At 44.9% G+C, this 1153433-nt stretch overlaps 4 protein-coding genes and 2 long non-coding RNA genes across 7 annotated transcripts; 3 read left to right on the forward strand and 3 right to left on the reverse strand.

Moving 5' to 3' along the window:
• Positions 1-43960: 43960 nt before the first annotated feature.
• Positions 43961-73108, reverse strand: SLC15A4 (solute carrier family 15 member 4). 2 transcript variants are annotated; one of them, XM_087423462.1, is made up of 8 exons: positions 72569-73108; positions 66497-66792; positions 62098-62266; positions 61586-61663; positions 60955-61060; positions 51629-51784; positions 50292-50450; positions 43961-45030 (listed from the first exon to the last, which is right to left on the reverse strand). In XM_087423462.1, exons 1-8 carry the CDS (start codon positions 73091-73093, stop codon positions 44882-44884), a joined length of 1638 nt encoding a protein of 545 aa, XP_087279588.1. In that variant the 5' UTR covers positions 73094-73108; the 3' UTR covers positions 43961-44881. The 2 variants fall into 2 exon arrangements, with proteins under 2 accessions (XP_087279588.1, XP_004430209.3); XM_004430152.3 differs by having other exon boundaries at positions 60955-61123.
• On the forward strand, positions 73010-82226 carry LOC147912491 (uncharacterized). The gene is made up of 3 exons (XR_015549831.1): positions 73010-74177; positions 76390-76759; positions 77355-82226. It is a non-coding gene; the product is annotated as an uncharacterized LOC147912491 (long non-coding RNA).
• Positions 82227-85234: 3008 nt separating this feature from the next.
• On the forward strand, positions 85235-181121 carry GLT1D1 (glycosyltransferase 1 domain containing 1). The gene is made up of 12 exons (XM_087423463.1): positions 85235-85337; positions 99660-99808; positions 106987-107092; positions 110864-110915; positions 129783-129819; positions 131475-131531; positions 141441-141536; positions 142157-142206; positions 155415-155458; positions 157135-157255; positions 164141-164239; positions 179147-181121. The coding sequence occupies exons 1-12, from the start codon at positions 85270-85272 to the stop codon at positions 179306-179308; spliced, it is 1041 nt and encodes a 346-aa protein (XP_087279589.1). The 5' UTR covers positions 85235-85269; the 3' UTR covers positions 179309-181121.
• A 52840-nt stretch (positions 181122-233961) lies between these two features.
• TMEM132D (transmembrane protein 132D) lies at positions 233962-842991 on the reverse strand. The gene is made up of 9 exons (XM_087423464.1): positions 842463-842991; positions 682918-683806; positions 568288-568434; positions 436245-436428; positions 333315-333458; positions 246071-246276; positions 243600-243873; positions 240782-240973; positions 233962-237301 (listed from the first exon to the last, which is right to left on the reverse strand). The coding sequence occupies exons 1-9, from the start codon at positions 842539-842541 to the stop codon at positions 236117-236119; spliced, it is 3300 nt and encodes a 1099-aa protein (XP_087279590.1). The 5' UTR covers positions 842542-842991; the 3' UTR covers positions 233962-236116.
• Positions 842992-994969: 151978 nt separating this feature from the next.
• Positions 994970-1001814, reverse strand: LOC147912492 (uncharacterized). Its single transcript, XR_015549870.1, has 3 exons — positions 1001410-1001814; positions 1000955-1001089; positions 994970-998526 (listed from the first exon to the last, which is right to left on the reverse strand). It is a non-coding gene; the product is annotated as an uncharacterized LOC147912492 (long non-coding RNA).
• A 37082-nt stretch (positions 1001815-1038896) lies between these two features.
• FZD10 (frizzled class receptor 10) lies at positions 1038897-1041242 on the forward strand. The gene has a single exon (XM_004430075.3). The coding sequence runs from the start codon at positions 1039309-1039311 to the stop codon at positions 1041052-1041054; it is 1746 nt and encodes a 581-aa protein (XP_004430132.1). The 5' UTR covers positions 1038897-1039308; the 3' UTR covers positions 1041055-1041242.
• The last annotated feature ends 112191 nt before the right edge of the window (positions 1041243-1153433 follow it).

Here is a 1153433-nt window from a genome sequence, read left to right on the forward strand (position 1 = left end):
CCGCTTTGCCGGGAGCTGCACAGGAAAATCAGATGTTTCCTAATGTTTCCATTCTAGCAAATGATCACTCGGCTCTCTCAGAGGAGAAAAATCAACCTCAGTTCAGGGCACCCTGGCCCAAACTGTAAGCTCTGCATCTTTTGATCAATCAAGAAGAGATTTTCCATCAGAAACGATGGTTTTCTGCATCTCCTTTGTGAAAAAAATACACTCTCTTTTGGAAACCGCTGGAAATCTGCTTTTCCCACCAATACCACTGGCCAATTTTTTTTCCTTTCTTTAGTTCTGAAAATGATTATTCTAGCAACAGATGTGATGGTTTTCTATGAGCTGACCATGTTCAGTTGGGCTGATAGCCCATTATACTGGCAAAATGCCATTGTGTTACACCCACTCCCACCTGGGGTCCCTGGGAAGAGAGCTTTGTGGTTTCTGCAAAGCAAAGCTCATCACCGAACCAGTGTGACGGGCAGATATCATCTTGTCCCATGTCAAGAAGGATCTGAGAATACCATAACTGGTCCAGCTGTAAAAAGAGGTCACCAAAAACATGGAGACCGGACCATTAGCTTTAGTGGTGAACAGATAAATAGTCCAGTAGCGCCCTTCCTCCTGGGCAAGGTGGGTCCCTGCCCTGGGCCCCCCACTTCAGAGAGCCTCATCCTGGCTCTCCTCCACCTGCACATTATCAGAGACCTGTGTCCTTCCCTGGGAAGGAGGCTGCCATGGGCTGAGTTGTATCCCCCCGAATTCACATGTTGAAGCCCTGACTCCCAGGCTCACAGGATGTAACTGTATTAAGAGGCAGGGCCTTTAAAGAGATGATTAAGTTAAAATGAGGCTGTAGGGTGGACCATAATCCAATGTGACTGGTACCTGGACCGCAGAATCCCCTACACAATGGCTCCTGTGCAGCAAGGGCCTTTACCTTGAGGCCAGCCTCCTAATGGAGGACCATGAAGCCTGCATGCCCAGCCCTGGCCCAGAGAGGTGCCCAGGGGGCAGCTGTTTGCAGCGGGTCCCAGCAGAGCTTGCTTCTGCAAGACAGGGGTCCACTGTGTGCAGGTGAGGCCTCTCCAGGTGCTGGAGAAAGAGGTGGGGAGGAAGTTGGGGGGTGGACCACAAGCCAGCTGTGGGGAGCTGGCTTTCTCTGTCCTGACATTTTCTGCAGGCACCTCCAGAGTCTAAGGATTTCCAGCTCAAGCCTGGTCATCCGGGTTGTTATGAAGGCCTCGTGTCAAAGCGGGGATGGAACCCATTTCATTTAATAGTTAGCCCGATGACTAACTTTTAAGCATTTGTACATATGTGGGCCTCCACTAATGTTGCTTTTGGGGCACCACAAACGCTGTGGGTGAGGCCGATAGCGTCCAGCCAACATTCGAGTTTGGGACTCCACTGGCCGTGGGCGCCGCGTTCTCATCTTCCTGATTCTGCTGGTGAGCGGGGCGGAGGGATGGTGTGTGGATTCTCTCAAGCCGCCTTTTCCAATCTCTTTAATAGAGAAGGCAGCCCGGCCTCTCCAACTCTGGGGATTACAAACCATATTCGTGGAAGGCATATTTGGAAACGCTACTCAGGGACACCCATTCAGGTGCACAGCACAAAGGCAGGACTTCGGTCCGGGAGGGGGTCTAATCTGAAAGAGCTGGCCGCTAATTTGTGATTGTCGCCACGAGCGGTATTAGCAAAGCGGGGTTACCATGGAAACCCCTTTCAGGCTTTGTGGCCCATACTCAGGTTCGTGTTCACTCGTCATGTCCAAATTTTTATTTTATAAAAATTTTAACGTGTTCTAATTATTCTGGAGCCGTCACCTCCAAAATTGATGTTCACATAAAAGAGCGCAGCGTCCCGTTCACAGTGTAATTGCGCCTTTCTTAGGAACAAGGTCATCGACACGGCCCCAACGAGGAAGGTGAAATCTCTTCTTTTTCCTCTGCTTCTGGGAATAAGAAAAGGGGCTGGTGTTGTCCCGCAGGTGCCTGGGGTGAGGCCGCGGCCTCAGAGGCTTCATCAGGGGTTTCCTTCTGGGAGAGGGAGGAGCGGTTATGAACCGAGCTTCTTCCATTCGACAGACATTTACTGTACAAACGCCAGGAATGATACGGGCATCCATTCCCTGGTAAGTGCAGGCTTCAGGATCGTGTACTTATAACTCATAACTCAGTCTTGTAAGAATCAGAAACTAAGAGTGGGAACTTCCCTTGGAAGCACAAACTTGAGTATAAATATTAAACCTTGGTGAATTGGCAGAAATAAAATTAATTCCCAGATCTCATGGGGTCCTTCAGTCCATAATCCCTGTGTGTGGAAAATCAGCTTTCAAAGCAGATGTTTGACTTAAAAATTGAAGCTTAATTTGGCAGGCTCCGAAGCAACTTTGACCCGGAACGGCTTTGCCCAGGGGCAACCCAGGTACATCCTTATTTTAATGCTGTTGAATGACACCAGTGCCTGATTCTTCCGTTGTAGCCCCTAAAGAATGTTGTGATATCACTAGCAGAGAGCTGGAAAATTGAGTGGAAGGGAAAACAGATAAGAATGACAAAATTTGAGAGACAAAACAAGATAGAAAAGGAGACAATGGTGGGGGGTGGGAGAAAGAAAGGGAAGTATCACATGATTTCTGTAGGAGGCAGAACCCTGGGTTCCAAGCGGTAAGAAATCCAACTCAAAATGGTTTAAGAAAAAAAGAAGTGGGAGGTGGCTAGCTGAAATTAAAAGTCCATGAAGCTTCAGGCATAGTAGGATCCAGGTGCTCCTCCCAGGTCCTCAGGAATTCTCAGTTCTGCTTTCTCTATGTTAACTCCATGCCCAGGCAGGTAGAAAGATGGCCATCAGGAGCACTAGACTTGCTTTGTAATCTCTCAGTACCTCCAATGAAAAGAACTATTCTTTCTGCTAACCCTTCAAACAAAATACTCAAAATTGAGTCTCTTTAGACCATTGCATTACGTATCTATTTATTAAGCCACCACTCTGTCTAAGGGTGTTAGAAGCTCTGATTGCCTGGGTCAGACGCCTACCTCCGGAGCCAAGGAAAACTCGTAGACCGAAAGTCGGCTCATTCCCTGAAAAATTATATGGTTTTGTTACGAGAAGAAGAGAGAATGGATGCAGGACTGGGAAAAGGAGAGAGAAGATGGCATAGCCTCACCAAATAACTCGGCACTCAGAGAATCAGTGCCTTTCAGAGGCCACGACAGTGCTCACCTGCGAACCCAGGACTGTTCATGAGCGACTCGCGCTGTATTTGCTCCCTCTGCCCAACTAGCACCTGCGGGGCAGAAACCATCATCAACGTCTGCATCTCATTCACTCCCGGCGCTGCACAGGCTCAAGAAAATGCTTGCGTATCCAGAGAGAGCGCTCAGAAGTTGCTGAACAGAATGGAACGTGTGTTTTGTCATTTCTTCTTGCCCTAGTTAATATTTTTGTGGTTTTGACATGTTGTCCGTAAGAAATCGGCAAATCTGTCTTTTTATTTCCCTTCTCTTCACCCCCACCCCCGTGCTAGCCAAAGGTGCTTGATAAAGATAACAAGATCTTGGGTATTATATAAATATACGGGGTGTTTTAGGTGGACAGCTCTGGGATGTTGCTGGATGAGTCAGTTGTTGGAAGTTCTGCATGTACTCATTGAGGGAACGCTGAAACAGCTCATAAAGTCGCGTTCAGCCTTCATCGGACCAAATAACAACCTCTCCAGACAGAAAGTAAATCGATAGCAATTGAAGGCTGGGCTTTCCTGGTTCAGAGACAGAAAATGTTAATAACATTCTCCTCTCTGGTTCCCTTCATGTCTCTGCAGACACCGTTGAGAAGAGTTAGCAGAGGAAATGGTGCATTTCGGAGAAGAGTCCACCGCCCCATGGCAACAAGTGTATTTAAGAAGATATTTTCACTTACTGAACCAGCAGCATTATGAGACACATTTTACACTGTGTTTGCAGGAATCAAAATGGTATAAAATCTGGATAACTTCTCAGGATTTTCCTTTGCTAAATTTACACACACAAACACACACACACACACACACACACACACACATCCCAGAGTCCTAGATAGCTCAGCCTCTGCAGTGCCACACGATAACAAGCAAATAAGAGGAAACAGTCTAGCAGCCAAAAGTGATGTTTTAAGAACAACTTTCATTCAGATCAAGTTTCTTAGCCACAATTATCAGAGGTTGACTCTGGCTATTGAGCTCAAAAAAGTCCCTTTCAAGGCCATTGGGGAGCTCACAGAATCCTTGGCAGGACTAGAGAACCAACAGGGAAGCTAAGTTTCCAGAACCTTCTCCAACATCACACAGCAGACCTGCCCAGATGCAGAAACTGACACTGCTATTGCTGACCGGCTGAGCCCCAGAGAGCCCCCAACTCAGGCGCAAACTCCCCTCCCCTCCGCGATTCCACCTCTGCACTGGGAACCTGACCCACATCACTGAGAAAGGACCACTGCGGCTCCCACCCTCAGCTAAGCCTCACTTCAGCCAGCAGGCCAACAAGCTGTCAGCTCCAGGCTGAGCTTTCTCCCCATGGCTCACCTTGGAACTCAAGTTGCATCCAGAGGAATCTCCGCGAATCAGCTCGAGCACATGTCCGCGTTGGGAGAGGCAGTCCACGGCCCTGCAGCATCTCTGCGTGTCCTTGCTGGAGGGTTGTCGTCCCCTGATGCTGAGCAGTCTCAGTAGCTAACCATGTAGGTGCCCAGGGATGCACCACCCGACAACTGCTCACTCCCCATGCGTGCTACCAAAGGCACTGGGTCCTGGGCCCTGGGTTCCCCAGTTGTGGTGTGACGCAGGTGTGTGCAGCCTCCAGCCTCATGGAACCCGGGGCAGGGAAGCCAGCATTCTGATGCAGCTGCTCGCACTGTGTCCTGTGCCGTGGGTGGTAAAAGCCTTGCTCTGATCCATAAGTCTAGTCTGCTTTTGGCACCCAACCTGCTTGCCTGCCTCATCATCCACCCTGGACTCTTGGTTCTCCTCTCTTCTCCATGAGGTTGGGGTTCTTCCCTGATGATCAGCATCCTTGCAACAAGATGGGATATGGAGACTCTGGAGGTTTGGGCTCTGACTCCTACAATGAGAAAATGAGAGACTCATATCGTGAGAATTTCCCTGAGACAGACAAATTAAAGATGTCCACATCCTAAAGCCTGGAACTTGCAAATATAGCACCTTCATGGCAAAGGGATCTCTGCAGATGTGATTAAGTTGAGGACCCTCAGATGAGGAGACTATCCTGGATCCTCCAGGTGGGTCAAGGAATGCCAGCCGCCTCTCGAAGCTGGAAAAGACAAGAAAACGGAACCTACCCGGAGCCTCCGGAAGGAATGCAGCCCTGCTGACACCTTGGTTTTCAGCCCAGTGACACTCCTTTCAGACTTCTGACCTACAGGACTGTGACATAATGAATCTATCTTGTTTTAAGCCACTTACATTTCTGGTCCTTTGTTACAGCAACAATGGGCAACTAATACCTTCCCTAAACACAAAACGAAAAAGATAAGAAGGAAAAACAGTACAGGGAAGAGTAGGCACAGGATGATGCTGCACATCTGATGGGGACAGGACAGGAGAGTGACATTTGGGAGGGTGTCCTTGCCCTGCTCCAGAGGGAAACACAGGGACAACCAGGTCATGAGACTCCCACTCCTCAAGGCTCAGTCCAGGCTCCCTCCTCTTCTCCATCATTGACTCATTTGCTTGGTAAACTCGTCAATGATGTCACCATGATTAGACTTGGATATCTCCACCACAGTCCTCTCCTCTGAGCCCCAGACCGGAAGTCTCCACCTTGCCATGTTTCTCTCCAGCCGTTCTTCTGATGTCTCCTGGGAACTTAGCTGGAAAATACAGGACTCTCCTTAAATGGAAGGTGGTGGATGTGAACAGTAGCAAAAATTCTTTATTTGGAGGTATGGGTGAGAGCAGTTATCTGAAATGTTTGAAATGTATTTTGCCTTTGCTTTGTGAAATTGAGAAAAATGGTAAAAAAATAAAATTATTGTTTTATGGTTACTGTATTAGTCAGGGGTCTCCAGAGAAACAGAACCAATAGGATATAGAGAGAGAAATATGTAAGAGCAGATTTATTACAGGAACTGGCCTACACGGTTATGGAGGCAGAGAAGTCCCACAGTCTGCCATCTGCAAGCTGGAGACCCAGGAGAGCCAGTGGTGTAATTCAGAACAAGTCCAAAGGCCCGAGAATCGAGGGCTGCTGGTGGTGTGAGTCCCGGTCTGAGAAGCTCCAGTGTCCGAGGGCAGGAGAAGACAGATGCCTCAGCTTAAAGAGAGAGATCGAATGCTCTCATCCTCCACCCTTTCGTTCTATCCGGGCCCTCAGTGGACTGGGTGATGCCCACCCACTTTGGTGTGGATGGGTCTTCTTTACTCAGTCCACCAAGTCAAACGCTAATCTCTTCCGGAGACGCCTGCACAGACACACCCAAGCATAACGTGCTCCCAGCTCCCTGGGCTTCCCTTAACCAGATCAAGTTGACACGCAAAATTAATCATCACAGTTATGAGACTCGTACTTTTTAATAAAATTGAGGTGAAGATAGGTGACTATGTTTTCAGATCTGTGTATAATTGCTGAAAATAGATCACAGAGATTGTGTTTAAAAGGGGAGGTGTAATTACAGATTTTATAGTTTTTTTTATGATTTTTTACTGAGAATAGACATTCCCCAGTGCCCAGTCCGCTTACACTAAGTCTGTTTGACACATTGACAGGAATTTTTGACACATTTTCACATTGTTCTACATATTTTTAGGAATTGGGTAGGAAAATAGGGGGCTGCCTGGGATGGAATGATGGAGGGTTCTAGAATCCAGCGGGTCTGTTTCCATCGGGCTCCACAACTCGCTAGTTACATTAAGAGAACCTAGAGTTCGGGTTGCAATTAACATCAATTTGAATTATGTGAATATGAAAAAATAAAAGTGGGACAACTTTAAAATATCAATAAAGTCTCAATTATCAGCAAAATTTAAAATAATGTGAATCCCATAAATCAAAATTGTATCAAGAGTCACATAAATTTAATACTGTCAAAGTCGATTGTGACCTGTGTGCTGTCTACAGACACATTTTGGTACCACTTTTTACAGTTAAGCAGAATTAGCCCCCAACACTTGTCAGGAGTGTCTTGAATTAAATGTTATTGAATTAAATGTTATTGAATTAAAAGTCCACCAGGCCCTCGGAAATGCATGTGTCCCCAAAGAGTAATTTTCCTAAATTCTAATGCTTATAAAGTCTCACAGGAAGAATTACTAGTGGCTATTAAACATTTGAAAAGATTCTCAATTGCACTAAGGATGGGGGGAAAATACAAATTAAAACAAAATATTTTTGACTTCTCAGATTGTGAAAGATTAAAATTTGTGGATATGTGGGGTGTGCTCTCTACGCTGTTTGTGATGGTGTGAAGGGAAATGACCACCCTGGAGGGCAGTTGAGGAACGGCTCCATGGTGAAAAGGGAACCTCTGACCTCAATTCTGCTCTAAAAAGTATTGAAAGGTATTTGAACACATGTAGCCTTTCTCAACCAAGGTTACCCATCTAAATCCCAGAACACAGAAAATAGCGAATAGCTACTTTATCAATCTTCCCAAAGGCGGTACATAACCAGCACCATTTTAGAAGCATGGGAGGAACGTTAATTCATTACGTATAATGGATGCCTTAGGGCAAGAGGATGTAATTCTCCTGGAAACTTTAGTTGAGAAAGCTGTGGCTGTCCGGAAGTGCTGAAAAATTGGAAATGGCCTAAATGTTTAGCCAAAGGGATAATGGTTGAATCAATACATTCATATAATAGAGTAGCATGCAGCTGGTAAATAGAATAATATAGATGAAGCTATACAGACCTAGAAATAGTTCCACGATAAATAGTTAAATTTTAAAGAATGTTGTACCATAATGAGATACCCCTTCACACCCACTAGGATGACGTTATTTAAAAAGACAGATTATAAAAGTGTTGGCAAGGAGGCAGAGAACTTAGAACTCTCATACACTTCTGGTAGGAATGTAAGACTGCACAGCCACTTTGGAAAACAGTCTGGCAGTTCCTCAAAAGGCCAAACACAGAGTTACCATGGGACACAGCAATTCTACTCCTAGGTGTAACCTAACAGAAATGAAGACATAGGCCCACATAAAAATTTTTACACAAATGTCCATAGCAGTATGTTTCACAATAGCCAAAAAGTAGAAACAACCCAAATGTCCATCAACTGATGAATAAACAAAATGTAGTGTAGCCGTATGATGGAATATTATTCAGCCATAAAAAAGAACGAAATATTGATAACACGCTATAACATGGATGAACCTTGAAAACATTATGTTGAGTGAAGGAAGCCAGTCGCAAAAGGCCACATAGTGTAGGACTCCATTCATATGAAATGTCCAGAACAGGCAGATCCATAGAGACAGGAGGCAGGTAAATGTTTGCCAGGGACTGGGGAGGGAGGGGGAAATGGGGAGCGACTGTTAATGGGTACAGGGTTTCTTTTCGGGGTGATGAAAACGTTCATTGATCATGGTGATGGCTGCGCAATTCTGTGCATATCCTAAAAATCATTGGATTGCACGCTTTAAATGGGTGAGTTGTACGTGAATTATATCTCAGTAAAGCCAGGAGGAAAGAGAGCGGCAAGTGAGACAGATGGTGTCTCGGAAGCGGAGCTGAGTGGTCTGGGCTGGGTTGTCTCTGCGTTGAAAACACTCGACGCTGGTGGGGAGCTCAGGAGGCTCACACCCATCTCTCTACCGTTGCATATAAAAATCACTAAAATACAAAGTTTTAAAAAGTGGGGTGTGGTAGATTACACAGGCATGGCCACATTGATAACTGAAACTGACGATGAACATGTGAACATCATTGTATTCTCTCTCCCTCTGTGCAGGTGTAAAAAATTCAGTCAAGGAAAGAATTTTTACAAAGTAAGACCAATAACAATATAAAGATTATATTCTCATTTTAGTTCAAAGAATCACGATAATCCAGGTACAGATAAAGCATGCACTGAGCATTACAGTCAATACCAGGGGTTACCTCTTGGTGGGCTGGCGTGGGGCCTGAAAAGGTACTTTTATGTTCTGCTTTATATATTTTTGAATTGTTTGAATTTTTACAGCAAGCAGATATTGTTTGAGGACCAAAAATAGAAAAAAGGCAATTTTTTTAATTCTACAAATAAAACAGAGCAGCGTCCGGCTCCTGGTCTTCCCGTGCTCAGTGTCCTCAGCTGGACCACACGACTCTGAACCCCCTTGCAGAGCTGTTGTGAGGTTTCAAGGAACTAACACACTGAAGGTTCTTGGCCAAGACGCTGCACACACCGGCTCCTAACTCCCTTCCCTTTCCTCACAGAGGCGACAAAGGCTGAGGATGATTTTGGTTTTGGTGAATTGTCGGCTATTTGCCCCAAATACCGCGCCACCATCTTTCTTCTTGGCGTCGTGTCCTTTCCGTCCTAGCCCCTGAAATGCCTTAATAGTGTGAGTTCCATGCATCTATTACAAATCCATTCGGCAGCACAGGTGACGCGTCAGCACTGGAACACCAAATGGTCCTCCAGGGGTCTGAAAATTATTGCTCTCCCCCTCGTGTCTGCCCTTCAACAACATTCTTAGCAGACAGGCTCCGACCTTCACAAGTTTGCTGAATGCTAAGAAGAGTCCAAAATGTTCCACTGGCTGACACCAAGCCCGGCGCCCTGATGTTGGTTCAGACGTGATAACATCTCGCAACAAGGTCTTATCTGGGTGATTTGTGGCTGGACCTCTTTCTCTTCCCTATCCTGATAAAACGATGCTGGTAAAGACTTTTCCAATCACAGGAAGGAGAATGGATTCAGTGGGCAGAAACAGATCACAGGCTGGACCCACCACTGCCAACAGCGAGTTTCCAAAATGAAAACATTTTTTTTCTTTAGATGAAAGACTTTGTCAGGGTTTACAGTGAAGCAGGTTTGAATAACGTTGTAATTCATTCCCACCCAGGGCCCTGGAATTAAAGTAAATGTGTGGATAGACAGCGAGGCGTGCGGCCTCCATCACTCCTGTTAACACATGCTTAGATGGAAAGTGATCAGTGGGGCAGGGGAGCATTTGCACTCGAGGCAAAACCAGCCCCATTACCAGGTAAGGAAATTTCCCTTGTCGTCCACCATCAATTTTGTCAGTGTTGCCAGAAGCAAAAGAAGAAAATTTGTTACTGTTGTTATTCAACTGTGAAAAGAGCGTTGGCTTGCTCAAGACTGGAACCAAAATGTCTGAGGCTTGAGAAGGAAGCAGCTGACCCCTTGGGTTGGTGGAAGGTGCAGAGGTGGCCTGGTCTGGATCACAGTTCTTACTCTGCCGCCATGTGACAACGGAGTCCTGAGACATGCCCTGGCTCAGGCAAGCTGATAACTCAGTGCCCTTTATGGTTCTTTAAATATTCCAGCAACACTTTTCTAAACTGTCCTATTAATCCATTCATTCACTCAAGAAGTGTTTTATGTGCAAACCTCGGTTCTAGGCAATGAGGATGCTGCAATTAATAAAACAAGCGAACTCCCTGAGGGCAGGTCTCACATTTTACTGGAGAAAGATAGACGATTAATAAGGAAGCAAATTAATAAGTAATATTATTAATAAAAAGTTATGATGCTATGTTACAATGTGGAAGAACTTTGAAAACATTATGCTAAGTGAAAGAAGCCAGTCCCAAAAAGCCATATATTGAATGATTCCTTTTGTATGAAATGTCCACGAGAGGCAAATCCACAGAGACAGAAAGTCAGTTAGTGGTTTCCAGGGGTGGAGAAGGGGAAAATGGTAGTGTGTACTGAGTCTCTCTCTTAGATGATGCAAATGTTCTAAAATTGATTGTGGTGGTGGCTGCACAGCTCTGTGAATATACTAAAAACCATTGAGTTGCATAGTTTAAAAAGGTGAGTTGTAATACATGTGAATTACATCTCAATAAAGCTGTTAAAAGAAAGTTATGATGGTAGCTGTGTGTTATTGCTGAGTAACAAGCTGCCCCAAGACAACGCATCTTAACAACCACTTATTATTTAGCCTGAGTTTATGGGTCAGCTGGGGGATCAGCTGATCTTGGCTGGTTGCTCAGGGTCTGTGGTCAGCTGCAGAGGTGGCTGAAGGCTGGTGACCTAGGACAGCCTCACTCACATGCCTGGTGGTTGGCCTGCTGTCAGCTGGGGCGAGGGAGTTGACTGGACCATGTATCATCTTCCACCAGGCTAGTCTGCACTTGTGCACACGGTGCCCCCAGGATTCTGAGAAATGGCAGCCACGTGTAAAGCTTCTAGAGGCTTGGAACTGACACATGGTCACTTCTGCTACATCCTTTGGACCAAGGCAAGTCACAAAAATAGCCCTGAATCAAGAGCATAGATTCTTTTTTAATAGTCCTATGAAGACTTAACTCCTATACCATCAATTCATTCATTTAAATTGTTCATTTTAGTATAGTCACAGTTCTGCATCCATCACCACAAACACTTTTATATCCGTATTATCCCCAAAAAAACTCTTCACCCCTTAATCTCACCCCATAACCCTCCAAACCCCCACCCCAGCCCTGTGCAATCATGCATCTCTTTTCTGTCTCTATGGATTTTCTTATTCTGGATATATCACACAAATGGAATCATACAGTATGTGGCCCTTTGTATCGGGCTTCTTTCACTCAGCACAATGTTTTCAAGGTTCATCCTTGTTGTAGCAGGTGTCAGTGCTTCATTCCCTTTCATTGCTGCATAATGTTCCATTGTACAAATGTCCCATATTTCAGAGTTATAGACTCCACCTCTTTACGGAGGAGTGGCAAAGTGTCTAGCAAGGAGTGTGGATACAGGATGGGAGAGAATTGAGGCCATTTTTGCCAACAGGCTTCCCAGCAGCATAAATTAGCTCGTATAATTTGGAGAGCGGTTTGGCAGCTTCTGTTGGGGTGTGTGTCCCCTCCGTGGCAGACAATTCGGTTCCCCTCTCAGCAGTTACTCCTGCTTTTTGCTTCCATCGATTCTGTACAAGTGACACGGTGCCCAGGCTCCAGGGATGAATCATGATCAGTCCAAGCCAAGCATGGCAATCCCATTCCTTTTGCCAAAACTGGTCCAGGGTGGACATGTGACACAGTTCTGGCCAAAGACAATTAAGGTGAGTCTGCTGGGGGTCTCAGAGGGAGAGAGTTTCCTCCCTCATGAAGAAAGAGCTGCCTTCGACCTCTTTGCCTATTTCCCAAAGGGTTTTTAAGGGTCATTTTGACCATGCGTGATTTTTGCCTTATCCAAATCCTCGTCATGTGTCCTGGGTTGAATATTGAGCGCCTCCAAATTCACATCCACTTGGAATCTCAGAATGTGACCTTATCTGCAGACCTAATCACATCGAGATGAGGTCATACTAGATTAGGGGGGCACTAACCCAGTGACTGATGCCCTTAGGAGAGGGAAGTTCAGACCCGGGAGAACGCCACGTGCAGATGGAGGCAGCGATTAGAGTGACGTGTCTACAAACCCAGAGACGCCACGGATTGCCAGCACCTGTGGGGAGGGACCCCCCCCCGCTGCCACCTTGACTGTGGACGTTTAGCCTCCAGAACTGAGAGAGAGTAAGTTTCTGTTGTTTTAAGCCACTCGGGTGTGGTGCATTGTTATGGCAGCCCTGGGAAACTAATATACCACGTTATTCCAGGATTTTCACAAATAGTCAAATTCCTTACAACAAGCCACAGGGAGAGGAAATGGGAGCCTGTCCGGGCGCTAGAGGCGGAGGAGACAGGGCTGGGAGGAGGGGAGGTGGGACAGGCGGGAGAGGAGGCCCGCACTGGGGCTCCCAGAACCCACACTCAGGGCCCCGCCCGTCCCCAAAGCCCATCTCTCCCCACCAGGCCTGGCTCACCTTTTAAGGACACTGTTTCTTTGCCAGCAAACAAGTGACCTTCACCGTGATGACTACGGGAAAAGCGGCCAGCACGCTCCACTCCCCTCGCAGAGCCGAGCCTTTTTATCATGGAAGGAAAATATATGATTTCTCATTTTAAAGGATTATGGGCCATTGATGCCCGCTTTCCATATGTTAGGAGCGTATAAAAATTTTTGAGCGATGAAAGTGAATAACTTGAGGTCTGCGTACAATAAAGTAATTTTATTTTTTATTGTAAAGCAGTTTGGTTTGAGGTGACAAAAAGACGTTAATATTTTGGAGGGCTGGGGTTTTTTCCTTTGATCAAGGACAATGAAAGACTTGTTGGATCTCTCGGAGGTCGTTAAATTACCTACAGTCGAGGCTCAGGATTGACTCTTCCAATGAGAACCCACGTGAGTTTAGACAGCCCAGGGAATGATGTCACCCCGAGGTTTTGTCCCCAGGGTTGCACACACATACACACCTCACAGTCATGGCCCCTACACACACATACAGATGCACACACAAAAACACACACATGTAAACACACACACACATAGACACATGGATTCATGTGCACAGACACACGAAGACATATCCATACATATAAACACATGTACACACAAATATGCATTCATACATAGAAACACATGTACACAGAAATTTGCATGCACATGTAGATATGCACACACTTGCATTCATGCACACACACAAACCTCATACTCACAGCCCCTACACACATGCATACATATTCACACACAGGTACATGCACACACGCACACAGACACATATACACACAAAAACTCAGGTGCACACACACATAGATATACACAGACATACGTGCACATGTGCACAGACACATAGATACACACAGACACGCAGGCATGTGTGCACATATGCACATACACACGCACACATAGACCACACACACACACACACACGGCTCCCCCTACCTGACCACCCCAGGTCTCACCCCCAATAGACGTGTTTAGTCTACTGTGATCTGGCTCCACTTGGGGTCTGTTATTGAAGACCACAAGTTGTTTTCCAGTTAAAATCTGGACTTCCTGACACCCACTCCTGTTTCCCTATCGATCCTGTAGACTGTGTAGACATCCTTAAGGAAAGGATCACATGAGATGAAATACCTAGATCCTAACAAATGTTAGGATTTGTAGGGGCTGTGAATTCATTCCCATCTTGCCTTCCTTCCTGGGGCCCTGTCACCCAGGGAATTGTCGCAGGCCAGGGACCTGGCTGTGCGGGCCGTGATCTGCAAAGAACAAAGGCAGGAGGATAGCAGCCACCGCCCCGCAATACTCAGGAGGCCCACAGAGAAGGCACCTGTTCCGCCTGCCAACGCAGAGCCAGTCTGGGAGGTGGACTCGTTCAGCTTCATGGTGTAATTAGTGAGAGCCCGTGACTGTTCCCCCTTATCCATCATTATCTCTTCCTAACATGAGAGGACCCTCAAAGCACTGTCTTTTTTTTTTTAAGGTGAAACTCAGCATAAAATTAATCATTTTAACATGTACAATCCAGTGATATTTAGTACATTCACATTGTTGTGCAACCATCACCTTTATCTAGTTCCAGAACAATTCCATCCCCTAAAAGAGAAACCCTGTGCCCATTAGCAGTTGCTCCCCATGCCCTCTCCTCCCCAGGCTCTGGCAACCACTAATCTGCCTTATGTCTCTACAGATCCCCCTATTCTGGACATTTCGTATCAATGGAATCATACAGCCTGTGGCCTTTTGTGTCTGGCTTTTTCCACTTAGGATGATGTTCATCCAGTATGTATTCATATTTCATTCCTTTTTATGGCTGAATACTATTCCAGTGCATGACAGAGCAGTTTGTTTATCTGTTCATCTATTGATGGACATTTGGGCTATCTTTAACTTTTGACTGTTGAAAATAGAGCTACCATGAATATTTGTGTAAAAGTTTTTGTCTGAACACCTGTTTTCCATTCTTTTAGGTATAAACCTAGGAATAGAATTCTTGGGCCATATGGTAATTGTGTTCGATCTTTTGAGGGACTGCTAACCTGTTCTGGCCTTTTTTTAGTTTAAACTTTTTAATAATTCAATATAACACAAACACAGAAACCTGAAAAAACAATAAATTTTCAATTTGTTATTAAATTATAATGTATATAAATTATTGTATTCATAAATAATTAATAAATTAATATAAAATGAACACCCTGGTAACTACCACCTATGCTATCCAACTCAGAAGCCCTCCATGTGCTCCCCTCAATTATAATTCCATCTGTTCTTCAAGAGTAGCCACTAACCCAACTTTTATGCATCTTTTTTTTTTTCAGTAAATAACACTATCACTTGGTGATCTTTTCACTTTCGAACATAAAATTCGTTCCTTCAGTAGATGCCTAACATTACATTGAATGGCTGAGCTATCATTTATTTAACTAGATCTCTGTTGGTGAAAATCTGGATTGTCGCCACCATTTTGCTATGACCTCCAGAGGACTCTCATCCCTCTGAGATCCTCAGCTCCTCTTCTGTGAAAGGAGAGATGGGGCGGTCGCTCCCAGGTGAAAGGAAGTGAGGGAAAGCACTTGGCCAATTGTAAAGCACTCTGCAGACGTCAGTGCGGGGCTGTGCCAGACCCTACCAGGGCCTGCGGTGTTCAGGGAGCAAACGTGGAGCTGATGCATTCGTCAGGGAGTGCTGTGCTAAGTCTGTGCGGCAAGCTGTATCTTCCTAAATAACCAAACACTCCCCCATCCCGCTGTTCTTCTTACAATGTGGCAGATGCTCCTTCCTCTGAGAGGGGTTCTAAGTTCTCTCTTCTTGAGTCTTGGTGGGGCCCAATGACTACTCCGCCGGTAGCGTATGGCAGAAGTGATGCCACGTGACTGCCAAATTTAGGTCTTAAAAATAATACAGTTCCTGCCAGGCTCTCTCTTTGGGAGGTGCTCACTCTGGAGGAAGATAACTGCTTCACCATGCTGTAAAGACGCCCAAACTGGTACACCTGGATAGACCCACACAGAGAGACCTTTACAGAGAGACCATGCAGAGAGATTCACACGAAGAGACCACACGGAAAGCCCACATGGAGAGACCTATATGGAGAGACCACCTGGAGAGATTCACATGGAGAGACCACACAGAGAGCCCATGTGGAGAGACCTATATGGAGAGACCACACAGAGAAACCACAGGGAGAGACCTATACACAGAGACGATGTGGAGAGATCACACTGAGAGACGGTATGAAGAGACCACATGGATAGACCCACACAGAGAGACACACACAGAGAGACCATGTGGAGATACTTTGTGGAGATACCATACATGAATGAGACTGAAGCTCCCAGCCAACAGCCAGCGTCAACCTTTAGACACATAAGTGAGCAGCCAGTCCTTCAGAGGATTCCAGCCCCTATCTTTGAATCTTCTGGCTGAGCCTCCAGACATCATGGAACAGACAATGTCCCCACTGCACCCTCTCCAAAGTCCTGACCCACAAATCTGTGAGCATAACCAGTGGTTGTTCGATGCCCCTAAGTTTTGCGGTAATAGAAATGCAGCCATAGTAATGGGAATAGTCACATCTTCCTTAAAGTGAAGTACACTCTGCACCTTCTACACCACAGCTTGCTTCTTGGGACTGGGGAAGAGGGGGAAATGGATTCTGAAAGCCTGCTCTCAAGGAGTATTCAGCTGAGCAGAAAAATAAGACAAAAAAGCACCACCTTCCAACTTGTCAAAACTGGGTCACAACATGCTGAGGAAGCCCAGAGAGGAGAGTCATGCCCCGCACAGGGACGTACATTCAGGGTTCCTCCAGGATCACCCAGCTCCAAATGGCCTGAACAATAGAAAAACGTATCTCTGCCTGTGACAGAATTCCCAAGGTTGGGAAGTTTACAGAGTTCTCCACTCAGATGATCAACAGTGCCACCGAGGAACCAGGTTCTGTCCATCTGTCTGCTCCACCGTTAGTAGAGAGTGGACTTTTCCTCAGAAAGCTCAAGATGGCGACCAAGGTTTTGGGCATTCTTGACAGATACAAAACACGTGGAAGGAGACACTGTTCATTCCTGTGCTTCTCTCTTTTAAAAAACAGGAGTATCGGGCCAGCCGGGTGGCATAGTGGTTAAGTTCACGTGCTCCACTTCGGCAGCCCAGGGTTCACAGGTTCAGATCGTGGGCACAGACCTACACACCGTTCATCAAGCCATGCTGTGGCGGCGTCCCACATACAAAATAGAGGAAGATAGGCACAGATGTTAGCTCAGGGCCAATCTTCCTCACCGAAAAAAAGGAGTATCTCCCAGATGCCTCCAAGCCTTACTTGACCTTCCCCGGGCCAGAATGGTTTCCTATTCTCATTCCCAAACCAATGCCTGTTGAGCCAAATGGGATCGTCATGACGGATGTAGGGAAGCTCCGGGATCTGTGGGGGAGACGGACACTCACCCAGTGACACAGGTTCTTTCAGCAGGAGGAGGGCGGGGGAGTGGGTCGAGGAGGCTCCTCCGGCACGTGCTGATGGGACAGGAGGCTGAGTGCAGCGAGGAGCCGAGCTGACGTTTGAAGGACACGACTAATGACGGGGAAAACACCCTGGAAGCACCGTTTAGCGGTGGCTTCTGCTGAGACGTTTTAAAGGTTTTTTTTTGTTTTTTGTTTTTCCCCCAAAGCCCCAGTAGATAGTTGTATGTCATAGCTGCACATCCTTCTAGTTGCTGTATGTGGGACGTGGCCTCAGCATGGCCAGAGAAGCAGTGCGTCGGTGCGCGCCCGGGATCTGAACCCGGGCCGCCAGCAGCGGAGTGCGCGCACCTAACCGCCAAGCCACAGGGCCAGCCCTGCTGAGACATTTTAAGGCAAAAAACTCCTAAACCTTCCTTCCAGACTCGTGAGCTCTGATCCTTTCTCCCGACCAGCATTAAGCTCTTTGTCCGTGTTCAGCATTTTCCCATTTTGATCAGACGTCCGCAAACTTCTCAGCTGTTTAACTTAAGTACCCAAACAGTGACACTTTCTTATCTATTAACGTCCTCGGCGGGGCTGGGGAATGTGCGAGTCAGATTGACTTTTCCATCAGCCTTGAGCTTAACCTTAGCAGCAAGCAGCTCCCAGCAAGAGAAATCGATCGAGAGGTAATTAAGGATCATGTAGTATTGGGAAAATAATTACGGGGGAGGAAGATTCCACACGGCAGTTCTCAGGAGGTGCGCTTGCCCGGTGGTTCATCAGCAGACGGAGACGTGAAGATTCCTTTGTGGGAAGGGAGAAAAGTGTTCTTGATACGGCAATCGAGTCAATTAGATACTGGAATAGAGGTGTCATTGTTATAGGAAAGACATCATCCTTCTCCACTGAAGGTCTGCAGGAAATCTCAGGGGCTTCGCTTGCTGTGCGTATAGCTGAGTGGGGTGGCCTGGAGCGAGAGTAAGGGGTTGAATTCAGAAATATCAAATATTGGTAAGGAAAAATCTGCTATGTGCTAAGTCAATTTTACATGGAACCCAAGAAACAACTGAGTCCCCTTGTCCTTCAGAGGGAAGATTAAATTTGACCCAAATCTTATTTTATAAGCATAAAAATTTATCCATAATTTCAGCAATTTCCTTATCTGTTGGCTCCTAACACCTAGACATGCAGCTTGTCCCTTCACTAGAGAAGGCCACTCGCGGTGAGCATCTTGGAGTTCATCGATGCCATGATAAATTACTGAATATTATGCTATGGTAGTAAACCCCCAAATCTTGGTGGCTTACCGCAGTACAGATTGGCTTCTCACTCACAATCTCGTCCAAGGCAGGACCGGAAGATACTCCACATAGTGGCCGCACCATATGGAGCATGTGACCTCCAAGATCACCACGGCAAAAGACGCGTGTGGCCAGCTGAATAAGGCCCCCGAAGGGTGTCGACATCTGAATCCCTGGAACCCGTGAATGTGTTGCTTTACATGCAAAAGTGACTTTGCAGATGTGACTGAATTAAGCATCAGTGTTGGGGAGATTATCCTGGATTATGGGAGGGTAGATCTAATCACAATGAGAAGGAGGTAGGGGAGATTGATGACACAGAGGGGTGTCAGAAAGAAGAAGGAGATGGACCACAGAAGCAGAGACTGCAATGATGTGGCCAGGAGCCAAGGAATGACAGCCGGAAGCTGGAAGAGGCAAGGGACAGACTCTCCCCTGGAGCCCCGGGAGGAGCCAGCCCTTGCTGACACCTTGATTTTAGCCCATGTATTGGTTTACTGGGGCTGCCTTAACAAGTTACCACACACAAACAGAGGGAAGACCATGTGAAGACAGAGAGAGAAGACGGCCGTCTACAAGCCAAGGAGAGAGGTCTGGAACAGATCCATCCCTCATGACCCTCAGGAGAAATGAACCCTGCTGACACCTTGATTTTGGACTTCTAGCCCCCAGGACTGTGAGACAATAAACTTCTATAGTTTCTGCCACTCAGTTTTTGCCTCTTCTGTATCCTCTTGCCAAGGAGACTTGTTCCAAAATGAATCCCTGCTTACAGCTTTTAGAAATTTAGTCATTTAACCAAAGGTCTGGTAGTTGAAAAATCATTAGAATTGTGAACTCTGAATTTCCAGCTATTTGGAGAGACTTTTCTTGGTGTGGGAATTACCAGGCAATTTTTCAGTCAGGGATGACCCATCCCCCAAGAGGCTCTACCCTACCAGAAAGAATCACTATATGGGCTTTCTTCCCTTTTCCCACTCCAGATAGCTGAGAACTGTCTCTCATTCTCCTAAAAGGGAAAGAAATGCAGAGAGCGCTCCATGCACAGAAATCCCACCAGGAAGAAACTCATCACTCAGCCCCAGGAAGTGGTGAGGGTGGGCTGACACTCCGCCTCCGTTTCTCCATCTGAAGATGTGTCTCATAGAAGGATCTGCCTCTTACGGTTGAGAGGAGGATTCTGTGAGTTAATACATGACAAAGAGTTTAGATTGGTGTCTGGCGCATAGTAGGCATTCAACAAATGAGAGCTGTGATCATCTGCACTTATCCCCGTGTCATTCAAAGCACCTGCTCTGATCTGACACCGGGCTGGGCAGTGGGGTGTAGACATGAGTGTAGCCCAGAGTCTGACTTCAGGTGCTCACCATCCAAGTGGGGAGAGAGCCATCGAAACACCACCCGATACACACTGCACGTGCCTGCTCTGAGTCCAGGCCGGGGCCGGGTGCTTACACATGGAGAGTTCTGTAGAAATGAAAACCCTCATGGGGGGAAGCAAATGGACACGTCCCAGGCGAAGCTGGGGTTCAGTTTAAAGCTTGACTGATGGCTTCAATCATCTATCGCTTTGGCTAAGCTCATTTTGCCGATCCCCAATGTTCAACTGCCCTGAAGAATCTGATTTGAATGGAAACATCTCAATTTCAAGGACGTTCGAGATTCAGTCTCTGAATATGGCTATAACTCTGGAAGAGTCTGGATGCTGCCCCGTGGGCTGATGATACCTGAGTGACAGGGGGAGCTGCAGGGGAGGGAGGGAGAAGGGCTGGATCACAGGTTACGGGTGACTAGTCAACACACCTGAGCTCCAATCCCACCTCTACCCCTCGCTAGCTATGTGCTCATGGGCAAGCTATTTAAACTCCCTGAGACTCAGTTTCCTCTCCTGTAAAATGTGTCAACCAGTGGAACCTAGTCTATGCATCTGTTGTAAGAATTATATAAGATACGGGACACAGAGTCAAACTCAACAGGGTACCTAATGTTGTGTAAAATAACACACAAGGTAATTGTAGTAGCCATTACTGTCAAGGGAGGGGACTTGGCTAAGTGTCCAGAAGCAAACAGTAGCCACGTGTATGTCAGGTGGCAGAGGCTGCCATGGGACGGCCTGGTTTGGTATAAGGTCTAACGTTACGTGCTGCCCCAGCAACCAGGAGAAACTAGGAGGGCCTGAGATGGCGTAATCGAAAGCTCCTTTCCTGGCTCTGCTCCCACAGACAAGGGCCCCTAGCCCCTTGTAGTGGTGCGGCCACTATATGGAGTATCTTCCGGTCCTGCCTTGGATGAGATTGTGAGTGAGAAGCCAATCTGTACTGCGGTAAGCCACCAAGATTTGGGGGTTTACTACCATAGCATCATATTCAGTAATTTGTCATGGCATCGATGAAGGGCCAATCTTCCCCACCACGGGGACCAAGCATAATTCCTGTGTGTCCCTGAGTTCGGGTTTCAGTTCTCTGCCAGCCCATGGAATCATTCAAACAAACCAATCACATCTTCTTTTGGGAATCGGGGGGCACCCCACCCTCTCGTTACCACAAAGCCCGCCTCCCACAGCCCTTGCTGGTTACTCTGTTCCCAGGACACCCCATGTGCCCTTCATGGTGCATGGTGTCCTCCCTCTCCACGCTGAGCGTGCACAGCTCATAACCGCTGTTGATCTCATCTCACCAACGTCCAGAGTCATGTGTTCAGCCCTCCCCGTGACCCTGGGCATGAATCCCTCCTGCCCCGAAGGGGTGAAGAGGAGGTGATTAAAAGACAGGAATGGACTCTAGATCCAGATGAAGTGGGTGTGAACCCTAGCTCTTCTAAGCAGCTGAATGTCCCTGAGTTGTGTCACCTAACTTCTCAGAACCTCAGTTTCCTCATCTTTAAGGTGGAGAAAATAATCCCAACTTTCATGAAATCAGCTGTGGTGGGAACATCTACACCTTGAAATTGGCAAAGACGAGTCAGGCTCACCCCCGCCCCCATGAGAGTTGACTGCTGGGCATCTGTCTGGACCCCACTGCGCTGTTTCTTATCACGGTCATTCTTGCACAAGTGTTCTATCCAAGGGGGAAGAAAAGGGAAATGAGGCAGAGCAGCAATGCTCACTGCTGTCAGCGTTCTCTTTTTCCTTGGTGTCTCAGTCACCCATTGCTGCATAACAAATTATCCCAAATCTCAGTGGCTTCAGGCAACAACGTATTATTATTATATTTCGTGTGTGTGGGGGGGGTCAGTATTTCAAACAAGACACAGTTGAGACAGCTTAGGTAGCTGGGTCTGTGTGGGCATCTCTCTCTCTAAACACTCAGCTTCCTTACAACATGTGACCTCAAAGCAGGTGGACTAATATGGTGGGCGGCTTGGGGTTCTGACAAGACTAAGGCAATAGCTGTCTTGTCCCTGCCTGTACTCCTTTGGTCAAAGCAAACACAGGCCAGCGCGGGTTCAAGGTGAAGGGGAGCAGATCCCACCTCTTGATACGAGTGTCAAAGTATTTGCTACATCTTCAATGTGCTACATGGGTACACAGATAGACTGCACATTCTGGCTCCCTCGCAATGAAGTGTGGCCATGGGACTGAGTTTCATCCCGTAAAAGGTGAGCAGAAGTGATGAGGGCCGTTAAACCTCCATGCAGAATCCTGAGGGCTTGAAAAGACTCTGAGACCTCAGAGGAAGGAGGAACCATGAGATAGAAGGAGGCTGGGTCCCTGAGTAGATGGATGATACAAATACACACACACACCCCCCCCTACACTGGACTGTGACATGGGTACCAAATTTTCATTGTGTATAGGCACTGAGATTTTAGGATTTATCTGTACTTGCTGTCATGGTTTTAATACCTGTCTACAAATTCTTCAGTACTCCTCCCGTCAAAAAGGGGAAACTACCTCCCCCTCCTTTTGAACATGAGTCAGTCTTGATAGCTCGCTTCTAATGAAGAGAACGCAGCAGAAATGACACTGCCTGGTTTCTGAGTGAGGTTAGGAAAGGCACTTCATCTTGCCTTGGCTCTGTCCTAGAACACGTGCCCTTGGAATCCATCCACCATGTTGTGAGGAAGCCCAAGCCACGGAGAGGCAGCAGGTCAAGTCCAGCCATGGCCCCAGCTGAGGTCCCAGTCCTCAGCATCCTCCAGCAGACAGGGAGTGAGTGAGCCTTCCTGCCGCACTGCCCCCAGGCTTCGAGCTGCCTCAGCTGAAGCTGAGTGGAGCAGAGCTGAGCGCTCTCGAGGACCAGACTCAGGAATGAAATAAATGTTGTTTTTTTAATACACCAAGTGTGGGGTCAGTGATAACTCATCAGCACAGCACCAGTACGTTACCTTAATCAATAAACCCCTCGACCTGGCTTTCTGCTTCACCCCTTCACTTAGAAGGATTTTCCAAGTGAATATTTGATAATATGAAGGGCAGTCTGGGGCCATCACAGCCACTCGAGAACTCTACTGGCATTTAGTGGCTTTAGGGCTTCTAGGTAAATATCCTACAACATGTGGGATGGTCCAGCAAGGGAGGTTACCTGCTCAAAATGCTGATCGTCGGCTGGCCCCGTGGCTTAGCAGTTAAATGCGCGCGCTCCACTACTGGCAGCCCGGGTTCGGATCCCGGGCGCGCACCGACGCACCGCTTCTCCGGCCACGCTGAGGCTGCGTCCCACATACAGCAACTAGAAGGATGTGCACCTATGACATACAACTATCTACTGGGGCTTTGGGGAATAAAAAAGGAGGAGGAATGGCAATAGATGTTAGCTCAGAGCCGGTCTTCCTCAGCAAAAAGAGGAGGATTCGCATGGATGTTAGCTCAGGGCCGATCTTCCTCACAAAAAAAAAAAAAATGCTGATCGCTGCCCCATTGAGAAAGACCAAGCCTGCTCCTCTAGGTGGTGGGCTGGAGCCAGAATGGGTGACTAAAGAGAGCGTGTCTTGGACGTGGAAGCCAGACTGAGTGCCCTTGTCTCTCCTTTTCTGGCCACAGGAGACACAGAGCCCTTATCTGCTCTCCTCTCTGTTCTCACCACTTATCCTCTCCCCTTCCTCGCCAGGCCACACGCACTTTCTTTTTATCCTTCAAACAGACCTAACATGAGATCCTTTTCTTCCCTCTGCCTGGTGGACTTTTCCCCAGGAAGGGCAATGGCAGCAGCAAGCTTTCATGGATTCTGTTCCTTATTCAGGCCTCAGCTCACAGGCTCCTCTTCTCTGAAGTCTCCCCCAATCTAAGGGATCCCACCCCACTCACCGTCTCATCATTGTGTTTAATTTCCCATGTGGCACTAATCACTCTGTGACATGAGCTAGTTTGAGCTGTTTACTTGTTTGTTGTCTGTCCAACTCCCCCAGCCCAGCCCGGACTAGACCCTAAGGTCGATGAGAGCAGGCCTTTGGGACGGTCTTCTTTCCTGCATGTTCCTCGGCACCTGGCACAGGATGAGTGCTCGCAAATACTTGTTGAACGCACGAGAGATACGCACATTTCTCTGCACCCAAATTTTTTCTTCCGTTAACTTGGAAGAATAACTCCTACCTCCCTGCATTGTGTAAAAACACTGGGGGTTATAATAACCACATCATAAAGTTGCAGGAATTAAATGCACCGCTGCCTGTAAAAATCTCACACAAATTAGGTGCTCAGGAACCCCTAACGCGCTGGTGTCCCTGCTACCGGCCGGTCCTTTCTCAATGTTGGAATTTTTGTTGTTGTTCTGCAACTTTTCTGAGAGAAACCTTTGTCTACTGCAGCCTTTCCCGCTGATTATTTCATCTTCTTCCCAATTCATTTAAAGCCACCTGAGTGGAAAGTGCTGGCCCTGGTTGTCTACCCTCCCGATCACGCATATTGGTGCAGAATTAGTGCTGCCTCACTCTCCCAGGCTTCAGGATCCACCTAGAGTTGCCAGTCTGACAAAGGAGCCCTTTGGCCCAATTATGTCTCTCTTCTCTCTGCTTTCACTCTCCACGTACTTCAACAAAATATTTACTCTCGCCTTCCAGGAGATTCCTTAGTCTGAAGTGATTGAAAAAAATTCTGAAGTTTGTTCCAATGTCTGCTGCTTCCAGAGAGAGTCAATATTTAGATGACAGAAAAAACAAAAATAACCCAGCAACAATGCATCCACTGCTCTGGGGAGGGGGCGGGGGGCTTCCCTCTGCTGGACTTGAGAACTGCTGGTCCTGGAGAGAGGCAAGCCACTGGCGGGCTTTTGGGGCTCTGAGGCAGCCTAGGCTCTGCTGTCGAGGTCCTCACCCAATGGTCTGTCTTTATAAGCAAGAAAAGGCTGAAGGTAAAGATCTGGTTCCAGGGAAAGATAGTGGAAGGATGCTGAGAATAATGGATATTGGTGTCTTGTTTTCCTGGAATTCTCTCCCCCTTTTCTTCCAGGAGAAGATACTGTTTTTGTCTATGGACCCGCCTCTCTTGACTCTCAGCCACGTGCTTTGCAGGCAACACCTCGACAGGGCACATCGTGCGTCCACTCTTAGCCAGTCAGCACGTGGCATTGCCCTGGCCTCTGGGCTTGGTTCAAGGGTAAGCATGTGGCCCGAATGGATGTCATCCTAGAGAACCTCAGTACTCTAGCAGGAGCACCTGAAAGAAAGACATTCTCCCTTCCTGCTGCACATGGGATTGGAAGGATGTGAGGAGCCAGGCTGCCATCATGCTAAGTCTCGGACAGTGAGAAAGATGCCAACAGAAGGACAAAGCTGAGAGAAACCGGGTCCTGAAAAATGTCATGCAAACCCTGAATTTAGCTAAACTTGAGTGATTCCAGGTCTCGTGGGACCTGCAATAAAAGAGAACTAGAGGAAGGATCTAGAGATTATATGAGGGTTGGGACATCACTCAGCTGCAACACAAACCTTATTTGGATCTTGATTCAAACAAACTGTAAAAATGAATAAGCCCATAAAGCATCTACGAGTCAAGTGAATATTTGAATAGCGACTGGGTCTTTGATGATGTTATGGAGCTACTGTTAATTTTTTCAGGTGTGATAATGGTATTGTGGAGTTATTTATCACTCTTATCTTCTAGAGATACATACAAAATATTTATGGATAACATGACCTAATGTCTGGGATTTGCTACAAAATAATACATGTATGAAGGAAGTAGGTGAGGGTATATGAAACAATATTAACGGTCAAAAGTCATTGTTGAAGCTGAGTTTGGAGTACATGGGGGTTTATTTTAAATATATGTATATGGGAAATTATTATATACTACAGTTTAAACAATTAGTAGTTATTGAAATATTCTCTTCCTGGGGTGAAGCTACAGCAGGTTTGTTTATGTTTCTCTGTGAAGTATGACTTTTCTGTGAGATCATTTTGATTCCTTGCTTTCTTGGGTATGTTATGTTTCTCTGTGAAGTATGACTTTTCTGTGAGATCATTTTGATTCCTTGCTTTCTTGGGTATGTTCAAACAATGACGCAAAATGTGTTGGCTCCGCTAGCAGAAGATGAACTTCTCAAACGGATAAATGGTACTGACTTTATCTTAGATGCTTTGAATAAAAATCAGTTATTACAATAAAGGTTCAATTTTTTCATCCAATTCATGAAATCAAAACAAAGTTTTTGGAAGTTTGTTCAGCTGAAGAGGAAATATCTGATATGATTGTGAATGCTGTTGTAAATTGGGTAAAATTTCTACATTGAAGACAAGATAGTTATTTGTTTTCATATCAATAATATGAATACAAACCTTAGTGTAGTACAAGATCATGATAAAAAAAAATAGTGTACTAAATTAAGAAACCTCATGAAGCAGAACTTACTTGATTTGATTGCAGTGATAAACAATCTTATGGCCAATTGTGGCCGATCAGGTTGCGATAGTCTACCAAGACAAATACGAGCTGTGGCAGGCAGTCTCTTAAGGACCCCACTGATCCCCACCACCAAGAATTCATGCCCTTGCATAATTCTCTCCCCAGGAGTGTGGCTGGATGGAGACACTTGCTTCTAACTAATGGAATGTAGCAAAGTGGAGGGAATTCACCTCTGAGCCCCTTACAAGAACATTCTGCCTTCTGTTTTGCACAATCTGTTCCCGATCTCTTGCTGTGGGAAAAGCAAGCTGCCACGTGGCGAACATCCCGTGGAGAAGCCATGTGGCAAGTGACCGAAAACTTCAGTCAACAGCCGGCGAGCGCCTGAGGCCTGCCGAGAGCTACATGAGGGATCTGAGAAGCGGGTCATCTCAGCCAAACCTTGAGATGATGGCAGTCCTGGTGAACACACTGTTTTCAACCTTACGAGAGGACCCAGCCAAGCTCGGCCTGGATCTTGACTCATGGAAACTGGGATATAATAAACGTGTGTTGTTTTAAACTGCTAAGTTTGGGGGTAATTTATTGCACAGCACTGGAAAACTAATACAAAGTTCTAGTTGTGAAAATTTAGATATTTTTCTATACATTCAGAGTAAGTGGACCTCAAGATGTTTCGATGAAAGTGAACCAAATAAGAAAAATTCACCAAAGCAGCGTGCACTTTCTGTTTGGTGCCACTCTTCACTCAGATTGTAGAATGGAGAACAGCCTTGTAGCGTCAGCAAAGTGTCCTACAGTGGTATTGAACTGTCTTGTGAAACTTGAGATTCAGGCTGCATTGTGTCCAAAATCAGATGGAACTCGGAGTATGCGAACAATGGAACATCACAAACCTTAGCTTTTAAAGCTTTTAGCAAATGGCAATCATTAAAAAAAAAAAAAAAAAAAGCAAGAAGACATTGAAGTTTACCCCGACAGACGCACAGGAGGAAGAGAACAAATCTGTGAGGATACAACACGACAGGCAAGATTTAATTCTGAAATCATACAACTGCCCCTTGAAACATTCCGACCTAGAAGAAACCTCTTGTGATAGAGTTCCTGTATTTAATTAGGTAAATTTCTATTCTGTGTCAGAACGGAGTAAAATTGAGAAAGCCTACAATTTTGCAAGATCTAAATTTGGTAAAATATTAAAAGAAACCTTAAGTAAAGGTCAATTGTTTGATAGGTTTTATGTTGTAAAAATACTTGTCAAAGACAAGTCCTCGGAATGCAGGCAAAAAAAAAGCCACTGCCTGTGAAAATATTTGGACCGAATATTTTATTATTAATTTCAATACTTGAAAGCTTAATAAAAAATCCCCTTTATGTAATAGCATTGGTTTTGAGCTTATATTAGATAGATTGTATTGAAAAAATTTATTCTTCAGAAAAATAACTGTGGCATAGTGTTAGAGATACATATGACTAAGAAACTAATGAAAGGATGTGAATATGTACTGGGATGGTGAATTTTATGTGTCGACTTGACTGGGCTTCCCAGATATCTGGTTAAACACTATTTCTGGGTGTTTCCGGAAGAGATTAACATTTGAATTGGTGAACTGAGTAAAGCAGATGATCTTCCCCAATGCGGGTGGGCAGCATCCGATCCACTGAGGGCCTAAATAGAACAAAATGCAGAGGAAGGGAGGATGCTCTCTCTGTCTCTCTCTCTCTCTGCCTGAGTACTTGAGCTGGAGCATCCGTCTGCTCCTGCCCTCAGACGGGGACTTCTACCAGCAGTACTCCCATTCTCAGGCCTTGTGACTTGGACTAGAACCAACACCATTGGTCCTCCTGGCTCCCAGGCCTTCAATCTTGGCCAGAAACTACATCACCGCCTCTCTGCCTCAGCTTACAGAAGGCAGATCCCGGGACTTCTCAGCCTCCGTGATCGCGTGAGCCAATTCCTCATAATAAATCTTTACATGTATGTGTGTATATATGTATAATATATACTATATATGTTATATATTATATGTATATAATTGGTGTTATGTCTCTGGAGAACCCTAATATGTGCACCAAGAAGAATTAGCCTGCTTATATTATTTTTAAATTAATAGAAAGTATTTATAGAAGATGTAATAATATAAAAAATTAATTAATATCAATTAATTTTAATTATTATAAAGGATTACCTTTCTTCTGTAATGCACACAGACATATGATGCGTATGTTTTAGAAAACATTATATTTTTGAAGAGTTTTTGAATAGAGCTTATAAGTTTGCCAATATATTAAAACCAATTTGTAAGTCCATAAAAATACTTTTTCAAGTATAGAGTGTTCGTTGTTTTTAAAGCTGTCACTCTCAGAGGTGTCTTGATTTGGATGATACATTATCAGCCTCCCTTCTTGGGGCGAGGAATGGGAATTTCCTCTTCAGAAACAGGAGAAATGGGGAGCAGGTGTCGCTCTGGGTGGGAGATCACAGAGTTTGTTTCCTTTACTCCCTCCAACTCTGAGTGTTGCTGGTGGCTCTACCTCCGTCAGCGGAGCGCTGTCTCTCTCTTTTCCCCACAGACATTCACTGACGCTGTCATCGTCAAAGGCCACGATGTGGGCTGTGGACCACTGAGAGGACACAGGACGGTTTAGGGAGGGACAGGGCAGGGCATTGAAGCAATCTCCTCGAATGTTGTGGTAGAAACTTTCCCCTTCAGTTCTCTTCCAGGGCTTTGTGTTTCCCTGCATCCAGGCTTCACCCTTAGAATCTCTTCTCCATCCAGACAGCAGGGTGACTCTTTTCAAACCTTGGTCAGACCGGGTCACTCCCCTGCTCAGAGCCACCTGGTGGTCCCCAGGATCACACAGAGGAACACTCCAGGTCCTGAAGCTCCGTGTGATCCCATTCCTCATCCCTGTCCCCTCTCCCCCACCCCTCTGCTCCAGCCACACCGGCCTGTGTGGGTTCTCTCTGGGTCTTAATAACCGACAGTTCCAGGGGCTGGTTGTGCCACCATTGGGAGCATAAATGACATGGTGGTCAGAAGTTACGTGTTCTCAACTTTTCCTCCCCTCCTTGCCCCGCCATGGCTTCCTGGGAGTGAAATGTATTTTCCCCACCTCAACACTGGGCTCAGCCATCTGACGGCTTTGGCCAACTTGACATGTGCCAGATCCAGGCAGAGCCTTTCCGTGGCTCACGTGGTTTGCCTTGGCCTCTGTGGTCCCACCCAACTCCATGGGAAGAGCACGCCTGGGTAACTGTAGCTCCTTCACTGAGTCCCAGGAGGAGAGACAGGAAGAACCAACTTGAAGCTGATGACAGACTGAGGCAGAGCCACTCAGCCAGCTCACACACCCATAAACATTTCTGTTATAAGCTGATGACATTTCAGGGCTGTTTGTTACAGAGCATCATCACAGCAATAGCTAGCTAATGCAGACAGTGTAGAAGATCTGGACATTCTTTGTTCATTCATTCACTCGACAAATAGGTATTGAGCACGGACTCCATGCCCAGGATGCAGCACAGAACAAAATAAAATCTCTCCTCCTGGAGCTTACCTTCCAACGTGAAGACAGAAAGTGACAGCATCAAGAAGCAAGTGTGTCTCCGGTAATGAGAAATGGTGCAACGAACTAAAGCAGGCTAAAGGGACAGGAGGTGACTGGGTTGTGGACGTAACCAGCGGGAAAGTCCTCTCTGATGAGGACCCCACGTGTGCACCCAGGCAAAGTGTTCCCAGAGGAACAGCAAGTGCAGAGGCTGAGGTGGGAGCAGGCTCAGAGTGATCAAGGAGCATAAAGAGTCCTGCTGTGGCCAGAGCAGGTGAGGGAGGGGGTACAGGTGGACATCGAGGCCAGAGGTAGGTTCCACAGGGCCCTGGCAAGAGGCCACAGTGAGGACAAGGGGTGATGTTGCGAGTGACATGATCTGACTGAGGTTTTAAAAGAGTCACCCTGTTGGCTGCGAGGAGAACGGACCCTGGGGGCCAGGGTGTGACCAGGACTCAGGGCAGGAGCCTGGTGTGCAGGAGGAGGGCTGGACAGGACAGGAAAGGTGGCAGTGGGGATGCTCAGAGGCAGGCACGTCTTGAAGATGATAGGATTTGACGGTGGACGGTGTGGCACTGTGGGAGAAATGGCGGCAAACCCACAGCACTGCCCTGAGCCCGTCCCCAGTCTACGTGCTCAGCCTGTGCTGACCCCTTCAGCCCCCAACAACCCTGGGAGGACGCAGTGTCATTGTCATCTCAGGAGACTCGTTCAAGATGCAACTTAGGCCTCGTGGGACTTGAAGGTAAGTAGGCCGGCTCTGGGGTATTTTTAGCGTTTGTGGTATCGAGCTCCTCAAGAGTAAGTTCAGGAGGTTTGAGTCCTCCTGGAGACGCGACTAATACTCAGGACACACAGAGAGCGATGCCTGGAGCCGTGATAAGTCTCGTTCTTTGAGCCCACGGGCCTTGCCGCTGGCCCGCTGTGGGCGAGGGGCCGGAGGGAGAGACGTAATCTGAACACTTCTCAGAGGAGGCAACTTTGAATGGAGGCTTAGAAGCCAATCAGGTGTTCACCAGGTAGAAAAGGAGGAAGGCCCACCAATGCCACCACCAGAGAGACACCGTGCGGGGGACTTGTCTTGGCCTCTTCATACGCATGACACTGGGACAACCCGAACGCCACCAGCCGGATGCTGGATCAAGAACTTGTGGTGTATTCGTGTACTGGAATACTCAGTAGACATGAAAATGAAGGGACGGCAGCCAGCGCATCGACATGCTGAATCTCATGCGTGAAATGGTGAAGCAAGTTGTCAAATACACACAGTGTGAATCCACTTATGCAAAATTTAAATGTACGCAAAACTAAAAAACAGTGTCTCGGGACACACACGTAGGTAGTAAAACAATGAAGACAAAGAGTCGAGCCTTGGGGGGTGGTTGGGTGTGTGTGTGTGTGTGTGTGTGAATGCACGTGTGTATGCACCAGATGTACATGTGCCTGTGCGTGCACACATGCGTGCATGAGTGTGTGTATGCATCCATGTGTGTCTGTGTGTGAAGAGGCAGTTGCCAAGCTTTGCCACCGGCAGCCCTACTCTCAGTGCAGAATCTGGAGACAAAGGGGGGCCTTATTTTACAGGCCCGGACAGCTGACACTGCAGAAGCCGCCGTGCTGGCCGCCCGCCCCAGGGGAAGCGAGGACCGCCTCTGGCCGCAGCAGCTGACCCATCTCCCGGGAGACGGCTGAGCGGGGCCTGGCATGCGGGCCTGCCTGCCTGGCTTGGCTGGGACGAGGCCGCCCGTCTGCACTGTCACAACCCTGGAATGAAGCCTCGCAGACAGCACCCCACTCTCCCCACTTCCTTGGTCATTGGAAACTGGACACTGAATGAAGCGTGAATCCATTGTTTGGGGACGTGATCTGAGGTTGCACACCGACGGCGAGAAATGACGCTGACCCAGACAATCCAGAGAACCAGAAAGTCGTCCCCTTTGCAGTCCGCCCTGGAACTCAGGAGAGTCTCCCCCAGGTGCTCGGCCTTACCACTGCTCCCACTTTGCCTAATTGCCCTTTTAAGGCCTCGGCCGTTGGCAGGCGATGGTGTGTACTGTTTTCATGGTATGTAATTTGACAATGATCTTTCGTTGTTGGCATGTGATCGTGGTTTCCATTCAAGGCAGCGACACCACTTCCTTTTAAAATAAATCACGGAATGACCACACCACCTGCCTCTCCTGTGTGCCAGGCGCCGGTCTAGCTCCTGCAGCCCTGGCCCTTGCTTTAATTCTCACGACCTCAAGAGGAGATCCGATTATTCCCACTATAGTGAAGGCAGCAGGCAGAGAGAGAAAGCGACGTGCCTCGTCGCCCAGCGAGGAGGTGGAAGACCTGGGATCTGACCCTCGAGAATCTGCTCCAAACTCCGCTCCACCCTGCCCTCTGTGCGGCCTCCCATTCAGGCGGGAAAAAATGAGTTGGTTTAAAGGACATGTTAAATAAACAGTACTTGGTATAATGGGTTGAACTGTGTCCCCCAAAAGATATGTCCACGTCCTCACCCCAGCACCTGTGAATGAGAACTTAATTGGAAATAGGGTCTTTGCAGATGGACTCAAGAAAAGATGAGGTCCTCCTGGAGCAGGGGGGCCCTGGACCCAATGACTGGTGCCTTATAAGAGACAGAAAGGAGAGACACAGAGACGCAGAGGAGAAGACCGCCTGACAACGGGGCGGAGACTGGAGTGATGCGTCTACGCGCCAAGGAGCACCCAGGATTTCAGTAGTCGGCAGACACTGGAGGAGGCAGGAAGGGTCCTCCTCTGGCGCCTTCAGAGGGGGCACAGCTCTGCCCATACCTTGACCTTAGACCTCTGGCCTCCAGAGCAGTGAGAGAACAGATTTCTGTTGTTTGCAGCCCCTCCGTTTGAGGTACTGTGTTAGAGCAGCCCCAGGAACCTCATGCACTTCGACACAGCAGACTCGTGGTGGTGCCTGAACGGGGGTGACGTGGAAGCACCGTGGGCCACGGTTTCCTCTGGTCCCCCTTCTAGGACCACCCCATTGTTTTCAAAGTCTCCGTCCACCTGTCCTCCACTGACCCGGGCACATACCCAGGTCCCAGGGTCCCGGGCTTGGACTCCTCAGGACCCCCTGGCCCCAGCTTGCACTCTTTACCTCTGGCCTTTTTCACCATTTCTGCAGGACCCAGTCCTCAGTTCAGAGGCCACCACCAAGCTGATCCCCTGGCAAAGGAGCGCATCTGAAATTCACAGGGAGCTGAAACAGACAGACGGTATTTTAAGAAAAAGATCTCATTTAGTTCCGACAACAGCTCGTGAGATGCACGAGAGCTTCGGTCGTTGGAGATCTTGCTCAGAAAGTAAGACAGAGCGGTCCAGGCGAGAAGACCCATGAAGTCAGTCGGGAAACTGTTCTGTAGTCTGCAGGGAGACTGACCGCTGAGGGCCTTGAACTTGGACGAAAGTTTGGGATCCTGAAAGACTCTGAACAGGTAAAGTGGGTAAAGAATATGCAACATGCATCTGTTAATTTGCTTAAATGTGTTTCCCCTTCCTGTGGAAAGAGTATCCCAGACTTGGGGAGCCACAGTCCCCCAGTCTTTATCCAGGTGGTTTAGGAGAGCTGATTCTGACCCCCTCTCCAGGGTGGCACATCACCCAGGCCTGGGCAATCAGAGCATTGCACCATCCTAGCCATGACAATGGGCGTGTGTCTGTAATCCTGCCAATTGGAGCCAATGAGATCAACTTTAAGACTTTGGTGGAACTTTTGAGAAAGAGAAACCCTATTTTCACAGGTCTCAAAGCTGGTAGAATAAAAGTATGGGGCTTCTGGGGATCGGGAGCTCATGCGCTCTTGTGGGAAAAGATAGTCTGAGAGTAAAGCCAACACAAACAAAACCGTATCCAAAAGATGAAAACAGTTTGAGTTCTGACAACATAAAGTGAGCTGCTGGATCCAGCCATACCTGAAATCCGTGTCTGGGCTTTTTGCTTATTTAAAACAATTTGTTCTGTCACTCACAACTTTATGACAGCAAGATATTTCTCCAGTTTGGAACCTTTGTAAAATAATAGGCAACATGAGTCAGATTTCTACTTACCAAAGGCAAGAAAGTAAGATCACACAAAGTCAGTCTCCTGGATGAACTTGCCCTCTCTAGGAAGTAAGAGTAATCTGGGCTAATGAGTATGAGAAGCAATGGCTTTACATCATTGGAATGATATAAATTGCTATAATGCAAACTGTCTGCCCAAGACAGAGAAATTCACCCAGGTATTATCTCTAACCTGTGACCCACCCGTGAAGGTTCTGAAGAGAAGGGTGTGAATGGTGTGTTTTCCATACTGATGGACTTTTCAAGATAAGGTGGTTTTGTTACACTTTGAATGACCGTAATGGACCAGCTGCTTCCTCAGCTCTCTCTGCTGACTACCCAACTCTCTCCCATCAGGACCAAGAAGCTTAGACCTCGCCTGGCCCTGGCAGGGGATGTAAATGCATTAACCAACCCTGTGGAAGGCGTACCTGTGCCTTCTCCGAGAGGCGGGAACTGCGACAAATCCAAAGGAGGCAGCTACAGCTTATGCCCCAGGGACAGGAATCTCCACTTGACCCGTTTTCTGATGTCTTCAGAAGTATGGCTTACTTATTTATCTATTTATTTATTTACTTATTTATTTTTTTATTTTTATTTTTTTGTGTGAGGAGAACCAGCCCTGTGCTAACATCTGACAATCCTCCTCTTTTTCTGCTGGTGAAGACTGGCCCTGGGCTAACATCCGCGCCCAGCTTCCTCCACTTTATATGGGACACTGCCACAGCATGGCCTGACAAGCGGTGTGTCGGTGCGTGCCCGGGATCCAAACTGGTGCACCCCGGGCCGCTGCAGCGGAGCGCCCGTACTTAACTGCTTGGGCCACCTGGTCGGGCCCAAAGTATGGGTTTTTTAATGTAAAATCCCCCGATTTTCAATGTCGGATGTAGTGGTTTGAACGATGTTCCCCCAAAATTCACATCTAGAACCTCAGAATGCGACCTTATTTGGAAATAGGGACTTTGCGGATGTAATGAAGGTAAGGATTGAAATGAGATCATCCTGGATTAATATAGGGCCTAAATCTCTAACTCCAATGCGAGTGTCCTTATGGGAGACAGAAAACGCCACACAGGGACACAGGGAAAGCCACGAGAAGACGCCGGCAGCCCAGGAACACAAAGAGCCTCAGGCGCTGGCAGAGGCAGGAGGACGCTCCCCCAGTCTTCGGAGGGAACGGGACCCTGCCGACACCTTGATGCTGGACTCCAGGCCTCCAGAACAGTGAGAGAATTAATTCCATTGGTTTTAAGCCACAGAGTCCGTACTCATTTGTTACAGCAGCCCCCGGAAACTGATCTATTGGGTGAATTTTAAAAACTACTCTTCAAGCTGAGCCTTATGTAAGCCCAGGATCTCGACCCGCTCTGACCCCAGCCCAGCCCTCAGGGATGACCACTTGAGGCCAGCAAATGGATTTGGAAACGCCGGCTTCCGAAACCTGCAGGGGTAAACACTGGTCCCCCAAGAGCCTCTCCCCTTAGGAAGTGTCTTCGCAGCTGAAAGAGGGGAGGATGCTCAGATGCAGTCTCTAGGAGACGCCCCATTCCTCGTGCCCGGACGTTTTCCGTCCTGGGCAAAGTCCCAGTGCAGATAAGGTCTCCGTCTCCTGCAGTGCCTGTGAGTGGGCGGTTCTTTGCTGCTCCACGTGTGGGAGTCCCCATCAGACCTGGGGACGGCTTTCTGGGGACATGCTACTTGGCATCGTCTCACAGTGTACTGGTCAATTCTCCCCATTTCAAAAGCCTCTCGGCCCCACTGGGCGGGCCATGGAGCCCCGGGCTTCCCCCCTAGGGTTTTTCTGACTCCACGAGGTGGGATGAGTGGGGACCCACTCAGCACTCACCCGTGGGGAGTCCAGAAGCAGTCAGGGAGTGAATGCCACACTTGACAATGGGGGACGGGACTGATGGATGGATGGTCCCCCTCCGTTCCCGGGCAGACAGATCTGAGATGCGTTTCAGAAGGCTCCTCTGAAGGCCCCACGGAATCCAGCGCCAGGCGCCTGTAGTGGCAGCAACAACTTGGTAACTGGTCTTTACCTGCTCTCTCTCCCCCATGTCACTCTCCGTGCCCATTCCTGCTCTGAGATCACACGGCAGGCTCTCCTCCAGGGAGACACAGTCCCACAGACGCGGCTGTGCTCTCAAAGCCGGCTGGACTCCTGAGCAAGGACCTGCATCCGTTCCTCCATGTGTCGCAAAAGCAAACCCACAGTTACGTAAATCCCTCTTATGCTGTAACACTATACGCCTGTGCTCAGTCTCCCTGGCCATGGGGAACTGTGCTGGTTCATGTTACTGCAGAGGACCAGGTGTGCAAGAAAGAGCAATAAACCCAAAGACGAATGCAACTTATCACATTAGCACTAATACGTTTTAAGCAGTCCTCAACAATTTTGTTGCAACTAAGAGGTTTAGGAAAAAAGACTGGAGTGATCAGGTTCCATACAAACATTTTAGTGGACTCGAACTGTACTTTTCATCTCTACACAAATTTCTTTTTTTTTTAATTTTTTAAATTGAGACATAATTGACATTTAACATTGTGTAAGTTTGAGGTGTACAATGTGTTGCTTTGATACATTTATATGTTGCAATACGATTGCCTCTGTAGCGAACACCTCTATCACGTTACATAATTATTTCTTTTTTGTGGTGGAAACAGTGAAGATCTAGTCTCTTTCCACCTTTGAAGTTTACAATACAGTGTTGTTGACTATAATCACTATGCTGTGCCTTATCTCTTCAGGACTTATTTATCTACTGGTTCCCAGTTTGTACCCTTAAACAACGTAATTTTTCTAGTAGAGGGATTCAAAAAATCTCCTAGCACTTTGAAAATAGCCTGTAGTTCTACTTCCAGCCACTAGATGGCAGGCGGACAGACATGGTGGACGGCTAACGGGCTTCTTCTTATCAATTGCTTGGCCAGAGGGACGGGGGGCTGCCCTGTGAGGAGGTGTGCCCCAGTCTTGCTCTGTATCTCATCGCCTTTCGTGGGGGCATCATGCCGTCCTATCATCTTACACTGTTTTTGTCACAATCCTTACACTTTCTGAAAGTCACTGCTTGCTTCCATGTTTATCGTGTCTCCCTCATTAAAATGTGAGCTCCAGGAGAGGGAAGACTCTGCTCCCTGCTGCAGCCTCCATGTTTAAAATAGAGCCAGCACACCATGGGTGGTATTTGTTGAGTGAATGAATGATGTGAGTGAACAAATGAATGTGACCTCTGATCCACGCTCATACACAGGCTGAATCTCCCTCTCTGACTTTCCTGGCTGTTTCCAGTGGCATTACGCCTCATCGTGAATGACCATTTGCACTTAACGTGGTGTCCAGGACATTAGAAAACTGCTGAACTCCGTGGTTTGGTTTGTCTTTGAAATACCTAAGCCCTGAAGAGCAGTAAGCAAGAAGTCCTCTGGGTCTAACTAGCTTGGTTTGGGTTTAAAATTTAAAATGGCAAGCATAAATCCACTCAGAGGCTTCTCTGACCATCCCTGACGTGCATCCATCCCCTTTCAGCTCCAGGAACAGCAAATGACTCATTTAGAAGTGAAGCCATAAATTCTGGCCCATTGAGGTTGCTTTACATAAATCACCCATTTGCAATTTGTCGAAGCAGTCACAGATTTCGCTAGGCTTGTGGGGAGCGCCCTGTATGTCACATCCTGGAAATGAACAAGCCCATGGACTGAGAAATCAAGTGGACGAGTACAGGAGAGGGCCAGGATTAGGGTGAGGAGAGTGAGGCTGAGTCTTCCAAGAGCAAGGATCTTGTGGCCCCTTCCTCTATCTTCAAGGCCGGCAATCGCACCTCTCTGCCCTCTGCTGTCACATCTCCTCACTCTGAATCTCCTGCCTCCCTTTCTCACTTGTAAGCACCCTTGTGATTCCAGTTCTCCCCCAGACAATCTAGAACAACCTCCCACCTCAAGATCCTGAACTTAATCACATCTGCAAAGCCCCTTTTGCCATATAAAGTAACATAATCGTAGGTTCCAGAGATCAGGATGAGGACATGTTTGGGGTGAGGCAGTGGGCGTTATTCAGTCTACCACAACGCTGATCTGAAGTTCCCCCCTGCAATTAACAGAGAACAGAGAAAATATTCATCGTCAGGGGCCTGCTCCCAAGAAGGATAATGCACTTGAAGAGGCCACCTTTAGTGAAGAACACTGCACCACCATTTCTAAGGGCAGGACCCCAACCTTGACTGCTCTGCTCCAGCCCTGGCCAGCTGCCTTATGTGCACTGGTTCATTAAGAGGAGGGGCGCCCCGTGGGTGACAAATTCTTCCAGACTGGACACCAGTAGCATCGTCAGGGAATCGGGGGATTGTGGACAAGGAGGGCGATGAGGCGAGCCCACCCGCCCCACGCACGCTGGCCGGGGTTTGAGACCAGAGACGAGAGGAACTCCCATAGGTGGTTGTTTCTCTTTGGTTTCCAGCCACACCAGCCATCAAACCTGCAAAGAGCATGTGGGATCAAAGCTCTAAGGCAGGGGTGCAGCCCCCGCCGACTTCATAATTTAGGGAAGCATGCGTGGGGTCTGAAGGTTTCAACGGCCTGGGCATGGGGGTCCGCCAGGTCCAAGGGGTTCCATCGTTTGTAGTTTTAGGCAGAAGGGGCCTTTTCAACACTCAAGACTCTCACTGACACATGGTAAAATATCTAAAGCATACATCATGATGATTTGTTATCTCAATAAAACCAAGAAAATACATCAACAGCCCCCCCGCCGCCCAAATAAATTAACACTCGAGGTCCACCTATTCATAAGGGAAACCCTGTGCCCTGCACACGCCGTTGTCCCACCTCGTGGGTCTCGGGCCTGCCCCGGCTGTGTGGAGGGCTGCGCCCCGCAAGGGCTCCCTTACCATCAGCACATTTCTGCTTTAAAGACACCCCTTAGTGACAGCCCCAGGCTCCTCTCTTCCATTTCCTGATGGATTTTAAATTGCGGTGTGGACGTGAAAAGCGGCCGTGCAGAGGAGCGTCCTGTCTGGCGGAGACGGGATTCTCGTTAGAACAATGTGGGCCCTAAAGCTCTGTCTAATACGCCTTAATGAGCAGAGCGAATGTTTAACTTTCAATCGATAGAAATGGCCGGCTGCAGTTTTCCTGACTTCAGGAACAGACTAATTTGTGTTCGGTATGCAGAACAACTAAAGTCCTGGACCAAAGATGCAAAGGAAGCAAGAGGACTTGACTTGACCGTGCGTGTTTTCTGACCGACATGCTGTGCTGGGCAGTGTGCGTGACTGGACAGTGAGGGGTTGAGGGGAGAACTCTGCGCTCCTCCTAATTCAGTTTTCTGAAAGAGCCACTACTTTTATTCATGTCCACATCTGTACCCATCAAGTGAATTTATGCAGTACTATAAAGTATAAAAATTCGTGTCTGGATCTGTCAAAAAATTTTAATTTTGTTGGTTATTAGCACTGCCGGACCTAGAGGGAGCGATTTTAGCATTTTTACCGAGTACGTGTGGAAGGTATTTTGATTATTACGAAGCTCTCCTGTGACAACACGCCAGGGCCTCGTGCAAGTGGCTTCAGCCTTCTGGAATGTTGATTGCCGGTCAGCCACCGTGGTGGGCAGAATAACGGCCCCCAAAGATGTCCACACCCAGCTCCCGAGACCTGAGAACAGGGTACCTTCCGTGGCAAAGAGAATGACACTTGCTGTCCGGCTGGCTTGGAGACGGGAGATCATCCTGGGTCATCCGCGTGGGCCCAGTATAATCACAAGAATCTCTGACAGTGGAAGACGGGGGCGGAGGAGGCGGCCAGTCCTTTCGGGAACCTGCGAGTGTGGCCTCAAGGAAACAGGATCTCTACAGATGGAATCAGGGAGAGGACACGATTCCAGAGATGAGATGTGATCAACGCTGCCGCTGGCTTTGGAGGGAGGGGACCCCAGCCAAGGGACGTGGGCAGCCTCCCAAAGCTGGAAAAGGCAAAAAAACAAATTCTCCCCTGGATCCTCCGGAAAGAACGCAGCCTTCCGACACCTCGATTGTAGCCCGGTGGGAGCTGTGGTGGATTTCCAACCTGCAGAACTGCGAGAGAACACATTCCTGTTGTTAAGCCCCCTAGTCGATGGCACCTTGTTAGGGCAGCCCTAGGAATCTGCGGTACTGGTTTTCTAGGGCTGCTGTAATGGTTCCATAAACTGGGTGGTTTAGAACAAGGGAAGTGTATTCTCTCAGTTCTGGGGGCCTGAGGTCTGAAATCAAGGTGTGCGTAGGGCCGTGCTCTCTGAAGGGTCAGGGGAGGATCGTTGCTCGCCTCTCCCAGCTCAGGGGCTGCTGGCAGTCCTGCCGTTCCTTGACTTGCAGACGCATCGCTCCCATCTCTGCTCCGTCGTCACATGGCGCTCTCCCTGCAAGTCTCTGTCAAATTTCCCTCTTCTTGTAGGGACACCAGTCACTGGATTTAGGGCCCACGGGAACCCATATGACCTCTTCTTAACTTGATTCCATATGCAAAGATCCTGTTTCCTAATGAGGTCACACTCGCAGGTTTCGGGTGGACAAGAATTTGGGGGGACACCACTCCACCCAGTACAGCAGTCACCTCTTTCTCCACCAGGACAGACCCCAAGCGGTGGCTGTATTCCAAGGAGGGCCTGTCCCCCACACCTCACGGCTCCTTGTCTGGCCTGCATGGCCGTGTTACAGTGGTGGTGGGCACACAGCTTCCTACATGAGCTCCGTTTTCTTCTTCCCCCCGAGTTAGTGGTCCCCTGCATTTCTGCCTTACGCTTTTGCTAACAGGGGGAGGACATGGAGAATGGGGTCCCCCACATACTGGGGCCCCTTTGGGCAGGGGCGGGCTTCCGTTGTGGGAGGGGCCCTTACTCCTCTCTTCTCACTCATCGGACCCCAGCCCAGCCCACCCAGGCGGCGAGAGGAGACCGCCACCTTGGGAATCAGCACTTTCCCACCACCACAGTCCTCAATTTACACAGATGCTGGAATTTCGTAAAGCATATCTTTTATTTCTCCATTCCTAAAAAAAACAAGAGCATGAAGGCCTCCCTTGCCCTGAATGGCCCCCAGCACCCCCATCCCCTTCTCCAGTTCCCTTTAGGGTAAGGTTAGCGCTGTCTGTACAGACGCCCTGTCCTCCCCTCCCAGCCGGCTGCACTCTCCAGTCGAGCTCACCACCCCTCCCAAGCGGGCCCCACGTCCACTCATCTTGCTCAGCAGGAGCACGCGGCAGACTTGGTCTCTCCCTCCTTCTGGAAAGACACCTCTACCCCTCATCTCCTGGACCCGGGAACGTGGGGCGGCTGGAGTCAGATCCCCACTCTATCAACGCTTGTGCCCTCACAAACTCAGCGTCCAGCATCCCCTATCCGCAGATGACTCCAACCCATCTCTGCAGTCCAGCTACCGTGTCATCGACTAGGCGGAAAGCCTTCGGGGCCTGTCTGGGGCAGGACTCCAGGTTTGGGTTCCCTGGGAGAAATCACTGATTAACGACTGGAAGCCTTCAAAGGAGGACTCAGGTAGTGATCTATTTTTAAAAACAACGAAAGACTGCAGCTCTGACTGAGCATCAGGGAAGTCGGGGACAGATACGGAGAATATGCAAGTGAAGATCGTGATCAGCCCATCCAACTTCACCTCCAGCACCGGAATCCTGCAGGTCAAGGGGCCGACCACACGTTTCTCGAAAAAGCCAGGCAGTCTGTGTCGCCTCCTCTACGCCTTATCCGACCTGTTTTGCGGGTCCCAAACCCACGGGAAAATCAGCATGGCTCAGAGGAGAAAAGAGAATGCGGCTCCCGTCCAGTCTCGCCCACTTCTGAGTCTTCGATGCGGGTTAAGTCATTTACTGTCTGGGTTTGCGCATCCACGTCAGCCGAGGTGCCTCTCTCCTGTGGCTGGTTTGCAGGATTCATACGTAAATACGATGGATGGGTCTATCTGGCTCTGTGCTGGGTTCTCTTCCAAAGAGCATTGCCTTTTAGCCAATTTGGCAATTAGCAAATGCTGATTTTTCACATTGTTATGCAGCCTTGCATCACGTGGCTTCTTTTCTTGGCTTTCTTTGTATTTTGTATTTGTCGTTTAATATGTTCTAGTTCAACAAAGCACGTTTTATGTATTATTTCCTCCGAAAGGCTGTTTCAGAAAGAGCAAGGTGTTACAATGAACATTTAAAAATATCTACTCGAATGACTTCATCCTACTTGAGAATGCCCATAAAATACTTGGCCTGTTTCAGTAAGAGTGAATCACTCAATGGTCCCGAGTAACTTAGGGTTATTACAGTACTTCACTCTTTTCTAATGTGATTTGATTTTCAGAGAATGGAACCGTTTTGCACCAAGTGGAACAATTTGGTAATACTGAAGACCATCCATTTTTTATTCCCTAGAATTCAGAAGTGATCAGTTTTGTATGGCCCAATGTAACTTGGAAAGGACTCGCTGTTTTGAAACTTTGCAACGTTATATCCACAGTGCTGTGCTTTCCCCGTCTACCAGGAAGAGGGCATCTCGACCTCTGGATATTAAGAAGGCGAGGTGCTCCAGCAGGCCCTGGGAAGCGGAACCCCCTGGCAGGTTAAAGCAGGACGTATGGATGGAGTGGCACTTGAATGGAACCAACAGAGGCTGGACAGGTCCCTGTTTGAAACCAGAAGGACCATACACTCCTGTGGAAAAGCTGTCTTATTAAAACCTCCTCTGTAAATCTACCCAGGATACCGTGCAGAAATGCAGAGCTCTGGCCCGTCCTCCGTCAAGGAGGGGAAGCAGCTGTGAGCGTCTCCTCAGAGTGAACTCACGTTTGCTTTATGAGGCCGAGAGAAACAGGTTAAGGACGCAGTCTTGAGGGCAGGCACATACTCTTTATAAACCTCCCAACAGCACACTGGTTTTGTGTACTTATTTATTCAGTTACTCTTCAGTGCCACAGGGTGAACCCCATTACTCACTATCTAGAATCAGCTGCAAGATTAAAAGGTTGTTCCTCTGATCGCTTTGTCAGACTTTCAACTAACCTTCTGGAGAGGTTCCCCTTAATCACACCGAGGGCGTTTCCAGCTCTGTACCTGGATGGATTCCATGGGCGGTCCGCTCCCAGCCCTGCCCTGGGTCTGTGGTGGGCGCCCATGTAAGGCCCAGGAGGCTGGGCGAGGACCTGGCCCTTCACCTCCTGCCTCCATGTGCCCAGGAGTCAACACCACGTGACGGGAAGGCTGAAGCGCTCTCGTGACTCCTCCTTTGTTCCCTTTCATGGCTAACTCCCTACAGTGACAACGTACCTTCTGACAGCATGGGTTAATGGTTTTCAATACGCAGTATACCCTGAAGACATGCATTATACCTCTAGGGGATAATGTATTTCCAAGAGCGGTGCTTTCAACACCTCCCCCTGCCCGTAACCCAAACTCCCACCTCCGGCCCCACAGAGAACCCGTGCTGCCCCAAGTCATCTGTCTTCAGTCTGGCCTAACGGGTCAAAAAGATTTCCTCATATTTTTCTGCAGTTTTTCTACACTTTGTATTACAAAAAAAATAAATAAGGGGGGTTTTTGTGTCTGCTTGTTTTCCCCAAATATAAAACCATATGTTAATACAGAGCAGGCTTAAGACTCACGACACCTTGGAAACCTGACAGCTGTGTCCAGAACAGGTGTCCTTCCCTGATGTTCGTCAATTCCTGACTCAGCAAACCATACACCATCCATGTGACGGTTTATGAATTCTCTTGATATCCTTGTGTAAATGCCAAATAAACAAAGACTGTGGACAAACCACGCAAGGGACCGGTTAACGGGTCTCAAATTTGAGGTGCTTTTTGTAATAAAGTTATACCAAAAATACAGCAACAAATAAAGAATAGTTTATTTAACAAAACTAGAACCCCCACGTACATGTAAAACAATACAAAAGTGAGTGGCTGGCAAACAGTTCAAGTTCACGTTTAACACTTGCAATTATCTTTATTACACTCATTCTGTTGAAAGCTCGTTTTCCTTACACCCCCAATAATCAGTTTTCAGTCTTGGTGGTGCCCAGATACACAAGAACTGACCAGGCAAGGTTCCAAATGCCCTCCAGGCTGTCTGCAGCTTGAGATAGGACACGTGCTCTTAAAGATTTCCTGTTGCGTGTTCTGACTTGAGGAAAAAAAGCAATGTCAATAGTTTAAAAAATAAGTATCGTCTGAAGCAGCAGAAAAAATATATTCACTACCGGCCTGTACCAAAGAAGCTGGCAATGGCAAGATTCGCGGCTTAAGAAAGAAACCATACACTTGACCTCTAGATAACATCTTGACAGCATCTGACCACAATTTCACCTCTTAAAACATCTTCCCTTTCTTCAACATAAGTAGCTGTTTATTAATCAAAAAGAAAAAAAAAGTGAGATCATAAGGTTTGTGGGAAGGAGATGAATACATTTGTTTAAAATACTGAGATGCCAACCAACTGACGTGTCGTCTCCAAGACTCTGTGAGCTCCACTGGTGAGTCTGTTGGAGGAAACCAGCGGCAGGATTAGCAGATCTTCAAGACGCCTGCACTGCTGCTCCCAGAGGGCCCAGTGGGACCGGAGACGAGCCACGTGAAGCGCTTCGTCCATCGGGGCCGAAGGAAAGAAGAAACCAAACCAGCTACCATGCAAGTTTTAAGAAAGTCTGACGTTTACGGTGACCTGAAGTCCTGCCTCTTCTCAGAGCACCGCCAGCCAGTAACTTGCCATCGGTTAAAGTCTGAGACCCGACCGGACCTCAGACGCGTCAGGTCCTTCTGCTGGCGGGCGTTCCATTCGCTCGTGATCGCTGGCGGTCGTATCTCACAGAAACAATAAGGAAAAGCAGGAGGGTGCCTCCTTGAATAGCAGCCAGAAGAAAAAAGTAGTAGTTCAAATAGCAGCCGTTAATGTTACCTAAAGAAACAAGAGAAAAAGAGGCACGTGAGCTGCACTTAGATACTTTACAAGATTTTATCTATTTCATTTGCTTCCTACTAAGGTCAGGATGAATTCTAACTGTGGTCATAAAAAAAAGAACAATCATATCTCTGTAATTCAAAATACACAAGCATTTTATTTCCAAAAACACTGCACAAGCCACTCTCACGCCAGCCACATCTCTAACCCAGGCTCCGGATCGGGGCTCTGACTCGACCCCTCCTGCGCGTCCAACTCCAGCGTCTCTCCCTTGTGAGATAAAAGGACGAGGCTCCCGGAGTGCCTGACAACGAAAGGCAGGGACATACCCTACGTCTAGCACACACCCAGGAACCTGCACGGGGCCAGGGGGACGAGTCTGAGAAGATGGATGAGATGAGGACTAACGGAAAGTGTGAGCCACACGTCCACCTCGGAAGAACCAGCCGCAAGAGAAAAAACGGCAAGTCTTTTCTCTTGTTTGTTATGTTTTTTTTCCCACACACAAAATGTGGGAAAAACTACCTTCCCGTGTTCTTGCCACCAGAAGCAGCATCTGGCAGATGGTGTATTTCCGTTCAGTCTGTTTTCACGCAGCGTTTCCCCCTCGACTGTGGGAGGGAATTTCCTAGGGTCATAGTCACACCGGCACGCAGAACTGACGTTTCCCAGGAGGGGCGCGAAGACAAGCAGGGAGTACCTGACTCGCTCCACACCAGATCCCAAGCGGCTGTCTTCCTAACTCGGGTACAGAATGCGGACACGTGACAGCACAGACAACAGGGGAACACAGCCTGACAGCACGGCCGGCTGAGTCCTGATCCAGCTCGAGGTTCACTGACACACACGACACGCCAAGGGGCCCTTTATGAGCCAGGCAATCGGCTGAACTTACATTCCACATACTACAGGAAGACACAAGTTTGCTTTTTAATTTTTCCTAAAAATCTCCAGGTTTTAGCACCCTCAAGTTGATGCAGGTGTGTACTTTAGCCCTAACAGCTAACACGCTGAATGCTCGACTCTGCCCCAAGCGTCACGTGAGGCAGGGCACACGCGGTGCTCCATCTGGTTCCCATTAATCCCGAGGAGGCTGAAGGGGTTACAGTCGTGGACCGTGGGCTCAACCAACAAGGTTCAAGCGTGAGTGGCTTGGTATCTCTGGGCCCAGCTTCCTCATCTGTGAAAGGGGGAAACACTGTACCTGCTGGAAAGTGTGCTCATACGGGGTAAACGTGTAGGTAACGTATGCGGACAGTAGCTGGGACCCAACGAGGCATCCTCAGGGCCTGCCATCATTACGATCTCCACTCTGCACACAGGCCCAGTGCCGTCAGGTCTGTAAACCGATAGTCTTTCAGTGGAGAACTGACCACGACCACTCAACATGGAGATGCAGGGAGGGTGAGTGTGTAGAAAATGTAGGACAGTTTGTAAGGAAACGTCCAGAGCCACTCACAGCCCGTCACCCTGTGCTCCCTGCAGACTGACCACACCACCAGGCAACCCTGCCTCATCCTCACGGCCCGAGGATGGCGCACCATTTACACCGCTGGTCACCCACTGAGGAGGACCCGACACGTCTCTGACAGGCGAGCAGGGAGCTCTCTGGTCAGCAGTGTCCCTACAGGGGGCCAGCATCTCAGAATGAAAGCTGCTGTGAGTGCCGACGGCCTCAGAGCAGCTCTCAATCTGTTTATTAAAAAAGTGCGACTTCCTTTCCTCCAAAGCTCCCTGTAAAGCTGGGTTATTCTGGAACTTCCTGTTTCTACCTGAACTCACCAATATTAGATGTTTAACAATGCTTTTATCAAATACACGGAATTAACGAACGGCTATAACACACGTTTGTACAATGAGCACTTACACATTTTTAAGAAATCCTCATTCACACAGGCTGTAGACAACGATTTCCTGCGTTTATTGTTTTCAGAAGAGATCTCGTAATACCTTTAATTTCGGTCAGACTGGGCTTTATTGATCCGACAGACACTTATAGTAGTGATGTAGGTCCTCACTACGTGCTGGCTCTGTCCTGGACACAGAGACAGCCCGCTTCAGGGAGCCCTGTGTCTGCTGGCACCACTACCACAGTGTTAGCATTTGATGCCACCACAAAGCTGTTGTCAAAATATCAATGATGTCATTCTACGTGCTGATTTTGACATAGGAATCTCCCCAAATTAAAGAGATGATCATTTAAAACTCCCAAAGCTCAGGGCCGGCCCCGTGGCTTAGTGGTTAAGTGCACGCGCTCCGCTGCTGGGGGCCCGGGTTCGGATCCCAGGCGCGCACCAACGCACCGCTTCTCCAGCCATGCTGAGGCCGCGTCCCACATACAGCAACTAGAAGGATGTGCAGCTATGACCTACAACTATCTGCTGGGGCTTTGGGGAGAAATAAATAAATAAACTTAAAATAAATAAATAAATAAAACTAAAACTTCCAGAGCTCAAAGCTGGCAGGCCAGGTAGACTGTACACCGGGTTTATCCCGCGGGGCAAAGAGAAATGTACACCGTTCCCCCGCAGTCAGTCCGGTTTGGGATGAGGAAGGGTATTCAGAAACGGGGCCACACCTAAGAGGAACCCCCCTGTACCTTCCTGGGCCTCTTCACATACTGCAGGAGAGCCCCATACAAAGGTGGTAAACACGAGTTTTACATTTGATAACATCGACTTTCAGGCCCCAAAGAAACGAGCTCATGGGCCGGCCCCGTGGCTTAATGGTTAAGTGCGCGTGCTCCGCTGCTGGCGGCCCGGGTTCGGATCCTGGGCGCGCACGGACGCACCGCTTCTCCGGCTATGCTGAGGCCGCGTCCCACATACAGCAACTAGAAGGATGTGCAGCTATGACATACAACTATCTACTGGGGCTTTGGGGGAAAAAATAAATAAATAAATAAATAAATAAAAGAAACGAGCTCATATGTCCACCAAACATTCATTAGAGTTCCCAGCAGCTTGATTCAAGGCAGCCCCAAACTGGAAACATCGGGAACACCTCTCAGTAGCAGGAGGGACGAATAAACTGTGACATATTCGTACAGTGGACACCCCTCAGAAACAACAGAGATCTCATTACTGGGGATGCCTCTCCTGGATGTAAGTGCCAAGTGGAGACAGCCACGACGGAGCACCAGTACAGATGAGGCTCAGAGTGCTGACGTGGGACAGTGTGATTTTGGGGGGACGGGGGTTAGCTGAGAAAGGACACAGGAAGCCTTTCGAAATGTTCTGCATTTCAATCTGGAGTAAAAACACGTCAGGCTGTGCACTTAAGACCAGCGCACTGCACAGTACGAATGTTAACCCCAATCTAATAACCATAATCATCAACAAGAACAGCAGCCAGCCCCCCCAGGACAGGCAGAGAAGGAAACCGACAGGAGAATCTGGGGGCTCGTCCTTGACCTCAGCCCCGTGACCCCACGGGAAGCTGTTTCAGGCGTCAATCCTGAGATGCTGAGCCAGCTCCACCTCCAGCCGCTGCACCACTCACCGGGACACGGATGCGGGGGGGGGGGGGGGGGGGCGCAGAGAGAAGCTGAGGGAAGACGTGAAATCTGGGATTACGTGTGCCGCTCCTTCTAGAGAAGAATCTCTCTTTGGGGGGCGGGGGTTCCCTGGTGCCACTTTCTCCCTGCATCAGCCGCCTCTGACAGCATCTGCCCCCGAACGAGAGGGAGCTGACACCCACATCACTGTCCTAACTCCCCACCCAGGACATGGGGCTACGCGCAGGACTGACACAAACTCTCCTTCTTGACGTAAAAACCAGGAGGGACCCCGTGTGCTGCTGGATGCGGTGTGGGGGCTGTCTGAGAAAACACTACACATCATGTCCCTCTCGTGAAAATAACATCAACAAACAGAACCAGGTCTAACCCCTGCACATGTGTGCTGGATGCACGAGTACTGGAGACGAACCTCAGGATGCAAAGTTTAAAAGTAACCTGTCAGAAACAAATGATGAGTGACAGGTAAACTGTGAGATTAAGTTAGCAATGAGGGGATCAAATCGCTGGAAAGCAATGAGAGTGACAAAACCAATCAATCCTTTGTGATACATTTAGAAATAAAACAAAAACTATGAAATAAAATCAACACCTTAAGAACTACAGGGCTTTGGTCTCTGTAACAAGTCTCTCTTTGAAGGAGGTTGTCCCATGTACACAGTAGATTCTGTGAATGCAGGAATCTCAGGAGAATGCTCAGAACCCACTGTGTACCTGGACCTTATGCAGGGCCGTTTATCCTCCAAGGGTTCTGGGAATGAAAGCCACAGCCCCAGACCTGCCTGTTCTCCCAGTGCACCCAGGCCCAAGCCTGCCACGCAGACTCACTCCAACCAAGGAGCACATCCTGACAGCGCCCTGGGGGCGGCGGGGGTGGCATGGGTTTCTGGAAGTTACATCAGGACTCCATAGGCCTAAATGCATCCCTTAGGACAGGAAATTTAATTCAATAATGGAAGGGCTTCTGGAATTCTGCAATTTCTAGAGCAAAGTCTCTAAGCTTTCATCAGACTTTCAAGGGGATTTATAACCTAAAACTGGCTCGGTACCACTGGATCTGAGCAAATGCTACACAGTTATACAAGACAAAGGAATAAGGTTGTTTTCATAAGTAAAACACAAAAGAAAAGAAAGACACCTTCATCTCCTGGGTCCATTTAAAAGCTATCATAAATCTGGAAACGGCAAAACGCTCATCTTTTGTGAGTGAATTTGTTCAATACCCCAAGATGCCACCTACTGGTATTAGCTGTAAAATCCCATTGTGATTGATCATGAGTAATATTTGTTTACTAGAAAAAAAGCCCATTTATTATATGGGTTTTTTTAATAGCAGAAAATTAAAAGGTACTGTCAGGAAAAGAAAAAAAAAAACCCAAGGTAAATGAAGGAAAATTTGTGATACAGATTTTACTTGCCTCATAAAAGTAGTGCTGGACATTAAGGTAGAGAAGCAGTCTATTCATCACAGATATTCCAAGTAAACAGCAATAGTGTAGCAGTCGACTGACCTGGCCACTGGGGGAGAGAGAGGCTTTCCTGTCTCTCAGAAACTGCTAACGACGCGAGTAAACGAAACGATGGGAGTGTGTGATGCAGCTCAGGGCACAGTGCACAGTAGCTCTGGGGACAGCCTAACCGCACTCAGACAACCTCACTCACTCACAAACCTTCCACCACAGCCTGAGACCCGTGGTTTTTGTCACCGGTCATTTTCAAAAAGACGGCCCGCCGCTCTCACCGAAGTCTGTGTGGTTGCTCATCCATCCGATGGCTTTGATGGACACCAGCGCCAACAGTCCTGAGCCCACGAAGGAGCCGACGCCAGAGAAGAAAAAGAACAAGCCCATTATGGCGCTCTGCATGGACTTGGGCGCGGCGGAATATGCGAATTCCAGACCTACAGGAAGGAAAGGAGGCGCTTTTGTGAGACGAGGTCGCATCGACGCTCCCGCCTAAATACGGCAGAAGCAGCAGAGGTCCAATGGGGACTTGGAGCTCTAAGTAGTGCAACTCCCTTCCCTGTTTTGAAGTCAGTACTTACACAAGTTCAAGCAATCACTGGCTAAGAGCTAGCTGCTCACTCTCCTGTTCACTGCGACAATTCCTAAAACATCTCAAGGAGGGTAGAAAGTAAACTCCTTGCTCTCAAACCTGAAGGTAAATTTGATTTGTCAGCTCTTAGAATTTCTTATTCCTTATGGAAAGAAAGAGATTAAAGAAGCAAAACTTTCCTATATTCTCAACTAATGGGAGTTTGAAAACAAAGTACGTACACTAAAATGGGGCATCTACTTAAGAATTCTATCATAAAGCAATATATTTTAAAACGATTTTTTAAAACAGGCACATCCAGAAATTCCGATTTGTGTAATAACTAGACATTGAGATGTGCAGAGTGTTCTAAATGGAGGACTGTTCTGTTTGATGTATGCCCTTCGCAAATTCATTAGCCAATTCTGCCTGAGTTTTGTGAGACGTGAGGAGAGGTGAAAATGATCGTCTCCTAGTGCCCACATGACCCATCGACTCTGGTCATCACTAATTTTCTCCCTCCGTCGCTCCCAGCAGTGGAAACAGGTCTGCACAGAACACACTTGTCCAAAGCACCACAGACTCCCACTAATGGAGAAAGAGAGGCCTGTGGGAACATGTTTTTCAAAATTGGGTTTGCACACTTATACAAATCTGAACAGAAACACTGAGAGCACAGCTGTGATTCACATCCCTTGGACCGGCTGCCACAGCGTAACTGCAGGGTCTGTTAGAAGCGCCAGGCCCAGGGAAAGCCGCCCAATAGGTTTTTCCTTCTTTTCCTCTCTCCTGCGGCCTCTCTATGGCAGGGGATGAATGTCATGGAAATGTTTTGGGAATCTTGTTTTTATACCAAGAAATGAGAACCTCAGACATAGTCGTACTGTTTATTTACAATCCATGTTCTGAACCACAACTGCCTGCCCAAACATACAATAGCACTGTGCTATTTCTGTCTCAATAATTCTAACACGTAAGAAAACAGTATGGCTTTTGTTATCTTACGCCTAGACTAGACCCAGACACCTCTGACATGAACCTTACCTGCTATGCTTGCAAATATCTCACTGACACCAATCAGCACGTACTGTGGGACCTGCCACCATATTGGCAAGTCGGCAGCAAAATAAACGACATTTCCAATGGTCTGATTAATGGTTTTCTCCTTAACAAGGTCCAGCCTCTTGCTTTCCAAAATTCCTAGAATACATAAGTAGGTTAAGAGAGCATTAGTTAACATTTGCAATTAAACTAAAAAACCAGATGTTTGCTACAAGGTGCTTATTGATTATTCTGAAAAATACATGGAAGGATAATGCCCAATGACACAGCTTCTCCCCAAACCACTCGATCTAGGAATCTCCCAGCTTTCAGCTTCCTAAGTAGGTTCCTGAAAAATAGAGGTCATACCACACCTATTTCATTTGGGCGTTTTTACAGTGCTTTATAAAATAGATGCTCAACATGTTTAATTCAATCCTCAAATATCTGGATTGCTCACAACCTATATTCCTTTTGTTTCTTTTAAAAGGAGGAGTGGGGAAAGCTAATAGTCCTGCAATGAAAGATTAATAACGCTATTTTACTTATCAGAAGGTAATAAATTTTGACATATTTTTCCCATCATGGTAATGGATTTAAGCTGACCCACTGATTTACTATCATTACTATTACAACCATGGCTGCTAATAATAATGCTGGTTTCCTTGTACAGGCGGGCTTAACCTTAACAACAAAGTAAACTGAACTTTCCAACTCAACTTCTGCTCTCAGCAGCACCGAGACTGCACCAAATTGTTGGTCACCTGTCAAGTGCAACAGAAAGACATGGGAAGATATGCAAGAGCAGAGACAGTGACTCTTTATAAAACAAAAAAATCAAAATAAAGTTTAAAAATGACAATTTGTAGGACAAGTTCTTAAGTTAAAGATGTCACCAAGTCTTGTTTTTAAAGAATTCTAACTGCAAAGGAAATAATGGACCCTAATATTTAAGGCACATATAAAAATACACGTATTTACAACCATGGGTCTGAGGAGGGACGAGAGTCTGGGTGAGAGGACCAGGATTTGATTGACAGGGTGACGAGAAGAAAAGCTCTGGAATCCATACCCCAAACCACATCTAAAGTGAAGTGCCCAAGCAAAGAGAAAATGTTTCCAAGGACCAAGGTACAGACACTTCCCGGCTCACTCCCCTCAGAAGCCCGTGTCTCCTCCCGGAGGTGAGCTGAGGGGACCTAGCCCTCAGCCCCGTCCTCCGACTGAGAAACGCAGACTCAGACCGAGAAACTCAGACGCAGACCCGGGGGGTGCAGAGCAGGCTATTTAGAGCTCAGGCTGCTCTGAAGAGGGCATTTGAGGTGTGGCAGTGCCCAGTGGTGATCTTAGGACATGGCTGGCGGCGGCAAGGGCCTTGTCCACAAGTGACAGCTCCTCCCTGAGGGGCAGTGGGCAGCACTAACGGGGCAACAGCTTTCGCCTGGCTGGAGTCCTCAAGTGCACAGGATCAAGTGCAACGGGCTTCCCCTCGGTCCCGCCTCCTCCCCCCCAGCTGCCAGGTCACTGCACCGGCCACCAGCCCTCCAGCTGGAAGGGTCCCAGTGCAATTCAAGTGCAGTTAGGCCTACAGGGAAGGGAGCCACTCCACCTGTTCTGGGGGAATAAATACTGACACTGGGTAAGACTTCAGTCCTTCACAGGAAAGGCAAACCTGTGTGTGTGTGTGTGTGTGTGTGTGTGTGTGTGTGTGTGTGTGTGTGTGTGTGTGTGTGTGTGTGTGTGTGTGTGTGTGTGTGGTGGGTACTGGTGGGGACAGTACACAGACTGAGTACATGAAGAGAAGAGATACTGTCGACTTCTGGCAAAGTTCTGGCAGAGAAGGGAAGACAACTGTCAGCCAGGATCTGCTCTGTGCTCCTTATTACTCAAGAAAACACAGAGTCTGTGAAGACTGAGGGTGAAAAGGGACCAGAAACTAAGGGGTGTTGTCTAACGAGTCACATGTAAGGAGTCCAACTTAAGAGAACATGGGAGATAAAAGTTGCTCGTTGGCAGGACTGGAGAAGGATGCAGAGGCGTGACGAATGCTGCAGGACACAGCACAGGCCGGGAGCGCGTCCCGAGAAGCTGACAGAAGCAGCTGCTGGTGGGGGAAGGAGGCCTTCACCAACACCTGAGGCTCCTGAGGAGGCCGGAACAGGCCGAAAGAGGCCGTCGTCATGACCAGTTAATAACAGGGAAGCAACCAGGAAGCATCACTATAAACGAAGATAAAAGAAGATGCTGGAACAACCAACACAGCATCCTTGCCATAAATGGGCCAAAGTCTTCAATTAAGGGCATAAACTCACATGGGGTCCAACAACAAAACAAAACTGAACACTGAGGATGAGATGAAACATTGGAGCTAATGCAAGGCAAAGTTGTGAGTCAAAGAAAGGCTGGCCCCGGGGGCTGGCCCCGTGGCCTAGTGGTTAAGTTCAGCGCGTTCCAGTTCTGGGGCCCGGGTTTGGATCCCGGGTGCAGACCTATACCGCTCATCGGTGGCCATGCTATAGCGGCGACCCCACATACAAAATAGAAGAAGATTGGCACAGATGTTAGCTCAGGGTGAATCTTCTTCACCAAAAAGAAAGAAAAAAAAAGAAAGGACGGCCCAGACACAGGGGTGGATTCATGGAGAAAGAAGGGTGACAACCAGGACGCCAGGGCAGAGAGATTCAGACAAACACTCCAAAGAGAACAAACAGGCGCTGTTCAAGGAGTGCTCTCGGTGTTAACGTGCGTCCTTTGCTCACTGCTTACAGACACTACACCTCATTTATTATCCACAGCAAGCCAGAGAGAGACACCAGCAGGCTCCTAAGAAGACAACGAGGTTGAGTCTTGGAGACTGGACCAGCAGAGTAAGCCTGGGCTTCAAACCCAGCGTGAGGGACGCCACGTGCACGCCTCCCTTCCAAAGGGCACTTTTGCTGTGGACGACACATACCATCCCCAGAGAAAACATGAGCTGTAAACCTTTATAAGTAAAACAGCATCATCTGCTAGAAACACAGTGAGAATCGGACAGAAACACGCCTCTCGGTCCTCGTCAGAACAAGGAGACAAAAATAAGGCTTTGCTTGGCGTGAGGGTCCCAATCCAGAGACACAAAGGGAAACCCAGGCCCTGAACTTCATTGACACAGCGAAGCATTCAGTTTGATTCACTGAAGGAAGCGGACAGACACGAGATCCATGCCTCTCAGGGCTTTGTTCTCACAAGCCACAGTGTTTAGAGAGGGCTTGCACCGGCCCTGCCTCCCATTCACCAGACTGTCGAGGTCCTGGACCGTGCACTCATCCACATGACCCAGGCCCCCAGAGGCATGCGGACACCTGCTACCAAGGATCTAACAGAGCCAACCACACTACAACAGACGAACCATCCCACCCAGCTCCCGACAAACACGTTCAGAAAGTGCTATTAGGCCCAAAGGAACCCGGAACTCCTCAATGCAGGAATTATAAAGCCGCGCTCTCTCCCAACTCCACAACGGGACCAGATATCACCAATAAATGGACAGACACAAACATCAACACTGGGAAAGGAAAATTCTCTGAAATGACTTGTGGATCAAAAAGGAAACAAAAACCACAGTTTCAATATTCTTAGAAACCAACAAAGAAAACACTACAAGAAATCCAAGCACATGAGACTGTGACAGAGCAGCAGGAACAGGCAAACTCATACTGTTACCTGGTTTTCACTGTTAAAGAGGAAAGAACAAAGAAAAGTAAACGAAGAATTTAACTCAACAAACGAGAGAGAAAAAATCACAAAACAAACCCAAGGTAATAGAAAGACATTACTTTCTTCATTCTTCATTTCACTCAGAAAACAGAGATACAGTTAAATTGATAAATTCAAGAGATACTTCTATAGCACAAGCATAAAATGCACAGTTTTGGTGAGTTTAATAAAAAAGAGCACATACATACATGAAACTAGCAATGAGAGAGGAACCACAACAGATTTATTTAAAAGACTATTTTTATCTCCACTCTAATAATTTTTCTAAAACTCAATAAAATGAATCGTTTACTCAGGACATTAAAAAAAAAAAAGAGCTTAAGTGATTCAAGGGAGAAAAAAATCTACACAAAACTGAGGAGAAGTAAAAGGTTACCACATTTCCTCTCAGAGAGGTATGGGCTCACATCATTTTCTAGGCAAAGAGCTGGAGCTTCCTGGGAGTGGATAGGTAATTCTCACCCTGTTAAAATGCTCCCTGCCCACAGAAGTGGGAGTTCACCAACTCTGTTTACAAGGCTGTGTGACCCTGACATCAGGCCACAGACTGACCTCAATTATAGAGAGATGCACAGGTGCTAAATAAAACAGCCACAGATGCCAATCAAACCACCAGTCATCCCATTAATGAACAGGGTTGATTTTAGAAATGCAGGAAGAGTTAAATATCAGAAGTTAATATAAATAAAACACATGGGGGACATGTAATCCTCTTAGAAACGAACATAAGATATTTGAGAAAAATTCAACATTCATTTCTGCCAAACATACTCAGCAAAGGTGAAATAAAGGTGAGATATTTAACATCATCACGAACAGATATCTCAAACTGAGGGTCAATGGTAAACAGCGAACGTCACAGGAACGTCTAGAGATGCCGCTGTTACAGGCAGGGACGGGAGGAGGATATTTATCACCACCGTCATCTACGCCTTAGAGAAAGTCCAGACAACACTGCCCAACGAAAGGAGAAAAGAGGCAGAATTATCAAGAAGGAGGAAAAGGAACTATGTTATCTGAAGATGACGATTTGAAAATGATTCGTTGCAACTCAGAATTTTTAAAAATCCCATATATGAGAAACCAAAAACACATAAAGCAGTTAAGAATAAACCTAACATAAAATGTACATGACCTAAAAGAAAACTCTGCAAGATATCATAAATAAAATTAGGGCCAGCCCCGTGGCTTAGCGGTTAAGTGCGTGTGCTCCGCTACTGGCCGCCCGGGTTCGGATCCCGGGCGCGCACTGACGCACCGCTTCTCTGGCCATGCTGAGGCCGTGTCCCACATACAGCAACTAGAAGGATGTGCAACTATGACATACAACTATCTACTGGGGCTTTGGGGAAAAAAAAGGAGGAGGATTGGCAATAGATGTTAGCTCAGAGCCGGTCTTCCTCAGCAAAAAGAGGAAGATTAGCGTGGATGTTAGCTCAGGGCTGATCTTCCTCAAAAGTAAATAAATAAATAAATAAAATGTCTACTTCATAAATAAAATTAAAAAGAAAATGAAAAAATGGGCAAAAAACATAGCATGCCATAAAATTACGAATAGTAACAATCTATTACTATACCACGAAAAAGAAAAACCCACTAGAAAACTGGGCACAACACATGCACTGTACACAGAATGTAATGACTGATAAATTCGGGGAAAACATCACTAATAATATACATTCAAGCAAAGATATACAATGTTCTAACCCTTCAGATAGGAAAGGAACATATACTGAAGGGTGCTGTAAGATCAGCATTCGTACATGTTGCACTCTGCTCTGCTCTTTTGTATCGAGAAATCTACCCTGAGGAAGCAATGAGACAAGTGCACAGACAGGGACGTGTCAGGGTGTACACAGAGCACTGTCTGCAGTAAGGACAGACCGGAATCAACCGTCATATTTAACAGGAGAGGACTGGCTTTAAAATGATAGTACATTCCAAAATGGAATATTATGTAGTTGTTAAAAACCATAATGTAAATTTTAATTATTGACATGGAAAAATGGTATGTACATGGTATACAAAAATAGTAGGTTATAAATCGTGTGAAGAGCTTGTTTCACTTGTTTAAAAAGAAAGTAATTTAGCTGTAACGGAAAATGTTCTAGGAGGATTTAAACATAGTTGTAGTGGTCACTGTTGGATGGTGGGATTACGGATGAATTTAGGTCTCCCTCCACTTTATCTATATATTTCTCATGACCATGGATGGACCGTGTAATGAAAATCTTTAAAAGCTTGCTGTAGACCAGTGGTACTGAACGCTTTTCTAAGGAAAGCTGTGACCAGAAAGGCACTGAGATGTTTCTGCTCAGCTTCAGGTGCTCTCCAGGCCCCGGAGCCCGTGCGTGGACTCCCGTCTGAAAACCACCGGGGCAACAGCATCCAGGACACCACCAAGTGTGACGAGCAGACCAAAAAGGCCGACGGCGGGTACCATTGTCCCAGGATGATGGGTGGGAGTTACTGCCTTCCTGGAAGACAATTCTGACAATTTATCAAAAGCCTTAAAGGATGCAGTGATTATACTTCCGGGGATTTGAGAAGTAGAGAAATTTCACTGCGGTGATTACTATAACAGTGAAAACTAGAAACCTAAATACTCAACAACAAAAGATTCGGATGAATGTCTGACATGGAAGGATATTCGCGATACATTAGGTTTTTTTTACAAAAGCAGGTGACGAAGTATAAGTAAATATATATGTGTGTTAACATCATGTATCAATTTTTCCCGTGCACTTGCAGAATGGTCATAGTGGATTCCTTGGGTGGTGGAATTATGAGTACTTATATCAGCGTGTGTGTACGCATGTGTGTGTGACGGCTCATCTGTATTTGGGGGATTTTTTTTTACCTCCTTATACTTAACATGCACAGCTTTTATTATACTTTTATGGTTTTCTTACACTTACTTTTTGTTAATCAGGCTCAAATTAGCTTACACAATACAATTTCATTTTTGCAAAAACACAGAAGGTGTATGTGTACAGACACAAAAACAAGACTAGATGGATACACACCATCCTAGGAGTGAGCATCTCTGGGGGAATTACTGTTGATTTTTATTTCCTTCTTTGTTTCTAAGGTTTCCTTTTCTCCAGTGAGCATCTATTATGCTAGTAATTTAACACATGCACAATTTAAGGGAAAAAAGAAATCTGACAAATTAACACACTTCTTTTTTTCTTAAGCTGACTTGAAGAAATCCCTTGCACCTGCTTGATTCTTATCTGAGAAACTTCAAAGAAAGAATTACTACAGCAGGCGTGGTACTAAGGGAAGACACTGATTTATTATGGGTGAATGTAGTAAGTTAAAAGGCAAACATTATTAGTGAATGTAGTAAGTTCAAGGCAAAATCATTTCTTTTCTATTAAAATTTGGTTTGCTATAATAGTCTCAGGTCTCTACTCAAAGCTTATCAATGTTCCAATTAAATAATCAACACTAGAGCTGGAAGTAAAACTATACAAAACCCAGGTCACTGCTTACATTAAATTTAATAAATTGTGCTTAAGTCAAGTTACGAGATATTGAAGCTCTCAGAACCAGTGACAGTTAAGCTCCTTCCCAATACCTGGCCACTTAGCAAAGAAAGCCTTCTTAAGAATACAAGCAGAGTAGGCATTTTCCATTTCTAAGGCATCGATTTAGATGCTGAAAGCTCAGAGCTGTGTGGTCTCACTGTTCCAAGCACCTAGGTCCCCACAGGCGCCAGCATCCACGCAGAAGGCAGCCTCACTGCTCAGCCCTGGGAGGAACTACCATGTATTTTGTTGGCACTTGTAAAAGTTAGAACTGCTACGCCTGACTGGGCACTTGCCACTTGTCTGCCAGTTGTTTCCTGCACAAGCATGTACAGAAACCACCAGAATGCCCTTTGTGGTTCTTAGGGCAGCCCACACGAGCTATTTGGCCATTAATGAAACAGAAAGAGAAAATGAAATTAAAGGAGGCCAAATTCAGGATCTACCAGGAAATGCCTGGGAGCCCAAGGACATGTCCTCTTCCCCAGGGGGAGAACAAGGACTCTCTTCCCTGGCACCCGACCAGTGTGGTCACGGTGCACCGAGAGGGCTGGCTCCCTAGGGCCAAAGCTGAGCCCACGGCAGGTGCTCTGAGGCGGCAAGACAGACAGACACCATCGCCAACGCGGCCAGTGTGCCTCCAGACGGCCCTGTTGCTCACTGACTCTGCCTAATGAAACCTGCAATTAGATGCCGCTCTAATTGAGTTCTTATTCACTCTGCTCACTTCCTCATGTGCCACAGGACTGGAAGAGAAACGGAATTGTAAGGAAAGCACACAGAAAACACTCCAGTCAGACACGACCTCACTTTAAGTATCTATTTGATCAAGAAAAAACATAATAGTCTCCTAAGATGTCCTGGTCTCTGGAATATGGATTTCTTAAGCCTAGGGACTCATTTCTTTAGAACTATTAAGTACTACATCAATATGTTCGCTCTGGCGATAGCAGATGAAGGCTGCTATGAAGCATTGTTGGAGAATATTAAATTCCATCTCAGCAGTGCTTAACATGAAATTCCTCATAACAGGAGATGATACATAGTTGATTCAGGAATAGCAGCTTTTCTTGTTATATAACTAAGCTATTTTACAGTTCAATAATTTTCAAATATTAATGAAGGAAGAACTCCCAAGTAGGTTTAGAGAGTCAGCGATATCTCAGCTTTATCAGAAGATACTTAAACTTATATAAGAATTATGAAAACAGCATGGGGCCCCCAAAAGGACAACTCTCCTCATTGGTGTTGGAATACTCAGACATTAGCTCTTAACCTTTTTTCCCCCTAGGAGATGGGGGCTGGTCATGAACATATATTTGATAAAACCTTTCCCCCCAGGAAAACACAGATGAAATTTTCCATAAACATGCAAAGAGTGGAGGGGCAGACTGAACCCTATTAACCTAAGGGTGAATTCACATCTTTGAGAATTATGTAACACCTTTAACTTAAAAAATTTCATCTATTCAGCATTCAACAGTTGTCTAAAATTTAGATCAATAGGGAGAGAACAAGCCTCCTTTGATTCAATCCAAAAGTCCCTTTCCAGGGCACTTCACTGGTTTTAGTTCGAGCAGAAAAATAATAATCCTTAGGAAAAAACTTAAACTTCATATAACAAAAAACTAGAAAATGAACAACACTCAGGTTTAAAATACTCCACAGACGTTCTCTTTTAAAGTCCAGGCACTTCCATGGGCCGGCCCTGTGGCTTGGTGGTTAAGTGCGCGCGCTGCAATGCTGGCGGCCCGGGTTCGGATCCCGGGTGTGCATCGAGGCACCACTTCTCCGTCCATCCTGGGGCCGAGTCCCACATGCAGCAACTGGAGGGATGTGCAGCTATGACATACAACTATCTACTGGGGCTTTGGGGGGAAAAAATAAAATAAATAAAATCTTTAAAAAAAAAAAAAAATAAAAAAAAATAAAGTCCAGGCACTTCCTGAGTAACAGGGAGCACAATTGGAGGTCGATCCCTATTCTGAATCACCCACAACCGCTGACGTGAGCAGAAATGAGGCAGAAACTGCATCTTACCTGCAGCGAAGGCAGAACACATTACAAAGAACATGCCAACAGCGATCCTTTTTAAGGATGACGGGAGTAAGCCATTTCTTCTCAAAATGGGATCGACCAGTTTATCCTTTAAGGGAATTAACAGGAGGATGAGCACTGCATCGAACATAGTCAGCCAGGCTGCCGGAAACTAGAATTTTAAAATCATAAGACACGTTTATTTTTCTGCAATATGAGTGGTCACTTATTATATAACTAATGTCCAAATGGGAAAAACTTATTTCAAGAACAGTTCATGTCTACAAAGTATAACTGCCTAGGAAAAAAGTCTCAGTTTCAAGAAACTGGAACTGAGAAAAGCTCCAGTTTCATTTCTAAATGGGTCTGCATTTGTTTTTGTGTGCTTTAAGTGGGAAAAAGAAAAGGCAGCAGGTGAAAATATTAACTAATGTTTAACTGATATCAGTCAATCTAGTAAATGATACAACCAATGGAAAAAGTCTCTGAGATAAGTAAAAATCCCACTTCAATAAGAATGCTCGAAGTTCCTGCTAACTGCTAACATTTATAAAGCATCTACTATTGGCAGAAGGAATCCGTCTGTCACATAAACCCCGAGGGACAATATTCAGATCATTTCAGTTGTTCTCACCGTATGAGGAGTGGTTGTAACATTGGAAATTTTCGGAATCTTCAAGTGAAGACTCTGTAAAACATACGTTGTCTGCATCTGGGTGTAAAAAGCAGAGTCATTACACGGGAACAGCTCTGCCTCTCAACCACTCAGCGTGTCGCCCTCCCCCAGCCCACTCCTGACAAGAGACCAGTGGCTCAGGTTGGAAACAGACAAGTCAACTATGTGGTCATCATAAGACGCGTCTGGATATCGACTTTGAAAAAGAACTAACAGTTATCCAAATGAGAAATCAAATTAAAAGATGGGGCCTGGAAAAACAGAAGCATATCCATTCTTAGCTTCTTTTTTGAAAAGGTTTTCAAAACAATTAAATCAGCAAAAATGACTCCTTAACTAAAAACAAGATTCCAAGATCCTAGACTCATGGAAATCATGAGACCCTATGCATTCTAGGGATGGCCAAAACCAGTGCCGGGGTAACATTGCATAGGAGATAAAGGAAATGAAACCTGTTTGTCACCACTCACTTGAAAATATACTGTCCAGTAAGGAATCAAAGCCAAGAAAACAGGGATAATCTTGACAAGAGCCTTCACATCTTCCACTTTATCTTCTGTAAATGGCCCTCCACGAGACATCTTACATGAATCAAACAGACTTTGTTTAGAAGATTGCTGAAAGACTCCAATGCCTTCACTTTGGGAAATAAAATGAAGGAATTAGTTTTCTTCCACCCCCAGAAATCAATTATTTGGTAACATATTAAGTTTGGAGGTAGGAAACCAGCTTGCTGTCTTGAATTTGCTTTAACTTCTTTCTATTACTTACTAATTGCGCACACCAAAGATAGCTACCGAGATTATTCCTACACATTGCAAAATCTATAAAACGCCGAGAGAAGGACTTCCTAGTCAAAGTGCAGGCGGGGCTCCTGTCATTTTAACGAGACTAGCAGGTACGGTATGATCAGTCTACATCGTGGCTGGCCTCACATCCGGCTGAAGCCCCACTGGTCAACATCCCCTTGTGTTGAGGAAAGCCTGCAATCTCATCTGAAGCTGACCTCGACAACATCAGCCACATCACTGCATTAGTATTTGGGAAAAAAAATTGTGCTGCATTGTCTGGATTTTTAATTAGGTAATTTACCAAATGTCAAGGCTTGACAACCAATATGAATGTTGTTCATAAACCATAATGGTTTCTTTAAAATATAGTGACAGGTGTGAGTGTGAGGAAGGGCTCTGTTCTGGCAGGGAAGCTGAGAGGGGAGCAACAATGCTCGTGATGATGATAACAACGAGGTTACCTGTTACCCGGTAACACCGGGTGCTCAGTGTGCACCACGCTCCCGCCTAGGTGCTCCCTCGTCAGCCCTGACCACAACCCTAGGAGGCATCAGGACATTCCTGCTAGCCCCACTGCACAGATGGGGAGACTAGGGCACAGAGAGGGTAGGGAACGTGCCCAAGGAAACAAAGCCAGAGAACTGGGGCCGGGATTTGAACCCCGGCAGTCCTGGCTGCTGAGCCTGCGGCCCCGACCATGGCAGGACACCCCCTGCCCCTCTGCTCCCCGCCCACAGGCACCACCCTCATGCTAGGTCTGCTGGTCGCAGTCAAGGACTCGGCCCTCCAGTCCTGGCTCTGTATCAGCAGCTTTGCTCTCTCGCTTACCCTGGGCCTGTTTCATTATTTATAAAATGAACAGGTCCCAGTGGATAGATCCCAGATCTCTCCTAGCCCAAAGCATTCTAATGGAGAAACGTGATCTAAGGTTCTTAAGGGTAAAAGAGAAAGAAAAAAAATTGCTTTAATTGCACGCTATTCTCTAAAGCCAGAAATATCTGGAGATAATTACCATTAAGGTTGCTTCCAATTCTGGGACTCAGATATAAACGGCAATTGTCTGCTTTCTAGTTTACAAACTTCTATCCCATTTAACTAAGTTGCCACTATTTTAAGTCATTTTTGTCCTATAATGTCGACATTTTTAATCTGAACTTTCAGACTGGGGGAAAAACAAAAAACTGTAATAATATTTTAGCCACATTTTGGACAGGAAAACTATATTCAATTCAGCAAATATTTATTAAGCATTGACTATTTGCCCAGTTCCATTCTAAGTGGGTGCTGGGGACACACGAATACATTTTAAAAGATACATTTCCTGTCCATATGTAGCTTAGTCTACGGGGGAGAAATAATCAGAAAAAATACACTCAAAGTGGAACTCTAAGTTCCAAAAATATTATTCACATGTTCACTTGAAAACATTAATAGCTTCTCCAAATTTTTTTTTTTTTTTGGCTAGAAAGTAAATTTAAAGTCCTTGTATACCTAACACAGATACTATCAGTGATTTAGTACATCATACTACACGTGTTTCTCTTAAAAAATGTAAACGTCAAATAACAAATCTATTTTCACACATAGAATCACTAACACAGGTTACTGGTTATATTACTTTTGCTTTATGTTGTTAAAATATTTTAAAACTGCGAAGTCAATATGCCCCTAAAACCTCACCTAATTCACACATATTGTTAGTGTATTATTTTGCAACATACAAGGGTCCAACATGGAGCCATGGCCACAAATGACAAGGAACACAGACGAGAACCCAGCAAGTCGAAGTGCTCCCGCTTCACGAGGCCTGTGCTCCCTGAGACCGCCTGCAGAGGCTGTGTGGGCAGGTATGTGCATTCTCCCGGGAGGAGGCCCTGCTGGTTCTCAGATTCTCAACACAAAGATGTCTGTATCTCAAGAATGTTCAAAACCATCTCCACTCTGGTCTGACGAAGTGAACAGATATTCATGGATTTCTCATTTAAAATCAACATTATCTTCAAAACAGAGATCAACATAGATGAGAAAGAAACTGGCACTGGCCAGATGAAATCAGTGCCAGAAATAAGGAAACACTGGGTGATGTGCTTCCTTGGGCTTCTGGAGCCGACCTTCTGTGAAAGCATCCTCATCAAGCAGGCACTTATCCTGGGCCAGGCGTCCTGCTAAAAACATCACACATACCAGCTCACTCAGAACCTGCCATGATCCTATAGGGTGAGTTGCTCTCCACCGTCCAAAAGGAAATGCAGGCTTGGCAACGTCACTAACCTGCCCAAGGTCACAGAGTCGGACCTTGTGTATAAGGAGAGCACAGTCTGAGAATTCTCTAGACCATCAACTTTTCCTCAAACTAGTCCTTTTTTCTTAATTGTGCCAAAGATTTCCAAAATCAAACCTAAAGGGAAATCAGATTCCTCAGTAAATATAAGCCCACATCGTCTTCGCCAGGCCATTTGTGCACTAGAACCCCAAGACATCCAGGAAGCAACGGCCCTTCTTGCGGAAATGTCTACCAGGGACCACCCACACAGAACACTGAAACCGGGAAGGGTGCCCCTTCACAAGGGTGTATTTTGCTAATGGGTACTCAAGCTATAGAATAAACCCCTAGCGTGTGAAACCCTGCTTTTGCCTAATTAAAATAAGGCCCAGGGAAGCACTCACACCTGCTACTGAGGCTGTGCTGTTTTAATTCTCAAAAATTCTTTAGTGTGGTCCCACCACTCGTAGTTCTGAATTATGAGTCTGAACGCCACACTGACCCACCAGAATATCCAGGTCAACAGGATGGTCAGGAGATCTGTCGGAACCCCCCACGGGGACAGCTGAAGAAACCAGACGTGCAGCCTGGAGTGAGGGAGCAGGGCCATAAGCACTGTTTTGGTTTAGCCACAAATCCACCACATGGAAGGAACAGTAGACATCTGTTATGGCTCCAAGGACATAAATAAGACACAGACAAGCCACGAGGAGGCCGATGTGGCGGTCGGCTTGCAGAAGAACATTCCAGCAATTAGTGCCACCCAACAATGAGCGTGCTGCGCTGAGAGGCAGGAAGCTGCACATGGCTGAGTGGTCAACCTCTGGCTCAGGGACTAAATGCCCATTGAGAACACCAACCCTGATAAAAGTACTCCCGGAGAGGGTCGACTATAAAGGGTCCAGGGACTTTTCTGGGGTGATGGACATATTCTGTGTCCTGACTGCACGGTGGGTACATGATCGAATAAATAATTCCCAGAAGTGCACAGCTAAAAGACATGCATTTTACTGCATGTAAACTATACTTCAATAAACAACAAAAATTCTCTTCTTGGGCTAAGTTCTGGACTTTTCTTTATTAATCTGCACCTAGGGTGACCAGCTGTTGTCACAGTTTGCCTGGGACTGTGGGACTTCCCCAGGACAAGGGGCTTTCAGCTTTAAAACCCCAGTGCACGGGACTTACACCGTTAACACCAGGGAAGTCTGTGCCAATTTGGATGATGGAGTTACCCTACCTGCATCTCAAAATTCTGCTACTATGTCCTCTGTCAAAGAGCGGCTGAAGTGACCGCTGGATAACGGGGCCCCTGCTGACCACTCGGTTGCTGACCCAGAAGTGAGAGGCAGCAGCTTACCGTTTAAGGAGCACAGAGAGGTGCCCACAAAGTAAGAAACTGCTTGGTTTTCCATTAAAATGCATTTCAGCGCTTTTTAAAATAAAACAAGAAATGTAGAGAATACGTACACTGTCTCCACTGTGCCCTCGTGGATTTCTACCTTTATCGTCTGCATATAACTAAGGAGCTGGGGGCTTCCGTCTAAGCCAGCAGTGTGAGGAAGGTCAGTGCACAGGTTAAAAAAGAAAAGCAGGAGCTGCAGAGTCAGCAGGTGGTCTGTCTTTAAGACGCAGACAAGAATGCTACACCCACCTCCTCGAGGTGATGTAAGAGTGAAGGGGATGAGACATTTAAATCACTCAGCCCGGTGCCCCGCACACAATAAGCCACTCGACAGGCGTAAGCTAGTGTCTCACGTACAGTGATGGGTACGTCCTATCAAATTGAGCCTGGGACGAGAATTCGGTGCTCACCCACTACGGCTGCATTCTCCACCTCGCTTCCGGGGCCGGCAGGAATAGGCCAGTATCTTGAACATATCAGTGAAGGCGCTGCCATCGGGAGGCTTGGTGATGAAGAAGCTCTGGGCACAGAGGAAGACCACAAAAGAGACGCCGATGCAGATGGTCGGGATGAGGTAGCCGGTCACAAAGCCCACGTTCTGCTGGATGTAGGCAATGCCTCCCAGCGAGACAATTGCTCCCAGATTAATGCTCCAATAAAACCAATTAAAAAACCTTCTTGTGGCTTCCGGACCTCGATCTTTAACCTAAAATCAGGAAGGAAAAAGACTTAAAAACATGGGATAACCTGAAAGAATGAAAAACAGAACACAATATATACGTATATATAATGTTTTCACATATACTATGTATTTTTTTTATATATTATAATTGCTGTTATCAGCACAGCCTTTAAGAAATGCAGCACAATCAAAATGGTGTTTACAGATAGATTTAAGGGTTTCCTGACAAAAAAGTATCCTACACTCTTAATTGCTACAGATTCTGGGGATTGTTTCTTTTAATTATGCTTAAATCCAACATATCCTACAGAGTTTCTCAAAGTACCATCTGTGAACCACCTGCTTTGGAAACACCTGGAATGCTCCTTAAAAATACAGATTCACAGGACCCGCATTCCAGACCTACCTACTCATCATCTCCAGGGTTGGGGCCCAGGAATCTGCATTTTAAAAAACTTTCCAAGGGACTTCTGTTCACAGCTAAATAGCTCCACGCCTCGATCTGGAGCAAAGAGGAAATTACAGACTGAAGCTAAAACCACACGCTATTTTTAGATTAGGAAGGCTATCAATGGAATCAGGAGGAATTCTGATAAGGATAGAGGTTCCTGGAAGGCACAAAAATCACTACTTTCCTGAATTTAGACAAACACAAGCACCAGGTAACACAAGCAATTTCTAGGTGTACACTCTCCACAACACCGCTTAAACGAAGCCCATTGTGTTGGTGGCTGAGATGTGGGGGCAGGCACCCCATAACTCCCCTTCCCACCTGGATTTTCACATCGACATGGACACTGAGAACAGGCTCTATACTAGCCAGTCATTTCTAGCCAGTTTCATTTCGTAAAATTTTTAAACAAACTTACTCTAAAGGCTGATGCTCGATCATATACAAAGATTGCCTAATCTTGCTGTCTTAGGAACTTCTGTTGTCTTGTCCATAAGTTACAGATTATGAAAAAGTTGGGTAATTTCTGTTCCAGTAACAGACGTGAATTCTGATCCACAGAGCAATCTCCTCTACTTTGTTCTAAAGAAGAAGGTTTTCAATGGGGGCCAAAACAACCAATTACGATACACAAAAAAAGCACCTGTTGAGCAGTCACGTTACTTGATATGATATTTTATCCTATTTTTTAAGATTAAAGAACAGCCGTAAAATATATAGTCAAAATCCTGTGCTCCTCAAAAAAAATTTTGTTTTAATCCAAAATGATTCAACATGGCTACTGCTTGGGCAAATAATACACTTGAAGTAATTGTATGGTAGCCACCACCTCAAACTAAAAATCTGAGTTTTAAATAAACCACATGTTCTCAGGGGGAGCTTAAACTTTTCTCCTACTCACTGAACAGAGGTCCCAGACCAAATGCTGGCATGACTACTGAATAAATGATTTGTATTGAGAATTCCTGATATTTCAAAGTGAGACAGTTCTTCATGGGGACACAATGCATTTAAATGTTACTAAACTGGACTCAAATATTCATGCTATCCTGGAGACAGACCGGAGGAAAGAAAAACTGTAAGCAGAGGAATGGTTACAGAGAAAATACAACTAAAAACAAGTAACCGGGGGTTGGAGGCAAGCTTAAAAGGGAAGAGGGCCAGTGAGTACAATACCCAAAATTAACGGAGACATAATTTACATATTAACTGAACTATGTGGGGGCGTTCCATTATCAACACACACCGCCCCGTGTAAACTTGGCAGTCAGAGTATTTGAACTCCCAAGAGTAATTCACCAAAATTACTTTAGAAACCTAAGCCTATTACTAAGGCCCTAAATAACCACAGCCCAGTAATTCTGTGTAACAAATGGGAAGCTGGTTCCACCAACTGCAGATCACATGCTCCAGGCCCTGGGCGGCCCCTACGTATCAGACACATTAGATCACCCTCTGCACAGCTGCCCAGTACCCGGCGCAACCAAGGGTAAACAGGCTCTTCAAGTGACTGGTCAAAAGACACTGCAGTCAATCCACAGAGTGCAGCCAAGAAAAGAGGAGAATTGTGTACAGTGAGGCCAACAGTTGGCTGACTTGGAAAAATTCCTTAAAACGCACACGAGTACAAGATTTTTTCCTCTAGAAAAAAAAATGTATCGTTTGCTCCCTTTATCTGTAAAATAAGTTTTGCTTCTTTCAGTTCATTATTTCAAATACTCAATCCATCCATGAAGAATGATTGTGATCTTTGAAAAAGGTTAAGCACAGGGAAAATACAGAGCTGACGTGATTTACATCAAAATAGATCACCTTTGGAATTTTCAGCTACTCATCCTCTTTCAAAAGTCAGCCCGGGCCTCCTCCTGGAAACTGCACAGCCTGACCTCATTCATCTCTCACTCAGAATGTTTCCTGAAGACCCCACGTTGGAGACGGGGATGTGAGGACAGAGAAGCATAAAAAGTACCTTAAAAACACAATTACATTTCCTCAAAATGAGAAGGGCCAGGAGTCGACTAACCAGTCCTGAAGGACAGCCCTGGCAGGTGTCCGGCTCAGAGCCACACCTCCACCAAGCAGCCAGCACCCCTGGGGGACCGCCTGCCTGTGAAATTCCCCTCACAGACCAGCCAGCACCTGACATGCAGCATCTGGCATAAGGGCACTAACATTTTCCTTCTACATGTTTGTTCCCTGAGATATAATTCACATACATACTAAAAAATTCACCCTTTTGAAATGTACAACTCAGTGGTTTTTGGTCTATTCACAGCTATACAACCATCCCCATTGTTCACTTCCACCTTCTCATCACACCCGCAAGAAACCCTGCTGCCTCTGCAGTCATTCCCACTCCCCCTCTCCCGACCCCTGGCAACCACTGATCTAGGCTTCGTGGATATGTCTACTCTGGACATTTCACATAACTGGAATTATACAATACGTGATCTTTCCTGCCTGGCATCCTTCGACTCGGCATGATGCTGTCAAGGTTCATCAATGTTGCAGCACCCATCACACTTCACTGCTTTTCACTGCTGAATGATACCCCACTGTATGGATGGACCACATGTGCTCTATCCATGCATCAGTTGATGGACATCTCCTTAACTTTTTATTTAAAAAATCTTCAACTTACAGAAAAGCTGACCAAACAGTACAACATACACTTCTATACCCTTCACTTAGATCCCCAGTTCTCTTTTTCTATATATATGTATGAAATACTCTTTTAGGCTGAACTATTTAAAAATAAGTGGCAGCATCATGATATTTCACCCCAAAGACTTCATCATGAATCTCCTAATAATAAGGTCAATCTTCTCTTGACCACAAACCATTATCACACGTAGGAAACGTAACATCAATGCAATTTTTTTTTTTTTAAGATTTTATTTATTTATTTTTTCCCCCCAAAGCCCCAGTAGATAGTTGTATGTCATAGCTGCACATCCTTCTAGTTGCTGTATGTGGAACTCGGCCCCAGGATGGACGGAGAAGTGGTGCCTCGGTGCGCGCCCGGGATCCGAACCCGGGCCACCAGCATCGGAGCGCGCGCACTTAACCACCAAGCCACGGGGCCGGCCCACATCAATGCAATTTTATCTTATATGTGGTCTATAATCAAATCATCAATTGTGCCCAAAAATGGCTTAAAAAAAATCTGGGATCCAACCACAAAACACACGTGCCATTTGGTTGCCAAGTCTCTCTAATATCCTCGAATCTAGAGTGGTCCTCTTTTTTCCATCAAAGTGTCGTATTTGAAGAGATCAGGCCAGTTACCTTGTAGAACAGAGCATCCTTTTAACATCCACATTTAGTTACACATCAAGAGTGCATATTCTGCCATGCATTCTAGATAACCTCTACAGGACCATTCATTCTTTTAAGAAATACTAATTACTTGTCTCTCATCTACTGGAGAGCACTAACTCTTAACTTGCACTGCCTGGGTCCAAACCCATCTCCCTCGCTCAATGGCTGTGGCCCTGGCAGGTCAAACCCTCTAAGCCTCTGATTCTTGTAAAACAGGGACAATTACAGCACACAATTGTTGTGAGGCTGGGATAAGACAGTGTAGGAAGAGCACGCAGTACACTCTCGGGCATAACCAACTCATGTGGCCCCTCAGTTGTGCGGCCTGGTCTTTAAAGAGGGAGAACTGTGCTCCCAGTGCCGCGACTTCACTGCTGGCCTGTGAGCCGATGGCACCCTGAGGCCAAAGCCACACACCTGGGCCTTGAGATCCTCTCTACGCCCGACTGTGCTTCTGCTGCACCATCACGCAACGCCCATCTTGGTGCCATGGTTCAAATACAGATGAAGACATCAGACCTGGACTAAAACGCTGGCCTGACCACTCACTACCTACAGGACAACAAAGAAAGAATCTCTTTTTGCACCTCCATGTCCTCATCTGAAAAATGGCTGTAAGATTCACATGAGGAGATTCAAATGAGTTTGAGTACATAAAGCCCATTCTATGGTGCAGAGAAGGGAGAATTCAGGACATCCGGCAACTACTATTTCCAACAACATTATAAGGTATAACGGACAGCCTTACACAGGTATGGTCAAAGCTCAGATTCAAAGGACAGGCTCTTGTATCCTGGCTCTTCATGTACCAGCTCTCTAATGATCCAACCTCTCAAGCCTCAGTTTCCTAATCTGTAAAACGGGCACAATAACAGCAGCGGTGTCCTGTGCACTCACAAAGTACTTAGCACAGGGCCTGGTGCATAGCAAGCCCTCAGTGAATGTTAGCAATCATATGGGTATTTAGCACCTAAACCTAGGAGTTACTGTCCCTAGGGCTCACATATGATCCTCCAGCAATTCCTGCCCACTCTACCTCCATAACTTATCCTAAATCCACCCACTTCACTCCATGTCCTCTGCCTCCATTCTAGTCCAAATCTCCAGCTCTCACCTGGCCAGCGTAACAGACTCCTACCTGGTATGCTTACTGTCATCCCTTCCCATACAACCTAGTCTCGGTCATGACCACTCAATTCTCCTACTGTACTGTGAAAGCGGCTACAGCATAGGCAATATGTAAACAGGAATGCGTAGGACTGTGTTCCAATAAAACTTTATTTATGGAGATTGGAATTTGAGTTTCATATAAGTTGTCACAAAATATTCTTTTCACTTTCATCCTACCGTTTAAAAACCTAAGAACCATTATTATTCTTAGCTTGTGGGTCCTCCAAAAACAGGAAGTAGACCAGATTTGGCTGGCAGGCCACAGCTGCCAGGCCCCTGTGCTGGAAATACACATCAGATCACATTACTTCCTTGCTCAAACCCCATGAAGCCTTCCTACTGTATTCAAAACAGACTTCAAACTCTTTTACAAGTCTTAGAGGACCTGGCCCCTGCCTACCATCCCTCTTCCCACTTCTTTTGTCTTAAAATATACTTGACACATAAGCTTGTGTGAGTTTAAGGTGTACAATACTTGGTGACTTGATACATTTACGCATTGCAACATGATTGCCACTGTAGCTACTACAGCAGCAACGAGGGCGTCCCTGTCTTCCCGGCCCTAGGGCCTTCGCACTTGCTGATCCCCAAGCCCCAAAGCTCCTTTGACACTCTTCAGGTCTCCACTCATATGTCCCCCCAAGAGAAAGGAAGCCCTCGCTATTTGCAGCCACCCTCGTCGTCACTCCCCAATGGCCCCTTAGTGGAAAGCAGCTCATCCCCTCGCCATCACCCCTACGCCCCGCCCCGTGCGGACCCCTCCCCAGCGCCTACGGCAACCTGTCCTGGCGCTCGGCTTCACGCGTCCTCGCCCCACCTGCCGCCCGGCCCCTGCGGCCCCGCCCCGCGCGCGCTCACCTGGTCGGCGCCGAAGGGCGTGATGTTGGCCTTGACGGCGCCCACGCCCAGGCCGACGATCGCGAGCGCGGTCAGCACGGCGGGCGCGCAGTAGCGGGAGGGCTCGTCCGCGCAGGCCGGCGCCGAGCAGTTGCGGACGCGCGTGGGGCGCGGGGCCCCGCAGAGCGCGGCGCGCGTGGTGGGCGCGGCCAGCAGCGGGAAGGCCAGCATGCCGAGCAGGTAGAGCGCCAGGCTGAGCAGGATGGCGCGCGCGCGGCCGAGCCAAGCGTCGGCCAGCCAGCCCCCGAACGGCGACACCAGGTAGGTGAGGCCCATGAAGAGCAGCAGCGCCTGGCTGGCCTGCGCGCCCTCCCAGCCGAAGCGCGGCCCGTTCACGAACAGCACCAGGTTGGCCGTGACGCCGTAGAAGGCGGCGCGCTCCAGCAGCTCCGTCAGCAGCACGGCGCCGCACGCCGCGCGCCGGCCCGCGAACGCCTCCCGCCGCGCGCCCAGCAGCGGCGCCCGCTCGCCGCCCGCGCCCTCCATGCGCCCGCCGCCGCCGCCCGCGCCGCCGCTCTGCCCGCCGCCGCCGCCCTTCTCGCGAGACCGGCCCCGCCGGGGCCGCGGCACGCCCCGCGGGCGTCCCCATTGGCCGGGCTGGCCGCCGCGCAGCCCGACGGGGACTTCCGGCACCACCCCGGAAGTCCCGGTCGGGCTCCCGCTTCCGCCTCACTGGGGCAACATGGCCGCCGTCTTGTCCCCAGAAGTCAGTGACAAGCGAAATCAGAGCCTAGCTCTCCTAGGTTTTCCACCGTCTTCTCGAAAGCCCAGACTTCGTACGGTGGCCTCGGGGCTCCGCCTGCCCTCCAGGCTGACTTCCTCAGGTGGCCCCGCCCCTGCGCCCCAGCCTCCTGCCGCCCCGCCCCAGGACGGGGGTCTCTGCCTCGACACTGTTGATATGGGGGCGGACAGTTCTTTGTCGTGGGGGCTGTCCTGTGCTTCCGAGGACGGTCAGCGGCGTCCCCAGCCTTTGCTCTCCGCTAGATGCCAGTTCCACCCCTGCTCCCCAGTTTTGACGACCAACAGTGTCCCTAGACATTCCCGAGTGTCCCATGGGCAGCAAAGTCGCCCCCACTGAGAACCTCTGACCTAGGACAAGCCAGGCCCAGGCCCTGTGTCGTTGTCACATGGCTGGCTTCCCGTTTTCCTTCGACCCTCAGCTCAAGTGTTGACTCCTTGTAAGCCTTTCTTGACCAGGCCATCTCCAGTGGCTCCCACCCCCATCCCACTGCCCTGTTTTAGTTTCTCCATAGCACCTGCCACGTGTTTCGTTTATTGCTTTGTCTCCCCAGCTTGTATGCGGTCCCCACAAGTATAAGGTCCATGGTGGCAGGTTCTTGGGTGTCCTGTTCCTCACCGTGTCCCTGGCACCTGCCAACTGCCTGGCACCTGGTGGGGTGGAAGAGGGTCCTCCAAAAACAGACCCCAGCATCGCTGCAGAAACTGGGACCACGCTGCAATGATTGAATTAGTGGGAGGCCATTTCCTCTTCCTTTCTCCATCCTTCACTCCAGCTAAGACCAGGATGGAGCCGTCAGCTGGGAAGTGGGCTTGCCTGTGGGTCATCCGGGTAAGTAGTCCTTCCAAAAAGGCTTGAAGTAGCATGTACTATTAACTTTTGCATTTTCCTACGTCTGACCTCTAGACTGATGCCCAGCACTGTGCTGGCACAGGGCAGGCAGTAGGTAAATATTTAATATTTAAGGAGAGAATAGTTCATGCCAGAACAGGACTTTCGCCACCCTGCCTGTTGCTCTTGGTCCTCTTCAGCTGTCAGCTCAGAGGTCACTTTCCTGATCCTCCCAGATTAGATCAGCTCCTCTTTTTATAGGTGATTAGAGCATGCTCTGCTTTTCTCTTCACAGCACCCATTATAATTTATAATTATTTATTTTGTGAAACATCTCTCTCTTCAAAGGCAGGAGGGCAGAGATTTTGCTTGTTTTGTCCCCTGCTATATACCTAGAATGTAGTGCAGTACCTGCCAATGATAAATATTTGTGGAATTAACTGAATGAGTGAATGAATACTTGTTGAATTGTAAATGGTGTCCGAAGAACATGTTATGTTCACCTATTTTTTTTTTTTTTTATATTCCTGTGGTGTTCTGCGGCATATATTTGTATGCTAAGTTCACTAAAAAACTAACCCCCCCCCCCTTGGGCCAGCCCCGTGGCTTAGCGGTTAAGTGCGCACGCTCCGCTACCGGCGTGCTGGGTTCGGATCTGGATCCGGGAGCGCACCGACGCACCGCCTGTCTGGCCATGCTGAGGCCGCGTCCCACATACAGCAACTAGAAGGGTGTGCAACTGTGACATACAACTATCTACTGGGGCTTTGGGGGGAAAAAAGGAGGAGGATTTGCAATAGATGTTAGCTCAGAGCCGGTCTTCCTCAGCAAAAAGAGGAGGATTAGCACGGATGTTAGCTCAGGGCTCATCTTCTTCACACACACACAAAAAACCAACCCCTTAAGATTCCTGCCCAGGATCACACATCGAGTAGGCACTCAGACTTAAATAAAAGACGTATAACTAATTCCTGGTGCAGTGCTTCTTCCACGCTCCAGCTGGCAGATGAGACAGAACCTTCAAGTATTTACTCTAAGACTGACAGAGCTGACACACTCAACCAAAGTGCAGAATACCATTAGCATTGAACACGGAATAAAAGTAAAGTGTTTGACTTGGATCATGCGATGACTTGGCACTGAAGCCCTGCCCAGTACAGGTGTGCCATTTCCCATGGCAGCCAGCTAACTCAGTTGGATTGTCTCCGTTAAGGAGCCTAAAGCTTGGGCCGGCCCTGTGGCTTAGCAGTTAAGTGCGCACGCTCCGCTGCTGGCGGCCTGGGTTCGGATTCCGGGCGCGCACCGACAGACTGCTTCTCCGACCATGCTGAGGCCACGTCCCACATACAGCAACTAGAAGGATGTGCAGCTATGACACAACTATCTACTGGGGCTTTGGGGGAAAAAAAAAAGGAGGAGGATTGGCAATAGATGTTAGCTCAGAGCCGGTCTTCCTCAGCAAAAAGAGGAAGATTAGCATGGATGTTAGCTCAGGGCTGATCTTCCTCACAAAAAAAAAAAATAAATTAAAAAAAAGGAGCCTAAAGCTAAGTGAAAGAAAGGGAGGGGAGGCGGTTTCAGAGATTAGGATGTACCCTGAGGAGTTTTGAGCAGTTGTTCTTGGTCCTGGGGAGGTCTGTTGTGCACTGCAGTCTCTGATACCCTGAGGGTGCAAAACAAAGCCAGCAGGCAGAAATGTTTGGGTTTGGCTGCAGTGTTTAAAAAAAAAAAGAGCCAAGACCACATAATGCAAGATTCCATCTCTTATGAAATGTCCAAAATAGGCAAATCTGTAGAGAAAGAGTGCAGATTGGTGGTGTGGTTGCCAGGTGCTGGGGGGATGGGAAGACGGGGAAGTGACTGCTAAAGGGCATGGGGTTTCTTTTTGTAGTGATGAAAATGTTCTAAAATTGATTGTGGTAGTAGTTGCACAACTCTGTGAACATACTAAAAACCACTGAATCGTACACTTTCAATGGAAGAACTATATGGTATGTGAATTATGTCTCAGTAAGGCTCTTGCCAAAAAAATGAGCTAAGGGTTAAAAATTGGGAGGTTTCACGTATCAATTTGGATGCCCTGTTGCTGTTCAAAGAGTAAACTGGAGCTCTGGCAGCACTGGGACTTGCGGATGCCTGTTACACCAGTGACCACCTCCTACTCTGCTTGAACCACATCTCTGGCACTTGTGCCTTTACGTACTCTTCATAGGTCACCGTCCTGCAGGGCTGGCTCTGTGGCTTGCTTTGGTGAGGAGAATGTGGCAGCAGTGTTCCTGGGCCAGGTCTGGGCCTAAACCGTAAGAAGTTCTGGCAGCTTCTCGTTTTGTGCCTTGGGAGCCCTGAACCACCATGTGAGAAGTCCAGCTGCCTGGCTGGAGAGGTCACACGTGGAGGGAGACTCTGCAGCTGCGTGGAAAGGGGGTCCCATTGCCCCAGCCTCCCAGCCAACCTGCGAGCTGAGTGAAGCCACGCACATAACCGCCAGCAAGACCAACAGAAAAAGTGCCCAGCTGAGCCTCAACCCAGATTGCAGAATCGTGAACAAATAAAACAGTTGATTTTAACCTGCTAACTTCTGGGTAGGTTTGTTGCGCATCATCAGGTAATGAAAGCACACCTGCTTCCCCCATGGCCACTCTCTGATGACACCAGGGAGCAGCTGCTGTCTTTAGGTGGGGCACACAAATCCTCCCCATGCTCTGTTGTCTTATTTTTCTTATAGTAGGGAAAGTGTTCTCTGTATCTGCTCTATCCAGTGCAGTAGCCACTAGCCACGTGTGGCTATTTGAACTTAAATTAGTTCAAATTTAATAAAATGAAAAATTCTGTTCCTCAATCATACCAACTACATTTCAAGTGCTCAATAGCCACATGTGACTAGTGGCTACCATATTGGATGGCACGGTACGTGGCAACTCCACCATTGCAGAAAGTTCTGTTGGACAGCCCTGCTCTATACTAATATGTGATTAGTGCTATTGATTGCTTATCCAATAGCCACACCCTCTTTCTCCTTCCAAACAGACTCCTGATTCTATTCAGGTGTTTGTTTGTCCTCCTCACCCCACTCCTGTCCCCAACCAGCTGCCCCTGTGGCTCAGGAGAAAGGACTTTCATCTTCATTTCTGGATCCGACTAGTCAAACCAATGCTACTCTCTCATGCCTCTTCACAGTGACGAGTTCAGGAGCCTGGACTCTGACCATCAGAACGTGAAATTCCCCTGGGGCCCAGGAGAGAACAAGGGACATAATTGGCACAGTCAGGCTGAAGGAAAGGACTCTGATTTCATGACTGCGAGAGAGAAACACTCTTCCAAACGAATCAGGAAGCCTAGAGCCCTCACTGCTGCTGGCGGCTGTTTCACAACCATGTGATGAAGCAGTTTAGGACGAAGCCAGCTTTGTGGATGGCACGGTAGAGAACCAGGGAGAAGTTAGATAACAAAAGATAATAAGGGAGAAGTTAGATAACAAAAGATAATAAATCTTATATTGTTTAAGCCACTGCGTTGGGCTTTCTGTTACTTGTAGCCAAAAGTCGCCTATTGTGATTCTACCAAAAAGTGGGAAAATAAAAGAACGAACAATAGGGAAACTGGACTTTTTTCTCATGCCTCGCCTAATTTGTCTTAGAGTTTTCTACCTGGCCCCTGTAATCAGTCGGTTTGCAGCCCCTGTACTGAGCCCCAATGATTGTACGGCTAAGGAATTGATGTAAGTCGACTCTCACCACTTGGTTGGGTATACTTGTAATACACCTTTGTTCTTGAAAGTAATTGTATGAGTCTCTGCACCTAAAATAATCAAATAAATAATTACCTGTCTCATACAGCAGGTGTCTAGGGGATGGGTAACATTGTTTTACAAAACACAGTTTTGTGGGTAGCCTCTTCACCTCAAGGGCCTTCTGGGAAAGAGGACCTTACTGCAAGGAGGCTTGCAGTGTGGACCAGAATTGGAAATGCACTGTTTGCTCTGAAATGCAGGGCCCTTCCTTCTCTGGCCCTTGTGCCTTGCTCAGTGAGTGGAGCTCAGAGAAGATGCTATCTGATGGAGTGAATCCAGAAGCCATCAGAGACGGAGGACATTTCAGGGGCCATCTAATTCCTCCAGCGTTTCTCACAACATTTCTGCTTCCTGTTTCACATCTGCCTTGCTCACCCCTTGCTGCCAGACAGTTGCAGCTGCTTATTCCCAATTTCAGCTTCCTCAAAAGGCTGGTTTCCAAGTACCCATCACAGACTTTCTGTGCCATCTGCACGTCACTGTCTCATTCAGTCAACAAATAACTGTTGAGCACCTACTCCATACGTCACGACAGCTCAGTGTCAGCTCTCATGTCCGAGGCCTCTGCTTTTCTGGTTTCCCACTTCCCTGCAGAGGGCCTCTGATAGGCCCAGCTCATCTTTATGCATCAGGCCATGGCCTAAGTCAGTAGCCATTTCAGAGCCACAGGCCCTGTCATCCATCTTTTGACTCTCCTTGGGAACAGAGAGTTGTCATAAATTCTGTTTATCTCAGGGAGGCCCTGTTGCAACAGTTCTATCTGGCTGCAGATAATCTTGGTAGAAGCAGAAAAGATAAGAAATAAAAACACAGTCCACCAGTAGAATGGAATCAGGCTTTATCTTCTTGAGCCCAAAGCAAGGCAACTCTAACCTGCCTTAGTGTGAGTTAACCCGGCTCTCAGAATGACTTGTGCTTTATTTTTATGGAGGATGTGAGAGTGTGTGGCCAGGAGGATGGGTTTTTGTTTGGCTTTTCTCAAGCCCTCGTTTTATTTGACCCTTGTGAGTAGCAGCCTCTACTTCTTGGGTTCTTTTCCTGCTGTGTTTTAGAAACCCACAAGACACCTGCAAAAGCAAGGCATTCACCAGTACAAGGGCAAGCAGAACAGGGAGGGAGAGAGTGAGTAAAAGAAAGTGAACTTCTGCTTCCTCCTATTTGAAGAAGCGCAAGATGGATGTTCACAAATGTGGGACCACACCTACCCTTTCCATTTTAACTAGCACTTTTATACTTTCTTATAAATATCTTTATATTGCAATAATAAAGTAGATAATTGGCAGTTAGAAGTGTATTTGTTTTTTAGATTAGGCCTTACAGGAAAGATCAGTGGAGATGAATACAAAGGATGAGAACTGAAGCATACATGTGAAATAATTCAGCGTTTGATAATAAAGACATTTCCAATCCACGGGGCAAAGAATGCATTATTGAATAAATTCCGTTGGAATAAGCGACTGAACGTGTGGGGAAAATAGGCTGCACATTTCATACCAACATAAATTCCAGATGGATAAAATATTGTCATGGAGAAATCAAAAATACAAAAGCATTAAGAGAAAATATTGGCAAATATAAAATCTTAGGGAGAGGAATGCTTTTCTAAGCCTAACACTAAAGCCATGAAGGAAAACATTAATCGATTTGACTACATAAAGACTTCAAACTTACTTGTATAAAAAAGAATAATTGCAGTGAACAGCAAACTGAAAAAATATTTGCGATACATACGACGAAGTTAATGTCATTATTTTATAAAGAGTTCTTAGGAATCTCATGAATTTATTGGATAAACATCCAATATATAAAACTGACAAAGTGAATGTCCAGGCAATGTAGAGGGTGGCTGTCCTGTGGTCCTCCTCAGCATCTGTCCCTCCTCTGGTGACAGCACCTTGATTATCTTGGTTCATCAGTGCTCCCTGTGGTTGAGGTAGGACTTGGTGGTCCCCTAAACCAGGAGTGGTCATGTGACCTAAGCCTATCCAGTCAGCAGTAGTCCATCTATTGGGCTGCAGTGATTGGCTCAAACATGGACATGTGACCCAAGTTGATCCAGTCACAGCTACTCCTATGACATTCTGGTGACCAGGAAAAAACTGATTCCTCTTGCAGTTGGATTTGTAATTATATACACTTGGAGTTGTTGGGGCCATCTTGTGAAACCCAAGAATTAAGCAACCCAGAAGAAAGTAGAGATGAAGAGAGGAAGGCCTTGTTTCAAAAAGACATTTTCTAGGTCTTGGTTCTGACAATGCCTTAAAGTAGCTTTTTTCCTGGACATTTCAGTTGTGAGCCTATAAATTTTTTTTTGATTAAGAAAATGTGACTTTCTGTCACTTGCAATTGAAAATGTCCCAACTAATACAAGCAATAGATACACATGTATGACACAGAGAAAAGACAAAACACAAATGCCCTTCATGAAAAAAGGTCAAATTACACCAATAATGTTAAAATGCAAAAAGGACAGACATGTTTGTCACTTGAACTGAAAATACCCAGTGTTGGCAAGGTTTTGGGAAATGAGTGCACTCATAAGTAACCAATGGAAAGGTAAATTGGTGCGATTTTGCTGGAGGGCAATTAGTCATTAGTATGAAAATCACATTCGCCTACACTTTGTGCACTTACACTTCTAGGAATTTAAGAATGTGTGCAGAGACTTAGCTATAAAATATTCATTGTAATGTTGCTTAAAGTAGCAAAAAGCTCTGAAACAGCGAAGATGTACAATAAGAAGACATTGATTAAATAAATTATAGTGCACGCATACACTGGAGATACTATGTAGTTAATCAAATGACATTGTAGAAGTAGGATTCAGAGGAGGAAAACTATTTGTGGTGTGTTATTCTATTTTCTATTGTTGTGTAACAAGTTACCACAACTTTAGTGGCTTCAGACAACACGCATATATTAGCTCACAGTCCTGTAGGTCAGAAGTCTGGGTGTGGCTGGCTGGGTTCTCAGCTGGGGGTCTCACAGCTGAAATCAAGCTGTGTGCTGGGCTGAGATCTCATCTGGAGCTCTTTCCAGCTCATGTGGTTGACAGAGCCTAGTTCTTTTTTTTTTTGAAGAAGAAGATTGGCCCTGTGCTAACATCTGTTGCCATTCATCCTCTTTTTCTTTTTTCTCCCCAAAGCCCCAAAGTACATAGTTGTACATCATAGTTGTAGAGTTGAAATGCTTCTGTGTGGGACGCCACCTCAGCCTGGGCTGATGAGTGGTGAGTAGGTCTCCGCCCAGGATCTGAACTGGTGAATTCCGGGCTGCCAAAGTGGAGTGCGCAAACTTACCCACTGCGCCACCAGGCCAGCCCCCCAGAGTCTAGTTCTTTAGGTGGGGGATTGAGGTGCACGTTTCCTTGCTGGCTGTCAGCTGGGGGATGCTCTCAGCTTCTAGAACCTGCCAGCATTTTATGCCACCTTGCCCCCTTCATCCCGAAAGCCAGTAATAGAGAATCTATCTCCCTGATGTCAAATCCCTCTCATGCTTTGAATCTTCGCGACCTCAAGAAACGCTCAGTCCCTTTAAAGGGATAATTATTGGGTGAGACTGGCTGTGCATTGTCTCCCTATCTTAAGGGCAGCTCATTTGGGAATTTAATCACATCTGCAAATTCTCTTTGCAGCCTCACCTAGATGAGTGTTTGATTGAATAACTGGGAGAAGGCGTAAAACAGGAGGCAGGAAATCTTGGGGGCCATGTTAGAATTTTGCTTACCACAATTATTAAGTAAAAATGAGCAAATTACAAAAATATGTACATGTATAGAATGTTCCTGTTTTTTGTAAAAAAATGACAAACACACCAAAACAGAATAAAAGTCAACGACAACAAAAATCCTATGTCCATATAGCAGAGGCAGAGAAACATAGTAAAGGGTCCACACTGCCCGTGTGACTTGGGGAGATGTCATCCTCCTTGTGTCTCTGTTTCTTCACCTGTGATGTGGAGAGAACAGCAGGCCCTACTGTCTAGCATTGAGGGGAAGATTGGTGGAAGAAGACTGTAGTGTGCTCAGAACACTGCCAAGCACACAGTGAGCTCCCAGTAAACGTGACTACTGTGATTATGTTTATTTATAAAGTCTGGAAAACCTTGAAACCAAAGTATTAGTACTGGTTATCTCAGGGTAGTGGGATACTGTGTGATTTTTAAATTCTGTTCTGTTTATCTGTATGTGTTAAATGTACATTGCTTATGTAATAAAAATAAATTAAGAATTTAAAAGAATAAATGTGGGCCTCTGCAGACAACAGGATGTTACTGGAAGCAGTTAAGACCTCTTCCCTTTAGTAAACCTCCAGTGTGCACAGAATTGGGCCTGTGTCTCTTGCATTATTGGAAATGTGCAGCCTTGTAGCTGCACCAAATGCTGTTGGGCTCACCGTCTCACTCGGCAGAGATGAGATTCTCTGGGAAGAGCATCCTTGGCTGCAAAGTTAAAAACCGGGTATGCCCCGCCATTGGAACAGCAGTGGGAATCACAGGCCTGCTTCCTTGCCGGAAGCTCTAAGGGGAATTCACTTAGTGCTGGTTGACTTCCTCATGTTCATTAAGCAACACTAGAAGAAACTGGTTACTTTCAGACCAACAGCTCTTTCTGTATGTGGTCACTTTCAAGCGGTGTTGATGAAAGCCAGGAAAGGAAACACAGCCAGGCACTTGAACCACAGTTCCCTGTGTATCTTCTTTTTTATGAGGATCTCTCCCTCTCTTGTCTCTGTCTCTGTCTCTCTGTGTCTCTCTCTCTGTTTCTCTCACACACACACACACACACACACACACAGAATTCCTAGTTCTCAGTACTGGAAGGAGGAATGATGGTGCAAAGATTGAAAACTCTGATACAAAGAAGGAGAATGCCTCACTTGTTAATGCCATGAGAGCAGAAAAAGAAAAAAGATGTGTTGATTTTTATCACAGAGCCATTTCCAAAGTCAGTATGCCCACAGCGCTCCCCTTGAGACTGCTATCATTTTTATACAGGGTAGATGATAAAGTTTCATTTTCCCTGGTGCTAGGAACTAGAGGTATAGTCTGAGCAAACACTATGATCAAAGAAAGAACCGGTTGTGCTTTATGTATATTTTAAGCCCCTTATGCTAGAAACATCTGGAGAAATCTCATAAGAGATGCCTACAACCTTTCCTGCTCTACTGCCCCCCCAGTAATTATTTCTACATTATCCATAATAACACGTTTGTCTTTGTACTCCCCTCTATTACCTACTTGGGAGAATCATAAAAGACTTCATCAAAATGGACTAATTAACTCTGATAGTGTTTATACTTTCTCTCGTTTTATAAGTGGGTAAGCTGAAGCAATGAATGGATACAGTAACGGGCCCCAAAGGATACATCAGAATCTCTTACCTTATGGAACAGGTGTATTCCAGAAAAATCGAATGAAAGTGAGTTTCAGCCTAGCAAATCCTATGGTAGCACTGACTTCCATTAGAAAGTCAGGAATGCAGTCTCACAGGAATAAATCACAGCACGCAGTGATTTTATTTAATTCAGCAAACATCTGCCAAGTGCCTTCCGTACACACGACACTGTCTCAGGCAAGCAGAGGGTAGAGCCCAGAGTGAGCTCACGACCCCGGGGAGGGCTGACAGCTCCATAATTATAAAGCAAAATGGGACCGTCCAGGTGAGGGGACAAAGAACCATGGGGATGGGGGAGATGGGAAACAGTCCCCGGTGAGGCGATTGGGAGCCTACAGACGTGCAGCTATCTGTGAAATGAGCCTCTGCATGGGTTGAGTGGTGGCCCCCAAAAGGGTATATCCACATCCTAATCCCTGGAACCTGTCATCTCTTAGTAACTACCATTTTACTCAGGGTGGCAATGTGCCCAGCTAACACACTGCATTTCCCGGCTGCTTTGGATGGAAGATGTGGTCATGTGCACAATAAGATAAAGGCATAGGGCTGTGTGAAATTCCAGAAGCCCTTAAAATGAAATGCACCATTTTGGGTGCACAATTTTTGCCCTTCCTTCCTGTTGCCTGGAACGTGAATGTGGTAGGTGAGGCTCCAGCAGCTGTATGGTGCCTTGAGGCCATCTTGAGACAGAGACCAAACGCTAGGCAGCTGGAGCAGAAAGAGAGAAGCCTGGGTCCCTGGTGCCTGTGGAGCCAGGAAATCAACCTCAGTTTCTTCTCAACACAGGAATACCGATGGAGATCACACAGGAATTGAAGGGAGCCTGCAGCCCCTGTGGTGCACTGGAAAGCTCGGTCCCATCTGTTCAATTAGTTAACAAGGAGGCCGTCAGACTGATGTGGCTCTAACCCCGATGGCCTTCGCAAGCAGAGCGAAACCTAAGCCTGAAAATGCCTCAAGGTGACGGAATTGAAACCTGAGCACAGCCACACACACAGCCAACTAGGCTTGAAGCCGTCGCCAAGCAATCATCTTCACCTTTCTCTCTAACAAGCCCATCTGCTGTCGGTGCGGAGCTCCTACTTCCGCTCTGGTGCTGCCCATTGGAATAGGTTTTTGCTCAAATGAACTTAACAATTTTAATACGCCTCAGTTTATCTTTTAACACACCTAAAGGGGGTAGCTGCTGCTTAGCTCCAGGCAGCTGTCGGCAGGATGGCTTAATATTGACAGATCTGTCATTTTTCAAGAGATACCAGAAATCCCCGGTGCTGGTACCCATGGGAGCAGACGCCGGCCGCCCTGGACCCCGTGGGAGTCCACCCACGGCCGCCTCTGTCCCTGCGGGACGGAAGCGGATATCAACCCCGGTGCTGGCCCCTGTGGAAGGGGACCCGAAGGAGCAACCGGCAACCACCGCTGGTCCGTGTGTGTGTGTGTGTGGGGGGGGGGGGACCTGTGGCCAACCGTGGTCCCTGTGGGAGGAGACCTGCGGTTCCCCTGGTCTCCGTGGGATGGGACACGGAATCACCCTTGGTGCTAGTCCCCATGGAAGCAGATCCACTGCCACGCGTGGTCCCCTTAGGAGGGGGCCCGCGGCCACCCCTGGACCCCATGAGAGTCCACATGGTGTCTTGGTTCCCATGGGAGGAGACCCGAGGAACCCCTGGTTCTGGTTCCGTGGGAGCAGTCTCGCGCCCCGGCCTCCTCCACACCCCCTGGCCCCTCGCCCACCCGCGCGCCCCGCACCCCCCCGTCGCCGCAACCGGCGAGCGCGGGCGCGGCCTCGGCAGCTGCGGGCGGGGCTGACCGAGCGCCGCCCGCCGCCCCGGGGCCCGGTCCGCGTCCCGGCCCCCGCCCCCGGGCCTGGTCGGCGGCGGCGGGGCGGTCGATGGCCGGGCGGCGGCATGCGGCTCCTGTTTCTGGCCGTGCTCCGGCCGCACACAGGCAACGCCGTCACGGCCGAGCGCGTCCGGTAGGTGGGTGGGTGCGGACGGCGGCCCAAGCATCCGCGGCGCGGCCGGGGGCGGGAAGGGCGGCGCGGGGGCTCTCGGCCGTGTCTCCGCGCCGCGCCGGGCCTCCGCGAACCGCGCGCCCAAACGGACCGGCCGGCGGGGCGCGGGGCCTGCAGGAGCGCGCGGGGCTGCAGGAGCGCGGAGGGCGCGGGGCTGCACGGGGGCGCAGGGCGCGGGGCTGCAGGGGGGCGCGGGGCCTGCGCGAGTGTGGAGTGGCGAGGGGAGCGCAGGGTCCAGCCCTAGCCCCGGTCCCCGGCCCCGCCCGGGTGCGGCGGGGGCCCCCGAAGGCCGCTCGGGTTGTCTGCGGTGACCCCGCTCACGACCCGGCACGCGGACAGGACAGCCAGGATGGCGCCGCAGAGGCTGCTTGGTGCTCTCCACGCGGACCTTGGCCTGTCTTCAGTGGTGCTTTTTCTGTGAGCGCGCTGGTTTGGGGATACAGCGACGAAAAACAAAGTCGGGTCTTCATGACGCTTCCATTTCAGTGGGGACGGGAGAGGGAAGAGAAAAACACATGGGTATATACGGCGACATGTATATTTACATACACCAGGGCGAGGGGCTGCTTGTGCGGGCGTGCTGTTTTAGGCAGGATGCTCCGGGGAGGCCTCCCTGCTGTCGTGAGAATCCTGAGGGTGGAGCAGGGACCCTTGAAGCTCTCGTGGGGAGAAAGAGGGTCCGGGATTTCCAGACAGAGGGGGCAGCAAAGGCACAAACCCTCCCTGTCCTTTGGGTCTGCCTGTGCTGGAGTTCCCTAATCCTGCGTCTGGAGTAGTGTTCCCTATGCCCATCTTCCATCTTCCTTCTGGTTATCTTCTTTTTTTTTTTTAAGTTTATTTATTTGTTATTGTGGTAACACTGGTTTATAACATTGTGTAAATTTCAGGTGTACATCATTATATTTCGATTTCTGTGTAGACTACATCGTGTTCACCACCCAAAGACTAATTACCATCTGGTACACATGTGCCCTTTTACCCCTTTGCCCTCCCCCCCCCCTTGGTAATCACCAGTCTATTCTCTGTCTGGATGTGTTTGTTGTCGTTTTTATCTTCCACTTGTGAGGGAAGTCGTGTGGTATTTGACTTTCTCCATCTGACTTATTTTACTTAGCGTAATACCCTCAAGGTCCATCCATGTTGTCACAAATGGCAAGATTTCATCTTTTTTTGTGGCTGAGTAGTATTCCATTGTGTCTATATACCACACCTTCTGTACCTGTTCCTCTGTCCACGGGCACTTAGCTTGTTTCCATGTCTTGGCTATTGTGAATAATGCTGCGATGAATATAGGGGTGCGTATATCTTTATGCATTTGTGTTTTCATGTTCTTTGAGATGTCACCTCACACCCATCAGAATGGCTATAATTAACAAGACAGGAAATAATAAGTGTTGGAGAGGATGTAGAGAGAAGAGTACCCTCATACACTGCCGGTGGGAATGCAAACTGGTGCAACCACTATGGAAAGCAGTATGGAAATTTCTCAAAAAATTAAGAATAGAGCTACCATGGGATCCAGCTATCCCACTGCTGGTTATCTTCTGAACACTCATCTTTTTCTGCAGTTATCTGGTTTGATATGTTTGCTGGTTCACGGTTTCTCTTCTCACTGGAATGTAAGCCCTCAGGGCTGAGGGAGCTGATTGGTGCCTGAAGTGTAATAGAAGCTCTTTTTTTTTTTTTTTCTTTTTTAAACAAACTGACTTGCTTCATGAAATTTGTCAATTTACTTCCCCTCTGTGGGTCAGCTTCCTTGTCATTAAAATGAGCAGTTGGCGCTACGCCAACCCTTTACTGTCCCTTTCTGCTCAAAAATGTTAGTTCTCCTCAAGATCGTAACTGAAATGACCACTAGAGCATCATCAGTTTTCTGACGTTTGCAGTGAGGACTTTGCAGTGAGGGTTTTCATTGTGCAGGCTGATCTTACGTCTAATGCAGGGACGCTGCCCTGGCTCCCTGGGCACATGCAGCAAGGAAGCACACAGTGGGCTCTACTCTCGTGAAGCACATCCCGGGGGAGAGACATGGGGAAGAGAGACAGTACAGGAGTAACAGAAATAAAGCGGGTGATTTCGGACAGTGGCTAGTGCTCCGGGTTCAGAGGAGGGCCCTCTGAGAGGTGGCACGCAAGCTGAGACCTCAGTGACGGGAGGAGGCAGCCACTCAGGGATCTGGAAGGACACGTGGTCCCGGGAAGGGGTGAGAGCAAGAACTCAGCTCCTGAGGCCGAAGCAAGCCTGGCTGCTTGAGAGACGGAGAGAAGACCGTGCTCTCTGGACTGGAGTGAGTTTGGGGGCAGGTGCTAGGAAAGGAGGTCCGAGAGAGAGGCCAGGTGCAGCTGAGCCTGTACACCTCGTGGGGAGCAGTTTGTGCGGAGGAAGCCAGAGAAGCCATCCATTATTGAACATCTCACTCCTGACTTGAACTGTACATGTGAGCCCAAATGTTCCAAAGGCCCACACCCACGACCACCCAAAGGGCCACCAGAGGAGCAAGGCGGGCATGTCTTCAGAGACGGCTGACATTCAGCTGGGCTGCAGGGCCATTTGGTTACTTGGTTCTTCGTTTTCCTGGCTGTGCGTGAAGCACGGGAAAGATTGCTTGTTGTGCTCTCATCTCTGTTCCAAGCCACCCTAGGCTCCCCTCCACTCAGGGAGGATTGCTGGGGGAAGAAAAGGAAAAAGCAGAAGTTGCTGGAAGACATCTTCTGTCTTGTGAAAGCCTAGGTCCCTTGAGGGAATGATGCTGGGTGTCCCGGAGGGGAGGGGTTCCTATGGTGACAGAGATTCTCCATGAGCCAATCACCAGTAAGCAATGAGAGCTTTCTCTGCAAAAGACCCCTGTGACCCTCAAGTGACCCTGGGCAGTGGGGCAGGGAGCCCCCCAGATGAATAAGATTGGGGTTCCCATCGGTTTAGCAGAGGACAGGGTGTGAGTTAGATAAGATTGGATTTAAAAAAAGAAGAAATGGGGGCGGCCCCATGGCTTAGCGGTTAAGTGCTCTCGCTCCGCTGCTGGCGGCCCAGGTTCGGATCCTGGGCGCACACCGACGCACCGCTTCTCCGGCCATGCTCAGGCCACGTCCCACATACAGCAACTAGAAGGATGTGCAACTGTGACATACAACTATCTACTGGGGCTTTGGGGAAAAAAAGGAGGAGGATTGGCAATAGATGTTAGCTCAGAGCCGGTCTTCCTCAGCAAAAAGAGGAAGATTAGCATGGATGTTTGCTCAGGGCTGTTCTTCCTCACACAAAAAAAAAAGAAGAAGAAGAAAAAGAAATGAGTCCATTCTTACACATCTGTTTGTGGTTGTAAGTTAATATCTGGTACATAAATAGCGATGAATACAGTGATACGGGAAGTTTCAGGCACTCTGGGAGCATACAGGTGGGCGATCCGTCCCAGGCTAGAGGTGGGGAGAGCCTTTCAGGCATCGTGAACTGATGAAAAGCAAAGCTCCGGGGCAGGGCTTCCTGCCTCCAGGTGACTGCCCGCTGCTTAAAACGCTGGGACCCAGGCCAGGCTACGGAATTGCTTTGCAGCTCCATGTTCTTGTCCGTAAAGTGGGACCTTGTCATCTTGTTATGAGGATCAAATGTCTGTTAATATATTGTCAATGCTGTAAAACAGGGCTTGGCGCTTAGTATGTACTTAATAAATATGAGCTAATCATGACAATATGGACCTTAGTTCACATGGCAGGGAAAGGTCAGCGTCGTGGGTGGGGGGGCTGTCTCAGGCAGAGGGGCCGCAAGTGAGGCGATGAGGAAGAGCGGATCCCTTCCAGAACTGCATTGTGTGACCTTAGCATGTAGAATATTCTAGATCAGTGATTCTCGATGAGAGCAGAAGCCCAGAAGATGTGCAGAGCAGGAAGGAGTGATTTTGCCCTCCAGGAGACATTGGGCAGTGTCTCGGGACATTTTTGGTTGTCACACTGGGGGTGAGAGGCTACTGGCATCTGGTGTGTAGAGGCCAGGGATGCTGCTAAAGACCCTGCAGTGCACAGGACGGCCCAGGACCGATTGATCCAGCTCCGAATGTCAGTAGTGCCGAGGCTGACAAACCCCACTCTAGGTGGAGTCATCAGACGTGTCTGGAAAGGTAGCTGGGACCCCATCACACAGGACCTTCAGTCTTGTGCCAGGAACGGAATTAAACCATGAAACGCTATCCGATTTCTGTGTAATTGAAGATCGTTTTGGCTGCAGCGTGGAGGGTAGATTAGGATGGTGGCAGGGGACATAAGCATTTGGGTTTGACATGTTTAAGAAGCAAAATTGACAGGGTTTGGTGATTGAATGTGGGGAGTGTCAAATGACAAAAATAATACAATTTAGGAGCCGGCCCTGTGGCCTAGTGGTTCAAGTTCCACGAGCTCCGCTTCGGCGGCCTGGGTTTCTGGGTTTGGTTCCCGGGCACTGAGCTACACCACTTGTCAACCACACTGTAGCAGCGTCCCACATACAAAATAGAGGAAGATTGGCACAGATGTTAGCTCAGGGACAATCTTCCTCAGCAAGAAAAAAAAAATAATAATACAATTTAGTAACAAGTTTGATGCCCTTAATTCAAGGGGAGACACTCCATGAATTGGGGAGCACAATGGGGAACACCCTTCCCAAGGGACTTTGGGCGAGAGTTTTATAGATGCTAGAGGCGGCACCTCGGAAACAGCACCATTGGCCAGGAGGTCCAGAGTTTCCTTATAAGGGAGCAGGTCCTATCCTCTAGGGTCAGATGAGCCAGCTGACGCTGAGCTGCAGGACTGGGATGGGTGTCTGTTAGGACTCCTTAGCAGGTGTTCCCGTGAGTGCAGGCAGACTCAGGTGTGGATTTGTGACGTGGGCTGGGCCAGTGGGGGGGAGGGGGCTCCATTTTGTGGGTCCTGATGTATCAGAAGTGAGGGAGAAAAAAAATACACCTTCATTATAGAGGGAAAATATTGAGAGAAAAATGTGGGAATCTTGGGTGTATAGAGCTCTTTGTAGTAAGCTTGGGCCTCTGCTGTCCAGAAGTCCTTCAGAAGGTGTAGGTGTTAGAGTGGAAGGTGCTTTGGGGGAAAATTTGTCTGGGTACCAATAACTAGAGAGTTACTGTTTTATCGTCCATGTGGCACTTTAAGTATCCTTCAGTATGAACTGTGCAATGTGTGTACGTTACCTTTAAGTTCTAACCCAGGGACTGTTAGGTAGCATTTTAAATGCCCTCACTGGGCACCTACTCTCTGGAGTGTCTCCTGAGCACTGGAGATACTAGAATTCTACACCAGAGGAGTTGTTCATTAGCATACAGCATTTCAGAAATAGGTGTTTAGGTCTGCTAGGACGGTTACCTGGGCCCCTGCGTGAACATGAGGTCAGGACCCGCCCCTGCAGAGCAGCCTGTGTGTGGGCAGCTCCATTCGGTCTGTGTCCCCACTGTGTGACCTGGCTCCAACTAGAGGGTGGCTGGTCTGGCTGTCAGGGGATGGTCCAGTGAGGGGACCTGTGGTTCCCCACCCCACTCTAATCCCTGAGGCTATAAACACTTTCCAGAAGAACCCGACAGTCCTCGCTGAACCAGGTAAAGTGTTTTAGGTCAGTTCCTAAGAGTAAAGGTCAAAATTAAAAGCAGCTCTGGTAAGTTACAAAATAGAGCCAGAAACCTAGGGAACAAAGTTCATTCATTTGTGGCGGAGATATAAAGCACACAAGTAATGGATGTCAAAAGCACATTCACAAGGCTACTTCAGTGATGGAGTAATGGGGGGTCCAGAGTTTCAAAGGGTGCCTCTTGTTATGCTAACATAAGAGGCTGGTCCTCAGAAACCTTGAAATCATCTTCTAAATCCAGGCTGACAAAGTCCTGCCCCAGGGTCAAATAGAGCCCCTGCCTGTTTTTGTAAGTAACCTCTAGGTTGATGGTGTTGGAGGCTGCCTCCCATTGCAGTGGCAGAGCCCAGGAGTCACACAGAGACAGTCCATCCACAAACCCAAAGATATTTCCTCTCTGGCCATTTCCGGGAAAGGTTTTCCGTCTCCTGTTCTAAACCCAACTATCAGAGACTCGCTAGATTACCGGGTTCCACCCCTAGAATTTTGTCTGCAGAGTTCCTAAGGGTGCAGGGAAATGCATGAAGAGGGATGGGAAATAAGAAAAGAGTAAAGGATTTAGCTTCTTCAGTCCGGAGTAGGGAGTTCTGAGGGTCAGTTCAATGCACAGGTGAGCCTGTTGGCAGCAGAATTAATGCAGATGTCGCCGTTCGGAGCTGGACTTTGTCTTTCTCTGTCTGGAACACAGTGTATAAAAGTGTTTTTATTTGAATGTGGAACACTGTATTTAGGAGCAAACAAAAGCTTGTTGGAAACCCACTGGACGGCAGGAGAGGAGGAAACGCAAACATGCTCTGCATCTGGTGCCCCACTTACCTTTCCTGCCCAGCTGCCTTCTGCCTCTACGATTCTGAATTCCGCTGTGATTGCCCAGCATTTGGGAAGGAAAAAAGCCTGAGGGAAAGTTTTCAAGTTTTCTAGTGTTTCTTTAGAGGATGCCTAGGAACCTGCAGATGTAATTTTAAGTCAGTGGGAAGAGGCGATTTCATTTTTTCCCCCCTCAAGTAACAGTTATTGCAAGTCAGTTAATGTTTCCATTCAGCCAATATTTATTGAGCATCTCCAATGGGCAGAGCATTTGAAGGTGGTGTGCAGAGAGCCCAGGTAAGACAGGCCAGCCCTCCACCCTCGCCCTCCAGAATCACTGAGCCCTTCAGCCACAAAGAGTTTTCCGCACAGCAGCTCAATGCTGAGCACTGTCATGTAAGAGAGGGTTCTAGCATTCTAGCACAGGAGACAAACATGGACATACAACTGCACAGGTTATTTAATTATGATGTGATCAGTGCTAGGAAGAAGTGCAGGGTGATTGGGTATCTCGAGGGAGCAGACCTAGTTCTAGAGGGTCTGGGAGGTGCCCCTGAGAAATAACTTTTCCTTTGTCATATAATTTTTTATTGAGATATAATTCACATATCATAAAATTCACTCTTCTAAAGTGTACAGTGCCATGATTTTTAGTATATTCATAAAGTCATGCAACCGGCACCTCTATCTCGTTCCAGAACATTTTCATCCTTCTCAAAAGATGCCTGGTCCCCATTAGCAGTGTCAATGCAAAATAACCAATAACCATTCTATAGACAAGAGAAATAAGGTGAGTTTACTTGAGCCAGAGTGAGGATTAGAAGCCAGGAAGGCCTTAGAAAGCGTTCCAGAGAAGCATGGTTTTCAGTACGGTCTTATATCTTTTTAGAACAAAGAACATACATTAAACACACCCAGGATACATTGTTATCAAAATTTCAAAGAGGTATCCAGTTGCAAATTAGCAGGTCAATGTGACTGTGATGTCAGGAGAGGCACTGACCTGGGCGTTACTAATAGGGCGTTGCCAATAGGGGGTAGGAGGGGAAGGGTGCATTCTTATTTTAAGAGAGTGCATTCTTTAATGGTTAAGCAGATGTACAATGTATGTTTGACAGGCCATAAGTCAGGTTTTTTAGTTCAAGCCGAATCAGTTTTGAAGCCGAATAGTTACCCCACATACCTCAATATGTGAGAATGTCTTGTCACACCTCATCTCAAATTGCAGCCCCTCTCCACCTCACACTCTCTCCCTGTCCCCCTCCTGCTGCTGTTTCCTCCAGAGCACTCATCTCCAGCTGACGTAGTGTGGATTGTAGTTAATTATCATGCACATTGACCTTCTCCTTGGGAAGAAAGTCAGCTTCCTGAAGGCAGGGGTTTGGTCCCTAGTGGATCCCCAGCCCTCAGGACAGTGCTGGGCTTGCTGAAGACGCTCAGTAACTGAAGAATGAATGAGAAGTGCCGATGGAGGGGGAGAGAGCAGGCAGTGATGAACACCCCATTGTAGCGCTCCATGCTGCCTTGATGATTTTCTCTCGCATGTGCTCAGCCTGGGTGCAGCCCTGGGGAAAGCTGGTGGTTAGGGTTTTCCTGGGCTGGCGTTCCGCCTGATGCCTACACTGATGCTACAAAAGGCCAAGGGAGAGGAGAGTTCAAGGTATTGACAAGGAAGTAATTGAAATGACAGAACAGGGAATCTGCTGGATTGGGAGATAAGGCAGGAGGGCGGCTGGTTGCGGTGGGTAGAGGTCAGTGGTGCGGAAGGTGAGGTCAGAGGGCTGTAGTGGAAGCGATTGAGCGAGCTGGGGAGAGAGAAGAGGTGTGGTCAAAGACTGTGATGGCCTTACAAAGAGCTTGATGTAATAAGGGGATTTCACACAAACTAACAACAAAAGCTCTAAGCTGCTTGTCTATTGGGATATCTGATTTTCAGCCTCAAGTAATTGAAAACCCAACCCAAATTGGCCTGGACAGTGAAGGGAACTTAGCAGCTTATCCTGTAAAAAGTCTGGAGGTGGGGAAGGCTTCAGGCTTGATTTTGCAGCTAAGATGATATGGATGGGAGTCAGTTTCCCTCTGTTTCTTGGGTCCGCTTCCCATTCTTGCTAGATTTTCCCGGCGAGAACCTCCCAAGTCCACGTGAATCCCCATTCAGGCCCAGCAGAAAGAGCGAGGCTGAGACTCTGAAGGTGCAACCCTGTGCCCCAGAATTGCATCTCTGGGGGTGGGAGTAGGGATAGGTGGGAGGTTCTGATGGGCATAAGCTGGCAGGAACACCCCTGGATCTGGGGGTGGGGCGCATCCCTCTCAGATGAGTGACCTGGACATCCAAGGTTGTGGGAGGGGGGAACATGCTATGGAGGCAACAAGTATCAGTGTGAAAACTTTACTAATTCTCGTAAATAAAGTTAAGGGGAAATCAGACCTCTGTGAACTTTTGAAGATTTAAGGGAATAACAAATGTTGTTGACGTTGAAGTAGCAAGAAATAGCATTGTGGGGATTAAAACTGGGAAGTTTCCCATGGAAATTTGAATACCTGGCTTCTCTTGGTAAATTGGCAGAACCGGCGGCCATGAGATGCTTGTCTGCATGGTACCCACTGTGTAGAGCTGAGGAGCATCTGTCTCGCGCTGTTCAGTACGACATAACGTGAGCCGCATACGTCATTTTAAACTTTCTCATAGTTGCGTTAAACGTAGCAAAAAGATACAGATCAAATTAATTTTAATAATATATTCTCTTGAACTCAATCTACCCAAATATCATTTGGACTCATCATCAATATAAAAATGACTAACGAGGGGCTGACCTGGTGGTACAGTGGTTAGGTTCGCACATTCCGGTTCAGTGGCCCGGGGTTCTCCGGCTCGGATCCCGGGCGTGGACCTACACACCGCTCATCAAGCCACACTGTGGCAGCATCCCACATACAAAATACAGGAAGCTTGGCACAGATGTTAGCTCAAGGACAATCTTCCTCAAGCAAAAAGAGGAAGATTAGCAACAGATTTTAGCTCAGGGACAATCTTCCTCACCAGAAAAAAAAAAAAAAATGACTAAAGAGCTGTATGTATATTTTGCGCTTAGCACATCTCTGTTCAGACCAGCCACATTTCAAGTGCTTATTTGAATTTACCTTATTATCTTATGTTTTAGAATTGACCTTATGAGACAATGCAGGACTCACCCGTGCAGATGGGGCCTCTCTCTTCAGTTTGGTGCAGGCCACATCATGTCTTAGGGACCCCCCCCCCCAAATTCATTGACTTCATTTGTCTGATCTCAGCAGGCATTTGAGTTTGAGATGCTCCCTGATCTGGACACTATGCCTGTCTTGTCATTGTATTTTTGTGTTCTTTTAAAAAGAGTGATATCATAATAGTAATCTCTCGAGTATGAGAATTCCATTAGAAGAGTAGATATACTTTACAGTTTACACAGCACATTCTCAGAGATACTAATCAGGTTAACACCGTGTCCTGCAAATGCCTTATTATTACCTCACTTAATGCACAGAGAGGTAAGTGGAACAGTGTTCTCTCCAGTTTTTCAAGCTTGGGCTCACGAGTTTGTGCCAGCATTCGCACAAGGACCTTCATCCTCGTGAGCTCCATCATCATTTCAAGATCAGCATTATTTCTTTTATGCATCAGGAATTCTTGAAACATTGTCCAGAGGGCAACGTTTTGCTCCAGCATAGCCAACTTTCTCCTCACCAATGAAACACCACATCACTATCCCCTGTCTTCCCCGCCAGGTGAGCTGCCCGTGAAGTCGCAGACCTGCCAGTAGGGGCTGTGTCCCCTGAGAAGACTAGGCCAGCCAGGGTGGAATATTAGATTCCTGGTCCCCATCTCAGGATCGTGCAGAGGCACATGGATATGGAATGGGATTCACTTGGTGTTGCCTTCCCTATTTAAGTTTCTCTTGCTATCTTTTTTTTTTAATCTAGACATCGTAGTTTATGCAAATTCACATAAGTAAGTTAAACACACAGATGATTAAGCTTCTCTGTGCGCTCAGTTAAAGAGGATGGCTTTCAGCCAGGTGCAAGCAGGTCAAGTCCCATTGAATCTTGAGTTGGGCATGTGCACATAGGTTCAGTCTCTTCCTAGAACGGTGGAGTAAATGCTCAAAATCGCTCAATTTGTCAGAGATGCTTTCTTTCTCAAAAAAACCTTCCTTGAGTCAAATAAGCCAGAACTCCTTGGACATCATAGGTGCTCAGGGAGTTTATCAGTTGAATCAAATGATTACTTGCAGAAGGAATAGGGATAGAGCAATTTAAAGGTGCTATAAGTGAACCAGAAACAAGGGTAAACTCTTAGTCTATAGAGAATTGAGATTAAAAATAATTTATTTTGGAATATTTATGAGATCATAAGGTTAGTGTTGAAATGCGATTTAAAAATATGTTTAATAGGTCAAGAACAGCCCATTATCTGTACCTAACCACCTTCATTCCATAGGCCCTACTGTATCAATTCTGCATAAGCCAGAAATCTCCCAGGAATGGATTCTCTAAGTAGAATTTAAACCATTTCTTTCCCATTTATCAACACATTTGTTTTTGGCCTCTCGTTTCTTAGAGATTTAAGAGGATAGAATAACAATTATTCACCTATGCTCGGAAGCACATTGAATTCTTATTTTTTTTTTTTTTTTTTTTTTGTGAGGAGATCAGCCCTGTGCTAACATCCGCCAATCCTCCTCTTTTTTTGCTGAGGAAGACGGCCCTGGGCTAACATCTGTGCCCATCTTCCTCCACTTTATATGGGACGCCGCCGCAGCATGGCTTGCCAAGCAGTGCGTCAGTGCACGCCCGGGATCCGAACCAGCGAACCCCGGGCCGCCGCAGCGGAGCGCGTGCACTTAACCGCTTGCGCCACCAGGCCGGCCCCTGAATTCTTATTTTTGTATGCTATAGTTTTAGGCTGAAGTGAGCTGATGGCTCGACTGCCTACAAGCTTCTTCTTGGCTCTGCTTGTCAGCTGTCATCAGCATTTTGAAGGAGTTGGAGTGGGGGTGGGGGTCTGGGTGTTATTGACTGGCAGTGATTGGATCAACAATGACCATGAAATGATAAGATCAAGATACATGTTATGCTTTGATAGCATAAGCTAATTTAAGTCTCAAGACTTTAGTGTTTCTTTATTTGCGCAGTGAGGGCTGCAACATTGTGCATTTAATTCACAGTAGAAAAAAAAAACACAGAGAGAAAAATGATCATTCACATAGAAGTGTAGGTGGTGATTCTCACCATATTCCCCAGAGGTGAGCTTAAGGTCTGAATCTGATGTTTCTTCAGAGGTCCTTCGTTCCCTTGTGGCTCCTACATTGTAAGCAGCTTGGTCGTTTTATGATCACTTTACCTAAAGATTCTAGTTCCTTTTCCCTCCTCTCTTCCTTCTCCTTTTCATTCTTCTATTCTTACTCTTATTGTTTTGCACAATATTTCCCCTAACTGCAAGCCAGATAATTCATTTGGTGTCCAGCTGAAGAAAACAATTTTCTTGCTGGAGTAAAAAACAATAGCTCTGTTGGATTTGAACTTTGTACTACAGTACCTTCTGGATGATTTAAGAGGTTTTCAAGGGTAATTTTGAGCGTAGGTGATTCTCACATCTGTGCTGATTTTGTAATCGAAGCTCTCAGTGCGATGTGACTCCCTTGTTCACATAACTGCAGTACGGAGGGGTTATGACAGAGAGAGCCTCCGGGCTTGATGGAGGCAGTGAGACAGGAGCTCACTGTCTGGGTGGTAGGACAGGAGCTGTCGGAGTCACTGAGAGGAGCTGGCATTAGGAAGTGTCACGTCACGGTCACGGGGGCTCAGAAGGCGTGCTGTGTTGGGCGTCCTGCAGATGCAGGAGCAGGACCGGGGCTAAGGTGGTGGGAGGGGGGTGCGGCTGGCCACGCAGGGATGCAGGCCGTCAAGAGCGCTGTGTGCTGGCCTGAGGCGTTTGGACTTGATCCCAGAGACACTTTCAACCCTTAGTTTATTCAGTAAGCGAGAGATCCGGGCCCCATTCTCACCAAGTTGACAGTCGAGCTGGCTACTCCGACCCGTCTGAGGGTTTGAGTCAAGGGAGAGACCTGGTTCGATTTGTTGTATATTCACATGCACACATACACATACACTTCAATTATAAAAGATAATATATGCACATAGTAAAAATATCCAACAATACAAAAGGGTGTGTCTCTGGTTCTCCTCTTTAGACAGAATCATTGTTATTTATTTTTTATGTATCCTTCTAAAGATATTTCTGTGCTCGCAGGCTATGTGGACACAAAGTATTCTTCACTTTGCTCTCTTCATTAACAATGTATGTAGGAGTTCATTCTAAATTTCCTCCTACTGATCACTTCATTCGTTTTTTTTGCTAAAGATGATTTGCCCCGAGCTAACATATGTTGCCAATCTTCCTCTTTTTTTTTTCTTGAGGAAGATTGGCCCTGAGCTAATATCTGTGCCCATCTTCCTCTATTTTGTGTGTGGGACACTGCCACAGAATGGCTGATGAGTGGTGTAGGTCCACACCCAGGAACTGTACCCACGAACCCAGGCCGCTAAAACAGAGCATGCTGAACTTAACCACTATGCCACAGGGCTGGCCCCTCTACTGCATTCTTTTAATGGCAGCCGAGCTTGACTGTACGTATGCATCATATGATAGCTAATCCCCAACTGATGCACACTGAGGTCATTTGCAGTCTTTTGCTACTTCAAACACAGCTGCAGTGCCTATTCTTGGGTGTGTGCTTTTGCACACACATCCAAGTATATCTTTGGAATCATTTTCTAGAAGTGGAGTTGTTTGGTCACAGAGTTTGTGCATTTTAAATATGCTAGTTGTTGCTACATTGCCTGCCAAACAGGTTATACCAGCTTGCTCTCTCACAAATAATGTATAGGAGTCTTTATTTCTTGAAGCCTTAGGTAGACTTTTTGATCTTTACAAATACTCTACATAAAAAAGAAGACTGAAGTTGGTCATCATTTCCTGTATTTAAAAGCCCAATTGTATTTCTTTTTCTAGGGACTGCAATTTTATACCCATCCTTATTTTTCTATTGAGTTGTCAGGGTTTTTTTTATTATCATTGATGTATGAGAACTCTTTATATATTAAGCAGATTAGCTTCTTTCCCTTTGTAAGCATTGTAAGTATTTTTTTTTTCAGTTTCTCATATGTCTTATGATTTTGCTCATGCTGTTGTCACCATTCAGAAAGTTTCTTTTTTATCAGATTTGTATTTTAGATTTATCTTATGAGGAACTGAGCCAAGATGAAGAGAAAGAGAAAAGATGTGTTTGTAAGATATTTTGGAGGTAGAATGGAAGGGCCATGCAGCATTTTTTGGGCTATGATAATGGGTGACTTTTGAAGTCTTTCTGAGTAGAAAGAACTGAATAACAGATGCCTAAAAACAAAGTTTGTATATCATCCACATTTAAGGGGCAGAAGTAAAAAGTGGAATCAAGGAAATAAAGAAGGAGCTTTCTGGTACAGCAAATGCTACTGAAAATTGGCAGTGTGTGCTTTGTGTCTCAAGGCTGCCAAGACTTCCTGAATTAGCCCTTCATACCGCTGACCTTGGTCCCAGCCCCAGTCCCACGTATCTGAGATGGGTGGATGAATAGTTATCATCCTTGACCATGAGCCTTGTCCTATATTTTAGGCAGAGTGCCTCTAAAAAACAATTCAGAAAATATGTATTATTAACTTTTTGATTTAAATAATCTTTTGATTTAAATAATCAAATAGTCTTTTAAGATTTAAAATCTTAATCATGGTAGCAAACTGTGGCATATTAATGTTTTTTCTCCCATCTTTTTCTTTCTCTTTTTATATTTTTTGGTAAAGAGACCATCTAGAAGCTGCAGGTCACATATGTATTCTGAAAGATGCCTTTGACTTTGAAAGCCCATCTGAAATCGCAAACCTCATCAAGGCTGAGAGCTTTGAGGCAGCACTGGCTCTTCATCTCTATCGAGGAGGCCGACTTCTGCAAGGTAACCCTCTTTCTCTTCAAAGGTGAAGCGCTAGAAATCATGAAAACCAGAAGCACCTATAATGTCAAATAAAACATGAATGAAACAGTTTATCCTGTTTATCTGGTTGAAAAATGGGAGAAACAGAATCATCTTTTTGGTTTGTTTTTCTTACTGAACAATTTTCTAAAATGATATAACTGTGCCAGTTGAGAATGATTTTTATATTGAAGCTGTTTTTACTGCAGTAAGAGTATTATCCTGAATGTTTTTGATGTATATTGCCTAACTCAAAGTATAATTTTCAGAAGTTAAAAATAGGACTCTTTTACAAAAATAGAGTGGGTACATATGAAAGATTTTATTCAGCTTATTTATTAATGAGGGAACTACTAAGATGCTAAAGCCAGTTTAGGTAACATTTGTGGAACTGGGAGTTACTGAGGTGATTTAATAAGGAATATTAGAATGAGGTTGCCAGGTTAGCTACAGAACTGATTCTTGTCCAATGGGGCAATAAACTGTAAGCTTTGGGGCTGTCTTTTCTACTGGTGTATTGGTCAGAGTCCTCCAGAGAAACAGAACCAAGAGGATGTGTGTAGATATATGTGAGAGGAGATTTGTTATAGGGATTGGCTTATGTGATTATGGAGGCTGAGAAGTCCCATGATCTGCCGTCTGCGAGCTGGAGACCCAGGAGAGCCAGTGGTGTACTTCAGTCTGTCTGAATTCTTGGGAATGCAGGGGGCTGGGGGCTGATTGTGTGAGTCCTGGCTTTTGAGTCTGAAAGCCAGAGAGCCAGGAGTGGAGATGTCCGAGCGCAGGGGAAGATGGGTGTCCCAGCTGAAGCAGAGAGTAATCTCCCTTCCTCTGCCGTCTTGTTCTACTCAGGCCCCAGTGGATGCGTGATGCCCACGTGCGCTGGGGAGGGCAGTCTTTTTCCCTCAGTCTACAGATTCACATGCTAATCTGTTCCAGAAACACCCTCACAGACACACCCAGAAATAATGTTTTACCAGCTCTCTGGGCTCCGCTTAGCCTAGTCAAGTTGATACAAAACATTAACCATCACAACTGCATAGAAATGATTTGCGTTTTTTCCTGATACAAAGCTGCAAAGTATTTAATGCAACTTCACTGAGTATGAGCTCTTAATTAATAGTAAACAGTGAAGTCAAACAATAGTACTTTCTCTTAGAAAATTAACTATCCATGGGGGCACCTTTAGACACTGCTTCCTAGGACCTTGAAAGGATATGCATGCTGTTGTCCTCTTGGCTTTATCGGCAACTTTGGAGTATTTCCTCTTAACAACTCCCAAGGCCATTCTGACTTCACTGAGAGTACAGAGGCCACCAAGTGAGGGCAAGACAGATAGTTTTGTGTAGTTAAGCAATGAGTGGCTTTTGCCAAACACGAATTAAATGACATGGCAGTGGTAACATTTTGGGAGATAGTATGTCATTTGAGGACCAAAATTATCTACAGTAATCATCACACTAGGATGAAACTTTAGTCAGCAAGATATGTCAAACTTCTGAAATTTTCAGAAGTTTCATTGCTAAAGGTGACTTTCTGTGTCTCCGCAATATACATCAACCCTGCTTTACTCGTCCAGCCCTCTCTCCTGCCTCCTGCACCACAGGAACGTGGGCTCTCTCTGGATGCTCTTTTCATGTGCGAGCACATTCTGTTATGTACTCATTTTTATTTCAGGTAGTACGTGCACATGAGAAAAAATTCCCCCCAGCACAGAGTGAAGCGTAACTAAATGATGTAGTACAAAAAGTAAATCTTTCTCCCCTCTCTTATCCCAGCTGTTTAATTTCTCATCCCATGAGGCAATCATAGTTACCATTTTCTTGTATGTTCTCCCAGAAATATATTATGTATACTGTTGTAGTTATCTGTTATTGTGTAACAAATTACCCCCAAAAGTTAGTGGCTTATAGCAGTAAATTTATTACCTGTAGTTTCTGTGGGTCTGGAATTCAGAAGCAGCTCTGCTGGGGAGTTCTGTCTCAGGGTTTCTTGTGAGGTTACTCTCAAGATATTGGCCGGGGCTGCATCATCTGAAGGCTTGACTGGGGCAGGAGGAGCCACTTGCAAGGTGGCTCACTCATGTGACCATTGGCAGGTGACCTTGGTTCCTCATTACTTGGGCTTCTCCAGAATGCTGCTGGAGTGTCCTCATGACAGAGCGGCCGGCTTCTCCCTTGTCTTTTATGACCCAGCCTTGGAAGCCATACAGCGTGAGTTCCACAACATCCTGTTGGTGGCACAGGTCAGCCCTCTTCAGTGTGGGAGGGGACCCCACAGAGCATAACTGCCAAGAGCTGGCCACTTTGGAGGCTGGCTGCCACTTATACCCATGCGCATATTGTATGTGTCTCCTCCCTTAAAACACACGTAAATGGGAGCATACTATATAGATTCAGCATCTTGCTTTTTACCACTTAACAATACATCTGGGAAATTTTTCTGTAGTAGCACGTATATAGATCTACCTCGGTCTGTGCAATAGTTGTCTAGCGTCCATGTGTGGGAGCTCCATCATTTAACCAGTCTTCAATGAATAGACATTTAAGTTGTCTTTAATTTTTTCTACTGCAATAATTGCAATGAATATCTTTGTACAGACATCTTAGCATATGAACTTGGGAGAATATATCTATGCTTCCATGTTTTTGTGACCCTGCCAGAACCATCCAAATGCATTGTTTTCTATAAATGGGGATGATGTTCCTGAAAGTATTACTCCCAGAGAGCTGTTTTCTGCTGGACAAGTATATGGCTTTGAATTCTGTTGTAAGTGTACTGGGACAGAGTCTGAGGTTGATCTCAACATAGGAAAGAAGCATCGAGTTTAACTTTCCTCACAGAGGCCGGGATAAAGCCTGCACCTCTTATAGCTCAGTAGGAGCCTTTAAGAGGTTATCTCTGACTGTTGCGATTCCTTTCTGCCGTGACAAGGCTTCAAGAACTGAGTTTGGTGATTCTTTTGACAATAAGATGTATTGTTGTCTATAAAATTATATCTGTTATTTCTTTTAAAATACACACACATGTGGAGTATATTGTCTTCCCACAAGTGGGATTGCTCTGTATGTTTAAGGACGTATCTTAGCGATCTTTCCAAATCAGCAGAGCTACATCTGCCTTATTCTTTTTCATGGCTGTGTGATATTCCACTGTAAGATTGCACCATATTTATTAAAAATCTCTCTCAGTTTTTGCTATTCCAAGCAATGCTGTAGCATCTTTGATTGTGTCTCTTTACTTCATTGTGTGAGGATATTGGTGGTATAAATTCTTAGGATAAACCTGTGGCCAGAGGACTATGTATTTTTCATTCTGATTGACACTGACAAATTGCCCCCTAAAGGTTATTCCAGTCCATGCTCTGTAACAGATGGCGAGGACCTCTTTCCCCTCACTCTAGTCAAATCACTGTTTTGCTTTTCCCTTCAAACTTTAGTTTTTGTCAACTTTACCAGTCTTGACCTCTTTTTCAAATAAATGGAGGAAAAGTACAAAATCATCCAAAGTTTTGCTTCTCTTACGAGTTCTAGGAAGAAAGAAGCCCTCTCTAAAACAAACCTGTTGCGCAGGGGGAAATGAATTTGTCATTCAATCTAACAAATATTGAGAACTGAAGCAGCACTACCGTAGTAAATTTAGTTTAACTTTTCTTTGTTTATTCCTAACTGTTGTCTTTCTGGAAATTAACGTCATTTATTCCTAAGGATGATCTCTTTGAAAGTCATCCTCTCTCTGAGTAGGATAACACAAAAAGCCTTAGGACTGTTGTCCGTAAGTAGAGAGAGCGCGGTTCTCCTTGTGGTTTCCACTGGACCGCGTATCACGGAGCTTCTTCTGTACCGTTTATGTACATTGAGCTGCCCTGCGCTCGCAACTGGCTGTGTGTTGTTTCATTCTGTGGCGGCACTATAAATTTTTAAGACAGTCCTCCAGTGGTTAAACTATATTTTTAAATATATAAGCATTTATTGATTTTTTTTTTATTACATAAGTAGATGGTTTGGAAACTTAATAAAAATACAAAGAAGAAAATACGGCACCTGAAATTTCAGCACCCAGAGATGACCACTGTTGGTGTGTGCACGTGGTTTTATTTATTTTGTATTTTTATTCAGAATTAGATTTGCCAAAAACATGCACTCTTACAATATAAACTTGCAACTTCTTTTAAAGATATTAATTGACTGTTTACCATGTGCTAACCACTGTGGAAATCACTTTAAATGCAGAGATGCGGCTGTATCTGACTCCTCTCTCTCTTTGTAGTTTGTGTGAGTATTTTTAAAAATTGCCGTCATATTATAGTTTAGTAACCTAGTTTTACCTGCCCTCATGTTAAGAGCATTTCCCTTGTCTCTGACTGGTCTTCTACAGTGTGATTATGAATGGTCACATCTTATTTCCATTTCTTCCCCTCAATTATAAACAATGTTGTGATAAACAGACTTCTGCAGAAACCTTTGGAGCCCATTTCCTTTAGGATTTTCTAAAAGTGGCACTGTAGGATCAAAAGGTACATGCATTTTTAAGGCTTTTGGTACATACTGTCAAATAATAAGTTGCCACATTTATATGGCTGTGCGTATTAAATATATCTAAATAAAACCATAATGACATGGACCAATAGAAGTTTGCTTTTCTTTTTAAAATCAGTATTTACTGAGTTGAATACTGGACCAATTACCTTACGAACTTAGAAATAACACATTGTATTTGTTCCTCTCTCTTGAACATGTCTGTAAGATTTTTCACATGTCCAGCTATCAGTCTTTCAGGTTTATGGGAACAGAGCTTCAGAGCTATCCTTAGCTAAAATGTAGTAGGACCCTGCTCCTATGCCGCATGCTTCCTAGGCTCTCCTTCATACGCCCTAAATGGCATACAGAGAAAACTTGCCAGTTAATCTGACCTTGGCAGAAAACTGGAGGAGAAGTGTTTTGATGAAGCTCTTCCTCTGTTTCTTGTTGAGAATCTGCCTTAGGCTTGACCGTACCAAGGAAGCAGGCAGCGTCAAGCGGCTGATGAAGAAGTGAGGTTCAGGAAACTACAATATTTTTTCTAAGCGGACTACTAGGAGTGACAAATTTTCAGCATAAGCACTGAGTTATGAAATGAAACCAGTTACTTGGGTGGCTCTGAGTAAATGTACTTGGAAAATAGATTGTTCGCTTTTCAGGCTTGTTCATTTCAGCAAATACTGTTTGAAGAGTTAACTTTTAGCTGGTGTCATATTAGGAGCAAGGGGTACAAAACTTAATAAGATAGAGTTCCTATTCTTGAGGATCTCCTGGTCTACAAATATATCCTAATGCCTCCTGGTACATGGCACAGCAGTGAAGGGGGAGGATTTACTTCTGAGGGACTTGGAGGAGGCTTCAGGGAGGAGGGGATGCATGAGTAGGGTTTTGAAGGGTTGATAGGAATCTGCAAACATAGTTTATATACATCATGCCACAGCAGATGGGTTCTAGAAATTTTCATATAATGGGTGCATTGCTATTAAAACTAACATGCTACGTATTGAAAGCTTTGTTTTCTTAACAATAGTATGAACTTTGAAAAAAATGGAAAAGTAAATGAGATATCCCACATTCCATTCTTCTAAGTGCTAATTTAATTCAGCGAGTTTCTGGATTTATATAGTTAAAAACTTCCTCAGTATCACAGTGATGCTGGCTGTCACTTACGGAGTCCACTCTGCGCCAGGCATGTCATATATATCGTGTCATTTCATCTCACCAGTGAGTCAGCTAACTATTATGTCTCCATTTCACGAAGGAGATGGCTGAGCTTCAGAGAAGGGGAGGAACTTGTTCAAAGTCGCACATTGGCAAAGTGGAGGACCAGGATTCTAACCCAGGGCTGTCTGGTGTCACCATCTGTGTTTTTCCCACTAAATTTGATTTGATATATTTGAGTTATTGCTGACTGGCTTAATGAACTAGAAGGCTGTCGTCTTGAGTGTTCTCAGAACTTTGAAGCAGCTTCTTTCATACTCAATGTAAATCTCTCAGGGATCTACTTCTGTCTCTGGCAATTTCACTGAAGAAGACTTTTCCTGCTGTTTTCCTTAGCCTCCTACAGGAGCAGTTTTTATTAGGAGGAACTTTCCTTTGTGGCGTGGGGATGGTGTATGAGTGTCCTCTTGCTGCTGTAACAACTTACCACAAACCTAGTGGCTTAAAACACCCCACATTTATTATCCTGTAATTCTGGAAGTCAGAAAGCTGTCACTGGGCTAAAATCAGAATGTTGGCAGGGCTGTGTCTCTGTTGGGGGTTCTTGGGGTGAACCCGTTTCCTTACATGACAAAAGAGTTGCATGACTAAAAGAATTCTAAGGCCAATAAAAGGAAATATCAGTATCTTTTCCCTTAAATATTGAATCTCAGTGGAGATGGCTTGTTTGAGAAATCCCAGGATGAGCTCAAGTTACATCTGGTCCGTTTGGTGGTTTGCTGGCCATTGTCTCTTTTGAAATTTTTAATTGACCTTGGAAGTCCTTTTGGGGAGTCGCTTTTGATGAGCACATCGTTTCCCTTGATCCGTGCACAGTCGATGCCTCCCACGTCTCTCAGAATTAGTGTGCTCTGTGGCGAATCCTTTCACACTCTGCACACGCAGCATCTTGAATATTTTTGGTTCCACTCTAGTTGCGCCCTCCATGACTTAGCATTCCTGTTATAGTGCATGTTCCTTGAAGATAGAGCCATGGTGTCTGAGTCTCCTGCATCTGCCTCCTAGTTCCTCACTAGCGTGGAGCCTGTTACTATGATCAACAACAGGACCAAATTTGAAGTGCTCTTTTTATGTCATAAACCCCAATAGTTCCAGATTAGCCCATTTCCTAGGAATGATAAGCTTGGCCTTGATAGAGGGTGGCTAACAATATTTTTCATTTGTTAAAATTTAAAACAAATTGATTTAAAATAGTCCTGACAATGGTGGTTGGTGTCTCACCTGATTAACCCCCATGTCATGTTTATAATCATGATACCTATTCTACTCTTCAGGAGAGTTGGATAAAATTAAACTAACAACAAAACACAGTCCCTGTGTTCTGGGAACTTCGGTTTTTAATAACATCGCTTTGGGATGGGTAGGCAAGGGGTGTTTGCAAAGCTAAACTCTGCTTCGTTAACTTTTCTAATTTTGCAGGTCATGGAATTCCTTTTGGAATCATCTTTGGTGGAACTGATTTAAATGAAGATGTCAACCAGGGAGAAAAAAACAAAGTGATGGGAAAAGTCCTTGAAGAAGCCAGGTAATACTTGAGAGGATTTCACAGGAGTTAAACATTTAATTTAACCTTTTTGGGTGGAATTCATTGAAACAAAGTTGTAGGCAAGTTATTGCATTTCAGTAATGCTTCGACTACGGTTAATATTGGATGGACATTCTTAGAATGTTCTGCGTGGCAGAAGAGATAGAATTGTGGCTGTCTAAGAGATAATAATACAGATAAACTCGAGCTTTATTAACACCCAGATTAGGATCGACTTTGCATCAGGTTTGCTCAAGTAGAATGTTTTTGACATGGCTCATATCTATGCAGATTCCCAAGCTATATATAAACCATTGTGAGAAGGGCGACAAACTGGATTTCTCAGTGGGGTCACTATGGGCGTTTGGGGCAGGACAGTTATTCATTGTGGTGGGGGTGCTGTCCTGCACATCCCTGACCCCGGACACTACGTATCAACAGCCCCTGCCAGGTGCTGAAACAATCTAACAAACCTGCACACATTTCTAGCCTCTGGGGTGGGAATGGTTATTGCCCCCAGATGAGAATCAGTTCCAGAGCTGTACTTCCCAAACTTTTTCATGTTAAGTCATACTTAGAAAATGATGATATTTGTACAGCATTCTGGAGTGAACTGGAAGGCTTGATGGGAAAAAGAAAGTCACCCCATTTTCTCTGTATAACAAATACAATGATGATAATTAACATAGTAATGATAAAAGTATACAAATCCTCTATGTTCACATAAAAATTATGAAAAAAAAGAGCTAATGAAATCAAAAGAAAAAATAAATATACATGCATACCCAAAGCTAAGAACTCTTCTGTTGATCAGTACGCAGTGATTGGCAGGCCTTCTGGGTGATTCCACAGAAAGGCTGAGATGGGTGTATGGAGTCTTTCCTTCCAATCGCCCACTGCTGATGATGATGTGGAGAGAGTTTCACCTCCAATAGAATCACCCTGAACTCAGAGTTTACCCAGAGCCCAGCAAGTACTATTGACACATCCTTTCACCTTGTGTAAATCTTTGAATCATTATAAAAAACAAACAAAAATAAGTGGTCAATTTTAAGTGGACACAGTGCTTTATTAATTCTTTAAACAAAAAACAACACTTTATTGAGGTGTGATTGACATACAAAAAGCTGTACATATTTAATGTATACAACTTGATGAGTTTGGAGATAAGTATATGCCCATGAAACCATCACCACCTTCTTTGCCATAAACATACCCATCACCTCCAAAAGTTTCCTCCTACCCTCTTTATTGTTATTATTTAATTTTAATTTTTATGATAAGAACATTTAACATAATATCTAACTTCTTAGCAAATTGTTAAGTTTACATTACAGTATTGTGAACTAAGGCTCTATGCTGCACAGGAGATCTCTAGGACTTACTCGTCCTATATAACTGAAACTTTGTGCCCTTTGACTAATACCTCCCTGTTTCCCCCTCCCCTGAGCCCCTGGTGACCACCATTCTGCTCTCTGCTTCTATGAGCGTGACTGTTTTAGATTCTCATATCAGTGGAATCACATAGTGTTTATCTTTCTATGTTTGGCTTACTTCAGTAAGCATAATGACCCCTTGGTTCATCCATGTTGTCGCAAACGGCAGGATTTCCACCCTTTTTAAGGCTGAATAGTATTCCACTATGTACATACTACATTTTCTTTATCTATTTGTCTGTCCGTGAACATTTAGATTGTTTCCATGTCCCCAATAATTGGCCAACTGTCAATTTTCTGTGGCTCGCCTATAATACTTTCATGGCTGAGAAGCTATGGTCAGGGAATCCAGAAGTCTTCAAGTCTCTGTGACTAGACCATTCCTGGTCCATACCGAGGACAGTACTCCAGGTTCTATTGTGCAGCCTAAGACCCCTTCTCTTCCTTTTTTTTTTTTTTGATAAGGTAGGTGTCAGTCTTGCCCTTAAAACTAGGGTTATAGTGGGATGTCATTGTATTTAAAGACCCTACTTCTTCCTGAGGACTTCCTGGACCTAAATGTGGCAATACAACCTTTTAAAATGAGAGAGTACACTGTTGTGTGTTACAATAAACAGAGGAAGATTGGCAACAGATGTTAGCTCAGGGCCAATCTTCCTCACCAAAAAAAAAAAAAAAGAAAACAATTTGGGCTTACCTTGACAGGTGATCCATCATTATAGGTTTTCTTGAAGTTGTTCTCATATTCCAAAAATTTATCACCTTTAGATTCATGCAGTTTATGCTGCAGTGTCTTACAGAAGGAAAATAAGTTTGCTTGGTAGAAGCAGTATTGAGTGAATTCATCTTATAGTATTATCATTAGCATTCTTCACTACATTGTTATCAAAACATACATTGATTTTTATTTTGGGGGGATATTGATTGAGGTTAGTGGGCAGGAAAGTTGCGTGAATCATAGATTTCTTGTCCAACACAATATGGCACACTTTTCTATAAAAGAAAGTATTGAACTTGTCTAGCTTTATAATGAGTGTTTCAGTTTTAATCAAATATCTTTAAATGGGTATATTTTCCCCATAAGGTATATTTTTGAACTTTTTTAGTATTTAAAACTTTTTTCTTATATGGTATAGTATTTGAACTTATTTTAGCATCATCTTTTTGGCTTATAAGTATTATAAAAAGTATTTGGTAATTATGAATAAGCAAAATTAAATAAGGAATATTTAAAATTTGTGGAAATTATTTTGTGAAGGATTATCCAAGTGCATATTAGAAAAATTTAATATCGGCTAAACAAATGAACAAAAGAGAGTTTGTATGAAATGAATGGCCTCACAAATACTTTCACAATTAGGAAATATATAGCACATAATAGGTTAAACCATGTGAAATTGCTGTTTTGTAGGTCAAAATGATTGAATACAGGTAATTACGTATATTTTTTGAGCTATAGTGTTACTAAAGATTTTTTTTAAATTTTTATTTATTTATTTATTTTTTCCCCCAAAGCCCCAGCAGATAGTTATATGTCATAGTTGCACATCCTTCTAGTTGCTGTATGTGGGACGCGGCCTCAGCATGGCCAGAGAAGCGGTGCGTTGGTGTGCGCCCGGGATCCGAACCCCGGGCCGCTGGCAGCGGAGCACGCGCACTTAACCGCTAAGCCACGGGGCCGGCCCACTAAAGATGTTTTTGGCAAACAGACTCATATGTCAAAGTGAGGTTATTAATTTGGGTGCCCAGATCGTCACAGCTACGGCCATTGGAGATGCTTTGGGTTGACGTGTCCTTTCAACATGGCCTAGCCATTTTTTGAGCGTTCTCTCACTTTCTGGCGCCATAAGATGTTCCTGGTTCATCCCACGCGTCCCTGGCCCTACTTCTGGAAACAGCCGTTTCTAGTAAATGTAGACCTCAGTGTTCATTATCCGCGGACTTTCTGTAAGTCTTGAATACCTTAGCGTAGTCTTCCTTTGGTGAAGCCAGTGGACTGGATTGCCTGCCTTTGGATATTCAGGGTGGATTAACTGAGGTCCCTGCTTCTCTCCTGCATCTGGCTTTCTGCCCTTCTCTCTGCTTCTCCGACCTCGCATGGGAGGAACAGGAAAACAGGAAGTTTGAGCCCCATTTGTTTATTTCTCACATGCACAACTTTGATGTGAGTGGAGATTAAACCTAATGGCCAATGACCACAAGTAATAAAGATTGATGGCACTTTAAATTTAGCTTCTTACCTTGTCTTTCACAATTTGTTCCAAAGAGCTGTTTCATAGTTATGTTAATTGAATTCTGCCCTAATTGTTTTCATTATTTTTGCTCATTTTACTAGATTTGCTGTTGCTTTCACAAAGTCAATGGAGGAAATGGCACAAAGGCAGTGGGTATGTGTTTATTTCGTGTTATTATTTTGGTTGTGCTGGGGAAGTCGCAGAATTGGAGAGCTGAAAGGCCGTTTTATTAGAACTGACAGTGTTCCCATCGACGCTGCCTATTGTAGCCACTGTAGTGTATTATGGTTCCCATGTATTGATGTTTTTTATTTGTACGTATACTCTTAAAACTTCACTGATTTTTTTTTTGATATTGTTATTGAATAGCACAAATAGCCCAATAGCCAAATGTTTTAATGTTTCGTCTGTTTCCTTTTTATGTGCTCAGATTGGGTGATTTACAGGCTGCACTGTAAATGTTGCAGCAACCTCATGTACACTGAGCATAACAATCTCTTAGGTGGCAGGCGTAGTTTCCTAGGTTGGACTATTTATTTGAAGAGCTTTAAAGAGTAGAGGACTTTGTAGCTCTACAGATTAATTCACTTATTGACTTTTTTATTCATTATGACTTAAGGGGCAGGTGAAATGAGCTGGGGGGAGACTGGGTTCTGAGTGGGGGGTTATATGAAGGCATGGTGGAGTTGGTGCCTACAAAACTAAAGAAAAAGCCAACCCCAAGGTCACGTTCCTCTGGTGTACCGTAAGCCCAAGGCTGCTCTCTCTGGTGGTGAGCCTGTCACCAGCATCGCTGGTCTCCATGCTTTGCCGGCTCATCCGCTGTGCACAGCACTTCCGCCCTATCATTTGTAGGCATTATTCCTGTTGGTGATATTTTACAGGCTATGCACGTCCTTTATAGAATTTCAATTTGTAAAATTTAGCATCTGGAAGCTGCTGCATTGGGACACGGGCACAACGCAGCCATCTGTGGGACTGGTGGTCCCTCGCCAAAGCTCAGAATACCACGTGTGTGTGAACATGAAGATTCACTCCTTCTAGAGTGCGCCTTCTTAAAACAGTCATCCAAACCAGTGGTTCTCAAAGTGGGGTCCCTGGAACCCCCAGGGAGGGGCTCCCTGGGGCTCTTTCAGGGCCTCCACAAAGTCCAACCTGTTTTCAGAATAATGCTAAGACGTTTTTTGCCTTTTTCACCATTTGAAAAGCAATGATGAGTGAAACGGCCGACACCTTAATGCTAATGGAGGCAGTGGCACCAATCTGCACTAGTGGTCGCTGGTTATTCACTGCCACCCATTTGTAGTTAAAAAAAATCACTTAAGAATCTTTTTGATGAAGCAATAAAAATTGTTAATTTTATTAAATATTAACCTTAGAATACGTGTGTTTTGAATGTTCTGTGTGACGAAACAGGAAGCATGCATTAGCTCTTCTGCTGCATTCTGAACGAAGTATAATGGTGATTTTCAGAAAAGGCCTTTGTGTGGTTGTTTGAGTTGCAACCTGAACTAGCCACTTTTAACGTGATTTTTATCTGAAAGAATGGCAGACACACTATGGTCATTCAGACTTGGGCATTTCACAGTCATTTTCTTAAAAATGAATGAATCAAACTAGTCACTTCAAGAAAAACAACTGGCAGTATTTATTGCCAATGATAACATTTGAATTGTTGAGCACAAATTAGAATTTTGAAAAGCCACCATGAGGTCGACAGCTTTCCTGTAAATCAGGACCTTCCTGATGAGATCAGTGATCACATTAACAAACTTGATTCTTTTTTTTTGGATGTTGTATAATGAAATGTTTCAACAGTTGGAAGATCTAGATCACTCAGTGAACCAATATTTTTCAAATGACTAATATGTGGCATTAGAGAATCATGCATAGGGAAAAGATCCATTCAACGTGCCACAGAGACCAATGGGCTTTATTGTAACAAAGTGTGGTGCAATATCAGGTTCCATAGTGCAGCTAACCTTTAAGAAATTATCATTTGTTGAGTTTTGGTGTAGTATCCAAGAATAATGCCTATAAAGACCTGAAAAGGTTATTAGAATACTACTCCCCTTTCCAACTCCCTATCAGCAAGAGGCAGGATTTTCTTTATATATCTCCGCCAAAACAGCATATTGAAATGGATTGAATGGAGCAGCAAGTATGAGAGTCCAGCTGTCTTCTGTTCAGACAGACATGAAAGTGAGCTTTCACCTGTTGAAGCCTGTTCTTTCTCGATGAACTTATTGCCCTTTCCCCAACCTTCTCCATCTTAAACGTCACCTTTGTCCGTAAATCCCATGACCCTCCAACATTGATATAGATGTGTTCACTTACTGTATCAGTTATTTGTTGCCACATAATGAATCACACCAAATGTAGTGCCTTAAAACACACGTTTATTATCCTTTGTATTGTCTGGGCATTTCTGGCCTGGTCAGCTCAGCTAGGCTGGGTGGTCCAAGATGGCCTTGCTAGTGCCTGGAGCCTCAGCTGGGATGGCTGGGACAGCTGAGGCCTCTCTCCATGTGATCCGTCCTCCTTTCTGAGGCTCAGTGGCAGGAGAGAGCAGGTGCCAGTGCACCATCACTCCTCAAGCTTCTGCTGTGTGATGTTTGCTAGTGTCCTGTTGGCCAAAGCAAGTCGGGGAGTGGAGATAGAGTCTCTACCTCATTATGGAGGCTCTTTAAGATGGCCTTGCAAGGGCGCGGATGTAGGGAGAGGAGGCATTTATGTCTATTTTAATAACTTGCCACACTTAGTGCTTATCCCTGATGATTATAACACCTCCATCCTTAACTTTTCTCCCCATGTAGTTATGAGCTCCTTGAGAACAGGGACCAGGTGTGGTTCTCTAGTGGATCCCCGGAGGGTAACATACTCCTTTGTGTTCAATAATGCTAGTTGAATTGAATTGGGCGGGAACTTTAGATCCTTCTTTAGAACTTTCTATTACAGAAATTTCCAAGCATCTACACAAGGAGCTAGCATAGTAGTGTGAACCCCTATGTACCCACCACCTGGCTTACACTTCTTCAATTCTTATTTAATCTACTCTCATTCTCCCCCATTCCTATATACACACACATGCTTTTTGTTTTTCTGGAATATTTTAAAAAATCACAACCATCATGCCATTTTACCCGCAAATATAGGCTATTTTACCTGTAAATCCACCTTGATAAAGACTTTTTTTTTTTATATAAGCACCATGTTGTGGATCATTTTTGTGTGGGAAGGCCACAGCATATAAGGAAGAAATAAAGAAGGACTCAAGAATATTAACATGATTTAAAATTTTTTTCAATAAATTTTGGGAGAACTTGAGTAAAGGCATTTGGGTGGGGAAATGGAGAGGACAGAATCTTTGCGTTCCAGACTCAATGACTTAGATGTAAATATTGGACTCAGGGTAGATATTGAGAATGTAGCTCATGAGACAATGTGGGGTTGTCCTCGGAAGAGGGCACAGTTGTAGATATAGATCCGGACATCATTGGCGTCATGGTGATTGTTGAAGCCTGAAAATGATTGTTCTTAGATGAGTTTAACTTTTAGATATAATTGAGAAAACTGTACCAAATGCACAGATGAATTACATTTTGGGCAGGCTTCGCAGCAGTAGTAATAATATCTTAGCAGTGTGCTGAAGGAAGGAGCATCTTACATCTCGGGATTCAGTTGGCCATTTGCCGTCACGCCGGTGCTCAGCCACGCCAGATCTCCTCCCATCCTGGGTTAGCAGTCTTTGTTTTCAGAAAGGCACTCCAAATATAATAACAAGGCATTTGACACAACAACTGAGAAGGCAGCAAAAATTGTTTGGTCTCAGATGATGATGTAAGAGGCACTTTAATAAAAGCTAATAAAAGAAGGGATGAATTTGTTTAGAGACTTTCAAGTGGTGGAGGTTAGTTATTAAATTCCAATGTGAACCTGTTTCTTTTTTTTTTTTAATTTTTATTTATTTATTTATTTTTCCCCCAAAGCACCAGTAGAAAGTTGTATGTCATAGCTGCACATCTTTCTAGTTGCTGTATGTGGGACGCGGCCTCAGCATGGCCGGAGAAGCGGTGCGTCGGTGCGTGCCTGGGATCCGCACCAGGGCCGCCAGCAGCGCAGTGCGCGCACTTAACCGCTAAGCCACGGGGCCGGCCCTGAACCTGTTTCTTAATACTGCTTTTTGTACATTTTTTAGTGGATGATTTTTCAATAAAATTCAGCTCAATACCTTTATTTGATTCGTTTTTACAAATGAAAACGATGTATAAGTAATATAAAGGTTCATTATTCAGCCATATTTATATAATCATTTTGGATGGATTTTTGTGGAGAGATTGTTTATTTATGTATTCGGAACAGTGATACAGTTTTAGAGTAACTAAGTCTTGCTCTTCATTATCGAGTTGCCAGCCTTGGTCTTTATTCTTGTATTCTTTATTTTAGGAGCAGGCTTGGCTCAGGTTGTAGTCTAGTTAATTCTACCTAATTATTATCAAATCAGAATCAAACTTCAGTAATCCCAGATTAGGAAGATTTATGGGGGGCCGGCCCCGTGGCGTAGCAGTTAAGTGCGCGCGCTCCGCTGCTGGCGACCCGGGTTCGGATCCCAGGCGCGCACCGACGCGCCGCTTGTCAGGCCATGCTGTGATGGCGTCCCATACAAAGTGGAGGAAAATAGGCACAGATGTTAGCCCAGAGTCAATCTTCCTCAGCAAGAAGAGGAGGATTGGCATGAATGTTAGCTCAGGGCTGATCTTCCTCACAAAAAAAAAAAAAAGAGAGAGAGAAAAACTTACGGCATTTGCTCCTTATTGCTTTTGTGATTTCAAAAGAGGGGATATTTATTATGTAGAATTTTTATAGGTAAATGTAGTTTTGAGCATAAAATCTGGTCTGAAGCTTGTGTTTTCTCAATCTTCATTTAAATGAGAACACCTGTAAACACAGGCACATTCTCAATACCAGTGCTGTTCATAGAAATTTAATGCAACCTGCAAAGGTGAGCCATATATATAATTTGAAATTTTCTGGTAGCCACATTTTAAACAGTAAGTGGAAACAAGTAAAATTAGTTTTAATAAAATATTTTATTTAACCCACTGCCTGGAGTTAGCAAAAGTGCAAAGTTGGAGGGTACTGTCCCCAAGACTGCCCTCCCTTCTGACACCAACTGCAAGTTCAAGGGTTCCCAAAACTAGCCTCAAGTTTGATGATTTGCTTGAAGGACCCACAGAACTCCCTGAGAGTAATTATACTCATGGTTATGGTTTATTGCTGGGAAAGGATACAGACCAAGATCAGCCCAAGGAAGAGATTTCTAGGGCTGAGCTTCCATTGCCTTCTCCCCCATGGAGCCAAGACGTTTTACACTCTGGTTGTTGATCTGTGACAATATGCATGGAGTGCTGCCAACCAGGGAAGCCCACCTGAGTTTGGTGTCCAAAGTTTTTATTGGGGCTTCTTTATGTGGGCTTGATTGATTGGTTGATTCATTGACCATGAGGTTGAACTCAATCTCCAAGTCAACTGATAGCACTGGACCCAAAGTTTCCACCTTAAATCACCTGGTTGGTCTTTCTGGCATGGCTGGCCCCCACCTAAGACTATTGGTTGTGGCTGGCCCTGCCCTAAACAAATACACACCTCTCAGGTATCACATAGATTATTTCCTAGAAGCCGTAGATAAAGGCCAGACCCCTCCTTGGCCAAGGCCGACTTCTTAACTGCACACCCACTATATTCCCAAAATCTTATTATTTCAACATGTAATCAATATAAAAATTACTAAAATCAGTATTTCACATTTTTTCTACTAAGTCTTCAAAATCCAGTGTACATTTTACACTTAGGGCACGTCTCAGTTCAGACCAGCTCCGTTTCCAGTGCTCAGTAGCCTCCTGTGGCTGGTGGCTGCTGCATTGGACCGCACACACATCCAAGTGGGGAATGAGCTGTTTCAAGACTGCTAAAATGTACTCTCTTACAGTATCTGGCAGTGGGAGACATGTTAACAGAACGAGCCAAGGAGCGTTTATTGTGTACACCATGGGTTAACTGTAGCCTTCTGAGAAAGCTCAGGCGCTCCTTTAGAGACATTATTTTGGAGGCTGCGTTTATGATCGCCCATCTATCTCTGGCTGACTCTACACAAATTAGTTTGATTGGATTTCAACAAAGATGGTTTCATTTTATCTCTTTTAATTTGAAGTGCCCTTGTTTGGGCTCAAGTCGGTATTTTTTTAGTGTTGTTTATATGAGCCTTAATTTGGCATTGTACCCTCTTTGTAAAGTGCACCGTCCCCGTGGGCTCGTCACCAGGTCTGCGTGTTCCATTGTTAATATTTATTGTGCAAGTTCACCATTGGTCGTGTTTTGGGATAACATTACTCTGTTGGTTTGTGATATTATAACCTTGATTTGGCATTTTTAGGAATTTGATTCACTATACATGTCTAACTGTGATATATGCATTGTGGAAATGCGAAAGTCATCTACACAGAATTTTGATTTCTTACTACAGTATGTAATACACATTCAGAATGCAAATCTGGGCACTTCCAGTCCAAGTTTAGAATGCTTTCTCTAAATTCACCAGAAAATATAAATATTTCACCAAAAATGTTAAAAGAAAATTAGGTCTGTATTTTAATTGAAGGCTTTTCTCTCTGCAGAAGCAATGATTATGGTTTAAAATGTCTCCATTGGGTTCAAAACCCCACAGGCCTATGAACAATTTAACTGCACTGTTCACATGCTTTTTCTAACACGTACTCTGAAAAGAGGATTTTATCAAAATTCAAATATTTATTTCTGAGCTATTTTTTAAAAATCTTGAGTTTGAGTCAATATTGCTTGACATGGTTATCAGATTCAAGAAAGCAGGATGGGGGCCGTCCTGGTGGCGCAGCAGTTAAGTTCACATGTTCTGCCCCGGCAGCCCGGGGTTCGCTGGTTCGGATCCTGGGCGCGGACCTACTCACTGCTCATCAAGCCATGCTGAGGTGGCATCCCACGTAGAAGAACTATACGGACCTACAACTAAGTTATACAACTATGTACTGGGGGCTTTGGGGAGAAAAAAAAAAAAGAAAGCAGGATGATAACCCACATGGTGCATCGGTGTCCCCCGCTGAGGTTAGCCTGAGCTGAGCTTCTGGTGGTGTTACTTTTTAGTGATTTTTTAAAATTTGGGAACTTTGAGTCACTGCCTTCTGGGGCCTAATTTATCTATCTTGCCCTGGCACTTGTTAAAAAAAAAATAACTTTCTTGAAGGTGTTGTGTTAGGCAATACGTAAAGTATAATTTTACTTTCGGTGTGTACAGATCCCCATCAAAATTCTGTTGGAAATTACAGTACAGAAAGCAACACAGATTTCGTTGGCTGTCACACGCACAGTTCGTGGCACAGGTGAGCTCCAGAAGCCAGTCTAGGTGTTGGTGCCGGCCTGACCTGATCGAGCTGCCTGTCCACTAATTGCTGACGTAGATAGTAAACGCATGTTGTCTTTTGACCCGCTCGTTCCTTCTCCTTCTTCCCGCATGGCCCATTGCTTTGTTTCTGGTATCTCCGAACATCACGTTGGCAGCAGCAGGAGCGCCACACACCACATCTTTTATTATAGTTGCCACCATAACGGAGACTTAAAAACACTCATCTCGTCGGTTTCGTCTTCACACTCCCTCGTTTGTATGCTGGGCCTCCGGGCAGATGCCCTGAAAGAGAAACTCCGGGCATTGATCGTATCCTAGGAAGCTAATCATTTTTAATAACTTCTATTAAGATTGGCTTTCCTCAGAGATGTCTTGATGGAACTACAAGTGTTCCTTGCATTTTTTCCTCCCCATATGAGATCCCTGGGAATTGAAAAGTTTTAAAGCAACTCAAAAGGATGGAAAACTCATCAATTCCAGAGCACAGATCCTGAGTTTACCTGTTACATGACCTGGGGCTCACACATTTGGAATGATCACAACTGTTGCTTCTAATTCCTTCCTCAAATCGTAAGGTAGAGAATGGCAGGGGAAGCTTTTGAATAAAATCAGCAATAATTCCGAGTTATTTGCTCCATAGATTTTTTCTTTTTTTTTTGTGAGGAAGATCAGCCCTGAGCTAACATCCGTGCTAACCCTCCTCTTCTTGCTGAGGAAGACCGGCTCTGAGCTAACATCTATTGCCAATCCTCCTCCTTTTGTCCCCCCAAAGCCCCAGTAGATAGTTGTATGTCATAGTTGCGCATCCTTCTAGTTGCTGTATGTGGGACGCGGCCTCAGCATGGCCGGAGAAGCGGTGCGTCAGTGCACACCCGGGATCCGAACCCGGGCCGCCAGTAGCGCAGCGCGCGCACTTAACCGCTAAGCCACGGGGCCGGCCCTGCTCCATAGATTTAACTGTTAAAAATCTTCCCGGGAATTTTCCCATTGGCATTCCTATTTCTTGGGTTCTGGGCTAGATTTGACATTACACCCTCATCGCTTGATTTTGCCCAGGATCGTGGATGGTTTCAGTGACATCTTTATGGCCTGTTCCATGTTGGATCCCATAGAACTGGATCCCATTCCAAATTTTCTCCTCATTTCATTCATGGGTATTTTCTTTTTTTGAAAAATCTTGGTCGGTTTACTTGCAGGACTTCAGTGACAAGGCTCTGCCCCCTCCTGCTTTTTTGGAACATTATTTTTTTTCCTTGCTTAAAAATAGATTTTTAAGGGAAAAGAGTAGAGGGAGAAAAGAAGAGACCAGTTTTCCCCTGAAAAACACCCAGCGTCTGTATGTTTTGTGAGGTAGGTATTTTTTGCGAATCTTACACTCATGGGCCATGATTTCTTTTAAGCAATTTGTAACTATTTTAAAAGAACTTTTAACGAAGCCCTCAGAAGCTGTATTGTAATTTCAAAATAAAAATTAATGTTTTTGCCACCTGGAGAGCATGAAATTATGCATATACCTCAAAAATGATATGTATTGGAGTTTCCACTTGCAGAAAGTTTAATTTCAGAGGGGTGGGAGTCAAGATGGCGGCGTAGGCAGACTCCGAACTCACCTCCTCCCGTGGACACAGCCAATTTACAACTACTCGTGGAAAAATTACCCCTGAGACAGAACTGAAAACTGGATAAGAGGAACTCCTGCAACAACGGACAATCCTAACTGAGGTGGAGGAGGCAGGGACTCCCTTCTGGAGAGGAAAAACGCCGCCTGCACAAGCCGCCAGCTTCACGGCCGCCAGGAGCAGCGCACAGGTACCAGCCTCCCTGGAGGCGCGGGCCCCTGAGCCGGTGAGCGCCCCCGCTGTGGGCATTTTGTGGACCCAGCACAATCGAGACCAGCGGCATAATATCTGACCTTGCCTGCTACTAAAGCATTGGGTAGCACCCCCAGAAAACCCGGTTCACAAAGAAACTAAAACTGGCTCTTAAAGGGCCCACGCACAAACTCACCCGTTCCAGAAAGCATCCTAAAATCACCAGAAAGAAAGGTGCACAGTGCTTCGGTGACAAGAGACTCACCTAATAGGCCCTGAGTGCATCTCGGTGAGGGGTGAGACCTCTCCAGGGACTGGGACATTGGCGGCGGCCATTGTTGTGGCCTGGTGTGAGCGTGCTGACACAGACGCCATTGGAGTTCTCCCTGAGGCCTGCTAGCCCAGGGTCTGCTCCACCCGCTAGAGCACTGATTTAATCCAGCTCAGCCAGGGCAGGCAGCCCACCCTAGAGACTGGCCCCACCCAACAACAAGCCCTCAGGCAACGTGTGGGCCTGCATAGATTGGTGACTGGATTCTCTGCAGCCTGGCAACTGAGCTGACTTGAGCGGGGCAGGGTGTGCACAAGGAGCGGGTGGAGAGTGTGGGGTGGTGGCGGAGTGTGTGGGGCTCCCGCCGTGGAGAGACTGGGTCCGCTTGGGGAGGTCGGGGCGCTCACACGGGGCAGGATTGTGTTGACTGTGTGTGTGGACCTGTGGGCAACAGGGCTTGTCAGCTGCAGAAGACTTGTGCTTCTCAAAGACCCACATAGGAGGTTTGCCCCACCTTCCAAAGCCTGAAACAATTGGGTGCTCCTCTGCCTAAGGGCAGCCCCACCCAGCTGCAATCCTCAGAGAGCTGACAAGAGACCTAATAGGCTAGAGGTTTACAGCAATTCTAAGGCCCTGAGCCTAACAACCTGCCACGCTGGGGGGCTACTCACTTAAAAGAAATACTGCAACACAGATGTGGTATTAGAACTTGCAGCCAACTGTGCTGGGGCTCCCCACACCTGATAAAGAGACTGAAGGGCCCACAACAACTACAAGCAGCTGAGCATTACAACAGCTGGCCAGGAGCATAACTCAGCCTCCCTGGGCGCCTATAGGGAGAGCTAACAGGCCACAATAGAAGGACACACGTAGTCCACATAGGGGTCAGCCCTGGAACATTGAGAACTGAGGGAAGCACACTGGAAGCCTCCTAAGCCATCACTTACATAAGGTCACCTATCCAAGAGCAGGAGACGTAGCTGACCTACCTAATACATAGACACAAGCACAGGGAAAGAGGCAAAATGAGGAGGCAAAAGAATACATTCCAAGTAAGGGAACAGGACAAAACCCCAGAAAAGGAACTAAGTGAAACAGAAATGAGCAACCTACCTGACAGAGAGTTCAAACTAAGAGTGTTAAGGATGCTCACTGATCTGGGGAGAAGAATAGATGAACTCAGTGAGAATGTCAACAAAGAAATGGAAGATATGAAAAAGAACCAATCAGAAATGAAGAATACAATACTGGAAATGAAAAATTCATTAGAGGGACTCAAAAGCAGAGTAGAGGATACAGAAGAACGGATCTGTGAGCTGGAAGAAAGACTAGAAGAAATTACCCAAGGTGAACAGGTAAAAGAGAAAAGAATTAAAAAGAGTGAGGACAGTCTAAGGGACCTCTGGGACAACATCAAGCGCACTAACATCCGTGTTATAGGTGTCCCGGAAGGAGAAGAGCGAGACAAGGGGGCAGAGAATCTATTTCAAGAAATAATAGATGAAAACTTCTCTAACCTAAGGAAGGAAACAGACATCCAGGTACAGGAGGCACAGAGAGCCCCAAACAAGATAAACCCAAAGAGGCCCACACCAAGACACATCATAATCAAAATGTCCAGAATTAAAGATAAAGAGAGAATCCTAAAAGCCGCAAGAGAATGTCAAGTTACATACAAAGGAAACCCCATAAGGCTATCAGCTGACTTCTCAGCAGAAACCTTACAGGCTAGAAGAGAATGGCACGATATATTTAAAGTGCTAAAAGGAAAAAACTTACAGCCAAGAATACTCTACCCAGCAAGGTTATCGTTCAAAATGGAAGGAGAGATCAAAATTTTCCCAGATAAGCAAAAATTAAAGGAGTTTGTCACCAAGAAACCAGTGTTACAAGAAATGTTAAAGGGACTGATTTAAGGGGAAAAGAGAAGACCACAAATAGGAAAAATTATCTATTTCCACGATTAGAACGTAATGGATACAAATGCACAAAAAAGAAGTTGGATATGATATCAAAAACATAAAAGGAGGGAGGAGGGTAGTTAAAGAGTACAGCTTTCAGACAGAGGTCAAACTAAAGTGACCATCAATTCTGTATAGAAGAAGTAAGGAACAGAGAAGGACTACTAAAACACTGAGGGAAAAAAAAAAAAAAAGTTAAAAAATGGCAGTAAGTACATACTTATCAATAGCTACTTTAAACGTCAATGGACTAAATGCTCCAATTAAAAGGCATAGGGTGGCTGACTGGATAAAAAAACAAGACCCATATATATGCTGCATACAAGAGACACACTTCAGACCTAAAGACACTCACAAACTGAAAGTGAAGGGATGGAAAAAGATACTCCACTAAATGGCAATGAAAAGAAAGCTGGGGTAGCAGTACTCATATCAGACAAAATAGACTTTAAAACAAAAACTGTAAAAAGAGACAAAGAAGGGCATTACATAATGATCAAGGGAACAATCCAACAAGAGGATATAACACTTGTAAATATCTACGCACCCAATGTAGGTGCACCTAAATATATAAAGCAATTATTAACAGACATCAAAACAGAAATAGACAGTAACACAATAATAGTAGGGGACTTTAACACTCCACTTACACCAACGGATAGATCATCCAAACAGAAGATCAATAAGGAAACATTGGCCTTAAACGACACACTAGAACAGATGGACCTAGTAGATATATACAGAGCATTCCATCCAAAAACCGAAGAATACACGTTCTTTTCAAATGCACATGGAACATTCTCCAGGATTGATCACATATTAGGCCACAAAACAAGTCTCCATAAATTTAAGAAGATTGAAATAATACCAAGCATCTTTTCTGACCACAACGGTATGAAACTAGAAATCAACTATAGGAAGAAAATCAGAAAAGCCACAAATACATGGAGATTAAACAAAATGCTACTGAACAACGATTGGGTTAACGAAGAAATCAAAGAAGAAATCAAAAAATACCTGGAGACAAATGAAAATGAAAATACGACATGCCAGAATTTATGGGATACAGCAAAAGCGGTTCTAAGAGGGAAGTTTATAGCAATACAGGCCTATCTCAACAAACAAGAAAAATCTCAAATAAACAATCTAACAATGCACCTAAAGGAACTGGAAAAAGAAGAACAAACAAAGCCCAAAATCAGTAGAAGAAGGGAAATAATAAAAATCAGAGCAGAAATAAATGAAATAGAGACCAAAAAAACAATAGAAAAAATTAATAAAACCAAGAGCTGGTTCTTTGAAAAGATCAACAAAATAGACAAACCTTTAGCTAGACTCACCAAGAAAAAAGAGAGAAGGCACAAATAAGTAAAATCAGAAATGAAAGAGGAGAGGTTACAACAGACACCTCAGAAATACAAAAGATTATAAGAGAATACTATGAAAAACTATATGCCAACCAATTCGACAATCTGGAAGAAATGGATAAATTCTTAGACTCATACAACCTTCCAAAACTGGATCAAGAAGAAGTAGAGAATTTGAATAGACCAATCACCAGTAAGGAGATCGAAACAGTAATCAAAAACCTCCCCAAAAATAAAAGTCCAGGACCAGACGGCTTCCCTGGTGAATTCTACCAAACATTCAAAGAAGACTTAATACCTATCCTTCTCAAACTCTTCCAAAAATTGAGGAGGGGGAAGCTCCTAACTCATTCTACGAAGCTGACATTACCCTGATACCAAAACCAGACAAGGACAACACAAAAAAGAAAATTACAGGCCAATATCACTGATGAACATCGATGCAAAAATCCTCAACAAAATACTAGCAAATCGCATACAACAATACGTTAAAAGATTATACACCATGATCAAGTGGGATTTATTCCAGGTATGCAGGGATGGTTTAACATTCGCAAATCAATCAACGTAATACACCACATTAATAAAATGAAGAATAAAAATCACATGATCATCTCAATAGATGCAGAGAAAGCATTTGACAAGATCCAGCATCCATTTATGATAAAAACTCTGAATAAAATGGGTATAGAAGGAAAGTACCTCAACATAATAAAGACCATATATGAGAAACCCACAGCTAATATCATCCTCAATGGTGAAAAACTGAAAGCTATCCCTCTAAGAACAGGAACCAGACAAGGATGCCCACTGTCACCACTCCTATTTAACATAGTATTGGAAGTCCTAGCCAGAGCAATCAGGCAAGAGAAAGAAATAAAAGGGATCCAAATTGGAAAGGAAGAAGTGAAACTGTCACTATTTGCAGATGACATGATTTTATATATAGAAAACCCTAAAGAATCCACCAGAAAACTTTTAGAAGTAATAAACGAATATGGTAAAGTTGCAGGATACAAAATCAACATACAAAAATCAGTTGCATTTCTGTACACTAACAACGAAGTAGCAGAAAGAGAAATTAAGAATACCATCCCATTTACAATTGCAACAAAAAGAATAAAATACCTAGGAATAAACTTAACCAAAGAGGTGAAAGATCTGTACACCGAAAACTATAAAACATTTCTGAAAGAAATTGAAGAAGACACAAAGAAATGGAAAGATATTCCGTGCTCTTGGATTGGAAGAATTAACATAGTTAAGATGTCCATACTTCCTAAAGCCATCTATAGATTCAATGCAATCCCTATCAAAGTTCCAACAACATTTTTCACAGAAATAGAACAAAGAATCCTAAACTTTATATGGAACAACAAAAGCTCCTGAATAGCTAAAGGAATGCTGAGAAAAAAGAACAAAGCTGGAGGTATCACACTCCCTGATTTCAAAATATACTACAAAGCTATAGTAACCAAAACAGCATGGTACTGGCACAAAAACAGACCCACAGATCAATGGAATAGAATCGAAAGCCCAGAAATAAACCCACACATCTATGGACAGCTAATCTTTGACAAAGGAGCCAAGAACATACAATGGGGAAAAGAAAGTCTCTTCAACAAATGGTGTTGGGAAAACTGGATAGCCATATGCAAAAAAATGAAAGTAGACCCTTACCTTACACCATACACAAAAATTAACTCCAAATGGATTAAAGACTTGAATGTAAGACCTGAAACTTTGAAACTTCTAGAAGAAAACATAGGCAGTACGCTCTTCCACATCAGTCTTAGCAACATCTTTTCAAACACCACATCTGACCGGGCAAGAGAAACAATAGAAAAAATAAACAAATGGGACTACATCAAACTAAAAAGCTTCTGCACAGCAAAGGAAACCATCAACAAAACGAAAAGACAACCTAAAAATTGGGAGAAGATATTTGCAAACCATACATCTGATAAGGGCTTAATCTCCAAAATATATAAAGAACTCATGCATCTCAACAACAAAAAAACTACCAACCCAATTAAAAAATGGGCAAAAGACCTGAACAGACATTTCTCCAAAGAAGATATACAGATGGCCAACAGACACATGAAAAGATGTTCAAAATCACTAACTATCAGGGAAATGCAAATCAAAACTACAATGAGATATCACCTCACGCCCGTCAGAATGGCTATAATTAACAAGACAGGAAACAACATGTGTTGGAGAGGATGTGGAGAGAAGGGAACTCTCATACACTGCTGGTGGGAGTGCAAACTGGTGCAGCCACTATGGAAAACAGTATGGAGATTCCTCAAAAAATCAACGATAGAACTACCATATGATCCAGCTATTCCACTGTTGGGTATTTATCCAAAGAACTTGAAAACACCAATTTGCAAAGGTACGTGCACCCCTGTGTTCATTGCAGCCTTATTCACGATAGCCAAGACTTGGAAGCAGCCTAAGTGCCCATCAAGGGACGAATGGATAAAGAAGCTGTGGTATATATACACAATGGAATACTACTCAGCCATAAGAAACGACGAAATCCAGCCATTTGTGACAACATGGATGGACATTGAGGGTATAATGCAAAGTGAAATAAGTCAGAGGGAGAAGGTCAAATACCGTATGATTTCCTTCATTAAGTAGTAGATAATAACAACAATAAACAAACACATAGGGACAGAGATTGGATTGGTGGTTACCAGAGGGGAAGGGGGCAGGGAGGAGGGTGAAAGGGATAATTCGGTACATGTGTGTGGTGATGGGTTGTAATTAGTATTTTGGTGGTGAACATGATGTAGTCCATGCAGAAATAGAAGTACAATGATGTACACCTGAAATTTTTACAATGTTATAAACCAATGTTACTGCAATAAACAAAAAATTTAAAAAAAAAAAAAAAAAAAAAAAAGAAAGTTTAATTTCAGAAGGTTATATGACTCAAAGAATGGGAAATCTTTTTGTTGTTGCCGTCTGTTATTCCATTATAAAGAGGCATACATTAGCATTTGGGTCTATTACAAGGTCACATATATGTATAGGTATCTATCCAACAGGACATTGGCTTTTTTACCTAGTAATGGGCCAAATTAAGTAATGGTTTCTCAGAGACATTAGAAGTGGAGACTCTTCCCTCACCACCTTGCCTACACACACACACACACACACACACACACACAAGTCTTCTTTTTCATTTTATGCATAGATGAGGTAATCTTGCAAGGCAAGTGATATACAAGGAACTTGATTCATGTTATTTCAAGGCAAGTGAAACAACAATAAATATTGAGCAAAGAAAGCTAATTTGTATTTAGAACATTTTAATATAGAAAATGTTTTTCAAAATCAATATAAGCCAATTGACTTTTGCCAGATTTCTTTTATTGTAATGATTAAAAATTACCCAGGACCAGATTTCTTTAAAGCTGTAACTCTATTTTCTTGATTTGCTCAGATAAGATCTTAAGGTATCATTTATGACATTTTTTAAAAGTCTATGTAGGAGTTGATACTTAGTTATTTTTTCAAGGTTTCAATAGATTTTGGGGAAATAGTGCTCAGAGATATGTAAAGACCAGCAGATAAATCCAGAAGTTTCCACACTGAGTCAATTCATTCTGTGTATAGAGTTGAGATACTCATTTAATTAATTAGTTTTTGTTTGTATCAAAAGGAATTTTCTTGAAAGGAGCATTTTGGGTTTATGTATTTCCGATTGCAGAGCATATTTCTAATGAAAATAGTGGCAAGACTAAAAAACTCTATTTTGCCTGACCTTCATGAATCAAATTTATGTAGAATTATATTGAATCTGTTATTGTCAAACATTTGTATTAACTTTAAAGTTACAATGCCATGCTGATCTATTTTTGACAGTTCTTTAACATCCTTCTTAAAGACATTTTCCGAGACAATGTTTCAGACTTAGGGCTGGTTAAGGAAGAAGTGCTCTTAGCTTTTGTTGCATTCCAATAAAATAGTCTTAAGCTTTCCAGTGAAATTATCATTAAACAAAAGGAATATTTTAGGGCTCTAAACTTCAATTTCTAATTTCAGGTGGTTGCTATTAGCCATTTTTTCCATTAAATTTAGCATCTTTTTTAGCTAGTAGAGAAGAGATGTTTGAAACTCGTCTTTTTTTTTAAGGGTTACTATTTTAAGGGCATTTTAAAAGGGGCTGCATCCTGCTGTATGTGAATTGGGGAGGATAGTCAAGAGTTTTAAAGTGGTAGGTGCTTCTAATGGTTAAATACAAAGTATAATGCGATGAACAAGCAGAACCAAACCAAGAGTCATGTCTATGTACCAGCTTCCATGCATAGCCGTCCTAAGAGGGCTGGGTGCTGCTCCTCCCAGAACCTTCCATCAGCCAGGCAGAGCGCAGGGCCACCTCCCTCTCCTCCCCGTTGATTGTCTCTCCCTTGGCAGGATTACATCCCCTTTAGTTTGTTTCCCAAAATATAAAACTGACCTGAGGATGAAGGTCAGAGTGGATCAGCAGACCACATACAATACCACGGGCTCCACGCCACTTTAAGGACCACACGGTGCCCTCCACACACCTTCAGGTAGTGAGGACAGAGTTGCAAATTCTATGATCACCATTCATTAGCTAGTTTAGTCATTTTATGCATTGATCTGATATTCAGCCCACATGACAAGTAGCTGTACCTTTTTGGACTTTGTCACCAAAATGACTGTATTTTTGATCACTTATGAGAAACAGCCGCTGGCACCTACTTGAGCCTGCAGCCATTTGAAAGTGGATTTCTCACTCTACTCCTTTTACTTCCACCTTTGGGTCTAAACTTGATTTTAAAAGTATTTTCATGCCACTGTTTCAAAATGAACTTGAGAAATGGATTCTTTTTCTCTCTAGTATTTTTGTGAAGTCCCACCAGAAAGCACCACCAGGAATAGTAAGTTTACATCTTGGTACAAATAGCAGTCATGCAAGTGTCCCTTGTCCCTTGATGTCAAAGAGGCATTTGCGGAGGTCCTTACAGGGTCCTTGAGACCAGTCTACTCCCATGCCTGGAGGAATCTGCCCCCTGGTGCCTGTTTTCTTGTTACTCAACATGCTGGGTACTCTTCTCCACCTTCTTCCCCATCTCCACCTCCCCTTCCTCTTCCCCCTTCTCCACCCCCACCATCTCCTCCATCTCTACCTCCACCTCTGTCTCAATCTTCATCTCCGTCTCCCTCTCCACCACCACCTCTACCTCCATCTCCACCTCCATCCCTCTTCACCTCCACCTCCTCCTCCTCCATCTCCTCCATCCCTCTTCACCTCCACCTCCTCCTCCTCCTCCTCCATCTCCTCCATCCATCTTCACCTCCACCTCCTCCTCCTCCTCCTCCATCTCCTCCATCCATCTTCACCCCCACCTCCTCCTCCTCCTCCATCTCCACCATCCATCTTCACCCCCACCTCCTCCTCCTCCTCCATCCATCTTCACCTCCACCTCCTCCTCCTCCTCCTCCATCCATCTTCACCTCCACCTCCTCCTCCTCCTCCTCCTCCTCCTCCATCTGTCTTCACCTCCACCTCCTCCTCCTCCTCCATCTCCACCATCCATCTTCACCCCCACCTCCTCCTCCTCCTCCTCCTCCATCCATCTTCACCTCCACCTCCTCCTCCATCTCCTCCATCCATCTTCACCTCCACTTCCTCCTCCATCTCCATCTCCTCGTCCTCCCCTTCCTATTCATCCTCCTCCTCCCAGTCCTTTTTTCTTCTCCTGAGCTGGAGTGGGGTGTACTCTTTCCATTCAAGGATGTGCATCCCCAGACCACATTTCCCAAAACTCCACCTTCAGCTTCAGCACACGATATGCACCAGACGGGCTGTCACTGGCATGTTTTGAGCTTCAATAACTTTTCTACTAACGTAGTAACTATAAAATTGTAGTATTGCATTACGCCTAATATAAGGGACTTCTTTCTTTGTGCTTCTTGCCTTATAAACGCTGTATTTTTAATGGGCTAACCCCCATTAAAAGCAGAAGTAACTCTTTGCTCTCATAAAATAACTAGTCTATGAGCGGCTGTGTAGATGACTCTTTGTGATGTTTTCCAAGAGGATTTTTTTATGGCCTTCATTTTATTTCTAAAACGAAATTGTAAGGGACTATCAAATTTACTTTTTTTCTTTCTTCCCTCTTTTCAAAAGCCGCATGCTAAGGGTAAGATCTATGTCCAGAGTCAAGGTAAGAATTTTTAAATATATATATATATTTTAAAATGAGTCCTTATCTTTTAGCGACACGTACAGAAATGTTTATGGATGAAATAATATGATGTCTGAGATTTACTTTAAAACGGTTAGTAGAATGGATACACTTTTATTAATTTTTAATATTAAGATAAGAGATGAATAGGAGAAAATTATAAAAGAATAATTTAAAATGCAGATTACTTAACTTGTCAACCAGGAGCAATACTATGTGCTCTCTCAGTGGTATGATTAAAAAAGGAAAAAGCTGAGCGTCTCCGTTTAAGCTGAGTTGAGTTGGGGGGATCTGGAACCTTCTCCATCCCTGCACCCGTCCCTGCCCTCACCCAGTCCTGCCCAATGGTGGCTTCTGACGTCCTTTCCTGAAACCCTCAGGATCTCCCAAACACAGCATGAAAACCACTGTACCATTGTTTAAACAATAGAAATCAGGGACGGAGTGGTTCCAGGGAAGATCGTCTGATGGATTCCAAGCTTAGGTTAGAACAGATGCTGAGGCCCAGGTCCCGAGTTCAAGCCTCATGAGGAATTTTCAGGGCATTGGACACCAAGGGCACACGGCCCCTCAGGCCCGCCTTAGCTGCACATCGCGTTATCATGGTATAAATGCTCTAGTGGTTTCAGGGATACTTTTAGCAGCAGAATCTCTTATCAAACAAACTCGTTCTTGGAGCCCCCATTTTAAACAGGATGCCCTGCCTGGGTCTGTCTGAAGGGTGTGTGTTGGTGTCAGGGCAGGTGCGGGGTTGGCACCTCCCTTTCCTCTGCTGTGGCCTGGTCTATAGTCAAGGGACACGCTGGTGCGGCAGGCAGAACGCAGGCTTTGAAGCAGCGCGTGGGTTTAAACGCAGCCTCTTCCGCCTACACTGCCTCACTTTGAACACTGGCTAACTGCTGGGAACCTCAGATTCCAGCCGGATAAACCGGAGGAGTCAGCCTGCTCATTAGGGCTTTAAGGATTCCCAGGGTTATGGAGACGGCACCCGCCCAGAGTTGGTCCAGGGCAGGCGTGGAGTGGGCACTCATTAATTAGCTGTTGTTTGTATTGTTCAGTGTGCATGACAGTTTGACAGGTGCATTGGAGAGGTGCTTAGATGACTTAATGGACATTTCATAACATTTCGAATTTTTTCTATCAAGATAATCTGTTAAATGTTGCCGCTGAATTTTCTATATCTTACAATGTTCAAATTTGCAGAGAATTTTAGACTTAAATCTGTCTGAAAAAATGACACAGATAGCAGGCAATCATACATGATTTGGAGACCGTGGAGATTAGGAATTTTAAGTAGACGTAATTTCTCTGAGGGGCCATTGAAGTTTAGCTGGGAATGTTTTAGAAACCTGTTACTCACAGGCATTTTGTAGGAACTGAAGCTTTCTGTGTCCTAGAGGCTGTCTGGCCCCGTCATGATGGTGGGGCTGAAAGTGGTGGGTCTTTTCTCGCTGGGAATCCGGGGGCTCACTTTAAACCTCATGTGCTGGAGGATTAACGGGACTTCAGGGAAGCACTCAGAGATCTGAGTTCTTTTTAATAACCAAATATGACCATTATTTAAACGTCAACACAAAATAACTGGTTACATCTCAGCACTGAGAACTTTCTCTTTTTCTCTTCCTCTGACCCAGGAATTGCAACAGTACCAAATGCCGCCTTTAACTGGGACACCTTTCTTCAGCGATCAGGTGAGAGATGGAATCTGATCGTGAGATTTGACTGAAGGGCATCTTGTTGGCTGGTGTCAGCGACTTGTTAGGTTCATAGCGTTTGGAAGAAGAGGCTGTCAGGTCAAAGAAATGTGCTGTTTTAGGTAGAACCAGGGAAGGGGGAGCACGGGTTGGAGCAAGACAAGGTTTGGAGAACAAACTCGGTTTCTCGGTGTTCTCGGGGACGCATGAGTGGTCTCCTCCTTGTGAGGAATTGCCTACTAGAGAGCAGGAGGAAGGGGAGCCCTGGCCTTCTGATGCGGCTCGTGGGACATCCCTCCCAGATGTTTATCCCCCTCTGTGTGACGTTTTCTCTTCTTGAGGATGCCAATCTCATGGGTTCGTTTTATGTTACTTTATTGGTTAAACACCTGATAAATGACCATTGTAAAAAAAATGAGAAAGTGGAGATCAGATAAAGAAACAAAAATTTAAGTCACTTGAAATCTCAGCACCAAAAAGGAACTGCTGTTAGTGTTTTGATGTGATCTTTCTCAACAATTTTACATATATATGTAATGATTTTTGTATATTTAAATGATATATAAATATACTATATGTTATATCTATATTATATGTAGTATCTATATTATATATAATGTATTTTTATCTTTTAAAATCATATCTAATGTATAGGTATAATAATATAATTATGATATATATTACTATGTAATTGTATGTTTATATTATACATTTTACATTATTATAATCCATATGTAATATTATATATATATAATGATTTTTCAAAGACAAAAATACAGCCAAGCTATACTTTCTGCTCTAACCTGCTTTATTTACTCATTATGTCAAGAACAATATGAGCTAACTTATCCTTTTATAAAAATTTCTAAACTAAAATAAAATGTACATGTAGTGAAACACAGAGACTTCAGATGTAAAACTAGATGAGTTTTGGCAAACATATACACACCGTAATCCAGACAGATCACCTTCCCCCCACTCAAGAGAGTTCCCTAGTGGGTTCTTCCACATTTAATTCCCACCCCCTGTGAGCGACCCCGTCCCCGTTTCTATCATCACCCATGCCGGAAGTCGTATTCCATTGCACGGATATACCACAAATGGTTTATCCATTCTCCTATGGATGGACTTTTGGGTTGTTTCCCAGTGTTAGCTATTATGAATGAAACTGCTCTGAACACTCAGGTGCAAGGGTTCTGGTGGCCTGTGTTTTCATCTCTCTTGTGTAAATGCCTATAAGATGACCAGCTTGATTATAGGGTGGATGTTTCCTGAACTTTGTAAAAAACAGCCAAACAATTTTCCAAAGTGTTGTACCATTTTATTCTACGGAAGTTGATGAGAGTTCCAGTTATTCCACAGCCTTGCCAACAATTGGTACTGACAGCCTTCCCAGTTTTAATTATTTGAGGGGGATAATGAAATGGTCTCTCACTGTGGTTTTGATTTTCATTTCTCCGAGACGAACGGTGTTCAGTATCTTTTCATGTGTATATCGGCCATCCATGTATCTTCCTTGGTGAAGTGTCTAGCCAAGCCTTTTGCCCGATCTTTTAATTGGGTTGTTTGTCCTTTAGTTCTTGGTTTGTAGGAGTTTTTTTTTTTTTTTTTTTTTTTTTTAATATATTCTGGGTAGAAGTCCTTTGTCAGATACAGGTATTGTGAATATTTTTTCCCATTCTCTGGTTTACCTTTTCATTTTCTTAACTGTGTCTTTTGAAGAGCAGAAGTTTTTAATTTTGTTGAAATACAGTTTATCAATTTTTTCTTTAATGGTTAGTACTTTGTGAGTCCTGTCTGAGAAATCTTTGCCTACCCTAAGGTTGCAAAGGTATTTTCCAAAAAATTTTTTTCCTCTAGAAGTTTTAGTGTTTTAGCTTTTTCATTAGGATTAAAATCCATCTGGAATTAATTTTTGTGTGTGGTATGAGGTAGGGATTAAAATTCATTTTTTTCTATAAATTGTTCCAGTATCATTTATTGAAAACATTTTTCTTTCCCTCTTGAATTGCTCCGATGCCTTAGCAGAAAATCAATTTCCAGTATGTGAGTGTTCCATTCATCTGTATGTCTATGCTAATGCCAAGATCATACTGCCTTGTTGTGTAGATTTATAGTAAATCTAGAAATCAGGTAGCATTAGCCAACAACTTTTTGTTGGAATTGTTTTAGCTATTCTAGGTTTTTTACATATCCATAAAAACTTTAGAATCATTTTGTCGATTTGTATAAAATCCTGTTACATTGAATCTATAGGTCAATGTAGGGAGAATTGACTTCTTAACAATAATTTGTATTAAAATCTGTGAACATGTGTATGTGTGCATTTATTTAATTCTTATTTATCTTCATAGTGATTTGTACAGGTCTTTCATGTCTTTTTTTCAAAAAACTGTTCTTAAGGATTTTATTGTTTTTGATGCTATTATAAATGGCATTGAAAAATTTTTCACTCTTGAATTGTTTTTTGCTGGTATATAGAAATACAATTGATTTTTGTATGTTGACATTATATCCTGCAATCTTGTCAATTTATTTATTAGTTCTAATTACATCATGAATTTTAGTTCCTTTATAGTATTATTTTGAATTCTATAGTCGTATTTGACCAATCTCTTTTGTTAGACATTTTGATTTTTTTAGACTTGGATATGCAGGTGATGAAGGACTTCAATCTTCATATGTTGGCCCAATTGTTTTCTTAGCAGCAATTCCTAAAAATAGAATCTCTGGGTTAGATTACGCACTTAAGCAGAGCTTTCATACATCTTAGATAATTGTCCCTGGGAAAGGTAGCATCAATGTGCACGTCCATCAGTGATGCTATGAGGGTGCCATTTTCCCTATAGGTGGTGGAGCTAAGAGAGTCTTGCCATTGTGTTTTCCACGCATGGTATGATCTAAGCCCAGTCATGATATTTAAACAAAATTTTATTGTACAATATCTTTAAGTATAGAAGATTTAGTTTAAGTATAGAAGATTTAGTTATCCACAGATGAAGACCATAGGTGCATGCTGTTTGGGATCATAACTGCTTTATAGGCTGACCAACCCAGTGTTTCTGGTAAAGGTTCTGAAACATCTAAAATTGGCTATCAAATGCAATTTTTTTTTAATTGATGTAAAATTGGTATATAGCATTATATAAGTTTCAGGTGTACAACATTGTAATTCGACATCTGTTTACACTACAGTGTGCTCACAACCAGAAGTCTAGTTTCCATCCATCACCCTACAATGGGTGACCCTCTTCACCCATTTTACCTACCCCTCAATCTCCTTCCCCTCTGGTAACAGTCAGTCTGTTCTCTGTATGTATGTTTGTTTTTGTTTTGTTTGTTCATTTTTTTTTTTTTTTTTTTTTTAGATTCCACATAGGGTGAAATCATATGGTATTTGACTTTCTCTGTCTGACTTATTTCTCCAACACTTGTTTTTTCTTAGCATAATACCTTCCAGGTCCATCCGTGTTGTTGCAAATGGCAAGATTTCATTCTTTTTATGGCTGAATAATATTCCATTGTATATATACACACCACATCTTCTTTATCCATTCATCCTTTGATGGACACTTAGGTTGTTTCCATATCTTGGCTGTTGTAAATAATGCTGCATTGAACATAGGGGTGCATACATCTTTTCAAATTAGTGTTTTTGTATTCTTCAGATAAATACCCAGCAGTGGAATAGCTGGATCATGTGGTAGTTCAATTCTTAATTTTTTGAAGAATCTCCATACTGTTTTCCATAGTGGCTGCACCAATTTACATTCCCACCAGCAGTGTACAGAGTTCCCTTTTCTCTGCATCCTCTCTAGCACTTGTTATTTCTTGTCTTTTTGTTAATTAGCCATTCTGACAGGTGTAAGGTGGTTTGATTTGCATTTCCCTCCCAATGCAATTTATTTTTATTTATTTATTTATTTATTTTATTTTTATTTATTTATTTTTTTCCCCCAAAGCCCCAGTAGATAGTTGTATGTCATAGTTGCACAGCCCTCCAGCCGCCGTATGCGGGACACGGCCTCAGCATGACCAGAGAAGCGGTGCGTCAGTGCGCGCCCGGGACCCGAACCCAGGCCGCCAGCAGCGGAGCGTGCGCACTTAACCGCTAAGCCACAGGGCCGGCCCCCCAATGCAATTTAAAGCCTGAGAATTTATCTGTTTTAGCCTGAAATGTTTCTCCTGAGAGGTGAAAATGCAGGGGTGCTATTGGGGAGGAGTTGAGGTTGCACGTTCCGCTGTAAACTTCAGAGAAGAGGCTGAAACAATGCCCTGCCCTCAGCAAACATGAAGACACCCCAAGCTTGTTTTTACTCCAAAAACTTCAAGCAAAACCTCCACCACATACTGTATGTCAGCACTGGGTTCCCTTGAAAAGAAAAAAAATCTCCAAGCATTTTATTAGAAATAATTTTCAGAGTGTATTCATCAGTCTCAGCGACAACAGCGGAGCTGTTCTCAGCGTTACAGATGGACCCGCACCGTCCAATTGCTTTATCATGTTGGGAAGTGTGTGCTATTATTCAGAACCAGTGGGCCCGTTTTAAATCGCCTGTTGTAAGGTTATTTCATCTTCCATATATCACAAGACATAGTTGCAGTGTAACTAAGATTCATAATTTCCCAAAGGGGAGTGATTCGTCATCCACTTCGAGTCTTACGGTTGGTTCTTTTGCTGGTCTTACTATTGAGTGATTAACGAAACAGCCAAGAGATTTAAAATACTCCTTAGACAGCATTTTCCCTGGAGACCTGCTTGGCTGCAGTTTAATCCTAATGTGTGGAATTAGAAGTTGTGAATGTTTTCACAATATATGGGCAAAGGGAAGCTCGGGCTGTGATGGTGGGAGCTGATGGGGGTGGATAATGCTTTAGGGGTCAGATGTAGAATTAATCCCCGTCTCTGGGTTTTATGATCAGGCGCCTGTTCCCATTTGCGCGGCCGTTCATCTTTGTCGTGTTTCAGACTCTAGAGATGGACCGTCTTCCTCCCCGCTCCTCCATCTCACCCCAGCCCCCGGAGCATTCGAAACCTGTGACTGTTTGTCACTTCCAATTTGAGCTTGAGACAGTGAAAACAGAAGATACAGCGAATTTGATACAGACCGTTAGTGATCAAATACTCACCCTCTGAATTCTTATGAACTATTAACCTTGAAATCAAGGGGAGTGTGTTGGGAACGGCCTCATTTATCCCTCCATATAAATAGGCAGGTACCTGATTAGGCACCAGGGTTTATCGTCTACTTCTTAGATAGCTGATGTCAATTTTATGGTGCATTCTGCTCTACAGTATGTCACAGGTTTCTGAGAATATTCAGTTTTATCTCTAAGCTCTAGCTATCGAATTACTGAGTCTCCTTAGTTTAAAACATTAAACCAATTTTATGCTAATTGGATTCCACGCTGGAACAGATCAGCTAGGAACAAGTAAAGAATGAAGTAGGTTAAATGCACTCAGTGGCCTTGCTGTAATTTTTCGCATGATATTTACAATAGCTGTTATGATCGGAAGACACATGTTTAGACATGGAGTTCGTTACCTGGTCTTTGAGTCTTTCTTTGCATTTCCACATACATCTTAAATGTCGTGATGACCCGGAGATCCATGATTTTGGCTTTTCAATGCCAATGGCCCACTCCTCTGAACTAATGATTCCTAAAAGGCCATCAAACCCCCAAACCAGGAAAGCTTAAATTTGACCTGGCCATTCCCCTATTCCTTCCTGTTTTTTGGTTTTCCATTTTATTTTCTTGTTATTTCTATTGTTTATTTAATTTTCTCTCTTTCTCTCTCTTTTTTTTTCAGCTGTATTTCTCTATTGAGACTCTAATACGCCTAAGTCAGGTGGAATATTTTTCTCCTTCAGGCTTTTCCTAGGAAAACTAGCTGATTTTTCACATGGAAAATTAATGTCACTACATCCCTTTTTGCATTCGTGGCCCCCAAAATCAGATTTTTCAGCTAAAATTCCTGAACTCTAATACACTCAATTGAAGTTCTTGAATTCTTTTCTCCTTATAATAACACGTGACAAAAATAAAGAGAGCTGCTTGAATAGAAAACAGGGGATAGAAGGTGACTCGGATTAGGTTTCTGCTCTGGAGCCCGCTGATGAGTCTCTTAGAGGATCGGGCGGCGTGGTGCGTGGCCTGTTGGGACGATGTGCCACACCATGAGGACGACACGCTTTGTTTTGAAGATAAAAATACCATTCTCCGGGAAATGGTAATGTCGGAAAGACAGGTAAACGCGTGCATTTTAAGGGATGAGTTCAAACCTTGTTAAAGCTAGATATTAGAGGAAAAGCAAAGAGAAGAAAAAATAAGTTTTGTGTTAAAATGAGGAAATGAAATCCACTAAAAAATTAGGGAGATACCTGTCTCCCCTCTAAACCCACAGACTGTTCTAGTTCTTTTTTAAAATCGAAGAATGAACACAATGCGCTGGCCGGGGCCATAGGGAGCCTGAAACATGGTTAATCAGAGCTGGTGCCTCAGTGCGATGGCCTGGAGCACGTGGTTGATCAGGATTTGTCAACTGTTATCTTTATTTTCTTGAAAATGGTGTTTCTATATGTGAGAAGTGCACATAAGCTGCTAGCACCCAAATGCTGTCTCTGTATTTTATTTTTTTTTAATTCTAGAATAAGACAAAGCATCTAGTCCTTTGTTCTATCACTCTCTAATTTGGTTTCCTAAATTCCCATGACATTCACTCTCCAACCCAGGAAGATGATGAGGGGAGAGACAGGGGAATTAGGATTAACTCCATCTCCCTCCAGGTCTGTTAGGTCAGGGGTCTCAAAATCAGTTTAGTGAGTTGGGGACCAGCACTTTTAAACATTGAAATAAACTAGAACAGACAGCATCAGAGGACCTCATATGTAGCAAGGCTAATTTTTTTTGGAAGCTGTATATAAACTCTGTGTGTGTAAACACATATACCATGTATACAGGGTTGTGATATAATATGTATATCTTACTGTAAGCCACAGTCAACAGTTTGAGGATCAGTGTTGTGAATTATGGAGTATTCTCTTCCCAGGGCTGGCTTCACTAGGGATGCAGGGACGGGTTGGTGGAGGGCCACTTCTTCCCAGCTTCACCTGACCGAACAGCCAACAGTCTTCTGAACCTGCTGTTCTGAGCAGCTAATGTGTCAAATCGAAGTAAAGGAACAAAATAGGTTTCTCTCTATACTTGTCACATAGCAGAAATAAAGAATTAAATGGAGGCTTTTTACCGAGACATCATATAGGTTCTTAAAATGGTGCTTTCTTTGATACCATCTCTGGGCACCATCTCTGTGTGTCTGTTTTGTTTTTGTATGGACTTTTTTTCAGTTCAGTAATAAAGATTCTCCACTTCCCCCTTCTTTGGGAGACTTTCATGGTTTTTCTCCTTCCGCCTTCCTTCTTTTCCTCTTCTTATATATTTGAAGAGAGATTTCATGCACATCATGATGATGGGGGAAGTGATGTTTTTTTTTTCTTGTGAGGAGACCAGCCCTGTGCTAACATCTGCCAATCCTCCTCTTTTTGCTGAGGAAGACTGGCTCTGGGCTAACATCCATGCCCATCTTCCTCCACTTATATGGGACGCCACCACAGCATGACTTGCCAAGCAGTGTGTCGGTGCGCGCCCGGGATCCGAACCGGCGAACCCCGGGCCGCCGCAGCGGACCGCGTGCACTTAACCGCTTGCGCCACTGGGCCGGCCCCGGGGGAAGTGATGTTGTACCTTCTGCGTGTGTGACACTGTGTGGAGACACATAACACCAGCTTCTTCCATCACTGGTGGTTTTTCTTTAATATATAAACTGAGTGTGTGTGTGTGTGTGTGTGTGTGTGTGTGTGTAAACACAAAGCTGTATGTTCTGGCTGAGATTTCCTACCTTAGTGAAGTGGGAGTCTCCCTTGGTTTCTCCATGTACAGATGTTTTATTTCCTTTGAAATTAATAAGCAATTTTTGAGAAGGCACTTTTAATTTCTGTTCTCATCAAACTCTTACTCACTGGTTTTAGCATTCAGTGATGTTCTTGCCTAGTAATGTAGGGATTTGACTGTTTCTCCCCCTTGACCTTCTCATCCTTAAAGGTATTCTTCAACTTTTATCATTTGTTAAAGAGAATAGCTTGTCTTCTCAAATTCAAATGCCTGACCTCAAATTCCTCTGATCTCAGATTCAAATTCTGCACATAGCTTCTAGCTTAAACTTTTGATCAAACAAGTACTCACCAAGGTTTGTATTTCTAAGGTTAGTTTTAAGATACTCAGAATATTGGGGAAATATTTTAAAAACTCAACATATCTCAATGAAATTCTCAACAGTTAACGCAGAGACTGTGCTAATTAAGGCTTTTCTCAGAGGGACGTTTCAATCTTAACATTTCAGTAAAGATTTTCTCCAGAACTGGTTATGTATTATTATTATTATTTAGCCTTTGTGGTTGTGTTAAAGTGGTGTCAATGTATCCTATTTCATTCAGAGTAATTATATTCCCGTTCAAAACTTACAAAAGTACAGAGAAAGTGAAGTTGTTTGCATTAAGTAATGGATGAATGAAATGAAATGAATGAATGAAAACCTTCTACTTGCATGATTTTATGTCTAATGATATAAGTTCAGAAATGATGAAGTTTTAGGTGTGTGTTAATTATATTAATAGTTTCTATTGAATCAACTATCTGTTGCTGCTTAACAAACACCTCAATATATAGTGGTTTAAAACAACTCTTGTGTAATTTCTCATGATCTTGTGGGTTGGCGTTTGGACCAGGCTCCACGAGAGGGCTCATCCTTGCTTCCCCCATGTCTGCTGGGCTCACCCATACATTTGCAGTCAGCTGAGACCTCACGGGTCCTGCATGGCCTCCTCCAGCTGGGAAGACTTGGTCTCTGTCCACAAAGTCTCACTCTCTAGGAGGCAAAGCGGGTCTGATTATAAGGCAGCAGTGATCCAGCGGTGGGAGTGCTGTCACGAGGCTTCCCATGGCCAAGACTTGGAAGTCACTCACTGTCTTTCCTCTGCACTCTGTTAATCAGTGCAAGTCACCAGGCAAGTGACACTGAGTCTAGGAGTGGGGGAATCAATTCCACCTCTTGACGGGAGGTACCACAAAGAACATGGCCATGGGGCCCGCCCGGTGGCGCAAGCGGTTAAGTGTGCGCACTCCACTGTGGCGGCCCGGGGTTCACCGGTTCGTATCCTGGGCGTGCACCAATGCACCGCTTGTCGAGCCATGCTGTGGCAGTGTCCCATATAAAGTAGAGGAAGATGGGCATGGATGTTAGCCCAGGGCCAGTCTTCCTCAGCAAAAAAAAAAAAAAAAAAAGGAGGATTGACAGATGTTAGCTCAGGGCCGATCTTACTCACAAAAAAAAAATTAAAAAAAAAAAAAAAAAGAACATGGCCGTCATGTTGAACATAGCTTTGTTCAACATGGTAAACATGTTGGTAAAACTAAACCCTTTCATATATCTATGGGCAGGTAGACAGTAAATGTGTATATCTACGTGTATGGACTCAGAAGTACATTAATGTATAAACCATCTGTCCAGTTTCATCAGGAAAATATTCTTCCTAAGTGGAATTGGATCTACATGTTCCCAGGACCTGTGGCTCGCATGTCAGTGATGACTGAGTCGGTTCTCTCTGCCCCATCCTTCCTCACTGCAGCAGAGGTGCATTTACCTTTCTGAGGCTGAGCTCAGCTCAGGTTTACCCACCGGGAGCAAGAGTTAGTTCACGCACTGAAATGAATCTACAGGTCAGGTGTGGGAACAGCTGGCTGAGAAGTCAGAGCCCTGGGCTCCTGAGCCGTGTCTGTGGGTCATGGTTGCCATGTTCTCTCTCCGAGTCCGCTCCCCTGAAAATATCCTGAACTCTTCTGTTGCAGAGATTAACCAAAGTGCTGACAATTTACACGTGTTTCTCCTGATATGTGGACTTAGACAAGTTAAAGACCCTCTCTATTTGGTGGATGTGTTCTCAGGTACGTTTTCCAAAGTTACCCTTTGCTTATGGATTGGGTACCTGTCTTCGCATTTCTCTCTTTAGGATTTTGAATTTTACCTTCTCATTCTTTGTGCATTAGCAGAACTGTTTCTAGATTGTTACTTTGGCAACAACCAGAAAAATAATAGCGCTGTGTAGTAACTTCAATTGTTTTCTACTTTCCTTGCCCTCAGCTTCTGAGGAAATCATAAAAATAGTGAATAATTGCAAGGCTAAAACAATTTTATCTGAAGATATTTTACGCATGCCGATTGTAGGGTGCGTTTGGAGTTTTGTTGCATTGCTTCAGTCCATCTAGGTGCTCTTCAGCATGTTCTAATGTCCACATTGATTTGTGGAGGCATATTAGTCCTAGTTATCTAATAAATTAGAAAACTGGATAATGTGTAACGTTCTAGAAAAAACTTTTACTTAAAAGCATAAAATGTCAAATATTTACATTTTAAATAAATGTAATTTAATTTGACTAATGTGAATGAAAGCAAAATGATATGAAATAATTTAGATTATGGAGTAATTTATATTAAACTTGTGTTTTCAGCTGTGACTTAAACCATTTTCATTTTTAAGTTTTTTTTTTTCTTTTTTCTCCTCAAGAATGGCATCGGGAGGAGCCCAGCGTTTACATGGTAATTGTAGGTCCCGAAGTAAGTGGACTTGTCGTAAGCGTTTATCTCATCTCTGTTTTCCCCCTTATACTTTTTATGTATTTTCTAAAATTAGTTTACATTGCTGTTCTAACCAAATTATTTTTTCCTTTTTAAGTAAATAAAACCTGTTTGCCTTTTTAAAAATGAAAACTAGACCAAGGTTCAAGATTATGAGGCTTTATAAATCTTTACAATTAATTTATTGCTGCAAAGGATAAGTAATAAATTCTTAGGGGAATACAGAGGAGTCATATAAAGGGAAAGTCATATACAGCAAAAGTTAGTCCAAACTGGGGCATAAGGCAAACATTATATGTGGTCCAAATTGTCTTTGGACCTCTCTTAAACCTCTCGACAACAAACACAGAGCTATTTCTTTAGCTGAGCACAGATTAAGACATTGACTTGCATTTGGGAGCCAAGTGGTATGGAAAGTAAGTGTCTATAAGCATGAGAAGCACAGTCTGCCTGGGGGAATGTTCGTCCCTGACTGTGGCCGTGGTCCAGGAATGGACCCAGATCCCGCCTCTCGTTCCGTGGCACTCCAGGCTGTTGGCCCATCTCCTCAACAGTGCGATTCAAGCACGTGCCTGTTCCACCTTCAAGTCTGTGCACTCAGGGTTCAGAGAAGTGTGGTGACACTGGTCATCTCATCAAGTGAACTTTGACCTTCTCCAAGCAGTTTGGAAAACAAAATGCACTTGGCGTTCCCAGTCAGATGGGATGCAGCACTGCGGGAACGGCTCTCTCCCTTCACGGGGGTCTGCCCCAGGGTCGTACGGAGCAAGCCCCATGGCAACGACCGGCTCACTACCTTTTCCACTTTCTTTTTTTAAAGGAAGATTAGCCCCTGAGCTAACATCTTTTGCCAATCCTCCTCTTTTTTGCTGAGGAAGATCGGCCCTGAGCTAACATCCGTGCCCATCTTCTTTTACTTTATATGGGACACTGCCACAGCATGGCTTGATGAGTGGTGTGTAGGTCTGTGCCCAGGATCCGAACCTGCGAACCCCAGACCACCGAACTTAACCGCTACACCACTAGGCTGGCCCCCCTTTTTCACTTTTGCCGAGCAGAGAGAGTTCAGCGTGTGAGTGTTAGATGCACGTGTGACTTTACGTGTCACTCACTTTTCATAATAGGACCCTGCATGAACACTTGGGTGAGTGGAGTTCCACACACCTGGGGGTCTCATCTGTTGTGTAATTCTTCCTTATGTGGGTTTTCTGGTTCCGTAGGGATCCACAAAGCATGCAATTGGGGTCGGAAGCTTTTCTCAGTCTTCTGAAAGACCTTTGGAAATAGTATGTTGGCCTAGAAAAAGGCCACCTAACCTAATAAAAATATCAAAGGCTAGAATCTGTGTGGCCACATTGGCTGTCACATGGAAAACGAAGCACCCCGTGCCGGTTGTTTAACACACACTCGCACATGCATATACACACACGTATACACATTACACATACAGTGCCAACCTTTTGGTGGTAACAAGATAATTCCCGGTGGTGCAAAAGTTATTATTATTATTTTATTGTTATTTTAATTCTCTTTCCATCCTTCCTTTCCATCTTTTCCATCCTTTGAAGAGCATGAGTGAAAGAAAAAGTTTTACTTTGATGCTAAAATTTTTGTTAACCAAGAGAGAACGCCTCAGGCTTAGAGCTGTGGGCTGGCAACAACTGTTATCTAGAAAGAATTTAGGAATGTGGCTTTCTTTTTCATTGTTTTTATTTTTATGGTTACGTTCTATTTATGGCGCGCGATACCAGCTTTCCAACGATGAAAATTTAAAATTTTTAAAATAAACTGAATTGTCTTCACAAAAAAGTATTAAATAAGCAATAATACAGATGGTGTGCAGATATGACAAATTGTTAGAGTGTACGCAAATAGCCAAACAGTTTTTATAAAGTGTCAGTGTGTGTGGTGGAAGAAATACTAAAAAGAACAATGCCTGGTGGAGAAGAACATTCGCCAACGCTGAACTGAGGATGATCTGATTCCTCCGTTTGAGTTTTCTGCATCATGTTTCCTCGTAAGGAATCCAGAGAGAGGTGCAACCTTGGAAACACACATATAGCACTAAACATGTGCCAGAGACCCCCTTCCAGAGAAATAAAGACCCAGGAAGCATGTGAACTGGGGCAGAGCTCAGAGGAGAAGAGGAGCTGTAGTGTCCTCCTGGATTTATCTAGAATCTTCATCTTGAACTCAGTCGCAGTTACAGGAACGTACACAGGTGCCCTTTGTTTCATAAAGACTTTGTAAGTCACAGTCTTTTGGAAGAGACACTGTTGTTCTTGTTTTGTTTTTTATGTTAAATAATTAGGAATGTTTTCCACTCCCCGAGGAAAGATGTCTTTTCTACCATTTGCCTTTGGAACACGGCACTTTGTCTCCAACGTTTGCTTGCTTACTTTTGAAAGAGCAATGAATGTAAGAGATGTTCCTCTTTTTTCCTAACTTTACTGCAAGGAAACTTGTCCCTCTGGCTCAGGGTAGGAAGACAGTGGGGGAGGGCAGAGGCTGTGGCAAACTGGAATGACAGCAGGGGGAGCGGGATTCAGCTGCAGCAGGTGCATCCAGAGATACAGGCCCCCTGGTTGGCTTTCCAAGAGAAGCCATGAATCCAGGGAGCTTGTGTGTGTGTGTGTGTGTGTGTGTGAGAAACATGTTTATTTTTGAGTGCTGGGAGCTAATTAAACAAACACACCCATGTGTGTACATGTGCACGCACACGCGCACACACCCACATACATCCATATACACCCTGTCGGCGTTGGCCTTGTACGACCCACAAAATGCATCTCTGTATTTCTTTTTTTTAATTTCTGGAAGGAGGTAATACAAAATGGTTTAGAGCAAGGACTGTCATGACTTTGCCCAATGAGGAAGTGACCAGGACTTGACATTCCAGGATTAGGGAGCAGAGGGTGATTTGGAGCTGAGAAAGCAAAGCAGGTGTACAGAGACCACAGAAAGGTGTGTCTGGGGAAGGTTTAGTGCTTTCATAATTTCCAGGGGCCCCTCCTCCCCATTTCCAAGCAGGTCTAATAAACTGGCAGTACACCTGACGACAGGATGCTCACTAGGCAAACACAGGTCCAAGACCAGTCCCCTGGAACCCTCCAACCCACTAGGTCGCCATCCCTGAGACCCCATGGGACCGTTCTGGAGCTCTATCTGCAGGTAACGAGGTCCTTTGCTTGGGGGGAGCAAAGAACACAAAGTCGCCATTGAACATGAATGAGAGAAAAGCGCAGTAGGACAGAGCTCTCAGTGGAGGGCTGTGAAGGGTCATCTGAGAGCCACTAGTCCTCAGTTCAATGCCATGAATTATTAATAATTCTAGAGCACTTCTTCCACGGGGCACTCCACCATCCATAATTAAAACCCCTCTAGGAAATGGGGAAATTCGTTCTTTGGTTGCAAATTTGCCACTTAGCAAAACCAGTCATAAGCACCTGGCACTGCGCCAGGTTCACACATAGCCCGGAGCCCTCCTAGGGTTTGCTTACATCTTTTCCACTGACGGGAGACACCGTGTCTTCCAGATCTAAATCTGCCTGCAGTGGGGCAGCGTCTTCTCAGCCTGCATGGACCTGAGTGCAGAGTGAAGGCTTTGGATCTGACGGGTTTAGATCTGTCTTGGTCCATTCCGGTTGCTGTAACAACATATCACCATTGGGTGGCTTATGAACAACAAAAATCTATTTCTCACAGTCCTGGAGGCTGGAAGTCCAGGTCATGGGGCCAGCATGGTCGGGTTCTTGTGAGGACCTCTTCCCAGTTCGTGGTCGATGCTTTCTCCTTGTGTCCTCACGTGGTGGAAGGACAGGGGAGCTCTGTGGGGTCTCTTTTCTGAGAACGCTAATCTCATTCATGAGGCTCCACCCTCGTGGCCTAAGTGCTCCCCAGAGGCCCCACCTCCTAATTCCGTCACATTGGCTGTTAGGATTTCAGCCTATGTATTTTGGGGGAACACAAACATTCAGCAATAGGCCAGCCTCCCAAAAGGTCTTTATCAAATCTAAGGGGGAAACAAAGCCACCACCACAAAAAGCTTGATGTCACCTCAGCAGACAGAAGAATTTGTTTCTAAATTGCTAAGGCAGCGTTGAATCCAGTTAGTCACAGACTCCTTCAGACAACGTGTTTGCTTCTTGCTTCCCTCTGCCCCACAGAAGACTGAAAACTGATACGTCTAGACACGTCTCAGGTCCTCCAGTAATTCACATAGGCTAGTGCCTTTAAGTTTTATTTGTTTGCTTTTTTAACCACAACTGGTGGAATGCTGGTAAATGTTTAACATCCAGTTCGTGTGGGGGAGGAGGGAGCCCTGGTTTCTGAAGCCCTCTTTGCCTGGTTCCATGGTGTGAAAGCTTCTACCATGGCCGACCTCAAGTCATCAGGGGGGTGTCACCGAACACGGAGGTGAGGAGGGCTGTGGATGTACACGGGCCCTCATTAGTAGGTGGAGCCAATGCCAGCATGTTGACATAGTGACCCACTGCACATACATACACACGTACACACAAGTACACACACCTCACACATACACACGCACATACACCTACACACGTGCACACACACACCCCACACACCCTGGAAACAAACTTTATTAAGCGATACTTTTATTCCATGCAGTTCACGCGCTCTGATATTTTTTAAAAAACTGTTCTGTGCCATGCTTTGCTATGTTATGCTGTTATGGTCTATCTTATACGTCATTAGAAAAATGCTTGTTTTTACCCCAAAATTGATTTCGTGATTCACTTCATAATCTGAAGTGTGCAAAGCACCGACTTGGGCCACGCTGGATTGTGTGTGTGTGTGGTGTGTTTGGGGGTGGGCTGGGGGTGTATGTGGGATATGTGTGGTGTGTGTGTGTGTGTGTGTGTGTGTGACCCCACTAAACATATTCCCTCTTTAAACCAGTGCATTGGCTGTTCCCTCAGTGAAGTTCTCTCCCCAGATCTCGGCCTGGCTCAGAAGTGACCTTGTCAGATTTGCTTCTCCTGACCACTAGATTGAAACCAGCTCCCCCATCATCATTATAAGATTTCCACACGTCCATCAATGTTCAGTCAAGGATTCACTTTAACATCATTCTGAATACAGAACTAGAAGAAGTCTAGTCTAAAATGATTTTACTCTTGAATTTGAACATTGACTACAATGTTATGGGTTAATATGCTGGTAATTTGGAAACAGATTTGAGAAGTGGGTCCGAGGTCAAATCTTGGAACATATTAAAATTCATATTTTAATGAATATCTCATACAACAGGTTGAGCACCCCGAATATTACCATTATTTTTGACATCTGATGTGAATACGCTCTTCGCCCATCCATTTCTTTCTTTGTTCACTGCAAGCTCAATGATGGGGTGTGCTCTAGGTATAAATAATGCACTTCTGGGGTGCTGTAGCTTTTCCAGGTCGTGTGCAGCGCCTCGTAGCACAGCATTGCCTTGACTTGGTTAATATGTCTTGAAAAAGAGCACAGTCCATTATTAGGGGATAATTACAGAGCATTCAGCAGTGATTCCCTCTTGTCATTGCTCTTCATGGAGCCCGGTCGTGTAGGAGACCCCGATGGTGAAACTACACAGCTCAGGCAGTGCCCCTTGGCTGCAAGCATCAGACCAACTTCAGCCAAAGGACACATATTAGAAGACTACAAGAGCTGCTAAGAGAATTGTTGGGGAGACTGAAGACAAGGCTTGGATTTCGGCAAGAACCAAGAAATTCCAGAGGCCAGAAAGTCTTAGCCAGAAACATTTCACTCAAGGCACCATGCCTGGGCGAAATGAACTCCACGCATTTCTTAGTCTCTGGATCGTTTCTCTCAAGGTCCACGGTCCAGCTTGGGATACATCCCATCCTTGTAAGAAGAGGTCCAGGCACCCAATTCCACTTTGACCAGATGGTATCCAGTGGGGAGGCGGTGAGGAAGAGCCCCAAAGGAAGCAGGGCTCTGGCAGAAGAGGTGAAATGAATGCCAAATAGTCAAAGAAGAAATTGATGTTTGTGGCATGCATAGATTACCTGTTTGTTTTTATTAAGAATCAGACAAGAACGGAATACTTTGATAGGTCAACTAATGGGAAGAATATGGCCATTCTATTTGGCCCCTGGCATCTAATCAGTGCTTTTTCTCCAGGGAAATGGAAAGAATGCTCTCTTAGCAATGGAAATTGTGCTCAGCTAGTAAAACTACAGTCAGACTACTCCTTACTGCGTGATCCTTTATGGATATGTTGACACGCGACAGAGATTGTGAGCAAGATTTCAATAGGAGGCTTGGAGATCTTTATTTATTCCTTGTTCATTTACATGAACAATGTGTGTATTGTTATATATACACAGTCACCCGTCCTTAATGATGAGGATACGTTCTGAGAAGTGCATCCTTAGGTGATTTCGTCGTCGTGTGAACATCACAGAGTGTACTGAAGGGGAACAAAATTTGCCACCTCAAAATGTGTCTCTTTAACATGAGGATTATTTTAGGCTGATTATTTTTAAGAAACAAAAGACTACGAAAGTTTTTCTTGTTACCTCTCCCTTAACTGACTAAAAGAATTCAGATGAAAAAACCTGTCTCAGGAAGCGAGTTATCACCTTAGCCTAACAGGAACCCGGTGGCAGACAGGGAGGAACCTAGACAAGCCTGTTTGTTGGGCTCCCCTCTGTGTTCTTCTGTTTCTGTGTGGCCAAAAAAATACTTGTTTTTGAAATGTTTGCTCCTTTTCACCTACCTGTGAATTCCCTTTTTTTCCTGTGAAGTCCCTGACTCTCCCCACCCCCAACGTCTTTTGTCTTTAGCTGAGGACGGTATTTAAGGTGAAGGCTTTGGCCATTTTGGTGAGTCACTCGGTTATCCTGGGTTTCTCCCATGTATACATGTTATTAAACTTTTGTTTTTCTCCTGTTACTCTCTCTCATGTCAATTTAATTCTTAGACCAGCCAGAAGAGCCTAGAAGGGTAGAGGAAAATTTCTTTCTCCCCTGCAGTACTTACACAAACCTAGAAGGTATAGCCTACAACACACCTAGGCTCTATGGGACTAATCTTATGGGTCATATACGCGGTCCGTCATTGACCAAAACGTCATTATACGGTGCATGACTGTATGTACCTGTAAATATATACATATGTATACATGTGTATGTTTACATATGTGTGTGTGTGTGTGTGTGTATATGTGTGTGTCTGTATATATATATAGTTATCTACCACCCTATTCGTTCCTTCAAGAAATGCTTATTGAGGGCTGGCCCCGTGGCTTAGCGGTTAAGTGCACGCGCTCCACTGCTGGCGGCCCAGGGTTCAGATCCTGGGCGCACACCGACGCATGGCTTCTCTGGCCATGCTGAGGCCGTGTCCCACATACAGCAACTAGAAGGATGTGCAGCTATGACATACAACTATCTACTGGGGCTTTGGGGGGAAAAATAAATAAATAAATAAAATCTTTAAAAAAAAATAAAAATGCTTATTGAGCGTCACTATGTTGTAGACACGTGGACAGTGAATAGAACTGACATGGCCCCTGCCCTCGTGGAGCATGTAGTCCAGGTAGGAAGACAGACGCAAACAAATAATTATGGGCCAGGCTTGTGTCTGTCAGCAAAGGGAAGTTCTGGGCGAGGTTGCACATAGCATTCACATTTGCTCCCACCCTTTCCCATCGTGCAGCCCAGAAGGCAGGTACCACACTTTTTTTTCAAATATCATTACTCTGCTTTTTAATTGGCATTTGTGTACTCTACCAAACGTTTATAAAACAGTAGAGTGGATCTTCTTAGAGCGCTTAAAAAACCATTGATGTTGGGTATGTTTTATTTTTTAGATGTCATACATGTTTATTTTTGTGGTAATTCTTAGCAAGAACATCTTAAAAACCTGGGTCTCAGTTCCACACAAAATCAACACAGTCAATCATTGCTGCTAACTGCTGGCGAGTTAGTTAACACCTTTGGACCAGATGGCATCATCCGTGTCATGCAAAGGGTGGTCCTGCACGGCCGCGCAGTCGAGTCATTTCACGCGAAGACTCTGGAGTCAGTGAGCTGGGTGCACTTCGCCTCTATGTGCCTCAGTTTCTCCATCTGCAAAGTGGGCACGACTAAGAAATGCCACCTTCCTCATTGTTTGTTGTGAGGACTCAGCGAGCAAATGCTTGTGCAGTGCCTGGCGCATTGTCAGGTGTTAAATGAAAGATCTTTTCCTGCTGATGTTTCCTTTCTATGTTGACATGCTGGATTCTGTTTCAGCTGCAGGATGGTTTGAGTCTCGCTTTGGTTTTCTATTAAAGCTTCTTTGATCTCTCAGTTCAACCGTTTCAGCAAAGCGTGTGGCTCCTGCTTGCAGGGGGCTCTCAAGTGGGTGCATTTTCTGGAGCTCTCTGATAAGGAGTGTGCAGTGAACATTCGGTCTGAGCATGACAGCTTAATAACTTTCCACAACAACTTCTTCTATCCAAGATTATTTTCCTTAAGCTTGGGAGTTGAAACAATATATTTTGCTTGAAAATAAATAAGCCAAGAAGGAGGAAATGAGAATTTTCTTTGTTGCTTGCAATGCTTTTGCTTTTTAAAATTTCATAACATGCTTTCATCAAGTAAAAATATGTGTTTGTGTTTTTCTTTATCTTGTGTTTTGTTCCACTTGGCTTCACTAAGAGATTTGAAAAGGAACTGATGTGGAAGGTAAATCCAGAGAAGTTTAATGCGGTTTGTACTTTTGACTTGAAAGTTGCTGTTAAGCCTTCAGTTAAATGTTACAGTGTTAGGTATTTCAGCGGTCTTGTAAAATTTGATGTTTTTTTTCCTTGACGAATTATTTTTCTCCAAAATAGTTAATTATGAGAGCAGAGGCATGTTAATAAAATTAAAAACAAGAGGAATTTCTAACTAAAAGTGATCATAAGTCAAATATGAATTTGAAAATTAATATGTAGAGCCAAAAGAAGGCTTTCATTAGACTGTTTACGTTTTCATGATTAGATGTTAGGGTTCTAATATATCTCAGCTGTTTAGGATAATTTGAACAAAAAGAATCAGAAATGGGAAACAGAAGAGTAGGGCCAGTTGGAAATCAGTCATTTAGTAAATATTCTGGAGCACAAAGCTGTGCACAGGGCACTGTCATGGCCTTGGGAGAGACCCGAGACATATCAGGATAAGAAATGGACAGGTATCAAAAAAGGCGGGCCCACGTTTGGTAGGAGGTGGTGGAGTTTGGGGAGGAGATGTTACTTCTGGTTTGGATGATGGGGAGAGTTTCTCAGGGAGTGGCATTTGCCTGTGCCTTGGGGGATGATTGGTTTTAGGGACAGAGAGTGACATTCCTGGTGGAGAGAATGGCATACAATTAGGAGACAGGTGGGAAATAGATACAGACAGGAGATAGTGCATGAGTAAATAGGTGAGCAGGTAGGTATTCCATAATCCACGTTGGCATTTTATGAACTATTTGATAAAACTCTAGAGTAGAAACCAGAGAGACAGGAGAGCGTGGTTTTAAGAATTCAGTCCCCATCAGACTGCCTGGATTCAGATCCTGGCCTAGCACCTTTCTAGCTATGTGATCCTGGCTAAGTTACACCAGCTCTCTGAGCTTCCGTATCCTCTTGCCTTCAGTGGGGATGATGACAACAGGATGGTTGGCATAGTTAGGACTTAGCATAGGTTAGGCTCAGAGTAAGCGGGGAGTGGATATTGGCTATGAACAACAGTAATAAACAATGAATCATGCATAGCTGTGAGTTTTTTCTTTGAAGATCTTTCTAGGAATAGAATTGTGTTTGCAGCCTTCACGTGTCCCTCTCTAACCCCAGCACTGCCTCCAGCTCCCGAGTCCACTGAAGGAGAAGGGAGCTAGGTAAGGAGCTCTCCAACTATGGCTGCTACAGAGCCCACTGCCGGCCCATCAGCCCTCCGTGAAGCATGTGGCTACAGAGCTGCTTGCAAGAGTGCGCCCTCTGCTGGAGGGGTGAAGAACCCTCATGGCTACAGGCCTATACAGGGCATCCGATAAAAAGGGACGTTATCAGAAGTCCACTGAACCTCTGATGCACGGACTTCCCTTCCAGCGCCTGATGTGAGAAATTGCTTGGGCCTTCCAAACAGAGTTGTGCTTCTCCAGTGCAGCCATTGGTGCTGTGCAGGAGGCAAGGGAGGCCCATCTGTCCTTGAAGACATCAGCCTGTGTGCTATCTACGCCAAAGTGTAAAAATTATGCCAGAAGACATCCAGGTAGCCGGCCACAGATGTGGAGAATATGTGTAAGACTCCGCTATGATGGGAGACATTTCAGTCTCAAGAAAAAAAAAAGAAAAAAAAAATCCTCATCTTTTTGTTACTGGTAGTTCTGAACATTAGATTTTTTTTCCCTGTGGGGTCAAAAGGAACCTAAGGATCTGATTGAGAGTGGAAAAATAGAGGGCAGAAATAGAGGGTATTGACAGTGTTGCCATTTTCATTGGTATCTGAATTTTTAATATAAAAATGGGGACATAAAGCATTAATGCAGATCAAAATGTTTCAGCAAACAAGGTTCAGCAGTTAAATTTCATAACAATTATAAATAAACCTGTTAAAATTATCTGCCTAATGTCAGCATTTGGATTTTGTTAAAACAACTAAATTTCTTGTTGACAACAACTAAATGGTGTTTGCCGAATTTTATCATGTGGTGGATTTCGCCCATGAACTATACTCTTCTGAGTTGTCCTACGTGCAAGTACGTGTGTTTAGTGTTGTCTGTCTTCTGTGCTGTTCCTATAAGTTTGCTGGTAAAATACATTAAACTATAAAAAAATGTTTCTAGGAATAATTTCAGTTTTCCTTATGCATCCAAATTTGCTGTGTTAGCCTTCAAAGTGATGTAGTGACCTCAGGGATATAAACGAGGTTCCCATTACCATCCTTTGGATAAATTTCAGTCATACCAGTGGTCTGAAGGGTTTGGGGTTCAACGCCCACACTGGAAGCTTTTCCTTGCCAAAAGAAACTGAAATAAAGTTTCTGGAGAACACAGCATTATTTCGGTTATCCTGATGCACTGTGGGGATATGGTCGTATTCATTGAACTGACCTGGTTTATAATTCCTGATCCTACTGGTGAAGTGTGAATGAGGGCAGAGATGGAATCTGCTTTCTCTTCTATCTCAGGACTGATAACTGGATGAGCCAGCAGACACTGTATTAGTAAAATGTGTTTTCACCTTCATCTGCCTATGTCTGTGAAGAAATGTTTAGAATTCTGTGTTACACTTGCATGAATTTAGGAATGTTTTGTCAGTTATTTTTAAATTGTATTCGTTGTTAAGAACCCCAGTGGAGGGATGGTGCGGGGCAAAACCGCGGTCTGTTGGCTGTTTTGTGGAGAGTTTGCAGTTGGATGAACCAGAAGTGATGAAGATATTCTGCAGCTTCATCCTAAGCAGGCTTGTGGGAGCCCTGTGAGAGGTGGGAAGCTAGCCCTGAGACCCCGGTGGTGCCCCAGTAAGTAAACACAGCTGAGAAGAGGTTGCTGTGCACAGACAGTGTTATGCGGAGCTTTCCGATGATCAGGAGTGAGGTGCGTTCCTCCGTGAACACAGTGATTACTTTCAGGCATTCAGGCTCTGTTCTCTTTACCTCTCGATTCTGGAGTGTTGAGAAGTGTCTTGGTGTCATTGGGAAAGTGTCCATTTGAGATTAAGCTTATAGATGTTTTTGTGTTATTGCAATCTGCAGGTCTCGTTGTTCTTTCTAGAAGGGCTTTGATAGTTAACTGTTTTCTTCTATTACTCATACAGCGGTTACCACGTCTCAGACGCAGTTCTGAGCACTGAATGTATTTAACTCATTTGATCCTCCCAACAATCCCGAGGCGCTGTTATTGTTCTCATTTTACGGATGAGGAAGCCGAGGTCCAGGGCGGTCCACTGATGTACACAGGGTCACGTGGCTAGTGAGGGGCATGGGGCGGGGTTGACCCTGGTGGTCTGTCTCCAGAGCCCACTCAGTCTGTACCGCCCCTTCTTCTGGCCTCTGTACATCTACACATGAGTTTGCTTAAAAACGCGGAGTAAAAAGTATGGGTATAGCAGATCAGCTTGAAAACATTGCTATTAATTTTTGTGTTAGTTCAACAAACATAATCTCCAGGGATGCTGGGAGGACAAAACACAGTCCCTGTCCCAAAGGACATATTCCCTCCAGATGTGAAATAGGAGTAAAATCCAGACTCAAGAATATTAGGTTGTGACTAATTTAAAGAGTTGCATTTGGCTTTTTTTTTTGAGATATAATTCATATGCCATAAAAATCACCATTTTAAAGTGTATAATCCAGAGGTTTTTAGTATATTCACAAAGCTTTGCAACCATCACCCCTATCTAATTCTGGAACATTGTCATCACCCCCAAGAGAAACCCTGTATCCATTAGCAGTCACTCCCTGTTCTCTCCACCCCATAGTCCCTGGCAACCACTAATCTACTTTCTCTACGGATTTGCCTTATTCTGGACATTTCATATAAATGGAGTCACATAAATGTGGTCCTTTGTCTCTGGCTCCTTTCACTCAGCATGATGTGTTCACGGTTCATCCATGTTGCAGCAGGTGTCAGTGCTTCATTCCTTTTTGTGTCTGAATCATATTCCATTGTCTGGATGGACCACATTCTGTTTATCTATGCATCAGCTGATAGACGTGCCCTTGGCTTTAAAACTCTGTTTCTGAGAAGGCTCCCTGTTAACAATAAAATTTTAATTCTGCTGGATCCTTTGTCTTGGGTCTACTAAAGGTTCCAACTCATTCTGCCTCAAAGGTTTGATGACAAAATCCACCCACTGTAATGAATCAAGCAGACCTTTCGCTGAAGTGTCGTGTTGGTGTGAGATTATCCCGTGGCTGTAAATGACTTCTGTTTCAAGACCATGAATTGGGTGGAGGGCTCTGGGGCTTCACCAGGCTCTTAGCTTATAGGCCAAACAGCAAACAGGAGCATATGTATGTTTCTTTGAACTTTCTCAAGTCCTTCTCTTTTCCTTATTATTATTGTGTAGTCGCTGGACTGGTTTCTTATTTCATTTGTTTTTTTCCTTCTGAACTGTTGAGTCTGGCTCTGTTGCCAGGATATGCCATTCTCTTGAGACGTAGGCTCATTTCAGGCTTCTCCTGAAATCTATCTTTGTCTCTTTTCAGGTTGATCCAGTGTTTACAAGGGAAGTAAAAGCCAAAGTCAGAAGGTAAGCATAGCCAGTGAACAGGCGTTGTGCAGGAGAGGGAACCTAGTGGCCGACATGACCCTATGTTTATACAGCACTGCCCATGTCCCAGGCTCTGCCCGAGCAATTCACAACTGTTCCCTCGTTTCGTCTCCCCATGATCCTATGAGATCCTAGGCGCTATCACTTTCCCTGTTTATGGGCAAGGGAGCAGATGTACCGGGAGCATGAGCAATTCCCTAGTGAGTGGCAGAGTGGACACAGTGGTGAAAAGACGTCCAGCTCACTAGTTCAGGGAAACGCCAATGAAAACCACCTCCAGATCATAATTTTCACTGATAACATTGGCAAAAACTGAAAAGACTTAAAAGATCAAGGGTTTGGAAGGATGGAGGGAACCCACACCCCTCTCACATCTGCTGGTGAGGGTGGGAATTGCTGCCACCTTTTGGAGAGCAGTTTGTCAGAGTATTTGTTATGGATTGTATTTGTCTGCCAGTAACAGAGACCCAACAACACTGCCTTAAACACACCGGGGCTTAATTGTTCTCATAAACAAATCTGACATCATTGGTTCAGGACCAGATAAGACTTCAGGGACTTGGGCTCCTGTCTCTCTGTCCTGCCGTCCCTAACCTGTGGCTTCCATCCTTAAGGTGACAAGGTGGCTATAGAGCTCCATCCATCCCATTCTGCATTTTAAGTGGGGAGACAGGAAAGGGCGAGAGTCAGAAGGATCATCTCCCATTTTGGTCAGCCCCCGTTTAGGTGATTTCCTCACGATCCCCAGGATTCCACCCACCGGGAGAGGGGACTGGGGGATACTGAATTTATCCCCTGATATAATCAGGTGTCTCTTTATCGCTCATAGATGCAGAACGCACATATGTAAAAGTATAACCAATTATATGAAAGGATATGTATCAAAATCATGAGAGGGATGGGGAAAGGAAAAGAATATCAGGGGCCGGCCCCGTGGCTTAGTGGTTAAGTGCGCGCACTCCGCTGCTGGCGGCCCGGGTTCGGATCCCAGGTGCGCACCGATGCACTGCTTCTCCGGCCGTGCTGAGGCCGCGTCCCACATACAGCAACTAGAAGGATGTGCAGCTATGACATACAACAATCTACTGGGGCTTTGGGGGGAAAATAAATAAATAAAATCTTAAAAAGAAAAGAAAAGAATATCAGTATTATTGCATAAAAAATAAAACAAGACAAAACATATGTGATAAAATATTGTCAACTCTGGGTGTTGGGAACATGGGTATGGGTGCATTATTCTCTCTATTTTAGTATTTCAATTTCTCTCTGTTTATTATATATCTATTGTCTCTGTTAGTATCTTTAAAAATCATTTGAAAAAAGATTGAATTATTAGAAAAAGGTTGTTTTTTAAATCATGCAGAGAAAATGGCAAAACCTTCTCTCTGATTTCTAATGTTTGAGACACATGTTCTCCTTTGTCACATGTATTCAAAATAAAAGCAGAGGTGTTAACAGGCTTCCTCCCTCCCTTGTCAGGGATGGGGAATAGAATAGATTCTCACCCCAATATGGTAGTCTGTACTGAACCTTTTATCAGTAACGCTACCTATTTGATCTAGGGTATTTCTCCAAAGTTGTCACCTCTCCCTCGCCCAGCCCCCTCCCCGTGTGGTTGCCAGCAGTGGAAACGCTCTCGCTGCTCCGTGTTTCAGGATGGCCGGGGTGCGATTGATCAGGGAAATGCCTCAGGAGGATCTCCACGCGGTGATGAAGAACTGCTTCGCGGTGGTGAACAGCTCCGTCTCGGAAGGCATGTCAGCTGCAATCCTGGAGGTAATTATCTAACGGGAGCCCTGAAAGTGGAGATAGGAAGCTGTCCATCGCTCTTTTTCTTGTTTATGGAGGTGGCATCTTTGTCAGTCAAGTTCTGCACTTCTCGACCCTGAAAGAGCAAAACAGCATTTCCTTGGGAATTCAAAAGTAGTTTTTAAGTTCTGTCTGGGACTTAAAAATATCATTTCATTGTGCATTGCCATTTCTGCTCGCCAGCCACAAAATAAAATAAAACTTCGATAGCGTTGCTTCTTTGACCTGCTAAGTAGCTTCAGTGGGAAGGCAGTTGAGGTTCTGAAAGGTTGGGACGGGATCTGGATGACGGTGTGTTTTGCAAGAAGCCTTTTTCTCGATCTCTTCTCCCTTTTTTCAGTGTGTCTATAATCCCAGAATTTAAGAGAGATGAAAGAGCTGGGCGTCTCCATGTGCAGGAGATGTGGGGGGAATATTACAGATGCAGACAGGGGTGGGGATTTGGGGGTGGGGCTGAGGGTGGATCTGATCTCTTTTTCTAGTGTTCAGCTCCATAAAATCACTTAATCTGCTTTGGCTAAATGTCCAGCACAACCCTGCAGTCCGGTGCCGAGTCATCTGTGTTTTATGGGGAGAGGCTGGAATAAGAAGCCTCTGCTCTTGAAATCGTGGCGGGCTCTGGCTTGACTGTTTCAGGTCTTCTGTAGAAGGATGTATTCCAACCTCGAAGCCCCTTTGCAATCTCTTCTCCTCACTCGAACGTTTCACGGGATGGGTATTTTACCAGAATGTCTTAACTGCCTCGTGGTAGTTACTTGAGGTAGTCACCAACGAGAGTCTAACACAAAAGGATTTGTGCTCATGGCATTCTCGATTCCTTTTGAAGAGTGGTCTTAGCAAAGGGTAGACTTTGTTTGCTCCTGTCATAACCAGCGATGGGTATTGCATTTTCTTCATATTGTTAAATCGCAAGCTGTAGCATGCATGGTATCTCTTATGGTTCTCATACACGTGTCACACGCAATAGACACGAGTAAGTACTGATCGATGAGCACGAGATAAAACCCTCTGTAGAAAAGGAAACGCATGGCCATTGGTTGTCCAGGGCTTTTTTTTTTTTTAATTTTATTTATTTTTTCCCCCAAAGCCCCAGTAGATAGTTGTATGTCATAGCTGCACTTCCTTCTAGTTGCTGTATGTGGGACTCGGCCTCAGCATGGCTGGAGAAGCAGCGTGTCGGTGCACACCCTGGATCCAAACCTGGGTCGCCAGCAGGGGAGCGCGCGCACTTAACCGCTAAGCCACAGGGCCGGCCCTCATCCAGGGCTTTGAATCGGGTTTCACATTCTCTGTCTCTCTACATGGGTTTCTTATTTCACTGTCTATTTAGAGCAATGCTGTTATTTTACCATGAGTATTTTTAATATCCATTTATTCCTTTGGACACTAGTTGAATTTACTGGCAAAAGGTACAATTTGTAAGCCTTAGTGTTTCAGAGAACATGGTAAATAACTAAAGCAGGAAAAAAATAATTCTCCCTCAAAAACATGACTGATGTTGTATGCCTAATATTTTTTGTGTGTGTGTGTTGCCTAATATTTTTTTAAATGTGGCATCCTTTAAAAAAAAACCAAAAAAACAGAAACAATATTGGGGTGGGAATAGAAGCTGTACACCCACGCCTGTGACTTCAAGGTTTGGAAGCTTTCAGAGCACATCTCATGGACTTGTAACATGTTCATCTTCAGCCGGATGTCAACACCTCAGTCTAAGTTTAATGATGAACATTAATCTCCATGGTGGTTTAAAATCCGTTTCCAACTACAATCATTGGAGCAATACATTTTACTCTTCACATTAGCTTAAAAAATATACGTCCTTACAGTAATGATCCTTGAGCTGATGCTGAATGGCTCCTGTATATGTAAATATACATTTTTTCCCCCCAACTTCTTAAGAAAAGGTAAAGTAGAATTCGGGAATGATTTTATAAGTAGCACACACAGCATTTCATTGCCGATGATTGCTGTCAAATCTCATTTACTTCAAAGGAAAGGCAGCTGTTAGCAATCCTGACTGCCTTAAAATGTTGATGTTGTGTTCCTTTTGAAAACTCCAAAATAACCTTTGGGCTGAGGATTTTGAATGAAACTGATTTTAGAGGAGTGGTGAGGGGGCATTTCATTAGAATCAATTCAAATCCCCAGAGTGGTTAATCAGAGAATGAGTGTGTATCACTTTCCAAGGAAGGGAGCTTTCGACCTTTCAGAATTAGCTTTATTTTCTCCTGGAAGCATGTACAAATCCCATTTGCTAAAACACATTTCTTACTGATAAACTCCAAAAGTCAAACTTCAGCTGGATGTGTGGGCAGTAGGGCGAACATTCCTACACCGAATCCATTGTTTCAAGTTTGAGCTTATTATGGAGTTGAATTCTGCATAGAATGAAGTTAAAAGAATACAAGAAAAGTATTTTGTTATCTCCGTCTTTGTAATTAGGCTCTTCTTCCCTCCCCAGAACACACACACACACACACACACACACACACTCTCACTGCACCCTACAAGTCACAATTTTCACTGCCCAGGGGAAAGGAAGGCCATGTTCTAAAGCAAAGAGCAGTAAGAAGATAATTCTTGGGCTCTTAGTCTCCAGGCCCAGGCCTTAGAGATTGAAGATTCGTTTAAGAGCTTTTCAAACACAACTGTGACTATATGACATTTGAACTTGACTGGTTTCAAAGTGTGTTGGGGAGGTGTGCGTGGCAGTACTGGGCTCTTCCCCCTTTGAGAAGAGAAGGGCCTTTTGAGTTGTCACAGTTAGAAGGATGCTACCGGAATTAAGTTTGGGGGCGTGGGGACTGCAGGGAGGTGACGTATATTTCAAGATGCAGAACAGTCTTTTGCATCGAACAGTTGTACCCAGAATGCCATTGGCACTGCCACCGAGAAGCACTCTAACCGCAGTGATGTAAGATCTGGGTGCACTGTGTGGATCTGTCAGTGGAACGCTCAGACCAACCACAGCCCCACTGACAAGCCGTGATCATCGTGCTGGACACATTCCTCGGTCAAGGCCCTTGAAACACAAGCAAACCTCTGTGCAGGCAATCTGGACATGAAGTTTTCAACCTAGAGTGTGCATCAGAATTCCTCTGAAGCTTAAAAACTGTGAATCCAGGTGACGATGCCCACGCTTCAGAGAATCCGCTTTACTTTTTTGGCTCTGAGCGCTGGCAGCTGCGTTTCTCAAGGCTGCTCTGCAGGGTTGAGTGGAGGCAGTGTCCCGGGAAACTTCGTCACCTCTGCTGAAGATGGGGAACCAGCTACAGAGATTTTAAAAGGTCGAATATGAAGTTTCCATCCACCTGATAAAAGGCTGAAGAGCTCGTCGGGGGGAAAGAAATCAAGTGACTGTGAACCCAGCCGGGTGTTGGCCATCTCCTACTCTGGTATTTCACTCCTGGTCCCCAAGTGGAGCCCCCGACACCAGGTCTGAACTGCTCTCTGCTCCAGGTTCCGCACCTCGCTCAGCTTTCGTTTCTCTCTGCTCCCTAGTAGAACTAGTGCAGAGGATTCACACACCATCGCTCAGCACCGTGCAGCACGAGACACTGCCAGGACCCACCTCACACCATCGTCCTGGCCTGGGACTTTGCCTTTCTTAAAGACATTGCTTGTTTTTAAAGAGGTGACTTCAGACTTGAGGAGGTAACTTCACACCTTAAGAAAGTGACTTAAGAATCAACCATCAGATTCCTTAATGCCATGTCTTGGCTGTATGGAAATAGCATTTTGATTTGCTTACTTATTCTTAAGACGGCTCCTTTCTTAAAGACAGTTTGTTTTTAAAGAGGGGACTTCACAATTAGCTTTTTGTGAATATACAGCCATCAGAGTACATTGCCGTATCTTCTCCCTGAAGTCACTTCACAACCTCTCGACCCAGATTCTATTTCATCTTTTCTACTGAACTGCAGTTTTCCTTGAAGGCAAGGAACGTGTCCTCTGCAACCTTCAATCCTCCTCCAAAGTCCAGCTTAGTGCCATCAATAATCAATAACGTTAGTTAGATTGAGCAGAGCTTGACTACTACCCAGTACCACCTCTCTAGCTCCCCTTTAACCACTTGGTCCCATCACCCAAACTCCTGTGTTATGCTGTCTGCAGGTTGATAATGTATATTTGTTGAACGAGTGGACAACTTCCGGACAAGTCTCAGTGGCGCGTGGCCTGACGTGTGTGATGGGTGGTTGGTGAGTGCTGGTTGAGTTGTGCACAAGTGAGTCTGCACAACAGGAGGGATGATAAGGCTTTTTATTCGGAGACAGATAAACTCGTTCTGGGCCAGTTCTGTGATTCTCTGGTCACCAGTTTTTTAGATCCGCATTTGTATCTTTATCTCCATCTCTACATCTATTTCTATAGACATCTCCTCTCAATCTATGTGTCTGCCACAGATACACCGGTGCCTAACCTACATCAGTGGGTAAATGTGCCATTTGAATTTGAAAATGCTGCCGGGCCACCTGGAATAGAGGAGATGCAAACAGGGCTAGCCATGTGCCCTGATGTGTCGACAACCCCTGTCCGAGCGTCTACTCTCAGCTGAGACGGTGGATGAGATGAGATGATCTCAAATGTCTCTTCCCTGTGGAGGATTCTGCAGCCGATGACAAATGCCTGGAAATGAAATCCCGGTGTGTCGTGCTCATTTAACGAGCTGACGACCTGAACTGTGACAAGCAGAGAAAGAAGCTGCCAGATGGCATGAGCATGACTTATAGTATCACTCACCGTAATTATGTTATGACCTTATAACTCACGTAGTCAGTGTCCTCATCAGCTTAAGTCACAAACTACATCAGTGGTGTTTGTGCAAAATGACTTCTGACTTTTCACGTACTCTGGAGGGGAAAGTTTCGTTCCTCATTCCCAAAGGATAAATTGAGGCCCAAGAAGAGGTCCAGTATTGTGTGGCAGTGCACTTGCTGGCCCAGTGGTTATTACTCCTGGCTGTACGCTAGAATCATCTGAGGGACTTTCACAGATGCCTAATCCCCCCGCCCCAGGCCAACTGCCTTGGAGTTGTGGGGTGAGGTGGGGTGGGGGAGTTGGGGCCCAGACATCGAAATCTTACTCCATCCCCCCAAGTGCCTGTGATCACAGTGAGGTTGAGGCCCGCTGTGTTAGCCTAGGGCAACGCCTCCCCAGTGGAAGATCAAGGCCTCTTGACTCCTGGCCCTGTGCTCTTTTCCAAAACACCAGATTGCGCCTGCAGTGGGTCAGACCCAAGTGGACCCACCAATGACTTCAATAAAGCACTTGTGACTCTATGTTGAGATTAGGTCATAGTGGGTTACTTTTTGCCTGTGCTGTTGAGTTACTTGTTCCTGAGTGTAATGACAATTGAAGATCCCAGTCTTCACTCTACAAAATGAAAGTGGAAAATCACAACTTAGAGGCTTTCTATGATCATGAAACACCAACAAGAGAACCTGATAGGGAGACCCATCACTGTTTCGGGAAGGCAGCTGTGCAGCTGGGGATGAGCAGGAAGGCCGGGGGGCTCTGGTCTGGGAGTCAAGCCTGCTCTGCCACTCTCCCAGATGGTGGGAACAGAATAATCTCAGGGGAGCAGAGAGGAGGGTGTTCCCAACTCTGCTTTGTTATCTGGGGCCTGGATCTTAAAGTGAACTGGGAAGATAGAGGTGAGATAGACCCAGAAACCGGGTGAGCTGCTGAGACAGCCGCTAACAAGAAGACGACGCCACTGTGAACAGCCCTGACTTATAATTAATTTATGTACAGACGCTTCCAGGGCATTCGCTCCCCACATATTCATGGAGCACTTACTGTGTGTCACACCTGCTCTGGGCACTTGGGCGTTGGCGGCATGTCACATGAAGTCCTTGGTGTCACAGAACTTCCCTCTGCAGTGTACTGAGCCGCTGGGATTGGGTAACTTCACGTTTCTGAAAAACAAATGTCACCCCTTTGTGACCAAATTTTTCTTCCGTGAATTAGATACCGCAGGCAGAATCATAGTACCTAAGCCATGCTTGTGTATAGTAAAAGCCAGATTATCGGTTCACTGGTAATGGAAGCCAGTCCTGCCTCCCGAAACCAAGTTGTGAAGGGGCATCCCTCTTACCTTCTGGAAAGCACCTGCCACATAAAAGCTGGGTTGGCCCGGGTTGCATAGATTTGATGTAGGAGTCTGACCTAGACCTCGGAAGAGCTGGCCTAATCCTATACCCTTCTAGGTGTGGCTCCCCCAGACTGTAGGAAGAAAGCCAGAAAAATGCTGCCTTATCCAGTTGAAGGGGCCAACGCTGCATGCTGTGCTTTTGGGCATCTTTTCAAGGTCTCGGTGCCGGGCTGTGCCGGGCTGCGGGGTGCCACGTGCTGGCTGACCCCAGACCTCTGGGAATGGAAAGCCAGCTTGGTGAATGATCAGCATGATGAATCACGTTCCTTCTTACTCTCGTCCGCACGCCAAAGAGACGTGTTTGGTCCTGTGGCTTTCATACCACTTGTGCTGGAATAAAATTACTCATTGGGGAAAGTAATGATGGTAATTAAAAATGTATACTCCAAGCTGTCACAGAAGAAGTGTCAAATGAACATTTGGAGAGAGAGGGTTTCTTTGTGACATGGCAGTAATTATGTCAGACAAATTCCTGCAGTATATCGTTTTCCAGGACTTACAAATACAGTCAGTAATTAAAATTCATTATGTAGTTTGAAAACCCGGTGTTTAGACTGGGATATCGTTTTGGCAAGCCGTATTTTTTGAGGTGCCAGAGGTCCAGTTAACATAAGAGCTATTCTCCTGCAAATTGGCTCATGTCACCGGAGAAGCTCTTAAAATGATCGCCCACCTGTCTTTCCTCTTCCCTCCTTCAGGCCATGAATTTGGAGGTGCCCGTGTTGGCTAGGAACGTCCCTGGGAACGCTGCCGTGGTGAAGCATGAAGTCACGGGGTTGCTGTTTTCAGATCCTCAGGTAAGAAGGGTGGGTTCCCCATGTTCAGCTTGTCTGCAGAGTTTCCATCTGCCCTCCAGAGTCTGGTATTGGTGTCTCTTCGTCAGCGCCCAGTCTTCTTCTTATAATTAGTAGAAGCCCAGTGTCTACCGGTATCACGTGGGCAGCCGCCCAGACATGTGACCAGAAGAAGCCTAGGAACTTTCAGGAAACAGAAGACCTGAGTTCTTGTTCTGATTCTGCCGCCGATGAGCATCGGGACCTTGAGCAAGTAACCTTACCCCTTAGGTGCTCAGATTTCTGATTTCTAAAGCAGATCCTCTTCCAATGCAGTCTTATATTTCTAGAACATCTACTGGTGTTCAGAAGACTGCCATATATCTGGTCACTTGTAGTGCCTCAAAACAATGTACAGCATAGGCGTGGCACTTGTGTATATGCGTGTACATACACATGTACGTGAAAGTAAAAGAAAGGAGAGTGCAGCTGATAGTGGGCACAGCTGGTGTGCCCAGGGACATCTGGGGCACACGTGTGTGCCAGGGCCTCCCAGGACCTGTGTGAGGGGGTTTCCTTGTGTGCAAGGTGCCGAGGGTCTGAGGATGCGCCCTTGCATGTCTGCCTGCATTTGAACCCCTGGGGACCGTGTGCAGGGCATGTGGCCTTGGCTGGGGTCTCCAAGCTCTATTTTCTCCTCTGGACAAGTGGGGCAGTTACAGCCATTGCCTCTTAGAGGAGTGACGTGGGCTGAATAAGTTGATATACAGGGCTGAGCGATCAGAGCTCTGGACACTCATTCTCACCAAAAGAAGAGGCGTCAATACTGCCCGTGCCAGGTAGGTAGCAAGTAAAAACCTTAGGCCCGACCTTTGTTGTCTGACTCTTTAGATTTTTTTCCAGTTTTGCTGAGAAATAATTGACATACATCTCTGTAAGTCATACAGCATAATGATTTGATTTACATAGGTTGTGAAATGATTACCACTTTAGGTTTAGCTAACGTCCATCTTTTCATATAGATACAATAAGAAGAAAGGAGAGAAGAAAAGAAAAAAGGAAAAAGAATTTCTGCTTGTGATGTCTAAGCCTTTAGATTTAAAAATTAGGCTCTACTCACTATTGTCTTTATGAAAGCACATGTTATATTCAGAAATATCAGGATTTATACTTAAAAATTATAGTCAACTCAAGTATTTGAACATTCAGTTTTTCAAATTTCCTACAGCAGATATTTAATCCGAGATAGCTGTCCCTTTCCCTTATTACAATGATGGGTCACCTCTCTTCACTCTCTGCTCATCACGGAGTTGCACAAACAAGAAGAAGTCAGCTTCAAGGGGTGGGGACCTTGTAAGGAGTCAGGCACCAGCCAGTACAGCCTGGATGCACTGGCTCGCCTGGAAGCAGACAGAAAGAGCAAAGGTCCAGATCATTGTCTAGCAAAAGGCGTACGTAGCCCTAATGCCTTTCCTTTTGATGGTAACACCTAGAAGCAGAAACAGTATCAGGATATGAAGAGTTTATAGTAATTGCTTGTTGATTCTCTAAACAAAGGCTTATTGCTTTTTGCCACATTCCGGATCTCTCACAATCAACACTAGCCAAGCTTTAGGTCAGAGAATATTGTCTCCACCCTGGCAAAGTGGTTTTATTTTCATCTCACCAAATACAACGCCTATTTATTTTATAGCTCAATTTCAGAGCACTGTAACTTTATCAGCAAATGTCTGAAAAGCAATCACTTATAAACGGGGGTACAAATGAGGTTGAACACTAAAAGGAAGGCAGTTTGGCTCTCCTGATTTCATATAGCTTCTCATAAGACATTCCTTTTAATATTTTCAAATAACTCTAGTATCTCTGATATGTTCGAGTACTTCCGGCTAGTTCCTGTATTCCTGTAAGCTGCCAGACAATCCACAGCGCTCGCAAAGCTAAGTCGAGGACTTATTTTGATTCCAACACTTTGACGTTAGTTTTACAAAGGATGTCAAAAAAAAAAAAAAGAACGCTTTAGGTTTCGTATGGGGGGAGGCTGTGTTTTTTAACACCCTTTGAAAAAGTGCGCTAGACAGGGATGTCGCACATGGCTTTGTTTTGTCTTCTTTACAGTCTCGATCAGACTCGACCTAGCACAGGGTGGGATCTTTTGCTTCAAAAACAAGGATGCATTTAAAATAAATCAGTGACTGTGGTGATGTTCATCTCAACTGAGGCACTCAGGTGAAATTAACTACTGGTTGGTTAACTCAGATGGATTTAACTACTGGCCAGTGTTTGCAAGACTTATTTCAAATATGTATCAAAGATGTTTTAGAAGCAGCATTTCATTTCTAAGAAGAGACTTCTATGCCAGAGTGCCAGCCTTGTGAAGTTAACATATATGTATGTTTGGGTTTTTTTCCACCATAAATGCCGTTTACGTCCTTGCTAAATCTGGAGTTAGTAGTTCTGCTTTAGCTTCTGTTCCCTAGTTGCGATGACAAAGAAACCGAAACAAAGAGGTGAAGTCATCAGTGTGCCGTCAACATGGTAGACCGCACATTTCACACCCACGTATCTGCTCTTCAAAACGGAAAACGAATTTTACAAACATTTTGTCCGAAGGATATGGACGGGTGGTTAAAGGGCATCCCTTATCCTTTTGTTTATTTTGTGAACTTATTTATAGAGCTAAACCAACAACAGGAACAGAAATGTGGCTTTTCCCCTGAAAGCGTAGCCCATTCTCTGTGGTTGTCCCCGTCGGACAGTGTTTTCTGACAACCAGGCCCTTGCTCCCTGTTTCGCCTTGTTTTAGGTAGAGAGCACTGAAAAGATGCTTGGGAAAATGAGAAAACACTCTGAGTTGGGATTTGGGAGTCCTGATTTTGTTTCAGCAGTTTCGCTGTCTAGCTGTGTGACCTCAGACAAGTGGCTTAACCTGTCTGGACCTCTGGTCCTTCATATTTAAAATGAGGATTTGGTTACTAAGTGATAGCCTAGGGAAGGGGCCACCTGGCAAGGAACTGTGGGCACCCTCTGGAGGCTGGTTTATAGTCAGAAAGAGAAATGTGGCCTTGGTCCTGCAACCATGTGAGCTTGAAAGAGGACCCCAGGCTCCAGACAGGAACCCATCTTGTGAGATGCTGGTCTGAGAAACCAGCTCAGCCGGGCCTGGAATTGGGACCTACAGGAAGCCTGAGGTAATAAACGGGTGCAGTTTAGGCTAAGTGTGTGGCAGTTTGTCATGCAGCAATAGGAAACTAGTACCAGGAGGAAGACGAGGCGGGCGTTAAGTGGTGCCAGTGTCGCTGGAGGGGGGAAGACGCAGTTCTGCTGATGCAGATGGGGTCTCTAGGAAGAGAACTGTTTTAGGTAACTGGTGCCTTACACCTGAGATGACAGAAGACCATTCAAAGGGATGTCATAGGGTCTTGTTGGAGAAAACCTTTCTGTGTCTCTTCTCCCTGAAGTCCCTGCTGGAATCTTGCACTGTTCCATGAGCAGCTGTAAGATGAGTCCATGGTGCAAATGAGAAGGGGGAGTCCCAAAGCTGAGAAGGAGTGTGGACCGGGTGGTATCTCTGTCTGCAGTGCTCCGGTGGCGTCCTGCTGCGCTTGAAATCAAGCCCAGACTTTTCATAATGGTCCCCAAGTTGGGCCAACCTCGCCCTGCCTCCCGCCCTCCCCTCCCTGCTTCGCACCACACCCACCATCTCTGCTGCTGCCTCTGGAATGTTTTCCCCATGATCTTCCTCTGGCCGGGCCCTTCTCCTCGTGTGGGTCTTAGGTCGGTGGGTCCCCATGTGGGTCTTAGTCCAGGCTCGTGCCCCTGGTCCCTGTTCGCCACATTTCCCCGTTTTACTCCTTTCATGGCACTCCTCGCTGGGCCACATCGGCGTGCTCAGCTGGTTTTCCCTCCGTGGTTCCCTTTCTTCCTCAGCCCCGCCGCTAGCCCTGAGAGCATTCAGTCCACAAGAGTGATTTCTTCAGCTGTAACATGGAGACAGGAGCCTTGTTTTTTGGATTCCATGGTCCGCCTCCTGCAGTCCTGGCACCTAGGATGGTGCCTGGTATGAAGTATTTGTCGACAGATGGAGGGACCCAGCGTGACAGCTATTTGGGTAAAGATAATGGGGAATCTGGAAGGAGAGAAAGTTCGCTTTGGGGAGCTTATCAGAAAAGCCTACTGAATGGAATGCAAGAAACATATTCTGGAATTTTTTTTTTTCTTTTGGTGAAGAAGACTGGCCCTGAGCTAACATCTATTCCAATCCTCCTCTATTTTGTATGGGGAACGCCGCCACAGCATGGCTTAACGAACGATGTGTAGGTCCATGCCCGGGATCCGAACCCTCGAACCCCAGGGCCCCTGAAGCAGAGCGTGCAAATTTGCCACTATGCCGCCGGGCCAGCCCCATATTTTGGATTTTTAACAAAATGACGATTAAAATATTCAGCTGTGGTGGGAGCAAAGTAACCTCTATTTTATACACCTCACCCCTGGAAAACTTTGTGAAGCTTTCTAGACCTACTAAATATTGATTTTCCATTATCACAGCAATCCCGTTTTTCTTGTTTTTAAGAAGAAAAGAGCTGAGCTATTTGATAGCTTAAAATGAAAATCCATTTGACATTTAATAGAAACTGAATTCATACTCTCTCTCAGGGTCAGACTTTTAAAGTGTAGCCCAGGCTCATTTTGCTGGGAGGTTCTGTTTGTTTTTTAGACAACTACAGTCAAAATAAGTATCAGGATAATGACGATGATGATGATGGTAAGTACCATCGTTTGGCTGCGTGCTGTGTTCCAGCCCCTGTTCTTAGTGTTCTGCATGGATTTACACTTTCATTATAGATGGTTTCTTTTTCTTTAAGTGGTAATGACTTTGATAGTCAATCAACAGTGTAATGTTTGGAAAAAGTGAGGCATGTTGGAGAAATAGCCTCCAAACCTTTGGTCAGGCGGAGCTGTGCTTGGATCTGGAGTGTTCCACTTGAAATCTGAGTGATCCTGGACACGTTCCTTATTCCTGTGCGTGTTCCTTCCTCTGTAAGATGCAGATGATGATGCCCCTCTTTGGGGAACAACTGAGAGGAAGCACGTGTGGTGGCGTCTGGTCCTTCGCCTCAGATGCGAGCTGCATGTACTCGGAGTCAGTCGTATCCGCGGCTCCTCCTGCTGAGCGCTGAGCGCTGGGTGAGGCCTTGGCTGCTCCTCAGGAGCCGTATAGTGTGCAAAGCTCTGGAATCATGCTCAGCACAGCGGGACGTTCTCCTTATGGAATTTGGTGAGGCGGTTGGCCAATGTATGCAAAATATTGTTTCTTATTTCTATTTTATTATTTTTTAAATTTTTAACTTTTTAACCAAACGTATAATTTTTGGATGTTAAATGCACTCATGATGGTAACCACCCAACCGTGCCTCCTAAAGATAAAAGCACAGATGCAGGGCGCTCCCAGTATTGACTGGACTTCGTGTAAGCCCAAAGGAGACCCTGGACAAACTGCGTGTGAACTGAATTGGAAGTCAACCCGACATTTATATGCATGGATTTGTAACTAGGGGGACCGTATTGTTTATTGTGCAAAACCCGGGTACCCTTGAGGGTGAGAGGGGTGTCACTGGTGACTATGCCAGGATAGCAGCCGTAGACCTGCCCCGCGTGACATCGGTAAGGACAGTCCACTGAGGAGTTGTGGGCAGTGTGGCCGGCGTGTTAGGGCACACGGGTGAGTCCAGCCACGGGTGGAGATTACAGCTTTCTAAGAGCCTCATTAAGAAAAAATGAAAAGGAACAGATGACATTCGTATTAATAATATATTTTCTTTAGCTCAGTCTATCCAAACTTGTACCATCTCAACACATAATCAATATACACACTTATTAATGAGATACTTACATTCCTTTTTTTTCATATGAAGCCTCTGAAGTCCCGTGGGTATCTCAGCCCGGAGATTAAATTTGTATCGAAATACCTGATTTGCATGAAATACCTGATTTGCATGTGAGCTCCGTAACATTTACAGCTGAAAAAGCAGATCCACATATTCAGGTTGTTTCAAACAGACTTAAAAGCTTTGCAATGCGTGAACCAAGCACCAGTTTTAAAATTTAAATTTAAATCAATTAAAATTAATAATTGAAAATGCAGTTCCTCAGGCGCACCGGCCATGTTTCCAGAGCTCAGAGTGGCGGATGGTCCGGTCTGGGCACTGTGGATCTACAGCGAGGAGGGGGTGGTGGGGCAGAGCCTCACTGACCACCCCAGGGCAGGGTTCCAGCTATCCCTCCCTGGGCACCAGGCACTGTGGGGGGCCCCTCGCCACTTGCCTTATCTGTTCCCATGAGAACCACGTGTGGGTGTTGCTGTAATGATGCCAGAGAGGCTGAGGCCTTCGCCTTAGGTGACTGGGGGGAGGTGGCAGGGCTGGGACTTGGACCCGGCCGTCTGATTCCAGAGCCCCACCCAGCCAAATCTGAGGACGTTTACAAATGAGTCCTCGTCCCCCGCCCCCCGAGGCTGCCTCTCCCTCTGTCTCTGTTTTCCTTCTGTCTCTCTATCTCTCCCTCTGTTTCTCCTCCTCTCTCTGTCTCTGTCTCTCCTCTGTCTCTCTTTCTCCATCTATCTCTGTATATCTCTGTCTCTCCCTCTGTGTCTCTCTCTGTCTCTCCTTTTCTCTCTGTCTCTGCTCCTTTCTCTGTGTCTGTCTCTCCCTCCATCTCTGTATATCTCTGTCTCTGTCTCTTCCTCTCCCTCTGTCTCTCTGTGTCTGTCTATGTCTCTCCTTTCTCTATCTCTGCCTGTCTCTCCCTCCCTGTCCCCTCTGTCTCTCTCTGGGTCTCTCTGTCTCTCTATCTCTATCTCTGTCTCTCTCCCCCCCTCCCTCCCCTCCTCTCTTGTTTGGGGAGAGGACACTTTTCCATGGGACAGTCCTCTAAAAGGACTGCTCACCACTCTTTAGTCCAAGTTCTTGGGGTGATTGGACCTCTTCCTTAAGCCGGGTCCCGCTTTGCTTTTCCTGCTGTGGCCCCATCGCTGGGGTCAGGATGACCCGGATGGCAGAAAGGGGAACCTTGGTGGGCCACAGCGCCAGTGCTGCACGGAGGTGGGCTGGGCTAGGCCAGGAGGATGAGGATGGAGCCCCCAGGTGGGGCTCACTGCTTAGAAAAGGCGGGAGGTCTGCCTCGCTGAGATGGTCTCCTGACTCAGCTTCTGGGGCCTGCAGGACCACCGCCCTCCCCTCCACTCCTGCCCCCCAAATTCCCCAACACAGGAGCCCCCTCACCTCTGGCCAGTCCCCCCAGAAGCGCCCTCCCTGCCCTTCCTGCTGGCTCCTTGGCAGCCATTTCTTGGCTTCAGTGTCACTTTCTGGGAGAGGATCTGGGGGCTGCCCAATCTGAATGGGGTCCCCACCCCAATATCCTCTGTCACCACGTCCTACCACTCTGCACGATTCACAAATGTGCACTTGCTCTTTGTCAGCTGCCTCCTCCATCAGACTGGAGGGTCCCTGAGGGCGGCGGCCACCTTCTTATTCCCCAGTGGCCCCTCGTGGGGATCCGCACACAGTGGCTGCTCAGTAAGGACTGGGAGAGAGGATTAGACCCGAGCGTTAAAGGGTAACCTTCCTAGGGAGAGCTTTTTGTTTAGTTTGAGACGCTGCACAGCATCCACCCAGGTGTAGGTCAACTGCTGCTTTTCCCATGTTCTTTCCACGGTAGCCGATGACAGTCATTCTGCCCAGGCAGCACACGGCAGGCGTTGTGTCTGTGCCCGAGGGTGCTCCTGGAAGGCTCCGTTCTAAGCACAGCTTCCCCTGCCGGACGCCCCGCAGAGAGCGCGAAGGGGCATCTGCCTCCTTCTTGGGCCCTTAGACTCTGAGCACAAATGCCTTTGGCTCGGAAATTCTCTCTCCTTCTCTCCCTCCCTCCCTTCCTTCTCCCCCTCCCTCCCTTCCTTCTCCTTCCTTCCTTCCTCTTAATTAATGCCCTGCTGTCCTCCGGGAGCTCAGCCCCTCTTTTGAGTTGTGCTGGGAGGAGCCATCATTTTTAACCGTAGACAAGGACACAGTCTGTATAATTTTCCCCAGATCTCAGCAGCACCTGAAGGCTCTTGCTGAGGGCGTTCCTGCTCTGTGCCTAAAGGAGCAAGGCCTCTGTTGGGGTCCGTGGACTGAAGGAGTGGCTTGGCACTCATGGAATAAAATGTTAGGATGACCAGGATGCACAGAGGACATACCCGTTAGTGGTGATGGTTGCTGTAACAGATAAACCCCATGATCTAGGGCTCTGCCTCAGAAGACCTTGCTTCTTGCCCTCCTGGAGGCCAGAACTGCTGCTCCTGGTCTATGAAGCACCTTCCCCGTGGTCACTCAGAGGCCCAGGCTCCTTCCATGGTGTGGCTCCACCTCCACTCAGGCCCCACATCTGGGTGGCAGCTGGGGAAAGAGAAGACGAGGTTGGGGTAGGAGGTGTTGATGGGCCAGAGCGGGAGGGGAGACTTCCTTCTGTCACAGGCCATTGGCTGGAGCTCGTCACATGAGCACCCCCCTGCACCCCGGGGACTGCTGTTCCTTCTTTCTGCCAAAAGGTTTCCGATAACCTGTCCCAGGAAAAGACACGATAAGGAGGATGCTAACATGTACGAAGTGCTTGCTCCACAGACACTGTGTGCTTTACATGGACTGTCTTCTTTAATTTGCACAATGAAGAATGTGCTATAATTAGCCCCACGTATGGATGTGCAAACGGAGGCACAGAACGGCTAACTTCCTCAAGACCTCACAAGGAATAAAAGGTGGGGCTGAGATTCATACTGTTCTTAGCTGTCATCCTCTCTCTAAATCAGGATGAATCGTTTCTCATCTTTTTTCTTAAAAATAATTTTTTATATGACACAAAAATTTTTTGTAGAAAAATCGAAAACAAAAATTAAATTTAAAAATATCCATAATTTACAATTTGGAGACAACCTCATATTTTTCCAGAACTTTCTTTTCAGGACACAGACACACATGACATACCCCTTTTGGAGAAGACCCGTTTGTACGAGAATTCTATAGTCTCTTGGTTCCATAAGGCATGTCATAGCTATTCTGTGTCAGCTGTCACTGCTGTCGGCCAAAACCGCGTGTGGGAAACCCATCCTCGCTCCTGCTCTTACAGACGTGTAGACAGTAAGCTTTTCTCTCCCTGTGCATTTGTGCACCGCGGGGAGAAGGAGTGTCAGAGCCGAGCTGTTGTTCCAGGAGGGACACAGCACTGGGGTCTTGGTGGCTGAGTTGTTTACCGTGTAAGAACTCGTGTTTTATCCTGGATCTTGCTGCTTCAGGGAATGCCTGGCATTGAGTTAATGCAGCCCGAGGACATAGCTGGTGGATAAGACCTGAGGGAGGAAGAGGCCTGTCCCCGCAAACTGGGCGGGCGTGTGGAGATTCGTGTGGACAAGGATGGCGGCCACCAGCCAAGGCGCCGGCTCGTAAAAACACCGGGGGGTGGCGTCTGTGGGTTTGTGGGCTGTGACAGCCACATCGGGCTCAGCAGCAGAGTGCTGATCAGAAGCCTGTGCAAGGGCTGGAAGTGGCCTGCGCCCCGAGCTCTGCCTGGAGCTCCGATGTGCCCCTGTCTAGATTGTTCTTTCCCTGACTCTCCCAAGTCCTCTTTCTTCGGGTGAGTCTGCCAGCTAGCCTCACGTTCCTCTCGTCTCCCCGGAGCGTGAGCAGAGTGACTTCACTGTGACTTCACTTCCTCGTTCTCATGGGCTTTGCTCTTTCTCCTGACTCTCTGCTGGGGTGGGGCCTGTGTCCTGGCCCACCTCTTCTCTCAGAGTTTCTCTCCCTTCCTTCTCTTTTCTCCCAACGCCCTCCCCTGCCCTGCCTCCAAAGCCCGGCCGAGGAGCAGAGCAATTCTCCATGGACTCGCACATTTGAGGTGGCGCTGTGTTAGGAGTCGGAAGCAAGAGAGGGAGAAACAGAAACTATTCACTCTCCTTGTTTTCAGGTTCGCCACTAGTTCCCAGATTTTGTTGCTCCGTGCAGTAGCTCTGTGGGTTTGGCCCCATCCACCCTCAAAGCAGCCGAGCCCAGGCGAGGATATCGGCTCTGGGCTGGACTTAATTCCCGTTTCCGCCACTTGCTGTGTTACCTTGGGCAGCTTCCTGGGCCTCTCTGTGCTCCCATTTCTCTCTCTGTGAAAGGAGTCATCGTAATAGCACATAGGCCCAGTCCCTTTCCTGCAATTCCAAAATCCAAAAAGCACTTGAAAAACAATTTTATTTTTAGTGAGTTTCGTGCCAAAACTCACTTGACAGCCAACTTGTGTCTGAGCTGACGTGAAGTTATTTGTGGCTTGTTTATCCTGCTCTCTGTGACTGTTCATACGTGTTGATCCAGGATTTCTGGTGGGTTGTCTTGGGGCGCTGCTCAGACCCGCTAGAGAGGGTATGTTAGTAGAGGATACACCACGTTATTAACCCCAAAACCTGGGTTCTGAAACCTGGTCTGTTACCTGGTCGTAAGTGCTTAATACATACTGGCTGTTGTTATTCTTGAATTCTGGCCGGATTCTGGCCAGAGACCAGCTGTCTTCCTTAGAGCAGCTTTAAGGAACACGTTTGTACCTCACTCAGGGTTTCTCCCCAACTTGGTCAGGAGCAAGAGAGGATTAAAAGGGGGCTAACTTTCTCACCAAGTGGTTCCTGGTCATTTAGTGCCCCTTCCCCACCGCCTCTCACATGCCACCCGAGAATGGTGCTCTAGACGACCCGCCCAGGACTCCTGTCTTCTGCCCATCACTCCCTGGGATCACTGGGTTCAGGGCCCTGGTCTGTGGGTGATCTGTTAGACACAAGCTCAGGTGTCGTCCCAGGAAGGAGCCTGAGCACAGACCGTCCCTGTGCGGCATGAGTGGACAGGCCTGCACAGGAGTAATCAAGTTGAAGAGAGGTCGTTAGGGTGGGCCCCAATCCAATGTGACGCTGTCCTTATGAGAAGAGGGAATTTGGGCAGACAGACACGCATCGACACAGGGAGGAGACGGCCGTCTACAAGCTGAGGAGAGAGGATGGAACAGATTCTCCCCTCCAGCCATTAGGAGAAACCAACTCTGCCGACACCTTGATCTTGGGCTTCCAGCTTCCAGAGCTGAGAGAAGCAAGTCTGTTGTTTATAAGCCACTCAGTCTATGGATTTTGTTATAGCAGCCTGAACAGACTAAGACAGCATTCCTGGGCCCTACCCCCAACCTACCCAACCAGAGTCTTGGAGACGGGGGTTTAGAAGTATATCTATGTGAGCATATATATATAAATGTATATATATACACACACACACATAGCACACATGCATATACACGTACACGTATATATTTATAAGCTCTGTAAGAGATTCTTACAGCAAAATTTGAGGACCAGAGCCGTAGACTGAGCCTTAATTAACTCCGCGGTTCCAAGCAGAAAAGCCCAAGGAAAGCCAGAGAGCTTAACGACAGTCTTCAGACACCTCCTGTCAGCATCTCCCGTCATAAGGTGCCGTGGCTGAAGCATCTGGAGAAGACGCTTCAGAGTTGTTTCCTTTGCCATACCAAGCCTGAAGCTCCGAGTTGTATATGATTGACTTCAGCTTCTCTTGGAAGAATGAGTCCGTATCGCCCACAGAAGGCTGTCAGAATGTGATGCTCTTTAAAACCACCCCCGTTCCGTCTCCCAGCTCCTGCACGGGTTCTCTCTGATGAGGCGTTTGCTTCTCATTGAGGAGAGTCCTCCTGCCCTGTGGCTTTCAGGTGACATCGTTGTGAGAAGGACCCCAACAGGGGTTCACACATCCATTCTGTAAAGCTGACACTGCCCCCCGGCCCTGGATGTTGGTGGTGCCCCCAGTTGTCAAAGGATTCAGTGAGAAATGTTTTCCCCAGCAGATACAGATGACTCAGAAAGGAAGAAAGCTCTGACAACAGACAACTACTAGTCTAACTGTGAAGGCAAAACCATGCTCTCCTGCATGATTTTCTTTTAAACTTTGGAAATCTACAACCTAAGCCAGGCCTTGCACACCTGTGGCCCTGGGATAGATCTGGTTCCCACATGTGTTTAGTTTGCTGTGTACTTAAAATTGTGAATTACTTGTTGGTATTTAACATGGAGTGCTTTCACATAAATATCCAGAATTTAGACTTCTCTCGAATAACCTAGGAAATGCAGCCGCAGGTGCGGGCCCATGCTCAGGTGGCCTTGGGGTCTGGCATCGCCCGCTTCCCCGCCCGGCCCTGGTGGCACTTGAGTTTCTAATACTGATGTAGGACGGTGTCTGGATCCGTTTTGAACTCTCTTATGGATGGAATTCCTGTACTGGGTTTCTGTTTTCTTTTAATTGTTTTAGTTCATGTACCCATCCATGCCTTATAAGTTATTTTCATAAATAATTTTCAAGAGTAGATCATTACATTGCATAAGGCCCTTGATGAACACACTCCTCCCCCAATAAGTATTTGGCAATCGGCTGATCAGTTTTCTGGCGAGTTCTGCAGCTGACAGTTACATAAAATCTACTGAGCGTTGGTTGGAATGATGGTGCTTTGACATTTGTGCTTGTCTCACAGGAGTCTTGCGGCCACTCTCGCTGCATGGTTCTTTGGTCCAGGTGCTGAGGCGTCCTCACGTATCTGGTTGCTGGTGCGGGGGTTGCTGGGCATCGCTGTCCACGTGGCCTCTCATCCTCCGGGAGGCAGCTCAGGCCTCTCCATGTGGCGAGAGTGGGCACTGTAGGAGGTTTTGAAGCATTGCTTGGAAGTCAAACTGCATCCCTTCTGACGTAACCTGTTGGTCAAGCAAGTTACGGGAGCAGCTCAGATTCGAGAGTTGAGGAAATAGACCCCCGCCTCAGTGGGAGGCGTGGAGGAGTCATACTGCAACGAGACGCGCACACAGGGGTGGAGTGACAGCTGCTGCCATCTCTGCACACAGTCTACACTGGCAGGCAAGCGACAGGTGCTGTGCCAACACGCGTTTCTCGTTGTCCACAGGCGTGTGTTCAGCGTGTTGACTTAGTTGTGATGGAGCAGCAGTTTAGGCCAGAGGAAAATAATCCCGGAGCCTCAAGGAGGGACTCTTACCATTCAAGAATGAGGCCTATGGTTTCCTTTCTTGATGCTTCTTCTTTTCTTTCCCTTCTCTTTCAGCCACTCCTCCAGGGTTTTATTATGCCGACTGCCAAGACGAGCCTTACTCCTCACCCAAATCCCCCCTGCTTTACTTAAATCTGCTTTTGTTCAGTGTTTAATGCAGAGAGAAAAAAGTGAATTTTATCACATCCTATTCCTAGAAACTCTATCATTCAGGATTTTGTTGTAAAATGGTCAGACATTCTGTAGAAATCACAACCGGGTTGTAGGGGGGGAGTTCAGGCAAAGTCTCTACATCAGATAAATCAAAGATATGACCAACATCCTAAATAATCTACCAAAACTAAAGCCTCTCGGATAATTTTAATAAAAATGTTGTTCTACTATGACATGGGAATAAATATGTTATATTTTTATTATAGAAAGAACACCAGTTTCCTATAAAGTGTATACATAATACATAAAAATATAATTCCACTCTATCATAAATATTGCTGTTTATATTGCTAGCTATAAAAGGCATTCAATGTTTAATTAACAATAATTTTGAGAATATGTGGATGTTCCTTTTAAACAGCAAAGCCTTGTATATTAATCTGAGGCATTGTTGCCTTATTGGAATTTACATGGGCTTTGGGGAATCATGATAATGATGGTGAAGTCTGTGCCAGGCTCTGCCCCGATGCTTCGTTGTATTAACTCACTTAACCCTCTCGATGCTCTACCAAGCCAGTGCTGTTATCATCCCACTTTAAAGATGAGGAAACTGAGGCACAGAGAGGTTAAGGAGTGTACCCAATGTCACTCACAAGAAGGGTGGGGTGTGAATTTAAACCCAGGTCTCCTGGCTCCTGAACTCCGCTCTTGACTTCCATGCAAGCATAATGCATAATGAGTGCAACCCTCCTCTCTCTGAATACTCTTTAACGATCGAAATAATTCTGATTCTTTCTAATTATGAAGGGCTTTGACATTAAAAATCGGTCAGCAGGACCACCGTTTCGTTACTGAACTGTGTCTGTGAGCATCAGTAAATCATGAGCAAATGCAGAAATACTGTCTGAGCTAAGCATCAGAAGAAAAGGTGAGAAAGTCGAGGACAATCAAGTTCCCTCTCCCTCCCTTCTCTCGTGGAGTCTGGGGCCAGGCTGGGCTTACCGCTCAAGTGCCCATTGACCCGTAGGGATGATAAGTGTGGGGCTCAGAGAGGTTGAATAGCTCACCCAAAGCCACACAGCTAAGTTGTGTCTTGTAGAAGGATTTGAACCCAGATCTCACTCTGAAGCCTGGTGCTCTCTGTCACGCCAGAGGACGCCCATAATTTGAAGGCACACTCTGTGCTCAGGAAAGATGGTGGAACCAAGACAATGAGAAACAAATGGGGCAGGAGTGGTATTGTATAGTGTATAGGGGCTCAGATTCTGGAGTAAGACTCAAGTTTATATCTCAGCTGATACTCCTAAGTGAGGGAAGAAATTGTGAACCTAAGGGTCACTGTAAGGAAAAGAAATAGCAAGTTTGGGCAATTTAGGGAAGAAAGATGAAGGAAGTGTAATTCGATGACGCCGATATTTTTCCACGGATGTTCATCCTAGCACATGTGTGTGTATGTATGCACATATGTATGTGTAAGTATATAATTTCTTACTCAATCCCAATGTTTGCATTCACTCTCCTCCCCCATGAAGGTCACTTTCTCCAGAGTAAGGCGGGTGAACAGAGGAGAGACCGGGAGCTAATGCAGACACAGGCCTCTGGCTGCCTTTGCAAACCCCCCTCCGCCAATTATTTACGTCTCTTTCTCTTCTGCCTCCTTCCCTGCAGGAATTTGTTCAGCTGGCAAAGAGACTGGTGAGCGATCCTGCGTTGGAGAAGGAAATTGTGGCCAACGGAAGAGAGTACGTGAGGACGTGTCACTCGTGGCAGGCGGAAAGAGACACATATCAACACCTCGTCAGGACCCTCTCGGGAAGCGGCGGGCGCTAAGGGCGCGTGCCGGGTGCCCGTCTTGGGCCCGTCTGTGTCCGCCATCAGATGCATGGCCCTGGGCGAGTACCCAAGACACAGTTCTGGGCCGGCAGGTCTAGTCCACTACAAATCAAGCCAGTTTCCTTGGACTCGTAGATCCGTTAGTTGTAAGGCAGAACCTCATCTAAAACCTCTGTGTGCTTCCAGACAACATCCCTGGTATGTTTGCAGATCAGTCCTGATGGAGACGCAGAAGCTCGTCGGCTCATTGGGGTGGAGGTGGGGTCACTGGTTTTAAGGAGAATTAGGGACAGCATGGGACTCGCTGTTTTAGGACTTTCTGTGGACAATAGGGGCCTATCTGTAAGCCATCATGGCGTGGGCACCTCTCACCTGTCTTCTGAGTGACCTGTAACCCATGATTGTCTGTTCAAAAAGCAAAAACAACAAAACCCGGCAACTAAAAGGAGCCCTGGCAGCATTTAACATGGTGCAGACTCGACAGCAAATCTGAGGCCCTGACAGGTGTGTGTGGGGGCCTGCAGATCTCACAAGTGTGCTGTTCTAAACACTAGACACAGTGCTGTGCATGAGGCCGCATGTGCACAGCTTACTCTTCAGTTAGGTATCTGAAAGGCAGTGGGAGCCCTCTAGGAAAGCAGGAGGGCCCCCTGTAGGCTCCTCCTGGTCAAATTGGAGTTGAAAACCAGATTGGAACAAGGGTCACGTCACCCATAGCCTGGAAAATACTCAGTGACCCCGAGGTGGAGCCTGGATCTTTGGGTTCATTGTAGGTCTTCCTTCCCCTCCCAGTATCAGGGAGCCAGGATGAGTGACCAACGGGTCCCAAGCTTCCAGCCTGTCGCAGGACTGGCACTCTGGGGCCTGGGGTCTGGGGTCTGTGCAACCTTATCTAACACACGGTGAGTCCAGCCAAGTGCAGCCATCTCTGTAAGGATGTCCTGGTCCCCGAGCTTAGTGCTTTTCCTCTGGTGGCTGCACTGGCCTGTGTCGGATCCTGCAATCATTGTGTCCCAGTGGACCTTCCCAGACAATGAATGGGAGTGAGCTGTTCCACGGCATCCTGTGAGGTGGGAAGCAGTGGGCTTGGGGGGCAAGAGAATAGAAAGCCTCAGAGCCCATGGCGGGAAGTGCTTTGTTCGTTCGTTTAGAAGCCGGTGACTCTGGAGGAAGGAGTCAGGAGGAGCCTCAGGTTCCAGGACCCCTTGGGCTCTTTGCTTTCCAACCATCATATTCTTAAAAACGGCCAAACCTACATCCTGTTTTTAAAAGAATGGGCCTCAAATTAAACTTCTTAAACTCTGATGAGTTCGGGATGAGAACAGCATGTTTAGATTCTGTGTCATGTGACCTGACGTGTCCCTCTGCCACCTCGACCTCAGAACAGAGTCCCTTTCCCGAAAGGCAGGTAACTGGGAACAGCAGCCGCTCCTCACTCCCAGGATGCGCAGTTCTGTGAACAGTGCCCCCTCCTGTGTGTGTCTCGGGGGCACCGCCCTCTGGGAGGAGCGAGGAGAGGGAGGGAGAAACAGCCCCCGCCCCCGGAGGACGGCTCCATCAGAATCTGGAATTAGCAATGCCGCCCAGAGGAGAGGTCCAGGATCATCCCAGGTACGTCCAGTGACGCTGCTACTCGTGAAATGCTGGTTGTCTGGAAGCCTGTCTCTGTTCCTTGTCGGATGATGCTATAGATGTTTGCCTCCACCATACCTCAACGTCATTAATTTATGTCTTGATAGAAACACGTACACACACCTAACACACTTGGGGGAACGGCATGTTTTCAAATGAATAAACTGTGTTACCATCAGCTCTGTTGGTTCCTTTCGTGAGCAGTGTTCTGAAAGAAACAGACCCCGCGCCACCCTCTGTCCCTGCACTCTAAAAGGAGACACCGACACGTGAGCATCTGATCAAGAAGGGTTTAAAATGCAATTGCTATTTTGATACCAAAGTAGAGATGTAAAAGAATACTTTTCTGTAAACGTTCTAGACGCTTTCAGCTTCATACTCGGTTAGCTTTATGTTTAAACGTTTTGTGGGTAGTTTTCAATTTGCCGATGTACCACTTTGAATGACTCAGAGTAAGGTTCCAGGTAGAACTAAGACACTGTAACCTTCAAATAGGGAGGAGAGATGCATTTAATGTGGCATAGTGTTATGTAGCGAAGAGGCATTGCTTACACTTGGCTTATAGGCGGTGTGATGGGTTGGCGCTTACAGCTTCTCCCCGAATATCCCTCTTCACCTCCTTCCCACCCTCACGGTAAAGCTAACATGACAGCACCTTTTTGATCTGAAAGGTTCATCACGTATCTTAAGGTTTACAGAAGCAGACCCAGTAGGCTCTCCTTGCAAATGGGAATGCGCGGTCCAGCTGGACGCCTTGTGGCCCCAGTGCTGCTGCCTGGACTCAGTGTGACGGCCGCCCGCCCTCACTGCTCAGCGCAGGGCGGGATTCTGAAAACGTTTGACTCTCAGCAAGTGTTGTGGCTTCAAGTTTTCACTGCATTCCTGTGCTGGCCTTGGTCGGGATGCTTTGCACAGCTGCATAACCTGCTTCCTTGGAGGGTCTTGGTAGTTGAACTTGCCTTGTCCATCATTTCCTGTAGCTCCCTGGGAGACGGGAGAGCTCGCTGTTCTTATGCATTTTTCCAGTGAAGACACAGTTGCCGTCTTCCTCCTCCCCTCCCCCTCTCTCTGCTTCCTTTTTTCCCTTGCGTCTCCCCATGCTCCATCCTCAGTCCCCCTGTCTGATCCTAATATCCTCTTGGAGGGTCTGGGGGCTGATGTGGGAATGATATCTGGGAAGACCTCCCTACCCGAAGCCAACCCTTATTAAGGCAGTGGTTCCCAGCCTTGGCTTTTAATAATCCTGATGCTCAGGATGACTCCAGACCAGTCACATCAGAGTCTTGGTGGGGGGACCCAGACTGAGAGCTTCCCAATGAGCCAATGTGCAGCCAAGATGGACAACTATGAACTTAAATAACCCATGAGAATAGGGACCAGAATTTCACAGGAAACAAAGACCATCTAAGAGAAGGTTGGATGGTGACTTCATGTTGAGAAACGAATCCTAGAATTAAGAAAATAGGTTAAGTTCGTCTTATGTTTAACAAAATTTATTTATGAAGGTAGAATGAAACTCTAAGTGCAGGGCCAAGAACTGTTTCCCACAAACAGACAACAAATGAAGCAGTGCACGGGACTGCATCAACATCCCCGATGTCTCAGTTCTCTTCTGTGCGTCCGTCCCGCCATCGTCCTCAGCGTCTTCCTCCTCACCGCCGCCTGGCGTCGTGAGGCTGGAGCCTCATTTGGCTGCCGTTCAAGTCGTTCTCCCACAGCCTTCTCATCAATTTCAGGAAATCCTGCATCTTTCTTGAGATTTTCAGTTTTACTTTACGGTTGATGGCACTGTGTTGGCTCTTAAACATCTTGACCCTCTAGCAGCAGTGACAGGGACCACCTTACCTGGGTATGGGACGTGGGAGGATATCATTTAGGGTTACATCTGGTTATGACTGAAAATCCAATGTAACAGTGCCTTAAGCTGGAGAGAAATGTATTTTTCTACCAAGTAAAGAGATGAACAGAGCACATGTGGTGTTGCCTGGGTCAGGGACTCAGATCCCTCCGTCCTGTTGTTCCTCCAGCCTCAGTACGTGGCCATCTCTACCTCCTGGTGTAAGGTGTCTGCCCAACTTCCACCTTCGTGGCCGAATTCCAGGCTGCAAGAAGATGGAAGACGGGAACAAAGACATATCTCCTCTTTTTCAGGATAATTCCCACTTCCAGTTACATACCATCCCCAGTTGCAAGGGGAACTTGGGAACGCAGGCTGCTCTCCCAGCGGCCATGTTCCCAGTTAAAAACCAGTATCTATTATCAAGAAACAAGAGGAGAATGCATGTTAGGAGAGAGCTTGCAGTTGCGGGGGCCCCCGAGATAAACTGGTTTTAGATTCTGCATTGGTGACAGGCAACCTAGGTTTTACTAATCACTGAATACCTTTTAATGCCAAGAAAAGTGTTTTCCACAAGGTTTTAATTTAGCTTTAAGGCCATTCCGACACAGCTCACCTTTCTCCCCGGCATCTCATTTGTACACAAGTCCTCAGCTGGTGAGATGCATCGATCAGCACCTCAAACCCCGCGGCTCCTAAGTGAAAACCTCGGAGTGAAGGAGGACAAGGGTTTTCATCTGGACGTCCTCAAATGTTCCTTTGCCTTAGGTGAAACACAGTTCTGAAAAACACAATCCGATTAAACGTACTGACTACATTTCTGTGATTTGGGTCATTCTGATTGTTCTTGTGTTGCCCTGAATGGCAAGCCCGTCATTCTTCATGTCGGGAGGTCTTGGGGAATAGAAATCTTATCTGAAGGATCCGTGAGTCAGAGTTTGACTAAAACAGAGTACAGCTTTGCATTGAAAACAAGATGCTGTGAAGTTCCATCCTGCATAGTGTTTAGGTGCTAAAAATAGTGTTTAACACAAAAGTCTTGCATGATCAAAATTACCCATGAGAACTCCCCACGCATGCGCCATGTTGATTGTGCATTAAGTCACGCGCACGGGCGAGTGTTAGAACCGCTGAGCGAGATTAAAGCAAGTCAGCCTCTGGATGCCTGGTATCCCACGGTTCTGATTGAGATACAGAACTGAATCCCCAGCAGGAAGTGGGGAGAGACTCCCTGTTTCCCAGCAGAAACAGGATATTTCATTCTGTTTCCATGTTTTCTATATAACCATTCATCCCTTCATTCGTTCAGCAAGGATTTCCTGGAGTAGTGGAGCTGGCACTGTTCTGGGGCCAAGGATACAGGAGCCAACAAGACAAAGGTCCCTTGTCCTGGGACCTTCTCTCTGGCAGCGCCACCGTCAGGGCAGCCCGCAGGCCTTCAGTGGGGTCACCCCTGAGAAGGGAGTGGGGGAGGACAGGATCTACAGGGCAGGTAAGCCCCAACAGTTTCTCAGAATGAAAACTACACCCAAGACTCTGCAAATCATTTCTAAGAGAATCTTCATAGACTCGAAAGGAACTTGTGGTAAAAATGAGTACAAAAAAATGCAGGGAGGGATCAGTTAAAAGCAATGACCTCGTCTTTATCTGCAGCCACAATCTATTTTAAAGAGATTATTTTACAATCTGCTTCTTCCTTCAGACTCATAAATAGTCCTTAAAAATCCAGGCTGAGAGAAACGTCCTTCCGAAAAATTACACAATTCTGCTAAATTACAAACGCTTTCTCCTTAGGGGAAGAAAACCGACACAGTCATCCTGTTCTCAGTCGAGGCCCTCGAATTGCTCTGTGTGCTTCAGAAAGCCTCCACTATGAGAAGAGGCTGCTTCATTTAAAGTGAATTTTCTTCTTTCGAATCTAATAGAAAAATATGCTAAGTATCTCCCCAAATCAGAACGGTTAATAACCAGACATTTGCAAGAAGCCGGATAGCGAGGAGCCAACAGTACTAGGAGACTAGCTCTCTGACTTGGTATTTGGTGCAAATTCCTCCATTTTAGAAATACCTGGGAAAACCGCTTACAAGGTCTAAAGATCTGCTAGATTTCCATTTGCTGAGAAGGCTTCCCTCCTGCTGCTTCTCTGTCCTGTCTCTCCCGATGTGAAAATGCATTTAGAGGCCCAGTGGGCACGTAGACAACTGTCATACACAAGGGGATTGAAAAGCAGCTGTGATGATGACATAACATGACGTCATGACTCCCGTTCCATCAGTAACTGCAAACAGTAATTGGGCACCGTCTGTGTGCCACGCACGGTGCTCATGCTGACAACGGTGGACTGTACCCGAGCCCTGTGCTCCGGGAAAACAGCACAGGCTGAGAAATCCCCCCCTTCATGTTCTGGGAAAGGGCCTACTGCAAACGACCTCCCTCCCACAGGACTTAGATGACCTCAGGATGTCCCCATGGGTACCTCTGCCTGGGCCAGTGAGACCCTCCCAATTCCTAGTCTATCTCATCAGTGAGCATCTGAGCTGCTTTCCCCCACTGATCAATCGTAACAAAATGCTTGCTAATCAGTCTTAAGTTCTGCTTCTTCCTCGGGTCCTGGTCCAGCCCAAGCCCAAGCCAGCAGACAGCCCGTCTGTCACAGCACCCTGGGAAGATCCGGCCCCAGGGCAAGGCATCCTCCCACCTCCCATCCCATCACACCCTCCTGCACATCCCACCTCCCCCTAGTGCATTCTAGCCCTGTTTACTCCTCCCTGTAAAGTAAAACCCGCTCTGCCTAAACCCGTGAGATGCTTGCAGATCTTATGGTCAGAGCATCCTCTCCACTGCAAGAATCCTCTCCAATAAAATCCCTCTTCACTAAGGCGGGATTTGTTTCTTATTTGACAGCACCTTGTCTGCAGTATCTCAGTTAATCCTCACCACAGCCCATGATTTTACAGGTGAGAAAACTGAGGCTCGAAACTGGTTCTGAGTCACAGGGCTGGAGAGGGATGGAGCCAGGAGGCAGAGGCAGCTGGGCTGGCCGGAGCCTTCTCTCTGTCTCTCTGTCTCTCTGTCTCTCTCTGTCTCTTTCTCTCTCTCTCTCTCTGTCTCTCTCTGTCTATCTGTCTCTCTCTGTCTCTTTCTCTCTCTCTCTCTGTCTCTCTCTGTCTCTTTCTCTCTCTCTCTCTGTCCTCTCTGTCTCTCCCTCTCCCTGTCTTTCTCTCTCCCTCTGTCTCTGTATCTCCAACACTACAAGTGACCCTCTCCGTGGGCAGCTAGTAGTCAGTTGTACTCTAAGGAATTTATTTGACACGTGAGTTAGATAAGTGTTCCGCCCAAGTCAACGGAAACTGAAAGGGATCAGAATATGCGACCCCAAAATATGTCCCTTTGCCATATGGATTATTTTGAGCTAAAGGCCACTGAGAATCAACAGATGCAGAAAGAAGCCTTCTGGGAGCTTCACTTATCGGACTAAGAGCAGACTCTTCTGAGGAATGAGGACGGCCATAAATCCCCTCTCCTGGGGGAGTTTTATAGCCTTGAAGATGGAAAGTCAGCGCCCAGATGGGCCTGCACAAACGTGGCTGAATAACACTTATCTTCCATTTGTTTCCCTGTATATTTACCTTCCCGCAATTTATTGCCCCTAAAATCTCAAAACCCTTTTCCTTTGTCTTGTCACCTCTCCACAGATGTGTTGTCCTTTGTTAAAATGGTATATAAGTCTCCAGTTCTGGCCACCTTTAGGGTTTTCATTTCTTTTTTGTGAGGCCACCATATGCATATGAAATAAACCTTTTCCTCCATTCCTCTCTCTTTTATCAGTTCCATTTGCAGGGCCCCAGCCACTGAACCAATGGGGTAGAGGAAAAAAGAACCATCGGTTGTAATATCAGCACATTTATTTTGAATGAGTTACATAGTTAGAAGAATTGTTCTTTGTTGATAAGTAGTACAGAGATGGAATTTTGATCAATAAGTCTTAAATACAATAAGACTTTATTGTTTTTAGAATATTTTTTAGTAGTCTGGAAAGAGTTATTCTTTGGATAAACCTCATAAGCTCTGATACTGCGTTTATGCAAATTTATTCTATTTTTTGGTGGCAGAATAATATACCGGTATATTAACTGATAAGCATTTTTTTGCCTGTGCACACACAGATAGGCACACGTGTAATTCTTTATGAACATTAGACCATTCTGAGCTTATTGTGTTTGGGGTGGAGATGAGCACTGCCACAGCCAAATGCAGATAATAAAGAGTCAGATCCTCAGCTCAGAGTTTCCAAGGAGGTTTTTGAATTTTGTGAGAGAGAAAACAACAGTCTTGAAAACCAAAGCATTTGAATTGCAAAGCAGGAGTTTTTGAGAGAGGAAAGTTTTAAGGTTCAAAATGCAAGGTCTAGACATGGATCAGAAGTGAAGTCCTGAGGGACTGGAGGCGTAATGTCTGTGTTTTAATTATCAGATTGAAAAGATAATAGATGAGGTGTCAGGTCACCAGGGCTGGAGTGAAGCCTGGAGCCCGGATGCTGGTGGAGCAGGATGTGTCAACCCTGTCTCCCCTCCTCACCTGCCAGGGGGGAATGGAGTAAATACAGTAACCTGGAAATAGCGGCAAAGCAGCCCCTCTCCTCACAGAGCTTTGGGAGGGGGTGGGCACTGGAGCCACATCCTGGTCCCCAGTGATGTTGGCGCCGGAGAGAAAGAAATGATCTTGTGTGGTGTCTGTTCTAAAATACAGCGTATATTATTGAGCCCTCCTTCTGCTGGATAGCAAAGAAGACTTAATCTGGTCAATGCCGGGTAAACTTGTCACTGGAGGCCAGAAGTCCAAAGTCAAGGTGTCGCAGGACCGCGCTCCCTCTGGAGGATCTAGGAGAGGATTCTTTCCTGTCTTGTCCGGGTTTGGTGGCTCCTGGCTTCCTTGGCGTGTGGCAGCCTCACTCCAGTCTCTGCCTGCGTCTCCCCATGGCACTCTCTGTGTCTCTGTTGTGGACTGAATTGCGCCTCCCCCAAAATTCACATCAAGGCCCTAACATCTGCCATGACTGCATCTGGATGCAGGCCCTTAAGAGGTAATTAAGGTTAAATGAAGCCATAAGGGCGTGGCCCTTCTCCAATAGGACTGGTGTCCTTATAGGAAGAGGAAGCGACACCAGAGAGCTCTCTCTTCCCACTCCTGCACAGAGGAAAGGCCATGTGAAGACACAGCAAGAATGCGGTTGTTTGAATGCCAGGAGAGGAGGTCTCACCAGATACCAACCCTGCTTGCTCCTTCTTCTTGGACTCCTGGCCTCCAAAATGGTGAAAAAATAAATGTCTGTTGTTTAAGCACCCCAGTCTGTGGTTATGGCACATATCCAGTTATGGCAGCCCGAGCAGACTGGGGCCCCGGGTCTTCTCCTGTTCTCTCTCCTAAAAGGACACTCACTGGTGGATCTAGGGCCCATCCTCCTGCAGGATGATCTCATTTCGAGGTCCTTACCTGAATTACATTTGCAAAGATGCTTGTTCCAATAGCATCACAGTCCGAGGTTCCAGATGGATACATCCTTTGGGGGCCCAATTCAACCTCCTACACCAGAACATATAATTCGTAGCCAGATTAAGATGCCAGCCCAGGGCTTGTGTGTCTACAGGCTGAAATGTGCGTGGCGCTCCCTGGAGTTGTGCGGTGCCCAGGGCCTCCTGCATAGACGCAGCCCTCTAGGAGAGTGGGCCACTTAGGAATTACCCACAGCTCCTTTAGAGGGGGCACGTTACAGGGTGGGGAGTAGGGTGTTTTATACCAAATCCTGACCTGGTCAAGCAGAGCAGTTGCTCTCTGCCACGTGGAGTTAGAAGGCTGGTCCTGTGGAAGAAGGGAGGGCGTTAAAGCATCTGCTCGAGATGTGGGCACTTCAGAAGTCGTCAGACTCTCGTGAGCTGTTCCTGGGAGTGGACTCAGTGCAAACTTTACTTAGGACTATTTGGTTATACATATACATATATGTATAGATACATATGTATGTATATTTAAATATTTAGTTACATTCACATAAAGTATGTTTAATAAATTTATAAATTCCAATAAAAATTTATACATTTACACATATTTATAATTTTATAAATACATGTTTATAAATGCATAAGTAAAATAAAAATAAAATTATCTCCAGTTAAAATGAAATTAACTTTATCATTAAAAATTACCTATAATTAAAAATTATATTTATAATTATTTTATATATAACCAAATATATAAACATAAATAATTTATTAATTTTATTAATTAAAATGTATCTATAGTTAAAAAATTTTATCTACAATTAGGTATAAAACCAAATATATAAATATAACCTTTGACCCAGCAATTTCACTTTTAGGAGTTTATCCCAAGGACACCATCAGGGTGATTAAGAAGATTTATGTAGAAGATAAATCCATCACAGAGTTAGTTTAATGGGCAAATATCCAGAAATATCCAATTAGTTAATTAAGTTATTGTATGGTTATAACATGGAATAGTGCACAGCCTTTGGAAAGTATATCATAAATGATATCACTTCACAAGGAAACATAGTTACATAGTATGTGGAGTATGATCTCAGGTTTTTTTTAACTGAGGCATGAATTTGCATAGATCAGAACTCGTCATGGTTCACACACATATATTTGGGTGATGAGGTTACAAGGGATATTTATTTTCCTATGCATTGTTTCTGTGGCTTTCAAGTTTTCCAAAGTGAGCATGTATTATTTTTTGTAGGTTAAAATAATATTTTCATGAAAATGAAGCCGGAGAAATGATCACTGAGCCCTGACATCTCCATCCCTCAGCGACTGTTTCTCGAGTTCCCGTCACATCCAGATACTAATACGAGATGCCAACGTGTTATTTTTGGAACGAACCAGCTGAGGACATGGCCTAAAATGAAGAGCATCTTTCCCCCTTTTTTCTGGGTGTCTCACTGGAGCTATCACTTCCAAAAAAGTCTTGATATCTTCATCAAAACCTAAAACCACGCAAGTCATGGGCTTCTGGCTTAAGGCTGTATTTTGGTCTTCTCAGAAGTAGTTATAAAAAGGTAGCAAACAGGAGTTGGACGTAAAAGTAGAGTGGACATCAAATACAGCACCACAGGACTGGAGGGGAAAATGTTCCTTTCACACCCAGAACAGCACCTGACTTTCATCTGTGAGGGTTTTCAGGGGGTGATTTGCAGTCACTTTCCAGTCAAATATGGCATGGTGTTTAAAGGATCAATACGGCCAATGTACTTCTTAACCCAGCTGAAATTAGCCATTTCGTGACTGTCAGTGTATCAGCCATGTCGAGTCCGTATAAGACCCTACATGTGAAATGCTGGCGTGTGGTGGCAAGTGTGCCGAGTGGGTTAATGGCAGACATTTGGGATGCCTGCTTCAATTCAAAGGTGACCAGAGGGATCTAAAGACTTACTGGCCAGCCCAGGAGCACCAAATTAGTCAAATGTGGATAATTTGTGAGCTCTCAGAGCCCGTCTCCCGTTATCTCATAACCTCAGTTATTAGAATTTAAAAATCTCCGCAGAGGAGGCTTTCTTTTTCCTGGTTAAGGCAGTGGTGGTGAACTACACTGGAAAAAGAAAATAGCCCTCTTTCTATATGAGTGATTTATAACTCGTCAACTCAAAAAGATGTAATTAATACCCCGTTATAATTGGATGTGAATGTATCATCCATCTTTGGATTTTCTGGTCTTTCTGCCTCTAGCTGAATCTTCACCAGTGAGCAATGAAGCTCAACAACATCACTGTGGTTTGGGGAAAATCTTGGTTAATCTTTCTTACCCCTAGCATTTCCGTGAAAAAATAAAGAGAGTTTGTCAAGGGCTTGTCACAGGCCATGGAGGCTTCCATGTGGAAACCAACTATTTAATGCCTCAGTGGGAACTGAGAATTTTTCATTAAGTTGTCCAGTGTGATTTCATCATTCTGGAGAGTATCCTCTTTCTCCTGTTCTTTGGGTGAGACAGAAGCCCGTCGCTAGAAAGTCCACAGCTCTATTGCTGTGACCTACTGCACGGCTGGGGAGGGATTCTTGGAGCAGGCTCTCAAGATCCATTATCTACTACTTTGCTCTTCATTGATTTGTGAGTGTGTCTTTTCATGGTTTGGTCTTTCCCAGTGGACACTGGTGAATATCCCCAGCCTGACTCACATGGGAGTCACTCATTTATCCGTTCTTCTGTTCACTCAACAAATGATTTTTTTTTTAATTTTTTGTTTATTGCAGTAACATTGGTTTATAACATTGTAAAAATTTCAGGTGTACATCATTGTACTTCTATTTCTGCATAGATTACATCATGTTCACCACCCAAATACTAATTACAACCCATCACCACACACATGTACCAAATTATCCCTTTCACCCTCCTCCCTCCCCCCTTCCCCTCTGGTAACCACCAATCCAATCTCTGTCTCTATGTGTTTTCAACAAATAATTTTTGAGCACTTATCGTGGGTCAGACAGTGGTGTAGACATTGAGGAGTATGGCCATGAGCCAAGAGAGGCGAGCTCCCTGCCCTCACGGGGGCTCTGGTCTAGAGAGCAAACTATAAACCAGTCAACGAATCAACTTTTAAAGAGATAATCCCAGGCAGCGGTAAGTGTGGCAAAGAGATGAAATGGCTCCAGAGTGACGGGGGACCTGGATGAGCAGGGTGAGTTGTTGGTATTGGGCGACCAGAGAAGGCATTTCTTTTTTTTTTTTTTTTTTTTTTAAAGATTTTATTTATTTTTATTTTTTCCCCCCAAAGCCCCAGTGGATAGTTGTATGTCGTAGCTGCACATCCTTCTAGTTGCTGTATGCGGGACTCGGCCTCAGGATGAACAGAGAAGTGGTGCCTCGATGCGCACCCGGGATCCGAACCCGGGCCACCAGCATCGCAGCGCGCGCACTTAACCACCAAGACGGGGGACCTGGATGAGCAGGGTGAGTTGTTGGTATTGGGCGACCAGAGAAGGCATTTCTGAGGAAGGGCACCTGCAGTGAGGTGGGAAGGATGAGAAGGATGTAAGGAAAGCAGCTGGAGAGGAAGCTGCCCAGACGGGGGAAGAGTAGACGCCAAAGCCGCGTGTGGAGGGAGCTCGGGCGTCGGGGGACGGGAGGAGAAGGCCACTGGGTGGAGCGCCTGAGTGAAGGGACAGAGGGGAGAGATGAGCTCTGGTCTCGCGGGGTTCAGGTCACAGAGGGCCTTGAGGCCAATGGACTTTCAACTCCACATTAGAGAGTTGTAAGTAGGGGAGTGGCACGGTCGGGATTTGCTGGCCTGGAGAGTGGATGACAGGAGAGCAGAGCAGATGCAGGAGGCAGACGGGCCATCTTGGCGGCGTGAGGAGGGTGGCGGTGGAGGAGACAGAGAGAAAGGGACAGACTGAGGATGCACTGTGGAGGTAGAACTGATGGCGTGTGCTGGTAAAATGGGAGGGTACAGGAAAGTGAGCACTCGGGGAACTTTCTCCGACTTGGGCTTGAGCAGCTGGGTGGACTGTGGCTCCATTTATGACGGGCAAGGCTGGGGAGAAGCGGGTTAGGAGGGTGTGGCTGAGACAGCTGCTGGCCTACCTCTCCCTCCTCAGCCTCGGAACCTGGGTTTATCAGGGGGGCAGTTTACTCAGATGAAAGTCCGCATGTTCTGGCTTCCCTCACAGCTGGGTTTGGCCACATGACAACGTCCTGGCCAAGTGGATAAAAGTGGCAGCATTGGGAGGGCTCCCAGGAAGAGCCCTTAAAGGGAGCAGCCCCCAGAGGGCGCACCTTTTACTTTCCTCACTTTCTCCTTCTTGTTCCTTGGAATGATTATGTGATAGCTGGAGACCTAGAGTTCGTTTTGTGACCGTGAGGTGGAAGACACCTGGGTCTCTGATGACTTTGTGGTGATGCCACGTCAGGCCTGGGCTGCTCCCCTTGTTTTATGTGAGATTAGAGCCTGCTGTGTTTAGGTGGCTGGAAGTTTACTTGTTTTCTATGCAACTGAGTCTGCTCAGGGGAGGGCTGGAGGTAAAGAACAAAGCCCGAGAGTCTGTCTGGTCAGGAGGAGTTAGCCGTGCCTCTGGACACCCATCCAGAGATGTCGCATAGAGATTTACAACACACGAGTGGAGTTTAGGGCTAATTAATTAGTTAATTATTTCTCCTGATACTGCACAACAGGAAACAAGTCTTCTTTTCATGTCTTACAAGAAAATCACTTTCCTCGTCAGCTTTGCAAAATCAAAGAATAAAGGCTGTCCTTCAAGAAATGTTCCAAACCAGCAACAAACAGGTCCTGCTTCTCCTGAGGGTTTAGTTTGTCCTTGAGCCGGTGGGGGAGGGTGGGCGGGGGGGCGCCCTCTGTGGCTTTTCTGGAGCGGAAGTCCAGGCTGTGTGGACGGGTCAGCGGCGGGCTGTCCCGCCAGCACCCCCGGCTGTGGCCCCAGGTTTTACCCGCTGGGGAGATGCTGGGGTAAGGCAGGTGGAGGACGATGTGAGGGTGGGGCAGCCTGGGCGAGCCGAAGAAGAAGCCCAACCCGGGTGGCGAGCTCTGCTGCAAGGTCATCGAGGTCATCGTGACCAGCGAGGACAGGCCCGGGGCGGCCGACCCCAGCAGGTAGGAGCCGCCCGCCGGCCGGCGGTCACCCGCACCGTGGCTCTCGGGGCTGGGCTTCCTTTAGAGAGAGCTCACCAAGGCCGTCACCACTGGGAAAGAGCAGTAATTGCCGACACTCCTGTGCTTCCTCTGCACCAGGCACCGCTCACCTAGCAGCCCGGTGACGCGGGCTGTGGCCACCCGTGTTTCCAGCTGGGCTCCAGGGGCGCATCGGCCCTGACACTGATGATGTCCCGTGTTAGTCGAGTTTCATACCATCCTGAGAACAGCCTCCCCGTGTCCTGCTTAACCGTCACAGGGGTCCCACACGGAGATGCGATGAGTTCCGATTTTGCTGATGAGGACACAGAGAGGGGAGGACTCGGTCACACAGCTGGCTGAGGATGTGGGTATGGAACCAGGGCAGTCTTACTCATGAGCCTGGGCTTTTCCGAGGACCCCTGGGCCTCTCCCGGTCCTGCTGAATCTGAATCTCTGGGTGGAGCCCGGGAAACCATATTTATCTGGTTCTCCCTGGGCTATATGCCCAGGAACGTGAGGAGTGTGGTCTGGTTGAGTCCTCAGGAGAGGACACCGAGGCCCAGAGCAGGCCTGCACCTTGCCCAGGGCCATAAGGTAGACGGGGTGGGGCTAAGACTGGACCCTGGGCCAGGAGGGCTCTCCTCAGCAAGGACAGGCCCCTGTGCCATAGGCTTTGCTGGAACCTTGAAGAAGAAAGATCCCAGCCTCAGAGGGTCCTGGGCCCCTGTGTCCATAGCTCTTCAGGAAAGGGTCTGGCCTCCTGTTCTACGGAGCTTTTCTGGGCTCCTTCAGCAACCTGGGAGGGGGTGGGAGTGGCCACACAGGTAATTACAACAGCCACGCACCTCCACCCACACAGTCCGTGACTCAGCAACTTCAGGCTTCCCTCTCAAGCTCAGTGCAGCCACCCTTCCTGCGCACCTGCTCTGTGCCCACCTGTGCGGCGCCAGAGCCTGGGCAGGTGACTCAGGCACAGCGGCCACCTGGGGGAGCTCTCGGGTCTCCCTGCCCACACACCACAAGTCAGGTTTGGGAGGCGCTGGGGGTGGAGCCCTCCCTGCTGCCAGGCCTTTCTGCTCCCAGGCTTTGTGAGTCTCCCCTGATGGCCAGCACCCCCCCCAAGCTCCTCCATCCGCCCTCCCACCCCTGCTGTGTACAGCATTCCTCCTGTGCGTTTGCCCAGGGGCCCTCAAATGTTCCCCCTTGAAGGCCTGGCTTTGTACACTGCATCACGCGGTCATAAATGCTAAGCGTGAGGGCAGGAATAAATCTTCATTCATTTCAGGCTACACAAACAAACAAAAACTATAAGCACAATAAAATAAATACTACTGAGGAAAAAAAAAGAAATATTCCAAACCAAAGACGTGTATCCTAGTGACCATTACACATCAGCTGATCACTCCTTTTGCATGCTGACAATATCTGGGCAATTTCCATCCCATCCTCCACACAGCGCTATAGACCACACTACAGATGAGGGCTCAGCAGAGGAGAACCAGAGGGAAATAAGAAGGGTCTGCAGTGAGTTCTTTCTACAGTGAAGCAAGGATGCGCAACAGTGAGATGCAGGGGGATTCTTAGGGATGTTTCTATTTCCACGAGGCTTAGGGAGATGGGAACTAATGTGACCTCTATCCCATTTACATGACACATCTGTTACTTGTGTAATCACCTTTCTAGATAAAGGTCATTTGTAGTTCAAGCTTAATTTAATCATCTTTTAGCAAACATCCAATGGGGTCTGAACCATTTTCAGAGATTACTCATACTACAGAAAGGCACAAGTTATTACTGGGACTCGGGGAGAAAACAGGAAGCAATAACTTTAATCTAAAGTAAGTAATGCATCAAAATTTATTCATGCAAACAGGCCCATGCATGCACACACATGCACACTTACTTCTAAGTCTTGCACAGAGTAACACTACCCACAGGCTTATAGAAATTATTGTTTTTTCTCCTATCTTTAGATTTAATTTGAAATGGAAATATATAACTTAACTCTAGCTACTATGTCTTTTAAAAATAGGTTTGAAGGTCCCTAGGATTCAGGTCATATTTTTCATGTATAATAGTTAACCTTTTTTTAGAGCAGATTTTATGATTAATTCACTTAGTTCTTTTACCAACACTATGAAGCATGTGCTATATTCACTATGAAGCATGAGCTATATTATGCCCATTGCGTAGATGAGAAAACTGAGGCACTAGGGGTTGAAGAGCTTGCCTGAGATCTGCGGTTCAGACATGTGCATCTGGTTCTGGTGACCATGGCCTGAGCCACAGTGCTGAGCTCTTTCTTGGTAGGACTGGCAAGGCTGAGTTGAGAACTGATAGGAAGTCTCCTTCCCACCTGTATGGATTCCTATTATTGCTGTAACAAATGACTGCAATTTAGTGGCTTAAAACAATGCACATTTATTATTTGACAGTTCTGGAGATCGGAAGTCCTAAAATAAGGGTGTTTGCAGAACTGCCTTCTTTCTGGAGTCTCTAAAGGAGAATGGTCTCCTTGCTTCTGGGGGCAGCCCATGCTCCTTGGCTCATGGCACCTTCTTCCATCTTCAAAGCCTGCAGTGTAACATCTTCAAATCTCTCTCTCTGCCCTCTGCATCTGTCCTCACATCTCCTCTCACTATGACCCTTCTGTCTCGCCCTTATAAGAATTTGTGGTGACATTGGGCCGCATGGATAATCCAGGACAACCCCCCATCTCAAGTTCCTTAACTGAATCACATCTTTGAAGTCTCTTTTGCCTTGTAAGTAACATATCCAAGGTTCCAGGGATGAGATGTGGACAGCTTTGGTGGGGGTTCGTATTCTATTTACCACACTATCTATATCAAGAGTTGGGGGAGAGAAACATGGAACTAATCTGATTAATCCACATTCCTGGCTTCTGCAAATCTATTTACTCTAGGTCTACACCATGAGTGTGTCATTTTGAGACTCAAGCAACAAATTGAAGTGATCAGCTGCTTTCTGGTCAATGAACGTGTATTAAATCCTACAGTGCACATTTGTGACAACATCTTCACTAAGTAGCTTCTTAGTAAAGTAAATTTATGAATGATAATAGTACTATCTTGCACTTATCTTGCATTTCCTTTGTTCCAGGCACTGTTCCATTGTATTAATTTGAATCTACACATTCTAGGAAGACGGTAGGAAAAGCCCTCTCTGGAGGGGTTTTTGTGTTAACATATTCCTGAACCTCCACTTTAGCTAAGCCTGTTCACTTTTCCCATCACTGTTAAGGTGTGCAATCCATAGAATTAACTCCCAATGCTGTTGGGTTTCTAATTTCAGCTTTGTTAGGTGACTAGTTCCCGGGAATAGGAGCAAAGATTAAAATTGAGCCCAAACAGTGGGAATTTATCGGGCATCAATGAACCATTTCACTTAATAGCTCTTCTGAAAGCCTCATTCTTCTTCTCCATACTTTGGCTTTCATTAAAGCAATCAGCAAAGGTCTAGGAGTGGAGTCCAGACAGAGGAGGCAATAAGGCTGCAAAAGTGGCCCCACTGCCTTGCCAATACACCCCTGGGTGGGAAACACAGTCTGCCCTTTTGACTTGCTTTGGTAAATAGAATGCCACAGAACCAGCGTCTTATGAGTTCTGAGTGTGGACCTCAAGAAGTCTGGCATGCTTATGATCGCTTTCTTGGAAACCTACCAAATTACTGTGGAAACAAACCAAGGATAGCCTGCTGGAGGATGAGAACCTTTGTGGAGCAGAGAGGAGCCAGTCCAGCTGAGGCCACCCTAGGCCATCCAGCCCACAGCTGACCTGGCAGCGGACCACAGATACATGAGGGAGCCCAGCCATCATCAGCAAGCGTGGCTTAGATGAGCGGAACCATAGATTTATTGGTAATAATTATAATAACTAATAAACCATTATAATAAATTATAACTAGTAAACTATATCACGTATTAAAATTAATAAGCTATAATAATAAATGACAATAAAAATAAGCCATTTTCATTTGAAGTCCCTCACATTGGGTGTGGTTTGTTATGCAGTAATAAACAAGCAAACAGGATGAACTTGTGTGCACTCTTCAGGCTGATCTAAAAGCACAGGGATGCTGCCATGTTTGTGTCAGTATTGTCAAGCCCAATACTATCTAGTTCTAGTTGAGAGGGTGGAATATGACCCATACAGCTATTAGAAACAGGCTGAGTCAATATTTTCAAGTTGAGACATTTCATAAAGAAATCCCAATTTTGACCTCTTTCAAGAAAATAAAACGTGTGTCGATGCTGAGTGTGCCTCCCCAAGGGCAGCAACATGCAAATCTGACTCTGGGCGGGCGCTTCCGTGGAACGCACACTTCCATCCTTGCCTCCTCGATTCTGATTCTCAGTAGCCATGTTGAAAATGAAACACGATCGCGTTGGAATGTCAGGATTCTCACCTCTGGCCAACTTCACTCATTTAGGGTTATGAATCTGAAGCCAGACTGCTTTGCCCTGAGACCCGGTTCTGCCATCTGCCGGCTGTAATAACAGGTACACCGCTCAGTCTCTTTATGCCTCTGTTTGCTCCTCTGTAAAATGGGGATATGAAGGAAACCCACTTTGTAGGTTTATTATGAGAATCAAATAGCTCATGATATGGAAAGGGATTTGTCCAGTGCCTGGCACCTCAGAAGCACTATATAAGTGTTTGCAATTATTATTATCATGATTATTATTATTTATATTACTGGCTAGACCCTGTAGGTATGGGAGCTTTCAACTCCTGCTCAAACGCCCTTTTATCGCTCTGTTTCCCTCTCTGCTCCTGTGCTGTGAATCTACACCAGTGAAAGGAAAGGACAGCAGTTGGCAAACAGCTCTGGGACATGGTAGGATTCCTAATGTGTCAATGTTCAATGCCCTGCTGAGCGTGTGCACAGGCTCCGCGGCAAGACGCGCCCCTAAGGCCACGCTGCTTTGAAGGAAAACCCGTGGATGTAGCCATTTTGGAGGGCAGCTTGGCAGAAAACATTAAAATTAAAGATGTGATACCCTGTGACTAAGAAATTCCTCTTCCTAAAGGCCACTGTAGAACATTCTCACACGTGCATGGACCATCAGGATAGCTTTTGTGTAAGAGTGACAACTTTTAAATTAATTTATTTAAAAAAATTATCAAACAGTAAAATTGGCTTTCATTCTGTGTAGAGTTCCCTCAATTTTAACACTTGTATAGGCTCATGGAACTAGAACCACAGTCAGGATACAGAAAATTCCCTCGTGCTGTCCCTTTATAGCCATACCCTCCCTCCTCCATCCTCACCTCTGGCAACCACGATCTTTTCTCCATCAGTATATATATATGTCTATATATATATTTTTTTCTTTTTTTGATGAGGAAGATTGGCCCTGAGCTAACTTCTGCGCCCATCTTCCTCTATTTTGTGTGTGGGACACCGCCATAGCACGGCTTGATGAGCGGTACATAGCTCTGCGCCTGGGATCCAAACCTGCGAACCCTGGGCCACCAAAGCAGAGCACGTGAACTTAACCACTACACCAGTGGGCTAGCCCCCATTCTTTTATTAATTACTAGTGTATTATTACAGATATAATTATTTTTGAGGATATCACAGAAATAGAATCATACAGTCAGTAACCTTTTGAGATTGGCTATCATTCTTTTTAATAATGCAAAATTGAAACTAACCTAAAAGTACACCAATAGGGGAAGATTTAAATAAACAGTGTATAAACATCCCATGAAATAACATGCAGTGGTTAAAAAAAATAAGATAGACCTATATGTGCTAACCTAGACAGACCTCCACGGCATACTGTTGTATAAAAAATTGCCAACAGATGTATTCAGCATATTATCATTTATGCCAATTCCCTTCCCTATATATAGGTTCTATATGAATGCATAGACAAAGGACTGAGAAGAAAGACACCAAATAGATAACAACGGCTTCCGATAAGGCAGAAGTACCCTTTGCCCATTCCCAATCCTCATCCTGTCCCCCTTGCCCACACTGCCCTCACCTCCACCCCAGCCCAGGGGCTGTGTTGGAAACTTCCAGTTCTGTTACAAATGTTGTGATAGAGTCTCCAATATGGTTCCCAGGGATCTCCACATTCTGATGTAGTTCCCTCCCCCTTTGACCAGCCCTGACCTTTGTCACCATCTCAAGGCCCTAGTGGGGGAAGATCTGCTTCTAAGGCCCACCCACCTGGCTGTCAATCAGCCTCTGCGCTTTGCCACATGGGCCTCTCGCCAGCACTGCCTCACGATGTGACCCTGGCCTCCTCCAGAGCCAGCAATCCAAGAACGAGAGAGAATACCAAGGATGGAAGCTGGCCTTTTTATGACCTAATCTTGACGTGACATCCCACCACTTCTGTCCTCTGCTATTGTTAGAACTGAGTTACTAAGCCAGGCTCACGTGTAAGGGGAGGGAACTCCACAAGGCGCGGAGACCAGGAGGCAGGGATCATGGGGTGGGGAGCCTCAGAGACCACCTGCCATTACAGCTGCAGACACCAACACAAATGACACGAAACGTCTTTCTGTAGTCTTTTTGGGAAACATTTCCTTCTCCATTTCCATGTTTGAGAAGCATACAAAAGGTCCTGTGGTTTAGAAAGCAGGATTTGTTTTTCTTTTAAAATTTAACCCCTTGAATAAGCAACACGTTTACATGATACAAAAATAATACCCCTGTTCCCCTTCCTCCCTTCACTCCCACACAGGTCATTCTTTTATGGATTCCTTGTGTACTATTACAGAGTATCTTCATGCAAGAAGAAGCAAAGACAAAGCATATTCTTATTGTCCCCATTTTCTTACACAAAGAGTTGCCTGCTGTCTGTACTGTTTTGTAACTTGCATTTTTTTCACTGAAACGTCATCATTGGTACACAGTTTTCTCTTTCCTTTTTTTCAGATGCACAGCGTTCCATTACATATTCTATTGGATAATAATGTAATTTGTTCAACCCGTCCCTTGTTGATGGACATATGGGTTGTCTCCAATCTTTTGCTATTACAAAAAAATGCTGCAGTGAATACTCTTGTCTACGTGCACTCCCACGGGTGCATGTACGTGGGTGGGAGACATTCACAGAAGTCGAGTAGGTGAGTCAAGGTGATGCACGTTTGTAGTTTCGACGACTATTGCCAAATCCATCCGTCTGGAGCTTGCTCAGCTTGCGTTTTCACCATCTATGTAGGAGACTCTCTGCCTCCCTGCAGCTTCACCAACACAGCATGTCACCATGTTTTGGGATTTGGGCCAGTCTGCTAGGGTAGAGCATGGTATTTCAATCTGCTCCTAATCTATACTTGTGATACTATAGAGTCAAGTTGAACCTTTTTTTCATATGTTTAAGGGGAATTATTTTCCTGTCTGGGAACTGTCTGTTCACATGAAAATGCTGTTTGCCCATACCAGGTTTTTAACTAGAATACCTTTCCCTCACTGCAGTTTGGGGAGTCCTCAAGGCCAGCCTCAAATTCATGATTCATGAGAAGAGCTCCCAGAACTCTGCAAACCTCTTATACTCACGGCTACGGTTCATTGCAATGAAAGGATACAAGATAGCATCAGCAGGTGGGAGATGTGTATAAGGTAGACCCACAGAGTTCCAGCTCATTCTCCCAGCCCAGTCACGTGGACAGCACTTACTCCTCCCAGTCACATTGTGTGAGAACACGCATGGATTATTGCCAACCAGTGAGGCTCACTGAGCTTTGGTGCCCAGAGTTTTTGGTAAGAGTTGGTCTTATAGACGTGGCTGACTACTGGCATGGCCGACTGTAGTCTCCAGCCCCTCCAGAGGTTGAACTGACTCTCTGTGGCCCAGGGCCCCCACAAAACACATTGTTAGCATGGACTATCTGGTGTGGCCCGTGGGTCACAGGTGAACTAGGATCTCTTATCAGGCAGGACATCCCAAAAGCTTAGTGGTCACCTCCCCAGAGTTGGTCAAGGGCCAAATCTTTCTTTGTGCAAGGTTAATCCTTTACTGCACAATCACTCAATAAGATTCTGCTCATGCTTCAAGGTCTGGCAAAAAAAAAAAAATCACCTCTTTCATGAAGCCTTCCTAAATTTCCTCAGTCAGAATTAATAAGAATTAATTTCCCATTTCCTACGCTCCTCATAGCACTTTCATGACCCTTCTACAATAGCTGTTAGTCTTGTGCACTGAGATATTTGAAAGTAGTCTGTTGTCATGATCATCCTCTAGATTTTTTCCCAAGAAAAAAGTACAACCACCATTCTCTCAATTTCAAACATCTCATTCTCTGACTCCCATCTCACATTTCTCCAGCTCATTCTCCCTTTTTTTTAAATAATTTTATTTATTTATTTATTTTCCCCCAAAGCCCCAGTAGATAGTTGTATGTCATAGCTGCACATCCTTCTACTTGCTGTATGTGGGACGTGGTCTCAGCATGGCCAGAGAAGTGGTGCGTCGGTGCGCGCCCGGGATCCGAACCCCGGGCCGCCAGCAACGGAGCGCGAGCACTTAACCGCTAAGCCACGGGGCCGGCCCTCATTCTCCCTTTTTAACTCCAACAGTTTTGACTGCACGTGGGTCTGTAATCCATGTATCTTACCTCCTTCTCATGGGCCCTTATCCTCCTCTTGGGGCCGATGGGTTGACCTTTAATCAGAACCCAACAATTCATCATCACTTCTTGCCTGACCTAGCTTAGATACATGTTCTACAATAATTGTCAAACTCTTGCTTACACTTGCTAACTCTCTGGGCTCTCTTGCCATCTGTTAGATTCACCCGGGAAAACACCAACCCTAGCTCCATCCAGCTCTTCATTTGCTTCCTACCTGCACCAAGCAGATAAATGTGGCTGGGGAAAACACCCCCCAGGCCCCCTGGTATGACTTCAAATTCTTGACCATCACCTTCAATGGATCCTCTGTGAGCCCAGCAATCCCTTTATGGTTCCCTAAGCCATTTGCTTCCTGTTCACTGAGAAAAATGTAAGTAGCAAGAAGAGAATTTCGCAAGCTCTCAGAACCACATCTATCAACCTAGAGAGAGGTTTCACATTGTTACTGTGAATGAATTGTTTGTGTTCTGACTAAGATCAATCCTTCTTCTCCGACACTGGACCCCATCTATCACCTACTGATGGACATTCTCATTCCAGAAGTTGTCCCCTGCCCCCTTGCAATAGTATGTTCCTTTTTTCTACTGGATCAGCCATGCAATATGCTTTAATATTGCTAAATTTTAAGAAAATCTCTATGTCGTCTTCCTTCTTTCCTCTCCTCTTCTTTGCAGCAATATCCCTTAGAAAAGTTGTCCATAGTATTCACTTCTCTCAATTCCTTTGATTGCACATCTTTGCTCCCAGTGCTCAAGCAGAACCACCCTTGTCCAGATCATCAATTGCATTAGCCAGGGTTCTCCAGAGAGACAGAAGCAGTAGAATATATATCCATCTCCCCCAGGCACTTTCCCACCTCAGGTTCTTCACACTTCCGGCCCCTCTTGCCCCACTCCTCCCTGAGATATCCTCGTGGCTTTCTGCATCCCCTCCTTCGGGTCTCTCCGCAAACGTCCCTCTCTGACTACTCCACGTATGACAGTCCCCCTGCTGCCAGGACATTCTGTTCCCCTGTCTTTATTTTTCTTTATAACACTTATCACTCACACTCACACACAGTCACACACACAATCATAACTTGTGTTTGTTGTCTCTCTCTCTCCACTAACATGTAGATCCCATCAGGGAAGAGACTATATTTGCTGTTCATCATTTTCTCACCAGCAATTTGAACGTATCTGGCACATGGCAGTGCTCAAAATACATTTGTTAATAAATAAACCAATGGGCTTTATTTTCCTCCTCTGTGCTCTTCAAATTCTTTTCCCCAAGACAATTAGACTTTTGAAAAAACCTGTCACTGTATAACCAGAAAACAAGGGCAGCAGATAATCGATTATTATGTCCAAAGGCCACTGGTACAAGAAGAAACAGATGCATGTCAGCAGATCAAGCCTTCTCTGCCCTCGATCTATATAAAAGTTACCACTGGTTGGGGAAGGAAATGGGATCAAAAGCATCCTGCACACAGGAGTGAGATGGAGATGATGAGTATCTTCCAGTGACAGAATCTGGAAGCCCCGAGAAAGCTGAGTCAGTGCCCAGCTTTACCTCTCATCCCTGTCCAGTGAGGACGTCTGCCCACAAGATGGCCAGTAAGATGCCTGTTTTTGATTCAGCATGAGCAATGCCCCCAGATGTAAGAGCCTGGGACATTTGGAAGATTTGTGGTATAAAAAGAAAGCTTCCCTCTCTTGGCTAAAGTGGAATTAGAAAAAAACCAGCTGGACTTTCTTCTTTGGACACTAAATAGTTGAACGTATCACTTTCTGGCAGAATGAAATGAGCTGAATGTGGCATAGCTGATCCCTAGCTGGTCCATATGCTCCTGGGGACAGACTGAGCCGATGTGGTTTTTGTACCTACTGTCATGTCATTAGTTCCTGTCACCGTGTCTTGCACCAAGTGGTGCTCAGTAAATGCTTGTTGAGGGCCGGCCCCGTGGCTTAGCGGTTAAGTGCGCATGTTCTGCTACTGATGGCCTGGGTTTGGATCCCGGCGCGCACCAACACACCGCTTCTCCGGCCATGCTGAGGTGGCGTCCCACATACAGCAACTAGCAGGATGTGCAACTACAACATACAACTATCTACTGGGGCTTTGGGGAGAAAGAGGGAAAAAAGGAGGAAGATTGGCAATAGATGTTAGCTCAGGGCTGGTCTTCCTTAGCAAAAAGAGGAGGATTAGCATGGATGTTAGCTCAGGGCTGATCTCCCTCACAAAAAAAAAGAAAAAAAATGCTTGTTGAGCTGTGAGCACCCCTAAGTATTTGCTGAATGAATGAAGAGACACATTGTGTGTAGGCTGGTTCAGGTTAGAGGAGGAGTTTCTCAACTAGGGCACCTCAGGGGATTCCTGGATGACCTGGCTGAAGACACCTAGCCTTTGTGTAGGGGCAGCGCTGGGCCAGGGCTGTTGTATTAGTGAGCCTAGGTCAACTGACGTCAACAGTGGCCAACAGAGTTTGTTTCTAGTTCACATAACAGTTCAGGGCATGTTATGGAGGGCATCCTTCCACATGGTGACTCAGGGAACCAGGTTCTTTCCATCTTGTGGCTCTGCCCTCCTCTAAGGTGTCTTCATTCAGCTGGTGGATGGGGAAAGAGATAGATCATATCTAGAAGGTTTCTATGAGTTGGGCTTTAACTGGCACGTATCACTTCTACCCACATTCCATTGACCGAATCTCAGGCATTTGCTCTATTTAACTGTGAGGGACACTGGGGAGTTCAGTTTAGCTGTGTTCCCAAGAGGAAAAGAAACGGTTTTGGTGAACCCTCTGCAGTGTCTGCCACAGTTGCTGAACTAAACAGGTTTATCTCCTCGCTCTTCCCTCACTGTTGGGTAGGATGGAGTTCACCTAAGCTTGCTAGCATCAGAAGCAGGGCTGTGAGGTCGAGGAGGATGATGATACAGGAGGAATGAAGATGCATCAAAGATGGAGACAGACAGGCAGCCGGGAGGGTTCCCTGGTGAATTAGCAAATGCTGGCTCCGGAGTCTTTATCAGCTCACCCGTAAGTGCTTTGCTTGCTGTGCAAACTGCTGCTAAGTATTTTTAGCAAGGCCAAAAGTTCCCTTAGCACCATAATTATCTCAGTTGGAGATGTCAGGAGGGTTTACAGAGAAAGAAGGAGTTGGCCTGCTGCAGGCGTGATAATAAGGTGCACTCTGTGCTGTTTTTATAGCTTCAGAACAGAACATTCCTGCAGCTGCCTTTACATATGGACTGGAGACTCAATTGTCCCTTGGGGAGTCGTAGAGGCATAATTTCTTCTGATTGAGTAGGGTAAGTTATTCTGACCCACACCACTTACACCTCAGGAGGGACGAAAATCAATCGGCTCTCTATGGAAAAGCTTCCCTCATTAGGCCTGGCTCTGATGAGACCCCATGGGTCTTGCTGGTCTGAAGGCAACACACAGTCTGCTTCTACAGAAATAAAAGAAACCTGAGGTTAGGAAAGAGAGCTGTCTCAGAAACTGGGGACTGTCTGAGGGAAGTGTGGGTCCTCCCAGGAAAGAAATCGCCTGTCAGAATAAATGGGCTCAGAGAGAGGTAGTCCATTGTGATGGTCAAGAGAGTGTTTTTGGGAGCCAGATGCCCCAGATTGGAAGTCAGGCACCACCAATGACCAGCGTTGTGACCCTGGCAAGTTTCTTCATCTCTCTGTGCCTCCGTTACCTCATCTGTAAAGTGGAGATCGTAATACAAGTCCTTCATCAGTCAGCCAAGGCAGACTGTGCTCCAGTGACAAATGGCCCCAAATCTTGAGACTTACGATCATGAGGTTTATCTCCGGCTCACATTGTGTGTCTGTCATGATAGAACAGCTCTTCTCTGCGATGTGGCTGCTCTCACGGCAGAAGGAAAGGAGAAAGGTGGGGACCATTCAGCGGCTCTTAGAACTTCTTCTGGGAAATCACTTCTGCTCACATCCATTGGCTGAAGCAAGTCAATGATTATGTCTGACATAGGGGGCAGCAGGTATGGTGCTCCCGTAGAGGCTGAGCCTCAAGGAAGGAGCAGGTGTGACCATTTTAAGCAACTACACAATCTACCACAGGCCCACATCCTTCATCCCAAACCTTTCGTGCTCAGCTGAGCTTTAAGATTTAGAAATTTTCAAGTTTTACACACACAAACATACACAATCTATCTATCCCTATATATCTCTATTATCTACCTATCTATCTTCTATCTATCTACCTGTCTATCTGTATATATACTACATTCTCTCTCTCTCCCTCTAACGTCTATTGTATATTTATATACAATGTATCATATATATTTATTATTTATATAGTATATAATATATACTATATAAATATATAGTAAGTAAATATATATTAATATTATATTATTACTAAGTAATATATAATATTATATTATATGTATATGAATGATATAAAATTCAACGGGGGAAATGGAAAGGCAATCTAATAAGCACAATAGATTGGGACTGTATTTACAAATCCGCAGCGAGCAACTTAAAAACGTGAGAGCCAGTGCCCCTAAGAGTTACCTGCAAGATACAAATGGCAGATTCATTTTGGTGAAAAGCAAACAGATCTAGAATACTCAGTGAACATGTAGTCCTGCCCTGGGTTAGAATTTAGAAATGACTGTCCCAAAGTGTTCCTTTCGTTGGAGATGTCACCATGACCTGAAGGCTGGTGTAAACTACAGTCACGCGTTGCTTAATGACAGGGACCCATTCTGAGAAATGCGTTGTTAGGCAATTTCATCGTTGTGTGAACAACAGAGTGTGCTGACACAAACCTAGATGGAATGGCCCACCACACACCTAGGCTGTACGGTAGTCATCTGATGGGACCACCGTCGTCTATGTGGTACGTCCTTGACCGCAATAATGTTGTTATGCAGCTCACGACTGTATTCACGACGAGGTTGTACCAGGCCTGCCAGGGATGCTGGGGGTGGGGGCGGGGTGCCAGAAATCTGTGGAGTGTGGCAAAGTTGAGGGGACCAGGGTATACAGGTATAAACTGCAGTGCCTGGTGCCTGGAAGTAGAGTGTGGTGGGTTTGGAGAAACGTTTTTGGCTGCAGGCCCAGCACTGGACCTCATTCTCCCTCCATTCTTGATGCTTCCATCTCCTAAGAACTTGGACTAAAACTTGTGGAGTCAAAACCATTCTTCATTTCCCCTTTGGAACTGGAGGACCCTGTGTGTGTGTGTAATCACGTATGTATGTATGCATGTATATATGTGTATGCATGTGTGCATGTATATGTGAGCACGTGTGTGCATGTATATGTGTGTATTTATGTGTGTATGTATGTGTGTATATATGTGTGTGTGTGTAGGATATGTGTATGTGTCCGTGTGTGTCCAAGGTGGTCTGGGGACACTCAGTGGGAAGACACGAAGTCAGGATGAACCAGAAGGTAAACCAAGATTCCACAAGAAGACCCAGATTCCTTCCTTCAGATCCCATCCAGAATTGGTCTGGACGCACACAAGCAACCCAGTGGCGTTTACAGCCTCACTCAGGGTGACGACTGTCCGTAGAGACCGCGTGGAGGTGAGAATCACAGCTCACACCAGATTCTGTGGCTGTCTCTTTGCCCAGTTTTGACTCCCGTCTAGGTTTGGCGGTTCTGCCCTCTGAACTCCACCATGGGTGCACAGCCATTCTCCTGACTCCCCTGTGCCCAGGACACGGACGGGCGGCCCGGGCTCAGCCAGCACGGACATCCACGTCAGACTGAACCCGGGGCTGTGGCTCCATCAGTCAGGGCAATGGGGATTCCTCTTGGCCGGGTTGTCATTGGAGGGACTCCCCACTTTCTGGAGGCAGTGGAGGCAGTGGGGCATATGCTGGTGTCCAGTGACCCAGTGCTGGGGGTGTTGAGGTATAAACTGTGGTGTCTGGCACCTCAAAATGGGGAGACCAGATGAGATCATTTGGAGAAACGTTTTTGGCTGCTCAGTCTTTGGATCTTATCGTCCCTCCATTATTTAAAAAATCAACCCAAATTAGTTTCTGTTGCTTGCGCTAAAGAACTTTGACTGAAAGAAATGGAGTCAAAACCATTCTCCTTTTAAAAAATTCATTTCACTCCATTAATTTTTTTAAAATAGTGGTAAAATATGCATAACATAATATTTATCATTTAACTATTCATAAGTGCACAATTCAGTGACGTTAAATACACTCACAATGTTGCGTAACCATCACCACTCTCTATACCAAAAACGTTTTTATCATCCCCAACAACAACTCAGTACCCATTAAACAATAACTCCCCATTCCTCCCTCCCTGCAGCCCTGGTAACTTCTGTTATACTTTCTGTCTCTATGAATTTGCCTATTCTAGGCATTTCGTGTGAATGGAATCATATAATATTTGTCCTGGTGTATCTGGTTTATTCTACTAAGCATAATGTTTTTGAGGTCCTTGGATGTTGTAGTGTATAGCAACATTTCATTCACTTTTATGAGTGAATAATACTCCATTATATGTATTCCACAATTTGTTTATCCATTTATCTGTGGTGGACACTTGGGTTGTTTCCACCTTTTGGCTGTTGTGAGTAATGCTACTAGGAACGTGGGTGTATGAATAACTGTTAGAGTCTCTGCTTTCAATTCCTGAAAACCACTCTTGTCAATCCCTTACAAAGACGCCATGCTGGAAACGTTCGTAACTGTCTCTCTGTACGGGAAAACCAGCACACACATCTTTTCTTCTTATTTCTCTCATATTATTTTCTTTTCCTGTGAACAGCTATCAATAAATTGGCTGAATTTAATTGTCTCTACTTTATGTTGAGATTCTTCTAAATCGCTAGTTTTTCAGCAAAGCTCTTTCATCATTTCTGGAAAAGGATACACTTATTTGTACCTGGGGACCTCACCTAAGGCATCCTCCTCCTGCCACCTTTCCCAGTCCCTCGGGGAAACTTACCAGTCCCGTGTGCCATCTCTCCAAGGCTCGCTGAGTAACAGCAGCCCGTCTTATTGAGCCATGTCAAAAATAATCGATTAAAGTCACTCTTCCCTGGGAATACCTCTGCATTCCCCAAGGACCTAAAGCATCTTGACTTAAAGCAATTTCTAATGCAGGGATTTCTGGCATCTAGAGACCTGGATGGAGGGAAGGGTAATTTGAGTTTGAGGACGTTTTTTAGGTCAGGAAGCCACCTCATCAAAGCATTTGACTATCTTTTGGGTCTGTCAGCTTTGCATGAAGAAACATGGGCAGCCGGCCACAAATGCTGCCCCAGCCCCCAGGCCTGGTCAGCTGCTTCCTGCCGCTTTGTCGGGGAACCCCGGGGATCCGAGAGAGAAGCCATCTCTCACAGCCCCTCTCTCACTAACAGCCAGAAAATCCACTCAAAGGTCATTTTTGTTTTCGGAAGATGTGACATGTTTCCAGTCAGTTAATGACAAACTGGGGAATTGAAGTGGCTAGGTCTGCGGGGCTCAGATCAGGGAAAGACATGCGACTCGCATTTGACTTTCGGACTTTGGGAGAATTAGTAGAAATTTGCCCCTGCACATGCTCACGCCCCTTCTGGCCTCCGTGAGTCACAGCTCATAACACTGGGTGCTGGCTGGTCCTTTCCTTAGGTGACTCCCAGATGGACAGGTGGGTGTTCTGCTTTCCTCTAGACGTTTAAGCTATCATTGTACCTTGTATGGATACCAGCACATTCCAGGTGCAATGCGTCTGTTCTTTACCTATAACGCGGGAGATGCCGCTCTCTCCTAGCTGGTCCCTCCTCGCTCACCCCTCCACAGTCCATGCTCCACACGGCACTCAGAGCGATCCTGTACAAGCTGCAAACAAGATTCTGGCTCAACCAAGAGCTTCTCTTTGCACTTAGAGGAAAATCCCAACTCCTGTCGCAGCCACCAAGGCCCCAGCCAGATGGCCCTGCCCACGGCTCCGGTCTTACCTCCCAGCCCCGTCCTCCTGACCTCTGCCCTTTAGCCCCTTTGTCCTTCCTTCTGTCCCTCAAACATGCCACCCTTGGCCCTTGTGGATCTCTCTCCTGTGATAACCAGCCGCCTCTGCTCCTCTGCGGGCTGCTTGAACGTCGCATCCTCTACGCAGACCTTGTTGACCACCTTCTGCGAAGAGCCGTCTGCCCCAGGGCTTCTCCACCATGTCACCCAGGTTTACCACCTTCAGGGCACGTGTCACTATCTGAGATGACCTTGTGCATTTCCTGCTTTCCTTGTTAACTGTTTGCCCCCATCCCGCCACTTATAAGGAGAGCTCTGTAAGAGTGGCCATCCTGGCTGTGCTAGACGCCACACCGAGAACGCTGCCTGGCCCATCGCGGGCGCTCAGGGGAGGTCTGAAGAATGAAAGAATGAATAAGCACCTCCTGGAGCCACTGGAGAATTAAATGAGATAAGCTGTGTAAGCTCTCAGCCGGGGCTGGGCGTACAGTCGGTGCCACATTGACATTATCCACCACTATTATGATTGACAGGTTTCACTGGAAGGTGGAGCCAGCAAACTGCTGGCCTCCAGGTCACATCTGAGCCTCAAGTGGACCTGGTGTGGTTTTCAGAATGTTCTTAAAAATTGAGCCACTATTAAATTCTGGTTTCTAGATTCTTTTCCACCCCCATCACCACCCAAAATCAGAAAATCTGGCAACACTGGAAATGTGAATTTCACACGGCAATACTGGCAGAGCCGGGCACCTGCTCCTATTCGCTGGGTGCTGTGTCAGCTCACCGCGGCCCCCACCACTGTTACTGCTGTTCACCTGGCCCGGGAGCAGCTGGTTTGTAAGACGGATGGGGGCATGGTCACTGTGGGAGCCTTGGGTCCTCAGGGTTTACCTTCCAGAACAAGGGCAGGCTCAAGGCGGGGGAATCGCAGCAAATCTAAGCTCCCTCTCCTTACCCCTCTGCAGCCATAGATATTTTCGAATCCCTCACGGCTCCCTGGTTGGGGCTGCCCAGCTTTGGTGCCTGGGCTTCCCTCTGCCTGAAGCAGGCTCACAGGGTCATGGATCTGGCTAACACGTCTGTGGGTGATGTCGGCCACACGCTTTCCCCTCGAGGGAGCTGACAGCCGCCAGCTCTGTGCACCCATCCTGCCAGGGAGAGCAATTCCACTCTTCCTGTAAATGCTAGTCTCCTTCCAGCTCTCGGACGTCCTGAAGCCTCAGTGCCGGGAACACGGTGAGCGGGAGCACTGCCATCCAGCTCTCCACATTCAGCCAGGAGAAGGGCAGAAACAAATGTGTATCTGACAGCTGGACAGGAGAATTAAGAAGCTCTTGGAGGGGAGCTGTTTCTCACAATCAGCGATGGGCAGGACCCACTGCCCCCTCAGATCATGAATAACAAAGAACCTGCATCCCTAACACTCAGCCCCCAGACCTCCTAACTCCCATCCTGCTCTGCACACAGGGGGCAAAGCAGCCTCCAACAGCCAGATGCTCACTGTGGCCTTTTCCGTGCACATGTGATTTACAGTCCCTGCATAACTCAGCTGCCGGCCCCTTCTGACGCAGGAGTGGTCCGCAGAGCAATTAGAATGAAAAAGCATCTTGGCTGCTGTTGGCTAGGAAGGTTTCGACTCTGTCACATGGAAATCTATGTTGCTGCAGGATGCTGCATTCGAATGGCTGGTGCCAGGGGGCTTGCCCTGCGGCTCTCCGAATGTGGCAGAGCCACATGGACTTCTCCCCGTTCTGTGAACAGGAGACAGGAGGAAGGGCCCCAAACACGCCCATTCCTGAGACGCCTTTTTGATTGTGGACTCATTGTTGTAACTACCTGGCATAACTAGGTGCTAGGTATTTTCTTTCCAGATACAGCCAGGTAGAGTTGGTTGGCCAGGAGTTTTCTCTGGAGCTGCGCACAATCCTGCTGAAAGAGGGAAGGTGTTCCCAGATTTCACCCTAAAATTGAGAGTAAAGGGAAGCACGTTACACGGTCAAAAATTCTAACGTTGTATCAGTTCTTCTGGACAGGCTTTTCTTTGTTTCTGGACAGTCTCCCTTCACGCACAGACATGTACATACACACACACGTGTACACACACACACACATTCTCTCATTACACACACACATCCAGGCACATACACGCCACACATACACACGCATGCCTCTCAGATGGCACTAGGAAAACAAATCGTCAATGAAAAGCCTGTGGCTGTTAGGATTGTCCAGTAGAACCTCTGGCATATTGCTTTTCTTTGAGCTTAAATACCACCCTGACATGATGGGAAAGCTTCCTAGGTTTGTCCCATTCTTTACCCTACAAACAAACTGCTCTCATCTACTCCAAGAGTTGGCCTTGTCTGTAGCGGGGTGAGTAGGTGCCCCCAAAAGTCATGTCTACCCAGAACCTCAGAATGTGCCTTATTTGGAAATATAGATTTTGCAGATGTAATTAGTCAAGGATCTCAAGATGAGACCATCTTGAATTTAAGGTGGGCCCTAACTCCAATGACTAGCGTCCTTATAAGAAGAGGAGAGGACACAGGGAGATACACATGGAGAAGGAGGCCACGTGAAGACGGAGGCTGAGATTGGAGTGATGTGGCCATAAGCCAAGGAATGCCTGGGCCACAAGGACCTGGAAGAGGCAGGAAGGATCCTCCCCTAGAGACTTTGGAGGGAGTATGGCCTGGCCAACAACTGGAGTTCAGACTTTTCACCTTCAGAACGGTGAGATCATAAATTTTTGTTGTTTTAAGCCTACCAGATTGTTATGGCAGCCCTAGGAAGCTAATACACTATTGAGGGATATGAGAAGCCCTGGTGGCAATATGTTTATCATCCCAGATTATAATTATTTGTTTTCTTCATTTGACTGTGTGTCTCTGTACTTGGTTCTGATCATGGTATGTAGTTGGCAAGATTCAGTGTTTGATGAATGAGTGAGCAAGTCAGTGAATGAACGAGAAGATGCCTCTGGGATAAGACCACAGTGCTGTATGAGACATAGTGCTAATTGGCACCACTGAGGCATTGTCTCACCAGAAGCAGTGCCCATCTCTTCGAATTGAGAACAAACAGGGTGAATAAACCTTGCCTTCATACCCCTTGTCACCATTACAGTCCCAAGAACAGAAGTGTCAGATTACTAAGGCTCATTTTGGGGCACTAATGCCCAGAGCAGCCTCTCGAGGGCATACACCCAAAAGAAGTAATGTTGCCTGGGGAAATTATGGAAAGCAACCTAGGAGTAAGTGTATCTCCTATTTATACAATCTGTTCTGCTTTTCAAGGTGTCCTTGTTCAATCATCACCACCACAGAATCTCTATGGGTGTGCAAAAGAGATTCGAGAAGGCAACCTTTCTCTTCCCTTCCCCCTTAATCCAATTCACAGTGACTGAAATGTCCACAGCTGCAATCGCTCCTTTTGGCTATCTGGTATACACCAGAGACAACACATGCAGTTGGGGAGAAGAAAGGGACAAATCTCAGTCTGCAATTGATGCTTTGTAACTATCTACCACTCTTGACCTCTTTGGACCTTTCCAGCTCACAATTACTCAGATGAGAACAAGTTTTGAAAGAGTTGGGTATTTAGGGGTGTGGCCCAAGGGGGCGAAGGAGGCTAACAGGCAGGTGGGAAGGCATGGCCAGTGAAGACTCTCACACCACACATGGAATTCATGCTTGGAGGAAAGCTACTCAGCCAGAGAAACTAAGGAGGAAGACCCCTACAGCTTTGAAGAGTTAAATCAGCTTACCCAGTTTGGAAGTTGTAGGGAAATAGGGACATTTCAGGCCAGGCAAATTAATTTTTGTTTCTCCAACTTACAGGAACTCTTTATAAATCAAAAAAGCCAAATTGCTAATTAGCCATTTCAGTAAATGAACCCTGGAGCTCCCTTTCTACTGTGAAGAGAGGCCAGTGGACATCTGAATTTACCCCTTGTCTTGGTAACAGCATCCTGGTTTTCTTTTCAGAAATCTCCTTTCCTCCACACTTAATCCACCCTCAGAAAGGGTCATGTGACTCCTGCCTGACCAACCAGAAGATTGCATCTTCATGTCTGCCATGATTAGTTCGGGGATGGACTCATGACAGTCCTGAGGCAATGAGACTCAATTCTTGGACATTTAATGGAACTGCCAGGAAGGAGACTTTCTTTAGAGACTGAAGAGGACGTGAACGTGAAACTACTGGGAATCATTGTGTGGAAAGAGCCTACTCGAGAATGACACCATTCCAGAGGTAATTTGACCCAAAAGACAGAGAGTCCAAGTCTTGGGGACATCAGTCTTGTTGGCCAGATACCACTTTCGTTTTCATGTGCTTATGAATTCCCTTTTCTGCTTAAAACACTTTGAGCTGGGATTTCTATCATTTACAACTGAAGAATCCTAGTAGATATATGCATCATGACTATCGTTGTAGTAATTAGAGGGTCATTTTTACCAGGACACAGAATACAGATAGATGGACAGAATGCTTCCAGGTACACTCAGATGAGCCATTGGAAAATAATTTATAAGAAAATAAACCATAGTTTTCCTGCACGGTTCTGGAAAAATATTGATTAAACATTTGCCCAAATCGTATTTAGTCTAAGATCACTCTTCTCTGAGGTTCACAGTTATCAGAGTAAATATTTTATTTCAACAGACTTTTCATAACATCTTAAGAGTTACAGAATTTTCTCCCTGGTTGGTGCTTTCTGATGATATATACTTTAATCTCATCAATGACTTGTCTCCAAGCTGTATTTTCAGGAAGATTTGCTTCAGGAAAGCGTTCCTGCAGACAGCTAATTCCATCTGTGGAGTGTGACATCTTTTTATCATCTCATGGATTGACTTACATCATCTCTAGGAGATTAGGGGACTCCTCTTTTGGGGTTCATCCAACATTCTTTGGTTGCCAGTGACAGAAATTTATTTTGACTAATTAAAGAGGAATGGACTTTATCAGAAGGTTATGGGATATCTTAAAAATAGAAAATTAGGCTGATAAATGAGACTAAAGGTGGACAGGAAAGGATCAATGTAGCAGAATAGGCGTAGGTCTCAGAAATTGAGGGCATCTGTGTGGGCACCCCTTGAGCAGAAGAGATCCGCGCATCTTGATTGACAGCCCCACCAGACAGCATCCAATAGGGAAACGTAGATCCACCAAAGCAAATTTGGGATGCTGTGACCAGAGGAAGGGTGAATGCCAAAACAAAAAACCAACTGGTGACTACCATACTTCTTATAACTGACCCTCTCTGGATGGACACAGTGGCTGTATTCAAAATATTTAATAACTACTATGAACACTGACCAGTCAGAGTGGAGCTGGTCGGGGCACACCAGCTGAGCACCTGCCCCAGCTGCAGGTGGACACAGTTTCACTCTGACTGAACTTTTTCCCTTTCCTTAAAGCAGGAGAAGTAAAAATAAAAACACAGTGGTGTCTTGTTTACATTGTCTTCCTTCTCTGCACATTCAGCTCTGGATAATTTTGGAACCAGTGTGACTAACGGGACGAGTGCTGGGAGAGGAATTCCGACATTCTGTCATTTCAGCTCATCTTCTTAAATTGGGTCCTGTTGTTTCATGCGGTCTCAGTTTTCCCACTGTAAAACTGGGGCAACAGACCTTCACATCCCATTAAGTCCAACAATAGCTTCTTGAGATCCTGTTTGCCTAGCATCTCTCAGCAACGAGTGACAAATTCATTAACTGTAAAAAAGCAATGCTCCCTGAATAAGACAGCCACTTGCCTTCCGGCTGTCTCCTTGGATTGAAAAGCGAGATTGACGAGAACTTGAAGATTTCTGTCTCGCACATTGATAGAAGTTAAAAGTACACACACTTGAGTGGCTTGTTTAGCGTTTCTGCTGTCAGAGCCAGCTTTATATGGAGAAACATGCCCCTTCCAAAAAAACACCACCAAACAGCGTCTCTTTTCATCTTGGAGAACAACAGCTTAGTTGCCTCAGCCATTTAGTAACCAAATGCACCGATATGTTTGCTAATGAAATATTTCATGCTTTTTGCGTCCTTTGAGGGGAGAAAAGAAAAAAGCTCACCCCAATGTATAAATCAAGTTAAATAATTTCTATTCCTTTCTAAGGAAACTTTTTCACCCTCTGTGTGTTATATTATCTGTGTGAAACAGACGCTGGCAGAGGGAAAGATGACAGGTCGCCATGCAAAAGCAATAAAATAGCTTCAAATATTGTATCAGAATAAATAAAGTGAATAATGCTGGAGCGCCTTCCTGGGTCTCTTTTGCAACAATAACCATTGTGTCAGCTGCACACCAGAGGCGATTCAGACGGGTGGCTGAGTTTGAAGTCGTCACCGTAACGTATTACACACCAGGAAACAACAGGCAGCCCCAATTGCACATTTAATTTCAGTAATTCTTCAAGTGCAGGAACTGGGAAGAAATGGGAGGGGTGGGGAGAAGAAGAATTACAACCCTTTCAAGTCCAAGCTTTTGCTTTAGGTTTCATCAGACAGCAGCGGCTGGGTTCTTGGGTTTTGACTCTTCTAGAACTGTTGGCGGACGACCTGTGGGCAATGCTGTTGTCTGAGGGAAGAACATGCTCAGAAGTTAGGGGTTCCCATTGCGGTGGACCTTTGTCACATGTGACTGTCCAGCACCGGCCATCCTCTTACGGAAGCCCTCAATGTGTGTGGCTCTCTACTGTGGAAGCTGAAGGAATGAGATTCTCTCTCTTACAGCTAGGGGTCAGCGTGTGGCCTGATTCTTTCTCCAGGAATTCTGATTCTTTTTTATTTTATTTTATTTTAGGTCACATTGGTTGATAACACTGTGTAAATTTCCGGTGCACATCATTATATTTCAGCTTCTATATAGACTGCATCTTGTTCATCACCAATAGTCTAGTTTTTATCATATACATGCACCCCTTTACCTCTTTTGCCCTCCCCCCAACCCTTCCCCTCTGGTAACCACCAATCTGTTCTCTGTATCTATCTGTCTGTCTTCCGTATATGAGTGAGATCATACGGAATTTGTCTTTGTCTGACTTATTTTGCTTAGCATAATACCCTCAAGGTCAGTCCGAGTTGTCGCAAATGGCATGATGTTGTCATTTTTTATGGCTGAGTAGTATTCTGTTGTATATATATACAGCACGTCTTTTTTTTGTGTGTGTGTGAGGAAGACCAGCTCTGAGCTAACATCTATTGCCAATCCTCCTCCTTTGTTTTTCCCCAAAGCCCCAGTAGATAGTTGTATGTCACAGTTGCACATCCTTCTAGTTGCTGTATGTGGGACATGGCCTCAGCATGGCCGGACAAGCGGTGTGTCGGTGCGCGACCGGGATCTGAACCCAGGCCGCCAGTAGTGGAGCGCGCGCACTTAACCGCTAAGCCACAGGGCTGGCCTCTACCGTGTCTTCTTTGTTCATTCATCTGTTGATGGGCACTTGGGTTGCTTCCAAGTCTTGGCTATTGTGAATAATGCTACAATGAACATATATATCTGTAAAAATAGAATTACCATATGATCCAGCTATTCCACTTCTGGGTATTTATCCAAAGAACATGAAAACACTAATTTGAAAGGATATATGCACCCCCATGTTCATTGTAGGAATTCTGATTCTTGGGCAAGAGGTGCAGGGAGGTGGGGACTGTAGGAGGTCACATCTCTGGCAGGGACATCAGTGGCTTTTGTTACCTTTGCTGTGGTATCCAATATCTAGCTCTCTGTAGTTCCCTTGGTTTCTGTTTATTTCTCATGCGTTTATCCCCAGTCATTTATTCTTTGAGCCTCTGATATCTTTCCAACAATGGGTCAATTTCTGTTGCTTGCAACCAAGAAACCCTACCATCTCCAACAACCTTCATAGAACAAAATGCCATTTATCTTGTCTCAGGGAGAAAGAGGCAAGCTATTTTAAGAACATCCTGGGGCCAAAGATGAGACAGCAAATGTTGAACAAATTCATTAAACTCTTGCTATGTGCCAGGAAGCATTGTAAGTAATTTGTAGCTATTAACTCAACCCTCACAGATCTATTTTGAGGTAGTTGATTATCATTCCCATTGTAGAGATAGAAAACTAAAGCAGAGAGATGATAAACAAATTTCTTCAGTGCATAGAACTAGCAGTGGAAGGGCAGGCATTGCAACCCGGTATCTGGCTCTAGTTCTGCCTCTTAAGTACCACATTCCATTGCCGCTCTCAGACAATAAAACCATCCACGCTCAACATGATGCCAAACAGTCCGTCTGCAGGTAGGGAAAGTCTCTGACTGCACGGCCACAAGAATAGTGGTTTATTTGGTGCGTGCGCTTGATTTTGGTGCTCCTGGAGTTCCCTCCACATGCTCTCCCAACAAGGTACCTGAGAGCAATTCCACTTCCCTGTTGCCAATTGTATTATGCTCCATGTCATCATACTCTTTAGATAGCACAGTAGGCTAGACGTATTATTTATTTGGAAATAATGGAGAAGGTATTTGCTGCTTTTAGCAATAATCTGGTGGCTGTGTTCCCTCTGTAGGTCCTGGCTGACCTTGCTGTGCCTACTCCCCCTCAAACCTTACAGAATGTAGATTCCTTCTGTCCAAGGACACCATTTAAGCATTACAGCATGACTTTGCATGTGTGTTGTTTCGTCATTTTCCTATAATCTGTGGATAACACAGCAAAATGCTATCTCAAAATGGCATGTGAGATTTGGGAGCTGTGTCTTACTCAAAGTAGCTTCCAAAACCAAGAGAGGTGGTTATGGGGAGGTTTCAGAGTAACACAGCTGGGGGTGCAAAAGGCTCGGTAAACTCCACTTGGGGCTTCCTGTGATCCTGACAGGCAGAACACCACACTACTATTTCCTCTGGGGAAGTAGGAGCCTTCATTGAATATCACCCTACCCAGACCCCAGGACTCTAGTAATGAAAATACGTCCTTTGTATTTATTGCAGAATTTGTACCTTGTATAAGTTTTCTGCATCTGAATGCTGTTTTTTCCCCAAGCTTCAGCCTCCGTTCTTCATGAGACTACTTAAGCTTTACCCTGCTACCCATTCTCCAGGTCTAGCTTTTCCAGCTTGGCCAACCTCACCCTAATCTGGCAGATTTGGAAAAACAATCCAATTTCTCTCAAGTGGTCTTGATCCCAAACTCCTCCTCTGCAAAGCAAGGAGAAATAGCGGGCTTGCATCTGATGAGCACATGTACCCTTGTATACGCTCTAGGGAGGTAATAAGCACCGCGGACAGCTCTATTCATCTGCTTCGACCTGATTGCGGTAATGACCGTGTTGACTGAGTTCTGGGCTGAGCCTTGGTATCATAAATGCACGATCACCAGCCCAGCCCACTTGACCGATTGAGAAGCTGCAATTAATATGATAGTTTTTCGCACGGGACATTTAATCTAAGGATATAAATCACAAGGAACATGCATTGTTTTCAGCTAAAGTGAACTCAACTGAATCACTGAGAAGTTACAGCCTCATTTGAGCAGCTGAATGCCTTGAAAACAAAATAAATTAAATTGAGTCTTATCTGAAGGAGACACACACAGATATAAGTTGGGATTGTCACCTTGAGTGTGTGTGTGTGTGAGTTCGTGTGTGTGTGCATGTGTGTGTGCATGTGTATGCATGCACACCACATGTATCTATAGACAGGGGTTAAGAATGCAGGCTCTGGAGGCAGCCTGTCTGATTTCATATCCTGGGTCTGCTACTTAACTAGCTGTATGGTCTTGGGCAAGTACCATAGAACTCAGAATTTGAGCCCAGGCCTTCTGGCTCCAAGTCCATGTCTTAAACCACTACGCTGCACTGCTTCTCCAGCATGAAAATCAGTGATAAGTCAAGACAAAATAAATGTCCTTCCCACCCCACCTTGGGTACTCTGATTCTTTCCAGAGCCAAACATAGTTTCCAGTTTCTTATGTATCATTCCAGTAACATAGATTTTGATTAAGAGGGTATCTGATCTAGTCCTTATGTCTGCACGTGTTTGACTTAACAATAGAACCTAGAGTGTTCTGCATCATGTAAAGATGTCCTTCATTCTTTTTAACACGATTTACACAAACTCCATTGCATAGAGCTATCCCTGGTGTGAGACATGGCTTTGGCACTCCTGCTAGAGTGACATCATGCTGGTGAACAAGGAGTGGTTGGCTCAGCCAACTTCCAGATTGAGTTTTCCAAAGCCAACCACAATGACAGCACTCCCTTTGATGGCTCTGGTGGCACAGTGACCCATGCCATCACCAGAGACCATCACAGTACCAGAGATACTTACTTTCGTGATGATGAAGGGGTTCCTGAGAGACTGTGGTGACTTCATATCTCCAGGGAAGATCCTTATATAACCATGGAGCCTATAGGATCCTATGTGGATACAGGAAGCTACATTGACTCTATGGAGATTAGGAAACCATTATGGCCCTACCAAGATGTATCAGTTAGCTATTGCTGTGTAACATGCAAGCACAAAAATCCAATGGCTTAAGTTAATAAATATCTATTTAGCTCATGAGTGTGTGCATTGGCTGGACATTTCTTCTAGTCTTGACTGGGCTTACTGATGCTTCTATGTGAGTTGGTGAGTCAGCTGTTAGATTGACTGCTGATTTTGGCTGGGCTCTCTGGTGTGCGGGGCTTGACCAGGACAACTGGACCTCCTCTACTGCTCTCCATGACTCGTTCTCCAGCAGGCTAGCCGGGGATTGTTGATACGGAGGCAGAAAGTTCCAAAGAGTGAGCAGAAGCAGGGCTCTTGAGACCTTGGTGTGGCAGTGACACAGTGTCACTCCCACTCTATTTTGTGGACTAAAGCAAGTGACCAGCCTAGCTCAAATTTAAAGGGTGGGAAATACACCCCACATCTTGGTGGGGGGAGCTGCAAAGTCACATTGAAAATGGAGTGCCCACAAGGAGAAGAACGGGGGCCCCTTTTTGCAATCACTCCATCACACCAGTAGAGTATACTGACCCGGGAGCTTGGAGACACTTAGCAGGGTATAAAATGCCCGGGGAGCAGTGCCAGCCCTCAAGGGCCTTGGAAGCCTGTACTGGCTACTTTGGGCCTGAGAAGCTGGTCATAACTCCACAGAGCCAGAAGAGCCCCATGGACTCTTTAGCCAGTTCCCTGTTGACATTTAGGTTGTTTCTAGTGTTTTCTCACTACAAGGAGCTCTGCAAGAAATATCCATATGTCTCCCTCTGCCTCTGTGCAAATGTGCAGGTCCAATTGTAGGATCAATTACCTAGTGTACTTTGAAGAGGGAATCTTTCTCTTTCTGGGGGGATCATTTGGCAAGGTATCTAAGTAATTACATGCAGGCCCCATATAAGAACAGAGCTCCTTAAACCTGTTCCCAGAAGCTCATTCATCATTGGAGGCAGCAGTGTCCGGGGCCAGCGGTGTCTCTGCATCCCACCCATTTGCTCGCCACATCTCTGCAGCATGCAGCCTGGGTCTTCCCAACAGCTTCCATTGAGTCGGCTCCCAGGTCTCCCTCTGCCATGCACACAGGGCACACAGCGAAGAGATGCATTAAATCACATCTCTGCTGAATGGTTCAATGATGCAGAATGTCCCAAATCCAACCCTGCAGGTCAGTGTTATTGTTTAAGAAGAAAATTCCTTGCCCATCTCTGACCTTGGGAACCCACCCAGCACACGCAGGGGAATGCCAAGTGCTAAGAGGCAAGCTCTTGATGAGGACTGGGAGGAGGAAGGACGATAGAGGTCGTAAATGTTTATTAATAGCTGGAGAAGGGTCTGAAGCTGGGATTTCTCGCATGAAGATAAAAGGGCAGAGAGTGCGGTTAAGGAATTGGAATATAAAATCTTAGAGTTGGAAGGCTGGTTCCCAAACCTCACTCTATATCAGAATCAACTGAGGGAAGCTTTTAAAACTACAAACTCCCAGGCCTTGCCCCAGCCCCACCAACTCGGAAATTCCGGGGGGTAGGCCTTTCCATCTGTATTTTGTGAAAGCTCTCCAAGTCAATTTTAGGAACTTCTGACATAGTCCAATGCTGTCATCCACTCCTCCATGGATGAGGAACCTAGTTCCACTCACAACTAGGATGACTCCTGTTCACTCAGGGCTGCCTATAGCCAGGTGATGTGCATCACTCCATCGTTTCTCCCCCAACCCTAGGCTGTGTGTTGAACTATTATTTCCACCCTACATGCAAAACAAATGAGGATTTGAGAGATGAAGTGAGCAAAGGCACACAGCTGGGAGGTGGCTGAGCCCAGATTCAGACAGGAGACGTCTGACCCCGCAGCCTCTGCTCTCTGCCCTTAATCGCTTCTTTTGTAAAACAGGGGAGCAGTCACAGCAGCTCATCCTCAGCCCCATGACCCCAAAGCCCTTGCTCTTAACCCACAGACTTTGCTGCAGCGCTGAAGAGGGTGCTTTTACCCATTAAGGATAATGCCCACTGGATTTTCTTACAACCTGCCCCTGTTCTAGGTCCCCAGCCTCTGGGGAACACAATATAAAGAGAATATACATATATAAATACATATATAAAGTGAATGTACATATATGCACACGTATGTATGTGTTTATATATGTGTGCTTACCTGTATCCGTGTATGTACATACGTGCGTAAATGTTTGTTGTTGTTAGTGCTGTGGAGTGGATTCTGACCTCTAGTGGCCCTGTGGACAGCAGAGAGAACCCTGCCTGGGTGGCCAGGTCCTTCTTCCTAGTCTGTCTAGTCTGGAAGCTCCACTGAAACTTGTCCAGGATGGGGGACCCTACTGGTATTTGAAATCCCGGTGGTGTGGCTTTCAGCATCACAGCAGCAGGCAGTCGCCACAGTATGACAACTGACAGATGGCTGGGGTGGTTCCCTGACGGAGGAAAGAACCTGGGTTTCAGTGGTGTCAGCGCTAGATCTTAACCACTAGAGCACCAGGGCTGGCTGTGCATAAATGTGTATGCGTGTGTACATGTATGTGTATATATGTGTATATGTGTATGTGTGTATATAACACAATCCACACAATCCTCTCCATACATATCCCACCAACGTAACTTGAATCCATGGCCTTCTGTGCACTACTTCCCGGAGATCCTGTGAGATGGGCTTTTAGAGAGGTGCTTTGTCACGACCTGCGTCAGACTGCCCCTTGTCCCCAGAATCCATTCTCCCTGTCTTCCTTTTAGTAAAATGTCCCCCCGAATTTGAGCCTGGCACATGGCTGTCCAGGTGGAGATGTTTCCAGCCTCCCTTGTGGCTCAGGGTAGGCGGGTGACAAGTTCAGTGTGTGAGTGACATGTGAGTGGAAGAGAGGTGTGCGACTAAGGATCACGTCCTCCTGAGAGGAAGTTGCTCGCTCTGTACTGCTTTTCATTTCTCTCTTTTGTCCCCATGGGCTGGAATGAGGATACCGTGGTTGTGTAGAGGAGTAGCTCTCAACCAGAAGCAATTTTGCCCCCATGGGACACTTGGAAACATCTGGAGACATTTTCTGTTGTCACAACGGGCAGGAGGTCACTACTGGCACCTAGTGGGTGGAGGCCAGGGACACTGTAAAACATCCTACAATGCACAGGACAGTCCCCACCTCACCCCAATAAAGAGTTATCCAGCCCCAAAATGTTGGTAGTGCTGAGGTTGAGAAAGGATGTAATAAATGTCTCTATTTTCTTTTTCCTAGAAGCTAGCTTGTACCCTATCTGAGAGGGGACTTTATCAAAATGTAGGGCATCAGAGATCCCCAAACTATTGTGGCCTGGATGCCACACTGGGGGAACAGAAATGCCCTTTGTTATCGGGAAGCATATAACAGAAAGACCAGTTTTATCAGACAGCATGTTTGATTGCAGGCAAGAAACTGACTCTTACTAATACAGTTTCCTGGAGAGCCAGTGGGAGCTCACAGAATCAGTGGGAAGATTGGAAACAGGCAGGAGACCGGGAAGCAGAAACTGCAGGAATGATCTCCAGCAAGAGCAAATTGGTCCAGTAGCTCCCAATGGAATGGACGTTTTTCATCTGCTTCTTCTGTCCTCGGGTCACTTGTTTGAGAATTAGTGGCCTGGAACCACCTACCTGGGTAACCAAGCTTACACTGTGAGCCCACCTGCTGGCTGGGCACCTCGTAGTGATAGGAAGGCTCTGAGTCAAGGAGTCTGCAGGTGACCTTTGACTTCTATGGCAGAAGGTGAGCCATCTGCCTTTACTGTCCTACCAAGAATGGACACAGTGGAGTAAGGTAATCCCCAGGAACTTTGAGGTGTCAATAGGAAATGGGGTTGGATGCTGTTGTAGCCCTAACCAACAGCCACTGGCCTGGGAGTCAGGAGACGAGGTTCAACCTCTGGCTTTGCCATTTACTAGCCTTGTAACTGAGGAAATCCATTTGACTTTTTGGGCCTGAAGATCAAACTAGAATCTCTTATGGACTATAATCTCTAAAGACCCAACACAAAGTTACTCAGATCCACTCAAGCAGGTGTATGATGTGATTAATAGCTGCTGGTAATAGATTATCCTCCTTGCCAAGATCTCTGTATTGACACACGTAGCTCAGGCTACTTGTCTGTCCAATTATACATCAAAAAATGGAACATTTTAATTGCACATATTGATTACGTCTCAGTTATTTGAGGGGCATTGAGATGGACTTGGAATTATTTTCAAAGCCTTCATATACTTTAAAGCATCTCAGCAGTTGGGAAGAAACAGAACAGAGTCTACTGTGCTGTGAGTAAGCCATCTAGCCATAGAGAGGCAGTGATGGAGTCTCACCATCCACTTCATCCCACAATAAGTCTCCCGGATTTGAACCACCGATGCTTGTCTGTCTGGTGAGCGGGGAGCAGGGCCAAGAGTGGCAGGCTGGTTGACTTCAGCTCACCTCTACCAGGGCCCAGCACCTAACTTCAGGACAACCAACTCTTTCTTCTCTGTGGAGAGGCTCCTGGCTGAAGAAGTCACTGGGTATGTGGTTGATACTGGTTGATCTTTCCTGCTTTCTGTCCATTCCCCTTTCTTATGGAAATAAGACAATTCACCCATGTTTTCCATGGGACCATCTGTCCTTCAACATCAGCTATGTGATTTGGAGGGGGATGACTCCACCCCACCGCTGAAGAGGTCGGTATAGGGTCAAAGTCTGGTCAATCAAAGATTCTTATTATCCGTGGATAATGTGGTGATTGGTTCAAGGATGGGCACCTAACTCAAATCAGATCAATGACTCCATTTCTGGATTTTTGTTGGAACCATTGGAAAAAGTATGATCCGTTTCCTTAGTGGTTTTCTGAGCTGTTGGATGTGAGCCTATCAAACTCCTATCAAGGGTGTTTTTGTTGCTACTTGGAGAGATCCTGCCCGAGAAGGCTCCAAGTCTCCAAAATGGCTCCTTAGGCTTCTCATTTCCTAGTAGTCTGGGTCTCACGAGCTTCCTTTCCCTACTGAATGGGACTGATCTGTGTAACTGATAGAATATTGGAAGTGGTGACATGTGACCCCCAGAGTTAGGTCAGACAAGACATCACGGCTTCCTTCTTGCTGTCTCTTGGATCACTGGCTCTGGGTGAAACTGGCTGCCATGTTGTGAGGCCACTTAAGCTGCCCTTAGTGGAGATCAATGTTCAAGGCCTCCTTCTAGCAATAAGCATTAACTTTCCAGACAAGTGAGTGAGCTACCATGGAAGGATATCTTCCAGCCCTCATCAAACTGTCAGATCATGCAGCCCCAGCCAGCATCTGACTGCAGCCTCATGAGGGACCCTAAGCCAGAACCACCCAGTGAAGCCACTCCCGGATTTCTGACCCTCAGAAAGTGTGACAAGTGATACATGTTCATTGTTGTCTCGAGCTGCTAAGTTCCAGGTTCATTTGTTACACAGCAACGAATAACTAACACAAATTATTAGCTTGGGCCATGGCTCATCACACTGGAGGAGCACACAGCCCTGAAGAATGTGGACTTTGTAAAGCATTGCAACACAATCCTCCCAAATTTGATTGTCCTGAAAATGAATCCTGCCCATCAAGTTCTCACTAAAACTCTTTCTGCTGGCGTGGTGTTTTCTGCGGAGGAGAGTCAGTCCTGTACTCATTAAAACATTTGGGGGATTCTCGAGGCTGCAGACTCATTATTTAACCCATGCATGCTCTCTCTCTTTTTTAACCACAGTTATTTTTAAATACCTTAAGGAGAAGACTGAATTTTGCATATTCCTTAAGGCTTTTTAAAACTGGGAGGATTGAGAATTTGTTTATTTATCCATGGAGGAAGATATCACTTGGTGAGTCTTCTCGTTTATAGGTGCCTCAGCTCTGCCCCAGGGACCTCTCCAGGCTCAGCGCCTCTTCTCCCTGCGGTAAATCGAAGGTGACAGTCAAGGCTGGGAAAACACTGCTTGGGAACACAGAGAACCACACCGAGAGAGCAGCAGAAGCCGTGTGCGAGGCAGCCACTGGTGCCGGGGACAGGAAGGGTGAGGAGGATGAGAAAGAACGTGGGGGCCCAGAATCAACATGACTGGTGGACATGGATGGTTCCCTTTGGGGCAATGAAAAGTCTGAAATATCAGTGGGACATTTAGCTTAATCTGGTGACTTGATAGATATTCTTGGGTTTACATTTTCCTAAGTTGGTGGGGAAAAAAAAGAGGCTGAAAGAGAAACAAGGATCTCATCTTTGGGGACCTCTGTCTACCTGCTGGGAAGTGATAGAATCCTCACTTTCCCTGGTGTCCACCCGTCTTCTGGGGCATGGCTCTCCCTCCCTGTTCTAAGGCTGAAAAACTGTGATCTGTTTTGGTAGATGGGCACAAGGTTCAAACAGGTGGCTGGCTGGAGACCATGACCTTAAGTAACTCCAGCTCCCTGTAGACCCACAGCCTGGAGCAGTCCAGGGCTGGAAGAGAGGCAGTGCCAGGCTGGCAGCCAAAGAGGATGCCACCCAGCACAGAGCCCCCAAGGATCCTCCATGCCCAATTCAAGACACCGCCTTCACCGAGGGCCATCGGTATTCTTGTTCTAACAGCTCTTTCTTCACCCACACCAAGAAGAGCTTGCTGCTTGGTGAAGATCCATGGATATCCTTATGAAGTCACTCCAACGATCTTCACGAGGCTGCCTGCCCTTATCACGTGATAACCTCACCCGCTATGGCAACACCCTGCCTTGTGAGCAGAAAGCATACACTCCAACCATGGGGCTTAGCTGGGGTCACTGGGAAGTGGCAGTCAGGGAATGAGCTGTGATGCAGCTGTGGAAAGGATGGTGTCCTCACAGAGTAGCAGTGGCCACCAACCAAACCACGGGCGTTGGGGCCCACGGAGGTCCTCTCAGGCAGGGCCACCATTATGTTGTCAAATATGGTGGTGCAGGCAGAGCGTTACCTCTTGCAAAGGCTTTTCAAGCGGTGCCCAGGCCAAGCAACATTCTCTTCATTGGTGATGAAATTGGGGCTCAGAGTGATGAAGTGACTTATCGGTTCTGGCTGTATTACAGAGTCGGATCTTAGCACCACAAAATGCTTCAGATACCAACAAGGGAGCATAGAGACTTCCAGCAACCTCAGCTTTCCTCCACGCTGAGGTCTGAGCTGGCAGTCTGCCCACGTCTGCCGCTCTCAGAAGGAGTGGGAGTGGGAACAGAGTTCACTCCTGCTGCCTCCTGACCTTAAGCTGCTCGGCGTGTGTAGGAAGCTGGGACAGAAGCAGGGAGGTGCAGCCTCCTCACAACTGCAACACCCGCAGCCCCGCAGCAATACGCATGCTCCAGAGGGCAGACCGGGAGACAAGCCATTCCTGGAGCTGGGAGAACCAGCCAGCACAAAGGTCTTTTGGGGAAAGTCAGGCTCCTGGGTGACACTGTCACAGACAGAGCAGAGCAGAGACAGTCAGTTCTCAGCTGACTAATTAGCTCACACCAGCAATGAGAGATGGGCAGGAAAGTCCCCAGTTGTTTTCCTCAAGTTGGTAATAAGACTCACAATTAGGCCCCAAGAGACTGCTTCTCTCTCAAGATGGTGTGTTTGTGCTGCTCCTCCAGGCCAAGCCTCCGTTGGCACCCAAGTCATACAAATCCTCAAAGGGGAAAAGATCCTAATTTGGCATGCAACCAGTCCCCCTCCTTCCCGGTTCCCACATGAAGGTCTGCTCTCAGAAATCCAGCCGCTCAATAGACCAAGCAGCATCTAATGAACAGCTATGGTATTAATCGGGTTGCAGTAGGTGCTGCTATGGCAATAATAAGCCAAAATAGCAGTAGTGTAGCAGAACAATGGTCTATTTCTTGTCAAGAAGGGTCTGGGAGTACTGGGCACTCTCCAGGGCCACATTCCTTCTGTGGTGACTCAGGGAGCCAGGCTCCCTCCAACTTATGGTGCCACGTGTCAATGTGTGGCTTCCAGGTAACCAAGGCAGGATAAGAGAGAGTATGGAGAACTCACACTTGCTCTTAACTGTCCCCTCTGGGAGTGACACCTGTCATTACCATTCACAGTCATTGGCGGAACTAGTCACATGGCCCCAAATGAACTGCAAGGCAGGCTGGGAAGTGTATTGAGTACGATGGTCTCTGCTACAATTCCCATATGTCAAACATGTCCCTAGTATTTGGAGGCTATAGGGGAAGAAGGGAACCCCTCCTTTTCCCTAGGGATATGAAAAAGCCAGGAAGAAGTCTCTGCCCCAGTAGACTCTGGAGATACTGATTGCATGGAGTATGACCAGCAGAATTCCAACTAAAAGGAAGACCTCCATACAATGAGGTTAATCTGAGAACAAGGGGGATATTTAATTCATGCCATGCTTCACTCACAGAGGGTTGAACCTTGACAGTAAACCAGCAAGGTCTCTATAGAAAGAGATGAAAAGAGGTATTATCTTCTATGTGTCTCTCGAGGGCAGGAATTGCAACTAACTTACTTTTGTCTACCCTGAAGTGACCAAATTTGAAGACTTGTCTATTGGCTCAGGGGAAGATGCTGGTGTCACCTCCATATGCAAAGCAACTAGATTATATAAAAAAATCCTCTGGCAGCAGTTCAGTTTCCTGGTTCCCACTATGTAGCCAACTTAATTTATTAGACCATGCCTTCATCACTCATGCTTTGCAAACCATTCATTACCTGTCTGCCCATCCATCCACCCATCCACCCATCCACCCATCCATCCACCCATCCACCCATCCACCCACCCATCCATCCATTCATCCATCCATCCATCCATCCATCCATCCATCCATCCATCCATCCATCCAAATATGCATCTAATCATCTAACCATCTATCTCTCCATCCACCCAACCATCCGTCATCTGTCCATCCATCTGTCCAGCTGTCTGTCCATCCATCCACCCATCCATCCATCGAAATGCTTATCAATTGCTGACTCTTTCTAGGCATAGCTCTAGTCATGGGGTATATAGCAGAGAACATGTCATACTAGATCCTTACTCTCCTGGAACTTATATTCCACTAGGGAAGACACACAACAGGCAAGGAAACAAATACTTAGAAAGGACAATTCCAGAGTGTTCTCAGAGCTATGAAGATTATAAGATGGGATGATAGGAGGGGGAGGGACAGGAACGGAAGGGGAGGGTGAGGCTGTTCGAAGCGAGTCAGAGAAAGCCTCACTGAAGAAGTGACCTATGAGCTGAGGCCTGAATGGTGAGGACAGCCAAACCTGTGAAAATCTGGGAGAACAGAGTTCCAGAAAGAAGCAGCAACAGGACAAAAGCTTCAAGGTGGGGATGAGGATGTTTTGCTAGAGGAATAGACAGAAGGAAACCAGTGAGGTTGGGACTTAGTGAGGGAGAGGTGAGTGGTGGGAATGAGGAGGGAGATGAGCAGTGCTGCATCACACTGGCCACGGATTTCATTCTAGGATTTATGGGTATCTATCGGAGGGTTTTAAGCCTGGGAGTGAAATGATTTGAATTACGGTTTAAAAAGGTCACCTTGTTAATTTTCATTTAGCAAACATTGGCTGTCTACTTAGTAGATTCATCTAAGAGCCACAAAATGCTCTGGATGCAGGGGAAGGAGAGGAGAGCAAGACGGAAGCTTTTACAGTTATAAAACACACATGGGCCTTAGAGCTTGGAGTCCAATAGCATAACTGGCAGATCGGACTTGATTGAACATCCTTGAAAAACAGCCGTGAGAAATTCAAAGTCTGGAAGTGGCACAGTAGGGTAGCCCCAGGGTACCCTCTCATGGGACCCAGCCAGAGAGTGATGGGTTTCTACAGTGGACCCACCCAGGTGATTTGTAAAGGGGGCTTCCTCTCGCTTCTTCAGCATTGCCCTCAATTTTCTGGAGTCCCATATATATGGTTCCAGAGTCTTCCTGGAAGGCTAGAAAGCAAAGTTCACAAAAATGGAATTTTTTTGTTGGGGGTCGGGGGAAGCCTGGAAAAGGCAAGGAAAGGGAGTAGTGGGATCTATTGCTTTGCAGGACCAGCATCCATTTTTATGGCAAAAGTGTCTTGATTTTCCTTTAGGAATCCGTCTCCTCTCCCATCTGAGTCCCTATGGTTCAAGTGTGGACTCACTCTCCCCCATGTTCCAGGGCTGGAGGGAGACACCTGTGGTCAAGGCCTGGATCATTACCTCCTGCAGGTGACAGATTTGATTCATGCTCAGCTGGTGACTGAAGCTGGCTGAAACGGTCAATTGAGAGACGTTTTCTGAAGGTGTCAGGACAGTGGCTGTCTTTCTCTGAAGTTCTTAGCTGTGAAACTAACGAGGCTGGAGCTTCCAGAAGCCACTGTATGGAAAAGCTTTGCCTGAGCATGAAATAAAACAGGCAAACACACAGCCAAGAGCCGGGGAGGGGATCCAACCATCCTGGGAGTGATACAGTCTGTCCCTATTTTTTTTCCTGAAGCCCAGTTAAATTTTTTTAATCACTTGCAATGAAAAGATTCTCTCTAAAGCAATCATCGAGACAGGACTTCTCTCCCCAGGGGACTGCTTTCTCCCTGGAGTGGGTAGAATTGAGTCCCCCACAAAAAACATGTTGAAGTCTTAACCCTCAGAACCTGTGAATGTGACCTATTTGGAAAGAGGGTCTTTGCAGGTGTAATCAAGTTAAGATGAGGTCAAACTGGATTAAGGTGGGCCCTGATCCAGTGACTGGTGTCCTTATAAGAGGAGAGAAAATTTGGACATACAGACACACAGGGAAAAGGCCATTGTGATGACAGAGGCAGAGATTAGAGGGATGTGTCTACTAGCCAAGGGATGCCAAGTATGGCCGGAAGCCACCAGAAGCTAGAAGAGTCCTGGGACAGATTCTCCTTCACAGCCTCAGGAGGAACCAACTCTGCCAACACCTTGATTTTGGACTTCTGTCCTCCAGAAGAAATGGTGCGAGAATAAATTCCTGTTGTTTTAAGTTACCCAGGTTGTGGTAATCTGTTATGGCAGCCCCAGGAAATGAACACACCTTCCAAAACACATGTAGCCTTTGTACATATCATTCTCCTATCTATAACTTTTTGATACACAGATCAGCATTTTTTCCCATATCCACATCAACTGGGGCCAGCTGCAGGGAAAGTGTATGAGAGAGAACTTGAGAGGAAGGCCTTTTGGGCCAGCAGGGGTTCCACTGATCTGAGTCAAGCTTGCATCTGGACCTCTGGCCACAGCATCCTCTTCCTTCTGCCCACCTCTCCATCGCCCCTCCAGCACCCCCAGTGCTACCCCAGGCCATCATTGCCCGCTGGGCTGGAGGACACTGGCTGCTCCAGGGGAACATCCCTGGTTCACCCCCATTCCTGCTGGAGCCTCTTTGGCTGCTGCTACAGCAAAGGGGAGGGAGTCCCCCAGCGAGGAGCTAATGACTGCACTCTGGGAAGTGACAAAAGGGGTAATTAATTCACAGTTGCGAGCTTTCCCAGAGGGAAAGAGATAAATCGTTCTCTGGCACTCCCACGGTGTCCTAGCACAGCCTCATTTGTAAAGTGGGTGTGAAACTACAAAGCTTTTGATGAGACACATTCCTGGATGCCCCCAGCCCAGTGCCCTCTCGGTCCACGGTCCACGTAGCAGTCGGCCTCCCTCAGTCTCCTCCAAGAACTTCTGACCAGAGGCTAGTGTCATGGGTTTAATTGTGCCCCCCACCAAATTCATATGCTGTCATCCTAACCCCCAGTAGTAGATGTGGTCTTATTTGGAAATAGGGTCTCTGCAGATGTAATTAGTTAAGAAGAGGTCTTACTGGAGTAAGGTGGGCCCTTAATCCATATGCTGGTGTTCATATAAAAAGGGGAAATTTGGACACAGACACACACATACCATGTGGAAAACGCCATGTGAACATGGAGGCAGAGATCGGGGTGAAGCTTCTACCAAACAAGGAACTCCAAGGATGGCCAGCAACACCAGAAGCCAGAGAGAGGTTGGGAACAGATTCTCCCTCACAGCCTCAGAAGGAACCACCCCTGCCAACACTTGACCTCAGACTTCCGGCCTCCAGACTGTGAGACAGTAAATTTCTGTGGTTCAAGCTGCCCACTTTGTGGGGCTTTGTTAAGGCAGCCTAGGAAACTACCAATGCGGCAGGCGAAGGATTGTTGGTGGCTCAAGAGAAGCCGCGAGAAGCCATGGCCTCCACTGGGGGGCGCTGATGATCCTCGTTTCCGTTGGCTTGGGGTCTGGTCCCACTCAACTGGTCCCGGAACTCACTGCCTCTAGGGGCCCCGCAGGTGGTGGAAATGAGAAGGAAGGTCAGGTGTTAGAGGACCAAGCAGCATCACTCACTTTATTCACATACAGAATGACACCCTGTTGAAAAGTCAGTTCGTTAAGACTTTCATATCATTTCTTTCTCGAATTCTGGGCACATGGATCATGATACAGGTTGTGTGATAATGGCATCTTATGTTGTGTTCTTTAGACAAAGACATTCTATACTTTCCAGGAGACACATAGGGATATTCTTTCATAAAGCAGTATCCTTTTCCTAAGTGTCTTGAGAACACACAGCTCCCTCCATCTATGTTTGTTTTCCACATATTTCGGTAGAGACACGCCCAGGCAGAAATATTCCCCTGTTATTAAAAAAGTGGTGAGCTAGACAGCAAATGAAATTTGTACATCCACTCTGTCCAGTTAGGGCCAATTTGGGTGGTAAGCCCCATTCTGCCAGAGCATCTGAATTCTCTTGAGAAGACAGAAATCCACATTTTTTAGGCAAAAGAGTTAAGTGTTTACTCAATCCTTGTCTATTCTGTGCCTGTTTTATTGTCCTTTTTTAGGACGATCTGAAAATTATTTTGTTTGTTGTTGATCCCCCCACGCCCACTAGAGATAAAGTCTTTGAGGGTAGACACGGGTGTGTCATATTTACTGCTCTATCCCCAGTGCTTGCAAGAGTTCCTAGCACACAGTAGGTGCTCAATAAATACCAATGGAATAAGTGAATGATCCATCACTTGATACTGTTTACATGAATACAAGGATTTCATGCAACTTCTTTTTCTGTGGAATCACCTTGAGGCGGCATTTGATTGTTAGAGGAGTCTAAAGATCAACCCTTTTTTAGCCCAGCCCAGAGTCACCGTGGGCAGGTACACGCCTCAGGAAGTTGACATCTGAAGGTACGTGTGAGATGCAAAGAAAGGACAGAGCCATTTCCCTCGCTTCAGCCCAAAGGGAGGCTGGGATACACGCTTGCCTGCCACGGTTCCCACTTACCGCCATCCGTCAGCAGGCTTTTAGCAGAGAACCACACGTGTGATTTATTTGCAGATCTTTCAGGTCCTGAAGGAGAGACACTTAGAACACAACGCACTTTGTCATCACGTGTCAACATCGCCTCAATGCGGAGATCTGCATTACACGATGTAAGAGTGTAATTGGGTTGTGCTGGCATCCTTAAATCTGCATTTTCATTTCCCCAAAGCCACGGTGTTTGGAGAGCCATTTGCAGTTGACGCCAGCCCCTTGGAGGGGGTCGGCGTGTAGAAAGACAACAGACAGCCATAAACTCGCAGAGTGCAAACTTTATATTTACAGTTGGTGAGTTTATAAATATAGATTACCTTCTTACAATCTACAGTACATTCTGCACGCACATGGATTGAGAGTGGGCAGCGCCATGGTTTTAAAGGAATCATCACGGGGGTAAGGATGAAAGAAATAGAAGGCGGCGACTGGAAGCAAAGGATTCTCATCGAAAGAGGTGACAGCTTAATCACCCAACCAGACCAGGTAAGTAAACTTGGGGACAGGAGCAGGGGGCTTATGGCTGCTGGAATCCCAGTCTTAGCACGAACGGATAGCACCTCAGTTGGAGGGAGAGTGCGAAGGTTGAGAGAGTGAGCTGCTGGAATTTACACACAGGGTCTAAGGAGAGTTCAATTATATGCATTTATATATAGAGAGAGAGAGAGCGAGGGAGGAAGGGGGAACACACACACACACACACACACACACACACACAGACACACAGGGAGAAACAGAGAAACAGAGGAAGACCAGAGATAGGTTCAGAGAGACACAGAGACAGAGAGACACACAGAGAAAGAAAGAAATTGGAAAAGAGATCTAAAGAGATCAGAAAATGATGCAAAGGGAAAAAACAGAGAGATAGAGCGAGAGATTGACTCAACAGCATGGGCTCTCCATGGTCCTTCTTCCTCCACTGTAGTTCTCAGGATGGTACCTACTTGGCAAGGATTCCACCACCATCTTCTGCCGTAGACAGAGGGTGAGATGGGATAAGAATCCTCTCGTCTCTCCCTCCACCTCCACGTTTACAGGCTTTGCTCTGAGGGGTTTTAGAGATGCCCAAGGGTCATTCAGATTTCAAGCAACGTGAAAGCTTCCAGGACTGACTTTAGAACCAAATGTTTGCATAACCTCTCTCTCTCTGTCCCACACCATGGCACCCCGGGTCCCTCCATCTCTCCGAGGTAGGGAAGCCTTACATTCTGCCCAAGTGTAAGTGGGGACAGGCTCCCTGCCCGCCCCACCTCTTACACACTCAGAGTCATAACTCTCCACACGCTGCACACTTCACATGACACCCATGTTTGTCTCAATGGCCTTGGACAGGAGACCCCCTGTGACTGTTGACAAACACATCGCAAAACCGCCCTCTCTGCTTTCTAGAAAAGCGAGAGGAACAAGCCTCACTTGGTGTTGAGTTCCTTGTGGTACCACTTACCCTCAAAGATGAGCCTCTTCTAGGAGGGATGGTGTGTGGAGTCCACCCAGGGGGGCCTTCTCTATAGAACGCCCCCTGGTTGTTGACACAAAGCCCATGGGGGAAGAAAGAGACTCAGTGAGTGCTGGAGACTGCCCCCCGCTGCCCACAGGTGACCAACGACTTTTGGAAAGCTGGCAATGCAGTGGAGAAGTACAAATCTGAACATAGAGAACTTGCTAAAAAAAAGAAAAGCCTGGTTCTTTGAACCTGATTGAAATTCTACGTCCCGTGTCCCTAGTTTACAAATAAAGGGATGCTCTGAGTCGCTCAGAGGGTGTGTTTGTTGGTTTGTTCTTGGTGTCTGGTTACAAAGATATTGGTGGCCTGTTTGCCCACTTGTTCTCTCTCAGTCCTTGTCAGCAATGGCCCTGGTCTGTCAACAAGCCAGCCTACTTTCACCCAATCTTTGGGGGATGATGACTCACAGCCATGCTTCCCAGGAGCCGACTGGGCGCTAGACTCTGCCTCTCATCACGCTCACAGCGAGATGCGCTGCTCCAATTCAAATGATACACTTCCTTCCATTGATCCACTTACGGTCAACCTAAGTCAAGCTTTCCTTCTGCCGTCTGCAATATGGAACACGGGATCCATGTGGATCTTACAACATCCAAATTGCTTTGACTAAGGAGATAGAGGGACTATTCTTTCCTGGAACCTCTCAGAAGCTCAGTGATTCAGAACTCATTTTTCTTCCAAGGTTTAAAAATCTTGCCATGCATGATAAACCTCTTAACGTCGACCAAGACATTGTATGCTGGAACATGAGCATCAAATCCTACTCGGAGCCTCCCCAGCTGTGCCAGGGCCGTTTTCTGGGGCTCTGTTGGCAGGGTCACCCTCATCTTGTCCTGTCATTCCTTTTCTGCCCCGGGGGCACCGTTGTCACACATCCTCAAATTAAAGGCTGAAAGGTGAGTGAGTGTCAGCGAGTGTCCGGCTTACACGTTTTCGTGTAACCTTTCCATGTAGGTGTGGAGCTCTGTGCACTCCCCGGGGTCCAGATCCTGGCAGGCCCAGCTCATATTAGCCTCACCGCTCGTCACTATGGGGTTCACGGCGGGGCATCCGTCGTCCGTGGAGATGGTGGTGAAGGTGGTAAATTTCACTCTTTTCCTTTTTGAGGTAGGGGATGATGGGGGCTCACTTTTCTGATCCTTCCCATCATCGACTATGGGTCCTGAAGATTTGAACAGCTGCCCATTGATGCTCTTTTGGGAGCTTGTGCTGAGGAGATACTTACTTTCTTCGAAATCCATACCCCTGTCAATGGCGGTGATCTGCTCATCTTGAGAGGATGCAAAGTTAATGTGATTCTCCAACAGTTCTGTCCGGTGGCTCAACCCCACCCAGTCATGGGAGTGACTCATTCCTTCTTGCTCTTCGAAGGGAAGCTGTTTGTGCCTGTACTTCAATGCAAAGGTCACACAGTTTATTAGGAAGACCAAAATGGCCAGGCAGAAGACACCCAACAGAGCGTACATCCCAATTTCCAGGTCGCTCAGCCCTTTGGATGCCTGCGTGAGGTCATTCTCATCCATTTCCCCATTACTTCTGGGGAGATCCACATGGGCAGGGAAACTGGTGAGGTCAACAGGGATGGTCTGCAAACCACTGTCATCATCTAAAAGGCTTTCCTGGCCATTGCTCTTCTGGAAGGTTGACCTTTCTGTTGTGGAGCCTCTTCCTTCCATGAGGCCCATGGAGGAACTGCTGTAGTACTGACCCTCTTGACTCCTCCACTCTTGCAAGGGTCTTTTGGGTCTTCTGTCATTGACATTATTCTCCAGGTGAACTCCTGCCCCCATGCGTCTGCTGTCACTGGTGTTGGGGCTAGCATCACTTTGGCCAAATTTGACTTTGATGTTGGCTGTTCCCACAGCAAGCACACTCTTCCGCTTGGATTTCTGGCAAGATTCACTAATAACCATCTCGACCTTTACCAGAGCACCGTGTCCTTCGGTTTCCGCAGCGATTACAGGCCACTTGAATTTGGGGTCTTGGTGGATGGAGACCACCTTCTCATCCAGGGATGTGGCCATCAAGGAGAAGTCTTTCCCATCGTAAATATCCAAGGGAGTGACGGAGCCATCACTGAACTGGACCCAGCAACTGATGGCTGCTTCCTGTTGAGTAAAATAAGTCAATCAAAATGGGCCCCTGAGTTCACTGAACACCAAGTCTTAGTCAGACAGATACTCTGTGGCAAAAATATTATGACAAGAACAAAGAAAAATGTTTTTAAGCAGTATGGAAATAAAAACTAAGAGGTACTAAGGGTATGAAAGAAAATTAATTCTTATAAATGTGCAAAACCAAAATAAAACAACAACAACATTAAAATGACAATGAAACAGGACCAGTCATAAACACTCCATAATAACATTTGCTTTTCTTTCCTGAGGTGTTGAAAGAAAGATGGGTTCTTGAGGCAAGATCTACTTCCACGCGATAATAAATTGCATGTCAAAGGATGTTACTGGTTAGTGGGATCATTTACAAGTGTCACACGTTTAAATGAAAAATATTTATTGCATTATTTTTAAGTTGCTTTAATCCTGAGTCTCCATTTATTACTCACAGCACAGATTAAAGACCCTCATCTAGACAAAGACACCCAGAGGGGCTGCCGTTTTTGGCTGTTTTGGTCCTGCTTTCTCTGGGTCTACAGAAATAGGTTTGTACTGGATTTCAGACACAGCTGGTCTGGAGGCGAGGACTTAAACCAGCCAGAGAGACGGAGAGTCTCTCTGTCTATTTGGGAGTCTTTGTCTCCCTCCCACACTCCGCCCCAACCAGCTGGGGGAAACTGGGAGACCAAAGAGTGGCCAGGGCCAGGGTTTGTGTGCATCTCAATCTCTTCCCTTTTTACCTTGTTGTTTTAGAGCAGCTTCCCTTGGGACCAGTTTGACAGGGAGATCAGAGTAGAGGAGATAACCTCCAATTTAACGCAAGCCTTCAATTTCAGTGAAGACGTCATCATGCTGACAGTGAACTGGCAGGCCCATTGCTTCCTCCCTCCTCCCCGCCTTCTGGAGACCCCGCCCCACCCCAAGCCCAGAATGATGAGCAGCCCTAAGAGGCACATGACCCTGCACACCTGGCTACAGCTGAGTGGACCAGGGAGACAGCTGAGGTTGGAGCCACTAATCTCAGCAGCTCTGAGCCAACTGGCATCTCTCTCCCTCTCCTTCTCTCTCTCAAATTTGAAATAAGAAAGACAGACCGAAGCACTTAGTTGTGGGAAGAGGAGTGGGAGCTCGTATAAAATTGAGGAATGAAGCCCCATTTTGGAGCAACCACGATGGATCATGTATAAGTGAAGGTTTAGGCACAGCATTTATCTACGGGAAGAGAAAAATAAATTAGATCATAAGGAAGTCACAGGGGAAGGAGAGAATGGGCATGAGAGAGAGTGTTGATGCTCCAGGTCCTCCAAGTTCTTATGGCTGACATCCATGAGTGTCCCCTGATCCTTGTAATAAATTCTGTACTATTTAAGCTTGCTTGAGTGGATTTCTCTTTCTTGCAACCAAAGAGCCTCTGACCACAACAGAAGTAAATTTACCCTGGTGGTGCTCAGTCTTCAGAAGTGAGAAGAAAGGCTCCTCAAACGTGAGTAGTGGCCTCTGCACCTACTTCACCTCAGCCAGTAAATGCTGCTATTGTTAGACAAGGGCTGGGACCAGCTGCTAAGTGGAAAACACTGTCAAGACACAGTGCAAAACCACTGGATGTGACCCTGATTTACCAGGTTCTTCCAATCTGCCATGAAATCGGAGGAGGAAATTCAAATGCACATTGGATTTCTTGAAACTCAGATGTCAGAGCTAAGTCTCATGCAGGGACTAAGGGCCATCCAAGCCAACAATGGAGCCAACCTCAGGGTAGCATGTTTAGCTCTGCATGTCGGAAATGGCCTTGTTCTGTGTCTTATGCGTCCTTAACTCCTAATTGGTGGTCACCTGGTTTTATCACCCCATGAAGACAGAAAGAAGCCTCGGGTTATTTCTCCTTTTCTATCTGTAACTTGCATCCCGGCTGGCATCCTGCCCTGAGAACAGGGAGGTTTGCCTTTGGTAAGAATGCATATCTGTTAGTGGGATCATCCACTTTTGAGTGTTTTCTAATCCAAACCCCTGTACACAAAGACCACAGTGAAAAGGCGAAGGGATCATCTAACAGCTGCGGGGAGCATTAAGTGATGGGGACGGGCTGGGAAAATGGGATGGCTCTGTGTGTCCTGGGGCAAGGGCAGCTCAGCAGCCTTCCTGCTCAGGACGGTCACAGCCTCGGCAGGTGCAAGAGGGGCCGAGGAGGCGGTTAACTACCTGCTGAGGGCACAGTTGCCAGGAAGGCCTCTTGACCAATAAGAGAGTTTGCCAGGAAAATTCCCTACGTGGGCTGCAGGCCTTTCCGCAGCCCCACAGGAGGACAGTCCCATTTCATGGGGTACAGAGAGAATCAACGGCCAGAGACCACTGTCTTTGGTTGTTGAGCAAGGTTCACCAAAGTCTCTAAGTTCTTTGTAAGAAATAATGCTTACCCACCTCTAATGAGGGAGGAGATCGTGGAACATTTGCAAACGCCCTATTAACAGTGCCCTTTGTTTGGAAACCATTGTGTCAACACACACACATACATACACACATGCACACACATACACACAATGCACACATACACACAACACGGATACGCATAGCACATACACACACACAACACACACTCTATTAGCACACACTGGTTTTAAATAAAGAGAAAGAGGATTGTGATGGACATGCCATGGGCTCTTTATTTCTGCCCCGAACTAAGCAATAAACATGTGGAAGCAATCTCTCTCCTCCTGTCTCCTCCTGACGCCCCAGACCTGTTACCCCATCTTCCTTGCAGGGACCTAGCAGCAGGCTGTGGACCTCGCCTGGAGTCTGCTCCTGCCCTCACCCCCACCCCACGGCCTGGTGAGGGACAGCCGTGTCCAGGGCCAGGGCCGTTGGGGTAGACGAGGAGCGTGAAGCAGCACGGTGCTCCCTGAGCACACTTGCGCTATGCTGAGTGAGGAGTGGAGCCTTTCGTCCAGCCCCTCTGTCTCCTGGTGGCCTACGATCCTGTACTCACTGCAAGTGTTTTTTGGCATCTCTGTTTGGGAGAGCTAGGGAGCAAGAGACAGAGCAGTCACCTGCTCCACAAGCCCCTTCCCAGACTGAGAAACACTCGAGGTGCCATCCCATTCTTTTGTGGGACCCCTGATTTGTGACTCCACCTGATGGGTACCTAATTCAGTGTGGGACCTCACCCCACTAGGAGACCTCACTTGATGTGGGACCCTGCTCAATGCAGGACTCCACCCAATGAATAACCCCACCTGACGTGCGACCTGACCCCACCTGCTATGTGACCTCACCTGATGTGACCTGATGTGTGACCCAACCTGCTGTATGACCTCACCTAATGTGACCTGATGTGTGACCCTCCTGATGTGACCCACCTGCTGTGTGACCCTCCTGATGTGTGACCTCACCTGATGTGACCTGATGTGTGACCCTCCTGATATGTGACCTTCCTGATGTGTGACCCCACCTCTTCTGTCCCAAGCCCTGCCTCCATACCTGTTTGGGCCTTTGCAGAAGTTCCTGAGCCACCGCCGTGGCGAAGATGGCTCTGTTGCTCCCTGGGCTGAGCTGCAAGGAGAGTGACAGCCCTGTCACTAGCTGGACCCCGAGGTCTGTGATTGTTACCTTCTCATCCAGCACGGTGATGGTCTTTTCAGCCAAGATGGCATCCGACAGAGGCGACAGGATCTGAAAGGCAGAGCCAACGTGGCAAGGAAGAGCTCCTTGCGGTCTCAGAGATTCCTCCCATAGCATGAACGATGCTCCATGCACGGGGGGGATAGAGACAGACAAATGAGCCAGAGGGAACAAAAACGGGCCTTCCCACTGATGCCTTCTTCTAAAAGATATATCTTGCTTATGAAAATATATCTTTTATGTAACAGCAAAATGATGTCAAGGAGTGGGTGGGGCAGGACTTGACACCCCACCCCCACCACACAAATATAAACTCTGTTACCCACCATGCACCCCCTCAGTGCTTAAGAGGAGGAATTAACATCTTCATTCGAGTACTACTTTTATGATTCTTGTACGGCATGGATCGTCTCTACTATTATTTAGTGCATATTTTGTTTAAAGTTATTTACATTACTTAATTTGTTAAAAAAAACTTCATAGCATCAAAGAACAGTGGTTTTGATAAGCTAGTTATATATTTACGTATTTCTCTCTTACACACACGATCACCAATGTGTGACTAAAGGAGAGACTGTTGGTCCAGGTACCACCTAAATCATCCTGTGGGTCCCTGGGATTCACATTCCACACTTCGGGAGACACTGAGCAGTGATGCTCAGTTGCATGTTGGAACATCAGCTTGCACCCTCTGATAAACACAGCTGCAAGTCTCCACCCCTGCGCCCAACATCCCAAAGTCCCATTTCTCCTCTGGACACCCAGGATGGCCTGGGAAACAAAGCTTACATTCAATTTAGACCCCGAGGAGGAAATTCTGCTTGTGAGGAGCGTCCGTGGAGTCACTGCCCCGTCTCCTCGCCCCTCACCCACGCTGTGAAGGGCTGATTTAGACGGCTCCTCATGAATCCTCAGCCTTCTGATGAAATGGGCTGCATCCTTCTTTTACCTGCTTTCTTGACATGTTTGTCTTTTCAGGTTGTTGGTGATATTTATGAAGATGTATGTCAAGATAGCGGGTTTCCCAGGACTCCTCAAATTCCTTTATCAAAGTTCATATTTCTATCCAAACACCATCTTCAGTTTCTAAGCCTGGTCATGACAATTTGAATGGCAGTGAGCATGAGATACAAGTCCCCAGAAGAAAATGGATAAGCGAATTCATAACTCAGGTGGAATTTATAACTCAGTGGGAATAAATAAGTGGGAGGAACTGAGGGTCTAGGGAAGAGATGCCCCACCAGGACAATTTCACGTTCAATGCATGGGATGCTGGCCCATTTCTCCTGCCTAATACCTGACTTCCAAACACTATGTCATTTCCTCTTTGCGCTGAAATGATCGTTTAGAGTGAGTAGTTAATACCAAGTTTTCATGTTGGTTCCAGATTTAGGCATCAGCATCGGTTTAGCCTATGGATTGATTGCAGGAATTTAGATCTTTAATTTAGATCTTTCAACTAAGAGTCAACGTGGAGGTTGCATGCTCTTGTTTAGGAGGGAAATATGTTTTGTTCGACATACATAATGATTTAAAATGGAATTAATGGCTATCCTTAAAAAAAAAAAAGAGGATTTCATATAAAAAGATAGATTTCCAGCTTTTCTAGAAAAGTTGAACATCTGGCCCTGCTGAGCTCACATTTTCTCTTGGTCACTTTTGGAGATGAATAGCAGCCTCCTCTTCACCACACTCCTCACCACTCCCTATTGTATTCCTAACACTTAGGGCCCAAAATGGTCGTCATCTTTCAGGTCACGCCAGCCTGCTTTCCACACCGATAGTGGAAAGCTTTTAGAGATCTCAGCTTTTAGAGATCATTTGACCATGTGACTCCTGGGTCACAGTCCAAACCAATTTATATTCCTCCTTGAATAAAATGATTTCTTTTAAATATCAGCCAATTTCCCAGAATGGATATGTTTTAAATCTTCCATAATCCAATATAGTTTCACTTATAAAGCTTTCTTATGCACAATTGATTTAGAAATCTCACTGACTGGCTAATAGTATGATCACATCTCCAATAAATGGGGCAGCTATTGAGGAATATTTGTTCTCACTCAGGAGGTCAATGACTAAACTCAAGTCACCCCCCAGAATGCTGTTTTGTGAAAGTATTTGTTTCAAGATTCTTGTGTTGTACACCCGTCCTCTCCCACCCATTTCCAGCAGCAGGTGCCCACAAAACCAATGGTGTCATAATAACTTTGTTCCTTTCTTCAGCACGTTTCTGAGCTGCTCTAGCTTTCATCGGGCCTGAGGTTGGGACTTGGCAGAGGCAGCAAGACAATATGGCGGGATGGTCAGTGAGGTGGATGGCTAAGCGAGAAACTGCTGGCCACACCCGTGATTCCCATGAAGTCAGCTCACCCGAGCGCTTTTTCCCCAAGATGGTAATGTCTACCACGGCTTAGAGACAAATAATGTCTTGGAGTTTCAAACACGACCCAACCAGAGGAGCGAGTCCAGCGTTTCTCAAATGGAAGTAACTTGTGAGGAATTTCAATATTCTTGTTGCATCATTATACCACCTATCTTATTTCCTTGACAATTTCTTTCAGTCTACTCACTCTAGAAATAGACATCATTCTAAGCAATGACAAACAGCCGAATTCTCGTCTGGCCAGGGGTGAGGCGGGGATACAGAGAGTCCTCGCCTTTGGGGATGTCTCACCTGAATGGTGGTCATCCCCAGCTCCTGGCCGGTCAGGACTTGTCCCCCTTGCAGCTTGGCGATGCGGGGCTCCTCCACCTGCATGAAGTCATTTACCAGCTCCGTGATGTCCACCTGCCAGTCTGAGCCCAGCAGGTGGGCCAGGTGCCCCCCGGGCTCAGCCGCCTCGGCCACAAACTGTGTTAAGACCCGCACCATAGCATGCTGGTACTGGAGCGCGCAGCCTCGGCCCCTCCTCTCGTCTTCGTCCTCTTCCTCGCTGTCCCGAGCTGGCCTGTCAAAGGGTCAGTTCAGTTTAACAGATACTGACTTGCTGAGACAACAGTCAGGGGCTGTGAGTGAAGGCTAGTGGGCCCTGAGCCCTGCCTTCAGGGAGCCCACAGGCTGGTGTGACAGACACGCAGGGGTAATTCTCGGAATATTTGACCCCTGGTATGGCTTGAGGACTGGCTAGTTGGAATGGATTGGTGTGGTGAGCAGAATGCTAATGTGTCGCCAAAGATCCCTACCTCCTGGTACCCATTTTGTGGAATCCCTGCCCTTTGAGTGTGGGCTGGACTAGTAATTTGCTTCCAATGAAAGATTATAGCAAAAGTTACGGGGTGTCACTTCCAAGATGAGGTTTGAAAAGACCTTGACTTCTGTCTTGCTCGGCACTCTTTCCTTTGTTCTCTCTTGCTTGCTCTGATGAAGCAGGCTGCCATGTTGTAAGTGGCCCTTTGGAGATCTCCATATGGCTAGAAACTAGAGAGGCCTCTGGCCAACAGCCAGTGAGGAACTGGGGCCCTCAGTTCAACAGCCTGTGAGGAGCTGAGACCTGCCAACAACCACATGGGCTTTGATGCAGATCCTTCCCCACATGAGCCCTGAGATGAGACCGCAGCCTTGGCTGACAACTGGATTGCAGCCTGTAAGAGACCCAGCGAAGCCATGCCTGGATTCCTGATCCAGAGAAACTGTGAGATAATATATGGTTTTCTTTTAAGCCACTCAGTTTTGAGAAAAGTCATTAAATTTTGTAGCAATAGATAACTAACATAATAGGGCTATGAATGACTGGCAGAGCCCTATAAACCAGTACACAAAGGAGGTGAGTATTCAACTTGAGGGAAGGTGAATGTGTGAAAATGAACGTAGAAAGGGCCAGGATGGTTTGGCCAGGAGACAGATGTTAGCTGCTCCCTCCATGTTTGATGCCTTATGTGCAGTCAGCCCTTTCCAGCGTCACTGCAGTCTCCATCAGAACAACAGCTGCTCACCTCGCAGACTAGGTCTGTTGCCATATCTGAGCTGGGCAGCTGTGACAGCATCTGGATGTGCCACCACCAGGTTCTGCCAGTACTTCAGTGAGTCTTTCCCTACAATTGTCTGCCCTCAGTAGCATCAATTATCACTCCTAACTCCACCCTCCATCTCAACACCAGAAGCCCCAGGAGATAAGAATGAGATCGTTGCTGAAACCATCTTCCAACTGCACATGGGGCCCACAGCCTTCATCCTTGAAGCCATCCCCTCTCCCAGGGGTCACAAGGACTGAGGGCTCACAAGGACTGAAAGGGGTGGACTTCCAAGGGAAGGAATATAAAAGTCATCCCTCAGATAAGTACCAATTCCCTGCCCCCTGCTGAGTACACAGCCTCCAGGAATATCTCTTCTCTAGTTCTGCACAGGCTCACTTCTTACTTTCTACAGGTCGCTTATATATGGATCCTTAAGCGTGGGTTTCTCTGAGATGACAAAGTCTCTGAACCCAGAACCTGAGTTTCTACAACTCTCTTTGTACATGATGCCTGTTGCCTGATGTGGATGGTGGGGACTTATCACTCTATCAAGCACCATCAGAGTGATGTACCAGGCACACAGGTGACCAGCTTCAGACTTCATCTCCCCAAGGCAAAGCCATCTCAGAGCTTCTGGCCTGGGGGCTGGAGAGGCTGCCCAGGTCAGGGAGAATCTGTTCAGATGTCTCTCTAGTGGACATCTGTTGTCTGTGCCTCTCCAGAATCAATTCTCTCCTTCTTCTGGAATTGATGTATTGATTCAGGCAGAGGTGACCTCTTCCTCTGGAACCTTAGGTTCCAGCCGGGGGACTGTGGCTGAAGTCTAGACAGCCAATGAGGGCATGCTATCTCCTTGGCTATAGTGATCAGATTAGGGATGGGCACACAACCCAAGTGAAGATAAGACTTAACTCCAGGACTTTTGCTAGAATTATTGGGAAAGAGAGGATGTACTTTCTGCAGAATTGCAGAGAAGACAGAATGGAAGTCTGGAACCTTGAGAAAAGCCTGATAGAGGATGAAGCCAACACAAAGCAAACCAGAGCTGAGAGGTGGAGAGAGACCCGGTCCTTAGGATTTCATTTGACTCCCTGGATCTAGTCATGCCTGAAATGATCCACCTGGTAACCATCTCAGCCGGAGCACCTTTGACTTGGGTTTCTGTTACGGAGACTGGACTAACTCACCCACCTTTTGCTGGAGACGATGGGCACTCGCCAGCCCTTGATCTGATTGAGCTCGGTGTCAGAGACCTCGATCTGCAGCGGGAGCCGGGGCACCCACACCGTGAGCTCCAGGGGACTGCTCAGGTGCTGGTAGGTGAAGTTCACCACCACGTTCACCTTGCCCTTCATTTCTTTCCCGTTGACAAAGACGTAGTCACATCTGTCAGAAACCTGTGAAGAGGTCAGAGAGGGGTGGGGGACGCATGAGTTTTCTCATATCCCATGGCCAGAGGAAGAGCAGGAGAAAGTGGAAGAGGAAAGGGAAGCGCCATTGCTGTTTTGGGGTCGCCATGCTGAGGAGTAAGTCCTAGTGTGGACCTTGGCTCTTGCTTTCTGATGTGGCAGAAATGGCAGGTGTAATAACACAGGCTGTGGGCGCCTACCAGCTCTCCCGGGATCTCTCACTGGTTGGAACCCTCACCCCTGACAACCTATGCTGCATCTTCTCTAGGAGACCGCCCTTAGGTGGCTGGAGCTGTACCCTCAGAGTGATCTGGGTGCTGTGTCCTACCCACCCCATCCCTTTGCCTGATGACCTCCTGGTTTGCTCAAGGAGGGACAAACTGTGTTGTAGTTCACTCTCCAGAGTTCCTCCTGGGATCAGGCCAAGGCTGGATTTTGTCGGAAACCATCCTTGCTTAGCTTCTCTCCTTTCTGCATCCTGCTTCCTTCACTCCCAAATGGATTTCTCCTGAGAACGTCCTCAAAAAATGAAGTGTACACAAGCTGCCATCTCAGCCGTGGGGGCAGATTCTGAGATATATTCCTCACAGTTCCTTAGAGAGTCTCGACGGCATTTCCCCCACTCGCCCACCAAGGTAGCTAGCTCAATGATTTTCCTCCTATTGGCTTCTCTTCCTTCCATGTGTCCCGTCCTGACCCCCACTCCCTCGCTCTGCTTCCTGGAGTCATTCCTCACATACATCCCCTGCCCTCAACTCCATGTCTCAGGCTCTGCTTTCCGGAGGATCCACACACGTTAATCCAGGCACACGTGAGCTGATGTCATCCTCTGAACAACCACAGGACTGGGCACTCCCATGAGCCCCATATTCCAGATTAGGAACATGAGCACAAAGGAGCTGGACCACGGCCACTCTCCAGGAAGGAGTAGAGACACGACTTGGCCCTGGGAGTCCATGTTCTCCACCGCTGCCCCACACGAACTGGCTCCTCTCTGCCGACATCTGAGAGGAGAAGCAAATTCAATGAGAGGACTTTGTCTCCATGTCTCTGTCTCCCAGCCGTCCCGGGGAGTTCATCTCATCCTAAACGAAAATCGGAATGAGTCTTTGGGGTGGTGCGATAGGCTGAACAATGGCCCCCAAAGACATGAGGTCCTCATCCCTGAAACCCATAAGTGTTACCTTATTTGGCAAAAACGACTATGCAGATGTGATTAAGTTAAGGATCTTGAGATGGACAGATTATCCCAGATTACCCAGGTGGGCCCTAAATATAATCCAAGTGTCCTTATAAGAGGGAGGCGGAGGGAGATTTGATAGCCGCAGCAGAGGAGAGCCATGTGCCACCGAGGCAAGATGCTATGCTGCCGGCTCTGACAATGGAGGAGAGGGCCAAGAAAAGCATCTCTGGACGCTGGAAAAGACAACAAATAGATTCTCTCCTGGAGCCTCCGGAGGGACTGCAGCCCTGTGCACACCTTGATTTCAGGCCAGTGAAGCCGATTTTGGACTTTTGCCCTCCAGAACTGGGAGGACAAATGTGTGTTGTTTGAAGCCACCAGGTATGCGGTGATTCGTTTCAGCAGCCCCAGGGCACGAACACAGTGAGGGAGAGGCGGGTGGAAGCAAAGGCCATGAGAGTGGGGCTGGCTGGTCAAGCCCAGATTGGGTGGGAAAGAGCACTCCCGTTCACTGAGCACCTACTATGCCAGGACCAGGGCTGAGCTCGCCATGGCTGTGGTCTCAGTCAGGACTCTCAGCCCCCAGGGGGCCGGGCTGCTGTCCCCACTGCACGGTGTTCAACCTGGGGCCCGAGACAGGAAGCAACGCTTCCCCGGGGCACACAGCAGGAAAGCGGAAAGACAGAGCCAGCACCTGTTGGCACCCGGCGCCTCCGTCTCCAGCAGGTGCGGCCGTCCTGCCTGACTGCTTCTCGCAGTCTGTTGTTGTAAAGGATGCACTCCTCCATCCAGCACTTGGAGGGGTGTGAGCAAGGAAAAGCAGAAATGACCAGGTTGGTCAAACATCAGAAAACATGTCCAGTGTCGGCCCTTTATCTTCATGGCGAGGCGGCAGGGACGTGATGCGCACCACAGGGCACCGGAAGGTTGGGCGACCGGGGGTGGTTGGTGACTCTGAAGGGAAGCGTGGACCAAGGTCCAGTTATGAGTCGGAGGCGCCATCATCCCAGACCTCTGCCGATAGCAAAGGCGCTGAAATGGGATGGAAAGGCCAAGTGGAGCCAGCTCAGGGAGCTCTACTCTCCTTGTGGCCTGGCCATGGCTCTCCCTGCTTCAGGGCCAGCGAGCCTTTAATCCGAGGCTTTTACTCCTTCAAGTCTTCCAATGCTAAATGGAGCTGAATTGTCACAGATGAGCTGACTTCCAGAGAGAGAATGAAAGAAAGAAAAAAGAGAGAGAGAAGCAGACAGAGACAGACAGAGATAGACACAGAGAAAAAGAAAGAGGGAGAGAGTGAATGAAAGAAAGAAAGAGGGAAAGGAAAGAAGGAAGGAAGGAGGGATGGAAGGAAGGAAGGAAGAAAGGAAGGAAGGAGGAAAGGAAGGAAGGAAGGAGGGAAGGAAGGAAGGAATGAAGGAGGGGAGGAGGGAAGGAGGGAAGGAAGGAAGGAGGGAGGGGGAAGGAGGGAGGGAGGGAAGGAAGGAGGGAGGGAAGGAAGGAGGGAGGGAGGGAAGGAAGGAGGGAGAGGGGGAAGAAAGGAGGGAAGGAGGGAAGGAAGGAAAGAGGGAAGGAGGGAAGGAAGGAAGGAGGGAGGGAAGGAAGGAAGGAGGGAAGGAAGGAAGGAGGGAAGGAAGGAGGGAGGGAGGGAAGGAAGGAGGGAAGGAAGGAAGGAGGGAAGGAGGGAAGGAAGGAAGGAAGGAGGGAAGGAAGGAAGGAAGGAGGGGAGGGAGGGAGGGAAGGAGGGAGCGAAGGAAGGAGGGAGGGAGGGAAGGAGGGAGGGAAGGATTACTGAGACGTTTTCAGGGAAAAGGCTGTCTCACGAGTCCAGCTTCCTGGGCCCTCTTGCTGAACCAGGTGTTCTAAGAAAAGGAGCTTGGGGCCATCTTGGCTCCTTTCTTGGTATCAGGCACGCCCCCAAAGTCCTCCTGTGGATGAGAAGCGCGATGCCGGGGTGTGCCAGGTGTAGTTGTGGACGTAAAACTAAGTGTTTACTCCCCAAGGTAACGAGGAAAAGGGGGAGCTGACGTGGGTGGAAGGACGAGGAGGTTGGTGGAGGGAGAGCAGGCCCTCCCCGGGGAGGTGGGTGGGGGCACCGTATGCCCAGGATGGGAACTGCAGCCCCAGGGTACGGGGGCCGGGCGGGAGGACGGACAAGTGTGCGCGCGCGTGTGTGTGTGTGTGTGTGTGTGTGAAGTGTGTGTGTCCAGCAATAAAAACAACAAATACACTTGGTTGGAGGGCTTGTCAGTCTCAGCCCCTACAACGCTCTGGTTTTCCGTGCGCGGCCACAGTGCGCGCGCTGTATGTGGAGCCCGTCGGTAGGAATGTCTGCCGACAGTCGCTGGCTCTTCTCCAGGAGCGTGGCAGGACTGTCCTTCCAGCTCACTTGTTGCTGGATGTGACCATCTTGACAATGAGTTGTGAGCAGGAGGGACACGTGTCACCTCCTCGAGAGAACACCTAATTCCTGATAAGGGGCCTTCCAGAGCTGCCTGACCCTCTCGCATGGTGCCCGGCAGTGCTGGTGAGGGTGCTGCCCCATCAGCCTGCTCCTGGGTGCCTGTGGCAAGCAGCGCCCCCCACAAAGCTGCAAGGGACAGGTGGCACGGGTGACAAGGAAACCTTTGTTAAGTCACTGATATTTCAGGTTATTTGTTTCTTCACTGTAACCAAGCTTATTCTCACTGCTGCGACGTGCACGGACATGTTCTGATTACTGTACTAATAAAGACAGAATGCACCAAAATAGGGGATTCGGCAGGCTGGGCTGGGGGAATGAGACAGGAAGACACAAAAGATAATGACGAGGGGCTAGGAGGATCCCGATTCTTGCAAACACAAAACGAGCCAAGAATGTAACTGGGGTCCGCTCCGGGGGCAGAGGGCTCTGCATACGCGTCACTCCAGAGTGCCCACATAAGGGGCCCCTCCTAATGCTAACGACATTGTCGTGATTGACGCGGCACACAAACCGAGTAAACGAAAACCAAGGAGGAGGGACACGGAGCCTTGCAGGCTTCACCTGGGAGGAGGGTGTGGGGATGCTGGAGAAGGATTTGAGCAGAACATGAAGACTGAGGTCTCGCGGGGAAGAGGCTCCGGTGGTAAGTAAATAGGGTCTTCCTGAGCCTGCGTCTTGGGAGTTTTGGGGAATGAGGCCTGCCTAGGGTGCCGATGCTCATAAATCACATGGTTTTATGTCTGTGGTACCACTGGGCTCTGCTTGAGGTCATTCTTGCATGGAGGGGACCTGGCAGGGAGGTGGCAGAGATCTTTCTTTTTGGTGGCACTTGGGACTCAGTTCAGAGGCTGCAAAATATGGTTGCTGTGGCGTGGCTAGCTCTGCCTGTCCCTTGTAGCTTCCAAATACATTCAAGCCTATTCAGAGGAAGTGGAAAAGGAGGAGGGAAGGGAGGGAGGGACTGAGGGGGAGAGAAAGAGAGAGAGAGAGAGGGAGAACTTTGGAGGACTCCCTCGGCAGATGGAGCTGCCTCACCTGGAGATGCTGGGAGGTCTTCCCATCCCTGCTCCCCCTGGGGCAACCAGCACCAAATATAGGCACATATGAGGACAACCTCTGTGGCACGTGGCACATTTCAAGCTCCAGAGGCCCCTCGGGGGAGCAGAGACTCCTGAACCCCATCTGTAGTCGGCTGAAAAATGGCTCCAAAAGAAATCAGGTCCTAATCCCCGGAACCTGTAAATGCATCTTCTACGGAGAAAGTCTTTGTAGGTGTAATTAAGGATTTTGAGATGAGATTACCCTGGATTATTGGGGTGGCCCAACCTGCAATCACAGTGTCCTCACAGGAGAGAGGCAGAGGGAGATTTGATGCTGACGAAGAGGAGAAGACCTTTGAAGATGAGGCAGACACTGGAGGGATGTGGCCACAAGTCAACGAGTGCCAGCTGCCACCAGCTCCTGGAAGAAGCAGGGGACAGACTCTCCCCAGAGCCTCCAAAGGGAGCAGGATGTTGACTTCTGGCCTCCAGAATGGAGAGAGAGCATTTCTGTGGTTGTAAGACACCAAGCTTGTTACAGCGACAATGGGAAACCACCACACCGCCACGGCCTGCCTCTTCCCCAGCTCTGTCCTGCTCCCTCGTCCCTCAGTCTCTTTCCCAGGAGTCTTTCCTCACTGAGCCTCGTGCACATGGTGCCCGGCTCAGGCTCGGCTCCAGGGAACCTGACCCAAGACTGTGTTGACCTTCAGCTGGGAAGACACAACCTAGTCCCCCAAGGGTGGACACGTCCCAATGGCATCCTGGGCTGGACAGACAAGCTGAGACGTGTTCCTGCGAGAGCCAGATGGGGCAGAACCTCCCCTTCCAGCCCTCTGACATCCCTTGTTTCCTCAATCCCACTGGCCACTGCATTCAAGTATTAAACATTAGAAACTCCCCCTCCAGGAGACGAACTGGAGAAACCAACGTTCTAGGTGAGCTGACAAGACCTGCTCATTCCTTCTCGTTAAAATGTGATGAACTGTACATGTCGAATAATTTATTAACTCCCACTTTACAATGCCCAGGGTTTGAAGGACCCATCCATTAAAACACCTAAGCCCCTCTCAGAATCCGTTTCCACCCTGCCACGCTGTGCTGTCACGGGGACACAGTTAATATTTCTGACTCCGGTATGCACAACCCGGCACTCATGTGAATTTAATGCCATTTCCTTCTTTTCTGTTTAAATGCTGTATGAATTTAAATCTTATTTAAATATCACCAACATTCATGGTAAAAGTTATGTTCTGATATTTTTCTCTTTCCTTTTTTTTCCAAGAGGCAGAGCAAAGGATATTGCAATTCTGTGTCCTCACCAGTAAATTTGGCAAAAAGAGACAGTCTACAGGAATATTTGTATCCAATGCTCAGGCGACGTATTACCTTTTTGAGATTAGTCTTTATCCCAGAAGAAAATGATACCATTAATAATAGTGATGACAGGGAAAGCGCTAGCTAATATTTACTGAGTGTTTGCAGTACGGCAGGCAGTGTGCCGAGCATCCAATACCTCTTTCCACTTACGAGAAGTGGAGAAGTCTGTGAGGCAGGTTCTGTCTCCCCATTTTCCAGATGATAAGGTGAGGTGCAGTGTCCTCTAGCCTGAGGGACTGTTACGCTGGGCTAATTAATTGGAAGAGAACTTTACTCAGCTCGTTGTGCTGGGCTAATTTATTGGGAGACAACTTTACCTACCTCAGTGGTGTCTGTTAATGTAAAACAGACACTTTTCTGATGAAAGACAAGCAAGTTTTACATGAACACCCTGGAGGAGGAGGAGCCGTGGCAGGGAGCATGGACATGCCACGGCAGCCTGAGGCCAAAGTGCCATGTCAGTGGAGATGCTCAGTGTGCGGAGAGTAGGAGTTGACTTGTGCATCAAACGGCCCTGTTATGGGCTGAACTGTGTGCCCCCAAAATTCATATGCTGAAGCCCTAGGTCTCAGAACCTTGGAATGTGGCTCTATGTGGAGAGAGGTTAAGTTAAAATGAGGCCCTTAGGGGAGGAAGAGATTAGGACCCACAGAGACACCACGGATGTGTGTGTACAGAGGAAAGACCAAGTGACGACACAGCGAGCAAGCAGACAGCCGTCTGCACGCCAAGGAGGGAGGTCTCAGAAGGAACCAACTCTGCCAACGCCTGGATCTCAGACTTCCAGCCTCCAGAACTGTGAGAAATTACATTCCTGTTGTTTAAGTCACCCAGTTTATGGTGTCTTGTTATGGCAGCTGACTAATACAAGCCTTGATCCAATCTCTAGAGATGTTTTCCTATTTCAGGAGGAAATGGCCAGCCTGACTGCAGGGGAGGTAGCAGGGAGCTCAGGGGAGAGGCAGCTCCAAGTGCGGGCTTCACACATCTGTGATGATCAAAGCCAGCATCGAGGACTTGTGTTACCCAGCTCCTTTCCTAGGTCTTACACGCAGGGACTTGTTTCATCCTGACAGTAACCCAGCAAGGAAGGTATTGTTATGATACCCATCGTACAGATGAGAAAACCTAGGCACAACGAGATCAGGTGATGTGTTCAAGTTTGCACAGTTACAAAGTGTTGGATCTGGGCTTTGAATCCAGGCCATTGTGGCTCCAGAGGTGGCCCTCTTATTCCTTCATGACAGGGTGTGAATGTAGAGCTCTCCAGGAAGCAGACACCGAGACAAAAGGTTTATTAGGCAGTAATGTCTGTGAAGGAAAATGGAAGGAACACAGGAGGCGCAAAGGGGAACTCCCAGATCAGACGCAGACCTGAGGGTGCTTCTTCCAGCTCAGCGGAGTGGTCGGGAGCCAAGACGGGGTGCCCGGTAGGGGAGCCCTGCTTTGGGGAAAATGCCCAGACCCTTGTGCCACTGTCTTACCCAGTCGTCAGCTGAGGCTGCCCCAGGAAGAGCGTGACTCAGCTCGAGACTGAGAGACCCCAAGGGGCTAACAGCTGGAGGCTGCCAGCCACCAGCACTCCTTGAGGCAGAGCAGAGTCCTTTCCGGAAGGAGCATCTGAGTGGCACCTTCCGTGTTGCCACAGTGGGCCTCTGGTTTATGACATTGAACAGGAATATTCTGGTATCTTTGGAGTTACCTGTATTAGATAGCCTGTTTTTCCCCCTAAAAAACTAACTTTAAGTTCCCATAAAGCTCTGTTATTTTTAAATCAAAACTGAACATTTGTACACAACCCTCCCTTCCCACTTTCAGCCTTTCCCTGGGCCAGAAGGAATAACGCATTCGGTGAACGTTCTCAAAATTACCCACCATGTGGCCTGGGTCACAAGATCACAGCTCTCTTCTCACAGTCACTGCCAGTGCGCTGGCGGAAAATAATTTTAATAACAACCAGCCCGAGTGGCTCTTGCCCTGAGCCCGGCACCGCTCCATGGTTTCTCAGTCTCAGCACTGCCATATCGACACTTGGGCTGGATATTTCCTTGTTTCGGAGCTGTCCTGGGCAATGTAAGATGTTTAGCAGCACCCCTGGCCTCGACCCGCTAGATGCCACTGGCACCCTCCCCTGCAGCTGTGACAACAGATATGCCCCCAGACATTGTCAATCGTCCCTGGGCTGCCAAGTCACCCTCAGCTGAGAACCACCATTTTATTTACATTTCTAAATGGACTCTTTTGAGCTCCACCACAATCCTAGGCCACAGATTTCAGGACTATTTCCAGTTTACAGATGAGGGAACTCTTAAATTAAGACATTTACATTTTTCCATATTTTGATTTTTAAAACCGTGTAGCAACACATGTCTTTGTACATACTTTCCCATGCACAAATGCGGGTTTCTCTATGGTACGTTCTGAGAAGCAGGTCCTAGAGAATTCCACTCTCCCCATTTGCTCTTTCAGCAGTCCTGTGAGGTTGGTCTTATTATATCTCCTTGTTCATTTCTCTATTTTTTTGAGGAAGATTGGCCCTGAGCTAACATCTGCTGCCAATCCTCCTCCTTTTTTCCCTTTTTCTCCCCAAAGCCCCAGTAAATGGTTGTATGTCATAGTTGTACATCCTTCTAGTTGCTGTATGTGGGACACTGCCTCAGCATGGCTTGATGAGTGGTGCATAGGTCCGTGCCCAGGATCTGAACCGGCGAACCCCAGGCCGCCAAAGCAGAGTGCGTGAACCTAACCACTACGCCACTGGGCCAGCCCCTACATCTCCTTTCTCTAGACACAGAACTTTGAGATTCAGGGAAGTGAAGGAAAGTGGCAGACTGTATTTTCCAAAGTAGCTGCAGCAATCTCTCCTACCTCACGTGCTCTTCTCCAGGGGGTCTTCATCATGCCCCCACTGATGAGGTGGAGTCTAATCCCCTGCCTTGAATCTGGACTGGCCTTAGGGACTCACTGGACCAACAGAAGGTGACACAAGTGGGCACCTGAGACCTCTTATGCCAGTTTGTAAAAAGCCTTCCACCTGTGATTCTTGGAACCCTTTCTCTGCAGATGTCGCCTCTCAGAACCCACGTGCTGTGTCACAGGAAGCCCAGACCAGATGGAAAGGCTGCATGTGGACCCTCGCATTGGGCTCCCAGCTAACTGCCCTGTCAGTTGCCGTCCACATGGGTGCGCCATCTTGGACATCAGCATGGTTCAGCCTTCAGACCACTCCATCCAGGCGCCACCTGATGGTAACCCCACAAGGTCAACAAATGAAAACCACGCTGCTGGGCCCAGTCAACCCCCAGAACTGTGGCTTGTGGTGCAGCAAGGGATAATCAGAACAAGCTTGGGAAATGCAAAGCTGGACTTGAACCAAGACCTGGCTTCCAATTCTTGGCTCTCAGGCCCCAGGACAGCTGTCAGCACAGTGCCAGTTCTGGTTCCAGCTCATGCCCTGTGGAAGGCTCTCTCTTGGCTCGCACAGGTGATGCTCAGAAGCAGAGTCCTTGCTCCAGTGGGACGTTCCCGGTCTATTGAGTGCTTTGCTTCACAAGGTTCCCTTTTGTTTTAGAAATTCTAGGTTTCTCCTTCTATGAACCCTGTCTGGTGACTTGGGTCACCACCAGCTCTGCCCCACCACCCTGCCCCCTCAGAGCCGGGTTCCACAGCCCCCTCAGTTCTTCACCGAGACTTCTGAAGTGACACCAGAGCTAACACTTACACGTGCCAGGCTCTGCATTAATCACTTCACGTGCATTTACTAACTTACACCTCATGACAATCTTACGCGTAAGTGGAGGAACAGATCTTGGGGCCCTCATTAATAAATAGAATGCGGTTAAGAACACAGAATTTCCACAGTGTGTACTGGCTCTTTGAAAGCAGCCTGGGTAAGTAAGGGGCCCTAAAGCTAATGCTGCATTAGCTTCATGGTAGTCTGCCTCTGGGTAAGTATTATGATTATCCACAATTTACAGATGAGGAAACTGAGGCACAGACTGTTCATGTAACTTGAAAATACTATGTCAGCTAGGAAATGACAGGGCCAGAACTCTGTCCCTAGAAAACTAATAACTGCCAATACCGAGTGACATCCCCTCAAGGTCATGTTGTCTGAGAAGTGGCTGCCCCTAAGCGATGGTGTGTTGGTAAATTTTGAACAACCAGCTCTCTAAAATAAAGACAAGCCTTGGTTTAAAATAAAGACAAGCCAAGGAAAGCCTTGGTTTATAGCAGGTGTTGATTTCCTGGTATAAATACTCCTGATTTCACACTACCAACCTAAAGTCACTGAATGCAGAGTCGGGAAGAGATGTGTAATGATGGGTCTTGATGGGTGGTACAAGCCAACTCCTGTGCACCACTGTCCCCAGGGCTCTCCAGGTCACGGGGTCCGCACCATTCCCTATTGTTCAGCTATCAGCACCGGATTTGGGACCTCTGAAAAAGGAGGCATGACAAGAAGGAGAGAACCAGCAACGCAGCCTGGCTCCGAGCTCAGTGTCCCAGGTCAGAGAACTGTCCGCCAGAGGAAACTGGAAGTCCTACCAGCCATGGAGAATCGCATTCGTTTCCAATGTTCCTCAGCCACTAAGCTGCAGATACGGGACTGGAACCCAGGTTTTCCTGGCCCCAGCATCCTTGATCATTTCATCACCTCATGTTGCATTTTTTCTACCTAAGCCTTGGCAGTACAGCGCTCCCATCCACTTATCAAGACAGTGATATTCCAGAGACAACAGCATTTGTATTGATAATGAGAAATTGGAGGAAAAATGCTGGCAGCACCCCAGATCCTTTGACAAGTTTCTGGTTATAAATGAGAGTGAGTTACTACAAACAATACTTAAGAAATACAGAGAAAGGACTGGTCTTCTGGGCGCCACGAACCTCAGGCAGCCTCCTGTGCGGGTGACCAAGTCTCTGTGTCAAGGTTGCTGCTCTCTCCCCCCAGGGACTGGAATGAACGGGGGACAAGCCAGCTCTGGGACGGCGGGGGTGCTCGGGGTGAGACTGAGCCACGGCAGAGGCAACTCCTGCCTGCCCATCTTTCCTGAGCACTTAACTCCTTCCTCATCGCCCAGGAGCACAGGCAATGCAGTCACGGAGGTGTGGCAAGAGTCATGCACATGGGGAGACTCACACATGTCTTTCTGGGGCAGCTGTGGAAACACCCTCACCAGTCTCTCTCGCTCTCTTTCTCTCTCTCTCTCTCACACACACACACACACACACACACGGACAAAAATATAGATAAAGAGGGAAAATTGGAAATCTCAAAAAACAAAACCTTTAAATGGACTGATTTTTCTTCTGCTACCAGCTGCTGAATTTTGTTTCTCCCCTTGCTAAGCCTTTTCTTAAATAACTTTTTTTAATTGAGTAAATTTGACGTGTAATATCGTATAAGTTTTAAGGTGTACAGTATGTTACTTTGATACATTTATATATTGCAGTGGGATTGCTGATGTAGCAATATTTATCACGTTACATCATTATAGTACATATCGTTGTCTATATTCATGCTACTGTGCATTAGATCTCTGTGGCTTATTTACTGCTTGTTACAAGTTTTTACACTTAAACACCATCACTTTTATCCCCCCACTCCCGCATCCACTGGTAACCACCATTTTACTCTTTGTTTTTTACAGGTTTAACTTTTTTAAAAGTTAGAATGGCTCTTATCAGACGAGAGACAACACATGGTGGCGAGGATGTAGAGAAAAGGGAACCCTTGGGCACTGTTGGTGGGAATGTAAATTGGTCCAAACACTATGGAAAACAATATGGAGGTTCCTCAGAAAATTAAAAATAGATCTACCATACAATCCAGAAATTCCACTACTGGGTATATACCCAAAGAAAATGAAAACAGGATTTCAACTAGATATCTGCACTCCCCTGTTTATCAAAGCATTATTTCCAATAGCCAAGCTATGGAAACAACCCAAATGCCCATCAATGGATGAATGGATAAAAAAGATGTGGTACATACACAAAATGGAACATTATCCAGAAATGAGAAAGAAAGATATCCTGCTATTTGCGACAACGTGGATGGACCTTGAAAGCATTATGCTAAGCAGGATGAGTCAGACAAAGAAAGACAAGTACTGTATGATCTCACTTAAATAACTTTAATAGTCCTTGGAAACAAAAGCCACAGCCCACTTCTGGAAACTGCTGAATGTGAGTCTCTTTCTATTCTTCTGGATCACAAAATGTTCTTGACACTGAACGAGCAGCGAAAGGGCAGATGGAGTGGATGCGTGCTTCATATTTGGCCAAAATGTCCATTTTCTACTCATGGTCCTTGGAACTCTGGCAGAACCAAGGACACGGTCTTGGAAAGACACAGCCTGTGTCTCTCACACACCCAGAGCAATCACGAGAAAGAGCACGGCAGCACAGGAGACCAGGAGTCGCTGTGGTATGTGTTGTGGAAATGACATGCAGGAGACGAGTAAATCAGCGCTTTACAAAAATAAATGATGTGGAAGGTTGTTATTGTCTGAGCTCAAACCCACCTGCCCTGTTCTCTTCTGTGACCCTGCAAAGCATACGTCTGATTTGCCAGCTGCGCCCCTTTAGGGTCTGCCAAGAGGGGAACCAGAAGATGTCTTCCAGGCTGGAGGAGGAAGGGCTTTCCTCCCAGGATCCTTGTCTCCTGATGCACCTGTGAGCATCACCCCTCAATGCCTCACCCACAGCAGCAGTTCCCTCCCCAACACTCACAGGACCAGCCTCATGGCGCCTCCTCAGAGACAGGAGCATCAGCCGGCTGGTGCCCCCTCCTCAGAGCTCTGGGGCCCAGGCCCAGGGTCCGCCTCTCATATTCAGAGAGACCAGCGCCAGCTGAACAGCAACCTCTCCTTGGATGGCCCCCAGCCTCACAAGGCATTGTCTCTGTTTTAATAATTCCCATCTCTTCTTTGTTCCCTCAGCTCTTGGGGTTGGTAGCTGCTTTATGCATGCAGCCTCCATGGCACATACAGATCTCCTTTCCCCCTTTCAATGATGCAACTAACAGCTTTATGTCCAGTTAGCAATTCTTTATATTAAATTCTCTCTGTTCAAATGACTGACACAGATTCCATCTCTTGGCTGTCCCCTCACTGACAGGATGGAAAGTGGAGGCGGCCGCCTTTTCCACGTGCAATGTGACCTCCAGGTCCGACCTGAAAGTAGTTGTCTACAGGGTTGGGAGGTGGTGAGCCTCACTGGGTACAGATCTCATTTCTAGTTCTCATGTCTACTCTCATTCCTGACTCTCCACCTCCTCGAATGTAGTATGGCCATGCGACTCGCCTCGGCCAATGAGACAGGAGTGGAAGTGATGTGTGTCACTTACGATCGGAAGCATTTAAAAGCCAGTGTGCATTCTTCTTGTCTTTTTCTCCTGCCTGGAAGCCCCAAGATGCTGGTGCCCCAGGATGGAAGCAGTCTGGGATGCTGAGCCAAAACCCCACGGAGGGTGCCTGCCCTGGAGAGTTACCTGCTGCTGCCATCTTTGTGTGAGTGAGAATAGAGGCTTGTCGTGGAAGGCTCTGAGGTCTAGGGGCTGTTTGTTATCTCAGCATCACCTAACCTACCCTGACTGATTGGTATGGTAGGGAGGACCTTATCTGTCTCATTCAACCACTGTATCCTCAGTGCCCAGAACAGAGCCTGGTACACGATGAAGAGTTGTTGTGTGAATGGACAAAAGTGAGAATTGCTTTGCAAGAAGTCCTACCAGTGACTATGAAACAGCACCGAATTTCCTAAACCTGTGCTTCTCAACCCTACCCGACATGATACTTCATTGTTCAACAAATATTTTATAACTACTTTAAAATCCTGAGATGGGATTCACAGATAATGTAACCTATCTACAAGGTAATTTTATTAAGATTAATATCATGCCCTAACTGATATAAAGTAAAATTAAAATGAATTTATAATAGAATGATGCATATTTCAACACACAGCTTCTCGAGCACGATTCACTGGAAAATGTGAAGGCAGATGCCCCATGTTCCTGGAGCCGCCATAAACGCTGCAGCAATGGGGGCTCAGCTCAGAGGCGGTGCTGTGTCAACTTAGTGGGTGGTTGGTGAGGGGATTTCCCGGGTGGGGGACAACCCTTGGAAAAGTTACAAACAAATAAACACAAAGTATTCCTTCGATGTCCCCTGAGTTTACCTGCCTGAGAAATTCAGTGTCCTGTGTATCAGGCTCCAGTACAGATAATGACAGCTTTTCCCCTAGTTGGGTGGGACATTTACAAGTTGCGCAGGACGTGGGATGGTATTTTGTAGTGGACTGTCCTGGACATTGCAGGACATTTAGCACCTCTGACTTTTGCCCACTAAGTGCCAGTACTTCCTAATCCTCATGAGCAACAACAACGACAAATCAGTCCCACAGATTTGCCGAACATGCCAGGGGCAGGTGTGCCCCTATTGCCATCCATGGCTGCAGACGGAATCTTTTATCCTCAGGCTGCACACAGACACGCCCCTGCAGGGTCTGTGGAGGGCATTCAATGACCACGATGCGTCCACTTCTACTTTCCCAGTCCCAGTGACCAAAGGGAACCTATGAGTGGAGCAGGAGGGTCATCTGCTCGTGGCACGTGGAGGACGAGTCAACGGGAATTTTCATTCACAAAGTCTGGGAGGTGAACACACGGTGCGCTGTATGTTTGGGTGGCAGGGACAGAAAGAAGAAGAAACTTCTGGGAGCTGCAGAGACAGAACGCTTTTCTCTCCCACCTGGACAAGAATGAGTCAAAGCCTTTCTGTTAATGGCTTTCCTCTCTTCATCCTTCTCATCCTGACCTCCTGTCTTTGCGACTATGATCAGCACAAAGCAGCCACAAAGTGGTCCATCTGCATTCAGGAGGTCAGCTCTGTCCTCTTCTGTGCCAGCAGCATCCTAGATCTCAGGGAGTGGCCACACCGGCCCCTGTGCCAGTATGTCCTGTTGGTGGAAGACGCCCACGGCTTGACCCAGGCCACTGCTCCAAGTTTTTCTCCGGAAAGAAGGAGGGGCCATCCTTCCTCCAGACTGGGGCATCTGTGAATGCACCTTTCCACCAGAGTCCTGCAGCGCACGACCTGTTCAACCACACACAGCGATCCTGGAAGACAGCCCTTGACTTTATAACATTAGAAAATAACATTAAGTCATCACATCACTCGCCCTTTTGCCAAATGCATCATGGACCCTTCTTGCTCAGTTTCTTTTCTGGCGTTGAGCCCTCCCATGCTAAATGTGCTGGGGGTCCCCTGCAATCCTTCCGGCAGCTGCGAAGCACAGGGAATTCTGGGATTTCTGTCTGACACCGTTCCTGGTCAGTATTTCCTGGCAAGCAGAATTGCCCACTCTTCTTCTTGAGACCACCTATAGATCCACTCCAGCTTATCTCCTTCTACCGAGGTGCCCTCTGCAAGTCACCCAACAGGAAGGCTTCCTCAGTTTTCCAGATGTCTGTGACATTTTTCAGACTTCTGGGGAAAGAAATCCCAATGACATCCCAAAGAGGGCGGCAGTACAGAGAGGCTCAGAGCAGGAACTCAGACCCCGGCTCCACCGCAAGCAAGTTACCACCTTTCTGTTCATCACCTGTAGAATGGGGATGATCAACTGGTACTCTCCTCACAGAGACGTAGGATTAAATGATACGCACAACGCACACAGAGTGGGCCCCAGCATATAGTAAGGAGAACACATTTAGTTAAAATTATGAAAACGCGTTTGCTAATCACCAACAAAATCTGCGAGCGTCTGGCAGCATTTTTGTGTCTACCCACTGGTGAGGCAGTTACTTTTTAAGTCTAAAGTCTAGCCTAAATCCGTGTTGCTGCAGAATGCACCCATTTCCTTCTGCCTCGTCTCTCCTAGACAAACATCACAAGCCACAAGCTCTCCGAGGTCGCTCCCACTGCCCCGCCCTTGCCTCCACCGTGAGGCACTGAGAAACATTTTGATTTCTCCCCTGATTTGGGCAGGTGGGCCTGAGCCACCTGCTTACTTCACTTCCCCACCTGGTTACCCGGCGGCATCACTGGGTTTGGGAAGACGGCTCAGGTCTCAAAGCCGTGGACAGCCTGTTTCAGTGGCAGCTGTGACGTCCCCAGGAAGAGGGACCACACGGCTCAGATGAACGCCCCTCCGGAGGCTGCAGCCCCGCTCGGGTGCAGGGAAGGTCTGAGCCACTTGGTTCAAGCAAACTCTGTCTCCTCTGCCACGTGGGGAGCCCCCTCTGGCCATCACTGATACTGACTCCCTCAAATGTGGTATTTGTCTAACTTCACTAATCCATGTGCAGAATGACTGCCCTGTCACACGTCACCTGCTGTTTTAATATTTTGATTAAATCATTTGACTTGCTTTTTTCAATATTTTGTGATAAATTTTAAACATGGAGGAAAGTGGAAATTGTATAGTAAACACCCATACCCCGACCACCTAGCTTCCGTAATTAACAGTTTCCGTATTTGCCTTATCCCCCACCCACCCATTTTCAGCCCTCCGTCCATCTTCTTTTATGATTCATTTCACAGGAAGTTGCAAACATCAGTGTCTTTACCCTAAATGCTTCAGCCGCCTGTTAATAACTAGAGTTCAAGAACCAACTCCTTTTTACTTAAAAAAGACTTTGTAGTATTGCCAGGGATGGAAAACTATTATCACCGGGCATAAGTGGAATTAATTGGCCCTAAACGAGGACGATGAAAACACAGTAGTGTTAGGAGAAACCAGTAGAACTTGTTCGGAACTTCTACAGGGTGAGGAGACTTTCCAGGCCTGAATGGGGCTGTTTTTCTTCCGAAAAATCTCAAGGCAGTCTAGTGTCATTAGGCTCTGGATGCGATGTTCTGGCTTCACGTTATGCCAGCTCTTTCACTCACTGGCTGTGTGACCTTGGGTAAGTCACTTAACCTCTCTGTGCCTTGATTTCCTCATCTGTGATGGGGATGATGATAACAGCATCAGCTTCATGAGTTGTTGGGGGAGAAATTGAGTTAATATCTGTGAAGTTCTTAGGCTTCTGCAAGCACAGAGCAAACCCTCAATAAAGCTATCGACCCCTCTCCACCTGAATCTGGTCCAACAAGGGCAGCAGAATAGACGTGCAGCAGCCATGGAGAAGCCCCATTCAGATCTCCCTTAGGGAGGACCTGCCATAAGGGGTGTCGTTCACTGACAGCCTCTGTCTGCAGGGCCCTCAGCACCTGCTGGCCGGGGTCCGAGCACAGTGATGGCCAAGGCGGCTGTTTCAGCCCAGCGTGAGCTCTCCGGCAACCTGCACCAGCGCTTCCTGCTCGGCCGCCTGAGAACTCTGAGCTGCGGCTGTGGCTCCCCCTGCCTGCCCTCCGTCCTTCCCCGCCTCCTTCACAGGGATCAGACTCTCACTGCATTCTGAGGCTCGCCCTGCTAACTCCCGCTCCCCCCTGCTTTGTCCTTCCCAGGTGCCAACTACGATTGATCTCTTGCACGCCTAGCCCTGCCCGCTTGTGAAGATGCACACTGACCCCGAGCGTGGCCCATGAGCTGGGATCTGAGAGCCAGGGCTGAGGGAGAAAACAGCAAATTCTTATACCTCTCCCAGCCTCCCTCCTCCACCAGTTAGAAAATTCACCATCAGTGATTCACTCCTTTGGTGATGAGCCTTTTGGTGCCTTTAACCACAGAGAGAGCCACCCTTAAGTCTTTTTTTTGAATTTTGTGTTCTTTATTTTTTTAGTTGTAAAATATGTATACAAATAAATATTAAACACATATATATGGTCCTATGAATACTTACAAAGCAAACTTACATACTACCAAGTCAAGAGATAACTCAATGCCCCAGAAGCATCCACTTGCCGTAATAACAACACTCTCCCTTTCAGTCTTGTCAGAGGTGCTACATTAGGAGAGAAGAGGGAGAGACGTGACAGGGGAAGGGGAGGGACCACGGATGTGCTCTGCCTGCTCCCTGACTCTGTTGGCACAGACCACCTGGGGGCCACGCTGCGCGAGTGGGCTGGTGACCCTCCGTATGAACCACGTGGGCGCTTACTGGACAAGCACCTTCATGGACTATGGGACACTACACAGCTGTAGAAAAGAATGAGCAGGCCCTCTGCCTGCAGATATGGAGGAGTTGCCTCGATAGATCCCTAAGTGAAAAAAGCCAGGTGCAGGGCAGCCAGGGCTGCTGTTCATCCCGTGCCCACGGCGAAGGCCAGATTAGCCACAGAACATTGAAATTCTTCCTGATTGGTTTCTAGATCGTCACTGCCTCAGTCTCCAAGTGTTCTCCGCTACCTGCAGAGCAAGGAGGGGATTTATGTGGCAGGGAGACCTTGAGGACCCAGCATACAGAAGCCCATAGAACAGGAGAAAGTAGGACTATATATTCATGTCTGAATAGAAAGCTCCGGAAGTAGACATAAGAAAGCAATAAAACCTGTGGGGATCAGGGGAGGAGGAGGCATGGGCCCGGTGGGAGGGAGGCTGGGAGGACACGGAGGAACACTGCCCAGACCCTCCTGGAGGGAGGGCGTGCAGTCAGCGTGGTCTGCCCCAGCTGCAGGGTCACCTTCCTGGGGCAGGCCACGCCCGGCACGTGAATGAGGTGGGGCACCCAGCCCAGCCGCTGGGCGACCTGGGTCGTGTTGACGGGCAGCCTGCTCCAGAAACACTGCAGCTCGACCTCTCCTTCTGCCGGGTCCAGCTTCCCCCTCTCTCTTCATGGGGCTTGATCTCTATCAAACATCTTGGCCCCAAATTCCAGCTCAGCATCTGCTCAGGGGAAATCACATGTCTTGGTGCTCCGGCTGCCATGACAAATCACCGTAGACTGGGCGGCTTATAAACAATAGACATTTATTGCTCACAGTTCTGGAGGCTGGAGGTCCACGGGCATGGCTGCGGCAGATTCAGAGCTTGCTTCCTGCTCATAGACGCCGTCTTCTCGCCGTCTCCTCACGTGGTGGGAGGGCTGAGGGAGCTCTCGGGGTCTCTCTTATAAGGGCACCAAGCCCATCATGAGGGCTCCATCCTCATGACCTAATCACCTCCCAAAGGCCCCACCTCCCACACCATCACGTTGGGCATCAGGTTTCAACATATGAATTTTGAGGGGACACCAACATCCAGTCTATAGCACCACCTGTGGCAGGAGCTTCGTAGTGTGTCCTTTCCTCCAGGCAGCCCTCCATTTGCATGATGTTGCAGAAAATGGTGCCTCTTTGACCAGCAGAGGTCCTCACCTCCATGGTCATGAATCAGGGGCATGTTCTGATGCATGAGTTTCCACTAACAGGGTTCTGTGCAAGATGCGGACTGTCTGCACATCCTTTCTATTTTAAATCATGTGACTATATGACCAAAAAAGAATAAAGGTCTCTAGGATCCTCTGCAGACCTACTATAGTGGGTCAAATAATGTCCCCCCCAAATTCTTGCCTACCTGGCCCTTCAGATTCTGAGCTCATTTGGAAATAGGGTCTTTGCAGATGTAATTCGTTAAGATGACGTCCTACTGGGTCAGGGTGGACTCTGAATCCGATGAGAGTGTCCTCACAAGAGACAGAAGAGGGGAAGACACAGAGACACAGAGGGGAGGAGGCCACGTGGAGACGATGGCAGAGACTGGACTGATGCGGCCACAAGCCAGGGAACCCCTGGGCACCTGAAGCTGGAAGATGCAAGGAAGGATTCTCCTCTAGAGCCTCCAGAGGCAGCACGGCTCTGCTGACCCCTTGGTTTTGGAATTCCAGCCTCCAGACTGTGAGAGAATGAATGTCTGTTGTGGAAAGCAACTCAGTTCGTGGTAATTTGTTTACGGCAGCCCCAGAAAACGAATACACCTACTGGTGAGACTCTTCACTCAGGCCAGTGAATCTGCGTTTTGACAGATGCCCAGCTGCTTCTCATTCACACTGAGGGTTGAGAGCTCCTGATGGGAGGGGGTCCTGACCCCATAGAAAGAGTTCTCTTACCCTCCCTCTCCACGAAGAACGGGCTGACATGAGTAGCGTCTTACAAAGAGGAACTCTGCCCATCAGCTCTCAGACTCTGGTCTCGATTTCATCTTCTAAGGTGGCTGAGAACTGATGAAGAAAAGCTCGCTCCCTCTCAACCCCTCAACAAAAGCCCGGTTTTCCTGCTGCTTTGAGCTGGAGGATTCTCTGCTTAACATCCAGCAATGCGGAGAGTAAGCCTCATTAGGGGGACAGGAAGGCTGCCTACCACACGCATTTCAAACACAGCCTGACGACACGACCGAGCATTGCCTACTCAGTGCGTTCATTCAGCACCTCCAGGGTGATGTGACTGGCGGCGTGGGGTCCCGGGCCAGCAGTGTGGGGTGCCTCTGCAGCACCTTTTGCGTGCTGGTGGTGGTGGGGGGGCAGGTGCCATGACCGGAAATGTCTGTGACATCGCCCGCATCATTCCTTCCTTCCTCCCCTCCTTCATTCTTTCCCTCTTCCTTCCTCCCTTATTATTTTAAAAAATCCTTTTACCACCTTATTTCCTATTTGGCTTTTATATTACATACATATAAGTGTGTATATCAGGAGTGTACAGCTCAATGACATTTCATAAACTCATGTGGCCTGAACCCAGTTCAAGGGCCAGACCACTGTCATCACACCAGAAGCCCCCTCATGCTCCTCCAGTCTCTCCCCAGACACCCCCCCCCGCCCCAGCAAACGAACCTCTTCTCTAATCTTGTAGCTGAGTTGTCCTGTTTTTAGCCTGTGATGTAAATGGAATCGCATCACAGGTACTTGCCTTTCTGGCTTCTTTCACTCTGTGAAACGTCTGTGAGATTGATTAACATGGATGTATTTCACTCCTTGTCATTGTGGTGACGTGTGCCATGGTGTGAACACACCACAACTGATTTATCCATTCTACTGCTTGTGGGCATTGAGTGTTGCCAGTTTGGGGCTACGACAGACAATGCTGCCATGAACCAGCATGCGCTTGTCTTCGGGTGAACATACACAGGCGTTTCTGTCAGGTACATATCGGGTGTGGAATCCACGGGTCTCAGAGTTTGCCTGTGCCCCACTTCGGTTTTTGTTTAATGAATTTCATTTGTACAAAAGTGCACAGAGCATTCTTTTAAAAACACAAACTTTTTACGACCACATTACTCTCGGGACACCATTTTAAAAACTCACCCATGGTTTTCCATGGCTTTAGGATAATACAGTGAATTCTTAACACGACCTGCAAGATCTGACACGGTCTGGCTCCTGCTAGGTTCCTCAGTCTCAGCCAACACAATTCTAGTCTCCTCCTTGACTGTGCAGTTCAGTTCCCTGGAGTTGGAAAGATGGGTGGTCTCCTTATCAAGACTTGGAATATGGTGGAATCCTTGGAATTGTGGTTGGATCTTGGACATCTAGAAGGGTGGTGATGGTGAGGAAGCTGTGATGCTCTGCACTGGGGCATCGTGGGACTCAATGGAATTGGCTAGAAATCGCTTGCCAAAGAGAGATGGGGCCAGAACACATTCCTGTTCCTGTAATAAGTGACATGCAGAGTGTATGAAAGAGAGGGCGTGTATCCTGCCATGGTGGAGATGTATTTCAGGTGGGAAGTGAGAAAGTGAGACAGGATGAGTGATAAGTGCTGGGTGGATCCTGGGAGCCTGCAGGCACACTGGGCAGTAAGGAAGCCTGAGCGATGCCCCCACGCCAGTGGAAGCCAGAGCCCAGGACGGCTGCAGAGCAGAGGCGGCACAGAGGCGTTACCTGGACGAGTCCCTGCCACTTCCTGGCAGGGCTGGCTGCAGACACTGCTGCAGAGAGGCCCTCAGACGGCAGGTGAGGGCAGCCACACCTCCCCTTGGCTAGATACACTCTCTTTGAGGATGTGGAGGAAAGTGTAAGAAAAACCATCTTAGGGTCCAAGGTTCCCCCAGGAAAGGGGACAAAGGAAGCAGGGCCATGACCTTATTCAGAGATCAGAGATGAATTCAGAGATGAAAATGCCTCTCCAGGCTGCCTGCAGAGAAATTCTCCCTCACTGCCTCTCACAGGCACCAAAAGGCACCCCTGCCTCCAGCCAGGGTCTCCCACTGGGAAGACCTGACCCAGCCAGGTCCCAGCTCTGTCTTCACCTAAAGAGCCAAGACGCTTCCTCTGGGGAGTACAAGGCGCATGCCTGGCAGGTGAGTGGAGGAGAGGCTGGGTAAGTTAGGAGATCTGAGGGGTCACAGTAAGCCCTGTGCATTGGCACATAGATGGAGATGACAAATTGTCCCTTCTCGCTTGAAATACTTCTTAGGAAAAGGCAGCACCTTACCAATCCTCATCCTTTATTAGGGCAAAAGGCATAAGAACACTGCAAATCTAAGTCTACATGACTGATGGAGAACGATAGCAACAAAAGCTGAGATTTAGAAATATACTGTGAAGGGAATGAAAAGACAAGCCACAGCCCGGGAAAAACTATTTGGCTGTATCTGATAAGCACTGCCAACCAAAATATACAAAGGATTCTCACAACTCAACAAGAAGAAGAAAATCCAATTTAAAAATGGGCAAAAGATCTGAACAGAGACCTCGCCAAAGAAGGTGTACAGGCAGCAGATAAGCATATGCAAAGATGCTCCATACGTCGTGAGGGAAACGCAAATTAAAACAACAACGAGATACCACACACACCTATTGGAATGGCTAAAATCTGAAACACTGCCAACACCAAATGCTGGCGGCGATGTGGAACAAGGGACACTCTCCTTCACTGATGGTGGGAGTGCCAAATGGTACAGCCACTTTGGAGGACAGTTTGGCGGTTTCTTTCTTACAAAGCTAAACATATCAGCAATTGCGCTTCTTGGTATTTATGCAAAGGATTTGAAAACCCATGTCCACACAAAAACCTGCACATGGATGTTTTCACCAGCTTTATTCATAACTGCTAAACTTCGAAGCAACCAAGCTGTCCTTCAGTAGGTGAATGGATGAATAAACTGTGGTCCATCGAGACAATGGAATATTACTCAGCACTGAAAATAATTGTGCTATCAAGCCATTAAAAGACATGGAGGAACCTTAAATGCACATTGCTAAGTGAAAGAAGCCAGTCTGACTGGGCTACACACTGTATGATTCCAACTCTATGACAATCTGGAAAAGGCAAAACTCTGGAGACAGTACAAAGATCAGGGGTTCGTGGGGGGATGAATAGGTGGAGAACAGGGGATTTTTAGGGCAGCGAAAGTATTCTGTATGATACCGCAATGGTGGATTCATGTCATTATGCATTGGTCAAAATCCATAGAATGCACAATACCAAGAGAGAACCCTAACAGAAACTTGGGCTTTAGTTATTAATGAAGCATCAATATTAGAAAAAAATCCAACCTACCGTTTATACAGTATTTACTATGTTCCAGGCACTGTTCTAAGTGCCTTTCATTTTTTGTTTCATCTTCATAACCACCCAGTGAGGTAAGTGTTATTATCAGGACTAGTTTATGGAGGAGGCCACTGAGGCTGGCAGGGCTTCCGCAAATGGCCTGGGGCCCGGCTGGCAGGAACCGGGCATCCTGGCTGCCAGGCTGCACCTGCAGGCGTTCCGCCATGCTGGCCCTGGGCTCTCACTCAGCAAACACCAGTTGGCTCTGAAATGACAGTCTGATCTCAGACTCTCTTGCAATGAGAAGAATACTTCTACCAATGAGTGCAAGTCTCCTTTTAATGGTTTTTTAAAATTCATAAAGCTTTGTCATATGTTATGAATGTTTCATATTGGCTTTTCAAGTCTGAATACCTCATTGGAGATTTTCTTTTCAATTGTTAATTATTTTTCCGGTATCAAAAAGGGGAAGTTGATACTGGCTCATGGTTTAAAAGTCAAACAGAACAGAAAGAAGCACGTGCGTTGAAACGTGAGCCCCCCTACTCCTACCCCGAGATCCCCTGCCCCCCACCTGGAAGTAACCATGTTACCAGTCTCTTGTGAATCCTTCCAGAAGACTCTCTGCGTAGACAAGCATTTAAGTATATAGTTTCTCGGTTTTTTAAAACATGATGGCCAGCATTCTATGTTCTGTGATTTTTCCTTAAAAATATAATTTGTAGATTTTTCCAAATCCTCAGTAAATTTCAGGTTTCTGATATTCAAAATTCTATGAATCAAAGCCATAATTTGAAGATGATGGTTAAATGGAAAATGGACACCAATTTTCCTCTAAACATAGTGGAGGGAAACAGAAGAGATGGTGTTGTGAATTATTATGAAATGTCTTTTGCAGTGGGAATACGGAGCAGCAGCCAGGCGGCCTCCCCCCCAGCTCTGGAAGGCACGATCTCAGTGGGCACTTAGTGCCCACGATGCCCCCCTCACCAGCTCAGTGCTCCCTTGGGGCCAGGCTGTGCGCCCCCGTCATCGTCTGTCCCTGCCGCAGCACTGGACCCCGGGATGGTGCTCCCACCACCCTGGCGTCTGGTGACGCACAAAGGCAGGAATGCCAAGCTGGCCAGGGGCCCATCGGAACTGCAAGTGTTCTCTGATAACTTCTAAGTCTTCTGATCAACCCAAGGGCCTTTTAGAGGACACAGAATTAAACAACGCTGCTTCCAATTAACATCAAAGCAAAGTGGACTTGGCGTTGCTGTTTTGATATCAAAAAAGACCTTTGGTGAAGACTAGGGAAACTAAAGAAAAAATAAACAAGTGGGACTTTATCAGATTAAAGAGCTTTTATAAGACAAATGAAACCAGAATCAAGATGAACAAACAACCAAGCAGCTGGGAGAGAATATTTGCAAAACATACATCTGACAAGGGGTTGATCTCCATAATATATAAAGAACTCACACAATTGAACAACAAAAAAACAAACAACCCGATCAAAAAATGGGCAGAGGAAATGAACAGACACTTCTCCAAGGAAGATATACAGATGGCCAATAGGCACATGAAAAGATGCTCAACATCACTAATCATCAGGGAAATGCAAATCAAAACAACACTAAGATACCACCTCACGCCTGTTAGAATGGCTATAATCACCAAGACAAAAAACAACAAATGTTGGAGAGGATGTGGAGAAACAGGAACCCTCATACACAGCTGGTGGGAATGCAAATTGGTGCAGCCTCTATGGAAAACGGTATGGAGATTCCTCAAAGAATTAAAAATAGAGATGCCCTATGATCCAGCCATCCCACTACTGGGAATCTATCCAATGCACCTGAAATCAACAATCCAAAGAGGCTTATGCACCCCTATGTTCATTGTAGCATTATTCACCATAGCCAAGAAGTGGAAGCGACCTAAGCGTCCCTCGACTGACGATTGGATTAAGAAAATGTGGTATATATATACAATGGAATACTACTCAGCCATAAAAAAAGACAAAATCGTCCCATTTGCAACAACATGGATGGGCCTGGAGCCCATTAGTCACTTTGTAAGAAAACTTGAAATGCCTTGAAATCTTACAGCTCATAGAAGACACTTGATAGGTTTTGCCCAAATTGGAGAACAATCATAAACACATACATGAGATTAGAAATATTAAATTATAAAGCTGAAAGAAATTTTTCTAAATTATCAATAATAAAAAATAAACTTTGCTCTACTATGCTAAAAGAAGACTGAACTATCTTTCGATCCTCTCGCTAAATAAAGCAGTTATAAAACCATCGTCATGGTTGTTCAAAGCAGATGCAGCCAAAAATGTGTAGGAAAAGACATTATAGAGGTGGGTCAAGCAGTTACTTAATAAAGACACTGTTATTTTTTACATATTTTGTGATGTTTGTAGTATTTTCCTGCATTTCACGATTTCTAATTTATTGTTGATTTCTTTTCTCAGTCTAAATATTCAGTAATTTCGTGTGCATAATTTTGTATTTATTTTCTTAGACACGTGGCCTGAGCCCGACTGTAAAAGCTTCAAGCCCCACAGAATGGGACCTGCCCTGCCCCATCCCAGGATTTCTGGACGCTCTCTTCCCCTTTCTCTGCTCTGTCCGCCTGGGCTCTCTTGGGTCCATCCCAAGCCAACCTGGAAAACGATCCTTCGCTGGTTTCACAAAGGATGCCCTCACAGTAAGTTTTCCATAAACTGTTACATTTGTTGCAGATTCACAGGCGACGGGGAGGGCGCACATTGCCCTCCACACGCCCCCTCGCTTCTGCTGCACCACCCTCTCCTCTCTCTCCTCCCCAGAATAACAAGCACGGAGCTCCCTTTGCCCCGTGAGGACCAGTTCTGCCCACACCCAAGACCTCTGTCTCACCTTGTATGCACGGGTACTTCCATTTCTAAAAAAAGTTGAGTTATAACTTAATCCTTGAATATGCACACATCTTAATTGTACAACTCAGTGGATGTTTACACATGGGTACACCTGTATACCCTCCACAAGGTCAAGATCCAGAACACTCACAGCCCTCCCAAAGTCCCCCTAGTGCCCTCGCTCCATCGTTCCCCCACCTGTTAACCATTATTTTGACTTCTCCCATAGATTAGTTTTGCCTGTTCCAGAACTCCATAGAGAAGAAATCATCCAGCACGCTCCCTCTTATTTCTGGCCTCATCTGCTCACTGTTAGACCCATGAGATGTATCCATGCTCATCGTTCATTGTTGCCAAGTAGTGTTTCATTGCATGGACAATACACCATTGTGTTTATTCTGCTGATGGATGTTTGGGTCACTTCCAGCTCTTGGAAATCATGAATGAAGTTGCTGAGAGCATTCATTCGTGATTGCTGAGAGTTGTGTATGTATGACCCCATACACAACTCTCGATGACGCATGCCCTCAGTTTTCTTGGGGCAGAATTGCTCGGTTTTGGATAGACATATGTTTCATCCTCAGCACTTTTAAGGGCTTTCTCCTTCCCTCTCGGCCAGCACACTCAGCTTCCGCTCTAAGAAGAATTTTAGTGGAAGCTATTAATGTAATTACATGTCCCCATCTTGCTACAATGAAGTCACCGCAGCTGTGACTAATCCTAAGGGGAAGACAAGAAGAAAATGGAGTGTTTACCTTTGGGATGAAGCACATCCTGACAGGCTGAGAGAGAGGGGATGCCAAGCGTTTACTAATGACGCCTCGTGCTTTTCTGTCGGTTGGCACAGAGCAATAACATGAACCGACTCAGAAACAATGTGACGTGTTCCTGGAAATGTGTTCATCTCTAGAGGGATTACGTATGTTGATATTTGAAAAATCTAGACCTGCTATTAGACACACTGGAACACTATCTCCTCATGGAAATTGTGTGTGATCAGAGAAGTTGAGGGGAGACGCATCTGGGAAACACAGTCCTTCTCCTCTTTCAGAATTTAGCGAGAAACTAACTCAGTGGTCTGAGTTATGCCCACATAAGAATACAGTTCTTCTAGCTCAGGGCTTCTTAATCTTCCTGTGATGAAAGACATTTTTTTTCTTTAATTTCCAATCCGGCACAGACTAACATCTTTGTAAAATACAATAAAAATGTGTTTGGAGGATGTGATGATGTTGAGTTGCCATAAACATTTCTAGACACTTACTCTTGACTTCCATGCCCATCTCACTGAGGACTTGTAGTACATAGTGTGTGGACCTTGCCCGTACACAGACCACCCTTTGCAGGGCATTGTGGCACGGTCTGTTCCCTGGCCAGAAAGTCCTTCTCGAGACATTGCCAACCCAGTGTCCTTGCCCCTCCCAGTCTGCCTGCTAATTGACACGGCGTCCAGGGGCAGGTTGTCTCCTGGAGGACGAGCCCGGTGTGCCCCGCCATGGCCAACCCAAGCCTACCTCCCTGTGAGACGATGGGAGCTCGGGGGCTGTGCATCTTGCTGATTCTTTGCCCGTGAATTTTCCCAATAAATTTCCCTTTGTTTTTGCTCAACGTGTCGCAAATAGTTCACGTGCTTTAAAATTAGCAAGACAATGCCGGGTATTTAAATCCACTCCTATTAACGTCTATGAGTCTCTGTCTCCATTTACATCTATATATCCATATTCATATCCATATCTGTGGCATCTATTTTAGTGGCATTCCAGAGCCATTAAAAATCTTTGGGTGGGGACACTGCTTTCTCTCTGTGGCCTCCACTTTCTCCTTTTCCAGCAAGATCCTGTTTGCAGTTTCTGGTCCCCAGACCCCTTCATCAGCAGAGCTCCTGGAGCACTGAATGTCTGTAAAGAAGGGACAGACGTCATAAGGAGCAGCAAGAAAAGCTGAAGTGGGTTTCTTCTACCGTAGCTTAATCGTGTGGATGACATCTCACGTACACTAACCCACTCGAGATGGCGAGCGTCCATCTGTATTTGAGGGATCTGACTAATTGAAGAGCAAATCCTTGCCAGTGCCGTCGGAGGGGTGGGTGAACGGTATGGAAATAATTACATTACAATACGTACGCATTGGCAGGAATGGATATTAGGGATTGAATTAGCATTCCTTGAGTTAACACAAGGTTCTACTTCAATACCTTTTTCAAGAGTCTGATAAAATGAGCTAGAGCAGAGAGATTTTATCTATCTTAGTAGCACTAAAATTTTAAATTAACAAAGAGCTTTTCTCTTCATTATTAGCATCAGGCAATTACAAACGAGGGCCAAGTTCTACATGAAAGGGGATGTCATTAGCGCTAACAGATCTGTCATTGGAACGCCGAGAGGCAGAGTCGATGGTCTGCAATGGGGGACGACATCTGAGAGAAAAGTATGCAGCCCGAACGAACTTGACTGCTTGAGAGAAGTATTTAGAGGAAAACATTTGGTGCCAAGGACTGTCAGACCTGCCCATCAATCGCGGAGGCCGAGAGAGGGACTCATAAAAATGAATGAACACATTTGCTTTGAGGCTGCCCTATCAGACTCTTACTAAATGTACCAAAGCGCACATTTCCTTGATGAAGTTTTTGATATTTCCAATCATTCACATTCAAGAACACTTTTTCTCCTCACCTTCTGATCTTTTAAAGAAAGACGGGCGCACGATGTGGAGCACTGCACAAACAAATGTCTCCTACCTCCGTGTGCCAAATGCAACACTGGCCCCCAGTCCAAACAACTCCCGAGCAGCTGGGGCTAATTTCCTCGCAGTGGCCGAGACTCAACAATAGTCAGATGTGGGCAGACTTGGCAAGAGCCCGTGGCTTCCGGCAGGTCCGGAAAGTTCCCCAAGAGCCAAATTTTGGTGCTTACTCAGATAAAAATGAAGGCAAATAAGCCAAATGCACAAGAAAATCAGCCGCTTAAGGATATGTAAACAACCCACTCTCCAAGCGTTTGCTAAATATTGGGGCTTTTGAAAACACATCTCTATTTTACCCTAGATTTTTGGACAGATTGAAAGCAGAAGGCCACATAAACACTACCTCAAGCCAAGAAAGAAACAACTAATTCAACTGCAGCAAAACAGATTTTTGCCTAATCGGTGCATTTGGGTTTCTCAATTAAGACGCCTGGCTGACCAAGAGGGAGAGCAAGGGTGGCTGACTCTTGTGTCCTGTCCCACAGCCTCTTGTCCACCTTTTAACCACAGCGGTGGCTGCTGGAGGCAGCTGCATGTAGGTGTAGCCTGCTAGCATCTTGCCTCACTCCAGTAACTTGCTCTCTGCCCTGAGGCTTCTCTGTGGCTGCCCATGGGCACCCGGGAACCTGCCCGGAGGGTGACCCACCGTCCCAGGTTGTCCAGGTCTGAAGAGTTCCCTGGGTCATGCGACTTCCAGCACTAACACTGGGGCAGTCCTGGGCGCACCAGGACAGTTGGTCCCCCTCCTGCTCGGCCATGTGGATGCACGTGCTCACCTGGAAGTCTAAGGGAGCTAACCGCCCGGGGCACCCCTTGAGCACTGGGGGACAGGCGCTGGTGGGGAAATACTCCGCTTCTTGGGAGTATTATACACACCTCCTCCAAGGGTCCTGAGCGGGACTGGGCCCCCGGTGCCCCCAGCTTATTGATGAACAGACTCGCATAGCTGCTTCCCTCATTCTCTGCTTCACTCTTCCTAGTCTGTGAAGCCTGCTCCTTGGGAGTGCTTTCCAGAATGATGCACCTGCACGCAAACTCCAGAATCAAAGTGCTGCTTTTATGGGGAAACCAGGAAGACACTTTCTGAAATATTTATTGAGCACTTTGATGTGCTCCCCAGACCCCCCTCTCTAGGAAGGAAGGATGAGTTCCCCATCTGCTGGAAGACAGCCCCAAACTGTCAGCCCTCGGCGATGGCTTCAGCTGAAGACAACTGCCTCACTCAAGATGGGTCTCCTTCCAATGATACCCATGCCCAGTGACTGGTCAGTGTTGGGGCGCAGAGGCCCAGCCTCCTCGCTCCAATTCAGGACAGCTCTGGAGAGCTGCCCCCAACCCAGAACCCTCGCAGGGTCTGCTGAACCCCCCCGGGGGCTGCACTGTACTTAGCTTCTCCCTCTGCCCCATCCTGCTTCTGCCCCCTCCCCTCTCCAGGTGTGGGTCCCTAATGGATATCCTGCATGCTTTAACCTCCAACTCAGGGTCAGCCTCAGGGGACTCAACCTGCCACAAACATTTTCTAGAATGTTCTAGACACTTGGGATGCAACAGTTAGAACAAAAAGTCCTGTCCTCATGGAACTTTATTCTAGGAGGGGATATAGACAATAACCAAAGAAAGAGACTCAGAGCATAACGTCCTGAGTGAGACACACTATGAAGAACAGGAAAGCAGGGTCAGAGCAGAGGGACGGCCGCTGTCCTGGACGGGGTCAGGAAGACGTTCTGGGAAGTGCCCCGCTCTAAAGAATCGGCCCACGTTGGTCCTCAGGAAACTACCGCACACTCTAGCAGTCAGCAAGAACAGCACACCTGCAGGTATCCGGGTGTGTACTTAGATGCCGACTACAACCAAAATTGCTGGCTGAGCCCAAAAATGTGGTTCTCTACCCGTTAGGATCATCCAGGGAGCTTTAAGGACTCCCAGAGGTCCTGATTCAACTGGGCAATGGTGGGGCATGATGCCCGGGCATCAGCATTTTAACAGCTCCCGAGGTGTTGTTATGGGTTAACACCATAACAACACGCTGGTGTTGGGTTAACACCAGTGACCCAAGCACTCATTCAGTTGATCTATGTGCAAGATCATGATACACAGATTAGAGAAAGTACTAATGAAAAACCTAAAAACCATCGAGTCTTTTCTATGCAATTCTATGTGCATACAGCCGTACGCATCACAGGCGTGAATGCGTGTGTGTGTGAACCCACACACAGAGCACATAAGAGCAGTAATCCAGATTCCAATGTATTTTCCTGATTCTGGGGTCTAAAGGTGCCTGCTGTCGGAGAAAGCAACTACCCACATACAAGAAATTCTCCTAAAAAATTGCACATCACTACCAGGTATCAGAATCCAGTATACTCCAAATATGTTTAGTAAAATGCGAAAAAAATCATGAAAAATGAACCACCAATACTTACGACTTTGTACTTAAATACCATCCAGCTCTATTTTTCTGAATTTTAGTGAAGGCTGTTAGACCCTAATAACTCCTTCTAATAATTAAATTCCTACTAAGAGTACACAATCTTTGCTCTTGGAAAATTCCAATGAAATAACCAAAATTAAAAGCAAATATTTTCTTAATATTTCCAAACTTTTGCAGAAGGACAAATATTGAACCTTTAGCTAGGCTTCACCTGATTTCAAACTCAGTCATCCCAAATTGTTGAAATCAAGACCACAAAGATTCATGGGCGCAAAGCAATTATCCTCTGTTTACAAAAGAGTTGAATTCTAAGTTTTGCCCTACATTTCACTGTTGTTTTTATTTGGAATAAGTAATTTAAATAGCATTTTTAAAGGAAAGAAAAGCAGGTGCAATCAATTGTTCTAAAAAGAAAAAAAGAGGGTTTTCCTTTAAATATGTTTGCCAGGAATCTGTTTGTAAAATAGCAGAAAAAAATGTATGTACATATATGTGTGTGTGTATATATATACATGTATGTATATGATATGTATCATATATAGATACATATATACATATATAGATATATGCATATAATTATATACTTTGTATAATTATATATAATATAATTATATAATATTATGCTATAATAATATATCCTATATATAATCTAATATATTATGTCATATATATATGTATCTTAAGTTCCAAAATTTATAGGAAAGATTCTGTCTTGAGGAAATAGGAATGTAGTCCTTACTCCTAGTAGAATTTTTAAATAGTTAAATTATGAGTAATTGTTTCTCTGCTAAATTAAAAGCAACAATTTCTGTTTCCAGAGGCCATTAATAAAGAGACAAAGAGGAGATTTGCCTTGAGCATCCCTGGAGGTTGCAGGGGAAGCAACAGATCCTTGGGAGTTGAAGCGGGATGTAATAGGTTCTAGGTTAGCAGCTGCTGGGTGCAGTGGCAGCTGGGTGCCCGGACCAGCTTGCCCTTCAAGACCCTGCTGCAGGGTGAGTGGTGGGCTGACAGCCTCCAGCGGCTGCAACTTTGGCTCTGACTAGGCGTGTTTGCGCCAAGACCTCTTCCTCCGCCCCCAGCACACAAGTGCTGCCTGTCTGACTCACCCTGATGGCAGCCTTTCCTCTTGGGGGCCCTGTGCGCTTGCCGAGACTCCTTGGGCTGTGCTGAAGTCAGAGGCGCCTCCTCCCCAGTCCTCCTTGCTTCCCACTCTCCTTTCACAGGCGTCAGAGCTGCATTTTATTTATTTTTTAATTGTAGTAAGAACACTCAACATGAGATCTACTCTCTCAGCACAATTTTCAGTGCATAGTATGGTACGGTCAACTACAGGCACTCTGCTGCACAGATCTCTAACGCTGACTCAACTTGCATAACCAGAACTTTACCTCTGTTGAAAAACAACTCCCCATGTCCCCACATATCCACCCGTAGATGAACGGATAAAGAAAATGTGGTCTACACAAACAATGGAGTATTATTCAGCCTTAAAAAAGAAGGAAGTCCTGCGTATGCAATGAGATGGATGGACCTGGAGGGCATATGCAGGCGCACCTTGATCTGAAGACGTCTCTCTTTATCCTGCCCCTGCCCTTATCTCCACAGGTGTTTTGCCCAGTAAATCACTTAAGTGTCCAGATCTGTCTTGGTGTCGGCTCCTTGGAGGACCTGAACAGACACAGAGGCTGGGTTTTGTTATAGTGATGGTGATGGACATCAGGTGCTTTTGTCTCTCCAGATTTATCCCCACTTCTCTTTCCAGACACTCCCCTTTGCCCTACATAGACAATGATGCGGCAGTGAGGTGGACCCTCCGTCTCCACGAAAAGCTCGTTGGATGTGGGAGGAAGTTGTGTGAACACAGACAGGAAAGACCAGCCAGGATGGAGGGACTAGAGACGGAGGATGTTCCTCAGCCTTTTCCATCTCTCACAATCTTAACAGCACTGGGGAGCCCATTCAGTCCCCTGGTGGACTGTCTCTGGATGTGGACACGTCTGGATGTCTCTGGATGTGGTGATGAAGGTGAGGCTATGCATTTTGGGAGGAAAACCACAGAGGTGATGTGCTTCCTCAGCAAGTCCCATCCGGGGGACATTAGCACAACTTAGAAACTCTATCTGAAAAGCCTACAGCTCCCATGTATACGTTCTAAAAGAAAACCAATCCTTGCCATCATCCTCGTCATTGTGATGAACCTTTTATGACAGACAGCCACGTGCCGGGTACTGTGTGAGTTACTTCACAGTCATGCCTCGTTAACTCCCATGGATATCTTCTGTGACAGGTACTATTACTACCCCATTTACCAAATGAGAAACTGAGGGTCAGGGAGACTAAGTCACCTGCCAGTCACACTGGTATTAAGTGGTTAAGTTAGAACTTGAATCCAAGTCTTCATAACTGCATGTCCCATATTATATTCACCCCGCCTTGAATCTGATGTTCACCCCTTTCTGCCCCTGTAGTGTTCAGTGCTGCAACGTGTCTACCTTTCCAAACTCCCTTGAGGGTGGTAGTGGCTATGTGATACCTTTTGCATGAAAGGAAATAAGCTGATGGGTTCTGGGAAAGTTTTGCTCTCCTGAGATAGTCTGTGCCCCTTCCTGCTTCATTCTTTTGCCTGCTTGGAATGTAGACCTGTGGCTGGAGGTGTGGCAGCCATCTTGCAACCATGAGGCAAAAGACATGAGCAAGAAAACCAACTTGCTAAAGATGGTGCTGCCAGAAGAAAGAAAGAGTGTGGTTCCCTGTTCTCATTGCTGAGTAGCTACAGCAGCTCTGGACTCCCACCTCTGGACTCCATGTCACAAGTCACAAATAGGATTTTGTTTTTGTTTTTGTTTATTTTGCTATTGTCAAATATTTGCTATGTTCAGCTATGTGTGATCCTAATTGACCCCCAAACACAAATACAGCTTCCTTCTGTGTAAAGTATGATAGTTTCTAAGTCTTTTCCCTAAAATTTTTAGTTTAATTTGGGGATCACAAACTCAAATGGCTATGGAGGGTGAATAGCATAAATAAATGAGTTGGGCCTGAATTAGAAAGCTCCCTCCCAGGCAGAAGAAGAGCAAGTTAGTCAGATCATCTGACTGTTGGCTTGCAAAAAAAGGGCTCAGTGCTGCCAGATATTCCATTTTCTAAAAGAAGCTATAAATCCTATTTCTAACGGAAATTTTAATGTAACAATTCCAGATTTTTAAATCTTGGCCACTATCCAAAAACTTTAAGGCCAAACACAACGTGTATATTGGCTACATATGACCCGAGGACCTCCAACTGGCAACCCCTGACTTAGAATAAAAAGCTAACATCATGATATTTACTTATTTTAGGGATATGGGAGAAGGAAAACATTGCAAGAAAGCAGGCTGGAACTTTTTTGATCTTTGAACTGGCAATAAAAACAAACAGCAGAAACAAGTCGACAAATAGAGTCTGCTCACATTGCCCTCATTCATCAGCAGAGGCTGGAACCCGTGAAACACGGATGGAAGCCCGATCTTCCAGCCTCTGCCGTGTGTCTAACTGTAGCACCCAGACCAGTGGCTTCACCTTCATTCCGATGACAGATGGCTGTCCCCGACTCAACCTCGGCATGCCGACTCCCAGTGCTGGAAGCAGAAGCCCCGAGAAACTGTTTTAGTAAGAGCACATTAATACCCTCCCCTCGCCCAAACTCTGAAATGTTTTCTTGCAATATTACTTGAACGCTGCAGGCAGCAGGAAAGATGGGTCCCAGTTTACAGTTAGGAAAACAGAGAGGGGGAAAAAATCAATTCTCCAAGGTGTGCAGAGGAAGTGTGATGTTGCCTGGAGCAAATGATGGGCTGCCTGACTCTCAATTCTTTCTCTTTCCAGTAGTGTTTCTGGCTCTAAGAAGGGGTGTGTGTGTGTGCGCGCGTGTGTGTTGGGAAGCATGAATGGTTTTCAGTTGCTGCACACGCAGCGCCATTTTCAGAATATTCAACCACCAACACAGCCTGGTTAGAATGGCCCCCACCCAACCAGACACCAGCATACACCACCAGTTCAGCCAGGCCAGCGCAATCCTGTGAACAACCACCTTGGTCCCAGGGAAGACCCAAAGGAGGAAAAACAGCAGGAGGGAAAGGATTCCCATTTGTCTGACCAATTCCACTCACCCCTGGCAGATAAGAACCAATAAAAACACATCTCACATCTTGTCTCTGCTGCGGAAGCATTGCCTGGTCAAATAAACGACTGATTACTCTGTTGGCTTTCTGCACCTATTCTAGTACATTTTAAAGTCTGTAGAGAAACATGCATTTTCAAACCTGCCATGAGCTTTTCCTTCTTTTTGGTTTATTAGGGTACTATTCACATATGATAAAATTCAACAATATTAAGCATACAGTTTGATGAATTTTGGTAATTGTATACAATCGTGTGACCACCACATCGAGACATGGGATAGCCCCTCACCCTAAAGAGTTTCCTCGTGTAACTTCATGCTTGGTTTCCTTCCCCCACCCCGACCACAGGCAACTACTCATTTGCTTTCTGCTATTATAGTTTTTTTCCTAGAATTTCATACAAATGGAACCTTTTATGTTTACCTCTTTCATGTAGCGTAATGTTTTTGAGTCACCCGTATTGTTGCAAGCATCAATATTCCCTCCTTTTGATTGCTCAAGAGCCATCCCTTGGATGTGAATACTACAATTTGCTTATCCATTCACCATTTATTGGACATTTGGGTTGCTTCCAGGTTCTGGCTTTTATGAATAATATTACGAGCCCTGAATATTGGCTTGATTTTTAACACAACACATCACACGGATGACCTTGTAAATCTTAGTTTGAAATATATAAAGATAGAGAAGTGGGAATAACTTTGCTTAAACAAGTTTGTCGTTGGTATTGCTAAAACTGTAACAGCCACAGGACAGTCGATGCCCTCGGCCTCTATGGTCCTTCTCAGGTTCAGTGGCCAACATGATCAGGTGGGAAATCACTCATTCATCCCACACATGCTTATTGACCACTTGTTCTGTCAAGCCCAGCATTAGAATTTGGGAACACAATTGTGAACGAGGCAGACGAGGTCTTTGGTCTTTTGGAGATTATAATTTAAAAAGGGAAGTGGGGTACCAGGCACAGAAAGTGAGAAAAATAAATGAACAAGATTATTTTTGGTATTATATATGATGGAGAAATTAAAATGGTGTAACATGATGGTGAGCACTTCTTTAGACAGAGTGATCAAAGAAAGTCTCTTGGAGGAGTGTCCACAGGAACAAACGTGGTACCCAGTGAACTCAACTGACAACTGTCTTTAGAGTCAGACATAATCTAGAACAGGGGATTGAAACACAGGCTTATGTTGGGCTGCACTCTAATGACTCTCAAAACAAGTGCTATTTTCCTGGAAAAGACGAGGTTGTTTAAAAGACAGATTAGCCAGAGGCAATGAATTGGATACTTTCTCATAAGTGGACAAAATGTAACTATTAAAAAAAATCCTCTCCAGCTAGTAGTCACGGATTTGTGGACCACATTGGAAGGTGTCCCCAGGTCACCTGCCTCATCCTGAATACGGTGACCATCACCTGCGTGTATGTCTGCAGCCTCAGCAGATGGTGACCCTGATTCTCCATGCTGGCGAATAACATCATATCTCCCCAAAGAAAAGATGATGTGAATTAGAGACAATGAACACATTTACAACCACGGTATTCGCTCTTATTTTTGTGTAGTCTATGGATTGGTTTTATATTCTTTGTGTGTTTTGTTAAGTCTAAAGCATTTATGAAGATCTTATATATTAGACTTGTGATTTTAATTGAATATTTAGGAACTTATAATTGAGTAACATTATAATCAATATTTAAATCTATCTAATTTAACCTAATGTGTTAAATTTGTTAAATTCAAAAGTTTTACACTTCTTTATTGTGGGAGTAGTATATGACTATTTAGAGATTATATAACTATTAATTATTTAAAGACTGATAAATTTGACAGGAGACACAGTGTGGACAGTTGTGATAATTGCTTTCCGATACCAATGATGCCATCAGGAAATCGTCTCTCTCCATGGCTTTCCTTTGCTGCCCTCCTGTCCTAAATGTTCCCAGGCAAGCCTGCCTCTTTTTGGGGTAAGGTGTCTATTGGCAGCTCCAGGCACATTTCCAGTAGCATCACTCATTTCCCCAGGTTGGGTTCTATTGGACCAGCTTGGGTCCCATGCCCATCCCTCAACCAATTGTTGTGATCAAAGGGAGGAATTCTTGACTCTGCCAATCTTGAGCTGCAGAGGGTTAGGGTGGCCCATTCAAACCACAAGAACAAATGGGGCATTTCTCCGAGGAAACTCAAGGAGAATAGCCAAGCAGAACCAATAACCCTATATTTACATAAACTGCAGAAAAAGGGGAAGAAATAGCAATTTTGAGTTCTGAGTTCTTGGCAGCACAGTATACATGAAGATGAAAAGCCTTTTTTTTATTGAATTCCTATGCTTTGACAGTGTTCTCAATTTCCCTCTGCAGGTCAGGACAATTTGAGAACTCCAATCATGTCCTTCAGAATAGAGGTGAGGGGGAGACCTGCTCTAGGGCAGTGATGACCCCCCTACTTCTGCCCTCCCAGAGGGAATTCCCGTTCATGGGACGTTTAATGTGGAGCTGTCTTGTGACAGCTGAAGTTGCCTGATTTATTGTTTAACATTTCTCTTGCTGGACCCTTATCCACTTGAATAGTTCATCATGGCCTGAGGGCTAAGTAGACGTCTTCTTACCTTTCTCGGTGTCCCCCCTATGCCTATTGCAGAGGTTTCCCTGCAGATTCTCAATTAATGGAGAGGAAATGTGGAGAGAAAGGAAAAGAAAGGAGGAAGGCAGGGATGAACCAGGCTGGACGGCAAGCCTCCAAACTCTAGAGCAAACAGAACGTGGAAAATACTGACGAGGAATTACGTGCTTATCACTCTGCTGGAAGCCACACCAATGGCCCCTAATCAATCATGTCTCCTAACTTCCAGACTCTTGTGTGGTCCCTTCCCTCATCAACTCTAGGCTTCGTGTCAAAACGATGATGTTCCAATTGCTTTGGCCAACGTGGCGTCAGCAAGCAGGACACAAGCAGAGGCGTGCCATGTGCTTGCACACTGGAGCTTGTCCTGTAGAAGCCCAGGTGCCACGTGAGGAAGCCCTAGCCAGCCAAGTGGAGAAGGTTCGTGCAGGAAAACTGAGGCCCCTCGCTGACAGCCAGATCTGAGAAGGGGCGCCTGGGACGACCCAGCCTCGTTGGGCTTCCAGCCCACTTGTGTGATGGTAGTTGAGACCAGCCCAAATGGCAGAGTCATACACATATAGAAATGATAGTTGTTTTAAGCCACTGTGGGGTAGTTTTTCATGCAGTAATAGATAACTGATACACATTCCCTTAGCCATCATCTGAGGCAGTAGATATGTGTCTGTGTGTGCATGTTTATATATAAACATATATATGAATTTTTGTATGTTTATTATTTTATATATTTATAGGCTGAAACACAGTATACATATATACAACCAAAAGTTATAAAAAACAAGACTTACTTTTACTACATGTAATACGTGATAATATTTTCTATCCCTTTCCTTTTCATTTCATTCTATTCTTTCTCTCGCTCCCTCTCTTTTTCTTTCTCTGACTAATCCTGGCTAATAACCCTCTAAATTGATTTCACAACTCACTAACGGCTCGTTACTCACAGTTCAAAAATCCCTGATCTGGAGAACAGGATTTAATTTAGGGAGAGGGGCTGCAGAGACGAGCTTCAGGGGGTAGTTCCTTAAATTTACATGAAGACTTTTCCGTGTCAGCAGGCACGTGCATGTTCTGGGAGAGGACCCCAGACTTTTGTCAGATTTCAAGAACCGACCACTGATCCTGAGAGTCATCGTCATCATGATGACGGTGATAACTCTGAATCTCTATCTCCCAGCCAGGATCTCTCACCTGAGCCCTGGACTCACAGCCAACAGCCTACTGGACATTTCCAACTGGATGTCCTAAAGCCACTCCAAACTCATTAGTTTCCAAACTTATTCAATTTTTTACTACCCACACCCTCTGCCAAAACCAGCTCCTCTGCCATTTTCCAAGCTGGAAGCCTGGAAGTCATTCTTGATGCCTTGACATCACCCTACAAATCGGTCACCCACACTGTGTTGCTTCTATCGATCCTACTGTCTGTACTGGACCTCCTTTCTTCCTATCCAGCTTTCCCGGAATTTTCCTCATTCCAGTTCTCAAGAGCTCTTCCCTGGATTGTCACCAGAGCTTCCCTACTGGCTTCCTGGCACGTAATTTCAATTTGTCAGATCCATTTTCCACCACGGCCACCAGAGTGGTCTCTGATGACTACAAATGTTATGACATCACTCACCTGTGTGAACATGCATTAATTACCCAAAGGCTACCCACAGTGTAGAATGACAAATGATAGAACCTCCTTTGCAAAAGGTGCTTCACAACCTGGCTCAGTTCCACTGCCCATCTTCCACCTATGCCACGTCCCACCTCTCCTTGCCCTCCACATGCCACACTCTCAAGTCTTCGCCCACTTTCCCTACAAGGCTCTTACTGTGCTTATCCAGCTGGCAAACTTCTACACATCCCCCAAATCTCAGCCTAAATTTTACCTTTTCTGGGAATAATTACAACAGGTATTGGTGATTAGTGTTTGTGAGAACAGCACACTCTTCCAAGGGCTTCCCATGAGTTAATTCACACAGTCCTGTAAGGGAGGAGCTGTTAGTACCCTTATTTTACAAATGGGGAAACTGAGGCTCAGAGGAAGTGTGAAATAGGCTGAAGGTCACACCGCTAATAAGAGGGCATTGCCAAGACTCAAACCCAGGCAGTCTGGCTTCTGAACTCACAGTTTATTCATTTGAAAATACCTTTTAATTGGAAATAATTTCAAACTTATAGAAAAGTTGCAAGAATAATACAAAAAACACCTTTCTGCTCTTGACTCGGATTCGTCTACTGTTAACATTTTGCTCATCTGCCATGATTTGTTCCACCTATCCACCTCTCTCTATTGACCTATTATCTCGCTCTCTCTCTATATATATATCTATATTTCTATATATCTCTCTATATATTGACCTATTATCTATCTATCTATTTATCTATCTACCTATCTATCTATCATCTATGTTTTCTTTCTGAACAATATGAAAGTAAATTACATACATCATGACTATTTACTCTTAGATATTCAAGCATGTATTTCTCAAGAATAAGGATACTCTCTTACATAACCACAGTACAATGACCAAATTCAGGAAACCTAACATTTTACTTAAATTTATCTAATGTGCCTTATTCCAGTTTCATCAGTTGACCCAAGAACGTGTTCATAGTTTCTTCCCTCCAGTACAAGATCCAGTCTTGGATTGAGTGTTGCATTAGGTACCATGTTTTTCTTTAATTTGGAACATTTCCTTGGCCTTTTGTTCTCTTTCACAACGTTGACATTTTTGAGGAATGCTACCAATTTTTTAATGGGATGTTCTCTATTTGGGGTCAGTCTAATAGTTTCCTCACGGTTCGATTGCTCTATGCAGCCCCAGCTGGGATGTTACAGAGGGGACAATGTATCCTTCCCAGGGAATCCCATCGCAGGCACTAGATGTCCATCTGCCCCTCATCAGTGATCTTAATTCTGATCACCTGCTCAAGGTGTTGTCTAATTTTGCCAATCTGTAGTTACTACTTTTTTTTCTTGCAACTAATAATCTGTCTTTGAGAGACACATAAAACCATGAGAATATACTGCTCCATCAACTATCCCATTCCCCACCCCAGATTTTGCATGAACTGACCATTTGTTTCTGAACCAAATTTAGTGTGACGGTTGCAAAATCATGATTTTTCCATTTCCAGCACTCTCTCCATGTTTGCCAGTCAGCATCTGCACAGATGTCATGATTCCCTTCAGTCCCCCAGACAGATTCAGGCATCTCTCTTCTACGTCCCCACACTGCTATAGGAGTAATGGTTTGTTTACCTACCTTTTTCTCTACTAAATCTATGGCTTGTTGAGGGCAAGCACCCTATCTTTTCCTCTTTGTATCCACGACACCCATGAAGAGCTTGTCCTAAAATAATCACTCAATATTTGTTTTTGACGGAGATAAAGTCTGTAGCCTAGTGTGGTAGACAGAATAATGGGCCCCCGAAGAGGTCCGCATCCTAATCCCTGGAACCCTGGCTACATCGTCTTACACGGTAAAGGGGACTTTGTGGATGTCATTAAGGTAAGGACCTTGAGGTAGGGAGACTATCCTGGGTGGGTCTAAGGTAATCACAAGGGTCCTTATAAGAGGGATGCAGGAGAGTCGAGTCAGAGAGAGATTTGAGGATGCTATACTGCTAATAGAGAAAGCGGCCACAAGCCAAGGAATGTGACGGCCTCTAGAAGCTGGAAAAGATCAGGGGAAGAACTCTCCCCCAGAGCCTCCAGAAGGAACGCAGCCCTCCCAACACCTTGATTTTACCCTCATAGAACCCATTTTTAGGCCTCTGACCTCCAGAACTGTAAGAGAATAAATTCGTGTTTTTTAAACCCATTACGTTTGTGGTGATTTGTTACGGCATCAATAGGAAGTGAATACACCTAGTGGAGTGGGAATGTTCTCCTCACCCCACCCCACCGCAGACGCACCCTAGTGCTGGCAACATGAAAGAAGCCCTCCTCACATGCACAGGGACCCCTCACGCCCCCTCTCCCTCTCCAGGAGGACTGTCCCTGAGGGTCTCCTGCTCTCCAGGTCGTCTTGCAAAACACCGGGTCTCAGCCTGGACAGACACATCTTGGGCTGGCTCCTCTTTTGTCAGAGAGAAGGTATTCTCCACCGTGGGTTTCCCCAGCTTAGTAACAAGGGATTATTCACGGAAATGCTGCCCCAGGAACAGGGGGCTCAAGTCTTTCTGCCCCTGAAACAAAAGCAGGGAGATTCTTACCCCAAATTTCTGTGACTGCTTGGGACTAGAGTTGGAAAAAAAAAAAAATAACAGACAAGCTGGTATTGCTGGAGAAAGGAGAAGGGTTGTTTGTGCTTCTGTCCTTCTAGAGTGTGTATAGGTATCTCTCAGGGCCTTGGAGGTCGGTGTAGATTTGCTGGACTTTGATGAAAAAGCAAACGATAAAAAGAAGGGAAGTGGAGGGGTAATGGCATGGTTTCACTGCTCTCCTCTTTAAACTCTGCCTCACTGACTCCAAGAACAGTGCACACTCCTCCTGCACCGGGTGGCAGGGTGTGGACAACAATGAGCCTGTTTCAGTGTCTGGCTGTGGGAAAGGCAGACAGCACTAGCTAGGAAAAAGATGATGCCAAGCTCATCCATGACCACTGCTCCTACATCTAGCTATTAGTTTCTCCAATTTATGAGGCTTTGAGGCCTTTTTTTTTTTTTTCTCTCTGGGAATAGCCTAATCCTCTTTGTCAAAAACCTAACATATGCCACAGAGCAGAGGGGAACCATTACTGAAGTATTAATGTCATTCTTCCACAGACACAAAACACAGATGGCAGCAGGCAGGGAGTTGTGACCCCGGGGAGGAGTGTCATTCTGTCCGGATGACAACATGAGCCGGGAGCAAGTCCACAGGACATGGACACCTGGGTCTCCCTCCCAGCTGGTCTTGAACATGCTGTGTGATTTACTCGTGACCCAGTTTCCTCCATGAATGAATGGAAATAACACCAACGTGCTTTGCACATTCATATACACAATCTCATCTCGCCCCATCACAATCCTGCGAGGCACGTGGCCTCACCCTTCCTTTAAAGATCAAGATGTTTGGGCTTAAAGACGTTAGCATCATTCCCAGTGTGACATGGTTAGTAGGTGGCAGGGCAGAGGTATTGACTCGGTCCTGGCTCCCTAAGCCAGAAGTGATGGCAGATTCTAGTATGGAAGAAACCAAACACAGAAGAGCTCTCCCTTGGCCCAAATCCACACTGCTGTCTATGGGTGTGCACAGCTCTAGGTGGTGGTCTTATAAAACACGTCTTACAGCTTGCAAAGGAGCCAATTTTGGAGACTGTGCTTAGAGGGAAAACATGTTCTCCAATCCTTATGTTTCCCTAGAGGGGAGGGAAGAATAAGGAAGAACACATCCAGTTTCCCGGGCACCTCTCTCCTCTTCCCCAAGAAAGGAGGGCAGCAACTTACTCAACCACAAGGAGGAGAAGGAACAGGGAGTTCCCCAATGGACTCTGTTTTGGAGAAAAGTGCATTTCCCAGTCTCACCTGTAGTTAGATCAGAGCTGCCTGGCTAGGTCTGGCCACTAGATTGTGAGCCAAGTGACAGGTGTCAAGTCCAGGCTGAGGCACTTATGGGCTGGGGGGCTTTCCTGATCCCTCCTGGGTTGTCTTTTGAAACCACACGCTGACATGGCAGCTTTAAGAGGTGGCTGGAGACTGGATCCTGAGGAACCAATGGAGTAGCAGCCCTGTGCCATTAATCCACATTGAATTTTGCAAAAGCCAGAAGTAGATTTTGTTGTTAAGTCCCTGAGATTTCAGTGTTTACTTATTGCTGAGGCTTAACACAGCCTCTCCTGACCAACACACCCGAAACCCTCTCTCCAATCAGCTGTAAAAATGATACACTGATATTGTTATTTCTGTCTATCTGCTGCCTGGCTCTCATTTTTTAGTTGGTTCCAAATTCACCCTGGAGAGGAAGAGAGAAGAATTATTTCTTGCTTTTGCTTCTCAAATCAATCACACGCCACACCCCCACACCACACACACACACACACACTTGTGACCTCTAATAGGCCATTTCCATTTAGAGCTGTGTGGATTTGGGAAGGCATAAGACAAAAGCGATATTACGAAACAAATCTATTCTAGCGTCTATCTGACGCTGGAGGGCTCAATCCAGGATGCGCTGGGTGAAGAGAGAAGGCATTCCTCCGGCCACCCGGGATTACAGGGCAGGGCACATGGCCCAGCGATGGGCCAATGGGTGCGATGACAATACTGATGGTTAACACTGAGTACTCGAGGACGCCAAGTAGTGTGCACAGTGCTTTATAAATTATTTTGGTTACTTATTTTTAATATTTTCAATAAAATAATTAAATTTATTATTATTATAATTATTTTATAATTTATTATTCATATATTATTTCATTTAATCCTCAGGAAAATCCCAAGAGATAGGTTCTTTTACCAGCCCCATTTTACGGAAGAGGAAACTGAGGCCCAGTGGGGTTAAGCAGACCCACCAAGGTCACCCAGGGGGTCAGCAGGAGGGGCAGGATTCGCAGCCGGGCGGTCTGATGCCAGAGCCTGTGCTATTAGCACTGGGCGACACGTTTTGGGATCCCCAGACACTGAAAACCTGTGGGGCTAAACCACAGAAAGGCTGGCAGCCTGCCCAGCAGGCACTGCAGAGATGCTACGCTTTGGGACGAGTCTTCACGTTTTTAATCCAGTATCCGAGCTCCTTTCCCTGTTTCTCTCCGCTCACTGCCCACACGACAGGAGGGCAGCAGCCTTGGACCACGATGACCCGGGCTCTGGCTTTCCAGGGATCTCCGGGCTCCCCCCCGTGCTCTAGTCTGCCCCATCCCAGGCTGGCCACAGTCTCCTGGCCCCTCACTGGCGGTAGGCAAGGCTGCCCCACTGCCCTGCCCTGACTGGCCGCAGGCTCACTGCTGTCCCTCAGAGGGCACTCACGACCAGAATACCAGGGCTGCCTCCCTGGACGTGGGCACAGCACTGCTGGGGTTTCCAGGGTGTTCGTCTCATTTTAACTCCACAAGGAGCATCAATGGAGGAGCTGTGATTCTCTCCAGGAGGAGGCTCTCAAAGCCTGTATCCCAATTCAGGGAAAAGGCCACTATTTTGACAAATGAGCCAAGTTGAACAGCCCCTGCCACAGCCATCTGGAGGTATTAGTAATGCAGCAACCTGCGTCTTTAAGGAGGTAACTAAGGTGGGGTTTACATTTCAGATCATTTCGTTAATGCCGTGGGAAGGAAGCCAGCCAGCATACTCTCTGATGGTTGGCTTTCCAAAGGGGACATGCCTGACATTTGTTGCGATTGTCCTTATTCTGGGTTAGATCACCAAGGAGCACAATCAACTGAGGAGGGAAACGAGATAAAGACCAAGAGCTATGAGGGGCTGGGCGTCTGCCCTTGGGCATCACCAATAGCCCCATCTTGCTTCCCTGATGGCCGTCATCTGCAAACCTCACCACGACGCTCGCCACATCCAGGATGATAATCAGATGGATTATCCAATAATCCAATATGGTCACAACAGTTGTAATATTCTGGAATATTCCCATACTAATTTGCAAATAGGCACAACTCTCACCCTCCCCAAGGACCCCCACCTCCATGGCCACCCCAGACTCCTTCCTGAGATCCCCCTAGACATGCCCATTATACACAAGCTAAAAGGAAGGGCAGGCTGCCGGGACACTACTCCATGTCTGCTGCCTGCCTCTGCTCAGACTTTTCTGTGCCTCTCGTACCTTCGTTAAATATTTGCGCAGCACCTGTCCAAATCCATGTGCCATTAATATTATTTAGTTAATATATATCTTTATAAATTTCAGCTTTATTGAGGTATAATTAACATGTAAAATTGCAAGATATTTAGAGTGAACATGGTAGTAATTTGATATACGTATACATTGTGAAAAGATTCCTCCCATCCAGTTAATTAACACATCCATCCCCTCGCATATTTATCTGTTTTTTTTTTTTTTTTTTGGTGTGAACACTGAAGTTCTACTCTCAGCACATTTCTGTTACAGGATACAGTGTTACCAACTACAGTCACCAGGTTGTCCATTAGAGCCTCAGATCTTGTTCACCTTATGCACCTATTGAATCAACTTGCTTTTAAATCAATTCACTTTACAACAAACAGCCCCACGCTCTGGGGCTCCATGGGCAGGCTGGGGCTTCTCTGAATCCTTCAGGCGCTCTGAGCCAGCTGACAGGGTGTTGAAATAGAGCGCTTGTCCACATTCCCGCCAACCTGAAAATTCTATCAGCCGAGGTTTTAACGATGCAGAGCCCGAATCCACCTCTCCTTCAGTTGCCTTTTAATCAGAGTTGGGGGCGGGAAAGCAGGGCGATCCAGCTTGTCACCTCACCTCTCCCCATAACCTTCTGCCCGGCCAGGCAGGGGCACAGGACGCCCTCGAAAGCCCCAGGTTTGACCTGAAATGGAGCCCGGCTCCTGTGTGAAGGCATTGCAATAATGAGCAGTCTGCCTGGCTGACAGTGGTTTCCAGAATCCCCAACCTCTCCTGCAAGGGAGTTTTCTCAGCAGGAGGTGAAAGAGGTGCCCCAGGGAGAGGGGATTCTGGAGCCTCCAGGGGAAGCATCAGTGTGCCTGGCAGCAGGCCCGCGACACTCCTCATTACTCAGAAATTATTTCCAGGGTGTCTGACGTTTCCCTCCAAGTCACTCCCCTCCCTTCCTCTGCTCTGTATCACAGGCCTTTGCAAGCCATTCCCAGGCTCCATTGTCAACTGGCTTCAAAGTAGGTTCAGCGAGGTGGGCCTGGGGAGGAGAGGCGATGCGGGGGGATTTCTCCCCCTCTTCTCTGTGCTTTGGACAGTGTCTCTGGTAGGGGCTGGGTCTCTTCCACGGTTCCAGCTCCTGCCAAGTTCCCTGGGCTCTGGCGACACCATCTCCGTTTGTCCTCAGGACCTAGTAGCGGTGGTTGCTGCCTGCCTATTGCTGATCTCTCAGTCATCTCATGATCTCCCCATTGCCCTCTCAGCTCTTTTCGACCAGCTCCACGTACTAAATTCCCTCTAGGCAGCTCCTCGCTGTGGTTTCTGGCGCCCTGGCTGGACTCTGCTCAATGCTCCTACTTTGCATCCAGCCCTGCTCCGGGCACTGGGAGAAAAGAAGCATTCAGACACAATAACATATTCTACGTGCAAACCGGAGAGATATGTGGACGTAATTTCGAGAGCTGGTGCTCACCAACCACAGAATTCAAATGTGGTATTGCCCAAGGCATACAGAGTCTGAACACGGTGGAATCAGAGATTTCTGGCTAAATAAATGGAAATAAACGCTCTGTAGCTCTTGCTGTCTCCCCCAGGAGGCGAGATCTCGGTGCTCGGGTCACAGTGAGATGTCACAGCACCCCGGGCTCTGCTGTGAAAAACGGAAGGAGAGCTGTCCATGCTAATTACTTGTACCATCAGCTTTTCTATTCTCTTAATGATTCTCACTAGCTGATTTCATAAGGCTTTTTCATACTTCTAAGCAAATATAATAAATAGTCCATCTGAAAAATAAATAGGTGCCTTTCAGAATTCCAAAATCAGAAGGAAGGTGGTTTTTCAAAGAACCCCCGGCTCTGCTGGTTTGGGCCACCACCAGCAGTAAGACCAGGCATTCCCGGGGACCCCTCGCTGAAGTGGGGCAATCAATGATGGATGCAGAAGTGTCAGGTGGAGTTCACTGGGATGACTCCAGGCAGGTTGGTGGTTCTGCACCCTTCCTGTGTGCCTGGGACGACACTGGCTCTCATTTCAGCTGGGAGTCATTTCAAAGACTGGAATGTGATGCAGGAAGTACATTGTGCAGGAATGGAGCACTTTAGATGGTGGGAGGTGATACATCATGGTGGAGCCTACAGCCCATCCCAGGCAAGACCATTCAGGACATTTACTAAGTTTCTGGATACTCTTTCGGTGTGAAAACTTTCATTGAAAATAATTAATCTTATAATAACAACAATAAACAAACACATAGAGACAGAGATTGGATTGGTGGTTACCAGAGGGGAAGGGGGGAGGGAGGAGGGCAAAAGGGATAATTCGGCACATGTATGTGGTAATGGGTTGTAATTAGTATTTGGGAGGTGAACGTGATGTAATCTATGCAGAAATAGAAGTATAATGATGTACACCTGAAATTTATACAATGTTATAAACCAATTTACTGCAGTACACAAAAATTAAAAAAAAAAGAAAATAATTAATCTTATATTTACAATTTGCGACATGTAACATTTCATCGCCTCTTTTTCGACAACGGAGAAGAACTTGACAGGTTGCCGGATGCACAGACCACATTGTGAGATGTTCTGGGGATTCAGCGAGGGGAGTGAAAGAGAGGGGGGCATTTGCGGGGTTATAGTTCAGCAGGATAGTAGAGGGACCAGCAGGTGCTGGAAGCCAAAGGGCTGGTGCATCACTCGAAGTTGAGTGCTGCCTTCCTCCATGTTTTTAGCAACTGTGGAAAATATGCTTAAGTTTCCCAAACTTTGCATTTTCTATTTGGGAGCTAGGATGAGATGACATGGATCTATTCATTAATTCAACAAACATTGACTCTTTGGCGCCTGTCGTGATACAAGATTCATGGGGTTGTGTAAAAGATGGCTCCTGCCTTGGGGTTCTGTTTCTTCAACATCTGACATCCTCAGATCATTTAACAGGTGTTTGGGTGCAAATCACACGTTTATAAATAAAACACAATATTTTAAAACTTAATAGTAATGGTACTTATATGACTAAGAAGGATCATATTGTTTGTGCTATTTCCCTGTGGTATCTATATCTGACTCAGTGACAGACGGCTTGTGCCCTAAGCCATTTTTTCTCATCCGCTTGGTTACTTTTCTTATTCTTTCTTCCATTTTTTAAAATTAGGACTTCCTGACTCATCCGAGATGGCAGCTAGTTTGTTGGTTCTGTCTGGCGGTTCTGGATGTTTGAAATGACCACAGACCCGGAGCATCTGGTGTGGCTTTTAATTGCCAACTGCCTCCTGAGAGCTATGTAATTACTGCCCATTTTGCTGCACACTCCGCTGAAAGCATGCATTCCCAGTACGTCTTTGATCATTTTTATACTTTTCTGGCACTACAGAGTCAAGATCAGGAAGCATGCTGTTGACCACAAAATAATGAACAGAATGTTAAGTCCTCTAGCAATTCTCCCTCAAACATGCACAGCATACAGCCCGAGAGCTGTTTTGTATGAAACACACACATCAATGATTCCTTACAATTGTAAAATAAGATATTTGCGAGAATACACAGAAGCAAGTAATTGCTTTTCCACATAGAACGTTGTCTGATAAAGGAAACTACCAATACTGTATTGCACTTTCTCTCCAAGCATATCTGGCGTTCAGTTTGCCCCTGACTCTGCAAGCTTCTTAGAACCAGTGTTATTTGTATTCATTTTATGCTGCGAGGAGTACATACATCTTTGATGGTGATTATGTAGTGTTGTTTTCCTTCCCTTTAACCATAATGCTAGTTTGGTATAGAAAGCCTTATGTTGCTCTTGTTGTAATAGGTTTAGCAGAGTGGTACTTCTTTTGAAATGTTGCCAATATTTCCATGGCTTCATGACAGTCTAATAAAATACCATTTTTGGAGAGTCATTATCATTCTTACTAGTCACCTTTTTCTTTTTCAGATCATCATATTTTCAGATTCACTTGCATCAGTACATTCAGATTTACACTAGAGATTTGTCCACTCTTTATGTTAATGTCATCATCCTGCATATAATACTAATATTTCTATTTTAATCACTGTTTCATACTTAGTTAACCTATGTTGAGCCACTGATCTATTTTTATGAATCCAGAATATAATGCCAACGCAATGGAAACAATACACATTGCCAACTTAACCAATGCAAATGAAACACACAAATTACATAAAAATACATTAGCTGTTATTAATTCTACCCCGATAACAGAATGTTAGCTGAAAATAAAACCCCAGACCATCTGGTCTTTGCAATGCCTACATAATTTTAAAATTGTAATGATTATTAAGAACATAATGTAGTTTCTTTCAAAATCATAATTAATCTTGTATTTAAAATTTATGACATCTATAATCTCATTGCTTCTTCTTCTGCAGCTGCCAAACCACTTGCTAGATTGTTGTATCTACGGTGGTCTCCCCTTATGCGTGGGGAATACGTTCCAAGATTCCCAGTGGATGCCTGAAACCACAGACAGTAATGAACCCTATATATGCTATGTTGTTTCCAATACATACATGCCTATGATAAAGTTTAATTTATAAATTAAGCACATGGGCCGGTCCCGTGGCTTAGCGGTTGGGTGCGCGCGCTCCGCTGCTGGCGGCCCGGGTTCGGATCCCGGGCGCGCACCGACGCGCCGCTTCTCTGGCCATGCTGAGGCTGCGTCCCACATACAGCAACTAGAAGGATGTGCAGCTATGACATACAACTATCTACTGGGGCTTTGGGGGAAAAAATAAATTAAAAAAAATTATAACAAGGATATAAATTAAGCACAGTAAGAGATTAACCACAACTAATAATAAAGTTGGCTTTAGGGGCAGTATTAAGTAAAATAAGGGTCATTTGAACACAAGCCCTGCAATACCCAACAGTCGATCCGATAACTGAGATGGCTACTAAGTGACTCAGGGGCGAGTGGTCTACAGAGTGGATCCGTTGGACAAAGGGATGATTCACGTCCTAGACAGGATGGAGCAAGGAGGCACAAGAGTTCACTACGCTACTCAGAATAGCGCGCAATTTAAAACTTACGAGTTGTTTATTTCTAGAATTTTCCATTTAATATTTTCTAACTGCAGGTAACTAAAACCATGGAAAGCGAAACCTTGGATAAGGGAGTACCACTGTGATCTAATGGAGAGTGGGGGTCCAGTTAGGGGGAATGCAAGTTATAGTGTGACGTGTTTGTGGAAATACAGCTCAGTTAGGATGGAGACAGGTGAGTGGGGACAAGATGAGAGGAAGGCAGTGGCCAGATCACGGAGCACGGTGGGACTGGGGAGTGGTAGGTCAGGTTTATATTTCAGGGACCGATGTGTAGTACCACTTGTTGGTTGGGGACCCAAACGGGGTAGAACTGCCAGCCGAGCTCCCCAGCCAGATGGGACCACTGGCTCAGCTCTGCAGATGGGCAGGACTGGTGGTGGGCTCTCTGCTCAGGCGCGCTGCGAGGAGGAACGTGGTCCACCGAGGTCTCAGCGCTGGTGCTGTAAGCCCTGCCTCCTGCTCTGTCTCTCTCTGGTCCCCAGTGGTCAAGCGCCGCAGATTCCCCCAGTTATCCTAGGGGGTGAGACCCAAGTGGGCCTCCGGGAAGCATCCTGCAGCGCTGGGGGAGCTGGATGCCAACGTTGGGCTCCCCTTTCCCACTGGAGAAACCACAGGCCCAGGGGTCTCGCTGAGTGCTGTGCCTGCCCAGCGCGGGGGTCACACGGTCACAGGGAAACTGCTCCTCTTACCCTTACAATGCTGTCCTTCTCGGACTCTGTGGTCCAGGGTGGGGAGGGGGGCTTCAGTCTCACCGCCGGGCTCTAGGATTTCACAGTGGCATCTTGTCTATGGACAGTTGCTAGTTGGTCTTCTTGGGTGAGGGACTGAAGTTGGAACGATCTATATCACCGTCTTGATGACGTTGACCACAGGGCCTTCTGGATCGTGACTGAGCAAGCCTGGAGCCCGTTCACGGGCCATTTCAGAGTCCACAGCCAGGACCAAGGTGTGTATGTCCACTATCTAAGCCCTGGGTGGGCCAGACGCCTCTGGGTCCCTTGGAGTATGATGGTGGTGACAGAACCAAAGCCAACCCGGGGGCTGTAGCCGCATCCTCGGGGTAGGGTGCTGTTTCCGGTCTATTGTAGGGACTGTGGTGGCAAGGCACCTGCTGGGTGCAGGCTCTTCTCGGTCTGGGACTGCACAGGGCTTTCACAGTCTCCTACCTGGATCCCATGGCTCCCACAAAGGCACGTTTGTCTGGGGGTGGACGCCAAATCATTGTTGTTGGGAGGATACAAGGGAGGGCCGTCTTATTCAGTCGTCTTGCTGATGTCACTCTCTGATAACTTTCTGCTCGGCATAAACTCACTCAGCTGCCATCAGCACCCCATACCTGGCTCCACAGGTGGGTACATGACTCAGGCCTGGACCGTCGGGTGGCCACATCCTCCCACATTACTCATTGTTTTCGTGATGACGGTAATTGAATGGGCTTGGCTGGGACTCTTCAGAGAGACCCTCTCTCTTCTACTTGTCTTGGAGTCATGAGGTTGAAAGCCTGGAGCTGCAGAAGCAGTTTTACTACTAAGAAGGAAAAGCTGGCTCGAGAAAGATGTCAGCGTTGAGGAGAATGAATAGACAGAGACCAGATTCTAATGACCAGCTGTGACTCAAACTGTTACCTCTGGACATTCAGTTACATAAACCAATAATTTCCCCCTCTCCTCCCTTTTTTTGGTAGGGGGATTACATCAACGTGATTAAGTCTCTGTCACTTGCAAGCAAGAATTCTGTCTGATGCATCATCTCAATGGATTTTCCCCAGACCATACTATGTACTCAATAAATGTGTGTTGAGTGACTAAAAGAATAACGACATGGTTAATGCTGATAAAATAATTTTCTTAAGCATCTCTATGTCCTTTCTTGGGCACATGCCTGCTCAATCCCCAAATCCATTTCGAAGCATGTTTCCAGAAACAGAGGAAAGGAAGGAGCTGTTCTGGCCTTTTATGGGAAGTCCAAGAGGGAAGATGCACCTCTTTGACTGAGTCAGTGTTTATTCTGAACACGTTGTAAAAAGCACCTTTATTCCTTATGTGTAAAATAATACTGAAAATGAAAAATCTGAGCAGAAGCAATGAACTGAACCCCTTAGACTTTTAGAATGGGCTTCCAAATATCAAAATCCAGAACTTTCTGGTGAGCTAAGCTTTCTGTGGACATTTAGTATCGTAACGGACTTATCTCAAGGAATTGTTCCAGAGGGCTGGGGGAAATTTATAACAAATTTGTTTTATGCTAACAAAGCAGAGGCAAGTATACACTGTCTCATTTCTAAACCATCCTTTATGTATTTCCAGCAATTTTGGAATCTCTTACATAAGCGTCACTGTGTAAGACATTAGATCATATTCCCATTCTTTTCTTTCAACTTCCAGTAAAGCGTCACTGCCCAGAACTTGCCGGATGTCACATAGAACTGCTACATCCTCCCTCTACTTCCCTTACTCTGCTGGACAATTGTACATTTTTTTTCTGACTTTTTGTTTTTCACAGCCCCAGCGATGTCAAGATTTTTGTTGAGAGGACGCAAAAGCTTTAGCAGATTCTGAGAAGAAACTATTCTTCCCTCACGCGCTCAGATCCACTCCCTTTGTTGCTACGTCCTAAATCCCTGCATCATGAATTTCCCTTTGCTTCTCTCCAAATCTGGGCTGACTCCCCCACAGCGGGCACCATTAACACACACTGGCTGGCCTCCATTCCAGAGAGTTGGTACCTCGGCCATTCTGGGCCGTGACCTATTTGAACCCCAGCTCTCCTCCGTAGGAAGCAGCTAACATGTCCTTGCCCTCTGCACTCCTCTCTCTCCTCAGGCACCGGAACTGAACTTAGACTCTCATCTTGAAAATAGTTGGATTAGACAGGAAACACCTACATGTTCCTCATTGAGGAACTGATTAAATAAATCATGATACGTCCATGCACCGGAATACTACGAAGCCATTAAAAAAGAGAGAGGCAATTCTATGTGTGCTGACCTGGTATGAAAGCCAGGTGCAGGACCCCAGATATAGTGTGTCAGGAGGAGGAGGCGTAGACACACAGATGTCTGGAACATCACTGGGATGCTAATTAGAGTGCTCGTCTCTGGAGGGTGAGCTCGACACCCAGCTTCATTTCACGTAGGCACCTTTTCATCATTCCACTGTTGAGAGGGCAGTAAAGGTAACGTATGGATCCTATTATCAGCTGGAGTTCTAATCCTGGCTTTTCTACTTATTATGCGTCACCACAGCTGAGTTACTTAACCTCACTGTGCCTCACTGTTTCCATCTCTATAGTGGGGAAAACAATAGGACTTATCTTATACGGTTGTTATAAAGATTATACGAATTAATATAAGAACAATACCTGGCTTATGTTACGTTCTATATGAGTGTTAATTATATTATCCTCTGTTGGAATGCTTTACCATGGACATGTAAGGCTTTTAGTAAATTAGGAAAAATGTGTGAAAAATAGATGAAGGTAAAAAGTAAAACATTCCATGCACAGAATCTGACTTGGACCAAGATCTCTTGTTAAACCCAGGAAATGAATGATTTTTTCTCTTCGCTGGCTGTGACCAGCATAACCAAAGATGAAAGGAGAGAGAAGCATGGGCGGCCTCCAGAAAAAAGACAGCAATTTTGAAAAAGATGGAATAATAGTGCCCAGCTGCAGCTCAGTAAATGCCAAAGTAAGTGTAACCGAGATGTCCTCAAGTCGAGGGGCTCCAGGCACCAACTTTGACTTTAAAATTCAAGTGAACTGGCTGGACTCTCCCTCCCAGCCACCAGGTAAGACCTCTCCTGACCCTGAGACGTCTGAAAACATCAAGAGCTTCACACTCTTCTGGCCAGTCTTCCTCTCAGCCCACGTCCTCATCTCCTCTTGGTCACGGCACGACTATTCTCTTGTCACATCCATGTCAGCCTTGCATGCACAACGCCGAATTCCTGTCACCCTCCTCCAGAACACCTCCAAGATATAGCAAATACACCGGACTTTTCCTGATTGTGTGGGAGTAAGAGAGGGGTTTGCTGGGCAGAACAGAAAAGGCAACACTTATACTTGCAGGGTAGACATTGCTGCCAGAAGAACGTTGCCCAGCGTCCCGCCATGGGGGAGCATCCACCGGCCACTGAGCTCCGTCTCGTCTATCGTCTCTTCCTAGACCTTTCTCTTCTCTTCCTTCCAATTGTCAGTCTCCAAACTCCAGATCGTTGCTTCTCTTCTCACGCAGCGCGTTATAGTGTTCCCTTCGTTTTCATCCTCTCCTCCAAACCATGCCTGTTGCTAGAGTTAAAGACGGTGCAGGGCGTAGGGGGGTACTGGCTTACTTCTTGTCCTCAAACAGCTATTAGAGTGGTTTCCTAAGTCTATCAAGAGTGTTTCCTAACCCATCTTCTCTGACATGGCTGTTGCTTCTCTCTGGGACGCTCTGCTGGCAGGGATTAGGTTGCAGAGCCATTGAAACGGTCATCCAAATCAGGCCAGCCACTCCGACCTCTAGGAGTAGCAGCCACAGGCCCCCTTGAGGCTGACCTACTTTGCCGTGTCAGAATCTCATTCTGAAGATGAGGTGTTAGCAAGCATCTACTGTCTTGAGAAAATGGGGTAATAAAGACTTTTGTGGTCTTCTACAGAGGGCTCTCATGACACCCTGTTGTTGCTAGGGAGCAGGTAGATTTTTAAAATCATATCGAATGACTCATACCCGTATTACCCACATTGGGTATTGAATGACCCAAAGAGGGGGATCTGTCAGGAGTACATGGCTAGTCTACACTGCTCATTCACGTTTGGCACAAAGGCTTAATGGTTTTGTTGGAGAGCATATGGTCCCAACTTCTGCAGTGTCATGCTTTGGAGAATAATGAGGGAATGTTATGGACTAAATTGTGTCCCTCCCTCAAATTATATATTGAAGCCCTAACCCCAACGTGACTATACTTGGAGACAGAGCCTTTAAGGAAGTGATTAAGATTAAATGAGGTCATAAGGGTGGAACCATAATCCAATAGGACTGGAGTCCTTATAAGAGGATGAAGAGAAGCCAGAGCTCTCTCTCTCTCCCTGCAGGCACAGAGGAGAGACCATGTGAGGACACAGAGAGAAGGCGGCCATCTGCAATCCAGGAAGAGAGCTCTCACCAGAAACCAACCCTGTCGGCACCTTGGTCTTGGACTTCCAGCCTCCAGAACTGTGAGAAAATAAAGTTCTGTTGTTTAAGCCACCCACTCTGCACTGTTTTGTTACGGCTGCCCTAGTAGGCTAGTACAGTGACCATGTGACAGTGAAGTAAGTGAGTATTAATGTTGGTATCCATGAGGAGCCATCCTGCAGGCCTGTCTTGGACCTGGATTAGCAAGGGCACCACCCCAGCATCAACCACGTGGCTGCTGGGCTGTGCAGACCCAGTCCTCAACAGCTGACACCATGTGGTGTGAGAAGCTATCACACAGTGCCCTCTATGGATGGCGCTAGAAACCTCCCTTGCCTCCCCATCCTCACTTTTTCTGTGCACACCCCTGTAGTTCTTGGACAATGCATTGAGTGGGTGGCCACTGAAAGGAAGATTCTAGATGTCCTGATAATAAGATAGGTGTGTTCTTAAAAAATTAGTTTGCAACAATAAAAGAGGTAATTGTATTTGTGTCTCAAATCGGTGAAGCATTTCATGAGAGAACAATGCTAAAACAGCTGTAGCGGTTATTGTTTTAAATAGCGTTTTAATTTCTTCCCCCCACTCAAGCAACAACGATGATGAATTAAATGAGCTTTGGGATTGTACTGTGTTTTTTTTCTCTTGCTGGCTCTCCAGATACATTCTCTGCCCTTCCCTGACCCTGAAATCCCCAAGAACCCAGGTTCTATTGATTAGATGAAGATCTCCTCTTCCCACTAGATTCTGGGCTGGGTTTGGCCAATGGAAGACATTGACAGGAAATCAGACTAGGAGGAGAGAAAGGCTGGGGCCATTATCCCCTCTACCTCCTCCCTGCTGGGCTGCTGTTTGGCATCAGGTGTCTCCAGTTCCTCTGTCCTTGTGCACAGCTTCTCCTGGGAGGCCTTTCTTGCTGCTATAACTTTATTCAGGCTCTAGCACCAGCTCCCTCTGCCGGCCCCTTCAGGCCTCCTTACTCCTCTTCACCCCAAATTGCAATCTACTCTGCAGAAAAGACAGACATTTAGGTGTACCAGCCAGACAGAAATTGGTTCAAGTGTGTGACTTCTGTGTGACACCAATGGCCTCTTGCGCCTTCCCTGGCTGGGACTGAGGACCCGAATACTGTGACCTTCTCCAGCAACTCAGCAAGTTGCCCAGTGGGCAGCTCGATTTATATGCAAAATTTTCCGGAAAAAACCCACAACACGTGCCTGGGATATGGAAGCTGGTGGGAGACCATGTCAGCTCCTGGCTTCATGCTCACCAGGACTGTGTTCCCTCGTCAACTAGAGGCAAGAAATGAATATGACAGCACTTGCTCTGAATGGAGTCAAGCATCAACGTCCCTGGTGCCCCCAGCTCTACACTGGCCTGGTGGCCTGTTCACCACAATGAGATCCGACTATGCACCCCCTGGAATGGCTACAGTTAAAAGGGCCAAAAGCATCACATGTTGGCAAGAATGTGGAGCATCTGGAACTCTAAGACTTGTGGGTGGGAAGTCGGGCAGTTCCTTATAAAGTGAAGCATAGACCTAGCATATGACCTGGAAATTTCACTCATATGTATTTACCAGAGAGCAGCGAAAATATGTGTTCACATAAAGACTCATGTATAAACGTTCATACCAGTATTCACATGAGCTAAAAAGTGGAAACACCTTAGGTGTCCATCAATAGGAACATACGTAAACAAACAGTGGTGTATTCATACAGTGGAAAACTACTCAGCAATCAGAAAGAAAGAATTATTGATTCACATAATAACATGAATGGGTCTCACAAACCTTACCCTGAATGAAAGAAGCCTTCCATACGTACTGGATGAACCCGTTGATATAAAATTTTAAGATAGGCAAACTAATCTATCAAGAAAATCTCAGCACAGTGGTTGCCTCTGGAGGGTGCTGGGATTGACTGGAAAGGGCGATGAAGAAACCTTCTAGAACAACGGTGATGCTCTATGTCTTGATAGGTGTGTAGGGCACACAAGTGCATGCATTCCTCAAAACTCATCACATGGTACTATTCAGATTTGTGCATTTCACGGCATATAAATCTTACCTAAATAAATAAACTGAAAACAAATACTGAACTCTAGTTAATGACAAACATACAGAAGTGTTCAGAGGTGGCCTGTACTGATGTCTGCACCTAACTTTGAAATAGATAAAGAAATAGACCTGTGGTTTAGGTGCATAGACAGATGTGTGATAAAGTAAGTATAGCAAACTATTAATTAAAAAAATACTAGCCCTGTCCTGACCTGGTACCTCCACTGCTCTTCTCCATGTGCACTCCCCGTCACCCCAAACTGGAAACTGACTGATGTTACAAATAAAGATTTGGCTGTGGGCGGGGTGGTGTCACACCTTTCTTCTTTTATTCCCTGCAGGAGAGATGCTTTGGCACGTTAAAAACAAAGCATTATAGAAAGTTAAATAGCAACACCGAGAGAGCCGTCCCAGGGAGGCTTGAATTATTCCGGCTAGACTTTTCCTAGGTTGTCTCTCTTTGTGCGAGTATAAGAAAAAATTAAATCACAAAACTGATGCCTGCACGACCACGGGCAGAGGAGGCACTGCCCTAGAATGCATAATTTATGATCTGATTCCCTTAGGAGAATCATCCTCGAGAGTCCCGGTAACCTGACACCAGCTAAAACCAATATCTAAAAAGAAATGATGATGCTTATCATTATAGAATGAATGTTTGTGTCCTCCCAAAATTCACATGTTGAATCCCCCACAATGTGATGGTATTTGGAGGTGGGGCCTTTGGGAGGTAATTAGGTTTAGATGAGGTGATGAGGGTGGGGCCCCACGATGGGATTAGTGCCCTTATAAGAAAAGGAAGAGGGGTGGGCCTGGTGGCGCAAGCGGTTAAGTGTGCGTGCTCTGCTGTGGCGGCCCGGGGTTCACTGGTTCGGATCCTGGGCGTACACTGATGCACTGCTTAGCAAGCCATGCTGTGGTGGCGTCCCATATAAAGTGGAGGAAGATGGGCACAGATGTTAGCCCAGGGCCAGTCTTTCTCAGCAAAAAAAAAAAAGGAAAGGAAGAGACCCGAGCTTGCTCTCTCCCTGCCCTGGACAAGGTGGCCATCTACAAGCCAGGAGGAGGGCTCTCACCTGGAACCAAATGTCTTGGTGCTTTGATCTTGGACTTTCAGCCTCCAGAACGGGAGAAATAAATGTCTGATGTTTAAGCCCCGTTTAAGCCCCCCAGTCCATAGTATTTTGTTGTAGCAGCCAGAGCAAAGATACTCATGATATTATTAATCGAGACTATTAGTTTTATGGCTTTCTCTGTGCTGGGCGCTGAGTTATCAGGTTTACATGGATTATCTTATTTCACTTCTCACAGCCAGCATTTGAAATAGCGCCTGTTATTACCATTATTTTACGGGTGATGAAACAAGGTCCAGGGAGGTTGTCTAAGTTGCCAGTTACAGAGGGAATAACTAGGGGATGTGGGACTTGACAACTGGTCTTTGTGATTTTTAAACCAGGCATCGCAGACTCAAATGCCTGCAAGCTTAGGCAGGAACAAAGGAGTGATGTGGGCTTTGTGTAAATGGGAGCGCCTGAAGGGACCTGTGAACTCACACCTGAGTGAGTGTCGGGGCTAAGTGGGGGCTGGCGGGACTGTGGCAAACTGGAGCGCCCCTGCTCCATCTAGAGGGCAGATACACGTCAGCCCTAGCCAGTGGGTAACGTGCATGGACGTGGGTCTGCAGGTTTTCTATCTCAAGTGAAGGCCGAATCTAGATTATGACCTGAAATACCTAAGGACTTAAATGTCGGCAATGAATTCAATATGAAAAGATTGTAGGTTAGCCAATGCTATGTGAATATTAAAATATAGAAACAAACAACAAAAAACCCTAAAATATATTTTTAAGTAGAATATGCAGCCTCTGGTGCTCCATTTTCCATTCAAAGAATACTAATTATTTTACGTGAACATTTTTGTGAAAGTAAAACCTAAAAGTTGGATGTAACCATTACATAAACCGCCAGGCCTTTCCGGGACTATACAAGGGACCCACATTATTTTGGCAGCAGTCAACTGCCAAAGACCCGTTTGTGTGTCAGACAGAGACACAAGTGCTGTTTCCATGGGCTTGCTTGGCATCTTAAAAACCATACCAAGGCCGATATAGGTGGCAAGCAGAATATTCACAAAGTGACCTCAGGAACTCTGTATAATTTTTGGACAGCTGACTTGCTGGGTCCAGCAACTCTTGCCATCATGCAGCAGAAGGGACTACCGTGGAACGCAGCATCTTATGAGATCATTGGCTGGTCCCCCTAGCAGGAGGGCCAGCAAAGTCTCCAGGTAGCAGGCAGTCAGATTCCCCAGACAACTTCTGCCATAACTGGCACCTAAAACCAGCCTGCGGGTGCCCAGGTAGCCGGCTTGTCTACCAACTGACAAGGTTGCTTTCACACCTGCCAAGTAAAAATCAGTAGCAGCCACAGGAGTCATGGCCCCTCTGCAGGAGTCCAGCAGCCCTTGGTCCTAGCACATCTCTCCATGGAACGATGCAAGATCAGGGGACCTCTGCCTCCTCTGGCTGCTTCTTGCTTCATAGTTTTCCCCGTTAAAGCCTACTCCTTAACACATATCTTCTGATATTGTGGAACCTGCCTTAACCCACTTTGCACAATAGTGGATATAACTTAGGTCTACAGGATGTGCATCTCTTTAACCTTAATAATCTAATTTTGAATTCAAATTGCAGTTTGACAAATTGGGAGCCAGCCCAAGCACTGCATTCCGAGTTTCTAAGATATGGGAGCTCATGGAAGTGCAAAGAATCTCCTTTACCCAGAACACCACGGGAGGCTGCAGGGAGCCTGAGGACTAGTCACTGCGGCTGCTCGAGAAATGTCTGTGGATGACTGGTATGAACCTTCCAGAAGCAGAAAGCTGTGGGAAATACATCTTTTTCTTCTGGTTTTTCTCATAGGGGTTTCCAAAATAATCAAGCTTTTCGCAAAGGGTAAAAATGATAGCCACATTCACAGAAAGAAAATGACAAATTCAGAGTTAATAGAAGGAAAAGTGTTGTCAGGATGATTCTTGGAAAAATGTATTCTCTTTTGAAAAAGTTCAGGTATTAGCCATGGAAAAATTGCAGCTTTCTCTAAGAGTTATTACTGTGGTTACTTAACAGAAAGAAACATTCCCACCACAGGTAATGGTTTCGCAAGAGTCTTTCATTCAGGCTTCACGTTTCATCTCCCTCCCCACCTTGCTTTTTCACCCAATAACAGCATTATTGAGATATAATTCACATACCATAAAAATAACCGTTGTAAAGTGTGCAATTAAGTGGTTTTTAGTATATTCACAGAGTTGTGCAACCATTACCACTTCTAATTTTCATCACCCAAAAAAGAAACCCCATACCCATTAGTAGTCACCACCCATTCTCGTCTCCTGCCAGCGCCTGGTAACCGCTAGTCTACTTTCTATCACTATGGATTTGCTGATTCTAGAAACTTCATATACATGTAATCTCACACTATGTGGCTTTTTGTGTCTGGTGTCCTTCAACTTGACATAATGTTTTCAAGGTTCGCCTGTGCCACAACATTCCGAGAGCCATGATGTGCCCTGAAGTTAGTCTAACCCACGGTTCTCGACCTCTGCACTATTGACACTCTGGGGTGGGTAATTCTTTGTTTGGGGGTGCTGTCCTGTGTGTTGTAGGCTGTTTAGCACCATCTCTGTCCTCCGCCTGCTAGTAGCCCCCCCATTTTAATGGCAACCAGAAATGTTCCCAGATATTGCCACATGTCCCTGGTGGGGGGATCGCCCTGGTTGAGAACCACTGATCTAACCAAATTTCCTCTCAAGCCGTCCCCCTACCTCCACCACCATTTAAATAAATAAAATCGGAGGAGGTTAATTTACTTCCTGGAGTCACACAGTTAGCTGGTGGCCAAGAGAGGAGCGGAACCCTAGCTCTTAATATCTATTTATATCTGTTTAGCAATCCACCTTTCAAATTTACCTTTATGGAAATCAGGCCACTTTTTACCCAAATAGGATTTTCTTAAAGCAGTGGTTTTTAATCTTCAACACGTAACCAAGTCATCTGAAGAGCTTGTTAAAAATACAGATTACCGGTCACCACCCCCAGAGTTTCTGATTCAGCGGGTCTGGGTGGGGCCTGGGAATTTGCATTTCTATCGGGTTCCCAAGTGATGCTGATACTGCTACTCTGGAGATTCCACTTTGAGAATCATCTGAGAGTAAGCTCATCCTGCCCTTTCTTAGGGACTAAGACTCCCAAACACAAATATCCGCTGTGGCCATGCAGGAAACATAAGTATGAGACATGGTGGTGTGAGGACGTTGTGGCTGGAGCTGTAGCAGCCACTACATGACAATGAGTATAGAGCCAAGACAGCTGCTGGGAAGTAGCCCAGAGCCCTGACATCTGGAGCTGCTGCCATGGCTACCTCTGCAACTGGCAGCCTCCGAGCTCGTCATGCAGAATTGATTGTAACTCCTATTATTAACCACTTTTAGTCTGTTGTTCTGTTATTTTTGTCTAATAGCATCCTGAAAGATACAGTCCCTGCTTAGAATGCAAATACAATGAGGGAAGTTATTTCATCTATTTTTTGCTTATCTCTGTATTTCCATCATCTAGAAGTAGGTTTGACATAGAAAGGGAATTCAAGATGCACTTATTGAATGAATAAATGAATGAATTTACTGCCACAACCCTTCTCAGGCTTCAGTCATCTATGCGTACCATTTTCATGTTTTTTTTTTTTTTTGCCGCATAACTAAACATCACTTCTACTATTTCTATTACTTTTTTTTATTTTACAAAAATACCCTTAACCTTCTTCTAAGCAAAATATTTGCAATCTCAGTTTTGATGTGTTACTTATATTTTCTAATACATTAAATTAAATATACAAAGATTGTATTTAAAAAGCATCTGTCTCTGTACCCTCTAGAATCCTTATGCTTGGTATGAGTTGTAGTCATGTCCACACTTCAGAATGCCATGCTGGACCACAGCCAGTACTTAATTGGGTCCATAGTGGTCTGACTTTTTCGTGAATAACTGTGAAGTCTCCAACCCCTTTCTCATTTAGAGCTGCTCCTCCCAGGTCAGGGGTGAAGCAATGAGGGGCAACTGTTCCCAGATGCTCTTACCATATGCAAACTGTGAATAAACGAAAGACGATGAGATCGGAGGCTGGTAGAGAAGATCCTCAAAGCAATAAACAACTAATTCACCAACAGATTTGGGGAATGGAGGCCAGTGTACAGTGCAAGCAAATAAGACCAGTAAGTATTTGTTGACATGAAGATTAATAAGCCTTCGCTGCTCCGAAAGACTTCAAAATGGGCTGTGTTTTAAGAAAAACTACTTTTTAAACGAAGGACATGATACTTCGTGCCCCCGGATATTTTTCTTATATTGTACCTAAAAATTGTTAAACAGGCTGCTCCCTGATGATACATTATTTCTCATACAAGCTTAAACAGCCTTTACCTAGGTGGCTCCTTTTTGCCCAAAGCCTGGCTTTTCCTCACAGAAGATTTCCAGCCTCAGGGACTCTTCACCTGATGAGTAGATGATCTTTTTAACACCTGCAGTTTATGAGGGTCATATTGCATTAAACCAATCTTCTTTTGTGATGTATATTTTGCCAGTGTTCAGTTCTATCACCATTTCCTTCCCACACTCTCAATTTCCTCTCAGATTCTTTTTGTCCTGATAACATCATTTTTGTAGCAAAGTCATCTGCTGTCACTTTGCGTTTACGAACCGAGGCATAAATGCACGTGATTACTTTATTTCTATGAATGTCTGTAATGATTAATGCATTGACTGAATCTCTAGGAAGGGGCTCTAACTTCTACTTAATGGATTGTCCCCACCCCACCCCACCAAATGCTCAGCTTTCTAACAATCTGCATGTTCTGAAGAGGTGATGAAAACTTGTAATTCTTCTTCAGGGTTTTCTGATGTTGTGAAGGGAGGCAAGGTTCTCTCCAAATTGCTTGAATTTCGGAGTAATTTTAAGTTGTGATTCAAGAGAAGAGGGAAATGCACATCTACTTTAATAAAAGTTGGACCAGAATGAACTTAGCCTGGCTCTATACCTACTCACCCAAAGTGATAATTAGGCCATCTGAAAAAACGGGAAGGGTGGCTTGCTTTTTCGAGGGAGATGCATAGATGGGGTAAGAGGATCCCAGGATGTGACCCCAGGAGCCAGGTTGTGGTGTGATCGCTAAATTGCCCATCTGATACCGAGAAAGTCCTTTAACATTATGTATTTCAGTTTCCTTATCTGTCTCAGAAGTTTTTTTAAGTGAGAAGAAGATATGAGAAAATTATCCAGAAACATGCAAAGTGCTATACCAATGAAATCACCCTAAGAATGTAACCCCATCTCACTGCTCTTACTTAGCTTCCTCCGTTTATCATGCTTATTACTGTTGCAAATGCAATGTCTGCCTAACTTCTTGGAATTAGTATCCTTAGCATTCAAAATTTGTGTTTGTCACATCCAAGAACCTTCTAGGTTTAGCAGAATTGAGTCTCATATAGGGGTTAGGATGTAAGACAAAATATTTTGCTGAGCCCACTTTACCCTCGCAAGCTCCTTAGGGCTGCATCGTGTTGAATCTGGGGACTGTCTCGGTAATTCTGACAGGTCGTGCCCCCTCCCAGCAACTGAACTGGTTACAGTTTCTTTGGTGGAGCATGGTATCCAGAGAGGGGCTTGTGTCAGGGACCACGCTGTGTGGGACTAGAGATCTGCAAAGGCTAGTGCAGCGAGATGCTCACCTCCTGAGGGGTATCTGCAAAAAAAGTGTCAGGGGAAGAATAGATTCTGGCTTCCTTCTTGCCATGGCCACAGGGAGCTCCTCGGAGCATGGAAAGCAGGTGGACTCTCCCTCATCACTTGATTATGATTTTCCTCTATTTTTCCCCTCCAAGCTCGTGTGAGTCATTAGATTTCCATGAGAAATTCACATACAATGTGGCTCCACCATACCGTTCAGAAGCAGCTGCCACACGCAGTCTTTGGGACTCCTCACTTCAATTCCTGAATCTCAGGAAATCTTCCCACCACTTGGCCAAGGCCCTGGAAGAAGGTGGGCCTCCAGGAGGAGGAGCCAGAATATCGGGAACAAATCTTGCCTTCTCTGCGCTCGAGAGGGGACTCCCGCCCTCTGGGACTTGCAATACCCTTCCACTTTGCTTGCATGACTCTCTCTACGACACTGCAGAGGATGCATTTCTTTTAATTACAGTGAGTTAAAATCCATTTTGAGACTTTACTGTGGCCCCTGAGAGAACGGGAACATCTTACCATCAGTAATTAGCTTTATGGGAGGGCAGCTGATGGCGGCAGGCCTGGTACCTCTTGTCACAGGTGCGAGGACCAAGTTCAGTGATTAGCTTCTAAGAAATAAAACTGTTTCCTCCACGTGGGTCTTGGGCATTGCCCAGTCACAGCTGTTAAGGAGCAAAGTGCCAGGCACGGAGGAGTATTCAGCCTGAGAACAAAAGCTGCCATGTGGGAAATATTCTGTCAAACACGCTGGAAGGGAAAAATGTGAATCCAGCCAAGGACAGCCCTCAGTTGTTCTGCCTGAATGTTTTGGCTGGAACCTTCTCTTTGACGCAGTGCATGGCTTGGCTATTCCTTACCGACAGAGGCATCCAGCGTCTGAAAGGATCATGTTGGCAAAACCACAACTGGTGAGATTAAATTCTCAGGAAATGGGGAATTAATGGGACAAAAGGAAAAACGACATTAAATACTTACAGGTAGAATCACAAGTAAGAGTGACTCTTACTTGTGGATTAGGTTCCAAAGTCAATGAATTCATTTACTCAAATAAATATTTAGTGAGGGCCTATAGAGCTATGTCCCCATATGGTCTCTATCAGCCAAAAAAAACAAACAAATCCCTGTTCTTATGGAGCATATACTCTTCCGAGGGGAGACAGACAATAAGCAACCAACTTAATAAATCAGTAAATTACATAATAAGTTGGAAAGTGATAAATGGTATGGAAAAAACAGATCAGAGTAAGGGGGGTTGAGAGTGTTTGGATGGGGGACCACTCATGACTTTAAATATGATGAGTGGTGTAGGCCTCCTTGAGGTGATATTTGAGCAAAGACTTGAAGAGAGTGAGAAATGAGTGCAATCAAAATGATGGTTGAAAATCCCTTAAATTGCTTTTAGATCACAGCACACACGGTTGACTGCAAAATGGCCACACGATCTTCCCGCGCCCAGGTGCTTGTACCTCTGCGCTGGGCTGTCCAATCCCCACCCCCCCGGGGAGTGAAGTCTGTGTCTCCACCCCTGAACCTAGGTTTCCTCACACGGCTGGTTTAGGCCAAGGGAACGGCAGCAAACATGACACAGGCAGAGGTTTAAAAAGCATGTGTGGAGCGGGGCTTTCTCCCCCGCTCCACCCGGAACCCGGGACCATCATGTAAATGACCAGAGACAGCCCGCTGGATGAGAAAAGACACATCCACAGGTCACACCCACACCTGAGCTGTGTGAGTGTGGACACCACAGACCATCCCACCCCAGACGGCCTCCAGGTGACTGCAGCCCAACAGATGTCAGCTGAGCTGGCTCGGGGGGTGCAGAGTGGAAGAACTGCCCTCTTCCACACGCAGAGCTAGGGATGTGCAAAGCGTGGTCTCCAGAGGAGGATGGAAAAACCATTAGCAGAAGGAGTGGAATGGATGAAGAGCAAGCAAGTGGGGCAACCATCAAATGCACAGTCCCAACAATGAAAACCTTGAGAACAGCTAAGCCTAAGCTATAATTTTCCAGTTGTGGGGAAAGGTGGTCCCTCTGGAGGCAGCTTTTTTGGGAAGATAAAGGAGCTGGCCTCTCCAGGTGCAAAGGGACAGCTGTAAGGAGCTCCAGATTCTCCTGGTTTGGAAGCCAAGCCCAGGGGACCCCTGGTGTTCTTCTCTGTAGGAGACAAGGAAGCTTGACGTGATTGCCCCAGTCGTTTCCATATCCAGAGGGGCAGAGGGACATCGGTGCTGCTTCCTTCATTTCCATCCTACCCAGGCCACTCAGCGAGTCAGGCTTGGAGAAACCACAGCTTCTCTAAGTATGTCTATAAGACAGACAAACCCACGTGGGCTTGTCTACTTTGCAGTGCTCACAGAGGAACTTGCCGAGCTGTTGTTTTATGAAACAGGAACTTGGTCTGATGAAGATGGGGCAGCTCTGATGTTGTCACCAGCTTCAAGGAAGTGACACCAGGGAGGTCAGGGCACTGTCATAAACAGCAGAATCTGGACTGCTGGACAGCTGCCACATGCTGGGGCTTCCACCACCCTCTCTGGACCATTGACCCAGCAGGCACGATTCAGCAGACACCCGATTTATTCTTAAGCCGCACAAACAGGGAGGAGGATGAGGCAGCCTGTACTTGATCTTCGCCTCACTCTATATACTCTCCCTGGCCTCTACCGGGGTCTCTCGCGGGGCTGTAGTCAGCCAGCTGCGTGGCTGGGTGGGGATGGCTGGCAGGCTGAGGCTCTTCTCACTCTCCCCACAGGGCTCAATTAGGCTTCTTTATAGAGCGGCTAGATTCCAAGAACAGGTGCTCCAGGAGCGAGCCCGTATGTGCACCACTCATCAAACCTCTAGTTGCATCACTGTTGTTAAAATCCCATTGGTCAAACCTGCCACATGGCTGAGGCCAGTCTCAGTGGACTACACGAGGACTACACAAGGGTATACATGCCAGGAGGCCTGGTTAATTGGGAACATCCAGAGTAACAGTCTACAGCAGCAGTCACGCTAGACTGGGTGACAGTCTTTGATGCCAAAAGGGCATGTTACAGGTGGAAGCGGGCACCAAAGGATGGTGAAAGGAGAAAGGTGAAAGTTCTCCTGAAAGGAGAACTTCCTCATCTGTCATTGTCTTCTCCCCCAGGAGCAAAGCTCTCTGTGGCCAAAGGCCATTTCCTGTCTTGGTTTTCATCCCTGTCCTACCTGTAAGAGCCTGACTCACCTTTACCTGCATCCCAGGTCCACTTCCATTTCCTCAGCACCTGAGCGCAGAGATCACAGGACTTGTAGAAGAGCCCTTGCTATACTTTAGGCCTGAGGTCTATTGCCTATTGATGATCTTCCAGCCAAATTTGGCTCATGGGACTTGTTTTATTTTTCAAAATGTGTTTGTTGCCATCATTCAAAAAATGAGAGATTATACCTAAACATCTGGGTTTCTAGTTTCTCCTGAAGAGTGCTTAGCTCTGGCAGCACTGGGCCCGTGTCTGGTCACAGGGACGATGTCTTGGAGCTGAGAGGTGGCTGTTTCCTTGGGTGGGGACATTCTCTCCAGTTCAGCAGAGAGCCCCCACTCCCTGAGGTCTCCCAGGAAAGAAAGTGCATGTTGGTGCCACTCATTGTTGGACTGATGTTGTTGTTTTTCTTTTACTGGAGGCAAATTTCTCTGAGACCATGTTTTTATCACAAGTGAGAAAACACAAGCTAGGCAGGGAGGATGGCGTGTTCCTCACGCATGCCCCCATGGATCTCACTTATGGTACCCACTGCTGCCTGCTATCACTGAGGCTGCAGTCCCCCGCAAGATGGAATCTAAACTCTGCCAGGCAATGGGGGTCAGCGCACAACAGTGCAGGAAGGGAGAGGATGGGGGGCTCCAGAGCGAGTGGGGATTCTCCTCCTACCTCATGCCTCTCAGCGTCAGAATTCGTTACCTCTCACAAATTACCAATAGCGAATCCAGAAACTGGTCCCATTTCAGGAGTGTCTGTCTGCCTTTGCATTTCAACAGAGGGCTGAGGTTTTCATAGCTACGCTCATCGACAGGCTGCCTTTCGTACAGGCTGTTTAGAAGCAAATGAGAAGGGTACCTGCTTACAGGATTTTGTGGGGCAGAAATGCTTCCAGGATTTCTGATCTCGAGGCTGTGTCACTGCTGGGTATGTGTCATGGCATATATTCCTATAGGCGATCTGGGCCAGCCCAGGAGGGCTGGAGCTGTGCAAGGAACCTCACTGGGTTCAGTCTCTTTGTGGCTGTCATGACGTGACGCCGAAGTGCACCAGCCGCAGACACAATCCGCTCTAAGAAGATACACTTGTGATCTTGTGCCTGAGGTTGTTTTCTTTTTCAGCGACCTGTTCCCTTTGTCTCCCAGTGTCTGGCGACAGTTAATCTAGCTGCGGCCCTCGACCCACAGTGGGCCCATTTCCCTCTCTTTAGCACACCTCCTCTTTCCCATAAAATCACCCTTGTTTGTTTCATCAGAAACGTGATGAAACAACTAGATCCCAGGGAAAAACAGGATAGGTGTTTGGGCAAAGGTAGGGAGTGGGCGTGCGTGTTTCTGCTTCAGGCGACCTGAGCTGACCCGGGGCTGAGCCCCATGCGAGCAGAGAGGGAACTCATTTGCTAAACAAACCGAAGTGAACCAAGGTGGAAATCATTTCACTGGATCTCAAGTCTAAAAGCAATTAATGTGAGCCGGGTTGAACCTGAGCTGAACCCATTAATTTTCTAAAATTACAGAACAGTCTTGGAATTGAACTTGAAGCTGACCTTAAGGGTTAAAATCCCCAGGTCTGCCTCCAGGGAGAGCGGATGCAGGAACTCATTTCCACCATCCACGGAAGCCCACCAGAGGGTAAACAGGGTGTGGGCACACATGATCACTTACGTTCCAAAAAGCATTTCTCAGCTTTCAAAGAAAAGAAGATTCTGCTATTTGTCAGCACTAAAGACTAAAGGTGTGGCAGTACAGAAAAAAAATCACATTTTCAATTCAAAAGAACTTCTGAAAACAAAACAAAAGGAAAATAAAAACTGATGAAAACAAGTTATCACATGGTAAATTCTTGATGAATTTGTCCACCAAGAAAGTAAATGTTTTTTCCCAGTTGTTTCCAAATATATCAACAATTGGTAATTTTACTATGTTCAACATTCTAAATTTGCTTCTTAAAATTAGTTGATTTAAGATTTCTTGTAGGAATGTTTAAAGTTTATCTATATCTTTGTATCTATCCATCTATCATCTTTCTATATCTATCCATCCATCCATCTATCTTCTTTCTATATCTATCTATCTATCTATCTATCTATCTATCTATCTATCTATCTATCTATCTATCTATCTATCTATCGTCTTTCCCTATCTATCTATCTATCTATCTATCTATCTATCTATCTATCTATCTATCATCTCCATATCACTGAATTTAAGCTCTGAAATACACTGTGTATAGAGGTCCTGAGGCCCTGGAAATGTGTCTTGTTTGAATGAAGTGACCTTACTCTGACAACACCGTGGAAAACCTCTAAACTGAGATGCCATGACAAGAATTCCTCAGACCCTTCGAGGAGTCAGAATATGGCACTGAGCTCCTTGACTCCTGCTGACAGCAGAGCTCAGAGAGGTTTGAAATCTGCTAAACTCCCGACTCTTTCTTTAGGGAGCTGGTCCAAGAGGACCTTGGCCCCCACAGGGGTTTTATTTGCTGATCTGTTGAGAGTGCAGAAGCCTCTGCATATTTAAAATTCAGGTCAGCCAAAGGCTCCCTGGCAGACCTCCAGCTTAACTCCTGCTCCTCTGGTCCCTGTTCAGCTCCCCGAGGCTGGCAGTTCTCTTTACAGCCCCTGCAGGCACACCCTGCCGAGGGCTCAGCTTCGCCTCCTTCTGCACCTCTGCTGGGGCAGGGACTCCGACATCGTTCTTCCTGGGCCACCCTGTTTCCTGCACTGGAAAGGGGTCCAGCCATCCTCCGTGGAGCAAAGGGCCCCGGCTGTGCCTCTCTGCACCTCCCCACCACGTGGCCCTCCACTCCATCCCTCCAGGCAATCCGCATTTTCAGTGGGGCCCACTTCCCAGCTCTCCCTTCTTCTGTCTCTTTTTCCATCAAGAATTGTGCTTATTTGTGATGGGCATCCTGGTGAAGGCTGGAGCCAGACCGCCTGGGTTCAAATTTGGGTACATGCCTCAGGTTCCTCATCAGTAATTTAAGACCTACCTTATGGGGACGTTGTGAAGATGAGATGAGTTAACACACCTAAGTGCTCAGATCATTCCGGGACCAGAACGACCACGAAGAGTTAGTTTACTTACCACAACTTGCTAAACCATAACGGCAATTGCAAATTCATCACAAAAACGACAATTTTGTTTTTTTCAGAATTGATTTTGCATAATATTAATATCTCATAAATGTTCTGAATTCACTAAGTTAAAATTAAATATTTAATACATTTTAGGTACAATAGTTTTATATATTATAAAACTATGAGGTAAATCATACATTTATAATATGATACATGTTGAACAACTTTTGTCAATTTAACATAACGAGCTGCTACAGGCTGTCCTCCTTCCTTGGATTTCAGTCCCCTCCACCCCGAGAGCGCCTCTTCATTCTACTTCTTCTTGGGCGCACAGCCGGCCTCCCTTGCAGGTAAGACCACCTGACTGTGCTCTAGCAGAACAGAGGAGCTTCTGTTTCAGGCCTGGTGTCAAGCAAAGTACGTGATTTTCCATTCTCTCCCCAGTTCCACTAGATGGCGCTAGAGGAGCCTTGGGGATGGAGGAGCCACAAGATGGAAGGAGCATGGGTCCTTGAATCATCTTGTGGAGGGTGACAAGGAAAGTCCACGTTGGACTGTTATCCAGAAGAGAAATAAACTCTGATTGTGTTAGGCCCCTGAAATTTGGAGGTTTATTGTGAGAGCAGCAAGCCTTACTCTAACAAGTATAGCAGGAGAAGGGGAGATGGGAGAATACTAAGGAGCGGCAAGGTCTTGGAGGTAAAATGAGACTGGGGGTTTGGGCAAGGGTGTCAGGGATGCAGTGGTGGTGATGACGGAGTGGGGAGCAGGGAAGAACAAGAGTGAAAGTCTGAAATATTATTACTTAAAAGTTACTTAAAATTAGCACGGGTTATAAACTTTTATCACAATCATTAAACCAGAGCCATTTAATTTTTTTAAATAGTAGTGGACCCAGCTGTGCCGGTGAATGTTTCCTCTTTGTACCATTGCGTACACACAGTTAGAAGTGACGGCTGTCTTTCTATTCTTTCTAAGAGGTGATGAGTCAGCATGTGGCCCTGGAACTTGTTTCTTTTCCTATACAGTCATACTTCCAACTGGTACAAAACAGAGCAATCGCAAGTTTCCACAAAGGGGTTTACCCGCTCTTACTGATGAAGGTAACGATTCCTCCACTTTAATGATGTCATATGTCAAAGTGTCATTTTCTGGTCACTTGTGTACAACCTTCACTATCTGTCACTCCGTCCACAGACCACCTGTGTTATTACTCACCAATATGTTTCTTTATGCCTTTTTGAGACTAGCTACTTTTTAAATTTAGTCTGGTCCTGAGGAAGAATATCCATGAAATCACAGTTGGATGTGTCAGACATATGTTATTCTAATAAACATTAAAATAAATATAAACCTACTAACATAAAAAATGTTCCTCTCACCATCTTGAAAAATGTTGTGTATTGTATCTTTGAAAACACTACGGGAAAGTCTCCAGGATGTGATGTTTCCTTAAAACCATGCAGCTCAGTGTGTGCACCCCAGGGCCCTTCCAGAATCACTACCGTATTCTTTCTAAGTCTTACCTTGGGGGTCACTTTTCCTTTGGAAACTGCATTAAATTGCAGGTTGATATTCAGTGAGATACTGCTTCAGGGTCCCCGACCCACAGAAAACACATCAATGCTCACTGCTCAGTCTTTCTCTGTCTCAGAAATCTCCCCCTCGATATCAGACCCTCCTTGCCCAGTGAAGCAGGCCCTCCTTGGTCCACACTCGGGGTGACCACACATCCTGGTTTGCCCAGGACAGGGCAGCTTTACAACTGTGATCATGAACAGTGTCTCCTTTTATTCTCAAAAGTTGCCCAGTGGGAGAAATGTACTAAATTATATTCGACTCCTAGGCTGTCCTGATCTTTCCAATAGATGGATAGATTATATATATGATAGATATACATATATATGTAATATGTATATTAATATGTAAATATGATATATATATTCCTCCTTTATGGAGGAAACTATATATGTGAAACTATATATATGAAGTTATAGATATAGGATATATATCTCTATATATGAAACTATATATATAGGTTATATAAAATACAACATATATGAAAACATTTCCTATTTTTTTCCTCTATAAAGAAAATGTATATATGAAACTATATTCATGAAAAAATATATATAGGATATAGGAGATATATATCCATATATCTATATACACACACACACACATATATATATATACACATATATATCCTACATCAAACAGGACTTCCTATTTTCCTCCTCGAATCATGAGGGCAGGGACTTAGTTTTGCTCACTGCTGAATTTACAGCCCCCAGAACAGTGCCTTGTATGCATCAGAAACTCAATAAATATTTGTTGAAAGATTTATGTTTATTCTTAAGACTCTTCATTAGACCAGTACAAACATTTTAGTATGGTTTTAACTTTGAATTCTATATGGGAACCTCCATAATTTCTTCTGAACTTTGGGCCTCTAAAGTCTTCATCTGGCTCTGCAAAAGGAAAAGTGTTTGCATGTACAGAGGTGGCTGAAATGCTCATCTCGGGTCCTCCCCAAGACCTGACTATTACCCCAGGCTGGACCCCTGCTGTTGTCTTCTGTCCTGACCTGTGTCTACACCTGCTGGAGAGGCTTGTCTGGATTTGATCTCTGGACCCTCCATCCAGGTGGATTTGTCATGAGAAATGTTGTTCAGGGACTTGAGAGCCCACAGAGGGGTCTGTATAGGGGTCTTCAGACCACACTGATTCTCGTCCTTAACTGTGACCATTGCCCCAAAGTAAGAAATCTGCCCTCCTTAGTGTTACCTGGAAGGACCCTAAGCTTAATTTTCATCTTGGTCACAAACACTCATTATACCTCCTGGCATTTCCTCTCTCTCTCTTCTTGGATCAAAGAACTTTTCCTCAAAGGAAAGATAGCAGAAGCTTCAGTAATTCACCCTAAAATTACAATCTGGATTCTATGTCAAGCTATTATAAGACAGAAACTCTCAGTGCCAGACCCTGAAAGACAAATAATAAAAAATAGCTCCCTTGGATAAGTGTATAATCTCTAATTTGGGGTTCTACATGCACATTTTACCACGCTTTTTTTCCCCTATTAACTTGAACTCTGCAGAAGCAGAAGCTAGGAATACGCCGCTGAGTTGTACTAATTATCTGCTGCTATCTTCATTAATGAGCATTTCTGATGGAAATCAGGGTTTGGTTCACAGCAGGTGTGTTGTACACTCAGATCCATCTTAAATGTGATGTTCGAGCTGGTGGCTGCTAGCCTCATTTTAGCACCAGTGGAGGTTTGACTCCTAAATCATCATGCACAGCACTACTGTTCTAATGTTAGGATTCAAAAGAACAATAGAATGGCTTTGTGCCAATAACATGCATTCTGTACATGAGACACAGTGTTTAATTGCCTGAGTATTTAGTTAGAGGATTTAAAATAACTTATGGCCTATATCTCACACTTTAATGCATCTGTTGTCAATACGTTTTCCCTCTTCATATAACAACATAACAGTAGTCACAGAACTAGAAGTCAAAGAAGTAATTTCCATCACAGAAATGGAGGAGAATTAGCAAGCCTCAGCCTATATGCATTTTAGAATCCTGGAAAGTACTATGCCTGCAATTTGGGCTGCTGCCAGCAGGTGGTGCCTGTGAGGAAACCTATGGCCCATAGAGAGTGTCTGGCTCCAGGTGAATCAGTCCAGCTGATGCCTCTGAGCATTCAGCAAACAACACAGCCAAAACCCAAATTTACTAAAGTGGCCCATTAATCACAAAGTACATGTGTTAACAAAGTCAATTTAACTGGAAATACCATGGAAACGAAACGGAAGATGGAGGCTTTATACCTCACTAGATGCTTCTCAATGCTTAATGCAAATCTAGGTTTCTTTTGCCATTCATTCATTCAACAAATTACTATTTATTAAGTAACTACTGTATGCCAGGTCTTCAGTTAAGTCTGGGGATACAGAAATGAGTCTAGAACGTCTCCAAATCCATCAGTCAAGTCCACATATAAATAACGGAGGATAACCACGTTCTAAGCACAGAATAGTGACATCTCACCCAAGAGTTTAGGTCTAAAGAAAGGAAAAATTCACCTATAGTGAAAATTACTCTTCAAAATCTCTGAAATGGAAGCCCTTTTGACCATGAATGTGTTGTTTGGCTTCTAAAGTCTGACTTGTGTCATTTTGATCTTTAGAGCCTTGGCAGTAACAGTGTGCAATCTTCCTGCTTGCTCTAATTGCTTACCCAGTGTCTGCGAAGGGAACACTCAGCCCATGGCCTCTTGTTCCCATTTAAGCTGCCAAAGAATCCTAATTAGCTGTCACAGCTCTGCCTTCATGCAGCAAACAGACAACATGAGGTAGCCATGGTCTGATCCCTTTCCTCCAACCTCACCCCATCTCTTGCCTTTATGCCCAGGATGTTTTTCTCACCACACTTTATTCTTTGCTGAAATGGACTAACACAGCCATTTTAACACAACTCTGAATACTATCTGTCAACTCAATATCCATCATCGGTCAGAACCCCTGCATCTTTTCCCTTGGGCCTGGAGGGAGTTCCACCCACCATCCTTGGAATGTTCTTTCTTTTTTATATGGATGTTCAGGGAAATTCCACAGTACAGTAAGTACACAGGCATCTCCTCACCCAAATGAGGAGAATGTTGTTCTGAGTGGTTTACTGATTTTTTCCTCTGGATGAGAAGTTTGTCTCTGATATCAGAATCCTCTATGTGAAGACCGAGAGAGATGACACTCTCCACTCCCGCCTACTGTGTGACTTCTTAGATGGGACCCTTCCTTTCCACAGCTGTTGGTAGAGGGCCCGTCAGCTGGCAGGTGTTGTTCCAGGCACCAGGAACTCAGCGCTGACCAAACCAGCAAGTCCTTGCCCTCAGGAAGTGGACGGTGAACAAACAAGGTCATGGTGATAAGTTCCAGCAAGAAAAATAAAGCAGAGAAGAGCGCTGGAGGGTGGTGAAGGTGGGGTGGTGCCATTTAAACGGGAGACCTTTGAGCCAAGACCTGAAGGAAGAGAAGGAGTACACTGTGTGTGCCCCTGGGAGAAGACAAGCAGCAGTGTGAAGGTCCTGAGGAGGGGGCACACCCAGGAGGGTCTGAGACTGTCCAGAAGGAGGTCGGGCCAGAGGGAGAGTGAAGCGGTGAGGCCACGTGGGAAGGGCACAGGAAGCCAGGCGGGGAGACGGGACGGCCTCAGTGGCAATTGAAAAAGAAGTTGGCTTTTACTCTGAGGGAGATGGGGAAGCCCTGGAAGGGTCTTGAGTGGAGAAATGACCTGATGTGACCCCATCTTTGAATCTTCACTTCCACCGCTGGGGTGAGACTGGATTTTGGGGTGGAGGACAAAGCCAAAAGCAGCGACATAGTGACAAGGCTTCTGGAAAGTTCATTTTACCTTCTAACCTTGACCCCACACACCCAGATCTAAATTAAACCTGTAGAATATGTGCAGATGTTCTTGAGGTTAAGAATGTTGCTAGAGGCACCCACACATCTATGCACAGCTAATTTTCAACAAAGGAGCCAAGAACATACAATGGAGAAAGGCAAGTCTCTTCAACAAATGGTGTTGGGAAAACTGGAGAGCCACATGCAAAAAAATGAAAGTAGACCATTATTTTACACCATACACAAAAATTAACTAAAAATGGATCAAAGATTTGAATGTAAGACCTGAAACCATGAAATTTCTAGAAGAAAACATAGGCCATACACTCTTCGACATCAGTCTTAGCAACATATTTTCAAGTACCATGTTTGATCAGGCAAGAGAAACAATAGAAACAGTAAACAAATGGGACAACATAAAACTAAAAAGTTTCTACACAGCAAAGGAAACCACCAACAAAACAAAAACACAACCCAACAATTGGTAGAAGGTATTTGCAAACCATATATCTGATAAGAGGTTAATCTCCAAAATATATAACGTCTCAACAACAAAAAAACTAACAACACAGTTAAAAAATGGGCAAAAGATCTGAACAGACATTTCTCCAAAGAAGGTATACAGATGGCCAACAGGTACATTAAAAGATGTTCAAAATCATTAACTATCACGGAAATGCAAATCAAAACTACAATGAGATATCACCTCACTCCTGTCAGAATGGCTATAATTAATGAGACAGGAAACAACAAGTGTTGGAGAGGATGTGGAGAGAAGGGAACTCTCATACACTGCTGGTGGGGGTGCAAACTGGTGCAGCCACTATGGAAAACAGTATGGAGATTCCTCAAAAAATCAAGGATAGAACTACCATATGATCCAGCCATCCCACTGCTGGGTATTTATCCAAAGAACTTGAAAACACCAATTTGTAAAGGTACATGCACCCCTGTGTTCATTGCAGCATTATTCACAATAGCCAAGACTTGGAAGCAACCTAAGTGCCCATCAAGGGACAAATGGATAAAGAAGATGTGGTATATATACACAATGGAATACTACTCCGCCATAAAAAGGATGAAATCCAGCCATTTGTGACAACATGGATGCACATTGAGGGTATTTTGCTAAGCGAAATAAGTCAGATGGAGAAGGTCAAATACCATAAGATTTCACTCATAAGTAGAAGATAATAACAACAACAAACAATCACATAGAGACAGAGATTGGATTGGTGGTTAGCAGAGGGGAAGGGGGGAGGGAGAAGAGTGAAAGAGATGATTAGGCACATGTGTGTGGTGATGGATTGTAATTAGTCTTTGGGTGGTGAACATGATGTAATCTATGCAGAAATGGAAGTATAACGATGTACACCTGAAATCTATACAATGTTATAAACCAATGTGACCTCAATAAAATTAAAAAAAATAATAAATAAAAAGAAAAGAATGTGGCTAGAGGCATATTCTTACTTGTAAAATGAATATACAAGTGATCAAAGTGACTCAGATTATTTCCCAACACAATGAAGAATCAAATTTGGCATAAGAATGTTACATTCATTTTACAACTGAAGAAACTGAGGAATAGAGGGTTTAAGTATCTAGCTCTGGTTCTCATTTATAAAGATCAGAGCCAGGATTTAAATCCAGGCAATTTGACACAAAAGTCCAAACTCTTAAGCACCTTGTTGTACTGTTTTTGTACAGCCATAGTCAGGTAGATGCATTCATGGCTGCTCCTTTGGGGGGGCATGTGTTCCTCAGTTTGTTGCAGTCCCCACTCCTCCCTATCGTAGTTCCTCATGTAAGTTATCTCCTGGTTCTTGTATTCTTCTGGGTTTGTGATCCTTGGTCTAAATGTTCTCCAAGATCCTTTATGTAAATTCTATATAAGTGGGGGTCATATGAGGGAAGTCATGTGGTTTCTTTCTAGGTCTAAGATGACAAAGCAGTTTCATCTCTTATGCCCATGATTGACAGTGTCAAGAAGGATTGTCAGGCAAATGTCTGAGCTCAGCAGAAAGATGTGCTGTATTCAACTGGCGATGTGTGGCCCGGGTGTGGTGCTGGTGAGGAGTACCTTGTGTGAGGTATACTTGCTGATGCTGTTTGAGACTAACCCAGGACAGAGGGCAAGTCTGGCTTCCATCTCTGGCCCATTTTCCCAGGTTTCCTCATTTCCCCAGGAGGTAGAATCTCTGCTTGTCCTGATTTTGCCTATCAAAGAGGAAAGTGATCTAAGCAGTTCATTCTGACAAAATTTCCAGGAATTGACATATACAGTCTCTCCCAGAAGTATGTTCTGTTTAACAAAGGAGTGTAGCGAGAGGTAACACTTAACCCAATGGCATGACATCTTGTTGCAAGGATTGCAAGCACTCATGCATGAAGGAATTATTTTGGCTGGGTGTGTAGGGTCTCAGTGTGCCATGTAAATAATTGCCCATGGAGGAAAGGCCTCCTTAGAGTCCTTGAGCAGAGACTGGCACACTTTTTCAGTAAAAAAATGGATGGTATGGATTTTTGGCTTTGAGGGTCATACAATCTCTCTCACAGCTACTCATCTCTGCCATGGCAGCACAAAAGCAGCCATGGACGATAACAAATGAATGGGCATTTCCAACTTGTTCCCATGGCAGGCGTAGTTTGCCAACCTCTGTCCAGCAAGATGAGTGACAGAGGCAAAAATGAAAGAGGTCTTGGAAATGGGTACCACGAATGTTGGTTTCTGATGATGTGTCAAAATTCTATGCATTCAGGGCAGCGTTATTCACAACAGCCAAAGGTGGAAGCAAGTCAAGTGTCCGCCAGCAGATGAATAGATAAACAAATAGGGTCTGTACATACAATGGAATATGACTCAGCCTTAAAAAGGAAGGTCATTCTGACACAGGCTACAACCTGGATGGACCTTGAGGACATTATGCTGAGTGAAAATAAGCCAGTTACAAAAAGAAAAATACTACATGATTCCACTCATATGAGCCACTGAGAGTCGTCAAATTCATAGAGACAGAAAATAGAATAGAGACTACCAGGGGCTGGGAGAAAGGGAGAAAGGGGAGTTAGGGTACAGAGTCTCAGTTTTGCAAGGTGAAAAGAATTCTGGAGATTGGTTTCACAACAGTGTGAATATACTAAACACTACCGAACTGTACACTTAGAAACGGTTAAGACGGTAAAGTTTACGTTCTATGTATTTTGCACAATTAAAAAAACTCTCTTAGCACCTCAATTTCCTTATCTGAAAAACATGGATAAAAATAATACCTATTTCATGGGGTCATTGTGAAGATTCACGAAGTAAATCTTCACTCAACCCAGGAATGAGTACCCGATACATATTAAAACATTGCTATTTCTATTATAATTATTGTGTAATACTTCTCTCCACATTTAACCTGCATCGGGGGTCAAGTGACCCACTAACAATTCTGAGATGATGCATCACATGTTAGAAACAGATAGATGCGTAGAGAAGAAGACATGGAATCTAAAAGATGGGTCTATGTATGGGGAAGAGAAATACTGTTTTCTATAAACTAAAACATTTATTCTCCATCAAGCAATAAGAGATTCTGACCCTAGGAATTCAATTCTAGGGAAGGAACACCCCTATTTGGTGTCTAAACAGAATACTATGATAAGAAAAAATAACAACTGGTGTACGCACAAAGTTGACACCATACAGCCTCCAGGCTCTTTTTCTTCCCCCGGTACTTCATTACGCTTTCTCTGGGGTCTCCATTGGATGGCAGGGAGGCAATTATGGCCAGTCCCTGTGTCCAGCACGTGGTGTCACCCCCTCTGTAGCTACAGAGTCCATTCCAATACAGATTTATTTTTAAAATGTGACCACCCTTTGCCTACAAGACGATTGAAGAAGGGCTCTACTGGGAGGTCAGTCCTCTCCAATACCCCCGCTGAACGGGAGAGCCCGAGAGATAACAGCTCACCAAATGACAAGTGCGTCTCCTGAGTCAGAGCATGAGGGCAGCATGCCCGCACGCGGAGGGGAGAGAGCCATGCAGTCAACCTGCTTCCGGAGAGTCCTTCCCTGCAGGTGACACAGGAAAAGTCCTCACAGAGGCAGCATGGGTCAGCGAGGAGGCATAATTCCTGCAACTTCCCGATTCCTTTGCTGGGTATTTAAGAAGCCATTTGGCTAACCGCTTCGGAAAGGGAGCAAAAGCAGATCCACCATTAAGGATCAGCAGACAGAGAATAAAAGAGGGGCTAATTAGGACTCTCCCCCACCCAGGCAGCTCTCTCTGCGGCTGATCCCGTGATTGCAAGTCCAGGGGGCGTCCTGAAACAGACTCGCCAGCCTGCCGGCTCCCACTGCTCCCCTCTCCTCAGGAACAAGGACACCGGGGGACAAGGCGAACCCCCAGACCCACGCCAGAGTCTCCACCGGGGGGGCCGCGCAGAGCTCCAGAAGGGCGTCTCTGCTTTCCACTCTCCTCTTCCTGGTGGTTTGTTCAGCTTGGCAGGTGTCTCATGCGGTCCCTGGTCCCTGAAAAGGCACTCCTTCACCTACCGGCAGCCTGCTCCTCTCGCAGAAACGCTCCTGCCTGGGTCAGCGCGGGAGAACAGGTCAGGCTTTCCTAAGCCCAGGTTCCCACGGGTGTGTGTCTCTGCTGGAACACCCAGGGTGGACCCTGATGGGGGGAAACGCCGCACGACGGGAACGCAGGTCAGAGTCCAGCAGGGACGAGTAGGGGCTGAACTCCCTTCGCTGGCATCAGCGACACGGCTGTGACACTGAGGAGATGCTTGTCTGCTTAGGAGCCGTCAATGAACCCGTGAGCCCAAGAGGGGCAAAGACCAACTCCGGAAATGTTTCAGGAGTGATGCTGGAGCCCAAAGTCGTTGTCTTTCCCATGTGAGGTGCAGTCGGCTTTGTGAGGAAGCAGCTGCCCGCAGGGCTGCTGTGGGGGTTCTTATAGGTCCCAAGCCCCCAAAGCTCACCCAGTCCTCTGTGGCTGGGAACCCACCACGTACTCTGTGGGGAGAGCTTAGGGATCCGCCCTAGGGGCACCCCCCTCCTCCCCTTCTGGTTCATGCGCTTTGGGGCGATTTAGGTTTCGGACATTCAGTGTGTTATGGTGCCTGGGCTTGGCTCAAGGATACGGAGGTGACCTAAACAGATCCTGTCAGAGGACATCCCAGGATTATATGGCACCGGCCTAGAAAACTCACATTATTTTCTGATGGATTTGGGGCCATTCTGAGGCATCTGTCTTGCTCCCACAAGGGCAACCTCTGTAAGAAGGAAACTATACAGAAGAAGGAGTGCCTATAGGTGGGAGGACAGAGGGAGGGAGGGAGAGAGACTGAGAGACAGAGAGAGAAGGAGAGAGACAGAGAGAGAGGGAGAGGGAGAATGTTCTCGTGGTATATTTTGAGGCTCTGAATAAAACCTTCTTAAGCTAGCCTGATTCTTGCCTTCTCAATTGTGTCAGCACACAACTTTTCAAAAAAAATTAAGTTAGTGTGGGTGGGGTATCCTGTTATTTCCAACCCTTAAAAATCAACGGATATTATCGCTAACATCTGAAATGCATCCATTAGGGATCTGTTGCCTCTTCAAAACCCAGCATGCTTGGGAGCCATAAGGTAAGAAACCTTCCCGTAATTTACAATTCAGTGCGAGTGAGTTTTCCGGTGGATTTCCTGAGAGGAGGATTTGATGGCAAGGGAAGAGAAGAGGAGCTTGTTGGGTCTCTGGCTGGGGAGGGAAGAGACAGCAAGTAACAATTAAAGGACCGTGGCTTTGATGGCAGACACGGTGCTGCTGAGAGGCTGTCCAGGAGCCTGCACAGGTGGTTAAGATCCACCTCCAAGGATCCCTTGGCTTTCTTTCTCAAGGGCCTCCAAATGACACCAACACGTTACACGCACCAAGTGACTCTCTCAACATCTGTGATTCACAGAGCAGCACAGCAACAGTGGGTAAGGCCGTGGGCTGTGATTTTTAAGTTGTGCATTAGGCTGTGAAGCCCGTGGATTGATGTGAAACTGACTGCAGTGAGCGTTTCCCTTTTTCCCTCAGTCCTCTGTATTTCTGAGGGTGATTTCCTGAGCCCCAAGATCACCCAAGTCATTCCAGACTCTAGGGCAAAATTGTAAGTGACGACTTCCTTGGTGACTGGTGTTATAAACCTAGCTCAAATTGCCTTGTGCAAAGGAACTCGTTGGCTCATGCTTAGGAAAGGCTCAGGGTGGTCTGCCGGGATTCCAGCTACGAGCAGCATCATAAGAACGTGGTTTTCCTGCATTGTGGTTCTGCTTTCCTCTGCTGTATTTCCTTCCCTGGCATGCTCCTTTCTCAAGATGGTACCTAGAAACTCCAGTATATCCTCCCAAGGATAACAAACAAGAACAAAAGGAAAGAAAATATGTCTTTTGCAAGAGCTCCAGCTGGTCTCCAGATTGCGTCTCCTTGGCTGGAATTGGATACTGTGTCTCTCCCTGAGCCAATGAGAGTGTCCAGAGGGATGCAATGCTTTGATTGGCCACATGGACTCACACGGCCCTGGAAGCTGGGGTGGAGACACCACCATTTACATTGTATGGATTTAGTGCAAAGGCATGGAGGAATTTTCTAGAGAAAACGGGTTATTGTTATCAGAAGAAGGGCAAAGGAAAGCTGGAGAGGCAAAGCATAAATGTCCACTATAGGAATCAGCAGTGCTTAGTATAAGCTGTAAAACCAGGAAGAAACTCAAATGGATGACATAACAAATTCTTAATACATAACCAGCAAAGAGATCTAGAGTATAAAATTACGCGCACAAGGTTGCAAACCTGAAGCTTATAAAAACTTAAGTAACAGACCTCCCTTGGGTGTTTGTGTTTCGGAGATCCTTCTCTTCCGCAGGTTCACCTTCATGGTTCCCTTACCGTTCATCCTGGGGCCTTGATACAGAAGGTACTCAATAAATGATAACCAGATCAGAATTCAGCAATAAGAAACAGCAACGGGAGATGGAATCGTCCCAGACGACTTCAAGGAGGAAGCACATCTTCAAGTGGATCTTAAAAAGTAGGACCAATTTGGAAAGGGCCAGAGCAGGCTCATGGGTCTCTTGGCTGGACTTCCTGACCATGGTTACTCCCTCTGATCCATCTTTCACACTTCTCCGTGGCAAAATGTAGGCACTCGGGGTGAAATAATGAAATAATAATAAAATTAAGCAGTCTAGTCTCCCCACTGCTTAAACTCTTACAATGACTATCCCTCCATTTGCAGGATCAAATTAAACTCCTTAAACTGGTAAACTGGCATTTGTGGCTTTCCAAAATCTGAGTCAGACTTACCTCTCCAACTACATCTCTCTGCATATTAGCATGTGATCTTTCACTAGTAAACTGAGCCTCAGTTTCCTCATTTTTCAAATGAGGATCTTGCCCATCTCAGGAGGTCAAGACTGTCACCTTTACTGGCACACAGTAAATGCTCCATAAAAGGGAGTTATTATTTCTGTATTCATCATGAACAACAATCCTCTTATATTCCAGCCATGCTGAGCTACAGACGTTTTCCAAACATCCCATGACTTCTCACCTCTGTACCACTGTCTTAATTTAGAGTCACGTGAAAGCAGAGCCTGAGACAAGGATTAAGTGCAGGTAGGGAGGTGATTCTTGGCAGCAGGTGTGAGAAAAACAAGAAAGAGAAGAAAAGGAAGGGGGAGAAACACCAATAAAACGTGCGTTATTGATTTGGTTTCCTCTGTGAGCAACTGGGACTCACCCCTTCCAGGTGCCCTTTGAGGAACATGTCGAATGCACAGACATTCAGAAGGATGGAGACTGTGGCTCCCCTACTGGTTGAGGGTTCCCCTGTGGGTGCTAACTCCCCCGGAGGGCTGAGAAAGCTCTCCAAGCTTTGGAAATGTCCCTGAGACAGAGAAGCCGAGAGACTCACTAGAGGTGGGAGGTGGCCAGAGGCATGTCCCGTTATAGCTAAAGTCACAGGTGCACCAAGAGCACATCTCTTCCCACCTTCATTCCTGCTGTTTCCTCTGCCTGCAACGTCCTTTCACATCTTTTTCATCTACCCAGCTGGATGCATATTCATCTTTCAGGTCTTAGTTTAAGTACTTCCCCCAAGAGCCCTTTCATGGTTCAGTTACACGTTCTCTCTTCAGTGTTCCTTGTTCCTGACTACACCAATCACTCATTCATTCAACAAACATTTGTTGAGTACCTACTATCTGCCCAGCATTGTTGTAAGTGATGAGGGTCCAGCAGTGGATGAAGTGAACCCAAATAGCACTGCCCTCATGGAGCCTAGAGCCTGGTGAGACAGTCAGACGATAAATAAAATAAAAATATGTATAACGTATGACAAAATAGAAATATATATTACAAATCTATGACATATTTGAATAAATATTATGGGTAAACAATAAGCAGGGATGGGGAAAGACAGAGCTGTGGGTGTACGTGAAAATTTTACCAATGTCGCTCGGGGAAGGCCTTGGTGAGAAGAGGAAGCAGGCAGCGAGCCATGCAGCCAGCCAGGGTCAGAGAGTTAGACGCAGGGGGAATAGAGGGGGTGCCTGAACTATTAGAGGAAGAGCAAAGGCTCCAGTGTGGCTGGAACAGAGAGAGCAGAGGGAACATGAGAGTGAGGTCAGAGTGAAGGCAGGTTGGCAGACTGGGTTGGACTCTGCGTGTCCTTGTAAACACTCTGACTTTTCCTTCGAGATGGGAAGGAAGCCAGAGGATGGTTGTAGCCGATGAATGACATCATCAGACTTATATTTGGACACCTGGGTTGCTTCACTGAGAACAGACTGTGGGAGAGGAGGCATGTGAGTAAAGGTGGCCACTGGGAAACCAGCGAGGAGGGCACTGCATTGGCCTGGAGAGACGTGGCGGCTTGGGCTCGGGCGGAGGCAGGACACGGTGGGGAAGGGTTGGGTCCTGGTTATGTTTTCAGGGCACTGCCAACGGGGTTTGCTGAAGGATTGTATGTGGGGAGGCAGAAAAAGAGAGAAATCAAGGATGAGCCAAGATATTGGTCTGAGGGACTGGAAACGTGGATCTACCGTGTACTGACGGGAAGGAAATTCTGGAGTCGGTGGGCGGTGGTGTGTCACGTAACCATCATGCTGCTCTGTTTTCTCACATCTCGGCCTTCTCTTCGAGCAACTTGGGCTTGTGCCTCTAACGTGTGGTCCCAGGACCTTGAACTGAGTGGACACTCCATCTGCGTTCATCCACTGCTTTCTAGTGGGTGGAAACGCTCCCTGTGGTTCACGTCAGAGCAGGGAGGTTCAGCAGTTCCTCTGCACAACACGCAGGGAGACTGTGCTCCGACTGTTCCCGGAATCCACCAGGAAAGAAGTCACACTGCACCTGGCAGAGCCCTCTCACTGTCCTGGGCCGTTTGCCGGAAGGCTGGCCCAGAGGAGGTGCCGGGCTGCATCTGCCATCACAGCTGTGACCCCCAAGTGTGCAGTGGCAGCACAACAGACCCATTTCCCCCACTGATGGGAAGGTGCTTCAAGGTGCCTGGCAGAGCAAGCCGGAGATCCCCAGCCCAACGCATCTCCCAGTGTTGGCTTATTTTGAATCAGTTTTGCATTCAATTTAAAAAGAGAAGGAAGAGGCCAGAGAGAAGGCAGGAGTCCACAGAATATCAACGATATTCTGATATTCAGAGCTGTTCACCACATCCTAACTCGGAAAATTTTGTGAGTCGGCCAGGAGAATGGAGAACGATTTCTCCTCTTTCTCCCCAGGCCAGTGGTGTAAATCAAAGCTGGGTGTAATTGTGTACTCGATGCCCCTATTGATCTTACACAAATGCTTTGTTCTAGGAAATCACCCCTGAGCATGGCCGCAGACACGCCAGTCTAGGTTCTGGCACCCTCTCCCTCCCCTTCCCAGCCTGGTGGGGGAGAGTAGCGTCTATTAGGGGGGTGGTCCCTGCATCCCACCACCACGCCCACCAGGGGGCTGGGAAGAGGCCAAAGCATCCGGGAAACACAAAGTCAGGAGCTTCCCAGACCAGCATCACTCATGGGGCAGCTTTCCTCCTGGTCTATTTCTGTGTCTAGAGGATCTCTTGACGGAAGTGGCAGGACAACCAGAATGGGAGGGGGGCTCCCGTGGGACCCAGAGGGCCCGCTGGTCGATGAACACTGATGCTGACATGACAGTGGATTTCTGCCGGGACAGGGAGGTGTCAACTTGCCTTAATTACGTCTTCATCAGACGATCTGCACTCCACGGACTTCAGCAGATCCGTCACAGTGCCATCCTCCTCCACAGAGACCACCTTCACAGGGACGGCCACCGTCTTCCCAGTGAGGATGGCTGTGTTCAGAATTTCTGCCTCCTGGAAGACCAAACACATCTTCTGTCACATCCCTTCCCATCATGCAGATGCCCTTCCCAGCCTCCCTGCAAACAACCCATCCCTTCCTTCAGGCTCAGAGAGCCTGGCGTGCAGCACCAGCCGAAGGGTCATGCTCATCAACCAGGCCTCCGCAGGGAGAATACGATGGGGAGGGTATCAGTTGCGGAGGGGGAAAATTTATTATTAACATTGTGTTTGACAAATCTCACTATGTACCAGGAACTGTTCTAATTGCTTCACAAATATTGATCTGTTAATTCTCACAGCATCCCAACAGGCATTAGTCTTCTCTCTATTTTGTAGATGGTACAGAGAGGTTTCGTAACTTGTCCGAGGTCACGCAGCTAGGAGGTAGTTAAGGTGGGATTTGAACCCAGGAAGTCCATCCTGAGTCCATGTGTTAGCCATTCCAATAGGTCCAAACTCACACAAAATGACTCCAACATAAGCAGTCAACTGTTGGCCAGAGGAGCAAGGTGCCATACAGGAAGCTTGAATTAGTAGTTCCCCCTGTGTAGTATGTGAGGGGGGCATGCAGAGGCTGGGGAAGACCCCCTTACTCCCTGCACTCTGTCACTCTGGCTTCCTTTCACTTCCTGCCAATTTTCCAGGCTTTATCTGGTCCCAGCCTCTGTATATGTCTAGAATGCTATTATGTGTCCAATGACACTCTCGCAGCCCCATCAATGTGACACAAACATGCACAACACACACACATGTGAACACACTCAAGCAAACATGCATTTTGCCTACGAAACACTTCCTTCATTGCTCAGCTCAGACACGTGTCCTCCGGGATGCCCCTGCTTGCCCTCAATATTTGCTTTCTGAGCCGAGAACATCACAACCCTCAGAACCCAGGAAAGAAAGTCACGACATCTCCTTTGTGGCACCAACACGGTTGCTATTTTATTTTTACTTATAGTTATTCAATCCTTTATCCCTCTTCTAGACTGCAAGCTCCATGGGGCTGTGTCTGCCTCCTGCCCACCAGGACCTCGCACGGTGCCGAGCTACAACAGATGGTGAGTGTTTGTGGAATGCGTGCATGAGGACTCAATGGGGAAGGCATTGGAGTCCACATCACAGCCACCTTGCTCACGGGTCTCAGTACTCTATGCACGAACCCCTGCTTCTGGGTACCCAGATGCCTCGGGTTGCTTTCCCCAGAATTGAGCAGTAGTCCTTACTCTGCACTTCTCCCCAGGGCACCATGCCTTCTTCAGTTACTCGTGGAGAATTCTGTGGTTTATGACTGGCAGAGTCTGGGAGATCATATGAGACCATTCTTCAGATGGAGAAAACTGAGCCCCAAGAAGTGGATCTCATTCCCCTTTGCAGGGACTGTCTCCTCTAATCACATGAAGATCCAAGTCCCCATATAACCCACAGTCTCTGCACAACCAGACTTCCAAGCTCTAGCCTACGACTGTGTTCAATTCCCATCTGCCACATGTTGGTCGCATCCCTGAGAGGTGGTGTGTCAGCGTGCACACTGTGAGTCTGAACTTGTCTGCTCTGGCCTCGGTGCAGCAACAGCAGACGTCTGGACGGGTGACGGGAGCTGGGAGGGAGGCTTCCATCTCCCTTCGAGGCTTGCAAAGATTCGTGTTAATTTGCTTTTCATGTGAAGTCACAAACGCTTGTTCAGTGCATGCCAGGATAAGGAGCAGAAGTTTATCATGCTAAAATTACATAACTGTTTTCCTTATGTTAACTTTATACTTTATATTTTATATTTATATTTCTTACATAAGATCTTACTTTTCCTTTATAGGACTAGGATCATCTTATAATTAGCTCATTTGGCTTAGCCCTTGGTTATGAAACTATATATTTTTTTCATTACTTTACTTCTAAAAGACAAGACTCCAGCTTGAAATGTTCCTGAATGTCAAAGACCATGCCTTAGACAGTCTGAATACGCATAGGCCTCTGAATGCCCCATTACCTACGCCTCTGGGTTTTTGTTTCCTCTGTGGCTTCCCAGCCTGATTCAATTTTATTTTGAGCACAAACATAGTAAAAGAAGGAAGGGGCAAAGTCAGAATGTGGTGCTACTTTCTACCGCCTCTGGGGAGGGAGAGGCCATGCATACTTTCCTACCCCAAAGGGTGTCGATCAGAAGGAACTGTCTACACTGCTGGAAGACATGGAAAAACGCTCTTTAACTCTCTGGTCCAAACTGGCTCATCTCAAAGGGAAGAACAGACTAGGGGTGGGGTGGGGAATCAGCATCGTGGCTTTGACGCCAGTTTCAGAGAAAGGGATTTTTCACATCGTGGTATAAAAGTAAAGAGCCTCTCCCCTCCAACAATAAAATGCAAAAGGCCTTTAACACATTTGCACATGTAGGCTAGCGTCACGAGGAATGGCACTGGGAATAACTGATGAGCAGCTGTAAGCCCATATGTCGGGGGTGTTTTCCTATCCTCTGAACAGAATGCGATATTCTGCCGGCAAGATCTCAGTGGGGATGAGTGACCGAGCTCTCAGGCTTGGCATTTCCCTGCCTTCTCTGCCTTTCCAATTCTTTGCCGTCCAAACCTTCTCTCTGGCTAGCTTTGCTTTCTCCAGGAGGTGAATGCTATGTAGATGGCTCACAGAAGTGTCTAGACAAGAGGAGGACGATGGTGGGAGTTGATGCATAGCTTGGGCTTGGGTTGAGGTGTGACCTAAAACTGCTCTGATTATGGGACCTCATAAAGCCCTTGAAAGCTAAGCTGCCTTATTACATGGGTTCACCTTGTCACAGCCCCTCAGAGCCTAGGAGAGAAAGGCAGGAATCTCCTGAGAGAGCTCTGTCTCCGTCCTGACTGGGTCCGCCATGATCCCATTCTCCCACCTGAATGTTCTGTGCAGACCAGTAAGGCCTTCCTGGGAATCTGAAAAACCACAGCAGAACTTCAGGCCTTCCAGAGGCTAGGAGGAGCCAGAACAGCAGAGGAGGAGCTGACCGTGGTATTGAGAAAAGAGACAACCTCGTAAGTGAGGCCACAGATACTTTTCTTGGGATCCAACTCCTCATCTATTGTGAGGAAAGAATAATTGTCCCCATTTTGCTGGAGGAATGGGGAACTTAGTTTGACTCCCACCTAGCAATAGATCCTGGGACAAGGATTCAAGGACAACTTATTTGGGAGGTTCAGGAAACTTCGGGAGGGGAGTGAGGAGGTGATACAGAGAAGAAGAGGCAGCCAGCAGGTGTGGATGTTATGCCAGCTACACAGCAGGAAGCTGGAGCTTAATCATGCAGGGACGAGTCTAGTCTATGAAATACATCACATACTTTATATAGTTCAATATGTTGAAATATGTTACCATACATTTCCCTGCAGGGAAATGATGTAAAATACACACCTAAAATTAATTCCATTGAGGGCCGAGGTAGCTGGGGTATTTATACACCATCTGCTGAGACCTGTCCTGGGCGCTGACCCTTCCCCAGCACATCCAGGCAACTCGGCATTCTACCGTTTCAAGAAAAGCTCCTGACAGACAGTGGCACTTGGAACTGGTCTGGAGCACTCTGCCGCGGTCGGAGAGAAGGGAAACGCACGGGGCATGGACCGTTGGCTGCCACATAGCTGTGAAATAATTTGTCACATGGAAGTCTGACGGATTAGAACCAACATTAGAGTTTTGTTGGTTTTAAATTTCCTCATGCTTCTAGTATCCTGATTTTCTGCTCTGCGTATGAGCATGATTATTTATTCATATTCACCCTTGGAAATTAATTTTAAAGCAGAGGAGAGGAAGATAATGGATACAGGAAAACACTACATTGGGGGACCTTCTAAAACATCAAGAAGTTGATCTGTGTGTCAGAGAGTTTGTTGCTGACCCAAGGTCCGTTCTGCCTTTCTGCCTTCCTGCAAAACACCAATTTTGTTTGAGGCTGTAAGAGGCCCAGCTAAAATTATTGCATTTTTTGGCTGCCCTTAATCTGTGACACAGTTCTGGTCCATGAGATATAAATGGAAGTCACTTGGTGAGGCTTCAAAAAAAGTTTGTTAAAAAAAGCAAATTCTGAAGGTTGTTTTGCGTTTTCCCTCTCCTCCTGCCCACTACGCACAGATGGTGCTGGAGCCTGGGCTGTGTCTTGTAGCCCAGAGGTGAGAGCACGTGGTTAAAAGTCGCGTGTTTTGGTGCAGTATGGTGGTTAAGAGCAGGGAATGTGGCTTCTGGCTTCACATCTCACCTTTGACACGACCCGCTGGGTGATCTCGGGCAATGTACTTAACTCCTGTGCCTAATGTTGCTCAGCTGTAAAATGAGTGTATTGCTAGTGCCCACCTCTTGCGTTCGCCCTAGGTTTAGGTGAGTTAATAACTGTCAAGTGTTTACAACAGTTCTGGTGCCTGGTAAGTTCTCTCCGAGTGTTTGATAAATACACAAACGTGAATGATGACTGTGCTGGAGTGAATGGTGTCTCCCCAAAATTCATGTCCACTCGGAACCTCAGAGTACAACTTTATTTGGAAATAGGGTCGTTGCAGATATAATTAGTTTAATTAAATGAGGTCATACTGCAGTAGGGTGGGCCCTAATCCAATGTCTGCTGTCCTCATAAGAAGAGAAAACACAGAGATGCAGAGAAGACAGCTCTGTGAAGATGGAGGCAGAGACTGGAGTGATGCATCTACAAGCTTAGCAATGCCAAGCATGCCAACCACCACCAGAACCCGGATGAGGTGGGAAGGACTGTGAGAGAATACATTTCTGTTGTTTTAAGCTACCAAGTTTGTGAAGCATTGCTACAGCAGCCTCAGGAAACCAGTACAATGACTGAGCCCCACAGAGCAGGAACCTGGATGCTTGATGCGTCGTAACCCTCACCTGGGACACCTCCCCCAATATGTTTGGAGAGAAGACTAAGATCTTGCTTATTTAAACCCTTTTTTCTTTTGTTCTCTTACTCGCAGATAATCACAGTGCTATCTGATACAACCTGGAAGACGTCCTCGTCATTTTTCATAGGTCTTAGGCTGAAATGAGTAAGTTAATTGCCTGTTGTCCCTAATGAGAAAAAAACACGATTTTTTGCCTTCAGCGTTTGGAGATCATTGGCTGTTTTAATACATGGTTCTGAAATGATCCCATGCACATTAAGATAGATGAACAAGGTAAGAAGAAATAAAAATGAATGCAGCGTTAGCTGCATCAAGTGCTTCTTCTTGAACAAAAGCATCATAGAGGTAAGCTTCGAGCACCCCATTAGAAGGATAAAAAAGGGCAAACATCCTATAAAACAGAATAAAATGGAGCACGAATGGGATTGCCGCTCTTCCCTGCCGCGTGGGAAGATTGGCTGGGGTTGGCATTAGTGAAAGCTGGAGGCTGTTCCGATCCCAGCGGCAGGCAGCCCAGCCCCTTACCTCCAGCAGAGCGTTTCACATAGCTTAGCCCAGTGAGAGAGAAATTCGAGAGATGGGCATTCTGAGGAATGGAAATTAAAGTTAACTGGCACACTAAGCGTGATTTTCCTTAGATCTGTGCACAGGTAACATTTCCTACAGGGGTTGCTAATGAGGACATGAGAAGAGGGTGTCAACTCTCCAACACACGGGATTTGAGTGAAGTACTGAGGCAGATTTCCTTACAGTATTTTTTAAAGGTAAACAATGAGTCCCTAGGATGGGTAGGTTTTGTTTTGCCTGCCCGACTCCTTTTGGATAACAGGACATCAGTTTTCCTTTGGAGATATTCTCCCTTTTCCTTTGGACTGAAAATCACAACAACACTCTCCTCGGCCCAAGAGCAGGCAGCATCTCCAAGGTCACGGCCAATGGGGTCTCTGTCCCTGGGATCTGGGTTTCATTCCGGGGGGTGAGGCAAGAGCAAGAGTGTTTGGAGCCCATTCATCCCATTTGTGACACTTGAGAAGTTGGCGTCGTTGGTCCTGGTTCCCACCTTTTCAGCTAGTTCATCCCTCCTCTGAGAGAGCGCACATTCCTTCAGTAAATTCCCTTGTAGAGGGTAGATCTTGTGTTAAGTGTCCTCATCACACACACAAATAATAATAATAACGATAATAATAATAATAATAATAATACAGGACACTTTGGGAGGTGATGGAGACGTCTATGGCCTTGATGTTGGTGATGGTTTCACGGGTGTGTACGTATCCCCAAACGCATCAAGTTGTATACATTAAATATGGACAGCTTTTCACTTCTCAACCATACCTCAAAAGTGGTAAAAAAAACAAAAACAGAAAAAGTATCCAGAATCAGTTTCTTTTGCTTACAAAGAACCGTCACTCAAGAGGCCGGCCAGGGAGGTGGTTAGGCGCAAGCACGCTGGTTCATAGGGTTTCCCTCTAAGTCTCATGGAGATGCAGACTTCATACTTCTTTAAAATCATCACCCTCAGCCCGCCAATTTGCAAGTTGGATATTGCATTAGTCTGAATTCTCCCCAAAGCAGAGCCTGTGACAAGGATCTGGATGGACTTAATTTATTTGCAGGGGGCGGGGGTGAGGGGGTGAGGAGAGGGAGGCAGTGAAGGAGGAAAAGTCGAGGGTACCGTGTTGTCCAGCTTGCAGCTGTGGACCAGGGAAGGCGTGTTCTGCAGAAGCCTGGCCTCCCGGAATTGTCTGACTGCAGGCTGGAAGCGTGCATGCCCTCAGGGGTGTCACAGCCTCCCAGGACGTCAGAGAGGTTTGCTCCCTGGAGCAAATGTGGATAGTCTTCCAGAATGACTCGAGGCGGGACCAGGTCAGGGAACTGTCCAACACAGAGGAGGGTTGAGAGTATGCGACAGGGAGCGAGAGCTGGCAGGTCCAGGAATGGACTCAGGTGTTATAAAGTTGCTCCCATGGGGAGAGAAATTTCCCATGATAAAGTCTGGGATAAGTATTTTACTTACTTTTTAAAAAAGGAACACACCTGGCATTCGTGTTTGCATGGAAACATGTGGCCAGCATTTACACTAACGTAAACAGCAGGTGTCAGAAGTAATACTTCTTCCCTTGTTGGCTTATAACACACGGAAAGACTAGATGCTCACTTTTTTTTTTTTTTTTGAGGAAGGGTGGCCCCGCGCTAACATCTGTTGCCAATCTTCCTCTTTTTTCTTTTTTCTCCCCAAAGCCCCAGTACATAGTTGTGTATCATAGTTGTAGAGTTGTAGCTCTTCTAGACACCGCCTCAGCATGGCTTGATGAGCGGTGAGTAGGTCCGCACCCAGGATCCAAACCAGCAAACAGGCCGCTGAAGCAGAATGCGCAAACTTAACCGCTACACCACCGGGGCGGCCCCTAGATGCTCACTTAATAAGACCGTATCAAATGATCCACTGACACAAATTGGCAGCATCCCCACAGGTCATCAGGAGATGAAGAATTCACACACCCTGTGTCAAGGGTCCACACTGACAGGACTGACACATTTGGGTGGCCGATATCTCACTCTCTGGGGGCATGCTTTAGATCTACCTACGTCTGCAGCAGTCTTATTCTCTTCCTGCCACTCCTGCAGCTTCCTGTATTGCCAATATACTTGTTTTACAAAATATGTACTTCCTTTCTCACCATATTTACCCACTCTTCAAAATTTCTTGGAAACAATGTTCAGTTTTGAGCAATAAGGATCTTAGTTGCAGACAACAGAATCCATGCTAGCTCATTTCCTTAGAAAGGGACTTGTCAAGGAGTATCGAGACAGCCCTGCATTGTTGACAGGGTTAAAGAAACAGACGCCAGATGACCTCCCAAAATCCATGCCTGGAACCACAGAGAGGGCCCACCAGGGACTTGCTGCTCCTGCCATGATTAGGAAGTTGACAAATCAGGCAGATTGTTCTAGAACCTCATTGCCTCTCCCAAGTCTCAGGCAGCCAAATGGATGCCCACATCCTTCCTCTTCCCCACGTTGGAAATGAAGCATCACACAGATGCGTCCAATTGGCAGAGACTAAATTGCAAGCCTAAACCCTCACAGACACTTTGCTCTCTCTCTCAGGGGAGGCTGAGTAAAGCAGATTTTTGGAATTTACCTAGAGAAGATGAGACTTGCACAGTGGGAAGCTATAAAAATGTAGAGAGGATGCCTTTTGGGCAGCTACAAGTGATAGTTTTCCACTACATATATCAACACTACATGCTCTGGGACTTTCCTGATGTTAAAAGTACAAAAAGGCATGTTCTGCTAAGTCTATTAATTCTGTTAAATTAATATTTTATAATATTGGCATTATTTACCCTCTGCTCTTGACCCCACCTCCAATGACACAAAGAAGTAGTACCTTACGCTTCTTTGTCCATAGAAGACTGAATTCTAGGACATCAAATGTCAACGGGATATAAGAAGTGCGAACTTAGGTTTTATACTAAAATAAATATACTGCTTAAAGACAGATGCCCAGATTGGCTACAAAAATGATTTTTTTCATCCTACCACAGTACATCATATTTAAAGGTGATACTTAAAATATGGGGGTGGGGCCGGCCCTGTGGCTTGGTGGTTAAACGCGCGCCCTCTGCTGCTGGCGGCCCGGGTTTGGATCCCGGGCGCGCACTGATGCACTGCTTGTCCGGCCATGCTGAGGCCGCGTCCCACACACAGCAACTAGAAGGATGTGCAACTGTGACATACAACTGTCTACTGGGGCTTTGGGGAGAAAAAGGGAAAAAAAGGAGGAGGGTTGGCAATAGGTGTTAGCTCAGAGCCGGTCTTCCTCAGCAAAAAGAGGAGGATTAGCATGGATGTTAGCTCAGGGCTGATCTTCCTCCCAAAAAAAAAAAATATATATATATGGGGGAAAACCCCTCCAACACCTCCATGGCATGGGTACTGACCAATCAGAAGAGAAGCCTGGCCAGTCAGGCTGGACACTAGTAGGGAGGCCGTGCAGGCGAATTCGAGCTTATTGCAGAGAAAGGAAGGCTCAGCAAATTTCATTTGCCCCTCCATATTTTCCAGATCCCTTGCAAATAGGTAGAGCCACGTGAATACTTCCAGCCACTAAAATGTGAGAGTCAATGTCGTTTGTTACTTCTGAGTTGAGGCAGAGAAGCTTTCACGCACAGTTACCATTCTTTCTCCTCACCTGCCCTGGAGACGGAAGAGGCTGCGTGTTCCAGAGGGGGCAGCTACAAGATGGCAGAGTCTCTGTTAGCCTGGTTCCCTGAGTCACTGTGTGGAGAAGAACTGCCCGTTGACCCATATAGAACACGTAGCAGGAGTAATAAATATGCTTTCTTTGTCTTAAGGCAAGGAGATTTTGGAGCTACTTGTCACAGCAGTATAACCTAATCCATCCTGACGAATACACAACACTTCTCAGCTTCAGTTTCATAAAAAAATGTTCGTTGAATTCTGGACTATGTCGCAAGCCAAACTAGATCACTCAGGTATGAAAACTCAAAATCTTCTCCACGCGCTGGGTGGCTGACCCTTCATCTCTTGGTTGGCTATTTCTGTTGTAATGAGCTTGCGCAGACCCAGCCCAAGGCAGTGTGGAGACCCAACATCTCTGCAGCCATGCTATTCCTCAACGTGGTTTCCTTCTTTTTCTTTGCTGAGGAAGATTAGCCATGAGCCAACATCTGTGCTAATCTTCCTCTACTGTATACGTGGGATGCTGCCACAGCATGGCTTGATGCGTGTGTAGGTCTGTGCCCGGGATCCGAACCCGTGAACCCAAGCTGCAGAAATGGAGCATGTCCAACTTAGCCCCTATGCCACGGGGCCAGCCTCTCAACGTGATTTCTTAACTGTGGTTAGTTTCTTAAATCTTTTCCATTCATTTCCCAACAAAGACCGATAACCTAATCAATAGAACAATGACTCGTCTTTATTTGCCTTGTCTTACTTGTCTTCTGCTTCTTCGGCCAAGCACTGCTATCCCAGCCCCGCCACCTACACCCCCAGGAAATAACAAACCCTGCCATGATGATGGGCTGTGAGCTTCTCACTCATACCGCATTAAACCGAAGAGCTAATAGACGACCACGGAAATACCACATCTCATTAGCGATAATGCTGCATCACCATAAATAAACTGTGTGCTGCTTTTAACAAGCAGGGAGCATCCATCAATTTGGCACCTGCAGTGCAAACAAATTTATAAACCCCTCTGTTTTTTAAAAGTGCGCCAGCCCCTGGGCTTAATGGCTGTGGCACAGTACGGAGAATTATTGCATTTTAGCAGCCATTCCAGGTGAAATAAAATTACTCTCCCACCCATGGGGAAGCAGCAAAATGTCATATCGCAGAGCCCACACGAGGCTGGCGAGAGCTCACGCCTTCTACCAGCTAGGCTGTCTTCTGGAAGCCATTGAAACACAAGCCAAATGCACGGTGCCTTTTATTTTTTATGTGAATTTAAAAATCTTATCAAGGTTATACAACCTCATTGTTAAAATATTACATTTGTGAAAAGGTGTATCATATAATGCCACAAAAGATCCTCCCACCCCCATTTTTATTTCCCTCAGGCAACCACTTCCAACTCTTCTAACTACGTTATGAAGGTTTCTTTCATATATCTGTATAACAGGCTATATTACACTTTTTTTTTAAGTACTTGAATGACAATTTTTTGAGGAAGATTGGCCCTGAGCTAACATCTGTTGCCAATTTTCCTCTTTTTCTTTTTTTCTCCCAAAGCCCCAGTACATAGTTGTGTTTCATAGTTGTACAGTTGTAGCTCTTCTACGTGGGACACCACCTCAGCATGGCTTGATGAGCGGTGAGTAGGTCCACGCCCGGGATCTGAACTGGTGAACCCCGGGCCACCAAAGCAGAACGCATGAACTTAACCGCTATGCCACTGGGCTCGCCCCATACACTTTCTTGATATAGTAGATTTAGACATTATCTGCTGATTTTCTGGTATGACGGATGAAATCTTCTCTCTCCAGTCTACTGTGTCTCCTTCCTCAGTCAATACAGTTATATTCCTGTTTTTGTTTCTTCTATTGGCTATGTTTATAATTTTAAGCAAACATACCTCTAATCAAGAGATAATGTGCTGATTTCTGAGTGGTTTAAAGAAATGTCTGTAGAATCTTTGTCATTCCTCCCATGCAGAGGCGGAGTCTAGTTACCCTCACCTTCCACCCAGGCTGGCCTCTGTGACTCATGTCTAGAGTCTAGAATGCAGTGGGAGTGACGCTGTGTTGCTTCTGAGGCTCGGTCATCAAAGGTGATACAGCCTCCACCTGGTTCTCTCTGTGGGGACGCTGGCTCTGGGTACTCAGCCGCCATGCTTTGTGGAAGCCCAGGCCACATGGAGAGGCCACGTGGAAGTGGTCCGGTCAACAGCAGCAGCTGAAACCCAGCATCAATGAGCCAGGTATGTCAATGAGGAAGCCTTGGAGAGGACTCTCCTACCTGAGCAGGAGCCGCCCCGCTGACTCCCATCAACTCCCGGAACCACGACAGAAGAAACCATAAGTGACTATTGCTTTACGCTGCAACATAGGTTTTCTTACACACACTTTACGAGAATACTAGCACTGCTTAAACCTGCCTCCAGCTCTTTCTACCACGTTGACCTCCCAACTTTTCTCATTTCCAACTCTTACTTTTATACTCTCAAGGTTGATAACACCTACACTGTGCCCTGAAATATAACGAAGCCTCCCGTGCTTTGTACACAGGTCAAATCTAAAAGTTGAAAGCTGGTAATGGATCTATTATACGCATACAAATATCGTTCGCTGTGGAGCAGAGTTTCTCAGCCTCGACACTATTGATGTTTTGGCCCAGATAATTCTTTGTTATCAGGCTGTTCTGTGCGCTGTGTATATTTAGCAGCATCCCTGGACTCAACGTACTAGATGCTGGTAGCGTCCCCCTGTTGTGACAACCAGAATGGCTCTAGACTTTGCCAAATGTCCCCTGGGGAGGCAAATCACCCTCAGTTGAGAACCACCAAGGGAGGGCTAAGTCATGTACTCGGACTCCATTTCCTCTCACTCCAATATTGATGTATCCTGGGGTTACTCACTCACTGTCTCTTCCTCCGCTTTTCACAATTCACCTTTATCATAACCTTCATTTTTGTCAAGCTCTTCACCAACCTCTCCACTCTCCTGAGGATCTCCCGTCCTTCTGTTCCAACTGATACATTCTCTAGGCGTACCGCAAGGATGTAATTTTGGGACTTTTTTTACTAGATTCAGGGTTTGTTTTAATAAACATACACACCAAAGGATGGGAGAAATTTAGAAACTGCAGAAGCAGGAGGGAAAGTGTTGATTTTCTTCGTGTCAGCAGCAATCACAGACTCTGCTGTGTACAGGGTTGTGTGCAACTAGAACTATGTATGTAGTAGACGCACCCTTGAAAACTGAACATAAATAAATTTTAAAAATAATATTTTTTGTACCAGCAAAGCTTGCTATTAAAAGTGATCCTAAAATAGTAAAGCTCAAGACTCAACTCAAATGCTACAACTTTCCTAATCTCTCCAGGTGGAAATAATCGGCATGTTACTGTTTATTAGAGATAAACTATATTTACATAAAATAAATATGACGGTATTCAAGCACAGAGGGAAAGATACTGGGTCTGGAGCTGAGCAGCCTGGCTTTGAACCCCACTTTCTATACCCACTAGCTCTGTGACTCTAGGCAAACCAGTGACCGCGCTGTGCCTCAGTTTCCTCATCTGTGCAATGGGGATTGCAAAAGTTTCCACGTGGTCGGGTTCATGTGAGGATTGCACGTGTGGAAGGGACTTAGAACCGTGTCTGGCGCATGGTAAGCAAAACTACACGTTAGCATTGTTATCATTGTCCACCCTACCTGACCTCAGGACTTCTTCCAGCCATGCCCACCACCCTGGGAACAGGGGCCGAGAAAGGAGGCCCAGTTTGAAGGACTCGAGCCCTAGCTTTCCAGAGCCAGGCGACCTTGGGCACCTTATGTGAGCTCTCGGGGGCCAAGTTTTCTCATCTTAAAAGAAGATCTAACTGAGATACAGTAGAAGCTTGCTCACGGGTTCCCTGCACAGGCTCTGGACTCAGGCTGCCTGGTTTCAAACCCCAGCTTTGCTCCTTCCTAGTTGTGTGACCTTGCAAGTTACTTAAATTCTCTGCACCTCATTTTTCTCATCTGGAAAACAGGGTTCAGGGTTCTGGTTCCAAATAGTATCTAACTCAGAGAGTTCTCGTGAAGAGCAAACGAGTTGATGCAGGCAAAGTGTCAAAACTGTGCTTGGTATTATTAATTTACAGTGAGGCTGGTTATTATTAGTAATACATGCAATAACTTACACATATGCAATGTGTTCCTGGCAAAAGGATAAAGCAAGAGAGAGGGAGGAGGAGAGAGAGAAGGAAGAAGGGAAGGAGGGAGGCAAGGAGGGTAAGAGGGAGGAAGGGAGGGAAGGAAGGAGAGAGGGAAGGAGGGAAGGAGATAGAGAGGGAGGGAGGGGGACACAACCCGCCATGCCCTATGATGAACTCGTGCTCTGTTCTGCAGTGAGGCTGAGATTGGAGGCAGGAATTTGCTGTTCCCACAATTGTTCTCAGCACCCACAGCCACTCACAATGTGCTCATCTTACTGCACTGAGAGTAACTTTAGTACTAAAGATACGTTTTTCACACACAGGCTTCCTGTGCATAAGCCAACAACTTTATTTGGTGCTCAACCAAGGAACGATGATCTGTTTCCATGCTGGAGGAAACAACTGGAGGTTTTGAGGCTTATAGCCTGTATTTTTTTTTTTTTTTTTAAAGATTTTATTTATTCAGTTTTTTCCCCCCAAAGCCCCAGTAGATAGTTGTATGTCATAGGTTCACATCCTTCTAGTTGCTGTACGTGGGACTCGGCCTCGCATTGCACGGAGAAGTGGTGCCTCGGGGCGCTCCCGGGATCCGAACCCGGGCCGCCAGCATCAGAGCGCGCGCACTTAACCGCTAAGCCACGGAGCCGGCCCTATAGCCTGTATTTTATGAGTGGTTTGAGGAATTTTCAAGGGTGATGTCGATTGTTTGTTATTTTCCCATCACGCGTTCACTTTGGAACCTGAAATCCTATATAAGATGGGGCTCCTCTGTGGTGTGCAGTCAGCTCCAGTTCAGGGCCTGGCGCATGCAGACTTGCAATAAGAAATGTTTGAATGAAATGCAAAGTCATGAGTTCTTGGCCACTTCACTCTTCATGCAAACCCGCATCAGGGTTATTTCCAGAGGAAACATCTGGGAAGGACCAGAGGGCGGGGCAGGCTGGACCTTGGGCATTTCTACTCATTGCCACCTCTCTGCTGGGAGTTTTCAAAGCCTCCAGGTAAGAGCTCATGGGGCATCTCAAGGGACAGAGCAATTCTCACGCAGTGTGCTCTTGTCTACAGTGGCACCGTTTCTTGGCGAAGAAAGATGCTCAGGACATGATATCACAACTCTGGCTTCAACCTGGGGCCTGGCAGGTAACGACGGCAGGTGAGGCAGGGTCTCACACCTGATCAAAATGGATAGTTTTAGCTCCATCTAAGTGTTGCCTGTAGGAATGTAGACCTAGGTTTGCACATTTCCTGATTTTTCAAGAGAAGCTGAGAATCAATATTTTTAGGTGAAATCTCCTGAGTTTTACAATTGGCTCACCTTTTGTGAAAACCACAGTGAAGCCCAAACAAAACACATTTGCAGGTTGTGTTGACCTCCGGGATCAAATTTGTGACTTCCACCCTAGCAGATGACAATTATCCTAACAGTGGGGCCCCCTTTGGATACAAAGCAGGAGATTTTGAGCTCTTGCCTAGTTGTCTGCACTCACCAGCGAGGTGAGTATTTTCCCAGGACCCAGTTCATTTCTCCAGGACACCCCATGACCCTTGCTGTCTGGGAATAAGGCCTCCTTTATTCTGCACCACCTGAAGTAATCTCCTGGTATCACAAAAGCACTGCTTAGTTTTGCATAACTAATTTCAGATCTTATTTAGCATCAAGTTTCAGAATTAAGAAGCTAAATGACAGCTGTTTAATTAACTCCTTAAGCTGATTAGCCAGCATTACTGAAATCCCCTCGAGGAGGAAGTTATAACTGTGGGGAAAACCTGGGCCTTGTTATTGCCACTGTGTTTAAGTTTAGTAAGCCGCTAAACCAATCGACCAAGCGCTCTTGACATCCTCCAGGATGAGGTCAAATATAGATTTTTATTTATTACATTAACTGCTACAGAAGACTCCGAGTGATAACAATAGCACAAACTTCTTTTGATCTGCTAAGCAAACGTCCTGCATTAAAAAAAGAAAAAAAAGAATCCATTGGGAGTTTCTAGAAAAGCACTTCATGATGTGCATAAATCCTGTGTGTTGAGCCGTGTTGTATTAGGAGAGGGGTTCAGATTAACCCTTGGTACCCACATAACGGGCTGCGTATCCTCCTCCTGATTAATAAAACAAAGGCATCTTAACGAGTTTAAAACTTTAAGCCAATTTTATCCTTAAGATTAGTGTTTTTACAGTGGAATTTCCAAGGAAGAGAGGAAATCATAATATTTGCCTGATTTGAAATGGGAGTCTGAGCTGGCTGGACACGCCAGCGTATCCACCAGAGAAAGGATACGAAGTGATGGATTTCTTTTTTCCTTTATAATTGTGGGCTGGGCAACAGCGGGCAGATGACAACAGAACATGAATAGAGAGAATGTCAAAGACCCATGGGCAGAAAGAGAGGCTAAAAGAACACGTAAACTACCATTAGCCTAAACGTTTTAGAAAGAAGACACAAGTTTAACTTTGAGTTGCATTTTTAGGGGGATGTTTCCAGGAGCCTGGGGGAAGGGGTGTGACATCCAGATATGCTGGGCTGGTTCTGTGGCTGAAAATATCACCTCCTCGTTCAAGATATAGAGACGGTCGTCCTATTTTTTTTGACAGCCTTATTGAGATATAATTCACACATCATACAGTTCCCCCATTTGAAGTGTACAATTCATTAGCGTTTAATATATTCACAGATGTGTATCTGTGTATCACAGATCACCACAGTCAATTCTGACACATTTTTATTACCTCAGAAAGAAACTCTGTAGCTATTCTCCCTCCTCCTCCACCCAACACCCTACTCCAGCCCTAAGCAATCACTAATCCACTCTCTGTCTCTGGGACTCCCCCTTTCCAGACATTTCATAGGAAGTGAATCATGCAATATATAGTCTTTTGTGACTGGCTTATTTCATGAAACATAATGTCATCAAGGTCCATCAGTGCTGTGGCATGTGTCAGCACTTCATTCCTTTTATGGCTGAATAATATTCTTCAAGGTGTAGAGTTTTAATGTCTTCCATTTTGCCAAAGTCAATTCTTCAGATGCTGTTCAAATTGGAGTTTATAAACTAGGGCTCTGTGGACTGAATCCAGCCCATGGACATGCTTTGCTTGAACTCTACAGATTTAATCCTTTTCAATTGATCACAACATTTAAAAATTGGGAGATATGCAAAAATCTGGATTTGGTTTGTCTCAAAAAATCAGAAGTTCAGGCAATTCTGGGGCATCCTTCAGTGGGTGTGTAGTGGTGACCTCTCTCCATGTCACCAAAGTCCTCTTCTTTGTACAAAGTGACTGGCCACAGGAGGCTCTGAAACTGGGATCCCCTGTTTAGATGCTTCTAGACTGGCAACACTTGTGTAATTCAGAAGTGCCAGGATACAAACACTGCCCAGTCCCAACAGCTAAAGCTAAAACGTATAAGAAACCTGAAGGATACAAGGGTAAGTACTTGGCTTCATTTATAACATTTTTTTTTAAGCAAGCTACTCTTGGTGTCAGAAATTAGAAATCCAGTGATTCATTGCCCTCCTGATAAGAAAAGTCTGACACTATAGCAAAAATGCTGTTGAGTACACTCAACATATATCAGAGATTGACAACTATGGATGTTGATGATGGTTCTTATAAGACACTTACACAGTTATGCGTTGCTTAATGATGGAGACACATTCTGAGAAATGCGTCGTTAGGCAATTTTGTCATTGTGTGAACAACATAGGGTGCACTTACACACATCTAGATGGTACAGCCTGCTACAGAGCTAGGCTGTATGGCACTAATCTTATGGGAGCACTGCCATATATGCGGTCTGTTGTTGACCGAAATGACGTCACGTGGTGCAGGACTGTACTTCATTTATATCCTCCAAACAGCAATTCCATGACACTTGGCATGAATATTTAATTTATGTCTGTTGATAGAGTCTTCGTGATCACATAAAGTATTTGCTCTTTGAAACTGGGGGAGTTTTGCCTGTAGCCTTAACTAAATGGGCTGTCAGTCCCTTTTCTCTATCACTGCAGAAAAACACATGTCCAATTTTCAAAGGCGACAGAATTTTCCATAGGCTGGGAGAAGCCTGGTGGTTTTATGGTACATGAAACTAAGGAATTAATTCAATTGGTACGGAAAGGACATACAAAATTAAGAGACATCAAAGGGCAGCTCCCAGACCTCATTCCTCTAAATGGGTGCACCTAGAATGAATCTAGTTTAGAATCTCAACCCTCCAGAGGGATTGTAAGTGCTTCTGAGTCCTTTTCTGACCCGCAAGCCACAGGGCTGTCAGCAAGACTTATTGGTGGGGCTTGGAGCCCAGTCTTGGCTCTCTATGCTAATGAAGATTCAGTGGTGTGGCTAGTCCCAAATAGCGTCAAGTCCAGAAGTCACTTGCAATTTGGCCCTGGAGTACATCATGTGCTTTTTCTTTCTTTCACCAGACTACTTCTTAATTATGTTTTTCTTAGGTTAATGTAAAAATGAATTTGCATGTCTTCAGTCCACACTAATTAGGAAGAGGGGGATGCAATGAAGATGATTCTGGGAGGTGGGGGAAAGTCAATCTGGATCTGACGCTGGCCACAGTCACCCGCCTTGGCTTCGCCCCATCATGGACTGGCTGTGGAAATGCTTTTCATTCTCCTTCCCTGTGTTGGTGATGGTGGTGGTAGGGTGCTAGCTTTGAGAGGAAGCAAATCAGTATTCTTTGCTGCTCCCCCAGCCTGAGCCTTTACATCAGTGTCTCTTCTCGGTACGCTGGCCTATGATTCTGTGATTCCTAGGTATGGCTGGCTGGTTAGGCTGTCCTCAGACCACGCTGAGTGAAAGATGAGTGAGGGTCACGGGGCTTGATGAAAACAATTCTAGACTCCCCTTCACAAGGAAGCTCTGTGATCAAGCTCATGGACACTGATCTCACGCTCAGCTGTCTGAAATTACAGAGAAATGGGTGCTACAGCAAAGCAATTGTTTTCAGGGAGTTTGTGGGGCCATGTGACCATGGAAGACCCTTGGAGGTGACATCATCCAGTCCTGGGATATTTATGTTGTGTCCATTTCCAGATTTACGGCTCCAGCTCTGACCTCTTCCCTGAGCTCCAGACTCAGATGGTCTCTCACCTACTTGACCTCTGCACTGGGTGCCTCAAGCTCACGGGGTCCAAGACAGAACTCTTGATGTCCTCCTTCAAACCTGCTCCTCCTTCAGTCTTCCCAACAGTACGTCGTGCCGCTAGCTACCTGGTTGCTCCGGCCAGAACCTCAGGAGTCACCATTAATTTTTTTCTTGAGCTCATCCCCATGTCACATCCATTGGAGCATCCTGTTAGCACTCTCCCAGTGTGTTCTGCAAACCCAGCCACTCCTTCCACCTCCACTGCTGTCACCTCAGATCAAGCCGCCATGATGTGTAGCCACAGTTATGGAAAAGCCTTTGAAACCACCCATCTTGTTTATTTTACTCCCTAGTACCTGTCATTGTTAGAAATCTCTTTTTCCCCTGTGAGTCTGTTGCCTATTTGACCACGTCAGAACATAAGCTCCAGAAGGGCAGAGCTTTCCTGTTGCTCCACACTCAGCCCAGAGCTGACCGCAGGAGCCACCGCGCAAGCTCGGACTTGCATGTCACACTTCAGTACATCACATGCTCAAGGCAGGCTCACCAAGTCCTCCTTGAGTGGGAGGAAGTCCTTTCCATCAATTTCCATTTTCAACAGATAATCTGCATTCTGGCCGTGTTCTCTTTGATATTCTGTTCCACATTGAAAGCTAAATACATCATTGGTGGATCCTTGAAGATACCTCTAGCTCTCCACATCTACTGGTGGGAATTGGGAAATCTTGTCACATTCATAAAGCTTGAAGTGGAAAATGAGTCACATGTTTAAAGCAACCAAATTTCATGGGACTTTGTCTAATTCAGAGCCAGAACATAAGGGAGTGTTGCTTCATTTGCTGGGATCACCACGCTATCAACACCTTGTGTCGCCATCATCATGATTATTTTCATTTAATTAAGCTAGACGTTGGCAGGAGCATTCCCACTGATGTGCAGCCAAGGAAGCATCTGCCGATGATTAGTTCAGCTGGTTGGAGCATGGTGTTAATGAGTCCAGGTCATGGGTCAATCCCCACCTGGCTATAAGTTTGCTCAAAATCAGCAGGCTGAGGTGGTAACCCTACCTCTGGCCAACAGCTTAATACTTACAGCAGAAAGATATGGACTTATCAGAGCCAAACCATCTTGTCTTCCTAATGTTCTGGGGCACCTGAGGTTGGGTCTAGAACAGTGGTTCCCAACCACGGCTACAGAATATAATCATACAGGAAAAGCTGACAAAACATACAATGCTAAGGATCTGCCTCAAACCCATATTAGAATCCCTGGGGAGTGAGAGCCAGACATCAGTAATTTTTTATATCTTCACAGTTGATTCTAACCCAGTGGTTCTCAAACTTAGCTGCACATTAGAATCACCTAGGGAAATTAGACAATGCTGATGCTGGATTCCATACTCTGGGATTCTGATTTACGTGGTATAGGTTGCAACCTGGACCTTGGGAGGTTTGAAATCTTCCCAGGTGATTCTCATGGGCAGCAAAGTTGGAGAACCACTGGGAATTATCTTTGTCACTTTGAAAGTGATGGATGGTCACTTTCCTTAGTGATTCAAAAGGGCCCTCCACTCTGTTGGATGGATAAATCACACACACACACCAACATGGCCCCAAACAAAAGACCAGAGAGAGAGGGCATTGGCAAATCAGCGTGAGGCAAAAGGTTTACTGCTCAGTGTTTAAGGAGTATTAAAAAAGAGTGATGGGGCCATGAAGCAAACACAGAAGCAAGGGAAGGATGCTTGGCACAGAGCCAAATTCAGGAAGCACCATGAGAACTCTGACTTGCATGTCAGACAGAAATCTGGTCCAAAGATTCCCAGCTGCCATCCCAGTGAGGCAGGATGTTAGTGCTAGGCATTACCTCATAGCTCTAGCTCACCACTCAGTCTCAGCTCCAGGATCATCGCCTCCGAGGGTCTTCTCTGACCATGGATCTACAATTGTTGGCCCCAGGCCCCCAGCTCACAGCCCCTTCCCCATCCATTCCCCATTATAATGCATCCTTTTTTCATTTTTGTAGCACTTAACAGTTGGAAATTATCTTATTTTTATGTTTATTTAGTTTTTAGATTTAGTTTATTAAATTAAATGTTATTAAAATGATTAAGAAATAAAAATAATTAAAATTATTAAATAATTAAGTTGAATTCTTTAAACTTTTTAAATTCTCTCCTCCCTACACTATAAGATGTAGGAGCAGAAGAATGCTCCGTGTCTGGTTCACCGCTCAGACCCTGTCACATTATGTCGTGGGGCACAGCATCGGCACTCAACTGTTCTTGAATGAATGGATGGACGAATGTTACCATAGTTTTTAGAAAAAAGGTTCTTTTCTTTCCTTGAGATAGTCCTCTTTTTCATAATCAAACCTCCAAAACAGTAATTTATCTTTTTAAAACAATGTCCAATGATAGTGGCTTTGAAAGCTCTTATATCCTACCTCATTATACGATATATTTTTGGTGAGGGCAGGATTAAGTCTATGAAACTCTGAGCAAACAAGGTGATATATGCCAGTGTAACTCAGGAGAATAGACTGGAATCATTAATTTTTTTAAATTAATTATTATTTTTTTTACATGATCGGGTCTCTATGTTTCCAGTGGTCAATGGATTAAAATAAAAACAGTAAACTATAATTAAAAAAATCACAACCTGGGGGCCGGCCTGGTGGCGTAGTGGTTAAATTTGCACACTCTGGGGTTGCCTGGAGTTCGCAGGTTTGGATCCGGGGTGAGGACCTGTGCACCGCTTGTTGGGCCATGCTGTGGTGGCGTCCCACATACAAAGTAGAGGAAGATGGGCACAGATGTTAGCCCAGGGCTAATCTTCCTCAGCAAAAAAAGAGGAGGATTGACAACAGATGTTAGCTCAGGGATCATCTTCGTTCCCCTCCTCCCCCCCAAAAAATCACAACCTGGCCAATTTTTGGAATGGATGTTCTAAGTAAAACAGGGAGAAAGAAAATTACCTTGAACGTAAATGTATAGCGTGACTTTCAGACCAAATCTTTAACGAGGGCTGTCAAGATTACTCTGTTTTCCTGACCCTTGAGTCGGAGATGTGCATCAACACAGGTTTTGAGGTGTAAATTCTGCCAAACCTGTGGGAAAATATGACTTGAGGAGTTTGGCCATTGAGAAGAATTCATAAAAGTGATTGCAGAAAAAAATAAATAGCTGCATATAGCCTCTTTAATGCAATACAGGAAGGATGCTAAGAAATTAAAGAATGGGAGTTAAAATAAGGGAAAAGCAGGAAGAATATGCTGCTGGCCATTTGCAAATCTAGGGAGATTTGGAAGCCTGGAATCTGAGAAGCTATCATGAATAGACATGATCGGTGTCTTGTAATAATATTCTTAGAAATGACATGCAAGTCAAGGCTTCCAATTCTTTCTCATTGTAGGCTCTGCAGCCACCGTTAAATACGTAATCTTTTCAGACTGCTTCCAAGAGAATTGATGTTAATGCCCACTCTGGGCGCTTGAGAAAATAAATCCAGGCTCGGCTTTGGCTTTCAAAGTGTGTGCCTTGAAAAATCTGCATTTCTCCCAAATCTGATTTATAATGACCTGCAGTGTTGTTCTCACCTGCCCTGAACACAAAATCAGTACTTCTTTTCTGCTTCTTTTTCAAAATGAAGTACATTTCATGGAACTTCCTATTTTATGTAAATCTCTTTAAAATACCATAGGCATACAGATCACAAATCCATAAAGAATGTCAATAGTAATGACATCTTATGTTAATTGGATAGGTTTTTAATAACTGATAGAAATATAAGTACTATTATTGTGGGTGAATATAATGATTTTTATTCACCAAGGCAATCTATGTGGGTGAAATCCATTATCTTAAAAGTATTTTGATAAGGATAAACCTATGCAGAATGGGCTACGCATCTCGCCTGCAATTGTTAAACTCCATTAAACATGCTTCATAATTAGTTGGCCAAAGAATCTCATTAGATGTACATTAAACGTGTATTTAAGGCATATTTGAGACACTCCATTAAGAGTAACACAGTGAGCTTTACTGCATAGCTTTAATAAAAATTCTAGTCAAATTAAAACTTGAATTTATGGTCACTGTTACCCTTTCTTTGAAAAAGGAACATTGCATTGAATTCTTTTTCTTCTTTTTTCCTCCAAAAGAGACCAGTCCCAGCCATGTTATGTGTTTCATAACTGCTTTATTTAGGTATAATTTACATGAAATAAATTCAACCATTTTAAATGTATAATTTTAAGAGTTTCAGTAAATTTATACAATTGTACAGCTATCACCACAGTCCAATTTTAGAACACTGCATCACCCCTACCATCCTGACTCCCAATCCATGACTCCCATTTGTTCACTAGTTCTGCATTTTCTGGAAATTTCATATATGTGTAATCATACAGGATATCGTGTTTTGTGCAGTTTCTTTCACTAAGCATGATGTTTTTGAGACTGAGCTATGTTGTTGTGTGCATCAGTGGTTCATTTTTCAATGCCAAGTAATATTTCCTTGTGTGCATATATCACAATCTGTTTATACATTCACAAGTTGATAGACATTTGGGCTCTCTCCCTTGGGCTATGATGAGTAAAGCTGATTTGACTATTCATATATAAGTCTTTGTGTGGACATATGTTTTCATTTCTTATGGAGGATGGAAATCCTGGGTCCTATGGAAATTTATGGAGCTTCTAACATCTGCCAACTGTTTTCCAACATGGCTGTCCATTTACATCCCCACCAGCAATGTAGGAGGGTTCCTGTTCCTCCACATCCTTCCAACACTTGATATAGTCAACTTTTACATTTTAGCCACTTTAGTGAGTGTGTGTTTGCATCTCTTTGTGATTTTAATATGCATTTGCCTAATAGCTAATGTTGTTGAACACACTTTTATGTGATTATTTGCCATTTGTATATCTACTTTCATAAAGTGTTTATTCAAATGATTTGGCTATTTTTATAGGATTGGTGGTCTTAATATTGAGTTATAAGTGTTTTTTACAGACTGGACACAAGTCCTTTATAAGAGATATGTTTTATCTGAATCTGTGGCTTGCCTTTTACTTTTTTTAAATATATTGTCTTTTGAAGAGAAAAAGCTTTTAACTTTAAGTCCAATTTGTAATTTTTTTTTATGGTTCACGATTTTTGTGCCCTACCAAAGAACTATGTGAGCAGCCCAAGCCACAAAAATTTTCTCATATTCTCTTTAGGAATTTTTATAGTTCAGACTCTTACATTTATATTTATGCTCCATTTTGTTAAGTTTCTGTGCAAGGCTTAAGGTAAGGTTTTGAGTGTCTTGGTGGGAGGGCATAGGAATATCCAGCTGTTTTAGTACCATTTGTTGAAAATACTTTCCCATTAAGTTACCTGGCAATTTTGTTGAAGTCAGTTGACCATACACATGTACATTTGCTTCTGGTCTTTTTATTCTGTTCTATCCACCTGTATGTCTATCCTTATACCAATGTCATATGTTTATCACCAACCTTTCATGGCAGGTCTTGAAACAGGGTGGTGTGAGTCTTCCAACTTTGTTTTTATTTTTAAAACAGGGTGGTGTGAGTCTTCCAACTTTGTTTTTATTTTTAAAAAGTGTTTTGATTATTCTAGGTCTTTTGCATTTCCACATAAACTGTAGAATCAGCTTGTAAATTTCTACAGATTTCCTGATCATATTCCCTCTCAATATCCTAAGAAAATTGGTTTTCTCTTGGCAGGGAAAAGAGAGAAATGGCTGTTAGATCAGCAATCAATGATGTTTGCCTCCCATCTAAATAGACGGACGTCCATTTTCTTGCGTTAGAGATAAAAGCTGAATCAGCTTTATTGTAGAACATTTGGAAAATACACATAAAGAAGAAAATAGAAATAAGCAGTAATCCCACTACCCAGACAGAATCACTGTTAAAATTTTGTTGTATATCCTCCAGGACTTTTCCAATATGCATGTGTATTTCTTTGTTTTATGTATACAATGACTCCCTGGTTTGCTTTTATGTCACCGTGGACGCCTCTCCTTTCCAATTCCATTGCCAATGCAAGCTCGTTTCATCCAAGTCCAGTTTCAGTAAATTGGTTTGAAGTTTCCCCCAGGGTGGCAATCATTACGATGCTGAAGTAGACGTTACATTAAGGGAGGCTGATGAAGCTGGGACATCATAAATTGTCAGAAAATTTTTGTTGAATCAATAAGAACTTTAGAATTGTCCCAAAGGAGAATGTATCAACTTAGACAATCTATCGTTTCCAAAGTATAACGTCATATAGCAGAAAAATGAGAGATGTTATCAGGATCAGCATGCAGGACGATTTTTTGATTTGTAATTAAAAAAAAAAAATAGAAAGCTTTGTGATTTTGAGTGTTGAATTCACCTGTGCCGCCATTATCTCTTCACGGGTATTTTCTCCTCCAGACTGAACTCTTCAAGGTCAAGATACTGGGCCTTTTTATATTTGTGTGAATGCCCAATTTCTAACATACTTCAAATTCAATATATGCACACCCAAGCCGACGATCTTCCCTCACAAATTTGGTCCACTTCAGTTTCCCTGTCTCAGAGAAGGATACCACCCTCTATCCAGGTGTTCAGGCTGCCAGCCTACGGAGCTCCCAGGCTTCTCTTCCCCTCCCTACCCACCTAGCACTGTGTCTTCTCCGTTCTACTTTCTGAATCTCCTTCTAGCCCATTCCCTTCTCTCCATAGCCATCACATCCATCCCAACCCACAAACGCCCTCATCCAAGCTGCCATTTTCTCCTCCTGGGTTATGGCAATAGAAAAAGCTCACCAATTGGCCCATCCACCTCTAAACTCCATTCAATGATCTGTTCGCCATACGCCAACCAGAAAAGTCCTTCCCATTCCCCGATATCCCTTCTCCCCACCCTGCCCACCTCCCAGCCCAAACCCAACTCAATACTTTCCATTGCTCTTGGAGCATCAAAGGCCTTCCTTGACATGGCCCACAGGGCCCTCAGTGATATAGCCATTTGCTACTTCTCCATATACACCTTTATGACACTCTTCCTCCTCTCTGATCTCCGGTCACACAGTCCCGCTTTCTGCATTCTGTATGATGCTCCCTCCTGCCACAGATTCTCCGCATACGCTGTTTCCTCACCTGGAACACCTCCCATCCCTTGTAACCCTCGTTACCTCCCACCCCCAACTTTAGATCTCTGACTAAGCGTCACTTCCCTGGAGAAGATACTTCTCTTAATAAGCCAACCTCTGTACTGTAGCTCTTCTAGCATGTTCTATCTGTCCTGCATAGCACTTCTCAGAAATAAAGTTTTATATTTATTTGTGTAATTATTTGATTAAGATTTATCTTCATCACCAGATTCCTGCTCCCCAGAGGCAGAGACCATTGGTTATCATTGCCTATATATTTGAATTAATTTCTTTTGTGCTTTATATATTTTATATTTTCTGTTTGCTAGGCTTTTAAAGTTTATTTGTTATTTCTTCTCTTCTTGACTTTTTTGGGGTTTTTTTAGCTGTTATTTTTCTTCCTTCTTTCAATTTTTCTTCCTCTTCTATTTTCAGAAGTTTTGCATTCGTTTTTTTCCCTATTTTCAGTAATTATCCCAGAGATTTTTCTTTAATGAAGACCACTGATTGGTCCTTTAATCATTTAATCGTTATTGAGCTGTTACAAAATGCCAGACACTGGGAATATGAAAAAGAATAAAACATCCTTGAGGACACTCTGGTCCAGTGAGAGAGGTGATATTTTTAGACTAGAGTCTCCAAGTTCAGCCTGAGGGCTGCCTTCCCCATATCTTGTCTATGGAAGACAATGTGAATGGATCCCATTTTGGCTGCAAAATCTAGATTTAGCATCATAATTCTGCTCAAAACCAATGGTTGGATCTAGCCCTCCCACACAGCACGGCAAAGCAAAGCAAACACACGCATTCTTGTGGGCACACACACGCACATAATCACACTTTTGCCACCCCAGATCAAAATAGATAAACTATAGTACAAGTCGCTGGGTGCTTTTTCAGATGTGATGTAAGCAAATGGAGCTTTGTATTGGTTGCAGTTAAAAACACTTTTACTTGCTCACAGCTATTCCTTGTAGCAGGTATTTCTGATTCAATTTTACAGATGAGGACGTTTGAGTTTAGTATTCAGGAGAGCTGAATCTAAGATTTATAAACAAGTCCAGTACTTTTTTCTAACACATGCCAACTGCAGGCTAAGTGTAATTTGCATACATTTGCATACACAGCATCTTTAGGTGATATTTGCCTTGCTGTTTGTGTGTTGTAAAAGTCCATATGGGTCAGAAGCTCTGGGGGTGCAAACGCCAGCCTAACTTAGTTCTACTCTTTGCATACACATGCAGCTGCTGAACAAATATATTTTTGCATGCCGGATTAGAACAGCTGGAAAGAGTTTGGCCTTTGGCTTATTTCCTTCCTAACACAGGGCTTCAACTCCAGTTATTTTGTGTCTCTTTATCATCATCTGGCGAAATCTGATTTCAATTCTTGTAAAGGGGAGTTTAATGCAAGGTAAATTAGATTCTTTAATGGGATTTCCTTAGCATGAATGAGAAATATAAAATGTCAATATCAAATAGCAAATTATTCTTGATTAATTTTTTTATAGGTTTAGCTAACAACTGATTGAATACATCTCAGATAATTACTTCTATTACTACCACATCTTGGAATTTTAATTAACTGTTGAAATGTTCTCGTTTTGATTTACTTCGTTTTCATGAGTAAACGAAGCAGGTACCTGGCTTCTGTCTCCATCTGGAATCTTAACACCCCAGTGGGGAGGGCTGGGGGCTCCTATGGTCATCGTCACTTTCCCATGAGGACAGGAACAGCAGTGAGCAGTGGGTGGGGCCAAGTAAAGTGACCACCACTGACCACAAAACAAAGGATAAACATTTCGCATGCCTGCGTCCATTTTGAGTCAGAGGCAGCGAAATTGGAAAGGGGCAAGAAATAAATTGGAAACTAGGAAAAATGAAGAGGGAGGACTTAGGAAGATTGGTTTATTATGCCAGAAAGTTAAAATCTAAGGAGCAACTTAATAACTATCCCTTAAGTGCTGAATAATACTCCTTTGTCTGCATGGACCACAGTTTGTTTGTTTACCTACGGAAGGACATCTTGCTTCCAATTTAGGGGCAATTATGAATAAAACTACTACAAACATTTATGTGCAGCCAATTTAAAAAATTATATTAGACCATTTTTCTGAATAAATAGAGTTCTTGCCTTCAGTAGATTTCTGAAGTCAGCTGATAAATTAACAACTTTCATTCCCCAAATTTTTATGAGGTGTTTGTAAAGGGCAGCGACAGTGGGTGGCAGTGGGGGACACGGCATTGCTGTGGGCTCAAGAGCAAGCAAGGGGTGAGACGTAGAGGGAAAAGAAAACTGACGTGATACAAAACAAAACGTGAGAACTGGCATTCCGGAAGCCAGACCTGGCCCGCAGATGTGTTCTGTTTAGCCTGCCTGGTGTTTAAAAAAAACAGAATTACTTGCCAGCCTTTAAAAATGAGGAAGTTTCACATAAAAATACAGAATTAGGGCTTTTATTGAAAAATTGGAAAATCTGCCACCCCTGAGTGCAATTCTGGCATGATGTCACTTGACTGAGCTGAGAGGCAGCTGCCCCCTTTAGCTAGAATATGCATTTGCTGGTTTGTCATCTTTCCCACCTGGCCCACCTCATAGCATCCACCGGCTTCTGCATGCATCTGAGTTTTTCTTCTCACAAAGCAGGCTACCATATCCATAGAGAAGTCATCTTGATGCAAAGATTGTAAAGCAATTTAAGTTTTTTTAGAGGAATGAGCATGAGAAGAGAAAGGCAGGATGGTTTATCAACAGCAGCAGGAGAAGCATCGTGGCTGCTTTTTCTTTTAGACATTAGAAGCCTAAGCTGATGGAAAAAGAGACTGAAACCAACGGAAGGAGATGGGATAAGAGCTCAACAAGGTCACAGATGAGACTGTACACGATGGGATCACGAGTTTTCACGCCCAAGACATTTTCTGTGGCAACAGGAAAAAGTGACCTGCCAAATACGTTATTATTTTGTGATGGGCCAGTTTTGTTCATTTACTGGAATTGAAGGATATTTTACAGTCCAGAATAAATCATATACTCATCTGACCATATTTTTCTGCTCATGAAGCTGGTATCAGAGGTAAGAAAACTGTACAAGGCCTTCTAAGTAGCTCATTTTATTTTCTCTAAAAATGTACACCAGCAAATTGCTAAAACTAGGAATCTGGAAGTCAATGTACAGATTTTCTTTGGGAAGTGTACAAATTGCTATCAATTTATATTTCACTAACTCTTCAGATTTGGGGTTGGTCACAGAGGTTTTCTCTGCACTTCAGGCCTCAGGGTGGACAGGCAGGCTCATGTTTGCAGCCAGCAGTATCGGGATCGATATTTAAAATGACGACATTTATACGGGACATTTCGACCCAACTGCCAGCTTCTCCCTCTCTGGCTTTTGGAATTCTCAACATACATTACGCTGTCAGCCTCCTAAAATATGACTAAAATAGGTCACACTCTGGATTTGGCAACTAAATGACATTTTCCAGTATTTTGGAGACCAGAAAAACCAAATCCTGAACTGCTTTCTCTCCTGTAATATTGTTCTGTGGCTTCTCATTCTCCTTCACAAAGACACGAAACAAAATTTTAATGTAAATCATCCTGAAAGATTCACAGGGATGTGGAACAAAGGATGGACACAATTCTATCTAGAATAACTAGACAGAATACTGTCTAGAATAACTAAAATAGTCACCAGTTCTCAGGAAAGTTGCCTCATAATGGGCAGGGCATCCCTCCTCACCATCTCAGGTCAAGGTAAGGGGCTGGCTAGTTGGAAACAGAAAATGATTCCACCTGCCAGAAAAAAGAGCACTGAAGTTGGGGGCTGCCAGCCTCCGAGAGCAGTCTTTCATGATAAAACTTGAAAGAATAGGAACCTCAAGTGCCCTGAGGCAATAAAGCTCCAGGCTGGTATTTACATCTTAATAGATAAATAAGGTCACATTGATTGAACATTTACATACTTGGAACACAAAATTTAAGTTAATTCTATAATCATTCTCTATCTTGATAGCATGAAGATGAATGTCTGCACGTCACTTTGCAAAAAAAGGGCAAAGTGTTTTCACATAAGATCGCAATATTTAATAATTCTAAGCAGTTTTGACTTGTGATTTTGAGACTAAGAAAGACTGTGGAGGTGTCTACATTTGCTGAAATATTTGCTGAAGGAAATGGCGTTTGTGCTCTTGACTCTGAAACTGTGTTATCGAGAGTTGATTTCCCCATCAACTTTGTGATAATGAACTCACACGACCCTCTGACCTCACACTAATTAACTCAGCTCTCATGGAAGGATGCTGTAGATACTCCTAATGTAAAACAGCGAAGGCATTCTTCCTTGCAAAATCCATTCTACAAGTAAAATGAAGATTACTCTAATGGATTAAATTTAAAATTGAATTCAGAATCTCATTGTGCCATAGCATAGAAATCATTGAAGGTTCTGGATGAGAACCAAATAAATGACTATTTACTGCCACACAATGGACTTAGAAACGAACGGAAACAGACGTTGATTTTTCATTAAAATGCCTGTTTTAACATTTCTTTTCAGACAAGATCAGTTATATAGAGGCTATCTCATCCTCTAAGATCTCTTGATGCTGTAAGACAGCTCGTTAAGTAGTAATGAAATCACCTTAGGATCTGCCAGTTGCCCGACCACGTACGTGCTTTGTCACGTTTGAGAACATCGAATGGATACCGAATTAAATTAAAACATCGTGTTTGTAATTAGTGCTTCCTGGGGATACCCTACAATGCTTTCCAAATCTTTGACTACCTAATCTAAAGTACCCTGTCTTGTCCAGGCACCTTGCAATTGCTTTAAGAATGTCTTCAGGGCCGGCCCCGTGGCTTAGCGGTTAAGTGCTCGCGCTCCGCTGCTGGCGGCCCGGGTTCGGATCCCGGGCAAGCACCGACGCACCGCTTCTCCGGCCATGCTGAGGCCGCGTCCCATATACAGCAACTAGAATGGATGTGCAACTACGACATACAACTATCTACTGGGGCTTTGGGGGAAAAATAAATAAATAAAATCTTTAAAAAAAAAAAAAAAAAAGAATGTCTTCTTCCGTATCTCGGCCATTGTAAACAATGCTGCAATGAACACAGGGGTGCACATGTCTTTTTGAATTAGTGTTTTTGTTTTCTTTGGCTAAATACCCAAGAGTGGAATTGCTGGATAGTATAGTAGTTCTAGTTTTAATTTTTTGAGGAAACTCCATACTGTTTTCCATAGTGGCTGCACCAATTTACATCCACACCAACATTGCATGAGGGTTCCCTTTTCTCCACATCCTCACCAGCACTTGTTATTTATTGTCTTTTTGCTAATAGCCGCTAAATGTGCATGGATAGATGAATGGACAAAGAAGATGTGGTATATGTATACAATGGACTATTACTCAGACATAAAAAGAATGAAATCTTGCCATTTGAGACAACATGGATGGACCTAGGGGGTATTATGCTAAGTGAGGTAAGTCAGACAGAGAAAGACAAATACTGTATGATTTCACTTGTATGTGGAATTTGAAAAACAAAACAAATAAAACAGAAACAGACTCATAGATACAGAGAACAAACTGGTGGTTGCCAGATGGAGAGGAGGGGGTGTTGCACGAAATAAGTGAAGGAGATTAAGAGGTAGCAACTTCCAGTTATAAAATAAATAAATCACAGGGATGTAATGTACAGCATAGGGAATACAGTCAATGATATTGTAATAACTTTGTATGGTGACAGATGGTGACTAGACTTATCATGGTGATCATTTCATAATGTGTGTAAATGTCGAGTCACTATGTTGTACACCTGAAACTAACATAATATTGTATGTCAACTATAATTCTATAAAAAAAGAACGTCTCCCCGGCACTTGCAACCATCTGCAATTATCATGTTCACTTATTACAATGTTTACTCGTTGTCTCTCTTGCCCCTACAGAAGGCACCAACAGGAAGAGACTGGAGAAGAGAGTGGAGGCAGCCGGCGTGAGGGTGACTGACAGCTCTCGTCCTCATGAGGTCGCGGTGTGACACGGTTGTGGCTGTAACCCTGGCTGCCCAGCCTCCTTCTAAGCTGCCTCCGCTGGCCTTCTCTCATTGACCCCTTCCAGATGGAAGCTCCCTCTTGTCCCCACTGCTGGTTGGTCTGGGTGGTGACCGGTGTGGACTGCAGTAAGGAGTCCCTTTGCCCTACTGGCTTCTGGCTGGGTTAAGCCCATGGGAAGAGCCAGAGAAGGTCTGACGGAGGGAGGAGAGAGCAATGAGGCAGTTAGCACCCGGGCCACTCCTGGCAGGGTTTCCCCTGACGGCTCCATTCCTTTCACTGAGGGTCTCATCAGCTTGTAAGTCAGCCTTCTCCATACAGCCCTGTCTCCCAATCCTGGTAATTACTTTCTCTCCTCTCCCGGTCGGGTCTCAGAGGCCTACCGTCACTGCCCTTATCACACCCTGCTAATATCTTTGCTAAACTCTTTGTTAAACTTGCTTCAAATTATCCTGATCGGAGTGTGCCATCTGTTTTCTGCTGGGACCCTGACTGCTCCACTGTCCATTTTCCAAATGTGGTTCTAGAATTTCCCCCATGATCCTGTGAGCCACTCAGTATCTTTTCAACAAAATTCCTTCTGTCTCTATCAGCAGAGGTAAATATCTGTTATTATAACTGAGAGCCCCGACCGACACAGACATTGGTCACTCCACATGAGCAGGACCCTGGCCTATCTTACCTGCACCTATTATGGGGACTGGCACATAGTAGGAACTCAGTATATGTTTGTTGAATGACTGAATGAGTGTGGCTAAGGAAATAAGACTGATATTTCAACATATGTGTCACAATTATAGGCTGAGACATTCTGAGCCTTTCAAAGTTGTCCCTTTGGAAAGTCTTCTCTTTATTTCATTGCTCAGAATATTCTTGGAAACTCTTCTCTAGGAATTAACTTCAGAGTAAAACAGTTCATTGTGTGAATTGCGTGGAGGCGAGCACTTATTTAACTTTGCTCAATGGCACAAATCCTTCTGAACTCTAATCCTCTGGCACCTCTGATGAGGGTCTGGGGCAGACAGAGCACTTCTGTGCGGGGTGGATAAGAGAGCCACTGGGTCTCTGAGCTTCCCTTCCTCCACTCAAGTGTCTGCTTATGCTTAATGCCCTGAGTGAGTCACTCATTTTCTCTATGGGGTGGTTTAAAATGACTGAAGGACACAACTGCCAACCTTTCCCAAGAGTACCTGGGACCTGCATGGGCTGGGGCCAGTGGCTGACTCTGGGGAGGGTGACCAGTCCCTCCAAAGACAAGAACAGAAGGCCCCCACAGGCGGGCTCTGGTCCTGTGGGGGCAGCTCCTGTGCTCCCAGGCTCATGAGGTGGGAGAACAGAGGAAGATACTAACTCACACTGTTTCACCCGGACTTCCTTGTGGAGAGGAGTTGTATTTCACATAAGAGGCAGTTTATATCAGCAGGTACATCAGGTAAAACCGTGTGTAATCAGAATTAGTTCTGAAAATATGCTTAATTGCCTATAAATTTCAATTTACATGGTTTAGTGTGTGTACTCCTGCACAGCAATTCCCATGCACACTGAAGTTTGAAAGCACAGAGAAAGACTAAAGAAAGGGGTGAAAAGAAAGCTCTTGTGTGGACCCTTGGTAACTGAAAGTCTCCTGCCTTCAAATCAACCATCACATCCCTTGTGTGAATGTGGGATGGATAAATAACTTTAAAGTGTTCCTGCTTGTCTGCAGGAGTTTCTTCATCTTACCTTTTATTAAGCCTCTAAAGTTTACATGTTTGTTATTATTTGAGACCAAATGAGATAGAGGACCTGCAGAGGAGACTATGGTTGTCACCCAGCTCCACTCTCTCCTTCCTCGACACGAGTCTGGACTACATTTCCCAGCATCCCTTGCTGCTGGGTGTGGTCATGTGACTAAGAATTGCCAGTGGAACGTGATGGAATGATGTGTGCTCTTTCTGGACCAGGGTCTTTAGGAGAGCGAGTGTGCCTGCTCCATGTGCTTTATCTACTTGTGCTGGCTGGATCTCTGATGCAATGACTCCTTGGCCATCCAGACAACAATGGGGAACTGGGGGATGGCAGAGCCACAGGGTGGAAGGAACCTGGGCTGTAAATTGCTATGTGGATAGGAGCTCCCTGATAACTGGAACAGTCACCTTGTACTTTTAGGTGAATGAGAAATATTTCTGTCATGTTCGAGCCTCTGCATTGTGGGGCGCTTATTTATTATAGCAGTTCAGTCTACACTAACCAATAAAGTGTATTCAAACCATTCACTTATTCAGTAAATATTGATGTAACTACATCTATATGATGAAGAGTCCAGAGCCTCTCTGGCTCCTGTATGTCAAAGTTATAAAACCTTAGAAAATTAGAGGATTATTTAGAAAAATAAAAGGAAGAGTTAGGACATAGATATAACATCTCAGCCCCACAAAGAAAGAGAAGAATCAGGATACAGACACAATGTTTTGTCCAGAAGCAGAGGACTGGGTGTGGAACTTGCTCCTCCCACCTGAGATAGAGGAAAAATTTCCCTGGGTGTGGGTGGGAATGGAACAGAGAAAGTGACTTCTACCCCCCAGGCTTCGTGGTGACACCACTGGGGAAGCAGTGGGAACCCAGAGAAGTGACTGGTGGGGAAGCCAGGCAGATAAGACCATGCGTTGCCTCTTAGAAAGATTCCAGAATCCTCAGCATTACTGAAAGCTGTCAGAGAGCCCCCAATTCATGCAGCCACGATGACTGAGGCAGCGGTGACCTGACCAGATGGACAATCTGAGGACCTGATGGGCCTCACCATCCAAAGCCGGAGTCCTATGAGCTCGTTCACCACAACCTCAGAACCACACAAAATGAGACTGAGGTTCATCTTCCTGCCAAACCATAAAAAAATGGGGTCTTGGAAAAGTAATTGAGTTGAGTTACAGCAAAACAAAGAAAGAAATATTTCTTGATTGAGCCTGTCCACTGAGATTTATACCCACCAGCATCAGACTTCTGATGTTGAGCAAAACAGATACTTCAGGTCTCCTGGCCAGCAGTGGGTTTTCGCTTCAGTGTCTCAGCTGGACTCACCCTTTGGCACAAGGTAGGTGTTGCAAAGCAAGGAGAAGGCACTCAAAGGAAGGGCAGGTTCGCAGCTCATTTCCGGTGCCGCCTGGGGGCTGTCTTTTTGTTTTCACTTCTCTTTGTGGGAGGGGGTGGGACCTACTTTCCTGCAAACTCAAAGACTCCTAACTGGGCAGATAAGCTTCCAGGTGAGCCTGGATCTGGTTACTCTTCCCTGGCTAATAATTAGGAAGAGAAATAAAGGCACAGTTATGAAAAATTAATTTCCTGCCAAAGCTGTTGGAGTCGAAAAACCTCTTTGAAAGGAACTCAAAGTCAGTGGGCAATGTAAAAGCTCACAACAAAAACCCAAATTTGCAGTCTCTCAGAAGTGATCAGATGCTGACTTTCCGGGCTGAAGCACTGGGGAATGGATACATCAATAAGGCCAACATATAAGTTTATGCTAGGAGATGTGGCCGAAGAGAACTGAGTGAGCAAATCCATCAGCCAGGGCATCGTCACCATGTGGGGATTTGTGGGAAACCCCCAAAATGAGAAAGTTGCAAGATGAAGGTGGAATCAAAATTGAGGGGGGTTTGCAAAATGGTGCCTGTGCTTCGTGGGTCCCTCAGAAGTGCGGAGAAGTTAAGTGGGAGCATAGGTTAGGTGGCCTCGGTTCAGTCCTCAGCTCTGCCACTTACTGGATCTGGGGCTTCGGCAAATTAATCTCTGTAAGCCTCAGATCCCACAGTAATCAACTGGGAATACATCAGAGTATCTAAATTGTAGAGCTGCAGTGAGGATTAAATGAGATCCTGTCTGTAAAGAGCTTACACAGCGCTTGGAGTAAGAACGGACTCAATGAACAGTATGGAGGTTTCCTAAATGGGGCGCGCTTGTCAAGGACAAGACTCTTCTGGCTAGTTCTGGATCGGGCACTGCCCAGGGACACTGCTGGAGTTTCCTTTCTCATTCTCCCCACCACCTGCATCCTCTTCTGATTTACATCTACCTTTATATATGCTAGCCAGGTTGCAACCTGGTCTTCCCAGCCTTGAATTCTCACCTGTCACTCTACGCTGTCCATGTGCACTGGTCAGGACTCTTTCGGTTGAAAGCCACAGGAAACCCAACTCAAGCTTAAACGGAAAAGGGAATTTAGTAACTGATGTGTTCAGGCAAGGCTTGATCCAGTGGCTCAAACTGTGTCTCCCTATAAGGATCTGATTTCTCTCTGTCTCATGGCTCTGCTTTCCATAGTGTCAGCTTTACAGGGTTGTAAGATTTAGCCAAAAACAAAACAAGATGACCAGTTGAATTTTAGGTAAATGAAAATTATTATTTTAGTACAAGCGTGTTGCAAATATTGTACAGGGCACACATATTAAAAAATATTCATTGTTTATCTATATTTTTATCAGGCAATCCTATGGCTTTATACATCCTCAGTCTCCACCTGTCCCTCAGCACTCTTGAGAGTAAAATAGCCACAGTATTTCCAGATTCCACATCTTCAAATAACACACTTAGGGAGGAGAGGAAATAATTTTGAAGGAAAGAAGCCTTCTCTTTGTCAGAAGCACCAGCAAATATCCCCTTATTTCTCATTGACTCCGACTGGGTTTAATGCCCATTTGGGAACCAATGCCCATTTGGAGCAGCTCGAGTGGCTTACATCAGGACCACTCCTGCCATTGGAGGTGGAGCCACACAGCTGATAGGGAAGGTGGCACTATTTGAAGGACTTTTCCAGAAGGAGGGAGGACAGGCCTGGGTGTCAAATGATAAAGCATGTCCGTTGTCCTGAGGAGCTCTTCTCTCATTTGTCACACTTTGTTTTATTGTTTAGTTATCAGCAGGAATCCTAGCTTTGAGGCTCATTGGAATTCCATGTACCATTCACAGGCAATTTCACGAGCAGATTTGCCAAGGACATACGCTGATGTTTTTGTACCCCGTCAGAGATCCACCACGCGGTACTTGGCATCCTAGCTCAGCTGGAGAGGTCACACGTCCACACATGACATGTCAAATGAACTTGGGAAGAATGGTGTTTTCTAGAGAAATCAACGCAAGGTAAACTGAGCTAACCTGTCTGATGAGTCAACTCAGGTTGGCAGTAGGATGCAGTTCTAGTGGCACCCCCTGCTTTTGACAACGATTCACCTTTCTCCTTCTAAGGGCACCCTGATTTACTCCTGAGCAACCACTCCTTCCTCCCTCCTCAGTCGAGCCCAGGTGTGAGCATGTGACTCAGGCCCAGGACAATCAGAGCTTTGCATTCTTCTGGGCATAGCAATGGGTCTAGAGATGGATATGTAACCCATGCAGAGATGACGAAGCACAAGAATTTCACTGGGGTTTCTAAGAGATGCTACTGGATTTGAATCTAGGAGGATATAAATTTCTTTTCTTTTTTCTTTTTTTTTGTGAGGGAGATCAGCCCTGAGCTAACATCTGTGCTAATCCTCCTCTTTTTGCTGAGGAAGACCAGCTCTGAGCTAACATCTATTGCCAAGGAGAATATAAATTTGAACTTGAACTTGAACTACTGCAGGCATTCCAACACCACGTGGCATGAAGCTTTCTGAGAATATAGCCAACTCTGAGAAATGGAGAGAACCCAGACCCTAATGACATTGTTTGAGCTTCTGGATCCAGCTACACCTGAAGTCAGTGCTCACTGGACTGTCCCATTACGTGTTGTTTATATGAGATGTAGAGTCACCATGACCCTTTTTTACAAGCCATTTTGGATTTGGTTATCTCTCTCTTGCAACTAACAGAGTCTTAACTGATGGAACAATTAAGAGAGGATGCACAGCCCTCACACCCTGCTGTTTAAATAGGACACATCTTTTCATAAAACTAGACACGTGTTAACATTACTGATTCTAATCCCTTCTGGCTGGCTGATCCTGGGCAAGTCATTTAAACTCTCTGAGCTTCAGTATCCTCTTTTATAAAGCAGGGCTAGATCCCACTTAATTTACAGGGTTGTTTTAAGGATTAAACGAGATCATTTAATCCTTATGTAATCCTTATGTAAATCAGACAGTACATATATGAACCACAGTCAGAACATCTATCAAAGGTAGCTATCATTGTTATTATTATCATTGTCATTAGTAATTGGAGCATCAAGCATGCACACATTAGGGTGACACTATTCCTGATCTTTTCTGCAAAACTGGAAAAGGCACAGTCCATGCCTAGAAGTTGCTTATCCTTGAATTGAGGAATAAATCATTCCTAATATATATTGGCCATAGATACCCATTGGGAGAAATAACTTTCGAATGGTGAAGTTACATGACTGTCCTAAATTAACTCAAGTTGACATCTGCAAAGGGAAGGACAATGACCCAGGCCATGTGTTCACTTTTTGCCTTCGTGCCAAAAGACAATCATTTGCTAGTCAACCATGTGAGATATGCAGGCTGCTTTGCATGCATTCAATTGTTCATTTTCTCATGGAGTATTTCTGGGCGCCCACTAGGCAGCAAGCACTGTTCGAGGCTTGAACGGCACTGGACATGGATCACCTACTTTCAAAGAACTTATAGTGAGAGAAAAGGACAGAAAATAAACAAATAAATCTACTAGATAAATTCTGATAGCGAGTGCTGCAAAGTAAATAAATAGGATAATGGGATAATGCACGTCTTCAGTCCAGTTTCCTAGAAGCAGAGTCTGAGACAGGGATTTGAGTGTGTGCCACTGACCGAGCGAGCACTCTTCTGGAAATGCCTCTAAGGGAGATGAGCAAGAATGTATCTCAGGTCTAGTCCCTTGGCTGATCCGCAGGGCTCCTGGAGCATAAATCACACAGCACAGTTGTCCACAACTTGGACCATATGTCAGCCAGCCATTGGCTCTGGATCGCCCTCCGGAGGGGCACTGCCTCCCAGGTTAGGTGGCTCCTGAACACCGAGGCTCATTCTCCAGAGCAGGCAGGCAGCTGTGTGCCCTTGGCAGCCAGCATTCACAGCTGGGGCACCTAGTTTTTTTTTGAGGTTTCTTTTAAAATTTACTGGTTTTTTTATTGTGGTAACATTGGTTTATAACATTATATAAATTTCAGGTGTACATCATTATATTTTGATTTCTGTATAGATTACATTATGTTCATCCCCCCAAAGACAATCCATCACCATACACATGTGCCTAATCACCCCTATTACCCTCCTCCCTCCCCCCTTCCCCTTGGGTGACCACCAACCCAATCTCTCTCTCTATGTGATTGTTTGTAGTTGTTTTTATCTTCTACTTATGAATGAGATCATATGGCATTTGACTTTCTCCCTCTGACTCATTTCACTTAGTATAATACCCTCAAGGTCCATCCATGTTGTCACAAATGGCTGGATTTTATCATTTCTTATGGCTGAGTAGTATTTCATTGTGTATATATACCACATCTTTATCCATTCATCCCTTGATGGGCACTTAGGTTGTTTCCAAGTCTTGACTATTGTGAATAATGCTGCAATGAATGCATGTATCTTTACGCATTCGTGTTTTCATGTTCTTTGCGTAAATACCCAGCAGTGGACTAGCTGGATCATATGGTAGTTCTATTCTTAATTTTTTGAGGAATCTCCACACTGTTTTCCATAGTGGCTGCACCAGTTTGCACTCCCACCAGCAGTGTATGAGAGTTCCCTTCTCTCCACATCCTCTCCAACACTTGTTGTTTCCTGTCTTGTTAATTATAGCCATTCTGATGGGGGTGAGGTGATATCTCATTGTAAGTCTTGATTTGCATTTCCCTGATAGCTAATGATGTTGAATATCTTTTCATGTGCCTGTTGGCTATCTGTATATGTTCTTTGGAGAATGTCTGCTCAGGTCTTTTGCCCATTTTTTAATTGGGTTTTTAGTTTTGTTGTTGTTGAGATGTATGAGTTCTTTATATATTTTGGATATTAACCCCTTATCAGACATATGGTTTGCAAATATCTTCTCCCAATTGTTAGGTTGTCTTTTCGTTTTGTTGATGGTTTCCTTTGCCATGCAGAAGCTTTTTAGTTTGATGTAGTCCCATTTGTTTATTCTTTCTATTGTTTCCCTTGCCTGGTCAGACAAGGTACTTGGAAATATGTTGCTAACACCGATGTCGAAGAGCGTATTGCCTAGGTTTTCTTCCAGAAGTTTCATGGCTTCAGGTCTTACATTCAAGTCTTTAATCCATTGAGTTAGTTTTTGTATACACTGTAAGACAATGGTCTACTTTCATTCTTTTGCATGTGGCTGACCAGTTTTCCCAACACAATTTGTTGAAGAGACTTTCCTTACAATGAGTCATTAGGGCCCACTCTTATGAACTCATTTAACTTAGTCACCTCTTTAAAGACTCTATCTCCAAATACATCACATTCTGTGGTGCTGGGGATTAGGACTTCAACATATCAGTTTGAGGAGGACACGATTCAGTCCATAACAAGATACTAGAGCATATTTTTTGGTGATACAAAGGGAGAAACTAGTGATGCAAGAGAGAGGAGGAAATTTCAGGTGGACGTATCCTTGGGCAGGTGGGAGGGGATGGGTCCGGGGGCACCAGTGCGGGGGCTCGGCTTTTCCCAGAACTCCCCGTAGCTGGAGAGTTCGATGCAGAGCCTGTTCTGTGTGCCGCTGCTCACGCACTATTTGTTAAAAGGACGCACCAGTAATGCAGAGGATCAGCTAATTCCTTATGGTAATATCCTTGATCACGGCAAAGACCTTAATTGAACAAGCAATTAGCTTTGAAAATATTAGTGCACACAAAGGCATAACAAATAAATTTTCTAATTATTCTTCCCTGCCAGAAACATCAGCTGTTTTGCTCTTTGACAGTAACATTAGAACCCTTGTAGGTATATCATTAGCTCACTAGGGACCTACTGAGTTTTAGGCATTTAAAAGGTATAAGGCAGATGTCCCAAAGTCAAGTGTCTCCTGGGTTGGGAGGGAAGTGGTGGGTGAGTGAGTACGGAGAGCAAGAGCAGTGAGAAGCTGGAAAGCGTACACCGTAACTGGAGCAGCGGCAGACGTCATGGAAGAACATGGGTTCGGGGTTACTGGATTGGTCTCTCAGGAGATGCCACACATCTAAATTTTTTGTCTGTAATCTAAATTTTGAATATTGATGAGTAATTTGAACTTTTAAAAAAGGCAGTGTGGCCCAAGAAAAACATGACTAATCCTCCTTGGTATGACCCTACAGTCTGCAATTTGCACCCTCTGGCATGGGGCATCACTGCTCCTTCCAGGGGCTCCTCGTCTGTGTGGAGGAGGGTACAGTAGTTAGCAGAGTCCACGAGCGAGGTGTGCAGAACACAACTTGGGATAAGACCAAAGGGTAACAACAACAAATGCTTATGTTCTGCGCATCTTGTCCTCTAGACCATTCCGACCCATCCCCACCCCACGCAGGGACCTGGAGGATGGCCAGCACGGACCATCAATGGCTCCCTTGGCCTCTGGTTTCCAGGTGGTTTTTCCAGTGAGGACCTCCAGCAGCAGCAGGCCAGAGAGAAGGGAGAAAGTAAACCTGAGGACCTATTCCCCACCCCCAAGTACTCATTCTCTGCAGGGTCACTGTGAGCTGGCTGTGTCCTGTCTAAAGGCCATTGCTCCCGCCCAGTGGCCCTCTCCACGCAGCCGTCTCTCTGGGTTAGAGGAGCTGCTCCCTCTCCTGCTTCTTCAGATCTACGGGTAGAAATGGCTTCTTGCGGTTACTGACTCTGACCCACTACACTGCGTTACTGTTTCCCTAAATCTCTTTACTATACTCTTCTCGAATGACCCAATTTGGGCATTCTTTCTTTTTTCTGGTGGGATCCAGACAGCACTGACAGCGTGGTTGACAAAGTTCTAAGTGGTTAACTCACTTGATCAAATCCTACATTGCCCCTATTTTGCTGACAGTAAGACTGAGGGTAGAGAAGTTAAGCGGTTTGCCCAAGGTCACACAAACAGTAAGTGGTGAGGGGATTTGGACCCAGGCAGTCTGGCTCCAGATTCTGTGCTGTCAGCCCGCATACTGAGGGAAGCTGGGTACAGCAAGATATGAGGGGGCCACAGTGATCAGAAGACCCTTAAAGATCAAGATATATTAACCATGTCTTGAAGGATGGACATTTCCAGAGAGGGAGAAAGGAAGAAGGAAGAAAGGGCATATCACGTATCTGGCTGCTGTGAGCAGAGGAGGGAATTTTCTAGATGTGTGGAGGTGCTATGGAGGCAACTGTTCTCACCCAAGAGTGAAATATATGTCCAAGAATGGAGGAAAAGGAAGTAGAAGGTGGTAGAAAGTAGGACACCAGCATGCAGGGTTCTGCAGAATCAAACAGGAGGATCTGAATCTAAGACAGTAAGTGTGAATAGTCAGCACTGTATCAGCCTCAAGTGACAGCAAATCAGTTGAAAGTGGATTAAGCAAAAGAAAAAGGAACTGTGGACTCATGTAACTGAAAGTCCAGGAGTAGGTGTAGCTTTGGGGCTGTTGAAGTCTGCACCCTAAATGAGTCCATCGGTCCTCACTCTCTGTCTCTCGACTCTACTTGCCTCTGTGTGGTGGTCACTTTCACGCAGCCCCCTCACCCTCATGCTGTCCCCTCCCCCCAAATCCCAGGCTGACATCATCCTTAAAGTACAGTCTTGGTGGAAAGAGAATTTTTCTCTCACAACAGTTCCTACGAAATCCAGGAATTCACTCTTGAGCTTCCTGGCTGGGGTCTCATGCTCATCCATGGACCAATCACCATGGCCAAAGGGACAACATGCTCTCATTGGCCAGGCCAGGGTCATGTGACCACCCCTGGAGTTGGAGAGTGGGGGTCAGCCACATCTGAGCCATGTGGACTAAGGGTGGGGCAGGGGTGGTCCAACAAAGAAACCCTAAGTTGAGGGCCGGCCCGCTGGCACGGCAGTTAAGTGCGCGCGCTCTGCTGCGGTGGCCAGGGGTTCGCAGGTTCGGATCTCGGGCGTGCACTGACGTACCGCTTGCTAAGCCATGCTGTGGCGGCGTCCCATATGAAGTAGAGGAAGATGGCGTGGATGTCAGCCCAGGGCCAGTCTTCCTCAAGATAAAAGGGGAGGATTGGCATCGGATGTTAGCTCAGGGCTAGTCCTCCTCACACACACACAAAAAGGAAACACTGAGTTGAATGCAGGGCAACTAGAAGAATAAATGTCCACTGTAGTGGTAGATGGAGAGCCACAGGAAGTTCTTAAAAATTGAGGCGACGTGGGGGATCTATTTGAGAATACTCTTTTGATCTGCAAATGGTGCATAGAGCTATATACATGGTCAATGATCTACAATGTTGTCTAAAATAGTTGTATGCACTTCCTTACACTGCACGCTCCCCCTCTCCCTCCGAGTCAAACCTGTGTTCTTCCTATGACCTTCGTGGCTGTGCATGGAGGGTCACACACCTCCAGGCTCCCCAGTGCTTCCATGACACCAACTCTTCTCTTCTCCCCTCGTTTCCTCAACTCCAGCCACCCTGGCCTCTCCGTGGGTCTTCAACACTCTCCCACCTCAGGCTTTTGTACCTGCTACTCTCTTAGCTTGCAGTGCTCTTCCCCCAGAAATCCACCTGCTCAGTCCCTCTCTTCTCCCAAACGTCATGTTCTCAGTGAGGTCTTTTTGGACTACCCTAACCAAAATTTCTACCTCCTCCCCACCCAGACACTGCTGTCCCTCTTACGCACTTCATTTTATTCTCCTTAGCACACATCACTAATAGAGCGTGCATTTTACTCATTGAACTCATTTCTTAGCTCTTCCGAACTACAACTTAAGCACCACAGTGGAAAGAGTTTTGTATTTTTGTTCTCTGCCCAGCTTGGCACGTAGTAAGTGCCTAATAAATAAATGTGTTGAATGACTGAGTGAATTCCTCCTCAATCTGCTCCCACTGGGGATTTTTCTTGGCTACTTTGCTGAGACTCGTCTTTCAGGTCACTGATGGCCTTTGTGTCACCATATTGAATAGTCATTCCAATGTTCTTATCTTTGCAGAAGTAACATTAAGCACAGATCTCTCCTGTCTCCTTGAAATACTTTCTTGTCCTGGTGAATGGGTGTCCTACTGTCACACAGGTGCTTCCTTCTCAGTCTCCTTGGATCCTCCTCCTTCTGTGCTCAGCCCATCAGGGGCCAAGTGCTTGTGGACTGGGACGTGGCCCTCTCCTCTCCTCTCCTCTTCTCCACTTCTCTCCATCCACCTCCTTCCATCTCCACCATTACCACTTAAATTCAAGGAATCATCACATCTCACCAAATGGAGCTCTACCTTCTCCCACTCTTGGCCACCCCAACTCCCAATCTAGTTTTTACCCGGCATCAGAATGATCTTTCAACAGTTACCACTCCTTGGCTTAAAATCCTCCAATGGCTTCTGATCAGTGATTCTGACCTTATACTCAAACCCAACTTCTCGCATGTCCTGCGATGGCACCTGTCTAGCTCTCTGGGCTCACGCCATCTCATTCTTTCTCTTGCTCACAATGCTCCAGCCACATTCGCCTTCTCTTATTCTTCCAACAGGCCAATCGGGTTCCTGTTTAGGGTTTTTCACTAGTTGTCCCCTCTTATAGTTATGCTTTTTTCTGATCTCTGCATAACTGGTTCTTTCTTCTTATTCAGATCTCAGTCTGTGTAATGATTCTTTGGAGGAAACTTCCAGATCATTTGGTCTAAGTGGGTCCTTCCTATCACATCACCTTATGTTCTTTCCCATGCCATACTGGTTCTGGCATTTTCTCCCCTCTCCCTCCCTTCCTTTCCTCCTGACTTCTCCCCCACAAGACTGTCAGTTACATGAGGGTACAGATTTTGCCAACCTTGTGTTCTGTTCTGTTTCCCAGGCCTAGAACAGTGCTTAGTATATAGTAGATACTCAATAAATATTTGTTAAATAAATGAATAAATGAATGAGTTTGTTAGATGTGAGATATGTTCATGGAGACTATGGTAGACAGAATTCAGGTTATCAGGATAGCATGACTGTAAGGGGAGAAAAGATAAGCCTGGAGACTTTCAGACTTAACAAAAATCCCCACGGACCCTTGTTCTCAGCTCGCTTTGCCTCTGCTCCTTCCCCCTCAGTCCCACTGGCAGCCTGGTCCTGTGTGTCTCATTATGCGACCAGAGGTAGACGGAGCATCCTTGGAGCAGAGACTAGATCTGATTTTCCTGCTGTCTGCAGAACCTAGCATCTTGTTAGTGCCAGAGCAGCAGGGCTTCGTTATTGCCACTTAGTGATGGACAGGGATTGACTGAGGTCCCCAAACGGGGACGGCAGCCATGTGAATTTGGGTTGGGGGGGAGGTTCAGTCTGATGAGTGAGTGACACTGATGGCCAAATCAGAATGGGAAAACCCAGTGAGTCACTCGAGGAGAGCCGCGGGCTGAGGAGGAAAGGGTCCCCTAGGAATCCGATCCGCTCTGACTTCTCAGAGTTGCCATTTATTAAGTCTCGATTCTGTCATTGGTGCTGGTGCCCTGTATGCAGATGAAGCCATCCTAGTTCCTCTTTTGTTCTTGTCTCATTTTTCTTCCAGAAATGATTTATCATCTGCATCTTTGCCAGAAAGGTAAGTGTTGTCAAGAACAGATTCCTGTAACCAAGGCTCAGTAGCTGCATCAGGACCAGAGATCCAGCTCTACCCAGTCTGGTCTTGTTACCATAGAAACGCCTAGAACATAGGGTACCACCTGAGTTTAAATTCTCAGACTGAGAAGTCAAAGATGACTTCTGGAAAATGAAGGTAGTTAGGCGATCTATTCAAGAACGGACTGCATCATTAGGCAAGACAGCATTAGCGTGCAAATGAAACCTCATCACACATTTCCAGTGAAAACCATGCCTCTCGACGTATCCTCCTTAAATGCCATTAGAATCGAGTCTAGACAAATCTCCATCAAGGGACAGAATGAAATGCAATTGCACATTTAGAGAGTTTTCCCTCTGATCTTTGGAGATAAATGACATCCTTCAGAGTCAAAATCCCATATTGTTTGCACGAATGTGAGAGCATGTGCTACGCATATGGGTATATGATGCAGCTCACGGCTCAAGTTAATTTGGAAAAATATATACTTTTTGCTTCATTCTGCAAGTGGGGTTCTCAAGTGTTCCATTAACAAAAGGCTGAAGTGCTTTCAAATTAGTACTCATCCTCAAAGTTGGTCACATGTCAAAATATTAGCATCTTTCTGGAATTCATCACAGATAATTACAGTCACGACCAGGTTTAACTTGTACTTTGAAAAATGGTTGCTGTGGAGTATCTTGCAATAGCATCTGTGAGCTCTGCTCTCTGATAGGCAGCGATATTTTTGCCATCGATGGCTCTTCGCCATGACAGCTGCCTGAAAGGCTTCATTGTTCAGAGTGAGGAAAGGAATAATGCTCGTGTTTTGTAATGCCACAGTCATGCACACAAAATTTTTTTTTGAGTGCATTTTCCCTAAAGCAGTAGCTTTTAAGTAATGTTTGTAAAGCCGATTTGAAAAAGAAGACCAGGCCATGTTTTGCCGGGATTGAGCGATGTCAGGAAAATAACAAAAAAAAAAATGACACCCAGACAGCCTGCTCTTGGAAGACTGGAGGAGGTCCCTGCAGTGGGTTTCCAGGAAGGTTGCTATTCTCAGCCACGTGACATCAAAGCTGTAGCAGGGACGGAACGCTTTCCTGTTGCGTTCTGACTAGCAGTTATAGCTCTCCCGTGGAAGGAGAGACCTCAGGACGGTGTTTCTTCTGCCCAGTGGAGGTGGTGGAATCAGGTACCAAAACCTCTCAGAGGTGGTAGTCCCAGGAGGAAAAGAACACTTCGTTATTCCAAAATGGCCCCTGAGCACCAGGGATGGCATCCTCTGGGAGCCTGCTAGAAATGCAGAGTTGCCAGCTCACTCCAGACCTGCTCAATCAGAGTCTTCATCTTAACCAGACCGCTAGGCGATTTGTATGCACATCAGATCTGAGAATTACTTCTCTGGCAAGCCAGGGCAGTGGGTCCTCCATAACCTTTGACTGTAACATGGGAGGATCACCTACTAGCTTCATTAGATGAATTCATTGGAAATATGATTAATTATAAGTTCCTAATTTGAAACTCCACAAATTTGAACAATGTGGTCCCATGAGGTTCTTCACACATTGGGTATTTCTTTATTATTGAGACTCAGTCCTGTCATTAAGAATACTTGCATCTGGGGGGCCGGCACGGTGGCATAGTGGTTAAGTTCGTGCACTCTGCTTCGGTGGCCCGGGGTTCGTGGGTTTGTCAAGCGATGCTGTGGCGGCATCCCATATAAAGTAGAGGAAGATGGGCACAGATGTTAGCTCAGGGACAATCTTCCTCAGCAAAAAGAGGAGGATTGGCAACAGCTCAGAGCCAGTCTTCCTCACACACACACACACACACACACACACATACAACATTTGCATCTGACTTCTAATATCGGATTCACAGTGTTTTCATTTTGCCAGTTACGGGTATGCCATTCAGACATACCCTGTACTTGACACAGAAGAGAAAATACATTTTCTCTGATGTGAGTCCCATAGTTGCAGAATAAAGAGAATGAGCTTTAAATGACCAGACTTCTCCTAAAAAATGGGGAGCTGGACGTGAAGGTTAAAGAGAATTGGGGTCATCTTTGTTCCCCCACCTCCCCACCCCATGGGAACACTTGTCTCGAAACTGCGGGCTCTTCAAGCTGACTGCAAGCAGGGCAGTGTCAGCTCCAGTGAACAACGTCCTGCGGAAGAATTCTTGTGTCTAGAGTTTCTCAGCAGGTGGAATTAAGGGCGGTTTTAGTTGATGCATGGATAGACTGTGCAAGTAACATCGAGTCACACACAGTGAGATAAGGTATTCCCTCTTCAGTTCTCCAGCAATGGTTCTGGTGCTTCACAGAGCTGATGCCAGTTTGATGCTGGTACGACATGACCACCTTTCAAATGTTCCCAATCCCCTTCCACTTTTTTTTCTTTAAACAAAGAGCAAGAAACCTTTTCCTGGCAAGAAGATGAGCTGGAATTGTTTGTTTTATAATATAGTTATTTTTACAGTTACCTTATTGCAAGCAATAACAGTAACAAAAGGGATATAAAGTATCTTTAAAATATATTTATTAAATTAAAAGTGGAGTCCGTTCAAAGAAGAGCATTAAGCTTACAGCAGAAGTAGGAACAGAGCAACAGCAAAAATCCTGAAGCCTGTACTCAAATGACTGAAATTGGGGCAGTCCTGCTGTGATTTAAGCAATAAAGTGTTTATTCCCTACCTAGTAAAGACCTATTTCTGTGGCACTTGCCTTTGAAAAGAAGCTAAAAACACAAATCATGTGCTCAGGAAACTTAAACCTCACCTAGAATTGAGTTACACAAAAGAAATCACTCAGGATGGACACCTGGCAGCTCAAACACCACCCACCGGGCACAGGAGAATAAAGAGATCAAGATCCAAGGGATTTTCGCTCCATGTTCATTCATTCAGCAACCGCTTTGGGATCTCTTCCAGGTACCAGGTCCCTTGTGAGTCACTAAAACTATACTTGAGATCAGAGAACTTTCTGGCCCCAGAGGAGCAGGCGTCTACAAGGATGTGAGCCCAACCACTGAAGGGATTTTTTAAGGATCTGTCCATTTAGGAAAACAGTATCTAAATAACGCATCGATCATTCCTCCATGAGAAATTTCTCTTTGTATTGTTACCCAAGAATGAAATGTGTGCTCCCCAAGGCATCATTTCGTTCAATAGCAGCTTTTATGGCGAACCCAGTTACTGGCGACTCCGAAAACTCTACCGTCAATCTGTGGAGAGCATGCTAATTTTTTTTTTACGGATGGTTTTCAAGGACACTTACGATAAATCTATGAAAAGACGGCTACTTACAAGCCAGGGATTTATGGAATTTGCCCGTGATTTGTGTCTCTTTTTTTGTCAATAGCATTACGACTCGCTGTTTGTGTGGAATTATCCACTGACCTAAATGCTAGCAGGCTATCCGAATCTGTTTCTCAGATAAAGTCGTGCAGCAGTGCGATACATTTATCAGTGCCAGGCATGCAACCCCTCCTCAGAGGTGGCTTTTTCCGTCTTCTTTCAGGGCCAGACGAAGGGAGAAATACAAATGAATCACAATCCACTTACACGATAGTATTCAACAATTATTAAGTGCTTATTGTCTAAAAAGTACAATAACAGAATCCCTGTCTCCCGGTTTCCTGCAAACTTCTTAAGTATAATGTCACCCAATTTGTTTACCTCAGGCACAGCCCTGAGAATTACTGACAAGGCCAACATGATTTATTGTTCTTACATTATGCAAAGTGCTATGGGTAGATCATGCCTCATTATGCAAAATAAAAACCAGTGCTATTCACTTGAGGGAGTCTCAGTGTGTCAGTGCCGGGGGCCCTCCGTGACCGGCTGCAGTGTTCGTCAGGGTCCCACTTCCTAAGAGTTTAAAGCCAGACAGGAATTCTGGTGGCAGGAGATGCTAATTGGGACCAAAGGCTAGGGGTTCAGAAGCTGGCATGAATAGACCAGCACAGAAGGGGGTTAATAATAAAAAGGTGAACCTCAGGGTCTTAGAACACAGATGGCAGAGAAAAAGGCGGGTGTGTGTAAGAGAAAAACTTTAGATACAAGCCTGGCTTTCTCCCTTTATTTTATTTTTCTTGCTAGATTTGGTCTTGTATGTCTGTGAGTCTCTTTAAAAAGAGAGATTTATTCTTCTCCACTATCAGATCCAAATCTTAGAGGTATCCGTGTCAAATGAAAGCCTCATCATTATTTTGAAATATTTGATATTAAAAAAATTCTGTGTGATTAGAAATCTACTCAGATTATCACAAGACATTTCAATATTAAATTTGTCAAGGAAAGGAAAGGATGTAGTTTCAACTGTTGTAAATTTTTGAGTGCTTGTAAAAAATGATTTAACAAATTTTTTTATCACCCACTCATCAATGCTGACTATCAAGAATTTGAAAGGCTCATTAGAAACGATTCGATGCAGCCATTTCAAGAATAAAACCAGATATTTAAAAGTTATGTTCAGGCATGCATGCTAAAGTTTCTCATTAAAAATTTAAAAGGTTGTATTTGGAAGTTATAAACAAATTCAGTATCTAACCTTTTTTCTTAATTGCTTGTATTGTTTTTCTTATCATAATCATATAATATGAAGACATACATCACTTATTCAGAAGCCCCAATAGATGTTCTGAAGCCTCTCCCAATTCCCCCAGTGTCACTCAACTTTGTAAGGATGATAAAGCTTGGGAAGTGCTGGCCCTAGCATAAATCCTCAGGGGTAAGAACTCCCCTCTCCTCATATCATCTTAAAACTCCAATCTCTACATAGAGACAAAAATGTGCAGGCCTTAACTGAGTATCAGTTCTCTGGTTGACCCTCTTCCTTTTGTAATGCGAGAATCCAAGCCAGAGAGAGAGATCATGGAACCCAGGAACAGGCTGGGGGCAGCAGAAAGGGTTCAGTCAAGAAAGAGTCTCTTCAAGACAGCTTTGGTCTTAGGCCAGCATGAGTCTTAGCTGCTCTCTCGTTTACACTCCCCCTACCCCCTCAAGCTCTCATCTCCACTAAAAGCTGTAACAGCACATTTACTTGAGTCCCTATGACCTCTATGAATTCAATACAGCAGCAAAGCTTATATCACAGTGATGGACTTCAAATGAGTGATGAACTCAGCACTAGGGAAGGGAGATCCAGGGACGGTCACTCCTTGGCCCATGAATGACCAACAGCAGCAGCTGAACACCTACGGCCCCACAGCTCTCCTAGGTCATGCTGTTATGTTACTGCTGGGGTGAGACTAGAAGGTCAATGAAAAATGTAGAGAGGAATTCTCCAGAGAAGGGAAGGGATTAGTTCAGAAGGGAGCGATAGTGATTTAATGCCAGACCAGGCAGTCCAAGACTCCATCTTAACTTCAGTCTTTCGTCTGGGCTCCAGCCATGTTTGGCTTCAGGAGGAGGGGGCAAAGCTCTTGATTTTCAAGGGTCAAATGGCCATTCAACTGCATTTGGATTTCTCTTTGGGAAACATGAGCCTACTGCTGTTTGAACAATGTGCCTGCCACATGAAGGGTTCTGTGGGCTTTGGCTCTGGGAGGAATAAAGAGAATTTTGCTTTAGAAAGGATCATGTTTTCCTTCCTTTAATGAAATCTACTACATGCTCCTAATGGCCAGCCCTGAATTGTCCAGAGGGTAAAGGAAATGCCATGAAATTAGCAGAAGACAGGATATGTGTCATGGGCATTAACAACTAGCTCAATTTTGGGCAATATTTGTTTAGACATCATTTTGTTGTTGTTGTTTATATGGGGCCAAAAATGCAGTGGGCTGGCTAGGTCCTGGGGCCAACTGGAAAATGCAATGTCTGAAGGAGAAGCTCCTCTAAGCCTCAGCTGGTTGTTACCAAGCAGGGTTCTTGCCTGTGTTGTAGTTCCTAGTTTTATGAGAAAAGTCAGAAATCTAGAACTTTACATAAAATTTGCTGATGTTAGACTTATCAGTGAAATTAAAAAATTTTTTTAAAGCTTTGTGAGCAGCTAAGATGTCTTTCAGCAGATAAATAAACTGTAGTACATCCAGACAATGGATTATTATTCAATGCTAAAAAGAAATGAGCTATCAGGCCATGAAGTGACATGGAGGAAACTTAAATGCATATTACTAAGTGAAAGAAGCCAGTCTGAAAAGGCAACATACTGTATGATTCCAAGTCTATGACATTCTGGAAAAGGAAAACTGTGGAGACAGTAAAAAGATCAGTGTTTGCTAGGGGTGTGTGTGGGGGGAGCACAGAGGATTTTTAGGGCAGTGAAAATACTCTGTGTGATCCTATAATGATGGATACATGTCATTACACACTTGTCCAAGCCCATAGACTGTACAACACCAAGAGTGAGCCCTGATGTCAACTATGGACTCTGGGTGGTGATGATGTGTCCGTGTGGGTTCATCACTTGTAACAACCATCCCTCTCTGGTGGTGGATGGTGATGATGGCAGAGGCTGTGCATGTGGGGGAAGGAGGTATATGGGAAATCTCTGTACCTTCCCCTCAATTTTTTCAGTGAATCTAAAACTGCTCTAAAAATAAAGCCATAAAAAAAAGCCCCGGGTAGCCCAAGTGCAACATATCTGGCTCAAGGACACCAGTTTGCAGTTTTCGATTCAAAGGGAGAAGTTACTATTGTCTAATTAGTGTTTAAGAAAGACACTTAGGAAACAGAATTTCCTCTTGCAAGATGAGGGTCAGTACCTAAAACTCAGTGGAGCAGTAGCACGTCAAATAAATGTAACTCTAATGGACCTTGGCAAAATAATATATGTTGTGGCAAAGGATTCTTCCTTTTTAAAATCATTTTATTGAGGTCATATTGGCGTATAACATTGTGTAAATTTCAGGTGTACATTATTATATATCAGTTTCTGTATAGACTACATCATGTTCCCCATCATATATATGTGTCCCTTTATCCCTTTTGCCCTCCCCCAACAACTTCCCTCTGTTAACCACTCATCTCTTCTCCTTTTCCAAGGATTCTTTTTTCCATTTCCTTTGCTTCCTAAAGAAACTTTTAGGGATGAGTACTTTTTACTCATTTAGAAGAGACATGACTGAGAGTTCCAACAGTTTGTGAAACATCATTGCTAAAACTACAGACCTGGAATAGAACTAGTAACCACACTTCATGCTGTTTGGAAAAGGGTTTGAGAATTCCCCAATGGCTACGCTATTTAATATTTGATTTCCTTAACTTGAATTCCTTTTTTTTCCAGTAGAAAAACACAAAACTTAGAAAACCTTTTAGCAAAGAGATTAAATAACGAATGAGAGCAAATCCTTTAAGAGCATACAGTCACCGAGAATCCTACCATCCCTAGAGGGGAGCTTTGGGTCTCAAGAGTGAAAACTGGGAAAACATGAAAAAATTTTGTTTGCCCTTCCCCCCAGCACTGTCACATGACTTGGAAAATCAATAACAGTACAAGCATCAAATGGTGACCTCATTTTTTATGCAGATGCGTCAATTCACTTCTAAATGACATGACTTCATAAAGGACAGAGTCAGATAATTCCACTGTATCTGAAGTTAAGTATGTTAATGTAGCTTCAATTAATTTTCTTGGTGCTAAAGTGCAAACTGGGCTCATAAAAGTGACACATTGACTTTTCCAGAGAATAATGTTCGGCTTATGAGGAATGGCAGCGTAAATGAAAATTAGCCTCAAGACAATGTTAATTACACTTTATCCATTAGTAGGAGGGCAATTGAACCACTCATTTCACAGCGAAGAAAACCCTGCTGGATTCATAAAAGGAAACTATAGTATTTAATTTTCTAATCTAGGCCTAACAACGTAACCATTTATATAGAGGAAAGAAAGTGATATACACGTAGTATCTTAGAGATGCAAATGATGAGCGCCACCTTGTTGAGTTCTTTTAACACCCTCATCATTCCTCTAATTTTAAGGAGATATTTCATAAAAGGCATTACAGACAGGTACACAGCAGTAATATAAGGGCTGATATGTAAAGCACTGTGTAAAATCCATTACACGTACATTTATCCTGGAACACACAAAGCTAGCATATTATTGCAGATACAATTTAAACCAACATGATTGTGTTTACAACGGAGTCATAATACAGTATTTGCTTTTTCCAAAACAAAAAAATGAAAATCAAATGATTAATTTTTACAGTAAACAGACGTTTCCTTAGGTCTTTCACTAAGTCAAAAGCATACTCCCTACTCTGCTGTAGAACTTGAGAAGTCAGCTGAGATGCGTTCATGCCAAGGCTGCTGGTGGATATGTCCTGACTTCCCAATGGCGTGACTCTGAATTTTGTTGATGGAGAGGCATTTGCTTTGCAAAATTTGGAATATTGTGGCTAATCTAGATTTAAACTCACTGAAAACAGAACGAATCTTTTTGATGCACCAGTGGTAAACCATAGAGCTCATCTATATCCAATCATCTTCTATTTCTAGATCAACAGGACCATGAAATCCCTGTCTCCACTCCACACCCACTGTGAGGGGTGGATGCTAAAAGCTCACAGCTCATGGATCTCCTGAGAACTGCCTTTGGCCAATGGGACCTCTCCTAGTTTTATCTGGGAGGTAGTACTCTCCTTCCAAACCACCATCCATGCCTGACTGATAGAGAAGACAAAAGACCATCTTCCTTGCCTCAAGGGGGCTCTTCTCCATGAAGCCATTCATGCCCCAGAGCTCCCCATGCGGTCAGGCTGAGGATGGACTTTCATGAACCCCATGCCTGGCTTCTTGCTTGGCTATTTGTTCCCTTCCCTCTCTCCTTACAGGGTTCTCCTGAGAATACTCCCTCAATTAATCACTTAAACAAGAAACCTCATCCTACTTCTAGAAAACTCACCCTAAAACAGAGTCAGGGCCCAGAGATTAGATAAGAGTGAGCAAAAATCTGAGAGTTCTGAGGAGGCAGCTACAACCTGACTCCATCCGCCATGAATTCCAGGAGGGATGATGGCATCTTCAGGCAAGACTTGGAATATGAGAGCAGAGGGAACATGTCTGTTCCCCTAGTTCCATCCCAGTTCATAAACTGGGAGCTGACAAGGGCTCAAATTACCCCTTGAAAACAGCAGCTGAAGCATAAAAACATATATGCACGAAAATAAGGTCTGAGACAGACCCGGAGCTTCCTACACCCGCCAATGGCATATGCAGGAGAGAGGGCACAGCCTCCGGAAGCTGGCTCATCTGCAGATGCCAGTGGTCCAGATGAAGATCAGCAGTCGTCTGGGGTGACTGACAGCCAAAGACCAGGCAGAAAGGAGGACTGACTTGGTGGTTCTGTGACCTTCCCTTGAACCCAGTGCATGACTTGGCAATAAGAAAGTCTCATGGAATTTATACTTGACCCTGGAGAAAGTGTGACTTCAGACTTTGGATCATCTGAGATATAGGTGGAATGAAGTTGAAAATGAAAATTAAGTTGAGAATTAGAAAATTAGAGAAATTTACATTTCTTGCGTATCTGAGTTACTGGATGATGGTGGCACCCAGTAGGTCTCACAAGCATTTCAGATCTTGATATCTTGATAATGACATGGTCAAAAAGCACAAACTATAAAAGAAAAAGGATCTTACGCTATGAACACTGGGCTGGTGATGCCTTTCTCACTTGTGGGGCCAGATGAATACGCTTCAGTCAGCCAAGTTTTGTAAGTACAGCCAAATGTTAACGTTTCTGGGAATCTGTGTCAGAATGTGTGAGTTTCCTGGGTACAAGAAGATAGAAATTCCTTGATTCCCAAGTCTTCTCAGAGGCTCTATTTACACTAAGTAACAGAGGGGAATTGTCAGGTAGGAGCTGACAGCTATAGATCTGTTATTCATTCATTCATTCATTCATTCATTCAGGTATTCAGGCATTCAGGTGTTCATGAATCAAACAACTACTTATTGAGTATCTACCATAAACTAGGCATTTCTTGGCTTCGGATATTCAGCAGTGATGATAACAGAAAGGAGTCACTCTCTAGAGACTACATTCTAGTGGAGAAGAAAGACAATAAATAAATAAATTATCAATATAATCTCAGGCAGTAAGAAGCACTCTGAAAATGATAAATTATATTTCCTATATGCCAGGTGCTCTCATAAGTGCTTTAGAGGATTCCCTCACTCAGTCATATTAAAACCTCACAAGATGCATGAAATTGTCCTCCTAATTTAACAAAAGCAGAAACGGAGGGACGGAGAGGTAATAGGTATGCCCAAGGTCATGCTAGGAAGTGATGGAATGTAGATTTCAGCCTAGATAGTTTGGCTTCCATGTCCACGTGACTCTGTTAACTGTCACTAGGTTGGCTGTGACAATGTGGCCATGATACCTCTGTCTCGTTGCACTGCTACACTGCCACAAAGTGAGCAAGACAGGCCAGTGTGACAGAGGAGACCAAACGTTGGAGTCAGAAAAGGACGTCTTCTTTGGAGAGAACACTCAGGGGCAGCCTCTCCAAGGAGGTGACCTGTAATCTGAGAACTGAATAATGGCAAGGAAATAACCAGGCAATATCTGGGGGAAAATTATTCCAGGCAGAATTATCAAGTACAAAACCCCTAAGATGGGAATGAGCTTGGCATCCTGGCAGAATGAAAAAAGAAAGCTTCAGACCAATTGGTCCCCACATGTACTTATATTTTTAAACTTCCATGAAAGGAATTCTTAGCAATGAGCCCCATTCTCCTACAAACTGTAGGAATCCCTCACCTTTACCTTCTTGGACATGAGATGGGTTCATGTTGCTCGTGTGTTTGACTCAGAGAATCACGCACCACATGCACTCTAAGATTTTCTTGGTGTGCAGTAGAAATCCTTCCAAATGATGTTATCCATTTTTTTTTCTCTTACTTCTTAAATGGGTATATTATGCTTGCATAAGTATAAAAAAATAACTTGGACTAGAGAAGTTTTTTCTAAAGTACTCAGTGATTTTTAAAATATCTCTTTGAAAATAGAATTGTCTTCCATTTCACACAATGAGGAGATAAGGCAAATGACTACAGAGGGTTAACTAGCTGGGCTTCTGTCCCCCCAAATTCTCAGATCACTATACAAAATGAGATGATAAAGACCATGATAGAGACCAACTTGTCCAAACCGTTTCTGTTCTCCCATTCAACGACATCATGCCTTAGGGGTAGTGAGTCTCCAAAGATGGCGCCCACAATTCCTCCTCTGTGTACATGCTCACTGTGGGGGAGGAGCTAATTCACGCTCCCTCCTCCTTGAATACGAACTTGTCCGGTGATGGTTTGACCAACAGAACTTGTTGGAGTGACATCCGAGGCCTTAAGCAGATGGCCAGCTTCTGCTTCCATTTTCTTGAAACTCACTCCTAGGATGCTCCCCTTTAGAACACAGCCACTGGCTATGAGAAGCCCCAGTCATGTGGGGTGGCAACATAAAGGAGAACTGAGCCTCTCCCACACAGCTGTGACTCAGCTCACAGCCCACAGCCACATGTGGGTATGAGTGAGGCTGTGAGACCATCCTGGACATTTCAGTCTAATCCAGCACCCAGATGACTGACGCCTCCACCTACATCACTTGGAGTAGAAACTGCCCCGTTTGGCCCTGTCAACTCACAGAATCATGACAGATAATAGAACAGTTGTTGTTTCAAGGCATTCAGCAATAGATAGCTAAAACAATCCCTTAATGTCAAATGTTGTGCCTGGACAGACCTGTGGGCTGAGGGCTCTTCGAGCATGAGAACCATGACTTCCACCATGCTGAAGAGCCCTTCATTCAGGTTCTAACCTTCACTCAGGTTAAAAGAGAATGGAACAGAGAATACCATCTGATCCCACAATCCCACTCCTATGTCTGTACCCCCAAAGAACTGAAAACGGGTAGTCAAACAGATACACGCACACGTGTCCACAGAGCATTATCCACAACAGTCAGAAGGTGGAAACAACCCAAATGCCCAACAACTGATGAATGGATTAACAAAATGTGGTCTATTCATGCCATGGAATATGATTCAGCCATAAAAAAGGAAGGAAGAGCTGGCACATGCTACAAAATGGATTAACCTCAAAAACATTATGCTAAGTGAAGGAAGTCAGACACAAATGTCACATATTGCATGATTCCATTTATATAAAATGACTAGAATATATAAAAGGACTAGAATAGATAAACCCGTAGAGACGGAATGCAGATCGGTGGTTGCCAAGGGCTGAGGGAGAGAGTAAAGAGAAACTACTTAGTGGGTCCAGGGTTTCCCTCTGGAGTGATGGAAATGTTTTTGAACTAGAAAGAAGTGGTGGTTGCACAACTTTGTAAATATAATTGAATTGTTAATTTTATGTTTTTTGAGTTTCACCTCGATAAATTATTTTAAAAAAGCAATTTGAATTTCACCTCAATAAATTATTTTTAAAAAGCAATTATATTGTCTTCATGCCACTAAGACACTATCCTTAAGATATTAAGGCATTAAGATATGGTCCCTTGTGTAGAGGGATCTGTTACCATCTCAAATGGGACCATCGGGCACAAACAGATCAATAGTAAAACCAGATAGATTCTACCATTCTGATTCCAGAACTGAAAAACCACTCCCAGGCTCACGACTATTGATATATTACGTAACTGGAGAGAAATATGTTACAGTGAAAGTGGAATGATCGAAATTTACTTTCATCATTATTTTCTCAAATTAGTTTCTATTTTGATGTGGTGCAGCCATTTATATTTAAATCAAGTTGTCTAAAATATAGGTATGAAAAGTAACTATTTTCTTCCATCACTATAAAAAATGTAATTTCAGTCCACCCCACTCTTCTCTCCCTACACCAGCAGTATTCTCACTCCTGCTTCTCCAGTTAGTCCACCAGGATCTGCTGTCAGAGAGGAGACTTCTAATCTAGATTGTCTTTATCCACAGTTCATTTTAGAAATGATATAACTTTACTAACTACATGCCACAGTTTCACATTTCTATTTATTCAGATACAATGCTTTTTTAAAAAATATGTTATTAAAATCTATGACTTTCTTCTTGCTAACAAGAAAGATTTACTTTAAATGAACAGTTTATAGAAGGCTGTGGTAACCAACCCCTGAGTCCAATTAAGGAGAGAAGGTTTCTCTAGTTTTGGGTTCATTAGGAAGAAAGTTGAACTAAAAATAAGATAACTAGAGTCAGAGTTTCAGACAGACCAGCTTGCCACAATTCACTTTAGATCATTATGCAGGAAAAATAGCTGATGACAAATCCAGAAAGAGTGCAGAACCCAAAACATATGTGGGCAATGATGTTTCACTTATGGTGGTTAATAAAATTCAGAAAACATATCACCATTGCCATATTTGAAGCTGTCCTAATCTTCTTATAGTTCAGCTGAGATATTTTTTAGTGACAACGAGCATGGATAGTCTACTGGGAACGTGACCAAGAAGACAGGCTTGAAGGAGAACATTGTGGGATTATTTTTAGGAGTGAAAAATTGGAAGCACAGTATATGGTTAAATAAACTTATCAGACTAAGGAGTTCTTTTGCAGTGGTAACAATGCTATGTGTTGATCACGTTGTTTCCTCTTCCTGGGCACCAAGAAAATAAGACTTCTCGGTCTCCCTTGTTGTTAGGTTGGGAGCATGTGACAGAGTGCTGGCAATCAGGAATGAGATCAGGGTAGGAGGCATTATTTCTGTTCAAAATCAGTTAAGAGCAAGTGTATGCCCCTAGTTCCCAGATCTTGGAGTCTAAATAATGTCTCCAAGAAAAGGAATCTGGTCTCCTTAGAAAAATGGCAGATTTCAGTCTGGGATGTGAAAGGTACAAGATGAGCCTGGACCTCTGATGGTCCTAAATTAGGAAATAGTGTTCAAAAAAGGATGGTGACATCCTGAAAGGAGCCAACTCGAACCATTCCAAATGGACAAATCTGGGACAATTTGAGCAAGAAAATAAATATGATAGTAATGAATTATAACCTACAGAATAAAACAAATATCCATGAGTCCATAGCTGATATAGGTACATAACTGAATAAATAAAAATGAATTCCAACTAATAAACATAGAAGGAATGATGGAATAGAAAATTACCACATAGTAAACACCACAGTGATGAGTGTTTCAGAGTGGAATCAATAAAGGATGCTAAAATTTGTGGCAAAGTATGACAATTAATAGGATATTTACACAGTCTCTAAGCATCTCTACACTTATTTAATACATAGGGAAAACAGAAAAGTTACAGTTGATAAATCTGGCAGTTGCCACCTTAACCCAATGCTCAAAGCTACCTCTCCTGTAACAGGATATTGACATCATCTGCCTCCTGATATGACGCACTGAGAAAGGCACAGCCTCATTCCCACGGTATTCATGCCAAAAAAGCGTCATCTCAATTCAATCACAAGGAAACATTAGCCAAACCCAAATTGAGAAGCATTCTACAAAATAATTGGCCAGTACTCATTAAAAACAACAAGAGCATGGAAAACTAAGACAGTGTAAGATATTATCCCAGAGTGAAGGAGATTAAGGAGAAACGACAACAATCTGCAATACGTGGCCCTGGACTGGATCACTAATGCCAGACAGGGCTTTAATGGGACATTGGTTGAATTCAAATAGGTCTGTATTTATTAATAGTTTTGTATCAATGTTTATTTCCCACTTTTGATCATTGTACTGTGGTTACGTAACATGTTAACATTTAGGGAAGCTTAGTAAAGGGATGATGGGAATACTTTCTATTATTTTTGCAACATATTTTCAAGCCGAAACTTGTTTCAAAGTGAAAAGGTAACAAATCAAGCCAATGTGTTTTTTCCACCTCTCGTTTTCCCTTCCATGTAAATCCTGGAAGTCATGCATTGAGGTGGGGGCACCCAAAATAAAAAAAACGCCTGGATCTCTGAGTCACTGGATGAGAAAGCATCCTTGCCAACTGAAGGTAACTTTACATGAGTGAGAAATAGACTTTTGTTGCTCTAAGACATTGAGATTTCAAAGAATATTTGTTACTGAGTATAACCTACACTATTCTGATTAAGGTAACTATGTGACGGTTACCAAGAATAGCTAGTGCTATGTGCACAGATATGGGTAAGAACTCTAGAAATATTGTTGATTAAGGAAAAAGTAAGATGCAAAACAATAGCTACAGAATGAAACCTTTTATGTTGAAATAAAATCACAAAATCCGATATATGTTTTACCTGTGCATGAATGTGTACGTAAGAGCATAGAGAAAGGCCAGGAAGGATATACAACTTGAGACACTGGCCATTTCTCATAAGGGGAGAAGGCGTCAGATTGTGGGGCAGTAGCCTTATCTGTAATATTTTAAACACGATAATATGATATTCAGGAATAATTTGTGTAATTAAAATTCACAATAAAAGCAGGCAGTCTGTTAAGTTCTTGACCTCAACTAAATGATTTGTAAACCCGCGGCAAAGATACATCTTCATTATAGACATCGTTAATTTGGCAGGGCCAGACTCTCTATTTACTGTATAACGAGGTTGCATTTTCCCAGAGGATTAAGTCCCGGAGTCAGAGCTAAAGAAAGAAACTGCATAAAGTTCGTTACTCTTAAAATTTTCCTTACATTGTTCATAAAGTACAGTGCAGATGGTTTCAGGTATCCAATGCAATATAATGATTTGCATGAACTTGAATGTTAAAGAACCATTGGTCTAGACTAAGGAGAGAAACCAGACAAAATTCCAGTTGCAGGTGTCTGGGCTAAAGCATTCCAATTTTAAGTTAACTATAAAACCCTTGTCAGTCAATGGGGCATGGCTGGAGAAATATGCCTACACGATTTCTTCTGTTTCGTTTCAATATTATTCATCTCTAGTTTTAATGCATGCTAATAGATGGTCCATTGTTGGGGGATTAAGTAAAAATAATGAAGTTTCATCTTCCTGAGACCGATTTCTAAAGGCAGCTTGTAGGTTAACAGTAATTATGGTGCAAATTCACTTTAGCAGGTTTTCTTAAAGAGACTATATCTCGTCTATAATCTTCTCATTTGGCTCTTCCTTACACTGATCTCGAATAATTACAATTCTTTGTTTTAAATGACTTTTTATCTGAATCTGAGCTACTAAACTGAGACTGAGTCCCCCATCTCTTCCCTCCCCGCCTGGATGGGCCAACTTTTGAGAAACATGTTCAGTACTCTCATAACAGCATGAGGGCTATGGAAGAAGATGCCAGTAAAAATTGGGGTGCAGCTATGGAATCAGAATCCAAACTCTCTGCAGGGTTTGTTTGTTTTTTTCTTTTTTGGTGAGGAAGATTGGCCCTGAGCTAACATCTATGCCAATTTTCCTTTATTTTGTATGTGGGACGCCACCACGGCATGGCTTGATGCAGTGTGTAGGTCCACGCCAGGGATCCAAACCCGCAAACCCTGGGCCATTGAAGTGGAGTGTGAAAACTCAACCACTACACTACCGGGCCAGCCCCTCTGCAGGCTTGGTTTTGACTTAGCTACTAAGACAGCCCATGGTCCAGAGTTTCTCCAGATCTCCCTGGTTCCCTCTGGAATTGTGTATCATTGAGTGGGGGCAGGGGAGGGAGGAGAAGCTCTTTGGGTGAAGGGTTCTGGAATGACTATGGGGCCACTGCAGAGCAGGGAGCCTGAGCCTGATTCCTGGTCTCAGCAGAGGCTGGGAGGCTGGGGAAAGTCAAAGCAATTACCACGTTTATGGGAGAAGGCAAAATGGTTTGCTACAGGGAATCAGAATGACAAAGTGAATGGGTTTGCAGAGGCCACAAGAGAAGCCACAAGATTATGAGAGAGGGGAGGAAGCTCTTTAATATGAGTCCACAGCACAACCTGTGGTGGGCAGGAAGTGTTGCAGGTTCATATGATTAGAGCACGCTTGTCACATTAGCATGAGGTTTACAATCACAAGATGGAAGAACATTAATAAGAGACAACTTCAGGTCTCTTGGCCCTACTCATATTCTGTGATTTAGCAAAAATAAATTCATTCTCATCAGTAAGAAGACTCCTGAGTTTTCCTTTTTGTTGCATTGATAGAAGTCTTGGTCCCCATAATGTTACTTTCCTCCCATTACCAAAATGTAGCCCTAATGTGGTCAGAAGAGCAACAGTGGAAGAAATCCATCATCTTACTTCCATTAGCCTGTCTCATTGTGGCCATAACTAACACCTGAGCAACCAAAGATGCTTACCTAAGTCCCTTATGGCTAGTTGAGTCACACTCATGACAGCAAAGGAGATTGACCCATTCTTTAGGGAGAATCCTTTAATCAGAGAAGGGCCAGGGATAATCACCAAAGGAAACAGACTAGCACACATCAACCCTATTCTTGAGCATCTCAATTCCAGGCTCAGTCTCTGGCTCCTCATATCCTGCCACCAATTATCATTGGTATAGATGGACATGGATAAATGCAAGTCTAACCATCCCGAGAGTCCAGTTGATATTACTGAGGAGGATAAAGAAATGATTTTTAATAACATACAATGCAATTATTAATAATATAGAGAGACACATGGTTAATTATGCCATTGCATGGGATGAGATGTGAGAGTAAAGAGTAGAAAGGAAAGCAGAAGAAGAAGTAAAAAATCTTTTCCTGGCTTTTGATCTCCAAAACTCTACACCATAATAGAAAAAAAATACAGCAAATGTTGAGATTTGAGGGAACACACAGAGAGTAACAGCAAGAGTCTCTCAACTTTCTCTAACCACAAGGAGGTGAAGACAGTCAGTGAAGAAGTGGACATAGTGGTGGGTCTCACATAAAGTCTTGGTCTTCTGTTCCCCAAAACAAGCTAAGGAGAGGGCTCCAAGAGCAAAGGAACTGCCCTGTTACTTGTTTCCTGAGGAGAGTTCCCAGGGACTGCAGAGTCTCCAGAGAGAGGAATTACCTGAAACTTGACTAGGCTGACAGGGCTTTGCAGAGCATCTTGGAGATTTACCATGCCCCGGGTTGTATAGCAGCAGTAGAACAACTCTTGTGTGTCCAGGAGTGGCTTGGAAATAGCCAACAGAGCTTCCAGACCTGAAAAGACACTTTACTATGTAGATGATGGCAAAAAGGTTTGCAAGGTAACTTGTGTGCAGTGGGGCTTTCATGGACCAGTGTGAAAAAGCCAGATGGGAGCACTGTGATCTCAGAAGACGCTTGCATGAACAAGTGATACACAGTCAGATGTTCCCATCCCCATATGCTTTCTAAATATACTCTGGGGCTTCCCAGTATGTAAACTCAACTCAAAAGGAAAAGGGGAGGTGGGGCCTCACAGTGACTGAGATTAGTTTTCTGACAACTAGCCTCGCAGAACTTGGAAACTTGAAAAAGAAATTAAGTTGAGTTATTGAAAAGTAACAAAAATATTTATCCTGCATCTTTATGCTTATGGTTCAGGACATCATTTCCACATATGGATCATAAACATTTATGTAATTAGAATACAGTGAATTACATGGACTAAAGTTCAATGTTTCCACTGTGATTCACAACACACTTCAAGATTTTCAATGCCTCGAATACAAATGATGGGTATGGGAAATCAATGGCTGGCAGATCTCTATGTGTATTTCCTAATCTGTGACACAAGGTCATTAGATGAAATATTTTATAAAAGAAACAATGCAACGAGGCTTATCATGAAATCATTAAATGCCTGCCCTATTTGTTTTAGTGATTTGGGGCTCAAACAAGGAAGGCGTCATGGGGAGGCGTCTCACCACGATGCATGAAGACTCACAGTTGTACATCTTGTATGACACGTGGAGACTCACAGTTGTACGTCTTGTATGATGTGTGAAGACTCACAGTTGTACATTTTGTATGATGCGTGAAAACTCACAGTTGCATGTCTTGTATAATGTATGAAGACTCAGAGTTGTATGTCTTGTATGATGCATGAAGACTCACAGTTGTACGTCTTGTAGATGTGTTGAAGACTCTCAGTTGTACATCTTGTATCATGTATGGAGACTCACAGTTGTATGTCTTGTATGATGTATGGAGACTCACAGTTGCATGTCTTGTATGATGTATGGAGACTCACAGTTGTACGTCTTATATGATGCATGGAGCCTCACAGTTGCACATCTTGTATGATGTATGAAGACTCACAGTTGTACGTCTTGTATGATGTATGAAGACTCACAGTTGTATGTCTTGTATGATGTATGAAGACTCACAGTTGCACGTCTTGTATGATGTATGAAGACTCACAGTTGTACGTCTTGTATGATGTATGAAGACTCACAGTTGTATGTCTTGTATGATATATGGAGACTCACAGTTGCATGTCTTGTATGACGTATGGAGACTCACAGTTGCACGTCTTGTATGATGTATGAAGACTCACAGTTGAACCCCGTGCTCAGTACAGAGACTCTCTCTGCCTCTCAGGTACAAAAGGTGCCTCAACGCCAGAGCCTTTCTCATTACCCTTTCCAGACAGCAAACCTTCAGTCTTACAGTGGGGGTTTGGGGGACAGGGGGCAGGTGACCTTAGCAAGGGCTAAAGAAGGGGCTCTGGGAAGTCTAAGTGTCTCTTACACTGAGTTTTACCTGTCTCCCTGTTTCAGCTCCACCTCACACTGCTGATTTCCAAGATACCTGGGACCCCCAAGTCCTCAGTATTTTTATTTTCTCTTTCTCTCTCCTTTTTTAATCAATATGTGCCCTTCCCACTCCTCTGCAGACGGTTAGCTACCCCTTGTCTGCTAATTCAGTTACCACCTGACAGTCTTCTTTCCATCTTTCAATATTCTGTTTAAATCTCTTATATGACTGTTTATTTTTTCTTCAGTTTGATGGAATTTTTGAAAAAAATTCTTTACTGTTGTGATGGTTAATTTTGTGTGTCAACTTGGTTGGGACATGGGGTGTCCAGATATTTGGTCAAACATTATTCTGGGTGGTTTTATGAGGGTGTTTTTGCATGAGATAAACATTTAAAGTAGATTGGTCTCCATAATATGGATGGGCCTCATCCAATCAATCAAAGATCTAGATAGAACAAAAAGACCAGTCTCCTCCGCTTCCAACCCTGAGCAAGAGAGAATTCTCCAGCAAACTGCCCTCAGACATCCTCTGCAACATCGGTCCTTCCTGGATCTAAAGAAGACTGCCTTTGGACTCAAACTGGAGCATCGGCCCCCTGGGTCTCCAGGCTGCTGGCCTACTCTACAGATATCAGACATGCCAGCCTCCATAACTGTGTGAGCTAATTCTGTACTATATATATATATATATATATATATATATATATATAAAATATATTATATAAGTACATATAGATACTCTTGGTTCTGTTTCTCTGGGGAACTTTGACCAATATAACCATAAATATAAGTAAACAATGCACCATGCTTAACTGGAAGTCTAGATTCAACAACAGTCTTTTGATTGTCTTTCATGTGTCAGGAGATTCGGAATACATTCTCTCATTTAAACCTCCCAGTGGTGTTGTCAAGAGGTGCTTGGAGAGGTTGAATGATTTGCCAAAAAGAAAATGGCAGTACAGGTATTTTTTAAAATGTTTTAAAAAATTATTTTATTGAGGTCATATTGGCTTATAACATTGTGTAAATTTCAGGTGTACATTATTATATATCAGTTTCTGTAAAGACTGCATCATGTTCATCGACAATAGTCTACCTTTTATCCATCACCATACATATTTCAGGTATTTTTTTATCAAAAAACTTTTTCAGGGGCCAGCCCGGTGGCATAGCAATTAAGTGCTTGCGCTCCGCTTCAGTGGCCTGGGGTTCGCCAGTTCGGATCCCGGGCACACACCGATGCACCGCTTGTCAACCATGCTGTGGCAGCATCCCATATAAAGTGGAGGAAGATGGGCATGGATATTAGCCCAGGGCCAATCTTCCTCAGAAAAAAAGGAGGAATGGCATCGGATGTTAGCTCAGTGCTAATCTTCCTCACAAAAAAAAAAAAGAAAATTTTTCAGCTTTACTGAAGTATAATTGACAAATGAAGTTATAATATATTTAAAGTGTACAACATGATGATTTGATGTATGTATATACTGTGAAATGATTACCATAATGAAATTAATTAACACATCAATCATTTCACATAGTTATCTGTTTTTTTTTTTTGGTGAGAATGCTTAAGATCTACTGTCTTAGTAGATTTCAAGTATACAATACAGAATTATTAAGTGTGGTCACCATGTTGTATGTTAGATCCTCAGAACTTATTTATCTTAGAACTGGAAGTTTATACCCTTTGACCAACGTCTCCCCATCTCCCCCTCCCAGACCCTGCAAACACCACTCTCCTCTGTTTCTATGAGTTCAACTTATTTTTTTTGGATTCCACGTATAAGTGATATCATGCAGTATTTGTGTTCCTCTGTCTGGCTTATTTCACTAAGCTCAATGCCTTTGGAGGGAACGTAAATTGGTACAGTCACTATGGGAAGCAGTATAGAGGTTCCTCAAAAAATTAAAAAGTAGCACTACCATATGACCCAGCAATCCCACTTCTGGGTATTTAGCCAAAGGAAATGAAATCGGGATCTGGAAGAGATATCTGCATGCCGTGTTCACTGCAGAATTATTCACAATAGGCAAGATATAGAAACAACCTAAGTGTCCATTGATGGACGAAAGGATAAAGAAAATGTGGTATATATGTATAAATAATGGAATATTATTCAGCCACAAACAAGAAGGAAATCCTGCCATTTGTGACAACAGAGCAGGTATTTTATTTATTTATTTATTTATTTATTTATTTATTTATTGTGAGGAAGATCAGCCCTGAGCTAACATCTGCCAATCTCCTCTTTTTGCTGAGGAAGACTGGCCCCGAGCTAACATCTGTGCCCATCTCCCTCCACTTTATGTGGGATGCTGCCTCAGCATGGCCTGACAAGTGGTGCATCGGTGCGCGCCTGGGATCCGAACACGGGCCGCCAGCAGCAGAGTGCACGCGCTTAACCACTATGCCACGGGGCCGGCCCCTGGAGCAGGTATTTTAATCTAAGTACAGTGTCTGTCCACTACAACAGGGTTACCTCTCTGATCACCTCTAAATCACCTTTACCTTCTGTTCTAGAAGCAACAAGATGTTCTTTGGGAAGAATGGAAGAATCCTTTGGGTTATGTATTTTGTCTTTATGCTTTTCACAGCCATCAACATGATTAGCAAACAAGTGTTAGAAGCTTCGGAACCATATTCTTGTTTCTATCCCTGAGTTCCAGGTAAATCTGTATAAAACCTGTAATCTGGTTTTACTGAAGTTCCCTACACTTTCCTCCCCACAGCCCAATAACGTCCTAGGTGTGGGAGGTACTTTAAGGCATTTAAGAGAGAAGAGGTACCTGCTGCTTCTGAATAATCATAAACCGCAGCTCGACCTGTGTTCTACAGAAAGCAGAGCCTGAAGCAGAGGTTATGTGCTGTTACTGCAGTAGGAGGTGTCAGCCCTTCATCTGCAACATCGGCTATTCCTGGCTGTACGGAAGATGGCCTTCTGTAGGAGGAGGCCTACAGGGGTGCAGGACAAGAGGAGTGAGGCAGGGAACCGGGGAGACTGGTTTGAGTGCACCTGACGGAGCTGGCCAGTGTTTGGTATTAAGCATCACCAATGGCTCAGATTTGCCAGCTTGTCTTCTGGGAAACCATATAAATGAATGCTTTTCCAGACAGTCCATTTGGGGAGGGATTTATCCACTAGTTTCCATCTTTTGTTGGCTCAAGGTTTGCCCTGCAGGGTGCTAATTCCTCTTTGCTTCTGGGTAGCATGTGTGTTTGTCCAGAAAAACCTTTAAGTTTCAGAGTGAGCGAGAGAACCCGAGGGCAGGACAGCTTCAGCCTTAGGTCAGCCGCTGTCTTGTGTGCCAGAGTGAGGTCAAGTTGTCGGAGTCAACGGGGAGTGAGTTGCCACAGTGGCAGCCGGGTCCAGAAAAACTGGCCCAATGCCCTGGAACCAGGTAGGGCTGAGAAGATCTGAAATGGCACAAAGATGTCTCTGATACAAATTCTTTAATCCAGTTCTCTTATCTTGCCCTCTAAAGGCTAAGCTGGGTGATTTTGGCCTGGCTAAATCTTACGGTGGGTACAGGGCAAGGCATTTGTCACAAGCAGTAGAAAGTGACTTTGGATAATTTAACCAATGCAGAGATTTATAGGCAAGGTATCAGGGTAGACACCAGAATCGAAAGAAAAACTGAGAAAGCAAGTCTCCAGAAGGGCAAGAACTCGTACATGAAGGGGACCTCAGCAGTAGGCATTCATGACCCTGCCATTGGTGAGATGCAGCTTACAAGGATTGCAGGTTCTACGGCTTTCCCTTCAAGTTGAACATTCTTGGGAGAGAATCTGATTGTTTCAGCTTGTGTGGGGTATTTCCATGCCTTAGTGGCTCAGCTGAGGCCAGGGCACAGGATCGTGGCAGACGAAAGATGTTCCCATTAGAACCTGGCATCAGCCTGGAGAAGCTAGGTTGTGCCACAAAAACGAGCAGCCCCGTAGACTAGTGGTTAAACAAAGGTTTGTTTCTCCCTCATGCTACATACCTGTCACAGGCTGGCCGGGGACTCTGCTCTCCAGGACTCCTCATTTGGGGACCCAGACTATTGATGCAGTCAGTATGCTGAACATCATGACGCCAAGCCAGAGAGAAAGGTTGCTCTGGAGGATTTTGAATTGGCAATTACAGGTTCTTTAGCAAGAACTAGTCATTTGACTCTACCCAACCACATGGGAGAAGGAAGGGTAAGTCCACGATGTTACCGGGAGTGGGGAGTAATAGAAGCATTTGCAAAGAACATTAATTAATACCACAAACACCTGGGTGCAGCGGAGCAGGATGGTTCCCCAGTAGAAGATGAAGGAGGCACTAGGCAGACATGATCAACGGCTACTATGAGCAATGAGAGGCTTGAGGAAGATCAAGGTATCTCAGAATTTTAGAGCTCAAGTGAAGCTATAGTTTATCAAGTTACATCCCTACTTTTAATTGATGGCTGAGCTGGTACCAGACCCCAGATAACTGCCAGGGAAATGCTCTCCTTTATATGCTCTCATCATCAAATGCTCCAGTATACCTAGTTTTAGCATGGGGCTGAAAAAAGACATGGTCACTATCAAGGTCATTGGCTGACTTTTTGCCATTCAAACCATTTCTTCTAACTTTGTCATCAGAATCTCAACTCTCCTTCAGAGAACAAACTTCACTCCACTTCCAGGCCAAGTGCTTCAGAAGGAAGTTCCAGACATAGACCTGAGACTCAGGTGTGCCCACCAGAGCCAACTCGTGCAGATAAAGACATCTGAATGAGTAAGTAAGAAGCAACGAAAGGCCAGGAGATGTTGGCTGAGGCTCTCGCAAGACAGGTCTGCAGGGACTGTGAGTGGTAGGAGTGATGTGAACCTGGAGGTTGACAATGCAACAACACAGGGGAATCCAGAGCTAAAAGGTGGAGAGAGCAAAACCGGTCCTGATGACACCATTTGAGCTCCTGGGTCAAGCCGTGTGTGAAATCTATATGCAGACTTTTTCTTATGGAATCAATAAATATCTCTCTTCTGTTACATCCAGTTGAATTGGGTTTTCTGCCACTTGCAACAACGAGTTTTAACAGTTTCACATTTGACTGATGTTTCTCTGAAGCACATTTTGGTCCCAAACTATCTAAATAATCATTTACAGAAAGCAAGGGAAGCTCAGAAAATGTTTTATATATGACAACACTTGGCAGTCTCCCTCACCCCACCACTCATTAAACCGGACTCATCGAACAAAAATTTTTTTTTTTTCACTCTTGGAACATGCAGACACTATTAATAATAAAATATAATTTTCACTTCTTCATTGGTATTAGATTGAATCCACCGCTGAGACAAAAGGGAAGCGGGCACTACATCTTTCCCCGATGCCCTTCAGGATGTTCTCACAGTGCTGCTAAGAAGAGGGAGCTATTATTTCTATGAAGCTTTTGTGCTGTAAATTTAAACAGGTTTCTTCAATGAACCATCCCAGACTGACGGCTTTCCAATTGCACTTAATCATTTTCATAGGCAAACTTCAAACCTCCAGCACCTTCCCTGTGCTTTCAAAATCTGAAATTAGTCAAACACACAAAGGTAACTTTAGTGCTTTAAAGGTTGATGACAAAAAGGTGCAAAAATGAAGGAAAAATAAAACCTCACACCTTTTCTTTTGTGAGTCTCTGCACGTTTGCAGTTTGGGCACAAAGAAGATTCATAGAATAATGACTGTTTTAACGGGCCTTTCAAAATGTACTGAGAAGCCAAGTAATCTTAGAGGTGATGCTGAATATTTGAGCCAGCTACTTAAAGATGCAGGAGTGTGTGGTGTGCATCCAACACACCCAAGGCCAACCAAGGCACAGAGAAACTATTAGACTGCAAAGCAAGGCAGTTTGCCAAATAGTTACCCTATAAAAGGAGAGAATTCTGAGAGTCATGAAAATGGGAATGTCATTGACCCATTAAGGTAAAAAGACGTTCAATGTCTGTTTAGTAGCCAGGGCGAGGGCTGGAAGACCATGACTGCAGATCGTCACCAGACACCTGCCTAACGTAAGGGCTCACACACATGCAACTGTGAAGGTCTTTGTTTTACTTTCCTGTTGCCCCGGTAACACATTACCACAAACCTAGAGGCTTAAACCAATGCAAATTGATTCTCTCTCATTTCTGGCGGCCAGAAGTTCAAAATCAAGGTGTTAGCAGGATACTTTCTTTCTGGAGGCTTCAGGGGAGAATCTGTTCTCTTGACTTTTCAAAATTCTCGAGGCTACCTGCATTCCATTGCTTGTGGCCCCTTTCTAATTTCACTCCAACCTCCCTTAATCCTCGCATGTCCTACTGTAGCCAATTCTCCCTCTGTCTCTCCCTTTTATGAGGACATTTGTGATCACATACATATGGATAATGAGGGCAATCTCTACATCTCACATCCTTAACCATATCTGCAAAGTCCCTTTTGCCATAGAAGTTAACATTCAGAGAGTCCAGCATTAAGGATGTGGACATCTTGGGGGGCCATTATTTAGCCCACACAGTCTTGAAAGCAGAAGATGGAAATAGAAGCACAGACTCTCCCATTCCAGAAAGGACTCTCCCATTGGAAAAAGCACCTGGGTTTTGCTGTGCCATTTATTTAAGCTTCTTGGTAACGCCCAACTTTTTGCAGAGTTTGGTTTGTCTAGTCCCCGTATTATAAATCTCTGAATCCTCTTCTGTGTATTTGTATACAGCATATGAAGCTACCAACATTTGTTCAGTAAATGCTGAGCAAAGACCTTGTTGGGAATGTTTGAAGAAAAGAGGCCCATATAGGAGATTTAAGTGTCCATGATAATTGCTTCCTCACCGAACTTGTTTCAAAAGCATAGACCTTCTTCTTATTTTCCACATTGGGAACCAATGCATAGTTAGGTTAGAATCGACCCATTCACTGTCGTCGAGAACAGCAGCAGCAGGGGCCCAGCCGCCACCAGAAGCATAATGACTAACATTTATTGAGCACTCATGTTGCATTAGGCACTCTTCTAGGTGCTTTTATGCATGATTTAATTAAGCCCAAACCCAGTGGGTGGATATCACCGTCACACTTTACAAATGAGGAAACAGAGGTTTTGGGAGATTAAGTACAATACCCAACACCAAGAGCTAGTAAATGGCAGATCCAAGAGTCAGCTCACCACGGTCTGATTTCCAGGCTGTGCTTCGCAAGCATCATATTCTGTTGTCTCAGATGATGATGTCGCCAGGAAGGAACACAATATTTTAGGCAAGTATGCTGGAAAAGAGCTTCACAGCACCAACAGGCCTAGAGAACTATCAACTCTTTCTTTTACCTACTATCTACAGCATCTGTCTAAGGGACATAAACTGTAGTCATGGTGAATCGTAGCAGATTTCCGGGCTCCGAAGAGGGCTTATCCACGTCCATCAGCCTTGTCTGCCGCATTTCCTATGGCTGGGGCAGGATGCGCCTCCAAAGGGCTGGGTATCAGTTAGCCAGTGACACTTATTCTCGCCATCCTGATATGTGGATTGGCTAGTGATGCTCTGCTTCAGGCTGTGGATCTGCAGGTCCGCTGGGTTCAGACGGTCTGCAGGACTTGCTCCAGGCTCCAGATTGGGTTCAGGTCTGCTCCACATATCTATGTCTCTCATTCTCATCCAGCAGACTACAGGGCATGTTTTTCTCATAACGGTGGCAGAAGCACAAAAGGGCAAACCCACCATGTAGGCACATTACCGGCACTTGCTCTATTCACATCCGTTAACATCACCTGGGACAAAGCAAGTCCTGTGGCCAAGCTCCAAGTCAATGAGAGAGGAAGTGAACTCCACCCACTATGAGGCCACGGCAGGGACGCAGATATGACATAAGGGACTGGAGAGCTGGGATCCCAATGTATCTACCACAGGCTGTCATTTCTAGTTTTGTTTTCCTGATCATGATTCCCTCACTTATGTATCTGCTTCAATGGAGGAAGAACCAAGGAATAAAACCTAATATCTCCTGCCCCACTTACAAGCTCATGCTCTTAATTCCAAGCCCCCATACACTGAATCCATCACCAAGCATAGATGGTTCCACCTCAACACCATTCACTTCCTCACCACCTCTGTCTCATCACAGCCCACATCCATCATCACTCACCCGGACTCTCAGAGCCTCGGAGCAGAGCCACCGACTCAACACTTCCCTTCCAGTCTCCACACAGTGGCCAGGATGATCTTTTAAAGTGTATACTCTCTACCCTACAACTCTGCACTTACAATAAAATTCAAATTCCACATCATGCCCTAAAAGATCCCCTATTCTCCAAGGCCCTGCCAACCTATCTGACCTCATCTTGTGACAGTCCCCCACCATGACCTTGTGACTCAGCACAGCTGGGTCTCCTGAGTTGCCATTAGAATTTGCTGTTCTCTTTGTCTGATGCACCTGGACCTCAGCTCCTCACACTGCTAGCCCTTCTTGTCAACCAGGTCTCGGATGGCCCCGAGTGAGACCTGTGCTAAGTACCCCACCTACAGAAGCACATACCTTCTCACATGCACCATTAACTAAACTGTTCTTATTTTTTTATTAATTGGGTAGTGCCAGTACCTCTCACAGAAAGGAATTTAACGGAGAGCAAGGACCTTATCAGCCCAATGCACCACTCCACCCCAATAGCGAGCACAGTGCCAGCTTATATTAATGGCTCCTTAAGTATGTGTTGAGTTAAAACATGATCAAACAAGAACACAGGGACAAGAAACTCACATGTGCAGCTTATATTAATGGCTCCTTAAGTATGTCTTGAGTTAAAACATGACCAAACAAGAACACAAGGACAAGAAACTCACATGTGCTCCAGAAAGCTGGAGAAAGTGATGCTTTGTCGTGATGACCCATGCCTAAAGAACACCCCTCTAAGTATGAGCCGTTCAACTTCCAACACTCCTACACACATCTCTGACATTTGGGAAATGGAAGCTTGAGTGAGCTTCAGGGAGCCAAGACCCACTGTCTCTCCCGAGGTTTGGCAAAGGGTCTCCAGTAACCCCCAAAGAGTGGGACATAAGTTACATATTCATTACAAAGTCAAGGTAAAGGAATTGATAATCAATGTGAGGACAGCTCAAGTGATATACTGCAAAGTTGATCAAAGGCAGCTCGGGAGGTAGACTGTCTCAGTTAGAATCCTAGTCAAGTTTCCTAACCTCTCTTCACCTCGGTTTCATCATCATTAAAATGGGGATAACAGTACCGATTTCATAGGTTATCAGAAGATTAAATGGGTTGGTTCATGCAAAGCCCTTTGTGAGCAGTGCTTGGTACAGAGTAAGCCATCCATCTGGGTTTTCTATTATTAGTATAAATAAATATGAATTTGGATCAAGCTGTAGATACAAAGCAGAGAGAGAGAGAGAGAGAGAAAAGAAGAAATCATCGTTAGAGCTGTTAAATAACACTTGTTATAATTTCCCTGTGGTGCCTTCTCAAAATGAGGTCTTCTGTAAAGGCCGCTTCCAATCTCAGAGCTCTCAGCAGCTCACCCACCAGCCAGCTGCCGGGGACCGGGTTTAACTCAGAGAAGTGGTTCTGCTCAGCCCTTCCTTTCTTTCTGGCTATGTATTCGCAGGGTTACCCAGCGGGAAAGTTACACTGCTTATTATAACACAGTATAAACAAGGCCCAGGATTTATACAACACCTCGGTTATCAAAAGCTGAAAAGCTCACTTAGTTGTTGCAGTTATGTCTATTTTCACAACATCCACACAGCATTAAGAGAGTTGGATAATATTATCCCATCTGCAGATAAAGAGATGTAAAAGAAATCAAACAACTTCTTCAGCGTTAACCAGTAGAGAAGTTCCATAGCTAAAAAGAGGCCTGAACAACAATGTTGGCATGACAAGCTGTCTATAATTTACCTGACTGTACAGTTTTAATTTGTTTACTTATATTTCATCTCTTTCCAAAACAGGAATTAGAAATATAATTAATAGACCAAGCAGAACATCCCAAAGTGCGTTCCGTGGAACAATTACAGGTGATGATAGTTGTGACCTGGGAAAATAGGAATTCCATTGGCCAATAGGATTCCAGGGTGAAGGAAGTCTGTGGAACACAATATTTTCATACCCTTTGTGCAGAAAATGATTGTTATTTACGGCTCTGAGTGGCCCTGCTGCAGAGAAGCCTGTTAACTTTGGTCAACACAGCACTTTACATTCTTGGCAGAGCATTTTTTTTAAATAAAAAATCAATACTATTCGGAGTGCAGTATTCCATGGATCAAATCACGGTGCAGAGAAAAGCTAGGATGATAATGAGAAATCCAGGGAAAGGCGAGGGCACAGGAATGCAAGCCATAATACTCTTTGTATCCAGTTGCTAAAGGCAGGCTGCAAACTTGGGCCGTGAGCATCCTACTGGCCAAGGAAAAGGTAGACATAGGAGAAGTTCCAAGGATCAGCTAAGGAACCACAGTCAAGTCCAGAAACATGTAGTTTTTGGGGATTCAAAGCCTTTCACTCAAGTTTCTTCTTTAAATATTTTAAGATTTGAAATGAAGCCACATAGGACAATTAGCAAAGACTACCTCGGATTTTTTTTTTTTTGCCTAAGCAAATTTAGCAATTCCAAATGCAACTCGTGACTTCTTAGAGGTACTATTTAAAATTGTTTTAAAATTAGTGCTACTAGTTTGAAAATGATCGTGTATGTTAACACAGAAAGATTTTAGAGAGTTTCTGGGAGACTTAGAGAAGAACTCGAGAACACCATGAAAAGGATATAACTCACATAAACAACAGTGACTATACGGCACCTATCGTGTACCTAACATAAAGCTGGCATTCAGCAAATGGCTCTCATCTTTCGTTATTCTTACTATTTCTATTTTCACAACACCAGTGGAAATACCTCAGCTGAAGCTTCGACATTGTGCTTAGTTGCTACTTCAAGCTTAGAGAATTTTTTGGCAATAAACATGATTTCTATGAAGTTCATAACCTTAACTCTTCTTTCTATTTCCCAGGCGTCCAAAAATGCACACATCCAAAACTAAACTCTTGATTTCCCCTTGAAACCATTCCATCCCCTCGCTCCACTCTTTGGTCCATAGCAAGCACCTCCATATTTTCATTAGTTTGAAATCAGACAGAATCATCAGGGATCCTCTTCTTTCTACCAATGCCCACAGACCACCTACCCACAGGTCTCAACAGTTCTTCCTCGTTACTGTAACCTCAGATACCTTGAATCTGGCCACTTCTCTGCTCTGAGTGCCACCGACAGTCCAAGCCTCCATCGTTTCTCAGCTAAACTCTGCAAAATATTCCCTGCAAGTGGTCTTACTCCTTCCATCCCTGCTCTCCTCCAACACAATCTCCACTCGGCAAAGGGTTCTTTAAACCATAGAATATATATATTTTTATTTTCTAGTTGACAATCCCCAAATTCTAACTATTGAACTTGGAATAACATCCAGACACCCTCTCCAAACTTATCTTGAGACACCTTTCTCTGACTCATTGCATTCTGGCCGCACTGGCTACATTGAGTCCTTTCTCGACTCAGAGCCTACCCACAGAATGTTCCTTCGGTCTGCAGCGTCCACACCCCTGCATCCTGCATGACTGACACCTCTTTATCCTTTAAGCCTCAGTTTAAACACCTCCTCCTTAAGACCGACTTTCTCTGATTTTCCACACTAAGTGCCCCCCTTCCTCAATCCTTAATCTCTATCACAATATTCTGTTTCATATCTTTATAGCACGTTGTTTAATCCTGCAATTTTTACAGGGTCACTTATTTATTTACCTGTTCATTATCTGTCTCCTACATCTTGATTGTTAACTCCGTGGAAGTGGGATCTACGTCTGTTTTATTCACCAAACCTTACACTTTACCTAATATAGTCTAAGCATGGTATGGAATGAATATATAGAATATAGAATATATAAGAATATATATACATATATATATAAGTATATACAAGAATATATATATAAGTATATATACATATATGTATTTAAATAAATATTTAAATAGTCATAGAATATATGTATGAATGAATGAACGAATGAGGAAAACTCCAGAAAGGATTCTTTATGAAAAAGGAATATAATTTGAATGTTTGGTACATTATGAAAATAGTTTGCAAAGTCTCCACGAAAGGATGAGTCATTAATTAATTCCCTTCCATTTCTCTGCCACAAAAACCACTTCGGCCAACATTTCAAAACATAAGCAGAGCTTGTTGACTGTCACTTACCTTTAAAAGACTCAATGACCCATTGCCTTGTTTGGAAATCATAAATTGCATACAGTGGCAAAATAAAATGATCCTTCAGAAAGAGCAGAATACCTCTTAGTTAATTCTCAAATGAATAATAAAACCCAATAAACAGCATATACCACTTAGATGTGAGATGGATTCATTAACTAGAGTTTTGGGGAAGAAATAGCAGTTGTAATTCAGCCATTCTTTCTAGGCTAGTCTCAGCTACACATGTGTAGAGAATATTCGATGGAATGAAAATGTCCTAGCTAAGAGGTCTCCATCTGCCTAGAAGAGCGAAATAGATGGCTTTAGGTGGATATTGATTAACTCACAATTTTAGATGTTAAACTGCTGGAAGGGAAGTAGGTTATTGTAGCTTATAGTCAAAATTTGCAAGAAAAAGTATCTAAGGGTAAGCTGCATATGTTAGTGGAGAGCCAAGGAGCCTTGGTCTTCAGGATACTTAGGATGCTCTTCACAGCCTGTTTACCCATCCATTTTGGGCAATTCTACCCTCCCTCTCTTGGGTAACCCCCTGAACAAACACCTCTAAAGAAAGTTATGAAGTATGGTTGTTGATAACGAAATACATTGTCAACATCTTCTTTAAATAGGGAACTCTTCTTAGGCCCCACATGATACATTCCCTCTGGTTCTTTTTGAAAGTTTAGTTGATTTTTAATGTTCTTTTTATGGTTGTTGGTGACATTTTTTTTTAAATGCAGAGGAAATAAATGGTCCAATTACCTATCTAATTATTAGTTCAGTAATTACTTTATCACTACTTAGGCACCAAATTATCTAGATAGCTTTTGTTCTAGCTGTACTTTCCTCTTGCATTTGTCTCTTGAATACATTTTTGGCCCTATCTCTTTTCTCACATTAACCTACTCTGCCGTGGGTGGAGTCTTTAGGTATAAAAAGTAGGATTGTGTCTGCGTAGTTCTTTGTTTAAAGATTTTATGCAGATGGTGATCTGACCTACAGTCCAATTTCACAAGCAACCCCAGCCTGACCATCTAGACGAGTGCTGGACTTAATGCAGGGTCCCTGAAATTTGATCTACTCTACTGTTGCCAGTATTCGCTAATTAGCCTACAAACATTAGAAGGACAAGGAGTCTTGTAGATTGTATGATTGAGATGTGCTCAATGAAGTACTTATTGGAAAAGAAGCACAGGGCATTCCAAACTCACTGGAGGTCAATAGGTGGTCAAGCCAGATAATCAAGGAATCCTGAGAAGAAGAGAAGTGAAGCTAGATCTCAAAAACCTGTAAGAGGGGCCAGCCCACTGGCGTAGCAGTTAAGCTTGCGTGCTCCGCTTTGGAGGCCCTGGGTTCGCAGGTTTGGATCCCCAGTGTGGACCTACGCACCGCTTATCAAGCCAGGCTGTGGCGGCGTCCCACGTATAGAGTAGAGGAGGATGGGCATGGATGTCAGCACAAGGCAGTTTTCCTCAGCAAAAAGAGGAGGATTGGCAACAGATGTTAGCTCAGGGCTGATCTTCCTCACAGACACAAAAAAAACACCTGTAAGAAAGTAGCCCGTGAAAGCTAGAACAGGGTCGCTCTTAACACCTGGAAGGGTCCACAAGACACCTGACTCAGTCGGAAGCAGCCAGTGTGGAAAAGTCATTGTCACAAAGCAGGGTCACAGACGGAAGCCATATTTCTAAAAGTTTCAAGAAAAGATTAAAAAAAAAAAAGTGCTATGGACGGTAAATCTAGACGAGGTCTGGCCAAGTAGGAAAACTGAAATTCTGATTTCACAACTGCAAAAGATTGCTAGAGGAAGAAAAGTCAAAGGAATCTACAGGTCTCCCGAGGCCGGCCAGGGAAGGAACAGCAGAGAGGCATGTGGTAAGAAGTGGGTCTGAGGGAGGAGTCCCGGGGACTCAGTCAGGGCCCCCAGAGAAAACAGAAGGCCCCTTGAGGAGGGTTTCTTAGTGAAGATGGGATGTAGAGGAACCACGGAAAATATGTCAGCAGTAGAGCTGGCAGCAGCTGCGCTGAGGCCGCCCGCTGGCCCGAGGGGAGGAGAGAGAAACGTGGGGAGGAGCAGTGATGTTGGTAGAGGGACACGTCCAGCCTGCTCAGGGGACCCTGCAGAGAGGGAGCCAGGAGGGAAAATACTCGGACCTCCCTCTACTCCCTCCTTCTGAGCTCCTGCCGGGCCCTCCAGAGAATTCTGTCTGGCCAAACCTAGCTGGAATCCAGTGGACCCTGAAGCCCTTTAATGTAGAATATGCAAGAGAAGGCTGAAAAATGGGTCTGGAGAAGCAAAAAGAAGACACCAGGCACACCAAGTAAAAGGAAGGCTTTCAGAAAATGACAGAAGCTACCAGACTCCTCATTCCCATTTTCACTTCCATTCGCTTTGTTAGGGAGCCATCAGCCCAGAAGTGATGGTGGTTAAGAAGGAATCCCTGCGTTTGGTGGGCAGTTTGCAATCCATCATTGAGCCCTTTTAAGCGAGACCAGGCCTCCTGGCTTGGACGTACCATTCCGTGGGACAGCCAGACGGAATCTGTAGTTGTGTTTACTGAACCTGTGAAGAACTATATATAGAGAGAAAGGTTCTAGAATAATTTTTGATGAACAAAAAAGGATAGGGCAGAAAGTTGGTTATGAAAAGTGAAGAGTTGTAAACGTGAAATCAATGCAGACAGAATAGGTTGTTAAAAATATCACGAGTACTTTAACAAAGAGCTGACGGTCACTAGAAGATGCTACGGTTTCAATGAGAACACAGCATGTCTGAATAATCTGTTATTAATTGTTGGACCTTTTATGTGTCATCATTTATTCATTCAACAAATCTTGTCGAGCCCCTGCTACATGTCAGTTAACATTCTCAGTGTATGGATGCTGCAAGGTGGGCAAGCTTCCTGTCCTCAAGAGGTTTAAAATGTAGTAGGAAAGAACAATTCACAAGTGAACATAAAAATCAACAGGATAATTTCAGATAATTAGAGATGAAGGCAAGCGAATAAGCCACGTGAGGGAGCGGACAATGTCTTGGTGGTGGTGGCGGCAACGTTGATGAGCCGACTGAGGAAAGCTTACACAGAGGGGACAGAGTGATGACGAGTCAGCTGTGAGACGTGCCGGTGGAAGAGACTTCCAAGCAGGGGAACAGCGAGTGCAAACACCCTGAGGTAAGAGTAAATTTCAGGAACCCCGAAGGACAGGGGTGTGAAGCTTACCAGCAAGGGACTCAGTTTTGGGAGATGAGGTGGGGGCGGACAATGGAGGGTTATTTGGATCTTGGTAAGAACTTTGAATTTTATTCTGAGCGTGGATGGAATTGCACGTGATGGTCTTAGCAGAAAAGAAAGCTACGTTACAAGTGTTTTGAAAAGATCTCCCTAGCTGCTATGGGGAGAATGGATCAGGGGTGGGCGGTGGGGGTGGCAAGACTGGAGGACGGGAGACCATTTATTTAGGGCAAGAGATGACAGTGTCTTGAACTTAAGGAATAGTAGAAGAGATCAAACTCAAGGAAATACTTTGGAGACAAAACTAACAGATAGGGTTATAGGTTGGCTTTTGGGGGGGGAGCGGTAAGAGAAATCAGTACCACAGAGAACTCTCAGGTTGTTGGTTTGAGAACCAGGTGCAGTGACGTACAATTTATTGAGATGCTGAAACCATGGGAAGACAAGGTTTAGGGGAAAAAAGAATTTATTAAGTTTTAGAATATGGTAGCCATGGTATATCTGGGATATTGGTCAGACGGTGATGAAATATCTCATCATGTCATTGTCGACAATGAGAAGTGATATGAATCTGAGTGAGGGGACCTATCATTTATTCATTAATTAATTTATTCATCTGAAGACGTTTTTGAACACTTACTGTGTATTAAGAATTGCTTTAGATACTAAAAATAAACATGAAAAAAGACAAAAACTTCCTGTCCCCATGGACTTATAGTTTGAGGGACCAAACAATAGACAGAAAATCAAGTAAAATAGATGTCATGTCAGCTGATGTCTGGATATACTGTGAAGGCAGAGGTATCAGGATCAACCAAGAGATTGGATGTGGGGTCTGAGAGCAAAGGATTCCGTAGTTTGGATCTGAGCAACTGGAATGACAGAATTGTCTTTGGCTGAAATGGGGAAGTTTCCAGAAGGAATATGTTTGGAGGGTGAAGGTCAGGGGTCTGGTTTAGGACATGCTAGTGTGAAATGCCAACCAGACAGCCAAGAGGAGTTGTGGAACCTGGAGTTCAGGGAAGAATTCCAGGCTGGGGACACACATTTTGGAATTATCTGTGAATAGAGGATATTTAACATCTCAAGAAAGGATGAAATTGCCAAAGGATTCAAAGGAGGCAGAAAAGGATTCTCAAGACAGTTCTCCAGAGCAGAACAGGTGGGTAGATGAGAAGGAACAAGCGAAGGAGGTCAGGCAAGAGTAGCCCATGAGTTAGGAACAAAAGCTGAGGAATGTGTTGTCTCAGAAGCTCTGGAAGTCCACAGAGGGTGCTGAGCTCATCCTTGTTCCGTTTAGAATATCAACCAATAAGTTGAATGAGGAAATTGATAGCATGCTAACCACAGTTACACATGACGTAAAGCTGAGAGTTATAATCACAATGCTCAATCACAGATTCAGGATCCTAAAATACTTCAACAGGCTGGAACGATGATGGACTGTGTCCAATGAGATTAGATTTTTGAGAGAAATGCCAAATCTAGCTTCCTGGCTCAAAACTCTCCCTATCCTAGAACAATCATAGTTAAGACACAGCTGAGGACCAGAAGTGAAAAAGACAAAGAGATTTATGGAATTGGGACTCAACAATGCAATGCGGCTTCTCAAGAGGAGTTACAGCAAACTGGCTGGCATTAATTGTCAACCCTGAATACCATTATCCATTCTGGGACTCCAAATTAGGTTTGGGATCAAAACTGAGACGATGGACAACTGAATGCCGAAAAGAAGAGAAACTGTCATCTCCAAGGACACTCATCAATCCAAGGGTGTTTAGAGAAGATGCCCAGCATAGGTAGAGAATAATTGTTGAAAGAACAGGGATATTTAAACCTGAGAAAGACACACTCTGTGGGACATTGTGCTGTGGATTTACCAACTCCTTATTACCCAGGGAAAACTACATTTTCCAGCTGTCTTATAGTTAAGAAGGGCTAGAAGAAGATGATCCTGGAAGAGACTGGAAAGATAGGCAGCAGTTAGATCCATACGGTGGGCCTCATGTGCCCTGTTAAGAATGCTGGCGTCTCTTCTTAGAGCAATAGAAAGTCATTACTATGCTTTAAGCAGGAAATAGTGACACCATCAAAGTTAAATTTCTAAAAGATTACTATCTGCAGCGTGGGGAACAGAGTGAAGAGGGATTAAGAGTGGATGAAACATTTGTGATGATTTAGACTAGAAATGAGGATTGTCTGAACTACAATAGTGGCACTGGATATAGGAAGAAAACGATGGGTTTGAAAAGTAGTTAAAAGGAAAAATCAGAAGGATTTGGTATTGTGTTGGATATAGGATATGAGAGAGAGGGGTGTCAAGGATGACTTGGATGAGTAACAGAATGGAGGGGAAGCCATCCACTAGATATTGGACATTGAAATTCTCTCTCTCTCTCTCTCTCTCTCTCTCTCTCTCTCTCTCTATATATATATATATATATATATATATATATATATATATATGTATACACACATATCTCACAGATAGCTGTATTATCTCTCTCTTTTTATCATCCATATCCATAACTATGTTTTACCCATATCTTTATCTATTATGTCTATTTGTATAGAACGGTATTGGTTTCCTTAAGAGGTAGTGCATTATTCCCCATACGCAGAGAAGATCAACAAGAGGCTAGACAATTCCCTAGTGGGGATGTTGTAGAGAGGATTCTATTATAATATGGAAAATTCATAGGCTGTTTCAAAACATATTACCGCTGATCTTTCTAACGAAGCATCCAGAATTCTATTAAATGGATGAAGTCAATATGGCATTATTCCATAGATAAGAAAAGAGAGAAACCAGAAAGAAACTTGTCAAGGTTACTATGAGAAGAGGTGACAGAAACATGGGTCTTCCTTCTTGTGAGTCTCATTTCTGTTCTCTTATCATTCAGAAAGCTCCTAACATCATACGTCCACCACTTAGTCATGTTATAGTCCTGCTCTTTCATCTTCCGTTTTGAAGATAAATTTCTCCAGGACCATTGCACGAGGTACACCTTTACCATTCCTCCATGTGAGGGACGAACGTTTTGCACTCTCCTCTTCTTCAGGCACACAGATGTGTCTTATGTCATACATCCCTGTTCAGAGGGCAAACGCTGGCTCATATTCTTACCAGCATAGTTCCACACTTAAATCCTGGTAGTTAACAAGCACCAGACTCTTTCTAGCCATGTGACTTTCAGTAACCTATATTCCTTACCACGAGTCTCAGTTTTCCCACCTGAAAAATGGTCGTGATGCCTCTCTTGTGATGTTATTGTAAAGCACAAATAAGAAGTTTTGTGAAGAGCCTACAGAGTGAGGCAGGTAGCAAACACAATAACTACCAAGATACTCAGTAAAGGAGACAGTCTGTTTCTTTTGCAGGGAAGAACTACTTTCTTGGTAGTTGAATTGTATGTTTATTATTATTCTCCAACTTCATTACCACAAAGGGAATTTCTTTACATCAAGGACAGATTTTCCTAGAAAGACATGGGTTCCATCACTATATCTGGATTCACATACTAGAAGGATAAATTTGCCATTTGTATCTCAGAAATGAATTCAACCTTTTTCTATTTTTCAGAGGTGAATCTGTTACATACAGTAAGAGATGTGTAACATCTAACACTCTTATTTTAGGTGAAAGAATTATCCAGCTACTCACATGCATTTTCAAAATGGAATTGCAAGCTTTATGGATAGAACTCTCAGATCTCTGGTAACACGCTTAAGAAAATTCTTAGTCATTCCATTGCTTTTCCATATGCTATCTTATTGTACTTGCACAGAACTACAAATTCATAAGGACTGATGGCCTCCATTTCCATTTTCAAATTGTCGGGAAAACAGATCTGCATGGAACACAGAAAGCAGTTTAAATACTTCCTTCTCCACAGTTTATTGCTGATGGGTTTAGGAAAAGTAATTTCAGTAAAAAGTCACTTTGAACTGTAACTACCGCATCCCCGTGGTAGTAATTTTGAAGAATTCTCCTGCAGGGCAGTCATGCAGTTGTTTTGCGACACAGCGACCTCTCTATACCAGGCAAAAAAGTCTCCTCTTCCTACTACTATTAATGTCTCTCATGTTTTTACAATTAAAAAGCCTTAAATAGAAACTTTTCCTGCCTTTTCTGACCTAGTCACGATATTCTCTGACACACACGATCATTCCATTAGCAGAAAAACAGATACACATCCACTTGCTATGGCTGGGGATTAACACCAAGCCCTGTGAACACATTCCAAAAAGAAAAACAAACAAACAAACACATATCTAGCATTAGATGAATTAACAAACCGAAGAATCACTACCAGCGAGCCAAAGAAAATTAAATTGATTCTGAAGCAGAGTGCTGATTCTTTAGGGAAATATGATTGGAGGTAGTTTAGACTTGAGTTTAAGATTATCAAATTACTCGGTTGCATGTTTGTTAAAATCCCTTTGATGGGAGGTTCACAGGTTATAAACAAATACATTTCAAAGCTTTAAGGCTTGGCTGAAGCTCCATCTTCAACTTTGAATGTCACCAACCAAGCTCTTTAATTGAGCTCTTGACGGTGAGCTACAGCTGGGCCAATATGTTTGCCTTATTAAGGACCACAGTGCCATTGGTGATGTCCAGGAGATGGAGCAATTGTTTCCTACTGTACACAGGTGTGTTTTACTAATGAGGGATAGTAGTGTGTAGGTTCTCTCTTCACGTCTATTATTTTGATTTTTCAAGCATCTTTCCTATAGAACGTTTTTGTTGATGTTGTTGAAGGTTTTAAGATTTGGTTTCCAAGTCAAATGGAATGGCAATTATCTCCTTCACCCAAAACCGTATGCAATCGTGTTTGTCCTGTATTTTTCTGCTGCGGATTTTCCAGGCAACCTCTGTGTATTATCATGTGTCCATTCCTCCTTCTCTCCCTCCGACCGGAAACCTGGTTGTATTCAAATATCCATCCTTCCTGACAGCCTGTGGACCACAGAAGGCTGACACTATCCTCCAGCTTAGCCGGGCACGCGATACGCTCCTCTGGCTGAGACAAGTTTCGGAAGCCTCCCATCGAAGAATCAGAGGATCTGGTGATGGTGTCCAGTGATGGGCCGGTGATGGGCTAACGTGGCACAGTCTGACCGAGAGGAAGGACTCGGAGGAGAGCTGTTCTTCCTTCTCTGGCTGCAGGTGAGCAAAGCATCCCTTTGCTCGACCCGTTGCTGATGAGCATGAAGGGAGTGTGGAGGGCGAGAGCAGCAACAGCAGGGTAGGACCGAGAGAAGTACAGGGAAACAATCGGCTCCCTGGACTGGCCACGGCCGGAGACGGCCCCTCTGGAATCCTCAGAGTGTGACACGAGAAGTCTGCTTGTTGCGTAAGCATGTTTGCAGTGGGGTCCTTGCATCCTGAAGGCACCTCACCTGATGACAGGCTGATACCTGACAAATGCAAGAACACGATCCTCAAGAGTCCCACGATCTGCTGGCCACAAGCTGGAGGCCCGGCAAAGCCAGCGGTGTAAGTCCAGTCTGAGTCCGAAGGCCTGAGAACCACGGGAGCTGATGGTGTAAATCCCAGTCTGAGGGCAGGACAAGATGAGATGAGATGCCCCAGCTTAAGCAGTGAGGCAGGAAAAACAGGGGCGAATTCCTTCTTTTTTCAGCCTATATTATACATATATGTGTGTATATACGCATATGCATATATGTACATGTCTATGTCTATATGTGTGTATATACGTGTTTGTACATGTCTATCTATAGCTATATGTACGTCTATGTGTGTGTATTGGTGCTGCTTCTCAGGAGAACCCTGACTCTGATACAGGAGGGAGGAAGGAGCAGGGCAGAAGGAAGAAAGAGAACAGGAGGGGAGAAAGAGAGGAAAAGATAGTCTCTTTCACCAAAGTAAGGGTGAGGAAGAAACATTTTCCACATTTGCATTCATAGTTTCCACTTTAAAGCAAATAAGAAACTGAGTTTAAGGATAAAGTGATCATTTGTGTTTATACTAAGTTTAACGGATAATTTAGTCACACCACTGAAAAGACTGATTGATACAAACTGAAAAGACAGATTTTTTTTTTTCTCATATGCCCACATTGTAAAGTTCTAACCTGTATTTACCACCCACCACAGGAAGATTATAGAGAAAAGAATTTGTGGAATTGTTACCTAAAATGGATTTTTCTGTAACTATATACCACTCATATTTCAACATCCATTGAAATTTCCAGTTTCCTTAGCATCTGTCAAGAAAATAATGTTTTTTGTTGATAACTTCTGAGATGAGAACACTGGAAAAATAGTTAAGTCCCATATGAGAAAAACATAATTTTGTGAAAATACGCATTTTAATGTGTTAGTTTCAAAATTTTTAAAAATAAATTTTAACCCATAATTACCTACACATTTATATTTAGGTTCTTCATGGTTTGTATTGAAATGGTAGTTCTCTACATTCCCACATACAGTACTTTATAGCCAATATTGGTGAATGCTGAATGTCTTTTTATCTAAGATAAACACGTTTTAAAAGAAAGAAATGAAGGTTCCCTTTAGACTCTCTTATTTGGGGCTGTTCTTCATGAGCTGTTCTATTACACTACATCTGCATTTTAAAATCTTGAGTTCTTATTCAAAAGACAACAAATGCTTCATTCACGTCTTGAAAATGCTTCTGGATAGTGGAGGTTTTGCAGAAGCTATGTAGCCAGACATCTGGAATCTCAGTCTTGTCTAATCGGTTTGATCTGGGATGAAGAAGCACGTTTCTTTGCAGAGTAAATCTTCAAAATCTATGAAAGTTGACCTCCACGGGGCAAAATAAAGAGATACAGTGGAATCCATTTGTGCCCCTCCAGCATTCATTTCTTTCTTCTCCCATTAAAACCACAGATATTCCTTTGAGGAACCATTTCTCTTCCCCTGGATCTGGAAAAATGAAGATGTGAGATCTGGATAGGCCACAGCATTTTGCACCAAGTGGCAATCCATCCTGAGGATGAAGCTGGCTCCTGGATGAAAATAGGTATGAGAGAATTCCAGGATTTCAGACTTGGATCTTAGGTGATATCACATAACTTTTTGAGTAAAACAGGTCAGAAGCCAGCTTTAGGACCTTGAGGTTACATGTGTCTGGAAGACTTGGCTGGTTGCTATGCAACATCTGGTCTACGCATTTCCTTAACAGAGTCTCAATATTATTTAGGTGCAGACTCCCCATATTGCACGTCCCTGGGGTTGTACAATGATGCAACCCTGTTTAGGAGCCTCTGAGCTCAGCCCATAGACTTCATTTCCCAGCATTCCCAGGATGACCATGTGATTAAGTTCTGACCAATGAGATGTACGCAGAAGTATTATGCCAGGCTCCCAGAGAGGCTCCTTACAGGAAGCTGAGTCTGCTATTGTGTGACTTTTTTTGGTGCCTTTCCTCCTTCCTCTTTAAATCTGTAACTCAGACAGCATGGCTGGAGCTTCACTAGCCATTTTGGATCATGAAGTGATTTTGAGAATGGAATCCCACAGTAGAAAGACACATACCCAGCTGGATCCTGGGTGCCTGATGACCAGGAAGCCACCAGATTCGTCTTAGAGTGCCTACCTCTGGACTTCTTCCATGTGAGACAGAGATAAACTTCCATTGTTGTTAAAGCCATTGTATTTTGGGATCTCTTTCACGTGGCCAAATGACTCCAATCTTATACAGCGAGCCAATGAATTCCGACTTCTGCATAAACCAGTTTGGATGGGATTTGAAAATGTCCTAACAGATTCACCATTGTCATTTTATGCCTGCCTAACAGGTCAGCTAAGGCTTCCCACACAGAACACAGCCATGATTACTTAATATTTAAAATGTTATGGGTTTATTAAGTCTTTTTATCCATATAGGACGTTCGAAGTTTATTTTTCCTTAAATTCTTGGAAGATTTACAGAAGAAGTATATAGAAAACAATAATAACTACTTCAATATTTTGTGCTAATATCCCCAAACATACCTTCTTTCTTGTTGTTGTTGTTACTACTAGCAGAGTATTTATTGTACAGCCACTGACTGCCAGGTCCTGAGCCAAATGTTTTACTTTCACTCATTAAATTTTACATCACCCAGGATGGTTTAACATTCGCAAATCAATCAACGTAATACACCACATTAATAAAATGAAGAACAAAAATCACATGATCATCTCAATAGATGCAGAGAAAGCATTTGACAAGATCCAGCATCCATTTATGATAAAAACTCTGAATAAAATGGGTATAGAAGGAAAGTACCTCAATATAATAAAGACCATATATGAGAAACCCACAGCTAATATCATCCTCAATGGTGAAAAACTGAAAGCTATCCCTCTAAGAACAGGAACCAGACAAGGATGCCCACTGTCACCACTCCTATTTAACATAGTATTGGAAGTCCTAGCCAGAGCAATCAGGCAAGAGAAAGAAATAAAAGGGATCCAAATTGGAAAGGAAGAAGTGAAACTGTCACTATTTGCAGATGACATGATTTTATATATAGAAAACCCTAAAGAATCCACCAGAAAACTTTTAGAAGTAATAAACGAATATGGTAAAGTTGCAGGATACAAAATCAACATACAAAAATCAGTTGCATTTCTGTACACTAACAACGAAGTAGCAGAAAGAGAAATTAAGAATACCATCCCATTTACAATTGCAACAAAAAAAATAAAATACCTAGGAATAAACTTAACCAAAGAAGTGAAAGATCTGGACACCGAAAACTATAAAACATTTCTGAAAGAAATTGAAGAAGACACAAAGAAATGGAAAGATATTCCGTGCTCTTGGATTGGAAGAATTAACATAGTTAAGATGTCCATACTTCCTAAAGCCATCTATAGATTCAATGCAATCCCTATCAAAGTTCCAACAACATTTTTCACAGAAATAGAACAAAGAATCCTAAAATTTATATGGAACAACAAAAGACCCCGAATAGCTAAAGGAATCCTGAGAAACAAGAACAAAGCTGGAGGTATCACACTCCCTGATTTCAAAATATACTACAAAGCTATAGTAACCAAAACAGCATGGTACTGGCACAAAAACAGACACACAGATCAATGGAATAGAATCGAAAGCCCAGAAATAAACCCACACATCTATGGACAGCTAATCTTTGACAAAGGAGCCAAGAACATACAATGGGGAAAAGAAAGTCTCTTCAACAAATGGTGTTGGGAAAACTGGATAGCCATATGCAAAAATGAAAGTAGACTCTTACCTTACACCATACACAAAAATTAACTCCAAATGGATTAAAGACTTGAATGTAAGACCTGAAACGGTGAAAGTTCTAGAAGAAAACATAGGCAGTACGCTCTTCGACATCAGTCTTAGCAACATCTTTTCAAACACCACATCTGACCGGGCAAGAGAAACAATAGAAAAAATAAACAAATGGGACTACATCAAACTAAAAAGCTTCTGCACAGCAAAGGAAACCATCAACAAAACGAAAAGACAACCTAACAATTGGGAGAAGATATTTGCAAACCATACATCTGATAAGGGCTTAATCTCCAAAATATATAAAGAACTCATGCATCTCAACAACAAAAAAACTACCAACCCAATTAAAAAATGGGCAAAAGACCTGAACAGACATTTCTCCAAAGAAGATATACAGATGGCCAACCGACACATGAAAAGATATTCAAAATCACTAACTATCAGGGAAATGCAAATCAAAACTACAATGAGATATCACCTGACGCCCGTCAGAATGGCTATAATTAACAAGACAGGAAACAACATGTGTTGGAGAGGTTGTGGAGAGAAGGGAACTCTCATACACTGCTGGTGGGAGTGCAAACTGGTGCAGCCACTGTGGAAAACAGTATGGAGATTCCTCAAAAAATCAACGATAGAACTACCATATGATCCAGCTATTCCACTGTTGGGTATTTATCCAAAGAACTTGAAAACACCAATTTGCAAAGGTACATGCACCCCTGTGTTCATTGCAGCCTTATTCACGATAGCCAAGACTTGGAAGCAACCTAAGTGCCCATCAAGGGACGAATGGATAAAAAAGCTGTGGTATATATACACAATGGAATACTACTCAGCCATAAGAAACGATGAAATCCAGCCATTTGTGACAACATGGATGGACATTGAGGGCATGATGCAAAGTGAAATAAGTCAGAGGGAGAAGGTCAAATACCGTATGATTTCCTTCATTAAGTAGTAGATAATAACAACAATAAACAAACACATAGGGACAGAGATTGGATTGGTGGTTACCAGAGGGGAAGGGGGGAGGGAGGAGGGTGAAAGGGATAATTGGGTACATGTGTGTGGTGATGGGTTGTAATTAGTATTTTGGTGGTGAACATGATGTAATCTATGCAGAAATAGAAGTACAATGATGTACACCTGAAATTTTTACAATGTTATAAACCAATGTTACTGCAATAAACAAAAAATTAAAAAAAAAAAAAAATTTTACATCACCCTATGTAGTAAAATGCCATCATCATCCCGTTTTACAGATGAGACAAGTGAGGTGCAGAGATGTTAGTTAACTTGCCTGAGGTCCACACAATTATAAAATCTCAGGCCAGGGATATGAATTCAGCTTCATCTGATTCATTCTACACCACCAGCATGTTGATGGAGCTTCTACTGTGGGCCAGACACTGGTTTAAGTACTACACATACAGCATGCACCCCCCAGCAATGCCCCATCCACTTGGTTTTTGTAGGCTGGACAAAATCAAGGCATGAATGTTAGGAATCAAAAAATACCACAGAGAAAAAGTAAGTGAAGATAGGGGGATACAGAGAGAGAGAGAGAGCATGCTCTTTACGTAGGGTGATCAGGGAAGGCCTTTCTGATGAGGTTGCATTTTATGCACCATGATCTTCACAACATGTTATAGAATGACAGAATCTAATTGACCCTAACGTACAAGCCAGGTGGAGCTAAATGGTATCTCAAAAATTAGACGGATCATGAGGTTTTCCAAAATTTTGAGCTTGGGTGTCAGTGGTCTACCTTGCAAGAAATTTAACAAGTTTCACAGATACACGAGACGCCTGTGGGCTCGGCAGTTGGTGTACATGCCCGAAATGCCTGCGGATCATCCACACAACCAGCTTTTCTAAAAGGTGTTTTCACCTTCTGGTAGTTGCTGCCAAGATTTCGGAGGTTTTGGAGTGAGCCAGCCTTTAGAAAATAATTCAAGGAGGAAGGAAACCTTGGCTCTGAACAAGTGGAACCTGAGAATTAGCTGCAAACGCTCGTAAATCAGCTTCCAGTTCTATTTCTGCACCACTTTCAATTCTTTGATAATGAGGTTAATTGAAAGGTTAATGGCAGCTGTGCTGCCAACAGCTCTGATATTGTCCAGTAGATCTCACCAAAGAGCAAGATGATGAAGCTAATCAAAGAAAGTGAGGGATACGAAGGCAGATTTCAGAGGAGTAAACATCATGAGTGTGGGGGATCTCCCAGGACTCTGAGAAGATGGAAGGCCTTCATTTGACTTTAAGTGATAAACTGTTGGAAGGATTTGCTCAGGAGGGGAGTTAGCAAGCACAGGATGGAGTTATCAAACCTGAGATGCTGAGAGCATGCTCAAGGGAGAACGCAGGCTCAGACTACTTGCTCTAGTCAACCCGAATCTCGTGGAAACTCTCCACAGAGTGCAATAGAGTGGGAGATGCAGTCCTGTTCACTGCAGAAAATACTGTTTCCTCATGGTAATGTTACTTTTTAAAATTGTTTTTATTTTTAGGGAACCCTTCATTCAAGGAGGTCAAGCTTTATATCATGACTGGACTGTGTAGGGGGGCTGTTCTCAACCTCCAGGGCGAGAAACTGAGACAAGAACAAGAAAAGGCTCTGTCTACATGAGACTAGGGATTGGCAAATTATGGCCTGAAAGCTGTATTTTTGCACAGCCTGCAGCTTAGAATAGTTTTTATATTTATAAATGGATGAAAAAAATCAAAAGAAACATACTTTTTTGTGACGTGTAAATTACATGAAATTCAAATTTCAGCACCCATCAATAGTTTTACTGGAACTCAGCCATGTGCATTTGCTTCCATGTTATGGCTGCTTTTGAGCTACCAGGCAAGGCTGAATTGTTGCAACCAAGACTGCATGGCCTGCAAAACTGAAAATATTTTCTGTCTGTGCCTTCAGAGAAAATATTTGCCAGCCCCATTGTTTTCAACTCTATCTGAGCTAATGCTCCTTTGATGTAACAAAGATTGATATAACAAATTAAGTAGTGCTGGCTTTATTATCCTGAAATAAGAATCATAATGAATATAACCTACCAACACGCATGCTTAAAAAAAATCAATGTAATGTCTTAACTGAATTATAAAGGAAAAATAAAAGCAAATAGTTATAATAAAATAATATGTATTTCAATACATAAATTTGGGGCAGGAACTATACTATAAAACATAATGGTGCATTTGGATACTTTTACCTATACATAGAAGGCACCTGAATGGGAGAACTGTGAGTTCAGATTGACACCAGTGCTTGTATTTGCAACACAAACACCACAACTGGTGCTGCTGCTGTTACTTCATGAGAGAGTTGACTGACAGGAGCTGGTGCTTTTGACAGAGCAACACAGCCACCGAGAAAATGTGGTCTATCAGAGAAGGAATTAGGGAATAAACATCCAACCTTCCTCTTCACCCTCTGTCTGATCTTCTTCCACTACCTTCCATTAACTGAACCCAACCAGAAACCAGGGGACAAGGCACCCCATTTGAGGCAATCCATACAGGAAGGCGTCCAAGGGCATAGTGCAGGGTGCAGAAGAGTGGAGAGTGGGTCTACAGAGCAAGTAGCGAACATACAGACCACCATCTCAGAAAACAGCGGGACTGCCCCCTCAGTTTCCCAAGCCAAAACTTAGAGCTGTACTGCTTAACCTAATAGCCACTAGCACATATGGCTACTTAAATTTAAATTAATTAAATTACATAAAAAAATCAGTTCCTCAATGATACTAGCCACATTTCCAGACCTCAATAACCACATGTGGCTGTGGCTGCCATATTGGTTGGCTCAGATCATAGAAGCCAGCCTTGGTGGTCTAGTGGGTAAGTTTCAGGCTCTCACTGTCATGGCCCGGGTTTGTTTCCTGGTCAGGGAACCATACCACCCATCTGTCGGTTGTCATACTGTGGAGGCTGAGTGTTGCTGTGATGCTGAAAGCTATGTTACCAGTATGTCAAATACCAGTAGGGTCACCCCTGGTGGACAGTTTTCAGCAGAGCTTCCAGACTAAGATAGACTAGGAAGAAGGACCTGGCCACCCACTTTCAAAAAAATTGGCAATGGAAACCCTACAAATAGCAGTGGAGCATTGTCTGATATGGTACCAGATGGTGAGAGAATGGTGCAAACAGACCAAGTAGGGTTCCATTCTGCTGGACACAGGGTCCAATCGACTCCATGGCATTAACAACAACAGATAATAGAGCATTTGTGTCATCTCAGAAAGTTCTATTGGACAGTACTGTCTAATCTAGGCTATATTCGGTCTCTTCCATTCAAACAAACTCCTTGTTCTGTCTATAAGCAAGTCCTGATCCTATACTTAGAAAGTACATCCAAGACCTTGCATTCGTCTTCAGTATCAACTTCAATATCGCCATCATCACCCTAGTCCAAGTTCTCATCCCTTCCCACCTGGACCATCAAAACAGCCCCCAATATGGTCTTTCTATTGTTGACTTTCCCAAATTTCTCCTCATAGTATTCAGAGTGACACTTTAAAAATAGATTATGAATCAGATCAGATTTAAACATAGTGAATCAGAAATCCTACTGCACATCACATGGCTGTTGAGGATCTACACAACCCAGAGCCTGCCTCCTCTGACCTCATCTCCTCCACTCACTGTTCCTCAGGCTCACTGGACGTTTTCCGTCTAAAGCACACCAAGCTTGCCCCTGCTTTGGGCCTTGGCATCCACTTTTCCTTATGCCTGGAAAGCCAGCTCTTCTCGGGTCTTCCCACGTTGGATCCATCTTGGCATTCTGTCCCAGCTCATATGTCACCTCTAAAGTGATGCCTCAGTCTCTTAGAGCTCACCTCACAACATCCTGTTTTATTTCCTTCCAAGCATAGATCAATTCTGAATTCATCTTGCTCCATTATTTTTGACTTATTTGCCATCTGCCTCTCCTGAGTGGGGTGTGAGCTCTGTTATATCCTCGAGACAAAGGCCAGCGCCTGGCACATCGTGGGAGCTCAGTAAATGTTACCTGAAGGGGTTGCCTCTCTGTGGTGCCTACAAGATGAGTTACATCATGAGCATTTGTTCCCTAATAGCGACTACTTGTACAATAGCCAAGGCTGTAATAACAACACCACAAACAACAATAGCAATGACTCCCCTGATTTGTTTGTACCGTGTACCTTTAAAGCCCTGAGGTTCGGCTGCTGCTGCCTCATTATAAATCACCTCTGCAGAGGGTGGCTCATAAGGGAGCATCAAAGGTGGCAGAGTGGGCTGAAAAGAAAAGGCAGTGGCTTTGTGCATAATAAATAATTCATTTTCAGATGACTTTTCCTATTTCAGCAAGACTTCTCAATTTCACATTTTTATGAGTGTGCTTTTTTGCATTTGCATTTTCCAAAGATCCTTTTGCATCTTGACTTGATCAACAGCCTAAACTCTCTGATTTCACTTATGAGGGCAGTGCAGTGGACTGGCTGCGAGCACAGACTCTGGAGCCCATCCATCCAGAATCTAATTCCAGCTCAGCTGCTCAGCTGGGTCGCTTGGGGCCATTCTTCAAGCTGTGTGCCCTCATCCATCTGTGAACTGGGGATAAGTGCAGTCCCAACTTCACTGGGTCACTGTAGGAATTAGATGAGTTAATGTACATAAGGAGGTACACAGTGCCATGCCTGGTATGTAATAAACAGTAAGTATTTGGTGTCATTATTGTGAATGCTGTTTGGGGCAGCCTCAGCTACTCAACAAACACACAGAGCAAGAATGCATCTTGGAGCAGAGATTTTTCTCAAGGGCTGTTGCAACTTCTTAATTTGCACTTGGTTGAGAAAGTATAAAAACGAAAGCAGCGTGTGCTATGCAGTGTGACTGAATTTTCAAAAAGGTCTGAGTAAAACAACAGAGGGTATCTGGCATAATAATTAACAAGCTGACACAGGAAAAGAATACCACAACTAAAAAGAGCCAAGAATCTTTTATGCCAAAAATAAAAAGCAATTTCATTATTGGAGCCAGGAAAGATAGTTTCCTTCCATAATTTGAGGGCCTTTTCTCAAGTTCTGATCTCAATAGTTGACTGTCACGGCACATTACCTGTGCTGATGTCAAAGCTGATGGGAGACTGGGGCCGGCCCCGTGGCTTGGCGGTTAAGTGCGCGTGCTCCACTGCTGGCGCCCCCGTTCAGATCCCGGGCACGCACCGACACACCGCTTCTCCGGCCATGCTGAGGCCACGTCCCACATACAGCAACTGGAAGGACGCGCCACTATGACATATAACTATCTACTGGGGCTTTGGGGAAAAAAAAAAAGGAGGAGGATTGGCAACAGATGTTAGCTCAGAGCCGGTCTTCCTCAGCAAAAAGAGGAGGATTAGCGTGGATGTTAGCTCAGGGCTGATCTTCCTCACAAAACAAAAAAACAAAACAAAACAAAACAAAAAAGGCTGATGGGACACAAATGGCTCAGGGTTACCCTAGTCACAGACCCATTTACTCGACAATGGGTGGTAAGAGTGTTCTCTGGGCATCTACTACAAGCTGGCACCGGGCCTTCCGCCAGGTGTACAAACATGAAGAGGACATGGATTGATGGCAATCACAGCGTAGAGAGGAGATAATCCAGGCACCATGAATGTTCCAGGAGATTAAGTCCTGAAGGTTCTAAAGATTAGGGGAGTGCGTGGCTGATGAAAAGGAAGTTCATTTTTTTTTTAAGGAGAGAAATGTATTAGATTCAGGAAAGCTTATTTAAAATGCATTTCATCAGAAGCATTACAAAAGTAAATTATATGGTGATAAAAATGTGGGTGAGTTTTGTCTGGTAGGTGTACAGAAATGGAATATTCTGAGTCATAGATTTAGGAGAACATGCCTTGATCAGTAAGGTTTAAGAAGACGCAAACAAGACAAGGAGGAAAGAGGTTATATGATGATTACTTTCTTGTAATCCCAAGAATCATATAAGAAAAGAACTCAGCATTCAATCAAGTAAGTGAAGGGTCTGGCAGTGTGTACACTGTGTAGCTCCCACTTCTGGTTGTCTAGGTCTGGAGACTCTTACTCAAGCTGATGAGAAGACGGAATCTGAGTATGACATAAATGGTAAGTCAGAAGTGGTGCCTTGGAATCTAGCTGTTTCTGCTTTGGAAGAGGGCTTGGAGACTGGAGAGGTTAGGTGGGGTTCAAGCAATGAGATGAAGTGAGGAAGGGCTTGGAGGGGACATAAAAGGACACACTGAGCTCAGGTCGCCCCATCATCTTGGCATGGCTCTTGCCTATTATGGCTCCCAGTGGGATGGTCTCAACCAGCAAAATGTGTCAAGAATGTCTCAGTCTCCTGACTCGCTGTTCACTGTCCTCACTGTTCACAAGGAAATCACAGAGTGGACAGAACAGAAGAATCAACAAGGATCACGTCTGACTGTGAGGATCAAGGGAGACTCCTTGGGGGAGGTGGCATGGTTGGTGCGCAATACAGAGAGAGTGCTGAGATACATCTGTGCTTCCATTAGTGTCGTGTTTGAGGAAAAGCTCAAAATGTGATACCAAATTGCACTTCACAAAGGGCACATGGCACATGTGACTCTTTGATTTTGTTTAGAAACTCTCTGCTTGTTCCCCAAGGATCTGCAGGGCTGGGTCTGGCAGGCACGTCTGTACCCTCAAGTCATTGTAAATATCACAGAATGTCACCATCGCCAAATCTCTCATTAGGGTAGGAGTTCTCCTCTGATTATTTTCAAGGGTAATAATTGTCTATCCTAACTGTATCTCCTGATTAAGTTTTATGTCAAGTTCCAACTCAATTCTATTAACTACAGCTTGGTAGTCAAGGCCGAGACACAAAGCAAAATGAGAACCTCATCAGGGGCCCAACATGGGAGGAGGGCATGTTCTTACAACCCACAGGAGAGCTGAGTCATCCACGTCTGTTTCCCAACTCACAACAGCAACCACAGTTATAACACCTGAACTGCCAGCGCCAATGGGAACGAAATAACGTGTGTTTTATTTTAAAATGAAGAGGAAGAGCACATGTTGATATCTTTAAAGGATCAGCTGGTATGATATTCATATTGATAAACATCAATTGATAATTGTCATTATCTCCGAATCCTGGCAGAAGCTCAAAGTACTGGTTTTAATCAGAACTCGGGAAGTAGTTAGAGAGAAGAATGTTGAAGATCCTTGAGAAACCGGGCCTCCTATCCCCCGCAGAAAGATGTGTTCCAACTCTTCTATGAAATGCAAACACTGCTCCCCAGAATCAGACACTGACACGCACTAACTCAATTAATGTTAATGCACATTTGATGACCTTTTCCTCGAAATTTTCTCCCTAAGGACAAAAATATATTTACCTACGAGATAGTAAGCCATCATTTTCTGAAAAGAAAAAAATAATGTAATCAAACTCATGAAAGAACATGAATGGATTAAGAAAAGAAATAAAGCTTTTAAGGCCATAGACTTCAAGAAAAAATATGCAAAATATTGAGGAAGAAATAAATGTCTTTTGGAAAATTAGCTTTGAATGTAAGTGCTTAACTGCATCTCATTTCCAAGCTTTCCTGGAGACGGAATCATACATCACACCAAGGAGGGAGGGGCCACCAGCCTCACCGCAAATTGATCTCAAATCCTTAATAATAGTATAACAACTGTATTTACTGTCACCATTATTTTTTGAATACTGTAGTTCTACCTATTCAAGTGTGCTGTGTGTGGGTATTTTAGTATTTGGCGATTTTACAAAAACAAATAAAGCAGGCATGTTTTTCCCTCTTGGTCATAATTAGGAGGAGAGAAGGGATTTCCATTATGGACTAGATCAATGGATTTGACTACCTAAAAATTAAACAAATCCCCCAAAACTTCTGCATGCTGAAAACTATGACCTGTGAGATTAGAAGGCAAATGATAAATCAGGAAGAATGCCTGCAATATGTCAATCAAAATAGAAACAGAAAGTAGAAGGGGGTTGCTAAGGGCTGGGGGGAGGAGAGCGGGAAGGAGTTATGCGTGGGTGTGGAGTTTCAGGGTTGCAACATGAGAAAGTTCCAGAGATCTGTTGCACAACAAGGTGAATATGTTTAACACGAATGAATCGTACAGTTAAAAGTGGTTAAGATGGTAAATTTAATGTTGCATTTTTTACCACAATAAAAAAAAAGACTTTTTTATGACAAAATAATAATAAGTTGAATTCCCAATAGGAAAATAAAGTGCACTAAGAACAAATGTTTATTACGGAAATATAGAACGTAACCATAAAAGGGCAAATTAAGGCAACACTGAGATATAACTTTTGCTCAGTAAATTGCCTGTTTATTAATTTTAATATTCTGTGTTGGTGAAGCTGCAGGGAAATGGGTACCATGATACACAGCAGGTGCAACAGTAAATTGGTTAAACTTTCTAGAAGGCAGTTTGGGGACCGTTATCAAAAAATATCACAATACTGCATATCCTTTGATTCACATCCTTTGATTCAAATTTATTTCTAAAAGTTTACCTCAGGGAATCAATCAGAGACGTGTGCAAAGATTTTTGTACAAAAATGTAAAGCATAGGGTATTTTATAATAGAAAATCTCAAACATTTTAAGTTTGTGTGGTGGTATCATGGAGATTATGTGGGGAACTTCTGGGTAGGGCCTAACACTAGGACTTATCTTTTATTCCCATCTTTCCTTCACCCCTGTATCCAATGCATTGGTAAGTCCTATCATCTGCCCACTAGGAAGTATCCTAAGACAGTTCACCTCTCTCTTCTCCACGGCTATGACCATGGTCAACTGGGCGGTCCAGGATAGCATCAGTGTTGCCCCATATGCAATCCTTCCTTCTTCCCCCGTAATATACTTGTAGCTGGACACATGGGCTCCTGGGGTAAAGTTCACTCTCCCAGCATCCCTTGCAGCCAGATGTGGTCACTCGGCTGAGCTCGTGGGCTGATGGGAGCTCAGAGTATTCAGAGAAGGGTCATGCCCTGCACACAGAGGAGCACATCCTCCTCCTGCCCCCTTGGCCTGTTCCTGCTGGCTGCCACATGGACACGCTTGTTATTCATCTGGAGCCATGGGGATGAGGTCAATATCTTTGGGGTTACTCAGCAACAGGACAGAGGGATGCTATGTCCTAACCCCCTGGAGCCACCTGATAGGCCTCAGGCTGCCCACATTCAGACAGGAAGGTGGGGACAAGGAAATGCCAAGCTCATTAGATCAGGGTTATTTTAAAGCAGCCAGAATACAGGCCCTACTTCCCTGATGCCCCACTTATTCTCCCAAATCCACTCTCTGCACAGTGTTCTTCTAAGGCAGGAATCAGTCCACGTGACTCCCCTCCTGAGAGCCTTCCAGGGGCGTCCCATCGCATTCACAGATCCACCTCCTTCCCTCAGCGTACAAGTCCCAGTGTGACCCTGCTCGCAGCTCAAGGCGCTCTCTCCTCCCTCGTCACAGTCCCAGTGAGCTGGCCTTCCTCCTCTTTCTCCAGGTCGAGAGTTTGTGACACAAATCAATAGATAAATAGATGCACGGACATCAGATTCCTTTCAAATTCCTCTCAATGAACATGCAATGACCAAAAACAAAGTAAAAATGAAACAGCAAAAGGTCTATTTGAGGATGGTAACCCACCTAAAACGGCAAAAATTCTTTCACCGACAAGTCAAAGGTGACATGAAGCATTTCTCTGAAAAGCAGACTCAGAACACTCTCAGTACAGAAGATGGGGAGTCAGGAGACTTATTTCCAGGGGAAGATGGTCAGAGAGTATTAGGAAAAACTCATCAGACCCAAAGTGTTTTAATCCAATTCTTTCCACTCAGTTCAAGAATCAGCGAGCGTCTACACACTGCCTAGCACTCGTCTTATATTGTAAAATATGGGGGCTGGGACCACGTCCCTTTCCTGAAAGAATTTGCGACATCACTGCCAGTGTATGGTTTATACTTCGCATTCAGTAATGAAATGGTCATCATAATAGCTAGCACTCATAGTAGCTAGCTCTGGACTGGGCACTCTTCCAAGCACTCTTGAGTTATCACTTTAGCCTTACAACAGTCTTGTCAGTAGGAATTATCTCCTTCCTCCCTTTATAGATGAGGAAACCAAGGCACACTGAGATTAAGTATGGTTGCATAGCTAGTCAGTAGAGACCATGATTGAGTTGTGTTATTTTGCTTCCTAGGAGGCTCACAAAGACCAATAGCTTCAGTTTCCTCATGTGGAAAGTACTGCTCATTCCTTGAAACAGAATCTGAGTATGTGCCATGCTAAAAAATAGATTTACCAGCCATCCCTCCAACTAGGTAGGGCCACGTGACTAAGTTTTTGACAATTGGATGTAACCAGAAACATTGTGTTGGATTCTTGTGAAGGCTTCTTGAAAGGGAAAAGGAACTGACCCTGTTTGATTTCCACATTTCTTACTTTTTCTGGTCTGCAGAATACGGATATGCTGGCTGGCATTCCAGCAGCCATCTTGGACTATGAGGTAACCATGAGGATGGAATCCATGCCCTCGGCAGCTGAAGCAGAAATAAAGATGGAACCTGCGCTCCAGATGGCATGAGGCATCACAATAGCCCTAGACCATCACCATTAGGAGTTCCTTTACACGGAAAAAAAAAACAAAACACATTTGTACTTAAGCCACCATTGGCCACGGTAGAGTGGAGTGGGTGAGTGGGGAGCTCTCTTGCTTTCAGCCAAATTTAATTCCCAACTGATAAAAGGTCAACTAGGTCTTAGCTGAGATTCTTTCTAGCTCTGCCATTATACAATCTTATAGCATTACATCTTATCATAGCAAGAAAGGCTGATGAGAACAGTTTCAGAGACCCGTGAGGGCAGAGAGAGGGGCTCCTGTGAGAGTGGGGATTTCTGTGGGTCGTGAAGAACAACGGGGTTTGGAACAGGCAACAGGAGCACTAGGCACATTCTAGGCGGGAGAAATGCTGAGTGCAGAAAACAGTCTACTGGCCCATGCTCAGCAAAACAACAGAAGCTGCTCAGAGAACTGCTAAAAGCTCATCAGACCAAAGGTGCTGAAAAGGAGCAAATTCAAATAATTACTTATTCAAGACAAATGGTCTTGCCATCCCTAGTAATAGAACCACTAATAGCCTAAATGAAGGAGAGCGACCGTCACACGTGAAAAAATGTACCAAGGGAGGCTTGGTGCCTTTAAAATAAAAGAAATAGTTAATAAGAGTCCTTATCAACAGAAGTACCCAAACACCTTTACATCTCCTAACGAACAGCATAATAACTAACTTGTCGTCACTAGGCAACTGTCCATGGTATCTTTCACTGAAAGATTGATTCCTGATTTTCTTTCATCACTGCATAATAACACTTGTCAATAGTTTCTAATAGATGGTGAGGGGGAGAGACCAGGCACTCAATGGATAGGTCAACTCACACTTCACTTCTGACAGTAAAAGTACTTCTGTAACAGGAGAAAGCTCACGTTATTATCGGCAGACTAACGTGCCCAAACATTTCCATTGTGAAAATTCACATTAAGGAAACATATTATTCCTTTGTAGGGGCTCCAGAGAGTCCCACAGAAAGGCAGGGCTATACAAGGTGTTGTGTGTTTTGTTGAGGTGAATGTGGGGGATTAGTCTCCCACAGGCAATGTATTATGTGGCGTAGAAACCAGGGGCTGGTCCTTCCAGGGATGAAAGCCCATCTCTGTTCCACAAACCCTAGGAAAGACGTGGACAGACTTATGGTCCTAAATCTTTCAGATTACAGGTTATAAATAGATGGCCTATGAGTGCAATTTAGACAACTCTTTCCTATAAAGTGCTTTGTTTATTTTTAAAATGAGTTCCAACATGAACAAGTTGACATTTCACATTAAAACTATATTTATGGCTTCTATTGAGAAATCAGGAGATCTTAAGAATTCAGAACCTGGTTCAGCTTTCCTGCATGGCAGACATGGGCCGGAGCTTTTACACAGGACAGGTGTTTGTGAAGGACCTGCCATGTTCACTCACGTACTTGATCTTTTTGGTCTCTGAGGGTGTGTGTGTTTGAGACCTTTAAATAGTCCACACTGTATCATACAAACACACTTATTAAATAACCAATACTTTTCATATAATGGAAGACTCAAATCTAACATCCAGAGTTTGATTATTTTCTAAATAATATTCTGAAAATATTATTTAGAAAAATATACTTTTAGAATTCGTGATTTGCAGTAGACCTCATGGTTCAGTTTCTCCCCAACCCTGGTTCTCGGCTCACTGCCCTTTCCCATCACATTTGGGTCACAGTGCTGAGCGTCCCTTTCCCCGACTTCTGCATTAACAGCCCAAGGCAGGGACATCCTTACCATGGCCAGAGGTATGACAGCGATCAAGTCCTTTTGGCTCACGTAGATCTTGGATACACCCAAGTCAGAAGTGATGTCTCCTGGATATTCAACCTGCCATGTGACGAGCTGTGTGGTGGGCATGTCACTGGGCTCTTCGATTTCTATGTCGATCTGCATGACTTCATAGGAGGCGCCATCCACACTGGAGAGAAGGAGAGGAGAACACCTTTGAGGGACTAGAGTGTGGGCATGCTGGGCAGGCAATGGGCAGCACTTGACTATTTCACATGTGTTCCCATCACCCCCGCAAATAGCGTTTCAGAGATGCAATTCCCAAGAGAACAAACCAACTTGAACATGATTCATGGCATTTGCCTGGCCTTAGACACCATCACTCAAGCGTCTCAACTCCTGCTTTTGTGAGTGGCTCTGCTTCCCTGGGGTAGATATTTGTGGATAATTACTGAAAATGGTGATTGCATTTCCTAAATGATTTCTTCCCAGTTCTCCATCTAGGAGAGTAGGATTCTTTCCCTCACTCCCAGAAATTTATATGCTGTTTATACTGGATTTTCCAAAGCCACAGTCCGTTCAAATTGGGTGCACAGAATTTTAAATGTGTCTAAGGGTGGTGTGGCTTTGTTATCCAGTGGGGGTGAGAGAGCATTGCAGAGAATCAGAGGAGAGGCATGAACAGGAGTGCGGGGCCATGGGATGCAAGGTAATGAGCGTAGAGAAGTAGCTAGATGTTACTTGAAGATAGCAGTAATTGTGACAATTATTAGTTCTTAGACATTCTGGATTTCTCTATAAACACACGTGAAAATGAATCCAATTTAGAATATCAAGATGATTTTTGCAGCTATTTATGTTAGTTTAATTAACTGGCTACCTTTTCTGCCTCTTCCTAGTCAGCTTTTATAAAATGCCTGCTCTCCTACGCGACAGGTAGAAAAAGCAGGTGTGGTGCCAGCCACTCCCTAAGGGAAGAAGTGAGGAACGTGCAGGTGGAATTAACAGAGGAGGCAGCTAAGAGGGATGCTTTTTAAGCCTTCGTGGCCAAAGCAACTTCCACCTATCAGATCCGTCTCTAAAGATTCAAATTTCACATAATTGCAAAATGATTACCAGCGTCTGACATTTAGGAATATAAAGTTTGGCCTTTTATATATGACAAAGCTATTGAAACATCTTTATCACACCATGAAACCCATGCAAATTTATCAATAAGAAGCTCAGAGATAAATGGTGGGGTTTCCAGGGAGCTTTCTTCTCAAAGTAAGGGATGAGATGGAATAGTGGAATATCAGGGGTGACTATAATGAAGAAAGGGAGGAGAGGGGAGGAGGAGGAAGAGGAGAGGGAGGAAGAAAGACAGGAGGAGGAGGAGGAGGAGGAGGGGGAGGAGGCGAAGAGGGAGGAGGAGGGCAAGGAACAGAGAAAGAGATCAGAAGGACCTTCCAAGGAGAGAGCCCCGATTCCAGAGGTTAACTTTCTGCCTAAGCAGTGATCCCTCACACAGAACAGGAGCAGCTGCGAGGGACTGTGAGCAATGACTGCGGGAAAGTGGCAGCTGCTTTCCAAACCCTGCAAGGCTCACTCTCTCTTGGCTTCCGAAAGAAAGATGTTTAACCCTTTGAGAAACAGGCGCTGTGATAAGCTTTGGAAACAAATCGCATCAGCCACTGTGAATTTATTCCCTCTCTTAGCTTTCTTTTCATAAGACACATGCCATTGTCTCCTTGGGGCCTCGAACTAACGTTTCCTTGAATACAGAAAACTTGGGACCAAGATGCTAGAATGCACTTTTGTTTTTATATTTGGAATTCACAAGAATTTTGGGATGACTTTCCCATTCATGAAATGGGATAATCCTTCTTTGGGCTGTACCAAGCCTTGCCTTCTGGTTTTAGTCACAAGGAAAGGAAGACTTACAGAACAGAATTGCTAAAGGTTGAGTTCAGGAACTCAGCTCCACAGTGCAAGCGTTATAGGAACGCCCACCTGGCAGGAACTCCTTATATGCAATGATGTGACCCTCCTCTGGATACCATACAGCATTCTCTCCTGTTTCCTTCTAGATGCCCTAACCTCAGGCAAACTGAACAATCTTTGCTTGCTTTGGAACACAAGACTTTTCTTACCCCCACATCCCCATATTTTACTTGTGGCGTTCACTTTATTGGAAATACCTTTATGAACCTCTCCATATGTTCAAATTCTTCCCATTCTGTAAGACCCATCTATAACCACAACAATAATTTAAAAAGTGTTCTATTTACTTCATCTAATTTTATTCCTTCAGTAGCCTTGCCTGGGTGTCCTATAAAATTTGATTTTCTCTTCTCCCTTAGATCCCTTGCCTGGCCAAGATGTAAAAGAAACAGGGTCTCTCTTGAGCTGACTGTCTTCTCTTTGATGTGCTGATGAAAACACCCTAAGTTGGGAATTCTTAACGTGTAGACCATAGCAAACTTTAGGAATGTTGTGTATCTTGAAATTGTCTGCAAATGTGGGTTTCTCTTGAATGATCCCTTAACTTGCATGGGCTTCTCACTAGTTCTGATGCAGCAGGATTGTAGACCCAGCTCCTCACAATTTCCTCTGTAAATTCTGCAGATGGTGATCTAGCTTTGGAATGTCTCCCCATGTGTGTCTTGGCGAATCAGTGGAAATTTGAATTTTAATACCTATTTGTAAATATTTAGCACTTGGAGCTTCCAGAACTCCTGCATATTTGGCAATATTTATCACTTCTTCATGTTTAGCTGTAAAGCTAAGGACTGTACATTTGCAGTTTGTGTGTGTGAGTGTTAGACCATAAGTGTCCTGAAAAGAGCGGCCTTGTGTACCTTGTCCAAGCTGTGCCTAGCATAGGGTATCATGCCTGGTGTTCACCAGAAGGGAACCTACCGTGTTACAGGAGATAAACACAGTAGGTTAAGTAGAAGTTCATGAAGTATGCCTGCTTGGAGCAGTGGCTCTCCACCTTGAACACACATTCGAATTGCCTGGTGGAACTTGACAAATAAACCAACGACCAGGCACCACTCCTACAGATTTCTGATTGTTCCTGAGTGGGCCAGCCACCGGTTCATTTCTGTTCTCCGTTTCTTTCTTTCTCTTTCTCTCTTTTTCCTTCTGTCCTTCTTTCTTTCCTCTCTCCCTCTTTTTATCTCCCTCCCTCCTTCCTTCCTTCCTTCTTTGTCTTTCTTTTTTATCCAGGTGATTCTACCATGCAACCAGGATTGTGAACAACTGAGTTAGAGGTTTATAAAAGTTTAATTACGTGGATATCTCTGTTCTTGGAAGTATTCTGTACACGATGGTATTAGAAATAGAATGTACTAAGTTAGTGGATTTGGGAGACACAATTGGTAAAATCTGTGAAGATACAGGTGAACCAAGAAGAAGGATTCAGGGTGTTAGATGTCCATGGGTATGAGAGTGAGGAGGGACAAGAAAGGAGTTCCAGCCAAGGCACAGGGTCTGGATAAGACTAGAGTGTTCAGACACCACTTCTGGTGGCCTAGACACAGCCCCTCCTGCCTGGCCTCCCTCTGCTCCTCCCCCATAGGTGAGTCAAATAGTTAGCAATAAGGAAGGGCAATGCTTGATGTGTGAGCTCCATCTGGAAGGCAGTATTGCTGTTGAGTGGGTGGGGTTTGCATGGAGGACAGAGCGCAGTCACATGGGGAGAGGCTCAGTGCTATGTCACACTTATAGACTTGAGAGTATTCTGGGCATGAGAGCTGCTTGCAGTTTTAGTTTCTCCCACTGGTATGGGTGCTACCAGCGTAGGTAAGCCAAGAATCATCTCTTGCCCTATCTTGCTTGCAGCCGTCAATCTCATGGAAGACACAGTAGAGAATGCAGCCTCTCATGTGCACTTCAGACACCCAGTGACTGGCTCCACATGTGTGGGCTGGAGGCATCTTTCAGCAGTCTATCCTCCTTTAGAGACACAATGAATAACATCTCCTTGATTTGGAGAGCTCTTGTCATTTCTCAATAACTTTCCCTTACATGGACCCCTTTGTGCATTGGGTTCAAAATCTAAGCCTTTTCACTAGGAAGGGCTTCATTTAAACAGACAAAGCCACACTGTTGGCCATGGTGACACAGCCTGAGGCTTCCCAAAACTTAAGGGAAATGAAATGCCCTTTCAGAAAAGAAGGCTCAGGTCAGCTCAGGCGCAGACAGTGACCACATCCTCCAGAATCCATGGCTCAGAAACCCAAGAAAGAAAACTAAACTTGAGGCTTTGCACGACCATCTCAGCAGATCCCAAGGCCAAAAGCAGGCATCATTTTCAAAAGGAAAAGTCTTATTTTAGGATTGTCATGCCTCTTTTTCTAGAGTCATGTAACAGCTAACTTTTATTGAGTATTTTTAATGCTCCAAGCACTGTTTTAAGAGCTTTTTATGTCTTATGTTACGTAATCCTCACACTGTTCCAATAAATACTGTCATTTACTCCCAGTTTGTAGATAAGAAACCTGGGGTCCAAGAGGCTAAGAGCGGCAGAGTCATTCAGCTACTACGTGAAGGAGCAGGGGAGCTGACAGCAGAACGCCCACTCCTGAGTGCTCTGTCGTAACCCCAGACTCTTTTCCAGTGCAAGGACAGGCACGCTCCTTAGCAATGCAAATCACTAATGCAACTTCTCATCCCCCAATAGAAACACAGGTCAGTACATCACACAGAGCTTACTGGAGACCCAGAAACTGGTTGCTTCAAATAAATTCTGCACAAGCAAAGCTGGAACAATTTTGTAACAAGATGCTTTGAGATGAGCTTGCCTTTAAGGTCTTCTGCCAACTCTTTACGTTCCATGATATGTCCATAAATCAAAGGAGAGACGTGGAAATTGGAGCATTAGATATGAAAGCCTACCACTCATTTGGAGAGATAAGAAGCCATGTAGACATGGACCTGCCAGCATTAGAAATTTAGAGCTAAATATTTAGGATGCAAGTCAATGCGTCGTAAAGCTACCTGTATTTTTTTTTTTCCTGATTAGAAAACCAACATATCATGTAGGTCTTTAAAAAGCCTGCCAACGATCAAACTTCACTCCGCAACCACCCACATGGGCAACTGGCTTCCAAGATGCATGTGAGTGTTGCGGGTAAGCTGGTGGGGTGGGTGGGGGAAGCGGAGAGTGAAATTCCATTTCCAACTTGGGTTTTTCCAGATGGTACTCTAAAAGATAAATGGGTAAAATTTCTGGAAACAAAAGTAAAGCTAGAGAGAGGACAAATCCAGTATCTGAATGACCATGCCCTTAGAAAATAGTTTGAGATTGTTCCAAAAAATTCAGAAAACACTTTCCGGAAGTCATCTGAATGAGTCATTTATTATTGGGTAGCAAATTATGGTGGACAGAGTCAGTGTTCCACCCCAGTGTCCTCATATCCCTTTTATCATTTCCATGTGCCTTACCCCTGGCTGCTAAGTGCTTTTGTTTTAAATGATGTCTACCTGCGACTCTCCTTGGACGGCTCTTCTTGAGTTTCTGGAGCCACTTTGTCCACAGTGCAAACGGCTGAAAGTGCCTCAGAGTATACTTCCCTTGGAGGTGGCCCTTAGGCGGAATCTGATGGTGCCGAAGGGTGACAGCCCAGCTCCCTTGCTTCCAGTTGGGTCAAAGTCAGGAGCATTGCTTACACCCCAGAGTCCCTCTGTGGGATTAGGCTGAAACCACCCTCCATGTAACTTGGGTTCTTCCCTCCCTCTCCTGCTGTCCCTGATTTCTCATTGGTTTCTCCTGGAACACTTCCCTCATAAATCACTTGCACACAACTCCTTGTTTCAGGGTCCACTTCTAGAGAAAGTTAAGGAATTTTTAAAGTAAGGAGATCACCAAAGGCAATTAACAAATACTATGTGAAAGATTCTGGCAATAACAGAGAAACGAGGAATGGGTGAAAGGGCCATTATTCCAGGAACTAAGCATTGCTAGTTCCACCTGGAGGAATCCTCCACACCCAGCCAATACTCATCTGCAATGGCATTTTGGAAATTTGCATCAGACACAGACATGGGGTACCAGATGTCGCGCAAATGGAGGAGCTGGTATCCCCTTTTGTCGTCCCTTCCTTCACATTTCATTTTCAAGATTAAAATAAGGATATTACTCAAAAAAATTGTGTCTTCTTAGACATTATCAGAGTATTAAAGTTTTCCATTACCGACACCTTTTTTCTAACTTTTTCATTAGCATTTTCAGAATAAAAACCTTTCATTATGGAGTAAAATATGCACAATCCCTCTAACGTATGTACTTTTAATGAGATTTTTGTCACCATAAATTTGTCTTCTCATGCTCTCTATTTCCACCTTATAATACTCTGAGGTCTGCTAACCAGAGTTACTCTGGAAGAGAAAAATGAAAAGGTTGTAGCTTGAACCAAATCATGCTGCATTTCTCCTTTTTATTTCTGTGCTTCATTGCTCTCCATCCCAATATTTTTTCCTCCCTTCCTTTCTTCCTTCTTTCCTTCCCTCCTTCCTTTCTTTCCCTCTCTCTCTCTCCCTCCCTCTCTCCCTTCCTTCAAATGACATTTCTAGAATTCGTGTTGTTTATTGGGCACCAGGCTGGGTGATGGGGATACAGATTCAAATCTTATCTTAAAAAGATTAAGATCTATTGGTGGCCCAGAACTGAGCCGATTCTGCACATCTCTTCCCTCCTCCACATTCAGTGACATCATTTTGGTAGCTTGAAATTGACTATGTTGGGAGTAGATACACCACGGACATTGGCAAGTGCTACAAATCAGGGCTCCCCCCAAACCCTCAACGAGCACACTGCTGAAGATCCCTGTTCTTCTAGGGCATAAGCCAGCTGGGGAAGATGAACACCAAATACATTATCATTTTAGCAAATGTAAATTGTCGACTGTAAGAAGACGTGGGAAGCAGAGGTATCTGGTGAGATAACAGCCTATTTTCAAGAACCCCGTGTAGTCAGGGAGACAAGGAGAACTTCCCTGGGGGAGCAAGGCTTGTTCTGTGATCTCTATAAAGGATGGGTAGGAATTCAAAGGGTTCTAGGCAGAAGGAGCTGTACTTACAAATGTCCTGTGTGTGGAGGGAGCAGGATGGGTTGGAGAAAACAAAAGAAACCAGTGTGGCTGGAACACCCAGAGGGCCTGGAATTGAGCCCTGAGAGGCAGTTGAAAGGAAGGTAGAGGGAGACCACTAGGTCTCCCCAGTAGTAGGCCACATGCAGTGTTGTTGTTTTCAGCGTCAGCAAACCATGGCTGGTTGGTCAAATGCAAGCCATAGCTTGCCTATGCACAGATCCCGGGCTAAAAATGGCCTTTACATTTTCATACATTGTTAAAAAAGGAAAAAAGAAGCTGCAGGATAGAAAGCATACAGCCCACAATGCCTAAAATATTTACGATCTCACCCCTTACAGGAAAAGTTTGTTAAGCTCTGGTCTTTATCATAAGAGAAATGGGAAACCATTAAACCTTTAAAAACAATAAAATAACATTTATTTCAATATATAAATGCCTGGAAATATCTTCACTATAAGACATTATGAGGTGATCCAATACTTATTCCCACTGACAATAAATAAATTTGGATTTAAGAGTTGACCTGAGACTGTTCTGAGTAAGAAGAACAGGAAAATAGAAGTGTATGCACCAACCCTGGAATAAAAACTGCAATTAGGATGCAAATTCATAGAGCAGACTTATTTGTATAAGATAATAAAAAGTACAAAATGATCTTAATTGAACCAGAAACAGCAGGCCAAGCCAAATTATAGATTGTTGCAGTGGGAAAAAAATGGAAAAATTGTGACATTCTTTCAGAGAGTTATGGATCCTGCAAAAATGCCTACAGAACATGAGAACGTCAAACAGAGCAAGGGACAATTCTTCATTGTGTGGAAGTGTCCCCCACACTGCAGGACATCTGTCATACTGGGCCCTGCCCTATAAAGACCAGTAGCAAACTTCAATTATTATTACAGCCAAACCCACACCCAAACCACACAGACCTGCTGGGTGTCTAAGATCCTAAGGTTTGTTTAACTGTCCTGAGAATGTCCTTCTCTGAACCAGGTGGAGTTGTCAGACTGGTCATTGCCTTTCTTCCTTCCAGCTGCACACCATTTTCAGCACCAGGCTCCTCCACGAAGAGGTCCAAGTGTAGGGTCAATGGGGAGGAAGGTGGGGGCTGGATGGAGCAAGGGTGAGGATCCTTGCTGAGGCATGGGTGCTTCTGAATGGGGTGGCGAGGAGCAGGCAGTGGTTACCTGTTCTTTCCCCAGTAGGGAGGTGGGACAGGCTTTCCCTGAGACTTGTGACCACACCCACCCTCCATCTGACCACCCAGTCGAGGTCCCTCACCAGGGTTTGCAGTGGGAACGCTGAAGGAGGGCTCTCCAGATCAGTCCGGGGATGAGTGGGGGTCAGGAATGGCTGCAGTCAGGAAGTCAATCCAAGAAGGGATGAGGTCTCCCCTGGAAACATGGCCGCCATCTTCTTGGCCAAGCAATTCCTGATGCCTCACCTGGATGCCTCCCATTCTGCAGTGTTGGCTTTTTCCTTCCTTGTTCTGATGATAAAGGTGGCTTGTAGAGCCTGTGTTTCAGCACACAGTTCCTCCCTGAGTAGGCCCACTGCTGGGGTCTGATGTAGGGGATCCTAGGGGTCAAGCAGTCAATCCATGAATGGGTTTGCCCTTGTCTAGAAACAAAAATGAAGTTTCCAGTATTCAGGGCACACCAGGACACTGCCTCTTGCAGAGGCAGTCCTAGAGTCCTACAGATCTAAATGGGAGTCCATCAAATGGCTTTAAGCAGTGTTAATGGCTTAAAAACATCACTCTGGCAGCAGTGTTGAGAACGGATCAGAGGTGGACCAGAGAAGTCATGGGCAGACCAGGCAGAAATTCAAAAGAATTAAGCCTGTAGGAGAGACACACTTGATTTTGTGTGGGCAGCGGGGGAATTTGCAGGACTGATACTCATGATGTATATATATGAGATTCTGCTTTGATTTTTTTTAAGCTCCTGTTGATAGAGTCACCATCTTCCTGCCCAATGACTATCTCCACTGGTTACCACTTACTCCTGCAGATTTGCAAGAAAACAGACACACTGCAGATGTATTCACTGCTCCTGATAACCGCAGAGCCGCTAAAGCCATAGGCCAGCATTCCCTGCAGCAAGAAAGGGTCCATGGAAACAGCGAAAGCAGGAAAGATACTTGAATAAATAGAGGGGTTCCTTGTATCCGAACAAGGGTTATGTAATGAGCCATTGACATAAAGTTAGACTCTACTCAATTGTCTTTCCTCTCTTAGCATTTGCATCCTAACTATCATCATAAATGTCATTGTTGATTGCTATTTGTATACATAACACAATAACATGTAAATACCACCTAAATCTATTGCAAAGGGATATTTCCAATCTTTTAGAAGATATCATATTTAATAGAATCCGTGAATGGAATCTTGGAGAGAGCTGCTTGAATTAGTTAACTCACATATAAGATGACTGACAAATGTGGACACGGCAGAGTTAGATGCGTTAGTGTTCGAAAAAGAGAAAATCAGCAAGGATGATGATGTTAGGCACTTCAGAAACATATGATGTGACTAATAAAAGCACAAGATAAGCCTTTGATAAAATTGGATGAAGACCTAGATTACTTTTTCAAAATTGATCAAAACTGAAAGAGATTTTGTTTTTTCTGAAAGATAACCTCTCCCACCCAATCAATACTAGTTTCAGTCTTCCTCTAAGAACAAGGCCATAGTTCTAATTGTAACTTTTGCTTAGTTAAGATGAAATAACCTGATCTTCTCTGTCTTAAGCTTCATCCATAAATGGTAAGCTCCTAACCAAACCTCATCTATAACTACTTTTATTATAACATTTCAGCCTCTATTTTACATAGATGGGCTTTAAATGATTTTTAAAGGAGTGCATATTACCCTCAGTTAAAGAAGGCTTGCAACATTTCACATAAAAGAGGGATGGCACTAAAGTGGGAGGGATGGAGAATCAGAAGCCACAAAGGTCTCCACTCAGTAACAGGAAAGAAAGGCCAAGTTCCATTTAAAAGTGAAATGTCCTTCGAGTGGTCCTGGGGCTGCCCCCCCCATCCCCAATCTGAAACTCTTTCCCACGCTTGAGTTGTAACTTTTGCTGCAGATAAATATAGAAAGATAATAAAGCTAGCTCTTTCTTCTCCACATCCTGACATTTTCTTAAACATATTCACTTTGAGATGGAGAGATATTTTATTTTATATATTTCTTTCTGTTGAGAGTTTTTTACTTAAAAAAAATCCAGCTTGTATTCCACAGACACATTAGCATTCTTGCCAGGGCTGCAGACGGTTCGAGATCACATCTTGTCTGCATAAACAGGTAACAGGGATGCCATAAACTCTTGCTGCTCAGCATCTCTGACGAAACCCTAGGTGAGATTTGGGCAGAACACAGAAAATCCAAATAAGGTGGAATTGGCAAGGAAGGTAAGCAAATCAATTATACACAATTAGCTCCTGAATATCCCAATCTCTCCTCTTTGGAGATTGGAAAAAGGGTCTCTCTTTGAAGTGCCAGCTCTGCATTGCAGGCTACTTCCACCTTCTAACTTGAATCGACAATTGTTTGTGGCATAGAATTTCCGCCTAGACTTTGCTCTCAAGAATTTTTATAAAACAAATTTCCTCTGCTACATCTGGCAGCTCAGTGCTTCATCTACCACACCCTCCATTTTTAGGTATTTATTTTTTAAGACTGAACACACCAAGAGGGAGTTCTCCATCAAGACTCCATCTCAGCAGGTATATCAGCAGACAGGTCAAAGGAAGACCATTTGGAATGAAATTCTTAGTGTCTTGACAAAGGTTTTAGTGCCCGGTCTTGGGGAAACACTGGAGCTCATAAGTGGTGATTGAAGGACTGTCTCCATCAGGAAAGTAAGGTTGCATCCCTGAACGTCTATGCCTGACAGCTAAATTTCAAGTGAAATCCTAAGCACGTAAAATTTAAGACCATGAGCTCGACACTGGAATCAAGGAGGAGCAGAGACTATTTTATCTAGCCATGATCTCTTTAAGCATGCAGTTGAATTGCTGCAGTGAAAGGAAGGTTCTACGCTCATTTGAAAATGCAAACAGAATTATTAATTGATAGCGATGATCATTGCTAACTCTACTAATGGTTTTCTCAAGTCCCATCCCGCATGACAAACGAAAGCTCTGAGAGGCTCAGATGTTTTATTCTTTTGTGTTAAAAAATAATTCAATTATGTATCTAGCTGATTCCTCCTAGGAAAGAGATGATTCTGTTTCTCTAGGCTTAGCTGTTGAACCCCCACGTGGACAAGCCACGCCACATCCAATGGTCAATACATACTCGTGCTTCAGCCTTCAAGTGCTCCTGGTCTGAGGTTGAAGAATTAATTTGCTGGTTGAGGTTAATACAATGTCAATTAATTTCTTGGTATAAATGTCAATTAATTTCTTGGTGTAAATGTCAATATATTCAGTTAAGCCTTGTGATTTAAATACAATTAAAGATAACTTGAAGTCAATGTTGCCTTTTTGGTTTTCGGTCACGATGGGTGATTGACTACAATCTCACAAAGCCACAGGGAAGGAGGATTTTATCAGGTTTGTTTTTGTCGTACAAGCAGTCAGGTATGTTGTTATCAGCGTCATGTAAGGAACTAGAACTAACCACACCTTATTTTATCTCAGGCTTCAAACATCCACCTGTTAACCTCAACAGTTCCTGGGGCTCCCTGAGAGTGTTTACAGCCCGGAAGGCCATTCGGTCGTCAAGAACACGTTGTAGATTAGACAGCGGATGTAGACAGAGAGTGGTGGTTGAGAGAATGGACTCTGGAGTGAATGACAGGCAGAACAGAATCCTGACTGTGGCACTCCTTATGTTATCTAATACTTAATCTCCTTAAGCCTCAGACTTCTCAATAGTAAATGGTCAGTAATCACAACTATCTCTTTGCACAGATGATCCCATTTAATCACCATCACCAGTGCTAGGACTGCCTCATCCATTCGTGCAGGTCGTGCACTGCACAGCTCCCAGATGCACCACACTGAACATGTGGATGATGCCTCCTGGAACTGCTCAGTGCACCATCTGTACCCCAGGCTCAGAGGCCTGACCACCACCCAAAGAGACAGTTGTAATTGTTGATGAATTACCTATTTACACACCTGTCTCTCTTAGCAGGGAGAGAATGCTTTGAGGGTAGAAAATATTCCTTCCTCTTCCTCCCTCCCTCCCATCCCATTTGCCTTCCTTCCTGCCTGCCTCCCTCCCTCCCCTCTCCCTCCTTTCTTTCATTCCAACTGTTTCTTTTACTCAACCATATAGACCCCATATGTTCTAGATTTTCAGTAGAAGAGTATTCAATAATGGAAGGATTTAATGACTGTGGCCAATGTTGAATTTATTCAAAACCCATTCTCCTCTTCCTCCTTTCCAAGTTTGTTCAAGTTGGCAATACCTGCCCCCACCAACAGATAACAAATGACTGTGAACCTAGGCCATCTGTATATTTCTGGCCAATGAGATATAAAGGGAAATCCATTTTGTCTAGCTTCCAGGAAACAAGGTTTTCCCCTGATAAAGAGGTGCAGTTTCACAGGGCATATGCTTTTTACCCTCCCTCCTTTCTCTTTCCTGCCTGGCATACTGGTGTGGAGGTGTAGCTGCCATCGTGTGATGGTGAGGCAGCACGGCTGGAAGATAAGAGATGAAGACCCCATTGCATCATCTAGCCATGATACCAGCCATGGAGTCCCTACCTACATCTTTTCACTGTTTAGGATACAGAAACTCCAATGTTTTAAAGGTTATTACATTTGGGTTTCTATTGCATGCAGCTAAATGCCAACCTAACGGTACAGAGAGGGTATATACCTCTTGCTGTGCGTATCCGTGTGAAGATCTGCCGGGATACAGGAAACAAAGCCAGGAAAAGTGATGTTTGCTTTTCTGTACAAATTGTGACAAACAGAATGCTCATTGCCCACCTCTCTAATCAACGAGCCACCTTTTAAAACATTTAACTTGATAAAATTATCTGTTTTTCACGCTTTTTTAAAAAAATTCAGATATCAGTCCTGCTGTTTAAGCAATTCTATATCTGAGTCTCATCAGGGGAATTAGGTAGGAAACCGATGGAATTCTACTGATAGAAAATGACACTAATCCTCGCTAGAATGCTTGAGAATACAGTCACAAGATTACACTATTCATGTGTTAATGTCCATAGCACCCTGCTGTCATTTATTCTTGAAACATCTCACCTAGCTCTTGAGAGGCAGCTTGGGGCAGATCTAAATAGTTGGGGCTCTGTCTGCCAGAGGGCTAATTTGCACAGATCGCTGCATGATGAAAGTGACAGGAGACATGACAATCGAATTTTCCAGCAACAAAGAGAACCGCTGAAGGCATGCACAGTCATCTTACACTACAAATAGGGAATGGGAGGGGTGAGGTTTCTCTTAAAAAGAGATAAAGCCAGGTGAGACCCAGCACTTTTAGCCTGCTTGTAAGCTCCCTTCATCCTGTGACAATATAAGGATATGGTGTTGGGAAAGAGATCTCCAATTTCAATGCGACAAATGCTAAGCAGGTCACACAGTGAGGGGTGCAGCCAGCTGAAGGAAAACAGTGGTGGTGGGGACTGCGGCTAGCCAGAGAAGGCATGCCTTGATTTATGGGGCCGCCTTTAGCCAGCTCGCGCCTGTTGTTCTGGGAAGGCCAAGTATTGGCAAATCTTCTTATTTTTTTCCGAGGGAAATCCAGAAATCATTTTTTTAATTGAAACTCCTGATTGTTAAGCACTAACAATTAATTCAAATTTTTTTTTTTTTTTTTGTGAAGAAGATCAGCCCTGAGCTAACATCCATGCTAATCCTCCTCTTTTTGCTGAGGAAGACCAGCTCTGAGCTAACATCTGTTGCCAATCCTCCTCCTTTTTTTCCTCCAAAGCCCCAGTAGATAGTTGTATGTCATAGTTGCACATCCTTCTAGTTGCTGTATGTAGGATGCGGCTTCAGCACGGCTGGGGAAGCGGTGCAACAGTGCGCGCCGGGGATCTGAACCCGGGCCGCCAGTAGCGGAGTGCACGCACTTAACCGCTAAGCCACGGGGCTGGCCCTAATTCAAATTTTCTTAAAACCACCATGCAAGCCAAACAAATATGTCTTCAGGCTAGATTTGACCAAAGCCCCTCTGGTTTGAAATGATAGTGACAATGGTGATGGTGGTGATGGTGATGATGGTGGTGCTGCTGATGGTGATAATGGTGATGATGGTGATGATGATGGTGATTTTGGTGGTGATGGTGATGATGATGATGATGGTGGTGATGATGGTGATGGTGATAGTGATGAGATGGTGATGATGATGGTGATAGGACATGGATTAGAACTGGAAATTACTGAAGTCTATACATATCTGTACATATCTGTTAAACCTACTTCTACGCTGTAGGGTTATCAAAAGACACTTAACAACTCATCTGCCCCCACATTTCCTCGCCATGTCACAGTCATGAGTGGTAAGGCACTTGCTGGTGGGCCACCATACATTCTGCAACCCAGATCCTGACTATACCAACGTGTTTGTTGCTGTGGTAGTTAATGTGTGTGCCAATATTTATTGGTCATTTTGAGCAGGTGATATGATTTATCTTTTAATTGTTAACAAGAAAGAAGGAGCTGGTGCGGTCAGTCCCTGGCTGGGCTTCCGCAGCAGAGAACGTTTGCTGTTTGCTGTTGCCACTGGACGGGTATCGCAAGGCAAAAGAGAAGACTATGGGGCACGTAGAAAAGAATGCTTTATTGCTTTTCACTTTTTTCTATGTCCTATCTCCAATATTTCTTTCAACTAAGAACCAATGTGGTCAGCTGAATAATGACACCCTAGGATATTCACGTCCTAATCCACAGAACCTGTGAATGCAACCTTATACGGCAAAAGGGACTTTGCAGCTGTGATTAAGTTAAGGCTCTTAAAATGGGGAGATTATCTTGGATTATCCAGCTGGGCGCTTAATGTCATCTCAAGTGTCCTCATAAAGAGGAAGATTTCACTACAGGAGAGAGAGCAGGCCATGTGGCAATGACAGAAACACAGATGTGAAGATGGAAGGAAGAGCTACAACCAAAGGAATGTAGGTGGCCTCTAGAAGCTCGAAAAGACAAGGAAACAGATTCTCCATCAGAGCCTCCAGAACGGCCTAGCCCTGCCAACACCCAGCGAAACTGACTTAAGACTTCTGACTTCCAGAACTGCAGGAGAGTAAATTTATGATGCCTTAAGCCACAAGTTTGTGGTAATTGGTTACAGAGACCATAGGAAACAAATACAACCAGGGACTTGCTCGTCATCAGAAAGACCAACTTACTAGGGCAACACGCCCTAGTATTTGATTATTTGAAATATCAAATAACTAGAAAGTTAGAGGCCAAGTGCTATAGACTGAATGTCTGTCTCCCTCCAAAACTCACATGTTGAAGCCTAACCCCCAATGTGATGGTGTCAGGAGGTGGGGCCTTTGGGAGGTGATTAGGCCATGAGGTAGAGGCATCATGAATGGGATTAGTGCTCTAATACAACAGACTCCACAGAGAGCTCCCTCGCCCCTACCACCATGTGAGGACACAGAGAGAAGACGACATCTATGAACCAGGAAGTGGTCCTCACCAGACACTGATTCTGCAGCCGCCTTGATCTTGGACTTCCAGTCTCCAGAACTGTGAGAGAGAAATGTTTATTGTTCATAAGCCACCCAGCTATGGTATTTTGTTACAGCAGCCTGAGTGGACTAAGACACCAAGTTTTTAGGTAGATAAAGGCTTTTGAAATGGGCATTGTGGAATGTGACTCCACACCGTCTTATATGAACAAATCCTTCCAGTCTAACTTGTTACCCTCTACCACCCCACCTTTCAAGCCCCACTCCAATAATAACTGTATTTAAATAATAAAAGTTTGAGTCTTCTAAAAAGTTAGAAAGAGATTAGGATCTTGCTCTGAGTATCATGAATTCGTAAAAAAAGCAGGTAGAAAACTTCTCAGCATGTAAAGCAACACTTACTTCCCATTCCTGTTGGTGTCACCTGGGTCGCATTCATATTAAATCTAAAAGGCAAGGATCCTGTATCCTTAAGGACTTCAAGGTATAAAATTAAGCCAAGCCACCTGAGGATTATGGTGCAGCAATATTTTTCAGAAATATTCCCCTTTTGTTCCCTTTCCCCCCATTCAGGCAGAGAGGCTATTTGGTGCTTAGCGCTTCTGGGAAGTCAGAAAAAATGGAGTTCACTTCCTGGCTTTTAAATTTCAAAAGCCTAAGGCCTTAGGGAAATACAAAGATGATAAATAAATAAAAGAAATGAAGAAATAAAAATCTGGAAGAATAAAAAGTGTCTAAGAATGAGTTTCCCTCATTCCCCAGAGAATAGTCAAACACACTCTCTTAGTCGGCGCCGGGTGCCGAACAGAATAGCACAGACAAGGGGGTTCAACAACAGACATTTATCTCTTATGGTTCTGGAGGCTGCAAGTCCCAAATCAGGGTGCTGGCATGGTCAGGTTCTGGTGAACCCTTCCGCCTTCCTGGATTGCAGACGGCCGACCGTCTCCTTGTGTCTTCTCATGGTGGAAAGAGAGATAGCTCTCTCTTCTTCTTCTTATATAGACACTAATCCCATCAGATTAGGACTCCACTCTTGTGACCTCATTTAACCTTAATTGTCTCCTAAAAGCCCTGTTTCCAAATATAGTCACATTGAGGGTAAGGGCTTCAACATATGAATTTTGGAGGGACACAGTCCAGTCCATAGCAGATGCCTTGGGCAAGGAGAGGAAGTGGATTCAGAGATGGTAAGAAGAAGAGGGCTCTGGGTGAGAGGTGAGGGGCCAGACCTGAGGAGAACAGGTGGTGGGAAGAGGGTCAAGATGCTCAGCCTTGTTTTGAGAAAGCCAAGCCATCGCCAGGCCGCCAGGCCTGTGCCGGGCATTTGCAGGTTGCCTATGAGTATTTCCTTTTGGTGACTGAAGTACAAGGCCTGGAGAGTGACAGCCAGAAGGACACCAATTTTTGCCCCAAGCCTGCTTCATACAGTTTGGCTTACTCCATGTAAACAACCCACCGACCCAACAATATTTCAGGAAGCCTCAGAGAAGGAAGATAGAAGCTGGTAGGGTGGTGGTGATGGGGAATATACTGCTCCAAAATCTATACTCTCAAGTGGCTTAAGATCACTCTTCAGGGACCCACCCACCCCCTGAGCGGGGAGAGCGCTAAAATATACCCCAGCTCCAGGACATCTGGAGCCACCTGGCACTCTCCCCACCTGGACCACGTTCCTTGGGGACCTGCCCTACTCTAACCACTTAGATGATCCATGTCCTTGGCTGCCAGCTGGAGGAATTTTCAAAGTGACATAAACGTGAGCCACAGCCCGACGCTCAGGAAGCTTGGGTGCACTACAGCTTCCTTTATCGCACATCATTTCTGCCACAGCAAATTCAACACTCATTTGCCACTTTATGTAAAGGAGATGATAAATCAACGTCAAACGTATTACCCTCAACCTTATAATAATTCAATAAGTTATTCAGTACAGCAGTCAGTAAACACAGAGCAACATACAAAGAACCCAATCATGAAATATTGTGATTCAGGCTAACCATCTGAGTCGCGTCTACACCAACGACTCAAAATTGGGGTCGTTTTAGAACAGAGGTTTATGACGTTGGCTACATGTTGGGGATCACCTGTGCTGCTAGGCAATACCGATGACCGGGTCCTGTCTGCCACAGATTTTGATTTAATTCAGCCTGGGTGTGCGCTGGACATGCCTCTGGGTTTTAAAAAAAAGTCCTTGCATGATTCAAATGTAAAGCCATGGCTGAGAACCACCATTTCTGAGCTGCAAGGAGACCAAACTGGGGCAGTTAATCTTGTCAGATTCGGGGAGGAAGTATGGAGAAGGCATCATTTAAATCAGACCTCAACCTGGACAGCACATTAGAATCAGTTGGGGAGCTGTAACTATGACGTAGCCTGGGTCCCAAGCTCAGAAGTTCTGTTCCATTGGCCTGGGATGCTGCCTGAGCATCTGAATTTTAAAAGCATCCAGATAACGGCAACACAGAACTACTGCTTTAAACTGTGGTTCTCAGGTCACTTGGCATGTCAGGACCACCTGGGAGCTTTACAAACCGATGTATGAGCCTCACCCGCAGAGGCCCTGATTGAAACTGGTCTGGAGCACAGCCTGTCAATAATTGCTTTGAAAGCTTCCCAGAGGATTCTACAAGCACCCAGAATTGGAAACCAGTGGTTTAAACATTTTGGGGTGGAAACAGTGATGCCTGGTTGGAACTGGGGTGAAAATGTGATATTACTGTTCCAGAGATTAATGTGGATGTCAGGATGCTACAAGTTTTCAGGGGAGAATACAACAAAACCTTCCAAAGCATGTTCCATGCTGCCGTATTTGTGACAGCTGCAGGCATTAGAACAAGAGCAGAGTGACATCTGAAAGGGATGTGGCCTTTTGCACATCTCCCTGCTGCCCAGCCACCACCCAGCCACGTGGACAGCACCACAGACTCAGGCTCCTTGTCTGTATCCAGGACACTCCCTGCTCACCTGCCACCTGTCACTCGGCAGGTCTGCAAGTGGTCTTGTTTGCATGGCGGATTCTCTCAGCCCTTTTATTCTATCTCATCCCCTAGCCCTGGAGTGGGTTAGTGGAACTTCCCTGTGGACATGCTTTGGCTCTGTCAATGTCAGAGTTGTGTGCAGAAGTTTTCCTGGGGAGGCTTTGGGGAGATGCCCCCATTAGGAAGTGAGGAAGGAAGGATTGGGGAGAGAGAGACCTGACCTCCAGTTCAGCAGAGGCTTCACCTGACCCAACAGGCAGCTCTGAGTTGTCCCAACCTGCAACAATGGCCCGGCCTTTGTCTCCCTGCCTCTGCCAGTCACAAGCAGTGTGCCCCATCTAGGAAGGGGATAGCATGGGATGAGCAGTTCTACCTGGGGAATGAGCCCTTAGTTACGGCTGGTGCCAGTGTTCAGAGAGCACAGAAAAGGCCAAACAATGAAATTAAACAATTTAGATCATTCTCATTCATTAAGGAAGAATTGAACGAAACGGTAAGAACAGCGGAAGCTGGAGGAATTTTAGGTGGACAGAGCTAGTGGCTTCCCAAAAACAATAAATATTTATTGGGTGCTTATGATATGCAGAAATCGTGCTAAGCCACAGAATCACAGTGTGAATAAAAGATGATCCCCATTGTCGAGACGTGATATTTTTTGGGGCTTCATTCTTCTAATACAACTTCCACAATTTTTTGGAGGGACTTCCTGTCCCCTATTCTCAGTCCAATTGTTCAGGTGGCCCCACTCCAGGTTTCGAAAATGGGCACACGATCCACCCCTGGCCAATCCATAGTGTTCCACGGCACCTGATCCCAGGGGTTGGTTCTGAAATAGGCACATTCATTCGGTAAATTAAACTCTATTGATGGAACACCAATGAGGCCAGGCAATGTTCTAGGCTCAGGTGATAAATCAGTCAACAGAGAAGACAAAGCCCCTGTCAGCAGGGTGCTCACATCACCAGGAAGCACCAGGCAATGGACCAATAAATACATACATGATAGCTGGTAATGATAAGGGTGTGGTGGGTACTGGTGTTCCTGCCACCTCAGAGCTGCACCTCTCACAGGGAATTGACCTCAGCCACAAGGAACTGCCTCAACCCATGTTATACCTCTCCCGAGTGTGGCCCAAGGCTGACGACGGGCTGAGGCACGGAGACAAAGGTTCTGGGAGGAGATGCTGACCCAGCTTCAGAGCTGCCTGTTGGGTCAGTTGAGGCCTCTGCTGAACTGCAGGTCAGGTTTCTCTCTCTTCAATGCTTCCTTCCTCACTTCCTAATGGGGGCATCTTCCCAAAGCCTCTCCAGTAAAACTTCTGCACACGTCTTCCTCTTAGAGTGTGTTTCTAGGGAACTCAATCTAAGAGAAAAGCTCTGAAAAAAGAAAACATAGAGAAGGGAAGGAATAGAGGTTTCCCTTTTGATAGAGTGGTCCTAGAAGGTGGTTTTGGCTGAGTTATATCCCCCCAACATTCATATGTTGAAGTCCCAATCCCCAATACCTCATAAAGTGATCGTATTGAGAGATAGGACCTTTAAAGAAGTAATCAAGGTTAAATGAGGTCATGGGGTTGGGCCCTAAAATTCAATACAGCTAGTGTCTTTTTTTTGTGTGTGTGTGTGAGGAAGATCAGCCCTGAGCTAACATCCACGCTAATCCTTCTCCTTTTGCTGAGGAAGACCGGCTCTGAGCTAACATCTATTGCCAATCCTCCTCCTTTTTTTCCCCAAAGCGCCAGTAGATGGTTGTGTGTCATAGTTGCACACCCTTCTAGTTGCTGTATGTGGGACGCGGCCTCAGCATGGCCGGAGAAGCAGTGCGTCGGTGCGCACGCGGGATCCGAACCTGGGCCGCCAGTAGCGGAGCACGCGCACTTAACCGCTAAGCCATGGGGCCGGCCCAGCTAGTGTCTTCATAAAGACAGAAGATTAGGAATCAGACACACACGGAGAAAAGGCCATGTGAAGCCAGAGAGAGAAGATGGCCATCTACAAACCAAGGAGAGAGACCTCGGAAGAAACCAACAGTGCTGACATCTTGATCTCTGACTTCTAGCCGCCAGAATCATGAGAAAATAAGTTCCTGTGGTTTAAGCCACCAGTCTGTGCACTTTGTTATGGTAGCCCCAGTAAATGAATACAGAAGGATTCTCCGGGGATTGGACATTTCAAACTAGTCCTTATTCAAGAGAGGGTATGAGCCATGGAGACATCTTGGAGAACAGCATTCCAGGCCAAGAAAAGAGCAAATGCATTAAGCTCTCAGTATACACTGAGAAATATTAAAAGAAACAGCAGAATAAAATTAAATATTCTCCCTAATCGTTGAGACATTGCCAAGGGCACGGTCTACCATATGCCACAGCGTCCCTTCTCTGAGGATCAACAAAAGAAATTCCATTGAGGTCCTGTTATCAAGAGAAACTGTGCCTCTCCTGGTAACTGGTTTGGTTTCATTTTAGGGTTACTTTGAATGTTTTACTTGATTGTATTCTTTTGTCTGTTGACCACTGGGACTTTTTGAAAGGAATACCTAGTCTACCTCCTACAACTGTGTAGAACCATAGGGTATGTATGTCTGTTTTGAATCCTAGCTTGACTTCTCTATTCCCATCCATATTTCCCTTTTATGTGGACTCCATTCATAAATTATTTTTAACTTTCCTATGGTTAACTATGGTAATCAATCCACTTTAAATCATTTGTGGAATGAAGTAGGTATAAATAAGTTAACTATGAAGTATTAATATCTTTAGTATATTTGAGCTAGGGTCACCATCTTCAGACAAAGTCAACACATCACATTATTTTGTGTCTCATCAGTTTCTGCTATTGCTGGACAATGTCCTGAAATATTTGCACACATCCCTTTTAACTACATTCAGTAATCACAACAGCCTCTTTTCTTTTTTAAGGCCAGATCAAAATAATCACTTCCTCAAAGTGAAACTTCAAAATATATTGGAGAACAATTAGGTGCCCCATGCCTCAAAGGATATTTTAATTAAAAGATGTGAGGATGTTTTAAGGGTGAGAACAAGCACATCGTAGGTCCAGTTTTGTAGAGGCAGGTGAGTCCAGCCTTTGAGGCTGCCTTCCAAGTACAATGTGGATATTCCACAGTTGATCAAAGCAACATCACTTTCAGCTCTCCACCACTCGGGGAGCAGTTTGCCACCCAGCACTCTTGAAGCTAATTGAAAGCTGTGGTCAGGCTGTGTTCTGAAACGCAGAAACTTTTAAGATTCTCCATAGCTAGGAGTAGATTTTTCAGGAGCTAATCAAAAGTTTTGAGGAGAACCTGAGATGAAGAATTTCAAAGGCAGCTGAACACTGGAAAGCTTTGGCTGAAACAGAAAATGAAATAATGGGGTCTCTCCATGCTTTGCTAGCTCCTTCTCAGGGCTGACTGCCCTGAAGTAAAACTGGTCACAGCTCCTGGCCGGCTCTATACGGAAGAGTGTGGCTCCCACCCTCCATCAGCCACTTGCAGGGTTCCATTTACTAGCTATAGAGGCTTGGGGAACTGTGGCCAAGCCCAGCTACTTTAAAATGCAGCATCAGCACCGTTATTGTTTGCTGTACTTCTTCAATGGGGACTCGGATGCCACTGGACGGTTCACGAATGGCAGAGAGGTTGATGGAGTAAATTTTGAAACAAATGTCTTAAGCAGCCTCAGAGACAAAAACAAGCATAAGCTCTGAGCATTATTTTCAATCACGACGTGCCTTTGGATGTGGGCAGGAGGTAATCACCCGGGAATATTGGTGTACTTCATCAGATGGGTCTCTTGAGAATATGCTTTTAATTCAATCAATGGATTACATTTAATGAACATGATTATGGGTAATAAAGGATGTAAAGTGTTATCCTGAGGACAGCTTTCATTTAATACGTGATTTAATGTTGTGGAAATACTAGTAAGTCCTGTCTTTCAGTCCTGTTGAGTCCATATCTGAATTTGGCCACAACTCTGCTGTCAATTACATGCATACACACACACAGACACACATGGGTGGTTAAATTACAGGATTAATAGCTTGTGCCCAATACAAATAGAAGGAAGGAAAGATACTTTGTAGTTTTTAGAGCCACACCTATTGCCTAGGTGGAGCAATCATTAAAGGTGAATGAAAGAATGAATGAATGAAAGAAACTGTGATAAGATGTCTCTTTCCACAAGACATTTGGATTGATAAGTGTGAAATACAATTGCTGAACCTGAGAATTACTCACAAAACCCACATTATCAGAAACACCTGTGGTAGTAATAACACATGCCCAGATTCCTTATTCCTAACCCGGCACAGTTGAGTTTTCATAGAAGAAATATGCTGCAAAAATATGTTTCACGAGAGGTAGTTGATGACAAGGTTTCACACATACATTGAGATGTTACAAAGGGAGAAATATTTTTCCCATAGACCCAGCCCATAGACCCTGCTTAACTGTACAGTCTATTTCCTCACAGTGCAAGTGACAAACCGAAGTTGGTCTTATATTGCTTGATGACATCTCTGTCTTTATAGCATTCCCCAGACCTTAAGAATGGCATGGCTCTTTGGAGAGAGGCCCCAGTACTTCTTCATTTCATCAATTTTGAGATGACTTTCTTTTTCCTTTTACATTTTGACATCTTTGGAATTGGCATGATGATGCTGTCTTTGTGAAATTGCGAACTTCGTTGTTTTACTGGTGGTATACCTGGACAAATGCATCTCTTTGACATTTTAGTCAACAATCCACTTGGAGTGACATCTGGGGGAGGCAGATGAGTTTCTGGTTGCAGTCTGAAAACCTATCATTGGCATCTTCTGCTAATATCAAGAAAGTGTCAAAATCTAATATCGCCACTAGAAGGGGTGGCAATGATTTGGAAGGAAATTCTGAAGACAATAGTTGACAATCCTGTTAAGAAATGCTTGCCTCTTGAAGGTAAGGGGGTGATACTCTGGAAAAATGGGGTCTCTGATAACTCGAGTTGATGTAATTCAGAGAAGTCAGACTCAACAACAGAGAGTTAGAAACGCCATAACCAATTTATTTTGCTTTTATTTTACTTTATGTATATATAATACAGTTATATGATAAAACCTGAGTCTAAAGGAATCTAAAAGAGTAAAAAAAAAAAAAAAAAAACAAAGACATCCTGAGATTAAGGAAATGGAAAAAAAAAAAAAAAAGAGATCTTTCATTTAGTATAAACAATTATGATGAAGAAAGATTGTGTCATAATTTAAATGGTATGCTTTTTTCTTATTGGTAATCAAAATTATAACATTTTAAATCTATGGCACTTGAGCTCCAATAGAATATGGTAATAACAGCATCCATTCACATGAGAATGCAATTAATAAGGCATGTTTTTTAAAACACTAGACAAATATGTAATAAACTGCTAATTATCCTCAGGATTCACTTAGCAAGCAAACAGATCATCTGAAGGAGAAGACTTCCCATTTCTTACAGGGAATATTTTTAAATGATCAATCCTCTAAGTCTCCATGTTTATGGTATTAATAATTAGGTATTTTTAATTTAAATTTATGCTGAGATAATTGCAGTTTCCTGTGGAAAAAAAAGAAATAATAGAGAAAGATCTCCATTATCTATTGCTCCCAATGGAGAACTCAAGGTCTTCATAACGATAGTGTGATGTCACAGTCAGGATATTGGCATTGACTCGATCCACAGATCTTATTCAATTCCACAGTTTTACTTCTACTCATTTGTGTGTGTGTGTGTATTTAGTTCTATACAATCTTATCACACTTGTTGGTTTGATAATCCACAATCAGAATACTGAACAGTTCTATCACCACAAGAATCCCTCACCTTGCTCTTTTACAGCTGCATCTGCCACCCTCCCGCCTCCCTACCCCCATCCCTAATCCCTGGCAACCACTATTCTGTTTCCTATATCTAAAATGTTATCATTTCAAAAACGTTACATAAATGGAATCATAAAGTATGTCACCTTTTAAGACTGGATTTTTTTTTCTCACCCAGCATAAATTTCTGAAGATTATTTCAAGTTGTATGTATGAATACTTCATTCCCTTTTATTGCTAAATTAAGAATTCTTTAAGAAAGAAAATGGATATTGAATCCTTTGAGAATTGTTTAGAGTGGGTATTTAGATAAGTGTATGAAGAATGTCATTTGTGTGTCTCCCTAAAGAATAGAAGGGATCCTTCAAACCCAGTAGTACCAACTTGGATATAAATCACCAGGTCATTTGATCACCCCTGTGAAGTGAGACAAGTACAGCTGAAGCTCAAGGAAATTCCAGAAGTCCACTGTATTCAAAACCATCCTTTCAACACCCTGTATTTTCTTTCCAAGCCAAAGTTGTTACTAAGAGCAACTATGCCAATTCGTATTGGATTTCTTGTTTCTTTCTTCCTACGAACTCTTATACAAACAAACAGTGATAACGTTGCCAAGAACACCCAGCAAAGGAGGGAGATTCGGCTCTGAATGACTCCCAAAAGGATGATCTACCTTTGAGAATATTGAAAAACACTTCTTGCCTTTCAAATATTCAACCAACTTGGAATTACAGCTTTTCATTGCAATTCGGTTTGAAACATCCTTTCTGTTTTTTAGAATTTATTTAACAACCCCTTCTAGAGTGCTCACTGCCATCTCAGAGGCAGATATTTTAGTGATTCCCATTTGAATATGAGGGATCTTAAACGCAGCTCGATTAAGAGATTTTCTCCAGGTTCTGTGGCTCTTAAGTGAAGAGTCGGTATCTGATTCCAGACAGACTGACTCTAGAGTTGTCTGTACTCCCCTCTTAATTGTTTAAACTTTTTATAGAAGTGAGTGATGCCTACAGGAAAGTGCACGTGTCATACGTGTAGAGCTTGACAAATTTCCACACAATGAATTTGTCTTGCAATCAGCGCCTGGGTCAAGTGATGTGAAATTAACAACATCCCAAAGTTCCTCTGTAGTTACTGGCCTTTGCCCAACAGAAACGCTTCTCTAGCTCCTGAAAGCATAGATTAGTTTTGCCTGTTTTGGTACTTGATGTAGATGGAATTACACAGAATGTACCTTCTATGTCTGGCTTCTTTCATTTAACATGAGCTCATCCATATTGTTGCATACAGTTGCAGATCTTTACTTTTCATAGTGGTATAGTATTCCATTGTGTGGAGGCACTGCAATTTATTTATTCATTCTACTCTTGATGAACATTTTGAGTAGTTCACTATCTTGGGCTATGTTCTATTAACATTCCAGTAGATACCCTTTGGTAACATATATGCAACCATTTCTTCTCGAGTGTAATTCACCCAGGAGTGTAATTGCTCGGTGAGATTCCATACTCTTAAATACTGCTATGTTCTTGGAAAAACTGTTACTGGTGGTGCAAATATTGTGAAAGCCTACTAAATTTCAGTAACAACTGAAATTTTCATTCTGCTACCAAAAAAGAACTTAAAGGCTGAAATATTAAGCAGTCAATTTAAATATCAAACTCTCCCACTTCTATGTGGTAATCAAACATCTACTCAGAAGCCGGTTTACAAGACTCTTTCTTTGAAATTTACCACCTTTCAAGCCATAGTCATTTTAATCAAGATTAGAACATCTGATCATAGTTTTCTGAGCACTTAAATTCCTTCCAGTCCATTAAGTTGACAAGGGGCATTCAATTACCAAGTGTTACTATAGTCATCACTGGAAAAGAGTCTGTAGGCAATACTTACAGCATAGAGACTTGCCCCAGCAAAAGGATAATCGTTAGTTGTCCATCATATTGAAAGATGGAGCTGGACCTGAGACCCCTCTAGGGAAGCTTACAGGTAAGGTGACTTGCAAAGTGGAAAAGTTCAGCCTGCCCACTGTTGCAATCCTGACCACTGGGCAACAGCAACAGAAAGTCCTACATCCCAAGGGTAAAAGAAAATATTGATTCAATTGAACCCGCAAAAAAGAGAAGAGAGAGACCCTAATTACTGACGTTAGAAAATTTTAATAACCAGGAACCATTACTTTTTCATGATCGTATGCATCATTTTCGTAGTAGGCAAAAACGCTAACCCAAGGTCAATTTTCATACCATAGCATTTCCAGTTTGTCAAGCCTGTGTGGAATTTAGAAAGCAGGATTCTTTTCATGAATATGTAGTTTTTTGAAACAGTCAAAATGAGAATTGTGATGAAGACATGCTTGACTCCAATCCATTTTCCTGACAGCCAAGTGTCCAAGGACAGAAGAAGTCCTAGTTTTATTTTAGGGCAGTCGGTGCTATTGGAGTCTGTTTCTCCTTTTAGCCCTTTGGTATAATTGTTATTAAATCCATAATTTTAAGTCAGAGGGAGAAGGTCAAATACCGTATGATTTCCTTCATTAAGTAGTAGATAATAACAACAATAAACAAACACATAGGGACAGAGATTGGATTGGTGGTTACCAGAGGGGAAGGGGAGAGGGAGGAGGGTGAAAGGGATAATTCGGTACATATGTGTGGTGATGGGTTGTAATTAGTATTTTGGTGGTGAACATGATGTAATCTATGCAGAAATAGAAGTACAATGATGTACACCTGAAATTTTTACAATGTTATAAACCAATGTTACTGCAATAAACAAAAAATTAAAAAATAAAAAATAAAAAATAAATAAATAAATAAATAAATAAATAAATAAATCCATAATTTTTTGTCTGTGGTTTCTGTTGGTCTGGGTTTAGTTTCAGAAGACAGAACCTATTCTTTTTATTGCAAAGTGTTAATGATGTACAGGATTATTGGGATGCCTAACAGACAGCCTAGGCTGAGTTTCTAGCTTCTAGGAACTGTTGCCAAAGCCACACCTCAAAACTGGACCACCCAGGAGCTCCCGTTGCTGCCCTACTCAGAGAGATGTCGAGTCAGCAGGCTGTCCACCGAATCACCAATGTCAATTTGAGCTGCCAGCTCCAGCTCCATCAGCAACAGAAGGTGCCCATGACCTGCCTCTCCCCCTATGATCCAGTTTCAAATCCCTGTTTCATGTGTGTATCTGATTGGAAAAAACCTAAATCACATCCAGAAGCCCTCACTGCAAGGGCCTCTGGGAAATGTAGTTCTTGCTGCTCATTAGAAGGACAGAACACAGACTAAGTCCACAGGCAGCAGCATGTAGCATTTAGGAACGTTATCAACTGAAACATGGAAGTGACCATTTTATCACCTCACATAAACCCTATACTTTGGTAAGTCAACTTTGCTGAAGCTGAGATTTCCATTAATTAGAACAGTGGTTCTCCACCTTCACTGGGCATCAGATTCACGAGGACAACTTAAAAAATGTGGAGGGCTGAGTCCCAACTCCCAGACACTCTGAATCTCTCAGTCTGGGTGGGCCCAGAGCATCCCTAGATAATTCTAACATATAGGCAGAGGTGAGGAACACTGTGTTAGAAGGTACTGCAGTCACCTAGATCTGCTATCTTTTGAAAACCACGGAATTTCACAGAATGTAGAAGACTCCCATTGAGCTCAGGACCAAATTGCAGGAATAGATGACTCAAAAACAGCGATTCAAGAGCATGCTCCCAAGGCTTGCACAGCACACGCTCATCAAGAGCAACGAGAAGAGGACACGAAGACTTGAACTCACAGTGTTTGGGGGACATTTAGATTAGCAAAATTTTACGTATAAAAAATGAAAATGCAATATTCAGCTGCCAACTTAACTACTGAAAGTTTAAAAGAGCATACTGAAACTTTAAGAGTGAATTAAACAAAAGAAAACAGAGCAAAATAAACAAATGAAAACAGACAAGACAGCTGGACAACTCGTGTCACAATAGGACAGGCTCTGCACAGCTGTAAGGTGGTGAATGTCCAAGAAACCGACGTTCGACAGAACTCGTGGGGATTTAGACCACGCTTTTGTCTTCTCTCCAGGCCAAAAAGTCTCAAAACTCAAGAGTCCTCCCTGAGTCCTAGAAGACAAATGAAATGACGACACTCTGCTTTCCTGGCTCTATTTATTGATGACGTGGTCCAAGAGAGTCTGCACCCATTTGACTTCTTTCTCAAGAACAGACCCAGGACTTGACGTGTGGTCCATGGACCAGCATCCCTTATAACTGGTTAGAATGCACACTCTCAGGCCCACCCCAGACCTCTTGAATCAGAAGCTGCATTTTAACAGTCTCCAGGTGACTCACATGTACAGGACAGTCTTAGCAGCACTGGACAGACCTTTCCTGTATTCCCTACCATTTTAGACATGTGCTCATGCTGCCATTTTAAACTGTAATATCTATTTAAATTCTTTTTGAAAAAATAAAAAAGAAGCATCTCTCCAGTTTGTTGCATTTTAGCCAGTCTTTCCTCTCAGGACAGAATGCGTTGATACACCCATACAGTCTGAAACCGATCGTTTGTCTCAAATTGTCTATAACACATACACATCCTCTGAAACTACGGTTTTGTCCATCCCTGCGTCCTAATGAGCATTTTAAACAGTTAAAGTGCTTCTTAAACATGCTGGATTATCAATTTCCTAGGACATTTGGGGAAACATAGTTTTGTATTTTGGTTATTCCCAGTGACCTGAAACTAAACAGGTTGTTCATTCACCTCCCGCCAACCATCTGGCTCAGTAATTGATCTCTGACTGTCTGGTTGGTTTTTAAGAGAACAAGATTGAAATTTCCCTCTTCCTTTAAATATGCAGCAAGAATTAGTTGGAAACACAAATCAAATCTCCTATGCACTGACGAGAGAGTAAGGAAACAAGATTAACTGCTAAAAATGTCTCTCTGTCTTATCTTTGGGTTTAATAATTTAGAGCTTGAATTGTTTGCTCAGAAGGCAAACAATATCTTCTGTTGCATATTTTATGACCGTGTATGATTGAGAGCAGCAAGCCAACAGACAAACTGTTGGTGCATAGTTAACGGACTCCCCAGAGAGAAGAGCTTTATTAGGGAAGAAGCCAGCATCAACCCTGACATTCCAGTGCAGAGGCTCAGAAAAGATCAACACATCAGAGTGCATTCTAGAACCTCTTAATTAATTTCCACTGGAATCAGGCCACGTTGCAGTGTACACGGTTCCCAAGCTGTTCCTGCAAATTCCTGTCTCTGATGTTCTCCTTACAAACTGGCCAATTAGGACCAACCCTTCCTTGATAAGTCACCGCAGCCCAGTCCTGTGTAACCAACTGGTTCACGGAATGCACACACCCCTAATCCCCCGTTACGTCAGGATATTCGACACTCTGAATGGAACAGGGAACTTGTTGTTGTCCAATCATGGAAACAGTGCCTGTTGCTGAAGTTCCTTGTCACAAAAGCATAGTGTGATTGTCTCTTTCTCAGGGTTACAGACACTAATACTGATATTAACATTAAACACGAACATGAACACGAACACTAATATTATACTAGGCTAACAGTATAATAACACTAATGTGAATATTAATACTATACAATACTAATGATATTCTGTAAATAAACAATAACAGCTAACATAGAGTGAGCATTTACTATATATTCTAAGCTATGTAAAGTGTTTACTCATTTAATTCCTAAAAACCTGTTTGAAAAAGGGATTATTGCCTTTTTCACTAGCAGACAAAGAAACTGAGGCAGACAGTGGCTAGGTTACTTGTCCAAAGTCAAATAACTGATGAACACAAGAATAAGGATTTGAAAACACGCAGGATGATGAGAGTTCCTCTTCCACCCCGGGGAATTTAAGTTATAACCACATCACACCGACAGACTTCTAGGAAATGCTGTAACAGGACCACTCCTACTGAGGAGCATTGGAACTTCTTTCAACGGCATTAGGACCCCACCTCCCACCTCCAAATTGCGCCGCCGACCTAATGCCGGAGGACCAGCGGGGGAGGAAGGTGACAGTGATAGGGCTCGCCCTGCTGTGGAGCGCACAGTCAGGCTGTTCCTGTCTCTCTTTCCACCAGCACACGTTCCAGAGTATCATGTATATCAGGGCTGGCAAACTATATATAGCCCAAGGGCCAAATCAGGCCTTTCTCTGTTTTTGTACAGAAAGTTCTACTGGAACACAGCACATTCATTCGTTTCCAGATTATCTATGGAGCTTCAGTGTCACCATGGCTGAGTTGAGCAGTTGGGCCAGAGATCACGTGCTGCCAAAGCCAGAGATACTGACTCTCTGACCGCTGTCTGATCCACAATTCCCTCCCTGAATATCCACATCCCTTCACCTCCCCTTCCTCCCATGGTTCTGAAGTCTATTCCACTTACTAGAAATAGGTTTCTAATATTTCTGAAGCTTCTAGAAAGCCTGTGGATAAAAGGCACAGACAACTCAACTCAAACTGGCTTCAACCACAAAGAAAATGTTAGTGCTTTCTGTAACTGAAAAGTTCAGATTTACACTGGCTTTAGACGGGGAAGGAGCTCGAGATTCCTGACGTCTTCTGGTCTCTCTGTGGCTGGGCCATGAGTCAGGGCAATCCTCCAGAGGAGAATCCAGATAGTCTTGCTGCCAAAGTGGAAACAGATGCTGGAGAGCAACCAATACAAATCGTCTACTCTTACTTCCCCATTTGCCGATTCCAAGGACTGTCCTTGTTTCTTGGGCTTCTTCTTACTGGTGACTCTGTGATCGCCTCTCTTCCTGGTCTTGACCCATGACCTTACCTGGATTAACCCTTTCTATCTCAGGGCGTTGTATCAAGAGTAGAGTGCCATGATTGAGGGTATGGACTCAGGAGCCGTGCTGCGTTCTTATCCCACCAGTATTGGTGGGGTGTTGGGAAAGCTACTTAAATTCTCTGTGTCTTAGTTTATTTGTAGAATGTGGATCTTAATATTATTTATTTCGGGGGATTTGTGTGAAATCTAAATGACTGAATATGTGATAATACTTACACATTTGTATGCAACCACATATATATCTAGCACATTGTAAATACCATATATCTGTTAATTATTGTATCTGTTGATTAATAAGACCATTATTCTTTCATAGTTATTTTTTTCCCTTACCCTAAGAAAGTCATTCCCAAGTTTCTGTCGTTAACATGCTTCTTGTAATTTCACTGTTCTCCTTAAGTGAACTCACTTTTACTCAAACAATTATAGCAATAATGACATAACAATAAAATTATTAGCAGACAACGTGGTGTGCTTGCAATACACCTGTTCTAAACGTTTTGAATGCATTAACATATTTGTTGACAAAGCTCTCTCCCCGAAGGATACTGATAGGCCAGTGGTTCTTAAGTGTGGTCCCCAGTCCAGCTGCACAAATATCACCAGGAATTGGTTAGAAATACAAATTCTTGGGCCCCCTACCATATACACCAAATTAGAAGCATTGGGTGGTGTTCACAAGCCTTGGTGTAGTAAGCTACCCTGAGCCTCAGCCCTTCTGGGAATTTGATGCACATACGCTTTGAGGACCATTGTGATGAGATATCCCCATTGGAGAACATCTGCACCAAACCGAGTGTGACAAAGGCAGGTGTCTACAAGACCCAGACAGGTAATTCGAGTGAACAGACTGGGCCAGGAATAAGAAAAATAACAAGACACGATCAATGATAGATGACTCGTGACCCCCCCCTCAGTGTTGAGACAAGCAGCAGAGGAAGGGACGAAGGTAAACTGGAGGATGAATCCCACCTGAACCCGCAACCCCTACCCCTCTCCAATCTACGTTACAGGCGGCAACGTGGGGCCACAGTGGGCAGATGTTTCCGATTTTTCAAGATACAAGCCCAGATTTTCAGATGAAAGCCTTTGATTTTTCAACAATTAATTTCAGTTTAAACATAGTTCAAACCACATCCTGTGGACAATTGAAGTGTCATCCATGGCACAGATTCGGCCCATGAAAGTAAGTTTCTGATTTCTGACCTAGACTGTGCAAGTCCCCGGAAGGAAGGGCCTGTCTTAGTGATTATTTTTACCCAGTGTGTGTGGCTGTGGAGGTACAAATTGATGTCCGCTGAATAAATGAGTGAATGAATGAATGAACTAACACTGGCACTATCCAGCTCTTTGTTAAACATGTCAATCGTCTCCAGTGCAACAACTTGTTTAATTGATCAAAATTTAGATGTGGTGACTTCTCGGGGACGTTTCTTTCCAAGATAGCAGCGGCTGTGTCTCAGGCGGTGGCTGAGAGTGTGTTAAGAGGTTTCCTGGAGACACACTGAACCTTCTTCAGTTTGGATGGCACCAGGCCAGACTGCAGCCTTCATGTGAGGGGAGCAAAGTTCACATAATTGCCTTAGACGGCTTCTCAGAAACTTGGTAAAATTGAGAACGCCTCTTGCACCTATCCTAAGAAACTTTTCAAAAGCCCATTCTGAAAAGTCTCGAATGGCTTCGCCTTCACGAAGATAAATAGACTCCACCTACCTTCAACACTTCAGCAAGCAACTCACACCAAACTGAAGTTGTCTCTCTCTTGCAGGTAACATACATCCCTCAGAAATGTCCATCACAACACACAGTGACACATGCACAACAGAAAGAGCAGGGCGGTGCTCTCCCAGTACAGACAGGAACTCTTCCCCGGGAAACATAAATATCACCCCAGAACTCAATCGCTGATCTGTCAGGCCTCTCAGAAAAGACATCCACCTCGCGACCAAATGGAAATATTTTTCCCGATGGGATCGTCATTTAAAATTAATATTGAAATAAGCAACAGTGTTTTCGTTACCATCAGTTCCTTTCTAACAAGGCAGAATTACACATTGAATTAAATGACTTCAATCTCAACGTGGCTTTGTGGCACTGCGCATTTTTCAGCAACAAGCCGAGAATGCTGAACCATTGATCAAACTGTGTAATCTCAGAATGACGCGTGGAGGAAAAAAACTGGCCTCTGAGCTGGGAGTTGTAGCTATTACTGTCAATTACAGTTTCTGCCCAGAAACATGAAGCGATTTTATCCTTGCTGGCTGCTGCTTCCCTCAATACATTCTTGTAAGAACTGGGAATACAAACTCTGGACATGAAAGGAGTCCATTACAAACGCCTGCCTAGGCTGAAATGCTGCCCCGAAGTTCAAGAGCTGGACCCCACTGGAGATAAAATTATTGAGATCAGTTGGTGTAGAAATGACAATAGGTGTTTTTCTCACTAACCTCTACTAAGGAAACAGCTAGATCTCTCAGGGCAGGAATTATTTCTTGGAAACTTTTGTGGAAGGTTCCTGTGCCTGGCACAATAGAGGATTCCTAAGTCTGGGCCATCCTGGAGTTGGGGGGAGTCTGGAGGGGTATCCCCAGGGAAGGATTTTGAGAAGCAGGAGCACAGCCCTGCAGAATCTGGATGACACTTCAGGCTTGGTGGCTCTCATGTGCTAAATGTGCACACAGGATGCCCACAAAGGTACTCAACGGCATGTCCCATCATACCAGCTTGGAAACATAATGACATCGAAAAGACCACATATTGTAGGATTCCATTTATATGAAATGTCCAGAAAAGGCAAACCTATAGACGGAAAGTAAGTGTGTGATAGCCTGGGGCTGGAGGTGGGAATGGAGATGGACTCAAAGGCTCACAGGGATCTTTTTGGGGCGAGGGATGTGTTTTAAAGTTGGATTGTGGTGATGGTTACACAACTCCGTAAATACACTAAAAGTCATTGAATTGTATAAAGCTCTTAAAAAAGAATGACTTTGAGGACTCTGTCATCCATCCACTGTCCCTCCATATAAACATCCCTCCAACGATATGAGTACCCCAAATTATGTAAGAATTTCTATCACCAAGTAGAATGGGAGACTCAGAATAGAAAGTAACTTTTATTATGAAAATTAGAGGTACCATTTGTTACCCATTAGATTGGTGCAAACTGGGATGTTTGACAATATTAAAGACAGCAAAAATGAGAAAATGGTATTCTAGTGTAAGGTTGGTGGAGTGGTGAGTTATTAAAGCCACTTTGGAGAGGAATTTGGCAGTATTTGGTAAAACCGAAAATATTCATAACCTAGACTCAATAGCTCTCTAGTTTATATGTGAGAGACTCTTTTTTATGTACTCGTGGAGACATGTACAAGGATGTTCACTGCAGTAACGTTTATCCAGTGGAAAAAAGAAAACAACAAAAATGTCCAAATACGCAAATGTGCAAAATGATATATTATAAAGTGAAATACAGTGGAGTAGTTAAAGGAAAATAAGCTACTGCATATTGGTATATATATATGGTATATATATATGGTATATTTGTATTGTGTATGTGTATATATATATGAATACAGGTATGGATAAATCTTGAAAACAAATTCAGTGAAAGAAAAATTTGCAGAATGATATGTTCAGTATCATTATTTATGTAAAATGAAAATAAATATTCATTTACACAAAATTCAAAGACACACACCAGACTAAAGGCAGAAGTGTGTAATGAGACGGTGGGGAAAGGGATGGGATGGGAGGTGGCAGTGGTAGCAGGGACTGCTAATTGCCTCCTACCTTTCATTTCCCCTTCTCTCTCTCTTTTAATCAGAAAAACCTCTGATTGGGAAATTGGGTGTATGGCCCACTATATTCACAACGTACCATGTGGTGAGGGGCAGACATATGATTAAGTTCTTCCCAGGGGAAGATGAGAAAAAAATCATTTGTGCAATTTAAAGGTCATATCCATAAGTGGAATTTGCTTGTTGGTCACCTTCTCTTTCCTTTTCCTACTAACTGGAAGGAGGACTTGATGGTGCTGGGCCATTTGTGTCCATGTGGACAGGGGCACCATTCCCGAAGACTGCAGAACAAGATGGAAGGAGCCTGGGTCTTGGACGATTGCATAGACCAGACCTGCCTGCCTTACCTACGTGGCTTAGCAGTTTGGACTTCTATAAGAGAGGTAAATAAGTCTTTCATCTTGTTCACATTGCTAATGATTCTTCCCTAAATCACCTACACTCTCCTTTCTACATAATGTCATAGTTAAAGATTACTTTATCACTGAACATTCTTATTTCTTAACAAATCCAAGAGCAAATATGATAGAACCATATTGTTAATTTTTATAGAGGTAAGATTTATCTATGTAGTTATTTCTATATCTCTGTTATTTTCTGTGCTTTCTTGAAACTTTTAAATTTATCCAAGGAAATATAAAGACAGTCACATTGCTTGTATGCCCAAAATTGTGATTTACAGTTTATTTCCACTAGGGATACATCACACAAACACTCTTATTGGTTTGTAGGCGAATCTATTTAATGTCTCATAGCTTCTCCCAAGCCCTGAGCAGGAAAAAACCTTATAGGAATATTGACAATATTCTCCTAGATTTTTAGTTCAAAGATGTATATAGAGCCCATATTCTACTCTCAGCAGCACACCTCTCAGTATAGAAAATGCAATGGATCTTTATTAACCTCCTCAAATGGCCTTTTATAAACCCCTCTTTGCCTTGTGAGTTTTCAGAAGAGTCTTGCTTGTCTGGGAGATGGAATTTGCCATCACTCATCAAGTATGTGGTTGTCACTTGGGGTCAGTGACTAGACTTAATTGTGTTCTTGATGAACAGGGGTCTTGACAACTGTGCTGATCCTTAATCGTGTTATGCATTTAACCTTTCCAACGAACACCATAAACCGTAATGAAATATAGCCCTGGAAGGCAATCAGAGGGGTGTCCATCAAAAATTTGATTTAACACTTTCTTGTTTTTGTTCAAACGATTACTTGAAGACTATCTTGGGACTGACAATAAGCAGAGAAAAGACACTGGGCGTAGGGAATTTAGGAAAACTGGAGTGACAATATCTTCCTCAGTGGCTGGGAATGTGTCTGACAAAATCAGTGATCATTATTGGGTGGATGGATGATTTTCACAAATAATTCCACTATCCTCTCTCTGCCATCACTTGTGTTTCCAGAAATTGCCTAGAACTGGAAGTAAAGCTTGAGAGTAGTACCCAGTCTTGAGAATTCACTTCAGCTTTGGCCATACCGAGCTTTACTTTGGTCCATCTCAGGTTGTGGAGCCTGAAGGCTTCCAAGAAAGCGAGAGCTAACCCACAGATGTGGAGTCGACAGCCCTGCAACCAGCAACTTGTACTTAGGGCCAAAGCTCTGGCTCCTACATGGGAAGGTCCTGGCGAAACAGGTGTATTAGTACCTGAAGGTCATAGGAGATGAGCGGAGAGAGAAGTGAGGAGACACCTGCAATTACAAGCGAGGCTCAGAGTGCAGAAGAGGGAAAGAGACAAGCACAGAGGTTGGTGGGAACCAACACGCAAGGCCCAAACTCCAAAATTACTATCCAGACGCAGACGAGTTAGTCAAGAGAGCATTTGAACTTGCAACTGATACTGCAAATCCTAGTCCTGCCAATGAGTTAGCACGGCCCGCACCCCTCTTCACGTGGACAGCCACCCTTGGCTGTTTTGACAGTGAAAACCATCCCTTCTGGACCTCCAAGAGAGAACAAATGAACCTTCCAACTGACTCAACGCTGATGTTTTCAAATCAGTACGAAGGAAAAGGAGTTGTATAATTATTTTCTTGATGAAAAATTCTTAGGGAAAATATATACTCTTTCTGCCAAGTTAAATATATAATATTTTTTGAATTAACTATCAATTGTTCCTTTTGAGTGGGAAAGCTACCAATATCTTTGTGGGGAAAACGTGAGTCACATCTTGTTGGTCATTTAGAAGGTATTCAATGATGAAAAAATATAGCATCATCTATCCTGGTCTGACTTTGCAAACGTGAACGAAGTTGCACTCACGTGTTTAAGTCCTCTTACGAGCTTTCTCCGTTTACGGACCTGCAGTGATGACTGTCCCACTTCATCGCACCGCTGAGGTTTTCTCTGAACCCCAGGGTCAGTTTTATTTCTCTGCACCGAGTCTGGTCATGAGGAAGCTGCATGATTTTTGGCTGCAGCATCTCGTTTTGACCCTGTCACTGCTCCACCATCACACAGTTACAGGACAGCCCGGTGCGCCAGCATCGTTATAAGATGTGCTTCACACACAATGACTCATTTAATCTTCATACTAACCATATGAGGAAGGTAGGTCATGCTCCACTTTACAAACGAGCAAGTCAAGGCACAGAGAGGTTAGAGGCTCCTCCAGGGTCACACAGGAATGTGCTGGGATTGGAGCCCAGCCCTCTGGTTCCAGTCTGCGTCCCTCCTCTCTGCTCCTCGACTTGCTCTGTTCTGCTGCCTCCTCACTCTCGGGGTCCAGCACAGGCCTTGTGCTCTCTAGGCACTCGGCCATGTTTAAGCGTATCCAGCTAGGTCAGCCTGTGGAACGACACGCTTCCTTTTCTCTCGATGCATCCACTGGTTCTGAGAGTGGGTGTCCAAGTCACCGCGCAGGCCGGGGAGGCGGACAGAGGGGAATGAGTTCACAGTGAAGCCCAGCCATCGAGCCTGCGTTCCATCCATTTCCACAGCCCAAAGTCTCCAAGAGGCAGGATGCAACTCCGCAGGCTGCCTGGGGGAAGTGCTGCTTGACTACTCAAGTTCCCCATGTCTACATTTATGATCTGCTTTCAGAATTTGTTGCTGTTCTTGTTTGTCCAGAGAATGACAAAAAGAGAAAGATGGGAAACCCTTCAGGGCATGTTGATTATCAACTTCAAACAGCTTTCCTAGAAGCACGCCCTTAAGGCTTCATAAGAGAAATCAAACTCAAGTTCTGTGGAGAATCCTACATTTGTTTGAGCCTGTACAGCTGTGGCTCAATGGCATCTCCACTGGGGGGCTACAATGGTCCCTCAGAGTCCCTCCGGAAAGGTGCCGGGGGAGGCAGGGGTCACCACGTATTACATATTACACATCTATGAGGCATCCTAACTTGGATGCTCAACCAGAAATGTTAAATCTCAGCTAATCAACAAGCCCCAGCCCTTTGGTTCCAGGATGTGACATGGCTAATCCATTTTATTTTTCAACTTACGGGGTAGAGAAATTCTTTCTTTCCCACTGGCCGTGACGCTGACAGCATGGGTGGAGAATCTGGTGGGACAGCTGTGTCTTGCAACAAAGAAAGAGCCCGTCTAAGACAGAAGAGCAGAGAGACTGGGGATCTTCTCTAGGGGTATTTCTTGCAGCACCTAGAATCAGCCTTATTTCGGAACTTCCACTTAGATAAACCAATGAATTCTCCTGTGTTTTACTAGTTTGGGTTGCATTTTCACTCATGGGCTATCAAAGAAGACCCATCTGATAGAAACAATGATCAGGGTTGTGGTAGGACCTTTATAAATCCAAACTCAGTGCTAAATACAAATTACTAAAGGACTTTGTTATAAATAAATGATAGTTTCCACCTAGAAGGTCCTTCCAAACCAACTCACTACCCAAGGGATAAAGGTCTCATCACTTGAGCAATTTTATTGCTCGCTATCAAAGAATCCTCAGGCAGGGCTACTGCTGCAGCTCAGTGAGATTAGGACATTCATCCGAATGCTGGAAAGTAGCAAGCGGCTTTAGAAAATGCTCTCGGGCACGTCTCTCTTTGGAGAATCGAGACACATGCTTAGAATACCTGCATATCTCCCTGAAAGAAGAAAATAGAGCAAGAACCAAATTCACGAAACAGATGTTAGTAGTGACTGTAGAGCTTTCAAGTGGAGTGAGCCATCTCAAATAGAAAACTGCATTAATGCATTTAAAATGGATTTTGACCTGCAAAAATTCAGCTCACACATAACGTTTGAGGAACACATCCATTGTGGAAAGCGCAACGCACTTGTAATGGGAAAAAAATCAGACCGAAGCAACGACCTCTCCAGAACAATTTATTCATGTTCATTAATGTGTCCAATTACCATTTACTGAGCATCTACTGTGTGTCGGGTGAGCCTATAGCAACTGCACACACAGAGGAAAAGGAGAGAGATAAGGTCCCTGATATAGGCATTCTGTTGAGCAGTATGGGGTTAGAAAAATTTTTTAGAAACATAAATTCATGACAATGGTTCATGTTACGAAGAGGATGGAGAGTAAGGAGGACATTAATTAGAATGGTTGGTCAGGGAAGGCTCTCTCGGAGGTCACATTCGAGCAAAGATCTGAACGAAGGAGGGAGCAAGCCAGGGGACATCAAAGAGAAACTGTTCCAGGCAGGGGGAAGGGCAAGAGCAAAGGCCCTGAGGTTGGCGTGTGCTGGGCATGTCTGAGGGACAGCAGAGATGCCTGTGTGTGTGGAAAGAGCTGAGCAAAGAGGCCAGGGGGTCAGAGAGAAAACGGGCCAGAAACTGGATGGCCTTTGGCCTTGATAAAGACATTACATTTTATTCTGAGTGACATGGGAAGTCACTGGAAGTTCTTTAGCAGACAGAGGCTGCCTGACTTGCACAGTAAAAACAGCATTCATTTTATAAAATGTAAAACAGGATGTAACATAAGAATAAAGGTATAATAATCTAAGAGCAGGAACCTGGTGGAAATATGAAGGAAATGGGGACAAGACTTCTCAATGTGTATCTTTTCATATCATTGTGCATTTTGAAAAACTTAAATGTATTTAGTTACTGAAAAAAACATAAATAAGAGAATCTCCTGGCTGCTGTGTGACGAGGGCAGAAGCAAGGAGTGGTGTTGGGGGGACAGACAAGCATCAGATTCAGGATTACTTCTGAGAGCAGACCCAAAGGCATTTGTGGATGGTTTCGAGGCGGGTATGAGTCAAAGAGGAGTCAAGGATGGCTCCTTCCAAGACTGCCATGTTTCTTTAAGAAGATGATCCCTCTCCCCCATGCCCCCCTCCCATAGTTCATCATTGTGAGGGATACAGAATATTTAAGTGACTTCCCTTGAATCTTAAAAAGAGAGAAAAAAACAAGATTTTATGAACCGTACCAGATATTTTTCTTTAGTAATATTTTTTCTTCTGAAGGGGAAATCTCAACCAGGTTCTCACTCATTTCTTTGATAATAGGGTGTTAGAGAAATTAATTAAAATGCCCAAACTGCCATAAAACCCAATTCATTAATGCACTCAGAAACCTCATTAAAAAAGAGAAGTATCCTTCATACATATACATACTTTTTCATAATGTTTACATAAAAATGAAATTTCATACATGTCAAGACTTTAGTCAGGTATTTATATTTTAGAGTAATTCAATTTTAGCTTCACAACATTTACTTCTTGAAAACAGTGCCTGTTTATAAGCTTTAACTGAAAGTGAATTAGGAACAGAGTTTTTTAAGCAGGCTTCAATACATATTTTTACAAAATACACACACACATCCACAAGTATTTATGCATACAACACACACACTTATATACATGAGTGTGTGCAGATGTATATATGTACATGTGTGTATATTCATGCACATTTATATATACATATGTCCACACACATGTGCACACACACACTGCATACTGGGCGTGCACATGAACTTTCAGTAATGGGATGACAGAGATTGGGTTGCTCATATGCCTCACAGGTTGTGTGTTGTATAACTAGACTCCAGTGTGGATGAAAGCCCTGTACCCAGCCCGAAATGTCTGACGTGGGACCACTACTCCCAGTGGTAGTGCCCCTGGATATAGACACAGAACATATGAGTTCTGTTTCCAGCCCCTTAATTTTTCTTCTTGTTTTCTTTCTCTCTGCCTCCAACACACCCTGCATGTTAATGACAGGTTAATTTTCTTTTAACAATGGTCCCTATTAGATAAAGCAGAAGTCCCCTCGATCAAAGAAAATCTGCTGCAGGAAAAGACATCTTGAAGTGAATCTTCTTAAATCAGGGCTCAAAATTTCAAAATCAACAATGAAAAAAAAAATTTAAAGGTTTGATTAAGACTTGAACTACGAATCTAAAATTACTAAAGTAAGTTTGCTTCATATCACTTCAGCAAATTTTGGTTATAATTGCAACTATGGACTAATTGTTAGAAAAAACGAAGAATGCAGGCCAAGTCCTTCTCTAGTTGATATAATGTATACAGAGGTTAAAAATGCTAACTTGTTGAATAGAAGCCTTTAAAAAGCAACACAAGTCTTATAACGCTCTCCCAGTGCTTCATCTATGAGAATTCTGGAATCCGTAAACATTGGAAGTGGCCCTCACCTCTGTCAGCCTCTGAGAAGCTCAGGGGAAAAGGCATAACACTGAGCTTTAAATTTATGTATCTATTTTATTAGATGGCATATAAACAATATCTAAACAACCAGGGTGGAATGTTTTGAAATGTCATCTTTTTTTGTGTGTGTGTGTGAGGAAGATCAGCCCTGAGCTAACATCCGTGCTAATCCTCCTCTTTTTGCTGAGGAAGACCAGCTCTGAGCTAACATCTATTGCCAATCCTCCTCCTTTTTTTCCCCAAAGCCCCAGTAGATAGTTGTATGTCATAGTTGCACATCTTTCTAGTTGCTGTATGTGGGACGCGGCCTCAGCATGGCCGGAGAAGCGGTGCGTCGGTGCACGCTCGGGATCTGAACCCGGGCCGCCAGTAGCGGAGCGCGCGCACTTAACCGCTAAGCCACGGGGCCCGAAATGTCATCTTTAATAGATGCTGAATTATTACAATACTTGAGTTTGTTTCTGGATTTTAAAGATCTGTGCCAGCGACCTGTCTTTCCCAGAGAAACCTTCCCTGGCGACCCAACTTAATACAGGGTTCTCCTCGCCCAGAGAAGTTTCCCTTCCCAAGACACTGGTCGATTTTTACCAGCACTCTTATGCATTTCCCCCCTGTGTTCTCAGAGAGAACTCAGAGGATCTCGCCTCTCTTGCTGATTGTTGGCGCTGGGACAGTGCCTGACGCAGAGCGGGCCGTCCATCTCTACTCCCTGCGTATGAATTTTTCTCTTCCTTCCACCGCATCATCATAAGCCTGTAGCTTTATAATCTATCTGGAGGATGTGTCTTCCTTCATTACTTCTCGTTCATAAAGTATTTTGGCTATTTTAAGCATTTTTTCTTCTAGAGGAACTTGAACATTATTTTGTTATTTTTCTGAACACCCTGTTAGGATTTTAAGAAGCATTAATATTGCATTTATAGATTAATTTGTGGTGAATCACTACTCTTTGGTATTAGCTTTTTAAATTTATCCTCTAGGAATATGGAATGCCATCAAGTCTTGTTTTTTATCCCTTAGTAAAGTTTGGGAATTGTCTCGATATTGTCCCCAAACAGTTGTTCTTGAGTTTATTCTTGGGTACTCTGAATTTTCACACAAGGCAGTTTAATGCCATTAAGAGAAGTTGAGAGGAAAAATAAGAAAGTATGCTCTAAGTCAGTGGCTCCTAACTTTTTTGGGCCATGAATGTCTTTAGAATATGATGAAGTTGATGACATTTATGAACTCTCTGTACACATAAATGTGTGTATATAAATGTGTGTGTACGTGTGTACATATGTATACACACAGGAACACATATACCGTGTCAGAGCCTCATGGATTCCATGCCCGTTCGTGGACCACAAGTTAGGTAAACCTTCTGTAATGACTTTTTTTTTTTTTTTTAATTTTTTGTTTATTGCAGTAACATTGGTTTATAACATTGTAAAAATTTCAGGTGTACATCATTGTACTTCTATTTCTGCATAGATTACATCATGTTCACCACCAAAATACTAATTACAACCCATCACCACACACATGTACCCAATTATCCCTTTCACCCTCCTCCCTCCCCCCTTCCCCTCTGGTAACCACCAATCCAATCTCTGTCTCTATGTGTTTGTTTATTGTTGTTATTATCTACTACTTAATGAAGGAAATCATACGGTATTTGACCTTTTTAAATAGAGAGACTGATACCTATTCAGAAAGAAATCCACTTTTATTCAAAGTGATCATTACATAGGTATGTCCATATCCCAACTTATACCTCTCTTGGGAAAAAAGAAAGAGCAAGGAACAGAGGAAAATTAAGGTCGCAAGTCTGTCTGCCTGACTCTTATACAGACACTATGTTCCCACTCACGTGCGTGCACACACACACACACACACACAGACATAGAAGAGGACAAGCCAATCAAATGTGACAACATGAATATTTTACTGGATCCTCTTGGGAAAACATAAAAGCTTTCTATGTCTTTAGCCACCTCCATTCCAGCAACAAAAACACTATGTAAGAGAAATTTTCATCCTGTGGATGCTGAGAACCTGGCAGGTGAATCACTGGCATGAATTATGAATTACCACTTCCGGCAATGTGGGAAACTAATTTGTCACCAACATTAGGAAACTCTCCCGTATTGTTCTAACTTCTATAAAATAAATAGAGGCATTGCCTTACATATGGAGTGTGAAAACGCTGGGTATCTGTAAATAGTAAATACACATATTTGAACACTGTGTTATTTCATATTCATATGTTATGGGACTCAGACTGTGGAGCTTAATAATGCATACAAAATAGTCAACACCACGCACTCAGTGTAATTTGTGCACAAAAATACAACTCAAATGCCTGAATGGTCAAGAGAGTGGAGCACGTTTATAAATGCACAGAAGAAAAATGAGTGTTGTAAAATCTGTCAGCCTGGTCATGCTGCAGGAGGCTCACATGCTTTTAGAATAAATTTTCGTTTTTTATACATTTTTATTTTTTTAATAGTTTTATAATGAACATTCACATAACAAAAATCATAATCAGAAAAAGCAAGACAGTTATTTCTATCTCGAGAGAAAAAGGCAAACTACCACAATAGGATAGAAATTAATTTGAATGGGCTAGATTAATCCTACAAAAAAAAAATCTATGTATAATTAGATCACTGACCAATGTTCCAGGAATAGAGCCAGCCGTACCAGCACCACCATTGTTTTCTCGGGATACAGCCTTTAATTTAAGGAGGTTACTACCACCCATGCAGTGAGCCCACGCATCAGCTGAGTGCACTGTGCTTCAAGGTGGGAAGAATTGTTGAAAAGATTCTAGGGCTGTTGCCCTGGGAATTGATTGACAGCTATACAAGGGGCACAGCAGCCCAGATCCAAGTCCAGTCTGGGTGAAACCACATTTGTTTATTGCAGTAACATTGGTTTATAACATTGTAAAAATTTCAGGTGTACATCATTGTACTTCTATTTCTGCATGGACTACATCATGTTCACCACCAAAATACTAATTACAACCCATCACCACACACATGTACCGAATTATCCCTTTCACCCTCCTCCCTCCCCCCTTCCCCTCTGGTAACCACCAATCCAATCTCTGTCCCTATGTGTTTGTTTATTGTTGTTATTATCTACTACTTAATGAAGGAAATCATACGGTATTTGACCTTCTCCCTCTGACTTATTTGGGTGAAACCACATTTGGAAAGGACTGTTGCATAGCTGGTTCTAAATCACACTTTTCATGTACTCAGATGCATCATTAGCAATACCGGCTCCTCCTAATAAAGATGCTGATGAATGTGTTATGATTAAAGGGGACATTCCTTAACATTTCCCATCACTTTGCAGGGGTTTTATGTCCTCTAATCCTTTCATTACCTGGTTGGATAGCCTATCATCCTTGTTTTTAGACGGGGATACCAAGATGTGGAGAGTCTATGTATAGAAACTCACCCCAAATATACATTGATTCTCTCATTTTCCGAATGAGAATATTCCTGCAATTTTTTTATCGCCAGATTGGATACACCAGCCCTTAGGGATATAAATGAACTCATCAAATACTCTCTCAACAATTACACTAACATCTTTTAAGTTACACAATATCCATGGTGACCTACTGATTTAGAAATATTTTTTTCCATGCTCACATCTTATGAATAATTTTGTACAAACTTTCCACGTGCTTTTTCAATGTAGCTGTCTCGATCACAGACGTCATTTTTGGAGCACGTGACTGTCACTCCCATAGAAGTAGTTTGAGGACGTGTGTAACCACCCACGATGTTGACACCTTAAGTTTTACTCCAAATCAGGACAACTCATGCATATAGTATTTGGACAGCTTGTTTTCTCATTTATTCTGTACGTGTGTATTCATGAGTCTTAAAAAGCAACCGCTTAATGTATTGCTTTTTAGACTAAATCTTATAAATTGTGTTTCCATCCCTGAGGTCATTTCCTCAAGAATAGTGACTCTTTCTTAAATTTCACAGTTGCCCTTATTTTGTTTAAAGTCACTTCTGATTTAACCTCTGTAAACATCTAAAACTAGCACAGATCGAGTGAGGTTAGCTGACATGTCTTCCCCACATGGTTATCAGCAGGTAAACAAGAGGGTTTCCTACGCTCGCCCCTTTCCATGAGCTCTGGGGATGATTCTACCGAATAATATTTCTATTGAAAATCTGTTACAAGCACGCAGGGCTACAGCATTTTTCCCATAAGCAATTATACTCAGCACGATGTAATCCTTTCCCCTACTGCTGTTTCAAAAGTTACATGCTTAAAAAATGTCATTTTGGAATGTGTTCAAAATCAAATGTCATAATGTAAGAAACTTCTTAAGGACTTCAGTATAAGAATTCTCCCTCTTTTCTGAAGGATAATTTTTTGAGAAAAACTCGCCTTACTGTTTATGTAAATGTCAGAGACATGAATTAACCCTAGACTTCTGACTCCAAAAACTTATGTTTTTCCCATCACATTACAAGGGAATTCACAAATTCACATTCCTCCCCACTCCACTCCATACCTTGCTACAGGCCATCCCTCCTGGGATTCCAGTAACTTCATGTTATGCATCCCTTCAGGGAGCTAAAATAGCCCCTTGTTGCCTTTTCTGTGAAACCCAAGTGCCTCTGTCTAGTTTGCAAAATCTTCTGTAAGGAAGTCGCACGCTACGAGTATAAACAGAGCAAAGATTTCTTCTTGATGGGGACCATTCATTATGTAGATTTTTGAATTTTAGTATTCCTAGGAAAGTCACTGTCAGGTTCTAATTGCTTCATTAGAGCATAAACCCTCATCTAAATAGAAATATAGACTCGTCTACCCTGTTCTTTCTGAGGAACCGCCGTCCAATAGAACTTGCTCTCATAGTGGACGTGTTCCATGTTTGCACTGTCCAGGATGGCAGCCATTAGCCACATGTGGCTGTCGAGCACTGGAAATGTGGCCAGTGCGACTCAAGGGCTGAACTTTTAATTTTATTTAATTTTAATTTAAATAGCCGCAGGCGGCCAGTGGTGTCCATACTGGACAGCGTATTGTGAGAGTTTACTTCCATGAAACAACAGCGAGAAGGAAGAAAAGCAGGATGGTATAGATTTTAAAATACTTGGTTTATTTATACTGGACCTAATACTAGTCCTAACAATGCAGGGGAATGAACAATGCCAGAGACCTTACCCAAGGGGCCCTCAAGCGAACAGGCTCACTATACTCCTTTATTTACATATTCTCACACTTTTTTTTCAAGATCTCCCAATCCTTTTCCTAATTCCTCTTCCCAGGTGGAGTTCACAAAACAGTTGTCACTGTCTCTAATTACTGTTTGTATCACCTGAATCTAATTGCATTGTTTGTGATGTAATTAGCATGAGCAAGGTCCAACACTGGGGCGCATCAAAATGAAACCTGTGCAGCTCAATTTAGGCAGATCTGTCTTCTAATTGGTGAAACCCCACACATCTTTTACTATTACAAACAGTCCTGTAACAAATAGTCTTGTGCGTATACATCTTTTCACATATCTGGCAGTATGCACTGGAGAGAGATCTCTTGACACAGAATTGCTGGTCAAAGAGCAAATGCATATATAATAGTTGGGATATTGTCAAATTCTCTTCCACAGAGGTTGTGCCATTTTTTATTCATCAGAAATGTAAGAGTGTTTATTTACTTGCAGCGATGCCAATAGAGAATGCTGTGAAACTTCTGGTCTTTTATTAATCCTTGCGGGGAGACACGGTATCTCAGAATACTTTTAATTTGCATTTCCCTTTTTATGAGCAAGATTGAGCATATTTTTATACAGGTAAGGTCCATTTGCTTCGATTTTCTGCAAACTGTTTATGCCTGTGACCATTTTTCTATAAGGCCATTAATCTTTTTTCTTCTCTTGTTTTAAAAACTCCTTCTAGGGATAAGGTTGAATCTATCTTATAACTCACAGATATTTTCTACAGTTTGTTATTTTCTGCTTCTTATGTTTTTTACCCCATGCGTAGAATGGTTTACATAATTCTATTTATCTATCTTTTTCTTTCCGAATTTTGAGTGCTAGAAGAATTTTCCTCAGTTTCAGGTTATAGAGGAATTCATCCATATTGTCTTCTAATACTTGTATTTATTGTTTCATTTTTACATTGAAATCTCTGATTCATTTCTTATTTGCCTTGGGATGATGTGTGAATAGTAAACCCAATACGGCTTATCCCGCTATTCTAACATCTCTTACTAAAACACCCAGCTTCTCTCCCCTGATGCGTGAGGCTACCTTCTTCTTACACTAAATTTCAGTATGTTAGTGAGTTTTTAAAAAATTTTCTACTATCTTCTACTGGTTTATCTCAGTATTCATGTTGTGTGTTCATAACTCTTTTCATTTCTTTCCTATATTTTATACGGTACCTTGACAGGGTAGGATGTAATATGTGTATTTAATCTTCCCTCTTAAACTAGAATTACCACATAAGGAGTTGACAAAAATACAGTACTTTCATAAACCATCTTTTTTTGTTCATTTGTTTTGAAAATTAGTCTCTTATCAATAACCTACATTGGAACAATTAGCCAAAATATCAGAAGCTCCCATTTCAAAGCCATTCTAAATACATATATATATATTTATATATATCATATATATATATATTTCTGTTGTTAAAATTTTCGAAAACATTCATTGCTTTTGCACAGTCCAAACTCCTGTTTTTAAGAAAATACGACTGGACTCTCTCCCCAAAGCATGAATGGCTTGAATAAATTGACTTGTTTATTCAGGAACCCTCCGTGGAAGGCATTGTTAGTGGCCTATCCAAAATCCATTTTCCCTTTTTCCCCTTATTAAAAGAACCTTAATTTTGTTTGGGTTGGCGGCGATCCTAGCCTTAATAAACATAAGCAACTACTCCCCTTGCACTGAGGGTGGCCGGGGCACAGTTCCGCCTAGTATTTTAAAACGCAGGCGTCTGCTGGGGATTCCGAAAACACTTTGCTTTCCTGCTCTGAGTGTTCCCTCTTCTTCCTTGTTATTCCTTCAGAGAAGGAAGGAGAGAGAGGAGCTGTCTGAAGACCAAGAGGAAGAAAGCCGCCCTTTGGGGATGGACAGGTGGAAATACAGAGCCAGTCTCAGACACCAATGATAGTGAGGAGCTGAGGCACCAGTCCTGGACGGTCTTCATCTGGACTCATCTTTTTTGAGAAAAATCTAATCCTCCGTCTGGTTAAATTGCAGTAGTCCAGTTTCTGCCACACAGATTCAAGTAATATCTAAGCAATACATTTCTATGGATATTTGATATTATTAGTTTGAGATGGAAAACTTCTGTACAAATTAAGCTATGCCATTTCCCACAGTTTGGGCATAAAATTCATTTGGGAGGATGGGGTGATTTCCACGCCCTAGGGAAATAAAGCCTACATTAGACAACATTGGGTAAATCTCCTTTTTCAGTAAGCACGTTTCTAGTAACTTTGGTCTATTGAGGATAATAATACATCCCCCAAGGTTTTGAGATCCACAGATATTTATTGCATGTCAAATACTTTGCTAAGTGCAAAATGAACACGGAACTCTCACCTTGACCTTAGAGAGGATACACTCTCTCTGTCTAGGAGACAGACAACCAAGCAATATGGTAAACACTGTATTGGGGTTGTGGACAGTGAGCTATTGAAATACAAGGAAAGGAGTCATTATTCCACCCGTGAAGTCATATGAATGAAGTCTTAGGAACATCTTAGTTGGCCATGAATTAACAATGTCTTATCTCCAATAGCTACTCACAAAATAATTTCTAAATGGAATTAAAATATTGACCATATCACCAGCCAGAACACAGCCTACACGTATCTTTGAGGACTCTGGCACTATAATGCTTTATTATGAAGAATCAAAATCAAGTCACTAGAATTAAACTTGTTTATCTAGCTAACTCCTACTCAGTCTGCATCTGAAAGCCCTCCTTAGTGTAACTCAGGATGCCTTGTTATTCGTTCTCCTTATAGTATAGACTTCTTCTTCTTAGCATTTATTACAATCTAAAATTATGTGTTTGTTTTTGTGTTTATTTTTAATGTCCATTATTCTAACAATACTGAAACCTTCATGAGGAAAGGGAATGGACTGTTTGGCTCATTATTGTCTCCCTAGCACACAGTACGCATTCAACAACCATATGTTAGATAAATGAATGAATGCCAAAGTCGTTGTCAATATGTGATTACCATTTTTTTTAACTTTATTCAGAAGTCACTCCTTCTTTTGCAAATAGATGGTCTGGTTTGACGTAGAAACATTTTTATTTTTATTTTATTCTATTCTATTTACTTTATCTTATTTTTTGTGAGGAAGACTGGCCCTGAGCTAACATCTGTTGCCAATCCTCCTCTTGTTGCTGAGGAAGATTGGCCCTGGGCTAACATCTGTGCCCACCTTCCTCCACTTTATATGTGGGACGCCGCCACAGCATGGCCTGACAAGCTGTGCCAGTCCACGCATGGGATTGAACCCGTGAACCCCAGGCTGCCAAAGCGGAGCACACGCACTTAACCGCTGTGCCATTGGGCCGGCCCCAGAGACCATTTTATTTTTGATAAGGAAATGGCAGGCAGAAATGAAGTTCTATCCTTATAATTTGAAAAATATCTTACACAAGAAACACAAGTGAGTAGACACAGATAGCTAATATTTTTGTGTCTGACCCAATGGAGCAATAACTCATGAGGCATCTGCTGAATTAACTTGAAAGTGTAAATGCATTCACGTTCAGTGGGGTGCATCTCTGGACCTTGTCTACAGTCTTCACGTTCGTGAAGCAGTGAGGTGGTGCCATAGAAGCCGCCTCCTCTGCAACGATGTTCTCCATCTTGTCCTCCAGTAAAGTCATGAAGCACGTTTGGTTGCAGAGAGAGCAAGCAGTGCCAGTCTCTACGGACCATTGATGTTGGTAAATCTGGTGATCAGACATTGACTTTGAGACATTGAGATTGGTGCTGAGATCAACAAGAGCCTGATTCTCCTTTGGGGCGTTCAGACTTGTGCTAGTCTTTGCTAATTGCTGGCCACTCTTGGTTTAGAGCTGGATTCTGTTTGGTTTAAGAAAGTTAATATTTTCCCTCCTCTACTGGGTTGAATAGTGTCTCTCAAATACTCATGTTTACTCAGAACCTCAGAATGTGACCTTATTTGGAAGTAGGGTCTTCACAGTTGTAATTAGTTAAGATGAGGTCATACTATATTTGGGTGGGCCCTAAATCCACTGGCTGGCATCCTTATAAGAAGGTCATATGAAGATGCAGGGACACAGACATGCACGGAGAGAAGCACATGTGATGAAGGAGGTAGAGACTGGAGTGATGCAGCTGCAGCCAAGGAACACCAAGGATTCCTGGCAACACCAGAAGCCAGGAGGAAGCAAAGAGGGATGCTCCCCTAGAGCCTTCAGAGGGAGGTTGGCCCTGCCCACACCTTGACTCCAGACTTCTCGCTGACAGATTTATGAGAGAAGAAATTCCCGTTGTTTGAAGCCACCCAGTTTGTTGTAATTTGTTATAGCCAATTAGGTGCAGGAAACTAATACAACCCCTTTCTTGTATTTTCCTTGGGGAGTCACCACTTCCCCAGTGTCACCCCCAGGTTCAAGTGGGGCCAATGCCACCCCCATGCTCCCAGGGTTGTCACAGAACCCAGACCTGGCCAATCAGCATCGACTGTGATGGGGTCAGGAAGAGGGATGTGACCCAGTTTTGGCCAAACAGAGAGAGTGAATCCCAGAAATTCCATGGGACCTCTTGATGTGTCTCTCTTTCCCCTGGATGCTCTGGGATGAAGAAGTTCAGGCATAGCAGCAAGTATTTTGCCACCATGAGAGAGACAGGTGCTGGTGGGAGGCACTATATCAGCTTAAGGATGAAGGCTTCTACTGAAGGAAGATGGTAAAGGAGATAGAAACTCTGCTCCTGGTAACATCATTTAAGGTAATTGAAGCTTTGCCTGAAACCGGAAACACCACTATACCTTTTAGTCGTGCAAGCTAATATTACCTTTTGTAGGCCATCCACCCCAACTTGTACTTTCTGTTACTTGCAACCACGGGAATTCTACATATAATTTTCTTTGAATAAGGCTGCACTGTGTTTTCTTCACTGCATCTATGGTTAAATCCTACCCCATATGAATGAAAAATGTCAAGTCCACAGCCTTTTGTTTCAGAGGTGGCAAGTTATCTTTAGAGATTCTATAGAGCCATGTCCTAATTTTGTTTTAAATGTGAACTAATTTATGTGAGAGGTTATTTGGGGCTAATTTATTTCTGCGAGGAGGGTTAATTTTTGTTTTATACTATTGACTATACCTCACCATCTGACCAAAATGAACCTAGGCTATCAAAATTTTTGTAAATATAAACTTAAGCCAAGTTGGGCAAATTAGTTTCATCTTGAATGGCCAGCCTTAGAGTTTGATGGTGATTTCTGGAGAACTGTGTCAAGAAGGATTCTGAGTCCACACCAACTCAGGGGAAAAGTGTGCTGTGGTCAGTAAACGATGCCTGATATAGCACTAGAGGGGAAAGTGCTAACATGGATATTGTCCCTGGCTAGAAAAAACATACAGCCAAAATGCTGTATATTATATGCTTTAACTACTGCAAACCACATTCTGAAGCTCATTTTCAATGATTACACATCTGGAGAGGATTATCTGGGCCACTGCCATCGGCTAGAATAACCGTCAGTCATCTGCGCGCACACCTCCTCTGACAGGCTCCACGATAGTTTACACGTGACTGCTGTCCAGTCCTGAACCATCTCTAAAACAGCGAAGTGTAGTTCCCAGTGCACAGCTTCGTGGCGGACCTGTCAAATAAACGAAGGAAACAGCAGGGGAAACCTCCGAGCCGACAGGACAGCCGCAACAACCGAAAGGAAAGCTGTTTCTTTTGCTGGGCTAGTCGTGTGCTTTCTGACGGATCGCAAGCCCTGCAGGAAGTCACAACGACAAATAATTAACCCCGCTGCCGAGGATCGGTCAAGTACAACTGATGCTCAGCAAAACGGCGAGGGATGAAGCCCCCATAAGACCCCTCGTTCTCTGCCTCACTCTGAGATCTGTCTCCAACGACAACAATACAAAGTAACAGCAACATCCAATACCTGTTTGAGTGCTGACATATGATGCTCAGAATTAACCTGTTAACTGGATTGTTTTCATGTTTCAATATTTAATCATTATGTATGGTGTTTGATGCAGGTTTTGGTATATAGTCTTTGTCTAGTTAAGAAAATTCTCATCTAATCCTATATCTAACGGTTTGAGCAATTTCTATATCTATTTTAAAAATCAAGCAATAGTATTAAATTTTATGAGACATTTTATTCAGGCATTCATAAGGCATCCATTGAGATGATACTATAGTTCTTCATTTACTCTGCTAATCAATTACATTGATCCAATGGGTCTCATCTAGTGGGGATTTGCCACCCAGAGCATTTGGCAGTTTCTGGAGATATTTTTGAGTGTCATATCTGATGGAGGAGATTGCTATGACGTCCAGTGGATAGGGACCAGGGATGTTACTAAAATTCCTACAGTGCACAAGGCAACATTCCTCCATGCCTCGACAAGCAAAGAATTATCTATTCCAAAATACCGACAGTGCTGAGATTGACAAACCTTCACTGACAGATTTCTTAGTGCTGACCCTGATGTCCTAATGTTGAATTCCCAATGAGCCATATTCCAAGATAAATTCTACCAGGTCATATTTTTAATAGACTGTTAGATTTGATTTACTAATATTTTATGTAGGACTTTTGCACCTTTGTTTATAAGTGATTTGACATATATTTTTCTTTATTTTTGAACTATTGTCAAATGTCATCAGGGTAAAGTTAGACTCAGAATAGTTGGCAATCTTTCCTCTTTAAAATTTTTTTTTAATTTACATGCCATAAAATTCAGTCTTATGGTGTGCATTTCTATGCACTTTGACAAAGGCACAGAGCTATGTGACCACCACAACAGTAAAGACACAGAATAGTTCCATCACTGTCCTCCACCCCAGGATAATTCCCTTGTCCTACCCTTTCATGATCAAATCCTCCCTCAACTTTCTTTTTACCACATTTTTAATTATAAGGTTAATTCATGCTCATTGCAAGTAATTAAAGCATACAGCAATGTTAAAAAATGCTTTTCTGGAGGCCTGCCCGGTGGCATAGTGGTTAAAAGTTCGTGTGCTTCTCTTCAGCGGCAGCCCGGGGTTTGCAGGTTTGGATCCCGGGCATGGACCTATGCACTGCTTATCAAGCTATGCTGCAGCAGGTGTCCCATATAAAGTAGAGGAAGATGGGCAGGGATGTTAGCCCAGGGCCAATCTTCCTCAGCAAAAAGAGGACTGGCAACAGATGTTAGCTCAGGGCTAATCTTCCTCACAAAAAAAAAAAAAAAAGCTTTTCTACTTTTCTCTTAGTCCCACCCCCTACTGGCACTAATGTTAATATTTAAGAGAACATTTACACATTTAGGGATGAGGAAACCTCCTACGCAAGAGACAAAAGTGAACATCCATATGATTTAAAACTTTTTATTGGTGAAGGTTGGCATAAACAAAACCCTAAGAGGGATACATTGTTGCAGTATCAATGCAGACAAATGTCGCCTCGCCATAATAGGAGCAGAGCGCCTACAAATGGATAAGCCAAAGCGAAACAACGAGATATAAAAACATTAGCAAAGGATAATCACAGAACAGGCAAAACACAGAAGACGAGATGCAAAAGGCCACTAACCATCTGGAAAATGCTCTTCTTCATTAGTAATCAAGTAAATGCAAAACAAAGCCACAAAGATAACATTTTCCCTCGTTAGATTAGTAAGAAATAGGCTAACATCTAGGCGTGGGAAGATTAGTAATCAGTGGTTTTACAAATGTTGTCAGACAAATAAATTGGTTCAACTTTCTGAAAATTAATCTGGTGTGGAAATTAAAAGAAACCACACTATATTACAGTCAGGAAGGCCTGCAGGGGGAGCTCTCAGGCCCTATCACACATTGTCAATTACACTAAGCAGGAAGCATCTTCAATCGGAAGTAAAACTACTTCACTGCTGAGGGAAGATTTCTCTCCCCACCTGGCAACAGCCCAGCCAATGAGAAATGCCACAGCCCAGCCAATGAGAAATGCCACAGCTCAGCCAATGAGAAATGCCACAGCTCAGCCAATGAGAAACTCCACAGCTCAGCCAATGAGAAACTCCACAGCTCAGCCAATGAGAAACTCCACAGCTCAGCCAATGAGAAACTCCACAGCTCAGCCAATGAGAAACTCTGCAGCTCAGCCAATGAGAAACTCCACAGCTCAGCCAATGAGAAACTCCGCAGCTCAGCCAATGAGGAGCCGTTGCCACCCTGAAATGCTACTTTCCCCCAATGGACTTTGCTTTGGAACAGTGCTCTCTGCTCCCCCTTTTTCTCTATAAAAGCAGCTCCTCTCCTTTGTTCTGATTTGTCTATGGTTTGCCATTGCATGCACATCCTGAGCTGCAATTCTTTTGGCTATTCCCTAATAAACTCATTTTGAGGCTTTTGAAGTTAACACTGGCCATGTCTATCATCATAAGAAATTCACATATTCTTTGACCCGTAAATCTCACTTGGGAATCTATTGACAGAAACAAAATCACGAGTATGTAAGTATGTGTGCAGAATTATTCAAACTGACAAAAATATTGGGAAGAGACTGTCAATAGGTGAATGGTTGAATACATTATGATAAAACTATTCTGTTGATGATTATGCAGATTTTTAAAAAGGAAAGAATTTAATCTATACGTATTGATCTGGAAGAATATACAGGATATATCGTTAAGTAAAGAAAAACAAAAAGTTAATCCCAGTTTATAAAAAATATATGCACACACACCCAAACACTGATTTAGACAGGTGTGGCTGAAATGGAAATTTTGTCTGAAATGATAGTATTTGATAATTTTTCTTTTTTTTGTTCCTCTCCTGCAAATAAACATGAAAAAGTGCTCTGCAGAGTAGACTTGAACTAAGGATGAAAATGAGCCCCAGTGGAACAACACGACTGAGTGTCAGCAATAATGCTCTGTAAGTCCTTCCACTGGTGACAGTGACGGTACCTGCCCTGTCTTGTCACAGAAAGCACACTCTCTTCTATAACATTTTGGTGACATTCTCATTAGGGGCCCTGGTTCTTCTAGAGTTGGGTTGGCAAATGGGTTTCATTTCAAGGGCCAAATTTGGTTGATTGGTAGTGGCCGCCTGGAGCCATGTCAGGGCTCAGTGGAAACGAGTGTCATGATTAATGTGTCCCACAGGTGAGGGAAGGGACTGGAGAATGAGAGTCTGCACATTGCCAACCTAGTTGTAGATGCCGTTCAGGACAGGTGTTCTGTGATGGAAACGGGAACCATTGCATCCTCCAGAAGGAGCTAGTACACTAACGTGGCCAGACACTTACAAAATATCTTCACAAATAAATATTAACTTCCAGTACTATGTATGGTAATATCCATTGACTTGAAATCAAAATATGTCAAAACTTTTGACAAGGAAAGCCCACTGCATTCTAATTTTTTAAAATATTTTTTCTAATCAGAGCAATTTAGGGTGTGAAATTCAATTCATTAAAGCCAAACAGATCCTAAGTCTGAAATTCTTTCAATTTATAACAGCCTCAGGGGTAGGTCTCCTGAGCAGCTTTAGCTGAGAAAATATTTGACATTTTTAGGAAATTACATAAAATTTTTCCAGTATTTTTTAAATCACGTACCCAAAGATGTATTATTTTCTATGAGTATTGTATTTATTTGGTACTAATGGCAGTTAAATGACAATAATAATAATAATGATAATTAATAATGATAATAATAATGAAATTTAGTAGCATCTCAGTGTATAGATGATTTTCTTTCCAAGAAGCTACTTGTAATTCTCTTTATTTGTGTCCAAGAGGGGTCTACGACAAAACTTCCATAAGCAGAATTCCATTATTTTTACCATGAAGTTTCCCAAGAAAAGTCTTAGTTTTCTCCTGAATTCACACCAGGAATATAGATGTTAAATTTGAGGCTGACTCTCCAGTAAAACACTCAAATTTCTTCCATCCCAGCATCTTTCCCTTGCCTCATCCTGATTTTGGCTTAGCAAAGACATTTTCTACCTCTGAGAAGATACACTATTTACCTTCAGAATTCTTCCTTTTTCTAATGATTCGTCTCACACGTACATGAAGAATTCTTCACTTGGAAACTATTTTGAGGCTTTTTTAAAACAACGTTGTTGAGGTATATTTTGAATATTATTTAATTCAACCATTTCTAGTGTACAATTCAATTATTTTAATTAAATTTGAAACTGGTAAACAGTTAGCCATTGATGATTAAGTAGCTAGTAACTAAGGTTTTTTTTTCTTTTGCAGTTACTGATTATAGCTTTTAGTTGTTCACCCACCCATTGTTAACTGTGCTGCGTAGGCAATATGCTATCTGACTCCCACTAGGTTCCTATAGATAACATCTCCCTGGTACCTGGGTCACCATGGTAACGGGTGTTTGAGCTGTTTTTCAGGAAGTAGAACCCCTTGTCCAGTTCACGCTGGTTGAGACCACCAACCCATTAACTGGGCCCATGCAGATGCCCAATAAGGGACCTTTTGGCATCAAGGGGCTAAAACCTCTACCCTCAGGTCATGGTAATGCCACCATTTTGTGAACATGCGCCCTATGAAGAGGCACCACGTTTGACTATGCTTGCACAGATCATCAATTACCTCACCTCCAATCATCTATCTCCACATTTTAGACCACCTTACTCCCTACCCCATAAACATCCCTGAGTCCCTGTTTTCAGGGAGCTGGATTTGAGACTTGCTCTCCCGTTTCTTCACTTGGCTGCTTTGTGATTAAAACACTCTCTCTGCTGCAATCTCATCGTCTCGGTGTTTGGCTTTCTGGGCGAAAGGCAAAAACAAACCGGATTCGGTAACAAATTTACCAAGCTGTGCAACCATCATCATAGATCAATTTGAGGACATTTTCATCATCCTAGTAAGACCCCTCATGCTCATTTACAGTTAATCTCCATTCTTAGCCTAAGCCCAAGGCAACCACTAATCTACTTCTGTCTCTATAGTTCACCTTTTCTGGACATTTCGTATAAATGGAATCATACAATATGTGGCCTCTTGTGTGTGCTTCTTTCACTTCTCATATTTATCCAGTAGAAGCATATTTCAGTCATCCATTCCTTTTTACTGCTGAATAGTATTCCATTGTATGGATACAACACATTCGGTTTATCCATTCATCAGTTGATAGACATTTGTGTTGCTTTAAATATTTGACTATTATGAATAAGAACATTCAGGTACAAGCCTTTGTGTGGATATTTGATTTCATTTCTCTTGTGTAGATACCTAGCACTGAAACTGCTGGGTCACATGGTAAACGTAGGTGGGATATAGTGATTTATAATAAATATATATATATATATATATATATATATGTTCATTCAGATGACCAAAGTATATTTCTCATATATATTTGGTCTTCATCAGCAGTTCCTGGCTTACAGCCCCCAAAACCCTTGGAATTTCCTGAGTGATAAGAACAATGGGACCATCTTTTGTTGTCCCCTTTGGTCTTTTTTCCTTGGTTCCTGAAATCTCCTCAGAGCCATGAGTGTGAAATGGCTTTCTTGTTATTCATACAAGCCCCTTTCCACCAAACTGCGTTTATGTTAATGAGGTGACTTTTGGAAAGCACCTGAGAACGGAGGCTGGTTGCCAGGGGAACCGACATGAATAGACTCCCTGATTCCTGGGAGGGGAGAGGGACTGAAGGTCAAGTCAATCACCAGTAGCCAATGACTTAATCAATTGTGTCTGTATAATAAGGCCTCCACAGAAACCCAAAAGGATGAGGTTCACAGAGCTTCCAGGCTGGGGAACCAGAATGCTTCCACGTGCTACCATGCCAGCCCCAGGCTCCATGAGGACAGAAGCTGCTGTGCTCAGGAGCTCACCTAACATACCTCTTCATCTGGCTGTTGACTCATATCCTTTAATATCCTTTGTAATAAATTGGTAATCTAGGGAGTAAACTGGTTTCCTGAGTTCTGTGAGCCACTCTAGAAAATTTAATCGAACCCAAGGAGGGGGTCGTGGGAACCTCTGATTTACAGCCAGTCAGTCAGAAGCACAGGTTACAACCTGGGTTTGCATCTGGCGTCTGAAGTGGGAGCACCCTTGTGGGACTGAGCCTTTACCCTGTAGAATCTGATGCTGTCTCCGGGTAGATAGGGTCAGAATTGAGTTGAATTGCAGGACACCCAGTCAGTGTTGGAGCATTGCTGGTTGGCGTGGGGAGCCCCTCTCCTCAGAGGTGGAATTGAATGCAGAACCCACAGTATGTTTAATGTTTTAAGAAACTGCCAAAGTTTTCCAAAGTTGCTGCACCATTTTCCATTCCCACCAGCAATGTAGGAGGGTTCTTGTTCTCCACATGCTTATATTGCAAATTTGTGTTTTTTAATCCTTACTTGTGTTCCATCATAATAGAAGCTTTTATGCTCCAGGCAACTTTACTCTAATTGACATTATGAACTCAACATCCTTTGAAAACCACTTTGGAAACACAACAACACGCAGACGAGTAATGAACAACACGACAGTCAGGAAGACAGTGACCACATTCACGCACTGATACATCTTAATCATGGCCCTTTTTCTGAAATGGAACTTTGTCCCTATTTGACGTAGTCAATCAATACACGGGGTTCTTTAATACTGATATGTGGGCACTAGATGACACTCGTAGCTGACATTCACTGAACACTTTCCAAGAACAGGCACCTCCTGAGGTCCTTTCCTACTTTATTGCGTGTAATCCATAAAGACCCACGTGAAGTGCTTCAACTGTCTCCAGTCTACAGGCTCAGAGACTGAAGTTTGGAAAGTTTGGTGGATTCCCCAGTGCCCAGGCAGCGGAGGGTGGAGTGGACATGTGAAGCCCTTGTTGTTTTACTGTGAGATCTTGTGGGGGAGAGTACGACAACTGGCATACACTTTGAGGAAGAAGGGGATGTTCTATGTGTAGTGCACAGTATTTGTAGGGACCCATGAAACAGGCAGCACAAAGACACTTTTCTCTCCAGCCAGATCCACTGAAGGTCACTATTTGTATTGGCTAGAAATTGTGTTCAGCTGCCTGAAACTGAAACCAGAGGAGTGATTCCTTTTTCTTGAATAGTGACAAGTCCAGAAGGAGGTACTCCAGGGCTTGCATAACAGCTCCTTCTGTCTTCATGTCCTGCCATTCTTAGTGTGTAGCCTTCATCCTGTGACTGCCTCATGGTCACAAGATGGCTGTACCACCTCTGTCCTCCTGGCAATAATTCAGAAAGAGAGATTATGAAGGAGAAAACAAGGAGAAAGGAGGCTTGCTCAGCAGAAAAGGAAAATCTTTCCAGAAACCTCCTGGGAACTCTTGTATATGACCACATCTATGAGCAAAGGAGGCTCAGAAATGTACTTTTATAGCTGAGATGGTTATTCCTTGCACAAAGTCAGGATTCTGTAATACGAAGGAGGGAAGAAGAGGTATGGGGAAGGCAGTTAGCAGTGGTTGCCACATTAACGTCTCAGTCAGTTCATCTTCGGGCTCCAGTGGCCCAAGAATGACCTGAGAAATGTCTATTATCATGCTGAGACGCTGAACACGTTCCCTCTCTAATCCCATCTCAAACTGTTAAAATATTGGAAGGAGTATTTACTGAGCATGAGGTTGTGAATAATAATAATAATAATAATAATAATAGCAGCAGCTGACACACGATGTTTACTCTGGACCAGGCACTTTCTAAGCTCTTTACATACACTAATTAAATTTACATCTCACCACAATTATGTGAGGGAAGTACCATTATCATCACCATTTTTCAAAGGAGGAAACTGAGGCTCAGAGAGGTTAAGTAGTTTGCCCAAAGCCACACAATTAGGAAAGGGCAGAAGCACGAGGAGTGTCTCCCACGTAAGCAGCGTGGCTCCACCGTGCATGTTTCACCCATTCTGATCCACTGCCTCTCACAGGTGGAATGTGTAGTCTAGTTCAGAGACCTGCGTCCTCCAAAGTGCTACATGACACTGGGCAAGTCACTTTCCTCTTGCTGAAGTTTTATTGCTCACGTGAAATGGGAGTGATGAAACAGACCTCCAAGGATGTTTGTGGGGAATAAACAAGATCCCACATGTGCAGCGCACATGCTGAACGATCCTTGCATTATCAGTGCTTCAGCATACTTTTGCTGAAATGCTTATCATCTATGTGGATTTGAATCCCATTTAGGGTAAGAAAAACGACGTGTGGATGGTAAGAGAAAGGGAGACAGATCAAATATAGGAGGTCAAGTCTCAAGGTATGGCAGAGCGATAACGCACCATCCTTCCTTCTCTTGTTCAGAATATGAAGCCTAATATTGAGGAAGCATCCTCTGCTTTTAGTTTGGTCCTGACCATTTGACGCACCATGCATCCCAGTAGTTGCAAGAAAAAGGTAAAATTAAAATGTACCTTTAAAAAAGGATTTTTTTTTGCATTTCTGGAAAAAAGCAAATCTTGGAAGTTTCCTGCAGGAGGCAAATACAATAATGGATGCTAGGGTGCTGCAATGCAGTAGGTACTAACTAGGACTGATTTTACTTCAAGGGGAGTTTTCACTTTAATTGCTGTATTAACAGATTTTTCAGGTATTAAGTTCAGTGGAGCTGATCCCAAACACGGTTTCCCATCTTATGTCTGCTCCCACTGCACAGTGTTCTCAATCCTCTCTAGGATTAACAGAAACGTCTGGATGGGTCATTTAAGCTTCTATAAAAATTTATACATACCAGTAAATGTTTTCTCCTATCTGATAAACAAAAACACAAAATCCATGAAGAGAAGAGTGACAACAGGGACAAAAAAAAAAAAAAGGAGAGAAGAGAAAACCAAGAAGAAGGAAGGTCAAATGTAATATAATCGGGATAAGAAATCTGTTTCTTTTATGTGAATTTAATAGATCAGTTTTTGAACTGGATAATTTTTAAATCACTGTTTAAACCGGACAATTCAGCACCCAGGTGCGCTTTACAAATATGTCACACAGGACAGCATCTTATTAATAGAACACTCAAAAACACTCTTCCTTTAAAAAAAAAAAAAACAAAAATCGAAACCTTCAGGGTCCCAGCGTGAAATTCAAATGATGAAGGCCAAAGATGTGAAGGCATCAACTTTGCATTTTTCTATTTTGCAACTTTGTAGTTAACGGGATGCATGTTCAAGGATGCTCAACGTTGTTATTACTCGGGTGAGACATTTCATTGTTTATATATGACAGACAGGATTCGAACAGAAGCTTTGATTTTTATTTATTTTTTTAGCTCTAGGCCAAAATCTAGTTTTTCTTGGCAAAGAAATGTATTAGCCATGGTCAGTTCTCAATTTTACATATTCATAGAGGCTGATCTAAAACAATATTTGGGTTGGGGAGGCACGATGTTTTTTATGTAAAAACAAGACTTGGACATTTTCTCAAGGGAAAAGCTACCACTTTTCATCACCTAGTCCTTACTTCATAAGAAAGCGCCTGATGAGAACAAGGAATTCATGTCACTACTGAGGGGGAGGAGATGGGGAAAATGGCTTCAGCTGTTGCTGGAATGTTCTTCTTTGGAAAGAGAAGGCTCTTGAGCCCTGCTGAAGCAGTATGAATTTTGCCACTTAATGGCATTAAGCAGTTCAAATTCACCATAATCTGAAATCTCTTAAATTGGTCTAACAAGTCTTTGGGAATCCTGCCCTGAACTCTATGGGAAGAGTAGCTGGGTCTGTCTGAAGAAACGGGCCCCAGGTTGGGACTCAGGACTGACTTCCAGGACAACCCCTGCTGCCTCTGCTACATAAGGAGTCCTGGCATTCAGGAAACCATTGTCCCACCCACAGCGTGGCTCCTGGAACACTGCAGCTGTCATCCTGGGGGCTTTGCCAGAACTGCTGGATCCAGAACAACGCTGGCCCTGCTAGATCCACACCAGCAAGATGATGCTCTGTTCACGTTGCTTCTCCCCTTCTCACCTGGTTCCAAGTTTAGACTGTACACGAGAGAATCTGATTGACAAATGGTTAATCTGCAAGATCCTGGCTGCAAGGGAGTCTGGGAAGCGTGGTTTTTAGCTTTTCCCTCTTTGCAGTTCTGGAAGGATGCTGGCACCGATGTTGTCTGGGCAAGTCTGCCATTGCTACCCCATCTGGGTTTACAGCCAGGTCTGCACTGTAACTGGCTAGGAACATGCCTAGATCCCACTTGGCCTCAGTTTTCTCATCTGTAAAATGGTCATAAAAGTCACCTTTCTCATAGGGTTGATTGTGAGAATTAAACAATCCCCATAAAGTCCCTGACAATGTGCAAATGCACGATAAATGTTGATTACCTGTGAGTGCCCTGCCCCTTCCCATTAGCACAACACCCCAGCCGCCAGCAACGGGAATCTATGAGGTAGATACTTTCAGAAAGGAACAGTGTTCTTGGGTCTACTCATTAAAATTGGGAGATGGGTGGGAAAATCGCTCAGGAGAGTGGAGGACACAGGCACGCTTGTAAGCCAAATTAGTTTGCAGACTGGGTCATACTCTGGCTGGGCTTCAGGATATGTGCCTTGCGGAGGGAGCCTGGCCTGTGATGGTCAGCAGAGACCAGGCAGGTGCAGTCCCAGGAGTGCAGACTCATGTCCTGTCTTATTCCGGGAGCTTCTGAGGAGGGGAGAATAGAACTGGTGCTGCATATCACTACGACAGCATGTGGGATGGGCATCTTCCACGTCTTTCTCAGTGAGTCCTCCCACCTACCCCTTGCGGTGGCCTCACCCCCATTTATGGGAGAGGACACTGAGTTTGGGAGAGATTACGTGACTTACTCAACAGCCCCAGCAGTAAGTCCGGAGCCTGCACTTTTCAACTTCAATGTGAGGCACCTCTGCATTTCCCAAATAGTTCTTTTGGCTTCAGATTTTCCAGAAAGCCAATTTCCTTCCTGTTTACCTCTCCCAGGAGATGAGGGGCAAAGACACATCTGTCATGACCCAGCTGCTTGGAACATCTCTTGTCTTCTCCAAAACCACACACATGGGATTCCTTTGGGGTACTGGATTCCAAACTGTGGCTCTACTTTACAAAACAGACCCAGGGTCCAACCACATTTCACCACCTTTATCACTCCCACTCTGGCATGAGCCATCATCACCTCCCTCCCGGATCATTACAATAGCCTAATGGTCATCCTGCTCCCACCTTTGACCCTTACAATTTCTTGTTCATGCAGCAGCCAGAAATGACTCAGATCATGCCCTTCCTCTGCTAGAAACCTCCCCTGGTTTCCCATCTCACTCTGGATAAAATGTAAGTCCTCCTACCTGCTCAAGTCCCCATACAGTCTGGTCCTTGGCTACTTGACTCACCTCTTGCCACTCTCTGTTACTCCTTTGCTCCCTTGGTTACGCCCTTGGTTAAGGCGCCCTAACTCAGTGCTCAAATAAGGCACCTGTGCAGACCTGTATTACTGCACCTGCTCCATTGACCCTGCCTACTAAGACCAGTAGCCAACGTTTATTGTCTGACACTGTTCTAAGAATTTTACATGTAACAAATCATGTATTCTCTACAATGACGCCATGAGGAAGTTATCATTATTATTATCTTCATTTAGAGAAGAGGAAACTGAGGCATGGAGAGTTTAACAAACTTGGCCAGGTGTATTCACCCAGCATGTGGCCAAGGCAAGACTGATTCTCAGGCTCTCTGGCTCCGGAGTTCAGGTTCTCAACCAGGACAGGACACTGTCTCTTGTCCACCACCAGCGTTTATTTGTGATGTAACTGTCTCATTCATTAGTGTGCGAAATCCTGCGTGAGGGGATTTGTCTCTTCCATCCTTTCCTTCTGTTGCTGCGCCTCCTCTTTCAAGTAGAATAATTTCATTCTACGGTGACTCATATCTATTATACGTGGGATCCTAAAATGTTGTTCAGATCTGAATTATCTTGGAAAGAATACCAGGAATCATATTCTGGTTTGTTTCTCCATTAAAACATCCCCAGTGACACATCTCTTGTTCCCTGGTTATTGGAGATGAATCTGGAATCAAAAGCAAGTGTGCAAGAAATATCGATTTCTCTGTTTTCTGCAACTCAAATTAATTTCTGATTCCAGGCCCCATTTGTCTGGTTGGGCATTTAGCCTCCATTATGCTCATGAATTTTTCCCCAGTCCTTTTTTTTTTTTTTTAAAGAGTTTTAAGAGAAGGGAAATGTGGTCATGTTTGCATTTCAAAAAGATCAAGCTTAAATTTAAAAAAGACCTTCAGAGAATTCCAAGTGTTGGAGAGGATGTGGAGTAATCAGAGCTCCCATACACCACTGGGGGGAGTGTAAATTGGCATAACCACTTTGGAAAAGTGTTTGCCAGTCTTAGAGCTAAACATCCCTGTACCGTACAACTCAGAAATTCCTTTCCTGAGTATACACCCCCGGGAATGCGAGCGCTCACACTCACCAGCGTGAACACGCAGGAAGGTTCAGAGCAGTGTGATTCATGACAGTGCCACACTGGAAACAACCCAACTACCTGTCAACAGAATGGATCAATAATGTGCAGTATATGACACAGTGGACACCACACAACAACAACAACAGGAAGAAAACACTCTTCCACACAATAACATCGAAAATCTCACTGATACAAATTTTTTTTTTTAACTTTTGGCTTTGTTAGCCAGAAGTTAGCCAGAAGTTAAAAAAAAAAAAATTGTATCAGTGAGATTTTCGATGTTATTGTGTGGAAGAGTGTTTTCTTCCTGTTGTTGTTGTTGTGTGGTGTCCACTGTGTCATATACTGCACATTATTGATCCATTCTGTTGACAGGTAGTTGGGTTGTTTCCAGTGTGGCACTGGGAGAAGACACACAAGAGTATGTGCTAGATGACTTCATTCATGTGAAGTTCAATAACAGGGAACACTAATCTATGGTGAGAGAGGTCAGAAGAACTCTTCACCTCAGGTGCAGAGTGTGTGATGTTTAATCACGATGTACACTTAAGACTTGTGTGCTTTTACTGTATATGTTAGAACTTGATAATTTAAAAAAATATATCCTTATCACCAGTCAGTTAGGTGTTGAACAGAAATAAGTTGTAATTAAAAGGGGAAAAGGAAACTCAGAATTTCACGGAGCAATACATGTTTCCGAATCAGTTTACTCATCAGGTCCACGGATGGGATGCCATATAGAATCTGCTTTGAAAGTTTTTGTTGCAATTCTCAACGTGATCACTTTTGCAATGGCTTCTAGCCACTATTTGCTCATTCCAAATCCCCAGGTTTTATGTGTGGCACAGGATTAAAAACAGACCACAAGCTACAGGATTCACAGCTCCCTTCCTGGGCTTTCCTTACACGAACAACGCTGCGGGAAGTGAGGTAGAAGGATTTGGGACTCTGAAAATTACTGAATAAATGGGAATAAATACTAACTACCCCAAACCAAAAACACACAACATTAATCAGGTTTACTTTTAGCGGCAGACTCCTTTTTTGGGGGCTCTGAAAAGGAGTCCGAGAGTTTCTGTTTGGACCAGATGTCCCCATCTGGTAACAGACAAATCCCTCTAGGAATAAGGTCAGCTCAAACCTCTGGTGGCCAATATTCTGTTTGCATTTGTGGGGAGACCATGTCTTTAAACATCAGCTTAGCTGCCCTCCCTTTTTTCTCTTAACTCACTTTCCTTCCACTGTTCAAGCACAAGGTAGTCTGTCCTATTCTCAGTGTTCAGCACAAGGGCAGACACAGACTGCTTTCTGGGCACTGAAACTCTAAAAAGTGCGGTAGATGATACTATTCGTTGCAAATCCGTGCAGGCTCTGACTCTGATAGGATTATGCTTCCCCGTCTACTGACGTAGGCTTGGCCACGTGACTTGTTTAACCTATGAAATGTGAGCAGAAGTGACAGATGGCACTTTTGGGCAGAAGCTGGAAGAATTATCGTACAGTTCTAAGATCTCTCTTCCCTGCTTCCCAAGATAAACACATCCTTGACAGTAGCAGCTCCTTTGGTCTGGTCCCCAAATGAAAATGAGGTTGCATGTATTGAAACCCTAGCACGCATGGGCACGCAGTGAGAGCGAAGAGCAGGCTTCTGTTGTTAGGAGCCTCTGTGATATCGGGTCCTTATTACCTAGGCTGATTTAAATCAAATCTAGCTGTCTTAGGAAACAGAAAGGACTCATGTGCACAGAGGAAGTAACAGATTTTGGAGTATCCATAATAATGTAAGAGTTAAGTTTCCTGCTCTTAAGACAAAAAACGCATGATCAGAAGAGCCGAGGTGGACATCTCAAAAGAGAGCAAGGAGTGAGAAGACTTTGCAAGTGTCTGAACAAAACGACCAGGCCTACTTCCCTCAGTCTCGGGGAGAGAGCACCGCAGACTCAGAACAGATGCAGGAAGTGAAGAGCCAGAGACTGTGACTCATTCCTTGTGGAGAAGCAAGAACCCAGAGAGGAAACGACTGTGTGTGTTACGAGGCCAAGAAGGACTTAAACAGCAGCTGTAGTTCCTCCAGAATTGGCGACGCAAGAGCAGAATAAACTTCTCACGCGTGCCATAGAAGCACGGAGTGCGTAAGATGTTATACTTGGAGACGAATTGCAGAAGGAAAGATTCATGATGTAGAGAAAACCTGTACAGACCCACCACTGAAGCCCAGGCAGACCTGAGACATCTCAGCAGAAGTCTTCTGGCTAAATGATGGCCAAGTCCAAATACCCCTTTAGCTTGCTCTCAAACTCTTGGCAATTGCAAGCCGCTCAGAGCTTAGATACTATTCTGCAAGGAGACTGGAAGCCCGGATTGGCAGGTCAAATATGTGCAAGAACCTGAGTTGACTGAGACTGAGGAGCTTCCATCCAACAGAACGGAGGTTTGACACGGATATTAAGACCAACTGCAGACAAATAATGTGACCTCTTGCTCACGTGAGTTTTCAGATTGGGGTTTGTATCCATCACTATGGTATTTACCTGTGATCTTTGCGGTCTTCATCCGTCTAAACTTGATGAGTGATTTTATGGATTCAGAGTGCAGTCAGGAAAACATAGTCTTTGTCTGGAGTTTAATAGAATGAATTTAATCCAGGGGCCTAGTTTAAAAGATGTTGGATGCTCACTAAGACACACAAAATTATGTAAATTTATCTGTATATATAATACATTTCAGTAAAAATGTCCAAGGCATTGCAAGAACTGAAAACCGTAAGAGGAAATGGTGAGGTAACCCAGGGATCAGAGAAGTCGCAGGAAGCAACTCACGTCTCTCGGAATGGAGGCAACAAGAGGGAGCCAGAACTGAAGCCACCTGATGGAAGCTGGAGTCACGGCGGAGGCTGTTGATAGAAGATGCAGCCACAGAGGAGACACGACCGCTGTGTGAGATGCTGCCCAAAGCAGAGAGAGATGGCGAGGAACAACCTGGACTCTCCTCTCTCCCTGCCCTCAAATCTCTTAACCTTGTCTTCCATTGGCCAAACCTCACCAGCAGCCAGCGGGCAAATGGAATTTGCAACAACCAACCCCTTGTGATTCAGAGCTGAGCAAGGGAAGTGTGGAGAAGGGATCTGTGAGCAACATGCCAGAAGTGCCTGGTTCTACATCGGCCCGGATAATTAGTGTAGTCATTCTCGGAAGAGTGCTCCATGCCTACGTGTTAAAGTAGAAATGATCCCTGACTTAAGAGTCCCAAGACTACTTTCCCAACTGTGTAACCTTGAGCAAGCCTCTGAACAGTTCCCACGTACTGAGAGATACAAGCTAGGACTCAGCAAGTTCAAAGGAAGTGGTGGGGTCTTCAGAATATCCACCCAGTTCCCCTTCCATTCTGTCATGGTGCATCTCAAGTGGTATAGACCAATAGGGAACGGGCACTGGCACGGGTTGCAGCCTCAAAGCACAGCTAACACTGAGCACACGTTTTCTGGTTGACAATGCCAGAATCCACACCCAACCCCATATAAGCCACACTTGGATAAGACTGGGGGCTTTCCTTCCTTGAACATAGTCCAAACTAGGACAAGTAGAGTCAAATGCATTTTAATCATGACCCAAAGTCCTTCCAGTTCCTCATCTCTACTGATCTTGGTGTATAACAAGAGACATTCTCGTGGATGCTGTGGGGTGCTACCCAGATGCCCTCTTCGGGATGAAGGCAACGATGCCCCCAGCTGACTGGAGTACTGGCAGCAGACGACCTATGGGAATTGTTCCCGGCTGAAGAGAGCCACCTCCCCCCGGGTCATGCTCCCTCCCAGGCAGAAGCTCCCCTTGAACGACTGATCAGTGTGGGATACAAAGGCCTGGCACTCTGGCTTCACTCCAGCTCCAGAGCTCCCCTTGGGATGAGCTGAGGTCTTTTTTTGACACTACAGCAGATATGCCCAATCCTGCTTCCTCTGAAAGTTTTTTCCAAGAACATGACCCAAAACTTCCTGCACACACCAATTTCCATCTCAGAGCCCACTTCCCAGGAAACCGCGCCTGAGACAAGTGTGCATTTCAGCCACGGGATTCCCAAGGTTGTCTGCCTCCTCCACCGTCCCCCGCACCTAGAGGTCTATGTAAATCCGTGGCACCGCCGAGCTCCAGGAGCTGAACCATTAAGGCCCATTCTGATATCAGCAAAAACGGCTTTACATGCTCTCTGATCTGATGATAAATATGGGAAGACAAAAGCCGAGCCTGGTGAGCAATGACTCATCCTCAGGCCTGACACTCAGGCGTCCTTGGACACCCTCTCCTGTGGTCTCCCTCCCTCTGCCTCCTCCCCGTCTCCCTCTCTCTACACACTCACTCCATCTCTCCTGTCCTCCCTCCCTTACGCATCTCTCTTCCTTCTCTCCCTTTCCCAACTGCACTTCACATTTATCTTTCCCTCTTCTTGCTCACCACTTCTCTCTTCTCCTCTGGACTCACCCCTCCCCTACTATCCACCACGTGGTTCAGAAGCTGCTATGCTTTCCTCCTCAGATCCAGAAACAAGCATATGAGCCAGGCCTGGCCAATAACATATTTCATATTCTTTGTCCACAGCGATTGCTTTCTGTTTGACCACGTGACTCAAATGACTGCAATGATCTAAATCCCAGAATTTAATTTTTTTCTGAACTGACAAGGAAAAGATTGTCTTTCTTTCAGAACACAGTGTACCAGAATCTAAGCCTCCATTTTCTGGAGGCCATCTTTTCACCATCTGGAGTGTTTGCCTGAGACAATCAACCCAGAGGAAAGGGGAGACAAAGGTGGAGAGTGATGTCATCATATGAACCCCTGGATCCAGCTATGCCTGACGCTCTCCCCCTGGACTTTTCAGTTTAGGGGTCAATCAATTTCCTTTTAGGTTTCAGCCAGCAAGGGTCTTATTTCGGTCACTTGCAAAGTACTGGGGTTCACCCAAATAAATCACTCATGGCAAAACTCACAGCATAGTCTACATGAGGCATTTGTATTCTTATGTGTTGCAGGTCAGGTTTCCCAAGAAGCAGACTCTGAGGTGGATTTACATGCAGGAAGTTGACTGAGGGATGTTATTGGGATAAACGTCTGTAGGGGAAGGAAGGAGGCAGGATGGGGCAGAGGGAAAAATCAAACTGATGCAGTCAGAGGGAGCCTATCCCCAGGGAGGCATGGAGCTGGGGTGGCTCCAAGGTGAGACCGGGGCCTGAGCCTTGATACACCCGTGTCCTCCAGTGACTGGACAGGGGCTGCCCCCAGGAAAGGGGCAGAACTTCAGATGCCGCTCAGAGCGAGTCCAGGAGAGGGACTCAGTTCATACGTATCAGCTGCCACCCCTCCTAGGAGCTGGAGGGAGGAGAACCTCAGTACTGGATGAGAAGACCTGGGTGGTGCACCAACACACCCACCGTTGGTGCAGCAAGTCTTGAGGACACAGAGAAAGGGGTGATTCTGGAGAGAACATGGTGTGACTCAGTCAGTCCTTCCATCCCCAACACGCAGGGCTGCAGCATCGCTGTTCAAGCTTTGCACAGCTTGACTTCCAGGGGCTGTGCACCGTGCCCTCCAGAGCCGTGCTCCTTAGCTGTCCTGCTGATTCCCATGCAGAAGCGACTACCTATTCACTGAGAGGTATTTATCAGGAACACAATGTCCCATATGCAGGAGGTACAGCAGTGAATGAGAGAGACAAGATCCTGCCCTCATGCAGAAGACGACGTTCACTCATTGCACACATGAACCTGTGTCTACTAAGTGATGCTTCCTGTCCATTTTTTACACCAACATTTCTCAGATCTCTGCTCCTGAAGAGCTCAGTGCTCCATGCCTTCTGAGCGGTGATGAGCCATACAAATATTCACGGCACTATTGTTTCACATGCTGCGTGAGGGCAGGTGCTGCATAAAGCTGATTGAAAGTAGGGAATTAAAAGCTGCTGGCAACAATCTATTTCAGGCTTTGGTTTTTCACAGTCCCTCCTTCTGTCACTTAAAGGAGGGAAAATGCTGTGGTGGTGATTTCTTTATTAGAAACAGCCGTTGTGCCTGCCAAGTTTTAATCAAGTCGTCTGGCCGTGAGACCCGGCTGGCATTAACCATCTTTAGGAGATAAAAACCTCCGATACTGAGCATCCTATTACCACTCCGCAAAGTCCCCAAGTGGACTGCACACAGCATTATTTAACTATCATCTCAAATCCAAAACAGGATAATCTGCAGAGACGAAACCTACTGCTCTCCAGACACCCAGACGCAGCTCGCCCTTCACTAACACAACCCCACAATTTCTCTGTTTCTCTCGTCTCTTCTTCCCTGACACCGGAAAAGTGACTTTGAGGAGCAGAAGCAAGTACACACTCACATTCTCAATTTGCTTTTGTAGCTAATATTCAAAACCCAGCACTTTCTCCAATTTTATCTTTTCTTTAAAGAGTTATTTTTATCCCAGTAAATAGCCCAGCTCGGTGCTTTTCTGCTGCAGTCAGTCACTGTGAAATCCGATGTTTGCTCTGTCTGCATGAAACTGGTACTATTATGCAAACAATATTTTTTTTAATTGATTTGCTTTCTTTACTTAAATGCATTCATTTTCAAAGAAAGTTTGTTGCACTACTGTTAAGTGAAAACTGGTGTCGCGTGCCATAAATACAAGGCAGCCATAAACTTAACCAGGAAAAAAATAAAGCAAATTATTAATTCTAACTGTATGCCATGGCCTGCCAAAGGCTCTGCCTCTGACTTGCACTTTACTGTGAAAAATGAGGTAAGCAAATGCTGGGATTTAAAGACTTCTTAGTGTCAAACAGAGCCTTTCTCCTTGAGGTAATCCAAACGGTTGGAAAAGAACTGAGAAGGGGTTTCCTCTCTCATCATGTGATTCATTGTTATCCGTGTTCTGGATATATTCGCTCGCTCCCTTTTGGGGAGCACTGCTGTAGATTACGCTGCCCTAGGTATACAGTAAAATTTGGTGATGTGGAAATAGCATCAGGATCTGGTGACCTTAGTTCTGTGTTGTCTCTGCCACTAACAAGCTGTGTGAAGCTGGTCTACTCACTGTGCCCTCTGGGAACCGCTCATCTGAGAGGTAATAGTCTGTAAGGGGTCCTTGGCCTCCAGGAAACCGTGAGCTCCTTAAGGACAAGAACTATGTCTTATTTATCTGTATCTCCAGGATAAGCATATGAGCAGATGAGGTCTATAGACCTCTCAGTGTAACACTTGTCGTGTTGTAAATGTTCAATGAATGTATGTTGAATGAATGAATGAAAGCAGTTCGCTGACTATAGTCTGTGGACCAGGCCCTTTGATATGCACATTACGTATTCATCTTTTCAATCTTGACAATTTTACAACAGAGTCTTTATTCTGTGTGTTCTATAGATGAGGAAACTGAGGCTCAGCCTAGTTAACTGACTTCTTCAGAGGGCGTGATGATATATGGTGAGGTATACATTTTTTAAACTTTTTTATTATGAAACACTTCGGGCCTACAGGAAGAACAGAAGGAAAGATACAGTGAACGTCTGCATTTCCTGTGCCTGGATTTAACAGGCTCTTCATGCTTTATCGCACTCACTTCACCTGAGACCAAAAGGCTAAAGCACTGTGAAGTAATATCGTGGTAGGTTGTTAATTCCTACACTACACTTACTACTATAGACTGAAGGTTTGTGTCCCCCCCAAAGAAAATCATATGATGAAACCTAACCCCCAAGGTGAGGTGTCAGGAGGTGGGGCCTTTGGGAGAACATTAGGTCATGATGGTGGAGCTCCCATGAATGGGGTTAGTGCCCTTATGAAAGAGACCCCACAGAGCTCCCTGACCCTTCCACCACGTGAGGACACAGCGAGAAGCGAGAACTCAGTCGGCCATCTGCCACCCTGAAGAGGGCGCTCACCAGAACTTGACCACGCTGGCACCCTGATCTCAGACTTCCAGCTTCCCGACTGTGAGAACTAAATTTCTGTTGTTTAGAAACCACCTGGCTGGCCCCACCAGAATATCTGGCCCCCACAGGAAGGAAACGGGATCTTTGCCTGCACCTGGAGAGGGGTGCCTGAAGCCCATCGCCCTGTGTTGGCCATTGGGAGGGACCCCCTATGCAGACTACAGAGGTTGCCCTTGCTGTGTCGCTTCTCGTTTCTGTTAGGAAAGCGTTGTGATAATCTGTGTCTTGTGTGTTGAGCCTCCTCGGCAACTCTGAGCCCAGACTAGATGCAGTGGGCCGAGGTCTGTGGGTGCCTACTTCTGGTGGTTGGCATTATTAGGATCTTCGCCTCCTCCACATGGTGGGAAGCCTCACTTGGGGTTGGTAGCTGGGTCTTCCTGCCGGACGGTTTTCCACAGGCCTCCCCTGGGCCGTGCCAGACACCAATACAGGTACTGTGGAATCTCAGCATGTGTGTTTACTTACACAAACGCAGCTCCAAATGGTGTTGACAACCAGGCTGGCCACTGCTCCACTAGCCCACTCCTTGGAGGGGCACGAGATGGGAGTTATGAATCTGCTATTTTCCAGTGTCTCATGGTGGGAAAAATCTCAGCACACCCAGGGTGAGTTCAGGGTTTGAAAATCTGTAACTTTCTTCCAGCGTGGCCCTCAGTGCCAGCCAGCCAGCGACTTCTTTGGTACTCCAACAAAACACAGCAAACCTCCCCACACAGAAACCGCAGTCGGCTCAGTGCTGGAGGATAAAATGATATGTAAGATTAGTTCAAAGTGGGTCTATTGTGGTGAGGGATTTTCAAAGATGATTTTGACTCTAAATGATTTTCAATGATGCTTTGATTTCACAGCCTAATCCTTATGTAAGTTAAGATTCCAGCTATGATTTTAAGCAGGAGTGAAATGCACTCTCATTTGAAAAGAAAAAACAAGCAGTGCTGTTTTGAAAAAGAATTCTCAATAATGGGCTGAGAGTTGCATCAGCAGTGAAATCGGGGCTTGTAAGTTTATTTGCGTCTCTGCAATAGGGCAGCTTAGGACTCATTAAAGACGTCACTTAGCATCCGGACAGGCACGCCAGCCACAAAAAGTTTTCATAATTTCTTATCAAGCCTTCCTGGGCTCCAAGTAAATGTGCCTGTCTTTGCTTCCTGATGCATCGAAACTCAGGTGATGGTCCACCAATGCTCTACCTCCTCCCTTCCTGGGTTTCCTACAAAGAGAGTGAAGCTCCCCCATGTTGTCATGGTAAATAAAATACACAGATGCTGGGAAGGAGGTCTTCATAAGTATACATCGGGAAAATTCTGCTCGAATGTACCCAGCTGGCAGCATAGAACTCTGATAAACAGGCATTAATCATGGTAGAAGCATCGTTAAAACTCAGATCTGCATTACGGCATAGCTGCACCCCCTCACGCACCTTGTTTTCCTGTGTAAACTTTTTGCTGCATATCTGGTGCCTGCAGAACGAGCATTAGTTATAGCTCCTCCAGAAATCTGAGTGGCAACCACAGGGTCACAAATCACATAAATCAATGAAATGTTCAGAAATAGGCGAACCAGCATATTGGTAACCAAGCAAAAATATTATGCTGAAATACGTAAAGCCAAAGAAAGAACTTCAATAAGGAAGCAGTGGTAAAGTGAATCCATTAAAGATGTCAAAAATCAGAAACCTGACTGCAGAGGTCTGTCATTGTCTCCACGTGGTATGCCCAAGTGGAGGTTTTTCTCATGTAACGAGAAATCCAGAGAAAAGACATCCAGGATTGGGAGAGCTTCATGAGGCACACAGGAACCCAGGCAGAAAGGAAAAGGGTCAAGACTGAAGACGCCTGCCACTTAAATATATTCTAGAAGCTCCTCCTAGAAAATTCCACTGCACTTATTGACAAGAACTGTCACCTGGCTACTATTGGGGCAAAGAAGTCTGGGGGGAGGGTAGTTTTACATAGAACACTGCTTCCTCAAACTCAGTGAGGAGGAAGGGCGGAGTGGATATTAGGCAGACAAACAGCAATAGAGGCCAGAATAAATAGTTCATCTTGAATCTCGGTTCCTGGAGGTCAGTTTAAAGAGATGAAACACTATCTCCAAGTCCTGGTGAATTCTCCCCGGCTCCTCATTTCCTCCGAGACACCACACTGGAATCATGATAGATGATACCTCTGCGCTATTCCATTTGGCCCACTTTTCAGAGCAGTGAGGAGAGTGATTGGATTTTGTCTCAAAAAGAGGCAGTGCGTAATAGCTCCTGTCTGGGAAAAATAAATAAATAGCATGTCAAATGTGGGAAGAAAGGCACCTCTCTGTTAATTGTGAAGGCAATTATAAACAAACGTGGTTTGACAGACCGAGAATCAAATACTTAAACTTGCTTTCTCTTCCACCAATAAAAACTGGACACCGTCTCCAAAGGGGCGGATGCTGTGTTGGTCTTCAGTGTTTACGAGGGGGTTCTGGTCACATTCCTTCCTCTTGCTTTTAGTGGATGTTGGCTGAATTCTTGTAAGGGTCGTTATCTTCATCACAACTCAGCAATGACAATCAGGGGCTCAAGTCCGCAACTACGTTTCCCAGCCAATGTCCAGGAAAATTAAAGGGTGTTCAAATTGGCATTAACATTATCTTAATGGAAACATCTTGGAAATCATAAGTTGATTATTTTTCTTTTAAAACTTTCATTGCATCATGGCTTCTGATGAATACATTTTTGAAAGAAAGAAAGAAAAGAAGAAAGGACTGAGGAAGGGAGGGAGGGACAGAGAGAAAGACCTGTCCATTTTTTGTCTATTTTTGTTTCTTAGTCTCACTCACCACTCCCGGCTCGTGCGACAGTTTAACCAGAATACAGTTTACAGGTTCTCTTGCAACATATTGGGGTTCTCTTTGTATTCCCGCTTTTGCACAAACTCAGGCACATGCTGATGACCTGAAAGTCTTTGCAGACTGAATGGAAGTCCACATCGGTTTGTTTCTGCCTCTTGGCTTTTGCGTATGGCATTCCCTTGCCTGGAACTCCCTCTCATAACATCCCATCCTTTCTAACTCCAAACTGCTTTCAAAGAAGGTGCTAAGACTGTTTCTTTCAGCTGGATGAGACTCTTTCTAATCATAGCGCGTTTTTATCTCGGTTAGTTGCAAATAACAGAAACCTCAAACTAACTCGAGCCAAAATTTTTTTAAAAGGATTTATTCACATGTAATGAAAAAGGCTAGCAGTGGCTGGACACGGGGGTTCAAATCAGGGTGAGGCTTAGCCGCTTCCTCCATCTGTGTTTGTTTGTTTGTTTTTCTAGCTTTATTGGGGTATGACTGATAAATAAACTTGCAATATATTTAAAGTGTATAACATGATGGTTCCTCCAGCTCTTGAATGGCTATCTTCTCTGTGACTTCATGCGTGTGTAAGTTCTAACCACCTTGGACAGGCCCTGGCAGCTCCAGGCTTCCGTGCTCAGTGCTACTAAATCCAGGGGGTAGGACACGCCTCTCCTTTGATTGCTACCTGACAGTCCTAGAATTGAGTCCCATGGTTTCTCGTTGACTTGGTTTGGGTCCTATATCCGCTCTTGAACTAATCACTGTCACTACTATATGTGTATCTGTGTATGTGTGCACATGCGTGTGTGTGTGAGCGCATAGGTGTGTGTCTCTGTGTGTGCCCATATGTGTGTGTGTGTCCATCTATGAGGGTGTGTGTCTGCGTGTATCTCTGTGTGTGTGTGATGCTCTGTTTAATTTGACCTTGTTCTCATATCTCCCTTGGATCTGGTGTCGTGTCAGCTCCTCCTTAACCACATGACCTGATAGTGATGGAGGGACAGTTGGTTCTATTTCTAAAGTAGAGACTAACAGCAACTACAACTGTCACTGTCTGTCACTACTCACGTTCTATCTGGTATCATAAATCTCTGTGTAGTCCGAGCGAGTATCCTTCAGACCAAAAAATCGTTCCTTGAGATCAGGTTCTGAGTCTTTGAGCTTTGTTTCCTCCAGTGCTAAGCAGAGTGCGTGAATACTATGCATTTAATCGAATGATAGTTTTAAGCATTCCTATTATTATTGAACAAGAACATTCAACTACTCTTTTGCGTGCGTGTGAGGAGATCAGCCCTGTGCTAACATCTGCCAATCTTCCTCTTTTTTTGCTGAGGAAGACTGGCCCTGAGCTAACATCCATGCCCATCCTCCTCCACTTTATATAGGACACCGCCACAGCATGGCTTGCCAAGCAGTGCATCGGTGTGCACCCGGGATCCGAACCGGCGAACCCCGGGCCGCCACGGCGGAGCCCGCGCACTTAACCGCTGTGCCACCGGGCCAGCCCCAAGAATATTCAACTATTCTTGAACTACTGAATTAGAGACATTAAATTACTATTACTGAAAATGTGCTATGGTATTTTGGAAAAGATTAGACTTCAGATTTAGGGCTGACATGTAAGGCATTCCCCTCAGCCTCTGATGTTCTGTTTCCCATGTTGATGGAGTAGTGGGGTGTGGCTTAGGTGACAGACATGGGGACCAAAGCCAACAGGAGCAATAACATCTGGGAAGCATCGAGGCAGGTTCTTGAGGAAGCTTTTCCTCGTGAGAGCATCTGTAAGGGCTGCAACTGGCTCTAAGAAGTCTCCCATTTTGCTTCCAGTTGGGGGATAAAGGAGCTCTGAGATGATAAGTTAAGGCATCCTAGACACAATGACACTTCACATACACACATACAGAGACACACAGACACACACAGACATGAGTGACACAAGAGGAAAATGTCTTTACCAACAAGCTGAACCAAACGACCCTTCAGTTGGCGTATAAGTCAAGCTTAAGAAGCATTGCATTTGCATTTGAAAATGGTAAGAGCTCTCGCCCCAGAAATTGCCTCTCCATGAGTTCCAGTAGCCAAGGATGATGTGGTCCACTAAAGAGCTGACTCTCCCTAAGAGCATCTGCTTCCTGGCCCTCTCTCTCTCTCTTCCCCAGTTTGTCAACACTTAGTTCTGAGCTCTCCTCTATAATTATCATCACAATCCAAAATAACAGGCGGGCTGTCTGCTTGCTTGTTTTCCTCCGCGAACTCCGTGGCTGCATAGACTGGGAGTGACCTCCCATCTCTAATGGGTGACAACCAAATTTAAGTGTAAGAAGTCTAGCTAATTAACAGCTGAACTTAAGAGAGTTTGAAAAAAGTCCAAAAGACAATGAGCACTTATAGTCCAACTCATTCTCCTGGAACCACAGGCAGTATGTCTGAAGCAGACAGATGTAGTATGTGTGACCAAAGGTCACGGTGTTCACCAATTAATACAGTCAAGCGTCTAGGCTCTGGCTGCTGATTCCAAGAGGGGAGCTACACTTATCCAATAAACACGTACTTGGGTTCTATTAGGTTCTAGCATCACAGAAGTGTAGGGTATTCAAAGACATGCACACAAAGCCACAGGAATGAGCAAAGCTTGGGTGGTCGACATCCTGGGTTCAAAGCCCATGTCCACCACTTACACACTGTGCATCCTTGGGCAGCGTACTTAATCTTTCTGAGTCTCCACTTTCTCGACTTTAATTGACAATAATCATAGCATTTATCTAACGGGGTTTTTTTAGTACTAAATAAGATAATATATGCAAAATGACTGAGTTACTAATTTAAGGATTACAGATTTGAGGTAGAAGCTGACTTCAGCAATGTGATCACAATACATGGTGATGACCAAACATAAATAGTAGAAAGGGCATGAGAGAGAGGACAGAGAGCTTTGGAGGAGGGCGCTGGGAAGGCTTCTGAGGAGGGCATCATTTCACTGGGTGTTGAATTATTACTAGGAATTCTCCATGGAGAGAAAGGAAGAAGGAACGGCAGGCAGAAGTTTCAGCAGGTGCAAAGGCATGGGGGCCTGGGAGAACATCACGTGTTCCGGAAGGGGTTCCGTATGGCAGGAGCTTAAAGCACATGAAGCATCAGGAGAAGCTGCTGGTAAGACGGGTTTAGGCCGTATTGTAAAGCACCTAGCCTGATGTGGAAAGGAGATTGAACTGTGTCCTCTGGGGAGCCAGAGATTTTTAATTCAGGGTTACACAATGACTATGCTTTTCAGGAAGGACAGCCCTGCTCTCCACGTGTAGAATGGACTCAACAGGAGGGAGAACGAAGGCAGGGAAATGATTGTAGGTCTTTGCAATAATCCAGGAAAGAGACAATGACGAGAGGTGACCAGGTCCAGAGATGTTTGTAGGCAGAATGTACGGAACCACGTGACTGATTGGACAGGCAGAAAGGATATTGTAGACGTCAAGAGCAAAACCTCCAGAGTCACGAAGAACTGGTTTCACATCTTGACTTCGCCACTTACGAGCTTCGTATGGAGATGTTATTAAGCCTACCGATGTTGTTTCCTCATTTCTCAACTGGAGATAATTTTAGTGGCTCTTTCATGGACCAGCATGAGGATTAAATAAAAGAATATATAAGAAGTTGTTAGCACAGAGCCAGAGACACGGAAAGCTGCCGTTGTCACCGATTTTGTTGCTCTTGTCATTATTATGACTGAGGTGGCAGCATCCTCAGAGTTCTGTTTTCTCTGTCTGTCCCACAGGGTCCTCTGGCTTAGAAGCCAACCCCAACATCTTCCTGTTTTTCCAATCACTGAGTTCCCAGTGTCTGCCGGATTCTTCCTGGGGCAAACAGAGCTGTCCTTCCCGATGGCCTTCCTGCTGCAGATAGAATACAAACCGTTCTTTGTGCCTGAAATCAAGAACCTGAGTTTGTCCCTGAGAATTGAAGTGGCAGGACCACCAAACATTCTCTTTTTAGCCGTAGATTACGGCTTCTTCTGCTCCCATTATCGATAAATGATCAATAGAGCCGGACGTTCTCTATTTATTCCCTCCCCCTCCCTGCACCTACCCATCTGCACCCCAGATCCACCCCCTCCCTCTTTGCTCTGCTCTGGGACCCCTGTGGGCTGCATCTCCCGGGATCCCTTACTTTCTGGCTTCTTGTAGGTTTGGGACAAATGGCAGAAGATGAGAGGGGAAGGGGCATTTAGCCCCCATTTCCCCCTGGTTTGTCGCCTGATCTCTGGCAGGAGCCGTGTCTCTCCGTGGTGAGAGCTCCCACGACGGGCACCGTCCTCTGGCTCCAGTTCCAACTGTGTCCTGATGGCATCGTCCTCTCCCTCTGTCCTCAAGGCCCAGGAGGTCGGAGCTGCTTGCTGCTGCTAATCACTTGTTGGGCCTTCATGCCGCCCATACCTCTGCAAATAATCTCTCCACCAACTCTTCCTCCAGGCCCTGAGCTAGTGTCTCTTCTGTCTCCTGCTGAGACTCTGGCTGTAACAACAATAAATGGGGCAAAGACTCAGCCGGACTGGCTAATCTTTTGGTGGAAGTCCTCCCTCCCTGCTGCAAAGGATACCAAAAAAAATAAAAACAGTAAAATAATGGTGTTGGTATTTCACAAGCCAATACTTGCCTATGCCAATGTGGGCAGGGGTTTGTGTGTTTTTTTTCTTTTTAGATGGGATTTGAGTCCACTGATAATGATACCATGAGACACAAGCTAAATTCATTACAATTTTCTGCCTTTTCTACTAAAAGCCCTTCAGAAATGGTTTAATCAGACTCATCTGATAAGGATAATTACACAGTGAGATTTTGGGCATCACACAGAGAGAGAAATAGATCTGGAAGAACAGCTAATGAAACCCGGTCCTAAGGGGATTTGAACTCACAACCTTGCAAACAGGAGTCAGATTTCCAGAGAAGAGGCAACAGGCTACACAATGGAGTTCAGATGGAGCACCTTGCGGGTGCTAAATCATTCCCTAGAGCAGGCCCACATTCAGCAGATGCTGCAGCGAGACTGGAATTGGACACACACAAAAATCAGCTCTCGGTTTCTGATGTGGTGTCACCCAGGGCAGTGGAGGGAGATGATACCCCGCTCAGCGGGAGGCAGGTAAGACCCACTGAGTCGGGGGTGTAGGAGCAGGAAGGCGGCTCAGAACTGCGGCCTCCACTCTCTCTGTTCCACAGAAAAGGGAAAGACATTTTTCTCAATTACCAAGGAAAAGCCTAAGGCTAGCTTTTGCTCTTTTAGGTTTAGAACATCACACGCTTCCAGAATTAGCACATCGGGGCTCTGTGCTCAGCGGGTTGTAAAGGCACCAAAAACACCTCCTTCCGTTTTCCCTGAAGATCTCCAGTGACTTTCCCTTCACCTTGGCTCATGGTGACACTCTGCTGATGGATGACCTGGGGCAGCTCAGTGAGGCACTGGAAAACGAGGACGGAGCGCTAACTGGCAGTCCTGCTGGCTTTCCTAAAAGGATCCCTTCTGCAGCCAAAATCAAGAAAGCATTCATTTTTGCTCAGTGACCAGGATCAGAACACTCTTTCCTCATTAGCGATGTTTTCTTGAACACTCTAAGGGATTACTCATGCTAATTCAGTCACTGATCCATCATATGTTTATTGAGCCCTGCTGACCTGCCAGGAGCTGTTCTAGGTGCTGGAGTTATGCAGGTGGACAAGATAGATGAGAGTCTTTCTCTCATGAAGCTTTCACAACAGCAGGTGAGACAGACCATAAACAAGACGATTTCCATTTCTGATGGAAACATATAGTTTAAAAAATGGGAATAGCATGGCTTGAGGTATTCTAGACTACTGGTTAAGAGCAAGACTCTGCCTCCAGGTCAGTGTTTCTGAGTTCTTGACAGATACAAATGTTTGGGATTCGGGAAAGAGAAATTGAAATTCCCAGGAATTCTCAGAAGATTCCCGAAACCATAGATTATTCTTAAAATACTTCCAACATTCTTCATATTCTTTACTCACTATTATGGATAAATAAAATGTGTTTAATAAATATTAAATTTAGTTGCATTTACAAATAATTGTAGCCTACAGTATATATTCCAACACTAGAAAACATCAGTGAACATTTTGAGGACAGTATTTGGATAATTTTACATTAAGTTTTCCTATCAAGGTTAATAACAATGCACAGAATCAGGCGTCAAAATTGCCAATTTAAGAACTTATTTTGCTTCCAAGATATGTTGTTTCTTTGAACATTATCCTGAGGGTTTGTATAAAGTATGCTGTGCAGGTAAACAGATTAACACTTCTTCTATTAGCAATAATGACTCACTGTCAGCAAAAGACAGAGCCAGCAGCAAACATCATAATGTGGCCACAGCTACAAGCAAGATCGATCGATTAATTGGATTGGTGGTTGCCACAGGGGAAGGGGGGAGGGAGGAGAGCAAAAGGGATGATTAAGCACATGTGTGTGGTGATGAATTGTAATTAGTCTTTGGGTGGTGAACATGATGTAATCCATGCAAAAATAGAAGTATAATGATGTACACCTGAAATTTATATAATGTTATAAACCAATGTTACTGCAATGAAAAAAAAAACTGTATTAAAAAAAATGGAAGAGAAGAATCAGAGGGAACTACGCAGGAACGGTCTGAGAGATGCAATGTTGTTGGCTTTGAAGATACAGTGAGGGGGCCATGAATGAAGGAATGGGTGTCCTTTAGGCACTCTAGAAGCTGGGAAGGGCAAGAAAACGGATTCTCCCCTAGAGTCTTCAGGAAGGAATAAATTTGTGTCGTTTAAGCCACTAAAAAAAAAAAAAAAATCACACATAACCTAGATCTAAGGAATTCACTTGTTCTAACAAACTACTTTGTAAAATGTTTGAAGTGACAGTTTTGGCATGGCAAATCCAAACTGATTCATTATCTGTTTAATAATATGGAGAGAATTTTAGAATTTTAATATAATAAAACAACAAAAGAACTCCTCTAAAAAAAAGAAGATCGACCCATTAGATCGTGAGGGCTTCGCTCCTCTGTGCCGCTGCCTCAGTGCTCCAAATGTCCTCCTCAGTGGTCCCTCGCCCCCCATCTCAGTGTGTCCCCTCTTGTTTTTCACTTGACATGGGTGGATTCTTCCGAACCCAGACGTCTCTATGTGGATTGCGAAGCTTTAAGACTCGCCTGAGAATTTAATACTTTATCTCAATTTCTCCGCCGATTTTTCTCAAGATTCAAGACTTGGAAAAACAGATGAGCTTCTTGAGAGACGCTGGGAAGAAATTCCTGCGTGGGAACACTAACTCATGCTGTCCGGGTCTGAGGAGCAGCTGTGCCATATGCTGACACCTACCAGCTTTGTGACCTTGGGTATGTTACCTAACCTCTTCTATGGGACTCTATTTTCTCATCTGTAAGAGGAAATAATAATTTGCACCTATGTCATGGGACTGCAGTGCGATGAAATTCTTTAACGTGTATAAAGCAGTCGAAACTTTTGGCATGTAATTAGCCCTCATTAACTGTTGGCTCTGTCAAAGAGGTTACCGTGAGGTTTGCTGAAGATCATATACAAACGAACAGGGATGGATCTGTGAAGACCATGTGCTATAAATGACGCATTTCTTATGTGTTTGCACGTGTGTGTGATCAGTCCTTATATAACTCAGCTTGACAAAGAGGAGAAAGGCACCAGGAGAATGACACAGAAAAAGGCTTAAGGTGATCATAAAGATCTTATTTCCCACTGGGCACTAATGAGCACCCCCATTTTCAGAGGACTGGCTATAAAGGCAAACCCAGACTGCTGGAGACAGAGAAATTGGAGTGTAGATGAGAAGCAAATGCATGACTGCGTATTATTGGATGTCACGTGTGCACTAAATGAGGTCAGGTAACGTGGGCTGGCCAAGTGTGAACTGAGGTGGTCCATGGAAAGGTTACGGGATCTCTGGCTGCAGGCTCACCGGTATGAGTTAGAATTATGGTAGAGATAGAGTTTTAATGCCACTCTGCTGAGCAAGGTTGAGGGTGGTGGGGGCTGGTCAATATGACCTATAAAGAGCAGGGGTGTGGAGGAAAACAGCTGGAGGAAGAAAGGACAAGAAAGAACCAGCACGGAGGCTTACAGTTCAGGATAGTCTTACCCAAGATGGAAGGTTGCCTTTGGGAAGATGAAGCAAGAGCCAGGAGCAGGACCCAGAAGGAGGACTCCAAGGAGCAAAGCCAGGTGTGATCTCTGACCTGAGCTTTTCAGTGGATGCAGGGAAAGACATTTAAGCAGAAGCCAAAGGACAGGAGTGGAGATGTGCATCTGAAGGCTCTGTTTGTCCAGTGGCCTAAGAGGTGAGAGGGATGTTTAGGTTGTAGATAGACATAGACATACCAGTACAGAAGGAGTAAAGAAAACAAAGAGCACTCAGAAAAGTGAGATAGTCTTTATCCTTGTATCTCATGAATAGACCGACCTAAAATTTCATCTTTCTTTTGACTCATTAATTTGTCTTCTTCAGTCTTCACGTCAAACTGGAAAGGCTAGTGCGGCTGAGCAGATGTGTGAGCTGTTCTGCAGAGACCAAGGAAAGAGAAGATAAAGGGCTCCTAACTGATTGATTTAGATAGGTGGAGAGATAGCTACCTACATATTCTTTTCAAGGATGGCAGGTTCAGTTCAGGAAGACAAGGCAAGGAGATATTCCAGGAAGTCCCAGAAGTGATCTCATTCGATTTTCCAAAATCCTAGAAGGTAGGCATTGCTGTATCATATTGCAGACAAAACATTTGAGCAGAAATAGCAAAGTAACTCACTCAAGGCCACAGAGTCAACAGGTTATGGGCTATGATCTGAGCCAATCCTGAATGGTGTAAATACCCAGGGCTTTTCTCCTAAGGGAAGTCCTCAGGCAGAAGGGGTGGGAGAGAAGAAGAGAAATTAACAAATTGAGGTGAGGTGAACCTTTGGAGTGAGATCACTAGAGGAGCATCCTGTTCTGAAAGTTATTAAAAACAGAAATGAATGAGAGATGCTGGGTAAAGAAGCACCTAGGAAGTGCATTCCATTGGAAGAGAGAGACAGAGCCATAGAGATGTAGAGATAGACCGAAGGAGGCAGAGACAGAAAAACAGAGCGAGAGACACACTGAGGAAACCTGAAGGAAAGGAGGATGGCTTGATTTTCATCTCAAACTGGGCAAAGAGTTTTAAAAATTGATATAGTATCACTGATGGAAAAAAAAAAGCGTTACAATCTGTGTTGTAATTTTCATGTTTGTATGATGGAAATAACATGGTGCTTAGGAGAGAATTTTATGGCTGCCCTTGCAAAGGAAATTATTATGAAAGCTGTGTGAGTATGTGGTTAATAAACACTATTCACATTACCACTCTCTCAGCCCTCTGACTACTGAGAGGGTCGAAGCATAACACACCCAATTAATTTTACAACGGCACTAAATATTCCTCTTTGTTAAACAGAAATTGCCTGCACAAACAAGGCTCCAGCAATTAAATTTTGGCTCCCCTTGGGATATGGTAATAAAGAATTCTTTTGTCCAATTAATGATCTCAAATTGATTATAAACGGGACTGTGAGAATGGGAGGTCAAGGCATTAGTGGATTAACTCATTGGATTCCAAGCCTTCCACAAAATAAGACTCACATTCTATAAACCATGTCTGTCTTGCGTCTTGCACCATTTTTATGAGGTGTTGAATAGAGAGGTGGGCTACATCACCTTTGCTTCAGGGAATCCAACCCAGGTATTCTCACAACAAACCCCAGCGATCTCAAAGTGACAAACATTTGGAATTCTGATGGATACACAAAGGGAAGTTGAGTCCAGCCAGCATGACTTATTCCTCAGATACAGTTGATTGTTTTGAACAAGAGCTCTGAACATAGACAGTCCTGCCTGGGGTCAAATTCTGGTTTTCTCTCCTCCTAGCCTTTGAGCAAGCATATCCGCTTAACAGCTGAGTGAACTTGGTCCAGTTGCATAACATCCCTTAGCTCCATTTCTCTCATCTTAAACGTGAGGATATTCATAGTATCCGTGTCACTGGATGACTGTAAACGGTGACGGACACAATGCAAGTAAATTGCTTAGCACAACTCCTAGCACAGAGAAAGCACTCAACAAATAATAATAAATCATTGTTATTAATAATGTTTTGTTATTATCATTTTCTGCATGCCCAACCCAATTAAACGACAAAGGCAGACATGTCTGCCCCCTCATTCACAGTCACAGGAACGTTGGTTTGGCAGGGAGGATTGGTTTAACAGTGGTTGGCTGAGTAGACTTTTCCTTTTCATATAACAATTTATTTAGCTGAGGCTCAATTAATCACTCCTTATCATAGCAGCTGTTATGAATCCTCTACTAACCGTAATAGCACTTGCCAGTGATGTTCGTTCATTAACTCACTGATTAAATACATTCCCTGGGGAAGACACTGTTCTGTGGGTGCATCAGAATTCTTTCAGGAACACTGGACAGTCTTCCAGCCATGATGAATTATACACATTTCCCCCAAATTCACTATGCTTGCTCTTACTTGTACTCACACATTATTTCCTTAACCTGGAATGCTCATTCTCTCTCTCCCTTGTGGATTGTGTAAGAAACTCCTATTCATCCTTCAACACTCGGCTTAAATATCACCACCTCTGGGAAGTCTGCTCAGATGTATCCAGGGTTACATGAACAACATGGATTCACTGAAGTGTCTATGGAGCTACTGTGCACCGCTGTAATTATTTACATCTCTCCCTTTGGTTGGATCATAGCCCTTACAAGGCAGGAACTGTCCCCAGTGCTGAATAGAGAACCTGACACATTGCAGGTACTTAATAAAAATGTGTGTTAAATGAATAACTGAGAATAAAATTAAAAATGTGCATCCATAATTATAATCCAACAAAGAAAATAAGTACCGTTTTTGTAAGTGCTTGAAAGGAAAAGACAGTTACACAACTCTGCTCAGACCAAAAAATAATAATTTGTTGGATTCTATTCCTGGGAAATTCAAATGGTAGGTCTTGATCCAGACATGGCTGAATCCAGGGTCTACACTTTGTCTTCAGGATGTGCTCTTGGCTCTGCTTTTCTCCATCTCAATTTTATTCCCAGGCAGGCTTTCAAAGGTGGTGACCAGCAGTTCCAGGCTGAAGTGAAATCAGCTCCACATCCTCCCTAGAAAGAGAGCTCTTTTTCCAATAGCCTCAGCCAAAATCCTGCAACGGAATCTCATTGGCCATGCTCGCATCATATGACCATCCCGAACCTATCACTCTGGCCCAGAGGATGGCCTGTTCTGATTGGCCAGTGCTGGGTTGCATGTCCACACCTGTTACCGGGGGTGGAGAGTGAAAGGCAGCAGGTTACCCTCTAACACTCAGGATGCAATTATTAGATGCTGGGTAGGCAGAAGGGCAGTCCTCCATCTTACGAACCTTATAAAGAAAAGGAGATGTATCATAGGAATTTGGAAATGATGACAGAGAGGCATAGAGGGGTCAAGGCATCTGCACTTGGCCTGCAAGCCAGGAAGAATTTAGACACGTAGACGGGACACGTATGGGAAGGCACAGCAGGTGAAGAGTCCAGCTTTGTGCCTGAACAATTATAATGGCTAAACATTTGGAAATGCAGGTTAGAACCAGCTCCCAAAGGCCTTGAATGCTAGGCTGCAGGAACTGAATTTTATTCAGAAGGCAATGGAAAGCCACCGAAGCTTTTCATGTGGAAGGAGGCCAGACCCAAGTCATGCTTTAGAGAGATTAATCAGGCCACTGCGTGTAAAATGCACTGGGTGAATGCAGAGAGAGCATTGCAAGAGTCCAGGTAACAGATAATGAGGGCCTGAACGTGCTAAGAAGAGAGCACACAGAGCAACTGGATTCAGGAGCAGCTGGGATGGAATCGATGCTCCTGAAATATTTTTTCTACCTGGGCCAGCTCCTCCACTTCAGCCACTGCATCTGGGGATGGCATTTAGGAGACAAAGCAAAGACGTTTTCAAGGGCTATCATTACTGGGCATTACACAAAGCTGTATTTTTTTCTGGCTTCTGCCTCAAAGGGATTGCTTTTTCTTTCTCCTGCAGAGAGAAGAGGGCGGGTGAGCAACGAAGGCCAGTTCTGTCTCTATCCGTGGCACTCTGACCCCGGGCGAGGCCACACGTGGCTGATTCCCGTGCATGTCGTGATGACTGGAGACTCAGAAGGCGGAAAACCACATCGCTGATTACCTTCCTTGACACACACGCATTAGCATTCATTATTGCAAAGGAGACAGGGAGGACGCTGATGCAAATGTCACCCATGCATCATTTCTGCAGCCACAGAAGGAATGATTAAACAAACCGAACTTGTCCCCACCTCCAGCCTCAGAGAGGCTCCAAACACCTACCCAGTCCCTGGAGACCTTCAGCCAAGGTTTTGGTTTTCATTTTTACCTTTTTGTATTTCCAAAATGAAAGTCATGAGACATTCATCAAAAATGCAAATAGATCCATAACTATTTCTCCAATTGTATCTCGGTGATTACACGTCTTTGAAATCCCCCTCGGCAGCCTCTTCTTTCTGTCTTCACACTTCATAAAACAGTATTTTACATAAAATACTTTGCAAACTGCTCTTCCCCCGGCAGCCGGACATTTCTAATTCCTCCAAGCCAGGGGTACTGGATGCATTTTCTTTTGCTTTGTCTTTATGATTAGATAAATCAATTTTAAAGTCACGTCTTTAAAATCTGGCTTCTTCCAGATGGAAACAGATGTTTTGCTTTCTTGACGGCGCTTGTTTGAACGTGGCATTCTCTGAAAGGAGCCCAAATAGTAACGACAGGCCGTGTACTCAACTCTCTCTCACTCTGTGCCCCTAGCCTGCACGTCACCTGACACATTAACACAATTACAATTTTCCTCCCAGACTCAATGATGAAAACTGGTCCACAAACAAGAGACCTTAAGATCAAAGATCAAGAACACTGCTCCACGCCCTAAAGACACAAGAGATTGTCTGAGGCAGTCGTGGAGAGAGAGCCAGATTGCCACCTTTGTCTTCCATTAATACAGCAGCCACTTACTCGTTGCTTCAAATCAACAGATTAAAATGTCTGTCTTTTTTGGTTTCCACGCATGCTGGACATTTTTGCTTTTGTGTCTACAGACACTTAAAACAATTAAGGGAATGAAACATGATAGGAGTTCTCAAAGTGTGTCCTAGGCCTCACCTGGGAGCTTGTTAGAAATGCAAATTCTCCAGACCTATTGAATCAGAAATTCTGGGGGTGGCTCAGCAATCTGTGGTTTAACAAACCCTCAAGGTGATTCTGATGAGTGTTGAAAATCTGAGAACCACTGTTACAGGGTCACTGAGAATTTAAAAAGTTAAAATAGCTTAATAAGAGAACAGAATGTTCATCCCATCCATCACCTCTCTGTCCAAGATCCGGGGCACTGCCCGTCCCGCCAGGCAGAGAGTGCAAATAACAACTGGTCATTATTGCTGCTGTAGCATATAGCACCCACCTTCTTACAAACCCAAAAAGAACAGCCCCTGTTTGTTTCCGAAATTCACCACAATGCCTTCGGGTTACCAAGAGCCGAGCACACTTCCCACTGGGGCAAGCCTGTGTCAGGGGAAATAGGATTTTAGAAAGCTGAACGGACACACTTCCGCCTGTGTCTTCACATCACTTCGATTTTGTCATTTTGTTGTCTCTGTTGAAGATCAAAACCACAGAAGCATCTCCAGAGTGGAATCATAAAAAAGATTTTGCAATGCGACACTAAGAAAATTGAAACTGAAACCCTCAGTCCCTGCTGGATGCAAAGTTAACCTCTAAGAATTGCCTGCTCCTCTCCAAAGTCTTCTCACGGGGGTCATATTCGCCTTCAAGCCTTTATAAGACATGCTGAGAGGAAAAGGTATTGACTATGTAATTTTGAAGAGGGATGGAATGTGGCTGCCTGGCCTGTGCACAGTATGTGAATCAACCTAGAATCTATAGACGGGAAGATAGTGGACTGATCAATCTTTATTCCTAGGCAATCAAGCAAGGTAGCATCTTCAGGTTTCTCTATAGACAGCTCATAAAATGGGGGTATTGATCAAGGGGTCTAAATTTGTAGTTTTGACTATAAAAGCAATTTGTTTTTGTGGAACGGTCATATAAGATGAATGCATTTGTGTTATTAACTTCAAAAACAATTCCTCTGGGTAACTTTGCAAGGCTTTGCAGCAGGTTTCTTTGTGAAGTTACTGAGCAGTTTCCAAGTATTTATTTGCGTGTAGTAAATTATTTTAGGTGATTGAGGTACCTACCAACACATCTGGGAGTGTGGTTTATATAGAAGATACTTTGGGGTTCTCTGAATGACGATGACATGAGACAACATTAATGGAGGGCTCCCTCCTTTGTGCCAGCCATGTACTAGGGGTTTTGCTTATGATTCCTAATTTAATTTATCCTCCTGATCATTCTATGTGTTGGATCATTTTTGGGTGTGTGTTCTTATTTTTCAGGAAATTGCTGCTCACAGAAGTGACAGGACTTGCCCAAGGACACAAGGCTAGAAAATGAAGGATGGAACTCAGGTGTGTCTGTCTCTAAGGCCTGTATTCTTTAAGGGAGTGATAAATATTGTGGAAATTGTACATGAAGAGTTCCAGGTCACATGACACCATGCGATGATTTGTACAATTCTAGAAACAGCTTCTTGCATAAGAAATTGACCTTTACTAAACCAGTTGCTCCTTCAAGGGGCTAAAACTGACCTACCATTTGTCTCTAGAAAAGCAGAGGAAGAGTGTCATTTATTGTGAGAATTTTGAGGTAACCACGATGGGGGACATGTAAGTCAATAACGACCAGAGAAGCTGGTCTACAGAGCAGGAAGAAAGAAATAGAATTTGGTACAGGTGACAGATCATGAAAACTCAGAAAGAGAGAGATGGACAGAGTAGGTGCCTGAGAATTTCTGGGACCTGTGAGAGCTGACTATACGTCTTCGACTAGTTTTTAAGTGTCTGGATCTTTATCATGAATCCTTCATGACATAAGCAAGCATTAGCGAGCTTCTCCTTGTGATCAAATATCCACTTAATTAGAAGCCAGCAGACTGTGAGCTACAAGAAGCAGACTCTGGGTCTTTCTTATTCACCATTGTCTTCACATGCCTAGCATAGTATCTGGCACAAAATAGGTGCTCAAAAAAAAATTGTGTCAATGAGTTAACTAATTCCTTAAATATGTGCTGTTGGTAACCACATTCTTGTACAAACAACAAAGACAACTCTGAACACCTCAGCTGTGCCTTTTTTGGTGGAACTCTGGAGATTTGAACAACAAGGCTTGGGCTCTCAGAAAGGCAGAGACTGGCAAAGTGGATGATTGCATTTCATTATTTTTCCTTTCAAAAATCTCTCTTCTCCTCTTCAAAGTCCTAATACTTGTATTAATTCAAGTCAATGGGTGACATAATTGTTTCTTCAATGCTGATCCTTTGAAAGGCATCTGCATTATAACAGAGTACTCTGGGATACAAGAGTCTTGAAATACTATAAAGAAATACTATAAATAAATACACGTGTGCATAGATTCTCTTCTAAAACATATTTATCTCTTTATTGAGTGCTTGCTCTGGGCTATGTACAATGGCACTTTTAAGTACTTTATTGCATTTAATTATCACATCAGCCCATCAATTAGGTGAGGTAAGTGTAATTATTCTCTGGTTAGAGCTATAGAAACTGAAGCTCAGAGGTGAGATATTTTGCCTAAGTTCACAGACAATAAGTAGAAGAAGCAGTGCTCAAATGATGTCCAAGGCACCAAAGTCTGCAGGCCTGACTTCCAGCCCACTGTTCTTTTGCTGGGACTAAATCTAGCATCTCTACTGACCATTGTTGGAAGCTGGACTGACGCACTTCACGCTGACAGCTGAATACCCCATCAATTTGGATGGCTCCCATTGACCAGCACTAACCTACAGACCATGCACTGGCAAATTAGGGCAGTCCACAGGTGAGGACTAAACGATAGGATGCTCTACTGGCTCAGTCTACTGGTCCATCTTGTCCAACTCAGGTGTCTGACTGTAAAACCCAGAGATATTTTCTGGAAGATGTGATATCGCCCTTTAGAGGTTGGCACCATATTGTAGTTTTTAAATATTTGATAGAAACAGAAAGAAAAAAAAAGAGAAGACCCACAGAAAGCTAAGGTTCTCCATAGGCTGCTGCCATACTCCATTCACTGAATATTTATTCAGTACCTACTATGTGCCTGCTATCATGTACTAACTGCTGAGCATGCAAAGGTGAATAAAAGACCTTAGGAAGCTTATACCTTGGAGGAGTTAACGGAAAACACACAAGGGGACAAGAAAAACATGTATAATTATAGACTGAGTAATTGCTATTAATGAACTGAGATAGAGAATAACAGTGGGACCCACTTTAGCTAGGACGATCAGGAAAGGTGACATTTAACTGAAACATAAAGGGTAACCTGGACTCTGCTTTAAAGTAACGAGGGAGCAGCATAGATGAAGGTCCTGGTGTGGAAATAGCTGGGTGTTTCAGGAGCCACAAGGAAGGCCACCATGGCTGGACTTCACTGGACGATGGGAAGGTAGGATGCTTTGGTTAGGTAGGCATCTCCTGTCCTTGTATACTCACTGTGTGCACACAACTCTTCACGTAGCAGGACCTATAAGAACAGGCTTCCCTCCACAAACTGCTTCCGTAATTTAGAGAAGATAGGAAAGAAAACACCAAGAGATACAGAGGGAAAATAATGAGTCAAATCTTCTTGAAAAAGAGATTTTGATTTTAATCTGTGCTAGACAGTATTTCCAACACTACTTTCCATAACAAATATTTTATTTTGTCCTCTTTCATCTCTAAAATGAAATTCATAGATAATAGGATTATCTACATACATAATTGAAAAGAAATATAATGATTGAACCATAATATAATGAATAAAAAAGAGGAAACGATTTCTAAGGAAATAATATGCATTTTAATGTGCAGATGCACCACACGACTCCTCTGAGAGACATAAGGAAGTGGTGACAGCTTTGACCATGCAGAGACATCATGAATGTGGTACAGTGTGAAATGATGGAATTCTCTAGAAAGTTGAGCAACTTTTTAAAAAGTTCTGAACTCAACAACATACAATCTCCTCTTGATTTACCCAGTGATTGCCTTTCTTAAAAATTTGATGTATATTAAAACTATGCAAAATACACCGTACTTAAATATAAGATGCAGTCAAGTTCTAAGATCAAATACTTGTAAATAGATTTTCCGATTTGTCATCATCAGTGTCCTGTAGGGCATTTGAGGATTGCGTGTGGGTGCAGGACGATATCATTGTTGGGTGGGACCATTCTCTACACTGCAGGCCAATTAAGATCCCTCGTCTCTGTCCACTAAATACTAATGGCACCTCCCAACAAGTGTGGCAACCAAAAATAATGCCTCCCACACGTTAAGAAAGTGCCCCATAAGCATGTGTGTGTGTGTGTATGTGTGTTTGTGTATCCGTGTGTGTATACAGTGGGAGAGATTATTATGGAAATTTTGGGGGCTATTACTTTTGTTTGTGAATCACCATTCTGAGAAGTAATGCTGCCTGTGATCAGAATGAAGAGGAAGACAGGAATAACTTCCCAAGTTTTATTCGAGCAGGTGACCCACACCCACATTTAAATATAATCGTGGATCCATTACACAAATGCCAAAAATCTCCCAAAGCGTTGTTTCTCTAACTGATAAAAGCAAGAATCGGATGAAGGTCTAGGGTGCATCTGAAGCCCAGAGATCTGGGACAGCTGGTTCCTATTGAACTAGAATTTAAGGAAGAGCTTAATATACAAAATGATCCACAAAAAAAAAAAAAAAAAAAACAAAACTATATGACAACAACCTTATAAAAGGAGAAAAATATAAAACAATTTACAAAAGAGGAAATTCGATTTACAAACAAATATATGAAAAGATTCTCAATCTTACTAATGATAGAGGAAATGGGAACTAAAAAGAGCAGTTTTCACCTATAATATTATCAAATTAAAAAAAATTAACATTTACTATGAGCATCGATTTAGGAAATGAGCTCTCTCACACATTACTGGTGATAATGTTAACTGCCACACCTTTTGGAAAGGTAATTCAGCAGTGTTTATTAAAATTAAAACTGCATATAGCCTTTGGCATAATAAGCCTACTCTTGGGTGGCCCTCAATGAGCCATTTCTCCCAGTATTCACACGATTCTGTAGCCCCCCTCCCTTACACACACACATATACTGGACTTGACCATATGACTTGCTTTGGCTAAGGGGACTTGAAGAAGCATGATGCACACAGCGGCTTGATAAGAGCTTACACATGGAGGCTTGTTCTCTGGATCACTCCCTCTTGGAAACTTGAGACTGCCATGTTGTTAGGAACTCCAAACCAGCCATGTAGAGAGACCATCTGTTGGAGAACTGAGGAGCCCAGCTGACCAGGTCCCAGACATACAGCCCTCGTAGGGTTGTTTCAGCCCCACCCCCCAGCCATTCAAGCAGTCCCAGCTGGGACCCCAGACGCCGTGGAACAGAGTCAAGCCATTTCCTCCACGATCATATCTTTGCTGCATCATTGTGTGTGGAGCCGTGAAACCTGGAAGCAGCCAGAACAACCACCAAGAGAGGAATGATGGAATGAACTGTGCGATATCTGTGCTATGGAACCACGCATGAGGATTACAGTGAGAACAATCTTATCCCTACCAATCTGAAGACATAGCATGCTATACTAACTGAAAAAGCAAATTGCAGCACCATGAACGACCCCAGTTTTGTAGAAATATGTCTAAATCCTTAAGTAAATGCAAAATAAACATCTAGAAGAGCGTGGAAAAAATGGAAGCCTGCACCAGTTGTTGACACTAGTTATTTCAGGAGGGTGGGAGGAGGAATGTGATGAGGAGGAGATTACTGACTTTTAAATATGTTTTTAAAGTAATTCACTCATTACACGTACTACTCCGGTAATTAAAGAAAATCTAGTGAACAAAATGGTAGAGCAAAAGAGTTTTTACAAAAGATCAGCAGCTGAAAACCCGTCTGTTGATTTCAAACAAACTCCGGGGTAAAGCTGAGGGCGCGTGAAGGAAGGATCTTTTACCAATTTTCAATGCAGCATCATTTTTTGCCAACCTTAAATTCAGATTAATTCTGTGAAAAGTTTCAGTAGTCTTTTTCCACCTGGGTTTTCAAGACTCTTTTAATATGGTGATTTGGCTCTTTTCCTAGTATGTTCCATTGAAAAGGGCAAACATCTGGTTTTATCTCTGAGAACATATTTACTGTGTGTGTGTGCGCGCGTGCATGTGCACATGCACGTGCACACACATGCGCCTGTGATGCAAGGGGTAGCCAAAAGATCAAACCTTCAAAAATTCCTTTTACTCTGGAATTCATATGACCTGAAAGCTTAAAAAAAAAGAGGATCTTGTTTTCCAAATATCATTCTTATTAAACAAATAAAAAAAAATCTGCTGCCAGATACCTGCCATTATGTTTCTTTCCTGCAGAATTCTCCTGCATGTACAGTAGAATCTGGACAAATTCATGCCTATACGCTTGGTTTTTCCTTCTTTTCTCTAATACTATGGTTCTCAACGTTGGCTTCCCAATAGAATTTTCCAGAAGGCTTGGAAAAAACCCAGATGCCTGAGTCCTATGTAGAGATTTTGATTTAATTTGGATGGAGCCTGGATATCAGCATTTAAGAAACAGACTCAGGTGATTCTGATCCACACCCAAGGTTGAGAACCATTGGTCTACGATGCATGTGAGTAATAAATATTCTCAACAAACACCTAAAATATTCAATCTTGTGTCTTCTGAATCAATGACAAATTGAATTATATTCCATATAGTTTTAACGTTAACTGCACTTGACTGAAGTTGAGTCATTTGAAAAGTGGTAAAAACAAAAAGATAATTCACTCTGAAATCCAGGGAGCCAGAAACATCATTTAGAGCAAGCAAAGGCCCTGTGAGAATGTAAGAGGCTTTCACAGAGGCCAGTGCATGTGTCTCCATGACAAAATACCAATGCACCACTTCACGTGGACCAAAATATAATGCCCAGGACCTGGTGCCATAATTGGGTGGCATTTCATAGCTCTTTTGGAATATCTGGCAAGGTCGTAGTGTCTCATTCACAAAGTTCTTTCCATTAGGTAATACCTGATGAAAATATATGCATTTCTCAATGCTTTTTCTCTAGTTTAGTTTGAACCTGCCAAAACGTATGTGTACAAACTCTATTTAAACTCATGAACTTGTTCTGAATTAATCTTTATTCGGTTCTTTATTTTTAAAAACATGTCTTGAGCACTTGATTTATGGCCTCCAATGCCCCTTAACTCTTCACCTGGACCATAAACTTCTCCAAGGGACAGAAGTTTATGTTCTCTGCAGTGCTGGGCACACGGCAGGGTATTTAAATACCTGCTCCCTGGTTAATATTTTTGCTCAGCAGTTTTGTTTGCTATGAAATATCATTCCATGCACTAGAAAGGTCGTAGATTCTATCTAGCATATCTGAGGAAAAGTCATCCGGCTCTCCGGGGAGGTGACAAGTAGGATATTTATTCGATCAGTGGTGGGACAGACTTCATTTGGTTGCTTTTCTCAAATTGTCTAACAAGTTCTCTTGCAATTCTTGTTTCTCAGTCAGCTCAGGTTGCTATAACAAAGTACCACAGCCTGGGTGGCTTGTAAACAGCAGACATTTGTTTCTCACAGTTCTGGAAGCTGGAAGTCTGAGATCAGGTGGCAGCATGGTCCGGATCTGGTGGGAGTCCTCTTCTGGGCTGCAGACGGCCGCCTTCTCACTGTGTCCTCACATGGTTAAGGGAGAGCAAGCTAGCTCTCCGGCCTCTTCTTACAGGGGCAGTAATCCCATCAGGAGGGCTCCACCCTCATGACCTAATCCCCTCCCTAAGGCCCCGTCTCCATATACCATCACATGGGGGGTTATGAAAATGAATCTTGGGGGGGCACAAACATTCTGTCCATAACATCTTGACAAAGGGAAAGAGTGGAATCTGCTCCCCTCTCTCCTCTCTGCTCCCAGTTTCTGGGAAAGTTAGAGGCAGGTTAGCAGTCTCAGCTCATTTACCAGGTGCTCTCTGCAAAACCTTCAAGAAAGTTTATTAACTAAAAATCACAGCTAAACACAGCTTTCTTCCATTTATTAGAAATAACTGGCATGTAGAAGAAAGAATGATACATAAGAATTCAAAAGATATGGGCTTTTAAAAAATTGTAACAATATTTACAATTATTGTAACAATAATTACATGTATCATTTATTTGTCTCTTACTAAGTGGCAGTTGAGGCTGCTCCTGGCCCCACGGTCCATGTTGTAGAGGACCCTGCTCTGTTTCTCCTCCCCACGGGGCCAAAGGGACGCAATCACCTGAAAGTTGCGACATCCACCTAGATAACACTCTAGGGTCCCGGGTGTGTTAAGACCATGAGATACATATGTGAGTGCAAGCATTTAATTTGGAAGGTGACCCCAGGAACCCCCCCAGAGGAGTGTGGAAGTAAGAAGGGAAGGGGAGGAGGCCAATGACTGGTGCGTCACTGAGCGTGTCAATCTCTGTGGGCACGCGGGGCTCGGTCCCCTTGGGGAGCTCCAGGAGAGAGCGTAGAACACAGATGAGCTGAAAGGACTCCAGCCTCCAGAGAAAACCCCCAGGAAAAGTCACAGGTGCGTGCATTCGGCAGCTGCGGGGTCAACTTTCAGGGCTACAGTGAGGGCTGTGGGCTATGGGTCAGGCAGCGTCAGTGTCTGCCACACCAGGACCCTAAAATGTGTTGCCCAAAGGGACCAAACCCACTTCCGTGTCTGCACATCCCTCCTCCCTGAGTCCACGTTCCCGACGATGACCCACACTGCCAGAGTGTTCACTGCTGGACCCAAGGGATGGCCAGGGGTGGCTGTTTGCAGAGAGCACCGAGGGGACTCACTCACGAGGGCAGACCTCTCTGAATGCACGTGTGCGCCCCTCGTGGTTGGTAAGGCAGTGAGCATGGGAAGTTGACTGAGGCTGGCTCTCCCAGGGTGGCAGGTTCCAAGGCAGAATCGGAGGAGTCGAGTCCAAGAATTATGAACCGTAACCTGGCATCCCAGGTAGTTATGAAGGTGTATCTGGCACAGTGAGAGGACAGAACATCTTTTATTTATCAGTTTGTTAGCGTGATTTATACTTTCTGAGCATTGTGACGTATGCTGCGTGCAGCAGATGCTGTGGGCACCCCTCCAATATTCCCTGGGCTGCACCAGTCCAGTGCACGCAGCCTGGCTTCCAGCTGCCAGAATCTGCATCTCTGGGCCTCCGGGGCTTTCTCTTACTGCTGGAGCCGGCGTTGCTGCCAGAACAGCAGGCAGAAAGTGCAGAAAAATGGGGCTCCTGGGAGCAACTCTCAACAAAAGACCGATGGGTGTTGATACGTAATCCCCCCGATTCCTCACCCAAGGGTGGGCAGCTCTCAGAGTTCCCCATCAGGGGTAACAGGAGTGACGTGCTGTCATCCACAGGTGTGACCTGCTGATGGCACACCTTTTATTGGTTGCATTCCTTTCCTTGTCTCACTTCCCTTCTCCTTTACTGGCATTTTCCTTCAAGTCCACAAAAAATATTTGTCTCAGCGCCTTCTCCTGGGAGAATCCAAACCAAGCTGACATGTGGACCTCCACAGATGCCCTTGTCCCAGGCCCTACACACACGAGGGGTGGGTCTGGCGTGACCACTTTGGCCACTCGTTGACTCCTCACTACAGCCAAATGAAGAAGGCAATATGAGGATCCCCATTTGAAACTGAGTCTTAAGCATTAAAGTCATTTGCCCAAGATTCCAAGCTAAGACATAAGATAATAAAAAATGCTTCTAATCTCGGTTCTGTCCCCTACTTGCTGTGTGTTCTGTGCAGGGGGAATCTGATGCTCAGGTTCTTTGTATGCATGATGGGGATGATGGGGACGTTGTGTCTACCTGACCTATTTACTGGGTTGCTGCAAAAGTCCAGGGAGACGATGATGGTGAGAGATCGTATACACTGTACATCATGCCATTGATGTCAGGGTTATTATGTCCACGCTGGCACAACCTCAGGACCACAGAGTTGGGCCCTCACCTCCCTGCCAGAGGTCTTTCTCCACTTGTTTATCAATTTCTTATTTCATCCTTCTCTCCCTCCCTCCATCCCTCCTTCCCTTCCTTTCTTCTTAATTTCCTTCCTTCCTTAGGATTGGATGATAAGAATGAGGATTTCTTATCACTTTATGAAAATCAAAATTATTTTAAAGGAGCAATTTTTCCTGTGAATCAACTAAAAGATAATACAAATTTGTCTCCTTTAATGTCCCTCCTGCTCAATGTCACTTCAACTGGACAAATACTAAGTTCTTCACTCTGGACTCAGTGTTCTGTTAGGACCACGAAGTATCAGACATCGGCTTTCCTATCAAAGAGTTTACAGGGTGTTGGGAATACGTGTCAGTTAATCAACATTTACTGAATGTCAAACAGTGTTTGGACACTGAAAGAAAACAACGGCATGAGACACTCTCTTCTTCACTTAGGTCGTAATTTGGAGATACTGTGAATGTTTAAAATAAAATGATAAGGCATACTTGCCTATGTTCAGTGACACATGTTACTGGGCCCTATGGTATTGACAGTAGCAGCTGTAAATGTTATTTGCCCTTGGCCTTTTAAGTAATGCCAATTTTATGTGTTTTATTCCTGTGAGATCATTTGAGTGAAATTGAGATCACTATAGTAGAATATAATTATCTCTTTTAAAACTTTTATTATTTTCTAAAATATACAAATAGTATTTCTAAACAGTAGACGAGTTCATAAAACAGATATGCCAGTAGATTTTAAAAATCACCATTCTATAATCCTGCTATCCAGAGGTAATCACATTAACATTCTAGAACAGATTCTTCTAAAGTCTTTTGTATTCATAATATAACCATTGTCCATACCACTAGTTGACCTGCCACCTCAGGGACAGAGACTAAGCCTTCCTGCCCCCTGTACATCTGGTCAACCAGAGAGAGAGAGAGAGAGAGAGAGAGAGAGACAGAGAGAGACAGAGAGAGACAGAGAGAGATAGAGAGAGACAGAGAGAGAGAGAAAGAAAAAGAGAGAGAGAGAGTCTGTCTAAGCAACTAGACACCCATTGGGACAGAGACTAAATCCATGTGCCTCATGAAATTATAATAAGCATGTTCTTTCTTAAAATGCATCAGGCTTAACCATATATCCAGAGTATCTTTCCAAATCTATGTCGTCATATCTAATGACCACATTATATTCTGTCAAATGTAGCTACTATAATCCATTTAGTCAGTACCAAATAACTGAATATTTGAGCTTTTCTAGTACAAAGCTGCGACACATAATACTCAGGAATAAATAACCTTCTATGTCCATCTCAGTGCACCTGACATAATTTGCCAACCTATTTGGTTTAGGTTTCTGGATATCCACTTGGGTTTCTAACATATAGAAAAAAATCAGTTCCTTAAACTCTCAGCCAGAATTTGCAAACTGATGACCTATAGATGTATTTTGTTTGGCCTAGATAATATTTTAAATATTTTAAAATTTCACCTGAACACCTGAATTTCTCCTTTCTCATGAAAGGATGCTGGCAACCCTAGACCCACAGCCCCATATGGCAACCTTTGGCAGGATCTGAGTGTGGGTGACCCATTGGTCTGTACCTCAACTTGCCACAATACTGCCCTCTCCACAGTCTCACTCACAGCTTGTTTGCTCATTTACATTCCTGCTCGTCCCCACCCTCCAGGCGTTTCATTGCATGACCCTCTGTTGGCTGCCATGGATTTCTTAGTCATTTAATGGTACCTGCCTTATGTCAACTTTTGAGCACTGGAATCTGGGCCAAAATATGGGGTCCCAACTCTAAATTTACCAAATATGTGCCTTCAGACAATTGAGTCTCCTCTAGGCTGAATTTTCGCTCTGACACTATGCCCTGGTTAGCTCATGGTAGTTGTGAATACCCAATGAGATAACTCATGTGGAAAGCCCTCTGAATATTGCACAGTCCTGAACCAATGTGAGTATAATCATCAGCCCACGGGGAAAATCTTCCTAGTCTGCGCATATGACCACTCCGACTGCTACAGGAAAATGAGGGCAGAGTAGATCAGCAGACTAGTTAGGCCACTGCCCCACCTACAGCATAATAAAACACCGATTTTACAATATTTATGTCACCAACACTGGTCAGCTGTTCACCAAGGACCATTTCTTCCTATTTGCGGCACAGAGCTGGCACACATTTCCCAGCCTGCCTTGTGGTAGAGATGGTCACATGAAAGAAGCCACTGGATTACGAATAGAAGTGATCTGTGCCAGCTGCAGGCTATCCCAACACACTTTCCCATGATCCTCCCTGCCCTTCTCCCTTTCCTTCACTCCACGTAGATGACTGGTAACCTTGGAAACCATGCATTGAAGACAATGGAAACAAAATTCAAAGGAGCCTGGGTTTGTGAATCTCTGCTTGGTGGAAAGCTATTAGCAATACCTTTAGATTTTACATGAGGTAGAAATGAACTTCACTTGTGTATGAGCCGTTATCAACTGGGTTTGTTAAGAAAAGAAAAAGTGCTACTTAATGCATAGTTTGTAATGTCTAAAAGAATATCTAGTTGAAAAACTTCCTAGATTTAGTTGGAGTTTCGTTTCTCCTTTTTTTAAGTCAAAATTAGTAAGAAAAATTAGCAAATGTCAGTTTCCAGCCAATTAAGAATAGTTTTGGTTAGAAACGCAGTATTTGGAAATTGACTGATTATGAAATATTTCCTGGGAGACACATCTTCTTCCTCACAGAGTTCACTGAAAAGCAATTAATTTTTATTTTAAGGAAACATGAGAGAGCTTTTCAGTACAGAGCAAAGAAATCAAGAAAGAAATTTGTCTATAAAGTGATGGAACATAAGTGCACTGGAATATATAGCAGAGAACATCTAATTATGTATCATATCACTAAATATGCTACACTAGAATGACAATTGGTGCATAAAGTATAACTATATGCAGCCCCCATTTTTCTAAATCACATTGCACACTCCACTCATGTGACATTACCTAATAACATCGTATAATCTTACTTTTGCCACTTTGCTCAATAGAAGGTCTGTGTTCTCAGATGCCCAGAGGAAATGCACTACGTATACATACAATCAGAAGTTGACTTCAGACAATCCTGGGTGATTTTTGCCCTCTCATGTGATGACAGTAGCTTCTTCTTTTGGCAATGGTACCCTAAATATTGTGGGGGAAATATCTATCTCCCACACTTCGGGTTCATGAGAAGCTGCCCTACCCTCAAGTCACGTAAGCCTCCCATGAACCAAGCTTGGACAGTTAGCGCTGTCCATACTCTAACACTCTAACACGGCGGGCACATGGCCCAAGCCAGATTAGAATGATGCAGACCTACTACATTTACCGGGACTGTTGTGAAACAGGAAGTCCATTTTTTCTGAGACACCATCTATATGGTGAGCCCAAGCCTTCACACGGAACCTCCTGAGAATAACGAAGCTGACGGGAAGAATGCTGAGCCCAGTGGTGCAGAAACCATGCCCTCATGATGCCATTTGTGCCCCTGCATCCAGCTGTACCTGAAGCTACATACCCTCATGTACTTTCAGGTCCTGGAGCCAATAAATGCCCTCTCTCTCTTTTTTTCTTTGTTTAATTTTGTCTGAGGTGAGATTCTATAACTTGCTATCAAAGAGTCCAAATTAATCCAACAGTTAATGGGAAAATTTTCTTACAGCTACCGTTATTAACACTCTCTTACATAGCAGGCATCAAACTTCGTAATTAAAACAATCCACTTTAATGTCTAAAACAACATCGAGGGTGATATCAGGTAACATTTATTAGGTGCTTGCAGTATGCTGGGCACTGTTCTACGTAATTTACATGCTTAGAAATAGTAATAGTAAGGCTAGCCACCATCCCAGACCTCTTTCCCCAGTTCTCTTCCTCAGAATCAATACTACAGCCAGATACTCTGTATTCTTTCAGAAATATTCTGAATAAATATACATTATAATAAAATGTGCAGATACATGTATGTGAGGGTGTGTTCACTTTTAACACAAACAATACCAGCTAACATTAAGTGATTGGTTATCATGGACTTGGTACAATTCTAAACGCATTACAGTTATCATCTTATTTAATCCTCATAACACTCATGAAGCGAGTGATCCTACAAGGAAGATGAGGCATTGATAAATCTGGGAGACAACCCAGGCAGCTGCCTTCGGAGCATGCATTCTTAACAGCGACTCTCTCTGCTGGCATTGAAGGGAATCGATAAATAATATCCCAATTCTCTACCTGAGTTTGCAAGAAGTTGAGAAGTGGGCACCAGATTCAGAGAGTTGGAGCTCAGCACGTGCTGTCTCGTGATGAGGGTGAGGTTGCAGGATGCGGCTTAGGCATACTGTCAAAGGGGCATCCTATAATCTTCTCCCTGTGTCCCGCTCCCACCCACAGTCCAGAGTGTGGTGGACCACCTGATAGAAAGTTAAAGTCAACAAATGCAAGCTCATCCAACATCCCTGCCTCATACTACTGGAAGTGGAGAGGAAAATTAAGAGAGAAAATCCCCATGTTCAGGCATTCATAGAAACTTGGATTCAGATGAAAAATTAGGGGGACATCACCTACCTAGTAAACGAGGACAGAAGTGTTTCTCTGGTGCCTCTAAAAGGAATCACGAGGGGTAAGCTTTTCACGTTCTCTTTAGCATCGGTATTCAGTTTACAAGGAAATGAGGATCAGAGGAGTTAAGAAAAATGCCTAAGGTCACACAGCTAAGTGTCACGATTGGCAAATCTCTGGCTCCAAAAACATGTGTGCGTCCACTGCCCTGAGCTGCTTCCCAGAGACACACTGCAATAAACTCAGGGGCCACCCGTCAGCACACCATTTTCTTTCTGACGTGACTCATGCGTCTGGTTTTCTTTACAATGCAAGCATACGCCTGCCACGTTGACAGGACATGCAAATGTTTTGTTTATTTTTGCATATTAAGAAATGTACAAAGCAGCATCAATCGGCGTATATATTATAGATTTTTCACCTTTCATCACTGGCATTGCTTCAATTTCTATTCCTGTGCCTCTGCTCGTCTCTGATAATATTTTATTCTAGAATGATTACCTCCTCCCCTAAAAAAAAGACAGAGTATGAGGGGCTGGCCCCGTGGCTTAGTGGTTAAGTGCGTGCGCTCCACTGCTGGCTGCCGGAGTTCGGATCCCGGGCGCGCACCGACACACCGCTTCTCAGGCCATGCTGAGGCCGCGTCCCACATACCGCAACTAGAAGGATGTGCAACTATGACATACAACTATCTACTGGGGCTTTGGGGGAAAAAAAAAAGGAGGAGGATTGGCAATAGATGTTAGCTCAGAGCCGGTCTTCCTCAGCAAAAAGAGGAGGATTAGCACGGATGTTAGCTCAGGGCTGATCTTCCTCACAAAAAAAAAAAAAAGACAGAGTATGACACATCCCTCCTTCAACCTCTCTGATATCTTCCCATCACTGAATAAAATCAGAAATCCGTATCCTGGCCTACGGGTCCCCATGTGACTCCTTGCTTAACTCTCTCCTTCTCCTCTCTCCCTCTCCTCTCTCAGCTCCAACCATCCTGGCCTCTCCCTGATTCTCAAACACTTCAGTCATATTGCCTGTGTTCAATAATGTATGCCCAGTGTCTAGAACAGAGCTCGGCACGTGGTGTACGCGTAATAAATATCAGCTGAATGAAGGAGCAAGCACTGCCAGGCAGAGCAATGAGCATGCATGGAGACACGGCATTTGAGGTAGGCGCGGTGAGAGGTTCTGAACGACAGGCCCTGTGCTTGGTTGGAGAAGAAGGCCAGGGGGCAGAGGTGGGCTCGGTTATATTTTGAAAAGCCTCATTTTCTTAACAAAGGGGTAAGGAGTTTGGCCTTAAGATAATGCAAACATTTGGATCATCAAATCAGATTCACACAAACAAGAGATCACAGCCAATATCAAGCTTTGCCGATAACTTCAAAGAAACAAATGATCGATAGACACACAAAAAGTGGGAACAGCTTCAGGATGGTAGGGGCAGAAATCCAGGATCTTCTCATCACTTTGCACACAGCTGGGCCAGGTGAACACCTGACGTCACCAAGTGGGCTATACAGATCATGTCACTTAGAAGAGAGCTGGCAGTCACCAAGCATCTCCATTTTACATGCAGATGGTTACAGAGCTGATGCGACTTTCCTAGGAACCATGGCCCATAACTCCATCAATGCCAGGTTTGCTCACCATAAGCAATCTTAGGCAAGCAGGTACAACCGGCTAAAGAATTACCAAGGTACGGTCACTCCCGCCAGCAAACGCCAGGAGGTCTGTCATTAGTGAGTTGACAGGAGGTGAGACCAAATCACCTGCCTTCCTTCTTTCCTGGAGGTGTCCTCGCCACTGCCTCCCCTATACTGGGAGAGAGTGAATTGTGGACCTGCTGGCTAAGCCTTTCCTTCACAAACCTAAAACTGAGGGAGAGCTTTGAAGGGTTTTACAATGAGAGCGACACGATCTGATTGTGTTCATATAACAGAGGCACCTCTGATCGCTGCCTGAAGAGAGGGGCCCCGGTTTAAGATCATCCAGGCCAGGGCCATGTCTGAGACCTCTCTGAATCTCTCTCAGCCCTGAAGTAAAAACACCTGCCCATCAATAAATGTTTGTTGAAGTGATTACAAAATACAGGAGTTTCATTTTTGCTTTTACAAATTCATGATAAAATAAGATAAATAGCAGCCACAGTTGGTAGGCAGTCCAGAAATTCAATATCAACACAGAGAACAACACACAGCATTTTTTTTTTGCAAGAGATTTGTCTGGAAGCTCTGTTAGTGGAGAGATTAAATTGTTCCATTCACCACCACATCCCTCATATTTAGCACAGTATATTCATACAATTAACATTTTCTTGAATGAATCTATTGAGCAAATACCTGCCTTTTTTTTTTTAAACATACTAAGCTATTTACAGACGAGAGGTGACATAGACGCATACATAAGGGGGGGTGGCAGGATGAGATGCAAGGTGTATATGCGTGCAGAGAAAGTTACTAAACCCTTTAGTAGAGAATGTTAAAAATCAGGAGAGACATTCTGGACTGGCTTTAGCGAGCAATGGAAAAACTATCGCTGATGATGAAAAGGCTGGCTTGTTGAAGAGAGAAAATTGTTTGGCTGATTCTGTCTAGACCCCCTGGTGTTGAAAGAGTTAGGGCTTACACAGATCATAAAGGAGGAAATTACGAGAGTCCACGTGGAAATGATTCTGGCATGAATAACCATCAAGGTGAGGATGAATTTTGGGAATGTTCCAAAGATGGAAATAGACAACTCACCAGCAAGAACTATTCATGTGGGGAGGGAGAAAAATGTGGATCTCAGTCATAATAATATTATTATATTTCCCTGTTGCAGCTTACAGTGGAGGGAAAAAAAGGTAATGAACCATCAGTAGAAAGAGAGGGAGAAGAAAATCCAAAAGGTCTTAATGTCTTTCTCAGGGTGAGCACTACTGTTGACCAAGCCCGGAACGAAGAAGACTATTGAAAATCACGGTGTGCTGAGCACTTTCTCTTCACTCCCGCTTGCCCAAGATCCATTTTCCTCCTCCGCGCCAGGGGCTGACGGAGATGGACTGCGTCACTGCCTCACAGCAAGGTCTCTCTTGGCCTGCAGCTTCCAGTTGGGTTTGCCGATGGGGCTGGATTTCCCGGCGTGAGAACAGAGCGCAGGAGGACAGGCTTGGGCTCCTTTCCCACTTCTCTGCTTTGTCCCACGTTGCTGATGGTGGCTGTATTCCTTCCAAACTCCAGCTTGTGACAGGTGGCTCCTCCTCTCTGACTCCACCTCTTACAGGGCCCGGTAACGCTGTCTCCTTCCCTTGTCTCCTCAGTGAAGTGACAGACACGGCCTCATGTTCTTGCCAGTCTCCAGGTGCATAGACTTCTCTGCTTTCTGCCTTAACCCTGCCCACAACTTGGTGTGTATTCTCTTCGCTAAAGACCCTTCATTTGAACCTTCTGGAGTTTCCTGCTGGAACCCTGACTCATACAAAATATTTCAAATTGTTATATAAGGTCTTTGAAGGCATCCAGAGTTCCAGGATGACCTAGAAGTATCAAAGTCTGGGGCTAAAAGGCAGAAACCAACTGTCCACCGGCAATGGGAAAGTGTATTAGAGCAATCCCATTAATTTAGCCACACAATACCGACGAATTTCCCAGCTTTGGTTGTTGTCTTTCCCCTCCGAGCAGTGAAAATTAAATAGATAAAAAGAAATCAAACCATCACCATTCCCCCGTGGCTCACCTTCCCATGTGAACCCAGAGAGTAAACAGCACATCGGCAGCTCAATAATAAAATGTATCAGTGGCTTCTCAGCGGGTTAAGTATCTCCAAGGACTGTCAGAATGAATCACTGCCAGGATGTGCTGTAAGCTCCAAAAGGAGACAAAATGTACCAAAGTCCTGATGAACAGAAACAATGTTAATGTCTCACATCTTTTTCTTTCTCAGAACTCTACAGGTTGGCTTGGATCAGAATGCCGAGTTTTGGGTATATAACAATCCAAATACACTTTCAGGCAAATAAAATATTCTGCTCAGTCTAGGGCAATGGATCCATTGAGCATCTCCCATTTGCCTTTATCAGTTAAGGTTCTTTGATGGCAAGGAAGAGAATTTGATTCAAATTTGCTTAAGAGGAAAGAAGTCTAATATGAGAATATAGGACCACCCTATGGAACCTAAGGGTGGGGATACACAGTGACTCAGAGAAGAACTAAAATTAGGAGCTCCACGTGGTCAGGGTTCTCTCTCTCTCCTCATCTCTGCCTCCCCCAGACCATCACTTCATTTCTCTCTCTATTTCTCTACCAGCGTCTTCTGCTTTTCTGCCTTACAATAAGATGCCTTCCAATATAGTAAAGTGCCAGCCTGCCTCTATCCATTCATTCACTTAAAATGTTTACGGATTCCCTATCATGTGCACTGTATTATTCTGGGAGCTGGAGACACTGTAGGGAGAGAAAAGGAAAGATGACGAAGATACTGCTCGAATGAAATTTGTCTTCCAGTGGGAGAGACAGGCAATACTAGAAAAAAAAAATAGTGGGCTACATGATTTATCTTACATTTTGTTTAATTTACTATCATATAAATAAATAACAATCAAATCACATAGTAGATATTTAAGGTTCACCTTGGGAAGACGGTTTCACATTTATAAAACCAAAAACCCTGGAAGGAGGTCAGGGGTGGCACTGATCAGAACAGAAATGTGTGGTGTCAGAGGAGTGACCACAGTCGGTAACTAGTGTGTAAAATAAAAAGGTATGAATATGAGATTGTGTGCTTCAAATATTCTCTCTGTTTCTACAGTAGAAAAGCAGTGTTCTACCAGTTGATTTTGGTCAGCACAATAAATGAGGAGGACAGAGGTGACATACGGAGGATGAAGAGCTTTGACCTTCTGGCACCCACAAGGACACACAAACTGAGTACACGCACGGGGTGCAGTCCCAGTAGAAGATTCGTTCCTAATGCCCCACTCCTGGGCCTCTTCCCTATGCTGGTGACATTGCAAAGAAAGCAAATGAAGCCAGTGGATAGTAATTAGGTGCTATGTGCTATTGGCAATGGGGTTTGGGGACCTTCCCTTTAGGGGAGTCATCAGGAGGAGGCGTTTGGGTGGAGAACAAACAGCAAGACCCTATGGGGAGAGTCACACGGCAATGAGAGCCATCTTGGTCACGCTGGTGGTGGTGTTTGCTGTTTCTCCTACAGCGAGCCACAAACACGTGACCCAAGTGGGGAGGCAGTTCACATGGCCTCACCTGTCCCCCTGTTTCCAGGGTGGCTCAGAGGAATGCCTAGTGTGGGGGAAACAGACCTCGGCCTCTTGATGACTTTCGTGAGTTGCCTGACTGTGAGCAATTGTGCAGTCTGTGTTCTCAGTGGCTCTCTCTCCCTTTGGCTGCTACTGGAAGAGGTAAAACATGCTCAGAGGACACCAGGTGGGTCTGCTTCAGATGGAGTGTGACATTTAAGTGCCTTTTACAACCCTTGATGAACAAAATATGCTATTACGTGTATATGCCCTCAACCTTGGCCACAATGCCCCACTTTCCCTCCTCTCTCCCTCCTAATGGACAAAGAGAAGTTCTATCACAGGTCACCATGAATGTGCCTAATTGCTCCTGAGCTGCATTCTTCCCCGATAAGAAACTGGACGTTCAGTTCCAAAATGGTCACAATGACCTGATTGCTTAATTGTATGTGTGTTATTATGCATCTCATTTCCTGCACCAATGACCCCAGTCCTTTGTGGGCACCTGATAAAACATTGCATGGGGCAGTAATAAGCATTTTATGGCAACTTCAATGGATTACAAGAAAACTGGACAGGCAAAATGAGTTTAGCTTCAAAACATTGTAATTTCAAGTATGATAGCATTTGCTTCCTTCCTCTTCTCTCCGTAGTTTCCCCTGTAACTGAGGGTGCATTTGAGCTCCTTTGTCTACCCTAAAGCACAATATCATACATAAAAGAACAGAATCCAGAAATTACAGCATCAAAGTATAATTAAATTTCAGGCTAAAGGAAAAAGTGCAAAATGAAATCAAGCTTCCAGGATTAAGGAGAAATTCATGCTTAAAATGACAACCATTTCACAGAGATGGAAACACTCAAGATCTATCTCCTTCGATGAGAAAAATGAGGCAGGAGAAAGGAGACACGGAGGTTTACTTAGACAATCCTAAAATACAATCTCACGTCTCATGGTTTCTGAGGCTGCTGAGAAAAGTAGCTTGGGGAGCCACCCTGCAATTTCTCTTTTGAGAAAGAAAATCTGATTATATCAGACAGATATGCTCATTTCTCATTTTAAAACTTTCTAAAATATCCAGATTTCTAGAATATCCTCAAAGCAATATGTGGGAAGAACTACCACAAGTTTGCAGCAGATTCTAAGTTCAACTAGGGCTAACGCCCAGATGGGAGATGGTGATGACCACTGCCTTGAGTGTCCTAAGACCTCGCTTCCAACAATCCAGGCTCAGGACAGAATCCTCCATACGTTACAGGTTCAATGTCTCCATCTGTGAAATGCACATCTTGGACCAAATGATCCCTACTCACGATTTCTGTGATTTTCTTAATCCAAGTGATGTTGGGGACCATCAGGGAGATTAAATATCAAGTATTAGATAATGACTTCTCAATTAGGCAAAAGATTAGAATCACAGAATAACAAATGTTAAAATATTCCTCACTTGACTGAAGTCACAGGTCAAGGGCATCTCTCAGACTTAAAATTTCTGATATAAGCAGTGCTCAAATTTAGAAGCCTGTAAATTTAGTCATTTAAAATAAATGCTCTTGCATAGCAGTTGGAACCAGAAGCTCTTCTCCTCATGCCAGTTTTGCAATTCTATGACGTGTATTTTAAAATGAAATTTGAAATTTTTATACTAATTAACTAGTATATAGTCAGAACTGTAAGGTGGTGTGTAAGACATGTCTGCAAATGGCAGAAACTCCGCTTCAATTGGTTTTAAAATACTAGAAGTTAAGCCCAGGGAAAGTATTGACTTCATGCAGAGCTAGATCCAGGTGTAAAACATGGCCATAAGGGATCTGTATGCCTCCTTCAACTGGCCGCTCTTCTCTGTGTATACTATTCAGGCAGAGTTACGGCACATTACGGCACATTAATCCCTAGCAGCTCCAAGCTTGCATTCTGCCAAGTAAGAAGAGCAGAAATAAAGAAAGCTTCTTTCCTAAAAAAGTCCTGGCATCGATATTCATTGGGCCCACATATATCTCTCACTCATCTATGGACCCATCCAAGCGTCCAGGGAAATTTGCTAGATTTGGACCACGTCACTCTCTCTCGTAGAGTCAGAGGATGGGGTTAGCTTTGCTCTAAGCAAATGAACTGAGAATTGGGGAGAAGTGGTTCCAAATTTTATTTATTTATTGTTAGTCTGTCTTTGGTCATTAGAATATAAACTTCACGAGGGCAGGAACCTTGTCTGTCTTATTCAGCACTGTATCCCAGGTACCTATAACACTGCATATCACACTATAGGTGCCCGGTGAATGTGTGATGAATGATTAAAAAGGAGAATGGATCATGGTCAGTCAAAAGCAGTCGAAGCCCAGTACCCTAAGGAATTTATTTTATAACTTCATGCTAAGTATGAAGTATCTGGTTGCAGTTAACAAATCTGCAGTTCCTTCCAGGCAAAGAAGACTTAAGTCAGAGTGATCTTATATTACTTACTATTTTCCATTGCCGTTAATATTTACGTGTCACGTGCAGAGGCTAGAGAGGGAGTCTAAGGGGTTTCCGAGTCTGTAGAGGGAGACAAACATCCAAACAGCAAATGAACTACGGGCAGAGTACTGTGGGAGCAGAGAGGCACAGATCCTTTTATCTTTGTTTAGGGGGCTGGAGGTTGGAGACTCCCAGAAATGGGGACATTTACACTGAATAATAAAGGATGAGTCTATCTGGATAGGCAGAGAAAGAAGGGAAGGACATTCCAGGCAGAGAAAACAGCATATGTAAATGTACAGAGGACATTTTTAAAAAAGATCTTAAATATTTTATTCACATATATTTGGTGTGTGTATGAGGAAGATTAGCCCTGAGCTAACATCCACTGCCAATCCTCCTCTTTTTACTAAGGAAGATTGGCCCTGGGCTAGCATCCGTGCCCATCTTCCTCTACTTTATATGTGGGATACCTGCCACAGCATGGTAGTGCCGAGGTCCATACCTGGGATCCGAACCCACAAACCCCAGGCCGCCAAAGTGGAGTGCACAAACTCAACCACTACGCCACCAGGCCAGCCCTATTCACATATTTTTAATCTAAAAATGACAGTTGTTTTCCTGTTTGCACTTCATAGCACCATAATTAGCTCACACAGGTCATCCACCCCCGGAATGATAGCCACAATAATCTATGAAGTCAACTTTTTTTAACCTACCGAATCAATCAAAACAATACCACGGGGGGAGTTGAAATGTGGGTAAAGAAGGATGGGAGACAGGCAAAAAGACTGACCCAAAGTTTCTGGAATGTTTCTTCTCTCTCTAGTTGCAACTGAGAGTCTTATGCTTGTTCCTTCTTTTCTTTCAGTTTTGAAACATAATCGTCCAGATTTTTCTCCATCCTCCTCCCTCTCCCTCTAATCTCTCCCCCTCCTCCTCCTTCTTCTTCTTAGTCTTTTCTTTCTCCTTCTTCGTGATGATTCCTCATCCGACTCCCTTCTTGTCTCTCTGGAATTCCAGGTCCCACACCTCCTGCAAATGCATCTAACAGCTCGTGGACTCCAAGGTCTAACACGTCATCGCTGCCTGGTTGTTTCCCTCTGACTCTTCCTCATATTCTACTGGGTCTCCTGTGAACTCAGCATCTTGGCCTTCACGTGTCTTCTGTGTACACCGAAATAGAGAATCCAGCCTATCAGACTGTGATAGGCTATTTTACCCTCTCATCTGAGAGGATGGGAACAGCAGCAGAGCCTCTCATGGGACTTGGGAACAGCAAGTAGTTACGGTGGAAGCTACGGGCAAAACACGCTGAACAGATCCAATCTGGAGTGTGGGGGGTTATTGATATCACGCGGAAGAGTTTAATTTATATTATACATACTCTTTTCCATCTGGACCACACTACACAACACATGAAAGGTAATGCTTTGGAAAACTTTCCAAGTGTTGGCATGGAGGGATTTAACAAAAACTGGGAACATTTGAGGAGAGAATCAGTTGAGTTCAACAGCAACAACAATAATTAAGCACTAACTATATGCTAGCTGAAGCAGTGGATAAACCAAGGCATGAAAGTATAACGGGAATGGACATTAAATGAGCCTTTATTTTAAAAACAGCTCCTCTTCTCCTTTCCCTCCTCCCCCTGTCCTCATCCTCCTCCTCTTCTCACTAATAGGAAGTATGGTGTAAGAGAAAGAGACCATGAGAACTCCAGATCTAGAAATTCCTAGCTATGTGACCTTGGGAAAGTTATTTCATTTATTGATCTTACATTTCCTCCTCTGTAAAAAGGAAATAAGAACATCTATCTTGCAGGAATTGTTATAAGAATTAAAGGAGATGTCATATGTATCAAAGTGCCTATAAATGCATACCCAAAATACATATAGTGAATGAACTAAGGGTCTAAAAAAACACCAGCAAGAAATAATCAGGTATTAAAAATGGGTGAGGATCCTGGGTCTAAGGGGGCGTGCACTGATGCAGAACTGGGGTCTGAGTCCTCATACAAAGGGCACCAGCCCCACTCTCACTGACTGTAGCTAGAAGCATGGTGGTCCCAGTGTTGTGGACCGTATGGTTTTGCATGAGGAGCAAAAGCCTGCAACTGGATGTTAAATTTCCCAATTCTAAAACACAGTATGGGTAAAATAAAACATAGACATGGACCTCATCTGGCTTGCAGTTGCCCAAAAATACAGCCCTTGATTACACACATTATTTATTGAACCTACCACTTTGAGCAATCAGGCCAATTGAATGATTCAGAATGTCCCTGCTTGCTGTGTAGAAATATATAAAGCTGTACCGGCTCAAACTCTCTGAGGCCATTTTAAAGGACTTGATTTCTTTACTCATCTCCAAAGTGCTGTTTCAAAATTGTGGAAGGTCAACGAGGTCATAGTTAAATGTTAACTTATTTTTAAAGGAAACTTATTGAAGTACAATTTACATATAGTAAAATGCACCCATTTTAAGCATATAGTTGGATGAATTTTGACAAATGTATACTGTCGTGTAACCACAATCACAATCAAGATACAGAACATATCCATCAACCCAATAAGTCCCTTGTGAACCTGTGTAGTCAATCCCCAAGCCCCCCACTGCCCTAGGTGACCCCTAACCTGCTTTCCGTCACTGTTGTTTAGATTTGCCATCTACAGAATTTCATATAAATGGAACACTGCAGTATATATTCATTTGTGTCTGGCTTCTTCTACTCAGCAAATTTTTTTGAGATTCATCCATGTTGTGTTGCATCAGTATCTCATTCCTTTTTATTTTTGAGTCTTATTTCATTTACAGATATATAGAAACGTGTTCATTAATTCACCTGATGGTGGACATTGGGGTTATTGTGAATAGAGCTACTGTGAATATGTAAGTATAAGTCTTAGTATTTTTAAATTAAGCCATTCCCATGGATGTGTGGTGGTATCTGACTGTAGTTTAAATGTGTGTTTCTTTGATAAGTAATAGAGTTGAGTATCTTTTCATGTGCTTATTTGCCATCTGTATATCTTCTTTTGTGAAACCTCTGTTCAAATATTTTGCCCATTTTTTAAAATTGAATCATTTGTCTTCTACTCTGGCTATCAGTCCTTTGTCAGCAATATGATTTGCAAGTCTTTTCTCCCAGTGTGTGAAAATGGATTCAATATTGAAAACAATAATACTGTTTCTTATATTTTGTTTCCACATCCATCACCTCATTTTGTCCTCAGAAAAAACTTGCCAAGGAGGGAGAAGATATATTAAATCTTAATTTTTCAGATGAGGAAAAGAAGACAGAAGAAAGTGACTTATTCAATGTCACACTGCTGTTAACCAAAAAATATTGGTCCATTTGTTAGATGTACAGTGTTTTTAGCCACTCAGAATTCATTCAGTAAAGTAATGTAAGTAATTTCATGTAAGCAACATGAAAAAGAAATTTTTATTCTCTTTTTCTCCCCTGATGTATCTTCAGGGCTTGGAATGTGCCTGGCTCATAGCAGCTGCTCAGCTAATTGTTGGCTAAATTTCTCTCTTTTTTCATAATAAGACTGTGGTCTGAATGATAGAAAACTGCCTCCTAACCAACCATTCTGTGTTATGCTGGCTGACTATTCCTGACTCTCCAGCCTGTGACCTGAGTGCTGGTTCAGAGAGGCACGTGGCCAATCAGAGCAAATCCCAGGATTTCTGGAGGAACTACTGGAAACACACTTAAAAGTGTCTTTCCCAGTGGACTTGAAAACTGGACAATCCAGTGTTGGAATTTTGTAACCAACACTAGTTGGTTACAACCAGTTATAACCAGTTGTAACCTGTTGTAACCAATTTTCCATGAAGAGAGGTGAGCCTGTCTGAGAAAGTAGCCAGCACAGAGAACAACTAAGTGACAGAGAGAAACTGAATATTGATGCCATCTTCAAAGTTACAATCCAGCTGTGTTGTGATATAATAAAGCAACAAGTACTTATTATCCTCATGTTCTTTGGGGGTCGGAATTTTGCAGCAGCTCAGTTGGGTCACTGGGCTCGGGGTCTCTCATGAGGTTGCAGTCAAGTTGTAGCCAGGGCTGCAGTCACCCGAAGCCTTGCCTGGGGCTGGAGGACGTGCTTCTGTGGAGGCTCACTCACATGGCTGCTACATTGGTGCTGGTGGTGGCAGGAGGCCTCAGTTCATCCCCACACGAGCCTCTCCATGGGATACTTGGATGTCCACGTGTCACAGCAGCTGGCTGGCTTGACCCAGAGTGAATGTTTCAAGAAAGAGCAAGGCAGAAGTGGTGATGTCGTTTACAATCTACCTTCAGAAGTCACACGTCATCACTCTGTTATGCTCTATTCATTAGAGGCAAGTAACTAAGTCTGACCCACACTTACGGGGAGGGCTATTAGACTCCACTTTTTGAAGGGAGGAGTGTCAACGAATTTCTAGACATATTTTAAAACCACCACAACAGCCATACTTGAAGGTCTACTTCAAGACTTTTTTGTTTCATGAGCCAGTAATTCCACCACCACAACCACCTCCATCAAATCTCCTTGTCTATTTATTCTTCTTTTTTCCCTTGAGTGAACTAGTTGGAGCTGGGTTTTCTGTCACTTTCAATAGACACAGAGAATTGTAACTGATACAGAAATCAAAAATATGTCTTCTCAGTCTAAATGTAGTGTTCCTTCCGATACACCACAGCTGTCAAATTAGGTTCTGATTTTTGACACTGAAGGGCTAGATTTTTATGTTGAGTGCAGAACACTGGGGCTTCTTAGAAAATCAATAGTAAGTGCACACATCTCTCATTGCACTTACCTCAACGAAATAAAATGATTTATCTATTCTGTTCATGCCTGCGAGCTATGTGAATGTGCAGGACCGTGTTTATTCATCTTTGCATCCGCGGTGCCTAGCCCAGTGCCTGGTGTAAATTAGGTGCCTAACATATATTTGCTGAACTGGACAGATGTGATGCAATTTCACTGCTTGAAATGATTGTCAGTGCTGAAGATAGTTAGAATTTTGCTTTTATGATACATTCTTTTGATAGCTATGATTTGTTTGAAGCTGGAGCCCTTCATCAGGAAAGCATCCCTCCAATTGCAGCACTGTTCTTATGGGAAAATATGGTCCAGTGTAAGATAATATGCTCTGTGATTAGTGATGTTCCAGAATGCCCAGTGATGGAACACAAGGACTGCCTATAATAGAATTGCTCTTTAGTCATTCTGAGAGACTCATTTAATCAAAGCCTTCCAGCATAAACTGCTGCTTTCTACCACGAGAGGCTCTTTCAGAAGAACATTAACTCTTGTATCTCCCCAGAACCCCGCTTCTGCATGTTTTAAATCAAAATTTCCCCATAAGCACCATGGATACAGTACCACCCGCTTTATTTCACTTCTCTCTTCCTCTAGACGCCTCCCGACTGCCCCAGTAGGAAGTCAGGCGCCCACAGACATGGCAGCCCCCAGAAGCCAGAACTCTGTGTCTCATGACTATCAATAAGTTGGTTTTCAGCCCTTCACAATCCTTTGAGCTCATTTCAGAGAAGACTTTTGTTCACACACCTCCCTCCACATACTAGTTACAAATAAAATGAATATGAATGACTGACTGAATGTATGAATGAATGTGGAGTGCGAGCAACATGACAACTTGATGTTTGAAACCCTTGTGGCCTCATAAAGTCTTGGAGAGCCTTTTATCACTAAATGGGATCATGACATGGACATTGAGACAAGAACCATGCAAAATACTTTTCATGCATTAAGCTCCTCCATCCTCGAGATATCCTTAAGGTATGCGTCACTATTATGTCCACTTTACACATGCGGATACTGAAGATTAATTCGGAGACCATATATCTTGGCCAATGCCACACAGCTGACAGGTAGCAGGGCAGGGTTTTGGACCCAAATCGTGTGACTCCACATTATCATTCACTTTATCACTATGCTATCCTAACTCCAGAAGATCTTCCTTGAGTCAGAGAGCTTTAAATGCAGCATTGTGGCTGAGAGTTCAAGCTCGGGACCTGCCTCCCTCGGGTCTCAGACCTCGTTCTGCCACCACTGCTGGAGTGAACTAGGGAAGTGCACCGGATTCCTATGGCTGCGGTAACAAATTACCACAAACGTAATGGCTTCAATAAACACATTTGCTCTCTTCTACTTCTGGATATAGGAAGTCTGAAATCAAGGCACCAGCAGGGCTGGTTCTTTCTGGAGACTTCAGGGGAGAATTCACTGTCTTGCCTTTTTCAACTCTGAGAGGCTGCCCGCATTCCTTGTCTCCTGGTCCCTTCTTTGAATCCATCAAACCTCCGATTCCATTGTCACATCTCTCCTTCTGTAGTCAAGTCTCCCTCAGCCTCCCTCATACAAGGACCACTGTAAAAGCATCATGTCTACCAGGATAACCTCCCCATCTCAAGATCCTTAATGTAATCACATCTGTGAAGTCTCTTTTACTCCATAGGGTAACACATTCACATGTCCCAGTAGTTAGGAGATAGATTTTTTTTGCTGAGGAAGATTAGCCCTGAGCAAATATCTGGTGCCAATCTTCTTCTATTTTGTATGTGGGATGCTGCCACAGCATGTCTGACAAATGGTGTAGGTCCACACCCAGGATCCAAACCTGCAAACCTGAGCTGCTGAAGTGGAGTGTGCCAAATTTAACCACTATGCCATGGGGCTGGCCCCCAAGATAGACATATTTTGCACAGAGGAGTGAGGCACTCTTCAGCCTACCCCAAGGAGTAATTTAGGCTACCTAAATTTTGCTGGATCCTCACTTCATGATCCATAAAATGGGGATGATATTTTTGCCTTTAGTGTTAGGAGAATGAACCAAATGAGCTAAATTTAGTTATAGGTAAAACACTTAGAATAGGCTGGCACATATTTATCTCTTAACAAATGTGAGATATTAGTATTCAAATTACTCTTTGGAGGTATCTAAGTGTAGACACTATAACGAAAAGGGGCTGGTCTGAGGTTCTGAGAATGTCTGAAGATAAAAGAGACGAGTGAGACAGAGGACACAGCCGTCAGGTGTGGGGAAGCATGAGCTGGGCTGGGGTAGAGCTGAGGACCATCTTCGTGGGTGTCAAGCCATTTCATTGCCCTATGTTAAAATGGCACTCGACAATAAATACTAAATGAAATTTTCCTTCCCCATGCAAAATTCAATTCACATCTTCTCATAAATCCTGCCTGAGGCTCCAGCTACAATTTCCTGGGCTCCTAACCCCATCACAAGGTCACTCTGAAATTAGTTTGGCGGCAGTATTCTCTGTGGCAAGCATGGTTGAATAAGGAATAGGGGGAAATCATGCTTTGATTTTTCTGATGATATTTACGCCTTAAAAAGAAAATCCAACTTATGATACTATCAACTGAATCAGAACTTGTTAATTTCCTTTATTTTTATATGATTTTAATACATATCCTAAGATTATTACATAACAGAATAAATCCATTCTAATTCATCTTACTAAAGAAAGTCAATGCACATTATATTTCATAGGCATTTCAGATATTTTTGTTGCTCCAATCCAATTTAGCATCATTTTCTTAAATGTAAACACACAAAAAATGTTCAATGTACATAATTGCTAAGATAATCAGAAGGCAGTCATTTTTCCAAGAGAGTTCTTTTTCCAGGGAGAGTAAACAATTTCATGAATACCTTGACAGCTCCCTTCGCATCAACCCTGGTTTCACGCTCGAAGGAAATGTGTACATTGCTCTACAGCAAGTTTGTAATAGCAATAAAAGAATTAAAACTCCTGGATATTTTTTTGGAATTAATAAAACTAATATATGCTTATTGTAAAGGTTGGTAAATGTTAACAAATGAAAGACAGACTCTAAGATCCATGAGAATAGACATTCCATTTTTCTGTTTTAACATTGAACTCAGGTACAGTACGGTACCTAGAACATGGTAGGTTTCCAAGAAAGTTTATGGTTTGAATTCAGGAGAAAACAGATATCACCCATATTCTCATTCTTATTAAAATTTTGTCATATTTCATCTTTAGCCTTTTGACTATGTTGTGCGTCTGTGTATGTGTGTGCATATATACCAGTAAATTGAGAGCATTTTCTCATGCCAATAAATCTTTGAACACACCATTTTATTGGCCCTGTTACATTTTGCTGTGTGAATATGCTAAAGTTCATCCCTCTATTCTTACCTACTTAGCAGACTCCAAGTTTTTTATTATTAATTAAAATGTGAAGACCATGCTTAGCATAATATTTCCGATTATTTAGGATAAGTTCCTAGAATATAGGACCAAAGGGTCCTTAAGAAATCTTGGCACATATAGACATACCGCTTTTCGATATGGGAAGTTAAATGAAGGCTCTCTTGTTCACAGTTGCACTCATCTGCAGTCATAATATAATAGACTTTCCTCTATTGCAGCATAGAGAGGTTTAGGCTTTTATATGTTGAAAATACTTTGTCCTTTAATTGTGTCGCATCCTATTTAAGAAACCTGAACTTCTTTTAAGGAAGGGGTCGTTGATTTGGTACCCGTGGAGACAGAATTCATGGGTCTATGAACTCAGGTGGGGAAAATGCAACTTTATATTTTTATCTTATTTTTAGCCTTGAACTGAAATTTCGCACATCCTTCAGTAATGAACATAGGCAGCAACAGAGGAGGGGTGACGGGGACTTTTCATGAACAGAAGTCGCAATGATCTTCATGTCATATTGCATTTGTAACAGATATTTCAAAACAGATTCTGCCCTTAAGACTTAATTGAAATCACACTGGTTATTAGACGTGCTGCTGGACTTCGTTTTCAGGGCTTTATTAAGGAAGCACATCAGCACAATTAAAAATATTTTGAAAAGTGCATTTCAATATAATCACATTCCTATGAATTTTATTTTATGAAATTAAAAACATTATTCTGAGAAGATTCACAGGCGTCAAGAGCTGCTAACGCAGTCCCCGGCACCTGCTGGGAAGGACAGCAATGGAGAGATCGGGATCCACACGTTCCCTGTACCACCCGCTGCAAAGGGCTCCAGGACTGTGTGGGCCATATGCACCGCCAGAGCTGCACGAGACAGGTGAGGCGACGCCGAACATGATTTTGAGAGCTTAACCAGACCAAACATTAAATAATACACAGTGAAACACTTAATGCCTTTCCATCTTTCTCTCAGTCCTTTCCATTCCCTTAAGGAGAAGGGCTCAGTCTGGTACACAGTTGTCTTTCATCCTCCTGAAAGACTTGCTAACCGTCTGCTGTAACACGGCAGAAGCCGGCTTCAGAGCCTGCGGCAGGCAGTATCTCTACCTGGAATTCAATAATATTGACTTTCTTCATTGTTTGAATTTTACAGTTAACTTCTGAATCCAAGTGATCCTAGTTTTCCATTTGAGGCAAGATAAACTCCCTTTCAAATGCATTTACTTACATTCAAGAGTTAAAGCAGTTCAAGGAGTGAGTGAGCAATCCTGCAGGTTACACGCAGATATGGTGACAATAGTATGCTATTGTCAGAGCTTTGGGAAACTTGGACCAACTTCAAGCATTTTTTCCCCATCAAATCCCTCTTTTTAGTGATTTCATGTAAAACTATAATCTATGCACACAACCATTAAGCTGTATATGTTGAGAAACATCTCCATTTCTTCACGCAGCCTCTTCAGAAACCCATGTTGTCTCATTTCTTTTCAACGGCTTCATACAGGTTTTCTCCATGAGGATCTGTTAGACTAAACACCTACAAACCAAACAAAATGCTGTTCTCATCCATGTTCCATTTGCCTCCAGGAAAGGGTAATTAAAACCACAATCAGCAAGTATCTCAGGCTTCAGGAGTTACCCAAGGACAATACCAACGACTAAAACTGATGTCGACTGAATTAAAAGAATACTTTCTTGTGTTTAGACAGGCCAGCTGATTTCTGCACATTTTGAAACTGATCCTGACACAGTTACACCCTATACTGGTATCCTGTCCACAATTGAAACACCCATTTTTCTCTAGAATATTGTAGAGTTCAGATTATAGTAAAGAGGCGGCTGATCTTGTAACGCGAGGTGAGGCTATCCTTAGCATCTTATTTCTATGGTATAAAAACTGGATCCACCTTTAAGACAGAGATGAAGGATGTAGAGCCCCCTGAATTTATTGATTGGAATCTTCCGTTTAAAGAAATAAACCTCTTCAAAATAGTGAGATGAAAAAGCTTTAAATGCTGCCTGTAATTAGAATGGCTGGTCAATGGATCATATCTTCTACTGCTGATCACAGAGCATTTACATTGAAATTACAGGTTCCTTTGAGAAGTTTTAAAAACTTATAAAAGAGCATGTTTATATAAAAAATAAAAGGAAAATAAAAGAGTAATTCATAAAGAATTAAAATAACCTGGTGCCTGATAACTTAGTGGATCCCAGTGAGAAGTTGAAAATCAAGTAATTCGAAAAGAGATCCACAAATTGTATATAAACGGACTCATAAATGTATCATCTCATGTATCTGGTTTCTTCCACTCAACATAATACTTCTGAGGTTTATCTACGTTTTTTGATGTATCAGAAGGTAGTTCTTTTCCATTGCTGCATAATATTCCATTGCTTAGCTGTAGCACCGTTTTTTTATCCACTCACCAGTTGATAGACATTTGGGTTATTTCCAGCTTGAACTATTATGGAAAAGGCAAAATTACGGATTCATAAAAGAGACAAGTGGTTTCCTGGAATTGGGGAAGAAGTGGGGATTCACTGCAAATGGGTAAAAAGGGACTTTTTCTAGTGATGGAAGTGTTCTAAAACTAGATTGTGGTGATGGGTGCATAACAAAATAAGTTTCTAAAACTCATTTAACTGCAAACTTAAAATGAGTGAATTTTATGGTATATAATTTATAACTCAAAAGCTGTAAAAAAATTAAAACAAAGAGCTCTAAGTAGGAATATAAAGTCCCACGCCTTTATCGCTAATTTCTCCAACTATGTCTAAGTTCAAACAGCATTCCTAAGAAGAGAAGGCACACCAGGCTAACTGGTGACAAAATTAATCACCAGGGTTGAAAGACTAAGAAGTCGCCACGGAAACTTCTTGAACTCATTGGCACACAGCATGGTAGTTGAGGACTGTCAGAGAAAGGCACTTTTAGAAACGATAGAAAATCCAAAATGTGCACATTTAAACATAAAATAAGACATCCTGTCCAAGAGAACAATAATCAGAATAAAATTTTTAGAACATAAGAAACAAGATGATACTTTTCACAGTCAGACTGTAAATAAAGCTTCTTTGGATGGATCCTATAATTTTTCTTTTGTTTCTTTTTTTAATGTTCCATGAAATACTATTATCCTTCTAAACTGCTCCCCAGGCCTTCAAGAAACAGATAATCCTAATGCATCATTTGTTCCATCAAGCTAAGCACACCAGGGAAATCCAGAGATTTTAGGGTATTTGGTAGGATGCTCGTAGTAAAGATTTGTCATGGAGAATGAAGGCATAGATCAGAAGACCACAGAGGCCCGTGCAGCTGAATGATCAAAAAGACTGACTTTCCTGAAGAACTTCTCCCTTACCATCAAAAACATCTAAGGCTGTTTAGGAGGCATGCAGAAATCTATGCACCTTCTTTACAATGGACACTTATCAAAACAAATGTGACTACAAATGCTCATGACCCTTAGCAAACAGAAAAATACTTTTATATTCTGCATCATGCATATATGTTATGCGTACATACATAAATATAAATATAGACACAGAATTAAAAGATATACAGATACAGATATAGACATAGACATGTTTTTCCCCATAGGTCTTTTACTGATGATGTTTTCCATGTTCGCAGAGAAGGACACTATAGACAATGCATATATGGGTGTACACACACATGCATGCGCGCACGTGTGCACACACATATTCATTGAAGTTTCCAGTTTAGAAATTTGCGTGAAGACAAATAGCAACCCATAGTTTTCTAGATGGGACGTTATGTGTCACATCAGATACTTCTGCTACTGCAGACATTTTTGGTAATTCCAATGAATAAAGAGTTTTATCTTTCCTTGAAGCAATATGTAGTGGCTTGGTCGGGCTCTGCAAAATCACAAACCCACAGAAACCAAACATTAGCCGTGATCTACAACACCGGAGTGTGTTTATGAAGCATTGTGATGAACACCAGCAAGTGGCATAATATAATGATTGTTACTATTAGGTTATTATTTATGCCGCGTTTGTGACTTTTGTAGCTACAGCAGAAGGAGCGGCGGGGGTTAGCTCTCTGGAGACCCTATCAAAAGCAAAAACGGTTTCCACAAGTCAGGATGTGTGGCAGTAACTCACTGCCATTACCCACAGAAAGCGAGTGTTAAATAATTTAATTCTAAATTTGGTACTCTGCTTGGAAATGGGAGATATTAAATACCAAATATATGGATGTAATAAAAGGAAAGCAACACAAGGGTAAATTAAGGCAAACCTCACACTTTCCGGTGCTACCACATAATGGGATGGGGTGAGTGTCAGGAAATGGTAAATGAGGCAGCCCGAGGTATAATTTCGTAGAGAATTGGGCTCATAATTCCCCTTAACTGGAATGCTGTGCGCTTGTATTACTGCTGCCTCCTTTCTTGGTCTATATGGTTCAAATGGAAGCAATACAAATAAACTGACATTTCCTGGGACAAAACTCTGTGCTATCTAAAATTCCCTCCTTCAAGATGCCTGCAAAGCATCCTTGCACACCCTCCTCTAAGGTTGTGCTTCAAATGTTGGTCCTTTAAGGAGCAGCTATTTCACATCCCATCTATATCTGGATTAACTGAGCATTTTTCTAAAAAACAACACATTTCTGTAGGTCTCTTTTTAAAATCATTTGAGTGGTAACATATCATACATGTTGTTATTCAAGTTTCCTACCCCTCTCAACATTACATTTTCAATCAATCTAGTGTTGATATCTGTCAATGACCAGATCTAGGCCATCCCTCGTAATTGCTGCAAAGATTCTATTATATGAATGCCTCATTTTTTTAAATCAATTCACCTCTTGATGAACATTTAGGTTATTTTTAACTTTGAGCTATTTTAAAAAATACACAATGAACTCTCTTGTACACATCTCTCCATGTCCATGGCTTAGTTTTTATCTAGAGCAAATGTATCCAGAACTGGAATTTCAGGATCATATGCATAGACATTTTAAATTTCATTAGCCGGATACTGACACATATCTCACCAAGGTGGACAAACCATTTTACAATTCCTCCAGCAGGGTATAAGGGTTCTCTGTTCTTCCTCATCCTCAGAAAAATTATTCGCATGTATTTTTTTTGGCCAACATAATTAGGAGAAATGATGTCTAGTAGTATTGGAAACAATACCTCGGTCTGTTGTATCCATAATGCAGAAGTTATTAAAACAAACTTGAATGGAAACACTTCTGACAGAGTCAGAAGGGGACTCTGTTCATAGTCACAAGAGGAAACTCTGTTCATACTTGATACAGCCTCCACAAATGAGTAATGTAATTCATCTCGTACTTTGGGAAATTTTCATTTAGACTCTGGAAATAAAATATAATCTTTCCTGATCTAGGAGCACTCAGGTATGCATGCTGCACACACACTGTAGTCATTTTAACAATCTAAATACAATTAATAGATGGTTTTCTTTGAATGGTGGTCTTTATTTCGAAGAGTGTCTGTTCACACGTAGGATTATATTTGATTCTCACAATAGCCTAGTGAAGGCTGACTTTATTATGCCAATATAAGACGATTTTTTACTTCTTACTACCTCTCCGGTGAAATGCGGGATGGCCAGCATAAAAATGAGAAATAAAGATTAGATTTCCTGAATCTTACACTCACGTTCTTTCTACTCTTCGTGAAGGAATTATCATTCAGAGGGTAGTATGTATGACTATTATAATTCACAAGAGTCAATGATGAGGCTATTGAAAGCATTTAAGGCATCAAAAAATCAAACTTGCTATGGGAAAGATATATCATTTTATAAGGTTATACTGTTGTCTCGGGTTTTGTTGTTGTCGATAAACTCAGGTTCTGAATGTCAGAAGAGCTGAATCGTCTCACCCAAGACAGACCTGGAAAATAACTCTAATCGTATTATTACGTTAGTTAAAAACAAAAACAAAAACTTCAAGATCTTCGTTTTCCATCAGTTGGTGTGTCATGTTGACACAGTCAAGCAGCAGTAAAGTGCAATCACTAAGACTTCGCTTTCTAAAGCAAGACTGAGCATTTTTAAACAATCTATAATATCTCTGTTACAAGCAATTTTTTCCTGAAACAACGAGAGGCCAGGTCTTTTTGGCTTCAAATTTGGGCAACCCAGCAGACAGACAAAGCATCTGAAAATAGTCAGTATTCCAGTCAGCACTTAAAAGGGCAAACACCCAGGACTCTACGAAACCACGAATTCCACAGTCGCAGTGCATTACAACTTTACTTTTTTCTTCTTTTCCATATCTTATCTTTTCCTAATTCAAAACCAATCCACGTTCACTATGCGAATTTTCAGAAATATATACTGGGCAAATGGGGGGAAAATACGAATCACAAGTAATATCGCCGTCTGGGGACGAGCTCTGTCAATTTCCTGATTGATATCTTCTCAATTTTTCCTGCCTCATAACTATGTAGAAAAAAAATTGGTATGATCTTGTAAGCTCTTCTGTCATCTACTGATTTTTATAACAGATTTATTAAGATATAATTTGGATGCCATAAAAGTCACCATCTTAACATTTACAATTCAGTGTTTTTTGGTTTATTCACAGAGTTGAAACAACCATCACCACTATCTAATTTTAGAATGTTTTCATTACTTCCAAAAGAAATCCCATATCCATTAACAGTCACTCTCCATTCTCCCCTCCCCAGGCAACCCCTAATCTACTTTCTGTATCTAAGAACTTGCCTATTCTGGACATATTGTATAAATGGAATCATACAACCTGTGGTCTTTTATGTCTGGTTTAGTTTACATGGTAAATGTTTTCAAGGCTCATCCATGTTGTAGCACGTATCAGCACTTCTCTCCTTTTAATTGCTGAATAATATTCCACTGCAGGGATAGACGCACTTGTCTGTCCATTCACCCTGTGGCTGTTATGACTAATGCTGCTGGAACACTTGTGTGCATGGTTTTTCTGTGGACGTTTTCTCTCCGTCCTCTGGGGTAGTAGCCAGCAGTTCTGGACTCACGGTAACAGCCATCTCCACCTGTTCCTGTGGTCATTCTTCTTTTTTATACTCTGTTTGCTGGCTTTCAGTGATTTCTCTTTCTTATTTTTACTTCTTTCTTATTCTCGCTTCTGAAGTTTCTCTCTCTCCTAAAATTCTTACTCAGCTGTACTGATTTTACTTCCACAGCAGAGGATCTGGGTTTTTCACCTTCCGATCATCTTTCTTATCTCAGACGGCTTCTTCTCCTGCTGACTTGATCTATCTTTTATGATCCAATGCTTATTTTGAATCTGAGAACATAGGTCAGTGTTTAAAATCATCTCTATTTCATACAGAAAATTTTGTCTCTGTCTCTGATTTTTAATGGTTTTCCCCAAATTCTTTCTTATGGTGATATTGTCATATGTCTGTGTGTTTTCTGCCTGTTGGGCTAGCCTGCTCCCAGAGGTACACTCCTCACCCAGTGACTCTGCCTATAATGGTCACCTGTCCAGAGAGGGAATCTCACTGGCTTTGACATGCTCATGCGCACCCATGCCACAACTTACTGTCTATATTAGGAGATAGTCCTGATTTTTTATGCCTGGGTCTTCTACAGTCACATCCCCGGTCCTTTTCTTTTTTATGCATATTTGAGATTCGCGATCTTTGCGTTTTCCTTCAACCCAGTCCTGTCTGCACTTTAACAAACACTTCTCTGACTTTCTAACATATGCATGATAACTTTTCCAGTTATTGCTAATGTGGGTCTTCCCATTCCTGTTATAGTTCACTGGAAATTTCCATGGGAACCTGGTAGACTCAAGGATATAGTCAGGTACTATACTCTTTCCATCATCCTATTGGAAATCCCACAACATTTATTCTTTATGAATTGCTGACATAGAGGTTGCCCAGCCCATCCACTCTGCTCTTCTGTCTATGGAGCAGAAAACTGATTCTGACCTGGGCACACTGCTGCCTTTAATAAATGATATTTCCCATTTCCCGTTGACATCTGGCATGGTCACCTGATTAAGTCCTGACCAATGACAGGCAAGAGAGAATTGGGGGTTGGCATGAGTTTCCAGGAAAGCTGCTTAGAGGGAGTTGATCCAGCTGAGAAAACCCTTTCCTGTCACTTTTTTTGGCCTACGATGCAGATGTGATGACTGGCACTCCAGCATCCATCTTAATCTATGAGGACAAAAGCCATCCATTAGCATGGTGTTGAAGACAGACAGGTGGCTAGGACCCTGATGGTACTGGGGAGTTGCCATACCAGCCCTTGCCTGCCTACATCAGGGCTTCTTTTATGTGAGACAGAAATAAGCTTCTATCTTGCTTAAGTCACTCTTATGTGCATTAAAAAATTAAAAAATCAAACCTAATTCTAACAAATATAGTATGAGATGTATTTATGATGCCAGCATTTTCTAACTTTGAACATATATTCAGAATTTTAATCATATATACCTATATTTGAAATATCACTTTTTACTTATGACACCTTATGTCATTACTTAAACTATATTTGTTTTAAAATGAAACATATTACCATTTCAGTATTATATGAAATAAACAGACAATAATAATGAAAAGGGATTAAATTCTAGCTATGGACTCTTGCCTGTCTATGATCTATTAGCAAGGGACAGAGGCTTTAAAGACATATTAGACCCTAAAGCGATGAACTTCTCTTCAATCAGAAGTCTTGCTGGAGAATTGAAAAGCATGTAAGTTTCCATAATTCAAGTTTATTTAGTCCCATTTCTACATACTACCAAAAACCATTTAAATAGCAACTGTGGTAAACGTTGGAAAACACTCGTGAATGCAGAGAAGAGCAAAGAAATAAAAAATATATGGTTTTTGTTACACACTTATCTAAGTTTTCTTAGTGCTATAGTGAGCAAGATTCTGAAAACACAAAATGGAATTTGATGGACAGAGCAAAACTAGTTATTATGCTTCTGTTCCATAATATTTCCTGGCAATGATCAGTCAAAACAGATCTGAGAGCTGTGATAACATTCATATGTTAATACTGGGATGATAAGGTTTTCAGCAACCTAATTTCTTCAAAAAAGGAGGGATTTATTTCAACTTAGATAAGAGATCTTCAGACATTCCTGTTGAGAAGTGCCTCCTTAATCCATAAAATTACACCTGTCACAGCGGCTTAACTTCATTAACGCAACATCGTGATCCATGGTGAATTATTAGCAACACAGAATCCATGACTCTCAAGCTAATTAAGACTGCCTCTTTTGCATTCCGATGATCTGACTTTTAAGAATAACTGAAAAACATTCAAACAGAGTAGGAAGAATTTATAAAGCAAAACAGCTTCTGAAGCAAAACTTACTAACATGAAAACATCCACTCCATAATCCGTTTTCCAATTATCCTTAAGAGAAAGAGAAATAGATCTCCTCCCAGTTCACTCGCTATCCCAAATAGGAGGACATGATTTTTCTTTATTTAATGCCATAAAGACAGATGTAAAATGAAAGATTTTGAAGTGAGGATAAAAGTTGAACATATTACTGAGACTATATCACATTCAAAAAATGTCTGTTTTAATGGCATACATTTTATTAAATGGTAATGCATGCACACAGTTAAAAAAAATCACAGTCCAAATAGTTCACGGTAAAAATTAATTTACATCCAGCCTTCTCCCCCAACCTTCTCAGCTCCCCCCAGGAGAAATCCCAGTTGGCAGTCTTTCTGCTCAGAAAAGCACCCATCTCCAGTTTTCCCCAAATGGGGCTTCAATATATATGCTGCTATGCATCTTACCTACTTGAGCAGGTGTACTGGAGACCATTCAATATGTGTCTTTATAGATTTGCATCATAACATATATAGTCACAGAGATACAATCGAATTCCAGAACTTCATTAAACCAATATTTACGGAGAGCCGTGTGTGTACCAGACGCTCCTGCAGGAGCTGGAAACACAGCTGCGAACAAGACAGACACAAAAGCTCCCATCTTGCAGCTTCCTCACTGAGCAAAGCCTCCTTAGCTTTAGTGTAAGCACTGGGGATTGCACACAAATGAAATAAACCTCTGCATCAACACATATGTGTATATCTAAGACACATAAAAATGTACATGCTTATGCATGCACATACTGAAACACATATATCACATATGTTCTCTATACATACACTATATCTCCTATATAATATATAGCATATTACGTACACAGACACATAATAATATATACTTATATAATATACTATATACACACAAACATAGATAATATACTCTGTATAGATATACATATACAACATACTACAGACACACACAAGTGGATGCGCGTGTATGCTCTTTTCCATCATCTGGACCCATTGTAGGGAACAGACACAGACATCAGAATCTACAAAGGCATAAGGAATATTCTCCACAGGGAATGCATGACGATACAGGGACTTTTGAAGGGATAGTTTGATATTCCATTCAGGGCACTTGTTTCTTAAAGAAGATACTGATACAAAAGAAAGAAAAAAAGGGCAAGTCACACATTTGTACATTGTGACATGCTCTGGAGATGCTGAGTTTCTGTTCCATTTAAAAAACTGTTAAAACTCCTTGGAAGGGCCTGCATGATTTGATCCATAAAAAGGCAGCTTACACCTCAATGGGGAGGAGCTCCCCTTGGAAATTTTCCTTACTTCTCCCTGGTGCCCAAGATGAACTGAACTAACTCTTAGCCAGAATTTCAAAAGGAAAAAACAAAAAGGTTCAAATCCCTTTGCATTTCATAGAAGACACTACAGCCACCACTACTAAGAATAATCCATGGAGTAGACAGCAAGAAAGAGAACAAGACCAACCAAACCTGCATAGGCTGAGATCCTTTCCCCCAAATTCCTCCTCCTCTTCTGTAAGGAATAAAATATCTGCCTATCTATCCACGCATCCATCCATCCTTCCTAATTTTTGCTGACTTCACAACACAAAACAAATCTTCCACGGAGGAGGCACCTTATTGCCAAATCATGACAGACGTATTTGGACGTGTGCCTATCTGTAGTGTGCAGACTATTACTATATAAACATTTAGGGAAGAATTCAAATACAAGTTTCTTCTTTTTCCTCTCATTTGCTCTACAAGCAAATCTTAAGGAAAAAAAATCTTGAGTCACCAGTCACAAGGAAAGACACAAATCAGAGCTTGAGAATTGATAACGCAAACCCCGGAGCACCAATGTCGAGCCGACAAGCACAGAAGAAATTCCAAATCAAACCATCCCCAAACTGGTGCCAATCGCTCCTTGGAAATGAACTCAAAAAACTGCAATAGCCATCAGCTGCGACTCACGACCTCCGTATTAGAATAAATAGCGGAAAATAAACAGATTTTCTAAACATTGAGCTAAAAAGTTTTAAAACCTGACCCCAGAAATAATGTGTTACATACCTGGGATTTGTCCATTTGCTATTGTTTCAATTTTCAGTACCATACTGAGCAAAAAGTAACCAACCTAAAAGTGGCAAAAGTATGTGACCAGACTAGGAATTCTCCCGAGTCACAAGTGAAGTTTCGGGAAACAAGAATAAAATAAGAACCATTGAGTTTCCAACTCTCTCTGCCCAGCTGTGAATGGACTGGGTCTAAATTGGTGGGTATCAGAGACTGAGTCAGATTTTAATATGTCTCCAGAGTCGTTCACGATGCCCTGTAACTCCACAGAAGACAGTTCACTGTACCATCAGAAAACGGCTGCACACGAATACAATTGACACGTTATATTTAAATCCACACAGTAAATGCGGAATGCACCCCTGTGTGCCAAGAGATGCACGCACTCTGGTTTTTAACACTTGCAAAATGAGCCATTTTATCAGAGATGCCCAGACTTTCGGTTCACCTAATAATATGAATTAGAAAGAGGCCATGCGGAAGTGTAACATCATCTTTTAGATAAATTCCATCTGCATGGAGTGGTCCTTGCAGGTGACTCCGAGCTGTGCTGGGATTCTAAGTAGGTCCACTGTGAATAATAGCTCACCTTTCCCAAATGAAGGATTCTACCCATCTTACCTTGAAGCACTAATAATACAGACGAGGCATGCCAAATGCAAACTGCAGTGAAAACAGTTGTTAGCACATCTGGGGAAAATGAAGCCACTGTCGCAGCTAATGTGAATATACTGAAGGCTAGTGGGACTCACCTGTTTTCCGAGCCAGTAGATTTCTTCTGACAAAGGATGACAGCTGGTGCATACTTCCCAGTATAATCTGTGCTCTCCCTGACATCCCAAATGGAAGGGCTGCTGGCTCTCACCCCAACGATGTTCACGCCTTTCTTCACCTTGGCCCTGTGGGAGACAACGAGTGCATAGCTGAGACCACGCTGGGGAATCCTGGGTTCCTGCTGGTTCTGGGAACACCATGAACTTAATTGCACATTGTTGCCTGGCAGGTGGAAGCTCATGTTTAATAGGTCACATTTTTGCAATTGGCTTCTGAAATCCATCTGTCCTAATTTTCCCCCAGTTATTCCCACCTTTAACAGAAGAGCTAGTAACAACAGTACATTGACGGTAGGCAAGAGTCAGATACACAAAGAAAGAATAATATTGTGTTAGTGGATGGCTTTAATTAAAAAAAAAAAAAAAAAACTACCTGAAAACCCCTAGACAGTTAAAACTAAATAGAAAAAGGAAATGAATTTAAACTGCAAAAGTAAAATTGATAATAACAGGACACATTCATTGAATGTCTCCTTTATGCCAGGCATTGATGGGCACTTCACCTGTATTACCTAATTTCCCAAGCAAAGTTCCAAGTTCAAAATGGGGAGGCAGCCGCTCAGACAGGTTAGGGAATAACGATGGCCCATAGGAAACAGGGGTGCCGAGACATGAACAGATCTGCCCGCTTCTGTTTTTGCCCTTCCCACTACACAATCATCATCGTTATCCTCACCATCACCATGACCGTCATCTTCAGCATCATCAGTACCTACACTTATGAATTACTTACCATAACCCAAGCACTCTTCTAAGTTCATTATAGTTTTATCTCCTTTAATTCTCACCAATGCCCTATGAGGTCAGTACCAATTTAATTTTCACTGAGCTGCTGAGAAACCTGTGGACCACGCAGCTCATGAGCAGGTGACTGGGATATGAAATGGCTTCTACCCACAAGGCAGGTCGAACCATGCACAGTGCTTTCCTCGGCTCCACATTAAACTTTCTGATGGTGAAGCCACTTCTTTTGATCCCACTCACATCCTCTGTCACTCAACAGTGGTCAGTACGTGTCACGAGATCTAACATCTACTGAGACTTTAGACAAAGACAAATTTACCGGAGCAGGTGCGCCCTCCACCACAGACTCTGTTTATTATTTCTATCCTCCTTCATTTATTCCTTCCTTCATTCATCCCTGGAAAGGGATAGATGATATGGCCACAGGCTTTTCTCCAAGCTATCAGTGACTTTGTTCCCTACTGAGAAGCTGGACAAGTGAGAAAGGACACAGGGCAGAGCTGGTTTCCTTGTACGTCCTTATGTTTCTCTAAGAAATTTCAAGTGAAAAACGTATATGGAATGGAGAGTATATAGTAAAAGGACAATGCAATAATTGCAAACAGTTCGATGTATGAACTGCCTATATGCTTGAAAAAGTCATGTTTTCTCTTCTTGGTCCCTTGAGCAAAATATGAAGAGTTTTGAAGCAAGAATACCAAATGGGGTGGTTTGACGGGTGACAGGGTAGAAGACAATGCCAGAGGGCAGCCTCTGACATGCCCGTTCCAGATTCGTGATTACTGTACCTGTATGAACACAGAGGCGAGGCAGTGGATCCCGAGTCCCCACCTAAAATCCTCACTCTTAGGATCTGGGGAGACGAGCAAGAGGGGAGGGGACAATAATCAGGACTGGGGCTTGGAGAGAAAAGGAGGGCTCTGCCCCTAACATAAGAACACCATTTCCCATAGAAACAGCTTTAAAAGACATCATGCAGAAGCAGCTCACACAGCAGGTCTGCGGCGGCCGCCCTTAGAAAGCCCCGCGTGCACGGCTGGCCACCGGCGGCATCTGGGAACTGGGATTTCGAGGGTTCTCTCCATTCCCTGATAAGAGGGGCTCACTGTGCCTAAGTGGTTGTACAAACGATGTAGTTTATGCTGGACCCCTGCTTTCTATCTGGCTGCCTGGAATTAGGGCGTATACCCAGCAGAGGGTGCCAAGGTGACCAGCCCCCCGTAAAAACCCTGGGCTCCTAGGCTCAGGGGAGCTTCCCAAGTACCCAACATTTCACAACTCATTGCTGAAGGAATTAAGCGCATCCTATGTGACTCCCCCGGGAGTGGACTTTTGCAAGCTTGCGCCGGTTTCCTCCAGACGCCATCCCCTGCGCCTCTCCCTTTGCTGAATTCGCTTTGTACACTTCTGCAGTAACAACTCTTAGCCATGATTAGGACTATATGCTGAGTTCTGTGAGTCTTCTCAGCAAGTCATCACCCCCAGGAGTGGTCCTGGGGACCCCTACACACGCAGTGATTTGACTAGTCTACAAAGGGAAGAGGAATCATTTCCCTTGTGTGGCCCTCAGTGCTAAAGCTAGCCTTTTTAGCAGGTGAGCATCATACAGCAGTGTTTCTATAGGAAAACAAATAAAATGTTTTGTGTTGCAAATAACCATTGTGCAAGCCAAGGTTTTGAAGGTGGTCACTTACAAATTGGGAATCGCATGCATAGGCCAGAAAGCTGTCTGACCTTCTAGATACTCAGGTGAAACACACAGGCGAATAAACTATGATTCTGGCCTTGCAGGAACTCAATTAAATTGTGGGCAACCAAGATGTGGTGGTGAAAAAAAGTTCAATTCACTGTGGACAGCTACGATTATATCAACATGAATTCTAAGGGCTGTCCCAATTACTGTGCACTGGAATTTTAGTGAACCAAATTTACTTTAAATAAATAGGTCATCAACCTGGATTTGGCAATCTTTTTTATTATACTGGAGATATCAGTATATAGGCTTTTTCTGATATAGAATGGGCTCATATTTTTCTTAAATTTTATTCATAAGTAGGTCATTTGGAATTCAGATAATGTTTCTCTAATGAATCATTTTTAACTTCTCAGGAAAGAAGACGATTGCTTATTTAACCCACGAAGCACCCATATCTGTTGCTAATAATTTTATTACAGCGACATGAAACTACAATTGATAGCATTATTTCAAAGGGAAAATTCTTTCTGAAATTTAGTGCAGGATACTAGGAAGTTATCTTTCATAGACACAGACTATTTCCATAAGAGAAGACACATTTCTACAGCATAATTCAGACGTTCTGAATTGGAGAAGAAATCCTTGCTCAAGAGATATCACTGAATAGTGTGTGTATATCAAGTATGAACGTATGCAAGAAATTGAGTGGTTATTCCTTAGAGACGTATCTATAGTATTTACTGAACACAGTTTGCATTGAGTTAATAATTCTGAAACGCTAATCTCAGAGCTGTAAGTGGCAGCGTTTTAGAGCCATCAGGATAATTCTTAGAACACGTGCAGTTTGGCTCCACTGGGTCTGAACCAAATGCTAATTACTTTCTTTGTTTATGACAACTGAGTTACTTACATTCATTAATGGAAGTTTTATAACTGATTTGTAGTTCAATAAATACAGGTTACACTGACAGCTTCATTACACAGAGATAAACATAGCACTTGATTTCCAAAGACACTTTGCCATAAATTTATACTTAATACTATATCTGCTATAGCAATAGTGGGGAAAGCCATAATCTCCCCCCCATCGTATGCACATGCCCTGTGGATTGGTGTAAATAAAACCTGCTTGGGGTAAGGGTATATCGTGTTTTTAAAACATAACATAGCTATGGTGTATGTATATGTATATAGACACACACACACGTATATACACACACAAATACACACATATATATACACACATGCATATATACATACGTAAACACACAGAAACATATATATGCACACACATGTACACATACATATAAATGTGTGTGTGCGTGCACACGTGTGTTCCAAGTACAGTATCCAGTAACATAACTGAAACAGCTAATAACCTGAGCTCAGAATTGCCGTGCGCATTTGCTGTTTTTGCTCTCCCACATCCAATCTCTCATGTTCTGGGTAACAGAAGGATGCAACACACTGACAAGTGTTGTAGATTTGGTTAATGGCATCGTCCTGATTAACTGGTGGAAACCTGTATTCCCCCACTGGTTCAAAGTCCAACAAAAACCTCTTTGGGTCAAAGCAAAACTTTTTTGAATTTCTCATGTCTCATTTATTTGTTCTCCTTAACTGTGGGAAAGAATAAAATATGTTCTCATATGCAGTAGCTATACATCATATTTTGCAATCACTCATTGCTTCTAATTTCTCATTGACCAGGAACAATTTATGACAGCACCAGTTCCCACCAAGCCCACACATTACATAGCATACAACATTTCATTTACTTCAAGAACTAATTTCAGCCCCGTCCTTATGTCTTGGCACTGCCCCAGCCAACAATTACATTAATGTGTTTGTTTATGATGTTATTAGCAGTTCTTTGTGAATCACATCCCACTTTTCGCTCCATGAGGCACTGGGCTCTCTTTCAGTGTCTGGAATATACTTGCTAAGTCCCTGCCGTGGCTTTGGGACTGTCCCCATAGACGCAGGTAAAGACCAAGAGCACTACAGAAGAGCTGATCCTAGTTAGGTAATAACCTAAATTAGCAAGTTCCAAATATTTTTTTAACATGTAAATTATTTTATAGTACTCAGCCTTAATATAGGCATATTCATTTATCAATTTATACTAGGACTATTGAAATAATACTATGTGTGCTATAAAACATACACAAAATATAAATAAAAAATGATGAGATTGCAAATAACCATGTTGAGAAGTTCTATTGTTTCCTCATCCCAGAGAAACATTTTGCACACCCCTTGGGGTGAACACCCCACTCGAAGGGGATTGCTCTAATCCACCGGAAGCTTTAATTCCCAAGTGTAGGATGAAGACACACAATGAGCAGAAGTCACGTTATCATGAAGCAGGTAAATGGATATTAACAAGATGCTTAAAGGTTCCTGCCACCTCTTTGTGTTCAGTCTTTACGAGGATGAGGGAATCTGGTTTCAGGCTGCCATTTTTTTGGTAAAGTTAAATATAGAATGAAGCCCAGTTACCTCCAGGCAAACCATTTTGATGTCCTGCTATCAGGGAGGCATTGCAAGTGCCAGAGGGACAAAGTCCCTGCTGTCAAAGGACGACCACCTTTGGGAGACAAAGGAGCAGAAGATCAGACATGGAGAGGAGCTTGCTCACCTAGGGAAGGGGAGTCTCCAGGACGCCCAGTGGGAGGAGCCAAGAGTGGAGGAACAGCGGGGGCCTGGCCTCTGTAGGCCAGACCCTCTGCTGTGTGAGAGGGAGGTGAACAGTCCTCAGTAAACGGTTGATTAATTGACCACTACCAGGGCCTAGAGTGGAGCTCAAGTCATTAATTAGAAAGCACACACTGAACGGGGTTGACAACTCAAACCGTGAGCACAGGCCTCATCCACAGGGCAGCTGCCAGGCCTCCCCGTGCCACCCACCATGCAGGCCTGGTGCTGCCAAATCTTCACCATAGTGAAGAGAGGCCAGAAATCCTCACTTTCATGTGAAATTCCAAAATTTTACAACACTGTCCAGGCCAAACAGACCATCTGAGGGTTGGAAGCAGCCTGATGTGATCAGTTTGTGACATCTACTGGCTGGAACGCAGTAGGTTTAATCTATCCCGAAGGAGCGAATGAATCAATGAGTGATGTGAAAACGTCGTGTTACCTCTGGGGTGTAATCGAGGTATCAAGAGTCAAAACGCACTTATACCCACATTCTCCCCTCCACATATACCCTTGAATAATAATAGCTCTATTGTGTTTTGTCTTGATTAAGTGGATGGAATGTGCTCATCATAGAAAAACAGTGAGTAAGCCACAAAGGTATAAGGAAGAAAGTAAAAATGACCTGAACTCTCATCACGCTGAACCTAAACCATCAATATTTTAGTCATCATCCCTCTATGTACTTCTTTATTCACACGCCATCTGTATTTTTATATAAATAGGATCATGCCCAGGACTGCCATACAGCCACACAAAACGTGCATTGACCAACCCCAGGAAGCATGATACACAGAGATTATAATGTGAATGGGGCCTCCTAGAGTTGAGCAGTGCAAAACCTGCACAACTGTATGCAGCAGCCCTGATGACATTCAACACGCTGCTTTATTCACAGACCATCCTGGTCTCTCTTCTCCATCAGCTCCAGGGACAAACACAACAGTTTAAAGCAGGAACTGGGTTGGCCACCTACCAGCTCAGGGGAGCCCAAGGAGGAGAAAAGCCAAAGCCACAGAGCACTGCATCTTGACTCAAACAGACAGCAACAGGTGCTGTCAGCTGTCCAGCCAGGCCAGCTGTTTGCTTTGAGGACCTTCTGTGACTCCTGGGGGCGAGATGGGGCAGCATTTTTCATTCCATTACACCTGGCCTGTGGGCTTTCTTTGCCAGCTCAGACAGATGTTCAATGCCTTTTAAAGAGTGATCTTAGTGCTAAACGCTTCCTGCACACAATCTCAAGTTTTTCCCAGCACCTGGTTTTCCTTCTGACTCTCAGTTCGTGGGAAGGGCCCCGAAGGCCAGTCTTTCCTCTGAGCACGAGGTCGCGACAGACAAGGGATCAGCAGAAAAAGGACAGAAGGGACTGCACACCAGACGGGAACCGCGCCAGGGGGATGAATACAGATACCGCTGTCAGAGATTTGGAGGGAGTGGCCCCGGCCCTCCTCTCAGCAAAAAGGCTTTGGATATAAACCACTGAAGCAGGAAATAAATATAATGAATAATATTTGGTGAGTAAACCAAACCTGTTACTTTGTTTATTCATTCAACAAATACTTTCTGAGTCCCACCTGTTTTCCAGGCACTACGCACAGCACCGAAACGCAAATAAGAGCAAAACATGCATGTTTCCTATGGACGTAGAACTAACATCTTAGTGGGAGAGATAGAAGACACATGCGCACACATTTATTATGTTGATAAATTCTACAAAGAAAAAGAAAGCAACGCAAAGGGATAGAGCGCCCAGTGTAGGGGGGCTATCTTAGACAGACTTAATTTATTTTATTACCTGCCAAATGGTAAAGCCAGCAATTAAACCACATGTGCAGGCAGAAGGGAAATACATATACATACACGGATCCCTTCTAAATTTGACTTGCTGTTTGCCTAGCATTGAGTAGGGAGGAAAGTCTCCTTGTTCCTCCTGAAAATAGTCAGACCACCACTCAATGGTTAGGGAAGTGGTTTAAATATTCCACAGCTTATTATGCAAGACCAGTGTTCATGGATTCATGGGGATCATTACGACCCCATGAGAACCTGTAATTCTCATTTGGAAAAACAAAGCCTTGATATAGACAGCACCCCTCAACACAGCCTCCGTAAAAGATGGCTGAGTTGGAGGGGGCGGCAAGAGAGGGCAGAAGATGCTGCACTGGCTCATCATCAGTTCCAGAAAGACAAGTCAAGTTATTGCCTCATTGACACTAAAGCAATAAATGACCACGCTCTCTGCACTGCCCATATGTCCATGATTAGACGGGACCACCTCATTCTCTATACACTAATGAATCTCCCATCGTGGAGTCACCCAATAAATCAACAGACATGCAAGAAAAAGTCCTATTCTTTGTGGAACATAATGAACTCTATAAGATACAGTACACCAAGTCCTTAACCTAGTGTCTGGTAGAAAATAAATTTTAGCCATTGTTATTACTATTTCCTTTGTTACATAGAAACCTTGACGCCTGATTATTTTCAATCAGTTTTCATCCTCTTTCCATCTCATCCGTATAATAATCACTAGACAAAGCCCTAGCCCTTCTAAAAAAATAGAACAAAACAAAACACAATCTCTGCACTCCAGTGGGAGACAGAAGACACAGATTCGAAGTTCAAATTGGCTCTAGAAGTTCCAAATTTCGAGAGGGCCATAATCCCAGCCTAGCAAGCAGGATGAATATTTGCAAGAAAACCAAATCTGGAGTGGCTTTCCCAGTGACACGTGTTTCAGAACATTCGACTCCCTCCCCTGTTCCCCGGGCCCAGCAGTGCTCTGGGGGCCGGGCTGTGTGTGGTTCCCAGGGTCTGGGATAAGATCTAATTTTATTGTCTGTTACAAGCCCCAACCTCTAATTTCACTTACAGCACATAATAGAACTGGATTGCTGTTTTCTCCAGCCTTCAAGGTTACCAGTGTTTTCGAGGGGTTATTTAAATCTATTTCTTTAATTAAGGAAAACATTCTAAATCAAAACCAGAATTATGGTAAGAAACTCACATTTCAGGGACGTCTTTTGGGAGGTTTTTAAATTTTAATTAACCTTTTCTTCATCGAAAAAATAAAACAAGCATGTTGTAAATATTCAAACGTTACAAATACGGATACAAGAAGAGTTTCTCTCACTGCAGGTTTCTCTTCCCCAACTTGTCCCCAGTTTAGTGCACATTTTCTGGGAGATCAACATGCTTAGACATGTAGATTTTCAAAAATACCAATGGCAACACACTGCACACACTTACACTTAAAAACATATCTTGTAGGTACATCCATAGCAGCGTTTAAAGATCCACTGAATTCTTGATTCACAGCTGCAGTCACACGCTGCTTAACGACGGGGACACATTCTGAGAAATGCGTGTTTAGGCGATTTTGTCATTGTGCAAACATCATAGAGTGTGCTTACACAAACCTAGATGGTATAGCCTGCTACACACCTAGGTGATATAGTGCTAATCTTATGGGACCACCGTCATATATGTGGTCCATCGTTGACTGTAATCCATTGTGTGGGTGTATTTGAACAAAACCTAATTGACTGGTGGCCATCTGATGGACAAATAGGTGGGTCATCTTCCTAAAAATGGAGGTTGCCAGATGGCAGAGGGTTGGTTAAAAAGACAGTGGGAAAATTAATCCTACCGTCTTCTGTCCCTAAGCAAAGGGACACCTTGACTAACTAAGAAGGAAGTTATTTCCCTAGAAATGCAGAAGAGGAAACACATTAATGTATTTCAAAAAATTATCACCTTTCTCATTTCACAAGTGAGAAAACTAAGATTTAAAAGAGGTTACAAAGACCAGATAGTTCCTCAGGCCTCCTGCGTGGACTGTGGGACGAGTGAAAGAACAGAAGCACTTACTACACTGTGCTGTCACCTGCCGAGTGTGGCGGTTGGTAGCACTTTTCTTCCAGCCACATGTAGGATTTACTTCTCCACTGCTTTGAGGTTAGGTGTGGTCACGTGGTTTTGTTCAATAAAATGTGAGCTGAAGGGACACGAGTCACATTTGGCCGAGGCTTGAAGAGTTAAAGCTTGTTGCAGTGTCTTTTCCCTCCAGCCCAGTGATTGTAAATGTTCCATCCATGTGGCAGCTGCTCCATCACCTGGGCCCAACAGAGTACAAACCAAAGCGAGGAAAGTGGCAGATATGTAATGAAAGAGAAATAAAACTTGGCTTCAAAACACTGAGGTCTTAGGGTTATTTGTTACTGCAGCATACCCTAGACTATACTACCTCTCAGAGAAATCCTTCTCTGACTCTTCTCCTAGTAGCAGATAAACTAAACGCTTGAGTAAGAATTTGTGGATGTTTACTGAGCCCTCATTACATAAGAAACAGACTGACCTGGTAGTTATTGGAGAGATTTACTCTTTGTGTAGAACAGAGATAATTTTCCAGATTCTACGGCACTGGGTAAAAAAGCAGAGGACATGTTCCATTTTTTTCATGAAACCAATTATTATTCCACTCTCACGTGTTTTCTTATATTTTTATATTAAAAAAAATTCCTGATAGAGAAACTTGATGATTTTGTAGCCTTGGGAGCTGAACGTGGGGGCTCAATCTGTATGTGTCACAACTACAAAATGGGGTTTATTTAAGGAGAGGTGGTTCATTGTTCCTCCTCTCCGACTGCACCCGGCAAGTTGTTCTTTCTTGCTGTAACTCCTCAGACTCTTGACTGACACCAAAGACTAATTCTCAGCAGCCCACTTCAGAACCAGCCCCTCTGTTGACATCGCCTCACAGCACTTAACAGCCCACGTGCTGTAACGCTGTTATTTGTCAGCAGCCAGCTGTTCCGCTTTCTACAACACTTAAGTAACGATTTCACAGCCATCACCAGACTGCCATAATGACACTGGCTGAAAGCTAAGTCCTAAAACTGGTTGTAAACTGCAAAGAATGCCAGGGCAGGTGAAGACAGACACTTTGAGAAGTAAGAAGGGACAGCTTGCTCATTTTCCATTGATTGATTTAAATTTCCATTCAGCTTTCTTTCCTTCACCTCAGTCCAGTCAGTGTTCAGCAGATATGGCGGGTTGTATTTCCCAAAGATGACCACAACAGCATCCATCTCCTGTCCCACATGCTCCTCCGACAATGTGACTTTGTCTCTCCCCCATCAAGTAGGAAGGCTTGCACCTAAGCAGAAGCAATGCTATGACACTTATGAGCTAGGTCAGAAAAGGTGAATCCATTTCCATCGTCTGTGTGTGATGCTTGCATTTGGAGCTCTAAGCCACCACTCAGAAGTCGGAGGCTTCCATACTGTGAGGAAGTTCCACCACCAAGTGGGGCCATGTGCAAGTGTTCTGGCTGACAACCCCAGCTGAGGTTCCAGGTGAAAGCCAACATCCACCATCACCCATGTTTGGAGTGAGCCTTCAGTGGAGTCCAGCCATCAGTGGTCTTGTCGCCTCTTTCAAGCCTTCCTGGAGCACAGACATCTACCCCAGATAGGCTCCATCCCAATTCCTGAACCACCAAATCCATAAACATAAGAAAATGGTTGTTGTCTAGAGCACTAAGTTTGGGGTGGTTTGTTATGTAGCAAGAGAAAGTGGAACAACAATGTTCTGACCCAAAACTGAGAAATCATTGCCTACTTGTTCTTGGTTTTCAACAGAGGCTCAATTCTCCTTGGGAAGGTCAGTCTCTCCCTCAGAAGTCAAAGAGGGCAGCTTATGAGCTGAATTTAGCCTACAAATCTCCTGTCTGACAGAGGTTAACTTCCTTGTGATAATTTGAACCAATATTTTAAGACATTTCCTTTAAAATCCTTATTTTTGGCTTATCTTAAAACATAGTACAATCATACTTGATCTACATGCCTTAATAACACCAATCAGCTGAGGCTGCCACCTTTCAACAGTGCACGTTTTCTTCAGTTTTCCCTGGTCCTCAAAATCCCCTAGTGCTTCTCCAAACACAAACATCTTTCTTATACCCAACCTAGACTTTTCACTCAATTTTATTACCTGCCTGTCCCTGAAGGCAGATGACTTTGGGACCCCTGCTTTTTTTGCCCTTAAAATTAACAAAGGGTCCAATGTTGCTATTGTATCAGTAACTCCAGATTCTAATGGTTTAATTGCAGTCCTGTGACTACAGAACACAGAGAACTCAACATCCTCTGATACTTTGTTTGGGGAGAAGGATATATATACTGGTAAGAAGGAAGTAACACAGATGGGCAGAAATCAAAGTCCTCTTCTAACTGGAAAGTCCTTATACGTAGGTTAGTGAGGCTTCTCTCTTGCTCTAAATTCCTTCCCAAAAGATTGGAAAAAAGTATGTCTGTTGAGTTATGAGAGTAAGTGAATAAACTGTGTTCAGAAAGAAACATCACAAAGAAATGAGAAAGGTGAATCCATGTGTTATGTGGACAACTTCCAACAGAACTGTTTAAATGTATGTAGATTGGCAGTTGAAAGATTGAGTGTGCAACAGGAAAGTAACATTGTAACTGTGTTTTCTCCCATACTAAATTCTATCTATCCATCTATATATTTATCCATCTATCTTTCTATCCATTGTCTATCATCTATCTATCTATCTATCCTCTATCTATTCATCTATGATCTATCTATCATCTATCTACCTATCATATATCTAACACCTATCTATCATCTGTAGATAGATAGGTAGTCTATCTCTCTCTAGATAGATAATCTCTAGTGATTAACTCTTTCCTTTTTATCTTCATGTATGCTTTTAAAATCACCCTCTCTTTTCCAAATCAAAAATTCTGATACCTTGCCCATCTATTAGCACCTTCTCTTCACCATCATCCCTCACATAAAGACCTGGAAAATGTGACTATTTGTTGAATTTGATATTTCCCAGCAAGTAATTCTCCTTTATTGAGAAGAGAAATCTGGAGATCTGCTTTCAGGGGTAATCCAATCAACTCCTCTGGAGGATGCAGGCGATAAGGCTTACGGTGCATAAGGTGGTGAGACCTAGTCCAACTTCCTGAAATTTCTCAATGATGTGGACTCCAGCTAGATCAGACCCTCAAGTCCCAAGCCCACGTTTCTGATATATTGAAGGCCTGGCCTCCTTTGGTGCTTTCTCCCTACTCCTAACGGAGTTCCAGTCACTTGAATAATCCTCTCCTCTAGCCCCACTGTGGCGTAAAACTTCCAGCCTTCCAGACAGTATATTCTCCCGAGCTATTTTATTGTCTCTCTCTGTCCTTCCAAGACACCAAATACCTGCCAACTCTCTTAGGCTGTCAGTAAAGACAGCAACAATATTAGGAGTTGCACCACATCACTAAACCCATCACGACGCCTTCTTTTCCAACTTCGTCAGTCTTCTTATTTACTGGTGCTCAGTAGGCCAGTGGCACTGACACAGAGCTCGCTGCTTATCAGCTAGATTGAGTGCATGAACGTCTATTTAATAGAACATATTTGAATTTGGGAACGTCCTAATGAAAAGGTAGTACCTTTCAAACAGCACGCCTCCAGGCGGCATGAAGCTTGGGTCTACAGCCACAGAACCACCCTGGGATGACCTCTTGGCAAGATGGCAGCTTGAGAAGAGTTGGCTTGTCTACTAAGCCAAATAAGGGTCGGGACCTGTTAAGTATACACATATTCACAAAAGGCTAGGGAAACAAGACATTTATTTCAAAGATTTCCATGTATAAAAAGACATTAGATAGTCATCAGAAGGAAAAATATTTTTGTGGGACTTTTAAAACATATTTTGTAGTTCATATTTTGTTTATATTTCAAATTAATTAGCAGCAAAGCGTGGCTACAATGATCTGTCAGTGTCCGAGAATTTTAAGTTCTTAATGTGACTCTGCTAAACCACTTCCTATCCCCCATAGAATCTGAGTAAAGTGAACAGAAAGTAAAAACAAAGACAATAAACTTGTTTATGATATATATTTAAGTGAACAGATATTCTGACATTATAGTTCTGTTTATGCTTCTCTCTGTAGATAACAAAGATAAAAATATAGATACGTATAAGAAAGCTGGACATATATGTCAATATTTGATAGTTAAATCTTGCATGATTGGGTTACAGGTAATTTACATATTCAGCTTTGTATTTTCTCCATTAAAACACCAGTTTTCTGTCATAAATATGCGTGATTACATACGAAGGCAAAGTTTAGAAGATGCCTCATGGACTTTTACATTTCCTTTCTGCCTCCATTGCTTACATATCTGAGTTGCCTTCTTCAGCCTGGAAGAACATGCAGCACAGTGGACAGAATAGTCACTCTGTTTTCTGAGGTGTTCATCCTCGAATGGAAACATCTGCAGCAGTCCATCCCACTCATCACTTGTCCACACACCAAAATGGGAGGAAAAGGTGCTCTTTCTGTCTCAGCCAATACTCCTGCCAACAACTGGCTACTTGGCCCCTGGATCAGCATCGGGTTGAAAGGTCCCTAAGATTCTGCTCTACCAGTCCACACTTAGCCCAAATCCCAACACGTGGCTCATTACAATGGGGGTTGTTCTCATGTCTTCCCCTGGTAATGGAGTGGAGCGGAGCTTTATCTGCCAAAGGTGCTTTAGTGAGAAGGAGAGGGTTGTCTTAGCAGTGGTTAAAAATTGCAGCAAGACCTCAAATGCTACTATAATACGTTGCCCTCCTTTTCAAGAATGAATAGAAATAATTTTCCAATTTTACTTGGACATATATTTACATCTGATGGCCCAGTAAGCCATTCGCCTTGCTTGCATATATTCTGAAAATGTACTGTCCACAAAGGTAGCCCCTGGTCATGGGAATCTATTTAAATTTAAAATAGTTAAAATAAAATAAAATAAATTCAGTTCCTCAGTGGCATAGCTACATTTCAAGAACTTAATAGCCACATGCAGATAGGGGCTACCATATTATATAGTAAAGGTATAGAACATTTTCATCATCACAGAAAAATTTATCAGATAGCAATGTTATAGAATAATTTTTACAAAATTATGCATCCCCAGGCACATTTTAAAGTTGACATTTAAAATTTTTCTCTCCTAAACTGCAAAGGTTGAAATTTTCAGTATATTGTAACTATTGACATTTCAAACTTAAACTGTTATATCATTCTTTTAAAAGTATTCACTGGAGTCTAAATACCATGGTGATTTGATACCCACCATTATTTGTTTTAAAAAAATATACAGACAACCTCTTCTTTACCACACTTGAATTTTATATTTATTTTTTCTCTTTTAGCTTGCATATCCATTTTATTTCTTTCAAAGAATTTTATCCTAATATATCTATATTTTTTATGTCTGAAAGTCATTCATTGATCACTCTGTCTTCTCTGCAACAAAAATATGTATATAAAATCAAATTTATTTTTCCCTTTGTCCACATGTTTCTAAACGCGGTTTTTAAAATTCTAGATTGAGATTCATTAGAATTATATTCAGTACACACTTAAGCAAAAAAGATATAAATATATATTTATATATAATAATAAATAATAACTATATATATATAACTTTTAAAGAACAATTATTCAATATAAAACAGTAAAAGATTATTAGAAATGCATTGATTAATAAGAGAAATAGAGTAATATTGTCAGTATAGTCTATTTTAGCTGAAGTAAGAAACAAGCCTGACTCATACTGGCTTAAAATAACAGATGTATTTTTTGCTCATACTTGAGGGTCTGTGTGGATAGGCAGGAATTCAGGCCAATGGAGCCCATATGGCGATGGTACCGTCACTACATGACACTTCAGAATCTCCCAACCCAAGGAAGAGAGCACATGAAATATCACCTTGTGTTTCATACGTGCTTCTCCATGGGAGTGTTGGTCAAAGCTTGTCACACGGCCCCAGCTTTCTCCATGGGACCAGGGAAATGTAATCCTCCTGCAGGGTCCCATCTGGACAGGAAATCTGAAGCAACTCTAGAATATTTCAAGTAGAAAGTATTCAGTTTGAGGATTAGAAAGCACTGGCGAGCTGGAAGTAAGAGTTGGGAAGGCTCTCCCAGCCCTCTCCACTGCCTGCTGCCCTCAAGTGCATGATTTCCAACACCAGCTCCCAGCTGCTGGGAAACTCAACAATCTCTGTGAAGCCACAGGGGAACAATGCCTTCTTTTCTGCTTTCCAAATCGTTATGCCTCTCCTTGGCAGACTCTAACCCAGAACCACATGGGAAAAGGGGCTCTGGGACACGTAAGTGCAAGTTCCTGCCCTGAAATGCAGAAGACAACGTCGAAGAGGGGGTCAGTCATGGAGAATTGACGACAGATGTCCTAGCACAGGGACAGTCTTCCCCAGTTAGAGCACATGTCAGTGGATCACTGGAGGCACTTCATTTATTGCAAGAATGAGACAGGGTCAGCATCCGTTCAGTTCCCACATTTCAATTTTATAGATGTGGTCCTGAGAAAAGCTGGACTGAGTGCACTTTGTTATAGCAACATAACTCAATGCTTTGAACTCATAGGACAAAAATCACATTGTGATCCATCATGAAAAGTGATGTTTAAAGATCTGAGAATTTGCTCAGGTTCTCTGCCTTCTACTCTGTAGAAAAGCAAAGAATTAGAAATTGTGTGGCTTGCAAAAGGATTTGGTATCTAGTCATTAGAGCAATCTGCTTTCTCAAAGACACCAGCGTTATTAAATTGTCTACTGGGCTGTCAGCCCATAGAACCCATGGCAATCCATCATTGTGAGATCCTGGCTGGGTGAGCAGGGCAAATGCGAAGCTGAGTACCTTGACCTTCGATGCGTTCTTAGGAAGATTAAGTTTAGAAAAGATAGTATATTGAAGAGGAGAACTCAGAAAACAGATTATCTTAAACCGTTTATGTCTATATACTCTTTGAATGATTTTGCATAACACCAGGCATTTGTATGCCCCGGTTTAAAGACCTTTACAATTTAAAGGAGACTAGAGCTCTGGTAGATGATTAATTACAGCACAACCCACCAACATACAACTGAACACACTAGCTATTTTTTCCAGCAAGTACAAAGACCATGAGCTTCCTGCACATGTAATATTTTATACATTTGAGAAGTTACATGAGATAATGCCTGAGAAAGTAGTTGAGAAATCTATTTTAATTTCATTCCTCTTCCCTAATAGGTAAAGGTCATGATTTAACCTAGAATTTTTCTTCCTCCCTAAATCAGAAGTGCTTGTTAATAGTCCTTCTACATGGGCTCAATGCTGGACTACACCCCCAAAAGTCAACTGGACAGAATCTTTGATATTGAGCCCAACTTAAAAGACTTCATTTTCTTTATGATATTTTTTTGATCTGGAAAGGACAAGCATACCCTTGCTTTCTGTCATGTGATTCTAATTGAAATCCAAAGACACAAGGAAAATTTTCATGTTGAAAATTTGCTGGTAGAATAAGAAAAGACATGGGTAGAACATAGGTGCCCGCTTCAAGTAAAATGGAAACTGCTGAGTGGAGTGGAGTGTGGGTGGGAAATCAACAGCTGCAGAGGCCAGAACAAGGTATGGGTGATAAAAGAAGGTACATTTAAGTTCGATATGAAGAGTCTCTTAACACTGAAAGCTAACTGAAGCTTGCATGGGCAGACTCGTCAAGTGTGGCAACATGTAGACTTCCAAGAAGGGGCCTAACTGTCCATTGATGAGCACCGTGCAAGAGATCCAAGGGTTATATTTGATAAACAAAAAACATTTAATATGCATCATCTGTGTGCTCTAATTGCTAAGGATAAACAGCGGGCAAAATAGTTCTAGTTCATACTCTCGTGGAGCTTATCACCCAGGAATGAATCAGTCAGGTTAGGGTGTATTATGCTGTAGTAACAAATAACACCTACAAAACAAACAACGAAAGTTTATTTCTCATGCATGTACATGCTCAGGGCCAGTGCCTTCTTCCCTCAGGGAGAACCAAGAGAGGCTCTGCCATCTGGAATGTTTCCAGACACTGCCATAGGAGAAGAAAAGATGGAAACTCTGAAGCTGGTTTTTACTTGTGTCCACATGGAGGTGACACGTCTCTTTCACCTACTTGTTGTTCGTCTGAGCAGATCACATGAGCACGCCTAACTTCACAGCGATGGGGAAGTTTATCCCACTTCTCTGCCTAGGGTAGACTTTAGTGAATGGTAGCAATAGCCAATAAAGGGAGACAGACAAGAAACGAATGGATATATGATGATAGATACCGTGAGTGTAATGAAGGAAAAGTGTAAAGTGCCATGAGAGAAGAAATGCAGGGCCTATTGAGGTTGAGCAAATCAGAGAATGCCTCTCGGAGGAGGCGACACTCAATTTGGGATGTAAAAGAGCTAGTAGGATGAGACCCTAAAAATCATGTTGCACTTTGGGCGTCAACGACTTTACCATTCTGACTCTAACTAGACCATAACTAGCCCTAATTCAGGATAAACACTCTTCGAACCACTCATCAACCAATTTTTGTGCACCTACTATGTGAAGGCCATTCCCAATGCCCGTGCATAGAAGCCTAGTTTTCGAATCCCCACTCTTCACTTTTTGAAGAATGTTGCTTTTGACCAGCAACAGAGAGCAATGCTAGTTTCTCCAGAGCTAATCTCATTTATGGAACACTAGGCATGGAATCAGAGCTGTTCTTCATAGGAGAAGGCTCCGAGTTTCTTCACGTCACACTAATAGTTTCACTGATTGAAAATCTGCAGCAGACAAGATTTGGGAGTCCCTGAGATACTGCTGGAGTTAGAATAATTTATGGAGAGCGGTCTAGCACAACACAAGCTATTTAAAGCCGTATAATATACCCACAAACTCTTATTAAGGGCTGTGGTTTTCAACCCTATGAGACAGAAACCAGTTATCATTATGCATCACCATGAAAGTAGATGAAAATTAAATCAATTTGTTTATCTCTGGCTTCTCTGCCCAATTAACAGTTCAGAAAGAAAAGCATTCTGTCCAGATACTAGGACAACCCTCATTCAAATCGAGATATTAAAAATATAAATCTCAGGAGGCTTCAGCGCTAAATTTAATTATCAAAAGGGCAGGAGGCCAGTTGGGATCCAGCTTATGAACGGTTCATGCTATGAGTTAGAGTCGGACTTTCCGGATACCACCCATTTGAATTGAAGGAAGGTGAAAAGTTTCTACATAAATTAATCAGAGCATAAATGGATTTCTCTCCAGAAATAGAAGTGTCACTTTATTTTGATGGCTTGTGTGTGTGTGTGTGTGTGTGTGTGTGTGTGTGTAATATATAACGTATGTGCAATGTATATATACATGTACATTATACTATACAAAATATTTCCCAAGAAGTATATGTACATTATATATATATATATTTCACAATGAAACGCTGAAGCTTGGAATAGAATACACTACATATTTATTAATTAATTCATAAAATTTATGGAGGACTTTGGCTTCCACTAACCAAAAGTTTTCCAAACTCAAGTATCTGGCTCAAAGGTGCATGCTTCTGAGTGTGGAAAATCTGTAATAGATTGATTACCAACTGGAGGTCCAGATCCAGGTAATACTTGAGTTCTCAAATGATGTGTTTGAAGGTAGCACTGAATTTACTAATTCTTCCATGGTAGAATGTAATGGATTTGGTGCATCATATACTCAAAGAAGAAGAGAATGCTGCTTCAAACCACATCACTCAGTTTGAAGAGCAGTCCCTACTAGCAAGCACCCAACTTTCCATCAAGTTATTAAATAAATTGTTCATAGATAGATCACCAGACAACAGAGAACAGGTTACAATAGAGAGGCTGTGAGCAGGTCCTGAGTCCATCCAGAGCTCCTGGAATCTCATGGAATAGTATAAATATCCCAGTCCTTGCAGAGGGAAGACCCAGATTCTAGCTCAAGATCTGGCATCTCTTTTTCCTTGGACCACAAGCTCTATGAACCTCAATTTCATCATATGGGAAATGGTTATAACATGCTCGGTCCAACTACGGGGTTATCTTGAGGATCAGCTAAGCCTATGCGTGTACAAGACCTTGACCACTGCACTCCTCACCACTCCTTAAATTACTCTGTGCTCCCATATGCATCTCAAAGTGCCCTTGCCCGTGCTATTTCTTGGTCTAGAATGTTCAGAAACCTCTTGCACAGCTGGATAAATCTCATGCTTCTTTTGTGACGCAGTTTACAGAAAATCCTCTGGTGAAGTGGTCCTTGATCTTCTCTTCTTTGATCAAGTCAGGTAAACCACCCCTATACTCCAACGGTGCTCTGTGGATACTTCAGTTATGGCACCTGCCACCTTGTACTATAATTGACCTGCAATCAATGTGTAATTTACCATACTAAATAGTAAGCTCCATTATCTGGGTGCTTTTCATTAAGATCCCCTCAGCCTCCAGCAGAGCCTTGTGCATAGTAGGTGCTCAATTAATATGTTGAATTATCACACGTAGTAATTATTTTTAGGGGGTGCTTTAGTTTATTCCAGACATAAATCTGGGATGCTAAAATTATGCAATAGAGCATAACTGCAAGATATAACTCCCCAAAATAATATTTAAACATAAGGTTTTTCTGTCCTTTCTGTTACTTTGTGTCCATTTCTATAAAACTTTCTAGACTTTTTCAAGGACCATAGTGACACAAATTTCCACCTTTCCAGACTGCATACAGCTTTTGTTTGCTCTTTTATGTATTTTTTATCCTCAGTGCTTTCGGTTCTGTGCACTTGTGCATCTGTTCTTAGTTGAAGGTATACATGGATATTTTTTCCCATCCTTCCCTCTTTTATCCCCTTCTTAACACTTCCTGAGAGAGGAAGAGGGAAGACATACTACAGAGACATGGAGATGGTCAGTGTGATAGAGCACTGCAGTTAACCTACGGGGAAGGTTACAAGAGAGACGTTCGTTTTTCTGGTAGATAGTTCATTCCTTAAAATATGAAGGACTCAAAGCCTCCTCCTGAGCTGAACATCAAAGATCAAATGAAGTGGTCCTTTCAGGATGAATTCAGGACCCCGGAGGAAGGACAGGCTGACTGGGAAAAGATCTAGGATTGTGGGGGAGGAAAGAGAGGATTCACAGAGAGACATCAAGTCCTGAATGCCCATGTGAGATGGCGTCTCCTATCTGGGGGTAATAACAGAACTATTTAACAATTGCTACTTTATGGAAACCAGTCAGGACAGCCACGAATACTGATACGGCTGTCCCCGACCTGAGACAGTGAGGGCGTAGGAGGAAATGATGTGAAAGAAAGAACCAAACTCTTGGCCGGTAGAAAGTAAGCCTCTCTTTTTGAAGATGGACGATAGCCACTTTTACACATCGGCAGTTTTTAGGTATAACTAAGGCATTTCATGGGATTTTCACTTCTTTCTCCCAGAGAATCTGGTATGCAGCAATTTTAGTGATTATCTAGTCAATCTGCCTTATTTTATAGATGAGAAAACTGAAGCTAAGACAAATTGAATGACATGCCTAAAGTAAAAATGCTAATTTGTGGCAGCTCTGGCCTTCAGATCTAAGTCTCCTTGACTTGTTGAATTCATTAAAATAAAAGCAGGCACTTTTCTGATGGGTCGTGTGACCTGGCTCCTACCACACACATGGCAGAATATAGCAGCGTGGTCATAGGATCTGACAGAGCTAACAGACTAAAAGGAACAGGATTCAACAGCCCGCTGCCTTCTGGCATGACAATCATTGAATCATCTGGGACAGAGTGTCGTTCCTCCTCTTCAAGAACTTTGTGGATAAAGGACTCCACAGTCTCCTTGGACAGCTGTCTTGGGTGTCTGCTATTTTTGTCACTCAACTTTTTTTTGTTAAACAGTGCACTTTTGTTTCTCCAGAGAACATTTCCATCAGCCGTTCTCAAGCCCTGTAGACTGGGTGGAAATGACCTCACTCTTAGTTATAAGAGGTTCTTGATGGCTTACGTCAGTGATTCTCACAGTATCATCTGTGAACCCCTAAGGGATTATGGGACACTTTTGGGGATTCTGCAAGGTCAAAATATTTTCATAATGAAACCAAGATGCTGTTCACATTTTTCACTATATTGTCATTTGCACTAATGGTGCAAAAGCAATGGTGGATAAAACTGCTGTCGCCTTAGCATGGATCAAGGCAGTAAAACCAACTGTACTACTAGTAATTATATTCATTCACTGCAACACACTCACAATGTAAAACATGCCAATTTTACTTAAAGATGTCCTTCATGAAATAGTAAAAATTATTATTTTTATTAAATATATGTCCTTGAATACATATCTTTTTAATGCTCCGGCTGACAAAATACATATAGCACTTCTACTCCACGCTGAGTTCTCATGGTTGTCTTGAGAAATGCACGTGTTTATTCTTTGAGTTGCAAGATGAGCTGGCTGCTTTTATCATGGAACACTATTTTCACTTAAAAGAATTGTTTTTTAAAACAAATTCACAAATATACATTTTAAAAATGTCTCAGCTTTAATTTCTTATACGGTAAACATTGATAGGTATGACCTAAATAAACACACATTTTTTGGCATCTTCAATAATTTTTAAGAGTGTAAAAGGAGCCAGAGAACACAAGGTTTGAGACCCACTGGTTCAAGGTAATCAGCACGTCCCAACGTCGGCCGTTGTTAAGTGGTTTAGGGATGGACCTGTGGCCAGAATAGAACAGTAGTTAAGGAGATGTTCTAGGATATTTTTAAAAGAAAAGACTTTATTTTACCGCACACTGTGGGTTCCAGGAGGTGTCTACTGTGAGAACTCTAAGGAGAGAGCCCGCACCTGCCTGGGTGGCACACGCAGAATCTGAGGACGGAGCAGCTAACTCCGGAGGCAGAGTTCCTGGGGATAATGTTGAAATGCTGAGTCAGGTCTCCCCAAAGCCACCTTCTGAGATTTTCACTGTCACAAGGCACCAATTCCTTTTGCTGTTAAGTCAGTTTGAGTATGTTTGTGGTCACTTGCCACCAGAAACCTAACTCATACAATAGCCCCAGCCAAAACTCTATTACCCTATAGTCGGTAACCCACTGCACTGACAAGTCAACTTCCCTCCTGCTAGAAGCTGAGGGGAGTTTTATTTCCTGGGAAGCAGACATACCCCAGAGTAATCATAAATCATTATTATTTTATGACATAATTTTTCCTATGATTGTTTCTTAGACATTAACTTTGACCCTATTGACACCATTATATTTGAATGCATCTGTAGTTTTAAAAAACCTTGGATGAAGCTGTTCTCTTCCCTGAGCAGTCCCACTTGCAAATCTGTAGAAAGGCGAGGCACTTTCTAAGTCTGTTTCTAAACAACAACAACAAAAAAATCTTTCAAACATTGGAAGCAATGCATTAAGCAATGGAAACTTGTCATGTTTCAGTCATTATTTTATTTTACTTTACTTTATATTATGTTATTTTATTTGCATCTCCGACTCATTATAGTCTATTTGAAGAGAATCTGAATGTTTTTCATTTTATTGTTTGGTTGGTTCAACAGAAATGGAAACAACGTGGGTACACGTTTAACTGGGGACTTCTAGAGGAACTGGCTCCACAGCTGAGGAAGCTCAGGCTTAAGTATAAATAGGGACACACTATCCACCCTGAAAGCAGTGGTTCTCAAACCCTAGCACACATCAGAATCACCTGGAAGGCATTAAATCATTAAATTGTAGAATGCTGTACTCCACCCCCTGAGCTTCTGGCCCAGCAAGTCTGGAGAATCTGTGTGTCTCAGTTCCTGGGTGATGCTGATGCTGCTGGCTCATGGTCCACACTTTGAGAACCACCGTCCTAGACTAACCAGGAGCTAGGTGACATGGGTAGTTGTCAGATATTTCAGCTTCTACAAGCCAGATTCGGAAAGACTAGAGGAATAAGAAGATTTGAGGTAGGGGACAGGGAGAAGAGCATCCCAATTAAATAACCTGACAGTCAGCTTTCAAATGGATGCTCTTCTGATTATAAAATAACAGAGATCTTCTGGCTTTAATCAACTTATCACTCATGCTGGCAGCATTGAAAGTGCAAAAACACCCAGGGAAACCAGGAGTTGGGACCAAATTGAAGATATACTTGGATATCCGGGGACAGTTTCATTAGCCAGATACAAAAAATGGATAACGGGTTTCAGATTGGCATTACAATGCCACCAGCCTTAGCAATTATGCAAATGTCACCATCTTCTGGATTTGATCAGCGATTTAAATGCTCACTGATATCCTACTGTGTGCTAGATACTAAATGATGTGTGGGGTGACAGATGAATGAGCATAAAACCATTTCTCCTCTGTCTTACACTGTAGAATTAAAACATGTTAGTATTCAAAATTTTAAATACAAGTTTATTTCACTTTTCAAAACTACATTGACAAAAAGTGTAAGCAGAAAATGAGTCTTGCTCAAGGTTATAGAACATGCTCATTTATGTAACACCATCAAAGCTGACCCTGCAGGCTTTATGAGGCAATAGCTTCATTCTACCAGGCTCTGCAGTAAGATGATTGACTGCTGAGAACTGAGATCTGGAAAGTGAAGTCAAGGTCAATTATCATCCAGTTGCCGCTACCTTATAGGCAGGAGGGAGCTTTTTATTCTCATATTTGAGTTTTTGTTGCAGGTGGATGGAAAGTTATACTGAATATTTTTAATTACAGTGGACGTTTCCTGTCTGCCTCAGCTCTAAATCCCTGTAAAGCAGTCGGAGTGTGATTTTCACTGGATGGCAAATAAAACCAGCTGTTTCTTCAACTCTGAAGGAGGGGGCTCTCAGGAAAGGAGCAGGGTGACAGAAAAAACTTTTAGTATTTTTATGTTGGCTGAATAAGGTCACCCAGAAATGACTTAGTGGATACAATGGTGGGATCAAAGGACCAAACAGATGGTGGTACATCAGTGAGGATGCTTTTGGCTTGAAATAACAAAAGACAGTCTAGAAATTGCTCAAATAAATAAGGGGTTTATCGTCTCACAAACTATTCAATCTAGAGAATGAGCAGTATCGGGGTTGGTTAATTTTGCAGCTCAGTAAAGACTCTGCTTTTCTGCCATGCACACCTGTGGGCTTAGTCCCCTCATGGTTCCAAGATGGCAGTGGTAGTTACAACCATCTCATGGTGACACACAACATCTGTCTTAACTTAATTTCATTTAGAAATATACTCTGAGACAAAGATTCAAGTGCAAAGAGTTTATTTGAGAAGTGATTCCAGGAATCACCAGTAAAGACTAGAGGAAGACCCGGAAGGAAAGGCAGCTAATTACAGAGTCATTAGCAAGCCTGTGGCCACTGCGGGTAACTTGAGGTTCATCCTGCTGCAGACTCTGCGAGTCGGCGTGAAACACACAGCCCAGAGCTGCCCCACTCAAGGGCAGAGGAAATTGGGGTCCACGCACCTGCCTTAGACACTGGATGAGGGCTGCTCCCCGGGCTGCTAAGCCCGTGGCAGTTCTGGCCCCAGAAGGGTGGGCAGAATGACCACCACTGGCCAAAACACAAAGAAGTGCAGGCGCTGGCGGCTGAAAGCTGGACTGGAATGTACTCAAGCGGTGAGGGCGAGGAGCTGCGGTCCAGGCACCAGCAGCACCTGTTAAATCATCCCTCAAAGAAGGACGGTGTTCCCGGCCACCTGCTTCCCAACTGTTGTCACTGGTGGTTGCGGTATTCGTATCATGAAAGGAAAAAGCCTCTCCCAGAAGTCCCTCAGGTCACACGCCCACAACTGAAGCAGTCATTGACACGGACAGTGAGATCACTGAGACCGGCTTAGTGAACCACGAGCCACCCTCCGGGGCTGGAAGGGGTCATGTTCCCCCAGCACACGGCGATGGAGAGGATGGACACAGGAACAAACAGGGCTCTGCAGTGGCCAAGGAAAAAGAGGGGAGGGGCTGACACAGGAAATCAATCATGTTTGCTGGAACTAGACTGCATTCAAGATGATTCCATTCTATCTAAATGTAACCAGAAGAGAGGATGTCCTTTTCCCCGTCCCCAGATGAGCACTGTTGAATAGAAACTTAATCTCATTCTTATTCTAGGGTGGCCAAAAATCCCTATGAATGCTAGATGTTATTTGCAAGGTACCCTTCATTCTCTATTTAAATATTAACTTAAAACATAAAATGTCTGTGGAGAATGGAGGAACGGGTGCACATATAACTTATGAGTGGCTTGCATAGGAACTTAGTGGTCATTTTGAAGAATGGGCATTGACAAAGCTTGTCTTTGTAAATCTAGGGAGTGGCCAATTAGAAATAAACTGACTCCATTCTTAGTCTTGTATTCCTGATGGAAAGGGAAGGCATTACACACTACCAGATAAAAGGGTGTTTTTTAGAGATCTAGGGGAAAAAGTATTGTCAATAAGGAGAAACTTAAGAAAACATGTCATCCCTTATTACGGTTCTTAGACAGTACAATTCCAGTGAATGAGCACTTGCTAATGGGACATGAAGATAGCAGCCACTCGAGAAGTACACAAGTAAAAGGATCAAGGTGTCCCCGTGACTGACGCTGATGGGGACAAGAGGAAGGAGACAGGACCCAGAGAGGCGAGCACACCCACACAGGACCTGGAACACTGGACTGCTCTCTACTGGAGACGTTGCCGGCTGTGGATGACAGCCAGCCTCATTGTTCCTCTGGCTGACTCTCTAGAGTATAATCCACACTAACTACTCAGACAGGGAGGCACAGTTACGTTTTACATGAACTTGAATTATGCGAATTCAAAACAGTGCAATATAAAACATGTAAATAAAGCTTTGCTCTATTTGAAGTAACATTGGCCCGACTTGATATTAGGTGTTAAATTACGTGGAGTTGACAAGTATAGGAAGGACTGCCCAGAACAAATGGGTGCAGTGTCTCACATAGTGACTGAAGATTGGAACTGGGAGGTGGAATTTGAGGAAAGAGGCATGAGTTGAGGGCAGAGGGGTCTGTTTATGAACTGGTGGTACACCACAGCAAGACCTCCATTTTCAGATAATTACTTCTTAGGTACTTTTATTTGGATTCTAAGGAAAGTCAATTTAGTGCTGTTGATGTCTTTTCTCTTTTAAATTAGTCTGATGGGCTCGAGAGCAAAGCAGCTTTGTGTGGGGGTCTTGGGATGACTGAATACCCAGGTGGTAGCCAGGGAGATGCCACACCTAGGCAAAGCCAGTTCTTATGAGGGGATCATGCTCCAGCCAGTGGGCCAGATTCATGACCACAAGGAATGGTCCACAGCATGGCTGGGGACGATAAAAGGCAAGGGCAGAGGGTACTGAAGGGGAAGTCCACAGTGGAAAATTCCAGAAAGCACTAAGCCTGCAGCTTCCTCTTTCCCACAAAGACCAGAAAGGCCAGATCTGAGAAAAGGGAGAAACTTGATATTTTCATTCCCCAATAACATTATCAAGCCCCTGGTGGCTTCAACTTGTTGAACATCCACCATGTGCAATTCAGAAGATGTCAGATTAAGCAACATTATCTTTAATTTTCACAACGACTCAACCTAGCAATTATTATCTCCATTTGTATCTCAGGAAGTTGTGACGCAGGGAAGTTAAACGACTAGCTCAAGCTGTGGAAGGGGTGAGATTTGCCTGTATGTCTTTCTGACACCAAAGTCTAAAGTCCAAATTCACCAATGCTTTTTGAAATGTAACTGTGAATCACGACAACGTGGAGAGTGTGCGTATGGATTTTGTTTGTTCAAATATTCATAGCGGCTTTATTTAGAATAGTGCCAACTGGAAACAGCCCAGGCATCCACCAAGAGGAAAATGGATCAATAATTGATAGTATATTCATACAATGAAAACATGTTTAGCAATAAAAGGGAGTGGACTACTGATACATGAACTACACGGATGAATCCCAAAATGTTATTCTGAGCGAAAGAAGCACTACACAAAAGACTACATGTTGGGCCGGCCCGGGTGCATAGTGGTTAAGTTCACACGTTCCACTTCAGCTGCCTGGGTTCAGATTGGGTATCGCAGGTTCAGATCCTCGGCGTGGAGCTACGCACTGCTCATGAAGCCATGCAGTGGCAGCATCCCTTATACAAAATAGAGGAAGATGGGCACTGACGTTAGCTCAGGGCTAATCTTCCTCAGCAAAAAGAGGAAGATTGGCAGTAGATGTTAGCTCAAGGCCGATCTTCCTCACAAAATAAAAAAAAAAAACAGGAGTACATATTGTATGATTCCATTTATAAGAAACTCTAGGAGAGGCAAATCCAATCTGTGATGGAAAAAAGTAGGATGATGATTGCCCCTGGTTGGGAACGGATGGGAACTGACTAGGCAGTGGCATGAGGGAACTTCACCAGGAGATGGTAGTAATCTCTATCTTGATGGGGTAGGCCTTTGTTGGAACTCATCAACTGGTACATTTTACTGTATGTAAATTTTACATTAAGAAGAACTATAAACACATGTTGAACTCTAGTTAATGATATGCATACTGAGATATTTGGGTGAAGTGTACTGATGTTTATAACTTACTTTGAAATGAACAAAAATAAGACGGATTATAGATGCAAAGAAGGGTAAATAGATTGATAGATTTATGATAAAGCAGATATGATTAAAATGTTAATTGTTGCATCTAGGTGATGGGCATATGGGTGCTAAATGTAAAATTTATCAACATGATTGCATGTCTAAAATTTTTTATAATAAAATGTTAGGAAAATATATACATGTCTGAGCTCCATCCATTCTGAATCAGAATCTTTGGGAATATTAAAACCCAAAAACTTAAAAAAAAAATTCTAACGAAAGGTGATGACATTATGCACACTAGAATTTGGATTTCTGTTTTTTAAAGGAGGGAATGATGCTACATTAGCAAGAGCCACAATTGTGTGCAGAGCAAAACACATTTCAAAATATGGTCATATCCATAACTTGTCTGACAGGGATTCAGAGCACAGGGATCAGATGTAATCAGTGCCCTTTTGAGCCGGGAGCAAGATGAAGCTTAGAGAAGGAAAGTGCTGTGTCCAAGATCACACAACCACTCGGCATCAGAATTAGGATGAAAATCCAGGAATTTAGACCAGAGCTCTTTGCACAGTGTCACAGTGGGTCCTAACATAAACAACTTGGGAATTTGAGGTTTCCTTCTCATTTCTCCCAGTGTTCTCAGATATCAAATGACACATGATGGAATGCAAAATGAAGTAAATGAGAAAGACCTCCAACTAAGGGGGCAGCAAGGTCAAAACGATAAAGCTATGCAGAAGGCCAGTGCCAGAGAGAACTAGATGCAGATGCCAAATATTCCAGCAAGCGCTGCTGCTGGTGCATAGAGATGGAGCCAGAGAAACAATCGAGCCAAAACTCCACAGGGGGGCAGCTCATTTCCTCATCACATCTGCTGGGTGGTGCATAGTAAGTCTGAGGAGATCCCTCTCCACCTAAACTATGGAAGAAAGTTTCTCAAAAGAAATGGTCATTGAAGGGGAGATCCTCAGTTCCCCAGACCATGCTTATCCCATCAGGGTGGTTGACGGTTCCTGCATTACTATGGCTCTCGAGCTGCCGTTTGTTGAAATTATTCAATGCTATTTGCTTGCATGCAAGTGTTAGAAATCTTTCCCTAAATTAGTGCACAGATAATCCTTTATTGCAATGGTCTAAACTGAAATGATTGCAGGAGCTGGTTGGTAATAGAAATGTGTGGATGTCAAACAGAAAACAGGAAGTGATGGGAACATGTGGCAAATTGGAAACGCATTCATTGCTAAGGTCAGTATAGGCTTGGAAGCTCCAAGCAACTGTTGCCAAGGGGAAATATGGACCTAGTATTGTCAGATCTGATTTTTCAATAAACGAGAAAAATTCAGTTTTATGTGAAATCTGTACAAATGTTGGATATTAATTCAATTACACATACATATAGACACACTTTAAGTATTTTTCAGGCCAACTCTTACATTTGTGAGCCAATTTCAACCTGTGGGTCTTTGTGTGCAAACTCTGCCATCTTTCTCTAGGAGGAGGTGCCATGCCTACATCAGGTAGGTATATTCACAATAACGCGACCTTCACAAACCAACCCCAAATTTTGTGGCTCAAAATAACTTTTCTTGAATGTTGCCTGGGAGACTTTCACTATGATTTTTAACAATAATTTTCTGAATCTGTTGTTGAAATAGACTCACAGAATGAGCTCCACGAAAAAGGAAACTCTGTCTCATTACCATTGTGGGCCCATTATCCAGAACTGTACTTAGCAGTGTGCTGAATATTTGTTGAAAGAAGAAATGAATGAATGCTTCTGTAATATTAAATATAATTTCCCAAGGGAAAAATGCATTTTAACCATGAATGCTGATCCCATCCCATTTCTTGCTTCTTTTAAAGAGAGAAACGTCGAATTTATCGACAATATTACCATGAGAGGAAATTGGAATGATTTCAATTAAATTTACCTTCTTTCACATCTTCTGAACATTTACAGAGAATTTTTCCCATTAGAGACATCTTAGCCTAGATTGCTCCGAAAAGAAATTCCATGATAAAGTCTTATAGAAATTCTAAGATAAAGTCTGAAAGGAGTGGCCTATTTGGAAATTTGATCTCGGGGGACAGGACTGAGGGACACAAGGCATGAACAGAGAGAGAGGGAGAATGAACATAAGATGTGTTATCAAACTAACCATCAGAAGAGGCAAGTGGTTGCTTGACCCATGGGACGTTCTGAAAGGCCTTATAGAATCAGTGTAGAGCCAGGGAGGGAAGAATTTATTTGTGGTTCCAGACCCCTGTCATTCAAGAGTTGCCCCATGAAGCATCTACTCTCCCACATTTCTGTGATCCACACACCTGAATGCCAAGTGGGTCCTTCAAGGTGAGAGAAACTCTGGGGTAGAAAGCAAGATGCAGGCACAGTACGTGTCTGAGATGGGAAGCTGTCAGACTACACCTGGACCAGTCTAGCCGAAGCCTGGGCAGAACTAGTCACCGCACCCGTGCCTGGAATCTGAGGTGAACTCGACAGAATTTGAAGCAGTGCCCAAAAGATGTCTGATACAGAAATATCTTGTGTTGTAAAAGAATGCTCCCCACATAACACATTTGGGGGAGGTTTGGTGGAGGCTAGGATGATCTTTATTTGGAAACAGAACGCATTTCCTTTTGAGTATCCCCTTAAAAATCTCAAAATATGAATGCTAAGATTCTTGAAAAACTCACATTGGTCTTGACGTTTTCCCTGTTCATATAAATTAAATTGACATAGTCCATCACCAATCTTTACAAATTTCAAATCCTGGGCAGGATCCTGGTGTGAAAATCTCCAGCTCTAAACTGGCCACAGATAGACAACGGCTAATGATGGACGGTGATGACAATGGGTGGTTCCAGACTTCTCGATTTGGGTCATTCCTCGATGACCCAAACATTGGGTCAAACCACAATGTTTGTGGTTAAAAGCACAAACTTTGTTTTGACACCATTTTCCAGCAATCCTCATCGCCCAGAACACCATCACTGGCCTCGGCGGCGTTGCTGACATGGACGAACGCATTTGTGCTGACGGGAAGAGCTGCAGAGAGCGAAGTGTCAGTATCGGTTGAGTTATACCGAAGTGCTCGTAGGTTCTTCCTGGTTTTATTTCCTATCTTGATGAAAAATGTCAAGATTTTACACTGTGGCAGAACAACAGGCTCTGGCTTACATTTCACAGCTCACATGGCTAATCTCACGTCCTATTGACATTTCTATCACAATTTTGACAGCAGCAAAATTCTTTCTTCCTTCTAGAACATTTGGGGAGCATGTGGCCCTTGTACCCCCATCAAGGTTGTTGGACATTTGCTTTGTTTCCACTTTTATCAGCCATGCGGTGAAACTCATCAGACGTTTAGTGTATTTAGGAGTGTGGCCTTAGGACTGATCTCCAGAGGAGGGTCCATGGCTCTGGATGCAGAATGCCAGGTACCAGAAATATACGGCACAGACCTCGCCGAGCACCCACTAAAAAGTCTGCTTAGGGGCTCCAGCTTGATGGCCAGATGCCTGGTCTGTGCATCAGCTCTGCCACTCACTAGTATTGAGAAGCTAAGCTAATAGTACTCATTAACTGTGAGACTTGAACCTCATTTTCACTATCTATATAATAGGAATAATATACAAGACATTTCTGAGATTATGCATGTAAAGTATTTAAAATAATATCGGTACATAGTTAGATCCCCAAAAACTGACACTCGTTGTGGCTACCTGTTGTATGACTGCATGATTATACAGTTTGGAAAAGAGAAAACGGTAGGATGCTAAGCAAATCAGTGGTTGCCAGGAGTTCGGGGGAGGGGGGTTTTCTAACAAAGGGCAGCAGGAAGGAAGTTTTTGGGTTATAGAATGTTCTATGTCTTGATTTTGGTGGTCATTATGGACCTCTGTGAATTTGTCAAAACTCATAGAGCTGTATACGAAAAAGAGTTACTCTTACTCTTGTAAGTACCTTAATTTACTCTTGTAAATTAAAAAGTTACATTTTAAAATGTTATGTTTGTGGCTGTTGTTAGCTGTGACCATTCTGGGCACTGTGGATACATACTTGCTCTCATAGAGCTGACATGCCAGTGGGGGACAGACCAGTAAACAAATAAGCAAGGTAACTCTGTAGGGTGATGCAAATAAAACAGGATAACATGACAGAGAAGGGGATATGAGTCTGCTTTAGAGAGAGAAGTGAGGCAGCCCTCCCTGAAAGGGAATGGAGGGGAGACCTGAATCACTAGAAAGACGGCGTGCAGAACAGGTAAGGGAAGATGGCAGCCCCACCACACTTTTGTCAACTCGCTGGGTGTTTTCATTGAATAATTTGTTCCCTGATTCAACAGGCCAAAGGAATAAAGGGGCGTTTGTTTTTGTTTTAAGTGACCCTTTTTCTATTATTAGTTCAGCATAGTATTCTTGTATATTTTCTCTTTTGTAAATAAACATGTCACATTCTGAAACTCAATAGCTTTTGTTCAATATGGAGAACTTAATTTTCTTATAGCTTCAGTTCAACATAGTTCAAAAGTTATAAATTTTAAACCACACTCTGTAATAGCTGGTGAACTAATAAATAATTAGTTGATAACAATTTATCCTAATTTTTTAAAGTTTTGACTGAAGGAGCATGTGGCAAAAAAATTCAAATTGTCAAAAAGTTTCAAAGAAGAAAAACAAAACTCTCTTCTGCCAGTCGCCCAGTTCTCGTCTTCAGATGCAACTTCTATTTCTAGTTTATTATTAACATAAATGATAGCTTTCTCTCAGTCTCTGTACTATTTTTTTTTCACTTAATATACCTTGGAGATTGATTCAGATCCATCGATTTGTACTCTGCACACTATCCCCTTTCGAGGTAGACCATTATTTATTTAACCAGTTCTCTTTTGATAAGCATTTAGCTGCTCCCAGCCTTTGAAAGTATAAACGATGTTACAGCGAGTGTGCTAGTATAGAATCTTTGCACACATGGGCTATGGGCTGTGTTCCTAAAAATGGAATCCTGGATGGACAATGATGTTCATTTTAAGAATAGTGGTGGATGTCAAATTGTCTTTCACATAATTGTACCAGTCCCAAGAACAATGTAGAGAGGGTCTCCTTTCACACCTCTTTGTCAACATTTTTCTTTTCTGAATTCCTTTTTTTTTTTTTTGAGGAAGATTGGCCCTGCGCTAACATCTGTTGCCAGTCTTCCTCTTTTTCTTTTTTTCTCCCCAAAGCCCCAGTTCATAGTTGTGTATCATAGTTGCAGAGTTGTAGTTCTTCTATGTGGGACGCCACCCCAGCATGGCTTGATGTCTGGTGAGTAGGTCCGCAACCAGGAGCCATCCGAACCGGCGAACCCCAGGCCACAGAAGTGGAACTCGCAAACTTAACTGCCATGCCACCGGACAGACCCAACCTACATTTTTCTTTATCAAGAATTCTGATCCTTACCTATCTGTTGGATGAAAATTTACACTGCTTTTATTCCAAGTGAGGCTGAGTATCTGTTCAATGCTTCAGAGCCATTGGTAGATCCTTTTGGTAAATTTTCTGTTATGTCATTTGACTATTTTTATGTTGAATTGTTAGAAGTTTTCTTATTGATTTTTTCGAGCTCTTAATATGTTAGAGAAATTGTCACTTTTATCCCAAATTTATATGTGACAGTTATTTTGTAGGCACAAGCAGTTAAAGGATGTTATCACTCAACTCAAGTTCACTCTGTTCCCCTTCCACTCTACAGTCCTGTGCCACATAACAACGTTTCGGTCAACAACAGACCGCATATATGACGGTGGTCCAATATGATGAGCACCATATAGCCTAGGTGTGTAGTAGGCTATACCATCCAGGTGGATGTGAGTACACTAGGTGATGTTCGCACAATGACGCAATTGCCTAACGATGCATTTCTCAGAACGTATCCCCGTCATTAAGCAATGCATGACTGTACCTATAACCTTTATATCAGGGGTCAGCCAATTATGAGTTGATGGGTCAAATCCACCCTACCACCTGTTTTTCACAGCCTGCAAACTAAAAATGTTTTTTATTTTTACATTTTTAATTGTTGAAAAAACTCAAGAGCAATATTTCATGACATATGAGACTTATGTATAATTCAAATTTAAATGTCTGTAAATGAAGTTTTATTGGAACGACAGCCACATCCATTTGTTCATGAGTCGTTTCCAGCTGCTTGATGCTACAGCTGCAGAGTTGAGCAGTTGTAGTGGAGACCATATGGCTTGCAAAGCCTAAATACTGCTATCTGGCCATTTACAGGATAGGTTACTTTACAGAGGGAATTTATAGCTGATCTTGTTGCTTTTTCCAGTTCAGTAAGAATTCTATATAGATTCAATCTCAAAATGTTGCCAGGCAGACGCCAGGTTTGGCACAAGTGACAAAACTCTGCCATCCCAGGTCTTGGTTCAAGTCTTGCTGTCCTTTCTTTTCATTGTTTCTTTTAGAAATTTTCATACATGGGAAGTTAAAAAATAGTCTGTTTTCAGACACACCCAAATGTGCATAGAAAACATTATGGTAATCTCACTAGAAATCTCTTACCTATTTACACGGTAAGTCCGCAAATTAACTTTCCCACTGGTTTGCCACTTTCAGATTCCTTTCTTCTTCAGTTAGAATTTTCCATTCCAGGAACTGCTAACTTTCCAAGAAGAATATTTTCATTGACTAAGGAAAATATTTGTGGGGAAGAAATATATTTTATTCACCAAAATCTGAAGATACTTGCAGGCATCCAAATTAAAAAAAAAAAAATCTTGCTCCCCTGAAGTGCAACTAAGAGTCTATTACACAGGACTATTTTCTAAAATAATTTTTTACTTTGATATTAGAAAATTAACCATCCAAAAGGTAACATCTGCCATCTTTGTATTTCTGCCATTGAAATATGCAGAATGGAATCAATATTTTAAACAAAAGTTTGGAAAGAAGGTAATAAAATGCCACAGAAATACTATATGGTATTTTCTGAGGTTTTTCTCGTTGTTGAGATACAGTAGGATTATAGACCTTTGTATGAACTTAATAAACTTTTAGTGGACTCCAATTAGTATATTCAGATCTGGATTTTTAACAGATTACTCTGACGCTGTTATTTAGACATTGTTTCAGATCAATTTACTCTATGTGAAGGGGAAAAGCAAAATCCATCATTGCTGTAGCCTCTCACACCTGTCACCTTACAAACCACAGAAAAGTTTTCCTCCAGAAAGAGTTTCATGTTGCTTTGCAAAATTCTATTAGTGTTTTCCCTTCCTCTCTGACAAAAACATTTTCTGCTCATTTGGAAAAACCTTGCTCCCTGACACTGAGTTACATGGAAATAATATCATAATGACAGCATAATGGAAGACTCATGGATTTTTTAATCCCAATTTTTAAAGGAGCCATGAACTATTTAATATTTTAATTTTGAGATTGTTGTTACTACTCTTAAGAAAGTTTCTGGAACAATGCATCTTAAATAAAAGGGAAAAAACCTCTACAGGTATGCTTTTCTGGGCTCTCATCAAGTAAAATTTCAGAAAAATGATTTCTAAAAAGGGTTGGGAGAGAAGCTCCATAGTAGAAACAACGAAAACATTTTTAATCCCTGTTCCTTAGTTTTATATTTTTCCTCCCTGTGTGAACCCACCATAGTGATCTGTGAACACCGGCGTCTTGTCTGATTTCATTCTTGGTGATTCAGGAACTACCTTAGCCTTTGCACTTGTGTTAATATTTATTTTGTTTTACAAGTACTCTGAAATTTTAAAAGCTTAGGGGAATTTGTCTATATTTTATAAATTCCAAGGATAGTTTTGACATCGTTCCTGAAATGGGTGTGTGGCAAATTAGATTATTGTTTATAAATAATCTTCCACTCTTTCCATAATAGAAGCATGCTCTGCCACCTTATTGATCTTTGAGCTTGCTACGTGAAGTCCTTTAGCCTCACGGGGGATAGAGGTAACTTCCCCACCCCCTGCTTTGGGATCTCCATGGGACTTGCTCTGGCCAACGGGATGTGAGCAGGTGTAACACAAGCAAGCCTGAAGGAGGCTGGTGTGACTGGACTTTCTCTATCGCACCTCCACTGTCACAGTGGAGAACATTCCTTGGCTACCCCACTGGCCCAAGGGGCACGAGGGAACTAGCTGGCCTAGGCTGGGCTCCATGGGGCTTGGCTCCAAGAGGCACGTTGGGTGTGCAGCATTAATTCAAATGACATTTTGAGTCTATCAAAGATTGGAATGTTCCAGAATACTTTGAAAAAGATCAAGGCTTTCTCCAGTCATTCAATAATTACAGTGAGGTGACGAATAGTGAAAAGAAGGAATAGCTCTAAATTTGTGTGTAAGCTACCCAAAGAGAAAGCCAAGAAACTCTCATCACATAGCAGAAGGAGGGTGGGAACAGAGCCAGAGAATGTGGCTCCATGATTGAGGTAAGAGATACCTTGGGAAACAAACTTTTACTTGTCTCAATTTCCTCACCTGTAAAATGAAGAAAATAATAGTACCTACTTAATAAATGGATTTGAGAATTAAATATGCTAATGCAAATAAAACAATTAGAACAGTGCTGACATATAACACACGCTCATTATTATGACAAATAGCTTTGATTTTATCGTTAGTAATTAAATAGAGGCTTAATTAGTAATTAAAGAGGGCTTCATCTATACTAAAGAAGCATATGTGGTCATTTGAGTGGTAGAAAATTTAAAAAGTGATTTTAATAAAATGCAGAAAAAGTCTTATATGCTACTAACACGAGTGGAACATTTTAGCAACAATTGTACTCTACTTAAAAAAGAGTCAACAGGGATATATATGCCATGCCCATGTCTGGTACATAACAAGGATGAGGTTTTGTGGGAAAAAGAAAACACATACTCATGCTCTCAAATCTATCACTTTGTTTTGGGCTGCAACTCAGGAATCTGCAAAAAAGATCAGCAGTTTTTAAAAACATTCAAAAGCGGAGAAAAACACATGGCAGGCAGCAAGCTGTGTCATTTGTTGGACAGACACTGGCCCGTGTGTCTCTGAGCATTATTCACCATGATTGAGGCACTTGCTGGGATTATTGACATGTTGTAATCATCTCAAATGACTCTTCACATGTACAAGTGACTGGTGAACAGTATGATTTGCTGACATAGCTTCAAGTTTGATATTTTTATATTTCGTTAAGTAATTTTTATCACATGATAAATGTCCTAGTAATTCTTTCAAGGGACTTCAAATTAAGATTCTGGATATTTTTGTTTTGTTTTGTTTTGTTTTCAGAGTAGAGGCATCTAGAGGAAAGGATGAATAATATACAGATATTGATGTTTTCCCCAAATGAAAGTATCAATATAATGCATTACCAATCAAAATGCAAACGAGGTGTGTGTGTGTGTGTCTGTGTGTGTGAGAGGGGGGAGAGCGTATCTTGATAATTTCATTAAATAAATGTATTTGCATAAGAAAAGCCAAGAATATTTAAGAAAAAAGACGATAGAAAAAGATTTGCCATACTATACTTCAAAATGTACGGCAAAATTATAATAATAGTAATTAAGAGAGAATTGTGTTGAAATAAGAATAGATAAATAGTTCTTTGGAACAAAATAGAGTCCAGAAGCAGAACCATGCACATACTAACATGGTAGAGATACCGCAAAATGTTCACCAGACCTTTTCCTTTCCCTGTACATACTGGATGACTAAATTTCTCAACCTCCCTTGCAATTAGATTGGGGACATGCAACTGAGTTTTGCCTATGGAATGTGGTGGAAGTCACGTAGGCACATCTAGGCTTAAAATCATGCCTTCCATCCTCCAGCCTGCTTCTGTCCTGTAGTGTCCACCTTGACGGCCACTTGGAACAGATGGCATAACTGTAAGATGGACAAGGGCCCCATGACCAACTCCAGCCGTGCTGTGTGTGGCAAACACAAGTTTAGTGCTACACCAATGGTTTTCAAGACTTATGTGTTACAATACCATAGCCTCGCCTATCTTGACTCACACAGGTATATAACAGGCCATAAAGGGCATGATAACATTTAAATTAATCAGGAAAGAAGAGATGACTCAATAAATGGTGTTCACATAATTGGCTATTATGTGAAAATGAGATAGATACCACAGACCATACACAAAAATAAATTCCATTGGTTTCACTCGATAAAAATATACTAATCGCTCACAATGTGGTTGGATATAGGTGTAAGGCTATGAACTAAGTTGGAAAAGCCTAATAAAATATCAGATGAAAAATACAGATTTTAAATAATTTGGATGTAGCAATTTTAACTAGAACAAAATCTATCATTGAAAAAAGAAGACCCAGTCCAGAGACTTCAAACATTACATTTCCAGACCTGCAAATATGGAAGGATTTGTATTTGTAGAGATGTCTGGTTTCTCCAGAATCACATTTCCACTGAGACCAGTGTGTGCCTCCTTGGCACACGCTGCTGGCCTTTTCGGCTCACTACCACGTTTGCCTCTACCCAGTGGGTGGTTTCCACAAAGGGCCACCGTTTTTAACACTGCAAAGGATGATGACAAAAAAATAGAAGGAAAAAGCCATTCCTGCAAGGAGATAGGAATGCTGGTCAGGGTTGCATTAGTCTCCTACAGCTGCTGTAACCAACTAACACAAACTTAGTGGCTTAAATCAACACAGACGAGTCATCTCACAGCTCTGAGGGTCAGAAGTCCAAAATCAGTCTCAGTAAGCTAAAATCTAGGTGTCAGCAGGCTGCCTTCCTTTTGGGGGCCCTGAAAAAGATGCCATTTCTTTGCCTTTTCCAGCTTCTAGAGGCCACCTGCATTCCTGGGCTCGTGGCTACATCACTCTGACCTCTGCTTCCTCATCACAGCTCTTTCTCTGACGCTGACCCTCCTGCCTCCCTGTTACAAAGGCCCTTGTCCTTATAAGCTTCCACCTTGATAATCCAGGATAATTTTCCATCTCAAGATCCATAACCACATCTGCAAAGTCCCTCTCACCACGTCAAGTAACATATTCTAGGCTGCAGGGATTGGGACACGGCGGTCTTTGGGAGGGCCCTTAGCCTATCACAATGGGCTAACTTCACTCACCAGCTGACCAGCGGGATTCATTTGTGCTCCAGAAAAAGTCAAAAAAAGTCAAAATTTTTATGCTCTCTGGACGTGAATCACTCCTCAATAAATATTCACAATTATAAATGTTAAGATTGCAGTTGTAGGGTCCCTCCTCTGACATAAGCATAAATCTTTAAGACAAATAAGAGGAATGGAAGAAAATACACCCAAAGCAATATTCATGGAGTTGCCAAAGTAGTTGAATGGAAGATGAATTGCATCTTCTTTATCCTATTTTCATGTTTTTAATGATAGGTTACACTCATATCATAAAGACAAATGATATTGAATTTTAAAAGAGTAATTATTATATCTCTAGAATCACACCCAAAAATGGAAAATATGTGTGAAATCATTTATTGTTACCATTCATGCAAACATTATCAGAATGACCTCAGTCAAACTGTGCCCTATAATATAAAATCAGCAGTTTTCAACAGAGGAAACTTCCCTGCAGAGTTTCATATGGTTTAAAAGAACTCATCCTTTTTTTTTTTAAACAAGTGGGTGATCCCTGCCAGAAGTTCTTCACCTTTGGGGAAGGTGGGGCAGAAACTGGTACCTATTACAGATTTAGGAACAAATGCTCCAAGTAGATAAATAAGTGTCTACTGCCAGCTGTCCCTTTTGCTATCTCCCACCCCGAGTCTAGACCCCCACACAGATTTCCACAATCAACTAACTCCACACAGGAAGAATACTGAAACAGACAACATACATTCTTCAGGACAGCTGCCTGATTTCCATATGGTCTGCTGCCTGATTTCTTCCGGGCAGGAGAACCAAAGCTTCTCTTCATGGCTGGTTTAGTAAATTTGCTGCAGAGAGAGCTCCGCATCTCAACACGAAAACACTTATTCCATTCTCACCGATCGGATTGAGTCCATTAAGCAGGGAATCCTCTGCTGCAAGATGAGAGTGATCAAACGGATTTCATCGCCCAGATTGCTCCCTGGACACTTAAAGTACGTTTCTCTTTTCTGAACTTCACTGTTTTTAGTCATTTCCTCCTGAGACTACATTAAATAATGCCCATTTGTCTTTCCTGCTTCTACCCTTTCAAATATGTTATATTATGTCCCGTTTTAGTAACCACTTAGCCAAGGGATACATATTTGGTTCGTTTAACCTTTCTTCATAAATCAATTCCTTAGATACCCTGGTTAACATGTTGTTCTTTTCATTTTTATTTTATTTTTGTTTTTTTATTCCTCTCCAAACTCCTTCCAGTTTGTCTGTGTCTCTCTGATAATGAGGTGTCCAGACTGAAGTGCATTTCTCCAGGTTGCATCTCATTTGTGAGGCTTAGGTGAGCAAACCCTGAGCCATCCCACTTTGCACAGCTCCTGAGACACATAGAAGTGCCAAATTAGGATAATGGTTTCCCTGATACAGCTGTGATTGAAACAGATCTTTTCAGCACACTGCCACCTCTAGTCTCCTTTAAAACAATCACCATGCAAAGTCCGTCTTCCCACCAATTACCCACTTTTCATATCTCTGTTCTCACAAGTACACTGTCAAGTTGCAAATTCTTCCAAACACCATTTCACTTTTTGCCTGTCTTTCTCATAAAGGATGTGAGAGTCTGGCAACATGTCCAAAAAACAGGACAAAGAATTTTACTCTCCTTCTTAGCTGCCTGTGTGAATGACAGACGAGAGCGCATCACATAGGATAAAGTTTCAGCAGCTGCAGTAAAGACCAAAACCAACAGTGGCTTCAGTGAGATAGAAGCTTATTTTTCACAAGGCTGCCACGCATGGTGGCTCAATGGTGATAGGGTCCGGGCTCCTTGTAGCTCCACTAATCTCACTGTTTTGCCCAGGACAGCTCACTTCCACACCCACATCCTAACCAGCATGGAGGTAGGAGGGGGTCCTGAGGGTCTGCCTCCTTTTCAGGGCACCATTTGAAGACTGCACACATCATCTTCAGTCACAGGGCATATGGCAACACCCAGCTAAAAGGGAAGCTTTTATTCACGGTGGTCAGGTGACCAGATGAAGTTGTGATTGTGTTATGATGATGGAGAAGGAAAAATAAAACACAATATTAAGGACAACTAGGAATCCCAAGAATCCTCAAGGGGGATGAAGGTAGAATACCTTCAAATCAATGGAAAGGGGGGAAGAGGTAATACAAACTCTGACTACAGGAAGAAATCCTGGAACGAAGGTTGAGGAACAAAGCATTGTGAAGGTGTTGGCAAATGAAATCAAAAGGATGGCAAATCAGAGTCTCACTATAGCTTTCTAAATGACAACATCACTTATCTACTACACATCTTTGCTTTCTGAGGATGGCGATGGTGGCAAAAGTCCTAAAGCAGTATCACTGTATTATAAAACATTGCTGTGTTTCAGTATTAACAAGAACATCATGCTTTGGAAGAAGGCTTAAAGAAAAATGAACAATACAGGCTGTACTTTGCAGTGGTAAGGCATATTCCATTCTCTCTTATTGAAAATAGCATTCAAACTAAATAGAATTAAGTCCACCCTTCAATCAGCATTTTGAATGAGATTGGTTTCTGTTTTTATGTTTTAAGAACTATGGTGGGGCTATAAAGACATTCACTCAACATATATTTATCAAGTGTCTATCATGAGACAGTCACTAAAGGTATAAGAAAAAAATTGCTGCCCTCAGGAAGCTTTTTTTCCAATGGCGGTGGGGGTTGTTTGCCAAATAAATTAGTTAGGAATTCATTCTAAGAGGATGAGAAAACATGACACATGGAGGGTTTGAGCTTCAGAGCACATGATCTGATGCATATTCTGAATGGATAATTCTGACTGCTTTATATTTAACTGAAAGAATGAATAAAAAATTGTCTCTTGCCTTAAGAGATTCAAGAGGCATCCACACAGATCGTGAAAATCAGCAACAGCAACAAAAGTAGTGCTGAGTTATTAACCTAGAGAGTTCACACTGACCAAGTTGAATATTTATCTAAATAACATATTGAAAAGAGACAAATAAAGGGCTTTTATTACTTCCAAATCACATTATTTGTTCTATTTTACACTGTAAAAAGTACCATATTTTACTGACTCCAAGACTCCACTGACCACAAGACATGCTGTAGTTCATGGACCACTGAGAAGGCAAAACACTGAGGAATGTCATTGCAAGACAGTACTGAGAATAATCCCATCCCACTCCCATCTCATCTCATTGGGTGAGAAAAGAGTGTGACTTGGAATTGGTAAAAAATGGTGAAATATCCTGCTTTCCTGTCATAGATGGTTCTCTGTCCCCAGGTTCTGCTGATCAGCTTTCTAGACAGAACAAGATGTAGTGAGAAAAACTAAAAGGCATCCCCAATTACAGATGCTTGAAATACTACTCTTGCCTATTCTAAGTCCTATGAAATTACTTTTGCTTTTAAATCCTCCATTCCACTGGATAATCCAATAGTCCCATGGAATTTGGCAATATCTTGGCTTTGACCCAACTTCTAAGTATTTGTCAGGGGGATATGTCTCCGTATGTATGAAATGATATATGAACAAGAATGTTCTTCTCAGCCTTACATGAAATGAAGATTGGAGACAAGCTAAGCACCAACAGTATGGGACTGATTACATAAACCATGATACATCTGTCCAATAAAATACTATGTACCTATGAAAAAGAATGAGCCAGCTCTGTATGTTCTGATAAGGAAACACTATGTAAGATATATTCTTAATGGACACAAAGCAAGATGCACAACTGTGTGTGCCTTGTTAATATATGTGATTATATACGATTATAATATAACAACGATTATATAGGTCTTATAGATAACTATATAATCTTATATAATCCTTATATATAACAAGGATTATACATACGTTAAAGCAGATCTCTGAGAGAGCATATAGGAGAAAGGACACAGCTCAGAAATAGGGTTGTCTGGAGACACTGGAAAGAGGACTATTTTAACAGTATAATCCTTTGTGCTTTGTAATTGTTTTCATGCAGTATATTGCCTATTCCTTAATGATGATGATACTGAGGATGAGGATGAGAAGAAAGAGAAGGGGAAGCAGGAGGATGAACCGGAATAAATTCCCAGATGGATGTTATATCAACTGTCAAGAAGTATAGAGCCCTTTGAGGTTTAGGTCTTCTGAACTTTCTTCCAAAAGTCAAACCACACATTTCCTAAGATCAATCACTATGAGAAAAGGTTAACTGCTCAGCAACAAGGGCGTATACAAAGTCAGGGGAGTCTCCCATTTTGACTTGCAGCTTCGAGGTGGGCAGGGACCGTGGACAGCACAGTCGTGGGGAAGTAGCTTTCTTTAATGCCAGGCTGGTAAAACGACACCAGGTCAAGGAAACAGAAGATGAAGACGAGTTCAAGTGTGTTTTAATATATCGATGGAATAAATCAGGTTTCAGACACTTGGGAGCCAGGAAGGATTTTGACTGATCTTAAAGTGGATGAGTAGCAGGGGGCGGGAAGGGTGCAAAGGGTGGGTTAAGAGGAAAAATATTGATGCCAAACACTAAAATCGTGCAGTTTCGACTTTTTGGGGAGACCTGCAATTGTCGCCAAGGTATTAACACCAACTTCTGAGTGGGAGAAGTTTTTCCTTTACTTGCTCATTATTCATTATTTTAGGCCAAAATAAACTAGCATAGTGCTGAAATGTAAAGACTATGCTTCACACCTTAAAGCATCGAGAAGTACAGGGAAATGCAGTCGTGATCAAATGTCATAGGGAAACCCTCCACTTGATACATATTTCTCTAAAACAGCTTCCAGGGTTTTTAAAGCTTGCGTGGTCTCAATTACTATTCACCAATGTATTTCCTTCCCCCCACCTTTGTACATATCATTCTGATAGTAAGCGACCTCCTATTATGTAGTTTAATGTCAGAATAAGATAAGTCCTAAGAGGTCCCATTTTGACAGATTTCCAAGGCATTCTATCAAAAACAAGGAGTTTGTTTTTGGGTTTTCATGGTTCATATTTAAGCCATGAGTACATGAGATCATGTCACTCTGACCTATAGCGTCCACTAAGTTTGTGGCATAATGCCGCAAACACAGGGCATTTCCCAGGCTTCCCCTCAGCATTCAGAAAGAGTTTTAAAAGCTTTTATGAGCTGATTCGGCTTAGCGATTCCATAAGCCCCATGGCCTCATTTAAGACAATGATTTGCTTCTATGTGATGTGTACAGTTAAGGCTGGTCAAGAGATCTTCTTGACAGTTATCAGATAGATTGCCACCTAAATGGACATTAATGTTGCACACAAGTCCAGGGGAAATTAATCTGCTTTTCCTCACTGTCAGGAGTGATATCTAGAGATGTTCAGCAATGCACAGCAAGTTGCCTTCAGTTTTCACGGGAACAAATATACAAAAAGATATATCACATATTATACATTAAGCCAAAATACATAGAATATTTGAAAGTATGACATCTAATCAGAAAGTGGCCAAAATAATTTTCCCCTAACATTAGAGAATGTATACAGCCAAAACCAATTTCAGCAATCACATTCAGCCCTGCAGCAATGTCTTCAGACCCTTCCTAAATCCTGTGGAAATTATTTCTCAGCACTGTACACTTTGACTTTTCATACTGATGTTTCACATTTGCTATTCTTGTAAGTTCCTGGTAGCAGAGTCCTGGCCTTCCTCGTACATCCTTCTACCTTGAAGATGGCATATGTACATAGTAGGGACATAATTGACACTTGCTGAAAAGGCTTTCAATATCTGGGACTGCTACTCAGATTGTGGACATATCACTCCCCATGGCGCTCAGGAGTGAAAGCAGAGTAAATTTACCTCGCTCAATAGACTCGGGGTCTATAATCACAGACGGGTAGAGCTGAAAGCAAAGCACGACTCTACACAAGTTACCAGCTTCTTTTTACAGATGAAGAAATGAGGAGGGGCGAGAAATAACTTGCTCCTAGACACAGATCGTGTTAAAAGCAGATCCTAGACTGGAAACTTGATCTCCTAATTAACTCTAAGTGAAATCACATAATATGCAAACACAAATGTGAATAGAAACTGACATTTAAACCTGTCATTAATTCAACAACACTACACTGAATGCCCGTTTTGCACCTATGCTATCTCAGATCCTGAGGGTAGATTTATGGGTCTTATATTCTAGTGAGGTAGGAGGGACGCAGACAGTACATATGTAAACGAGATAATTTTAGGAAATAAAACGCAGTGATGTAATAGAGATGTCTCTGGTGGAGTGCTACTTGAGGATAGAGATAACATCTGTGAGGTGTCCTAACCGAGCTAAGAAGGAGCCAGCCAAGATATAGTTTGAATTATTGGACCCAATTCTTCACCCCTTCCAGTACTCATAACCTTTGCTATGTGACTTCATAGCTTCTGCCATGAAAGGGGCAGGGATATTTCTCCATTCCTTGATGCTGAATTCAGCCCATGGGACACGCTTTGGTCAACAGAATGCAGCAGGCATGCCTCTGAGCAAGTTCTCAAGAAGTCTTGTGCATTCTCACTTGTGATCCTGCACATCGGCTACTGCCATGAGAACCTCCCTGGTCTAGCCTGCTGATCCTGGGAGCAGAATGAGAGGCATGTGGAACAAAGCCACCCCTAGAAGAGCCAACTGGCTGCAGATGTGTGAGTGAGCCCAGTGGAGACCAGGAGAGTCACCTCACTGAGCCCCGCATGCATCAGCCAAACTCCAGTTGACCCTCAGCTACCCAGTGACACAGGAGCTATAGAAAGGCTGACTGTTTTATGTTGCACATCTTTTCTGGACACCTGTTCTGCAGCATTTTGCGGCCATAGTTCACTGATGTACTTGCAAAGAATTTGGAAACAGATGTTCCCCAAAAATGAAACAATAACTTCAAAGGCTCCAAGGAGAGCACAAGTGAGACTTTGAGGAGCAGAAAGGAGCCCCGTGTGACTGAGCAGCCTGTTAAATGTGCGACAGCGTGGTTTCAAACAAGTAGAAAGGCGCTAGACTGAGTACGGCCCTGTGGGCCAGGGTGGAGAATTTATCATGAGGACAATGGAAAGACACTGGAAAATTACAAAACAAGGGACTGATGTGGTCTATTTATTTTGTTGATAGAAAACTGGCTACTCTGCAGAACACTGAATACAGGCAGGTGAGAAGAGAAGCAGGTAGATAGATGAAAGGAGGGTATTTTGGTAGTTGTAGTGAAACGATATACTTCTTCATGTCCTTGAAGACGCATACGAGATATATATATATATATATATATATATATATATATATATATATATATATGAAGAAGTATATATATACACATATAACCAGATAAATCAAACATATATGATAGTGGACAATATTATCACGATAGTGGACAACAGCTGTGCTGATATCATTGGGGAGGATGTTCATAGAAATAGTGAGATAATCCTGCCCAATTTTTTGGCATAAGTTGGTGACCAGAATGTCATAAAATATTTTGCAGGTCCTGACATGGGGCCTTACGGGGCCGGCCCGGTGGTGTAGCAGTTAAGTGTGTGCACTCCGCTTTGGCGGCCCGGGGTTCACAGGTTCAGATCCCAGGTATGCACCGACCCACTGCTTGTCAAGCCATGCTGTGGCGGCGTCCCATGTAAAGTAGAGGAAGATGGGCACGGATGTTAGCCCAGGGCCAATCTTCCTCAGCAAAAAGAGGAGAATTGGCAACAGACGTTAGTTCAGGGCTGATCTTCCTCACACACAAAAAAAGTGCACTTACAAATAAAATATAGCCCAATCTTCTGTAATGTACCCCCAGTATTTACATAAAACAGAGCTGTAGCACTTCCCAGAGTGATATGCAAAATGATTACAAAGAAAAATGTTCCATCAGAAGTCCCCAGAAGCAAATAACACATCCACGAAGTACAGTGGGAGTGTCCCCTGAGAAAGCAGTATTATCTCTCAACCCATCATATAAGCATGCTCCCTCAGGCAGTCCGAGGATGAAAATGTCATTCCCCTAAGTGGAACATGGAAAAATCTTTTTAAAAATACAAATGTATAGCCAGGAAATCCACATTCTCATCTGCGTTTCAACCATGACATAGCATTTAGAACCCGTAGCCACATTGGCTGAGCCATTCTCTGCAGATCAAAAATTCCCCAAAGCTGGGTCTGCCATTATCCATAGACTGACCATTTCCCATGTGGCTTGGACCACCTGTGGAGCCCAAACAATCATAGCACTTCCCACAGAGTTCAAACTGGGTCCTACATTAGATGTGCTTTATTGGGGGCTGATGGGTTCATTCAAACATAAGTTTTTTTAAAACACAATTTGAATGAGGTCAGAGGCATATGGAATTCAATCAAAAGTAGTAAGGAATATAAAAAGAATTTCAAGACTAGAAACCCAGCCATGACAGTCTTTGCAGAAAAAAGAAAATTCTACAATAAAATTCAACCACAAATATAAATTGTACACATTTGGGAGGTGTAGAATTCTAGCACATTGTAAGCCCAATGCCTAGGACAGATGCTTATGAAATGCAGGAGTGTTTTCACACATTTCATCTTCCATGAGGAAAATGCATCCTATGAAATGCTCTTTATTCCTTTATGGGCTCTTGAGGAATGCAATGTATCCTGAAATGACTCTAAGGAGTTTCTTCAAGAGGGCTGTAAAGACAGACGGGCTACAGGTCAAAGCCCTGGCCATCAAATCACGTCGGCCCACCTCTGGGACATGTGACTGACACCTGAGCAAAGCATCCAGATCTTGCATCCTCTGTGATGTCTCCTCACCCCTAATCGAACCATCACTCTCTCCATCTCAGCAGCAGGTTCCTATCTCTACTGCAAAATTAGAAATAGATTTTATGCATTCATATTTTCTATCATTGTTACCATAGTTCTAAGTTCCTATTGGCAGTATTGATTCTATCCCAAGCTGAGGTGGGCATTTGATAGAGGGCTGGCCAGTCGTACCACCTCATGGCACTGCATCATAACTGGCTTGCGGATGGACACGCGACACAATCAAAGCAACCTCAGAAAATCCCTATATTCTGAGGGAAACTGGGGAGTGTGCTCTTTCCCCTAGGATTGTTGGGGAATAGAATGCAGGCTTGGGGTTTCTGGCAGCCATATTTTCATCAAAGAGGGAACCAATCTGCGAACGGAGGGAGGAAAGCAGAGCTGAGAAGCAGAGAAAGATTTATTGTCATTGGCTCTGTTTAAATCTTAGAACCAGTCATGCGTGAAAGCACTACCACCCTTGGAATTCCCAATTTTATGAACCAATAAATTCTCTATTTTGCTTAATCTGGTTTCAGTAGAGTTTCTGTCCCTTGCAATTAACATATTCACAACTAATACACTTTGGTGCATGTATTTGTAATTCTTTGTTTATACTCTAAGGCAGAAGTAATAATAAATATGTGACTTGGAATTACAGAAGCTTTCAATACCAGTGACTAGATAGCCTTATAGTCATATAAGTCATATATAGTCTATAGAAACAAAAAATTCCCTTCCAGTCAAATAAAAAAGAATTAAATTCAAAAAACAACTACTCATATCACATAATTTGTTTTATCAGTTAGAATGTATAATCTCTCTGAAGTCGTCATATTTTAGGCATAACCTTAGAACCATAAAATAGTTCACTGTCATGAATCACTACAACTCATGTGTTTTATAATTCATGCATTTTAAATGTTCCATCTATATCTTGTGCATGTTTTCGTTATCACTTGCATCAAATGGGATTATAATCATTTATTTCTGTCTCCCCAGTTGGAGTCTATTCATGCCTCTAATTTCAGGACGTAGGACAGTGCCTGGGCGCTCCACTGGCAGAACAGCTGTAAGGGCAAACTGATACCATTAAAAACCATCAGAAAGAAAGGTTAAAAGTAAAAGCTGGCAGCCTATCTCCAATCATTACAGCCACACTGCAGGTTAAGAATGTGCAAACATCTACCCATATCCCAATATGCCATCTTCCCAAAAACTGGGCACCAAAACTAGTGTTGATACTAGAACATATTAAAATATCTATCAAGGATCTCTTTAAATTTTGCTTCTAAAAGTAGACAGCAGTAATGCCTGGGATTCTATCAGCTTATTTAAATTGTTAGGAGGAGACAATGATAAAATGGAAGTAAGAGAAAAAAATAATTGAAAAGTAGAAAAAAAGAACTTGGTGGGGAAAGAAGTGAGATAAAATTGTAGGTTTATAGCAGTCACCTCCAATTCCCAGGACATAAACTTTGTGGCCCAGTCACTGAAATTCTTTGGGTCTACTATTGATTTTGGTCACATAGGTATATGCCATTTTTGATTCAGAATGTCACAAATGTCATCATTTCCAGACTTGACTCAACTGTCTAGCCTTGAGTAATTATTTTCAGTTGAATTAGGGAAAAAAAAGGTGCATTCAAATCACTATAATGCACCTAATCAATCAGAAAATGACACAGAAGAAAACTCCCTCCCTCACGCCTGAAGCACTCTCATACTTAGATACTGAAGCATGAGATTTAATTATCATTACCATTATCTAAGCTTGACTAGCTGCAAATGAATTCTACGTTCCAGGTACCCAACCAAGGCACAAAATTAAGATGCTGTTAGCAGACTTAATATCAAAAAATACGAATGCATACCTTCCTAAGAAAATAGTTCTAATTAAAACAGCCTTGGCTTTGGGGAGAAGGGATGGTAAAAAAGAGGAGACGTGAGATAGTAATTTTAGAAGAAAGATTTTTCTCACTTTAGTAACCTATCCATGTGTTAATTTTAGAATATTTCTCTTCAGAGTGCAAATATTTAGAAAAATAAATCATTCACCCTTAAAAATATACTAGAGATATTGATCTAAGACATACTTGATGGGCTCACTCTTAAATGTTCTAATCATTGTTCCACTTTCATATTTTTTCTCACATATTTTGTAGTTTGTGTTCTGCTGTGTGGCACACAAAAACACATCAATTTGTCACTGAAGACTTTTAAACATGATGGATGTGATTATAAAAATGAAGTGTATTGTGGGGACATTACTTTTTATCATGGCATTGTGGATTTCCTATTTTATGGATTCATTGCCGAAAGTGTATGTAAAAAATACAAAGTAAGTGGCACCTGGAAGAGAATACAGGTGCACCCTAGTTTAAGTCTCCCACGTTGTATGGAGGTTCTACCATCTCTCTGACAACCAGGAATAAACAACCTTGTCTGATCTTACATTTTCCTGAATAGTTCTTGATTGACACTTGGATCTCAGCCCTAGAAAATCAACTAGTTCCTCTTGTAATAACTTCGTGCCTTCTAAGTAGCCGTTAAATTATTATGGGCAATTAGGATTCCACATATATTTGTATTTAGAGAGAAAATGTGCTGATTAGCAAATACCTATTTGGAAGCCTTGATAATCACATTTCCCACTGTAAATTAATAAGCAGGCAATGGGTTTTTAATATGTCACTATTTTTATGGGTCAGAGTTCTTGGTTGCAATCAACAGCAGCCATATCGGATCTGTGAGGGCCAGGTAAACAAGCTTAGATGCTCTGGAGCCAGAAACAATGCAGCCAGCAAAATGGCTCAACTATACCACTGAACTGATCTAGCAACAAAATCACGGCAGATGCTACTACTTCTGTGCAGGTGTACATATTAGGGATTGGATGATAGACATATCACCAAAGCTGGCTAGGAAGGACCAGACCCTTCAGCCACCCTGCTTGCTGACTTCTCTGCACAAGTTAACCTGCACTTGTATGGTGCTCACTTCCCCCCTCCGTCTTATGAGCAGTGTCTTCTCGGAAGAACATAGGTTATAGATAGAACCCTAGCCATGAAAGTCTTTGGGAAATGTCATTTGAGTTCCCACCCTCTATGGTACAGAAAGAAAGCTAGAAGGGAGTTGGAGTGGGTTTCGATGGAGCCAATCCATAGATTCCTCCACGGACCTTCTTGAGTAAGGCCTGGGGAAATTGTCATGGAAAATGTAGGAGAATAGAGATAGGTCTGTCATATCTAGGGACACAGACCCTAAGGTGGCCTCAGAGTTTGCCACAGTCCCATAGCCATGTGAGAAAGCAGCTAAAATTCCCTTGTATCCATGAGACGGTATGGACTAGCTCAGTTAGAGAGAAACCTGGGGAGAAAATGAGCAAGGACATAGCTTTGATGAGAGTGGATGGACAGCTGAGGACCAGGCTTAACAAGGTAGACCAAGGACCACACCAGCATCATCTGCCATCACTCCAACCCAAGATAGGCACTACAAAAATGCCTGAAACTTAGAAACAGCTTTTGGGAAAGGATGAGGAGAACTGAGAATTGACCAACAAAAAACGTATTGAAATACCTGTAACTGACTGAGATGAATTTTCTGCCACTTGGGTAGAAAGTGGGGTGCAAGAAAGAGAAATTACATTAAATTTGGAGGAATGAAAACTGCATTTCTTACACACCTGAGTATACAATCTGATTTAAGCACCCTCTACAAAAAAGCTTGTTGCATAGAATAACTCTCAGAATGCAACCTTATTCCAAAGAACACATTTGTCCATAGAAGGGTAGCAGTAAGAGGCAGTAGGCACGATCGTTCCCTTGTATGTCCAATGAGCATTTCTTATGCTCTTCTGTAGTTGTTGGTTGCCTTGTCTATCTTGGAAATAGACTGTGTTCTCATCCCTGTGTCTCTAGTGGTAACACAGTTCCTGGCTTTTTGAGTAGGAACTCTGCAATTCGAGAGGTCCCCAAGATCATCCCACATGATAATTCATGAGAAGAACTCACAGAGCTCAGTAAAGCTGTTATACTCACAGTTATGGTTTATTACAAGGAAAGGACACAAATTAACCTCAGCAACAGGAAAAGGTGTATAGGCAGGGCCCAGGAGAGACCAGGTGTAGAACTTCCCATTGTCCTCTCCCAGTAGAGCCATGCAGACAGTGCTTATTTCTCCCATCAAGGACGTGTGACAACATGCACAGAGCATTGCCAACCAGGGAAGCTCACCCGAACCTTGGTGTCTGAGTGTTTTTGGGGGTGGATCCCGTAGACATGGCTGACCACCTGCATGGCTGACCTGAGTCTCCAGCTCCTCCAAAGGTGGAGATGCTACCTTGTGGATCAAGGCTTCACCATACATCATGTTGTTAGCATAGACTACCCAACATGGCCCAATGTCCCCAGGTAAACAAAGACACTCTTATAGGCAGCACATTCCAAGGGCTTAAAGGTTACCCCGCAGGAGCTGGGGACAAAGGACCAAAACTGTCTTCTGGCAAGATTAATCCTTTATTGTTGAATAAATAGAATGTGTTTGTTGAATAAACAGAATGGCTGACTACTGAATGAATGAATGAATGAATGCATGGAGACTAATTCTAAAATAAATATATACTTTAAATGTCTTTTTCTGTATTTGTGAGCAATTGTAGAGTTCACACAGGTTTTCCCCCACAACTCTCAACGATTTAGAGGCTCTTTGCTGAGTTGTACATGGCAAGAGTCCAGCTTTTAATTCCACCAATCAACTTAGAACATACTCTTCAAGGCTGGAATCCCTACTGCCCAAGTGTATTGTACCAGATAATGAGACGCAGCCCCAGTGGATGTGCTGACTGTGGGGGAGGAGTCTGACAGATGAGCAGTTGTTTCTGCAAGATTCCGTGAAATATTGATTGCTATGGGGGAAAACCGTTAACACATTGCAAGCACAGAATAATCACCCACAAATCCCTGGCTTTTAAACTAAAATCACTGTGAAGGAACAGTGAAGTGCGTTTTAAGGGGTTTTAATTGAGCCCTCTTGACCCTGAAGAGGCAGAAATGAGAACTCTGATGTTTATTCTGTTGAAAGGAACTGGCTCTTCACTTAACAGACCAGAGAACTTTGCAAAGGCTAACAAAATAGCAACTTTTCTGCAGGGAGCGGACTGTGATGTCCAGCCAGGGAGACCAAAAGCTCTCTTTAGAAACTCATCTCCATTCTATCCAGATTCAGACCTGTTTTTCAACTGCAAAGATGGAGCATAAACGGATGAAGGTTCAGAGGTCACTAGAAAGGGTAAGAAAGCTGTGAGGCAGGACAGATCTCAGATAACCAGAGCTCACATTTGACAAATTGCTGATACTAGTAATAAGAAACCAGTTTCTTCACTGGATGGAAATGCAATTGATTTTCTTTTTGAAGCCTGTAAAGAGTCTCCTTTTTATTCACTTTGTTTCTGAAAAAATATGCTTAGTTTGCAGGTAAGAACAAAACTATGTGCCTGGTAGGAAACCAGGTGACCTCTGTTAGTGCATAAACCCAAAATATCGAAGTCGATTTATTAAGCCATCAGCTCCTGTCTTTCTCCCTCTCATTTACATCATCCTCATTCCTTCCCATTCCACAATTCACAAACCAACTCTCCTCCTATTTTGGCTATGAAAAAAACCTATTAGAGAGGTGGTTCTCAAAGTTCAGGTGTACCCAACCCACCTGGTGGGCTTGTTAAAACACAAATTGCTGGACTCCACCTCCAAAGTGTCCAACTGCATAGGTCTGAGTTAGCGCATCCAACTTTTCACTTCTAATAAGTTCCCAGGTGATGTTGATGATGTTGGTTTGGAGATCACCCTTTGAGAACCACTGCGTTAGAGATTCATCAATATGTCACTAGAAAGAAAATTATGGGCTTCTTAGGTTAGGGCAGGGTGGTAAGGGACGGGAGCATGGTAGAAAGGTAGACTGGTCCTACTCCTAAGAGTCTTGTCAAAGATTCATCCCCCCTCGTCCCCTTGGTATAGGTGGCCTCCCAAAAGAGATGATGGCCTCTTACAAAGTTACAGGAAAACTGACAGTGGTGTAGTGCTTAAGGCAATCAATCACGAGCATTGAGCAGGCTTTATTGACAAGGCTTGGACTCAGCCCTCTGATCACAGCAGGGAGGGGCTAGTGCTCCCCCCAGCCCAAATGCTGGGCTGCCAGGTAGGGCTCAAGTCAAGATTCTGCCATACCATTTTGTCATTTATGCTCTGGCCCCAGATCACACTGGAGGGGCAGCAGGTGCTCTCCACATCAAGCTCAAGTTTGGGGACCCCCTCCTCTAACCTGACGTCCTACCCTGCCAGATCTCTCCATGCTGCCCTAGAGAGCCTGGCTAACAGGGATCTGCACGCCTGCTCCTGCTCCTGTCTCTGTGACCTCTCCCCAACAGGCAGTGTTCAACCGTTTGGTGTAGGTCCGTTTGGTGTTGCTCATTCACCATGTTGTAACGACAGCTAGAAAGAAAACGGTGTCCTTTTGTTGGGAACACGGCATATGGCCCAAAGGCTTCTCGGAGAGGCAGCAGAAAAAGTTAACAGGCTCTCCTCCCTTGCCATTTTGTTCAGATGTTTATTATTGTAATTAGATGTCTATCTCTCCAAACAGTCCTTGATATTTTCGAGAGGAAGGATTACGTGCTAGCTCAACGTTTCTCAGTGTTGTAGTTAAAGTAGAGATTCTGATTCTGTAGGTCTGTGGTGGGGCCTGAAATTTTACACTTCTAATGAGCTCTCAGGTGATGTGGTCCAAACTATAAGTGGTGTGGTTTTAGCTCATACTTTTCTTTTTCAATCCCATGAGCATAAAAGAACAATTGGCACCTAATGGGCCCCAAATTTAATAAACACTTGTTTAATGGGAATATATAAGCACTATACTTCTGAATCAGTCAACATCCTTAGTTGCAAGCAGCAGAAAGCAACTCTGGCTAATTTCAACAAGAGAGAACCAATTGCAAAGACACTGAGGGTCCACCGAGGATTGATGAGAGGTTAGGGGGTAGGTCTTGGGCATGGGTAGGAGGTTAAAAGCAGGGGTCGTAATGGGGATCATTGAGCAGGAGTGCTCTGGTTAGAACCGTGTCGCTCAGAGGGTGGGGACATGTCTCTTTGTGCCTGTTCCATATCCATGGAAGGATACGTGGTTGGATCAGTTTGGGTCTTTGGAGAAATGTCTGTTCAGGTCTTTTGCCCATTTTTTAATGGGGTTGTTACTTTTTTTGTTGTTGAGATGTATGAGTTCTTTATACATTTTGGAGATTAACCCCTTATCAGATATACGGTTTGCAAATATCTTCTCCCAATTGTTAGGTTGTCTTTTTGTTTTGTTAATGGTTTCCTTTGCTGTGCAGAAGATTTTTAGTTTGATGTAGTCCCACTTGTTTATTTTTTCTATTATTTCCCTTGCCCAATCAGACACAGTACTTTAAAATATGTTGCTAAGATCGATGTTGAAGAGCATACGGCCTATGTTTTCTTCTAGAAGTTTCATGGTTTCAGGTCTTACATTCAAGTCTTTAATTCATTTTGAGTTAATTTTTGTGTATGGTGTAAGATAATGGTCTACTGTCATTTTTTTGCAAGTGGCTATTCAGTTTTCTCAACACCGTTTATTGAAGAGACTTTCCTTTCTCCATTATATGTTCTTGGCTCCCTTGTCAAAAATTAGCTGTCCGTAGATGTGTGGGTTTATTTCTGGGCCCTTGATTGTCTTCCACTGATCTGTGTGTCTGTTTTTGTGCCAGTACCATGCTGTTTTGGTTACTATAGCTTTTAGTATATTTTGAAATCAAGGAGTGTGATTCCTTCAGCTTTGTTCTTTTTTCTCAGGATTCCTTTGGTTATTCGGGGTGTTTTGTTGTTCCATATAAATTTTAGGATTCTTTATTCTATTTCTGTGAAAAATGTTGTTGGAACTTTGATAGGGATTGCATTGAATCTATAGATTGCTTTAGGAAGTATGGACATCTTAACTATGTTAATTCTTCCAATCCAAGAGCACAAAATATCTTTCTATTTCTTTGTGTCTTCTTCAATTTCTCTCAGCAATGTTTTTTATAGTTTTCAGGGTACAGATCTTTCACCTCTTTGGTTAAGTTTATTCCTAGGTATTTTATTCTTTTTGTTGCAACTGTAAATGGGATGGTATTCTTAATTTCTCTTTCTGCTACTTTGTTGTTAGTGTAGAGAAATGCAACTGATTTTTGTATGTTGATTTTATACCCTGCAACTTTACCATATTCATTTATTACTTCTAAAAGTTTTTTGGTGGATTCTTTAGGGTTTTCTATATATAAAATCATGTCATCTGCAAATAGTGACAGTTTCACTTCTTCCTTTCCAATTTGGATCCCTTTTATTTCTTTCTCTTGTCTGATTGCTCTGCTAGGACTTCCAATATCATGTTAAATAAGAGTGGTGAGAGTGGGCATCCTTGTCTGGTTCCTGTTCTTGGAGGGAGAGATTTCAGTTTCTCTCCATTGAGGATGATATTAGCTGTGGGTTTGTCATATATGGCCTTTATTATGTTGAAGTGCTTTCCTTCTATACCCATTTTATTCAGAGTTTTTATCATACATTGACGCTGTACCTTGTCAAATGCTTTCTCTGCATCTATTGAGAGGATGACATGATTTTTATTCTTCATTTTGTTAATGTGGTGTATCACATTGATTGATTTGCCGATGTTGAACCATCCCTGCATCCCTGGAATAAATCCCACTTGAACTGATCAGCAGTAATTCACCCATTTATTCCACATCTGCACTGTGCCAGACAGTGGATCTGACAGTAAAAATACAAACATGCATAAGACACAGTCCACGATCCCAAGGAACACACTCGCGAGTGAGGATTTATCCCTCAGTTCTTGCCCAAGACCCGAGCTTCCGCTACACCCCACGAAGACAACAGCATGATCCTCTCTTTTATGAACAAGATACAGTGAAAGAGGGAAGGGGAGGCAGTACATCGCCATCTTGAACTGACACGTGCACTGTACTTTTTTCTATCTTAAACCCTGTACCCAATCTCTCTAAATAGCTTCAGCAACAGTATCCCCTAATACATTAATGGATCCATTTCTTGTTCCAATACAAAGCCTCCTCTTTTACTTTCTTTATCACTCAATTCAATAAAACACTAGAACAACTCAAAACATCTGAGTTTCTTTTTCTAGAAGTCTGGCTGTTTCACGATCACTTCAGTCCATTGGAGCACGTCCAGTATCACTTAAAATTTCAAATTTATGAACGTGCAGGATCTGTTCCTCGGGTTACAAGCAGGTAGGTAATTGATGATGTTAACAAAAAAAACTATCAGAAGGCTGCTCTGTTCGCCCATAAGTGAATTACAAACGTGTTCCTAGGACGCATTAGGAAGTAAACAGCACATAATCAGAGGAATTTATAGGGCAATTAGGTTAAGTACTGACAAAAGTGCATTAGTCTGACACTGTACTAACGTTCTGATAACAGACCGATTGAGGCACTGGTCCAAATTGCTCCCCGGGGAGAAGCTCGCATTCACCTACATCCAGGAGGAACAGCAATATTCCTTAATCCCCAGTCTCATGATCTCAGCTGCACCCCAGGAGTCCAAGAATCTGTGGCAGAATTCAAACCAGGCTTGCTTGAAAAGTATGGGAGGATTCCTCTCTCTCTTTCTTTCGCATTTGCCGTGTGTCAGACACTCCCAAAGCTTTTTATATATGCTTTATCTAATCCTTACAACATGTCATGAGCTAGGTACTATTACTATATAGATTTCATTTATGGGAAACTGAGGCATGGAGAGGCAAAATAACTGATCAAGCATGATCATATAGCTAGTGTATTTTTTAGGGTATTACCATTAGCTGCACTCACAGTTCATGCCCCGATAGTGCTGTCTGGGGGGAATTCCCTTGTCTAGAGCTGACCGTAGCCCCTGGATGTGCATTTGGGCAGGTTTTCCTCTTCCAATATCCTCCACATTTACATCTAAAGTGGGTGTGGAGGAGTTTGACAATTCCACAACTTTCATAGCCTGTTCCTTATTCCTGGAAGCATGGGGGCCCAAGGTTTAATGTAAGTCTAACACAACAAAACTTCCATTCTCACTCACACCAGGTCCAGTGGGTATTGACTGGTGCTCTGCCCCATCCAGTGACTCAAGGATCCAGGCTCCCTCCATCCTGTGACGCCGCCATATCAACACATGGCTTCCAAGTTCATCCCTTCTTGGGAAGAGAGGGATGGAGGTACATGGACACTGAAGTTCCCTGAATGTACGTACCTGAGATCAGAAGTGATGCATTCTTTCTGTTCACATCCCGATTTGCCAGAACTCAGCCCCATGGCCCAACGAAGGGGCACGAGAAATGTGTGGGAGCACGTGGATAATGGGTGTGCACAGTTGTCTCAGCAAGATCTAGGAAGTAGAAAGGCTGCACTGATACCCAGGCAATGTGGCTCTTGACCCTTATATCAGCTAGCAGTGCACCTAAGTGCAAATGACAGAGATATAACTAGAGTGGATTAACCAAAGAGGCATTTGTTTTTCTCACATACCACCACGTCCAGAAGCAAGCTCTTTCTAAGACAGTTTCAATAACTCAGTGATGTCAAGATCAGACTGAGTCATCTCAGCTGTAAGGAGGCTGTAAAGGTGGGTAGAAGCTTTGTCATGAATGACCTGGGGTAAGCAGAGTTCTGAGGCAGAGGAATAAGATAAGGGAATGGTTGACAACCAACAAAGTCAGATACAAGGATTCTGCTATCCTCCCTCCTGGTTGGAACACGTCTACACTTGGAGATTAAATTCCAAGCACATCTACCTAAAACATCTTGGCTACATATAGAATTCTGCTAGAAAGGAGCACAACCTAATCCAGGAGTTACAAACTCAAGTGCCTACAGGGCCCAGGTGGACAGAGGAAATGAGCAAAACAGACTAAGTGGGGACCTTGGAAAACTGCAATGCACTTACACATGTCCCACTGAAACACGGCAGCTGCTCTCAGTGTGAGCAAGACATGGCCGTGCAAGTCAAGTAATGCCAGACCTCCTGGGGCTACAGACGATATTAGAAATGTGGACTTTATGTGACAGATCCTGATTTTAAAGGTTGGTACTTTCTAATTAATTTTTAATTTGCCTTTCTGCTCAAAAAACCAGAATGGTTCTGCGTTCGTGAACCATGACTGATCCAGCAGTTGAGATGCTAACAGAACAAGCAGTGGCCCCAGGGATTCAGAGAGGGATAAAAGTCCCCATGGAAATGAGCTCAAAGGCTCAGGCCCAAGACAGAGATCAGTTAAGGGACCACGGGGGCCAGGCCATGCTTGATCACAGGGAACACGGTAAGCACTCAGGACTGGAATGAGCATGCAAGGTGGGAAGGGCCTTCGGGAAGACTGCTGATGCTGAGCCACAGGGCTCCTTGCAAAGGACCCAGAAGGATCCCCATGCCTAAGGAGGAATTGAGCCCCCAGCTCCATGCGTGTGGGGCTAGGCCTGTAGGTGAACAATAATGGAGGGAAGCGAGGCCAGGGTGCCAGCCACTCTGGCAGCAAAAACTTCCACTCTCAAGGCTAACACAGAAAACGAAGAATGGAAAAAATTAAAAGAATCTATGAAAAGAGACTCTGGACACCAGACTCGGGCGACCAAGGTTCATTTACAGAAAGGTCTTCATCCACCCGTCCAAACCGGTCACCGACACAGGCCTCAGATTTTCACTCCACACACCCCCTCCACACCCCAGTTCTCCATCTGCGAGATGGGGATGTGGCTGTGCAAGCAGACTCCCTTCGTTTCACATCTCAAGTCTGATACTTCCTGAGACCTCCTAGTTGTGTGGCCTTGGGCAAGTCACTTTCCTTCCCTGTGCATTAACTTCCCAACCTTCAAAAACAGGGAAACTGCGTCTACTTTCTAGTGTTGTTATGAGGACCACGGACGATGGAGGGAACCTGCCCAACACAGAGTCTGCCAGTAGCAAAATTTAAATTAGATAAAACAATCTGAAATGCCACGAATGTGAAATATTATACAGGTGCAAAGCTGTTTTTCCACTAAGTTTTTGAAAGACTATGCTCACTTGTTAGTTGCTGGACCCATAACTGTGAGGTTATTTTGTTAATAAAAACATCTAGAAATATTTTTAAATAAATACAGCAAAAATATAAAATACTAATTAAGCTAGAGAATTAAAGCTTTCGACATCATAACAACCCTGATAGCAATCTGAACTCTATTCTGCAATGTGCGTACCTGACGTGTTTGTTCATTTGACAGATATCTGTTTGGCTCCATTTTGTACTTGTCAGTGTTCTATCTCTTGTTTCGGCAACCTTTTTCTGTAAAGGACCAGATGGTCAATATTTTCGGCTTTGTGGGCCACACAGTCTCTGCCCCAACCACTCAATTCTACTCAATTCTACTCAAGCTAAACTCAATAACTGGGAGAGAAAAGTATCTTAAGAGTGAGAATGAAATTCCTTAAAATTTTTGTAGCTTCAATGATAATTCAAATCCAGATGGGTGTAAAATATTTAAAGTGTACATACACATACGTCCATAATAGAACAGAATATACCTATGCTCCCACTGAAATTCACTTGTGAGCATGGCACCCTATACGGGACAGGTGTCATCGCATTGTGATACCTACTTCCCACCTCGCACAGGACTCCACGGAGACTAAACGCCATGTGCAGGAATGTCCCTGCCAAGGAAGGACTTATCACCCAATTAAATACGGAAAAACTTAGCCAAGTTCCCCATGCTGAGCTAATTTCCCAGAGTGTTCCTATTCCTAAGGCGTTCATTTGTCTTGAGTTATCCACCCCCTCCCCACATCGTCCATCTGATTTTTTAACTTCAGCCAAATTGCCTTCATTTAAACTCAATTAACTTTTGAAAGGAAAGGTATCACCATAATCCCATTTGTTGAACTAAATTCTCTTAATGTTCTCATTACAAATTCCTGTTTTCAGTGTTTTAAATATGAGGATCATCTGACATTTGGTGTAAAGGTCTCAATCAGTGGTGTTAATGAAGCTCCTTAAACACTTTCTTTGACTCACACTGAATCTCAATAATCATTTTCTTCTTTATTTAAACACCATAAAGAATTTTTTTAAAGGGCATTTCATTTTACAAGTGAGTGCATTGCCCTAACAGGAGAGGAACACTGAGGATACAAAAACCAGAACTCCCCTCTAGAAATGCATTCAGAATTAGTTGCATTCAATTACAGTATCCTAAAATAGCCCAAAGCCACCCATTCGATGTCAGCAGTATCTCTAGTCTGTGCAAATCAATTTCTGCTTTTGTCCCGAAGCCTGCTCTTCCTACAAGAGCCATGTGCCAAATCTTTGGGGTCGTCTTGACTCTGCTCATTCTTTCAAACTCAAAACCAACCCATTGGCAGACGCCGGCAAGTCAACCTTTGAGGCTTACGTAGCCTCCGGCCACCGTTACCTCCTCCCCTGCTGCAGCAGGGACAAGCCACCCTCTCCTCTGGTCTTCTACTTCAGCCTCTTCCAGTCTATTCTCCACACAGAGGCCAGAGGCATCCTCCTAAAATACGTCAGGACACGTCATTGTCCAGATCCAAGCCAACCCTGGCTTCCCGTGATGCTCAGAGTGAAGCATCACTGGCCTCTGTGCTCCCACCCATCCCTGCCTCTCTGAACACCCTGCTTCCCTCTTGCTCCCCTCACTCCAGCCACACCTTTCTCCTTGCTTTGGCGAAGGTGCCGAGCACACTTCCGTCTCCGGGCCATTGCCCCAGCTGTTTCCTCTGCCCAGAGCACTCTGACCCCACCCATCCTCCTCCCTTCCAGCTCTGCTCATCAAAAGGGCTTCCCTGCCAAACAAGGAGCAGCCACCTCTCTTAGGTCACCCCCACTCTCTTATGCTAGAGTGCTTATGGTCTCTCCAGAGCACTTAGCACCACCTAGACAGGTAATGCATTCATGTGCTTATTTTCTCTCTCTCTCCACTAGAATGTGCGTCTCATGGGGCAGGGACTTGGTCTATCTGTTCACTCTGGTGGCCCCACTGGCCACAAGGTCATGCTCGGCACAATGTCTGTGCTCAGCAAACATCTGATGCGCATTGACATTCGTTCCTGTCCCTCTGCTCTAGCCTCCTAATAAGGGAAGCCAGCACTGAGGGCTAGCAGGTGCCAGGCACTGTTCCAAGTGCTTAAAAGGTTAGCACATTAGATCTGTCAACTACATGAGGCAGGTTCTGTCATTATCCTATTTTACCAACACAGAATCTGAGGCACGGAGAGGCAAAAGAACTCGCCCAAAGACACACAGCTCCTTGGCAGAGGCAGGCTTTGAACCCAGGCGGTCTGGGTGCAGGGCCCCTGTGTGTAACACCGCACCTATGGCCACTCCTACCTAGTGCTGTTATTTTATTTATCTATCTGTTTTTTTATTTCGTCTATGCTACGGTCCATTCTCTACCCAGAACCACTTGGCTTTTTGTAAAGTAAAGAAGGTTCTGCCCCTCTGACTAAAAACCCTCAAGTGCTGCCCATCCTCAGCGAGGCGACTTCTCTTTTTCTCAGAAAGAAATCCATGAGGCCCGAGAGAGAACTCTCTCTTTTTAGAGACACACACTGAACCCAGTGAAAGTGGAACTGTTGGGAACAGGAAGGGGACCGTGAGGAGCCCACAGCCTGCAGGCGTCTATGAGACCTGGAGGTCCACGCAGAACGAGAGGGACGAGGCTCTGCTCTCACTGAGCTTCCAGTCCCGAGTGGGAGACGACAGACAAGACACCTGCAAATACTTCATGAATGGCTGCAACACTGGAGTCTGCCGAGCTGCCAGCATCCAGGAGAGGCTCTCTGTGCAAACGTAGGGGGACCCTTGAAGATCCAACGCTTCACAGAGGAAACTGAACATGGATAAATCTGGGGGAAAGTGTACCTAGGAAAAGGTTCCAAGTCAGAAATTGAAATGTCCCACATCCTACATCCTAGGCCAGATCCAACTTTCCAAAATATAGAAAAAACCCAGCTAATCTCACACCTCCCTCAGGTGGGAGAGGATCCATAACTGTATCAGCTAATAGGGCTTTCTCTCTTCTCTGCACTCCTCTACCAAATATTATTATAACCATCGTGAACCATTATCTATTGCTACAGAGGAGACTTGCCTACTTTATCTCCCAGCACCCCTCTTATTCATGTGGTCCCAGTGGAGCTGCCAGTCATGGTGCCCTATCCACTGGTTACAAGAGTGACCATGTGACAAGGGGTGGCAATTAGAATAACCCGTCCTCATTGCCCTGGTGCTTGGTTAGGGTATGGACAAATGACCCAATCCAGGACTGGAACAGCCCTCCTTTGGACTCTGTTAAAGCTAGGGTGGTAAACCTGGCGTTAGCCAGTGGGGAAATAAAAGCTAAGGCTAGAGTAGGCATCCTCGCTGGCTATGGTGCAATGTAAGTCCATCCACAATAGAGGAAAATGAAAATAACACACAGAGGAAATCAGAGCTGAGAGGAAGGTGGGAAGGAGGCAGAAAGAGAGAGGTCTCTAACGACGGCATTTCTTTAACTGGATCTAGCTGTCCCTGAAGCCAGAAGCATGTTTTTTGCTTAAACGTGTTGGATTTGGGTTTTCTCTCTTATATAACACCAACTAAAAATTCCTAACTATAAATTTTATTTAACATTTTTATCTCATTTGGTTGTCTCCCTAGCTGGATTCTTGTCTTCTTAAAAGGCAAGAAACTCAAAATACACTTTTGTGTATCTCTCCATCCCAACCCCAGCACACAGCACAATTTCCTGCCTATAGGGCACTGCTGAATATGATATTTGGTTAAATAATCCAATTCATAAATGAGTTAATCACATCCCCTTGCCTTTGCTTATCCTGTCTTTCTCTCCTGGAAAACCTTATAGCAGAGAATACATGATTTTCAATTATATGAATGGATCATAACTTACCTAACTCATCCCCTCCTGATGGACATGTAGGTTGTTTATACTTTTTCAACTTTACAATGCTATTGTCAATATTCTTCTCCATCTCTTTTAGGGGCCAATGCACATGTTTCTCTATAACTAAGAATGAATTCAAAGGTCATGGGGACTCCAGGCCTTCAACTCTCCTTCAGGGTCGTGGCAGGAAAAAGCTGGAACACCCAAATGGAACAACTGAAGAGCCTCTTCATAGCGATGCGGATGAGACTAAGAAAAACGAGTGAGGGACACTGAAGCATCCTGGGTGAGGAGCTGTGTAGAGCCCATGAGAGGGACGTGGGGAGGGGCCCGCTGCCAGAACTCATCAAGACCATTAGGAAACACCCACTGCAGACGAACACAGAGGCTTCCAGCAAGGAATCCAACCATCGTTGACCCATGGGCCATCAAAGAGTGCTCGCTTCCTTCCTGCCCTCTGACCTCTTGCTAATGTGCCCACTGGCTGAGCTCCCCAGAAACCAAAGAGCAAGTGAGCTCAGGGGCTACTCCTTTTGGTCACCCTCTCCATGCACAGAGCAGACTGGAGAAGTGAGGAGAGGGATCTGGAGGGGTAGAGGGAGATGCCCAGGCAACACTACTGGGAAACTTGTTACTCTCCCAGCAACGTGTGAGCGTCCACTGGTCCACGCCTCACAGGACTCAGGCCTACTGCTGGTATTTACAGATGTCGTCACATGTGCCAACTTGATAGGTAAGGACACTGTCTCATTAACTTCTCTGTGTCCCTGACTGTTCCTACGGTTGACCATCTTTTCATTGTCTCATTAGCTATTCTAATACCCTCTTTTGGATTGCTCATTCATACCTTCTGCCCATTATTCTTTTTGGGATTTATATTTTTTCACTGATTGTTAGAAGACCTTTCTACTGTCTAGATATTAGTCATTCTTTTCAAGATCATCGAGTTATGGCACCGGGACCCCATATTTTTTAAAGTTTCAAGAAAAAGATACAAAAACATAATTTTCCCCAATCAAGTGACATTATTCTTTTAACCCTGTTTTCACTTTTTAAAAATTACTCCTTTCCCACTCTTGGAACCTACACTCCAAAAGGTTTGTTTTTGTCATTTTAACACCCAGAGGAGCTGGCGCAGGGTAAAACGAAAGCCGAGAAACCAAAGCTCAGTCTCTAGGATCAACATGTTCACGTGGCTCTGGGCTCCCTAGTAAGAGGCCCCTTTATTGTTCTGCACTGACATTATTCTTACAGTTGTGCAGAATGCTTCAGCCACAGACCAGCAGAGCAATTACCGTGTCTCTGGCAGTCAGAGTGCGGACGAGATCTGCAACACTTTAGAAATACTAGTCAAAGGGGATATTTCAAAGAAAGCTCTGCACAGTAGTTGCATTACTTAAAGACAAGGTTTATTATCTGCAACACAGTTACTTTCCACCCACAGGAATGTTTTATCCCCTCAACCTGTGGAGTTGCATTTAAATAACACCCACTCAAAGGGGGTATTTGAAGTCTCAATTTGGGATGTTTAAAGATGATTGTTATTGTTGCAAATTACAGAAATAACTCTGTCTAACTTGAAACAATTTGACTTGGAGAACACTTCTTCACATAAAGGTTGAGAAGTACATAATTCACAGTGGTAGTAAGTGATCCATGGCTATTACAAACTTATCAACTTACAGTTGTTTTCCCATTGTGCTTCCTGGAACACTAGTTTCTAATGGAATTTTAATCAGTCTTAAACTGAAAACAAAAAAGCCCCATGGTCTATTAATTTTGCGAAACACTGGGTTAACTGGAGCTAAGCAGTTTCTTCTCTGCCTGATTCTGAGAGGCTCCACTGGTCCATGGCTTTGTGAATCTCCAGGAGGAAGATACAGGATGCAGAGTTCTCCAAAGTTATTGAAGGATAACCTGTATTATGGGCTGCATGTGTTATGGACTGCATGTGTTTCCCCGAAATGTTTTACAATATCAGCTTTCAAACAGTTTCAAGAAACTTTGATCAGGAGGGAATCAGCTGCTGCTATTTACATTACACACAAAGATTTTGCTGAGTTTTTGAAGGACAGGTACAGGCGAGGGCAGAGTGATAATGCAGGAGGCAGGAAGGACTGATGGATAGAGACAGCCCATTCAGTCACCACCCCTGGATGTCACTGGATGTCCTACCAGGGGGTGGAGGTGATTGTGTCACAGACACAGTGATCATTAGGCAGAGAGGCTTGTCCAGTCATTTGTGCACTTTTTCCTTCATTCAACAAATACATATTGAGCACCTACTCCCTGCCAGGAGCTATGCTAGGCTTTGGGGACCCGGCAGTAAACAAGAGGGACCTGGTCCCCACCTTTGTGAAACTTGTTGTCTAATTGGGGACACATACAATGGACAAGTAGATCAATAAATGAACAAAGTAATTGCAGAAAGTGATCAATGTCCCTAAGGAAAAACGCAGGATGAGGATATTCAGGGTGATTGCCATGTTATTGTCTCCCCCTCTCATCTTCTAGTGAACTTCACTCACTTCCTATTGTTTTTAGAATAAAGCCAAATTTCCTGACCATGAACAAGTTGCCATGTAGTCTTGTTCTTACCACATTTCCATTCTTACCAATTCTCTCTCTCTCTCTCTTTCTCTCTGTCTCTGTCTCTCTCTCTCCCTGCATCCTTCCCTCTGCTCCAGCCAAACCCACCTTCCCACAATCCTTTGCTCTCTTCACCTGTCCTCTGACAGCAGTGCCTTTGTTCATGATACCCCCTCCATCTGGAATATTCTTCTCTCCCCTTTCCCCCTAATTAGCCTTCTATTTGTCTTTCAGATCTTGTCTACAGCCCCTCTGCCACTAGGGAGCTTTTCTCTCTGGGCCCACCCTCACACTCCATCGTACATTCTCAGAGTACCAACTCATGCTCCTTTGTGGCACTCACCGAATTATAACTGTGATTTCCATTCACTGTGTCTGTTTTGCTCACCATTTTAGCCCTAGCACCTAGCCCAGTACATGACATAAAGTTACGCTGAACAAATTTTTTGTGCATGTGTGAGGAAGATCAGCCCTGAGCTAATATCTGATGCCAATCCTCCTCTTTTTTTTTTTTTCCTGAGGAAGACTGGCCCTGAGCTAACATCCGTGCCCATCTTCCTCCACTTTATATGGGACGCCACCACAGCGTGGCTCGACAAGCAGTGCGTTGGTGCGCTCCCGGGATCTGAACCAGCAAACCCCGACCAACGCAGTGGAGCGCACGCACTTAACCTCTTGCGCCACTGGGCCGGCCCCTGAACAAATTTTTGATGAATGAATCTTTCAAAGCTCAGTTCAAGTGTCTTCTCTGGAAAGTTTTCTCCAGTCTCCTCCTCTTACCTGGAAGACACCTCCCTCATTCCCTCTCAGTGTATCTCTGCCTCTTCCATGGTACGCCTACCACATTCTTCCAGAGATTTACTGATGCTCATAGTTACTTTTCCTATACTTTATTCATGGTGTCATATTTTCCTTAGGAGTTAGGTCCTACAGTTAATGCATAACAAACAAAAATGGTACAATCAAAACCATCCTTGAAAATCCCCCAGACGATCTGTGAGCTCAGTATCCACGCCTTTGTACGCAAACCGGGATGGTAGATTTTCTCTCACATGAGCACCGTGAGGGGCGGCCACTGTGTTTGGTGGAGCACCAGACAGCTTGTGTTTAGGACCCACTACGTATAAAAAATAGGAGCACGTAGAGTTGAATTTTTGAAGTTAACTGTTCGTTTAGTAAAGGACAAGTGAAGAAAAAGATTTGTTTCTGATTTATCTCCGGATGTACACAGCAGTGGAGAAGAAGCTTTGCACATAGCAGACAGTTAACGCGTGTTTGCTGCACGGCTGGTTAAATAGTTTTTAAAAAGTGGCATATTTGGATGCACACCAAATACAGAAAAAGCGGTTGCCTGTGAGCTCTGCATGTAGATTCTCCAGATGTCACAGGTGGCCCGGGAGCTCGGGTGGACTCCTGTCGTCTTGATGTAATGATGGGTGCTGTCCATTTCCAATTCAAAAGTGTTCCAGTTTGGAACAGAAATTATATGTGGCATGTGTGTGTTTGAGTAAAACAGACAGATGGAAACAGTGTTAAATGATTTAAGGGCTAAATGATTTAAGTCTGGAGTTCAGGGCGGCCAGACATGGAGAAAAAAAAAGCAAAGAGAAAACCCACACTGCAAAGGTTCTGAAGACATCTAAAAATCAGAGAGGGTAACCAGGAAGATGCGGACTGCAGAGGCCGTACAATCTTTGCATGGGGCTTGTCTTAGTATAAACAAAAAGGGTCAGAGCGTGTCCTATGTCATACAGAAATAAGGTCTGGAACATTTCTGAGAAGGAAGAATTTGAAACACTGAAGGAAAGCAAATAGAGACAGAGACAGCCTGATCCAGCAATTGCCATGAACCCTATTAATCTAGCCGTCACAGTATACTCAGTAATAACTGGTATTTACCGAATGCTCATGACATGCTAAGCAACACGGTAAGTCCACTACATGAATTACTCTTTTCATCCTCACAGTGACTATATGGGCTAGACCACTAAAATTAGTAGTATTATTCCCACTTTATAGATGAGAACTCTGAGGCTCAGAGATGTTAATCAATCTTCGCAAAGCCACCTGAGTAGAGGTGGAAAATCCAGGATTCAGCTCGGAGCTGTCTGACACCAGGACCGGCTTCCTCCGCACTGCCGCACACACCCTCTTCACAGAAGCCCAAGTGCTCCTGGACGGAGACGAAAGGGCCCTGCGCAAAAGCTGTGCACCCTCCCGAAATTTTCAGTCAGGCCTACCTCATGAGAAAAAGCAGAAAGTAGCAAAATGAACCAAAAGAATAAAGGCTTCCTTCAGTCATCAAAAAAAAGGAACAGAAAGGATTCCAAGATGCTCACCTCACAATCCTCCAAAACAACAGAAGAAATGGATTCAGATGTGGCTTTAGAAGTATGTTGCCTACTAACAAATTAATGTCATAGTGAGAATTACTGAGGGGAAAATCTGAACACCCAAACTGAGTGTTTAATTTCCTCACACACTTGGAAAAGCAAAGTTCTCAAAGGAGCGGAGTGAAGGGGGTGGGGAGAAATCGCATGAATGATGATCTCTGGTGATGTATCTGACAAACTCTGAGCTGGGAAAAGACCGTTTGGAGACAAAAATGAGATGTTAGGATTCTGCAAAGTCTCGCCTCCCAGGAAACGACATCTTCATTGAAGAGTTTCAGATTGCTCATCTCTTTGTGACTGACAACCAGAGGGATGCAAATTTGGGGAGACATTGGCATCCTAAGGAAGAATCCCTCCTTAACAGGTTGTGAATGTGACTGTAACTCCTAAACCCGGAAAAATTCAATAGATTCTCACACTTACCACCTCGGAACCTTAGAATTTAAAACTATTAATTCACACACAAGAAAAACAGAAATTATTCCAGGGAATAAATCAGAGCAAAAGGAAAATGCATGAAGGTGTTCAGAACAGCATTATTTACATCAGGAGAGCCTGACAAAAGCCATAAATGTCCATGACTGGGAGGTGACTGCAGGATTCTGGTGCTTACTCATGAAAGACTATTAAAGGGTGTCGAAAATTATCATTAGGAATTTAATTTAGCACATTGGAAAATGGTTCTATATAAATGGAGAAGGCCAGACCCAAGCTGTGTCTGGATATAATGATGACGAGCGTCCTGCCTGTGGTGGCCGAGGACGGAAAGAGAAAGAACAGGGAACAAATACAAACAATTTGCTCAGTCAGAGTGGTAGGACGGGAAGTTTTGTTTGTTTTCTCTTAATGCTTTTTAGGCAAAAAAAAAAAAAAAAAGAAATATTATGCTCCGCTGTGATGAGATTAACCCTCAGTTTAGAACTTGTTTATGACCCTCTGTTTTTCCCTCTTCCTACAGAGTTGGATCCCATCTTCGAAGCTCCCCTTCGATGCTCATTATGATAAGGACCCATTTCTCATTTTTGTCTCCTGTTTCCACCCTGGCTGTGCTGCATTCCCCCTGGATGAGCCTCCAGGCTGCTGGACAATGCTTTTCCTCTGGGCACTTCGTGGGCCCCTCCCTGGGTCACCCTGTCTGCTTCTTGCTCTATTATCAGTCATGGAAATCTTATGAAACCTTCAAAGGGAATCTTAAGCCTCTCTCATGCGATCTCCTGCTCCTGCCCATCCCTTCCTGCAGCCTTTGTCTCCTGCACTGTGTCCTCAAGCTACCTTATCAACAGCGACTGTCACTATCACGTCCTTAGTCTCAGCCACTTGGGTACATTCATTCACATGCTCTGTAGTTTTCTCTGCACTGTCACTGTTCCCCTGCCAACACCTCTGAGTAGACTGCAAACTCCACGGCCACATCTGATTCCCTTTGCATCCCACATCAGGGTAAGTATGGAGCTTGGCTTAGGATAAAAATTTTCTGTATCGAATACTACTGAAATTTTAATTTTAACAGATGTTTAAATGTTTCCATCCTCCAAACTGGAACAACAAACTCCAAGTTGCCACTGCATTACGGATAAAGCAAAATTGTGTACCAAGAGATGAGCGTCTTCCCCACAGCTTTTGGCCAACTTGTCCCCTGTATTGTTTCCAAATGTTTCACAACATTTATGCATTATAGATCAACCATTTATGAGTACTTTGAAACAGGCAAATCCAAAGTTCTCAAAAGTAATGCAGTTTCCAATTCTTATAAAGAGCTTTTATCTATTTAAATTCAAGAAACAATATAAAACCAATGATCTGACATTTGTCCAAATTAGGTAAATGTTGGAGACTGTTGGGAGAAATCTGATCCATGAAACCCAGCCTGCGAGAAACTCCTGGCCAATCCCTGGGCAGCAAGAGAACTCATTACATCTTTTATGTCTCACCTGAGAACAAACAGGAGCGTAAAGAGAACTGAATTCCACAGCACACGGTTCCAACTAAGGTTCAGTGCACACAGACTCTGTGGCTTGTATTTCTTCATCTGCATTAACTCCCTTTGAGGTCCGAGGGACCAGAATTAACGGCCTGAGCCTTCCCCAACTGGATTCATTTTATCAGCTCTTTGAGAATTTAAGTACATCCGAATGACATCTCCCGATCTTGCTGGAAGTGTGATGGATGAGAGGAGAACCGCCCACAAACAAGCCTGCTCTCGCACTGTCAGGGCCCATCACGCTCGCCATCCGTCTCCCAGTTACCTGGTCCGGGCCTGACAGCCTTCTTTCATATTGTTTCATTTTCTCATTGCCAAAGAACCACTAACACGCTCTTCACAGGGAACTCAGGAGCAACAGAAACAGAAACACGGGGGCTTTGGGGACTTCTGCCCTCGAAATTTAAAAAACTCAGCCATAACAGTTAAGCCAATAACACCTGAGACTTGGGTTCCCATCTAAAAGATCCTTCTCTTCTAAAATCTCTCTCAGCATTGCAGAGGACCCTTGCTGAAACTATTATGACTCTCAGAACATAGTACAGTCATGTGTCTCTCAAAGACAGGGATATGTTCTAAGAAATGCATCATTAGGTGAATTCGTCATTGTGCGAACATCATAGTGTGCTTATACAAATCTAGATGGTGTAGACTACTACACACCTAGGCTGCATGGTACTAATCTTAGGGGACCAGCGTCATATATGTGGTACATCATTGACAGAAACGTCATTATGCGGTGCATGACTGTACATTCCACCTGTCCCCACGCCAACCACCCACCTGTCCCTGCTGTTGTCAAATGAGGGTCTCTGTGGTTGTTGCACCCTTGTGCTCAATTCAATACCTGGTACATATTAGCTGCTTAAGAAATTGTCCAGAGTGGTATTGCATTTTAAAAGTTCTGAATGTATTCAATCATCTGTAGAAATTTAGTTCTATCGAAACCTTGGGAATAAACCTGGTGCTTTTTATATCTCTTTCTTGGACTATACTAAATTATTCATGTGGTCAATCATTTTGTGTCTAAATGAAGATGTCAGAGACAAGGAAAATGAAATCTTGACATGTCAGAGTTTGAATACTTTATTCAAAAAATTATGTTAAGCTACTTTGTTTTGTAGAAAAATCTGTATTATTTTTGCCTTCTTAGTATTTTCTGGGATTGCACATTAAAAAAAAAGGTTTTGCCTTTTTTTTTTTTTAATTTGCATTGTAGTTTAGTTAACACCTAAGAGATGACGAAAATAAATAATTTTATGCCACTCATCTCTGTTTTTGCAATTTACTTATTTTAAAACCTTATGCAGTTTTGGGGAGTGGAAACCCAGTTTGGGTAAGAATTTTTACCTTCTGGGCTCCTTATACCACTCCTTCATTGAAGTGTCTGAGTTTCCAAGCCAGCTCCACAACTATAATAAAGCAGTTTCCCGTAAAGCATCTATATTGTTAGCATTTACATATACAGAGTGTATATGTAATTACAAAAAGAACACTTCTCAATGTTTTGTCTAATTGCAATGCCCTCACCTCCCCTCACTGTCCCAGCAACCACATACCCTGATGCAGCATCTCTGCATTATTTGCATTCAAAAATGTTTGTGGCCTGAGGTCTTGAGTAACCAACATGCTGCACGCTGCAAACTTCTCATCTCTCTCCTTCTCCCTCTCTCCCTCTCTCTCTCCCTCTCTCTCCCTCTCTCTCCCTCTCTCTCTCTCTCTATCTCTCTCTCTCTCTCGATTTAATGGCTGCCATTTCATCTCTGCTGATATCTCTATAATGGTAAGTCCTCAAATTACACAAACAAAAACCCATGACAAATAGAGAGTCGCCCACAGAGAGACAGAGGAGACTTAAAAGGTGGGAGCACGGCCTAAAAGAAAAGGGCCCCGCGTGAGCCACCCTTGTTAGATCTCCAGGATGCCCCACGGAGAGCACGAGCAACTCAGCCAACACCCCTCCCTGCTCTGACATCTGCACTCCAAGCAACAGCTAAAATTGAAACTATCAGTCAGAGAAGTGCTCAGTCTTCATCTGATGGTGGACCGCTCTCATCACTCAGAGTCAAAGCAAGTTTTAATTTATTGCGTTAGGCAGAGAGCACAATTAAATATTAGGAGAAGTAGTTTGTCAAAGCCGCTGTTGTCCAAATGCTTGTGATCTAGGTATTCCCAGGTGATAAGCAAGTACCTGTATACAGATGCAGGGGTGTGTGTGTGTGCGTGTGCGTGTGTGTGTGTGTGTGTGAGAGAGAGAGAGAGAGGAGGAGGAAGGGGGAGATGGATTGGGATCAGAAGTCAAAAGGCAGGGCTGAACTTCCTTTCACTCAAAGTGAATTTCTGTCTCTCTTTTTTGACAACTGAAGACCAGTCAAGATTTAGGACAGATGTGGATCAGACTATTAAAATAGCCCCTTGCATTTACAGAGTACTCACAATGGAGAGTGACTTCAAAGACGTCATAGGCACAAAACTGCCGTATTTCAAGTCCCCCAACACTGCCACACTCAGAGTGCTCCACACGCATCGCTCAGCGTGAGATGGCCACACACAGGCACATGCACACACGCACGCACACAGGTGAAATTCCCAAAGCCAAGGTGACTCAGGCGTAGATAATTAACTCTAACTGCTTTGGATAAAATCTCCACATCACCCTACAATAGCTTTTTTCTTTAAAAGATTTTACTTTACTGAAACAGCCTTTCTCCGTCAACTTTATTCCCTCCCTACACAAGTGCCTCAGCAATTTCTTCAGTTACTTACATTGTATTCAAATCCAAGCTTTTTCTCTAAAATTTACACTGAAAAATAAATTTGCAAACCTGCCTTTCTCTTGGATTTTCATCAATAGAATTATTTGAATACACTGGGGAGAGCACTATTAAGAGATTTTCTGGGTGTGTTTTTTTTCTATAATGAACCCATTGGCTACACTGATAATCACGCTCTGATTCACTTTTCACACAGATCTAAAAGTTCTGGTGCCAGGTTTGCGTATTTTGTGCCAGGCTGAGTACTTTACCCGTGACCGAGACGGCCTTAACACCCCCTCAGCCGGGCTGGACTTGAGCCAGGCTCCCCTGCCCCTAGCCCAACCTCCCTCTCGCCCACCATTACAGAATCCAGATGGCCTAACCACAGAGGCCACTCCTCCCTTTTCAGAGAGCATTCACCTTCGAAAGCTTGTCACTGTACATTCCTTCTCCGCCCCTTTGAGCTGTGCATCTCTCTAAAAACCTCTGGCCAGAATTACTACCTTGGAGGGTCATTCTCAGGACCTGGGAGCCAACCCTTTGAAATATAACATCAAGGAAAATGGTGCCCCACCTCCCAGTCTCTGTGGGAAGGTAGGAGCCTATCTTGGGTGGGAGTCTTGCTTTACGTTGTCAATCCCTCATGTCATGAAGACATGAGAAAATTTACTTTTCCTTTGGGTAAAGCCAATTAGCAGACACAGATGCACTAAGATCCCCCCATCCCAGCTCTTAAGAACTCCTCTGCTCTTCTCCAGTGGGGCTGAGCTCAGACTGGGTTCTGGCCAACCTCTCCTAGTGCAGAAGCCTTGAAGGAAGTCTTCCTCACTTGTTTAACTTCATTCCATGCAACGTTCATGCTCGTATGCCTGTATTAGCTCACCACTTCCACAACAAAATTGTGAGCCAAGTATGATAATTTCTCCATTTTACAGGTAAGGTGTCATGACATCCCCAGGGTCACACAGAGAGTGACCGCTGGGATTCAAATCAGTATGAGACTCAACATCCAGACAGCACTTCCTGGTGAGTGAGGTGACGTGTTTCCCTGGAAATATTTTACAGGCTACATTTCTTAACTCTCTCACTCAAACAAAACCCTTCACGGTAGATGCCGATGGGCACTTCTCTTCATTTGCAGAATTTGAGGTGAGAAAACCAATATGACTATGAATCTTCCATGCTGCTATTTAAAAGACCCTAAAACAACTCTGTAGCTTTCTGTAGACTTGGAGAAAAGGGCAGGTGTGTTGCCTCTCAATATGTCTCATAGAACTTCTCTGTAATGGAAATGCTCTCCTGCCAGGCACTGGAAGAGATTTTCTATCCATCCATAGAAATTTCAGAGTGACACAATACAGAAAAAAAAGTGGCAGAATACCTAGAGCCACGTGTGCTTATTTACTTGTTTTATTAATTTGGTTTTATAGCATCATCTTGATTTCCAAATAGTGCAGAACCCTGCATGGAACGGCTCCAATAAATGAGATTCCATCAGATTGCAAACTTATCTCTAATTCCCAGTCCTCCTGTACCCCTGTTTGTAAATTCCGTGAAGTGGCAAATTGTTTTAGAAGAAAATGAATCATTTGACTTTGAGGATTATTTCTCCCACAATAGCAGGGGCTTAAGAATAAACCCCAGGCTGCGAGAAGTCCAGATTTGCTGCCTAATGGCTGATAAAATTACCTTCCCTTCACCCACAAATAGTGGGACACGGCCGAGGTGAGAAAGGCATTCTTCTAGGTTCAGTCCAACTCCTTGAATAAGTCTATTAATAAAAGTGAAGCAAAGCCCACAACTGGAATTTTAAAATGATATTTCCTTTTTCACTGTCAAAAATTTAACAAAAAGTATTTTTCCAGAACCTCTGAAGTCATGTGGGAAATGGAACTATCGGATTCTTCCAGCAAGAGTGGATACTGTTGGTATCTCTTTAGATAATGTCTTCTCAGCTTTGGCAGGGGGATTTATCAACTAGACAGGTGTGATGTGTGTGAACATGATTCCCATGTAACATGATAAGCAGTCCCTGCGATTATGTATCTAAAAGGTAATTAACACTGAAGGTGCCTACACTGCCACCCCACTTGGAACGGCAAGCGTGAAGGCATTTTAGATTCAGTGCAGATCCATAAAGGACCGGAAAGCCAGGAGCTCCAAGTGGCAAAAACAAGACCCAGGGGTGATGTGTCAAAGAGAGGATATATTTCTAGTCATTGAATTAGTACAGCAAAAAGTCCACTGCAAATGGACTGTAATTCGGGCTGGCAGTTTCTAATTCTGTGTGAACAGAATTAGTAATTGCGAGAGATATTAAACATTAGGAATCATTTATTTACATTGTTTCAATATGTACATGCACAGAATGCCCGTATCCACCCGAGGGGCTTTATATTATCACCTTTGAGTCCCTGCTCAGTTTTCCTGCTTGATAGCCCCTCTGCCCAGCTCACGGTCCCCAGTGGCCTAGACGCTGGCAGAACTTCCCACCTGGGGTCTGCATTTGCACATCGGCCCCCTAAAGACCCTTTTCTACACCGCTAGCAGCAAGCAACAGCTTAAAAAAGATAAGTCAAGGCACTTTTCTATCCTGCTCAAGATCCTCCAGCGGCTTCTCTTCCCACTTTCAAACCCCTACTATCCAAACCCCTAACGTCATTGATGTAGCTCTCTGACGGGCACTAGGAGAATGTGGGGGCTCAGAAGTCTGGTGTGAACCTCCTTTATTCCGAGCAGATTTTTTTTTGACAATTGAAGACCATGTGAAGATTTGGGCTAATGGAATCAGACAGTTGTATCAGTCACTTGCATTTATAAAGTACACATAATAAGGAAAACTGCTACGTGTCACAGACCTAAAACTCTTATGTATCAAATGCCCCGATATTGACATAATACAGCATGCTGCCACACCTATTTCTCAGCATGAACTGGAACTACCACACACCCACATCAAATTTCCAAAGCAAAGCGACTAGGCCATGCCGCACAGTCTTTCTAATTAATCTCCTATTTCCTCCTTCCATTTCTCCTTCACGGACTTCAGGGCTGCCACCTTTTTCTGTAAAGGGCTGGATAATAAATATTTAGGCTCTGCAGGCCATGCAACTTCCACCGTAACCATTCAGCTGTGTGTTGAGCGTGAAAGCAGCCACAGACAGCACATAACAGAGCGCAGCCGTGTGCCGATAAAACTTTATTTCTGTAAAAACCATGCTTAGTTTGTGGGCCAGACAGCAACCGCCTACACAGCAGCTCACGTCACCACACTTGCTCTCCTGCTGACCTCCCCTCCTGTAACAACAGCTCCCGCCACTCCCCAGGTTCCCATGGGGGACTCCTAATCATTGTTCAGATGTCAGCTCATGTGCTACCTCCTCCGGACCACATTATCCACAGTGCCTCCCAACAACACCATTCCAGAGCCTCACAGCGAGCCCCTGGAGAAGGAATGGTGGAAAGTGGAAGGTGCTGATGAGCCCCAGCCCTGGGGAATCTAGGAGAGACCTGGAGAGCCTACACACCCCAGTCTGTCATGGCCAGTCATGACCTGCTGTGTCCCTTCACCCCACCGTGACTTAACAGATGACGCAACGTCCCACGGAAGGCATGACGAGAAGATGATTAGAGAATCCTGCTCTATCCCAACACTCTTTTCTTTTAAATTGTAGCATTCATGACTTCTGCATTCATCTTACTTTCACTCATTCATTCATTCTTTCATTCATTCTCAACTCAACTAGAAAGGACTCGCAGTACCACTTTGTACGTTTCATCTCCAGAGCCTAGAGCAATGCCTGGCCCCTGGAAGGCTCTCAGTAAATACTGAAAGAATGAATGAATCCTGCAGGCAGCAGAAGGCTGGCTCAAAAAGAGATCAAGAGGTGCTACTAGGGCCCATCTATACAACTTTTAAAATGAATCTGGCTCGTCTTCTGCATTTCCTGTGATTTCCAATGAAGCCTCCGAGAGACCCACCAGGAAACTCTGTCCCCACTCATGTTTTGGCTCAAGTTAGTTTCACGCAGACTATCCTGATGTGGCCCTAGCTTCTCAAACCCCTCTGTTCCCTGCACCTGCTTTGCCAGGGCCCGAGTGACATGGAGCCTGTCCACCCAGCCAGTATGCTATTGTCAGGAATTCTGGAGGCGAGGGGGCCGGACGGGCTGAGATCCATTCCACCGCACTTATCTTTCAGGCGAGTTTGAGTATCTTGGAATACGTTTTTCCTTTTACAATAACAAGTCCTGCGGCATCGCGGTTTAATAGCACATTATTCTATTTTCAGATTTTACCAGTGCAAATGTCTCATTGCAGCTCATTTTGTAGCTTACTGAGCTGTGTTATATCATGAAAACTCTCCAAGTACAAACGGAATATGTCTCAGAGAACGCTATTACAGCTCCATCCCATCGTAAACCAAGCAGAAAATCCAGAGTCCAGAGGTGCGGGACTGCACAGAATTGCTAGCAGACAGAGGGGACGCTGGCCGGGAGGACGTTGCCAGAGATTAATGGGGTAGCTCTGAATTGAAGGGGTCTCTGTTGTTGGAGAGAGAGAGAGAGAGACAGTGAGAGAGAGAGAGAGAGAGAAATAGAGAAAGGAGAGATTTCATTATAGTCTTTGAACAGTTAGAACAGCACACATTAGTTCACCATCTCCAACCAAAGAAAATACTCCCAAGTTCCAATTTCTGTGGTCAATGAAAATAGTCTCATCAAATCCCAAGGGAGAGAGGGCAAAGGGCTCTCATATACAGCAAATGTTATTGTAGATGTGAGCCCCAGGTACAGCATAAAAGCTGGTTCTCGTCCAGTGTGAAACAGTAGACCTTGGGACTACAGTCAACCCTGAGTGTAGCCAAGAGGCTCTGCCTTACAGGGCCCAGATCAACCGAGTAAACTCTCACTCCATCTTCTCACGGACCTGCTGCCACTTCTGACCTCTGGGCCCAGTTCTTCCTGTGTTCTCTAAGAATCCAAACTCAGGTCATGCTCCTAGCCGCCAGCTCCACAACCAACGCTTTCTTGCAGATTGATTTGCCCCTAGTTGGCTCCATGGTTTGGGAGGCGCCACCTTACTCTGAGCCCCATTTCCTTCATCTACCATAAAATGTAGAATTTGGACAAAAATAGTATTTTCAAACCTCAGATATTCAGGTAGACCCTTCATGATTTTCTTTCAGTATCTATACACCACCAGTATTGTTATATATGATTATCCTTTAAATCAACTCACTTTAAAAAAAAATCCATTTATTTTGAAAAGAAATCTCACATTATTACTGTGAATTGAACCTCAATAGCACTCTAGAAAAAGTCTTAGTTTCATGATGGTATGTCTTTAACACCTATATTTGCTGAAATCAAAAATTTTCAAGAGTTAGAGAAATGTTAAACACGTTCTGACAACATTTGAGAATTTCTCTTTGACGTAACCAAAAGGACTTACAAAAGATTTAAAAATGAATTACTTTCTCACTATGGGCTTAAATATTATTTATGCTGTATCTCTGTACCACCAAAAATCATTTGAGTACTGTTAGTGGATGGATTGGCAAACTACAACCCATTCATCAAGTCCAGCCCTCTTCCTGCTTTTGTAAATAGTTTTATTGGAATACAGTCGTGCACATTCATTAATGTGTTTTCTACAGCTGCCTTCTCTACACCAGGGCAGCTTTGAGTAGTCACGATAGAAACTGTGTGGAGTCAGCCCTGACGGCCTAGTAGCTAAAGCTCGGTGTGCTCTGCTTCGGTGGCCTGGATTCGGTTCCCGGGCGTGGAACCACATCACTCATCTGTCAGTAGCCGTGCTGTGGTGGTGGCTCACATAGAAGAATCAGAAGAACTTACAACTATACACAGCTATGTACTGAGGCTTTGGTGGGGAGAAAGGAAGAAAAAAGGAGAAAGATTGGCAACAGATGTTAGATTAGGGCGAATCTTCCCCTGCAAAAAAAAAAAAGAAACAAGAAATACAAAAACCAATTGCAACATGTGGAAGTTATTAAAAAAAAAAAAAGAAACTGTGTGGCCCAAAAGCCAAAAATATGTACTATCTGGCCCTTTACAGAAAATGTCTGTCCACCCTGCACCAGTGGATGGACACAGTTCTTGGACAATTGATGCATCTCTAAAGCGCCTTCCCCATCTATGCTGCCTTCGCTCCTTGCATACGTTTCCATTATGGCCTCATCACTGTTGGAGTTGTTCCTCTATGTATCTCAAATGTTTAATAGACTCTCAGCCCCATGAGGGCAACAGGGACTCACAGAAAGGGCGTTTTCATGAGAATCAGCGAGGCTGAGTGGTAAGAACATGGACAAGTTACCGACTCTCATGAGATGAGCTTCTAAAAGAGGAATTCTAACACCCATTTTGCCATACCATCATGACAATTAAAGAATAATATATGTCAATGACCAAGCACATCATATCACATTCAATGAGTATTCTGTGAATAAGTGAATGAACAAATCCATCAATCAACGTATTTTTAACTCACACTGATATATCCCTTCATTCCACACTTAAAGCCCTTAGACCTATTGGTAATTATAACCAACCAACGCTAGAATAGTTCTCCAGGGCTACACTGTCCAATAAGGAAGACACTAGTCAGGGAGATACATGGCTACTCTTAATTGAGATGTGCTGTGAGTGTAGAACACACATTGGATTTGAGAGACCTAGTATGAAAAAGAAGAAGATATTATAAATAGTTTTATAGTGATTATAGGTTGAAATGACAAGAATTTGGATTTATTGGAATAAATAACCTACATTATCAAAATTAATTTATCCTCTTCGTTTTTATTTGTTTCTTAGTGTGGCTATTAGAAATTTCAAATTCTATACATGGCACACATCTGTGGCTCACACTGTATTTCTCTCGGGCAAGACTGTTCCAGAGTTTACAAAGTACATTTCTCAATGTCTCATTTATTCTTCACAGCTACTGGTGAGCGGGAATTATTTCACCCATTTTGCAGAGGAGGATGCTGAGTGTCCTCTTAAGAGGGAAAGTATTCTGTCCAAGGAGTATTGCTAGTAACTGCCAGTGCCTCAACTCCCACTCCAGACCTGTCTACTGCATAACAGGGCCTCCCTGGTCATAATGGTCGCACTTCTCAGGGCTTCTTAGAGTGTCTCCCCATTTAGGTTACCCAAGTAAGGGACAGGCAAAGGCTTTTGTATCAGGGAACATTTCAGGAACACAAAAGACGTAGGTGTGTTACAGTGAGCACCCATGTCCCCACCACCCAGTTTAAGAGATAAATACTCTTCCCGGTTCCCACTGTACTCTCTCCTTCCCTCAAGGTAACTAATTACTATCGTAACTTGCATTTATCACCATAAACTTGAGTTTAGAATTCCTAGCTATGTTTTTACACAAATATATGTATGCATTTAATATATATTTATGTTTATATAAACACATGTATATACACATACGCATATATGCACACAGATACAGGTACACATATAAGTAATATATGTATGTTTTTAATACATATACACACACAAACCAAACAGTAATTTTTCGCATGTATTCCAAATTGCTATAGTGTCTTATTATGATTTTTCTGCAACTTGCTTTATTTGCTAAATCGTTTTTTTGGTTACTTTTTTTGCAATTTGTTCATTTTGATGCATGAGCTCTAGTTATTTGAACTCCCGTATCCTGCTCTCTTGTATGCATAGGCCGCAAGATTTGTCTCCATTCTTTCCTTGATGGAAGCATAGGTTGTTTCTAATTTTTCCCTGTTATCATCAGTGCCCCTCTTTGCAGCTGCCTCTCATTTAAGGTGCAGAGGGTTTCGCGCCTGTCTGTCTGGCAGAAGGACTGCTAGGTCACGGAGGAAGAGTACCTTCTTCTTTGCTAGACATTGCCAAACTGCTCTCCAAAGTGGACATACCCATTTACACGCCCACCGCGGCGTTCGAGTGCTCCCATTATTCTACTTCTTCTCAGGATTTACCTTTTTGCTAAAATGATGACTGTGGAATGGCCTGGCATATTTTGTGTTTCCCTGATTCCCGGAGACACTGGGCATCTTTTCACGTTTACTGGCTGGGGGTATTCTTTCCTCTGAGAATTGCTTGTTCATGCCCTTTGCTAAATTTTCCGCTGTGTGGTTCAGCTTTTTCTTACTGATTTGTATGAGATCTTTAATTACTCTGATCTTTAATTATTCTTTGTGGTTTTAGACACAGCCTGCTTTATGAGTCTCTTGTCACATACTTTGCACACAGCTCTGCGCCAAGCACACAGCTTGTGCTTAAAAAAATATTTATTAATGATTAATTGGTTTCACCCTTAAGGATGTATCTATTTATATTCAATTGCAGAAGTCAATTTTATTTGCAACAAATCACCAATGTCCCTGTCTAAACAACTGGATTTTATTAACATTGAATTTGATTTCAATGAATAATGTACCAAATAAATGAGAAATTCAGCTCTAAAATTTTCATATGATACACACTTTCACTCAAATAAAATTTACTATAATAGGGTGCTATCTTTATAGATTAGTGCATACAATTGGTAAATTAAAATCTCAAAATGAATTAACTACAGAATGCACAGCAAAATGGATGAGTCCCCCAAAACTAATGGTAAACACACTTCATGTGGCCTCAGTAAAGATGCAGGGAGGGGGGAGGGAAACAGCTACCGTGGGTGGGCACAACTCTGCATGCCTTCCCTTAGCTCTTTCATTTAATTGTCACGAGAATCCTGAAGGTAGATATTTTTTTCCCATGTTTTCAAACGAAGAAACTAAATACTCAGAGAGGATCAGAAAATTCCCTAAAGTCACACCGTAAGTAATGGAGTGAGGACTCACACCCAGGTCTCTCATTCCAATTCAACAAGAATTTTCTTCCAGTGTGCCAGATCCCAAGTTCCAACAACAGAGATATACGAGGTATCATCATTGAACTGGCTTCCAAGTGCTTTCTCTTACGTATCCATCCCCAGGTATTGAGGATGGTAGAGAATAACTTGGAATTGCATTCACAGATATAAAATGTCCCCTGTCCCCCACTGCCCCCCAAAAGTCATCAATTAGTTAAATACCGATATAAGCATAAGAAAGCATCCAAAAAATAAGATAGGGCATAAAATGAGATGGAAACCTTCTTATTCATCTGTTAACCTGTTATCACCCACCACTCTACCATCTTAGCAAAAGAATTATGATGAATATTTTTCTCTAATTTCTAAAGAATCTTTAACTCTAAAAAATTATTGGTTTCATTTACCTTCTTTATGAAATTTGCAAACCATTTAAGACATACAATAAGACATAAGTCCCTAACACAGAGCTGAAGAAATAAAATATTCAAGTCCGACTGAAGTCCCCATGTGACTCTTCCTCCTCAGGTTTGCTTTGCCCCAGGCACCTGCCCCCCACTCTGAGGTATTTCCTATCCTATACATGGTGTTGCCACTTATACAGATATAATGACACTGTCAACACACATGTATATGTATCTACATCTATGTTTGCACTATATAATTATTTTGCAAGTTTTTATAAAGTATATCATTCTGTATGTGCCGACCTAGAATTTCATCTCTTTTCCCAATATTATATTTGTGATGTTGACCCAGTCATAGTTCATTCATTTTCTCTGATATAGAATACACACTGAATGTCTATTTCATAATTTATACATGCATTCTTTTTTTGATAAACATAGAAGTTGTTTCCAATGTTTTACTATTAAAAGCAATTATGTTCTGAAGAGTCTTGTATTTATCCTAGTTTATATGAACAAGAGATTCCTCTGGAATAGAAAACTAAAAGAAGAATTACGGGTCATTTGGCAGATCTTGCATCTTCAAATCTACTATGCATTACCAGATCACTTCTCAAAATACCTGTAACAGTTGATCCTCTTACTGGCACAACAGGAGAGTCCCTGTTGTTTCCTTTCATCCCCAACAGTTGGTACTGTCAGACTTTTTAATTTTTGTCAGTCTAACGGATGTGAAACAGCACCTTGATGTGGTTTGAATTTTCCATTTCCGTGCCTTCATTTCATGTCGTTGTGAAACAGCTTCTTTTCTGTGGTCATTGACAATGTAGGTTTCCTCTTTTAAGAATTGCCTGTTCACAAGTTTTATCCATTTAATTTTGAACACTCTTCACAATAGGCCAGCTGCTAATGACTTTCACACCTTTAACATTTTATATGCAGGTTACTACTACCTTATTGCACTTGACTATTGACTGACTCCTGGGTGGACAGGGAAATTAGAAGTTCACGTATATAAACCCCCAGGCCTCTCAAAAACCACATTGTCTTCTACTTCACTAGCTACCGAATCCAACCCAACATCCCCACAGGTGTCTAAGCACCTGCCTTTGGTGTTCCTTATCTATTCCTCAGTCCCAGGCAATGAGTAAAATTTTGCCTGGTCATCATAGTCCTTTCTGGATGTGCCAGTGTTTTTGTGATCATTTTGAATACTTTTCCCTCTCTCCCATCCAGGAAAGAGCAACTGTGACGCCAAAAACACAGACTTAATCACTTTGCTTCAAAGCTATATTATCCCTGTGTTAGCTGGATGTATTGTCTGCCTTTGACCCTAAGTCTCATTAACGCTACAAGGCACGGGAGTTATATGAGAACAGTGTACATCCGTGGTTCCCAATTTACTTTTAATCTTGGCTGACTTCAGCAAGTCAAAAGATCCATTTCTTAGTCTACTTCCCCATCATTTCCCGCTCTCAGATGTGGCGAGGACCTAGACTGAACTAGCAATAATCACTGTACAAGCAAAATTTGGGGGAAAATATATATATATATATATATATATACACCTCCAGCAAAAGAGGTACAAAAATAGTTATATTTAAGCCACAAAATGTCTTCAAGTGCAGCTAATGGAAAGTCACAGGCTATTAAAGAAATAGTTTCTCCAGCATCACAATCACTCTAATGTTAAACGAATACCACCAACAAATTAAGCTGATAATGTTGATGGTAAAATTGGCAGAGTAATTCGTAATCAAGAAGCAAGAACAGCAATGACTGAAAACCATGAACAACTCAAGACATGTCTTCCCAACATTCTGGGACACACGTGTACGTGGCAGGAGTTTGCAATATTGCCGGGGGTTACAGGACTGTAGGCTTTTTAGTAGAATAACAAAATCTTCAGCAAATTGCAGTAAAATACTGATTCTAGTCTTTGAATTCCAAGTTTCTATGACTCTGATAACTCACTTAGTAGATTCCTAGTAGTAACCGTTAGTCACACGTAAAAATGAAATCTATGGGACTGCAAATCATTTAGCTGTAAGAATCAAAGCAAAAGGATGGGCAGCTTTAGGTCAGTTGGCCTGTAAGGGGCTCTCTTCATGTCTACTGGTGCCTTGAAGTCTAGTTTATGAATCACTGGTGTAACACACCTTCTTGTAATCAAGGTCATAGGTTGGAATCCCTTCCGTGTTCTTTTCACAGAGAAGAGTGGTGTAGGATCTGGCCAGCAGAAGACGATGGGGCCCACCTCTATCCGAGAACTTTTGATGAGGGGCACTCATTCATCCACTCACTTATTCATTCAACAATTATACTTTGAGCACTGGTGATAGGCAGAAAAATGGCCGCCAAAGATGTCCCTGTCCCATTCCCAGGAACCTGTGACAGTTATGTTACTAGGCAAGGTGGGATTAAGGTTGCAGATGGGATGAAGGTTGCTAACCAGCTGGTGTAAGGAGATGATCTTGGATTATTTGGGTGGCCCAGTATAATCACAAAGGTCCTCTAAATGTAAAGAAGGCAGAAGTTCAGAGTCAGAGAGAGATTTGAAGATGTTATGCTGCTGGGTTTCAAGACGGAGGACGGAACTAGAAGTCAAAGAATACAGGCAGCCTCTAGAAGTTGGAAAAGGCAAGGAAACAAATTCTTCCCTAGAGCCTCTAGGAAAGAAAGAAAAAAATAAAACAAAAAACGCAGCCCTGCTGACACCCTGACTTTAGCCCAATGAGATCCATTTGTGGTAATAAGTTACAGCAGCTAAATAAAACTAATAGGAGCATCACAGTGTGCCAGGCATGTGCTGAGACCTGGGTGTACAGCAACGAGCCCCATGGGTCTGTCCACATGGTCTCTGACCGGACCCCACAGTCTGCCCACGGTCTAAGATGGTAGTGAAGAAAACAAACCATAATATATATTTAAAATTGCCTTAAGTCTTTGAAGGAAGTGAACCTGATGTCCTGTTCAGGGATGAAACAAGGTGACACATTTTAAGTCAGAGAGTCAAGGAAGCTGTCTTAGATAAGGTACATTTAAGCCAACCATGTGAAGAGAAGAGAGATGGGTGCCACGCTGGAGGTCCCGACGTGCATAAGTCCTGAGGCCTGAAGGTGTCTGGTGGTTGGATGACCCAGTAGAGGGGCGGTTCAGCTTGGGCGTACAAGGGGGAGAGGGGCCCTGATGGAGGTGGACAGGTGGGCCAGATCAGCCTAGGTGCAGAAAAGCCACTGGAACAACCGAGCAGGAGAGCAGCTCACGGTGCAGAACATGTAAACAATATCACGAAAGATGTTTCTCCTTGGAAGAACCCCCAGTTATCTTGCAGTTCATTCTATTTTGCTATTTTTACTTTACAACTAACTGATAAAGGGAGAAAACAGAGAATAGGTAATTTTGGATAAGACTAATTCCTATCAGAAAAGCCGGCAGTAAGTTCAGGACTAGAAGTGATTGGTCCATCAGTATAAACTGTCTATCTTGACGATGCACCGGCTGTAACCAGCTGTCTTCTCCACATCTGTCTCTGCGTCAGTGTTTCTCAACCCTTCTTTTTCTCATTATCACTCCCTATGCAGACTTTTTTAAAGAAATTTTATTTTAGAACCATTTTAGATTTACAGAAAAAAATTGTTAAGACAGTAAAGTATGTTCCCAAATATCCCACACCCAGTGTCCCCTATTTTAGCATCTTGCATTAACAGGTGCATTTGGAACAATTAATGAACCAATATTCATACATGATTATTAACTAAAGTCCATAAGCTATTCAACTGTCCTTAGTTTTCACTTAATGTTCTTTTCTATTCCAGGAGCCCAGCCAGGGTATCACATTACACTTACTCGTCAAGTCTCCCTGGACTCCTCTTGGCTGTGACTGTTTCTCAGACTTTCCTTGTTTCTGATGACCTGGACAGTTTTGAGGAGGTCTGGTCAGGTATTTTGTAGGAAGTCGCTTCACTGGAATTTGATGTTTTTCCTCATGATTAGACTGGGGATAAGTATCTTTAGGCAGCCGACTGATGTAAAGTGGTCTTTTCCTTACCTCATATCACAGGGACGTGCCCAGCTGTCACCATTGGGAGCTCGCTCAGTTGGCTCTGTGTCTCTGACATATTTCCTCATTGTGTGTGTGTGTGTGTGTGTGTGTGTGTGTGTGCCCGTATGTGTATGCGTGTGAGCAGTTCCTTACCTACTGTCATTACAAGATGCTCCAGATCTAAGACACTTTCTTACATATGTATGTCCTAATCCCTTTCCCCACAAAGTTTTAAGACCATAGATATACTATGTATCTGTTAAGAACTGTAAATATATCTGTATTTTCTACATAATAAGGGTAAGTTTTTTTGTCCCCCAAGAACTACTTATATGCCCTTGGGGGCAATTTCCACTGCACTGAGAATGCATGATCTATATCTATGTTTACACTTTTTAAAAAGACATCAGAAAGGTAGTGCCAGGTCACCACATATAGTTTCCAACCTGCTCCTTGCTAAAGAAGAAAATTGGATGATTGCTTGACTCCTGTCTAACTGAGAGTGGCTCTTTTTTTTTTTTTCTTTCTTAAAGTTGCTCAAAGACTTAGGCCAGCCCTGGTTAAGTGGTTCAGATTCAGCATTCTTATTGCCGCGGCCCGGGTTTGTGTCCCGGTCAGAGAACCACACCACCTGTCTATTGGTTGTCACACTGTGGCAGCCACGTGTGGCCGTGATGCTGAAAGCTATGCCACCAGGATTTCAAATACCAGCAGGTCACCCACAGTGGACAGGTGTCAGCAGAGCTTCCAGACTAGACAGACTAGGAAGAAGGACCAGGCCACCCACTTCCGGAAACACTGGCCATGAAAACCCTCTGAGCAGCAGCGGAGCATCATCTGATACAGCAGTGGAAGGGGAGAGGCTGGCACTAGAAGACCGGGCAGGGTTCCGCTCTGCTGTCCACGGGGTTGCCAGGAGTTGGAATCGACTCCACAGCACTAACAACAACTTAGGGTGTTTGATATCTGATAGAGGGAAAAATTGTGCATATCTGAGAGAAATGAAAGGAGCACCACTGAAATGGAGAGAGCGCTTCTAAAATAACCAACAAACCAAACCCCTTTTGTCCTAAAACTCTTTCCCTCCATTTTTCCTCATCGCGTTTCCTTGAATTCCTTCCGGAATAGCCGTCAGCGTGGGACTACTTGAGTTTTCATCCTTCACAAGAGGACACCAATACCTGATGACGCACCGCGAGCAGCCATGCTCTCATCCTTCCAGGCGTCACACAAAGCCCTATGCTTGTTCTGTAACCTGCTAGGAGCTGTGAACGAGCTCCTGGCCGCTGACCCAGGAAACAGTGTCATCTTCAAAGAGCCATTTCTGGGATGGGGCTGCATTTGGTCTCTCGATAATGCAGTATTACGAAGGGAATGCAGACACACAGGAGGAGATGTGACTTTCTGCATTCTGAACCATCTGGTTACAGCGAAAAAGCAGCCATAGAGACACAATTTTAAGCGACCAAACTTCTCTTTCAGTTTTGCTCAAGACTGCTGGCAGGCAGGCCAGACCCCACAGTCCCAGCCTCCAGACGGGCTCCCATGAATCCAGGTTCCCGGCCTGGCCTGGCGCCAAGCCATCCCCACCGCTGAACAGCAATGGCCGGGTCTGGTATGTTAGGTAACAATGAGATAGGAGAGGGCTGGCCCCACCTTTCCACCATCAATGGGAAATAAGCAAGGTCTCTAAGCAGCCCTCTAACCACCACTCAAACATATTTTGCAGTTAAAATAAATGCTGAAGGTCATCATTTCAGAGGGCAGCCTCTCCTTCACAGCAACTGCCTTGCCGTCTATAAAACTGCACGGGGAAGTTAACAGCAAGTGCAATGGGCCATCTGCCTTCCTCTCATTTTAAAAGCACTTGACAACCGGTCACGGAAAGCGATGGTCTGCAGGAAAGCAGCTGTGGTCGAAGGAAGGGAAACTTGAAACTCAGACGTTGAACGGTTAACACAGGTTGCTGATAACAGATAATTTCCTGAGCTTCTAGACAAATCACACCGGCTTCTTAAAAGGAGGCTCGGTATCTGGAATTTTCCTTTGTGCATTTGATGGGGCTCAAGGCAAGCTGCCCCCAAATATGCCAAAGTGAAATATTGATTACTTTGAATTAAAGTTACTTGAGAAACAGCTGGAGCAAGAAGGATACTCTGACCCTCCTCTCTGTCCCCCTAAAAGCAGGAAATAAATTTTCCATGTGAAAGGTACCCTCCCTGAAGCAGGAGGTAAAGAAACATCCTTCTCACCAGAGAGAGAATTCAGGGCCAAGAGGGCTATGTAACAAACTCTGCTTAGTTTCTTCACTAATTAGTACCCAAGCCTAAGTTTTTTTGTCCTGTCATTTCTGAACAAATGTATTTCTCTTTGTCTAAAAGGTATAAAAGCTGCCTGCTTTGGTCACTTCTCTGGGTCTCATATTCTTATGGGGCTCCCGTGCATACATAATTAAATGTGTTTTTCTCCTGTTAATCTGTCTTATGTCAATTTAATTATTAGGTCAGCCAAGGAACCTAGAAGGGTAGAGTAAAAATTTTTTCTTCTCCAACACATTCAATTACTAATTCAGATGTAATCAGGATATCACCACTCTGCATTGAGCACAGAGCTAGGCTCTGAGTTGCAGAAGTGAACAAATCAACCAATTCTACTAGCAGAACTTCTTTCCAGCAGCCTGAGATATAAGAGCATTAAAATAAAAAAATATACAAAAATAACGCAATTTCAGATAGTGATAGTGTTGGGTAATTGCCAGAGCAAGTGTCCTGAGGTGACATTTGGAATGAGACCTGCTCCTGGAAAAAGCACGAACTCTGCAAAGACAACAGGGAATGATGAATACGTCTTCAAGAAAAAGGAAACAGCACCAGGAATCCAATAACCCCTTGTTGATGACAAAACCACCAGTTTGAGTAATTTAGATAAACGATTGCAAATAACTTAGATCAAGTAACTCAGAAGTGTCGTCAAATTTCTTTTCTCATTTCACCCACAAAACTTCAACAAATCCCCTTAGCCTAACAAGGGATTTATTCCTTGTCATTACTAAACAATTCATGGTCTACTCTATTCCCCACAATTTATTGCTTAGTTTCAGGCCTTTTCATCATATAAATGCCAGGTCTACAAATCAGCATGTCAAACCATCAGAGAAACTATATTAGCAAACATCAAATGGTAGATTAAAGACGGGTGTGTGTTCTTTGCTACTCCTTCCATTGAAAAGTGAAGCCTGATTTCTCTGCCCTGAAACCTGGGCTCGCCTCAGTGAATTGCTTGATGGACAGAATGTGGTGGAAGTGACATTCTGACTTCAGAAGAGAGGTCCTAAGAAGGCTGGCAGCTTCCGCTTGGTTCCTTGAAACCCTCATCTTTGAAGCCAGCGGCTATGTAAGACGTGTGACTACTCTGAGCCCACCAAGCTGTGAGAAGCTCACCCATGCTGACCAGGAGTGGAGGATGTGTGGCCATGTATAAAGAGAGAGGACGAGGGGCACCACGGTCCCAGACATGTGAGTCTAGGAGCCATCTTGGCAGTGAAGCCTCCACCAGCTGATGCCACCTGGAGCCAAGATGAACCTCCCAGCTGAGCCCTCCTGAGTTCTGACCCAAAGAATTGTCAACAGATTAAATAGCTGTTTTAAGCCGCTAAATTTGGGATGGTTACCTACACAGTGATAGATAACCAGAATGCATCTTTTTATCAAGAATCCCAGCATTATAAAATTGATTGCTATATTGTGCTGCCACTCAAAAAGAAAATTCCTAAAATGTTTGGCATAGGGAAAAAAGAAAAGATCATTTTCTTATATTCTTTCAGAAAGAAACTTCCAAAGATGTTTGGCATAGGGAAAAAAGGTCATTTTCTTATATTCCAGCCACTCAGAAATTCCCCAAAAAAAGATAATGGTTACTCATGTTCCTTGCTCCTACAAAGCATAAAAGAGTAGTCAGCTTGAAAAGTTATTTTGTAAATTGTGAAAAGCTTAATTTTCTTCTAATAATGGTTAAAACAACAGGTGAGTAGGAAAAAAACCCTGTTACTCTTCTCTGTTTTATGCAATTAGTCTTTAGTCTTAAGAATACAGAATATCTTCTTTTGGAGATTACTGTAAACGGCTTTTGCAATATTATAGTACGTGGCACAGTGGAGTAGATTTTGATTACGACCATTTTCTTATGAAATGCAATTCAGCTCTAAAATAATAATAGCTATTTCAGAGAAAGAATCAGCTGGATTTATTTAATGGTGCTCTCTACATCTTCAAAGTAGGTATAATTTTCAACTAAAGAACAAAAATGTTCCTATCTTCAGGTCAAAACCAAGGAATTTTATTTAGGCATATCTGTGAGTTGGGGTTAAAGTGGATGGTATTACCAGGAGGAATCTAGTAGATGGACCTGGAAAGAGGGTTATCTGAGTTGATCAGAAGAATCTTTGCAGGGTGATGATTCAGAGTTGCCATCTCTGTTCCCAGAAAAGAAGAGTTATGCCTTATAGGAAGGGGTGAGAGTAATGGGCGGTGGAGGTGGAGGCCAGGGGTGGGATGAAGTATGTGTTGTAAAAGAAGAGAGAGGCCCAAACTACTGGAGGTGACGTAATAACATTAGAAAGATACATGGGGAAGTAATCAATACAAATATAAAATGGGAAAGGCAATTCATCCTGCACCCAAGTGCTTGAGACCTCTTGGAGAAGCCAACTGTGGTTCCTTGTGTCTAGGATGCAAAAACAGCTCCAGGGAAAGTTGTGATGACTTCCTTTTCTTATTATCACCTCTGAAACAGTCCTTCCTCTCTCCAGCCTCTTTTGCTTGCCTCTCATGTCCATAATACTCCAGAGAGAGGTCTGCTTGAATTGGCTCGTGGCCATCCAATATAGAGAACCATGTTGGGTGGACTGTCGTGTTAAGTACTGCATTGAATACAACTCACTGACGTGACCCTCCTTTACGTCCAGTCTGCATTTTATTGGCTTCTATGTTGATCCCTAACTCTGGTGCAATCAACTGTGGCCAGGATATCAGGCTCCGGTAGCATAAAGCTTGCACACTGCTGCTTTCCTACAAAGAGGGCTGTCCAGTAGAGCATGAGGAGTAGCTTAAGTCTAGGGGTAGAAGCACTAGTCTGTACACTTTGCACCAAAATGTGCCGCATTGATAGGCCTTGTTTGCTGTGATAGGGACATGCCATGTTCCGGGAGCAGATACACCTATGGGATTCGGCAAATGACTCTCCACGATAGATGGTTTCTACCTTATTTTGTCAGGATGACATCCTCTAGACACATACTGGGGAGGTCATCACAATTGCCATCATCAGGACTGAAGCAGGAGCTTCCTGGTGACTAAAATGCATTACACCAACATCTGACCTACACAGTTTATTTTTCCACAGCCCAGTTGATTTCCCCAGTCTTATTGGACCACTCACAAACACCACTGCTGAAATAGAAGCCACAGTATGGCAAGTGGGGAAGCAGCATCTGAAAGAGAAAAAAGTCACCTGTAGAGGAGCAGTCTGCATGGTGCTGGGGTAAAGGGATCTCCCATGGTGGCCACGTGCACACAGGTCTCTTAACACGGAGCTGGTGTTTTGAAAGCCTTGGACATACACACATTTGACTGGCTATCCCAGCGCCATTACATTTTAATGGAAATGACGCTGCAAAATGTTCACTTCTGTTCTTCAGCAACTTCTGGAGTTAAATAAAAAAAAAAAAACTTACTGAAAACATAATTTTCACAGATTGCAAAACATTTCAAAAAATGGAAAAGGAAAAAGCAGAAAGGTTATTTGGTGTCCCGAAAATACAGCACTCCGGTCTAGGCTAACCTATTAGTCCCTGCAGGCCCACTAGGCAGGAGAGTGGACCTGCACTTCATACTCCCGTAAAGGCCAAACTGTTGTTACAGCTACACAACCGAAGGGCAATTTGACGAATCTGATACTCATCGCAGATGCCAGGTGACAGCACAGTTACACTTGGCTTTGAAACACTCTCTCCGGCATGGCTCTCTGTTCCTGCCTATTTTACCTTTGCACGCTGCAGTACTGCTAAGTGAAAAAAGAATCCGAGCAAAACGCTTACCTGCGTTTCCACGTGTGTATACACACAGAGTCAGCTCACAAATGACCAAAGCATTTCACTTAGCTTTGGCCAAATAGATGCTCACCTATGAATTACAAGCTCTTTGTCATCAAAGACAAGGAAAAAGAGAAATACAACAGCAGTGCTGTAGTAAATCTGGACTTGGCATTTTATCTCTTTCGGCGCCATCAGTGTGCCCCCATTCAACTGCTCAGGTGACGAGATTTTACTAAGCCCGCAAATCAGTACTGTGCTGGGTGTACTGTGTGGGATATTCAGTTGTATAAAATGTAATTGGTCGTATCTTCACACACTCTATAAGCTGGAAGGTTAAGTATAACTAATATTTGAGAAACAGAGGGAAACAATTAATCTTTAACATGTGGTACAGATCGGAAGTGTAATAAAAGTTCAGGCGAGAGAATAGTCTGCTCAGATGAGAGCAGGTGGAGTTAGCTATTCTGGCAGGACACGTGACATGGGCCTTGACAACAAACACGATCTGGATGGGCTGGACATAAGCTTGAGGCTTCTCTTTGTGCTACCCAGGCCGTACATCTCACAAAGGAGATGAGGATATGTCTAACTTTTGCCTTAAATTCAGAGGTCTCTTCAGAGGGAAGACAGCACAAACACCACCTCGCATCTGGAGGTGTTCCCACTACAGACAATGGACTTTGCTGGCTCATCCATTCGTGGAACCCTCTCTTACCTGGTCCACCTCCACTCCCTGAATTATTTATAAGGAGTGGCCAGGTTCAAGCACGTCAGTCTTGTGATTCAGTAAAGCTAATGACCTACATAAATAAAATACACACACTTGACTTTTTGTGGTCCAAGGCTCAAATCAGCTGACCTATAACCCAGGTGGAAATATGAGTCATTAAGAGTTAGGATTGCATTAGGCTACAGGTAGTAGATTTGATCACAGTGGGTTAATAAAACAAAAAAAATGATTTGTTTCTATGTAAAAGAAATCCAGATGTAGAAGAGCTATGTATGGCTAGTGTTGTGGACTGAAGACATAACCAAAGACCCAGGCTCCTTCTAGCATCCTGCTCTACCATAGTTAGATTGTGTACCATATTCAGTCTCCTGGCCTCAAGTTTATTTCTCTACATCCAGTCATACGACACTGTTCCAGGAAGGTAGAGGGTGAAAGGCAGAAGGCATGTCCTGGGTGTATCTGCCCTTTTCCATCAAGACAAGAATAGTGTCTCAACAAACCTCTTCCAAAGACTTCCACTTAGATCCCACCAGAACATAATAGATCATGCAGCCAACTCCAACCACGAAAGAGTCTAGAAGTCAAGATTTTATATGGACACATTGCCCCTCAAATAAAATCAGAATTCTATTAGCAAAGAATAAGGAGGAAATGGATGTTGGCTAGGCAAGTAGCAGCTTCCGGCAGAGTGACCAAGAATCAATTCTGAATAATGGCTAGCAAAGCCACATGCAGGCCATCTGTGACTATCCACGTAAAGCAACAAAGGGAGAAGAGAGACTTTTAATCCGAGGCAATGACTATATCCAAACTCCTCAAAATATTCTACCTTATATTATGAGATATCCTAGGGGGAAACTCTCCTCTGTGTAAGCATATAGTGCTTTTTATCTCTCCTTTCTCACAGGCACAAATCATATGGGATTAAGAGACTTTGACAATTACTCTCAAATTAGGAAAAATCACTATTTGGGGGCCCTTTTCAAAAGGCAGCCTATACATTCAAAAAAAGAGAGGAGAAATGTAATGTTTACACATCTCCAGCGTGGAGTTTTTTGTGATTGGCAATCATTTCTTGACTTTTTGGTTTCTAGTAAAGAAAAAAAGTAGGGAGAAGTTTGCCGTCAGACTCTAAATGGAGGTAAGGAGACCGTGTTTAGATGTCACCAAAGACTCACTATAGCATCCTGAGAAAATCAGTACGGGAGCTCGGAGCACAGCCCTCCTTGGAGGGGTGGCTCACCTGGCCTCTCCACACTCAGGGCTTAGGCCAACAGTCCCTGGACCTTCTGGACAATTGAAGAATTCCATCTTCAAGGGCTTTGTGACTAGGAGCTAGCTCTGGCTTGGAACCAGATTTGGTAGATAATAAGGGAAAGTGCTAATAAAGTGAGACCAAAACCCTTTGAACTGCTTTTTGTCTCCTGGTGTTCTGCAATTTTCATCAGAAGAATATTAAAAAAATCTCAAAAAGGAAGCTTGTTCAGAGAAGGTAAGAACACTCAATTCTGGTCAGTCCTGAAACACTTAGGAATAAAACTATAGACACAAAGTCACTCAACCCCTGAACACACCAATGACAATAATGACAGCAATGACAATACCTAACACGCACTGCCCACTTACTATGTGCAGGGCACTGTTCTAAGTGATATGCATGCAGTCACCACCACAAGAGGTAGATGATGCGATTGGCCCTACTTTGTGGTTGAAGAGTCCGACATGCAGAGGACCGGGGCAGCCTGCACGCTAACTCCTGCGCCATCACATTCTCTACATGTAGTAATGCAGTTAGCACTTGCCACCTGCAAAGCCTCTGGCAGCCTCTGCATATAACAATAGGCATGGTGTCGGTCGCAAACTCTCCCCAATTTCAAACTCACCATTGGCGTCTCCATCTTGGTTGATGGGGCCATCTTAGGTGTGGCAATTTGCTACAACTCATGCAACAGCAGGGATCCTCCAGGAAGAGGTGACCCAAATCCAACCCAGGTAGAACACTAAGAACCAGAGGGAAGTTAAGCTACATCAGCGCTGGGGGCTGCTCATGTCACCAATGGAATCTGCAGTTCTCAGAGCGATGCAAGCAGGGCTCAGTAGCTGCTTAACAAATATGGGAGAAGGGCAGGAACCCAGTGCATATGGAAAAGAACAAAATATGCAATAGAACAAAAGGCAATAAAACCTGGTACTCATGGAAAACTAAAAGTAGAAAGAGGGTCTCTAGGCTCTTTCAGTCAAAAAGGGAAGTGTGTTGTATTTTAAACACTTTAAAATTCTACTTAAAAGATTGACCTCTTTCATACACAGAATAACTGAACACTTCATTATTTGCTGAGTTATTTGCAAATAGTTTCATGAGCGTCTCTTTGGGCAAATACTAGTTATATTACCATTATTCTACATATCATATATGCATGTATCATATTCCACTTTGTATAAGATACATAACATACGTGTATTTTGTACACAGTGATAGGCATATAGCAGACACTCAAATACATTTAGATTTATTGCCTAATAGTTAAGAACTTCGGGGCGCTAATCCACTCTAGCATATTTTGAAAAAACCTGCAAAACTAATATTCTATGACTTACGTCTGTATTTGAGAACCACTCAGGTTGAATTTGGGAAGTCTTGAGGGACCTTCAATTACTCTCTCTCCTTATATGAAGCACATTAGATTTTAATTCTCTTCAACCAACTTCATAAAGGAATAAAACTCGTTTCTACTTGAGGCACACTTCTGAAACCCATTGGTCAAATCCTCTGCATGGCACTAGGGGAAATCTACACTGAAGTGAGAGCCAAGGGGAGCCCAGAGCCCAGGGAATATTGGAGGACATGCATGTTTACATCTGGCAGGAGTTTGCACAATATCTCTTCCCCATTTGCAAAAGCAAAAGAAAAAAATTTGAATTTGGAAGTTTTTGTTATAAAATCTTGGAACTATTTCTGATGTTTCCTTCTCATTGGACTGAGGAGACACTAAAAATTTCTCTTGGCACGAGAGAGAGGAAATGAAGAAAAGGTAAAGAAAAGGTAAACATTGTGATAATATATAAAACTATTGTTTCATAATATTCCTAGCAAAGAGAACAGAGCAAACATACGTGGCCAGAGGAAAGAAGCCACATGTGAAGCACTTTTCACACTCAGGAGATTGCATCACTCTGGGGGGAAGGGAAGCAACTTAGAAGACCACAGGTGGGTCTTACTCTGTGTGCTCCAGCCACCGGTGAGATAGGCGTTTCCAACGTTAAACTGAAAATGAGTTTCCTTGAAAAAAGTGCACCCCAATGAATTAAGGTAGGTGCATTTTTAGATAGGAAGAAGTAAATAGGGCTAGGACTCTGGCCAGGGAAGGCTTATCAGCACTCTCAGAAATCACAATGCCAGCTTTCTAAGTCAATTAAAGAATACTGAATATGGCTGAAGTACCAACAGGAATATAAGAAAATGAGAAAACAGCCCTACATTTTGCCTTTTCCAGAATGTCACATAAATGCAGTCGTACAATATGTAGCCTTTGTGGCTGGCTTCTTTCACTCAGCACATTGCCTTTAAAGTCGATTTTCTAAAAATGCTAGTAAGAGGGAATAATGGCACAAAATTGTTGAAAGTTAATAACTGTTAGATCTGGGTAACTGGTACATGGGGGTTCATTATTCCATTCTCTCTACTTTCATGCAAGTTTGGAAATTTCAATAATAAAAAGGTTTTAAATTTTGAAAAAAAGAATGCCTTGTTTTTTCTCTGGTCTGTATATAATCACTGCTGCTTAAAAGGGCTCTAAAGAAATCAAGGATGCCAGACTGAGAAAAAGCCAGGGCTCACTCAGCCCAGGCTGACTGGTACCGGAATTATGCTCCTGCTCTTGCAAGAGAGAAGAAGTAAACCATCAAAACACCATCCTGATAGCTCCCAAGTCTGCATTTTTAGGACCTGACTGTTTCCAGTGTCTAATGAAGCCAGAAGAAATGTCCCACTTCTCCAGTAAAAACCAATATCAAACCTTTGCTCTTTACCAATCTGAGAATCCCTTAAGCGTCTGATTCAAAGCTCAACAGAACAGAAATAGGCCAGTTCATTCTATAAAATGGATCTTACCTAAAATAAGGGGAACCTACTGTAAAAAATGAATTTTGCCCCTTTTCCAAGGTGACATAGTCTATAAGGAGAAAAGACCTAATTCTAAGCATAAGTACAGTCACCCTGTCAGCCCAGCACAGAGACAACTCCCGCCGACAGACTGCAGACGACACGCGAAGACACAGACAGGCGAAGACGTAAACCGATGCCTCCCAGGGCTTCCCCGTTTGTACCTGTCTGAAATGCAAGCCCCCCTGAGTTTTCGTTGCTGTAATATAGTCAAGAGTTTGAAAGGCAGAATTAAAATAAATATTCCTCAAACCAAAGGGAAAAGGGCACCAGGTGCTAATTTTGGAGGCATCAAGGAATTGAAATAGGCTCTGGAAAGGGCATGTTTTCTGAGCAGCGTGTTGGAAATCCAGGCAGCCTTTCATAGATGTCCCTTCTGGCAAAGAGAATGGATAAATTCACCTTAAGAAAGTGGTGTTTCATGCACTTAGATTTTACTCAGATAGAGAATGTCAGAAAGTCATTTTCTTCTGATAATGTATATTTAGTTTCACCCAAGTAACCCCATTTTCAAGACATCTTTTCCCAACAAATCACATCTGTAGTAGCAAAATGAGCCTCTTATTTGTATAATTCTTGGTTTAAAAGTTTCTGCAAGACAGAAGTCTAACTTCACATTTATTTTACGTTTTAATCCTCAGCCACAACTGTTTGGGGACTTGCCCATACAGAGTGTGGTGCTGCATTTTATTACATCAGAACCGAGATTGCTCTGTTATAGTCTGGTTGCTTTCAGCATGTAAGTTTTGGCCCCTCAGCAAACAGTTTGCTCTGCTTCTTTTGTTTTCTCTGAACAGCGTCTAGACAGTGGGTAACATACTTATCTTCGGGGCCAAATGGGATTTTCCACCAGTAAGTAATGAGAAATGCCTAGAAAACACAGTGAGATTATGGTGGAAGAATTTGAATCATGACAAGTCAAAGAAGCGGTGAGAAATAGATACAAACCTCATTGGAAATTATTGTTGGAAAGGGAATCTTGAATTCAACTAATATTTCATTCCATGATAAGAAGGAAAAGTTTCCTTAGAGTAATAGTCTCAGCAGAGGGTGATTTGGACCCCCAAGGACATTTGGCAGTGTCTGGGGACATTACTGGTTGTCACAGTGAAGGGGGAGGAGGGCTACTAGTAACTAGTGGGTAGAGGCCAGGGATGCTGCTCAATATCCTACAATTCTTAGAAAACCCCCACCACACACACACACACACACACACACACACACACACATACACACAACAAAGAATTATCTCGATCAAAATGTCAGTGGTGCTGAGGTTGGGAAACCCTGCCTTAGGATCAGAGCTGGGAAAAACTTCACCACAGAGATAGAGATGCATGGCCATAGGTAAAAGGTGGTCCCATCCCCACATCAGCAAACTTGGGCTCTATCAACATGCAAAGAATCTTTCAGGGCCTTTAAATTGTCATGATCTTTGGCTTTAAATTAATCAAAGTACTCAATCAACAGAGATATATTGTGATCAACTATGTGTCAGACTATGTATCAGGCACTGTGGTTTTGAGGATGCACAAGAAAGAAAAGATGCCTGATCACATGGAGCTTACAGAGGGAGGAGACCAAAAAGCACAATTACGTAAACAGCTGAATTTCAGACTCTGGTAAGATCTATTAAAAAACAAATTAAAGTAAGATGATGGGGGAAAGAGAGGGATCCTGCTTGAGATACAGTAGTTAAAGAAGACCTACCAATATCCATCCATCCATCCATCCACCCATCCACTCATCCATATATCCACCTGACCATCTATCCATCCATACCCCCACCCATCCAGGTATCCATGTATCCATGTATCCATCTATCCATCCATCCATCCATCCATCTGTCTATCCATTCACCCACCCACCCATCCGGGTATCCACACACCCATGTAACCGCATATCCACATATCTATGTAACCACATATTCATGTATCCACATATCTTCTATCTATCTATCTATCTACCTATCTATCTATCTATCTACCTACCTACCTATCTATCTATCTATCATGTATCATCTATCTATCATTTATCTATCTGCCTTTTCATCCACCAATCCTATCTCATCTTTTGCACTTCACTTTTTTCACCTAACATTTTGGAAAACTTTCACATCAGGATAGCTATATAGTACTCTGTTAATAGTATTAGGTGAATGTAAAACAGCCAATATCATTTTAATGACTACTGCAATGATTTGGAGATATTGCTCTATTATCTTCTGGCACTGAATGGTGTTGAATGCTACTGTGGAGAAGTCTAAAGCCAGCCTGAACTTCTTCCCCTGGTAAGTGACAAGTGAGCTGCTTTTTTCTTACAAAACATTTTAAAATCTGGCATGTATCTCACACACACACACATGCACATAAGTATATATAAAGCATTGATGGAAACTAGATATGTGGTTTAAAGAAAAGAGTACATATCATACACGAACATTTTAAAGAGACTAATAAACACGCCATGTACTTAGCACCCAGACTAAGAACTAGAATACGTTCAGTATCTTTGAAGACCCTGCATGTTCCTCCCAACAATACCCTCATCATCCTGACTGAGACCTACTATTCTAAATTTTGTATTCGTTTCCTTGTTATTTTTTATAGTTTTACCTAAATTAATGTATATATCCATTACCCATGAACAGTTTGTTAATTTGATGCATATTTTTTATCTTTACATAAATGTATTTTACTGCAACTTTTGATTCAATTTAATATTATATATCAGAGATTACCCATATTGATGTGTCTAGCTGTAATTGAAACATTTTCATAAATGTATAGGATTCCACTGTAGGAATATGTCAAAATGTATTTATCCATTATCCTCTCAATGGTCACTTGGGTTGTTTCCAGTTTTTGCTATTAACAAACAGCGTTGCTATGAATATTTATGCGTGCCTTCTGGTGAGCAAGTGCAAGCCTTTCCCTAGGTCACAGACATTAGACGTGGAAATGCTAGGTCTGAATGTATGCAGCTCTTAGATATTTCTGGGTAATTCTAAATTATTTTCTACAGCCTTGTACCAATTTTCCCCATCAGTAGGAAATGAGGGCTTCCTTTGTTCCAATTCTCAACCACTCTAGATACTATCAGACTGCCTGACTTTTGGCAATCTGGTGGGTATAAAATTGAAATGTATTATCGTTTTAATTTGTTTTTATCTGATTTCTAATGAAATCAGATGATTTCATTAATGAGATGGGGTATCTTTTCTTACATTTATTGGCTACTTTGTGTTTTCTTGTCTGTGAAAGCTCAATTGATATTTTTTTGCCTATTTTTGTATTTGGTTATTTGCTCTTAACTTATTGAATTATGGGCATTATTTATATATCCTGCATCATGATTTTTTGTTGGTCTTAAGTGTTACAAATACGTTGCCCAAATGTATGGTTTGCTTTTTGATTTTAAAAAAGTACTTAGTTTTAAAATGTAGTCAAATGTATCCATTTTCCCTTTGTGGTCAGTGTTTTGCTATCTTGTTTAAGAAATCCTTTCCTCCCAGAGCTTATAAAGATATCCTTTACTATTTTCTTCTACATTGATTTCCCTTTTTTCTTTTGAATGCCTGACTGATCTGAAATTGATGTCTATAGATGGCATGGAGTAGAGATCTGATTTCTTTTTTTCTCATTTGGATAATCAATGCCCCAGTGCCATTTTTGAAAAATATACCCTTCTTGCTGATCTGCAAGCGGAACTCCTTCATACAGAGTCACATGTTTGCAGGGGATTATTATGGGGCTCTTTCTGTTCATCACTCGATGTACCCATTGTGTTCCACTATCGCACTGCTAGAATATCCATGAATTTTTAACAACCCATCTATATTTTTCTTCTCCTTGATGTCTTACCTATTCTTGGCCTTTTGATCTTCATAAAAATTTAAAAACCAACTTGTCAAGTTCTTTGAAGGATATCCCAGTTGATATTTTTATTGGAATCACATTGACTCTACAGATGAACTTGGGGAAAACTGACACTTCCATGCTCCTGAGCCTCTCTATCCCTGACCCTGGCATATCTGCCTCTTCAGTTTTTTGTGAATGTTTATTCTACCTGAATGATTAGCTAATTATTTCATTATGAATGAAATTTCATAATTAGGTTATGTCTTGGTATTGATTTTTTGTCATTAATTATTTTTTTCTGCAACACAGAATGCCCTTTGATCTATAGATTTAGCTATTCTTTAATTTTAGAAAAAAATGTATTTGTGAATATATTTTTTGTTCATTTTGTAGGATTCTCAGCTATAGGGATAGTAATTATCCTTACATTGGATCAACTTTCTTCTTTATCTCTATTATCCTCTTTCTAATTATTTTAATCTTTGTATTTCCACTGCCTTCACCAAGGTTATCTCAATCTTTTCTTTACATGGCAATAATTCCCTTTTTCATCGCTAACTATTCTCTTTTTTGTTTTCAATTTCTATGTTGCACTGTTTTGGTCCTCAATTCATGTACTAGCTCTCTGGTCTACCTTACCATCTCTACCTTTGTTTTCTTTTTATATTTTACCTCTTGATTTATTAAATTCATGTTCTTTTAAAAAATATCTTACCCATTTAAGCACTCACAGAGAAGTTTATTTTTTTTCTTGGTTTATGTTTTCTTCCAAAATAAATTCTTCCTCTCTCGTGCATCTTTGTATTTTCTTCCTCTCTCCCTCCGTCCTTACCTCCCTCCCCTTCCTTTCTCCCTCGCTCTCTCCCTTCCTTCCTGCAATATATGCACATGGATGTACCACCACTTTTGTTTGACCTGATGCATGCCCATCTTGGACAACTCAGACCCAGACCCAGGCCTTCTATTTGTGCCCAGATAGTGAGGATGAATTGTACTTGGCGTGATTTATCTTAACAAATGCATAGCAACACCTGAGTTTTCATCAGCTTGGGGTCACAGGGAGAGGAAGAGAGCTCAGCCAGAGCATTAATGGATGGAACCAGGCCCTATCCTCCCTTTATGCTGTTTTTTCAAATGTTCTGTGCCTGAGTTCACTCACTCTGTGTGCGCGTGTGTGTTGAGATGGGGAAATGAAACTAAGGTGCGAGGGTTAGTATCATATGTCTTCCATCTGCTGGGATAACCTTGGCCTTCAGATGATCACTCCAACTCATCTCTGGGCCTTGGATCCTAGCTTTAGACAAAGACATGCATCACCGGATGGTCCCTTTTATCATCATCAATCCTTCAACTTCTCACAACGAGAAAGCGAAAAGAAATGCAAACACTGGCTTTTCACCTTTGCATTTGGACTTCACAGAGTCGAGAGAAAACTATTATCCTGCCCCCCTATTCTCTTTCTGCTGCCTCTGGGTCTTTCCAAAGTTTTCATCTTATTTATTATGTTTTCTGTTTGCCTAAATTCATTTCTGCACTGCTTATGACCCTTCTGCCTTGGCTCCCAGCTGGAATTGACAGAAATGACAAACCCCAATGATTGTCTCTGCCTCTGGTACCATGTCGAGTTGATCAGAAAATATATTCTGCTTTCATAAAAAATACTCCTCAAACTGCTACACCCACAGGGTCGAGTCAGGGAACAGAACCACTACCAGCCAACTGATCAGAAGCCCTCTAACACAGGGGACTAGTTACAGAGGTGCTGAAAGACAACTAGATGATGAGGATGCCACCCAGATAGTAACGACTGCAGAAGCCTCTGCTCCCGGGGTCAGAAGGACAAAGCAAAGACGTGGTGTCACGAGAGGCCCGCAGCACAGTCTCCACGTAGGAACTGGAGCCATGGTACCGGCTGCCTGGTGGGAGCTAGAACCGCAGACGGAGGAGCTTTCTGGCCTGAGTAGAGACCATGGAGCAAGAGAGAAGGGAACTGTCCTGACTTCTCCCAAATTCCCACCCACAAGATTCCTGCCAATGGGTCCTACTGGCCAAACCCATCAGAAGCCAGAATGTAGAGCATCTGGGAGATGCAGACGGCAGAGGTGGACCTCTGAGAATCACAGCAGAGCAGGAGAAGGCGGGGAATTCACTGCAGAGCAAGGAGCCCTAGAGCACCTGCTCGCCTCTGTCCTTCTGCAAGTGGGGCTCCTTAGTGAGATTTTTGATGACTAAGTGCTCACTACTCCAGTTATCTACCACTGCTTAATAAACTATCCCAAAACTTAGTGTCTTAACACACCACAGTTTTATTACATATCACAATTTTATGTATCAGGAACCTGAACAGGGCTCAGCGGTGAGATTCATCTGCTCCATATGGAATTCACTGAGGTGACTTGGAGGTGTTGAGTTGTTGGCTGGCTGGTCTAGTGCAGCCAGGACAGCTTCACTCGTGTGTCTGGGGCCTCGACAGGAATGGCTAGGAGACTGGGCTCACCTTGTCCCCTCCCTCTCCATGTAGCAGGCTTCTTATGGTCTAGCCTCAGGAGTTCCAGATCCTCCTCCTGCTATATTCTACTGGGAAAGCGAGGCACCGAGGCCAGTGCAAATTCAAGAGTGGGGAAGAGAACCTATATCTCAACGGAGAGAGCATCAAAGAAGACACAGCCATGTTCAGTCCACCACACTGTCATCTCTCCACACAGAGGCTTTGAGGGAGGGGGAAGTGCACTGAACTGATTTCTGGAAACTTCTGTCTCACTCTTTAGCTGACCTTCTCCCCCAGTCCTTTGTTCGTTTGTTGACACTGTTATTATTTTTTGCTGTTTGTTTTTAATCAATTTACTTTTCATACCTTCAGATTTGGGAGGGAGGATTTTGACACCTGGCTTGGCTTCGCTCTACCGTCTCATATCAGAATATGCTGAGTTAGTTGCTTTCCTAAGTTATCAAAGAAAATGCCTCATAAGCAGCTTTGAACATGCTCCCTCTTTTATTTATTCTTTATAGTTTAAGTCAGAGGTACCCTGCTACTTGTGTCAACATCAGCCCTTTTCAAAATGAATTGACACTGCTTAGTTTGAAATGACCTTAAGTCACCTGCATTTCAGCTGACCCCTGATATATTTCTTGGTTGATTGGTTATTTACTAAATGCCTAATCTGGTGCCACACAACCTGCTCAAAGTTTCCTGTAGTCTTTTATTTACACCCCATAAGACCTGGATAAGGTAAGAGCTCAGAAACCGAGACTCAGTGACCTTCGATGACCTTCCCAAGGGTACACCCTTAGTGACAATGCCACTAGAGATGCCCGTGGCTCCTGACTCCCTGCCCTGTGCTCTTGCTCTAGACCCCATGTAGTCTCCAACAGGTAAACTCTGCCCATCTATTTGAAAATGCCATTCCCCATGATAATGATCAGTGTTAGTACCTGGAAAGGCCCACTACAGCCCACCTAACTTCTCTGAGCTCTTTAATTGGCAGCAACTGGTAAGACTTACAGATTTGGGTAATAGTGGACCCAGCTTCACCTGGTCTGCTCTCAAAAGCCCTGGCTTCAATGGGCCCCTCATCCCCCAGTACACACACCACATGCTCAATCTCATGGCATCGATCCCTCAGAAAAGGGCCGTGTCCCTATGTCTTATTTGCTGTTACATCCCAGCACCAAGCATAACATTCAACAAATAGCTGTTCAGTAAGGGTAACTCATTCTCTCAAGTGCTTTTAAAAAAATGTCATTTAGGAGTATCTGTGCCTGACTCCCTACCTTGCATTTATGGAGATGAATTTTCTCAAACATGAGCTCTGGGGTGTGTATCAGCAAGGGTAGGTTCTCAGGACCTTAAATTAGGTGTGCTATGAGGGATTCTGGCAACTTTTTAACCTCTTGTGTTTCCATTTCCTCTTCTGGAAAATGGAGGTAACAATTGTGCCTAACTCATCTGGTTGTTCTGAGGATTAAATGTGTACAAAATATTTTAAGCACTTAGAACAGTGCCTGGAACAAATAAATACTCAATGAGTATTGGCTATTATTATTATTACTATTATTATTATTGCTGTTGTTGCATTCAGCAATCTCACAAAACTTTCTGGACCCAACACGTGATTCCTGTGTTCCCAAGAGTAACCCGGGAAGTGGTACATACAGAAATTAAATCTGAATGTGCTGGAAGGAGGATATGAAGACATTCCCTCAACAACCTCTGTGGGCTGCGGCCCAAAGACTAGCTGGCAAATGGAATTCTCCATGGACACCTGCATGAGCAGACAACATTTAGGACCCAAACCCATCCCCGACGCTCTTGCCTTGCTGTAGTATAATCCTCCACCATCTCCCACCCCAGAACATAGCAATGCACCTGGAGGGGAGAGTAAAACTCTGAAATGACTGAGACTGGGTTTTCTCACCCAACACATATCTATTCCTGCTCACCCAAACTTGCGGACCAAAATCCCTACCAGCTACGACAGCGTCCAGCCAGACGCAGAATGATACAAAAAGGCCTTTTCCCTCCAGATGCCTATAGTCTAGGCAGAAAGGAGACTGTCAGGTGGCCCTACAATGGAGAGTGACATGGTGATGAGGTACTCAGACAGAGATGAAGGTCAGCCCAAGGTTACAGAGTATAAACATCCATGACTGCAAGCTGGCATAGCCGAAGAAGATCACAAAGAACTGTAGCTGCAAAACAACCCTGTCTGTGTGTACATCCCTAAAATAATAATAATTATTATAGAATTTAATCCAAAAAGGCTAAAGATACTGAGAAATTCCTGTCATAAAAATCAATAGACCGGCCATCGACTGATGATTGGATAAAGAAAATGTGGTATATATATACAATGGAATACCACTCAGCCATAAAAAAAGACAAAATTGTCCCATTTGCAACAACATGGATGGACCTGGAGGGTATTATGTTGAGTGAAATAAGCCAGACAGAGAAAGACAAACACCATACAACTTCACTCGTGTGTGGAAAATAAACTAACACACAGACAGAGAGAACAGTTCTGTGGTTATCAAGGGCAAGGGGGTTGGGGTGTGGGCACAAGGGGTAAAGAGGCACATTTATATGGTGACTGACAAATAATAATGTACAACTAGAATCTCACAATATTATAAACTATTATGACATCAACTAAAAAATAATCAATGGACTGGGCCCCATAGTCAAAGAAGAGAATGGCAGTTACCCAGGTCATACCCCACATGACCACCCCCTGAGAGAACCTCCTAGAACCATGATGAAGAGAGGAATGGCCATCTCTGTTCACGCCCACTCATATCATTTTCCTCTTCCACATTTCTTGGACCCTGCGTCAAGAGCCAGATACTTGAAGAATTGTGTCAAGACCCTCCTTCCTATGGGCCCCCATGATCTGCCCTAGTCCAACTCCCAGAGGGATGAAAGGACTGTGGATGAAATGCTTCCCTGCGTTTTTCTGTTTACTCCTTCCAGCTGTTTTCCAGGTCAAATGGTATAGGAAGCCCACGCCTATAGCCGTCTTTCGGTTTCCTTTAGATTATGTGCTTGGAGGCAGGAGGAAAAAATCGCTCCCTTCGAACACACTTTTCTCAGATCCCGTGCAGGCAGTGTGCTCCACCATCGGTGTCATCTGTGAGCCCCAGCGGGCTCACTGACAGCTCAACTTAGGGTGCCTGCGCATCCTGAACCTGCAGCAGAAGTTTATATGGCACAGGAGCAGTGGGCTCTAGGGGACAGTCAGGCAATACCTCATGAAGCACAGAGAGGAGGAACGTGGAGCCAAACTTACCCAGGTTCAAATTCCAGAGCTGCTTTCTGGGGGCAAGTTAACGTTAATTTCCTCATCTGTACAACGGGGGTGATAATCTTGCCCTCAAGGAGTTTGCAGTAGCCATTTGTTGTATTTTGGTCCCCATCCTCAGTGCCCTCTCCCTGAGGGCACCCTGAGTTCTCTGAGGAGCAGTGTTACTTGTCCCTCATTAGGATCAACTTAAGTGGGATGCTCAACACAGGACCCACTTCCTGTCAGGTTACTGAAGGGGTCAGATTTTTTCTCTCATTGCTCTGGCACAGCCAGGGGATGGAAATGTGACCTAAGCTTGCCCAGTGACACTCTTTCCTAAGACTTTGAAGTTTGAGCTTTTTCCATTCACAAAAGAATGGAAGAAAAGTTCAAAGGAGCATTTATTTCTGCAGCAGAAGCCTGTTGACTGAGCACTTCCTGTAGTAAATCTTGCTGCAGTTGAAGCGCCCGGCTCTCCAGAACCATCTGGGTCCTGCTTAGTTCTGCATCTTCTCTCCGGTCCTTCCACTGATTTCTTTATTTTTTCCAGCTTTATTGAAATATAACTGACATATAAGATTCTTTCAGTTCAAGGTGTACAATTTGATGATTTGATACACATATATACCATGAAATGATCACCACAACAAGGTTAGTTAACCCCTCCATCATCTCACACCGTTACCTTTTGTGTGCGTGTGGTGAGAACTTTTAAGGTCTACTCTCTTAGCAACTTTCAAGTATACAATACAATATTGCTCACTGTAGTCACTAAGCTGTACAATAGATCCCCAGAACTTGTTAATCTTACAACTGGAAGTTTGTTCTCTATGACCAATATCTCCCCATTTCCTCCACCTCAGCCACTGACAGCCACCAGTCTCTCCTCTGTTTCAATGAGTTTAGCTTATTTAAATTCCACGTATTAAGTGAGATCATACAGTATTTGTCTTTCTGTGTCTGACTTATTTCACTTGGCATGATGCCCTCAAGGTTCATGCATGTTGTCACAGAAGGATATGAAATCACTATCATGAAGAGATATCTGCATCTTCACCTTCATGGTAGCACTATTCACAATAGCCACGACATGGAAACAACCTAAGCATCCATTGATAGATGAATGGATAAAGAAAATGCAGTATATATATATACGCAATGGAATATTATTCAGCCACAGAAAAGAAGGAAATCTTTCCGTTAATTTCTAGAACTCCTGATAGCCTGCCAGTATAAATGTGGGTATAGCCATGAGACATGGTCAAAAAATGGATAGATCCAAAGGAACCATAGCTATCAGCTGATAGAGGGCTTCTTGAGTTGGAGCCCACTATGGACTGACATCTTGAAATATGTGAGGTCCATGAAATTGTGTGCAAAGTGGTTGTGTGTATTGTTATATGGTGGAGTTTCCACACACATGCATTAAACAATACGAGTCAATTATACAGGCTTAGAGAGAGAGTGCACACAGTTTAAATAGTTCAATTTTCTATTTTACTATTCTACTCAAGAAGCACAGCCCCGGAATAATGAGATGGGTGACATGAACGCAATGGTTCTCAACTCCAGCTGCACATTAGAATCTCTTAGAGAGCTTTTTAAAAATACTGACACCAGGGCTTCACCTCAGACCCATGCTGGGGCCAGATGATCCTAATGGGCAGTCACTGTTGGAAACAGCCCACCTCAGCTCATCTCAGTTCCTGAGTTCCTCTTACATTGCATGCAACTTAATGTGGTTGTACTTGACTCTTATTTTCCATACATGGCCTTGAAACACAGGCCAATTACTTCATCTAGAGTCTAACAAAAGAACTTGCTATCTGGCTCAATACTAAATGGAAAATAGGTGGGGTAGACTTATGGAGACAGTGACATTCACTCATTCCTCCAAGATTTAATGAGCGGCTGTGGTATTGTCAGATATGATACTAGATACTGAGGAAACAGCAGTGAACAGACCAAAGTTTCTGCCTCGTGGAGCGTACATTCAGTGGATATAAAAATGTGCATCAGGTGTAATTTAAAGGATTTCCAAGAAAAACTTGACTATGCACAATGTTACCTTAATTCTATACTTTGACCCTCCCTCTGTATAAGAGATGAGCTCACATTATGAACAATTTTTTCCAACAACCATATTCTAGTTCAATGGTGTTTAACTTTCAGGGGTGATTTTGTGCCCCAGGAGACACTGGGCAATATCTGGGCACATTTAGGGGTGTCACAACTGGGGGTTGTATTCTACAGGCATCTGGTAGGCAGAGGCCGGAGACGCTGGTAAACATCCCACAACGCACAGACCGCCCCTCACGACAAAATATTACCTGGTCCACATGTCAATAGTGCAAGGCTGAGGAACTCAGTCTACTCTGTATTGGATTATAACCCAGACCAGAAAATAAATATCCAGATGTCCTTGTGGAAGTAAACAAATGACTGAATAAACAAATACATAAATAAGGGAGAACAAACAAATTTCATCTGCAGAATTCCAAATAGTTTATGTAGACACATCACTCTCGAGGAGGTGGAGAGTGATTCCCCACTCCATAACTGTGAGCTGTGTATAATCACTTCCTTCCGAAGAACACAGTATAGGGAGCAGGGAAAAGCAACTCTGAGCGGAGAAACCTGGGAAATACTGCCCGAGCCAGGTGATGAAAGGCAACATCCACAGCGATAAGTCAGCTTGGTCGTATGTATCCTCGACACGATGCGATGAAAACGGCACTTTACCGCTGCGGACCCATTATTTCAGTGTAATCATGAGAAAAACATCAGACAAATCCCAACTGAGGGACATTCTTCAAAATTTCTGAACAGTAAGTCTCAAAACTCAAGGTCATCAAAAACAGAGCAAGTCTGAGAGGCTGTCACAGCCAACAGGAGTTAAGGGGACACAATGACTAAGTGTATGTGATACCCTGAATGGGATCCTGGGACAGAAAAGGGGGCACTGGGCAAAAACTAGCAAAATGTGAATAAAGTATGGACTTTAGTTAGTAATAATACTGGTGCATTAATTGTGACAAATGTACCATACTAATGTAAGATGTCAATAAGAGGGGAAACTAGCCGGGGGGCACACGAGAAGGCCCTGCACTGATCTCATGACTTTTTTGTAAATCTGTATCTATTCTAAAATAAAAAGTTTATTGAAAAAAGGTAGAACTCCCTCCTTTCTCTGTCTGCCTCCCACTCCACTCTCCATTCCAAGCAACTCCATTAATCCCCACAAATGACAAAGAAAGGCACAGTCCCAGGCACAGATGTCATGGACATTTGTGGGTCTGCAGATACCCCACACCCACCCCCTTCCTGACAGCACCCCGGTTTGTTCAGGAGGGAAATATCTCCTCCCCTGGGATGTGCTTTAGTGAAAGGTGAGTCCAGGAATCCACGTCTCGTCGTGGGAGCGATACGGGGCCCGTCTCCTACCCCCAGCACAGACAGCAAGGAGGTGTGTGAGCCAGTGGGAGCTTCTCGCGAGTCTTTGCCACTTTTGCGAGTACAGCAAGAATAGAGGGAACTACTGAAGGAATTCATTGTGTGGGGTGGGAGAGAGGTGCTCAGAGAGCAGGCTGTCGCATCTTCACACGGGCAGCTACCCACTCTCAGATAGTCCGTCGCCAAGCCCAGGCCCCCCCGTCTCTTACTAATTCTTGAAACCCACAACATACAGCCAACAAGCCCTTTTATTATTATTTTTCTTAAATTAGCTGGACTGGGACGTATGGCCTGCAACTAAGAAGAGTATTGGATACTCCGGGGCATATTTTACCTGAAATAGAGTAAGTGGAGAGCCCATGCTGCTCCAAGGCAGGTTCGAAGCCTACATCATTCAAGTGAATTAATAAGCTCAGGGCCAGCCTCAAACTCTCATATTATCTCCTATGAAGTTCAAAATCTTCTGCAAAGCAGGCTTCCCAAACCACCAACGAATATCTTTTGAGCCTCATCAATCCCAGGCCCACTTTCCCCCTTGTCAAATATTCTTATTTTACCCTGTTACTCTCCCCTTCATAACTCTCATCTTTGCAAGAATATCTACTTGGTAATAATGTCTTATTCAGAGATGGCCTTACAGCTGACCACAGTGCTAGGCACAAGGTTCTTAAATTCTTGAGCATTTAGCATTTAAAACTGTATAGACCTCAGCAAAGTATAGGTATTCATTAATAATCAACAGTGTTCATTCATTCGTTCATTCATTCATTCAATGTAAGACCATCTCTGACTTTGAGAAAAGCCCCTGTTCATCCGAGTTTTGTTGCACTGTCTGGACCTCCCCGCCTGCATTTCCCGGAGTGATGGGGAGCCACGCTAATGCTATGCAAATATTTGGCTCCAGCCTCACATTCAGATCTGATGACCAGAACTTTGAAATTGATGTCCTGTGGGGAAAAGGAAGCCAAGAATAGCTGGGGAGGATGCGAAAGAAAGAGCCGAGTTCTTTTCTTCCTCCAGACACATAATCAGGTGGTTAGAGACCTAGGATGCCTCTGAAATTAGCTCTCTGTGGGGGGAGGAAGGAAGATACCAGAAAAGTCTCAGGTACTGTGGGATGCTTCAGTTGTTCACTTGATGGAAAACATTTTCTGGAATTAAAAGGGATCCTCAGATGTCTAAGGAATGAAAGCATTTTGCTTTTCTTCTTTTGTGGAGGTCTGCTTTGGAAGACACGAGCTACAGGAGAGAACAGAATTTATAAGATGACTGACAGCCCCATCCGGGGTTCTTCTTCTCAAATATTAACACACACACACACACAGGCACACACGCACATGCGCAGACACACACACAGCTATCTTTTCATACTGCCCTTACTGATCATTTGCACGACAAAACTTGGTTCCCAGAACAGAAGCCAACCCTCTGTGCGTTTGCCATGGCATCATCCTGAAATCACAGGCCCTGAAGTTACTGGGGAGGTGACAGGAGGTGGCCGAACACTATGGGTGAAGAGCTCAAACTGCAACTGCAGCGGCATCCTCGATTTGGATGGGCTCCCTCCTGTTGGTGGCAGTTAATCTGGTCCCTTTCTCCCGACCATCCTTAAGCGGCGATGGATGTCCTGCTGGCACCTGACCTATAAAACACGAGCCCACCTCTGACCATGCTAACACTGTCAACACACAGAGCCTACAAACAAAACCACAGTTTCAGAGAAAAGCACCCAAGGCTGCGTGGCTGGATCCTGCAGGGTCATTTAGAGCAGATGGCCGGAGAGAGCAGACCCGCGCTCATTCCAAATACTTGGAAGCCATGCTAAATTAGCGTCAGATTGACTTCATTAGAAAAGATATACAGTTTTATTATTTTCTAATTATGACAATTCAAACTAAAGGCTAGTAACATTGCCAGATCCAGGTTTACCTCCAGCTGTCTTCATAAACAGATAAGACTCATTCGTGATTAGAGCATTGTAAGTATGCAGCAAGCACAGTATGAGTGCAACCTTTTAAAGAGACAGTGCACCACCTTACCAAGTTAAACACACATTCACGAAATAGTTACCTTACTATTGTCTTCACTGGAAACCTGATTTTTTTTTTTTTTTACAAATTTCTAATTGATGGACTCTGAATAAATACACTTGTATTATACATCCAAAATTTTCAAAGCTTTGACTTATAAGTGGAGCATGTAGATGCTTCAAGGGTGTTTGTTTCTGAATTTGCAAAGATTTGGATCCCTTCGATTACGTAGCTCAGCAAAGCAAATTTCTCTTGGCTTTGTCACAGCTAGCCAACGACAGAGCTGCCCTCAGGACTCTGACACAGGGCTTTAGTGTGTAATAGACGGGCGTCGGATGCAAAGCTTTTTGTGAAGTTTAATACTACACATACAACTGCTTCCCAAAAAAGCTGGATGTGGCATCATCTCCTGGAGAGTTAAAGCTGCAGGAGATTTTGGTTTTCACCCTGCGTCCAGGAAATCAACAATTGGTAGTTGGCAAACCTAAAGGATGGCAGAGACTATGAAATCATGTGAGACCAAAGCTCCTCTTATTCAATACCTTTAGTTTCTAGCAGCAAAATATTTCCCTATAGAAGCAGCCGTCTCTACAAAGAACATTTCATAAGACTGTTGTACCTGGAAAACAAAGCACCAAGCTAGCCAATCACGTGGAGGGCCTGGGACCAGCTGAACCCAGGGCTGATCTCCAAAGGGAGAGCCAATAAGGCCTCAGTCCGCAGACGTGTTTATGTGCCCTAAATCCCTGCTGGTAATCCCCAGACGCACCATCAGCCCAAGCCAAAGCCAACCAACAGCCAAGTTCAACCATTAGATTAACGTTGTACATTAGTTTCTGTTTCTTTTGTTAAGATGAAAAGGGAATTCCTGGTACTAAGGCACAATCAACTTAAATGTGCAAGATATAAACAAAAAAAATGACAGCTTTCTTAAGCCCACACATCCCTAACACTAACAAAAAGAAAGAAAGAAAAAGAAAGGGAGACAAAGCAGATATTACACCCGCATGAAAAGGACAAGAGAACGGATTGTTATCGGATGAATTTTTAAAACCCACCTATAAAATGTGTCTGACAGTAGCTCTCCTATTTCCGGGGGGCATAATACAAATGCTATTACACTGCACTTCAGATCAAGTTGCTGAGTTATGTAACAATGTAAGGACATGCTTAGTGACCCAGTAGCTCTTATGCCAAATAGCTGTTATAATCAAACTCATCTGTGTTCAAAACAAACAAAAACACTATTTCGTGAAAATCCAGTCAAGCCAAGGCAAGTAGCTTCTCTTACATATTACATTCCAAAGAGAAAACTAACCCATATTTTTTCCAAAGTACACAGTAGTCATTTCAAATGTCTCGTCTTTGCTACATTCTTCCATAAGACACTCAACAAATTCTACTATTCCTCACACGTTACGCTCTTTTATTTTTTGAACACTAAGTTCTATTTCCAGAGAGAAAAAAAATGATAAGTTTGAGGTTGGTACCATATCCTACTTAGAACTCACAGGTTTGGAATAGATTGTGAGTTGGCAAAACTGTCTCCTCCATCCTTCCTGACAACTGTTGCAATCTCACTTGCAGTCTCATTTCAACTGTGAGCCATTTAACTCTCTGATTCTGAAATGGCTCCTGTTGGGAGCCATTAGCATTCCTAAGACCTGTTGATAACACCCAAAGCAAAGGCAAAATGTGTAACATCAGTGTCCCCCCAGGCTGTTTTGCCACAGACTGGAAAATCAATTAATAAGAATATCTTCACCACCAAATTGCTAGCCCAGAAGATCAAACTGGTCTTGTATTTTACAGTGAAAATGGAGTTTGTAAAAATCGAGAGACTGGTTCTACTCTGGCCAGTGCTAATGCAGCTCTTTGGATCCAACATCGGTTGTCTCAGAAGCATCCTACCTTTGAGCTGGGACAGGTAGATGTTCCGAACCAACTCACCTCAGTGTGAAGTGATCCTCAGTGGAGTTTTTGGAGATGGCAACTGGAAAAGTCAGCACCTCTCCTTGTCTCACCGTCTTTGGCATGTAACGGACGGCCACGTTGTTATCCAGACGCAGCTCTCTCAGCGGAGGCCTGCTGCGGCTCTGGTAGAGAAAAACACTCCCAATCCTCTGCAACGGAGGCCCCGACTCATCAAGGTCGTTGTGGCCTGTCCGCATCCCACCGCTTTTCGTCGTATCCTCCTTGACACAGTCTCCTCGCCCGTCCCCGGGCTGCACGGTGTAGTAGAGCTCCACGGGGCTCCCCTCCTGCCGGTCCCCCGACTTCTTCCTCCCGGCCACCACCGTGGGGGGGCTGAACCAGCTAGCCAGCAGCTCCAGCTCGGCCACGCACAGCCCCAGGTCCCCCTGCAGCCGGCAGCCGCCCCTCACCTCGCGGGTCTCCCGGAAAGCGAAGACTCGCAGGCAGGGCAGCTTCTCGGCGGGGCTGTGCTCGTCCCAGTCTCTGCCCACGATGTGGAACAGGACCTGCACCCTGGGCCGGCTCAGGTAGATCTCGTCCCGCAGGACGGAGGCCTTCAGTTTCCAGTTGAGAGAAAACTTGTTGGTGAATCCAAATGGGTTGGAAGGCAGCATTAAATCCTGGGGCACCACTTGCTCGATGGAGAAAGGCCCATAGCTGGCATTCAGCACGGGGAGCCTCTTGGATTTGTAAATCAGAAAGGACTCCACACGGGACTGCAGGCTGGAGTTTCTCATGATGTCCTGGTTGGCTTCCTTCAGGAAGAAGGACACATCTGCGTTGTTGATGTGGTACGTCACGGGGAGGTAGGTGGGCAGCAAAGAAAACCTCTGGATGCTCTCGAGGATCCCCCGGCTTTCGGTTACTGTCAGGAGGGAATTGGAGTTTAGATGTTAGAATCTCCAGGGCAGTGTTACCAATGTTTTGGACGTCTTTGTACCCGCTTGGAATTGATTGCCCTGTCTTCGTACCAATTACGCAATTCTTTATCCAAAATTTCTTACTTAAATCAACTCACTTTATATTAAACATATTTGTTTTTAAAAAATTAATGCCACTCAAGTAAGTAAAAAACCAGTGTCATTTGCCATGCATAAAAGTCGAGAATGCACATAAATAAAATTTTAAGAAAGTAATGTTTTTAAATTTTAACTAGAGGTCATGGTGCCTTGAGGGGGTGATGGGGTTATGCCTAAGACTTGCTCTCTTTTGTTAAAAGGAGAGATGATCATGAGAAAGGTCTTAAGAACATGCTAGCATTAAACAGAGGACGTTCACATTAACTCAATCAAACAGAGCTTGGAAACGGGAATAACTCTCAGCCTGGGATTGGATGCTTTGTCCATATTCCGCCCAACACGATTTCACGTCCCACCCATATGCACACGCTACACTAAAGGACACACTGACCCTTGGGAAGTGATAAAGGACTCAGGGGCAAAAATAAATGAAGACGGGTGATCATAAATCACTTGGACATCGCAGACTCCCCTCGGGGGTAAGCTGAGAGATGGAGAGAGAAGACCTTAGAAGGATGTGTTGGGAGAAGCCATCCAGAGACAGATGAGATGACCTGACCATATCACGTCGAGTGCAAGTGCGTAAGGCGTAAGGACACACCCCCGCCCCCAGAACCTAAGAATCGCGGGCAGCATGTCCCTTTCATTACGTCCACAACCTTCGTGAAAGCTATGTCGACTCCAACGCACAAAAACCATTCTTCTTTTTTCCTTACTGCACACATCCCTCCCTCAGGGGAAAGAAAATCCAAAATGTTATTTTTACAGTGTGCCTTGTATTCTGTAAGAAAAAACAGACATAGAAATTACATAATTCAAGAACCAATTTCACGGGTTTTAGAAGTGGAAATTATTGGCTTTGGGAACACTGACTTTCCAGGCAAAGCTCAAGTTAGATGGAAGCCCTTGTCATTAGTAGCCATGTAATCATCTCTGGTTATTCTCCAATAAAAGCAACTGCAGCCCTGACATTCATTGTGCCGAGCTGTTTCAGGCCCACATGGACACATTTTCCCATGCATGACGCCCACCTGATCCTGGACAGCTGTCTGTGAGCAGAGGAGAAAGCAACGAACTCAGAGAAACGGGTCCTGCCCCTGGCTTCGCAGCACATAGTTTGCAGGATAATAAGCAAGTCATTGACCCTCTTTGCCTCTCATGGCTGGTCCCTACAAGGAGGGTGCTGACCAAAGGACCGAGGCCCAGTTCCAACAGTGCAGGGAGCGAGGCTGGATCGAATTTCACTCCTGGACAAGAAGCCTGTTTGACACATGTGTCCATCCCGAGTTTATAGACAGCCCTGAGTGAAAACTCTCTCAATTCAATGGCATTACCAACCTCAGGCCAGGCCGAGCCCCAGTTAAGCAAGGAAGGCTTCTATTGTGCTGAACCATTTGAAACTGCCGATATGTGAGCATTTTTGACTGACCCAGGCAGAGATCTCATACGGGTCAACCTAATAAGTAGGAATTTCTTTTTCAAAAATCAAAATAGCATAGATGTAATGAGAGACTTCATTCCTTAACAGGATTATATTTTTAAAACTTTCTGGAAATCACTCAGGATTTATGTTTTCAATAAGCTTGTATTTTCACATGTGAGTTTCAGTGAGAACAAAGACCAAGCAATGAATTTTCTGCTAATGTTGTGGGTTGAAGCTTCCTCCTTCATCGTTCTCCGGGTGCCTCCTCCCCCAGCCCTGCTCTGCTGCACTCCCGTCACCCCTCAGCATCACAGAAGTCACTTCTCCAGAATGCTTCCCTTGAAGGCGTGATTCTGGGTTATAATCCCCAGCAACGGTTGTCCTGCTGTGTCGGCCAAACTTCCCAGTCATAGGGCTTTATGCTCTGCTGTAATTCCCTTTATGCTCCAGTGGGTTATACGTAAGTGAGCAGAGATGACATATGGGCCTTTTCTCCGTTTTTTCATAGTCCTTCGGAGAGTGCCTGGCCAATATTAGGTTCTCCATAAATATTTGATAAATGCATGAATGAATCAACAAATGAATTATGCTTTTAATATTACAAAGAGAGGATTATATTTTTACTTTAGGATTTTATATGCTGTCTTCTCTGTTGCCATCACTCTATAATTAGAATCCTCGATCCTTGTATCCCATTAAAGAGCCCCATGTAATCGTAGTGAGAAAGGACTAAAGAAAACAGGAGCCTCTCTACGCAGCAAGCTCCCTGAAAGACCTACATTAATGACCCACGCTTCCCCGAGTTTTAAATACGTCTTGTCACTACTCAGAACATCTTCCTGAGCTGCCATCACACCAGCTTGCCATACATTCCAGAAACCGCCAAAGCCAAATAGCCAAGTTATAGATGGTTAAACACTAACACTAGACACCAGGCTCTGTGAACCTTCCTGTAGAACATCTGCCCCCTACTATGTGAGGACATTGAACTTAATTGTGCAACTAATTACATATTCCAACGGCAATGGCTTTGGGGCCTCTGACTTTATTCCGGAAAGCAATAAGGTGTCACTGTGAACATCATGCAAAGGGAAGTAATTTCTAAGCTTTATTCCGCAAACTGCCTATTTGTCTCTTTGCCTGGTGTCTGACCTACAGGTTTATTGCTTAAAAATGCTCCAAGTTGACCTACAGCTACTGTTACTTTCTTTTTCTTTCTTTCTTTTGTTTTTTACAAAACTGCAAAAATAATGCCAATTCTGTTCCCCAGTGCACAGAATAGACTGAGAAGTAAAACTCATTATCCTCGAATCCCCACAGGAGTAGCTGCTACAACCTAAGAACACCAATTTCACATAAAAATGGGAGAGATGTCGAGTAACTAAAAAGCTGGGCACAGTAAATCTCAGCTAATAGCCCATTAAGAAAAGAAATTACGTGTGATTTTGGTGTCACGGCTTTCAACACTTATCTGAGGAAAAGTGACATGTTTACATCTTTAAGCACCGCAGTGGCCTCAGAGAGATTTCATATTAATTTTAGCATTTTTAAAAAGATAATTTTTCCCTAAATAATAGGTTTAAGAAATATGAGGAGGATGGCAATTTGAGCACAGATCTTTAAATTTTCCTCTGAATGGACCCAAAAGCAATAACTAAGGGAATATGGTAATAGGTAAAAAAATCTTCATCGATGCTGAAAATTTAGGTGCAACGTGCATGCCAGGGACTTGGCGAATTCCTGAGAAGTCACATGGAACTCAAACGCTGCATGCAGAAAATAGAGCACGGTTAGGGCTGCCAGATCAAATACAGGAACCCAGTCATGTTTCAATATCCGATAAGCAAAAATATTGCATGTGGCATGCTTATAACAAAAAATAAATTTGTTGTTTATCTGAAATGCAAATGCAACTGAGAATCCTGTATTTTTATTTGCTACATCTGGCAACCCTAAGCATGGTGTCATAGACAGAAAATAGCAGTCAGCCTGGTAGGACTACCCAGACATCTCTAAGAGCAAAGGCCGAGGACCCCACAGATGCCCCGCACTTGGTAACGTGCCTAATGCTGGGAGTCAATGACATGTGCAATCAGCTGAGTCAAAAGACTCAAATGGAAGCCTGGCCACACCACACAGAAGGCCCCGAAGGGTCAGGGCATCTTGCTGACCTTGAGTGGGAGGTCTGACAGCCTCACTGCGCTCCTGGAATGAGTCCAGGCCAACCCAAGACTAGTCCCAGCAGAGTAGCTTCACAGACTGAGAGAAAGGGACTTTATAACAATGAGTCTCCTCTTCTGGAAATCTCAACAAGCCCGGTGCATCGTCACACTCCCTATTACTGGTTTGGTAATAGCGGATCAGTGGCAGTTCGAGGTGAACTTTGGGTGTGGAACTCTACCAAGAGTAAGCGGAAACCAAAAGGAGATGAGGAGTACCCACTCCACTATGTAGGAGGAAATTCCAATGCAAGAGAGACTATCCTCATTTAACAACAGCTAGACAGAAAGGGTCGGCACGGTGGGGCAGAGGTTAAGTTCATGAGCTCCACTTAGGCAGTCCGGGGTTTGCAGGTTTGGATCCTGGGCACGGACCTATGCACCGCTCACCAAGCCATGCTGTGGCAGCGTCCCATTTAAAGTAGAGGAAGATGGGCACAGATGGTAGCCCAGGGGCAGTCTTCCTCAGCAAAAAGAGGAGGATTGGCAACAGATGTTAGCTCATGGCTAATCTTCCTCGAAAAAAGAAAAAGAATTCTAGACAAAAAAAGCAAATAAACAAACAAAACACAGAAGGAGAATAGTACCCGTAAACAAAAGCTACAAAACAAAAGAAGGGAATTTAAAAAGGCATTCAGGGGTAGAGAACAATATAGCTTTGAAGAACATTTGCTGCAGAATATGGAAGTATGTTTCACAAAAAATAACTTTTGAGCTCTTGATAATCAAGAAAATACAGGCCCTCTGTTGTGTTATAACAAAATAAGACTAAGATGGAAGATCTGGCAGTATTAAAAATACGGGATTTAAAATGGTTTCAGAAGCAATAAAAGAGATTTGAAAAAGTAGAAAATTGAATTTATCGTATGAGAAGGGAAACTTTTGAAGCTTTCCTTAAAACTTAAACAGAAAAGACAAAGAAGTGAAAATGATCAGTGAGAGGCTGCAAACACGAGACCTGCATTAGATGTTCAATATACAGACAATGGGGCTTCTAAAGAAGATACCAGAAAAATGCAAAAGAAGCATCACTGAACGACAACAGAGAAAAGAAAACATTCCTGGCTTAAAAAAATAAATATTTTGCTAAATTCTACTGAAACTGAAAACATCACCTTTTAGATATTTCCTGAAGATATTTATTGTTTGTTTGTTTGTCATTGAGGAGGAAGATTTGTCCTGAGCTAACATCAGTTGCCAATCCTCCTCTGTTTATTTTTTGTTTGAGGAAGATTTGCCCTGAGCTAACATCTGTGCCAATCTTCTCTATTTTGTACGTGGGTCACGGCCACATCACGTCTGGTGAGTGGAGCAGGTCCGCGCCCAGGATCCAAACTCGTGAACCCGAGCCGCCGAAGCGGGGCATACAGAACTTTAACCACTCAGATGGGGCCGGTCCCTCCCAAAGATATTTATTAATGTTGAGGATAAATAATTCTATAAGCATTTTTGAAAATAAAACAAAATCTGAAAAATTAAAAAAGAAAAAATCAAACTGGCCTTAGTTGCATCCACTGTGCAAAATTAGGTATTAAAAACAATGATAAATATTTACAGAAATCTTATGGAGAATGTTCTAATTGAACAATTCTTTAACTTAGAGATTTTCCTGATAGTATGTGAAGGCAACAGAAAGACAAAAAGTACACTCAATCTACTCTCCTTGAAGAAATCACTGAAGCATATTACCTAGGCAGCCAGGAGGTGGATCAAAATGTAACATTCAGGGGCCTGCCTGGTGGCATAGTGGTTAAGTTTACATGCTCTGCTTTGGTGGCCTGGGGTTCACAGGTTTGGATCCCAGGCGTGGACCTACACACTCCTTATCAAGCCAGGCTGTGGTGGCGTCCCACATATAAAGTAGAGGAAGATGGGCACAGATGTTAGCCCAGGGCCAACCTTCCTCAGCAAAAAGAGGAGAGTTGGCAACAGATGTTAGCTTAGGGCTAATCTTCCTCACCAAAAAAATAAAACGGAATATTCAAGAACAGGAAAGTTATGGGACCAGGATGAATATATTGAAGCATAGAATAAATTCAGATAGAGAGTTTTAAATGCAAGCAAAAACCAACAAGGTGGGTGAAAATAGTTACTGATAAAAAAATATTCAAAATCCAAACAATATAGTAATTTAAAAATCATAAATTTGGTAAAAATGCCAAAAGAAACAAGAAAAGAAAAGTGCACTAATTTTGTATATTCATAGAAGAAAGGGCTTTATTTTTGTCAATGGTAACCAAATAAATATATGTTCAACTGTACTTTTTAATAAGTTTAAAACCAGGCTATTTGGTTTACAGACTGGGAGGGGAGAAAGAAAAAGAGAGAAAACAGAAACAGCTCATTGAGTGAGATATTGAAAATAGAGAACATGGATCATCAAGAAAAATAATAGAACATAAAATATGATGAAAGGAGAAATAACAAATTAGTTAATTATGACACTAGACATAAATGAGTTAAACTTTCCTGTTAAAAGACAAACACTGTCAGGATGGCTCAAAAGTTAAAAGAAAAAAGTTTAAATTGTCTGCAAGAGAACTCTTCAAATAAAGCAACTGAGAAATTTAAAATATATATATATTTCTATATACAGATATAGAAATATACATATATATGAGCATAGCTATTCCATAGGGGAGGAAAAAACACCTGGGCAACTTTAATACCAGAAGTCAAAGTAAAATTCAAGAGAAAAAATAAATAAGTGGGCTAAAGGTCTTAATCTTTATGGAAAGAGACAATTCACACTACCTATATAGTTATAAATATTTTATGCAAGAATATATAGCCCCAAAATTAATATAACAAAAACTCTTAAAGTTACCAGTAGAAATTGACAGTAATTAAAATTTTCTTTAAAATTTTATATACTTCTTTTCCCAGTCTCAAACTTATGATGGATGGAAAAATAAACAAGGATATGAAGATATTAAAAAATATAAATTATGAGTTTGTAATCTCTACAGAAGGCACACTTATTTATAGTGTTCATGGAACTTTTCCAAAATCCGATTACATATAAGGCCACAAGAAAACAACAACAAAAAAGTTATATTCCATCTTATATGATAAAAAATATGAATTAATAAAACACAAAATAGGAACACTGCTACCTTCTTGGAAAAAACAAGCCACTAAATAGTTCTTGAATCAAAATGGAAATAAAACTTTTAATGATACTATATTTACAAAATAATAATAGTGACAAAACTACGTATCGAAATATATGTGGAGCAGCCAAAGATGTAGTCAAAAGCAAATTCATATACTCCTCAATACTATCATTGTTAAACAAACAGAAAGAAACTGATAAACCAAGCATTCTACTCAACAAAAGAGAAATCCAGAACAAAACGAAAAGAGTTCTAAGGAAACAATGATAAAAACAAAGGTCAAAAATAATAATATAAAAGATAATAAAATTGAAAATTAAGCCAAAGAAGTGCTACATAAAAAAAAAAACTTATAAAATTGATTGTTAAAGACAGCAAGTTAAGACCGTGCATTTACATACTTTTCCACACAAAAATCCTCATGAGATAGCCTACAAGAATGAAAAGAAAAAGGTGGTGTAATTTTGGAAAGCAACTATGAAGAAATGGTCAGTGTCGATGAAGTTCTGAAAGACAGCAGGTGGGATGAACTGGTCCCACACAGTGGTCATTTGGTAATCATATACTCAGTTTTTCTATAGAGTCTCTTATTTATGTCTGCTTTATTTGTCAATTTCTGAGAAATGTGTTAGAGTTTTTCCCAGTGATTCTGGAATGGTTAGGGTCTTGTATTTCAAACAGCTGACTCATGTCTGTCTTCCATATGTTGGGCAGTACAGAAAGAATCATGACCATTACACTTTCTTGTGTATTATGTCTCCTGTTGTCAATAAAAATAAAACTTTCCTTTTGTCCTTTCTAATGCTTTTGGCTTTGTATTGTATCTTTTTCTGAGATTAATACAGTCATCCCCCTTAGCACAACTTTTTGCTTGCTTTTATTCTCAGTGATTTTGTGCCACTTTTCTTGAGTGTCAGATCTCAATAGATTTCGATTGTGAACCTTGCTTTATGGATGTGTTTGGACTTATTCCTGCTATCTTATTTTATGCTTTAAATTTCCTACAATTTTGTGTTGTTAGTTTTTTGTTGTTTTTTTTTTTCATTTCTTTTCTTTTATGTGTCTTTTTTTTCTTTCTAGTGGTTGAAAAATGCTATATAAGTTCATTAATGTCAAGAAAAAATATGCAATCAAATTGGCTAATGAATAAGCAGAAAATATACAAATTTAAACACAGCCATAATCTTATGCCTGTGGAAAAATATTCTGAAATTTCTGTGTAATAAGTCCAAATGAAGGAGTTTTAACTCTACTCCATTCCTCTCCCTTGAAACTCATTGAAAACATCAAAATCTTACAAAGGGAGAGAAAAATTTTCATCGCCAATAAAATAAGAATGCAGGGCAACCCTCAAAATCACCAAGAATATCTAGGTTAACATGAATTGGATGGCTTTCCTCAAGAGTGAATGAAGGTCTCTTTACAACACAGAAGGGTCTAATTTTCTGAGAGTGACAAGCCCAAGGATGTGGCAGACACCCAACAACAGCTGGGGTTGATGGACAAGCCCTGCTGACACTTCCTGTTGCCTGTGACCTTGCCCATGGTCAGCAAGGCTGTCCAAGGAGGAGAGGGAAAGCCGTCATCGGCAGATGGCTTTACAGAGAGCTGGGACCTACAACACATGGTGTGAGCTACACTGAGTTCCCCAAAGCCAGGACTGAGAGACATGCCTAGAGGAACGTGCATTCAAGGGTGTTGAAGACCACTGTGGAAATTAGTGAAAGAAACTGTAACTAAACTGGAGCCGGGAGGCCTGTAGGGGGAGCTCTCCCACCCTATCTCACATCGTCAATTACACCAAACAGGAAGCATCTTCCACAGGAAGCAAAACTACTCCACTACTGAAGGAGGACTTCTCTCCCTGCCTGGCAACAGCTCAGCCAATGAGAAATGCTGCAGCTCAGCCAATGAGAAACGCCGCAGCTCAGCCAATGAGAAACACCACAGCTCAGCCAATAAGAAATGCTGTAGCTCAGCCAATGAGAAATGCTGCAGCTCAGCCAATGAGAAACACCACAGCTCAGCCAATGAGAAACACCGCAGCTCAGCCAATGAGAAATGCTGCAGCTCAGCCAATGAGAAACACCACAGCTCAGCCAATGAGAAACACCGCAGCTCAGCCAATGAGAAATGCTGCAGCTCAGACAATTAGAAATGCTGCTGCTTAGTCAATGAGAAACGCCACAGCTCAGCCAATGAGAAACACCACAGCTCAGCCAATGAGAAACGCCACAGCTCAGCCAATGAGAAACGCTGCAGCTCAGCCAATGAGAAATGCCGCAGCTCAGCCAATGAGAAACACCACAGCTCAGCCAATGAGAAACACCGCAGCTCAGCCAATGAGAAGCCATTGCTGCCCTGAACTGTTACTTTCCCCCAATGGACTTTCCTTTAGAATAACCCCTCCCTGCTCCCCCTTTTCTCTATAAAAGCAGTTCCCTCCTTTATTTTCTGGATTTGTCTATGGTTCCCCATAGCATGCACATCCCAAATTGAAATTCCTTTAGTTATTCCTGAATAAACTCATTTTGAGATAAAATAACAGGCAAATTTGCTTTTTAAGTTGACACCACGAGCCCAAATCAAAGTTCCCAAACATCTCAGCTCACTCTCCTTGCTCCTTCCGACTGCTGGGTACAGAGGCTGCCCCATGCAAAGACTGATAATCAACAGTCAAACCTCCCACCTTCCACCCAACATGTAACACGTTCTCAGCTGATGACCTGCACTTCACTCAGAAAACAGGAGCCACCAGAGAGGAACTGTCCCATCTTCCTTCTAGCAAATCTGCCAGCGACTTAAAATTTGCTACCCCTCTTGCCTATTATAATAAGGAGTCTCCATTCCCTTCAAAAACCAGTCCTTGAGGTCCTGCAACTCTTCCCTCTCAAACTTCTGCTCATTTGTTTCTCCCTCTCAACTGGATAACTCTCCTCAGCTTAAAAATATGGCTCAAATGTCAAAAACAGACAAAACTCACGCTTGATTCCAAATCCTCTTCTATCTACCATTTCATCTCTCTGCCTCTCTTTATATACATATATACACTATTATAAATGTACATATAGATATGTTTATATTTATGCCAGTGATTGTAGACAGCTCTTTGCATACACCCCCACACAAACACACAGTTGTCTATGCTCAATGCTATAGGCTAAATAATGCCCTCCTCCAAAGATATCCACAACTTAACCCCCGGAGCCTGTGAATATGTTACCTCACGTGGCAAAGGGACTTCGCAGCTGTGATTCAGTTAAGCATTATGAGATGTGGAGATCACCCTTGATTATCCAGGTGGGCCCACTGTAATCACAAGGGTCTTTATAAGAGGGTGGCAGGAGGTCAGAGAGGAGAGAAGATGCTTCTCGCTGGCTTTGAAGTTGGAGGGAGGGGCCACGAGCTACGGGATGTAGGCAGCCTCTAGAAGCTGGCAGGGAAACTGACTGTCCCCTGAAGCCTCAGCAGGAATACTGCATTGGGAACCAATTTTAGACTTCTGACCTCATCGCATTTCTCTTTTAATAACTGGAAGTGTCATCTCTGTTGTTTTGTATGGTATTATTCCTTTTGTAGATAAGGAAGCTGAGAGTCAAAGGGATCAGCAACTTGACCACAGTCACACAACTAGTCAGTGCCCAGGCTGGGACTGGAGGTGCGTCTAGATCTGGAGCTGGCAGGTGCAGACTCACAGAGCTGATTCCCCACACCTTCCAGCTCCACGCTCAGTGACTTCAGCTGGGTGGATTCCAGCCACCCATGGTAGGAGTATTCACACTAGGGAAACTGGCAAACCTACAAATCAGAGCCGGTTGTTAAATGCTTACCCTGTTGGCCTGCTGGCTGGGTCTTTATTCTCCACACTCCACTGTGATCCTATCACTTCTTTGTGTGTGTGTGTGTGTGTGTGTGTGTGTGTGTGTGAGGAAGATCAGCCCTGAGCTAACATCCATGCTAATCCTCCTCTTTTTTGCTGAGGAAGACCGGCTCTGAGCTAACATCTATTGCCAATCCTCCTCCTTTTTTCCCCCCAAAGCCCCAGTAGATAGTTGTATGTCATAGCTGCACATCCTTCTAGTTGCTGTATGTGGGACGCAGCCTCAGCATGGCCGGAGAAGCGGTGCATCGGTGTGCGCCCGGGATCCGAACCCAGGTCGCCAGCAGCGGAGCACGGGCACTTAACCGCTAAGCCACGGGGCCAGCCCCTCCTATCACTTCTTTTGTTATTATTGAAAAGATTTCCTTGGCTCTCCAATGGCTCCCATGTAAAATTGATATTACATAGCTCAGCATTCAAAACCTTCCGGTATTTACAGCTATCCTCCCTTTGCAGCCTCGAGATCTCACTGTCCCACTGCCCTTAACCTGTGCCCCAACCAGACTGAACTGCTAGTCATTCATCAAACACAACCTCTATGTCCCCTCCTTGGCTGCTTTCACTCTCTGAGTTGTAATGCCTTCTCCCCCAAAGCAAATCTCTCACAGGAAAATTGCCATCTGTTCTAGAACATTGCATGTTAGGGCCTCCACATCTAAGAAGTCCTCCCATCCACCTCAGTCAAATGGGATCTCCTCATCTATGCAATATTTTGATTCTGTTTTCTCCTTGGTATGTAGCAAATTCTGCTTTGTATTGGAGTTAAGTGAGTTTATCTCCCCCACCCAATTATTTATTTAATAATTACATTTACTTTCTTCTGGACATTCTAGTATATGCTCTACAATGGTGAATGAACTAATACTCCTAGCAACCCCAGGTGTTAGGTGCTTTTTATCATCCTCACATCACAATGAGGAAACTGCGATTCAGAGTGGTTAAGTGACTTGCCTAAAGTCACACAGGCAGAAGCAGGATTCAACCCAACAGCTGGCTCTTTTCCCGCTAAGGAATGTGATCCTCACGGAGTGACTGAAAGCCCTAGTTTGTTCATCTTTCCATGTTAAGTCATGTTTTTCCCAGAATGCGGCCTGAGCATCCAATGGCATCAGGCTTGATAATTCCCAGTGGTACACAAAAGCACGGATTTTTGAAATTGCAATTAGCCCTGCATCTTCCTCAATGAATATGGGGAACAATATAATTCCCACATCACGGCCAAGATTCATGATTATTATCACTCAGGTTGACACTAAAGTAGATACTTCGTGGTGACCTGTCTACACTGGCTGCACGAATTACAGGTATGGGGCTGAAAGGACATGCAGCTGCTGCAAAGCTGGGGGATGGACGCTTGTGACGCCCCCAGGACCAGGCGCAGAGCTGGACACATTTGGGAGCTTATTACATATTCTTTAAGAGAGAAAATGTTAGCTCTGGGGAAACACACAGGTTGTTCTTTGGGATCTGTGTGAATAAAAGGACACTTTTAGAGGACCTTAAAAAGAATTGCTACCCCCTGCCCACAGCACCGCCCTCGGAGTATAGGAGGAAGGTCCCGAGATGGAGAGTAACACATTTCCTCTACACATATTGTTCTTACTTTGCTTCTAACACATTGATTTTGGTGTTTCTGATATTTCAGAGGGGAATTTGTCTTCATTTCTCAAGCGCATTTTCATACTTTGAATGATTCAGGAAACGTATTTCACCGTGGCCTCGCAAAGGAGCATGACGGCTACAGAACATAGCCGGTGGTTGCAGCAGCCTTCCACGCAGATTTCAGAGTGAGAAGCACTCCTGCTTAAAGAATAACGTGTTATGAGAAATGTGTTTGAAGGCCGTGGAGTTATCTTAAAAGCCAGAAACATTTCTGTCTTTATTCATTCATCGTGTCATTCAGGGCATGAATATTTGTGCCAGACACTGTTCTAGGTGCTGGGGAGACAGGATCAAACAGGACAAACATGTTCCCTATCCTCATGAGGCTGACGCCCTAGTGAGGGGGACAGATTGAAACACAAGTAAAGAAATACACCCATGTAATATAATTTCATGCTGGAGTAAGTGCCATGAAGAAAAATAAAGCAGGGTTAGAAGATTGCAAGTAGCCTGGCCAGTCAAATAAGTCTTCAATTGAGACAGCGAGAGGCTGTGAGGAGAGTTATATGTTCCCATATATATTAATCGTATTTAGTCCTTGTCAGTCTTTACATTTCACTAGCTAAATGAAAAGCCTGGAAACTAAACGGAAATTCAGACAGTCTCAATCACGGATTCTCAACCCCAGCACTGCTGAGGATAATTCTTTGTCCCAGGAGGTTGTCCTGTGTATTGTTGAATATTTATCAGCATCCTTGACCTCAGCCCACTAGACGCCAGTAGAACACCCTTGCCCCCTTGTGAGAATCATAAATGTCTCCAGACCTTGCCAGATGTCCCCAGAGTAGAGTTGACAGATAAACACAGGGCACTCATTTAACTTTGAACTCCAGAATAACAATGAATATTTTTTTCAGTGTTAAGTATGTCTCAAATATGGCATGAGACATTCATTGTTTATCCGAAAATCAAATTTCACTGGACATTCTGTATTTTTATTTACTATATCTGGCTGCCATAATTGGGAAGCAACATCGCTCCTATTTGAGAACCACCACCCCAGTTTTACACTTTAGGAGACTCTGTGTGTGTAGGCCATGTATGTATGTATGCAGGCATGCATGCCATCACGGATAGTGTGTTGAAAGGCCACATCAAACGCTCTGACCACCCAGATTAGCAAAGGCACAATTGCAAGTGACTTTCCAGACAAAGTGAGTGTGGAAGACCCACTTAGATGAGATTCAGGAGACCGGGATCTGTTATTACCAGATTCTGAAAATACAGATAAAAGTTATGCCACGCTCAACATGATATATTTTTCCTTACAGAATTGACAAAGAGTTTTTTAAATCACAATGAACAATGCTGTCCACAATTCAGTCATAGTTACACTTTCATACAGGGCTCGTGTGGAATTACAACTAGGGTTATATTTCCAGGAGATGATCTGACATTATCTAAGAGAAGTCTGGAATTCCCCTTCGTTCTGCCCCATTCATCACGTGCCTTGGAGTCTATTCCTATACACGAAAAAATACAGAAATTGTCAGGAAAGTTTATATTATAAGAATGTTGAATGCAGCATCAGGCTTAAAGTTAAAAAATTAGCAACAAACTAATTAGCAAACGAGAAATATATATAACTACTACACACCTATTAAAATGTGTATCCCTCCTCCCTGGCAACTTGGCTCCTTAATATCTTGTCTGCCTCCCTAGCTCTCTAATGCTTTAAAGCATATTTTTTGTTGTGTTATTTAGCTTTTCTACTCGGTAGGAAGTTTGGTCTAGTAGCCTGAAGCAAATGTCACATAATTTAATATTGATAGAAAAAAGTGAGGAATTTTAGTTTATAATACAAAAATGCATATCATATTTCATCAAATCTACGTTCCCATTAATTTTAAAATAAACCATTATTGGGCCGGCCCCGTGGCTTAGCGGTTAAGTGCGCGCGCTACACTACTGGCAGGCCGGGTTCAGATCCCGGGCGCACACCAACGCACTGCTTCTCCGGCCATGCTGAGGCCGCGTCCCACATACAGCAACTAGAAGGACGTGCAACTATGACATACAACTATCTACTGGGGCTTTGAGGCAAAAAAGAAGGAGCATTGGCAATAGATGTTAGCTCAGAGCCGGTCCTCCTCAGCAAAACGAGGAGGATTAGCATGGATGTTAGCTCAGGGCTGATCTTCCTCACAAAAAAAAATAAATACATGGGCCGGCCCTGTGGCTTAGCGGTTAAGTGCGCGCGCTCCACTGCTGGTGACCCGGGTTCGGATCCCGGGCGCACACCGAGGCACCGCTTCTCTGGCCATGTTGAGGCCGCGTCCCACATACAGCAACTAGAAGGATGTGCAGCTATGACATACAACTATCTACTGGGGCTTTGGGGGGAGAATAAATAAATTAAAAAAATAATAATAAATAAATACATAAATACATAAAATAAAATAAACCATTATTTTATGTACCACTAAGAGATTAAACTAGGACACAAAGCTTTTTATCACTTATAATTTTTATTTTATACTTATTAAAAATTTATTTAGAAGTATTTACACATAGAAGTGATGAAAATATGAACAAGTATGACCAGGGATAGAAACATGAACTAAATCATAACTGATTTCAGGACACCAGGAATTTTAAGATGCCATGGATTGTAAGACTCATTCTGATTTCAGAGATATTATATATGAAAAGAAAGTCTCAGTATCAATGAAATACAGTATATCCACATAAAGGGCAGACTGAAAGAAAGTACACTAGACATAAATAAGAGTTGTATCTACCTGGTGGGATTTGGGGTGTTAATTTTCTCCTTGAGCTTTTTTCCCTAAATTATCCCATTATCTCTAAAGATCATTTATTATTTTTAATTGGAATTATGTATTATGTGCGAAAAATCTCTTGCTCATCCTAAATATCTAACTGGATTTTGGAATGCCTTTTTGGTGATCACTTTCAAAACTTGAATCTGAGACAGACTAGGTGAAGAGAGAAATGAGGAGCTGGAAGCACTCTTTTGAGGTTCACCTCTTTCACCAGACATTGCTCCTTCCCTCCCTTCTTCACTGGCTCCTCCGTCTCAACCTCCAAATGCTGGACTGCCCAGAGCTTGGTCCTTAGGCTGCCTCTCGTATATCTTCACTCATTCCCTTGGCGATGTCATTCACCTTCTAGGCTTTAATTCACCTCTGCAGACTGGACCTCTTCTTTGAACAACACCCATACATCCACCTTCCTTCTCAACACCTTCTCTTGGAGACCTCATAGGCACCCAAAAGTTACCATGCCCAAAATATAACTCCCTATTGGTCCTCATAAAAACCTCTCCTCTTACAGTTGTCCCCATCTCAGAAAATGCAACTTCACCATTCCAGTATCGTTGACAAAAATCTTGGAGTCACATGTTACTGCTGTCTTCCCCTCATAGCCCAGATCCAATCCTTCACCATAAGCTCTTGGCTCTACCTTAGAAATATATCTAGAATCCAAACTCTTCTCTCCATCTCTACCACCGCTCTCTATCAGTCAGGGTCCCAGCAGAAAACACTCAACCTTCCAAAAATGGTAGCTGGAGATATTTTTTAATGGGGTTTTTTAAAGATGGAGGCAGAGCTAAAGATGCACGCTGAGCTAGCAACAGAGTTAAAGCAATGCATTCCTAGGTTTGAAAGAGCTCATGGAAGGCGCAGGTGCTGGATGGCTGTGATGGTAGCTGAAAGAGAGGGCATCTCAATAGAGCTGTGATCCTCACTAGAGAAATACAATCTCTGCCAACGCATCCCTCTCCCCCAACCTTTGATCTCCCGCCATTGCCTTCTAATAGCCAAACCCAAGGGGAAGCCAGAGAGCAAGGGAGCCAGCTGATGCAGTTCATAAATGTCAGCATTTCAGGATACAGACTAGGGAGGAAGAAGGGCAAAGAGTGAACCTACAGGGATAAATAGTGAATATATAGGACAACTACTTTGAATCAAACCACCACCACTTGTCACTTGGATTATTGCAACAGCCTCCGAACTGGTCAGTCTGCTTCCATCCTTGTCTCTTATAGTATATTATATACTATATAGCCTGCTTTATATTATATGGCATATTAAATATTATGTAATATATCATATAGTATATTGTGTATTGTATAGTATAAAGTGCATGGTACGTGTGGAGAAATATAGCAGCCTGAATAACTCTGTTAAAATACAAAGCAGTCAACCTTTCCTCTGCAGAAAATCTAAAGATTTACTCAGAGTAAATTCTGAAGTCCTTATGAAATCCTAAAGACCCTACAGGATCTAGCCCGTTACCTCTCTGACCTTGCCCACGGCCACCCTCCCCCTGTTCCTCCAAGACATTGACCACGCTCCTCCCCCGGGGGCCTTGAACCTGTGTTCCATTGGCCTGCGATGGTCCTTTTGCGAGTCTTTCTTCCTCTCTTCCTCCTGATCTCGTCTCGAGTGTTGCCTCCACGGGCGCCTTCATTGTCCTCTGTATATGAGACAGCCAACCCTCTCCTTGGCTGTCCTCGTCTCCCACACGGCTCCACTCTTGCCTTTTCCTTGTCTCACATCACCCTCTCACATGTTACACCGCTGTCTTATTTTATGTGGGAGATATACACACACACACATGTATATATATATATATATATATATATATATATCCTCCACTTTCACACAGAAGATACTCAGTGAGCATTAATCAGATAAATTAATCTTCCTATATTGGCTTTGTATCATTTGGTATATATTTATATATAAATTATACAATATATAACAAACTTTCCGTTGTGTTCATATGTACATGTATATACCTGTTTATATGCTCGTTGCCATGACACCATGACAGTTACTTGAAGGCAGAGACTTTGACTCTCTTATTTGTTCACTGTTGCGTCTCCATTATAATATGAGTGTGTGTGTGTGTGTGTGTGCGCGCGCGCTTGCGTAACAACATTTTGGTCAATGATGAACCACATACACGTTATGAAAAGATTAGTGCCATACAGCCTAGGTGTGCAGTAGGCTGTACCACCAGGTTGGTGTAAGTACACTCTATGATGTTCACACAATGACGAAATCACCTAACAACGCATTTCTCAGAGCGTATCCCTGCTGCCAAGCGACACGTGACTCTATATATATGAAATCATATCTACCTACACATATCATGAATTTATACATATAAAATGAATGAAAATATGAAGATAATAAGTAAATGTTGATATGATCCTTTCAATCAAAGTTGTAGGATTGTCTTGAGAACGACACAAGTCTAGGACTTGTTAAGTTTTGAGCTTCAGAATTTCAAACCACTCTGCAGAGCATCTAAGACAGCATCCGGCTCATCCTTAGATTCCTTTTACTTTGTGAGTACCCTTAGTAGGGCCCTGCGGGGGAAAAAAGTTACTCTGCAAAATCTGTCTTCATCTTTATTTATAACACAAGGACCTCAACTTTCATTAGGACCTGCTGCCTGCGGATAAACTACAGTTCCAAGTCCGCTTACAGGTGGGAGTAGCCATATTCCTAATCCCAAGCCCATCGCCGTCCAGTAGAACTTTCTGTGATCATGAAAATTTCCTTATCCGTGCTGTTCAATGCAATCGCCGCAAGCCACTGGAGCAGCTGAAATACGGCTGGTGCTGCGGAGAAACCGACTTGTTAAATTGTATTTAATTTCAATTAATTGAAGCTGCAGTTTAAATAGCCTCATGGAGCAAGTGCCTTGCACATTGGACAGCTCTAGTGAACGGGATGTAAGCAAAATGGTGTGTGTAATTTCCAAGAAGGGACTACACGGAGGGGCTGTGCCCTGCTCCTTCCCCTCCTTCCTTCCTGCTGGTTAGAGGGTAGACTTGAAGGCTGAAGCTACAGCAGACATCTGGACCTCGAGGAGGACGCCCATGTTGCAGATAGAAAAGAAGAAGACAGAAGGGGCCTGGGTCCCAGATGACTTCGTGCTGCCACATTAGCTTGAACGTTTATGCGGGAGAGAAGGAACTGCTGTTTTGTTTCAGCCACTATTGTTTTGTAGCTTCTGTTACTCACAGCTGAACCTGATCCTAACTTTAAGACAGAGTCATATTTTCCTGCACTTTATGTTCTAGCTACGTGATCCCCAGGTGTGGTCCCCACACAAGCAGCATCAACACCACCCCGGAACTTGTCAGACATGCAAATTCTCAGGTCCCATGGCGGACCCACCAATTCAGACACTCTGGGGTTGGGGCTCAGCGACCTTCGCTTTCACAATCTCCCAAAGGATTCCAATATATGCTAAAGATTGAGAACCTGGGTTCTCAATTCTAGCAAATTTCCACAAAAATGGTTCTCCTAAATAGACTAATGTGTATACGTGCATTCACAACTGCATGCATGCATAAAAATCTATTTGCAGAAGAATTTTTTTGTGATTGTTTAAATGCAGATCCCATTTATCCCAGAATTCTTTTTCCTAATTAAAAAATTGCAAGATTACTTCAAATAACGTGTGTGGAAGAGCTCTGTGCTTTTAGGAGAAAGGAGGGAGGATCAACCCGATGCGATATTTTTAACAATGTAACCAGCCAGGCATACTGATCAGCGGGTCTGGCCCCAGTCTCACCCAGCAAGTTTCACCCGAGCTTCCGCATACAAATAACAGAGCTACACTGAGGTCTTATCTGGTAACCAGCTGAGACACAGGTGTGAGTTCCGGCCATAGTTTTTCAGATTGCAAACAATCAAACACAAAGAAACCAAAGTCTCCTCCTTTCATTGAGGGCAGTGCTTCTCAGGCTTTACCCTGCATCAGAATGACTGGAGGGCTTGCTGGGGCGGGGCCCCATCCACAGAGCTTCTGATTCAGCGGGTCCTGGGTGAGACCCAAAAATTTACATTCTAACAAGTGGTGCTGATACAGCTGGTCCAGGGATGACGCTTTAGAACCATTTACTTACTGCCTCCCTATGCCTGGAAACACCTCAGAACTGTTAAGAGAGAACGTGGATGGCTAAAGGAGATCTTGAGATGCCATGGAAGGTGATGTAGGAAGCCCTGCATGATGAGCCCCTCTCTGAACCCTGGCCCACGTCCCTCCACGCACCCTGCCCCTCATGCTCTTTCTCAAACGCTCTAGCTGACTCCTGCCTCAGGGCCTTTGCCCTGGCCCTTTCTTCTGCCTGAAAAGCTCCTCCCCAGGCCTTTTGCATGGCTAACTCTCTCTCCTCATGCAGGTCTCAGCATGAGAGGCACTTTGAAGTGGTCTGAAGCAGCCCTCTCTGGTCACTCCTTCATGCCTTGTTTAGTTTCTTCTGTGGGAGATCAAGATTTGGCCATCCTAAAATATATCTCTTTACCTTGATTGTTTTCTCTGAGGAACATTTGACCTCCCCCACTAACTGCCTAAAGAATTCGACATGGTGGCTCCTTCCTGGAACAGATCTATCATGATGGCTATAAAGATAATGTAGGATGGAGATTACAATAGAAAAGGCACCAACAAGCCCCTCTTATCAGAAGTTCTGTCTCTCTGGCCACATTCTCCGGATGGCCCTGCTAGGAGTTGCCAGACAATCATTTACATTTATAAGGGAAATCTCCATTTGTAAAGGTATCTCTCTCTCTGTTGTGGGAAGAGGGGGGGATGGCCTTGTGGGAGATCAAGATTTGGCCACCCTGAAATATATCTCTTTACCTTGATTGTTTTCTCTGAAGGACATTTGACCTCCCCCACTAACTGCCTAAAGAATTTGACATGGTGGCTCCTTCCTGGAACAGATCTTCTATCATGATGGCTATAAAGATAATGTAAAATAGATGTTACAATGGGAGGGGCATCAAGCCCCTTTTATCAAAAACTCTGTCTCTCCCTGACCACATTATCTATAGATGACCCCGAAAAGAATTGTCCTCCTGCCCTCTGAAGTCCCAGGCCACTACCCACCCCCAACACGCTCCTCGCCTTTCGCTGCAATACTTAAGCAAGCAGCTTAGACAGAGGGACGAGTTGCTCATTGCTGAGTTTCTCCCATGTATACATGTTATTAAACTTGGTATTATTTTCTCCTGCTAACCTGTCTTGTTAATTATTTGGCCAGCCATAAGAACCTTAAGGAAAAGGGCAGAGGGGGATTCTCCCTCTTCCCTCGACACTTCCTATCTTAAATTGGCTTTTCTATGTGTTTTCTTGATTAAATCTGCAGATCCCTCCTTCGAGGGGTCCTTGGAGGTGGAGATCTGAATTGACTTGTTTACAGGTATAGGTTCAGGGCCCAGAACAATACCAGGGCACAGAGGGACGTTAAGCAAACGTACGAATGGAAACATAAATCAACGGATAAACCAAAGGAGAGCAGGCAAAGAGCGCAAAGCCAGGCTCCGTCTCAGGGTCAGCGGCTTGTTATCCCGGACCTGCACTGGAGACGGGCGCGGCCGTTGCGTCCTCCCGAAAGCCCACCGAGAGGAAGTCTGCTGAGGAGGATCAGTTTGGACATAGAGCATGATTTTATTTTAATCTCTAAGCTAACGACGACTAGGCACCCCAGCAGCCGATGCACACACTCAGTATGCAGAGGAAGAGCCTCATGAGGCGGCTTTATATTACAACTAGCAGAGTGTCACATCTCATAATTTTTTAAAATTGTTTACATTAATGTTTAATTAGTTCAGGGATTAAACAGCTTTTTTTAAACCCCACAAATAATTTTTTTTCTCCTTCTCCATTTTCTGAGGGCAAAGTTGTTTGGAGTGATTTAATCAATATACGGAATTTCCTGAGGATAAAAGATAGAGAAAAAGAAGGCAAGAAGAAGAGGAGGAGGAGGAGGGAGAAAAGAGGGGGAGAGGGGAGGGGAGGAGGGAAGGGGAGAGGGGAGGGGAGGGGAGGAGAGGAAAGAGGAGACAGGGCAAGAAAAATAATACCAACAGAAATGCAACCAGCCGCCACCCTCCCCTCCCTGGGGTTCACGGGAGTCCAAAGGCAGATCTACAATCAGAGACACGTCAAAAGCGCCAATACCTTTACAGGCTGTCCGGAGGAGAGTTTACCTAGGAGAGAAGGAGCAGGGAGAAATCTGTCCTTCGATGGAAAGCTATGCACACCTCCAGGTTTTCAGCTTCTAATTCTACAGGAGCTATTTTACAGTGTTGTAGATAACTGATAGTAATTCAAAATAATTGTTGTCTACAGACATGCAAATCAATTCTCTCTGGTGAGAGACAACCCTCCCCCTACTCTTGGATAAGTCAGTTTTGTGTCGAGTTGTACCCGTGCATTTAGACATTCCTTTACTCCATAGAGACGTGTGCTGCATTGCCTTCGCCTTTGGACCGGCTGTAACATCATCCTGATGTCCTCATTCAGTCAACGAGTTAAGGAAAATTTTTAACACGTGGGCATTTTATGTCTGTCTGACAGCCATGATTTTACATCTTTGTGACAATTATCTTTTAATGGGGAAGTAGCAAAGGTCCTGGGGGGCGTCTTCCTGGTCCCACACCCATGAGGATATGAAATTGTCAGTGTCGCTCAGCTTGTTCCTCCAGCCCCATCTGCACCCTCACTAACACGCCCACGGGCACCTTAGGGACGTCCAGTGAAGGCCCAGCTCACGGTCCAGCAGAAAGAGAATCAGGAAGTACAGTAACTGTAAGAAGCTGTCGACCGTCAACCTAAACAAAAGTGAAAACCTCCTCTGAAGACCTGGACCGATATGTTTCCAGGTAGAAAATGATAATTATTTCTCACAAATTGACATCCCCCGTCTCAGAGGTAAGAGTTTCCAATTCCAGAATGGGAAATACAGCAAGCTCACCAGACAGACCATCCCCGGACAGACGCAGCCTCCAGAAAGAGTTCAGGAATCACTTCTCTACTCCGAGCAGTGTCAGATTTGCAGCCTGAAGTGTGATCTGAATGCAATTTCAAAAACATGCGACTTGGACAGACTGAAAACAACGCAGCTAGAAAATGGCCCTTGTCCTGCATCAAAGGGACACCAGAGCGTAAATGGGGTTCTCCAAAGCTGACCTCCCAACTCAGCTACCTGGGAAGTTAGCTGAGGTTCTGAGCGCCAAGCTTCGTGGGAAAAAGGCTTCAGAGTCAGGTGAGAGAACAGAGACGCCTGTGAGGGTACCGGCGACCCTCCCAAGTGGTTAGTGAAATGAGGGCACGCATCTGTTTGGAAGCCAGTGCTGAACTGAAGGTACATCCACGTAGCCCAGGAGTTAGAAATGTCAAAATGAGTGCTAGAATAATTGATGGAATTTTCTAAGGGTAGTGTGGTAGGTAGATAATGTCCCCCCAAAGGTGCCCACATCCTGCCCCCACACCTGTGACTATGTTACAGCCAAGGGAACTCTGCAAAGGTGATGATGATGAGGACCATGAGATGGGAGATGACTCTAGAATATCTGCGTGGGCTCAATGCAATCACAAGGGTCCTCATGAGTGAAAGAGGGAGGGAGAAGTGGAGGCTGGACTGATGGGAGATGAGAAGACCCAACTCATCGTCACCGGCTTGGAAGATGGAGGCGGTGGTCCAGGAGCCAAGGCACGCAGACGGCTTCCAGAAGCCGGAAAAGGCAAGGAAACAGATTCTCCCCTAAAACTTCCAGACAGGGACGCAGCCCTGAGGACACTTTGAATGTAGCAGCGTGAGACCTGCGTCAGACCCCTGACGTACAGAACGGAAAGATCAGAAATTTGTGTTATTTCAAGCACTGAGTTTGTGTGATTTGTCACAGAAGCAACAGAAGACTAACACAGGTGGCACTATAAGCTAACAGGGGCACCAATCTGCATGATCACAGTGTTTATTCTTCAGGGACATTCGGCATCTGGAGGTAGGAATGGAGCAGGCAACTCCACTGAGACAGAGCTTTGCCAGGGCTGTAACTAACACACAAGACATCTTTGTGTTAATTAGAAGTAAGTGTCCTTCTTTCCAGGCCAATGCAGTCTCAGGGCTACCAGCACAGCTCACTGAGTGGAACACAGACTGCCCTTCAGCCCCAGTGGTCCTCCAGCACAGGAGCACTTGTGCAGTGCACAACCTGACCAACCATACAGGGTGACCCTGAGAGGGAATCATGCCCACCTTTATCATGGAAGGCCTTTGCTCTCTGTATAGATGAAGAAAGTTAATCTGCATTCTAGAGAAGAGGGTGCACTTGGTTTCTTACATGTGTGAAACCTGTCATTTTGCACTTCTTGATAGATGGCTTTGTAGTCCTCATAACATTTTATGCACATAAACTTTACGTTTCAGTATAAAAGTCTGCAGAGCAGTGGGCCAGGAGCCACAGCCCAAGTGTGTGTAAGTGTTTCTTGTTTGTCTGTTTTTGTAGAAACTGTCAGAAAACCCAAATCTAACCAACTTGAACAAAGTAAGGAATTTCTCTCACTCCAAAATCTAAAGGGGGCCGGCCCCGTGGCTTAGCGGTTAAGTGCGTGCACTTCGCTACTGGTGGCCCGGGGTTCGGATCCCGGGCGCTCACCTATGCACCACTTCTCCGGCCATGCTGAGGCTGCGTCCCACATACAGCAACTAGAAGGATGTGCAGCTATGACATACAACTATCTACTGGGGCTCTGGGGTGAAAAGGGGGGGAAAAGGGAGGAGGATTGACAATAGATGTTAGCTCAGAGCCGGTCTTCCTCAGCAAAAAGAGGAGGATTGGCATGGATGTTAGCTCAGGGCTGATCTCCCTCACAAAAAAATTAATTAATTAAAAAAATATATATGAGGAAAAATAAAAAAAGATAAAAGAAAATCTAAAGGATCCAGAGGAATTAAAAGTTAGGGAGGCCAGCCCAATGGCGTAGTGGTTCTAAGTTCACGCCCTCTGCTTCCGTGGCCCACGGTTCTCAAGTTCATATCCCGGGCACAGACCGATGCACCACTTATTAAGCCATGCTGTGGCAGGCATCCCACATATAAGGTAGAGGAAGATGGGCACGGATGTTAGCCCAGGGCCAATCTTCCTCAGCAAAAAGAGGAGGATTGGCAACAGATGTTAGCTCAGGGCTAATCTTCCTCACCAAAAAAAAAAAAAAAAAGTTAGGCTCCGGGTACCCTAGCAGCACTATCTCTTGCATCTGTTGCCTCCAAAATTAATGGATTTATTTTCAGGGTGTCTCACTCAGGCTGATGGTCTCCAGCAGCTCCTGGCTTATCTTCCCCTAGAGTCAAATCCAGTGAAATCTGCAGTTCCCCTTCCTTAATGTAAAATCAGAGGCTCAATGATCATTGGTCCAAACTAGGTCACGTGTTCATGACTAAGCCAATCACAGTGGCTGGGGACATGGAATATGCTAATTGGCCAGGCCTGGGCCCCATTCCTGCCCTGAGGCTGGGGGTGGAGTCAGCTCCACCCGGTCCCTGGAGGACTTGGTGGAGATAACACAATCTGTGGGTTCTGATGCAGCCTGTCGCTGTGCAAGTTTTATTCCCAGCTACAGTAAATAAAACTTTAGCATGCCAGTTATCCTTATTTTATTCTTTCTGATACTCACACTTTTGCATTTTGGTATCTTTGGAAATCGGTTTACTTATTAAGCTGTTTTACGGGAAGAGTGAGGAAGAGAAGGAAGGGGGAAAGTCATAGCTATTGCGTTTTTGCCACGTGTGTCAGGCACTTCTTACTTATTGCATTATTCGATGCTCACCATCGTCCTGGGGTAAGTATTTTATGATTTCCACTTAGTAGAATTAAGGCTGGGAGAATTTAAGACACTTGGCCCACTGAGACGGAAAAAGTCTGAGCCTGGAATCAAAACGGATCCGTCCGATTCCAGGATGCACGCTCTTAACCTCCAGAATGCTGGCTTCACAGTAAACTGGAAACTGATTTATTATAAAACTACTAATTAGGGTATTAAGGGGAAGAAGTAATTTCCTTTCTCTGCATCTCTGAGGATAAATACGAGACAGAGGAATCGAAACACCCCCAACATACAAATTCTTAATTTATGTTCCTCTTAATTTATGTCCTTTTAATAAAACAAGGAATAAATGGCCAATAGTTAATTCACTTTCTACCATCATTTTAAGAGTAGAATAGAAAATGAACGTTAGGCAGTAAAGCGGGTAGTTAAGACAGCAGGTTCTAGGTCAGGCTGCCTGGGTTTGTAACCCAGCACATCCATCTGCAAGCTTTCCCCCTCGCTGGCTGTGTACCTTTGGGAAATCACTGAATCACTCTCATCCTCAGTTTCTTCATCTATAAAATGGGGATAATAACAGCATGTGTCTCATCCAGCTGTTGAGAGAATTCCATGAGTTACTCCATGTAAGTGCTCAATACATATTAGCTGGTATATGATTAATATCACTATTTCCAGAAATGGCACTCTGGACATTCTAATGAAAAACCCACCCAAAGCTGTCTGCATACTCAAGATGTCCCCCAAAAAATAAAGAGGTGAAAAATTGTTAGATCCAGTTCAGTTCAATAATAGAAAAATACATTTCCTAGAATGGGAAAAATGCTCGAGTCTAAATAAAACAAAACTAGACCCATGTCGTGATTGTACAAAACAATAACAAATTATTTATTTTTAGTAGGTCCCTTCTACAAAGATCTGAATCCACATGAACGACAGAGGCAGGGAAAACCTTCATTGTTTATTTTCACCATCAGACATTTATTCACAGAGGACAGGTCTCTGCAAGCCCTAAGACACAGGCAATTTTTCCCCATATGGAGAGCAGCGTTTAGAGCGCTGAATTCCGTAAACATCAGGTAGCCGAGACGCTTCGAAAACGATTCAGTAAATTACTTATTCTCCCAGAAAGGGCTTATTTGAGGGCCCGGGGCTCTTCAGCACAGTATCTGCCCAAAATAGTACCCACCGCCACTTTAAACTTCTGATCAAATGTTACGCCTCTCGGTGACAAGTTTATTTCACCCTGACAAAGGAAATATCTGGTTCTAAACATATGTGAATCTTTTTTGAATAGGGCTTTTGTGACTGACTTGTTAGTTTGTGTACTGCCTTCTTCAAAGCTATTTAATGGCTGGAATTTACCATTCTAATTGTATAACCAGTGGTTTGGGTGCCTTATCCCACCAAAAAAAAAAAAAAGGAAGTTTTAAGGGGGCCATTCATTAAGGATTTATAATCAAGAATAGAGCAAATGTTCTAAAAGGACTAAATTTTGGAGTCATCCTCAATGTGGAGTGGATCCACATTAGACGTGCAATACACCATCTTTTGAAGACATGGTTTCAGTAAATGCGTACATGAATGGTGTCTTCCCCGATGGTTAGGCTGATTACAACAACGTTTTAAATTAAAATAAAAAATTGCAGTGACTCAACAACGGCCCTGGTAACCAGCTGTGTGAACAACACATCCATATGCCCAGGATGGTCCCGTCCACTGAAGAACCCAACCACAGAGGGTCATATCCCGATAGTGCTTTGTGCAGAATTTGAGAGGAAACAAAACGAAGGTGCCATGCCTTGATATTGTCCCTTTCTCTCGGTGCCCAGAAATAACCCATGGTACCGTGTTTATAAAAACAAGAACTTAATCAGGATCCTGCCCAGAGACAGGAGGGATGGTGGGTCCGTGAACCTCACTATTGGAGCCTAAGTGGGGATGCTCTGTGGGCAGGTTGCTGCTGATGCCAATGGATGAGCAGCTCTGTCAAGCCTGACCTCCCTCTGAGCTTTCCCCAAGTCATCTCCTCCCAGAACCGGCTCCCAGGTTTGCCAGCCGGGAAGCTTCAAGGACAGATGACTACGAGGGACGGGAGTGAGATGTGTAGAACTTCTGACCCATGGTGCTTCTGCACGAATGGACCCTCAGAACAGAGTCCTGGTGGTTCCAGGGATGTGAGCCACCACCAGCAAATGCATCCCATCTGAGGGTGCGCTAGTGCGAACACCCCATCAGGAGGGTCTGCCCACTGGGCTCTCCTGCCCATTGCCCACCAGTCCGCCATGCTTCTTATGCAGAAGGTATAACACTTACTTCACAAACTTCGGTCCCACAAAATCTAATTTTCTTAATTTGTCTATAACACGACTTAATTGTTTCTGTAAGTCCTCGTTCTGCTGTGCATAGTAAACTGAATTTCAGACCATTTGCAATTCTCCACCTCAACTTTTCCCAATGTTGTGTCCAAATTCCATCGTGTGTGTGCAGGTGACAGACTCCCCAAGACCCCAAATGACTAATAATCTATTCAGACCCCACGCTGCTTTTCGTATAGTGACTAATCTGATGAATTTCTCCCTCTCCCATATCAATAAGCCATTGGTTTCCTAATTCCTCCTCCGCAGTGAGAGACTGTGGGACCCCTGAAGAGCAGGCTGCAGCTGAAAATCCACAATTGGCTGTCAGCGTCCATCCAGGCCAGGCAGAGAGCCATCGGCTTGCGGTTGTAGCATTCAGTGAAAGATGCCAACCACTTGTCACTCTTCCCCAGCTGGTGCCACGCCCACCTGAGACCTCCTACAAGCACCTGTCGCATCAATGACAAATCCCAAATGCTAGTTTGTTTTCTACAAAAGGCTCTTCCACATCTCCTTCAACCACTGAATCACCAGACCGTGAGAAGGTAAGGAATCCTGAATACGTTATTAGCGATTTAAGAAACACTTGGTCCTCCACTTCCGGATCTGGGTGCACTGCACCCCTGACATAGCCTCCCCGAGTAGGTAGCATTTAAACAGAGACCCAAGTGAGGCTGGAAAGTCGTGGCCCCGCAAACGTTGCTGGAGATGCTTTCCAGGTTGGGGCGACAGCAAGAGCAAAGGCCCTGAGGCAGGGGCAGCCCCGGCTGTCAAAGTACAGTAAAAAGTGAGTGTGGCTGGAGGGCAATGCACAGAGGGCAGAGAGGGGAAGGTGAGGTCAGACACAGCCGCTGGCCAGCCGAGGTGAGGTCCCGTGGGCCATCGTGAAGACTTTGGATTTGATCCTACATGTGATCAGAAGCCCTTGAAGCGTTTGAAGCCAGAGAGGGAGATGACTGAATTTATGGCCGAACGGCTATCTGGCTGAGCAGGTAACCCGGTTAGGAGGTAAGCGCAATAACAAATCCCAGTGGTTTGGGGTGGACAGCGGAGGTGAAGAGAGGTTGGTGAACACGGCAAATTCAGGGAGGGGTCCGAGAAGTCGTCCTTAGCTGAGCCCGCTTGTGGAAGAACAGTTCTTCTCCCAGCTCCAAGCCTGAGGAGCAGCATCCCTGACTCGTCCAAGAAGACTGCTACAACAGGAGTCTCAATCTCGGCTGCACGCTGGGCATGTTCAAAGAAATCCTAAGACCCACCCCCGCCCCCGTGCTGATTGATTCGCATGGATGTGGCCCAAACATCAGAATCTTTTAAAATTCCCAGGTGATTCTAAAGTGCAGCTAGGACTAGCAGCCTGACTAGATGACCTCTGAGAGTCCTTTCTAGATCTCTTAATAGGACAGTATGACTGTCTCCATTTCGGTGACTTGAAGACCAAGACTGAAAACAAAACAAAAGAAAGGGGCCGCGTCCAGGTCGCAGAGAGAGTGAGAGGGAGAGCTGGAGTGACCTGGCTCTCCCCACCCCCCACATTAGCTTCCCGTTTTGTGTATTACTAGGATCTGGTTACTCAGCATGAGACACTTCTCTGAAGTGACTTACAATCAAATTAAATTAACAATTCAAACATGGAATGTCAAGTGTGGGTGGATTAATACCTATCACTGGAAGAAAATTTGAAACTGCAACCTTAAAAGCCTTATATATTTTTTGAACTGATGACCCAAAAAAAAAACAAAACTAAGCTTCCAGAGCAAGAGCAGGGAGACTCCCATTAGCATTGCAGACAGCTGGCCCAGCCCAAGTTTATGCAATCTTCTTACCCTCCCACAACCATCCTTTTCAATCAGGAAATCATATTCTTTTCTCATCACAGGCTGTATCCAGCTTGTCAGCATTTCTCTACCAGGTCCATTACGCCATCTCTATTTTTGCATCTCTTTTGTATAGCATGCGAAAAAAAATTTTAAAAGATCGAGTGAGAGACCAGAAGGATGGAGGCCCATTGAGGGTATTTGCAGTTGGGGGGGGGGTCTCCCAAGAGTCCCCCACTTCATTCCATCTTAAAGGAATAATACAGACAGAGAATGTGAAGAGTGCAATGTGACGAGAAGCCGGGGAGAAAATCCATCAGTACAGAAGGTTCTCTAAGGCCAGGACAGAAATAAAATAAACTGTGTTTTCATGAGAGCATTTCAAAGACAGAAATTCACATCTAATAATATTTTTTCTTGGTTCTCAATTCATTTGCCAACACTTTTGTTTCTGAGTGAGCACAGCGTATTTTTACTCTTTAATAGGAGTAATTATAATTAATGTGCAGTCCACTTAGTTTTGCCTGGAAATTCTTTCTCCTGGAGCAATCAGCCGCTTTCTCTTGTAGAATTCCAGAAACCTAACACCACACAGCGTGGAGCAGCAATGACCCAGGAAATCTGAGCAGAACCACCACAGTCTCCAAGACTTTGTCTCCATTTACAATGTCAGAGTCCTGAGAAGCAGTGGCCCTTTCAATTTTTGGAGAAAATTCTGTTTCCTTGTGTTCAGGTTCTTGACACATGAAGAGGAAAAAGCCAGTTTAAAATCCTTTTTTAAAAAATTCTTATCATTAAATTCCAGGGTTACCATCACCCGGCAAAGTGCCATCTGAAGTTGTGAAGAGGGAATTTGGGGGCACCGGTTCTTCTCTGTTCCAAGAGGAAATGGCTGTTCCCCAAACTCGATGCTTAGGAGGAAGCCCAGGCAGACGGCAACAGAATGTCACCCCCACAGGTCTTTCTGTTACTTGTTTTTTAAAACCGTCTCCACTGCCCACAGCAGATGTTATAAACTGAAGGCCTGTGAGCTGAATCTGGCTCCAAAGACTGTTTTATTTCATTCTGCCTGGTGTTCCTTAAATTCATAATTAGTTTTTAATGCCAATATTTATAAAACAGAAGATTTCACATAGAAATCTTGATTTTAGGTTTTCCCTTAAAACATTGCAAGATGTGACAAATCTGTGAATCCATCGCCATACTGCAAGCAAGAGAGATGCGCCCTTTAGGTGGGGCAAGAACTCACTAGTTTGCCACAGTCCCCACCCAGCCCTTATGCCTCAGTCACATCACATGCTTATCCCTACAGGCATTTTTTTTTTTTTAATCTCTAGACTATAGGATCATTCACAAACCCCAGATGTTTAAAATGACCACTCTGGTGACTATATGGAGACTGGTGGTGGGGGTGTGAACACGGAGTAGACAGTGGGGGTATTGCAATATTCCAGGTGTGAGATGATGGTGGTTTGGGCCAAGGTGGTGGCAGTGCAAGTGGTGAGAAGGGGCCATAATATGGATATCGTTCAAGCAGAGGCAACAGGATTTGCTGATGGATTAGACGTGGCATGTAAGACATACTCTGCACTTACTTAGCCAAGCCAATCTTGCCCATGTCCTCCCATTCCATTTTCCTCATTTGTCTTCCTTCCATTGAGAAGTGCAATGGAAGAGTTAGAAGATAAAAGTGGCGCACTTCCTCGTTTGTTCTCAGATGCAGCTGACAAGCCAGAGTCAGAGACGGTAACTTTTAAACAGTCTGGCACTGAGAACATCAATCGTTCACAACTGAAAAAGGACAATACTGGCCAGCAAGGTGAGACCCAATGCCAGCTCCCCTTGAAGAATAAAAAAAATCATGAAGTTAATTACTCTTAATTAGCTACCGTGCTTGTTCATTCATGCTGCACTTGTATTTGGACCTAATGAAAATGGAAGAGGTCGTGGATAAAGAGAATGCATTTACAAAAGCCACAGATGATGTTCCAGAAACCCTTCACCTATTGTTTTTGGTTCCAGGCACTTGAAATGAGCTTCTGCCCCTTTAACTAAAATCCTATTCATCGTTTAAGAATCGGGTCAAATTCCACCTCCTCAGTGAAACTTTTTTCTGGCCAACCCCATCTTTGATCCCATTTGTCTCTAAACTTCTACAGCAATTATCACTTGTTCAGTTCGCTGTGCAATTAGCTTCAGAGTTGCACGTGACATTCTTTCTATTTTTGTAGAACTGCTATTTAGGCTATTAATTGTTATGAACAACAGAATACTTTATCAAGTCCATAACCCTATAAACTCAATCAAAACCAAGTTTACCCCAACTGAGATCTTATATTTGTTGGACACACAATTACAACAAAAGAAAACACTTCTGTATATTAACAAAAGATGGAAATGATTTTGTTTAATTTAGAATTTAATTCCCAGCAGATTCTCCATTCCCACGCACCCCCAGTTTTCTTAAGTCTTAAAAAAAAGGATTAAACTCTAAAATGTTGGAGAACTTGGTTTCTTTACTCACAGAAAGGTAGACTCATACTGAAGACATCATAACTTAAATTTCTGAATCTAAACAAATATCCTATTTTTCAGTGGAGATACTGTACAAAGACCAGGAGACAGTCAAATCACAAAGAAGTGCATACACAAAAGGCGGCTACTCTAATAATCATAGACAGAAAGTGTCAAGGATCAATGTCATTTCCATAGTTGCTAAGAGATTAGATGTGAGAATAAATCTCAGTCACTCATTTTACAGTATCGCAACAAAAAAATTAAAAGTTAAAGGCTAGAAAGATTTAAAAGTTAATCGTTCAAAATATCATAACTCATAAAAAAATAGTCAAAATTCACAGCAATTATTTGGCTGCCACCTAATTACATAGCAACCAGGACCTGGTTAATGAAATTGTTAACATTCCTTACCTTAGTCTTTATCACATTTTACATTATCGCTTATTTAATAGTCTGTGAACGGGACACTAAAAGGGCAAGAATTTTATCTGTCCTCCTCCCCATTTATTCCCAGAATCTAGAACCAAGTCTGACATTTAGAAGGTCTTGATCCAATACATATTGGTGGAGTGAAGCACAATAGTTACATAAATTAGGCAGCTGTTAAAATGATACATTAGAATAAAAACATGTAATGGTATAGGAATATTTTCATCAAACATATATGTGCAAATATACAATGGTATTACATTTTTATAAACAAAAACACAGAACCCTGCATATTTACGCATATAAACAAGGCTAAAAGAACGAAACAGTAACAAAATAGAAAACCCAACAAGAAGTTAGGCAAAAGAATTGAACGGACATAACAACCTACAGGAAAGTCACGAACATACTGTAGAGTGCAGAGGCCTGAAGTGAACAGCTATATAGTATACGATGCCATTTACACAAAACTCAAAACAGGCAAACCCATGTATGTTCAGGATGTGCTTGCCTTTGGGAATAAAGGGTAGTGACTGGAAGACGGTGACAAGAGGTTCTAGCATGTCTGAAAAATAAAATTGTAAGATATTTAAAGTGTACGTTGTGGTGATGTGATTTACGTATACATTGTGAAAGGGTCCTCCCATCTAGTTAATTAACACATCCATCACTATACATCACTACATAGAACATTTAAGTTCTACTCTCTTGGCAAATTTCAATTACACCATACAGCGTTATCAGCCATAGTCCCCATGTGTCACATTGGATCCTCAGACCTTGTTCATCTTAGAGCTGAAAGTCTGTGCCCTTTTACCAACCTGTCCCTTTTCCCCCACCGCCAGGCCCTGGCGACCACACTTCTGTCTCTTCATCACAGATATGTTAAGGAAATTCTATCTCTTGATCATGGATATGTTCATTATTTGTAATTACCCATTTGTTCTCTTTTCTTTATAGATGTTAGACTTCAGCAAATCACGTTTATTTAAAAATATTGACATGGGTCCTCACGGTATAGAATTTATGATCCATTTACTGATTCTTATTTTTGCTCATCTTTTTTGTTTGCTATTTTCTCCCGTGATCAACTATTACTTTTATAATACTACGTCCATAATATTAAAAAGTATTTTTACTTTAATTAGAGCATTTTGGACCACTATTAAAATCCCATGCATCAGTGTATCAGGGAAGATAACAGCACATGCAAATCGCAAAGTGGATGGTTGTGGGGCGCTGAATGAGGTGACCCACCAGGGGCGCTGCAGGACTCCAGGGTGGCAAGGGGGGAGCCAGCATCGCCCAGGGGAGCCCACTGTGATGCCCGGAGGGATAAACACCCCGACTTCATTCACCTCCCCCCTGCAGCCCACAGGGATCCTCCTCCTAGGACACCCAGCAGAGGGGAGAAGGCTGGAGAGCGAATGTGGAGCGGCAATCAGAAGGTGACCCTTCCCACTGTGTGGAATGCCTGTCCTACTCTCAATCGCCTGTCCTGCGTGTCCCCTAAACTCATGAAAGTCTGGCCCCCGATTCCACACACGTCACTTCTCACTCTCTCTCTGCTCTGGGAACATACATCGTGACCTCGCCCTTCTCTGGATTTCCACTCTACAGTGTGTTTTCCTTCTGCTTCTACTATTTCTGTTCTTTTAGACAACCTTGAAAACAAATGGTATTTACTGCTGTTTCTCGAAAGAGCTACGCGCCCTACCTCCTTATAGATGTCTCATTTATAACACTGTGATACTTCTTTATAGCATGTGGGAACCCGTTTCCCTTGATGCTGGTTTCACAGAAGCAGGAATAAATATTATTTCACTAGCTGTAGCAATACAACTCACATGGAAAAAAATGTATTTTGTATCTGAAATATTGCTCTCCCCAAGTATTTTCGTAAGTACTTTACACATGATACAAAATATCAGGTAATTCTGAAATAAATATACTATGTTCCAGGGACAGCAAAGAGAACAGCATGAAAAGCGAGCAGGCAATTCAGGAGCCACTGGTCAGTGAGAAAGGAGGTTGGTGGCTGATGGTAGAACTACAAGGATTCCTGAGGAATCACTGCTCCAGCTGAAAAAAACGTTTAAATTTGCCACCTATAAACCCTAAGATAAAAATGCTCTGAGAGAGACAAAAATGTCCTTGCTCTCTATTAAAATAAACTTGTACTTCCTAAAAGAAAAAGAAAATCTGAGGCATAAATATTTAGAGAAACATTACTGTGTTTGGTGGCCCTTGTGCTAAATCAACCTAAGATGTGGCTTTTCAACCCAACACTGCCGACATTCGGGGCTGGCTCAGTCTGCTGTGGGGGCCGTCCTGCGTGTGGTAGGATGTTCGGAAGCACCTCTGGCCTCTTCCCAGGTGCCGGTGGACCTCCTCCAGGCCTGACAACCAAAATGTCCCCACACATTGCCAAATAGCCTTCCAACATTTTCTAACTAGTTGACAACACTGAATACTTGGGAAAGTCCACACAGAAATCTTCATTTCTTACAACTCTTGAGTTATCGGAAGATAAGGAATCTCTGAACTCCACTGTGGTACTAACTGGCTAGACACACAGAGCAGCCCCCTTTAGAAAGGGTACGCAAGCTCTTGTTTTCTGACCGTTGATGGTGCTCAGGGCAAGCTGCCCCAGGAAGCACCACTCTGGTATGCGGATTATTTCGAGCTGAAGACAATAAGGATATTTGACCTCCCCCACTAACTGCCTAGAGAATCTGGCATGGTGGCTCATTCCTGGAACAGATCTTCTATCATGATGGCTATAAAGATAATGTAAAATAGATGTTGCAATGGGAGGGGCACCAAGCCCCTTTTATCAAAAAACTCTATCTCTCCCTGACCAAATTATCAATAGATGACCCTGAAAAGAATTGTCCTTCTGCCCTCTGAAGTCCCAGGCCACTACCCACCCCCAACACGTTCCTTCGGCTTTCGCTGCAATACTTAAGCAAGCAGCTTAGACAGAGGGACGAGTTGCTCATTGCTGAGTTTCTCCCATGTATACATGTTATTAAACTTGGTATTATTTTCTCCTGCTAACCTGTCTTGTTGATTATTTGGCCAGCCAGAAGAACCTTAAGGGAAAGGGCAGAGGGAGATTCTCCCTCTTCCCCCTACACCGTCCACACCACTCCCTACAGTCTCTCAACAACTGTGTCCATGGCGACTTATCACATAGTTTACACTATTGTTTTCATCTTACACCTGCCTGTTTCCCTCATGTATATTTCGTCTCTGGCCCCTGTGGCATTTGAATTTGCAGCATCTTCCAGAAATGCAAAGGCCCTAGAAATTTCCACTATGAACAAAATAACTACTTTTTGGCAAAGAAAATACAAATAGCAGTAAAGGGAATCATCTGAAGCTCAACACTAAAAACAGGAGTCATGGGCTCACTGAGGCCCAGGACAGCGACCCAGGATCTGACTGGAGGGTGAAAACCAGTACCACACTCTGTCCATCCCTCTGGTTTGTAGCCGTTGTGGCAATGTCACAAAGACTCACCTGCAACCAACACGACTGAAATTTTAAAAAAAATCTATTACTCCCTGATAATCTATAAAGGTCATCCATCATGCAACAAAGTCTAGGGCCTTTCTATAGCCAATAATGCACCATATTGATTGGCTATTACTGAACAAGCTAAGCACATTAAATGACTCCTCTATTCATTTTTTAAAATCTTATTTAAATTGTTCCCACTATAATATTCTACCAAATATCAGGAAAAATCAATGAGATTAGAGATCTTGCCACTAAACCTAAGTGGCTATGTTTGTCCTTGCTGCGTAATGAATGGAATTAAAACAACCACTGTCTGCCATCACAGTGCACACCTCCCACCAAACACACAGACAGAGTGGACTCTAGTGCAGGAGGAAAGGAGGAGGAGGGAAAAGGAGAGGAGAGGGGAGGAGAGGGGAGGGAGGGAAGGAAGGAAGGAGGGAGGGAGGGAGGAAGGAAAGAAGGAAGGGAGGGAGGGAGGAAGGAAGGAAGGGAGGGAGGGAGGGAAGGAGGGAAGGAGGGAGGCAGGGGGCAGGGAGGGAGGGAGGAAAGAAAGGGGCAAGGAAGGGGGGGAAGGAAGGGGGGAAGGGAGGGGAGAAAGGAAGGGAGGAAGGAAAGGAGGGAGGGAGGGACAGAGGCAGGGAGGGAGGCAGGGAGGGAGGGGGAGAAAGAGGGTGACTGTGTGAATGCAACAACATATGCACCAAGCATTTGAAACATAGTCTTATACTAAAGACTCTAGAGATGCAGAAGGAAGGAAGAAGCTCCTAACACATTGCAGAAGACATGGAAAAATGCACGTGGCAGGACAAGCTGTAAACCTCCACCTTCCATTGGGGGAGGAACTGGAAATCAGAAGCGCCCTACTTAGAAAGCACGCACCAGTCCTCAATGACTCTGTCAGACCCATTCTCGCTGGGTTTGTGTCTTTTATCAGAAAAGCAGGCCCACGTCAAAAGCAAATTCTCCTTGAGTAAAGTAGTACCAAGGATGTTAAATCCCAAAGGAATAGGGTCAACCCATCTGCATAGTGGAGCCTGCTCCCTTCTGCAAGACAGCTTTCTCTGTAGAGACGGTGCATCCTCATCCTACGGGCTCTGTTCACCATAGGTGACGCAGGAGGAAGGGCAGACGCCATCGCTGGTAGGGCGGCTTGTTTGGAATTGAAGGTCTCCGGGTCTTCCCCCAGGTCATGGGCCAGAACGCTCCATTCCTCTGCAGGAGGGGACACACGGCTCCAGCCCAAGGGCAGCTTTCAAGGTAGAAGGAACAGAAGGCCGGCCTCCACCTCACCCCCATCCACCCCCAGGAGGTGTGAGTGGGTGGGTGGGTTATCCACATATGCACAGAGGCCCAGTCCTGCACCCAACCCCACCTGTGGATGCTTGCCCAGCCTTTCAGAAAAAGAATTGCTTCAACCACATCTGAGTTCCCTCTAAGGGAGACAGGTGAGGGTGGGCTCCAGGAGGGAAGAATCCTCACCTTCTCAAAGTACTGATGAGCCCCCAGCCAGGACAAGGTGTGTGTGGTGGGGAGCAGACAGTGAGCAGCAAGATGCAGGAGGCACGGCCCCTCCCTATGGACCACCGGGAAAGAGGAGAACAAATGCTGACCCCAGTCAGTCTCCCTGAGTTCCGGCTGACAGAACAGAGGAGGAATAACCCTCTACTGGGGACAGAAATGGGATTTCCTGGACTATCGGGTCACGTCTATAACCGTCCACTGAAATTCATACATAGCGAGCGAGACTGGAGATGCAGTATTAGGAAGCCACTGGGGTTAATGCACCCCAACGAACGAGAAGAACGTTCTGCTGTGCCTGCATCTCTGTTCCACAGGAGTCTGGACCACGTCTACTGGGCTTCTTATTGTCTGCCTCAGCCGAGCTCAGGCAGCGGAGGGCACAGCAGGAGATCAGAGAGGGAAGCAAAGACAAGGGGGCTGTTTCCTCCGTGTTCACTCCAGTCGTGGCAAAGACTATGTTTCTCGGACTATGACCTCAGCCTCAGCGGAGTGGTCCCTCTCCAGAAGGGACATCTCTCTCTTGGTCCCAGTGTCACATTCCCTGTCCTGCCCCTTCAGGCCAGGCAGCAGGGACTGCTCCCCACTCACGCTGCCCTTGGGTTCCGTGCCTTACCCTGATCACACCTCTGTAATTCGTCCCGTCATCAAACTCACTGCCGTCACCCACTTGGAGTATGTTATCCACTTCCTTCTGGGATTTTGGCTCATGCAATAATGCAGAAGATTCTTGACTTTTATAGTTTAAGCCTTTAAGATATTCGGGTCTTTATGTCTTACAAACACTTCTACAATTCATTCAACAAACATTCACACCTTTAATAGTTATTATATACCAGGTACAATTGCTGGGCCCTGGAAATTCAAATGCATAAGGCAGGGTACCTGCCTGAAGGGGTTCGTTTCCTATGCTGGAGACGTCACTCTTTTCTGACGATGTGAGTCCATTTCTGTCCGAGTAGCTGCAGAAACATCCATCACTCCAGGTGTGAGCACCTGTATTGCTCTTGCCCACGCTAATTCTACTGACTGACACCTAACCATTGACGCCTGGAAAAGTATTCTAGGGCTTTTGAACATGTCACGTACCTGACATGACAGAGCGCAGAGTAAAGCACGGATAGAAAAATACATTATTTTCTGGCTTGTGCTACAAATTCTTTTGGTACCCACTGAAAAATCTGCCTTTCTGTTCTACTCAGACCCTCAAAGGATTGGATGACACCCATCCCCATGGGTGAGGGTGATCTTCTTTACTCAGTTCACCAACTCAAATGCTACTTTATTTCAGAAACACCCAGAAATCATGTTTCACCAGCTATCTGGGCATCCCTTAGCCCAGTCGAGCTGACACGTAAAAGTAACCATGGCGCTGAGTAAGAGAATGTTAAATGATTTGCTGGTGTGCTCTCTTTACAAAGTAAGTGAATTGTGTCAGGTACATTAGAATGACTCCAACAAAAAAGTTTTAAGTTTCAAATACTGAAAAGTTTCAACAACAGCTGTCAAGAAAGGGAGGCTCTACAGAAAATACATTCCTTCTGGGTCCTTAAACAATTAAGGTTTTGCTCCTGTGCACTTGCAGAAAATATATTCTATGCGGACAGCACAAACAGTGTGCCCCACAAGGAGTCGATTTTCCTGGGGTTCCTGTGGTTTTTACTCCCTCAGAAGCCTTTAAAACAAATTGTCAGCCACTTGCATCTGGTGCAGACCTGTGTCTTCCAACTCCATGACTCTGCTGATTGGCTCCATCCCTGAGACTGAAATTGATGAAAGCTCTGTTCTTTGAAGCACTGCAACGCAAGAATTTCATCAATTTCAATTGCCTTCTGGCTTCCAGAATAGGAACCCACTGGGAAGTTAGATGGAGGACACTGACCCGGCAAAATTGAGAAAATGAACACGCCGCCTTTGTTTAAAGTTATTGAGGATCCACCGAGGGAATCACACTGTGAATGCGTCCGTGAGAAAGTTTTCGGGACGCTCCCTCCAATCCAAGGGCAAAAATCTGACGTCTTGGCCGGAGCCATAGATCACAACCATCTCTGCTCATCTCAGTGCAGAGGCTCGCTTTACATGTCTCTGCTGGTGGTAAGAAAACCTTCCTACAACCACACAGCTTCTCTCATGCAGTGGAAAATTCCTAATCTGTTCTTAGGGACTGTGGTAAACATGGTAACACCTCCCCCTCCCCCAAAAGATGTCTACATTCTAATCCCCGGAACCTGTGAATATGTCACCTTACAGGGCAAAAGGGGCGTTACAGATGTGATTGAGTTAGGAATCTCTAGAGGGGAGATTATCCTGGGTTATCAGGGTGGGCACAGTGGGATCACAAGGATCCTTATAAGTGGGAGACAAAAGGAGTCATAATGATGAAAACAGAGGTGGAAGTGATGCACCCAGAAGATGGAGATGCGGCCAGGAGCCAAAGGGCAGCATCTACAGCTGGAAAAGGCAAAGAAACAGACCCCCCTGGAGCTTCCAGAAGGAATATAGCCCTGCTGACACCTTGATTTTAGCTCACTGAGACGCATTTCAGACTTCTGACCTCCAGAACTATTACAGAAAAAAATGTGTGTTGTTTTAAGCTGCTAAGTTTGTGGAAATTCGTTACAGCCTCAGTAGGTAACTAATCCAGGTATTTACAGTGCTGCAAATTGCCTGTGGGCTCTGGAGCCAGATTCCGGGCAGATTCAGGCCGACACTAGCTGTGTGCGCAAATAACTTTAGCTTCCTCATCTGTACAATGGGGGTAATAGCGGTTGCTATCTCATGGGTTACTTTAAAGATTACTACCCTTACAACAATGCCCAGCACACACCAAGCACCAATAAATGTTAGCTATTACTATCATATTACTATCATATTGAATGTCAAGTTTCCACTGCTTACTACTGCAAATGTTACAAAGTTAAGACAGCTCCTGGGATGTACTTTCCTTAACTCCCTTTAGAAAGTACTATTGTTACATTTAAAGTTTCTGCTCAGGAATCTCACTGCCTGAAAGATTCCTATTTAATGATTAAAAGTGGGTGGGGAGGGAGATCTTACATTGCCTGCAGCAGAAGGAGACAGTCTGAAATGGAGCCTGTGATAAATACATGTCTGTAGGTCACTGGAAAGAGCAGGTTTACGTGTAGAGATGATACATTTTGCATCCCCTGCAAATACCCCAGCAGCTTAAAGCTCTCCAGGCTTCCAGGACATGCAGGGCTAGACTAGGGTGAGGCGAATGTGGTGCCCAGGGCTTAAAATTTAGGGAGGGACTCACTCCCAGGTGCCAACCCAGCACAGGCAGACCCTGAGACTAAGCACATCCTTAAACTGCATGCCCGAGGCACCCCACGTGATTCATCCTGGTCCTGCCCTGAGCAGATACAAATGAGGAGAAAAGTCCTTAAACCGGACACTCATAAAGATGTAGGGAAAAACATGCAATAATATAAAGGCAGGGGATCATATTAGTCTGTACAACATCACCTTCAAAACCAGGCAGAGGAGACTGATGGAAGTGTTGGGTAGGCAAAGTCCTACTTCACAGTATTTGCTCATTTTTAGTCTATTTCCTTGTAATAGTGACTCTTACAGAATCAATACCTGCAAACGCAGGGTCCTTGTTCCGAGACCCTGAGCAGACCTGCTCACAGGTCTGGGGGAGTCTTCTAGGTAGTCTGGTAGTGGACCCCTTCTTACAACCGGCCACCTGGACAATCCTCTCACTCCGGCCACGTCCCCAGCGTCTTCTTGTCCTGCTCTGAGCTGAAGATGCGAGAGCCCCAGACCGCATAGGTCCAAACCCTCTCTCTCTCTCTCACTAACCTGTCCATCCCTCATTTTCTTCATTTCAAAAGGGAAACCATAACAGTATTCCACCTCACTGGGCTGCTAAGATGCCATGAGTTCATGTCAGCACCCAGCGCTGAGGGGCGGGTCTGGCAGGTGACTAGGGGGTACTAGTGTCAGCTGCTGGTGTCACCACAAGGAACATCAGCTGTGCTGCTTCTGCCTGCAGGTCCTTCAGGATACAGAACACGGTACACACGCAATAGGACACTTGTCAGATGAATAAAACAAGAGTCAAATTGATGAGCCTGAGGAACCAACTTCCAAAGGTAAGAAGGACATAAATTTTTTACCTGTGTAGAGTTAAGGTCCCTGATTCTCCCTTCATCCCATCAATCATTCTCTCCCACGTGTAGACAGACCCACCCAGCCCCTCTGAACGAGAGTCCTGGAGAAGCTCTTAGGTGACTCAGGTGCAGGTGTGGGAAGAGTCCTCAGAGGAGGTGACATTAACCAGGATCACAAGAGAGAGCCATACGAATGAATGCGCTTTCCAGGACAGGGAACATTCTTTACGGATGAATGAAAAAAGGCCAACGAATCCACTTTCCAGGTAGAGAAGCAACACTTACAAAGGCCTTGGTGCAAAAAGAGGTTTGAACTCCCCAGTCGGGGGAAGCCGGTGTAAATGGAGCACAGAGAGACAGGTAGGCCGATTGCACATCAGGCACCACCTTGGAGGGAAAGAATGCGTGTCTCATCTTCACTGCAGTGGAAAGTGATTAAAGGATTTTAAACTGGGGAGTGATCTGATTCCATTTGCATTTAACATCATGCTTGCTGCTGTGCAGGGAATGGTTTGTAAGGAGACAGGAACAGAACCGGGGGGACCAATGAGGAGACTGGTGAGGAAAAGAATGATATCATCCTGGACCAGCGTGGTACAAGTGGAGATGGGGAGATGTCATAGATTCAAAACACATTAAGGAGAACTCAGGACTTGAAAAGAACTGTAAGATGTGGGGGTGGGCAGTGGGCTGGAATGCTTTGTAGTATTGAACAAAGAATGTTCTACTTTTTCTCTCTCAGTAAAGAAACATATATTTTTTAAATATATACACATAAGCCATTCTTGCTGAGATGAAAGAGATTTCATCATTTATTTAATCCTTTATTGAGGACCTCCCGAGGCTTAGGTATTTGGTGATGAGGGTAAAATGCTTTATACCCTAAAAAGTGTAGTGGGGGAGACCCATATTGAAAGGAAATTTATGATGCGCTCCTGGTCCTTCCCACTCCTAAAGCTGCTTCTCCTGCAGTCTTCCCATCTCAGTAGACAGGACTCTATCCTTCCAACTTGTTCAGAACTCTCATTGACTCTTCTCTGTCTCACGCCCCTCGTCATCCAATTCTGTTGGCTCCACCTTGAAAGGATGCACAAATGCCACTACTTCTTCCCACCTCCAGGCTCCAACATCTCTTGTCTGGTCTCCTAACTGCTCCTTCTCCCCCTTCCTCCCTATAATCAGTCATCTACACAGCAGCCAGAGCGAGCCTGTGGAGACATAAGTCAGTCTATGGCGCCCCAGAGACTCTCCAGTTTCTTCCGCATGAATACCAAAGTCCCTACGACAGCCTTCCCTGTCCTGAGCCCATCTGGCTCCCGGTGCTTCCCCAACAGCTCTCTTCTCACAGTCTCCATCCAGCCACACTGCCCTCTGCACAGTAACCCTAACCGGCCAGCTGCCACCCCTGCCTGGCCCTCTGCAGCGGCCACTCGCTCCGCCTGGTCTGAGCTTTTCTCAGATATCCGCTTAGTTCATTCCCTCGCCTCCTCCAGAATGTCACTCAGCTGGCGCGTTCTCATTGTTACACACTTTAAAGTCACACTTACACCCTTGAACTCACTTCCTTGCTTCATTTTTCTAGCTGGCACTGATCACCATCTGACATACTACATATATATGCCTTTCCACTGGGAAACAGCATCCCATTGGTCCAGTCTGGCTCACAGGACCACCGGCTCGCTGGCCAGGTGAGGTGAGGTATCTTAATTGATATTCTCATCAAGCCTACATCCAAAGGAGAAAGGGTGGTACCCCAAAGCAACATTGGTGGGAGGCTATTGGAGGAAAGGAGCCCGGATGCTGGGCAGGCACGTGCTTGTCCACGGATGTGCATCAGCCTCTGGATAAGCACATTATGTATAACTTTCAGGGCCAAAGGGCATCGTTGTCTATTCTTGATCAGGATTTGCTACGGGCAAGAAAACTGAAATTTATCTCTCAGAAAGCTGGAGATGGTTGTTTAAACATAGGCTTCTCTGTAAACTGAGATTTACTTGAACCATCTCTATCAGTGCAGCCAACCTCAGAACTTAAGAATAAATTTCCTCCAAATTCCCTTTGATCTGCACCCCGTATTAACATCAGAACCTCCCAGACTGAACATCCCATGGGCATCGTTTTTCACAGTCCTTGTCCAGAAAACGTCAAAGGAGCTGCAATATCGAAAAACTCATACAACGCGACGTAATGTACAAAGTACTTAAAAGTCCATAGCTCTTGCATTATTCAGATCTCAAAGAAATCAGACAGAATCTTTTTCGCTAAACTTAATCCAATTGATTCAAATAAGAATTGTTTTTTATAGGCCTTCCAAATGTTCTCCAAATTACAGAGATTCCGGTAAAAACACTTCAGACCAAATCCTGGACTTTCACAAATCAGTAAGCACATTTATTTAAATAACTTAGAATAATCTGAAATCCTTTTTCTTTCCTGAAAAATAAGGGTAGGCTGACAAGTTAATTGAAAAAAGACATACACACTCATACACAACCACATGATACTCAGCAAGTACTGGAAATGACACACTTAAAATCCATCAGTTTCAACAAAAGGAAATTAAATGGCACATTTCCTGTGTTTTTTCCATCATATAAGACACATTTGTCCACTCAGTGACTACACATGAACCTCGATGCGTGCAAGGCCCTGTGCTAACCACAGTGGGAGAATACTATTAACTATTATGTGATTTTCCCCCTGAAATTCTTTCCTTATCTTTGTCATAACCTTTTACTTCATTCCTTTTCCTGGTGCATTTATGTTACATCATAACATTTATGCTACAGCATAAAAGCGAAGAATAAAAGCAAACCTTTGGCTTTTGAGTTTGCAAAATCAAGGTCCACCCAGCCCTATACAATAGATTTCGAAGAATAAGCGCATTATTCAAACTCCTAGAGAATGATTTTCTGGTTTTTTGTTGTTGTTGTTGTTATTGTTTTTTTTGTGAGGAAGATCAGCCCTGAGCTAACATCCATGCTAACTCTCCTCTTTTTGTTGAGGAAGACCGGCTCTGAGCTAACATCTATTGCCAATCCTCCTCCTTTTTGTCCCCAAAGCCCCAGTAGATAGTTGTATGTCATAGTTGCACATCCTTCTAGTTGCTGTATGTGGGACGGGGCCTCAGCATGGCCGGAGAAGCGGTGTGTCAGTGCGCTCCCGGGATCCGAACCCGGGCCACCAGTAGCGGAGCACCCGCACTTAACCGCTAAGCCACGGGGCCGGCCCAATAATTTTCTGGTTTGAGGAAGGGGAAGAGATCTGAAGAAGAGAACAGGAAAAGTAGATGCTGAAAAGACATTCTGAGAAATGGTACTTTACTCTGCCTGCTCCTCAGAACTACCTCCCAGGGAAGTTTTGGGGGAGGGGGGATATAGAATCCCTCTTCTCTGGATATATTGGGAGGTCCTAAGGCAGAAAGATCTGTGCCCTAAATTTCTATGTAGAATCTTGGGTGTCGAGACCTATCAGAGTCCCCGACTACACCATGGCAAGAAAACCAAAGAGTGGATATGTCTATCTGTTAAGTCAGGAACTTGGAGAAACTGAGGCAACGCCACTAAGGGTCTGGTGATCCCAAAGAAGGGCAGGAGCGCTGTTCTCTCAGATTCCACGCTCTGCAGGAATCCTGGGTCTGGACGAACGGGGCGTGTGGTAGAATGGGATCTGGACCACACGACCAGGGAGCAGACAAGACGGAGCTCTCAGAAGATGCCGATGCGGAGAGGAAGAAACTCGGAAATCCAGATGGGATGACGTGCATTTAGCTGAAGGAGGAAGACACACCTTCCCCACAACCTGGGACTTAGATTCCTCCCAAGGAAAAAAAGAGATAGCCAGAAAACTCTCAAAGATTAAGTTTAGGCGGAGGGCTTTTACACTTGATGAAGTAGCCTGAAAAATCGCATCCACTGAGGGAGGGTTGAAAAAAAAGGCTAAAGAGACAGCAGTGCTGCCTTCAGGGCGTACTGTCTGGACAAAGAGTCAGCGCTAACAGAGAAGCATTCCAACTCACACTTACATGGGGACCTGATGCATCCTGTGACATCTTTCGTAAATTGAGCAGAAATGGGATTGGAAAATGTCGCCCCACTTTTCACCACACAACACACAGACATCTAAGCATTTTCCTACAGCAACAATGTTTCTGTAAGAAGTCTTACCCCAAACTTGGAAACAAGGCAAGAGGGTGCCTGCTGTCCTTCCCTGATCACTGGTTAACAGGCTTACCTAAGGATTGCTCAGTTCTCTGGGAGAAGGTGACCACGTTTGACTTGACTATTTACTATGGGACTAGAGACCGAACACAGTGAAGCTACATGTTAACTTGGAGTTACTGCTTATTGCCCCATAGGACATTAACCAGGTTTGCAGCTAACTTGGCAAGCTCCATGGAACATTCCTTTATCAAATTGCCTAAAAATACCCAGCTCCTCAAAGGCTCTGTGAGCCAGCCTCACCATCTATCTTGTTCCCTCATTCATGATTGAGGGGCATAAAATCTTTGACACACGTTCATGTTATATTTTTAGGAGAAGTTTGTTATTACAGTTTTGAAAATTTGACTTTGACACTTCGAATGGGGGATAAATTTTCACCCTATTCCATTATCTCTATAGCCTCGAGGATGGCCGCCCTTATACTTACAGGGTTAGGATAAGTCCTGGAACATGAGCCCCCAAGATTCCATCACACTCATCCAAGTTCTGGGCTCTGGGAGGTGAACAAAGAAGGGAGTGCCACCCAAATTCACGTCTGCCTTTAGTACTAGTTATCTTTTCCTGCCTCGTCTGCTTTTTTTCAGGTGAAAAAAGGGAAGTAGACTGTTTCTCTAGCATCCTGTCATTAGCTTATTAGTCTGAATTTGGAAAGAAAGGGAAGAGAATTAAGGAGTAGATTGTAGAGCAGCATGCTCTTTCTCAGAAAAGGTAAAAAGATTGCAAAACCCTTCTCCACCCTACCCATTCCTGCTCAAGCACGGTGAAAGCCTACCCTTCATAAGTGCCCATCCATCGTCCTACAGCCTGGTTGTCTCAGGTTCCAATCCTGTCCACCCCACCCCTGACAACCACGGAGTAGAAGGGTGGTTTCCAGGAGCTGGGGCGAGGGGGAAATGGGAAGTTGCTAATCCATGGGCGTAAAGTTTCAGTTATGCAAGATGAACACGTTCTAGAGATCTGCTGCATAGCACAGTGCCTATAGTTAACAGCACTGTATTGCACACTTAAAAATTTGTTAAGTGGGTAGCTCTCATGTTAAGTGTCCTTACCACAATAAAAACAAAAACAAAATGCGGTATGCACAGACAACAGCATATTATTCTGCCTTTAAAAAGAAGGAAATTCTGGCACAGGTGACAACATGGATGAAGTTGGAGGAGATCATGCTGAGTGAAATAAGCCAGTCACAAGAAGACAAATACTGTGTGATTCTACTGAGAGTAAACAACTTCATGGAAACAGAAAGAGTGATGGTTGTCAGGGTCTGGGGGAGGAAGGATGGGGAGCTGTTGTTTAATGAGGACAGAGTCTCACTTTTGCAAGAGGAAAAGCGTTCTGGAGCTGGATGGTGGTGAGGGCTGTACAACAATGGGAATATATTTAACGCTGCTGAACTGTTCACTTAAAAATGGTTAAGATGGTAAATTTTATGTTGTGCATATTTTACCACAATTAAAAATAAAATTTTAAAAAGAAAACAAAAAAGAACAAGTGCTCTAAGGAATAATTTTATTCAGTGCCGGAATAATTAAAATCGAGCTCGTTTATCACTTGCCTCACTGCTCAGCACAGTGGTTCACAGAGCTCCATCATCCGGCAGTCTGCACCCCGTGCCTCCCTCAGAGGCCGAAAGGCTGGGCTCCAACGTTTCCTTCCTCAGTGGAAGCCACTGTCTCCCATCCTCCCCAGGCTTCTCTCCCTCACTCTCTCCCTCAGCCTTCCTCCACCACTTTCCAAGTGCTGGCTATTCCTTAATTGGCACTACGTCCTATAATTGCAGATATGTGGATTCAAAACAAACAAAGAAAAAAAATTCTGTTGCAATAATTATGAAAAGAATACAAGCTGAAGTCCAGGTCACAGGAAAGGGGAGAAGACCACTATCCAACCGTGTCCTCGAATCCGTCATTTATAAGACGTTCCTCAAAGTTTTAACATCAAAAAGGAGCTTTCGATGCAGCCCGTTTACCAGCATGCAGCCTCTGTCATTATTTCAAAAAGTCATAGTGCCTGTGGGATGATGGAATTCGGTATTAAAGAATAATCCATTATGAGCTGTCTTTTTTTTCTTTTAATCTCATGCTTTTGCAGAGGGGTCATCGCTTAAAGGTTGCCAATTTAGTTTGTTCTGACTGTATATTTGTGGTTTCAAATACCATCTATATGCCAATGACTCAAAAATTCGTATCCTCAGCCAAAATCCTGCCATGAGCTCCAGACCCTTGCACCTAGCTGCCTACTCAACAGTTCCATTTGATGTTTTGCTGGCATCCCAAACTCAGCATGCCCAAAGCCGGCCTCGGGATCTTTCCCACCCCCACTGGCTTCTTCTCCTAAGTTTGTTGTCTTAGCAGAGGGTGGAAATCTTGGGTGCATCCCTGTGACTTCCTTCACCTTCCACCTCACAGTCCTTCATTTGCCAAGTCCTCTTAAATCTGTACACGCCCATCCACTGCTACCACCCTAGCACATCACCTCTGAAATCAACCCTGTGGTCCATCTTGAAACTACTCAACACAGCAAGAGTTAATTTTTGTTTGTTTCTTTTAATGCAAATACAATTGTGACTCTGCTTTGCTGAAAAGCTTTCAACAGTAATTCACAGCTTAGGAAAACTCCAAAAAGTGTCCGCCCAGGACCTTCCTGATCTGTCACGTGCCTCCCTCCCTCGTCCTTCTCACCACCCTCTCTCCCACCCTCTCTGTTTCTACTTCTTTATTTATTCTGGTTTTGTTAAGGACACCAGCCTCCCTCCTGCCTCAAAGTCTTCGCCTGTGTTATTCCCTCTGCCTAACGTGATTTTCCCTCTTCCTCTTCAATTGTGTAATCCCTACTCATTCCTAAGGATTCAGTCTAAATGGCATATATCCAGGGAAATGCTTCCTCATCCTCAGACTAAAGCAGATTCCCCTGCTGGAAGCTCTCACAGCACTTCTGACTGCTCCTTAATACAACCTAAATTCATTATGAATGTGATTTCTTTTACTTTCTCTGTTTGCTACACTAGAACAAACACTCTGTGAGGGATCACTCTTGTTTAATTCACCTCTGTATTCCCTGAACATCCCAAAGTGCCTGGCAATTGATGGTCCTAATATATATTTGTCCTATGAGAGAGAGAATGAATGGATGAATATAACGTATATTAGAGGTGATGCCAGTTCCTCTAATAACAGATATGAAATTTAATTCATTTGGCAGCTTGTGCCCTTGTTTAGAATCCTTCCAACTTAAATATTTTCTAGAGGGGTCCAGAATTAGAAGTATTGGAATTTCAATGCCTTGGAAGTTCTGCTCTTAATTATTGATTTTGGAAGACATTTTTGGAACTTCTGAGCAAAAGTGCCACTTGCTGAGCTCGAATCTATTGAGAAGATCTCTCAATTTTGTAGATGCACAAACGGAAGACACAGAAGGGGAATGAGTCCTCAGGGACGCCGCCTTGCACTCGCTGTTCAATTTCTTAGCCACTGAGCTCTGTTACCACACTGTGACTATTAATTTGGACAAAATTTAGGAAAAAACTTGTTGGAATTGAGCTTTCGGTTATTCTTACATGCTGTTGAAATAATACAAATTAGTGCAACCTTTTAGAAGGAGAAATTGGCTGTGAAGTCAAAAGACCCTTTGAATCAACAGCTGAGAGCAGACACATTGCCCTCAGGAGACAGAACTCAAACGCTGCGTCCCGCACTTTGTAACTGCGGGAATGGGGCAGGTTAGTTCACGGCTCAAGCTTCTGTTTGCTCATCTGTAAAATGGAGATCATTATAACACCTTGCTCATTAAATGAGAGAGTATCTAAAAATTACAGTGCCAGACACACTTGAGAATTCAATACGTTTTAGCGATTACTTTTATCAAAGTACATCTAGGAATTTATCCTAAAGGAAAAATCAGAGATGGGCAAAAGTTGACGTGTACCACCATGGTTATTGACAACAGGGAAACATTAGACACAACATCACTTTCAGGTAAATAAACCAATGAGAGAATACAAGCCCCTAAAATCAGATTCTCAAAAGCCATTTAAAGATTTGACATAGCTGTTGACACGCCACGTCCCCTCTGCAGACACACGAGAAGTCTACCCTGAGATTTGGATGGGTCGTGCCACCACGATTTAGCCAAAGGAATGGACTGAAGTCATTAAGCCAGTTCCCAACCTGGCTCTTAAAATCATCCCGTTTTGAATCTCCAGCTCTCTCTTCCCTTTTCACACTGATCTTGGAAAAGATGTGCTCTAGATGGGTCACCATATGACACAAGCAGCCTGGATCCCCAGCAGAGCGTGGAGGAGTTCCTCATGAGAGAGCCTCCAACCACGGGCTCTACGTGAAGGGGACTTTGCATGATTTAGAAAGAAATATTTCCTGTATGAAACTACTAATATTAAGGATTTATTTGTTACCACAACCAAGCCTATCCTGTCTTGACTAATAGTTATGTCAAAATGTATACATAAAACGACTAGTAAAAAAAATGTTTATGATCCCAGATAAATAAAAATCCATAAATACGCACAGAAAAAAAATGGAAAGATATTTACCAAATGCTAACAGTTGCTATATCTGAATATTGAAACGCTAAGTGAATTTTATTTTCTTCATTTTTTTCTGTTATAATCATTGTCTACTATGCTATGCATAGCTTTCATAAACAAATCATATTTAATTTCAAAATAAATTTTAAAATAATAAAAACACATATAATCATACTCAGCCAAAATCACTCCAGGGGTTAAAGTTTTGGCATTGAATTCCTCCTGATCATTATGACGTTATGACACATCGAGAGAAATTATGCATATGGCTGTGATTATGTGGCGGGGAAGAATATGTGCTCTAAATATAGGAATTTAAGTAACAAAATAAGCATACCCATCCTGAGCCCGTTTGTACAAGTGTATTTAATAGCATCTGCTATAGTACACAGCACAGTGCAGGCGTTTAGGAAACACTAATTACTATATGGTTCATGCATCTTCATTCTTTTAGCCCATTAGAAGATAAATGCTTATAAACGGTGAGAGAATAACTCAGTAAACACGGGTTGGAGGATCCAATTATAATCTCTAAGTATTTCCTGATATGTTGCACACAGCCCGCTGTAATGTTAGTGGAAAGACAGAGCTCCATGCAGGAGCACTGGTTGGCTGCCTCTCACAGGAGACCTGGATCATATACCCTCCTCCTCTCCCCAGGTTGGATCCACAAATCTAAACACTTTGCTCAACGCCTCAGCCGCCCCCTGCCCCATTTCAGACCCCAGGATGTGCCCCAGGGCTGGACTGACCTGCCTGAACCTGGACGATACGGCTTCCTCACCATCACTGAATTCAGCAGTGGGCCATGATGGATCTGGTTTCCCAAGTGGGGGCCCAGAAGAGCCATTAACAGCCTGAAATTGCAGGGCCTTTCGTCTGCTAACATTCAGGAGTGACTAGGAACAGGCAGATGAATCCATTTCTACCCTCCCTGTTGGACTGTTCCCACACGCCAGGCTTCCCTAGGGCCTCTCCAGACACAACACGTGGACAGCAACTAGCTGTGTTTCTTGTGGAGGTGTGGCCAGCCCCGCTGCTCTTTCTAGTTGCTTTCTCTCCTTCCCTGTCTCCTGTCACTTTTTTGCTCACTCTTGGTTCTCTGGGCTTGTACACCCCCAGACACACAGACACAATAAAGTGACAGCATTCAAGCTTTCCCTCAGGGGCTGCTTTTTAGGGAGCTGGGCTAAGACAACTCCTGAGCATCCATTTCTCTCCAGATCCCCTTTCAATTTCCAACAACTTCTGTTTGAGGCTGCAATAGGTTCCTGGAAGCTGGGTCCACATCCCTTCTCCAGAGACAAACTTGAAGACCTAGGCTAAGTCGTGAGACTACTGCAGTTTCCAGGCTAATAGTGATTGGTGCACAACTGAGCACATGGCCAACAAGAGAGTCTTCAAATGCTGGACTAACGTGCTCGCTTCACCTCCGGACTAGAGTCAATACAGCAATTTTTCCGCCATGAGGATTTTCAGCCTAAGGATGAATCCGACACCTGGAAAAGAACTGGGGCAATCAGAAGTGAAGCCAGAGCTCTCATTATATGATTAAACCCCTGGATCAATCTGTACCTGATGCTGATATACCCCAAAATGTTTCAATCACGTGTGCCAATAAATTGTTTTTATTGTTTAAGCCAGATTGATTTGTCTTTTCTTACTTGCAAACAAAACATCCTAACTGAGAGTAGGGATGGATATGTGATTGCCTAAAATAGTTCAAAACTAATTTCCTATTCTCATTGATAACATGACCTGACAACCTCTGCCTGCTTAAGATGGGCAGACTGAGTTTTAAAAAAAAAAAATTAGCCAATTCTTCTCCAAAAAGGTTGTTTTCTTTAAAAAAATCCCAGAATCAGGCTATATGACAGTGCCTATTCCTTTAGAGTGCAGAGGAATATTCCCACGATGCTCCAAGTCCCCATTCTGTTCAGGTATTTTGACTGTCTTCTTTCCACCCTCCTGAAGTCTCAGGCAGTTATACTGATTTTAAGTGCAGCATTAGCATTCTGTCTTCATAAGCAAGTAGGTGAAACCCAGTGCTAATGGCTGAAGATGGCTCATCAAAGCTGCAGACTCCAGGGGCTCTCTGTGTCGCATAACTTCTCCTGTCACAGAGCCTGGCCAGATTTGCCAGAGCCAGACAGTCTGTTTCCGGAGTCTGCAGCCACTTATTGTGCAAATCAACTGGCTTCTCCCTGTTTGGGGAGACAGATTGAAAGCTATTGTTGCCACTTTAACAGTTCCATGCACTGAGTCTCTGAGAAAGCTGTCCAATATGTTCTGCGCCACCCATCCAAATACACTGGGGTGGGTGGAAACACATCTACTAAACTCTGCAGTTGTTGTTTTTCCTACACCTTGCTTGAAATGTACAAAAGGATCTGCGTTCTTCGGAGATGGAATTAACAGCCCACTAACTCCCAACTCCAAGGCACATTTTTTTAACATTTACATTTAAAAGGAGAAGCATTGCTCAGAGTTATTGAAACAAAGATTGTAAACTGGCCTCCCAGGGCTAAATCTCATCTACATATAGATTTTTTTAATCTATATTTTTTAATTGTATTAGAACTCAACTTCTAAAATGAGAAATTCCAAGTGAGAATCTAGATCACTGGCTTTTTTCTGAACTATCAGAACATCAGCAGCACTGGGTGTGGCATCTAGAATGCCAAAGATTGACCGGCACTGAGCTGCAAGCCTGCCACTCTCGACTGTCTCCCACCAGCTCACTTTACACATGTGGGTCACCTAAGTGGCCCCTGCTATTATTTGAGTTTATAAAACCCCTTTTTTAAAGCACGTCCTGTTTTGCTATTTTTTTTTTTAAGATTTTTAGACATTAGACTCCCCAGGAAAGTTTTCTCAAGAAGACATTGCAGTGTTTAGAAGCGGTTGGAATAATAGAAACCCTCCTGTTTACAACGTAAACTCTGATCATCTCATTATATTAATTTTTTCTTTCTTTTCCTTCATAAGAATTAGGAGTGTGTCACATATATTTATACAAGGCACATTGATATCCGTCAGCATAGGAAAGCAGGAAAGAAAAAGATGGACCACGTGGTCTCTTCTCTCCTCCCACGCTTCCACCCAAATGCAAACCATAATGAAACAGTAGGGTCAATAACGGTGGAAAAGTAAAATGACTTCAACACAACAGGAAAATAATTTGAAAAAGAGCTTCGCAAATTACAGGCTTTTCTCATCAGTGGTCTTTTCACTGGATATAAACAGGTTACAGATCTTCCAGAAATAATCAGATGCTGAAAAATCAATGTCACATTCCTTGTGCAAGAAATGCTAACACACACACACACACACACACATATATGTATGTGTGTGCGTGTTTATGTGATGAGGTAATGAGGCAGACTCTAGTCACTGCCTCCTAATAGTCAACCCCCACCACTTCCCTGGAAATAAAAACCCTTTTGCTCAGAGAGTGAGGAGGTGTCTGTTCTTGGGCCGGAGCAAACCCCACACCAGCCCCATTGGTCTAATCCAACCATGGAGAACCGTTCTTCTTGGCCTGTGATTGGTCGAAAGGTGGGCACATGACCTGGTTCTGGCTGTAGGAAAATATTTGTGCTTCAGTAAGAAGTGTGTATTGTCTCAATTCTAGAGGGCACCTCTGGTATTATCTGATTCTATGGAAGCTATTTTACACTCTGTAGGTTGTAAATAACTTACACTGACAACATCAATTCCCTTTATTCTTCCGTTTTTTTTTTAATTGTGGTAAAATACACCTAAAATTTACCATCTTAACCATTTTTAAGTGTGCTGTTCAGTGGCATTAAGTATAGTCACACTATTGTGTGACCATCACCACCATCCATCCCCAGAACTCTTCTCATCTTCCCAAACTGAAACTCTGTCCACATTAAACACTAACGTCCCATTCCCCCTCCCCCAGCCCTTGGCACCCACCATTCTACTTTCTGTCTCTATGAATTTGACTCCTCTAGGGACCTCATATAAGTGGAATCATATGGTATTTGTCTTTTTGTGACTAGTTTATTTCACTTAGCATAATATCCTCAACATCCATCCATGTTCCAGCATGTATCAGAATTTCCTTACTTTTTAAGGATGAATCATAATCCATCATACGTATGGACCCTGTTTTGTTTATCCATTCATTCGTCAGTGGACACTTGGGTTGCATCAACATTTTAGCAAATGAAAATAGTGTTGCTGTGAACATGGGTGTACAAATATCTCTCCATGTCCTGATTTCAATTATTTTGGGTCTATACCCAGAAATGGGATTGCTGGATCAAGTGGTAATTCTATTTTTAGTTTTTTGAGGAATCACCATACTGTTTTCCACAGCAGCTGCAACCTTTTTATATCCCCACCAACAAGGGTTCTAATTTGTTCCCACCTTTGCCAACACTTCCTGTCTTTTGTTTTATCAATAGTGACCATCCTGACAGGTGTGTGATGGTCTCCCATTGTGGCAACATTCCCTGCTTTTCTGCCTGGAAGTGCATCAGTCACCTTGAGATCTCTAAGTGACAAGGATGAGGAAGAAGCCAGCACACTGAAGACTGTGGAGCAGGAATAGGGGCAGAGCTCAGGAGCTGATGGTCCCGTCAGCAGCTACACCGATGCTAGCAACCACCTCCCTCCAGACTCCTTGTGAAGTTAGTGTGGGAGATCAAAATTGGCCACCCTGAAATATGTCTCTTTACCTTGATTATTTTCTCTGAAGGACATTTGACCTCCCCCAACTGCCTAAAGAATTTAACATAGAAGGCCTGTTTCAGGAAGGAGCCACTATCATATGATGGCTGTAATCTAAGGTACAATAGATGTTACAATAGAAAGGGCACCACAAGCCCATCTTATCAAAAATTCTGTCTCTCCCCGGGCACATTCTCTAGGTGGCCCTGAAAAGAGTTGCCAGACAAACATTTACATGTATAAGGGAAATCTCCCTCTCTGTACTGGGAAGAGGGGGCATGACCTCTCTCTAGAAATTTATCAGTGTGGAAAGTGAGGCCTTAAATCTGCAAAATAACCTTACTCTTGTTTACTGTGCTTTTCTGGTAATCTCCCATAATTGACTCCCCACTACCCCCAATATCCTCCTTTGTCTTTAGCTGAAGATGGTATTTAAAGTGGTGGCTTTGGCCATTTTGGTGAGAAACTCAGTTTCCCTGGTTTCTCTCATGTATACATGTTATTAAACTTGGTATTATTCTCTCCTGCTAACCCGTCTTTTAATTATGTGGCCAGCCAGAAGAACCTTAAGAGAAAGGGCGGAGGGGGATTCTCCCTCTTCCCCAACATTAGACAAATGCACTTCCACTTACTTAAGCCACTGATAAACAGGGATTTATGTTATTTTTAGCAAAAAGCATTTTTATATTGGTCAAGTGATATAGATCTATTGTGGATTTTCAGAAAACTTTTAGGATATGGTGGGATTGCATCTTATGTTGGCAATTTGGTTCTCAAGTTACCAGGCAAGGAGAAAATCACACTTGTTTCCAATTATCCTTGGAAATCTCCAATGCACATAAAATACAGTGAACATGGTGTGTATAAGCAAGACTGTGCAGCTGTGGCTGCAGTGCAGGAAGATTACAGACTTGGGGTTTGGAATGTAGACTTTACCAGTTTATAAAAACTGCGCTGTTGGGAGGGAGGAGATGCTCATCAACTGGAAGCTGGCGCTCCCACCGCTAAGTCCATAACACTTCAGGATCTCAGGCTTTTTCTCATACCTGAGTACACAAGGCTCCCCTCCAAGGACTGCCTTGATCTGGGAGGAAGGCAGTGCTCCTGACCCTCAGGTAGAGATGGGGTCTTGGGAAGGACTTGTTGTAAGTCAACAAATCCTAGGAAGGCTATTAGAACAGGGTGGTAACCACATACATTTGGAAGAGGACAGAGTACTCATCCAGGAAGAGTTCCAGGATCTATGAAGGGGTATTTATCTAGGGGAGTGAAATATTGAAGGTTGTAAGGACCCACACAGTGGTACAGGGCAGCAAACCATTCTGGATCTCTTTGTGAGCAGGATTTTGCCTTTCAGAATACACAGAATGGAATGCTACTGGCAATGGAGTGGCTCATTTCCTCATTTTAGTCACATTTATGCACCACGTTGGAGACAGAAATTCTCTCAGTCAGTCTAATGTGACATTGGAGCATGTCACTGAGAACCAGAGGAAGTAGTTGTCTTATGTTTAATTAAATACTTGCATCTCCCTGAGATCTGAGATGCACCAGAGGCCCATCAGGACACAGCCCACTCCTGCCTCCCAGCTCACACTCCTTCCAGGGCTCTGTGATTAGAACGGAGGGAGGGGCAGCGCCCTCTCCCCAGAGCACATGTCACTGAATGTATCCACGTTGAGCTTGCTAACGGAGTCCCAGTGATGGGCTCCACTCTCCTTGTCACTCCAGGCCCCAAGGCAGATGATGTACTTCTTGCTTTTGTAGATGTCCGTGACTGAGGGGCAGCATAGGACCGTGGTTCAAATCCTAGCTCTAACACTTCCCAGCTATGTGATTTTGAGTAAGCTTAAACACCTTGTGCTTCAATTTCCCCATCTGTAAAGTGTGGCTAATAACAGTACCCACCTGATTGCATTTCTGTGATGACTGAGGGAGGTAAAACTTGTATACTTCTTAATCTGGGGCTTGGTGCTTGGTAACTGGCATATAAGTGTTTGCCATTATTGTTAGCGTGGTAAAACATGGCCACTTTTCTTAATTGCTGTTTGAACTGACGCAGCTATTCATCATGCCTCAATGGGGCTGACTGACTTGCAAAATGAGGCCATGTCTGTGCTTCAGAATAATCTTAAGTGTTCATGTCAAAGCTACTAAGTTTCTTAACACCAAAGGTCTCAAGAGCAAGAAGATTATCAAATTCATCCCGTGTCCCTGGAATCTAGTTCCAGACGCCGAGCCACTTCTATTAGGTAGTTCTCTTAACCACTAGACACGTCTACTAGCTCCACATTGAGCAGAGTGTGGGATTCTGTGATGATTAGGATTTAGGTAAATCTATCAATCACACCCATGCACTCACACACACACACATAAAAATTTAACAACACATCTAGCGCTTTACAAATATTAGCTCATCAATTTGCACAACACCTCCGTGAGGTCAGCACTATTATCTCCATTTCACAGATGAGGAAACTGAGGCACCTAAAGCTGGAACTGCCCAAGTTACATACACAACGGACGGTGATCGTTCCCACCCACGAGGGCGGAGGGCTGGATTTCCACCGGTAGCAATGCGCGGGGAGATCACGACCTGAGGTGTGTAACTCACAGATGGGGTCACACAGTGAATGAAATGTGCCTTTTGTTCACTCAATGAATCATAAGGCTATTTCTGTTTGAGAAAATACTGACCCGTCTCATTCTTTTTAACAGGCGTGCAGTATTCCAAAGTATAACTGTAATAGAAACTTTCTTTAAGTAACTTCATACACATATAATTCAAATTTATTAGGATATGCATAAAAAATTTAATTCATGTAATTTGAGATTTTTACAGCAAGAAAGCACAACTTTTGTGAAAAAACAAACTGCAAAGTTTTTTTCTTTAATTTAATGATTTGGATTCTATACACTTGGAGTCACATGGGCCATTTAATTTGGGAAAAGAGTCACAGGATCAAAGAGGAGACAAGTGGAGTATTTAGAGAAAGTAAATGTGTACACCAGTCTACATCTCAAATATCTAAATCCTGCCCACAACTTGTGGAAAGGGCTTCGCATCAACATAACAGTTGCATTTAATTTCCTGCGGGGAAATAAATAAATCCAGGGCACTGTCTGCAATGGGCCCCTGAAAACACAGCTCTCCTGCATCACGCACGTCGGTAAACCATCAGTCGTTGTCTCTTCCCACATTTTTTTTCATTTCCTGTGATAACAGAATCTAGATGTTTCTGAAAGCACAGCAGGAAGTCGTTTCAGAGCCTGAGAGGAGACTGTCTAAGCCCACAGAGGCCCAGGCTGCGCACCCACGTTGCTGACACTCCAAAGGCTGGCTGAGCCGGGGCCCAGCAGACCTGTGAGGACGGAAGTGGCCGTGCATTGAAGCCAGCCATAGCTGGGACTTCTCCCTGCATCGTTTATCTTTCTTAGGCTCCTGGAGGCATGGAGAAGACACAGATGCTGACAGTGTGCACAAGATTCATTGCTATACCACTGAGAAAAGGAAGCAAGAGAAAACAGAACTCTTTTCATCTCTATGGGGCTGAAAACCCCAGGGAAGAGTCAGGGGTTTGTTAGAGCAGACCGGGAGCAAACACAGGCTGCTTCTCTGTGCATCGGCTACTCCCAGTTGCCCCGGGCATCTTGGATACAAATGTCCTCTAGGCAGAATAATCCCACTCCCAGGGGATTCATTCTGATGGAATAAGTTAATAAAATAAAAAAGATATAGTCATTCACTTCATCATGTATTCAACGCGGAGAGCCTACCGTAAGCGATGTACCATTCCAGGTGCTGGGCTGCAAGAGTGAACAGGTGGATGGGCTGTCATGGAGGGAGACAGAAAATGAGCAGAAAAGCAGCAAATAAGATAACTGCAGAGGATGGTAGTGCTATGAAGACACCATAAGATGATAAAAGGGCAGTAGGTAAGGGCGATGGTGGCCATTTTGATTGACTCAAGAACACCTTTTCTGAAGAGGTGAAATTTGAGTGGAGGGCTAGCTATCAAGAAAGAGTTGGGGGAGTGAAGATATGGAGCAGAATGTTCCAGGCAAGGGAGCAGCTGGTGCAAAGGCCCTGAGGTGGAGATAACTCTGACTTCTCCCAAGAATGGAAAGAAGGCCTGGGCACCTGCAGTGTGTAGATTGAGCGTGTCCTTGTACACCCACAAAGATGTTCAGAGCAGGATTTTCCAGACGATGGAAGAACGGAAACAACCTAAATGTCTATGCATGCAAGAAGGTTAAACAAACAATAGCACGTGCCTGGATAGAATACTTCTGTATCAGCCAGGACTCTAGAGCCAGATGGATGGGGTAGAGATTCCACCTCCACCACTTACGAGCCACGCGGTTTGTAAATTTGGGTGAATTTCCTAATGCCTCCATTCTCTCGGCAGTTCAGTGGGGATAATAAGAGATCTAGCTCTGTGGGGTATTGTGAGTAGTAAATGGGAAAATGCTTGTAAAAACTGTGGCCGGTGCTGGGAACACCCAATAAGTGTTTGCCGTCACTAAGAGGTAGAGGTTGGTGATCCGTAGTGAAGAGAACGCAGGAGAATATCAATCAAATAATCACACCAATACATGTAAAACCGTATCTGCCATAAGTTCTGTGGTTGAGAATTGCGGGGCGCTGTGACAGCGTTTAGAGAAGCACTGACCTGATTGGGTGTGAAAGGGTTCCCTGAGGAAGGACAGTCCACCCATGGCCACGTGCGGACACACGACATGTGTCCATGGGATACATTTCCTGTCTTTCATCTCTGCTTCTTTGGAAACTCGGGTTTCTCTCTGCTTCCTCCTTCTATAGACCCATCTCCCACCACTTCATAGGCCTACCCTACAGCTCTCAAGACGACCCACCTTGGTCCAAACTCATGAATGGTGACCGCCCATCCGTCTCAGTTCCAAATCCATGTTTGCCAGGAAGGGATTTTCATGGATGCCACTGACGTCAGGTGTTATCCCAAGGTGAGGTCTATCTTAGTCAAGCAGGTTGGTGTCTCTGTATTTGCTGCATGGTTGTTGAAATCACCATTGGATGGGGTGGAGAGTAACCAGGGATCAATAATCAAGGATCGATAGCAAAAACTTAGGAAGTTAACTGCAACCTGATACTCCAAATCTATGACCACTGTAGTTACACAGTGATTATAACAAGAACAGAAACTTAGACGAGTGTCTGATAAAGTGTGACATGAACAAAAGCAGAAAGCAAACTCATATGCACAGTGGTTGCGGCTACAATAAAACATGCACAGATGTGGACAAAGGCTGGAAAGAAACAGGCAAAACCAGGAGACACAGTATTGCATGAATTTGTTACTGGCTCAGCTTCTGGAATCTGCCCATCTGGATTCCAACCAGTCTCTACTGTTTTCCACAGGATGGCCTCGGTCAAGCCGAATGATCTCTGTGCCTTAGTTTCCCCATCTGCAAAAGCGGGATAACACAGGCACCTGCCCCACAGAACTGCGCGGAGGAGGTTCATTAAAGGAGAAACAAGGGGCGGAGAGCAGCGGCGGGCATCTGTTTGGAGGCACTGGGTACATGTTCGCCATTGTTAGAGCTGTGGATTTGGAGTGTAGCTTCCTGTCTTCCCTCAGGTTGTTCTTTTTTGTTTTAAAAACAGAAAGAACAATCTCAATAGATGCTTACCCCTAATTCACACAAAAGTTAAATAATCCAGAAAGGAAAAGGCTTGTAACTATAGCTGTGGAATAGTTAGGGGATCTCCATTAACTCTGATCTCTGTCCTGTGTTTATCCAGGCAAACCTCCTCTTCCCTGCTTCCCCTGTCCCCAGCCCCACTTGACTACAACCAGGCCTCGGAACAACAACAGCAACTACACAAACAATTGAACCTGGGACCTCCACTTGTCCGAAAGCACCACAGCTGCGAACTGCAGGCCTCGACCTTGCAAAGTCTCTTGCCGAAGTGACCGTCCTAATTCACCAAAGCACCAGGCTTCTGAAGCCAGCCGGGCCGACAGAGGACGGCTCGCAGGCTGCCGGAGAGACGCGCAGACCGCCCCTGCGCCTGCTCCGTGTCGCCACCGGATTGTCGGGCTATCCCGTTCCTGCCGCCGTTAGCATTTCTGGGACAGAAACTGAGGCCAATTAACAAAGGGAAGGAAAGCGTCCTGTGTCTGTAGAAGGGATGTGGGGAAAGACGAAAAGCGAAACGCAGGGAAAAATCAAGAGAGTGCAAAGAATAAAACTGGCTTAGATGGCATCAAGTGGCAATCTGTTACGAGTGGTCCAACTTTGTCCTCGCACAGAGACACTCCTCTCTGCTCTCTCACCAAGTGCCAGCTGCTAGAGGCACTGAATCCGGTGCATCAAAATACAGACTTGTCACAATCAAGGTAAAATATATATACATATATATATATATATGTATATACACACACACAAACACACACATGTACATGGACAGGCATGTATACATATATATGCATGTATCTATGTATACGCATACATTGTATGCATACACAGAATGATACACATGTGCATGCACATATATGTATATATGTGTGTGTGTATAGATATACGTATATATTTTTGATACTGAGTACTCTGTGCCACTCTGCTTCAACAGTAAGAAAAAAAATTCACCTCTGTCTTGGTAAGAAACCAAGATCCAGCAACTAATGAGCCTTAAAATTGAGCTGTAATGAATTTTGTGTTGTGCTGGTGATTTGAACAGAACCATTCCAGGAAGGCTGGAAAAGGGGGATATCTTTAACCCCTCTGTTCCACAAAAGCAAAATCCCCTGTGCGGGGATGGTTCCAATCCTGTTTGTGATGCCAATTACTCCCTAACCATGTAGACTTCAATCCCAGGAACCGTGAGCCTCCGGGAGGGAACAAACTCTGTCCCCGGGGCGCGCTATCTTAGCGCTTCCGATGTGTGAGTTCTAAGAGGCACGGCTGAAGAGATTTTAGGACTGCTACTTGGGAAGTCCTTTCAGAAGCTGAAATGGAAAAGATCGGCCCCTTTCAACAACTTTTTCTTTCACTATTTGTCAAATACTGATGGTCCCCCATCCCAGTTTCCCGACGTCTCTCTCTTCTGGTTCTCTCTCAGGGGACCAGTGGTGGACAACGGAGTGGGTCCCGCTCCACGATGGGGCCTTCCTGGCTATTAGTTACTAGTTAAGGCAGTAGGTTTATCCCTCATTCCTTAGACATCACAGAGAAATGGCAGCCCTACCTCGCTGCTTACATTTTGTTCGCCGTTTTGTAAAAATTGCTTAATTCATTTTTTCAAGCAGCCGCATACTTGGTGATAAACATATTTAAAGTGGATACCAAAGAAGCAAAAGACTGTGCTCCTTAATCATTTATGCAAGTTCCTGCTTCTTAACTAGGAAAAAAAGTAACAAGAACGACGTGTCGGGTTTGCAGCTACATTTTTAGATAATAGGCTTCAAAAAAATTCCTTCTTTCCAGGGAAGAAAAAAAGACATCCTCTTTAATCCCAAAGTCCTTTTCTTCTTTAGCTGTTTTAAAATCGATGTCTACACCCTTGAGGAGGAAAATAAATCTATACCTTTGAATAGTGGCATTTCCAACAACAAAGTCAGACACTGGGACGTCTTCTTCTTTATTAACAAAGGTGTTTTAAATATCTACCACATATATGTTCCATTCAGGATTTAGAAAATCCTGGAGAGAAGCCAAGAGTTGTTATTGGATGGTCTATACATTGTAATCCTCCCCAGGGCCAGGTGTCATCTGTGATGTTGGTTACTGTTATTTCATGTGGCGTCTATTTAAGCGGGAATGGGAAACCCAGCTTCTAGAGAGGCATTTCAGGGCTATACTGATACTGCGAATGAGAACATTTAGTTGGGTGGGAGCCCCAGGGAACTGAAGCTCATGCTCTGTCTCAAGAGGAAGTTAGGATTCAGTTCTGATCATTACAGAGAAGCCAGACACCCTTTTTTTTCCTATGTGATATTGCTCAGATTTTAAAAATAGCAATTAATCCCAACTTTAAAAAAAAAACAACTCTGTGTGGGACAAACAAAATACATCTGTGAGCTAGATTCAGCCTGTGAGGTCCCACTTGGCAACCTCTGATGAGCAGTTTCTCTGCTGGACCAGAACAGCCACCTAGCCTGTCTCATCCCTTCTCTGACTCTCCATCATCAGAGCCACCAAAGAATAATCATTTTACATCCTGTGAACGTGGCACCGTGGTGGGGACTTTATAAAGCAACTCTAGAGGACTTTCCTCTTTTTTTTGTAATATACTAATTTCTCCTCAGTCTTTCATAAAGTACAGGGGCAGCGTCAACTACTGCCAAGTGCACCCCGAATATCAAACAAAAAACCTCAAACACAAAGAAATTTACATTTGAATTAATTTGAAGAACAAAATTAAGAATAACAGGTTAAAACCACTCTACTAGGCATGTATAATTTTTAACAACCTGAGACAAAAAGAAATCTGTAAAAAAAAGACAAAGCAACAAAAAACTTTTCTACCCCTCCCCAGTATAAAAAAACTATTATCAGAAATTGCCCTCTTTAAATTTCAAAAAGTTTTCCTAATCTACAGTATAAGCCCAACAGCCGAATCTTCCTGATCATATTGTTCCCAAGTCCGCTGCTCAAATAACCAGGGTAGACTCTTGACTCAATCCTATAAAAGTCCTGATAATCTGCATTGATCTAGAATGAACACAGTTGCCAACACACAGGTAAAAAGCATCTGGAGAATTTGCCAGTTCTTATTTCCAGCTGTTTATTATTCCTGGAAGACTCGTAGGAGCCCTCGGCACTATCAAGTTTGTGTTAATATGACTCAGTCACACCACTGGGTATAGTAATCCTATGCACTGAAGATGCTTTAGAAAATTGTTTGCGAGTTGTGGTTGCACTGGGATGATTTTAGGCAATCTGAGACTTTTACACTAAGTAAATGTTTGGAAGGGATGACCTTCCAAGCTATAAAAATTTATAGCTTGAACTCTGACCCAGATATAGTTTTATTTTTAGTTATTTGTGGTGTGGGGGATCAAAATTTGGCCACCCTGCAATATGTCTCTTTACCTTGATTATTTTCTTTGACGGACATTTGACCTCCCCCACTAACTGCCTAAAGGAATTTAACTCTGGGTGTGGACAGACTGGCGGGGTCCTGGCTAAGCCCATCCTTTTCAAAGTTCTGTTTACCACATATTTACATTTGTAAAGGTGTCTCCCTCTGTGTACTGGGAAGAGAGGGGGCTGACCTTATCTCTGGAAACTCTTACCAGGATGGAAGAAGAGGACTTAAATCTGCACACTCTTGATTACTGTGATTTCTGTCTCCCTTCTGTCTCCCTCCCCACCCCCAACATCCTCCTTTGTCTTTAGCTGAAGATGGTATTTAAGACGAGAATCTCTGCTATTGTGTTGAGAAACTCAGTTTCCCTGGTTTCTCCCATGTATAGATGTTATTAAACTTGGTATTATTTGCTCCTGCTAACCTGTCTTGTTAATGATTTGGCCAGCCACAAGAACCTTAAGGAAAAGGGCGGAGGGGGATTCTCCCTCCTCCCCGACAGTGGATCCAGTGTGGAGGGAGTTGTTATAATCCTAACACTGAAGAGCTTCAGCTTTTGTACATATTTTTGTCCTTTTATTTGTGGGAGATCTTGTCCCATGTCTCAACCACACCTGGACTTGTCCGTCATCATCAGACAGCTCATTGCTACTGCACGTGACAATGGGTTCTGAGTTTGTGAACAAAAGGACAATGCTAAAGGCTATCTGGACAAACGAGAACACTGGCTTCAGCAAGATAAGTTTATTGCTCTCTCGTGGAAATACCATCTAGTGCTAAGCATTCTAAGGCTGGATTTGTGCCTCCATGACCAGGAGGGAACCTGGCCCCTTCCATCTTTTTCCACCAATGTCCTTAATATTCTCGTGAAACATGATGATTGCATCAGTTCCAGACATCACATCCCAAATCCAATCAGCAGGATGGATAAAAGACTAAAGAAAGGCACTTGCTTTTTAAGGACACTCTGGAAGGTTCCACTGACACTTCCACTCACAGAGTCAAATGGCTACATCTGGTTACAAGGAAACGCAGTTTTTATTCCAGGTGGCCATGTGCTCGTTTTAAATTGAGGTCCTATCTTTAAGGAAGGAGAGCAAATATTGGGAGAGACAGTCAGAAGCTTCCGCCATCGTAAGTGTCCCACCCATTTTCAAGCATGGCCCCTGTGCTGGCAAGTCTTATTCGCCTATGGTTTATTATTATTATTAATTGATTAATTATTGAATGCCATGAGGCCACCTGCTTTTACATGTAAACCTTACACTCAGCCTCTAGGGCAGCACACTCAGCCCCCTTCCATGGGAGGAATCAGAGCCCAGAAGCCTGAGCTGCCCCAGGTGACACAGAGAGTTGTGGGAAGAGCCAACTGGCCCACCAGCCTGCTGCCTCAGAGACGCCCAAGGACGTGCCCTTCTCTGCTAATTCCAGGTCCCCACACACCCGGCTTCAAATCCGCTGAGCTGCATCTCGCCCAGCTCGCCCAGGCCTGGGGACTCACCACTGTTCTGACTTTTAGGATCACTTACCCATTCTCACTAGAAAGATGTGGTTCAATTCAACACGCAGTTACTCAGTCCTACTGCGTGCAAGGCGCTGGGAGGAGCCACGTCTTTTCTGCCTGTCGGGCATTTACAGGCCAGCAGAGGGGTCTGAAGAGGCAGCCCAGGGTTTTACTTTAGCTCACAGATTTTTTTTTTCCCCAAAATGTTTTGAAATCTTTTGTGAATATTAGTTATTAACCTTTAAAAATCTGAGGTTTCTCATAAAAATCTGGGCATCTGCCTTTCCTTAAGAAAGAGGAAGATCTAGTAACCCTGGGCCCATACTCCCCATGCCACAGCCATTGGGAGGGAGAAGTGGCGGCCTCCTTCACCGGGAGGAGGTCTCCATGGAGACCCTGCTCCACTCGGCCTGCTTCCCTTGAATTTACTCTCCCCACCTGGCTCTGCAGGCATCTGAGTTTATGACCCGTGGGAAGGAGGAAATTATGCAGAGAGCTAAGCCCCAGGCAAAGACTGTAGTCACTGAATTTCAAGCTTCCACAAGCCCCCTATACCTGTTACACAGATAAATAACTAAGAAAGACCTCAGGGCTATTAATCCAGGACCTTTTATCATCATTAAATTGAAGAGAAAATTGAAACGGTGGCTGGAATCTCTCTTTGATCTACAGCAAAGGGATGCTAATACCCACGTTTCTGGGGAGCGAGCTGATTAGCAGGGAGCTTAGTGGTGTTCCTGTGACAGCCATCGTCAGGAGTGCTCACAGCAGGTGAGCTTCTGCCTGGCCCGTGACTATATGAAGGAGAGGACCGTTTGGGCTGCCATGGCCCTTCACTCCTGGCAGGTAAAGGCAGGTTGAGCTTTGTGGGCTCAAAGGCATATTTTTGGGGTGAAAATGAATGACAAAGGTTATTTAGTCAAAAGCTTTGTTGCAAAATACATTTTTACCCTATACCATCCTAAGAGCAGGGTTCAGTTTTAAGTTTCTTAAGGGTCCCAACAGATACTAACAATATAGAAACTGCCATAGTTGTCTTTCTTGGCCCTTTATCTGTAAATGTTGAAGTGAAATAAATACAATTCTTCTGTATGAATACATGGAAACGTCACAATATTTCTCACTTGTGTGTCATAGATATAGTTCCAAGCATGTAATGAGACAGACTTTGCAAAGCAGCCTGAGAAAAATCTGAGGATGGCCAGATGTGAGGCATATTTCTGAGTGTATTAATTGGGTTACCATAAAAACATAATCCCAAAATACAACGGCTAATACTAGACACAAGTTTACTTTTATTCCCATGTAAGGAGGCCTGGGCTAGTAGGGCAGTTCTGAAACTCTCAATATGTGGTTTCCATCTCTGGGTCCAAAGTGGCTGCTTCAGTTTGCACCATCACATCTACATCCAAGCCAGTGGGAAGCAAAGATCCAGGGAGCAGTTTTTAAAGGAAAGGCTGAAGTGTTACATAAATCACTTCTCACAACTCACTGGCAATAGCTTAGTCACATGGGCTCGCTGAGCTGCCATGGCCAAGAAACGTGGCCTATAGCTGGGTACTCATGTGCCCAGCTGAAACTTGGGAGTTGCATTTTAAAGGAAGAAGGTGAGAAAGGATCTGCTGGGCAATTAGCAGTCACATCCACACTGGAGAAGGGAGCTCTGTTCCTGAATTTAAAACGCAAAAAGTTCAAGATGTTCATATCCTTTCTAATCATAACCTCAGAAGGAATGCAATAATACTTCTTGGAGAAAGGATAGAGGGGCATTAGTGAGAGGCTAAAGCACCATGTGATCCACAGGTAACAAGATGTGGAAATGTGTAGCGTGGTCCTTCAGACCGTGGGCTCTGCAGCTGGACACTTTCTATCTCAGTTCTGCTCAGTTCCTTTCTAGCTGTTTGATTCGGGGCAAGTTATCCAACCTCTCTGTGCCTCTGCTCTTTGTTGACAAAGATGGGATAAAAACAGTACCCATCTTGTGGGATATTGTGAGAATTAAACAGCATAATGCTTGCCACGCTCTAAAACTGTGCCTAGTCTCAGGACCTCGGATCCTGCTTGTGCCCTCGATAATGGGGAAGAAGGAAAGTCAAGGGGAACTCACGCTTACTCCTTACAAATCAATGTCCGTGGAGTGGCATTTGTTAATCACACATTACTCCCACTCACATCTTAGTGGCCAGAGATTACTCACACAGCTTTACCTGGCTGCAGGGAAGGATGGGAATTGGAGTCTTGGCACATTTTTTTTCTCTCAAAATTCCAACAAAGAGGGAGGTGATCCACAATTCAGCTCACTTCCTGCCCACGCTAACCCCCTAATCCTACTTCCGGGGCTGGGTTCTTTCCCTTCGTTTCTGTCATCTTTGTGGTCCTTGTGGTGGGTAGGTGATGTCTTTGCTAGGAAGTGTCACCCTAAACTTGGAAGCCGAACATCCCTCTGCTTGTCTAAAACAGTGACTGGTTTCCTGAAGCTCTGGGATCTGAAGAGGGATGCGAGCGCTTTCTGGGAAGAACCGCCACGTCAGACACATGGGTGTCTTTCCAAAGCTCTCTAAATGCATCCCCCTGAGTGCCCGGGAAGAGCTGTGATTCATCAGAGTTCACAGTTAAATGAAAACGGTTGAGCTTCGATCTTGCCTCAGAAGGGTCAGCAGTGTTTTTAGTTAAACACGAAAAAGTCCCATGTTCAGAGATGCGAATGGTCAATAATAGGGTCACAAATATGATCTCGTTCTGCAAACAATTTTGCTGATAATAAATTGCTTTCCTCCACGTCCTCCCATGTTAGTCTCAGAACACTCCCATGACTAATTGGAATCGCTTGGAATTGCCTCTTTCCTACTCTACACAAGCTCACAGGGCTTATGTGTGGCCAAACCAGAATTATATTCTCCTTACAGAATATGCTTCTTTTCGTTGTAGGGTCCAGATGTGCAGGGAAAGTGTTGAAGACAAACGCAACCGGGGAAACAGGTCTCTTTTTATTCAAGTTCTGATAGTTGTTTGCATTTGAATCAAATGTTGAGAATGTCTTCAGTTTTCAGTATTTGGGTTTAGTCAAAAACAGGGTATTCGAGTTTTACGAAAAACGAAGTCAGGGGATGGCACTAGAACCAGTGTGTAAGCAGTAGGAACATTCAAAATATGTAACAACTGGCTAAACGGCTGCCTGGTGGTATACTGTGCCGGTCATATCAGCCAAGATCAAGTTTTGCCTGTAAGGCCAGGAAGGGTCATACATTACCTCTGAAACCTCTTAGCAAGGAGCAACATTATCAATGATCATAACAGCCTTCAGTCATTCCAGCAGAGATAGAATTTTCATGTTTGCTTCTGTCCACCCGTCTCCCTCTTCCAAGATGGAAGAGATAATGGTTTCTTTAGGACACCCCCGGATGAAGTCACTGGCTGGCATTTACAGCCCGTTTGTAGGGAAAACTCATCCTGAAATCTCAAAATTACTGAGTAGCAGGAAGTTCATTCTAGGAATGCTAAGTGGGAACTTAATATCGAAACAGAGATAAGGAAAGCTTCCCCCGTCTCGGGCTCATTCTGGGCACAAATTCTGTGCACAGAGCCTGGTGGGTATAACTGCTCTCATTAGTGTCTCCTCCCTCGTCTTCTTCTTCCTTTTTCAATTTTTAAATTAACTCTTTAAAATCCATTTTATTCATCATTAACGTTTTTCAAAATTGTTTATTCTTACAGTATGGCAGATACAGATAAGTTTCACTGTTGCTGCTTGTCAATCATAGCTGCCAAGGCATGGAAAGGACCCCACATCCTGCATGAATGTGCCCTGTTTTGTCACTGGGAAAGGAAACTACAGAGAACACTCTTGCAATTAATCAGCTCCCCAACAGGTGCAAAGACACACATTCATGGACACTGCGTCCTGGCATCATGTTTCTTCCTTCACTCCAGGGGCGTGAACTGTCCTACATCCAACTGGATGGTTTCATATCATCACATAAAATAAAAGAGAGTCAAGAAAAATAGTAATGGCATAAGGTCAAAGTGCATTTGAATGGGATGGGTAAATTACAGAATGACAAGATGCTGGAGAGGCCAACGACGAAGGGAAGGAACGTTTGGGACGCCAGGTGGATGGGTGAATACCAACCTGTGGGTGGTTTTGAAAAGCTCTGCCTACACCAAATCAGGTGAAATTCAATCAATGTGATTACACTTCAGAGGGAGAAATATGGACTAGGCTATGGACTGGTTCATTCACCCATCAAACCGACATTTATCGAGCATGTATTTCAGAAACACCTGCCAGACACTGTGCTAGGTTTTGGAGATTCATCAACAAACAAGACTCATAGATGTCTGCTCTCAGAGAGCTGATATTCTCTTTGTGGAGCTGGTAATTGAGGTAAATGACAAGGAGCCAAGCTATGGAAGGACCTGGGGAAAGAGCAAAGAGGCAGACAGGAGCCTGGCATCTGCAGGGAACAGAGAGAACACCAGTGAGGCTGGAACGTCGTGAGTGGTGAGAGAATGACAGAAGTCCGGGAGATAGAAAGAGATCAGTAACTCCAGTGACCAAAGTAAGGCGTTTGGGTTTTGTCCTAAATATGACTGCAAACCGTGGGAGGGTCTTCATCAATAACCTGCAATGCTCTGATGTTTATGCTTTGACAGATATCTTCAATTACTGATTAGGGAAGAGCACAGAGAATAAGATCGCAGCAAGGAGACCTGGTAGCAGGCTCTCACATTGGCCAGACAAAAACACAGTGGCCTGCGCATGGATGGGGTCATGGAGGCAGGCAGAGGTCCATGGATCGGGAATGTAATGAGAAGGATCATGGATGTCTTCTACATTGTTGCCCTATAACCACAAAATAAGGAGCCATGAAATCTTGTAACTACGGAAATTTCTCGATAACCAATCGAAATCCACTAAGAAGCAGAATTATTCTTTCTATCCTGGGGCAGTCTGTCAGGATGACACTTGTGTCTAAACTCCACAAATTAGCACACAGACTACCTTTTGCACTGGCTATGGTATCACGGCCATAATTCTGTTTTCTCTACAAAGCAATATCTGTATCCCCCACGGCACCCACAGTGTGTGAAACAGAAAGATGCTTAACGGATACTGGTTGATTGCATCTCAGCAACTTTCCAAATAGTCAGATTCTCTCGACTTATGAACTTCTGAGTTTGTTTTTAATGGAAAAAATGTTTTAACTGGCAATTGTCAAAGGGTCAAAACAATTGAGGACTTTAATCTAATATTTCATTTCTGATATCTATATTCTGATGATATATATATTTCACTCTCCACTGGAGGTGGTGTAAGTTTAAGGTTAATTGCATACATTTCTTTAATTTCAATAGCTTGCATAACACTGCCCAGCAAGACACAATCAAATTAGCAGCATCTAGTCAAAGGCAACAGGACAGAAGTGCAGGTGAAATCAGCAGTCCCATCTCATTAGAATCACAGAAGCTTACATTTGTGTAAGGGTGGCTTCAGGAAGCAAGGTCTGAAAACATATTGATCAAAAACAAAACGGAAATAAAACTCATGGAAAGACACCCTTAGACTGACAACAAAAGAGAAAGTGACCTTTAACAATTAATCATGTGGAGCATTAAGGATAGTATATAAAATTATATAATCTGTTTCATCTTTTTTAAAAATAGAATATTGCTTCTAGAACAAAGTAGGGGAGAAAAATAATGGTATTCATTCTGACTCACTGTCAAGAATGGAGGTGGTGAAAAATGTTTTAGATGGCTTAAAAATTGTCATTGCCTTGAATTCTGACCACCTTAAAATACAGAAGAAAAATATTTTACTTCAGATTTTTTTCCCCTCCAATCACAAACATCCTCTTCCCTGGAAGGAATAGACCGAATTAGCCTCCACAGTAACCAATCTGCGCTTCTCCACACACTTCCAAGAACCAAGATTATCATTTTTCACAATCTAATTACCAAATGAATCTCCCAATTTCAGCCCAGCTTTGAGTTCTTTAGCCACCGATGCCTGGCATCTTGGCTGAAAAAAATCCGTTTGAAAAGCAAATATTGTAACAGCCATCAGCAGAGTTAGACAATCCACAGATGCACTTTTTAGAAAGGATGCTCGATACACTCGCTTGTATTCGCTACGCATACGGGACCTCCTTTTCCGATGCTCTCCCTGACAGAGGAAATATAACCCATTCTTATTTTTCCAGGGTGGTTTTGTTACAGTGCTAAGTTACATGGATAAGTGAACTGACCTCTGAGGGTGTCATTCAGACTCCAAAGCAAATGTTTGAATTCTCTGGGTGGAAAACAAAAGTGCTACATGACTGGTTTTGGATGTAGTTCATCCCATGTGAAAGATGTTCCTGCAATGTCAGCCTAGCGGAGGTTTGTGTGCTCTGTAGGTTTCCTCTTTATCATGTTGGCTAGTGTAGGGCACAGCAGCTAAAAGCTCGAGCTTGGGAGTTCATTCAAACACCAACCATCCCTCTCATCATCTATGGAATCTTGAATAGGATATTTAATCTCCAGGAGCCTCAGTTCCCTCACCTGTAAAATGGGATAAATGTGTAAAGAGTCGTTGTGGGGATAAATGAGACAGGATGTGTTAAATGAACAGTACTTGAGAAGCATTCAATAAGTGCTAGCCATTTAATAATCATTGAGGGTTCATTCATTCATTCATTCTTCATCCAGTAAACGTTGCTAAGTACTGGGTGCCAGGTATTGTGCTAAGAACAAAGTACGGGAAACAAGCCAGACACAGTCCCCAACAACAAGCGAATTACGGCCTAGTGGAGAGGGACAGGCAGTCGACATATCAACACACCAATAAATACGTAAATAATATCTGTGACAAGTGCTATAAAAGAAAAAATGGTTCCTTAAGAGATTTACAGAAAGGGTCTAATTTGGATGGAGGGTTTCTGAAAAGAGCTCTTTAAGAAAGTGAATTTAAGCTGAAGGCTAAAGGATGAATGGATATTATCAAAGTGAAGGGTCGGGGAGGCTCATGTTTTGCATTTTTTTTCTGACTATAACATCATATTTTCATTTAGATATTATGGAAAATATGGAAAAGTTCAAAGAAGAAAATCAGTGTCACTCATAATCCACCACCAAGAGGCAAACTGGGGTCCATTCTACCAAATGTTTCTAGGAAAATATACATTAGATGACATTATATGCACACACACACAAATACTTATGCCTATACAGTCACGCGCCACCTAATGATGGGGACACGTTCTGAGAAATGCGTCATTAGGTGATTCCGTCGTTGTGTGAACATCACAGAGTGCACTTACACACACCTAGATGGTACAGCCTACTACACACCTAGGCTAATGCTGCTAATCTCACAGGACCACTGTCGTAGAGGCGGTCCATCCTTGACCGAAACGTCATTATGTGGTGCACGACCGCATACGTGTATGCGTGCATTGAAAACATCATTTTTACTTACTATTATATCTTGAGCGCTTATGCTCTCAAGAATTCTCTAAAAAGAATGTAGAGAATATATTTGAACACGGATCTTTGCACATCATCCAGTTTTTTTCCTTAGGCTACATTCTCCAGCTGGGCTGTGGGATGAAAGGGCAGGAATATTTTTTTTTTTTTTTTTTTTTTTTAAATTTTTTGTTTATTGCAGTAACATTGGTTTATAACAGTGTAAAAATTTCAGGTATACATCATTGTACTTCTATTTCTGCATAGATTACATCATGTTCACCACCAAAATACTAATTACAACCCATCACCACACACATGTACCGAATTATCCCTTTCACCCTCCTCCCTCCCCCCTTCCCCTCTGGTAACCACCAATCCAATCTCTGTCCCTATGTGTTTGTTTATTGTGTGTACATTTTTGTAATCTTCTTCCAGTTTATTTAGTGAAGACTCTTACAGTTTTTTTTTGTATTCTTTCCTCCTAACTTGTGTGACAGTTAAGCACAATCTAAACTGCAAAATTTAGTACTTGTCAATATACTGTGTTCTTTGTTTTGTGAATATTTTAATGTCTCTAATAAGTGTTGCTAAGCTGCCTTTTAAATTTTTTGTTTCATTTTCCAGGTTTTGCTCTCATCAAGAGCATGGGAGCACCTTTTCACCCACTACGTGATGGGTCTCTAAACTCTGTCAGTGTGTGAGGGAAAAATGGCCCCACATTGTTCCTGTGTCTTTGGCTTTAAATGAAGCTGACAATAGTTTTCTAACGCTACTTTATTTTTTTTTTATTTTTTTTTTTAAAGGTTTTATTTATTTTTATTTTTTCCCCCCAAAGCCCCAGTGGATAGTTGTATGTCGTAGCTGCACATCCTTCTAGTTGCTGTATGCGGGACTCGGCCTCAGGATGAACGGAGAAGTGGTGCCTCGATGCGCACCCGGGATCCGAACCCGGGCCACCAGCATCGCAGCGCGCGCACTTAACCACCAAGCCACAGGGCCGGCCCGACTAACGCTACTTTAAATTGTTTTGTGAATTACCTGTTCAAGTCCTGTCTCATTTTTCTACGTTAGTATTGGTCTACAATTACTTGTTAAAATCACACTATATATCATTAGGTGTGTTGAAAATGTTGTCAGAAGTCAGCAAATCACTTTTTTACTTTGAATATGGTGTTTTAAATATAAGGAAACAATTTTTGTCTGTAAGTAATCAGAGTTATTGATTTAAAATGTTTTTTAAATATACACAGTATTACTAGGCTGTTTTATTCCATAGAACTCCATATTCTTGGACCTATACTGCAGTGTTTTATTTATTTTTTATAGCATGTTTTAATATCTTACAGTGCAGGTCTTCAACATTATTCTTCCATTAAATATTTGCCTTATTACACTTAGTTATTTTGTTTTCTAGATGAAATTCAGAATCATTTTGTCAAGTTGCCCTTAAAGAAAAGACTGCTATTTTGATCGGAAAGGTAAAATTATAGATTAATTCCAGAAATTGAGCCTTCCATAATTTTATATAAGTGGTCTTTTTTGCCTTCACTTATGTTTTATAGATTTTAGCTTTGTTAACCGGTTCCTTCAATTTTGTGCAGTTTTATTAAGTTCTTCCTAGATCATTTATATTTTTGTTATTTGTGAGTGGGATCCTTCTCCTATCTTATTTGCAAAGTAATTGTTGCTATTATTGGGCAAAATCATTGTTGTGTCTTTACTACAGATGTCTGAGTTTCTTTAATTCTCTAGAAAGACAGTCATATCATCTCTCAATAATGATTTTTCTCTTGTGTAAATAAAAAAGAGTACTCATGTGTATATGCATTTCTAGAAGAAATTTAGAGAGTAAAATTGAAATGTGTTACATGTGAGTAGGCAGGCTGAAGGGAAGTGGCTTGGGTTCTGATTTGGCCCCAGTCAATACACATCTATTTGAGAATCCCACCTTGTACGTGTATTACCTTCATTACTTTTGAATGTGAAGGAGGTGTATTACTGACTGTCTATAGTGTCCTTCTTTATACTTCTTTCTGTTAAAAACATGAATACCCACTTATAATCCACTCCCATCCTTTCCAGTACTCATGATCCTTTTCCTGCCTCACTGCATTGGCCATAATAAAGATTCTTGATTGTTTTAACCTCTGCACGAATGATAGAGCATGCTCATATGTCTGGAGAATCCCCAGGCATGCACTGTGCACCTGGTGAGTGCAGAGTTCCCCAGGTGTGAGCCATATCTCCACACCTGTAAGTTGTGTGCAAGACCACAGCAAGGTAGGAGCGACAGGGCTGGCCAGATTCCACTGTATCCCCTAAAGGAAATTACTCATAGACACTGATGAATATACACCATAATAAAAAAAATTTAGTTCTGACCAACCTCACAAGTGATTCTGACAAAATAGTATTTCATGGCACCAAAGCTACTGGCCTCACTTACAAAAGTATTGCTAAATCATGGTGCCAATAATGGGCATCTTTTATTTTCTTGTTACTTATATTTTGCCATCACATGTAATGTGGCTACTGGCCTGAGACAGACACTGTGTATAAAGTTGGGAAAGTGCCATTCTATTCCTATCTTATCGGTTTTATTTCTTCAAATCAGAAATGCATGTTGGATTTCATCAAAATTGTTCTTGACATATACCAAGAAATCACCTTTAACAACACATTTCTTAATACTATACCATTCTTGCAGGTTTTTAAAAAATTTTTGTTTTATTAATGTATTATGTTACTCCAGTTGACTTAGTATTTTATTAGAGAATTTTACTGTTATTTTTATGGATGAGATTTTTCTTTAAAATTTCTCTTATTATCTTTTTTAGATTTTCATTTGAGTATTATGTTGGCTTCATGAAATTCATTGAAAGAGCTTTACTCTTGCCTATGTCTTATTTCTATTTCCTTTCTATTTGTTTCTGTTTATAACCAATGGAAATGAATATTCCTTTAAAAAGTAGAGGAAAACATCAGCATAAAACCGTCCAGGTCCAATCTCTTTTTTTCAGGAAAGGAGAGTTTAATAAAACTTTTAAGGGTTTTTTTCTATATATTCATTTGTTACAATTTGTGTTTTTGATTTTAAAAAAAAAGTTTACCTGCAATAACATTTACTGCTTCTCTAGTTTTTATTTCTATAAACACTTTTCTTTTTAAATCTAGCTCTTTTAATTCTTGCTTTCCCCAGTTTCATCTTATTCTGCTACCTTATCTCAACTTCTATTTCTTACTTTTAAAGTCTGTCTTTCTCAAATGTTATTGAGATGTCTTCTAACATTTACTTGTTTTGTATAGCAACATTTCTTTCAAAACTATACACATCCTCTGCATCTTTAACACATACTCTTCATCTTTTATGTAACCAAATCCTTTCATTCTGTTACTGTTTCTCTTTCTTCAAATGTGATTAAAATTTCTATCCAGTCCAGGCATCCTTTGAAGAATCAAGATCTCCTCTGAAGATATCTTGACTGTTCTCCTTGCTGGTAGGATCCTCCATTTACATGGTTAGCCAAAGGGCTAACCCACTTTGAGTGTCTCCAGTTACATGTTTTGTGGGGATCTGCTGCCCTTTGGAGAAACTCCCTAATCCCATTGCACGGCAGTTCTTTGAGAAATGTTAATTGCTCAACGATACGACGTATGACTAGCATCTTCCCTACTCCCTACTCAGGAGCACTCAGAACGTCCTGTTCACATGGGCCTTCTGGGTCCACTCTGTCCCACTGCTGCCCGTACTTTCCTCCCTTGTAGGGACGTCCCTCCACACTAATGATGATAATCCCAGCTGTATATTAACGGAGGAGCCCTGGGTTGGGGAAGCGGGTTAAGAGAAACGCCTCTCAAGGTTCTAAAAGTAGCTGCTATGCACTTACCACCAAAGACCCCATATACTTCTAGGACACTTGTTGCACATTATTGATGAGTTATGGAAATCTACACTCTTCCTCCCGTGCCATCCCCACCAGGTGGAAGCCACTGTGCCTGAGGGCTTCCTCAAAACTCTGCCCATGGACATTTCCCCTGATGGCCCAGAAGATTGCAGATGTTCTGAATTCTGGGTCACGTGCCTGTCTCGGGAAGAATATCCAGTGAGCACTTAGTGTGAAAAAAGAGGCTAGAGATGTCAGATTTCAGAGTTACCAGTGGATTAATTTATCTTCTATAAGAAAAACAGAGTAACGTATTTTTCAAAAGTCTTTGAAGTTTGGCAAAAGACATAGAAACGGTTAAACAGATGTGTGTTTATTAATATACACATTTTGGAAAAGCCAAACAGGTTAACTGTTTTGCAATTGTGTAAAGGAATTAGAAGAGCTAAGATAATTTGTAGAAACACAACTAAACTCATTTAATTTCTATTAATTTAACTGTTTGGAATCAGCCAAATTAAAGCAAAAAGAAAACCTAACAATGTAAACAGCGCAGCATGACTCTTGACCACAATCCCACCTAGCGAGTGCACGGCCTGGAGGAAGCAGGAGACGAAAATGAGGCTCCACTGTGAACTCATGGGCCTCACTGCCCATGGTCCTCCACCCAGCGGAGCATCTTGGAGAGGGAATGCACGGGCAGAAGAGACAGGTGGTGGCGGGAGGTGAGACTGAGAAGGAAGGCGGGTTCTGGCTTTCCAAGGGCTGCTTGTTCCAGAATTCCTGGTTCCTGGCTTGAGCGGAAGTTGCAAACTGGTGACCTGCAGGCCAAATCCAGTCTACCAACTGGTTTTGTTGGGCCTGCACAACGTTTAAAATGCTTTTGTTTTGCTTTTTAATTACTCATGAGCTGTTAAGCATTGGAAGACTCCACATAAAACTGTAGATCTCAGGCTTCCTATGGAGGTAGGGAGTTCTGGCAAGATCGGCCTGCATTCCACAGGTCAGCCGTCATCCGGGGTTGATGCATGTTGCTGGTTTCCACGGAGCAGGCAGCCTGGTGGGGCACGGCGGCCTCTGCCACCTGATTCCTCCTGACACGGGTTCTTGGATCAGCCCAGTGGGGCCATTGCTCAGCCCGTGGATTCATTGGGTCTGACACCTGCACACTGCACTCATTTCATGAACTAGTCCTACATGTACAAGGTGCGTTTTCCATTCGTGCTGCAGAGGAATTGGATCACAAGACCTTGATATGAGGAGTGTTGGGGGCCTGGCCTGGGGCGGCCAGGGAAGGAGTGAGGCCTCCCTACCCAGACGCCGTGGGGTGGACCCAGAGGGGAGTGGCACTTGCCCTCTGAAGGTCCTCTGTGCCTAGACAGTTCTGCCACCTGGGGACACAGCTTTTCTTAAGAGTCTCCATCATATTTCTGCCAAAACTTATTCCACCCTGAGATGGAGGCACAAAAGTACTCTGATCTCAGGACAGGTAGTCTCAGCATGTGTGTTTATTCGTTATACAGGATTGAAAACATCCTTGATAATCACCAAACTCTAAAGCTTTCCACATGATGTGTCGTCCAGCTCACAGACATCTCCCTACGAGCCTGAACCTCTCCTAACCAGAAAGCCCACCTCATGTCATTGAACATGTGGCTGGAGAGAAATCTCTCCAGAAATGATAAGATATGGACTTAACCAGCGGACGCATCTGCTAGTAATCTTTCTGAGATTTTAAAGGCGGAGGGAGTGGTATGTGTGTAAAGAAACTGGGTGTGTTTAGAACCAAAACCTAAAGTCAGGAAATGTGAGCTCCTAAATTAAGGAATGGGAGGTTGTTCAGACAGGGTTAACAGGCTGAAGATGAAGAAAATTGAGGGTTAAAGCAGCAAAGAAAAACCTGTCTTCCAACAAGTCTACATGGAGCCTACTGTGTGCCAGGCCCTGGGCCAAACTCTGGGGTCCCTGGTCTCTCTCTTCACGGAGTTGTCTGGTTACGAATCCAGATGTAGAACAAGCCATTCCGTCTTTGTTAATGGCACAAAAAGGGGAGCAGAGGAGTGTTGAAGCCCGCAACCATGTTCAGAGGTTTAAGGAAGGAGTAGCCGGTACACGCCCTCCTCTGAGCAAATCTACAAACGCCAGAACATGCTTTGGCCTCATAACCACAGAGTTACAGCCCAGGAAGTCTACAGACGTGAAGGGCACATAGGATATTGGTTAACAGTGCTTTTTTCCTTTTGTTTAAACTAATTGCCAAATGAAAAGTTGAGAGATTTTACATGAAAATGCAGATTTTTTTGAGTTCTCTGAGCATCCACCCTGAAAGACCTGAGCACAGCTGGATGTCCATTCACTGGTGCATAATGACATGGTACCCTGGAGCAGCTGCCTCCTCTAGCCAGAGCGAGCCTGCTCTGAGGAATGGAGGCCCCCCTCCCTCCCAGCACCTCACTCCTGGCCCTGTTCTGCATTTCTGTTACCTGCTCAACCAGGAAGGGTTGTGAGTTTGGGAAACCAACCATAAACGGCTCCCCAAGGTAGTATTCACCAAAGAAGCCACAATATTCTTTAATCATCCCACTAAAGTTCACAGATGGACAGACATACGCCTCCGTCCCCAAGCCCATCGCACCCAGAGTCTCCACCTATTTTATGGAAAATTAAAAAATAGAATATTCTTTCCCCATTGGTCACATTCTGCGGTCCTTCTCTCTCACAACTCTCGTGCATAAACTGCTCATACTTGGCACTGCTGCTGTTGGCTTTTATGTTTATTTTTGTAAAGTTAAGAGAGGATGTAATACTGGCTGTTCAAATCTGTCTTCGGTTTTTCCTCGTCTCCTTCCTGAAAGCAACTCCTGCTGGTGAAAGGCAGGCAGGCTGGACCAATGCTGACTATGTTGGACCAATCGAGATGAAAAGAGCTCCATTTGATTGAGGTCCAGCCGAAGCTGATAAACAACCCGACAGCCATTCACTTATAGCTGCCCTACGTTATTCCATTATCACTCCCATTAAAGCAATCTATGCTATCTTAGCTAGAACCCTGACTTAATATTCAGCATCATACACAGAGGTGTACTTAAGGGTGCTGATTTAGACTGAACAAGGAACTCCAAAGCAGCAGGAAGTCTTGGGAATTAGCATGAGAAAAACCTTAAAAATGTAATTATTTTTGCTAACAAAATTCATACTTTGGTCTTGGCTTCTTATTTGATACCATGTCATTACAACATAGAGGACTCTTTTGAGGAAACAGTGATTTAGATTCTCAGCTGCAAGGAACTAAATGCATGCTGAATATTATTGTTAATGATAAAAGATATTTAAATCACACAAATATTGCAAAGCACAGTTTAGTCACACACAGCAACACCATACTCTCCTACCGCTTCTGCCTAATCAACTCTGTTCCTTATCCAAGTCATGGGAATAGCAGAATTCAATACTATTAGATCCAGAATACAGATGTAGAATAAAAACAGGGACCCCAACTTGTCATAACTCCCCTACGAAAAGAAAAACACTCTCAGATTGGGTCAGAAAACAAAATCTACCTCTACGTGAAACTTGGAAAGGGTAAAAATAAAGATCGGGCACCAGTTTATCAAGAAAGCAGGGATTGTAATATTAATATGAGGAAAAGTCAAAGTCAAGATCAAAAGAACTAAAGACAAAAAAGTCAATTTATGAATATGAAGAGTAAAATGTACAATGGAGACACAACGATTATTAAGTCTTCAGGGCCTACTTGCATAGAATTGAAATATTAAAACTAGAATTATATATATTGAAATATATAAAGTAAAAGTTGATAAAATAAATAAGGAGAAATTGGACAGAACACAATAGAAGTGAGAGATACTTAACATACTACTTTTACTTCTGAAAGATCACATGCATGAAGAATGAAAGGAAGGAAAGAAAGTATCTATAGAGAACCTAAAAATATAAGTAATAAAGTTTAGTTAATAGCTTTCTCTACACATAAAACTAAAATATTACAAAGCCTATACTTTTTCAAATGTCCAGAAACATTTAGAAAAATTGTCCACAAGAAACATCAATACTAAAACCCTGAAGCAGAAATAGGATAGAGTAAATTTTTGGAACATAATCTAGTAATATCATAAGTTTTTTTAAAATAGGAAGAAAATAACAGCAACAAGCCAACTACTTAGAAATTCATGAGGTCAAGTTGGAAATCACAGCCATAATGCAGATCGGCTGCTAAATCATTCAGATAGAATGTATGGAAGCCTGTGGCTGACCTCCAGGGGACCCCGCTCTGTGAGTCACTGAATGAGGTGCCCATCACCTGTGTCGTGTCCTGCCTCATCCCCACCCTGCCCACCATCTTAGCGGGAAGATAACCTCCTGGCAGGCCCTGCACGAAGAAGTCGGGTAGAGTTTTGCTCCATCACTTGGTGTCTACGTGAACACACAACCAAGGTTATCAAGTCCTTTGTTTTTGAAAATCTACAGACCTCAATGTAGCTCATCTCTAAAGTGGAGTTGAGGCTCTGCGGAAAATGGCAGCTGATGTGCATGTTTAAAAAAAAATGGGGGCCGGTGGTTAAGTGCACCCACTCCGCTACTGGCGGCCCGGGTTCAGATCCCAGGCACATAACCCTTGTCCAGCCACGCTGTGGCAGCGTCCCACATACAGCAACTAAGAGGATGTGCAGCTATTTACTGGGGTTTTGGGGAGAACAAGGGAAAAAAAGGAGAAGGATTGCCAATAGATGTTAGCTCAGGGCCTGTCTTCCTCAGCAAAAGAGGAGGATTGGCGTGGATGTTAGCTCAGTGCTGATCTTCCTCACAAAAAAAAAAAAAAAAAGAAATCTTTTATAAAGACCAGTAAAAAAAAAAATAAGCCACCAGTTAACCTAATCTAGGAAATATGAGCAGAAAATATAAATGATGAAAATTAGAAATGAGAGAGGGTAAATAAACACAGATGCTCGGGAAATTTAAAGACTTATAATACTGTATAAAACCCTATGTTAATAAATTTGAAGATCCCGAAAAGAGGGATGTTTCTAGGAAACTGTAAAACACAAAAATGGACTCTGGAAAAGATTTAAGACTAAAATGGAAAAATAAGTGTCTGATAAATTATAAAAAGTTCTCAAGGCACTATCCCTAAGAAAACGCAGTTGTAATTAGAAGGAGGAGGAGGAGGAAGAGGGACAGGTAGCTAAGCAATAACAGAAGCAAACTCTCTCAACCGAGAATCTACCAATAAACCTACAACAAAACACAAAAATTAACCTAATAGTGAAATGTTACTAGCGTTTTATTAGGAAGCAGAGCAGGATACCTCTGTCCCCAGCACTTATCACTAGAGAGAAGTCTAGTGAGGGGAGGAAACTAAGAAAAAATAAATAAGAGACATACAGAATGGAAAGAAAGATAAAATATGGTTATTTACAGACAAAATGTTTGTTTATATATATAAAAGATCCAAGGCACTCTACTGACAAATCTGAAATAGTCGTTTTTTCCTTATTTAAAAAACTCTAAAGAAAAAAAAGACAAAATTGCAAAATGTTAACATTTCTTCATTTGAGATCGTCGGTAAACAAGTGATTGCTACATTTTCTGGTAGACGGTGTGTCTCGTGTGTGTGTGTGTGTGTGTGTGTGTGTGTGTCTGTGTGTTTAACATTTACCAGAAAAGGGGGCTGGGGGATGGAAATCAGGCTGCCATGGTGGCTTCATACATAAATTGTTTCACATATTCAAAAAAATATATACAGGGGCTGGCCCGATGGCATAGTGGTTAAGTTCACCTGCTCCGCTTCAGCAGCCCGGGGTTCGCGGGTTTGAATCCGGGTGCAGACCTGCGTGCAGCTCATCAAGCCATGCTGTGGTGGCATCTCATGTGCAAAACAGAGGAAGATGGGCACAGGTGTTAGCTCAGGACCAATCTCCCTCACCAAAGTTAAAAATATATATATACACACATGCACTATTTAACCTGTTCCCTAGCATAAGAAAGAAGAGCATTCCAGAAAAATACCAATATAATATTGAAATATATCAAAGGTAGAACTTACATAAAATTTTTAAAAATCTAAATCACATAAGTTTCAGCAGTACTACCACTAAGTGGAATCATTCTAGAAATAAAGAGAGAAACATTAAAATATTTATTAATTTATTATTCAACATATTAATAGAATAAAGAGTAAAAAACGTATAACCGTCTTGAGCAACACCCAAAAGATCCATATAAGGAAAATCAAAATTATCCCTCAATGATAATTGAGCCCCAAGCAAAATAAAAGAAACAGGTATTGTTAAAGAAAAAAAAAATATTGATATTTACCACTGACGACACTGCATGCCTAGAAAATCCAATCAAATCTACAGAAAAACGATGGCAAATGATAAGAGCGTTCAATGAGGAGACTGTCGACACAACTGAAACGCAAATCAAGAACTTCTTCATACGAATCCATAAACAGTTATAAATGCAATGAGGAACGTTCCATTTATAATTTTCAATGAAAAGTACAATATCAATGAGTAGATTTAACAAGAAATTTGTCAGATCTCTTGAAGAAAATGTTTACACTATACTGAGGAACATAAAATGTTTGGAAAAAATTAAAGATGTCCATACTCTCCTAAAGTAATCTGCTTGCTCCTACACTTAGTGTACCTTGGGGCCAGGATGGGGCTCAGCGTCCCGATGCCCCTCGCTCTGAGGTTCACACGAGCTGGCCTTACCCCACCTTCCCCTCCACGTCCCGCCCCTCCATCCCTCCTTCACCTGAACGCTTCAAGTCCTGGCTTCCAGTCAACCCCAGGTCTCAGTGACCTCGACATCCACAGAGGTGACCCTCCGCCCTCTGGCCTCTTGGTTCCTTCATTCCACCTTGACCTTCTGTGATGGGCAGAATGACAGGCCCCAAGAAGATTCCTGTCCTAACCCCAGGGCCCATGAGAATGACGAGATACCACCTCTGTGAGTTTTCACCCTACGTGGCAAAGTAGACTTTGCAGATGTGATTAAGGTTACCGAGGAAGTGTCCTTAAAGTAGGGTGGTCATCCTGGATTACCCGGGTGGGTTCAATGTAACCACAGGAGCCCTTAAAAGCAGATGCAGGAGAGGAAGACAGATAGACTGAGAAGATAGAAGCCCTCAGCGTGCCATCGCTGGCTCTGAAGATGGAGGAGGCCACTTGAGAAGGAATGTGGGTGGCCCCAGCTGGCTAGCAAGAAAACAGTGACCTCAGTCCTAAAACTCCAAGAAGCTGGATTCTTCCAACAAGAGAAGTCTGGAAGCAGATTCTCCCACAAAGCCTTCAGCTAAGAGCTCAGCCCCCTGCCACGTGGATTTGAGCCTGTGAGATCCTGAGCAGAAAGCCCAGCGGAGCCCACCTAGACTTCTGATGTGCAGAACTGGGAGCTAATACATGTGTGCTGTTAAACTGCTCATTTACGTTATGCAGCAATAGAAAACTAATCCACTTAGGAACTTTTAGTCAATCTACCATTCACTCTCACAGTTACATGAGAACTCTGTCAGCAGCAGCAACTGCACCATCTACAAAACCCCTAACCCCACATGGCCACGTTCTCACCATAAAGTCCTGTCCTAACCTTTCTCCCTCCTCTGTCACCTCTATCTTCTGCCTTTATGGAGCTCTCTCTCCCCGCTCCCCCACACTCTCTGTGTCAGTGGTGTTTTCACAAAAGGAGCCTCCTTTTCACAAAATAAGTCACTGAACATAATTCCCGGCTGTGTAGTTTCAGCGACTGCCCCACAGCCCTCCCAGAGTTTCTGTGAACTACACAAGGTTCCTGTTAAAAACCGTTCTTCTGTTTCAAGTTTCCAGAATGGATCTTCTCATTGGTATCAAAGAACCTGACTCATACAATCATGTTCTACTATCTTGCATCTTTAAAAAATTCCTCTTCCCTGTTATACATTCTCATTGTTCAATCTTCTTCTTCATCAAACGTCTCTAAGAATTATGTCTGGAAGCTGTCTCCATTTCCTCCAGTTCAGTCTTTAAATTTTCCAGTCTGGTTTCTGTCCCCACCACACCACCCAAACTGCTCTTGCCAAGATCACCAGTCATCTGTGTCTCTGAAACAAACGGACGGTATCCATCCATGTTGACCTTTCAACAGCATTTGATAGTACTGGCTCTTCTCCCTGTATTGAAGCGTCCTTCTTTCTTGGGTACCACCAACTCCTGACTTTTCTTCTGCCCTTTGGTCACTTCTCAATCTCTTTTCCTGGATTATCATTTGCCATACAACTATTAAATGTTAGAATTTCTCAGGATTTGGTTCCTTATATTTTCTCTCTGTATTCTCTCCCTAGGAGAGCTCATCCTTTCCCTTGAATCTAAACACTACCCATAAGTCGTCAGTTCCTAAACATCCGTGTCCAAGCCTGACAATTCCACTAAACCCCATATCCACTTGGATATCACACAAGTTTCTCAAATGCCGAAAACAAGCTTATGCATTTCTTCCTAATCCTGGTTTTTCAACTTCTTCCCATCTCAGTAAATGGTACCATCTTAGCGATAGTTTCTCAAACCAGAAATAGCTGAGTCATTCTTGATTCCCTCCTTTCCCTCCACCTCCCACTCAATCTTTCAGTAAATTTTGTTAATTTTGCCTGAGAAATATCTCTCAGATCTGTCCACTTCTATCCAGATCCAGTTACCACACTAGTCAAAGCCATATCATCTCTGTGGATCACTGTAAAAATGTGCCACTGGTTTCCTCCCTTCCTCCCTCTCTCCCTCCAATCCATGCTTCATCAGTTCTCAGCATGAAAGTAAATAAGATCACCTCACTTGCTTCTTAAAACCCTTCATCGGCTTCCTATTTATTGTGAACAAAATCTAACGGATTCCTGTGAATAAAATCTCACGTTCTTGGTCTAGGGGTCCTGTGTGTACTGGACTCTAGCTTAGCTTCCCAGCCCCAGCCACTGCCCTCTTTACTAGCTAACCTGTCGCTATGCTGGCTGACTTTCAGTTCTTCTAGCTTGACTCAAGCCGATGGCTCTGCTTCCTCGTTTAGGATGCCCTTCTCCTGCTGTTTATTTAATTGGCACCTTCACATCCTTCAGGATTCAGCATAAACTTAACTGTCACAGAAGCTGCTCTAGACAAGCCCATCTCAAGTCCCTCCATCACCCGTTATTCTCAATCAAATTATCCTTTTCATTTCCTTCCATTTGTAATTACATGCTTACCTGTTTGTCCTCAGTCTCCCCGACCAGTGTAAGGGCTCCATGAAATAGGAGACTTTTCCTGGAACCTACTAGGTGCTTAATGGATATTTATTGCAAAATTATTTCAAGACGTATGCAAGGATGTGAACTGGGGTATAAAATTAACCTCAGGGCATTTGTTAAATAAAGGTAGTACATACATGTAGTGGATTAATACACAGCCCTTAAGAGAGTGATTTAGTTCTCAGTTCTATAAGAACATGTCAGAATCCAGAATATATTGTTGAGTGAAAATAGCAGGTTTCAAAATAGTGTATATAATATGATTCTCCCAGGCATTGCTTCGGAGATTCGTTAAGCAATCTAGTAAATAAGTCAGTCCCTGCCTCCTCTCACGGTGGTGTATCTACGTAGAACTGCGCATGTATGCAGCAGTCGCAGCGCAGGCACGCCTGCCGCTCTTCTGGTGGAGGAGGTCTCTGCTCCAGGCGTTAGCTCCACCCTGCTGGGCCCCAGTCGTATTTCTAGAACACCATTTGGCTGAAATTTTGAGTCAGACCGTGCCAAGTATTTCTTTTAAATTAGATGCATACACAAAAGCTGTCAAAAACTTAATTTTTGTTTATAAAGGGGTGTGCGTGTCTGTGCGTGTGCACGCGTGTGCATGAGTGTGTCTGTGTGATTGTCGGAAAGGTTAAATCCCCCCAACATTAGTGGTGTTTTCTTTGGGTGGTAGGATTTCAGGTACAATTTATTTTCTGCTTTAGGCTTTGTCTGCGTTGTTTGAGTTTTCTCCAAGTACTTTGTATTCCCTCTATGACTAGAAATTAGAGCTCTTTTCCTTTGGAAAACAGAGACAAACGCAATGGTGGAGTAGCCGCGTGAATTCAGTGTAAGTTAAGGAAGGCCACCGACCACAAAGACCCACTAGATGGACACTGCCAACCAGATCATTGATGGCGTCTGATTTGGTTTTCTCCCTTACCCGTGTTGTTGGAACACAGTGGTGGACAGAAGTGTGTGCTGGATCTCTGTTCTGCTCATGATTCGCTCCAGCCTAATGTTTACCTCAAATGATAAAACCTGCCACCCAGGGAACCGGGATCAGACTTTTTAAAAAGCCACCTAGCTCTATTCAACACTTCAAAACATATTGCCTAGAGCTATTTCCCTCTTTTCTGAGAATGTAGAAAAGGATACTGATCAGCCAGAATGTAAACATTTATGCACATTTGGCTACAAATAACAACTTCTACATTTTACAATTATAATTTGCATTTCTTACGATGCGTTGAAATGTCTGTCATTTGTATGTCCCAAAGCGTGTCGACGTGAAATATGGGGAGGCATTAGCTCCATTTCTCAGATAGAAAAACTGAGTTACTTCCTATCTAGCTGAGAGCACCAACACTCCCTTCTTGGACATCGTGGGGCTAATTTATTACAAAAAGCCTGCTCAACTTTCCATCCTGCTCACACCAAAGAAAAACTAAATGTTAATTACAGGAAACTAGGAGTAAAATAAAACACATACAAAGAGAAAAAGTCAAAATAAAAGAGGAACAAATTCTATCTTTGAGCCCGTAAAAGGAAGATAAAAATGATGAACACCACAATAAGATGAAACGGGAGAAAGATCTATTTTGTAATCGCCAGTCTTCCCAAGTCTTGGGGAAAAGGTTTATTTCTAAGACACATGTCAGAGGCTTACCAGGAGCGCATCTTAAGACTATTTATTCTATAGCATATGTGTCCTCTCTGCTATGAGGCCTCTGATTACAGCATTTGCTAAAACGAATATAGATGATGTTCTCATGTGCAAATGAATATTTCTAAAATACTGAGATAGTTTTATCGAAGACAAAAATTCTGGAATGTAATCACAAACAGGAGCATAAATAGACACCATATTTTCCTATTCAAATAATGAGTCAGTTCTTATTACCGTCATCCAATTTCATCCAAGAATAGCACTGCGAATTAGCACTGCGCTAATTAGACAGGAGTCAGTCTAATAACTAGCTGACATTAATAGGAATAGAAATGGGTTGTATGAAAAATTGTTTACAGCTGTAAAAGAATGGTAAAAGCTGGTACAATATTGTTTGAAACTGGAGTGATCATAAATTCATTTCTTATAAATATGCAACAGCTGCAATTAAAATCCTTGGTAGTAAGATCTTCACTGCACCGTAATATATCCACGCATCCATTCACTTAATGTGTATTTATTGAAAACCTACTAAGTGTCAGACACTGGGAGGTTTTTCTGCAGCTGCACAGAGGTTTTCTTTCTGCAAGGGACAAGGACCCGAGTGCGTCCCCAGTGCACAGGGCAGCAGGTGACAACAGGCTTCTTGGTAGTCATCCTTCACGGTGAACATGCAGAATCAGAAGACGTAACCAGAGGGAGAAGTTCACAAATTTAGTCTCTGCATTTAAGAGCCTGGAAAGATAAAGTCTGGCTCTCGACCACCAAGCATTATCTATCTGTACTTTTTTTTTTTTTTAACGACGAAGATCAGCCCTGAGCTAACATCTATTGCCAATCCTCCTCCTTTTTTTTTTTTTCCCTTTTTCTCCCCAAACCCCCGGAGATAGTTGTATGTCGTAGTTGCACATCCTGCTAGTTGCTGTATGTGGGATGTGGCCTCAGCATGGCCGGACAAGCGGTGCGTCAGTGTGTGCCTGGGATCCGAACCCGGGCTGCCAGTAGCAGAGCTCGCGCACTTAACCGCTAAGCCACGGGGACGGCCCCTGTCTGTCCTTCTGAAGGCTCTCTCTGTAAAGCCTCAGAACATTCTCACTGTTTTTAGTTTGAGAAGAGAAGGAGGCCAAATTTCAGCAAACAGGAAGAATGGAAGGAATCAAGTCAAAAAGAGAAGATAAGAAGGTGTGTTACATATACATATACACACCTATGTATTTTCCAAGATGGCGGGTTGCCTTCCACATGAAGACTGTGTTGACGAATGTGTGTACTTGTATGCACACATTGAAGCTGTATTCATGGCACCTATGGCAGAATATGGTGTTGTTTTCACTCTCTAGGAGCATTGAAATTTTCAGAGCAGTGTATCCCACTCTCACCCCCATACCAATTGCACACAGTCCCTGCCTTGCTGGAGAAAGCTTTGAAATGGAATGAAAACACAGACTCATGCTTTCTTGGATTATAGATGGCTTAAAGACAAGGAGATTTGTATTATCCTTCTTTACACCCACCCCCACTCCATAGCGCCAAACACCGCATGTTGCTCATGGAGGTTGACTAATGGATTGATGAGAGAGGATCAAGGACAGAGCCAGAGAGGAGAGTTGGCCTCTAGTTCCATCTTTCCCCATCATTACAAAATAATTGGATAAAGAAAACACACTAAAAAATAATAACACCATGTACACGTTAACTTAGAGGCTAGGTGGGGAACCCCTGGAGGCCTGGATAAAACCAGTTCAAGCCCCCAGTTCCACCATGTATGAAGGTACAAATCCATCCTAAGTTTTTTTGTGGAATTTAGCACATTGGTTAACTGTGTAGACTCTAGAGCCTGTGGAATCTGACCTCCAGCAAGGTTTTTCCTCTCTCTATGCCGTTTCTTTCACCCATGAAATGGGACTAAGAAAAGCCCTTATGATTAATAACAAGTGTAACACGGTTTGAACAGTGCCTGGCACCTCAGTATTAGTTGGCCATCAGTGTTTCCGTTGGTGTTGTTACTACTGGTCCCAGCACAACGACTACTATGTCATCATCAGTACTATTTAATTACATATCCTCCTCTGATTCTGGGCACATCTTTCATCATATTCACCCAAAAACGAAGTGCTGCTCAAGGGAAGTCTTCACGAGAGTGACACACAGCACTGGGAGCTGAGGCTGGGGATGGGAAGGAGTCCCAATGCTGTCTGTGGAGCTGAAGCTCCCACTGGTACCTGGACACTCCTGGTCTTGGAATCTTTTGGATGCCACCTGAGGTTGCCCTCAGCCCTTCCTCAGTGAAAAGCCAATTGTCACTCCTCTCCTGGCTCCTCTCACCTCTCATCTCTTCCCTCTCCTCCCACTCCTTTCTCTCTGAAGCCAAAGCAAACTCCTTCTCTCCCACAGAGCAGTTTCACCTCGACCTCTGAGATCCTGGCCGTAGCAGAAACCAGCTCCGTCAAGTACCCTGAATTCTTTCAGGAGTCTTTTTTTTCAAAGATCATTGTCCCTCTACCAGGAACTCAGTTGTTGGCAATAATGCATTTTCCACCTCGTGATAAGTATTTACAGAGCCCTTTTCCATCCGTTGTTTCATTTGCACCACCTGACCACCCTGTGTGGTACGTGGGTTCACGGATGCCCTTGTGCAGGTGAGGGAGCCAAGTAGAGTCTGTGGGCTTATCTGTGGGCTTATTCAGGTGGCAGAGGAAGGGCACAAACCCAGGGCTTTTGACGCCAACTTAGTATCGGCTCCCGCTGTGGAACACTTAGCCATACATTATAAATATTTCAAACTCAGATGTAGCCACAAGGCTCTTTAAGTAGTGTGTTCATATTTAATTGGAGGTAGACCAGAAACCCACTTAATGCAAAATAGATTTCCTTATGCTTTATGCCTGATACCCCGAGTTGCACTTTGGGAGCACCTACTGTAGAATATGTGTAAGGACCCCACCATGGAGGAGCTTATATTTTGAGCGTAAAAATATGATGTATACGCATGCAAAAACCAGAGGAAAAGGCAAAATTCAATTAAGTGCCCCCCAAATTTAAGTAATAAATCTGAAAAGACTCAGGAAGACTCAAGGCAAGCTCCGACAAATCTGACAAGCAGCACAGATGGTTTCGGTCTCTCATCTGCCCCTCCACGATCTTCTCCCCTCACCTGCTTCCCCTGCAGCCTTCCCGTCTCTCCACCCTCACCCCATCTAAACCCCACTAAACCTGTTTAAGGATGGATTGAAATTAATCACCCTACCGCGGCATTTTCTGATTCTGGTTCCGATTTTATACATTCTACAGTAAAAACAGTCCATGGCCAAAAACATTTGGGAAATACTAGGTTCAAGGAGGGGAAACAGACTTTCTCACTGTGGGACTTCTTAGATTCTTTAACACCACGATGTGTAAGTTTGCGCTTCTCAGGTGTATGTGACCACAGAGAACTCTATTTCGTGGATAAGTTCACAGGGTTGATCTTCTCTGGAACACACGTGCAAAGTGCAACACCAAGGCAGAGAATGACTGAAGGAACTCAAAGGGCTGGCCTTCTAGGGGATTTGAATTTTAACAGGTGACAAAGACAAAGCTAACTGGAATCTCCATCATCAAGAGATGCGCCAATGGAACTACCCTGAAGGCACCGGAAGTCAGTCTGCCATCCCACAGTTTCAGGGTGTGGGTATCTACCCCCTGGGCCAAAAATAAGGCTGCCTCAAAAGACAGCTGGTGAAGGATTGTTCAGAGCGGAAGCTGGGCCACAGGCAGCTCTAAATAATCTACTTGGTCTGAAGAAATGTAAAGACATCAGAACAGTACTGCAGTCAGGGGCAAAATGTGAGCGAAAACGGGAAGGAAAGTACACACGGGCCATTTTGGACAATGCAGCTCAAACTTGACTGTGCAGGTGCACTGCCTGGGGTCTCATTAAAGTGCAGATTTTGGTTCAGCCTCCGGGGGGTGGGGAGGAGGACAGGAATTTGCCTTTCTAACAAACTCCCAGGTGATGCTGATGTTGGTCAGGGAGCCACAATTTGAGGATTTAGGAAATAATAATACCTGCTGATCCTTAGAAGAGAGTGAGGGAGGCTGCGATGGGAAACGATCCCGACCACGGGTTTTACGCGTGGAAGAACTCTTCCTTGACCATCTACCATCCATCAGGCACCACGAGAGGTGCAGATACTGTAACGGTGAAAAAGGCAGACATGCTCTTTGGACTCAGGGAGCAAATTCGGTGGAGGAGATGGAAAGTAAATCATCAGAGAGACAACATGACAGACGTGCTGGAGATCAGAACAAAAACGAAACAAGGGAGACAGGTCAGAGGCAGCGGTGGGGGCGTCAGCATAGAGAGGATGGCCGGGGAAGTTGTCCGAGGATGGGACACTGAGCTGCGGCTGGAGAGGAGAAGGAGCCAGTCAGGGAGAAGCTGAGAGAGGTGTCAGGGGTCCTCAAGACCACCCTGGTTCAGGGATCCGCTAGGCTCGCAGGACTCAGCATACAGTCATGCTCAGGACTGTGACTTGTTACAGCAAAGGGACACGGAGCACAGTCAGCAAAGAGGAAGGTGCCGGGGACAAGGTCTGGGGGAGGCAGGCCCAGGCCTCCAGAGCCCCTCCCAGGGGCGTCACACAGGATGCACTTAATCCCCCAGCGATGAGCTGTGAGGCTACCTGTGAAGTGTCATCTACCAGGGAAGCTCCTTAGAGACCCAGGGCCCAGGGTGTTTACTGGGGTCACATAGGCACCCTCTGCCTGGCCTGCCCATACCCAAATCCGAGTCCCAGCAGGAGAGCAGGTGGCCAGCGTGAACCACTCGGTGTGTACAGTTTAGGGACAGTGAGCCCATCTTATCAGTCAGGGAATGGGGGGAACTCTCCTGAAATCCGAGTTCCCAGACCCCGGCCAAGGCCGACGTTGCAGGCAGCCTCTCCGGGGGGCGCAGTCTCAGGCCTGCTGTGTGAACTCTTTTCTGCATCTGCGCCTTTCAGCCCCAGGTGCTCTGTGCAAGGGCCCTGGAGAAGGGAAAGCAGCCTGGGTCATGAAAAGAAAAGCAGGCCAGTGCGCTTGGGGCTTAGTCGGTGCAACCCCTGTTTTACAGGATTTAAAGTATTGAGCAGAGTGCTTGTACATGAAAAACAACACAATCCATGGTAGCTGTTGCTATGATTATTGGGGGCTTATTTAACCTCACCCTCATTAAAATAACTGACATTAATTGAGGCCTTACAATGAACAGGCAGTAACGTAAGAAAGGGCTTTCCATCCGTTAACTCACTCAATCCTTACCACGCCCCTGTGGGGTACGTTCTATCATGCTCCCATCTTACAGAAAAGAAAACTGAGCACAGAGAGTTCAAGTGATCTGTCGCATAGCTATGAAGGGCTTGGCAGGAATTCAAACCTGGGAACCTGCCAAAGCATAAAGGAAACCATTTCGTTAAAGAGTTTCAATTCACGAGGGTAAGATATGAAACAGTTTGATTTCTCTCCAGTAACTGCTATGGACTACCTTCTGACACACCTCTCTCCACTGTGTAGCAAGCAGGCTGCCGCATCAACACCTCAGGCCAATTCAGTAAGTTTGCAGTTACTGTTTGATTTTTAAAAAATGTTTATTATGGCTATGAATACTCAGTTCTGTCCACTTTTAGGTTTCAATCATACTAAACTGTCAGCCCCCAGCAAAGGTTAGATTATGTTGTAAACTGAATGTGTCTCTCCCAATTCATATGTTGAAGCCCTAACCCCCCCACAATGTGATGGTATTAGGAGGTGGGGCCCTTGGGGTGATTAGATTTAGAAGAGATCATGAGGGTGGGCCCCCATGATGGGATTAGTGCCGTTATAAGAGGAGGAAGAGACACCAGTGCTCCCTGTCTCTCTGCCATGTGAGGACACAGCGAGAAGGTGGCATGTGCAAGCCAGGAAGAGGGCTTACAGAGCCTTGATCTTGGATTTCTGGCCTCCGGAACTCTGAGAAATAAATGTGCATTGTTTAAGCCCCCAGTCTGTGGTATTCTGTTATGGCAGCCTGAGCTGACCAAGACAGATTAGTTGTTTGGTGGCCTGGATGAGGTCGGGGGTTCAGGTCTCTCATGACACTCCCTCTACCCAGCAAGTACTTCTTCTACTGTCGGGGCAGAGAGGAAGGAGAGGAAGACCCTTTACCTTAAGAGATTATCCCTGGGGAATCAGCTGTTCCCTGGCTGATCTGTAACGACTGTTCTTATCTTGTTCTCCTTGGTCCTTTAACATAGACCGGCAGTCATTTTCTCCTGGGTCCAAAAATGACTTTCCCTTTGAGTTCTTCTGAATGCCCCAAGGCAGCCCACCCCACACAGCTCCTTGTGTGGGGTATCCAGTTCCGGCTCCAGCTCCTCCTCCTCCTCCATCAGCCCAGGCAGACCACCCCTCAGTCTCTCGGGCTGCTGTCCCTCATCTACTCAGCGACTGCTCTGTCAACAGAATTACCCACAAGAGGCTTAAACTCTGGCCACCTTCCACGACGTGCTCTCACCCCAAGGGAGACACGAGCGTCTCTGCCGGGCCAGGGGATGCAGGGGCCCTCTGGCAGCCCTCTCTCAGGCCCAGTCCCTTTCTTCTCTACACCCCAGGAGCATTGTGCAGGCTGCTGGGTTGGTGGATTAGTCACTTTCAGACCACACACAAGCACCCAGAAGGGGCAGGATGGTTTGGGAGCAGACAAGGCAAACTGAATGTCCCCTGTAGTCATCATGAGGGTTGTTCACAAGTATTTCTCCTTCCACCCAGACTCCTTAAGGTCAGGCGTGGCCATGTGACCTACCTCAGGCATTAAAAGAGCAGAAGTGTCACATGTCATTTCCAGGTAAAAATCTCAAAGGCCATAAGAGATTCCACAGTGTATGTGGGGGCAGGTGCCAACGAGGAGCCTCCAGCAACCTGGTTCCTGAGTGAGACCGTGAGAAGGGACCCCTCCTGCTGACCAGAGCTGGACTCGTAGCGTGAGTGAGAAATAGATCCTCTTTGGGGTAAGCACTGAGGTTTTGTGGCTGTTATGTGGCTGATACAGCATAACGCAGCCGGTTTCCACGTGGGAAGGTGATGTGGAGGGAAGTCGGATACTCCACACACCACAACTCCCCTCAAAGTCGACCTCCCGTCCCTCCCGCATCTCCTCTTCTATTTCTAGATGGAGAAGGACACCGGGAGGTCAGCATCTCTTGCTCCTGAAAACACAAGAGTCTTTCATCAAGAGTAAAGCATCTTCTTTGAACTCAACCCTGGAGAACTGAGCAACTCTGTACTCAACCAAGTGCTGGAATCCTGACACAAAGGGATCCCCACTCAGGTCAGGAGAAGTCACCAAGATGTCCCACGTTGTCATGTTATGCAAAAGCCTAAATATAGAGGCTGCACTTGACCTTACAGGCATGAAGGAAACTTAGCCTGGTAATGAGGTTTGGTGTGGACTAGAAGAGGCTGAGATGGGGAGCCCCATCCGAATACTGCAGTGAAACAGAAAAGTGTTGGGATTTCTTTAAATTTTTAAAATGAAAATTGTATAGATTTAAGGTGTACAACACGATGATTGATATACACATACACAGTGAAATTATTACTACTGTCAAGCTAATTAACCTATCTCATCCTCACATAGTTTCTTTTTTTTTTTTGCACCAACAGCACCTGAAATCTACTCTCCTGGCAAATTTTGATCACTCAATACAGTATTCTTAACCATGGCCACCATGCTGCCCATAGCTCTCCAGAACTTACGCATCTGCGTAGCTGCAACTCTGCACCCTGTGACCATCATCTCTCATCCCCCCACAGTGGGGGCACCCTTCACTGTGGAGCCAGCCAGGAAAATGGAGGGAAACAGTGGAAAAGGACAAATAGAAACCCTTCTATGAACTAACTCCACTGAAAGAAAGAAAAGAGTCAAAAGCAGTTGGAAGATGTCTTTTCTTGGAAGCTGAGTAAATGAATTACAGCTGGACTGAAATGCAAAACTAAAAAGAGGCTATGCTAATAGCTTTATTCTAAAAATGAGGATGTGATGAAATACGAAAAAAATGAAAACATTTTAATGAATATAATATGATCATTATTTAGTGGTTCATAAGGCAATTTAATATCTCATAGCAAGAAATATTAATACTGACAAATAATCATTGAGCATTTCTCTCTGTTATGCTAAGTTCTTTGCACATCTGACCTCCTTAAATTCTTACTGCTATCCTATGAAATAAGCCCTGTTATTATTCCAAGTTTTCAGAAGAAGAAAGGGAAGTTTGAAGAAATTAAGTAACTCACTCAGTGGCACCCAGTAGTCGGGTCCAGTCTCTCTTGGCCCAAAATTCATGTTTTCATCCTTAGATAGTCAGAGATGGCTGAGAACTTTGGAACACTGGGTAAAACATATAAACAGCTATACCAATATTGGTGAACTTCTCCTTTATCTGTTCTTATATGAGCAAAGAATAGAATTTGCAAAATACTAATTGATGCGAATTTAGCTTTGTAGTTTATTAGATGGAGTCCACAGTAATTTCTGTCCTCCCTAATTATTAGTTGTTAGAACCCATGTTCTGAGCGAGGCGCCTCCAAGGAAACTTAGAGTGCCTTGTTTCCTACTGTAACATTTCACTAAATTAAATTTTAAAACGTTTCTTGCCGTAGACTGAGACATCCTTAACAAACAAATTACACAGCAAGTCTCAAGTGTAAAAAGGTGTCTGAGGATGGCGTCTGAGGAAGTTCACTGGATGAGAAAAATTCATTTTCAACCCCCTTCACCTCAATTAAGTGCATTCTGAGCTAACAGATGCAAAGCGCTTGGAATTATGTTTTTAATGTGAGTATGGAAACTGATAAAGCACATCCATTAAAAACTAAAATATGTATAAGCTGCCTGCTGCATTCACTAAGTGATTAAAAAGGTAATCTTCCTGAAGAAATGTGCCACGTATTTGTTTATATTAATGTTAATAACTTTCTAACTAATGATAAATGTATGATAATTTATTCTAAGTGAAATGAAGTGTGCCCTGAAGACAGACTCTGTAAATGAAAGCTTATGCTCGCCCAAGTTAACGGCAGGCACATTAATAACTATATTCTTTTACTGCAGCAAAAATGACTGTATGCAAATTATATGCAAAGGCACCTACAGTAGCCAAATAAAGGCGAAGTGGGGGCCTCGAAGCAGAAGTTATTAGCAAAGGTTCTGTGAAATGATCTTATGCTCCTTAATGGGGCTCAGAAATTCATCACACGGGGCAAGAGAACTGTCTCTGCCTGTTCTTTGGGCAAATTCAAGATTCAGGATTCTTATCTTTTCTTTCTGTGCATAAATGGTATGAATAAAAACTGTCTAGTATTATATTGTGTGCATTTAGAAATCATTAAGCCAAACTATTTCTGTGAATTTAGAAATTACATAATTATTATCTTTATAAATAATGTTAATAATTCTAGTTTATCCATGCAGATAAATCTCAAAATATCTGTTAGCATTCATAGCACCTTTCTTCCCTCCCAATATCACAACCATCACCTATATGTGGGTACAATGTGAACACTCAAATTAAATCCACATTATTATCTGTGGCAGACGTGGGTGGTTGGTCATCCAAAGATCTTTATCCTCCTTCTTTGCTAAGGGGAAGGAAGGAAGGAAGGGAGGCGGGAAGGAAGGAAGGAAGGAAGGAGGAGAGGGACGGAAGGAGTGAGGGAGGGAGAGAAGAAAGAAGAAAGATCCCACTTCAGTTCAGATACTGGGGAGACAGACTTTAATCAGGACACATAGTCCTTCTGTCTTCTGGTTGAAACGCATGTATTTGACTCAGTTCCCTGCCACTGAGCTTTCAAAGGGGAATCTGCCAGAGGCCTTCTAGAAAAAAAAAATTCTTCCCTGGTAAGAGAGAAACAAAAATTTCTCTCTTCCATGTTACACTCTCCCTCTCGCCTTTGGAAGCAGGGGGAAGCCAGGAAGCCATCTGCCACTCTGGGGGAGGCTGAGGGAATTCAGAGAGGCCCATCTCAATCCCTGACACCATTGTGCTCCCAAAGCATCAAGGCAGGCAGCTCCTTTTTATGAGACACGAGCCCAGAGATGTTTTAGGCTCTGCTGATTGCATTTCCTGTTACTTGCAGCCCAAAGCACGCCTAACTGAGTGACCCCAGAGTAGCTGTGGCATCAAGTCACGATGGGAGTTGGGATAGTGAGGAAACCAGGACAGGGATGATAGGGAAGGGAACCAATTTGGGGCTCTCTGGGGTCCAGTGGCCCTTCTGAAACTTCACAGCCACAGGGACAAATCACCCAAAGAACAAGTGTGTTACCCAGCCTTCCTCTCTTCCCGGGGAGGGAGGGATGGTGGTGACAAAGCTTGTGGGACTCTAACTGCACTACTGGCGACTATGCACTTTTTGCCGTGATGAGGGAATGCATTTCCATGGGGTTGCAAGGTGGAGAACTTGGTACAAAATGTCCCCTAAGGAATGAGACTGAAGCTCACGGAACACAGCAACTCATCCTACGTCAGGGCCTCCCTGTCTCCACAACATGACACACCTGTCCCAGTCATTCCTGGGACGGTTGCGCACCAGGGTGACAGCTGAGCTCTTCAGCCGCACATTTCCAATGACTCCTCCTGTCGAGAAGACAAGGGCAAGTCCAGGCCACAGGTGGGAGCTGAGATGAGGTGGGAGCTTTCATCTCCGAGTGTGGGAAAGAGGGGGAGCTTTGAAGCATGAACCTCATCATATTAAATGAGGACGGGTGACTCTAGACACTCCGTCAGAAATGATCAAAGGCTCAAGAGCAAAGAAGCAGAGTTGTCTCTTCTGAGAAAGCCAGGGTTTTACCACTAATGAGGGCAGCGATCCCCAATGTCAACCCTCGGATGACTGCATCAAACCCCGTTCAAATCTCCAGCTAAAACCCCAGGCTCTCCATTTGTTTGTCTCCTTTCGGGTTATATTCCATTACTCACATGTGAAGAGGAATCTACAGTGTGAGCTCAGGAAGCTCCACGCCTCCCAGGGGCAGAGTCGTCCAGAGCCAGACTTGACTTGCATTATGTGCCTGCAGCTCCACTTTCCAGCCGTAAACTCAACATCATAATAGATTCTACTCCATTCCATTACTCAACACATATAGAGAGAGATCGAGAGAGAGATAAATAGATGGACTGATAGATGATACAAACACACGGATATCATCTAGAACAGCATGTGGAATATAGAAAGTATTTATAAGGGTTAGTTATTATTATGACAGTGATTATGGCAGAAGCTCAAACCTGAGTGTTTTTGTCAGAACTTTCAGTAATTGGTGACAGAAAAGTCTACTTAATTGGGCATAAGCTGAGAAGTGGTTTTTACTGCTATATGCTGCTTAAATTTCTAAGTGACCAAGGATTCAGGTGTTGAAATGGTGTTAGTATCCTCTCTTCCTCCCTCCGTCCCTCTTTCCCTTCCCTGCTCCTCCCTCCCAGCCCTGGTCTATGAGTGAGCTCCACCCACAAACAGACCCTCTGAGGACTCCAGGCTTCACACTTCCTTTTTAGAAACCAGAAGGAAGGAAGGAGGAAGGAGGAAGAGGGAGGAGGAGGAGGAGATGTAACAGAGACTATATGTGATTTGCAAAAAAAAATGACTACCTCGCCCTTCAGAGAAAAATTTTGCCAAGCCCTGCACTAAAGTCTGTGGAGCCTGTTTATTTATGAAATGAGGATTTTGTCTGTCCAATTTTCCTCATAGGGCTGGTGGTAGAATCCAACAAGACGATGTACCATATGGAAGCATCGTGCAGCTTATGCATCAGGAGAGAAGCACCAGCATGTCTCCCTTCCTCCGTCCAGGTTTCGGGATTTGTCCCCTGCGGATGAAGGGCTGGTTACATAGGTTCAGACGTGGCCACGTCTGCGGCCAGCCCTTCAGCTCTGCCTGTCCCCGTTGCCCCAAAGCCTGCCATGGTCCCAGTGGAAGGCTTCCTTTATTGAATTGTCACATCTCTGCATCCTGGGAAGTCCATCAAAGGTGTCACCTCCAATGACCCCACTTTCACCTGTCAAGGAGCTTTCCTCCATTCGGTTCACCCCCTTCCATCTCGTGGAGAACTAGCAAAAAATCACTGAATGCTTTCTAGAGTCTCACGTCTATCTGACTTCAGATGGTGACCATCAGAGAATGGCCCTTGATACGCCGGGTTCTTCACACTGATGTCGCTCACAAATCACTCATGGCTCTTGCAGATCTCAAGGCTTTGATCTCAAAAATTCTCAGGCGTGACTTCAGGTTGTCCTTTGGTTTAGGTGTACGTTCCACAACACAGTTCAACTCAGCATCAATAGACTCCTGAGATAGTTTTGCAGTTAAATTACCCTAAAGTTTATTTATGAAATTTGTAACTGCATTGTTTTTAATATAGACCATGAGTAAAACACGCTCATACACATGCACAATGCAAACCTGGTTCCCTTTTCTCCCTTTTCTCCCTTAACTTGTCATTAAAGAATATTTCTTTTTTGATTCATTTATGTTTTTTTAATGTGAATTAGTGCTTTTTATGAAGAATAAAATTATATTAGAGTGAAATCCCCATGCCTGCCCCACAGATTCCTTCCCAAACACAGCTCTGGTTCTCCACTCCTCTCCCCATGGGCTACGCATTAAACCATTTGGTGTGTATCTTCGAGAAATTCTTTTCCACCAAATAAAATAACTTAGTCTGTGAATCTCAACTGTTGTTTCCAAATGTCTGCCTAAAAATAACAGGAGATTAAAAAAAAATTCCTGCACACTACCCAGGGGTGCTGCCCAGGATTCTTCACTTTCAAACAAGCTCTCCAGAAGATTCGACCGCCCAGCCTGGTTTTGGAATTGCTGCCATGAGGGTCAGCCCCGATGCCCCCTCCCCAGTAGGCCTTTGGGACACTAGTCACAGAGTCTGAAGCCCGTCTGGAGGTTTTCCTGAATAACGGCAGCAGAAGGAGGGTTCACACTGGAGATCTACAGATGGAACCCAGCCCTCAGAGGCTGTGGACCAGCGCGATCCTTAAACAATTTGAATCCAACCATCGTAAGTGGAAATTGCAAGCTCTGGTTCTCCACAAGCTGCACCCTGGGCCATTTTATTCATCAGGAACTAGGAGCACTGAAGGATAGAAGCTAGAGCATCTGCAAATCTACCAGGGGCTGAGGAAGATGGCAAATGAATCCCATAGAAAATTGAACAAAACAACAACATGCCTAGATCTTAAAATATAGATATCACTGAATGAAAAGGTAAGAAGAGGAAGCAAGGATATAGCATAATACCAACCAAATTCATTCACACATACCTGCAAACAGTGATTATTTATTTTACAAAGATACATTAACATTTGAGGCTCAACATCAAACACGTTACAACAGGCACCCATGGGGGAAGAGACAGGGACCTAGGATGAGGAGACAAGGAAAGTAGAAAATAAGGCAAGAAAGCAGCTTTGCAGGGGGTTAACGACAGTCTGTGATCAAACTGTTGGGTTAACTCAATTTTCTGTATTTGTGGGTTTTATTTTGATTAAGACTTTTTTTAGAGCAGTTTCAGGTTTATAGCAAAATTTAGAGGAAGGTACAGAGATGTCCCATATATCCCCTGCCCCCCCGACACAGCCTCCCCCATCATCAACATCCCCCACCAGAGTGGGGCATTTGCTACAACTGATGAACCTACATGGATATGTCATTGTCACCCAGAGTTCACAGTTTACACTGGGGTTCACTCTTGGTGGTGTACATTCTATGGGTTTGGACAAATGTATAATGACATGTATCCATCACTATGGGATCATAGACAGAGTAGTTTCACTGCCCTAAAAACCCTCTGTGCTCTCCCTATTCATCCCTCTCTCCCCCTCACCCTTGGCAACCACTCATCTTCTTACTGTCTCCATAGTTTTGCCTCTTCTAGAACGTCATATGGTTGGAATCATACCGAGTGTAGCCATTTGGCTTTTTTCACTTAGTAACATGCATCTTATATGAGGTTTTAAAATATCACACACAAACATTATAATATGAAAAAATGGTATTGATTGGAAAAATGTAAAATCTTTGAAATTTATAGTTGTCTAATTAAATGCGGCAGAGACATTTGCTGGAAACGCTCCAAATAGCCACGTGCTTCCCGAAATTTTCCCAGCGCCTCTGCAGTTAGATGAGGCCCGTGACCAGCGGTGGACAAAGCAGTGGATCTGAGCAGACGTGGCCCGGCTCCCTCGTTCCCGAGGCATTTCAGAGCTGGTGTGTGGCATCCAGGCACTCTTCCTGCCATAGGGAGCGGCGGAGCCTGCCTGAGCCAGAGGGCCCAACAACAAAACGTCAAGTTGCTGTCAGCCCGGGTCCCTGCACTGCAGGCTCTACTGTCCTCACACCTCCTAATGCCCCCGGCTTATGTAACTGTGTCTGTGCATCGGCTGCAATGCCACTGTTATGTTTCTACCTACCAATCGTACTTAACACGGAGTGAGTGCATTTCATGTATTTGGCATGACTGAGGTGAAGCCTCTGAGAGTCAGGATGCTGTGAAGTCCTGAAAAGAGGCCGGTCTGCACCACCATGGTTTTACATCTGGCAGAATTCACTGGTCTCCATCACCTTCCCAATCTCTGCAGGCATTTGGGGCTCAGATCTCATGATCAGGGGTTCCTCTGGGGACAGGAGAGGGAGAGTTTTCCATCCACTGAGTCTGATATCCGTACATTGTTTCATACTATCAAGCAGGATTGTTGTTTGTGAACTAAAGGGTTCTTATAATAAATAGAATGGATTGCTTGCATCTCCAGGATGGAGACTGCGTGTGTGTGTGTGTGTGTGTGTGTGTGTGAATACTGATTGAGAGCTTGTAGCATTACACAAGTACATTCTGCATTTCCTAAATGTAAAGATGTATACATTAGCTTTTTATCAAGCAAAAGTAGGGCTTACATAACAAGATGATGACACTGTTTTCCTTCTATGCGCATAAAATAAACACTTCCCATGAATCACTGAAATCAGAAAAACGGTCCCCTCCCCAACACCATAAAAAGAGATGAATTACGGCAGTAAAATGACTCCATTGCTGCCTATTGATGCTTAGACACACTGTGAGTGAAATACAGCATCGGTGGGAACAAGTATTTCACTTATATCTCGACAAATTTAAAGATTTGGGCAGCTTCTAAAAAATTACTTTGTAGCTACAGCTATTAACAGACTAATTAAGGCAACCGTTAACAAATCTATCTCCCTAATTGATTCCAAATTTTGCAAAGCAAGGAAGAAAAAGCAGATGAAAGGGAAAAAAAATCTATTCTTAACCTAGAGGGGAAAGGAATTTGGTTCAAAGACACTTGCTACAAAATAGAAAACATGACTCCAGCGTTTGTTAATTGTCAATAAACAGAGATGTATGTCACCACTGCCACTTAAAGTAATATCTCCAAGGGAAAATTTTGTAATTTACACAGCACCAGATGTGCTGCCTAAATCTAATAACTATTTTTGTTTTTTTACAGGCGCTGCTTGCCTTATTTGGAATATACACACTTGTGGCAAATACTTTCTGATCATTTTCTCATTTGACAACTCCCAAAAAAGAATTTATTCTCGAGGATATTATTTTTTAATGGGAAGTAAACCTGGAAATACCCAAATTAAATTCAGGTCCTCAGTGTTATTTACAAGGTGGGGAGTTTTGTAGTGAAGACTGTAGCACAAAATTCACACACGCAAATGAATTTATTTAAATTACTGGGTTTACAAACAAAATGCCTTCTAAAGCTTTCTATACTAGAATCAGGCAGAAAAAATAGCACCTTTATTTTGTCTTCCTCAATGAGGCAAGTTCTCTAAACAGAAGCACCTATATGCTTTCACGGAAGAGGAAAGAGAGGAGCTGAAATGTTTGCCTACTCCAAACTTGCTCAGATCTTTACGGTGAATTTTCCACCAAGCAAAAAGCGTTTGGTGTTTTTGATTTGTTGTTAATATTTTTAACCCAAATCATCAATGCAGACAATTTATTCCCCCACCACGTGCCCCTGTCTGCTTTGGAATGAATGGGCTGCAACCTCACATTAGTTCGTGGACTTCTCCGGCTCTTCCGAGCCCATGAAATATACATGAAATGGTTTCGTGCCACCTGCAAATGAAAAAGCCAAGTAAAATTTACAGTTTGGAGGCAGATCTCCAAAAACCTTGGTAAAGCTAATCTAATACATCTGTCATGTACAATTACACGCAAAATGTAATCCAAAACATCTCTTTTTTCCTCTCTTCAGACAAAAGTAAAGCCATTGCCAAGACTTGGAATTAAACAGCTGTCCCACCAAACAAAGATATTAACCTCTGACGTGTTTATGAACCAATAAAATTTGATCATCCAACGTGTTTTTCAGGAGTGGTGGCTCTCTCTCCATCACAGAAATTGCTACACTGGACTCCTGGTCTTAAACCAGGGCCATAAATCAGGATTAAAAGCCATGGGTGAGCTGCTATTAACTCAGAGATATCAATGCTGTCTTCCCTAAATCACTCATCAGCCCAGATAAAAGTAAGTAAACAAGACCGCCGTGAGGTATCCTCTAGGACAGGAAAATGCTTTCTAACCTTCCTAAAAATCTGAAGTGAAAGACTCCACGTATCCTCCAGACCCAACCTGAGGGAATTCAACAATCCCGCCACCTGCAGAGCTGTGGCCTCACCTTTCCAGAGCTCCACCTGGGGGAAGGCAAATGCAGGCTTTGCCATCTTTCTAGGTCTGACTCCTCCTTTACTCAAATCTTTAATCAGTCCCCCTCCACACCGAATTCCAAGGAAGGGAAATAAAAAAGGGCGGGCTTCACACAAAGGTGGCTCTGTAGTAGTTGCCAGGCTGCGTAAAAAAAAAATTTGCCATATGATAAAAGTTGTCCTCAATACAAAACAAGCTCTTAGAAATTAGTAAAAAAAGGATGAACACCCCAACATTAAAAATAGACATAGGACACGAATAAACAAAGATGATTCTCAAAAGAAAAGAAATCTGAGGGCAAACCAACAAGAAAATGACTTAAACTAATAGTAACCAAAGATATGCAAATTAAAAGAATAAAGAGATAGCCTTTTTCCTCTAATCATAATATTTTCTGCAGCCAAGGGAAGAGGCGGCTGATAGCCCATACACAGCTGTGAACATACAGTGTAAACTACGACACACAACCACCCTCACAAGCAGTGTGAACCACTACAACTTTTTGGAGACCAATGGTAGAACGTGATTTTCCAAGTTGAAAACCTAAAGCCTTTTTTAAATACCTACTCTTGGCCCCAGAAATTCCACTTTTAGGAAAACACCTTTAAAAAGGATTGGACAAATTTTGTAAAACAAGGATACAAGGAGAGTTATCACAACACAACAGCAGAAACACTGCACCAAACCACAGAAGGTCACTTGGAAAGCCTGCAGGGAGGGAGCACATGAGCCTAGAAAGAAGAGGCCAGGACCCAGAAGAACCACACTGGGGGCGTCTGGTTCCATCTGGAGCCACCCAAAGCCACCAATGCCTGGAGGGGAGAGCAAACCAAGATGAATGCCAACCTGAACTTCCCAGGTTTCCAACTCATATACCACGCCAGCAAGTGTCCAAACCCACTGGTTCCTGTGCTTTTCGTTACTCAAATCAAACGCTCCTGGGCAGTAAACAATATTCTGAGTACCCACTATATATATAAATAAGTGAAATTATATTAACACACTAGTCAATATAAAGAGTGCATGCATATTATACATACATAGAACAGTAGTATATTAGAACAATAGTATGTGTATGTATGTATACTCAATACAATATAATTATAAGTCAATGTAATTCACACATAAGTCAATATATTTAAGCATATATATTTGTACATATATATGTATTATGTACACAGACTACTGTGCTAATACATTACGTGCATTATAAAATGTAATGTCAAAAACTTTTTAAACGTTGCATAGGAGAAAATTTACATTATATATAAATAGAAGCTCCAATATTTTCCTTCCACGCTCCCAGGTGCCCCACCATCTCGGAGACCAGAGGGGCTCATTTTCTCCTCCTTCCTTAGAATGCATCTGGTGTCGTGGAAACGGGGTGGGGTTGGGAGTGAAACAGACCTGACTCTTGGGCGAACTTGGGCAGTGATCCCCCAGCACTACAGCCCCCTCCTCCGTCAGGGCCCCGACAGCCCCGCCTCACGGGCCTGGAGTGAGGACTAAGGACACAGTGCATGTCGCGTTTCTGGCGCTGAGTGCTAAATTCCTTTATTTGAATGTATGTCCAGTGGCTCTTCACTGTAAGTTCCCAGTAAACAATAAACAAAAATAAAAGAAACAAAGCCCTTCCAAGTTCAACTCATGAAGCAAATTATACTTAGAGGAAAGTACAAACAGAAGGATAATCCAGACCTTCTAAAATGTACCAACTGAAAGGACAAAGGCCAGTTTGGTGGGCTGTGCAGCAGGCCCTCAGGTCTTCCTGAAGCCCCAGCAGCGGCTCCTGAAGCAATCCCCCCTCCAGCACACCGCCAGCAAGAACGCCAGCCTGCCCCTAACCACCTGGGGACCTGGGCAAGCTTCTGAGGCCCAAGTGCCTCAGCCCTCATCTGTAAACAGGGCAACAGAGGTGCCCCTCCCCACAGGACTGCTGTGACAATTAACAAGGCAATCCCCGAGGACAAGGGCCGACATGCACTAAATGCTTAATAAACATCACCCCGAAGAGTTACTGTTAATATTAGCACTAAATGTGAGAATAGTCGTTAGTTGAGTGTGCTGTCTTATTATAAAACTGTGGGGGTCTACAGAATACTATAGGTTAAGTCTATTCAAGTTTATCACAATGCAGAGGTTTAAAGTTGGGAACAGTAAATATGTATATGTATTTACACACATACACACACACATATGCACACACATACATGCATACAGACATATATAACACATTATACATTAGATAGTATATATGCTATATGCACATGCACACACATGGATTTATATGTGTGTATATATACATATAAAATTATAACTTTTAAAGTCACAATAATGTAATCACCAAAAGTTTTCATGGTGCGTGGTATTATTCATTTCCTCCTTGGAGAACATCAAATCTCAGTCGGAAGAAAAAAAGTTTCACACACTTCTGAAAATCCATTTCTAAGATTAAAAAAAGAAAAAAAAGAAATCACCGTAGGTGGGTGTTTCAAAGCCCCCATCGGATTGTCTAATTAGACGAGTGACTTTTGATTTCATTCATCCAGAGCTGAGAGATGATGAAATCCCAGTTTAATCAACCTGAAGTCCCATTTCTCCTCAGAGAGAACTTTTTCTTCAAAGCCACGAACTTCAGCCCAGAGAGCGTGAATTTTACCTTCTGTATTTCCTGCCCTCCTCTGTCATAATAATGAGGTGCACTGAAATGCTAATGCTCTCTGGAATTTTCATTTAAACTATCAAACTTTTGCCCTAAGTTCTTTCCTTTTAATAGATAAAGTTATGATTCACAGAGAAAGAGGCAAAGATAGAAAGAATAAAGTGGGAAGAATGAGAAGCTAAAAGGTGAATCCATCAATACTAAAACAGTAATTGTATTTAAATGAGAATTCCCCCAAAAGTACCAAAGCAATAACCTCAGGAATACTCTACTGTATAAATGGGTCTCTAGTCCCTTTAATACAAATTAAAATAAGACATAAGGAAAGTAAGCAATAATAATAATGGCGAATACTCATTAAGTGCTTGCTAAGAACCAGACCTGCTCTAAGCACTACTGTGCTGTAACTTCTTTAACTGGAAAACGTTTGACTCAGCATCACAACATCCAGTTTCCCCAAAGACCCCGATGGACGCCCCAAGGGTCCACAGAGACTTCAGGTTGTTCACAAACTGGCATCTAGTGGGACAAAGTCATTCCATAAGGAAGTTACTCTCTTCTCTGTGTCTTTTCCATATTGCTGATTACACCAGGAGAAAATTTCCACTTCGTGCTAGAGTGCCTCTAACTCCCCTCTGATATTGCTCATCTCCCCTTTGAAGGGAGATGGAACAGGTCAGAGTGTCTAGTGAGAGAATATTCATCCTGTTTGTTTTCATTATGTTTAATTTTTATTTCTATTTTTCCTAAATAATTCTGGTTTCCCATTTGTATTTATAATATAAAATTTTGCTGTTAAATAATTTCTTATTTAAAAAGTGACTATTTACAAAAAAAGAACATTAAACAACTAATGTACTGTGGGTTCCAGATACAGTAAAAATTGTAAAAGTACACAGATGACTTAAGTCTGGAAACCTCTGGCAATGCTCATTAACATGGTGTGGTCTCTGACACGCACTGCCTTCAAGACAGGGTTTAACAGCATTTCTTCAACGGATTTGACTGCAGGACCCATTTTTTGAAGGAGAATCTCCAAAAATTGGTCTGAACAGTGACCCTAATCAATCCACACAAGACTCTTTTTTCAGAAAAAAAAAACCTTTTTAAATAAAAAATGAATGTGACTGAATAATAGATTGAGATTTTTAAGAACACTTCTGTTGAAAATATTACATTCTACAAATACTGAATTTTTCAAAATTTACCATATTCTTCCTGTTATGGAATATTCAAACATCATCACACGATTCCAGCTCATAAGTAATTGTAATTTCACTGGAAATACAAGATACAAATCCAATACATGGAATGCAAAACAATACAAAAATGATTCAGTGAAAATTGGCCAGTGCTAAAAGGCATGATATTGACAAATTATTATACAGTCAAAAAAGAAAAGGATCAAAGCTACCTGAAGAAACAAAAAATGAGAGAATAATTCCCAGGGTGTGTGGTCACGACTTTTGGAGGAGAAAAGGTGAGCTCATATTTGAGGAATTGGCTGCAGCTTCTGTACTTTAAACCTCTCGGTCTTCCATTCTCATGAAATATTTAGTCAAATCTACGCTGTGTTTCTGTGGTGAGTGGACACGTTCTCAACAGTGTGAAGAGGTGCTGACCCCTGTATAAGCAGGAACGGAGACTACAGGCAGGAAGAGCCCAGGGGATAATTTCTGTGGACTTCCATACTATTTATGATGCTTTTGTAATAAAAAACACAATACCAGTTACACAAATAATTACTACTAATAAATTATAAAAAAGATATTAAAAGATGCTTTCATGACCATCTAACTAGTATACCTGGAATCTGTCAGAACTTACCAATTTCCATGGAACAGGCATCCTTTGTAGCTTGTCAATATTAAGATGCCCATTTTAACAGATCTGAAAATGGGATAAATCTTACAAGATGATATCTTATTTTCAATGAAATACAGTAACTTAAACCAACATATGTGCTTGTAAAAACTGAGAAGGAGGGAGGAAGGGAAGGAGGGAGGAAGAGAGAGAGAGAGGCAAAATAACTTAAACAATGCAGGTAAGTCTGCAAATTATTCTACCACAAGAGCATCTGTCCAGGAAATAATGTGAGATGGGGGTCACACATCTACCCTTTCTTCAACTACTAGATCCCCCCAGATCTCTCACAATGCAAGTATCTTGCTGAGACCAGTGTAATCTCAATGTTTGGGGCTATTATTTATCACTACTAAAAGATCCAGCCATTTCTCCTGATGCTCATCTGAAGATAGAAGGATCTTTCCTAGCTCTGAAAGAAAACCTTCTTGTGTGCTGCACTCCTTGAGGAAGGCATGTGAGCACTAATGTATCCCTAACTAAGACAGAACACCACTGCACTTTTAGGAACATCTATAGCGTAAGTAGCCGTCTTAAGTTCACCGTAGTAAAATCATGCTTGCAGCTCCAACAAAACCATACCCTCTCCCTTCTATGGCTCCAGAAGTCATCTTTCACATTGCCAAGGCGCTGAATCACAGTCCTTCAAGGACTAACAACAATGGGACACAGAGTTAGAATGCACTTTCCATTCTAGCTGTACGTGGTGGAAGTCACATTAAGCACTATCCAGTTGACAAAGGATGGAGTCACCTAACTCATGAGACAGGAGGGACGTTCAGGATGCTCGGTGATGGTTATGTTGTGTGATCAGCTAAGACCTCCTCTACCCCTGATATAAGTTCAGAGAGAAGATCTGGGATATCCTGACAAAATGTCCCATGGAAGTAGCTGGTGAAATAATTAAAGTGCTACCTTTCCCTGTGTTCTCAAAACAAGAAGTTTCCCTGTTGGTGACAGAGAACTGGTAAGATCAGCTACTTTCCTTATTCATTATATTTCAATATCTAGAAGGAAAATATATTCAAACCACCCAAGGGAAATAAACATGAAATTGAAATATATGTACATATTTTACAGACACGCATCTGAACTAAATCTGTTTAGTGGCTAATATTCCAGAGATGGCTAATAATCAAAACACTACTTCCCTATAAGAGTGCTTAGATGCAGAATAAATTGCTGAGAAACAGGGGAATCTAAGAGTAGCTTCTAAAAACCAGAGAAAACATGAATGGTTTTCCCTTGTGTCACTGTTACAGAGGTATCAAGAGCCACATACCCTACACTAGACAGAAATCAGTAATAGCAAAACCATTTATAACCTTTTTTGAGGAAAGCAAAACTTTTAATTTAAGACTAGAGTGATCATGCCCATAATCACCATAACTGCCCTCTATCTTACTAGACGTACATCTTGGATATGCCGATTGCATTCAAATGTTATCCCGCAAAGGATACCCCTGACCAGCTGCCCTGCTGGTAAGGAGGGTCTCAAAATTTAGTTACAAGTTCATATTAAATTTACCCCAAATTAAAATGCCTCTCAAGAGTAAAATCACCATGTCCCAAACAGGTTTTACTAAAATTCAAATAAAAGAATCCTAAAAAGTTTATCTAAGTAGTGCTTCGCGTGATAAATTTTCATTTAGATCACCCACATATTTCTACTGCTCTTTATTCCTTGCTGCATTCGCGTGTTTCCCTTTGGGGTGATTTTCTTCTAATGGAAAAGACCTTTAAGAATACCTTTCACTGAAGGTCGGCTGAGACAAATTCTCTCTGGTTTTCTTTGTCAGAAAATACCATTATTTAGTCTTCATTTTTGAATAATATATTTTTTATATATAGAATTCTAAGTTTTGATAGATATTTTGCCTTCTGCATTTTAAATGTCATTCTACTGTCTTCTGAATTTTATTTCTGTTTAAAAGTTAACTGTAAGTCCTATTGTTGCTTCCTTGAAGTTAAATGTCATTTTTCTCTTTTTAGTAGTTTATGATGTGGTTTCCTTTGCATTTATCCTGTTGGTTGCCACAGCACTTCTTGAATTTGTGACTTGATGTTTTTCACCGGTTTAGAGAATTCTCTCTCTCTCCCATCTTTGCTCTTCAGAATATTTTCTACTGACCTATTCCAGTTCACTAATCCTAACTTGCTCTTAAACCAATTTATTACATTCTTAATTTCAGTTACTCTATTATTCAGCTCTAGAACTTTCAATTGATTGTTTTGTATGTATTTTAATTTCTTGTTGAATTTCTCCATCATGTCATCTTTTTTCTTGAATATAGCTATTTCTCAACCCATTATGGAAATACTAGTATCTGGATAACCCAGGGTCTGTCTATTTCTGCCCCCTCTACCATTGGCCCTGGCTCTGGTGTGCCTAGCAATTTTTGATTGAATGTCAGACAATGTATATGAAAAGCTGGAAAGACTCTAGATTATGTTAACTTCCCCCAGAGATGATTTGTTTTTGCTTCAAACAGGCAATTAGAGTAAAGGGAGATGATCTTAACGCAGCGTGCCATTGAACGATTTCAAGGCTGATTTTGAGTTTTTGTGAGGGTTAATCTATTTCTGGTTCAGCCTTATTCTTAGCCTCTGGTCCTTGGGGAACCCCAACTAAAAGCCTGAGTTTTATGGGCCCAGGTTCCTTGGCAGGTCCTGAACTCCACTTTTGTCTCTCCTGAGTAACTGCACAGTGAGACTGCTGAGCACGCTTGCTTAGCCCATCGGCTCTTAGCCTCCACTTTCTGCTCAATTCCTCAGCCTTTCAACTGCTGCTGTTAGTTGGCAGATACTTCAAAAGAAGCAGTGACGCAGGATGTTGGGCTCGCTTCTATGCGTTTGTTCCTCTCTGAGCTCTTAATCTCAGTCCCCGCTGCCTTCGTAACCTTGAACTGCAATTTTGGTGTCCCCAGGTCTGAGGGACTTCCAACAGCTCTAATCTACTTTGTTCTCTCTTAGCCATGGCTTAAAATCAGCAAGTACATTGGGTCAAAAGGTGGTTCAGACCATCAGGAATGCTCAAGGCATGTCTCATCTGTGGCAGATTACAGATATCAGCACATTCTCTGAAACTCCCCCCACGGAGAGGTGAGGTCTGTCCTTGGATCTGGGCATGTTCTGTGACTGCTTCAACCTACAGAATTTGGCTGAAGCAATGCTCTGCCAGGCTCCAGGCCCAGGCCTTAACTGGCAGCTTCTCCTTCTTGTCTCTTGAAATACTTGCTCTGGAACAAAAGAGGTGCCATGTAAGAGGTCTGACTAACCTGAAGCCTCCGCACTGTTAGCAAGTGCAAGCTAGCCACGTGGAAAGGCTGCACGGTGTCACCCAGCCCAGAAGCCAGACATGAGAATAGAGAAGGCTTCGGATGACTCCAGCCTCAGCCACCATCTGCCTATAATAGTACTGGGGACCCCATGCAAGAATCACCCAGCTGAACCCATCGACTCCAAGATCCATGAAGGATAATCATAAATTATTGTTTGAATACACTAACTGTGGGGTGGTTTGCTTCTTTATAATAGATAACCACCACATCATCTTTCTTCAAGTTTTGGCTGCTTAGTAGTCTCTCCCGTGTGTGTGTGTGTGTGTGTGTGTGTGTGTGTGTGTGTGTGTGTAAAATTTTATCCCCTGCCACTGCTCGATCTCAGTAAAAGTTTTGGTCTAATTCATGATAGCCTATCACAGCTAGAAACAGAAGTTGTGCCCATTATAAGCACAGAATCATTCACTAAGCCTTAAAAGCAATCAGCAACTTTTTGTTGTGTCAGAGTAACACAGACAGATCCTGTGGCTGGTTTCCCCACTTCATTCGGGTCTCTGCTTGAGGGTTAAGTCATCAGAGATTCACTTTCCAACCACCCTCTGTCGAACAATATCCTCTGTCATTCCCCATCCTCTTACCGTCTTTAACTTTCTTCACGTCACTTTGCACACCTGTATTTCTCCCCTGTACAAAGTAACTTCCATAAGTGCCGCATGACAGTCTCCAAGCCTCTTCACAATATCTGGTTCCCCTTCTCCTGGGCATATGCTAGGAATTCACTTCCTTACCCAGAGATTGCGTTCATGCACGGCCACATGGTTGGCTGTAGCCAATGAAACATGAGAAAGTGACATACGTCCCTTCAGGACTCAAGCTCTAAGAGCCAGAGCTCTCCTTCCCCCTACCACATGATCGGCCCTGTTCCAGGTGATGGAGGCTCCCTCCATGAGCCTGGGTCCCCGAGTGAGAACAGTGCCAGGCCCAACCTGCAGCTGAAACTCAATGGATATGTAGAGTGAAGAGACACAAATCTTTGTTGTTTTAAACACCAGAAATTCGAGGAGCTATTTGTTACAGTAGCATATTATAGCCCACCATGACTACATCAAGTAGAACTGTATGTATCATGGCCACTGCCATGGACCAGTGCCTCAGGGCATAGAGCTGGCATTCAATATGCATCTGACAATGGTGAACAAATTTAAGGAATTCTCACCCTAATGTATTTAAAATGTAACTAAGTTTTAGAGATGATAAATAATTCTCTCCATGATACACTTCAAACCTAAGAACAGAATTTCATAGAAAATGATTTTTCCCCATGTTTACTTTCATTTTACTAGATTTTATTCATAGCTAAATAATAATCCAAATTTGACATTCTCTCCAAAGCAAGCCGTTCAATTTCACTCAAATTATCAAGTTTTTAAAGAAAGAGAATGAATTATATCTGAAACGGAAGTGTGCCTGCTCCAAATTAGAAACATTATATGGAATTTGTGGCTTAGCAATGGTTTTGCATCATTAGTAGATTATTAATCTACTCAATTAACTCAAATAAGTGAGAGCTGACTCTCCTCCGGACTGTGAGCATCACTATTCATTCCGGTAAGACTTCCCTTCTGAGCTGTGGGTACCTTCTTTGGATCTGACATCTGAAATACTCAAAGATAACTTTGTAAGGGTTCCTCTGAAAATTAGCACAGCAATGCTGTAAAGACTTCAGGTGCAAATGGTCCCTTAAAGATCTGTCCTTAAATGAAACGTGGAGAAAGTGGGACACAGAAGTGGCAATTTTTGTTCCTTGATATATAAAGAGAACTGTTACCCAGCACATAAATACTTTAGTTTAGACTTGAGATAAAAATGGCTTGCTTTGATAAGTTGGTCCTAGCAGTAAGAAGATTTGAAAAGCAAAAAAGACCCTTTTTCCAAAGAGGAAATGTAGAAAAATATCTTAAGAAATTAAAATATTCTACTGACTTAGCAAAGATTACCATGTAGTCTTCTGAAAACTAAAGGTTTTATTTTTAGGAAAATTTGGGCACATTGGTCTTTTCTTAGGTTTGTCTCTTTCATAAGTTACTTCAGTTCCTCCCGTTTTTCGTTTTGAATCACGAAGATTAAAAATAATTTTTAGGGACCATTTCAATCATTACTCCCAAAGGTTCAATTGGCTCCTTGAGTATTTTGAGTTCCAACCAACCAGTTTCAAGGTCCCTTCACCACGGTGGGCCAGCTCATCCCTGAAGGAAGAGTCCACCGTGAAGAAGAAATGAATTGTCATACACTCGCTCACCTTCCTTTTTGCTTCCCTCAGTTCACTCCCATTGGTCTTGTTAATAACCTCTGGTTGTATCCTAGCCAATTTTCTTCCCATTCCTGTCTCTCGTATAATTGCGAAATATCTTTCTAAGGTTGCAAATCACTCCCTCCCCAGACTTGAGTATGGACTCAATAATTAAAAGAGAAATGCTCCAGGGAAAACCATGTTCAGTCATGGACAGGAGTTTATAATGTGACAAATCAGACCTTAAGCATCTCTGGTCTTCTAGTTTCCACTTTCAGAAAGGGCCATCTCAAAGGGATAGCCGTGTTTGATTAACTTTCATATTCTAAACCCAAAGTTGTTCCATTTTGATATTTATCTGTATAAAAATACATCTTTTTAAAACATTATGCTTAAGGATACAAATGAGCTCTCCTAAAATGTAGAAGTACCAAAGAAATACAAGCATAAAACCATACTTCTGTTTTTCTAGGGGGGAAAAACTCCTCCCTTAGATTGAGTCATAAATTCAAAACCTCAACCAAAAACCTTAGGGTGCAATTTGCTTTGACTTTACAAAAAGCTGATTGTTTTATTTATATGATAATTAGTTTAGAATCTTCTAGTGTTATGTGGATATAGCTACACATGGTGAATATACGTGCAATATAATGATTAAATTACAATACCACTGACAAAAAAAAATAAAGATACAGCTTTATCACTTAGAAAGAGTAGTTGGTCACTTTGTGAATGTTGTTGATCAGGGAAGCGAGGGGACAAGAGGAGGAAGGAACTGATCCTTATTGAGGTGAACTCCTTGCCAGGCATGATGCTCGGTATTCATACACATTATCTCATTTGAATCTTGCAACATTCCTGAGACTATGGTATTAATACACCCATTATGCAGATAAGGGAACTGAATCACAGAATGTTCCGATTTAACAGTTAATAAACAAGCTGAGCTGAAATTTTACCTTATCACTGAATGGCCACCTGAACAAACCTATGGGCTGTCCCCGACGCCACACCCTACCCCACTGCCTGTCTTCTCAGATAACAGGGATGTTTGTAAACGTTCGTAACCGCAAAAGAAAGATGCTCACACACACAGCAATGGCCTTCTATTTGGTAAGTGCTTCCACTGAAACGTGGAGTTCCTATACATTAGTAGCTTTGAGTTTTGAAAACTATGATCCCTGACTTAACGTCTGGAGTTATTTGACATTAGTGCTGAGGAAGTTATACGCCAGGACAGAAAGCAGTGGCAGATGTCTCTCTAGGGCCCACACTGATTCCGGGCAGTGAACACCTCACGGGACGCCTAAGTAATAACTCAACTCTGAACCATGAGTAAATTTGCCTTTTAAATCAGCTAGGTCCACCCCTCCGAGGACACGTACCAGTTGCTTATTTTAAAGCTTATGGGAAAATTCACCACGCAAATATGAAACATGTTAAGGGGACACGAGTGGGGCAAAAACATCAGTCAAAGATAACATCAAGTTTTGTGTAAATATGAGGTGTCCACTGTGTGGGGCTGGTACAGGGAGGGGGGGGTTGGTTGAGCTATAGATGTTGATTTGATTTCTGTTTGTTTGTAGGGGTCTAGGTGTGAACAAGACATCTTATAAACACATTCTCTGTAGGAACCAGAATGTTATCTAAAATACTTCCCAGAACTGAGGAAGGAGCCAACAGATCAGAAACCGGTGTCATTCAATCACGGGAAACTGCAGATGTACCTGGACATTCACTGACAGGAGCTGAACCAACAGGCTGGGGCCACCCATTCAGGACACACGCTTTCAACTGTCATCAACTACAGGCCATTAATGTGATGCTCTGCCACACATGCAACTTGTCCATGTGAAGGAACAAAATAAATACTTTTCTTAATTAGATTCTTTTAAAAGAGAAAGCTTGTCAAGAATTAGCAGCAGCCAGACACGTTTATTGGTTCTGGCAGATTCCGCCATGATGAAAACCCAACCTCACGACAGTCATTGGTGCTTGTTGATCTGAGCGCTGACATAAGGGTGATACCGAGGTCAACATTTACTTCCGAGGGAACAACAGCTCACTCTTCAGGCAAATATTGGCTCAGTCTGGAAAATACAGCCTATATTCTGCATGCTTTTGTCCCAGTCTCTAGCACAGATGTAGTCAAAGGCAGATGTTGCTACCCACAGGGAAAGCTGACTTCTGGAAGATGATTCAGGATCAAATCTGCATATATAGCTAATCCGAGCACGTGGAAAGCTATATTTCCTCCATGCTGAATAGTTTCCCAATTATTTGGAAATTAGTTGACTTGCTTTTCACATTTAGGATTTTAAAACCTCCTGACTCGTTATACACTTTTTCTTTCTTAACCAGTCAGAACAGATTTTCTTCTCTTAGGCTGCCATTATAAATATTAAATTGAAAAATCATTTATTTGCTACAAGTTGCCACATTGTTGATTAAATTGTACACATGCCAGCATTTGCAACACTCTCCACTGGAGATAATTGTAACATTAGTAACATGCAAAAGACTGCATAAAAGCACAGGATGTTTACCACAGCATTATTTGCAATAGTGAAAAATTAGAGGCAACCAAAATGTCAGCAGTGATCAAATAAATTACAGTATGATAGCACTGTTTTATTTGTAAAATATGTGTGTGCTGGTGTACGCAGTGCTGCTTCATTACAGCTGTGCATGTTGTACACTGCACAACTCCAGACTATCTACACCGTAGTCTATGTCAGGGGTCATCCACTATTTCCGTGAAGGGCCAGAGAGTAAATATTTTAGGCTTTTTGAGCCATAGGGTCCCTGCCACAACTATCCAACTCTGACACTGTAGCCACAAACATAACCGAATGAGTGTGGCTGTGTGTCAGTGAAACTTTATATTTCGACACTGAAACTGGAATTGCATATAATTTTCATGCCATGAAATATTCTTCTTTTGATTTTTTTAAACCATTAAAAAATGTAAAGGCTGCTTTTTAGCTCACAGGCCACACAAAGCCAGGTGGCAGGCTGGAATTGACCATTGACCCACGAGCCGCAGATTGCTGGCCCTGATCTATATGAATGTCTGAACTACAGGGGGCTGGATACAGTCTGCACGGCCTGACATGAAAACCTCATGCAGATGCACAAACAAGGTCTGAAAATTACTGCACCAAATTGCTAATAGCTGTTATCTCTAGGATCTGGGCAGGGGGATGCTGATGAAAAGTTTGCGAGTTGTACCTTCGTGACTGAGTATATACATTTTTTTCAATAGAAATGAACAACCAATGCTTTTTAAGGGCTAAAAGTGAGACAGCTCTGGAGCCTACTGTTTGGGGCACACAGTCAGGCAGACGTGGCTCTCCTGGGCGTCAGGGTAGCGGTCCCTCTGGAGATGGAGAGGGGAGCTGTGTTTAGGAAGCAGCCCACTGGGTGTGATGACAACAGTCCATATGTTGTCCTGAATGGTGGTGACACAAAGGAGTGCTTTACAACAATCCATTCAACTGTCATTTATGTTTTATGGACTTTTCAATGTGTGTATTGTATTTGACCATGGAAAGAGTTTTAAAGGAAGATTCTATGATAGACTAATCTTCATTCTTTGATTACTCTCCAAACTTCCCTGAAGCTGAATCAGGCGGCTGAGTTTGACTATTAACAATTAAAATAAACTGTGCAGTAATAACATATCACATCTAAAATACTACTCTTTAGTCCACTTTACTGCCACAAAGCTTAAATTTAGGATGATGGAAGACAGATTGATGTAAACATTCTCTAAACTGTGTAGAAAGATCTGAAATCCAATCACAGCTTGAGAAATGCCTGTTGACAAATTATTCCATAAGAGCATTTCTTAGCCATTTGTACCACCTCCCTCCAAGCCCACCGGAGTTTGCAACTACACAAGGAAAAGGAAATACTGACATGCATAATCCACTCTGGTTTACATTTAACTGTGGAAATCAACACTGTTTTCAAATGAGAGATAAGGGCTTCCCAGAACAATCAATGGGCGCCATGGTGTCCTAACTCCCCAGAGAAGCACAGGAAACAGACCAGGGATACAGTAGAGATTGCAGCCGGCTGGAAGGACAGCACCGTGTGCAATGTGCGAAGGCTCTTCCCCCAACGTCAATGTGTCACCCGGCCAAGAGCCAGAAGAGGAGAAGCCTCACGGAAAACCAGAGCAATGACTTCTCCAAGCTCCCTGGGCTGATGTCGGGGAGGGAGGGACACTCCCCAGTTCGTTGAAGACTGCACCTCATTCCTGAAGAGCCTGCTTCGGGGTTGACCGGGAACCTACAAATACAAGAGCCTTTGGGGTTTCCTTGACTTGACCTCTTCATAAGGACCTTCGGCATCTGTTAAGGAGGGTAGGTGACCAACTGCCCGCCCCAAATGACTGCCCTCCTCCTCTGGTCCTCTGTCCTGGGCTCACTTCCCTTTAGGACACAGTGATGGACCTCATTCTCTGTGCTAGTTTTTTAAATAAGTCCAGACCCACTGGTACTTTTGCCTTTTATTACAATTATTTGTGTGATTTACTTTACCTCTTTCTGAAAATGACTCAAAGTGTCCTGTGCTAGCGGCTGCTTGATTATCACGTGCTGGGCATCTCACGGGGAGGTTTAGGATCAATATGACCCCAAACGAACTCACTCTGCTTTCCAATCTGATTGTTCCTTCTCTGTGTGTGTGTCCTCTTCTCTGCCCCTTCTCTGTCTCCCTCTCTCTCTCCTTTCTGTTTCCAATTCTGATGGCTCTCTGTGTGTGTCTGTCTGCACTTCTATTTCTCCCTGTCTGTGTTTAGGGCCCTTTCCTGGTGAACCAGTCTCTCTCTCTTTCCCCTCCCTCCTCCTCTTCCTCTTCCTGAGTCTCCCGTGTCCCGCTCAAGATTGTAAACATTTACAAGAACCAGCAATAACCTGGCCAAATTTTTCAGGGTGGGTGTTTTGTTACAGGTTTTCAGAATGAGTGTGATGTTTTAACTCTACCACATAAGTAGTGGATGGAATACAAGTAAGAGGGTTTGGAAGAAGTAGAAAAAAGTTGTGCATAGCCCCAGAGCAGGACATAGACACAGTGTCCAGAATCTACCTGGACTACCTTCTGCTTTGCAGCTTTCAGATGTCTTTTTAGAATATTTCCTGACTTTCTTATATGGAGAGATCCTAGACTTTCACTACTCTGAAAAATTTTTCCCACTGGATAAAAGAGAAAAAAACTTCATTTATTTAATAGGACATCTGGGTGTCCCGTGCACCTAAAGCTTAACACGTGAGGTGGAGGAGAGATATGAGGTTCTAAAGTGAGCACCTAGGGTAGAAACTGTGTCTAGTCAAAACCGTCTTTGATAATCCCTTCAGCTTCCAGTGACACACAGTATGGGAGGTTTCATGTATACACTCCACTACGGTAATTCTTACGCCTCCTGAAGTTTAAGAACCACAGAGCTAGATGAAAAGAAAGGTCTGCACTCAGAGACCCTGGCCACCAACGTTTCTGCCTGGACACAGCCGTCATCTCCTGGGGGGTGACGTGAGTGACCAAGGGTCAGGTCATCCTGCTGCCCATGAGTTCCACTTCCCTCTGCTTTAATCTAAAGCTTCTGTATAATCTAAAGTCCTGTTGACAGGTGGGTTTCTTAACATGAGTCTTAACAGGGACCATACGTCTGAAAGCCCCCACCACATCGTCTTTAGCACACAGCGGGTATTGGTTCATGCTGAATTTAACATGCAAACTCTTCTTCTGTCCCAGGTACGGGAGAGAACGCCTCTGCAGGTGGCCTTTGTCCATGGGTCCCTGCTGAATGCTACTCCCTCGGTGGCTGGTCTCTGTCTCCTCCGAGTTGCATCGTACGGGGGTGGGGATGGGGGTGTGTTCTCGGGGAGGGGATGGTTTTGGATTTGGCACTTAAGGTTAAGTCCAGTGCACTTGCCATGCAGCTCCATTCCATAGCTCCAAAGAGAGTACGGCTGACTCTGTGAGGGATCGGGAAGCACATAGAACAGTGTCCAGATAACAGAGCCTTTGAGCTGGGTGAACAGGCAGGACAGCAGGTGACATCGTGAGTGAGTAGAAAAGTGATGCAGTAACTCAGAGTGAGAGAAGGGTCACACAGGGAGCCTGGCCTCAGTTTCCCGATCTAAAACCAGGCAAGTACTACTCATGCTCATGAAAGTCCCTATCACTTCACTTTCACGACCACGTCACAGCAGACACTTTCTCCTCACGTAGAAGGGTCAAAGGCGTCGAGTAAAGCAGGAGTTGATGAGGCTTAAAGGGCGGCCGTTGGTAACATGAAATAGTCAACATTTATTGAGTTTTCGCCACGATCAGGCCTTTCTAAGCTCTTTCCACGCACTGCCTCACGCACCCCTCACTCCATCCTCTGAGGGGAGCTCCACCATCCCCTCAGTCTACAGAAGAGGAAACGAGACAGCCTCAGAGTACAGGACTAGTGAGCGACAGAAGCAGGACTTGACCCACGCACGTGGGCAGTGTGCTACGCAGAGACACACAGGCGTGAAGATCTCTCCACACCACCCCCCAAGTCCCTCGGGAAAAGCACCAAACTGGCTGAATGAAAGTGTGAGAAAACCAACCTCCTGGAACAAAAACAAAATCACAGTGACAAGCGTCCACCAGGAGAGAGTGTTGAAGTCGTTGTCTCCCCACCGTATACCAGGCAACATTCACTGCGTGTCAACTTCTGCACCCCAGGCTCTCTCCCATCACTGGCTCGGATCAACGCCTCACACGTGGATGACGTAGTGTCCTGATCCCCCCCATTTGAAAGACATAAACGAGGCACAGTCAGGCGAAGTAATAGCTCATCTTCACGCAACCAGCAACCCCAGAGCTGGGATGTGCTCAGAGCCGTTCTGCCCCAAGATCCCTCACTCCTGAGCCTGAGGCTGGTCCATCCAACCACTTTTCAGAAGGCACCGTCCGGCACCTTCTGACCCATTCTGTTTGGCCCACATGGGATTACCTCTTCTTTTCATTGAACTTGTTGCCCATCTTTTAAAATTGGAACATTCCCCATGAAGATTTAGATCTACAGTTTCTCATGGAAAGTCTGAAGTTCCAGCCGAAGGGCACTCACATTGCACTACGGGAACAAGCCCCTGGTTCTGAGTCAGCCCGGCCTTCTCGCCCCAGGTCACCAGGCCCGACTCGGCCTGCCTCCCTCGGTTCCACCACCCTGCCTGCCTCTGGGGGCACTGAAGCCTGCAACCTGTTCAGAAAAACTATGCACAGTTTGGAAATGAGGCAAAAAGTTCACTGCATGCCCTTTCAAAGTCAGGCTAGAACATTCAACAAGCCAACCGAAATGTCATGGGATCCCCCAGGGAAAAGGGACTTCGTTTGACTTACTATTTACCATCGATTAGGGGACAGACTCTGTAAATGCAGGTGTTAACTTGTAGACGATTGATAAGTTGCAAATGACTTTCATCCAGGAAAGATGCAAATAGATTATGTCTTGTGGAAATGAAACCCTCAGAGGCTATGGCTTTACTGCCCCCAGGGCGTGGAACTTTGCAATCTTTTTCCAGCGTTCTTTTTCTTTTTCCGCTGAATGTGTATGTGTGTGTGTCAGTTTCTCAGAATCACCTCTTGTCTAGCTATCCTATGTCACCGATTCCCTCATTAACAAGTTAAACAACTATTTGACCCTCACTTACTTTGTTACATTATGTTTTTAACCTTTTGAGACATTTTAACTTTTGAAAATTTTTAACTTTCTGAAAAATCTTAACTTGTAGAACATTATACTTTGACAAACATTTGACTGTTTCAGTGGGATGAACCTAGGAATGCTCTACCTTGTAAAAGACTGACTTTGGAAGCCACAAATGCAGATGCTCCCATCTCTACATTTCAAGCCCCAAACCAGGTGGGGATTTCAAGTTCGGGAGCCAACTTGGGAAAATTCATCCTTGCTGGGAACTTGTTGGTGATCGCTGTGCCTGAAGATACAAAAGGAAACGAATTTCGCCGCAAGGAGTCACAGGCAATTCCTTAGAGGGCTCCCCATTCATGACACTTTCAATGCGCAGGTATCTCTCTGCCCACAAAGCGCAGAGCAAACCTGCCCTTTCCATTCACTCTGAGCCACTGGTTCAATCTATTCCATCTGTGCCCTCTGAACTTTTCATTTCCAATAGGTTCAGACCAATTCACAGCAGCCACAGAGGTTGATCAGCTATGCCTGTCTTGTCACATCCTGGGGGCGACATGCTGACATCCTTAAAAGAATTTAGAAATAAATCTAATAGAGGGTCTTTCACGCCAGAGAATTGTTTATTTGAATTCCATCAAGAGGGGACACAAGTATAATCAGAGAACAGGTCTGAGATTCAAAAGCACTTAGCCAAGCCATTTACCCCCACGCTGAATATAACCATTCCATCGTAATAAAATAAGAACACCATCGAAAGTTGACACAGCCTAAGCTAAATGCTTGATGCTTTAAGAAGCAGCGAGATCAGCTTTGTTTTTAAAAAAAGCCACACACAGCAGCGGAGCTACAGAACAGAAGCTCATCACAACACGCCTTGCATCTTGATGGAAGGAGCCCGTGCTGGCCGAGGCAGATCCGCCCTCCGCGGCAATGGAGGAATTCCAGGACCGATTTAAATGGGGACTCGAGGCCATTCATCAATTCATTCAGAGAACTGAGGCATCGAAAATTGTGGAGGAGCTGGGACTTGAAATTGGAAACAGGCTGGTTGTCAGACAAATACGGGCTGTGTCACATGAAAGTCACTATAATTTTTAGCTTGGGTGAGAATATGAATTACAGACCTTTTGTGTCTGTCTTAGAAGCTGGGTTAAAAAGGAGATGCTTCTTTCATGGCAATGCCAGCAGGGAACACTGTGAACCCCTACAAAACAGTGAGGGATTGATTTTGGACCATCGCTAAAGGGCCAGCCCACAGGAACGGAAACCAGCAGGTGCCCAAATGCAAAGCTGTGTCCTTCCCCAGGGACTCAACGGAGAGCCTTCCTTCCCGCGCGGTTATGTGAGCAGACGCCAGGGTGCAGAGTGTGAGGCATTGTAACTAAAATGAGGAGTCTGATATTTTAAGTACCCTGTTGGTCAGTTCTTTTGTAAAATGGAGAATCTTGATTGTACACATCTTAATTTTTCCACCTTACAATGACAGGGGTATTTTTCTTCTTTTTTTTGTGTGTATTCAGTTCACTAAAGCAGCCCTTACACATTTCCATTCAAGCAAGATGTTGGCGAGCCTGCCTGTACTGCCTTCAGTATAAGGCTTGCATCCCAAGGGTTAATAGAAAATGAGAATTCAAAAATATTGAGACGAGTGTAAAATCAGCGGACCTCCCCAGGGAAGAAGGAAGCTCTCCTATACCCCAAGCACATTTTAATACATAAAATATAGTGTGGTGACATCTGCTTTTTGTTTTGGGGGGATGGCAGAGGAGGAGAGTGTAACCAGAATCTTTCCTCTGCTTTCCTGGTGACAGTGTCCCCAAAACTAAAGCCGATCTCCTCGTCAATCAGCAGAGTCCAACCTTCCAGTGACAGTGACTAGGTCAGCACTATGGTGGCTTTGAAATCTGTCTGCAAATTCTTTGTCCACCCATCCTTTTAAAGTGTGGGTCTAATCACACAACGGCCACTCCCGACATGGGCTGGAACTGCTGTTGCTTCCAACGAGCAGCAACGATGGAGATGATGAGTGTGACTCCTGGGAAGGTCACAAAGGACGTTGCTGCTCCCATCTGCCCTCGTGGGATCGCTCTGTCTGGGGGAAGCCAGCACCATCCTGCAAGGAGCCTTCAACACCCCGAGGAGTGGCCCAGTTGGAGAGGACCCCAAGCCACCTGCAGCCATGGGCATGAGCCCCTTAGAATGATTCCCCAGCCCTAGCCAAGCCTTTGGATGATTCTAGGCTTCAGCCTTCGAGTCTCTCAGCTGAGGCCCCAGACATCATGAAGCAAAGATAACCCACGAGGCCCTATCTGAATTTCTGTCCTATAGAAACTGTGAAATGATAAATGGTTATCTTGCTTTAAGTCACTGTCACTGTCTGGGGGTTGTTTTTTGCAAAGCAACTGGTAACTAACAAAAAGGTTGAGCACACACCCACAGGCAGGCCAATAAGACAGGCAGAGATCTTCTGCCGTAACCACTGGAAAAGAGGAGGTGTTTTCCCTGCTGTGCACAGAGCTTGGAGGGTATAAGTCAGGAGCTGCTGGAGGCCACCATGTGAGCAGGTTGACTGAGAAGAAGCCAGTCCAGAGGAGAGCAGAGAGACAATCCCTTTATTGAAGACAATAAAGACTCAGAAAACTCAGGAAGAGTTGGAGAGATGGAGAGAGCCTGAGTGCTGATGATGTGATTTGAGTCCCTGGATCAAGCTATGCCTGAAGGCCATTGTGGAATTTTTAGTTGTTTGAGCCTATGAATCCTCCACTACCTGTGCTTTTACCTTAAGTCAGTTTGAGGTTGATTTCTCTCATTAGGTGTTCAAAGACCCTGATTCTACACACTCAGGATTCCCTGAGCTGCCTCCAGCATGGTACACCAGATGGTATACTAGAGAGGCGATGTCCTTCCGAGGAAAATGGGTAGATCCAATGTTTGGAGCAAAAACAATCCTGCTTCCTTGGCCACAGCCAATTAACCAATCATCACGCTACCCAGACCACCTGCCAATTAGTGCGCAACAGGTCCAAAAGAGGCAAGACACGTCCAAACTCCTTGTGGTTCATTATGGAGCCTGCTGTCATAGAACTTCTGCTCATTACTGGGTTTCCTACCACAGAACCTATTTCCTAGTGGGAGGAGTCAGAAACCCGGAAATAAGCAGACACACAAATAAACACACGAGATAATTTCGGGCACAGATAAGTGTCACGAGAACCAAGAGTGATGCTCTGGGGAGCTGCCAGACATAGACCGGGCAGGGAAGACCTCTCTCATTGCATGACAATCGGGCTGGCACCCATGACGGAGCGGGCAGCTCTGCAAAGGTGTGAGGTCTAGGGAACGATTTGTAGGCAGAGAGAACAGCAGGTGCCAAGGCCCTGAGGAGGAAATGAACGCGAAGGTGGGGATGCCGTGAACAGAAAGATGTCGGCGTGGCTGGACCACAGAGAGGAGAGCTACCAGGAGATGAGTCCAAGGGGTGGGAACGAGCACTTCTTGAAATGAATGAGCATGGAAGGGATCTGGGTTTATTGTGGGAGCAATCGTCTGACTTGTATTTTCTTTAAGCATCCTGGCTGCCGTGTGAAGAAGGAATTGTCGGGGGCGAGAGCAATCAGTTTATACACAAGATGTATGGAACGCATCACAACTGATTGGATTATTGGGGCTTCCTCTGTGCCCAGCACAGCTCTAAGCTCTTTACAGATATTATCTCATTTAATTCTACAATCCCAGGAAGTGGGGATTTTAAAATTTGCATCGGCAGACCAAGGAATGGAGACACAGTGTTGTTGATGGTCATATGGCCAGCAGGTTGAGGAACGTGGATTAGAACCCGGGCTGCCCGGCTCCAGAGCCCCATCACAGTTCATGCTTCCTTGTCCTGTTACCAGACGGGGGTTATCTGGCTGTTTCAGATCGTGTCCCTCCACAACCCAGACGCCACTGTTAGGGCTGGGGTTGGGTTCTCCTCTCCCACGGCTGCACTTCCATTTGCTGGTGCTCAGGGCAAGTTACCCCAGGAGGCACCACTCTGGTATGCGGATTATTTCGAGCTGAAGACAATAAGGACTCAGAAAACTCAGGAAGAGTATTTGAGTTTCCCCTCACAAACTGCCTAAAGAATTTAAAACAAAAGATCTGTTTCAGGAAAGAGTTATTGTCATGATGGCTGTAATGATAATGTAAAATAGATGTTACAATAGGAAAGGCACCAAGCCCCTTTTATCAAAAACTCTCTCTCTCCCTGACCACATTATCTATAGATGACCCTGAAAAGAGTTGTCAGACAAACATTTGCATTTCTATCTCCACGTGAGTTGTCTTCTTGCCCTCTGAGGTCCCAGACCACTACCCACCCCCAACACCTTCCTCGCCTTCAGCTACAATACTTAAGCAGCTTAGACAGAGGGACGAGTTGCTCATTGCTGAGCTTCTCCCATGTATACATGTTATTAAACTTGGTATTATTTTCTCCTGCTAACCTGTCTTGTTGGTTATTTGGCCAGCCATAAGAACCTTAAGGGAAGGGGCAGAGGGGGATTCTCCCTCTCTCCCCACACATTCTACACATCCAGGGTTAAAAACTAAGCTATAGTGATAAATAGTGGTAACACAGAACAGAGATGGGGTGGGGTTGACTTCAAGTGGCCAGAAGGTACTTTTTTGGGGCTATAAAAATGTTCTATATCTTGATTGTGACAACGCTGACGTGGTGCATACATTTGTCAAAAAATCACTAACTATACACTTAAAAAGAGTGTGTTTTATTGTATGCAAATCATGCCTCAAGAAAATTGATTTAGAATGTTTTTAAACGTCTATATCCACTTCTAGTAAATAGCTTCTTGTTTGGATTCATGCAAATATATCCTATATGCACAATGAAAAACCATCTTAGAACCTCCAGCAGGACCTGTAGAAGATATATGCATGAGTACAGGCTCCCTGTGGTCAAGGCAAAGTCCATCCCTGCAGGGTTTCACATAGCAAAAGCATCTGGGCTGATCCAACCCATCCCTCCTCTATGCGCCGCACCCCTGTGGGCAGTGCCAGCTGCATAAGCAGGTGATTCAAGTAGAACTTGGGCAGATGTTTCAAACGCACAGGACTGCAGGACTGGCCTTTGAAGCCTGGAATAAGCTGATCTTCCAAAAATTCATTTCTCCAGCACATCAGGATACAATACCCCCCATCCTGTCCCCTGCACTTTGGCTGTCCTCCAGCAGAAGGTGCCTCCTCTGGCCACGAAAAGGCAGGGACGGGGCAGGGGAGGGTGCTGTCCAGCGATAGAGCAACACCAGCTCTACATCAGAGACCAGACTGCCGAGCACCTGGACTGAGCTTCATCTCTTTGGGCTGCAAAGTGGCCCCATCCTCACCACACACAGCCCCTAGAACTATTTTCTCAGGCATTGCAGTGTTTCTGTTTTGCTTTGTTTTGTTTTTTGCTTCTTTCTGAATGTAAATATCTTTAGGCAGGACACAAACCTCTGGTCCACACTGCACCCCAATATCCTGCGTCTTATGCCCAGCCAATTCCCATATTAAGACACCTCCTGGTGCCTGGAGACATCTGAGTCTGCCAACACTGCTTCACACAAAGCCTGCTCTCGCTGGGGCATAGGGAACTACGCCACTCAAACATCTGGTCAAAATGAGCCCCCAGCTGTGGAATGGCCTGTTTTTCAGCTTAATTTTATGCAACAAATCAGATATAGTAAACAAGAAAAAGTAATTACTTTTCAAAGTAGGCGTGAAAATCCTTTATTATCTGAATTAGGAGCAATGACCTTGGTAGGCTTCGTGAACTCCACGATATCAAGTGGAGATTTAGGTAAGAAAGGGTTGGATGTTTAATGACTAAGTGTTCCATTGATAGGTTTGTAGCACAATATGAATATACATACATAGCTATATCCATCCCTGTGTGTCTTCCTACTCATATCTACCCACATCTAGATCCACATCTCAAAATAAAGAGCATACCTGGTCTCTGTCGTTTGTGTTTCCTGGCACAGAGCTTCAAAACCCCTTGGGATTTCCTGAGTGGTGAAAGAGTCTTTGTTATTCATAATGAACTCCTTCTACCACACCTGAGTTTATGCTAATGACGTGACTCCTGGGTGGGTCCTTAGATAATTTCAGCGGAGGGGTTGACACCAGAAAGACCCAGCAGGTGATGAGAGGGTTGGAACTTCCAGTGCCACACCCCAACCTCTGGATGTGAGTAGGCCAATGATTCAATCAATCATTCCTCATGCGATGGAACCCCATATAAAAACCTGGACCTCGATGCTCAGTGGAGCTTCCTGGTTGGTTAGCACATTCATGTGCTGAGAAGGTGATCCGCCCAGATCCCAGGAAGAGAGTTCATAAAAGCTCTGTGTCCACCCCCACACCTTGCCCTACACGCATCTCTTCCCTCTGTCTGAGTTGTATCCTTTATAATAAAACTGTCCCAGTAAGCACAGTGTTTCAGTGAGTTCTGTGAGGGGTTCTAGCAAGTTACGAAACCTGAAGAGGGGTCACGAGAACCCCCGAATTTGTAGCCAAGTTGGACAGAAGTGCGAGTAACCTGGGGACCCCACTTGCAGCTGGCGTGTGAAATGAGAACAGTCTTACTGAAACTGAATTCTTAACCTGTAGGGTCTGTGCTGACTCTGGGGAGCTGGTGTCTCAATGAAAGAACTTTGCCCTTAACTTGTGGGATTCAATGCCAGCTCTGGTAGTTATCGTCAGAATTGAACGGAATTGTATGACATTCAGTTGGTGTCAGGGAGTTGGTGTCAGAGACAATATCAACGTCTACAATCATATGAAGAGACACAACTGCAGACAGAAGTGGTTTAAGTTGCCACCGAGGCTGCCGTCCCCCTAATCCTGGCCCTATGAGACGCACCCACTTCCATTCTGAACTAGCCTGTGACCCAGCAGTAGTGCAAATCTACTGTTATTCATGCATGTGCAGTTTCTACTTGGGCCTTAGGCCAAAGACAATTAATCATGGAGCTAATCAGTGATTGGTCTCAGGTGAGCCCACGATCTGTTGCAAATCCAATGAGAGGGAAGTCTGAAACTCTTTGGAAACAAAGCCTCAGGGCAAAGAAGTGTTCTTTTTCTTTTCTGCTCAAGTTGAGAGCAGAGAGGCTGCAAGCCTGGAGCTGTTCACCGTCATCCTGCTACCATGAGGACCTGTCTGCCCTAGAATGAAGCCAACGTCAACTAGAACAGAGCCAAGAGTGCATCTTCTGCACTCTCTGTCCTGTGCCGTGCCCGGAGGCAGAGCACCCAGGCCTCAGTTATGACGGGCAGGAAGTCCCCCTCTGTCTCAGCCAGTTTGAGGTGAGTTTTCTGTCACTTGCATCCAAGTGAGTCCGAAAAAGTACACCAGGCTGAATCCACTTAAATTCTTCCAATGAACAGAGGAAACTTAGGAAGCCTCTAAATATAGGTTCTGCTCAGTGTGTGCTGGAACCAGCTCATACCAGCTTTCAGGATCCGACCGCTAAATCTTCAGGAATTTTTTGCAACTTGGTTGTTGAACTCTTAGCAGCTTGAAATTAGCCACGCAGGTGTGAGAACCCAATTGTTAATCATTTACCAGCAAACCACTGGTTCTAGTTTTTGGGCCAAAAAACTATCTTCCGAGGCCAGATGGCAGTTCAGGGCCAGTCTCTGAACCCTCCAAAAATGCCCCTGGTCCCTCCATCTTTGGTGTGGCCTTCCCATTTCCAGCCTCAGTAGGCCAGGCTTCCAAGAATTGGAGGGGAAAGGCATGAGTAGAAGATGTGCACGTTTGTGTGGGTCCCCTTTGTGTGGGTCATATCTGTGCGGGTCCCATCTGTGCGGATCCTATTTGTGTGGATCATATCTGTGTGGGTCCATGTTTGTGCAGGTCCCATCTGTGTGGATCATATCTGTGTGGGTCCCATCTGTGTGGGTCCCTGTTTGTGTGGGTCCCCTCTGCGCGGGTCCCCTGGGAGCGGGTCCCCTCTGTGTGGGTCCCCTGGATGCGGGTCCCCTCTGTGTGGGTCCATGTTTGTGTGGGTCCCCTCTGCGCGGGTCCCCTGGGAGTGGGTCCCCTCTGCGCGGGTACCCTGGGTGCGGGTCCCCTCTGTGTGGGTCCCCTCTGCGCGGGTCTCCTCTGCGCGGGTCCCCTGGGTGCGAGTCCCCTCTGTGTGGGTCCCATCTGTGTGGGTCCATGAGCTGCCTCCCTTATTTCTGGTTTTGACTCAGACAAAGATGTGGGTTCCTGAAGGTTATCACATTCTTCAACGTTTCCTGGACACGTCCTGCAAAGCTCCTTACAGCAACTTCAATCAAAGACCAACGCATCACTTCCTAATTTAGTGACATCCCAGTGTGGACAGCGGGTTACATAGATAGGATTAAGTCCCTCTACTGAATTGTCATAGAAAATAGAGAGCAGAACCTGTTTTAATACCCAGCCTCTTTTTCCTGATATGAGGAAATCTCCCCCGGAAAAGCAGGAGATCAGAGGCACAGGATTCCTAATCCAGTTTGAACAGGAAGTGGGAAAATGGAAGACACTTACCGCATCGAGAACGTGAACTTTCTGATCAAACAGCCTTCTTGATCTCCAGATTGAACACCACAATCTGCTGTGATGCACCCACCGCTCCCGGCCCCCAGCTGCGGTATTATCTCCTCAGCATTAGCTGTTCAGACAGACTTTTTTATCTGCCTGCAGGATAACTTAAGAGCTTATCTGCCTCCCAGTCTAAAACCTTTAAAGGTTAAATTTGCTCCCCTCAAGGAAGAAAACAAATATGAGGGCGTTGTTTAGAAGCACGTTGTTGGTGCTATGTGTCCATCTAAAAGCCAAACCTGTTAAATTTTCCTAACAAAAGCCGGCTCTCAGCTCTCCGTGCACCATTCTCAAACACCTCTGCCTCTACGAGGTGTAACCTCAAACAAAAGTCTCTGGGTTAAATGCTGAACAGGGTGTGGACTATCCATGCTTGGACGGGTAAGGTAATTTCCACCACGTCAACAAATCTATTAATAAAAGATGTACTTAGGGGCCGGCCCGGTGGCGCAAGTGGTTAAGTGCTCCTGCTCTGTTGCAGCGGCCCAGGGTTCGCTGGTTGGGATCCCAGGCGCACGCCGATGCACCGCTTGTTGAGCCATGCTGTGGCGGCGTCCCATATAAAGTGGAGGAAGATGGGCACGGATGTTAGCCCAGGGCCAGTCTTCCCAGCAAAAAGAGGAGGATTGGCGGATGTTAGCTCAGGGCTGATCTTCCTCACACACACAAAAAAAGATGTACTTTGTGCAAGATGCAAATAAGTTAGAACATGAACTTGGAAATCACGTAGTTCATACTTCACACAATACAGATAAAGAGAGACCGGGTACCTCTCAATAAAACCCAGAAAGCATAATTCCCTTGTGGCAAGTGCTCCTTCATTCAGAACGGAGTAGGCAGCTCTCCGATGAAAAGCTAAATCTTATTCTTGTCTTGTTGAAAGACCCTAATCAAGTCACCTTTCTGGCCTGTGATTGCTCTATTACAAAAAGAAAGTGGGGGAGACGCTCAGAAATTCTTGAGCCACAACTGTTGTAGAGGAGACCTATCTCGATTGAACAGTTCAGACGGTTATTTTTCCTTTAACTCATTGCATCAGACATATGCAGCCAAGACTATTTACCTTCAAATCTCTTTGTCTCCCGTGCTAAGATCTGATAGAAGAGGGGGCCTCCGAGCAGATGCATTATTCTGATTGTGATTAACAAAATGGAAAGACTGCATGCCAAGAGGGAAAAAAGCTGTTGTGATTGTCATTATCGCACCATTTCACTGATTTACGCAACTCAAATGAGGGCAGAAATGAAGACAATTAGAAGAGAACCAGCCTGCTGTCGCCCACATTATTATAAAAACAAACAATAGGAATTTAAGCTGATTTGTCAAAAGCAGCAGGATGTTTCAGCAACAGAATTTTTAAAATCCCAGCTCTTGGCTGAATCTTTTCAAGGGCTAGACATTGAACCTGAGCGAACCCCCTCGAAGAATGGATCCGTCTCACTGAGATCCTTGACCACCTCGCTTCCAATCACCTCTTCTGCAGAGAGACCGAACGAGCAGATAGACGATACAGAATCAAATCCATCAGAAGTAAAACTCAGAGACACTTGACTTCACAAAAGCAAAAATGTACCCTTTGTTTTCTTTTATGTGAGTGAAAAATGGGGGACTCTTTGAGGATAAATTTCATATAATGTGCGAGAGAAAAGTATTCCAGGCCAAGCCGCGAGTTAACGAGATGGTAAATTTTTTAAACATAAATTAAATTACTTCACTCTGGTTTTTAAAACCGTCCATTGACTTCCCGTTGATTTACCCTATGTGGACTGTTCTCTACCTGCATCTCCAGTTGCACTGCTTACCTTTCTCCCTATTTGCTACTTCCCACTGCCAGTAACCTGCTTACAACAGGGATTAGAAAACTAGAGCTCCTGGACCAAATCCAGAACTCCATCTGATTTCGTACAGCCCTCAAAGTGAATATGGTTTTTACACCCTTAAACGGCTCCAAAGAAGTCAATAGAAGAAGAATATTGCATGACACGTGAAAAGCATATGACATTCCAATGCTAGTGTTTATAAAGAAAGTTTTACTGGAACAGAGGCATGGAGATTTGGTTTACATATTTTCGGGCTGTTTCTGCACTACAACGACAGAGTTGATTAGCTGCGACAGAGGTTGTATGGCCCACAAAGCCTAACATATGCACCAGCTGGTCCTTCACAGTAAGAGCATCCTGAACTGTGGCTCAGAACACCAAGCTTATTCACAGTTCAGCAAACACATGCAACAGGTCTCTACTTAAATATCACCTCTGCGGGGATGGCTTCCTTGACCACCTCGTCCGAAGACCATCCCTCCTCACTCAGTATTACTTCCTTCCTAGCACTCAGCACTTCTGAAATTATTCTATTATCACTTTATTACCTGCCTCCCCACTGGAACATGAGCTCCATGTGGGCGGACACTTCCGTCCTCTTCCCCAGGACACTGCAGGTGCTCACCAAATATTGAATGAACGATGAATGAATGAATGAATGAATGAATGGCTTTAGAGTAGAGAAAGCACCAGGAGGACTACTGGGCCTGAACTTCCTATTCCCAAAGAAACTCTCTGGAAAATAAACACTTAATATTGTTTACAAATGGGATGTTAATGGGTCATTATGGTTGTGTGTGTGTGCGTGTGCTGAAGCATTAATTTATAAATGGAAATGGCGAATGCACATCGGAATTCGGGTAGCTCCATTTGTGCATGTCTTCTTCTGCTTCTCCTCATCTTCCATCTTCTTCTTTTTAAAGGTAATAGTAGACTTAAAAAGTAATGAAACCGATGCTCTCCTGACTCATATTGAGAAAGGCCTTGTAGGTGCAAATTAAGACAATGTTAAAGAGAAGACACATATCCAGCAGGCACAGCTCAGAGAGGGGCACTGCCGTCTCGTCTGCTTGATGGCCTTGAGCTGCAGTGCAGGGGTGGGACAGATGACAGAATGAGTGAGGCTGGCTTGGTGGGGGCATGTGAGGCAAACAGAAGGCCACGTGCCCCATCTAAAGGAGGCAGCAGCCATTCAGCCCCCACTGAGGAGGGCCCGTGGGATAACCAGCCCTGCAGGTCTCCCAACTTTCAAGAGACACCAGAAATCCAAATTCATGTTAATTCTCCTGATTTGAAAAGGTTGACAATTCAATTAAGAAAACAACAACATTCTATGGGTCAAACAACGCGTCCTTGGGCAATGTTTGACCTACCTGCTGCCATTTTGTCAACTCTGGCCTGGAAATTTCCAAATTAATCAACATCGCTGTTTTCATTCATTCATTCATTCATTCATTATGTATAAGAGCTTTGGAAGTATTCTCAGGCTATGTTTTCAGCATTGTTAAAATGCTGAGACTACATTCAAGATACCAAAAACACAGTCCCTGGTCTCAAACTGCTCACTGTCTAGCTCCAGAAATAAAACAAATAAGTAAAAACATGAGCAAGTCAACATAAGTGGGGTCCCTTATGTTGTGTGAATTCTCACTACTAAAGGAGCAAGAAATGAGCCAAAAAAGCATTCACTCCATTCCAAATACAATTATTTGGTGATTTAAACTCAGCTCTTAGCATCCTCATCACTAAATTCTACCATTTAGAACAAGGACTTCCAATATTTTAGTGATCGTAGCAAAGTCCAAAGGAAGAAAAAACAAATCATTATTTTCCACTCAGCAGCAGCCCTCAGCTTGGAAGCTTGTTTTGAGGCGCAGTAGAAATAATGGCTGGGGAGTACGCAGTTGACTGTCACTTCTCATGGCTATCTCCATGGCTATCACTCTACTCCTTCCATGAGTGCATTTGTCAGGACTCTTTCAGCAGCAAATGACACAAATCCAAACAAAATCAGCTTAAAGAAAAAAAGACACTTTATTGGCTCATGTAACCAAACAGCTCTGGAGTGAAGCTAGTGGCTTCAGGCACAGATGGACCCAGTCTCAGGTAATGCCATCACGCTTGCCTTCTTTCTATGTCTCTGTGTTGGCTTCATGCTCACGCTCTATGAGGTGGATCCCAGCAGCTCCAGCTTGCATCGTCCTTACTGCTATTAATCCCCACAGAATGTGACCTTATCTCTTCCAAGGTTTCCACCAAAAGTCACGAGCCTGCCTCTCCTTTATTGGAATCGGATCAGGTACCAATCCTGGACCTGATCACTGTGGCCAGGTGGATGGAATGTGGTGACTGCCTCACTCCCAGTCCAGGTACCCACCTCAGAGCCAGAGATGGGCTCAGTCTAGCCTCACTATTCTGACTGACAGGGGAAGGGGTGATGCTCCCTAAAAGGAAACTAGATGCTGTTACAAGAAGTGAGACTGGAGGCTGAGTGTGCAAACACAATTTATGTCCTCCACAGTGAGTGAATCCCCTCCCCGACCCCAGAATGAGGTGAATCTTTATGAAGAAACAACTTCCTTCTGACCTTGTGAAGAAAAGAACAGGAAACTATTAATTTTATTCCAGAGCTGAGAACGAAGAAGAACGTTCTCCTCAGCTAAGGCACAAACACTTCTGGAGAACCACACTATGGGTGAGATGAACTACAAAGAGACTTCTGTGACCTTTCCTGAATCCCACCATTTCGTGTACACATGTCAGACCCATGAATCCAGCTGATCGACAGCTGACTCTACGAGGCGCTTGCAGCAAAGGCAGGCATCCTTCTCTCTGTGTTCAGTTGAGAAATATCCTGAAATGCTTAGGACAAATAAGGTCACAGAGTCTCATCCATCTGCCTCCCACAGTCAGCCTGCAAATAGCCACGGGTCAAACAGCAGGCACAGCTATTCGAGAACAGCAGCCTAACGCTACCTGTTAACCAAACTCTGACGCACGCGCGCGCGCACACACACACACACACAGAGATATAAGCAATGAGCTACAGCCTCATCTTGCAGCCTCCCCACAGAGCTGTTAGGCAGTGGTGACAGCCCATTTTGGAAAGCTGACTCCTGGGTGTCTGTGAATTGGCACGGAGGTCGCTGTTTCTCCTCCAAGCATGCCAGGCTGTTATTCTAATGTCTTCATATTAACCACTCACTGCAGCATACACGGGTGAGGCTGCACGGATTTATCCTCAACCCTGGAGTGATGACTGAAGCCTAGAGTCTATGTCATAGACTGGGGTCAGTGTCTGTCAATTTTTCCCTAAGAACCGAGACCATCTGTATCCACACAGCTCAGCCAACAAGACTGAAAACTAATACCGTCTATATAAAAATGACTTTACAATCTGTTCCATCAAATTCCTACTCAGGAAGATCAGACTGAAATAATAAATAACCTCACTGTTTGCTTCAGGAAATTCTTGGAAACTGATTTATGTAAACAATATATTGCTCATCTGGGCAAAGAGTCCCCTTTTCAGAACAACAGATGGCTCACCTGGACTCAAAGCTCACTTACAAAATCACAGTGTAGCCAGATTCTCTTCGAGCCCCTCATTTTGCTGTCCACTGGATCCCCTACATTGAAAGACCCACCTGAAGCCAGTTGGGCTGAGACCTCAAAACTCTAAATATCCATCCCTGACCTCTCTTTTCTGGGATACTCCTTAGAATCTCAGAAAGTCTTTCCCTTACCGCAGCAGGTAATAAAATAAGCCTGGATTAATTAGGAGTTTATACTGGTGGTCTCTGGGAGATGGATGCTTGCCACCTCTGAGCCTTTCCTCGACTGTCTTTGTTCTGTTCTGCATGGTAGGTGGACTGCCCTGCAGGCTCCCATGGCAGCCAGTTTCAGGCTCGGCTCGACCAATGAAAGCCACTGGCAAGAGACAGGAGGGTGGGAGAGAGCGGCCAGGGCTTCTGTCCCCCTTACCCTATGGCTGGGGTGGGTTCACAGATGGCAGCTGTACCTTTTATCACGGCAGCTCCCACAGCAAACACCTGTCCTGGACACGGGACTGTGGGAACCCCACCTCCTCCCTGTGTGCCTTCAGCCTGGAGCCTAACATCACTGCCCACAGTCTGTGCCTCAGCCCTGCACACAGAGTCACCTTTTAGAACTGAACCCACGTCTGGGCCCCACCACAAATCAAATAAATCAGAATCTCTGGGTCTGCTGACTAAAAACAGTGTTCTTTAAAAGTTTTTGCCCAAGATGTCAAGAACTAGAAAAAGTAATGCTCTCACCCCAACAATAACAACAACAATGAAGCTGGGTAAACTACAGACTAATATGGTTTCTTGAACATTTCACAGAGCAGAGGGTGCAGAGAAACCAATTAGCTGGAAATCCAAGAAAAGAGCGGTTCCTTCAAGACGACAAGAGACCTGGGCATTGGCTCACCTGCCAGAGCTTGGGCGGAAGGGACTCCAGGTGCTGGGCCAGCAGATTCTAGCGGAAAAGGTAGACAACTCCACGGCCAGATGAGGATTTGGGCAAAGAGATGAAGACTAAGAAAATGTCAGATGGAGATGCCAGAAATAACATAATCATGAAAACCTCATGGAGTCACAGAGGAAGAGTATCTTTATTGGGCTCCTTTGTAGACTAAAAATGGCCAAGGGAAAAATCAGTGATAGAAAAATAAGTCAACAGAAGTTATTGAAACGGAAACACTAAGAGAAAATAAGAAGAACGAGAAAGCAAGCAGAGCCCTCAGGACTGGGGGACAGTATGAAAGTCCAGCACACACGTAACTGGCATCCCTAGAGGAAGAGAGAAGAGGCAGTATCTGAGGAGACAGTGAGAGCCAATTTTCCAAAAACAATGTAAGACGTCAAACCACAGACCAAGAAGCTCAGAGAATCCCAAGCAGGACAAATAAATTAAAAAGAGCACATCTTGAAATATCATATCCAAACTGCCGACGAAGAAAGATAAAGAGAACATATTGAGGGCAGCCAAAGAAAAAAGACATATTACGTACGGAAAAGCAAAGACAAGGATTTGTTTATAGAGGCTAGATATACAGAAGCTATAAAGACAGGAGACAGTGAAGTAACATCTTCAAATAAATAAAATATCTCCAGAAATAAAAATATTTTCAGAACAGTAAAAGCTGAGAACACATTCCCATCAGACCTCTGATACAAGATACGTGAAGGATGTTCTCCAGGCAGAAACTTGGATCTACACAAAAAAATGAAGACTTCCGGAAATGATTAAAATGTAGGTAGATATACAATTCAGTGGCTCTAAAAGATAATTGACTGTATAAAGCAATAATAATAACAATATAGTGTGGGTTTATAGCATGTGTAAAAATAAAATAAATGACATTAATAAAACTAAAAGTGGGAGGGAGGAAGTGGAAATACACTGTTTGAAGGTTCTTACACTATACGTGAAGTGGTGTAACGTTGTTCGGAAATGAGATTGTGATAAATTAACAGTCTGTATTGCAAACCCTAGGGCAACCACTGCAGTGATTTTTTAAAAGTATAAATAATTATCCAACAGTGGAGATGCAATAGAGTTATAAACACTACTGCATTAATTAAAAAGCAGGCAAAGAAGAAGAGGCACAAGGAATAGACAGAAAAGATAACATGCAACTAGGAAGATGGCAGCCAGCCCTGGTGGTCTAGTGGTTAAAATCCAGTGCTCTCACTGTTGCGGACTGGGTTTGTGTCCCGGTCAAGGAACCACACCACCTGTCAGTTGGTTGTCACACTGTGGCGGCTGCATGTTGCTGTGATGCTGACAGCTCTGCCACTGGGATTTCAAATACCAGCAGGGTCACCCACCATGGACAGGTGTCAGCAGAGCTTCCAGACTAAGACAGACTAGGAAGAAGGACCTGGTCACCCACTTCTGAAAAACTTCCAAAAAAATTGGCCATGAAAACCCTATGAATAGCAGCAGAGCATTGTCTGATACAGAGACAAAAGGTGAGAGGATGGCGCAAAAAAACCAGGCAGGGTTCCGCTCTGCTGTTCACAGGGGTGCTAGGAGTCAGGGCACTAACAACAACAAAGGAAGATAGTAGATTTTTGCCCAACCATAGGTAAAATTATATAATTTTATGACATGTAAATTGTCTAAACACACCAATTAAAAAACATAGATTGTTGGAGTGGATATAAAGCAACACCCAATCAAATGTTATGTACAAGAAACACACTGTAAATATAAACACATTAACTGGTTAAAAACAAAGCATGGGGAAAATATACCATGTAAATGTTAACAAAAATACTGTAGTGGCTCTAGTAATATGAGAAAAAAGTAGACTTCCAAATAAGCAATAACAGGACAGAAAAAAGAGATATTATATGTTTATAAAGGAATGCAACAATCGTAAATGTGTATGCACCTAACAACAGAACTTCAAAATACATGAAGCAAAAACTCACAGAACTAAAAGGAGAAAAAGAAAATCCCATAATTACAGTTGGAGAGGTCAACATTGCTCTCTCAGTAACAGAAAGAACAACTAAACAAAATCAGTAAGGAAATGGAATATCTGGGCAACACTATAGCCACGGAACCTAACTGACATCTATAGTGACTCTGCCCAACAAGAGCAAATACTTTTTGTCAAGAACACAGGGAGCATTTAGCAAGATAGACCATAGCCTGGAACACAAAAAATACCCAAAAGATAAATGAATGAACATCCTACAAAGTATGCTCTCTGACCAAAATGGTATTAAACTAGAAATCAATAACAGAAAAGTATCTGGAAAGTCCTCAAATATTCCAAGGTAAACAACAAACATCTAAATAGCATGAGGATCCAAAAGGAAGTCTCAAGGGAATAGGAAAAACTATTGTAAATGCATGAAAATGAAGGTTTAACATAAAAGTTAGAGAGACAGAGCTAAAACAGTGCCTAGAAGAAAATTTATACCATTAGATGCTTGTATTAGAAAAGAAGAAATGTCTCAAAAAATGATCTAAGCTTCCATGTGAAGAGACTAGACAAAGAGGAGATAATTAAACCCAAAGCCACAGACGGAAAAATAAAGATTAGAGCAGAAATCAATAAAAAAGAAAAAAGAAATGAAAACTGAAAGCTGGTTCTTTGAAAAGACAGATCACATTCATAAACCCGCAAGCCAGAGTGAGCAAGAAAACAAAGAGAAAAGAGACATGCCACTAACTGCAGGAATGAAACAGGCGTCATCACTACAGATCTCACGGGCATGAAAAGGCTGGTAAAGCAATATTGTGAACATTATTTCCATAAATTTGACAATTTAGATAAAATAGACCAATTCATCAAAAAACACAAACTATCAAAACTCACTCAATATAAAATAGATCATTTGAATAGTCCTAAGACTGTTAAATTGAATTTGTAATTTAAAAGCTTCTGAAAAAACTTTCCAGACACAGATGGCTTCATCAGACTATTTAAACCAAACATTTAAAGTACCAGCATTGAATTTATACAGTTTCTTCCAGAAAACAGAACAGGAGAGAACACTCCATAGCTCATTTTATGAAGCTAGTCTTACCTATACCAAAACTAGACAAAAAGACAGTACATAAAACAAAACTACAGAAAATAGTTTAGACACAAAAACCCTCAACAAAATATTAGCAAATCAAATACAGCAATATATAAAAAGAGTTATACCACGACTGAATTGGGTTTGTACAAGGCATATATGGTGATTCAATATTTGAAAATCAATGCAATTCACAATATTAACAGAATAACTAAGAAAAATTACATGACTGTGGTAATTGATGCAACTAAAGGATTGAATAAAGTCCAACATCGTTTATGATAAAACCTCTCAACAAATTAGGAGTAGAGCAGAACTTCCTCATCTACAAGAAACCTATAACATCATAGTCAATGGTGTAAGACTGAACGTCTTTCCTCTAAGACTGGGAACAGGCAAGGATGTGAGCTCTCACCACTCATACTCAGCGTCATCCTGGGCATTCTAGCCAGTGCAAAGGGAGCAGGGAATAGGCATATAGACTGAAAAGTAGGTAGACAGTAAAACTAAATTCACAAATGACATGATTGTCCATGAGAAATAGCCCCAAGAGTCTACCAAAAAAAAAAAAAATAGCTACTAAAACAAATAAGAGAGTTTAGGATGCAAGGTTGATATACAAAAATCAATTGTATTTCTATATAATTGCAATATAGGTTGTAAATTCAAATTTTAAAAAGAATATTATTCACAATAGCACCCAATAAACCTGGGACACTTTGGTATAAATCTAAAACTTATGTGCAGCATCTGCATGCTGAAAACAATAAAACAGCGACGACAAAAATCAAAGAGAGCCTCAACAAACCATCAGATGTACCACGTTCATGGACTAGAGAGCTCATTATTATCAGGATGGCAGTTCCCATGACTATGAAGGTGTATTTTCTGCATTCAATGTAATCCCAATCAAAATCCCAGCAGGATCTTTTTTTTAGAAATCGACAAGCCACTTCCAAAATTTATATTGCAAATCAAAAAAACTAGAAGAGCAAAAACATTTTTGAAAAAGAACAAGGTTGGAGGATTTGCATTACCTTATTTCAAGATTTATTATAAAGAACAGTAATCAAGACAGAGTGGTATTGGTGAAAGGACAGACACATAAATCAGAGGAACAGAATAGAGAGTGTATCTACTCTATATAGTCAAAAATATAAAGCCAATTTAAGAGAAAAATAACAGTCTTTAACAATAAATTATGGAACAATTGGACATTCATATGCAAAAAACTGAAACTTGACCCATACATTGCACCATACACAAAAATTAACCCAAAATGGATCATAGACCTTAATGTAAAACCTAAAACTATTAAACTTCTAGAAGAACACATAAGAGAAAAGCATTGCGACCTTTCATTTGGCAGAGATTTTTCAGATATGGCAACAAAAGCAATTCCATAAAAGAAAAAAAAAAGGTAAACTGGACTTGATTAAAATAAAGCAGTCTGCTCTGCCAAAGGTCTGTTTTAGGAAAGAAATGTCATGCTATAGATGGAGAAAAATGTTTTCAAATCACATCTATGATAAAAGTCTTGTATACAAGATATACAAACAATTCTCAAAACTGAATAAGACAACCCAAATTAGTTGTCTATTTTAAAACAGCAAAGCATTCGAACAGACACTTTACCAAAGAAGATATACAGATGGCAAATAAGCGATAACTGCTCAACATCATTAGTAATTAGGGAAATGCAAATTAAAACCACCATGAGATACCATTACAAATGCAATAGAATGGCTAAAATAAAATTACAATGTGACAACATCAAGTGTTGGCAAGGATGGGGAACAGCTGGAATATTATACATTGCTGGTTCAAATGCCAAATGGTTCAACCATTTTGCAAAACAGTTTGGAAGTTTCTTATAATGTTAAACATGCACTTACCACATGAGCCAGCAATCTTATCCCCAGGTATTTACCCACAAAAAAATTAAAACACACATTCACACCAAAACTTGTACACAAATCCTTATAGTGGCTCTATTCGTAATAGCCAAAACTAGCAGCAATTCTGGTGTTTTTCATCTGGCGAATGGATAAACAAATTCTGGTACAACCATAGCATGGCATACTACTCTGTAATAAAAAGAAATGAGCTCTTGCCATATCCAACCACCTAGAAGAATATCAAATGCATTATACTAAGTGAAAGAAGCCTAACTCGAAAGGCTACATAGTGTACGATACCATTTATATAACATTCTGGAAAAGGCACAACTACAGGAACAGGAAATAGATCAGTGTTTGCCAGGGTATGAGGGTAGAGGGAGGGACCAGCTATGAAGGAATATGAGAAAACTTTTGTGAGTGACAGAAACGTTCCCTATCCTGATTGTGGCAATGGTTACAAGACTATATGCATCTGCCAAAATTCATAGAACTGCACAATAAAAAGGTGAATTGGACTCCACACAAATTTATCTCAACTTCACACCCATCCCCTCAAAATACCTTCTCATGTGATGCTAATGTGCAACCAGGGTTCAGAATCATAGCTTTAACTCTTCTCCACAGACAGCTGCCTTCCTTTGACCACTCTGCTTCATGGTTCTCAGCCCTGATTTCATATCAGAATCACTTGGGGGAGCTTTCAAACTACCGCCTGGGTCTGACCCCCGGATATTCTGATTTTCTTGGTCTACAATGTAGCTTGGGCAATGTAATGTTGAAAAGCTTGACAGGTGACTCTAATGTGTAACCTAGGCTGAGAACTTCTATTCTAAAGACAATGGTCTTCTAGGCCGGTCCTGTGGCTTAGCGGTTAAGTGTGCGCGCTCCGCTACTGGCAGCCCGGGTTCAGATCCTGGGCATGCACTGACGCACTGCTTCTCCGGCCATGCTGAGGCCGCATCCCACATACAGCAACCAGAAGGATGTGCAACTGTGACATACAACTATCTACTGGGGCTTTGGGGAAAAAAGGAGGAGGATTGGCAGTAGACGTTAGCTCAGAACCAGTCTTCCTCAGCAAAAAGAGGAGGATTAGCATGGGTGTTAGGTCAGGGCTGATCTTCCTCACAAAAAAAAATAAATAAATAAAGACAATGGTCTTCTAAGAGTATTGCTCCTATAACTCCTAAGAGAAAACTTCTGAAACTATGTACCCACTTGCACATTTAAACATTGATGTCTAATATTTGTCATCAGAGTTTCAATAGTTGCTAAGGGTAAAGTTTCTAGTGTATTGTAAATCTTGACATTTAAAATCAAACTGTTACATCATTCTTTTAAATGCATCCACTGGAATATAAATAACAGAATGACTTGACACCCACCACCATCCATTTATAAAATCCACGAAAAACTCTTAATACTCAGAAATGTTACATTGTTCCTTTTTCTCCTGAACTCCTATTTCCATCCCACTTCCCTCACAGAATTTTATCCTAATGCAGTATACTTGTGATCTTGAAAATAATGTATGCATCACCTTATTACACCTTCCTCCAACAACAATATATGTGTGTGTACTGAACTTAAATTTTTTTCATTTCCTCTCATTGTGAGATTTTCAGTATTAAAAATTTTTTCAAGTTGGCATTATTACAATTATGACTGCTGCACAAAGCAACATAAAATACTACACATTTTAATAAATAATTTTTTCAAATCAAAAGTAATTCTCTTCTTGTAAATGTACCTCTTCGTGAGCTATGTGGTGGCAGACTTGTGATGCCTTGACTAAAGGAATTGTCTAATTGTACTTTTGGGGACTGGAGAGGTTTTAACACCTGGGGAAATGAATCATAATAAGGCCCTAGATGGATGAGAGGGACCTCTTTATCATAAAACCAGAGAAGCTGTGTATGTGTGTGCGTGTGTGTGTGTGATACAGAGAGAGAAAGAAGATGAAGGGGGTAATTGTACATTAATCTAGAGAGATCAAGTTTAAGAGCGAATACATACAGAAGTTGAGGATTTGTAAACTTATTCCCCTTAAAACATCTTCATTCACACACCCCCGGGAAGGTCTTGGCGTTACTCCTCCATCCATACATCCTGATTTCAAGGGCACTGCTCCAAATAAATAAATAACGTAAACACAAAGCATTAAACAAAATCACGCAGTCCCTTGAAATGAAAGTAAATATTACACAAAAGGAATTGCAAATTCATGCAGGTCCCAGGGACATCATACAAATGAGTGAGGCTCTTCAGATTTAGGAGACGAGGGTCCTCTTATCCATATTCCATTTCCCTACTTTTGATAGAGACCCGAGTACAGAGAACTAGTTCCTCCTGCAAGAGACACAGCAGTTCACGCCCAGGGATTAAGGTAACCAGAAAAAAGAAGTGTTGGGCTGAGAGTGCACCCTGTGCGGACCTCAGGCCCACCTGGCGATGGCGGCAGCTGCTCAGCTCGAGCCACTGTTGACATGTGGAAATAGCCCTGCTCATCGTTGAAGAGAAAATCATGAAAATCCCCTGATCTCAAAATGCAGACGAGACATTTGTTGTAGAAGCCACATAAAGCGTATCTGTAGGCCACCGTCTACCACCCGCCATGACCTGTCAATCTAAAACCACACCTCGGACATCACAGTACTTCAGGAAACCGGTGTCCACAAGCATCTTTCTCCTCTCTCCGTTGAAGGCGTCTCGCCATATCGCTTTATCTGTTTTACAACCTCTAGGTTCACGAGGCCTGCTTTTACATTTAAATTGTAATAGATAGTCATAACGCACTTTTCTTACCAAAAATCTCTTTACCACATCCAACACAATTCCGGGAAAATTACTTTAGGGTAGTAAAAATGTGACGCTTGGCCCAGATGCACACACTACAAGCTTTTGTCTTTTCCAAAGGTTAAACAGTCGGCTATCTATAACACCGGAATATCTTGGAAATTGTTTTTCGGCACTGTTTTAAGGTTACATTTCTCTGAAGGATAGGCAAAACCCAAGTCCCTAACGTGTACTCCCTAATTAGAGAAATCAAGCAGAACACTCACTTTACTGGGACCAGATACACGGAGCTCAGAGGGATAAGGGGGACGCACTGGTACGCCGCCCTTACACGGCGGCACATCAAAATCACTGTTTCCCCTCCTATTGTTAACACTGTTCCCCTGAAAAGGGAAATCATCTTATTTGAGCTGTTTCCCTCCCTTTCAAGGGAATTCTCAGTACTTCCACTGATCTCACATTTCAAAATACTGAATGCGTGTAAAACAAGCAAATGTGTGTTTTGATGCTGCTTTTAACAGCACATAATGCAAATATTTATTCACAACAGTAATTTCCATTGTGCATAGTTTTTACATCTAATTAAGGACTCTGAAAAATTACAATCATTGAAAACAAAAGTGTACATTACATTTAAACAAACATTCAAAGGAGAGAGTAACTTCTCCGAGAGGGTACAATTCTGTATTGAGAGTTGTCATCTGGGCAAGAATAGAAAATTCCCTTTAAGGTTAAATATTAGAAGAACATGGGAATATTTTCATGTTAGGTTTAAAATTACGACCACGCTAAGAGTGGAATACTGCCTTTTTTTTTAGCCCTCCAGCACCCATCATCCTCTTTTTGATAACAATATTCCAAATTATTTTGCATAACCCCCCTCCCATTTTCATATCATGTGATTTGGGTGGGTTCCCACTCCAGGCTCCAAAGGCAGAGTTTATTGCCTAAGCCTGAGCCAACCAGCCTGTGCCTATCCCATCCTCGTGGGCACAGTGATTGATCCAGGGAACTCATGGAACAACGTGGCCTACACAGGCAGGTACAGAACTTTGATGGAACTGTTAAGAGAAATGCTCTTTGTTTTTACTGAATGTAGGGTAAGAAGACGTAATTCTGAGCGGGGGACCATCTTGCCTAAACAAGGGACAATGTGCCTAAGAACAGAACCAACACAGTTGAAGCGGAGCAAAGAGAGTCTAAGTCCTTTTGACATCATGCGAGCACCTCGATCAAGCCTTGCCTGACGCCAGTGTTTCCCCAGAATTCCAGTTGAACCAATATGTTTCCTTTTCCCTTTTGGCAGAGACTGTTAGTGTTTACAAAATATACATGTGCTCCTCTACATTTCTCAGTCCTCCCTAAGGTTAGATGGAGGCCATGTTCTAAGTGCTGGTCAATGGGATGTGGGCAGAAGAAACGAAGCCTTTTCCAAATCTGGACTTTGAATGCATCTCACACGATCCCCTGGCCTTCTCTTCCCCTACTGTGATGACCTCGGAGGTCACACATCCCAAATCGCATAGCCACAAGGTCGAATGTGTTCAACTAGACTCTAAGTGAAGAAGAAATCAACCTTTCTCAAATTAAGCCGCTGAGACATAGACATTGACTTATTATTACATCACAGCTAGCCTACCCTCACTTATGTATCCCTTAGGCAATTTGAGATTTTTGTTTTGTACCTGCAACTAAAATATGGCTAATTATTCATCACTAGAAAGTGTTTCCTTAAATAAATAAAACTCAGGTAGAACTCTTCCATTCAACCCACGGCTTCTTGGGGATTCTCTTACACTTTGCTTCATATTCCAAAGAAGGATGCTCACAGCTGAAGGCTTGCTTAAATCTCTTCCTTTACAGCATCTGTTAAATGCTGACTGAGGACAGTAATCCAGAGGCTTTGGGATGATAAAACAGAACCGTTCCTCCTCCTGAGGCCTCCAGTTCAAAGAAACCCAAAGAATACTTTCAAATCCTAGAAGAGGGGGGGACTGCCTATAAAAATCAAAGTCAAATCAGCCATTGATGAAGCACTCACTTCCCAACATCACGACAAAGAATGTGAGAAACACACAGTAAGGGTCCCTGCTTCCTCCCTACAGTCCTCTGGGAAGAGAAAATAACATCGACATCAAGAGTGTCGAAAATCAATTTTAACAAGATAAGAATTACTGTAGATACTGAAGACGGGCACATTTAACCAATTCTGGTTCCTTTCGGGTGTGTCTTCTTGAACAGCAGAGGCTAGAGTCCTATTAAGCAGACTGGCAGGAATGTCTTGATGTCAGGGTTCCAGATCTGCCTTAGCTACTGTTGAGCAGAGGCATCCAGTGAAACTCGGAGTGAGGCCATGAGTGATGTGAGGCAGCAGCTACGCGTGAGATGAGTCCTTCTTGCAAAGAGAGTGTAGAAGAGTGCTTGGTTTGGGGCAGCCTGGCAGGAAGTTGTAGCATCCAGACCTTCGTACCAAAGACACTGACAGAAAGGCAATGGTGCTGGTGGACCTGGACCGGAACAGGAGCACACTGCGGCCGCGGTTTCTGCGGGCTGCTGTTCCTCCTCCAGAGCCTGGGTCCCTGGTGCACACAGCAGATCTACACACCACCTCAGAGGACCCAGTAGAGCCTCCTCTGCCAGAGCAGATCCTGTTGTCAGCAACTAAGAACCTTGGCCAACACGGAACAGCACAGTTCGTGGAAAAGAGATTCTAAAGGGTTCTTATGGGGAAATCAAGGACATCGGTCCTTCCTCTCTTCCTCCACGTAAGCAAAGAATTTCTCCATACCTGCATCACATTGCTTACCAGAGACCATGAGAACTGCTCACAGCTCAGCCTACCCCCTAGCTGGAATCCTTTGAGGGCACAGTCGACTTTATATTCATTTCTGTGTCCTCAGAGCCTGTCTCATGGTGTTTTAACTTACCATCAGATAATAGAAAATAGAGAGATTGGTCTCTGCCCCAGATTCCTGGCACAGAGCTCCTCAAACCCTTATAATTTCCCAAGGAATAAGAGAACTTGGAGCATGTTCTGTTCTGATGAGGGGACTCTGGGTGGGCTCCTGGATGCGGGCTGGTCACCCATGATTAGAAGCTTGACATTTTCAGCCCCCCATTCTCCAGGGAGGGGAGAGGGGCTGGAAATGGAGTTAATGATCGATCATGCCTACGTGATGAAGCCTCCATAAAATCCCAATAGTACGGGGTTCAGAGAGATTCCATGTTGGCGAACGTGTGGAGGTCCTAGGAGGGTGGTACATCCACACAGGGCACGGAAGCTCCATGTCCACTCCCACAGACCTGGCCCTGCACATCTCCTCCATCTGGATGTTCATCTGATTCTTTTATTATATCCTTTAATAAACTAGTAAATGTAAGTAAGTGTTTCCCTGAGTTCTGTGAGCCACTGTAGCAAACTAATGGAACGCAAGGAGGGGATCGTTGGAACCTCCCATCTGTAGCCAGTTGGTCAGAAGCACAGGTGACAACCTGGACTTGTGACTGGCGTCTGAAGTAGGGGCAGTCTGTGGGACTGAGTCCTTCACCTGTGGGATCTGACGCTCTCTCCGGTAGAGAGTGTGAGAACTGAGTTGAATTGCAGCACGCCCAGCTGGTGTGGGAGATGCGCTTGTTGTTGTGGGGAAACCCACACATCTGGTGACCAGAAGTGTCAGAAGCGTGTTGTGTGAGAGTAAAGGACACTCATAGGGAAGAGACTCACAGGCGGGAAGAGCTGGGGTTTTCCCCACACAGAAAGTGGAAGACTAAATAGTTTCCTTTATACCTGCCCTCAAAAAATAATTGTTAGATAAACAGACGAAAGTCCGTGGTGCCGGGTACTGGCGACATTCCCTGGTGCAGACTAAGTATTAGAACTGGGTGGATCTCGGGACTGAATTGGAACACTTTATGCTGTATTTAGACAGTGGGGCCTCTCAAATTCCATCAAAGTCACAGAATCAAGGAATTTCAAATTAAAATACCTACCTGTTGTTTTGACTCTGTTCCATCACGGTGATTCCCAAACAGCACGTCCTAGAGAGGCCTTCATCTTCCCAGCTATCTACATCGCATCCTGCCCACTCCATTTTCAAATGCAGTTTCTTTTTCCCTCACAACCTTGAAGCCACAGTCTCTCCACCTCCAGGACACTTGTTGACCGAGGTCCTCTGGCTGTGGCCCTCTTCACAAAGCATGCCCTGGGAGTCCCTGCTGTCAGCAATCCTGGATCTTCCTTGCTGGCCACACACTTTGTCACCTCACCCACTCCAACCCCTCAGCCTCCAAGAGGCAAAGCATCTCAAGGCGCTGGACTTCACCCTGAGGAGGGCAGAGCTGGGGCATTCGGAGCCTCGAAGAGCAGTAACTGTCTCCATGACACGCCCTGAACAGTTTTCAGGGACACCAAAGCGTAGGAGACGCCGTGGGGTGCAGCAGACACGGACACTTGCCAGCGCTAAGAGCATCAGGGTTCAAGGAAGCAGATGCTTTCATACATCGCTATCACCTGTGCAAAAACATACAACCCTTCTGGAAAAGAACTTGGCAGCTAAAGTTCTACCCATGTTCTTTGGCCCAGTAATTAAATGACTATGAATCTATCTAAGAAAGTAACTCAAAGCAAAAATTATGCACAAAAATAATTTCCTTATAATAGTGGAAAACTATAAATTGTGTCATTGGTCATGGCCCAGCAAGACCTGAAATGTTAACTGATGATACAGACATTAAAAATATATTCGTGATACATTTTTGAAGCAGGAGGAAATGCTTACATAAACATATGAACTCAAAAAAGTCAAATACAAATCATGTGTACCATATACAGAGTGAACACAACTGTTTTAATAATTCATAGAAAAACAACTAGAATGAAATACATCCAAATGTGAAGCAGTCACCTTTGGGCAGTGCCATTATTTTTACCTCTCCCTCGTTTCAAAATTAATTTGAAGTCGCTTACAAAAAAATGAATGCAATTGCAGAGTAAGTAGAGAAGGATGCAGACAAGAAGAAAGAAAAAGCATGTGAAAAACAGATAAAGCCAAGGATGAAGCTGATTCACAAGATGTCTTTCTTAATTTCCTACACTTAACAGCACATTTGGCTCAGAGAGACCGAAGAGCTACAGAGAGACAGACAGGGAGAAATTCACTTACGAAATTCACGGTGTTCACAGGACAAAACGTAAACGACTTCCCAGGATAAACACAGCTTTTTTTTTGCTGGTACTAAGGCCTAAGAAATATTTCTTAGAAAAGGAACTTAGGAGAGGGACTGTTTTTTAATAGATAAAGCCCTTAAAATATCCCTGTACTCCGTCGCCCGTATTAAGCTTATCTGGTAGGAACCCGAGTCTTTTCACACACCGGCTCTCCAGCTCCTCGCTGCTGGACTTCTCAGCTGGCGCTTCCGGCCCTAAGTGCAGCGGAGGGCTCGTCTTCCACTCATCTCATATGTCAGAATGTTCTAACCCCAGGAGACCTCTGGATCGCAACTCTGCCACACAGCGTCCTCACCATCCTTCCGCGCATCTGCTCCTCTGAAGTGTGCACGAGCACCCCATCTGTTTTCACTGCCAGCCTCCGAGACAGACGTTCACCTGGGGAGGGCTGGGACGGAGTCCTGGGATGAGATCCCGCAGCCTGTGCTCGAGGTTGACACGGTGCCATCTGCCGCCACCGAGCACCCATGATCCGCGGAGCACAGTGCGTCTCTCCATTGTGTTGACAAGAGCGCTGGAGTGAATGCGAATCTCAGTCCCCAACTCCAGTGAGCAAGAAATGCACATTCCTTCACTTTATGTAATGGAACTTCATTTCTATTTGGATTCCCCATTTTACCCCGTAGCCAAACAAAGGCTTTGTCAACACTGCCCCCCCACCCAGTAATTCCAGGGATCATGTCTAAGTTCTGAAAGGTTCAAAGTGGCCACAACGACCAGAAGGGTTCATTTCAACTACAGGCTTTGTCATTTGTCCAAACCGAGTCTGGTCTCCTGTGGTCAGTCCACGCAGATCATGGCTCCGCCTCCACGGACTTGACCTCAAGGCGTCCTCAGGTCGACTGTGCTCCCTCGGCCAGTCTGCACCCCTCCTGGCTCATCAGGAAAACACTCTGCCACTCCCAGCACCTGCTCACCGCAGACAAACATTTCTTATGTTTCCTCCCCGGGCGATTTGGGGCAGCTTCTCTTCATCTCTGAATCTCCAAACATACTTGGGGAATTTATCGCATATCCCTCTAATTCACCATTTGAAATGAGATGACACAGAGCATCTCAACAGCACCCTGGCATCTAGGCCAACCTCTAAGTCCTCCTCCCCTCCCACCCCAGTAAAAAATATTTACTTAGTTGAGGAAGGAGAGAGGCCAAGAAAACATTCCTGTGAATATATGTTCTCCAAATCTTTTGTCTTTCTCTGGACATTGGCTCTTGAAATCAAAAGTCAGGAAACGGGCTTTTCTGCCTCTGCTGTAGCGAGAGGCAGTGGCTGTCCTGTTTTATCTGCCCAGAGAGAGGACACTTACCGGGTGACCGGGAACACGGCCAAGTGGGAGGAATGCTGACAAGGACGATATCAGCATCAGTTTTGACACCAAAATATTTTACTGCAACAATACCCCAAGAGATTGTCAAATACTTCTGAACCTCAGCGGGCGATTTTACAACTTGAGCATCCTCCACCCTCCAATGTAGCTTTCCTGTCCAAAAACATGAGCAGAAGCAACAACAACAAACATAATGAAATCTGACTTCCATCTTCTTTACTTAGTCAATCTGCCCAGTGATTCTCCCATAAACATAAGAACTTATTGTTTTTCACATGAGCAAAATAACTTAATGTCACTAAAAGCTAAAAACTCTTTGCGACTGCCTGTCTTTCCAAATGTTTGTCTGAATCTCCTTTCACTTACACACTTTACGTGAGAGAGAGAGAGAGAGATGGATGTTTGTACCCTCTTTCAACTCCTGCAAATATATTCTTTACCTCGCTTACTGATGTCTTATCTGTTATGACAATATGTACCTGAATCTCTTTCCGAATGTGCTGCAACTCCGTGGCCCTTGTCCCCTGTAGATTCTTACACAATTTCTGGAAGCAAGGATACGTCTTGGGTGATACCTCTGTTGAAAAGGAACCCTTGAAACTGATATTTAAGAACAGAAGTGAAGACGACCCTGGCTTTGGGCATCGTGGTGCTCCCTTTATTTCTTCCTACAAGCAGATGTTTTGAGATAAATGACAAAAGGGATGTGAAAACATTTCAAGTCTTTGGTCTCATTTCATGACAAAGCCACGATGCTTTTCTGTGATGGCCACCTCCTTTTGCCCCCACGATATTCTTTCCATATTTCATTCAAGCTTGTCGCCTGGCATCAAAAGTCAAACTCACCAATCCAAATGCACACAGAGCCCAACATTCTCCTTTGGAAAACAGGAATAACATCTATCTGTCTTCATTCTACGTGCTTCTTCCTCATTCTTCACAGTGTCACTAAAGAGCCACCCATGCTTTTAGTCCTGGAAGAATCGAGGACACGTCCGTCTACCCCTCCCCAGGACCCTCTGTGTTAGTTACGTGGATGGATCATCGGATCCCTGAGTCACAGATCCCTGAGCACAACTGCAAATTCTTCAGCACCTGGGCCTCAGACACAAGCACACACATTCCACACCATCAGTTCACCACTTCAACTTCTATGACAGTCCTGCAATTAAAATCTATATTTTAGTCCCTTTCAAGTATCATTTCTGATCGCTGCTGGAAAAATTAAGGCTGAGAAAATTAAAGAACATTCATTTATTCATTCATACCATAAATACTGAGTGCCAACCATATACTAGGCTCTGAGCTAAAACTCAGACGGACTCAACCTTCAGCAAGTCTGGCCCCATGTGTAATTTTTGCCCAACAAATGGCTTCGTATTTAGTTGTCACATACAATCACGAGCAGAATGTACGGTGCCTAATGGTGTGGGCTATGGCATCAGAATTCACACTCTGCAACTCATTAGTTGGAAGATCCAGGACAAGCTACTTAACTTCTCTAAGCCTCAATTTCTGCATCTATAAAATGGGATTAATAAATCTCAAAATCTACTCCACTGGGTTTATCTGCAAATTCACAAAATCCTTTTCATCAATCACTCAGGGCAGTGCCTGACATGCAATAATTACTCAAAAAATTTGCTGTTGTTATTATTCACCAAAGTATTTCCTGCAGCACTTTGAATTACTGGGGAAAAAAAAATCATCTAACCACTTTACTGTTGGGAAAAGTTTCTTTTGGCAATATCCTACAGTCTGAAGCATATTTAAAAATTTGTTGAGCTCTTGCAATGTCCAAAGTACTATACTAAGCAATGGACAGAAATCAAAGATAGATAGAAAAATGCACAGTTGTTGCCCCTAAAGAACTTAAAATTTAGGAGAGGAGACAGGAAATAGTTTTAGAATGTCACCCCTGTAGAAGGTTGAAAAATGGCCCCCCCAAAGATGTCCCTGTCCAAATCCCTAGAACCCGTAAATGCCACTTTATGTGGGGGAAAAAAGGGGAGGAGGTCTTTGCAGATGTGACTAAAGTAAGTGGGAGATGATCTGAATTATTCCAGGGGGCCGTAAATGCAACCACGTGGATCCTTCTAAGAGGGAGGCGATTTTACACACAGACACGCGGAAGAGAAGGCGACGTGAGGACGGAGCAGAAGGACTGGAAGACACGAGCCTAGAAGACGGCAGCAATGCTCCCGCAAGAGGAGGGCCACGGGCAGCCTTCAAGGCCGGAAGAGGCAAGACACGATTCTCCCCGGAGCCTCCCGCTGACACCTGGACTTCAGCCCAGCGATTCGGTTCTGGACTTCCGGCCCCCAGAACTGCACGAGAATGAATTTCTGTTGTGTAGGCACCGAGTTTGTGGTAATTTGTGATGGCAGCCCTAGGAAACCGATACACCCTCTGAGCAAAATCCACGCATGTCCTCCCTCTGCGCCTCAACATGGCCTGTGAAAGGGCGACCGCAGGAGTCAGCACCCATGGGGACGATTCTGGGAGTGAGAGAGAGTGCTATTTCTAACCACACCAGGGCAACGTGGGTAAACTGAGGCTGATCCAAGTGAAGCAGGACATGCCAGGGTTACCTCCACACCTGCCTGACCACTGCCTGTCCCCAGCTCCATTCAGCCACTTCCGTTCTCTCCCCTCACACAGGACCACAGTCTCCACTGCCCTCCCCACCCTGGCCACATTGGCCCTCTGTAGTCCTCAGTATTTGTCTGCACCCTCTGGCTTGTGTACTTCCCCTCCCCGTTAACACCAACCCACCTGTCAGATGAAGAAAGTCCCCTCCGTGCCACTTGCCAATATACCTGCATGCAGAGGTGCCTGCTCTGTCCTTCTAGAACTCACAGTTGAAAGTTGACGTTCCTTTGTATAATTAACATTTGTCCCTATCTGCTCCATAAACTGCCAGTTCTATGAGGGCAGTAACCACATCTGTCTGGGTTTTTCTCACTACTGTATTCCTGTGGCCAGCATGGTGTGGGACACACAGTTGGTGCTCACAAGGTGGTTACTGTTATAAAGTAGCAAAGGGAAAGGGATGAAGGAAACCAGAAGAGGAAAGGAAGAGGGGGTTGCTGAACATGCAACTGTGGACGTTTGAGTTTACAGCTTAAAACCATGGAGCTATAGTTTGTGGCACTTTACAATCTAGAAGAACCAATGGCAGGACACTTCCCTGGTTTAAGGACACTCTAGTACCTTCCCAACCCTGTATCCTCGGAACACTCACAAATAGTTCCTGCAGAGTCCCATGTTCATCACTGAAAGCATGTGGCCTTCCATACTAAATGAACAGATGGATGGATGGATGGATGGATGGATGGATGGATGGATACATGGATGGATGGATGGATGGACGAATACATGGATGGACAAATACATGGACGGACGGATACATGGACGGACGGATACATGGACGGATGGATACATGGACGGAAGGATACATGGATGGATGGATACATGGATGGATGGATGGATGGATGGATGGATGGATGGATGGATGAATACATGGACGGACGAATACATGGATGGATGGATACACGGATGGATGGATAGATGAAGAGATGGATGGATGGATGGATGGATGGATACATGGACGGACGAATACATGGATAGATGGATGGATGGATGGATGGATGGATGGATGTATGGATGGATGGACGGACGGATGGATGGACGGATGGATAGACAGATTGATGGATACATGGATGGCTAGACAGATGAATGGATAAATGGATTGATGGATGGATAAATGACTCAGAAATATAGGGTAGTATAAGCTTCTGCAATAAGGTATTTTTCGAGTTTTTGTTTTCTTTTCCATTTTTTCTTGGCCTTCAGAATGGGACTAACTTAAACAGATCTCTATACTTGGAATTCTACTTTTCTATGCATATAAGTATTTTTTAATAAAATCATATTTATTATTTAAATCTTTAATTCAGAGATAATGAAACTTAATTGTCTCCCCATTCCCTAGCCTTTTAACTTTGACAGTGTTTACATGTAAGCAACAAAGTCTCTCTGTCTCTGTCTCTGTCTCTGTCTCTCTCTCTCTCACACACACACACACACACACACACACAAACACACTCCCTCTTGGATATTTCTTCCTCCCCTGAAAGCCTGGACAAGGTGTCACTGTCAATCAAAGCTCCTTCCAGTCCCAGGCTGAGGAACAACATTTCCTAAACAAGAGGTGATGCTCTGGCCCCCGGATTCTTCACTCCTGACCTAAGAGGGAAGCTATGAATGGAGAAGCACTCTGCAGGAAGATACTCTGAGAAAGCCCCTGCTCATCATGCTCGCTGCACTCAGCCAGACGCAGGCAGAGCACCTGGCCACCCAAGCCCCGTGACAGGGGCCACATCACTACAGCAGCTCCTCTCCCAGGATCCCAGGTCTCTGAGTGTTTGCTTCGCACTGTCATTTGCAAGAGAACACAACTCTAGAGGAGACAGTGAGGGTCCTGATCAGCAGCCTCAATGTGGCAACTGTCTGGATTTTGTGTTTATAAATTGCCTGTCTCTCTGCCCATCCCCAGTCCCCTCATTAATTTGTCTTCTCAGCACTTTCCATACTCCTTTCATACTCCACTCCCTCCCACGAAGTGAATAGCAAAGTATTAAAACACATCTGCACGCTGGACAATTGTGATCCACATCAAGTTCCCAGTGAAGACTAGACCCTAAACATAAGATACAAGCTCTCTGGCAACTTGATATGAGGCCATTCTCCAGAAAACGTCCCGTACGACAATACTGCTGGTAAAACTTTTTGTTTCATAGTATCGTTCCTAGGTCCCAAGGAATAGAAGTACAAGCAATGAAATTTTATTTTTATCTGTTTTTCAAAAGATCTATATGGAGGTGGGTTTGCTCTGTGACCAATCACTTCTTGTTCATGAAATTTAAATATACATAAGGTTCAAAGACATGAGCCTGGCATCAAAACGTGTGTTTTTGTTCATTCAAGGATTCACATTCGGAAAGAACTAAGGCAATACAGTAGAAACAATAATAGACTGAAGCAGATATTTAATATTTGGTAATAATCTCCACTTTTCCCTCAGCCCCAAATTAGGCACTTTGGATTGTGTGCGTGTGTGCACGTATGTGTGTGTGTGTATGTACATGTTTGTTTCCAATTAAAATCCTTTTAAATACAGTCCATATTGGATTTCAACCTGGTTTGGAACTTTCAGGCGCTCAGAGAATCTTAGAGGGAAAGTGATTTGAACACATTGGAAAGAGAACCGAATCATCCTTACGATTAGAAATCACGTCTGTACCATGAAATTTTATACAACTTGATGGTTTTAGGGGTGTTACACTGTTTCTTGTTCTTTGGCACATTGTGAATAATCCCTCAATTACCTATGGTGGGCTCAGGACTGTGCTGACTGCTGTATAAATCTTGACACATAATTGATTCACTTTTGAACAGTCTGGCTGAGCGAAGGTCTCTAAATTCAACACGCAAAATATGTTTTATGCTGGGCTTATAGTACCATTTCACAAGCTGATTTTTGGCCACTTAGAAAAGAGACCTCCACATAACCGAGTTCCTCATTTTAAGGACATTTTCAGTGTTTCCGCTTGAAAAAATTCAAAAGTACCACGGGAAACAATTCTCTTCAATACGGCTCAGTCTAAAGAAATCGGTAACAGAACTATGCACATAATCGAGGAAACATGGTAGTTAGGTCATATTTACAAAACTGTTTTGTTCCTTTCTTAATAAAACCATGTTATTGCAGCATAAAAACAGAGAAGCCTATTCCTATTATAAAACCAAGTGACAACCAATGAAAAGCGTGCCTTGTAGCGATCTGCAAGTTGGCCGGCTGTTGCTGCTGTGGATTTGGGTTTTTTTAACCTCATGTCTGCCTGGGTTGGATTCACTGAATTCATCAACCTCTCTTGAGTTTCTCATGCACCTCGTAAATCCCGGAGGCTCTGGTCCTCAGACTGTTCTAACTTGTAATTAGGGGATGTGAGCCCATTACAACGGCACTTGAAAAGACATGGGGGGCGGGGCACAGGTTCCTCTTCCTCAATCATCCAGCACAAAACCCCAGCAAGTGAACTGTCTTATTCTATCACCAGATCCTAAGCCACGTAATCTCAGTGTAGAGCTCAGAGAACAGAAAATTCCTATAATTAAAAGGCTCTGTGCATGACTGTTGGCTTTGAAGTTTCAGAAAGATATCTCATCCAGAAAATCTTCTCCAAAAAATCTTTTTACAGGGATTTTTAGACACATTGGAGGCTGCTAAGAATCTCCCCTGTCCTCCTGATACATTTCTACGCAGGAGTGAGGTGCCCGGGGAGAACTGCACACAAATAAAGAGCCCGGATCAGTAACGGAAAAGAATTGCTGGTACTTTCTACCACCTCCTGTATGAATCAAATAATTTATCTTCAAGGAATTAGTGTCCTGAGCTTCTAAACCTGCTGTTCCAACGACAGACAGGGATGCTGACAGAAAGGAAAGGAGGCAGATGGGGAATTCCTGCCTTTACTCACAGCTTCAAGGCAGGGCCCTGCTGTGGTAACTCAGGTGGCAAGTCAGGGTTTAAAGTTCGCCTTCAACCTGCGTAGACGCTGGCGAGGACAAGCAGCCACAGAGGGCGAGGAGAGAACCCGGCAGGAAACCTCTAACAGGCTGTCTTATAGGAACCCGGGGCCACTTGTTCAGAGTGAAGCCCCATGCCCTACGTTTAACAGCCTCTGATGCACTCAATAGCCTCCCCATACAGAAGAGTGCTCTGGAATTATCTCCTCACAGGTCAGTGCCAGCAGGAAAAGTCCAGTCCAAATTCCAGGACCCTCCAGGTCATTTCAATCCCCCTCCCCTGACATCTGGCTCAGCCCTCCCAGTGCCCATCTCACTTCTCAAGGTTCTCCACGGCCCCCTCCCCTAACTGGAAGCGCTATCCGGTGGACAGGGCTATTTTCCCTCCTGTCCTTCTGCAGTCTCGCCTAGCGCCTCCCAACCCGGTCCTCCAGGGAGGCACCTGCTGCAAAGACGCCGCCGAGGACCTCCGCTGCCGCACGCGCGCGCGTGCACAAGCACACACACACGCACTGTACACACCCATGCCCTCCCTCCCAGCCACCCCCATCCACGCACACACTCCCACACATCCACTCCCAGCAAAGTTAGTCCAGGGGCCAGAGGTGACGGCGGCGTCCCCTCACCTTTGGAGAACAGGGCGGCCAGGCTGATCAGCACGGGGGACCAATGGTGCCACAGCGTCCCCATCTCAGACGGGCACATCCTGGAGACCGGAGCGCAGATCCTCTGCTCCCCGGCGCAGTCTGGGCGAAGAAGACTCAGTCGCCAAGCCCCTGGCGGGCCGGAGCGGGGCTGGATGGCGAAGGAGCGCGCGGCTAGGGGCGCGAGCAGCGATGGGGCCCTGCGCCCTCCTCCCGCCAGTCCATGGCCCGGCCGGGAGGTGACGGCCACGCGCCGCTCTGGAGTTGCTCCCCGGAGTCCAACGCGCGCGCAGGCAAACCCCACCTCCCTTTCACCCCCACCGGGATATTTTTATTTTAATCCACGCGGATTTGTTTCTTTCCTGTTGACCTGAGCGAGGACTGGCCCCCAGGTGGCCCAAAAAGGGCGCTTCCAGGAGCGCGCGGGCGCAGTGGGCTCCGGGCGGGCGGATCCGGGAGGGCTAGCGGGCGCAGGCGGCGGGGCGGCAGGGCTGCGGCGCCCGGGGCGCGGGCGGAGGCGGCGCGGAGGCCCCCGGCCGGGTGGCCCGGCGCACGGAGCGGTCCGGGGCGCCCGGGCGCACCGCCCCCATCCCGGCCGCGCCCCGGGGCTCGCGCGCGCCGGCGCCCGAAGTTTGGCGGGTGCAGCCGCTCCCCGCGCCGCCGCCCGGCCGGGCTGGGCTCGCAGGGCCCTAAGCGCGCCGAGCACACGGCCGGCTGCGGAGCCGCGGGGCTGCCCCCGGCTCCAGGGGGAGGCGGGCCAGCTGCGCGCGGAGGAGGACCCGCGGGCTCGGGGACCCGGCCGCCCGCCGCAGCTGCCGCCTGCCCGCGCGCGCGGTGGCCCCGCTCCGCCGAGGCTGCATCCGGCACGGAGGCGAGCGCCACAGTGCCCGGCGCGGGTTTGGGGTTTTGCCGTAAAAATTTGTCTTTTTTTTAAAAAGCCCCACCCTTTCAGAGTGACAGCTGTGAGCCCCAATCCGCAGAGTAAACCCCACCTCCCCCTGGTCGGCCCCGTACCCACCCTCCCGGTCACCCCTCCTTGCCGGTGCGCCTGGGAGGGGGCCGCTGGGAGGCCGGTAAATACCGGGCCAGCTCCGAGGAGCCTGAGCGAGCTGTCCACTCTCCCAACAGGTGTCCAGACGGCCATTTGCCTTCCCTTTCTCTGCAAACCTCAAGCTAAGGGCAAGTCCTCCAGCCTGGGGTGGGGGCGAAGGGGGGGGTTGTGAGGCTCTCCACCTGCCAGTGAACACAGAGACGGCTGTAGAGGGGTCCCTCACCCCGCATTGGGTACTGCCCCACTATCTGACTAGTAGGGCCTCTGACATGCCAGCCGAGGGCCATGCTGCCTCCTCCAGCCCCGAGCCTGGAATGACTTCCAAGCCAGAGATCCTGAAAGAATTCCCTCTCCACTCCCAGCTGGCCCACTGGGCACTGGGAATGGATCCGTTAAGGACCAGCGTCGCCTTGAGAAGACAAAAGACAAGGTTTTTCATGTACACCCTTTGAATCCCTAATGAAGACAACCCGAAACAAAGATCATCCTGTGATTTTAGCTCAAGGAGTCCTCTGCTCCACGCGAGGCTTTGAATTAACCAGATCAAAACTCAGAGTGAGGGAAAGCATTCTGAATATTTAAAGAATATTGTAAACCAACAACAACCAAATCAAACGAGGTGAATTTACCTCGGTGGGTAAAAATAGGTCATTATCATCCTGCCAAGGGAGCAATAGCTGTTGTATTCTATATGCCCGTGGTTGCAAAAATGTACCACAGCTTTAGGAGTTTGTAACTTGCAGAGTTTCAAGGAAGATCAGGAAAGCGAGTGCTGTTCTACGGAACATCATCTTTCTGGGTTTCACTGTCTTTGAGATGTGCGCTCCTCCTTTGTTCTATATTTACTTTTCTAAATGTCTGCCTGTCTTTCTGTTTTTCTTTGTTGATTTCTTAAACTTCTGCCTTTTCTCTTTGTATCTTCTATAAAGTTCTGAAGAGTGAATGAGGCAAAGAACCTAAGAGATTACACATTTCAGTGCTTCTGAAACTTGAGCAAGCATCAGCGTCACTTGGGAAGCTGTTAAAACCCAGAGGGCTGAGCCCACCCCCAGAGCCCCTGATTCATCAGGTCCAGGTGGGATTCAGGAATCTGCATTCCTAACAAGTTCCAGGGGATGCTGACGCTGCTTGTCCTGGACTACTGCTCTGGTTCACATCACCTTCACCTCAGTGATGGGGAAACCGAGGTTCGTCCCTTGCATACCTTCACCTGGCCTCTTAGTGGCAGAGCCAACATCTGCACTGAATGCCAACTCCAGGTTGCCCGAGTCAGTTTTAATGTGAAACCAAGTCTACTTCTAAAACATTTCTCAAGTTTATTGACTAGGAATTAATGGTCCCTGTTCTTTATTTAAAAACAATCATTTCATATTTTCTAAATCAAATTAAGATTTTTTTTCCAGAATTGCAATCATCAGATGCCATTTTTTTTGCAGGGGGAGGGGTCATTGAAAAGATTTTTTTTTTTTTTTTTTTTTTGTGAGATCAGCCCTGTGCTAACATCTGCGAATCCTCCTCTTTTGTTTTTGCTGAGGAAGACTGGCCCTGGGCTAACATCTGTGCCCATCTTCCTCCACTTTATATGGGAGGCTGCCACAGCATGGCTTGCCAAGTGGTGCATCAGTGCACGCAGGGATCCGAACCGGTGAACCCCAGGCCGCCGCAGCGGAGCGCACGCACTTAACTGCTTGCGCCACCAGGCCGGCCCCTGAAAAGATTTTTTTATCTGCTTCCTTAGGATAAAAGGTGGCTGACAGGTTCCAGCTGCTGCCCAAACTGTTAAACTCTTTCCCCATTATGCATAGTTGGCTGGACAAAGCCTTTTCTACTCTTTGGTGTGTAAGCTTTTTTGGGAAGCTGATCAGTGGCTAAAATAAGATGTAAGAATGGCTTCTCACTCTCTCCTCCAGGATGCTGTTCTCACTAATACATCCAATCTTCTCTGGGTAATTAGCACAAGTAGCTGTGAGGGAAGCAGGACCACAGAAAGCCTTGGAGAAGCGTGCTGAGGCTGGCCAGGTCCCTTGCTGCTTCCCGTGCCCCTGGGACCACGTCCCACCTGAAGCGCCAGCCTTGTCTCTCTCCAATTAATTGTAAGAAATCTGCTTTCCTCCAAGAATATGTGTTTCATCTGAAGGGCCATAAATCAATCTGTGAGCCTGATTTTGTCGGTAATTAAATAGTACTAATTGCTCGTGCTGTGTGGATTAGGCCTTTACATGAGGCAGTTGGGGTTGCTGTCTTTCAATAAAACAAAACGCCCCCTGCAGCGGTTTCCAGAAACGCCGCTTCGTCGGGAGGAAGGGAGCCTGCTTAAATTCAAGTACTGCAGGGAATCACCCCACTGGTGGTTTAGAAGATGCTTTTAGGTACCACAAAGATGGGCACTGTTTAAAGCAGAAACTTCTCCTGCAACCCTTCTGATTACGTCAAGGAGAAAGGTTCCAGCCTGAGCTGTTCTGGAACAACTTTTCACAATTGCAAATGCCCTTGCTTTTAAAACGGAGGGAGCATCTTTCAGCCCAGAGTGACCATGTCCAGCTAGAAGGTATTAACGTCGGCTGATTTTTACTTTGATCATTAATATTTTTGCTTTCTCACCTTCCCTTGACTTTAGTGATATAAGTTTCCTTTTAGATTAAGTTATAGAAGTTTTTGAAGAATGGGTTGATTTGAAGGAGAACATTACATCGCTCCTGGTACAGCAACACACATCATCATCATCTCCCCATGACAAACTTGTGAAGGTGTGAGAAAGGCCTGGAGTTTGGGGAACACTGAAATGTGAGCTCCCAGATCCATCCCGCCTGCAGGTGCAGAGGAACCTTTTCTAAACTCCTTTTCTTCTCAATTTCCCCAAATTCGTGGAATGGACAGGAAATAGAAAGGCCAGACCCAATGACTTGTCTCTTTCTAGAGTGGAGACAGCATTCCAACGTGGAGTGCAGTTCGCGATCAGGGACACCTCACACCCTTCCTGATGAGGCCGGGGGCAATCATCCCTCCAGACAGAGTACCTCCTTAGACTCCCCGAGGTGCCTTTGAGGATGGTGCTGTGGCTGTTCGCCAATATTCTCTCCTTCCTGGCACACGGATGACTATACCTCTCCGTCCTTTGCAGGTGAGCAGCTAAATATGAGCAGAAATGATGAGGGCCACTTCCAGGATGAGGCAGAGAGAAGCCCACCTGTGATTCTTCACTCTGTGCCTCCCCCTGCCAGGGGGTTGAGTAGATCACGTGTTTGAGATGGTGCAGCTGCTACAAGGTGATGGAACCCCCGTCTGCCAGCCCGGCAGGGATGTGGGGGACAAAGCCCCCTCCAATCCACATGAGACATCCAGCAGGAGAAATGAATTATTATCGTGTTAAGTCACTCCACTTCTGGGTTCTTCTGGGTTACTATACTAAAATCTAGACTGTTCTGCTCTCCTCCCTCTGTTCTTTCCTACTCACTCATCTCCTCCCAAGGTTCCACAAGCAGATGTTAAAATCCCAGCCTGTTGGAGCTCTCCCCTGTGACCCACAGCATCTCCAAGTACCCCCAGGTGAGCCTAAAGGAATAGCCTCTCCTGCAAAGATCAATGGTCTGATGCTCTGTTTGCTTAACTGTGCTGATTTATGGATCAACACAGAAAGGTCAACAGGCCTTACATAGTCTTCTTTGAAGTTATAAGCTGTGCTTCCTGGAACAAATCATGCATTTCTACTCTAGCCCCATCAGCGCCGGAGGGTTCCTCAGTCAGGGGTGAGCATTCTACTGCAGGTCAGGGAGAACCTGCAAGACTGTCTCTGCCCCAAACCCGCTGTTGGAAGACCTCCTGGACTTCTCATTCGCTTGTTCACTCATTGCAGCCTGTGATAGATGCTGCTAGATATTCGCTAAAACCCACCTCCTCCACCTGCTAGACACACAGCCAAGCCACACGCCCTGGCCTTCCTAAGGTTAAGGGTGGCTATGGGTTGAGTTGTGGCCAAAAGAATGTGATGGACGTGATGCCCATCCCTTCCGGGTGGAGACCATAAAACCTCCTCCAGCATGTTCCCCCAAGCTCTCCCCACGCCTTCCAGCTGCATGCAAAAGTCCAGTAGGAGGGCCAGCCCAGTGGCGTAGCAGTTAAGTTCGCTCTCTGCCTTGGTGGCCCAGGGTTCACAGGTTCAGATCGCGGGTGCACACCGAGGCACTGCTTGTCAAGCCATGCTGTGGTGGCGTCCCAAATATAAAGTAGAGGACGATGGGCACAGATGTTAGCCCAGGGCCAATCTTCCTCAGCAAAAAGAACAAGATTGGCAACAGACGTTAGCTCAGGGCTAGTCTTCCTCACCAAAAAAAAACAAAACACCAAGTCCAATAGGGAACCCAAGGACCGCAGCAACGGCAGAGTGATGAGCTGGAAGGAGACTGGCTCCCTACCGGTGGAAGAACACATTTTACCACTGAATTGGGGATTAGTAAGAAATAAGATCGTACTGTGTTCATTACTGAAGTTTCAGGGCTTGTTCATTATGACAGCTGATGCTAATTATTCCCATCAATACAGTGTCTGTTGATCTCTGCACTGCTCCACATAAGCAGGAGTGGGATACAAGTAAGCCATGAAACATAATCCCCCCCACCAGCTCTTCGCACCAAGACATAGCTCAGAGTCCAGGGCAGGGAGAAACACAGGCACCTGGAACTGTCACTAAGCTTTGGGTCAGTTATGCTCCATATCAAGAGAGTTCAAAGGAGGGGGTAAGGGACGGCTCTACCAACCACGCTAGTGAACGGGCATGCAAGGTGCCGTGGGTGCGTCACCAGGCACTGAGCCAATGCCAAAATGTGGAGCGCCACTCTGCCCTTAAAGAACTTGTACTTGATCTCTTGGGATCTTTAAAGAATACTGTGGAGAATAAGCACTGTGAATTCCAAGGGAGGGTCCCAGCCCAAGATCGGACAGAGCTTATGTTCTCCTGAGGACAGATGGATGGGAAGCAAGCGAATAGAGAATACGATACTTTCAGAAAGATCCTAGAAAGAAACTCAAACAGGACAATGTTTACTTGACCTTTAGAGAGGTCAGACAAAGCTTCTCTGAGACGGCGGCGTTACAAGGGAGACCTCGCTGGTGAGAAGGACCCTCTGTGTGCAGATCTGGGTCATAAACATGCCTGGTGGAGGGAACAGCATGTGCAAAGGCCATGAGGCATGAAAAAGCTGGGAGGATCAGAGAAAGGACAGTGTGGCTGAAGCTGAGTGAGCTGGGGACGGAGTGGAAGGAGGTGAGGTCAGGGCACGGGTGGGAGACGCAGACGCAGGGCCTCATCGGGGTTTGGGTTGGTGTAAGGGTACTGGGAGGCCGGAGTAGGGCGTCAAGTCGTATGAGCGATTCACTTTTCTAGAAGATCTCTTGAAGTTCCAGTGGGACCTAAGAGGCAGGGCACTCCTCTCCCAGAACCCCTCCTTCCTGCCCTCGCTGGGCTAACAACACGGGGCCTCTGCGTGGCCACGTGTGCCAGGGAGCCTGGTGGGCGGACAAGCACCTGCCCAGAGCAGGAACGGCCTCCGGTGAACCGCTCGGCTCAGAGAGGGCTCTGCGGGGCCCAGGGGGCCTGGTTTGCGCTGGTCCCCAGCACCCTGAGCCATTTCTGCTTTCCTCTCTTAAGAACACCTCTATCTGTTCCTCATCTAACCAGTATCTATTGTGCTGCTTCTATCCGTGCCCTGCACTGGGCTGTATGATTCTCGGAGAGAAAACCGACGGTGGGTTGATCAGCACCAAAGTCCAGGCAGGAACTGGCAACCCGTGTGATGGCATGTCACCGTGCTGTCGCTGCCCTGCCCGTTTGGAGCACCTGCCTCTGTCATGATTGAGAGCCGGCACTCTTCAGTCCCGTTCAGGAGGTGGGCCGTCCTTGTGGAGGGTGGGTTGTCAACACACAATCAGGAGGAAAACGGGGCATCAGTCGGTCTTAATCCGGAGATCAAGCTTCCCAGGGAAAGTTTCAGTCCCTGCCTAATTCTTCAAGAGCACATGACCACAAACAAAAGGAAACTGGTGTCATAGGGCCAGAACCACGATCCCATTGTGAGTCTGACACGTCTGAAGGACCCGATTACTTTTCTGAACTAAGCACTCAAATAGCTTGATTTTCAGCTCCTTTAAAATCAGTTTCCAATGGACTTCAGTCTAGCTTCTTAGATCACAGCTGCCTTCGTCAGGGAATGAGTTAACCCCTTGCACAGGTCTTTGGATCAGCTGTACACATCCCCACGTTATTACTGAAGAAAATGGCCATCCACCCCTGCTCGGAAGAGAAATGGTTACAGAAGGGACACCAGGGAGTGAATCCCACCCTGAAGGAGGAACTCGTCACGGCTACAGAGGGAAAGGCTTTATCTGGCAATTTGTAGAGTTTGCCAACATCAAAGAGAAAGTGGGCACTGCAAGTCGTTCCACCTGAGCACGTAAGGGCTTCGGGGCTGGAGTCTGAGGGTGTGTTCAATGGCCTGATGTGGAAGTTATTTAAGGGGGCTTTGGGAATAAAGAAACAGAAATAACAGGACTAGCGAGGCTTCTGCCTGAGAAGAGCTCTGTTTTTTCGTCTTAATAGTAAGTCCTCTAAGTCCACCGAGTAAATCATGTGTACACTCCAATTTCTTCCCGAAAGCTGATGACCCTCAACAGTGTGGATCTCTCTGCTGGGGATCTCAGTGATGGAGGAGTGAGGCCCTGCCGTCGTCCTTTCTCACCACGGATATGTTGGTCCAAGTCAGAATGTGGGGCCCCCACCTCCACATAATCACAAAAGTCTTTAAAAATATTATTTCTAACAATTCTTAAATACCATTTTTCATTTTCTCAAAAGGTCTTCGTTTGCTTGGTGTTGAAATTGATCCACACTGGAGTAATCCAGTGTAATTAAATGTGATCAATTATTTGTAGATTGACTTTTGACTCATCACACGAGAGACGACGGTCTGGAACAAAGTGACTAATGATGTCAGTGAGCTCTCTGGGTCTAAAAGTAGTGGCAGAGTGTGGTGTCCTCGGAGGGATGATTTAAAAGATCATCTTCAGTCGTTACCCCAAATAGTAAAATACGTGACAGTGGCTCCTTGTTGTTTTCATTATTATTTTAAGCATCGAAAGGTTGACAAGCAGCCCCTGGAGATGAGACGCTCTCCTCATTCGGTTTTGCACAGAACAGCGAGGACGGCGGTGCAGAGCTGTGGTCCAGGGTACCCTGGCGGCTGGGTGTCCCGCCACCTGGACTCACAGCATCCGTGGGCCTGCAGTGACCCCTAGTGCTGAGGAGGTGGTAACTCAAGACACCTGTTTTCCCGTCCAAGAAAAGATGGGTTGACGTCTCCCGCTGTGACCAACAGACACACGTTGTCATGTTTTAATCACTCAAATTACATTTTAAAAACTGGGACTGTTTCTTATCACGTCATTTTAACAAATGAAGAAAGTGCCCAAGCTCACGAACTGTCATTAAGGAAATCTTGTGGCTGGTCCTGGGAAATGAGAGTGGTGGGTGTCCACAGCCAGCAACTCTCATCCCAGGTGCTGCTGAAAATATAAATTAAAACATCATAGATTGACTTTAAAAATTAAAACATAAGCATTTATACCATGTGCACCCACAGTAATACTTGAGTTGTACTTTACTTGTTCTTTAAAGTCTGCCAAACAACTGATCTTTTTTAAATGGGTGTATGCACCCACGTTGATGATTTAAATGAACATTTCCAAGCAAGAGGTGGCTGGCAGCATCCTCTGCTTTCTCGTGTCCTCTGTCCCCGTACTTTCCAGGATCAAATGGTTTCTTGAGTAAAGGTGAAAATCCTGATTCCTGTGGGAGGAACTTAAAGCACTGTGTAAGAAAGAGAGATCTGAACCAGGGAGCAGGTTTGTAAAGAGTACGGAGTCATACCAGTGTCATTGACAATGGCAATGCCCAGTTAAAATAGAGAATCTTACAGTTGGTCATCTGGCCATCCCTCAGTCCAGTCCTCTTACAGTGATTTGAGAAAATGAAACCAGAAAGAAGGGATTCATTAACTTAGTTATTGCTGCCTTTTAAAAACACTGCCACTGGATAAAATAATCCAGAAAGTGGAAATCTGAGCATAAATCACTTCTTACAGTCAAAATTGGCCCCTCCTAATCATCATTTTCAGTTTGATCTGATAGTGACGCTTGGGGAGTATCTATCTGTAGCTGTTATTCAGTTATAGTTTCAAATAAACAAAAACCCAAGTTGTTATGGTTTCTCTTTCTTTTATTCTAGCATTTTCTGTACTGAGACTGCTTTGGAAATAACTTGTAGAAAATCCGTTATGAGGGCCGACCCCGTGGCTTAGCAGTTAGGTGCGCGCGCTCCGCTACTGGCGGCCCAGGTTCGGATCCCGGGCGCACACCAACACACTGCTTCTCTGGCCATGCTGAGGCCGCGTCCCACATACAGCAACTAGAAGGATGTGCAACTATGACATACAACTATCTACTGGGGCTTTGGGGAAAAAAAGGAGGAGGACTGGCAATAGATGTTAGCTCAGGGCCGGTCTTCCTCAGCACAAAGAGGGGGATTAGCATGGATGTCAGCTCAGGGCGGATCTTCTTCACACACACACACACACACAAAAAATCCGTTATGAGAAGTCTGTGCTTAAAACATTCATATTTACCAAATAGTTCAAAAGTCGTTCCAAAATTAGACTTCAAAAAATTACCGTTTGGCTAAAATTTCCATGCTAGCAAAACCAGTTAGCCACATGTGCACCCACATTGAGTGGAAGTTTGTTAATAGCTGGCAGATTCTCAAACTATCTATGCTGGCGCCTTATCTGGCACCACTATATTCCAACTACAAGACTGTACTTCTGGTCACCCATGACTGGTCTAGAGGTGGCACCTAAGCCAGACCACCCACAGCCCTGCCTCAGGACCTTTGCACCTGAAGCAAGAGGGAAAAGCCATCCCTCTTTGGTTATCTGGAATATATCATGCAAAACTTAGAAGCTGCCGGCCATCTTGCCTGCCACTTGGTCTGGAGAAGGGGAGGAAGAACACAAGGAGAGCAGATTTAGGACACAAAGTCAGGCTGCCATTCTTGTCCCTGATTCTGGTCATTTCTCACGTTGCATGAAACACCTCAGTTTCCACATAAACTCCGCTTTTCTAAGCTGGCCTGGGTTGAATTGGTCCCTCACCACCAAGAGATCGTCTTTCATTCTTCGTCTCTCCCCTGACTCACTCTGCTAGTTGTGCTCCTGCTTCCTCCCTGCTTGAAGAAATACTGGAAAAACCAGGTGGGCTCTTGTCACTCTAGCTCAAAACCCTCCCATGGCTCCCATCTCACTCAGCGAGAAGCTCAAGTCCTCACAGTGCCCTACAAGGCCGTGCGTGGGCTGCCCCCATGCACAGAGGACCTCCTCCTCCTCAGCTGTTCCAGTCAGCCATGCTGCCTCCTCCAAGACACAAGCATTGCTCCTGAGACAGGGCCTTTGCACAGACTGTTCGCTCTGTCTGGAACACCCTTCCATCAGACACCTGTATGGTTCACTGCCTCATTTCATTCTGGTCTCTGCTCAACACCATTTGGTTACAGACGCCTTACCTGGACATGATGTTTAAATAACAACCCCAGCGCTCTCTCTCCCCTTATCCTTTCTTTGTTTCATGTCCTTCATCAACTCCTAAATACGATCTTAGTTTAATGTCTCTCTCCCCCACCTGGATTACAAGCTCCCAGAGAGCAATAGTTCTCACTGCCCAGAACACTGCAGAATCATGTTCTGAATAAATTAAAAGATAATTTATTTTTTAAATAAATTAATGAATTGATGACTTCTACCCCCATGCCCCTGCCTCCCCCAGCCTGAGAGAAAGTGTGTCCTCCACCATATTTGAAGAGGATACTGCCTGGATTCTGTTTACCTACCATCTTTGGCAGGACAACTGGTCAACTTAATCAATTTAACATTGAACTCAAGCTTAGAGTTCAATTCATTAGACCACTCATTTCACTGTGGGGAAACTGAGGCTGAGAAGCGATGTGACTTACTTTTGATTGTATGTTTTGTTTTCCAGTTGGGGACAGTTAACATAAAACTCACCACAACTGGTTCTTCCCCAGTTCTCCTGTCCACCCAATGTCATTTTGAAGCAGTGTGGTAGGGTGCACAGAGGGAAGCCTCTGCTTGGATTTGAATTAACAGCTGTGTGACCTTGGCCAAGTTACCTAACCCTTCTGAGCCTCAGTTTCCTTATCTTAAAAAATGTAGAACATACTATCACCTAACTCTCTGGGCTGTTACAGAATTGACTGAGGATGCCCACAGGAAGCACCTATGTGGGGCCTAACACGTAGTTGACATTAAAAAAGAGCACTATTGTTAGTTACTGTTTCCTACAGGAATAGAAATGCATTTTTCAAAACGTCTTTCCTTGTCCAGTTCCCTATTTGGCTATCCACACGATTTATTGGGTTTCTGCAGGGTGAAGGCCAGGAGCAGATCTTCCTAGCGTGATGTTAAATGATCTCCATGGGGCTCAAACATAAGCGAAAGTCTCGTTGGTATTATGCTCACATTAGGTCTGTAAAACCATCAGTAATCTAGAAGTCAGAGAAACAATGCCTACAAATCAACTTTGCTCATCCTGGAGTTTAAAATAAGAACCTTGCTCTTTTTTTGTTAAAAGTTTGTCTTTTCTGCATAAAAAATTCCTAGGCTTGGGAAAAAAACAAAAAGCACAAGACACCTTAGGTAACTGCGAACGTTTCCTGATGAAGCGTCTGCAGGTGTAAATTCTGTCTGTTGATCGTTTTTTCTGGTGTGCAACGTTAGGAGAAAATGCTGACCGAGACGGAAACCGTTCTGTCGTGTCACATCCCGACGTTTTGCACTTGAGTTGTTGCACCTCTGAGATCAAGTTGAGCGTCAGACTTACCATTTTAAAATGGTGTTGCTGGGATGTTTATATACCTTTTGCAGTGTGGCGGGAAGCCGGAGCAGCTCACCTGGGCGGGGGAGATGGCGCCCCCACCTGAGGTCAGGGCACCCAAGGTCAAATGATGCAGTAGTGAAAGGTGGGGGTATTCTTCCTCTTCCAAAGTCTCTGAGGATGCCCGGTTCACCATTCCTCCTCCAGAGTTCCTGGGCCCGTGTGGCTCTGCCTTCAGGCTGGGTAGGGAAAAAAGACTACATGAGCTAATGCTAATAAATACTAAATAATTCATTGCTCATTCCAGTAATTTACTTCATCCAATAATGCCAATCTCTCCCCACCACCCTCCAAATAAACGTCCTTTCACAAACTACCTGTGGCAGATAGTCTTTTCCAAAGACAGCCACCATGACACCTCCCAACCGCAAGCTCTTCTCAATGAGATCTTAAGACTCCTTCCATCAGGAGGCGGGGTCTCTGTCTCCTTCCCTGGAATCTGGATGGATTTCTGCCTTACAAGTGATCAAGAGAGAGTGGCAAAAGTGACACCATGTGACTGCTGAGGTAGGTCAGAGAAGGTAGATCAGTTTGCTTGCTGGAGCCCTTCTTCGTGGAGTCTTGAGGCACCAAGGAAGAAGTGTGACTACCCCGGGGTAGGGGCATGGAAAGGCCACGTGTCAGCATTCCAGGGAGCAGTCCTAGTCTCAAGTCCTCCAGCTGAGACTGCAAACATGTCGAGTACATGAGCTTTCAGATAACGCCAGGGTAGGGAGAGCTGTTTCACCGAGGAAAATCATAGTGTGGTTATGGAAACAGAATGATTTACAGGCATCCAAAACAATATGAGCATCCAATAATAACAATATGGACATCCAGTAATGACAATATGGGCTCCAATAACAACAAAAGCCCTGTACACTCTGCTCTATTGGAGGGAAGAATGAGTATTGGTGTGCCCCAAAGCAGCCAGAATGTACAAGAATAGAGAGAGGGAAAAATGCTGGGAGCCTGTCTCATTTTGCAGATGAAGAAATCAAGACACAAACACTTCGATAACAAGTCAAGATTGCACATGGACTCAGTGGCAGAGCCAGGACTAGAAGCTGGTCTCCTGACACCCAGCGCCAGGCCCATTCCACGGCTCTGCCGCAGGCTGTCCATTCCACAGACTTCAGACACAACCTTGATCTCTAATCTCCAGATGGAAGGGGTTTAGGCTCGTGATGATTGATTCCAACTTCAGACGAATGGGATGATAAACCAGAAACAAGTTCTGTTCGTTCCTCCTGACTTCTACCTCGCCAAACTCAAATCCTTAAAACCCCAAAATCTTGCAAGTTGTAGTGTCTAATGGGCAGAGTTGTCTGATTCAGCCAGATGGCTCACGTCTCTCTCTCTCTTAGAGTAGATGTGACCAAGACGTTGGCCCATCTAAGCCTCAGTTTCTTTACCTAAAAACAAGGATTGGGGATGAAAAGGAGGCCTCTGAGCCTGGGCTGAGATACATTTTTTGAGTTCATAGGATGTATGAGATGCAAGCATTTATTTGCACAGGTTGATTTGCACGGCGAGGTGGAGCTGGCCAGGGAGGCACCTGATAGAGTCCCACCTGGTAGAGGTGGGAAGCTGGTTGCAGTGGAGTGTAATAGCTGTGTCTTCCCAGCACCCCTCTGCAGCTCCTCTCATAACTCCTCGCCCCCAGACACAGGATTGGACATATGGTCTATACCGGACCCACACTCCTGGCTCCCCGAGGCAACAATGACTGGTCTAGTAAGCGGATGTGTAACTCAGGGGGGCCAAGAAGAGTTCTTCCTTGAGAATTTTCAAACTGGAACTGAAGATAGAAGCCATTGTTTCTCCCTGCTGAAAAGCTGAAAAGATATGAGGTCCAGAACCACCAGCAACTAGATCCCCCACCTGGCAGGAAGCAGATCTGAGATAATTAAGCCAATGCTTAGCCGGTGAAAGAGTGAGAATCCTGAGGGAATCTGAGAGCTGGTTCCAGCTCATCTTGACATGTGTTTGCTTTTTAAGCAGTTTTATAACATGAACCAATGAATTACCATTTTGCTCAAGCTGTTTAGAGATGGACTTCCATTAAGTCATGACTAACTCACAGAGTCTTCTTCAACTCTACCCAAGAGACGACTCCTAGAGAACGAGGTGGTGACAAGTAAGAGAGAAGCTAAAAGCCAGTGAAATTTGAGCATCAGTGTCCGTGGCCTCATTTGTTCTCAGGGACACACAGAGCCTGGAGTTATAAGGATGGAGGAAAGGAACGAAGAGTTGTAAAGTTTCTGGCTCATAAGAGTTTTTCAATAAATATTAGCTCTCTTCTATTATACTTATCACACGTATAAGTAGCATCAATTTGCCTTATTAATAGACTTCTCTCAAAGAATATGGACATTCCATTGGCTTTGAAAGTTACAGATCCAACTACAAGAAATATTAAATTTTGACTGTTAATTCTGTCATTAATCTGTAAGTGTGTCTAATGTTAAATCTTCAAGAGTGGAAGACATTCATTAATGGGTCATAGAGTACGAATAATGGTTTATCCTTAATTGTTAGAATCTAAGAGTTTCTGTTGAAAAAGTCTTTTGTCTGCCAATACTAAATAGATTTTTCATTCTTCAGCCCACTGCAATTTATCTTTTCCCCATCAGTGTGTGGAAACCATTTCCAAAAACGTCACAAGTGACCTGCTAATTGCAAATCTCAAGGACGTGTTTAATTTCTCATCTGTCTCCTTTCTCTATAACATTTAACACCACCCATTTCTTTCCTTCTGAGGCTGTGATCCCATGGTTTTGTATTGATATTTTTTGTTTCTTCTCCATTTATGATTTCTCCTTAGTACTAATCTGTGTTTTTTTTTTTTTTCCCCCTACTTGCCTCCTAAGTATCCTCCAGGAACATATTCTTTCTTCAACTCTATATACTCTCCTTGGCATCTTAGGGACACCATAGCTTCAATCATGAAGCGATGGCCCCCTTGTCTATCCAAGAAATTGCCTGAGGTCCAGACTGAATTCCCAACTGCCTATTAGACATCTTCTTTAGGTAATTAAAATTTAATTTTTCTATAATGTCACAAAATATATAGCCTCTATCCTTTTTTTTATCCCTCATATCTATAAATGGCCTTAAATATTCTCCAGCTGCTCATTGAATTTGAAGAGCTCCTCAAAGTGTTAGTTTCCCCTTACCCCTTACATAGAATTAATCATCGAACTCTCTTGATTCTTCATCCTAAATACATAGGATTTTCTCCTCCCCTCCTTCTGCTCTGCCACTACCCTGGTTCACATCGCTTCTATTTCTCACCTCCGATATTGCAAGAATCTCTTGATTATCTTCCCTGCTAACCTCCTTTTACCACCTCCCCGCCACCCCCCACATGATCACCAGAGTGACGTTATTAAAATACAAACCTGATCCTGCTCTTTTCCTGCCTAACCTCCTTTATGACTTTCTAATACCTTCTGGATAATGCCCACACCCCTCATATGAACCTTGTCTTCTGTCAGATCTCATCTCCCACCTCTATTCTGCATATCCAAGGTTTCAGACTCTCCAGAGACAGTCCCTTGGGTTTATCAAGCTCTGTTTCAACTCGACACCTTTGCATATTCTATGCCATTTTCTCTGAAAAGAGCACACTTCCTTTGTCTCCCTGGCGAGCTCTCCCTTGAAGACTTAGGTGAGATGCCATCTACCCCCACAAGCCTTCTCTGACTTCCCCAGCAAGAGCTATGCACGCCACCTCTGCACTTTCAAAACACCCTGCCCGTGCCTCTCTCATGCATGTATCACGTCGGCATTCACAGAGTTTCTGTGAGAGTGTGATACGCAGGGCGTGTGTCTTCCTCATCTTCGTAAGCCCAGTGCCTTCCACATTGACGGTTGTGTAATAGCTGCCTAATAACGTGTGTTGAATGAATTAATGCATAACTAAATTAAGTAACTGATCTTGATATTTTCCAGTTTTGAGAATATTGACTGCTACTGATCTGCTTTCTGTCTCTATAAGTGTACATTTTCTGGACGTTCCATTTAAATGGAATCGTGGAATCTCTTGTCTTTTGCATCTGGCTCCTTTCAATCAGCTTTGACACACATCTGAGCCCATAACGCTTAGAGTCCGACAGCCACCTTGCGACAGCGAGGGAAAAGCCGAGAGAATCACGGGAACGTTAGCTCCAACGTGTTTGGACTGCTGGAGTAAGGCATGAACTGCCTACCTCCAGAGTCCTTCCCGTGGAAAAGGAAAAAAAAAAAAAACAACTATTTGGTAAGTTGGCATTCTGTTAATTACAGCTGAAAGCCAGCATTGTAGGTGGCCCACAAATGGTGGATAACGTTACTATTATTAACTGAATACTAAGTTGAATTTTAAGGCCAAAGAGGCTTAGAGAAGAAAATTCCTGGGCTAGCAGAGCTGAAAGTGACTTACCTCCCACGTGGTGGGGTTTCATTTCATCTGAGGGGATGATGTCTCTGGCTTTTTGACTGATGGGCATGCACCTACTTTCTAATGAGCACACATATTTTTGAGAGCAGAAAGGATCTTGTTAATTCATGGGTGAATATGCAGCTTTTCCTCGCCTCTAATCCATCAGCGTTCTTGTTGGTTATGTCTCCAAAATACACCATGATTCGCTCCACTCTCCCTGCCCATCGTCACCACTAATCTAAGCAGGGTTTTCTCCTGCTAGGACGGTCGTGAGAGCCTCCTGCATGGGTGTCCTCTGTCCACCCTCACCCATCTACATGCGTCTCCTCACATCAGCCAGGATGACCTTCACACTTTGAATCAGAAGGGACTGCTCTCTGTTTAAAACCTTCCAACAGCTGCCCAGTGCCTTTAGAAAATATCCAAATTCCTCTCTACCTCTTTAACCTCATCTTGACCCACTCCCCCTTCCTCTCACTTTCCCTCGGCCACATCAGCCTTCTTTTCCTTTTCTTAGATGCACCCAGTTCATTCCTACCTCAGTGCCTTTGCACTGCAGTCCCCCTACTTGATGTCTTTCCCAAGCTCACGGTATGGTTGGCTCCTTATTGCTCTTCAAGTCTCAACCAATTGTCTCTTCCTAAGAAAGGACTCTCCTGACTGTTATAAACAGGCTTTGAATATCATAGTAGATAATTTTTAGTGTACAAACAGATATTTTCCTTAGGATAAATACTATGAGTATAATTGCCAGATCAAAGAGGGTGTACATTCCTAAATGTATTTTAATAATACATTTTCTTGGTTTCATTTTCTTAGATTTAACTCTTTCATCTGGAATTCATTGGGCTATACGGTGTGAGGTGAGGCTGTATTCTCGTCTCCTACATCAATAACCAATTGTCCCAATGCCAGTGATCAAACAGTCTCTTTCTCCCCTCTGAATGGAAATATAAACAGTACGTTTAAACTTCTTAAGAGATTTAAAGCAGCATTTGTGAGATAGTGGGCATTGTGAAGCAATAAGTCACAATTTTCGTTATGCCTTAACCTCATCTTAATCATGAGAAATCATAATTATAGACACGTGCTGAGTGTACTTCATCTGAAATTGTACGCCACACGAATGACCAGGCATTTAATATTTGGCAGCCAACCCAAAACCACCCGGTTCTGCTTTCCGAGTCCACTGCTCCTAGATGTATAAGGTTGCTCATTAGAAGGAATTGCTTCCTTCCAAGTAAGGCATTCTTTGCTACCATGCAGCTCGAGCACATCACAACAGAATCTTTGTGTGGTTCACGGAGCTTTAATCAAAACCATTTCACTGGCAACGGCAGGAATAAAGCTTTTTCTTCATCTCCATTGCAGAATTTTCACAGTCATATTTAATCTTCGTTCAATCCCCCCCCAAAATTTACAAGTGTCATCAGAAAGCACTGTGGGACCTTGATTCCTTATTAAGGTTTTATATTGATCACACATGCAGCTGGTAAACGGTGCAATAAAAGAGCTTTCACTGAAATAAGGGGGTAACTCGGAAGGTAATCTCTGTCCTATTGCCATTTGTACTTTATTTATTACACATTTATGTTTCCAAGTGCATTTACTTATTCCTTGTTCCCTGGAAAATAGGATTGAGATGATGTGTGCTTCAGAGAAAAGTGGCCTTTGGCTCTGGGAGCTCTCAATCCCTCCGGAGAATGGCCCCGTGGCAAGGGTGGTTTATGCGAGCTCCAGCCTTTACAACCTGGCCCTGGGAGCCTCATGAATAATTCAGGCTGCTTTCTAACTCTCGCTCCCACTGTGTCAGGATGCTAAGGGACCCAGCAGGTTCCCGGGCTACTGCCATCAGCCAAGGACAGAGCTCTCCCCTGAAGTCCCTCAGTCCCAACCGTGCCTCTCCTTTGGTTACTGTTGATCGGATCATTGGTGGGTGCCCGTCACAAGCAGGACCGGTCAGAGAGCTTCCGTGGAGTTGGGAATTGAGTCATGAGGCAGGCTGTCTGTCTTGGGGGCTACAGACAGGTATCGTCCATCTGCCGTGTGAACTGAGCAGCAAAGGCAGGCACATTCCAGAGAGAAGAATGGAACTCACGTGCGGAGAGCAGTGGACATGATGGCTTTCAGCCCCCAGCCCTATGGGGGGGGGGGGGCCTTGTAGTTGCCTCCATGAAAAACTCCTGGGTGTATACCTTTTGTTTACTTAAGTTCTCTTGAGGTTTCTGTTACTTCCAATCCAACACACAAAAATCCCCCACAACAATAAAGGCATCTTTTCGGATGACACGCCTACCCAGACTAGGGAAACTAAAGAAGAAATAAACAAGTGGGACTTTATCAGATTCAAGAGCTTCTACAAGACAAACGAAACCAGAATCAAGATGAACAGACAACCCACCAGCTGGGAGAGAATATTTCCAAAACATACATCTGACAAGGGGTTGATCTCCACAATATATAAAGAACTCACACAACTGAACAGCAATAAAACGAAGAACCTCATCAAAAAATGGGCACAGGAAATGAACAGACACTTCTCCAAAGAAGATATACAGATGGCCAATAGGCACATGAAAAGATGTTCAACATCACTAATCATCAGGGAAATGCAAATCAAAACAGCACTGAGATATCACCTCACGCCCATTAGAATGGCTATAATCACCAAGACTAAAAACAACAAATGTTGGAGGATGTGGAGAAACAGGAACCCTCATACACAGCTGGTGGGAATGCAAACTGGTGCAGCCTCTATGGAAAACGGTATGGAGATTCCTCAAAGAATGAAAAATAGAGATGCCCTATGATCCAGCCATCCCACTACTGGGAATCTATCCAACGAACCTGAAATCAACAATCCAAAGAGGCTTATGCACCCCTATGTTCATTGCAGCATTATTCACTATAGCCAAGAAGTGGAAGCAACCTAAGTGTCCCTCGACTGATGATTGGATCAAGAAGATGTGGTATATATATACAATGGAATACTACTCACCCATAAAAAAAGACAAAATCGTCCCATTTGCAACAACATGGATGGGCCTGGAGGGTATTATGTTAAGTGAAATAAGCCAGAAGGGGAAAGACAAACACTGTATGATCTCACTCATATGTGCAATATAAACCAACACATGGACAGAGAAAACCGTATTGTGGTTACCAGGGGCAATGGGGTAGGGAGTGGGCACAAGGGGTGAAGGGAGACATGTATATGGTGATGGACAAACAAAAATGTACAATCCAAACTTTCACAATGTTATAAACTATTAAAACATCAATAAAAAAAATCCCCCACAACATTCCCACACAAAAATCTTCCATAATAAACTGACCAATCTGGCTTGCTCATTGGTAGGGCTGATATTAGGATTATGAGAGAGAAAGAGTGATTGAGATTGTCATCGTCTATATTTTATGTACATTTTATTACTGTGTGAAGAGAATATTCCATTGTGGTCTAGTGAGGGTTTACGTAGATGTTTGTTTGAATTGGATAAACCGTACCTCAGGAGACTTAGAGACATGAAGCTAAATAATACATAAAAAATAAAGTCTAAAGTCTAATAGATAAAAATAAAATTTAAAAATAGCAAGAAATAACCTGTTAGGAAGGAAAAAAGAAAAAGGAACCAGTTAAGGATGCTGTGTAATTGGTACCCTCATATTTTCATGGTAGGATTTTAAAATGGTGCAGCTGCTCCAGCCATAGAAAAGAATGCATCTCTCACACCTGCTGCAACGTGGATGAACCTTGAAGACGCAATGCTGAGTGAAAGAAACCAAAACAAAGGCCACGTACCACGTGATTTCATTGACATGAAATGTCTAAAATAGGTGAATCCACAGAGACAGAAGGTAGATCAGTGGTTGCCAGCGGCTGGGGGTGGGGGAAAGTGGAGGTGACTGCTAATGAGTGTGGGGTTTCTTTTTGGGGTTATGGGAATGTTCTAGAATCACACAGTGGTGACGGTTGTGCAGCCCTCTAATTATACTAAAAAGCACTGAATTATATACTTTAAAATGGTGAATTTTATTTTATGTAAATTATATCTCACTTCCAAAAATAGAAAAAACAAAAGGAAGCAGCCAGAAAGGAAGAGTGAATGTTGCTTGCCCATTGGACCAAGCCCTGAGCTCTCTCCCTGCTCTGGACCCTCTGCCTCGGTTCTCCATGGATGGCCTGCTCTACCGTCCCTCCTCCCAGAGAGGCTGCCGTCCACTGTAGCTGGAGCAGGAGCCCCTTGAGAGCAGAGGCCGTACCTGGGGTTTCAGTACCCACCAGCACCGTGCTGGGGTCAGGCAACTGGCATCTGTTTCTTGATCGACTGATTGTTGTCAACTGATTCTGTGAGAGTCATAAATGCCCTGTCACTCTGAGGAGGGTAGGAATGTTGTTCAGGCAAAATTGGAGGAAAAGACGGCAGATTCGTACAGAAGGAACGGACTTCCTTGGTAATTAGAGATGAATCCAAAGAAGAAAACAGGTTCTTTGGGCTGGTAGTGGAAGGAACAGGAGACGTCGATCGAAAGAGACGAACTTCTCCCAGAGCCAGACAGACACTGAGCTAGGAAAGAGAGAAAGCGGTACTGGGACAGAGACTGAGCCTGCACGATGAAGGAATCTCCATTAAGTAACTGTCGGTCTCCTGAAATCTTTCCCTGGACGTGTTCTGTCTCTTTGTCACCCTGACCTCCTGCAGTAAAGATACTTCTGCATATTCCAATCAGTTGGCTAGGAAACGGCTGATGGTAATGTCTTAACCCTGGGAAGAAGTGAGTGGGGGAGAAGAAAAGATCTCGTCTCTATAACTACAACTCCTCCTCTCTCCAAAGACGCCCCTCAAGTCTTTAAGTGATAGTTGCAGAAATGACAAGAAAAAAATAAAGAATATCTCAAGTCTGGGATTTCCTCATGTTTCCCATTCGATTACAAGAGGAGCAGCAGCAGAGAATCACGTATAGAACATACTAGACCAAAAAGAAGTCAGACAGTTCTCCACCCACACCCCAGGCATCCTACATGGAGCTTGACACAAAGACAATGGAGAATGCTAGAATCTTCTGGAAGAGTGACTCAAGCATTGAGAGCAGAAGATATAATCAGAAGTGACAAGTATCTTAAACACGTTTCTCAAAATTCAACAAGTGCGCGTTTACGCATGTTGCCTGTTCTGGATCCGTTCTCTCTTCTTCAGGAGCAAGGACCTTGGTATTCTTCCAGGACCACACACCGCCCCTAATCAAGCCACGCAGTCTGGAGGGTGCTGACCTCAGTCCCGGTCCTGGGATGGGCTGCTGGCACAGGGATGGCTGGGCAAGGCATCACACTCCTCTGCCACAGTGATTGGTTGAAGGGTGAGCACATGACCTAACCACAGCCAATCAAAACTCCTCCTAGGTCTTTCGCTGGAGCTACCAGAAGAGGTTCTGAAGCTGCCAAGAGATTAGGAGGTAGATTTGAGCTGCTCCATTTGCCATCTCAACACCATGAGGAGATATGCTGCCTGAGAATAGAAACAACTCAGAAGAATAGAGAGCTTAGTGATGGAAAGAGATTGGTCCATTGTTTGAGCACCTGAATCCAGCCATGCCTGAAGCTAGTACTTCCTATCAACCTCATGGTTATATGAACCAAATTCCCTTTTTCGCTTAAGTCAGTTTGAGTTAAGTTTCTGTCATTTGCAACCAAGAGTCCTAACTAGTAAACCACCAATTTGCCCATGGACATTAAAAACAAAATGGATTGCATGATTGCCAGGTCACACTGTACCCTTTTTCAGGAGTAGCTCTGAAACATCTCTCTACTGCTGTATTTCTTCATTTGTTCACAAAATAAGACTCTACCTGGTACTTACAACTCCTTAGTCACTATGCTAGATGCAGGGGAGATTATCAATGGTTAAAATAACAGGATCTGGAATGGCCAGAGCCAATTGTGAGCTTGGACCTCTTTCCTAACCCCTAAATCACAATGCTATTGTGAGAATTTAATCAGCTCATATTTGTGGTTAGGTTCTCGTGCTCCGCTTCGGTGGCCCTGGGGTTCGCAGGTTCAGATCCTGGGCGCTGACCTACACACTACTTATCAAGCCACGCTGTGGCGGCGTCCCACATATAAAGTAGAGGAAGAAGGGCATGGATGTTAGCCCAGGGCCAGTCTTCCTCAGCAAAAAGAGGAGGATTGGCAACAGATGTTAGCTCAGGGCTAAGCTTCCTTTTACCATAAAAAAAAAAAAGAGGGTTAAAATACAGTCTCTGCTCTCAGGCAGCTTAGAGTCTAAGAAACATTTTTGTAGGAAACAATCACCTAGTCATTTTTCATTGACTGAACAAAAGTCATATATGGATTTCAAAGCATCTGTAAAATCATTTATCTTAATAAAAGCTGTTACCGTAAATGAAAGGGAATCTAGAAAAAAATAAATAAATATTAAGCCAACTGGTAATGAGCTATCTGCTATATTTCATTTAGGGATCGCTAATTGACTCCTGGCAGTCTCGATAAAGGAGGAGAAAATGACACAGCCTCAACACAATCAAATTCCCACAACATTAAACAATCCCATGAATAATTCACTCTCAAATCTGTTTTATAGGAATAGAAATGGAAACAAAGGTCTGTTTCCCAAATGACATCAGACATGCACATGAAACACCCAAGATAGCAAGTTAAATAAGCACCATTAATAAATCATTTGAATTGCTGTGCCTAATGTGCTGAATAAACAGCATTTGCACCCAAAAGCTGAGGGGCCCCGAGCTAAGCAGGAAAAGAAGGGAATTCAGATTCCATGGGGGCACTGTTTATATTTGAATAATGTATGACCATAAACACTACATTTTCTTCTTCTATTTAATTATTATCTAGTAACAAAACATTTGGGCACTAACGGGATTTTCAAAGTAATTTTTCTTTAATTGCATCCATTCCGTCCATGTCTCTTATTTCCAAGCGGAGAATGGAATTCAAGCCTTTGCTGGCACGGGGTGTGGTCTCTCTCCCTCCCCGCTGTCCTCAATCCTGCTCCACTGACTGCCCTCAGCTCTGGGCCCGGCTCCTCCCCTGCTCTCTTCTGTCTCAGTGAGGCTTGACCCTTGGAGTTTACTTTTCCCAGGACCTCTGGCCCACCTGGTTTCTGACTAGGTTGGCTGATAGGGTGCTCAGGTGGCAGGAACGGTGTCCCCATGGCACTGGTTCTCACCAGGCAGCCTCAGGACTGTCACCTCCCTTGTGTCCCTCCAGCCCGAGGATGGAGCTGCCCCTCTGGGTTTCCTCACCTTCCTCTGTTGGGCTTTTCATCTCTTCCAACAATTTTAACTCGTGGCCCCAAATTATGTCCTCCATTCAGGTACCCATTGTGGACTGTTTTCCTGACCAGGCTCAGACGGATGGACAGGCTCCCCTTTTTCTCCCGCGTGCACTAATTCCCCCCACGGGAACTTGTCTCCTTCTACCTTCTAATGTCTCCTGAATGCTGCTGCTGCTTCCTGCCCCAACTTAGACCTGCCTCTCCCCTGAGAACACCACTTCCCGAGCGGCCCTCCAGACTGGACATTGATCTCCTGCCCACCCCCGCCGACCGCACCTCCATCTAATGATCCTCAAAGGGTGTCTTCCATCTCCCGGGGCATGGTGGTCTCCTCGGGATCATTACTCTTCTGTACTCAGACAGAAAACCTCTTCTGCTGAAGCTCACACCAGCATATTCTCTACCCATCCTGGTGTCTCTTAAAGTTTGACCTTTAACACAATCCATCAGTTTTATTGAGAACTAGTTCAATGTATGTCTCTACCATAATTTCTACTTCTATCTGGGCAACTCATGCGATGCTCTGGCCTTTCCATCCTCACACCATGGGAGTTATGAAGAGGAAACTTTCGCCCAAGTGCTACTATTTACTGAGCATGCCATCTTGAGCCAGTTACTTAATATCTCTGAGCCTACCTTCTTCATCCTCACACCAAAGTGTTCCTGAGGTCCTACAATGGACAAGGGAAATAGTAGCAAACAAGTTTACATAGACTGTATCTTCATGAAGTTAACATTCTAGCAGAGGGGAGAAGTAGTAAAAATTAATCATACTTCTGATGCTATTAATGATTTAATTATTATTGTGATAATTAATACAAGGGAAAAATACAGGACCATATGCCAGGGGGAGTAAGATGATATTGTTTTTCTTCTGAAGCCACCATGTTCTCCCTTGTGTTTTGAAAAATCAAAGCTTATTATGACTCGTTAGTTAGGGTGCAAGCAAGCTTACTTCTGTGTATTGTTGCCTTGTGGTTAATCTTGGTGCTGTCTAAACAAACTAATGACAGCCTTAGCACGCTGATATCCATGCTGAGGTCTCTCAGTGAGCTTCAGGGGCAAGATTGCAAATGGCAGGTGTCAAAAGCTCTCTCATAATCATTAATACAAAAGTCACTGAAAAAATAAATGGGCCGCCTTTCCTCCTGTGTATCAAGCAAATAATTAAAGCCAATCATTAAACATTAACTTTTGCCCTTTGATGTTTCACTTAGAAATGAAACTTTCACAACCCAACCCAAACTGGCATAGGGAAAAAGATCGTTTATTAGACCATGTGACTGAAAAGGCTCAGACCTGGCCTTACTCGTGGCTTAATCTGGAATCAAATGGTGTTACAGAAATCTGATTCTCTCTCTCCCTCTCGGCTGTACTTCCTTGCAGACTCCATTCTCAGCCAGGCTCTCTCCTCCTGGGGGCACAGTGGTTGGAGAAGCCGCAGCCTCACATCCTCCCAGATTCAGGTCTAGGATGATCAGGAATCTCCTTTTCTGGGGGCTCTTACAAAGCCCTGAGCCCCGTTCTGATTGCACCCGCTTAGGTCATGTGCCAAGGCCTGAGCCAATCAATGTGGCTAGAGGATGCTGTGCTTGGTCCAGCCAGGTATTGGCCACCTGGACCACTGGAACTGAAACTGACAGCAGGGACCTTGGGGGCTGTTGCTGACAGTTAGGGGTCCAGGTACTGGGAAGCCAAACCAGAATTACCTCCTCGATCTCAAAAAAACCACGGAACGGGAAGTTTTCACCACTGCTTCGATGACGTGCTCAACCTCTAAAAAATAAAAAGTCACAAGTTTGCAGGAGGTCTCACCAATGTCAACAACTCCCCCTCTTCTGCGGGAGGTTGTCCCCGTCACTGAGCTTCCATTTGGAGGAATGGCTCGGTCAGCTGTTCTGCAGCCAACAAAACCCACATGGCAAACACATTTTTAAAAAGCGTCCCCTGTTTCCTACTGACTTTTTAATGATGTAAGCAATTAATTCACACAACTTTCTGGACAACTAATCTTACAGACAAGCTTAAAGTCTGTCAGTTTGCAGGAGGAAAAAAAGAGAAGTAACCTTCAAGATATTCCCCCAAATTTCTGTGCTAGGAAACATCACACTTCCCTGAAGGGTAAGGAATTTAGGGGATCTTATTAGTTTGCTGGGGCTGCTGTGCAAAGTAATACAGAAGGGGTGGCTTAAACAACAGAGACTTATTTTCTCACATTTCTGGAGGCTGGAAGTCTGAGATTAAGGTGTCAGCAGAATTCATTTCCTCTGAGGCCTCACTCCTTGGAGTGTAGATGGCCATCTTCTCCCTGTGTCCCCACGTGGTTGTCCCTCTGTGTGTGTGTGTGTCCAAATTTTCTCTTCTTAGAAGGACACCAGTCCTGTTGAATTTGGGCCCACCCTAGTGACCTCATTTTACCTTAACTACTTTTTTTAAAGACCCTATCTCTGAATACAGTCCCGTTCTGAGGTCCTGGGGGTTAGGACTTCAACATATGAATTGGGGGGACACAATTCAGCCAGCAACAGGGGCCTAGCACTGTTGCTGTCAAGAACAGTGCCCTTTCTGTGTAAATGATAATGGGACTGCATGAGTATTTAGAAATCCTTTAGTTGCATATTATTGCCTTTGCCCTTAAAATGTGAATGTATTTTATCCACCCCCTCCCCTAAGATTGCAAGGGGCATAAGGAGATTCAGATTCAAAATTACCTAACCTTCAGCAGGGCGAGGGGCCATCCTGGAAAGGACCTGAGTGGACAGCTGTGGTGTGTGTCTGACCAGCATCATTCCACCTCCTCTGGAACAGCAGCTGTTTTCCTTGGAAGAACCTCCCTCCCCAGTGCACGTGGCCTCGGCAGGTCGGTGACCCAGGCTAAGGGCATCAGGTAGTCTCTTCCAGGAATCTGGATCTTGAGCTCAGTGACAAAGACGGGAGATGGCTGGGGTGGATCCATAATCCAAGGACCTCGATCCTTTGAAATCCACTGTCTCTGACGTTCTTAACAGCTCTTTTGAGGACACCATTTGTACAGGTGTCCTCTGAGTGTCTCTCTGTAAAAGCCAGATCTTAGGTTAGCGTGAGGGAAGCCATCTCAGGGAAAGGAAGCAGTATTGCAACTGTGGTCTTGACTCACTAGTCTCTGAGAATGAACTCTAGCCTGCACGCAGCATAGATGATGAAGCACCTCTTGCCTTTGCAGAATACAGGATCTGCTAGTTCTATGACTCTTGCTTACCTATATCTCCCAGATGTGATAAGATGATAACTTTGTTCTCTGAGTTCCCCAGGAACATGACGACCTCCAGAAAGAAAAACTCTTGAGTTGTTACCCATCACATATGACAGAAAAAAGAGATAATATGATGCCTTGAAGTCCATCACATTAGATGGTTGACATTACTAAATGCCCTCCTTCCCTGCCTATTTCCCCTATATAACTGCCTCAAGATTCTGTAGGATTTTAAGATGGTTCTTTAGGACACTAGTTCGCCATCTTCCAATCATGCTGGCTAATCGTATAAATTTTCCCTTCTCAACCACTGGCCTGTTTGCAACTGATTGGCACCATGTTGTGGCAAGCAGAACGAGCCCGTTTTTGCTCGGTTACATTTCAAGCCCTTCACGCCAACGCAGTGCACTCCCACACTGAAACCACCTCTGTGAATTTTACAGCAGGACAGTCAAAGTGCAGGGAAGGAACCTCTCTAGAGAAAGGTCAGGAAGGCCCTGTCTTTTTGTAGGAAAGTATCTCTGGTTTTTACTCTTTAGGAATAGCATTTAAAGGGTCCATGTGGGCCCTCCCAGCCTGAGACCTGAGGAGCCCAGACCGAAACTCTCCATGTGATCCTTCAGGCCTGATGATAGGCTTTAGGAGGCTCTGACTGACAGGCTGCATGGGGGTCGCTGCCCTCCCCACACCAGACAAGGCGCCCGGCAGTTTCCTGGAAGGAGGTGCATTGAGGACTCTGCCTCCCGGGGCCAGCTGTGCTCATGTGCACATCTGTGTTCCTAGTAAGGTGTCTGCATCTGGAAGCCTCTTTCCAGGGCGCTTTCCTCCACTCTGACCCGGAACTTTTCCACTCTCAGCCCTTCCCCCTTCCGTCTCCTCATCCCCTGATTCCAAAACAAAAAAGTCAGGAGGCTTTTGTGTGGGGCTGCTCAGCAGTGGGCTGATCTATCTGATTCTCGCCCAGTGCATTCCTGTGTGAAAAATGGAACATTTGGAGTCTGAACTTTTGTTTGTTTGTTTGTCTCTTGTCTGTACTATCACTGTAAGTGAATAAAGGTTTGCAACTTACCTTCAGTTTGGCTCATCGTCCTAATTGATGACCTCAACACCTGGAAGCTCAGGTGTTGTACAACAAGACCCCTCCCCAAGGTGGCTTTCTCCGATTCCCACTCAATTAGCCCACCTCCCCCTGATGGCCATAAAGAAGCCTGTGTTGACCACGCTGCTCTGAGTTCAGGCAGCAGAAGTAATGTGGTGCTCTGAATTAGCAGGAAGACTGGAGGACACAGCTTGTAGGAGGTCACTATGGAGGTCTTGGTAGCAGAAATATTTGATTATCTTTCCAGGGTCTTTCTGGAGTGAGTGAGCTCCAGCCTCTCTCAGTCTTCTTGTCACAGCGTTTGGGATTTGAATTCCAGGGAAGGAGCTTGGGTCATCCCCCAAAGGACTTGGAAAGAGCAGGTTGTCTGGATCAACAGCCCACCGGACTGCATCCAGTGGGACATCAGTTATTTCTCAACAAGGAAATCAGGGTGCGATTCCCAAGAAGGTGCAAAGACACTGGGCAGACAAGAATGAACTGTCCACTGCAGTAAGATACCTAAAGAGGAAAAATCAAATGCTTGGGATTCTCACCTACAGCCTTGTCCCTTGAAGCCTGGAATAAATTAATGTGGATCTAGACCTGTGGGCAGAGGGGGAGATTGAGGAGGATGGGAGGGGGGAAGAGCATATCAGGGCTCAGAAATGTCAGGCCATGGGAGTCAATGCACCCCTCTCCTTTCTCCAGTCTTCCTGGGAACCCTAAGATGAAGTGTCCTCGTGCCTCAGTCTTCACTCTGCCTCCCTCAGAGACACTAGCTCAGTCTCGCTGGGGACAGAGCTCCTCATGGCTGACCCCCTCCATTCTCCATTCTCACCAATCTCTGCAGCCAACACACGTCACCGCAGACTCTCCTCTCCTCCTCATGGGCAAGATGGACCCCCAAGCACTGTGTGTGGACACTGCACTACACACACACTTACTAAAGTGTCCCCCTTTAACTACCTTCTCCTGGGAAGATCCCCTATATTATCCAGCATGGGTGGCTCCAATTTTGTAGTTCAAGTCACACTTAAGGGATGCAGGCTACGTAGAAGCGGGAAACTGGATTTGAGTTCTGATTCTTCTACTTTTTGGCTGTGTGACCTTGAGCAAGTTATTTAACATCTCTGAGCTCAGTTTCCTCATGTACAAAATGGGGATGATAACTGTAGCTTCCTCAAAGGATTGCCTGAGGATTGAATGAGAAACCATACATTAAATACTTAGCACACAGTGTTAACTCAAGGAGCAGGAGTTGCTAATGATTTATTGTTATTAATGTTTTCCAGTTTGCCTATACCATAGGCAGTAACATAAAGTAATCCACCTCTCTCTATCACTTTCTTCACGGGAGAGATTCTAATAAGCCATTTGGTTCTCAGTAAGGGCCCGGAAGACTTTGAAGGTAAACAGGGAACTTCCCAGTTTAACCACAAAGAGTTGCAGCATTTCAAGTCAGCTGTAGACTTGCTATTATGGAAAAACTCCAAATTACAACGAAGAACCCCAGTGAGGCTTCAGCAAAGAGACTTAGATTCTAGACCTGGGAACAAAGAGAGAACCCACATCGCCCGAGTTGGCAATAGCTTTATGTTGGAACGAACAAAAGTGTCTGGAAAACAAACAGGAACCCCACACAGCTCTCTGAACTCCATGCAGCAGACTGCAACTGGGGAGGATAATCCATCATCATCAAAACAAACATCCATTTTACACTTGCACCACAGTGAGGATGCACTTATTTGCATAATGATGATGATTTGCGTATGATAAAAATTTGCCTGAGTGAGTCTTGAGCTCAAAATACATTCAAATATGATACCGTCAGTACAATTTTCTCAAGGATCCCAATTTAATACTATTTATCTAATGAAAGGAAAAAAATAAATATTGGCTGTAACATCCCATTATGCTAGAGAGTTGGTTTTAGACGACACTTGAGTGAAGTGAGTGAGTGGTGGTTGTCTTTCCTCGAAGTCCGTATCAGAAAGCAACGACTCTTGTCTGTAGGTGGGAATCTCTCTGCTCGAAATGGATGTTTTCAGACACATACAGGCCAAGCTGTCTGCAATAAGCGTTAGGTTCATGAACACAATGCTTCTACCCTAAGTTAGGCACAAGTCAAGAGCAGAAGACATGTCTTGAAGACAGACATCATCAAAGAAAGCAAAAAAAAAAAAAAAGAAAGAAAGAAAGAAAGAAAAAGAAAAAAAGAAAGAAAAGAAAAGAAAAAGAATAAGATAAACATCCTTAAGTCGTATTACCTCCAAGCCTGCAGCACAGGCAGAAACAAAAGTATAGCTAAGTGTTTCTGGGTTCCATATTTTAAGAGAGAATGATATTGGAAACTATCTTCCATCTGGCTCAGCAGAATGGAGAACTGCAGTGAGTATCTCTTTGGGCCTGCTTGTACCTCACAAGTTTTCCACGTGGTTGTCTAAAATATGCTGTGTGTCCCTCTTTGCTTCCTTCTGCCTCTGGAGGTGGGTGGACAGAGCCTTCATTTAATTTCCACATCAAAGGGAGGGTCACTGCTGCAATCGAAACCAAAATAGTGTTTTTCTAATGCCCACATGCGGACAGCACAAGGCTGATGACCGCACACGATCTGCATCATAGTCCTTCCTTCACAGGGTGAATATTGCTGATGGTGATGCTCTCTGGCTACCCAGCTGGGGCTGGGGTCGGGCAGGGGGGAGGAGGAGGAAGCATTTTCTCCCTAAAATATATGCCATTCACGCCAGTATCTTATACACGTTTTTGACTGCAACCCACAGTAAGAAATAGATTTGACATTACCTAAAACATACACAGATACATACACACACACACACAAGCTCATCAAAATTGAAACAAAATTTCAGAAAACAATTCTCATTCTTCAACCTTTATTACATGTAATGCATCTTGTTATTTTCTATCCTATCCTGTCCTATTTTAAGTTGTTAAGCCATGTTATGCTATTTCATTTCTTTTTAAATGGCGGCCACATCCCACTAAATTGATTTCCACCCTCATGAATGGACTAAAACAATACTGATTGAGATTCTAAAGGGCAGAACAAAATCCTAGGATTTATATAAGAATAGACTAATAAACCTATTCCAAACGTTGCAGGTTTCTTTCTGCTTTCCACTCAATTTCTTTTTTCTCTGCCTTAAAAAAAAAGAAGTCAGTTCTTTGGACCTATTATCTGTGAATTATTGAGCTAATTCCTATGGGAAAACTAAGGTTTAGGCTTAGAGAAATGAGATGATGGCTCAACAAAGGTTATGGAAAAATAATTAAACAACGAGCTTCTTAAGGCAGAACTGTGGTATAAATATAAGAACTCACCTGTGGATTTGGGGACTAATCCGAGCTTTAATCTTTAAAGGAGGGTGCGTTTTGAGCTGATAAATGAGAAGTGTTCCTGTCAACTGTAGTTTAAATATCTGTATGTAAAGCAAACCATACTGAGCCACCCATCTGAAGCTGCCTATGGCTGTTCCAGAGGTGCCCAATTTGGGAGAAGTGTGATGCTATTTCTCACCCCTCTATCCATGGTGAACGTCAATAGTAGACCACACTGCTCTTGTCCTCTGAATCCAGATTAGACTTCAGAATCCACTCAACACAGGCCCCTGCCCGTCAACCTTCATTGGAAAGGTAGATGAAACTACGTGAACCTCAAGTCTACTCAAAGGCAAGCGTGAGGGCTTCCAACCAAATATCGAGATGTATGACAAACTCTTACATAAGTGAATCTTTTACTTTTCATCTGGGAGAATCTGGTGTTGGATAATCGTGGCCAATGTCTGAAATGTCTTTTTTATTTTTTAAGAAGGAAAGAAAAGAAGATTGGATTCCTGAAAAAGTTCTGAGTGAAACCAGCAAACAGCCATTGATTTAGTAGCTAGGAACTAAGGTTTTTTTTTTCTTTTGCAATTACTGATCATAGATTTTTAATTGTTCCCCTGCCCATTGTTAACTGTGCTGCTTAGGCAATATGCTATCCAACTCCCTCTAGGTTCCTATAGATGACATCTCCCTGGAGCCTGGGTCACCATGGTAATGGGTGTTTGAGCTGTTTTCAGGAATTAGAACCTCTTGTCCACTTCAGGCCGGTTGAGACCACCAACCCTTCAACTGGGCCCATGCAAATGTCTGATAAGCAACCATTTGAAGTTAAGAGGCTAAAAACTCCACCCTTGGGTCATGTTGATGCCCCCATTCTGTGAACATGCGTCCTATGAAGAGGCATGAAGTCTGACTACGCTTGCGCAGATCATCAATTACCTCACCTCTCCTCACCTCCAATCATCTATCTCCACAGTTCAGATCACCTTGTCCCTTTACCCCCTAAATATCCCTGAGCCTCCATTTTCAGGGAGGTGGATTTGAGACTCGCTCTCCCATTTCCTCACTTGGCTGCTTTGTGATTAAACCCTCTCTCTGCTGCAATGTCGTCATCTCGGTGTTTGGCTTTCCAGGCGATGTGCAAAAACCAACCTAGTTCAGTAACATGAGTGATCGAGAAAAGAACTCCCTCAACTGTTACTGGTAGGGATACAAAATTATCTTTAAAATTCCTTGCAGCTCTGGCCTTCAATAATCAAATAATAAATAACAAATCAAAGGCAGTTGGTGATTTCAGTTTTACCAAGTCCAACTATGGAAAAGTAGTGCTTAATTAGGAATAGGGATGTTTATTAACTTCTCTAAATCAATTTAGCAAGTATGTATTAAGCATCTACTAGGTTAGGTAGGTTAACTGGGTAATATTAAAGGTTTAGATTCATCTTTCTAATGACGAAATGGAGTGATTTGTTACAGTCTCTGTAGAACTTTTTTTAAATTAACTTTTTAACTTTTTTTTAACAGATTTTTTAATAAGACTATTTGGAGAATATGATAAAAAATGAGCTGCAGTCTCAAAGACAAGAAATCAGAGGGGTGGAAAATGACCCTGTGCCCTGTGCAGTGTTTGCTTCCATTTGCATGGGGATCCACAGAAGCCAGTGGGGCACTTTGTTTGTCCGTAGATGTCCATCCTGGAGCATGGACTAATCACGGCTTTGAGTTCTAAGACAATCACACCAAGTAGCCAAGCAAGTCGTTCAGAGTCTTCCAGGAGAGATTTTCCCCAAGTGACATTCTGTTTCATCATCTTCACCACTGAGTGGCTCCCAGGCGTAAGTCTGCAGTAGTTCATTCACCTTTCCACATAGTTTCCCGTTGTGTTCCTCAGGGCAGGCCAGGCTGTGCTTCAGTGATCAACAGCCCCACATACCAGCAGCTTAAAGCAGCAAAGCTTCTTTCTCTCTCCTCCTCTACAGGTCAGAGTGTCTCCCCAGGGCTGGAGCCGGCCAGGTGACTCATCACCCACCTGCACATCACAGGCACTTCCAGAGTAGGGGAAAGAGGATAGAGAGCCCAGCCCCAGCAGAGAAACGAAGTCACAGCCATGCCCCACTTCAGCGTGGAGGGAAGTTAACACAACAGCCAGGAGGAGCAGAGATTGGCGAAACACTGTGACATGGGCTCCATGCATAAATCAGAGGGTGATGAGGATGAGTCGTGTCTCCAGGTCACCCTTTCTCTTACACTTTACTTTCATTCATGTCATCAAGATCTAAATAGGGATGAGACAGCAATGGAAAGGCTCATCTATTCATTCATTCACTCACTCATTCATTCATTCAACAAACACTTATCGAGTGGCTCCCACGTGCCAGGTACAATTCTAAACCAGAGACACACAGTAGGCTGCCTCCATGAAGCTTACCTTCTAGTGGGAGATACAAGGAGGAAACGAATACAAACAAAAATATATATATATAAACATATACCATATGAGCTAGTGATAAGCTGACACTTTGGAAAAGGTGATATTTGAGCCTCAGAGAGGAGGAGGAAGGGAGGGAGTAAGCTATGCAGGTATCTGGGGGGGGAAGAATCTGAGGCAGGTATTGCAAATTTTTAAAATGTCATCTTTTCCTGCTGCCTCAGCACAGTGGGACTCTCCCTCTGTGATAAGGTTGATTTTCACTGATGGCATTTCTGACACACATAAAAGACATTAGCTGAACCCAAAAACTGGCAGGAGAGGTTGTGGATGTTAATTAAATCCAATGTGATTCAGGTAAGTCAGGCAGGGCTTAGGGGGTCACTTTCCAAGAAAGAGAATTAAGGTGTAACTTTTGAGTAAGCGTTCATGAAGTGACTTTTCTTGAGCATCACTCAAAAAAAAAAAAGGAGTTACCCTGTTTTTATTTTATTTTCAGCATTGGAGGCATTGTTGGAATTATTAAGTAGGCACCCACAATGACTGTTCTGACATGACAGCCGTCATTTGGCATATGGTTTCTTTCTGATACATTCATTTAGAAATCAGTCCCATTACCTGCAATCACAACTATTGTAAATAAAAAAGTCATTGAACTTTTAATGTAGTTTGACTTCTCCCAGAACATTTCTGGGATTCTTCCTCTGGTTGCCATTTATATTTCAGGAATAGAAGTGAATATAATAATAGGTTGCAACAAAATGTCATTAAATTTAATATATAGAAATTTGAAAGGAATGAACTCTTTGAACAAGACCTCGAAGAGAGGATTCACCAAAGGAAAAATATTGATAGGCTAGATTGAATAAAAACTCACTTTTTCTGAGTGTCCAGACACTCAGACACACATACATGCACAGGAATACACACACGCTAATAAGGTAAATGAAAACTGGGGAAAATATTTGCATAAGACAAAAGACTAATGTTTTTAATGTCTAAAGAGTGTTTGCAAATCAATAAGTAAAAGAGATATAGATGGTTAGAATTTCTACAATTTTAGGAGAGGCGGATTGTTATCAGTCGATCTTCAGTGCTATCTTCAATTGGTTGTGGTTTTCAATTGCTAACATTTTATTTGGGAATCTTAAATTAACGCTACTTTGGCTTCATTATTGTCCATTTAGTTGTTTTCTGGTTTTGGTTGACTTCACCATATATATTAAAGCATACTTGCATATTTTGACCTATAATTTGTAATAACTAATGTTGGAGCTAGTCATACATCCAATTATGACTCAATTATGTATCCTTATTGATCAAGCTAATGCATAAGCCATTCATATCCTCATCCTATCCCAAAATATACCTATACAGTGGTATTTCATTGGTAATATAGTTATGCATTATTTAAGAAACTTTTGATACATATTGTACGCTAAGTATAATTAGATAAAGGCACAGAGTTATTTTTCTAATTTGTAGTCATAATGGCAAACTTATACAGCACTTACTAAGTGTCAGGCCACTGTTCTAATCATTTGATGCACTTTATTTGATTCTTACAACTCTATGAGGTGGATAAGGCTAATTTTTTCCATTTGAAGGTAAGGAAACTGAAGCACAGAGAGGTTAAGTAACTTACCCAGAGTGACATCACTAGAAAATGTCAGAGAGGAACCTGAATTAGGCTTTCCAGCTCCAGAGCCTGGACTCTCAACGGCTATGTTGTTCTGCCCCTCCTATAGTTTCACAATGTACGATCAGGTACGTGAGCTCATGATGTTCTCATAAACCAAATACCAGATGGCTCAGGAGTGCTTGTCTTCAGTTCTCTTTTGTCACCAGGCCCCTCTCAACTGGAAAGGAGGAATGAGTGAGGTGGGTGGACTCGAGTGTCTTTTGCCTAAATTGGTCGTATGAAAATGAGTCCCATCTCTCAGGTGCCCCAGTGCCCTACCCTGCTTCTGGGCAGCCTGGTGTGGCTTCCTTGGCTGATGGCTGGTTTCCTTCCCATTCTTCCTCTTTTCTGGAAGGCAGTGGTCCAATGCTCCCAAGTATTGCTGGAGAAGTCTCAGGGTTCACAAGAGCTGAGGAGGTGACATCATCACGTCCATCCAGTCACTACCTTCTTGTTTTTGAGGCTCACTGCTTCCTGGCTGTGAACGAGAAAGGGAGGCCCACGGCCAAAGGCTTCCCCCTGAATGGCATCTCACTGCCCTGTGCTCGGAGCCTGGTCGATCATTAAGTCAGTGGCCAGAGCATCTGTCACCAAAGATTCATTGACCCTTTCATGGGGAGCTTGCAAGTCAACTAACAAGACACCTTGAGCTTCCCCCAGATGTTCACATTCTAGGGTTCCATCGTTAGGCAGGATGTGTTCCATGTTTGTTAGTGTAAAAGAGAACAATCAGCTGAAAGCCATGGCACCATCTGGAGGAAAATCGATGCCTCTATATTTAGGCCAGATGGGAGCCGATTCAACTGAACAAAACGGCACATGTCTGTGCAAGTACGTGCCAACGGCAGGCTCGACACCCCACGTCTCACTTTCATTATTTACCAACTTGGAAAAACAACATTCAAGCCAGATTATGGGCAGGGCCCCTGTTTATCTAGAGAGCAGCCTATAAAAATAAGAAGACGAGAAGTGAGAGCAGACACCTGCCAGACAGGTGGTGCGGTCATTGGAAAATGCAACTTTCCTATTCTGCGCTGAGCTCTGTTTTAAGTGAGTCCAGCGGCCAGTTCCTGCTTCATAAATTTTACGGACATTTAGTACCAGATGTGATGTTCTTCTGCACCCTGGGTCCTTGCTCTCGCTTGGTCATTAGAGCTCTGTGTCTGTTGAATGAGTGTTTAGCTAAATCGCTAGCACTCAGGAGGCATTCATTAATTTATCGTTCTTTGCAGCAAATATTAATTGTCAACTGTGAGCAAGGCAGCTTGATAAGTGTTTTTAGTGGACAATTGTATTTTTACTAGCTTTACTGAGAAATGAATGACGAATAAATATTGTATATATTTAGGTTGTACAACGACGATGTTTTCATATACATTGCGAAATGATTACTGCAATCAAGCTACTTAGCATATCCATTATTTCACAGAGTTGCCCTTTTTCTGTGGTGAGGATGCTTGAGATCTACTCTCTTAGCTGGGTCCATTAGGCTTTGCAGTTGCAACCAACAGAAACGAAGTCTGGCTAATTTAAGCAGAAAAGAGATTTATTAAGAGGACCTTGGGCAACTCACGTGATCTCTATATGTGAAAGTCACCAGGCAACAATGATGCCAAAGGTGGTGTTGGTGATGTGGTGTGAGAAAGACACCATATCCAGGTGCTGAGCAGACACAGTTCTCCCTGTGGGTCACCGGTGCACGGGCTCCGACCCACAACGGAATGGAGATCTGCCCCCATTTAAACCTCTCTGACTGGAGCAGCATAATCTGCTTTTGAGAGTGCTCACTTCATTCTCAGACAGGCCTTCTCCTCAGGGTGGCCCCAGACAGTTCTTGGCTTACCTGTCTTTTCTAGAACAATGGGCACACAGCTAGACTACATTTCCCAATCTCCTTTGCAGCTAGATATGGCCATGTGACTGAGTACCGGCCAAGGAAATGTAGGGAACTGATGTGTACCACCTCCAGGCATGGCCCATAAACACTGCTCATGCTTGATCTTCTCTCTCTTTCTCCACACACTGGCTTTTGAGGAGGATCTGGAGGAGGATGGAGCCAAAAGATGGAAAGGACTTGAGCCATTGAGCATCTTCCAGAGAAAAGAATCTGCCAAATCACATTGCATTGTGACATGAAAGAGAAATGGACTTATTGTGTTAAGACAGTGAGATACTATAGTTTATCTGTTATACCAGCCAGTATTATTTAATTAATACGGAGATATCATCTGAAGTAACCCATTCTATATACCTAAAGTTCGTAGGTTTTTGTTTTTTTATTTTTCAAGTTACAAGATTACCAACGACTTATATGTATATTTTTCTGAGTTTTTCTGTTTTCCAGATTCTTTATAAAGGAAATGTTTTCAAATATGGGAAAAAATGTATTCTTATGAGGTTGGTTATGAAGGATTTGTAATAACATGGAAGAAGCTTCCTTTACAATGCATAGCTTTCTAAAGGCATGACATAACTTATACGACTTCATCATATGAAACATCTGTGAAGATTACATATATTTGTGCATTTTTGATTACAAGGAGCAGAATTCTGTTCAAACTAGCTCAACAAAAGCCATTTAACTGAAAGCATAACCATCTCATGGAACTCACAGTTACACTAAATAATGCAGCCTCCAAGAGGAGGGGGATTAGAAAGCCCCATGGACTCAGCAGGAAGAGCTCCTGGACTCTCACTCCAGTGCTCCACCACTAATGAGACATGGACACCAATGCTCAGTCACTTCCTCTTTTGGGGATCACGTGCTGTCTTGTGTCTCTACTCCTCATGTTTGATCCATTCTCTTCCTGCTCATGGCCCAAATGACCACCAAACCCAAGTCCACGTGAGCCTACACTAGCAGAACTTCTGGGTGATTCAACCTCTGTGTTAGCTAAGTTCTCAAGAGAGGGTCCTTATTAGCTCTGCTCACCTCAAGATTGGCTCCTTCTGGGCTTGGTGTCCCCCTGTGCTCCGTGTAAGAGTAACTTTACCTTTGACCACCAACACGTGCCCTTCAAAAGGGCTGTGGGTGGGGGAAATTCCAGAGAAGAGAGGGATATGATGGTAATAATTGATATGCCTACTACATATTTGGCCTAGAAGAAAATATACAAAAATTACAACAGTAGATATATCACTACTGCTCCCAACACTGCCACCTGCTGACATTCATTAAGCGATTACTACATTCCTGGCGCCACGTTACACTAGAATGGAAAAATAAATAATAATGAGGGGATAAAAAGGGAACCCCCTCTCTCCCACCAAAAATAATGATATTTGGACACAGGAGTCCATCAAGATTTCATCAAGAAAGCATTAAATTAATATGAAATTGAGACGTGGACCAGATAAAAAAATGCTATGATTCTATAAAAAATATGTATAAACCCATAAAAATATTATGAATATATATTAAAATGACGAGGCATTTCTGTAATATCCAATGGGAACTGATGGCTTTGCTAAACCAATATCGAAAATGATCATCAATAATTATTGAGCACTCAGTACTTCACATTTATTATTTATTTAATCTTCATAATGCCATTTAGCTAACCCAAAATCCATTTCCAACTTCCCCTTCTGCTGCTGCCTTCAACTAAGGATGGAAAACTAAATACCCCTTTCCCTACATCAAAGGGAGGCCTGATGACGCAGTTCTGCCCAACAACGTATAACTAGAAGTTTAGGGGGTGGAGTAGGTCCAGGCAAGTCTGGTAAAGCTTGTGTTTTCTCCTGAAAAAGTAACGAATGGCTAGCAAGGGAAAGGAGAGGAACATGCTACCGCCATGCCCAATTATTCCTCCCTCGAAAGCTGATATGATGGCAAAAGCTGCCATCTTGTGACGAACAGCCCTTGGACATGACTGAGCCTCAAGACTTCTTCTTCATGAGAAAAACAACTCTCTATCATGTGAATTGCTAGCAATTAGTGTGTTTCTAACTAACGTGAGCCTTATCCTCATACTACAGTTGGGAAAATTGAGACGCGGGGAGATTAAGTGACTTTCCCAAGCTAGGGAGCAGCTAAGCCAGCATCAGATCCAGGTCTGTCTGCATCCTGAGTCTGTACAATTAATTATGACCCTACTCTATGGAAAGAGATGAATAGGAAGTCAAGAATATGCGCCTTTGTTCAGTCCTATTTAGGGAAGAGTTATGTTTTCTTAAGTGAAAAAAAATTCGATCATTAGAAATACTTCTTTATAGTGAAACAGGGGAGATTCATCAGGCATTTTTCATAGCTTGGAAGAAAATCCTTCAAGATAATCCACCCTCCCAGCTGTCTCTGGGTCCACGTGTTCCAGCTTCTCTGCTGATGAATTACCCTGGGAAGTGGCACACAGAAGTGTGTGGGCCTCTAGAAAGTTCTAGAAAGTCACTAATGAGCTTTCTGATATCTTTGGAACCTGGCTATGAGGAATCATATCTCCACAGCTAGGTCTTCCCTGGATGAGCTGTTTTTTATCAAAGCTGAGAAGCAGACTTGGTAGAGGGAATCCCTCCAAGAAGCAATGCTGAGTCCCAGTGCTGCTCACCACAGCTGAACTAAGTGCATGTGCCAGCCTCTATTAGGGCAAGGGCCCTTCTAGAACATTCTGTTACTAGGATAACAGACTGTAGACACAGAGCCACTCTTACACACTCCTTGAGTTTAATGCATAGTCCAATATATATTTCATAAATAAGAAGTGCTGTTGGTGCTCAGTAGAAGTGCAGTGACCTTGAATGTGTTAAAGCAGTTGGTTGGCTTCTCTTACATCCTTTCTTGCCAAGAAAGCTGCAATTCCAAAGGCATCATGGACTGCTTTGCCTCGGCTCAGACAGATTCCAGAGACAAGAATAGAAGCTGTTGTGGTGTCTGGTGATTTTATTACAGGAGGAGAGCTCCTCATAATCTCTGCTCCACGCACCTGAGATAGGGCTTGCTGGAGTCATTGTCCTTAAATCAGTCAGGGCTCCTTTCTGCAAGATGGGCAACATATTGGCTCACGGTGTCTTAGGAAGGGGTGGACAGTGAAACAAGAGGAGGGGCATGAAGTCAGGAGCTTTGGAATCAGGACTTGAAGGCCTCTCTCGTCCCTCTCTATGCACATCAGTTTTATTCTCTCTTACCGCGGACCTGAATTCTTTGTCAGGCAGGACATGTGGCTGCCAACAGCTCCCCAGTTTTATGGATAATCCCATCAGGGATCCAGCTCTCTTTCCAATTCCAGTTCTAGACATCCTGGGGAAGTTCTCTGCAAGCTTCAGTTGGTTTACCAGCCACCGTGGACTAAAGGAGGATGCAGGGAGGGGAGGCCCGTTGGACCATGACCACCTCTCCAGGAACCATATGGGTTAGCAGGGCTCTCTTCTCTCCATCTTGTAACACTTCAACTCCTATTTGTGTCCAGGCTCTTCTCACAGGGAATGCTGAGGGTGATCAACCACAGAGCACTAAATGTACAACCTACAATGAGAAGTATTAGCAGCTTGTGTTGATTGAACAAGTTCCAGAAGGCCCCGACCATCTCTTGTGTTACAGAAAGAAAATATCTTAATCTCACCTAGAAAGTGAGAACGGGGTGTTACATCTTATGCTGGCAGTGCCACTTTCTCTCCCCTGTACACACTTACATTTGGTTTTCTGGTTTGTAACAATATTTTTAAATTAAATTTTAATTGTGCCAAGAATACACGCACATATTCTTCTTGTAAGATGTCGAAATTCAAGGATGACTCTGAAGTTCTCGTCAACTTTTCCCTCAAACTCAGGTCCTCTTCTCCCTCCCCCAGAAATAACCATCGATTTCTGTTTGTTTTGTATCTTCTTGGACCTTTTTCTATGAATTTATGTGCATGTATTGGAACAGAGAAGCTGAGAGCTGTACGTTTGTTGTGGATATAAGTGCAGGTTTTTCATGAAAAGTCAACAAAACGGTAGATAAACTTATGTAACATTTTTATTCAACAATATATCACGGAGATATTTATACAACATTACATGTAGGTTTACCTCATTCTTTTAAACCACATTTCCCTACTAATGGACATTTTAAGTTGTTTCCAGTCTTCCTCTATTAACCTGAAATAAATGTCCTGTGTAGAGGGGAGAATTTCTCTAGTGGAAATTCTGAGATGTGGAATTGGTGTACGCTTTTAAAACTCCAATTTATGCTCCTGCCAGCAGTGTAAAAGATACCTATTTCTAATACACTCACCAACACTTGACTCTAACAGTCCTTTTAACTTTTTATCACCATTTTCTCAAGTGGCAGTTTTAAAATCTGAAACGTGACCCATGAACATTGGGTTTGTAGATTACGGGCAGCGGATGGGCTCTTGTAAATCATGAAGATGATTTGAGCAAAGCACAGCATTTCATTAACAAAAGCCGACTTTTAAAATCAAATGACCTACTATTTGCAGGATTTTAGCCATTCGCTCATCCCAACAGTTACTTGTACAATTGACAGTCTTTGTAAGTTGTTTCCAGACGACGCACGCTTAGATTCCGAACGAGATGTCGTTAAGAAGCCGCACTGTGTGCGCGTGGGGCAATAGCAGCTGCTTCTTCGCCTACAAGAGAACAGTATTTTTTTTAAGGCCCCTAAATTAAAGAAAGAAAAACATTCGTGGACATGATTCTGTAATAGATGGAGCTTTGGGTTCACGTGTTGGGTAGAAAATTGGACTGGAAGAGGTTTAAAATCCTTTCCCACTTCGGGAGGCTGTGTGTCTGTGATTCATTTGATGATTCTCAATCATAAGGATGACTCACTCATTCAACAAACTTTTATTTATTTCCTGCCATCTGCCCGGCACTGCTCTGGATGTCGGGAAGGGAGCAGAGGACAAGACAGCCGTGGCACCTGCTCTCACGTAGCTCCCATCCTAGAGAGAGGAACAGGCAGTCGTCAAGATAATCACATACCGGATGATTTCAGAGTGGTGAGGGCTATGAATATGCAGGCTGTCGTGACAGAGATGGACAGGCGGTGGGGGGGGTGGTTTGGGGTGCACAGTCAGGAAAGGGCCCTCAAGCTCAGCTAGTGATGGGAGAGTCATTAAAGGAACTCACTTCTAAGATGAGGTCCTGAGGGGGGCTCCACAGCCTGTTGCCTGGCCATCAGCGAGGAAGGAGAGGATCATCAACCCTTATCTAAAGGCAGGAGACTGGACAGAGTGACTTTTTAGCATCCCTTCCAGATTTGGATTTTACAGCTCTCTAGAATATCAGCAAATCTTAAATCTTAACCTTTCTCGCTGCAGACCCAGGAGTCCATGATATGAATGACGTCAACAGCTCTCCTTGGGGACTGGAGGAAGCGTCCCTGGGTATCACTAGCTTAGCCCTGACTGCACACATCGCTCGAAACTCCTCTGCAAAAGAAACAGCTTTCTTTATGTTTTACAGGTTTATCCAGTTTGGCAAGGATCTTCAATTTCAGTCTTTGTGAGGGACAGTGGAGTAGAGTAGGACCTGGGAGCTAGATTGCCTGGGTTTGCACCCTGGCTCTGACACTTACTAGCTTTGTGACCTTGGAAAATTTCCTTGACCCTTCTCTGCCCCAGTTTCTCCATCTGTAAAGTCCTCATAGATTTGGGAAGAGTAAGCTACTGAACGCATGTAAGGCACTTAATGTCTGGCACATGGTAAGCACTCACCATATGCTAGCTATTCTTATCTTGGGGGATCCTTCCCCTATGTCCAACATGGTGTCAAGATTCCTTGGGGGAGGTACATAGTGGGATATATGGCCCAGGTGGGTTGTCCCTTGTTCTTGTGCCCACAGAGTGTGCCTCTGGGATGAGCACTGAGTTGGTGAGCATCTCCCTCCAGCTCCATCCTTGGCACATGACCGTCTTTTCAGGAGTCTGCCGTGGCACCATCTTCCTAGGCATACTTTGCACCTTCTTTCTCTGGGATCTCACCACCTTCATGCCAATGTTAGGACAGCCAAATAGCCCTTGGCCTGTGGAGAGTCCCCTCTACGATCCCTCCTTCTGAATTAGATAGTGTTGGGCCCTAAGTCCCCTCCCACCCTGGGATGTTGATTTTGGAGAAAATCCAAGAGGTTTCCCAGGCTATTTCCTCTCTCTTCTCATCAAGTCCTGAGACACTGAATGTAGAGCTGACTTTCTGCTTGAGGGGGTGGATGAAGGAAAAGATGTATATGAAATGTCAGGAAGATCATCTCAGCCTATGGGCATGTGTCTAGGCAGCTCTCAGGGCTGACAGTGTGTCAGCCAGGGCCAGCAGCGCACAGATGGTACATTCCAAAGAGGCAATGGAGGAGAGTTTAGTAAAAGTACCCTTGAGAAAGGTGGATGAAAGTTTATAGGAACCAAAGAAAATAGGAGATGAGCAACAGGAGAGCCTGATGCCACCCAAGTCCTGCAGGGGCAGGGAGACTTCCCTACAGCAGCTGTGGGAACCAGCAGAGGGATGCAGCCAGCCAGTGGTGACTCCTTGGGGAAGGAGCCAGTGCAACACTTACCCCAACCTCTCCCTCTGCCCTCTGTCTTCCGTAGAGTGTCTCATTGCCAATTCCAGCCATAAGACAATTAAACTAGCGGTGCCATTCATAAAACTTAGTCCTCCGAGGCATAGAGCCATGGAGAAGAATCTGGAGGAGAAAATGGGAAATGTCTAGTTCAACCAGCTTCTGTGCTGATCTGAAATGACAAGAGCTAGGGTCTTCTCTGCAGGAAAGAGTTTTTGTCACACTTTGTGTAATTTATACATTCAAGGGACTAGACTGAGGAATCCAATCTCTGCACACCCCCTGACCCACCAGCTAAAAGTTGACCAATGAACAACATATGTGTAGGAAAAACATCAATTTGGTGATAGTTATGGCTGCTCTCCATGATGGAAAAGGCGCAGCCACCAAATGCCATCAGATATCGTCTGAGGGATGGGCTTTCTACTCACAGGTAGAATCATATTTAATGATAAGCTTGAGAGAAGATTTTGCTACCTTGCATAACATCCATAAATTATCCCAGGTTACTTAAGAGTTGGGTTCATTGATTTATAATACAGTTCATTTATCAAAACCAAACTTATTTCACAGATGACAGCAGCTGCTTGAAACACTCTTTAAAGTGAAGGTGGCCTACAAATTATCCAGTGGTTTCATTTGAAACAAATTATTCATGAGGAATGCAGTGTCAGCAGGAAAGAGGCTACATATTAATCCCTGACAGGATGAGACTGCATCAGTATCTGATAATTATTTCAACACTTCAAGATGGGAATACACCAAATTGATGGAGAGAGGGGGGTGCGAAGGAAGGTGACAGATCCACAGTAGCAGAGAAATCTTATGCATGATATATAGTCACAAAAAATATTTCAGGGGCTACTCACTTTGCTCTTTTAAAAGAGGCAAAGTGGGTATATCAATTGCCTTGTAACAAATCACCATGAACTTAGCTCCTTGAAACAACACACTTGTATTCTTTCACAGTCTCTGTGAGTGAGGAGTGTGGGCGTGGCTGTGCTGACTCCTCTGAGAATGTAATCAGGTGTCTTTCGAGATGACATCTCATCCGAGAGCTCGGCTGGGAAAGGATCTGTTTCCAAGTTCACTCTGGTTGTTGGCAGAAGTTCCTCAGGCTGCCCTCAGTTCCTTGCCTTGTGTGCCCCCAACATGGCCACTTGTTTCACCAAGGCGACCACAGAATCCTAGCAAGACGGGTGTTACAATATTGTGTAATATAAACATGTGCATCCCATCACTTTGCCGTCTTTTATTGGTTAGAAGCACACTGCAGGTCTCACCCACACTAGGGGAAGAGATCACACAAGGGTGTGAAGATCAGGAGGTGTGATGGTGGGGCCACCTGAAGAATTTGTCTGCCAAGGGAAGAAAGGAAAACACATCCTGGGAGAGGAAAAGGAAGCAGAGAAGACAGAAAGAGAACAATAGAGACAGACACAGAGATGGAAGGAACATGAAAGCTGCAAGAAAATGGCTCAAAGATGTTGCTATTTCTGTACAGTTGAGCCTCTGGTGCAAAGTGAAGGAATGGAACATCACTCTTGACAAAAGCCAAGAAGAAATGCTCAGCCCTTATTTTATTTAGGGTTTAAAACAGACCGACACCAAGCGGTGAAGCAAAGACGTTCCCATTGACTTTAAACGCAAGAGTTTTTATCTGTTTCCCCTGAGAAAGCCCAGTCCAATGTGAGTGGTTTCCCTCATGGGTTTCCATCTGCGTCTCAGCTCTCAGGGGACACACCAGCTCCACTCACAGCCCTGTCCCTTCTAATCTCATCTCGTAGCTGAGTGCCCCTGCTCTGGAGGGCTGGGAGGCATGGGGATCCGGCTGCTGACGGAAAGCATCCACTCTGTTTTCCAAGGTTTTCACGGAGTTGTTGAAAGGGAGCCTCTGTTCATCCACTTAGCATGCCCCAGGAGACTGCAATGGTAAGGCTGGCTGCGGACAGAGGATGAGGAGGTGAGGAAATAAAATGATATTGTAAGTGTCCGCTGGAAGCCCAGAAAGGACACAGAGCTGGCAGAGCACAGAGAACCCAGAGGGCAGGCTGGGAGAGGACGGTAGAAGCACCGTCAGGTAGTGAGCTGTAGGTTGAGAGCCAGCTGACTACCCATCCCAGCCTGGATGATTGATTCAGTGACTCAGCTCTGGAAAGTTCCTGGCTGACCACCCAGCTCTGCTGAAACAACAGGAGTACCTCCCCCAGCACGTCACTCACCCAGCATGGGGATGCTCAACATTTCTTGCCACCCTTTTCCCTTCGTGACCACTGGCAGTCACTCAAAAGGGCTACACTTTGCGGAGATGCCTTCCAAATACCTTTCTTTCTCACTAAACCCTAAAAGGAAATTAGGACATTGCTACCCCAAACCAGGGGCAATGCCCCTCTGATTCTAAGTGAAATAATTATATCACATGGTGAAAATATTTCTCCTTTGTAAATCCTCTAATTAATTAAATGGTTGAACAGGTAGGTTGGCATTTTGGGGATACATTCAACACAAGGAACTGAAATACCGGTTTCTGTGCCTCGTCCCAGAAATCAGTCATGTTGCAGGAGCAGAGAATCACCCATTTCTTTTCATCAACTCTCCAAACACTTTTGAAAGATAAAATATCTTTCATCCTTTGATATTTTGGGCAACTCGAAATTAAGCATGAAGTTCACTTTTGTGGACTATGCATGCCCTTGGCAGGGATTGTAGAGCAGGTAAAAAGATCCATGGACCCCTTCTAAGCAATGCTGGGGACAGGTGAATTGGGTGGTTATGAGAGGATATTAATGAGTACAACGTCAATCTCATACAAACCCATTTCTTTGCCACAGGTAGCTTCTTCAGAGGTCAGAAGGCGCATACACCTATGCCATGTGTCACAAGGGGACAAGCATGGGAGTGACCTGATACAACTCAGCCAACAAGAATAGAACAACTCAGGGGCTGGCCCGGCAGTGGAGTGGTTAAGTGCATGCTCTCCACTGCGGGGGCCCGGGGTTCGGATCCCGGGCACGCACCAACACATCACTTGTCAAGCCATGCTGTGGCGGTATCCCATATAAGGTGGAGGAGGATGGGCATGGGTGTTAGCCTAGGGCCAGTCTTCTTTAGCAAAAAGAGGAGGATTGGCAACAGCTGTTAGCTCAGGGCTAAACTTCCTCACAAAAAAAAAAAAAAAAAAAGAACAACTCAGCACTGGGTTCCCCACTAGGGGAGAGAAAATTGCACATTGTCAGGCACAGAGAGCAGCGCACTGGCTGTTTCGTCTCAGCAACAGCATTGTGGAGATAACGGTTTCCAGTAGTGTCCATAAGGAGTAAGTGAGCCGACAATGAGGGATAATTTGATGAGGAGAGGGTGGGTCCCGTGGGCAAGATCAACCCAAGGGGCAGGAAGGGAGGTGCGGGGATCGTTATCAAAGATGACTCCACATTGCTTCACCGGAATTAAGCATTCAAATTCAAATTCAAATTGTCTAGAGTAATGATCACTACATTTTTTAAACTCTATGAAAGAAATGCATTTTACAACCACCACCCAGCCTCAGTGCTCTGGCTTGCCTCTCAGGCACATGGCAGCATGGCACCTCCTGGCCTCCTGGTGCTCGAGTGGGTCCAAGTGTTCTCAGTTTCGACCCAGCACAAGCGCCAGTGGGGACCCTCCAGTCCTATTTTCCCTCAGGCATGGTGATTGGCAACTTTCAAGATGGTAGCTGGTCAGTCAACTTGGGTCCTGAGTGACTTTTATGAGGATGGCAAACCCTACTGATCAGCTATGGACATATAACATGAACAAGACATGGAAGGTTTTTGTAAGCTACTGAGATTCAGGGGTTGTTGATTACCGAAGCTTAACCTAGCTTATCCTGACTGAATCAGGTATGTGTTGGTTACCTTCACTGCAAATGATACACCAATATTTTGTATTTTATTCTATTCTACTCTATTTCATTTATTTTTAAAATGTTGGTTGCAATCCCATTGGTTTCATGATTCATAATGGATTTGAAAAACATAGTTGCAAATATACACTTGTTTTTCTGATGGATTATGTAATCTCTGCCTCTGAGCAGAGACATAGGCAAAGGCCATGTCTGCTTTTGTTCTGCGTTGTATTTCACAGAGCCTGGCCCAGTGATCTGTGGGTATTTGGTGAATGAATGAACGAATGAAATGATTTTATCTAGTTATTTAAATGTCCCGATCCCAAGGATAATGCCTCTCAGGCAGGCCTGTAAGCCCGGCATAGACTGAGCAGACGAGCACGGCATCCCACATGGAGAACAAGCCCCTCACAGAGGAGAAGGTCCAGGGGGCAGCAGAGTCAGGGACACCGTTGGTAACAAGGCCAACCTTAATCAGTTTTTATTCTCATTGTGATTTTCACCAAATACTGAGGGGACAGAGCTCCTTGTGTTATTTCCTTGTCTGAATGAGATGCTCAAGTTCAGAGCTTCTCTTGGAAATGAGCCCGCACTGCACTGACTTACAGGAAAATGGGCTGAGATCCACTTCCATACCATAGGATATTGAACATGAAGGTAACGTCACAGTGAAGGAAGCTTGGAATGAAATCCATTCCATTATTGCAAGTTCAACTTTAATCTGAAAGAAGCTTCTTAATTGCTTTGGCTGGACTGCGGGTAATGGAAAGGTTAAATTGGCTTCAAAGTTTTATTTTATTCATTATGAGATAACTGATTTCAAATATTGAATTTCCTTCAGAGGAACCATAGATTACTTTTTGAAATATAGATTATGCCAATAATGGATGAGCTAGATATAAATGGAATTCCAACATCTTTGGAATATATTCTTGTGTGAATTTTTCTAGAAATCGGAAGAAAAGAGAGGGCTACGGTGGTGAAATAAAACAATATCACTAACATATTATTATACACTCTCTAAAGACACGTACGTGTTCAGTGGGCTGTGCTGATCAAGTCGAAGTGTGGAAGTTGAGCATCCTCAAGAAAGATGACTCCTCAAACTTTAAAAGGAAAGCATTAACCTCTCCTTATTTATAAAATAACCGAGCACCACCACCTAGACTGATAAAGGTGGCTCAGGGCTGAGCTCTTTAAGAAGATATTGCAGAGCTGGACGAGGTCCTGAGAAGGAATGAAGGGTAAGGACAATAGTTCCCACGAAACAGGCACTCAGAGTCTGCCATTTTGTGTTTTCAGAAAAAGTACAAGGAGGATGCAAAAAGAAGATATTCTTTGAAAAGAACATCTATAGTTTACCCTATTTGCTCCATAGATCCAGGCAGAATTCATCTATGGGATACATTGTTTCTTTATTTGGTTTGGGAGTAACATGGAATCCATCTTTTTGGACAGACAAAAGTGAAGCTCAGGGGCCAGACCTCTGGTGGAGTGGTTAAGTCCAGTTTGCTCCACTTTGGTGGCCCAGGTTCGTGGGTTGAGATCCCAGGTGTGGACCTACACCACTTGTCAGCCACACTGTGGCAGCGACCTGCATATGAAGTAGAGGAACACTGGCACAGATGTTAGCTCAGTGTTAATCATCCTCAAGCAAAAAACAAGGAAGATTGGTAACAGATGTTAGCTCAGGGCTAATCTTCCTCAGCAAAAAAAAAAAAAAAAATTGAAGCTTAGATTTTATTCTAGAAATAAGAAGTGGAGATAGAAGTGTCAAACTGCTCTGTTTAAAAATTTGTGTTAACCATCCAAGAAACATTTACTGAGTGCCTACTGTATACCTAGCACTGCTGTCCCCACAAGGGAAATGGCAGAGCACAAATGGACAAAAATCAACTTCCCCCAAATCATCTTCTATGGGGTGGAAATGACATTAATAAAAAGATGTCATAGTATGTCAGAAGGTGAGACATGTTATGTAGAATAATATATTGGAAAGGGGGACAGGGAGTGTTGGGATGAGGGTAGACAGCTGCAACTTTAGATAAGAAGGCCAGGGAAGGTCTTAAGAAGGAGATGACATTCAAGCAAAAACTTTAAGTTGGTACAGGAGACACTAGACTGAAATTGGAGGGAATAGATTTTCAGACAGATGCAGTGCTACTCAAACCAGGCACTATTGCGGGGGAATATTTAGCAGCACCCTTGTCTTCTATTCACTAGATTCCAGTAGCATGTCTCCCCACTTGTGACAAAAATATCTCCAGGCATTTCAAAATGTCCTTTGGGAGGCAAAGTTGCCCTTGGTTCTGCATCAGATGAGAAGAAGCCTTTGGGAGGCTTTTAGTAGAAAGAGACCCTGATCTGCACTACATTTTAACTGCATCCCCATGGCTGCTGTGGAAAATAAGCGGTAGAGGAACAGGAGTGAATGCAGCAAGACCAGTGCAGAAGCCGTGAAACAATGCAAGAGAGGGATGCAGGTGGCTGGGAGCGCGGTGCTGACGTGCAGGTGGTGGGAAGCGGCAATTCCCAGAACCATTTTGAAGAAAGAGGTGATGGGAGTTTCTGATGAGCATAAATGCTGTCTTCCTTGTGGAGCCTCAATTTCTTTGAAAGATCATTCTGGATCAGGGAAGATTGATCTTTTGGAAGCATGGATCAAAGACAGAGTCAGAGGAACAAGAGAGAGACGTGGCAGCTGACTGGAGGCCAACGAGGGCAGAGGGGCCGTGATGGGAGGAGGTTTTTACATGCGGTGAGAGCCGATGTCATTTCAAAACCTCACCTTTCACTGCCTCTAAGGCAGAACCGGACACGGGCTGCCATTCCCAAGAAGTGCAAGCTCCGTCGTGTCACAGCTCTGAGGTGCTCACCCTTGAACAATGAAACTTGTTGCCAATCCCCAAGGAAGAGAGAATCACACAGTTCATCTCCCCTGTTATGGGATGAATTGTGTCCCCCCAAAATATATGTTCAAATCCTAACACTTGGTACCTATAAACGTGGCCATATTTAGAAATAGGGTCTTTGCAGACGTAATGAAGCTAAGCTAAGGTCATACTAGATTAGGGTGGGCCCTCATCCAATGACTATCGTCCTTATAAGAAAAGGACATTTGGATGCAGAGACACAGATGCAGAGAGAGACAATGGCCATGTGAAGACAGAGGAGTTAATCCTCTACAAGCCAAGGAACGTGAAGGGCTACTGGCAACCACCAGGTGCGAGAAGAGGCAAGGAAGCATTCTCCTCCAGAGCCTTCAGAGGGAGCGTGGCCCTGCTGACACCTTGATGTGGGACATCTAGCCTCCAGAACTGTGCGAGAATAAATTTCAGTTGTTTTAGGCCAGCCACTTTGTGGTAGTTTACTAACAGTAGCCCTAGGAAGCTAATGCATCTCCTTACCCAGAGAAGTCTGGTTTGACAAGTTATTGAAGGAAATACGGATTGGCCCCCCGTTAAGTCTAGACCAACTTCTAGGGGAAGAGACACTGTCTGAACTCAGGTAGGCAGGGATGTGGGAATGACTCAGTATCAATAGAATATATGGAAGAGTCCAGAATAAATGCATAAATGCTTCAATTGATGAGAAATGTAAAAAAGACACACACACACCAAAGATATTAAGACTAGAAAATGTGAAGGAGATGAAGATGATTGGATTATGCAACTAGAAAAGGAAAAGCTTAAAGCGGCAGACCCTTTTATCTGTAGACAGATGAAGCAGTGCTGCAGACAAGGGCAGGGAGGGACATTCCTCCCTCCACCCCCAAACTCTACCAATACTAAAACAGAGAAAATGACTAAAATCACAAAAAGATGGATTTTAAATCTTGAAGGCGGCAATTATCCAATAGAGATACAAGCAAGCACCAAACACCTCATTTCCAGAAACTCTATAAAAATAAGTGCTCCCTATCCCAGGTAGTGGAATTAGTGTGATTATCATTGTCTGCTTTATATTATGCACATTCCAAAACAATGGACATAGGTTACTTTTATGATGGGAAAAAACTGACACTACAGAATAAGCGGCCCATCTGTCTATATTGGAGTACAGACAGCACTGGGCATCTTGCCCAGAGACTCGAGCAAGATGCCACCATGGCATAAACTAAGTGACTTCTATAGACTTGGGGCACTCACCACGCTTCTTCCCTTATGACCCTGTGCTGGACATCTTCTCTTTGCCCCTCCAAGTCTAGTCTTCACTCTTCTCTGCCGTACTTGGTACCCTCATGAATTGCATCAATGGACTCCCTTGGCCTCTGGCTTCCTGTTAGATTTGGCCACTGGTACTCAGCGGGTGGAGGAGAATGAACTGAGGGTATCTCAATTCATTGACCAGCTCCCTCCTTGCCGGTCACCGTGGGTTCTCTGTTTCCTCTACCAAAGACCACAGCTTCTGTCAGGTGGCCCCCTCTAGAACCACACTGTCCAGTTTGGGGCACCACTTCCTTCCTTGCCCCTTCCGGTCTATGGATAGTAATGGCTCCCCAGTGTCAACAGTCCTAAAACATCTCACCATCCCATACCCTGCTTGGTTTCTCTTGATCTTATCCATCCAGGTCTTCTCAATATCAATTTCATGTACCTTCTGTTTCCTTCTAGGACCTGATTAATGCAATCTTCATGAGCAATCCCAGGAAAGAATGAAAAGTACAGCTTACTCCACAGATTTCCCAGGGTTTAGCCCAGCTATGGGGACATGGTTTATGTCTCCTTCCTGCCTAGATGCCTTTAGATTCAGTGTTTTCTTAAAGAGGTAAACAGAAGCACACAACAAAGGAACACGTTTGGCTTTTAAAATAAACCTTGTGAAATTAAAAGGCTTCGAACAAATTCTGTAGCTGGAGGCCTTCCACCATGTTTACAGGCAGAAGGCATTACAGGGGTTTACAGAAATACTGCAGCAACTGTTTCAAAAGTTTGCAGCCTTTCAAACTCCTGCAGTGGCTGGTGGATAACTAGCAGCTCGTCTAGGGTCTGCAAGGGGGCAGAGTGTTTCCGCTTTGTGTCTGTGGAGTTCTAATTCCAAACACCAGCAGCAGCAGACTTAAAAAAAGAAAAAACAAAAGCAAGAATTAGAGTGGCCTCACATAGGCAGGTAATTTGGGATAAGAGATTTAGATTGAAGGTTTGGGAAAGTAACCTAATGGTTTAAAGTCTACTAAGGCAACTTAGTATTTTCTAAGTTACACAAACTGAGTCATCAGGCAGGAGGGAAGAATGAGTAACATAATAATGACATGAGCAGCATTGAGGCTGGGGACATGTGGGCATGGTAGAGCATGAGAGAGTATTGTTCATACTACCTGGTATTTTCTGAATGCTAGAATTCTAGACTTCCACTTCTGGAAAGACGGATTAGATGTACTTTTTCCTATTCCTCCTGCTAAGTACAGCTAAAACTCATGAAAATTATATATAACACAAACACAAGAAGACTCTGAATGGTCAAGAGAAGAAGGCAGACCTCACAGGGACCTCAAGACCCAAGGATCAACAGAATGGCCCATTTCCTGGATTTTCTTTCTTTTTCCTCATATACCCCGGATTGCATACTAAAGAAGCTGGAAACCAGAATGGGTGCAGACAAAAAGACCCCCAGAAAGTCTGCTCTCTAACCCAAAGTAACAAGAAAGGGGATCTCTCAAGACAGAAAACCTTTAGACAGTTATGCACTATTCCAGGCACATATCACAGAAAGAACTGTGGCCTCACTCCCACCCCTGCCAGCAAAGGTGGAGTGGGGAGCCTAGACTTCCAGCCTCATCTGGCTGACACGAGGTGTCTCGATGCCTCTGTTGGAGTAGTGTCAGAGAAGGCCAAGCAGGGAGCCTGGGCATTCATGGCTTCTTGGGAGTAGAAGGCCAACCTCCCCATACTGTCAGTGGAGGCCAGATGAGGAGCGGTAAGGAGGCAGCTCTCCCCTCCTAGCCAAAGTGGTATCAGGGGAGGCCTGGTAGAGAACCTGAGTTCCCACCCCACTCAACAGTCATGAGGAGCCCCTCTCCCCAGGTGTCAAGAAAGGCTGAGTGAGGAATCAGGACAGTAATGGGGCAGCACTCCCCCCACCCCATCGGAATTGTGTCAGAGGAGACCTGCTAAAACAGAAGACGTAAATAAGATCCAAAGTCTCGTAGCATGATACCTAAAGTGACCAGGTGTCAATGAAAAACCCTCATCATACGAAGAACCAGGAAAATTTCAACCTGAGTGAGAAAAAAAACAATCAATAGATGCCAACACCTAGATGACACATTATCTGACAAGGATTTTAAAGCAGCCACCATAAAAATGCTTCCACAAACAACTACTAACACGCTTGAAACAAGTGAAGAATAGAAGTCTCATCAATGAAGTAGAAGATATAGAGAAGAACCAAAGAGAAATTGTGGAGCTGAGGAATACAGTAACTGAAATAAAAAGCTCAATGAATGGACTCAACAACAGAAAGAGGGGACAGAGAGAAGGAATCAATTAACTGTAAAATAGAACGATAGAAATTACCTAATCCAAACAGAGAGAAAAATAGACAAAAAAAATATAGAGACACGTTAGGAGTATAAGAGAAGATTTAACATTTGTGTCCTTGGAGTCCCAGAAGAGAGGAGAAAAGGGGTGAGGCTTAAAAAGTGTTCCAAGAAATAAGGGCTGAAAATTTCCCCAAAGTCAGAAAAAGGAAGAAAAAGAAAGATATACCTACAGATTCAAGCCTAAGTAAACCTAAAACAAGAAAAAACCTAAAGGACCCAGGTGAAAGCCAGATTTGAAAATATAAACCAGAGAATGTCCTGGAGCATCAACACTGTGTCAGCATCTCAGCACATGCTAGGAGTCTAGCCAACTCGAGTGGCAAGACAGTCATCCCCAACATTCACTTATTCATTCCTAGTACCATGACTGGTCAACAGATATACAGGTCTGTTTGCTCCCAAACTTGAAAGCAATTCTCTGCTTGTGATCCAAACCAAGAACTGAAAGACATGATATTCCTCTAGGAAGTTATTTGTGACTGTTCTTCAGTTGGAAACCAAAGAAACTGATTTGGGTTGACTTGAGCAAGAAAAGAACATATTATAAGGTTATAAAGTAGCTGAATAGTGAAAAAGCTTAAGAACATGATTTTGTAGAAGACAACAAAGAAGGAAGCTCCAAGGATCTGTGTAACATCAATTAATGACCAGTCTTGTTGGCATATCACCATTGGAATGAGTTGGTTCAATTGTGTTCCCTTCTGGCATCACTCTGCTAAAGACTTCAAAGCACTGAAAGAGACAGCATGAAGAGACTAGAATGGATTACATGTTCTCTGTTGGTGAGAGGGTGTTGGGATCTTTAACCAATTGTCCCTCCACGCAAGACCACATGCAATAAGGAAGAGCTCATTCTTCATAAAAGAAATTAGAGTGTGTCTCAGTCCGTCCAGGCTGCTGTAACAAAAATATCATAGACTGAGTGGCTTAAACAACATTTATTTTTTCACAGTTCTAGAGGCTGGAAGTCCAAGACCAAGTCACCAGCAAATTCTGTGTCTGGTGAGAGCCCACTTTCCAATTCATAAAAGGACATCTTCTCGTTTTGGCCTTACATGGCAGAAGGGGCGAGGGCGATTTTTGGGGTCTCTTTTTATAAGGGCACTAATCCCACTCAGGAGGCTCTCTCATGACTTAATCATCTTCCAAAGACTCCATCTTTAGGGGTTAAGATTTCAACATATGAATTTAGGGGAGACACAAACATTCAGTCCATAACAGAGTGCTATTATTAAAACAACTGGAATGGATGCTGGTGGGCAAAAAGGGGTGTCCATGCAATCCAAGAAACAGGTCAGTGTGACCAGTCTATCATTATGTGAGTGACTCATAGTAGGTCCATTGTAGCTGAGGGATGAATATGTTCAATAGCTTTACTAGTTGGAAGGACAGAAATTTAATAAGAATCAATGACTTTCATAGCTTTGTGTAGCTGTAATAAAAGGCAAGCAGTGAGAACGAACATCATAAAAACAAGATTGTCTTTTTCCTGGGGAAGAGAGTTTTCTGGTCGCAGCTGTTAAGAGTCCAGTTTGTTTGTTTCTACTAAAATTCCAGATGAAATACCTAATCTATTCCATGGTTCGAAGCATCACATGAGTCAAAGGTGGAGACAGGGATGGGGTTGGAGATACGGCTGTGGTCGGACATACAGACAGATGGGGAGATAGAGATGCATAAAAAAAATGGTCACAATGATGCACATCTATTGGTTTCTCTCTGCCCAGCTCCCCTCTCTCCTTCTTCTGGAAACAGGGTCCGTGTGGTTCTGGTTGGGGTACCCTCTGTGAGAAGGCAGTCTTGCTCACTGCTCAACACCCAACACCTAAAATAGTACCTGGAGCTCAAAAAACATTTCTGAAATGAGTTTCCTGAATGAATACCCAAACTGACAAATTGTAGACCCACATGGATCACTAATTTTTAAATCCTTCCCCTTTTGCTGTTTTCATAAATCTTGACCTCTTTTATAAGGCTCCTACCTTAGAGCCTATAGAACAAAATTCTTGCTGCTGGAGTCCTTTCTACACATTTACTGACAGCTCTATTAGGGCTTGGTTCAAAAAATAATTACACACTAGTTCCTACTCCACACAAATCCAAAGAAGTCAATTTGGCAGGTTTCATGGTCCTATTGGGCTGTGACACCACATCGCTTCTTTTCCCCTCTTGAGTTAATCCCTCATTTAGCAAATGTAATGCTTGTTGCTGGATTTACATTTATTTCATGAGGCTTAGAGAAGACCCGCAAAGCCAAACTGGTTTTGTCCCTGCCCTGTGATGGAACAGGGCTGCGGATCTGGCCTCCTGTGCCCGACAGGCCAGCCTTCTGTTCCTTGGCCTCTGCATCTAGCATGTTCCACTATGGCCACAAAGGTGGGGTAGAGCCTTCAGCAGAGGGTGAGGGAGTCTATTCATATTCTCAGGTGAGGTGAAATTGAGGTCAGGTCTGGGCACACTGTGGCTAATTAGAAAGATTCCCAGCTGCTGAGGAATATGGTGGCTCTGAGTGGGTCACTGGAGTCTTGCTGGCCACACACAGTCCCGTTCCATCCCCACCGACAGCCTCAACCCTCCCAGCAATTCTCCTTCCCTAAGGGAGACTTTTTTTCTTACTGTGGTCATTTTTCTCGGTAGAGCGGTTCTGCTTTTGTAATGCAAAATGGTTCTCTGCTGCCAAATCCAGTCCCCATAAACTCCCTCCAGCTCAGCCAATTTAAGAAATGAAATGACGGGAATCAAAACGGGAGGAGGCAGAAACGTGTCGCTGGGAGAAAAGAACAAAAGACAAGCATCACGTTTTCCCCCCTCTCTGAATATCCTGAAATTTGCAGAAACGTATTTTCATGGGTGTGTGTGAAGGAGGCGAGACTTTTCTCTCTTAGTTATTTGAATCCAAACAGCACCTTGCTTTCCAGCCCATAATAGCCATAATCTGAGGAGCCACTACATACGTGTCTGTTAAACAAAGGCTGTGGGTACTTGGGAGTGAACACGTCTTCGCATCACTTATCATACCTGAAATAATAAAGAAGGCTTGGAGAGGACATTCAGAAGCAACAGGAACCTCTTGCAGGGGAGGTCAGGGGCAGCAGATGTGTTACCACACAAATGGGGTTCTCTTGCCTAATGTGCATTAAAAAATTCAATTATTACAGCTTTTGTGAAAAGAAATCAGCTTTATTCTGCAAGATCGATCTGCAGGGAGACAGGGGGCATGTGCCCTCAGATCTGTTTCCCTGATCCAGGGCTTTGGGGACAAATTAAGGGATGACGGGCAGGACCATCTGAAGTGTGGAGATAGATGCTTGGAGGTGAGGTAATTGATGATCTGCGCAAGCATCGTCAGACTTCATGGCTCTTCATAGGATGCACGTTCACAAAATGGCAGCATTACCATGATCTGAGGGTGGAGTTTTTAGCTTCTTCACATCAAAAAGGTCACTTATGGAGCGTTTGCAGGGGCCCAGTTGATGGGTTGATGGTCTCAAGTGGCCTGAACTGGACAAGGGTCTCAGTTCCTGAAAAACTACTTGTAATTACTCTGTGGATAAGATGGGATCAATTGAACTGGTCCTGGAGGGCCTTCGGTTACAAATGTACTTGGAGCCAAATCAGTCTAGAAACCAAAGAAGAGAGTCCTCTGATGAATTCTGCATGGCCAGAGCAGACTGAGCAAAAGTCTCTTCCCACCAGACCCACCAGCTCTGTACGAGATGGTAAAAGTCCAAGACTGTCAAAGGAAGATAAACAATTCTCTCTAAATTCAATATCTACCATAAGCCAGTGGTGGCTAATTTGCCTGGAAATTCTGTAAGATCCTCTGTGATACTGTGATTTATAATAAGAAATATATATTTGGTTTTGGTCCCATTACTGCACAGAGCTCCTAAAATCCTTGGAATTTCCTGTGCTAGGAGCAATAAAGGTGTCTTTTGTTACGTTAATGAGGCGACTTTTCAAGAGCACCAGAGGTTGGGGACTGGTTGCCAGAGGCACAAACCAGGTGATTAGAGGGTTGCAAGTTTCAGTCCTATCTCCTGACCTCCTGGGAGGGGAGAGGGGCTGGAGATTGAGTTTAATCACCAATGAGCAATGATTTAATCAATCAGGAAGGTAATGTGTGTAATGAAGCCTCCATAAAACCCCAAAAGGACCAGGGTCAGAAAGCTTCTGTGTTGGTGGACACATGGAGATTTGGGGAGAGTGGTGCCCTCAGAGAGGGCATGGAGGCTCAGCGCTCTTTCCCACAGACCTTGCCCTATGCATCTCTTCCATCGGGATGTTCCTGAGTTGTATCTTTTTAATCTGGTACATAAAATGTTTCTCTGAGTTTCATGAGCTGCTCTAACAAACTGGTGAAATTCAAAGAAATAGTTCCTTGGAACCTCCAATCTATAGCCAGTCAGTCAGAAGCACACACGACAACCTGCACTTGTAAGTGGTGTCTGAAGTGCCAGGGGCAGTCTTGTGGGACTGAGCCCTTGACCTGTGGGATCTGACCCTCTCCCCAGGTAGATAGTGCCAGAATTGAGTTGATGTGAGGAACACTCAGCTGGTGTCTGAGAATTGCTTAGTGGTGGAGAAAAACCCACACATTGTAACTGGTGTCAGAATTGGACCCTCTACTAATAAGAACAAGAAGCCTGGAACATTTTAAAATGGAGTCCCTAAAAGGCAGAATGAAGAATTTAAATCATTAAGGATTTCCCCAAAATTGCACTTAACAGTTTGGGAATGGTGGGAAGAAGTTCTAAATGGTCTTGTCTGGAGAATGGGAGGGAACAGACCAAAAGAAATATCTCATCTCATTCTTTTTTTCTATTTCCTTTTCTTTTGTGTTTTTAAAGAAACCACACTCTGAAGAGAAAGGCAACTCAGGGATAGAAATTCAATTTACATTTATTTCCTTTGGGGAAAGGTGAGGAGCAGTCCAAACCCAAGCTTCTAGTTACTGGAAGATTTCAACTCTGGCTAAAGAGCCCCATCCCCTCCAACAAACTGAAGACTGAATTAATTAATGAATAAACAAATAAAAATATATTTAAGTTAAAACAAATAAATATTACTCTCATCTTTGATGAATCTCTTTTAATTCAATCTCATTTTTATTTCATCAGCACCATCATCCCTCCAACTGTTCTTATACTTTGTCACATTCAGGACACACAAGACAGATATTTTTCTCAGAACATTTAGCCAAGTCTCTCTTTATTTTGAGAGAACTCCTGAAATAATTATTTCTCTTCTACCACCAAGCCCCACCTCTCTGAGTGTTCCCTCATTACTGTAGAGAAATTTCAAAATAATATTAATGAAACTATCACTTTATAGTTTTCTTGGCTATTTTCAGTAGGGTCACTTTGAAATTTCACTTGTTTAGACAAGGCAAAACCAAGTACTCCACGAACTTTCCCCCCATGTACGTGATCATGGTGGATTTTTTTTTTAGGTCTACAGCATATGCAAGTTAATGGCGGATGCAGAGGACTCCAGGAAGCCAATGAGCTGAAATATAGTCAGACAAATGGCGCACCAACGTTAACTACATCCTCAATTATAGATAACTCAGCACAGCAGCCTCCTCTCGAGGTTATTAGTGACTGTGAGGCTGCTACCTTTAATTATGCCTCCGCTGTCTATTCCAGAACACTAACTCTTTAGAAAAGGAATGCGTGGAAATTCTTTATTAATCACCAATGGGAGATACGCTTGCCCAAATAGTGGTTGTAATTTGTTAATGTGTTTACTTACAAAGTCTTGAAACCTATTAAGAAATCTGCCTACAGGAAAACTCACTGATGGCTAACACGAAATCAACTTCAGTGGTGATGGAAAGTTTTGAGGTTACCAATTACCCAGGGCAGAGCCCTATGAGAAAAGGTGGGGGAGAGAGAGCAGAGAATGCTGAGGCCATGAATCCATCAGGGGGAGAGTGTCTATTGGGTATTTATATTAATACATTTCACTGTCAGAGCTGGGCGATTAACAGTTGTTTAGGGGGGTAGGATCACATTGGGAGGCCATAGACTCGATTCACAACTAAGACTCTTCCACCTTCAATTAAGTGGAAGCAGATGGAGGTGATAAAATCAATGAAGGCTTACTGATTCGGAACTTGAAAGAGATTTATAAAGGGTTGTGTGCATGAGAGAAGGGGGAGATGAACAGTGAGGCAGGGGGAGCTTGTGGAAAGATGACTTTATATCTTCAGAGGAATAAGGAAAATGGTCTTCTCTGAAAAGGTAAGAAGAGAAGGGAAAGTATGAAACGTGACAATGTGATAAGCAAAGCCCCAAGGCATTGTTGGGTTCTGTGCACCAGATATGACAGATCGTATTTTCCAAAGACTGCCGTAACAACGTTTCCCTCCCACACACACATCTACAAAACATCCTTGCCACTCCAACACAAGGTGGAATCTATTTCTTTCCCTTTGGATTCAGATGGGCTTCTGACTGTACAGCGGAAGTGACACTGTGTGACTGTGCATCCCAGGTTTCACAAAAGACAATTCGTTGAAATACTCATGCTTGGAGCCCTGAGCCACTATGGAAGAAGTCAACTGACTTATCGCCACCACGTTGTGGAGAAGCCATGTGTAGGTGCTTCAGTTTACGTCTTCAAGTGCTTCCAGCCCAGGCGCCACTCATGAGAGAGAATGAGCCTTCGGATGATTCCAGCACCGAGCCTTAAGCCTTTCCAGGTGAGACCCCAGACGTCAAGGAGCAGAGAAAGGCAATCTTCATGGAACTCGTCCAGGTTCCCAACCCACAGAACCCACGAGCATAACAAAATGGTTTTGGCTTAAACTGCTAAGTTTTGCAGCAATTCACTATACAGAAATAGTAACTGGGGCACAAGGTATCAAGTCTTGCCAGGAGGGAAGGGCTTGAGGTTGTTCTGGAGAACTTTGCAATACGTGTTCAGTTCTCAGGCCGGTAGATCATAGCTTCAAAATGACAGCGTTGATGAGGAAGAGGGTAGAAAACATGTTCAAAGATTTTTTTAACACTCTAAAAGATTCTTGAATGCACTTAGAGGAATTTGACTATGGACTGGATACCAAAAGATATTATGAAATTACAACTATTTTGATAAAGGATGATAATAATATCAGGCATTATAGTTATGCAGAGAAGATATCCATCGTTATTCTTAGGAGATGTCTGCTTAAGGGTTAAGAGGCGAAGCAGCCTGGGTCCTGAATCTGCAGTTTATTTTCAAGTGGTTCAACATCAGCAACAAATGCGAGAGAGAGAGGTGGGGGAGAAAGTAAATATGGTAACATGTTGACAGTCGTTGTGTCTAGAGGGAGGGTATTGGGGATGAAAATAAAAAGTGAAGGAGAACTTTTGATTGACCTTTCAGAATTGTGAGAAGTAGAAGAACGTGAAAGACTGTGGGATGGAAGGGAAGACCAAAGACTCTCTTGGAATTCCTGTTAGTCCTGGCCCGATATGCTGCTCAGTTTATTTGGAACCAAGACGACAGGCAATTAGTGACAATGAAAACACCAGGAATTAGCAAAGGAGCCAATTAGTTCAGTAACAACGATCAAAACAAGAGCAGGACTTTATTTCTCCTCTAACAACGATCAAAACAAGAGCAGGACTTTATTTCTCCTCTAACAATCACATACTGCAAACCTGAATGTCTACAGGGGCTAGAGAAGTACCGTAAATGAGAGAACCCAGAAGGTTTAAGATGATAACAAACAAACACTGAGGCTCTGTCTACAGGGACAGCCTGCGCCTAGCTCCAGCCAACTGCTGCCATTCAGGAACACGAGCCAAGTGTTGGCTGATCTTACAATGTTTGTAGAAAAAGCCAGAAATCAGGATTGTTGTGTGAAACCTTACAAGTTTTAAATGCTTAAAATGAATTTAAAAATGTGAAAATACAGTGCAGGCCAAATAAAATACATCTCCATGTCTTATTCAGCCCAGAAGCTATTAGTTTGGGACCTATGTTGAATTAAGTCACGGCTGATTGGTTGATCCCATTTGCCCCGCCCCCCTCGGCAGTTTTGGACACAGCTAAAATGAAACACGTCTAGGCTGAAGGGATGATCACATTGATGTGACACCCTGCTCTGCTCTCATTATGATATCTACCTCTCTGAGGGTGTGAAGGAGTGTGGCTACACTTTCCAGAATCAGTGTCCCCTGAATGCAGGTCCACAGTCTCTCCTTCCCTCCATAACACCTTCCCACTAACTGTCCAGGACCCCACCCCCCACTGAGAGTATATTTGCATCCCGGGACTGTGAAGGAGAAGTTGCCCACACCATGTAAATTGAGCAAAGTCTTGAGAGCAGACAAGTGTCATTGTTGAATGGTCGATGGGTTGGAATAAGGCCAGCAAGCATGGACATTGCTGTGGACACCTAATGGAGAGCAGGTTGCCTGAGGATGCTGTCTCTAGCTCTGTTGCGAGGTGGTTGTGGCTGAGGTTCTCATAGCCCTGTCTGCCTTGTCACATCTCTTTGCTCCCTTTTCCTTCCCTTCACTCTATCCCAGGAAGCATTTTCTATCTAGAAGGCACTCTGGATGTAAATCATTGTGTTTATTTTATACACTGATTCCCTCAGACCCGGGTTCTCAGGTTGAAATTATTTTTTCTGCTGCAAGATCCTTTCTCTGCATCAGTGCCAGATGCATAGACCCCTGACCAGACGGACACATAGACCAAGAGCAAGAAGGGAGAAAATACCATGAAGAAGAAATGAAGATCAGTATATTAAACATATTGTTCTATACCTTATATTGTATAAACGTGAATAGGAGAGATGAGGGGAATAAGGGTATTCGAAAAAGAGAAATCAAGAGGAGGAAAATAAAATGAATCCTGTGAAGAGATTAATCCATAGAAGGACTCATTTTGGTTACCTTGGAGTGGGCCACTAAGCTTCCTGGAGTCTACGCTGACCGTGAGGTCATACATCGTGTCAAATTCTACGATGTCTCTTCCAAATAGGAGTCAGGTTCCCAGCAGGTTGCTGAGCAAAACTTCAGGAATATGGAATGGACCGTGGCTACAACCTGCTGAGTGCTGACGTCGTTGTTGTTGTGTCGTTCTTGTCTGCTCGGAGAAAGAAGGGGATAGTTGCTGCAATGGTTGTAACTGGGAGTCCAGAGACAAGAGATGGCTTGGTCTCCAGCACCATCTGGTGAAGATGGGCTGGGAGCGGGGAGGGACAGGCTCCTAGTCGGGGTATAAAGCCGTTATGTATATGGCCATGATCGGATATCTCGGTTTGGTGACCCAACCAGTTCAAATCTGGATTTATCAATCACCTTGGTGATTAGTACTTGGTGGCTTTGGCCACTGTGAGAACATGCTGGCAGATCTTATCTGAATGTAGGGGTGGCACTATTTGTCTAGACGTGGACGTGGCCAGGTCACTGCGAAGTTAGCCCTTGGTTCATGTTGCCAGAATCGGTGGAACCTAGACTTACAGGCACAAGCCACACAGCTGGTTTCCACAGTCCCTTGAAGTTCTAGCCCTGGTCTGATAGTTACCAGATGTCCTTCCCTCTAGGAACCTGCAGGTGTGGGGCAGGGAGAGCCCTGCCTCTGTGCCTCTCTGGTGCTGAGTGCATGGCTGCATTTCTCACCGAGTGTTTATCATGGACTTTCTGAATTACTATTTTTAAAAAGAGACACTGGGTTCATTAAATACACAGATACTGTTTCTCCTCCATGTTCTGCTTTGTTTTCCGAGGCTGTTATTTAAACATCTGCCAAGGCTTTAGACGCTTATCAATAACATGTCTTTTCAGTGCATCAACGTGGACCCAGCTTTCCAGGTTCTGCTCCAACCACAAGTGCCTGCACCTGCACCTGCACCTCTCCAAACATGTCACCCAAGGACACGCACACTAACACCGGGCTGTCGCTGAGGGGCCCTCGAGCGCCACGAGCGCTCCAGCTGAACACATTCATTCCTCTGGATAAGAAATGACACAGAACAGGAATAAGATGAAAAGAATCAGTTTCACCCCCTGGCATCCTAAACACACATACACACACACACACACACACACACACACTTTTCCATCCCTACTTTTCTTTCCTAAGGTCCTAGGATTTCATTGGCAGGTAGAGAGGGTAAAGCCTCATTTTAACATGCAGAAAGCCAAGACGCTGAGGCTCCACTCCACCCCACGTGCAGGGGAGGGTATACACAGACACGCTGGGCAAAGGGGAGGGTATACACAGACACGCTGGGTGAGGGGGAGGGTATGGGCAGTCATACTGGGCGAGGGGGAGGGTATGGGCAGTCATGCTGGACAAGGGGGAGAGTATACACAGACATGCTGGGTGAGGGGGAGGGTATACGCAGACACGCTGGGCGAGGGGAAGGGTATGGGCAGTCATGCTGGGTGAGGGGGACGGCGTGGGAGGCCATGTTGGGTGAAGGGTAGGGTATAGGCGGCTGTGTTGGGTGAGAGGATGATTTTGGTTAACGTTTACAATGTCCTAACCACATGGGGCTCACACCCCACTGCCTCACCTGCCCTGTTTCCCTTTTCCTATTAAAGAGGAAGTTGCTGATGGAGCAGTCTCCTTGCAACCACAATATCTCTGCTTTAACCATTCTTTTGAGAAAAGAGTATTAGGAGGGGCCTCACAGGTACCATAGTGAAGGTCATCGAGATGATGATAAAAAGCTCTACAGAAATCATAAAGCTCCTGAGAGAACAGAAAGTACCAAGCACTTTCTCCCTGAAGGGCCTAATAAACCAATAAATGGCTGCCCCCGACCTCATCTCTCCAGACTATTTGTTGCACAGATGATGGAGAAGCTGTGACATTTGCTATGACAGGTGGCAAACTACGACGTAATGGGGGCCGGCTGAGTTTCTGATTTTTAGGGCAGAGGCTGTGCAGGGTGTTGTGGTCTATGACACTTAGTGGCTGTGCTCTGCCTCCAGTAGAGAACACTAGCAAACAAAGTTTCTTTCTGAGGCAGGAGTTAGCAAACTCTGTAAAGGGCCAGAAAGTAAGCATCCAGCCTGTACAGACTATAAGGTCTCTGCCGCAAGTACTCAGCTTAGCTGCTGCAGCATAACAGCAGCCATAGGCATTAGGTAAACAAATGTGCATGGCTGGGTTCCAATAAAACTTTATTTACAAAACAGGCAGGGGGCCAGATCTAGTCTTTTTGTAGGTTACTGATTCCTCTTCTAAGGCACCACTGAATTGAAGATATTATAGGGAAGCAAAATGTGTATTTCCAGTTCTCACCCGGCTGGGCTGTACTGTATAAAGGGTAGACAGCATAGCTGGTAGATGTTTGTGTTGCAAGGTAATATTTTTACTTTTTTTCTTGTTTATCCCGTGATCTCTACCTTTTCGAAGAGTGAGGAAGAGTCATCCATCACCTTGGGTAGGGTGGGGTTATTACAACAGAAATAAATAATAGAGACACATTCTTAGGGGTTTTTTTTTTCTTCTTCTTTTAAACTTTTGGAACTTTTTTTCATGACAAAAGTGATGTTGTCAGATACAGCATCAGCGGTGGTAGCTATCAAGAAGAAAATGAGGGTTCCTCTTCCTCATCTAGGCAGGGTGGATTTTGGGTGGAAGGCTAAGATTTCAGAGAAAAATCCACCAGCAGCCTTGTGTTCCCTGGAGGAAGATGAGTTCAAGGAGTTCTCTCGGAAGACTTGGGCAGGTGAGGGTGAGAATGAAGATGCCCACGTCTGGGAGCCTAATGAGAGTGATGACAACATAAAGTATGTCTGTTTCCATCAGTTAGAGCAGAATTAAGGAACAGATTACAAGACAGAGACCTCACAGCCTCCAGCAGAAAAACAGAAATGATGCGCATTCAAGCTATTTATTAATACTAAGGCAAAGAATCCAGGATGGGGCATTTAAATAAATATGTTTACTTAGCTATCTGCTAGAATTTATTTTTGTCTCATAACACAAAAATAAAATGTGATCTAGAAAATAATTTCAAAAATAACACACTAATTTTAGATTCTGAGTTTCACACTGAAGTCTAGTTGCTGGAAAAAAGAATTATAGGCAATACTGGAGTGTTCATCTCACCTTCTCACCTCTTCCCAGACTACATGTAGGTCCCATGAGCTGGGTACCCAAGTAGATAAGAAGGGTAAGTCAGTTCCTCAAATTTGAGTCATAGCCAATGATCAGGAAGAGAGGCTGTCGTCTCTGCAGCATGTGTGGTTATTTTTGATGTTGGAAGGCAGGACTGGAGAGTGACAGCTGTGAGAGTCTGCATCAGTCAGCTTAAGATAAGTTATGCTGCACTAACAAATAACACCAAAACTTAGTTAACAAATATCAACTCCTCCTTCGTATTGCACGTCCCTCATGAGTCAGTGGCAGCTCTTCTCCAATATTCTTCATTCTAGGATTCAGACTGAAGGAGCAGCCTCTGAGGGCAAAGAGAGCAAGGCAGAGCCACAACATAGGTCTTAGAAGTCTCCTTGGATGTGCCACACATCACTTCTGCTCAGGTCTCATTGGCCAAAGAAAGCTACATGATCATTCCTGCCACCAAGGGGGTAGCCGTGGAAGATCTTCCCACAGAGAGGGAGAGAGAATATTTAGAGAAAAAAATAACTGTATCATTGTCTTTTTTATACCAATTATTGGCCACAAATTCCCATTTTGAATGGATTCATGCTCTCAAAGTCTCCAGGAAAAAACTGTAAGTTATCGATTTTCATCACTAATGCCGAAACAGAAGAGGTCATCAGAATCACAGAGCAGAACAGTCAGAAAGTCTAAAGACTCAGGTCTACATGCTGGTCAGCAGATGGGAATCTCAGATTTTCCAAGCGTTGTCCAGGCACGCGCCGTCCTGCAAACATGAACACCTCCATCCTCCCAGCCCGCACGGCACCCAGCCCAGCCTCCTGAGCTCCTCTCACTGTGATGGACAGGACGTCTTCAGAGGAAGGTTGGTCCAGCTTTTTTGGTGTTTTTCCTTATTTTATAAAATTAGTCAGCCATGTGCCTGTGTGTGTCATGCCATAAGATGACAATTCACAGGAGAAAAATTGTCAGTTTCCATAACTCAGAGGCTAGAATGATTGCACTGTGCCTCCAAAAGATGAACATTCCCAACCATTATAAAAGCATAATGGCATCTGACAGACGCACTGGAAACACCACGGAACCAAAGAGCCATTTGTCACTGCTGGCATTTACGTCGTCAGAGTCTGGGACTTCTGTCGGACCTCAACATTTTGCTTCTGTTGAGAAACAATAAAATGAAAAGTGTTGTGTTAAAAGAAGTACAGGTACTCATAGAAATGTGCAAGTTTCCTATTTTTTCAAAAACCCACAAGGAAAACCCACATGTGCATGTCAAGGAGGCTCTTCCTGAAGGTGGGATGGTCCCAGTTTGGAGTCTGAGTCCTGAAGCCATTGCAAGCTCTGTTCTTGCTGAGCCCCTGTCTCCTTATGGGGTCAGGTCAAGAACACTTTAGGCTAGGCCACCAATGAACCCAGAAAAGACCCCTTTAAGGGCAAGAGGCTGCTCCTGGGATCTAGGGCTGTCTATACACATACAGACACTTGGAAAATGGTTTTAGAGGATGGAGGCAAGAAGGAGAAGGTAGCCGTATCACAAAAAGGGACTTGGGCTGAGATTCTGGAGAACCGGTTTCCAGAACCATTGTTTCCATTTACTGTCTCCGTGACCCTGAGAACTTCACTGCATCTGCATTTCCTCACCTGGGAGGCAGAGGATGTGAAAGTGTTTGAAAATTTGCAATGGGGTAAATGAATATATAGGGTCAGAATTACACTCATTGTCCTGTAGGACCTAAGGGGAGTGTGTGGCAGGGGGAGAGTGGGTGTCTGGAGCACTTAGTGGTGGTCAGTGCAGCACTAGCAAAAGGCTGGGAGGTGAGGTTCATGATCATCTCCCTCATTGTCATTATCATCATCTCCATCATCATCATCATCATCACCATCTCCATCATCAGAATCATCACCGCCATCATCATCACCGCCATCATCACCACCATCATCATCTCCATCATCATCATCTCCATCTCCATCATCATCATCATCATCACCATCATCATCATCACCATCATCATCATCACCATCATTATTATCAACATCAAGGCAGAGAAGGGAGAAAACATTGAAACCCAACTTTTCCCATAAATATTATTTCCATAAGCAGTTCATTTTTAAGTTCTCATCATCCACAAACAGGTACCCAAAGACTAGATCCAGCTCACAAACATTTTATTTGCTCCACACAATGCGGCCACCCTGTATTTTTAAAAGTAACTGTAATATTTTAAAGCTGGGAGAATTCGCTTAAAAATCCTAGCATCTCTTGAAAATTGGAAGATTGAGCCACCCTGGGTTCTTCCATTTGGCAACAATTGGCTACAACTGAGAAATCATTGCCTCCTTTAGAAGACACACTTTATAATTCACCACAGTCCTCACCACTCCCTATTGCCTAAAGACTGTCAGCTTAAATAATTTATATTGCCTGATCTGTTCCTGTAGGCATAGGGGCTTGTACCCCTATGTTTCAAAATTACTTGATTTAGACTTTTTTCTAATTTGCCAATTTCTCCTTTGAATGGGTTTAGTGCTATAAAATCAAATAATATTAAAGACTTTATAAGTTTCCAACTCAATCAGCCCAAATACTTAAAGAATATAGTTTGAATTGAACACCATTCAAGATTCAATGTTTCTCTTGCCTTGTCTGTCTCACAGAGGCAGAAATATTTTTCCCTATAAATCAAATCAGCAATAATATTTAAAAGATATATTATTCAGTAATGGTGTTGGAATAACTGTGCATCCATATGGCAAATAAATAGAACTGCATGGAAGAATTGTTCTATATTCTCGAAGTACAAATGGCCTCTCTAGGTTTCACAGACAAATTTAACTGATCATATAAACAACATCAAAAGGCAAATGTCAAAATGGGAAAAATTATATTTCATAAATACAGAAGTAAGGCTAAGTTTCTCATATATAAATATGTTCTACAAATCAATAATTTAAAAAAGCCAAAAACTCGTTAAGGCTATTCCACAGGGGCAATTCAAGTGAAGAACAGACATGCTCTTCGGGACAGCACGTGCGCATTTCAGGGAGGCGTCTGCATCCAGGTACACACAATGGGAACTGTCATGGCTTTCCTTTGGGTCCACGGGTCTTCGTGGCAGGCTGATATGGGATGGAGGAAATCAGCTACTCCTCCTCTGAAGATGTTTGTGCCTCTGAACTTTTGGCTGCTCCGTGAGACTGCTGATGACACAGATGGCAAAATCTCATCCTGGGGCCACTGAGGAATCCAGATGCCAGAGCTGGAGTCTAGGATCGAAAGCTTTAGCCGAATTGCTGATTATCTATAATGCACACCAGCTGACTTAACTTGTCTCTTGGCTGAAAGTATTGGATGGTTAGAGGCCGTGACAGACAGCCCGAGTCTGCACGCAGCGGGCAAATGCTCACCAGGCAGCTAGAGCTGGACCAGATCGCAGGGCTGGTGTCTAAGCCAAAGCTGATTCTGGAGGAAAAGTGTTGGGAGGCTGAAGTGGCTTCAGGACCCTCACGCCCACCTGGTGTTCTGCAGTAGTTCATGCTCTTCAATGCTCAAATATAGCAAGGCCCCCTGCCCCCTCCCCACGAATGCGTCACATGTACCACGTGCTGTGTCGCCCATCTTTACCTTTGTATATTACAGGTCTTGATCCAGAACAAAGTTCTCTCCCTCTTCTGCCTGCTTAACTCCAACTCGCTCCGATTAACCTAACTCAATCCAATTGGCTGCCCCCAAGATCTATTCTCCCCTTCAGTTTGCAACAGAATCCTCAAAGTTTTGCTAAGAACATGGCTGTTCTGCTCAAGAATATTTATTCTCACCTCCTTTGCAATTAGGCACAGCCATATGTGAGGTTCTGGCCAATGGTAAACAAGAAGAAGCCATATGCAATTTCTGGGTCTTGTCCACTAAAGAGAAGGGGTGTGTTCTGGGTGCTGTGCTGTGCCTGCAGGTCTCCTCTTCTGGACTGAGGGACTTGTTCCCCCAGCTGCTGACTGACAGCTTCCAGTCCTTTTCTGAAAATTTCTCTCAGCTTAGGGGAGCTGCCTCACCCACAGTCACACATCCAATGATGGTCAATGCAGGATTCCAAAGGCCTGGCCTGCTCATCCTACTGCATTTTCATTTTCTGCCCATTCCTGCTTCCTTCACCACCTCCTAGGTGCTGTTCCCAAGAACACTCCCAGTGAACTTCCTCCACTCACATCTCTGACTCAGTGTCTGTCCCCAGGGAAGTTCACCTAAGGCAGGGAATGTCTTCCCTTTCTTTATCCTCCACTGTCTGTGAGCTGTAGTAAGCAAGGTGAGTCAAGGTGAGCCATCTTTGACCACGTGGAGACTGCAGAGGATGGAAGGAGCCTGTGTCTCCAACCCCAGGACGCCACCCTACCAGTCCTGGACTGGGCACTCAGAATGAGAGAAATGCACCTTTATTTTAGTTTAGTTCCTGTGTTTTGGGCTCTCTCATTAAGACAGCCTAAGCTGAACTCTTACTGACGAAATTTACCTCAAAGATAACCTCATCCCCCTCACCCCCCGCACATGCACATACAAACTACGGAGTTTACCTAACAAGGGGGCACACTCCTTTTCATTCTGTGTAATCAGTGATGGTCTCTGGTTTGTTTTCCTAAGCAAACTGTCAGCTCATTTGGCCAGACTCATGTTTTATTCAACTTCTACAAGCCTAGCTCCTACTAGTTCATAATGAAGGCTCCATAAATGTTGAATGAATGAATGACTTTCTCGAATCTAGGGTCCTTTGTTTCCTAAGAAGCCCCATCCAAACGTGCTGGACCTAAGCAGAGATGTAAGTTGATCAGGCTCTTCTGGTTCCCTGTCACGTTGAAGAAAAACCAGTAAACATCAACAGCCAAATATTTGCTAAGGGCACTTTATGTGAATTTATCTTATTTCCATCTCATAACAATCCTATGAGTTGGGTACGCTTACTACCCCGTTCACAGGCAAGGACACAGGCTTAGAGAGAAGGTAAATAAGATGAACTAGCAAGAGGCAGGATTTGAACTCAGATCTGCCTAATTGCAGAACCCCGACCTGTAATGCTGTCTCCTAAGATCTGACAAACTCATCCATGCTCCACGTCATCGGTTACTCCTCCCAGGGCACAGCACTGAGACACACAGAACCAAGTACCCATGGTGAGATTTCAACACAAGGACCAATATTTAAACAGAGAACACCTCTCTAATAACACCAGCCCAGATCTGCTCTTACACCCATAGTTGAAGGCAGAATTAAACGAACCGTGGTCTTTCAATAGATACTCAGAGTTCGACCCCCAAAGATACTGATCTCTTTAATACTAGTTTCAGTGTAATCAATACTAGTCACCACAATAGACAAGCCTGAAATTCCAGTGGCTTAACACAAAAAATGTTTTATTTTTTGCTCATAGTGCAGTCAAATGCATGTCCCAAGTTCACGAGGGCAGCTGTCCTCCGAGTGATGGCTCAGGGATTCTGGTTGATTCCTTAGAGAACATACAGCGTTTTCAAGTTTGCAATAGCCATGGGAAAGGGGTTGGAGCAACCTGCAAAATGTTTTAAGGGCCAGGCCTGGAACAGACAACATCATTTCTGCCCACTTTAGATAGTGTTAGTCATATGACCTCACGCCGAGGCGGGCCAGGAAAGGAGTGCATGGACATTTGGTGTCTCCATGACAAAACTCACAGGGAAATATGGGCCACATCCCTTGGTCTCTGCTTACTTGCCAAGAGAAAAAAGTTGTCCTCTCAAAGATTCTTATCTGAGAATGTTTATCAAAATGACCCAGAGAGTGTCTTTGAAATCCAGATCCCAGGACGTCATCCTAAGAGTACTGACTTACAATCACCAGGATGGAGTCCTTGAGATTCTGATTTCAAAACTCCTCCTCAGTGATTCTCAGGCGTAATTAGGGTTGAGAACAACTGAACTAGATTTTCTCATCTTTTATGTTCTTTAATTCTCTGGTTTTCCTTTCTAATCAACAGGTAGAAAAACACACAGAGAGGACTCATGCGGATACTTCTTTGCTACCAGATTCCCAGAAGACGGAGGTCTTAGGATTCTGTGTCCATGCCTGGTAGAATCTCATTGAGATTTCTACATCAGGTCCTATAAGGACCATTCTCCTGACCTCACTCCATTTTTGTATTTTGCTTGATTCACCAAAGCTCTGTCCGGTGTCTTGACACCAGCATTCGAGCTGGAAAACCAGCTCCCAACACCCGCAGATTTTCATAGGACCCTAAATTAATCTGCATCTATCCCTTTGAACAGCTCCACAGTTATCAATATGCATTTATCCCTCTAGATCTAAAATATTGGAATGTCAATAATGCTTTGTTCAATAAAACACATGGAGTACTTTCATATTATGTCAAGGTTCGTAAAACTTTACTTGAATTGATAGATAACTGACATAAATGATAAAGGAGGCTGTGCTGAGTCAGAACAAATTGTGATTTTTTTATTGACCTGAAACTTTCTTTCTTCCTTGTCTTAAAGAGTTTAACCTGTTCTCTTCAACATTTTCTTCCATCAAATTAAACTATAGGGAATACATAACCGACCAAAATGAAAAACATAAGGAATGACCAGAGTTAGGAAGGGGAAGCACGGCTGATTTAGAACTATTTGATAAGAGGATTTGTCTGGTCTCTGGGTCTAGGAAGCCCTCTTGGAAAAATCTAATCTGAGAACTGATGGTGAGAAGAAGTTAACAAGGAGAAAGGCGAGACATGGGTGTGATGGGATGTAGGTTGTTTGCCTTTTGATCTCGTCCCATTCCTACCTTTTTGTGCTCTGCTACACTGTGTAGGGGCCAAGAGTCTGAAAACTACATTTCTGGGCTTCCATTCCAGCCACTTCCTGTTAGGCTCTGGCAGCGGAAGGTAGAGGTGGGAGACTACGCGGTAAGAAGAGAAAAATGGTTCTCTTCCTGCTTGTTTTCTGGCTGCATCTAGAGAGAGCACAATAGTGGCGAGAGTGTTGGGCATCTAGAGTCCTGGTCGAGAGAGCATCTCTTCAGGCGGGACTTTGAGAATGGCGATGAGCATCGGCCAACACGCCCCCTTTGGATTCAGTTTTTTAAAAGATTTTATTTATTTATTTTTCCCCCAAAGGCCCAGTAGATAGTTGTATGTCGTAGTTGCACATCCTTCTAGTTGCTGTATGTGGGACGCGGCCTCAGCATGGCCGGAGAAGCGGTGTGTCGGTGCTCGCCCGGGATCCGAACCCGGGCCGCCAACAGCGGAGCGCGCGCACTTAACCGCTAAGCCACGGGGCCGGCCCCTGGATTCAGTTTTAATAAACAGCTGCAACAACGCTCGAGACACCAATGGACATATTCAAATCAATGATTGGAGAAAGCTCGATTCCCACCACCAACCCTCCCACACCCATTTTATTCTCCTCCACCTGGTTCATTCTGAATAGCAGAAAGGAGACATTTCCTGAAAGATATCTCAGAATGGAGGGAAAAATATGACTTATATGGACCGGAAATGGCAGATATGTGTGGTAAAGCTGTTTGGATGGAGAAAAAATTGGAGACTGAGGACACAGAAGAATCTACCTTCTCTGAGCCCCATTCCCTCATGTAAAATAAAATAACACACACGATTCATGTGTGGATTCAATGTGGTGACATATGCACAGGGCCAGGCACACAGTAGATGCTCCATAAATGTAAGTTGAATTATAAATCTTCTTAAAAAATTAAATCATTCTTAGAATTCTTTTAGTTACAATGACTGAAAACAGTTCAAACTTCTTTAGAGGTGGATTAATTGAAAACTCTGTGATATACTGGTGTCAGGAGCCACTTGATCAAGGGGCTCCAACATCACTAGGACTGTCCTTCTATCTCTCACAGCTCTCCTGTCCCTATATGGGCATCATCCTAAGATTCCACATGGTAGCAAGATGGCGGCCAGCAGCTCAAAACCAAAAGTCATCCAGGTCAAGTCTACAGGGATGTGTGTTGGGTGGTGAAGGGTATTAGAGTGTGTTTTCTTTTCAATAGCACCAAAAAAAAAAAAAAAAAAAACCCAAACCATAACAAAATAATTTCATTCACTGCCATTGATTCTAATTGATTACTTGCTTATCCCTGGACCAATCACTACCCTTGGGGAAATGTGATGTTCTGATTGGTCAGATCTGAGTCACACGACCACTCCTGGACCAGAGGGTAGGGTCGACTCCACCCAATGCACATGAGCTGACTGGGAGAAAGGAAGTGGTGAGTTCTACAGAGATAGGTCAAATCCTTCCCCCTGGGGAAGAGGAAATGGATGCCAGAAAACCCAACAACTGTTATCCACTATTATCCACTGTTTCTTTTTCAATAGTACTGAAAAATAGTACAGCCCTTCACAAAACACTCCGCGTACAGAAGGGGTTGTATGGATACATATTTTTGTCTACTTAACAATCTCCTCTGTCCAAGAACAGTAACCTCTTTCTTCTGGAAACTTCCTCTGCCCTTCCTGCCCTGGAATTTGGCTTACATGGGAATTGATGTGTTCTTACACGATCTGACACCCATGGACACCTTGGCATAGCTATGCCAATAAATCTCCTCCGATAAACTTTTGTACGTAGGAGGAAGGAAAGTTCATTTGTCTCGGAATGACTAAAATTTTAAGATATTAGTCATGGGAACAGTTGATATCCATGTGGAGAAATTGGGTATGCAGGAAGAATGACACGTAAAGCCGACACGTAGCTCACAGAGCAGAGACAAGAAAAACCAACAACACAAAATCTGTCATACAGGATTCAAGTCCTTGACTCCGCTTTCTCTGGGACCCAGCTGCGTCCCTATTGCTCTCAACATGTCCTCGTTCTAGAGAAATCTAGTTCCCTTAAACAGTAAACTCTTCTATTTGCTGGCTGTCCATGTTCTTCAACCAAAAGATTATGTATGTAGAAGGAAAGAGAGAGCTAAGATTTTACAGACTAAACCCCCCTCCATCATTACTGACAAACAGAATTTTTATTACTGGCCTCTGCCTTCCCATCAACGTCCACAGAAGGGCTGGTAAACGCAGGTCACCATTGATCATTCGGTGGTGTTATTTCTGTCTTGACCCAGTTTTGAGGACATGGCTCAAACTTCCACATATTTAACTTAGTCTGGGGGAAAATATATTTAGCACTCTGTGGAGCAGGGTGAGATATGTTCTCTAAGTTCCTCTTTGTAAAAATTTTCTCAATTCAATAAATGGAAGTGTTTTTTATATATTTTTACATTTTATTCATTTAAAAATTTTTAGACAGTAGAAATCATACTTTTCTAAGAATTGACAAGTCCATCAACCCCACACTTTCCCTTGTCTCTCTGGGATGGACAGTGTTGGTTTCCTCCCCAACGGCCGTCCCTCTGCCCTTCCCTCCTTCCTGTCGGAGCCTGCCAGACACTCAGTGAGAAGGTCGGGTTATTTATTCACAATAGTTTCGGCCTCGCTACTGGGAGGGTTACTTCTCCCATCCATCCACTGTGTCAGGCTTGGTCAGGTACCTTGATCTGGCCTGTGCTCCCCACTCATTGGTTCCACAACTATTCATTACGCTGTAATGTGTATAAAGCATTACTGGAGACACTGAGGACACACAGGGACCAAGAGGGACTGGGGCTGCAGCAGGAGAGACATCTAAGAGGCAAGCAATCATGGTGGAGGACTGTCCCTGTTGCTATAGGCACAATACAGGGCTTCGCAGGACCAGGTCCTAGCCAGCGACACGGGCAGGAGGGAGAGACAGAGGTTCAAGCTGAGAACTACAGAACAAAAGTAGAGCTACCCAGGGAAGAGGGGTGCGGGTCCTGGGGGCACCTGGCCCACTGCCTCATAACACATTTTGTTTTGGGAGAGATACTGACATGCTTTTAAGGGCAGTGTCTCAGGAAGTTGGCAGCCCCACTTGCTCTGCTCTTTTGAAGAGCTGAGGAAGCGCATTTTATTTCCACTCGAGTGATCTGACAACAATCTATGTAACGATTTCTTTTTCTTAAAAATATCATAAAGGAGCTAAGCTCAGGTCGTTATGGAAACTACACCTGAAGCTCTAGCACATTCTATGCAACAAGACGACAGTTGGAAACTCCCTGTGTCTGGTTCCTACCACAGGAGGGGCTGGGAGGCATGATGGTGCCACTGCCAGAAGGGCAGGAGTGCGGCTCTCCCGGGCCACACCTGGAGGGAGGCCCCAGCGTGCCCACAGACCAGCCCTCCAGAGCGCTGAGCCAGCGGACGGGTCAACGAGCTGCAACAGTCAAATCTGTGCGGTGGCTCTGGGGGCTGCTCGTCCACTTCACACTCAAATGCGTGGAGAGAAACAAAAATGCAGAAGAATGAACCTTCTCTGGGAAAATCCCAGGTTGACTACTGCATAGTCAGACCAGGGGGCCATTTTTAGAGACAATTAGGAACTGAAAACTAAGTAGCTATGCTGGGGTATTGTTTCTAGAGATGCTTTGGGACTGAAAACGCTCTCGGGCATATAAGTATCCAAGATACCGTGCTGTCAGCCACCTGTACCGGGGGCACTGTCAGGAGCCACCGAGCCTCCCTGACGGCCACGGCCCACCTTGCCAGGCTCAGAAACACGGAGTTCCAGATAACACTGCTTTCAAAGCACTTTTGAGCACTTTCTTCATTCCACACAATTTGTTAAACCCTCCCTATGGACCATTATCTCCATCTTCACAGCAACCTTGTGAATTCGGTACCGTCATTACCAGGAAGGCCACACCTCCCTAGTTGTCCAGGGTGGTCCTGGTTTACAGCTGTTGTCACAGTGTAATTATTAAGAGCGCTCCCTTTGCCTCTGAGAAGTGTTCTGTCTAGATGATAAATTGTATGTCATCCTAATTACTATCCCATTTTACCTATGAGCATACAGCATCCTGGGTCCCTCTAGGAAGCAATGCCCAGAGCTAACTGTAATTTGGGTGGAGACGTCCTTGGCTCTGGGAATGAGCACATGACCCGGGCTTGTCCGCTCAGCATTTCCGTCCTCCTGGCCACAGGGATGGTAGGCCCTGGACTGAAGGCAACAGAGGAAACGGAGCCAAGAGAATCAGAGGGACTTCTGACACCTCTCTGCAGCCTTGCCTCGAGTCATTAACCCCTGACCTTTTCAGTTATGTACGCCATTTAACCCACTCCATCGGTCTGATTGGGTTTCTGTGTTTGAAACCGGAAGAGTCGTGAATAACACAGTGATGGATACAGAGATGACCAAGGAGACACAGACCCCGCTCCCCACACACACACGAGCAGCCCTCAAGCACCAGCACCGTTCAGCCTCCCCGCTGGGGAGCACGTGCCAGGAACCTGAGAGCCCGCCCTGAAAGGGCCCAGGTTCCCCTCTGGTGTCCGTGCAGCCCCCACCCCACACCCGCTCACGTGGGCTGCTGACTGGGGGGTTTGTTTCGAAGGCAGACACCCTTGGCGGAAAGCTGCCATCTGAGCAGCTCATCCTCGGCTCCCTGCACCCCTGCACACCGGCTTTTAGATGACTTGGCAGCAGTGTCTGGCTTCCCAAGACAGCCCAATCAGATCCCTTTCTTGCGGGAATAATGCCTCGTTTTCTCCCTTTTTGTGAGATGGAGATCATCTCCCACACTCTCCTTCACAGCTAAGCACATCATCAAAATTTAACTTCCTGCATCTGCGGGAAATAAATGGGGCTTTGCAGAAATGGGCTGCAAACCAATATTCATCTCCCTCCCCCCAAAAAGCCGAGGACACCAGCCAATAGTTTTCTTTCTAAGGGAAAGAAGGAGAGCTGAGGAGGACAAGCCACCAGAACCCTTGCGGTTGATCTGGACGACGCCAACTCACAGGGATGGTCGTGGAAACAAATTATAGGGTGGCGAGGCAAGAGAAAATGAAGACTTATTTTCCCTGAATAACATTTAAAAGAAGTGGAACATCTCTATAAGCTTTATAGTCGCTTAGTACACTCTCAAAGCTATATAAAGCCCCTTCAGCACCATTTCCTTAAATAGATAACATACTTGGTTATGGTTTTTTTGCTTATTCTGTAACATAATTCATTTTATAGGATTTAAAACATATCAACAAAGCATTGATCCAAGATACAGAAGATGTTTCCCCAAAATTATTCAAAATTGGTACTATTTAATTATGGAAGAAATGCTGGTAAAAATTTTACACAATACAGAAGCACAGAAAGAAAAATGGTAAAACTCTCCTCCTCACTTTTGACCCATCCCTCCCTCCCCGCCTCCCACACCCTCACACACTCAAGGTGACCACTCGGTTTTGAAGGAGCGCTCTGTTGGGAAAGCCGACTCCCAGTGCAGCGATCACAACAACGAAGGCCGAGTCCCCTGCAGGACTTTTGAGGTAGAGGTGGGACAGGAACTGGTTAGACAAGAGGAATGGAGAGGCGCTGGGGTGGATGGTGAGGCAGAGCCGGCCAGACGTCTGAGATCTCTCCTGCCCCTTCCATTACGAGCCAGCCCCCTTTCGCTCGTGTTCTCACCAGTGAAACAGGCCAGGGTGTCTTGGGACTCTCGGCTTCTCCTCCACCTCATCTCACGGCCCTGCCATCCAAGGGCACCCGCTGGTTCTTGGCGTGAGTTAGAACGCAAGCTCCCGCTACAGGAAGCGACTGACACGCAGGGGCTTGTTCCAGCAGCTAGTGCGTCCATAGCCCATCCAAGTGCTGCCTCTGTCTCCCACAGCACTCACAAGTGGTCCGCCCACAGGCGGTTTTCCATCGTCTCTAACGGTGCATGCACAATTTATAGAAGAAAAATCCGAAATGTCTGCAAAAATCTCCTACATGCAGGTGTGCTTAAAATGATGCATTCTGTTTCAAAACTGTGAGGGCAGTTCTGCTGTGAGTAAGCAAAGTGGCAAAGGGCTCAAAGCTCCGTGTCCTCAGGCTCCAGGGCTCCTCTTAGGAAAATGACAATATGACAACTCTCAGGGTTCTCCAGAGAAGCAGAACCACTAGGCACCATATATATTATACACATACATGTACATGTGTTATATATAGGATATGTAATATATATTGTACTTGGGATACATAGGATATAATACACAGAGAGAGAGAGAGAGAGAGAGAGAGAGAGAGAGATTTTAAGGAACTGGCTCATATAATTGAAGAGGCTGACAACTCCAAATTCTGAAGGGCAGGCCAGGAGGCTGGAAACTCAGCAGGATCTCTATGTTACCGTCTTGAGGCAGAATTTCTTTTTCTCTGGGAAACCTGTTTTTGTTCTTAAGGCCTTCAACTGACTGAGTGAGGCCCACCCACATGATGGAGCGTAATCTTCACTTCAAGTCAGTTGATTGCAAACGTGAACCACATCTACGAACTATCTTTACACGTAGACTAGTGTTTGGCCAAACCCCTGGGCACCATAGCCCAGCCAAGTTGCCACCTCAAAGCAACCATCACAATACTCCTCATAGCGTGGTCGGCTCTTGGAATGGGCATGGTGCAAACAACTTGAAAATTAATAAGCAGAGCAATTTGACATTCTCTGCAGTCTGGATCCAGAGCGAGGAACACAAGAGCCCTGGGACGTGATTCACAGCCTAAGAAGAGTCCTCTACAGAAATATCAGGTTTCGTTTGCATGGCATCAGGACTGGGTGGATGTTGGTATGAAGAAAACACGGGCTGAGGGGCCAGCCCAGTGGTGTAGTGGTTAAGTGCGCGTGCTCCGCTTTGGTAGCCGGGGGTTTGCGGGTTCGGATCCTGGGCACGGACTTGTGCACCGCTTGTCAAGCCATGCTGTGGCGGCGTCCCATATAAAGTAGAGGAAGATGGGCACGGATGTTAGCCCAGGGCCAGTCTTCCTCAGCAAAAAGAGGAGGATTGGCAACAGACGTTAGCTCAAGGCTAACCTTCCTCACAAAAAACGAAACAAAACAAAACAAAACGAAAAAACATGGTCTGAGCATTTAGACTCTGACAAAGGGTCCTGTGTCTTTGGTTCTTCAGACCCTGAAATAAACTGCTTAGGGCTGGGGCTGGGAGCGGCAGGATTGAGGGACAGGATGGTATCTTGAAGACCAGGACACTTCAAGTTCTGGCCAAACTGAAGGAGCTTGGTAAGGAAGAGAGGGTGTCAGGTACGAATGAGGTGCGCGTGAAGGGAGCACAGAGAGGCAGAGCCGTGATGCAATGCTGCCACCCTGTGTCGCTCATGAATATTGCTGCCGGAAGGTTTTCTGAGTTCATCGAGCTTGTTCAGTCCTCCATCCTTCAGACCTTCTGTGCGAACAGCTCTCTGGTAGTCCAAAGACACATCACAAACTAAAAACGTCAGCACTAAATTACCACCCACGGCAGAGATAAAGAGACGGCGCACGGTGATAGCGTTGCATCGTTCTGTACCACAACGTCAGCTCTCTTCTATCGAGCACATCGTCACAGGGCTCCAGGCTCTTAGAAACTGTCGCTCCACCAACACAGCGGTCCCGTGAGGCGAGTAGTAACAATAACCTATTACAGATGACACAGCTCAGAGATGCTACAGAACACGCCCCAGACCACACACTCAAACCACAGCGGATGCAGAATCTGAACTCAAGCCAGCGTGTCCCCACACACGCTCACCTCTGTGCTGGCTCTCTGTTCTAGATCAGCCCTGTCCAACAGAAACACAGTGTGAGACACACATGCGACTTAAAATTCTCCAGCAGCCACCTTTAAAAAAGTCAAGAGAAACAGGTGAAATTAATCGTAATCATATATTTTATTTACGCCAGTATATCCCAAGTTATTGTTCTTTCAACACATAATCGATATAAAAATTATTAGAGATATTTTGCAATCTTTGTTTTTGTATTAAGTCATCAAAATGTGAGCTCAGTTTTTGCTTACGGCGCGTCTCAGTCTGGAGCTGCCACACTTCCAGGGCCCAGTAGCCGCGGGGCGGGTGGCATCTGCATTGGATGGTGTAGCCTTGGTGACAGAAAGTTTTCCCTGAAGGGAAAATCTTCTGGTTTGCTTTGGTTTTGTTTTTTCCGTTTAACCCATTGGGGTGATGATAGTTTGGTGGTGACGGTAGCTAGCTAACATATCACGAGGATGCCTTACACTGCATGTTCCTCAGGGTTTCTCGATCGTCATACTATGAACATTTGGGATCAGACGATTCTTTGTTTGGGGAAGGGGGGAGTGTGTGCACTGTAGGATGTTTAACAGCATTCCTGCCTTTACCCACCAGATGACACTAGCAACCCCCCACCCTAGCTGTGACAGCAAAAAACGTCTCCAGGCATTGTCACATGTGCCCTGGGGGGGTGGGGCGTATATTGCCCCTCATCTATCTGGCTGGCCTACATTGTCTCTCTCTGTGTCAGATAAAGTGCAAGAGCCAAACGTGGTTGGGCAGCTGAACAGACACACACAAACACACACAGACACAAGCCTGGTCTCAGGAAAAAATAAGCCAACGAGAGATCACCGTCTACTTCTGATGTGACAGAGTTTGTAAAGAAGAGCGGTGGTGTGATGTCCCTGCTCTGATGGGCGGGAGCTGAAGAGAGGGGTGGGTACGAGGATCCTGACCCAGTAAAAAGTGGTGGGGCTGATACACTGTGTGCATCCATCATATCGTCCAAACACCTGGCACATAGGAGAAGCCTAGCAGAGTTTGTCGGGAGAGAGAGAAATCGGTTGCATCCCATCTATTGATGGAGCAATGTGGATGGAGGTGGCAGGCAGTGCACACTCACATTGGGTTTGAACCGGGTGATGTGGTGACTTGAATCAAGGAAAGGGGAACAAGACACCCCACTTGAGGGCATGGCCTTGGGCCCCACTGACATGTGGTTGATAAACTGTCTCTCCTCATCATGGAAAAGCCACCTGCATGTCTGCAACTCCAAATTTCACGACTCAGCCAGATGAAAAGATAACTCTAAATTCATTTGGGATGTTATAATTGTTTCCTTGTCCCGGAAGTCTTTTTTTTATCCTAAGAAGATTTAGATTTAAATATGGAACTGATGTAGCAATGGAAACCATCACATTATGTCTGTGTTAAGTACAAAAACAACTCTATATTTGGTATAGATTTTCTGATGATTGGGCCTGTGAGTCCAGTAGAATATGTATAAGTGAACACTGATGTGGGGGTAGTGGTTTTAAGCTGAAAAGTTTAAGAAAATGTGCATTTAAACCTAGTTATGTGATTTGGGATGTTTTAGAGCATTTAAGAATCCTTCCACGTTTAAGAGTCATTGAAGCACTTGAGAAAGTAGATTAAATGATCAGAAAAGTAAAGTTTGCTTTTATTTTGTGAGGAAGATCAGCCCTGAGCTAACATCCATTGCCAATCCTCCTCTTTTTTGCTGAGGAAGATTGGCCCTGGGCTAACATCCATGCCCATATTCCTCTACTTTATATGGGACACCGCCACAGCATGGCTTGATAAGCAGTGCGTTGGTGCCCGCCCGGGATCCGAACCTGCGAACCCCGGGCCGCAGAAGTGGAGCACGAACTTAACCGCTGCGCCACCAGGCCCGCCCTGAAAGTATTTTTTAAAGATGAGATTATTCCACTCACGTGTGCTGTTGAAAATGTTTAATGAATTTTACTTAATAAAGTTGCAAATGTTCACTTAAAACATAATGTTAAAATTTGCTAGATTCACATATAAACTAAGAAGGTTTATAAGATGAACTTGTAAACTTAAGGAGGAGATTGGTTTTTTGTTTTTAATTTATGACTTTAAAATATCAAAAGGTGCCTCAAAACACCTCGATAAGTCTCGGCTCAGGGCATCGCCATAGCCTCCCTCCCACGCCCACCTCACCCCCCAGAAAGTCAACACCAGGAGCATGGGTAAGGTGAGCGTGTCTTCGGGAGGATTCAAGGGAGGAACAAGAAAGGGGTGTGCATCGAGCCCCAGGGCAGCATTTAATATCATCCCTTCTTCAACATCTCTCTCCCTCCGTTTTCTTTCTCTTCCCAACCCCCTCTTCTCGTCCTGTTTTTCCTTTGTTATCTGTGGACATAAGTTTCATGTGAACTTCCACATAAGTTTTAAAGTAAGTCTATCTGTTTCCTCGAACTGGGATTTTCATGGGATTCCACTGGATTTATAGATTAATCTGAGAAGATGTCTTATATCTTTTATACATGCAAACCATAGCAGCCTAACAAGACAGAATTTCTTCTGTAAGAATAGGAAAGGTCTCCTACTGTGCTCTCAGCTCTTCAAGGCAGCACTTCTTTGTAATCTCAGCATTTAGCCTGGTGCCTCATGTATAATTGGTGCTTGAGAAATATCTGTGGTATAAATTAATTTCATAATCTGTGGCCCAGAGCCTTGACTCATCCTACAAGAAGTCGAAGTTGCAGATCAACTCCTCTAGACCTTTTATAACTTATTTCAAGCAATGTGGCCTCTAGGTGTCATTGTGCAGCCTGAGACCTGAAAATACAGCCCTCATTAAAAAAGCCATCGGAGAGAAAAATGAATGGGGAATAATTTAAGGAGATTAAATGGGCAGGGCTATGGACACTTATCATCGCTTCTGCAATGCTTCATCTCTGGAATGAGGGAGAACGTCTAAGTTCAGAAATGCCAGGACAATTCATCAGCCCTCAACATTGACGGGAAGGGAAATAATGTCGTTAGCTTGTAAAATATAGGATTTTGTTTTCCCTATATCTGCCAATCTATTTTATGGTTGGTTCAGCCCAGCAATAAAATGTGAAGGAATTATAATAACTGGTGGACTCACTGTTCCTTGAATACACTTTCCAAAATAATAGAGCCATGGGATACGGACATTCGGTCCCGTCAAGAACTGTTTTATGCAGATTGCTCCCTCCAGTGGCTTTCTAGTTCATGAGCTTGGCCGAGGGACGCTGCCTGCAGCAGGTCTGCAGTGAAAATTAACATGCAGCTGATTAAGCGATTCCTTCAAGTGACCTCATAAATCAGAGACAAGTTATGACAAAGTTGTCTGCTTCAGGCTGGCTTAAAAAAAAGAGAAGTTAGGCATACCAACATTGATTTAAGTTCAAAACATTATGCTGCACAAAAGACGCCAGACCAAAAAGAGAGTACATTTTATATGATTCCATGCACATAAAATTCTAGGAAGGGCAAATCTAATCTACAGTGACAGAAAACAGATTGGGGGTTATCTACAATTGAGGTGGGGATGATGGAGAAGAGACACAAGAGAACTCTTTGGGGTGATGAAGATGTTCTTCAGTATCTTTATTGTGGTGATAGTTACTTGAGTGTGTACATTAATCAAAACTCATGGAAGTACCTAAAACGGGTGCAATTTATTGTAGATAAATTATACATCAATAAAGTCCATTTGAAGAAATCGGTAAGTCTGATTTGGCTCATAACCTCAAGAGTCAAGTCACCATCTAAGCAGTAACTAACGGTGGACACACCCTGAAACTTTTTGAGAAGGTTGTTACTGCCTCACTTGGTTGAGTGCTATGGATCAGCGAATGCTGACAACGCAGGCAAACACCACCCAGCGCCATCTCCAGAAGACTTCCAACAAACTCGTCTTTCAGTCTTCCTCTAAATTCCCGGGCTCTGCTTGTGCAGGTGAAAATGTCCTGATCTCTGGGAGACGGTTTCATTAGCCTTGGGAACAACTAGCTGGTCGCTCAGAATTTGATGTGAACATCCAGGCAGGAAGTCAAGGATGCTGACCATTCATTCATTCACTCATCCTCTTGCTTGCTGTTCATTATTTCCTGAGTGCCTGCCACACGGCCGGCATGGCATTCAGCAATCTTATCACAGAATAGTGAGTTCAGATCTATTCTAAGCACTTCACATGTATTAACCTACTCAGTAGTTGCTGTGTAATTGCCATGTGTAGAAAAAACACTTGTGCTCCAATGGAAAGCTATTATTTGTCTAGGAGGACTCACTCCCCTTCTGGTTATCTGATTGTAGTCTCTCCTTGTCTTTGAACTATTTTACAGCTCTCTAAGTTGTAGGTAACTGGAAGCATTGCAAAAATAATTCTTATAGCAAATTCTACAATGGATAGAAATTCTATGGAGGAAAATTGTCTGGTGGAGGTCCAGTTGACCCCCAACCCCCTGAGAAAATCAGCTTGTCTCCATTTGAGCATTCATTTCAATCTTCCTGATCTATACATGTGTCTGTTCTTTGAATTCTCTTTTGAACTGGTTATAATATCTGTCTGGTTCCCTCATTGATTAGTGAGTAGAGTAGAATACAATCTCTAACGTGCATTCCTTTTTATATCTGCGGGACATTCATGATTTTACCTTTTTTGAGAATTATCTCTTAAAGCATGATATACAGGGACCACTAATAATTAGTGGGGTGGGAGAGGCTACTGATGTCCCAAATCACAGAAGGATGGAAGGCTGGCTCCATTAGGTACCGCCCCAAGTTCTGGCTCAGGGACTTTCTCTCCCTCTGCCCCACACGTCTGGTTGTCCTAATGTCCAGCTCTCTAGGAGCTTATGCTTCTCTCGTGACCTTGATACACACAAGGTAAGGTCGTCAGCACTGAGCAAGGTTTCTGGACACTGATGGGGACCACTCCTATAGAATGGTCAACTAGTAAAACTGGCTACTGTCAACAAGAGATCCTCAGCAGACACCAGGTGAGGACGGCTCAGATGGCATCTCCATCCTGCACTCTGTGGTACCCACAGGAGGATGGGCAGGCTGCTGGCAGTCTCAGGTCCCCCATGCTCCTGGGGGGTAGAGACTAAAGGGGCTCACTCCGGAGGAGCTGGCTTGCACGGTCTCTGCCCTGAGCACCACTGTTCTCCTTCCCGGTCGTGTACGTTCATGGTCTTCCTTCCCTCAACCCGGCAGAAGCAATGAGTGGTGGTTCAAGAGCTGCTTCTCTTGTTCTTCTCCTAACATCCCTATAACCTGAGGTCTTGAAAGTCAGAAGCCAGCAGTTGGCTTTTCTGCTCTGCATTTTACTGTGTCATCCTCTTCCAGCTACAAGGAAAGCAAGAACGCCTCACTGGCAGAATGGGGGAAGAACTGGAGAACACGTAGGGAGCAGACTCCACATTAGGTATACCAAAATATCACTCCACCCCTTACCTAAATGTCCACTCTAATGTTGAGGACCAGGAGCAAAGCTACTGCAGCCCAGGAGCAAACCCACTGTCCAGAGTGAACGTCACAAACACGGCAATGTTGATGGGGTCCTGGAAGAGCCTTGGTCCAGGCTGGATCCTTGGGCAGGAACTGCGCCCAGGAACCTGTTTCATGGACTGGTAGGTAAGCTGTCTCTTGATTCTTGGCTAAAGGAGGAAAGAGAGTAGAGGGAAGAGGTGGTCAAATGGAGACCGGGACGGTGTCTGTTCTCCAGCCCCAGAGAAAACGGGAAAACTCGAGCAGTGACATCTGCTTTGTGTGGCTTTTGAGAGACATGGGGACAGTCTGGGCCCTGTTCTGTCATTCACTTCTGCCATCTTACATTTTTCCATACAATTTTTGAGCACTGTCCTGCTCAAAATTCTTTAATGGCTTCCCATTGTACTTGGAATAAAATGCAAACTCCTCTTCACGGACCAAAGGTCTGGTCGCTGCCTCCCTCTCACCTCTCTCCTCCATCTGCCGTGCTTGCTCCTCTCCAGCCACCCTGGGTCCGTAATTCCTCCTTGAACAAGCCAGGCCTTTTGCACCTCAGGGCCTTTGAATTTGCTGTTCTGATTGCCTGGAACTTTTTCCCTCCAGTTCTTTGCAAGAATTGCCCTCCATTTTTTTCTGTTGTCTTCTTAAGTGCCACCTCTTCAGAGAAGCCTTCTCTGACGCCCCGTCTGAAACAACTCCTACCCCCGTCTTGCCATCATCTCAGCATGCTTCATTTTTCTTTGCAGCCCTTACTGCTACCTGAAATGACGTATGTATTTGTTTACTGGTTTACAGTCTGTCCTCCCTCCGAGAATGGGAGCCCCCTGAAGCAGAGAACTTGTCAGTTTGGGTTGCTTTTCTCTCTCGTGTCAAGGACATGCCTGGCATGTGGAAGGCTCTCCATAAATATTTGTGGGTGAACGAATGAGTGAATGACTAATGAAGAAATGATGCAGTGCTGCTCTGAGGTCACTATGAAGTTGGGAAGAGATTCTTTCTCCCATTTCTGAGCCCTGGGAAGGGTCCTGCACCTTCCCCCCTTCTCACCCCACACAGGCAGAAAGGCTGCATGCTCCTGTCTCAAGCTGTTGCAAGACCAAGTTCCCCTCCTCCCCCTGCCCACCCTCCCTTCTGCCCGCCCATCAGGGCCGCGCAAGGCCAGGCACTCTGGTCAGAGCCGGCATGAGTCAGCCATGCCCCCGGTGGGTTTTGAGGCGCCCAGAGAGTGAGGGGGCTGCATGGGCCCCCAAAGGTGATAAGTCCAACAGCCACATATGACACGTCTCACAAAGCCAGCAAGTGACCAGCCTGGGCCCAATTGTTCATGGAGCCTGGTGCCCCTGGACTCTCCACCGTGCAAAATCCAGAGGGTGCCTATGACCCCGCAAGGACTGAGTGCCTGGGAAGGAGACTCTGGGCAGGGGAAAGGCTCGCGGAGAACATCAGCTCCGGCGGTCGGAGGAGGCACCTTTCCAAGAGAGGGCGTGCGTTTCACAAATGTCAGGTCTGTGCATTTGGAATCACATCCAGATGGACCTGAGGGGGAAGGGGCCGCAGCAGGCACTGGGTCAACTCGCCCTTTGCCTCCTCGAGTTTATTATCGAGTCAAAAGCTGAGGATGGGAAGGGATGGATTCCCTAGGTCAGCTCGAATGAGCACTTGGGTGCCACAGCAAGTCCCCATCATGGGTAAAGTACATTGCGTTTGGGGCGTCCATCCACAGGCCTCCAAAGGCAGTGCGCTCTGGGGCCCCAAGGTTCCTGAACCTAGTTCAGAGAGAGAACTCATATGAGGCCAGATCTTGTTCCAAGCGTAGAGGGGCTAATAATCCCAAAGGAGGACCTTGTCCCCTAATCCGGAGATATCAGAAAATGACAAGGTAGCCCACCCCAGCTGCCGACTCACCTGCCAGGTGTCTCTGTGGCTGCAGACAAGGCAACCTTGGCTCTCCATACGGCTGCTGGTCACAAAGGGGAAAGGGTTGACCCATGGCCAAGCCTCCACCTCTCCCCGCGCCTTTCCACCACTCCAACAAAGACTGCCAGGCGGAAAGTAGGCCAAAATAAGGTCTGGCATGCTGGGAGGTGCTTGAACCTACGCGGGCTGTGGGTCTGAAAATGTCTATCCAAGGGCTTAGGACGCAAAATGATTCACATATTCAACATCTGTCTATGGGGGGCCTCCTTTGTGCCATGCACCGTTTTGACTGCTTGGGATTTATAAGTAAACCACTAAACAACCATCATTTGACCTTGGCTCACTGACCACAGAATTTGGAACCTTGTCATCACCTTTCACCACCAAAAGAGACCATCCAGACTGATGAATCCAGCAAGGTGCTACCGTATGGACCATCAGCTAATTTATAAAGCCTGCCTTTGATCCCATGGATACACGAAGGAATAAACAAACGATGGAACCCACGGGAAGATACGTGTTTGTGGATTCTAAATTTCCTGGTGTAGAATCACTTGGAAGCAGAACTAGAAACGTCTGCTCTCTCCTCCTACTCAGAGGGAAACATCAGCACTTGTACCTCAGGATATAAAGCACACCGGACCTGCTGCAGTGGATCAGCCACCACAGCCACGGGCCAGCTGCTTGTTTCTGTAAATAAAGTTTTCTTGGAAGACAACCACACCCACTCATTGAACATGTCGCCCGTGGCTGCTTTAGTGATACAATGGCAGAGTGGAGTAGTTGTGACAGAGATTCTTAAGGCCCACAAATCCTAAAATATTTACTATCTGGCTCCCTACACAAAAAGTTTGCCAACCGCTGATCTTTGCTACATGCCTGTTGTGGTCAGGGCTCAGTTGCTGGAAACAGAAACTGCACTAGCTATTTCAGGCAGAAAAGGATTTAATACAGGGAACTGGGGCTTATGAAAGCATTGGAAGGGCTGGAGCAGCTGATGGGAACCAAGACTTCCAGAAAGAGCTTCCAGAACAAAACCACAGACCAGTCCCACAGGGCGTCCCCTCCTCTGCCAGTTCACTAGAGTGTGGGGCCAGGACGTACTCCAATCAAGGGTCAGGAAGCCACTCTTGTTGCCCCATCAGTGCCTCGGGATGCCCAAGAAGTTAGTGAACGTGCACTGACCACAGATGCAAACTAACCCCATCCCCTCCCCAACCACGCTCACCGGTAGAAACAGCACGAGTGTCACGATAACCTTTTCTCCCAAATGCAGAATCTAATGCACGTCCAGACTCCGGGCAGCAGGGAGCCTGAAAGGCCGTTCTTAGCTGTCGTGCAGGATGGTCCAATGGACAGTGTCCACCCAAAATATCTCCCGCGGTGCTGGGGAGACAATGTAAACCACGTGAGTTCTCGTGAGAAGACGCCCACATTAACACAGACATTGGCACGAGGAGCATTCTCTCTCCCTAGTCTCCTCCAAGAAAGTTTCCAAAACTCGCTCTGTGCCCACGCCGCAATAGAAGGCTCAGAGCCAAAACCCGAAAAATAATGGACCATACGCGCCTACCAAGAGTGGAGTCAGCAACACAGAATATTCCAGCAAAGGTGCCGGTTTCACCCCCTTTCCACATTTTTCTTAACAAAATTGAGAAGCTATAGACCACACAGCCAATCAGAGGCGGGGATTAGGTTACACCCTAACATTTTTGGATTTAAATTTACGACTACCATAATGCACGGTTCACAAGCAACAGAATAAGTGCCGTCTTAATAGGTATGATCATAGATTCCAGCTTAATGGTATAGGCTTTGAAAGAACAGGGTGATAGAACCGTATTTCAGTCCACCACCAATCTGAAAAATGATGGGTCTTCTCCGCCAGTGACCCTTACAGATGGATGGTCCAGGACCGAGCCTGGAAAACGCCGCTGCTGCCCCCTAGCGGCGCCTCGGAACATGAACTCGGAGAGCCAAGCAGAGTTTCTTTTTTTTTTTTTTTTTTGTGAACAGGAAAAAATATTTTTTATTTTTTAACTTTGTTATGAAATAATTTCAGACTTACAAAAGAGTTGCAAAAATAATACAAAAAATTCCTGTGTACCCTTAACTTGACTTCCCTAAATGTTAAATGTTACATAACAATGTTAAAATGATCAAAACCAAGAAAATAACACCAATAAATACCACTAACTAATCCACAGACCATATTCAAATTTTGCCAACTGTCCCACTAACGTCATCCTTTTCCTGGACTAGGATGAAACAATCCAGGATCACACTATACATTTAGTAATCATGTCTCCTTAGTCTCTTTAATCTAGGATAGTTTCTCTTTTTTTTTTTTTTTTTTTATTGCAGTAACATTGGTTTATAACATTGCAAAAATTTCAGGTGTACATCATTGTACTTCTATTTCTGCATGGACTACATCATGTTCACCACCAAAATACTAATTACAACCCATCACCACACACATGTACCGAATTATCCCTTTCACCCTCCACCCTCCCCCCTTCCCCTCTGGTAACCACCAATCCAATCTCTGTCCCTATGTGTTTGTTTATTGTTGTTATTATCTACTACTTAATGAAGGGAATCATACGGTATTTGGCCTTCTCCCTCTGACTTATTTCACTTTGCATTATACCCTCAATGTCCAAGAGTTTCTTATCTTCCTGGTGACCTGAACATAGATTATCACATGCCACAGATATCTTTGATTTAGGCCTAGACCAAAATTAAGATTAAAACCGTTGGCCACAAGTTTTTAATCACTTAAGAGCATAAAAAACAGTCGACACAAGCACTTTGAAAACGCAAAGCCCTTTTTAAAAAACAAAGTAGGAAGGTTAGTAAATCTTTGCACGTCAGTTAGCATAAAATTTAAAGTAAACACATACCTTTTCTGGATCTTGTCATCAAAAGTTGAGTTACTTAAGAGACAAAGAACTTTCTCCGTCTATGGAAAGATTTATTCTAACCGTTCCATGGAGCACTGACTTGTGCCCTTGAATCTCAATGTCATGATTTTGTATGAAGCGAAAGGAAAAATTTGTGCCCCATGCACACGATTTTATGTGTTTTTTTAATGGTTATTTTTTCCAGAACATTAATGCAGCTTAAAAATGCTGAAAAGCAGGTGTATTAAAACTTGCAACATTGCTTTAAGAATAAATATGTGACTTATGCCTCAACAGAATTCATTATCATTTTACCCCAGCTTAGATTAATTAAAACTATTTAAGACCATCACTTGATCAAGAGAAATTGTCAAGCATGGCCAGTCTCTCGATTGAAAATGAGGCAGGCAAAGAAGGAGCCTTTGAAAATATTATTGATGAGTTTGCTTCCACGTTCTCCCTTCCGCCTCAGGCTCCAGGACGGCTCAGCACACGCTGGTCCTTACTCACAGTTTTCGTGTTCAGCTCATCATGGATGTTTTGCATTAATTTTAAATTCTGTCCCTGAGGCCAGTGCCTCCCTGACTTCATCCCAGGCCCTGAACTAGGAAAGTCTATTATGAAGGGTTATACTGCACAGAAGGATTGTCGCAGAAAATTGTACTTGATCATCAGATGCTATAAGGTTATGACACATTTTTCGTAAGAGATTTATTTTTTTCCCCAACCTTGTGTCATTAACCTGAGAGCTCTGACCTCATTGATCTAACACTATGAAACTCAACCAACATCAAAACCATGCTAATGTGGTTAGAAACAGGGACATAACCAAGGCACGCTTCCTTGAAGATAAAGAGTTATTTTCAAGGAAAACTAACAGGGGACTCTAACAGAACACTTTGAGACACAGTAAACAATGTAGATTTTCCATGACAGTAGCTTTGTGAACAATACGACAATAAACAAACAAACAGGACACACACATGATCAAAGATCGAGTCTGGATTATTTTATTAATGTCTTAGATTTAATCTTACCGTAATCCGGCTCTCTAACAGAATTCACTGAAACTCACATGTTTCTTTTTAGCTGTGTGGTGTCATCATGTTTTCTTGGTTAGTAGGTTAAGCAGCAGTTATAGTATGCAAGATTTCCTACTAAGTTATAGTATAGAATATATTTAATTCACCAAAATGTTTCCCTATTGATCCACTTCAAAATGACCTTCAATTATGTATAGTAAAAATGATAATTTTTTTCCCTAAAAATGTTTCTCATAGACCTGAGATTTTCTGAATCACGGGTGGGGGTGGTGGGGGGGAGAGAGGGGTTGGGTATGTGTGTCAAGGTTTTCTATTATTTTTATTACATTTCTGTCTCTCTAGTTCTGACCTGATGCTCCAGGCCATCAGGAGCTTCTGAATTTTAATTTATTACCCAAATACGTGCCTTTTCTGAGTCATCCCTAAATCCGATCTGCATGCTCCAAGTCTTTGATAAAATGGTTGAAGGAATGAGACTAAGGCCAAATCTTGGCTTTCCTTCAGCAGACTGCCCTCCAGGTGGATCTAAATCTAATAATAGAGCAGATGAGAATTCACCTAACTCCACTGACTCAACACACTTCCCATACTTGTCCTAAAGGCATTCTCTCACTTGCTGAAATTCAGACACGTGGAGCTGAGGTATTCTCTGATCATGAAATTCATCTGCAAAAGGAAATAAAATTGTTTTCAATTTTCAGGTTCTCAGTAAATGTGAAAATTTTCATCATTTTCCTTTTGAGGGCCCACAAACCAGGTAATTCCTCTTCCCTATTAGTCAAGGAAGTTTCAGTTATGAATGACAGAAATCATATAAAGTGTGCTTAAGAAAAAAGAGAAGTTATAGGTTCATATAAATGAAAAGACCGGGGGTAGTTCTAGCTTCAGGCATGGCGGGATCAAGGGGCTTAGAGATAGTCACCAGAACCCAGTCTTTCTTGAGGTTTCATTTCTGCTTTCACATCTGTTGGCTTCCTTACTAGGCAGTTTAACTCTATCTGGAAGCAAGATGGCACCAGGCATCTCCAGGCTTCATTATATTAGCTATAATTCCAGTGAGAAAGGAGTTCTAAAAAAAGACCAGGAGTGGAGACCCCTTGGCCTGACCACCCAGCTTGTATCAATGATCTGCTCCTGGACCAATCACTGTTGCTACCCATTGTGATGCTCTGATAGTCCAGGCCTGAGTCACATGCCACTGTTACAGCTGAGAGGGGGGATCAAACCCACAAGAGTGGGGTTTCCTGAAGAAAACCGGGTTGCTGATCCCAGAAAAGAAAGACTAGATTCCTGAAAGACAAAAATGTGGATGTTCCCTCCATAATCCATTCAGACTGTGCCAGACTTGAGGGCAAGTGCTCACGTTTATAGGTCTCTGAGCGTCATGAGAGCTGGGCAATATTTGCTTATGCTTATTTGCGTCTGGGACCTGTATTTTTTTGACCATCACTCCAACACAGACCCTCCAGCTTTTCCATGACTGCAGTCTCCTGCACCTGGCACCTCTCCTGGTCTTCAATTTCTACTAAGTCACACTCCCTCTGTATTTTCCACTTTGAGGATCCTCGGCAACTGTGTTTATACATTATTGTTTGTACATCTCTATATTATAGTTCATATCCCTACAATGCTCCTTTATGAAAAAGTTCCTTTTAAAAAACATATAAAATGCTTAGCAAAAGAACTCATTTAAAATAACTCTTCTTCCTACTTTCATCTGTTTCAATTGCATTTTGAAAGAATCTGTGAGAACCCACTTACCTCTCAATCCCTCCAGTGGAAATAATTGCAAAACCCTTGGTTCACACCTCTAGTGTAGCACTTGTCACAATGTCCCTCACATCAGAATTACTTACACGTCGGCAGGGTCCCACGCGCCCCTGTGGGCCTCGGGAGGGCACATCTTTCCTTGCTCCTGTTTAAATCCTCGTTGCCTCCTAACCCGGCTGCTTGGCCCAGCGCAGGCACAACACCCGCCATTGCTGGATGAACCAAGTGGAGGTCTGGTCGAGCGCCAAGGGCAGCTGTGCTGGTAATCCTCGGTTCAATCAGAGCAGAGATGCAAACCAACGGACGCCTTCCAGAATTCCCAGATAATTCTTTTTTCAGATTGAAAAGACACGAGCGGTTGTAGGGATGCTTAAGTGTGGGAATGTGGATCTCGTGTCTGGAGGAGACTCAGCATTGACCGTCTGAGGTCAGGAGGGAAATGGAGAGAAGGAGCCGGAATTCCATGGCTGGGAGCGCAGGGCCGGTTCACGGCTGGACCATTCGGGTCCCAACCTGACCAACGGTCACTTGCTCGACCTCTAACAGCCGGTGGCATTAGATTCCACATTGTTGTCAATCAAGGTCTGTTGCTGTTTGTGGCTGTGGAAATCTGACAGTAGTGGCCTGCTGGCTAGAACCCACTTCTACACAACTTCTCTTTGCCCTGGACTTTTTTTTTTTTGACCCAATATTCTTAAATTGAGAGATTTCCTATGAAAAGAAGGATTTATTATTTTCTCTTTAACAGTCAGAATCTCTGCCCACACAGGGCTCATATGTTGAGATCCTGGCCTGATTGCTGGGAGCAGAGGTGGGCAAACCACAGCCCGTGGGCCATTCAGTGCACGGCCCGCTTTGGTAAATACAGTTGTATCTGATTTTAGCCGCACTCATTCGTTTATCTGTTGTCTGCAGCCGTTTTCCTGTTACAATGGCAAAACTGAGTGGTTGTGGCACAGCCACGCGCCCGCAAAGCTTACAACACTTGCTATCTGACCCTTTACAGAAAATGGCCGTGAGCTGGTGGGTTGCACCTTTCGGTAGGAAATCTGCCCTCTGGTTGGCCACAATCCCCACTGCTCCCGATTATCTTTCCGATGCTGGAAAAAGTGTCAATTGCCATTTATTACCATGTACTTTTTAATTTTTATTATTATATTTTTATTACTGTCTTTTGGTTTCTCTTGTAGAAGGGACACTTTTCCCTTGACTCAATTATTTACCAAAATTAATAACAAAAGGTAAACTATTTTACACACAAAAAATGGAATAAGCATATAAACATATTTCTTGGCAGAACTGGATAATAACCCTAAATGTTAATGCAAAAGATGTGTGTGCAGAAAGAACACATCTTAAGAATATTTCAGGATGGCTTCACCTGTTTGCAGGCCTTCTGGCCCCTGGAGGGTTTGAGGCTGCTTCTCTGACTTTATATTAACCTCCACTGGCCCCCAGTCCTTGAATCTCCCTCAGTCGATCCTTGTGTATAAAATTATCACATATTCTCTCAATATTCTCTCTAAACAATTTAGGCGACGATCCCACCCCATCACTCAGAGGATGTGCGGCCAAGCGTAGATATTAATTGTAAGACGTTCTTTGCCAGCAAAGACTGAGAAACTCCATGGAAATTCTTCCCCCGAGACCCCACGATGAAGACAGTACGGGCTGTGTGGCCTTGCAGCGTGGCTTACTCTCTCGTGAAGATGCTCGCCCTGTGAGCAGACCCGCAGAACCCGGGGCGCCTGGTTTCAAGTGGAGGGCAGTCCTTCCTGAAGCAGCCACTCTGTTGAGCAGGCAGCCTCTCCGCTTATCAGAGCTCCTCACGAGAAACAGGTAAATGGCGTGTAGCTACGTGTCGTGAGTGGGGCACACAGATCCGCCTTAGGGAGACCCCGCTCACCTGCCAAGAAGGCCAAGGAGGGGCTCGTTTCCTTCCGAGTGGAGAGATTCCCATGTGGACGGCATCCTTGCCTGCAGCCCAGCTTCAGCTGGCGTTCCCAGGGCAACTGCTGACTGAGGTGGGCCCCTGGGCGCAGGACCCCCTTAAGTCATCCCCTCAGACCTGCTGACCCAGGACGGGGCCAGCAGGACACTCCCTGAGCAGAGGTGGCCACCCTGGGAAGCCACGCAAGTGGCTCTGATTCCGCCTTAAAGAAACCCACAGAAAAGGGCCTGGTTTGGGTGAAACAGGCCCTCAGGAGTTTTTTGTTTTATTGTGTGTTTTTACTTTTCAGGACATGACAAATTTCCCCAGGCACTGTTTCTCCTTCCCCATATCAGTGAAATCAGTAGCTTATCCAGTGAGCCACATAGCAGTGTCTTCTTAAGGGATTGTCTATCTGGAAAATAAAACAAAGCTTCTCTCCGTCCTCTATACTTCAGTAACAAAGCCGGGGGGAAGTCATTTGGGAGAAAGAGATGTATTGGGTATGAAAAACAAAGTTGTATCGTACAGGTAGAATCGTGAGGGCTTGTCAAATTCTAATCATTCCTCTAGAATGTTACATGGAATTTTTAATAAAAATGCTTCACAGAAATTTATTGGAATTTTAGGTCCAATTTCCTCTAAACAAAGGAGGAGGAAAAACAGAACGATGACCTATAAAAGGGTCTGGCTTCACACCCATGAGGATGACTATGATCAAAAAACTAGAAAATAACAAGTGTTTATGAGGAAGTGGAGAAAGGGGAACCTTGTGCACTGTTGGTGGCATGTGAAATGGTGCAGCCACTGTGAAAGACAGAATTGCAGGTCCTTAATAAATTAAACAGAGGGGGCCGGCCTGGTGGTGCAGCAGTCAAGTGCACGTGCTCCGCTTCCGTGGCCCAGGGTTCGCAGGTTCGGATCCCGGGCACACACCGATGGACTGCTTGTGAAGCCATGCTGTGGCGGGGTCCCATATAAAGTAGAGGAAGATGGGCATGGATGTTAGCCCAGGGCCAATCTTCCTCAGCAAAAAAGAGGAGGATTGGCCTCAGATGTTAGCTCAGGGCTGGTCCTCCTCACACAAACACACACACACACACACAATTAAAGAGAATTACCATATGATCCAGCAATTCCACATCTAAGTATATACCCACAAAAATTGAAAGCAGAGATTCAAATGGATATTTGCACACCCATGTTCATAGCAGCATTATTCACAACAGCCAAAAGTTGGAAGCAACTCAAGTGTCCATGGATGAATGAAGGGATAAACAAAATGCAGTCCATCCATACAATGGAATATTACTCAGCTTTCATAAGGAAGGAAATTCTGCCACACACACAACATGGATGAACCCTGAGGACATTATGTTGAGTGAAATAAGCCAGTCACAAAAGAAAAATACTGCATGATTCCTCTAATATGAGGTCTCTAGTGCAGCCAAATTCATAGAGATAGAAAGTAGAATGGTGGGTGCCAGGGGCTGGGGGGATGGGGAGGAGGGAGCTGTTTAATGGGGACAGAGTTTCAGTTTGAGATGATGAAAAGTTCTGGAGATGGATGGTGGTGATGGTTGCACAACAATGTGAATGGTACTGAACGGCACACTTAAAAATGGTTAAAATGGTAAAATTCATTTTATGTATATTTTATCAGAATAAAAATTCCTATTTACAAAATAAATATATATATATCATGAGCCAATGCTAATTTTGGAGAATTTACCATCAACTGGACCTTCTCCTTCCGTCTCAGGTGTGTAAGGAGAGAATCTCCACACACACACAGAGCAGCAGCAGGCTATTGCATCTTTTCTCTCTTTAAGGCCAACAGCAGAGGAGGGAGGGATACAGGCACAGAATACAGCGCTGAGGGAGGAGAGGTCTCTTAGCAAGTGTCTCTAAAGCCACAGAGCCTGGCAGCACCGCCTCTTGGGAGGAACGAATTAGGGCGTGAGGTGTAAAACGCCTCTTGATCCTCCTTAGGTAGATTGGATTGTTGTCCCACAGATCTTCTCTCCCCGCTCCCTCTCCGTGGGGTGGAGTACTTTTTATGCTTCTTGCCCCATTCTTTTGGTCTTGGTCATACGACTTGTTTTAGTCGATGGAATGTGGGCAGATGTGATGTGAGCAGGGGTTTCAATGGGCTCGCACAGCTGGCTTGTGCTCCTGCATTCCACCATCCACCATGAGAACAACATGCCCTGTCTCAACCCAGAATGAAGCACAGGAGAAGACCTGAGCCCAGAGCCTGCAGCCTGGGGCTACGCCCTGCCCAGCTCAGCTGAGATCAGTAACCCCTCAATAATCTGCAGACTCATGAGCAAGGAAAATAACATATGTTGTTGGAAACCACATAGATTTGGTGCTTGATTGTTACGCAGCAAAAACTGACTGCTACGCCTTGGAGCAAGATTATAGCATTCACAAGGCCCTGCGTGAGGTGGGCCTGCCTGCCTCTCCAGCTCACTTGCTGTGCTAGACTGCTCTGGCTTCTGCCGCTTACTTCAATCCACCAAACCCATTCCTGCTCCAGGATCTGCGCACTTGCTGTTCCCTCTTCCCAGGACAGCTTTTCCCCACGTCTTGCCGCGACCTGCCTCTTATGATCATTTAGGGCCCAGCTCAGACACCCCCTCCTCCAAGATCTCTCCCAGGACTTCTCTGTCCGATGGGGCAGCCCTGGCTCCTCTCACTCACCTGCCCCATCTCATGTCCGTCATGGCATTCACCCTACCAATTTGTTTTATTCCTGTGTTTATTCTTCATTATCTGGCTCCTCCCTCCAGATCAGACGCGTTATAAGAGCGTAACACTGATCCGTCTCCTCACTGCTGCTCTCTGCTGGGCCTGGCTCCTAGCAGCTGTTCAATGAACTCTTGTTGAACTGGACCTTAACTAACTGCCATCTCAGATACGTAAGGAGAGGCAACGGTTGTTACACCTGTAAACACACCCAGCAGGTCAACAAAGAGCCTAGTATGTAGCCTGTTTAAAGACCAAAGAGAGCAGACTGTAAGGAGAAGCAATCAAGGAGAACCCTGGTGAGGAGCACCGTGAAGTCTCTAGAAGAGTCCACCTGTGGCGTGGGTGGTTGTGGACTCTGAGAGCAGGGCAGGAGCCCGACTCCCGCAGGTGAGAGCCTCCAGCCGCGTTTCCATGCAAACTGGCAGGCAGCCCGGAGCGAGCTTCTCAGATCTCGTCAGTCCTGCTAGAGACCTTTGATTGTTTGGATCAGACCAGAAAGAGCCTTTCTAGACAGGAACCAAAGAGACAAGGCCGCCTTCAGATTGGGCATCTCGCCGGACCTGCCCCACCAGGGGGAAAGACGTGAGAAAGTGTCCTCCTGGAGAAGTTGTAATTCAGATAATAACATGCCTCCCCCATGCTACTCCTTTCATCTGAGCCCCTCGGGGCACTTAGAAATAGTCATGGCTTAATGACTAGCGCCACTGGGACGTGAAGGCATTCTGGACCAGCCTGTATCTGGGGTTCCCCATCTGGCATAATTGACCCACGTATTGGGCATAATACGGCCCACTGTGGTGACAGCCCTGCAGGAGGGTGTCCTAGACTGTTTCACTGATCTGGGGGAGGAAGACGCAGGTGAGGTCAATAACACCGCCACCTACTCTCTGCCCCCCAGGAATGCGGTACAGGCCAGCGACATTGTGGGTGCCCCTGGCGGGGGGACTCAGGAGGTCTGGGTCTTGAGTAAAGGAGCAGAGATCAGGACTTGGGGTTCACACGCTGATGTTCCGTGGAAACATCCAAGATGGTGGTGGACGGAGATGAACGTCACCGAGGGGGGCATTCCCTCCACAAGAACATGCAGACCAGAAAGACGAACAACCCAAGTAAAAGTGGGCAAATGACTGAACACACATTTCTCCAAAGCAGATATACAAATGGCCAACGAGCACATGAAAAGATGCTCAACACTATTAAGTCATTAAGGAAAAGTAAATCAAAACCACTTCCCACCCACTAGGATGACTAAAATCAAAAAGAAAAAAAAAAGAGTATAACAAGTGTTGGGCGGGAGGGATGTGGAGAAATTGGAACCCTCCTATGTTACTGGTGGGAATGGAGAACGGTGCAGCCACTGTGGCAAAGAGTCCAGTGGTCCCTTGAAAAGTTAAACATAGTGTTATAACATGATCCCACAATTCCACTCCTATAGGTATAATCCCCCCAAATTGAAAACAGGCACTCAAACAAATACACGTACATGCATATTCATAGAAACACTAGTCACAATTGTCATAAGGTGGGAACAATGGATGAGTGGATAAATTGTGATATATCCACACAATGGAACATTCTTCAGCCATAAAAAGGAAGAAAGTTCTGATCCATGCTACAAGATGGATAACCTTGAAAACTTTATGCTCAGTGAAAGAAGCCAGACACAAAAGGCCACCAAGTGTAGGAGTCCATTGATACGAAATGTCCAGAATAGACAAATCCACGGAGACAGAAAGCAGACCGGTGGTGGCCAGGGGCTGGGGGGAGGGGGGTGGGGAGCGACTGCTAGCGGGGACGGGGTTTCTTTTTGGGGCGATAAGAGCGTATTGGAACTAAACAGGTGGTGGTTGCACAACACTGTAAATGTACTAAATGCCACTAAATTGTTCACTTTAAAATGGTTAATGCTATGGTACGTGTTTTCATTCATTTTTTTTGAAGACCGAATTGAGCTCCTTTACAATAAAATTCTAGCAGCTAACGTTGCTGAGCTCTGACTAATGCCTGGCTCCGTTTCGAGCACTTCTCTTGGATCGGCTCACCTCACCCTCACGTCCGGCCTGTGAGATGGGTCCTGTCGCTGCCGCTTTCAGATGAGAAAACTGGGATGCAGGAAGCCAGGAAGCTGCCCGCGGTTCCAGAGTTAGAACCGGAGCCGACACAGAACCAGGCGTCTAAACACCCGGGTGTCTTATGTGGAAGCCCCGACCTCCGTCGGATGAGCCCCGCCCACTGGACATTCACCAGGACGGCAGGCTTGGAGCCCGTTCCCGTGCTTACATTCCAGAGGGTGGGGGCAGACAGCGAACTGATCACCAAGGAAGGAAGAGACGCCTGCTGGCTGGGAAGAGCCCTCCCCACAGCAACCGCCCCTCAGAGGTGGGAGAGACAGCCAGGAGGTTAGCAGCACGAGATAACTTGGTAGATAGGCACACTCTTTTGGGGACTACACTTGGGCTGAAGTCCAGAGGCTGAGAAGCTGTTCTGTGAGTGTGAGGACTAGTGGACAGGTGGATGGCACAGCATATTCAAAGCCCCTGGGGTTGAAAGGAGCTTGGCAAACTCAAGGAACCAAAGGAGACAGACAGTGGGAGACTGGGGACACCCAGCCTGCGAGGATGGGCGAAGGGAATTGGGCTTGCCAGGCCTTTGAACCAGGTGAATCAACAGTGAAAAAGTCTCGAGATCTTATTCAGAGGGAAGGTCAGCTCCCTGCAGAGAATGGAAAGCAACTGTTTCTCAGTTGTCTTCCTGCCTGGAGGCTGAGCCTGTTCTCGGGCAGAAAGGACCTCTGACAGTCCCTCCAGTGCACCCATGCCTTCTTTGGGGAGTCAAAGGACCTACACCTCCAGATTTTGAGCCAAAGGGGACCCTCTCAAAATAGTCCCCAGTGTTGATTCATTAATAACCTGGGAAGAATGGGCAGGGTCTCCCCAGAAGAAATCCGAGGGAGCAGAGAGAGTGGAAGGAGCCAGTGGAGTGGGGAAGCTTCAGGGAGTCAAGTGGGTACCTGGTGGCAACAGGTGAGTATGTGGGCCAGCCTGGTGCCGGGTCAGACATCCATCCATCTACCCATCCGGTGCAGACCCTGGGGGAGCCCGTCCAACATGCAGGCTCCCTCCTGCCCAAACAGGCGTCCCGCCAGGTCCTGCATCCCAGGGTTCCATCTCCACGAGCAGCCCTGGGTACATCTCCTGTTTCATACCATCTTACTCGTGAACACACTAGCCAAGCCTCGTGTTGCAAATACACACTTTGTCAGCTGCGACCGGAGGTTGGCTAAGGACCCACCAGGAGTTTGGTGAAAGTGAACAGAAGTATTCTATGAGAATTAACTGTCTCTAGGGGAATTTATTAATAAATAGGATTGCATATTTTGTCATTCTTTGTAAATTGTGTGCTACACAATCTTTGTGTCAGTAAAATTTATTACATATGTATACATGTATGCGTGATAATATATATGTGAATATATGTATATATATGTATATATACATGTATGTGTGTATACTTGTGTGTGTGTGTGTATACACACACATTTATCCCCCAGAGAGCCTGTAATTAAACATTTTCCAGCAAGAATACTAGACGAGACTCCCTACCCTCGTGGAATTTTCATTCTGGTGTCAGACCCCAGGGTGACAGCTCAGGGTTGATGGAAGGAATTCCGTCTACAGAGAAATATCCGGGCATGAGCCTGGTGGAGGAGGTTGGAGAGAAAAAGGGTTTCGGGTCAGACCGAGTGTGGTCCTGACCCCGCAGCTGACCCAACAGCGTGGGCGTGGGCAGCCTGCTTGACCTCAGCGAGACTCAGGTCCCCATCTGTGCAATGGGACCATGAGAGTAATTAGTCAGAGCTGTCATGGGGACGAACAGCTGCTAAGATGCGTAATTCCTGGGGCCTGGAGCTCGCACGGTAGCTGCACTCCCTCACTGAGCCCTCAGAACACTCCGGAAGCTTCCGGTCCATTCTGAACAGGAAACTGAGGCGGAGAGAGGCAGGACGATCTGTCTCCAGAGCACAGGGCGGCTCGGAGCCCACGGAGTCAGGGCGCAGCTCCCAGTCTCCGTGCTCGGCTGCTGTGAACCCGCCCAGCTTGGAGGCCGGCCCGGGTACCCCCCCACCATGGCCCCGTAAATGCCATCACCTGGAGGCAGGCCTGCTCATGCTCTCTGGACTCTGTCACCTGCCTCCTGAATCCGAAACCCACACAAGTGCCTGCCCAGTCCCCTGGAAGGGCCCACAGCAGGGAGAGGAGGATTTTCCCATCAGACCCGGCGTCGCCACATCGGCCTCCAGCAGTGTCCCCATCACGCCACCAGGCGGCGGACGTTGCACGTGTTACACCAAGGTTGGGACTTGAAGCCGCAGCAGAACCGAGTCCTAAAGCTGACAGACTTTCCTCTTTCCTCTCCACTACCGTTGTTCCCCACAATTCAGCTGGCACCGACCCCAGCTCCGTGACCCCCTACAAGCTCCCCGAGTCCCTTTTGGGTCCCTTTGTCACCACCCTCGGAGATCCTTTCCACGCTCAAGTCTCTGCTGAGCTCGCCCCAGTCCATGAAGACCCTCCACCGAGCAGCCTGCCCCAAAAGGAAGACTGGGGGCCCGCCGTCCAGGATAAGGAATGAGGCAAAGAAGCATCTGCCCGGGGCCACACGAGGCCGGGAAAGTAAGACTTGCAGGGGCTGTCGTCAGGCGTGAAGGAAAGCATGCGTGTGCATAGACACACCCACGTACACACATGCTCACACACGTGCACGCATGCACGCACACACACGGCCTCCTAAACCGGGACTGCCACCTGCGAGGGTGAATAAACACTTGCCAAGTGAGTGAAAACACTCACGGGGGTCACTGTGGATGCTCCCCTTCCCCCAGGGCCCTGAACCCACCGGTCCCTCCGCCCGTCCACCCCTCTCTCACCTGCCTAAATGCCCCCTAGAGCAGCCGTGGCAGCACGGGCCCTGCAGGACGCACCTGGCCCTCAGTGGGTTTTGTTTGGTCCATTGAGTGTTGAAAAGATTGTGTGAGTTGCCAACGTTTAAAAGCTGGGAGATTTCACACACACGCGCAAGATTCCTGGGGTCTTGGAAAATCAGCCATGGGCAAGATGGACTCGTGTTCCGTAAGGCAACACTGGACCAAAGCTGAGCAGCGGCCGTCTCTCTCCAGACGGTGGCTCTCCCTTTCCCGAGGTCCACATGCCCTTCGTCCTCGGGGCCATCGTCAGTCATTCCCCAGTACCTGCTCGAGGACTGCAAGCATTTGAATTTGCAGACCCCGACTTTGACTTTTCTTCCTCTTCCAGGAAGCCCTCCATGAACCCCTCCCACTGTGATCTTTGTTATTGTTTTTTATTAGAGAGAAGACTTATTTATATTTTCTTTCATTTTACATAAAAAGGGACTAATGTAGTGAGTTCTACAATAGTGTCGAGCCCCTGCCTACCTGTCTTGTTGTCCTGCTGAGACCTGGCAAAGCAGAGGGATGGTCTGTTAACGGTGGAGAACCCTCCCTGAGCGCTCGCCACCCACCAGGCCCTGTTGTCCGTCCTTTCGTAATTCCCACTGCACAGGGAAGGGGACGGGGCACAGAGAGCGTGGCAGAGCCAGGGTTCAATCACAGGCCCTCTGGGCTCAGAGCCCCCGCCTCATCTTGCTCTCTGCCGACCTCAGGTGGAACTGGGGCCACAGGCGGGGGAGGTGGGGGTGACTTTCGTGCACGGCTCAGACCCACGTGGTCCGCCTCCTACTTCTCCTGTCTTGAGCGATTCAGCACTTCCTGTCTTGAGTGCTTCCTGCCATCAGGTGACACTTGCACCCTAAGTCTCCTCCCTAGGCCTCTGAGCCCACCTCCAGGCCATACACCCCTCCAGGCCACACCGTCTGAGGGTACCTGATCCCTCGTGTTCGCCCAGCCAGCACAATGTAACACCACTGGGAGGCAAAGGACTGGGCCTGAACGGGGTGCACCCCGTGTTTCCCTTCCCAAGAGCCCTGCACGGGCAGCGGAGGGAGCCACGCTCCCCCGGCCCTGTCAGGGGCATCATTGCTGCTGGATGAGGTCTCATATGAACCTCCCGGTGAGAAGCCGGGAACCCCGCCGGACCGTCTCCTCTTCAGACCGCCTCTCTTCCGTCTGCCCCATGCTGCTCCTCCTGCATCTGACCCTGGAGTGAAAGTCCCCAAGGGCGGGGACCCTGCCCAGTGCTCTGCTGGTAAATGTTCAATAACCAGCTCTCTGGGGGAAAATGTACGCATACGTGTAAGTTATTACAGATCTCGCTGCTGTAAATGTTGTGTAGCACACAATTTACAAAGAATAATAAAATACACAATACTCTTGATTGTACATTCCGTAGAACAAGTTGATTGTCACAGAATAATTCAGTTCATTTTTGCTGGACTCTTGAATCTTAAGCCAACCTGTGGTTGCAATTGACAGATGAGTCTAATTCCTACATGAACGTTGGTTGATGTTCTCATTTACAATAACGAGGAAGAAGGATATAAGGCAACAAAGACATGTCAGAACTTCGCTAGTTGTACAGTAATGTGAGAAAATTCTCTGCTGAATCAGATGATGGTTTTCAAATAGTAGAAGAATATTTCCTCGACTTTTTTTGTACTGTTTACAATATTGTGGCTGTAGATACAACATATTTGTAAACTTAATCTGCATTATTAATACTTTTTCCTATTATTTCTTAAGTCTAGACAATCAAAAAAACAAACGGACCCTCATTCATAGTATTTGTCAATGGCTGTGATGTAAACACACCCACCACTGCCAGTGATTGTGGTGTAAACACTCCCACCACCACAGCCCATTTCAAACCAACCACTGCAGCATCCCTGAAAGAGGGGCTGGGAAGAGATGCTCAGTAGTACAACATTATACAGTATTTCATCACACAGATTCCACGGTTGGAAATCACCCTAAGAGAACAGATTATAGAAAATGTAATAAAGTAATTAGGAACTAATACGTTTGGAGTATTTATTACCTTTGTTTTAAACACAATTTATTTAATTGTAAGTTTATATCATTTATTTTTTTATTAAGGACTATGTTTAACAACTGGCATGCAAAATTCCTGACAACGTGACGCCTGGTTCTTGTGAGCAGGCTCCGGTGCACTGCTGGTCTGGTGTGTGTTGTTTGCTGCTGTGTCCCTGGCACTCGGACCAGTGTCTTGCACGTGGTGTGCACTCAATAAAAGCATGGCCATCCTCGGTCTCCCAGGATCGGCACATCTGACGTGAGCCCACGTGCCTCAAAATCTGTCCTTTTCTCAGAAGCTCTGAGAATGTGACAGCAGGCAGGGACCTACAGGATTAGACCTACATCTAATCCTGTAAGTTAAAAAAAATAGATCTACTAAAGCCCACCGGCGCGCCTGGAGCTGCTGAGAAGATGAGAGAGAGGCCCAGGGGAACCCCCGCCCCAGCCAGGTCAATTCCACTGTCATCTGCCTCCTCCGCTAGAGCTCTGGGCGGAAAAACACACGCACACACGCGTGCTCGTACACACAGAGTACTGATTTGTCCAACAACTGGGAAAAGACAAGTTCAGAGCCAGACCAGAGCCCAGGTTTTCACTTTCCTCCTGCAAACGGTCTCTGCCTCCCTCTCCCTCTCTCCTCAGCATGATCGCCGTGTTCTCTGCACCCTCAGATCCCTGGACACTGATGCTGCCCCATCCTGGCCTGACCTTCAATGGCCTCCAGGGAATTCGTGGCAAGAGGGAGCGGGAGTGGCGATGCCGGCTCACGTCTGTGATGGGCGGTCTGCTCAGGAGGCATCTATTGTTGCCGCGATTGAGCGCAGAGGCAGAGAAGGGATGAGGGCCAAAGAAGAAGGAACTGGAATCACTGGGAGCAAAAGAGGGTCTAGAGGTGCCCCCTGAAGCAACTAACAACACATTCAGGTCAGCGTTTCCGAGCAGCGATGCTGTCACGGGAGCCAGGCGTGCACGGCTGTCTGTCTTGCCCGGCAGCGGCCTGAAGCAGGCAATGCAAGAAGACGGAAATTTCTAAGCCTGGATCTCCAGGTTAGTGTCAGAATGACCTGGACCAGAAACGAGACAGATGAGGGGGCAGGAGAGACGCGCGGCCCACCAGCCACGTGGCGGAGGGGATCTGTGGCTGAGGTCCGCCCTCCGAGGGAGAGCATGAAGCGGCAGCCCTTGCCCGGACAGAGGACTCCAGCCTCCCTGCTCCTCGCTCCCTGGAAGCCGGCTTCCTGAAGAGGCAGGAAGTTCAAGATCCTTTTAATGAGTTTACTCAGCCTTTGGAATATCAAGTATTTGTTTTCCTAAGACTGGAAAGAAAGAGTCAACAGCCGGCCCCCTCCTGCGCAGCCCAGCTGGCTTGTCCTCAATTTGCTTGGGCCTCTAAAGAGCTCACGGTCATCAAAGGCCTTTCGCACCTGAGGCCCCCAGTTCCCGCCGCCTGCCACCCTGGGCCCTGGTAATCCGCTCAAATCCCCAGGCCAAACACTGGCCCCAAACAGCCCCCCCCAGCATCACTTTGAACTTTGGTCCCGGGAGGCGTTGCGGCTTATGCAGGACGGTCTTTGAAGAGGACGCTGCTCTCCATCCTCTGTCCTGGGACAGGGGACGGGGCTGGGCGGGACTGAGGTTCAGATTTGCCCAGCGGCCCCTGTCCGCCCGGTGCCCACGGGGCGTCAGAGGCGGCACCTCCCCAGGCAGGAGCCGACCTGGACGGCTCACGGGAGGAGGGCAGAGGCCCTGGTTTACCCATCGAAGGTCTTTCCTACCGTGTAATTCTGACCTAGTTTCAGATCTATGGAGAATTTGTAAGAAAAGTACAGAGAATTCCTGGATACCCTGTATTCAGATACCCTCATTGCTAACATCTAACATCTCACTACATTTGCTGTCTCTCCCCCTCCCTGTCTCTCCCTCTCTCCGTCTCTCTCTCCCCCTCCCTGTCTCCCTCCCTCTCTCCGTCTCTCTCTCCCCCTCCCTGTCTCCCTCCCTCTCTCCGTCTCTCTCTCCCCCTCCCTGTCTCTCCCTCTCTCTCCGTCTCTCTCTCTCCATATACACATACATATACGTATATATAATTTTCCCTTAAGCTTTTTAAAAATTAATCTCATAGGCTGTAATTAAGCTCATTCTCCTTGTGGAAAGTGAACACGGTCCGGGAACGGACGATCCCCTCGACCACCCGGACTTGGTCCCCGGCCTCCCTCCCCTGGGGACCCTCCCCGCGGTGCGCGCGTGCGCAGAACTGGAGTCATCGCCCCCGTCGCTGTGACTGGTTTTCGGTCGGTCTGCCCGCGCGTCTGTCTATATTCTGCAACTCGTTTCTTGCTCAACAGCTTGACTCAGAGAACCTTCCAAACTGGTGTGTAAAGTCTCCACGATTCTTTTTTAACTGGTGCCATTTTTTCCCCCATCAGATTGGCCCAGAAATGAAAGTTGATATCATCAAGCAGGAGGGGAGCTGCTGGGGCAGCCTTGTCACGGGCGGGAGTGCCCCTGAGCAGCGCTTTAGGGCAGTCTGGCTGCCCACTAAAACTCCCAGTGTGTGCGCTGCGCGACCCCCGCCCGCAGCTCCCCGGGTCTACACGGGACGCGCCCCGCGCGGGCATGGGCGCACGGGGGCGCGCGGCAGAGGCCGGACCCACTCCAGCGGGAACCACCACTGAGGCCGCCCACCCGGCTCTCAGCCCCGCCCGCACCTGAGAACCCCGGGGGGCTTTACAGGCAGCCGCACCCGGGCCGCGTCCCGGGGATTCTGTTTTGTTTGGTTTTCGCTGGGATTCAGGCATCAATTGCCCGGGGATTCTGCTGCTCAGGACGGAGAACCACTGGGATCCTCAGACCCACAAACGCATCTAAATCGACCTCAACATGTAGCTTCCCTGTTGGCCTGCAGAGGGCGCGGGGGAGCAAGATTTAGGGAAAAAATGAAATCCCGGAGTTCATCCTCTCATTCCCCTGGCGCTCCGGCTCTACCCGGTGCTGTTCAGGCTCAGGGGACTTTCAGAGCTCCTTGGTTTAGTCCAAATCCCCACAGACCAACGCGGAGCCTCCTGATGGGTCTTCGCCTCCATCCCGTTGAGCAGGTCGTGCACTGCGCAAAGGCACCTGCTGATGGTGATGGTGACGCTGAAGATGATTGCAGAGCACACGCCAGGGACAGGGACTCTGCCGACATCTACAGATGAGTGGTTTCATTTATCCCCCGTTAGGACTCCGTGAGACAGTGCTCCATCCACCCCACTGTAGAAACGAGGGACGGGAAGCAGCAAAGCACGGAAGCTGACTGTGCCCAGAAGGCGCTGCTAGTGAGGGCAGAGCCGGGGCCTGAAGCTAAACTGTCTCAGATCCGTGGTTCCAAAGTGTGTTTGCCGGGTACCGCGGGCCCCCAGCGAACTCCTAACAGCACCGTGCGAATGCGCTAAGTCGTCACGGAGAACAGCTGCCTCTGTCGCGCACCACACGAACTACTTGCGTTAAGTCGTTTGGGGCCGCTGAGTAGACGAAACTGGCGGGTATTTCCTTTGGTCGAAGGTGCCATGAAAATACCGCTAAGACGCTGAGGTCCTGGTGCACTGAGGGCGTCTGGGAACGTCTGTCTTAGCGCTCACCGTTACTCTGCACTACGGCATCGGTGCTGCCCCCGCTGGAACACCTTCCGTGGCTCCCTGCGGCCTGGAGAACCGAGCCCCAGCTCCGTATCCCAGCATTCAGTGCCCCCTCTGGACAGCCCAGCGTCCCACAGCTGAGGTTCAGCCAAACTGGGCCCTGCACGTTCCTCGTTATGCTCTGCCTTTGCCCCCTCCTCCTGAAACAGCATGTCGTCCCTCTGTCCTCGCCCCTCAAGACCAGCTCAAGGGCCATCTTGCCCAAGTGGCTTCCCTGCCTTTGGGCTCCAAGGTGTGTTGCTTTTTCTTCAACCTGGCTCTTGAGGACCTGGAGGGCAAGGACCAAGCCTTGTCATCTTGGTATATCTCCAAATCCCTGCATGCATTACATATTTCCTATTAAAATGCAAGCTCTGTGTTTGAGGCCTAGCGTACAGTTAGTTGAGCAGGTTGTACACTGCACAAGGCACCTGGCTGAATGAAAAGCCGGGTTGAAGTGCTGAGTCTGTCTGTAGGGAAGACACCTCATGACTATTCACACAAAGGTGCCTCACAGACTGGAGTAGCCACATCTGTGTCAGGCATCCTTGTCTTCACCACTCTCCTTATATTTGGGGCCCCGAACAGCATATGCCCCAACACCTATTCACTGAATGAATAACAACATCTCGTATCAGAGCCCTATTCTGCTGAGAAGTCTACAGTCTTCAACAAAATGCAAGATCTTTAATAATAATAGTAATAAATGACTGAGTAACATTTATGGGATAAGAACATAACTTGCTACATCACAAAAATCCTTAAACCCATTAGTTAAATTCTGATATTTTCGTCTCCATTTTAAAATTGAGAAAACAGGTTCAGAGAGGCTAAGAAAGTTGCCTGAGACCACACAGCTAGTGAGTGGTGGAGTCATGAAGATCTGGGACGTCGCTGTTTGCAGGCGTACCGTGAATTCAGCGCCAAGCTTTGCGAGCCGCTGCTGGATGCCTGCTGAGCCCTGGTGGTAGCAGAAGAGAAGGCTCTCTACGTGAACAGCCCCAGGGGCGTCTTCCCGACACCCCCCTTCCTGACGGTGGGAGAGGGGTCGGTCCTGATGGGCCAGGGCTGCAGTGTCCGGGAGCCCACCCCCTAGGCCCTCCAATGGGTTTATGAGCGTCCAGTCCCCTGTGTTCAGTCCCTGCCTGCTCGAGACACCTGGAGCGGTTTCTGCTTCCTGCAGCGAGTCCGGGCTGATCCTCTTCCTCTCCCACCTCCCAACCCTCAGCCCTCCTGACGGTCTCCAGGTCACCCTCCTCTGTGCACACCGCGTCCGCCCAGTGCAGGCCTGCAGCACTCCTGGAAATCCACTCCAGCAACCTTCTGAGCCGTCTTGCCTCCACTCTCCACATTTCCAGTCCAGCCCCCACAAGGCCTCCAAGCCCTAGGTCCCTCCCCTGGTGGGTGCAGAGCTGCTGAGGAGGAGAGCCTGACACTTGACACTTGCAGACACCTAAACATTTTTTTTTTTTTTGTGAGGAAGATCAGCCCTGAGCTAACATCCATGCTAATCCTCCTCTTTTTGCTGAGGAAGACCGGCTCTGAGCTAACATCTATTGCCAATCCTCCTCCTTTTTTTCCTTTTTCTCCCCAAGGCCCCACTAGATAGTTGTACGTCATAGCTGCACATCCTTCTAGTTGCTAGTTTCTAGTTTCTAGTATGTGGGACGCGGCCTCAGCATGGCCGGACGAGTGGTGCGTGGGTGCGCGCCCGGGATCCGAACCCGGGCCGCCAGTAGTGGAGCGCACGCACTTAACCGCTAAGCCACGGGGCCGGCCCCTGGAGACCTAAACATTTAGAGTTGATGTTTCTCCAGAACCTGGTGACCACTGTCTGTGATCACTTGTTGAGTTTTGTCTTCAGAGCTTAATACACATGAATTCACTGCATTGTCCCAGGAACCTCCTGAGGGAGGTGCAGGAGTCTGAGAGAGAGAAAGCGTCAGTGACGTATATTTAGGGAGAGGTGGGCCTGGGAGTCAAGACCGCCACAAAGAGGAATTCATTTCACATCACAGCCCGCAGCATTGAATGAGCCAGAAGCCTCATCAGCGGATACACCTACCATGTGATGCACTGTAATGTTGTCGGTCTGGTCTGCTTTATTCCATCCCATCTCATTCCTCCCTATCCTAAATTCTTCTATTTTTTTTTGGTAGCATGGTTGGAATTATGTTTTTGTTTCTTTTTTTTTCTGCTGGAAAAGATTCGCCCTGAGCTAACATCTGTTGCCAATCTTCCTCTTTTTACTTTTTTGCTCCCCAAAGCCCCAGTACGTAGTTGTATCTTCTATTTGTAGGTCCTTCTAGTTCTTCTGTGTGAGCTGCTGCCACAGCATGGCTACTGACAGACGGGTGGTGTGGCTCTGCGCCTGGGAACCAAACCCGGGCCACCAAAGCAGAGCACGCCGAACTTGAACCACTGGGCCATCGGGGCTGGCTCTAAATTCTTCTATTTTATTCTGTCATGTTCCCTTCTGCCCAAACCATCTCATTCTAGTCTATTCTATCTTGTTGAAAACAATCAATTCTATTCTATGGGTCACGTGCTGTGATACTTTCTATTCTGCTCTAACTTTATTCCATCCTATTCTCATCTTTTCTCTTCCCTTCTTTCCTTCTCAACTAGGGAACTAAGCCGGAATGTCTTCAGCCCTCCACCGTATATACATAGTCAACTTCTCCTGGGCATCTAGAGGGGTACTAATTGTGTTCCATCCTTGAGAGAGTTGAGAAGATATTTGCTCAGATCACTTTCGATGTTCAGTGGTTCAGAGAAGAAACCTGGTTTGCAGCGTAAGAGATTTTACGACCGTGAATGCGTCACTCACTCGCCTGCCCCCTGCCTCTGCAAGATGTGGGACAGAGTCACGCCCAGGCAGGGGTGACAGCTAAGGACGCCTCTGGCTTTCACAACCCTCTTTGGGCGCTTGTTTGTTTCTTTTCGCATACCAGGAGCTCCCCAAATTGGATTGGCTCCAGCCTCTCTCAACATCCAAGATGCCCTGCACCTCCCTAAACACTCTCCATAGCTCCCCGCTTCCCGCGGAGTAAAGCTTAGGCTCGGGTTCTGATGCGTAGCATCCTCGTGGCTCAGCCTTGAGCTGCCCCCGGCCCAGTGCCCCCGTGCCCAGCCCACCCCTCCTCTCTGCCTCCCGACCACACTGCTCCCTCTGTGCAGGCTGTCCTCAGAGGCCTGTCCCGGCTTCCATGCCCGGCTCTGGCGGTGCCTCTCTCCACGCCCCTTCCACACCCCAAGTCACTCCCCAGGCAGAAGGGGCAGCCGTCCCCCTGTCCCTCTGAAGCTGTTGAAGTAATCAGCCAGGGCCGTGTGCACCAGACCCTGTGCCGGACACTGGAGGTGCAGGAAGGAAAAAATGAGATGGGGTCTCCATTTATGGAGCTCAGTTTCATTAAAGAATACTCACGATTGATAACATCTTTATATGGTACTGACTAGTGTCAGATTTCACTCACAGCTCTTTCCATGTACGAGCTCACTGAATCCTCAAAACCATCCTGGGAGACAAGTACCACTATTAGTCTCACTTTGCAGATGAGGCCATGGAAGCACAGAGAGGGTGAGTCATTTGCCCAAGGCCACACAGCTTCTGAGTGGTCAAGCTGGCGTTGAACCCTGGCAGTCCAGCACTGAAACACTTGCTAAAACCCAGAGTCAGCCTCCACAGGAGAAGCACAGAGAGCCATCTGGTTGTATTCACGTGGGGCTTGTGTTGGCCTGTGTGGTCAGGAGATGATTTCCTGTCTGTAGTCATGCCCCATCACTATGTTGACGACTCCAAATTTATTTCTCAGACTCAGATACGCGGCTGCCTCCCCGATACCCCCACTGAGATGCCCGATAGGCCTCAAACTCCACGTGTCCCCAGACAGACTCATCATCTTCCCCACAGCCTGTCCCTCTCCACCCTTGTCCCATCTGAGAACATACACTCCCATCCTTCTCGTGGCACGGCCCCCCACCTGGGGATCATCGACCCACCCCCCTCTCTCACACGCATGTTGGACCCACCAGCAGATTCTCCAGATCACACCAGCCTCCCACCACCTCACCCACCCTGCTGCCCCCGCTCCAGCTGTGGGGTCCCCCGGACTCTGCCCGCGTCCTAACGGGGCTGTCAGCTGCCACTCTTGGTTTGTTTCCCACACGGCAGCCACAGGGCTCTGGCTAGAATGCAAGTCAGACACTGCCATCCTCTGCTCAAACCCTGCCATGTTCAACAGACACATGGACACGCGTGTTCATGCAACACACTCACAGTGGCCAGAGGGTGGAAACAGCCCAGGTGTCCCTCAGCTGATGAATGGATACACAAAATGTGGTCCATCCATACAGCAGAATATCATACAGCCTTAAAAAGGAAGGGGGTACTGACGCCTGGGACAACATGGATGAACGCTGAGGACCCGATGTTAGCCAAAGCAGCCAGTCACAATGGGTCGCGTGTATATGGTTCCATTTGCACGAAACGTCCAGATTAGGGGAACCCGTGGAGACACACGGCAGCCTGATGGGGGCCAGAGTCTGGGGGAGGCGGAATGGGAGAGACTGTTTAACGTACGCAAGGTTTCCTTTGAGGAGATGGAAATGTTTCGGACCAGATAGAGTGGTGGCTGCACAACATTGTGAAAAGGCTGAATACCAGTGCGCTGTTCACTTGAAAATGGCTAATTTTATGTTATGTGAATCTCACATCTATAAATGATCATTTTTTAAGACCCCATTTTAAAACCCCAATGGCTCTCCATTGATCTCGTCCTGAAAAGCTCAAGTCCTGGTAATGCTCACAGGTTCCGGACTTCAGCCCCTGCCCTTGCCTGGGTCTCGGGGGTCTCCTCTCCCACCCCCCAGTGGCCTCCACGTTCCTCACGAGGACCAGTCTGCTCCCTCTGCCAGGCTCTGACTTTCTCTTCCATTTTGCTGGAAATCTCTTCTCGGAGCGCCTTCTTACGACTCCCCCTTGCCCCAGCTCCCCCTCGCTCCCAGTGGATCTGCGCTCACACTGCGCCCTCCCTGACCACCATATGGAAAATCGGATCTTCCTGGGCACTCACTACCTGCCCCCCGTATCTTCCCCATAACCCTGTGCATCACTGAACACACGCACCCTTAGTGGTCTGTCTGGTTGACTGTCTGTCTCCTCACCCAACAGTGCTTCTGTGAGACCAGAGATTTTGTCTGTTTTTTGGTTTTTTTTTTCCTTGTCTTATTTGCTGTATTCCCAGCATTTAGATCAGGACTTGGCAAGCATTCTCTGTTCTGTGTAAGATAATAAATATTTTAGGCTCTGCAGACCACACGGTCTCTACTGCTGTGGCTCAGAAGCGCCCCCGGACGGGAGGTAAATGAAGGAGCATGGTCGTGTGCCAATAAACCTTTATCTGTGGACACTGAAATTTGAATTTCGCATTATTTTCACGTGTCATGAAATACTCTTCCTCTTTTGATCGTTTCCTATTTAAAAATGTAAAAATAATTCTTAGCTGGAGGGCCACGTGGAAGGAGGTGGCCAGCAAGATTCGGCCCGAGGGCCACAGTCTGCTGACCCCTGGTCTAAAGCAGAGACCGTCACATAGTAGGTGCTGGACGATGTTTGCTGAAGGGGTGAACCAGTGGCTGAAGTGACCTTGGCCTCAGATGTGAGGGAGGAGAGGGAGTAACCAGGGAGGGGAGAGCCACTGGGACGGGGAGCAGGATGGGAAGGTGTGGCTAGAGAAAGGGAGGCGGCTCGCCCCGGGACCCGAGGAAGCTCTGGGCGGCTGCAGTAGGGAAAGCCGGGTGCCCGGGGCGAGGGTGGAGGATTAGCAAGGCCTTGGCACCCGTTTGTTCCCAGCTGTTGTCATAGCACGTCCGTGTGGTGACTAATGCTGACCCAACGCTGGCCTGTGCGGGCGTCCTTATACCTGCCTCGACATTCACTCCATGAGGAGTTGAATAAACAGAGGCACAGAGAGGTTAGGTAACTTGCCCAAGGTCACACAGCTGGTAAGTGGCCGAGCTGGGATTCAGACTCAGGCAGTCAGCCTCCAGTGCGACTCTCGCAGGCACCAGGCTAGGTAGGGTTGCCATAGGTTGCAAATGAAAATACAGAATGTCCGGTGAAATACAAATTTCAGATAAACAAGGAATAACTTTTTAGTATAAGTATGTCCCGTACAATATTTGGGACATACTTATGCTAAACTTTTTTCCATTGTTTATCTGAAATTCACATTTCACCAGGCATCTCGTATTTTATCTGGAACTCTCGGCAGAGGGGAGCTCAGTATAGGCTGAGTGGCCTGAGGATGGGACTCGCCTTTCTCCCGCCGCTGTGCCACCAGCAATGCTGGCAGTGGGAAGACGCGGATAACCAGCGTGGGGGCTGCAGGATGTATTTCATGACCTAAGAGACGCTCAGTAAAGAGGGGCAAGGCTGAGCTGGGAGACCACGCTGAGAGTGCCCCAACCCCACAGCAGCTTGAGGGCACCCTGCTGAGAGCAGACGCCCCACTTTCCTCCGATTTCTCTATTTCTGCTGACCACAGATGTGTCACTCCTCGGTCTGGGCATGAGACTTAGAGCCTGCTCGGTGAGCCACACGGAATCAGGTAAGACGATGGAAGAGCACAGCCTCCCCGGCCTCCCACTGTCTGCAGGGTGCCGCGGCCTCTCATTCCTAGGAAAACTCGTCCTGGGCCAGCCTGGGTCTTCTTTAAGGAGACTGGGGAAGAACGCTTCCTTGGGCTGCTTCTAACTCTGCTGCCACAAAAGAGGCCTGGAGAGCTATGCATAAGCTCCAACAGCAACCCGGAGCTCTGGCAGCTTCCCCAGCTCACCGGCCTCAGGGCCACAAGTCTGGGGCAGAGGCTTCATGCCCAGCGCCACCTCTCCTCAGGGCAGAGCGCTTGCTAATGAATTTACCAATGCACTCCCCGAATCCACCCTGTTCCACTTGATAATAAGAAAAACTTTTGTTCAAACTGATAACTGCTGAACAGTTTTGGGAGAAGGATGTCTGGTGTTGCCTGGGGAGGGGGTGAGCTACCAACTCGGGCAGTGTTTTCCCATCAAGAGGACCCAAGTGATAAGTCTGGGCATGGGGCTTGTGAGGGCTGCTGGAAAGCCGTATTTCTGTACAGCAAAGTGGCTCAAATCTTAAAAAAGCTGGAAACCAGGCAGGTGCATGATTCAAGTGGACCCGGTGTGTCACAATAGGGAGGAGTGGGGACTGGGGCAAATTGGAGATTGCACGCCCCACCTAAAAGGGGATGCTGCTGGTCAGCTCCAGCTCTCTGGCGCCATTGGTGAAAGTGTGTCAGATCTTCCCATTTTTCAGCTGAAGTTGGAAATCTAGATTTTTTTTAAATGTAAATTCTCCTAAATTCTAAATATGGTCAACTAAATTTAAAAAAAACAAATGTAATAGCGTATGAGCACACAGAACACATCTGTGGGCCAGATTTGGCCTATGTGCTGCTGGTTTGTGGTTTCTGCTTAGATGGTACTGCAGTCTGCGAGTGCAGCAAGAGCCGTGACTGCAATTCACTGAGATGGGCGATGCCGTAGACAAGCACGAGTGCGCACACGCACACACGAGTGCACACCGGGAGAACAGTCCAGTCAGACAAATTTTATTCGAAACTGGGCAATCAGAAGATCTAGAAGGAAGGTATTTTATTTCAGAGTAGGTGTTTGGCTATAACCACAGGCTGACTTATAAGGACCACGTACTGTGATGGGCTGGACCCTTGCGATCTTATATGCATCGGCCCCATCTCATGCTCACGACAGTCCTAAAAGGTGAGCACTGTCTTGTCAGCCTCCTTTTGCAGATGGGGAATCTGAGGGAGGCCAAGCATCTCCCTCCACTTAGACGTGTAGGAGGGAGGGGTTGCTGAGAAACTCACACGGCGGATGCTCTGACCTGAAGGTTCGGAGGACGCTGCTCTCCCTCTGTGAAGGGGGCTGACCCTGCCCGCCGTGACTGAATGCCGGAGCAGGCCACACGCACACGAGCTTCCAGGAGCCGGTAACATCCGTTCCCAACCCGTGTGGGCACTTGTGTCTGTTACCGTCAGTGTATGATGTAACGAAACATAATCTCAACCAATGAGTGCAAAAACTGTTCCTGTGGAAAATACTTGGAATGTACTTTGGGAAAATACTTTGGGAAGATTTAATAAAAGCGAGTCCCCCCAAAATTGCCTTGTGAGGAAATGTGGACCAGACAACTGAAGTATTTAAGTGATAAATCGCAAAATGCTCAGAAGATGCCAGCGCTCAGGTTGCTTCGCAGATACCCCTGCCTTCTCCCTGCCCTTTGAATAAACGGACTCGGGAAATCGCAGGTGCCTTTTGCAGGTGGTTATGCAACAAAGAGAAGTGAAACACCTACGAGAAAGCGCAAAGCTCAGAGGACAGGACTTGCCCCCGTCGGACTCTGGGCAAATAACGCACATTTCTACGTTTGTAACCTAGGACGAAAGACTCCTGTCTTTGTGCATTAACTCCTCATCACATTAGAGGGGCTTCCACTTTTCTAATGTCATCAGTTGCTTTCTAGAATTTCCTTGGCCGAGATAATGTAACAAATTGTTTTTGAAATCCACAAAGTCTATACATTAGCACAAAGGAGGCTCCTTGAGTGTCTGTCCACAGCATTCGTGGGATAACTTACTGCCTCAGTGGGTGTCCCTTGTCACATCATTTGAGCCCCTTCCCCCTACGCAGTGCCAGCATCCTTTTTCCATCCTCTTGGCTTCGCGACCTGCCCAGATCCCCCCGGAGCTGGCCCTGTGTGCCCTTCACCCACCACCTGTGCAGACCACGGAGGCCACTGGGGCGGCTGGGCTGGTGTCCAGGACACAGGGCCTGTTTGGTAAACACACACTGATTTGGAGAGCGGTCAGCTTCCAGGAGAAACCCAGGCCCCGCCTGAGTCTCCTTAAAAACACAGACAGGGGGCAAGTGGGCTAACTTCCTTCTCAGACAGCCTTCAGGGTGAACCGCCTGGAAGACTGTGAACTCAATCCACAGCTTTCTCTGAATATCAGCCTGGGAATCGATCTCAGGCAGGTCTTCTGGGGCAAAATGCCAACGTCCATGCCCAAACTTCAAAACTCCTCCTTTGAATTTGCCGTGGACTCACGTGGCCCTGTGGTCAGAGGTGACTCAGACGCGCAGAGAAAACAATAATATTTTCTAGGAAAAGCTGGGAGAGGTCCTGGCTCGTTTCCTCTCCTTTCTGTCTGTCCAGCTGATAAAGGTTTTGGTGACCTGACTTTTTCAGCTGAATAAGCTGCCAATGAACGGAGCAGAGATGCTCAGGCTGAAATCCGTGGAAGACGATGTGCAAAGGAATTAACAGATGAGACGTTCACCACCCTCCACCCTGGACTTCATGGGAATGAGATCTGAGGACGTCCAGAGCAGAAGTGTTCGGGGTGTTAAAAATCCAGCTGAGAGAGACAAGCCTGTTATTTGGTTGGATATTCACAGAAACGTCTGCCCTTCCTCATTGCCACAGGACTACAGAAAGTCATCACTCTTGTACTGGGGTGAATAGTGTCCCCCAAATTTGTGTCCACCCAGAGCCTGTCAAAGTGACCTTGCTTGGAAATAGAGTCTTTGCAGAGGTCACGAGTTAAGCATCTCTAGATGAGGTCACTTGGATTTAGGGTGAGCCCTGAATCCAGTGATGGGTGTCTTTACAGGAGAAAGGAGAGGGAGATTTGGACACAGACGGATACAGAGAAGATGGTCACGTGAGGACAGAAGCAGGGAAAGGAGCCATGCGGCCACAAGCCAAGGGACGCCCAGGGCCACCAGAAGCTGGAAGAGGTGGGAAGGACTCTCCCCTGGAGCCCTTGGAGGGAGGTGGCTCTGCTGACACCTTGATTTCAGACTTCTGGCTCCAGAGGAGTGAGAGAATAAATTTCTGTTTTTTTAAGCCTCCGGTTTGCTGTAATTTGTTAGAGTGACCCCCGGAAACTCACACAGCTGCTCAGTCTAGCATTCAAGCATCTCCATCAATAAAGTATGTCTGCTTTCTGACAGCACTGGCCACCTCCCGTGTCTCTTTTTATCCTGTTTCTCTTTATGTTTTGCCTACTCGTTCTCCCCGATAAAATCTGGAAGCGCTCTGTTCCGTGGGCAGGAGCACCGGGGTCAGAAGGGGTCGGATCCTGATTTCACCTCTTAGGAGCTGCCTGATCTTGGGGCACTCGATTCATCGCTCTGAGTCCCGTTTTCTCATCTGTAAAATGGTCCCCTCACTCTTGTGATTGTGTGAGGATTACACGAGACGACGTGGGCTGAGCGGACGGGGCGCCTGGATCTTAGCAGGTGTGGTGGGAAGTTCCGACGGCGACGACAGTGGCGTCTGTGGAGTGTTCTGCTGCCCCGGCCCCTCCCATCTGTGCACACAGCGCCAGGTGAGAGGATCCCGTTCCACGTCTCTTCCTCAAGCTCCAGGTGCGAAGGAGGAAAAAACTGGCACTGTCCCCATCCAGGGAGGGGAGGGGGCTCCTGGCTCAGAGCATCCCTGGACCCAGTCCCCCTGGTCTCCCCAGAGGGGGAGGCCGCCCCCTGCACAGCTCCCCGACCCCAGGGAGGCCTGCTGGCTCTCAATCCTCTGACTCAGCAGGCCTGGCTGACGCCGTCTTTCCCCAGAGCTCCAGGGCCACCGTCAGTTGGGTGTGGTGGTTCCAACCGGCCGTCGGGACCTGCCCAGATTTTCCGGCAGAGCCAGAGCAGAGCGAGCGCTGGGCACAGATAAGCATCTGTCTTTGCAAACAAACACGCCAGGGAGGTTAGCTCAGGCTAGCGGCCTCCCTGGTGTTATCACTGCCCCCGGGGGTGCTCAGAAATGCTGCCAAGGTCTCCCAGAGACAGAGAGGCGAGTGCCCGGGGCACCTGCAGCAGCTGGCACAGCTGGCTATTGGCCCCAGGCCGCCCTGGTGTCCAACCCTCGAGGAGGGCGGGGAGCAGAGACGGCCGGGCACGGAGGCAGGAAACTCCAGGCTGGACAGGAGGCGAAGTCAGCAGGCCCACCCCAAATCCAGGACAATCCTTAGCCTAACTACACCCTCAAAAACCGTCTTTCCAAATAGGGTCACGTTCACAGGTCCTGGGGGACAGACCTTGGGCTTATCTTTGGGGGGCACTATTCTTTCCACTGCAGTCCCCATGACATCAGTCCTGGCGTCCTTCACTGTCCCAGTCACCTGCTGCTGCGTGATAAACCGCCTCACAATGGTGGTGTAGACAGCAGCCACTTACAGGCTCGGGGATTCTGTGGTCAGGAAGTCAGACAAGACACAACAGGATGGCTTTTCTCTGCCCCATGATGTCTGGGGAATCAGCTAGGAAGGCTTAAACTCGGGAGACCTGAACAGCCAGGAGTAGGAAGCTTCTGGAGCCTTCTCACCCGTACGTCCGGTCCTGGGCTGCAATGACTCCTCTGTGCCCATCCACCAGAGCCTCCACGTGGCCTCCACACATGGCTTGGCTTGCACAACATGGCGGCCACCATCCTGAAAGGGAGAATCCTGGGATAGAGTGTCCAGAGAGCTGATGTCCCAAGAGCTACGTCGCCTCCGACCTGGCCTGGGAATCAGGCAGTGTCTCTTCCGCCATATTCCATTGCTTACAAGCGAGTCATGATGGCCGGTCCAGATTCTAGGGGAGAGGAACCAGGCCCGCCTCTTAATGGGGAAGTGGGAAAATCACACTTCAGAAAAGCTTGTGGGGCGGGAGGTCCTGTGTGCTCATCTCTGGAGAACAGTCTGCCGCAACCCCGTCGTCATGGACGAGAAACTAAGACAGTAAGGCCGTGACTGGAGAGCGGCGGGCAGGAGTCCACCTCCGGAGCCTGTGTTCCTAACGAAGGTGATGTCCTGCCTCACACAGGGCCACCCTGTCCTTGCCTCGCCCTCCGGGTTATTTCTGTGATAAATGTGAGGAATTGGGGGCCTCCTCCTGAGATACTGGGGCACGTGGCCACCTGGCCTCGTTTGTGAGGATGGGGATGCCTGACAAATTGGGAAGGATTTCACAGGTGGAGGGGAGGCCCTGGCACCCGGGAGAGCTCTGATATGCAGACAGGATTCTGATTCTCAAGGTGAGAGCAAAGTCAGATAGGCCAAATCTATGCATCTCTCCCAACCTCAGCAGGTGACGCCATGGCAACGGGGTCAGCCCTTCTCAGGAGGCTTTAGTCATGTTTAGGCAAGAATGCATCCCCCACATGTCCAGCCTGATCCTACAGCCAGGCTCCACTACAAAATGAAAAAGGAGAAAGTGACCACAGGGCTACTGGTCGTTCCTTCAGTGCCTTTGTACAAATGAGGAAAACACGCCCCCTTCGGACTGACCCAACCACTCTGATTCGAGATTCAGCTAGCAAACGGTGGTTTTGTGCGGATTAGAAAAATGCACCCCTTCCTCCAGTCTCCTTTGCTAGTGCCCTTATGCAGTGTGCAACCCGCCCAACAGTACGGAGCAGCCCTGAATGACAGGATTCTCAGCTCCCTCTCCCAGCTAATGGGGTTTTGTGAAACCAGGGTCAGCTGAAAGTCCCTTCTTCCCTGGTGGCTCCACATCCTCGGGGGCCCCTTAGAGTTGCTGGATTCAGAATGTCAGGATGGGAGGCCCAGCCCTGCCTGACCTGCTCAGGTTTCACAGTGAAGCCGAGACGAGACCACACTATAAACTCGCCTTTGCTCTGAATTCTCTCGTCTCTTATTTTCAGTCTCTCTGGTTAAAACGTGAAGAAGAAATTAAATGTAAGTTCAATTCATAATTTCACTTCATTTACCAAATCATTGATCAAAACATAAAAACAAAGTTTTGCACAAAATAAAATAGTTTGATTACGGCTGTGTTTGTGACAGAAAGGAGGGAGAGAAAATATATCGACACAGAAGAGCAGGGGCCATGGAGAGCTCAAAAGGGCTCACAGGGGCTCACAAGAGCCAGTGTCAGATTGTCAGGAATTTTGTGAGCTGGGCTGACATCAAGTTGTTGTTGAAATTGGCTGTGTGGGGGCTTTTACACTGCGGGAATTGGCAAGTGCTGCAGATGAGGGCTCCTCGTTCTGTAGAGCCAGTTGTTACACACCGACCCCCACACCACCCACTCGGGACTCGGGGTCGGAATAGAGATCGGGGCTCAGAGTGCCTGGGCCCTGGTTTCGGATGTACCATTAATTAGTGATGGGGTGCCTCCCCGTCCTCACCTTTAAAATAGGAGCAGAAATAATTGACTCTTTCTGCAACACAGAATTGCTGTCAGCAGTAGCTCTAAAGAGGGGTTCTTTCTCTTTTTTTAACCTAAAGGAAGTATAGAGAGGAGGGTAGAGGACGTGTTTGTAAGAGGAGTCCCCAGAAGGTCCGAGAGGGAGCCCCAAGCCTCGGAACAGCACACTTCAAGACGAATCCGATTTCTGTGGCCTGGACACATCCGGGTCACCCCGCCTCCTGGAGCGTCCGGGGTCGCACGCTGCGCTGCCTTCCTTCTGCTGCTCCAGAGACCCTGGGGGACTGCGGGGTGATTAGAGGAAGGGGTCTGCGGGGGCTGGAAGCAGGGCCAGGCAGTGTCAGGAGCCGGGAGGGGCCCAGGAAGGAGCCTGGCTGGGCCGGCTCCCACGCGGGCATCCTGGGCTCGGCTCAACCTCCCGAACCTGTTTCCTTATCTTCAACGTGGGGAAGATCGCGCACACCCAGCATGTTTGTCATCAGGGATCAGCGGGAAGGTGTGCTGTGTCACGGAATGGGGCCATGTCCCCGGCAGATTGGGGACGTGGCGTCATTTGGAGGAGAACCCGCTGGGTCCTGTTCCTGCATTTCCCCGGAAAGGCCTCGGCACTCCCTCTCCTTTTGGTTTAAGTTACGAGAAGTTGGCAGTTTTGAGGCCGAAAAGGAGGCTGAGTAAAGTCACTTTTTCTCATCTCGGTGGTTGCTCACACACAAAGCTTGTGGGGACACTGAGGCACTGAGGCGGGTGTGGGTGGGAAGGGAGGGTGTCACAGACCACCCCACGGCAGGGAGACCGGCTCGAGGGATTCTGCCAGCCCCGCCTCTCAGTGCATTGAGACGATGAAGTCAAAGTGACCAGCCCCGGAGAGCCAGCCCCGCACGAACAAACAGAATTTCAGCCTCCCACAAGCCCCCTGGTGTCCCCCGCAGTCCCTCACCCCAAGACAGCCACCATTCTGACTTCCATCACCACCAGCTGGTTTTGTCACCTGTTAACTTTATGGAATCACGTGAGATGCCCTCTTTTGCTTCTGGCTTCCTTTGCTAACGTTTTGTGTGTGAGGATTATCCACGTGTGTGTTTGGTTGAAGAGAGTCCAGTCGCGTTGCTGTCTTGTGGGAAAACGCCACGATTTACTCACCTACTCTAATCCCTGAGGGGCATCCCTGTCGTGTCCAGTGTGGGCTCGTGTCAGTTTGCTCCGGCTGCCAAAACAAAGAACCGCGGGCTGGGTGGCTCACAATAACAAGATTACAACCACAAAAGTGCACGGCCTCACAGCTCTGAAGGCTGGAAGTCCCAGAGGGAGGTGTGGGCAGGGCGGTGCCTCCTGAGGGCCGTGGAGAGAAGCTGTCCCAGGCCTGTCTCCTTGCTCGTAGATGGCCGTCTTCTCCCTGTGTCTTCACATCGTCTTCTCTCTGTGTGTCTGTCTCTCTGTCCCAGTCTCCCCTCTTTATAAGGACACCAGTCCTATTGGACCAGGGCCCACCCTACTGACCTCACCTTAACTCGATTGCCTCTTAAAGACCCTGTCTCCATGTAAGGTCGCATTCTGAGGTCCTGGGGGTTCTGATTTCAATGTATGAATTTAGGGAAAACATAATTCAACCCACAATGGGGCTCTTGCAAATTGGACAGCCATGAGTCTTTGTATATTTTCTTTGGTGAACGTGTATATGTATTTTTGCTGGGTGATGAGTTCGTTTTCGAAAAAAAATAATGTATTGTTTCCATTTTAAACGGATTTCAAATCCACCTAGAATGCAAGGTTATATAACTGGGGGTGCCAGCAAAGGCTCAAAGACCTCACCTACAGAAGCTGAGCCACAGGTGCCCGGAAGATTCTGGGCCACACTTTGAGTCTGATTTAGCATGAAATCCTTCTGACCAATGGTCAACTTTTAAAAATAGCTGAAATTTATTGAGAGCTCGCTAGGGGCCAGGCACTATGCTAAATGCTTTACACACAGCACGTTTATAATCCCACCAGCACTCTACCCATCTGGAGACAGAGAAAGACACTGAAGGTCAGAGAGGCTAAGTATCATGCCCAAGGTCACACAGCAGGTAAGCCGCAAAGCAAGGATCCGCACTGGGGTCTGTCTAATTCCAAGCCTGTGCCCTTAACCGTAGCTATGATGTCCTCACTTGCACAAGTAACAGGAAACTGACTGCAAGAGAAAGAACATCCAACTCAAAAGGGCATAAGCAACGGGTTATTTATTATTTCACATTACGAAAGACAAGAGGTAGGCAGACTCGGGGTGGGTAACCTCAGTGGAGCAGTGACCACCTGGAAAACCAGTCCTTTGCACCACCTCTCAGCTCTGGTGTCCTCAGCATGTTGACCTTTGTCCTCAGATTTGTCCCCTTGAGGTCAGGTCACAAGATGGCTGCGGCAGCTCTAAGTATCATCGCTTCAACCAACAGCATCCAAAGGTCTGAAGTGGAATAGTCCCTCTGTGGGTCCCTTGAAGAGCAAGGAAGCCTTTCCCAGGCGTGCCCCTCACCCAGCAGACTTCCACTCGTTGGTCAGAATTATGTCACGTGCTCATCCCCAAATCAGTCACTGGCAAAGAAAGCTGAATTATCATGATCGACTTAACTAACTCAATTCCCCCTGCTGGGGCTGGGGAGAGGTTTGGGGAGGGAGTCCCTGAAACACAGGCTCACCCGTGTCAGAACTGGATTTGGGTTGTGTTAGCAAGGAGGAAGGAGACGCCGAGAGCCAGGCCACGGTGTCTTCCCACTCACTACAAGTAGACTCACAAATAAGAGCTAATCTCGAACACAATCTGACCTCCGGGCTCCCTCCTGCTCCGCAGGGTTGCCATGGATGGGAAGGCAAGAGGGAAAAAATGCAGCTCATAATCCAAAATGCCTCCCCTGGCTCCAAACACAGGCAAAGAACTCCCACAGACTGGCCGCGCTCTCCCCGGGCTCAGGTTTCCAGTGACAGTAGAATTGTTATGAACCGAGTTGTCAGGGGCTGAATGTGCTGTGGTAACCCGGTCACATGGCTTCCTGACACATCTGCAAACGCAAAATTCAAGTTTCAGCATGCGAGCTCAGGGAGCAGATCTCAAATCCAAAACCCCGAGTAGACATTAATATACTCTGCATCGATGTATTGTGCCACCTGTATCATCCGTCTCTTGGGCCAAACGTGCTCAAGAAGAATGAAAACACTTGCAGTGACATAGGAATTAATATTTGATGAATTGGCAAAAAGTCAGTCTAATGAATAAGAAATTTGGATTTCCCTGACCCCCACGTGCCTGGCGAGTTTCCCTCCCACCGCTGGAGATCACGTGGACCATACTGTTTGCGTTATGCACAGGGGAGCTTCTCAGAGGCAAACAGAAATGTGAGTTCTATGTTAGGACATCTATGGGCATTTCAGCTGTCGTAGGAGTAACATCCCTGGGGAACATCAGCTTTTCTTTCTTCAATTTTTCTCTTTTGTGCTTGAATATATGTCTTCACTCAAGCCATAAAGACATTCGGTCTAAGTCGCAGGAAATAGGATGTCAATAAATGCGGGACTTTGATTTATTCTCTTTAATCTGTTGGATACTCACTGCAGGAAGTAAAAGAAAGAAAAATCAGAAGGGAGATGGTTTATGGATTGTTGCAGCTGAGCAACAAGTCCATTTAGCGATGTCTCCATTGGTCCAGCGTTGTTGGCAGACAAGCCTAGAACAAGCGACACGAAGACCCGGCTCCCAATCACAAAGTATTGTTCGAGGACCACTCAGTTATAATCATGGAGAAGGGGCACTACGAAAATAACATCAAAACAAGCGTGAGAGAGATTTTTCAAAAAGGTTGTTCGTAGTTGGCTGGCCAAGGCTCTAAAAATAGCCTAATGCTGAGGTTTAAAAGGTGCCTGAAGGATTGATATCTGATGGAGACGAGCACCACGGTTATTTGTTTTATTTTAATTACTTTTTATTACATAGCTAAATTATTTTTTAAAGCTAAATTCAAATTCAAAGAAAATAATACGGTTTTGGACCTTTTTACAAGGAGATGACTTCTCAAGCTGTATTTTGTAATCCAAGCAATGCTATGTCCAGATTTTGAACTATAGGTAATTGTTGATGTCTACATACACCAGGTATTAGTGCAAGACTGCAAAACGCAGCCAGCTGTCTTCACGCTTTCAAAAATGTGAGTCTAAAATAATAAAGGTTAGTTTGAATTAAGTGCTAGCCTGTCCCAGGCACTATAAGCAATTGACATGAGTTAACTCATCAAATCCTCACAGCAAAACCCTTATCTAGGTGCTATTATTATGAGAATTTTACAGATGTGGAAACTGAGGGATGGTGGGCCTAGGAATTGGGCAGTGTGGTCTGGCCAGTCCTTGGCAGAACCACTTTTGAACCCAGGTGGCCTGGCTCCAGGGCCACCCTCTCAACACTATGTCCTAACATGCTGCTCATGTTAACATCGCCAACGTTTCATTAAACGGTTCCGTTGTCCATCGGAATCAAAGCATCACATAGCTAACATTACGTAGGCATTTGTCTAAAATATGGTTTATGTAACAAGTGATAATTCCACAGAATTATTGGAACAATTGGCACACGAGGTGCCAATGAAAATCAAACACTCTGAGTTCAAACCCAGAATTGCAGCTCACTGGCTCGGTGACCTGCGAAAGCCACGTAAGTCCTCTGTATCTTATTTTTCTTATCTCTAAAATGAGCATAAACTGATGTGTGCCCGCCAATCTCAGGATGAAGCGTGAGGGTCAAGCGTGACCATGTGCAGGATCACACTGCAAAGCTCAGACCGCTTTCCAGGGTTGGCAGGACGACGCAAACGCTGTCCTACTTTCCACAGGCAGTGACGTCCGGGATCCGTCCAGCCGATGCTTATTAATGGAGCTGAGAGCCAGCCACAGAGAATCCGAGGGGGCACTCAACGGAATCCCCCGCTTGGTGCTGGGAAATGAGTGAAAACCGAGCACCCTCCATAAAGGAGAGAGTCTTAGTTTATTAAGTGTCATATTTCAACGTGATGGCAAATGTTGCAGGATAGAGAAAGGGATGGCTTGGATTTTTAAAAATTAACCGAAAGAAAGTACCCAATGGATATTATATCAACAATATACCTTCCTCCAAGACCCCATCCCATCTCCCCAATAGGCATGAGCACCTGTGTGCATACTATTCATCAATATGCACGTTGTGGCCTACACACAAGAGCCTACACTTGAACTCAGACGTGTTTTGGCACAAGTGAGCAAACTTCAGAGAGGATGGAAAGCAGCATGTTTTCCTTCTTGGAGTGGCCATTGGGACCTGTGTCTGACCCTAGAGAGTCTGGCTGCAGGTCACAGCTGAAGGAGAGGTGGGAGCCCAAATGTAGCTGTGGGGTCCAGGAGGCACAGGTCACCCTGGTGGGAGGGACGGACCCTGGCCCCACCACGTGGAGCACGGATCCTCCAGGGCTGCAGGACTGCAGCTCCATCTCAGCCCTCTAGGGGGCGACCTCAGGGGACTGCGCTCAGCAGCGCAGTCATGGTGGGCATCAGCAATGTTGCCCAGCAGGGGTGGAGGTCTGCCCTGGAGTGACAGTGACTGACAATCACTGAGTACTGACTCTGTGTGGCCATTGTGCTGAGAGCTCTAGATGCATCCTCACAGCACCCCGTGGATGTTACTACCCCCATGTTAGTGGCAAGGGAACCCCAAAAGGGCAGAGAAAGGTGGTGAGTGGCACACCAAAGGAAACAACGTCAGGAGACATCAAACAGAGGCTAGCGTGGAGGGCCCCAGACATCTAGAGATCCTGTCTTTGTTATCATATTTGAAAACCACCACAGATGTTTTTAGGGAGTAATGGGAGTCCACATTAGCAAGTGGGAGTAATGGGCTGGTGGCATATGAGTAGCCACTACTGCAGCCATCCCCTTTCACACCCAGCTGGGAGCTCACGTTGGTTCACATGGGCACACGCATGTCCACACACAGACATGGCCCACACACTTGACACCACGAGTGATCATGCACCATGCTGTTTCTTCTCCTCTTTGCACTTTGAGGGAAGCTGTCTTGGTAAATGTGACGAGCTCTGAGGGTCCCGGCTGGTGCCAGATAAAGGCAGTCCCAGAGCCGGCTAGGAGTGGAAATCCTACCCCAGACGACAGTCACAATTTCCTCTCCTCTAGGACTAGAGAGATCACATCACCGCCCACTCGTCTTTTTTGTTTTGTTTTGCTATAGACTGTTTTTGAAAGTCTCCAGAGTCCTGTAGACGTGTTTGTTTTCTAAACTCTTCTTGACCACTTGTCCTTCCCCCTGAGTAAATGGATCTGGGACGCTCACTCTCCGTGGACCCCTTGCCTTGGGTTTTACGTAATGAGGAGCCAGATCCACGTGAAGCCAAATGAAGATGTACAGACGGTCATGATGGTGATGATGACGCCAATGACGGCAGATACCACTTCACAAACAATCCTACGCCAGGTGCCATGGTTAGGGGTCTACATGCTTTCGGTCATTTAATGCTCATCACAATTTTCATTTTTCAAGTGAAGAAACTGAGACTTAAGCCATTTGCCTGAGGTCACACAGGTGGTAAGAGTCAAGCACTAGTCTCTTTGACTCTAAAACCCATGTTTCTAATCACTTATAAATATTGCCTCCAGAGGGATAAAGAGAAAAAGAGATAGATAAAGAAAAAAAGACAGAGATAGAGAAATGTAAAGAAAAAAGAGAGATGACGACAGAGACACACAGGTGGTGGCTGTCTCTTGGGTAAGACAACCATAAAACGCTGAGATTTCATCTTTGCTCAAAAGCTGGTCAAGGAAGTCGCCTCCACAAACCAGGCAGTTACCCAGCAAACTTGGAAGGAGTGTGAACAAATGCCAAGCAAATGCGTCCCTAAAGTTACCGGGAGGAGTATCAGTAAGAGTGTGGGGTAGAGAGGAGGGCTTCTTGGAGGGGATGGCGGTGAATCAAGCTTTGGAGCAAGCAGAGGTCCTAGAAGACTACAACTCTTTGATACCCCTCCCATTGGGACATGCGGTCGTTGTCCCCTCCCCTTGAATCTGAGCTGACTTGTGACTGCTTCACTTCACAGAGTACAACAGAAGTGCTGCCATGTGACATCTGAGACTGGGTCCCAAAAGGCTGTGCAGCCCCCCCATCATGCACTGGAACATTCGCTGTTGGGCCCTTAGCTGCCATGTCAGAAGCTCAGCTACCCTGAAGGCCCCCATACTGGACATGTCACATGTAGACACTCGGATGGACAGTCCCAGCTCAGCCCAGCCTAGCTCTCCCGAAGGTTTTAGACAGAGAATGGTTCGCAATTCAACAGTATATTAATAACCACCTTAGCAAAATACAATGCCAAAAGCAAGACTGCCGTCTAAAAATATTATTTCTGATGATCTGTTCTCACAATCAGAATTGAGTTCAACTAGAAGAGAATTAAGTATTAGAACTAACTATTGTGATTCAACTTACTACAGAGTTTTTTTCCTAATGTTACAAGGACACTGGAGGCAGGAGGTCTTTAGCTACTCAAGGAACCAAGTTACTTCTCTCTCCTTGCTCCACTGCATTTACATGTGACTTTTGTCCTCACAGCTGCAAGATGACTGAGCATTGCACCCCTGTTGAGGAGGTTGAAGGTCAACAGGCACAGCCAGATCAGCCTCCGCTCCTCAGAAGAGTTATCCTGGAAGCCCCACCCACTAATATCTGCTTCTATCTCATTGGTCAGGACTGGTCACCTGACCACTCCTAGCTGCAAGGGAATCTGGGAAACTGAGTCTTCAGGCACATTGCATGTGAAACAAATTGTGTTTCTGCTAGTGAAGAAGAAGAGGAGACTGCCTATTGTTGGTCTGTCCTCTGAAATGATTCTGTCAGATGGTCCCAGCAGAATTACACTCCACGATGAAAGCAGGGGCCTCTTGCTTACTGCTCTACTTCCTGGGGAGGAGACAGTGCCTGGCACGCAGCAGGTGCTCAACAAGTGTTTGCTGCATTTTGTCAAGTAAATCCACACTAAGGCTCTCGGTGGTCAGACCCGAGGACCAGGAGGTGAGGAAGAGTGGAACGGGGCTGGGAGGGGAGGGCGGACATCACAGGCCCGGAAGCCCTGCCAAGACCTGCCGGTTAAAGCTCCCAGCTCTCAAAAGCCAAGAAAGTGCAAAGGCAGAAACAGCAGACACTCTTAGGACTTATGAGTCAGGAGCAAACTCAGGTGGAATTTGTTGCAACAGGTCTAGAGAAAGAAACACATTTTGCTTCCAAAATTCATTGAAAGAAATTAGAGAAATGGAGTGAAAAGACCCCCAGAACTCTGCCTCCCTCTTCTGCTGGGGCGCATGCTGCTTCCTTCTTTCTGATGTTCTTCCCAGTCGGGTTGGAAGTAGATTGCTGCGGAGAAGCAAGTCTGCAGAAGCTAGTCGTTTTCACTCTTGGGAAAATTATCCTGACAATCAGCCTAAAGTTTCCTTTCCTTTCACCCCCTTGCTTCTAATAATGCCTCCTCTGATCAACAGGGAAAATTGGCCTCCCTCCTTGATGTTGATCCCGGTCGATCATATCAATGAGCACTGATCGTATCAATCTTGGTCATCACTGGCCGAGTGGCTTTAATGCTTCAGTGTAGGACACCAATCTGCTCCAGAAGCTATTACACTTCATTGGTAGGTGGGAATTGGGAAGAGGTTGAGAAGCTACCAAAAGTCATTAAAAATAATTTGGTTCCAGGTAACAATTATGCCCCAGCTGTGTGGCTTTCTTCCCATCCATCCAGACTGCTTGGGGCCTCTTCCTGCTGCTCGAGGAGTGGTGTCTAGGAGGTCCAGGGAAGGACCTGGAGGGATGGAAAATGATAGCTGAAGCCTAAAATGATGACAAAATTCTGTTCACGAGGTTTATGATCATCTTGAGTACGTGCAAGGAGATCAAGATGAGGGGAGAAGAGAGGTAGGGCTGAGGAGTTCAGTTGGCATCTCTAGGGACCACAGTGGGTCCCTGCTACACATGGACTCAGTCACCATTTTCTAGAGTATACCCCACAAAACCCCACTAGGGGGTGCAAATGTAAATGCCTCCCTGGCCAACCTGATAACGTTAAGAGTGACTAGGCTGGGCTTGATGCGAAGGACTGCTCTGTTTACAGAGGGCGCTGTGACCCAGCCCCTGCCAAGAGTCACCATGCGGCGATGAAGGTGCAAAGTAGCAGAATCTTAAATCTTTCAAGAAAAGCAGGAAGTCAAAACGTTTGCTTGAAATTTCCTATTTTTCAAAAATTTTGTCAATTTATAAAATTCAAACACTGTGCAAGTCAAACAAGTATCTGAGGACAAATTTGGTCCACATACCACCAGCAGACAACTTCCATCCAATATCCATCTTGATTTAGGAGACACAAGGCATGGAATGCCTTTCTACTTCAGGGCTGTGAAGTTTTCTTGGTTTTAGTGTTTTTGTTTTGTTTTATTTTAAGTTCTAATTGACCCTTATATTTGTTCCCTACTGGTTTTACTTCAAAGCAAAATTATATTACATGTGTGCAACAATTGTGCTTTCTAAAATGTTTTAACGTCTTTCATCACATTTAATCTTCACAAAATTGGAAGTAGAGTGGGTCATCTTACTACCAAATAAAACATAAGCAACTTTAGTGACTTGTATGATGCCTGATAATTGCAAGATCCGTGTCTAAAACCAAGGATTCTGTCTGTTCCCGAGGGTAGACTTCAGTGACCTATAAACTCCTTTCCAAGTCATTCTAAGACTCCAAATCCTGGGTCCTTTCTACTCAATCACACCAAACCTCCTCTTCTATGATTTATTTTCATGAAATAGACAAAAGAAGACCAGAGAGTGTTGAGAATGATGCATGCAGCTGTGATTAGAATTCCCCAGTGCGTTTTCTGCTGGCGTGACATATTATTAAGTTAGGTCAACCCAAATTCCTCAAAGTGCAGCCCGCCCATCAGTGGGCATTCCTTGCCTGTTGCTTGTAGCAACACCTTTGTCTACTTAAAGCAAAGGATCATTTACGGGAACTGTTGGAGGAGCTCTCGTAACCAGTGGGAAGGCTGGAGGACTGGGCTTGGAAGGGAAGGCAGCTCCAGGCAACTCTGTAGCAGGAAAAGTTTGAAGGTCTCATCAGCTGCCACTGGGATTAATCTGCTTAAATTCATTTAAAAAACTCTGTGCCAGCAAACGTCACTCAAGTTTAAAAGCCATGGGAAAAAAAAGTCCAGTTGGCCAAGTTTGGATCACATGCCCTTGCCTTGGTTAGAGGAGGCAGGGCAACTTGGTTTATGGGCCTACCAAGACTGCACACCATGGGGAGAATTCCTTAAGAGACTGCTTTTCAAGGTCCATTCTCCCCTCTTCTTTCCTGGCAGACAGCCATTCTGCATTTCCCAGCTCCTTTGCAATTAGATGCAGCCATGCTCCTTAGTCCTAGCCAGTAGAAAGTGAGCAAAGGTGATCTGACCTGGCCCAGAAGACGCCTCACTTGCTCTTGCCTGTGCTCTCTCCACCCTTCAGCTGACTGGAATGGTGGATGCCGAAGGTGACCTTGAAGGCCGAGTGTTAAAGATGGCGGAGTCTCGCTCAGCCTGGGTCCTCGAATGACCACATGGAGCAGATTGCCCCACTCTCTACTGTCTTGTACCATTACACGAAGAAGAAACAAACTCAATGGAGTTGAGCTATGGCCTCCGAGGTCTATTTGTTACAGCGGCTTGGTCTACCTTAACCTATAGACAATATTACTACAATAAGGGTACGTCGCTCAGTGGCCAGAAGACAATAGCATCCATTATATTCACAGAGAAGGAACAAGAGTGGACCTTGAAACTCAAGTGCATGAAAGGACCATCTCTCTTGTTCAATGTGTTAGGAAGAATCTGGCCAATTTTGGGGAATTAGAACATTCAGCTTCTCAAGTGCCATCTGTACCAGGTCCCATGTACCTTGGACACTCCTCACAGACCCTAAAAGGGGTCAAATACAGATATGACTGGGTCTCCCCCTCTCCAGCTGGTCTGTGAAATCTAACAAATCCCGGTTAACAGGGCTGATATCATCGCTGACCATTCTGATTTTCCCCTCCACCTCCAGTGCGTCCTATTTCCTAATCAGTGATAACAGAAGGTAGAGGATTTACACACCTTTTCCCCTGCCTTGAGGTTACTAAGAAAACATAACTCAGAAACCTGGCCCCCCTGGGGAGCTGACACCTTGACACAGAGATGCAAAATCGTTTTGAATACTTGTGGGAAAACCAGTAAGAGAAACGGCTGGCCGTGCCAGCATTCCAAGCCCAGAGACAAGAATGAATTTTGCACACATCAGTGGGTTCTGACTCTGTTGCCAATTAAACCCTCCGCGGCGGACATGCAGTCCACTTAATCTTCACTGCCAAAGACACAATCCCCCAAAATACCACAGGGATGGGGGAGTGGAAACTGTTTTATGAAGATGACCCAAATCCTACCCGACTTCTCTGAAGTTTTCATAATTCTCTTTCAGTCTATTCATTGCTGCCTCTGCCCATCAGTGAGGAATGGCCGGCTAAATGGAGGGGCTGACCTTTGTGGTCAGAAGTAAGAGTCTGTGGATTTAAATGCCTGAGAATGAGTAGCCCAGCTACCCCAAAGGTAGGTGTTTTTGTGCCATATGAATTCAAAGGGAGCTAGTGAGATGAAGAAGGGGATTTGGGAGTTACATAAGTTGTGGTGTGAAATGTGGCCAAGAATGTCCTGTAGAATCAAAAGGTGACAGACTTTTCTTTCCTTCAGTTTTTCTTTTCTAAATAAGAACTGCCAAGAGGTTATAAAGTCAAAATTATGTTCAAAATAATCATCGTTAAAACTCAGCTTAAAAAAATAACTGGCCCCAAGTTTAGTTATTGGTAGCTAGAGGCAAACTGATGGCATGAAGAAGCCCCCGTTTTGGAAACAGGGCCTCCTGGGGTCAAGCTCCGACTTACACATAGCTTCTCTCCTGGGCAGAGCCCCGGCGGCCTCAGAGCCTCAGCTGTCCCGCCTGTACCACAGCGACAATCATTTAAAGACTCTGCATAGTTTCTGGCGCATAGTAGGAGCTCGTATTATTATGAGCCAGGATGTTTCAATAGACCTTACACTGCTTTTCGTATAAGGACTTAATTAACTTCTTGGCTTTAAAGGAAGTTTTTGTGGTTGTCCTGGTAAAGTCTAGTAGAAAAGAAATAAATATTAACCAGCATTTGTATAATGTTGCTGTTTATACATGCATAAGAACTTGCATACGCGTCTTTTGTTTCTCATCACAACTCCACGAGGCGGGTAGAGCAGGTATCTTCTCTATTTTCTCTTTATCTTACAGAGGAGAAGACTGATTGTATATTGTATCTTATTATATGTGATTATATTATGTTTAATATAGAATCAGTCTTCTCCTCTGTAAGATATGTTTATATATTAGCTATGTGTACACGTATGGGTATGTGCGTATATATAAACATATATACATATACGCACGGACACACACCCAAGGTCAAGCGGCTAACAAGACTTAGTGACGACCGCTTATTCATTGAGCAAATAGTGCTTGAGCTGAAATTTGAAGAATGAGCAGAAGCGGCACGAGGGAGCGTTTTTAAACAGGAACAAAACACAGAAGACATAAAAATTGATACCACCAGATTTAATACTCTACAACTCTAGTGACCGCAAACAAAACAAAAGTTAAAACAGGAAGAAAGGACCTGCAAGGGACATCACAGACAAAGGATCTGCAGCCCGAGGAGCCCGTGGCACGCCAGGGGGAGATTCGCAGCGGGAGATCCCAGGAAGAGCTGGGTGGTGGCCGAAGCCACAGGTGTGGAGGAAATCGACCAGAAGGAGTGCGTGGAGAGAGGAGAACCAGGCCGGGTGGTGCCTGGAGGACATGGCCCTGGAAGGAAGGAGAGAACTGGGAGAAGGTCTGAGTGAGTGAGGTGGCAGGGTGGGTAGATGGGAGAGAGGCAGAAACCAGGGAGCATGCGCCGTGAGCAAAGGCCCCAAGAACGGACACTGGAGGGCGTGAGGGCAGCGAGGCTGACACTGGGGGAAGCTGCCTTCCAAGGCAGTCATGGGAGGCAGGGCACAGAGACATGGGCAGCAGTGTTCCAGAAGGTTTCTTTGTTGCTGGGGGTGGGTGTTGTTCTGTTTTCAATGATAGAAGAGGCTTGAACCTCTTCCTATTCTCCAAGGATATGGTGTGAGGAGAAGGGCATGGGGATCAGAGCCCAGGGACCTCGGCCATGAGCCCAAATCTTGCTCTTTCCACAAAATGTTATTGTCTCCAGGAGAAAGTCTTTTCACAAGAACAAAGCAGCTTTGGGACAGTGGGCCTCAGGATAGCCCATGAAGCTGACCGCTCATTCTGGGAGAAGGAGCTGGCACCAAGGAGGGAAGATATAGGGACGTCCTGCATCTGGTGAGCCACACGCTGACCCAACAGTCTGCCTTGACAGAGCCGTATTCCCCACTGGTCAGATGGGATCCTAGAAAGATGCGGGCCAAAGGAATGGGAAAACTCTGAGAGCCCCACAAGGGGAATTTGAGCAGGTGTACATCCTGAAGATTGACAGGCACCCAGACCCCAAGTCACACTAAAGGGGCCGATGGACCCACCAGAAATGGAGACTGAGGGACCCCAGCATTATGGAGTTTGGACAGGCCCATTCTGTTCAAACCAATGATAGTGTCCCTTAATACTACATGAATATACTTTAAAAAACACAAGCAATACTGTGGCTAAAGAGAAACAGCACAGGAGCATGGTTGAGCGCCAGCTCAGGGCCAGACATGGGGATTCAAAACCTGGGCGCAGCCTCTTGCAGCCCCGGGAGTCTTTGAGTGAAGAACTCCCTTCTCTCGGCTTAATTTCCCATCGTTAAAATGCATCTACCTCACAGAGTTATGAAGATTAAGCAAATTACAGCATGTGAAGCACTTAAAACAGGGCCTTGTAAATATTAACCACTCAAAAAATATTAACACTGTAAGGGCCTCAAACGTCTCCTCTGACCATCACCCAATATGGCACCCACTCCTTTCCCATGGCAACCGTGCTCCCCCGTCCAGTGGGTGTACTTCCAAATCCTTTTCAAGTGATCTCCATGAATATATGGACAAGAATATTACTTGGCAGATTTCCCTTTTTACATTAATGATTTCATATCCTATAAATCAATATGATTGTTTTTTTGACTGGGCCACATGTCTTGGAGAGCTTTCCATGTACTCACATGTGGCTTTAAGTGGTTTCCTTCCATCACGGTAATCCACCATGTGACTCAACCTGAGTTTAGCCATCTCTGGTCACTTGGGTCAATTCCAGTTTGTCATAATACAAATAAAGTGTTGATAATATCCTTGTTCCAGTGTTTTTTCGTTATAAAACATTCGAACATATACAAGTTTATTGAGATGAAAGGTGCCTTTGCAGGGTAGAGTCGCCGGTGTGGTGATCGTTATTGGAGAATGCTCCCTAAAATATACATGGAAAGCCAACATTCTCTCTTAACTTTTGGGGCCTTATATTCAATTATTTTTGTTTGTTTCAGAAATAGGGCCTTACAGACGACCTGAGGGCTAAGTGTGCGTGTGTGGTCTCTGGTGTCGGCTGAGTTTGGTAAATTCCTGCCAATCCTGTAGCACCTTCCAACACCCAAGGAAGTGGCTCCTACAGATTCAGCTAAGATGAGACAAGCACCAGTGGTGTTCAATACACAGACCTGCCCTTTCCAGCTCGTGATGGAAGGGCTCCTGTGATCATCACTGCCATTCCTCATATTTTAAAAAAGCCAACAAAACAAGGTAGTAAGATGCCCCTGGGACTGTCACATGGATAGTGGAGGACGGCATCATCTAGAAAGACTCCTGGTCAACGGGAGTCACCACTGCGTGAGAGCTGTGGTCTCGTCTTCAAGTCTTCCTTCCTCAGGAACTCTGAGGTCACAATGCTGACATCCCAGCATCAACATTCTAGAAAGTCCCACCACACAACATCTGGGCCTGCCTCCCTTCGCTGCCATCCTGACTCAAGACACTCGGGCTGCACCCATCCCAGCAATCCACCTGCAAGGGCATGACAATTGCCCTTCTTGGCAGTGAGGACGTCTCCTCCTGCCGTGGGCTCCATCCAGAGCCCGATGGAGCATGTTCAGATTTTGGCCCTTCACCTCCCAGCTATGTGGCCCCAAGATTTCCTAATGTACCTTGGTGTTCTTAGCTGTGCGGTGGGACAATGATGGCACCTGCCTCCTGCGGTTGCTGGGAGGAGCATGTGATTAATGGGTCTGGAACAGAGCCTGACATGTGACACTCTATCAACATTAGCAGTTAGTCATCTGCTTAGGGAGGGAGATGGAGAGGGGACATTCCAGGAGGGAGCTTCCCTGGCCCAGGGGTCCTCTGCCACCACCCAGCGGCTGCAGGGGTTGCACTGGAATGCCCTAGAGAGCGTGACCTCCTCTCTCCAGCTAGAAGCAGAAGGCCAGGCCAGGAATCTCCTGAGCGCGTCAGGCCCAAGCCCAGATCTGTGAGGATCTTGCAGCTGTCAAGCTTCCGGCGTCTCTCACTTCTCCCCGTGCTTCACGCTTTGGAGGCAGTTCCCCCACCCCAGCCACCCCCCGCCCTGAACTTTCCATCATCGCTGTTATTATCGCCCAGCACTGCTAACGGTTGAGAATAACGCCGCTTCCTTCCTTTCCCAAAGACGCCTGCTTTTGCTGCCCCCAGTCCAAAGCCCCTGGTTTGCACGTCTCCATCTGAGAAAAGATAAAAAGAGAAAATCCTGGAGGAAAATAGCCGGCCGGACAGTGCAGGCCCTTGGAAGAGCCAGCGGTTCAAAGAGCGAGGCCTGATTCCACGCGTTTCCTGAGCCCCTCACGTCTTCCTCCCTTTGTCTTTCATATCCCAGCTGCGGAGATGCGCGGGGACGGAGTCGAACTTTCCTCCGAGGTGAGATCAAAGGGTCTGGGAGAAGCCTGCCTGTCGGCTCCTGACAAAGCAAACTTCCCACATCTGCTCTGGCCCGGACGGCAGAAGGCTATCAGACTATCGGGATGCGGGATGCGGCAGAGAGGCAGCCGAGGCTTTCCGGGGGCGGTTCGCAGCTCCCGCCCAGATGTAACAGTTCACCGAAAGAAAGCTGGGGGCCTGGAGGTCTGGATGCCAAAGATAAGATGACAGGAGAGGCAGGGCCGTGCACTTTTTCACACTTCGCCAGCCAACATTTCGGCTACCTTGAGTTCATCGTACTTACAGAAGGCAGGAGCTGCAAGTCTCACCAGGTACCGACTGGGGGCTTTTGTTTCACTGAAACTTTTGTTAACGTTTCATTCTGTCCACGCGTGCAAATCCCGCCTGTTCTTGAAGAGTTCTGACAAGAGAGCATAGCCACGTCATCAGCACTGGCTCTGCGTTCAGGGTCTCTCCAGCGGTTCAGGAGTCTAGGGCTGTGGGACAGTAATAGAACCCACCGCGTCTTGTTACTTCAGAGTGTTGTGTTCACCTCCAAGGTTAGTTCTGGAGGCCTTGGGAAGGACTATGTCTGTGTGTGTATGCATATGTGTGTGCACGTGTGTATGTGTGTGTGTTTGTGTGTGTGGTTGTGCGTGTGTATTTGTGTCTGTGTGTGCACGTGTGCTTCTGTGTGTTTGTGTGTGTGCGTGTGTGTGTGTGCTTGTGTGTGTGGTTGTGCATGCATGTGTATTTGTGTCTGTGTGTGCACGTGTGCTTCTGTGTGTGTGTGCTTGTATGTGGTTGTGCATGCATGTGTATTTGTGTCTGTGTGTGCACGTGTTGTCTGTGTGTATTTGTGTCTGTGTGTGTCTGTGTGCACGCGCCTGTTTAAGAAAAAGGAGGAGATCCCCCCGTTCTGTTTTGGAGTCACTGACGCTCAGACGTTGTAGAAAGTACTCGCTTTTTCAATCACAAACCAACGCCTGGTGTCCAAATCAGCAGTAAATGCTCTTGTTTTGACTTTCTCCACCCGACAGGCCAATCCCCACAGGAAACAGAGAGAAGATCAAGCCTCCTGATGCTTTACTTAGCACCTTTTTTTTCCACGACCTTGACTGCCCACGTAGCTTGCTCACATCCATCTGGAGTACCTTTGATCTGGGTGGTGGCTTCCGATCACAGCCAGGAAAACAATAGTGCCCCTGAATGGGGCTGTTAAGGGCCCAGGTGCCCTGGCGGTGGGGCCTACTCCCACGGGCTTCCCTCCAGGCAGGGCCCTGATTTACACTGGGCCCACTGACCCAGATTCCAGCTTCCAAAACATCAGCCTGTGTCTACACAGGTGAAAACCATTCAAAGATTTGCCAGATTTTCCAGGAAGGCTGTGTAACGATAAAAAGAGAATTCAGGATTTGGATGAGAATTGGCACGGGCAGCGGGCATTATGGAGTGCGAGCTTGGTGACATTAGCTCGTGTACCCTCACCGTAACGCCTAAGGAAGTGATCACGATTCTGTTGTACAGATGATGAGACTTGAGGCTCAGAGACGTGAAGCCCCTGGTCAAGGTGCTCAGCTGACAACTGGAAGCTCAGCGTTGTGAGTCATCAGAGAAATGCAAATGAATACCACATACCACACTGAGGGGCCGTCCCCGTGGCTTAGCAGTTAAGTGCTCGCGCTCCATTACCGGCGGCCCGGGTTCAGATCCTGGGTGCGCACCGACCCACCGCTTGTCCAGCCATGCTGAGGCCATGTCCCACATACAGCAACTAGAAGAATGTGCAACTATGACACACAACTATCTACTGCGGCTTTGGGGGAAAAAAAACAGGAGGATTGGCAATAGATGTTAGCTCAGAGCCGGTCTTCCTCAGCAAAAAGAGGAGGATTAGCACAGATGTTAGCTCAGGGCTGATCTTCCTCACACACACACACAAAATAAAACACTGAGGCAGCCCTCTTCAGAACAGCCCAAAGGGAGAAAGACCGAATGCCCATGAACTCACGCTGGAGGAACCAGATGTGTTCCATCTACACAATGGAACATTACTCAGCCATAAAAAAGGAATGAAGTACTGACATGCGCTACACTGGGAATGAACCCCAAAAACACGATGCTTAGTGAAAGAAGCCAGACACAAAAGGCCATACACTGTACGATGTCATAGATATGGAATGTCCAGAACAGGTAAATCCACAGAGTCAGAAAGCAGACTGTGGCTGCCAGGGTCTGGGGGAGGGAGGAATGGGGGGTGACGGCTAATGGGTACAGGTTTCCCTTTGGGGTGATGGAAATGTTTTCGAAATAGATAGAGGTGGCGTTTGCACAACTTGTGAGTGTACTAAGCACCACTGGATCATACACTTTTAAATGTTTAATTCTATGTTATGTGAATTTTACCCCAACAACGAAAATTAGAAACAATAACAACAACAAAAATACCATACTGAGACACCCCTACACACACACTAGAAGGCTAAAATGCAGAAGACAGACAGCACCAGGTATTGGTGAGATGTTGGAGCAACTGGAATTCTCATACATCCCTGGTAAGAATGTAAAACAGTGTAACTCAGTTGCCAGGGCTGCTGTGACAAAGCACCACAGACTGGGTGGCTTCAACAACAGAAACGTATTCTCTCCCAGTCCTGGAGGCCAGAAGTCCGAGGTCAAGGTGTGGGCAGAGTTGGTTCCTCCTGAGGGCCGTGAGGGAGGGACCTGTTCTAGGTCTCTCTCCTTGGCTTATGGACGGCCGTCTTTTCCCCGTGTGTTCACACCATCTTCACATCTCTGTGAATATCTGTGTCCAAATTCCCTCTTACTATAAGGACACAAGTCATATTGGATTAGGGCCCACCCTAATGACCTCATTTTAACTTAATTACCTTGTAAAGACCCTATTTCCTAAAACAATCACATTCTGAGGTTCTGGGGGTTGGGATTTCAACATATGAATTCTTGAGGAGACACAATTCAACCCTTAACAACTACTCTGAGAAATTGCTTGGCAAGTTCTAAAAAGTTCAACATGTATTTACCATACAGCCAACCAGTTCCCCTCCTAGGTATTTACCCCAAGAGAAATGAAAACATATGTCTACGTGAAAACTTATATGGGAATGTCAAAGCAGTTTTATTCGCAATAGCCCCAAACTGGAAACCACCCCAATGTCCACCAGCTGCTGACTGGACATAGTTCATGGTATGTTCACAAACGGAGCAGAAGGAAGAAGGAAGAAGGAAGGAGCTGCGGGTTGACTCAACAACACAGAGGAACCTCCAAAAGGTTTGACCTGCTTCCTGCACATGTCCAGCCATTTACAAAATATCTTTTTGGGGAAAAACTAAAAGACTAGACTTGGTTGGACATTTATCTATTAGACTATGAGAATCCACTCAAAGGATCAGAGTTATCTCTCTTTCTTTCTGAATTGCCGGCTCTGAACCTCAAGATGTCCTTTGTGCTCAGAACACAAACACGTTCTTCCATTGGAGAGAGACAGCAGGATGGAGATCTGCTGGCTCTCCCAGGGTCCCGGGTCCTGTGGGTGTAATAACAGCTGTCAGGAAGGGAATCTAACCAGGGGCGGCGGGGGGGCATGGCAACTATCAGCAGAAATGTGGAAAAGGCACGTAACATAAAGGGCCACTGATACCCACAATGGAACTGCTGGGGAACGCATCTGTGGTGGGAGACAGACGGCAACGTAGTTTTGTAATTTAAATGAGAACTCCTGCCATGGAAATGAGCTCTTCAGTCCTGGTCCTTCAAGGTCCTTTCAAATCAGAGCCTCTTGTGACACCGTTTCATTTACTTTTGTTGTAAGAATGTGTGTCACTGGTGACAAGATATAGAACGAAACGTAGTCATTTTGTTGGCTATCAAATGTTGGGTCGTTAAAACATTTGGGGTTGTGTTGAGAACACAACACAACACTCTTGGGGTAAATACCTTCCCTAAATGCTCTTGGAGCTCAAGCCAGATCTGAAGTCTGACTGTGTGTCCACCTTCCTGACCCCTGTGTGTACCCGCCCCACCATTCCCGACTTTCCCTGTCACAATGCTGTCTGTATTGCAGCTCCGTTTAAATGCCTCCTCCTCCATGCAGCCATCCTGACTCCTGACATAGCAGCTGGAGCATATCACTCATTACTGGAAGGCCACGCAGGCAGCCCACAGCCATTTCTGGCTCACAGACACTTCTCTTTGGCTCACACATTATTTTCTTTTGAATCTGAACTACTTGCCAACATTTTAAAAGTAGGGGATTTCACATAAAAAATCCAGATTTTCGGCTTCTCTTGAAAAATGTGGAAGATTTGGCAAGAGCAGGTCATATTTTATTGAACAACGTCTTACGTAGACTTTCCCACGAACCATGCGCTGTTTTCAGTGCCTGAGTTTATAACTCTCCTAACAGCCCTGTAACTGGGGACTGTTAAACCCCGCCCCGTGGCTGAGGACGCAAAGTCAGAGAGAGGTGAGACAACTCCACTACTGCCTCATAGCTCGGCGGGGGCAGCGAGCAGAGACTTGAGCCCAGGGAGTGCTCTCCAGGGTCCACGCTCTTAAACCAACCACGACACTACGCCGCCTCCTACGTGGCCGCATTCACTGGAGCGAATATTCTTTGTTCTCATGTCTCCCTCAAAAGTGAGACAGCAGGAGAATGGTGCGGCCGCTGTGGAAGACAGTGTGGCGGTTCCTAAAATAATTAAGCAGAATTACCAGAAGATCCAGCCATTCCACTTCTGGGTATTTACCCAAAAGAATTGAAAGCAGGATCTAGAGGAGAGAGATATTTGCAAACTCATGTTCATAGCAGCATTATTCGCGATAGCCGAGAGATGGAAGCAACTCAAGTGCCCGTCTACAGGTGAATGGATATAGAAAATGTGGTCTGTCCATACGGTGGAGTATTACACAGCCTTGGAAAGGAAGGAAATTCTGACACGTGCTACAGCATGGACTAACCTTGAGGACATCACGCTGAGTGAAAGAAGCCCGTCATAAAAGGACAAGTACTGCGCTCGTGAGGAGGTGGAAGCTCCCAGAGGTGACTGGCCGTCTGAAGTGTCTGGTCCGCCATCCCTCCCCCAGTGCCTAATGCAGCCCTGGAGCACAGGAGGTGCTCAGAAATGGAACAAGAAACGCCAGAGCAACAGTCGGGGTATGAGTGTGGATTTTAGGTAGACAGGCAGAAGCCTCTGTTATTCCTGAAACCATTAGAAGATACTCAATGAACAGGCACTTGTAGTACTTCCACGGTCTGGAGATTAGACATAAACACTCATATTTAAGGTTCCCATGGGAAACCGGCACGTTATGCTGTACCCGGCCAACCTTCCCAAGGAAGGCAGTTTGGTGCAGCCAGACCGCAGCTGCCGTTCCAGGCAGAGCACATGCCCTCCCGTTTGCAACCGTCCTTACCGTTCCCTGCTGCAGTCCACTCAGCCCAGGCTGCACCCACCACGTCACGTGGCTGGACCCGGGAGCATTTGAGTTTGCAACCCCTGATGAGTTAGGAGTCCTGTAAAATTGACAGCAATGCCCCAAAGAAGACCAGCTCACCTTAGTTAAGATCCAGTTTCACATAAGGGCACGACTTGGTTTTGTTGTGGGATCATGCTTTTTCACAGAACTAACACCCTCTGTGGGATGGCTCCACCACCACGCCCTGGAACCACAGCCAAGCCAAGGCGGGGAAGAGAGCAATGAAATCCGAGTCTGTGATCTGGTCACTGATCTAGGGAACGACTTAGTGTCGAGAGCTAGGGCCTCTGGGGGCTGGTTTCCAAGGTGCCTGTCCTGCCTCATGGGGTGCTGTGAGATTAAGGGGGATAAGACTTGAGAAAGCATAGATTCTAAGGGGCAGTAGGTTCCAGAAAAGAGGCTCAACTAAGCAAAATCATATACATTAGTGTACATTGGAAAATAAAAGCCACGAACACAGCAGTGACAAGACAGACAGCCACGCCATCAGACTCTTAATGGCTTGGATATTTAGTGATTTACAAAGTAATTAAAGACTCCTGCAAGAATCTGATTGTCAGATCGAGTAGAAGTCTGTAATTTGCTCTAACTGGCCCAGAACTCTGGCAGAGCCCACTTTGCACTTTATTTGAACTCTGATCCCCGTCACCTCCATCTGCACCCCAAGAAATATCCAAATGCTTTTCGCCCAGCCCCTCCTGAAGGCACTTGGTCCAAGAAGGTCTGGATTTTCCAGGTCCAAGGAAAAACCATCTTGCCCACACCCTGAGTTGAAACTCGCCTCCTCCTGGCTCGAAGGCCTCAGACAAGTCAAGAGACTTTCCCGAGCATGTCTCCCGACTTGTTAAATGGGGATAATTACACCTCACGAGGGTATTACGAGGATCAAATGAAATAACAAGCAGGAAGGTGCCGGGCAGCGACTGGTCCAGGTTAACGCTGGTGGAATGCCTGTCAGGGAGTGGGAGAGAGCGGGGTCCAGCCTCAAAAGGCAGCGAGCGGTTCAAGTCCCACCTCCGAAGTTTGTGAGCTGGGTGGCTTTGTCTTCCAGTCTATGAAATGGGCACAATAGGAGCACCTGCTTCCCGGTGGGTGGGGGGAGTTAAGTGAGGCAGTCGGCTAAGGCTATTTCCTCCCCAACAGCCAGTCCATGAGTGCAGCTGCCTTGGTGGTGAGAGGCTGTAAGAACTATGAAGAATAGAATGAGAAGAGTCCTAATTCCTGAGCACCTACTGTGCACCTGGCCCGTGCCAAGCACTGACTGTGCCCTGTCTCGTGCAGTCCTCATCATGGTCCTCTAAATGTAGATAATCTTACACCTGGGGAGAAGCTGAGCCACAGAGAGGCCAAGCGACCTTGGTCAGTCTTCCAGCTAGTTAGTGACAGAACCAGAAATCAAACCGGGTATGATGACTCCAGGACCAGTTACCAAGTGGTCTTCAGTGAAGGGAGACATCAGCGTGAGCCGGAACATCCAGGAAAGCTTGTGTAGAGACAGTAGGAATTGAGCGAGGCCCAGATTATCTTGTTTGGGATTATTCATTGTGCCTTGCTCCCTGGGAATCTATCTCCCCAGTCTGAAAACAGACTGGTCATTCAACCCAAACCTATTGTGTCCTGGCACTGCTGTTGCAATAGACAAGGAAGAAAAGTCAGTTTCTTAAGGAAATGCTTAATATGAGAATAATTCCATTTAGGAGCCATCGGCATTGTCACCCAACTCACTAGCCTTCTACTCATCTAATACAGAAATCTTTCCAAATTTGCCGAATTGGAAATAACTGCAACTAATTCAAGCCAAATGCACTACTTGGATGCATTCGTCCTTTCCCTTCCTCCCCACCTCCAACCTGCCTCTCCCAAATGCACACATCCTCAGAAACATCTCCCAAATCGTTTTCCCACCATGATATATCCCCACTGGTCCTTATGATCTTTAGGCATGCAACCAAACGTTTCCATAGCAACAGTCAGAGGAAAGTAAACTTTTAATTACACCACATTCAAATGGAGAGCTCTTTGAGTCGTCTCTGGCGCCTTCTCTTAGTGCAAATACGACTCTGGGTTCCATGGGCGATCTTGATTTTTGAAAACTCCAGATGTTCAAAGGAAGACGATCATCATGCTTTATCTCTAAGTGCCTTAATGGAAAGTTTGCATCCAGCATGTTTCAAAGTCCCCCAAAGAGAAGCTTTCATATTCAAGAGCAAAGTAACTGAATTCAGAACTTTTATTAATAATGTAAAAGGCTTGTGTGACACACAGAAGCTAGAAAAATACAGGGAAATCAGAGCGGACTTTGCTTTATCAAAGAGCAGCCAAAATAAAGGTTGGTCTTGATTGGGGGAGCGGTGGAGGGACATCCACATGGAGAAGGGGATCAATGCCTCTCTCTCCACTTGAACCCTAGTTCTTACATGACTTTGAGACCAAGGATCACACTGCAGTTCTGGGGAATGCCTGGGGGTTCTACAAAAACACTTGTGGGCATCAGTTTACAATCCAGCTCGCTGATATCCACTCTGGGCGCAGAACAGCTGTCTACATGTTTTCTCTCAGTGCCCAAGACAACTCTCGGCTGGTGCTACCAGGGAAGAGGCATCATTGGCTTCTTATTCTTGAAGCAGCACATCGCCGACCTCGAGACAGGTGCTTACTCAGTGTCTTCTGGATGCCCATGTCTGCGTTCTCCAGATTCTGAGTTTGGTTTTGAAAATATGGCATGTTTGATTTCACCTTGGATTTTCCCAAATAAAAGATCAGTTAACTGATCTTGATTAAGGTTATTAAGGTGATTCAATTATTGAGGTTAATGCAATAACTATATTAACTCACATCATTTTCCTCTTTTTCCCACCCTAACCTCCAATTATTTAAATTCTAAGGACTTTTTTTTCTTTCAGTCTTTGCAAATAGGAAAAAAAAAGAACCTCAATTACTATGTTGTTTACTTTATTTGGTTAGCCCACTTGCAGAAATTTAGGTAAATACATGATTTTGTTTGACTTTTTTAATTGAGTAAGGAGGTTTCACATTAATAAGAAATTCCTAAACTTAGTAACAGATTTTTTTAAGATTTGATATATATATACAGTTGTGCACCGTATAATGACGTTTCAGTCAATGACGGACCCCATATACAACAGTGGTCCCATAAGAGTAGCACCATACAGCCTAGGTGTGTAGTAGGCCGTACCACCTAGGTGTATGTAAGTACATATCTTAATTTAATCTATATCTGGGCGATAATTTTGTATGATCTCTATGATGTTCGCACAACGACGAAATCACCTAATGACCTATCTCTCAGAATGTATCCCCGTCATTAGGTGGATGCATGACTGTACATAATTTCCATGGGTACAAATATAACCCAGTCCAGAGAGGACGATGACTAGATCCTCCCCAGTCTTTTCATCCTATGCATTTCTTGTGAAGGAAGGCTAGGGAGCCTGTTCAGATCTTAACTTTTTATTAAAGTGTAACCTACAGAGAAGGGTAGAAATCATGAGCATGTTATTCAAAGAATTTTCTCAAAGTAAACAGACCTGTGTAACCAACACCACACTCAAAAAGAGTTTTACCAGATTCCCAGAAGCTCTCCATGCTCTCTTCCAGATCCCAGCTTCCACGGGTACACTGCAGATCCCACTGGCATTGTGCGATGGATGGTGCCAAATCCCTTCCGAAGCCCCCTCGTCAGTTTACCCTCTCCAGTGGGAAGAAGGGATCTTGTCTCCTCAACCTTCCCCAGCACTGGCCACAGCCAAACTTTTCAGTCTTTGCCAACCCAGTATTGTTGATCTACTTTGTCAATATCATCTTAATTTGGACTTTTAAAATCATGAGTAAAGCTAAGCCTTCTTTTTCTTGTGCTTATTGACTTTTTCTGTGACACACCTGTATTGTTGTCTTGTTACAACAGTCAAAAAACAAAACCAGCTGGTGTCCCCATCGGGCTGCTAAATAAATTATGGGAACAAACTGACAATAGACGACACTGCAGGCATGTACAAAGAACGAGGTACAGCTGTGTTGCCCTACAAAATTATCACCCACGTATAGATTAAATGAAGAAGGCAGGAAACCCAAAGCACATAGTGTAGGATCCAATCCTCATAAAAAAAAAAAGACACGTATATGTATCACAGAATTCTGGAAGAATATTCCAGAAGTTGTTGACTAGTTATCTCTGTCAATTGAGACAGGAGAGAGGATGGGGGAAGATTTTTACCTTTAATTTCTTCTTAAATAAAGTTTTTCTTCAGAAACTTTTTGATCTACAGGAAATTTGTAAAGATAGTGCAGAGAGGCTGTGAATCTAAAACTACTCTGAAAACTAATGAGTATTCATTTTGTAAAAAGATAGTACAGGAAGTTCCTGTAGATCCCTCACCCAGTTTCGCTTTCCCCAAATCTTATCTGACACATTTGTCACCCTGGCGCATTTGGCAGCATTGGAACATGACTATTATCTGAACTCCGGACTCTCTTCAGATGTCACCGGTTTTCCCGCTAATGCCCCTTTTTGTCCCAGCTTCTCATAGGGGGCCCACACCGCACGCAGCCCACGTGTCTTCTTAGGCTCCTCAAACATAAAATGCCCCTCAGTTTGGGTTTGTCTGATGGTTTTTCTCTCGATTAGACTGGGTGTGGGGGAAACGCACAGAGGTGAGGTGCCCTTTCCTTCACATCACATCGGGGTTACAGAAGATCCACCTGGTGCCCTGGGGCTGTCAACCCTGACCACCTGGCTCAGGTGGTGCCTGCCCCTGCCTCCACGTCAAGGTACCACTGGTCCCTTTCGTTCCCTCTCCTTAGAAGAGTGTCTTTAAGTTCAGCCCAGCTCCAGTGGAGGGGCCAGGGGCCTGGGGAAGGCTTGGGTGAGCCTCCTCTGGAGGGGGAAGATCCACTGTATTGGGCATTTTTCTTTTTCCTCTAAGCCCTTCTGTAGCGTTGCCTCTTCAACCTATGCACATATTACTTCTATTATTTAAAAATATAGTTCCTGAAACAAGTGTAAGCTGCTGATCAAAAATCAGGGGTACGGTGCCTTGATATTTTGCCAAAAGCAAAGCTTTCTGTTCTCCAGAAAAGAAAACTCACGCAGCCCACTTCCTGCTCCAGGGCGGGGGAGATGAAGATGACTCCACCAACCTACTTCGATGAGACATTGGTTCCTAGATGAAGGGCCCTTTCAGCCAAGACCCCAGCCCTGAGCTGGGAGGGGAGCTGGTGGATGGGGCCCCGGGTTGAACAGAGAGGAGGACGAGGGGAGCAGAGGCTTCATCAGGAGCAAGGAAGAAACCAGAAACTCATTAGCTGCAACCCCAGCTGCGACCTTTGCCCCCTACATGACCTTGAAAAGGTCTCTTAGTTTCCATTGCCGCTTCCGGGGGTGGGGTCAAGTGAGCATTCTGAGTCCTGCCTGCCTGCGTGGAAAATATCTTTTGATGATTGATTAGCTAATGCTTGGAAACAGGTCCGGTGCTGGGAGCCAGTTCCCCAGCAAGTGCTAAGCAGTGTTATTAAGGGATCAAACAGGACGGCTTTTGTGTGTGATGCCAAGATGATTTTGTTAAATTATGAAACTCGCTTTGATAAACTGCCTGGAGGTGCCATCTGTGACATGCTTAATGTTTTTTTCCCCCACTTCCCTGAGCTTATTGAATTATTTGTACACAATTTACTTTACCTTCATAGGGCATTAAATTACTCTGAGGCCTTGATATATTTTACAGCCAATTCAAGGGACCTGGATGCTGTCAGGAGAGTTTTTGATGGATTTTTGTCTTTGGGAGATGGAAGAGCGGGAGGATTCTGCAAATTGGGGGGGACTCATGGCATGTAAAAGGAGCTTCCAACTCTGTTCAACGTGAGCCCTTTACATTTTCAGCTGCTGCTGAAAGGTTTTTATAAAATCGACGAATCGGAGTATATTTAATTGTCTCTGTATCTTCACCAGAGGCACTTACTGAAACCTTTCATTGTGGGAAATTTGAAATATCTATAAAAATAGAAAGAAGAATATAATGAATCCTCGTGAATGCGTCATACAGCTTCAGTGGTCATCAGCTCGGGGCCCCCTCGTGTTATCTACACGCCTCCTCACTCATCAACCCCCTGGGTGACTGTGGAGTCAACTCCGGATAGCATAGCGTCTCATCTGTAAATAAGAAACATATTTTTGAGTAGGATAAAAGAGCTATAGCCACTTCCTCCTGGGACATGTCAACTGTGACACTGGAAAAGCCCCCTCTGTCCCTGTCAGGCGGTCAGAGCTGCTCGGAACGGCTGTTACGGTGCTGGTGCTGCTGACTGTGGTCACTGGCTGGAACAGCCCAGGTGGTGAAGGTCAACCCTCCCAGGACGCCATAGTCCTGGACGCTCACCCTAAGGGAGGCATGTCCCCGGACATCCCCACCTCGCTCCCGTGCCTCAGCCCTGTCCCTGGGAAAGAGAGCAGAAATCTTTTTCTTGCATCATGTGTGACATCACAGAGCCAGCCCTCGCTGCTCAGCTGTGCTACTCCATGACCCCTCCTTCTTCGGCCTCTAACTGCAAAGGAGCCTCCTCTAGCCTTTCCTCCACCATGGCTCCCCGAAGCCAACAGTAGCGCCTTGCCCCAAGCGTCACAGCTCTCAAACCTTCCCGTGCACCAGAATCTCCTGGGCAGCTGGTTAAGAACCTCGCCTGCTCTCATACCTGACTGTTGGCAGTGTACATTGCCGGTGCAAACCCTAGGGAGGGCAATTAAGCAGAAACTATCTCAACTTTAAAATGCACGTACCATCTGACCCTGAAATAGGACTCTGTCTTAGATAGACTTGCCCACATGTAAATGACATCTGTGTGGCCTTACTTATCATAGCCAAAGACTGGAAGCAACCTACACGGTGAGCATCGTAACAACATAAATGAGGGCCCATCCATACAGTGCAATAGGGTGCAGGCATTCAAAAGAATAAGGACCGTTCTCCAATGTATGTGGTTAAATGAAAGAATAAGGTGTAGAACTGCGGAAATAGACTGTTACCATCTGAGGAGGGAAGATAGAGTATGTGGGTGTATTTATGTGCAGATACAGATATATTGATATGGATTTTTATATATTTACTTTCATGAAGGAGACTAATACATGTATACACATAGGTTATATACACACACCTATACACATGCATATATATGTTTTATAGACACATGCTTGCATACGCTCATATCTACTTGTTTTAAAGCATATGCATGTATTGGCCTAAAATCTCTGCAAAAATACTCCAGAACTAGAAACCATGTCCAGTTCCTTCTGACGAGGGGACTCAGAGACAGGGGTCAGGGATGGTAACAGGAGAACGCACTTTTCACTCTGTATTCTTCAGTCCTGATGAACTTTGCACCCTATACATGTATTTACCTTTTCAAAAAGATAAATAAATTAATTTGTTCAGTTCTGCTGCCTGGACCCCTCTCCAGGTCTACCAAAGCAGAATCTTCAACGGTGGCCCAGGAATGGATATTTTTAACACACCTGCTCTAGTTGTTCCGACGCACGCACTCCAGCGCTGAGAATCTCTGTCCTCGGGCTCTGACTTTTGATCCAGATTAATGTGCACTTACGGCGTGTGCAACAAAAGATCCTTTCAAGTGGGCATGCTTTGTCTCCGCAAGTACCTGAGCTTCTGAGGACAAGGACTGGTTTTTACATCTGTGCACGGAAGATAGGAAGGTTTGAAATGCACTGACTTCTGTAAGTGCCCAAAAGACAGCAATACCATAGCCTGATACTCAAATCTCTTCGGAGTCCTGGCTGCTCCTCCTATTGAGAAGTGCAGTGAGATTCCCTTTCCCTTGAATAGAAGCTGGCCTTGCTGACTTGCTTGATCAATAGAATGAGTATAAGTCGTGCTCCGAGACTTCTGAGACTACATGAGAAGAAGCCTTGCAGCTTTGACTTGGCCTCTGGGAGAAGCCAGCCACCATGTGGTGGGTCCATCTTCCACGAGACCACCATGCTCTGAGGAGGCCCAAGAAGCTCTGTGGAGAGGCGTGTGGAAGGAGCAGAGACCTCCAGCCAGCAACCCCCACCAAGCTCCCAGTCAACAGCCAATGCCAACTTGCCACCCGGTTGGCATCTCAGAAGTGGATCCTCCAGGCCTGATTGAGATGCCACCACCAGCACCGCGTGCAGCCGAGATGGGCCAGCCCGCCGAGCTCCACCCAAACCGCAGATCCATGAGCAGAACAAATGGTTGCTGTGGTTTGAAGCCACTAGGAGTTGGGGTAGTGTGTCCTTCAGTAATAGATAACAGGAATACTCCATGGGCACGGGGCAGTTGTACCCAAGTGTTCTGTTATGCTGTTTGGATCAAAAGGTTCTCTTAGTTCTGACTGATGAATAATTGTTTCCAGTTTTGAACATTTACCACATGTCAGCCTCTGTGCCAAGTACTCTCATTAAAACCTGTAATTTTCCTATTCTGCACATTGAGAAAATAAATACGATGAACACTACCAACAGGGATGTCTTCCAGCTCTTCTCTTTTCTTGGAAGAGGCTCCTCAACCCTACGGTTGCAGTGGCATGCGACCCATAATCGTGCTAGGATGATGGGGGCTGCCATCTAGATGACAGCTGAGTGAACCAGGAAGGGACTGTTCCCTAAGGTGGACTGGTGAGTCCCTTCCCTGGGACTTGGGAAGTGGAACTAAGAGATTGTCGGCTTATCTGACTTGAATAGAAGAAAACGGGAGAGATGTGAGTGGCATTGCTGCCACGCAGACTCAGAAGTGATGAGGGTCAGGTCTGCAGAAAATATGCCCAAGTACAGCTGACACGGGACAAGGCACAAACGTCCCCATAGCAACTCAAGCCCAGGTCCAGCTAGTCCTGAGGCACAGCCACACCCTTCCTCTTGGGTTTCTGAGGTAAATGTTTCCATCCTTTCCTTATGCTGGCTCTAGCTGGTTTCTAGTGGTTTTGATGGAAACGAATAACTGAGGTTCAAAGAGGGCCATTTTCCTAAGGTCCCACAGCCAGCAAGTGTAGGCTCAAGGCGGAAACCCCGGTCTGCGCTCCTGAACCCTTCGTTGCTATGGTGGGCCGGCAGACCTTTTCCTGCTCTCTCCACAGTTCCATGAAATATCAGCAAAATTAAAGCGCCCACAACAACTCTCAGCCTCCCCTTTGGCACCAGAAGTGTCAGCCCTCGCTCCATCCATCCAGCTAATTTGGAATACATTTTGGAGTAAGCTGCAGACATCAGGACCCTCCGCCCCTAAACACTGCAATCTGCTGACCGTCTCTAATCTTCTATCACAAAAGCTTACAACGCGCGTCCCCATCACTTAGAGTTTACGAAGCTTCCTGGGAGAGGTAGGAATTTGTAACCAACACAGGATAAAGAGGAGACGTGGTTACTGCACCAGACCCTTCTTGTACAACATTTTGTTATAAAAATTTACAAATATACAGAAAAGTGGAAAAAAAATCACACAGTATATGCCATGTACCAACTACCTAGTTTCCACCATTAACATTTCCTAATTTGAATGATCACACATCTCTCCATCTATCTGGCCATCAGCACATCTTCTGTTTAAACCCATTTTCAAGTCACCTGCAGACATCAGCATCTCCATGCCCCACACATCAGCACAGACATTTCCCTGATTGTGTTCTGTGACCAAGGCACTCAGTGTACATCTCCACCATCCCCACAGCCACCAGGAATTGAAAAGGAGACGGAGGGGCCGGTCCTGTGGCCTAGTGGTTAAGTCCAGAGCACTCTGCTTTGGCAGCCCAGGTGTGCGCATTTGGTTCCCAGGCACAGACCTACACCACTCATTGATGGCCATACTGTGGCGTTGACCCACATACAAAATAGAGGAAGACTGGCACAAATATTAGCTCAGGGCCAATCTTCCTCAGCCAAAAAAAAAGGAGACAGAAAAACCAACTTTGGGGCAGAAATTTAGAACAAACTGTGATGTTTATAATCACATCAAGTAAGATCATTGACGGGATCTATTTCCCCCTTAGATTTCCTCCATGCTAGTTCTCCCTGAGCATGGGCACAATGAAATTAAAGGGAACACAGTATGAGTTTGGCTCTCTACCAGTACACGGAATTAGGTAGTAGATTTGAGTTTTTTAAATTTACTTGTATTTTAGAAGTTCCAGATTATTCAGGCGACCCACCAACTCTACAAACTCTTATCCTTTTTCCCTCTAGGGAGCACTTTTATTAGACACCAGATCTCTAATATGAAACATGTGCCTCCGAGAAAGCAGTCTCATGGTGCCTTCCCGCCTCCTGAGTTCTGACATTTGCGTCCACAGACTGACAGAGATTAATGGGCAGTTAACCACGTGTGCTTTTTCTCTGCTTCATGCCCTGCAAGTTTTATTTTTCCAGGCAGCTGTGAACGTTCGGAGATCAGATACAGCCGGTGGCTCCTGGCAGTGCTGAGCTAGAAGGGAGGGAGGGAGGGAGCAGGGTGGAGAGGATAAATATGGATGACAGTAGGAAGATCCACTCAGCACTGACTGTGTGTCGGACCCCACCCTGGGCACCCTGCACATGTAATGTCATCCAGTTCTATCAACAGTTCTGTGAGGTGGACGCCAGGAGCGGTTAGCCCTCCTACAGATCAAGCCCGACCACATAAGCTGAAATTAACTTGAGCACAGAAAATTTTTCTGTTGGTGCACAAAATCAAGTTGAGGACTTTTAATAGAAATGAACTCTTAGTGACAGGCCTTGCTTTGGAAAGAATATTCAGTGCACACTCGCTGCATCGCAGGCCCTGGGCTGAGCACAGTGCATCGTACTGTCTCCGCTCATTTTTATGATGCTCTGAGGTAAGACTTTATCACTTCCCCCATTCTACAGAGGAGGGAAGTGAATTACAAAGAGGCTAAATGATACCTAAGTATTTCTAGAGAGTAAATGCTTTAGAAACAGGCTCTCTGCAGGTCAAGTTGATTCTGTTCCTAAGTTTGAAGAGGCCAGGGGTGACATTACTCAGTCAATCAGCACCCCCTTGTTAAGGGCCTGCTCTGCACCAGGCAGTGCGCTAGTGCTGGGTTTGGGAAGCTAAATAATATGTAGCCTTATGTGCTCTCGTGGGCTTTAGCACAGCTGATTGTCAGCAAATATTCCGCACTCACTGCACTGGCAGCCTCTAGAAGGAGAACCTGCCAGACTAGTCCAGAACAAGGGGATACACAATAAAACCACTATGTTTTAAGCCACTAAACTTTGGGGTGATTCCTGGCCCAGCAGAAGGTAAGTGGGACAGCAGCTGCGAGGCAAGAAAGCAGCAGACTGGGCAGAGGGAGGAGCTGAGGTGTGGTCCAGGCACACAGAAACCTGTACCACCTCACAGAGCTCTGGAGCCCCGATCGCCCTGCAGAGTCGTCCCAAACTTGTCCCCCCGGAATTTACAGTCACCGGATGCCAGCTGTCTCTGTGGAACAGGCATGACCTTGAGTCAGGGGCTCTGAGCAGCCTGGAGATTGCAGGGCAGTGGCTGGGAGGGGCACTGATGGAGAGCTGTCGGTCATCAGCTGGGGCAGGAGGACTCTAGTCCAGAAAGGGTGGAGTCTGCTGGCACAGTGTCCTCGTCAGGCTCCAGGCACCAGCAACCTTTCTTCGCAGCATCTGTTGGACCCATACAGAAGAGCAGTTACAGATGAAGGGACTCACTGTGGGGAACAGTCTGGCCGTTCCTCAAAAGGCTGAACACAGAGGCTCCACGTGACCCAGCAGTTCCACTCCTGGGTGTGTGCCCAGGAGAAATGAAAACACGCACTCACAGAAGTGTGCGCACAAGCACTCATTGCAGCACCGTTCCAACAGCCAACCCCGAGTGTCCCTCCACTGACGACAGATACACAAGACGTGGCGCATCCACCCAATAGAACACTACTCAGCCGTAAAAAGGGATGGAGCACTGCCGCATGCTACAAGGTGGATGAGCCTCGAAACATGACGCCGAGAGGAGGAAGCCAGGCACGGAAGAGCGTCATCGTGTGAGTCCATTGATATGAGACGTCCAGGACGGGCAAATCCACCGAGGCAGAAGAAGTCAGTGGTTGCTCGGGGCTGGGCTGGGGGGCACGGGATGGGCAGTGACTGCTAATGGGTACGGGGCTTCTTTTTGGGGTGATGGAAATGCTCTAACACGAGATAGTGGTGATGGTTGGACAATTCTGGGAATATAGTAAAAACCACTAAATTCTACACACTAAAGTGGTCATGGCATATGGATTCTCTCTATACATGTACATATATGAACATATATGTATATTATATTTTTATGTATTTATATTATTTATTCATTTTATATTTATGTATTTATATATCATATATGTTCACATAGAGAGGATATATATACGTATATATATATATGAAATAGCATGTGAATGAAAGTCCCTACGGGCAGAATGCAGGGCCTGCAAACCTGACTCTCACTCACGGACTGTGTGACTGTAAGGAAGTTTCTTGACTTCTCTGGGCCTCTGTTTCGTCCTCTGCAAAGTGAGGGCACTAATTGGGCCCACCGCAGGGAGCATGGAAATGAAGTGGGCGGTGTGCGGGCAGTGCTTCGGGCAAGGATGGGCCTGCAGTCTGTGACCCATACGTGTTCGCTCTCATCGCTCTGTGTCCCTTCCCTCCAGGTCCCACTCAGACCCCATCATCTGTACCTGGACCACTGCATACCCCTCCTGTAGCTCATCTTCCAGGGCCCACGTCAGCCTGGAGCGGTCAGTTCTCGGGGTGGGGAGGCTCGGTGGAGCTGTGGATACGACTGGGGGCTAGACCTGGGTCCCAGCGCTGCCACCTACCAGCTGCACAACCCTGGGCAAGTCACCTCTTTCCTTGAGTCGAAATGTGCTTGGGTGTAGAATGGGAATAATAAAAATGAACGCCATCTAGGGCTATCGATATAACAAGAGAATACATATATATATATAAGGTCTAGGGCTAGCGATATAACAACGGAACACATATATATATAAGAAAGCCCGTACTTTGAAGGAGCGTGACATGGAGTAAGCACTGAACAACATTCGCCGTGATTGTTGTTGTTAACTTTCTCCTCCCCTCCCCTCCTCCTGGACCAGCGTGCTGTCCATTCAGAATTCAACAAGCCTTTACGAAGGGCCCCTAGGTGCCAGGGCCTACCCCCTCCTGTTTCACCCTCACTGTGACGCCTTTGATAGATGAGGACGCTGAGGCCCAGAGAGGGTCAGTCACCGCCTGGGGGTCACACAGCTAGCAGGGGCCACACCAGGTCCGTACGGCTCCAAGCCTGTGCTATTTCCACGGCACCAGTGTTTTCTAAGCGCCACATACACACCACTGTTGGTACACATGGCGATTTTAAGTGGAATGCAGGTAGACATTATTGCATCAAGACTACTGCATTTACTTTTAACATTAATAGGAAAAATATTTACATTTACCTCCAAATGGTTATTTCACAGATATTTTTGCTCCTAGTGAGGCCAAGATGGAAGTCAGCCTAATTTTTTTAAAGTATTAATATTAAGTAAATAATATTTTGTAAGTGCCAAAAAAAATTGTGAAGGTGTTTTTGTCCCTTTTCCCATAAACTGAAATCAAATACGGTCTGAAGCTCCTCCTGGAAGAATTTCCTGCTCACGGCAGTCGTCAGCCACACGGCACACTACTTTTTGTGCTAAAACCTCTAACAATCACGCAAATGACCAGAAGGAATTACGTCCGGGGAAAAATAGCAGAAGACTGGCCCCCCGAACCTGAACCACAGCACATGTGACACTTCGGTGCATCGACTGATATTTTAAAAACTCAGACCCAGAAACGGTTTGCAAAGATTCCGCCTCCTGTACTTTGGAAGAGCAGGGGGCAGCTGGGCATCAGACATGAAGGCTCACTCCGTTCCGCCTTCTGCATAATTGCGGGTGCTGGGAAGTCCTGCCGGCTGCCATCGCCCATCCCCTCTCGTCCCCCTCCCAGGCCTCCTTCACCCCTTTCTTCACCTGGCCGACCTCATTTTCCCAGCCTGGACAACCCTCCCAGCCTCCCAGACACACCCACTCACCAGTGGAGGGAGGAGAGGTCAGTTAGGAAGCAGCCCAAAGGCGTGGAGGGAGCTGTGTCTCCAGGCCGCCCGTGGGCCCACCCTGTTGTCCTGTGGGATCAAAGTGCTCAGTTTCTGGACGCCTGCCCTCTGATCCTGGGCAAAACATAGTCACATTTTACCTAAAAGCCTCTTTTGAGGGGTTGGGAGTTTGTCCCAAAGGACTTCTAACTTCCTGTGGCAAGCTCTATCGAATCCTTCCTGCTCCATAAATGACCTTTAAACATTGTCCCATAACTAAACCAGCAATTAATAATAATAATAAAAATAGCTAATATATATTGAACTACGTGCCAGGCACGAGGTAAGCATTTTCCCAGATTCCCTCTCTAATTCCCACCCCAGTCTTAGAAGGCAGAAAGGATGAAGAGCCCCGTTCAGGGCTTGGAGAACGTAACTTTCTCCAGCTCACACACCTGGTCAGAGGCAGAGTCAGGATTCGAACTCGGCAGCTGGAAGGTCCCCGTGGACAGGGCTGTGTGCAGATCACGGCTCTATACTGAGGGCCCCGCAGGCCCCTAGGAGCGGCTCACGAACACTCGGTGAACGCGTGAATGACTCCAGCACACCTCCCGAGGCAGCGGTTCTGCAGACAAGCCATTATTAAATGGGAAACCAAAAAACAGGGAGGAGGATGATGTCAAAGGCTTCTCAGGGCTCGGCTCCGGTCCTCTGCAGCCAGCGAGCTCAGCCCGTACGTCCAGCCCACGGGGGCTGCTGACGGTGCTGTAAGTCGCATAAATCACCACCCACCACAGCCCCAGGACAGCCTCCTTATCAGCAGCTCCCCCTCCCCAGGGTGCCCAGCTCCTTCTGCTGGCCCAGGCAGGCGGTGCCTGGGCTGTGGCCTCCCACAGAGGGGCGGCCGGGCGGCCCAGTGGGCTGTGCGCTTGTTCACACCATCGGGAGCGTGAGCTGCTAGCTCCTCCGCCCCTCGCTGGCCTGCTGGCGCCTTTCTTGTGAACAGCAGGAGTGAGCCCGTGATGAGAAGATTCTGGCTTCAAAGAGCAGGCAGGCCCGACCAGGCTGCCCTTTCAGAGGCTCCCTCCCAGCTCCCAGCTCCCTGCCGGGCTGGTCCACACCACGGGGCAGGCCTTCCCAGCCCCCCAGGAGGGGCTGCAGCCCCGAAGCAAAGGCCACTGCTCTTTTCCCTCCCTGGTAACTCGCTCTGAGATCTGGCGGTCAGAGGAGGAGGAGAAGGTGCAGGCCGGGGTCTGTCTCGCCCCTCGGGGGTCAGTAGAGTGCTGGGCCTTTCATTTCTGAAGTTCATTGTGGTCCTCAAAACCGTGGTATCTTTTATTTCTCTGAACTCAAAGAGCATAAGGATTGAAATGATTTTGGCCAATCCAGAACATCAGGATTTCTTGAAAAATATATATCACAACATTTTCTCAAGAAATATGATACGAATCTTGGATGGAATGATAGCTCTTTGCTACTTATACACAATGCAGAGACTTAATTCTATTTTAATGCCACCTACCCCAACCACGTGATGTCCTAGATATGACTGTGCTACTCATAAAATAACCACACAGTTTGCTTTTGAAAGTACTGATTCCCGTGAGGCTGAAGGCAGTTCTGTCTGGTCGTTGGGTGCCCCCTCCTCCCGTGCTGTGTGCATGTTTGAGGCTGCAGTACAACCCCATGTGGAGACGCTGGCTACGGCTATCACTGGGGTCTTTTCTGGACCTGAGGCTCAGGCTGAAGATGAGGATGAGGGGGTGGGAGATTCCTTGAACTCAGCCAGCTAGGCTCCTGGTCTCCATGACGACAGAGAATGTTCTAGAAGGGCAAGGGCACGGCCGTTCACCTCAGGGCAAGAAGGCCTGGTGGGAGGGCCACACATCAAGCCTCTCATGTTTTGGTTCAACTTGAGCAAGAGTGGAAATTCCCAGGATCCCCTCTGGTGTCTGAGACCCCCAACGCTGATGGAGGCAGGGGCTCTGGCGTCCTGGGGAGGTGGCCCCACCCGCCCTCTCACAGACTCGGGTTTCTGTGCCTGTACTTTGTTTTTATTCTAAAGAAAACTGCTGTTTTCCAGGCAGCTTCAATTAAGGCGGAGGCCCCTTACCTCTCGTAGTGGCATTGTTTACATTTCAAAGGCCTAATCCTCTTGTTAGGCCGATATTGTTTCTTGTGGGCTTCTTAATGAAAAGCATTTGTTCAGGATTATTCCTTAACAGCAAATGACATCCCCCAAGACAGTTAGACTCTGTGAGATGGGCCTCATGGCTCCAGCGGGGCCGGGGGGCCCTCTGCAGGGTGGGTTGGGCCTGACCTGCTCCCATCTGCTGCCCCTCGGCCTGGGCGCCCAGGGCCGGCCTGAAGTCCAGGAGGCCTCACCGTGGGCACCATGGGAGCAGGCTCTCGCGGGAGGAATCGCGAGGAATCTCCCCTTCCTAATGGGCTGTTTTGGTTTTGGTTTTGAGTCTGTGGTCCCCCCAAAAGATGGCCACAACCTAATCCCCAGAACCTGTGAGTATGGGAAGGAGACACTGCTGGCGCAGTCAGGTTAGGGATGGGAGATTACCTGAATTCTGTAACCGCAGGGACCTTATGAGACAGGCAAGAGGTTGGGGTGATTCGAGAAAGGGATGGAGAGCCAAGGAATGGGGGCGGCCCCCAGAACTGGAAAGGGACATGGATTCTCCCCCATAATAGCCTTTCGAAGGAACATGGGGCTGCTGACACCTTGAATTTAGCCCTGCAAGACTCGCCACAGGCTTCTGGCCTCCAGAGCTGTAAGAGAAGAAAGGCGTGTTGTTTTAAGGCGCCAAGTTTGTCAAGTAGCCACAGCTGACTAAGGCAGGCAGAGCTGCTCCCGCCCCTGACCCTGGTCCTGCCCCGTGGCTGGCTGGGCCTGTGGGGCCCTGCCCTCCTCGGATGATGGTCCAGCTGGAAAGCAATTAGGAGATGCTGCCTCCGGACTCCACAAGCAGGAGTTCTTCGTCCATCCCAGCGCCTCCCCCAGGCCGGGGTTTGGACCCCAAGGAAAGGTGATGCAGGGACAAGGTGGCCTTCAGCAGGGCGTCCAGGCTCTTCTCTGCCGCACTCCACCCCTCAGCTAACCCGCCCCAGGCTCACCCTCCACCCACTGCTCCCCCGGCTCCAGTGGGCGGTGTTCTAGACACGCTGCCCTCCAGCAGAACTAATCAAGAAGATTACAGGGCAGGCGGTGTGGGAGAGGGCCGTGGCTCGCGGGGAGAAACCAAAGGAAAATCCCCTGGTCCATTTCCCCAAACTTTCCTTTGATTTTTAAGGTTTTTTCCAAAAATTTCTTCATCACTGATTTCTGGATGCCTCGTCCCCAGCGGCTCACACAACAAGTTTTGGCAAAAGCCAAAGTCTTATTTCTCAGTGGGCTGGAGGAAGTTAAAGTGATCCCCCCGGTGCACAAAGGAGTACACTCCCCCAGTGCAATTAAGGAGAAGGTGATGAGATGAAAAGAATTCCAGCCTGTTGACAAACTGCATTTCTCGTTCTCATGCAAAAGTCACAAGACGGAACTTGCCGTCCAGTTGGCTTGGGGGGGATCCGGAGTCGGGGTTGAGAAATGACAGTGGGAGTCTTACAGTGGAGAGGGGCCCGGGGGCTCTGCTGGGCACGGGGGGCTCCTGACCCACAGACCCTCCAGTCCACACCAGGGGGAGTGCGGCTGCCGGTGGGAGCTGTGGCAGGTCCAGACTTTCCCAAAACCTCAGTCCCGCCCTGTGTAAGAGGAGCTGATGATGCCGCCCGCCCGCAGGGCTGGGAGCAGGTGAGCGGAGCCCCACGGGGCACACAGCGCCAGGGAAGCGCTCAGAAATGGCAGTGCTGTTGCCATCTGGGTTGTGGTTACTTCCTCCCCCCACGACCCCCTTGATGAGGAAAACTAGCTCCCCACTTCCCCTTTGTAGAGTCCCCAGGAGGGGCACACAGGAGATGCTTACGAATGGCGCCTTTCTTGGGCTCTGCCTGTCCACAGGGGTTGCTGTGTTGTTGTTGTTTTGTTGTGGTGACTGTTTTCACTGCCTCTTATGGGGTCACAATAACACGTTCCTCAAAGGGTACTGAGGATCGAATTGCATATTGAAGCCAGCGCCTGGTCCACACTGCAGGCCCCCTGGTGTGAGTGTGGTGGGTGGGTGGGGGTTGTGGTTGTCGCAATCTATGTGCTATAATGGGCTTTGTGTCCGAGACTGTGCCCGATACTGAGCACACACACACACTCTCACATACACTCCACACTTAACATGTGCTTACACGCTTGTGTGCTCGCACACGCTTCCACACAATCACACATTCATTCACACACACAAATACTCACACGTACACACACTCTGATCACACACATTCTCATGTACTCACATGCTCTAACACTTGTTCGCACATGTATACACGCTCACACACACACACGTGCCCACCAGTGCCCCTATATTCTCGCACTCACACACATCCTCACTCACTCACACACTTTGACACTCATACACAATATACACACTCGCTCACACATTCACACCCACGCACACTCACAGCAAACTTCACAGGAGCAGCTGCCCAGCCCCTCTGCAGCTGTGCTCTGGGCCCCCAGCCTGGGGGACGGTGCAAGCCATCCCCAGCTGGCTACGGAACATTCCTCAAGGCAGGAGGCCCGGCCCAGGGAAATTCCACCGTCCCCTCCCGGGCCCGGCTCACACTACAGCCCTTTTCCCGGCTGCCTGACTTTGTGCCTGTGACGCTGCCCACAGACCGGGCCCAAGGACACCATTCCTTTTGCGAGCCTTCGCGGGGGTCTGCAAACACATTGCAGAGCTGGCCCTGGGAGACTTAACACCGGGTCTGGAAAGCGGAGAGTGGCTCTACGCGGCTTTCACGCCCAGCACACTGGGCCACTCAAGAGTCCTTCAATGCCACTCCCAGTACCACAGGGTGGCGGGGCGGGCAAGTGCCGGTATAGAGCCCAAACTGATTTACAGCTGCTTCTAACAGATGCTATTTAAATCTGCACTCACATCCTTGCGGGTGCCCTGGACGCAGCCTCCCTTCACCATCCTCTCCACACCAACTGCGTGCGCCTCAAGGGTCTTGATGGGTGTGTGTGGGTGGGAGGGTGCTCATACTCTCCCCTCTCCTGGCACGAGTTCTCCCTGGCACCCAGGGCCAGCAGCCACTGGAGGTTGAACTGGAGTGAACCCTTGAAGCCTCGTGACTAGCTGGTTACTCTAGGGTGGGGGCCGGAATTCTGCAGCTGCTCCTGAGGCCAAAAGCTATTCCGAGGGTGGGGGTGGCCTGCCAGGCTCCATGGGCAACAGATGCCCTCTCCAGAACCTTGAGTCCACCATCAGATCTGTGGTCTCCAGAGAGGGCAGCGACCGGTTCTCTCAACATCCCCTATGGGAACCAGAGTCCCCTAGGGACTGGGGGGGGTCTGAGGGGGACAATTATAGGGAAGGTCCACAAAGTGCTCCCCAGGCTCAGAGTTATTTCTCAGCTCCCTCCTTAAAAGTGATCTCCGTGGAAACAGCCCAGATGTCCATCAGTGGATGCGTGAAGACACCACTGTGGTCTATCCAGACAGTGGAATATGATTCAGCCGTAAAAAGCAATGAAGTCGTGCACGCGACACTGTGGATGAACCTTGAAAACTTTACGCTAAGTGACAAAAGTCAGACACAAAAGGCCACATATTGCATGACTCCATTTATAGGAAATTTACCAGAAGAGGTAAATCCACAGAGAGAGAAAGTAGACTGGTGGGTGCTGGGGGCTCGGAGGAGGGAGGAATGGGGAGTGACTGCTAATGGGGGCAGGTCTCCCTTTGGGGTGATGATGATGTTTGGAACTAGATGGAGGTGGTGTTTGCACAACACTGTGAATGCACTAAATGCCACTGAATTGTCCACTTTAAAATGATTTTGTTATGTGCGTTTTACCTCAATTAAAAATAAAAAAGTGATCTCTGATTTTAAAAAGACCAGTCAATGTTCCAAAGGCCTCATTTGACGACAGGAAAGTCCATTTGATTTATGGGCCTACTGCTTAGGAGTGAGGAGCTCTGCCTGTAATGGAAACTTCATAAATAGCCGGGCATCGGTTTTCCCTGGAAAATTGGACCAGACTTCCTGGCTATCAGCTTAGTTATGTGTTCAACTCAAAGGGGCAGAAACCTCTAACTCACAATTTCATTTGAGTGGGGAAAATAAAACCCCAAATTCTTAAACTTATATGTTAAGGCGGAACCCCCTGGACACTCTTTGTCGTGGGACCTTGATGAGGGGATCTAGTCTGCCTGTCACAGAAGAAAACAATGTGGCTGCCCAAGCGGTGGTGTCGGGGAGGGGACCATGGGCTGGGAGCAATCGAGGAGAAGACTGAAAATGGGGTGGTCTACCTTCCCAACTGCAGCCAGACTGCGTGCACGGTTTTCCTGCTGTGTATTTACCGAATGTCTCCAAGCAGCAGAAATTTTCTGGGTGCTGGGAGAAAAACTGAAGGTAACAGTTACCATGACCACAGCAGTAATAATAACACTAATAATAATAATACCCTCTAGCAGGCTCAGCCACATGTGTCATCTTATGTAGTAGCTGGTATGACATTGGGCAACCCAATTCATTCCTCTGAGTCCCAGTGTCCATGTCTGTACAACAGGACAAGCAATAGTGTCCACCTCATTGTGATGTCATAAATATTAAACTAGGACTCAACGACAGATATTCCATTTCTTAACAAAAGGTTCAACTCTCATTTACTGGCAAGTATTGATGTCATCTGGGTGCAGTTCCACGTGGCCAAAGAAACATACCTTAGATTCCTATGACGCACACTATTTCTAAACAGTTTCACCAGCATTTGGCAAAGTGAAGATGTAGTACTAGTCTTAAGAAGTCTGAAAAGTTGTTGAGGAGATTGGACTTTTCTGCATGAATAATAAGATGATACAAAACAAAACATCATAAAATACCCTAATCACAATTATGTTGTCTATTTCTAACATAGTCTTGGGAAGGCCATTTCTAGATCACTGTCCCAAGCTGAATTGGAAAGTCCACTGAAGGTGGAGAAGGGAGCGTGGAGGATGCAAACAGGGACAGGGGCAGGAGAAGGCCTCTGAAAGGAGGAGACAAAGGGGAGAATTCAAAGGCTCTGGGGAAGGCTACATGTAAAACCGCCCGTGCAGACGTGGCTGAGGCCGTGAAGTGCCCTCTGGGCAGAAAGGACTCCAGGCAGAGAACTTGCCACCCTCAACCAGGATGGAATAGTGAGCGCAGCTTAGACAAGAAAGACACGTCGGGAAAAGCAAAAAAAAAAAAGTCATTGCCATCATCATCATCATCACCAACACCACCATCATCATCATAATCACCACCATTACCACCAACACCATCATCATCATCATCACCAACACCACCATCATCACCGCCATCACCATCACCATCATCATTGCCGCCATCATCATCACTATCACCATCATCATTATCGCCACCATCATCATCACCATTATCATCATCATCGCTAACATTTTCTGAGCACTTGCTGGGTTCCAGACACAGCACAAAGTGTTCCATGTGCCTTATTTCATTTAATTCTCTCAACGGCCTTATGATGTAGGTTCAACAATCAACCCTTTTGATAGATGAGAAAACCAAGGCTCAGAGAGGTTGACAACGTGCCCCAGATCAGACAGCTGGTGGGTGGTGGGATCAGGATTTGGAGGAAGCAGGGCTTGTAACCACACATGGCCATTCTAAGTGAACTATGAGCCCCCGTGCAAGGGAAACTGGGGTTCTTTCCATGGCTCCTGACAAGGGTCATGTTTTCTCTGGGATAATTACCATAAGTGATTCTTTGGACTCTAGTGTGCAAACTCACTGCATTTCACTAATTCTAAGACACGTTTTTCATATGTTACTATCTTTGAAATTGGGATGGTGTGTCTGAGTTTAGTCTTAGATGACATAAAATAATGGAATCAGTGGTGTCTTTGACTCATGAAAAGTGACAGCCCTAGTTCTTAGAAGTGAAATATTTCCTTTTATGGCAGACATTGATTTTGTTCTTGTTGCTATTGGAGTTAAAAATTAAAAATAAAAAGCAACTCCTAGATTAAATATATATAAAAAATCTGGTGTTCAAATTATCTGTTGTTGTGTAACAAATAATCACAAAATGTAGCAGCTTACAGAAACCATTTTATTTTATCTTGCAATTTTGTGGGCCTGGAACTCAGCAGGGCTCGGCTGGCTGATGTTCTCTTCCACTTGGCATGGACAGAGTTTCCTTGGGGGGATTCAGCCATGGGAAAGGCTGTTCCTGACGGCTGAAATACCTTCCCTCACACCTTGGCAGGGACGCTGGAAGGTTGGGCTCAGCTAGAACATGGGCCAGAGCATCACATGTGGCCCCGTCAGCATATTGGCCTCAAGGTAGAAAGACTTCTTCCATGGTGGCTAAAAGCTCTGAAAGCGTGTGTTCCAAGAGATCAAGGCGGACCTGCCAGGCCTTCGATGGACTAGTCTCGGAAGGCATGTGGCACCTTCCTGACTGCGTGTGGGAGAGGACTCCACGAGGGCATGAGTGTTGGAGGCCAGGATTGGGCGCCATCTTCTAGTCTGGCTCCCACACCAGGATGAACGTGGCCTCCTTCACGATCCATTCTGGACTCACGCAATGACTACTACGTGTCAAGCATTGTCCTTGGCACCAAGTAAACAAGACACACACGGTCCTGTCCTCATGGCAGTTACACTGCAGCCAGAGGTGGGTGGAGAGTAGGCAGACAAACAGCAAGTAAAACGTCAACAGGATAGTTGCAAGTTGTGACGATCATTTTAAAGACAGACGTAGATAGAAGATGGAAATGCTAGAAAGAATGATCATGGGAGGCCTCTCTGAGGTGGTCTGTGACAATTGAGTGCAATGATGAACAGGAGTTGATTCTCTGGGGAAAGAGCATTTTGGCTGAACGGCCTATGCAAAGGCTGGGAGGTAGAACAGGGCTCAGGTTTTCACGGGACAGAGGACAGGCCTGTGGGGTGGAATGTGATGAGCAGGGATGAGCAGCAGGAGTTTAAGAGGTGAGGGTCCAGACCAAGGGCCATGGTAAAGGGTGTGGGTTTTATCCCAAGTGCACTGGGATCCATCCGATATAAGGCAGGAGTCAATGGGTAGCTGAGCTATGTTACCAGCTGGGCATGTCCAGGGGAGAGGTGGTTCAGCCTGCCCTTAGCACCACAGCCACATAGGCGAGGCCAGTCTGCTGCACCCACTCGTCCTCCAGGGGCTCCCTGTGCCAAGTGACTCCCACCCAGGGCTTGTCACTCCTGCCCACACTCGGGTCAGGCATCTCACACCCACACCAGGGAACCACATGCAGTTTAGAAGGGCGACCCAGGGGCTCTGCCAGCCGGTCAGCGGGGAGGAGGGCTGGGGTGCTGAGCGAAGTCGGTTACGAGAAAGCTTCACCCAAGAGAAGGCTCTAAAGCTTGGCTTGGAAAAGATTCCACCGGTCTTTCTGTGTTGTTTTGGACGTGTCTTTCAAAAAATCAGGAAAGGAAAAAAGTGACTCTTGTTTCGGCTGTCAGCAAGGAGCCCAGGGCTGCCCATAATACAGGAGAGACAGTTCAGTTACCCTTAGAGTTCTAAAAACATCAACCTTCAATGGTGGGACCCTCCTAACCTGCTGTTTTACCAAGCTTTGTTGATTTTATTTTATTTTTTTTACTTTTTCACAACCCCCTTAGTCCCCCAAAAAGAGTGCAGTATACAATAGGAGCATAATAAATGCTTGCAAATTGCATGACTGTGGTTGACAGAATAATGCGCTCCGCTCCCCCGCCCGCCGCAAGATGTCCACATCCTAAACCCTGGAACCTGTGGCTATGTGACCTCACATGGCAAAAGGGACTTTGCAGATGTGATTCAAGTTAAGCAACTTGATCTGGGAGAGTGTCCTGCATTTTCCCATGAGCCCAATCTAATCACATAAATACTTAAAATTGGAGGACCTTTCCCAGCTGTGACCACAAAGAGACGTGATGACAGAAGAAGGGTCAGAGAGATGGACACTGGTGGCTTTGAAGATGGAGGAAGGGGCCACGACCAAGGAATGTGGGTGCCTCCAGGAGCTGGAAAAGGCAAGGGAATGCGTTCTCCCCTAGAGCCTCCAGAAGGACACAGCCCGGCCAACACCTTGATTTTAGTCCATTGAGACCCACTGTGGACTTATGGCCTTCATCACTGTAGGAGAATGACTGTGTGTTGTTTTAAGCCACTATATTTGTGTCAGTTTGTTACGGCAGCCATAGAATCTCATCTGGTAATTCTAACTCATGCCTCTTCCTTCTATTCTGTGGTGAGATGCCCATTCTCTTGGAAGATACACTCTACTATTTTTGAGATGGAATAAGTTTTATCCAGGACCTTTTCATTTGCAGGTCCCTAAGACCCAACTCAAAACGGCGTAAGAAACAAACAAAGGAATGTTGACACTTAAATGGAACGTGAAGGGTCTGGGGCACGGTTAGATACAAGTGCTACCAACCCAACCATCGCTCAGTCCTGCCCTCCTTCAAGCGCCCTCATTTTCAGCACTAGTCTCCCCACAGCGTCCCTAAACTAGGGTTCCCAGCCGACATCCTCTCTGCTTCAAGCCCCATGGAAACCAAACATTCTGTCCCTCACCTTGTGAAGGGAAGTTCTCAGCCTGATGGTTATTGGCCAGAATTGGGTCACATGCCTATCCCTGAACCAATCATGTGGCCAGAGAGATACAGGGCTCTGATTGGCCAGGTCTGATTCACATGAACCCCCTGCAGACAGCAAGTGATGGAGCATGAGAGTAAGGAGACGAGGATTCCTCAAAAAAACTTAGGATACTGTTAACCAAAGATGGAGACATGGATGCCGAGTGTCAAAACAAATGTATCACACAGGAATACTGAGAATTCACTGATTTGCTAGAAGGCCAACTGGTCCACCACGTTTAGGGGGGATGTTGGGGCACCATTTGCAGAAATGATACTTCCAGTGAACCCTCAGACCCATCCCTCATGGTCACTGCAGCATGAGACACGGACATTGTCACCGACCCTTTATTCCTATGTGAAAGTCTCCCTCTAGGTCTGGGCATGCCACTGAACTGGGGTCTTTTTCATTCTTGGTTTCTCTACAGTTTCCCGTCCTGCAGCTGCCCTCTTGGAATCCCTCCTGATTGTTTTCTGTCATGCTGGGACTGGGAGCATTCACTTTTATGTTTGTTTTCACAGAGTTTGCAAACTTGAGTCTTGGCCTTGAACCAGGGAAATAATCGGCTTTTTCCATCCGCCCACTGCCATCCCCAACTGGCCTCTAGAAGAGCCCTGGGAACACTGTGGGCAGGCCTCCTGATGAGCTGGAGAGAAGGGTGTCCCAGTGGAAGCTTCCAGCTGAGCTAGGCTTGTTCACCACCCCTTAGCACCCACCCACCATGGCTGGGCTCCTTGACTGCTGCCCAAGCTAAATCCTTCCTTCCCGGGAGTGGGGATTTATCCTCTCCCAGATGCCCTGGTACCTTGTTCAGACACTCAGCAATGGCTCAAAAGGTGAAAACCCCACTGGGACTCAGAGCCCAGCGCCCAAGCCCCCTCATCTTTCCTGTAGGTCTTGTGATACCACCCCCACCAATAAGGGGAGACACTACAGGAGCGAAGGCCAACATGCACCCACCGCAGGATGTCTGCCCTTCGGTGCAGCAGAGAGTGAGTCAGAGCTAAGTCTGCTTAGGCCACAGTAAATTGGCACAGCCAGACTAAAATACTTTGGGCTAATTCATTTGGCAAGAGCATCAAAGCCCACAGAGGACTGAGTCCAAGTTTTCTTCTCTTTTAAAAATAAAATATAACAGAAACAAAAACAAATCCTGGCATGAAGAGAAGCAAAACTAGGACCACCTTTCATCTCCTTTGTTTACTAGAATAGAAGTGCCACGAGGGCACGACCCGTGTCTGGTCTTGCTCACCATCACATCCCCTGCACCTAACCTAATGCCCGGCACGTAGTAGGTGCCCAAGAAATGTCTGCTGGACGGAGTTCCGGTTACTATTGCTAGATAAGAACACCCGAAATGTGATGGCATAAGACAGCCATCTTCTCACACTCGTGGGTTCCGTGGATTACGAGTTTGGACAGGCACGGCAGGGACGGCCTGTCTCTGCTCCACAGCAGCTGAGATCTCACCTGTGAAGACTCAAGGCTGGGGTGACTCCACGGCTGAAGCTGGAATCACCCACAGGTGTCTTCACTCACGTATCTGGTAGGGGGTGCTGCCTTTCTGTTGGTTGGGACCTCAGCTGGGCTGTTGGCCACAAGTCCTACGTGTGGCCCGTCCACGTGGTCTCTCCACATGGGGTGGCTTGGACTCCCCCACAGTATGGTGGCAGGATTCCAAGACAAGTGTCTTCAAAAGAGCCAGGAGGAAGCTGCAACACCATTTGTGGCATTCTCAGAAGTCACGTAGCATCACATCTGCAGTTGCCAGCCCACTCAAAGTCAAGGGGAAGGAACATGGGCCCCTCCTCTCGATGGGACGGTTAGGGTCAAAGTCACACTGTGAGAGGGCATATGGGATGGAAGGTGTTGTTGCAGCCAGTTTGTGACATACAATCTGCCTCCAACAGTGAATAGATGAGATCCAGATAGGATCGTAAACCAGGGCCTCTTTACAAGGACTTGCCCAATGCCAGTCAAGGTTTTCTCAAGTAGCATTAAGCATAATAAAGTAGACTTAACATCACTAAAGTGGGCAGATTGACCTCAGAGTCAGAGTCAGATCAAAAGCATCTTCCTGGAGAAAACAACACATCAACCTGGGTGGTAATATAGTGTTTTGGTTAAAAGTCAAGCCAGATCAATGTCAACATCTTGGCCATGAAACTGTGCTGTAGTTTTGCAAGATGTTATCTTTAGGGAAACTGGGTAAAGGTACAGGGCATCTCTCTGTATTATTTCTAATGGATCTCCAATTATTTCAGCAAAAATGTCAGTTAGAAGAATGTGAAGCCAGACTCCTGGGATTCAAACCTTGATTCTGTCACTAACCAGCTGGGTAAACACAGAGCCACAATTTAACCTCTCTGGGCCCAGTTTCTCACCTGTAAAATGGGGCTAATACCAATCTAGACCCCGTAAAGTTGTTGAAAAGATTTAAAAAGCTAGTGCGTGTAAAGGCTTAGGAAGACGACATCGTAGAATCTCACCTCTCTCCTTCTAACAGGGCATGATGCCTTTCCACGGGATCCACAGGCAATCAAGATGACACACACATCCTGAGCAATTGGAAAGAGAAAGCTAGTGACTCTCCTGGAAAGGCCACCACGCCAGAGACCTGTGTGCCCACGAGATCCACCAGAGAGCTGTCTGTCAGCCAAAGCACCCCACTGGCTGCAGGAGTTGCCTGTGGCATCAACACAGAGAGCCAAGGTGGGAAAAGACAGCAAGTGTCTAAAACACCTGGTCTGTGGCCTAGGAGTCAGGACTCACAGGTCCACTGGCCGACAGCGGACGCGCTGACCCTGCCCCCAGTCGCGGAAGGTCTGCAGGTAGAAAACATACACGTTCATGATTTGGAGGGCCATGCTGTGTGCCAAGCTCTTTGGCTCTGTTCTCATATTTAATACTTATGGCATCTTATAAGACACTATTATGATTTTCCCCACTTGATAGATTAGTTCACAGAGGCTCACAGAGGCTGCCATTTGCCTGAGGCCACACAGCTCAGAAGTGTAGCAAAACAGGGTTTGAAGCCAGCTGGCTGACTCGGAAGTCTCTCCTCTGCTCCTTCTCCTTTGCCTGTGCCTCCCGGCTGCCGGTGTGAGAAATGGCCCCTTGGGTGCCCTGCACACCAGGCTCCCTCTCCAGGTTCTTCTGAGGAGCCTCAGGGCTCACTCTCGCACCTTCATTTTGCCTGTAGACGTGCTCAGATGGGAGCTGCTCACCCTGCCGGGGGCACCGACGGCTAGAGCAGGCGCAGCCGGCCCTTTGGCGTAACCGATGCTGTGACTGACAGCAGCAGAACCCCTCCACGCCCCGCCCCTCGGAGCTCCGCTGGGGTCAGCTGTCAGATGGCTGTCACAGACATGCTGGTGAGGGCAATCCCAGAGAGGGAGGAAGAGGGGCTCTGCAGCTAGACCACGTGTACTTAAATCCCAGTGGGATAACCTAGGCCTCAGTTTCTTCATCTGTAAAATGGGCATCATAAGAACGCCATCATGGGGTTCTTCTGAGGATTAAATGAGGTGATGCAGGCAAAGAGTTTTGGGTTCCCCATAGAGGAACCTAGATAAAGTTAGCAAAAGGAAGGGACATGATATCTGGTGACCAAAAGTCAACAGCACTTCCTTCCTGCCCCTCAGGCAGTGCCGCTTCCCTCAGGAAGCCCCCTGGCATTTATGAGAGCTGTCCGTGCCCACTCTGACAGTGCTGTTCATTTCCTTGTGGGGTGGGCATTCTAAAGCCTTTGCAGGACCTTCCCAAACGAAAGTGGAGCAGTGTGTTCATTCTCAGACCCAGTCCGCGCCCTCCCACCCTGCTGGGCATCCACTTCCGCGGCTCCCTTGCCATCTGGCTTTGGGTAGGGTCAAAGAGCGGGAGACCCTGGCAAGCTGGAATCTGGAGTGCGGAGCAGGGGGAAGCCAGCGTCTTTGTCCCTCTCTCTCTGCTCTGGCAGAGGCGGCCCTTCCCTCTGGACAGTTCCTCCTCTGGGGTCCTGCTCCTGTCCTGGACGCTCCAGCCTCGGGTCCAGCTCTTGATGATTTCCAGGTCAGGGGACACCATCTCCTCCCATTGTCCTCCAGCCCCGGGGGAGTGGTGGCTCCCTGCTTGTGCTAGTCTCTGGGCGCCGCACCGTGACTTGTTTGCATCCTGCTGGATCCCATGGGTGGGAGTGGAGTCTGGAGCCAGGCATTCTGAAGCTAAGACCTGCAGGTCTGGGACCACAGCATCGCTGACCCATCAAGACCCTCCCTCACAAGCCCCAGATACTCTGTGTGGTGGGTTGAATAGTGTCCCCCCAAAATGCATGTTCACCCCTGAAGGTGACCGCATTTGGATAAGGGTCACCGCAGGTGTAATTAAGGTAAGGATCGAATGAGATCGTATTGGATTGGGGGGACCTTAAGTCAATGACTGGTGTCCTTATGAGCAGAGGAGAGAAGAGAGACACACAGAGGAGGTGCTGTGAAGACAGAGGCAGAGACTGGAGTGATGTGTCTACAACCAAGGACGGCGGCCACCCCAGAGCTGGGAGACTCAAGGAAGAGATTCCCTCTCGGGGCCTCCACAGGGAACTGACCCGCCGACACCTCGATTTCAGACTTCTGGCCTCCAGACCAGGGAGACAATACATTTCCGTCCCTTCCAGCCCCCCGGTTGTGGTCACGCATGATAGCGGCCCTGGGGACTCACACACTCTTCCTCTGGGATTTGACTCCACCGTCCCCAGGACCAATATGGCGCCCTTTGCAAGTGGGTCTTGACTAGGCGCAGGTGGAAAATGCACGGTTGCCCTTTAAAATACATTAAAAGGGATCCTGTGAAGAGTAAAATAATAAAGCCAATGAACAAGATAGGAATTCAACTTGGACTTGAAAGATGGGGAAGAAAAGCCAAAGCCAGGCCTGCAAATTCTCCAGCTCCGCTCCCTCTGCCTCAGGCGATAAACCACCAGGCAATCCTGCATCTGCAGGAAAAGAGACCAGAGTCGGCTCAGCAGGGCAGAGCCACTCCTGCGGGCCCGTCTGCGGCTGTGTGTGCCGGGGCCTGGCTCTCTGGGAACAGCAGACACGGGTCAGGGCAGGAGAGGATGCAGCGACACCCCCAATCCCACACAGTTCCTCCCTGCTCACATCGCATCTGATGTGGGCGGGGCTGGGGTGGAGGGAGTGGGTGTGAGTGTACATGTGTGTATGAATTTATATGTGCACATGTGTGTAGGTGTGCATGGGTGTGTATGCGTGAGTGTGCATGCATATACATATGTGTGATGTGTGGATGTGTATGAATATGTGTATGTATGTTGTAGGTGTGTGCATGCATGTAAACACACATGTATGGTGTATACATGCATGTGTCGTGTGTGCATATGTGTGATGTGTATATGAGTATTCATATACACACATATTCATGTGTGTCCACATGTATGCGTGTGTGTATGTGCGTGTGTGTATGGGAGGGTCTGCTCCTTCCACCCAGTGGCTCCACCACCCCCCAGGGGCTCTGAGACCTTCGCTAGGTCCTCCGGTGTTTGGCTCCCAGACCAGGAAAGAGCAGGAACATGGAGGAGGACTGGAGAGTTTGCAGGGGCCACCCTGGAAATGTGACATCACTTCCACCCAATGCCACTGGCCAGCACTGGCTCACATGGCCACATCTAACTAGAAGGGAGCTAAGAAATGAGTCTTTCTGTACGCCAGAGAGGAAAAGGGATGGGGGTCACGTAGCATTGCCTCCACTGCATGGCTCTGATGTCCCCATTCTCACTGTGTGTTTCGGGGGGGGGCCCGCTTCCTCCCGGCTGTGGGGGGGTCACATGACCCAGAAGGGCAGTCAGAGCCCTTGACCCCCTGGACACACATTGAGGGATGAGTATGTGACCTGAATTGAGCAGTCAGAGTCAGGAAGCACTGGGTCCCAGGATTCTTGCTGGGACTATTGGGAAAGTGGTGCCCTCTTTGTCTACTGCCTTGTGAAGCTAACGGAAGGCAAGTGTGGAGCTGCAAGGAGCAAGATCGCTGCCAACAGACAGGGGAACAGAGCCAAGAGGTGAGAAATATTGATTCTCAGTGTTATCTCTTAAGATCCTGGATCCACCCATACCTGAAGCTCTACCCATGGACTAAATTCCCCTCCCCACCCTTTTTATGGTGAAAGTTAGAATTTTGGGGGTTGTTTGTCATTTGTAGCCAAAAGAGTCCTCACAAGGGTCATGTGAGATGTTGCTCTGCATGGATTTTCCCTCCCTGGGACGCTTGACAAAGCGTCCATTGCATCACCTTGTTGCCACCCACATGACCATTCAGAGGCAGGGACCTGTTGAAAAATCTAACCAGGCTCAAAAATCTTTTCAGCCAATTTTCCTGAAGGAAGAGAAGACACTGTTGAATATTGTGTGGGGTTTTAAGGAGTATGACCGTGACACCAACCCAAAAGAATGTAGGTATGAGGCAGGGAAGGAGGGCTCAGGACATCTGACCCTGAGCAGCCTCCTCACTGAAGGCTGGGGCAGGAAGAGGCCTCAGTCTCCTGATGCTGCTGTAACAAATGACCACAAACGAAGTGGCTTAAAACAACATGCATCTATTCTCTTACGGCTCTGGAGGCCAGAATTCCAAAATCAGTCCACCAGGGCTGAAATCAAGGTGTCAGCAGGGCTGGTTCCTTCTGGAGGCTCCAGGGCAGATCTGTTCATTGCCTTTTCCAGCTTCTAGAGCCGCCCCCATTCAGTGATTATGGCCCCTTCCTCCATCTTCAAAGCACATCACTCAGCTCTGCTCCCATCACAACGTCTCCTGCTCTGAGTCTGACCCTCCTGCCTCCCTTATAAGGACCCTGCGGTGACACTGGGCCCCCTTGGGTCATCCAGGATAATCTCAAGCCCCTTAATGAAACCACATCAGCAAAGTCATGAGGTAAGAGGCAGCATGTTCACAGGTTCAGGGCTTAGGACATGGACCTCTTCAGGGCCACCATTCAGCTGACCACCGATGGTGGTCTCTGAAAAGTGGTCTCCCTTTCCACAAGTCAGAAAAAACAAAAGGGCACTGACAGGTTCCCATCTGCCCACAGACACCTCAGCCCGCACATTCTACCCGCATTCTATTCTGTAACCAAGACACACAGTGCAGGCATCTCACGCAAAACTCTGATGTCCAGCCTCTGCAGAAAAATCAAAAGATCTGGCCATACTGGGCCACCTTCCTCCATGGTGATAATTGGCTGGAATTCCACAGAGGCTGCTCCTTTAGACAAAGCGAGGACCCTCTACCTTGCCACAGACCTCACCACTCCCTCTCGCTCTCCATCCCTGAGACCAGCGGTCAGCTGACATTGGGCAGCAAACTTGTGCTTCTTTGTTAAATTCCTTCTTACAGTTAAGACAAGATGAAAATGGACTATTGCACACACATCTCTCTCACAGGGCAGAAATCCCAGCTGGAGGTGCAGGGATGTGTGCTTCTCACACGTGGTTTACCTCCCTTGTCAGTGCTCCCAGCTGGGCCCTGTAGGCATCCGTGCTGTGACTCTCACATCATGTATTTGTCTTCCGTGTCCTCTGTCTAGCTTTCCAGTTTGACTGAGGAACTGCCTAATTTTTTTCTTTTTTTGGTAAGGAAGATTAGCCCTGAGCTAACATCTGTGCCCATCTTCCTCTACTTTATATGTGGGACGCCTGCCATGGCATGGCTTGATAAGTAGTGCATAGGTCCGTGCCCGGGATTTGAACTCACAAACTCAGGACTGCAGAAGCAGAGCACGTGAACTTAACCACTACGCCACCAGGCCGGCCCCTAGGAACCTCCTATTTTTAATGGAATTAAACATGGGTTAGTGCTGTGGGTTGAACTGTGTCCCCCCAAAAGATTACACTGAAGTCCTAACCCCAGAACCTCAGAATGTGATCTTATTTGGAAACAAGGTCATTGCAGACGTAATTCGTTAAGATGACGTCAAGCTGGAGTAGGCCGGGCCCCTAACCCAGTGTGACTCGTGTCCTCACAAGAAGAGACGAGACACACAGGGAGAGGCCAAGTGAGGACGAGGCAGAGACTTGAGCAATGCGGCTTTAAGCCAAGGAATGCCAAGGAGTGCCAACGACCAAGAGAAACCAGGAGGAGGCAGGAAGGACTCTCTCTAGAACCTTCAGAGGGAGGGCGGCCCTGCCGACACCTTGATTTCTGGCCGCCAGAATTGTGCAAGAATAAATGTCTGTTGTTTTAAGCCACCCAGTTTGTGGCTCACTGTAGTGGCAGTCCTGAGAAACCAGCACCTTTGGAAAATAAAACTGGGGAGGTGTCTCCACTGGGACTGAAATGATGTCTACTCTGAAGAGAAGTTCACGGACATCTAACATGTACCAGCCAGACTGGTGTAAACAGCTATCTTTTATTTCGGTGAAAGCCTCCAGGCCAGTCTTCCTAAGTGGGCTGCACTAAGTTTCTTGCTGCGAAAATCTACAAGCAGCTCAACCTGTAGCAAAGGCCCCCGGCTGGCCACACGGTGTCCCAACAGCATGCAGGTGACGGGGCGAGACTGAACAGATCACGGACAGGGAGCAGCTGTGGCGGAGACAGCCTCCCGGGCCCTAAGAACTGTGTTTGCCCTCCTGGTGTCCTGGTAGCTCAAATGGCTGAATAATGACCATCAAGTGAACAGGGCAGTCTCAGTATTTCAAAATGTGCATTTAAGCCTAAATGAAATGCAGTGTGTTTACTTTCTCAGCCTGGCCTGCCTGGGGTACAGAGTGAGCTGTCTCTAAAAGCTTATTGGCACACCCGCTACGAAAAACAGCTTAAACTGGCCCGGTTGCCCGTCCTGCGGCATTTCAGAAAAATCGAGTTCAAAAGGTGTTTCCTGGGGATGATTCAGACGCTCCAGGTGCTCGGGCAGTGAGCTGTGTGACGGGGAGGATAAGGAAGCTCTCAGTCAGGATTAGTCACCGGCAGCTCCCTGCACAGACGCAAGTGCTCGGAGGGCTGGGCGGGCAGGCACCAAGGGGGTGGGAGGGACCGAGGGGAATAGACGACCCAGCTTCAGCGTCTTCCTGCAGCAGGCGAGAGAACGGAGAGGGTCTGCCTGAAACCCAGGCGGTGGGAAGCAGCCCCGCTGTGAACAGCCCGGGTGGGGAGCGCGGCAGGAAGTGAAGGCAGAAAGGGAGAAGGAGACAGGAAGGCTGGAGGCTCCGGCCGTCCCCGTCGGTGACAGAGCTGAGCTACAGGAAGAATGCACCGAGCACACGCACACGTGCACACGTGGTGTCTTCTGAAATCTTCTGGCTCCCGGGCGTAATTTCAGGATCCAAAGTGATCATTAAAGAAAAAAACCATGCTTTCCGTTTTATCTAGGGTTGTCAACTCAGCAATTTTCATCCAAACAAACAAGGACCTAGTAGATGGGCTCCTCATCCAAGCCCCTGGAGGTTTCTGACGTCCATACGCTCCTGGAAACTGACTCTGTTTATGGTTATCGGAAGTGTGTGTCGAGCTCACTCAATCTCTCTCTCTCTCTCTGCCTCAAATTGTCGGAAATGTAGATTTTGCCTAACAGAAAGACTTTACCTGGAAGGCTCAGCAAGTTAGAGTGGATCCTGCTGGTCTATGGAGCCAGGGCAGAGCTTCGGAAAGCGTGGCCCCCAGCAGAGGGGACAAGGGAGGTCAGAGTCCTCCATCAGCTTCTAGGGGGTCTCGTATCAAGACCCAGATGTGCCTGAGTCACCTAAATGTGGGGAATGAACCCGGCTTAGCGCAGTGCTCCTTATCACTGTCATTTATCAAAGACCTACTGTGTGCTGGACACAGTGTGAGGTGCTCGTGTGGAGTGACTCGGAATTCTGACGACGAGCTCCGCCTGTCCGTCAGGGCTCTCCAAGAAACAGAACCAATAGGACACAGATATAGATGTGGATGTGGATATAGATGTAGGTATATATATAGATATACAGATGTATCTATATAGATAGATTAGATAGATATACGATAGATAGATAGATAGATAGATTTATTTTAAGGAATTGGCTCATGCAGTTTGAGGGCTGGCAAGGCTGAAATCTATAGGGCAGGCCAGCAGGCTGGAGACTCAAGTAGGATTTCTACGGTATAGGCTTGAGCAGAATTTCTTCTTCTTCAGGAAACCTCAGCGTCTACTTTTAAGGCCTTCAACTAATCAGATAAGGACCACCCGCATTATCAAGGATAATTTCCTCAACTTAAAGTCAGCTGATTGTAGCTGCCAATAACATCCTCAAAATACCTTCACAGCAACACCGAGATTAGGGTTTGATGAGATCACGGGGTCGCCTGGCCAAGTTGACACATAAAACTGACCATCACCATCTGTGTTTCTCAGATGAGAAATTAAAGGCTCAGAGAGGTCACCCACCTTGCCCAAGGTCACAGAGCTGGTCATCAAGGGAGGAGACTGTGCAGCCAGGTCTTTGGGTCTCAGTCGCCTGTGCTTTTAATCCAGCGGTGTCAATCACCTCAGCTTCCAGTGACCCAGGCGCTGGGCACTAGGGTGACCCCTACCCTGAGGGGGCACAGGAAGGCAGGACCTCCACCATCAAGCATACCTATTGTCGGGAGCTCTGTCTTCCTTCCTGTGAAGTTTCTCCACGGAAGAGGATGGATGGGGTGGGACTGTCCCTAACCCAGCTTTGCAGACCACCCAGAAAGTTCTTCCTGCCCCTTCCCCTGAGCCCTCCTGCCACACCTAACCCAGCCCAGGCTGTTGGGTATCTACAGGAAGAGGAGTTTCCAGCAAAATACTGTCTCATAATCCTTTCAAGAGGGGCCCTGAGAAAGGAGACAGCAGCCACACTTGGTCCTCAAAATTAAGGCCAGAAGAGAAGCGTCTGTCCCTGCATTTTCCACGGACTCTCCCGCGGGGTCCCAACTGGCTCTCCTATTGTTTCCAATTGTGTTTATGGCAAACTCAGGACCATAAAGTGCCTCTGTCTTTGTAAAAGATGGAAGGAGTCTTAGACAAATTTCATCCCAAATATTTTTGGCACATTTTGCAGGTGGTAGATTTAAATGAAAACAATAAAGCGGCCGAGGACAGAACCGTTTCCCTCCCAGCCAAGGATGAAAAAGGAAAAGCATTAGGTTAAGATGGAAAGGAAAGGAGAGGTTCTGCAAACTGAGTGTGCCTGGCTCCTGAGGAAATGGCTGGTGGTTTAGCCCATGGAATGTTGAAAATTCTCCAAACACGCCCAGAGGGATCGAGGGGGCTGTCCTCAGCAAGGCTGATGTCATGGATCACAAAGACTGTGACACAGATCTGGCTGAGAACTGTCAAAGGGATGTGGAAGTGCTTGTCACAGGGGAAGCCTGAGGCCCGGAGCCCCAGCCTGGGGGTAACGGGTTCTGGTTCCTTTCTGGGCATCACTTCGCTGTGCGCCCTCAGGTCAGCATCTCCACCCCTCTCGTCCTACCTCATTCCACCTCTGCAAACCTGTCCATCCAGATGGCGGACTGGCGTGGCGTGTGGCTCACTCCCTCCCACATTCTCAGCCCAACCCCAAACTGGATGAACAGCCACTCACCCTCTGCACTGGGAACCGACACCAGGACGTACTTGGCTTTGAGCTCATCACAAACCAGAAGCCAAAAGTCCACCTCCCACTGTAGGGCCCGGGCCCCACGCACCAAGCACTTTAGGGAGAACCAAACCAAAGCTAGAGTGATTTTCTAAAATGTTATAAATATGATATTGAAGATAAAAAATTACATTGAGGAGTAAAAATTGGAAACTATCTAAATATCCATTAATAGAGAGATTCATTAAAAAATTATGATACAACGGAATGTGGGTGGAGCCAGTTTTGTGACAGCTCCTTTAACAAGGTCCCGCCCCTCCCAGAAGCACAGCCAACACCACCCTTGGTCTGGACTCCCACCCACATCTCCAGAACCTCAGCCGTCCCGCGGCTCGGTGCCCACTGACGCCCCACCCTGTGACATTAGCACCCAGCAGGCAGGTGTGGCCGAGGACACAGCTGGCTCTGAGTGACGGAGAGAGGGGCGTGTCTGTGGCTCTGCCGGCACCAGTGGACCCAGCAGGGCCAATGAGAGCCCACAGCCCCGAGTGCCATTAGTTGATGAAGGCACTCAGGGCACCCGCCGGGGTCAGCACCGTGGGTCCCAGTCGCTCAGACAGGTCATCAGTTTCCACAGCGACACCACCGCAAACCAGCCTTGTTCTTTTACAGCCTACGGCAGCTCAGGAGCCAGACTCCAGCGAGTCTCCTCGGGAGCTTTTTCCTCACACTGAGAGCTGAGTGAGGGACGGGGAACGTGGGCTCTACCCCTAGGGCTCTCTGTGACTTTGAGCAGCTGCTTCACCTCTCTGGCCTCAGTTTCCCGAAATGGGGACGGTAATGACCAATCTACCTCTGGGAGCTGTGGGAGGGTTGGATGATGTAAAACAGGAGAAGTGCTAGGTAAGTGCTGTGTCATCAAAACTGGGGGTGGTTATGCACACAGCGAGCCGAGGGCTCTGCGCGCCATGTCCCTCTGTCCATCTGTCCAGCACTGGCTGAGGATCCACAGCGAGATGCCAAAAAATCCCTAAACCAAAAATCAAGAGAGAGCGTGTTCTTGTCTCCAAAGGGGCAACGTCTTCAGAGGTCCAATCACACAGGACAGACCAGCTCAGGCCACAATCAACGGCGTGACCCAATGATGGGGACAACGGAAGTCCAGAGGGAAGGTGGGGACGGGGCACTCAGGCAGGAGGGGCGCTCAGCGGTGAATTCCAGGGAATCAAAGCAGCAGCCCCCACGCTGGTCCCGGGACCACTGTTCCGTGAAGCGCAGCGGCCGTGTCTGCACCATCACGTGCTCCCTCTCCCCTGCAGGTGGCTTAACCAGGACCGTGCAGTAACCGACAAGCTGCTGTGACAGCGCCAACCTGAGGCCTTAGTCCTCCTTCTCCTTTCTGGCTTTAACCTCGGCGTGGGGACCAGCAGAGCGCTGCCCGTGGGTCCTTAGGGTCCTGGGTGAGGCAGGAAGACCTCCACGACTTGCCCTCCAGCCTCCCTCCTTCCGTCCGTGGCATCCTTTCTCCTCTACCCCTTGGCCTCCTGCAGCCCACGCCAGCCCTGCAAATCCCACACCACTAGCCCCCGGAGGGCAGAAGACAGGCAATGCCCGCGGCAGAGCCCACGTTCTGCCCCAGCGGCGCTCATGAGAAGGGGTGGCCTGCCTTCCTTCCCGAATCTTCTTTCAAGTGCAGTAGGATCCGAGGGCCGGACAGCAAATCCTACCTGCCCACCTGGGCGGGAGTCTCCTCTCCTTTCACCTGGAGTTTCGATCTCGTTAGCCTTTCTGGAAGGTGCCAAATGATTCTGGACAGTGACCTGCAGCAGGGCTGGGGGACCTGGCTGATTAGTGGGGGCTCAAAGGAGGGGGGGCACTTGAAGCAGGAGGTATTCATCATGCCGCTCGTGGTGGAGGGCCCTGCAGCCGAGCGCACCTGAGCCAGCCAGGGGCAGAGACGTGGGCTGCCCGACCCGGACTCTGAGGGAATTCGGAAGACACTGTCCACAGGGCATTTGAGGTGGAGGTCAGAAGATAAAAGGGCATCCTTCTTTTTGCTGACCCCTCAGCAGTCCTGGGCCCACGGCACTCACAGGGGACAGCTCTGGTGATTTAGAGGTGCTCAGCCCAGTCTGATGGAGTCGGGTGGCCCCCCTTGGAGGCAGCTGTGATGGCCCTGTTTGTGTTGGCTGATCCGCCCGCATCCGTCAGCTGGTGACTCACTTCTGTGTAGCTCGGAGCCGGAGCCAAAGACGAAACCATGATGAGCATCCTTCCCACAAGTCTTAAGCCAGCCACCCCGTGGGACTTCACAAACAGTAATTAAGCTTCCCAACTCCTGCTCTGTACATGTAATTATGCTCACTTCACACACAGGGAAACTGAGGCAGAGAGACCTTCACTGTCTCAAATGTGACTGGGTAGTTGCCCGAGCCGTCTTCTCTCACCGTCTACCCCAGAAGCAGGGGTTATCCTAGATGATCTGGGTGGTCTTCTCCCCAGCCTGGGATCCGGGTAAGACACTGCCCACTCTCGGCCCAGAGGCCACGGCCACAGTGAAAGTGACAGCAGGAGCATGGGGCCCCGGGGGGAGTTGGACCGCAGGAGTCCTGACAACGGGACACGGGCTGCCTGCCTCCAGCCAGATCTGTGGCCAGATCTGGAGACTTCTCGAGATGCTGAAAGCTCCATTTTAATGTGAAAATATGGCAGTGCTTTAAAGTTCACTAATCAAATTGCTTGAAAACACCGCACAGGCCAAATACAGCATGTGTGTGGAATGGATTCAGTTCTTGAGAAACAAATCTGGACCATTTATCTAGATCAGCAGTTTGAGAGAAATGTCATGTGAGCCACATATGTGGTTTTAAATTTTCTAGTAGCCACTTTTTCAAAAGTAGAGGGAAAGTGGTACAATTAATTGTGATATATTTTATTTAACCCAGTAATCCAAAATAGTATCATTTCAGTGTGTAGTCAGGGTAAAGATGATGAATGGGATGGTTAAGTCTGAAATCCTGGTGATGTTCACTCAGAGCCCAGCTCCATCTGGACCAGCATCGTCTCAAGTGAGGACACTCTGGAAGAGCCCACAGGCGCAGGGGCTGCCCTAAGGGACCCCACAGCTTGAGGGGCTACCAGATTCTGTGCGATTGGCATTTTCTCACTCCATCCCCAGCACACTTAGCACCAACTCTCAAGCCAGAAACTCCTCACTCAGCCCCCAACTCCTCCACCAGCTGGAGACCATTTCCAAATGTCCCCTGAATGCATACTTTTTCTTCATTTCTGTCATTTCTTCACCCTCTTTGACCTAAACTGTTTGATATATCTACTAACCCTCTCTCCCTTCTGTCTCTGTGCCCCTACCCCCTCCCTCCACACCACTGCCAGAAGGAGCTTTTGAAAGCCAGCACCTGCTCTCACCACACACACAACATGCACGCCCGTGGACCCCTCTCCACTCTCCAAACGAGCTGCGAGCCTCAAGACGCTGGGCCTGGTGTGCGCTGTTCCCTCCACCTCACATGCCCTTCCTCCTTGCTCCCTCTGGGGAATTCCTACCCACCTTTCTAAGACTGTTTAAATCTTGCCTCCTCTGGGAATTCCTCCCGGAAACCTCTCTTCCGCCCCACAAAGCGAAGCAAGTCATCCCCACCCTCACACCACCAGCCCTCCGTGAGGACACCTGTCATGCAGTTCACAAATATTCCCTCTACTACTACTAGTCAGGGTTATTTGAGCACACACTACGAGGTGCTGCCATGCGCCCAGTGTGAGGTGTCCGTGAATCCACCCCCAGGGCTGGGTGCGGCAAAAGCCGGGGGAGCGCTGGGGTGTTCTTTGTATCAGGCACTGCCAGTCACCCTTACACGTTACCATTGCTCAGCAAGTCCTGCTATTATTATCCCCACTTTGCTGTTAGTAAAACCAAGACTCAGAGGGGTTAAGCAACTTGCCCGAGGTCACACAGCTCCTAAGACGTGGAGCCAAGATCCAGACCCAGAAATCTGGCCCAGCCATCATGTTAGGCCTCTTGTGAATTCCTGAATGGTGACAGGAACCATGACTTTGTAATACTCTAGCACCCTGACTGGCAGCCAGGATGTGTCATGTTCTTATTTAGCAAGCACACCCACAAAGGACCGCAGGAAGGCGCACTCTGGGTCTCGGGGTCCAGACCATTCCCTGGCTGGCTCCTTCTCGTCCTTCTGCTCTCAGGGCACATATCACCTCCTGAGAGGCCATCTCTGACCACCTCATGGGAGCGGTCACCCCCTCCCGTCTCTCCTCATTATCTTCATGGCACACAGCCGTCTCTGAACTTCTCTTCCTGCCTGTGTTCATTTGCATATAACATGTCTCCCCTATAATACCTGCCCCACTGAGAACTGGGGCCTGCCCTCCCTTGTCTTGGGCTGCATCGCTGTGCCTGACACAGCGCCTGGCTCAGCGCACACTTGCTGCCTCACTGAATGAACGAGTGACTGATTGAGTCCAGGGGTCTGCTCAGATGATGCCTTCTCCACCACCTCCCGGCCTCTGCCAATCACCCTGGACAGAACCCAGCTCAGACAGGATGAGGGTGAGAGGAAGGGGCACCAACACAGCGTTGGACAATAAAAGTAATGCAAGAAAATGTGCGCCATAGATCTGGGCAAATGGAATCACATAACCCAGTGATGAAGCCCCTAGGCCGAGAGTCAGCAAATGTTTTCCATAAAGGTCCAGGCGCCAGCCTGGTGGCGCAAGCAGTTAAGTGCACGCGCTTCGCTGTGGTGGCCGGGGTTCGCCGGTTCTGATCCCGGGCGCGCACCGACACACTGCTTGTCGAGCCATGCTGCGGCGGCAGCCCATATAAAGTGGAGGAAGATGGGCACGGATGTTAGCCCAGGGCCAGTCTTCCTCAGGAAGAGGAGGAGGATTGGCACCGGATGTTAGCTCAGGGCTGATCTTCCTCACACACACACACACAAAAATCCATACAGGTCCAGATCATAAATAATTTACCCATTTCGGGACAGACAGTCTGTTGCCATCACTCAGCTCTGCCACTGCCGTGTGAAAGCAGCCATCTGCATAATGTAAACGGATGGGCGTGGCTGTGTTCCAATAAAACTTTATTTACAAAAGCAGGCATGGGGCCGATCACAGGACACGGTTGCCTACTCCAGCCTCAGCTAACGAAACAGTTTTCACATAAATAAAAGAACTGAGCAGACAGCTAGCACAGCGTTCAAACGTTATCCTGAAATATAGGGCAGAGGCGCTTTATGCAAAGGATTTGTTCACGACAGTCTTGCCTGTTTCAAATCTGCTGCATAAGTCAAGGCGACTTTTTGCAAAGAAGCACACGTAAAGAAGGAATTTCTCAGTTTTTCTAGCTCAAATGGCACTGACCTGTAGCAAGAGAGTAAATACAGTTTACTGTTAGCTTAGTTTGCTAAGTTTAAAATTATCTGATTTTTTTTTACTAAATTTTAAAATCGGGGCGTGAGTGACATTGTTTCCACTTTTGTTATAACGAGACTCTATTAATATTTGTTATATCACCCTAATTCAAATTCGCATAACATGAATTTACATAAAAGGCAGCCACAGGGCATCCGTGGATCTTTCTGTCTCTCCCACTGGCCACAAGCTCCCAAAGAACAAAATATTTCCCTCCCACCCCCCGAGTGTGGGCCCCGTACTTGGTGCGCAGGAGACACTCAACAGGCATGTACCAAGCTGATCCGAAACAAGGATCCGGTTCACCTCTAAGAGCAGGTCAGGAAGCAAGAAGCTTAAACTACAGCCTGGCTGTTGCGGTGAGCACATAGAACTCTCCAGCTTCCGGTGGTTCTGCAGTCTTTTCTCGGGCAACTCTTTCTGTGTTTCTTTGTTTTACGATAGCTATTCATGTCAGATGGTGCAGACTTGGTCCTGCAGGAAGCAGGAGGAGGAAGCAGAAAATCTTCCTGACCTCCTTCCAAACCTAGGATCTAGATTCTGAAATCCCCTTCTCTACAAATTGTGGCTTGAGTTTTTTTCCAAGCACTGCACCAAACACTTAAATTCACGGCGGCGTGGCCTCGCAGCTTGATAAACCACACCAAGAGTGTTTTGCAATGATGCCTGTTCCTCTATGAAACCTGAAGCCATAAGTGGCCCTGCTATTATGCTGGTAACTAAGCCGCCCCTGAGCCCAGTGGATATGCATGCAAGCTGCCAAATAGGATGCAACTCGTGCTTCCTCAGTGGCATCCTAATGGCCCTGTGTTTCCCGGATACCTCGTTCCAACTCCAGCAGGTCCATGGTCGAGCTGCAGTGGGGCTCCTCGTGTGCAGTCACGGAGGTACCAGCTGTGACACCCAGGAACTTCACTCCTCTGGTTTCAGCCACACCCTTTCGACAGCCAACAGATCCCAGCAAGCAGCTCACCAAATAGCCACGTGGTGACCAAAAAGATGGCTTCCTGCCTTACTGCCTTGGCCAGCCCCTGGAGGACTGAAGCCTTTGAGGCACCAAAGCAGACCCTACAGACGCCTGCCCAACCCCCTTGCCCCTCCTCCCCCGCGCAAGGCCCAGCTCTGCCTGCAGGTCCGCCCTCCTCCGCAGGGCCCCGGGGTGCATCCCCGACGGTCTACGCCCATCCCATGTCTCATTCCCCCAGCCTCTGCTCGAAGCTTCACCCTTTGTGCTCCCAGAGAGAGGAACCTTTTTGGTTTAAGCCAGTTTGAGTTGGGTTTTGTCACTTACTAGCAAGATTCTTAACTATTGCAAAGAGGAACAAATGCAATAACACTGACGGTTACCAACCTTTACGGCAGCCCTGTGCTAGATACTGTGATAAGCTTTTCTCGTGAATTATCTCATTAAACCCTCTCAACAACCTTTTGAGGACATGACTCCCATCTTACAGAGAAGGAGCAGATGCTCAGAAAGATTTAATAACATATCCAAGGCTGTCCACAAGGCAGCCAGTAGCGCTTGTGTGAATTGGGGAAAGGTGACCCTCTCAGCAGAGCTCTCCAAGGGCACACAGTTCAGTGGAACAGGACTTCAGGGTCTGTGTGCAAACTGGAGGAGGGCGGCCTCTCTCGGCAGACACAGGCCCAGGCCAGGATGCAAGGTTTAGGGGTGAGGTATGGCTGAATTGCAGCCCCACGCCCCCATAGCTAAGAGCTTGTGCAGGCTACCTTTGCACATCTGAAGGGGGGCCCTGCTTACCCCACTCATATGTCATGCAACCAAGCCCGGAATCCCCGTCCATCTGACCCCAGAGCCTCATGACCACTGTATTAGTTAGGGGCCAACCAGAGAAACAGAACCTACAGTAGGATATAGATAGAGATTTATTGCAAGAAATGGGCTTTCGCAGTGGTGAGGGCTGGCTGGGCAAGACTGAAATCCACAGGACAGGCTGGAATATCTCGGGGGAGCTGAAAAGGAACTTCTTCTTCCTCCGAGAAACCTCTTCTTCTCTGAAGATCTTCCACCTCCTTGGAAGAGGCCCACCTGCATTACTGAGGATGATCTCCTGTACTTACAGTCAACTGACCATAGGAGTTAGTCACCTCTACCAAATGCCCTCCCAGCAATACCTGGATGCATGTTTGATTGAATTACTGGGGACCGTCGCCTGGTCAAGTGGACACCTAACGCTGACTGTCACAACCGCCCGTGATTTCTGCCCAAGAGCTCTTCTCACGGTGTGTCAGGGGGTCGGGGCTTGAAGAGTCGCCGGTCGTCATCTTGCAGATCTTCCTGGTCCACGCCCCTGGTCCCCAGCACGCTCAGCAGCACCCCTCTACCCTCTCCAGAATGTGTTGGTTCGGATCCTAAGCTACATGGTACGTTAATCACATATAAACCAAGCCCTGCTAGCTCTTCCACCCCTGCAGAACCTACACAATCTGCCCTTTCCTTCTGCTCCGTCTCCTGAGCTCTGGCGTCCTCTGCTTCTCCTGCTGGACACTGAAGGATGGGACAAGGGACTGGGGAGAGCGTGGGTCCAGGGTCTGTCTGACGACTTCGGGCTGTGTGAGTGTGGAGTTACTCAACCTCTGCGAACTTCAATCTCTGTAGGATGGAGAGAACAATTGTTCCAACTGTATGGGTTGTAGCAAGGAGGAAACAATAAGAAGGTTCTTAAAGGTCCAAGAACAGTCCGCGGCCTGGGGCAAGGATCCCATAAGCGTGAGTGACCATGATGATCAGGATGCGGACCATGCCCCTCTGCCTCTTCACTCTTTCGGGCCCACCCGGCACCTCTCCAGCCGTGTCCTCGTGGCGGAGCTGCCCGGAGCCTATCACAGAGGACGCCCCTGTTTGGATACATCCCTCCCGCTGCCCACACCTGAGGGAACCGGGGGAGGCTCCTCAAGAGCTTGAAATTATTTTTGACTTATGACCGAGTCTTTCAAGAGTGCAGGGGAAATAAATGTTTTCTAATATTCAAGGAAAAAAAGGATGCAGCTCTTCTTTTGGCTGGAACCTCGGGGCCAGTTCAGCTTCATGTGTCCCCGCTCCTTGCGTAAATAGGCCGGCAGCACATTCTGTATCTCCCAGCCATGGGGAGGGCACAAACTTTTGTGCCTGGTGTCAGTGCAGAAAAAGTCGTTCACTGAGTTATTGAGAAAACATGCATCGGGCACAGTTCTCCATCCTGGGAATGTGGAGGGGATCGAGTTTGGAAATTCAGCTTCAAAATTGATTTTGAATATATCCATATATTAGATTATATATATACAGAATTGGATTATATATATAATACATGTACGTTAGAGAGAACAAGGGAGGGAAGGAAACGGGAGACAGAGAAAGAGGCTGACCAACCAGCAGACAGACACTGTCAGAATGAGGGATGGTACCTTGAATCCCAGGGTAACGGCTCAGCTACGAGAGCAGTAATGCAGACCTTCCCAAGTCTTACTCTAGGAAACAAAAGTGAAATCCTGCAGGAACAGCACAGCTCTCTTCCCCACCCTATTCTGGACCTCGAAGAAAACTGTAATTTTGCATTTGAATTGTCATTACTGTGAGGAGAGCAGAGCAGACAACTATTTGAATGAGTTTCTTTTCTTGCAATGAAATCTGAGGCTCAGGCTTGAACTATTCCTGAAAGACAGCAGACAGTCATCGCTGCGTGTCAGAGCTACGTGGAGGACGGCGAAAAGGCCGCACGGGGACTAGGGACAGTATCGGCTGTGAACGCAGCAACAGCAGCCGTCCTGGAGAGGGACCCGCAGGAGCTGAGGACTGGCTCTGGCGGAGGACGGGGATCCACAGCTGTTTCAGCAGGCTGACCCCCGAGTTGCCCCCAACTCAGCAGAGAGGCTCCAACGTGTCAGCTGCTCATCCTGGGTAAATTCAAGGAAGAAGAGGGAAGCTAGGAGTCCAGCAGTTCTACCGGAAAGAAGAAGACTTGTAAGTGATGCTAGTGGTAAACCATCTTGCCTTCTAGCCGGTGAAGACAAATGAAGAACTTAACAAGAAGTGGACTGACGTGGGAGTTTACAGACCGATTAATCCCGCACGGCTGACGGCTGACGTCGACCGGCCAGACCCAGATCTAGGCACTGGATGAGTTGTCTCACTTAATCCTGCCTCAGACCTTATAAAGGAGGTGTGGTATTATCCTCATTTCACAGCAAAGCTCAGAACGGTTAAGTAACTTGCCTGAGGTCACACAGCTGAGGACAGGGGTAAACTAACACACCTTGTGAATGTTTGCTCCACCTTTTCCTCACCATTTGTGACCTAAAGAATCTCTTCAAACACAAACAAGCAGAACATCAAAATGATAAGCGGCAAACGCTTCCCAGTCGTGGAGGAAAGAGAAAAGGCCATAAACCAGGCCTTCATCCTTCTACTCACTGCTGACATGACACCCAAACAGGGTCCCTTTCTGAAAGTCCCGCTCGACTACATGTACTTACTGTGCATCTCCTGTTGGGAGGCGGGCAGCGCAGTGAAGAGAGCTCAGAGCCCCCCTGGTTTTGAATCCCGACTCTGCTCGTCAGCCGTGGCCTTGGCCAAGTTACTTAGACTCCAAAACTTCCAGTTCCTCGTCTCTAAAGTGGGAATCTTCCCTCGACCTGCTACCTGGGGTACCTGAGGATTAAATGAGTCATTTCATGCAAAAGGCTTAGAACAGCGCCTGGCACCTGTCAAATGCTCCATTGGCTTTTCTCCTGTTAGCATTTTAATGATTTACTTATACGATGCTTAGCCTGTATTATTTCAGTCCTAACTCTGTCATTTCCCCAAGCCCGTGCTCACTGATGTCATACCCAGGCAGACGCATCTCTGATGGTGCTCTCACCTTCCACCGACACTGTATTTCCACAATGGTAACGGCGGCTCTGAACTGGGCACTTACTACCTGTTGGCGTTGTTACAAATACTTCACACATATTAGGGCATAATCCTCCTCAGGCCCCGTGAGGTGGGAACCCCACTGGTGCCCATTTTTCAGATGAGAAAACCGAGGCACAGAGGCTGGAAGGAACTCTCCTTGGGTCACGTGGCTAGAACACGGTGGAGGGGATTCAGACTCAGATCCTACACAGTTCACACCACGGAGAAGGGTTGCCCATGGTTTTGGTCACCTGGGTTCAGGCTCAGCCAACTTAAGGTTAAAATTGAGAGTGGGGTTCTTTCTTGCTTCTTTTTAAGGCGGGACCAGGCTTGTGGGCATCCCTGCTCTGTCCCTGAAGGGACGGTTTAAGGCCCTCCCTCACCTGAGCAGGGCAGCAGCCTGTGGGGGGCAGATCTTTTTCTTAGCTTCCGTGTGCTGGCCCAGCTCCTCGGGACAGGCAATGAAAGGGTTCCGGGGTGGGGGCAGCAGAGAGGAAACAGATGGGAAGGTGAGTAATTAAATCAATATATTCCAAACAGCCAAGGGAGGGGAAAGAAGCAAGCAGTGATGTCAGAAAAGGAAGTTTGAACTCATCTCATGTGCGTTCACTTCCAATCGATTGTCCCTTAAAGCTGTTTGGAACATAAACGCAAAACAAAATAAAACAAACACACACACACAGGAAAAGTCTTTTGTTTCATTTTTCTGGAATTCTGTGATTTTTTTCCATACAATTCTTCGAAAAAGCAGCCCAATACAGAATTGCAGGTTGAAGCCCTTTTTCTGGGGGCCAGTTCTGTCACGGGGTAAGGGCCGATCTGCTTGTGTTTTGAGCAGGCATGTGCTAAGCCTTCCTATGTTTTAAACAGATAACGTCCTTGTAATTTGGAAGCACTTCCACCAAAGACCGGCTTTGTCCCTTCTTTCGGGATGTTTGTTGTTTTCGCTGTTGTCGTTGAGATGAAAAAGAAATTCGGTATCTTTAAATTAGGAGGAGCTGAATAATGAACCTTGGGCAGTGAAAAGGCTAATTCGCTGTGGAAGAGAAGGAGTTTAATCTAATTTAGTTGGAGGGTGTCTGTCTGCGGTGTTGTTTTTTGGAGTGTGGGAATAGAGGAGAGAAGCTGCCCCCTTGAATGGTCCCTCCTGCGCCAGAAGCAGTAGGGAGCCCCGTAGACGCCAGTGATCCAAAGCCGGGCCTTGAAAGGGGGATTAGAGACATGCTCTGATTTGCAATTCACACTAATGCACCCTGTGGAACCTTTGGTAATATTTCAAACCACATTTCAAGGGAAGTGGCCTTAAAATAGCTGCCTAAATGGTCGTGGAGCAACACAGTGCACTCCGGTCATCGATTTTATGATGTGGATGCTTTTCTGTTTATTTCTCAACACCCCCCACAGCCCTCAACCAACCAACAACTTACAACTGGTGTTTTTAGGTGTAATTAAAACTTTTGTGCCTGTCGAATTTGCTGCAACTTGCGTTGGTTCTCTGGTGACACAGTGTGTTTTCTTTAGTTAGTATCCCTTCCGATGACTAAAGGCATCTTCCTTGGAGAAAAATGTGGGGCAGAGAGCAAGAGCATGCCTACTCGGTTAGAAAATAGAATTTTCCAGGCCTGTTTTTTTTGTTTTTTTCTTATCTGAGAATAAGTTTCTGCAGAAAGGTGACACATGATGAGGTCAGGAAAAATAGTACCTATTGGTATCAGAGACCCCTCTGCACATCAGGCAGTTGTGAGCAAATAGATCACATTTCATTCTTACTTGAAAGTGGAATTGGAGAAGTCCCTGATGAAATACAAATATTGATGACATTAGAAGACAGAAGAAGAAACACAACACTATTTCACTGGATCACCAAACCTGAATGTGCCAAGAGAGATCATCCACGCGGTAGCTCCTGAAAAAGCACTAAGATCATGGGAAACACTTTTTATCTTCAATGTTACCAACACTATTTTCTTTCTTTTCATAACCTTTGCTGATATTCCACAAGTTTGCTCTTGCAATTAGCTTGTAACATGGTAAGTCTATGGTTTAATTTCTCTCTATTGCTGAAAGTGTCAGTACTTTTTATCTTAAAGAGATTATGTGGGCCTTGTTTAATCCCATTTCAGAAAACCTCGCACAGTGCTTATGATTTCCACTGACTATAACATAATAAGAGATACGACTGTGATTTTTAGCAATATCCGTGTCGAAGTATTTTATTCTTTGGACTTTGCTCGAATAGAATGAAACTCTGCCTCCCTTTCAATTCCTTTCCATCCAAAAGTATGCAGTTCCCCTTCAAAATATTGCCTGACTCCCCAAATATTTCCTTTCAAAAACCTCTACTTCTCTGGGTGAACATTTGCAAGGACTTGAAGGTACTTAAAAGTTTAAGAGTAGCTCTCCGATATATTTCTTCAGGTAGCTGGGGTAAAAATATATATATATATATATTCCTTGTCCCTGCATGTTATTTGAAATCATGTTTAATTATAAAGTTTCATTAAAAACCTTTGCTCAAAATTTTAGAGACCTAATAAGATTTCCATTAATTTAAACATATCACTATTCCCACGACAGCCCCAAATGCTTTCTTTTCCCTCTTTCATCCATGGTTAAATATGTAAATAAAATGTCTAAAGTCATTCTTCAAAGAAGACAAAAGAAAAAAGAGCTGAGGGAAAGACAGCCATAAAATTCCTCCCAATTCTCCATAACATTTGCCAGAGGGGGGCCAGTCGCCAGCCAGGGCTGAGCAGCAGGGGACCCCGCTGCTCCTTAGAATCACACATCTCAAATCCCACACACAGGAAAAAAAATAAAATAAAATATCTTTTCAGCTGCAGCCATCAAAAGGCCCTTTTCATTTATTAGTTACAGAGTATCTTGCAGTTGCTGATTTCTCTGAGCGTTCATTTTCTGTAATAACGTCTATTTGTTGGTTTCCATCTCAGCTGGGCAGAGGGAAGCACTTCTGCGGACATTTTTATAAAAACGAGAGAAGAAAGCCATCTGAAGTGGTTATCGCTAAAATAATGGGTCCGCACAGGGCGGAATTAATACAGCACATAAAAGATAAATTAGGAGCTCACACCCCCCTCCCGGTGTTTGGTGTTCTCTCTTACTTCTTCACATTTATATTTCCAGTAGTTTCTGAGGGGGAAAAACAAAAAGAAAGAGAAGGGAAATGGTGCCAAGGAAGGACCTTGGCAAGCAAAGTTCTAGAAAAGCCAAGTGATGTCCCCAGAATCTTTTTAAAGTTAAAGGTTCTGAAAACAACTCAGTAGACTAAAACACGAAATAAAACTATCATAAGAAAAACGGTAACCTTTTAAAAAGCATGTGAGTTTTCACTCGGGAAATAACACAGTCGAAGGTGGCTGTTCTGACCGCATTAGCGTCTACCTTCTTTTCCACCTTCTCTCTCATCTTAATCCACCCCCCCCACCTCCCACCGAGGTCCAGGGACAATGGTTCAGTGCAGGGTGCACGCACGAACCTGCCTCTTAGTTCTGGGACCCTGGGCAAGTCCCAGCCTCAGTCCTCTCAAGAAGTGTTGGACGGACCGATGGATGAATAAGTGGATAAGCGCTTTCTCCCAAGTTTCTTACAGATGTAAAACCGTATCACTTGTTTTAAATATAAGCCAATATTCTCAAAAGCCTTCTCAGAGGAAGTGCCCCACTTCTGCCACCGCTTAGAAAAAGCTTCCCTAAGGGACGAGGAGGGCCTGTCATTAGCGGCTCCTTCCTGGGCGCTTCCCAGAGAAAGCTGGCAGACCCCGGGGGTCTGCCGCAGCGGGGATCACCAGCTCCTGCGGAGCCCGGCGGAAGGCGGCAAGGCTGCGGGGCTCCAGCACGGATCCCCAGGATGTCTGTACACACTGCACACCTCGCCAGCGTCACCCTCAGACAGCGGGGAGGATCAAGAAGGCCTGTGTGCACGCGGCCCGCTCCTCTGACCTCTCCTCCCACCGGGGAAAGTCCTCCAACTGACCCCTCTGTACCTGATCCTGGAGTTTCAGAAGAACTAAAAAGACCCTGACCTCAAGGGCGTCTAAGAGGAGAGAGACCCGGCCACCTCCTAGGGGTACTGTTTATTTAAGGGTTAACACGGGATGCAAGGTGAAGCGCTTTGCATATTCCCTGCAGGCGAGGCGTGGGTGTGTGCGCCCACTGTGCACGCCCTGCGCGGGGCAAGGGGCAGGGAGCGCTGTGTCCTAAGTGACTTGATCACAAACTGGCCCCAATCCGAGACGGGTGAGCTGAGGGCGTTGGGCCAGGCCGCTCCTTCTCTACTTTCTACGAAAACTGAGTGGCGTGCGCGCCCCCGCCTCCCCCGGGAGCTGGGGACCCTCGGCCCGAGCTGACGCAGCGCCCTCCCAACTCCGCATCATCTTACGGGGCTGTAGCCAAGGAGGGCGCAGGCCGGGCAAATCACTCGCCAAATAATATAAATACCCGACGAGCGAATGACTTCCTATAATAAATAAACTCAGCCGCCTAGAAGAAATCACAGCCCTGCCTGCCGCGAGGCCCCTCCACTCCGCGGCTTTGTTGGGGGCGGGGGTCACTATTGTACAAGCCGAGCCCCCACTTCCCAGGGAGGCGCGGACATAAGTCCCAGGAAGCTTCCCGCCCCTCCCCCTCGCCTTCTATGCCGAGACCTCTGACGAGCGGCCCTAAAATCTGGATTCCCAGAGCCCCTCCCCCCTGCCCTTAGCTCTCGCCTTTGAAATTTCAAAGAAAACCCCTCCCCGGAGCCGGAGCCCCGAGCGCAGGCCTGGTAACTAACTCCCGGCCTCGGGAAGACGCGGGCAGGTTTACAAGCTGAGGGGCCACTTTATGGCCAAGGCTGTAAAACGCAAATCCCACCTCGCTTTGAAAGCGCCCTCCGCCCGGGACCCACCATAAAAACCAGGGAAGACGCGCCCCAGTCCCCGCCGCGGACCACCCCTCCCCTCTCGGGCCAGTCTCCGAACTTCCAGTAACCTCGGCGCCCTTGGGGTTCCCGGGACAGGGGCGCAGGCGGGGAGGCAGCGAGGGCAAAGTTAGAGGGTGGCGCAGGAGGGCGCAGGCGGCGGGCGGGACGGACGGGAGGGCTGGGCCGGGCCGGGCGGCGACCCCGCGGGGCGGGGAGCGCGCGGCGGGGCGGCAGGACTGGCTGCTGGGCGCTCGGCTTTCTCATGCAAAGCGGCGGCGGGGGCGGGGCGCGCGGCCCGGGGGCGGGGCCTCTCACCGCTCGGCTTTTTTCCCCCTTTGCCTTTTTGCGAGTCTTCTCATCCCGGGACGCAATCCTCGAAACAGCTGCGGGCGGGCCGGGCCGGAGCCGGCGCGGGGAGGGAGGAGCCGCCGCGAGCGGGCCCCGCCACCGTGCGCCCCCGCCGCCCGGGCGCTCCCAGAAGAGGCCAAAGTTTGCCGCGGCGGAGAGTTGCAGCCCGCGCCGAGAGCTCCGGGGGCTTCTCTCGCTTCCCGGTATTGTTCGCAAAGTTTGCTCCTCTCCTCCGCGGCCCCACCTCGGCGGAGGCCGGGCGCGGAGAGCAGGGCCGGGGGGCGCGGTGCGCACCGCTCGGGCCAGGCTGGGCGGGCATGGGCGGGGGCCCGAGCGGGGACGAGGAGCCGGGGCCAGCTGCCCGAGCCCGAGCCCGGGAGCGGCGGCTCTGAGGGGAGCGGACCTCCCCGCTAGGGCGCCTCCGACGCCACCATGCTGCGCCCGGGCCCCCGCCTGTGGCTGGTCCTGCAGGTGATGGGTTCGTGCGCCGCCATCAGCTCCATAGACATGGAGCGTCCGGGCGACGGCAAGTGCCAGTCCATCGAGATCCCGATGTGCAAGGACATCGGCTACAACATGACCCGCATGCCCAACCTGATGGGCCACGAGAACCAGCGCGAGGCCGCCATCCAGCTGCACGAGTTCGCGCCGCTGGTGGAGTACGGCTGCCACGGCCACCTCCGCTTCTTCCTGTGCTCTCTGTACGCGCCCATGTGCACCGAGCAAGTCTCCACCCCCATCCCCGCCTGCCGGGTCATGTGTGAACAGGCCCGGCTCAAGTGCTCCCCGATCATGGAGCAGTTCAACTTCAAGTGGCCCGACTCGCTGGACTGCAGCAAACTCCCCAACAAGAACGACCCCAATTACCTGTGCATGGAGGCGCCCAACAACGGCTCGGACGAGCCCCCCCGAGGCTCGGGCATGTTCCCGCCGCTCTTCAGGCCGCAGCGGCCCCAAAGCGCGCAGGAGCACCCGCTGAAGGACGGGGGCCCGGGGCGCGCCGGCTGCGACAACCCCGGCAAGTTCCACCGCGTGGAGAAGAGCGCGTCGTGCGCGCCGCTCTGCACGGCCGGCGTGGACGTTTACTGGAGCCGCGACGACAAGCACTTCGCCGTGGTCTGGCTGGCCGTGTGGTCCGTGCTGTGCTTCTTCTCCAGCGCCTTCACCGTGCTCACCTTCCTCATCGACCCGGCGCGCTTCAGGTACCCCGAGCGCCCCATCATCTTCCTCTCCATGTGCTACTGCGTCTACTCGGTGGGCTACATCATCCGCCTCTTTGCCGGCGCCGAGAGCATCGCCTGCGACCGCGACAGCGGCCAGCTCTATGTCATCCAGGAGGGCCTGGAGAGCACGGGCTGCACGCTGGTCTTCCTGGTCCTCTACTACTTCGGAATGGCCAGCTCGCTGTGGTGGGTCATCCTCACGCTCACCTGGTTCCTGGCTGCGGGCAAGAAGTGGGGCCACGAGGCCATTGAGGCCAACAGCAGCTACTTCCACCTGGCAGCCTGGGCCATCCCGGCCGTGAAGACTATCCTGATCCTGGTGATGCGCAGGGTCGCGGGGGACGAGCTCACGGGCGTCTGCTACGTGGGCAGCATGGACGTGCACGCGCTCACCGGCTTCGTCCTCATCCCGCTGGCCTGTTACCTCGTCATCGGCACTTCCTTTCTTCTCTCGGGCTTCGTGGCCCTTTTCCACATCCGGAGGGTGATGAAGACAGGCGGGGAGAACACGGACAAGCTGGAGAAACTCATGGTGAGGATTGGGGTCTTCTCCGTGCTGTACACCGTGCCGGCCACCTGTGTGATCGCCTGCTACTTCTACGAACGCCTCAACATGGAGTACTGGAAGGTCCTGGCCGCACAGCACAAGTGCAGGATGAACAACCAGACGAAAGCCCTGGACTGTCTCATGGCCGCCTCCATCCCCGCGGTGGAGATCTTCATGGTGAAGCTGTTCATGCTGCTCGTGGTGGGCATCACGAGCGGCATGTGGATCTGGACGTCCAAGACTCTGCAGTCCTGGCAGAACGTCTGCAGCCGCAGGTTCAAGAAAAGGAGCCGGAGGAAACCGGCCAGCGTCATCACCAACAGTGGAATTTACAAAAAATCCCAGCATCCCCAAAAAACGCATCTCGGAAAATACGAGATCCCCGCCCAGACGCCCACCTGTGTGTGAAGGGCTTGGAGGGACAGCGGGGAGGGAGACTTTCCCAGAGAGCCTGCAGCGGCTGTCAGAGCCACAACACGGTGCTTTTCTTGGTTGGTTGGTTGGTTTTTTAAATAAAAGTAAAAGAAAAAAAAAAGTTTTTACCCTGAAATTCAGGATGCTGTGATACACTGAAAGTAAAAATGTCCTTAAAGGTTTTTGTCGTGTTTTGTTTTCAGTGATGGAGAGCTCCTCCTGAAGTAGCCTCTTGTGTAACTAATTTGTGGTCAAGTGGTTGATTCCGCCCCCAGAAGAAAACTTTTGTTTAGAACCTTCTGTAAATATACATCTGTGTGTTTGAGTTAGCTTGGCTATCCATTTACAAATCAGAGAAAAGATAAGTTCTTTGCAACTTAAAGAGCCTCTGCTGGGCTGCAGGGGGGAGGGGGGGAGAGAGAGAGAGGCAGAAGAGCGAGTCCCTCTCTAGCAAGTGAGCCATCCCGGGGGGCCCACCCTCAGGAAGGCTGCCTCTAAGACAGCAACTTCTGTGCAAACAGGAAGACAGAGAAAGCCTGACAAGTCTGCACACTCCAGTGGATTCGGAGTCACTTAAAATAGACTCCAGCCCCTAGCCTTCACAAATGGTCTTTCTCCAAGGCGGAAACTTCCACCAAACCTAGCATTTGTAAATGCAAATGATGTGCAATACAGTTTTTTCTCTTTCCATGAAAATAAAAAGAGAAACAAGTATTTTGCTGTACATAAAGACAACAAAAGAAATCTCCTAACAAAAGAACCCAGAGGCCCAGCCCTCAGAAACCCTTTAGTGTTACATTTTGTGGCTTTTTAATGGAAACCAAGCCAATGTTATACACGTTTGGACTGATTTGTGGAAAGGAGGGGAAAAGGGGGAGAAAGATCATTCAGAAGCACCCAAAGAGCTTATTGACTCTTTCTCTTGTGAAACAAACGGTTGCCATGAATAGATCAAGAAGCGCTAGACCAGCAATCCAGTCTATTCTCCTCGCCATGCCAGGAAAGGTGGTCCTGCTTGCGCATATGTGTAATATATGATAGTTTTCATGCGCCACTATTTTATGAAAAATAAAATATGTTCTTTAGTTTGGTGCCGGTCCCTTGTACCTTGTGAGATTTCCCTTCTCTGTGTGCCGAGAGAATAGAGAAAACTTCTCCCTCTGTCTGTTTTTCAAGCGACTTCTGAGTGTGCATGTCTCTGGAGGTTACTGGTTATCCATATGCAAAGGCAGATGGGCGGATTCAAGACTAGCAGGATAATTTAATTTCAAGTTTGAGAGGAATTCCACGCAGGAGGCATGTAAAGTTGGAAGTCCGTTCTGTGACTCTTGATAGCGGGATGTGAGGGCCTGGTTGTAGACCCATTTCATCAGGGAGCACCTTGGCTGCTAAGCATGGATACAGTGGTGAGCCTGGAGCAGCCTCCCGTGATACCTCTGGGGGATGGAGCCAGCCACGTAAGAGAGTTAAATCAGAGCAGTGTTCAGTTGACCTGCTGGGGTCGGATTGTACCTGGATGGAGCTCTGTAAGTCCGTGCACAGTGTGCTGGTAGGGGGCACCTCCAGGACGTGTTTACAAAATAGACTATAGACCTGGACGGGACCAAGTACCTGCCCAGGGTGGCGAGTCGTTAAGGAGAAGTTAATCAGCTTTGTACTTCTGTGTGTTCCATCCTCCCCTGGGTTTGCTGTTATGTAGTTGTAAGGACCTGAGGAAGGCCCAGGTTGGGCGGTCAGGGGCACGGCCAATCTCAGGTTCTAACCAGAAGGACCCAAGGGCACGGTCCAGTCCTACTGCCCTGGGAACTGATAGAATAAACCGTGCTCTCGGCGGGGTCGTGTGAAAGTCAGGCTCCAAGCTGGATCAAGAGCTTTTAAGAATTTTGAGGGTTTATTAAGCACTTACTAAGATGGACAGAAGCCCGAAGTCAGGGCAGCCTGCTTCCTGAAGAGGGTGTTTAGGAATTAAGCCTGGTGACCAAGACCACCCTCACATCAGCAACTCGAGAGCTGGGCAAAGGCAGGAGTCGGTTTTGGGGGGCTGCTTCAGGTGGGTGTGAATGCGTGTGGCACGCAGGAGCAGGGGGCTGGGGTGGTTTGGGATCAGGTTCGAGAAACACCAACTAGGTAGGCAAAGTGATTGAAGGAAAAATCCAGAATAGCTTTCAGTGCATTAAAGAAAGATTTTAAGAAATGCCCACAAATAAACACCTATCGGTTGGTTGTCCCCCGCCCCGCCACCACCAGGCCCTGAGAAGACCATATGGAGAGATTTGGGGCTCTGCCTGTGCCTGCGTCTGATGCTCTCTTTCTGTGACTCTTAAGACGAATTAAAATGACATGTTTGGAATACAGCTTTGAAAAGTCTGGAAAGATAACACTGTCAGACCGCTGCTGTGAGCGACAAAGCTGAACGTGACCCCAAAAATAGTCACTTCTGAAATCACTGGACTAGTCGACTACTTCAGATCTGCCCATGTTCAGGGGTGTAGGCTTCACACTTCGGTCCCAATGAAAACAAGTTCACTGGCAACGTAAGAGCCTTTGCCATTGTTTAGAAGGTGTTTCGGTGTGGGTCCATCCCAGACACTACCATGGCCTTGTTTACAAATGTCAAGGGACTTTTCCATGTCATTGGGCCAGGGGGGCGGGGCACGAGGCCACCTGGTCTCCCTGCCACAGGTGCACACAGCAGCAGCAGAGATTTCTAAGCAAACTGCTTCTCGGGCGCTCTCTCTAGGAGCGCAAGTCTGACCCAGGGTCACATACAGCTAAGTGAATTTTAGGAGAAGCATCAAGGCTTAAAAGTTAGAAAGCTGCAAAAGCACCCTGCTCGTCCTTGGATTCTCCTTGGCTGGAGGCAGGATTCCCAAAGGAATTGTCGATTGGCTGGATTTGGACATTTCTCAGCATTACGGCCTTAGCTCCAGGAAAATGGAAACCTATTTCCAGTGACAGGTCTGAGCAGTGAGGTCATAGTTAGGAGCCCAGAGAAAGTGAATGTCCCAGGTCACACTGCAGTCCACACGCGTTTATTCATTCCCTCATTCATGCCTTCATTCAGCAGACGGCTACTCACCATCTCTACGTGCCAGGGCCCAGGAACCAGACAGTGGGCACCTGGCCCTTGGCTTCCAGGTCACAGCCCAGTAGAGGAGACCCGCAGAGCCATAACAGGGGCGTGTGCATGATGCACCTCACATGCCCTTCTGATGTGAGGGGGAGGCACCCCAAAGGGGTGTCGACATGCAGAGAAGGCGGAAGATCCAACGTGCAGCACGTCATGGGCAGGCGAAGGTGCAGGGACACGTCGATGGCTAGAGCAGAAGTTACACACAGGGAGTGGAAATCTCCGTGAGGACCCAGACTGTGCCCAGCACTGAGCAGAGTGCCTCGGGGTAGTAACAGTATCTACGACAACAATAACGATGATAGTAATAGTTGCAGCCCACCCTGCAGAGCATTTCTTGTGTGTGGAGGGATTATCTCAGTTAATGAGCATGACAACCCATTCAGGTAGGGACTCTTATCAGCCCCACTTTACATATGAAGACCCTGAGGCACAGATAGGTTAAGAAAATTCCTAGGGTCACACAGCAAGTAAAAGTTAGAGCCAGGATAGGGACCTGGCAGTCTGATAATAGATCCTGGACCACCAATTCAATAAGTAATTGTTGAATGAATGAATGAATGAATGAATGAATGAATGACAGCTAAGCCCTTTATGCCAGTGACTGTGCTAAGGACTTGACATGTATTCGTTCGATCCGCTATCAAACCTCGGTGGTACTAGTCTCATCCCTCACATTATAGATGAGGAAACTGGAGCACAGAGAAGTCAAGGCACTTGCCCAAGGTCACATAGGTAGTCAGCAGGGAGCCCAGAATGTGAACCTGGCTGTGTGGCTCCAAACCTGTACTTCTGACCACTAGGCCTCCCTGCCTCTCTCAGTGACTCTGAGGACTTGAGGTGGATTAAATCATTTCATCTACACAGCAGCACTGCCATGCCTTTGCTCCCAGCAGGAGAGGCACGAGATCACACTGGCGAAGTACAAAGAGTGCGCTGCCAGCGTGGGGACTGAGAGGGGGGAGGGTATGACAAGCGGCCTTTCTGCAGTGGGGTGGACCGAGGACGCGGCAGTGGGGACGAGAACAGTGGGCGGATGCAGAGGCCTTAGAGGGTGGAAGCTGCAGGACCTGACTGCATGTAGCGGGGCACTGGGGGAGTGGGCGCTCAGCGATGACCATGTTCCTGACTTGGGTGCTCTGCTGACGTTCTCCAAGACAGGGAAATAGAGGGAAGGGGACGGGGCGAAGCATGCTGTGGAGAAGGAAAGATGACTGCAGTGTAGACTTTGTGTTTGAGGGGTGTCTGATGCCGCCGGGTGGAGAAGGTCAGTCTGCAGGCTGTGCTGGGGATGTGGGACTTGGGAACCAGGCCAGGAGGCAGGTGGGTGTCCAGAAATGGCCAGAGTTGGAGGAAGGGTTAATCAGGTGGGTGGGTGGGCCTCCCCAGGGAGAGAGGAGGGAGGACGGCAGATGGGGAGGAGGAGGGAGGAGGGCAGAGGATGGAGGAGGAGGGAGGAGAAGGAGGGAGGGAGGGAAGAGAGGGAGGAGGAGTGAGGAGGAGGGAGGGGGCAGAGGAGGATGGAGGAGGAAGAGGGAGGAGGAGGAGGGAGGAGGAGGGAAGAGAGGGAGGAGGAGGGAGGAGAAGGGAAGAGAGGGAGGAGGAGGGAGGAGGAGGGAGGGGGCAGAGGAGGATGGAGGGAGGTAGAGGGAGGAGGAGGAGGGAGGAGGAGGGAGAGAGGGAGGAGGAGGGAGGAGGAGGAGGAGGAGGAGGGAGGAGGGAGGAGGAGGGAGGAGGAGGGAGGAGGGAGGAGGAGGGAGGAGGAGGGAGGAGGGAGGAGGAGGAAGAGGGAGCCCTGACTAAGAGCAGCCACTTAACCACTGGGGCTCCAGTGTCTCGTTTTATAGTAAGAGGGTGGAGGGAGATTATGTAAACGGTCTCATCCAGAGTCAGAATATGAGATCCGCTAGAGACAAGGGGAGTTCTGAGGGTGGACCCCTCTGGATCCATGCTCTGTACCGGCCTGGGCATCCGCCTCTGTCTCTAACTCAACCTTTGGGCCGTGGGAGCAAGATTAACATCAGCTGATATTCTGTAATTCCCTCCTAGCACCTTCGGAGATGCTATTTCAAGACCCAAAAACAGAAAACAAAAATCAAGACGTATTCTTGAGGTGATAGATATTATCCTATTTTCCAACTATTTTCTTAGAAGGAAGAGAGCAAAACACAGAACAGAATGACAGATGGAGTATAAATTGGCATCTTACACTTAAAAGATTCGGGGATATGATACAGTTTTTGTACTGAACATTATCTTGCTCCTCCTGTGCCCTGGTATCCAGTCTGACTCAATGCCTCACAAGTTACTTTTCCTTGGAAAAGCTTCTGGAACTTTCCTGCCTCAGTTTCCCCATCTATAAAATGGGGGTGATAATGGCCCTCCCTCACTGGGCTGCCACTCACAAGGTGCTCGGTTGTCCTAAGTGCTCTATACTTATTAACCCATCTATTCCTCACAGCACACAGGAGACATGTTATGAGAGTAAATGAAATCATATGTGGAAAGCACTTAGCAGGCGGCCCAGCAGAGCGCAAATGCACAGGAAATGCCAGCTAGTCTTACGTTCACTGCCCCTCCCCCCCGAAAGTCAACCCAGCATGCTAATGAGGAAGGATCTTTAAAGAGAATGAGGTTTTTTTCTTATAGAAACCCTTTTACCAATACCGTGTTCAGATTCCGCAGAATACCCACTGATCTTTCAAGTTTAAAAGGCAGGCACAGTGTGTCTGCAGTGCTGAAAAATATTCTCTGTCTTTCTCTTTGAACACAACAACATCACAGCCGACTTCCCAGGACATCGGACCTCATGCGTGGACACCTCTGTACGCAAATGGATGAAGATGGCTGTAATATGGAGATAGAGAAAAACGGCCAGACTTCAGGGAAGCTGGCTGAACGCTCCGGCAACATAGTGTGGAGTGTTTTTTAATGTTTTATTAAGAGTGTGAAGGCCAAGTTGGAGGGAGGAGGGAAGGAGATGTGTTTGAAATCTGCCAAGAATAAGTTTTAGTTGCCGAGGTGAGCTGCTGTAATTGGGGACTTAAACAGTCACAGCCCGGGAAGATGACACCGTCAGATCCCGCACAATGTCCGCAGCTCAGTCAGACGTTTGAAACTTTGCTGAGTTTTGCTTTGTTATTATAACACGTTTTTTCTTTTTGGTACCAGGCTCACATCCGGGGGGCTTTGGTTTATAGGAACGGATTCCTAACAACCATCCTTGAGACACATCCACTTCTATCCCGCCGGAAGGAATGATGGGACAGGATGCTGTCAGGTGGTCTCTGGTGACAAGTGGTCTCTCACAGCTGATGTGCTCAAAGGGAGCACTTTGTGGCATTTTAGGGAATATTTGCACTAAAAGAAAAAACCTTAAAAACCTCTCCTAACAATGCTTTTGGTATTTTAGGCAGAGCTACACAGTTACCGACCCTGACAGATGATAAATCACTGTCTGCTTTAGGAGGTGGGAGACAGCGACGCTGAGGTGCAGGAGCCGGCTTTGATCAGAAGTGACAAGCTCCTGGAGTTGGTGTAGTTACCCCCCTGCTTACCCCCGGGGCAGAACAGCACCTGGTTACCTCCCAGGGCCACCCCTCTCATAAAACACTTAGCGTTTGTTGGCTTTGAGTAAAATTCTTCATTTGCAAACTGCTTTTCTTCCTATAGCTCATTTGAAGCAATATTGCTGAAGTTGTGTCAATATCATCTGGATTTCCCTGGATTCCAGGCTCAGAGCAGAAGGCTTAAATTTGAACTAAATGCAGAAACAGTTTAGGCTAGCCGAAGCTTTGTTATTTTTTTTTTCCTTAAAGGGACTTTCTCTAAGTATTGGGAAAATGAATCTCAACTTAACCTTCCACACATGGCATAGAGTAAAGGCAACATGAGAGATTTACAGAGAATTCATGATTCTAATTTGCTGTAATGATGACACAGGTCTATGAAGACCAAACTAAAACAATAAGAATGATAGAAAAAGGTTAATTATAAAATTTGCCATTCTTCAGTGGGTGTCGTGATGGCAACCATTTTTGAATCGATAAAACCCAATACTGCAGCATGCTCAGAGAATTGAGTCACGTCTTTTGGGTAAACAGAGGGCATTAGGGAGAATAATCATGAGAGAGGAGGGGCATCAAACAATATTGGAAATGTATTATTGTAATTTTCAATCCACTTCTACTTCTAAAGGTTTTCTTCTTGCCGGGGCAAAATCTTTGCACATGTGCCAGAGGATAAACCGAAGTTCTTAAGCCAAGTAAAATAATCCCACTGGGTTAGGGGTGTGCATGTCAGTCTGCTGAATGAGATGTAAGATGAGTTCTTCGGGTGGGGTAGAAGAATGGGAGTGTGCAGGTGGGAGTCCAGCAAGGTTTGAGGAAAGATTTTTCTTCATGATAAAAAAACAGATGGTGAGGAAGCCTCTCCTTTTCCTGCACAGAATTAGTCTGTAAAAGTCGTATGTGGAGCTGTTGCAACCATTTTGTGACTACGAGGCAATAAACTCACTATTAAAGCCAACAACTCTGAGGATGGTGGGTGCAAAACAAGAAAGAGCCAACTCTTTGATGACTTCATGAAGCTGCTACACCTCCAGGCTTCTTGTTACTTAAGGTAATTAGCTGTCTGTATTCTCTAAGCATCAGCAAGTTGGGTGTTCTGTGACTTGTAGGAAAATATATCTAATATAGTCAACTAGTCCAGTGCTTCTCAAACCTTACTGTGCATACGAATCACCTGGGGCTCTTGCTAAAATGCAGATCCTAATTCAGTAGTTCTGGGTAGGACCCAAGATTCTGCATTTGAAATAAGCTCCCAGGTGATGCTAATGCTGCTGGTTCTCCTGACTCTACTCTGAGTAGCAAGGATCTAATGCCCACCATCTGAACTTTAGAATTCCTCCACATATTCCTGCAGTGATTATATATGGACTTCTCGCGGGCACCACCACTCGGGTGTCCTAGCATGGATGAGCTCTCAATTTTGAAAGATATCTTACAAGTTAAAACCTGCTTCCTTAAGACTATTTCCAATAGCTCTGCTTGTGCCACGTGGTCTCCTATGACACAGCTAACGCATTTTCTATATGAAAGCCCCTTATCTCTTTGAAGCTGAGTATTAAATGCTCCCTGCACCTATTTTGATTCTTAAAACGGTTGCCCAGATAACCTGGTTTCACCTTGCTGGCTGTCCTAAGTATGCTTACATTGGTCTAAATTCTTGTTCAGGGTAGGTACCCTCAAGTGGCTGCATTCCCCCGGGAATTGTCTAACAAGGACGTAATAGAGGAGGGTCACTGGACACCTGCAGCAAACATTATACATAATAATGGGACACTGGAGGCATTTTTATTAAAGCCAGGAGCAGAACAAGGCTGTCTACTATTATACACCATTACCCTGGACGTGGCAGACCAGGCTGTCAGACAAGGAGAGGAGAGAAGGTAAAACCACTGGAAACTGTCATTATTTGCAGCTGATGTGACTGAAAAGAAAATTAGCTAAAAATAGAATTGATGAGACTAGAGTAGAACTGATAAGGAGACTAGGACAAAACAAATCTACAAAAATCAATAGCTTCCTTATATACCAGCAGTAACCAGTCGAAAATATAAAGGAAATAAGAGACCACCCTTGCAATACCCACAAAAAGCATAGGTAAACTACCTAGAAATAAACTTAAGAATGTGCAAGCCCTTTTGAAGAAAATGTTACTATGTTACTGAAGAGCATAAGTAATTGGCGCAAATAATTGGAAAATTATACCATATACCTGGCAAATATGTCAACTATCCTCAAATTAATTCCTAAATATAAGACAATTCCAATTTAAAAATTTATATTTTTTGAACTGTACAAAATGATGTTAAATCCATCAAATTTGAGCAAATAACCCAGGGGAAAAAAAACCGTAAGAGTGATGAGAAAGGGTATATTCTATCATATAGTAGAGTATATCATAAATCTACAGCATGAGACATGTATTAAAATAGACAGACAAATTAATGGAACAAAATATAATGTCCAGAAAGAGTCCCACTAAATGCATTTGGAACTTTATTTCAAATAAATAAGAAAGAATCCGTTATTCAGTCAACAGTTTTGAGGCTTGTTTTCGACTTGGGGGAGAGGCAAAACTGTAGTTTTCCTGCCTCAGTCTATGAATGGGAAATTCAAATGAGAAGACACTCCAATCTCCAGTAAACCTGTGGGAAGATATATAACCTCATTCATAGTAATCAAAGGATACATGTGTAAAACATGACTATTTTTGCCTAACAGGTTGGAAGTTTTTTTTAGGGTGATAGACCTAGATTTGGCTTGGGTGTAAAGAAATGGGCTCCCTGTATCACACTAGTGGGAATATAAAGTAGATCATCCTTTCTAGAGAGAAAATGCATTGTGTATCCAACACCTTTTAAGGTTTGTATATCCTTTGACCCAGCATTCACTTCCAATGAAATATATTCAAAATTGGGAACAATCTGAACGTACACCGATAGGGTGACTATTCAATTCAATTATGGTAAATCCTTAGACTATTACATAGTCACTAAAGTAATTATGTAGAAACATGTTATTAACATGGGAAAATGGCCAAGCATGTTACTCCGCAGGATGGTGTCAGCTGGGATGGACCAGTACAGTCCTGGTGGTGTTCACGGGTGGCGTGTTTCTGATTGGTGCATACCTACGCCATATTGGTTAAACATTTTGAATATTACCCCTGCTGTTAATTGAACAAAGCATGTTATATAACACATTCTGTGTCATGCCATCTCATTTTTTGTAAAATATGTGTATATACCTGAAAAGACATAAAATGTTTATGGTGGTTATCTATATTTGGTGGGATTATAGATGATCTTTACCTTCTTCTTTATACTTTCTCAATTTCAGTTTTTTGATTTTTGGGTTTTTTTTGCGAGGAAGACCAGCCCTGAGCTAACATCTGTGCCAGTCTTCCTCTATTTTGTATGTGGGACACCACCACAGCATGGCTTTGAGCAGTGTGTATGTCTGCGCCTGGGATCCGAAACCACGAACCCTGGGCTGCCAAAGAGGAGCACGTGAACTTAACCACTACACCACTGGGCTGGCCCCTCAGTTTCAGTTTCTGGCAATAAATATTGTTATGTAGAAAGAAGATAGATGATAGAGAGAGAGAGAGAAGGAAGAAAGATAGGATGATAGATGAAAGATGGATGGTGGATGGATGGATGGGTGGGTGGATATATGGGTGGGTGGGTGGATGGATGGATGGATGGATGGGTGAGTGGATGGGTGGATGGATGGAAGAGAGATTGCAACACTATTAAAAATAATGGGATAATTGCCTACTTCATTCTAGATCAGGGCTGAAAATTCCAGTGTCTACAGGGGCTAGGAAGACAATGAGTGCAGCGATTAGTGTGAGAAAATAAATAAGGAGTGCTGTGGGAACATTTGTAAAAGGGCACCTCCTGCAAAGTTCCAAACCACTGCTACCATTGCAGATCTGGGAACTTGGTGTTTACAGAAATTCTGATTTTTCAAGATAAACCAGAAATCTTATTTTTGAGGGTCAATTCTCCTGCTTTTAAATGTAGACAACTAATTAAAAGTTGCAAAAACCCTTGCAGGGCAAACAACCACGTCCGCTGGCCTACCATTTGCAACTCCGGTTTTAGACACCAAACTTTTGTTATGTAAATAGACATTACATCAGCCTCCCGGGCCGGCCCCGTGGCTTAGTGGTTAAGTGCAAGCACTCTGCTACTGGTGGCCCAGGTTCGGATCCCAGGCGCGCACCGACGCACCACTTGTCCGGCCATGCTGAGGCCGTGTCCCACATACAGCAGCTAGAAGGATGTGCAGCTATGACAGACAACTATCTACTGGGGCTTTGGGGGAAGAAAGGAAGAGGATTGGCAATAGATGTTAGCTCAGAGCCGGTCTTCCTCAGCAAAAAGAGGAGGATTAGCATGGATGTTAGCTCAGGGCTGATCTTCCTCACAAAAAACAAACAAACAAAACAAAACGAAAAAAAAAATCAGCCTCCCAATGGGTCCCTGGTCCTATTGATTAAAACTGAGCTCTCTGCCGTCTTTTTCACTTGCTGTGTCTAAACCATGCTCCACCCCATCCTGTTCTTGTGAGATGGCCTTTCCCCTATCCAAACGCAAGGACTACATTGATGCCTATTAAATTTCCTTTTGTTAATTTCAACCTCACCCTTTTGGTTCCCTCTTCTGTAATGTACTTGGTTCTCAGCTCTTTTGGATCCCTACTTCTGTTGTTCAACAAGTGTTATTCTTCCCAAGTCACCATCATCCAAAATTTGATAAGTTTCTTCTTGGGCCTCTTGGCCTCACATATTAATCTGTCCTCTCCTGGTGGAGGGTGACCAGGTCTCTAATTCTTTGAGTTTCTTGTTGGAAGTGTCAGGGAATGGATAGCAAACGGCAGCCTGTTCTTCATGACTTGGCTTTATTTACACTTTTAGAGTTCTGATGGCGTGAATGCGGCTTCCGTCAAAATGAGCCTGGAAGATTGTCCAGTGGCACATCCCTCAACTGTGAAGTTCTTTAAGAAATTATGTGGAAAGCACAGGTACTGGCCCGTGAGAGCCAATCAGTCATGAGCATTTCTCCCCTACCCCGCACTTAGGCAGTAGCTTGAAATCAGCATGGCGTGAGTATTTACACCACAGGAATTGGCAAGACCCACAAGTGAGGGATTTTTTTTTTTCCCTCTGGAGAGCTGGTTGCTAAACATTTTCCAGCACACCGCTGAAGCCATCTTTATTTTTCTTCCCAAATAGAAACCAAGCAGGATACTCTTAAAATGCATGAACAGAAGTGTATGCATTAGACAAAATTCTCAAGCCTCTTTTTCCCTTTCTACTTTAAAAATTACCCAGAGTCTCATCATTGATTCATTTATCTCCTATTCTTGAAAAACAAATAACAAAGAGCAGCAACTGCAGTATTTACTTCTTCCAGAGAAAGTGTCACTATGGTATATCTGTTTCACGAGTGTTGCTGCCAGCCTGGTATTCATTTCACCCTTTTTCTGTCTGGAGATCCATGTGGTTAGGGGCATGCTGCCCCACCGCCGTCTCCATTGGCTTGCTGCATCAAACCCTCCACAGAGGTGGGCCCAGTCGAGCGAGCCTCATCGTTGGGTGGGCACAGCCACTCTTTCTTCCTCCGAGTCGTGTGGATGGCGATGTAAGGATTGAAAGTACTGCTGCCATTTTCGCTGTGATGAGAGCACCCAGCCTGAGGACAAGACCGACACTTGGAGGGGGGAACTGTTTTCAGAGAATCTGAGCCAAAGCCATAGTGACATCATGAACCTCTGAATCAAGCAGTGCCGGAACGAGATCTCTCTTGAGCTTTTCAGTCCATAAATTACTTTTTAGACGGTGCAGCAGGGTTGTCTCTTACACGCAACCAAATGATGTAGGAATACAAATTGCCACAAAGCAGCTTGCAGCACTGTGCCATGGGATAGCCAGAGGCCGTTTGTGGATTCACCCAGGTGCTCTGGTCATCTGTCACTCCACAGCAGGCACCTCAAAACTTATGTTCTTTCTTTCTTCCTTCCTTCTTCCTTCCTTCCTCCCTCTCTCCCTCCCTCCTTTTCTTTCTTTGAGGAATATTCACCCTGAGCTAACATCTGTGCCAATTCTTCCTCGATTTTGTGTGTGGGTCACTGCCACAGCATGGCTTGATGTGCAGTGTATATGTCCGCGCCCGGGATCCGAACCCGTGAACCCCGGGTCACTGAAGCAGAGCGCATGAACTTAACCACTACATCACCAGGCAAGCCCCAAGAAACTTATATTCTTAAATACCTCTTTCATTTTGCTCATGATTTGGTGAGTCAGGAATTCTGGAAGGAATTGGCTGGGTTGTTTGTCTCTGATTGCCTTGATGATGACTGCGGTGTCTGGGCTGGGAGACCCACTTCCACTTTTCATGTCACTTACATATATGGCATCTTGGTGCCTCTCTCTCTCTCTCTTTCTTCCCCCACATGGTATCCATCCCCTGGGGCCTCCTCATGTGACTTGGGCTTCCGGACAGCATGGCAGTCTCAGAGTGGCGAGACTTCTCACATGGCAGCTGGCTCCCCCAGAGCGAGCATTCCTAGAGCACGTGTGCCAAGAGGGAGTGTTCTAAGAGGCTGGACGTGGAGGCTGCCCAGAGCTCTCCTTCCGCCGTGTTCTGTCTGACAGGCAGTCACACAGTCCACCTAGATTCAAGGAGAGGAAAATGTGTCTCCACCACTCAGTTGGAGAAATGGCAAAGAACCTCTCTACCAACTGGGACAGGGCACCAGGCTAAGTCACAAAGAGAACAGAGTGGAAACTGCCTCCTTCCATCTCCTGCCACGGATCCCCCGTCTTTTGTTTTCTTGTCACAAGTTGCAACAGAGGCTGTGTCTGGGTGGAATCATTTTCTCCTTCCCGTCAGAATTATACCGTCCCTAGCTTTTGTGGCAGGCTGACTTTTAGCCAGAGGATCTCATCCTTGAAAGAGGCTGCTAAGAGCGATTTTGTCAAACGTGCTGACAGGTTTGGAGCCACTGGAGGACTCGGGGTCTGGTCTGCATGCCGACGAGGGACACTTTCTGTGGGCTGAGTTTGTTTACTTCTGGAAACCCCTGGCTTCCTGTTTCTAAGGGGGAACAGGTTTAAAAGGCCTCATAAAAGGGGGCTCAAAGCCCCTTCACATCAAATGGCTCTTACAGGGCAGCGTTTGATGAGTTAAGTGTAAAGGAATCAGAAACATAAGGATTGGATTTCCTTGCAGATACACATGGGTTATAAATTAAGGGGAAGAATCACGTCAAAACACGTTCTGGCATTTAGCCAGAGCTGAAAACATTTGAAAATTGATTTTGAGTCGGTGGATGTACCCGTGTTCTATCTCAGTAGATCCTTCCTGGTTGGTAAGATTGATTTATTTTTAAATAAACGGCAGAGGAATTGCAGACGGGGGGGCAGCTCTCATTTAAGTTACCAAGTTTTTTTAATTTTCTTCCTGAAAGATGGTCCTGGATGGAGATGCTAAGCGTGTTTGTTTCGTGTTGGTTTTAATTGAGATTTCAAAGAAAGGACCGTAGCTTTTATAGCTTTGAGTATGTTTCTTATTTAGATTAAGACTCCAGGAAGTATAGAGCTCATTAAATTCCGTGCTCTATCAGAGAATGACTACATGGCCTCTCTTTCACCTGTTTTTGGGAGATTTGTGCGTCAACAGCCTCTGCATTTGATCCTGGGCAGAGCAGATTCTTTCTCGATGGCACATGGACGGAGAAGTAGAAACCACAGTATTTAGGAGGTATCCTACCCTACAAATAGAGATGTGGAAATTTCTGCTGAAGACAAGGTGCGGATCTACGGAAATTTTATGAATTAGAGTAGCATGTTGGTATGAGTGTGAAAAGTTTTAAAATTTATTGAGTAATTTTTCCCCGGGGAAATGTTTAATGATCTAGGACTGCAAAGACATAAACACACTATTTTTTTCTTTTAAGATTTTTATTTTAAAATACTTTAAAAATCTCATAGTTATTAAAAACGGATCCTCTAATGACGTCAAAAATGGAGTTTGGAAGCGCATGATTTCTAGCTTACGTAATTTCTTGAGTCATTTAAAAGGATGGTGAGCTCTGAGCAGATTGAGGACAAAGCCAGAATGCTGAGGGGTCCATACCAGAGACATTTATTTCCCATCTTTAAAAAATAAAATTGGCAACAGGAATGTTTCCCTAAGCAACTCCACCTACTAATTATGTCACACCTCCACCGGCTCAGCAGAGACTAGAAAGACTGGTCACTGGGACCTGACAAACAGCATGAACCCGTCCTTCTAAACCACCCTGGGCCAGGGTGCAGGCCAGCAGATGCTCACAATTCCTAGAAATGCCTCTTAGTTCCTACTCCCAGGGATGTCTGGGGTGGATGAAATGGGGGCACAGATGGATGCAGTTGAGTTCATTAAAGTGACAGGCAATTATTTAGCATCAGCTGGATGCCTTTGTCTACAGTCGGTGCTATGAGAATAAGAAGAAAGGAAGGAGCCATGGACTCTGCGTCCATCCAGCACCAGCTCTATTTTGGGTGTGGAGGAGGGTCCAGGTCCCTCCAGAACCCCCACTCCGTCAGGCTGCTTCTCCACTGGCCTCTTCAGATTCACTCTTCTCTCTCTCTGCCCCCCATGAGGCTGACCCCTACTTACTGCATTTCTCCGGGCTCCTTCACCTCTGGTTTTGGTCGGGTTTGGCCAACGGGAGGCACCAGCAGGCGAGTAGAAGGTGGGAGAAGAGAGTGCCACGGGTTCAGTGTACTTCCTCTACCCCATCGCTCCTGGGCACTTGGTCCTGGCGGTGACGGTATTCCTGTCCCTAGATCCTTGCTCCCATCTGTCTGTGGCTCCTCTTCCAGGGCACAGCTCTTTGTGGCCAATCCCCTCTCCTCTGCCCCATCTGCCCCATCAGACCAGAGACAGCATGGCGCCCCACTTGGCGGTTCTCTCGGGGCCCCACCACCGGCTTTTGGTTCCCTTAATTCTACCCATTCTTGGGTCAAGAGCCTCTCCAGGTAAACCCAGTCTCATCAGTTCAGGCTGCTCTAACATAATACCACAGACAGGGTAACTTAAACGACAGACATTGATTTCTCACAGTTCTGGAGGCTGAAGTCCAAGAACAGGGTGCTGGCAGATATGATTCCTGGTGAAGGCTCTCTTCCTGGCGTGTAGATGGCCACCTTCTTGCTGTCCACACGTGGTCTTTCCTCCATGCATGCAGAGGGATCTCCCTGTCTTCCTCTTTTCAGAAGGGCACTAATCCCATCATGGGACCCCACCCTCACAACCTCATCCAAACCTCATCACCTTCCAAAGGCCCCAGCTCCTAACACCATCACACTGGGGGTTCGGGCTTCAACATATGCACTTTGGGGGAACACAAGCATTCAGCCCATAACATCGTCTGGGTGCCATCTGTTTCCTGCAGGAGCCCTGACTGATACACATTCTTGCAATTTAAGCTATTTAATTAGTTTCTATGTTTGTTGAATATCTACTGCTAGGCATGGAAGAAAAAAAGACGAATTTAACAATTGCATGTATATTAAAGCTTTAGGGTGTTTGATAAACATGATCTCCTTCCATTCTCACAGAAATACTGTGATATCCCCACTTTAGAGGAGGAAAAAATGAGGATTAGAGAAAAAAAGAGAAAGAAAGAATGCTCATGTAACAGGGAAGTTACTGATCCCTGATGGTTCCTAGCATGGGCCTAAACTTAGAAGGTGATTATTTTTTAATTAGGCAGCAGTACACAGAATGAGACAGTGAGAGGTAAGAATTGGGGAGCTCTTCCAAGAAGCCCACAGAGAGTGGGCAGCAGATACAGATGAGTAAATGGATATACAGCGTCATCTTCTAAATATAGAGCTGAAACCAGCTGCGAGGGGCTGTGCACATTCTGCAACCTGATTAGTTCAAGGCTTTTGCCCTAGAGGTGGAGACGGGGATCCTACCAAAGGGGCCTATGTTTCTCCTGACTTTTCCCCTCTCAGAGGTGTCTGTAGCCACCCACACCTGCCCGGGAGAGTCCCAGGCACGTGACTAGGAAGTCACAGCTCTCCCCAACTCTGAAGCTCAGAGGGCACCTAGTCGTTCTAGAGAACATCTGTGTTGCTCATCCTGAGAGCCGTTCTCCATGTCACGGCCTGTCGGCAGAGTTTATCAATCTATGGAATTCCTGAGATGATCTGACTCATCCTACTCACACTTACTTCCCTCCCTGCCCCACCTTTGGGTTGATTTTTCTTTAAATAGTTTACTGAGGTGAAATTCATAACATAAAACACAAAATTAAGCATTCAATGTGTACAATTAGCTGGCGTTTAGTAGATTCACAATGTTGTGCAACCATCACCTCTGCTAAGTTCCAAAACATTTCCGTCTCCCCAAAGAAGACCCGGTGCCCATTAGCAGTCACTCTCTTTCCCCTTCCCCCTGGCAACCACTCATCTGCTTTCTGTCTCTATGGTTTAATCTATCCCGGATATTTCACAGAAATGGAATCAGACAGTCTGTGGCCTTTTGTGTCTGCTTCTTTCACTAAGCATCGTGTTTTCGAGGTTCATCCACATTGTAGCAGGTGTTAGTGCTTCATTCCTTTTTATGGCTGAGCAACGTTCCATTGTATGGATGGACCACATTTTGTTTGCCCACTCATTCTCTGGTGGACACTTGAATTGTTTCCACTTTTTGGCCATTGTGAACAGTGCTGCTATGAACGTGAGTGTGCAAGTTTTTGTGTGGACATGGGTTTTCATTTCTCTGTGGGTTGATATTGGAATCCAGTTGGATGGTAGGTTTGGTTAGTGTGGGGCATAGATAGTTCCCCGTGGAGAGTTTCTAAAATGTTACAAAGCGGAGGGAAACTCTCTTCCTCTGGGACAGATTGGCGATAATAGAAAATCATCCTTTCCCACCACAGGTGGGCCTCTTCTGCTCCTAGGGAGTCATTCTATCCCCATCTGATTGTCAACCTCATTTCCTAGAGTGTCCCCTCGCCAGGCCCTGAGCCCCACCCAGTCCCCACACTCTTAGGAGGACCAGCCGCATGCTTCCCCGAAAAGCTTTGGGCCACCTGACAGGTTCTTCCTCCATTGCATGGTGGAAAACACTTGATTATTCTCATCATCCTTGTTCCCTCCTGCCTTAAACCCAACTCTGCGCTCTTGTCTAAGGCAGATCCCTCAATTAATTATCTCCATCCCCGTCCCTCTTGTGTTTCCCATGATTCATAGCTTTCATTGCCCCCAAAACTTAATGAATAAACCCCCTGTAGGGGACTGAATTGTGTCCTTCAAAAGATACGTCCGAGTCCGGAACTCTGGTTCTGCGAATGTGATCTTATTTGGAAACAGGGTCTTCTCAGATGTAATCAAGTTAAGGATCTTGGGACATGATCGTTCTGGGTTTAGGGTGGACACTAAATCCAATGACTGGTGTCTTCATAAGAGAAAGGAGCGGGAAATTTGAGACACAGAGACTCGAGAGAGGACCACATAAAAATGGACGCCAAGACTGGGGTGATGTGGACACAAGCCAACAAGCTCCTGGGGCCACCAGAAGCTGGAATCAGCAGGAAGGATCCTCCTGGAGCCCCCCCCCGGGGGGGGAGCACAGTCCTATCCACACCTTGGTTTCAAATGTCTGGCCTCCAGAGCTGTGAGAGAACAAATTTCTGTTGTTTTAAGCCACCAACTTTGTGCTAATTTTTTACAGTAGCCTTGGGAAATTAATACAACCCTGCCCCCAAAAAATAAAGCTGTGTTTATAAAGTGGTTGTTAACAACACAGTTGTTTGAGCCAGACAGGCTGAGTCCAAATCCTGCCTCCTGGCACCTCCCAGCTCGTGACCTTGGTTGAGTTAACATTTGCGTGGCTCGCTGGTAACACGAGGACACTGGAGAACCTGCTTCCCAGGGCAGTGAGGACACTCGTGCCTGTGTGGAACACCACCTGGGACTCCCTGCAGGGGAATGTTTGCTGCTGTGGTTCCACCTCCGCCGTCTCGATCCGTGACTGGTCTATCCGTTATCAAACTCAACCCTTGGCACCCTCGTTAACGCCTCCCTCCCTTTGTTCCTTGTACCCAAGGAATATTGGTTCAGCACTGGTCTGTAATAGCATTCTCCTGCTGCTCTCCTTCCGTTCCGACTGCCCAGGCCGTGGGTCAATCTTGCAACCCCTCATCTGGACCAGTGCGGTTGCCTGCAGATCGGTCTGCTTTCCCACAGTCTCTTCACCCCTACACGTGCAGTGGAGTTGGCACCTTCAGGGATTTCCATAAAGTCAATGGGCGTGGCCTTCTCCAGAGTCCTGCTCCCCTGGGAGGGATGACCACATTTTTATTGGCTTAAGAGGTGTGAAGGGGCCGGCTCCGTGGCTTAGCGGTCGAGTGCGCGCGCTCTGATGCTGGCGGCCCGGGTTCGGATCCTGAGCGCGCCCCAAGGCACCACTTCTCCGTCCAGCGCGAGGCCGAGTCCCACGTACAGCAACTAGAGGGATGTGAACCTATGACATGCAACTATCTGCTGGGGCTTTGGGGGGGAAAAAAATGAATAAATAAAATCTTTAAAAAAAAAAAAAAAGAGGTGTGAAATCTGTGGGTGTGATTATGTGAATAGGGTGAAGAGTGGGACAGAGAAAACAAGAAGGGATACTGCCTGCTCCAAGCTCAGAAATAGGTGGGCAGGGTCCTGGGGCTTGGAGAAGCACCCAGGGGTGGCCATGCAGCCTCCCTATCCTCCACGCAGTGCCCAGTGCACTGGGGAGGAGACGAGGGGACACCTTTCCTGTCTTCTCCCTAGCCCCCCAATGCCAAGTCACCCTGCGGCCCAGTGACTGTGTCAGCCAGTCGTAGCCCCTTGAGAGACAGTAGAAGCAGGACCGTCAGGAGTATTGGGGTAGAGTGCACGCTCCATGCCCGCCACCCTGACTCCTCTCTCTCTGTCCTCTCCGTATTGCAGGGCCTCTGGAAGCGGAGGACGGGGTCTGTCACACGATATCAAAACAACAGTCAGCAGAGTCCTGGCGGCTTCAGGATTCAGGGTCTTTGAAATGCAGGCCATGTACCACATGTGCTGCCTATATTTGTCTCGGGTCCATCACGTGCCCACATCTTCTAGAGAGGACATGGGGTCCAGCACATCTGGTCCCACCTTAGCTGTCTGCAGTCTGTGGGGGAGGTGGGCTAAGGAAGGCCGGCCACCTGCGGAGGGCCAGTTGACGAGTGAGGTCCACCCCCTCGGTCCTCTCCCCTCCCTCTCAGCATAGGCCATCAGCCTCGAGGGATTGAAGGGATGTAACAACGGCCAGGGTCAACTGCTCCAGAGTCCTGAACATAGCCACTTCTCCAGCGAAGTCGTCTCTGCAGTGGACTGCATCTTGAATTCCAGAAGCAATGCAGCGGATGAGGCTGCGTCCCACCCGGCCTCCCCACCCCTCCATCCTCCCGCTGACTCAGGCGTTTATGGGCAAACAGACAGAAGCAACTGCACCTGGGTCTGTAATCAACACCAACTTCAAAAGACTCAACAGCTGCTTTCTGGAACTTGGCTGCCCAACTCCCAACCCATCAGCTCTCTGTCCAGCGTCGCCATTGCTGGGGCCTGGCATGCCCACCACGGAGCAAGGTCTGGTGGACATTTGACCATCCCAAGTCCAGGAAACCAGGGATGGTGACCTTAGGTCATTTGTCATGATTTGTTTTCTAACTCCCTTCACGTGTGACAGTTGGTGTATGGATTTCTCAGTCTTCTCCTCAAGTTTTCCCTCTGAACCCGCTTGCTTACACAGTTGTATCAGACAGGTTTCCTGGTGGCAAGCAACAGAAACTAACTCTGTGGGTGTGTTCAACAAAAAAGGAGTTTGGGGGGAAGGCAAATCAATAGAAGGGTGGAAGTCCGGAGTTGGGAGACAGGGACCGAGGGCAGATATACTCTTGTCCCCATGCTCTGTGCGGCCACAGTGACACAACCATCTCCAGCTGTCCCGGTTCCTCGCATCGCCTGCTCAAGAATGCCAGCTGAGCCCGTCCCAGTGGCCAAGCCTACACGGGATGCCATCCTAGGCTCAGCAAAGAGAGGAAGCTCTTGGGCTTCTGTAGTGGGAAGTAGGTCTCCTTCCCCAGACAAGTTCTCAAGAAGGCTGACTGATACATCCTTAGGAAGAGAGGGCTGGATGATAGATAGCCCCCTCTCACCAGAGGGCAAGCACAGGTCCTGGGAAACACCCAGGAGGGTAGTAAGTCCGTGTAGACTGGCCCCAACATAGGCCATGGTGCCATTTTCCTGCTCTGCGAGCCCAGGTTCCTTTGGAGAAGCGTTGATATGGGGCATGCAACTTGCGGGGGTCTCCCCTCCCGTTCTGCTCCTCCTCTGCCTGGCCTGCATTCAGGGGTCTCTGCGTAGGCAGCCCAGGTTCCAGCAGCTGGAATTGGCTGGAGCTCAGCATGGGGAGCTGGCTTTGTTGCTCAAATCTGGTAAGAGACTCTGGGCAGGACACCAACACGTGCTGGTCTTATACCCGAGGAACATGGGCAAGCCGATCCCCTAGGAAAGTGATGGACTGTGACCCAGTGAAAGATTAAGCTGAGGGCTCTGACCTTGATGCAGCCTTCCCAAGTGCAGGAAGCCAGACACCAGCAACCTGATCTGGCTTTGGGCTGGGCACACAGTGATACGTCCTTTGCACGTGTTTCTGTCCGGGGCTGCGCAAGTCACCGCAGAGATTTCCTCTCTGACCGGTGCCGTGTTACCCAACAGGCCCATGATGCCGGAAAAGTAGGGAGCCAGAAATGTCTCTTTAAGGGTTTGACATTTCAAAGGGAGCATTAAAGAGAAGTCAGCATGGGAAACTGGACACTTACGCTGATCTTGTGCTCGAGAATTGCTTTTGTTTGGAGTTATTTGCAGGGCAGGAGGCTGCTGTAATGTTTTCAGTGTCAAACATCTCTGAAAGTCTCCATCCGGCCTGTGTCACCAAGAGAAAGGCCAGTGAGACCCCATAGTGTGACACTTGATGTAGAGTCAACTTTTTCTGTTCTCCCCTTGTTGGAACAAAATTAAAAATTACTTTTTTTTTTTTTGCCTTCCAGTCCTAAAAACTCATTGGGATGAGCTTCCAACCATGTTTCGTTTTCCTGTGGCCCATACCTGCCCTGATATATTCCTCTGGTTCTCAAAGTGTGGTCCCCGGGCTGGCAGCATTAGCATCACCCCAAAATTGAGCTGAGCCTCACCCCGGACCCTCTGACTCAGAGTCCCGGGGGTGGGCTGGCAATCTGTTTTAACCAAGCCCCCCAGGTGACGCTGTGCATGTTAAAGTTTGGGAATTATTGATGAAGAGTACAGCAAAGTGAGAAATCGAACAAATGGGCCTCTCAAGAACGACGTCCCTCCTTTGCAGGCACACCATTCACTTCTCCCCAGAAGCCCTCAGACAAGCCCCGCAGAAGGGGCAGGTGGGAGACGACCTGTAAAACCGTGTCTTCAGTCTGAGGAACGTGCCTGGGGAAAGCCCAACGCCTGGCCACTCTCCTCCCCCTACATCCTGCTCTGACACCTCTGCCTGGAGGGAAAGAAAAGAAAGAATGGAAGAGACACAAAAACAGAGAAAAACAAAAACAAATCAGCAGAAAGATGGCATTCTTGGATGAAATGTAAATTACTTACATTGTAGATGTTTTCCTGTAGAAAGCTTCCACTTTATAAAATTAAGAAATTAAAAAGTGCAGATAAGACCAAAGAAGAAAGTAAAAGTCACCCCAAAACCCTTCACCCGGAGACAATCATCAATATGTCTGTGTTTCTGTCTACTTCATACATAATTCTTAAAAATGAGATCATATTTTTTATCCTTTTGAGTGAAATCGCTGTTCTCATCTTCAATGATTTCCTTGGGAGAAATTCTGGGAAGTAGAAGTCCCGGGTTAAAGGCTATGGACGTTTATAAAAAGGCAGACTTGTGATATAATGTCCTCCAGAAAGGCGGAACCGTTTAGGCCCCCAGGAGTGTAGGAGATGCTTGCAGAGGATCACCCCGCAGTTGCAACCCCTCACAGCCAGGCGTGGGCGCGTCGGCAGCCCGCTCTGCTCTCACGTGTCATATACACACCACGTGGGTTTAGAAATAGAGCAGGGCATGCTCGGAGACCCCAGAGCCTGTGAGCCGACTAACCCGGGCCTGCTCACCATCTTCACTCTCCCGGGCGTGGGCAGAGTTCTCCAGGGCTGTCCTTACTTCTTGCTATATTTTATATAGCAAGGCAAAGCTGCTCTGAGGGACAAAATGCACTGACTGGCGAGCGTCCACCTTTATTTCTTCTTCTTGTAACGGCACAGAGGTGGGTGGCCCAGGGCTGGCAGGGCCTCTGCTCCACGAGGTCACCCAGGGACCCAGGCTCCTTCCTCCTGCTGCTCCTCATCGCTGGAGCCGCGCCCTCATCTGCGGGGGAGCAGCCCTCTCACGGGCACCCGTGCGCATTCACCCGCGGGAAGGAGGAAGAGAAAGAACGGATGTGCAGCAGAGCAGTGCCTCAAGGCGGGGGCGCCCGGGAGCTGCACGCCCCACTTCTGTTCCACGCCCACACCGGGCTGCTGGGCAGGCTGCAACTGCAGGCTGTGGCTGAGCGGTCGCCTCAGATCCAGGAGAGGCTGTTTCTGCAAGGAAGAAGGAAGAATCCATTCTGGAGCCTCTGCCACATCCTGAGACTCTGCATTTTCGGTCATTCTGCCTTTGATTTTGTACCCTGAGTCCACAGGGACCAGCCCTGGTGGTGGGCAAGGCTGAGTCAATACGGGCATCTGTTATCAAGAGAGACAACTCGTTTACTCGGTACCTCAGTCAGTTCAAGCTGCTACAACAAATTACCACAGACTGGGTCATTTAAACAACAAACATCGATTCCCCCTGTTCTGGACGCTGGGAGCCCGAGGTCAGGTTGCCGGCACAGTTGGGCTCTTGGTGATTGCCTGTCCTGGTTTACAGACGGCCGTCTTCTTGCTGTGTCCTCACCCAGGAGAAAGAGAGCCAGCTAGCCCCTCTTATAAGAGCACTAATCCCATCGTGGGGGCGCCACCCTCATGACCTAATCACCTCCCGAAGGCCCACCTCTTAGTACCATCACCCTGGGGGTTAGGTTTCAATGTATGAGTTTTGGGGTGACAAAAACATGGTACTTAGCAAGACTTCTCTTAAGATGACTTTCTTTATGGAGAGCAGCCGAAAGGAACGTGGCTGTTCTGGTGGAGCAAGAATCTTCTAGACGTTTTTTCTCGTTTGGTCTGGTTTTGTTTGACCTTTTTAGTTTCTTTCTTTAATCTCTGAGACCTTTGACCTGATGAACCTGAAACTCAATTCTGGCATAGTCACTTCTTATAAACCAACACGCATCCCATCTCAAAAGAAGGCAAAGCAGAAAACCAAACAATCCAATAAAAAACCCTGCATGGTCACATCTGAAAACCTCGGGAGGGGTCGGTCGACCCACATTTTGATTTATCGTGTGGACTAGGCAGTATTTCATTTCCAGGAGCTTCCTCGGAGTGTCCGAATGAATAGGCAGGTGCACACAAAGAAAGCGGGCTCCTCAGAGCTATTTCTGTCACAATGAAGCTACGGGAGGCAGCAGCGTCTTCATCCTGACCTACTTCCCCGGCCCCTCGCAGGTGCGCTTGCTGCCGGCAGAACTCGTAGGAAAGGATTTTCTATTAACTTGCTTTCCCCTGTTGCCCCGACTGTCTGGGAGGGAGAGGTGGCCTGGTTTGCATTTGACTTTCAGGTTATTAGACAGCCTCCTAAAAGTAAGCAACGGGGGCCACATCGTCGATGGACAGACTTGGTGCTTTAAAGTTGTGCTACACTGCTGGCTTCTGCAGACACCCAGCTCCATTTACGTCTGACTCGTGTTTCCCTGTCTTGGGAAATGTATCTTCAGCTTGACACCTTCAATGAAAGGTTAATTTTAGTAAGCAAGATGCAGAATAATTTTGGACAATGAGTTAAGGTATCAAAAAAGAGATGAGAGGAAAGAAAGGGTTAAAAGAAAGAAGGTAGCTCAAGAAAGAGTGCAGTGCTGTCTTCTAGGAACAGAGGCAGTCCTAGAGGATTTATGGGTGAAACCTACACGTGCAGCGTGAAGACTAATATTCCGATGCAAAATTCATCGTTTAGGACCTCAGATAAAGTATAGAGTCTCGGAAAACCAAGGGAGCCTTGAGATGCTCTACCGTGCATGCTGCTGTCTGTGAACAGAACCACGTCCATCCTCAAAATACAGCTCTTTCGCGAAATACTCAAAAGGAGGACTCCATAACTTACCCTATAATGTGCTCGTTTCTTGAGACCATGTGGTCGATAATTTCTTCCAAACGTATATTTCTCTTGTTCCAATTACAGCTCCCAATGATAACAAAACACCTCTCCTAACCCTATTTCACCATCTTTAAGACCGTTATTAGGTCTCCAGACCCTCCACGTTACATGCTTCTCAAACTCTTCCAATCCACAGGCTAATTTAGCACAGCAAAAGATACCTCCCCACCTCAGGCTACTAGAAAAATAATAATCATTAATGGGAAGATGGATGCTCTTGATGAAATGAGCACTTTATTAAATATCATAAATAAACCATTATTTCATGCCAGTCCTGGAGGTACAGAAACTATTGTAAACATTATCTCCTCAAAGGTGCTAATACAGTAAGAAGATTAGTAGGGTTGATTCACAGTCCGTCCGTCTGGAGGACTGTCCCACTGCTGTGGGCCCACGCCCTTAGTTACCACACTGGAACTTTTCATCCAGAACCACACTGCACTCAGCAGTAATTCCCAGGAACCTGTCCTCCAGAAACACTAGCATATGCATCAAAGATGTAAGGACAAAGCTGTTCACGGCGTTATTTTTTGTGATAGCAAAAAGTTAAAAAGAGACCAGATGTTCACAAGAGGTTAACCAACCTATTTCGTATTACAGAGTGGTGTGGAGCCATTAAAAAGAACAGCCAAGGTCTACGCATACTCTCGTGGAAAAGTCTCCAAGATATATATTTAGTGGAAAAATGCAAGGAGCAGAATGGTAAATAAAGCCTGATCATATTTGTACAAAAAAAGTGTACGTTCATTTACTTATATGAATATTCAGAGTTGAAGAAACAGAACCACACACAGAGAAATCTTAATAATGGTGACTTTATGGGACAGAGAGTGAGACTAAATCTATGTGGGGTGAGGGGGTAAAGAGGGGCCTCGTGTCTTACTCTCTGTTTTTTCTTTTATGTATTATTTTGTTAATACAAAAATACAATTTATAAATGGTGGGAAAACCAACAGTATTTGACAAAAGAAAACATACTTCAGAGGCAATTGGGGAAATTGAACACAAACTGAGTATTATATTATATGAAAGAATTATTGATAACTTTGCTGGATATGACAATGGTATTGTGGTGTATTTCAAAGAAAGTTCTCATCTGTTAAGAAACATACTTAAGTATGTACAGGTAAAAACAGGCTTTAAAAACTATATACATACACACATACATATATACATATATGTGATATATAAAATTTGAAATTATTAAATAAATAGTTCTTCAGTTGACCAAATAAAAAACAAAATTCTTTACAGTTTCATCACAAAAGGAGACAGAAAGTCAAAAGCCCACAGGAGCCAGGCAGATGATCAAAACGAGGACAGGGGAGGAGAGAGATCAGGAGGGTGGGGTACATGCTCCATTTCTAGGGGCACTTCTGTCTCAGAACCAGCCTTTTGGGTCCATCTGGGAATGCTGGCCATGCGGGGTCAAAGCTTCTGAGTTCTCCAAAGAAACCAGACGTCCAGATGCAGGAGTCTGACTGGGGGGAGGCAAGCGAGGGGCCTGGGCTGACGAATAGAAGGGGCACTCACTCTCGGGGCCCAAGCCCACCCCTGCAGATGCTCAGACGGAGCGCCTCCTTTGATCATGTGCCCCAGGCTTCTGCTTGCTCCCCCAGTCAGGCCCTGTCCAGGGAGAGTGTTTACCTCCCAATGCTTAAATGTTGACAACTAATACTATTCTGTGTGTGTGTGTGTGTGTGCGCGTGCGCGCACGTGCGCGCGTGCTGAAGGAGAGCATATCTGAGGACAATGGGGCTCACGGGTGAGCAGAGTGACTTCTAAGCTGACAGAGTCACTGTGAAGGGCCCTTCTTCCCCTGCAGGGAATGAGATCCCAACCCCTAGAGGGGAGTGCTCAGAACCATGCGGGTGGTTAAACAGACCCCAGGGATCCTATCGCCAGGGGCCAGAAGGAGAGCCAGGAAGATGACTTCGAGGTAGGTTTGCACGGATCTCAAGTCTCTCTAACTCTGCCCTTTGCCTGTAAATATTCAGTTCAACAGAAAGTGATCTTACTTCACGGAGCCACTCTCCCATCCAAGTCACTCTTGTCTGAACCCCTCATCAGGTACAAGTGCCTTAAAACTTTAAAAAAATATATAAACAGGGAGCATGGTCCCAACATTTGAAACACTTTCTGTTGCCTCTTACAGAATCTCAGACCTGGACCATCCGGGCCTATTCATGATGAACCTCGGATGCAGGAAGACCTCCAAGGAGAAAGGCCTCTTTGGTTCTGAAGGAGAGGTGATGTTTGAGCAGACGCGGTGGGAATTCTAACGCAGGGTTATTGCAGGTGCATGGGGCCGGGGTCCAGGCCGGGGAATGAAGATGAACTGAGATCACAATATAAGAAAATTAAGTCAGATTCTGGCCAAGTGGCTAGTTTGACACTGTTCACCAGCACGGTTCCTGAGCACATGCGGCCGGCACCGTTCCAGGCGCTGAAGACACTGCTGTGAACAAGACAAAAGTGGTCCTTTTTATCACGGAGGCGACAACCTCACGGAGCGGCAGAAAGGGAGCACGTGCTCTGAAGACCCTGCAGCAGGGCCAGGGGAGGGGGTGACTGAGGCTGGACGGGCAGCTTTAGACCGAAAGGCTGGGGCTCAGAGGAGGCCGGAGATCTGGGGAGGGACAGACCCACGTCAGTGCTCGACCCCCTTGTAACTGCGGGCTCGGTCTCTGCTCACACAAGTCACTTCCACCCGTGTGTAACCGACAAGACACAGTTCTCGAGTGCACGGGGCTCGTGGATCCTTAAAAATCTCATTCACACTCACCGCTTCCTCTGTTTGCTCGCTCACTGTTTCTTCCCACTCTCCTTTTTCTCTTCCTTAAATTCTTCAGCTAACCTGCCTCGGTGTTTATCTTCTGCACTAAAAAGAGTAGCGCTTAAGTAGCTTGCTGTGATTGAGGCAAAGTCGTGAGAACACTGTAACTTTGGACCGATGCCCACAGGAGATGAGCTGGTGAGTGTGTTAAATTACGAAACACTGGAGCAATAAAAAACCTGCCTCATGAAAAATGAAGGGGCTTTAAAGGGCTCAACCACTTGGTTTCCCTTCTTCTTTAACTTCAGGCTAGGAAAATGCAGTGGGAGGAGCCACTCGGGAAGGTGGGAAGCCGTTCCCCCCAGGTTGCCTGAGTAAGAGGTTCCCGCTGCGACACTTGAAAGCCCAATAGACACGTGTGAATGTATAATACGCGCTTGAAGTGTTCGTTCACAGTCCTGAAGGGGTTCTCAGAGCCGCGAAGAGGATGGACGACTTTTGACTGTCTGAGGTGCTGGGAACGGTGTCTACGGGGCTGTCAGGGCAGGGCATTAGATAGACTGTTTGGAAAAGGACACCAGTCTCTGCACAGGATGAAAACTCTCTGCACTTAATGTGATGCAGCAAATATTATTGTGTGTTGTCTACGAGGCACAGAGCAGAGAGGGTAGGAAACACTCCCAGGTGCATGGACCAGCCGTGGTCTGAGTTGGAAAGAGCATCGGATAATCTTTCCATTCATTCCGTACGTCCAAGTGGCCCCTTCTGTGTGCAGGGCTCTCTGCTGAGCCCTGGTGCCCATGAGCCTCCCATCCGGGGAGTGGAGAGCCGGGTGCACAGGAGGAGTGGTAGTAACTCCCTCTTGGAGAGGGCTGCCGTGCGCCAGGCTCTGTGGGAGTGGTTTACTCATGTTACGTCACATGAACAGATAGTTATAAAGAACAAGGTGTGCGAATGGTAGAACAAGAGCAAGGCATTACGGGGACATCCACAAGGAAGTCCTAATCCCGGTGGGGGTGAGGTGGGGTGGGCTGGAGCCAGGGAAGGCTGCTTAAAGGAGATGATGCTCGAGTGAAGGGGCAAAGGATGGAAAGGAGTAAGCGATACCAAGAGGAAGTTCATTCCACACAAAGCTATGGAGCATCACCATGTGCCAGGCACAGTTCTGGACCCTGGGGACACATTAGTGATGAAACCTGCTGCCATAGAAGGGCTGGAGCAAGTACAAGATGGTGTGCAAAATTATAATATGTTAGTGATGAGCGCTAAAACTACAAGGAAGGGAACAGAAACTACAGGGCTGGGATGTCATGTTTTTAACCAAGATTGCAAGGAAAGTTGTCACTGAGCAGGCAGGATTGGAGTAAAACCTCAAAAGAAGTAATGACATGAAGAGCGTTCTAGACAGACAGACCAGACAGTGCAAAGGTCCTGAGGCAAGGACTGCCTGGCAGGTCCAATGAAATCAGGAAGCGTGGCTGGAGCAGAATGATTGTGAAGGAGAGGGTGAAAGATGAAGTCATACTGGGGATGGAGGACCCACCATATGGAGCCCTAGTGACCACCGAAAGTTCTTTGGGTTTGCTTTGAGTGAGATGGGAGCCATTGAGGGTTTAGGAGCAGGTGATGGATGTGACTTGACTCATGTTTTAACAGCATGGCTGCCGTGGGGGCAACAGACTTGAAGGGAGCAAAGTGGCAGCAGAGACCAGTGAGGAGGCTATTGCAGCCAACCAGGCAAGAAAAAATGAAGGTTTGACCAGGGTGCTAGCAATGGGGTTGGTGAGATGCGGTTGGATGGTGACTGTATTTTGAAGGTATTGCTGACGGGATTGGCGGGTCGCTTGGCTGTGGGATTGGAGAGAAAGAGCGATGTCAGGAATGAGTCCAGGGTTTTGGGGTGAGCCCGCAGAAGGCTGGAATCGTCGCTCACTGTGATGAGGGGACTGAAGAAGTGACAAGTTTGAGCATCAGAGCAGGAGCCGAGGACATGAGAGGTCATTCCACGCAGACCGAGTGATGGGAGGAAAGCAGAGCAGCCAGGAGGTGTGCAGCGGGTGCATGGGACTGCCCGCTCCCCGGGCATCACAAGGAGGGGTGTGGCGTGGGGGAGGTCAGAGATGGGTGCCGCCTACAGCTCCGTTCATCCCGGCTTTGGGTTTTGCTGGGCAGACGATAGCTATGCAAGGTCTCAGGATGCTGCTGAGATAATGTATTTCATTCCATCTAAGACATCATCAGTTTTAAGACCTGTCATTATTTTGTGTTCCTTTGAGAAAGAAACTATGCTGACACTTAAGTTATAGTATGATACTGTTTTATCACTTAGAATTTGCATCTTATGCATATCACATGCACATTAGAGCAACTCTTTGAGACTTATTTGGCCATAGAGAGTCATCTCATATCCCTCTTTGTGTGTGCAGTGAAGGAAAACATAAACAAAATAAATTGGTTAAGGTGTTTGCAAACTCCTTTCCATCCAGAGTCCAACTCCTTGAAACACTTTGAGACTGGAGGTGTCAGTGTCCAGGTCCCCACACCCCTGGGGACAACATGTGATCGTGAGCAGTGGGCGATGCTCCTTTCTGGACAGAGTTCTCCGCCGTCGTCTCTACTTCTTTCCCAAACCACTGATGGTCACGCTGCTGCAGCTGAGGCTTGTAAGTGCTTGGTCTGCTAGGAGGTGCCGGGAACGGCAAATACGTCACTGTTGCTGTTGGACATGGTCAATTGTAAGACACATCCTGATATTGGAAGTGTTAAAACTCAAAAAAATTACACATTTTAGAACCAATGGCATAAGGTTGGATCCCATGCCCAACAAGAGGATCCAGGCTAAGAAGGGGAAAGAGAATTCGGAAGAAATGGATGTAATAAAACAGAGGAGTCTAGAAGCTGTGGTCTGGAAGTGTCTCAGTGATCCATTGCCACAAGGATGCTGAATAACGAACCACTGCAGATCTCAGTGACCTACGGTAAGCATTCATGGCCCACACGTCGGGGAGTGGTCCTTGGCTAAGTGGCTCTCGGGGGCTTGGCCGATGTGGGCTGGCCTTGGCCGGGATGTCTGGGGCTCCATGTCTCTCCCTCTCCAGCAGGCTGTTCCAGGCGTGTGTTCTCATGGTGGAGGCAGAGGTACAAGGAGACACACAGGTCTCTTGAGGCTGGAACTAGCACACTGTCACCTGCACCACAGTCTGTTGTCCACAGTAAGTCATGAGACAGGTCTAGATTCAGGAGGTAGAGAAATAGATTCTGTCTGTTTAATGAGAAGAACTGGACATCCATATGACAAAGGAAGTCAATATCATTCCAATAGACCACTGTAAGGTTGGAGAGAACTTATACTTAGGATAACATTGTGAGAGAGCTGCAGGCATAGAAGGATGCAGTCAGACTTACACGTTTCTGAGGTGAGATTATTCCAGGGGGTGCTAAGATGCAGGGTGTATCCTTTGGTGTGGGGGACTGAAGGGAAGAGGAGTTAAAGGGGAATCAACAGTCTCTAGCTGTGACTGTTGGAGGGGCTGTCTCTGTGGATGGGAAATCTCCCCAGACTGTGGTGAGAGGTGGGATGGAGAGCGCATTTGTTTCCTGTAGCTGCTGTGACAAAGTACACACACTGGGTGGCTTAGAACAAGAGACATTTATTCTCTCCTGGTTCTGGAGGCCAGAAGTCCAAAATCAAAGTGTCAGCACTGCTGTGCTTCCTCTGAAGACGCAGCAAAAGGCTCTGTTCATGCCATTCTCCCCGCTCCTGGTGGCTGCTGCAGTCCTCGGCGTTCCTCGGCTCGTATACACATCACTCCAGTCTCTGCCTCCGTCTCCACGTGGTGTTCTTCTCTCTGTGTCTCTAGGTGTCTTTCCTCTTCTTATAAGGACACCAGTCTTATTGGATTTAGGGCCTACCCTAATGTAATATGAACTCATCTTAACTACTTACATCTGCAAAAACCCTGTTTCCAAAGAACATTGCATTCCGAGGGTGAGGGTAGGCATGAATTTTGAGAGGGGACATTATTCAACCCAGAGCAGAGAGGAGGATTGAGCCAGTTTTCCAAATCATCAGTGACCCGGAGAGATTGAGGGAGAGGTTGGCAGGTGACAGAGTTGTGAGAGGAAGAGTAGTACAGCCAGACAGCGTGGGCATTGGGCTCGGTGACAACACACATCCTCCCCATTCACTGAACATCCAATTAGAATGCTCCTATCCCCTCCATCCCATCACCTTGGTAAGCTAGAGGAGCTCCAGGGCCTTGGGGCTCGCTGGTCCTCTGCTGCCGCCCTTTTGTGTCCGCTCCAGTCCTTGCTCTCTGCCCACTCATCAGGATTGGTGCTTCTGACCTTTCCTTGATTCCTGGACCATCCTTGCCCGGATACAGGCTCCAGCCCAGCATCCGCTGGCAGTGCCCCAGGCACGCTTACTGCCCAGGAAGCAACATTACGCATCAAAGGAGTATGAAATTTCACAGGAGAGCGGAGGAGCAGTGGTCTGGCGTTGGCGATGGAGACGCAGGGAAATGCTAATCCCCTGCTCTCACTGGACCGGGAGTGGGGAGAAACGACCTCGTCTCCTGAGGACACAGCTCCCTCATCCGTGGACCCAACAGGCTGGTTGAGGAGGTCGACTGTTAAGGGCACCTTCATAGCTAAGATTCTACGTGTTTACAAACAGGAGGGACAAGGGAGTCACTGGACAGGCATTTTTGATTCTTTGTCTCTCTTTAAAGAGAGTTTTTCTCCACTATGGCTTTTATTACTCACCTTATCTGTTGAAATACTTCTCAAATCTACAAGCAATCTGCAAACAGTAAGTCAGTTTAATGAATTTTACCAGAAAGAGAAAGTAGCTGGTATATCATAGACATTTGAACTAATCTGTAACTCGGTTTCGATCCTGTTTGCACACTAGCACAGAGTGGGTTTAAAATACACTTGTGGAGGGCAGAATAATGAAGTAATGACCCCCTCCCAAAGACGTCTGTGTCTTAATCCACAGAATCCGTGGATGTGTCCGGTTGCACAACAAATGGGGATTACGGTGCAGATGGAATTTCAGTGGAAAGCATCTGACCTACAATAGAGAGAGTGTCCCGGATTATCCAGGTGGCCGGTGTGGTCACCCAGGGCCAGTCTGACTTCATCTACCCATCTGCGCACTTTCCCCATCCCTGTGCTGTTTTGAAGCAAATCCTAGACATCATATTATTTTGTTCACAAATATTTCAGAGTGTATCTCTAAAAGATCAGGGCTCTTTCTTTAACATAACCAGGTTACCGTTATCTTACTACAACAAGGGGTCCTTGACATCATCAGAAATCCAGTCAGTGTTCACATTCCCAGTTGCCTCATATATGTCACGTGGAGTCGAACCACATCTACGTTGTTCTATTTTTTAATTTTATACGTGTTGGTTTGAATTAGAAGCCAAAATAGCTCCACACATTGTGATTGGGTGTGATATCTTGAAAGTCTCTTGATCTCTAGAGTCTCCCTCCATCCTTCTCTCTTCAGTATTCGTGGAAGAAACCAGTTTCTCTGTCCTGCAATGTTGCCTAGCTGAGATTTTGCCTATTATGTCCTCATGGTGTCCTTTAATATTTTCTCTGTCTTTTGTGTTTTCTGTAAATTGAAAGCTGCATCAAGACGCTTGATCAGTTTTGATTTAAATTTTTCACAAGAAAACTACGCAGGTGGGGTGTCATTCCACCGGGAGGCACATGAAGTCTATTCTCCTTCCGTGTGTGACGTGAGGAGACACCGGGTGCCATGCCTGGATCCATTATTTCAACAGGGGTTGCAATTGTTAATCATCTGTTCTGTCCTTTCTTCTTCATCTGTTCACCGGAATAACTCTACAGAGAGAAGTTTCCCATCAAGTACTATTTGGTTATTATTACCAACGTTTTTAGAATTGTTTTCTAATTAACGAACATCACCAACAAACATGAGATTTGCTACATATACGGGGACTGAGGGCTCCACATTGTTGAAGATTCATAGAGCTGCCTCACGCATTTCATTGATAGATCGTTCATCATCATGGGTCGAGGGCTTGGAGATAGTCCCTCTCTGGCGTGAGCGAACGATCACTGTCCTTTCAAAGGGTCCTCTGCTTCCAGAGTTCTTCTGATTGAGACTCCTCAGCTTTTCCATATTGGATTGTGCTGAAGTGTGTCCCCCCTCCCCCCAAATTCATGTGTTGAAGTCCTAACACCCAATACCTACAGAATATGACCTTATTTGGAAACAAGGGATGTTGTCGATGTAATTAGTTCAGATGAGGTCATATTGGTGTAGGGTGGGCCCCAATCCCATATGCCTGCCGTCCCTATGAAGAGGGGACATTTGGACACAGACATGCACACATGGAAAAGGTGATGTGAACATGAACGCAGAGATTGGGGTGATGCATCCACAAGCCAAGGGACGTCAAGGATCACAGCAACCACCAGAAGCTGGAGAGAGGCGGGGAACAGATCCTACCTCAGGGCCCTCAGACGGGAGCAAACCCCAGCACAGTTCATGGCTGTGTTTATGAACAAATGTAAGCTATAAATAACTCCCTCTCTGTCCTTCTCTTCACACACCCTGTTGCATCTCATGCTTTGTAGCATTTTGTGTCTACAAGTCGTTCAACTATATTAATCCAACGAATATTTATCAGAATCTCATGTCAGGTGCTGCTAGGGATAACGGATTAAAAGATGAAATAAGTCATGTCTGCTGTCCCATGTTGCTCAGAGTCTGGTTGGAAAATAGACACCTAACAGATAAATATGTCACATGGTCACTCACGACTGATAAATAGTCATGAGCACACCAAGAAGGGGCCATGAACCCAGTCTGGGATGGAGGGTTTGGTGATTTGAGTGGGGGAGATCAAGAAGAGGGAGGGGGCAAGACCCGAGGGTCTCTAGCCCAGGTGCTGGGGCAGACAGAGATGCCAGCCCCCACGATGAGAACCCGGGAGGAAGAGGGCTTCAGACGCAGACTTACTGAGTTGCAGAGCCTGCAGCACATCCAGGTGGAGAGCCCCAGAGATACTCGGATGGGTGAATCCTCAGCTCCAGGGGACGGTCTTGGGCGGAGCTCTGCAATGAGACCCGTGAGCCAAGGATGGAAGCCTGGGGACACACTTCTTAAGAGCATTCTTTTACCCAAGAATATATTAAGTTGGGGGAAAAATGTTGTTCAGATAATTCAAAGACTTCCCTATGTTTTCGTGTATCAACTTGTAATTGGTTAGGGAAGAGAATATTAAATAAACCCTGTCGTCTCAACGAAGCTCCTGAGATTGGAAGAGGATCCGGGCATTCTCACCTTTCCTGCCTGAGCTGCCTGGTTATGCTTTTTGTTTCTCTCATATTCCTTTCTGATGCTGGGATACGAGTCCTATATTAATGAGCTTCAACTCCTTATAATCTCTTGCATTCTCACTCCACGAAAGCAATGGCCTTGTCTGCAAACACAGCTTCGAGACAAATCCTATCCCCCCTCCCATCAGGTGGTCTGCGATGAGGACCTCCTATACATAAATTCAGTAGCAACCGCAGGCACACCACCGTGCCAAAACCAACAGCAGGAGAGCAGGAGAGGGAGAAAGAACACGGGCTTTGGAAGTAGACAGGCTGAATTATCATTCCATTTCCACCACTTACTGGCTCGGTTTCCACACTTGCAAAATGGAAATAATCATAGGGACTTCATGGTCTTGTAATGAGGGTCAGATTAGATTAGATTATGCCTAGCCCCAAATCATCCCCTTCTTCCCCTAGTTACGTACTTACTATCCTCACCACCTTACATTGTTTTTCTTTCCCAAAAGCGGGAATAAGAGTACAATATACACAGCGAACAAGAGTCTATGAGCCGGGACATCGGTCTGGATATTTGCCGATGTCCAAACACCAGGCTCCCAAATGAAACATCGACAGAGACCCCTTGACCTCGTGTTAATCGGAGAAATAAGTCGGTCTTCATCAGAGAGTGACAGCTAGCTTTGTAGATTCAAAAGTCCCAGATTGTGTGGGTGGCATTTATGTCCACATTGTAGTTTCTAGACACTTAGAAATTCTTCAGATAAAATTCTCAGGAAACAAGAAAAGTGGAGCCATATTTCCTATTCTCATAGCTCAAAAATATGGAGGCCGATAGAATAAATATGTTTAACATATGGGAGCTTAAACATAGCCCTCCCCATTTATCCACTTAGCTTCTTTATGGAAATCCATGAATTCTAGCAAATTCTCCAGAGAAGAGTGGTCATGGGGGAGGAGAAACCACATTCCCATTTTTTTTTTTTTGTGGTGGTGGAATGAGACGTGTTGGAGAAACACAGTACAAACGTGTGAGCATCGTTAAGGAGAGGGGGGGTAGAAGGGCCGAGGTGGCCCACGCAGCACAGTCTGGATGACAGAGGGAGTTATTGTGTGATAGCAAGGGGAAAGGCCCCATAAGAGTCCAGTTGCCTGAAAATAGATGATAGAGCTCTGTAATACGTGATGTCATGCTGTAAGCATTTAGCCCTCCGTAAATATTTGAGAGAGATAGGAGAAAAGATGAAAGTTTTATTTGCAGTATGTTACGGTAAATGTAGCCCCCCTTCAGCACTGGGGTACAGGTGCAGGATCCGGCTTTATTAGAATTCAGGATGGTGGATTGGGTCTAGCAGAGATGGCACCAAAGGAGAATACGACCCATGTGTTCCCGTCATCCGTCTCCAAGCCGTTCTGAGAGAGAAGAAGCGGGCCTCCCGGTGAGAAGGCTGTCTTTGGACACTTCCAGTGACGGGCAGGCAGTGAAGGCTGAGGTTCTCATTGGAATTCCAGAGAACGTAGCTGAGTAGAACATCTCATGTCTAGTGAGGAGAGCATCCGAATGGAGATCCAGTCCGGAGCTGCCCAGTAAGACGTGGCTGCCGGGAGGGACATGGGAAGAGGATTCTATGGGCAGAGTTTGTACCTAATTGATGCCCCTTCCAGACTCCAAGCATTCAGCTGGCTGAATGCTGCTCTACGAAGGACGCCCTCCAAGGCCAGAATCACAGGCGGGCACCACAACTAACACGTGTGCTCCAGTGGCTTCCCGTTTAAAATGAAATACAGCCCTCACCAGGGCCTTCAAGTTCCTACCTGAGCTGGCCTGTGTGACCAGCCATCCTGGTTTGCCCGGGATGAAGGGGTTTCTGGAATGTGGAACGTTCAGTACCCAAACCTGGAGAGTCACCCCACACATGACCACCTGTCCTCACAGTCACTCATTCGCTGGGGCTTGCTGCATGTTTCTGGCACATTCCGGCCTCCAGCTTTGGCCCTTGCTCCTCCCTTTGTCTAGAACACTCTTGCCTTGGATTTTAAGTGGTAGCCTGATTCTTGTCATCCAGGCCTCCGTTCAAAAGTCTCCTCCTCTGTGAAGCCTTCCTGGCTTCCCCCCATCTAAAAGTGCCACCCCCCTCCTTGTTTTACTTTCACCAAGGCAGTTATCTCTATGCGGATGACTCTGTCTGGGTGTATGTTTGTTTACTTGTTTAATGGCGTGTCTGCCCCTAGGAGGTAAGCTTTTTGAATATTCATTCAATGAATGAAGGAGTGAATGAAAAAGTGAATGGGAAGTAATATTTTTAGCTGGTATTGAAGTGGGGAGAGGGAAGGGGGGAAGAAAGAGTTGCATAACCCCTGAGCACGCAAGCACGAGTTCCACATGTCCCCGTGAGAGCGCACGGACAGGCACACCCCGGGTGTAACTACGTGAACGTGAGTTGGGGAGGTGCTGTGGGGGGTTTTAGGCGTGTGAGTCCACTGTCTGTTCCTTGACACTCTCCTAGCTGCAGGCCACCACTTTCCGGTTCCACCTCCCTCCTAGCTTTGAATGCTATCACATCTTTGTTTCAGAAGTTGGCTTTCTGAGATTTCTATCCACTGACTGCGTTTCCACCACCCCTCTCGCCCTTTTTTCTTTCGCTGCCTCCTGCTGGCAAACCCGGCTCTCCTGCCCCGTCTCCCCGCCACCGCACACCCTCCCCGCCACCTCCGTGTCTCATGGGCTTCTATTTCCTCCTTTTCTCTCCAAACAGCTTACGCTCTACGTGGCTATGACGTGGGTCTCAGACTGGAAGCAGCTTTGCTTAGGTTTAAAAAATTCTATCTGCCCTTTTTTTTTTTGCCTTTTAAATAGATTTTATTTTTTTAGCAGTTTTAGGTTCACAGCAAAATTGAACAGAAAGTACAGAGATTTCCCATTTACCCCCTGCCCCCACACACGCACAGCCTCCCCCATCATCAACATCCCCATCAGATGGGGCATTTGTTACAACTGACGAACCTACGTGGACACGTCATCGCCCAGAGTCCACAGTTGACATTGGGGTTCATTCTTGGTGTTGTACAGTCTATGGGTTTGGACAAACATACAATGACACAGATCTACCATTATAGTATCATACAGAACAGCGTCACTGCCCTAAAAGTCCCGCGCTCCACCTCTTCATCCCTCCCTCCACACAAACCCTGGCAACCACTCGTCATTTTACTGTCTCCACAGTTGCGCCTTTCCCAGAATGCCACAGAGTTGGCATCGTACAGTGTGTAGCCTTTTCAGGTGGCATCTCTCACTCAGTCATGTACATGTAAGGCTCCTCCACGGCCTCTCATGCATCCGTCCTTTGTCATTTCCCCCATGTGGTCTGTCCTCTCAGTAGAGCACCCAGACGGCTCAGCAGCCATGATGGGTGCAACAGGCTGCCCAGCCCAGTGAGCAGAGTAAAGAGTTGAAGGAAGAACCTTGGGACTTCAGAGTCTGATCCACAAGGATGTTTCCGGAACCTCCACCCTATCACTGGCCCTCACTGGATGGGCCTCCTTCCCAGATTCTCGTCTCCCCACCCCGGTCCACCCCACACCGTCCCCATCAAGTCCCATAAAAATATCAAACGAGGAAGTAAAATCTCTCCCTGTTTTTCAAAAGCAAAACTTTAACGCATGGTCTTTGATCCACAAATGTAATTAGCATTAGAATTGGAGATGGAATGGATATTTGTCTAAAAGCATTAATTTAATTCCTGGCCCAGTTTTTTTTTTCCTTATCAGCACTCTAATTCTAACAGCGCCTGTGGCAGAATCAGAAACCAGAGGGAAGGAACAAGTCGGTGTTCACGCAGCAAGAACGCAAATAAAAATTGCTTTGGAAATACTTTCAAAATCAAGATGGATGGCGTGACCCAGGGAAGAGAGTTTGTTTTCGTATCATAAACCCAAACTTGCTACCAAGATACGATGTCTGAGCATTTTACTGCCCGTGGTTCATCGGCACGTTTTCTCGCTCACGCTCAACAAGCTCTCTCCAGTAGAGAAAGCAGGTGGCTAATTGTCCTCTGGCTTCCAATACCATTTGTCCATAGGTCTCTTTCGCTGGAATTTTAGGAGTTGCTTTTTGTCATATAGAGTGTACGGGCAATTATTGTGCAGCCAAAGTTATAAAGTTCCAGTGAGGGTTTTGGGGATGAAAGATGCTTCATTCTCTCTAAAGTGGAAGAGACACATGAACTTAAAGTTAAATTCGTCTAGTCACCTGCTGTATTAGTCAGCTCGGGCTGCCATAATGAAACACCACAGACCAGGCAGCTCAAACAACAGAAATTTATTTTCTCACTGTTCAGGAGGCTGAAAGTCCAAGATCAAGGTGTTGGCAGGGCGGGGTTCCCCTGAGGCCTCGCTCTTTGGCTTGTAGACAGCAGCCCCCTTTCTGCCTCTTCACACGGTGGTCCCTCTGTGATCCCACATCTCTCAAGTCTTTCCCTCTTCCCATAGAGACACCATCCTATTGGATTAGTCCCCACCCTAATGGCCTCCTTTTAACTTAATCACCTCTGTAAGACTCTATGTCCAAATATGGCTGTATTCTGAGGTCCTGGGGGTTGGACTCCAACAATGAATTTTTTGGGGAGAGAATTCGACCCATCACACCTGCTTAGCAAAGCATCCAATGAGACGCAGTTTCTGGCCTCACGAGTAGAAGAACCTCGGTCCACCTTGAATTCATAAGTCCTGCTCATAAACCTGACTTCATGCATTCTAGAGAGAAATGCAGTGTCTTAGCAGCCCCCAGAAAAGCCAGAAGCCACCGGAAACAAGCCACCCAGTGGCCTCACCACCCTCCGCCCATCTCAGATAACTGAACCTGCCTATAGGTTGGATGGTGTGAATTAATCCCGTGTGTTTACATCCTCGTTTTCCTTTGCTCCTGAGAACCCATCGCAAAGCCTGCAGTCACCCCTCATCATCCTGACATCTCCCTCCTTTGGCAGGAGGATTACCGGGTTTTTAAAGGTTAATAACTTGTAGGTGTTTCCCCATCCCCTTGATGGTGTTGTCATCTTCCACCTTTGTTCATTTCCTAAGGAGGAAAATAACTTCAGCGGAACAAAGGCTGTGTGTCTGTGCCAAAGGCAGCCCTCAGAACCGTATCAAAGCCACGCCGAGTGGGAATAATTACTCACTCTCAGCTGGGGGTGCTAGTGACGCCATCTGAGCACCAGGATCACTCGCTCCTTTCAACCAGGAAAATTAAAGCGAAAATGCAGGAGAAATTCTGGGAAGAGGCCAGCGACTCAGAGACAACTGAGACGGAGGTCGGCGGAGGGGACCATCCCTCAAGAGCCCGCCACTGGCTGCTACTCCGCTGGAACGGCCGCATCGGTTCTAAATGGTGTTTTTAAAAATCCTAACATGAGGAAGAAGAAAAACAAGACCTTCCTTTATCTTCCGTCCTGAAATCAAAAAATAAAAAAGGTGGCTGATAAGGAAGTTGTAGGTTAGTTGAAGGACTTTCCTTTATTTAATAATTGATTAGGCTGCTCTTCAGAAAAGTCGGCCCTGATTCCATTTTTTATTTCAAAAAATATGTGAACTTGGATAAGAGGACAGCTGGAAGCTCCCTCCAGAGGTCACCTTGTCCAGCCTCCAGCCTCCAGGCAGAGCCACGGTGAATTTGCCTGCAAGCTGACCGAGGATCGGTTATGTAGTTCCCAGATCAGTCGGGAACGAGGCAAATAGTGTGCCTGTCAATCCATCTGTCCCTTTAAGTCTCTCCCCAAGTGAGCGTGAGATGTGAGCAGGAGCTCTTCCTTAGAGACTGAGGTGTCTTCCCGGCGGAGGAAGACGGCCGAGGGCAGGGGTGTGTATGTGTGAGAGAAGGTTTGTATGAGCAAGCGAGGGTGTGCACACATGAGGGTGTGAATGAGTGGGTGCATACACGTCTGTGAGTGTGCATGTATGTGTGTATGACAGAGAAAGTGTGTATGAGAAAGTGAGTGTGTGCACACGTGTATGTGTGCGTGTGTGTAGGAGTGAGTGTGTTGTGCATGCGTGTTCATGAAAGAGTGAGTGTGAATGTGTGTGTTTGAGTGAGTGTGTATATAAGAAAGTGAGTGAGAGTGCAGGCATGCATGTGTGTATGTGCACATGCACGTGTGTGTGCGCGCATGCATGTGTGTATTGTGTGCATCACGTGTGCTTGAGTATGTGTGCATGCACGTATGTGTGAGTGTGTGCATGCACGTGTGTATGAGAGAGTACATGTGCATGTATGTACGTGTGTACATGTGTGTGTAGGAAGAGGGGAGGAGCGCCTCTGCCCCACGTCCATAGTCACTAGGGTCATTTCAGCGGACTCTCCTCTGAACTGATGGTCTGGGGGCATCCAGAGGCCTTGACTGCTGGGAAACCTGGTCCAGTCTTCCTCAGGCCCTTGCCAGGCAGCTGGAGTGCGGGCACACTCTCTCTCCCTCACTTTAGTCGTCCGTCCAGAAAATGCCTTTATACAGCTCCTGGAAGTGAGTCCCACGGGCTATAGGTTTCCCACTCTTTTGGAGATCAAAAAAATATGATTAGTAGGTGGGACAAAATGCCAGGGGAACTGGGAGGAAAGTACCATGAGGAACTGAGAGAAGGCCAGACGTGTGCCCCATGTCCCTGTGTGTGAGCGTCCAGAGGCAGCTCAGGCTGCCCCCGGACCTGCTCTAGGAAAATGTTTGCAATCACGCACACTTCCCAAGGCGTCTCTAGTCACCGCCCCTTCCAGAAAGCCAAACAACAGACTGCATACAGGAGAAGGCTGGCCAGCTTAAAATGTGCACGGTCCCGCCGACCGCAGAAAGAGGGAAATTGCACAGTGCCCTCCCCCCTCAGGAGGTGGCACCTCATCCGACGGTGCGCACTCTGTGCATGGCGCCCCTGGGGTGTGCACACCCAACATAGGGGGCCTTAGGCAGTGGCCCCCACGTCCAGCTTCTACACTCAAAGCTAGCAATGCCCTCTGTCACACAGCTCTTTGAACCACCATAATTAACAAAAAGATATTTAGGTGTTTAATAATGCATAAAGAATAACAAAAATATGGTCCTTGTTCTGCTAAAGGCAGACAGGTAAGGGGCAGTCAGGTAACAAAGGAGGAAAGGACCTCCTTTCCTTTAAACACAATTTGTGTACGATGGAGAGAAGCCCCAAGCAGACTAGAGAAATGGTGGGTCAATGGGCAGGAGGAAATGGATGAGAACTTGTTCAACAAAAGCTTCTAGCATTCACTTTTGCTAGCTCCTATCGTCCAGCCTGGTTTTGCCTTCTGCCTGTCACAGTGACATAACAGCGAGGCTTCCTACCCACAGGCAGGTCTGAGGTGGTATTTCAGCAACAGGGTCCCCACTGAAGTCGCAAGAAAGAACGAAGCATGCGGAACTGCAAGCTTAGGGCCCACGAGGGAGGAAGGCTTCCTTCCTGGAATAAACAAGTCAGTAGCTCCTTCCCTCCTTCCTCTTCCATCACACATGTACCCACTGCTCTCTGCTGTGAGGCTGCTCGCATTTTCTATAATAAAATAGTCCGTGCCTGGTATGTGTTCTACGAGAATGGTAGCACTATATTCAGAATGAGTTGAATACCAGGGGAAAAGAGCTCTCCATTGTCAAAAAGAAATGGTTGGTAGGGCTTTCATTCTTTTTTATTTCCTTCAAAAAAAGCAGTAGCTACTTTCAAAGTCAGGAAAGGCAATTTTTTTTAACACAAAGAAAGAAATAGCATCAGCAGGGTGTTGCCTTACTCTCTCTGTGCCCTTTAAAATTCCAGCTTCAGGAGATGCTATTAATTTCTCCTTTCTCTTCTGCATGAGGTTTTGAAAAACACCCATCATGCTGCAAATCTCCAGGCAAATTATCTTAAGATCGCTTGCCATGCGGGGTATGGAGGGGGTAGGAATTCCTTTACCAATTGCCCCTGTCCCACGTGCTCTGCGCCCCATTCCCATCCCGGGAGCAACTGGTGACCACATGGCCAAAGGCTCGCTGACTCCCCACCAACGCAAATGAAAACCGATAAGGGCTGTCTCTCTGCAGGGCCACATACTGCAGGATGAGCCACAGCCGTGACCCGGGGCCAGCAATATTGCCAGCAGGTCAAAGCGCTGAATATCAATAGACTCATTCCTGCCTCTGCAACCCACCCTCTGGAGGGAATGTAAACTTTCTGTCACACACTTTCCATCTCTGCCCCCTGCCATCCTCATGGCTCCTCACTTCAAAGGATGCTCTTCACGTGGAAAATGCTTTATGGAGAAAAAACGGCCATAGCTACACAATTATTTTAGAAACTCTGCATTGTATTTTAACCGAGGGCAGACGCCCTGGCTAAAGTCTAGAAGGCTTTCAAGATAAAGATCTAAATCCCGAGGTTTAGAAATACGAATGTCAGAAGTACAATCGTCCCAACACACGGAACCTGTTCTTTGCTTCTGGAAACATATTAAATTAAAGAGCGAGTCGCGGTTTGACAACTCACCTCGCCGTTTTCACATGAAGATAACAAAATCCCAGTGATAATGAAGCCACTCTTTTTTTTTTTTTTTTTTTTGAACGTTGGATGACACTGATGATTATTTTATAGCTCTTTGAGCCTTCAAACAACAGCGACTTTGAAATGTCATCTGTGCCAGGGGAGAAGTCTGCTGACCTCTCTGCCCTGAGATTTCTCTCCTGAACTCCACATCACAACCGTCTCCTTGGAGCAGTACTATATGAAGACGCTACACGTCAGCCTTGCAAGGAGGGACGTGGAAGACAGAGCCAGAGCACGGGAACTGGGTGGTACAGAATGAAAGAGACGGTGGGCTCAGGGCTGGCATTGCTTAAAGCTCAAACGCATCATTTGGGAAAATGCTAGCACAACAGGCAGGTTACAACAATAAACGCAGTAGCACACCGGACAAAATGGGATCCGACAACTCAAAGAACCCGCTTATCACCTACAAGAAAACATCGAAGAGACATTTGAATGATTGATCAGTAAAAGAACAAAGGACTGCATAGACGCCACTGAAACCACAGATATTCTCCCTTGAAGCCAGAAAGAAGGACATTTTAGATCAAACCTCTTGAAAGATTTTGCTATCCCAGTTCTATTTTTAAATATCATCTGTAGAAGTTGAAACTAATACTTTTTGTGTGTGTGTGTGAGGAAGATCGGCCCTGAGCTATCTGCCAATCCTCCTCTTTTTTTGCTGAGGAAGACGGCCCTGGGCTAACATCCGTGCCCATCTTCCTCCACTTTACCTGGGACGCCGCCACAGCATGGCCTGACAAGCAGTGCGTCTGTGCGCGCCGGGATCTGAACTGGTGAACCCCGGGCCCCGCAGCGGAGCGCGTGCCCTTCACTGCTTGCGCCACCGGGCCGGCCCCGGCTAGTATTTCTTTTTCTCTTAACATTTTTCATCAAAATTCTGAAAATTGGCAGTGGCAATGACATTGTTTATAACTCTCAAAAGTTCCCCATAAAAGTGTACGGAGAAAATAGGAAAACCAAAGGCTCACGCAAAATCTACAGCAAAGCTGATGACAATGAATCCTCACCAACGTCAAAATACGCCTGGCAGATATGCATGGGAAAGGACAGACCACCAAGAACCACCAAGGCCTGTGGATTCAGCAGCCATGCAGGAGGCGGCAGAGAACCAACGCAGCATCTGATGGACCTGAGGTCTCCAAAGAGCCAGCAGTACCCACTAGGAAGCTTGGAGGACCAACTGGGAAAGAAGCTGAAACTGGGAGGGATTTTGCTCCAAGAGTTAGTGAGTTCAAGGGGTTCAAAGGAGGTCTGAAGGGCCAATAGACCCCACAGACTCTTGAAACTAATCAGCCAGAGCTTCCCTCCAGGACAAATCTTCACATCAAGAAGAAAATTCTGGAACTGGACTCTAAATTGGGGGCACAGGAACAAGAGAGAGAAAATGAAGAGGAGTCCAGAAAAAAGTATGCTGGGGCACAAGAGATGATGATCTCGGGGAACAAGCTGCCATAGTTTCAACACAACAGGAAAAAATAGAAGAGAGAGCCCTGTCCCTGGGTGCTGAGAAGAGGAGCCGGGAAACATGCCTCTGTACCAGATTTTAAGAAAATGATGTCCACGCCAAACTGAGCAATAGAAGGGATGGAGACTGAGTCCCGTACACAGTTTGTATAACATAAAACGGAAGGGGCAGCAGAGCATCACTAGAGACAGTGACAGCACGCCAGGACATGCCTATGAGTCAGAAGAAAATGTTTCCCTTTTAAATAAAATGATACAAGACAAGAAAAAAGAATAATAGAACTCAGAAAAACTCAGAAATGAAATGGTAAAACTTAAGAAAGAATTATAAATAAAAGGCAATACTGTTTTAGTAATGAAAATTGTACTAGAAGAAACACAGGAGTGAACAAATACATCAGAATGCTGTAACAGATGTGGAAGTAGAAAAGAAAGTAGAAATTTTCATTTTTGAAAATGAAAAAGAAACAAAAGAATAAATTAAAAGAAAAGGTTTAGAGCGGGCCGGCCCCGTGGCTTAGCGGTTAAGTGCGCGCACTCCGCTGCTGGTGGCCCGGGTTCGGATCCCAGACGCGCACCGATGCACCGCTTCTCCGGCCATGCTGAGGCCATGTCCCACGTACAGCAACTAGAAGGAAGTGCAGCTATGACATACAACTATCTACTGGGGCTTTGGAGGAAAAGATAAATAAAAATTTTAAAAAAAAAGGTTTAGAGCAAGTGACAAATTTAGAACATAGGTAAAGCAGATGCAATAAACATAAAATTTAAAGAAGAAAGTCCAAGCAAGGGAAGAGAATAAATATTAAAACTATAACTTAACAAAACTTTCCTGAGATAAAAAAATAATTGAAGTTATATATTGAAAGGGCATATCATATTATCCGAGACATTTGGCCCAGAACAACTAACAATAAGAAATATTCTAGTAAAAGTACTGAATTTTTAAAAAAAGATAAAATATTTTGAGAATACAACCAAAAATATGAAGTTACTTATAAAAGAAAGAAAGTGGAATTGTCATCAAACTTTTAAATGCCAACATTTCTTATTCAAGAACAGAAAATGTAATCCAAGTGTTTTATATCCCACCCAACTGGCTTTCAAGAACAAAGATTGCTATCCGACTATTGTCAACCTGTAGGAACTCAGTGAATATTACTTCCGTGAGTCCTTCTTGAGGATCTATAAGATTATGAGCATCAGATGACCAAAATGACTAGAGAGATGCCAACATGACGGATGTGAGCTGTAAATACATATTTATTTGTAGGTAAGATTAAAGAAGTGTTATAAGAAAGAAACTAAAGTATATAATCACTACATGCTCTGGCAAAGTGAACAGAGGACACCTATCACAAACTAGAAAGAGGATGAGAGAGCAAATGCAAAAATGTTTACTATTTTCAGTTGAGATAGTATTGGAATTATTCTTCTGAGACCATTATATGTGTAATGTGGGATAAAGCAAATGAATAACTACATGACACTATTTTATCTAGGATTCAATATGCTATGTCCTTTAGAGCCAGGGTCATTGGCGTGGAAGGTAAGTGAAACAATGTAAAATAGAAGATGCTAAGTTAGAAATCCTGCAGTCTTGAATTTGAACTGGAAGTATCAGTATGAATCCAAGAACTACTTTTCTTTATAGACCTAGATACGGAAACAGATTTCCTAACTCTGCCACTGAAAAGGCAGAGAATTAATGAACAAACTAATAGAAATGAGCCCCCCCAGCACCCAGATTGTGGTCTTGAAATACCATTTCCAACCAAAATGAACAAACAAAAACCAATAAACAAAACAAGACTTCTTTTTTTGGGAAATGTCTGATGACTGTTTCCAAGTCTAGGCAAGAGAAGTACAGGATGAGCTTGGAATGTTCTGTCATCCTAGACAACAATGAAGTTATCAAAGACTTCTAGAGTCAAGTAAAAAATCTCAAAGGCCAATATGAGGAGACCCCAACTAACCAAACAGGAGAGAATTTGAGCATCAATAAGAAGAATAACTTCAATGAATTAAAACACATTAAGCATGTTTAAATCCGTGAGTTCATAATGATGCTACGAAAACAGAATTGGTTGCAAAAGAGAAAGAACAGCACTATATGAACTGTCCTCTAGGAACTGTATCTCTGGGTAATCAGATAATAGATGAAAGAAACTGCCTCTTTATGAAATTATTCCAGCTAATAAACAAAGAAAACATTATAGAATTATAATATCGTCATTTTGCTACTTCTAATCAATTAGTGGTTCTAGGCATTGAGGATCCATGTCTGCTAACTTCACAAAAAAGGGAGACAATCAATGATTGTGTGTTTCTGATGCATAACCACCACCCCACCTATGAAGAAGTCTTACTGAAAAAACATATTGAACCCGAATTTGGTTAAGTCCATTTAGCCAACTATGAAGTGACAGGAAATACGGAGGAACGTGTCAGACCACACCACAAAGATGCTTTCAGGAAAACTCCAACTGTGGGAACACTCCATGTCAAAGAACCTGGCTTCTTCAACAAATAAATTACATAGAAAAGAAAAAAGGGATAAAGGAGGAATCCACAGATTTAAAAAAGACTTAAAGACATATTAAAATGGACAGAACCAAACTACAGTGTTTGGAGATGCACGCTTGAGTGATAAGACTATGAAGGGAAGCCAGGGAGTGATCGTCATCGATGAGGGTGGTGGTGGTTTCCAGAGGGGAGGAGAGGGCTGTGAGTGGGCCAGGGCTTGTGGAGAGTCTCTCGGGGCGGGTCTCGGTCTACCTCCTGCTGACAGAGCATCCACTTCCACTTCTTGACCTGGATGGTAGCTACAAAGTTTTCGGTTACAACGTTTTATTAGATTATACATTTTATTTATGGATTTTCTGTGTCTGTTCTATACTATACATTACATTATGTACAATAAAAAGTTAAAAGTTTACACTAAAAAGAAAAAAATTCCACATAACGAGCAAACACATTCAAATTTATTCCACAAGCTTAAAAGCTGCACTTAAAAAAGAAATCCTGTGATTCCCTGTTGTGTATCAGTAGATGATGCCCTTGGAATGCGTTTAAAAATAGACAATTTTGTGAGTGAAAATGATGACAAAAGGATATTTAAGTTAAGTGATGTGGAATGAATAGAGCTATAAGTTTTGAAGTGGAGAAAGGTAAGAAGTGAGTGTGGGTGTGTAATCTTCTGGCAAAGCCCCCAGTGGGAGAGAAATTTTAACTACTGTGCTGCATGTGTTTCTGGTCTCGAGACGACTTATTTATTTAAGGTGTTTTGTCTTGATCAGAAGTATTATCACATGAGCGTATTTGATGAGTCTGGTCTCCTGATGTACAGGGCAAGAGCTGTTAATATCAAGTACAAATGTAAAATTTAAGCAGCTTCCTTTACTAAAAGAACTCTTTATTTAAATCAATATATAAACAGCTTTGGGAATAGACATATAAATATAAACACAATCTGTGGATATAAATGAATAAAAGTGAATGAATGCTATGAATATTAATTGGGGCATTTCCAGGACTAGCTATGGGACCTTCAGCAAGTTATTTCCCTCTTCTTAGCAGTAAAATGGGAATATACAAGAGTTCCAACCTTGAAAGTTTATTTTCAACATTAAATGAGATGATGCATTTGCAAATGCTGGGTAAATATTCCTTGAAAAAGTCCCCCAGTGATTCTGATGCACATTCCTAGAACAAAAGATGAGCTGGAGGGACAATAAACGACTACCCGGGAGATAGACTAAAGGCTGTTATAACAGTGCAGGTAAGAGAATGCTCCAGATCCTAGAGGTAAGAGACAAGACCTGACATCCAGTTAGACAGAATTGGGAAGCCATCGATGCTGAGAGTGATCCCAGGGGTCAGGCTTGGGTCAGGGATGATAGTGAATTTGATTGTAGAGTACTTACATGTGAGGGACCTAAAGACCGTTTAGAAGGTGATGTTCAAGAAGCACTTGGGAAATGAGCCACCAGCTCGGGAGAAAGGTGGCAGAGGAGCAAAAGAGTTCAGTGTGTGGTAGAAGCTATGGGAATGGACGTGATCCCCTGGACAGCTCTGCAGGGGAGGCAGTGGGGCGGCGAAGGATGGGATCCAGGGCAACACTATCTGGGGACAGGAGGAATGGAGAAGGAGTCGCCAGATGGACAGAAAGAAATTCTAGAACCCAAAGAAAGGAAGAATTTCAAGAGATGGCTGGTCAACAGTGTCAAAAGCTGCTAGAGAACTGAAGTCAAACATGGCATTTGGTCATTGGAAGGTCAGCGGGGGCCTTCAAATCATGGGTTTCTTAGAGAAGGTTGGGGATGGACCCAGGCTTGTGGTGAGTTGAGGAGTGAACAGGAGCGAGGGCATGTGGCTGCCCTAGGAGGAGGGCAGGGGCAGCTTGAAGGAGAAGCAGCATGGAAGGAAGAGTTGTTTCCTTTAGGGGCGGGGAGAGGCACGTGTGAAGCCTGAAAGGAAGCACAGCGGCGTGAATGAGGCGGAAGGGTGTAAAGCTCAGAGCATCAGTGGGCGGATAATATGCGGGAGGAAGAAGAGTTTGGTTTTTCTCCAAAGAAGAGATGGACCCTGTTGTAGACTTGCTCATCACCAGAGGATGGGGAAGTCGGGAGCATTTTGGCTTGATGGTCTCTGTTTTCCTTGTGAAGGAGAAAGCAGAAAGAATGGATTTTGTGGATGGGAAATTTGTACAAATTGCGAGCAGCCACCCAGACATATACAGAGAAATCACGCCTTATGAATCTATCTCTTGGATGAGTTGCTTAGAAGAGGGGGATGAATAGTATGGCCCCTGGGGTCCATTTGCATCCCCAGACTTGGGGAAACGTCTTTTAAGAACTCTGGAGAAACAAGATGAAAGAAAATCGGCTGGCGCTGTGAAGGCCTATTGCCCTGGGGTGTTTGGTGCTTTATAGACGTAACTAAAAATTCCAGTTCTGAAAACATGCCAACACTAAACCTAGCAAAAAGAAAAAGCATTTGTTGACAGAACTGATTGTTAGACACATTAATTTGGAAAATATTTTGGAGTAGGGATTTCCTTTCGGGTCCCCTAAGAGGTAATAGAGACAGATCTGAAACATTTTCCCCCATGTTCTGGAACAAGGCTGAAATGCTTTCATCATTAATTGGATTGTGGTTGGGTTAACAACTAATGGCTTTCAGTTCTCTCTCTTTCTCCGTGTGTGTGTGTGTGTGTGTGTGTGTGTGTTTGTGTGTGTGCGTGTTTCTTTCTCTTTCTCTCTCTAGAAAAGGCATATGGCCCAACTTTATTATTTCTCAGACATTTTGCTTCATCCATGAACTTTGCTCCTAAAATGTCTGTAAGATTCTAAAAGGGGGACACGTGCATGCTCCACACCCCCACCCCCATTTTTGAGTTCAGGGATCACAGCCTCCGTTCTGTTCAGTCCTGTTTGTGCCTCCTTCCTTCTTTTAACACCGCACACCTCCACAGCTACAGCGGCCAGAAAAAGGTAAAGGGTTGCAAATCGAATTCAACTCAACCTACAGGTTTCAGTGTTTAACAGCTTCTGGGAAAGCACGAGAAGACTCGGCATCCATGCAAAGAGAAGAGAGGGGGGAGAATAAGTAAGACAAGAGGAAGAAAGGTCCCACCAAGCCAAGGAGAGGAGAAGGAGGACCGTTCAGCAATTTCACGGAGAAAGTCTCTAGTTTTGACTCTTTTCCACTGGAAACCAGGTGGGTCCAAGGGCAGGGGACAAACACCTGTTACGTTCTGGGGAATCTCAATAGGGCAGGGGGAGGAGGGTGCAGAAACATGGTCTGCCTGGCCGGTGGTCACCTCTACACTTTTTTTGTGTGTGTGTGTGAGGAAGATCAGCCCTGAGCTAACATCCATGCTAATCCTCCTCTTTTTGCTGAGGAAGACGGGCTCTGAGCTAACATCTATTGCCAATCCTCCTCCTTTTATTTCCCCAAAGCCCCAGTAGATAGTTGTATGTCATAGTTGCACATCCTTCTAGTTGCTGTATGTGGGACGTGGCCTCAGCATGTCCGGAGAAGCGGTGCGTTGGTGCGCGCCTGGATCCAAACCCGGGCCGCCAGTAGCAGAGCGTGCGCACTTAACCGCTAAGCCACGGGGCCGGCCCTTACCTCTACACTGTTATTTCTACTTGCCAAAGGTAACTCCTCTGAACAGATTGTTTTTACATCTTTCCAGAAATTTCCTATGCATATGCAAGAGTGTACATATATAATATATATGTGTCTTTTCTTTAAAGATACAAAATGGAATCGTATTTTGCATACATCTCGTTACCACTTGGGTTTGTTTTAACCGTGTATGTTGGCCATCCTTTCTGCCAGCATTTATAGATCTACTTCACTTTCTTGAACACTCCTCCATTGGGTGGGTGTAGAGGGGCTGCTTGTTATCAGACATTAATAGGACTGGAACAAAAAGCCATTTAAAGCTAACCCACTTAAAAGTAAGCCCAAAATTTTAGTTAGTAGAGAAAAAAATTGAAAAATGAAACCAAAGCTATTAAAATAAGTTAATCTTCTAGTCTAATGAAACATCAGTTATAATTACAATTATGAATGAATACTTAGAGGAAACAAAAATGAATCAAGTGTCAATTGTTCGGGGCAGAAGTTTTCCAACAGAATTATTCGTTAGCATGATGTGAACTGCTTCACTTGATGTTTGACTTTTACAACAGGATCTTTAAAAGGACCATTTTCACAAAAATGTTTAGTCTCATCTCTCTTCCCAAGGGCTTCTCAGAACCCTCTGACGCTGAAGTCGTCATCCCTGGAGGCACTCAGCACGCCATCGGCCGGTCCCTTCTCTCCCGTTCGATGGTGAACTGCTCTGCGCTCGCCTCGGACGCGTTGCTAAGGCTCTCTGTGGGAACCAAACAGTGCTGCACATCGCTTACGCTGGCTTCAGGCCTTTCCCTGTGCCTTTCCCATGATTTTTCACTTCACGTGTAATTAACTTGCGTGGCGTTTGCCTTGCATCTTAGATATTTTTTTTAAAGATTTTATTTATTTATTTTTCCCCCAAAGCCCCAGTAGATAGTTGTATGTCATAGCTGCACATCCTTCTAGTTGCTGTATGTGGGACGCGGCCTCAGCATGGCCGGAGAAGCGGTGCATCGGTGCGATCCCGGGATCCAAACCCGGGCCACCAGCAGCGGAGCGCGCACTTAACCGCTAAGCCATGGGGCCGGCCCGCATCTTAGATATTTTAAACAAAGGTAGAGACTTGATGTGATGAGTAAGGATAGACTCTAGCATCAGGCAGGGTGGGGTATTCGAGGAGGAATTCATCTTGTATGTGGTTAGTTCATCAGTGAATATTTTCCTCTTATGAGGATGTTTGCTTCCTGAACCAGTCACCCAATCTGGGGATTCAGACATTCAGAAAACAAGGACCTCAGCACCGCCACAATCAACCCAGTCCTAAACTAGAGGACACTTAGGATATTTCCAGATGCTTGCACTTACAAACAAACATTTTCGTACTTACATCTTTGCAAAGTTGTGCAACTTTATCTAAAGGATATGTCCTAACTATGGAACTGGCAGGATTAGGTCAAAAGATACAGTACTTAAAATTTTGGTAGATATTATCAAATTACTTTGCAAAAAGTTGCATTGAGTCACCGTCCCACCAACTTTGTATGACAGAGCCTATTTCCCACACCATCAATTGCGCCAGGGTATTATCAATCTTAATTTCTGCAAGACTCTGAAGTTAAGAAAAGGGCATCACATTGTTTTGAACTTGTATTTTAAAAGCATTCAATCATTTCAAATGTTCCCATTTTACCTACATGGTTTAGGAAAGACTCATGTCCAATTCTGTGCAAAAGAGCTGATTTTTGGCTAGATATAGAGTCCAGAAGAAAAGAAAAGAAAGTATTTTAAATGAAAATTTTTACCTGCATATGTGCCATATATTCTGCCTTTTCCCCAATACTAAACCTGAATAGTCCACAGCCAGCGCCTCCGCCTACACACACTCGAGGACTTCCCTCCCACCATTTCCCTCTCTCTCCTGTTCATCCGTCCTTCTCTCACTTTCCAATCTTTCCCATCAGCCTACAGATTTGCTCTTATCCAGCCTTAAAAAAACAAACCAAAATGAACGTCCTTGGACTCCATTCTCCCTTGAGCTACTGCCCCATTTCCTTCTTCCTCTTTCAGCAGAGCGCCTAGAAATCACTGTCCACACTGGCTGTCTCCAATTTCCTGCCTTTACTCCCTCTTGAACCCTTCGCTCTTTGTGCCTATTGGACATCCATGTGGAGATGTCAAGGGGCCAGTTGGATATGCAAGTCTGGGGTTGAAGCCAGAGGCTGATGATGTCAACTTGGGAGTCATTATTAAAGAGACGGCAATTAGCGCCAGGCGACTAGATAGACCACCCAGACCATCAGTGGAGACAGAAATGAGAAGTCAGGGTCTAAGCTCTCGGTATTCCCATGTTTACTGCTCCAGAGGAAGAGGAGGTTCGGCCAAGTCCACTGAGAGAGCAGCTGGTGAGGTGGGAGGAAAAGCACAGTGTGGGTTCCTGGAAGCTGGTAAAAAATATAGATAGAGAGATACAGATACTACTATAGCTATAAATATAGATATGGATAATTTTTTTTACCAGCTGTAGAGGATTCAGCCATACTCTAAGTATACCTTTGTCTATCTATCTATCTACATATCCATCGATCTACATATCCATCTATCTATACTTATCTATATCTATCTAGCTAGCTAGCTACCTAGCTATCTGTGTGTCTGTCTGTCTGTCTTTCTGTCTATCTCCCTACCTACCTATCCATGTATCTATACTTATCTATATCTATATCTATATCTATCTATCTATCATCCATCTATCCTCTATCTATCCATCGATCTAATTGAAATGACACAGAGTCTGACACTGCTCTCTTCCGCAGCCACCCACTGGTCCAGATCCCCTTTATCTCTCACCTGGATTGTTATAGCAGCTTCCTAACTGGTTTCACTTCTACCGCTCTTACCGACTCCCTCGTTTATTGCTCACAGAACAGCCCGAGTCATCCTGTGAAAACGGAAGTCATTGCCTGTCACTCCTCTCCTCTATCCCTTCTGGTAATCTCCCACCTCACTCAGAGGAAAAGCCAAAGTCCTTGGTGTCTCCGAGGTCCCTGTGGCCCTGTCCTCTTGCCTCTTGGGCCGCCTCTCCTGCTACTTTCCTCTTTGCTCATCCTGCCCCAGGCTCCCCACCTCCTCAACAGGCCACATTTGCCCTTCCTTGGGACCTCTGTACTTGCTCTTCCCTCAGCCTGGAATGCTCTTCCCTCTGATGGCCACTTGTCTTGTTCCCTTTCCTCCTTAATCTCTCTGCTCTAATGTCACCTTCCCAATGAGGCCTCTTCTGGAATCACTGTCCAAAACCACAGCCTGCAATCCAGCAGGCCCTCCCATGCTTCTCTGTATTACTCTTTCCGTAGACCCAGCACCTTCTAACATGCTCTATGTATTAACTATGTGTCTATTTAACGCCTGTGTCCACGCACTGGAGGGTTATCTCAGGAAGGCAGCACTTTGTGATGTGTCTTGCCCATGGCTGTGTCCTCGGTGTCTGCAATAGTGCCTGGCTCATAGTAGGTGCACAGTAAATATTTATTGAACGGATGGATGAAATTATAATTTGTAAATTGGGTTTATGAACGCACTTTGGTCATGGGGATAGATTAGAAGGTTCTTTTTTTAGGATCAAGGAAGAGAGTGATGGTGCATTCAATGGACTTTTGTGGGCTTAGCACCACAGTGCACTGAAAACCAAATCAAGAGGTGTCTATTCCTTTATGCACAGTCCTCCTTCAATGTATCATCAAGAATAGCATTATTTAGGGAAGCTGGAAAATTCAAACACTTTGATCGTGATCCATTCATTGATTTCTCAGGAAGAACTTTAGGTGGGATTTTGACTGTGTTTGATGTACCTGATTAGAAAGCAAAGCCTCCCCCACCTGAATTTCTGTTTTAAAAGCCCAGATCTCTGTGTGGATGCTCACAGAGGTGGATCCTGCAGACTTCAGTGGGTTCATCCAGGGAGCAGGTTTTGTTCGTTCAGAAGGAAACAGCATTTGCAGGATTTTGAGAGCACCTCAGTTCAACACTACTGGGTTAAAATATGCACAAATGTACACACATATTCCTTTATGTCAAGGGGGACATAAGTCACGCTGTTCTCAGCTCCTACTCCCACTTGTTGGCTAAATCAACTTTAGAATTAGCCCCTCCCAATCTTGAGGGTCTAAGATGTTTTCTTCTGTCTTAGATCTATACTTATCAGGGGAACAGGATTACCCATCTGGACATTTTTCACGATGCAGTGCTGACTGATGGGTCATGGAGCAACAACTCCAATTCCCTCTTCCCTCCCTCTGTGTCCCTTACTCCTCCTAGGCTGAGTGGCCTAGCTGCCCACACAATTTCCTGGCACTCACACACAGAGTGGGCCACTTCACTTTAAATACTGTAAATTGATCCCAATGACCACCCCAAACACCAAATGCAGGGAATTATTTTCATAAATAATATTAACAGCAGCTATCATTGATCAAGTGCCTACTTGTGCCAAGTTGTCTACACTCTCCCCTGTCACATCCTCCCAACAACACCGGAAGGTAGGGGTTGTTCCTGTTTTATAGAAAAGGAATTTGAGACTCAGAAGAGGTAAGTAAGTTATCCAAAGCCCCTCAGCTGCTGAGTGGGAGCGCTGCCCTGTGGACCCAGATGCTGCCTCTGATGCTCATGCTCTTACCACTGTCCCCTGTAAACACCACCAACACCTGCCACATCGTTGATGGTGCTTTTGTATGTATTATCCGAATTGATCCTCACAGAGACTCCGTGTGGAGGGTATTTATTATTGTATTCATGCCCTAGGGCTGCTGTAACAAAGTACCACAAATTGGGTGGCTTAAAACAACAGAAACTTATTGCTTCACAGTTCTGGAGGCCGGAAGTCCAAAGTCAAGGTGTCTACAGGGTTGGTTCGTTGTGGCGGCTCTGAGGGACCATCTGTTCCTTGCCTCTCTCCTAGCTTCTGGAGGTTGCTGGCAATGCTTGGCACTCCTTGGCTTGTAGATGCCTCACTCCAACATCTGCCTCCATCTTCACATGATGTGAAGTATCTCTTCCCTCTGTGTGTATCTCTACGTCCAAATTTCCCTCTTCTTATAAGGGCACCAGTCATTGGATTAGGCCCACCTCAATCCAGCATGACATCACCTTAACCTGATTACATATGCTAAGACCCTCTTTCCAAACAAGGTTCCAGGTAGACATGAATTTTGGGGAAACACTATTCAACCCAGTACAGTTATTATCCCCTTGCAGGGAGCTGGAGAAGGCTGGTCTTTCACAAGGTCACACTGCCCAGCCGACACACAGAATTCCAGTCCAAGTATCACACCTCATGGTCCCGTCTTCTTCCTTGTTGCTTCTCTTAAAGACAGCAACGCTCTGAGGGACTGGTAGTCTACAAGTGCACCCCGGGCAAAGATGGGTTTTATTTACAATGAACTATAGTGATATCTTGGCAGCAGGAATCTAGAAGAGAAGCCTTCACGGTGAGCCACTGAGAATCTTGTACCTCCCTCTCACACACAATTAAGCGTCATCATTTTAATTTATGCTACTCTAAGCACTATCATACCCTGTCCAGGTACGAAACACCCCGTCTGGTAACACCCTCTAATTCAGATGCAGACAACATGTTCCCAAATTATGGCATTCCTTGGGAGACTCTTATTTCACAAGAAAATGTGTCCCATGGTCCAGTCCCCAATTCCACAGAGTAGTTCCGTAGGGGTGATTTCTAGCATATCTCTTATCTTTATAGAAAAAACAAGCAGAGTCCCTCTGTGAGGACCCACAGATGTTTGCTTCAAGGAGCTTGGAACAGTGTAAGCTGGAGCCCCTCAGCTTTCCCAATGGTTTCCAAATTCTTTCAAGAATATCTTCCTGCTCGCAGGCATGGATTTGCATTTCCTGCCTGTGTGAGTAATTTTGCTGCTCATTTCAAGAGAGTACCACAAAATCTTCTTTCTTAATGCACAGAATGCTCCAAAATTGAATTCTGTTGTAAGAGCCCATGACTGTTGAGCAATATTGATCAATACAACACAGTAATAACAGCTAGCCATAATGGAATATTTGCTGTTTATTGCACACTGGCCCAAGAGCTTTACACATATCATCTAATTTAATTGTCAAACAACCCCGGTGAGTCAATTATTATTATTATTCCCAACCTACACATAAGGGAAATAAAGTCCAGGAGTATAGGTAACATAGTAACATGCACAAGGTCACACACTAAAAAGTGCTCGAGACATTGAGGTGGGATTTATTATTTTTAATGCGTAGGCATATTTAAAAGAAACTGGCAAAACCACCATTGGGCAAACATTACAATAATAATTTCAGACAAGAATTATCAGTGGATGCTAAAATTAGTGGGTGAAAATCTGATGAGAAATAGCATGTTTACATAGTCTCAAAGTATCACCTCATGAGATACTGATTACTCACAAAGAGAATAATAGTAACTTTACAGTAGAGAGATCTGGTCAACCCCACCTTAGAGTTCCACTATTCATTTAACCAGCATGTACTACCTGCCTCAGAAAACACGAAGCTTAAAAAACCACTATCCTTGACTCAAAATAATTGAGAGTAGCAACGAACCGTCTCCACATTTCTTCTGGCGGAAAGGATGTTTGAAGTCAAGCAAACCTTAATTACTTGTTGAGAAGATTAAAAGGATAGATATGAAGGGTGGGGGCCAATGTATGTAGGATGAGGTTGCACAATGAACATGTTATAGATCTCTGCTCCCACCAGGCACAAGTCATAACCTGGAGAGAAAATCCAGGGAAGTCATGTTTACGCCAAGCGCTTTTTTGCTGAAGAGTTGAGCAAACAAACCTTCTCTGTCCAGCCAAGAGCTGTTCCTCCACAGGGTGACTTACACGTTCATAAAGGATTCCACGTTTTTCCCACTCATAAAATGTAGAGATGAACAACAGGGCCTATGTTTTATTTATTTATGGGTCTTAAAAACACCGCACACCGTATTTGATATACTATAGACTCAATGTATATTTTTGAATGAGCTAATTCATAAAGTCATTGGAGCTGCCTTAATTTGAATCTAAGTGGCTATCAGCCATTATGCAGAATAAGAAAATAACACATAAAAGTTGAATCCAGGCAATAGACTTTTTATTAAAAAAAATGCATAGAATGAGGCTTCGTTATACTGGGTAGTTAGAACAAGGTTTTTTTTAACCGTGTTCTATGAAACCAAAAGATGCTTTTGGAGAACATTAAATCATCCTGTCAGGGTATTTTACTAGAAGTATTAAGCATATTTGAAGTGTATTTGAAAGCCCAGTTTCTAATCCATTTTGTTCTCGCCTTCCATCTTCAAGTTACATTCTCATTTCTGTGTTGTAGTATTCTGCAGCATTCATTTGTAAAAGTCTATTAAGTGCTGACTCATTTATTTATTTAACAGATATTTACTGAATGCCCCCTCTGTCCCAGGCATGTATTGGACACGGTGGGAAACATTCGTGAGCAAGACAAACCTGCTCACAGGAGGCTTCAAGTCCAGCCGTAGAAACAGACAGTGCATAAGGATTTAGAGATGTGGGCCCCAGGCCACGCGGCAGGCCCGGGAGACGCCGAGGGGTGAGAACCAGTCACTGCTCTCCAAGGGATGCAGACATTCCTCAGGGTAAAGAAACATTGAACAGTCATGATGACAGAAGGAGGAGGAGGAGGAGCTGCCACCATTTGTCAGAGCAGAAGGAACATGAGCTTCAGTTTCAGACAAACCTGGTTTCTAATCCTAGTTTTTCTCCTTACCTGTAAGAGGGGTACCTTTACACAAATGAGTTAACGTCTCTGTGACTTAATTTTCTCATATTCCAAGTAGAGATTATAATGCCCATTTTTCAAGGCTTTTGATAAGAAATAAACAGACTGATGAATTATTTAAATCTTTGAAAACTAGAAAAACGCATTCAAAAAGGAAGTTTGATTGAAAGAGATGTTAAATCTGTCTCCTCTTCTTGCTCCAAATTCCCAGAAATTATATAAAAAGTATATAATTATACATTTTTTTAAAAAATCTTAAGATCTGTGGAAAACAAGAATCAGTAGAAGAGAAAATTCCAGAAATATCTGAAAATGAGAAAGCAGATGGATTGGATGAATTGGGTCAGTGGTTGGTCAGTGTCCCACGTGCCACCAGGAGACACTGCCTGTGGAGGAGGGGCGGTTGGATGAGCACCCGGAGAAGCTCGGTGAGGGTGGGAGGCAGCCAGCGGCAGCTGTCGGTGGAACTGAATGTGTGCCAGGCTTCTTGTTTTGTTTGGTGAGTGAAGCTATTGATTAACATGAGGTGTTAATGAAATATAAAATGAAATATGATGATTAAAATTTTGAATTCTCTCTAGAAAAATATAACCAGTATGTATAGCTGCCACAGCAGTTGCTAAAAAAAAAAAGGTAAACAGAATAAATAAACCTTGTGTGGCTCCATTTAAAAAAAAAGAAGAAGAAGAAAGTATGGAAAAGAAACATAAAATTATCAGAAATAAGCCTATGCATGTAATAAAGTCATGATGTAAGTGCTATTCAGTCAATCCCTCCTAAAAAAGGAAAGCAGTTTCAACTTGGGTGAAAATAGAAGCTCAACTATATGCTGTTCACAAGAGATGCGTTACTGAAATAAAGAGTTTCAAAATAAAAAATATAAAAAGAATGCAATATTAATATTAGACAAAAAAATTCAAAGTGAAAGGCCAGAGAAGAATATGTCAGATTATCAAAGGTATAATTATTAAGAAAATATGGAAACCACAAAGTTTTATACCCCAAAAGTTATGGGCCAATCTTGGATATGAATATCAATACAAATCTCCTAGATAAAATATTAGCACGCTGAATCAGCAGCACGTTAAAAGGATAACACAGCACGTCCAAGTTGAATTTATCCCAGACGTCTTTATAATGATCAAAAAAATTATGGGAAGAATAAAAAACTGTAAGAGAATAGGACACCTTTAAAAAAGTATAGATCTGCAAAAGAAGCATACAGAAATTCTAAGGTGAAAAAAATGTAGTAATTGAACTAAAACACATCGTGGATGGATTGTGGAGCAGATCAGACTTAGCTGAAGAAGGAATTACTGACCTGGAAGATAGAGCCGAGGGCACACCCACATGGACCCAGAGATCAGAAATGGGAGTGTGAGGGGGAAGGGGACCTGCGGACACTTGTGAGGGATGGGTGCCTAGTCTGACACGACTTTCCCGTCTTTTCTTGTGCTCCAGTCTCACCGTCTCCTGTCTGCCCTTTTTCTTATCCCAGCCTCTTTGCACCTCAGGGGTTTCTACGTGCTGTTCCTTCTGCCTGGATCTCTCTTCTCCTGCCTCTTCACAGAAATCATTTTCATTTTACAAGTGTTAGCTCACCTACCCTTTAATTCATTCAACAAACGCCTGTTGTGTGCCTACTTTGGTCCAGGCACTGTGGATACAGGTTCAGACAAAGTCCCTGTTCTCATGGAGCTCAGATTCAAGATTTGGAAGTGGAGTGGAGAGCAGGTAATACACAGGACATAAATTAAGAAGTAAAGTTTAATTTGTGATGACTGTTATGAAGCAAATAAAACATGACCTTTTCAGGAAGGCCTTCCTTGGCATCTGACCTAAAGAGGCCCCTCTAACACATTAGTCAATACACTATACCTACTCTTTTTATTATACTTATTGAACTTAACACCTGATAATGACAGCTCCCTGAAAGCAGAGACCTCACCTGCTGTGTTCACGGCTGTATCCCCAGTGTTGAGAATGCTACATGTGTCGGTCCAACAAAGGAATTTTCAAATGAGTATATGACTTTAGTGGCTCTCAGACGCATGTGCTGGCCTCACATGGCTAATTTTAAGCCCAGGCATCTCTTGACTCGTCCACTCAGCCCTCATTGCCAGTGGTGTGCTGGAAAATGGCTAACAACCAACCTTCAGGAAAACCACACGAAACAACAAACATAAATAAATAAAAAGTAAACTTGATTTGTAGCATTCGCCAATTTCCACAGAGTAAACCCTCCCACCACAGTCAATTTCAAGTTACCAACAGGTGTCACTGAGGCGGAGTTGGGAATAGATTCCCTGTAGCCCTCCATGACGAAGCATTTCCACACACAGATAAACCAGACGTAATTAACCTCAAGAGCACAGATCATAGTAAAATGTAGTAAAATAATTAGGAAGTGATAAACTTTGAGGATTTACCACCTTTGTTTTTAAAATACTTTAATTATAAATACATATATATATATATATATTTTTTTTTTTTTTTTTTTTAAGAATGGCCATGTCTAACAACTGGCTTGCAAAATTCCTGAAATGTAACAACCGGCTCTTACAAGCCAGAATAAACTGACTCCAGCGCACCACTGCCTAATGCTGAGAACTACCAGGAATGTAAGGAGGTTGAAGACAAGCCAGGTAGTTAACCCCCATTATGGCTTAATATGAAACCACACGATGTTTCTTCACTCTCTGGCATGCGAAGGGCAAAGACCAAAGACACCCTCCAGTACAAAGGAGGGGCACAATATGCTATTTGATTGCACTAATGGCACTCAACTGGCAAAACTCTCTTTTGTGAGCCATGTTCTCCCAGCATCTGAGATGAATGGGCTCAGCACTCCAGAATCCCAGCTAATTCAGTTAATAGGAATACAAACGTTGGTCTAAATGGAGGCCCCAGAACAGTCTCTTCCATCTTCCTCGCCCCAGGGGGGATGAATGAGAGGGATTACTTGTGGATTATAATTGCTTAAAATAGGTTGTGACGTAAAAATCTAGTCCCTTGTCCTCTTCAATAGTAAAGTTCTACAGACAGAGAAATTATGTTTAATGCCAGTGTCTTGAAGGTAAAAAGAGAATTCCATTCTCCCTTTGGGGGGAAGAGAAAGGACATCTTTTTAGAGCTGTCAGAATTCACAAGCCATAATAAATTATTCTTTATCATGACTGATTTATTAAGCAGGCAGCTTGGTGTAATGGCAGAAAATTTCTGTTTAATTTTCACAGTGTTAGACGAGTGTGATTCCTGATCTGAAATCAAGTTCAGTTATTAAAAGAAAGAAATGTATTTAACATCATGCATCAGGTTCTGAATTTACTAAATTCTTCCAAGTGCGGGGTTTAAGCGTGTATGTCATATGGCCATTGTTTGGTTGGAAACGACATCAGCCCTGTTCCTGGGACAGTCAGAATCAGGGGTGCACACCCCAAGACTCTGTGGTCGTGGAGTGACTGGCAGGCAGATCGGCTATCCCATACCAAAGTGGGTCCAGAAATCCCAAGCCAAAGAATCACACGATTCAAAGAATTCTCTCATTTTCACTGGAATTAGAATTTTTTTAATGGCAAACAATTGACCAAAATGTTAGAATTATTGATGTAGCTAGAATTTGGGTAAAAGTAAGGTGTTTCAGAAAACTTTCAATTATATACACAAAATTATAATGATGTGAGCAATATTGATACCCCTGGAGAAACAAAACAGCTGTACCTCTCTTCCCTTCTGCGCATCGCCTCTGCTGACGGGAGCGTCTTAAGCCGAGTCATAGGTTTCCTCCTTCCATTCACACATCTTACATAAACAAGCATTTGCCAAACTCCTACTGTGGGATGATTCAGCCCTTGAGGAGGCCTTGAAATATTCTGGGGAAGACAGCCATCTATAGAAGGTCCAGATGAAACATGAACCGTACAAGTCAGGCGTGGGGAAGTACCCAGCAGCACAGGGACCCACCCCATCTGGAAGTGCTGAGTGGGCCTCACCAGCCAGGTGCATTGCCACTGAGCCTTTACAGGTTTTGTGGAATTGACCTAAAATGGAAATTATGAGTAAATATGGTGGCTTACTGACTTTAATAATGAGATATAACTGTATTTTACTGAACTAGTAGAACCATTGAGTAAAGAGGTGCTACCCCATTCTAGGTAATATAATTTTTATATTGTTCCGCGGGGCTTGTTTTGTAATCAATCTCTAAAGTTGCAGAAACTGGTCAGGTGTAAACTAAATGTTTGGTTATCTCCACCTGGATAAACTCGGGACTTTCAACCACGTTGTAAATATCTCCTTTGGGTGTTCACACGGAAATCCACCTGTCCCTGATTTAGTCCGCCAAATAGTTCAGACCATTTCTGGCACCCTCTATGGGGCTCTGCTGTAGAAATGTACTTTATACGTGGCGCTTTTTATGATGGGGGCCACCACGGAGACAATACCACTCATTCTCCATGAATGGAGGGACTCCCTCCTGCTCACCGCTGATCCCTCGCCACCTAGAAGCATGCCTGGCACAGTGGGCACTCAACAAGTAAACACTGAGTGGACAACACCAGCCAGGTGCCCAGTGTCCTGCAGGAGCTGGGTCACCCACAAGTAAGCAAATTCAGATAAGAAGAAATGCTTTGAAGAAAATAGAATGGCATAAAAGGATAGAGAGTAACATCAGCGCCAGGAGGTGGAGAGAGGAGGATGCTTGGGACAGTGTGTGTACCCGGGGGTTCCTGAGGGCTGTGCCTGGCTAAGGCCTGACCGACCAGAGGAACCAGTCCTGCGAGGATGTTGAGGATGAGGCAAACCACAACCAACACGGTACCTAGGGGAGAGTGAAGGCCCGAGCAGAGTGCATGAGAGTTGGGCAAGGCCCCATCATACAGGGCTTTACAGCCACCCTGGGAAGGAGTCTGGATTTTCTTCTAAGAGAATTAAGGAGCCACTGAGGGTTTTAAGCAAGGCAGTGGCATGATCCTAATTTTAGAAAGATCCCACTAGCTGCAGAGTAAGAAAGTCCAGAGGATAAGAAGGGAAGCAGGGAGACGCTGAGACACTGATTGTCTGCAGGCAAGAGATGAGCTGGCATGAACTTGGGTGGAAGTGGGCAGAAGTGATGTCCTTGGCACGTACTTTGGAGTTTCACTGAAACAACAGGTCTCGCTGATTGACTGGGTATGGCTGAGTGGGCAGGGTTGAGTTGGTGTCAAGAAGGACACCTACGTTTCTGGCACATACAGCTGGTGGATGGACTTGCCGTTAGGTAGCACAAGGAAGATGGGGAGAAATGCAAGGTTGGGAGAGGGGGAGGCAAGGAGTGGGAAGAATCCTATCTCCTTCTGAATGATTTTGTGTTTATGCTTTTCTGCCTCTGTCCAGCACGAGTCAGCGGGCCTGTGACATGTGATCACCTCCTGATCATCCATGGCAGGCCTCCCAAGATGGTGCCAGGAAACACAACATGGCATCTTCAAGGGAAAGAAAAGAATTCACTGCCAAGGTGTTCCAGCCCGTTTCCAAGGAGGTTTGTTTGAATAAGATCCAGTTCTGTGCTGCCACCATCTGCCTGTTCACCACAGGGCCGCTCCTCTGGGGACACCTGGGTGTTCTGGACTTGGAGTAGGTGGGCCAGTCGCAGATGGTGGTGAAGGGGTAGGAGTTGTATTCACAAAACCCAATGATCCAGAAAACCATTGTAGCGCAGGATTTTCAATTTCAACGTGGGGGGGAAGCATGAAAGGGAGAAAAAATGGAGCAGAAACAAAAATAACAAGGCCATTAATCTTTCATTAAGTTAAAGGGATGAAAAAGAATCGCTTAAAGTATCATTCTTTCCTTGCACCACAAGCATGTCGCCCCCCGCTGACTTCAAAGGCGCTGACGAGACGTTGGTTAATGTTGTTGGCACAGGATCAGGCTGTGGTTTACTTTTGCTTAAGTATGATCTTTTTTTCCTTTTCAACAAAGAAAGCATAAGGGCCGAGCACTCACGATGGGAGGAGGCGCCCAGCGTAAAACATGCCTTTGTGTTGTGCACAGGGGCCTTTAGAGGTGGGCTCTGCCAACAGGCCCTGTTTGCAGGCTATTGTCACAGGTCCAACCACCACCACAAGAGCAAGTTGGCCAGAAAGAGCACAGAGAATAGGATCATTGTCCTCATTCACTCTCTGCCTTCCGCCTCTGGAGAGGTAGACCTCGTCCCTGACTCAGCATCTGGGCTCCTGGCGGCCTTGGTGAAGAGGCAATTGCAAGAAACAAAGCAAAAAGTCCCACCGCTTTTCAGGCAGAGTGAAGAAGCCCAGCGTCTCTCACCTGTTTGGGGGCAGGGGGCAGGGATAAATGGTTTTGCGCTTTGGGAGGCTGTGTTTTTCTTCAAGTAGCACGACTGTTTATACTGAAAATAGAGCTAATTGGCAGTGAGCGGCAGGGTTTTGTGGTTAGGTCCTGGCTCTGTGTTGGCGGCTGCTGCCTGGTTAAGACGGACTATCCCACCTGGCAAGTGCAAATGCCCAGGGGCAGAGGGAGAGGATAGAGGGGTGTTCGGGAGGGTCTGATGACACGCTTGAGGAGGCCAAGGCTGGAAGCCCACCACTGGGCTCCTGCCATATTGGAAGGTTGTTTCACTGTCCTTCTTGGGTTTGTTTTCATGAGAAAGGCAGGGAGTGGGGGATGGAGACCAGTTGTTACCTTTTAAGAAACACACTACAAATTTGATTTCTTAAATGTGATGCCCTTGCTTGCTGGGCATCGTAACAGGTAAGGATTAAGTTAAGTCTTTCCGACCCAAACTGACCAATGGCCCCAGTTTTCCAGGGACCGTCCTGGGATACACGGAGTGAACACCTCTGCCATCCTTGACTTCTGCTTCAAGTGCCGTCGCCCCACGCAGTGGATGGTTTGGAGTCAGTTAAACCGGGCTGAATCCTGGCTCCGTCCTTACTCCTTGAGATATGCTGAGCAGGCTGCTCACACTGCCTGCCTCTGTTTTCCATTTGGTAAGTGAGATGAGAACTATCCCCGATGGACACGGTGAGACTCATTGAGATTGAGTGCACGAGAGCCCCCAGCCCCTAGACGGGGTTCAGTAGTGCCGCTGGTCACTGTCACCGTCACAGCATCTGTCGCATCGTTGCACACAGGGGAAAGGAGCAGAGGCAATGTTAGCTTTTCCAAAAAATATTTCCTGTAGAAAGAGGGAGGGATGTTATGGTTTCTTTTTAAAAATACCACACATATAGGCTTAAATAAATTTTGTCACAGCTTCCCTCTGCATAGAGAACCAAACATGGCTCCTCGGAGAAGCAGAAATGAGTTACAAAGAAGGAAGGGCAGAGCAAAGGTAGGTCCACCGGGGGGCTGGGGCTGCGGTTTTGGAGGCTCCGCCACCTGGGAGCTGTGTGATGCGGGGCGGGCTCCTCACAGGGCCTTCGTGAAGGTGTGAGTGGAGAACAGGGCCAGCACACATGCCTGCAGCTAAGTTCCCTGTTAACACGATTGCCGCGTCTGCAGCGAGAACTCGGACCCAGCTCAGGCCTGAGGAGCAGAGAGCTCTTCACCTGGACTTACACTGGAGTCCAGGTGACAATCAGGGCACGAGGAGTCCTGATCTGGCAGCACCATCTGTACAGCGTCTTCTCTGGGAGCCCCGACCCCCATTTGCCACACACGTACTGCTTTGCTGTTCAGATTTTCAAGGCGGAATCAGAAGCTTAACAGGGGCTGGCTGCCACTGTGAATTCTGACCCGCTGCGAACTTTCTGCACAGGGCCGAGCCCCGGTTAAACCTTACAGGCATTCCAATAGTGTTGGGGCACCAGGGTTTAGTATGGTCGACCTGCCCGGGGGGAATGGGAACAACCAACGCCGATAGACAAGTAGGCAGGCAGACAGGTGGAGATGGGTATGGGTACGAGTATGGATGTAGATACAGGTATATAGATACTGGTACAGATAAACAGATAGAGAACAGATACAGATATAGGTGTACGTGTAGGTACAGATGCAGATAGATAGATATAGGCATAGATGTAGAATTTGTTTTCGAAGCAGGCCACTGGTAGAGAGGTCAATAGCATTCCAAAGCTGGAGGGATGCTGATGAGGAAGGCGTTCAGAAGGCACCGAGCATTCGAGGATCTTAGGAATAAGCCTTTCCCACACTGCTAGTAAAATAGACGTTATTTAAAGACTAACGTTCTTAACTTTCGGTTAATTTTTCTCCGGCTAATTTCCAGTTTGGACAATGGAAATATTTCCCAGCCCAAACTGTGTGTGAAATAAATCACTAAAATACCCAGTGCCCCACCCCTGATTCCAGACGCTATCATCCCACCCTGACACAGAGCATCTAAAGCCACGTGGGTACCCATGTCCGTCAGGACAGTCTCGCTTAGATGGAGTAATAAACAACTCCAAAACCACACTGACTTAAAAAAACAAGATTTCTCTCTCCCTCAGGCTCCAAGTCCATCACGGACCTCTGGGGGATCTGCTCTGTCTCGTCCCCAGTCTGGGGTGCATGTTAACAGCAGGTGAAGCATTGCCAGGCTTGGTGGCCAGGAAAGAGTGACCTGCTAGGACTCAACTTGAATGTGGGCCTGGGAATGACCCACTCTGTTTCTACTCAGCAGTCACAGGTCAGAAGCAGGGCCGGTGCCTCCCCCGTTGCAGGGGATCAGCAAGTGCAATTGCATACGGCATGCCCAGCCTCCAGACTCAGAACACCACCAGTATGCTAACACCTCCCAAAGGTATCCAAATTTTTCTCTCCAGTCTGAACCTCTCCCCTGACCTCCATACTCACATATTCAACTGCCTTCTTAACACCCCCATTTGGATACTCAATAAACATCTCAAATATAAGGTGCCCAAACCCAAACCTCTGGTCCTTCTTCCCCAGGATGCTCCCCCTACAATGGTCCCTGATTCAGTTGATGGTACTTCTGTCCTTCTAGTTGGTTGCTCAGACCAAAACTCTGGGAGCCATCCTGGACTCATCCCTTTCTCTCAAAATCCACATCCAAATGATCAGAAAATCCTGTAAGCTCTCTCTTCACAATATCCAGAATCTGACCTTCTGTGCTACAGCCCTGGTCCAAGCCACTACACCCCCTGCTCAGTTTATTGCACAGCCTCCTAACTGGTCTCTCTATTCCCATCCTTGCAGCCTTCAGGCTAATTCTTGCCATAGCAACAAGGTGGTCCTTTGAAAAGATAAGTCAATCAAGTCACCCTCTGGTCAAACCCTCCAAAGGCTTCCCATGAAAATCTGAGTGAAGGATTTTGAGTTGACAATGGCCTTCGAGGCACTCCATGCTCTGGTCTTCCATCCCCCTCCCAACATCAACTCCTGCCCATCACTCGCTCCTCTGCAGCCACACTCTTGCTCAAACCCTCCAGGCACGTGTCCACTCAGAGGCTCTGCGTGTCCTGCTCCGTCTGCCTGGTGTCTTCTTCCCTCAGCTATCTGTGGGCAGTGTCCTCACCTAGTTCAGGTGGTCAGTAAGCATCTGATGAATGAATGAATGAATGAGTGAATTAATGAATATTTGTATTCACTGGTAGCTGAAGCCTGGACCATGGAAGTTATAATTTTAGGAGTAAGGATTACAATGACTAAATCTTTCAAGAAGCAGTACGTATTTGCCACAACCCCTAGAAGAGGGACAAGAGATTGTACCTCTGAGAGCAAACTTTGATAGAGAGATGAGTGAGCTGACACACAGCGTGGACACAGGGCAGCTGAGAGTCTTGTGCACAGACCGCTAATCGATTTCATCCCCAAGTTTTACTTGGGGAATGACCAACCATCTGGAGACTCTATTTTGTAGCTCTCCCTGAAGCTCCATGTGGCCAAAGGCCACAATTGGCCAGTGGATGTGAACAGAAGTGGTGCAGGCAACTTCTCGGTCACAGACTTCCAGAGAGAGCTAGAAGAGCTAAACGAAGAGCTAGTGAAGCCAGCTTGGCCCAGGCATGGAAGGTGTGTGTCCTGGACGGCAGAGCCCCCGTCCACCCCGGACCACCTCACTGGATGGTATATACAGAGAGAAATAAGCTTCGTTCTCTCTCTTATTTGAGCCAGTCCATCTTGTGGTCCCCTTGTGATTGCAGTTAAACCTATACCCTAACTGTGTGAATACAGAGCTGGGGTAGAGACAGGGTTAGCCTTTGATGATGGTGGCTGATAAAGAATGGGAATTACCAAGGGTTAAGTTGTTGGATAGGAAAGTGAACGTTGTCAGCTCAAGTGTGCCGAGAGATATTTTATCAAGCACATACTTTTTTGGATCATTTGAGAGAGTATGGTCCTTATGTCAGCAAAAGATAAGAAGAGGCAATAAATTGAAGTTTGGGGGAAGATAGGCGAATAAGAGTTTTAGCACAAGCTTTTCTTGGCCTAGTTTTCTTGACTTGCCTCAGGTTTTGCATGAGAAAGCCCTTTGGAAGACAGAAGAAAGGAAATGTATGCCTTTATCCTATAGATTTATGTATTTATAAATCTCTCCCATCACCCCACAGCCCGTGTTATTAACTTCAGATGTTCGTCCTTTTAGAAAATTTTTAGGTCTGAAAATTGATTGGAGGTCCTGTATATCTTTATTTCCTGGTCCGGTCAGTGGATTCCAGAATATTATCTTCCCTGGTGTGGAGAAGCACTGCTTTGAAACCCTTTCCTTGGAGAGTTCACTTACGCATGAAGAAGAGCTCTCACACTCAGCTGGCTGGGAAAGCACTAGGACACAGAAGTGCATTAAAGCAGCACGGGAAAGTGGGGGGGGGCTTGAAAATCATGGAATCAAAGGAAAATGATCCAATATTTCAAACAAAATCATGTCCTGTCTATTTCTACTCCATTACAATAGGGTAAGTCAGAGCTGGTCTTACAGGGCTGCTCTCTCAGATGTGAAGCTCTCTAAGTGCTTGAAATGCCTCCTATTTTATTACGTATACAAAGGGGCTCTTTAATACAGTACTGTCCGTGACACGGAAGTCACATCTCAATTTTCTTTGTTGGCTGAAGCCACTCTATCCCACTACTGAAGACTACCTCTCACCGGTATTCCCACAGGTGAACAGGCAAAATACATCAGCCTTTTTGAAAAGGAAACTGTTCATTGACCAAATTACCAAAATTATCCTCCTATCTTATGTTAGGACTACATTTTTATGCTTTTTAATACCTGAAAAATTTTTTTTGGTCAAAACTTAAAGCTGCAAAGTGGGTATTTTCTCTAAAATTAAAGAGTAAGCGCTTTGTAATTATAAATAGATGGCTTTTCTCTTTGTGAAGCATTGAATAAATTCAATTGATTAATGGTTTTAGAAAGTAAAGTTTCTGGGATGTAATTATTTTTTAACAATTTATCAATGACACACCATCAAAAAGCCTCGTTATCTGCTCCATAAAATCAAATCTAAAATGCAAAGTTAATCAACCAAAAAAGTCTTGCAACTCTAAGACCAACTTGATAAGACACGTGGCAAATGTATCCTTATAAACGACTAGTTCTATGCCCAAACTCTGAAGATGATGGCGTCTGTGGTCCTCGCATATATCAATACATGAAGTAATGTGCATCACCTCACGGTCAGCTGTAAAAACATGGTGTGGAATGTCCATCTTTTCATATTCATTCAGCAAATGCTTATTGAGAACCTCCTGTGTGCTAGCAATGAAACTGTCTCTGTGCTCATAAAATGAACAATCAAATGGAACACACAAACCAATAAACAGGCATACGGGATGCGAGGGTCTGGCATTAAATTCTGTTTATTGGGGAAAGAATGGGATATCAAGCGAGTGCGTAAAAGGGCACCTTGATTGGGATGTTGGGGAGATTTACCACAGAAGTGACTTCTAAACTGATACCTGAAAAAAAATATGAATTATCCAAACAAAAAGTTGTTTTTACTGCTCTGGGTAGAGGAAACAGCATGTGCAAAATCTGGGGTGCAGGAGAAAAGGGCAAGTTCCAGGGACTGAAAAAATTTAGTGTGGCTGGAGTGTAGAGCACAAACATGTGGTAGCAAGAGATGACATCGGAGAAACGAGCAGGATGAGAAAGAACAGAGATGTCCCGACTAGAACGATGGCAGTGAGGATGGAGAAAAGGTGACTGTGTGAGAAACGAGGGTGTGGAAGACAGAAATGGATGCTTGGTTAGAGGGAGGGTGGAGGGTAAGCATGGAAAATGACTCACAGATTTCTGGATAGACCAAGCCGGGGAACTCAGGGAGGGAGGGCTGGCAGGGGGGTAATGAGTTCCACCTTGGATTTGTGGAGTTAAGATACCTGGAGACATCTAGGAGAAGGTACACGGTTCTCAACTGGACACACGGCTCTAGAGCTCAGAGACATAAGTCAGGGAATTGAGGGTCATCACCAAATGGATGGTGTCTGACACCACGGAGGAGACAAGACTGCCCCATTTGCTAGTATGAGAACAAAAGAGGACCCTCGGGCACCCCATCATTTAAAGGCTGACAGAAGAAGAAGAACGTTCCAAAGATTCTGAGATGGGGAGAGTGTAAAACAAGACAAGACAAAAGTGATGGAACCAAGAAGAAAGACAGCTGTTAGCAGACGGGCGAGGAAAAACGAGTCAGCACAAGACACGAGGGAGGAGTGGCCAGAAAGATTAGCAGGAAAGCAAGACCGAGTGACAGTAACCAAAATCCAGGAAACAGCACCTAAAAGAAGGGTGGTTCTGAGACGTGAGAGCAATCGGGAAGAATAGGGACTGAGGATGGTCATCAGGTAATAAAGGGAGAGGATGGCTGGGGAGGAGCCAGAACACAGGGGGATGAGTAACGAGTGCAAGGGCGGGGTGGAGACGGCAGGAAACTAGACAACTTCTCCAAGGACTCTACTGTGAAGGAGAGAGGAGATTATGTGACGGTCGAAGGGAAACCAGGTGTGGGAGTGTTTTGGTTTTTATTGTTTTATTTTATTTTGTTTTAAGATGGGAGGGACTGTTAACGTCTTTCAACTTACATCTGCAAGATTCCACAGGGCAAAGATATTTTACACACACATCTACTATCCACTGCATTTTAGATTATAGATTGACTCTGCAAGCCCCACTTAATGAACGTACGCTTCTTGAATGGAGACTCATCTTTATTCTCAGATTAAGTTACTACAAAACCCTCCCAAGAATATCTGAGCAGCAAAGACATGAACACATTCACCTTGGTCCTGTGTACTGTTGCTGCTGTTTTTGTTTTTTTTTTTTTTTAATTGCACTTTGCTAGAAATATGCTTTGTCTACTACCTATTAGAACCATAGAAAATAAGTTTTGTAAGAAATCTTTACAGCTAATCTTCTCCGACCTGTTCTCATACATCCTTTATGTATCCCCATCAAGGGGTCACTGAACCTCTGCCTGAAAAGCTCCGTGACCAGGTACCCTCAATCTCCAGAAGCAGCCTGGTCTATCTCAGAGCACTTCCAAGTTCCAGAAAGTTCTCCATTATACAGAGTCCAAATTGGTCTCCCTATAACTTTCTTCTGCTTGGGAATTATGAGTAGAAAATTTGAAGTCAAACTTCACGAGTTCGAATCCCTGACCTGCCACTAACAAGTCACGTGACTCGGGCAAACCACTGGATCTGCTGCCTCAGTTTCTTCATCTGTATAATGGGGTGAACCTCGGAACCAGCTCCACAGGGCCATCGCCAGGAGTAATCCAGATAATACACACAAAGGTCTAGAGCTGAGCTCAACAAGTACTAACCCCTCTCTCACTCACCCTGTTCTATTCCACAGACTCACACAGAAAAAAGAAGGAAAATCTAATCGTCCTAACATGTTCTAACCTGAACTATTTTAAGTAGACTCTCACATCGACCCTGCATATTTCTCTTCTAAATGTCGTAAGATCCTTCGCAGCTTCCCATCTGACGGCGGCTTTACATTCCTCCTCCATCTCACTTGCTTTCCTTTGGACAGGCGTTTATTTATATCCCCCTGAATCCAGTTTATTTATACCCCTCCCCTCAGAGTGTGGTGCCCGGAACAGAGTGGAATGCTCCGGGATGGTACGTCCTGAGCAAAACAGAGAGGGCTTAGCACTTCCTCTTTTCTTCAAGTTGAAGTTCTCTTCAGGCCGTCCCAGATGCATTAGCTTCTGTTTTTACAGTCACAGCCCTCTGCAGACACGTGCCAACTCAGCGGCAGGTACACTAAAACACCAAGCCTTCGCATACAGGCTTCCTCTGTCCGCAGGGGGTGCAGATTTGGGAAGCAAACTCCCTACCAGCTTTGCGCTGTTGAGCGCTCTCTCTGCGCCTCAATCTCGTCATCTGTAAAATGGCACAATAATCACGACCTCACAGAGGTGGTTGTGAGTGAAAGAGCTTGTCCAGGTCAATTCTGGCCAGCGTGCCCAGCGCACAGTGAGCCCAATACAAACGTTAACTGTGGCTGCTGCCCTGATTATAGTTTTTATTCCACGTATAGGATGTGACACAATTCTGCTATAATGCGTGTTTCAAAAATACAAATTTGTTCTGATGCAATTGATATGTCAGGGGACAATTTGAACATGAGGCAAAATTCATATTTGCTCACGGGTGATTTTTGTCTATGAGAAGTGCTAGGTGAATGCAGAAAACTGCACTCAGCAAAAGCAAGCACGAAGGAATACACACACACACACACACACACACACAGACACACACACACACACACACGCACACACACACACACACCCCTCCATCACCTGCCTGCGTTTATGAGCCGTGTCATACATATCTGCTCACACACTTTCCTTCCGACCCCAGATGACATGATCTCCACCTCTCCACAATGACTCACCAGCTACAATCCTTCTATGCCCACTGCCACGAGCAAACTTCAGCTCTTTCTCCAGGTAAAGTGTCATATTCATTGTAGTTTTGATGTACTTCTTAACCACTTAACACATGTAAAACCATGCTGGCATTTTTACTAGGTTCCTCTCTTTTTTTTTCAAGTGTCAGTGAGGAAGTTTTTGAGTGTCATGTCCCAAAGCCATGTGTCTCATAAGCCCTGTGATTTTTATTATGCGATTTTCAGGCACACATATGTCAATTACAGTGGAATTGACTATTTGATCACTGCTAAGGTTTGTAGACTCCCAAAATATTTTGATTCTGATTCTGTTATTCCTAATATTTGATATTTCTCATCATCATGTTATGCATGAATTTGATGAGAAGTTAACACTAAATGTCTGTAAATCATCGAGGGGAGAGGCTATGTTCTGGACGATAGCCTTATAAAGATGAAAAAGGCATTTCCTGCAGGATAGAGTATTTTCAGTATAATAATGAAACTTTAATAATATTATCAGTTTAATAAGCTATTTTCACATTTAGCTTCAGGAAGAAAAAGGTTTTCCCCCCACTTAGTGAAAGCCTTAAGAACTACGGATCCGTGGACTTTGGATGGCACATAAGAATCGTCTAGTCCAATCTCTTCGCTTTAGACATGAGTCAGCGTGGCTCTGGGAAATGGATGTCTTGCCAAGATCGCCCCACTCACTGTTAGTGACCGAGCCAAGTCTCCCGGCTCCCGGGCCAGCCGTTCTTACAACCCCAGGCTGACTCGGGGTTACATGTTGTACAACTTTATACCCTTGTAATAACACTATAGTTTATCCAAAACCAGACCTACCCGTTACCACAGGACGGTTTTGTACGGCAGGCAGCTTTTGAGACTGGTAAGGGGAGCGGGAGTGGTTACAGCCTTCGAAAGCCGCCAGACACCACAATGCAGCTGTGTGGGCAGCCGGCCCCTGCCCACACCGTCCGCGGGGGCAGCTGCCCCAAGACAGGCTTTCTGCCAGCAGAGCAGATGCTGGCGTTATAGCCTCAAACCCATGAAATGGGGACAAATCTGGCTCCTTCAAGCAAGTCTCTCTCTACTCAGCTTCCTCCCCTGCAAAATGGGGAAAATGACTTCATAGGGCATTGAAGCCCAAAAGACTCTTCCTTTGTTAGGTGGAAAAAAAAGTACACACGTCCTACTGGTATTGCTTATAATGATAACATAAAATCAGAACCACCCACCCCGGTCCCTTCGTATAAGCTTACTCTTTTGCTTTGACTAGAATAATTCCAATGAATTCTATGTTTATTCCATCAGAGCTAATTTATTAACTGATTTGTTGATAAATCTAGAACTTGTCAGGAGCCTCAGCATAATATCTTTACTTATCCATTTGTGTACTTGTTTGTTTGTTAATTAATTTAGTTCTTTCCTCATTTTTCTCTGTGAAAGCTCCTGGCTTGACCTGTTCATTCATTAGTTTGCTTGCTTAGAAGAGGTAATGTACACACAAGGCACATGATTTAAGAGGTATTGAAGGGCGTACAGGGAAAACAGACCACGTTTGCCCCTCCATTTCCCCCTCACCTAGGAGAGGAAACTGCTTTGTACCAGAGGAGAATCTGTATCCCTTGCCAGGATGACCCATGTGTTCACCATCTTGGGTGTGTGACACAAATGGCAATATACTATACATGCATTGTCCCACTGGTTCTCAGCTGGGGTCACCTTGCCTCATGGTGACATCTGGCAATGTCTGGAAACGCTTCTGGTTGTCACAACTGGAAATGGGCTGCTACTGTCACCTGACGGGAAGAGACCAGGGATGGGTCTCAACACCCTACGAGGCACAGGATGGCACCACAATAAAGAATGATCCTACCCTACATGTCCATAGTGCTGAAGTTAAGGATATCTAGCTTTTATTATTATTTTTTTTACTTCTTATGCTATTTTGACTGTTGTTCCTCAAACAGGGTAGCCACAGATTTCCCTGGAGTGAGGAGAGAAGAAGGTTTCAAAATTGCTGGGGAACAGGAGCTCAATTTTGTTTTTGAATCCCCTAGCAGAGAGCATGGCTGTCAGTAAGTATGCTTTGAATGCATAGATGATTAATTACTTATGGGTGGGAGACGTTTAAAATAAAATAATATAAAATAAAATAATAAAATGTACTGTAAGCTGTTCTTCCTTCAAATCTGAAATTTCCAATCATTCTGCAGCATCGATTAGATTTTGACTGAAGTGCCACAAAGGAGACACAGGTCTGAAATTCTTTGGACCCAAGGAAAACAACATGGGTTCTGAAGGAAATTTTCTATTTTGGAAACCAACGTTGGAGAAATTAGCTGCCTAAAAGAGGCCCCAGGTCCTTCACCTGTCCTCATTTACAAAGATAAGTTATTAAAATAAACAGAAAGCTCGCTTGGCTTTTTAAACGATGAGGCCAGCCAGCCTTCATAAAAGGCATTAAAACCCACATAACTGAGAGGGATAGACAGTGTTTCAACTCCATCAAAAGCCTTGAAAAGGAGGACATCCTTTGTGTCTGCTTTCAGGAAGTTTTTCAGGACTGATATTTATTTTAAATCAGAACCGCTTACAAAGCAAACCCCCTTTACAAAATGCATTACAGACAGCAATCCTAGAGATGACCCCTATGATTCGAGGCTGGACTGAGATATTATTTTTATAGGAAAAAAATGGATCTCTTTAATCAGCTTTAAAAAAACATTGTGAATAGTCACTTCTCTTATTTAAAAGTTTAACTTTACTTTCATCAATTTATAATCAGAGTTCCTCTGGTATGTTTGATTCCTGACAAACAAGGATAAAAGTCTTGTGCCCCCATTGCTAATGAGATGATAAAACAGCAGGGATCAAGTTTTTAATTACTACAGGCGATGCACTGGAGAGGTACCGATGATATTTTCTATTGCATGTCTAAGTTGTAACTTCAGGCTTATGACAGTCCTGCTGAGCTCCACTGCCTTTGATGATCACTCATTTTTGTCTCCTGAGAACATACAAAAATTTCTGAGCTAGAATCCTGGGGGGCTGGCAATTATTGGCGTAACCTGGTACAGGTTCCCCTCTTCAACCATCATGCTCAGTAAGGATCCAGTTTCTTAATGCCTGCCATTATCCCAAAAGGGAAATTGGACATTCAAAATATCTGTGAACTTTCCTGCTCAAATGATACCCATTCTCAGTCTCCCAGCATGGGCCTTCCATTAATAATAAAATGCTTAATTGAATTGGGAGATTTCTAGTATATACTTTTTCATTTCTTTTCAAAGTCGTGCTTGAAATTTTTTCAAAAACCTTATATTTATACACTTTTGTAGACATGTGTTATAATTCTCACTCTAAGCTATTTAAACATATTTCTAACAATATGCTCTTTGTTACTGCAGACCGTTGATAATTGGAATTTTTAAAGGTGCCGTTTTGGGTCAAGTATGTGAAATGTAAAGGTCACATATTCTTACCCTGATTGAAATGGAAGCTGGGAGTGGATTCCATTAATTCTCATGTTCACGAGACACACACACACACACACACACACACACACACACACACACACGCACATACCTCGCTGGATGCCCAGAGTGCTCAACAAATAAGGCTTGCTCAAAAACCTGTTTTTAGCCATAAAAACTAGAGCACGGAATTAATCTGACTTGTGGATGATCACCAACCCAATGCGAATCCAACTAACTAGTTATTCATCATCTACCCAACTCATCAAATAACTACCCAGCTTATCAACCCATTACCCAACTCATTAAACAACTAATCTTTGACCAGTCAAGTAATTTCTAAATTATAAAGTAAGGATTGAGAGTCAAAATCACAAGCACTGACTGAGTCTACCAAGTGGTTTAAATTTCTAAGATTTTGGGTCATAAACATGAAAATGCATCCTCAGCTACTACAATGGGGAAAGCCCACGGATGAAAAGAAATTTACAGATAATAAAGACAAATCAACGTGTTTTGTCCACCCACCCTTCAGAATCTAAATTTACAATACCCATTAGGAATTTCTTTGTTTATCAACACAACTTTGACAGCTTTTAAAAACATCATATATGTGAAATATGAAGACCAGATACTTGCAGCTTAGTTTCTTCTTGGCAAAGGGGAGTGAAAAATGTTTTAATTGCGTAATTTATATATAATTCAGAATTCATTGCTTGTACTTGTCAGGGTAGACCAATTGCTGTAACAAACAGTGCAGAACCTCAGCGGCTGAACACAATCCACGTTTATTTCTTGTTCGTGGAAGTCCGCGTGGACGGGCCGAGCTGGGCAGTGATCCTGGGCAGCTGTCCCCAGGATCAGCTCTTCAAGTCCGGAAGTGCTCCCACCTTCTTTGACAGAGCATGCCACTGGACTCTCCACATCTGGCTGGCATCAGGGGAGGAGTCAGCTCGAAGACCTCCTGGGGGCCTCGGGGGCCGCACCCAAATGTAGCTGCTTTAGTTTGTCTACCTTCCACTGGCCAGAAGGGATGGCAAGGCGTCAGGCGGATGCGAAGAGGCCCAGGAAGAAAACGAACTGGTTTGGTAAACAACCTAAGCGACTTTTCTGCATTAATTATAACAATACTTCACCCATATAAGGTGCTTTGTAGTTGTTGAGTTGTATCGATATTATCTCATTTTATCCTTGGAGTCTTGGAAATTAGACAGAGATGATTATTGTTTACAGACAAGAAAAACGAGGTTCAAAAATATTCATTGCCTTGCTAGAGGTGAGACAGCACTAGAGCTAGAACCGAATGCTGGTTTTCCTCTCTTCTCCTTTGATATCTGTTACGCCACATGCTTGCCTTGATTTATGGTCTGTTGTCCTTTAGAAATAGTTATTATAAGGCCATCTATGCTGCAGACAAACAGCATCAAAAGACACTAAATCTTCTGCATAACGTAACTCGATATGAAATTGACCATAAAACACCAGTAATCTAAGCTACGGAAATCATTCCCATTTTTAATGATCTGCTCACTCACATAATTTGAAGTCTACAAACTCTGGTAAAATGTGTACACAGCGGAAATAAGTAATCCAGCTATCAAAGATACATCTTGAAATTTGTTTACATCTTATTCTATCGAGGACCATATCAACCTTCATTAGAGCATGGGTATATTTTCATAATTCCAGGACTGTGGTGTAGTTAAGCCTTACATTACTTTCATGATGTGAGGCAGACCAGAGAAAAAGGGATAAATACTTAAAGTAAAATAATGGTCTAACATAACCATTGAGATATATTCATACAGATGAATAAAGCAGTAAAACCTTGAATGAAGACTTTTTTTTTAAATTTTTCCTTCAAAAACACATAGATCAGAGCCCTATAATTGGTCAAACTGCTCAACTATGAGACTATTTTTAGCAAAACAGTTTATCAAACAATTTAGATTTGGGTCAGGTAGGTAGAGAAGAGCAGACCATGGCTGGGTTAGTTCAAAACCAGGGTTGAAACCATGAATGGACCAGGGTGTAAGCTTCCTGCCTGGTAACACCAATAATCATAGACATTGACTGATTCCTGCAGAATACCAGCACCATACTCAGAATTCTGTGTTCGGTGTCTTGAATCCATACAACAGAAATGCAAGATACCAGTATTCTTCTTTTTCTTTTAATCAAAGACACACGGAGAAAAAATGGCAGGCAGAGCCTCATTTAATAAGTCAGATCCGGCTGATTCCAAAGCCTGTGTTGGGATTATTGCAATTTACGATACAACTCTCAACAGGAGAGACCACCACCGCCATGTCTCTGCTCCAAGGTGGCCGTCTACCCAGCGGTTAGGAGTGTGGGCAGCGGTGCCAGACTGCTGGGTTCAAGCCCTCCCTTTCCTCTTGGCCAGGCTACTTCACTTCTTGGTGCAGCAGTTGGCCTGTTTATAAAGTGGGGTTGATAATGACACTTGCCCATCACGGGGATTAAATGGGGACGATACACATCCATCACATGCTTGCTGTTACGACTATTCCTTTTGGCTTGCTGTTACGACTATTCCTTTTGGCTTGCTGAACTTCGTCAACATGACGTTGAGTTACTCAAGGGCATGTTCAAAGCACCAATGCCAGCCAGCATATTGTTCCTCGGAAATCTGAGGAAAGATGCATCATTTACGTCTTCTACTGACTCACATTTCAGCAGAAGGGACTGCCCTCATACTTGCTCTAAATACAAATTAGCACCGTTGTTTATAAGCATTGCAAGAACGGAATGCTTATATGGATGAGGTTATAATATGAGACTTGTTCATGAAGCCATCTCCAAGCCAGGGCGCCATTTAAAATATATTAGAAAGTATAGATTTTCGTGAAATATAAGCTATGAAATTGAATATATCGATGAATCTCTTAGTATATAAAATTGCTACACCTGGTTACTTTATAAATTCCTTCTACAATCTCTAACAGTGTATGGATGAAAGGAAAACATCTTATTTGTTTGAGATTTTTGTAACACAAAGGTGATTAAATAGGAACTCCCAGTAATCATATTTGTCCTTAGCTCTATATGTTCAAGAGAAAACTGTTTAAGCATCTGAAATATCATCTATAGTGTGATGGTTAATGATATGTGTCCACTTGACTGGGCTAGGGGAAGCCCAGATGGCTGGTAACACATTATTTCTGGGTGTGTCTGTGAGGGTGTTTCTGGAAGAGCTTAGTGTTTGAATCGGTAGACTGAGAAAAAAGCTCTGCTCTCCCCACTGTGGGTGGGCATCCTCCAGTCCTCTGAGGGCTCAAATAGAACCAAAAACAGGTGAAGGAAGGATCATTCTTGCTCTCTCTTCTTGAGCTGGGATGTCCATCTTCTCCTGTCCTTGGACATTGGACGTCAGAGCTCCTGCTTCTCAGGCCTTTGGATTCTAGAAATTTCACCAGCAGCCCCCTGCTTCTCAGGCCTTGGACTTGGGCTGGGAGTGACACTATTGGCTGCCCTGGTTCTCAGGCCTTAGACCTCAGACTGAATGACACCATCAGGTCTCCTGGGTCTCCGTCTTGCAGACAGCAGACTGTGGGACTCCTTGTCCTCCATAACCGTGTGAGCCAATTCCTATCATAAATCTCTTTTTACACGTGTCTATAGACATATATTCTATTGGTTCTGTTTCTGTGGAGAACCCTGACTAACACATATGGCTTATGAAATATACAGGCCAATATTCTATATCTGGTCAGGGCTGCAATATGACTATCAGGGGTGCTAGGCACTTTTGCTTTTGCGGTCCCTTACTTCCATAAAAAAATTAACATTTATATTTTATGATTGCATTGGTATAAAAACTCATCCAGGCCAGACTATATTCATTTTTTCTCCTGATTTTAAAATAAATTAGAACATTTCTGTGGGCTCCTGAAAGTATTAGGGGTCTTGTGCCTCCGTGCATAATGGCTAAGTCCACTCTGTATCTGGCTCTTAAACGCTATACAATAAAAATTGACTTTTAAAGTAATAGCCCTCAAGAATAGGATGTTTAACCACTAAAAACCTAAGTTATTCATTACCCACATGGAACAAAATAAACACTTATCTAGAGTTTACTGGGTGCCAGGCGTTTTTTCAGTGTTTTTATATCTGCAAACTCTTCTAATGCTTGGAGCTACTTTATTAGATGGTTACCATCATCATCACGATTTATCATCACCACCACCACCATCATCATCATCACCATCATCACCATCACCATCACCACCATTATCACCATCGCCCTCATCACCATTACCATCATCTTCATTTCCATCATCATCACCACCATCATCATCAACGCTATCGTCACCGTTTTCACCATCACCATTTCCATCATCATCATCATCATCTCCATTTTGCAGGGAGGTTGAGTGACTTGTTCAGGGTCATACACCAATAAGTGGTAGTGGAAGGGGGAGGTTTAAGCACAGGCAATATGACCGCAGAGTTCACACTCTGAATCTCTACACCGCACCACATTTTGTGTGCTCAGTACTTAGTTGAGGCAGCCAAAGTAGACTTATTATTATCTTCCCTCTGTGAAAGACTGCTAAATGTAAATATTTAACAGAAAAGCATTCAATGTAAAAAATAAACAAGGAAAATACTTTATTCCTTTAATTATGGTTAAGGTTTTTTTCACTTTAATGAGAATTTAAAAATATAATTATATGCAGAATATTTTGTAGAAAATATTTATTTTAATAAATACCAACTTTGTGTAAGTTCTCTTTACATACCTATCTTGTTAGAGTTATAGTAATATAGACACAATTTTTCTTGCTTTTTTCCTCCTTCATGTTATTTTTATGCAGTGTTCACGTGCATGAATGTAGCTGCCATACTTCATAATCTGAACACTTACATCATATTCAATCATACTGATAAGTCAGGTTTCCCTGAGCATTCCTCAGTTCCTAGGCATAGAATTCTTTCCAATTTCTCACCATTACAAATATTCACGCTATAAATAGTCTGGATAAAGTGTTTTTAGATGAGTGGTTTCCTAGGTTATATTCCACAGAGTGGGATTTTTAGGTCCAAGGTATGGATAATTTTATAGCTATTCTTCCATATTTCTTTATGTGCATACTGATTAAATTAAGTTTTATAGCATAGAGAGTATATAATAATTTATGACAACTTTTAAAATCTAGTTATATCAGTCAGGATGCCTTCAGCTACAAGTAACAGAAGACTCTTCAAGATGACTTAAGAAGTTTGGAGGAAAATGGTATGAGATATCAGTTGGGACCCCAATTTTTTCCACCTGTCCCTTTGTCACCCTTTATATGGTGGCTTATCCTTTTAAACTGATTCCAATTGGGGCACCAGATGGCTGCCAGAGTTCCAAAGGGAGAGTGAGGAGGGAGAGAGCAGGGAGTCTGGTTGTCACAGCCAGCAGACTACGGCAACAATTTAGTGAAAGATTGTGGTGCTCAGGCCAGAGTGGCAGCAGTGAAGAAGTGGTCAGATTCTAGAAATATTTTGAAGATGAAGCTGTGAGAATTTTCTGATGGCTGGATGTGGGTTGTGCAGGAGAGGCGTTGAGTATGACTCCACGATGGAGCTAGATCCACCTGTATCCCCAAGGAAAGATCCACAGGACAGGTTGTTACACAAGAAAACAAAGTCAGACAATATCTCTATATAGACGTGTTTCCACATACCAGGTAAATAGATAGAAAAAGGTATCGAGATAGCTAACAGAATATTGACAGCCATCACCCTTGGGAAGAAATCTCAGATGAGGGCATAGAAGGGAGAAGAGGGGAAAATGAAGATGGACTTAAAGTTTCTACTCTGTGTGTTTCCTTCACATTTTTCACAATAAGCGTAATTCCTCTACTACCTACACAATGTTTTCAAATGTTTGAAACAATTTCCAAAAATTAAAATTTCAGAGTATGGCGTAATAAAAAATACAGGGCAATACTAGGATGAGGATGTGTAACACCATTGGAGTAATGTTTAAAAGGATACGTATGCAGACAGACAGACAGACAGATGTTCTTATATGGACAAAGATCGTCTCTGGAAGGACACATGAGATCTGGTAAGAGTGGCAGACTCTAGGCAGAGGGAGGGGAAGTCACTGCTTGGGGGTGAAATTGCCTCTCTCCCCCACTTGGTGTCTTTTGAATTTGCTGTCTTGTGCACATATTACCTACTTAATGTTAATTACGTAAATGTTAAAATAAAGGCTAGCAGGAAAAAATTTAGATGCCCAAGTAATAAATTAATACACACAAAACAAAAATGAAACCAAGGCCAGGGAAGGTTCAAGTCGCTGCAGCCATTACCTTCTCTTTAGCCTGGTTTTAAGTGAAGTCTGGGTGAAAAGGCGAGCAGAACAGGTGGCCTGGAGAAATTTTCCACGAACCTAAGAGATTCAATAACTCCTCACTATGAGGCGTGGTAGAAATGGATTTGGAAGGCTCGATTTCTAAATTAAAACAGGAAATGGAGTTAGTCTAAAAGCATCCAGTCACCCCAAGTCAGCAGATATTTATTGAGTACCTACAACAGCCAAGGCACCGAGGTGGGCATTTGCTTGCTTTCTAAGGGGAAAGATGTAACAGTAAGTTATTTTTGTGGAAAATAGAAAGAAAATGCTTAAAGTAACAACAAAGACACCAATGGCCTCCATAATTTGGGAAACCACGGGAGAGTCTCTCAGGACACAACTTGCTGCCTAAAAAGGATGACAGAGGATCCAGCAATGGTTATCACTCGGTGGGCTTGTAATCTCTAAATGTGTTTTCATGTTTTCCTCTTTTCCTAGTTAAAAGCATTATTGTTGGTCTAATTGCCTTTGGTTTCTCTTCCTACAAAGTCACAGATTAATCACTTCCATTTCCTTTTGGGATGACTAAGAGCAGCCACGTAGGGCATGAGTGAAAATAAAACCATGAGTCGGTAAAAATGGACACGAAACTACAGCCCTTCTGGTGAAGGAACGAATCCGGGCTAAATCTGAATGATTAACATTTCAACCGTCGGAAACAAAAAACAAACATTCTTTACAAGTGAACTTGTTTTGTGCCAACTGTCATAAAGCAAACATGGAAAAATCCATCCCCTAATAAGAGGAGGAAGAGAGTTAATTGTTGACACAAATCTTGTTTTTCCTTCCAGATACGGTCTGGGGTTTATACGACATCAACGCGTTCGGAATGGCAGATTATTTAACAATTTCCAAAAATTACATTATGTAGTTAGCAAAGGTCTGGCGTACAGAGGAGGGTCTTCTAGCCCGTGGCCGGGAAGATGAAAGTGCCCTTCCCGGCCATTTGCTGCGGGCATCGAGCCTTAGTCCTATCTCTGCAGACCCGCTGATGCGCACACGGTGACACTCGGGAGACACACGAGAAGCCATGTGATTTTCCCCCTGCTATGTTAAAAATGCATTGCTATTTTTTCAAGCATGCTTCGATTAAAGAGGGCACATCTGTTTTAAGTCCTCTTTTATGAAAATTACTGAGCTTCCTCAGTGCGCTTATCTTTTAATTTCGAAATTCTTTGTAGCAATAACTTGAGATAATAACCAACCATATTTCTGGTCCCTTTAAAAATAAAGGGAGGGAGGAAGAAAGAAAGCACGAATGAGCCATTTTAGAGCTTTGAACTCTCTTTTCTAATCCTCCCCCCTTGGGCCTGGGTGGAAAGGGCCCCCTCATTTGCGTTTAGAATGGCTGAGTCCTGCCTTGATTGCAGCCTCGCCTCCCAGCTGGGCGAGCCAGACCCAGCTTGAGGCTCCAGGATTATTCATCAACTCCCCGGCAGGGGGGAGCCGCTTCTCACTTCCACTGCTCCTGCAAAGTGTTCAGCTTCCCTTTATAAGCCTCTTTATTCCCCCCAAACCCTTTGTACAAAGTTTCCCACCCTCTCCCTCCCTCTGGAGGGGTGGCTTGAATGTCTGGGACACTAGATCACTTTTTAATACCCAAACGTCCCTCCCCCCAGCATTTTGTTTTGAATAGCACGCAACAGGCAGGGTTTTATTTACCGTATGTCTTCCTGCTTTTAAACTGTTGTTTAAGGCTCAGGTCATTCAGAGACATAATCAGGGATTGAGCGAAGAGTTGAATCAAAAACCTCGAGATTCCTGCTCTGCACTTCTGGCAGTGGTTCCTTTCCTTGCTTCCTCTAAGCGTTGGTTAAGCGAGAGGGTCATGTGTAAGGTGGAAAATAGAACCTGACTCGTCAAATGAGGCCAAAGACATTTCCTACAGTCTTGGCAATCATCCGAAGACAGGGAGCCCTGAACACCAAGACATTTCGCTGTGTGCTACCTGGAGAGGCTCAAGATCAACCAGGAGGAAACATGGGTAACTGGTTCCTTGTTCTCTATCCACTCAGGAAGCCCACATACTTCCGTCCTGGAAGCACTTGATCCCATCGCAACATTCACTTATACAACGTTGCCTTGGAAATTCCCTGGATAAATAACCACATAAGGCAGGAGAAGATCGTCCAATTGAGAGAAATTCTGTGGCATTTGATGTTTCCCTCCTCCTGCACAATGTCAGAGTCGTTCTGTCTTTGTCTTGGTGGAGAGGGTCAGAAATAGACGTGAAATCTAAAATTACTGGTTCTGGTAAATGAGCAGCCCTGACCATCAGCATTTGAACGGGACTGGGGGTGACTTGTGGCTTTCAGTCACAGCACTCACTCTGCCTTATCACAGGACATAGGACGTTGAATTTATATACTATTTAAACAGTGAATTGAACCAAAAACCTGCTCACCATCCACAGGTATTTATTGTGCACTTATTGCATACAGGAAGCTTCTAGACTAGGCACCCAGGAGAAATGCAAGTCAGTGGAGGAGGGTTTTTGTAAATAAGACTCTACATCTAGTTGGAGAGAGGAGGCCTATGAAAAGAAGGAGTGCAAGCCTAATTCAGGATATTATTTGATAAATGGAAAAAAGAGAAAAGAGTTGCAGGAGCATTTATTCAGAAATTAATGAGCACTGTTGTCCTTGGTTCTGGGACTAGAATAATGAAGAAGACCTGCAGAGCTGCTGCCGGCAGGAGGCTGTATACCAGCTTGAGAGGAGAGTGAGGATGGAAAATAAACATGCAAACAAATGAGAAATTTAATTTCAGGTAAGGATGCAAGTGATGAAGAAAACAGAGCAGGGTGATGAGCTGGGGGCAGGGGAGCATACTGCCACCCTCTCTGGAAAGGTAACGTTGATGCAGGAGCCAGCCAGGTGAGGAAGTGAGGCCAGCCAGGTGAGGAAGTGAGGCCAGCCAGGTGAGGAAGTGAGGCCAGCCACGTGAGGAAGTGGGGCCAGCCAGGTAAAGAAGTGAGGCCAGCCAGGTGAGGAAGTGAGGCCAGCCAGGTGAGGAAGTGAGGCCATCCAGGTGAAGAAGTGAGGCCAGCCAGGTGAGGAAGTGAGGCCAGCCACGTGAGGAAGTGAGGCCAGCCAGGTGAGGAAGTGGGGCCAGCCAGGTGAGGAAGTGAGGCCAGCCACGTGAGGAAGTGGGGCCAGCCAGGTGAAGAAGTGAGGCCAGCCAGGTGAGGAAGTGAGGCCAGCCAGGTGAAGAAGTGAGGCCAGCCAGGTGAGGAAGTGAGGCCAGCCAGGTGAGGAAGTGAGGCTAGCCAGGTGAAGAAGTGAGGCCAGCCAGGTGAGGAAGTGAGGCCAGCCAGGTGAGGAAGTGAGGCTAGCCAGGTGAAGAAGTGAGGCCAGCCAGGTGAGGAAGTGGGGCCAGCCACGTGAGGAAGTGGGGCCAGCCAGGTGAGGAAGGCTAAGGCTGGGAACGAGCTGGAAAAGGAGTGGAGGAGATGCGGTTGGAGGGCTGGGTCATCTGGGGGGAGTTCCGCCTGCTTTGGTGTGCACATGAATCACTTGCAGATCTTGACAAAATATGGATCCTGATTCAGTGTGTTTGCGGGGAGGGTGAGATTCTGCCTTTCTGACATAGTGATGTGATGCTCCTCCTCCAACCAGACTCAGAGTAGCGAGGACCAGAGCCTGGTTTTCCACCTGGCCTTTCCAGAATCACCTGGAGCGCTTGTACCCCTCAGAGATGCTGGGGCCCATGCTAGGTGACTGTAACGTGTATCCAGGGCTGAGAACTACTGGGGTAAGGTTAGGGTTGTATTGTCTCTGTCATGGGAAGGGGTAAGAGCCACGACTGGCCTTCAGAGAAGGCTTTTGATGGTAGACCAGAAGTAGGGCTTGACCTACACCTTGACAGAGGTATCAAGTTCAAAGAGAGGTTCAAAGAGTCCATTTGAAATAGATCAAAGGTATATGAACATTAACCTTGGCACTATTAACATTTGGACCACATAATGCTTAGTGTGGGGCTGTCTGTAGGATGTTCTCAGCATCCCTGGTCTCTACCCACTAGATGCCAGTAGAATGTTGCCTCTAGTCCAGAGACTGTCAGAAATGTCTCCAGACATTGCCCAATGTCCTCTGGGGGGGAAATCGACCCCAGTGGAGGACCACTGGTGTAAAGAGAGAGGAAGAGCCAGGAAAGTCAAAGATGCACTCATTATCTGACTGATGTTCAATACATATTTGTGGTTAGCCGTCCTGGAAGCCAGTGAGCTTTAGGAACATGTCCCCTCCCCGAAGGCAGATGGAGCACATGCTTAGGGCATAGCAAGGCATAAGTTTTTTGAAAGGAAAAAAATTGACATTGAAAAAAGATAAAAGGCACCCAAGTTGACACCATGGAAGGAATCAGAATTCTGTTAGTCTTCCTTATACTCATTTTATGGATTAGTATTTCCTTATTTATTTAAAAGAAGGAGCTACTGTTATGTGCAACAACATCGATAAATTCGCCAAGATTGCAGCCAGACACGAAAAGTGTATCATGTTCGAATCCATCCATGTGAAGTCGGAGAACAGGCAAGACAAATCTAGGGTTTTAGAAGTCAGATTTGTGATTCCCCTTGTGGGGTGGGGAGTACAGCTGGGGGATGACTAGGGTGGGGCCCAAGGGAGCCTTCTGTTTGCTGGAAATACTTGCTCTCTGGGACAGGGTGGTGGTTATATGAATGCATACTGATGTAAAACTTCATTGAGTTGCACACTTGAGATTGATGCGTGTGATGTGTGTTATACATACATAGAAAATACGCTTTTTACAAAGCTTAGAGCTTCTAAAGCTATTTTCGAGTCTAACCCAGGGAATGCCTGGTTTATTTCTGACTGGATAATAAGATCTGTCTTGTATTATTTTTAGCTGGCTGAGGAGGTTGGTGGAGAGGCCGTATGATGAAAAGACAAGCATCAAGACAGGGAACAGAATCCAACCCAAGACAGGGCTGGGCTTCTACTGCGGGGGAAGTCAAAGCCATCGACCGGCTGCTGGAATGTGTTGCCCCTTTATGCTATTGAAATAGGCCCGAAGTAAATGTATCACCAAATTCCCTCCCTGGGGGAGCAGCTGAGAGTTCAAATTAGGCCCCTGGCATCAAAAAATCAAGATGGATGGAATCAACGAATGGAGGGGTGGATAGATAGAGAGATCGAGGATAAAGCAGATGGAGCAGAATGTTCACTGTAGCATCTAGGGTGTGGGCATCGGGTGTTCTCTCTACAATTCTTCCCATTTCTGTATGTCTGAAACAGTTCACAATAAAATCTTGGGGAAAATATCAGGCCTCTTGCCTTTCTGTTTCTGCTGAGCTGAAACACCATGACAGCTTATGTAATGGAGCAAATTTCTTTCTAAAGCTCCCTTATTGGTTTAGCCATTGTCACTCAGTATAACCTCATCTTTTAGGGATGTAACCTAAAACAAAATATTCAAATACATTTCTGGAAGTAATTTTTTTTTTTTTTTTACTGTTGAGATGATTTCTCAAGAAAGGACTGTTTACATCTACTTTGGGGCAATATACAGAATTCTTTTAAATTCAGCTGTCTAGAAAAAACGCCCAGCATCTCCTTCCTAAAGAGTGCCCAATTAAGGATGAAATGACTTACTATTTTCTTTCCTCTTACAACTTTGTTACAAACAGCTGAACTGGGATAAGAATCCTGCGCTGCAGCCGCTGGGAGTCTGTGAGGTCACCGGTGGGAATGAACAGTCGTGGCTGCCCTCAGGTATGGGGGGACTCTGTCCTCTTGGGAGGCGGGTTTAACAAAGGAATACATTTCAAAGGAGACACAATGTTTTCCACCCTTTTTCTGAAGTGTTTTCAAACACGCACCCAGCTAAAAATTCTTAGATGTCAGAAAAGGAGGCAGATATCAGACCACCCCTGAAGCGGCTGACAATCCAGAGAGTGAAAGATTGGGTCAGACTTGAGAGACTTGAGTCCCAAGAACGTTCTCGCTGCAGGAGGCCCAGCTTTCTTTCTGCCCCACCCACGGGGTCTCGACTGTGAATTGCTCAGAAGACTTGGACTAGTGCCCTGCTTGCGTGCCTTCTCTCCTAAAATGTGATGTGTCTTATTTCAATCTCATCCCAAACCCGTGTGCAGCATCTTCCTTACAAAAGGATGCTGCACCTGCTTAAACTCCCACATTCTAGAAGGTTATGGCGAAGGTGTAATTATATGGCAATAGAAGGCAGGTTTGCTTCTTTTTCAGTGGGTGTGCGTGGAATTTGTAAAGCCGTACACAAATCTCTAGGAAAAGAAATCAAATCAAACATGTTTAAGGTAAAAAGTGAAACTTCCCCCTGATTCTTTCCCACTTCTGTCTCTCTCTCCGGAGGTAACAGTTTGGTGTGAATCTTTTAGGGTGAGAAGTAAGAGAAATTAGTTAAATTGGATTTTGTACATGTGAATATGACTATTTTAAAAGAAATCTTCATCAGGCTAGTGTAATGGACAGCATTCAACTTAGGTTTTGGCATGAAAATACCTCTTGTTCACGGCTGATCATCGGAATCTCGAGTCCAACCGAGCAGTAGAGATAAAGCCTGATATAGTTTCAGTTTAATGGCTCTTTACTTGCTTATACTTTTGTTAATCAGTTAATTTTTCATAAAAGTTAAATATATTTAAAATTTACTTTTGCATTTATAATTATTTTTAAATTATATGTACAATTTACATAGTCTACATAATAGAGATTATATATAGTATAGGTTATTAATACATATATATACATATGTATACATAATGCATAATAATAGATTATACATAATACATAGATTATATACATACTAATAGATTGTATTATTACATACATAATTATGTAATACATATATAATAGGTTACATTACAGCTTAATAACCTCTTTTATATATATAATAGTTTATATATGATAAACTATTTCTTTATAGTTTATACATAATAACGTATATACATAATAACCTATAATATATGTATTTTATATATATATGCACACACATCTTTGGCTAAAATTTGACTATATTCTTTAAGAATTCCAACGTAACGTTAAATTATTTGTGATATTACTAATCTTATCAAGCCAAAACATAACCTAAAATATTCAAACTTAGAATTTCTGATTACCAATGTTTATAGCTGCCAAGGTAAGGCAATTTTTTTGCAGTGAGATAGTCTAAAATTTTTATTTTGAAACAAACCAAAGTAATATTCCTCCAGGCGTAAGCTTTGCATAAACAAGATGTCAGCATGCTGGGCTGAGGTAACTCACTGGTGGTTAGCATTTCCAGAACGCCGTGGCCCCGCATGGCTGCCCGTTTCGCTGGAATAGTTGGAGCAGAGGCTTCTGCTAGACCCAGTGCCTTACACTTCCACCCAGGACCAGAGGCATCCACCTCGGTCTGTTAGTCATGCGCGCTCAGGCATTACTTCCAGAAGATCTCTGTTAGAGATCGCAGATGCTCAGGTAAGTGGTAGTGCACAAGGCCATTGTCACCCATCATCCCTTCTCTTGTCCAGGAGACAAATGAAACAGGATCACTTTGATTCTTGGAGTGTTTGACTGTAGAGAGCACAGAATAAGTTGACATGCACGCATATTTTTTTTTAAAAATCTATCTAGCTCTACATGCTTTCTATATTTCTATATTTTTCCACTTGTCAACTATAGCTAACGCTGATACAGCGTTCACTGTGTGGTAGTATTTGCATAGATTATTCCTCGGCCCCTTACCCAGACTCCTTAGAGGTGTTTGGAAGTGGGATAGCAATCTGTAATCACAGTACCACTGTACGGTGAGATCTCGTGTGTGCACACTGCGTAATAACAATAAGACTATAAGTAATCTCAGTTCTTGCTGCCAAATGTAGGGTTTCCAGAGCTCCCTGGCTTCAGGCAGAGAAAGCATTGTGGGCCTGGATGAACTCATTTAATTCTTAGAACAACCCTATGAGATAGATACTATTATTATTTCCACTCCAGGGATGGGGAAAGTGAGGCGCTGAGAGGGGAGTTATGGGCCCACGGTCATGTGGCTGATGAGTGGTAGAGCTGGGATCTGAGCCCACGTGGCTGGTTCCAGGATACAGGGTCTTGACCACTATGCCATCCTGCCTCTTCTGGGCTTTATTTTTATGAGCATCATAGTACACTATACTGTGTTGTTTTTGTCAAGCCTTACATTCACCCAGGCTTATGTGAATGCAAATGTCACGTCATGTGAAAATAGAGTAAAGAAAAATCTGATGATGAAACGACATAGTAAAGGTTTAGAATCTCTCACCCAAATGTGTGTGAACGCCAGTCAATTTGTCCTTTGAATTCAAAAGTACATTCATGAGTGTTGGTGCAGTTGAGTACAGGTATACCTGGAGATACCACCATGTCGGTGTAACCAAAAATATTTTGCAGTACACACACACAGGCGCGCACACACACACACACAGGCACACACGCTGTATGTTGCAGGATCCTGAAAGAAACAGCCTGGGTCAAAATTCTGCTGTAACAGGAACCTGCGTGTTCTTGAGCTAACTATACAGTCCTTCAACGCCTCAGTCACTCACCGTGAAGTGTGAGCAGTACTGTCACAATAACCACACAGGGCTTTCTCCGTGGCCTGTCTCCGTGGCCTGTAGCTCTGCACCTCAGCCACTTTGGGAGGATCAACCACAGTGACGTGCCCAGCTTCATGGGAATCTGCTTCATCCAGTTTATTCAGCCCTGGAAGCAGGACGATGGGAAGGGAAAGAGAGATTTCCTGTCCAGGTGCAGGCTGCCCTTTCACCTCTGCACTGACACTGCCAGGCCGACAGCCGATAGCCGGCGGGCATCGAGGACCCCTCCTGCAGTCCTCTCATTGTTTCTTGCCATTCTCCCCTGAGATAAGGACCTGGGGGCATAGGAAACACCACATTCGAGGGTAAATGAGGAAACGTGGTAAACCTTCCCAGGACCCTAATGCGGAATCCTAAACCAATAATCTACTTTGAAAAGTGTTCCCTGAGAGTAAACAATGCCTGACCTGTGAAAGCCAAGTCACTCCCCCAGATTAGCAGACAGCACCATCACCGGTTCACAACAGACACGTCGTGTCACATAGACTTGGAGCCAGTCCTTACTGAAAACAGTTTGACAGTTGCAAACTCTGCATTCTAAATTCGAGAGAAGGGCCAGGAAAATGCTACTGTTATTACTGCTGCTACCAACACTCATAATGAACACCAAATTAATCATATGGAACAAGTAGAAATAACATATTGCTCAGCCAACATTTCTTTCAAGGGAAAGCTTACTTGAGCAGTTTTCTGTACAATTGGAAACTTACACTATTCACTTGTGATTCCTTTGGGCTCCTGTATCAGGCAGGACGGTCTAGGTTATGCTGCAGTAACAAATAAACTCAAAATCTCAGTAGCTTAAAAGAGCAGAAGTTTGTGTCTTATTCTGTTCGGAGTCCACGGGGAATTGGCTGCAGCCATTCCAGGAGCTGGTGGGGCAGATCTCATCCGGATTGGGGAGGGGTCCCTCAGGCAGAGGGGAAGAGAGAAGACAAGGGGTCCAAAGACTGGTTTGAAAGCTTCCTGCCAGAAGTTTCCCATGCCTCTTCCACACACACTTTGCTGACCAAAGCATGTCACATGGTGGGACTCTCGATCTCAAGGGGGTGAGGAGGGACATCCGACCACGTGTAAGAAGGAGAGTGAAACAGTTGGGTGAAGAGCACTGGTAATCGCCATCCTCACCACCATCGTCCGAACCCCTTCCAAGGTCCGAGAACACTCCCATCTTGTGCAGCAGAGCCCACGTCCACTATAGACACCAACAGCGGTGGATACGCATGTCCCCAGCTGCAGGCGGGTGAACCCGGTTCCCACAACCAGAGGCATCCACAGGAGATGTGGAATCTGTTGCTGGTGATGCAGAGAAGGAGGGATTTCGTGGAATTCCCCCTGACAGCTAGGGATGGGGCAGCAGAGGCATCCAGCCCCCAGAGCCATACTGGTGATGATGTCATCAGAAAAACTGCAGAGTTCGTGCCTAGCGATGGCACGAACCCCGCAGCGGAACCTGCGCTATACTCCTGCCTGTGTACCTCCAAGCCCTGTGCTTTGGCTGTCCTACAAATTCTATTTGCTGTCCAATATCCTTTTTATCAAATTGTGGTAAAATGCACATAACGTATAATTTACCATCTTAACTATTCAGTGGTATTGAGTACATTCACAGTGTTGTGCAGCCGTCACCACCATCCATCTCTAGAACTCTTTTCATCTTGCAAAACTCTATGCCTGTTAAACACGATCTCCCCATTCCCCATTCCTCCAGCCCCTGGCAGCCACCAGTCTACTTTCTGTCTCTGCGGATTTGCCAAGATCCTTTTAGTAAATCCTTTTTCTGCTTAAATTAGCCAGAGTGGCTTTCTGTTTCCTACAGCGACAAACTTTGACTACCATTGACTGTAAGTGCCTAGAGGACAGTGGCTACATCCCTGTCCTACTCGTATCCTGACTGCCTCATAGACAATGGTGGGACTGAACAGTTGAGATGATTAAAAGCCCATCATGTCAAATGAGGCTGCTCGAAGAAGATACTGAATAATCCACTTGATTACTGAACACATATCTTTAAGTTCTGCCTATAGGATTAAAAAGAAAAACCCCTTTTTATCAAGAAAAGCGAGTGAACAATTAATAAGGATTCTGTTTTCTAAAGAGATGATATGTGGGAAATAGAGAATCTATGCCCTCATGATACACTGATGCTTTTAAGGGGCTTCAGAATAAATCTGCTCTGCAGAATAGTCAGGAATGTGGGTATGAACAGCTGGCGTCTTGCCTCATTCCAGTGATTGCTGTCAGATTCCACACTAGCTTCATAACTAATTGAATCTGCAGGGAAATGCCATTTGATCTGAGATGCATTCTTTTATAAAGAGGTTAGGGCATCCAATAGACTCAATCCAACTAAAGAAAAGAATGGGAAGGAAAACAGAATGTGTCATTCAACAGAAATTACTAAAAACAAAATAAAGAGAGAGAGAGAGAGAACCTGCTCTGCATTGAAATATGTCCCCCTCCAATTCCTATCTTGAAGCCCTAATCCCCACTCTGAATGTGGTGGTCTTTAGAGATGGGACCTCTGGAAGGTAATTAGGTTTAGACAAGGTCATGAGGGTGGGGTCCTCATGGTGGGATTATTGCCCTTATAAGAAGAGACGCCAGAGAGCCTGCTCGCTCTCTCCACCAAGTGGAAATACAGAGAGAAGGCAGTTGTCTGCAAGCCGCTAAGAGGGTTCTCACCCGAAACTGACCCTGCCGGCACCCTGGCCTCAGACTTCCAGCCTCCAGAACTGTGAGAAATAATTTCTGTTGTTTACACCACCCAGTCTGTGGTATTTTGTTAGGGCAGCCCAAGCAGACTAACAACATTTATTACTATTATTTTTTCTGATAATGAATAAGAAGCGAAATCAAGGGGGCCACACGTGATATCAAGGGAATTCTACACCTTGGTGTGCCGAGACCTTGGGCAGGACTGTCGGTGGCTGTGGACGAGCATCATCTGAGTGTGCAGAATAGCTCCTGTCCAGGGAGTGTCTCCAGACAGTAGAGCTGTTGGAGGACTTCTCTCCTTCCTGACCACCTGAGCAGGGGCATTCCCTCCTAGGTCAAAGTCATTTGTCCATTCACTGTACGTTGATTTTCGCCTATAATGTGCCGACTATTGCTCTAAAGGCTGGGATATCGCAGCAAACAAACCCAAGAAGGATTCCGCCCTGGGAGCTTGTGCGTACTTATAAGGAACATTATGAAAACAGTAAAGCTGAGGGAGGAAAGAGAGTGATGGGGCTATTATTCCGGGTGGGGCAGTGAGAGAGGCCTCTCTGTGGAGGTATCAGTTGAGTAATGTATCCATCTGGTCCAGTCACAACCACAGAGACTGTAGCAGGCATTGAGACAGGTGGGACTCAGTGCAGGAGACGGTAACATAGGTGCCGGAGGCTGACAGGAGCCAAAGGAAACATGGAGTAATGCAGCAATGGTAGCTGCAGAAGCCACTGCTGTCCTAGGACTGGGGGTCAAGGGGATGAGGTTGTGGTTATCAGCACCCAGAATTTCAGGAGTGGAGTGCCGCCCGGTTGGTGCAGCCACCTCAGGAGCTCACAGGAGGGGCCCTGCTGCTGGTACGCACAGGCCTGCTTCTGGGAAAGCTAAAGAAAGTTGGGGGCTGGCACCAACTGCTGCTGTGGGGTGAAGGGTCCCCGGCTGGACAAAGTTCCATTACCGGTGATTCTGACAGAGACAGCCAGCAAGCCAGAGAAGCAGCCTCTTCCTCCTGGCAGCCTCTCTGCAGCACTGACTCCCTCCCTTCACTGGCTGAAGCAGCTGGCAAAGGAGAAACCACTCGGCAGAGCCCCAGCCCTGGCATCTCCCAGCAGAGCGTGGACGGACAGGTTTGCAGCTGGCTGAGGAGAGCTCGATAACAAGCATGAGCAGAGATCCAGACGAAGTGAGAGAATGGTGACACTTGGGGTGGAATATTTCAGGTAGTGCAAGGCCCTGAGAGGAGCGTCTATTTGGTCACTCAAGGAACACGGCTGGTGTGGAATGACCAGGGGCTCCTTCTCTGCTTATCTTATATGATGGCTCATGCTTGCCTGCTATAAATACAAATAGCCAGATTTCCTTCCATATTCCTCAAGTAAATAATTGAGTCTTGCTATTGTCTGATACTCTAGTTTCTTACAATCTGTCAGTAAGCAACTACTAGTCCCCTACCTTTTATGCCCCTCCTGAACGTGCTAAACACTGTTTCTTTTTTAATTTCAAAAGGTCACAGAGACTAATACTGCCATAAATGCTCAGTTTCTCACATTAGCTCTTGTCTGGTATTTTCTTTCTTCTTCTTGCCTGAAACAGACACAAATCTGGAGCAGTGGCAGCCATCTTGCAACCATGAAGTGACTGTGGAGATGAAAGTCACTCACTAAGGATGATGGAGCAGGAAGATGGAAGGAGGCTCAGGTACTGGTAAAATCATGGAGTTGCTGCATCAGCCTGACTTTCCTATCTCTTGACTTCTTGTTATATGACAAAATAAATGATTGCTGGTATTTTAACCCTGTAAAGTTTGACGTTGGTTTGCTAGATAACAACTAAGAAAGAAAAGTTCCTGCCAGATAAAGTATGGCACAATGTCTTAATGATGATCTCCTGTGACACAAGAAATGGTTGTATCATCCCCTCTTGGCTGTGAAACATCTTTCATCTCCTCGGAGAGACTTGGCATCTCTTCTGCCATTAGTTGCACTGTGTGACATGTGGTGGCTAATCCTTCTGCTCGTATCTCAGCTTCGTCTGTTTGTGGGCATCTTCTTTTCTTGGATCTCCTAAAGCACTTGGATGTTGCTTTAGAAGAAAAATGTGGAATTGGCGTCATTCCTCTTAAGACAAATATTTGCCTTTGTGATATCGCATCGAGGCCCACTCTCCAAAACCAATCAGAGTGTAGTTTTTCGATAACATTTTGTGACCACTCAACCCGACGTGCTGACAATGTACACAAGTCAATGAAGTAGCGAAAAGAGGAACAGCTGCGACCCAGTTCAAGCCCGGACGGTCAGTGATGACAGCTGTGTCACAACTGCCGCCTGGCCCGCAGCGATGCTCAGACGCCATCGAGAGCAACACTAACGTGGATTTCAGAGACAACAAACGTGCCTCAGAATCAGTGAAAGGTGGACCACGTACTAAACAAGGGTCACTGTTGTCTTTGCAGTTGTTACTTCACCACCACCAAGGGCAGTTGTGTGGCCATTTCATGACGGAGTTTGAGATGTTGTTGAAAAGGAAAAACCAGGACTGAGTTTTTTTTTAATCTAATCATTAGATTAATTAGTTTTTAATTAGCATCTGTACCCAAGAAATTGGGCAGGGGAGTATCTGTGTAGGTAAAATAATCTCAGCGTGGTAGACCCCTCACTGAAATTACCCACCAGCAGAGCGAGCGTTTTAGCTGGTGACGTGGATACTGTGGGAGTGTGGTTCCCAGGACCGAGTCCACAGCTCGAAGGGAAGGGGTGGTCAGCCCCTCAGTCCTGTGTACTGGGTCCCTCGTCTCCCCTTCTCTTCTTTTGTCTCATGCGTGTTCACTCATTCCATGACCAGCTCTTGGGTCGCTAGACCTGGGACCCTGACTGTCCATTCGTGGGTTTGCTCCCACTGCCTCCTGGCTTCCCCCCTTTGCGTTTCCACCCGGCTCCTCCTCTACATGCATCATCTTTCCTGAATCACACACTCTGCTGCTCCCACCACCACCACCCCAGACCCACGTGGGACACACGGCATCGGCCCTGCCCGGAGCTCCCGCCACAGCCTGCCCTCCCTTGCTCCATGGCCTCCAGCCCCGCTGGCCTCCCTCCAGCCCCTCGATGCCCCGCGGCGTGTCCACGCCCACACGTGCAGGCCCTCAGCCTCTGCAACCCCTCCTGCTTCTGCCCCTTCCCCTGGGGCCACTCCTATTCGTCCCTTAAATCAGCATTTTCCAAACATTTCTGACCACAACCTATGGTCAGAAAGGCATTTTATATCACAATTTTATGGATACAGATGCAGATATAGATATAATTAAAACAAAATTTTCACATGCTGATACGCACTCAGATAGTCTCATATTTTCTATTCTGTTTTACTTGATTTTTGTAACAAGTGCTGGCTGCAACCCACACAATTAATTTCCTGACTCACTGAGTCACAAAGGGCAGCCGAAAATGTCATAGCTCACAATCCAGGCTCCACTTCCCGGTGAAGCTGCGCCTAGTTCCACAGGCCTGGTTTGGCTTCTGCCATGAGCTGCCTTCTCCTGCTTCTCTAGAGTTCCCCTACATCACTTGTCACCATTGTGGTGATGTGTGTGTGTGTGAGTGTGTCTGTGTGTGCGCGCATTTGTGTATATGCATGTGTGTATGTGTGTCTGTGTGTGATTATTTGATGGATGTCCCCACTAGACGGTGGCTCTGTCAAGATAGAGACATGTCTACTTTTCCCATCATTTATTAGGGGAGACCCCGGGTAAGTCCCTTCATGGAGACTTCCACCCCCGTCCCCTTCATTCACTGCTTTTCCTGCCCTGGGGGGAAGGGGCATCAATAGCCTGAGACTTTGGTCCCTTTTCCCTAAGTTACGTAGAAGAAAGTCTGGGTCTCCCTCTCTGGATGTAAGCTGCATGTCTAGATGAAGGAGGAGGACGTGGGACATGAGACAATCCTGTGAAGAGTCTGACTTTAGTTAGAAATCATGCTTGTTCACTTTTCATTGTTTCTATGGGACTAGGCAGCACTGAATGGTTTCGTGGATCAAATAAAGTTCTCTGAAGTTAGAGGTCAGCATTCTTCTTCTCCCCCGGGCAGAGCCACGAGAAGGTAAGCCTCCTGCCTCCGCCACCCATCCTGCACAGAGCTCAGCGCAGTGCACAGGGCAGCTCACAGGGAATGACCACAACGTGGCTCTTTCTGCAGGCCTCAGGTCTCAGCACCCTGCAACTTCCAGGTCATAGCTCTCGAAAGAACCAGCAACCAGGCTGAGCTCCCTCCCTCCCTAACGCCAGCAGACTGGGAAATGCCATTCAGTCAGGTCATCACCAGGGGGTCTGGCACAGAGAAAACATCCGAGAAATACTGTCGTCCGAGAGTCGGGTAACTGTTGGGTGTTAAACACGATGTTAGTAACAGAGGCAGCTCTGAAGCAGCGATGTAAGACTTCAGGGTGGGATACTGGCTGTGGTGTGGACTTAGGCAAGAGAGGCTTCGTGAGGAACACTGGACACTGATCCAAGCCACCTCGACTCCTTCCTGGACGGCAGCAATGGCCTTCCCTCCTGACCGGCCCCCCTGCCTCCAGCTTTGCCCCCACACTCACTCTCTTCTCAGTACAGCAGCCTTCAACGCTCTCGCTGTCCCTCAGAGTCAATGCCAAAGTCCCCACCCAGCCACAAGGCCCTGCCGGATCTCCCCTCCCCTTCTGACGGCAGCCCCTACACTCCCCTGCTCCCCCCAGCCAACCCCAGTGCCTCCTTCCTGGTTCCAAACCCACTTCAGCCTGGAGGTCTTTGCGCTGGCTCTTCCCTCTAGCAACCAGGTGGCTGGCTTCCTCTCCGTCCTTCAGACCATTGCTCCGATGTCATTTCTCATGAAGCCCTTCCTGTCCACACTATTTAAAATTACGACACCCTCCCTTCCTGCTCCCTCTATTCTTCTCCATAAAACTCATCGCCATGTGCTTACTTATTTGGGTTGTTTTAACTCTGCCTTGTGCACCACAATGTAACCTCCGTGACAGCAAAGAATGTTGTCCTTGTGTTCATTGACATACAGAATCACCTAGAACAATGCAAAGCACCCGGTAAGTACTTGTAGAATGAATGAGTGAATGAATGAATGACTCAAGACAGGCTTTGAAGGATAATGCAAGTGTTGTGAGTTAAATTGTGTCCCCAAAAAGATGCCGGAGTCCTGACCCCCAGTACCTGTGAATGTGACCTTGTTTGGAAGAGGGTCTTCGCAGATGATCAAGTGAAGAGGAAGCCATTAGGGCGGGTCTTCAGCCAATATGACTGGTGTCCTTACGACAGGGGAAATTTGGATATAGGACAGACACACACAGAGGGAAGACGATGTGAAGACACGGGAGAAAGCCTGAGGAGCTAGATGGGAGGCCTGGAACAGACTATCCCTCACAGCCTGCAGAGGGAACCAACCCTGCCAATCCCTTACTTTCGGACTTCAGGCCTCCAGAACTGTGAGATAATAAATTTCTGTTGTTTCAGCCACCGAGTCTGTGGTACTTTCTTAGGACAGCCCCAGGAAACGAAAACAGCAGGGTTTCAGATTTTTACCTGCTAAGAGCAGTGGAGAAAACCAAATGTGTGTGCCTAGTGGTACCAACAGCAAAGATGCACGATCAACTTAAACATCTTATTTAATGCCTGGGATTGAAGTCCCAGCCCTGCCGTTCTCTGGCTGGGCCGTCAGTGGTCCCCGGAGGCCACTGGGCTATCTGACCATTTGCAATGTGGCAATGCTTCCTTCATCCGTGCACGTGTGGGATTGGAACACTGCCACCAGGAGACCATGATGCGCCAGCCCGGGCTGCATTAATCCCACAGGTAATGGATTTAAGGTACTACAGGGAAGAGGACAAAAGTGACACCGCCGGATTTGTGTTTTTCCCTGTGCCACCAGAATTTTCACACACTGTTAGTGACTCTGCTAGAGAGTTGACAAAGGCAGATGCTCCGTGCCCTGAAGACAGAAGGAAGAATTTTATTGGATGTCATCACTGCCTTTCGGTAGGAGGCAAGTCACCTCAAGTTAGGGATCAGTGACCACAGATATCGGGGGAGCTGGCCTTGGCTGCCCCTCCCCAGAGCAAGTGTTGGGGTCGACAGTTTTGCTCCGACCCCGGGTATGGATGAGGGAGCCGATCCCACCAGCAGAGGGCTGAGAAACCAGCGTGGGCCATATCTGATTCTTGCTCCTACTAAGTAAAAAGGAAAGGAAAGACATTTGGCTAATTTTTTTAAATCTACTAATTAATTAGGGCCTGGCTAACCTCTGGCTGCCAATGCCCCTAAAACAGTCACAGTGAGCAGGCTTCTGAATGTGATCACTGGATCATACGCGTGTCACAGTGAGGGCATCAGGCACCGCTGAGGCTGCGAGAGGTGGAGCCAGAGTGGACAGGGTCTTGCCACCATGGAGCATGCGTTCCTCACTAGTGAGGCTGTCTTGTGTCGGGGAGACAAGTTCTGTGCACTAATGGGAATGCTATTTCAGAGTCAGGGGCGGCTTCTCACAGGCAGTGACATCTGACTAGAGACTGAATGAAGAGACGGAGTGAACCCTCTGAGACAACAAGAGCAGAAGCCCCAAGGAGGGGGCCATGCCTAGAAAGTTCCAGGAAGAGGCCACGCAGCTGGGGCAGAATCAATTAATCAATTAATTACTTTTAAAAGTCAATTAATTAAAAATATTTATTAATAATCATTATTATAATTAATAAAATAATTAATATTAATAAATGTATTAATATATTATCAAAATAATTAATTCAAAGTGATAAATTTGTTGATCGATGAATTATTACTTGATTGATCAATTAAATGACAACTCACCCAGTGCCTCCCAGGCACCAGACTAGACACCGGGCTATCATTGTGAACAAAAACAAGTAAGCACTGTCCCTGCCCTCAAGGGGTGGCCAACTGAACAGAGAAGACACACGAGGATCAATCATTCAAACAGATCAAACACTGCAACTGTGACTGAGTGCTACAGGAGTGGGACACGGTGCCACGGAGGCCGGTGATGGGGGGTTGATTGACGCAATCTCATCAGGGTCATCAGGAAAGGCTCCCCCAAGAAGGCGATGCTGACTGAAGCGAGATATGGAGAACAAGTAGGAGCTCAGGAGAGGAGGGAAGAGCATTGCAGGTGGAAGGAACAGCCTGTGCGAAGGACAGAGGCGGGAAGGGGCAAAGTGAACATGGTGATGAGCTGGAAGAAGGCAGGCGGGGCTGAAATGGAGAGAGGGGCACAAGGGGCCAGGTGAATCTGAAGAGGCACGTGCCAGCCAGGGTCCACTCAGGGAAGACAAACTTCTTCAGGTATTTTATGCAGGAGGGGAATGAATACAGGAGCTGAGATGCTTACAAAATCATTGGAATGGCTGGGTGAGAGATTGGGATGCTGGGCCTCCTGCTTACCCCTGGAACAATTCACAACCGTCCACTGTGGGAGTTTTCACCTCTGAGGCCACAGTGGGAATAAGCTGGGCTTGAGAGCCTGCAGCCGCTGTGGAGCTCTACAGCTGCCTCACACCTCCAGGAAGCTGGAGAACGGGTCCGGCGTGCCTCAGCAGAGGATTCATAACAGAAACAATCAGAGGGACAGACAAGTGGCCTCTGCCTCACTTAACCAGAACCCCAGCAGCAAAGGAGTCTGGGAAATGTAGTTTTTAGCTCTCTAATCTACACAACGGGAAAACCGGGATAGAATGAAGATGGGTAAACTGATCCACAGTAGCCAGGATGAGTAGGCGTGGGCCTGAGCATGCAAGGTTTGACAGGCAAAATTGATAGAGTTTTGTCTTTGTTGTAAAAGTAATGGAAGTCCACTGGGGGGTTCTGTGCAGGAGGGAGTTATGTGGAGCATATTGGAGGGGTGGGGTAGCTGAGAGGATGTGGATATTATTGCAATAGACTCGGTGAGGGATGCTAGGAGCCTGATCTGGGATGGTGTTAGAAACGGAGAAAAGTGGTTGGATTTGAAAGATATCTAGGAGATATAGACAGAACTTGGCTATGGGGGTGAGAGTGAAAAGGTGTCATCCATGCTTCCAAAGTCCCTCCTCATGCAACGGGTGGAGGGTGGTGGTGTCCTTCCCTGAGATGGTGGCTAAGACCATAAATTCAGCTCCGAACACATTGAATTTGAGATACCTTTGAGTCGTCCAAAAAGAGGCATTAAGGGAGTAGACAGATATTTAATGATCTGGCAACCAGAAGAGAGGTTCAAACTAGAGATACAAATTTGTAAGTTATCTACATACGGGTGTTATGTGAAGTCATGTGGGTGGAGAAGGTGGGAGAGAGTGGAGTGAGGTAGTCTAGAACCAAGACCACCCCAACACTGAAGAACCCCAACATGGAATGGCCATGAAGAGAAAGATGAGCTAGCAAAGGAGACAGAGAGAGAGGCCAAGGAGGAGGGAAATCAGAGTGAGGGGTGTCTAAAGGAGGGCATGACCAGTGAGGTGGGATCCCACAAACAAGTTACATAAGGCTTCTCATCTTAGGTCAAGATGTATAGTGTCCACTTCATAAAGTTATCATGGGCAGTAGACAAAACACAACATGTGCAACGTGTTCGCATAAGGCTTGGCACACATCAGATGACATTCCATGGAGACTATTCTGACAGGGAGGTTTCCCAGGACTAGTGTGGCTGTACATCCAGTTTGTCCAGAATGGTCCTGGCTCACAACTGCTGTCCCGGTGTAATTGTGAATAGCATCTCTTTAATCCTCAAAAGGGCCCAATTTGGACTATAAATGCTAGGATCACCCCCCTCCTCCAATGACAAGGACCGTTAGCCCAGGGACAGCAAAACTTAGTGCAAGGAGAGTGGAAAGTATCCTTTAACGGAAATAAGTCCCATCTTTAAGACGGGCTACAGAAAGGTCAGAGGTGTAATCACAAGTGGGAGGGTCCGACACACAGCCTGCTTTAGGAACAAGGGATTCAAAAATATCAAAGTCAGGGCTCCCAAAGTTAGACATCTCTGGTTATTCATGCAACCAGTAAATTTGACTGCCGAATAAAATCAATGTCAAGGTTTTAGAAAAATAAGGCATTTTTTAGCCTAAAACCACCCACAAATAGTTTCACATTTTAAATACCCTTGCAAATGAAACTCCATTGTGAAATGCAGCTTTAAATATTCTAGCCTTGAAGAAAAAAAAATCCTATCGTGGAGAGTTCTTTCCACTCATAAATGAGTCATGCATTGACGGAGCATGCAGAGTTTTTATTTTTAATTTATATTCCTTTGATAAATAGTTATCTATGGTGACAAATATTCTATCCCTTTCTACAGAGCCTCAGAGATCAAATCCTTATTATATAATGCAGTGTTATAGATCATATTACACTGATTGATTAATTCTAAACCAGAGGTATTAAAAAAGATTTATGGTATGTAAGCAGCATGAAATTTTTTAAAAGGAGCCTTTGATGTTTACAAACAAAAATACTTTATTTCATTGCTGAGAGGTGATTTAAAAAAAAATTGATATGCTGGGGAATATTTAAAAGAAGATAAAAAACAAAGACCAGTGGGGCAGTATCATTCATTTAAAAAGAATTCACGTTTCTGTAAATGTAACATGAAGAAATTTGACCATAGCACCGAAAAAAGAGACCACCCCCGCACCTCCCCACTGAGGACACCCCCCAGGAAAATAAACACAAGGACCCAATTTAGAAGAATATAAATTGTATGGTAAAGTGACAGTGATATGGGCTGATTCTCATGGGAAATTCCAAGACCTCCAAATGATTTTGTTAAAATGTAGATTTTTTTACAAAGATCTTGGCAAGATCACAAGAAAATAAATTACTTTCAAGGGTCTGGAATTTTTTAAATGAATTTATTGAGCTATCACTCATATGCAATAAAGTTCACCCCTTTAAAGTTTATGATTCAGTGGGGTTTAGTACATTCACATAGTTGTGCAACCATCACCAATATCTAATTTTAGAACACGTCCATCAGCACAGAAAGGATCCTTATATCCGTGAGCAGTCATCTCCCTCCCATCTCTCCCCAGGCCTAGGCATCCATTAACCTACTTCCTGTCTTTATGGATTTGCCTGTTCGAGACATTTCATATAAATGGAATCCTACAATAGTCTGTGGCCTTTTGTGCCTGGCTTCTTTCGCTTAATGTAACGTTTTCAAGTTTCATCTATATTGTAGCATGAATTAGTATTTCCTTCCTTTTTGTGGCTAAATAATAATCCATCTTATAGATATACCACATTTTGTTTATTCATTTGTCCATTGATGAGCATTTGGGTTGTTTCTAATTTTTGGCTATTTGGTACAAATTTTTAAGTGGACGTATATTTTCAACGCTCTTTCAGAATTTATTCTCTCACAGCTATGGAGGCCAGAAGTCTGAAATCAAGGTGTGGGCAGGGCCATGCTCCCTCTGAAGGTAGGAGAGGACCCTTCCTTGCCTCTTCCAGCTTCTGGTGGTTCTCTGTAGTCTGTGGCACTCCTTGGCTTGTGGCCAAATCACTCCAATCTCTGCCTCTGTCTTCACATGTGAGCTTGGCTGCCAGAGATGGGAGCAGGCCCACCTGGGAGAGATGGATGCATTTCTGAAGGAAGAGGGTCTTGTGTTCATAGCCCCTGGGGAAGTGAGGCAGAGGATGCCCTGAGCTGCAACTACAGACTGAGCCATACTGCCTCTCCCAGGAAAGTGTGTTCAAAAAGACTCAGACACACACAAGGACCTCTAGAAAGGAGCCCCACTCTTTCCATGCTGATGATTTGATCCTGGCCATACAGTTCCCTTAAAATAATTGCAATAATAATTCATACACGTGCAATTTGCTCTTATATGCTTTTCTTTGCATTTAAAATATACCGTGAACATTTTCACGTGCCATCAAGGATTCTTTTGTAACTTTATTGACGATTACTGCACAGATTTCCCTTCAATGCCTTTGCTCATTATTTAGCCAATCAATTATCATTGGGCATTTAATTTGTTTGCAGTTTTTCAATATTATAAGTAGTGCTGTAATGAACATCCTTGTCTATAAGTCTTTGAGCTTACCTTTGACTATTTCCTTAAGCCAAGTTCCTCATAGTGGAATTCACATGTCAAAGATTTGCATATTTTAAATTTTGATACATATTGCCAAAATACCTTCCGGAAAGATGGTGCTAATGTAGATTCTTACTCACAGGCTATTATCTTTTTAGACTTTACAATGTGATGAGCATAAAATGAAATTCCTTTGTTTTTGCGTTTCTTTGATTACTAGTGAGATTTACTGTGGTTTTTTTTTAATATTAGGCATTTGTATGAATCTCTATTCTTTATCTTTTTTTCATTGGGCACATCAGCTATACTTTATTGATTAACAAGAAATCTTTATTTATTCAAAATTTTAAGCCTTGATCAAAACTATTTTTCTTTGTTTGTCATTTGCATTTTACATTTGCTTTTGAAATTCTTTAATTTTATGGAGAAGTTTAAATCTTTATATGGTCATGTATGTCAATTTTTTCCTTAATATCTTTTAAGGGGTCTGCCTTTTTATCCTTGGAAAAGTATTCTTTACCATGGAAATACATACATACTCATGTAAAATTGTGTTCTAGTATTTCCTTGGTTTCATTTTTTATATTTAAATATTTAAACCACTTAAAATGCATTTAGAGAAAGTTATAAATTAGAGACTTAAATTAATTAATTTTATTCTAAATGGTTATATAATCGTCCCAAAACAAGTTTACACAATTCACCCTTTACCTGACTTGAAATGCTATCTTTATTCTTATTTGGTCTCATCCTTGACTTTGTATCCTGTTCCAATGATCTGTCTTTATATTCTTGCCAGTCCCCCTCTATCTTAATTACTATAAATATGTGTATAATTGGTGGCATAAGTCCTTCCTTATTAGTCTTTTTCAAAACACACTTACCTTTGCATCAGTCTGGGCACAATCAGGAGACAGAAACTGCACACTGATTTAAACATGAAAAGGTTAATGTGAAGAATCATTTAATTATGATAAAAGATTATAAAATACAGGATACCCTAGGACTGCAGGAGGAAGGTCACGTGAGAGGACCCCTCACCAGCCTGGGCTCAGACCCCATTGCAGAAGGTGCAGGCGCAGCTTCCTGGATGGCAGAGAAGTTGCCTGATTTGCAGAAGTTGCCAGGCCAGAGGGTCCTCTGTCACTGGGCCAGCAGGAAGCCCCCTGTTGAGGCGCAGAGGAGCCCCAGCATGCCCCAGCCAGGTGAGTGGCATGCAGAGAGAGGGAGGTGCCAGTGCAGGCAGCAGCCTGGAGCCCACGGTGTCCATGCCAAGAGCCTGCGGGAGGTGACTACCAGGCCGTGCCAGGGTTCGAGGTGGCTGAGAGACCGTGTGTTCTGGGTGCATGGCTGAGGCAGAGCGTAACTGCCACCCAGCACACCTGGCAAGCGTACTCTTCTCTGTGCAGGTTAGAGTCATTTTATCTAGTCCCCAAGCTCATACCACTGGACTTGAGTTAAATATTTCCACTATTTTAGAGAAAATGACACAATACTCAGTATTCTCCTCTAGGAATGTGTATTTCTCTCCATTTATTTGTACAGCCATCAGCAAAGGTTTAGGTTCTTCTTATATATTATTTACTTCTGTCTCTCTTTTTTTTGCTGTTTATATCTACTTCTATTTCTTGCCTTGGCTAACTTTGATTCCGATCCTCTGTGAATGCCTCTACTTTTCACTGTGAGGGTTGAAGGTGACTGTTAGTTTAGGGTGAACCTTCATGACCACATCAAGGCTGTATCTTTCTATTCCTAGTGTTCTTTGTGTTCTGTCAAATGCCTCCCTGGGATTTATCAAGCTGATCAAGTGGTTTTCCTTTTTAGCCATTTCATGTGATGAATTATATTAATAAGTTGCTAAATAATGAGCTATCCTTGCATTATCAAAATAAGCCTTAATTGGCCATGGTGCATTATCTGTCTGCATAGAACTGAATTTGATTTTCTAGTATTGTGTTTAGGATTTAGAGATCTTTCATTGTAAAGGGGAATAATCTCTATTTTCTTTCTTTTTTTTTTTTTTTTGTGAGGAAGATCAGCCCTGAGCTAACATCCGTGCTAATCCTCCTCTTTTTGCTGAGGAAGACTGGCTCTGAGCTAACATCTATTGCCAATACTCCTCCTTTTTTTTTTTTCCCCCAAAGCCCCAGTAGATAGTTGTATGTCATAGTTGCACATCCTTCTAGTTGCTGTATGTGGGACGCGGCCTCAGCATGGCGGGAGAAGCGGTGCGTTGGTGCACGCCCGGGATCTGAACCCGGGCTGCCAGCAGTGGAGCGCTCGCACTTAACCGCTAAGCCACGGGGCCGGCCCTCTATTTTCTTTCTTGAACTGTTGGGTTTTGGTATCAGGATTAGGCTGGTTTGTAAAACAAACTGGCAAGGATTCCATCTTTCTCTATGTATATAAACTAATGAATTTGCAAGTTGTGGAAACTTGAACTCCACGTAGTCTTTCCTGTGTATCCTTCTTCCCAACCCCCTGTCACCCTTGCTTCTGGTCCTTGTCAGGGCAGATCCCTAACCAGTGTCTCAGCCTCCAGTCTCTGCTCCTGGAAAATTCATGGTAGGTGTCATGTCAAAACCTGGCCCAGACCCCATGCTCTTAGTCACTCTCCTACACAAGTGTCTTAGTGTCCAATAGTGAATTCCAACTGCCAAAGCACCAATCGTGGCCCTACCACTGGCTGTGTGACCAAAAGCAAATTACATAACCTCTCTGTGCCTGTTTCCTGATCTGCAAAAGAGAATAAAAGAACCCCCTTGTGTGAGTTTCCTGGGGCTGCCATGACAAAGCACCATCCAGATGTTTGTTGGAGAGAGATGAGGACAGAAATTGGGAGTAAGCACCATTGCAATTTGATGGTGCTGTTTGTCAATTTTTTAAATTGAGCTTGTATTTTGTATATCTCTGTTTTTTCTCATTTTGCTTTTCTGGGAATTTTTATTTATTTATTTATTTTTTTGCTGGGAAGCGTTCACCCTGAGCTAACATCTGTTGCCAATCCTCCTCTCTTTTTTTTTTTCCTCCCCAAAGCCCCAGTACATAGTTGTATATTCTAGTTGTAAGTCCTTCTAGTTCTTCTACGTGAGCTGCTGCCACAACATGGCTACTGACAGATGAGTGGTGTGGTTCCATGCCTGGGGAACTGAACTCGGGCTGTCAAAGCAGAGCGTGGTGAACTTTAACCACTAGACCATCAGAGCTCGCTCTATTTTTGTCATATTTTACAAAAGTAGCAGTCTGTTGCACATTGGAAGTAAACAATAACACCACCACACGGTCCTCCCCTCCAGATAGCATGGGAAGACTGCTCTAAAAGCCTTTGGACTTCATCTCTCCAGAAACTCAGAGGCTGCAGGTCACGCTAGAGATGATGTCACAACCAGCAGGGCTATGCTACACCAGGTGCACGGCATGTGTTGAGCACTTCACGGGTAAAGGATCATTTTAAGTATCCAATACGCCCAACAACAAACTGAGGCTCAGAAAGTTGAATAAGCCACACGAGGGCTCAGATCTGGGGAGCAGCAAAGACAGAACTCAGGTGCGGAGCTCCTGGGGTCCTGAAACCCCCATTCTTCCCATGTGACCAGTGAACTTGGGGGGGTGGTGAAACGAGGTGGAGGTGGGAGATCTGCCTTAATTACTGTTGAGCAGATCCTGCTCTCTCCATCCCCACCCTTCTTGTCCAAGCACAGTTAGACAGATTCCTAGTCTAGTCACACTCAAAAGTGTCTTTAAAGAAAAAAAAAGGCAGAGCACTGTCTCAAATATTGAGTAAGAAGCATGAGAAACTGAACCATTCCAAGAGCCCATAGCCAAAGCACCAGAATGACAGTAGTTAGAAAAAGCAAGCTTTCAGATCTTATCCTACGATGCCAGTCATCTTTCCATTTTCTGAAAAAATGACAAAATGTAGCTCCAAGATCCAGTGTTGCAGATGCTCAGATTCATCCTGAGCAGCAACATAATATTTTCTCAAACACGAGCCTGTCTGTGGATTAAAGGCAAGCATTTCAAAAATTATTCTGTAGCTTAAGAAAACATACTTCAACAATTACTGTTTCCTTTTCCATGTAACCAAATTCACTGTACATTACAACTTTAAAGCTGAGATCTAAGGGTTAGATCAGCCCTTTAATCCTGCCTGTGGCTTTGGGTCCTTCCTGCTCTTTATGAGAAGGGCTGCAGGCCAGCAGCTGCCTGTGAACAGAAAAAAAAAGAGGAAAAGAAAAAGAAGACATTGGCTGCCTGGGAACAAAGTTCGACAACATTAAAAAGGTTAAGCCACGGCATTTAAAAATCTGACACATGAAGAATACGTGACTTAATGACACAACTCCACCTCTGTGCTCTTCAGAGTGTAGGTCAAATAAAATAACCGAGGAGAGAAGTGGATTTAATCTCCTTCTTATTAAGTATTTAACTTGAAAACGTATTCCATACCATGAGCCCCTAACTTTGTTTTTCGGAATTGAATCCACTTTGGTCATGATTTGGTATGCCGTGTTCCAGATTCACCCAGCATTTTTTTTCATTCATTGGTCTTCTTCTGAGTCAGCTTGGTTTTGCTGTACTGTCCGTGAAGATGACGTTGTCATGGGAGGAAGCCAACAGACTTTGCTGACACTGAAACCACACTTCATGATTCAACACAGACTCTTCATCAAACACTGATTCACAGGTTTGAATGACAGCTCATAGTTTACGAGTACGTAGCCTTGAGCAAGTTGCCTCATCTCCCTCAGGCTCTCTGCACTACCGTCCATAAACCAGTCACGGGAATACCTACCTTGCAGGATTATTGTGAGAATGAAGGGAGATGAGACAGGTCAGGTGTCCTGCAACAACACTTGGCACTCAGATTTTGCTTGTGACATCACATTGTGCAGACCATTGCTCCATACTTCAACCTGCTGCTGCTAATTTATTGTCACCAAGGTAAAAAGTCACCTTAGAAGCTCCAAAGAGGAAAGACTTATCTTAGAAAAGAGCACATGCCCTGGCTCTACATCTGTGCTTGGAGTAAGGAGACTTGGGTTTCAAGAGTGCCGGCTGAAGGCAGCGGGAAGCTCAGGTTCAAGAGTATCAGCAGATGTCTCTCCTCCTTTTCCCTTTTCCCCTTGCAATTTTATACAATTTCCTTTCACTAGAAATGTTTCTTTCTTGCTCAAGATCTTCTAGAACATATTTAACACGACATTTGAGACCCTGCAGTCTCCCAATAAAAATCAGGTGAATAACAGGATTATGGTTCTTATACATAACTACTGACAATCTAATGCAAGGCTGGCCCGGTTGTATGTTCCAGCTCTTCTTAAATAGGACCAGGTGTTGTCAGAACACGGCTTGATTCAGCAGCATGCAAAGACACTGGTAACCCAAAATCACCATCAGCCTGCCCCCGAGCAGCGTGGAAGGTCTTCCGCTCCTATGCCATCAGCTAGAGTTAGTGCCAGGTCTTCACACCTTGAAAACCATACAAAGAGAAAGTGTTCAGACTCTTTCAAAAGTCCTTTCCTGAGTATCTGCGATAACGCCTACTGGTGAAGGTGAATAAATCAGATGCACGTTCGATTCTGCTAGTACAAACGAAACTTAAAATAGCAAGAGAAAAGGCGCTTTTTCTCGCACCCTCTCCTTTCCCGTACATCCTTCCTCCACAAATGCACTGAGGGCTCTCTCCCAAGAGCTGCCAACGACTGGCGTTAACAGCTGTCTACCAAGCGGTTCCGGTCTCCCCAGGCACCGCTTTCCTGTTTATACTTGTACATCAAATGCGCCTGTGGAAAATTCCCTAATTTCTTTTGTCCTGTTTTCTTTGTTCTGTTTCCATTTAGAGATGACATGTAAGGGAAATGGCTTATTGCAACAACTGAGATGCTGGGAAAAGGAACCAAACTCTGAGAAAGAAAACACACACATGCACACAGGCTGTGAGAAAGCAAACCTCGGGGCCAGCATCCCCACACACCCACTGGCTCCTGGTGGAGGACCAGGTACGGTGCAGTGTGGACTTCTTTGGGGGAAATTTCATACACAATGGCACATCACAAAGTTCTGGAACTTTCAGCTTCAAAATTACTTTGTCTCTGATTATCCCCAGGTGTCCTTGAATAGAAGCTGTGAATGCACCCTAACCCTCCCTTCAACATACTGACCTCAGGTCTC

The sequence above is a fragment of the Ceratotherium simum genome, chromosome 35, assembly GCF_057802395.1.
Source record: "Ceratotherium simum simum isolate JZ-2026a chromosome 35, ASM5780239v1, whole genome shotgun sequence".
Taxonomy (NCBI): domain Eukaryota; kingdom Metazoa; phylum Chordata; class Mammalia; order Perissodactyla; family Rhinocerotidae; genus Ceratotherium; species Ceratotherium simum.

Coding starts and splice junctions, on each gene's coding strand:
- TMEM132D (XM_087423464.1), bottom strand. CDS start 842,541: ATGTGCCCGTCTGAGATGGGGACGCTGTGGCACCATTGGTCCCCCGTG. Junction 246,277..333,314: donor CTGATGAAGACGTAATTAAG/GCAAGTTGACAC, acceptor ACCTCTTCACAG/GTTTCTGACAGATGTGACTA. Junction 240,974..243,599: donor TGGGGATGACCACCATTCAG/GTGAGACATCCC, acceptor TCTGCCTTTCAG/ATCCTGTCGCCTCTGTCGGA.
- SLC15A4 (XM_004430152.3), bottom strand. CDS start 73,093: ATGGAGGGCGCGGGCGGCGAGCGGGCGCCGCTGCTGGGCGCGCGGCGG. Junction 62,267..66,496: donor GGAGAATGCAGCCGTAGTGG/GTGAGCACCGAA, acceptor TATTTCCCAAAG/TGAAGGCATTGGAGTCTTTC. Junction 50,451..51,628: donor GATATTTGCAAGCATAGCAG/GTAAGGTTCATG, acceptor TCCTTCCTGTAG/GTCTGGAATTCGCATATTCC.
- GLT1D1 (XM_087423463.1), top strand. CDS start 85,270: ATGCGGCTCCTGTTTCTGGCCGTGCTCCGGCCGCACACAGGCAACGCC. Junction 107,093..110,863: donor AAAGTCCTTGAAGAAGCCAG/GTAATACTTGAG, acceptor TCATTTTACTAG/ATTTGCTGTTGCTTTCACAA. Junction 131,532..141,440: donor CACCTTTCTTCAGCGATCAG/GTGAGAGATGGA, acceptor CTTCTGTTGCAG/AGATTAACCAAAGTGCTGAC.
- FZD10 (XM_004430075.3), top strand. CDS start 1,039,309: ATGCTGCGCCCGGGCCCCCGCCTGTGGCTGGTCCTGCAGGTGATGGGT.